Source organism: Saimiri boliviensis, chromosome 8 (assembly GCF_048565385.1).
Source record: "Saimiri boliviensis isolate mSaiBol1 chromosome 8, mSaiBol1.pri, whole genome shotgun sequence".
NCBI classification, from domain to species: Eukaryota; Metazoa; Chordata; class Mammalia; order Primates; family Cebidae; genus Saimiri; species Saimiri boliviensis.
In genome coordinates this window covers 10092509-11167601 of record NC_133456.1, presented here as the reverse complement: position 1 = coordinate 11167601, position 1075093 = coordinate 10092509, and the positions used below count along the sequence as shown (strand labels likewise).

At 42.8% G+C, this 1075093-nt stretch overlaps 9 protein-coding genes, 1 long non-coding RNA gene and 2 pseudogenes across 39 annotated transcripts; 7 read left to right on the top strand and 5 right to left on the bottom strand.

The window, feature by feature from the left end:
- Positions 1-51331: 51331 nt before the first annotated feature.
- Positions 51332-59369, bottom strand: C8H3orf18 (chromosome 8 C3orf18 homolog). Of its 4 annotated transcripts, XM_010347103.3 has the most exons (6): positions 59277-59365; positions 57881-57923; positions 57296-57690; positions 53876-53901; positions 53107-53254; positions 51332-51919 (listed from the first exon to the last, which is right to left on the bottom strand). In XM_010347103.3, exons 3-6 carry the CDS (start codon positions 57527-57529, stop codon positions 51839-51841), a joined length of 489 nt encoding a protein of 162 aa, XP_010345405.1. In that variant the 5' UTR covers positions 57530-57690; positions 57881-57923; positions 59277-59365; the 3' UTR covers positions 51332-51838. The 4 variants fall into 4 exon arrangements, with proteins under 4 accessions (XP_010345405.1, XP_010345404.1, XP_003936669.1 ...); XM_010347102.3 differs by lacking the exon at positions 57881-57923 and having other exon boundaries at positions 59277-59366; XM_003936620.4 differs by having other exon boundaries at positions 57296-57923.
- A 1931-nt stretch (positions 59370-61300) lies between these two features.
- On the top strand, positions 61301-77572 carry HEMK1 (HemK methyltransferase 1, mitochondrial release factors N(5)-glutamine). 12 transcript variants are annotated; one of them, XM_074403784.1, is made up of 12 exons: positions 61301-61382; positions 63087-63241; positions 63869-63960; positions 64273-64366; positions 68838-68975; positions 69288-69352; positions 69607-69656; positions 70605-70710; positions 71587-71682; positions 71859-71972; positions 75397-75667; positions 75775-77572. In XM_074403784.1, exons 2-12 carry the CDS (start codon positions 63101-63103, stop codon positions 75976-75978), a joined length of 1371 nt encoding a protein of 456 aa, XP_074259885.1. In that variant the 5' UTR covers positions 61301-61382; positions 63087-63100; the 3' UTR covers positions 75979-77572. The 12 variants fall into 12 exon arrangements, 9 of the variants coding, with proteins under 9 accessions (XP_074259885.1, XP_074259887.1, XP_074259886.1 ...); XM_074403790.1 differs by lacking the exon at positions 61301-61382 and adding an exon at positions 63380-63488 and having other exon boundaries at positions 63223-63241; XR_012518716.1 differs by lacking the exons at positions 61301-61382; positions 75397-75667 and adding an exon at positions 72125-72238 and having other exon boundaries at positions 63149-63488; positions 76517-77572.
- Positions 77573-84905: 7333 nt separating this feature from the next.
- Positions 84906-92724, bottom strand: LOC141585322 (uncharacterized). The gene is made up of 3 exons (XR_012518717.1): positions 92421-92724; positions 85954-86096; positions 84906-85792 (listed from the first exon to the last, which is right to left on the bottom strand). It is a non-coding gene; the product is annotated as an uncharacterized LOC141585322 (long non-coding RNA).
- Positions 92725-98028: 5304 nt separating this feature from the next.
- On the bottom strand, positions 98029-103461 carry CISH (cytokine inducible SH2 containing protein). 2 transcript variants are annotated; one of them, XM_003936618.4, is made up of 3 exons: positions 103130-103461; positions 99903-100123; positions 98029-99673 (listed from the first exon to the last, which is right to left on the bottom strand). In XM_003936618.4, the coding sequence occupies exons 1-3, from the start codon at positions 103147-103149 to the stop codon at positions 99138-99140; spliced, it is 777 nt and encodes a 258-aa protein (XP_003936667.1). In that variant the 5' UTR covers positions 103150-103461; the 3' UTR covers positions 98029-99137. The 2 variants fall into 2 exon arrangements, with proteins under 2 accessions (XP_003936667.1, XP_074259883.1); XM_074403782.1 differs by lacking the exon at positions 103130-103461 and having other exon boundaries at positions 99903-103104.
- Positions 103462-108395: 4934 nt separating this feature from the next.
- MAPKAPK3 (MAPK activated protein kinase 3) lies at positions 108396-146340 on the top strand. Of its 3 annotated transcripts, none has more exons than XM_010347099.2 (11): positions 108396-108531; positions 108822-109092; positions 130592-130731; positions 131954-132018; positions 132490-132569; positions 134702-134825; positions 135985-136060; positions 136410-136534; positions 137017-137102; positions 137399-137479; positions 138193-146340. In XM_010347099.2, the coding sequence occupies exons 2-11, from the start codon at positions 108874-108876 to the stop codon at positions 138343-138345; spliced, it is 1149 nt and encodes a 382-aa protein (XP_010345401.1). In that variant the 5' UTR covers positions 108396-108531; positions 108822-108873; the 3' UTR covers positions 138346-146340. The 3 variants fall into 3 exon arrangements, with proteins under 3 accessions (XP_010345401.1, XP_003936666.1, XP_074259882.1); XM_003936617.3 differs by having other exon boundaries at positions 108397-108516; XM_074403781.1 differs by lacking the exons at positions 108396-108531; positions 108822-109092 and adding an exon at positions 109118-109571.
- A 16801-nt stretch (positions 146341-163141) lies between these two features.
- On the top strand, positions 163142-819668 carry DOCK3 (dedicator of cytokinesis 3). Of its 8 annotated transcripts, XM_039477566.2 has the most exons (55): positions 163142-163530; positions 275798-275881; positions 340598-340638; positions 380742-380797; positions 412697-412793; positions 540903-541051; positions 552043-552127; positions 566464-566505; positions 567455-567609; positions 607282-607363; positions 616172-616232; positions 617466-617613; positions 670420-670508; positions 675501-675626; positions 689508-689632; positions 691135-691297; positions 691813-691919; positions 692486-692657; positions 693326-693423; positions 697909-697992; positions 699010-699110; positions 715655-715736; positions 721526-721696; positions 726409-726601; positions 730061-730188; positions 732559-732705; positions 735119-735217; positions 750393-750487; positions 752565-752640; positions 753040-753140; positions 753411-753469; positions 755564-755712; positions 772324-772409; positions 775498-775524; positions 775654-775749; positions 781370-781430; positions 781889-781982; positions 784157-784305; positions 790175-790261; positions 791610-791714; positions 796598-796739; positions 797746-797912; positions 798059-798145; positions 798631-798810; positions 799756-799839; positions 799961-800077; positions 802561-802682; positions 803896-804034; positions 804564-804711; positions 810006-810124; positions 811279-811366; positions 815006-815128; positions 815675-815757; positions 816564-817105; positions 817365-819668. In XM_039477566.2, exons 1-54 carry the CDS (start codon positions 163494-163496, stop codon positions 817071-817073), a joined length of 6216 nt encoding a protein of 2071 aa, XP_039333500.1. In that variant the 5' UTR covers positions 163142-163493; the 3' UTR covers positions 817074-817105; positions 817365-819668. The 8 variants fall into 8 exon arrangements, with proteins under 8 accessions (XP_039333500.1, XP_074259879.1, XP_074259880.1 ...); XM_074403778.1 differs by having other exon boundaries at positions 732559-732663; positions 816564-819668; XM_074403779.1 differs by having other exon boundaries at positions 803959-804034; positions 816564-819668.
- LOC101034660 (dnaJ homolog subfamily A member 1 pseudogene) lies at positions 645525-646530 on the top strand (annotated as a pseudogene).
- Positions 819669-820780: 1112 nt separating the features above from the next.
- Positions 820781-825519, top strand: MANF (mesencephalic astrocyte derived neurotrophic factor). The gene is made up of 4 exons (XM_039477569.2): positions 820781-820938; positions 821732-821859; positions 823864-824005; positions 825084-825519. The coding sequence occupies exons 1-4, from the start codon at positions 820854-820856 to the stop codon at positions 825266-825268; spliced, it is 540 nt and encodes a 179-aa protein (XP_039333503.2). The 5' UTR covers positions 820781-820853; the 3' UTR covers positions 825269-825519.
- A 1860-nt stretch (positions 825520-827379) lies between these two features.
- RBM15B (RNA binding motif protein 15B) lies at positions 827380-830495 on the top strand. The gene has a single exon (XM_010347091.3). The coding sequence runs from the start codon at positions 827495-827497 to the stop codon at positions 830165-830167; it is 2673 nt and encodes an 890-aa protein (XP_010345393.3). The 5' UTR covers positions 827380-827494; the 3' UTR covers positions 830168-830495.
- Positions 830496-833873: 3378 nt separating this feature from the next.
- DCAF1 (DDB1 and CUL4 associated factor 1) lies at positions 833874-920378 on the bottom strand. Of its 4 annotated transcripts, XM_039477183.2 has the most exons (25): positions 920166-920378; positions 915372-915418; positions 907837-907954; positions 905955-906031; positions 901927-902000; positions 898253-898366; positions 884735-884872; positions 881983-882495; positions 881583-881684; positions 874254-874412; positions 871134-871313; positions 870048-870257; positions 868140-868309; positions 862744-862868; positions 860164-861427; positions 859022-859220; positions 858474-858556; positions 857213-857297; positions 850782-851015; positions 849665-849758; positions 848999-849103; positions 848663-848736; positions 848052-848153; positions 839530-839782; positions 833874-834843 (listed from the first exon to the last, which is right to left on the bottom strand). In XM_039477183.2, exons 3-25 carry the CDS (start codon positions 907944-907946, stop codon positions 834785-834787), a joined length of 4524 nt encoding a protein of 1507 aa, XP_039333117.1. In that variant the 5' UTR covers positions 907947-907954; positions 915372-915418; positions 920166-920378; the 3' UTR covers positions 833874-834784. The 4 variants fall into 4 exon arrangements, with proteins under 4 accessions (XP_039333117.1, XP_010345392.1, XP_074259875.1 ...); XM_010347090.3 differs by lacking the exon at positions 915372-915418; XM_074403774.1 differs by lacking the exon at positions 920166-920378 and having other exon boundaries at positions 915372-919119.
- Positions 920379-957431: 37053 nt separating this feature from the next.
- On the top strand, positions 957432-1074271 carry RAD54L2 (RAD54 like 2). 3 transcript variants are annotated; one of them, XM_074403769.1, is made up of 23 exons: positions 957432-957633; positions 958531-958682; positions 999002-999194; positions 1042396-1042597; positions 1044164-1044303; positions 1044785-1044901; positions 1045219-1045445; positions 1046862-1047044; positions 1047186-1047319; positions 1049075-1049271; positions 1050373-1050715; positions 1051422-1051599; positions 1052755-1053006; positions 1053217-1053335; positions 1055365-1055483; positions 1057522-1057621; positions 1058696-1058901; positions 1059296-1059468; positions 1059985-1060181; positions 1063831-1064030; positions 1065876-1065965; positions 1067960-1068052; positions 1070213-1074271. In XM_074403769.1, the coding sequence occupies exons 3-23, from the start codon at positions 999056-999058 to the stop codon at positions 1071205-1071207; spliced, it is 4404 nt and encodes a 1467-aa protein (XP_074259870.1). In that variant the 5' UTR covers positions 957432-957633; positions 958531-958682; positions 999002-999055; the 3' UTR covers positions 1071208-1074271. The 3 variants fall into 3 exon arrangements, with proteins under 3 accessions (XP_074259870.1, XP_039333127.1, XP_074259869.1); XM_039477193.2 differs by lacking the exon at positions 958531-958682; XM_074403768.1 differs by lacking the exon at positions 957432-957633 and having other exon boundaries at positions 957665-958682.
- On the bottom strand, positions 1027050-1027166 carry LOC120367269 (U6atac minor spliceosomal RNA; annotated as a pseudogene).
- Positions 1074272-1075093: the final 822 nt, after the last annotated feature.

The following is a 1075093-nucleotide window of genomic DNA, read 5'->3' as shown; positions in this document are numbered from 1 at the left end:
TGTCCCAGAGGCCCCTGGCTCTCCCCTGCTGTGGTGAGAAGACTGGGGCTGGTGTCGCAGCTCGTGGCCCTTTCAGAGCCTCAGTGTCCTTGCTTGTGAATGCTTGTGTGGTTGCCCACTCCTATTTTCAGGATGAAGTGAGAATAGGGTGAATCACTTGGTAAAACGAAGCATTCACAATGAGGGGAGACTATCCCTAGGATTCTACTGAAGTTGCCCTGGAACCCGGCTCTGCCTCTGGTTGAGAGAATGTGCCTCACTCACCAGCTTGACACAGGGCAGACCCTCTTAGCAATAACTGCCCACACACCTGTCCTATCACAAGGAATGAGGGGTAGTAACCAGCTGGGCAGGATGGTTCGGAAACATCCAGATGCCCCACCTCATGGGATCAGTGGTTCTCCTATCGCCCACTCACAAGTCAGCCCAAGGACGATTTGCAGTTGAGAGGGAATAGTGGCTCCTGGACTGAGAAGGGTAGGGGTAGGGACTGGAATAGGGCCCAGGACAACCTTCCCTTGCTCCCTAGTCCTGCCTTGGCTCTTCCAATCCCCACAAACCAGGGCTTGACAGGGAACAGCTTCCTTCATTTCTTGGAGTATCCTCCTCCCCTGACCTGAATGAGCCTTCAGGGCCCAGACTGAGTTTTGCCAGCAGATCCCAAACCATGAGACCCCTAAAACAGTATCAGAGGAAGGCAGTGCAGGGACCAGGGGCCTGGTGGACAGGTGGGAACTGATGGACTATGGGAGACAATTTTCCAGGTCTATGGGGGGACAAGCAGGGTCCTCACTGAGCCAAGTGTCTGATTGTGCCAGTTGCCCCCCACCCCACCTCTGGACGGAGTGGGAGATCAGGGGAGCAGGGGTCCTGCACAGAAGTCAACAAGCTTGGGCTAAACAGCTGCCCTCCCAGCCCTGCCTGCTGAGACCTGTCCCCAGCATCTCTGTCTTCCTTGTACCCAAGATAGGGCTGGCCTGTGATGTCCTCTCTTACCTGTTTGCTGGACCTGTGCTTATGGCCCCAGCAGACCAGCATAAAGGACATCACTCCTCCAGGGTGCCCTGTCAAGGGTGGGCGACTTGCCAAAGCAGACTCTGCAGTGGCCTGAGAAAGGTAAGGGGCACCACCCTGCCCTCCAACAGCAGGGTGGCAGCACTATCCCCAGAGCACCCAGGCCATCAGGCACATGGAGTTAGTCTAGGTGCAGTGGGTGGGTTTTGGCAGTTGGGCATTTCAGTTCTAGCCTCCACAGAGGTGCACCTAATTGAGGCCGCTGGCACCAAGAGAAAGGCGGGAGATTTTGGTTGACAGGCTGTTAAAGGAAGACAAATAAGGAGAGGAGGTAATGAAGAGTAAACTAATGGTAAGAGTTTATGCATTCCAACTTTTGAGACTCACAACATCCTCAGCACTCCCAGTGGCTGGCTACAGCCACACATTAAGATCTAGGGAGAAAAATTTGAGCATTCCCAAGGAATATGGGGACTTCCATGGCGGATACACTGTGCCGGACCCACTCTGGACTCTTGTCAAGCTGAACTCTGAGGCTCCCTAGTCCTTGTCACCCCCTCCAGGCCTCACTCAGTGCTTAGCCCGGGGAGAGAACAGGAAGTATTGACATATAGATTTGGGGCTGGGTGTGGTGGCTCACACCTGTAATCTCTAGCATTTTGGAAGGCTGTGGGGGGTGGATCAATCACCTGAGGTCAGGAGTTGGAGACCAGCCTGGCCAACATGGTACAACCCTGTCTCTTCCAAAAAAATACACACACACACACACACACAGAGCCAGGCCTGGTGGTGGGCATCCGTAGTCCCAGCTGCTCAGGAGGCTGAGGCAGGAGAATCGCTTGAACCTGGGAGGCGGAGGTTGCAGTGAGCTGAGATCGCACCATTGCTACTCCAGCCTGGGAGACAGACCAAGACTCTGTCTCAAAAAAAAAGAAAAAAGAAAAAAAGAATCATTTGATGGTATGTCAAGGAGCCCAGGGGTGTGCCCAGAAAGGATGCTCTGGCCTGGGCATGAGGTGCGTCAGCTTTGACATCAGTTATCACAGGTTGTGTAGGCAAGTTGTTTTGCCTCTGCAAGCCCATCTCTTCATATAGTAGGAGACACCCCCCATGTGGCAAGGGTGGTCTGAAGACCCAAAGCATGTAACATCGTGATGGGGGACTTGGTACTCAGCAAGGGCTTAGCGAAGGGGAGACACAGACATGGACATCCCCAAGAAGGGCAGGTCCCGTACGCAGGCAGACAGGGAAATCTTCCTAGAAAAGGAGGAGGGATTCCAGCTAAGTCTTGCAAGGTGAATAGGACGGGATGGGCTTAATAAGGAGGGGAGGAGGGGACACTGTTTCAGGTGAGCATGATTTGAGCCAATATTTGCCCTTCTGAACCCTGTTTACCCAGCTCTGCTTCCACCTGGGCCTGTTGCGCTGGCCCCAGCCTTGGCCAGTGTTCTGCGGTCCCTGCATCATCCAGTCCACTCTAACGTACCTATTCTCTGCCAGCTTTGTGCTGGACTCAGTGGTCCCCAAGGGCCCCCAGCTGGGACACACTCTACTTGTGGGCTGACTACCAGCATTTGCACTTGCCAGTGGCTACTGTGGCTTGCTCATCAGTTCCGTGGGGACACCCTGGGTTGTAATGCTTCCCAAAATGCACCTGTCTGAGCATGATACAGATGCTCAGTGGCCTTCAGATGCAATCAGACAGGACCTCACCTCTGAACACATCAATAATTTTTCAAGGATCCTTGGCACAATATCAACCCACGGTCAGTTTAGCACCATTTCCTGTAATATATGGAAGGGGCTGGAGTTTAACCCTTTTGGGAAATGCAAGCTGTCACTACCTGCACGTCAAAGTTAGGGTCAAGTCACAGGTTATAAACCATTAGAACCTATGGGACCCAGTCATTAGAAAGAGGGTAAACTGAGGCCCAGAGAAGGGAGGAGACTTGCCTGAGGTTGCCCAGTGGTCAGTGCAGATGAGAATGTGGAGCTTTGAGTCTGGAGACCTTGGTCATCGTTCCAGATCTGTCTCCCTATGACCAAGAATGAAGCCAGTCACAGCCCCCAAACCATGGGTCTTGATGTTTGCATCCTGGCCTCTGATGGGAAGCTTGGAACCCAGCATGGGGCCATGGGGAAATCAGGCATTTTTGTACTGCAGTGGAAGCCCCCGGTTAGACTTACATCATTCCGGGAGTCACTGAACTCAGATCATTTGACTGAGTGAGGATGCTGGTTAATTGAGTAGGTTCTGGCAAGTGTAAGAGGCTTGATCCTTGGCCCCTGGGAGCTCCCCACTTGGTGGAGGAATGTGATACACAGGAAAAACACAGTGAGTATCTCAAACCACACATAATTACATCATGTTGGTGAAAAAAAGCAAGTGGTCCCTCAGTGCTCTGAGGAGGCCCAGGTGATTAGGGAAGGCTTCCTGAACAAGAGGCCCTTGAAACTGGCACAGAAGGGCAGGAAGGGCTTGGACAAATGAATGGCTGGAGATGGGAGAAAAGAGTGTCCCTGGCAGAGGGTCTGAGCAAAGGCCTGAGACAGAAGTGGGCTGGCCCTCTTCCCTGGGGGCGGGCACAGCTCCCCTGGCGAGTATATGCCTGAATAAGTGAGCTCCTGGCAGATGCAGGGAGAGAGGTGGTGTAACCTGACAGGCAGCATGGGGCAAGGCTCAGCTCAGCCGTGTCAGGCCAGGACAGCCTGCTCTCCTCTGCATCCAGTACTCCAGGACACTGGGCGGCTTTGTCCTTAGAGGGGGAGAGGAAAAACAAGCTGATCACTGGTGTGTGAGCACAGGGAAGCTTGGCCTCACCTTCACTGCCTTGGCTACCCTCACAAAACTTAGGCCCTCCCCGCTTAAATAGGACAGAGATGGGGGCAACTGCCCAGCTGGAGGGTCTGCTCCCACCAGGAGCCCCTGCCTCAGCTGTCCCCATTGCCACTGGCAGCTGCTCCAGACAGTCTGGATTTTCTTCAGAGAGGTCAGGATCAACCTGCTTATTTTATAGATGCAGAAACTGAGGCCCATGGAGGGGCAGGGCGAGTCTCAGGCTTCCAGCGAGCAAAGGGACTCAGGCTCCAGGCTCAGGTCTAAGCTCCATCCTCTACCTGCTCCCAGCCACTGGGGTCTTCAGAACCCTCAGAACCCCCTTTAAGAGGACTCTGACCCAAACATCTGCCCAGGGGAGTAGGAAGCCCCTTGGTGCTACCCCTGTGTCCCATGTGTGTAGCACAAGGGCCCGGAGCTGGGTGTGCCCCTCCCCCAAGGCCTTCATCCCGCTCTGGCAGGAGAAAATGAGGACAAATAAAAGAGAAATTCTCCCCTCAGGAGAGCATTAGGTGTCTGAATGGCTTTCGAATAAACAAAAGTCTCCTCAGAGCCCCCCAGCCAGCACTGACAACAGCTCTAACTCTCCACAAGATGTGTTTTTCTGCCTCCAGGTGGAAGTGAAGAGTGTAGGTGGTGGGCTAAGCTGGGCTGTGGTGAGGCAGCCTTCCATCATTCCTAACATCCCATCAGCGCCTCCATGGAATGGCTATGGCAAATTGCCTCCTCTGATAGCTGCCCCTCCAGGCCAGTCAGAGAAGGGTGAGAAGCTGGCCCAGCCTCCCCCACCAAAGGGGTTAGGGGAGAGCTTCCTGGATGGTTCCCTTCCCTGCCCATGGTTGGGATCTGGTCATCAGTAATTCTGAAAACCTGTCCCTAACTGATTTGCTCATTTTGCAACTGAGGAAACTGAGGTGACTTGCTGAATGAAACCAGAGGGCCAGGGATGCATCTCATGAATAAGCCCGCTCTGCCCAATGTGTCAAGAATGAGGGGTCTGCTTCCTGAGAGGGGGCTCTCTGAGGGCAGGGCCACACCTCATGCCATCCATCTTCCTGTTGGCAACAACAGAAGGCACTTGAGTGACTGCCCTAAGTATGAATGGATGTGAAGTGGCAGGAGAGATCAAGGCTATAGACCCAAGGAAATATCTTTTTTAACACACAGGTGGGGGAAGCACCTTGAGGAAAGTCCTCAAGTCTTCTGCTTCTGCAAAAAGCACCTCTTGGCTTCTGCTCATCAAATCCTTAGGGAATTAGCCTCTGCTAGGCAGCCATGGGGAGGGCAGGACCTGGCTCTACCATCACTTAATTTAACTGGTGGTTGCTGTTCCTGTGAGGGGCACTTAGCACTCCATTTGTTGAACCTGGAAGACGGATGAGGCTAGGTGGTTCTGAGAACCTGCCGGGGAGGGTGGCGCTGTGTGGGGTGGAAGCAGGGCCAGGAGGAACATCATGTCTCAGGAGTCTGGAGGGCTGAGAGGCAGCCCTGCAGCACTTGGTGAGGCACCTGCCTCCTGGGGGTGGTGCTGGCACTCAGGCTGCTCCACTTGAGTTTCTTGGACCCTAGGCAGGGTGGGGAAGGGACGCTTTCAGCCAATAACCAATCCAGCTTTCCTATTAGCATGGTGTAGGGCTCTCTACCCAGGCATCATGGCCCCATCTGCAGTCTTCACTGGTCTCCCTAGGGGCGGGGCCTCTGAGAACTCTGCCTGTTCCCAGGCCTGAGATGAATCAGGGTGGGGGAGCAGAGAGCAAGGAGGCATGGGGGTCTTCCCCAGTTGGTTGGAGTGACCTGAGGATGTAGATGCTGGAGGAGCCCCCCTCAGCCTGGATCTATGGCCCCAGCAGCCAGGTCGCCAGCCTTTAACATACTCCAAATGGAGAAGGGTGTTTCCCAGCCCAGGCGTCCATGAAACCTTCAGTGGTGCTGACCCAAGGGGGAATGGCTAAGCCCCTGCTGCGGAAGGCGATTCTGGATTGGAGGCTACTCTGCTGCCTCAGAGGCACAGTTGAGGCTGGGGTCACCAGGAGAGATGGGCCCAGGGCTTGGAGTTCTAGTTCTTCAGGCCACATAAAGGGGCAAAGTGAGCAGAGCTGTCCCTCCCCAGGCTGGGTGGAAACACACTCCTCTCACTCCTCTGCTGGCATGAAGTAGTACCTACTTAAGCAAATGCAAGGAGCATCTGCTCGGGATGGAAGATGCAGGCTGTGTGGTATGGCAGGAATGGGGACAGGGATGGGAGTTTCAGGGGATAGACAAGGCAGAGGCTGGCCTGGAAACACTGTCCTCCAAGTGGGCTAGCTGAGGAAGGGGCATCACTGCCCTAAAGGTGTGTGGTGGGGAAGGGGAGGTTGTCCAGGATACAAATCCAGAAATGACTATGGCTTGTTGGGATGCTGGGTCCTGTTCCACTTGGGACCTGAGTATCTGAGTATGGGCAGATAGGAAACATCCTGGCCACTCTGGAGATGACCAAGCCACAGAATCCCTTGCAAAGGACAGCAGAACCTCTGCGGACCCATTACTCCATTCCATAGTTGGGCAAACTGAGCCTCAGAGATGCTCTAGGGGAGGACCAAAGTTACCCAGTGAGCAGTAGAGACCAGGTCCCAGGTCCCCCTGGGTCCTTGCTTGGGGCCATCCATGGCCTTGTTTGGTGGTTAGAGCCGGCCCATGTCCCCATCTTGGGTGTCTGTTTTCCACTTGCTGATAAGGGGCTTATACTGAGTCCAGCAGAGCAAGGCAGGGGCCAGGAAAAATGCAGAGAGCAGAGGGCCCCTCTGTGGCCTAGAGACAGAACCTAGAGGTCTAGGAGCCCCCAAGGCAGAACTAAACTAAACTACCTCAGAGGGGTGCTTGGGAGGCTGTACCTACATAGGCTAGTAAGAATCCAGAGGAGAGTGAGGAGGCTCCTACCTACTCATGTTCCCACCAGCTGGAAGCCCTGGCCCTCCCCCGCCATGGCCTTCCTGAGCCCTGCTTGGCAGCTCCAAAGCACCATCTTGCTGAGGTCTTAATTTCTAAATGAGTGAGGAGGAGCTTCAGGGAGGCAGAAGCAGGGGAAAGGCTCACAGAGGGAGACCTCAGGGAGGATCAGGATGTTGACTCAACAGTTTGCAACAAGCCACCAAGGTCTTGCCTGAAAATCCAAGCTGGCTGACATGGGTGGCTGGGACCAGGCTATGGAGAGGAAAGACTGGCAGTGAGTCAGGCATGGGGCAAGAGTGGAAGGTAGTACTCAAACCCAAGGGCAGCAGGTATGCCAGGCATGCTCCCTTCTCGGAGTGTAGGGCATCATCAAGTGTTGATGAATGAATAAGTGACTATGTAATCATATGTCACTTCCATCATGCTGGGGCCTGGGGTCAGGCCTGCCATGTGACCCCTGCCAGTCCTGCAGGTCAGATCCCTGGAAGATGAACTCTGCCTTCAGAATTCCATGTAACCTCCTCCCAGGCTGCCATGCTGTTCCCTGCCAGCCACAGCTCTCTGATTAGACTCAGAGCTCCCTGTAAGCCCCAGTCACTCAGAGGCCACCTCTCCCAAAACACATGCACACGTACTACTGCCATTCTCCTGGACATGCCAGGGTAGCCACTCCCCATTCAGGCTGACCTGGATGCTTGCATAGAAAGCTGGACAGCTCTAGAGTCTTCTTACCCCAGTCTCTGCTCACTCCGCAGGCCCTCTCAGCCTGTTCTTGGCAGAGACTTGGAATCACAGCAACCACATTGTGACCTCACTGAGTTTTGCTACAGCTTCCCCATAAGTAGGCACTGAGGGGCTGGACCCCAGGCTGGAATGCCCTTGCTCCCAGCCTCCCCTGGGAACCCTATGTTCACTGTACAGAGGAAAAGGGTTTGTCTCGGGTCACTAGGGCTTATGATTTCCCAGTAGGAATTCCTGATGTTTCCTCTAGAATAATAACCCCCATCACCACTCCCTCCTCTCCAACCCCTTTATCCCCTCTTCCTACCAGGCTCAGGGCCAAAAGGATGTCTAATTCTCAAAACAGCTTTCCATGTAGATAGCATTAGCCCCATTGCCCCATTGGGCAGATGAGGAAACTGAGGCTCTAATAGTTTGGAGTGGCTTGTTTAAGGCTGGCTGGGAAGCAGCAAAGATGGGCTCCAACTCCTGATCCAGCTCCTCCTGGGTTGATGCATGAGGAGCATATTATAATCTTTTTTTTTTTTTTTTTTTTTTTTAGTAAGCCCATTTTATCTCAATATGCAAAACTATGCACATGGCATGCAAATTATTAGAAGAGCTCCCAGGGTGACAGTGCAGCCTTTGGGTTTTACCAATTATCCAACAATTTGGCCTTCTCTCTCTCATTTTAGCTGAGCCTCTCTACTCTGCCTCCCCACCAGGGTACCTCTGGGCAGGGCTTTGCCAGAGAGAGTTGAAGACTTGTTGACACACGGCCTGTGAGGTGAGCAGCCTCGGACCCCATGAATGAGGAGATGGTCCTATGCTCAGCCCCCTCCATCCCTCTCCTGTCCCTTATTGGACCCTCTGGGGCTCAGCAGAGTTGAACGTTTTCACTTTGATGTGCACAAGGACAGGGGCTGCTTTCTGCTGCCAGAATATGGGAAGGTTTTCTGGAGGTGGAGGAGAGAAGGACATTCCCGATGAAGGGAACACTGGAGAACTAGTAAAAGGTGTCAAGGTAGGATCTGCTCCAGGGAAATTCAGTGAAGCGTTGAAGGTCTGCTCTGTTTCGAGGAATGAGGCTTCTCCATGATGAAAGAGCCCATTCCACCAGAGCAGGCAGGCCAGGAGGCTGGGAGGCGGGTGGCCAGGCTAGATCCAAGCTGTGGTCACAAATCATGGGAGAAATGTCCCATGAGCACAGGGTGGAAAGGACAGTCATCCAGCACCTTGGCCTTATTCACTGCTGGGGAGGCAGTAGACATCCTCCGGGCCCAGGTAACCTTGAGCTTGTTAAATAACATCAGTGTACCTCAGTCTCCTTGAAGGTAAAATGGGCTTAGCAAACTCCTCTTCCTCTCTAAGCTGCTGGGAGGCCAATGGGGGCTTCACCCATTGCTGAATCATAAAGCATCTATGAAAAGCTTGCACCCGTGGTGTCCTCCAGACCTGCAGATGGAGGCGGGGCAGGAATGCCACCCCTATCCCTACACACACCACTCGCAGAGGCGATAAGCCAGGCCTGCCAGAGCTCCAAGCCAAGGTTAGCCCTGAGCTGGGCTCGGAATCCATTTCAGTGATAGGTCAGCAGGGAGGGCAGCAGGCGGAGGCCTCCCTGTCTGTTTCTGAGGTGCACAGGGAAAGTGGGGTGGCCTGTGGTGAGCAATGGTGGAGACAGTCTCAGAGAGAGAGACTCCCAGACAGACAAACAGACAGGCCCGGAGGTGGGTGGCCAAGCTCAGTCTGGAATCTTACCTTCTATTAGAAAGGCCCAGAGATGGTCAGGTTTGCCTCTGGTACATTGGTCAGATGGGGCAGCTTCCAGGCAGGGAGGGGATCTGTGGAAGCTGGGTCTACCCCTTCCAGGACACTGGATTTTAAACTGGTTTTAAAGCAACAAGGAATTCTTTTTAAACTAAATTTGATGCAGATCCCTAATATATGGCAGATCGAAGTAGGGTTGTTCTGATGGAGGGTGGCCAGGGGGTTGAGAGGCTCCCAGGACAGAATTAGGGTGCATGCCCTCCACCAGAGGTGGGACAGAGAGGGACTGGGGCTGGGCAGAGAGGCCTCTGCCCCTGGCAGAGTCTGGACTGTGGTTTCCACTCTCCTAGCATGACCTTGCAAAAAGCCTTTTACAGCCGTGGGCTTCATGTTCTCATCTGCAGAATGGGAGCTCTTGGTACCCCAGCCCAGCTTGCCCCTCAGTTGCCAGGGGAGAGTAGGGGCAGAGACCCCTCTCTCCCAGGCTGTCCTGCTACATAGAAGTGGGTGGTATTTATTCATCCTCCCTAAGAACTGAGGTCTTGGCAAACTCATCTGCCTCCCGGCTCAACTAATTGGAATCACTTCCCGCTTCTCCTCTGCTTCTCAGTAAATTATGCGAATTCCCCCAGTCAGAGGCCTGGGTGATGGACAGCCCTGTCACAGCAGCCTAAGTGTTTAGAGAGCAATTGTTCTGGGGAAGGCTGCCATTCCTCAACCGTGTACTGTATGGGGCGCCACGAGGAGAGCCGGCCTGGTCCTGTCTCTCCGCATCCCTGCCCTGTCCTTGCTCCTCTGCCCACCCCTGCCCCCTGCCACTGCCCCTGCCCAGCCACCAGAGTCTGCTCCACCCAGCCCGCCAAGCACGGGCTTCCGGTACGTTATCCTTGTCATAACAATCAGAGCAGCCGAGAGGTATTGCTCTTAAACCCTCAACACACATTTTTATAACCTTTCTGTTTAATAAGAAAGAGACAGCTCCAATTAGCTGGGAATATTCTGCCAAAATGGGATTATTTTAAAAGCTCTGGCAATATTATAAAATAGCTTCAGTAAGTGAACAGCTGTTGCTGGCCCCGCCCACCATGCGCACTGAGCCTCCCGCACCCTTGCATCAGGGCCGGGCCCCTCGCCCCTCCCAGGGGCTCCATTGTCCCTGAGAACTGTGCTCTGGCCGGCAGCCCGGGCCCGTCTTCAGGCAGCAGGATGTGAGTTGAGGGTTTGGGGCACAGAGCTTCCATGGCTCAGACTGGAGGGGAGGGGCAGTTCCCACCGTGCCCTGAGGCTGGACTATGGCCTTACTGGGGTCCTGCCTGTCCCAGAAAAAGTCATGTGGGGACCCCAGCATCGTCTCTAAAGGGCCTGCAACCTGCTCTGCTGCCCCTGTAGCTGGACAGGTTCCCTACTTTTAGCAGAACTCGTGTCTGCTGCCCAGGCCTTTGAAGCCTCTCCGGCCCTCCAGTCAAGTGAGCAGGGCAGAGCTGCCTGGTGAATCCGTTTCTCGAGACTGCATTCTGAGTCCACTCCCCAGGCCCACCCCCGGGCCAGGTGAGGATGCTCCCTAAGGGGTTCCTCCCTCTACTCCTTGTGGCCAATGCTATCTCCTCTTTGGCGCCTCCTCCACTCTTCCCCAGGGCTCTCTGCATTCCTTCTCTCCAGGAGGGGATGTCTCTGTTTCCTTGCCCATTGCAGCTGGCAGCTTTATCAGTAACTATGTCTAAGTCCCCAGGGCTGAGGGGCAGGGGCCTGGAATTCCTGGCCTCCTCCCTTGCCTGCTGGCAAACTCCGCAGAAAGGAAACCTCCCAAACCCTGGAGCTAGATCTTATCCACAGACTCAGCATCAGCAGCCACCTCACCTGGGCCATTTGAGGCAGCAGACTGGTGGCAGCTCCTCCAGGAGCTTGCCTGGCCTCTGTGGGGAGAAGGTGTGGATTTCTCAGAAGTCCCCAGCCTGGCCTCTGGGGCTAGGGGCTTCAAGGAGGCCCTGGTCTTCTTTGACCTGCTGCTTCCTGGCCCCTCTGTCCACTTGGCCCTTGGCCCACAGCTGTGGTGCCCCATGGTGCTGGGTCCTGATGAAGACTCAGGCTGAAGAACTGATGATGTCTGAACAAGTTTTAGGGAAAGATACAGTTGAAAGGGACCTCAGAGTCTGGCTGATGGAACTGGTCATTGTATAGTTGGGGAAACTAAATCCAAGTAAGAAGAAGCTCTGAGGCTATAGTCTAAGATAGGATGAGAAGCAGGACTCAAGCTGACAGCTTCAGCCCTGGTGTTTGACCCTTGTTGGCCCTGGCACTCGTAATGATGGGATTTGAACTCTTGGCCCTGGTGTGGAACTGAATGAGCCCTGCTTCAGCTGTACAGATGACCAGAGACAACTCCCTTCCCTCTCTGAGTCGGGAGTGGGTGAGGCCCTGCTCTGGGGCTGAGAGGGTGCAGATGGGACTCTGAGTCAGGCTGCTGGACTGGGAGACCCCTGTGGGTACTATGTGGCAGAGCCAGGACAAGGACTGGGAGAACAGGGGTGCATTGGGGTACCCAGATACTCCACTCATTCATCCTGCCAAGTTCCCTCCAGGCATGGCTGGAAAATATGGGGGTTCAAGGTCTCCGTCAATGCTGCCAGGAAGAAAACCTCATGGCCAAGGGCACAGCTGCTGTGGCCCCAGCCTCACCAGGCCTAGGTCTTAGGGACCCTGCCTGGGGAATGGGAACAATTTTGGGACATCCTTGGGAGGAGACCGCAGCCTGGGAACTGCAGCATGATGCAAATGCACCATGTGCTAAATGGGGAAAAATGAATTTTACACCCAGACAAAGTGACTTTTATCATGTTAACGACCATGGTTTGCTCATCGTGTCTGGCGCAGTGAAATGGGGCCTGTGGATGTTTTTCTTTTAGTTCTGCTTTTAAATGGAGGCATTTTCCCCCTCAGAGCAGACAAGCCAAGCCCTTCAGATTGGGATGACAGAAGTGCCGATTCAGCAAAAACAAAACGGAGGGTTTTTTTTTTTTTTTTTTTTTTATCTTCATCTGTGCCTTCTAGCAAAAATAAAGCTCAGAATGAGGAGGTGGGGTGTGGTGTGAGGAACCCCAGCTGGGAGACAGGAATGTGGCCCTGACCCAGCTCATCCTGGTGTGGCCTGGGACCTGCCTCACCCATTCCCAACCTCAGTTTGCCCATCAGCCTCAGGAGCGAGATGGGCTGGAGGCAGAGGCTCTTAGGGTTAGAGAGCTGCTCTGGCCTGCTCTTGCCCGGATGTCCATGTCAAACACATCACACCAGGTATGTCTGGGTCTGGAACTGCCTCCTCTCTCGGAATGGGACTCCCAGGGGGCAAGGCAGGCAGAATTATTGCTGAATCCATGGTGCCCTCAGCGGCCGATGCAAGGTCCCACATGGAAGGGGCAGAGATTTTTGCTGATGGAGCCAAGGCTACTTCCATGACATCTGTAAGGAGCATCCAAGGGTGGACTCTATTGGCCACACCCCTGAGCGCCCCATCCCCAGACTGCACCCGGCACACATCACTGGCACATGGCAACTCCATATTGTGCTCATCAAGTTTCAGGAAAACACCATCTGATGCCTTGTATAGTTGCCCAGCACAACACCCAGCTTCCCAGAAGGAGCCTGCGTTGGGCGCAGTGAGGAGCTGCTCATCTAAGGCTAATGAAGAGGATGTGGGGCTGGCGTATCTGGAAAACCCCTGCCCTGACACCATGCGGTACTGCTCTGGAAGGCTCTCCCGGGTCAGGCAGGCAGGGCAGAGATCAGTGGACAATTAGCCAGCTCCAGCAGAGGTAATTAATCAATGTTTGGGGCCTTCTGTCTGGGAATGCTGTGGTCACTGCCACACCTGTGCCCTGGCGGAAGTCAGGGCCTGGGCCAGGCTGACAGGAACAGACTCAACTGTTGTCAGCACCCTCGCTGCCAGCACAAACACCATCACCAACATTGCCTCCAGCAGCTCAGTGATGCCGTCCCCATCGCACTCACATTGCTGTCACCCTCATGGTAGCAGCAACTGTCCCCCCTCCCTGCCTCACTGGGACTCACTATTACTATCCACCCTCACCTGTGCTCACTCTTCTCCAACTCAAGACACTTTCACACTGTTCCCACAGTCCCAAAAGATACACAGGTTGTTTAGTGGTAGAGAGACCAAGGCACAGAGAGAGAAAGGGCCAGGCCATCTAAACCAGAGAGAGAAGCTGGCCCCCGCATACAGACTATGGTTGCTTCCGTCCCTCTCCTCCCGTTCCAATACCAGCTGCTCACAGAGCAGATCCTTCCTCCTCCTACCAGTCAGGATGGGCTCAGTTAGGTTGCAATGACAACAACCCTAAAATCTTGTTCATTTAAAATAATGAAGGTTTATCTCTTTTCCCTGTTCCTGGCTCTTCACAGGTCAGCTGAGGCTCTGTTCTGTGTCATCCTCACACTGAGCCCTGGCTGGCCAGACAGCCAAATTCTGGAAAACTGACTGTTGTCATGTTGGAGGAAGCGCCAGACCCCAAGGGTCTCACACCAGCAATTAAATGCCCTGCCCTGAAAGTCCTGCCTCTGCTCACCACTCATCGGCTGGAAGCAGGCACGCAGCCCCGCATGACCGCCAGGGGGCGGGAAGGTGCAATCCTACCTTTAGCCAGGAAGCAAGGCGGATCAGGAGGATTTGGCACCCACCAACAGTGGCGATCCAATTTCCCTTCCTCTCCCTGCCTTCACTCCTTGCCCCACCTACCCACATCCCCAGCCCCCTGGTCCAACAGGATTGTGAGGGTTCAGGTGGGGCTTCCTCAGTCCTCCTGGGATCACAGGCTGGGCTTCCTGCTCCAGGCCCCAGCTCCCAGATGCCAGAGAGCCTTTCCTTAGGAGGCAGATGGCGAGGCTCTAGGACTCCAGGAAAGAATGCCCCCACAGATGAGGCTAGGTGAGCCAGCAGCACATGGGAGCATATCCTGTCCCAGGGGAGCCTTGTGGAAAGGGAGGGGAGTCTAAGCTGGGCCTTGGACAGTGGCTCTGGCCATGGGTGAGGTGAGAGTTGCAATGGGAGAGGCTGAGGCAGGAACCAGCTGGGATTGTCTCAGGAGGGTGTGGAGGGGGAGAGGACGGGCCAGCTTCAGCAAGGAGGCCAGGTCAGAGGAGGAGGGTGAATGAGGTACGCACAGAGAGGAATGACTAGCCACTGGCCAGCGTGGGCTGTGAGCCTCTGAGCCTGTGCAGGCATCTATCAGGCACCAGCTGGAGCACCCTGGTCACGTACTTATCCTCCAAGTTCGAACCCGGCTGAGGTTCCCTTGGGTCTGGTCTAGCCCCAGGGTTTGGGCTGTAGGAGGTGACCCAAGGCTAGGGATTGCAGGGAAGGAGGGAGGTGGCTGCCTGGGGGCTCTGGGCATCAAGTCTGGAGTTCTGGGGTTCAGCCCCAGGGTTCCAGATTCCCAATTTGAGGCTCTTTTGCTCCATCACCATAGCCAAGGCCAGGAGTGGGGCAGTGATGTGTTAAGATGGGGATGTGTCCGGACGAGTCCACCTCTGATTCTTCCGGTACTGGGGTGCCTGTGCCAAGGCAAGCGGGACTCTTCTCACATCATCCATCACTAGGCCACAGAGGCTGGTCAGGATCAATAAACAAACAATTATCCTGTCATTACTGATTGTAGGCCTGGGGCAGGGTGGCAGCTAAGTGGGCAGCACCCGGTAAGCGGGAGTTTCTGATGAGAACAGCCCACACCTTGGGAGTTGGCTCAGGATGGAAATTCAGGGGAAGAGGACTGTGGAGGTTGCCGGGCGGGGCTGCCCTACACTGGGGGCAGGGCCCAGGAAGACTGAGCTCTGTCTGGTAAGTCACCCCAGCAGGCCACCTGAAGGCAGCTGGGGACTGGACTAGACACACCTCTCACCCTTTCCCATCTTTCTGATGTTTCCCTCTTCCCTTTCTCCCCAGCCGCCTAAGCTGGAATCAGGGGGCACACCAGGAAAGTTAGTAACTGAGTTATTCCAGCCACAAATTAAGAGCCCTTCTCTGCTGGTCTATCACACTTCCCTCATCCTGGGACTCCTAAACAGTCAGCCAAAATAATAATTTGTCACTACAGTCCCTCAAGGCATGTCCTCTTGGCTGCCCAGGAAGGGAGATGTCAAAGGCAATGGGTATGGTTCTGACTGGTGAGGGAGCCAGGAACACCCACAGCCCTGGAGCCTGGGTCCCAGCTCCTGAGAGATGCTTGGGGTCTGGCCTGGGAATAGAGGAGTTGTGCCCTGAGCTCCTTGGTGGGTCAGGCAGGGCCAGAGCTGCAGACTCAATTGAGAGGAGCCAGGGCTGCACATCTCCCCTGGTTCTGTTCCCTGTCCCATTCCCAGCCCCATGGAAGGGAAACCTCTCTCCATCAGAGGAAAGGGACGAAAGGCGAAGTGATTTGTTATTCTATTCCATTATGCCTGTTTCCAGAGAAACTAATTATGGTGCATTGTTGTATTAGATACTTTCAGAAAGATTACATTTTCTTACTTTGGCCGATAAAAAAATTAAATCCATCAGTTTTCCTAAACACATTACAGTAAAGACAGACTTGCTCCTTGTAATTATTAATCAGTCGGATTTGGGGACGCAAAGCATTTGACTTAAGCTCAATACGGTCACGAACAATGTCCCAGGATCGCATTTGGTATTGAAACAATTTTTCAATTTATTAAAAAGCCATTAAGGTATTTGGGGTGGGAGATAGGGAGAGCTGGACTAAGCCGCTGAGTCAGGGTGTTGGATCCGGGGTGTTGAGTCATCAAGGGGCTTCTGCAAGTGGGAAGAAACCCAGTGTGTCTTACTCCTACACCTGGCTCTGACAGTTCTGTTAAAGTTGAAATGGGACCAGAAGAAGTCAGCTTCAAGGCCAGACACGGTGGCTCACACCTGTAATCCCAGCACTTTGGGAGGCCCAGGCAGGTGGATCACCTGAGGTCAGAAGTTCAAGAACACCCTGGACAACATGGTGAAACCCCGTCTCTATTAAAAATACAAAAATTAGCCAAGCGTGGTAGTGCATGCCTGTAGGCCCAGCTAGTTGGGAGGCTGAGGAAGGAGAATAGCTTGAACTCAGGAAGCAGAAGTTGCAGTGAGCCGAGACTGTGCCACGGCACTCCAGCCAGGGTGACAGCTAAAAGAAGTCAGGAGTCAGCCCCTGCTCCCACCTCAGCAACCTCTCACTATACTCATTCATCTGTCCAGAGTTCACTCCTTCAAGCTGTGAACTCACCGAATAGAATGGTGGCAGTAATATAGTAATGGGTCACTCAGGGGGAACACTTTGCTGTACGGAGCCCTGAGCCCACTCTCCAGTGGGCCTGCACCTCAGGCTGACAGTCAGCCTGACTCCCAACACTGGCAGGGAGACAGGTCCCCCCACCAGCTCAGGCCCTTGGAGCCCCCATGCAGCTATTTGGAAGGACACCTGGTGTGGCCGAGTGCTTCGTTCCAGTCACTGGCCCATGCTCACTCAATCATTTAATTACTCCTCTGACACTTCCTTCTCTCAGTAGGGATTCGCAGGGGTTTAGGAGGCTGGCAAGCTACAAGCCCCGCTTAGCCTCCATCCTGGCTCAGGTGGGAGCAGAAGGGCAGCAATAGGACGCGGACTCAAGTCATGGCTCAGCCATTTGCAAATTGCTGACCTTGGATGAGTTAGTTAAACTCACTGAGCCTCAGTTTCCATTTCTAGAGAAAGGAGTCCTGTCTCCTCAAACAAGACAAGGAGGTCTGAGACCTCTGTCTGCCCCTCCTGGGCAGGGACACTGTCACATCACCTCTCTCCCCTCTGCCCGTCACAGAAAAGTCCGGCTCCCCTTCAGAGGCTGCTGCATCCATGTGGTTCCCTGTGACTGGAATACCTACCCTCTCCCACAAGTCTTTGTTCTGAATTCTACCCACCCTTCTGCAGGCTTCCGCTTTAATGACCTGCCCCAAATCTGGGTGAGGCCCTCTGGGTATTCCTGCCCAGACTGGGGGAAGGTCGTTAAAGCAGAGGCCTGAAATTAAATCCATCAGTTTTCCTAAACACATTACACTAAAGACAGACTTGCTGCTTATAATTATGAATCAGTTGGATTTGGGGATGCAAAGTGTTTGACTTAAGCTCAATACAGTCACGAACAATGCCCCGGGAATGCATGTGGTATAAGGCATGGGGTGCAGAAAGGCCAGGTCTCGTCCCTGACATCCCGGCAGAGCCGAGACCTGCTAACCCCATCCCAGCAGAGCTCCCCCCAAGCCCTATCTACGTGAGACTCCCCCTGACCTGGACTTGGACCTTGCTGGATTGGGAAGGCCACTCTTTTTGAGGGTGTATTGGGAGGGTCCAGTACCTCAAAGCCAGTGGACCAGGCTGTGCTGAGCCCTCCTCGTAGACTCCCTTGATCCAGCACTGAGTGATGCCATCCAGTCTACAGCCATGCTGCCCTGAACGCGCCCCATCTCATCTGAGACCCCATCCAGCAACAAGACCTGCCGGCTCTGCTCTCTGCCCCCAGCTGAGTGCCCTGCTCTGGACCTGCTGCCAGGGAGAGTACAAGGGAGGGAAGCCAACCCCACTCTCGGGATGCCCACACCCTCCAAGAAACTCAGGATGAGGCAGGGGCTGGGGGACAGGACTTGCATTGCCACTGACTCCTGGGTGACATGAGCCAGCTCTGCCACTGAGTACCTTTGTTTCTCTGCATGTGCAAAATCCCCACCCCTACCCCATTAGCAGAACAGAGATTGGGCTGGAGATCAAATATATGAATAAAGGGGAGGACTCCAGAAGAGGACAGAGGCCCTGGGAGGGCTGAGGTTTGAACATCAACATAATGGGGGTGACTGGTGAGGCTGGGGCGGGGCCTGAGTGCAGCTGAGCTCCAGGCCTGTCCTGCTCCCTGCTGTCACAGGCCACAGGGCTGCAGAGATGGGCTGCTGAGTGCCTTGCTCCCTGGCCCCTGCCCCTGCGTCTCTCACCTGTGGGCAGGTAGAATTGAGCATGCTCCAGACACTCCATTTCCGGGGGATTTGTGGAGGGTTTTATCTTTCCTTCTTGATCACTGGTGAGGGGAATAAGAGGGAATGCTTCATTACCTCCCCCTTAGAGGGGCAAAGAAGAGCATCCTGGCCACCCTCAAGCTTGAAAAATACTGTCTGAACCCCACATTGGCTAACACTCCTCCCCCACCATGGGGCCTCATCAGGGCCCGGCGGGTACCGGGAGGGGATGGCAGCCATTTAAGCTGTCATCAGCTCCATCAGAGGATTTAAATCACTGACACAGAGTAACAGCGCCGTAGATTACAGTGCGGGAGCCACGCGGGCACAGCACAGCAGAGGTGGGGGAGGGGCGTCTCCTTGGCACCTCAGTTGGGGGCTTCCTCTGGAGCTGAGGCCATCCCAGCAGGGAGCCCCTGAGCACCACACCTCCCCCTCCACCCAGGCCAGTCCCCCACAGAAGCTCCCACACTACTGGGCTGCTTCAGGGCAGCTGGGAACCTATTCTTTGTGTCCTCCAGATAAGGGCTTGAGGTCTTGGCTCATGCCTGCTTCCCAACCCCACCCATGGACTTTACACCCAGAGGCCTCACAGTCATGGGCACTCCTGACAGTGGTGGTGGGGGGAAGGGGCACCTGGCAGGGAGCCTGCCTGCTTTCACTCACAGGCACCCAGCCATTGTCTCTGATTGCATGGTATTAGCCATAAATTACAGCCTTTGGGAGGCCACATGTAAAAATAAAATAAAATAAATGTCAAAAGACAGAGAAAATGTTGATTCTTCAGGGAGAAGAAAGGATGGTTTGGTTAAATTAAAACTTTGAGAGGAAGTGAAGTGTGGTTAGACGGTCCCTAGGACCCAGGAGCCAGTGGGGCAGGGTAGGGGTAGCCTAGAGAACATCATCCAGTCGGTCAACAAACATGTTGGTCCTTCCTGAGGTCTTGGCCTGTCCAGGCAAATGTGGGGGAAACACAGGAAAGATGGAGCCCCACCCATTGTGGGCAGCATAGCCATGAGACTCAGCAGGAGGAAGCCAGGCACTGACTCAGCGACTGTGGCTGGGCTCAGCAGGGGGCCTGGTAGGTTTGTGGGAGCTCTCCATGGTGCTGAGGCCCATCTGCCAGGTGAGAGGGCCGCTACCCATCCCGCCCTCCCTACAGCAAGGTCAGGGGCCCCTCCTTCTCAACCTGAGTCTGGGACCCAGAGAGAGGCCAACAGCCAACATAAGAGCCCAGCTTGCCCCACCCTCTGTTTTCCCCTGCAAACACTCCTCTTCTGGTCCCTCCTCACCCTTTTCCTTGCCTCTCCCACCAAGAAGGTTAGGGAGATTTTCCAAGACTGCCTCAACCAGGGCAGTGGAAAGAGAGACCAATGGATGTAGACAGAGCCCCTGACTGCCTGGGAGACAGACCACCTCCACAATGATGTTTCCCTGGTGGGTGGCACTTCTCACTGAAGTCTGATTCCGACCCCAGACCCACATACCTGAACGCCTAGGCTAAGAGTACAGTCAGCAACATTGTACTCCTGGGCCTGTAGGGTAGAACTGGAGCAGGGAAGACACTCAGAGCATGAGGGGTGTCAAGCCCAAGGGAACAGATAGGAGCCTGGAGAGGGCTGGCTAATAAGGGCCGGAGTGGCAGAAAATACACACCTCTCACCCTCTGCCACTCTACCACACACAACCTGGACTCCCAGACTGCCCCCTTGGAGGGGCCGGAGCAATTCTGAGGCTGCAGCTATTTTTCTAGAGGCTTCTGGTTGGGGGACCCATTTGTTTCTTCGATGAGCAAGATGTACTAAAAAGTCATCCCACTCCCAGCAACAGCCTCCAGGCCCTTTACTTGCCCACTACAGCCATGGGGAGGAGAGAACCTCCAGGCTAGCCATGCTGGGTGGCTATTCTTGCTCTTAAGGGTGTCACAGCAGGGTCATCTGTGGCATGCTTGCCATGAGGGACAGATGAATTGGGTGCAGCTGGGTAGCTGGACAGGGTCCTGACTTGGCTCCTGCCAGAGGTGGAAGGGGTTCCTGGAGGCAAGGACACCTCCTTATCAGGCCCAGGAGCACCTGCCCCAACCTGTAGCCCCTGGCCCCACTCATCCAGCTGCTTCCACATCCCGAGCCTGCTGCCTGGTCCTGCTTGACCTAAAACCATGACAGTAAAGGGAACTGAAGTTGCTAGGTTGGATGGGCCCAGCATGGCCCTAGCATGGCCTGCACTATGATACCTGCTCTTGCATCAGCAGGTGGGCCCAAGTGTACCATGGCCTGATCCCCTGCCTGGCAGCACCTCCTCTGGTGAAGGTGCCCACCCGGCACCAGGCTTCTGGTCTGAAAGATGTCTGCCTTCCTCAAGGTGGGAGGGGAGCTGCCTCTGGTGCCAGGAACCCCCAGCCACCATCGTGCTCAGCAGCCCTGTGGCTGGCCATGTTTGATTCTCTACTGGCGCTCGAGGTGAAGGTCTAGCCATGGCCTCTCAACACTTGGCTTCCCTGAACCTACAGCCCCTATCTAGCTGCCTTTGGACGCCCCTGCTGAAGACAACTCTGGGACTCAAGAGGTGCTTGGAGTGGGTGACTTCCTAAGCGCCTCACAGGGACCAGGCCTGGAAGTCCCTTCCTCATTCAGTGCCTGCATTCTCCTCAATGTGTTGATCTATCCCTGATGTCCCTGAGTCATCCTCATCTCCCTGCAACTTGGCTCCCAAGGTGGCCTTTCCCCTACTCCTCCTTCCTCAGGCTCCCGTACCCCAGAGCCTCTGAACCTCCTCCTTTTAGCTCCCTCCCTCCTCTGAGTGCCTCTCTTGCCTAGCCCAGGGGCCATACTGGCAGATTTCACCTTGAAGTTCCCTTATCACTATCTCCATCTCCAGCTCAGCCTTAGCTGGAGAAAATTGTTCTTTGTGCCTGCCCTGAGCAGTAGGGCCAGTATGGGTACAAGGATGGGAATGGGCCATGGCAGGTAGAAATTGAAGTGCTAAGGTCCATGGGCCTCCTCTGTCCCCTCTTCCTGCACTCGGACCCCATGCCAACTCCTCTACTCCTAGACCTCAGGCACAGGCCCAGCTTACCCCAATCTGCTGGTCATGCCCACACTTACTCACCACTCTCATCCTGGACTGAACTTACCAAGCAAACCCTTGGGACACCCCCAATCCAGTGTGGATACACTCTTTCCCCACTGATGACACAGCATATGCTTGCATGCCTTTGGACCCCCACTTTGCCTGTGCTTTACTCTGGGCACAAAAAAGTGTATCCACCAACCTGAGCATTTGTCCAACACAGAGCTCCAGCAGGACAGAGCCTAGAGACTCCCAGAAGCCTGCCACCCCCTAACCCAGTCCAGATGCCCTCCTGTACAGATGGGAAAGCAGAGGCCCAGAGAGGTGGAATGGCAGCAGTCATCCTGAGTGGGAGGTGGAGTTCTCATGTCCCAGGGAGGGGCTGGGATCCAGCTGGTTTCCCTGACTGCTTCAAAGGCAGGTCTCTCTACTGGGCCACTTGCCTGGCCACATTCCCTCTCCAGCCTCTTTTCCTTTCCAGAGCAAATAAGATCTCAGCGTTCTGCCCTGGGGAGACTTAGCACCCCCCTGTCCTTCAACCTCTGCCCTCTACCAGCTCTCTATCAGGTCCAAGTTCTGGCTGTGTGACCTCAGAGAGCTCACCTCACCTCTCTGACTGTTCATTTCCTGAGTCCCAGCTCACCTGAAAGGAACTTAGTGCAGTGGACAGGGTCCTGTACCACCATAATAGTAACAGCCTCCTCCCAAGTACCACTGGCCTTCAGATAGGCTGTTCCCCTACCCTAAATCAACATTCCTTACCTTTTTGACCTGGAGAACGCCTCCACAAGACTCAAGGCCCAGCTCAAACACTTCTTCCTCCAATAATAAAGCCTCTGCCTTTCCCTACATCCCCCTCTCTGGATCCTCACCTATAAAGATCTTTTCTTCTCTATCAAACTTCTTGCAAAAGCTGCGTAAATCCTAGCTGCCTCTTTCTGTCCAAGCACATACTCCTACACACCCATGCCTACCCATGGGAGCATGCTCCTCATGAGAATAGGCCACAAATCCACACACCAAACTTGGCGCACACACACACACACACACACACACACACACACACACACATGCTTGAACACATGCATGCACACGAAGTAAACAGAATATAATTCATTTGTAAAGGAGATTCCTGTCATGCTATCCATCTGAAACTAAAACTCAATACTTCCTGGCATGTCCCGGTGGGCTCTGATGAATGGAGAGGACGACATTGTGTCCCACGCGTCAGGCCAAGACCCGCTCTCTGGAACAATGGGACGCTAGCCACAAGGGCCCAGTAGAGAAGGGTGAGGTGCTGGAGGGATCTTCCCAGCTGTCTCAAGGAATGGATATGGATTCTAACAGTCCAGCAGCAGATGTGGGGCCAGAGCAGAAAATGTTCTGGCTTAAATCATCCCATCTGCAGCGTCCTAGAAGGTCAGATGCTGTATTTTTCTGGGCCTTTTGGGGCCAGTGCAGCCTGGCTATGGGGTAGATTAAGCCACCTCCAACTTCCTGGAAGCCAACCCCCAATTCAATTCCACTTCTCCATCCCTCGCCTCTTCCCCTCCCTCAGTCACAGTGGCAGTTCAGCCACTCCCTCCCTAACAAAATTTCCCTCATCCCTGCCTGAACTCCACCCCTTTAGAGACAGTGGCCTCCTCCCAAGTACCACGAGCTCTTGGATAGGCTGTTCCCCTACCCTAAATCAACATTCCTTCCCTTTTTGACCTGGAGAACTCTTCCACAAGACTCAAGGCCCAGCTCAAACACTTCTTCCTCTAGGAAGCCAGCTCTGACCCTCCTGGGAACAGCCAAGTCCAGCCACTCAGGGTGGCTAGAGCCATGGGATGGGGCACTGGGAGAAAGGCCAACTGTCCCTGCCCCATTATGCAGGCCCCTGCAGGCTGGGTAGGGGACTCAGATGCTACCCGGGCAATGGTGAGCCATGGAAGTGATTAAGGGGGAGCAGTGTAGTCAATGCAAGGTGCCTGGTTGAGGCTTTAAAAGGACATGCCAGGTACTTTCCCCACCCTTTCCCTGGGGCTTCCAGTGGCACCGTGCTCGGGCCGGCTCAGGGCTCTCTAAGTGCGCATTCCTCGGCTGGAGGAGTTTTATTGCCCGCGGTGCTTCCTCCGCAATGGCCTGTGCTGTTTACGAACCCCTCTCCGGCTTGGAAATAGACTGTCTTTCCTGAACGATTTTCTCTTTTCCCATTTACTAAACATTGATTTCCCCCCTCCTGCGCCTCTAATAGAGCAGAAACCAATACGTCTTTGTTTGCTTTTCTTGCGCGTTTGGGACGCGGGCGGCGGCGCGGGGCGCGGGCTGCGGCGGCGGCGGCGGCGGGGCCAGGAGGCTGCTTTGCGCATGTGCGTCCGTCCAGGTGGCCCTGCCTCTGCGGCGCCAGTAAGGCCGCCCCCGGCCCGCAGGGTTCCAAAGTCGGGGACGCAGGGACGGGGCACGGGGATGGGGGAGAACACATCGGGCAGACGGGGGGTAGTACCAGGACCCTGAGTCGTCTGGGGTTGCCTCGAGAGCCGGTAGCAGGGGCACAAGGAAGGCAGCCCTTTCCGCTGGAATCCCAATTCTTGTGTGCTTGCAATTCCGTGAGTGATGCCTGGCCTTCTCCAGATCCTCCTTTGTAGTCCAGGTGCTTCTGAATGAGGAGCCCATTAGCGCCTGGGGCTGCATTCAGTAGAGGCCAAGTGGGGCCGAGACATTCATTGCTTCTCTCTTTCATGCCTTCAGTCACCAAACATACCAGAGTGACCTGTTCCAGGCAGGTGCTATACTGGGGGCTTGGCAGGGAGGAGGGGAGCAAGACAAGCGATGGCCTTTCTTCAGGGACCTAACCGCAGGCTCCATACTGCTTTCTTCTCAGAAGGGGTTAGGGTGGGGATAATTCCCAGACTATGGCAGCCCATCCTCGTTCCTGGAGACGGAAGACTTCTGGTAGGGGTGACAGCAGCATTAGATTCGCAAGGGTGAGAGCCTGCGTCCGGCACTCCCCCTCTCTGAGCTTCTGGGGCTCATCTGCAAAGCAGGGTTACAATAGCTCCTCCTGAACAGGGTGGCTTCAGGGATTAAGTGTGGCCTTGCCCAGCATTGCACCTGGCACAGAACAGATGCTCAATAAAAGTTTCTTTCCATCCTGAGCCTGCCCTCCCTTTCACCTCACTGAAGAAGCAAATAGACCAGGGCAGGGAGGATGGGTAACTGGATACAAGAAAACCTCAGTCAGCTATGTTCACAGCCTGATATACCCGTTTTCCTGGGCTGACTGGTAGAGCACCCATCCCCTGCTGAGAGGGCCTATCTCCCCATCACCAGGGAGGCTGGGGAACCTGGCAGAAGCAGCACCATGTAGACCAGGATTCACATGTGACCTTGGCAGCTCTCTTCCCATTGTGGGCCTTGGGGTGTCCATCTGGAGCGTGGGTCCAGCACACAGAGGAGCTGACACTGCTGGCCAAGGCTGGTGCTGCCCATCCCAACCCTCAGAGCATCTGGATTCACCAGTGTCCACTGACCCCACTAACAGAGCCCTGGGTTCAAATTCTACTCTGCCCTTAACCGCTGTGGGACCTTGAGCACACTCCTTCCCTCTCTGGGACTGCTGGAGGGTTCCTACTTCACAGGGTTGCTCTGGAGATCAAATGCCATGAGGGGGCCCAGCTTCTAAAGCCCAGTAAGGACTCCTTTGGTGGAGAGGGTGGAGGTGCTCAGAGAGAGGAGGCATGGGCCTGAGTAAGAGGCCCCAAAGAATGGGTGACAACCATGCCCCTGGCCTCCCTGCCCACTGGTTATGTGGTTGCATGTCTAACCAGAAGCATAAGAATCTCGCAAGCCCTGTGAGGAGCCATGCAGAACCCGTGGTTTGTTCCCATTCACAGATGAGAAAAGTGGGGGCTCGGAGAAGGAAAGATCTTGCCCAAGTCATGCCGCAGGAGACAGGCAGAACCCAGAACAGAGCCCAGGCCTCTGACTCCAGGTTGGGGTTCTGTGCTCATTGGACAGGTCAAGGGGAAGAGAGGGCACATCTGGCAGGAATGCCTGCTGAGTGCAATGGGCTGGAGGCAGGAATGTGTGTAACATAAGCTGGGACAAATGAGGGTCAAGTTTAATCTTGAAATTCCTCAGGAAGTAGCCCCTGACTTGTTGTTTGTGACCAAGTAAAATACAGGAGGGGCCTTCGAAGACGGGAAAACCAGAAGCCTCAGGGCAGACGCATGGGAAGGACTGAGGTCAGGGCAGCTGCAAGGAGGGACTTGATGCAAAAATATCAGACTAGGAGACTCACAGGCTGATAAGTGCAGGCAGACAGAAGGATGAAGAGACGAATGAGTGAATGATGGGCAGAGGGATGGACAAGTGGACAAACCAATTCGAACAGTCAGGGAGCACTGAGCAGGATTCAGCAGAGACAGGAGGAGAAAGGGCATTGCAGGTTGGGGCACTGGTGTGAGCAAAGGCTTGGAGGGGAGGTTATGAGTGACCTCTGGGCTAGGGGCAGTAGGGGAGGAGGCTGGTGTCCTATTATAGTACATCTCAGAGACCCAAGCCCATGAGGAAAGCAGGGCTGGAGGCTCAGGTGGTTGGGAGGTGGCTGTGACCCCTCCCACAATGCCCCTGCCTATCACAGACAGCCCTCCCACAACAGAGCAAAGGCAGTGCTCAGGTGGGTCTGGTCATTCACATCCCCCAAGGACCACTGCACCCTGTACAGTCGGTGACCAATGTGTGTTTGGAGGATGGCCTGGGATCATGATGACTTTGCTGCACCACGGGCCCGGTGTGTGGCCTGCCTCTGGAGCAAGGTTATGACCAACTGGGACAGACTGGGGACAGGAGGTGGGCAAGCCTTGGCCACCAGAAGGGAACTGGCCACAGCCACAGGTGCAGGAAGCCTAGTAGGGGCCTGGACCAATTAGGATGGAAGGGGAGGCAGCAATAAAAATTAAAAACCAACAAGACAGCAGTTTAAAAATCAAAGGAGTAAGTAAAAACAATTAGCAGAGATGAGGCAACAGGGCTGGCACAATACAAATGGAGCCTATCACAAAGCACTAATGATATCGGGAAACCTAATTTTTACAGTGTCAGGGCTGGGTGATTGAAGTACTGGGCCTGCTCCCCTGAACCAGGCCGGATGCTCCCCTGAGGCTGGTGGGACTTTATCTCCCTCCATGAATCTCAGAGGGGCCACCAGGCAGGTGCAGAGGCTGGTGGGAGAGGCTTGGAGGCAGGAGGCCTAAGGATGGTGCTGGGAGGCGGCCAGGAAACCAAGGCAAGGGCTAGAGGGAGGCAGATACTGCCCCCTCAGAGTGTCCCCACCAAGGAAGGCAGCAGTGGTGAAGTCACAATCCTAAGACACCCGGTTGCCGCGGAGACCGGGCGACCCTCCTGGCAGGGGGAGGCTGAGTCAGTTTGAGTAATGGCGGAGAACGTTGCCGCTGATGGGGAAAAATACATCTTCATAACAGGGTGAACCTTTTGGAAAATGGAATAAGTAAAATAATTGAGAGAGAGAAAATTGAGTTTTTATTGCTTTTTAAGTGTTTAAGTGGAGGTTTCATTTAGGGAAATTATCGTTGCTTTTATTTTTAGCCACCCGGTGGAATGGGGAGGTGCAAGGGAGCATTGATTTAGGGCGGGGCTTGGGTGTCCTGTCCCTCCCCCTAGGAGTCACAGGGCACCCTCAATTCACAGAAGAGAGAAGAAGCCCGAGGCCAGCCGAGCACCTGAAACTGGCCACAGTGCATGGCAGAGTGGCCTCTGGATCCCCCCTTGCCTTCTGGGGCTTCCTGGGCCTGCTGTCAGGTTGATCCCTGGGCCTCCTCTCTTGTCAGTCCCCTGACCCAGTCCCACCCCAACTCACGGTGTGCCTTTGCCCCTGCTGTGCCCTCTGCTTGGAATGCTCCCTCCTCCCCAAGCCTCAAAAGCTCCTTCAGCCCTGAAACCTGAGTCCCTCTCCACAGCCTGGGATGAGCCTGGTCCTCCCTGCAACACCAAGCTCCACACTCCCCTGAGTCTCCTGACCCTTCTCTTACGATTTCCTGGCACCTCCTGCCTGGTCCTGTGCCGCCTGTCTGCAGCCCTGGCAGAAGAGGTGGAGAGGGACTCCCCGGAGAGTCCAAGAACCCCATGTCCACGTCTGGAGGGTGCTGTTGGAGCCTCCCAGCCCCCTTTGCCGACCGCAGCATTTACAGCCTCATCCGTATTTCTCATCCTATTCTTCCTCCTGCCCAGCCTTGGCCGTGACCCTTTAACACCCCAGAACTGACTCAGGCAAGATTACCAAAGACCCTACTGGGCAGATTCCATGATGCATGAAGTGAGCCGCTTCTCCAGACCCCACAGCCCTCCCCCTGCTCCATGTCTGGCTGCTGCCTGGGGCTCTGTCCTGGGTCTACTCTCATACTCCCTTCTTTGCCTGTAGGATTAGCCTCTCCAAGACTGTTCTTCCAAAGGTCTCCTAGACTTCCTCCTGAGCCCAGAATGGAACCCTCTCCTGGCTGCCCCCTTCGTTTTTGGCTGGCACCACCCACTCCCCCTCTCACACAATCCCCTGTTGCTCAGCCAACCCCTAATTCACTCACTCCACAGACCCCCTCATCTCTGTCCAAGGCAGCTGCTCTGGAAGCTCCTGAGTTTGCGCCACCATTCACACTCGCTGCCCAACCAGCTACTTCCAATTTCTCAGCAGCATGGAACTGTTCTCAGCCGAGGCCTCTGCCCAAGCTGTTCTCTTCTCTATGCTTGGGAAGCACTCTACCACATCAGGCCATGAGTCAGGAGGCAAAGACCAAGACCGAAGTTACTTCAGTCACAAAATGGAATTTATTGGCACAAGTAATAAAAAAATCCAGGTTGAACTTCAGGCATGGCTGGATACAGGTACTCAGACGTTATTACTGTGACTTGACCTCTTGACTGTTGTACTTACCTGAATGTGAACTCCATGCTGAGCCAGGCCTTGCCCGTTTTGCTCTTCAAGGTACCTCATTCCCTGACTCTCCATTTGGAGCCTCAGCCTTGAGTCAGCCACATGCCTGTCCTGGAAAATCACTGTGGGCCTGGAGATGAAGGAAGCTGATTGGCTAGGCCTGAATCAAGGGAGAGGCATGTGTTTGTTCCCAATGCATGGACAGAGAATGATGGGGTCAGAGATTCCCCAAGGACAACTGAGAGTGAGCACCCGAGCGTGGCCCGGCCTCTGCCAAGCCTCCACAGTGCCTCAACTCCCCTTCCTTGGTTAACTCCTTGAAGGAGTTAATTTTCTTCCTGTCTCACCTCCCCTGAGCTGTGATCCCAGAGGCAGGAACCAGGCTGTTCTGTTTACCCCAGGATTCCCAGTGTCCATGAGTGCGGGGGAGCCCTTCATGTACAGATGGGGAAACTGAGGCAGGGGCTTAGCTGAGATCACACATCCATGTTCATGCAGGGCGCCCTGTGCTCTGCCCTCATGCTGTCTTCACTGTACCAACCCCCCCATCTCCCACAGCTGTGTATCATCTCCCCCCGATCATCTCGAACCACCCCCATTCCTGATGTGGGCTCCAGCTCTGCCTGTCCATGTATCTGTCTTGCCTAAACTCCTCCTGTGGTGTTCGCTCTGTTCTCCACTTCCTCAGTGCTGAAGCTGCCTCATGCTAGTCCCCAGCCCAGCCCACTTCTGCTCCCAAGGCCCTGGCAGCCCTGGGGACGCTGACCTGTCTTTTCCCCACAGACAATGTGCCATCTCCAGGAGGAATTCTGGTCGGTTTTCTACCTATGCTGCTGCCCTCCCCAGGGCCTGAGTGCCTTCCCTCCCTGGCCTCTCGCTCCGAGTGCTCCTCCTTCCCAGGTTAGCTGCCCTTACTCTTTAGGCCATAGCTCAGGGGTCACTGACTCTCAGAAACCTTCTGTGGTCCCCCAGGGCCCCCCCTCTGCTATAGGATATCTGTGTGTCTGCATGTTCTCCCCAGGGATGCTTTGCCCCCTCGAGGGTGGCCAGTGTGTGATTCCCCCTGGAGTCGGCCCCTGTCAGACCCTGAGCTGGTGCTCAGTAGCTCTCGGTGTGTGTTCATTGAATGAATGAATGATCTTCCAGTGATGGGGCCTTCACACCTGGGGCCAGTTCTGCCAGTGAACAATGGGGCATGGTCAAAGAGCCTCCTGAGGCACCACCTGCAGAGCCAACAGGGGCAAGTTCTTGGGCCTAGCAGGACCATAGAAGAGGTTTTGAACCACTTGGGAAGCTGGGTAATGGACATGCATTCTGACTGCTGGCCCCTGACCCACTAGAAGAGAACCCTGGGGAAGCTGAGGAGACACAAGCTTATCCTCTTGCTGGCCTTGGTTCTTCCTTACATCTTTCCCATTCTCTCTACTACCAGCCAGTCCCCTCCTTGCCCCCTTGGTCAGGGGCCTTGGTCCTCACAACTCCTTTCGTCTCCTTTCAGCTTCTGCTCCCCTCTGCAGGGCGCATTGCACATCCTGCTCTGGCAGCCACCCCCTCCCACCTTTCCGTGCCAGTTTCCCACCCACTCCCTGCTCAGCCTCGGCCTCCCGCAGGCAGCCCTGTCTCTCCTCTCCACTAGGCATGGCTGCTTTCCTCCAAGTTAGGTTGAATTGATCTTCTGTTTAATTACTTGATGTGTTCATTGCCTGCATGGCCTATTGGCAGAGGTGGGTGAGCTGGTGGGCAGATGGACAGCTGGGATGGCTCACATGCTCAGTGGGCACCTGCCCATGCACCTGGGAGTGCAGCAGTGGGGGTGCGCTTCCCTGGGAGGCCAGGGCAGCAGAAGACGCGTGCATGCACCCACCCACACATGCATTCTCTCTCTCTCTCTCTCTCTTTCACACACACACACACCCCTTGTGTTTCCACATGTATAACTTACTAGCACAGTCACGCCCCACATCCCACGTGGCCAGCCATGCGTGCACACATGCACGCACACACACAAACACTCATCACCATCTCCCACACACATACCCATACTGGCTGACTTGCTTCCAGCTGCAGCCAACAGCTGTTATTAGCATGTCCTGGGCCCGGCATTCAAGGCCTCCATGATCAAACCTCAACAGACCACTCCAGCCACACCTCTCTGAGATATCCCTGGACACACCAGGGGCTGAGGCACCCTCAGGATGGGGCTGGTGGGCTAGGAGCTGGCCAGCTTCAGGCCTGAGCAGAGAAGAGGAGGCTCTGTATCTCTGTCCATCAGTCTGTGTGTCTGTGGGGGTGTCAGTCACTCCAGCGGAGCCCCGGGGCAGACACTCTGAGCAGGTCTCCCACACACATCCTCTCCCCTCCTCTGACACCCTGCACCAGGCAGCACCTGGACTCTCACCTGCCCTGAGCTAATCCCAAGAACTGGAGAAGAGGTGGGGGGAACAGGGAAGGCACCTCCTGGAGAAGGCAGAGCTCAGAGGACAGTGAGCCCTTGCTGAGCAGCTATTATGTGCCGGAGCTTTCACACCACGGTTGAAGTTGGTCCTGATCACAGTCCTTCCAGTCATCCTGTCCCCTGCCCACACATCCCCCATGTCTCCCTCCTTTTGAACACAAGGAACAAGCTCCTCAGGGCCCACACTGCTCAAGTCACACCCAGCCTGCTGGAGCCTCTTCAGTTTCCCTGGCTGTGTTTGCAAGGTCGGGGTAAAACCAAGCTGCATCTCTTTTTTCTGAGGGGTGGGATGTCATTGTCCTTTCTGCTCACTGCTAACCTAGGTTCATCCTGCTGCTTTCAACAGTGATGCTCTCTGGTCCTGACTCTTATGGGCAATGTCTGGTATGCCAGGCCACTGCTAAAGTCTTCACATGCCCGGGGGCACAGGCATGTCCCATGACCCCATTGTGCAGATGAGGAAAGTAAGGCTTGGGGAGTTTAAGTGACTTGCTGGGGCACTCGCAGGTAGAAAATAGCTGAGGCAGGAATGGACCTTGGTCAGATCACCAACTGGGCTGGGTCTGTACCCCGCACCCTGGTACAGATGGGAGGACTGAAGCCCTGAGGCCAAGGAAGAAAGACCCGTGGTGGCCCCTGGCACTGATGTGCTGTGTGGTATGTGGTGTGTGGTATTCAGCGCATGGTATTATTGGGGCTAAAGAAACACACTCCAAAATATGGCACCTTGGAGGTCACTCTGATCTTCTCTGGCCCCCTTTTCTCCACTCCGTTTTCTGCCCGAAAGTGGTCATAGGGACTAGGATCCCTCTCCTGGCCAAGCAAACCATAAAACCTAGAAAGGTCACTTTCTGACCTCCTCCCTTCTGTAAAGATCCTCACGAGACAGGGGTTCTGACTCTGGGCGGGAGGCAGGGGGACCTCTATCATGCAGAGACCCAGGAGAAAACCTGAACAAATGGGCCTTGCTCAAGTTCTCCCAGCCTAGCTGCATTAGGTCATGCCCCTTTTCTTTAAGTGTTTCTCCACAACTTCTCTCATCAGACTTGACATAAAAATACTCCATTCCTGGGTCCTCAAATCTTCCTTTCCTCAGGCTCCCCAGTCACATAAAACTTTGGTTAAATCAATGTGTTCTGCTTTTCTGTCAATCTGTCTTTTGTTATAGGGGTGTCAGGCATGACCCTTGCCATGGGTGAGGAAAGATGTTCCTTTTCCTCCCCTGACCTGGAAGACAAAGCTTCCTTCTGAGGACTCCAGCTCCCAGGGAGCTCATTCAGGCTGCCAGGCCGGATGCAAAGCCTTTGGCCCCCAGCCCACATTCGCCGGGTAAACGTGCCCCTTCCTGTGCGCTCTCATCTCCACCATAGAACAGCCCCACGGGCCTCTCTTTGTTGGGTGTCATTAGCTGTTTCTCCCTCACTTGACCACGATTAGACTCCCATTTAGGAGAAAGCAGCCAAAGAGGTCTTTGTGCAGGGCCCTCTTAGGCTGACCCGGGTGAGTGAGTGCAGTGGCTGTTGCCCACCCTGAAAATCCTTCCTCTCCCCTAGGGAGGATGGGGGAGGAGAGGATGAAGGAAGGAAAGGCAGGAAAGGGAAAGAAGCAGGGGAAGCAGGGAGAGGAAGGAAAGAGGGAGAAGGGGGAGATAGGAGGCCAGGCTGGCTGAGGGTGGGGAGGAGGCGAGGGGAAGGAGGAGGAAGGTGAAGGGAGGAGAGGAAGAGGCAGGGGAGGAGACGGGGAGAGGACACACCAACCTGACCTGCAGGGAGGCTGGAGGGAGGAGGAGCCCGGGCCACAGGGGAGTCAACGATGGCTGCAGGAGACAGATAAGGTTGGGGAGAACGGCGCGGCGGCTGATGGGAGTGCAGGGATTAGAGGCTCAAGGGCCTGTCCTGGGCCTGAGGGTAGAAGCCCAGGAAGAAGGGCAGCTGCCCTAGTGAGATGGGTGGAGGGAGGAGGCTCTCGCTTCAGGGTACCCCTGTGCCCTTGGTGAAAGGCCTCCCACCCCTACCCCATCTCCCCTCCACAGTGAGCTGTCTAAGCAGACCCAGGTCTCTGGACCTGGGCAGGGACAGGAGGGACAGGGCAGAGTCCCTGAGCTCAGGGCTCTCCTCCAATCACAGCCCATCCCCCATGAGCCTGGAACGATCACACCCCAACAGGCATGCATGTCAGCTCATGGAGGCAACAGGGACTGTCCCTGCCCTGGTGGAGCCTAGCCCCTTGCACAGCCGTGTTTTCACACGCACTCTGCCACAGGTGGTCTCTCAGATTCCCACACTTGGCTTGGTGCCTGTAGCCTCTCACCTGGAGCAGGTGAAGATAGGCCCATACCAGCCTGTGTGGCATGCTGTCATTCTCAGAAGCAGATTGTGAAGACATCTCCATTCTTACCCTCCAGGGCAGGACAGTGGCCTCTCATGGAGGCCCATGGCCCCTGGCCTTGGGCTTGCAGATATCTGGGGTGGATGAACCCTGAGGTGTTAGAAGCTGGGTCTTCTGGGGGCTTGGAGGGAAGGGGTCGCTCCTCTAGGCTGTTGCAGACTGTGCAGGGGCTGCCTGATTTGGCCTCCTCCTGGGGAGTCCAGCTGATAAGACTGAGGGTGGAGGAAGGGCTACCCAGAGTCGGCCTCATGGAATGGAGATAGGACCTGCTGGCCAAGGGCCTGGCTGCTGGGAGCTGCTGCTGGAGATAAATGATTCCTGTCCAGGGTGGAGGTCAGGGCCGGGCAAGGCAGCCTTGGGCCTGAGGGATGGCTCTGGGCTGGGCCAGGAAGTCAAAGAGGCCTCTTGCAGTGGATCTTAATGGGCAGCTGGGTCCCAACTGTCCCAACTGTCGGTAGCCTGTGCCTCGCCACAGGCGCTGAGAGTATCAGCAAAGGTGGACTGGCTCTGCCTATCTCAGGTTGGAAAGCTGAGCCCTGCCAGGTCTTCAATTGCTCTGTGGACCAAACCTCTGCCAGAGCAGGGAGTGGCGGGTTTTCCCTGTTTGTCAAGTGGACCAAGAGAGATCTCAAGGCGAGGGCTAGGCTGCTGGAAGGGCCCAGTCCCAGGCCTTGTTCATTTCTTTGTTCATTCATTCCCACATCTGCCCTGCCGTCCTTTCTGGCCTCTCCACCCAGTGAGGCCAGGCCCTCCCCTCTGCCCTGGCCTTTCCTTCCCCATGCCGCTTCCCTCTTGCCATGTTGGCTTCCTGCTGTTTCCCCAAGAAGCTTCTGGACCTTTGCTTTTACTGTTTTTTTTTTCCCCTCATCTGGAGCTCTCCTGTACCAGATCCCTGCATGGCCAGCAACTCTTGACATTCAGGTCTCAGCCAGTGCTGAAGGTGCCCTCCCTCCTTGATTGCCATTAGAAGCTGCCCCCTCCATTTTTATTTCCATGCAGTCCTGGTTTGTTTCCTCCAGAGCCTGAAAATGCCTTGTTTATTGACTCACCTGTTTATCATCTATCTCCCCTTATCACTTGGGACCCCCAAAGAGGAGGTACCTCACCAAGCCCTGCATAAGAGCTGAGGTCCCAGCTGCTTTCCCCACCTATCCATGAGTACCTGAGTCCCCAGGGTCATTCAGGTCAACATAAGGTAGGCCCTGCTCATGGACCTGAAACAAGAGGACCGTTGCCGGGGCAATGGGCTGCCCGTCTCTGAGCGACTCCATGTAAAGGTGTATGGGATTGGATCTAGGCTCTCAGAGGGGGTTCAGATGGCCAGAACCCAAAGATCTTGCACAACTAGAAAGTAGGTTCCTTGAGCGCTGCCTGGACTGGCCCCTGTGACTGGAGCCCGAGGGGGTGCATGTAGATATTAGCAAGTCAGGGCACCTCCACCCTCAAGGATGGCAACAAATGAGAGGGGTTTGGGGCTGTAGTGAATGAGGAGGTTTGTGCAGCCTGATCAATTCAGGGGTTAGGGAAGGGGACAAGGCAGGGCAGGGGAGGGCATAATATGTTGAGATAATCCACAAACCCTCCTGGACACCGCCCTCTGTAGGGAGGAAAAGAGGTGTGCTCCACAGGTGTGTCTAGGTGAGGGGTAGCTCTGGGACCTAGCTCAACTCGGCCCATGGTGGGGGGCCAGTGCCAGAGCCTTTAACGTCACCCTGGTGCTGAGTCCTGGGTGGGGGGGGGGACCAGGCAGAGGTAGTGGAGGAGCCTCAGACAAGTCCTGGCTCCTTTCCTCTCTCTGTACACTCCCTGCCTCCTTGGGCTTCAGGAAGGGTCCTCTCTGATTGCCTTCCGAGAATGAGTGGGCCTGATCAGTGAGGCATCTCAGACAGCCTAAACCCTGAGGACCACCCTAGTAGCACCCAGTCTGTTCCTACAGCCCAGCTACTGCCCCAGCAGCTTCTACAGGGGTAGGTCTAGGAAGGGAGCCAGGGCCACAGGCCCCTCATTCCTCTGAGATGGAAGGGGTTCCTGTGCCTAGGGGAGTGGGGACCATGGATCCATCTTTCCTCAGCTTCTGCCGGTCCAGGGCCACTTGATAACCTCAGAGTCTCTTTGGAGGTTAAATTCACAGCTCCGAAGAGGGCATTGAGGGAGGCTGATTATGTCTCGCACTTCTGCCACCTGGTGGCTGAAAGAGGCAAAGCACCTAAAACACCTATTTCGATGCTCAGAAGGAACTGGAGAAGGAGGTGGAGAGGAGGACGCTCTTCAGGGAGCAGAGGTAGGATGTGCACTCCTCGCTCCAGGTCAGCATCCTGGCCTGAAACCTTTGCCCTCACTCAGCTTGGCTCAGAGCTTCCCCAGGTGCCAGCAGGTATTTGCCCACCAGAGCCTTCCAGAATGCTAGCAAGGCTGATCTAGCATCAGGGATGCCTGTCTGGCCTCCACTATGTTGAGGGGGACAGAGGGCCCAAATGACATCCAGGGACACACACAATGGGTCTTGATGTCAGGAAGAGAGGGAAGAGTGGGATCTGAGAGGGAGGCGGGGAGAAGGTGGAGCTGGGAGGCAGGTGCGGCCTAGCTGGGCCCTGCCTGCCCTGTCCTCATCTTACTCACAAATGCTGCTGGTCCTCTCTTTGCAGAACCTGGGGTGAGTCCCACAAGGATCTCCTCCACACCCCACTGTCACCTACTTGTGTCATAATACACCACCCCCAGTTCCAGAGCAGGGGCAGGGGTGGAGGAAGAGGGGAAGCTTGCTTAGAAACCCCCAGCAGAGGGCCCTCAGGAGGTAACATAGTTCCTTTTTACACCTCAAGCTCAAGATTATGTCAAGTGGCCAGGCACGGTGGCTCACACCTGTAATCCCGAAACTTTGGGAGACCAAGGCAGGTGGGTCGCTTAAGCCCATGGGTTGGAGACTAGTCTGGGAAACATGATGAGACTTCCATCTCTACAAATGAATTTTTTAAAAACTAGCCAGGCATGCTGGTGCGTGCCTGTAGCCCCAGTTGCTCAGGAGGCTGAGGTGGGAGGATAGCTTTAGCAGGGATGTCAAGTAGTGAGCCAAGATTGTGCTCAACCTGGGTGATAGAGTGAGACCCTGTGTGTGTGGGGGAAGATTATGTCAAAGTCACAAAGTTTACTGACGGAATTGTGATGTGGCAGGCAAAGTTAAAACTGGGTACCAAAATTGACTGTTCCTGGAATCCAAGGGAAAAGTCAAATGCAGTTCCTCCCATGGGCCTTTACCTCCCTTTCCTCAACCTCCAGGAGGCAAATCCCACCCAGCTCACTTTGTCCTACTGGGGCTGGTGTCCGATGGGGTTTGCCCCTCTCCACCCACCAGGCAACAGGATGCACTATTTCCCCCACATACACTTTCTAAAGTCTCAACAATTCAGTCAAGCACAACCTCTGGGAAAATACGGTGTTGAAATTACTGGTTGACAATCTGGGGGTTGGGGTTGGAATCCACTTGGATCCCTACCTCACACCTTAAAACAAAAACCAGTTCCAGCTGGATCAAAGGTAAGGGGACCAAAGAATGAAGAAAAAAATCCCTAGAGAAAAAAAAAAGGTTTGAGCTGGTCTAACCTTTTCTAAATGTAGCAAAAAACACACAAAAGCCGTAAGAGAAAACATGGATACATCTGACTCCATAAAAGCCAAAGTTTTCTATACAGGAAAAAAAAAAAAATCAAAGTTTGAAGACAAGCACAAGTTAAGGAAAAAATGGCAAATTTCATAATATATAAAGGGTCTTTAAAAATCGATAAGGAGAAGACCAAGAATTCCATTGAAAAATGGGGCAAACAAGATGAACATACAGTTCACACAAAAGGAAATCCAAAAGACTCAACCACTGAATCCACGATTACCCTAATTTCTTTAAGAGAAATGCAAATTAAATCGGCAAAGCCATGAAAGATTGATGCACTTGCTGGTGACCCCGGGGAAAATCAGAAACTTAGGGTTGCTCATTGGAATGTAATCTGTGCAGCCTTCATGAAAGCAATTTGGCAATATCTATCAAAATTAAAAATACATAGACCCTTTGACCCAGCATTGCTCACTTCTAGGAATTTATCCTACAAACTGACACACATGTGAAATTGTGCCCAAGGTGTTCACTGAATGATGTTTCTAAGAGTAATCGATTGGAAACAGTCTACCCAAGGAAGGCTGGCTGAGCGAATAGGGAGCTTCCTCACCATATATACTCTGCAATTACTGAAACCGATAAAGGGAAGGCAGAGCCACAGGTAGGGCCATAAGGACAAGGTGTAGTATATGTACAGGATGGTGACCTCATGTTTTTTTAAAAAGGAAGAAATGTAAGTGTTCTCAAACACTGCCCATGTCCCCAAGACTTCTCCACCCCCATCTCCCAGGAAGCTGAGCTGAACAGGTGGCATTCGTCTGGCTCTGCCCTCTGGCATCCAGTTGGATCTGGACAATGGAGTCTCTGGGAGTTTAGCAGACAAGAGAAGGAGATGGTGTTTATTCCCTTGGCCCTTTCCAGTCCATCCTCCACTTGATTTTTCTGACCCAGAGATCTGGCCACATCTCTCCCTGTTCAGAACGCTCTGGTCAGGAGGTCAGATCCCCACTACTGCTTTTTTTTTTTTTTTTTGGACAGAATCTTGCTCTGATTTCGCCCGGGCTGTAGTGGAGTGGCATGATCTCAGCTCACTGCAACCTCTACCTCCTGGGTTCAAGTGATACTTATGCCTCAGCCTCTTGAATAGCTGGGACCACAGGTGTGTGTCACCATGCACAGCTATTTTTTTTTTTTTTTTAATTTTTAGTAGGGATGGGGTTTCACCATGCTGGCAAGGCTGGTCTCAAACTCCTGACCTCAAGTGATCCTCCTGCTTTGGCCTCCCAAAGTGCTGGGATTATAGGTGTGAGCTGCCACGCCCAGCCCCCACCACTGTTTCTGAGGGTCTGCTTCTGTCGGCCACCCATCCTGTGGACTCCCTAACCTTTCCTAGGTTCCTGGTCTCAGCACAGTTCCCGCCAACCCTCCTCCTGCCCGCTTTGAGGGGACAGCCTCGAAGGACCTCCTTGTCCTCCCCTAGCTGCTGTGCTCCTACCTTCAGTGTCAGCCCCCAGTGTGGTGCCTGCCCTGAGACTAGGCTCTACCACGGTTCAGAAAGCAGGAAGTACGTTCCCCACCCCACCCCGGTGCTCCTGGAATGCAGAGGTTGGCTAGATGCACAGAGCTTCCCCAGGGCTCTTGGCCCTGAAGCCTCCGGGGTTGTGCTGTGTTGCACAGCCCAGCTCTGGCCCTTCCAGACTTTGGGAAGAATGTCCTATTTGACTGACCTCTGGGAGGCTGGACCAACGAAAGCAGGGAGGACCCAGGACACTGGCTCCTGGCCCACCAGAGACCAAGGCTCAGGGCACTGCTAAGAGCAACTGTTGGTCGAAGCAGGGTGGGAAGGGGAAGGTGTGTAATCAGTAAGAAGTCATGTTTTTAAAAAATAACTCTGCTGTCAGTAGTGGTGAAACAATGTAATAAATATGAGAAATAAATCTCATTACCATGTAATGAGCTGCCTTATTAATGTGTTAAACTTGTAAGAAATGCTTAAGTGTTTAATTGGCAACTAATGAGGGTGCCAATTAGGGATCATTATACATTTCTTTAAAACTCCTACTTGGCAGGGGGGCATTTCAATCAATGCCATAGGACTGGCTCCACGGGGACCCTGTCCTGGCAGTGCAGCTGGTGGTCATACCTATAGGGCTACACATCTGGTGGCTAGCCCCATTGGAGCCCACCACAAGGCCAAGGACATCTGAGTGGTACCTGACTCCAAACCCCACCGGGCACCAGGACTCAGTTTTTCCTCTGCCACTAAATCCTGCTGTTGATAAAGCCCAGATGAAATGGTGCCTGTCAGGAGGCTGCCCAGTCCCTCTCACCAGATGGAAGGACTTGGCCTGTTCCGAGGCCTCAGAAGGCTGTGAGCTCACTTAGGAGCAGGACCATGGTTCTCTACCAGTGCCAAGGTTCCCAGGAGCCTGGAGGAAGAGTCTCCAGGAGGCTGAGCGAAGGCAGAGCTGGGGCTGGGGCGGGTAGTGAGTTCCTGCAGTTAGAGACAGGCTGAGAAACAATGCTAAGGTTCATCCTGGGACACCCCTGGGGTCTCCCCAGAGGCAGGACCTGGATCTCTATCTCAGCTAAATCCTGAACTCCTTTGCAAGCAGCCCCTGGGGGCAGTGCCAGGCAATGGGACTCAAAGTGGACTGTCCTCTCTGGCCTCCAGGTCTCAACCCCCCTTACCAGGGAAAGTCAAGCCAAGTAGATCTCTATTCCAGGCCTGGCTGGTGGAAGGGGAGCATCCGGAGCAGCGGAAGCATGATTAATTACCAAATTAATTGCCAAATTAATCACCTGGGTAATTGCCAGAGAGGTGGAAAGATGGCAGGGAGGGAGGCTGCTGCCCACCAGGGGCAAGGTGCAGCCAGGGGCATGGCAGGAAGTAACCCGGGCATAGGCATGGGTGGAGAGGGCAGAGACAGGAGACTGGCTGCTGTCTGAGCAGATGGCCTAGGTGCGATGGGTGGATGCAGGTTGAGGACCTTGGAGGCCAGACCGGGGTGTTCCAGAGTTAGACGAAGACTTGCAGGCTGGAGCGGAGGATAGAGAGGCAGTGGCAAATAGGGTGTGGCTGGGAGCTCAGTAGGGGTAGCTGGGAGGCCCAGGAAAAGCTGGCCAGGCGGTACTTATGTGTGCATACGAATCTTGTGGGGAGGACAGCGACTAGTCTTGGGGGCTGGGGGCTGGGAAAAGACCCTGGTTTGTGGCCTGGGGACTGGGAAGGCAGTGGGTATTGCTGAGCCAGACAGAGAACTGGTTGGGGAAAGGGGCCAGCCTCTCCCTTGCAGCCTGTGGACCCCCAGGCCTCCTAGGCCTTGAGCCCTTCTGTGGCTCTTGTATTAGGAGTGACTGGGGAAGCGGCCAAGTAGCCTCAGCCACCCACCAGTTTTCAGGAACTTTCAGGAGCCAGAGGGCTCCCCTCATCCTTCCCAGTGGAAAATACTCCATGACCTTGTGGCCCAAGGCTGCTGCTTAGGCGGAGGTCAGAGGGTTCTCTGGCCCCAGAGCTCAGGCCCTGCCCCATCCTCCTCACCTGCCCCAGCTGCCCCCACTCACCTCTCTCAGGCTGGATCCGAGTCTGGGCTGTGTCTTCAGGAGCCTCCAGATCAAGCCAGGTGTAGAGCAAGGGACTGCCCTATGACCCTGTCCCCACCTGTCAGTGGAGGACTTGGTGAGAGCACATACACTGCTAGGTAGAGGCAACTTTAGCACTCGGTCTTCTCCAAGGGTTAGACATTCCCAGCGTGGAGCTGGGAAGTATAACCTGAAACTGTGGACCTCAGGGCTGCCAGAGGGCTGAGCCATATGTGGCTCAGAGGTCCCACCCCCGCAAAAGCTCTGCCCCCCATTGGCCACCCTTCAGATCTTTAGTGTGTTATTTACTTAGCAAATAATTACCTAGTGTTCCTACGTGTCAGGCACTGTTCTAGACCCTCTAAAATATGAACTATTTTCTTTTCTTTTTATTTTTAGAGACAGAATCTTTTAAATGGAGAATGTGATTCAGGCTGGCCTTGACCTGTCCTCAAGTGATCCTCCCACCTCAGCCTCCTTAATAGCTGGGGCTATAGCCACATGCCACCAATCCTGGCTAATTAATTTTTTTTTTTTTTTTTTTTTTTTTTGTAGAGATGGGGCCTCACCGTGTTGCCCAGGCTGGTCTCAAACCCAGGGCTGGAACTATTTTTTATCCTTTTTTTTTTTCCTTTTTAATTGTGTTCCAAATCTTGTTACTCACTGGCATTGAACTCTTAATTCTATCTTGAGGAGGACCTGCCCCACTTTACAGATGAAGAAACTGAGGCAAGAGGTTCAGGGACTTGCCTGGAGTTGCATGGTGGCTGAGCGGAGATTCAGATAAGCTCCTCATTCATATAGCACTGGGTAATCAGGAGACTGCAGCTGCCCCAGGGCCCTTGGACAGGGGTGTCTGGGACACCTGGCACCAGGACCCAGGGTATTACAGAAGGCAGAGCTGACTTGCCATGAGGCATGCCTCCACTGGAAGCCAAAAGAGGCGGGGGACCAGGTGCAGCTCCTCCCTGGAGTCCGGCTGCCTGCTGCACTGGATCACCAGGAGTCCTGGTGCAGGAGCGGCTTGTTTCCTGCTGCCTGTCTTGCTGGAGATGATACATGGGGAAGAGATGGTATGGCTCCTGCCCTCCCAGTCACAGCCAGGTCGCTGGAGGTGGCAAATGTTCCCATCTCGCTTGCTCACACCGGGGGATGCAGGAGCCAAAAGGAGGGGGCCCTTGGTGACATACTCAGGAACTCACCATGAGGGACACAGAGATAACCCAGGCTTGTTCAAACCTGCTGTAGGAGTTCAATAGAGCTGGGTGCAACTCCTGTGTGACCTATGACAAGTCACTCAACCTTACTGAGACTCTGCTTCAGGCGGGGTGGCTGATGGAGCCCATGAGAGCTCTGTGGGGAGGACCTGAGGCAGAGAGATTGGTATCTGAGAGTGACTTTCTGTGCAATGCCTTGACGGGGGAGGGAAGGGAGCCAGGATTTAAAGGAAGAACGGGACAGGAGGTCCCATTCATACAGTGGAGGTCTCAAGATCAAATTTCAGGCAAAGGTATACAGTGAGAAGCCCCTGGGAGGGAGTGATCAGAACATTCTGAGAGGCTGGGCCTTGACCACTGAGGGGCAAGCCCCCAACCTCATGCCTCCCTAACCTCTGGCTAGCCAACCCTGCCAGTGGCCCAGCCCTAACAACACTTGCGGGACAACAGCAGGTGGCTCTCCCCCTGCTATGGAAGCTGCATGATGAGGCCCAAGGTGCTGACCCCTGTACCATCCTCCGTGCTTACGGCAAGCCCCATCTGTCCCCTAACTGCCCACAGGGTTGCTGCATCGAGGGGTGAGGGCTTGGGGTCCAGTTTTTATCCCCTGCAGGTAGAGGCTATCCAAATCCCAGGGCAGGGCCTGCAGTTTAGATGCCCTGAGCCCAGATAGGTGGGCCCTGATGAGAAGAACCGCCCTCCATAATAAAAGTACTAATAACTGCATACTTTCATTGATGGCTCTCCATGTGCTTTTAATATATTAACTCATTTAATTCCCATGAGGCAAAAACAACTTATTCAATCCTCCATTTGACAAATAGCCCTGAGCACCCACTATGTGGCAGGCTCAGGACACAGCAGTGTCCCTGACCCAACCCCAGTTCAGCCCTTCTTCTGGCAGGGATGAAGCAAACAGCTCTAATGCAGCAGTCTCACAGACCCTAGGCGCCTAAAAAAACCCTCAAGACCAAATTTCAGGCAAGCCTCCCTCCCATCTAATAATTTGGGCCTGCACCGCCACCTGGTGTTCACACTCAGAATAGCTCCAAACGGTGTGCCCTTGCCTCCACGAAGGGAAGTTGCGCCCACCCCACCCACCCAGATTTGGGATGGTCATCATTTGGGCAGTGAGAATGGGCCTCCTGGGCCCCTTTAGAGGGTGTGGAGGTGGGTGCGTTCTCTCTGGGGGAGTCATTCCGCAGCACCTGTTGTCCTCGTGGTTCTTACAGAGCAGTGTCCAACAGATCCACTCCCCGCCCAGCACCATCATCCGCGACTGGGAGCCTCAGCAGAGCGGGCAGGATGAGTGTCGCAGGTCGTGCTGGCCCCACACCACATGGGCGCTCCATGCCAGCAGGGCTCACCCAGTGAGGTCACCGTCTTAGTGTCCTGGTTGTGAGGAAATTCGGATCCTTTGCCCCTTGCCCCCTGCCCAGCCTGAAAAGTCCACTGCCACCTTTTATCAAACTCAGCACAAAGCCCAGCAGATGAAAGGCTTGCCTCCCCCCAGGCACTCCTCTGCAGAGTCCCCTGTCCTCAGCTGCCTCTCCGGTCATTTCCTGCTATCTGTGCTGCCGTCCTGGCTCTCCTGCTGGTGGATCTCTTCCCTGGCTGGGTGCCCCTCAACACCAGAGTCCAGCAGAGGGCCCACTGTGGAAGAGCTGGGAACGTGTGAAGAGAATGAATGAGTGGTGTCAGGAGGGGCCAGCTCTGTCTTCAGAGAGTATTCTTTCCTTCTTCGGGGGTGTGAACTCGGGTTCACCCACCCTGGATCAAATTTAGGCCCTGCCTTATGCTGAGCAACCCTACTGCCCTGTGCCTCAGTTTTCCCATCTGTAATGTGGGAGCACAAGGGGTGCCCAGTCTCTGTGTTGCTGGGGAATTCAACAGACTCTGATTTTGTGAATGCCCCAGGAGGTCCACACACATACACACAGACTCTGGGCTTGACTCATCTGCAGGGATTTATGGCAGGAATCTTCCTCCTTCACCCGGAGTTTCAGAGTGTCATTTCTTTTCACCCATTATCAAGCCGCTGAGAAATCCCTTAAATCTCTCATAATCTGGTGTTCTCAGGCTCCTCTGGGTAAAAAGTTTCCCGGGAGCTTCAGCTGGGGCAGAGTTTGGCCCACTCTCCTTGCTTGGACCTCTGGGTCCTCCAGCCTGCTAGCAGGGTGTGGGAGGAGGGTAGGGGTTTAATAACAGCCTGCTGGGCCCCAGCTAGGGACCCGAGATTCAGGTGAGTGAGGTATCCACGGTCCGAGATTTAAGGAGGCAGATACATTTGTGTTGGTGAAAGTGCAGTGTCAGCAACTGAGAGTGAGTGGCTTCTTTAATTTTGAGGCCTAGGCCCCTGATTCACCTCGCCTAGTCCTGGCCCTGCCAGGTGATCCCCACATGAGGGCCTGAAGTCCGGGGGCTGCTCTCAACGCCGCATGTGGGAGAGGCTGAGTGCAGAGAAGAGATCTGAGGGTGGGACAACAGAACCCCTGGGCCACCAGACAGGTGACTTGCCTGAGGGTGGCAGTGCCTGGAACTGCAAGCAGGTGGCAAGACAGGCTGGCATGGGAGGCTGGAGGGTAGATTGGGGAGCAAAGTGGATAGTGCCTGCTGGGTGCCCTGTCAGGCCCTGCAACCCCAGTCTCTGCGGCTTATCTTAGCTGAGGCTCCTTTCTAGGACGGTGTGGGAGGAGGGCCAGGGCCCGGGCCCTGGTTCTGAGCCTGATGAATCCAGTCTCTGGGTTCTAAGTCTCCTCCTCTGGAATAGGGGTGACCGTATACCCTCCCAGGGGCTACTGAGAGTAAAGTGAGATGGTGCCAGATGGTGCAAATTAAGGGTAACTTATTAGGACCAATTCTGGCCCTCGAGGTAGCCCAAGGCCCACTACCAAGGCCCCTCAGGAAACTCTCCAGAGTTGCTGGCTGGAGCCCCTGGCAATGTATGTATGGAATTGCTCTACATGCCTGGCACCACTCCTGGCTGGAGGTACAGGGGCCTGGGTGCAAAACCATCTTACAAGGCTCTCAGTCCAGCATACAGGAGAAGTCCTGGGGGGAACCTGGGTGAGGTAGACAGACTCTCAAACCAGCCCGCACCCCACTAGCATCCAGAAAGGTGCTGTGGGAAACTGTAGCCAGGAAGAAACCTCAAGGCAGCAGGAAACCAGGAGGGAGCTCTAGGGTCCCGAGATCAGCCAAGAGGTGGTCAGGATGAGGCTCACCTGGGGTGAGGGGCTCTGCTGCTCTTTGAGGAGCCCAGGTTTGGGGAGTCCCATTTGCCTAGTGCCTTGCCCTGCCCACCTGGACCAAGGTTAGAGGTCCTGTCTCTTTGATAGGGATCTCCATAAGCAAGACCACTTAGAAAACGGCCTGTAGGATTGTGAAATTGATGACATTCCTAGGTACCAGCTATGTGCAGGGAGCCAGCCAGCCCTGTGCTCAGGCTGTCCCTGAGCTCTGCCCTTGTGACCTGCCATCCCTGCCTCACGGCTGCCTGACCCTGGGCCAGTCTCACTGCTTCTCTGAAACCCCCCGTGCTTTTTCTGTAAGAGGGGGCTAGTGTTTGTCACAGGGACTAAATGAGGTGACGGAAGAGGGTACACAACAGGCAGCAGGTACTGGGCAGTGGGGTGGGAGGAGAGATCCCCGTGGACAGCCCCTCTCAGGGTACCAGGCTCAAAACAGTCATGGGCTCAAGTCCAAGTGGGGACCAGGGACTCAGACAGGGCTTGGACCAGCCCAGGCCCTTGCCTTCTTTTAAAGTAAAGAGAGAACATTGGCCAGGACAAAATTCAAAGAGAAGCTGAAGATGAAAGGGCCAAGGCTGAGGAGCCCTGACGGATCAGCGAGAGCCACTAGGTGAGGGACATCCCAGGGAAAGTCCTCATGAAGGTAGCCTGAGGCCAGGGGCTTTGTGTGTTCTTTGTGTCATCCCTGCTGATGGCTCTGGCACAGAGGAATGACCCCCTCATGCCTTGGCCTCCAGCAAGAGCGTGCCCCTGGCAGGAGGGCACACCAGGCCCCTGCCCTTCCAGCCCTTCCAGCTGGACGCCAGGCTTTACCCAAACTCCACTCCCTGGCTGAACTGTGTCTTCTTCTGTCACTGGGACAGACAGGCAGAGGTGGTGCCTGGGAGCCCATCAGGTGGGCCTCCTTCTCATACCCACCACCCTGCCCCCTCCAAAATCAAAGATGTGAAGCCCCCAAGGAGACCTCATCCAAATCCCCTTCCAAGGACACCTCCTGAGAGACGACTCTTGTCCCCTGCTTTAGACCTGGGAGACTTCTGGGCCTCGGAAGCAGTTATGTTTGTCGTTGCTGGAGAAGCTCTGAACCGCAGTTTTTGTCCCAGCCTGTCTCTCCAAGGTCCCCAGGGAAGGGGAAGCACCTGGTGACTCTGAGTCTTGTTTGAGTTTGGCCACGCTGAAGGTGGGCACAGATGACAGCCCCTGGCCCCTTCCCTGCTCCACCTGGGCCTTCCCTTTCCAAACCTATCCCAGCAGTTCCTGCCTCCCACCTCCCGAGCCTAGGCAAAAAGAAGGGCAGGATTGCTTTGCCCCCTTTACAAATGAGTCAACCGAGGGCCAGGGGCGGGAACAGATCCTCTCTCCTGGTTTGGTCAGTTCATGCCAAATCCAGGACTGGGGCCTGAACCTTGGGACTCCTGAGGAACAACCCCTCACCCAATTTCTTGCTCCCTCTATGGCCCAGGGTCTGCTCTTTCTCAAGCCTCCACCCCAGTTCCCCTCCCCATCACTCTACCTGGTCACCTAAGCTGGAACCATAGGGCCGTCTTCTTCGGCAGCCCCCAAAGTCCTCAGGCAGGATAAGCCTGATGTTGGTACCAGAAACGGTGGTAAGGGGCCAAGTGGCTGCCAGCCTCACCTTCTCTCTTGGTGTTGTGGGAGAAACACACAGCACGGGGCTCCAAAGCCCCACACAGCGGGGCAATCACAGACACTTCATTCAGCCCCCAGACCACCCAGTTCTGCATCAGTAAATGGGGCTGGACAGCTCCTACAGGTCTGGTCCACTAGAACTGCCCATCAGCCCAGACCTGGTGGCTTCTAACTGGTGACCCGCCCTCTTAACACCCCTTGGTGGGACTGGCTTTTATGTTATTGGGTCACTCAGGCTAGGAATGAGGGGCAGCTCTGCTGGGCCACCAGCTGAACCCAGAGAAAGGCACCGGGTGTTGGCTGCCAGAGGAGGATCAGCCAGGAGTGTGGCACCTCCTGGATGCCGCTGTGTCTGCTGGAAGAGAGAATAGCACTCCACAGGGTTTCTTGGGAAACACCACAGGTAGAGAATGTTTCTCACTGGGTTCTGCTGTTCCACTGCTAGACACCCTGCACCATATCTGTCACAGCCACAGCCACACCCACAGAATGGGCAGCAGAGGCTGCCACATCCTGACCTGCAACCCAGGTCCTGGAGAGTCAGGCAGAAAGTGAAGGCAGGTGGTGCTTGCTCCTCTGCCTCCTCCAGGCAGGCCTGCTGGACTGGAACTCTTAGAGATTGGGAACAACTCAATCAGCAGCCTTTCTCTGACCCAGCAGACTTGGCTCGCAGCAAGTCCCCACTCACCTCCATGCACACGATTGAATATACAGAAAGTGCTTGGTTACTCCTGTGGACTTGGCATGGGGGAGACACCAGTGTGACTTTTCACTTTGCTTTCAAGTTAAATGGCATGATGGACTACCCAAGATTTTGTCCCAAATGTGAAAATCTGGCTCAGGCTGTGACCGACTGATCAGAGCTGACCTGGCTTGTCAAGGAAGGCCTTGGTATCCCCTGGGTGAGGCCAGGGAGTGTCTGGCTTCAGAGTAAAGGCTGTCTCGACCTCTCTCCCCTGTCTGCAGATTTGTGTTCAGGGTAACATCTCCAGACAGAAACCTGGCCCCAGGCTCCCAGAGGATCACCTTCCCAGCAGAACCCGGAGACAGGGGACTCCTTCAAAGCCGAGGGAAGACCTGAGAAGCAGGTCCTCCTCCTCCACCCAGCAGATGGTCTCTTTGACAGACTGCTTGCCCCAGGCCAGGGGCTGGGAAAAGGAAACCCCCTTCCCAGATAGGTCTCAGCTCTGCCTCCCTCTCTGCTCGTCCCGACAGACCCTCTCCTGGGCTGAAGGTTCTAGCCCTAGATTTTTCTCTGGGATTGGGGAGGTGACACCTACTTCTTGTTCCTCCCTGTATGCCTGCTGCCTTTCCCTATCTCCCTTGGGTGTGGGGAGAGGGGCAGGGTGTTGTCCCTGGAGAGCACTGACACCTGCCATGAACTTCCACTTGCAGGTACAAAGAACCCAGGGTGAGGAGGGGCAGGGACTGCTGCCAAGGAGCTTGGAGGGCTGGGGGGAGGTAAGAGAAGGTGCCTTGGGCAGACCCAGGACCAGGTGGGATGGCATCCTGATCTCACCCGGCCTAAGGGGTCTCCATGCTCTCCCCTCCCTTCCTCCCTTCCCTGTAGCTGATATCCACACACTTCTTGTTCATTTCTCAGCAACACTGGCCTTTCAGAGTGTCCTCTGGGTGACCAGATGTTCTCACCTGGTGTTGGCCCCATCCTGAGCCCTCAGAGGACAAGGTGGATGGGAACGTCAAAACAGTGTCTCCTGGGGGTTGCCCCACATATCATTGGCCATGGCTCTCACACTGAGGCCTGCTGAGGGGTGAAGCTGGGCAGGATGGGGTGGGGGTGTCTGCCCCCAGCTTATAAAATTCCCAGGCACACCCTGCCTGCACCCCGCCATCTTTTTCCCACAGCTGTAAAGATACATAGACCTATAGAATGTATGTATCTGTGTACATACACACACACACACACACACACACACAAACACACACATACACACACACACACCTTTTTTCCTATTTGACATCTGTCTCCTCCATCTACAATGGAAATGCAGAGTCTAGTTGGTTCACCGACAGGACAGTGGTGCCAGGCTCATGATAGACGCTTAGCGATGTTTCTGGAAGGAATCCACAGCAAGGTCAGGCTGCTCTACTGAAGTTTCTGGGCCCTCCTGCACAAGAACTTTCCTTTACAATCTGTAGGCGTCCCCAGTGTCTGCCTGCGGCCAGGCAATGGGATTATTTCATTCACTTTAGCTCGAAGGTGACACTTCACTTTATTAAACAAGATGGCCTCTGAAGGCGCTGAGCCGTGTCCACCCAGATATCACCTACCACAAACTGTAGCAGCTTCTGAGCCCAAGCCCTGGGTGCTATTCCAGAGGAAGGGTTTTACTTATGGAAAAGAGAGAGTGTGTGAGTGAGTGAGAGAATGAGAGTGTGTGTGTGTGTGTGTGTGTGTGTGTGTGTGTGGTGGGGCAGGGGGCAGTTCTCAAAGGGCTCTGTTTAACAGCAATCTCAGGAGCAGTGAGGCAGGCAGGGGACTCCGTCTCATTCTGCTGCCTGGCTGAGGGTGGTAAGTGAACCAGGCTCAAGGCCTCAAGGAGGACACACCAACCAGAAACTTTCACTCCAATATTTATTGATCCCACACTGTGGAAGACCTGGGGACTTAACTGGGACCTTGGTTTTCCTGCAGGACTGGGAATAAGACCTAGAGAGCAGAAGGTGGGTGGAAGGGGGAGACAGTGCCTGTGAGGGCACAAGAGGTGTGGACATGGGCCCTGGCACCCACAGAGACAGCTGTCCTGTGCACCTTGTCTTGCCAAGCCTGTCCTGCAAGAGAGGGGCATGGGCAGACAGCAGGAGTGGACGAGTCACCGTCCAGGTCCTGGTCCCTGGGAGTCTCACAGGCCCTGTTTCTTCAGGATCCCCCAGACGCCGGGTCTTCTGCCACTCCCACATCCCTGGGCTGAAGTACCTTCCAAAAGGGTGGGAGGACACAGCTCACCACCACCCCTCCTCTCACTCCATGCCCCTCCAGAATCCTGCCAATCTGCAGGGGAATGAGACTCCTTCCCAAGACCAAGGCCATCACTGACAGGGTGAGCCATGACCCCAGTGTGGTTGGCCTGTGGGTGAGTGGCCCTTCCCTCATCTAAGGCCCTGTCCCCTAGCCCCTTCCTCTAGCTGAGCCCTCCCATCATGGAACTTGAGGGCTCTTCCACCCCTTATTTCCATGATACTGGCATGAAGGCTCAGCTCTCTGGGGAGGGTCTGGATGTTACTTAGAGTCCTGGTTTGTGGAACTTTCAGGGCTAATACTGGGACAGTCCTGGGAAAACCAGGATGACTGGTCACCCTAGTGTCATTCTCCTCCAAACCCTTATGAACCCTGCAGGTGGGTTCAACACAGATGGCCCTAATGGTTTCCCACCACACCCTCCCCCCGCCACCCTTCCCCTGCACCCTTGTGCTCCAGAAAAAGCCACACTATTTTGCTTCCTTTTGTGTTTCAGACCCAGCTCCGGTGGGTCCTCATACCTTCCCCAGGCCCTTCAGGCTCAGGGCCCCTTCCTCCCCTAGTCCCACAAGGTCCTGTTCACTTGACCTCTCCACCCTAGTGGGTGGCAGGCCTTGTGACCCCAATCCACAGTTGAGACACGAAACCCCCAGGGCAACCTCAAACTCAGGGCCAGGGGCATTTCCTCAGACAGCTCAAGAGAAACCAACTAGGCTGCCACTTCCTAGCTGTGATCCAAGCAACTATCCGCAGGCCCCCACAGCTCCTCACCCATCCTGCCCCTCCTGGGGTTCCACACTCCAAGTGTCACAGGCTCACACTCTCTCCATGTAAACATCTTCATTATATCTTTAATGTTCTCACATGGAGCTGCTCTGGGTTCAATTACAGCTGTATGTATCCCGAATTCCTGGCAGCCTCCAGTCGGCTCAAGTGCTAATGTATTTATAGCATGTAGAGGAGGGAATAAATTCAGAAACTTCCCCATGGGGGCTTCCTAGGCCCATACCTCCTGACATGGGGCATTGGTCCAAAGGAAGGTCTGCATACACTACTCCTGCATCCCCTCCGACCAGCAGCGGCCAGTGAAAGTGGCAAGGCTGGGCATGGGACATGCTTCTGTGCATGCTTGTGTGCGTATGTATGCCCAGCATAGAAAAAAAAAAAACCCCGCTCTTAGGGTCTGTCTCTGCCCAATGCTTTGCCAGGACCCCTGGCATCAGCCCTGATCCTGCAAGGCTTATGGAAAAGCCAAGTGCAGGGACCCATTTCCCCACTCTATTAACACTGAATGGCCCTTCCCATAGATGGGATGGAGGTGGGGAATTCACATATAGACTAGGTTTTTTATGTCTTTTTCTGAGGAGCAATCCCTCACCCACTTTCAGGCAGTCATAACTGCCCCCCAAGCCTGCAACCTGTGATTACTGCCCTCAGACCAACAGCCTCTCCCAATCCCAGATCCCCAGTAGAGCCCAAGACAGGGAGCTGTTTTTAGAAGCAGTTGTGCCCAGGGAAGCAATGCAGTGGAGAGAGGAACCCTGCCATGCTTCCCTCTTCGTGGCAGTCCCTGAAGATTGAAGGCAGAGAAGGTAGCCTACCCTGATGCTCTGTTACATACCATGGTGGGGAGGTCAACTTAGAGGGTGGGGCCAATGTGGCAATCTCCATCCTGCCCCCTGTCTGGGACAGGCACATTATCTGCCCATGGGAACACTCGCATATGCATGAGGCCTCTCTTCCACTTCCATTCCCCTACTTCCTTCCCCCTCAGCTCCCATCCTAGCTTGGGCCCAGTAACATCTGGCTGCCAGGGATGGGTGGCTGGGAGACTTCCCAGACCCTCTGTAGTATGGATGGACCCTGGGTGTGAACTGTCCTTCTCCTGGCATCCTTGCATACTGGGCAGTTTCAGCCCCATCTCTGGGCTTCTGAGGACCCGTAACAGGTGCTGACCTACTGTCCCTATAACTTGGGTGGTTTCCTGTCCCCACCTCAGAAGAGGCTCCAGATTCCAAAAAACAGGTGTCTCCCTGACAGAGGGGAACTTCCCCTCTCCTCCCCGAGCCCCTCCCACTCTGTATCTTTCCCCATTTCCTCCACATTAGAGGGGCAGACCCTGATGTGAGGGATCTGGACAAGGGATAAGGAAGCCGGCAGTAGCTCTTGACCTTCTCAGCATGAGGGATGGCCTCCATGCCAGGGGCCTCAGGTCAGAGGTCAGTGGTCAGATGTCCAGCCTGGTCAGGGCCCTCTCTTAGAGCCTAGAATCAGCAGGTGGGTCTGAAGAACTGCTGGGGCCTGGCTTGGCCCTCTCATGTCTTCGCAGGGCAGGTCCTCAGAGTAGGTCTTGACAATCAGGGAGTGGGGAGCTCTGTGGGCACCACGGCAGGTCTCTATCAGAAGTCCAGGCTTGTCCCAGGCCACTCATGCATGGATGGCGTTGGCCACGTCGGTAAACACCAGCCGGCTGGGCCTCTGCACTGGGCCCTGGGAGGGGAGAGTAGTCTGCAGGAAGACAGGCAGGGGCATCAGAGACCATGACCAAGGCCATGCACTCGCTGGCCCAGTCACCTCCACCCTCACTTCCTGGTGCCTGCTTATGCTTGGCACCAGCAATGGCTTCTGCCTGGAATGCACTCCTTCCAAGCTCAGCCTAGAAATACAACTTGGCTCAGATGACTCCTCCCCACGACAGCCATGCCCAGCTTGCCCTGTCACCTTGGCGGCACTTACTGTGTTGATTTAATTATGCATGCATTGTCTTTTCCCAGCAGGGGAGTCAGAGGGCTGGACTCTGCACCCCCAGGCCCTAGCACAGTGCAGCACAAGGGAGGACCTGAGGAAACAAGTGTCAAGTGGCCGGCAGTCCCAGGGGCTGAGTGGACCAAGGTTCTCTGTGCGAGTTCCTGAATATCCCAAGAGGGCAATATATCCTGACCCAGGTCACGCAGAACTGGTGACAAAACCAAAGGGTCTTCAGACTCCCAGCCTGGATTCTTTCTGACCCCAAGAAGATGCAAAGAGGCTGGATGAGTCAGGGGCAGCCCTGACTCATGATGCTCTGTGGTACTTGGGAATTTGGGGGAATGGTGGCAAGTGGTCAGGCAGCTCAGTGGCTACAGCAGGATGACCACACAGGTCCCATCCCTTTGGATGTAGGAGACAAGTTTGGCTGGGCTCTTTCCATCCTGGGTCTGTCAGCCACTGAGAATCCACCAGCCTTATTGAGAGGAACTGCTGCCTGAGAGTCTGACCCCATCCACAACCCACAGCACCACAGACCCTCAGGAAGCAGAGGAACCCAGGGTCTCAGTCACCAACAATCTCCCCATTAGTCCTTTTCGACTTTCCTAACCAGTACATGGGGGCACAGGGAGCATGAACTAGGATTTTCATTTGTGGGTGAGAACACTGAAGCTCAGAGATGCCAGTGGGCCTCCCAAGATCACTAGGCTATGGGGCAGAGCCAGGCTTGTTCCCAGGACTGCCCGGCCTGGCCTTGCAATGGGAGTTTGTGGGTGGTCCCTGAGCAATCTGATGGCTTTCTGAACAAATCTGGCAAAAGTCATGTACCCAATACCTGCCAGGTGACCACAGGGCAGGTGCTGAAAAGTTGGATGAGAAAGGAGGGAGGGTAAGGGTGGAGGACGGAGGATGCTGCAGGTGGGGTGGGGAGCCTGGTCAGTGCCCACCTTGCCCTGCATGGCCTGCACAGAGGTGGCAGCCTGCATGGAGGCAGCGTCCCGCCCATGCTCCAGCAGCTCCTGCTCCAACTCATCTTGTTCCTCCGTGGGGTCGAAGTTGTACATGGGCATGAGCTGGTGGCGTAGCTTCTCCAGCCTGGGGATGGGGGCAAAGGCTGCTGGGGGCAGGGCAGGCCCTTCCCCTCCCAGCAGCCCTCCAGGCCCTGCCTGCTGACTAGCTGAGCCACAGCACACAACCATGCTTAGGGCCTTAAGATTTCCCTTGAAATGGTATTAAATGACAGACATTTTTGCACCTATAGTACCAGCTCAACACCTTAGATGGGTAGCCAGGGAGGCAGCAGTTAAATAGGCCAATTGTCCATGGGCCCTACAGGGATCACGTAGGCTAGGGCCTTGCTGTAATGTACAGTGTCTGGAGTTCAGGCGGGGTTGGGGAGCCAGTAGCAGTTAGCTCAGAGCAGCAGGGCAAGGGTGGCTGGGCAGTGGGTGGGAGTAATCCCAGCCTTCCCCCTCCCTGCCCATCCCCAATCCCAGAGTTATACCTAGTTATCTAGAATCCTCACACCTGCCTGACTTGTGTGTGAGATCCTTGTGGGAGGGGGGCCCTCAACCCTCCCCAAAGGAAAATGGTCACTCCCAACCTTGAGTGGGCAGAAGAGGCCCTGACTCCCTGATCAGCTTTCTATCTGCTTCCCTTGGAGCCCAGCCCAGCACTGCCCATGGGCTTGGGTTTTGGGTTTGGGTGGGGAATTACCTCTTCTTCTTCCTGATGTACAAAACCTGCAAGAGAAGGAGCAGCATCAAATGGCAAGGAGAGGGGACCCTGAGGAACCCAGCAGCCCTTCTGGATGGGGACATGCTGAGGCTGATGAACAAGAAACCTGTGGGCCCCCATCCTAATGACATATACATCCCCCTCTTCATGCCCTCCTTTGGTGTTTTTAGCTGTGGACAGTGTCCAGACTGAGTTTGGAGCCCAGCCTGGGAGACCACACAGTTAGGCCCACCCTGCGGACTGGTGGGCCCCACCTATTGGCTGGGCTGCCAGTACTAACTGCAGCTCCAGCCACTCAGCACCTGTCTGTGGCTCCCCAGGGCTGAAGGGGAAAGGGAAGGCTTCAGCACGTCCCCTCCCTGCAACTCTTCCCAGGCCCAAAGCTACATTCAGGCAAAAAGAAAAGGGACCAGGCAACGTGGTGCATGCCTGTAGTCCCAGTTACTCAAAATGCTGAGATGGGAGGATCTCTTGAGCCCAGGAGTTTGAGTCCAGCCTGGGCAACATAGTGAGACTCCATCTCTATAACAACAACAAAAAGAACCAGGGATAGGCAGTGGCCAGACTCTGTAGCATGTAGGACAGCAACTCTAGGCAAGGCTCTGAGCTGGTGGTCTCTGGAGTTCCTATGGCAGGCTTACGGTCCCCAGTGGACTAAGGTGGGGGAGAGGGACCAGAGCCCCTAGGCATCAGCCCAGGTCAACTCCCCAAAACTCTGATGCCAGAGGAACCTAAGAAAGCCCCTAGGTCCAGTCCCCCACTGTACAACGTTGAAGATGAGGGCCTAGGCAGCCTGAGAAACCATCTAGGACCTCCAGGCCACAGCAATACACCAAGGAGAGGGAGGAAGCAGGGAAGACGTGGGGACCACCTTGGGCAGGGAATACAGGAACTTCTGCCATCATCCTGCTCTTCCCTAAACTGGCAGTATCTGACTACCAGGAGCATGACTACCTCTGCCTGGGGAAAGCACAACCCTGTGGTTTGCCTCAAATCCTTCTACATTCTTTGTGCCCCATTCACAGCTTGAATCTGGTTTGGTTTCCAGCCTGGCCCAGAGCTCCTCCTGCAGGACCCCAAAAGCCTGAAAAGAAACTGGGGTACTGATCTTCACTCTCCCCTCCCCTCCAGGGTCACATGTGGGGTGCCCCCTTGCTCTCCTGTGGGTAGGCTGTGACAGGAACTCTGAGGTCTCCTGGCCCAGCCCCTGCCACCCTGAGCAAGTGGGTCCAGCCCCAGCCCCAGCCCCTGTGGTCCCCACCTCTCAGCCCTTGCCCAAGCCCTCCTTCCTCCCCTGAGACCCTGTGATTCAGAAGGATCTACAGAAAAGGCCAGAACCTTTACCCAGTTTCCATGCCTTTGCCATTCTTCCTCAGCTAACACCCACTCCCACACCTTCCTTCCCAAATCTTCCCTACCCCTCACTGTCCAGCAGCTGCAGCCCCACCTCCTCCAGGAACCTCCCCCATCACTGATCCTGGTCTGTGTGGACTAAGCACTTTTCCCTCCTGGATAAGGCAGAAAGCCTTGTGCAGATTTGCTCCTCCTTGTACCCATGGCCCTGCTCGAGGCTGGCATTGGGGAGAGGAAGCAGCACTCAGAGAGCACCTCTGGGCCTGTCTCCAGTCCCCAGGAGCTATCTTCTGCCCTCCATTGCTTTTGTCCTACAAGCTTCCCACCTCTCCGATTTTGGCAAGAGGGCCATCCACCCAGGCCTTCTGAATGTTCCCCTAGAACAAAGAGTAAGAGAGTGTTCTCAAGTTCCAAGGACAAAATCTTTCACTGAGAGTAACAAGGGCAGTTTCTAGGCCCCATTCTGTCCCTAAGGGTGCCTCCATCTGCTTACCCACTGCATGGGTGCCAAGGGAAAATGCTGGCATCCTACCTCACCCCCACCCAGGAGACCTCTCAGGCCCTGGCCTCATTCTGCATGTGCTGCACCCTGGGCCTGCTTGCTGGCCGGCAGTTGCTCCCTGGCAGCAATCCAGAGCCTGCGGGGCCCATATGGCAACCCTGGTTTAACAGAAGATCCAACCAGGCCATGATGGACCATCCACAGCCCTATTTGTCAGAGCAACATGCTCCTGAGCCCAAGGCCAGCCATCAGAGCCTGTGAGGAGCAGTGGGTGGATCCTACCATTGTCAGGAACACTGGGGAATCTCAGGGGCACCTCATTCTCCCTAGTCTCAGCCTGCACAATCTCTAGTGGTCCCTCAGTGACATTCTGAGTGTCCAGGTATCATCTTAGGGGGCAGCCCATATCCTTAGGGACTGACACCAGATCAGGAGGCACCCCACTCACTACTAGAGGATTCCTGCAGCCCTCTCCCCAGTCCCCTTCCTTCCTGATGGCTGCCCACCTCCACCCCTTCTCATGACATGGAGGCCAGGCTTCCACTTTGAGGTCTCAGCTCTAATTTTGCTTCTCAGCTGTCCCTAACCACCTAGCCTGGAAGGCACCCCTGCTTTCCTGCTTTAGTCCCTACGTCAGTCACTGCAGGCTTCCCTTGCAATCCTTGGTTTTTATCTCTTTCCCACTCTCTGTAAGAACCACAGGGCAGGACCTTGTCTTCCCAGCCTCTGTTGGGTCCAAAAGGCCTGTCCCAGGGCATGCACTCAGTAAATAACTGCCAAGTGAATAAATGAATTTTCACTGCCAACAGCCTCCCGTAAGCAGGTCATCTCACCCAGACTCTGCAGCCTACAGTCCACGCCAACCACCTTTAAGCCTCTTCTATTGCAACCTCATACCCACTGCCCTAACTGTCCTGCTTGCTGCTTACAGAACCTTCTGTTTGCCTCCAAACTTTTGCCCATCAGGACCCTCCACTTGAAACTCCCTGACTCCTAGGTAGCCTTCACGACCTGGCTCAAGACACCATGTATTCCTGAGAACCTTTTCTGTTTCTTCCAATTAGAAGCATTGCTTCTCTGGTCTCTGAGCCCCAGTGAACAAATCTCTGTGGGAAGGGAGGACAGCACTCTCATTAACAGATTGTTGGCCAGGTGCAGAGGCTCACACCTGTTACCCCAGCACTTTGGGAGGCCAAGGCGGGTGGATGACCTGAGGTCAAGAGTTCGAGACCAGCCTGATCAACACGGTGAAACCCCGTCTCTACTAAAAATACAAAAATTAGCCAGGTGTGGTGGTATGCAACTATAATTCCAGCTACTCAGGAGGCTGAGACAGGAGAATCACTTGAACCTGAGAGGCAGAGGTTGCAGTGAACTGAGATCACACCATTGCACTCCAGCCTGGGGGACAGGGTGAGACTCCATTTCAAAAAAACAAAACCAAAAAAACCCAAAAAAACAAAAAACAGATTGTCTTCTGATTGATTAGGTTCTCTATAAATCTAAACACTGATTATCCTCCCCCAGCCTACCCCAGCTCTCACCATGGCCACAGCCAGGCCTATCACCGTGATGATCCCAAAGGACAGAAGCATGGTACCCACGCCGGCCGCGCCACCAGGCGCATCAGGGATTCTGGTGTCATTAAAGGTGGTGGCCTCTGGGCTGAGGGTAGTGGTCTCGGAGGCTGGCCCATCTGTGGCAGGTTCCAAGTCAGACTCAGAGGTGGGTGGGCGGCTGCTGAACCAGCCCCTAGCAGGTGCAGTCCTGGAGTTCATGCTGACGCGGAGAGGGCCCTGGCTGAGAGGCTGCCTGAGGCCAGTCAACCTGCCCACTCACTCCTGACTCCGGAGTGCCCCAGCCTGTGGTTCCTGCCACTGTGGTGGCCACCTGCACAGCCACCTCCTTGGATAAAGGGAGCCCCCTGCCTTCCTGGGTGCTAGAAAGGAAAGAATAAAAAACATGAGGCTAAGGACAGGGGCTCAGTAGTGAGATGAAGTCTTTCTAGGTTCTGAAAGCCTTGGGGAGATAAAGGTTTGAGGGCAAGGATGAGGGAAAGTTCAGGAGACATTAGGACATGTACTTTACATATCTATGGTGCCCTTGTTTTTAGGAACAAAAATTAAGACCTGCATCCTCTGTCTGTGAGTAAGGAGATCACGGTGATCATACCTGGAAGATATGAAAGGCAGCGGGGATTTTGAAAGAAAAAGTCTCCATCCCCTGATCAAAAACTCCCCACAACCTGCATCCCCATATCCACCTCCTCATTCCCTCCCTCCCACATCCCTCATCCTGCTTGGGGAAAAAAATACCACAGCTTTTTCCTTTCCTGGAGGGAAACACTTGCCTAAGAGTCAGACAGGCCTGTCTTTGATCCCAACTCAGCCGCTTAACTAGATGACCCCAGGCAAGTCACTCCACCTTTCTGTCTCCATTTTCCTGAGTCTAAGGTGGGAATATTGAGAACATCCCTACAGGGTCGTGGGCTAACAGAAATGGCAGAACCAACAGGCCTCTAAGAAAGACTTAGCTCAGCACAAGCCCCATCCACAGTAAACATCCAATACATGTTAGGTTTTCTCCCCATGGCCAACCCAGTCACAAAGGGGGAGCCGCAGGAGCCCCTGGACCCAGGCCACTGTGTGGTCCAGGCTATGCTTGGAGTGTGAGTGCAGGCAGATGTGAAAAGGCCAGAAGACGAGAGAGAGGCTCTGGTCCTCTGGCAGGGCTTCTCTGCAGGCTCTTGGGGACATTGGACTGCCCTCCCTCACCACTATCAATAGAGGGGCTGCTAGGGTCAAGGAGAAAGGCAAGCGGGGAACATAGCTTCAGAGGCAGGAATGGAGCTCCCAGTTTGGGTGCCTTCTCTTCCTTTACTCTCCTCCCCTGGAAGCAGAGGGTGAGAGATTTGCCCAGTGCAGAGGGCCCTGGTTAAGGAAGGGTGGGAAGAGGTTCCAAGCCAAGCTGCAGACGGGAAGGTCTAGCGAGAGGAGGGAAACCTAGCTTATGGTTGCACACATGTCCCCCTGGGCTGGCCCATTAGTGGGGGTGCCTCCCTGTAAAGATGCAGGGGTGTGTATGAGGTATGCACACATCTGTGATGGCCCCTTAGGAAACGGCAAGGCTGGCAGAGGGTTACGGGGTAGAAAGGCTCATCCCTCTTTGCCTTCTCCCTCCAGCTCGGCTGGGCACACAGGGAGGTCCCGGGTTCTTTTCTTGGCTCTGCAACTGATCCCGGGCGTGACCTTGGGCCAAACCCTTAGCTCGTGCTCTGGGGCTCTGTTTACTTCTCCTCCAAATGAGAGAAGGAGCCCTACTAACCACTTTCCAGGCCAGCCTCAGGGTCCAAAGGGGAAGCAGGGAAGGAAACCGGGGTGAAATGGGTCGGCACTGCGACCTTCGAGAACCCACAAGCCGTTCTCCCCCAGGTCTCTCAGTATTCCCTGCCCCAATCCCCATGTCCGCCTCCGCGACCCTGTGATGCCTCCCTTCTTGCACAGGAGCAGCGACCTCAGCACTTACTTAATCCTCTCCGGGCGCCGAGCTCAGTTGGAGAGGCTAGGGGTGGTGGCGACTGGCGGGAGGCCGGGGCGGTGGGTCCAATCCGAGGTCCGTCCTCCCTGCACTCTCCGAGCCGCAGGCCAGGCCCGCTACTACGCACCGGCTGCAGCCGCGAACACTGGCTCTGCCAGCCTGGGCGAGGGTGGGCAGGCCCAGGACCCACGGCAGGGGTGGGGCCGGGCCAAGCAGCCTCAGGGGATCCCCGAAGCTACAGTGCTTTGCCTCCCCGCACGCTCCGCGCCCCCGGCCCCTGATTGGCTGTCGGGCCTAGAGCCCGCCCAGAATTGGACCGTTCGCTTGTCGCTCGGGTCTGACTCCACCCTTAGATGGAGCCTGGAGCCGAGTCGCAGTTCTTACGGAGACCGCACCTCACCCCTTGGCCTGCGCTGAAGTTGGGCGGGGAACCGTGAGTGGCCAGACCCTTCCTGGGCTAGAACTCGGGATCCCTGCCAGCTACCCATGCCGGGACAGACTCACGCCCCAAAATGCAGATGTGCCGAGGAGACTTGGGGAGAGCACTGGACTGGGAGTCCTTGGGCCTACACTTAACTCTGGCTGACTTTGCGACCTTGAAGAAGCTGCTTTCCTTTCCTTAGCCCTGGATTTCTACTAAGTTGGGTCCTCTGGTGTGAGGTATCTTGGTACATGACTCCAACCCCGGGCTAGAAATGGGAAATCTTCATCTAGAGAATTTGAGGAGTGTGGAGGATTTATTATTGGGCACCCCGACCCAGGCAAGCCTACATAAACCCTCACGATAGCGTCCAACCACGGCATGCTTAGCTCAGGGAACGAGCCCTCAGATACTCCTAATCTGCCGGTTTTCAAAGGAGTTTACGAGGATCACTGGGTAGCCTGGTACAAATGCAAATACCCCTGTGGAAGGACTGGGAAGGAGTCAGGGAAACAGCATGTTTAATAGTAGTTTAAGGCGGGGTGTCGTGGCTCACGTCTGTAATCCCAGCACTTTGAGAGGCTGAGGCGGTGGATCACAGAGGTCAGGAGTTCTAGACCAGCCTTGACCAACACAGTGAAACACTGTCTCTACTAAACATACAAAATTACTCGGGCGAGGTGTGGCTCACGTCTGTAATCCCAGCTACTTGGGAGGCTGAGGCAGGAGAATCGCTTGAACTCAGAGGCGGAGGCTGCAGTGAGCACAGATTGTGCCATTGCATTTCAGCCTGGGCAACAAGAGTGAAACTCCGTCTCAAAAAAAAAAAAAAAAAAAAAGTTTAGTTAACAGTGTTCTATTAACAGTAAATTCTGGTGGGGGGATGTTTACAAGACACACTTTGCGAGACGCTGCCATGAATTTTACAGAAGGCGCAACTGAGTTCCAGAGGGGTCCCAACACCTGGACAGTCTCCTGATGAGTTGCCAATAGAGTCAGGATTCGAACCCAGCTCTCTGGCTTTCTGCTCCAAATCTTAAACCGGGGCGGGAGGGAAAAGAGCAGCCCCCGGGTTCTGGTCGCCACCCGGCCCCGCCTGGTGGGCTCGGGCCACTGCCCTCGGTAGGGTCACGACAATAGGACAGGACCCCAAAGTTGGACCCGTCTTCAACACTGGAACCCGCCCACGCACAGCTTCACCCGGCCACCGACTAAAATAGACCACGCCCCCGGACATCTGGTCCCCGCCCTCGAACTCCTGGGCCCCCTGGTGACAAGTCTCCGTTTCGGCAGGCTACGGGGCTCCGCCCGCACACCGGCCGGGCCCGGTCCCTAAAAGGCAGCTCAGAGCAAATCCCATTGCACTGGAACCATATCCCTGCTGTGACTTTAAGGAAGACCAGCAGGTCCGGGCCCCCAGGGGTCAACCGCGCCCACGTCTTCGCACTTCCTGCCTGTGGGCCTGCAGGCGTAGAGGGCGTGGAATTCACAGCCTCCTCTCCCAACCGCAAGGGTCTGCCTTCTGGGAGGAACCCACCACGATAGGAACCCTGAAGTTCAGCTACGGCGTCCTCCCGAGCCCTTTCTTAAATGCGCAGGCTCCGGAAGCGGGGCGGAGCGCGCGGCGGGTCACGCACATCCGGGCGTCGAGTCCGGGGCATCTTCTCCGGCAGGTGGGTGGGTGGTTGGGGTGGCCTCTCAGGCAGGTATGAACGGGAAGTGGGAATCGGAACCGGGTGTTTCGACAGCAACAGACTGGAGACCTGGCCAGTCCCATTCTCTATAGAGCAGATGGAGAAACAGGGTTGGAGGGAGGGGACCTGGTCTGGGTCGTTAACGATGCGGTACGTGGCTGGAAGGGAGTTTAGCCCCTGACTTCGGGCCTTGGCTCCTGGGATGGCGCACTGGTGCACAGAGCCGCTTCTGAAGTTCGTTGGACTTGGATTCGTATCATGCCTGGGACAGTTTCTATCTGAGTGACATAGGGCAAGTTGCTTCCCTTCTCGGATCCTACTTGTATCTGAAGATGTGGCACTTAGCAGGTGCTCAGTAGCTCAATAGACGCTAGTTTGGACTTTTATCCTAGGGATAGTAAAGGGGATCAATGATTTTTTTGTTGGTGGTGGTGGTGGTGAGACAGAGTCTTGCTCTGTTGCCTAGGCTGGAGTGCAATGGAGGGATCTCGGCTCACTACAACCTTGCCTCCCGGGTTCAAGCAATTCTCTGCCTCAGCCTCCTGACTAGCTGGGATTACACGTACCTGCTACCATGCCCGGTTAATTTTTGTGTTTTTAGTAGAGACGGGGTTTCACCATCTTGGCCAGGCTGGTCTTGAACTCCTGACCTTGTGATCTACCCGCCTCAGCTTCCCAAAGTGCTGGGATTACAGGCGTCAGCCACCGAGAGGAACCACTGATTTTTAAACCTTCAGTTAAACTTGCTTGTGACGTCTGTAAATATAAAATTGTAAATTTTTTAGTTGGCAGTTTACAGTGATGTCCTTAATTATGGGTTAAATTAGAAGGAAAGTTTCAGCATACAAATCAATGACAGTACATGCAAAACGTCAGATGCAAAGCTCACAATCAAAGGCAATCATCTGCTCCTTGTAACATCAGTTAAGATCATGTAACATCCGGTCCCTGCTGTATGTTGAGCTGCCTCCAAGCCTTTGATATTCATAGACTAATGCATTGCTTACCATGGGTTTGGTGTGATTTCCCCCCATCTTATGGATTAAGAAAGTGAAATTCAGAAATGATGACTTGCTCAAGGTTACACATGCTAAGTTAGACACAGATCAGTCCTATGTGCAAATATGTGCCCTAACCTACCACCAGCCCATTTAAATTAGCAGAGACTGAGCTATGGGCTCAGCCCACTCCAGCTAAAAATATGAAGAAAACAGCCAGGCACGATGGCCCATGCCTGTAATCCCAGCACTATCAGAGGCAGGTGGATCATGAGGTCAGACGTTCAGACCAGCCTGGCCAAGATAGTAAAACCCTGTCTCTACTAAAAATACAAAAATTAGCTGGGCATGGTGGCAGGCACCTGTAATCCCAGCTACTTGGGGGGCTGAGGCAGGAGAATTGCTTGAATCTGGGTGGCAGAGGTTGCAGTGAGCCGAGGTTGCACCACTGCACTCCAGCCTGGGTGATAGAGTGAGACTCCGTCTCAAAAAAAAAAAAAAAAAAAAAAAAAAAAGTGAAGAAAACATAAGTAGTCAAGACAAGAATGATCAAACAGGTGTGTAAGGCTCTAAATGGAGTCAAGGTGGTGACAGAGCAAGAGCACACCTATTCTTAGGCAACGTGTTGGTGGAAGGGGGTTGTCATACAAGGCTCATCTGCTTTCCTGGTTCCTCTCACTCCCAGGGTGGCAACCAACTATGTATGAGGACCAGTGCCATTTTGGGGCACCAGAGCTTGTAACCTTTTCATCTCTACCCAGCTGGGGCCAGGGACCACTCTCAGCACCCACCTCAGCAGCTGACATCATAAGACCGACTTGGGAACCTGGAGTCACTCTGGTGAACCTTTTTCTGAGACATGGAGCTTTGGGGCCGAATGCTATGGCGCCTCCTGTCTGGCCCAGGGAGGAGGGGAGGTATCCGGGGCTGGGCCTTCAGCTCATGGCAACCTCATCCACCTCTGGCTGGGTTATCCAGTGCCATAGACCTGGTCAACCACTGGACAAGGGTCTTTGAGAAGAAAGGTGTCCCTGAGGCCCGGGAATCCAGTGAGTACATCGTGGCTCATGTCCTTGGAGCCAAAACAGTTAAGTTCAGTGTTGTCAAGAGGGCAGGAAGAGGGAGGAGGGAGGACCTCAGGGAAGAGATATCCAAGTTTTCTGCCCACTAAGAGTGCTTAGCTGAAACTGATAGGATTTTTCTGGAGGAACATCTTAGTGCCTGTCACACACTGTAACAGTTTGTTGGATGAATGAATAAATTTCTGCCTAAGTTTTTAGGGATAGACACCTGGAAGCCTGGTATTAGCTGTTTAACCTTGTTCAGGATGCTGCCCCACTCTGGGACCAGATAATGAGAGGGATGGGCCTCCATACCAGTGCTGGACAGGCATTATCCACATAAGACACCTGGGTTGGGGCCCCTGGGCCCAGTGAGCCAGCCACTTAACATTCTCTGTGGGGACAGTTTCAGAGCCTGAGGCCAGCCCTTCGGACCCAGCACTTGACCTCTCAGCAACTACAGTGTATCCAGGAGCTGAGTAGCCGTCGATTACAGAGGTGAGCACCCATGGATCAGACGTGAAGGATGTGTTTGGGGAGTGCAGTCCAGCCTCCTCCATCCCCGCCAAGTTCAGGGAGGAGGAGTTGTCCAAGGACTAGGGAGGTGTTGGGGTACAGAAGTGACAAGAGTGGGGCCCGGGTAGTAAATAGGAAGAAGGGAACAAGGGAAGGCTTTGCCCCAGGAGTCCCAAGGCATTGGAGACATGGTCTTGCCTGATACTTTGGCCACAAGTGGTGTCTCTCAACCCAGGCATGGTCCTGTTGGTCCTGGCTCTGTCACTGATGACTACCCTGCTGCCCCCTCTGCAGGATGCCCGTGCAGTACATCCTTGGAGAGTGGGACTTTCAGGGTCTCAGCCTGAAGATGGTGCCCCCCGTGTTTATTCCTCGGCCAGAAACAGAGGTAGGTGTGCCACCAGGGCAAGGCAGGATCGAGATGAGGGTGTCGTTCAGGGCACCAGTCTTGCCCCAGGCTTCCTCCAGGGGGCACTGGGGCACCATGACTGCTATCTTCAGGGACAGTGCCTTTCTAGACATATATCTCCTTGCTGACTGTATTGGCAGAGCCCAGAAGACAGAGGATTCCTGTTGGTCCCCTTGACTATCCTCATGTTCCAAGCTACCACCCCAGCCTCCAGGTCTGGCAGTGGCCCAGAGTGCCTCAAATAGTGCTGCCCAAGTACTTAGCCTGTTCTTGCCATTTCTCTGGGAGCTGTCCTGTGGGCCCATGGCTCACCCAACCCACAGAGAACCAGTGCCCTCCAGCAGCTTCTCAGGAGGCATGGAGGAAATGGAGAGGGCTCTAGCCAGACAGCTGGAGACCCTGGTATCAGCTATGCGATTTCAGGCAGGTCACTGCCCTCCGGACCTCTCTGGACCCAGATGATGAGAGGGTTAGACCTCCAGACCAGAGAATCTGGTGGCCCTCTTAGGTCTACTGATTGGTCTGGTAATCACCTGTGTCATCCCTCAAATTCCTAGAACTAGGGATGTGTGGCACAAGTGTGCTATCCCTTGGTAAGGCACACTGGTCCTGGAAAAGATGCCTTCTGTGGCCCTTCTTGGACTCCTCTCTGACCTTGTAGGTGGCAGAGCTGGGAGCCAGATGGTGCAGACCAGGGAGTAGAGCTGGGTGAGAGCTGATGGGCAAGCCAGAGGGCGCTAGGTTCTGAGAAGGAATTTCTAGAAAGACCCAGGCACACAAACATTTCTGGGAAAGGTTAGTTTCCATCCACCTGCTGCAGCCAGGGGCCCCAAACCCTTCCTTCACTTTCCCAGCTTCTGACCCCTAGCCAAGAAACTCTCTGACCCCTCTCCCCTATTTATCATGTGGTTGGGAGGCCAGGTCCTGTCTTCACTGACCAGTGTCAGGATGGGGACAGTAGAGAATCTGAGGCCTTGCTGAAGTCACAGGGCTGTCAAGGAGGGGAGCATGGGGGCAGCACTTGGATTTCCTGACTCCCAGGTCAGAGCCCCATCCCTCAAATGGGGCTGCCCCATCTGCAATTGGCATGACCTAGGATGCAGTATGGAGACCCAGAGCAAGGTGTGGCCTGCCACGAACAGGCTTTGGGAGGCCATCCTGTGGCTCCCAAAAACGTGATCTCTGGTGAGATCATTTGCTGTCTTCAACTGCCCAGGATCAGGGCAGGGTGACCTTTGCGTTCCTTCAGAGCTGGCCTGGCACCAGCCATATGTGCCAGGGTTCTGAGTATCAAGTGTGGACTTTGGCTCCCATGTGGCCCCCTGATTCTTGGGTGAGTCTGGGCCAAGATAGCAGCTCTACTGCAAGGGATGGAGTGAGGAAACATGCTATGATTGGGAGGCCAGGTGTTCACCTCACTGTGCAGACATTTCTGAGAACTCACCAGGTTCACCCCGATGTAAAGCCGCATTGGGGGATGTCTTACCAAGAAGTCAAGAGGACGTGGCCTGTGGCAGGGAGTGGTGAGCATGGGTGTGGGAGATAGTTTCTGATGAAAGGGAGTCTGAAGTGCAAACTTGCAGGAAGAATGTGGCCCAGTGAGTTGGATTTTCCCCAGGCCTGGCAGTGCATACAGTAGGAAACTCAGGGCTGGGGCTGTGAGCCATTCTCACGCAGCCTGGTGTGAGGCTGTACAGGGTGTGGGAGGCTCAGAGTTTTGTCTGTGATTGTCTTGAAGGAGGCAATGCCACCTCTCTGGGGCTGTCCCACCATAGAGGGTACTCGTAACACTCAGGTTCTGCTGAAGCCTTGGGCCAACCTCTTGATGGGGTATGGAGTCCGTGTTGGGGCAGCAGTTCTAGGCAGGGCCGACAACTGCCTGCCCCTCACCTCCTTCCTGCATGCCCCTGCCCCTTGGCCCCACCCTGTTCTTGATTCTTCCCATATTCATCTGGAGGGGGTGCCCTGAGCCTGTGACCAGCTTGGTTTTCAGTCTCCCCAAAAGAGCCACTGGTATCAGGCTGAGGGGGGCTCTTCACTGGGCGAAGAAGACAGTTTCTGGACTTCTTAGGCTGTTCTTTACCCCTGCCCCAAGATGGGGCACAATAGCCAAGATGAGTCTCCTGTGGTCTGGAGCGTTATGGCAAGCAAGAGGCCACTAGTGGTGGCAGGAGCTCAGTCTCAGTTTCTCACCCTCCCCAAGGTGGCCATCCACATTTGTGGTGTGTGTCTTTGAGGTCGCGAGTATCTCTGTGAGGTGGCTGGCCAGTGTGGTTGGCTGAGGGGTCATTCTCCAGCCAGAGTAGATCTGTCTATGGCCCGGAAACCAAGAGAGGCTCACACACCTGGCAAGTCCTGGTCACCCTGCCAACCTCTCAGCATGTGGCCTCACCACTGAGACCACAGGCTCTCAGTCAACAGCCCCACACTGCTCACTCTTTACCTGTCCCAACCCTGCAGGCCCAGCTTGCCACAGGTGCCCTAGTGGTCTCCACTAGTGCCTGGCACAGGGCTGGTGAGAGCTAGTGAATACACGCCCTCTCCTGCTGGAGCTGGGCCCCCTCACCCACAGGCAATCACTTGTTTGATGCAGAAGAGGCTTGGAACAGGGTGGGATGGACCTGCTGGCCAAGTTCTGCCTGCCTTGGATTTGCCACCCTCTGGGTAGATGAAAATTGTTGCTGGGGTTGGGGGCCTGGAAGGGTGAGATGCTTTTTGGAACCCAGCAGTGGGGAACTTATATGGAAAATAAGTGTGAGTGATCTGGAACCCTCTGCTCCACAGAGCCTGGCTGATGGCATTGGGGTATAGGGGAGACCTGGGGATATGAGACACAGAAGGTGGTGCAACAGAGAGTTTGCCCAGCACTTAGAAAGTAGCCAAGAGGTATGTCTGTGGGCCAAGCCATGCCAGTGTGGGACGTACTGCCATGAGTTGGGCCTCAGGTCTTCCCGTTATACAGTCTGGTGGGAGAGGCAAACCCCGTCCTAGGCGTTAGGCACAGGGTGGGGAAAGCTGTGGTGGAGAGAGCCTGGCCCAGGCTTAGGGAAGATTTTCTGGAAAAAGTGGGCCTCTTTTCAGATCAGGGAAGCACCCACTTGCTGCCCACCATCCCCACTTCCCTGAGCCAGTCTTTCCTGAGAACTGGGATCCCAGGAGTCCTGACCCTATGGGGGGCCCCTCTGCCCACATCCAAAGGGATGCCTTTGAGATGGGGCTACACTGCCCTTTCCTTGCTCCACGCCTGGGTACTCAGGTATCCAACTCCACTGCTGGTTAGAAACATTTCGGCCATTGGACAGCAGGATCCCTCCACCCTTCACCCCTACCCTGTGTTGGTTTCCAGGCATAGTTCTTGCAGGCAGTGGCTTGGTGAACAAGGCTTGAAACCCTCTTGTTTCCAAAGTGAACGTGTCTGAAAATGTCCTCCTGCTGACAAGGCGGGTACAGTGCAGTCAGGCACCTCCCTCTGCACCCGTGCCTGTGGACCCGTGCCTGTGTACCACAGCCCTCATCAGGTATAGAACTTAGTCAGGACCATGTCCCCCCATGGCCCATTCCCTCCAAAGGATGGAATTTCCTGTCCCTTTGGCTAGGAGCCTCCCTGGGGCTTCTCAAGCTCAGCTCTGTGAGGAGGCTGCTTGCCACCATGAACCACAGACCAGGCTCAGGTGGGGCCTTGACCCTAGGCCTCAGTTTCCTCATGGGACAGTTGTGAGGATTTAACAGATTATACAGGAAAAGCTCTGGGAGGAGGGTCAGGCCAGAGGCAGTGGCCAGAACTATCAGATACGGTTCTTAGCTTTTTTTTTTTTTTTTTCCTGAGGTGAAGTGTTGCTCTGGCTCCCAGGCTGGAGTGCAGTGGTGCGATCCCAGCCTACCACAACCTCTACCTCCCAGGCTCAAGCAATTCTCCCGCCTCAGCCCCTGAGTAGCTGGGGCTACAGGCACCTGCCACCACACCCAGCAGATTTTCGCACTTTTAGCAGAGATAGGGTTTCACCATGTTGGCCAGGCTGGTTTCAAACTCCTGACCTCAAGTGATCTGCCCGCCTCGGCCTGACAAAGTGTTGGGATTACAGGCATGAGCCACCACTCCTGGCTGGTTCTTAGCATTTCTGTAAGCACAGAATGGGAGGATGTCTGTAAAGGGTTTAGCTGGGATTGATTGAACACTTACCATGAAACAGGTGCAGATTAGTGCATTTAATCCCTACCACATCCCCACAAGGTGGGCTATCCTTGACTGGGCTCAGTTGTATAGATGGGAAAGCTGAGGCCTGGAGGGCCAAGGGTGACTTGGCCATGGCCCAGCTGCCGTGAAGTTCAGTCTGGCTTTGGCTACCTCCCCTTCCTACGTTCACACAGGGCTAACTGCTTGGGCCTCTGTATCAAGACTCCCAGGAGCCATGTTGGCAGCAACTCTGATCCAGACCCCTCTGCTTCACAGGAACTGGTTGAGTGGGTGCTGGAAGAGGTGGCCCAGAGGTCCCATGCTGCTGTGGGATCCCCAGGCAGCCCCCTCATTCTGGAGGTGGGCTGCGGATCGGGAGCCATTTCCCTCAGCCTGCTGAGCCAGCTCCCCCAGGTAAGCCCCTCCACCTGCTCTGGGTAGACTGTGACTGACACTCACTGTCCCTCCCATTAGTGCTTCCCCCACATCCCTCTGCTAGGAGCACTTGAGGGGAAGCAGCTAGATGAGGGAGGACAGGGCTGCCCTCAGCCCAGTGTGGTTCACAGACTCTAACTCCTACCACATCTGTCTGGCTAGACTTTAGCCAAGAAGAAAAGGCTGTTGGGTATTTCCCTTCTCTTCTGGTGGGGGGTTGGAGGAGGGTGCCCCAGGCCCAGTATCTCCCAGCATTGCCTTCCACATACCCTCTGTTTGTTCTCGGGACAGAGCCGAGTCATTGCTGTGGATAAGGGGGAAGCCGCCATCTCTCTGACCCATGAGAATGCTCAGAGGTAGGTGGGAGAGTTGTACTTTGGGGCCTGATCTTGACTTCTTTTCAGGTTTCAATCTAACCAATGTTTGATTCCTACTCCTAAGAAGGAGGAAGCAGTGGGAGTAGACTGGCATGGGTCCCACAGGATTCTGAATGGATAGTAGGCAGTGAGCATCTTGCCAGGTCCAAGAAGGGTTGGCCACAATACCTCACTCTTATAGCCAAGGGTAGGGGTCTGCCCCCGTGCTCACCCCTTTCTCTCCATCTGTTCAGGCTTCGGTTGCAGGACAGGATTTGGATCATCCACCTTGACATGACCTCAGGTACCCTCCCTGCATGCTCCTTGAGGTGGGAGCCTAGATATAGGTGCTATTGGGTTGATGAGGCACTCTGCAGAGATGGAAGGTGGGCTTCCCCAAAGCCACTCAACCACACACACAGTGTGTGTGTGCACATGTGTGGCAGCCCAAACTAGGCCTTGCTGAGGACAGCCTCCTAGGCTGACCAGACTCATAGGGACCAGCTACAGAGAACTTATGAGTTCGTTATGACTAGTGAGTTAAGAGCTTGCTTGTTGGCAACAGATAAGCAAAAGCTTAAAATAATGCCTTTGGGACCAAATACCTGAGTGCCCTTCTCCCCCACCTGTCCTGGCACTGCACAGCTCAGCCATCACCTTTAGAGTGTCCAGCTCAGCCATCGCCTTTACAATGTCCAGCTCAGCCATAGCCTTCATAATGTTTGCAGACCTCCAGCTCCAATTCTGGCTCCATCGCTTTATCCATGGGATCCTTGAGCCTCATGTGCCCCCTCCATGGAGTATGATATACTTGGTATAGCACCTGGGACAGGGTGAAACCAGTAGTCAGAACCATCAGGAATTGGCTGATGAGGCCAGGCCTGCCCTCCATGTACTCTCAGTCCATGTTGGCTATAAGGCTAGTGGAGCTACAGAAGAGAAAGGCTCTTTCCTGCCTAGGCAATCAGGGAGGACGCCCTGGAAGTCTTGAATGGAGTCTTACATAACAAGGAGGATTTTTGGCAAGGATCCTCTAGGTCTTGAAATGAAGGGCTGCCATGTTAAAGCACGCACATTCCCCACTAGGCTGTCAGCCAGGGACCCTGGGCACTAATTTGCAAGTCTGGCTTATCAGATCTAGAGGCAGGCCCAAGGTGTGGCTTGATGAGAGGGACATGGTGACAGGTAGAGCTACTATCCTTTACCTCCCAATGGGTTAGTACCTACTATGTGTTTTCTTCTTTGGCCACAGAAGGGAGCTGGACACAACTGCCCTGGGGCCCCATGGACCTGGTCGTCAGCAACCCTCCCTACGTCTTCCACGAGGACATGGAGCAGCTGGCCCCTGAGATCCGCAGGCAGGTGCTAAACAGGGTAGGCCAGAGAGGCCAGGCCTGAGAAGGCCTAATGGGATTGGTCTGCCCTCGAGGACCACACCATCTGGAGGGACAGCGGGGCTGGTGCTGAAAAAGGTGCGGTATTAAGCAGATACACTCCAGAGGCCATAATCCTACCTAGATTCCACTTCTACCTTCCTACTTAAGACTACTGGTTAGCCACCGAACCTCTGGGCCTGTTTCCTGCCTCTGATAAGAGAGAGGTAGTGCTCTGCAGGGCTATGGAAGGACTCAGTGGTGACCTGAAAGCATCAGACACAGTGCAGGGCCCATAGATGGGTATGCCATTTTATAGAAGACAGGCCCAGTGAGGGGAGGTGTCTTGTCTAGGGTCACATGGGGGCTTAGTGGGAAAGCTGGGACTAAACCTGGCTTTGCACCAGGCCATCCTCCCCTTACACAGGGGCTGAGAACCAGGGACAGCCCTGGAGTCCTGGATGGGGCAGCAGTCACGTGGGATGGGGTTGAGGTGTTGGTTCTCCCTTTCTGGGCTCACAGGAGTGGTCAGGGCTAGCTCTAGATCTCCTAGACCAAGAAGAGGAGCAGCCTGTGGGAAGGCATTCATGCCCTGACATGAGTCAGCCTGTCAGGAGGGGCCACCAGCCAATGGGACTCAGCAAGCACACCTGGCACTGCCTGGTAGGGTGCTGCCCATGGGAGGAAGGGAAGAGGAACTGCTACCCATTTGGGGGCCACCTTCTCTGGGTCTTCAGACTTGCCCTTCAGCCCAGAGTGTAAGTTCCATGGGGCCCCATTTGTGGAAACTCTGCCCACACCCTCCATGCATTTCGAATACCCTTCCCTCAGGCTGTCACCTCCCACTGCTTTCCCTTTCAGCTATGAAGACCCCGTAGCCCTGGACGGTGGGGAGGAGGGCATGGACATCATTACCCACATCCTGGCCCTGGCACCCCGGCTCCTGAAGGACTGTGGGTATGAATGGGATGGGTCTCCTAGGTCTGCCCCCAGCAGCCGCTTCTGCTCCTAGTGTGTACTGGGCAGGCCCTAGCAGAAATGAGCACAGGACCCTCACCTCGCCAGCCCAAGCCACCCAGAATGGCAGGTCCCAGCCCTGTCCTGCAGAGCCCACCCATTTCTCCCCCATGCAGGAGTATCTTCTTGGAAGTGGACCCGAGGCACCCGGAGCTTGTCAGCAGCTGGCTTCAGAGCCGGCCTGAGCTGTACCTTAATCTTGTGGCTGTGCGCAAGGACTTCTGTGGGAGGTGAGGTCCCACCCTCCTTTAGCCCCGTAGCATGCTAGTCTTTCCACTGGGGCCATCCTCAGCCCTGGCTGTGGGGAGAGTGTGCTGTTCCCACTCCCTGATCATTCCCCAGGGCCCAGGCAGTAACCAGCCCCTTGTCACTGTCTCCTCAGGCCCCGGTTCCTGCATATCCGGAGGTCTGGGCCATAGCATGGCTTCCCTGTGGATTCCTTGTCAGTGCCCCCAGCCTGACCAGAGGGAGGTGGATGGCACTTTCCAGAACCCAGGTGCTTATGGCATTTCCCATGGTTCTGTGATTTCCCCATGTTCTGCATTTCTAGGACATTCCTACCAGACCTGGGTAGACCCAAGTTCTCTGTCTGGCTGCATCACATCAGGGTGGCTGAGGGCAGTTGCTCTGTGTTGGTGAAATTGCTGTGGGGGTGTCGGGGGATACAGCCAGTAAAGTACTGAGAGACTAACAAATGGTGACCTAATGTTTTGTTCCATGACTTGCAGGTCCCCTGACCCCTTACTCTCAGGTAGCGCTGGGGTGAGAGTTTCCTTCTGCCCGAGCTGGGCTGGCTTGGTAGAGGTGTGGGAGTGCAGCCTGGAGAAAGGAACATGAGTGCTCACCCATGGCCTTAGATACCGTGGGGCCTGGCGTAGAGCACCTCACTCCCAGGGGTTGATTAGTCCTCCCCTGCCCTGGGTGCATGCACACATACTTCCCTGGCCAAGCCTGGCTCCGAGCACAGGAAGCTCATCTGCCCATCAGCTCAGGGATGACTGCTTGCTTTCTGGAGGGGAGGGCCTGGAGGTCCTTGCTGCATGGTTCCTGGGTCACACATCCACATTCATTTAACTGAAGCTTAAGCCAGTGAAGGGTGAGCAGGGCTTTTGTTTTCTTTTTCTCCCCATTGCTTTTAGCTAAAACATCCCTTCCAAGTTGACCCCCTGGGGTTTCAGATAACTGTTGTGTCCCTGGTTGGGGCTGGGGAGAATGAGAAGCTGAGAGATGGGGCACAGGGTTCTGGCCTCCACTGCAGCTCTGGTCTGTGCAGACTTATGGTCACCAGGAGGCCTGAAGATCCAGCCTTCCTGTCAACAGCAACAGGAAATCCCTAGGTTGGTGAGTGCTGATGGTGTGAGCCTACATCAGGGTGAGTCCTAAGGAGCATGGCAAACCAGGCTGGCTCATTCCACCAGACTGCCCCCCTGCTGCCCCGGCACTTCCAAGGACCTGGCAGTATGGTCTGTTGGGCAGCATTCTCTGCAGGAGCTGGAGAGCTGAGTTCCAGGGCTGCGTCCTGCAGTGGGACCTTGGGCAGCTCCTTTCCCTGTGAGAAGATGGCTCTTCTGAGTCCCAGGCCAATGCCAAGTGACAGCGTCTTTACTCTTAGCCAAGTGGGATGTACATGCTAGTGTCTGAATTCTCCAGAGAGAATGGACGTTCAGACACCAGCATGACCAACAGAAGGTGTGGCCTGTCTGAGGTCCCATGATAGTGGCCAAGTGGAGACAGTAGGTTAGATCCCTGCCTTTGGGGAGCCTGTATTGCTGGAGTCATACCCAGCCTGAGTGTTGCCCTGCACTATGGCTGGAGGACACATTTGGCAGAGGTCATGCTGCAGCTCCCAGTGCCCCAGGGTCCTGCCCTGTGCCCAGCCCCAGCTGCATGGACCCTGAACTGCCCATGGCTTCCTTTGAGAAGGCTGATCCAGAAGGAACCTAGGTGCGGAGGGCAAAGGGGTTGTGCAACCAGGGTGAGGCTCCCCACTTCCTGTGCCTCCCATGCTCACAGACCTTTGCCTGCTATGGTCCTCACCAGTATTGCCCCTTCTCTCTTCCTCCGTGTGCCCTTTGGCTTTTACTGTCTTCAACAGCATCTCAGGGCAGCTGCCCTGATCCTGGAGCAGTTTGTCGCCCCCCACACCTCAGCCAGTCCTGGCATCCCTGATGGTCTCAGCCTCCTGGCTTCAGGCCCATTGCTGAGGAAGGGCCTTGGCAAGCTTGTGGATATTGCACTGGAAGAGAGTACAGTGTTGGGGAGTGACAGTGTCGGGGAAGCTGGGGCCATGAGCATAAGCCATTCTTGGGGACAACTTTCTGCCCAGAAAAACGTGTGGCTTGACTCTGTTGGGGAAAAGGTCTAAGCCAAGTGGACTGACAGGTGGGGCCTGAAGCCTGCAGACACTGGCTTGATTGGGTCCTGGACGTTGAGCCCTGATGTTGGAGCCACACCAGATTCGCATCCCAGAATCTGCCCCTTACCAAGATGTGACCTTGGGCAGATGACTTCACCTCACTCAACCTTGGCTTCTAAGGCTGAGAAATGGGACTAAATGCTTTATTTTATAGGATGCCTTTGAGGAGCCCATGGAATGTGCCTGGCTTGTCACATTGTGGCACTTTGCCTTGCCTTCCTTGGAGGGCAGACACAGAGAAGGAGGGCCCAGTGCCCTCAGTCATCCGTCTGATGCTTGGGACCAACATAAGGCAGGCAGGGACACAAAGCAGCCTGGAAAGGAGGGAAGGCAGGGGTTTCAGTCTTGGGCTCTTGAATCCTCACTGTTATCTGGAGATGGAACCAGCAGGCTGGTAGCCTGGCACCCCATATCTCCCCTCAGCCCCTCCTCACTGGGGCCCCAGTGCCTTGAGGCCTAGGCCAGGGCAGCCAGTGGCTCCAGCTCAGGGAAAGCTAGGCTCACCTACCCTGTCCCCTCCCTTGCTCCTGAGGCCAAAGCCAGTGACTCAGAACTGACCCCCCCCAGCACATGTCAAGGGGCACTTGCAGGTAGAATGGGAGGAGGACATGAAACTGATGGTGGATTCCAGGCTGTGCAGGCCGCTGAGGTCTTGAGATATGTGCCTACTGCCCATGTAGCCTCCTTCAGCCAGAGCCCGGAGCATAGACAGGAGTGTAGGCTTCCGTTTGATGTACTCCAGGAACGTAATTCTACCTCCTCTTCAGATAGTTGGGGAAACAGGCCATGTCTCACAGTTGGATGCTTTTCCCAGTTGTCAATGGGTTTCTCCATGGGACTCATCCAGCTGCCTTATTAAAATATGCCCCCAACCCCCTAAATGCAAGGAATATACTCTTTTTTGCTCCCTCACTCCTACCTGGACCCTGGGCCAATAGCCGCTCTCAATCCCTGCCCTAAACACTTGGCTGGCTGCCCATGACTTAAGTATGTTCTCTTGTGTCCTATGGAATCCAGTTCTGAACAGGTCAGTGAGGACAGCTGTGGGGAAAAGCCCTGGGCATCCCTTACAAGGCCCCATCAGTGCTCTGAGTAGGCTGCCATCAAAACAAAGGGTTACACTGTGGACAATGTTTGAGAACTGCCAGCTTGAAGTGGGAACCCCGTTAACCTCTGCGTGGCAGCATGTCTTTCCCTGTCCACCTTCACTTCTTTTTCTCTCTCATTTTTCTTTATAGGCTCCTTTTGAATGGTTTATTTTCTCTACTGCCCTGGGCTTCAGCCTTTATACAACACTCTTCATGCCCTGAGCACACACCTTCCCTTTGCTCAGGCAGGGCAGACCATGCCCACTTTCAAGCTGCAATGCAAATGCTGCCTCCTTTAGGACACCTGCTCTGTGCTCTCCCTGCCTCCCCTGCACCAGTTACTTTCTGTCCTATGCCTTCAGAAACCTTCTTATCCCCCTCATCTCTGGAGGCCCCTGTGGGTTTGGCATACCCAAGTTCAGTAAGTATCTACCAGTAAGTTGACTGTGCATGCATTTTCTAGAATAGAGCTGAGACTTCCCATGTGGCCCACATCTGACCTGGCGGCCCATGTATTCTGGTCATTAGGGAGAGAAAGCCATGAGGACCTGGCCTTCTGCCCAATCCAGGCAGCTGTTCAAGTTGAGCGATGGCTGGTTCGAAGACTCAAGTGCACCTGATCCCTGTGCCGCAGCCACAACAGAACAGGCTGTCCTTGGCGGCCGTAGGGGCAGGCGCCAGGTTTCCTGGAGCTCTTGGCTTCAGCCAGCCCCCAGCAAGGGTGCTGGCTAGGACAGCAACCTGATCTCCCCCTCATGACCTGCCCTGGACAAGCCCCCTGAAACTGGCTTTGGGACTATCAAAGCAAATCAACCCCTGCTCTGGTAGGCCTAACAATTACCACCTCCCCCCTCCAATGGCAGTATCTTAATCACCTAAACCGAAACGTGACTTACCTTCACATAGCAAAATGGACTTTGCAGTTGTGATTAAGGATTTTGAGATAGAAAGAGTATCCTGGATTTTTCAGGTAAACAGTATAACCACAAGGGCCTCTGTAAAGAAGGAGGCAGGAGTGTCAGAGTGATGGAAGAAAACGTAACAATAGAAGCAGAGGTCAGAGTGATGCAGTTGCTAGACAAAGAGCCATGAGCCAAGGAATGCAGACAGCCTCTTCTTCCCTGGGGCCTCAGAAAGAATGCAGTCCTGCCAACACCCTGATTTTAATTTGAAACTGATTTCAGATTGCTGACCTCCAGAATAGTAAGATGATAAATTTGTGTCGTTTGTTATTTTCAGCCACTAAATGTGTGATAATTTGTTACAGCAGCCACGGGAAACGAATGCAGATTGTGGAGCCTAAAGTAGAGTGATGCTGTAACACATGCCTACAAATTGAAGTGGCTTTGGAATTGCATTATGGAAATGAGCAGAGGCTGGAAGAATTTTGAGGATCATGATAAATTGCCTCAACCACCTCTCCTCTGATAGGTGGTGTGGCCAGGGGAACGCTTCCTCAACCTTAAGGCCTAAACTGCCCAGGCCCCCTTTTTAAACTCATATTTGGAGACAGGTGGCCCTTTCCCAGAGTGAGAAGACTGGAAGACTGACCAGTATGGACCCCAGAAGGGAGTGGGTAAGGAATGGGACTGGGGTGTGAGGAGAGAGTGCAAGCCTGGCCTCCATGATTCATCTCCAGAGACTGGGTCCAGGGGGGACCTTGGAGACTGGGACCAAGCCTGTTCCTGCTCTGCTGTGGAGTTATGTGACTGGCCCAGGACCCCTTGGGTGTGTGAGGATGGGTAGGGGCCCTGTACTCTCTGGTTGCCGGTACTGCATCTGTGAAATGAGCACAGCAGCCCCTGACTTTGAGCTGATGGGCCTGGCCCCTCCATGTAAGCCATAGAACTGAGCAGAGCGGTGTCACCATTCTGTTCCTATGGTGGAATGGGGCCATCTCTCGGGTTCTCAACCTCCTGGTCCCCAAAACTGAAGTGGCCAACTGGTGCCCTCAGCCCTGTCCCTGTCCAGGCTGGGACTAGGACCTCCCTCTCCAGGGGTACTAAGGGACACTGGAGACACCATCCCACCTGACCAAGGCTTGGGGCTCCTAAAGCCAGCCCTAACCCAGGAACCATATGAAGAGCTACTGGGAGGCCAGACATGGGCCTCATGCTGGGTTTCAGAACTGAGAAGCTAGGAGACAGATAGCATGGACACCTGGGTTCAAGCTTGGCCCAAATAACCTGAATACGCTTTGGATGAAGACAGGAGGGCCTATTTATACCGGAATGGTTGGATCATGGCAAGACTTATGTTCAATCCCTGATCTTTTTTCCTGGAGAGGGATGGGGCTTACTTGAAATACACAGCACTTGACTCCTGACTCCCAGTATTGTGCTCTCATCTCCCATTGCTTCCGAGGGCCTATGGTTAGTTAATTGAGTTAATTAGGGGGTGCTTATATGGCTGTCCATGTAGCTACTAAACCCAGGGATTCTGGCCCATAAAGCACACTGGGCTAGTTTCATGGGCAGATAAAGCCACATTAGGCCAACTGTAGCCCCTGGGTGTGTGGACAGATCTGGGTCCCATCTGAAGCTCTGGTAGCTGTGGGAGGACAGCAGGATTTCCCTCTTGCAGAATGAGTGGGTGCCTTCCCCTCTGAGGGAACTGGATGTACAGCCCCCAGCCTCTGCCCCTGAGAGCCTTCCTGAGGTATCTGAAAGGACCTTTAGGATCTTTGGCCTCATAACCAGGAATCAGAAGCTTCCAATTCTAGGGCCCCCTTTTCTTCCAAAGACCACCTCACACACACAACAGTCCTACAGGAAAATGGTCAGAAAAGGCCAATTTTACAGCTCACAAAGTGGGAAAGGCAGGGAAGCCTACCTCAGTGTCACTGAAAGCCCTGAACTGAGCTGACCTTTTAGACACCTGCTCCAGCCATGCCTAAAGCGGGAGAGTGAGAGAGCTAGAGCAGCCTTGCCCCATGGTAGACAGGCCTGGCTAAGTGGCCCCTTTCCCAGAGGCTGGGGTCTTTTCCACATGCTCTGCCTCTCAGAGCAGAGGATGTCACCTTATTGCCCCCTCTTGTACCGGGTCTGCAGCCCTCTTCTGGGGCATGTGGCTTGGGGAATGGAGGGATTAGATATCCCCTACTGAGCCTAGGGAGCAGATTGTTGGTACCTGAAGTACTCAGAGATCCTTGTGCTACAAATGAGAAAACTGAGGCTTAGCAGGACAGTGGGGAGGGCTGGGGCAGAAAGGATGCTGCCAGTCCTTCCTTTGCCACCTGAAGACCCCCAACCCACCTTGCTTTCCAGGAATAGGCTTGCTTGCCTGGAGAGGCGGCCAAGTCCCTCTGCTGTTCCTGGAAGTCAATGTGAGGCTAAGCTTTGTGAGCTAGCAGAGCATACCCTGAGCTGGCACTGCATGAGCCTTCGCTGCTCTTGTACCTCAAAGCTAGGTGAGGGATCTGGGCAGTCTGCCTGGCCTTCCTCCACCTCCTTGCCTTTTGAGCTCCTGCTAGGCACTGGGCCGCAAGCAGATGCTTTGTATTTATTAGTTTTAAATCTCACACAATCCTACAGTTAGGGGTTATTTATTTTATTTTATTTTATTTTGATTTTTCTAGAGATGAGGTCTTGCTGTGTTTCCCAGACTGGGCTCAAACTCCTAGGCTCAAGCAATTCTCCTGCCTTAGCCTTCCAAGAAGCTGAGACTATAGGTGCCTATCACTGTACCCGACAGATGGGGTTTGGGTTTTGTTCGTTGTTTGTTTTTTTGAGACAGAGTCTTACTCTGTCTCCCAGGCTGGAGTACACTGGCATGATTATAGCTCAGCTCACTGTAGCCTCGAACTGTTAGGCTCAAGTGATCCTCCCACTCAGCCTCCTGAGTATCTGGGAATACAAGTGCGAACCACCCTGCCTAACTAATTTTTATTTTATTTTATTTTTTGTAGAAACGGGGTCTTGTTATGTTGCCAGGCTGACACATGGGCTTTTTAATTGTCTCCACATTGCAGTTGAGGACACCAACACTCAGCAGGCTGCAGTTATGGGTCAGGTTGCACAGCTGGACTGGAAGGGAGGATGAGGCTGCCATTGGTGCCCATTTGACTCTCAGAGACACCGAGGCCAGCATAACTAAGTCTTGGGCTGTCCCCTACAGAGATTACTGCAGAAGACACTTGGGCTTGTGGACCCTTGGAACAGGAGCAGGGGTTTCCAGGGCTGTCCTTAGAGAGCTTTCTAGAAGACCTGCACCTGCTCTTGGGTGTGTCTCTTGAGGTATAGGACCAGGGACTCCATCTCTCAAGCCCTACTATGTGTCAGGCACCTGGGGGATGACACCAAGTGGAGGGTCCTATAGAATATGGTGCATCCTTTGCCAAGTACTTCCAGGGTTATCTTACTCAACCTCCATGACATCCTGAGAGATGGAGGCTGTGAACTCCCTCACTATACCGAAAAGGAAACAAACAGGCCAAGAAACTTGCTCATATGCTGGCTGAGCTGTGATTCTGACACAGGTCGAGTGACCTGGAGCTGGAGTCCTTGATCGTCACACCAGGCTTGAGGAGGGGTGGACAGGACAGCCATATACCAGGCAGTAGGGACAGTCTGGGCAAAAGCCTGGAGTCCTGCAGACACATGGGTAGGGATGTGTAGGGGTGAGGTAGTGCTGGGGGGTGTCTTTGGCTGAGCTCTGAATGCCTTTCTGGGGACCAGGGACCTAAAGAGGTTTTTGAGCTGAGTTACAGGGGTAGAGAGGCATTGAGGCTGCTCTTTCTGGCTGTCAGAAAAAGGGGGCTGAGGCAGGAGGCTGCAACTGTCCAGGGTGTGGAGGCAGCTGGGGTCTGTAGCAGTAGCATTAGATATTCTGGAGCAGAAGTGACTCACAACCATTGCTGAGGGGCTGGACGGGGGATGACCAGGACCACAATGGGCCCAGGTATCTGATTGGGACCTGGGGTAAATGGGGCCACCCTGAGTTGGAGACTAGGTGCTGGGGACAGTTGGGGACTTTGACAGTGTGGAATGCCTTCAGAATATCCCAGAGGCAGTGTCAGGGCATCTGGAGATGCAAATGTGACCATGTGGGGACACAGTCCAAAGGCAGCCCTTGAAGTGGAGTTGGGAAGACTACTCTCCTGGGCCTGAGTGCTGGCAACAACAGTACCAGGCACCTGGCACTAGTTTACACACTGTCATAAATCCATCTGTCGGCACATCAGGGATCCCTTCTTTGGCCCATTGTGTGGATGAAGGGACTGAAGCTTAACCTGCCCAAGGTCACATACAGTTGGCAGCTGGCTGTGCTGGAGTTTGAACCTAGTCTTCTGACATCCCAGCCAGGAGAGGGGTGAGCAGGCTGCAGAGGCCAAATGCAGCCCAGGACCTCAACCCCCATAGGAGCCCCAGGATCCAGTGAGGTGCCCCACAGCCAATGTAGGCTTCAGGGTGAAAGGGAAAGTGATGAATCAAACAGAAAGTAGCAGACGCAGACAGGCTCTCTCCCCGGCAGTCCAGGCACCAGATTTTCACGCTCACAGTAAAGGGGCCAGGCAGAGCACTAGGTGTGGGGCAGGAGAGGGCAGTGAAAGTGGTTGCCGCTGAACCCAGACTCTGATGTACTCCGGATATGGGTGGTACGGACTGACAGACACCCAGCCCAGTTCCACACTGAAAGTTGACTGCCTCTCAGCATGTGAGGATATGAAGTTTGCCTTGTCAGGGGGAGCATTTCAGGTCCCTAGGCCTGTGAGGTTCTGGGATGAGGCACCAGATGAATGAGTCTAAAAACCCTTGTTGAAGACACTCCACAGCTCAAGAACTGACTATTGCTCCCTACTCTCTTGGCCCACACTGAAAGCCACTGTTTCTTCATCATTCTGCTCAGCCCTCCTGCCTCAGCCCCGTAGAGCTTTGGAACTCCTTCTTTCAAAGCACATTTCATGTGCAACTCAAATGTGTATTTTTAAAAAGATAAAGTGAGCATCTTGTTAGCATAAATGTGTTTTGTAAGTGCAAATTCTTTCTTAGCATGAGGGGCAAACAGCAGTGAACACAAATGTTTGAACTGGGAGCTGCGATGGGAGTTGTAGTCTTATGTTGGTCTCAATGTCCAGTTTCTTTCAGTGTTTGATTTTGGTGGCACAGGACTAAGTGACCGCTCATTCTCACAGGTGAGCATTTACAAATCCTAGCTCTGTGTCTGAAACCCACTTTGCAGTCTCTTTGATTTACAGGGACAGTGAGAGAAGCCTTATTTCAAGCTCAGCACAAACCCTGTTCTCTGAGCACATAGGAAGGATTCTAATGTGTCATAATTTGGTTCTGTGCCCATTTGAGTCTGTATGCAGTTTTCAAAATTGGGTTTTTTGTTTTTCAATAATTAAAAATATGAGCTGGGCATGGTGGCGCATGCCTGTGGTCCCAGCTACTCAGGAGGCTGAGGTAGAAGGATTACTTGAGCCCAAGAGTTCGAGACAGCAGTGAGCTATAATCTTGCCACTGCACTTCAGCCTGGACATTAGAGTGAGACCCTGTCTCTAAAAAAGTAATTTTAGGCTGGGCATGGTGGCTTATGTCTGTAATCCCAGCACTTTGGGAGGCAGAGGCAGGCAGATCACTTGAGGTCAGGAATTCAAGACCAGCCTGTCCAACATGTTGAAATCCTGTCTCTGCTAAAAATACAAAAATTAGCCAGGTGTGGTGGCTTACACCTGTTATCCCAGCTACTTGAGAGGCTGAGGCAGGAGAATTGCTTGAACCCAGGAGGTGGAAGTTGCAGTGAGCTGAGATCGTGGCATTGCACTCCAGCCTGGGCAACAAGAGTGAAACTCTGTCTCAATAATAATAATTTAAAAAAATATTTTAAAAATGAAAGAAAAGAAAAGGAAGAAGGGAGGAGGAGGAGGAAGCAAGAAAGAGAGAAAGGGGCTGGATGCGGTGGCTCACACCTGTAATCCCAGCACTTTGGGAGGCTGAGGCAGGTGGATCAACTGAGGTCAGGAGTTCAAGACCAGCCTGGCCAACATGGTGAAACCCCGTCCCTACTAATAATATAAAAATTAGCTGGGTGTGGTGGCTCATGCCTGTAATTCAGGAGGCTGAGGCAGGAGAATCGCTTGAACCCGGGAGGCAGAGGTTGCAGTGAGCTGAGATCGTGACACTGCACTCCAGTGTGGGCAACAGAGCAAGACTCTGTCTCAAAAAAAGGGAGTGAAAGGAAGGAAGAAGGAAAGAAAGAGAAGGAACTCCTGTGGGGTGGTTGATGCCCCATGTGACCATTTCCTCCCCGGAGGTCTGCCCTGACAGCTCCAGCCCCCACAGTCTAAGGCTCCCAGCACTCCCACCCAACATCTGTCACAGCAAAGGAATCTGGGTTACATGCTCCTGGGAGCCCCACCTTGCTCCAGTATGGATGCTCTAAGTACTCCATCCTGGATCTGGGACAGGGGGGAAAGCCCCAAGCAGTAGACATGGGCTAGGGGCTTCCCCAGGCCGTTGGTGGTGCCTCCAGGGGTGGAAAGACTAGGGAACCCTGTGCCCCTGAAAGCCCGGAGTTTCTCTAGTTCTGGGTACCTTCATTTCTGGGAACTGATTGTGCTTTGGAAAAAGAAATGAGAAGCAAACCCTAGGGCCCCAGTATCACCCCTCCTTTCTGTCTTCCTTCCGCTCTGTCACAGCCGAGAGCTCAGTACCTCAGCCTCCCTTAGGGCCACTGGGTGGGGCAGAATTCAAGGTCAGGCGAGGACACAGCATCTGGAACAAGTCCTCCTTTCCTGTCAACAGCCTCCGTGAGGGGTCCTAGGATTGCTGAGGGCTGAGACCACCTTCCCGGGGTTAAGAAAGGGGTTACTGAGGCTCTCATCTGACCTGTCTTACCTCCTATCTGCAGGCCCATCACTCCTGCACAGTCATTTTTTGAGTACCAACTGTAAGCCAGGCTCAGGAGTTCAGATGGTTCAGGTGGGGCCCTGCCCTTGCAGAACTCATGGACTTGGACATAGACTCCTCCTAACAGGTTCCTCATGAGTGGCTGGGTCCTTCCGATTTTTCTGGTCAGCAGTGGGAAGCCATGGGAGTATCACCCCTCATAATACCATGTGGACCCCTCATGGTCCATGTCTATAATCACAGGTGTCCAAGCAGGGCCTCCCTTGGATGGGGGAGCTCCAGGCTCTGGAAACCAGGTCAGGGTTGCATGCACGTGTGTGTGTGTGTGTGTGTGTGGGTGTGTGGGTGGGTGTGTGGGTGTGTGTGGTGTCACCCTGCCTTAGAAGCCCGACCACTGCCTCCAAGTCATGGGAGTGCAGAGCCCATGTGAACTCAAACACTGTGCCCTATTTCATAGAAAAGAAGGCCAGAGATCAGAGCGGGCCCATGACTTGCCCAGTCATGCAGCAAGGTGGGGCAGATCTGGGAGGGAAATGAACCAGAGCTTATCTAGATCCCTGACCTTTTTGGCTTCATGTTTGGAGCTTGGCACCCCCTGAGAACCACACTCCATTGACCTCTGGGAAATAGAGGCTGGTGATCCTCTCAGCAGACCCACCTGGGAACTAACCACAGGCTCCTCCCAAGCTTCACTGACCAACCCCAGGATTTCCCGCAACACCAGTGCTTTGCTTGGGCTGTGCTGGGCACCTGGAATGAATTCTCCCTGCCGCCCTCCCTCCCTGATTCCTTGAATAAAATCCAGCCTTCCAAATTTTTCTCAAATGCTTCTATTTTCTCTGACCCCTGGAACTTTCCCATTACCAGCCTCCTTCCAGGATCTGTCCCCTCATTCCTACCCCCTGCTTACCTCCCCACAAAAGCCAAAAATTGACCCCTAGAGCCCAAGACTCAGGGTGGAGGATCTTAGTGGCTGGGGCCACACCCAGGCCAGCCCAGTCTTTCAGACTCTGCCAGTCACAGTGGGGTGGGTGCTGGAGCTGGAAGAGGAAACAGAGCCTCCGACAGAGTCACCACCTGCCCCCAACCTGCTTCTCCTCTGAAGGCCCAGCAAGGTCCTGTGTGCCCTCCAAGGGCAGAGGAGGCTGCTGGCTGTGGCTGTGGGAGGTGGCCTGGAGCACTGTGCTCAAGGCAAAGCTGGCCCTGGGGAGTTTCAGTTTGCCATTCCAGCCTTTATTTACTCCTCTGTACCTTGAGCACCATCAACTGGATGCCATGCTTGTGCCTGTATTTGGCAGGGTGGTGGGAGCCAAACAAATAGTAGAGAAGTCTCAGGTCTTTGGGGTGTTGCCCTTCCACGACATGGCTCCAGACTGAGTTCTCTGCCATTTTGCAGAGCTCTTCCCTTCCACTTGGTCTTGAGTAGGGGCCAGAGAAGCTGCCTTTACCCCATGAGCTCTGAACCCTCTCCTATCTGGCTGTCCCCTCATCCTATCACCACCCACTCCCACTCCCGATGGGAGCCTCCAGCCCAGCTTAAGAACCCTGCCCATAGCTGCACTGATGCCCTTGGCTCTGCTATAGGGAATGAACACAGCCAATCCACACTCTGGGACAGCCAGCTTGTGTCCAGCCCCAAGTGCAGAGGGGCCAGTTTAGGGAAGGACATCAGGACCTTGCCTGTGCACCTGGCTGAGGATCCCCAGAGAAGATTTGGTGGGCTAAGGGTGGGCAGGAGGATACAACTCACAGCAAAAGGAAGGTGCTTCAGCTCCCTACTTCTCATTTCCTCTTACCCTGGCTGCACCAGGGCCATGCCCCTAATGGAAGCTTCATTTTCCTGCCTGTCTAGTCTCAGATGTTACCGTTTTTGTTGTTATATATTATACAGACAGATGCCCTAACTGGTTCTTGCTGCTGCATGGGCAGGCTGTCAATTTATAAGGGTTTATCTTATAACTTTACACCTTTTTGGTTTCTCTTACAAGATTTGCTGTTTGTTGCTTCTCTTGGTTTTTCTACATTGACATTTTACCACTGGAAGTAATGACAAATTTGTCTTTTCCTTTCTAATACTTACAGCTCTTATTTATTTTCCTTGTTTAATAGCTTGGCTGAGACCTTCAATACAATATTGAAAAACAGTAATGACTAGAGCATTTGCATGTTGTTTCTCACTTGGGTGCCTCTGGCCCCTCCCTGTCGAGTGCACTTGCTATTGATTTTGGATAAGAAAAGATGCCCCTTTTCTGCTTAAAAACGATTCAGTCTAGTTCTAGCTGACTCTGATTTTTGTTTATTTTAGAGGCTTTTGTTGTTGTTAGAATCTTTCATTCATGCAACAGACCTTCAGTGAGCTGACTGCCAGGACTACGTGGTACAAAAGAAAAACTGACATGGCTGCTACTCATAAGGCGTTCATGGCCTGTTGGAGGACAGAGGCAGGCAAATAGATCCTTATCCTTAGGCCATGGGGCATGCATTCCATCACCATCTGCTGGCACTGTGCTGGGCACCAGGAATGGGCACTATTCAGGCAGGCTCCCATCACAGTTTGGTGGGGTCCAAGCGGTTCACATTCCCTCTCACTCAAGTTCCCACGAAGTAGTTGCAATGCTGAGCTGAGGTTTTTTCTGGTGCAGAGGCCAGGTGGGTACGTAACCAAAAGTGCCTGGGATTTAATCCCCTGGAGGAGCCTGAAACCAAGGAAGAGGGAGAGTTGTGCCCAGAGGTAGACATGTGCCCAGCTCCCTCACCCCTTGGGTGGGACAACTGTGGCTTGTGTTTGCTGCCAGCTCTCAACTGAAGACTGAGCCTCAGTTGCCTACAGAAGGAACCCACTCATTAACCCACCTACCTCCTTTGGCTTCATTTCCTTCCCTGTCTCACCCCCTCTCTTATTTTATATCAGGAACTGTGAAGGCTGAGATTTTATCCAACTTTCAGGCAAACAAGGTAGTCTAGCATATCTCAAGGATCATGGCAGAAGGCACAGAACTCCTGGTTCAGAAACAGAGAACAGATTATTGTTTACAGTAACAGAAGTAGACAGGGTAAAAGCATTTTCTGGCACCACTTCTCTGAACCCCAGTTCCCACAGAGTGATGTGCTGATGGCCCGGCAATGCCTGCGGATGCACTGGATTGCATTACAGGGGAGAACCTTGAATTTAGGGAACCACATCTTTTATAATAATCTGCAAGCAAACCTGCCCAGCTGGGAGATGTTATTTTTAGGAATATGGGAGAATAAACAAATCTGCCTTTTCCCCTTTATCTGCCAAGGCTACTCACTATAATAATCACCCCCGTAAAGATTGTTTAGAACAAGGGCAACCAGTGCCTCTACTGGCAAGTATACAGAAATAGAGAACCGTGGAGAATTGTCTGTCGATACCCTAATGGTACTTCTTGGCATGACCTCCCACATAATCTGTTTGCATTTGGATGCTTGTCTTAGAGTCTGTTTCTGGGGAGAAACTCAAGATAGAGAGACAACACTGCATGGGCATCAGTGTATTTCTGGGGTGACTCTCTTTCCTCTGGACCTATCTTGCAAATAACGCAGGGGAGCCATGCAAAGGAAGAGGTTTCCTCACCTAGGATCAATACTTCTGGGACTCCAGGGCACGTGCTCTAAAGTACTCTTAGAATTTCATTTTTAATGTTTAATATTTGGTCCACTTGATCTGTTACCACTCTCTTCTTCTCTTTTTTTTTTTTTTTTTTTTCAGACAAAGTCTCACTCTGTTGCCAGGCTGGAATGCAGTGGTGCGATCTTGGCTCACTGCAACCTCCAACTCCCTGGTTCAAGCAATTCTCCTGCCTCAGCCTCCCGAGTAGCTGGGATTACAGACATGGGCCACCACAACCAGCTGAACTTTGTATTTTTTTTTTTTAAGTAGAGACAGGGTTTCACCATGTTAGCCAGGATGTTCTTGATCTCCTGACCTTGTGATCCACTCGCCTCTGTCTCCCAAAGTGTTGATTACAGGCGTGAGCCACAGCGCCCGGCCCACCACTCTCTTCTAATCTGCCTGTGACCTGTTCCTTAGAGTATATCACAAACCTACAAGTGACCGGTTTCCAATAAATTGATTAAAGAATTCACGTACATTCCCATCACTGTGATTTGACAATGCTGGTGCAGTGTAAGACAAACCTGAACACCCACTCTGTGATAACATCATTCAGGTTCCAGGGCAATGCAGGGAGGTGCTTTGGCTGACTGCAGAGCAAACACTACTTCAGCCTTCACAGAGAATTTGACTGTGAGCAGTGAAGATTTCTTTTCTTCTTGCTCTGTCTTTTTGAGAAGAGTTTTGCTCTGTCAGGCAGGAGTGTAATGGCACGATCATGGCTCAGTGCAGCCTCAAAATCCTGGGTTCAAGTGATCTTCTGACCTCAGCCTCCCAAGTGGCTGAACTACAGATACGCACTGCCCTGCTTGGCTGATTTAAAAAATTTTTTTTATAGAGAAAGGGTCTCCAGGTTGGTCTCAAACTCATGGACTCAAGTGATCCTCCCACTTTGGCCTCCCAAAGTGCTGGGATTGCAAGTGTAAGCCATTGCACTCTGCTAAGATTTCTTTTTATAAAAACATTTAGCAATATTTAATAACAATTTCAAAAAGTTAAGTAAAATTTTAGTTTAAAATCTTCTTAATTTAAATTGCAATATGATTATAACTTATGGTTTGTCTGTTTTGCCTCAATTTTATTAGGTGATTTTGATTACTTAAATAACTTTTCAGGCTGGGTGTGTTAGCTAACGTCTGTAATCCCAGCACTTCGGGAGGCTGAAGTGGGTGGATTGCTTGAGCTCAGAAGTTCAACACCAGCCTGAGCAATGTGGCGAAACCCTGTCTCTATAAAAATTACAAAAGTTAGCCAAGTATGGTGAAGCGTGCCTATAGTCCCAGGTACTCCAGGGGGCTACAGTGGGAGAATCCTCTAAGCCTGGGGAAGGTCAAGGCTGCAGTGAGTCATGACTACGCCACTGTACTCTAGCCTGGGAGACAGAGTGAGACCCTGTCTTTTTTTTTTTTTTTTTTTTTGAGGTGGAGTCTCACTCTGTCCTCCAGGCTGGAGTGCAGTGATGTCATCTTGGCTCACTGCAACCTCTGCCTCCTGGGTTCAAGCTGTTCTTCTGTCTCTGCCTCCCAAGCACCTGGGACTATAGAAACATACCACCACGCTCAGCCAATTTTTGTATTTTTTTTAGTAGAGATGGTGTTTTGCCATGTTGGCCAGGCTGGTTTTGAACTCCTGATCTCTGGTGATCTACCTGCCTTGGCTTCCCAAAGTGCTGGGGTTACAGCCATGAGCAACCACGCTCAGCCCCTGAGACCCTGTTTAAAATGATAATAATAATAATAACTTTTTAGGCCAGGCACAGTGGCTCACTCCTGTAGTCCCAGCACTTTGGGAGGTTGAGGTGGGAGAACATCCCACGGAGCAGACACTGGGCGGCGGGCCGAGGCTGTCAGCAGGAGTGGGTGGCCACACTGAGGTGGGAGGCAGGAGGTCAGTGAAGTCTGAGGTGTCAGTGAGCTGTGATCACACCACTGCACTCCAGCCTGGGTGACAGAGCAAGACCCCCCAAAAATAATTAAAATTAAGGGCAGTCACAGTGGTTCATGTCTGAAGTCCCAGGGCTTTGGAAGGCCAAGGTGGGAGAATTCCTTGAGCCCAGGAGTTTGAGACTAGCCTGGGAAGCATGGCAAAACTCCATCTGTACAAAAAATACAAAAAATTAGCGGAGTGTGGTGGCACACACATGTAGTCCCAGATACTTGGGAGGCTAAGGTGGGAGGATCACTTGCACCCAGGAGCTCAAGGCTGCAGTGCGCCAAGATTATGCCTCTGCATTCCAGCGGCAAAAGTGTACAACCCTGTCTCAAATAATAATAATAATAATGATAAATTAAAGTAAATTAAGAATAAAAATAACTTTTTGGACTATAACATATTTTAAAATTTAGATATATCTCATTTAATCTAACATATTTTTGTGCTCTTTGAATATAGTATTTTGTTTATTTTTTTATTTTTTCGAGACCGAGTTTCACTCTTGTCACCCAGGCTGGAGTGCAATGGTGTGATCTCAGCTCACTGCAAGTTCTGCCTCCCAGGTTCGAGCAATTCTCCTGCCTCAGCCTCCCAAGTAGGTGGGATTACAGGTGACCACCACCACACCTGGCTAATTTTTTGTATTTTTAGTAGAGATGGGGTTTCACCATGTTGGCCAGGCTGGTCTCAAACTCCTGACCTCAGATGATCCAGCCACTTTGGCCTCCAAAGTGCTGGGATTACAGGCATGAGCCACCATGCCTGGCCAATATTTTATTCTAGTCTTTAAAAAAATTATTACTATTGTTATTTTTTAAAGACAGGGTCTTTCTCTGTTGTCCAGTCTGGAGTATAGTAGCATAGTCATAGCTCACTGTAAAGTTGAACTCCTGGCCTCAAGCAATCCTGTCACCTTGGCCTCTCAAAGCGCTGGGATTACATATGTGAACCACCTTGCCCAGCCTTATTTTAATCTTTTAAATTGTTACTACCAAAAGAACAGTAATAGTGTAGAAGTCTTGACTGCAACAACATAATCAATCATTTCACTAAGACAAAGACAAGGAGAATCAATGTTACAGAATAAATACAGAATACCTTAGGAACCAGGCAAGCCTCTATTCTCACTTAAACCTCAGGTTACTGAACACCTGGACATAAGTGATAATCATTACATTTCATCATTTTGGGTATATGCTGACTTTCAGACATTAAAAAAACCCATAGATTTATGGATGTTTTTACTGCTATGAAAGCTTATTTGTTCAGTAGGAGGATAGAACACATTGTATTAGCAGCTTGATTTATGGTGGTTTAATATTTAGATTCTGGTCTGTGGGCCTCCATTTGTCCTTTTGCCCAGAGCACTGCAAACATCAAGGCCTATGCTCCAGGTGTGCCCACAGGTACTTCTTGCTGTAAGAGAGACCAGAGAAAGAGCTCTTCTGGGACTCATGTCTCCATGGGCTCATGGTAAAGCGGGAGCTGGAGGGGTGAGGTAAGATCCAGGGAAAGATGCTGAGGAGAAACGAAAATCACCAAGTCTCCACATTTTCTCCTTTCAACGATTTCATAAGGCAAGTGATAACATTGTCCCCAAAACAGAGGGGGAAGCCAGGCGCCGTGGCTCACGCCTGTAATCCCAGTGCTTTCAGAGGCCAAGGCAGGAGAATCACTTGAGCCCAGGAGTTCAGACCACCCTGGGCAACATGGCGAAACTAGATCTGTACAAAAAATTAGTGGAGTATGGTGGCATGCACCTGTAGTGGGAGACTGAGGTGGGAGGATCGCTTGAGCTCAGGAGGTAGAAGCTGCAATGAGCCGAGATTGTGCCACTGGACTCCAGCCTGGGCAACACGGTGAGACCTTGTCTCAAAACAAAATAAAACAAAACAAAAAAACAAAAACAACAGGAAACTGAGGCTCAGAGAAGGTTCATGACTTGCTCAAGTCATGACACAGGATACCTAGCTCTAGAACCACCTGTTGCAGGACACTGGTGTCCCCTGCAAACCCATAGCTCTTTCTACTCAGGTCAGGTGGGTCCCAAGTCAGCTTTATTCACACCAGGCTCTTTACAACCATGACCAGCCTGATTTGGGTGCAGGCACCAGGGCCTTTAAGTGACAGAGAATGCAGCATTCCCACCCACTGCCAGCTGCCCCAGGTAGCCTCTGAGAACTGCCTTTCCAAAGTACAAGCACAGCAATGACCTGTGTCCCTGGGCTGCCCCCACTGCCCTCCTACAGGGGTGGGAGGACCTCTCTGCCATAGCCCCACCTCACAGCTGCCACCCACACACTGGGTCCTAGCCCTCCTGAGCCCCAGCATTGACCCCACCTTCTCTGTGACATGGGGGTGGGTGCGTAGGAGGTTTGGAGCTCTGCTCATTGAGGGCCAAGGAGTGACCTGAGGGTGGGAGGAGAAAGATAAGTTCTTGCCGACACCCCTGTCCCGCCTTTGCCAGGGGAGGTTCCCCATTCTGAGGGTAAATGGGTCATGAGTGGCTAAAAGGTTGTCCTAGTGTCTCCCAGCTGTGCCGACCCTGACCAGCTCACTCAGCATCCTCAGCCAGACTTCCAGGCCCCTGCTCTGACAATGCTGCCCGTAGGATGCTGTGATGGGAACACTCATGGCCATTCCCTTGAAATGTGGCCAGACCTCAACCCAGTCCCAGACAGGTGTCACTGCCCACCCACGGCAGCCTCTCCTCTGCATTCTCCAGGCGGACAAACCCAACCTCCAACAGGCCAGATGCATGTCATGGGTGGCCTGATGCCGAAGCTGGGGCCTGGGCCCCCTGCTGTGGGACAGCAAACTGTGGGCAAGACAAGGCTGGCCTGAAGGAGTGACTAGAGCCAGAGGCTGCCTGCCCACCAGCAAAGGGGGCTCGGTGAGCAGGGCCTGGCACTGCTGACCCCACCTTGCTTCCCCTCCTACTCTCCGTTGGTTCGTCACACCCTCAGCTGCCCACTGGCCCAGGCAGGACACTCCCGTCTAACCTCCTGCTTTCACTCTGGACCCACACCCACACACTGCCTCCACAGGTACACATGCCCTTTTTTCCTCTACTAACACCTGTTTCTGGTCATCCACTTTGTGCTAGGCTGGACACTGGGCACTTCAGAGCTCATGCTAGACCTAGCACCGGGATGGAGGAGTCTAAGGAGGCCCCTGCAATCAGGGAGGGCTTCCTGGAGGCAGAGACCCAAGCTAAGGGCTCAGCACTCTCTCCCCCCAACTTACCCCAGGTCACTGGCTGTCCTCTGAGCCTCACTCCCTGGAAGGTCCAGCAGGTTCCAGGAAGCATCCCCTCACCCTGCAGTCCTGGTTCCAAGAACTGCAGCTTTTGGCAGCATTTGCTCAGATCCTTTCCTAGAACTCAGAGCCTGCTCTGCCCAGACTGCTGGGGTCTCAGAGGGCAGCCAGTGGGGGTAGTGGGGAACAGGGTGCTCTGGGGGTTCCTCCTTAGGGAGAACATCCCACGGAGCAGACACTGGGCGGTGGGCCTAGGCTATCAGCAGGAGTGGGTGGCCACACTGGGGTGGGAGACAGGAGGTTGGTGAAATACGGGCACTTTGACTGCCAGTCAGCCATGGGCTGCGGGCCCATGAGTTCTCCCTGCACACAGAGGAGGCCCACTCCCTAGGTCCAGAACTTGCGCCAGCTTGCCACACTCCACCCTCCACCTTCCCGCTCCCCCCACTAGCCTGGCATCAGGGTCCCATCCCATAGGGAATCAGCACAGGCCTTACCCTAAGAGTAGGCCCTCATCAGATAACCACCAGAGGACAGGCCAGGGTGCAGGACAGGCAGCAAGTTCTGAGCACAGAAGCAGGATGGGGTCGTCAGTCTTGGGGGACTTGGAAAGCCGTGATACTTGTGTTATTAATCCTGTTACAAATTTTACCTTGCCTGGTTAGAACTGAATGAACCACCCCACCTCACACACCCCCAGCGAGCTGGGTCGGGTGAATGGGGGACAGGCCCTGATAAGTGGTCAAGGACAGGGCCCAACTTCCCTCAAGGTCACCGGGCCTCCCCCTGGGGCGTGTCCTCCACCCGCCACCTCTGAGCTGGCACCAGGCCTGCCCAGCTGCCTGGGACCTGCCAGATCACGTTGAGCAACCAGTTCCTGAGAAGCGTTGAAGGCAGTGTGGTTTAAAATTAACTCCCCCGCTCCCCCTCCCGCCTGCGGCCTCCTCTGAGTTCTTGGAAGAGGCGCTCTGCTCTTCCTGGGAAGAGGCCTTCAGCCGCAGCTGCTGCAATTCTGGCGAAAACACCTCACCCAGGCTGGGGTGGGGGGTGCCCACACCAGGCCTTCTCTGCCCTCTTCAAGGCCCAGGGATCCTCTGGATCTAGCACCCACTCCGGTTACTCACTGAGACCCAGAAGAGAAAGGGGATGACTGTCAAGGTGTTGGGAGTGGGTGTTCCTGCCCCCAAAGTCCACAGCTCCCAAGCAGGCACTTCTGGGTAGGAAAGGGAGTGAACTGATCCCACAGCAGCAAACCCAGGACCCTGGCCTACTCTGAGCCATATATGTCCTGGAGAGAAACAACAACCAGCCCAGGGCCACCCAGCTTCGCCTGCCCTTATAAGCTCAGCCTGCCCGCTAGGTGCCAGGCTGATGGTGCTGACCTGGCAAGGATGCCCGCGAGCACACCCCCACAGGCACTCACACGCTAGGGTTAACAGTGCTTCTGCCAGGGAGTCCCTCCTTGTCTTTCACCCACACCCCTCAAACTACCCTTGGAACACCTCTCCTTCTGGATAAGCCTCATTTTCTCATGTCTCATGGGCTCCATGTCTCTGGGGCTTCGGAGGAAATGTTTCCTGAGAACCTACTCTCCCAGCAGCTCCTCCTCCCATGGCCATCCACTTGAAGGAGCTGAGAAAAACAAAGGAATGTTGGCCAAGTGGAAAGGTCAACGGGTGCGCGCGCCACACACACACAGACACACACGCACACAGACACACACACACAGACACACACACACACACACACACACACACACACACACACACACACAAAGTGACGTCTCTGACGTGGGGCTGGCAGGGGTGGGAGCAGTGAAATGCTTCCTGGGAGGAGGCTGAGGGCTGAGAGGCGTTTTGAAGAGCAGAGCTTTGGCCCAGTCTGGACTATGAGTGCAACCCCCACTCTGGTGGAGGAACCCAGCTCCAGTGACAAGAAGGGCTGCATTTGGCTCATGGGTGCTTGGTGTCGAGAGAGTCCCTGGAGCAGGACTCTGCCCTGAGGAGCATTTTCTGGACACCAGCCCCCAAGGCATGCCATCAGGGCATCATTGGTGCCAGCATAAGCATCTCACTGCTAGGGTCTGTGTGGGTGAGACAGTGCGGAGGTTGCCTGGAGGGGTCACGGCAGTCCTAGGTTCCTGCAGCCCTCAGAGGCTACCTCTGGCACTTGGCCCTGCCTGCTTCAACCAGGCCTGGGACATGGAAGCAACTGTCTTTCCACTGAACAGGAAGCTTTGGCCACATCACAAGGCTCCCTGCCCTGGGCCTGCTATGTCTCCTCCTGCTCAGAGATGAGCATCAGTTTCCGTTTACTCCCCATTCCCCAGTATCCAGGCCCAGCCACTCTCCAACCACCCTGAGGTTTGCATTATGGTCAAAATTAAACCTCCAGGGACCTCCTCTATCTTGAGTCTCAGACATGGGAACTCCAGCCTACTGCCCCAGAGTGACTCTTGGAGTGACCCATTGGGTAGCCCTCGTGAGCCAGGGAGGGGTAGGGAGTACACATCCACCATGAGAGGCTGTTGAATGTCTGGCAAAGCTCAAGCCTACTTCATTTTAAAGCTGGTCTGGCAGGTTGGTGTCAAAGGCTGCCCAGGCTTGCCCAGGGTCTACTTCTGGAGGAAGAAGGCCTTTATGAGAGCTCAGGAAGTCTGGGATGACCTGTGCACAGACCCTGAGTCTTCCTGCCTTCTTCGTCAGGCCTCTAGACCTTTAGGTCCCTGGTCCCTCACCCTTCCACTTCACTGTGGGCAACCGTGCAGGGTGGGAGGGTCCCCTCCTGAGAGTGAGGTGTGCCTAGTCATGGGCCCCAGCCCTACTCAGACGTATGTCCAGCCTTGGCCAGGAGAGATTTACTCAGTCCGTGGATTAAAAGTCCAGCCTAGGTGCAGGGACTAGTGAGATGTATACGCTGGCACCAATGATACCCTAGTGGTGTGGCTGGAAGGGAGGGTGATATCCAGCAAACAGTCTTTGGGGGCAACAAGAAATACGTGGATGGCTTAGTAGCATCTCTGTCCCAAGGGCGTTCCAGAGGGAGACTTGTGAATCCAGGGAGGGACACCACACAGGATCAGTCTCCATTTCACCTAGAGGCAGAATCCTCGACGGCCCAGACCCCAGAGCCCCTGCTCCAGAAAGCCCTCCTGAATCTCCCCACCTTTCTGCATGCCTTCTGAACATGTGAGTGCCTAGGCTTTAGCAAGCCAACCCCTTGGAGCCAGAATAGAGCAGTGGTTACACAAACAAGGTCTGGAATCAGGATGTGAATGCTGGCTCTGCCTCTCACCACCCCTCTCTGAGCTTTCTCTCTTCAGCTGTAGATGGGGATAACCTCTGCTAGTGGGTCAGGAACCCCACCCAGAGGCACAAAGTTGCTGCTCTCACCTCCTCCTGCCCCTGCTCCCACACTCTACACTCCAGATCACATACTTCTCAACCTTCTTTCTGGCCTCCTGCCTCCAGGCCCTCATGCGTACAGATACCTCCCTTAGAAAAGAGGGTCAGATCCCAGAACTCCCCTGCTAAGCTCTGAAGAGGTGCTTTGCCACCCTTGAATAAAATCCACGTGCTTCCTTTGCCCTTCCCACCCCTCCTGGGCAGCCCCTCTGGGCTCTAGTTTTCTACCTCAGGGACATTGCACCTGTAGTTCCCTTCACCTGGGACATCCCTTCTGCAAGTTGTCTGCATGGCAAGCTCCTGCTTTTGCCTGGTCTCCAGGCTCAGTGCCACCCAAAGCTGCAGAGCTATCCCCAACGCCCCCTGCCCCTGGCTGCAGGGTGTCCTTGGACCCAAAGCTACTCTCCCCACCCCCACCCCCACCGGTACTTTTCTTTCTTTACACTCTCAAAGCTTGTCCTATGTACTCATTTGTTCACCAGTCCACTCTCTCTCTCTCCCTCCCGATAGCCTATGAGCCCCATGAGGATGAGGACCGTGTCCATCTTGTTCCCTGCTGTCCCCAGGACCTAGATGGAATCTGGTCCAGTTGATGTCTTTGGAGCACATGTGCTGGTAATGGACTTAATGGTAAAGCATGACCTTAGTTACTGTTTGTCTGTTGTGCAGGGTCCTTGCACCCACCAGAAGGCTCATCCCTTTGTCGCTGGCTAGTGTCAGCCAGGACCATCTGGCAGTGATCGTGTTGGCCAGAGGACCTTCAGTATCTGTTAGGCTGAATCTCTAAATTGGGGTCTGGGCAGGTGTCATTCAGTATCCTGGTAGGGAAACATGAAAAGAAGATTGAACCTGGAACATGTTGGGAGTCAGAAGTAGCTGGTGGCCCCTCCCCAGACATGAGCTGGGCCCTGGCTTGAGCTGAGGCCAGGGTGAAGAGGACAGGACCTTGGTGGCCACCAAGAGCTCTCAGCAGGCAGGGAGACCAGGAGACAGAAAATGGTGTCCAAGAGCACCTTGCCTGAAGCTGCCATCCCTGTCCTCCCCACCTCACATAGCAATCCAGGGGATAAATGAGCAGTCAGGACACCCCAGGGTTAGCTCTGCTCTGAGCCCCACTTGTTGAGTGGCCTCAATCAGCCCCTTGCCCTCTCCGAGCCTCGGTTTCCTCATCTGTAGAGTGTGGGTAATATTTCGATTTCACTCCCAAAGTTGTGGTGAGTGCTGCATGAGGTACAGGCCCTTGCCCCATGCCTAGCACCTGGCAGGCACCTTGAGACATTTCCCTCGTGGACAAAGCAGAGTCCTCTGTGCTTCCTCTCACCACAGAAGCTTTCTGTCTAGGCTGTGGCATAAGGTAGGGAAGAACTTGGCACTGGCCCCTCTGTGTCCACTACTCGTCTGCTAGGTGACTCAGATCTAGGGGTGGAGCAGACAGAGGGGTTACCTCAGGCATTCTGGAAGCCATGAAGCAGCTGAAATCCAGACTGAAGGAATGAGGAACTGCAAATACCCCTGGCTGGGTCATGGTGACCTGGAGGAGGCGTGCCGTCTGGCCCCACTGACAGCCAAGGGCCCAGGCCGGCGCCAGCAACAGGGAAGGCACATGGCTGGCCTCCTGGGCCTGGGTGCCACAACCAGGAAAGATAGCCCTCCCTCCGTCACCCACCTCTTGCTCACTCTCACCCAACATCATGCCTATTCTTTGCCATGACTGCCTCCGTGTCCCCAGGGTCCCGTGTGAACTCCATGGTTCTTGCTGTCTATCCTCCTCCTCACTCCTCACCCTTGCTCTCAACCTGCCAGGATGTATCTCTTCTACTCTAAGACTTCTAATTGTTTGAGGGCTAAGACAACAGGAAGGTTAGGATTGTTTCCAGATTAAAAGTTAGAAAGCTATGAACAAAGTTTAGAGAAGTTTTCCTGTGGGGCCCTCAAGCAAAGGTACGGGAAATTTCGGGATACAGGGAGATCTCAGCAGCTAGTGTTCCAAAGTCAGGCTGTCCAGTAATGAAGGGTGTTTTCATTTTAATTGCTCTTCCACACACTTCTGGTGTGCTGAACCCTGAGAGAGAAGAAGGGATCCCCCAATCCCATCCAGCCTGGACCAGAACCCAGACACTCCGGCCCCTCACTGGCCCCTACCCCGATTCAATTACCCTGCCCCACTGCACAGAACAAGCCCTCCTCAGGTTACTGTCAGGAATGTGCCTCTCCTAGGCATGCCTTGGTGCCTTTGCACCACTGTGCCTTCTTCCTGGGAGAACTGGCCCTGACTTCTCTGACAACTGGTTTTCTCATCTCAAAAAACACTGACCCCAGGAGTGGTCCACAGCTGTCTCCCCACTGGGTATTCTCCACTTGGGATTTGGAGTTGGCATTTCTTGTTTACACATATCTAGGGCGGGTGCACCTCTGCCACCCTCCTCCCAGGTCCCACCTGACTGTGCCCTGGACGGTCACCCTGCAGGCCGTCCAGCTGGCCTTCATCCCCCTAGCTCCCATTTTCCAAGGGGACAGATGAGAGGAGAAAGGCTGCCCCTGTCTCCTTCACTCCTCAATGAGTCCCCAGCATGGACTGCTCAGCCACATAGGATTTCTGGGCCTCTCCACTTGCCCAGATACCAAATGGAGAATAATGATAACAAGATCAAAGGGGACACATTGTGTATACAACTCAAAAGAGGCCTCAGTGAGGGCTCCATACATGAAAGGTATCATTTTATTATAGAGGTAATAAAATACAGAGGTAATAAAGGTATAATGTCATTACAGAAAAATCAGTGGAAGAAAAAAGACCACCAAACTGTTCTTTGTTAGAACTATTACTTCATGAAGTCTTATCAGATGTGTATTTCTTTCTTTCTCTCATGTGCAGGCACCTTCCTGGGCAGGAAGCAGACCCAGCAGAGCTGCAGCGGTGGCCCTCAAACCAGCAACCCCTCTTCCTGACAGCTCAGGCACTCTCCCGGGGCCTGCGCCATAATGAGACCAGCTCTATGCAGATACAGCTCTGTCCTGTGAGGGGGTGAGACAGGCTCTGCTGGGGACTGAGGCTCCGGCTGCATTTTCTTATCTACTGTAGTTGTCCCTCCTCCCCAAATAGGGCTGGGGGAGGAAGAGAGTGGACACATTCACAGATAAGTGGGTCAGTGCCAGGACATCCAGGATTGCCTTGGTTTTAGCAACTTGTCTCAGGGCTCTCCAAGGGAAGAACCAGAGAAGCCAGGGCAGAGTTGGGGTCTCTGGACTACCAGGGCTCAGGGCACAGAGGTGGGGTTGGCTCACCCCTGACACCAACCTCAAGGAGAATAAATAAATAAATAGTGTATACTTGTGCAGTCCCCTAGCCTGGCTTACCCCTCAACAAGGGGACTGTCACTGTTGACCTCAGTTCTTCTGCCTGTCAAACTCCCAGAAACAGAGGTTGGCTGCAGGTAGGGGTGCTACCCGACCCTGGGATTGAGAAACCAGGGCTGAGAGTGCCCATATAGTTCAGATGGCCAGGGCAGGCAAGTGAGTGGAGGCCTGGGCCCAGCCCACAGGTGAGACAAGGTCCTGCCTGTCTCCCCCTCCTCTGACACATGGCTCAGTGTAATGAAGCCACATGGGACCTGGGGGCATTCACCTCCAAGTTGTGTGACACCTCCCCTCTCCCAAGCCTTGCTCTTGCTGGCTTTTCCTGGGCCAGTTGCCAGAGGTATGCAGGCACCAGGATGCCTGAGGGAGGGACAGTGGGAGCCCAAGTCCAGCTGGGGCTGGTGTCCCCTCCAGGGTGCGACTGGGTGAGGCTGGGCAGAGTGTCTGGCCCAGTCAGAGCTGGAAGGGGTACTGTCGGAGGTAGTCAGTCATGCGCCGGGGCAGTGGCAGGCAGTCCACGTCGGCCACCAGACGGTTGATGACAAGGCGGCACAGGTGCTGCAGGCTGCGGGCACTGCTTCTTCGCACAAAGGGCTGCACCAGTTTTAGGTGTACAGCAGTGGCTGCTGGAGGAGTAGGCAGTGCTGGGTCACTAGGCACATCTTCTTTAGGCATAGGCAGGGCCGGGGTGGGAGCAGGATCGGGGCTGTCGCTTCGGGTGTCAGCAGTGCAGGAGGCCACATAGTGCTGCACAAGGCTGACCACATCTGGGAAGGCCAGGATACGTGGCCTGGACAAACAGTTGGAATCCAGACGGAAGCTGGAGTTGGCATACTCAATGCGCACATTGGTGGGGCCACGAGTGGTTTTCACTGACAGTGTGAACAGGTAGCTGGGGTGGGTGCTGTCACGTACCAGGAACGTGCCCTCTGGCATCTTCTGCAGGTGTTGCCGGGCCTCGCTGGCCGTAATGGAACCCCAATACCAACCTAAGCAAGTGCAGAGGGGGCCAAGGGACATGTAGAAATTAGCTGGGGGCACCAATCCCGGGCAAGTCAAGGCAGTCCCTCCCACTTTACACTTCCCTGGAGAGGGCTGTGCCTCTCCCATCAGACTCTCCTGGGCAGGGCCATGCCTCCCAAATCAGACTCAATGGCAGAAATAAGCTTCTCCCATCAGACTACCCAGGAAAATGCCTGCCTCCCCCCTCAGACTCACCAGATTCCCGAAGGTAAGAGAAGGTCTTGGCTATGCACAGCAGATCCTCCTCGGGGTCCAGCGCCTTTGGCTCACTCTCTGCCTGGGCTCGGGTCTCCTCTGTCACCTCCTCCAGGAAGGCCCCAGCAGGCAAGGGCTGCATGACTGGCTCGGGCAGTTCCAGGGACTGGGCCCACAGGGGCCGCTGCCCAGTCTGCTCCACAGCCAGCAAAGGATGAGGTCTAGAAGGCAGTAGATGAGCAGTGAGTGGAGGACCCATGCTTCCCCCGTCTCCAGAGCCTCCCCACTCATGCCCCAGACTAGCTGCATGACCTCTGGCTGGCCCATCTCACTATGAGCCTCAGCTTCCCTTCTACCCAGCCACGGGATCAATTAGTCCAGTATCACATTCCCGGCTTGTCATCACAAAAGCCCCCTTGATTGTTTCCACGTGTGGGTCCTCTTTTGAAAGATTCTTCTCTATTCCCCTGCATTTACTAAACAGTAATCAATCGCTGTCTGTTTTGTATCAGCCCAAAACACAGATCATTCCCTATAAGCATTTCTAGTGTTCTCACCACACTGATAGAATCCAGGGCAAAGTAACTTCATGTTTGTGCCCTCCTCTCTGAGGTGGGCTGATTAAATGGCCCACTGATTGAACGGTCCTAGTTGAGTGCAGGATAGATCTGTGTGGAGTCCTCCAGAGAAGCCCCAGGATTATGGTAGGCTGCCTGAGGTCACACGCTACCTCCCCATGGAGAGGAGTGTCTCTCAGAAGGACCTAGGTCCATACTAGCCAGGACTTAGAGACTGAAATAATCCCCTACCCATACAAGTCAGCTTTTCCTGGCCTCTGCTCCTCCCAATGGAGGGTCTGGGGTGAACAGTGGCCCCTGAAGGCACTAGTAAGTCTCACCTCCTGTCAATTTGAGCTCCCACAAAAGGGCAGGGTACTTAATCCACACTCCAGATCCCACTCTGACAAGCCAGTCCTACCAGGCTCTATGATTTTGTACAAAGCTTGCTTGTCACTGGGCTTCAGTTTCTCTTTCCCCCATAAGGGGTCCCACCAATCCATACACTGAGAGGTTCAGTAACATCATATTCTTGGATGGCTGGGGTTGGGAGAACTGAGCTGACCAAAATCTGAGTAGTAGCTTCCTCCTTGGGGAAGCCCACCCAGCATGGTGATATTAGGGCTTCCTCCTTGGGAGAGCAGCAGGGACTGGCTCTACTTCTCAAGGAAGAGACTGCTGCTCCTCTCTCACTCCTTACAAAATACATCTCTAGGCCTCAGTTTCGGGTCTAGTCCCTGGCTGGGCCTCAGGACATGGAGCTAATGAAACCATGGCCTTGCTCTCAAGGAGAACCAGACTAGCTGGGGAAGATGGCACTAAGAGTAATTATAATGCAGAGTAATAAAAGTGCAGGTGTCATGGGATAGTCAGGATCTGCTTGCTCCTGAGCTGAGTCTGCCAGGCCAAAGGAAGGAGCTGGGGGAAGGGACCCCAGGCAGAGAGGACAGCATGGCAAACAGTGCCAGTATTGCTTGTGAGGCAAGGAGGGGTGGGCAGGAACAAGTGGCAGGAACCAGAGCTGACTCCTGTGTAGGTTACAGGTGACCCTCTAGGTTTTAACAAACCATGGCCCTATGACCACTCAAATGGAGAAAGGGCCACACAACTCTGGCACACCACAGCCTGCCAAAAACTTTTCCACACCTACTCTGCCTGTACTGTGGGAGCTCGGAAATCCTTCTTGGAGAGCTGGAGGCCAAATTTTGAGATGATCTGCCTGCTGGGGCCCAGAGCTACCTTCCCAGGAGCATGGTTGGTACCTAGAAAGTCAGGCTAGAACTTCTGCAGGTGGCCACCTCCAGATAGCTTAGCCAGTCCTCCGACACATCTCACATGTGTGTGTGAACAGCCGTGTTGATCACCACAAGCTCCTGGTGAGTGACTGTGTACCTGGGCAGGGTGTGTCCATGGCTGTATGGCTGTGTCATTGTCATGGTGGGGGACAGTGGCTGGTGTGTTCTAGGTACATGTGTGTGCCTGCTTTGGAGCCCAGCAGTCTGTTAAAAGCTTTGTTCCCCAACATCCCACACTGGCCCTGAGCTTACAAGGGGGCCCTCAGCTAGGGTAAAAAGTGAAAGAGATCCCAGAATGTAGGGGGAGGCTCCTGGGGAGGAAGGCAGTGGTGGTGTAGGTGTTCGGGGAGTCCCAGAATGCAGGCAGGAGGAAGGAACTTGCTGGAGACAGCAAGGGAGAAGCAGTCTTCCTAGCACCTCTGTGTCCTCTTCCCTGGCCTCACCTTCCACCCTCCCTCACTTGGCATTAGGCCAGTTGTGATAAGCACAGCCACTGGGCCACCCAGTTCTCTCTGAGAGCAGAACACCCATTTGTATCTCCTTCCTCTCTTCTTGGAGCTTCCTGAGCTCCTGTCAGATCACTGTGGCCAGCATCAGACCATTTTGGTTGAAGGGATTGCTGAGGTTCAGAACAGAGTGGATGGCCAAGAATGCTCAGCTGAGGTTGAGACTCTGGCTTATCAACATCCCCTCTCCACTGTCCCCCACCTCAAGTCTGGGAAATTTGAAGATGAGAGGTAGGAGTCAAGTTCCTTCTCACATTGGGATCCCAGACTGGGCTGAGAGACAGGGTTGTGAGACGATTGTGGGGGTACCCCAGACAGGACCAGGCTAAACCCAGGGCCTCTCAAGAGCTGCTGACCTTCAGGTGCCAGCCCGAGGTGAGGCAAGGATCTCAGGCTGGCTTCTCAAGAAGAGACTACTTGCTAGCCTAGGGCAGGAGAGGGGACACCAGGACAGAGCGGGCCAGGGGCTGGTCCAAGGTCACCAGCAGGCAGGGCAGCTGGCAGGCTAGCATGGAATGCTCTGGGCCCAGAAGAAGAAGATCTGGGATTGTTGGCCACATCTTGGGAGACCCCTGCCGTTGGCATCCATCTGCTCCAGTGAGAATAGCCAGCCAGCCCCCGGCTTCCCAGTCCACAGGGGGAATTGAGTCGAGAGTGTGTGTGTGTGTGTGTGTGTGTGTGGCGGGGTCGGGGATAAGGCGGGGTGGGAATTTCACAGTTCCACACAGAGCCTCGCTCCGGAGGCCCTTCCACACTCAGTCACCTCTGGCCCGTCAAGCCCTCCCAATACCCAGCAGATAGCACGAGGTCCCTGTTCTCCCGTGCGCCCCCCGCGTGGTGGCCAGGAGGGGGCATAGAGCTGCGCTTACCCCTGAACGCAGAGGACCATGTCCCCGCGGCAGCGGCGACTCCGGAGAGGGGACTCGGCTGGACGGCGGCAGCGGGAGGGAGCCACTGGGTGTGGAGCGCGTCCGGGGTAGGCTCCCGGGGCGCGCGGGCGCAGGGCAGGGACTGAGAAGCAGAGGTGCGGACCGCCTGCGAGAGCGAGGGGGGCGGGCCGGACGAGCGGGCGGGGCGAGCTGCCGCCTAATCCTTTGTCTGCTGCGTCCCAGCCCTTCCGGGAAGCGGCGTCTTCCTAGAACCGCGGGCTAACCGGTGGGGCTCGGGCGGGGTGCGCGGGCGCGGTCGCGGGGTCTGGGGCCCTGGGCAGCGAAAGGAAATACTTTGACAGATTTCCAAGAACTTTCCAGGAAAATAGGGCGGGGTCCCGAGAGCCGACCAATCGCGACGCTGAGGGTGGAGCCGAGTGGCCGGGAAGGGCCAATAGCAGCGCTTAGACCCGGGACTGACGCTACACAGCGGGGCAGGTCTGAGAGATCAGTAGGGAAAGACCGGGTGGGGGAAGTTAAGGAGCGGCCGGGGCTCGGCAACCCGCTCCCAGATTGCCTTCTGGCATTCTGCGTCGTTGGGGAAGGGCCCCCTTATCTCGCGGTGGAACCCGTGGCAGGGCGGGGGCGGAGTCCCTGGCTTGTCCTCTCTGCTAGCCGCTCCCCCAAGGAGGTCTGTCAGCGTGTGAAAGCGCCCCGTGTTGGGACGGCCGCTCCTGGACCCTAGGACTCTGTGTGACGGGCGTCGGATTGGGTGGCATGGGTGAGGTCTGGAGAGGGACTTAGGGCAGGGCGGGGTGCAGAGGACGGCTCCAGAAATGAGTAGGTCCACTCTCATTTTTGAGGGTCAAGCCGGCGGCGACCACAGCCAGAACGATCTAGACAAGAATGTTTTCGTTGAAAGAGTTGAAGGAGAAAGCATATCTCAACTTTTTGAATCGGGCAGACCATCCAGTCTTGGTTGGCACTGGTTTCTGGCCGACCCTGCCAGTCAGGGGAGAAGAGACTACAGATTTGAGGAAGCAAGCATAGATGGCCCCAGATGACCCGGACTCTGGATTGGTGGCCTCCCGTCTCCCACCCACCCAACACACACAAAATGCTGAAGAGAGTCCTGTAGCTCAAAACATCCAGCGATAATCTGGGAGTAGGGTGATAGAGGTTGGGGCCGGGTGGTGAGGGCAGAGGAGTAACACTCCCTCTTATCTACAGGGAGAACTTGATGCATTTGGTCCTCTAGAACTGGTGTTACTCCCTTTACGAAGAAGGAAGACAGAGTCCCAGGGAACAAATGGTAGGAAATGGCAGGGTAAGAGCTTGATCCCAGCTCTGAATCAGAAGCCCACACTCCTACCAGGACTCTCTCCACCTTTTTTTCAGTTCACTGGATTCACTATGGAGCATCTTGAAGGACTATAGGGTCTATGTGAATCTTCTCCAAACACTTGGGCCAGAAGAACTGTGGGATTGGGAGAGGTCGCAGGGTCCACTACCCTACCCCTACCCCACTCCCAGTGTGTGCCCCCGGGGTGCCCAGAAAGAAGGCTAGCTTTGAGAACCTGGGCAGAGATGACAGGCCCCTGGTGGTGTTGAAGGGCCTGAATGATAGCATCCAGGGCAGACAGGGCTCACCTTGCTCTGCCCAGAATGGCAGAGGCCAAAGAGATCTGAAAGCAAAACCCTGTGAAACTGGGGAAAAAAAGGTTAAGTTTCAGACTTCAGGGCAGCTACTTCTCTGTAGCTTTCCTGAAGTGAAGTGGGTCTTCATCAATGTAACCCTGGCAGCCCCCTCCTGAGTTGGTCAGAAGCCAGTTTCTTGGAATGAGGGTAGAGGGGATGGATACTTCATAACCCACTTTGAGGGTTGGGATAGTTGGAGCCTGGTATGGGGCCCCTGTGTGGACCACTGTCTTGCCAGTAGGAACTGTCCACTGTCTCATTACTATGAAGACAAAAGGACTTGCAGGTGCCATGCAATGGAGTTAAAATTTTGAACCTTGGTCTCTTATGGGACCAAATCCCAAGGTCTCTACCAAAACTATACTTCTTCCCCCTCACCATGACTATTCAACTGAACATATACTATGTGCCAAGCACTCTCAGCAATTTGCAGCCTCATGTCATTGTCACAACTATCACATATTATCTCCTCTTTACAAGTAAGGCAACTAAAGCATGAAGAGGTTACAGTATACCCTAGGTCTCCAGCTGGCAAGTAATGGTTGAAGCCAAGAGCCTACACACTTCCTCCTACTTCCTCTATGGGTGCTGGTGATCTGCCAACTCCTAGACAGCCAGCTGTAAGGTCCTCAGTGAAGTTTCTCTGCCCCAGACCAGTAAATGTCAGAGCACAATGGGAGTCCCTTTGAAAGCATCCCCTACAGAGGTGATTATATGGTCTGTGTGTAAACCAAAGAGTCCCAAGGGTTTTGGCCTTCCAACTATTTGTGTGTGTGTGTGTGTGTGTGTGTGTGTGAATATGACAGCACTGTGCACCTCATCTGCATGCTGGGAACAGTGATGTGCCCCTGTTCTGGCCCAAGTGCCTGCCTGTCTCAGGCACTGTGGATCTCTCTGGCCATCTTAGTACTTAATTCTGCCCTGGCTGCTCCCCTGAGTCCCCATTCTGATTGCTGGGCCCACACTGCCACCTAGTGTTGCCCTCTCTCATGCCCTCACTAGCCAAATCCCCATAGATTCTTCTAGGATAATCCCTCCCCTGCACCCCAGGGGTTGACCTTATTGCAAGATTCCCCTGCTCCTCCCTCCCAGAACAATCAGCAGATGCATCACAAGAATACACAGCAGTGCCTTCCCCAAAGTCTGGCTCATTTGGCCTCCATCCTCTCACCATGTACAGCCTCCTCTCTCCAGGAAGGGAGAGAGAAACAGAGAGAGAGAAAGTTTTTCAGCCCTGACTCTCACTTTAAGCTATTCCAAAGTCTCTGCCCCCTTGGATACACAGCTATATGAAAGGCTGTGTGGCAGAGTCTGTCACCATAAACCCACTCCTGACCAGGTCCGGCCATCCCACATACTGAATCCTCCCATCAGTGTGGAGGGGATGTGGCAGGTGGATGCTAGAACATGAGCACTAAGAGAAAACCACATATTCTGACTTTCCTGGGCTAAGTGAGTAGTTACAAGACATGTCTCTGATGGACCCATGTAGGGGGACATGTGTGCCTGTGGAAGCATGGACATTGGTTATAGGGACTGGGAGGGGAGAAGCAGCACCTTTGCTTACTTTTCATACCTCTGTATAATTTGAATTAATTGCAATGAACAAGTCTTACTTATGCAACTTAAAATTTTAATAAAAAGAGATCAGCTTAAAAATACAATTATAAAATTTTTAAAGCAATTGTAATCTAAATCCATTTTAAAGAAAGAAGACATCTTCACAGAATATTCAGTGAGATGTCTTTGGCTGGGGCAAGGAGCCAGCCTCCACCCTCAGCTGCCTAGCCTTTTGCTCATCCGGAATGACATCTTGCTCAGCCTCAGGTTCACCAGGCTCAAACCAGTTGCCTTTAGAGAGCAGAGCTTTCTTCAGCTCCCCAGCAGTAGAAGCTTCCAGATAGGGTTTCTCCAAGGCTCTGAGATCTTGCATTAGACTCTCAGGTTGGGCTCAGGGGCATCAATCCTGAGTCCAGCTGGGCACAAATGCATGTGTGTGTGCACATGTATCTGTGTGTATGTGTATTATATGCATGTGTGTTTATGCATATGCATACCTATGTGTAAGTATGTGTGTGTGCATATGTGTAAAGGTGTGAGTGCATGTGTGCATATATGAGAGCATGTTTGTATATGTGGCTGTGTGAGGAGCCAGGAAGGACCAGGAGAGGAGGTCGTGGTTTGAGGTTAAGAGCCTAGCCCTGAAGTTGTGCTTTGGAGTTGGAATGGGAGTTCTGTCATGACAGCTGCTGACCTCAGGTTACTTAACCTCTCTGGGTTTTTCTGCCCTGTTTGTCTGTAGTGTGGGCCAGAAGGGATAGTGTGACCTCCTCCAGTCTCTATAAGGTCAGTGGGTTCCAGAGAGAGCACTTACCCACCATCTGGTCTGTTCACTATGGTCAGCTGAGGCTATTATCTTGAGCCTCCTGCTTCACTGAACACTGCTAGCTTGAAGATAGCCTGTAAAGAATAGGGGCAGAGCCCCATCCCCCATCCCCACTGAACATCTGCACACAGTGGGTACCCACCAATAAGTTGCAGCGCCCTTTCACTCACTCATTCATTTACAGAACGATCACCTCTCCAAGAGCTCCTGCTCTGATGAGTCTGGACATGCGGCCCAGGCGTCTGTGAGTGTGCGTTTGTTAACGAGTGGGGTTGAGGGGAGGCACTCACTGGGTCCAAGTTCCAGAGCCAGGAGGAGTAGGATGGCTGGGAGACGCCTAAGTGGGACCGAGGTCGTGGGACCCGCAGTCCTGTAGATGGCCTGTAGATGACAGCAGAGGCCCATGCAGAGCCCCTGCCCTGAGCGGCACCTTCCCAGTCCCAAGTGAGCCTTCCCAGCCCCCCGCTAGTCTCTCAGCTTCGGGTTGGTGGAGCGATGTGCCCGAGTAGTTCAGATCTGTCCCAGGAGACAGCCATCCTCCCTATGGCTCTAGACAAGTTGTTTTCTCTCCAGGGGTCCCAGTTTCCTCATCTGAGGAATGAGAGTTGTTTAACAGCCTGTGTTGGGAAAACTGGCTCAAATATGTAAGGTAGTCTAAGATGGGCTTGATAAAGTAGAGATTTAAATGTACAAGGCAAAACTACAAAGCTAATGGGGAACGTCTGCCACTCCGATGGGAGGCAGAGACTTTTTAAACTCGACGCCAAAAGCCCAAACCATAAGGTGAAAAGGTTGGCGGATCTGACCAAATGGCAACTCAGGATTCCTGGTCCCCAGGACGCCGTATATACCACAGGGACGCATGAGCGGGAGCTGCACAAAAGGGGGCAGTCGCCAGTGCTAGAGAGACTCCCAGAGCCACCAGAGGCTAGAGAGTGGCGAATGCAACAACGACGAGATGCCACTTCCCTGCTAGTACAGGGGTCTCCCTTGGTGTCCCTGGAAACCGAGGAAGTTACCGGTTTCCAGGGACACCAAGAAACTGGTGTCTGTTTCTTCCCGGTTCCCCTCGGGAAGCCACGCCTCCGATTTTGTTCCGGCTCAGGGGCGGGACTCGGGTCCCGCCTGGCCCTTTAAGGCGGACCTAGCGGGGCCCCAAGTTGGGATGACGCGCGGGGAGCTAGGGGTGGAGTGGGGGGGGGAGGTCACGTGGGCGCCGGCAGCGCGACTCTCCGCCCTGGGCGCTCCACGGCCGCCAGCTCCCGCGACCGCCCTCCCTGCCCCTCGCTGGTGCCTCAGCAAGGTGGGTTGCCGCCAGGTAAGCCCTGGCCAGGTACGCCTTCCCCGGCCCCCTCTGCGACCTCCTACGGGGTCCTCATGGCCATTGGGCGCTCGGCCCCTTCCCTTCTTGACACGTGCCCGGGCGGTACTCTCTCTTGTATCCGGCGGCGCGACCACCGCCCCCTGCTGCACGTCTGTACTCTCCTCAGGCGTTCGTCCCGCACTCCCAGCTTGCCCCGGGCCGGCAGCCCAGCCTGGTTCAGAAGCTCCAAGGCTGGGGTGTGTTGGAAAAATCTGGGCGGGACTCACTCTTCCCCTTTCCCCCAGGTGCCACTAGAAGCACCAGGCTGGGGCCGCCTCTGAGCGCCCCGCGGGGGCCATGGATGGCGAAACAGCAGAGGAGCAGGAGGGCCCTGTGCCCCTACCAGTTGCACCCGGCGGACCCGGCTTGGGCGGTGCTCCGGGGGGGCGGCGGGAGCCCAAGAAGTACGCAGTGACCGACGACTACAAGTTGTCCAAGCAGGTGCTGGGCCTTGGTGTGAACGGCAAGGTGCTGGAGTGCTTCCATCGGCTCACTGGGCAGAAGTGTGCTCTGAAGGTCAGTAAGCCTTCACTGAGGCCTGGGGTGTCCTGGAGGGACCCCACTCTTGACTCTGGGGTTCTGGCTGCAGGCCTAAAGGAGGTCTCTTGTTCAGCTTGGCTGCCCCTTCCATGTGAAGCTTCTCTGACTGGAATGGATCTGTTCCCTTTGCCGGAAGCTGAGACCCCACCAAGGCTTGGGGTGGGGCTGCTTCTTCCTTGTGGCCCCTGCCTGTCTGGGCTGGAGTGGTGTGAGCCTCCCAGGGCTGGCCAAAGGACAAGGCTGATGCCTATTGCAACTGTGGAGCCTCAGGAGGCTGCTGATGGACTCCTGATGAGTCGCTGGTCCTGTGTTGAAAGAGACAAACCCTGCTCCAACCCATCCCTGGTTCCTGGGCAGAAGATGGGCCAGCCATCTAACCACCTCAGCCTATAGGCCCCCTGGAGACCTGGCCCGCTGATATAGGTGGCATAGTGGGGGTGGTGAGGATGCTACAGGTGGGTACCTGGTTCTGGCTTAAGGAATACAGTTCTGGGCCTAGGGCCACAACCCATACCCAGAATCCCTTGAATCTGTCATCTCTGGGGTCTTTACTCATCTGTGGCTTATGCCAATGGCCACCTAGAGAGGTAGAGCATGGCAGGGATAGTGGCTCCTGGAGGCTAAAAGTACAGCAAAGGCTCTTCTCATTTTACAGAAATTTAAATTATGAGTCCAAGTGCAGAGTCCTCTAGATATGGCTGATAGGTATCCTGTGTTTGCCGGTTTCATGACCTTGGGTGATATTCTAGACTCTTGAAGCTAGCCTTCTATGTCTAATCACAGGGAAAGATAAGGATTTGTTGTGAACTTGAAATGAGATTATTCATGTAAAGCACTTGGCACGGGACCTGTTACCTGTACGGGTCTGGAGAGGTTACAGGATTTATTTAAGGCACATGAGCTTTCCAGAGTCTCAGGAATGGGATTCTCTGAGTGTTTTAGGGAAAAAGTGGCTTTTCTGAGGGCAGGTGGACATAAGGGGATGAGGAATGAGAGTTTTCATCCTCCTCTGGGCACCATTTAGCCCTTCCACCTGTGCTAGGATTGAGGGCAGTCTGGGTGGGTGAAGCCAGAGAACCACTCCTCAATACCAAGGCTTTGGCCCCATGGGCCAAGACTGAGCTCTGACCGGTCCCTGTGGTGTCTAGATGCTGTGGGTGAGTCAGGGATCGGGTGGGAGGCTAGAATTTGTGGCTTCATACAGTGCCAGCTTTAAGTAAGGGTAGACTTAACCCCTTCCCCATAGATGCTTTGTCTGATGAGTGACTTGGGGGAACTTCTGACTGCAAGAACTTCCACAGCACCTCATCAGTGGTCTCCTTGTTCTGGACTGGAAATTGGGTCAGGCCTGGAGTGGGTTTCCCTCTGTACCCCTTTATGGGTGAGCATGGCTGGGGCTACTAGCTTGGGACCTTCAGGATCTGGCCCTAAATTGGCCCTCAAAGGGGACATGGATTAGATGGGCTACCACTCCAGGAGCCCTGGTGACCAAGCCTAGAAGTCCCTACCCAGCTAAGTAGACATTTATTACCTTCCAATATTGGGCTAGCAGAACCTTTGTTATACACATTTTACCTGTCCTGTGAGTGCTAGCTGTGGCTATGAGGAAGGAGGTGGCACCTCCCCACTTATAGCTTCTGCCCATTGCCCAGGAGGGCCAGGACCTAGGGACCTTAGTACATGGGCAGGCCTGGGCCTAGGAAGCTTAGCCAGCTCATGACGGGTCACAGACCTCTCCTTGCATCTACCTAGCCTTCTCCCCACAGCTGCCCCAGTTCAGCCTAGGCAACAGTGGTGGGCTCTGTGTCTTTCTGCCTCCCTGGTTACCAGGTTATTAGGCTGGCCTTTCCTCATCTTAAAACCTGAACTTGTTCAGGCCATCTCTGCCCTTTTGTCTCATGCTCATCTTCTTGGCTCTGTTGCCCAAGATGGCAGATAGTGCTTAACAGGATGCCTGAAACGCGGCAAGCACTCATAAAACAGGAAGAGCTGTGGCCACTGTCCCTGTAACTGTTGCTATTCTGTGGAGGCCCTAGATGAGCAGGTCCCTCCCTCCCAGGGAGCTGGGCCTCTTCCGCTTTCCCTTAGCTCCTGACCACCTGCTTGGTTCCTCTTGGCCTCAGTCATACTCAGTGGCTCCCTCCCAAGGCCACCTTCTGCTGCCAGTGCAGCCATTCTACTCCATTCTACCCCAAGCACTCATTGCTGTCCTCTTGGCAGGAACTGGAGGACTGCCTTTCTTGGAGAGGGTGTATGGGCCAGGCAGTCCTCCAGTTTCTGTTCCTCCTGCTGACCTCTTGCTTGTGCCCTCTCCCAGGCTTAACTAGTTAATTAGCACCCTTCAGCTTTACCTCTAACTGGGCACAGCCCTGCAGATTTGTCACACATCAGTTACCCCACCACATCCAAGACCCAACCCTCAAACTTTATCACATATGTGAAAATTGGGACCCAAAGTAAGTCACATGGCTTGAAGTGGGGGGTGTAGCAGAAGCCAGAATTTTCTCCCTCCCTGACTTCCTGTCCAGCCCTCTTGTGGTTTTGGCCTCTTAACAGGCAGAAGTGACCATGACACTTAGAATCTCTAAATAAAAGCAATAGGCTGGATGTGATGGCTCGTGCCTGTAGTCCCAGCACTTTGGGAGGCCAAGGTAGGAGGATCACTTGAATCCAGGAGTTTAAGACCAGTCCTGGCAACATAGTAAGACCTCCATGTCTATAAAAATTTAAAAATTAGGACTGGGTACGGTGGCTTATGCTTGTAATCCCAGCACTGTGGGAGGCCAAGGGGGCGCCGATTACTTAAGGTTCAGAGTTTGAGCCCAGCCTGGCCAACATGGAGAAACCCCATCTTTACTAAAAATACAAAAATTAGCTGGACACAGTGGTTGGTGCCTGTAATCCCAGTTACTGAGAGGAGGCTGAGGCAGGAGAATCTCTTGCACCTGGGAGGTGGAAGTCACAGTGAGCTGAGATCATGGCACTGTACTCCAGCCTGGGTGACAGAGTAAGACTCTGTCTCAAAAATAAATAAATAAATAAATAAATAAAAATTAGCCAGATGTGGTGGCACATGCCTGTAGTCCCAGCTGCTCAGGAGGCTGAAGTGGGAAGATTGCTCGAGCCTAGGAGTTTGAGGCTGCAGTGAGCTCTGGTCATACCACTGTACTCCAGCCTGGGTGACAGAGTGAGACCCTATCTCAAAAAGAAAGAAAGAAAAGTAATAAAAGGTTTTATGGAGACATAATGGGGTCTGCAGGTAGGGTCTTCTTTCCTGCCCCTGTGTTCTAGACTGTAGGGCTGGCAGCCCTTCCCCTCTGACCCCTAAAGCATGTTGGAACCTCCTCTGGGCTCCTAGTGCCCTCTTCGTCCCTTGTTTGTTAAGGAAAGTGGAATGGTAGGGTGGTGGATCCACATATCCAGGAGACCCCTGCAGAGTCCTCTGGGTCAAGTCTTTGTAGCAAGCATCTTCTTTCTGGTTCCCGGGATCTGGGGAGGTTGCTGGGGCTGCCATCTCTGGGACAGTTTCCTTTCCCTTGATGCCAGATGGCTGCCGGGACCCAGGCTGCTCTGCATGTGGTATCTCAGTGATGCCTCAAAGCACAACACAGAAGAGGACATATTTCTCCTGACAGATGGGAAAGTAAACTCTGGAGACCCTGAGGAGAGGATCTCACAGGGATTTGAGGTTACACAGGGATTTGGGGATTTGGCTGTATAGTTCTGAGCCTCTAATTGTGGCATTCGAAGCCTCTGCAGTCCAGCCCACCTTCTTCTACCTTAGGTGACATCTTTCCTTCTCCAGCACTGAGGAATTTCTTCCCATCTGTCAAGACTCAGTCCCAGTGTCACCTCTTCTAGGAAGCTGCCCAGAGTTCCTGGCTTTGGGGCAATGGAATATTTTTTGACTCCTAAAGCCATAATAACCCCCTTTGATTCAAATCTCCCGTACAGTACCTGGGCCCAAAAGCTGGCATATATCAGGGACTCATGAATGCTTATGAAAATAACCAGGCTCTGACCTCTCTGAGCTTTGGAAGGAGCATCAAGAGCTGGACTTTTTCTAGGTTGCTCTTTCTCCACAGGAGAGAGGTTCTTTGATTCCAGCTCAGAGATAAGCCACAGAGAAATGCTATTTCTCTTCTTCTAAGGTCTGGGAATTCACAGTGGAATCTAACAGTTCCACTGCCCCAAAAGACCTCTTGGGGAATTCCTGGGAGAAAGGAAATGCCCATTCATGAGACCATTTCTGCCCTCTGCCTGCTGTCCAGGCTGCACCTCTGAGTAGGCAGAGGGACTCTGTATAACCAGAATGCCGAAAGGCCATAGAACGTAATGGATGCAGAGACTGGGAAGCAGTGGATCTGGAGCCCAGTATCCTGGATGCCTCACCCTCCCTAGGGGGATGGTGCCCACTGCTCCATGGGTGAGGCTGGCCTGTTGGGGCTGGTGCTGTCGAGCTGGATTTGAAGCCGGGTGAAGCTGCCAGGCAGGCCAGGCCCTTTTTCATTTGGCAGCCACCAACTCCTCACCTACCATCTCCAGACTGGTCAGATCAGCCTCCACAGGGCCACTTGTTAGAGGCAACAAATCGGGAGGCACCAGGTGGGACTGGCAGCCATGTATAACAGAGTCCCTGGAAATAGTTTCACTGCCCTCTGAGTTCTCCCAACACTGCTCCTTACCTGGAAGAAAAGAATCTGAGGAGCTGGAGTATTAACTGCCAGGGATGGGCAATTTGCTTTTTCATGGGGATCCTGAGGAGGGCATCAAACCCTACAAAATGCAAATAGTGGAATTTTAGGCAGAAGTTGATTGTTCCGACTTGCTTCATACCATGCCTGGCTGGCCTTGCTTCCTGTTTTCGAAGCTGCGCTCCCAGCCTTCTCTCAGGATCACCTCCACTGGGGCTTCTAGGATCTTTTCCCATCCTATCTAGGAGCTGATGTCAGCTCTCCAGGCTTCAGGCCTTGGTGCCGTGGATCCTGATACCCACATAAATGGCTAACAGTTTTTCAGAGCATTCTGCCTGGCAGGCCCTGTCCACAGTGCACAACAATGCACAGCATGAGTTATCTAACTCTTATCACTCCTATTATATGGATGAGGTTCAGAGGTCAACAACTTGCCCAAAGTGCACAACTAGTGGGAAGGAGGGCTGAGATGCGAGCCTAGGCAGTTTGATGCCAGAGTCCTAGCAGCTAAGTCATCTCTCTCCTCATGCAAGTCTATGGGAACATGGGAGGGTCTCTGAGACTTGACCCTTGGAAGGATGTTGGCATTGTCCTCTCTGGCTCTACTGGGAGCCCTGGCAGCCCCAGCTGGGCCCTGAGTGATGCTGCCAGTGTCTGCCTACATCTGCCCAGTTCTCCTTACTGTATGGAACTCTATGCCAGTGATTGGACAGGTGGCAGTCCCATGAGGCCAGCACACAAGGACCATGATGTTTGCAGAGGCCACCTCAGAAAGGTTGTGTACCTTTTCCCAGGCCTTGTGAGTCTCAGACAAGTGCAGCCAAGCAAAGCCCAGAGCACCGTGGGCAGGAAGTCAGACTGGTGAGTGGGTGAGTGGAAACTCTATCTGGGCTGGGCCAGCTAGGAGAGGCTTCCTGGAAGCGGTTGCCAGTTTAATCCAGACCTCTGGTTTGAGAAGGATGTGGATGACAGAGGAAGGCAGTGTGTGTGTGTGTGTGTGTGTGTGTGTGTGTGTGTGTGTGTGTGTATTTAGACACTCAGTATCTGCTGGGGAGTACCAGTTTCCTGCTCGCAGACCTGTGTTCTGGCAGGATGCGGTTGACCTCAATAGGGCCAGTGTCAAAGTCCTGACAAAGCCTGGGAAGCTGAGGAAGGACCAGAGGAATCTGTAAAGGAAGAGGCATTTGTGTAGGGCCTTGAAGGGTAGAGCACTATTGCTGAGGGTGCTGCAGGGACTTCTGGGTCACCTGGGCTGTTGTTCAGACTGTATGGGAAGGACCCAGTTTTCATTACAAGTCTGTTATATCTCTTCTGAGCTTCACACTTGAGGAAGTGGAGTTAGATTCCTCATCTTCCTCTACTGGGGACATCATTATGAGAGACCCCTGTGTGAAGGCAGTGGTTGGAACATCTGGCTCTGTAAGCCCCCAACCTCCCTTGGCTCCAGGTTGCCATGTCTAATGGTGAAGTCCCAGGCAAGAGCTGAGGACATCCTTAGGTGAGAGGGGCATTCCAAGCATAGCTGTGCCCTGAGAGTACACACTGAGCACTTCCTGGAGAGCTGGCTCTGCTGCTCACAGGACAGTGAGACCATAGCTCCCGCGAGTGCTGGGGTTTTCCCAGGAGAACTTTAGTTCTAATGCTCTCCCTCCATCTATTTGCGATCTTGTGTGGTCCCAGATGAGAGGCCCCACCTGGGGTTGAGAGAGGACCAGAGCTCTGGGCTTAAAATCCTTTCTGCCACATTCTTCCCAAGTGACTTCGGACAAAAGGTAGTTTCATAATCCTTTGCAAAACCATCATCTTTGTGGCGTAGTTGAACCCTGGGTTTGAATATGTGGCGGAGGGTAGGATCTAGTTTCGGTGACTGTTACTATCCCTGCGTTCATGCTGTGAGACAACACAGGCCAGCAGACACTCTCAGACGGCAGGGCTCTCATTTGGGGTGGCCTGGGTGCATTTGTTGGTGAAACGTTATTGCTCTTTATGAGGACTCACTTGGGTTCTTCCTGCACCTGGGGAAACCAGCCCCTTGAGGGACAGGAAAGAATGGTGTGCAGGGAGCTCTGGGTCCCGGCTCCTCCCCACCCTCCTGCCCTTTTGGAACTAAGTGGATTAGGCCTTGTGCAATTGTGATTAAAATCCTGCTGTGTGGGAACTGTGGAGGTTTTGCTTAGAGCAGGAACATGAGGCTCCTGTTCAGGGAGCGAGGAGCCTCAGGAGGCCCTTTCAGCACTGGACAGGTGGGAGATGCTGAAAAGATTGCTTTTGTTATTGAGGCGGGTTTGGGGTTAGGATTGCCTTTTTCTTTAGACTAGGTCTTTGTCTTTGCTGCCTTCTCCTCGTGGCACTAGCGATCTTCCTGTCCTCTGCCTGCTCGTCCCTCTCATTTCTCCTTTTCACCTGTTCTTCCTGCTGTCGCTCTGTACCCCTCTCCTGGGCCTTACCAGTCTGCCTGTCTCATGTGTTTCAGGCCTGAAGGCCTCTTCTCTGTAGCCTGGAAGGCTGAGGGCAGGTGGAGGACAGAGCAGGGTCAGGTCAGGTGCTGAGGATTCATCCTGGTCAACCTGCAGCTCACTCCCCCACCGCCACCCCAGGGGAGGGTGGGGGCTGGGCAGGAAGAAGGAGTGCTTGCTATACCCATGCCACTCACAGTGTCCCCTCCTCCTGCCCGCCTTGAGCAGGTGTCAGCAGCCTTGGCAGTCAAAACAGTGGAGTCAGTAGTTCTTGGGCTGAGCTGTAATCTGAGAAGGTCCCCTACCACCAACCCCATGGCTTGTGGGACGTCAGCTTCAGCTGCAGTCTCTGCTGTTGGGTCTCCTTTTACAGTCCAATGGTCTGAGACTTTTGCTTGGGACAATGGTGTAGAACCAGGCATAGTGTGACCCCCAAACGTTCCTTGGCCACAGTCAGGGATGGATGGGGCTGAGATGTGACCTGAGTCAAGAGTCTCAGAGTCAGCCAGAGGAGCTGGCGGGAGTCTGGGAGGGCTAAGATGTGAGGTGTAACCTGCTTCCATTTTACAGAGGGCAGAACTGAGTGTGAGCTGCACCTGGCTAGCTGGGGTGAACACTCCAGACTTTCTAGCCAGCACCCTGCACCTGACCACCCTTACCCTGCTAAGGCTCAGAGGCTACATTCAGGGGTCTGAGGGACCAGGACCTTGAGCTGCCACACTCGTTGTCCCATTCCTAAGGGTTCAGCCTCCACAAGGGACCCATAGCTCATCCATAGATGCTCATTTAACATTATAGCCCCCTTCTCAGGATGTGGCAGAGGGACCAGCAGGTGCTCTCTGTGCTCCCTGGCAGGCAACAGCACAGAGGACGGGGGGATGGCAATAAAGGCACCCACTTGCTGAGCACCTCCTACATGCCAGGCACAAACATGGCAGAATCAGAATGGGCTATCAACCCCATGTCATGGATGCAGAGACTGAGGTTCAGAAAGGCAGAGTAACTCACCCAGGGTCACATAGTAGGGACATGGCCCTGTGCTGGAACCCAGGCTTGGCTCTCAGCCATTCTTCCCTGTGTGCCGGCTCCACTGGGGATCAGGAGCCACAGTCTGCTCATTTGTAAAATGAGGGCCTGGGCCAGGAGCAGTGGCTCACACCTATAATCCCAACACTTTGGGAGGGCAAGGCGGGTGGATCACCTGAGGTCAGGATTTTGAGACCAGCCTGGTCAACATGGTGAAACCCCATCTTTACTAAAAACAAAAATAATTAGCCAGGCGTGGTGGCACACACCTGTAATACCAGCTACTTGGGAGGCTGAGGCAGAAGAATCATTTGAATCCGGGAGGTGGAGGTTGCAGTGAGCTGAGATTGCTTCATTGCATTCCAGCCTGGGTGACAAGAGCAAAACTCTGTCTAAAAAAAATAAAGAAAAGAGGGCCTGGGTGTTCTGCTTAGCCAGGGCCTTCCTTTTGGCTGTGAAGACATGTTAGGTGGTCAGTGACCATGGGCAGTGCCAGGGAAGCAGGTAGGTTGGGGGCCTGCCTTGCCCACTGTTGGGGCAGCTCTTGCAAGTGGATAGCATGGAGACTGATCAGAGGGTGTCCCACCATGCTTCTCCCATGCTAGTCAGCAAATGGTGTTGTCAGAGGGAACCATCAGGGGCTGTATTCTGCCAGGGACAGGAGTTCTGGGGGTTATGACTCAGGTTCGGGACCCCTTCCGCTGTACTTCATGGCCTAATTAAGTGCTTGAGTCAGGCTGAGCCAGCACCAGGGTGTGTCCTTACCCTAGGCAGGCCCAGGAGACTGGGAGTGAGTGAGTCACTGCAGCTATTCCCATGGCAGTAACAAGCAGTGTCCCTCAGAGCTGCCAGGCCCCTAGAGGGGGGGGCCTGGTCCCCTAGAGGGCAGGGCCTTCTCCTCTACCTCACAGATATGGCTCCACAGTGTGATCAGAGACTAGGGAAGCCTTCCGGGAGCTGGCTGGGTGTTGATGCCTTGGGACCATCTGGCTGAACTTAAGCAGGAGGGGATAGGGGCCAGGGACCGAGGGAAACTAGAAGCCTGGACAGCCAGTGCCCCTGCCACTTTTAGAAGGAGTCTGAGGAGAGAGATGGTTGCCTGTGCTCACCCAGGCCTGTATGGGGAGCTGCAGAGATGTGCATGAAGCCAAAGGATGAGGGAGAGATGCTGAGCAGATACGAGGTAGAAGGTCAGTGTGGGAGGTGGGGATGGAAGGTTCCCTAGGGCCTCTGTGCCATGCCTCTGGGGGTAAGCCCGTGCATCTTTCCACACCCACTTCTGATTCCTTTGTCATCTCTGTGATGTCTCCTCCAGGCAAGAGACCAGCTGTCATTCTTCTGAAAGCTAGAGGATGTTGGTTCCCCTCTCTCCAGAGCTGGCTAGAGGCATGGCCTGCTGGGTGCTTCAGCAGGGGTCACCTAGGCATGACCTCACTTGCCGTGGCCACCCCCAGCTAGGGAGGGTGGCACGGTCCTTTGTAACCCTGTGCCAGCTATGTGAGCATCACTGCTACACAATTGGCCAGTTGGGAGCACATATTTCATGGCCGGTGAGGGGTCTCTTCACGAAGAGAGACCGCTGATGGGACATTATTTATGAGATTACAATAAAACACTTGCGTTAGCTAAAATGTTCCAGTCTTATGATGAAAAAGTCCTATTTTTACACTGTCATAGAAGAAATAGAACCAGGGTAAAGTTTCACAGATTATGTAGCTGATTTGATACAAAAATTCCTTTTTCCTCTTTGAAGTTAAAGGAAGATACCAGAACCTGGATCTTCTGAGTGTATACTCAAGGGGCTGATAAGTGGTCTCTGCAGCCTTCCCCAGCCCTCTGTGGGAAGCCTGTGGGCAGAATGCTGGGATCCCACACCTGTCAGGGGCAGAGGGAGTATTGATCCTGCCACTTTCTTGCTGTAGAACCTCTGGGGGAGGGAAGGAAACCATAGCTGTCTCTGGGCCTCTTTCTCCACCTGTAACATAGGTGCCATGTGGGAGGAGAGTGGGTGTTCAGTTCACATATCCAAGCCAGGGCTCAGGAAAGTGAAGGGACTGGCCAGGGCCACATACTTTGCAGGAGGGACATTGTTCAAAAGGCTATTCAGAGTTGTAAGGGGTATAAAGGTGTCTGCTACCTGGGAGAGTCGGGGATTGCCACAAAGAAGTGAGGATGGGTCCCCTCCTGTAGTTGGCCAAGCCTGAGAGCTGGGTGAGTTCCCTGGTGTGGGTCTCTGTCCTTTCAGCCATGGTTCCCATTCCCCAAAGTCCTTCCCCTGAGATCAGCCACCCTTTCCCCACCCTGGAGGGTCAGCTCCTTCCTTACTGAGACTTTCACAGCAAAACAGGATTCATAAACTCAAGATTCTTGGTCTACCTTTGAAAAGCCAAGTCTGGCACTGCCCTGCTGAGAATCTGAGACCATTTTTTGTGACCTGCTGGATTGGAGGGGTTCTGCCTCCCCTGGGTTCCCAAGGCTGCACCTAGCTTTCTCTGAGTTCTGGGAAACAGGGAAGGAGGAGTGTAAGACCATTTCAGGAAGACCCAGGGGAATCCTGAAACCAGGAGTCCTCAAGCAAACCTGGAAACCAATTTTACCTGTGCCGTCGTGGCCCCTCAATACCTTCAGTGTGCACCTGACACTGCGTTTGTCTGAGCTCTTTGCATGTGCTCTCATCCCCTCCTCATGGCTCCCTGGGATCAGGAGTGTTAGCACCATCCCCACTTTCCAGATTGGCCCATCAGGCTCAGAAAGGCTGAATGGCCTGCTCAAGGCCACAGGAGAGTTGGGGATAGACTTGGCTTCTGCATCCAGGTCTGTCTGACCTGGACCCCTGTGGCCGCAGCTGGTCCTGCTGTGCTTGGTCCCTGGTCTGGGGCACTGGGACCCCCAGCCCACCCCAGCAAGCACTCACGTTCCCACTGTTCTTGCCTCTTCCTGCCTGGGAGCCTCACTCAGGTTCCTCTTTCTAGAAGCATTTCCTTTCACTCTTCCCATCCCCCAGTCTAGGCATTTCAGCCTTTGTTTCCAGGTTGTCTGGGGCTGGCAGGAAGCAGATCGACCGAGGCCATCAAAATTTAGTAAATCAGAGGAATCTTGTCTTCCTAAGACTCGATGATTTCAAAATTTGTGTTAGCTTCAGCATCAGCAGAGCTTCCTGGGAAGACACTAGACTCAGAACCTTAGCTCCTCCCTCCCCTCCCAGGACTCTGGTGGGAAGTAGTCAGATGGAGGTTCCCAGCCTGTCAGCTGCCACCCTGTCCCGCGTCAGGTGTCCTGGCCTTGGCCCAGAAGGGGAGTGATTGTTTGGGGGTCCTCCTTCCTCATGAGTTCCCTGAGAAGGGGCTGGCCCTTCCCATCTTGCATATTCTGCCAGGACTGGTTCTGGAAAGAAAGGAGAAGGGAAGGGAAGGAGCCAAGACCAGTTTTCCCAGATGTACATGTCCTTGTTCATCAAGCATCGCTGTCTACTCATCCATAGACCTCCAAATGCTTGAGGACAGAGTGCCCATGGCAGCATTCCCAGTCCCAGCCCAGGCCCGCCCCCCAAGACAGGGCCAGTTTGCAGCAGTTGGGAGGGTATCTGTACATGGGCAGGCCTCCTTGGGGATGAAAGTTGAATCCTGGCTCCCAAAGAACGCTGACTCAGAGGTGGCCATGTGCAAACCATGTGACCCAGAGAATCTGCAAAGCCTCCCTGACCCCCAGTTTCCTCATCTGAAAATGGTGGCTAAAAATGTAGTTGTTGAAGGGCAAGAGCTAATGGGTGTGACATGCCTGGTACAGGGCAGGGCTCCATGAACAGCTGCCATTGTTGTAACAGCCACCAAACAGCAGGGCCTGGTCCAGACCAGGGGCGTGGGCCAAGCTCTCTGAAGGAGTGGTGAGGCCTTCTCGGTTTGTTTTCCCCAGGCCGGTGTCCTGGGAATGAGTGCCTACTCCAAGCCTTGAAGCTGCATGGAAAAGGGGTGAAGCAGCTGTCACATGGTCCCCACTGCAGGGGACAGGTCCGGGTTCAAGTCTTGACTCTCACTACCCAGCTGTGTGACTTTGGGCAAGTCATTTATCCTCCCAGAGGGACATTTCCCCATGGGTAGAAGGGTGCTGCTGATGCTTGTTGGGATATGGTGAGCACTGTATGAGGTGCCAGTACTGGGCCTCAGCACAGTACTGGCCCAGCACCAGAGACAGGCTGTTGTCATGTAGGGAGTGCTAATCCTGCCTGACTCCACCATTCCCTCAGCACCCAGGTGGGGCCTGGACATTTGGGGTCAGTGGTATCACATGAGCCGCCCCCCTCTCTGGAACCGAGCCTTTGAGGAGGAAAGATAGATGGACAGGGTGAGACAGAGGACAGGATGTGGTCAGAACTTAATGAAGCGAGGTCTCATCTGGCAGGAGGCCAACTCATCCATAGCTGCAAAATTGGTTCCATTAGCTCCTTTAATGAGCTATGAAAGCTGGGAAAATGAGTGTGTGAGAGAATAATGGCACATGTCTGCAGCTCTGATTTGAAACTGTGTCTACAAAGTTAGATAGGACACTACTAGCTCTCCAAATAGCACTGGTGCCCTTGGGGGAAGGGAGAGGGAGGACATGGTGGGGGGCAGCAGTGGGGCTCTGGGATTGTAAGGAAGATACTGAGGCCTTAAGAAGGAAAAGCCTGCTTTGGAACTTTGCATTCAGGGTCAGTCCCATCCTGACATCTTCCTCCCAGAGCAGAGGCTGAGGCTGTGACCCACTGAGTGGGCAAAGCAGCCTGCAAGGGTCACACTGGCTGGCAGGGCCGAGCGTGTTAATGGCCTGCACAGGTGCCAGCAGCGCTGGCAGGGGTTTCAACAACTGGCTGTAAAATGAATTCTGCTATTCCAGTGGTGTCTTATATCATTTGAGATGTGATCTCCTTGGGAAATAATCCCAAATAATCATACAACTGGGAGCTGGGGGAGATCTTAGAGATGGCTGACTTGAAGACTTGTCAAGGAGGGAGTGTGGTAGGTTCAGAGTGCTTTGTCTTATTCATGGCCTGTTTCTGTAAGAATAGGGGTTCCCCACAATGAAACTAAATTTCCCTATAACATTCTCCACAGTTCTGCTGCCTGAGATTTGGTGTTGGGCACGTGCTACTGCTATTTAATCTTCAGCATCCTGGCCTGCCTTTGCCTGAGGCTGGGATGAGACCCTTAGGTGGGAGAGAAGGTGTTGAAAGACATGCTGGTCCCTGCTGCTCCTCTCCTCTCTGTCCTCCGGCACAAAACAAAGCTGGAATCCCAAGAAAATAAAGGTCTGGTGATGTTATTCCAGCACTCCTGGCCCACGTGCCAGGCGATAGCTGAGGCCCATGTGCTGGCTTCAGTCTTCATGGGGAAATCCATATTAGATATGTTCATTTGAGTCTGTCTGTATCTTTTGCAAAATTGCTGTTGAAAGTGTTGCCAGAGGGTTTTCTCCCATATAAGGTTTGATGTGAAATCCCTTTTGGAATTTCGTCTTAGAAAATGTTCAGTGAATGTCTGTGCTCCTCCTCATGGGGTAATAAAAGCAGCAGAGCCTAACTGGTTCCCTTCTTTGCCAAGACCTCCAGGAAGCTCAGAATTAAAACTTGTCCTCATTTATAGTTATGAACTTAGATGGGTTTCTGGTGCATTTTATTGTTCTCTTCATGCTAAAGAGAATCTGCTGTCTTTGTTTTATTTGGCTTCTGTCTTGTTTTAGAATTGTAAAATGTCTGAAAATACTGTTGTTAGTAAGCAGGGCTTGTAGAAATAATGGGGCTTGGAGGCCCTCAAGGGATGGTGAGAGGAACTAGATCCCTGGCCTCCAGGAGGAAGTTCCCTTTCCGGTAGGGCTGATGTCTCTCATATTGTGAGTTATCAGAAAAGCCAGAACTTCAGCTTCTTAATTTATTACTGCCTCTTTGATGGGAGAGATAAGTCATCTCTCTTACCCCAGAAAGAGTGGGTGTTCTGGCAGAGGCCACAGAGCAACATAGCCAGGGCTGCAGGTTAATTGGCCAGGGGTATGGAAGTTGGGGTTTGGCTGCAGGGGGTGGTGGGCAAACTGCTTGTCCAGGCTGGTTGCCTTGGCACTTCCTGTATGTGAGGGATAGATGGAGATACTGTGGGCACTTTTACTTGAGAAGAGCCCAGCGCTGGGGTGAGCTGAATGGGGCCATCCATGTGTCCTTCCTGGGTGAGGAGGTGGCTGGAGGAGGGTGTTGGAGACTGGTTTCCAAGAGTCACTGCAGACATCCCAGCTTTGTTTGGTCTCTAGGACGACAGAGTGCTTTTCTAGTTTTGAGTAACAAGAAGTGTTAGGCTCTGCCATGAAGATGGGGTCCCAGTGGGAGAGAAGGTACGAATGGAGGCATCTGGGCTTGGTCACCTTCTTGCACAAGGCTGTCCCAAGTTGAGATGTGGCAATAAGACCCCCCAGTGTTTCTTAAGCAGCTCTCTGTGGTCAGTTCTCTGCTAGGTACTTTGGAGAAGTAGAGAATATTAGAGAAACAAATGGACAGATGGATTAATCCTGGTCTCTGCAAGTTCAAAGTCAACATTGCAGAGACGGGAGACACACATATGCCCATGGGCCCACACACCCATCCCCATACACCCATGAACACACCCCTACACATGGATGTATGCATGTATGCACACACTGATGTTCCCACACACACGCACGCCCCCACATACCCTCCTCGTACCCCTACATATGCACACACCCACGCACCGATGCACACATTTATTTCAGAACAAGCTTCCTGAGTCTTTTGCAAGCTGTGGATTTGGCTGGTGCCTCTCCAACTTGGGGCCACCCCCTCCTCTCATCTCCCCTCAGGGAGGGCTTGTCTGGGTTCTCTCTCAAAAGTCCTGTTCTCCTTCCTCCTCCAGTCTTACCATCCTGCAGCCAGGTGGCCACAGGGCAATGACTTCATTCTCCCCAGCCTGTGTTTCCTCAATCTGTAAATTGGAGCTAATGGTTCCCACCCTGCTTGCCTCACAGGGTGGCACCAAGCATTCTCATGAGATAAGGGACAGCACAGTGTTTTGTAAACTGCAAATTGTTTTTCAAACAGGCAAATGATGCTGTTGTTTTCCCATCTATGGAACTCAAGAAGTCCTCCACCCACAAATAAGCCCTGTCCTTGGGTGAGAAGGGACATAGTGTGGCAATAGTGAGGGACCTGGCCTGTTCTGAGGCCCCCACATCCTACCTGGTGATGCTAGAGGGGTGCGGGCCCTTCTGCTCTCAAATTTTGCTGGGGCTCACTAGCTGGTGAAGTCAGTAGGGCTCTTGGCCTTCTGGCTGCTGGCTCTGGGGGCAAGAGAGAAAATTTGACAAAGGAGGATGAGGGGAAAAGGAGGAAGTGAAAACCAGTACATCAAAACTGGAGGCCTGAGGTTACTCATTAAAGGAAACGTCATCTCAAATTCAATGCTCATTGAGCTTCAGGGGGGACTCACACCTCAGGCGCACAGTCAGGAATCCCCTTCCTCAGGAAGAAGCCCGGTTTCTGCCTCACAGGGTGTGTGTCTGTGTGTGTGTGAGAGTGTGTCTGTGTGCACCTATTAAACACTAGCTGGAGCTGTGGAACTGCCCAAGTGCCATCACAGACCCTCCAGCTCTGGTGGACCCCTGGGGAGCTCAGGGAACATAGGAGAGGAGGAGGCAAGGGTGGGGGTCTGTTGGGTTGTCAGAAGTCCCCTCCTATCTTCTTCTTCTTCTTCTTCTTCTTCTTTTTTTTTTTTTTTTTTTGTTTAAGTCAGAGTCTCACTTTCTCACCCAGGCTGAAGTGCAATGGTAAGATCTTGGCTCACTGCAACTTTTACCTCCCAGGTTCAAGCAATTCTGCCTCAGCCTCCCAAGTAGCTGGAATTACAGCTGCCTGCCACCACACCCAGCTAATTTTTTGTATTTTTAGTAGAGATGTGGTTTTGACATGTTGGCCAGCCTGGTCTCAAATTCCTGACCACAGGTGATCCTCCCCTCTTGACCTATCAAAGTGTTAGAACTACAGGCGTGAGCCACTGTGCCCAGCCCCCTCCTATCTTCTTGTCGTCCCAGCTGTGACTGGGAACCATGACATCATTGCCTATTCCAGGTAGCCCCGAGTGGGCTTAAGCATGTGGATATGGAGTCCATGGGGACCCAGAGGCCCTCCATGGGGGCAGTGATGTGGGAGTGGGACTATGGTAGGCACTTTGCAAGGAACCCCTCTCTAGAAGTCCCCCTTGTTGCTCTCTTCTCTTCCCTACTCTGTATAGCCTAAGCCCTACAGCTTAACATTGGGGAAATAGAGGCCTAGAGAGGAAAAGGGACTGGCCTAAGGTCATACTGAGAATAGGGATAGAGTCTGGGCCTCCTGTGTCCTGACTCTGTGCTCATTCTCATGCCTGGGAAGATGGAGCTCTTACCTTTTGTGAAGAATAGTGTGGAGTCATGTACCTATGTGAAGGAGGCCAACTTGCAGCAATTCCTTGTGGACTGGAGTAGTCATGGTTTGGGCTCCCTGGAAGTGGAGGTAAAGCCTGGTTCAACATAGAGGGTAGGTGAGGTACAGGCTGCCCATTGGCAGCAAGGAGAAAGTTTGGCCAGGTTGTCATGTCTCCCATTTGTTGAACCTCACTAGGGCCTCCTCAGTTTAATCTTATCTTATCCTCATGATGGGTTGTGAGAGTTTTTTCCCCTCATCCTTACTCTATAGATTTATTAAATCTACAAATATTGACAGGTACAGTGGCTCACACCTGTAGTCTCAGCATTTCAGAAGCCAAGGCAGGAGGATGGCTTGAGCCTAGGAGTTTGAGACCAGCCTAGGCAACATGATAAAACCCATCTGTACAAAAAAAAAAAAAAAAAAAATTAGCCAGGCATGGTGGCATGCACCTTTGGTCCCAACTACTTGGGAGGCTGAGGTGGGAGAATCGCATGAGCCTAGGAGATCGAGGCTGTAATGAGCTATGATTGTGTCACTGCACTCCAGCCTGGGTGACACAGCAAGACTATGTCTCAAAAAAAAAAAAAGTCTACAACTATAACCTGAGTCAGTGCTCTGCACCAGGCCCTGTGCCCCAGTATTAGGACCTCGAGGTGGCCAGGCAGACTGGCCCTGCCCTGTGGGCCCACAGTCTGATCAGGGAGGCTGCTGGTGTCGGCCTGGCTGGGGGATCAGCCATGTGATTTGAGGCCAGTTGCTTCCCCTCTCTGTGCCTCAATTTCTTATCCAAAAAGTGGTGACAATTAAGTCCTTTCCTCCTAATATTTATGAAGTACCCCAAACAGAGCCAGGCACGTTGGAAGTACAATATCTGTACGTGTGTGTTTACTTAAAGAGTTATCAAAGGAACAAGCTAATTGCAGGTTGTGAGCAAGTGCTGCACAGGAAGTGAAAAGGGCGATGATGTGAGAGCTTTCTGGGGAGCTAGGAATGTTTTCTGTCTTGATGGAAGTTTGGGTCCCTAGGGTGTATGCAATCATGAAAACTCATTGAATTGGACCCTTGAGACCTGTACATTCTACTATATGCCAATTACACCTCAGTAAACAAAGGACATATTGAAAGAAAGAAAAACAAATGATGAAGAGAGAGTGAAGGACTCTTGAGGTCCCTTTTAGACAGGGTGGTTAGGGAGGGCTTCTGAGAGGAGGTGACATTGAGGGGAGGTCTGGAGGAGGAGAAGGCTTTGGCTATGGGGAAGGGCGATGAGAAAACTGAGGATCTAGGAGGTTTGGGGCTATGTTCAGGGTCAACTCAAGGGGTCAGGAGAGACAGCTCAGGGATTTCTTGGCAGCTGGACCTGGGTGGGTCCAGGCTGAGGGCTCTGGCTCCTGTGCTCTGCAGAGACACCACTGGGGCATTTGTTATATTTTCCGGGGACAGCCCTCCCTGCACCCCATGCCTATTTTCAGGGCTTTGGCACTTGTAGAAGGACTATTTTAATCCATGTGGGAAATGGGTTCCTAAATATGGACTGAGTGGGGCAGGAAGCCACGAGAGGCTCCAGCTCAGGGCAGCTCCATCTGCCCCCCCTACCTCAGTGAAGCACAGGCTGCAGGCCCAGGCTGGAAGGCTCTCTGGCCCCTCCTTGGCCATCTACCGCCCTCCCTCCCTCTCTCCCTCTCACTGGCCCCATCTCCCTCCAGTCCCAGGCCCCTTCCTCACATCCTTTGCTGGGGAGCCCAGTGTTTCCTGCCAGGCTCCAGCCAGGGACCCCAAGTGAACCTGACCCTCCTCTGCCCTCAAGCTACTTCCAAGCTGGTAGGAGGAACAGAGGCAAAAACAGTAAGAAAGGTGTTGGGAGGACTTTCCAGAGAGAGACAGAAAGAGAGAGAGAGAGAGAGAGAGAGAGAGAGAGAGAGAGAGAGAGAGAGAGAAGAGAGAGAGAGAGAGAGAGAGAGAGAGAGAGATCTGAATTGAGCCATGAAGTTTTCTCAAAAAGAGAGAGTTAACCCAATGGAGAAGATGAGGCAAGAATGCACATGACAGGAACCAGCACAGGCACAGACACAGAGACCTGAGCGAGGAAGGCCTGTTTGGGAACAGCACATGTATTTTTCAGGCCAGAACAGTGATTTTGGCTCAGAGGTGGCAGGAAGTGAAGTGGGAAAAAAGGCAAGTCCTGCATGCTAGGGGAAGAGGTGGCATTTATCTGGAAGATGTGAGGGCGTGTCTGTGGCCACAAGTAGATTAAAGTCCTAAGGGGAGAGGCCAGGGCTGAGGACCTCACTGAAAGCATTCCAGCTGTGAACTTGGGCTTTTAAGAGAGAGGAGGAGGACTCTGGTGTGGGAGTGAGATGCCACAAGGCGGGCAGTGAGGAGAGGGTGTGGGAGCCAGCCTAGGAGGCCTTACAGGAAGATGGTCAGGTCAGGCTTGGGAGGAGGGGACTTGGCAGAGGGAGGGGGAGGAGGCAAAGAAGGAAGCAGGTACAGGGAGGGAGGATGGTGCATCTTGTCTCCTGTGGCTGAGGACTGGGGTACTCCAAGCTAGAGCCTCCCCAGGACATGGTGGAGGTGAGTGGGGGCTTTCTGGGCCCAGTGTTGAGCAGGAAGCTGGTGATTGGGAATTGTATGGGCACCAACCTGAGGGGTATTCTGGCAGGCAAGGGCAGTGTGAGCAAGGGTCCATGGTGTGCAGGCAGGAGCATCTGCCCGCAGCAGCCTTGACACATACAAGGGAGCCTGCTCTGGGTAAAGGAGCAGGGGCACAGAGCTGCTAGAGGGCTTATCCAGCCCCTGACTCTCTGCATTCCATGCACTATCTGTATTCCCAGGCTAGGGTTGAGGGGAGCAGCTCCAGAAAAGGAGGGACAGCCAGGGGCAGCAGGCTTGAGAAACCACTGTCTGCCTCTCTGGGATATTGCCCTGCCCTAGTTTACCTTTATGTAGAGAGTGTGGCCCCAGAGCCTGCCCCACACAGTGCCCTGTGTAAATTGGCCTGGCTCTCCCAAAGAAGAAATTAAGACTGGGGTCACAGGGTCCTACAAGTGCTGAGCGGGGGTGATCCGAGCCCTGGTCTTTTTTTTTTTTTGAGACGGAGTTTCACTTTTGTTACCCAGGCCGGAGTGCAATGGCGCGATCTCGGCTCACCACAACCTCCGCCTCCTGGGTTCAGGCAATTCTCCTGCCTCAGCCTCCTGAGTAGCTGGGATTACAGGCACGCGCCACCATGCCCAGCTAATTTTTGCATTTTTAGTAGAGACGGGGTTTCACCATGTTGACCAGGATGGTCTCGATCTCTTGACCTCGTGATCCACCCGCCTTGGCCTCCCAAAGTGCTGGGATTACAGGCTTGAGCCACCGCGCCCGGCCCGAGCCCTGGTCTTGAACATCAGCCCTGGTCCCCAGCCCTCTTCCATTAGGAAACACAATGTCACTGGCTGGGCCTTGAGTGAGCAACCCTTCTGTGGGTGTCTTGTCCCTGCTGTCCCCATTCTGGGCCAATTCCTCCTGCATGTTGACTTCTCCTTCTCCCCCTACAGCAGAGCCACTGGGCGGCCTTGTTCATTCCTGGTGCTGGTTGGCAGCCACAGTCCAGGGCTGAACTAACCTGAGCAAGGATCCTGATGCCTGCCCACCGGATGCTTGCCTTGCTGGGATGCACCCTTGGGGATGACTTTTCTATTACTCCATTTTACAGAGTTGTGGGCTGCAGCTTGGAGCTGTGAATGTTTGCCTGAGGTCACACCGAGTCATTGGAGGAATTCAATCCCAAAGCCACATCTCACACTACTCGGCTGTCATCTCCCTCAACTAGGGTCCTCCCTGCCCCCAGTCTCTACCTCTGGGTCCTCACCATTGGTCTGTAAGCATGGGATAAGGGTAGAGGCTGGGCAGCAAGGTCACCTTGAGATGGCCCCACCTCTCTTACGGTGGGATGACATTGTCGCCCTGATACTGCATAGCAGCTCCCAGGCAGGCTACAAAGTTACCTTGGAAGCTGGGGACTGACTGGGCGGTCATGACCAAGCAACTCATTTTAGAAGCACTTTTCTTGGTAGTGACAGTTTTGTTCTCACGCCCACTCCTGGAGAATTTGAAATCTTAATTACCTTCGCCCCTGCAGGAGTGTGGCCTTGTCTCCCTCCACTCTGGGCCAGTTTCTTTGTGGGAGCTAGATTGACAGACACAGGCCTCAACCCCTCCTGCAGGAAGTCTTCCTTCCCACTCCAGCACTCTGCTGGTCATGCTGAGGTGTATGGAGCAGATTTGTGTGTTAGTGCACCCTCTCCCCTCCCCAGCCTTTCCCCAGCACCTTCTACTTTGTTTGTCACAGATGTGCTGGGTGAGAATCACAAGGGAAGCATCAAGGGCTTACTATGTACCAGGTGCCATCCTGTACAATTTACATGTACAGTTTCCAACCCTAGCCTGTGAAACAGAACAACTCTGTCATTTTCACTATAAAAATGAGGCTTAAGGGATGTGTGGTCCCTCGCTTGGGGTCTTATGGCTGCTATGTGATTTGAGTGGGTTATAAAATCCACTCAATTTCCATTTTATTTGCTGCCCCTGAGAAGGGAGGCAAGGGCTTCTTTGGCCTCTAAGTTCTTGAAGCAGTCAGCCACCTCCCAGTGACTCCTTGAACTACCTGCCAAGCTGCTTGAGCCCAGGACTGACCCTCAAGTCCAGAGGCTCATTGGACCACAAGTCAAGGAAACCTGGATTTGAATTCTCATTTTGCTCCTTATAAGCTGTGTGACCTGGGGCAGGTCACAGGCCTCAGAGCTTATATGTCTTTGTCTGCAAAGTGAGGGTAGAGGGCTCTGAGCCTGATGCTTTCTATGCCCGCCTACCCACAGCTCCTGTATGATAGCCCCAAGGCCCGGCAGGAGGTGGACCATCACTGGCAGGCCTCTGGTGGCCCCCACATTGTCCGCATCCTGGATGTGTATGAGAACATGCACCACGGCAAGCGCTGTCTCCTCATCATCATGGAATGGTATGCTGGCCCACCTTGTCTCCACACCCCCTTGGCAGCCCTGTGGCCCTAGGCTCCCTGCCATGCTTTTAGAGACTTTCTTTGTTTTTCAGGTAGCAGATCTGGGTGACTCTCTAGCCCTTGAGGGTTAATGGAGCAGGCAGCCACAGGCCCTGCCTGTGGATATATGGAGTTGGCTGTGAGAACATTCCTTCAAGGGTGGGGAAGAAACCATAGGGGTTAATATGGCCTCCCTGGGTGTGATTTCCACCCTGTGAGGAGGACTGGAAGAGCTGTTAGAGAAGGCTCCCAATTCTTGAATGTGGATAGGTATGGGATTTGGGAAAGAACAGGACCCACACAGTTCCCTCAACTTTCTCTTCTTTTTACCTGGGTATGTGCTCTCATGGTCCTACTAGGATTTGGGTGCTTGGGGCCTAGAACCAGGAGCCAGCGGCCTTCTCCACTCTGGACTTATTCCTGTAACACCATGGCTCAGCACCAGCATTCCTTAGACTCTGGGCCCCCAGCTCCTCCCTGTCTGCCTTTCAAGTCCCCGCTTCCTGTACCGGTTAGCCAGTTCTTCAGATTTGGGGTTCAGATCCTGCCTCTGCTACCCACTAGCTGTGTGACCATGGGCAGCTCTTAACCTCTCTGAATCTCTGTAACTCGCATGAAGATGTGGGCAAGATCTTAATGTAGCCTTTACCCTGGGCTTGACTCCGTTCTAAGTGGCCCATGTGTATTTCATATTCAATCTTCATGACTATGGGTTTGGTGCTGTTATCCCTATTATACAAAAGAGACAGCTGAGGCACAGAGAGGTGAAAGAACCAGCCCAGGATCACACAGCAGTCCTCATAAAATGTGGATCCCAGGGCATTGCATACAATAGGTGCCCAGAGAACAGTGGCCATGATGACAATTAACGTTTCATACCACATATGGGAAACAGGGACTTGAAAGGGGTTGGGAGTACCCAAGGCCTTACAGTCAGGTAAGAGCAGTGCCACTGGGAACACACAGGCTTCTTGGCAGGGATCAGAGCCCACCACCCTCTTCTAGTTCTAAGAGTTCAGTTCAGCCCACCCAAGCTGACAAGCTGACAACCCACCATGTACCAGGTTCTCCAAGGGACAGGGAGGCTGACAGAGGCTGTTTAGTAGGGGAGGAGCAGAGTGGTAGGGCCTGAAATGCAATTTCCACCCCCTGCCCATCTCTGCTTATATCACCTCTTTTACAGCATGGAAGGTGGTGAGTTGTTCAGCAGGATTCAGGAGCGTGGCGACCAGGCTTTCACTGAGAGAGGTATGTGCATGTAGCTGGACCAGCAGGAGGATTCAGGGTGAGAGGTATGGACCAGAGAGTTGTGTATGATGCTGGGCAAGACCCTGTCCCTCTCTGTGCCTCAGTCTTCCCAACTGAACAAGAAAGGGTGGGACTCAATGTCCATCCCCACAAGGGACTCTCTGAGTCTGGGACACTTTGTTGAAGATGGACTCCGTGGCTTTGGGATGGAAGTGTTGCTTCGAGTTGAGCTGGGGAGAGGTAGCTTAGGACTGAGGAAAGAGGTTTAGATGGGTTGAGGGTATCGTTGGAGGAAACTGGGGTGTCTGGGGTGGGAGTCCAGGATAGAGATCCTGGGTAGCAGGAATGCTGTCACTGTCTTCTTGTCTTGTGCTGATCGGGTGCTAGACTGTGTCCGGGAGGGATGATAGGGTGAGAGCTTGACCTTTGACTGGCATCACTGACCCCCTCCTCCCCCATCTGTTTCTGCAGAAGCTGCAGAGATAATGCGGGATATCGGCACTGCCATCCAGTTTCTGCACAGCCATAACATCGCCCACCGAGATGTCAAGGTGAGGCTCCAGGATCCAGGTTGGGGGCCCAGGAAAGAGGATACTATCCCACTCCACAATCCCTGGTGGCAACCAGGACCCACTGGATGGAGGCTAGGCTTCATAGTCACATTCAAAGCCTCTGCTGTGTGTTCCAGACTGCTCTTCTCAGCCTCTTCTCTAGTTTCAGCATACTCATTCTGTTCTCACCAGATGGGTGTCCTTGTTTCCTTCAAACACTGAGTAATCCCAATAGTAATAAGAATAACTGAGTGCCTGCCTCAAGCCAGCAGGTTCTGACAAGCATCTCATTTCATTCTCACCCAGACTCGTGAGATAAATGCCATTACCCATTTTACAGATGAGAAAAACAAGGCTCAGAGAAAGATTAAGTGACTTGCCCAGGGCTCTGTTATTGCTGCACTGGGATTCATTCATTCATCTGTTTACTTGTTCAGCAAAAAATTTTGTGTACACACAATGTGCCAGGCCTCAGGCAGGGGCTGCCGGATGCTGTTGTTGTTGTTGTTGTTGTTGTTGTTGTTGTTGTTTAATGAGATGGAATCTCACTCTTACCCAGGCTGGAGTGCAGTGGTGTAATCTTGGTTCACTGCAGCTTCTGCCTCCTGGGTTAAAGTGATTCTTCTGCCTCAGCCTCCCAAATTGCTGGGACTATAGGTACACACTACCACAGCTGGCTAATTTTTGCATTTTTAGTAGAGATGGGGTTTCACCATGTTGGCCAGTATGGTCTTGAACTCCTGACCACAGGTGATCCGCTCGCCCACCTCAGCCTCCCAAAGTGTTGGGATTATAGGCGTGAGCCGCCGCGCCTGGCCCTGTTGGGGCTTTTGTGAAGTCGCAGCCATAGTTTTGACAGGTCAAGCCCTCTAATACCAGCATTTTGAGGGAAAGAAGCCATTTTCTGGGCACTGGAGGAAGGAAGAGAGGTAGTGCTAGTTGTTGGGCCACCTTCCAGTCTTGAAGCTGGAAGCTCAGCTCTCCAAATTTTCTATCCTGAGAGGACTGGGTCTTAGAGGTCATCTGGATCAGATGGGTGAAATGCAAACTGAGGCAGCTCTGCATGTACAACACACACATGCACGTGTACACATCAGCCTGTGTAAGCATAATCAGAGCAGAGTCAGTTCCTCCTGGGCCATCTGCCCCAAGCCTTGAACATTACCCTCCTTGGCTTATTTCTTCTTCATGCTGGACAGAGGCAAGCTGAGGATCCAGCTGCTGCATCAGGTCCTTCCTTTGGCTGAGTACCCCAAGCTGCACAGTTATTCTTTGATTCTGGATACATGTGGAGCCATAAACAGACATACCTTCTGAATCCTTGCTTTACTTGGACCCTGGCTTCTTTGATTTTCCCAAAGAGAGAAAAGCCTTCTGCAGAGGAGATTCCCTTGGATAAACTAAAACTGCTTTTCTGTTTTTATCACAATTGAGAAGGTCAGATCTTCTCAAATGGAACCTGAGAAATAGCTTCTATTGGTTCTAAATGACAGCTCTATCCGACACCCCATCCTTCTTCCCCAGCTCTGCTTGGGGGTCTTTTCTGCTTCTCTCCATGGGCCTACATCCTACCCATTCATTAAAAACCAGTTTCAGGGACAGACCTCCCCACTGCCCTCATCTGCCAGGCCCCGGGCTACTCCTGAGACACAGGAAGATTGCCTCCGTGCAGCTCCTGGGGTCTGAGCAACCCAGGCCTTCTCACCTGAGCAACTTCAGTGGGGCTGTCCTGCTGACCCTGTAAGCTTCACTCTAGGCTGGGTATGGGACATGTGCTTGGCAACACTGGCTTATGAGCAAGCTACCTTCTCCTAGCACCCTTGCTCTGGCATTTCATGGCAATGTCACCAACTCAGGATCAGAAGTTCCTGCCCCTAGGCTGTCTATGGCACTTGGTCATTAACAGCCTTAGCTGAACACCTGCCTTGGCTTTCCCTTTTGTGAATGAAGGTAGCACCTTGATTTTCTCTATATTTGGCCCATATTGGTGGGCAAGGCCCAGATCTTTTTATAAATGGACCTGGCTCCTTCTGTACTGGAATGGAGTTGGGGAGGCTGGCTGAAGATCACCTTGGGGCTTTGCCCCTGCCTGGTTCCTAACTCCAAACCAATGTTTTCTTTTCCTGGTCTAGCCTGAAAACCTGCTCTACACATCTAAGGAGAAAGACGCAGTACTTAAGCTCACCGATTTTGGCTTTGCTAAGGAGACCACCCAAAATGCCCTGCAGACACCCTGCTATACTCCCTATTATGTGGGTGAGTCCTTGGGACATGATTGGTAACTCCCCACCCCAACTTATACAGCTGTATTGTGGGGTAGCTAGTGGGTTGCAGAAACCAAAGGGTTAAAGCCCAGCAAGGAGGGAGGGGGAGAATTCTGTCTGCATGGAGGCGGGTGACGTGGGGGGCCGGAGGCTGCAAAAATATTCTCCCAAACTTCAGCTTCTGCTTTTGAAAATAGATCCAGGAAAATTCTGGCTGTGGCCTGTGAGCTGAATGACATCACAGCAGCTCTAAATATATATGTGATAAAAGGCTGCCATCAGCTCGGGACGGAGCCCAACTGCGGTTGTTTTTCTCTAGTTTTTGTCTTCCTAGGATTCATATTCAGAAAGTGGGCAGGCATTTCTTCCTACATTGGAGGGACAAAGGGTACCTGCCTTGTGAGAGAGGGTCACTTAAGCCAGAGCTTGGAAGTGTGCACATACTCATGCTTCCTGGAAAAGTTCCCTGCCCTTCTGCAAGTGGGCAACCCCCAGATCTGAAAAAGCTCCTTGCCAAAACTGCCCCCTAACCTGAGACTGGGGTGATGACAAAGGGCTTTTCTCCCTTAGAACAGGTCTTCCTAGAGGGCTACTGCAGGGGTGGGAAGCTCCCTGAGACAGTTTAAATGGCACTCTGTTAACCAGGATGTGTTTTGCGGTATTTTAACTTAGAAATCGTCTAGCCTACTCAACCTCATTGCACAGGAAGACAAAGGCCCCATGGATTGGTAGCCAAGCCAATGATGGAATGCAGAGCCCTGCCCCTGGTTCCTCCTTGCCTGTCACCTAGGCTGTGCATTCAGGGAGGCAAGAAACATGGAACAGCTGGTAGACCAAGGCCCTCTCACCTACAGCAGTTTCCCATCAAGCCCAGACTGGCCTTCTCTTCTCTCACCAAGGTTGAGACTGGCAGAGGGGCTCAGGCCCAGGGGAGCTGGGGGTATGTCTGAAAGTGATTGGTTTTTTCTGGGAGCTTTCTCCTCCTACAACTTCACACCCATGCTGCCTTCCCAAAAGGTGCCAGACGCCAGTCGGCTCTGCCCTACTTCCCAACCCAGGCACCTCTTCCCCACCTTGCCCAGGCTTCAGGCTCCTGCCTGGGCTCCAAGACCCTTGAGGCTGAAAGCCCTGCTGTCCCTCTGCCCTGGCAGCCCCTGAGGTCCTGGGTCCAGAGAAGTATGACAAGTCGTGTGACATGTGGTCCCTGGGTGTCATCATGTATATCCTGTGAGTACCTTCCTCACCCCATGCCTCCATCTCCTGCCCTCACCCCCACTTTGAGCCCTCAGGACCACTTCTGTCCCGTACCCCTATGTCCTTGGTGAAGGGCTTGTATGTGTCACTCCTCATGCAGGCTGCCCTTCCCTTTTGGTCATGGGATACCACTCCTTCAGGTGCCTGAGGGTCTCCCCATGCCAAGGGCGGATGGCATTCCTGGGATGTGCCTGGGAGTCTGGCGGGCTGTATTGCCATGGTGTCTGGTTGCCCCTCTCCCCAGTCAGGAGCTTTTGAGGGGAAATGGGTTCACCCTGGCACTGCCCCCACCCTATGCCAAATGACTTCCCCCTTCCCCCAGCCTTTGTGGCTTCCCACCCTTCTACTCCAACACGGGCCAAGCCATCTCCCCAGGGATGAAGAGGAGGATCCGCCTGGGCCAGTATGGCTTCCCCAATCCTGAGTGGTCAGAGGTGTCTGAGGATGGTGAGTGAACCTCTCTGCCCTGGCCTGCCTCACCTGGCCCCTGTGGCTTTCATTCTGGGAAATCTTTGGTGTCAAACTGACCTGTGTTGAAATCCTGGCTCCCCCTCTTCCCAGCTATGGCACCCTAGGCAAGTCCCCCAAGCTTCTTGAGCCTCAATTTCTACATCTGCCAAACAGGCTCAAAACTTGCCTCCTTAAAATTCTTTCTGATTCCTACTCCTCATTCATAATATCCCCTCTGAGGACTACAAACAAGGCTCTCCTGTATGAGTTATCTACTGCTGCTTAACAAATTATCCTGAACACTTAGTGCTTTAAAACAAGAAATAGCTGTTAGCTCACTATTTCTGTGGGTTGGGAATTTGGGAGCACATGCGGCCCTTGTCCCAGCAGAGCATGCAGCCTGTGGGGAAGGGTGGGGGACCGGCTCTGAGGAACTCTGCAACCTCACCGCTCCCCTCTCTTTCCCTTGGCCTCCCTAGCCAAGCAGCTGATCCGCCTCCTGCTGAAGACAGACCCCACAGAGAGGCTGACCATCACTCAGTTCATGAACCATCCCTGGATCAACGTGAGCCCCTCCTCCTCCCACAGCAGGCAGGGTGTCCAGCAGGATTGGGGCTGCGGGGCAAGAGGGTAGTGGCTCTGCCTTGAGGCCTTGGTACAGGGTTGGAATGGGCCCATGCACACAGGTAGATAGTAGGGCCTCACCTACAACCTGGCTTTGCCACTGCCCCAATGAGGCTTCTTCCCTGCTCTGAGCCTTAGTTTTCCCATATGAGACTGGGAGAAGGGGTGGAGTAGGGGAAGCCAGTGCTGTCCCAGGTGCCTCCAGTTTCTAATCTATGGGCGCGGGACTCCTTCCAGCAATCGATGGTGGTGCCACAGACTCCACTCCACACGGCCCGAGTGCTGCAGGAGGACAAAGATCATTGGGATGAAGTCAAGGTGGGTGGGCTCCGCCTCAGTCTCTGTCTCTCACTGCAGGTTCCAAGATTTTGGCAAAAGGGACTTCAGGGTGGTGGCTACCCAGGGTCTGGGGTCTTTGGGCCCTTTCTTTGCCTGGAGCACGGGGTGTCAGTGACTGTCGCAGTGGTCTAATCTCTGGAGTGCCTCACATGGCACTCCAAGGATTGGGCCACACTACTCCATTCAGTGTGCTGCTCCTGGCTCAATTCCTCAATGAATGGGGCTTTGGTACCAAGCTTGGATGACAACCTCATAACCAACAACATTTGGGAGGGTGGTCAGCCTGGTTTTAGACCCAGCAGAGGCCATGTTTGAACACATGGGGTAGCAGCTCCAGCAGTACAGTCTCCAGGCCCCAGTGCGCTGCTCACCCAGCGAGATGGCATTCGCTGCAGGTCTAGTGGTTCTGTGGTGGAATTGGTTTAGTTCACTATCCCACTTACCCTTGGTGTGGTCCCAGGGAGTCACTATCCTTTTGTGCCTTAGTGAATAAGCTCAGTGTCTACCACAGAGGACTACAGTGAGGATCATGTGATGCAAACAGCTTGTCCCAGTGCTGGACACACAGCGAGCACAGAGGCAGCACAGCCTGTCACTGATATTGTTAAGAGGCTGCCCAGGCAGGGGGTGATAACTCCAAAGATCAGTACATCCTGATCTCTTAGTGCCCCCCCCATCCTGTCTATCCCCAGGAGGAGATGACCAGTGCTTTGGCCACTATGCGGGTAGACTACGACCAGGTGAAGATCAAGGACCTGAAGACCTCTAACAACCGGCTCCTCAACAAGAGGAGAAAAAAGCAGGCAGGCAGCTCCTCTGCCACACAAGGCTGCAACAACCAGTAGCTCATGGGGACTTGGAGGAGCCAGGCCTCTGAGCCTGCATGGCAGACTGGAGTGTGCTGAGGCCCTGGTCAGGAGGGCCCAGGGTCATTCTTTTAACAAAAGGATTGTGTTTTAATTTGTCACTTGGAACTTCAGGATGGAGGACCTTGACCCTAAACCTCCTTCAGATCTCTGGCCCAGGCTCAAGCCCTAGAGAGGGGCAGGGCCTATGGCCTGGAAGCTGCCTGCTGCCACAGCAGCACCTTTAGCCAGGGTGGCCTGAGTGAGGCCTCTGTGCTGTCTTGCCCTGGTACATGGCCTTAGCCTTCTAGGCCACTGGGAGCTGTGGCTGAGCTTCCCATCTTCCATGTCTTCCACGGAGACATCCTCCTGTGGGGTGGGCAGATGGGCCTGGCCTTAAGAAAGGCATTGGCCATTGGTTGCCATGGTGACCAGGGACCACATGCTGTCTGTAAATGCTGAGTGAGTGAGTAAGGGAGGAGGGGCAATCCAAGGTTCACCTCTGCCTTCTTGGGGAGGCTGGTTTCTCGCACACTGGCTGTCCCCTCAGTCTCACTCCTCCTTGGGCTCCCTCAGGCTGCAGGGTCCAGTCTGCCTGCCTCCCTGGGCAGTCCAGCCCTGCCTTGCAGGAGCCCCAGCCCGCAGGGCACTCAGCGCTCTCCCCTGAGGGAATCCCTGGGCCTCACCATCCCGTCACTACTCCTTATCCCAAAGGGTGGCTTTTCATCTCAACTTAAGGTGAGGGATATTTTTAACCTTTTTCCACTTTGGAAAATGTCACTGTGACAAAAGCCAGTATACTTCCCCTGCACCCATCTGCTCACCAGATCTCAGGCAGGAAAGCCCCTTTCTGTTGATGTCAGGGGCTACATTTGGTGTACTTGTGTGAAAGTGACTGATTGGGAGCAGGATTAAAGAGGCTTCCCATTAACCTGAGGTCTCTTTCTTTACTCTGGGTCAGACCTGAGGTTGGGGAAGGTGACTGAGCCCTGCTCAGAAGGTCTGGTCCTGGCTTGGGCCTAAGTCGGGGCAGAGACACCTGCCTGGCTGATCGAGGCTTACCCAGCCCCACCCCATTGTGGAAGCCTCAGGGTGCCAAGTGCCTAATACTGCCTGACAAGTGCCTGAAACCCACCCTTGTTCCTTCCTGGCCGCTGTCTCACTGGCTGGGAAACCCTAGACCATGTCAGATAGGACAACACTGCTGGGTTTTACATCCAGACCATAATAAACACCATTTCATCATTTCCTCCTGGCTCCTGGGTTTACTCTTTGTCTACAGGGGTGGACAAAAGTGGCCCAAGGGCAGCTTCTCACACTCCCTAGTGATTTCACCCCAGTTGGAGGGGGTGCCTCAGGCCTGGTAAACATGCCATGCTAATTCCAAGGCCACTGAGTCCTTGCTAGGCATAGAAAGGTCAGAGGAGCTGAGGGATGGCAGCTGCCACATACCTCCCAGCTCTGTGCCGCCCCTGTGCAGTGTGTGTGACACCTACCCCCAGCCCTGTGTGTGCCAGTGTCTGCCCACAGTGGCCACCCCCAGCTGTGTGCCAGCCTGCTGAAGGGCGGGCAGAGTGCCTGCTGCAGCACTGAGCTATTTTCAGAAGCTGCCAGATTTCATTTGGCAGTGAGAATATCGAGGAGGGGAGGGGGTGGGATGCTGCAAGACTGTCTTTTGACTACTCTAGTAACGGAGCACTCTCACCCCTTAGGAGCCCTTGCGGGCAGCCTCAAGGAGGGCTCTAACTGGCATTTCTCCCCCAGCTCCTATCTTGAAACCTCCCAGTTTTCCAAGAGCTCATCTGCTGCCTGCAGTGCTGGCTCCTCCGCCCCTCTTTCCTCAGGGTGTGGGGGAGGGTGCAGAGATGCTGGAAGGCAGGGGACAGGCAAACAGGCTTGAGATGTTCTGCTGCTTCCCAGCCTGGTGACCTTGGGCAGCTTTCTTGGCTTCAGTTTCCTCAGCTGTGTCCTAGTGATGATAGTGCCCATCTCGGGGAGTCATGTGGGGGATCTGAGCAGATGATGTGTGTGAAATACTTAGTAAGGTGCCAGTGTACGGCTTGTGCCCCACAACCATTAGCTACTCCAACATCCTTAGCCATCAGGAAGGGGAGAACTATCTAGACTTACATCTAGAGTATCTAGAAGCCTCTAGAGGTAAAAGCAGCCCCAAATCTACCTCAGAAACTTTCCATCCAGAAACTCATGCCTTCCTCACCCATGGGGTTTTATTTCCAAGGGCCTGCTCCCTAGAGCAACATCATATGGGCCTCCTGGGCTTCAGTTCCAGTCCTGGGCTTCCAGGAGGGTGACCAGATAAATTCAAGAGACCCCATGGAGCTTGTGGTCCAGCCTAGCTTTCCTAGTGTACTCCATATCTGGAGGAATGCTGGCCAGACACAAAGGTAGATGTAGGCTGTCTAGTCACATAGCTGTGGAAGCAGAGATGGCCTCCCTTGCTTGGCTGCCAAGCATCCAGTACCTGAGAGCTGTGCTGGGTACAAGGAAGGCTACAGTGAGTGCTTCAGACAGGGGGCTCACCTCAAGGTGTTTACATTCATGAGGGAGAAGGTAAAGACATAACACGTTGAAAATGTTGAATCAAGGTCTTGATGTGGTCTGTGAAGGAAGAACATGGCTCCAGGAGAAGGAGGTGTCACAGGACAGTTTAAGTCAGAGAGAATGTGTGCATCCCAGTGCTGAGAAGGATGCCTGATAGGTTACAGGGTTGCAGGCAGAAGTACAGGAGCAGGGCCTTGGGAACAGAGGGATTCCATGCTCTAGGACTCCATCTGCCATTTGTCTCTGCCAGTCTGTGCTTCTCCCTGGGGCTGGCCTTGATCCTCTGCCTGCACTGGCCATTTTTTTTTTTTTTCCTTCCTTCTCCACAAGTAAAACCAGAATGGCAGAAGTCCTAGCTGGGGAGGTCATCTGCACAGGTATCCACATGTTAGTTTCAGGGGAAGATTCTCATTGGTCACATTTGGCCCCTTGCTGTTGTGGAGGAGGGGGTAAAGCCCTTCCTGTAACTAGGTGGGGGTGCTCCAGAGGCAGTTAGCAGAGGAACAAATGGAAGGATTGCCCCATTATCTCCCACATCTGTTTGGCCACTTCCCAAGAGCTCATGGGGAGCCTGGTACACCGGCAAGCCCAGCCCAGGGCCTGGCTCCATGATCTCCAGCATCAGGTGTTGCTCTTACAAGCCGGGACTGGAAGGCTGGATGCCTGACCAAGTCACACTTTTTTGAGGCCTCAGTGTGGCTGTCTGTGAAATGGGAGCAAATCTCTGACAATCAGCTAGATTTAGGTGAGCTAAGAAGCCAAGTGGCCCCTTGTTCTCATCAGCAAGTCCAGACACAGGCATTTGCACGAGCTCTATGATAGCTTTCCTGGCAGTTTTTGGTAAAGAATTTCCTAAGAAGCTACTTGGGAGGCCGAGGCAGGATAGCTTGAGCTCAGGAGCTCGAAGTTATAGTGAGCCATGATTGTGCCAATGCATTCCAGTCTGGGCAACAGAGCAAGATTCAGTCTCTTAAAAAAAAAAAAAAAGGCCGGGTGCAGTGGCTCATACCTGAAATCCCAGCACTTTGGGAGGCCAAGATGGGCAGATCATGAGGTCAAAGGATTGAGACCATCCTGGCCAACATTGTGAAACCCTGTCTCTACTCAAAATACAAAAATTAGCTGGGCATGGTGGCACATGACTGTAGTCCCAACTACTCGGGAGGCTTAGGTAGGAGAATCCCTTGAACCTGGGAGGCAGAGGTTGCAGTGAGTCAAGATCATGCCACTGCACTCCAGCCTGGGCAACAGAGTGAGACTCCATCTCAAAAAAAAAAAAAAAAAAATTCCATGAAACATATATACACGTGTGTGTGTGTGTGTGTGTGTGTGTGTGTGTGTGTGTGTGTGTGTCTGTGAGACATCTCTTCCCAGTGATGTTTCCCCTGACCTGGCCAACAGCCCTGATTCTGTCTGCCAAACCTGATGCTGGCTGGCTTCCAACAACCTGGCTCATTGCTATTCTACACCAGCCCCTCTCTGCCCTCAATTCAGCCTCTCCACTGCCGTGTCACAATTGAGCCTCAAAATGCAGCCTGCTGCAGCCTCTGCAGGCGTCTCAGTGCTTCCAAGCCTGCTTGAAACTTACTTTCTGGCTGGCATGGGGATGGGGGAGATAGGCCATGTGTGGCTGTTTCCAGACCTAGCTGCCTTGGGCCTGACTGATTTGGGCCTGACTGCTTTGGGCCGAACCTTTGCATCCCTAGTGTGTTCTCACAGCTGCCCACAAGCCCGGCAGGGTAAAATTCTTCCTTTCGTCCTGCTGAGCAGCCAGCATACTTAACTAGCAGGCAGGCAAGGGTCTGGCAAGCCCACCTCCCCTGCTGTGTGTGGGATGGAGTGGGGTGTCTAGAGCCAGGAGACCTGAGCTTGGTTTATATGAAGCCTTGAGCAAGGCAGTTATTATTTGTACAGTTGCCCATTAGTAAAATGAAACACTGAATTAACAGGACCAGATTATTCCAGCACCCTTGACAGAGATTATCACTGTGAGCTGATGGATTGCGAGGAATGCTCTATGTTCCCGGTGGATCATGCATTTTTCCAGATCTCAGGTTTCTTACCTGTTAGAGTGATTCTCATAAGGATGGGGCAGGGCTGCAGTGAAGACAGAGAAGGGTGGCCGAGCCCAAAGGCCTTGGTCACCAGCACAGCGCAAGTGTCTGCTAGGTGATGCACTAAGCTGCTCGGTGCTCTGCCAGTTCTACCTCCTCTGTGTCCCCTGACCAGGAGGAGAAGGCAGCTGGTGACTCAAGGGAACCAGTTCCCTGGGGCTCAGAGGAGCTGGCAGAGAGGTTAATTGGGGTGTGGGGCCACCTGCTGGTCACCTGAGTAAGCATTCAGTGGACACCTACTGTGTGTCACAGCCTGAAGGAGCTGTGGGGCAGGGGAGAGACTGCAGCATTAAAATTAATAGCTGACATTTATTGAGTGCCTACTATGTGCCAGGACTGTGCTAGGATTTTACATGGATCATCTCACTTAGTCCTCACATTCTCATCTTACAGATAGAGAAACTGAGTCCCAAGCTCTTAGCTGCTGCTCTGTGCACTAGAGGAGGTCAAAGGAAGGAAATGCTATTTTTGGCTGAGGGCAATCACAGAAGACTTCCAGTAGATTGACAATGTGAATTCAAAGGGAAAGCCAGATTTTGATAGTCAAACATTAAGGAATTTAGCTGGTAGGTACATGGGGAGGCAAGGCATTTTGTGTGAAGAATGGAGAACAAGTCTGTTTACTGGGTGAGAGGCAGCCATGGCACAGGGGTCTCTCATTTCCCCATCTCCTCCTGTAGGAAGTCAGAGTGGGTGCTCACGGATGAGACAGTGGGCCCCTGGTAACAGCTCCTCCCTCTTAGAGCCCCCAGGGTTCTCCCATGGGTGGTGCATTCCCCCTCGACATGTGCTCCTCTCCCTCCTCTGGAGATAGACCCAGCCAATGTGTCAATCTCTCCATCTCCTCTTACTGCTGTAGCATTTCTGGTTGACTTAAGGGTTGGCTGTCAGAATCGGGGCCAGATCTTTTCACACTGGACTTCCTGAACCGCCCAGGATTTGGTGAAGGAGTCCTAGGGCCCTCCATTTTGGCTTCCAGTGCACTGTTTTATAGATTGGTGTCCTGAGATTTAATTTGAACAAGTTTACATGCATTTAAAAAAAGTTTATGGAGCACTGAACTAGACATTAACAAAGTTGATCTCAAATTTTTCAAGGCAGGTGTTATGATCCCCATTTTACAGATGGGAAATCAAGGCTCAGAGTAGCTAAGTGGCTGGCCAAGGTTTATTGCTGGTGAGGACAGGAGGCAGGGCTCTGACATGGCAAAATGGCTATAAGGTTGTCCTTTCTCCCACCGTTCCTGCCCTTAGAGAGTCCATACTCCATGGACACAGGCATCTGTCAGCATTGTCTGGTGGGCCTCAACTGGTGCTAACAAGGGGAGCGGAGATGACTGGATGCTTCTGGCTGTCTTAGGCAGGCTTGCTTTCCCTTTCTGGAGAGTTCACTATGGACAGAGAAAGTTGGGACAAAGAGTGGGTGGTGGGACCGAAGCACTGGGAAACCTGCCTCAGCCTATAAACCCTGCCCCTGTGTAGAGGCTGTGTGGATAAAGCAGATGACACCCCCATTCCCATTCCTTACCTTGATCTGTGTTCACAGCAAGCCAGGGGGTAATCAACTCTCAGACCTGGCAGAGATGCTCTGTGTGGGAATGAGGCAGGCCCCTCAGCCACCTCTTGAAGCAGCACCCCAGTGTGGGGACTCTCCCCAGCCCAGCCTCCCTTCCAGGTGATGAGACCTTGACTCATGGGTCATGTTTCCCCATGCGGGCTACTAGGGCTGGATGGAGGGTTTCAGGGCCCACTGAAAAGGCCCAGGTGAGTGAGGGACTGGGCTCTTAGCTCTGGGTCTGGCCTGTTTGAGTCATGCCTTGGAGCTCATGTTTTAACACCTAGTGTGTGCCAGACATATCTTGTACTTGATTTTGTTTACTTTTCTGTTCTTCCAGTAGTCCTCCCAGACAGAGGTTATGCCCATTTTGCAGATGAAGTCACTGAAATTTGAATGGTAACAGGAGAAACGTCCCAGGTTTCTATGAGTGGTGTGTGGCAGGACCAGGGTCTGAGGCCAGGGCATGGAACTTCACAATCCCCTTCCTAATGGGAAGGCTGTTCCTGCCCAAAGAGTTCCAATGTTATCTGACCTGTTCCCTAATCTGGTCTACCTGGAGCTGTCACAAACCCATTCCTCCTCTACCCTGATTTTCTATCCCCCTGGATGCCAGAGGAAGGATTCTTGGGGGTGACCTTCCATGACCTCTGGCCCCTGAACTTGGACAAGGAGTGCCTGGCACCTCTCAGGATGCTTTAAAGTTGGAGTGCTTCCCTGCAGAGGAGACAGATGTTGATCTGAGTCACACAGCTTGGGATCCCCTCCTGACTCCATTCTGTGACCTTGGACAACTCCCTTAATCTCTCTGAGCCCATTTCCTCGTTAGAGCATAGAGATACAGCAATGCCTGCCCCCAGACTGTGAGAGACTGGGAGAGGTAAAGCACGACAGTCTGCTGAGCTCCCAGCATGTCATAGGTCCTGAAAAAAATTCACCTTACATATGAGACCGTATGGTGCGTAATGGTGTTCAAGGAAGTATTGAGTCACAGGTTAAAGCCTTCAGAAAGGAGGCTGACTTCCTGGGAGCAGTCAGAGCTCCTGTCTAACTGAGCCACCCACCTGCCCTTGAGGCCTCTCTCTCTCTCTCTGAAGGTTCCTGCCAGGCCAGGGCCTAGTAGGCTGTGTGGTGGGGCTGGCCAGGGCTGCTATGAAAGACAGGTGAAGCAGGGGAGGCTCTGCTCAGTGGCATCAGACAGATCCAGAGAACCCCTCCTTACAGGGTCAGGAAGGGAACCAGAGACTGCGGGGCACCATACCAGCCGGTGAGAGGATGGACTGGCCCAGCATGCCTCCTGTGGGCAGGCGTCCCTGTGCTGTTAGCTGAGCCAAGTTAAGCAGACAGGACTCCTACAATGATGGAGCCTACAGCCAAACAGTGAGGTGACAGACAGGGACAGAAGGGTCAGGGGGAGGGTCTCTGAGAAGGGGACACTCAGCCAAAGATGAATTACAAGTAGTTAGTTATAAAAAAAAAAGAGAGACCAGGCTGGGTGGCTCCCCCCTGTAATCCCCTCCTTTGGGAGGCTGAGGTGGGCAAATCACCTGAGGTTGGGAGTTTAAGATCAGCCTGGCCAACTTGGTGAAACCTGTCTCTACTAAAAATACAAAAATCAGTCAGATATGGTGGCGGGCGCCTGTAATCCCGGCTACTCTGGAGGCTGAGGCAGGAGAATCACTTCAACCTGGGAGGCAGAGGTTGTAGTAAGCTGAGATCGTACCACTGCACTCCAGCCTGGGTGAAAGAGTGACACCCTGTCACACACACACACACACACACACACACACACAAAAAAAAAAAAAAAAAAAAAAAAAAAGGAAAAGAGAGGACAGGCATCCCAGGCAGCGAGACTAACAGGTGCAAAGGCCTTATAGCAGAAAAGCCTCTGAGACTCTGAAGAGCAGAAAAGAGCACAGTATAGAGAGTGCTGATCTGGTCCAGCCTCCCCTGGACAGAAGTGGGCATGTGGACACCCTTATTGGACCCAAGAAAGTAAAGGTTTTTGGAGGCACCTTTCTCTAGGTCCTGCCACTGACCACCCAGAACAGAATGAGTCCAGGGCTCAGGATGGATCAGACATATTTGAATCAGCCCCAACCTGGCCCTTGACTTTACATACAGAGCACTAGCTTCTAAGATGGCTTTGATATCTAATTGCTGACAATAAATTAAACCCACAAAACTGAGGATGCAAAGGTCACTGGGGCTGTCAACATCAGCAAAGCCAGTGGCTGTGTCTGTCTTCACACCAAGATGCAATAAGATACAACTCACCTCTGGAGATAGATTACATAGAGATAGGGCCCTTCCCTTTGGGCCTGGAAGAGAGAGGGTCGATTCCTGTTAGTGAGTTCCTGTAACTAAGCTTGATATTATCACAATTATATGAATACTTGGAAGGGAGATCCTGGAGTAGGGGTGAGCAGAGATTTTTCAGCCATAGTCATACCCTCTAATCTCAGTCAGCAAGAGACAAGCCCCTCCTTCCTCTAGCCCATGAGTCAATGCAGGCTAGGAGCCTGGGCAAGGAGCACTGCCAAGGGATGAGGGGAACCTCAAGGTGTTCGTCGTGGGACAGCCATCCTCCTCCTATACCCACCTTTCCCGGCCTGCCCTGAGAAGGTTATCTTCCTTCTGTTGCTCTAGAAGTTAGGTGAGTTTCCTGGGAGAGTTAGTTCCATGGAGTAAATACTTCCCACCTGAAGCTGGGAGGGCTGCCTGGAGGAGGTTAGGATGCTGTGCATGTGTGAGAGAGGTATAGGGAAGGAAGAGGCAGCCAGTTTTCATGCCCTGGGGGGAAGATAGTCAGAGGTCAGCTGAATTGTCCGAGGGTGCCCAGAAGGTTAGTAGCTGGAGCTATGAACAAAAGAAGGCTCCCTGGAGATAGTCTGAAATGTAGGAGAAGAGGAAGATGGCATTGGGACTGGAGGGACTTAGAAGAGCTTGTAGGTCTAGCTTCAGGACTTCCAATGTTTCCTCCTTAGAGTCCGATTACCCTTAGAAAAGGGTGGTACCTCTTGGGCCTCTGCACTTTCTTGCCTCCATGTTTGTCTTCTTGGACAGGCCAAACCCCATCCTTCAAGGAGAGAAGTGGATCCAGGAGAAATAAAAGTTGACACAGGTATGGTTCAAAAACAGCTTGAGAGCTGGAATGGACAAGAGCTTCTAAATAGACTCCAAGAAGGTCAGAGCTAGAAAGTACCATTTGATCCTCATTTTATAAGTGAGAAAACTGGGGCTCAGAAGCCAGTTACCCAGCCTAGATTGTCTCACCCAACATGTGCAGCCCGGTGAGGGGCTATCCACTGGCTGGGCCACCTTGCCTTCCCCAGCCTTAGAGTTCCCTTTCAGGTCTTTCCGGCTCTCACCTTCTCCTGTGGAGCTCTTTTCCATTTTTACTTATTCCTGAAGAGGACTTTATTAGTGATTGTTTTTGTGGCATCCATAGCTCTTAATTAGGCTTCCTTGAGCCTCCTTTCCAGAAGGCTTTGAGTGAAAAAAGCATCAGTATTTGGCAATGGGATCGGTGTAAGGGGCCCTGCCCATAGCCTAGAGAGAAGGACAGATGTGCAGGGAGGCTGGTGCTGAATTACTGGGTCTTAGAGAGCCTGGAGGCCTGAAGAGGGGTTTTCAGACCCCATCCCATGCCGATTCTGCTGGAACCCTGAGGCCCTTCAAGCCTGAGACCCCTGGCTCCTGGCTGGCTGCTGATGTCCCCCTCCCTACCAGTCTCAGGACTACAACTGCCCAAAGGCTGGACACACACAGGGATTTCCTGGCTGCATCCTGTGGATGGGTGGGGCTGTGGAAATGTTGGAAGCCATGGCCTGAGTTCAAGTCCCTACTCTCTGGCTTGAAATGCAGCCACTGACTATAGGCTCTTCAGCATAAGGATGTCTTTCAGAGAATCAGGGCTATGAAGATCATGAGAGGAGAGTGGTAGTTTTGCTCGGCCTTGGGACTTGAGGTGGGTTTGGAAGGAAGATGGAAGGTCAAAGGAGAGAGGGCACAGCATGGCTTGGGAATGCTCTTGCTGATTTGGGTGTGGAGAGTGTGGCTAGGAAAGGGCAGGGCATCTCTTAAGCTGTAAGTGCCCAGCCTGGGGTGGAAACACAAATTCCAGGCTGAGTATGTGGAGGCAGCAGGGAGCCATTAAGGACCCTTGGACTGATGAGAAGTGACAAGAGACTGGTTTGGGGCAGCTTCGTCTGGGAATTGGCAATGACGAAGCAGGAGTGGAGGAACTCTCCTCACAATTTCTCCTAGATGCAAGTAGCATGGCCTCAGGGCAGACATTCTTCTCCAAGGGTGACTGGGACTGTGGCTGGATGCTCAGAGACAGCCTAGGATGATTCCCACATGAATCGCCATCAACCCCTGGCTCATGCCCACCCTTGGTTAGAATATTCCTTGACAAGGTCTCCCTGGGGCATTCTTAAACCAGCACCAGGTATGTTTTCCAGGTGAGCAGAGCAGTTCTCATGCTGCTGGCCCTGAGGTTCCCCACAATCTGGGACTTCCTGTCCAATGGAAAGAAAAGGAAAACTCACATTATTGACAGATGGATCCTGAACCCCTCAGCTCATGTAACCCTTGCAGCAGTCAGAGGCAGGTACCATTCTTACCCATTTTATCCCTAACACGTCCTGATGAGCCAAGTCTTCTCAGACTCCACAGTCCCTCCTGGTCCCTTGACTCTGGGGTTTCCCTGGCTCTGGGCCCCGTCAGAACCTCTCTGGGGCCTCCATCTTGAGAACCTGCTTGAGCATGGATGGTGCCTGCATTTATCGCAGGTTCCTTGGGTGATACTGCTCCACAACTGGGTCTGGGGAGCTTGGCCCCAGGTGGCCACCTCTAGTGGTCTCATTCTGGCTGTGGTTGCCAGCAGCAAGAACCACCATCACTTCCCCTACCATTCAAGAAGCCCCCAGGGATTCTCTGTATCTAGAAAAAAAGCACAAAACCATAGGCTCTATCCTGGAAGAGGGCAGGGGATAGGGCAAAGCCTCTCCTCCTTTCCTCTTCCCCAAAGTATCTTCCATAGCGTCCAGACTTGTCACCGTGCAGTGTCACAGTCTTAGGTTTGGTACTGCCCACTCCAGGTTCTGCAAAAGTTTGAAGGTCAGCCTCTCAAAGACTGTGGCTGTTGCTTTCCCTGGATGTAGAGAAGGGGTTTTGGTGTTGGAAACTCCCCAGAAGTCTGGGGCTAGCTGCTGTGGGTGATCTTGAACAAATCTCTTCTGTTCTTTGCAATCTCAGTTCCCTTGACTGTAAAATGGCCAAAATTATGCTCACAGGATTATTGGGAGGATTTCATATGAGAACACATGAGAAAATACCATATTTACAGAGTCTGGTGCTCTAAGAGTAGAATTACTTCAGGTTAGAGGGAGCAAGGGCACCCTGGAGCAGCTCTGCAGAATGGGGAGGCGAAAAGGGGCCGGAGGGCATGTAGCGTCTGATCTGATCTGACAATAGATAGAGTCTCACTCACTCTCTTGCCCAGGCTGTAGTGGAATGGCGCCATCTCAACTCATTGCAACGTTTGCCTCATGGGTTCAAGTTATTCTTGTGTCTCGGCCTCCAAGTAGCTGGGATTATAGGGGTGCACCACCACACATGGATCATTTCTTTCTTTCTTTTTTTTTTTTTGAGATGGGGTCTCGCCCTGCCACCCAGGCTGGAGTGTAGTGGCGTGACCTTGTCTCACTGTAACCTCTGCCTTCTGGGTTCAAGTGATTCTCCTGCCTCAGGCTCCTGAGTAGCTGGGATTACAGGTGCCCGCCATCACACCCTGCTAATTTTTTGTATTTTTAGTAGAGACAGGGTTTCACCATATTGGCCAGGTCTGGAACCCCTGACCTCAAGTGATTCTCAGTCTCCCAAATCACTGGGATCACAGGCATGAACCATCACACCTTGCCTTCATATACTTTAAAATAACCGGAAATCAAGTGAACTCACTCATCACCAAGGGGATGGTGCTAAGCCATTCACGAGGGATCGACCCCTATGATCCAAACACCTCCCACCAGGGCCTGTCACCAACACTGGGGATTACATTTCAACATGAGATTTGGCAGGGACAAATATCAAAACCATTTCATCATAGATGGAGACGTAAGAGGGAGAGAGGCACTAAGGTGACTGCTACAGTGTTACCTTGGGCTGCTAGAGAAATGGAGGTGCTGTCTGTTAAGATAAGAGACTGTGTGTAGAGGGGATGGTTTGCAGTATTGGCCACTCTCATTTCAAGACACTATTAGACATTCCAGGTGTCAGGATGTCCAGGTTACCCAGGCTGGAGTGCAGTTGGAATGATGAAGCTTGGAGCACAGCTTTGGGAGACATCATGATTAAATGGAGTCCAAAGCTAAAAGATCAGACAAGAGGAGAAAATGTGCAGGGGACAAGAAGAGGACTCAATCCTGTGGCAGAGGTTGGAGAGACACGAAAGATCCAGAAAAGTAGACTGACAGGGAGCAGACAGCTAAGAGAAAAATCAAGAGAGTATAGTTTATCGGAAGCCTCTAATAGCAAATATTATAAGAAAGGAATTGTCACTGTGTTGAATGCTGCTGCGCAGGAAAAGTAGCATGAAGACAGAGAAGCAATAATCAGATTTGCCACCACAGACATCCTTGGTGGTCTTGGCATGGATGTTTAATAATAATAATAGGGCCAGAAGCCCTATTATTGCAGGGGGAAGGGGGAGCTGCCGTAGATATGGAGGTAGAGGCAGTGAGCGCAGTGAAGGGGAGTGGCAGCCTTTTTCCAAGCACCCCATGAGGAGCCTTGAGCTCTGGGCTTCTCTTCTAACAGACCAGTGCCCTCAGTGGCCACAGAGAAAGACAAAAATGGGTCCTATGCCCTGGAAGTCAGGGCCTGGGTTGGCCAGAATGGAAGAGTAGATGAGCTAGGCTGGGAAGGATGAATCAGGTACAAAAATCCATGCTCAGTGCGGTCAAAGCTGTCTGTCACAAGAGCCTAGCTTTGAGAAATACTCCCTGCTCATTAGCAGGAAGGACGAGCTCCAAAGAGGGTGGGCTCCAGAGTACAGGGTGGCCAGTGCTGCCCAGCTCCATGTCCTGTCTGTGTGTATTATTCTCCTGAGAAAGTGGTACTGCTGTATACAGGTAAATTTGTCATAGAAGCAACACATAATCATTGGGAAATTGTAGAAAGGAGGAAAGGGTCACTTCTTGGTATATTATATTCTGGTTTGTATCTACATGGGATTATTCTTGCATAATTATGACCACATTGTGAACAGAATTTTGGGCCTGATTATTTTTTGCTGAATGTGACATACTAGACATTCTCTTTGTTGATAGATGGATTTCATGGTTGTTACTGGTTGCATACAATTGCATGGAGTAATGCCCCATGTTTAATCACTGCATCCCCTACTGGTTGTCATTTGGATTATTTCCAATATTTATAGACAATGTTACACTGGATGTCTATATAAATGAAACTTATCTCAATCCATTTTCACAGAAATAACATTTTCTGGGGGGAGGATTCTTGATACCCACTTGCCATAGTGCTGGTGGCAGGGTCACCTGGACCCACCCTACTGGAAATAAGTAGCCCACTATTACACTAACTACCTTCACATAGTCATTAAATTTTTTTTTTTCTTTGAGACGGAGTTTCGCTCTTGTGACCCAGGCTGGAGTGCAATGGCGCGATCTCGGCTCACCGCAACCTCCGCCTCCTGGGGTCAGGCAATTCTCCTGCCTCAGCCTCCTGAGTAGCTGGGATTACAGGCACGCGCCACCATGCCCAGCTAATTTTTGTATTTTTAGTAGAGACGGGGTTTCACCATGTTGACCAGGATGGTCTCGATCTCTTGACGTCGTGATCCACCCGCCTTGGCCTCCCAAAGTGCTGGGATTACAGGCTTGAGCCACTGCGCCCAGCCTAAAATTTTTTTATTTGGGCCTAATGTGGTGGCTTACGCCTATAATCCCAGCACTTTGAGAGGCGAGTGAATCACTTGAGGCCAGGAGTTGGAGACCAGCCTAGCCAACATGGTAAAACCTCGTCTCTATTAAAAATAGAAAAATTATACAGCTGTGGTAGTATGCTCCTGTAATCCCAGCTAATCAGGAGGCTGAGACAGAGAATTGCTTGAACCTGGGAGACAGGTTGCAATGAGCTGAGATGATGCCATTTCACTCCATCCTGGGTGACAGTGCAAGACCGCATCTCAAAAAAAAAAATGATAAAAACAAAAAATAAAAATAAGTAAAATGCTGGGCGCGGTGGCTCATGCCTGTAATCCTAGCACTTTGGGAGGCCGAGGTGGATGGATCACCTGAGGTCAGAAGTTCAAAACCAGCCTGGCCATCATAGTGAAACCCCATCTTTAAAAAAATAAAAATATGGTGGCTCACGCCTGTAATCCTAGCATTTTTGGAGGCTGAGGCGGGTGGATTATGAGGTCAAGAGATCGAGACCATCGTGATCAACAAGGTGAAACCCTGTCTCTACTAAAAATACAAAAATTAGCTGGGCATGGTAGTGCATGCCTGTAGTCCCAGCTACTTGGGAGGCTGAGGCAGGAGAATTGCTTGAACACAGGAGGTGGAGGTTGCAGTGAGCTGAGATTGCGCCATTGCACTCCAGCCTGGGTAACAAGAGCGAAACTCCGTCTCAAAAAATAAATAAATAAATAAATAAATAAATAAATAAATAAAAATAAAAATAAAAAAAATAAATAAAAAGAAGGGGTCTTGTTGTAGCTTCAATTTGTCTTTCTTTGATAGTTAAAGATGTTCATTTTCCTATTCTATTTCTTCTCACAGGAGGAGGCAGTTTCCATTGGGTGATGCAAATTTGTACCTTTTCCTGTGGGCTCTCTGAATGGCTCATCAGCCCTGCTAGGGCTGTCCTCACCAGCTGGAGTGATCCAAGGTCAAATCTCTGTGTCCTACTGCATTGTCTCCATGCCTTCAACCCGTCTTCATGTTGCACTCTTCCTCCTAAACGCCCATAGCAGCCTCTTGGCCTGCCACACAGGCTCTCCTCTGAGCTGACATTGACTATCCCCAGCCACTTCCCCTGGACCCTGAAGAGCCTTCAGAAAATATACCTTGACCCACTGACAACTTTAGTCTCTACTGATTACTCAGAATTCTTCATAGTCTGCCTCTATCTGCCTGCAACCCTGCACCCACCTCCAAGGAAATCTTGGGCTCCGGTCATGCTGGCCTCATCTGGGCCTCATTGCATCCCACTTATCTTGCTTCTTTCTGCCTCTGTGCCTTGGTTCATGAGACTGTCCCCAAGAATCATGTCCACTTAAACTCATCCTCTGAGACCTTACCTCCTCAGCCGAGCCTTCCCAGATTTTTCCAATCTGCTCAGCCTCCCCTGCCTCTGAATGGCTGAAGCATTTATAGTCTATAGGGGCTCTCTGAGAGGGTCCCCAATAAGTAGTCCTCGTTCTTCACGTTCTGAACAATGAATAAATAAAACTCAGATGGAGGACAAAGTATTATCTTCTTTACTGAAGAAGGCTCAGAGAAGGAAGTGGCTTAATGTAAGGTCACATGGGCCTGTGCTGGGCTGATTTTTCCCCTTTCCCTAGTCTCACTTGCTTTGGGTAAGTGAGGCCCCACACATCCCAGCCAGTGGAGACCCACACATAGAAGAAAGCACTGGAGTGGGAAATCTGCCCCTCTCCTCACAGTCCGTACTCCAGGGGCAAATGCTAAATCCTGTCTTGGATTAATAGAGTCACTATGAGTTTTGTTGCCTCAACTATGCTGGACCAACTTTAGGAGGTCCTTAAGACCCAAGGTATGTACAGCTTCTTATCTTTACAGTGCCTTCAAGCAGGTGAAGAGGACTCCCTCTTAGCAAGCCCTTCCTTCTGCACACACTCACCCCAGTAAAGTCTAAATTTCTGTTCTGAGGACCTCATTTCCCCACAGATGCTGGTCTGAGTGTGCAGGCAGAACCTATGGGCGCAGGCAGGGATATAACCACTGTCATTCACCCAGGCTTCAGTCAGGAGGGGGACAGGGTCTTTCCTGAGGGCAGTCTTCCATGGGGATGCAGGACATGAAGGCACAATTAGCCTTGATACTTCTGTACTAAGATCAAGGAGGGAATCAAACAAGAGGTTGGGATGGCATAGACATGTTTTGCTTAACTCACAAGTGTGTCAAGAGCCTCATTTGGGCTTTTACTGAACAGATGATAAGTGATTGGATTATCCAAGGCATGGGGGATTAATTATTTTGGGCTGGACCGAAGAGTCCACGGATAGAGCCAGGTTACAAACTCTACTGCTCCACTGGCTGTTGCTTTCTAGAGGAATGTGAACTTCCTACACAATTTGAAACCCACCTGGTAATGCCTCGATTCCAGAGCTGTGGGTGCACACACATCATTGCACCACGTAGAATTAGAAAAAGAGTTCTCTAAAAATAACTACCAAGGAATATTTAATTTGATAGCAAGACTATGACTAATCCATGAAACAGAGAGTCTGTGTGACAAGACACAGTACAATAATGGGGAGAAATTCATGTTTGACCTTTAAGCAAGTGCAAAATGAAACAGATCTATGCCTTGGCAGCTGAGGACCCTGTGGCTCTAGGGAGAGTGTCTGTGAGCAGGGGGTTGATGGCCATAAAGGAGAACTGATGCAACATGTAGTTCTCAGGGGTGTTGCATGATGGAAATAGCTTAGGGAAATCAATACCTTTTGGTGTTAAATAGCGAGAAGAGACTCATGCTGAGCTAAGTGCTGGCTGGTAAGAGGTGGACGCAGGAGGCCAGCCTAGCAACACAGGGGTGACCAAACTAACTCTCACAGGTGAGCTTGGAGAAGTAGATTCCACAAATGCAAAGAGACCCAGCATTTCTGGGAAGCAATTTTAGCCCGTAGGAAGGGAGCAAAGTTCCAAAGTTTTGTGAACATTTACCTTGTGTTGAGAACTTTGTAGGCATTATCCTCAGAAGCATCCCTGATGTAGAAGCCATTCTGATTCCCAGTTGACAGGAAGAAATTGGGTTCAGAGAGATTAAACTACTTGCCTGGGGTCAACCAGCTAGGAAGTATCTATAGGGAGCTGGATGTGAACCCAGCTCTGACTCCAGAGGCCTCAAGCTCTATTCCCTGTTGCTAGGTCACCTGAAACTTGAAAAAGCCTGAGGCTGTCAGTGGGCTAGAGTGACAGACTGGGGTGGGGACAGGCTGGGTGCAAGTGAGGTTTTGGCAGAGGCCACCCCATGATGAGTTCTCATGAAAAATTGCCATGGCTCCTGGCATGGCAATTTTCTGAATCAGGATCACTTCTCTGATTGTTCCATAATTCATGACTGCATATTATAAATTCTGATCCATCACCCTCAGTGCTAATTGGAGAATAGAATAATCCCCATTTCTTAGAGTTGTTCTTCCTCAGTGGTGACAGGGTGAGTACTATTCCTGGTGCTCCCTGGGTCAGGGCCCTGCATGTTCTGAATACATGTCCTAAGGCATGATCTTGTGAGAGAATTCTCTAAAGATTTCTCTCTTTTTTTTTTTTTTGGCATCCTCTATTAAATGTTCCTCAAGGAAGAAATTAGCAGTGATCCTTGATCAGATTCATGGCCAATTGCTTGTTGGCAACCCTGGCAATAATTCTTTCCTTGGACGCTTAGCATGGTCAGGGGTGGGAGTGACAAGCAAGGTGTTGAGACCACAGCTGAAGTAGTGGGTCACAGAACCTGGAGAGTGGGCTGTGTAGGGAGGTAAGCTGTCCTTCCCCTCCAAACCTGGGAGATGAGTGCTGGAGCCTGACACAGGTGTTCCATCTTGAGAATAAAGGAAAGATTGGCTCACGGAGGAGAAAGAAGCCTGGAGTGGTCCCGTCTGAGCAGTGGTCCTAGATGCTTCTGCAGACTTTGTTGGTGCTCAGAGAACTGAAGAACATGCATCGGTGCACTCAAGGGGCTAGGCCTTTTCCTAGGCTGTTCCCTCAACAAGCCCAGGATCTCCTTGAGGGGAGATTGTGTTCTTATTCATGTCTCTTACCTCTGCTTCTGACCCAAGGCCTGTCAATGGTAATATCATGGGATGTGGCAAGGCTCCAATGCCTGCTCGTCTCCCACTCTAGTCACATTTCTCCCCACTCTCCACTTGCTTGCTCACACATCACGTCCTGGTCACACTGGCATTTCCATTCCTTGGATACGTTTAGCTCCTTCTTCACCAGATTCACCTCCCCTAAATGCTGCTCTCTCTGTCTAGAACACTTTTCTCTTCCATTTGGCTGATTTGTATGTGTTGTCAGCCTCCTCCAGGAAGTCTTCCCTATTTGCAAACTAGGTCAGGGCCCCTGGCTGAGGCTCCCTCTGTACATGTATACTTTCTCTTCTTTCCTAGTACTTGTGTCTCTCTCCGTTCTTTTTTTTTTTTTTTTTTTTTTTTTTTTTTTGAGATAAGAGTTTTGCTCTGTCACCCAAGCTGGAGTGCAGTGGTGCAATCTCGCAATCTCAGCTCACGGCAACCTCTGCCTCCTGTGTTCAAGTGCTTCTATTGCCTCAACCTCCTGAGTAGCTTCAATCTCTGAGGATTACAGGCACGTGCCACTACACCCAGCTAATTTTTGCATTTTTATTAGAGATGGGGTTTCACCATGTTGGCCAGACTGGTTTCAAACTCCTGGCCTCAAGTGATCAGCCCACCTCAGCCTCCCAAAGTGCTGGGATTTACAGGCGTGAGCCATGGTGCCTGGCCTTGTGTCTCTCGTTAGAGATTTGCTTGTGTGATAATTGGTTCAATGTCTCTTCTTCCAGCTAGATGCTAAATTCCATGAAGAGAGGCCGGGCACAATGGCTCACGCTTGTAATTCCAGCACTTTGGGAGGCTGAGGCAGGCAGATCACTTGAGGTCAGGAGTTCAGCCTAGCCAACATGACAAAACCCCTTCTCTACCAAAAACACAAAAAATAGCTGAGTGTGGTGGCAGGTGCCTGTACTCCCAGTTACTCGGGAGGCTGAGGCAGGAGAATCACTTGAACCCGGGAGATGGAGGCTGCAATAAGCTGAGGCTGCAATAAGCATCACTGCACTCCAGCTTGGGCTACTGAGAAAGGCTCTGTTTCCAAACAAACAAACAAACAAACAAACAAACAAACTCCATGAAGAGAAAGACTGTGAACCTTTTTTTGCTCTGGACCTGGTCCCTAATAGGTGTTCAATAAATTTTTGGTAAGTAAATGATTCAAATTTCTCACACTTCAAGATAAAAAGTATGAAAAGTTGGTGGGAATAAAGTCTCAGCTCTCTTCCTAGCCCCAGTCCCACAGCATTTCAGAGATTGGGTAGGTGGTGCTACACTATACAACAGACTTTTGTTTTTTAACTAATTTAACTCAAGTGGATTGGTGAAGGCATTTCAATTGGTGGCTTTTTATGTGTAGAGAAATAACCTCTGTACTGATTTGCAGTATCTGTGCTATTTTGGGCTGTTTTTCTCTTTTGGGCTTATTTGCATTGGAGCAATAATTTCACCATTTGGCTATGCAGAGGCTCAATTAATATTACAAATATGGTCCCATAAAATTTGCTTCTTGACATCAGAATGTTTTGTTGCTAATTACTCTCCAAGGTTTTTAATTTCAATCCCTCCTTGGTGACTTAGTGCAGAAATTTAAGGACATAATTATTTCTCCTCAAGGGAAAGAGAACTAGGTAATGCCAAGTTTCTATGTATTTGCCCTTCCTTCCAGGGGGTATCTTGTTTTGGATTCTATCTCCTCCCTTTTTTCTAGACAGAAAATAAACTAGCAAACAAAAACCTTATTGGAACAAAAATAGTCTGGAAAACAATAAAAGCACTCATTTACTAATGTATTCATTCAAATAATATTTACTGAGCACCTATTATGTGTCAGATCCTGCATGCTAGGGACTACAAATAAAAAAAATATAGCATGGTGCTATCTCCAGGTAGATCACGGTCTTGAGTGGGCAGAAAGCAAGTGCTGAGAATTCTCTGACACATCTGGACACATCTGAGGGTGTTTCTCATGGTGGGAATTGTTTATTAGAACCCATCCAGAAGTGCCACATCAGTCTCCAGGAATTACAATCAGGGGAGCTTTGGCCATTTCTCATTTGAAGATCTTGGCTAACTGAAAGAAATCCACATTTTAATAATATTTTGAATGGATTGATAAAATAGGAACAGATGGTTAAAGTTTGTTATTTTAGGGAAAATAATGAAACATTGCACTGCTTAATCTGTCTTCCTGTCACACTCTTCCCTATCCCCTCCCTACTGAAAGGATACTCAGATGTAACCAAACTTAAAGCAAAATACTGCTATCTTCTTAGACACTAGGTCTCTTCACCTGAAAGCGTTTTAACTTTGTCAGCCTTCTCTGTGTTAACTTACTTTGTCTTTTTTTTTTTTTTTCCCAGACACGTTCTCACTTTGTCACCCAGGCTGGAGTGCAGTGGAGCAATCTCAGCTGACTGCAACCTCTGCTTCCTGGGTTCAAGTGATTCTCTTGTCTCAACCTCCTAAGTAGCTGGGAATACAGGCACATACCACCACGACTGGCTAATTTTTGTATTTTTAGTTGGCATTTCACGATGTTGGCTAGGCTGGTCTTGAACTCCTAGTCCCAAGTGATCCACTGCCTCAGCCTCCCAAAACGCCGGGATTACAGGTATAAGCCACTGGGCCCAGACTTTGTGTTAATCTACTTTGAATTGGCCCCTTATTCCAGTGCTGCCTTCTGAAAGAAGGTTTCCTAAAAGGTGTTGCTTTGGGGTAAATAAGGTGGTGAAGTGAGACTAGCTTGGGTGTCTCTCTCTGCCATGAAGAAAACTAGCTCTGCAGCTGTTTTACTAACAACAGCAGACCCACTACTTGAGGAACCCAAAAGGGCAGAGAGGAGTTGGATAACATGTTCTTGAGCTTTCCATTTACCTGACCCTGGGCTTCATATGGGCATAAGCTGTATCTGCTGGAACCTCCTGATCAAGAGAAGGCAGAATGTTACCATTATCTTCTGCATTTTGTTTGGAATTGCCTCTATACCCACTGCATTTCTCTGAAGTTTTTTTTTCTACCATTCTTCTTGTACAGAGCATCAGATGAGATCAACTGCTGAGAGAGGGAAGTGAGTGCTGCATTGGCACCATTGCCAGAAACTCTTGAGAATGAGCATCATGTGCCACTTACCCACTGCTTGCCGACTTCAGTAGCAAGAGCCTCCAGAATGCTCATGGATAAACATCATCTTTGTGGCCACACATTGTTTTATGAGCTGAGTCATCAGACTGGCTGGCTCCTTAAATGCTGCTGTCTGATTCTCTAGGCAGCAGAAAACAAGGAGAGAAGATATGAAGTGTGTCTCATCGAGCTTTGTAGAGAGCCAGGATCATTCACCAAAGGTGTTGGGGGATTTACCATTATGGAGTTTGACCACGATAAAAAATTTTTGATCAACTTAAACTCTATTTAGGAGAAAAAGATGATACTGTCTGCATTTCTTGTAAATTATTTACAAAATTTGTTTGGTATAGGCTACTTTTAATAGACACCAGTCTTAATGAATTTCCTGCAGAAAACTTGATTCCTTCCTTGCTCATTGAGTTGCAATTTATCATGTAAGGTAATGAGTTAAACCCAAAAGTAACAGTGACATGATAAGTCAAACTGTTTGCAGACTTCGTTTCTTAGATAAATTGCTCTACCACGTTTATCTTTTATATAGCCACTCAAGAAGACATTGCAATGAATTTTTAATTAAAACTAGGATGTCTATAACAAAGAAATTAACTCTAATTAATTAGATTTTCTGAGTTTGGAGATCTGTGACTTGCTGAGGTAAATATCTCACTTTTTCTTCCAACCTATTTCATTATGGTCTCAGAAAACATGCAAGGAGATCATTCACCCAAGAGTGTATGTTAAATTCATGTTAGGTGGTAGGTACTGTGTTAGTCTCTGTGTAGGGTAAAAATAATTGAAGCACAATCCTTGTCACTGAAGAAAGAAACAGATGTTTTCCAATGTGAAAGGCAGACCCGTTTGATCTCTTGGAGAAGGGTGGGATGAGTAAGTGCTACAGGAAAGGACATAATGGGTGCGAAAAATCCAGCAGAACCGAGGACAGTTGGGGAAGACTTCCTCAGGAAAGTCACCCTGAGACAGCTCTCAGAGTGTGATGCAGATCTGTGGGTTTCAAGAGAGGAGAGGACACAGCCTGAGGGACACTGTATGCAAAGGCCCAGCCAGAATCAGGCAATGGTCTGACGTTGGGATGGCCCTGGGGAATTCTGGGAAAGTAGTTTCCAGGAGTGACAGGGTCAGAACGCAGACCTTTGGGTGCTGAGAATCAAATAAATTACATTGAAATAAAAGGATTTGGAGTGAATGATTCTCCTTTGTGGTCAGACGGAGAGAGGAGGAAGAGACAGGGAATGGGGGAATGAGGGTACCAACAGAACAGGTCTTCCTGGGACTGCAGGAGCCTGTGGAGCAAGGTCAGGATGAAAACGGGAGATGGGGACAATGATAGCTGGGGATCCGGAGAAATAGCAGTCAGTGAACATGGTGGTGGCGAGAACACAAAGAAGAGTGGTTGGAGAGGAGGGGAGGTTACTGTGCTAACGGTCTTGATTTTCAGAAGCAAGCTGGAAGGCAGCTCACATGCTGGGAGGGTGCGTGTGCGGTGTGTTGAGTGGACTGAGAGCCTGAGGAAGGAAAGGATCAAAGCAGATGATAGGGGGATAAGAGAGTGGGTGAATGGTCCTGCTGAAGGCCAGTGTGTGCTATGCCCTTTTGCTTCAACTCACAAAAACAACCTAAATTTAGTACAAACGGCAAGAGTGTAAAAATCCAGGCTTACTAAACCCCTTCCTTCTCACTTTGGTCCCTTTGTTTCCCTTTCCTGGTTGGGTTTAATGCCCCTTCCACTCTGGGTATAGTGTGCAATCATGGAGAATTTTCTTCATCTGGGAAAGCCATCATCTAAGATGGATTCAGACTGGGAACAAGAGTATAAACTTAGGAAAAACTGGCCTTTAGGCTCTGTGACTGTCATACATACAGCAGACAGAGTGAAATTAGAGGATGAAATGAGCTTTAAGGTTGTTCCCTGAAGGCCTGCGTAGAGCAGGCCCACTTGCTGAATAGCTCCCTGGAGAGAGTTTTGTAAGAATGTGGCTTAATTCCACAGTATACTTTTATGGTGGCCACTGGGCAGGGGTCTGTCTTTCTGGAACACTTACCTCTTTTGTTATGTTCTTGGACACCCCCGCCGCCCCGGAAAAGAAGTGTATCTAGCTATTGAGAAATTCTATCATTCACAGAACGGACATTTTCTGGGCAGGAGCAGGCACTATGATTAGTGAGGGGAGGAGCCTAAAGACTGGAAGGTGGGAAGTGGTGGCCATAACCTAGGGGAGCATAATCAGGCCTGAGAGGAGTTACCAATCATGACACTTTGACAGAAGAATCAATAAGCTCTATTGATTACAAGGTATTCTTGTATTAGTCTGGAGCTTGCCTTCTGGGAGTCTTACAAGGGAAATAAGACAACTGAACATAGCTCCAATTCCATACAAAGAAGGAAAGGAGCCTATGGGTCAGGGCAGGCTTCCCGGAGGTGAGGGGCTGAGCTGGGCTTTGAAGAGTGGGGGTGTCTGAGAGTGCTAGTGAAGGATGACACCAGGGTTTTGACTTAAAAGTGCTAGTGACAGAGATGAGTCAATCTGCTGGGATTAGAGTTGGAAACACATTGTGGTCCAAAAGTAGGTAGAAAGAAGTCCTGCAGTTCCTGGCCTTTGATAAGTGGTTGACTTGGGGGCCACAGGGTGACATTTACAGGCATCAGAATGAGTGGATTCTTTGGGAGGAGAGAGAAGGTGAAAGTTTCCGGTAGGAGTCAGTACTCAGGGCTCCAAGGGAGGCAGACACCCAGGAGCAGCAGGGGCCGAGTCCCGGGTAGGAATCCCCAGGGCCCAGTGAAGTGCTCCTTACCAGCAAGGCGGCTGTGATTGTTCTGGCCCCAAAGATTCGCCACTCAGGCCAACTCAGAGAAGCAAGAACCCAGGAGGTGTCAGCGGCCTCTGACCAAACGGCATCCAGGAGAGAGAGGCACGAGTGTACCCCACCTGGTTCCCTCGTGGCGAGTCCACCCTGTGGGCCCTGGGAATGCACAGGGTGGCTCTGGGGACCATTCCGACAGCACTGTTCGTGACACTGGGATGGGTCTGAAAATGGTGTCGTCTCCTCCTTCTCCAGATCTCCCCTCTCTGACTAGAAGGCTCCTGGCCATCTCGGGGCGCAGGAAGGAGGCACTGGAAGCGGAAGCGAGTGGGGAGTCGCCCACCTGACCGGCCTCGCCCCCTCCGGAGTTTGCTGCAGCCCAGGGCACCAGATCCGGGAGAAGCCTGCCCGGGGCCAGCCAGTCCAATCGCCTCTCGCAGATTTCCCTCCGCTGGCGCGCAGCAGCGGCTCGTGGATTCGCGCGCGGGCTCGGGACGGCGCGAGCCCGGGTGGCGCGAGCCCCTGCGCGGCAGGGAGTGGCGCATGCGCCGCCGTCCCGCGAGCCCGCTGGGGCGAGCCGAGCCGCGGCGGCGCCGGGAGCCAGGCGGCGGAGCTGTGAGGAAGCGAGCGGCGGCGCGGGAGCAGCGGCGACGGACAGGTGGCGAGCCCTCGCCCGCGCCGCCTGGGGCTGCTGGGCCACCCGCGGATCCTCGCGGTCCAGACGTGGCGGGGGTGGCGGCGGCATCCCGTACGGCCTGTGAGGGATGCGCCGCCCACTGCCCCGCGCCGCCTGACCGCCCCCGCCTCGGCTCGCGGTGCGCCACAGCCTGGCCCGCGGCCGTCCCCGCCGCGTTGTCGCCCGGTCGCCGCGCCCGCGGGGCCGTGCCCGTCCCGGCCCGGCCATGTGGACCCCCACGGAGGAGGAGAAATACGGCGTAGGTAGGTGAGGCTCCGGTCTGGCCGCGGCGGAGGTTCTGGGGGACGCGCCCAGCTCCCGGCCACGCCTGGATTCGCACCCTCGTGCCCCCGCCCCTGCCCGCAGGCTGCGCGGCCTCTGCGCTGGGCGAGCGCGGGGTGGGGGCGGGTGCGGGGGTGGGCGCGGGTCTCTGTGTGCAGAGAGGGCGGCAGGGGGCGCTGGCGGTGCGGCCTTGGCAGGTGCGGCCCGCGGGAGGGGTGGGCAAGGCCCGGGCAGTTGCCTGAGGTTTCTGGTGTGGGCCACTGGGCAGTTTTACCCGAGAAGACAAATTCTGGGAATGTGTTTTCTTCGGTCCAAAAGCTCGATTTTAATGAGTTTCCGCACCTGAATTGAGCCCGATGGCTGTTTATTTTTGTACTGGAACCTTACAAGAAAACGGATGAAAAACATTGACATCATTTTTCCAATTCAAAAATTTGGACATTTGACTGCAAATATTTGGTTTGTTTTAATTTTTTTGCCTTTAGTATTAGAAATAATACTTTACAATGGGAAATGTGTTTGGACATGTATAAATGTTAAGTATTTTATAACATGGTTTTGTTTTCAAAAACACCTTGTTTTCAGATGAGAGACCCTATTCCTCTTAGAAACCCCTTTTTATCAGTTGTAAGTGTTAAACTCCAGAAGCTAAATAATTCTTACAATATTCAACTTCTTTAAAAAGAATATTCAGTAAAGTATTGAATGTTTTACTTTTGCAGTGTTAGTGTTTTGTGGCAATTACGTGATAGAGTTAAGCCTCATTGCATCACCTATCATCTTGTTTAGTTAGAAACAGATTTAAAATGTTGACTGTACAGGTTTTGTTTTTCCTAAGCTCATCATGGAAAATTTTAGATAGGAAATCATCCTAAACATGTTTTTTCGTTTCCCGTCTTTACTGCAATTTAATCAAGATGTAGTTCACAATTCACTACCAAATAACTTGAAACTGCAGTGGCAACGATTGTTTTGGAATGCTATCAGGCAGGTTATCATGTGAAAATGGAATTTATTTAAATTCAAGGACCAGCAGAGAGGCCTTCTATTCTAGTAGAATATCTTGTTTTACGAGGTAACTTTCGGAAACGATTAGCTATGCTAGCATGGTGGTGATAAAGGGAGCTCTAGTCCTAGAGTCTCTATTGAGAAGGAGTTGGGAAATGATGAGGAGAGCTGCTATTCACCTCTGGGGACATTTTACCTCTTTTCTTAGAGTATTCCCTGAATACTGAGTTGATTTTGTGAAATGAGGAGTTAGTGGTTTATCTTCTCCATAACTCACTCCCAGAACTGCTTAACTAGAATAACAAGCAATTGATGTGAGTGGTCACCTCTCCAGTGGCACCCTATGATTGATTTTTTTAGCGGGGGAGGAGCCCTTGAGTAGTGGACAAAGTGGAATCCAGAGTCCTAGCTTCTCTTTACTGGTGTTGTAGGCAAGTAATTTAACATCATTTTCTTAATGTGTAAATTGGGGATAATGTTTACCTATCTTACAGGGTTGTGAAAGTGAAATGAGAACATACTGAATGCTTAATAAGCGTTAGTTTCTTCTTTTCCCCTTAGTATTTAGACTAATAACACTAGGTGTGTTTGTTCTGAGACAGAGCCAATGCAAGGTAATCAAGATAGGTATATGTGAATCTCAAAGCTCTAGGATTTGCTGTGTGATTTACTCGGGAAGAGGCAATGCAATTCTTGCATTCCTAGGACCGTGTGTTTAGCTTTAAAAAAATTGTTATTCCCTTTGGAGGGCCACAGCATTGGGCTCAGGGCAGGGCTTAAACGCTTGCTAAATGAGAGAGACAGTTGCACAGAAGGCATTTTCATAGCAGCTCTGGTTTAATATAATTTAGATGCCCTTTCTACCAAACCAAGCAACTCTCTCCCCTGTTTATCTCACAGTCTTCTTCTACTATCCCTTCTTCAGTTATGATCTAAAAGTTTTTCTGTAAATTGTTTAAAACTCAGGACACATTTTTTTTTTTTTCATAAAGATGTTAAGGCTGCACTTCTAGGCCTTTTCATAAAATCCACTTTATAAGGTAGCTTATACATTATGCTTATGAGAAAAATAGTTAATTAAAATGGCATTTTGCTGCATCATTTAATTGCTATGAGGGCTAGCTTGAAGATGTAACCATTATCATTGTTGCTGTGAGAAAACGTTTTGAGTTTCAGCTTTGATTTTTATGACTAACTGGGAGCACAGATTTCTGTCTCTGTCAACCTATAATCAGTTGTACAGCAAGGAGGGAAACCCCTTACACTTCACTTCCTACCAATTTGGAGAAATTTGTGGAAGGCCTCCTTTTGCCCTGATTTTAGTGAGGGAAGGAGTCCCCCCTTGCAGCAGTACAAAGGAGTTTTTTCCATTGCAGTTGTTCATTTGTTTTTGAGATCCTGTAGTATCTTATTCAATTTTTTATAATATAGGAATTCTTTACCAGTTATAACATGACTGAATTATTTGGTTTATTCATTTAGGATGAGGAGATGACTGAGGTCCCCTTTCCATTGTAATAGTGACTTTAGGCAGTGGGGAGGACATTATCCTTTTCTGAGGGTCGATGATAAGCCTGTCAGCGTGCCAGGGACTCTCACTTAGGTAACCCCATGTCAATTCCCAGAGTAGTCTTAATGTTGTCATTATCACACAGATGAAGAAACTGGATCCCAAACGTTGTTAATTTTTTTTTTTTTGTCCTTCAGCGATTGTATATTTCCTTTAATTTTCTTCTTGGTAGTGGGCAGTATTTTGTGATATACTTGACTGTCCTGCTGTCTTTCTCTGATATTGTAAGGGACTGTTCTTTACTGAACTCCTTCACTCATGTTTTGACTTCTCATGTCTCTTTCCCTCTTAGAGAATCTCTGCTTTCTTTTCTGTTGCCATGAAAAGAAAGTACTTGGAAAGTCCTGCACCCTTCCATTCTTTATTCTACCTTTCCAAGAAGCTTCCTGCTCTAAAGTGTATTAGGTGAGAAAAATCCAGCTATTTTTGTGAAACAACTGTTTTTCCCTATACTGACTGTACCCAAAGTACCAAAAGTAGAAAACGAAAGCCAAGAAAATACTTTTCTCACCCTCTAATAGCAGGAACAGCAAACACCAACAATTTTTAAAACAAGAATATTTGTAATTAAACTCCTTGAATAGAAAAGCAGTAATGGTTTGAGTATGTGTGTATTAGTTTGATGTCTTAAAAGTGGAAGCTGCTTCAGAAGGTTATCTTGTTTATTCTGCTGCTGTCATGAGGCAGTTTTTTTTTTTTTTGAGAGAGATGGGGTCCTGCTCTTGTCACCCCCCAGGCTGGAGTGCAGTGGCATGATCATAGTTCACTGCAGCCTTGAACTCCTGGCCTCAAGTGATCCACCTGCCTTGGCCTCTCGAAGTGCTGGAATTACAGGCATGAGCCACCGTGCCCGGCTTTTTTTTTTTTTTTTTTAAGACAGAGTCTTGCTTTGTCACCCAGGATAGTGTGCCATGGCATGATCATAGCTCACAGTAACCTTGAACTCCTGGGCTCAAGCCATCCTTTGCAGTAGCTAGGACAACAGGCCCGCGCCACCACGCCCAGCTAATTTTTAAAATTTTTTTGTAGAGACTGGGTCTCGCTATTTTGCTCAGGGTGGTCTTGAACTCCTGGTCTCAAGAGACCCTCCCTCCTTAGCCTCCCGAAGTGGCAAGTTTACAGGCATGAGCCACTGCACCCAGCCTGCTGCCTACTTTTTAATGGGATTATTTGGTTTTGCTGTTGAGTTCCTTGTATGTTCTGAATATTAGTCCCTTATCAGATAAATAGTTTGCAAATATTTTCTCCCATTCTGTAGGTTGTCTGTTTACTCTGTTTGTTTCCTTTGCTGTGCAGAAGCTTTTAGTTTAATGTAGTCCCACTTGTCTTTTTTTGTTTTTGTTGCCTGTGCTTTTGAGGTCTTAGTCATAAAATCTTTGCCTAGATGAATGTCCTGAAGCATTTTCCCTATGTTTTCTTTTAGTAGATACATAGTTTTGGGTCTTACGTTAAAGTTTTTAATCATTTTAAGTCTGTTGAGTAGACTTCAGATTTCTAGTTCATTTTATTATGCAGTGTTATGCTTTAGAAACGTTAAGCTAAATTGTAAACATGGCACCTATTTCTGTGTAGTATTATTAGACATATTCTGATGCACGACAGTCTCAAAAGAATGGTCATTGAGGTTGAAAGTACTTTTATCATCATACCATATTTTTACATTGGTGCTAAATTTTAATTTTTAATAGCTTGTATTTTGAATTTTTTTGAATTTTTGTTTCTATTCTTTAAGAATGATCTGAAATTATTCCCAATATGTAAACATTATTGGATATACTGTATTATGATTTGAATTCCAATGTTACGCTTTTAATGTAATGAACAAACCTGTTTATGATTATGCGTTTAAGTGTCTTGCATACCCCCTCTTGACAGATTTTGCATGGAAAGCAAGTTTTTTTTTTTTTTTTTTTCCACATAAAGGCTCTCGAAACCTTAAAAAAATTGTTTATATATTACCAAATTATTTTAGCTGTGGCCTAAGTACTTACAGTTGATTTGCTGTATCACACCTTAGGATACTCTAGTAAAGATAATTACTATGTTGGGAACTGCCATTCAGAAGCTTCCTGTTTTCCTGCTTATCTACAATGGATTAAAATCACATCCTCCTGCTTCAATCTAATTCTCCCTCTCCCTTTGGAACTCATTCATGCGCTCTTGCTAATAAGTGAGAACCAACATGATAGAAGAATTAGAGTGTGATAAAACAGAACTTGATAGTACTGTTTAGTACCATACCTTCAACAGATATGTATTTGGCCTATATTCAAACATATCTATTGCCAGTGCCCTTACCACTTTTTGGGACAGTCCATTTTATTGTTAGCCGTATGAGAACATTCTTATTGAGTATAATAATGACTTCCTGTAGTTTCTTATAATTCCTTGTTCTGTGCTTGCATATAAATAACTTGCATCATAGCTCTTCAGTAAGTAATAAATTTTAGAACTCTAAGAAATCTTAGAGATAATATGGTTTAAGGCCCTAGAGCTAAGACTAGTTGGAATAGCTAGCATTTATTGAGTGTTTATCATATGTCTAGTACTTTCATGTTATGGTTCAAATTTGCATGTTCAGCCTTATCCACTGACCTGTTTATACTTCACCCTTTAGCCAAACTGAACTTTCCCCAGGTTCTTCTGTTTGTACTTAACTTAAAACTAGTGCTGCCATGTGCCAGGATCGTTAAACACTTGTTTGCTGCATCATGTCTTTGTTCATATTGTTCCTTCTACATAGAGTGCCTTTCCCCCATGTCTTCATTTCTCAAATTATTTTCAGCCTGCCAAGACTTCTCTCATATATTGTTATCTCTGTAAATCCTGTCCTAGATTCTTGGCCCTACCCCTCTCTTTCTCCAACCAGATATATTTTATTCTGTATTAAATCTTGTTATACTTTGTACTCCATAGTGTTACATTAACCTTATTCTCTTCCATTAGACTAATGTCTTTCCAACTTTTGACTATGACCTACAATAAGAAATACATTTAAAATTGTTATCTTGGGCTGGGCACAATGGCTTATGTATGTATGTAATCCCAGCACTTTGGGAGGCCTAGTTTGGCGGATCACTTGAGATCAGGAGTTCGAGACCAGCCTGGTCAACATGATGAAACCGTTTCCACTAAAAATATAAAAATTAGCTGAATGTGGTGGTATACCCTTGTAATCCTAGCTACTTGGGAGGCTGAGGCAGGCGAATCGCTTGAACCTAGGAAGGGGAGGTTGCAGTGAGCAGAGATCGCACCACTGCACTCCAGTCTGGGCGACAGAGTGAGACTCAGATCATCTAAAAAAAAAATTGTTATTTTATATGTGTGTATTATGTGCATTTATTCATATGTATGAAAAAGTTAAAAGTTTAATGATATGGTACTTTTATTGTGTCCTTTGTGCAGTATATGCTGATATTTTCTGTTTTATTTTATTAAAAAATATTGGTGACAACTCAATTGATTTTGTGAGCCATAGTTTAAAAAAACATGCTTTAAAAGTAGGGATTATGGGGCCAGGTATAGTGGCTCACGCCTGTAATCCCAGCATTTTGAGAGGCCAAGGAGGATGGATCACGAGGTCAGGAGTTCAAGATCTGCTTGACCAACATGGTGAAACCCTGTCTCTACTAAAAATACAAAAATTAGCCAGGTGTGGTGATGCGTGCCTATAATCCCAGCTATTCAGGAAGCTGAGGCAGGAGAATCATGTGAACCCGGGAGGGTAAGGCTGCAGTTAGCCAAGATTGTGCTACTGCACTCCAGCCTAGGCAACAGAGCGAGACTCCATTAAAAAAAATAAATAAATAAAGAGAAGTAGGGATTATGCAATACTTATCTTTGTTTGTTTTATGTTTTTGAGAGGGAGCCTTGCCCTGTCACCCCAATATGGAGTGCAGTGGCGCAATCTTGGCTTAGTGCAACCTCTGCCTCCCAGGTTCAAGTGATTCTCGTGCCTCAGCCTCCTAAGCAGCTGGGATTACAGGTGCATGCTACCACACTTGGCTAATTTTTGTGTTCTTAGTAGAGATGGTATTTCACTGTGTGTTCCAGGCTAGTTTGAACTCCTAATTTCAAGTGATCCTTCTAAAGTGTTGGGAGTACAGGTGTGAGCCACTGCACCCAGCCCATCTTTGTATTCTTGGCAGATATACCTCAGATCCAGGCTTGTAGAAGGTTTTACACCCACATTTGTAGCATCAAATTGGACATGTTTGTTAATATGGCATAAAGACTGACTTTTGGAGACTTTTGGGCTGCCATTTCACACTGATTGCTCATATTGAATTTATAACAACTAAATTCTAGGTTTTATTTCATGTGAACTGAAGTCAAGCTATATCCCCTCCATCTTGAACTTCTGTGATTGATATTAAACAGAAATACAAAATTTTAGTTTTATTTTAAAAATATTTTATATTTGTGTTAACATTTTAACTACCGTATTTGGCTCATGAGTACAACCTGTCAAATCTTTTTGAAGCTTAAATATGTGATTCAAGATTTTACCATCTTTTCTTTGAACCTTTACATAATTGATAAGCATGTCTTCTGTGTTTTTCCAAGTGGCTAATAAACAAGTGTGTAAACAAGGCCGGGCTTGGTGGCTCATGCATATAATCCCAGCACTTTGGGAGGCCGAGGTGGGTGGATCACGAGGTCAAGAGATCGAGAGGTCAACATCGTGAAACCCCGTCTCTACTAAAAATACAGAAATTAGCTGGGCATGGTGGTGCATGCCTGTAGTCCCAGCTACTCCAGAGACTGAGCCAGGAGAATTGCTTGAACCCAGGAGGTGGAGGTTGCGGTGAGCCAAGATCGCACCATTGCTCTCCAGCCTGGGTAACAAGAGCGAAACTCCATCTCAAAAAAAGAAAAAGAAAGTATGTAAACAAGTAGTGTTTACGGTGTTGTGATTTGGATGCAGACTATTTGTATGAACATTTTGTGATTGTGCCAGCTGTGCCACCTTTGTGAACTAGATAATGTTTGGGGTTAGGTTGGGCTCCTTAGCCTTAATTCATGGCTATGGTGTTTTAAGGGGGAAAGATGCTGCTAAAAGCTCTGTATGGACTTATTAAAGCATGGGGAGTGAGAAAGAAATATCAGCATTGGAAAGATATTAACTTCATTTTCATGTTCCTCTACAGGAGGAAGGGTGGTACTAAACTTTTCTTGAGTTTTGTTTCTGACATTCCCCTCCCCTCACCTGTCCTCCTCTCCCCACAATGGCGTCTCGCTCTGTCACCCAGGCTGGAGTGCAGTGGTGCAATCTTGGCTTACTGCAACCTCTGCCTCCTGGGTTCAAGCGATTCTCCTGCCTCAGCCTCCCGAGTAGCTGGGACTACAGGCCCATGCCACCACACCCAGCTAACTTTTTTTTTGTGTGTGTATTTTTAGTAGAGATGGGGTTTCACCATTGTTGGCCAGGCTGGGCTTGAATTCCTGACCTCAAGTGATCTGCCTGTCTTGACTTACCAAAGAGCTGGGATTACAGGCATGAGCCACTGTGCCCAGGCTCTCTCCACATTTTCTACACTCTAGATATACTGGATAATTCACCCTTTTCCAGACGGGACTATAATGTTTCTACCTTTATTGCTGTACTCAGGGTGTTGTTATATCATTGGAATTCTATGATTCCCTTTCTCTGCTTGGGGAATGTCAACTGAAAAAAAGCTCAAACGTCATCTCTTTTTTATGCCTTTCCCAACTCTGCCTGATATAAATAAGCATTGCTGCTTCTACTGCAGTTGATACCAACCTCTAGTATGGTATTTATCCCTTTAGATCGTATTTAATTGCATCTCTGTCTCAGGGACTGAGTTTCTTGAGGATAAGGAACTTTGTCTTCATGTTTGTATTATCAGGACCTAGTTCATAGTGAGTGACTGGTGAATGATTAATTAAGAGTCCAACCTAGTGAAGAATTTTATTTTGCTTTATTAATCCTCAGTATTTTAAAAGGCAGGCTGTAAATCTAATAATATTTGATTGTTAGAAATTTGTGACATCATGAGTATACTTCTTTTTTTACTCTTGGCCTTTCTCTTTCTTGAGCCTGTCAGAGAGATTTACTGCCTATGGCTAAGTTCAAATGACAGATTTTGAGTGGGAGCCTTAGGATTCCAGTATGAATCCCACTCTCTCACCTACAGTTTCACAGTCATCGCAACAGTGATCCAGAACTCTTATAGCAGGTAATTAGGATGCAGTTTGAACTTATCCCGACAATACCCCTTTTGTTTGACATCTTTGGGGAATGCTGTGTTTTAGATGAGTGACTTTTCCAGGGAACTCAAGGTTAAACCTTTAAGAGCACCAAGAAGATATTTTGTCTATTTTTGTTAGAGTTTTTTCTAAAATATGACATATCTAGTCTTTCCTATATTGTGAATTCAGTATCTTGAATACATTTGAGCTTTTTATTTTTCTATGTAACATTTCTTTCTGATTATATAAGATATATATCATTACAGAAATGTCAGTAAATGTAGAAAAACATATGAAAAGAACATAAAGGTGATCTCTTGTTACTTAGATAACCCCTCTCAACACATTAGCATATCTTTTTAGTTTTTTTTATGTATACATTTAGGTAGGCATTTAAAATAAATTTAGAACTATACTGCTTATATTGTTTTGCAGTCTACTTTTATTTTAAATCTGTCATACTTTGAACATGTTCTTATATCTGGATTCTTCACTGTTTTAAGACTGCTGTTCTGTAATACAGATATACTATCCTTTACTTACTTTCCTACTTTTGAGCAGTTGGGTGTTTGAAATTAACTGTTGCCAGATTGTCCTCTAGGACAGTGAGGGTACTTGTTTTCTGCATCTTTGTTAGCATTATTTCCTCCACATACTTGCATTTTGAAAAATTTCAAAATTGATACATGCTTGAGAGGAATAAATCCTCAAGCATGATAAAAGTAAAACGTCCTCTACTGCCACTTCTTTTCAGTTGTTTAACTGAATTTCTAGTGATTTGACATTATTAATACAAACAAGTGGTTATGATGGTTATGATGTTAATACAATGATATTTGTTTCTTCCTCACTGACATCCATAGGAAAATTGTTAGTTCCAGTGAGTGTATGCTTCAGGATGAAGTTCTCATCAAAGCTCCTTGTAGCTGGACTTGTCATGCCATTATGGTGTATTATGTCACCACCTTGACACAAAAATCCTGGAATCATTCTAAGAAAGCAGAACCCTTACTACCAAATTCTTTTTCTCTAGTGCTTAAAACATGAAAGTTTTCTGCTGTCTTTGGAACTTTATCTGCAAACAGCTCAAAGGCAATGTGGTCCAAGGGCTGTCCATGGCCCAGAACATGGTGGGGTTGACCATGGCTGGTGGCAGGGAGGTCTGGAGGTCTGGGGGGCAGTGGTGTCTGCAAAGCCTTGCCCATTTTCTTTTTTTGAAATGGACTTTTGCTCTTGTTTCCAGGTTGGGTGTAATGGTGTGATCTCGGCTCACTGCAACCTCCACCTCCTGGGTTCAAGCGATTCTCCTGCCTCAGCCTCCTGAGTAGCTGGGATTACAAGCATGTATCACCACGCCTGGCTAATTTGTATTTTTAGTAGAGATGGGGTTTCTCTATTTCGGACAGGCTGGTCTCAAACTCCCGACTTCAGGTGATCCACCCACCTTGGCCTCCCAAAGTGTTGGGATTACAGGCATCACAGCACCCAGCTAACTTGCCCATTTTCTAATTGAGTTGTTTGTTTTTTTTTGTTGTTGAGTTGTAGGAGTTCTTTATAGTTTTTGAATATTAATCCTTTATACAGTAGTCCACAACCTTTTTGACACCAGGGACTGGTTTTGTGGAAGACAGTTATTCCACAGATGGGATGGGGGGATGGTTTCAGGATGATTCAAGTGCATTACATTTATTGTGAACTTTATTTCTATTTTTATTACATTGTAATGTATAATGAAATAATTTTACAACTCACCATAATGTAGAATCAGTGGGAGCCCTGAACGTGTTTTCCTGCGACTTGATGGTCCCATTTGGGGATGATGGAAGACAGTGACACCAGAAGTGTGTTGCTTATGTCCAGTCTGTGCCTTAATTTCATTTTGGTTGCTCTCACTGCAGAAAACTCTGCTGCACAAAGATAGGATGTTGGAAATGGAAGCAGGCTTTTCAGTGCTTTTGTGGCAATCTCAGGATATTCCACCTTGACTTTAATGCAGAATGTATGGAGATTTGAAGTTATCCCAAACATGCTATTATTATTATTTGAGACAGAGTCTCTCCTCCCAGGTTCAGACAATTCTTCTGCCTCAGCCTCCCAAGTAGCTGGGGCTACAGATGTGTGCCACCACATCCAGCTAATTTTTGTATTTTTTAGTAGAGATGGGGTTTCACCATGTTGGCTAGGATGGTCTCAATCTCTTGACCTCATGATCCATCCGTCTTGGCCTTCCAAAGTAATTGCACCTGGGATTACAGGTGTGAGCCACTGCGCCTGGCCCCAAACATACTATTAATGCTCCCATCATTTGTGATCTCAAGCAGTTGATCCTCTTCTAGCATGGACAAAGTTGATTCACTTGGTTTGTTCACAAATGGGTCGTAGAACCATTCCTTCCCAGTTTGGGGGTCTTTTGTGGTTGGGAAGTAACGCTCAGACTCTTTTGAAAGCTGAGATAGGTGATCATGCGCCAGCTGGAAGAAAGAAGGCCCTAGCTCAGTCTCTTAAAATCTCTGCTGGTTGAGGGAGGTAGCTCAAACCTATAATCCCAGCACTTTGGGAGGCTGAGGCGGGTGGATCACCTGAGGTCAGGAGTTTGAGACCAGCCTGGCCAATGTGGTGAAAACTATCACTACTAAAAATATAAAAATTAGCTGGGTATGGTGACGCACACCTGTAATCCCAGCTATTGGGGAGGCTGAGGAAGGAAAATCACTTGAACCTGGGAGATGGAGGCTGCAGTGAGCTGAGATTGTGCCACTGCACTCCAGCTTGGACAACCGAGTGAGACTCGATCATCAAACAAATAAACAAACAAATAAATAAAAGGCTGGGTGCAGTGGCTCATGCCTATAATCCCAGCACTTTGGGAGGCCAAGGCGGGTGGATCCCTTGAGGTCAGGAATTCAAGACCAGACTGGCCAGCATGGTGAAACCCCATCTCTACTAAAAATACAAAAAATTAGCTGGGCTTAGTGGTGTGTGTCTGTAATCTCTGCTACTTGGGAGGCTGAAGTAGGAGAATTGCTTGAACCTGGGAGGCAGAGGTTGCAGTGAGCCGAAATTGCGCCACTGCACTCTAGCAACAGAGTGAGACTTGGTCTTAAAACAAAACAAAACAAAAACTCTTTGCTAAATCCCAGTGTCCACTTATTGCCCCCATAATTATAGTTTTGGTTCAAATGCAGCCACTTTATCTGCTGACTTGAACATGGTGTTGTTTGCCCCTGAAGCGACGTATTGAGTAGGTTGAATATGTCACACAAGTAAGCAGTTTGTGACCCATTCTGTTTCACTGGAATATGCTGCCAGTGGTGACTGACTGTATTTCTAAAAGAAATCATTGGAGCTGCTCTCATAACTCAAAAACTCTGGCCAGTGATCTACCTTTAGAAAGCCATCTCACTACTGTATATAAGAGAAGACATGTATGCTGTATGTCCATCTCCTCACAGAGCTACATGAATGGACATGAGCTAAGGGCATGTACTTTAATGTGGTTGGTAATTTTAATCACATCTTGCAAAATGTTAAGTTCAGGCGGCATATTTTGTTTTTTTAAAAAATTTTATTTATTGTGAGATGGAGTCTTGCTCTGTCTCCCAGGCTGTTGCGGAGTGGCATGATCTTGGCTCACTGCAGCTTCCACCTCCTGGGTTCAAGCAATTCTCCTGCCTCAGCCAACATTTTTTGACACAGTTTATAGACTTTTATTCACAAGTGACCTCTTTGACTTGAGTAGTGAAACTAGAAAGCTTTCCAGTCATGGCAGGCATTCTATCTATGCATATACTGACACAAAATCACTAATGCAGTTTTTCTGATATGTAATTGTTCAAAGACTTGAATAGTTCTGCAGCTGTGGTACTGGTTGGCAGTGAAGGTGCACACAACATATCCTTATGTGCATCTTCCTGAAAAATATATTGCACAGAAACAAGCATTGTTGCCTTGTCAACATTGCTATATTTGTCAACCTGGATTGTGTACCACAGTGACTAATTAATCCTCTCAAACAGTTGTACCTCAGTATCTTCTGCTCTTTTATCAATTTGTCTAATTATGGTGCTAGCCGAAAGAGAAACATGTGCCACCTTTTGAACTGCAGCCTCTCCTAAAAGTTGCTGACAAATGTCCTCAGCAGCAGGCAGGATCAACTCTTCACCAATAGTAAAGGGCTTAGTTTTAGTGATGTGGTTAGCCACTAAGAATGATGGTCTCAAGTGCAGACACATTTGATGAAGTGGTGACCTTCAATAATTGCTTCTGTTCTTCGTGTTTACTACTTTTTTCTTTTGAAAATCTCCAAAGCCTTGTCTTTTAATGCAAGGTGCTTGGTCTCCATGTGGTGAAACAGTTTTGAAGGATTCATGGCTTTGTCGGATAGCTGGTTGCCACATGCTATACAAAGTACTTAGAGAATGTGAATCATCTGTTGTAGTGAACCTGTAATTTAAGTAGGACTCTTGTTATTTTCATTTATTTATTAGTTATTTTTTGAGACAGAGTCTCACTTTGTTGCCCAGGCTGGAGTGCAGTGGTGCAGTCTTGGCTCACTACAACCTCCACCTCCCAGGTTCAAGCGATTCTCCTGCCTCTGCCTCCCAAGTAGCTGGGATTATAGGTGCATGCACCACTCCCGGCTAACTTGTGTATTTTTAGTAGAGATAGGGTTTCACCATGTTGGCTAGACTGGTCTCAAACTTCTGACCTCAGGTGATCTGCCTGCCTCGGCCTCTTAAAGTGCTGGGATACAGGCATGAGCCACCACACCCAGCCGATATTTTCTTTTAAATGTAACTTTCTGTATTGTTGGCCTTTATATATATATATATATATACACACACACACACACACACATACATATACATACATATATTCACTTTAGGTTCTGGGGTACATGTGCAGAACATGTAGGATTGCTGCATAGGTACATACATAGCAATGTGGTTTACTGCCTCCATCCCCCGTCACCTATGGCATTTCTCCACATGTTATCTCTCCACAACCTCTCTACCCCTTGCTGTCCCTCCCCCTTTCCCTGCCAACAGACCCCAGTATGTGATGCTCCCCTCGCTGTGTTCATGTGTTCTTGTTCAACACCTGCCTATAAGTAAGAACATGGGGTGTTTGATTTTCTGTTCCTGTGTCAGTTTGCTGAGAATGATGGCTTCCAGATTCATCCATGCCCCTATAAAGGACACAAACTAATCACTTTTTATGGATGCATAGTATTCCATGGTGTATATGTGCCACATTTTCCTTGTCCAGTCTATCATGGATGGGCATTTGGGTTGGTTCCAGGTCTTTGCTATTGTAAACAGTGCTGCAATGAACATACCTGTGCATGTGTCTTTATAATAATAGTATGATTTATAATCCTTTGGATATATACCCAGTAATGGGATTGTTGGGTCAAATGGAATAACTATTTCTAGGTCCTTGAGGAATCACCACACTGTCTTCCACAATGGTTGAACTAATTTACACTCTCACCAACAATGTGAAAGGGTTCCTGTTTCTCCACATCCTCTCTAGCATCTGTTGTCTCCAGATTTGTTAATGATCGCCATTCTAACTGGCGTGAGATGGTATCTCAATGTAGTTTTGATTTGCATTTCTCTGATGATCAGTGATGATGAGCATTTTTCGTATGTTTGTCGGCCTCATGTATGTCTTCTTTTGTAAAGTATCCGTTCATATCCTTTCACTTTTCAATGGGGTTGTTTGTTTTTTTCTTGTAAATCTGTTTCAGTTCTTTGTGAATTCTGGATATTAGCCCTTTGTCAGATGGGTAGATTGCAAAAAATTTTTCCCGTTCTCTTGGTTTTTGGTTCACTCTACTGATTGTTTCTTTTGCTGTACATAAGCTCTGGAGTTGAATTATATCTCATTTGTCTACTGTGGCTCTTGCTGCCAATGCTTTTGGTGTTTTAGTCATGAAATCCTTGACTATGCTGATGTCCTGAATGGTTTTACCTAGGTTTTCTTGTAGGGTTTTTATGGTGTTAGATCTTATGTTTAAGTCTTTAATCCATCTGGAGTTAATTTTAGTGTAAGGTGTCAGGAAGGGGTCCAGTTTTGGCTTTCTGCACATGGCTAGCCAGTTTTCCCAACATCATTTATTAAACATTTGAGTCCTTTCCCCGTTGCTTGTTTTTGTCAGGTTTGTCAAAGATCAGATCGTTGTAGATGTGTGGCATTGCCTCTGAGGACTCTGTTCGGTTCCATTGGTCTATATCTCTGTTTTGGTACCAGTACCATGCTGTTTTGATTGCAGTAGCCTTGTAGTATAGTTTGAAGTTATGCAGTGTGATGCCTCCAGCTTTGTTCTTTTTGCTTAGCATTATCTTGGCTATGTGGACTCTCTTTTCATTCCATATGAAGTTGAAGGTGTTTTTTTTCTAGTTCTGTGAAGAGAGTCATAGGTAGCTTGATGGGGACAGTGTTGATGTTTAAATTAGTTTGGGCAGTATGGCCATTTTCATGATATGGATTCTTCCTAACCATGAGCATGGAATATTTTTCTATCTGTTTGTCTTTTCTCTTATTTCATTTGAGCAGTGGTTTGTAGTTCTCCTTGAAGAGGTCCTTTATATCCTTTGTTACTTGTATTCCTAGATATTTTATTCTCTTTGTAGCAATTGCAAATGGCAGTTCGCTCTTGATTTGGTTTTCTTTAAGTCTGTTACTGGTGTATAGGAATCCTTGTGATTTCTATACATTGATTTGGTATCCTGAGACTGCTGAAGTTGCTTCTCAGTTTAAGGAGATTTTGGGCTGAGACAATGGGGTCTTCTAAATACACAATTCTGTCATCTGCAAATAGAAACAATTTGACTTCCTCCTTTCCTAACTGAATATCCTTTAATTCCTTTTCTTGCCTGATTGCTCTGGCTAGAACTTCCAATACTATATTGAATAGGAGTGGTGAGAGAGGGCATCCTTGTCTAGTGCCAGATTTCAAAGGGAGTGCGTCCAGTTTTTGCCCATTCAGTATGACACTGGCTGTGGGTTTGTCATAAATAACTTGTATTATTTTGAGATACGTTCCATTGATACCTAGTTTATTGAGAGTTTTTAGCATAAAGGGCTGTTGAATTTTGTTGAAGGCCTTCTCTGAATATATTAAGAAAATCATGTGGTTTTTGTCTTTGGTTCTGTTTATGTGAAGGATTATGTTTATAGACCTGCACATGTTGAACCAGCCTTGCCTCCCCGGGATGAAGCCTACTTGATCGTGTTGGATAAGCTTTTTGATGTGCTGTTCCAGTTTGTTTGCCAGTATTTTGTTGGATATTTTTGCATCTGTGTTCATCATGGATATTGGCCTGAAGTTTTCTTTTTTTGTTGCGTTTCTGCCAGGTTTTGGTATCAGGACGATCTTGGTCTCATAAAATGATTTGGGAAGGATTCTCTCTTTTTGGATTATTTGGAATAGTTGCAGAAGGAGTGGTACCAGCTCCTCTTTGTATGTCTGGTAGAATTCGGCTGTGAACCCATCTGGACCTGGGCTTGCTTTGGTTGGTAGGCTATAAATGGCTGCCTCAATTTCAGCCTTGTTATTGGTCTATTCAGGGTTTCGACTTCTTCGTTTAGGCTTGGGAGGGTGCAAGTGTCCAGGAATTTATCCATTTTTTCCAGGTTTACTGGTTTATGTGCATAGTGTTGTTTGTAGTAATCTCTGATGGTAGTTTGTATTTCTGTGGAATTGGTGGTGATATCCCCTTTATCGTTTTTTATTGCATCTATTTGATTCTTCTCTCTTTTCTTTTTTGTTAATCTGGCTAGCAGTGTCTATTTTGTTGATCTTTTCAAAAAACCAGCTCCTGGATTTATTGATTTTTTTTGAAGGGCTTTTTGTTTCTCTATCTCCTTCCATTCTGCTCTGATATTAGTTATTCTTGTCTTCTGGGAGCTTTTGAGGTTTTTTTTTTTTTTTTTTTTTTTGATCTTGCTCCACTAGCTCTTTCAATTTTGATGACAGGGTGTCGATTTTAGGCCTTTCCTTGCTTCTCATGTGGGCATTTATTGCTATGTATTTTCCTCTAGAGGCTGCTTTAAATGTGTCCCAGAGATTCTGGTATGTTGTGTCTTCCTTCTCATTGGTTTCAAAGAACATCTTTATTTCTGCTTTCATTTCATTGTTTATCCAGTGAATATTCAAGTGCCGGTTGTTCAGTTTCCATGAAGTTGTGTGGTTCTGAGTTAGTTTCTTAATCCTGAGTTCTAATTTGATTGCACTGTGGTCTGCCAGTCTGTTTGTTACGATTTCTGTTCTTTTGCATCTGCTGAGGAGTGATTTACTTCCAATTATGTGGTCAGTTTTAGAGTAGGTGCTATGTGGTGCTGAGAAGAGTGTATATTCTGTGGATTTGGGGTGGAGAGTTCCGTAGATGTCTATTAGGTTTGGTTGGTCTAATTCTGAGTTCAAGTCCTGGATATCCTTGTTAATTTTCTGTCTTGTTGATCTGTCTAATATTGACAGTGGAGTGTTGAAGTCTCTCACTCTTATTGTGTGGGAGTCTCTTTGTAGGTTGTTAAGAACTTTATTTATCTGGCTGCTACTGTTTTTGGTGCATATGTATTTAGGATCATTAGTTCCTCTTGTTGCATTGATTCTTTTACCATTATGTAATGCCCTTCTTTGTCTCTTTTGATCTTGTTAGTTTAAAGTCTATTTTATCAGAGACTAGGACTGCAACTCCTGCTTTTTTTTTGCTTTCCATTTGCTTGGTAAACCTTCCTCCATCCCTTTATTTTGAACCTGTATGTATGCTTGCATGGGAGATGGGTTTCCTGGATACAGCACACCAATCAGTTTTGGCTTTTTATCCAATTTGCCAGTCTCTGTCTTTTGATTGGGGCATTTAGCCCATTTACATTTAAGGTTAATATTGTTATGTGTGAATTTGATCTTGTCATTTTGATGCTAGCTGGTTGTTTTACCCGTTAGTTGACACAGTTCCTTCATTGTATTGATACTCTTTACCATTTGTTAACATTTTTGGAGTGGCTGTAATAAACTTTCTATGTTCAGTGCTTCTTTCAGGAGCTCTTGTAAGGCAGGCCTGGTGGTGATGAAATCTCGCAGCAATTGCTTGTTCGTAAAGGATTTTGTTTCTCCTTCACTTATGAAGCTTAGTTTGGCTGGATATGAAATTCTAGGTTGAAAGTTCTTTTCTTTAACAATGTTGAATGTTGGCCCCTACTCTCTTCTGACTTGTAGGGTTTCTGCTGAGAGATCTGCTGTGAGTCTGGTGGACTTCCCTTTGTGGGTAACTAGATCTTTTTCTCTGGCTGCCCTTAGCATTTTTTTCTTCATTTCAACCCTGGTGAATCTGACGATTATGTGCCTTGGGGTCACTCTTCATGAGGAATATCTTAGTGGTGTTTTCTGTATTTCCTTGAATATTGGCCTGACTTGCTAGATGGGGTAAGTTCTCCTGGATAATATCCTGGAGAGTGTTTTCCAGCTTGGATTCCTTCTCTCTGTCATAGTCAGGTACACCTATCAAAATAGGTCTTTTCACACAGTCCCCTATTTCTTGGAGGTTTTGTTCATTTCTTTTCACTCTTTTTTCTCTAATCTTAACTTCTTGTTTTATTTCATTGAGTTGATCTTCCATCTCTGATATCCTTTCTTCTGCTTGGTCAGTTCGGCTATTGAAACTTGTGTATGCTTCACGAAGTTCTCGTGTTGTGTTTTTTAGATCCATCAAGTCATTTATATTTTTCTCTAAGCTGTTTATTCTCATTAGGATTTCGTCTAACCTTTTTTCAAGGTTCTTAGTTTCTTTGCATTGGGTTAGAACATGTTCTTTTAGCTCAGAGAAGTTTGTTATTACCCACCTTCTGAAGCCTGTTTCTGTCAATTCATCAGAGTTATTCTCCATCCAGCTTTGTTCACTTGGTGGTGAGGAGTTGTGATCCCTTGGAAGAGGAGAGGCGTTCTGGTTCTGGATATTTTCATCCTTTTTGTGCTGGTTTCTTCCCATCTTTGTGGAATTATATATCTGGGTCTTAGTAGTTGGTGACTTTTGGATGGCATCTCTGAGTGGACATCCTTTGTGTTGATGATGAAGTTATTTCTTTCTGTTTTTTAGTTTTTCTTCTAACAGGCCCCTCTGCTGTGTTACGGCCAGAGGTCCACTCCAGACCATACTTGCCTGGGGATCACCTGTGGCAGCTGCAGAACAGTAGGGGTTGCTGCCAGTTTCTTCTTCTGTTACCTTCATCTCTTAAGGATGCCTGCCAGATGTCAGCCTGACCTCTCCTTTATGAAGTGTCTCTTTGGATATATGGGGGTCAGGGAGCTGCTTGAGGAGACAGTCTGTCCCTTATAGGAGCTCAAGTGCTGAGCTGTGAGCTCCATTGTTCTGTTCAGAGCTGCTGGGCAGGTATGTTTAAGTCTGCTGCAGCAGAACTCATAACTGCCTTTTTTCCCAGGTGCTCTGTCCTGGGAAGGTGGGGCTTTATTTAGAAGTTCTTGATGTGCTGCTGTCTTTTTTCAGAGATGCCCTGCCCAGCAAGGAGGTAACTTAGTCACAGTCTGTCAGTAGAGGTGTTGCTGAGCTGCCATGGGCTCTGCCCAGCTGCTGTATGTACTTCCTTACAGTTTTGTTTATAGGGGTATAGTTAGAATTGCCTTGGTAATGGTGGTCTGCCTCAGTAATGATGGACTGCCTCAGTAATGGTAGACTGCCTCAGTAATGGCAGATTGCCTCAGTAATGGTGGACTGCCTCAGTAATGGTGGACTGCCTCGGTAAGGGCGGACTGACTCAGTAGTGGTGAACTGCCTCGATAATGGCAGACACTGTTCCTCCGACAGAGCTGGACTATCCTGGGTACAGCTGCGCTTGCTGTGAAACTCTCAGTCCAGAGTGTTTCAGACTACTGGTCTTTGTGGGGGTGAAACTCGCTTAGCCAGATCACCTGGCTTCCTGTTTCAGTCCCCCCCTTTTTTTTCAGTTAAATGGATGCCTGTGTTTCATAGGCATCCCAGGCACCAGTTGAAATGGCCACTGAGATTTGTGTGAGTTTTTCTGTGGAGTCGCACTGCACCAGCTGAAATAGCTGTGCTGGAAACTCGTGATGCTTTTCAGCCCGGGGATCTCCTGGTCTGTGGGCAGTAATAACTCATTTGGTAATGTGGTGATCACTCACCCTCTATGTTGTTCTCACTGGAACTGCACTCCAGAGCTGTTCCTGTTTGGCTGTCTTGGATCTGCCTTCTCTCTATAACCTATTGTTGGCATTCTTAGTGTGTCTTGGAGTCTTCTGCTGTCTCATCACTGAGTCTTCCCCCTTTTTCATAGAAGTGCTCCAGTGATATTTGTTTTTTTCTCATTTTGTCTAGAGTTAGCTTGTGGGCTTCCCAAAACTGTGACTGAGACAAGTGCGCCATGTGGGAAAGAGGCATGGACCATAAATAAAATACCAGATGGGCCATTCAAGGACTAAATTAAGTGTTTGATTGTGACTTAAAGCCTGCCACCAGATACAGCTGTGTTAAGTACATCAACTCGTGCCACTGTAAAGCCTGGCACCCAATGCAGCTTAATTGTTACTTGCCACTCACTGATAGTGTTTTGAATGTGCTTCAAGGAATTGATTGTCAAACCTCTCTGCTAATGTTAATCTGTATTTGTAACTGCTCCCCAGTGCCAGTGTCACTGCCTCAGCTTCACCTCAGATCATCAGTGTATTAGTCTGTACTCATACTGCTAATAAAGACGTATCTGAGACTGGGTAATTGATAAAGGAAAGAGGTTTAATTGACTTATAGTTCAGCATGCCTGGCAGGCCTCAGGAAACTTACAGTCATGGCAGAAGAGGAAGCAAACAGGTCCTTCTTCACAGAGTGGCAGCAAGGAAAAGTGCCAAGCAAAAAGGGGAAAACCCCTTGTGAAACCATCAGATCTTGTGAGAACTGACCGTCAGATCTTCATAACAGCAGCATGGGGGTAACTGGTCCCATGATTCAGTTTCCTCACCAAGTGCCTCCCAAGACACATAGCGATTATGGGAGCTATAATTCAAGGATTTGGGTGGGGACACAGCCAAACTGTATTAGTCGGGCATTAGATTCTCATAAGGAGCATGCAACGTAGATCTCTTGCATGTGCAGTTCACAATAGGGTTTGTGCTTCTATGAAAATCTAATGCTGCTGCTGATCTGACAGGAGGTGGAGCTCACATGGTAATATGAGCAATGGGAAGTGGCTGTAAGTACATACTTATGAAGCTTTGCTTTTTACCCACAGCTCACCTCCTGCCATGTGGCTTTGTTCCTAGCAGGGATAAAGCAGGGGTTGGGGAGCCCTGCTTTATCAGACAGGTGATATGCAGATTTTTCTCCCATTCTGTGGTTGTCTTTTCACTCATTTATTTGGTGGTGTCTCTAGATATATAAAAATGTTAAATTTTGATGAAGTCCAATTTATCTGCTTTTTTCTTTTGTTGTCTGTACTTTTGGTGTCATACTAAGAAACTGTTGCCAAAGTCAGGATCCTGAAGCTTTCCGCCTATGGTTGTTTATAATTTATTTTATAAGAGATCGTGGCACAATATATGTAACATAATATTTGCTATTTTTACCATTGTGTTTTTTTTGGAGACAAGGTCTTGCTCTCTCACCCAGGCTGGAGTGCAATGATACAATTATAGTTCACTGTAGTCTCAAACTCTTGGGCTCAAGTGATCCTTTACCTGAGCCTCACCAGTAGGTAGGACTACAGGCCTGTGCCACCATGCCCGGCTAATTTTAAAATTTTTTGTGTGTGGATGGGGTCTTTCTATGTTGTGTAGGCTGGTCTTGATTTCTTGGCCTCAAGAGACCCTTCTACCCAGGCCTCTCAGAGAGCTGGGATTATAGGCATGAGCCATTGTGCCCTGCTCATTTTGACCATTATAAAGTATATAGTTCCATGGCATTAAGTATGTTCACATTGTTGTGTAACCATCATCCACTGTAGATTTCTGGAATTTTTAAATCATCCCATACTGAAATTATGCACCAGTTAAATGATAACTCTTTATTTTCCCTTACCCCCAACCCCTGGCAACTACTGTTTTACTTTAATTAATTATTTGCTTATTATTTTGAGATGGAGTCTTACTCTGTCGCCCAGGCTGGAATGCAGTGGTGCGATCTTGGTTCACTATAACCTCTGCTTCCTGGGTTCAAGTGATTCTTCTGCCTCAGGCTCCAGAGCAGCTGAAACTACAGGCATGCACCACCATGCCCAGCTAATTTTTGTATTTTTAGTAGAGATGGGGTTTCATTATGTTGGCTAAGCAGGTCTCAAACTCCTGACTTTGGCTTCCCAAAGTGCTGGGATTATAGGCATGAGCCACTGTACCCAGCCTCTACTTTCTGTCTCTGTGATTTTGACTGTTCTAGGTAACTCATATAAATGTAATCATACAGTGTTTGTCCTTTTGTATCTGGTATGTTTCACTTAGCATGCACCCTTCAGGGTTTATCCAGGCTGTAGTATATGTTAGAACTTCATTCCTTCTTATGTCTGAATGATATTTCAGTGTGTTGGGTATATCACATTTTGTTTCTTCATTCTTCTGCTGATGGACACTTGGGTTGTTTTTACCCTTTGGCTATTGTAAATAATGCTGCAGTGAACATTGGCATGCTAGTACTTGTTAAGCTCCCTGTTTTCTATTTCTTTGGGTATATACCAAGAAGTGGAATTGCTGAACAATATGGTAATTCTGTGTTTAGTGTTTTTAGGAGCCAGCATACTGTTTTATATAGTGGCTATACTACTATATATTCCCACCAGCAATGCACAAGGATTCTAGTTCCTTTGCACCCTCCCCAATACTTGTTATTTTCTGACTTTTGATCATAGCCTTTAAAAGAGATGTAAAGTGGTATTTCATTGAGTTTCGATTTATATTTTCCTAATGATTAGTGATGTTGAGAATCTTTTCATTTGGTTATTGGCCATTTGTATGTCTTCCTTGGAAAAATGTCTGTTCAAGTCCTTTGCTCATTTTAAAAGTCAGTTTAAAAGTTTTATTTATTTATTTATTTATTTTTTTACTAGAGTCTCACTCTGCTGCCCAGGATGGAGTGCAGTGGCACGATCAAACTTCTGGGCTCAGGATTCTCCCACCTCAGCCTCCTGGGTAGCTTGGACTACAGCTATGTGCCACCATGCCTAGCTAATTTATTTTTTAGTTTTTAGAGATGATAGTCTTGTTATGTTGCCCATTCTGGTTCTGAACTCCTAGCTTCAAGAGATCCTCTTGCCTCGGATTTCCAAAATGTTGGGATTACAGGCATGAGCCACTGTGCCTGGCCTCAATTTTTTTGTTTTTGTTTTTTGTTGAATTGTAGGAGTTCTTTATATCAGTAGTCTACAGTATTTTTGGTACCAGGGACTGGTTTTGTGGAAGACAGTTTTTCCATGGACCACAGAGGGGATGGTTTCGGGATGAAATTGTTCCATTTCAAGATCATCAGGTATTAGATTCTCATAAGGAGTGTGCAACCTAGAATCCCTCACATGTGCAGTTCACAATACGGTTTATACTCCTATGAGAATCTAATGGCACTGCTGATCTGACTGGAGTCAGAGCTCAGGCAGTAATGCTCGCTCATCCGCTGCTCAACTCCTGCTTGTGTGGTTTGGTTCTTAACAGGGCACAGATTAGTATTAATCTGTGGACCAGGGATTGGGGACCCCTGCTTTATATATTCTGGATATTAATTTCTTATCAGATACATGGTTTGCCAGTATTTTCTCTTACTCTGTAGCTGTTTGCCTTTTCACTGTGTTGATAGTGTCCTTCGATGCATGAAAGTTTTAGGTTTGATGAAGCTGATTTATCTGTTTTGTTGTTGTTGTTGCCTGTGTCTTTGGTGACAAATCTAAGAAATATGGACAAATCCAATGTCGTAAACCTTTCCCTGTATGTTTTCTTCTAAGAGTTTAAGGCTTTGATCCATTTTGAGTCAATTTTTGTATGTGGTGTTATAAGGGCCCAGTTTTATTATTTGTGGATATCCAGTTTTCCCAGCACCATTTGTTGAAGAGACTGTCCTTTTCCCATTAAATGGTCTTGGCACCATGGTAGAGCATCATTTGACAGTATATGTGAGGTTTTATTCCGGGCTCTGTATTCTATTTCACTGGTCTATATAGTTCTGTCTTTATGCCAGTATCACACTGTTTTGATACTGTAGGTTTTTACTAAGTTTAAAAATCAGAAGTGTGAGTCCTCCAACTTTGTTCTAATTTTCCAGATTATTTTGGCTATTAGCCCTTGAGATTCCATTTGAATTTCAGGATGAATTAATTAATTAATTAATTAATTAATTTATTTTTTATTGCATTTTAGGTTTTGGGGTACATGTAAAGAACATGCAAGATTGTTGCATAGGTACACACATGGCAGTGTGATTTGCTGCCTTCAGTATTTCTGCAAGAATACTGTTGGCATTTTGATAGGGATTGAACTGAATCTATAGATTGCTTTGGGCAGGATTGTCGTCTTAACAATGTTAAGTCTAACAATCGGTTAACATAGACTGTCTTTATTTAGGTCTTTAATTTCTTTTGGCAGTGTTTTGTAATTTTCAATATACAGATTTTTCACTTTTTTTGGTTAAATTTATATCTAAGTATTTTATTTTTTGATGCTATTATAAGTGGAATTGTTTTCTTCTTTTTCATATTATTTGTTAACATTAATTTCCTTTTCTTTTCTTTCTTTCTTTTTCTTTTTTTTTTTTTTTTGCGAGACTAAGTCTCACTGTTGCCCAGGCTAGAAGTGCAGTGGTGCAATCTCAGCTCACTGCAACCTCCACCTCCCGAGTAAAAGCCATTCTCATGCCTCAGTCTCCCAAGTAGCTGGAACTTCAAGCACCTGCCACCATGCGGGGCTAATTTTTTTGTATTTTTGGTAGAGATGGGGTTTTACCATGTTGGCCAGGCTGACCTCAGGTGATCCTCCTGTCTCGGCCTCCCAAAGTGCTAGGATTACAGGCGTGAGCCACCATGCCTGGCCTTCCTTTTTATATCATTCTCATGTTGTTCATATATAGAAATATAACTGGTTTTTGCATGTTGATTTTGTGTCCCGCAACTGCTGAATTCATTTATTAGCTCTAATAAACTTAAAAAAAATTCTTTAAGGGTTGCTGCATACAAGATTGTTGGCCGAGCTCAGTGGCTCACACCTGTAATCTCAGCACTTTGGGAGGCTGAGGCGAGAGGATCACCTGAGGTCAGGAGTTTGAGACCAGCCTGGCCAACAATGTTGAAACCCCATTTCTACTAAAAATAAAAAAGTTAGCTGAGTGTGGTGGTCGGCACCTGTAATTGCAGCTACTCTGGAGGCTGAGGCGTGAGAATTGCTTGAACCTGGGAGGTGGAGGTTGTAGTTAGCTGAGATCACAGCACTGTCCTCTAGCCTGGGGGATGGAGTGAGACTCTGTCTACAAAAAAAAAACTAAAAACATAAAAGAATGGTAAGAATTTCTGATACTCAGAGGCAGATATCCTTAAAAATGGAGATTTCCTTTATAGATGTAGATTTCTTTTACAAAAGAGTTTCAGGATAGCCAATTAAATTCTAGAAAGGTGTATTTTAGTTCAATAGGGTTTTTTCTTTCTTTCTTTCTTTTTTTTTTGAGACAATTTCTCTTTGTCACCAGGCGCCAGGCTGGAGTACAGTGGCGCAGTCTCGCTCACTGCAATCTCTGCCTCCTGGGTTCAAGCAGTTCTCCTGCCTCAGCCTCCCAAGTAGCTGGGACTACAGGTGTGTGCCACCACGCCCGGCTAATTTTTGTATTTTTTAGTAGAGATGGAGTTTCACCGTGTTGGCCAGGATGGTCTCGATCTCTTGACCTCGTGATCCACCTGCCTCGGCCTCCCAAAGTTTTGGGATTACAGGCGTGAGCCACTGCACCCGGCCTAGGGTATTCTTTTTAACATAGCTACTGTTTCTTAGCTAAAATTACTGAGTTCATGGTAATGGGTGGAGCCCATTAAAGAATGGGACCAACAGGCTGAGTGCAGTGGCCCACGCCTGTAATCCCAGCACTTTGGGAGGCCAGGGTAGGCAGATCACTTGAGGCTAGGAGTTTTAGCCTGGCCTACATGGTGAAACCCTGTCTCTACTAAAAAAAAAAAATACAAAAATTTTCTGGGTGTGGTGGGGCATGCTTGTAATTCCAGCTACTTGGGAGGCTGAGGCATGAGAATCACTTGAACTGGGGAAGTGGAGGTTACAGTGAGACCGAGATCCTGCCAGCCTGGGCAACAGAGCCATACTCTGTCTCAAAAAGAAAAACAGAAAGAAGAATAGGAACAAACAAAGCATTGTATGTCTGGACGCAGCATGAATAGGATCTGAAAAAGAAGCAAGCCTACTTTACTTTAGGGCCTACTGAGGATAGCTTTCTTTTCTCCTTCAGGACAGGGTAGTAACTAAGCCAAAAGGTTAGCATATTAAAAATTTTTTTTAATCAATTAGTCACTTGAGGTTTTTATTTGCCTTTCATAAAGTCCTCAAATAAAAATATTGCAATCCTTTTAGAAGCTTCTGCATATCAATAGACATCCCGAGATAAGACTAATTTGAGAGCCCCCAATCACATGCATTTCAGTTCAGTTTTATTTGGAACATTGTACTGTAACTTTACCTTTAGTAAGATTTCACCGTTTCTGTAAGACTTTGCTGCCTCCAGGGCCTAATTCTCATGCATGCATAAGACGGAAGGAACTCAGTTCTTCACAAATTAAGGATGTTATTTTTACCTCAAATATGGCTTTGCTCTCAGGTTCCTCTGATCAGCTTAGCTAATGATTTTTTTTTTCTAAGTGCACAAGAAAAATGAAACAAAGCAGGTAGAACACACAAATCCCTGTGAGTTTCCAAAAGCCAAATATATGCCCTCCAATGTTGCCATTTACTACCAGTTTCTTTCTGACCCAGTCAGATGTAAGAGGTCTGTAACTGGATCCAAGCCAGTTAATATCAGCTCTAATCTGATCCTGGACCGTGTTCAGTTTCTGTCATGACTTCCAAACCTGGTTTGCATCAGAATTTTGCTCAAAGAAACTTGTAGAGCTCTAAACACAAATCTTTGGAACTTTGGAATTTGAGAGAGAACTTACCATGATCCCTAACTGCTTCAAGAGAGTAATGGATATAGTGGGCCTGGCAGGTACCTCACTTGGTCACTCAGTGCTCTTGGGGGTCACTAGAAGCTCTACTTGAGATCCCACTTATGATACCATCTGTTAAAAGAAAAACTTCAGCTGAATTCAATTTAAAAGACTTTAATTGAGTGAAGAAAAATTAATAAATCAGGCAGCCTCTGGAGCCAGAGTAGGCTCAGAGACTCCAGCACAGCCACGTGGTAGAGGAGGACTTACGGACAGAAAAAGGAAAGTGACGTAAAGAAAACAGAAGTGAGATACAGAAATAGCCAGATTAGTTATAGCTTGGCGTTTGTCTTATTTGAACATGGTTTGAACAGAATCAGGTTCTTAAGGCATCAGGACCTCTATGTCTCCATTTGATATCTCCGTGTCTATATGTTCTTTCTTGCAGTCATTAACTTCTAAAAATTTATTCCTTTTATTATTGGGAACCATAGATCCTGCAGTTCCTGGGTTATATGTTTACACAGTGTGTTGGAATAGGGAAGAGTTATTTCTAGTCAGGAAAACTTAAGGGAATGAATGGTATGGCCCAGTCTACTTCATGGGCCCAGTTATTGAGGGTGTCTGATTGACAGCCCCATTGAAATCACTAGGGTGGGAGAGTTTTTGTAAAAGGTGAGAGTTAGGAATGCTGGGCACACAGAACAGTAAAGAGATAAGACTACCTGATGCACATCGAGTGCACAAAGCTATTGTAAATGTCAAACGTGCACAATGGATAGTAGGATGTGCTGTAGGAGTTCAGAGCCTGGGGTGTACAAGGCAGCATCCCTAAGAATGAAAGTAGAAACTGAGTGTTGATGAGTGAATAGGATTTTGTAAGTGAAGAGGAAGCATGAGAGCAAATCCAGGTTGCAGGGGACAGTGAGGTATGAAAGATTTGTATAAGATGTTTTGGGAGGACCATGTTATTTGCAGCTCCCATCTTCCATGTAATCTAGTGGTACTTTTTTGGGGATGTGGTGGGGTAGGTGTCAATTCCATTTTGAGAATCTGATAAGTGCTATGGGAAACCCAGATAATGTACAAGTAAAATTTTACTAGTTGTGTCAGAATGTTAATGGATTTCTTGAAGCTTATCTTTGGACTCAGGTTAAGAATCTCTACTTTAAGCATTTCAGTTTGTCTTTTTTCTCTACATTGTGTGTATACTTTTTAAAGCTCACCTTTATGCTCCTGATTTTCTGACACATAGCACTGATTTATTTATTTATTTATTTATTTATTGAGAGAGTCTCTGTTGCTTAGGCTGACGTGCAGTGGCACAATCTCAGCTCAGTGTAACCTCCACCTCCCGGGTTCAAGTAATCCTCCCTCCTCAGCCTCTTGAGTAGCTGGGATTACAGGTGTGAGCCACCATGCTTGGTTAATTTTTGTATTTTTAGTAGAGATGGGATTTCACCATGTTGGCCAGGCTGGTCTCAAATTCCTGACCTCAAGTGATCCACCTGCCTCAGCCTCCCAAAATACTAGAATTATAGGAGAGAGCCACTGTCTCTGTCTGTAGCACTGAATTCTAGTTTCAGAATTTATTTCTTGTCATTTACTTAATTGAAATGAAGTGTTTCAAAGCAAAAGCAAGTATGGGCATGGTGGCTTACAGCTATAATCCCAGCACTTTGGGAAAATGAGGCAGGTGGATCACCTGAGGTTAGGAGGTTGAGACCAGCCTGGCCAACATGGTGAAATACCATCTTTACTAAAAATACAAAAAATTAACTGGGCATGGTGGCAGGCACCTGTAATGCTAGCTACTTGGGAGCCCAAAGTAGGAGAATCTCTTGAACCCAGGAGGCAGAGATTGCGGTGAGCCGAGATCATGCCACTGCACTCCAGCCTGGGCAATGAGAACGAAATGTCTCAAAAGCAAAACAAACAAAACAACCAACCAACCACAAAAAATGAGCCAGTCACAACCTTAGCCTATAGAAGATTGCTTTTGTTTCTTGTTTTGCCATTTCTTCTTTTATTATTATTAAGGACTCATGGGTTTTTGTTTATTCAGTGTGATTCAGCTCATTATTGTGATTATAATTCTCAAAGTATTCTAATGCTTTTAAAGTTCTTCTGTGATGGTTTCCTGTGACTGGAGAGACACTTGTTTTTTTTGTTGTTGTTGAGATGGAGTCTCACTCTGTCACCCAGGCTGGAGTGCAGTGGCAAGATCTAGGCTCACTGCAACCTCTGCCTCCACAGTTCAAGCAGTTCTCTGCCTCAGTCTCCCAAGTAGCTGGGATTACAGGTACCTGCCATCACACCTGGCTAATTTTGGTATTTTTAGTAGAGATGGGGTTTCACCATCTTGGCCAGGCTGGTCTTGAACTCCTGATCTTGTGATCTACCTGCTTCGGCCTCCCAAAGTGCTGGGATTATAGGTGTGAGCCACTGTGCCTGGCCTGATACACCTATTTTTGTCTGCTGCTTTGTTGTGATCATTGATTATGTTTGGTTTTAGGTCCTAAAGTCTGTGCTATTTTAATTTTTTTGAGTCAAAAATCAGTTATATAAAATTTATTCTTGTAGTAGGTTTTCTTAAATGATGTTTATCATCTTTTGCTCTTTTTTTATCTTTTAAAAATAACAGCTGTGTTGAGGTATAATTTACCATATAGTTCAGGCTTTAATGTGTACTATCCCATTATTTTTAGTGTATTTGTAGATTTGTGCGTCTATCACCAGTATCTAATTCCAGAACAGTTTTATTACCCCCAAAAGAAATACTATACCCCTTAGTAGTCACTACTTACTCTCTCTGCCCAACCCTGGCGGCACCCCCAGTTCGCTTTTTGTCTCTAAGGATTTGCATATTCTAGGCATTTTATATATATGGAATCATGTAATATGTGACCTTTTATGTTTGGCTGCTTTCACTGAGTATGTTTTTAAGGCTTATCCATGTTTTAGCATATGTCAATACTTAATTTCTTTTTGTGGCTGAATGTTATTCTATTATATGGATATACTATATTTGTCCATCTGCCAGAATGGATAGTTGGATTGTATCTACTTTTTCATTTTTCATCATTATGAATAATTATGTTACGAACATTCATGTACAAGTTTCTATGTGGATGTATGTTTTCAGTTTTTTTTTTTTTGGGTATATATCCAGAAGTCAAATTGCTGGATCATATGGTAAATTTTAATTTTTTTAAGCAACTGTTTTATCTTTTTTGGTAGAGGCTGCACTGTTTTTCATATGTACTCACCAGCTATGCACAATGTTTCCAGTTTCTTCATATCCTTCCCAATACTAATTGTTATCTGACTTTTAAGAAGTGGCATCTCATTGTGGTTTCAATTTGCATTTCCCTGATGGCCAGTGATATTGAGTCTCTTTTTGTGGTGCTTATTGGCCATCCGTATCTCTTCATTGGGGAAATGTCTGTTCAGTTCCTTTGCCCATTTTTGAATTGGGCCTTTCTTTTGTTGCTGAGTTTTAGGGGTTCTCTATGTATTCTAGATACCAATCCTTTATCAGATAAGCGATTCGCAAATATTTTCCCCCATCTTATAGGTTTCTTTTTCACTTTGTTGATAGTTTGCTTTGATGAAGTCCAATTTGTCAATTTTTCTTTTGTTGTCTTATTGAAGAAATCATGGCCAAATCCATTTTAGGTTTGTTATCCATTTTGAGTTAATTTTTGTATGTGGTCGTAGAGAAGGGTCCAGCTTCATTTTTTTGTATGTAGATATTCAGTTTTTTCAGCACCATTTGTTGAAGGGACTGTCCTTTTCCCATCAAATGAGATCTTGGCACCCTTGTCAAAAATCATTTGACCATATATGTGGGGATTTACTTAGGGGTTTTCTATTCTGTTTCACTGGTCTATTTGTCTTTATACATGTATCGTTCTGTTTTGAAACTATAGCTTTGTTGGAAGTTTTAAAATCAGGAAGTTGAGTTTTCCAACTTGATTCTTTATTTTTCAATATTATTTTGGCTATTTGGAGTTCCTTGAGATTCCATGTGCATTTTAGGATGGATTTTTTTCTATTTCTACAAGGAATGTGGTTGGGCATTTTTATTTATTTATTTTTCTGAGACTGAGTCTTACTCTGTTGCCCAAGCTGGAGCACAGTGGCATGATTTCTGTTCACTGCAACCTCTGCCTCCTGGGTTCAAGCGATTCTCTTGCCTCAGCCTCCCAAGTAGCTTGGATTTAAGCACCCGCCACCATGCTCCGCTAATTTTTTTGGTATCTTTTTTAGTAGAGATGTAGTTTCAGCATGCTGGCCAGGCTGGTCTCCAACTATTGACCTCAGGTGATCCGCCCACCTTGGCCTCCCAAAATGTTGGGATTACAGGTGTATGTGCCTGGCCTGTTGTTAGGTATTTGATAGGGATTGCATTGAGTCTGTAGATTGCTTTGGGCAGTATTGTCATAACAATTTTAAGTCTTCCAATTTGTAAACATGAGAAGCCTTTTCATTTATTTATGTCTTCTTTATTTTCTTTCAGCAGTGTTTTTAAATTTTCATTGTACAAGGCTTTCCACTCTTTGGTTAAGTTAATACCTAAGTATTTTCTTTGATGCTATTGTAATTGGATTTTTTTCTCAATTTCTTTTTAGGATTATTTATTGTTAGTATATAGATGTGCAGCTGATTTTTGTGTGTTGATGGTTGTTTATCCTGCTACTTTACTTAATCCTTTTAACTTTTTTTCGTGTAGAATCTTTGGTTTTCCATAGATAAGATCATAATAGCAGCACATAGGGATAATTTAAAAACTGTCTACTAAATTATAGATAAAAATATGAAAGTTATCTTGGGCTGGGTATGGTGCTTCATGCCTGTAATTCCAAAGCCCAGCACTTTGGAAGGCCAAAAAAAAAAAAAGAGATCACTTGAGCTCAGGAATTCAAGATCATCCTGGGCAATATAATGAGACCTCATCTCTACAAAATTAAAAATGTTAGCCTGATACGGTGACATGCCTGTAGTCCCAGTTGCTTTGGGACTGAGGTGGGAGTATTGCTTCAGCCTGGGAGATCAAGGCTGCAATGAGCCATGATTGTGCCATTGCATTCTAGCCTGGGTGACAGAGCAAGACCCTGACTCAAAAAAAGTGATCGTGATTGGTGACATTCACAGGTACCTACTACCACAAATCTCCACTGAAGTTCTAAAGGTTGTATTTCAGGAAGCAGAAAATCCAAGCCAAAGGATACAGATTCACAGCCAAATGGAAGAGATATATAGGGCAAGGTGTTAGGTAAGGGGTGTTGTGAACATCCCTGTTTTCTCTGTATATCACCTTCCAGATGCCTTCATATCTTCAGTGATCCAGAGGTTTCTGATTTTACTTCTTCCTTACCAATTTGGATGCCTTTTATTTTTTTTCTTGCCTAGTTGTTCTGGTTAGAACTTTCAATACTATGTTGAATAGAAATGGCAAAACCAGACATCCTTCTTTTGTTCCTGATCTTAGTTCACCATTGAGTGTGCTAGCTGTGGGTTTTTCACATGTGACTTATTACATTGAGGTAGTTTCCTTTTATTCCTAATTTGTTGTGTGTTTCTGTGTTTTAATCTTGAGTTTTATATTGCCAGATGCTTTTTCTGCATCAACTGAGATGATCGTGGACTTCCGCCCCCATCTGTTCTGTTAATGTGATATATTACGTCGATCATATCTTTTTTTTTTTTTCTTTTTTGAGGAAGGGACTCACTCTGTTGCTCAGGCTGGAGTGTAGTGGCATGATCATGGCAGCCTCGACTTCTCTGGCTCAAGTGATTTTCATGCCTCTGCTTCCCAGGTAGCTGTGACACAGGCACCTGCCATTCACATGCAGCTAATTAAAAAAATTTTTTTTAATGATGGGGTTCTGCTCTGTTGCCCAGGCTGGTCTCAAACTTCTGGCTCAATTGATCCTCCCACTGCAGTCTCTGAAAGTGCTGGGATTACATTTCTGGCTACATTGATAATTTTTCATGTGTTGAACCATCCTCGTATTCCAGGAATAAATTCTACTTGGTGATGGTGTATAATCCATTTCACCTGATGCCAAATTCTGTTTGATACAGAAATCATCAACAAAATACTGGCAATGTTCATGATAGATGTTGATCGATAGTTTTCTTATTGTGCCTTTGTCTGGTTTTGGTATAAGGTCAATGTTGGCCTCGGAATAAGTTAGAAAGTACTTTCTGCATTTGTTTAAAAGAGTTTGAAAAGGACTGGTTTTAGTTTTTCTTTAAATGTTTGGTAGAATTTACCAGTGAAGCCGTCAGATCCAGGGCTTTTTAAATTTTTCTGGGAGGTTTTGGTTATGTATTCAGCCTCTTTATTAGTTAATGAGTCTATTCAGATTTTTATTTCTTCATTATTATTTTTTGAGACAGTCTCACTCAGTTGCTCAGGCTGGAGTTCAGTGGTGCAATCATGGCTCACTGTGGCCTTGACCTCCCAGTCTCAAGTGAATCTCCCATCATACCTGTACTAATTTAGAATCCTATCAACAGTGTGTAAGAGTTCCCTTTTGTCTGCATCTTTGCCAGCATTTGTTATTTTTGATAATAGCCATTCTAACTGGGGTGAGATAATAGCTCGTGGTTTTGATTTGTATTTCTCTGATGGTTAGTAATGTTGAGCATTTTTTCATAACTGGCCATTTGTATGTCTTCTTTGGAGAAATGTCTACACAGATCCTTTGTGGGCCTTTTTTTAAAAGAGACATGTTCTCACTCTGTCACCCAGGCTGAAGTGCATTGGCAGGATCATGGGTCATTGCAGCCTCAAATTCATGGGCTCAAGCCATCCTCTTGAGTAACCAGGACAACAGGTCCACTCCACCACGCCCAGCTAATTTTTAAATTTTTTGTAGAGACTGGGTCTTGCTATGTTCTCAGGTTGATCTTGAACCTGTGGCCTCAAGTGATCCTCCCACCTTGGCCTCTTAAAAGTGGTGGGATTACAGGCATGAGCCACTTTGCCCAGACTCCTGTCTACTTTTTAATGGGATTATTTGGTTTTGCTGCTGAGTTACTTGTATATTCTGTATGTTAGTCCCTTAGCAGATAAATAGTTTGCAAATTTTTTCTCCTGTTCTGTAGGTTGTCTCTTTACTCTGTTTATTGTTTCCTTTGCTGTACAGAAGCTTTTAGTTTAATGTAGCCCCATTTGTCTTTTTTTTTTTTTTTTTGCCTGTGCTTTTGAGGTCTTAGTCATAAAATCTTTGCCTAGACCAATGTTTTCTTTGAGTAGTTTTGTAGTTTTGGGTCTTATATTTATGTCCTTAATCCATTCTGATGGTTTTTTTTTGTGTATGTGTATGGTGAGAGACAGGTGTCTAGTTTCATTCTTTTACCTATTGATATCCAGCTTTCTAAGCACTATTTATAGAAGAAAGTGTCCTATTTACAATGTGTATTTTTGGCACCTTTGTTGAAAATCAGTTGGTTCTAAATAGGCAGATATATTTCTGGTTCCTCTATTCTGTTCCAGTGGTTTCTGTTTCTGTTTTTAATGCCAGTACCATGTTGCTTTGGTTATTGTAGCTTTGTAGTATATTTTGAAGTCCAGTATTGTGATGCCTTTAGCTTTCTTCTTTTGCACTTTTGCTCTTCAGGGTCTTTTGTGGTTCCATACAAATTTTAGATTGTTTATTCTATTTCTGTGAAGAATATAATTGGTATTTTAATAAAGATTGTATTGAATCTGTAGATTTCTTTGGGTAGTGTGGTCATTTTAACACTATTCTTTTGATCCATGAGCATGGGATTTCATACTACTTCTTTGTGTCCGCTTCAATTCTGCCTTCAGTGTTTTGTTATTTTTGTCATAGAGGTCTTTCACCTCTTTGATTAAATTTATTCCTGGGTATTTTATTTTTCTGTGTTTTAGCTGGTTCATTAGTGGCATATAGAAATGCTACTGATTTTTTTTTTCTTTCTTTCTTTCTTTTTTTTTTTTTTGAGTTGCGGTCTCCCTCTGTTGCCCAGGCTGGAATGCAGTGGTGTGATCTCGGCTCACTGTAATCGCCACCTCCTGAGTTCAAGTGATTCTCCTGCCTCACTTGGGATTACAGGTGTAGCTGAGATTACAGGTGTGCACCACCACGCCCAGCTAATTTATTTATTTATTTAGTAGAGATGTGATTTCACCGGGTTGGTCAGGCTGGTCTTGATCTCCTGACCTCAAGCTATCTGCCCATCTCGTTCTCCCAAAATGCTGGGATTACAGGTGTGAGCTACTGTGCAAAGTCTGATTGTATGTTCCTTTTGTGTCCTGTAACTTTGCCAAATGCACTAGTTCTAAGACTTTTCTTTTTTCTGTTGTTTTTAGCTTTTTCTGTGTATAAGATCATGTTGTCTTCAGATGAGGAACAGTTTGACTTCCTTTTTCTCAGTGTGAATGCTTTTTATTTCTCTTGCCTGATTGCTCTAGCAAGGATTTCCAGTACTATGTTGAATAAGAGTAGTGAAAGTGGGCATCCTTGTCTTGGTCCGTATTTTAAGGAAAAGCTTTCAACTTTTCCCCAATCAGTATAATGTTAGCTGTGGGTTTGTCATATGTGGCTTTTACTGTGTTGAGTTTGATTCCTTCTATGCCTGGTTTATTAAGAATTTCTGTCACGAAGGATGTTGAATTTTATTGAATGTTTTTCTGCATCCACTGATTTGATCATATGCTTTTTATTCTTCATTTTGTCAATGTGATGCATCACATTTATTGATTTGCATATGTTGAACAATCCTTGCATTTCCTGGTAGAGATCCTATTTGATCACGGTGTATTATCTTTTTGATGTGTTATTGTATTTAGTTGGCAAGTATTTTGTTGAGGATTTTTGCATCTATGTTCATCAAAGACGTTGGCCTGCAGTTTTCTTTTTTTGCTTATGTCCTTGTATGGTTTTGGTATCAGAGTATTGCTTGCCTTGTTGAATGAATTGGGGATTCCTTCCACTTCAATTTTTGGACTAGTTTGTGAAGAACTGGTGTTAGTTCTTCTTCATAAGTTTGGTCGAATTGAGTAGAAAAGCCATTGGCCCTGGGCTTTTTTTTTTGGAAGACTTTTTATTACTGATTCAATTTTATTACTTGCTATTGTTCTGTTTAGGTTTTCTGTTTCTTTCTTGGTTCGGTCTTGGTGAGTTTTATGTGTCCAATAATTTATATATTTTCTTAGGGTTTCCAATTTGTCAGCATATAGTTGTTCATTAGAGTCTAATGATTCTTTGTGTATCTGTGTTATCAGTTGTGATGTCTTCTTTTCTGTTTATGAACTTATTTGGGGTTTCTCTGTTTTCTTCGTTATTGTAGTTAGCTGTTTATTGATTTTATTTATCTTTTTAAAAAAACCAAGTTTTAATTTTGTTTATTCTTTATATATTTTGGTCTCTCTTTCATTTAGTTCTTTTCTGACCTTTATTATTTTTTTTTCTTCTCTAATTTTTTTTTGTTCTTTTCTAGCTCCTTGGAGGTACATTGTTAGGTTAACTTCTACTTTTTTGATATAGGTATTTATTGCTATAAATTTTATTCTTAACTTTGCTTTTTCCATCCCATAGATTTAGGTATTTTATTTTTCCATTTTCATTTATCTCAAGAATGTTTTTAATTTTCTTCCTAATTTCTTTATTGACCCAGTGATCATTCAGGAACATGTTTAATTTTCATTTATTTGTAGTTTCCAGAGTTCCTGTAACTACCAATTTCAAATTTGTTTTATTGTGGTCTGAGAATATACTTGGTATCATTTTGATTTTTAAGAATTTGTTGAGGCTTGTTTTATAGCCTAACGTGTGATCTATCCTGGAAAAAGTTTTATGTGCTGATGTGAAGAATGTGTATTCTGCAGCAGTTGGATAAAATATTCTGTGAATATCTGTTAGGTTCATTTCTTCTATAGTGCAAGTTAAGGCTGATGTTTGTTTGTTTGTTTGTTTGTTTTCTATCTAGATGGTGTGTCCAGTGCTAAAAGTGGGTGTTGAATTTGCCAGGTATTATTGTATTGGTATCTCTCTCTTTAGTTCTATTATTTGCTGTATGTATCTGGGTATTCCAGCGTTGGGTGCATTTTATTTACAGTTGTTATATTTTCATTATATAAATATAAAGTAACCATATAATGACTTTGTTACTTTGTTCTTTGACTTAATGTTTATTGTGTCTACTATCATTACTCCAGTATGCTTGCAAACATGTTTGTTCCATCCCTTCACTTTCAGTCTATGTGTGTCTTTATAGGTGAAATGCATTTCTTTTTTTTTTATTTTTTTCTTTTTTTTTAGACAGAATCTCGCTCTGTCATCGAGCTGGAGTATGGTGGTGGGATCTCGGCTCACTGTAACCTCCATGTCCTGGGTTCAAGCAATTTTCCTGCCTCAACCTCCCAGCTAGCTGGGACTGCAGGTGTGCGCCACCATGCTTGACTAATTTTCATATTTTTAGTAGAGACAGGGTTTCACCATGTTGGTCAGGTTGGTTTAAATCTCCTGACATCATGATCTGCCTGCCTTGGCCTCTCAGAGTGCTGGGATTACAGGTGTGAACCACTGTACCTGCCCAATGAAGTGTATTTCTTGTAGGCAGCATATTCCTAGGTCTTTTCTTTTTTTAAAAAATATATTTAGTTAGTTTATATCTCTTTATTTTTTTTTATGAGATGGAGTTTCACTCTGTTGCCCAGGCTGGAGTAGAGTGGCACAATTTCCGCTCACTGAAGTCTCTGCTTCCTGGGTTCAAGTTATTCTCTTGCCTTAGCCTTCTGAATAGCTGGGATTACAGGCATGTGCCATGATGCCTGGCTAATTTTTTTTTTTTGTATGTTTAGTAGAGACAGGGTTTTGCCATGTTGGCCAGACTGGTCTCAAATGCCTGACCTCAAGTGATCCATCTGCCTTGGCCTCCCAAAGTGCTGGGATTACAGGTTTGAGCCACCATGCCTGGCCTCTATGTCTTTTAATTGGGGAATTTAAACTGTTTGCATTCAAGGTTGTCACTGATAGTTGAGGACTTACTCCTGTTTATTTGCTACTTGTTTTCTGATTTTTTTTTTTTTTTTTTTTTTTTTTTTTTTTTTTTTTTTTGGTCTATTCCTTGTTCCTTTCTTCCTCCCTTATTGTTGGCCTTTACGATTTGGTGGTTTCCTGTAGTGGTAATGTTTGACTCTTCTTCTCTTTTGTGTAGCCTGCTCTACCAGTGAGTTTTATACTTTCATGTGTTTTTATGACGGTATGTATCACCTTTTGCTTTGAGATGTTGATATGATTTGGCTCTGTGTCCCCACCCAAATCGCATCTTGAACTGTAATCCCCACTTGTTGAGGGAGGGAGGTGATTGGATCCTGGGGGCAGTTTCTCCCATGCTGTTCTCTTGATAGTGAATGAATTCTCAGGAGATCTTATTATTTTCTTTTTTTTAGATGAAGTCTCATTCTGTCACCCAGGCTGGAGTGCAGTGGCATAATCTTGGCTCACTGCAACCTCTACCTGCCGGTTCAAGCAGTTCTCCTGCCTCAGCCTTCCAAGTAGCTGACAGCACAGTCATGTGCCACCATGCCTGGCTAATTTTTTTGTATTTTTAGTAGAGATGGGGTTTCACCATGCTGGTCCGGAACTCCTGACCTTGTGATCTGCCTGCCTTGGTTTCTCAAAGGGCTGGGATTATAGGCATGAGCCACTATGCCTGGCCGAGATCTAATGATTTTAAAAGTGGCAGTTTTCTGGCTGGGTGCATTGGCTCACACCTATAATCCCAGCACTTTGGGAGACTGAGGCAGGTGGATCACTTGAGGCCGGGAGTTCAAGACCAGCTGTTCAACATGGTGAAACATCACCTCTACTAAAAAATACAAAAATTAGCTGGTATGGTAGTACATGCTTGTAATTCCAGCTACTCAGAAGGCTGAGGGGCATGAGAATTGCTTGAACCTGGGAGGTGGAGGTTGCAGTAATCCAAGATTGTGCCACTGCACTCCAGCCTGGGTGACAGTGCGAGACTCTATTTCAAAAAAAAAAAAAAGTGGCAGTTTTCTGCCATGCTCTTACTTCTCCTTCTGCCACCTTATGACAGAGGTACTTGCTTCTCCTTTACCTTCTGCCATGATTGTAAGTTTCCTGAGGCCTCCCAGCTATGTGGAACTGTGAGTCAATTAAACCCCTTTCCTTTATAAACTACCCAGTCTCAGGGAAGTTATTTATTTATTTATTTTTGAGAAAGAGTCTTGCTCTGTCATCCAGACAGGAGTGCAGTGGCATGAACTCGGTTCACTGCAACCTCTGCCTCCCAGGTTCAAGCGATTCTCTTGCCTCAGCCTCCCAAGTAGTTGGGACTATGGGCATGCGCCACCGTGCCCCACTAATTTTTTGTATTTTTAGTAGAGATAGGGTTTCACCGTGTTGGCCAGGATGGTCTTGAACTCCTGGCCTTGTGATCCACCCACCTTGGCCTCCCAAAGTGCTGGGATTACAGGCATCAGTCACCGCCCCCAGCCAGTATGAAAATGGACTAATACAGATGTGGGACTCCCTTATGCATTTCTTTAGAGTCATCTAGTGGTTATGAATTGCCTCAATTTTTGCTTCTCTGGGAAAGACTTTATTTCTATTTCGAAGGATACCTTTGCTGAATATAGTATTGTCTAGTAGTTTTTTTCTTTCAGTACTTTAAATATTCTGTTCCCTTCTGGCCTATAAGGTTTTTGCTGAGGAAGCTGCTGTTAGTCTGATGAAGTTTCCCTTATATGCTATTTGATGCTTTTCTCTTGCTGCTTTTAGAATCTCTTTGTCTTTGACTTTTGACTGTTTGGATAAAATATGCTTTGGAGAAAACCTTATGGGATTGAATCTATATGGAGATCTTTAAGTTTCTTGTGTCTGGATAGGTTTGTCTTTTGTAGGACTTGGGAAGTTTTTAGTTACTATCTTGTAAGGCAGGTTTTCTATACTTTTGCCCATCTCTTCTCTGGAACTCTCAAAATTCAATTATTTGCTTTATGATGGTGTCTTGTATATCCTATGAGATATACAAGATATACTATATATGTGTGTGTATATATATATATATATATATATATATATATATATTTGGTCTGACTTGAAAAGAGACAAGTTCTGAATATTTTCTGTGTCCCCACCAAATCTAACGTTGAATTGCAATCCCCAGTATTGGAGGTGGTAGGAGGTGGTTAGATCATGGGGGTGGTCCTTTATGAATGACTTAGCACTGTCCCCTCAGTGCTGTTTTCATGATAGTGAGTGGTTATTATGAGATGTGGTTGTTTAAAAATATGTATTATGCACCACTTTCCTCTTTCTCTTCCTCCTGCTTTGGCCATGTGAAGATGCCTGCTCTGGCTTTGCCTTCTGCCATGAATAAAAGCTCCCTGAGGCCTCGCCAGAAACAGATGTTGCCATGCTTCCTGTACTGCCTGTGGAACTGTGAGCCAGTTTGAAACTTTTCAAAATTACCCAGTTTTGGCCAGGCATGGTGGCTCATGCCACCAGCCTGGCCAACATGGTGAAACCCCATCTCTACTAAAAATACAGAAAATTAGCTTATGTGGTAGCCCACGCCTGAAATCTCAGCTACTTGGGAGGCTGAGGCATGAGAATCACTTGAATCCAGGAAGCAGAGGTTAAAGTGAGTGAAGATTGTGCCACTGCACTCCAGGCTGGGCAACAGAGCCAGACTGTCTCAAAAAAAAAAAAAAATTACCCAGTTGTTGGTATTTCTTTATAGCAATGCAAGAACAGCCCAATACATCCCTGTATGATTTCTTTGGCTGTAATGAGTTTCAGTATTGTCTGAATTTCTCAGTGGCTTATGCTGTGGTTGTTAGTGGAAACTGTGGTGAGTCTTTGGTGGGGATGGGATGTCAGATGGGCTGGTCCTTGGGCACCAGTGGTAAGGGGTCAGATTTGCTTGTCCTTGGGTCACTAGATGGTGTATGTGGGCACCTGCAGTTGTGGGTTTGAGTTGGGTCAGTTCTTGAGGCATCTGGCATCATGCTCAGGTGCTAGTGATTACAGTGGTGGGCTGATTGGGCCCTGCCATATGCCCTTGGGTGGTGTGCATGGTGGTGGTGGCAGTGGCAGTGGTGGGCCACCTTTGGGCCCTGATTGGTATGCATGAATGCCAATGGTGGTGGTGTTGGGCTGGGCAAGACAGTTTCCTGGTCCCCAGGTGGGTTATGTTTATGGTGGTGGTAGCGGCAGTCTTGGTATGTTGATCCCTAGTCCCCCATGGGATGCACATCAGTATTTTCAGCTAGATGGGGTGGCCCCTTTCTTATGCCTCTGCATTGCTCATGTTGGGCAGAGTGGCTGATCCACACACACTTGAATAGCATGTGCAGGTGCTGACACTGGTGGCGGTGAGTAGTGTGGGCAGTCCTCTGACCCTGCTAATGGTGCATGCAGGTGGTGGTGGGTGGTGTGGACCTATTTTCAGTTCCTGGGATGGCATCCAGGCAGACTGGTCTCCACGTACCCTAAAGGCCCTTGTATATTCATGGGAACTCTGCTGCTGGAGGGATTAAGGTTGCTGTTATTGGCGGTGGCCCTGTGTAGGTGGCTCTCAAGCTGTGGGGAGTGCATGCTTCTGTTGTTGTCTTTGGGGCAGCCCCCCGTGGTGTGCTATGCTGCCCAGTTCCCAGGTTGTAGGGCAATGCATTGGCTATAGTGCAGGGGACTTGGTTGCACTGCTGGGTCCAGCTTGTGTGTCATGATGCTTCAGATGGACATGGGAGGGTGTCACTGAGGCTTTAGGGATGTGGAGATTCAAGGGTTGTAGGGCCCTAGTGGAGGATGTAGTCTAGTGGAGGCTGCAATTTCAAAATGACACTATGCTACTGTTGCTTGTGTCTTTAGGTGGTATGTAGTAGGACCCAGCAGTGATGCCGTCTCTGAAGTAATGCTGTTGTGTGGGCTTCCAGGATCTCCCTCTAATAGTCTCAGGGTCCAAAAGGGCCTAGGGGCTAGGACTGTGGAGTCTGCAGTGGGAATATATATCACTTGGGGATCTCTCATTTATCTTTTTTCCCCCACAATGAGGAGTGCCTCCTGGCAATGAACCAAACCTGGCTGGCTGCTTTGCTTTCCTCTCCTTTCATGCCTCAGAGCTTTCTTGTTACTTCTGTGCTGGATTTCAGTATTCTTTCTTAAAAGCTCTGTTTGATGTGTGGTTATATACTCAGTGTTTTGGTCGTTCTTTGTGAAGGAAGTGAGCCCTAGTCACCTCCAGTCAGCCATCTTGAAGCCCACCATCATCTCTCTGTTCTGTTTTTGATTTATGTGACTAAAGCATTGCTGTATCCAGTGCTCGACTTCGTTGTGTTTTCCATGGCAACTGTGATACCAAGATGCAAAGGACAGAAGTGCTAAGACTTCTGCTCCTGATAATAGTCAAGAGAGGTCACTCGTTAGGCATTTGTTAGTGGAATTCTATTTATAATAGGAATTGTTTTCTTCACTTTATTTTTGGATTGTTCCTTGCTAATTTATTGAAATAGACTTGACTTTGTATATTGATCATGTGTCCTGCAACATTGCTGAACTTGTTTATAATAGTTTTCTTTAGTGAATTCCTTAGAACTTTCTGTATAGAAGCTCATACTATCAGCTACTAGAGTTAGTTTTACTTCTTTCTTTCCAATCTGGATGTCTTTTAATTTCTTTTTTCTTATCAAATGGCTTTGGCTATGACTTCCACTGTAATGTTAAATAGAGCTAACAGTAGTCAACACTTTTGTTTTGTTCCTGATCTTAAGGGGAAAGCATTCAGTACTTCACCATTAATTATAGTATTAGCCATGATTTTTTTTTTTAACAGGTGGGGCTGGGTATGGTGGCTCACACTTGTAATCCCAGCACTTTGGGAGACTGAGATGGGCAGATCACCTAAGGTCAGGAGTTCCAGACCAGCCTGGCCAACATGATGAAACCCTATCTCTACTGAAAATACAAAAACTAGCTGGACGTTGTGGTGGGTGTCTGTTTTCTCAGCCACTCAGGAGGCCGAGGCAGGAGAATTGCTTGAACCCAGGAGGCAGAAGGTTGCAGTGAGCTGAGATTGCATCATTGCACTGCAGGGGTCTGGGTGACAAGAGTGAGACTCCAGCTCAAAAAAACAAACAGGTGGGCTTTATCAAGTCAAGGAAGTTCATTTCTATTTTAGTTTGTTAAGTGTTTTTATTGCAAAAGGGTGGTGGAAGCTGGACATGCTGATGTTTGCCATAGTTCCAGACACTTGAGAGACTGAGGTGGAAGGACCACTGGAGCCCAGGAGTTTGTGGCCAGCATGGGCAACATAGCGAGATGCCCATCTCTTAAAAAAAGAAAAAGAAAAAGAAAAAGACCTGAAACCAAAAAATTCTGCAAGATAACATGAGAAAAACTCTTTTAGACATTGGCTTAGGCAAAGAGTTCATGACCAAGAACCCAAAAGCAAATGCAACAAAAACAAAAATAAATAGATGGGACCTAATTAAACTAAATGGCTTCTGTACAGCAAAATAAATAATCAGGAGAGTAAGCAGACAACCCAGAGAGTGGGGGAAGATCTTTTCAAACTATGCATTTGACAATGGACTAATATCCAGAATTTACAAGGAACTCAAACAAATCAGCAAGAAAGGAAACAAATAATCCCATCAAAAAGTTGGTAGAGGACATGAATAAACAGTTATCAAAAGACAATATACAGATGGCCAATAAACATGAAAAAATGCTCAACATCACTAATTATCAGGGAAATGCAAATCAAAACTAAATAATGAGGATTAAGAGGATGGTTCTTGATCCAAGATGGCTGAATAGGAACAGCTCTGGAGTGCAGTTCCCAGTGAGAACAACGCAGAGGGTGAGTGATGATCGCATTTCCAAACAAGTTATTACTGTCCACAGAACAGGAGATCCTCGGGCTGAAAAGTACCATGAGTTTCCAGCATGGCTGTTTCAGCCGGTGCAGTAGGTCTCTGCACAAAAACTCACACAAATCTGGGCGGCCATTTCCACTGGTGCCTAGAAAGCCTGGGAGACAGAGCTGCCCATTCAACTGAAAAAAATGGCAGCAGAAACAGGGAGCCAGGTGAGCTGGCTCAATGGGTCCCACCTGAACAAAGACCAGCAATCTGAAATACTCTGGATTGAGAGTTTCGCAGGAAGCGCAGCTGGACTCGGGATTGTCCAGTTCTGTTAGGGGAAGGGTGTCCGTGTCCACCATTACCAAGGCAGTCTACCACTACTGAGGCAGTCTGCCATTACTGAGGGAATCTGCCATTACTGAGGCAGTCTGCCATTACTGAGGCAGACCACCATTACTGAGGCAATTCTAACTATACCTCTGTAAACAAAGCTGCAAGGAAGTTCACACAGCAGCTGGTCAGAGCCCATGGCAGCTCAGCAGCGCCTCTGCTGGCAGTCTGTGACTAGGCTACCTCCTTGCTGGGCAGGGCATCTCTGAAAAAAGGCAGCAGCACATCAGGAAGTTTTAAATAAAGCCCCACCTTCCCAGGACAGCACCTGGGAAAAAAGGCGGTTATGAGTTCTGCTGCAGTAGACTTAAATGTACCTGTTCAGCAGCTCTGAACGGAGCAATGTAGCTCCCAGCTCAGCACTTGAGCTCCTATAAGGGACAGACTGTCTCCTCAGGCAGCTTCCTGACCCCTATATATCCAAAGAGACACCTCATAAAGGAGAGCTCATGTTGACATCCGGTGGGTATCCTTCTGGGATGAAGATAACAGAGAAGAAGCTGGCAGTAAACCTTACTATTCTGCAGCCACTGCAGGTGATCCCCAGGCAAGTAGGGTCTGGAGTGGACCTCCAGCAGTCCTACAGGAGAGGGGCCTGCCTGTTAGAAGAAAAACTAAAAAACAGAAAGAAATAACTTCATCATCAACACAAAGGATGTCCACTCAGAGACCCCATCTGAAAGTCACCAACTACAAAGACCACAGGTAGATATGTCTACAAAGATGGGAAGAAACCAGTGCAAAAAGGATGAAAACACCCAAAACCGGAACACCTCTTCTCCTCCAAGGGATCACAACTCCTCACCAGTAAGGGAAGAAAGCTGTATGGAGAATTGAGTCTGATGACAGAAACAGGCTTCAGAAGGTGGGTAATAATAAAATTCTCTGAGCTAAAAGAACATGTTCTAACCCAATGCAAAGAAACTAAGAACCTTGAAAAAAGACAAAATGCAGACATGAATAGACAGCTTAGAGAAGAATATAAAAAAATGACTTAATGGAGCTGTAAAACATAACACGAGAACTTCGTGAAGCATACACAAGTTTCAATAGCCAAATCAACCAAGCAGAATAAAGGATATCAGAGATGGAAGATCAACTCAATCAAATAAAATGAGAAGGTAAGATTAGAGAAAAAAGAGTGAAAAATCAGCAAAGCCTCCAAGAAATATGGGATTGTGTGAAAAGACCTAATCTGCGTTTGAGAGGTGTACCTGAATGTGACGTAGAGAACGAATCCAAGTTTAAACACTCTCCAGGATATTATCCAGGAGAACTTTCCCAATCTAGCAAGGCAGGCCAATATTCAAGTCCAGGAAATACAGAGAATACCACAAAGATATTCCTCAGGAAGAGCAACCCCAAGGAACATAATCATCAGATCCACCAGGGTTGAAATGGAGGAAAAAATGCTAAGGGCAGCCAGAGAGAAAGGTCGGGTTACCCACAAAGGGAAGCCCATCAGACTCATAGCAGATCTCTTAGCAGAAACCCTACAAATCAGAATAGAGTGGGGGCCAGTATCCAACATCGTTAAAGAAAAGAACTTTCAACCTGGAATTTCATATCCAGCCAAACTAAGCTTCATAAGCGAAGGAGAAATAAAATCCTTTATGAACAAGCAATTGCTGAGAGATTTAATCACCACCGGGCCTGCCTTACAAGAGCTCCTGAAAGAAACATTAAACATGGAAAGTTTATTACAGCCACTCCAAAAATGTAACAAATGGTAAAGAACATCAGTACAATGAAGGAACTGCATCAACTAATGGGCAAAACAACCAGCTAGAATCAAAATGACAAGATCAAATTCACACATAACAATATTAACCTTAAGTGCAAATGAGCTAAATGCTGCAATCAAAAGACATACACTGGCAAATTGTGTAAAAAGTCAAAAGGTATTACATAATGGTAAAAGAATCAATGAAACAAGAAGCGCTAACGATCCTAAATACATACACACCCAATATAGGAGCATCCAGATAAATCAAGTTCTTAACGACATACAAAGAGACTTCGACTCCCACACAATAATAGTGGGAGACTTTAACACTCCACTGTTAATATTAGACAGATCAATGAGACAGAAAATTAAAAAGGGTATCTAGGACTTGAACTCAAATATGGACCAAGCAAACGTAATAGCCATCTACAAACCTCTCCACCCCAAATCCACAGAATATACACTCTTCTCAGCACCACATAGCACCTACTCTAAAACTGACCACATAATTGGAAGTAAATCACTCCTCAGCAAATGCAAAAGAACAGAAATCGTAACAAACAGACTGGCAGACCACAGTGCAATCAAATTAGAACTCAGGATTAAGAAACTTAACTCAGAACCGCACAACTTCATGGAAACTGAACAACCGGCACTTGAATATTCACTGGATAAACAATGAAATGAAAGCAGAAATAAAGATGTTCTTTGAAACCAATGAGAAGGAAGACACAACATACCAGAATCTCTGGGACACATTTAAAGCAGCCTCTAGAGGAAAATACATAGCAATAAATGCCCACATGAGAAGCAAGGAAAGACCTAAAATCGACACCCTGTCATCAAAATTGAAAGAGCTAGAGGAGCAAGATCAGAAAAACAAAAAACAAAAAACAAAAAACCTCAAAAGCTCCCAGAAGACAAGAATAACTAATATCAGAGCAGAATGGAAGGAGATAAAGACACAAAAAGCCCTTCAAAAAATCAATAAATCCAGGAGGTGGTTTTTTGAAAAGATCAACAAAATAGACACTGCTAGCCAGATTAATAAAAAAGAAAAGAGAGAAGAATCAAATAGATGCAATAAAAAACGATAAAGGGGATATCACCACCAATTCCACAGAAATACAAACTACCGTCAGAGATTACTACAAACAACACTATGCACATAAACCAGTAAACCTGGAAAAAATGGATAAATTTCTGGACACTTGTACCCTCCCAGGCCTAAACTGGGAAGAAGTCGAAACCCTGAATAGACCAATAACAAGGTTGAAATTGAGGCAGCCATTTATAGCCTACCAACCAAAGCAAGCCCAGATCCAGATGGGTTCATAACCGAATTCTATCAGACGTACAAAGAGGAGCTGGTACCACTCCTTTGGAAACTATTCCAAATAATCCAAAAAGAGGAAATCCTTCCCAAATCATTTTATGAGACCAACATCATCCTGATACCAAAACCTGGCAGAGACACAACAAAAAAAGAAAGCTTCATGCCAATATCCATGATAAATATAGATGAATATAGATTGGAAGTAAATCACTCCTCAGCAAATGCAAAAGAACAGAAATTGTAACAAACAGACTGGCAGACCTCAATGCAATCAAATTACAACCCAGGATTAAGAAACTAACTCAGAACCGCACAACTTCATGGAAACTGAACAAAAATCTTCGATAAAATACTGGCAAACCGATTTCAACAGTACATCAAAAAGCTTATCCATCACAATCAACTAGGCTTCATCCCTGGGAGACAAGGCTGGTTCAACATACGCAAGTCTGTAAATGTAATCCTCCACATAAACAGAACCAAAGACAAAAACCGCATGATTATCTCAATAGATGCAGAGAAGGCCTTCAACAAAATTCAACAGCCCTTCATGCTAAAAACTCCCAGTAAACTAGGTACTGATGGAACGTATCTCAAAATAGTAAAAGCTGTTTACGACAAACCCACAGCCAGTATCATACTGAATGGGCAAAAACTGGAAGCATTCCCTTTGAAATCTGGCACTAGACAAGGATGCACTTTCTCACTACTCCTATTCAATATAGTATTTGAAGCTCTAGCAAGAGCAACCAGGCAAGAAAAGGAATTAAAGTATATCAAGTTAGGAAAGGAGGAAGTCAAATTGTCTCTATTTGCAGATGACATAATTGTATGTTTAGAAGACCCCATTGTCTTAGCCCAAAATCTCCTTAAACTGAGAAGCAAAACCTGGAAGAAATGGATAAATTCCTGGACACCTGCATCCTCCCAAGCCTAAACCTGGAAGAAGCCGAAACCCTGAATAGACCAATAACATGGTCTGAAGTCGAGGCAGCAATAAAGAGCCTACCACCCCAAAAAAGCCCAGGTCCAGATGGGTTCACAGCTGAATTCTACCAGACATACAAAGAGGAGCTGATACCATTCCTTCTGAAACTATTCCAGACAATCCAAAAAGAGGGAATCCTTCCCACATCATTTTACGAGACAAACATCATCCTGATACCAAAACCCGGCAGAGACTCAACAAGAAAAGAAAATTTCAGGCCAATATCCATGATGAACATAGATGCAAAAATCTTCAATAAAATACTAGCAAACTGATTGCAACAGCATATCAAAAAGTTCATCCACCATGACCAAGTAGGATTCATCCCGGGGATGCAAGGCTGGTTCAACGTACGCAAGTCCATAAACATAATTCACCACATAAACAGAACCAAAGACAAAAACCACATGATTATCTCAATTGATGCAGAGAAGGCTTTCGACAAAATTCAACAACGCTTTATGCTAAAAACCCTCAATAAACTAGGTATTGACGGAACGTACCTCAAAACAATAAAAGGTATTTACGACAAACCAACAGCCAGTATCATACTGAATGGGCAAAAACTGGAAGCATTCCCTTTGAAATCTGGCACTAGACAAGGATGCCCTCTCTCACCACTCCTATTCAATATAGTACTGGAAGTTCTAGCCAGAGCAATCAGGCAAGAAAAAGAAATAAAGGGTGTCCGAATTGGAAAGGAGGAAATCAAATTGTCTCTATTTGCAGATGACATGATTGTATATCTGGAAGACCCCATCATCTCAGCCCAAAGTCTCCTGAAACTGATAAACAACTTCAGCAAAGTCTCAGGATACAAAATCAACGTGCAAAAATCACAAGCATTCCTATACACCAGTAATAGACTTCAAGAGAGCCAAATCAAGAACGAACTGCCATTCACAATTGCTACAAAGAGAATAAAGTACCTAGGAATACAACCAACAAGGAACGTAAAGGTCCTCTTCAAGGAGAACTACAAGCCATTGCTCAATGAAATAAGAGAGGATACAAACAGATGGAGAAACATTCCATGTTCATGGTTAGGAAGAATCAACATCGTGAAAATGGCCAAACTGCCCAAAGTAATTTACAGATTCAACGCTATTCCCATCAAGCTACCAATGACCTTCTTCACAGCACTGGAAAAAAACACCTTAAACTTCATATGGAACCAAAAGAGAGCCCGCATAGCCAAGTCAATTCTAAGCAAAAAGAACAAAGCAGGAGGCATCACACTACCGGACTTCAAACTATACTACAAGGCTACAGTAATCAAAACAGCATGGTACTGGTACCAAAACAGAGATATAGACCAGTGGAACAGAACAGAGGCCTGAGAGGAAATACAGCATACCCACAACCATCTGATCTTCGACAAACCTGACAAAAACAAGCAATGGGGAAAGGACTCCCTGTTTAATAAATGGTGTTGGGAAAACTGGCTAGCCATGTGCAGAAAGTAGAAACAGGACCCCTTCCTGACACCTTACACCAAAATTAACTCCAGATGGATTAAAGACTTAAACATCAGACCTAATACCATAAAAACCTTAGAAGAAAATCTAGGCAAAACCATTCAGGACATAGGTGTGGGCAAGGACTTCATGACCAAAACGCCAAAAGCAATGGCAACAAAAGCCAAAATAGACAAATGGGACCTAATCAAACTCCACAGCTTCTGCACGGCAAAAGAAACAGTCAGTAGAGTGAATCGGCAAGCAACAGAATGGGAAAAAATTTTTGCAGCCTACCCATCTGACAAGGGGCTGATATCCAGAATTTACAAAGAACTAAAGCAGATCTACAAGAAAAAAACAAACAAGCCCATTCAAAAATGGGCGAAGGATATGAACAGATACTTTACAAAAGAAGACATACAGGAGGCCAACAAACATATGAAAAAATGCTCATCATCACTGGTCATCGGAGAAATGCAAATCAAAACCACATTGAGATACCATCTCACACCAGTTAGAATGGCGATCATTAAAAAATCTGGAAACAACAGATGCTGGAGAGGATGTGGAGAAATAGGAACACTTTTACACTGTTGGTGGGAATGTAAATTAATTCAACCATTGTGGAAGACAGTGTGGCGATTCCTCAAGGACCTAAAAATAGAAATCCCATTTGACCCAGCAATCCCATTACTGGGTATATATCCAAAGGATTATAAATCATTCTACTACCAGGACACGTGCACACGAATGTTCATTGCAGCACTGTTTACAATAGCAAAGACCTGGAACCAACCCAAATGCCCAACGATGATAGACTGGATAGGGAAAATGTGGTACATATACACCATGGAATATTATGCAGCCATCAAAAACAATGAGTTCATGTCCTTTGTAGGGACATTGATGAACCTGGAAACCATCATTCTCAGCAAACTGACACAAGAGCAGAAAATCAAACACCGTATATTCTCACTCATAGGCGGGTGTTGAACAATGAGAGCACATGGACACAGGGAGGGGAGCACTACACACTGGGGTCCGTTGGGGGGAAATGGGGGAGGGATGGGGGGTGGGGAGGTGGGAAGAGATAGCATGGGGAGAAATGACAGATACAGGTGAGGGGACGGAAGGCAGCAAAGCACACTGCCATGTGTGTACCTATGCAACAATCTTGCATGTTCATCACATGTACCCCAAAACCTAAAATGCAATTAAAAAAAAAACTGAGAAGCAACTTCAGCAGTCTCAGGATACAATATGAATGTGCAGAAATCACAAGGATTCCTATACACCAGTAACAGACTTAAAGAGAGCCAAATCAAGAGTGGACTGCTATTCGCAATTGCTACAAAGAGAATAAAATACCTAGGAATACAACTAACAAAATGATGTAAAGGACCTCTTCAAGGAGAACTGCAAACTACTGCTCAAGGAAATTAGAGAGGAGAGAAACAGATAGAAAAACATTCCATCCTCATGGTTAGGAAGAATCCGTATCATGAAAATGGCCATACTGCCTAAACTAATTTATACGTTCAATGCTATCTCCATCAAGCTACCTATGACCCTCTACACAGAACTGGAAAAAAAATACCTTAAACTTCATGTGGAACCAAAAGAGAGCCTGCATAGCCAAGATAATCCTAAGCAAAAAGAACAAAGCTGGAGGCATCACGCTGTGTGACTTCAAACTATACTACAAGGTTACAGTAATCAAAATAGCATGGTACTGGTACCAAAACAGAGATGCAGACCAATGGAACCGAACAGAGGCCTTGAAGCAAAGCCACACGTCTACAACCATCTGATCTTTGACAAACCTGACAAAAACAAGCAACGAGGAAAGGACTCAAATGTTTAATAAATGGTGTTGGGAAAACTGGCTAGCCATGTGCAGAAAGCCAAAACTGGACCCCTTCCTGACACCTTACACTAAAATTAACTCCAGATGGATTAAAGTCTTAAACATAAGATCTAACACCATAAAAACCCTACAAGAAAACCTAGGCAAAACCATTCAGGACATCAGCATAGTCAAGGACTTCATGACTAAAACACCAAAAGCATTGGCAGCAAGAGCCAAAGTAGACAAATGGGATCTAATTAAACTTCAGAGCTTATGTACAGCAAAAGAAACAATCAGTAGAATGAACCGACAACCAACAGAATGGGAACTAATTTTTGCAATCTACCCATCTGACAAAGGGCTAATATCCAGAATTCACAAAGAACTGAAACAGATTTACAAGAAAAAAACAAACAACCTCATTCAAAAGTGGGCGAAAGACATGAAAAGACACTTTTCAAAAAATGACATATGAAGCCAACAAACACATGAAAAAATGCTCATCATCACTGGTCATTAGAGAAATGCAAATCAAAACCACATTGAGATAGCACCTTATGTCAGTTAGAATGGCAATCATTAAAAAATCTGGAGATAACAGATGCTGGAGAGGATGTGGAGAAATAGGAACACTTCTCCCCTTCCACACTTTCTCGTGGAAACCTATCTTACCCTCCTAAACTCTATCTCTCTCTCTATTCCCTTCTACTCAGTGTGGAAGCTGCTTTCCTCTCCTGGATTCCATCTTTCTGGATTCTCTCACTCAGTGTAAGAGTTAGCTGTTTGTTTCTCTCTCCTTCTCCTGTTTCTTTCTCTGTTTAAATAAATCACTTAAAAAAAAAAAAAGGAACACTTCTACACTGTTGGTGGGAGTGTAAATTAGTTCAATCATTGTGGAAGACAGTGTAACGATTACTCAAGGACCTAGCAATAGAAATTCCATTTGACCTAGAAATCCTGTTACTGGGTATATATCCAAAGGATTATAAATCATTCTATTATAAACACACATGAGTACCTATGTTCATTGTGGCACTGTTTACAATAGCAAAGATCTGGAACCAACCCAAATGCTCATCCATGATAGACTGGACAAGGAAAGTGTGACACATATACACCATGGAATACTATGCATCCATAGAAGCAATGAGTTTGTGTCCTTTAGGGAAATGGATGAATCTAGAAGCCATCATTCTCAGCAAACTGACACAATAACAAAATCAAACACCACATGTTCTCACTCATAGGTGGGTTTTGAACAGTGAGAACACATGGACACAAGGAGGGGAGTATGACACACTGGGGTCTGTTATAGGGGAATGGGGAGGGACAGTGAGGGGTAGAGAGGTTGGGGAGGATTAACATGGGGAGAAATGCCAGATATAGGTGACGGGGGGATGGAGGTAGCAAACCACATTGCCATGTATGTAACTATGCAACACTCCTACATGTTCCGCACGTGTACCCCAGAACCTAAAGTGAAAAAAAATATATATCTGTATATGTCTATATCTATCTATCTATATAGATTTATAAACTACAATGAGACACTACCTTACTGCTGGTGGAAATATATATATATATATATATATATATATATATATATATATATATGTATGTTTATTTGTTTATATTATTATATGTATATTTATATATAAATGCATACATATATTTCTACCAGCAGTAAGGTATATATATAAATATATATATATATATTTCTACCAGCAGTAAGGTAGTATCTCATTGTAGTTTATCTCTCTCTCTCTCTCTCTCTCTCTCTCTCTATATATATATATATATATATATACACACACACACAAATAGATAGATATAGATAGATATATATCTAGAGATATATGTAAAAACTACAATGAGATACTACCTTACTGCTGATAGAAATATATATATAGATAGATATAGTAGTTTATATCTATCTATCTATCTATCTATCTATCTATCTATCTATCTATCTATCTAGATAGATAGATAGATGGATAAACTACAATTAGATACTACCTTACTGCTGGTAGAATGGCCATAATTGAAAAATAAAAAAAATAGATGTTGGCATGGATGTAGTTAAAAGGAAACACTTTTACATTGCTGATGGGAATGTAAAGTAATATAAATCACTATGGAAAACAGTTTGGAGATTCCTTAAATAAGTAAAAGTAGAAGTACCATTTGATCGAGGAGTTCCACTACCCTAAGGAAAATAAATCATATGAAAAAGATACTTGCAGATGCATGTTTACAGCAGCATAATTTTCAGTTGCAAAAATATGGAACCAACCAAAATGCCCATTAACCAATGAGTGTATAAAGAAAATGTGATATGGACAGTATGGACTACTACTCAGCCATAAAAAGGAACAAAATAATGGCATTTTCAGCAACCTGGATAGAGTTGGAGACTATTATTCTAAGTGAAATAACTCAGGAATGGAAAACCAAATATCATATGTTCTCACTTATAAGTGGGAGCTAAGCTATGAGGATGTAGGCATGAATGAAAGTCTACATATTGGGTACAGCGTTCACTGCTCTGGTATACCCAAATCTCTGAATCACCACTAAAGAACTTATCCATGTAACTGAAAACCACCTGCTCGCCAAAAACTATTGAAATAAAAAAGAAGGTCACTAGCCTTTTCCTTGCGTACATATATTGTGATGACTATATGGTTTTTGTTCTTTATTAATATTACATAGTACATGAATTGATTTTCATATGTTGAGCAGACCTTACACTTCCTGGAATAAATCCTACTTGTAATGTTGCTTAGTTCTTTTTAATGTTGCTGGTAATATTTTGTTGGAGATTCTTGTGTTTTTATTAATGAAAAGTATTACTCTGTAATTTTTGTTTGATGTCTTTGTCTTGTTCTTATAGTAGGGTAATACTGGCCCCATATAATTAGTTGAGAAATGTTCTTTCCTTTTGTTTTGGAAGAGTTTGTGAAGGATTGATATTAATTCTTTGAATGTTTGGTAGATTTCTCCAGAGAAGCCATCTGGGCTTTGCTTTTCTGGGCTGTGCCTTTTTTTGTAGGAAGTTTTGAAAGTACTAATTTAATCTTTTTACTTGTTACAAGCATATTCAGATTTTCTATTTCTTCAGTAATTTGTCTCTTTCTAGGAATTTGTCCATTTCATGTAAATTACCTAATTTGGTATATAATTGTTTATAGTGTTCTTTTATAATCCTTTTTTGCTTTTATAAGATAGATGATGATGTTTCATCTCTTATTCCTGATTTTAATAATTTAAATCTTTTAACAAAATTTTGGTCAGTGCAATTAAAGGTCTGTTACATTTGTGGATCTTTTCAAAGAACAAAGTTTCAGTTTTGCCAGTTTTCTCTGTTTTCAGTTTCATTTACTCCAACTCTAATCATTGTCATTTTTTCCTCTGCTTGCCTTAATTTTCTTTTTTTTTTTCCAGTTTCTTATGGTGGATGTTTAAGTTATTTGAAATTTTTCTTCTTTTTAAATAGAGATATTTATAGCAATATATGTTCCTCTAAGCAGTTCTTTAGCTGCCTCTTGTAAGATTTTTTATTTTTATTTTATTTTTTCGATATGGAGTCTCGCTGTGTTGCCCAGGCTGGAGTACAGTGGTGCAGTCTTGGCTCACTCCAGCCTCTGCCTCTGACGTTCAAGCAATTCTTCTGCCACAGTCTCCTGAGTAGCTGGGACTATAAGCACCTGCCACCATGACCGGCTAATTTTTGTTTTTTAAGTAGAGATGGGTTTTCACCATGTTGGCCAGGCTAGTCTTGAACTCCTGATCTCAACTTATCCGCTTGCCTTGGCCTCCCAGAGTGCTGGGATTACAGGTGTGCACCACTATGCCAGGCTGCCTCTTGTAAGATTTGACAGGTGTTAGTCTCATTTTTATTTATCTCAAAGTCTTTTCTGTTTTCTTTGTGATTTCCTCTTTGACTCTCTGGTTAATTAGAAGCGTGTTGTCTAATTTACACATGTTTGTATGTTCTCTAATTTTCCTGCTGTTATAGGAGATCAATTATAGTTTGTGTAATTTCAGCCCTTTTACATTTACTGAAGCTTGTTTGTGGCATAACAGGCTCTATCAAGTGTTTTATGGGCACTTGATAGCTATGCTGCTGTTATTGGTGGAATGTTTCCTAATTGCCTCTTAGGCCTAAAACAGAAAATGTTTTGCCCTTAATAAGAAACATGTGTAGGTCTCTGGTTCTTTCCCAGTTTTTTAGAATGATCCCTTTGATGCCCTGGATGGAGCATCAGGGCAGTGGACCTTGTTTAGTTTGAAGATGGGTGAAGTGGCATTACTGTGCAAAGGGAGATGAGAAAGCAGAACCTAGTTTGGTGCCTTAACTTTAAGTGTGTTCTCAGGCAGATTTGTTTTAAGAAAGTCTATAAAGGAGACAAAGGATCTGGAAATGGATTATCTTAAAACCATTTGTAATTCTTTATCTTTTAGTAGGACTTTATTTTTCTTCAGGGGTGTGCATGCCCTAGGATGAAGATAAGTTGAAAGGATCTTGTAGTAAAGAGTTAAAGTTAAGGATTTGCTTTTATGTGCACTGAGAAAACTACTGAAGATTTAGGAAGTCAATTTTTTTTTAAAGTGAGGTTAATTTGTAGTATGGGTAATGGGAAGAAGAGACTAGAACTATGGAGCCTATTTAGAATTTATGCAGAAAGAAATTTACATTCAATTCATTAAAAACTTGTTGAGAACTTGCTTTGTGTTAGGCACGGGCTGAGCTCCTTCTCCAAGAATTCACAATCACATTGAGTGTTTCAAGTACAGTAATTTTCATGTGTCTTAGGTATGGCGGTGGCACAAGAAAAGTTACTGTCTATAGTCTGATAAATAAAATATATATATTTTCAGGTATGTATTCTGAGCTCTGGATGCAGATACCGCAAACTCTACTAGATTTCTTCATTTGGATGTCTTCCAGGCACCTTAACTATATGTCTAGATGGAGATCATGATCTTTAGTCATCTCCAGTCTGTTCTTGTTTTAGTATTTTTGCCTCAATAAATGATACTAGCTAGATGAAGCTACAGTTTTGCAAATCCATATTCAGTTAGTCACCAATTATTAATGATTCTAAATATCTCTTGAGGTAAGGGTAGCAAGCCACCATTATCTCTTTTTGGACTGCTGGATCAAGTTTTTTTTTTTTTTTTCTTTTTTCCTTTCAGATGAGCTCTCACAATATTGCCCAGGGTGGAATGCAGAGGCAGTTTACAGGGGTAGTCATCACACACTGCAGTCTTAAACTCCTGGGGTTATGTGATCCCTCCTGCCTCAGCCTCCCAAGTGGAAATAGAGGCGTACACCACCATGCCGGGCTGAATCTTCCTGCATTCAATTTTGCTATTCTTCCTTCTTCCTTTTCTACACTGTAACTTCTCAATTGATTTTAATAAAAACAAACCATGCCTTGGCACTGCCTTGCCTAAAACCTTTTTATTGCATCTGTTAGGATAAAGTCCAAATTTCTCCTTGAAGAGGTCCTTTACGTTCCTTGTTAGTTGTATTCCTAGGTACTTTATTCTCTTTGTAGCAATTGTGAATGGCAGTTCGTTCTTGATTTGGCTCTCTTGAAGTCTATTACTGGTGTATAGGAATGCTTGTGATTTTTGCACGTTGATTTTGTATCCTGAGACTTTGCTGAAGTTGTTTATCAGTTTCAGGAGATTTTGGGCTGAGATGATGGGGTCTTCCAGATATACAATCATGTCATCTGCAAATAGAGACAATTTGATTTCCTCCTTTCCAATTTGGATACCCTTTATTTCTTTTTCTTGCCTGATTGCTCTGGCTAGAACTTCCAGTACTATATTGAATAGGAGTGGTGAGAGAGGGCATCCTTGTCTAGTGCCAGATTTTAAAGGGAATGCTTCCAGTTTTTGCCCATTCAGTATGATATTGGCTGTTGGTTTGTCGTAGATAGCTTTTATTGTTTTGAGATATGTTCCGTCAATATCTAGTTTATTGAGGGTTTTTAGCATAAAGGGTTGTTGAATTTTGTCAAAAGCCTTCTCTGCATCAATCGAGATAATCATGTGGTTTTTGTCTTTGGTTCTGTTTATGTGGTGAATTACGTTTATGGACTTGCATATGTTGAACCAGCCTTGCATCCCCGGGATGAATCCTACTTGATCATGGTGGATGAGCTTTTTGATATGCTGTTGCAATCGGTTTGCCAGTATTTTATTGAAGATTTTTGCATCTATGTTCATCATGGATAGTGGCCTGAAATTTTCTTTTCTTGTTGAGTCTCTGCCGGGTTTTGGTATCAGGATGATGTTTGTCTCGTAAAATGATTTGGGAAGGATTCCCTCTTTTTGGATTGTCTGGAATAGTTTCAGAAGGAATGGTATCAGCTCCTCCTTGTATGTCTGGTAGAATTCAGCTGTGAACCCATCTGGACCTGGGCTTTTTTTGGGTGGTAGGCTCTTTATTGCTGCCTCAACTTCAGACCATGTTATTGGTCTATTCAGGGTTTCGGCTTCTTCCAGGTTTAGGCTTGGGAGGTTGCAGGTGTCCAGGAATTTATCCATTTCTTCCAGGTTTACTAGTTTATGTGCATAGAGTTGTTTGTAATAATCTCTGATGATGGTTTGGATTTCTGTGGAATCTGTGGTGATATCCCCTTTATCGTTTTTTATTGCATCAATTTGGTTATTCTCTCTTTTCTTTGTTATTAATCTGGCTAGTGGTCTGTCTATTTTGTTGATCTTTTCAAAAAACCAGCTCCTGGATTTATTGATTTTTTGAAGAGTTTTTTGTGTCTCTATTTCCTTCAGTTCTGCTCTGATCTTAGTTATTTCCTGTCTTCTGCTAGGTTTTGAGTTTTTTTGATCTTGCTCCTCTAGCTCTTTCAATTTTGATGATAGGGTGTCAATTTTAGATCTCTCCTTTCTTCTCATGTGGGCACTCATTGCTGTATATTTTCCTCTAGAGACTGTTTTAAATGTGTCCCAGAGATTCTGGTATGTTGTGTCTTCATTCTCATTGGTTTCAAAGAACATCTTTATTTCTGCCTTCATTTCATTGTTTAACCAGTCAACATTCAAGAGCAAGTTGTTCAGTTTCCATGAAGCTGTGCGGTTCTGAGTTAGTTTCTGCATTCTGAGTTCTAACTCTATTGCACTGTGGTCTGAGAGACTGTTTGTTATAATTTCTGTTCTTTTGCATTTGCTGAGGAGTGATTTATTGCCAATTATGTGGTCAATTTTAGAGTAGGTGTGATGTGGTGCTGAGAAGAATGTATATTCTGTGGATTTGGGGTGGAGAGTTCTGTAAATGTCTATTAGGTTTGCTTGTTCCAGGTCTGTATTCAGGTCCTGGATATCCTTGTTGATTTTCTGTCTGGTTGATCTGTCTAATATTGACAAGCCATTGCTCAACGAAATAAGAGAGGATACAAACAGATGGAGAAACATTCCATGTTCATGGTTAGGAAGACTCAACATCGTGAAAATGGCCATACTGCCCAAAGTAATTTACAGATTCAACGCTATTCCCATTAAGCTACCAATGACCTTCTTCACAGAACTGGAAAAAAACACCTTAAACTTCATATGGAACCAAAAGAGAGCCCGCATAGCCAAGTCAATTCTAAGCAAAAAGAACAAAGCAGGAGGCATCACACTACTGGACTTCAAACTATACTACAAGGCTACAGTAATCAAAACAGCATGGTACTGGTACCAAAACAGAGATATAGACCAATGGAACAGAACAGAGGCCTGAGAGGAAATACAACATACCCACAACCATCTGATCTTCGACAAACCTGACAAAAACAAGCAATGGGGAAAGGACTCCCTGTTTAATAAATGGTGTTGGGAAAACTGGCTAGCCATGTGCAGAAAGTAGAAACAGGACCCCTTCCTGACACCTTACACCAAAATTAACTCCAGATGGATTAAAGACTTAAACATCAGACCTAATACCATAAAAACCTTAGAAGAAAATCTAGGCAAAACCATTCAGGACATAGGTGTGGGCAAGGACTTCATGACCAAAACGCCAAAAGCAATGGCAACAAAAGCCAAAATAGACAAATGGGACCTAATCAAACTCCACAGCTTCTGCACGGCAAAAGAAACAGTTAGTAGAGTGAATCGGCAACCAACAGAATGGGAAAAAATTTTTGCAGTCTACCCATCTGACAAGGGGCTGATATCCAGAATTTACAAAGAACTAAAGCAGATCTACAAGAAAAAAACAAACAAGCCCATTCAAAAATGGGTGAAGGATATGAACAGATACTTTACAAAAGAAGACATACAGGAGGCCAACAAACATATGAAAAAATGCTCATCATCACTGGTCATCGGAGAAATGCAAATCAAAACCACATTGAGATACCATCTCACACCAGTTAGAATGGCGATCATTAAAAAATCTGGAAACAACAGATGCTGGAGAGGATGTGGAGAAATAGGAACACTTTTACACTGTTGGTGGGAATGTAAATTAATTCAACCATTGTGGAAGACAGTGTGGCGATTCCTCAAGGACCTAAAAATAGAAATCCCATTTGACCCAGCAATCCCATTACTGAGTATATATCCAAAGGATTATAAATCATTCTACTACCAGGACACGTGCACACGAATGTTCATTGCAGCACTGTTTGCAATAGCAAAGACCTGGAACCAACCCAAATGCCCAACGATGATAGACTGGATAGGGAAAATGTGGTACATATACACCATGGAATATTACGCAGCCATCAAAAACGATGAGTTCATGTCCTTTGTAGGGACATGGATGAACCTGGAAACCATCATTCTCAGCAAACTGACACAAGAGCAGAAAATCAAACACCATATATTCTCGCTCATAGGCGGGTGTTGAACAATGAGAACACATGGACACAGGGAGGGGAGCACTACACACTGGGGTCCGTTGGGGGGAAATGGGGGAGGGGCGGGGGGGGTGGGGAGGTGGGAAGAGATAGCATGGGGAGAAATGACAGATACAGGTGAGGGGACGGAAGGCAGCAAAGCACACTGCCATGTGTGTACCTATGCAACAATCTTGCATGTTCATCACATGTACCCCAAAACCTAAAATGCAATAAAAAAAAGTCCAAATTTCTTAAAATGGCTTACTTCTCCAGTTTCATCCTTTGTCACCAAGCTATTAATCTGCCATATTGAACTTTTTGAGTTGTTTAAAATGTGACATATTCTCTGTAGCCTTCTATTCTTGCAGATGTTGTCTTGATTTGTGTTTCTATTTCTTTTATTTACTTATTTATGTTTGGTTTGGATAGGATCTCGCTCTGTCACCCAGGCTGGAGTGCAGTGGTGTGATCATGGTTCACTACAACCTCGACCTCCTGGGCTCAGGGGACTATAGATGCATGCCAGTACGTCTGGCTGTTTTAAAAAAAATTTTTTTTTTGAGACGGAGTTTCGTTCTTGTTACCCAGGCTCAAGTGCAATGGCACGATCTTGGCTTACCGCAACCTCCGCCTCCTGGGTTCAAGCAACTCTCCTACCTCAGCCTCCCTAGTAGCTGGGACTACAGGTGTGCACCACCATGCCCAGCTAATTTTTGTATTTTTAGTAGAGACAGGGTTTCACCATGTTGACCAGGATGCTCTCGATCTGTTGACCTCATGATCTACCCGCCTCGGCCTCCCAAAGTGCTGGGATTACAGGCGTGAGCCACCGTGCCCGGCCTACGTCTGGCTGTTTTAAATTTTTTTGTAAAGATGGTGTCTCATTATCTTGCCTAGGCTGGTCTCAAGTAATCCTTCTGCCTCAGCCTCCTAAAGTGCTAAGATTACAGGGGTGAGCCACTGTACCCATTTTCTAACTACCTCTCTAAGTCTCCCTCTCTCCAGCTGTATCATCCAACCAATCAAGTATCTTTTAGTTCCTAAGAGAATTATTCTTCCTCTTGCCTTTTGGCTATTTGCACATGTTGTTCTAATACTTATACTTCTTTTCACCCATTTTTGTCTTACTCCAATTCATTCTTCAGTTTTCAGGTTATTTGTTCAAGGAGGTCTTCCTTGACCCCTTAGACCAGGTTTGATGTTTTTGTTGCGTGTACCCACTGAACCTTTTATGTGCTTTAGCAATTGCACTCAACCTATTTTATAAGGGTTACTTGTTTTTCTTCTCCACAGCACTGGGAGCTTTGAAAGGACAGCATCTGTATCCGCCTGCTTGACACTGTATCTCCAGCACCTGGAATTTTGCCAGACACATGGAAAATGCTCAGTGCATATTTACTAAATGTTGAGAAATGACTATCATAATTAACTTTGCTTGGATGGGTCAGGAAATGTTTGAGAGACAATGAAATGCATGAGTTGGGGCTTGAAAAATGAGTAGGTGGGTCAGGCATGGTGGTATAATCCCAGGCTGAGGTTGGTGGATCACTTGAGCCCAGGAGTATGAGGCCAGCCTGGGTGACATAGTAGGACCCTGTGGCAACAGAAAATACAAAAATTAGTCAGGCATAGTGGCGCATATCTGTAGTACCAGCTATTTGGGAGTCTGAGGTGGGAGGATCACTTGAGCCCTGGAGGTTGAGGCTACAGTGAGCCGTGATTGTGCCACTGTACCGCAGCCTGGGCAACAGAGCAAGACCCTATCTCAAAAAAAAAAAAAAAAAAAAAGGGTTGGGCTCAGTGGCTCACACCTGTGATCCCAGCACTTTGGGAGGCTGAGGTGAGTGGAATACTAGGTTAGGAGATCAAGGCTATCCTGGTCAACATGGTGAAACCATGTCTCTACTAAAAATATAAAAATTAGCTGGACGTCAGGGCATGTGCCTGTAATCCCAGCTACTCAGGAGGCTTAGGCAAGAGAATCGCTTGAACCTGGGAGTCAGAGGTTGCAATGAGCTGAGATCGTGCCATTGCACTCCTGAATGGCATCAGAGCTAGACTCTGTCTCAGAAAAAAAAAAAAAAGATTAAAAAAAAAAAGAAAAATCGAGTAGATGTTTTCAGGATGTTGGGGTGAGAATGAGGGTGATGAGGGGACGAGCATTTTGGGAGGACAGAACACCGTTTGTAAAGGCATAAAGATATGAAAAAGCACCGGACATTAGGCAGCTGACTGCCCATAGTTCCAACCAGGTAGAGTGTGAATTTGAGGAATTGTTAGAGATGGGACTAGATGATGAAGAAGAGACAAGATCATGGAGGGCCTTAAAGATCAATATATTATCTCATTTAACACAACAGTCTTCTTTCTGTCAGCTGTGATTCATCTGAAGTGAGTGAAGGCTGGTATCTTTTTTATCCTAATATAGTAGGTATTTATAATTATATCCTAAGCAAGATCATTATCTTTGAAATCAGATTTTGTATATTATACTTCTCTATATCCCACGGAGAACTTGGGTCATTTTTGGTAAAGTTTTGATATACTCAATGATATCAATTGAGTATGTCAGTTGATATTGATATCAATGCTTCTTTTAAAATGAGTCCAGTGTACCAGATGAATCTTGTAGAATACAACTTTTGCCAGCTGTGTTCCTTGCTGTCTGCTTTGTTAATGAAATTGATAATGGCATTAATATTTTTGGGTGTAGTCATTTTCTGTTTACTCACCAAAACTTACCAAACTTTCTACATGAATTACTTTTAAGATATTTTTTATTTGTGGTTGATCTTTGGGGCCTAAATTAGGGATTTTAATCTTTATTCCTATTAAACTTTTTAAGTTTCTAATTCTAACTTATTTTTTATTTGATCTAATTTATATATTTGCATAATTAATAAAGGCTTAAAATCCCAGGATAGGGTATAAACCACTGTGATGCTTCCCTTACCCATTCAGTTCTGTATCCACAGTTGTTCCTTATGTATTTTTCTGGAGTTGCTCTGTGCATTCACAATACTAAACAAATATTAATGCATATTTTTACTTTTTTTGGTACTAAAATAGCATGGTATATTCACTGTTCAGCAGATTTCCCCCCCTACTTAATACTTCTTGGAGATCTTTTCATATAGTCCATAGGGAGCATCCTTATTTAAAAAATCTGCATAGTGTTTTAGTACATGGATATGCCATAATTTAACCAGTCCTTTGTTAATGGATATTTGATTTATGTCATTTTTTGCTAATAGAAACAATGCTTCAGCGAATGACCTTGTATATATTTGCCCATCCTCATTGACACTTGCGCAAATATACCTGCAAAATAAAGTTACTGATGTTGGATGTGTCGAATCTCTGAGTATATGCACTTGTCTTTCAGTGGTGGTTTAAAGGTTTTTTTTTTGTTGTTGTTGAGATATATATGTATCTTGCCCATTTCTTAGTTTGTTCTTAGGTAGTTACCTTTTTGTAGTTGTTATAAATGGGATTTTTTTCTATGATTGTATTTCTGTTGATTCCATATATTTGTGTGTGTGTGTATGTCTATATATACATACATACCTTACTCTTTTATTTTTTTTCTAGTTGATTATCTTGGGTTTTTTGAGTATGTGAAATCACCTGCAGAATAGTGTTTATTTTTTCCCTTTCTGTCCACACCTGATATTAATAACAAAGTGTCTTTCTGTTTACTTTTTTTTTGAGATGGAGTCTCTCTCTGTTGCCCAGGCTGGAGTGCAGTGGCACAATCTTAGGTCACTGCAACCTTCACCTCTCTGGTTCAAGTGATTCTCCTACCTCAGCGTCCTGAGTAGCTGGGATTACAGGCACGTGCCCCCACACCTGGCTGATTTTTTGGTATTTTTAGTAGACGGGCTTTCACTATTTTGGCCAGGCTAATCTTGAACTCTTGGTCTCAAGGGATCCGCCCACTTTGGCCTCCCAAAGTGCTGGGATTACAGACATGAGCCCAGCTGTGTTTGTGTTTACTTTTTCATTTTTTTTTTTTGAGACGGAGTTTCGCTCTTGTTACCCAGGCTGGAGTGCAATGGCGCGATCTCGGCTCACCGCAACCTCCGCCTCCTGGGCTCAGGCAATTCTCCTGCCTCAGCCTCCTAAGTAGCTGGGATTACAGGCACGCGCCACCACGCCCAGCTAGTTTTTTGTATTTTTAGTAGAGACGGGGTTTCACCATGTTGACCAGGATGGTCTCGATCTCTCGACCTCGTGATCCACCCGCCTCGGCCTCCCAAAGTGCTGGGATTACAGGCTTGAGCCACCGCGCCCGGCCTACTTTTTCATTATTAAATAATCTTATACTTCTTACTTCGTGTTATGTTAAACATACACCGTATATATCGAGTATATCAGAATATCTGAATGATACACTTTTAATTCCAGTGGTTACAGATGAGGCTATCAGCACCTTTAATCTGCCTCTCACCTTCTTTCCTTTTCAGTTTTTTCTCTTGTGTGTTGTTCTACATTGATCAGGGCATATAACAATTATATTCTGTCTGTCACTCTAATCTCTATATTTGTTTTATTCTTAGTTCAGCTATTAAATTTATTCAGTGCTCATTGTCAGCTCTTTTTTTGTGAAATTTCCTCAAAACTATTTTGTTTCCTCAATAAGAAGATCATGAGCAAGATATTCCCTGAGTTTTTGGGTGTTCGAAACTGTTTGTTGCTTTTATACTTATTCTCTAAGGACATCTTAGTTGGATGGAACGTCTTTTGGTTATGTTTTGTTTCTTTCAGTATCTTTAAAATGTTTCTCTAGTGTCTTTCAGTGTTTGATATTGCAGTGGAGAAATCTGAGGCTAGTATGATTTTAACCCTTTTTATTTTTCTTTCTAAGTTTTAAAGTCTAGTAAGTTTTTCGGATTATGTCTTGTGTTCAGCATTCTGTGTCAGTGTTTTCTTGGCATAAAATATATGTTAAAGTCCTTTTCATCCTCCCACAAGAAAACTTTCCTGAATTGTATCCCTGTAATTATATTTCTGAATTAATCTTCTCTTATTTTGAGTTTGTTTAGGAATTCCAGTCATGCATATAATAGATTCCTTTTGCCATCCTCTCTAGCTGTAATTTTCTCTATAATATCCCTTCAAGTTTGTGGGTTGATGTTTTTAATCAGTTTGGGAAAAATATCAGTAACTATCTTTGTGAATATTGTTTCTCTTATATTCTTTCTTTTTTTTAGGATTCTAGTTGTAAGTTTTTTGATCTTTTGATCAAGTTTCCCCTGTCTATTATACTCTTATCTGTTTTTTCCTCTCTGTTTCAGTTTAGATATTTTCTTTTTTGTTGGTGTTTCTTTCAAACTCATAAACTTTACTCTGCAATCCAACTAGGCATGGAAGGGAATAAGGAAAATATGGAACCCAAAGAACTGCAGCAAAAGCCAGTAATTATAGGATGCTGTGAGCAAATGGGGTGGAGGGGTGCTCTCCTGAGCTATAGAAGGAATGGTCTGATGGTTAGGATAAAACATAAGTCAAATTTATTAGAATTGTCCACAGTCAGCAATGATGATCTTCTCTCTTGTCTTGCCATTTCTGGACCCAGAGCACTCCATGGCCTGCATGATATTAGTGCTGTTGTTCACTTTGCCAAAGACCACATGCTTGCCATTCAGCCACTCAGGTCTTGGCAGTGCAGGGAACCTTTTGTGTTGGGTCCAGCATTTGTACAGACAAGATGCCAGGACCTGTATGCTTCAGAATGAAGTTATCGTCATCAAATTTCTCCCTATACATGGACTTGCCACCAGGGCCGTTATGGTGTGTGAAGTCACCACCCTGACACATAAACCCTGGAATAATTCTGTGAAAGCAGGAGCACTTATAACCAAATGCTTTCTTTCCCATGCTCAGAGCATGAAAGTTTTCTGCTGTTTTTGGAACTTTGTCTGCTGACAGCTTGAAGGAGATGCAACCCAAGGGCATACGATCCACGGTGATGTTGGGGCTCTGGGTGGTGTCGGTGTCTACAAAGCCAGTTTAGATATTTTTTATTGATCTTTCTTCAAGTTCACTAATTCTTTGTTCCGCTTTGTGGTGAAAACATTTAAAATCTACTATTTTAATAATGTTCTAGAATAGTGTTTTTCAAACTTTAACATACAAAAGAGTTGCCTGGAATATTGTTTTTAAAAAATTTTTATTTCAGGTTCAGGGGTACATGTGCAGATTTGTTATATATGTAAATTGCATGTTATGGGGGTTTGTTGTACAATTATTTCATCATCCAGGTAGTAGACATAGTACACAATAGGTGGTTTTCTATTCTCACCCTCCTTATACGGTCCACCCTCATGTAGGCCCTATAGTCTGTTGTTCCCTTCTCTATGTCCATGTATACTCAGTGTTTAGCTCCCACTCATAAGTGGAATATGCAGTATTTAGTTTTTATTTTTCTGTGTTAATTCACTTGGGAAAATGGCCTCCAGCTCCATCCATGTTACTGCAAAGGATGTGATCTCATTCTTTTTTTATGGTTGCGTAGTATTCCATGGCGTATATGTACCACATTTTCTTTATCCAGTCTAGCATTGATGGGCTTTTAGATTGATTCTATGTCTTTGCTATTGTGTATAGTGCTGTGAAGAATATACATGTCTATAAAGACATACATGTCTTTATGGAAGAATGATTTATATTTCTTTGGATATGTACCCAGTAATGGGATTGCTGGGTTGAATGGTAGTTCTGTTTTAAGTTCTTTGAGAAATTGCCAGAGTGATTTCACAATGGCTGAACTACTTTACATTTCCACCAGCAGTGTGTAAGTGTTCCCTTTTCTCTGTAACCCTGCCAGTGTCTGTTATTGTTTTGACTTTTAAATAATAGTGATTCTGACTGGTGTTAGATGGTGTCTCATTGTGGTTTTGATTTGCACTTCTCTAGTGATCAGTGATATTGAGCTTTTTTAATATGCTTGTTGGCTATGTTTTCTTTTGAAAAGTGCCTCTTCATGTTCTTTGCTTACTTTTTAATGTTTTTTTTTTTTGTTTGTTTTTTCCTTATTAATTTGTTTAAGTTCCTCAAGATTCTGGATATTAGACCTTTGTCAGATGCATAGTTTGCAAATATTTTCTCTCGTTCTGTAGGTTGCCTGTTTATTCTGTTGATAGTTTCTTTTTCTGTGCAGAAGCTCTTTAGTTTAATGAGGTCCCATTTGTCAGTTTTTGTTTTGTTGCAACTGCTTTTGACTTTCTTGTCATGAAATCTTTGCCAGAGCCTATGTCCAAAATGGTATTTACTAGGTTTTCTTAAACCTAGACTTACACCCAACCATATAATTGCATCATTAAATGTAAATGGAATAACCATTTAATAGACCAGCACAAACTGGGTTAAAGAAAGCAACATCCAAGGCTATGGTGTTTAGAGGAAATGTACTTTAATGATGAAGACATAGAAAGGTTATAACTAAAATGACAGAAAAAAGATATGCCATGCAAATATGATGCATAAGAAATCTGGTATGTGTGTATTAATATGAGACAAGGTAGACTTCAAGAAAGGGTATATTACTAGAGAAAAAAAAAAGACATTTAATAAGGATGAAAGGGTCAGCTGGGCGCGGTAGCTCATGCCCAGCACTTTGTGATCCCAGCGTTTTGGAAGGCTGAGGTGGGTGGATCACCTGAGGTCAGGAGTTCGAGACCAGCCTGGCCAACATGGTGAAACTCCGTCTCTACTAAAAATACAAAAGTTAGCTGGGCATGGTGGTACATGCCTGTAATCCCAGCTACTTGGGAGGCTGAGGCAGAATTGCTTGAAACCAGGAGGCAGAGGTTGCAGTGAGTCGAGATCATGCCACTGTACTCCAGCCTGGGTGATAGAGTGAGGCTCCATCTCAAAAAAAAAAAAAAAAAAAAAAAAAAAAAAAAAGAAAAAAGAAAAAAAGATGAAAGTGTCAATTTGTTGAAGATATAAAAATCATAAATGTGCATGCACAGTTAATAGAGCTTTAAAATAAGCTGTAAGCAAAACAAGCTAGGAAGCAAAAATTGAGAGAACTAAAGAGGTAGACACATCTATAATAATAGCTGGAGATTTTAACATCAGTTTTTTAGTAAATACAAGAAACAGACATTATCACAGTACGATTTTAGAAGATTTAAACCATACTATCAACCAAAACTTGGCAAAATTGGAATTTTAGTTCATTACACCCAACAGAGTACACAGTTTTCAGTTGCTTATATACTTACTGATGTAGATCATCTGATGGGCCAAAAAACATGTCTTAATACATTTTAGAGAATTGAAATAATACAGCATGTGTTCTTTAATTAAAATGACATAAAGTAAATAAAAACAGTAAAATAATCAGAAAACTTTCAGATGTTTCGAAATACTACTTTTTTTTTGAGAGAGTCTTGGTCTGTCTCCAGCTGCCAGGCTGGAGTGCAGTGGCATGATCTCGGCTCACTGCAACCTCCGGCTCCTGGGTTCCGGCAATTCTTCTGCCTCAGCCTCCCGAGTAGCTTGGACTTCAGGTACGTACCACTATGCCTAGCTAATTTTTGTGTTTTTTAGTAGAGATGGGTTTCACCATGTTGGCCAGGATGGTCTTGATCTCTTGCGTGATCTGCCCGCCTCGGCCTTCCAAAGTGCTGGGATTACAGGCATGAGCCACTGGGAAATACTTCTAAGTAACCAAGGCCTTAAAAAAAATCACAAAGGAAATTAGAAGATATTTTGTCATGCAGGATAGTTTGGAAAAAAGGAAAATATTTTAAATTGAATGATAATAAACACATAACATCCAAATTTTGTGGATTCAGTAAAGCAATGCTGAGAATAAATTTTATAGTTTTAAATGCTTATGTTAGAAGGAAAGAAAAACTTAAATAATATAAGCTACCCATATGAGGAACTAGAAATAGAATGGTAAATTAAACCCAAATAATGTTAGAAGGAAAGAAATAAGAGCTGAAAACAATTAAATAGAAAATAGAGAAAATCAGTAAAGCCAAAGTGGTTTTTTAAAAAGTATTGATAAAAATGATAAACCTCTAGCAATACTAATGAAGACATATTTGTAATGAAAGAAGAGAAGAAAGACATCAGAGAATATTATGAACCATTTTACTTGAAAATATTGCTTGAATGGCTAAGTTGAACAAAGTTGACACAGGAAGAAAGAGAAAAGCAGAGTGATACTGTATTAAATAATTTTTTTTTTTTTTTTAAGACAGAGTCTTGCTCTGTTGCCCAGGCTGGAGTGCAGTGGTGTGATCTTGGCTCACTGCAACCTCTGCCTCCCAGATTCAAGCAATTCTCCTGACTCAGCCTCCTGAGTAGTTGGGATTACAGATACCTGCCACCATACCCATCTAATTTTATATTTTCAGTGGAGATGGGGTTTCACCATGTTGGCCAGGCTGGTCTCAAACTCCAGGTGTGAGCCACCGTGCCAGCCTTTTTTTTTTTTTTTTTTAATTAAAAAAATATTTTTTGGCCGGGCATGGTGGCTCATACCTATAATCCCAGCACTTTGGGAGGCTGAGGCAGGTGGATCACTTGAGCTCAGGCAAAAGGGCAAAAGAGCAAGAACTTGTCTCCAAAAAAAAAAAAAAAAAAGTGTTTTTTTTTTTTTTTTCTTTTTTTTTTTAAGAGAGGATCTCATTCTTTTGCCTAAGCTGGAGTACAGTGGCTCGGTCGCAGCTCACTGTAACCTTGAACTCACGTAATCCTCCCACTTCGGCCTCCGCAGTAGCTGGGACACACCACCACACCAGACTAATCACATGTTTTTAAATAGGTGGGATCTCACCATGTTGTCCAGGCTGATTTTGAACTTTTGGCCTCATGTGATCCTTTCAGCTTCCCATATTGCTGCATTACAGGTGTGATCCATTGCACCTGCTCTGAATTTCTTTTCTGTTTTTTTTTTTTTTTTTCGAGACGGAGTTTCACTCTTGTTACCCAGGCTGGAGTGCAATGGCACAATCTTGGCTCACCGCAACCTCCACCTCTTGGGTTCAGGAAATTCTCCTGCCTCAGCCTCCTGAGTAGCTGGGATTAAAGGCACATGCCACCATGCCCAGCTAATTTTTTGTATTTTTAGTAGAGACGGGGTTTCACCATGTTGACCAGGATGGTCTCGATCTCTTGACCTTGTGATCCACCCGCCTTGGCCTCCCAAAGTGCTGGGATTACAGGCTTGAGCCACCGCGCCCGGCCTGCTCTGAATTTCTTTATTTTTATTTATTTATTTAATAATTTTTAAAAATTATACTTTAAGTTCTGGGGTACATGTGCAGATCTTGCAGGATTGTTACATAGGTATACACATGCCATGGTGGTTTGCTGCCTCCATCCCTCGGCCACCCACACTAGGTATTTCTCCTAATGTTATCCCTCCGCAGTCTCCTCACCCCCTGCTATCCCTCCCCTAGCTCCCCGACCTTTCAACAGACCCCAGTGTGTGATGTTCCCCTCCCTGTGTCCATGTGTTCTCATTGGTCAGCACTCACTTAAGAGTAAGAACATGCTGTGTAACCAAAGCCTGGAGCTTGCCATGGCCTGCCGGTCATCCCTGTTGGAGGGGGCTGGCCATGTGAAACCCTTTCTCTCTCTCTCTCTCTCTTTTTTTTTTTTGAGATGGAGTCTTGCTTCAGTTACCCAGGCTGGAGTGCAGGGGTACGATCTCAGCACCCTGTAACCTCTGCCTCCTGGGTTCAAGTGATTCCCCTGTGTCAGCCTCCCAAGTAGCTGGGATTACAGATGCCCGCCATCCCGCCTGGCTCATTTTTGTATTTTTGTAGAGAGGAGATTTCACCATGTTGGCTAGGCTGGCTGAATTTCTAATAAAAGAACTTTCCCACCAAAAGCACTCAAGTTCCAGATGGTTTCACTTGTGAATTAATTCTATGACACATTTAAAGAAGAGATAATACTAACTTTGCACAAAAGCTTTAAACAATTTTTATTTATTTTTTGAGAAGGAATCTCACTCTGTCCCCAGGCTGCAGTGCAGTGGTGCTATCTTGGCTCACTGCAACCTCTGCCTCTTGGGTTCAAGCAGTTCTTTTGCTTCAGCCTCCCAAGTAGTTGGGATTACAGGTGCCTGCCACCATGCCCAGCTAATTTTCTGTACGTACATATATATAAATTCCATTTGAATTAAAAAAAAAATATATATTTTATTGCACTTTGGGTTCTGGGGTACATGTGCAGAACATGCAGGATTGTTGCATAGGTACATACATGGATGGCAATGTGGTTTGCTGCCTCCATCCCCCTGTCACCTATATCTGGCATTTCTCGCCATGTTATCCCTCCCCAACCTCCCTACCCCTCTCTGTTCCTCCCCTGTTCCCCCACAACAGACCCCAGTGTGTGATGCTCCCCTCCCTGTGTCCGTGTGTTCTCATTGTTCAACACCCACCTATGAGTGAGAACATGTGGTGTTTGATTTTCTGTTCTTGTGTCAGTTTGCTGAGAATGATGGTTTCCAGGTTCATCCATGTCCCTACAAAGGACACAAACTCATTGTTTTTATGGACGCATAGTATTCCATGGTATAGGTGCCACATTTTCCTTGTCCAGTCTATCATGGATGGGCATTCGGGTTGGTTCCAGGTCTTTGCTATTGTAAACAGTGCTGCAGTGAACATATGTGCGCATGTGTCTTTATAATAAAACGATTTATAATCCTTTGGATATATACCCAGTAATGGGATTGCTGGGTCAAATGGAATTTCTGTTTCTAGGTCCTTGAGGAATCGCCACACTGTCTTCCACAATGGTTGAACTAATTCATACTCCTACCAACAGTGTGAAACTGTTCCTATTTCTCCACATCCTCTCTGGCATCTGTTGTCTCTAGAATTTTTAATGATTGCCATTCTAACTGGCACGAGATGAATTTTCTGTATTTTTAGTAGAGATGGGGTTTCACCATGTTGGCCAGGCTGACCTCAAGTGATCCATCTTGGCCTCCTACAGTGCTCGGATTACAGGCATGAACCACTGCTTATGGCTACACAAACACTTTTAGAAAGCAATAGAGGACGAAACATTTCCTAACTCATTTATTAAGCCAGCATAACCTCGATCCAAAACCTAAGGAAATTATAATAAAAGAAAATTGTCCGGGTGTGGTGGCTCATGCCTGTAATCCCAGCACTTTGGGAGATCAAGGTGGGAGGGTCTCTTGAGGCCAAGAGTTTGAGACTGTATAACATAGTGCAGGCGTCCCCAAACTTTTTACACAGGGGGCCAGTTCACTGTCCCTCAGACCGTTGGAGGGCCGCCACATACTGTGCTCCTCTCACTGACCACCAATGAAAGAGGTGCCTCTTCCTGAAGTGCGGTGGGGGGCCGGATAAATGGCCTCAGGGGGCCGCATGCGGCCCCTGGGCCTGACATAGTGAGACCTTGTCTCTACAAATAATTAAAAAATTAGCCAGGCGTTGTGGTGTGCACCTGTAGTCCTAGCTACTTGGGAGACTTAGGTGGGAGAATTGCTTGAGGCCAGAGTTTGAGGTAGCAATGAGCCAGGATCACATCACTGCACTCCAGCCTGTGTGACAAAGCGAGATCCCATCTCTAAAAAATATTCCATTTGAGCATAGATGTAAAATCTCCTTAATATTAGCAGTTTAACTTCAGCTTTATATAAAAAGGATAATATGCCACAACCAGTGTTGTTTATGTGAGAAAGGCAAGGTGAGTTTAACAACTCAGGAGTAAATCAGGTGTGTTATTACAGTGATAGATTCAAGTCACTATACATTTGTCCAAGTCCATAGAATATGTAACACCATGAGTAAGCCCTAAAGTATGGACTTTGTGTAATTACAGTGATGTGTCAATGTAGCTTTATCAGATGTAACAAATGTTTCCTCTGGTGGGTGGATGTTGATCATGTGTGGAGTTATACCCATATAGGGGAAAGGGTATATGAGAAATCACTATACCTTTTTAAAAAAAATTTTCCTGTGATCCTAAAACAGCTCTTTAAAAAAGGTATTTTTTAAAAAAGTAAATCAGTGTAATTCATGATTAACAGAATAAAGATTCAGTCATCTTAGTATATGCAGAAAAAACATTAGGTAAAACTTACCACCATTTATTATGAAGAGTCCCTTTATCCAAGAATGAAAAGAACCTCCTCAGTCTGATAAGGATATCTATGAAGAACCCACAGCTAACATCATTTTAAATAATAAAACCTAGAATGATGCTCTCCTAAGCTTGGGAAAAAAAGCAATGATATCTGCCTTCACAACTTCTATTTGTCGTTGTTTTGGGATCTTAGTTAATGCCTATAAAACAAGAAAAGAAGTAGGAAGCATAAATACTGGAATTAAAGAAGTAAAACTCAGATTTGCAGATGATCATGATTATCTTATTAGAAAACTGTAGACAGTCCACAATGAAATGGCTAATATTAGTTACGGAGTTTGGTAAAGTCTGAGAACAATGTCAATATATGTAAAACAAACAAGAAAACAAGGTCCAGGGTTCAAGTCCCTGTTTGAGCATTCCATTTCCTTCATGGATGAAGCTGGAAGTCATTATCCTCAGCAAACTAAAGCAGGAACAGAAAACCAAATACCACGTATATATTCACCACATGTTGTCACTTATTAGTGGGAGCTGAACACTGAGAACACATGGACACAGGGAGGGGAACAACATATACGGGGGCCTGTTGGGTGGTAGGGTTGTGGGAGGGAAAGCGTTAGGAAAAATGGCCAATACATGCTGGGCTTAATACCTAGGTGATGGGTTGATAGGTGCAGCAAACCAGCATAATACATGTTTACCTGTGTAACAAACCTGCACATCCTGCACATGTATTCCAGAACAACAACAACAGAAAACTCAAGGCCTCACTGTGTTGCCCAGTCTGGAGTGCAGTGGAGTGATACATAGCTCACAGTAACCTTGAACTCCTGGGCTCATGAGATCCTCCTGCCTCAGCCCCCTGAGTAGCTAGGACTACAGATGTGCACCATCATGCCTGGTTGATGTTCTTTATTTTATTTTTTTTGTAGAGACAGTGTCTTCCTATATGTTGTCCAGGCTGTCCTTAAACTCCTGGGCTCAAGCTATCTTCCCACTTCTGCCTCCCAAAGTGTTGGGATTACAGGTGTGAACCACTGTACCTGGCCATAAAAAATGAATTATATATTTCTGTGTTCCTCTAATGAACATTTGGTGAAATTATGTAACATGCTCTACAGTAGTATCAAATATATTGAATACCTAAGGATAAATATAATCAAATGTATAGGATATGTAGTAGTTATGTTTTGAAAATAACAAAACTGAGATATTAAAGATTGAAGTAAATTTAAAGATAATGTATTCATGAGTTAGAAGACTCAATATTGTAATTCCAGTCAATATCCTACCAGGCATTTATTAATTAATTTAATCTAGAGATGGGGTCTTATTATATTGCTTAGGCTGATCTTGAACTCCTGAGCTCAAGTGATCCTCCCACCTTGGCCTCCCAAAGTGCTGAGATTACAGACTTGAGCCACCATGCCTAGTCCAGGCTTAAAAAATATATGTAATTTGGTAAACTGATTCAAAAATTTATATGGGTCCAGAATCATCAAAAGAATGTATGGCATATCCTAGAGAATGTTCTGTGCATTTGAAAAGAGTATGTATTCTAGTGCTGTTGGATGGAATGTTTTGTTTGTCTCTTAGGTCCATTCGGTTTATTATGTTGTTCAAGTCCACTGTTCTCTTACTGATTTTTGGTCTGGATGGTCTCTCCATTGTTGAAAGTGATATATTGAAGTTCTCTACCGTTATTGTATTTCTGTCTATTCTCCCCTTTAGATCTGTTAATACTTGTTTTATGTGTTAAGATGCTCTGATGTAGGATGCATATATATTTACTACTGTTACATTCCCTTGATGAATTGATCCCTTAATCATTATATAATGGTCATATTTGTCTCTTAACAACAGTTTTTCACTGAAGTCTATTTTGTCTGACATAAATATAGCTACTCTTGCTCTCTTTTGGTTTTCATTTGTATGGAATATCTTTTTCCCACCTTTCACTTCCAGGCAATGTGTGCTTTTAAGTCTAGGTCAAGTCTCCTATAGGCAACATATAATTGGATCATGTTTTAAAAATCCATTTGGCCACTCTGTATCTTTTGATTGGAGAATTTAATCTATGTACATTTAAAGCAATTATTGATAGGTAGGTACTTACTGTTAACCTTGTGTTAATTTTTTTTTTTTTTTACTGTTTTGTAGTTCTATTGTTTTTTCCTCTTCTTTCTGTCTTCCTTTGTGATTTAATGATTATTTGTAGTGGTATGGTTTGATTCCTTTCTGTTTTATCATTTATGTATCTGCAATAAGCTTTTGCTTTGTGGTTGGCTGAGTGTTTAATACAACGTATCATGGTAACAGCTGTTTATATGTGATAACTCAATTCTATATCTAAAGAACTTGACACAACATTCTGACTCTAACTAATAACAATGTATAGTATTCTTGAAAAATGCTGAGTGAGCAGATTCTTTTCACTATGGAAAAATAGTAAGTATGTGAGATAATATGTTAATTAGCTCAATTTAGCCATTCCACTTTCTATCTGTCTACCTACCTCCCTACCTACCTAACTTTCAAAGCAAAATGTTATAAATAGTAAATATGTAATAAATTCAGTCCAGGCCTAGTGACTCATGCTGTAATGCCAATACTTTGGGAGACTGAGGCTGGAGGAACACTTGATCCCAGGAGTTCAGCCTGGGAAACATAGTGAGACCCCATCTCTACCAAAAAAAAAAAAAAAAAAAATTGGCCAATTTTGAGTGTGGCATGCACCTATAGTCTCAGCTACTTGGGAGGCTGAGGTGGGAGAATCACTTGAGCCCAGGAGCTTGAGGCTGTGGTGAGCCATGATTGTGCTATTGCACTCCACCCTGGGCAACAGAGCAAGACTTTATGTCAAAAACAAACAAACAAACAAAAAAAACAAACTCTATAACTGTAACTTCTTCTCTCCACGTTTTATGTCACAATTGACGTCTTTTTATATTGTATATTTACTAACAAAATATAGGTGTAGTTATTTTTAATTCTTTTGTCTTTTAACTTTAATATTAGAGTTAAAAGTGACTTATGCACTATTTTTAGAGTACTCCGAATTTGACTATATTCTTGCCTTTTCAGTGAGTTTTATACTTAATATATTTTCATGTGTGTGTTAGCATCCTTTTATTTCACTTTGAATTACTCCCTTTCACATTTCTTTTAAGGCAGGTCTAGTGTTGATGAACTGACTCAGCTTTTGTATGAGAACATCTTTGTCTCTCCTTTGTTTCTGAAAGACAGCTTTACCACGTATAGTACTCTTTGCTGTCAGTTTTTTTTTTCTTTCGGAACGTTGATTATAGTATTCTATTCTCTCCTAGCTTGCAAAGTTTCTGCTGAGAAATCTGCTGATAGTCTCATGGGGGATGCTGTGTTTGTGATGAGTACTCTCATGTTGCTTTCAACATTCTTTGATTTTTGAAAACTTGATTATAATGTGCCCCACATTATATCTTTATATGAGGATCTCTTTATGTTTAATCTGTATGAGGTTCTTAGGGCTTCATGGATCTGGATTTATTTCTCTATTTGTTTATTTTTTGAGATGGAGTCTCACTCTGTCACCCAGCTGTAGTACAATGGCATGATCTCAGCTCACTGTAACTTCTGCCTCCCAGGATCAAGTAATTCTTCTGTCTCAGCCTTTCAGGTAGCTAGGATTACAGGTACATCACCATACCTAGCTAATTTTGTATTTTTAGTAGAGACAGGGTTTCACCATGTTGTCCAGGCTGGTCTTGAACTCCTGACCTCAAGTGTTTTGTCTGCCTTGGCCTCCCAAAATGTTGGGATTACAGGCATGAGCCATGGTGCCCAGCCTATTTCTCTAGATTTGGGAAATCTTCTGTCATTATTTCTTTTAATAAAGTATCTGCCCTTTTTCTGTGCCGTTCGTAAACTCTTATTGTATTAGTCTGTTCTTGCACTGCTGTAAAGAAATACCTGAGACTGGGTAATGCATAAAAAAGAGGTTTGTTGGCTCATGGTTCTGCAGGCTATACAGGAGCATAGTGGGTTCTGCTTCTGGGAATGCCTTAGCGAGCTTGTACTCATGGTAGAAGGCATAGCAGGAGCAGGCATCTTACATGGCAGGAGCAGGGCGAAGACACGGAGGGCGGGGGTGTGGAGGGGATGTGTCACACACTTTTAAACAACCAGATCTCATGAGAACTCCATCACAAGAACAGCCCCAAAAAGATGGTGCTAAACCATTCTTGATCCAGTCGCCTCCCACCAGGCCCCACCTCCAACATTGGGGATATAATTTGATGTGAGATTTGGGTGGTAACACAGATGCAAACTGTATCACCCATACATATGCATATATTAGTTTACTTGGTTGTGTCCCATAAACTCCTTTGGCTTTTTTTCACTCCTTTCATTCTCTTTTTTTTTTTAAACTTTTTGTCCTCTTACTGGGTAATTTCAAATGACCTGTCCTTGAGCTCACTGATTGTTTCTTCTGCTTGTTTTAGTGTGCTCCCCATAGAATTCTTCTGTTCATTGTGTTCTTCAGTTGCAGAATTTGTTTGGTTCTTTTTCATGGAGTTTCTTTGTTGGATATTTTATTTAGTTCATGTATTATTTTCCTGATTTCATTCAGTTGTCTGTGTTCCCCTGTAGCTCACTGAACTTCTGTAAGACAATTATTTTGAATTGTTAATATAGTTTCTAGATCTCTCTTTAGGGTCATTTACTAGTGATTTATTTTGTTCCTTAGCGGTGTTACAATTTTTTGATTATTTGTGATCCTCTTTTGTATTGATGTCTGTGCAGTTGAAAAAATAGGCACCTCTTTCAGTCTTTACAGGTTGGTTTTGGCAGGGCAAGCCCTTTACAGTCATTCTGCCTGGAGATTCTGGGTAGGCCAGCTAGTGGGTTCGACAGGCAGGCTTAATGGTATAGTCCTTGGGTGGGATGGCCTGGTGCTTTGGTCAGAAGGTTGGTGTGCCTGGCCCCTGGGTTCACAGGGGCTGGCACTGTGTCTTGGTATTCTGAGGTGGGCTTGGAGCCTAGGTATGTGGGTGCTGGTCTCCATCTGGGGTTCATGGAGAGTCAGCCTGGTGCTGGAGTTACCAGGCACCAAATTGGCAATTGGAGCCTGAGGGAATGGCTTGGAGTCCCGGCCCACAGGTCCATGGTGGTAGGCCTGAGGCCTGAGTTTGTAGGGCCTGTCCAGGAGCCTGAGTCCACAGGAGCTGACCTGGAACTGGGGTTGGCCTGGCAACGAGGTCATCAGGCTGGCATGCTCGCAGTCATTTTAGAAATCAGTGTTTGGTTTTTTTTTTGGATTTCAATGAATTTATGTGCATATTTCTTAAAGAATGGCCTCTGCTTTCATCAAATTGTAAGGGAAATTTCTGTGCTTGTGGAATGAAGGTAGGTTATAAAGGAAAAAAAGAAGTGATTTAAAGGCTTTATTCTTTTTCTTGTTACAGGTGAAGATTAAGTTCACCCTTTGACACCCAGCATTTTGTCAGTATTTTTTATGGTGAGGGACTCTTCCCAAATCACAGTAGAAAATTTCACCTTTTTTTCCCCTGCCTTAAATAAAATGTCACTTTATTTTATTATTTTTAGTTTATCTACTGTGCCTAATGAACTCTGTTTGTGTTAATTTTCTAGGTTTGTGACTTAGTATCCATAGTCTTAAATTCTCATATTTCATATCTCAGTTGCAACGCTTTTTTTGTTGTTAAACTTTTTGTAGGTCTGGGCAGAAACAATTCTTTGTAATTTTGCTACTGCATAATTGCAGTTTTTCAGCTAAATAAGTAGCAGGTTGATACTGTGTGCTAAGATTATTGTACTAACGTTTTGGGTCATATTCTTCCACTTGAGTTTTTGGGGTTTTATTTAGATTTAAGTATAATAGATTTTTAAAAATATTCTCTAATCTACTAGTTTCCTCTGAGACACATCTCTTGCAAGTTTTTTTTGCAACATCTTGTTATCTTATTGTCTCATTGACCTGTTATGGGTAAGGGGAATGACTTAACTACTCTTTTTTTTGAGACAGAGTTTTACTCTTGTTGCCCAGACTGGAGTGCAGTTGTGCAATCTTGGCTCACTGCAACCTCTGTCTCCCGAGTTCAAGCGATTCTCCTGCCTCAGCCTCCGTAGTAGCTGGGATTACAGGCATGCACCACCACACCTGGCTGATTTTTGCATTTTTAGTAGAGATGGGGTTTCGCCATGTTGGTTAGGCTGGTCTCGAATTCTCAACCTCAGGTGATCCACCTGCCTCAGCCTCCCAAAGTGCTGGGATTACAGGCGTGAGCCACCTCACTCAGCCAACTTAACTATTCTTTGTGTACTACAAATACATACTCAGGCATTGCATTAAATTAAGTTTTTTCGTTAGGTTGAAATCAGTCCACTAATGTATATTCCCTTTCCTTAACTGTTTCTATTTTTTTTAGGCCAACCAAATCATTTAGTTGTTCCTCCCTTTTCATTTGTTTTTTTTTTTTCACACCAGTGTGTGTTGTGCATTGTTCTACAGTAACTTCCTTCAGACATTTCTACTTTCAAAATTGAGCCACTCATTCCTTAGTACCTTACTTTTTCTTAGCATTTACTTGACCATCTGACATATTATTTGCCTTTATTTATGACCCGTCTGTTCCCAGAATGTTTAAGCTCTTCATGGTGCAAGGAAGGGTTTTTGTGTCTTTTGTTCTCTGCGATATCCCTGATTCCTAGGAGAGTGTTTGGCATATAATAAATATTTGTTGAATAGATCTCTACCCATTTATATGCTTCTCCTTTTTCAAAACAAGTATAAAGAGAAAGGGCTTGGTTACCACATAGTCCTGAATTTGATTTCCTTTTTTTTTCTTACTAGTTGTTTGACCTGGGGCAGGCTAATTGAATGATCTGTTACCTGTTTCCTTCTCTATAGACTGGCAACCATACCTGTTGGATATGAAAGTGAGCCATCTCAATTCACCTTGACATTAACAAAAACCTTTATAATTGATGTAATCTATACCTATTTAAAGTATACATTGATAAATTTTGACATATGTATTCATCCATGAATTCATCACTGTAGTCACTCCAAGAAATTTAAGCCCCTTTTTGATCCTACTCTCCTCTTGCCTTATCCCCCATCTCCAAACGATTACTTACCTGCTCTCTGTCACTGTATATTACTTTGCATCTTCTAAAATCTTACATTAATTGATCATACTGTATGTACTCTTTTTGACTACTTTTCTCATACACTTTGTCTCATTTTTTGGTGATTTAGCTCTGTTGCCTGTATCAGTAGTTCTTTATTTTTACAGAATACTATTCCATTGTATGGACATACCAAAATTTTGTTCATTCATTGTTGATATATGGATTATTACCAATTTTTGCTAATCAAATAAAGCTGCTGTGAACACCCATGTATAAATCTTGGTATTGTCACATTTTTTTTCATTGCTTTTGAGAAAATACCTAGGAATGGAATGGTTAAATTGTGTGGTAGGTATATACTTAACTTTTTTAGAAACTGCCAAACTTTCTTCAAAAATGATAGTATCATTTTTACATTGCCACTAGTCATGTATAGGAATTCCAGTTCTTCCATATCCTTACCAACATTGCGTATGGCTAGTCTTTTTAATTTTGATAATCTATAGGTGCGTAGTGATATCTCGTTGTAGCTTTAATTTGGATTTTCCTAGTGACTAATGATGTTGAGCATTTTTTTATGTGACAGCTGTTTTACCATCTTTGAAGTGAATATTCTTTTTTTTTTGTTTTAAAATTAGTTTTTTTTTTCTCATTTTTGGGTTTCTAAAGTTGTTGTAGCATGGAGTAATTAATTTATTGCCATGCATTTGATTGACCATAAAATTTCATGCCTCGTATCTGGGTTTTACTTTTTACCACAATAGCTTTTTAAAGAATTGTGGTAAAATATATATAACACATAGTGACCATTTTAACAATTCTTAAATGTATAATTTGGTGGTATTAAGTACATTCACAGTGTGTACTATTACTAGTATCTAGTTCCTGAACTTTTTTATTGTACAGAAAGTCTATATTTGTGAGACAATAGCTCTTTGTTCTCCCCTTCCCCAAGTCTAGGTACTTTATATAGGTCAAATTATACAATACATGTTCTTTTGTGTTTGGCTTGTTTCCCTTAGCATAGTGCTTTTAAGGTTCTTCCATGTTATAACATGTACTAGAGCTTCATTATTTTTTATGGATGAATAGTTTTATATCTATCTATCTATATCCCATTTTGTTTATTCACTAATGTGCACTTACATTGTTTCTACCTTTTGGCTATGGTGAATAATCTATGAACATTGATGTACAAGTATCTTCTGTTTTCTGGGATTTTTTTTTTTTTTTTTTTTTTTGGTGTGTACTTAGGAGTAGAATTCCTAGAGCATATGGTAATTTTCTGTTTAACTTTTTGAGGAACTGCCAAGCTGTTTATGGAAAATAAAGCAGCTGTACCATTTCACATTCCCACCAGCAATGCACAGGGTTCCAATTTCTCCACATTCTTGCCAACACTTAACTATTTTCTATTTTTTTTAAAAAAGAAAGTAATAGTCATTGTAGTATGTGTGAAGTGGTATTTTGTGGCTTAGATTTGCATTTTCCTAATGAGTAATGATGTTGAGAATCTTTTCATGCGCTTGTTGTTCATTTGTATGTCTTTTATTAAAGTTCTTTGCCCATTTTCAATCGGGTTAAAATGGTTTGTATTTTGTTGAATTGTAGGCCTTCTTTATATATTCTGTATATGAAAATCTTATAAAACATGATTTGCAGATATTTTATACCATTCTGTGGGCTTGTCCTTCTCTTAATAGTGTCCCTTAATGTACAAAAGCTTTTCATTTTGGTAAAGTCTAATTTATATATTTGCTTTTGTTTGTGCTTTTGGTGTCATAACTTAGAAACCATTGCCAAATCTTTTTTTTCTTTTCTTTTTTTTTTTTTTTAACCATTGCCAAATCTAATGTCATGAATATTTGCCCTTATGTTTTCTTCTAGGAAACTTATGGTTTTAGCTCTTATGTATAGCTCTTTGATCCATCTTCAGATTTTTTTTTTTTTTTTTTTTTTTTTGGACAGAGCCTCACTTTTGTCACCCAAGCTGGAGTGCAGTGGTGTCATCATGGCTCACTGCAGCCTCAACCTCTCAGGCTTGGGTTATCCTCCATCTCAGCCTCCTAGGTAGCTGGGACTAAAGGCATATGCCACCACCTGGCTAATTTTTTGTATTTTTTTTGTAGAGACAGGGTTTTGGCGTGTCACCCAGGCTGGTGTTGAACTCCTGGGCTGAAGTGATCTGTCTGCCTTGGCCTCCCCAGGTGTGAGCCATTGAGCTTGGCCTTCAGTTGAGTTTTGTATATGTTGGTAGGTAAAGGTCCAACCTCATTAAAAAAAATTTTTTTTGCATGTGGTTATCTAGTTTTTCTAGCACCATTTGCTGAACAGTCTGCCCTTTCCCCATTTAATGGTCTTGGCACTCTTGTTAAAAACGTGTTATGGTTTATTTTTGGCTCTTGATTATATTTTATTTATCTATATGTCTACCCTTATGTTAGTATCACAGTATTTTGATAACTGTAATTTTGTAGTAAGCTTTGAAACCAGAATGTGTGAGTCCTCCAACTTTTATTATTTTTCAAGAGTTTTTGGCTATTTAGAGTCCCTTGAGCTTCCATATTAAATTTAGCATGGATTTTTCTATCTGTAAAAAAATGCCATTGGGATTTTTTTTTTTTTAAAGACAGAGTCTCACTATGTTGCTCTCCTGCCTCAGCCTCCTAAGTAGCTGAGTATGTGCCACTGTGTCCAGCTAATTTTTGTATTTGTAGTAGAAGTAGGGTTTCACCGTGTTGGCCAGGCTGGTCTCAAACTCCCGACCTCAGGTGATCTGCCCACCTCAGCCTCCCAAAGTGTTGGGATTATAGGCTGAGCCACCACACCCAGTGCCTTTGGGATTTCGATAGGGGTTGCTTTGAATTTGTAGACTACTTTGGGTAGTAATGTTATTTTAACAATATCAAGTCTTCCATTTCATGAATATGGATGTCCTTCCACTTAGTAATGTTTTGTAGCTTTCATTATGCAAGTCTTACACTTCCATGGTTAAATTCATTCCTAATTGTTTTATTCTCTTTTATGCTGCCATAAATGGAATTTGATCAAAACCAAGGCAGGTGTTTGTGCTGATCCTTCAGGGTTCCTTCAGACCAAACAAAATGTGTAACACTGAATTTTTGGAGGACAAGGGCCCCACTGCCTGTCTGGACACCAAGCAACTTCTTCAGGAATATGAGCTACTATCTTAACTGTTGCAGAGGGGATGAGGAATGAGCAATGATATTTGGTTTGCATACATTGCTTTCTTACCCAACATCAACTTTATTAACCTCTTCCCTAATCAGATTGTACCAGGGTTCATCCCTGCTGGTTGTTGTAAGTGTTCAGTTAGGCTCCAGGATTCCAAGAGAATTGATTCTGGTTTTATTCCAGTTTACTGTTTGTTTGTTTTCTTTTCAGGGGAGGAACCAACTCCCTCCTAGAGCTTCCTGTTCTACCATTATGTGCCACTTCACTCTTCTTGTTAGGTTTTGAGAGTTCTTCATATATTCTGGACACAAGTCCTTTATCAGATATATATCAGATATATAGATTTTCTTTTAGTTCATGTCTCATGTTTTCATTCTCTTTACAGTCTTTCATTCTCTTTTCATTCTCTTTACAGAGCAGAAGTTTAAATTTTGATGATGTCTATTTTTTTTTTCCTTTGATACAGAGTATTACTTTGTTGCCCAGGCTGGAGTGCAATGGCACAATCCTGGCTCACTGCAACCTCCACCTACCGGGTTCAAGCAATTCTCCTGCCTCAGCCTCCTGAGTAGCTGGTCTTACAGGCACCCACCACCACGCTTGGCTAATTTTCATATATTTAGTAGAGATGGGATTTCACCATGTTGACCAGGCTGGTCTCAAACTCCTGAACTCAGGTGATCCACCCACCTTGGCTGCCCAAAATCCTGGGATTACAGGTGTGAACCATCACACCCAGCTGATGATATCTAATTTATCAGTTGGTTCTTATATGGATTATGCTTTTGGTATCTTAGAAATCTTTGCCTAAACCTAGGGTCATGAAGATTTTCTCTCATAATGCCTTCTGAAGTTTTATAATTTTAGATTTACAGTTAGGTTGTGTTAGTCCATTCTTGTGTTGCTATAAAGAAACACCTGAGGCTGGGTAATTTATAAAGAAAAGAGGCTTAATTGGTTCACAGTTCTGCAGGCTGTACACCTGGCATAGTGCTGACATCTGCTTCTGGTGAGGGCCTCAGGAAGGTTACAGGCATGGCAGAAGGCAATGGGGGAGGCAGTACATCACATGGCAAGAGCAGAAATAAGTGGTGGGGGAGGTACCACATACTTTTAAACAAGCAGATTTTGTGAGAACTCACTCACTGTTGAGAGGGCAGCACCAAGACATTCATGAAACATCTGCCTGCATGACCCAAACACCTCCTACCAGACCCCACCTTTAACATTGGGCAATAATTTCAACATGGGGTTTGGCGGGAACAGACATCCAAACTATATCATCTATTATCCATTTTAAGTTTTATTTTTAATATAGTACAGGGCATGGATTCAAGTATGTTTTTTTTAATATGGATATCCATTTATTCCCACACCATTTGTTAAATTGGCATTCCTTTCCCACTGCATCGTTTTTACATCTATGTCAAAAATCAACTGTGTTTATATGCCTGGATTTATTTTTAGACTTTTAATTCTGTTCCACTTATCTGTTAGTCTGTATTTACCATACATTAGTCTTCAGTACCACACTATTTTGATTATTGTAGCTTTATAATAATTCTTGAAATCAGGTAAGTGTTAGCTTGAACTTTTTTTTCTCTTTTCAGCATTGTTTTGGCTATTCTAGGTCCTTTGCATTTCTATATGAATTTTAAAATCAATTTGTCTATGTCCATAATTGGGATTTTGATTGGGGTCGAATTAAATCTGTTAATTGATATGGAGAGAACTGTCATCTTAACAGTATGGAGTCTTTTGACCAATGAACAAGGCATATTCATTTATTTATTTTCAGAAATATTCTCAATATACAGATGTTTCATTTATTTTGACGTATTTACTATTAAGTATTTCATAGGTTTTATGTTAATTTAAATGGTATTGTTCTGGCTGGGCATGGTGGCTCATGCCTGTAATCCCAGCACTTTGGGAAGCTGAGGTGGGTGGATCACTTGAGGTCAGTAGTTCAAGACCAGCCTGATAAACATGGTGAAACCCCGTCTCTACTAAAATTACAAAAATTACTGGCATGGTGGCACATGCTTGTAATCCCACCTACTCAGGAGGCTGAGGCAGGAGAATCACTTGAACCTTGGAGGCAGATGTTGCAGTGAGCCAAGATTGTGCCACTGCACTCTAGCCTGGGCAATAGAGCAAGAGTCTGTCTCAAAAAAAAAAAAAGGGTATTGTTTTTAAACACATTTTGTTTTCTGATAGTATATGGAAATATGGCTGATTTTTGCATGGTGATCTTGTATGACATTGCTAAACTCTGTTATTCTAGTAACTGTTTTGGTAGATTCCATTTGATTTTCAGGTTAGAAAATCATGTTATCTGCAAGTAGAGTTTAGCTCTTTTCTTTTCAGTTTGTATGCCGTTTATTTTTATTTTATTTCTACCTGCCTGACTGCCCTGGCTACAACCTTCAATACAGTTTTGAGTGATGTGAGTAGACATTCTTTATTGTTTCTGATCTTTTTCTTTAGAAATGGAGTCTTGCTATGTTGCCCAAGCTGATCTTGAATTCCTTGCTTCAAGCGATCCTTCCACTTCAGCCTCCCAAGGTGCTGGGACTGCAGATGTAAGCCAGTGTGGTTGGCCCTATTGTTTGTAATTTTAAAGGGAAAGGATTCTGTCTTGTAAAGTTGATTTCTTAAACTAGTGAGTTCCTACAGTGAATATAAGTAAACACTGGGTGGGGAAAGATAAGAGACTGTGTAGGATGCCAGAGTTGTGGGTGTTCTCTCTAGAGAGCAAAGACAGATTTGGTCACAGCTGGGGAAGCAATGAATAGTCAGTTAAAAGTGTGGAAAAAAGAGCTCCAAAGTGATGGTTGTTGATAATGTTTGCCTGCTCCTCAAGGAAGAAGGAAATGAATTTCTTGAAACTAAATACAGTTTCTGAAAAACAGTGCTTTATGGTGGGACAAGTTGGTACTTTTAGGATTTGCATGGCTTGGATGTAACATTTCCTCCAAACTCTATACCCGCTTTCATCATGGTTTCTTACCAAACAACCTTCTGTTGCACTTGTAATATACTGTGCTACCAGTAGGTTACATTGAATAGAGGACATCAGCATCTTAGATGCTGGAAAAGAATGTTCTTCACTGAAAATTTAATTACTTAATAGGCTGATTTACATACTGAGTTATTTCTTAGAATTGATTCTTGGTGAGTGTTATGGTGACTTTTATGGATCAGATGAACTCTGTTTGAAATGCCTTCTTATTTACCGTAACAAATAACGCTGTCTTTTAGGCCTGTTAGAAAATTACCATCTAGATTTCTCCTGATGATACTTCCTGCCTGCCTTCCTTCTTTCCTCTCTTTCCCAAAATTAAGATTAGATGGAACAATGTGTGTGGCATGCCTAGGAAAGTGCTTGAGATGAGAGCAGGCATTCATCAATTAGTTTCTTTCTATCAGCAGTTACCTCCTCTTTATAGTTTTTCTAGGTATACCTTTAACTTATCTTTCTGTGTTTCAAATATTTAATTAACACCTTGTTTTGCTTCTGTATCCTGGTACAAATTTAGCATTTAATGTTTACATAGCTATAGGTGAAACACGCTTTTTATCACTATGTTCTGTTGCAGGTACGTTTGTAGTGTATAGTATGGCATGGGAGAATGGGAACTAGGGAAGTAAGGATTAAGTTTCAGGCAAATGGGGAAGAAAAGTAAAGGAAAATAAGTAAGAAGTAGTAAAAGCAGTAAATGATTTTCTTCTCTACCTGGTCATGTAAATAGCTTCAGATAATGAGCTTATTCGTTTGGTTTAAGGCTGAAGTGGCTTAGTTAGGATAGATATTTTTATGAGTCAATCTACAGTCAACATCCTTCCCAAACTTGCTTCTATACCTATTTTTAAAAATCCTGTTAGTGGACATCATCTTTCACTGCCTCTTTAGATTAAGTATGTCTCACAGAAAAATCCCATCATAGAGACTTCTTATGAGCTATTTTTATTCTGAAAGGAAAGGTAGGAAAGACTATCTAGTTGCAAATTACAGTTAATTTGGTGTATTTACTCTCTAATAATTTGTCAGGTAAAAGTCTTGGGCCATTTATATAAATGTCATTTCAGATGCCGTAAGGTAGTGTTTAACTGACAGTATTTTCTTTAGGGTGTAGCCTAACTCCTTAGTTAATTTTCTGTCTTTCATTACTGTTCTCAAATTCATTATATATTCTGCCTTTGCCCAGTTCCCTAGTGTCCCTTAAAGCAGGGGTCCCCAACCCTTGGGCCGCTGACTGGTACCAGTCTATGGCCTGTTAGGAACTGGGCCTCACTGTGGGAGGTTAGCAGTGAGCAAACCAGTGCTACCACCTGAGCTCCACCTCCTCTCAGATCAGCAGGGGCATTAGATTCTCATAGGAACGCAAACCCTATTGTGAATTGTGTATGTGAGGGATCTAGATTGTGTGCTCCTTATGAGAATCTAACTAATGCCTGATGATGTGAGATAGGACAACTTCATCCCCAAAACATCATCCCCAACCTGGCTCCGGGACCCCGGAAAATTGTCTTCCATGAAATTGGTGCCTGGTGCCAAAAAGGTTAGGAACCTCTGCCTTAGAGTTTATAGTCTGCTTTTGATTTTGCATTGCAGTGCTTCATTTGCTTTGCATGAGGTAGTGCTAAAATGATAGTTAATTATCAGTTGGGAAAAAAGTGTGGATTGCTTTGACATTATTCATGGCCAGTTTTGAATGCTTTAAGCTAGATTTTCTCTGCTGTCCATTTGCTACCAGGGTGTGTTACTCCCCCATCCAGCTGGTGTGTGCTCTAGAATGTAAATTAATTTCATAATTGGCCCAAGCAAAACATAATTAAGAAGACAGATATGCTCTAAGACAGATATGCTCTTTGCAAACCCAAACAAATTATTTTTTGGGTGAGCCATAATTTTTTTTTATTTGTATGGATAATACAGAAGTAACTTACTAGAATAGCTTCTCAGTTAATGTAATAACTTTAATAATGCAATAATGCTTCAAATGTAAAAATTTTAATATTTTTTAACCTAGAAATAAGAAAAAAGGCATAAGTATGTATAGGACTGATATTTTTGTGGGTATCTAAAGCAGTATTAGGTGATAATAGGTCTACTTGTTGGATTAAAACTACTTTTTATATGTCCTTCAACCCTGTGACATAAAAAGAATGGGCTTTTTTTTTTTTAACGTTAAGTTCTGGGATACATGTGCTGAATGTGCAGGTTTGTTGCACAGGTATACATGTGTCATGGTGGTTTGCTGCACCTATCAACCTGTCATCTAGGTTTTAAGCCCCACATGCATTAGATATTTGTCCTAATGCTCTCCCTCCTTTTCCCCCCATCTCCCCAACAGGCTCCGGTGTGTGATGTTCCCCTCCCTGTGTCCACGTGTTCACATTGAAGAACAGACTTTTTATAGACAGTTGTAATGCAGTGAATGCATAGGTATTACAGCTTATGTGAGTGTTAACTGAAATTCATAGTAATCTTTCCATCTTGATCTTATTATGGTACCACAAAAAAGCACCAGTTAATTACATGTATTATAGCATGTATATAGCTTATGTTTTGATAGTTTGATAGTTTGAAAAACCCCATGTATTATTCCATTCTCATGCTGCTATAAAGATATTACCTGAGACTAGGTAATTTATAAAGGAGAGGAGTTTTAAAGACTCACAATTCCTCATGGCTGGGGAGAGCTCAGGAAACTTACAGTCATGGTGGAAGGCAAAGGGGAAGCAAGCTTGGACCTTCTCACATGGTGGCAAGAGAGAGAAGTATGAGAAGTGAAAGGGGAAGAGCTTCTTTTAAAACCATCAGATCAGCAGGGTACAGTAGCTCACACTGTGATCCTAGCACTTTGGGAGGCTGAGGTGGGTGGATTATGAGATCAAGAGTTCAAGACCAGCCTGGCCAAGAGGGTGAAACCCCATCTCTACCAAAAATAAAAAAATTAGCCAGGTGTGGTGGTGGGCACCTGTAATCCCAGCTACTCAGGAGGCTGAGGCAGAGAATCACTTGAACTCAGGAGGCGGAGGTTGCAGTGAGCTGAGATTGTGCCACTGCACTCCAGCCTGGGTGACAGAGTGAGACTCTGTCTCAGACAGACAAACAAAAAAACCATCGGATCTCCTGAAAAAACTCAGTATCACAAGAACCTCATGGTGGAACCACTCCCATGATCCAGTCACCTTCTACCAGGTGTCTCCTAGAGGCGTGAGGATTATGGGGATTACAATTCAAGATGAGATTTGGGTGGGGATACAGCCAAACTATATCACCCTAGCACCTGTAACGTTTTTTCTTTTTCTCCTTTTCCTTTCTGCTTCATGGGGATGCTTGTCAAATAGAAAATATGGTAATTCACTTGAAGCTTTCTTTGTAAGAAAAGTATGTTAGGTAATTTAAAAATACTCTAGCAAAGAAAACACTACCTAGCAACTATAGGCTGGGCGTAGTGGCTCACGCCTGTAATTGGGAGGCCAAGGCAGATGGATCATGAGGTCAAGAGATTGAGACCATCCTGGCCAACATGGTGAAACTCCATCTCTACTAAAAAATAGAAAAATTAGCTGGGCATGGTGATGCACAACTGTAGTTCCAGCTGCTTGGGAGGCTGAGGCAGGAGAATTACTTGAACTCGGGAGGTAAGAGGTTGCAGTGAGCCAAGATCGCACCACTGCAGTCCAGCCTGGTAATGGAGCGAGACGCTGTCTCAAAAAAAAAAAAAAAAAAAAGAAAAATTACTTTCATGTAGTGTAATGATCTACAACACTATTAAATTCCTCCCTCCCATACTTTGTGCTACTTTTGTTACAAATTTTACTTTTCAAAATACTATAAATATATGACATTGGTACTATTTTTGCTTTAGACTGGGAGTTTGCAAATATTTTCTCTAAAAGGCTAAATAGTAAGTACTTTAGACTCCATGGGTCATGAGGCAAATTTGAAGATATTATATAGGTACTTAGATAACAGTAGAGGGAAAAAAACCTCCACACATTTTTATTGATGAAATTCAAAATATAATAGTTGAATATGATGTTTTATAATACCTGTCTACTAATGAGAAGAATAGATTCTTTTTTGAATAACATTTTAGTTACTTCGTGTTCACTGTTCCCTGTGATAAAATAATTTATAAATCTTCATCTGTCAGTACCAATCTGTAATGAGATTTTATGTATTTTATCTGTAGAAATACCTTTTCATATAAATAGATATTGCCAAATGCTGGCATCACTCCGAAGGTGAATTTATTTATTTTTTTTTGAGACATGGTCTTGCTTTGTTGCCCAGGCTGGAGTGTAGTCCCATGATCATGGCTCACTGCAGCCTCAATTTCCTGGGTTCCAGTGATTCTTCCAGTTTGGCCTCCTGAGTTGCTGGGACTATAAGCATGTGCCACCACACCTGGATAATTTCTTTTTTAGTTTTTAGAGACAGGGTCTCACTATGCTGCCTAAGCTGGTCTCAAAATTCTGGGCTCAGGCAGTCCTTCTGTCTTAACCTTCCAAATTGCTAGGATTATAGGTGTGAGCCACCATGTCTCGCCCATAGGCAAATATTTTAATTTGAGAATATTTGTCACTTAGAAGGCATTTATGGGAATCTATCCAGTCTTTTCTTGTTATTTGCCACTTAACATGTGATTACATTGCAGATTAAAGTACTTCCAATGATGATTAGGTGGCAGCTCATCAGTTGTACTGTTAAATGGATTGTGAAATATAGAAACTTCTTTTGAAGTTGCAGCATTTTCCTTTGCAGTTGCATGAAGTTTAAAAAATGCTGCAGGCCGGCACTTTGGGAGGTCAAGGAGGATGGATCACCTGAGGTCAGTAGTTTGAGACCAGCCTGGCCAACATGGTGAAACGCTGTCTCTACTAAAAATACAAAAATTAGCCAGTTTTTGGTGGCATGTACCTGTAGTCCCAGCTACATGGGAGGCTGAGGCAGGAGAATTGCTTGAACCTGGGAGGTGGAGGTTACGGTAAACCGAGATCCTGCCATTGCACTCCAGCCTGGGCAACAGAGTGAGACTCTGTCTCAAAAAAAAAAAAAAAAAAAAAGTACAGACAGAAATGCTGCAGGAGGAACACAAAACCAAATAGTGCATGTTTTCACTTATAAGTAGGAGCTAAGCATTGAACATACGGGGACATAAATATGGGAACAATACAATAGACACTGTGGACTACTAGAAGGTGGAGGGAGTGGGATGGGTAAAAAAAAAACAACTACCTACCAGCTGCTGTACAAACAACCAGTTGATGGGATTTGTACTCCAAACCCAGCATCATGCAATATTCTCATGTAACAAATCTGTACATGTACTCTTTGCATCTAAAAAGTTGATATAAATAAGAAAACTTTTTTTTTTTAAATGGAGTTTTGCTCTTGTTGCCCAGGCTGGAGTGCAGTGGTGTGATCTCAGCTCACTGCAACCTCTGCATCCTAGGTTCAAACGATTCTTCTGCCTCAGCCTCCCAAGTAGCTGGGATTACAGGCATGCGCCACCATGCCTGGCCAATTTTGTATTTTTAGTAGAGGTAGGGCTTTACCATGTTTGCCATGCTGGTCTTGAAGCCCTGACCTCAGGTAATCCACCTGCCTTCCATAGTGCTACGATTAGAAGTGTGAGCCACCACTCCCTGCTTCTTTTCACTTTTGACAGCATGGGAAGTGTGTAAAGCTGCTTGGTATTACTTGTGATTCAGGTTGTTGAAATGACTTTATAGCAGTTATGAGTTTCACATATAAGTGTGTTTTTTAAGTTGCATTCTTAAAAAAATGATCAAAATTGCAGCAAAAGCTAGTTTCCAAAACCATTTATTATTTGATAATAGTGGTTGAGGGCAGTTCTCATTGAGAAAAATTTGAGTTTAACCTTGTAAGTTCAAAAAATTGTAAAAACATGACCACTGCTAAGCCATCTTACCCTGTACTTGAGCAAGTCAGTATATTTAGTTTCTATTTTTTACAGAGGTTCACAGAAGTGAAGATTTTTAAGTCCATGAGAGTGATTGAAGTTCATCATTGACTAATGGATGTAGAGTCAAATAATTTTTTCAGAGTACTTCTTGATGAATAACACCATAGGTTTGAAACATCTTGCATTTTTATAAGCTTTGTAAATTTACCCAACTCAACCTTTTCCTGTTCCATGTATAGTTTCACCTCTGTTAGTTGTAACACCTCAGTGGATACCACTTCAGGTTATAATGAATTAGTGTCTCAACTTGTTCAGTCACTTTGGACTTGCAAGTGACTCCTTGAATATAACGGAACAGTATCAGTAATATCTGTTGATGTAAAAGAGAACCTCTTGAGTTACTTTGCCTTTTGATAAAATATACAGTACATTGGTTTTTAGTATATTCAGATGGTCGTGCAACCATCATCATCTAATTTCAGAACATTTTCACCACCCAGGAAAGAAACTCTGTGCCCAGTAGCAATCAATTCTTATTCCCTTCTCTAGAAAATAGATTAGTGAATCCGTTTTCTGTGTCCATGTATTTGCCTATACTGGATATTTCATAAAAATGGAATCGTATAATATGTAACCTTTTGTGTGTGGCTTCTTTTACTTAGCATAGGCTTTCAAGGTGCATCTGTGTTGTAGCATGTATAAGTATTGTATTCGTTTTCTGGACTAATAGTATTCTACTGTATAGAGAAGAATTCTGCTGAGGGGCAAGAGTAGGTTTAAGGCTGAGGGAGAGACCAAGGCAAATTTTACAACAGTAGTGAGAGTTTATTAAAAAGTTTTAGAGCAGGAGTAAAGGAAGCACAGTATACTTGGAAGAGGGCCGAGTGGGTTACTTGAGAGATCCAGGTGCCCCGTTTAGCCCTGGACTTGAGGTTTTATTTGCTGGCATGGTTCTGGAGTTTCTGTTTCTCCTCCCTTGCTTTTTTCCACTGGGGTGGGCTGTCTGCATGTACAGTGGCCTGCCAGCACTTGGGAGGGGCCGCATGCACAGTGTGTTTATGGAAGTTGTATGCATGCTAATTTGGGGGTGTTTTCCCCTTACCAGTAGCGTGTTTCCAGAGGAAGGTCATATACTGGTTAAACACTGCCATTTTGCCTCATAATGTGCATGCTTGAGCCTGCTTGCCCAGTTCCTGTGATCTTATTGGGAAACTGTTGATCACCATCTTCCAGATGTTTTCTGTGGTTGCCTGACATTCCAGAGGAGGCGAGGATGGGAGGGGTTCTTCTGCCCTGCTTATGTCTGGCTGCCTACTCTAACAGATACATCACATTTTTTTTTTGAGATGGAGTTTCGCTCTTGTTGCCCAGGCTGGAGTGCAATGGCGTGATCTCAGCTCACTGCAACCTTCGCCTCCTGGGTTCAACCGATTCTCCTGCCTCAGGCTCCCAAGTAGCTGGGATTACAGGTGTGCCCCACCATGCCTGGCTTATTTTGTATTTTTAGTAGAGATGGGGTTTCTCCATGTTAGGCTGGTCTTGAACTCCCGATCTCAGGTGATCCACTTGCCTTGGCCTCCCAAAGTGCTGGGATTACAAGCATGAGCCACCATGACTGACTAATACATCACATTTTGTTTATCAAAACATACATTTATTTATTTATTTATTTTTGCAAAACACACACTGTTTTGAACATGTGTGTGTAGGTTTTTATGAGAGCATATTTTTTAGTTCTCTTTAGCATATACTTAGAAGTGGAAATGCTAGATCAAATAGTAATTATATGCTTTTGAGGAACCAACAAGCTATTTTTCATAGGAGCTGCACCATTTTGCCTTTTCACCAATAATTTATCCTCACTTACACTTTTTTGTTGTCAGTCTTTTTTTTTCCCCAGCAACTGCACACTGAGATGTTTATCATACAGATACATTTCCACGTGTGCAAAATGTCTTTTTTTTTTTTTGAGAAAGAAAAAAAGAATAATAAGAAAAAGAATAAAGAAGAGGAAGAAAGAGAAAGAGGAAGAGGGAGAGAGAATGGGGGTATTGCTTCATTGCCCAGGCTAGAATGCAGTCTAAATATTGGTATGCCTATAATTGTCCTTAATAATGGAGACATGAAAGAAAATGAGGGAAAAGAATAACAAACAAGGATCCAACCAACATTTCGTTTAAACTTCTAAGTTGATATGATGTGGTACTGATAAGAGTGTATATTTTGTGTATTTAAAGTGGAGAGTTCTATAAATGTTAATTACGTTTACTTGTTCCAGATCTGAGTTCAAGTCCTGGATATCGTTGTTAATTTTCTGTCTCATTGATCTGTCTAATATTAATGTTGAAGTCTCCCACTATTATTGTGTGGGAGTCTAAGTCTCTTTGTAAGTCTTGTATGTCTGGGTATTCCTCTATTGGGTGCGTATATATTTAGGATCTTTAGCTCTTCTTGTTGTTGCATTGATCCTTTTATCATTATATAATGTCCTTTGCTTCTTTTGATCTTTGTTGCTTTAACGACTATTTTATTAGAGGCAAAAATCGTAACTTCTGCTTTTTGTTTATTTATTTTTGCTCACTGTTTGGTTGGTAAATCTTTCTCCATCCCTTGTTTTGAGTCTTTGTGTATCCTTGAATGTGAGATGGGTCTGCATGCAGCATACCGATGGGTTTTAGTTTTTTATCCAAATTGCCTGTCTGTCTTTGGATTGGGGGATTTAGTCAATTTAAATTTAGAATTAATAATGATATATGTAAGTTTAATACTGCCATTTAATATTAGCTGGCTATTTTGCCCATTAGTTGATGTAAATTCTTCATTATATTGATGCTTTTTACTTTTTAGTATTTTTTAGAAAGGCTGATACTGTTTGTTCCTTTCTATGCGTAGTGGTTCTTTCAGAAGCTCTTGTAAAGCAGGCCTGGTGGTGATGAAATCTGAGTGCTTGCTTGTTCACAAAAAACTTTATTTTTCCTTCACTTATGAAGCTTAGTTTGGCTGGATGTGAAATTCTTGGTTGAAAGTTCTTTTCTTTAAGGATGTTGAATATTGGTCCCCACTCTCTTCTGGCTTGTAGGGTTTCTGCTGAGAGATCTGCTGTAAGTCTGATAGGCTTCCCTTTGTGGGTAACCTGACCTTTCTCTCTGGCTGCCCTTAGTATTTTCTCCTTCATTTCAACCCTGGTGAATCTGACGATTATGTGCCTTGGAGTAGCTCTTCTTGAGGAATATCTTTGTGGTGTTCTCTGTATTACCTGGAGTTGAATATTATCCTGCCTTACTAGGTTGGGAAAATTTTCCTGAATAATATCCTGAGGCATATTTTCCAGCTTGGATTCATTCTCTTCATCACATTCAGGTACACCTAGCAAGCGTAGATTAGGCCTTTTCACATAGTCCCATATTTCTTGGAGACTTTGCTCGTTCCTTTTTATCCTTTTTTCTCTAATCTTGTCTTCTTGAGTTGGTCTTCGACCTCTGATATCCTTTCTTCTGCTTGATCAATTCGGCTGTTAAAACTTGTGCATACTTCACGTAGTTCTCGTGTTGTGTTTTTCAGCTCCATCAATTCACTTATTTTCCTCTCTAAATTGTGTATTCTTGTTAACAGTTCGTCAAACCTTTTTTCAAAGTTCTTAGTTTCTTTGGATTGGGTTAGAACAAGTTCTTTTAATTCACAGAAGTTTCTTATTATCCACATTTTGAAGCCTGCTTCTGTAATTGGAACACACTAGTTCTCCATCAAGCCTTGTTTTGTTGCTGATGAGGAACTGTGATCCCCTGCTGAGGGAGAGGCATTCTGATCTTGGGTATTCTCAGCCTTTTTTGGCTGTTTTCTTCCCTTCCTTGTAGATTTATCCATCTGTGGTCTTTGTAATTTATAATTACCGTCTTTGTAGTTGGGTTTCTGAGTGGACGTCCAACTTACTGATTCTCAGTGCCAAAATCTGAGCAATCCACTGCACCGACTAAATCAGCGGCATTAAGATTGATGGTGCTTTTCTGACTCTGCACCAAGAACCGACGCTCCAAGGCGCTGGCAAAACCACCTCCCTGGCCACAAGAGTCGTGCTGGCGACCCGTGGGGCTCCTCCGCTGGGAATTCTTGGTGCGTGAGCAACAAGAATTTATGTGAAGGTGTGGTGTCCTCTCGTTCTTTGCGCTTTCACTGGGTGCTACAATCCTGAGCTGCTAGTGATCAGCCATCTTGGATCTCTCTCGCCAGTCTTTTTGATTCTAGCAGATGCAGACTGATATCTTGTGGTTTTGATTAGCATTTCACTAATGACTAATGATGTGGAGCATTTTTTCAGGTGCTTATTGGCCATTTGTATATCTTCTTTGGGAGAAATATCTATTTAGATCCTTTGCCTATTTAAAAATCGTGGTTTTTTTCTTTCTTTCTTTCTTTTTTTTGAGACAGGATCTCAGTCTTTCGCCCAGGCTGGATCATGGCTCACTACAGCCTCACCCTCCCAGGCTCAAGGATTTCCTCCCGTCTCAGCCTTCCAACTAGCTGGGACTACAGGTACACACCACCACACTTGGCTAATTTTTCATAGAGACAGGGTTTTGCCATATTTCCCAGGCTAATCTTGAACTCTTGGGCTCAAGCAATCCATCCGTCTTGGGTTCCCAAAGTGTTGGGATTACAGGCGTATGCCATTGTGCCCAGATTGCCTTTTTTTTTTCTTTTTGAGACTGAGTCTTGCTCTGTCACTCAGGTTGTAGTGCAGTGGCATGATCTCGGTTCACTGTGGCCTCTGTCTCCTGGGTTCAAGTGATTTCTCCTGCCTCAGCTTCCCAAGTAGCTGGAATTACAGGTGTGTGCCACTATGCCTGGCTAATTTTTGTATTTTTATTAGAGGTGGGATTTCACCATGTTGGCCAGGCTGGTCTTGAACTCCTGGCCTCAAGTGATCCACCTGCCACGGCCTCCCAAAGTGCTGGGTTTACAGGCATGAGCCACCGTGCCCAGCCCAGATAGTCTTTTTATTGTTTTGTTGCAAAAGTTCTTTATATAGTCTAGATACAAGTCCGTTATAAGATATGTAATATAGAAAGTTTTTCTCCACTTTGTAGGTTTCCTTTTACTTTCCTGGTGGTCTCTGTAGCACAAAAGTTTTGAATTTTGATGAAGTTTAATTTTCTTTTTTATTGCTTATGTTCTTGGTTTCACATTTAAGAAATCATTGCCAAATTCAAGGCTATAAAGATTTACTTTTAAGAATTCTGTAGTTTAGCTCTTATATTTAGGTTTAAACCATTTTGAGATGATTTTTTGTGTATGGTGTGAAGAATCCAAGTTCATACTTTGCCTGTGGATATCTGTTGAAAAGATGATTCTTTGCCCCATTGAATTGTCTTGGCACCTTTATTGAAAATTAATTGGACATAAATTCAAAGATTATCTTCCCCACCTAGAGTCTTAGTTCTTTTCTGTTGACATGTCTATCCTTATGCCATTACCACAATATCTGCACAATTGTAGCTTTATTATAATTATTAAAATTGGAAAGTGTGGATTCTTTATATTTTGTCCTCATTTTCAAGATTGTTTTTGGATATTCTGAATCTCTGTATCTCCATTTTTTAAATTGTGGTTACATATTACCACAGTAAAAAGAAGATACATAATTAAATTTACAATTTTAGCCATTTGAAAGTGTACTGTTCTGTCTACAGCTATATCATCCTGAACATGCCTGATCTCATCTGAAAGTGTATCATTCTGCAGCATCAAGTACATATACACTGTTGTATAATAACCATCTCCACCATCTATATCTAGAACTTTTTCATCTTCCTCAACTTGAACTCTATACCCATTAAACACTGACTCTTCATTCCATGCTTTCCCAGCCCCTGGCAACCAAAATTCTCTTTTTTTCTTTATGAATTTGAGTACTCTGGGAACATTATATTACAGATATTCCTCCTCTTATGATGAGGGTACATCCAAAAAGCTTGTTGTAAAATCATTAAATTGAACCATCATAAGTTGAGGATTGTCTATACTGGAATCATACAAAAATTTCTTTTGTGACTAACTTATTTTACTTAGTGTAGTACCTTCAAGGTTTATCCATGTTGTAGCATGTCAAGATTTTGTTACTTTGTAAGGCTGAATAATCCATTGTAGGCACATACCATATTTTATCTGTTAATCTGTCAGTGGACATTTGGATTACTTTCACTTTGTGGCTATTGTGTATAATTGTGCTGTGAACACAGGTATACAAATATCTGTCCTTGTCCCTGTTTTTGGATATATACCCAGAAGTGAATGGCTGGATCATATAATTCTGTGTAATATCTAATTAAAATTAAATTTGTTAAATCAAATTAGATATTTAATTCACTAAATTAAATACTTAGTTTAAATTCTTTTAAAATTAAAGTAACTATATTTGATTATTCTGTGTAATATTTTCAGGAATTGATTTACTGTTTTCCACAGCAGCCACACCATTTTACATCCTCACCAGCAATGCAAAAAGGTTCTGATTTCTCCACATCTTTGTTACTATTTGTTCTTTTTTATTTTTTGGTAATAGCCATCCAGATGGGTGTGAAGTGGCATCTCATTGTGTTTTGATTTGGATTTCCCTAATGATTAGTGATGTTGCACATCTTTATATGTGCCTATTGAACATCTATATATCTTCTTTGCAAAAATGCCTACTCAAGTCTTTTGCCCATTTTAAGAATCAGTTTGGGTTGGGTATGTTGGCCCACACCCAATCCCAGCAGTTTGGGAAACAGAGGCAGGAGGATTGGATTGCTTGAGCCCAGGAGTTCAAGACCAGCCTGGGTGACAAGTGAGACCCCGTCTGTATAAAAAAGTGGAAAAAATTAGCTGGGCATGGTGGCACATGCTGTAGTTCCAACTACAGGGAGGCTTGGGAGGCTGAGGTGAGAGTATTGCTTGAGTCAAGGAGTTCAAGGCTACAATAAACTATCATCATGCCGCTGCACTCCAGCCTGGGTAACCGAGTGAGATATTCTCTCAAAAAAAAAAAAATCACTTTGTTTATTGCTGATATGTAGGAATTCTTTATCCTCTCAGTTAATTCCTTATCAGATACATGATTTAAAAATATTTTTTCCCATTCTGTGGATTGTTGTTGATGTATCCTTTGATGCATAAAATTTTTGAATTTTGACGAAGCCAAACTCTTTTTTTTTCCCCCTGTACTTTTGGTCATGAAGAAATCATTTCCAAACCCAGTATAATGAAGCTTTTCCCTTATGTTTTCTTCTAAGAATTTTACAGTTTTAGCTTTTACTTTTAAGTCTCTGAGCCATTTTTAGTTTATTTTTGTATATGATGTGAGTTAAGGGTCAATCCAACTTTATTCTTTTGCATGTGGTATCCGGTTTTCCACCACCTCTGGTTGAAAAGACTGTCAGTTCTTTGTTGAATGGTCCTGGCACACTTGTTGAAAATCAAGTGATCATTTATGTGAGGGTTTGTTTCTAAAATTACAACTAAATTTGTATGCAGATGGTTTTTATGATGGTTTGTTTTATGGTTTTTGGACTTTACTATGGTGTGAAAGTGATGAAAATTCAGTAGAAATCTTACCTTCAGTACTCATACAACAATTCTCTTTTTCACTTTCAGTACAATGCTTAGTAAATTATATGAGACATTGAACATCTTTTAAAATAGGCTTTGTGTTAGATGATTTTGTGCAGCTGTAGGCCACTTGAAGTGTTCTGAGCATGTTTAAAATAGGCTAGGCTAAATTATGATGTTTGTTAGGTTAGATATTTTAAATGCATTTTCAATTAAAGATATTTTTAACTTAACGATGGATTTATCAGAATGTAACCACATCGTTAGTCGAGGAGCATTTGTACAGATTTTATATCCTGCAGCCTTGCTAAACTAGTTTACTACCTCTAATAGTCTCATGTGAATTCCTTACTTTTAAAAAAATAAGCACAAGATCCTGACATCTTTAAATGGAAGTAGTTTTGTACCCTACTTTCTGATCCTGATCTTATAAAGCATTCAGTTTTTCTTTAGTAAGTCTGATGTTACCTATGGGTTGAGGAAGTTACATTGTATTCCTAATATTCTCAGTTTTTTTTTTAATCATGAAAGGGTGGTAGAGTTTGTCAAATGTTATTTTTGCATCCAGAATAAATCCCACTTCATCATGTATAATCATCTTTATATGTTAAGAATTTTTTTCTTTGTGATATGTTTGTTTGGTTTTGGCATGAGAGTAAGTAACATTGCCTTGGGAGTTGTTCCTTCCTTTTTTTATTTATTGAAAGTTTTTTTGAAGGATTAGTGTTGTTTTTTAAGCATTTGGTAAAGTTCACCAGGACAGATGCTCCTTGAATTACAGTGGGGTTGTATCTTAATATCTTAATAAATTCATCATAAATGGAAAATATATAAATTGAAAATCCATTTAAAAATACTCTGATAAACCCATTGTAAAGTCAAAAAGCTGTAAGGTCAGATGCTTTTCAACTTACGACTGGGTTATATCTCAGTAAATCATTGTAAAGTTGAAAATTATATTTCTAACCATTGTTAAGTCGGGGCTCATCTGTCTGGTCTTGGACCTGTGAGCAGCATTGTGATTACTGCTTCAGTCTCTTTTCATATTGGAGATCAATTCAGATTCTTCTATTTCTTCTTTATTTTCATTTTTTTTTTTTATTTTCGAGATGGAGTCTCATTCTGTTGCCCAGCATGGAGTGCAATGTTGCAATCTCTGCTCACTGCAAGTTCTGCCTCCTGGGTTCAAGCAGTTTCTACTGCCTCAGCCTCATGAGTAGCTGAGATTGCAGGTGCGCATCACCACGCCTGGCTAATTTTTGTATTTTTAGTAGATACAGGGTTTTGCCATCTTGGCCAAGCAGGTCTCAAACTCGTGACCTCAGGTTATCCACTTGCGTGGCCTCCCAAAGTGCTGGTATTATAGGCATGAGCCACCGCGCCTGGACTCTATTTCTTCTTGAGTTAGTTTTGATCGTATGTTTCATTTTAGAAATTTGTCCATTTAATCTAGCTTATCTAAAATTTTGGCATACAATTGTTCAAAGTATTTAAAAAATATTTTTAATTTTTTCAATGTTGGTAGTAATGTTTCTACTTTCATTCCTGATATTAGTAATGTAAGTCTCCTCTCTGTTTTTCTTGGTCAACCTGGTTAAAGGTCAATTATGTTGATATTTTCAAAGAACCAACTTTTGGTTTCATCGATATCTTTGCTCATAGTTTTCAAGTTGACTATGGATATTGGTGTATATATTTATATATATATATATATACACACACACACACACACATTTATATGTATATATATACGTGTGTATATATATGTGTGTATATGTATATATATGTGTGTGTGTGTGTGTATATATATATATATATATATATATATATATATATACACAGCTCTTAGAGTACTTATTCTCAGGAAAATGCAAAAGGTCTTGAACAAGTTTATATTCTCAGGATATTTCTTTACTGTGATCAAATATAATGTAATTAATTCATTATTTGTAGGTAGCTGTCCACGTACAACTAGCTAATGAGCTACTCAGAAATTTACTTTTGTTAGTTTTATTGTCATTTCTATTTTTGTGAAGTTCTGTGATGAGATGTATTAATTTTTTTTCCTGATAGATGGTTTCATGTGAATTGGGAATATTGTGCTGAATGCTTAGTCTGGTAATGCTAACATAGATTCTTTTAGCACAGATTTCATATTATTGCATAATAAACAGAAATAAGTACTACAGAAGCTGTATACAATTAGCCCCTCCTGTCTGTGGTTTCTACATTTGTGGATTCAACCAACAGCAGGTCAAAAATAGAAAAAAAAATGACAATACCATGATAAAAAATACAAAATGATTACTTACAGGCATATAGAATTTATACTGTATTAGATATTATAACTAATCTAGAGATGGTTTAAAGTATACAAGAGGATGTGTATAGGTTATATACAAATAACACACCATTTTATATCAGGGACTTGAACATCCATAGATTTTGGTATCTGTCAGAGATCCTGGAATCCATCTTCTATAAACACTGAGGGATGACTGTTATGGAATTATGCTGTAGGTGCTGTTCATAACCCTTTCTACTTAACATAGTATCAAAAAATTTGAAGTTAATAAATATCTACACAATTTAAGAATTAGCAGCTCAGTATGATGACACATGCCTGTAGTTCCATCCGCTTGGGAGAGGCAGGAGGATCACTTGAGCCAAGGGGTTTGAGACCAGCCTGGGGAACATGATGAGACCCCATCTCTTAAAAAAAATTGTTTTTTAAATGTTGAAAAAGCATATCTTCTTCCTATTATGTTGTTTTTCAAAAGTCTTAATGTTATTTTGCCATGGATAAATCATTAATTTTATGTGGTTAACAGTGGTACAAGTCTAAAGTAGTAATGTTAAAGGGCATATTTGTTTTTGTTTTGTTTTTTAGTGGGGATGGGATTTCACCATAATGGCCAGACTGATCTCAAATGCCTGACCTCAAGCAATCTGCCTGCTTCAGCCTCCCAAAGTGCTAGGATTATGGGCATGAGTCACTATGCCTGACCAAAGGCATATTTGTTTTGAAGCTGCCACTTTCTTAGATTTTTTTTTTTTTTTTTGAGACAGTCTTGCTTTGTTGCCTAGACTGGAGTGCAGTGGTGCAATTTCGGCTCACTGCAAACTCTGCCTCCTGGGTTCAAGCAATTCTTTTGCCTCAGCCTCCTGAGTAGCTGGGATCAAAGGCACGTACCACCATGCCTAGCTGATTTGTTTGAATTTTTAGTAGAGACACGGTTTCACCATGTTGGCCAGACTGGTTTCAAACTCCTGATCTCAAGTGATCTGCCCATCTCAGCTTCTCAAAGTGCTGGAATTACAGACATGAACCACTATGACCGGCCTTTCTTAGAATTTATCAAGTACCTGACAGACACAGTGGGGAACAGAGCCAAACAATCTATTAATTAATAGGATTAGTCTTAATGATATGCTTGCAAATAAAGTATAAAATGGATCCATGATTATAGGGAGAAAGCTCTCCTCTCTTTCAGGCTTCCTGCTTTTCTAGCAGGTATAATTTATTTTTCTTTCTTCCTTTTATATTAATTTAAAAAATTGAATTTATTTTTAAAGTTTTATTTTTAATTGACACATAATATGCATATTTATGGTGTACAGTGTGATGTTTTGATACATGTATATATTGTGCAATGATCAAATCAGGGTAGTTAGGTTTTCCATTACCTCAAGCACTTGTCATTTCTTCCTGGTGAGAACATTCAAAATCCTCTCTTCTAGCTATTTTGAAATATACAATACATCACTGTTAAGTGTAGTCACCTTACTGTGAAATAGAACACCGGAATGTATTCCTCCTGTCTAATTGCAATTTTGTTTGGACAAACCTCTAACCATTTTCCATCCCTTAACTGCGCCCCATGGACCCTATTTCTGCTTATGGTAACCACTATTCTACTCTCTACGTCTGTGGGATCAACTTTTTAAAACTCCACGAGTAGAATAATACAGTATTTATCCTTTTGTGCTTGGCTTATTTCACTTAATGTCTTCTAGGTTCATCTATCTTGTTGCAAGTGACAGGATTTCATTCTCTTTTTATGGCTGAATGGTACTCTATTGTGTATGTACACCACATTAAAAACTTTGTTCATCCATCGATGGACACTTAGGTTGATTCCATATCTTGGCTGTTGTGAATAGTGCTACAATAAACATGGGAGTGAACATATCTCTGACATACTGATTTAATTTCCTTTGGATATATATGCAGTAGTGGGATTGTAGAATTGTATGGTAGTTATTTTTTTTAAGTTTTGGAAGAACCTCCATACCGTTGTCCTGAATGGCTGTACTGATTTACATTTCCACCAGCAATGTATGAGAATTTCCTTTCTCTTCACATTCTCATCAACATTTTTTTTTTGTCTTTCTGATGATTGCCATCCTAACTCGGATGAGTTGATAACTCATTGTAGTTTTGATTTACATTTCTCTGATGATTAATGATCATTAATGATGATTAATACACATGAAACACTCAATTTTAAACAATGAAGGGTGTTTTTAATTTACACGTTCTTGTTAACTAGTGATGTAGATTAAGAAGACAGGAGTCGTGAGTGCTCCTGAGATTGAAATTTAATAGTAAGGGCCTCAGTAAAGAGTTTGTTAAAAGAGTAGAAGAACTGCTGATGTTAAATTCTTAAGGGCTCATGTAGTTCACTGTAGTTTTATTTATGCACTATGCTTAGAATATACCTTTGACTTTAGACAGCTATATCATTGTTAATTTGTGGCTACCTGCAATGACTTGAGATTATAGAACTTAATGCTTTCCCTTCCCCCTTGGAGGGTTCAATGTAGTAAACCCTAGGGTAGACCATTTCTTTTTCACTTGGTAGTCAGAGTAAGACTGATGAGGGCCAGGCTCGGTGGCTCAAGCCTGTAATCCCAGCACTTTGGGAGGCCGAAGCGGGTGATCACGAGGTCGAGAGATCGAGACCATCCTGGTCAACATGGTGAAACCCCGTCTCTACTAAAAATACAAAACATTAGCTGGGCATGGTGGTGCGTGCCTGTAATCCCAGCTACTTAGGAGGCTGAGGCAGGAGAATTGCCTGAGCCCAGGAGGCGGAGGTTGTGGTGAGCCGAGATCGCGCCATTGCACTCCAGCCTGGGTAACAAGAGCTAAACTCCGTCTCAAACAAACAAACAAACAAACAAACAAAAAAAACTGATGAGTATCTGATGTTTCTTAACAATTCCCGTCTGTACAATATTAAGTAATAGAGCTTGGTATAACTGCTTTTTAAAGTTTTAAAAAAATTCGAAAAGTTTTTTTTCAGAATTTATTTTCCATTTAGAATTTAAAATATTTACACATTTATAATGCTAGAAGTACTTGCAAATATAGCCAAAGATTCCCAGATTATAGAGATTACCAATAGCAGGTTTGATGTCTTCAGCAACGATCAAATATAAATATACACATATATACACATGCAGATAGATTCATGCTGTATATGTTTTTTTACAGCTTGTTTTCTTTTCAGCTAAAAGGCTTGATATCTCTTAGTATATGTCCCCCTCCTTCATCCTTTGCATTTTAATACACATTTTAGAATCAGTTTATTGATTTCTACAAAAAAGTTTATTAAGATTTTGATTGGGATTGCAGAGAATCTAATGATCAATTTGGGGAGAATATATATTTTTATACTATAGAGTTTTCTAATCCATTATGATACATGCTTTTATTTATTGGGCTTTTAATGTTTCTAATATTTTGTAGCTTTCTGTATAGAGTTGTTACACATGTTCCATTAGACTTATTTCCAGTTACATGGCATTTTTTGATGTTGTTATAAATGGTGTATTTTCAAAACATTTCATTTTCTAATTGTTTATTGACATATATAGACTTAAAAATATTCACCTTGTATCTGGTGACCTTGCTACATAATTTATTTGTTGTAATATTTCATGTCTGTATTCTTTTGGATTTTTTTAAACATACACAATCAGACCTGATAAAGACAGTTTTATTTCCTTATTTCCAATTATTATACCTTTAATTGCCTTATTTGCATTGGCTGGTCCTGCATACAGTGTTGAATAGAAATGGTAACAGTGGGCATCCTCTTCTTGTTCCTAGCCTTAGTGATAAAATGTTTCGTGTATCACCAGTGTGTATGATGTTTGCTATACACACATTATAGATGCCCTTTATCAGATTAAGGAAGTTCCCTTCTATTCTTACTTTGTTAAGAATTTTTGTCATGAGTCTTTGTTAAGAATTTTTGTCATTTCTTTTTGTCAAGAAATTTTGTCTGAATTTTATCAACTTTTTCATCTATAGAGATGATTGTATGATTTTTTTTCCTTCATTGATTTTCTAATATTAAACCAATCTTGCATTCCTGGAATAATCCACAATTGGTCATGATGCATCATCCTTTTTATGCATAGATTTTATTTGCTTTGTATTTTTTAAAAAAATATTTTTATTGCCGGGTGCGGTGGCTCAAGCCTGTAATCCCAGCACTTTGGGAGGCTGAGGCGGGTGGATCACGAGGTCAAGAGATCGAGACCATCCTGGTCAACATGGTGAAATCCCGTCTCTACTAAAAAAATACAAAAAATTAGCTGGGCATGGTGGCGCGTGCCTGTAATCCCAGCTACTCAGGAAGGCTGAGGCAGGAGAATTGCCTGAACCTAGGAGGCGGAGGTTGTGGTGAGCCGAGATGGCGCCATTGCACTCCAGCCTGGGTAACAAGAGCGAAACTCTGTCTCAAAAAAAAAAAAAAAAAAAAAAATATATATATATATATATATATATATATATATATATATATATATATTTTTTTTTTTTATATTACTGAGAAAGATTAGCCTGTAATTTTCCTCTCTTCTCATCATGTCCTTCTCAGGCTTCGCTGCTGAGTTCAAAATGAATTCCCTCTTTGGAAGAGATTATTTATGATTGGTGTTTTTTTTTTTTTTTAATGTTTGGACAGATTGATAAAGTCATCAGGACTTGGTATTTCATTTTTGGGAAGCTTTTAATTACAGATTCACTTTTCTTTAATAGATAAAGACCTACTTGAATTTTTAACTTCTCTGCCAGTGTTTGTAGATTTTGTCTTTCTATAAATTCATCTACTCAAGTAAAATTCCAAATTAGTAAAGTTTTTTTGTGTAATATCCTTTTATGATGATTTTAATGTTTTTAATTGCTGAAATTGATAATTTATTTTTCATTTTTCCTAGTTTTTCTAGATGTCTATCAGTGTTAGTGTTTTCAAAGAACCAGTTTTTAGATTATAAGGCTTGATTTACGGTAGTGTAAGTTCTTCAAGATTGACAGGGCATTTCTTCTTATTTTTTTCAATAGTTTTGAGAGTACAGGTAGGTTTTTGTTACATGGATGAATTCTTTTTTTTTTTTTTTTAAATTGCATTTTAGGTTTTGGGGTAAATGTGAAGAACATGCAAGATTGTTGCATAGGTACACACATGGCAGTGTGGTTTGCTGCCTTCCTTCCCTCACCTGTATCTGTCAATTCTCCCCATGCTCTCTCTTCCCACCTCCCCACCTCCCCTCCCTCCCCAATTTCCCCCCAACGGACCCCAGTGTGTAGTGCTCCCCTCCCTGTGTCCATGTGTTCTCATTGTTCAACACCCGCCTATGAGTGAGAACATGCGTGTTTGATTTTCTGCACCTGTGTCAGTTTGCTGAGAATGATGGTTTCCAGGTTCATCCATGTCCCTACAAAGGATGCAAACTGATCGTTTTTGATGGCTGCATACTATTCCATGGTGTATATGTACCACATTTTCCCTATCCAGTCTATCATCGATGGGCATTTGGGTTGGTTCCAGGTCTTTGCTATTGCAAACAGTGCTGCAATGAACATTCGTGTGCATGTGTCCTTATAGTAGAATGATTTATAATCCTTTGGATATATACCCAGTAATGGGATTGCTGGGTCAAATGGGATTTCTATTTTTAGGTCATTGAGGAATCGCCACACTGTCTTCCACAATGGTTGAAGTAATTTACACTCCCACCAACAGTGTAAAAGTGTTCTTATTTCTCCACACCCTCTCCAGCATCTGTTGTCTCCAGATATTTTAATGATCACCATTCTAACTGGTGTGAGATGATATCTCAATGTGGTTTTGATTTGCATTTCTCTAATGACCAGTGATGATGAGCATTTTTTCATATGTTTGTGGCCTCCTGTATGTCTTCTTTTGTAAAGTGTCTGTTCTTCTTTTGTAAAGTGGAGAGTTCTTTAAATGTCTATTAGGTTTGCTTGTTCCAGGTCTGAGTTCAGGTCCTGGATATCCTTGTTGATTTTCTGTCTGGTTGATCTGTCTAATATTGACAATGGGATATTAAAGTCTCCCACTATTATTGTGTGGGAGTCTAAGTCTCTTTGTAGGTCATTAAGAACTTGCCTTATGTATCTGGGTGCTCCCGTATTGGGTGCGTATATATTTAGGATCGTTAGCTTTTCTTGTTGCAGTGATCCTTTTACCATTATGTAATGTCCTTCTTTGTCTCTTTTGATCTTTGTTGCTTTAAAGTCTATTTTATCAGAGATGAGAATTGCAACTCCTGCATTTTTTTGCTCTCCATTTGCTTGGTAGCTCTTCCTCCGTCCCTTTATTTTGAGCCTTTGTGTATCCTTGCATGTAAGATGGGTTTCCTGGATACAGCACACTGATGGGTTTTGGCTTTTTATCCAATTTGCCAGTACCTGTGTCTTTTGATTGGGGCATTTAGTCCATTTACATTTAGGGATAGTATTGTTATATGTGAATTTGATACTGTCATTTTGATGCTACCTGGCTGTTTTTTTGGTTGGTTGATGCAGCTTCTTGATTGTGTTGATGCTCTTTTACCATTTGGTGTGTTTTTGGAGTGGCTGGTACTGGTTGTTCCTTTATATGTGTAGAGCCTCTTTCAGGAGTTTTTGTAGGGCAGGTTTGGTGGTGATGAAATCTCTGAGTGCTTGCTTGTTCACAAAGGATTTTATTTTTCCTTCACTTATGAAGCTTAGTTTGGCTGGATAGGAGATTTTGGGTTGCAAGTTCTTTTCTTTAAGGATGTTGAATATTGGCCCCCAATCTCTTCTGGCTTGTAGGGTTTCTGCTGAGAGATCTGCTGTGAGTCTAATGGGCTTCCCTTTGTGGCTAACCTGACCTTTCTCTCTTGCTGCCCTTAGCATTTTCTCTTTCATTTCAACCCTGGTGAATCTGACGATTATGTGCCTTGGGGTTGCTGTTCTTGAGGAATATCTTTGTGGTGTTCTCTGTATTTCCTGGATTTGAATATTGGTCTGCCTTGCTAGGTTGGGGAAGTTTTCCTGGATAATATCCTGAAGAGTATTTTCCAGCTTGGATTCATTCTCTTCATCACATTCAGGTACACCTATCAGACGTAGATTAGGTCTTTTCACATAGTCCCACATTTCTTGAAGATTTTGTTCATTCCTTTTTGTGCTTTTTTCTCTGTTCTTGCCTTCTCTTTTTATTTCATTGAGTTGATCTTCGACCTCTGATATCCTTTCTTCTGTTTTGTCAATTCGGCTGTTGAAGCTTGTGCATGCTTCACGAAGTTCTCGTGTTCCGTTTTTCAGCTCCATCAATTCACTTATATTCCTCTCTATGCTGTCCATTCTTGTTAGCATTTTGTCCAATCTTTTTTCAAGGTTCTTATTTTCTTTGCGTTGGGTTAGAACATGTTCTTTTAGCTCACTGTGTAGTTTCTTACTACCCACCTTCTGAAGTCTGATTCTGTCATTTCATCACCCTCCTTCTCCATCCGGTCTGGTTCCCTTGCTGGTGAGGAGTTGTGATCCCTTTTAGGAGGAGAGGTGTTCTGGTTTCGGGAGTTTTCATCCTTTTTGCGCTGGTTTCTTCCCATTTTTGTGGGTTTATCCACCTGTTGTCTTTGTAATTACTGTCTTTCAGATTGGGTCTCTGAATGAGCTTCTAGTTCGTGGATGCTGAAGTTACTTCTTCTTTTTTTTTTTTTTTTTTAAGCTTTCCTTCTAACAGTCTGGCCCCTCTGCTGTAGGACTGCTGAGGTCCTCTCCAGGCCCTGCTCGCCTGGAGATCACCTGCAGCAGCTGCAGAACAGTAAGGGTTGCTGCCAGTTTCCTCTTCTGCTATCTTTGTCCCAGAAGGATGCTCGCCTACTGTCATTCCTTTCTTTCCTTTATGAGGTGAGTCTTTGGATCTATGGGGGTCAGGGAGCTACTTGAGGAGACAGTCTATCTTTTATTGGGGCTTAAGTCCTGAGTTGTGAGCTCCGTTGTTCGTTCAGAACTGCTAGGCAGGTATGTATAGGTCTGCTGTAGCTGGACTCATAAAGCACTTTTTGTTCCCAGGTGCTCTGTCCCAGGGAGTTGGAGCTTTATGAGTTTCCGTTGCACTACTGCCTTTTTTGATTTTTCTTTCAGGTCTGACCCGCCCAGCTAGCAGCACGCCTAGCCACTGCCTGCCCACAGGGGCTTTGCTGAGCTGCTGTGGGCTCCGCCCAGCTGCCCTGAGCTGGTCCCTGCAGTCATGTTTATATGGGCGTAGTTAGAACTGTCTCAGCAACGGTGGCCCCACCTCTGTTATGGCGGACTCTCTCTGTTGTGGCAGGTTGCCTCGGCAACGGTGGGTTGCCTCGGCAACGGCAGCCTGCCTCTGTATTGGTGGAGAGTCTCAGTAATGGCGGAAGTCACTCCCCCACCGAGCGGGACCGTCCCGGTTCAGCTGTGCTTGGTTTGAAGGGCTCAACCCAGAGGGTTTCCAATTACTGTTTTTGTTTTCATTGTTGTTGGAGGTTGGGGGTTGGGACCAACCGAACCTGATCACCTGGCTCCCTGACTCAGAGTCTTTTCTTTTAAGTTGAACGACCCCGTGTTCCAGTTGCTTGTTGAAAAGGCGCCGGGATTTCCCGTGCTGCGACTCACTATGAGTCTGCTCGAACTGCGGCGCTGGCTCCTGGCGGACTTTTTGCCTAGGAATCTCCTGGCCTGGCTCGCTATTTCAGATTAATGGGCAACTCTGCTGTCTCAGGGCTCTGATCGCCAGCTAAGAGGGCTCCCAGACCAGTGGCTTTTGTATGGAGAACCGCAGCAACAGGGCGTGGTCACAGCAGCCCCACGGGGGCCAAAACCGCTGCACTGGCTGGGACTGCGACGCTGGCGACCCCTCTGCCTGTGTATCTCCTGGTCTGTGGGCAATAAGAGTTCGTCTGGAAATGCGGCGTCCACTCACCCTCTGCACTTTCACTGGGAGCTGAAGTCCTGAGCTGTTCTCAGGCAGCCATCTTCCCAGCCACACCTTCTTTGTATTCTTATATGAATTTTAGAATCAGTTTGTCAATTTCCTTAAAAAAGTTGTGGGATTTTGATTGTTATCTCTAGATTTTTTTCTTTTGTACATTTTCTTTCTATTTCATTAATTTCTGTTCATTTTTATTATGAGAATTCTGCTTTTCAAAGCATAATCAAGTTTATTTGATGATTCTTTTAAAAAGTATCTCTTTGCTTGTGGTAGATAAGAAGCTCCTAATTGATACAAACTTGCTCAAAAAGGACACTTGAACATAGGACATGGAGAGGGACAGAGAGACTCTGTTAATAGAAATCTTTTTATACAAGCACACATGCACCCACCACTCATGGATAGTAATTTTGCCACAATGTATTTTATTGTCCAAAATGGCTAATACTATTTTTCAAAATGTAGATTAAGTGGAAAGGGGCTTACATTTTAGAAAGAGGAATTAGTAAAGAAGGGAGAGTATACATTTAAGAAAATGTAGTGCTTAATCCAGTGACTCTGACCCTGTCTTAATGTTTAAAAATGCTAATTGGTTTGTTTATCCTTGCTTTTGTAGTGATATGCAGCTTTCGAGGATCTGTCCCTCAAGGGTTGGTCTTAGAAATAGGAGAAACAGTCCAGATTCTTGAAAAATGTGAAGGTGAGTATGGACCTACAAAGCATATAAATTGTGATCGTTTTTTGGCAATATTATGTATTTTTTTGTGCTAGTATGATTATAAGCAATAATTCTGGAGCCATAATTAGTCACATGATGAAATAGTGTTATATAAAATTCCTCCTGACCTATGTTCAGCATAATGGTATGAGCTTTTATGACTCTAATGTAATAGCAACAGTTAGATAAGTAATTTTTGGCTGTCAGAACATGTTTTTAAACGTATATTTATGGGGCACATGAGATACTTTGGTACAGGCATACAATATGCATTAATTACATCATGGTAAATGTAGTGTCTATCACCCCAAGCATTTATCGTTTTTTGTATTGCAAAGATTCTAATTGTACTCCCTCAATTATTCAAAAATGTGCAACAAATTATTGCTGACTGTAGTCACCCTATTGTGCTATCAAATACTAGATCTTATTCGTTGTATCTATATTTTGTACCCTACTATTTATTTTTACAAATAGGTAATCTACCCATGCTTAGCTGTCTTGAATGGAACTATGTTACAGTCCATTCATTTGTATGTTTCCATCTGATAGGCTAGGCATCTTTAGTCATAATTAAAACAAAGCCTTAAATATGTTTAAATGTAGTTTGGCTTGACTACTCTCCTGTTCTGTGGCATACACGGGTATTTCTGCTGTAACATTTACATATTCTTGAGATGGATCATGTTCTTCAAAATCTGTACTTTAAATCAAGATTTATGGGAAAACTAAATTTAGGGAGAAATTACACAAAATCAGAGTATTAACAAAAGCAAAATTGATGCCATGGGAAATAACTTGGACAGCCTAGACTAGCAGTTTAGCATAATTACAAGCCATCTCAGATGATATAATGAAATAAAACTGTTGCATTGTGGATATAGAGCCAGTGTATATGGGAGTGGAGCTTTAATCTAGTTGGGTTACTGTTAAGAGGGGTATGGGAGGACATGTAACCTACCATGACTCAGGAATCACATATATTTAGGAGTATGCTCTTCTGGAAAGGGAGCTACACTCATTTTAAATTTTCTTAAAACGTAAGTATAAATCAGCACCCTTTTGTGATAAAAACTCTAAGGAAACTAAGAATAGAAGGTAATTTTCTTTATCTAATAAAGGATAGCTACTAAAATGCTTGCAGCAAACATCATATTCAGTCATAAAATATTGAGAGAGTTTTCACTGAAATTTTAAAGTGAGACAAGAATACCTGCTGTCTTATTCTGTTTATGTGTTGCTCTAAAGGAGTACCTGAGGCTGTGTAACTTATAAAGAAAAGGAGTTTATTTGCCTCATGGTTCTGTTGGCTGTACAAGAAGTGTGATACCAACTTCTGCATCTGGTGAGGGCTTCAGGAAGCTTCCATTCATGGCAGAAGTTGAAGAGAAGTGTGTATGTGCAGAGATTACATGGCAAGAGAGAAAGCAAGAGTGAGGGGAGGTCCCAGGCTCTTTTTAACAATTTTATTTTTTAATCAACAAATAATAATTGTATTTATGGGTACATAGTGATGTTTTGATACATATATAGTGATCAGATCAGGGTAACTAGAATATGCATTATCCCAAACATTTTCTTTTCTTTTGGTTGAGAAAGTTTAATATTTTCCTTCTAGCTTTTTGAAACTATATGTTATTATTAATTATAATTATCTTACCTGGGATAGAACATTAGATCCGTTTCTTTTTATCTAGTTGTAATTTTGTATTATTTGACAAATCTCTTGAAATCCTCCCTTACCCCTTCCCTCCCAGTATCCTTCATTCAGTTTTATTTATTTTTTTTAAATTTACACATGTAAGTAAGAATATGAGGTGTTTAACTTCTCTTTTTGGCTTATTTCACTTAACATGATGTCCTCTAGTTCCATTCACATTATCACAAATGGCAGGATTTCAGTATTTTTTATGGCAGAATAGTACTCCATTGTGTAGATACAACATATTTTCTTCATCTGTTATTGGACACTTAGGTTGAGTCTGTATCTTGGCTGTTGTAAATAGTGCTGCTGTAAACATAGGAATGCTGATGTCTCTTCAATATAATGACTTCTTTTCCATTGGATAAAATCCCGGTGGTTCTACAAAGAGATCTTGAGACCAAAAAGTAAAAAATTAAAAAATAAATCTCACTGGGGTGGGATTGCTAGATCATATAGTAGTTCTTTTCTTTTGCAGACAGGATCTCATTCTGTCAGCAGGCTGGAGTGCAGTGGTACCATCATGGCTCACTGTAGCTTTGACCTCCTTAGGCTCAGATGCTCTTCCCCCCTCAGCCTCCTAGGACTACAAGTGCACCATGTCACCAGGCCTGGCTAATTTTTTTGTATCTTCTTTTAGTGATGGGGTTTCACCACGTTGCTCAGGCAGGCTGATCTTGAGCTCCTGGGCTCAAGTGGTCTGCCCACCTCAGCCTTCCAAAGTGCTGAAATTAGAGGCATGAGGTAGCACACTCAGCCATATAGTAGTTCTATTTGTAGTAGTTTTTTAAAATTTGAAATATTTATTTAATTTTTGTTTTAGGTTCAGGGGCACATGTACACATTTGTTATATTGGTAAACTCGTGTCAAGGGGGGTTTGTTGTACAGATTATCTCATCACTCAGGTATTAAGCCTAGTACCCATAGTTATTTCTCCTAATCCTATCCTTCTTCTTACCCTCCATAAGGTAAGAATAAGGATGTCCTGATTCCCTTTGTTACACTTCGGTGGACAAGTCAAGTTCCTTGTTGGCACCATGATAAAGGCTGGATAACACTTGCCCATGATGGCTGTCTTCTTGTGCTATTCCTGCTACATGCACAAGAGTTTTCAACCAGCTCCTGATGAGAAGTGGCTATTAAACAGTTCAGACTGTAAAGAAAATAACTTTAAAACAAGTTAATTATTAAGACTCAAATCTTTTTCCATCTCAAAGAATCACTCAAATGATAAAAAGATATTCCTGGAAACTGAATTCTTCCACTGTTGCAGCACCATAGCATACGTAAAAAATGTTTGGTATTGGGGGAATGCTGGGAAGATGGCCGCCTAAGAACAGCGCAGGACTTCAGCTCCCAGTGAAAGTGCAGAGGGTGAGTGGACGCTGCATTTCCAGACGAACTCTTTTTGCCCACAGACCAGGAGATACCCAGGCAGAGGGGTCGCCAGCGTCGCAGTCCCACCGGTGCGGCTGTTTTGGCCCCCGCGGGGCTGATTCTGCCCGTGCGGCTGCTGTGACCACTCCCTGTTGCTGCGGTTCTCCGTACAAAAGCCACTGGTCTGGGAGCCCTCTTAGCTGGCGAGCAGAGCCCTGAGACGGCAGAGTTCCCCACTCATCTGAAATAGCGAGTCAGGCCAGGAGATTCCGAGGCAAAAAATCTGCCAAGAGCCGGCACCGCAGTTCGAGCCGACTCCATGAGTCGCAGCACGGGAGATCCCGGCGCCTTTTCAACAAGCGACTGGAACACGGGGTCCTTCAACTTAAAAGAAAAGACTCTGAGTCAGGGAGCCAGGTGATCAGGCTCGGTTGGTCCCACCCCTCCACCCCCAACAACAACGAAAACAAAAACAGTAATTGGAAACCCCCTGGGTTAAGTCCTTCAAACCAAGCACAGCTGAACCAGGACGGTCCAGCTCGGTGGAGGAGGGGCTTCCGCCATTACTGAGACTCTCCGCCGCTACTGAGGCAACCTGCCACAACAGAGAGAGTCCGCCATAACAGAGGCGCGGCCACCATTGCCCAGACAGTTCTAACTACCCCCATATAAAAAGGACTACAGGGAAGAGCTCAGGGCAGCTGGGCGGAGCCCACAGCAGCTCAGCAAAGCCCCTGCGGGCAGTCAGTGGCTAGTCCTGCTGCTAGCTGGGCGGGTCAGACTTGAAAGAAAAATTTTAAAAAAGGCAGTAGTGCAACGGAATCTCATAAAGCTCCAACTCCCTGGGACAGAGACAGAAAACAGGTGGATAAACCCACAAAAATGGGAAGAAACCAGCGCAGAAAGGATGAAAACTCCCAAAACCAGAACACCTCTCTTCCTAAAAGGGATCACAACACCTCACCAGCAAGGGAACCAGACTGGATGGAGAAGGAGGGTGACGAAATGACAGAATAAGACTTCAGAACGTGGGTAGTAAGAAACTACAGTGAGCTAAAAGAACATGTTCTAACCGAACGCAAAGAAAAGAGGAACCTTGAAAAAAGATTGGACGAACTGCTGACGAGAATGGACAGCATAGAGAGGAGTATAAGTTAATTTATGGAGCTGAAAAACGCAACATGAGAACTTCGTGAAGCATGCACAAGCTTCAACAGCCGAATTGACCAAGCAGAAGAAAGGATATCAGAGGTTGAAGATCAACTCAATGAAATAAAAAGAGAAGGCAAGAACAGAGAAAAAAGCGCAAAAAGGAATGAACAAAATCTTCAAGAAATGTGGGACTATGTGAAAAGACCTAATCTACGTCTGATAGGTGTACCTGAATATGATGAAGAGAATGAATCCAAGCTGGAAAATACTCTTCAGGATATTATCCAGGAAAACTTCCCCAACCTAACAAGGGAGACCAATATTCAAATCCAGGAAATACGGAGAACACCACAAAGATATTCCTCAAGAAGAGCAACCCCAAGGCACATAATCGTCAGATTCACCAGGGTTGAAATGAAAGAGAAAATGCTAAGGGCAGCAAGAGAGAAAGGTCGGGATACCCACAAAGGGAAGCCCATTAGACTCACAGCAGATCTCTCAGCAGAAACCCTACAAGCCAGAAGAGACTGGGAGCCAATATTCAACATCCTTAAAGAAAAGAACTTTCAACCCAGAATCTCCTATCCAGCCAAACTAAGCTTCATAAGTGAAGGAAAAATAAAATCCTTTGTGAACAAGCAAGCACTCAGAGATTTCATCACCACCAAACCTGCCCTACAAGAACTCCTGAAAGAGGCTCTACACATATAAAGGAACAACCAGTACCAGCCACTCCAAAAACACACCAAATGGTAAAAGAGCATCAACACAATCAAGAATCTGCATCAACTAACCAACAAAACAGCCAGGTAGCATCAAAATGACAGTATCAAATTCACACATAACAATACTATCCCTAAATGTCAATGGACTAAATGCCCCAATCAAAAGACACAGACTGGCAAATTGGATAAAAAGCCAAAACCCATCAGTGTGCTGTATCCAGGAAACTCATCTTACATTCAAGGATACACAAAGGCTCAAAATAAAGGGATGGAGGAAGATCTACCAAGCAAATGGAGAGCAAAAAAAAAAAAGCAGGAGTTGCAATTCTCATCTCTGATAAAATAGACTTTAAAGCAAAAAAGAACAAAAGAGACAAAGAAGGACATTACATAATGGTAAAAGGATCACTGCAACAAGAAGAGCTAATGATCCTAAATATATACGCACCCAATACAGGAGCACCCAGATACATAAGGCAAGTTCGTAATGACTTACAAAGAGACTTAGACTCCCACACAATAATAGTGGGAGACTTTAACACCCCATTGTCAATATTAGACAGATCAACCAGACAGAAAATCAACAAAGATATCCAGGACCTGAATACAGACCTGGAACAAGCAAACCTAATAGACATTTACAGAACTCTCCACCCCAAATCCACAGAATATACATTCTTCTCAGCACCACATCACACCTACTCTAAAATTGACCACATAATTGGCAATAAATCACTCCTCAGCAAATGCAAAAGAACAGAAATCATAACAAACAGTCTCTCAGACCACAGTGCAATCGAGTTAGAACTCAGAATGTAGAAACTAACTGAGAACCGCACGGCTTCATGGAAACTGAATAACTTGCTCTTGAATATTGACTGGATAAACAATGAAATGAAGGCAGAAATAAAGATGTTCTTCGAAACCAATGAGAATGAAGACACAACATACCAGAATCTCTGGGACACATTTAAAGCAGTCTCTAGAGGAAAATATATAGCAATGAGTGCCCACATGAGAAGAAAGGAGAGATCTAAAATTGACACCCTATCATCAAAATTGAAAGAGCTAGAGGAGCAAGATCAAAAAAACTCAAAACCTAGCAGAAGACAGGCAATAACTAAGATCAGAGTAGAACTGAAGGAAATAGAGACACAAAAAACTCTTCAAAAAATCAATAAATCCAGGAGCTGGTTTTTCAAAAAGATCAACAAAATAGACAGACCACTAGCCATATTAATAAAAAAGAAAAGAGAATATAACCAAATTGATGCAATAAAAAACGATAAAGGGGATATCACCACAGATTCCACAGAAATCCAAACCATCATCACAGATTATTACAAACAACTCTACACACATAAACTAGTAACCCTGGAAGAAATGGATAAATTCCTGGACACCTGCATCCTCTCAAGCCTAAACCTGGAAGAAGCCGAAACCCTGAATAGACCAATAACGTGGTCTGAAGTCGAGGCAGCAATAAAGAGCCTACCACCCAAAAAAAGCCCAGGTCCAGATGGGTTCACAGCTGAATTCTACCAGACATACAAAGAGGAGCTGATACCATTCCTTCTGAAACTATTCCAGACAATCCAAAAAGAGGGAATCCTTCCCAAATCATTTTACGAGACAAACATCATCCTGATACCAAAACCCAGCAGAGACTCAACAAGAAAAGAAAATTTCAGGCCAATATCCATGATGAACACAGATGCAAAAATCTTCAATAGAATACTGGCAAACCGATTGCAACAGCATATCAAAAAGCTCATCCACCATGATCAAGTAGGATTCATCCCGGGGATGCAAGGCTGGTTCAACATACGCAAGTCCATAAACGTAATTCACCACATAAACAGAACCAAAGACAAAAACCACATGATTATCTCGATTGATGCAGAGAAGGCTTTTGACAAAATTCAACAACACTTTATGCTAAAAACCCTCAATAAACTAGGTATTGATGGAACGTATCTCAAAACAATAAAAGCTATTTACGACAAACCAACAGCCAATATCATACTGAATGGGCAAAAACTGGAAGCATTCCCTTTGAAATCTGGCACTAGACAAGGATGCCCTCTCTCACCACTCCTATTCAATATAGTACTGGAAGTTCTAGCCAGAGCAATCAGGCAAGAAAAAGAAATAAAGGGTATCCAAATTGGAAAGGAGGAAATCAAATTGTCTCTATTTGCAGATGACATGATTGTATATCTGGAAGACCCCATCATCTCAGCCCAAAGTCTCCTGAAACTGATAAACAACTTCAGCAAAGTCTCAGGATACAAAATCAACGTGCAAAAATCACAAGCATTCCTATACACCAGTAATAGACTTCAAGAGAGCGAAATCAAGAACGAACTGCCATTCACAATTGCTACAAAGAGAATAAAGTACCTAGGAATACAACTAACAAGGAACGTAAAGGACCTCTTCAAGGAGAACTACAAGCCATTTCTTAACGAAATAAGAGAGGATACAAACAGATGGAGAAACATTCCATGTTCATGGTTAGGAAGAATCAACATCGTGAAAATGGCCATACTGCCCAAAGTAATTTACAGATTCAATGCTATTCCCATCAAGCTACCAATGACCTTCTTCACAGCACTGGAAAAAAACACCTTAAACTTCATATGGAACCAAAAGAGAGCCCGCATAGCCAAGTCAATTCTAAGCAAAAAGAACAAAGCAGGAGGCATCACACTACCGGACTTCAAACTATACTACAAGGCTACAGTAATCAAAACAGCATGGTACTGGTACCAAAACAGAGATATAGACCAATGGAACAGAACAGAGGCCTGAGAGGAAATACAACATACCCACAACCATCTGATCTTCGACAAACCTGACAAAAACAAGCAATGGGGAAAGGACTCCCTGTTTAATAAATGGTGTTGGGAAAACTGGCTAGCCATGTGCAGAAAGCAGAAACAGGACCCCTTCCTGACACCTTACACCAAAATTAACTCCAGATGGATTAAAGACTTAAACATCAGACCTAATACCATAAAAACCTTAGAAGAAAATTTAGGCAAAACCATTCAGGACATAGGTGTAGGCAAGGACTTCATGACGAAAACGTCAAAAGCAATGGCAACAAAAGCCAAAATAGACAAATGGGACCTAATCAAACTCCACAGCTTCTGCACGGCAAAAGAAACCGTCAGTAGAGTGAATTGGCACCCAATAGAATGGGAAAAAATTTTTGCAGCCTACCCATCTGACAAGGGGCTGATATCCAGAATTTACAAAGAACTAAAGCAGATCTACAAGAAAAAAACAAACAAGCCCATTCAAAAATGGGCGAAGGATATGAACAGATACTTTACAAAAGAAGACATACAGGAGGCCAACAAACATATGAAAAAATGCTCATCATCACTGGTCATCGGAGAAATGCAAATCAAAACCACATTGAGATACCATCTCACACCAGTTAGAATGGCGATCATTAAAAAATCTGGAAACAACAGATGCTGGAGAGGATGTGGAGAAATAGGAACACTTTTACACTGTTGGTGGGAATGTAAATTAATTCAACCATTGTGGAAGACAGTGTGGCGATTCCTCAAGGACCTAAAAATAGAAATCCCATTTGACCCAGCAATCCCATTACTGGGTATATATCCAAAGGATTATAAATCATTCTACTACAAGGACACGTGCACACGAATGTTCATTGCAGCACTGAACATGGGACATGGATGAACCTGGAAACCATCATTCTCAGCAAACTGACACAAAAGCAGAAAATCAAACACCATATATTCTCACTCATAGGCGGGTGTTGAACAATGAGAACATATGGACACAGGGAGGGGAGCACTACACACTGGGGTCCATTGGGGGGAAATGGGGGAGGGACGGGGGGGTGGGGAGGTGGGAAGAGATAGCATGGGGAGAAATGACAGATACAGGTGAGGGGACGGAAGGCAGCAAACCACACTGCTATGTGTGTACCTATGCAACAATCTTGCATGTTCATCACATGTACCCCAAAACCTAAAATGCAATTAAAAAAAAATGTTTGGTATTATGGCAAGAGCAGAGCACTAGTGATTTTTCTTCTGAAGAGAACTACAAGGGACTTGGAGCATCTTATCTGGGCTGGCCAACTCCACCACCTAGATCAGTGTCTTGGCAGTCCATCCCTGCGGGTGGTGGGGGAGACTGCAGCCTGAATCACAACCTTCGGCCAGGCCAGCCCTTTGCTCCTGCCCAACGACTGACCTCAGGGCCGCTCCTCAGACCAAACCTTGGCTGCCGGCTAGTGATATATGGCTACTGCTCCCATGTCTCTGGACTTACTTCTGAATGCCTGAGGACAAGTTGGGGGTGGGGGCAGGGTTGGCATTGTGCAGGGAAGGAGGCAGGAGAAGGGGGTGTGGGTATGTGAATGTGTGCCAACGGGGTCAGAGAGGGAGGTGAGTGGCTGTGAGGATGAGTGGCTGCAAGGGTGTGTGTCTACCCCTGGCCCCTTCCTTTGTTGGCAGCTCCCCTTGTTTATCTTTTCAAAGAACTAGGTTTTTGTTTCATTTATCTTTTTATTGTTTCTTTTTGTTTGTTTGTTTGTTTCAATTTCGTTTAGTTCTGCTCTAATTTTTGTTATTTCTTTTCTTCTGCTGGGTTTAGGTTTAGTTTTGTTTTTGTTCCTCTAGTTCCTTGAGGTATGACCATAGACTGTCTTTTTTTTTTTTTTTTCCTCTTTCAGACTTTTTGATGTAGGTGTTTAATGCTATGAACTTTTCTCTTAGTGCCTCTTGCTGTATCCCAGAGGTTTTGATAGATTGTATCACCATTATGCAGTTCAAGTAGCTTTTAATTTCCATCTTGATTTTATTGTTGATTCAACAGTCATTTCAGCAGCAGGTTATTAAGTTTCCATGTATTTGAATGGTTTTGAGTTTTCCTTTTGGAGTTGATTTCCAGTTTTATTTCACTGCGGTCTGAGAGAGTACTTAATGTAATTCTGATTTTCTTAAATTTATCAAGAGTTGTTTTGTGACCTATCATATGATCTATCTTGGATAATGTTTCATGTACTGATGATTAGAATATATATTCTGCAGTTGTTGAATAGAATGTTCTGTAAATATCTGTTAAGTGTATTTGTTCTAGGGTGTAGTTTAAGTCCACTGTTTCTTGGTTAACTTTCTGTCTTGATGAGCTGTCTAATGCTGCCAGTGGATTATCGAAGTCCCCCACTATTACTGTGTTGCCATCCATTGCATTTCTTAGGTCTAGTAGTAACTGTTTTATAAATTTGGAAGATCCAGTGTTAGGTGCATATATATTTAGGATTCTGATATTTTCCTGTTGGACTAGTTTTTTTTAATCTTTTTTTTTTTTTTTTTTTTTTTTTGAGACAGAGTCTCTCTCTGTTGTTCCAGTTGGAATGCAGTGGTGTGATCTTGGCTTACTATAACCTCTCCTTTCTGGGTTCAAGCAATTCTTGTGTCTCAGCCTCCTGAGTAGCTGGGACTAGAGTTGCGTGCCAGCATGCCTGGCTAATTTTTGTATTTTTAGTAGAGATGGGGTTTCGCCATGTTGGCCAGACTGGTTTGGAACTCCCGGCCTCAAGTGATCTGCCTACCTTGGCCTCCCAAAGTGCTTTGATTACAGGCATGAGCCACCATGCCTGGCCTAGTTCTTTTATCATTATATAATATCCCTCTTTGTGTTTTTTAAGTGCTGTTGCTTTAAAGTTTGTGTTGTCTAAGAATAGCTCCTCCTACTTGCTTCTGGTGTTCATTTGCATGGAATATCTTTTTTCCACCTTTTTAAGTTTATGTGAGTCCTTATGGGTTAGGTGACTCTCTTGAATACAGTAGATACTTGGTTGATGAGTTCTTTTTTTTTTTATTGCATTTTAGGTTTTGGGGTACATGTGAAGAACATGCAAGATTGTTGCATAGGTACACACATGGCAGTGTGCTTTGCTGCCTTCCTTCCCCTCACCTGTATCTGTCATTTCTCCCCATGCTATCTCTTCCCACCTCCCTACCCCCCCGCCCCTCCCCCGTTTCCCCCCAACGGACTCCAGTGTGTAGTGCTCCCCTCCCTGTGTCCATGTATTCTCATTGTTCAACACCCGCCTATGAGTGAGAACATGCGGTGTTTGATTTTCTGCTCTTGTGTCAGTTTGCTGAGAATGATGGTTTCCAGGTTCATCCATGTCCCTACAAAGGACACAAACTCATCGTTTTTGATGGCTGCATAATATTCTATTCTGCCATTCTGTATCTTTTTTTGTTTGTTTTGTTTTTTGAAACAGAGTCTCACACTGTTGCCCAGGGTGGAGTGCAATGGCATGATCTTAGCTCACTGCAACCTCTGCTTCCTGGGTTCAAGTGATTCTCCTGCCTCAGTCTTCCAAGTAGCTGAGATTACAGGTGCCCACCATGATGCCTGGCTAATTTTTTGTATTTTTAGTAGAGATGAGGTTTCAGTATTTTGGCCAGGCTGGTCTCAAATTCCCGACCTCGTGATCCGCCTGCCTCGGCCTCCCAAAATGCTGGATTACAGGTGTGAGCCACTGTGCTTGGCATTCTGTATCTTTTAAGTGGAGCATTTAGGCCATACATTCAATGTTAGTATTGAGATGTGAGGTGCTATTCTGTTTATAATTCTCATTGTTACCTCAATACCTTGTTGTTGCTTTTTTTCTCATTTTGTTGCTGTTTTATAGATCCCGTAAGGTTTATCCTTTAAGGAGGTTCTATTGTGGTGTATTTTGAGGTTTTGTTTTAAGATTTATAGCTTTTTTTTTTTTGCAGTTATTGTAGTGCTGGTTTGGTAGTGGAGGATTCTCTGAGCATATGTTTGTCTAAAAATGATTATGTTTCCTTCATTTACAAAGCTTTTGCTGGGTACAAAATTCATGACTGATAATTGTCTTAAGGAGACTAAAGATAAGACCTCAGTCCCTTTGAGTTTGTAGGGTTTCTGCTGAAAAATCTGCTTTTAATCTAAGTTTTCCTTTATCGGTTACCTGATGCTTTTTCTTCACAGTTCTTAAGATTCTTTCCTTCCTCTTGACTTTAGATAACCTAATGGCTATGTGCCTAGGCAATGATCTTCCCTTCTGACTTGTGTGAAATCGTATCTCATTGTGATTTTGATTTGCATTTCTCTAATGATCAGTGATACTGAGCTTTTTCTCATATGCTTGTTGGCCATATGAATGTCTTTTTTTGAAAAGTGTGTGTTCATGTCCTTTGCCCAGTTTTTAATTGTTTTTTTTTTCTGTTATTGTAAATTTGTTTAAATTCCTTGTAGATGATATTAGACCGTTGTCAGATGGATAGATTGCAAACATTTTTCTCCCATTCTGTAGGTTGTCTGTTTACTTTGTTGATAGTTTCTTTTGCTGTGCAGAAGCTCCTAAGTTTAGTAAAATCCCATTTGTCAATTTTTGCATTTGTTGTGATTGCTTTTGGTGTCTTTCTCATGAAATCTTTGCCCATCCCTATGTCCAGAATGGTATTGCCTAGGTGATCTGTTACAGTTTTGGGGTTTACATTTAAATGTTAAAAAAAAAATGTATCTTTTTTTCTTTTTCTTTTTTGAGATGGAGTCTTGCTCTGTCGCCCACGAGGATGGAGTAAAATGTACAGTGGTGTAATCTCAGCTTATTGCAACCTCTGCTTCCTGGGTTCAAGTGATTCTCCTGCCTCAGCCTCTTGAGTAGCTGGGACTACAGGCATGCGCCATCACATCTGGCTGATTTTTGTATTTTTAGTTTTACCGTGTTAAAATGGGGTTTCACTATGTTGACTAGGTTGGTCTGGAACTCCTGACCTCAGGTGATCCACCCACCTCAGCCTCCCAAAGTGCTGGGATTATAGGCATAACTCACTGTGCTCAGCCAAGTGTTTAATCTATCTTGAGTTGATTTTTGTGTATGGTGTAAGGAAGGGATCCAGTTTCAATCTTCTGCATATGGTTAGCTAGTTATCTCAGAACCATTTATTGAAAAGGGAGTCTTCCTCATTGCTTGTTTTTGTCAAGTTTGTTGAAGATCAGATGGTTGTAAATGTGTGGCCTTATTTCTGGGTGCTCTGTTTTCCATTGGTCTATGTGTCTGTTTTTGTACTACTACCATGTTGTTTTAGTTACTGTGGCCATGTGATATAGTTTGAAGTTGGGTAGCGTCATGCCTCCAGCTTGGTTCTTTTTGCTTAGGATTGCCTTGGCTAATTGGAGTTTTTGGTTTTTTTTGTTTTGTTCCATGTGAATTTTAAAATGGATTTTTCTAGTTCTGTGAAGAATGTCATTAGTAGTTTGATAGGGATAGCATTGAATCTGTAAATTGCTTTGGGCAGTATGACCATTTTAATGATACTGATTCTTCCTATTTGTTAGTGTGAAATGTTTTTCCGTTTGTTTATGTCATCTCTGATTTTTTTCTTGAGTGATTTTTTTTTTTTTTTTTTTTTTGAGACCGAGTTTCGCTCTTGTTACCCAGGCTGGAGTGCAATGGCGCGATCTCGGCTCACCGCAACCTCCGCCTCCTGGGTTCAGGCAATTCTCCTGCCTCAGCCTCCTGAGTAGCTGGGATTACAGGCACGTGCCACCATGCCCAGCTACTTTTTTGTATTTTTAGTAGAGACGGGGTTTCACCATATTGACCAGGATGGTCTCAATCTCTTGACCTCGTGATCCACCCGCCTTGGCCTCCCAAAGTGCTGGGATTACAGGCTTGAGCCACCGCACCCAGCTTGAGTGATGTTTTGTAGTTCTTTTTGTAGACATCTTTCACCTTCTCTGGCTAGCTATATTTCTAGGTTATTTCATTCTTTTTGTGGTAGTGAATGAGATTCTGTTTCTGAGTTGGCTCTCGAGTTGGCTGTTGGTGGTGTATAGGAACACTAGTGATTTTATAGGTAGATTTTGTATTCTGAATCTTTGCTGAAGTTGTTTTTCAGCTTAAGGATCTTTGGGGCTGACACTGTGGGGTGTTGTAGGTATAGGACATGTCATCTACAAAGAGGTATAGTTTGGCTTTCTCTCTTCCTATTTGAATCCTCTTTATTTCTTTCTCTTGCATGATAGTTCTGGCCAGGACTTCCAATATTGTGCTGATTAGAAGTAGTGAGAGAGAGCTCTTCTGTCCTATGCTGATTTTCAAGTGGAATGCATCCAGCTTTTGTAGATTTATTATGATGTTGGCTGTGTGTTTGTCATAGATGTCTGTTACTATTTTAAGGTATGTTTCGTCAATACCAAGCTTATTGAGAGTTTTTAACATAAAGAGGTGTTGAATTTTACCAAAAGCCTTTTATGCATCTGTTGAGATGATCATGTGGTTTTCGTTTCTAGTTTTGTTTATGTAATAAATCATGTTTATTGATTTGCATATGTTAGACCAACCTTGTATTCCGGGGATAAAGCCTAGTTGATCATGGTGGATAAGCTTTTTGATGTGCTGCTGGATTTGGTTTGCAGATATTTTGTTGAGGATTTTTGCATCAATGTTCATCAAGGATATTGGCCTGTTTTTTTGTTATGTCTCTGCCAGATTTTGCTATCAGGTTGATGCTGGCCTCATAGAATGAGTTGAGGAGGAATCCCACCTCATTAGTTTTTAAAAATTGTTTCAGTAGGAATGGTACCAGCTCTTCTTTGTACATCTGTTAGAATTTGGTTGTGAATTTGTCTAGTCCTTGGTTGGTTGGAAGTTTATTAAAATTCAATTTCAGAGCTCATTTTTGGTCTGTTTAGAATTCAGTTTCTTCCTGGTTCAGTCTTGGGAGGGTGTATGTGTTTAGGAATTTATCTGTTTTTTCCAGATTTTCTGGTTTATGTGTATAGTGGTGTTCATAATAGTCTCTGATGGTTATTTGAAGTTCTGTGGGGTCAATGGTAATATCCCTTTGCTGTTTCTAATTGTGTTTATTTGGATCTTTTGTCTTTTCTTCTTTGCCTAACTAGTCATCTATCTGTTTTATTAATTTTTTTTTTCTTTTTGAGCCAGTTTCACTCTTGTTGCCAAAGCTGGATTGCAATGGGATGATTTTGGTTCATTGCAACCTCCACCTCCTGGGTTCAAGTGATTCTCTTGCCTCAGCCTCCCAAGTAGGTGGGATTATAGGCATGTGCCACCACACTCAGCTAATTTTTGTGTTTTTTAGTAGAGATGGGATTTCACCTTGTTGGTCAGGCTGGTCTCTAACTCCTGACCTGAGGTGATCCACCTGCCTCGACCTCCGACAGTGCTGGAATTAGAGGTGTGATCCACCTTGCCTGGCCTGTTTTATTAATTTTCTTTTCAAAAATCCAACTCCTGCCTTCATTGATCTTTTGAATGGTTTTTCATGTTTCCCTCTCCTATTCACCTTTGATTTTGGTTACTACTTGTCTTCCACTAGCTTTGGGCTTGGTTTACTCTTGGTTCTCTAGTTCTTTTAGTTGTGATGCTAGATTGAGACTCTTTTTGGTTTGGGCATTTAGTGCTATATATTTTCCTTTTAACACTATCTTAGTTGTGCCCCAGAGATTTTGGGTGTATTGTATCTTTGTTCTCATTAGTTTTAAAGAACTTGTTGATTTTTGCCTTAATTTCTTTATTTACTTAGAAGTCATTTGGGAGCAGTTTATTTAATTTTTGTGTAATTGTATGGTTTTGAGTGAATTTTTTGGTGTGGATTCTTTTTTTCTGAGACAGAGTTTCGCTCTTGTTACCCAGGCTGGAGTGCAATGGCGTGATCTCGGCTCACTGCAACCTCCGCCTCCTGGGTTCAGGCAATTCTCTTGCCTCAGCTTCCTGAGTAGCTGGGATTACAGGCACGCGCCACCATGCCCAGCTAATTTTTGTATTTTTAGTAGAGACGCGGTTTCACCATGTTGACCAGGATGGTCTCGATCTCTTGACCTCATGATCCACCCGTCTCAGCCTCCCAAAGTGCTGGGATTACAGGCGTGAGCCACTGCGCCTGGCCCTGGTGTGGATTCTTAATTTGATTGTGCTGTGGTCTGAGAGAGTGGTTGTTATGATTTCATTTCTTTTGCATTTGTGGAGGACTGTTTTGTGTCCGGAGTATGTGTTCAATTTTAGACTATGTGTGATGTGGCATTGAGAAGAATGTATATTTTGTTGCTTTTGGGTGGAGAATTCTGTAAATGTCTATCAGATCCATTTGATCCAGTGCTGGGTTCAAGTACTGAATATCTTTGTTAATTTTCTGCCTTGATAATCTGTTGAATACTGTCAGTGGCATGTTGAAGTCTCCCACTATTGTGTGGGAGTCTATTTCTCTTTGTAGGTCTCTAAGAACTTGGCTTTATTAATCTGAGTACTCTTGTGTTAGGTGCATATATATTGAGGATAGTTAAGTCTTCTTGTTGAATTGAATCTTTTACCGTTATGTAATGTGTTTCTTCGTCTTTTTTGATCTTTATTCGTTTAAAGTCTGTTTTGTCTGAAATTAGGATTGCAACCCCTGCTTTTTTGTTTTCTTTTGCTTGGTAGATTTTTCTCTGACCCTTTATTTTGAGTGTATGAGTGTTTTTGCATGTGACATGGATCTCTCCAAGACAGAATATTAATGGGTCTTAGTTCTTTGTTTAGCTTGCTATTCTATGCCTTTTAATTGGGGCATTTATCCCGTGTACATTCAAGGTTAGCATTGATATGTGTGGATTTGATCCTGTCATCATGATGTTAGCTAGTTATTATGGAGACATGTTTGTATGGTTGCTTTATAGTGTTACTGGTCTGTGTACTTAAGTGTGTGTTTGTAGTGGCTGGTAATGGTCTTTCCTTTCCACATTTAGCATTTCCTTCAGGAGCTCTTGTAAGGTGTATCTGGGGGTAATGAATTTCGTTAGCATTTGATTGTCTTAAAAGGATCTTATTTTTTTATTGGCGTATGAAGCGTAGTTTGGCCAACTATGCATTTCTGGGTTTGAATCTCTTTTCTTTAAGAATATGGAATATTGGCCCCAATCTTTTCTGGCTTGGGTTTCTCCAGATAGGTCCACTGTTAGTCTGATGGGCTTTACTTTGTAGGTTACCTGATCTTTCTTTCTAGCTACCTTTAACATTTTTTTCTTTTATTTTGACTTCAGAGAATGATATTTCTTGGAGATGATCTTCTTGTGAAGTATCTTACTGGGGTTCTCTGCATTTCCTGCATTTAAATGTTGGCCTCTCTAGGTTTGGGGAAGCTCTCATTGATGTTATTTGGAAATATGTTTTTCAAGTTTCTTACACTCTCCGTCTCTTTCAGGGACACCAGTGACTCATGGATTTGGTCTTTCTCTTTCTTTCTTTCTTTTTCTTTTTTTGAAATGGAGTCTTGCTCTGTTGCCAGGCTGGAGTACAGTGGTGTGATCTTGGCTTACTGCAACCTCTGCTTCCTGGGTGCAAGTGATTCCTCTGCCTCAGCCTCCCAAGTAGCTGGGACTACAGGTGCACGCCAGCACACCTGGCTAATTGTATTTTTAGTAGAGAGAGGGTTTCATCATGCTGGCCAGGTTGGTCTCGATCTCTTGACCTCATGATCCATCTGCCTTGGCCTCTGGATTTTGTCTTTACATAAGCCCATATTTCTTGGAGATTTTGTTTGTTCCTTTTCATTCCTTTTCTCTGTTGTTTTCTATCTGTTGTATTTCAGACCAGTCCTCAAGGTCTTAGGTTCTTTCCTCACCTTGGTCTGTTCTGCTGCTGATACTTGTGATTGCATTATCAAATTCTTGTAGTGTGTTTTACAGCTCTGTCAGGTCAGTTACATTCTTTTCTATACCGGTTATTTTAACTTTCAGCTCCTGTATCATTTTATTGTGATACTTAGCTTTCTTGGGTTGGGTTTCAACATATTCTGTCATCTCAATGATCTTCTTCCCTATCCATGTTCTGAATTATTTCTGTCATTTCAGCCATCTCAGCTCCATTGGGAAACCTTTCTGGAGAGGTGGTACAGTGGTTTACGTGAAAGAAGGCACTCTTGACTTTTTGAGTTGTCAGAGTTATTGCACTGATTCTTTTTTATCTTTGTGGGCTGCTATTTTTTAAGTCTTGGAAACTGCTGACCTTTGGATTTTTTTTTTTTTTAACTTTTATTTGATGACCTTGAGGGTTTGATTGCAGTATGAGGTGAATTCAGCTGACTGGCTTAGTTTGCAGATTTTAGGGGGCTGCATGCAGTAACTCTGTGTGACTTGTGTTGGGCCCTGACTACGCTCTGACTCCTCGAGGTTAGAAATCCACTGTGCTGGTTGGGTTGGGGGCTGAGGTGCTCCTGGACCATAGGTCATTGCATTCCAGTTGGAGTGCATTTTGTAGTATGGTAGCAGCAGGATCCATGTTTGTTTTTCTGTGCTGGCAGCAGTGGCAGTGACAGCATGGTGGAGTGCACACTGCTGCAGCAGGGTGCTAGTGAATGCCAGGGTTCCTGCCTCTGTGCAGGCATTCACCACAGTAGAGGAGGCAGTATGGCTGGGAGGAGGTTGGGGACTTCTGTTGGTGACTATGCAAGTAGTTGTGCTGGTGGTGCTGTGAGCATGGAGGTGGGGCACTGTTAGGTGCAGGTCTGTGTGAGCTCTCTGTGTTATGGGGTAGTCACTCAGGAATTGAAAGAGTCTGCTGTTCTCTATGCCTAGTTTCACTCCTCTGGCAGTTTTGGTGCAAAGGCGGGGCATTGAAAGGGGTGGGGCTGCCTTTGTGTCCCCAAGGCTCTGACTGCAGTGGTGGTTCAGCTGTGTCTGGTTGGTCATCTTGTCTTCTCTGTTGTCCCGGACAACAGATGAGACCCAAGGTGCAGCACAGTTCCAGCTAAATGACAGTGCTGCAGAGGCTTCTGTGCTTCTGTGTTCTGGAAGAGTTATTTGTAATATTTTTGAGGAGCCTCCATACTGTTCTCCATAGCAGTGTACTAGTTTGCATTGTTAACCACAGTGTATAAGGGTTCTGTTTTTTCTGCATCCTTGCCAACATTTGTTATTTTTATCTTTTTGATGTTAGTCATTGTAATTGGGGTGAGATGATACCTCGTTGTTGGTTTTATTTGCATTTCTGTGATGATTAATGATATTGAGCATTTTTTCATGTATTTATTGGCCATTTATATGTCCTTTTTGGAGAAATGTTTGTTCAGATTATTTATTTTTATTTTTCAACCTTTAATATCAACATTAGTTGTATTTTCAAATCTAGAGACAAATTACAGATAGGAAGAGAAATTTACGAAAATTATGTGGCACAGCATTCAGAGTATTAGAGAAAGAATACGAAAAATTGTAACATGAGAAAAGGAAAGAAAGGGATGGGGGGAAGATGGCTGACTAGGAACAGCTCAGGATTTCAGCTCCCAGTGAAAGCACAGAGGGTGAGTGGACACTGCATTTCCAGATGGATTTTTATTGCCCGCAGACCAGGAGATTCCCAGGTGGAGGAGCCGCACGGGTTGCCAGCACGGCTGTTTTGGCGGTGCAGCTGTTTCAGTTCAGCCCAGGTGGCTGCTTTGACTGTACCCTGGCGCAGCGGTTCTCCATACAAAAGACACTGGTCCGGGTCCCCTCTTAGCTGGTGATTGGAGCCCTGAGATGGCAGAGTCACCCATTCATCTGAAATAGTGAGCCAGGCCAGGAGATTCCTAGGCAAAAAAACTGCCAGGAATCTCAGCACCGCTGTTTAAGCCAGCTCAGTGAGTCGCGGCATGGGAGATCCCGGTGCCTTTTTAACAGGCGACTGGAACACTGGGAATTGACCGTTCAACTAAAAAAAAAAAAGACTCTGAGTCAGCGAGCCAGGTGATCAGGCTCGGCTGGTTTCACCCCCGCTCCCCACAACCCACACACAAAAAAGCAGTAATTGAAAACGCTCTGGGTTGAGACTTTCAGAGCAAGCATAGATGAACCTGGGATGGTCCGGCTCTGTGGGGTAGGGGCATCTGCGATTACTGAGACACTCCAACATTATGGAGGCAGTCTGCCATTGCTGAGGCAGCCCGCCATTGCCGAGGCAACCCACTGTTGCCGCCGAGGCAACCTGGCACTACAGAGAGAGAGTCTGCCATTACAGAGGCGGGCCACCATTGCTGAGGCAGTTCTTACTACACACATATAAACAGGACTGCAGGGAAGATCACAAGGCAGCTGGGTGGAGCCCACAGTAGCTCAGCAAAGCCTCTGCAGGCAGACAGTGACTAGGCTGCCTCCTTGCTGGGCAGGGCAGCCCAGAAAGAAAAGAAAAAGGCAGCAGCACAACGGAAACTCATAAATAAAGCCCTAACTCCCTGGGACAGAGCACATGGGGAAAAAAGAAAAAGGGGGAGTTTATGAGTTCTGCTGCAGCAGACCTAAACGTACCTGCCCAGCAACTCTGAATGAACAATGGAGCTCACAGCTCAGGACTTGAGCTCCAATAAAGGATAGACTGTCTCCTCAAGCAGCTCCCTGACCCCCATATATTCAAAGAGTCACCTCATAAAAGAGAGAGCAGACTGACATTTGGCGGGCATCCTTCTGGGACAAAGATAGCAGAAGAGGAAACTAGTAGAAACCATTACTGTTCTGCAGCTGCTGCAGGTGATTCCCCGGCAAGCAGGGCCTGGAGTGGACTTCAGCAGTCCTACAGCAGAGGGGCCAGATTGTTAGAAGGAAAGTTAAGAAAAAGAAGTAACTTCAGCATCCACAAACTGGAAGCTCACTCAGAGACCCAATCTGAAAGACAGTAACTACAAAGACAACAGGTGGATAAGCCCACAAAGATGGGAATAAACCAGCGCAAAAAGGATGAAAACACCCAAAACCAGAATACCTCTCCTCCTACAAGGTATCACAACTCCTCACCAGCAAGGGAATGAAGCTGGATGGAGAAGGAGTGTGATGAAATGACAGAATCAGACTTCAGAAGCTGGGTAATAAGAAACTACACTGAGCTAAAAGAACATGTTCTAACCCAATGTAAAGAAACTAAGAACCTTGAAAAAAGATTTGATGAAATGCTAACGAGAATGGACAACAGAGAGGAATATAAGTGAATTAATGGAGCTGAAAAACACAACATGAGAACTTCGCAAAGCATGCACAAGTTTCAGCATCTGAATTGACCAAGTAGAAGAAAGGATATCAGATGTCGAAGATAAACTCAATGGAATAAAACAAGAAGGCAAGAAAAGAGAAAAAAGGGTAAAAAGGAATGAATAAAGTCTCCAAGAAATGTGGGACTATGTGAAAAGACCTAATCTACATCTGATAGGTGTACCTGAATGTGATGAAGCAAATGAATCCCAGCTGGAAAATACTCTTCAGGATATTATCCAAGAAAACTTCCCCAACCTAGCAAGGCAGGCCAATATTGAAGTCCAGGAAATACGAAGAACACCACAAAGATATTCCTCAAGAAGACCAACCCCAAGGCACATAATAGTCAGATTCACCAGGGTTGAAATGAAGGAGAAAATGCTAAGGGCAGCCAGAGAGAAAGGTTGGGTTACCCACAAAGGGAAGCCCATCAGACTCACAGCAGATCTCTGAGCAGAAACCCTACAAGCCTGGAGAGAGTGGGGGCCAATATTCAGCATTCTTAAAGAAAAGAACTTTCAACCCAGAATCTCCTATTCAGCCAAACCAAGCTTCATAAGTGAAGGAAAAATAAAATCCTTTGCGAACAAGCAAGTACTCAGAGATTTCACCACCACCAGACCTGCTCTACAAGAGCTCCTGAAAGAAACACTAAGTATGGAAAGGAACAAGTACCAGACACTGCAAAACAAAACCAGTTGGCAAAGACCACAAATGCAATGAAGAAAATGAGTCAACTAATGGGAAAGAAAACCAGCCAGTAACAAAGTGACATGATCAAATTCACACATAACAATATTAACATGGAATGTAAGTGGCCTAAACGGCGCAATCAAAAAGAGACAGATTGTCAAATTGTATAAAAAGTCAGAACCCGTCAGTGTGCTGTATTCAAGAAACCCCTCACACATACAAAGACACACATAGACTCAATATAAAGGGATGGAAGAAGATTTACCAAACAAATGGAGAACAAAAAAAAAAAATAGGCGTTGCAATCCTAGTCTCAGATAAAATGGACTTCAACAAAGATCAAAAGAGACAAAGAAGGACACTACATAATGGTAAAAGGATCAATCCAACAGGAAGAGCTAATATCCTAAATATATACGCCCCCAACACAGGAGCACCTAGATACATAAAGCAAGTTCTTAACGACATAAAACTAGATTTAGACTCCCACACAATAATAGTGGGAGACTTCAACACTCCACTGTCAATATTAGATAGATCAACGAGACAGAAAATTAATAAGGACATCTAGGACTTGAATGCAGAGGTGGAACAAGTGGACCTAATAGACATATACAGAACGCTTTCCCCAAATCCACAGAATATATATTTTTCTCAGCACCACATTGCACTTACTCTAAAATTGACCACATCATTGGAAGCAAATCACTCCTCAGCAAATGCAAAAGAACAGAAATCATAACAAACAGACCACAGTGCAGTCAGACTAGAACTTAGGATCAAGAAACACACTCAAACAAGTACAACCACTTGGAAACTGAACAACTTGCTTCCGAGTGTAGACTGCATAAACATTGAAATGAAAGCAGAAATAAAGATGTTCTTCAAAACCAACCAGAATGAAGACACAACTTACCAGAATCTCTGGGACACTTTTAAAGCAGTGCTGAGAGGGAAATTTATAGCAATAAATGCCCATGAGAGAAGAGAGGAAGGATATAAAATCAATACCCTATCGTCAAAATTGAAAGAGCTAGAGGAGCAAGATAAAAAAATAAAAATAAAAAACTCAAAATCTAGCAGAAGACAGGTAATAACTAAGATCAGAGCAGAACTGAAGGAGATAGAGACACAAAAAACCCTTTAAAAAATCAGTAAATCCAGGAGCTGGTTTTTTTGAAAAGATCAACAAAATAGACAGACTGCTAGCCAGATTAATAAAAAAGAAAAGGGAGAAGAATCAAATAGATGCAATAAAAAACGATAAAGGGGATGTCACCACTGATCCCACAGAAATACAAACCACCATCAGAGATTACTACAAACAGCTCTACTCACCTAAACCAGTAAACCAGGAAGAAATGGATAAATTCCTAGACACTCATCCTCTACCAAGACTAAACCAGGAGAAGTTGAAACCCTGAATAGACCAATAACAAGGGCTGAAGTAGAGGCAGCAATCAATAGCCTACCAACCAAAAAAAGTCCAGATCCAGACACGTTCACAGCCAAATTCTACCAGACATACAAAGAGGAGCTGGTTCCATTCCTTCTGAAACTGTATCAAACAATACAAAAGGAGGGAATCCTGCCTAACTCATTTTATGAGACCAACATCATCCTGATACCAGAACCAGACAGAGACTCAGCTAAAAAAGAAAACTTGAGGCCGATATCCATGATGAACATTGAGGCAAAAATCTTCAATAAAATACTGGTAAACAGATTGCAACAGCACATCAAGAAGCTTACCCATCATGACCAAGTAGGCTTCATTCCGGGGATGCAAGGCTGGTTCAACATGTGCAAATCCATATATGTAATCCATCACATAAATGGAACCAAAGACAAAAACCACATGATTATCTCAATAGATGCAGAGAAGGCCTTCGATAAAATTCAACAGCCCTACATGCTAAAAACTCTCAATAAACTAGGTATTGATGGAACGTATCATAAAATGATAAAAGCTACATATGACAAACCTACAGCCAATATCATACTGAATGGGCAAAAGCTGGAAGAATTCCCTTTGAAATCAGGTATTAGACAAGGATGCCCTCTCTCACCATTCCTATTCAACATAGTATTGGAAGTTCTAGCCAGAGCAACCAGTCAAGAAAAAGAAATAAAGGGTATTCAATTAGGAAAGGAGGAAGTCAAACTGTCTCTATTTGCAGATGACATGATTGTGTATCTGGAAGACCCCATGGTCTCAGCCCAAAATCTTCTCATACTGATAAGCAACTTCAGCAAAGTCTCAGGATGCAAAATCAATGTGCAGAAATCACAAGCATTCATATATACCTATATACTATATAGCTATATACTAATAACAGACAGTCAAATTAAGAGTGAACTCCCATTCACAATTGCTACAAAGAGAATAAAATACCCAGGAATACAACTAATAAAGGATGTAAAGGAAAAGGACCTCTTCAAGGAGAACTACAAACCACTGCTCAACGAAGTAAGAGAGGACACAAAGAGATGGAGAAACATTCCATGCTCATGGTTAGGAAGAATCAATATGAAAATGGCCATACTGCCCAAAGTCATCTATAGATTCAATGCTATTCCCATCAAGCTACCAGTGGCCTTCTTCACAGAATTGGAGAAAACCACTTTAAACTTCATATGGAATCACAAAGGACCCTGCATAGCCAAGACAATCCTAAGCAAAAAGAACAAAGCTGGAGGCATCACACTGCCGGACTGCAAACCATACTACAAGGCTACAGTAATCAAAACAGCATGGTACTGGTACCAAAACAGAGACACAGACCAATGGAACAGAACAGAGACCCCAGAAGAAACATCACACATCTACAACTGTCTGATCTTTGACAAAACTGACAAAAACAAGCAATGGGGAAAGGACTCAATGTTTAATAAATGGTGTTGGGAAAACTGGCTAGCAATGTGCAGAAAGCAGAAACTGGATCCCTACCTGTTACCTTACACTAAAATTAAGTCCAGATGGATCAAAGATTTAAACATAAAATCTAACACTGTAAAAACACTAGAAGAAAATGTAGGCACAACCATCCAGGACATAGGCACAGGCAAGGACTTCATGACTAAAACACCAAAAACAATGACAATAAAAGCTAAGATAGACAAATGGGATCTAATTAAAATTCAGAGCTTCTATACAGCAAAAGAAACCATCATTAGAGTGAATCGGCAACCAACAGAAGGGGAAAACATTTTTCTAGTCTACCTATCTGACAAAGGGCTAATATCCAGAATCTACAAAGAACTAAAACAGATGTACAAGAAAAAAACAAACAACCCCATTCAAAAGTGGGCAAAGGATATGAACAGACAGTTTTCAAAAGAAGACATATATGAGGCCAACAAACGTGAAAAAATGCTCATCATTACTGGTCATTAGAGAAATGCAAATCAAAACCACACTGAGACATCAGCTCAGGCCAGTTAGAATGGCGATCAATAAAATATCTGGAGACAACAGATGCTGGAGAGGTTGTGGAGAAATAGGAATACTCCTACACAGTTGGTGGGAGTGTAAATTAGTTCAACCATTGTGGAAGACAATATGGCAATTTCTCAAGGATCTAGAAATAGAAATGCCATTTGACCCAGGAATCCCATTGCTGGGTATATACCCAAAGAACTATAAATCGTTGTATTATAAAGGCACATGCACATGTGTGTTCATTGCAGCCCTGTGTACAATAGCAAAGACCTGGAACCAATTCAAATGCTCATCCATGATAGACTGGACAAAGAAAATGTGGCACATATACACCATACTATGCAGCCATAAAAAACAATGAGTTCATGTCCTTTGTAGAGACTTGGATGAATCTGGAAACCATCATTCTCAGCAAACTGACACAAGAACAGAAAACCAAACACTGCATGTTCTCACTCATAGGTGGGTGTTGAATGAGAACACGTGGACTCAGGGAGGGGAACATCACATACTGTGGCAGTCGAGGGGATAGGGGAGAGACAGCAGGGGGTAGGAAGGGAGGGGAGGGTGAGGAGGGATAAAATAGGGAGAAATGCCAGATATAGTATGCACCTAAAGTAAAATAAATAAATTTTTAAAAACATAAAAAAATACCAATAAATCATTTTTAAAAACCCAATAAATCATTAAAAAAAATTGTAACAGATGTAACTCTTGTTGTAGTGATAAAGAAAGAATAGCTCACTTTGTATTCCAACCACAGTATAAATAAACGTAAAGAAATATAAAGCAGTTCAGTGATAGATGTTAGGTAGAAAGTATTGATCACAGGGGGAATCGATTACATGGGAGGAGGGAAATACATCAAGGAATTTAATTAACAATACTGGCAAAACCATGCCAGTCAACCAAACTTTGAAGCAAGAGTCAGACTTTAGAGAGAAAAAGAGCCAAATGCAGAGAACATCCAGGTCTCATTATGGAATGGTTGGTAGTCTTTTAACTACAGTGCCATAGAAGGAACTTGAGCAAGCACTGCCCATGATCTGCAGAGTTATGTGCATAATGCTCAGTTTTTGTGCTAGGTATATTCCAGTTCATGACTATTACAAGAGAATGAGAAAGGCCACCTGCAAATGAAACAAGATCATTCCACCTGCAATAGCACTTGAGATCCCACCTGCCATGGCAGGTATGGTCTTATTAGTGCCATCTCTGGGGTTGTGTTTTAGAAAAGAACAGTGTACTGGGGAAGGAGACCAGATATTAGGTCAAGCATGTGTTTTCACAGGAGCTGATTTGCCCATTTTGTAATTGGATTTTTTTTTTTAATTTTTGCTTTTGAGATGTTTGAGTTTCTTTTATATTCTGGTTATTTCTTGTATATTCTGTCAGATGAGTAGTTTCAAAATATTTTCTCCCATTTTGTAGGTTGTCTTTTCACTTTGTTTATTATTTCCTTTGCTGTGCAGAGCCTTTTCATTTTTATGTAATCCAGTTTGTTTATTTTTGCTTGTGTTGCTTGTGCTTTTGAGGTCTTATTGATAAAATCTTTGTGTAGACCAATGTCCTGAAGCATTTTCCCTGTTAACTCATAGTAGTTTTATAGTTTTGGGTTTTACAATTAGGTTTTTGATTTACTTTCAGATGATTTTTGTATAGGGTAAGAGGTGGAAGTCTAGTTTCATTGTCCTGCATATGTATATCCAGTTTTCTTAGCATAGTTTTTTGAAGAAACTGTCCTTTTTGTCAATAAATGTTCTTGGTACTTTGTCAAAAACTAATTGGCTGTAGTTATGTGTATCAATTTCTGAGTTCTCTATACTGTCTTTTTGTTTGTGTGTCTGTTTTTATGCCAGTATCATGCTGTTTTGGTTACTATTGCTTTGTAGTCTATTTTGAGGTGTAGCAGTATGATACCTCTAGCTTTGCTCTTTTTGCTCTGGATTACTTTGGCTATTTGGGACGTTTTCTGCTTCCATGCCAATTTTAGGATTTTTCTACTTATTTCTATTAAGAATGTCATTGGTATTTTGTTAGGGATTGCATTAAATCTGTAGATTGCTTAGGGTAGTATGGCCATTTCAACAATATTCTTCTGATTCATGAACTTGACCTTTCTTTTCCATTTCTTTGTGGCCTCTTCAATTTCTTTTATCAGTGTTTTGTAGGTTTTTTGCTTGTTTGTTTAAAGATAGTCTAACTCTGTTGCCCAGGCTGGAGTGCAATGGTACAGTCTTGGCTCACTGCAACCTTTGCCTCCTGAGAGGAATTTTTTGAATACAGCACACCAATGGGTCTTGAGTTTTTATCCAGTTTGCCAGTCTGTGTCTTTCGATTGGCGCATTTAGGCCACTTACATTCCATGTTAATATTGTTATGTGTGAATTTCATCCTGCCATTTTGTTACTGGCTGGTTTTCTTTCCCATTAGTTGACTCATTTTCTTCATTGCATTTTTGGTCTTTGCCATTCGGTGTGCTTTTGCAGGATCTGGTTCTTGTTCCTTTCCATGCTGAGTGTTTCTTTCAGGAGCTCTTGTAGGGCAGGTCTGGTGGTGACAAAATCTCTCAGTAATTGCTTGTCCGTAAAGGATTTTATTTATCCTTCACTTACGAAGCTTACTTTGGCTGGATAGAAGATTCTGGGTTGAAAGTTCTTTTCTTTGAGGATGTTGAATATTGGCCCCCACTGTCTTCTGGCTTGTAAGGTTTCTGCTGAGAGATCTACTGTGAGTCTGATTGGCTTCCCTCTGTAGGTGACCTCACCTTTCTCTCTGGCTGCCCTTAGCATTTTTCCCTTCATTTTGACCCTGGTGAATCTGACGATTATGTGTCTTGGGGTTGGTCTTCTTGAGGAATATCTTTGTGGAGTTCTCTGTATTTCTTGGATTTGTAATTTGGACTGCCTTGCTAGGCTTGGGAAGTTCTCCTAGATAATATCCTTGAGTATGTTTTCCATCTTGGATTCATTCTCCCCATCATATTCAGGTACATTGATCAAGTGTATTAGATTTTTTCACGTAATCCCATATTTCTTGGAGGCTTTGTTCATTTCTTTTCACTCTTTTTTTGCTTGTCTTGCCTTCTCTTTTTATTTTATTGAGTTCATCTTCAATCGCTGATATCCTTTCTTCTGCTTGATGGATTCAGCTATTAAAACTGGTGTTTGCTTCACATAGTTCTCCTGCTTTGTTTTTCAACTCCATCAAGTTATTTATGTTCTTCTCTAAGCTGGTTATTCTAGTTAGCATTTCGTCTAACCTTTTTTCAAGGTTTTTGGTTTCTTTGCATTGAGTTAGAATGTGTTCCTTTAGCTCAGAAAAGTTTGTTATTATCCACCTTCTGAAGCCTGTTTCTATCCATTCGTCACATTCTTTCTTGGTCATGTTGTATTCCCGTGTTGCTGAGGAGTTGTGATCTCTTGAAGGTGAAGAGGTGTTCTGGTCTTTGATGGTTTCATCTTTTTTGTGCTGGCTTTTTTCCATCTTCCTGGATTTACCTGGCTGTGATTTTAGGGAGCTCTTTGATGAGGTCGCTTGTCTGCCTGTCAGGGTGCTACTGGGTTTCTAGGGACTTCTTCAGGTTACTAGGTAGGCTTCCTGTGCCTCTTTTGTTTACACTAGGAGGTTAGGCCTGCCTCTTCCGCTGACCTGGAGGCATTGCTGGGTGGTCAAGAACACAGTCCCATTGTTAAGTAGGCTTCCTGTGTTTTTTGTTAAAATATGAAGCCTAGTCCCACCCCTTTAATGGTGCATTGTGTCTTTCCTACACAGGTCTGGATCATTCAGGGTCCAGCTCAGACTGAGGCACTGGCTGTGTAACCCGCTAGAGTTAGTGCTTCAGCCCTTTGGGGTTTGTGGGGGAGGGTAGGGACCCGCCCAGCTGCACTGTCTCCCTGCTTTCAGTTCTCCCTCTCTCTGGGCAGTGGGAGGGGGTGATAGCTCAATCTGCAGGCTCTCCTGCCTGACTTATGGGCTTATGCGTTTGCTTAGATCTGTGTGCCAATCCGGGACACTGTCCTGGATTATTATTCAACTCTGCTTGTGATTCCCGGTGCTTGACTGGCAAAGATCCCGTTCTGTGTATTTCTGCAGCTTTGGGAGAAGCACTGTATCTGGACCGGAGTGCCAGAGGGGGAACCTCCGACTCACTGGTCAGATGCACTTCTTGGGTGAAATGGCACCCCTCCCCGCCTCGGTCTGCCCTGCCTGGGCTTTGCTCATCATCTGACCAGACCCGTTGAAATGCACCTGGTAACTTGGTTGGAGCTAGGAGATCTCTCGATTTCTGCGTCTCACTCTCTGGGTGTTGTACACCAGAGTTATGTCTATTCAGCCATCTTGACTCTGTAATTCCAGTTTTGTTGATCTTTTGTTTTTAGTCTCAATTTTGTTTATTTCTGTTCTGGTCTTTATTATTTCTTTGCTTCTGATAACTTTTTGTTTTGTTCTTGCTTTTCTAGTTTCTTGAGGTGCACAATTAGGTTATTTAAAATCTTTCTAGTTTTTAATGATTTCAGCATTTATTTCCTTAAACTTTCCTCTTAATGCTGCTTTTGCTGTGTTCCCTAGGTTTTGGGGTCTTATGATTCTATTTTCATTTATTTCAAGGAATTTTGAAATTCATTCTTAATTTCTTCTTCCACCCATTGGTCATTCAGGAACATGTTGTTTAATTTCCATGCATTTATATTGTTTGAGATGTTCCTCTTCTTATTGATATCTAGTTTTGTTCCATTTCTGTGTGAGAAGATACTTGATATGATTTTGATCTTAAAATTTTTTTTGAGACTTGCTTTATGCTGTATCCTATGGTTAATCCTGGAGAATGATCATTGTGCTGATGAGCAGAATGTGTATTCTGTAGCTGTTGGGTGAAATGTTCTATAAATAACTGTTACATCCATTTGGTCTATGGTGCAGTTTAAATCTGATATCCCATTGTTGGTTTTCTGTCAAGATGATCTTTCTGTTGCTGGGAGTGGGGTGTTAAAGTTCTTAACTCTTTTTGTGTTTGGATCTATCTCTTAATTTGAGCCTAAGAATACTTGTTTTATATGTCTGAGTGCTCTGGTGTTTGGTGCATATATATTTATAATTGTTATATTTTCTTGCTAAATTGATTGCTTTATTATTTTATAATCTTGTCTCTTTTCACAGGTTTTAACTTCAGGTCTTTTTTGTCCAATATAAGTACAGCTATTCATGCTCACTTTCAGTTTTCTTTTGCATGAAATGTCTTTTTAATTCCTTCAGTTACAGTCTATGTGTGTTGTTATAGGTGAGGTGAGTTACTTGTTGGCAATATGTCATAGGGTTTTTCTTTTTTATCCATGCAACCTATCTGTATTTTCTAAATGTAGATTTAATCCATTTATATTCTAGGTTATTATTGATAGGAGAGGATTTACTCCTGTGATTTTATGGTTTTCTGATTTTTTTAATATCCTTTTTTTCTTATTTCTTCTCATTATTTTTATAGCTGGGTGGTTTTCTACAATGAGAGGTTTTATTTCCTTATCTCTCTCGTTCGTGTATGAGTCCTACCAATGAGTTTCATGTTTCCTGTGTTTTCTTGATGGTGGTTCTCTTTTTACTTCCAGATGTAAGACTTCCTTGAGTATTTCTTGTAAGATCAGTTTAGTGGTGATGAATTTTCTTAGTTTTTCTTGTCTGTGAAAGATTTTATTTATTTTTATCCATTTTTAAAGTGTAGGTTTGCTCGGTATAATATTCCTCATTGCCATTTTTAAATTTTATTTTTTCTTTCAGTACTTTGAATATATTATCCCACTCTCTCTTGGCCTGTAAGTTTTCTCCTGAGAAATTTACTGTTAGTCTGGTGGGGTTTCCCTTATATGTGACTTAACACTTTTCTCTTGCTGCTTTTAAAATTCTTTGTCTTGGACTTTGGACAATTTAATTATAATGTACTTCTGTGAGGACGTGTTTGGGTTGAATCTGTTGGGGTTCTTTAAGCTTCTTAGTCCTGGATGTTCATATCTTTCCCAATACTTGGGGAATTTTTTCTGTTATTTTATTAAATATGTTTTCCTTACCTTTCCCTTCTTTTCTTATTCTGGAACATCTGTAATACTTTATTCACATAATGGTGTCCCATAAGTCCTCATGCTTTCTTCATTTTTGTAATTTAATTTTTATCTGCCTTATTTCAAAAGACCTGTCTTGAAGTTCAGAAGTTCTTTCTTCTGTGTAGTCTAGTCTGTTCTAGAAGCTCTTGATTTTATATTTTGTTTCAGTCTTTGAATTCTTCAGCTGTAAGATTTTTGTTTGGTTTATCTGCCTTTTTTTTGAATTTGTTATTCAGATCATGAATTGATTTCCCCAATTTTGTTGAATGGTCTGACTGTCTTCTCTTGTATGGCACTGAGTTTCCATGAGATTAATATTTTGAATCCTTTTTTTTTTTTTTAAAAATAGGTAAGGTGAGTTACTTGTTGGCAGTATATCATAGAGTCTTTCTTTTTTATCCATTCAACCTATATATCTTCTAAATGTAGATTTAATCCATTTATATTCAAAGTTATTATTAATAGGAGAGGATTTATTGTATTTTATGATTGAGATCTGTTACCCAACGGTTTGTTTTTCTTTGTAGGTGACTTTCCTTGCTTTTTCATGGTTGATATGTCCTTATGTTGATTTATATCCATCTAGTGAAAAAGTTGCCTCTTCCAATTTTATAGAGTAGGTTTCATAGGGAAATTCTATTTTTATGAACGAGTCTTGGGGTGTTGCTTTGGTGGGGTGTGTTTACCTAATCTCCAGATAGTTTTTTCATCTGTAACCCATACTAGTGGAATTTGCATGTTTCTGAGTGGCCTAGACTGAAAGAGTTTGTAATGATGGTACAGGTTTTCTAGGAGTGGGCTTGCTGGTGCTGTTGCTTTGGGTGGGGACGTGTGTGTTTACACAGTGGGTCAGCCAACTTGGGGTATGGTCAGCTGGGGTTGGGGCCATGAGCCATTCTTCTGCCTTTGAACATAGATATACAGTTGCTTGGCTGGTCAGTGGACATGCCTTCTAGAAATGGCATGTGGGGCTGTTTTTCAGGCCTAGGATGCAGGCATGCAGTTGCTTAGCTGGCCCGGGGTTGTGTCTGCCACAGTCTGCCTGCAGGGCTGTTTCTTAGGCTCTGGATGTGGACACAAGGCTGCTTGACTGACCTGTGAGCTTATCTGTCAGGTGCAGTCCACAGGGCTGTTTCTCCAGCTCAGGACACAGGCACAAGGCTACTCATCTGACCTAGGGTTTTGCCCACCGTGGACAACCTGTGGAACTATTTCTTTGGCTTCATATGTAGGCAAGTGGCTGCTCAGCTTTCCTGGGTACATGTCTGCTGGAGCTGGTTCACATGGTTTCTCTGGCTCATGATGTGGATGTGCACCTGCTTGGCTGGCCTGGGTCTGTGTCTGCCATTGGCAACCTATAGGGCTATTTTTGAGGCCTGGTATGTAGGTGCAAGGCTGCTTGCCTGACTTGGGGGAATACCTAGGGTTAGGGAGGCAGCAGACTTAGGGCTATTTCTCAAGCCTGTGACGTGGTTGCAGCTGCTCAGCTGTCCTGGGGGTGCTTCTGCAGAGGGTGGCCCACAGGGTTGTTTCATAGGCTTGAGATTCAGACACAAGATTGCTTAGTTGGCCTGGGAACATGTCTGCTACAGGTGGCCCACAGGGCCATTTCTTGAGCCTAGGATGTGAGTATATAACTGCTTAGCAGACCTGGGGTTGTGTCTGCCAAGGGTGGCTTGTGAGGCTGTTTCTCAGGTCTGGGTTGCAGGTATAAGGCTGCTCAGCCAGCTCACGGGTGTGCTTAGCTTACTGGGTGTGGCCTGCAGGGCTATTTTTCAGATCGAAGACTTGAGCTCTTCGCTACTTGGCTGGCCTGGGGGCATGCCTGTGAGGGCGGCTTGTGGGACTTTTCTTGAGTCCTTATTGGGAACATGGGACCTTTGGGTAGTCCAGGGACATGTTTGTGGTGGGTGGGAGTGCTGTGGGTCTGTTTCTCAGGTTCTGAGTGGAGTGTAGCCACTGGCCCCAGGAAATAGTGGTTCCTTGTAGGCTTTGGGACCTCTTCTGCTTTGGGGAGGGTGGACAAGGACATGGCTGGCTCTCAAGGGCATGTTCACCCTGGGTGGGCATGGCAGACTGTGCTTCTGGCTGGGAGTGTAACAATAGGAATTGGTTTCCCTGTTGTGCAAGACCAGAGTCACAGGCAATCCTGAGCCCAAGCTTTGTACATCTGGGGTTATGGCATTTAGCCACCTGTGTGGGTTTGGCATAATTAAGATGGAGGCCCAGTGTTGGAGAGCTGCAGTGGCTACTGTACCCCAGAGGAGGGAGCATTCCAGAGGTGGCTCTAGTTTCAAAATGGTGTCTTGCTGCAATAGCTTGGCTCACAAGGGGTGAATTAGCATACCTTGTGTTCCCAATCTGGAGCAGTGTAATTGCATGAATTTCTGGCAGCTTTCCGAACTGGGTTCAGGGCATGTAACGACTGTAGGCTTTTGCATCCCCACCATGGGGGATGGCGGGGATCTTCTGCTTACTTTTTCCATAAATGGGAAGTCCCTACTGTCTCCAGGCCCTAGTCTGATCTGGTTTGGGGAGATGGTGCTGCAGAGGTCAGATGTCTTTATGCTGCCCTCTTAGGTTTCCAGTCACCACAGGTGAGTTTCCATTCCCCTGCTACATTTCACTTTTCTTTCTTCAACACTTCAGTCAAATCTTAGTTATTTATTTTTTACCTTTGTTTGTTCTTATGGAGGAGACGAGCACCAGGTGTTTCTAGTCAGCCATCTTGCTCGGCCAAGCTTTTTGTTTTTGAGACAGGATCTTGCTCTGTCACCCAGGCTGGAGTGCAGTCGTACAATTATAGCTCACTGTAACCTTGAACTCCTGGGCTCAATCTTTTAACAACCAGCTATCCTAGGAACTAACAGAGTGAGAACTCTCTCACCTTTCCCCTCCTGAAGGGCATCATGAGAGATCAGCCCCATGACCCAAACAACTCCCATTACGGTCCACCTCCAACATTGGGGATCAAAGTTCAACATGACGTCTGGGAGTATAAACATTCAAACTGTAGCACCTGTTATCATCACATCTCTGGAACATAGTATTAGTTGTATTAGCTAGTACAGTAAGGTAAGAAACATAGAGAATGGAAAGGAAAAGTTGAAATAATCACATGTATTTGAAATGATTTTAAGTGTAAAATGTCCAGTAGAATCCGTAGAAAATACTGAGAATAACTAAGGGACTTTGATGGCTGCAATTTCAGAATTGTATTCACTGATTGATAGATACAAAATCTTGCTCTGTTGCCCGGGCTCAAGTGCAGTGACACGATCACAGCTCACTGTAGCCTTGGTCCTCCTATGTTTAAGTAATCATTTAACCTCAGCCTCCCCAGTATCTGGGACTACAGATGTGTATCACCATGACTAGTTAATTTTTAATTCTTTTTGTAGAGACAGGATTTCATTATGTTGCCCAGGCTGGTCTCAAGCAGTCCTCCCACTTTGACCTCCCAAAGTGCTGGGATTTCAGGCATGAGCCACTGCACCTAGTTATAATTTCAATATCTTAAAAACATACTGTTTTTCTAAACTAATGGAAAGATTTACTATGTTTATGAATTGAAAGACTATCTTAGAGTTACCAGTTCTCCCCAAGTTAATCTAGTTATTTAATGCAATCCCAATAAAAGTCCAGCAGACTATGGAAATTGAACAACTGATTATGACTTTCGTATGAAAATGCAAAAGGTTTACAAAGAATGTGAAAATCTTGAAGATAATCAAAACTTTTTACTTATGCTTCCAGAAATCAAGATTTATTATAAATTAAGACTGTGATTTGGGGTAAAAGATAGACTACTGAAACAGAATTGGGGGCCAGAACCAGACCTTGAAGAGCCACACCTATGGACTAACTCTGGCTCACTCATGTCTTTCCAAAAGTTCCTCTGCCAGTCAGCAGGTTGTTACTAAAGACCATCTCCAACCCAAGCGCCTTGGAAAGTTTTGCCATCACCAGCAGTCTCCATGTTCTTGGGGAAGCCATTCTCTTTTCCACAGATTCTGGATCTTAGCCTTGAAGGAAAAGAGGTTCTTTTAAGTTCTTACGTTTCTTGCATGTCCACTCCGTTGATAAATATCATCCACTGATGTATGAAAGAAGTGACATTGTAGTGCAGTGGAGAAATGATGCCCTTTACAATAAGTGATGCTATGCCAACTGAAATTGAAAATGATGACCTATCTAATAAATGATACTAGACCAATACTGAAAGCAATGAATATTGATTCCTGTGTCACGGAATATACTCCAATCAATTCCAAGTAAATGGTAGATCTGAATGGAAAGGTAAAAATAATTCACCTTGAAGAAAGCATCGGAAACCATTCTTGTTGACATTGGTGTATATAAAGATCTTTTATAAAGATACAAAAAGCACTAACCATAAAGGAAAAGATTGACCAGTTATACTTTATTAGAATGAAAATTTTCTTGTTCAAAAGATTATTAAGTAGAGGGAAAAGAAAGTCATAATGAGTTATTTTACAAAAGGCTTATATTCAGAGTATGTAAAAAATGACTACACTCATGCTTGTAATCCCAGCACTTTGGGAGGCCAAGGAGGGCAGATCACAAGGTCAAGAGATAGAGACCATCCTGGCCAACATAGTGAAACCCTGTCCCTACTAAAAATACAAAAATTAGCTGGACATGGTGGTGGACACCTGTAGTCCCAGTTGCTCAGGAGGCTGAGGCAGGAGAATCGCTTGAACCTGGGAGGTGAAGGTTGCAGTGAGCCGAGATTGCACCAGTCACTGCACTCCAGCATGGGTGACAGAGCGAGACTCTGTCTCAACAACAACAACAACAACAACAACAACAACAACAACAACAAATCAAAAATTAAAAGATAATCTAGTAGAAGAATAGGCAAAGGCTTGAATAGGGACCTCAAAAAACACGTATCCTAGTGGCTCAAAATCATATGGAAAGGTGCTTAATCTTGGTCATCAGGGAAAGGCATATTAAAACTATAGTGAGCTACCATCAGATGGACACTAGAATGACTAAGAATTAAAACCCGATACCCGTGCTAGTGAGAATGTGGATTGATTGTTACTCACAGACATTACTGATGGTGGGGAAAATATTATTAGCACTTTGGAAAACTCTTTGGCACTATTTACTAAAGCGGAATATACACATACCTTGTAATTTAACAATTCTACTCATAAATGTGAACCCAACAGCAAAATAGCTATAAAAATGTTAGTATCAGCCTTGTTCATAATAGCCTCAAACTGGAAAAAATGAAAATGTTCATCAGCAGTAGAATGGGCAAAGAAATTGTTATATATTCATACAATTGAATGTGATATAGAAATGCAAATCAGTTAGTTATTGCTATATACAATAAGATGACCCATCACAGACATATTATTGAAAAAAGAAACCAGATATGAGAATTAATGTTATTATAATTTTATGTACAAAAAGGAAGGAATCAGGCAAAACTGAATCAGGTGATACTTGTCAGAGTTATTGGCCAGGCATGATAAATTGTGCCTATAATTTCAGCACTTTGGGAGGTCAAGGAAGGAGAATCACTTGAGGCCAGGAATTTGAGAACAACTTGGGTAATGTAACGAGATCTTGTCTATATAAAAAAATTAAAAAATTATCATGATGGTGTATGCCTGTAGTCTTAGCTACTCAGGTGGCTAACGTGGGAGGATTGCTTGAGCCTAGAAGTTCTAGGCTGCAGTGAGCTATGATTGTACCACTACACTTTGATGTAGCAACAGAGTGAGAACCTGTCTCAAAAAATCTTTTTAAGGATGTGTATGTTGTGTTGATAACTGGAGGAGGTACATGTGTTTTTTTAAGGATATGTGTGTTGAGTTCATAACTGGAGGAGGTACAAGTGTTTTTTTAAGGATATGTGTGTTCAGTTGATAACTGGAGGAGGTACAAATGGTTTTTAGGATACTGCTATTGTTTTAATTATCAGAGTGGTGGGCAGACAGGTATGTATACTCTAAAAGTTTATTTATCTGGTGGGTGTGGTGGCTCATGCCTATAATCCTAGCACTTTTGGTAGGCCGAGGTGGGCAGATAACTTGATGTCAGGAGTTTGAGACTAGCTTGGCCAACATAGTGAAACCCCGTCTCTGCTAAAAACACAAAAATAGAGGAGCTGGGCATTGTGGCAGGCAGCTGTAATCCCAGTGACTTGGGAGGCAGGGGCAGGAGAATTACTTGAAACCTGGGTTGCAGTGAGCTGGTATTGCACCAATGCATTACAGCCTGGGAAACAGAATGAGACTTGGTCTCAAAACAAAAAATTATTGCTGGGCGAGGTGGCTCACATCTATAATCCCAGCACTTTGGGAGGCTGAGGCAGGCACATCACGAGGTCAGGAGATCAACACTATCCTGGCCAACATGTTGAAACCCTGTCTCCATAAAAAAAATTATTTAGCTGTACACTAATGATTTTCACACTAATGAATGTTATATATTAATAAAAAGTTTATTTAAAAAAAGTAAAACAACTTTGTAAAAAAGTTGTTACAAGTATAAAACTCAACTATGGAAGAATCTGAAAAATATATTAAACAAAAGAGCTCAAATAAAAGCTTACATTCTGTATTGATTCCATTTCTATGACATTAAAGAATAAGCAACACTACAAATCTATGGTGATAGAAACCAGAACAGTAGTTGCTTTTTGGAAAGGGTTGACTGGAAAGAAGTATGAGGAAAGTTTCAGGGTGATTATAAAGTTTTATATCTGAATGAAATGTGGGTTACATGATTATTACGTTTGTCAAAGCTCATTGTACTGTACATGGTCTATATTTTTTACTATATGTAAATACATATTTTTATTAATAATAAGTATGCATCAGTGAACTGGATCAAATGTTTAAAAATGATAATAAATCGAATCACAGATAAAACATTTTTGCAGTGACATAACAAAGATAAGCAGTCAGAATATAAAAGATCCCCTACAGACCAATAAGAATAAATAATAGTTGAGGACCAGGTATGGTGGCTTATGATTGTAATCTCAGGTATGGTGGCTCATGCTTGTAATCCTCAGTAGAGGCTGAGATGGGAGGATCATTTGAGGCCAGGAGTTCAAGACCAGCCTGATCAACAAGTGAGAGACTCTGTCTCTACAAAAAGAAGAAAAGAGAAAAGAAAAAAATTAGGTGGGTGTGGTGGCGTGTGCCTGTAGTTGCAGCTATTCAGAAGGCTGAGGCAGGAGAGAATCACTTGAGTGAGCTATGATTGCACCACTGCACTCCAGCCTGTGTGACAGAATGAGACCCTGTTAGGAAGGAAAGAAGGAAGGGAGGGAGTAAGGGAGAGAAGAAAAGAAAAAAGAAAGAAAAAGAGTCATTCATAGAATATCAAGTTAAAACCAGAATGATGGATGATTTTATACATACCAGTTTGAGAAAATGGAAATGTCTGACATATTCAAATAATATTGGCACAGATATGTTTTCATTGGAATGCTTAAATGCTGGTTGTAACTTGTGAAGTTAGATGTTTATATCCTATGACCTAGCCATGTAATTCTTAAATATATACCTTAGAGAAATGTTTTTCAAGCTATCTTTATCAAATCATTAGGGGGTTACAAATTACATTTAGTGGCTCACTATCTGCATGAATAAAAAAGAGTAGAATAAGAAATATCTTATATTTAGATATTCATTCCTTTCCATATTAAGACTGGGGGTGGGGGCGGTGCTTAAGTGACAGTATGCCTACTGAATATTGAAGACTGAAACTTACAGCCTTCATCCTGTACTTGGCTCTCAAAATCCTGGCAGCCAGACCTTTCCCCTTTCAAGCTGGAGACTAGAAGACTTTTGTGTGGGCAATCCAAGACAAGGGGAAGGCCCTAAATATGTTAACTGTGCCAATTATTTGATGCCTTTGAGTTCCAGACTCACCCTTATTAACCCTTCCTTATGATGCTGAAGCTGGACTCTGCAACCTACATTTTTTGTCAGCTAAATCTATGTTAGTCACTGCCAATAAAGGGGTGTAGTAGGGAGATTACTCTGAAGAAGAAGAGGGGATATGGTTCTTGTTTTTTTTTCTTGAGACGGAGTTTCACTCTTGTTATCCAGGCGAGAGTGCAATGGCGCGATCTCGGCTCACCGCAACCTCCGTCTCCTGGGTTCAAGCAATTCTCCTGCCTCAGCCTCCCGAGTAGCTGGGACTACAGGCGTGCACCACCATGCCCAGCTAATTTTTGTATTTTTAGTAGAGACAGGGTTTCACCATGTTGACCAGGATGGTCTCGATCTCTTGACCTCGTGATCCACCTGCCTCAGCCTCCCAAAGTGCTGGAATTACAGGCTTGAGCCACCGCACTCGGCGGAGATATGGTTCTTTATGTTTTTGTTTTATCCTAGTGGCAGACTGCTCTGCAGGTAGTTGATTCCCACAGTATTTCCCATGGCAAGCAGTGGTCTTTGTTCTGATGCATGCCCTTCAGCAACATTCTTTCTCACTGAGCAGTCAGTGGATGGCATATTTCTGCAGTAGTCTAACATTTCCTGACAGATCTGTATCTTAGCCTTTTGGGGCACCTTTTGTAAGTTGCTAAGCCTTTTTTTTTTCCTTGTTTACTTTTCCCTCAGCCTTAAATGTGGCAGCTACTTTCTATAGTTGGCTACCTCTGTTATATCTTAGAGCTCTCTTCCATTTTCAGTTGTTTACCATCTTGTACCTATTTAATGTCTTTTATAGTAAATTTTTCCTGTTTGAATGATTGGTAAATTTTCTGTCTCCTGACTTTACCCCACTTGATACTCTGAAGTCTGGATTTCCACAATAAGTGATATAGTAAGATCTCTGTGCAGTGAATCATAAGATCAGCAAGCTCCACCCATCTATTTGGAGCTTCCAATAACTTTTTCTTTCCTTTCCCTTAAGTATCAGCTGGCAACCAAGGATACAGGATATTTGAGGATGCCTGTAACATGGCCACATTTCACTGTCCTCCACCCTGTCCCCCAAAATGAAAAATCACTTTTTAGGGAACGGATTGCACAGAATGTGCAGAAAGATTACCATTAATATCCTCTGAGAGGTAAAGGAAGATATTACATCTATGAAACAGGAACTGGATACTGTAGAAAAAGAAACATTCAGACACTGCCAAAGAGCTCTTGGAAATTAAAAATATGATACCGGGAATGAAAATCTCAGTAGAAGCGCTGGAAGAAAAAGTTGAGAGAATTTTCTAGAAAATAGAGTAAACAGACAAAGTCATAGAAAATTAGAGAAGATAACTTTTTTTTTTTTTTTTTTTTTTTTGAGCTGGAGTGCAGTGGTGCGATCTCGGCTCACTGCAGCTTCTGCCTCTACAGCCTCAGCTTACAGAATAGCCAGGACTACAGGCGTGCACAACCACCCATGGGTAATTTTTGTATTTTTGGTAGAGTCAAGGTTTCACCATGTTGTCTAGGCTGGTCTCAAGCTTCTGACCTCAAGTGATCTACCTGCCTTGGCCTCCCAAATTTCTGGGATTACAGGTGTAAGCCACCATACTTGCCAAAAAACATGCACTCTTATTAGAGTCTACCTTAAATTTGTTCTTTTACCATTCCCCAGATTGCATGAACTTTACAACGATTTAACTGCATTTGTTTCTGTCTTGTCTTTTATGCAACTATTGTCATATATTTTACATCTGGCTACATTCATTCGTTTGCCCACATTTTTCACCTTTTTCTTTTTCTTTCTTTCTTTCTTTCTTTTTTTTTTTTTTTTTGAGATGGAGTCTCACTCTGTCACCCAGACTAGAGTGCAGTGTTGTGATTGTGGCTCACTGCAACCTTTGCGTCTGCGTTCAAGCGATTCTCCTGCCTCAACTTCTGAAGTAGCTGGAATTACAGGCACCTGCCACCAAGCCCAGCTAATTTTTGTATTTTTAGTAGAGACAGGGTTTCACCATCTTGGCCAGGCTGGTCTTGAACTCCTGACCTCAAATGATCTGCCCACTTCGGCTTCCCAAAGTGCTAGGATTACAGGTATGAGCCACTGTGCCCAGACTTTTACCCTTTTCAGTTATCTTTTTTTTTTTTTTCTTTTCTGATACTGAGTCTTACTCTGTCGCCCATGCTGGAGTGCAGTAGCGTGATCTCGTCTCACTGCAACCTCCACTTCCCAGGTTCAAGCAGTTACCTGCCTCAGCCTCCCGAATAGCTGAGATTTCAGGTGTCCACCAACACACTTGGCTAATTTTTGTAATTTTAGTAGAGTTGGGGTTTCACTGTCTTAGCCAGGCTGGTCTTGAACTCCTGACCTTGTGATCCACCCGCCTCAGCCTCCCAAAGTGTTGGGATTACAGGCATGAGTCACCACGCCTAGCCTTCAGTTATCTTTTTACTATACTTTTACATGGTTCTATCTGGGAATTTTTTTTTTTTTTTTGCCATTTAGATATACCTTTTAGTAGTATTTCTTTCAGTACCGGTTTGCTGTGCATTGTTTCAGCTTCTGCTTATATGAATCTTTTAAATTTGTCATCATTTTTGAATGACTACTTTTCCTCAGTATAATATTTTAGGTTGATGGATGTTTTCTTTTAGCATTTTAAAGATTTCTTTTAGTTAACATTTGACTTGCATAAGTTCTTTGAAAAGTTACTGTGTTACTGATTTCCTCTAAATGTAATGTGGCTCTGCTCAGCGATTCAGCCTCTCAGCTGGTGCTTTTCTGTGGGGTTTCTTGGAGCCCTGTATGCCATTTTGGGAACTGGGCAATCTTAGGAGTGGAGACTATATATAAAATTTTGGATTTGCTTGTGATTCACTTCTTTCTGAGATTTTTGTCCTTAAAGGCTTAGTTACTTTGGTAGTCCTCGATGTCAACAATTTTCTTTTTATCTCAGTGAACTATCATTTTCTGCTGGTATGCCCTCAGAAAAAAAGGTCAGGTGAATGAGGAGCTCAACTTGATGTGGTTTCCTTCTGTTGGAGATTATAGTGTCTCAAGTTCTGTCAATGACAGTTGCTTTCCAATCCTTACACAGCTGTTTCTTTTATTTTGTCACAAATATGTAGTATTTTAATTCTAAAAGAGTTTAAAAATATCTTGATCATTGGCAGCATTATTGATATTTGCTTATGGCCCTCAAGAGTGACTAATTTTAAGGAAATAATGACTCATTTGCAAGTGAAAATTCTCAGTTTTTAAATGTACATTTATTTATTAGTAATTATTATCTTTAAATTTACAGTTCACAAATGAAGATTTAATATAACTTTAAACTGTACAAATAAATGCAGATGATTGTTGTGTAAATTTTCAGTGCAAATAATGGAAAGAGAATTTTGAATATAGACCTTTTGAATAATTATGTTTTTCCATTTTGGGGCTGAATTGTTTTATATGTTTCTTATTTTTACAAGTGGTTGGCACTTTGTGTCCTGTCCATTATTAGCTAATAACTGAAAAAGGGATCCAGAACTGGGTGAACTCCATATATTTTTATTGATGCACTAAAGGAAAAAAAATCAGCATTTTTAAAAGGTTTTAGATTAGTTTTTGGTTCTGGAATTTACAATTGGTTGCTTAAATGATCTCTAAAGTGGGTCCTCATGTAAGTAAGTCTGTACAAAGAACCATGATTTGTTATTAAACTACTTTTAATCATGGTATGGAATGGAAGAGAAACTTTGCTTATCTTCTACCTGTCTCTACTTCCTCTGTAGCTATTAGCCAGGTATTGGGTATAAATAAATTTTCGTTTTTCCTTTGATCAGTGAGGAATATATTACGCCTTTGGAATAAAAAACTTTCACCTTTGAAACTTCTTGTCAAAGGGCTATTTTTTGTTGGACTGTATTTAATGCTTTTGATCTGGTTTGATTGATTTGCACCTGGAATCTTTGTACAGGATTGCTAATTGTTGACTGTCACATGGCCTGATCTGTATAGAGGCTTCATTCTTTTGATTTAACACTGCTGACACTGTTCTGCAGCTTCTCTGTCAGTACCAATTGTAGTGGTACTGTTGGCTCTTTGGGACAGTATAGCCTCACTTGCATTGGGTGACTGGCAAGGACACTTCACAATCTAAATAAGAATCTATATTATTTTTACTTCTTTAAAATGAAAGCAAGTTTATTAGGAAAATAGAGGAATAAAAGAATGGCTACTCAACAGGGAAGCAGCCCTGCTGGTTGGCTGTTTTTGTGGTTATTTCTTGATTATATGCTAAACAAGGGCTGGAATATCCATGAGTTTTCCAGGAAAGGGGTGGCAATTCCCAGAACTAGGGGTTCTTCCCCTTTTTAAACCATGTAGAGTAACTTCCTGACATTGCCATGATGTTTGTACACTGTCATGGCACTGGTGGGCATGTCTTTTAGCATGCTAATGCATTATAATTAGCATATAATGAGCAGTAAGGATGAACAGAGGTTAGTTTTATTGCCATCTTGGTTTTGATGGGTTTTGATTGGCTTCTTTACTGCAACCTGTTTTTTTTTTAATTGTTAAATTTTTATTTAAAAAAATCATAATTTTTTAAAATTATACTTTAAGTTCTGGGATACATGTGCAGAATATGCAGATTTGTTATATAGGTATACACGTGCCTTGGTGGTTTGCTGCACCCATCAACCTGTCATCTACATTAGTTATTTCTCCTAATTCTATCCCTCCCCTACTCCCCAATCCCCTGAGAGGCTCTGATATGTGATGTTCCCCTCTCTGTGTCCATGTGTTCTCATTGTTTAACTCCCACTTAGGAGTTAGAACATGCAGTATTTGGTTTTCTGTTCCTGTGTTTGCTGAAAATGATGGTTTTTAGCTTCATCCATGTCCCTGAAAAGGACATGAACTCATCCTTTTTCATGGGTGCATTATATTCCATGGTGTGTATGTGCCACATTTTCTTTATCCAGTCTATGACTGATGGGCATTTGGGTTGGTTCCAAGTCTCTGCTATTGTGTACAGTGCTTCAGTAAACATATGTGTACATGTGTCTTTATAGTAGAATGATTTATAATCCTTTGGGTATATGCCTAGTAATGGGATTGCTGGGTCAGATGGTATTTCTAGCTCTAGATCCTTGAGGAATTGCTACACTGTCTTCCACAATGGTTGAACTAATTTACACTTCCACCAACAGTGTAAAAGAGTTCCTCTTTCTTCACATCCTCTCCAGCATCTGTTGTTTCCTGATTTTTTAATGATTACCATCCTAACTGGCAGTTGTCTTGTCGTTTTGATTTGTATTTCTCTAATGACCAGTGATGATGAGCATTTTAGCATATGTTTGTTGGTCACGTAAATGCCTTCTTTTGAGAAGTGTCTGTTCATATCCTTCACCCACTTTTTGATCAGGTTGTTTCAACAAACCTGACAAAAACAAGCAATGGGGAAAGGAATTCCTATCAGTAAATGGCGTTGGGAAAACTGGCTAGCCATACGCAGAAAACGGAAACTGGACCCCTTCCTTACACCTTATACAAAAGTTAACTCAAGTTGTATTAAAGACTTAAACGTAAGACTTAAAACTATAAAAACACTAGGCAATACCATTCAGGACGTAGGCATGAGAAAAGACTTCATGACTAAAACACCAAAAGCAATGGCAACAAAAGCCAAACTTGACAAATGGGATCTAATTAAACTAAAGAGCTTCTGCACAGCAAAAGAAACTATCATCAGAGTGAACAGAGAACCTACAGAATGGGAGAAAATTTTTGCAATCTATCCATCTGACAAAGGGCTAATAATTCAGAATTTATAAGGAACATAAACAAATTTGCAAGAAAAATTCAACCTGTTTTATTAGCAAGGTCTTTGTAACCTGTATCTTGTGCTGACTTCCTGTCTCATCCTGTGACTTAAAATGCTTAAACTCCTGGGAATGCAGCTCAGTAGGTCTCAGCCTTATGTTACCCAACCCCTATTCAAGATGCGATTGCTCTTATTCAAATGTATTTTCCTTCTCCCCCACACTTTTTTTTAAATTGTATTTTAGGTTTGGGGGTACATGTGAAGAGCATGCAAGATTGTTGCATAGGTACACACATGGCAGTGTGGTTTGCTGCCTTCCTTCCCCTCACCTGTATCTGTCATTTCTCTCCATGCTATCTCTTCGCACCTCCCCACCTCCCCATCCCTCCCCCATTTCCCCCTAACGGACCCCAGCGTGTAGTGCTCCCCTCCCTGTGTCCATGTGTTCTCATTGTTCAACACCCGCCTATGAGTGAGAACATGTGGTGTTTGATTTTCTGCTCTTGTGTCAGTTTGCTGAGAATGATGGTTTCCAGGTTCATCCATGTCCCTACAAAGGATGCAAACTGATCGGTTTTGATGGCTGCGTAATATTCCATGGTGTATATGTACCACATTTTCCCTATCCAGTCTATCACCGATGGGCATTTGGGTTGGTTCCAGGTCTTTGCTATTGTGAACGGTGCTGCAATGAACATTCGTGTGCACGTGTCCTTATAGTAGAATGATTTATAATCCTTTGGATATAATGGGATTGCTGGGTCAAATGGGATTTCCATTTTTAGGTCATTGAGGAATCGCCACACTGTCTTCCACAATGGTTGAAGTAATTTAAACTCCCACCAACAGTGTAAAAGTGTTCCTATTTCTCCACATCCTCTCCAGCATCTGTTGTTTCCAGATTTTTTAATGATCGCCATTCTAACTGGTGTGAGATGGTATCTCAATGTGGTTTTCATTTGCATTTCTCTAATGACCAGTCATGATGAGCATTTTTTCCATATGTTTGTTGGCCTCCTGTATGTCTTCTTTTGTAAAGTGTCTGTTCATATCCTTAGCCCATTTTTGAATGGGCTTGTTTGTTTTTTTCTTGTAGATCTGTTTTAGTTCTTTGTAAATTCTGGATATCAGCCCCTTGTCAGATGGATAGACTGCAAAAATTTTTTCCCATTCTGTTGGTTGCCAATTCACTCTACTGACTGTTTCTTTTGCCGTGCAGAAGCTGTGGAGTTTGATTAGGTCCCATTTGTCTGTTTTGGCTTTTGTTGCCATTGCTTTTGGTGTTTTGGTCATGAAGTCCTTGCTTACGCCTATGTCCTGAATGGTTTTGCCTAGATTTTCTTCCAGGGTTTTTATGGTGTTAGGTCTCATGTTTAACTCTTTAATCCATCTGGAGTTAATTTTGGTGTAAGGTGTCAGGAAGGGGTCCCGTTTCTGCTTTCTGCACATGGCTAGCCAGTTTTCCCGACACTATTTATTAAACAGGGAATCCTTTCCCCATTGCTTGTTTTTGTCAGGTTTGTCGAAGATCAGATGGTTGTAGTTATGTTGTATTTCCTCTGAGGCCTCTGTTCTGTTCCATTGGTCTATACCTCTGTTTTGGTACCAGTACCATGCTGTTTTGATTACTGTAGCCTTGTAGTATAGTTTGAAGTCCGGTAGTGTGATGCCTCCTGCTTTGTTCTTTTTGCTTAGAACTGACTTGGCTATGCGGGCTCTCTTTTGGTTCCATATGAAGTTTAAGGTGTTTTTTTCCAGTTCTGTGAAGAAGGTCATTGGTAGCTTGATGGGAATAACGTTGAATTTGTAAATTACTTTGGGCAGTATGGCCATTTTCACGATGTTGATTCTTCCTAACCATGAACATGGAATGTTTCTCCATCTGTTTGTGTCCTCTCTTATTTCATCGAGCAGTGGCTTGTAGTTCTCCTTGAAGAGGTCCTTTACGTTCCTTGTTAGTTGTATTCCTAGGTATTTTATTCTCTTCATGGCAATTGCGAATGGCAGTTCATTCTTGATTTGACTCTCTTTAAGTCTGTTACTGGTGTATAGGAATGCTTGTGATTTTTGCACATTGATTTTGTATCCTGAGACTTTTCTGAAGTTGTTTATAAGTTTCAGGAGATTTTCGGCTGAGACCATGGCATCTTCTAGATATACAATCATGTCATCTGCAAATAGAGACAATTTGATTTCCTCTTTTCCTATTTGAATACCCTTTATTTCTTTTTCTTGCCTGATTGCTCTGGCTAGAACTTCCAGTACTATGTTGAATAGGAGTGGTGAGAGAGGGCATCCTTGTCTAGTGCCAGATTTCAAAGGGAATGCTTCCAGTTTTTGCCCATTTGGTATGATATTGGCTGTCGATTTGTTGTAAATAGTTTTTATTATTTTGAGATACGTTCTGTCAATACCTACTTTATTGAGGGTTTTTAGCATAAAGGGCTGTTGAATTTTGTCAAAGGCCTTCTCTGCATCAATTGAGATATCATGTGGTTTTTGTCTTTGGTTCTGTTTATGTGGAGAATTACGTTTATGGACATGTGTATGTTGTGCATCCCTGGGATGAATCCTACTTGATCATGGTGAATAAGCTTTTTGATGTGCTGTTGCAGTCAGCTTGCCAGTATTTTATTGAAGATTTTTGCATTTGTGTTCATCATGGATATTGGCCTGAAGTTTTCTTTTCATGTTGAGTCTCTGCCAGGTTTTGGTATCAGGATGATGTTTGTGTCATAAAATGATTTGGGAAGGATTCCCTCTTTTTGGATTATCTGGAATAGTTTCAGAAGGAATGGTACCAGCTCCTCTTTGTATGTCTGGTAGAATTCGGCTCTGAACCCATCTGGACCTAGGCTTTTTTTGGGTGGTAGGCTCTTAATTGCTGCCTCAACTTCAGACCTTGTTATTGGTCTATTCAGGGTTTTGACTTCTTCCTGGTTTAGGCTTGGGAGGTTGCAGGTGTCCAGGAATGTATCCATTTCTTCCAGGTTTACTAGTTTATGTGCATAGAGTTGTTTGTAATAATCTCTGATGATGGTTTGGATTTCTGTGGAATCTGTGGTGATATCCCCTTCATCGTTTTTTATTGCATCAGTTTGGTTATTCTCTCTTTTTTTTTTTTTTTGAGATGGAGTTTCACTCTTGTTACCCAGGCTGGAGTGCAATGGCGCGATCTCGGCTCACCACAACCTCCGCCTCCTGGGTTCAGGCAATTCTCCTGCCTCAGCCTCCTGAGTAGCTGGGATTACAGGCACACGCCACCATGCCCAGCTAATTTTTTGTATTTTTAGTAGAGACGGGGTTTCACCATGTTGACCAGGATGGTCTCGATCTCTTGACCTCGTGATCCACCCGCCTCAGCCTCCCAAAGTGCTGGGATTACAGGCTTGAGCCACCGCGCCCGGCCTTCTTTTTTTTTTTTTTTTTTTTTTTTTTTTTAATCTGGCTAGTGGTTTGTCTATTTTGTTGATCTTTTCAAAAAACCAGCTCCTGGGTTTATTGATTTTTTTGAAGGGTTGTGTCTCTATCTCCTTCAGTTCTGCTCTGATTTTAGTTATTTCTTGTCTTCTGCTATGCTTTCAGTTTTTTTTTTTTTTTTTATCTTGCTCCTCTAGGTCTTTCAATTTTGATGATAGGGTTTCAATTTTAGATCCCTCCTTTCTTCTCATGTGGGCACTTATTGCTATATATTTTCCTCTAGAGACTGCTTTAAATGTGTCCCAGAGATTCTGGTATGTTGTGTCTTTGTTCTCGTTGGTTTCGAAGAACATCTTTATTTCAGCCTTCATTTATTGTTTATTCAGTCAATATTCAAGAGCCAGTTGTTCAGCTTCCATGAAGCTGTGTGGTTCTGAGTTAGTTTCTGCATTCTGAGTTCTAAGTTGATTGCACTGTGGTCTGAGAAACTGTTTGTTATGATTTCCGTTCTTTTGCGTTTTCTGAGGAGTGATTTATTGCCAATTATGTGGTCGATTTTAGAGCAGGTGTGATGTGGTGCTAAGAAGAATGTATATTCTGTGGATTTGGTGTGGAGAGTTCTGTAAATGTCTAAGGTTTGCTTGTTCCAGGTCTGAGTTCAGCTCCTGGATATCCTTGTTAATTTTCTGTCTGGTCGATCAGTCTAATGTTGACAGTGGGGTGTTAAGGTCTCCCACTATTATTGTGTGGGAGTCTAAGTCTCTTTGTAAGTTATTAAGAACTTGCCTTATGTATCTCAGTGCTCCTATATTGGGTGCGTATATATTTAGGATCGTTAGCTCTTCTTGTTGCAGTGATCCTTTTACCATTATGTAATGTCCTTCTTTGTCTCTTTTGATCTTTGTTGCTTTAAAGCCTATTTTATCAGAGATGATAATTGCAACTCCTACAATTTTTCCTCTCCATTTGCTTGGTAGATCTTCCTCCATTTCTTTATTTTGAGCCTTTGTGTGTCCTTGCATGTAAGATGGGTTTCCTGGGTACAGCACACTGATGGGTTTTGGCTTTTTATCCAGTTTACCAGTCTGTGTCTTTTGATTGGGGCATTTAGTACATTTACATTTTGTGATAGTATTGTTATGTGTGAGCTTGATACTGCCATTTTGATGCTAGCTGGCTGTTTTGTTCGTTAGTTGATGCAGATTCTTGATTGTGTTGATGCTCTTTACCATTTGGTATGTTTTGGAGTGGCTGGTACTGGTTGTTCCTTTATATGTGTAGAGCCTCTTTCAGGAGTTCTTGTAGAGCAGGTCTGGTGGTGAGGAAATCTCTGAGTACTTGCTTGTTGGCAAAGGATTTTATTTTTCCTTCACTTATGAAGCTTAGTTTGGCTGGGTAGGAGATTCTGGGTTGAAAGTTCTTTTTTTTAAGGATGTTGAATATTGGCCCCCAATCTCTTCTGGCTTGTAGGGTTTCTGCTTGGAGATATGCTGTGAGTCTAATGGGCTTCCCTTTTCGGTAACCCAACCTTTCTCTCTGACTGCCCTTAGCATTTTCTCCTTCATTTCAACCCTGGTGAATCTGACAATTATGTGCCTTGGGGTTGGTCTTCTTGAGGAGTATCTTTGTGGTGTTGTCTGTATTTCCTGGACTTGGATATTGGCCTACCTTGCTAGATTGGGGAAGTTTTCTTTTTTTTTTTTTTAACCCATTTTATTTATTTATTTATTTATATTTTTATTTATTTATTTATTTATTTTTATTGCATTTTAGGTTTTGGGGTACATGTGAAGGACATGCAAGATTGTTGCATAGGTACACTCAAGGCAGTGTGGTTTGCTGTCTTCCATCCCCTCACCTGTATCTGTCATTTCTCCCCATACTATCTCTTCCCACCTCCCCAACCCCCGTCCCTCCCCCATTTCCCCCCAACGGACGCCGTTGTGTAGTGCTCCCCTCCCTGTGTCCATGTGTTCTCATTGTTCAACACCCGCCTATGAGTGAGAATATACGGTGTTTGATTTTCTGCTCTTGTGTCAGTTTGCTGAGAATGATGCTTTCCAGGTTCATCCATGTCCCTACAAAGGACGTGAACTCATCGTTTTTGATGGCTGCGTAATATTCCATGGTGTATATGTACCACATTTTCCCTATCCAGTCTATCATCGTTGGGCATTTGGGTTGGTTCCAGGTCTTTGCTATTGTAAACAGTGCTGCAGTGAACATTCGTGTGCACGTGTCCTTGTAGTAGAATGATTTATAATCCTTTGGATATATACCCAGTAATGGGATTGCTGGGTCAAATGGGATTTCTATTTTTAGGTCCTTGAGGAATTGCCACACTGTCTTCCACAATGGTTGAATTAATTTGCATTCCCACCAACAGTGTAAAAGTGTTCCTATTTCTCCACATCCTCTCCAGCATCTGTTGTTTCCAGATTTTTTAATGATCGCCATTCTAACCCAAATATTTTTAAAAGGCAAAAACCTTTACTCATTACGAGGGAAGACTTAGCTTTCTCAAGTGTCCTTTTTCTTTCCCTTCTTTCTCCTATAGTTATTCAAAAGGCAAACAATAATCCTTCATTTTTTAAAATGTAACTGAAAACCTTGTTCAAGGGAGAAAGGCATATTTCACCCTTGCATTAGTGTGCTATTAATGTCACACCCAATTCTTAAAACCTTAACAGATAATTTTATTCAGTGTCAATCACTTTGACCATAAGGTAAGATTCTCATAAACTTTCTTTATAACCCTTTACATATTTTTGTTAACGAAGGCAGATTAGTGCTCTAAGGAATCCCTGTTGTATTTTTATTCAATTGTTCACACACAGACTTTTTTTTTTACAAGATTTTCACAACTTGCACAAACCTTCAGCCATATCCTAAACTTAAAACAATCATTTAACACTTTAGGCAAAAAAATCTACCTCACATTCACATGACTTTTTATAATCTTTTACCAAAAACACATTTCACTTTTTTTTTTACATGCCTTGCATGCAAAACTGTTTTTATTTCTCAAAGATTACTTAAGTCACATGAACTAAAAGGCATTACACTTTTTGTTTTTCTGACAAAATATTTAAGTGTTTATTACCTTTAAACCAGTTAATCAAAATCACGATCTTCAAACTTACCTGAAACCTGCATTTAAGAGTAGCTGACTATAAACCATGTTTTGAAGAGGATCATAACAAGACAACAGTTGTCCGTGGATGACAAAATTTCTTCGGATAGCCTCTATTAAAGCCTCACATCACACATACAACATATATAAATATGCAGACAGAAGAAGATCCAGTACTTGTAAGATTTTTCATTTGCCAGTTTTTAAGTTTCTCTTTAAAATGTGCAGTTTTGGGGCCTAATAACCAGGCACAAGTGGAACACAAAACAGATTAACAAAATTCAAAATTAAAGGTTTCATTTTTATAGATTATGGATCCCCAAAAGAGAAACATCAGGGAACAAGACAGTGCAATAATTTTACTGTGCATTTTATTGCAAAACAACCCAAAACCAATCAGCTCATTCTGTGATTAGTCCTTCCCCCATGGGAGTCTTATCTGTCTGTGGTGGGAGAGAGATATCTTCATTCCTTCCATGTGGCCAAGAGCATGCTTCTCTGATCCAAACATGCAAAGAGCCAGTATCCCCCCATAACTGCCTATAGTCATCACTAAAAATGTATTTCCTACTGAAGTATATTTTGGCTATTACACACCAAAATTCTCTCATAATGTGAAGTAATTTCTGATAGCCCCAAAAGTAAAAAACATCAGATAATACAATGTAAAACAGATCAGAATCTTAGATTTTGAGAGGAATTTATCCACTTCTAATTATTGGAGTTCCCATTCTGGAGGACGGTGTCCTCTGACAGCTCCACTAGGCAGTGCCCCAGTTGGGGGACTCTCTGTGGGGGCTCTTACCCCACTTTTGCCTTCTGAACTACCCTAGCAGAGGCTCTCCATGAGGGCTCTGCCCCTGCAGCAGACTTTCTTTCTGGACACCCAAGCATTTTCATACATCCACTGAAATTTAGGTGTAGGTTCCTAAACCTCAATTATTGTTTCCCCTTTATCCATAGGACCAATACCGCATAGAAGCTACCAAAGCGTGGGGCTTTCTCCCTGTGAAGCAATGGCCTGAGCTGTAACTTTCACCATCTGAAGCAATGGCCTGAGGTGTACCTTTAGCCATGGCTGGAGCAGAAGCAGCTGGGACACAGGGCAACAAATCCTCAGGCCCACAGCAGGGGGGCCCTGGACCTTGCCCGGGAAACGATTTTTCCCGCCTTGGCCTCTTGGCCTGTGATGGGAGGGTCTGCCATGAAGGTCTCTGACATGCCCTAGAGACATTTTCCTCATTGTCTTGTGATTAACATTTGGTTCCTCATAACTTAAGCAAATTTCTGCAGCAGGCTTGAATTCAGTGTGCAACCTGATGATGTGGTAGAAAAGAAGTACCCATTTTCTTTTCTACCACATCATCAGGTTGCACATTTTCCAAATTTTTATGCTATGTCACCTCTGGAAAATGCTTTGCTCTTTAGAAATTTCTTCCACCAGATACCCTACATTATCTCTCTCAAGTTATAAGTTTCACAGATTTCTAGGGCAGGGACAAAATGCCTCTAGTCTCTTTGCTAAGCTATAATAAGAGTCACCTTTATTCTAATTCCCAACAAGTTCCTTATCTCCATCTGAGACCACCTCAGCCTGGACTTCATTGTCAATATCACTATCAGCATTTTGGTCAAAATTATTTAACAAGTCTCTGGGAAGTTCCAGATTTTCCCACATCTTTCTGCTTTCTGAGCCCTCATGTCTAGGAAGTTCTGGAATTTTGCACACTTTCCTATCTTTTTCTGAGCTCACTAAACTGTTCCAGCCTCTGCCTGTTATCCAGTTTCAAAGTTGCTTCCACATTTTTGGGTGGAGCCTATAGCAGAACCCTATGCTCTGTAGTACCAATTTAGTATATTAGTCTGCTCTTGTGCTGCTATGAATGAATACCCCAAACTGGGTAATTTATAAAGAAAAGAAGTTTACTTGACTTACAGTTCTGCATGGCTGGGGAGACCTTGGTAGAAAGTAAAGCAAGCACATCCTTCCTCATATGGCAGCAGGAGAGAGAAGTGCTGAGCAAAGGGGGAAAAACTCCTTATAAAACCTTCAGATCTTGTGAGAACTCACTATCATGAGAACAGCATGGGGGTAACCGCCACCACATTCAGTTACCTCCCACTGAGTCCCTCCCCCAGCATGTGGGGATTAGAATTGAGATTACAATTCAAGACGAGATTTGGGTGGGGACACAGAGCCAGACCATATTAGTGGGGAAGTGGGTCAGGGGAAATTTCTGTCTTCTGTGTATTTATGTAGGATGATTGTGGATGGCCTTTCTGAGAAGATAACATTTGGGCAGAGAACAGATAGAAATGAGGAAGAAATCCTGAGATACTCTAGGTGGAAGGGGTGTGGGGAGAAGAACAGTCCAGAAATATGGTGCAAAAAGTATAAAGGTGCTGAGGCACTAACCTGCTTAGTAAGTTGAAAGAATTGCAGAGAGACTATTTTGGCTGCAGTGGATGGATGGGATGGGGAGAAGCAGAGAGAGTGGTGGAAGTTGAGATCAGCAGAGGCTCTAATAAAGACTTTGGATTTTATTTTGAACTGGGATACTTTTGGAGAGTTTAGAGCAGAGGAGTAACTGAGGCTCAAAATGCTAAACTTTTCTTCTGGAATTTGAAGTTGATACCCAAACCATTTACAATGATTCTTATTAATTGCATTTTAGGTTTTGGGGTACATTTGAAGAACATACAAGATAGTTGCATAGGTACACACATTGCAGTGTGATTTGCTGTCTTCCACCCCTTCACCTATATCTGGCTTTTGTCTCCATGCTCTCTCTCCCCAACTCCCCACCCCCGACTATCCCTCCCCGATTTGCTACCAGCACACCCCAGTGTGTAGTGCTCCCCTCCCATGTGTTCTCATTGTTCAACACCCACCTATGAGTGAGAACATGCGGTGTTTGATTTTCTGTTCTTGTGTCAGTTTGCTGAGAATGATGGTTTCTATGTTCATCCATGTCCCTACAAAGGACATGAACTCATTGTTTTTAATGGCTGCATAATATTCCATGGTGTATATATGCCACATTTTTTCGGTCCAATCTATCATCGATGGGCATTTGGGTTGGTTCCAGGTCTTTGCTATTGTAAATAGCACTGTAATGGACATTTGTGTGCACGTGTCCATATAGTAGAACAATTTATAATCCTTTGGATATATACCCAGTAATGGGATTGCTGGGTCAAATGGAATTTCTATTTCTAGGTCCTTAAGGAATCGCCACACTGTCTTCCACAATGGTTGAACTAATTTACACTCCCACCAACGGTGTAAGAGTGTTCCTGTTTCTCCACATCCTCTCCAGCATCTGTTGTCTCTCGATTTTTTAATGATTGCCATTCTAACTGGCGTGAGATGGTATCTCAATGTAGTTTTGATTTGCATTTTTCTAACGACCAGTGATGATGAGCATTTTTTCATATGTTTGTTGGCCTCATGTATGTCTTCTTTTGTAAAGTGTCTGTTCATATCCATCACCCACATTTCAATGGGCTTGTTTTTTTCTTGTAAATCTGTTTTAGTTCTTTGTAAATTCTGGATATCAGCCCTTTGTCAGATGGGTAGACTGCAAAAATTTTTTCCCATTCTGTTGGTTGCTGATTCATTCTAATGACTGTTTGTTTTGCCATGCAGAAGCTGTGGCGTTTGATTAGGTCCCATTTGTCTATTTTGGCTTTTGTTGCCAATGCTTTTGGCGTTTTGGTCATGAAGTCCTTGCCTACGCCTATGTCCTGAATGGTTTTGCCTAGATTTTCTTCTAGGGTTTTTATGGTGTTAGGTCTTATGTTTAAGTCTTTATCCATCTGGAGTTAATTTTAATGTAAGGTGTCAGGAAGGGGTCCAGTTTCTGCTCTCTGTACATGGCTAGCCAGTTTTCCCGACACCATTTATTAAACAGGGAATCCTTTCCCCATTGCCTGTTTTTGTCAGGTTTGTCAAAAATCGGATGGTTGTAGATATGTTGTGTTGCCTCCGAGGCCTCTGTTCTGTTCTGTTGGTCTATACCTCTGTTTTGGTACCAGTACCATGCTGTTTTGATTACTGTAGCCTTGTAGTATAGTTTGAAGTCCGGTAGTGTAATACCTCCTGCTTTGTTCTTTTTGCTTAGAATTGACTTGGCTATGCGGGCTCTCTTTTGGTTCCATATGAAGTTTAAGGTGTTTTTTTCCAGTTCTGTGAAGAAGGTCATTGGTAGCTTTATGGGAATAGTGTTGAATCTGTAAATTACTTTGGGCAGTATGGCCATTTTCACGATGTTGATTCTTCCTAACCATGAGCATGGAATGTTTCTCCATCTGTTTGTGTCCTCTCTTATTTCGTTGAGCAGTGGCTTGTAGTTCTTCTTGAAGCGGTCCTTTACGTTCCTTGTTAGTTGTATTCCTAGGTATTTTATTCCCTTTGTAGCAATTTGTGAATGGCAATTCCGTTGGTCTCGATTTGGCTCTCTTTAAGTCTATTATTGCTGTATAGGAATGCTTGTGATTTTTGCACATTGATTTTGTATCCTGAGACTTTGCTGAAGTTACTTATCAGTTTAAGGAGATTTTGGACTGAGACAATGGGGTCTTCTAGGTACACAATCATGTAGTCTGCAAATAGAGACAGTTTGACTCTCTCCTTTCCTATTTGAGTATTCTTTATTTCTTTTTTCTTGCCTGATTGCTCTGACTAGAACTTCCAGTAGTATATTGAATAGGAGTGGTGAAAGAGGGCATTCTTGTCTAGTGCCAGATTTCAAAGGGAATGCTTCCAGTTTTTGCCCATTCGGTATGATATGGCTGTCGGTTTGTCGTAAATAGCTTTTATTATTTTGAGATACGTTCCGTCAATACCTAGTTTATTGAGGGTTTCTAGCATAAAGGGCTGTTGAATTTTGTCAAAGACCTTCTCTGCATCAATTGAGATAATCATGTAGTTTTTGTCTTTGATTCTGTTTTTGTGGTGAATTACATTTATAGACTTGCGTATGTTGAACCAGCCTTGCATCCCTGGGATGAAGCCTACTTGATCATGGTGAATAAGCTTTTTGATATGCTGTTGCAGTCAGCTTGTCAGTATTTTATTGAAGATTTTTGCATTTAGGTTCATCATGGATATTGGCCTGAATTTTTCTTTTCTTGTTGTCTCTGTCAGGTTTTGGTATCAGGATGATGTTTGTCTCATAAAATGATTTGGGAAGGATTCCCTGTTTGTGGATTATTTGGAATTGTTTTGGAAGGAATGGTACCAGCTCCTCTTTGTATGTCTGGTAGAATTCGGCTCTGAACCCATCTGGACCTAGGCTTTTTTTGGGTGGTAGGCTCTTAATTGCTGCCTCAACTTCAGACCTTGTTATTGGTCTATTCAGGGTTTCAACTTCTTCCTGGTTTAGGCTTGGGAGGATGCAGGTGTCCAGGAATTTATCCATTTCTTCCAGGTTTACTAGTTTAGGTGCATAGAGTTGTTTGTAATAATCTCTGATGATGGTTTGAATTTCTGTGGAATCTCTGGTGATATGCTTTTTATCGTTTTTTATTGCATTAATTTGGTTATTCTCTGTTTTCTTTTTTATTAATCTGGCTAGCGGTCTATTTTGTTGATCTTTTCAAAAAACCAGCTCCTGGATTTATTGATTTTTTGAAAGATTTTTTATGTCTCTATCTTCTTCAGTTCTGCTCTGATCTTAGTTATTTCTTGTCTTCTGCTAGGTTTTGACTTTTTTTCATCTTGCGCCTCTAGCTCTTTCAATTTTGATGATAGCGTGTCAATTTTAGATCTCTCCTTGCTTCTCATGTGGGCACTTATTGCTATATATTTTTCTCTACAGACTGCTTTAAATGTGTCCCAGAGACTCTGGTATGTTGTGTCTTCGTTATCGTTGGTTTCAAAGAACATCTTTATTTCTGCCTTTATTTCATTGTTTATCCAGACAACATTCAAGAGCCAGTTGTTCAGTTTCCATGAAGCTGTGTGGTTCTGAATTAGTTTCTGCATTCTGAGTTCTAACTTGATTGCATTGTGTTCTGAGAGATAGTTTGTTATGATTTCCATTCTTTTGCATTTCCTCAGGAGTGATTTGCTTCAAATTACATGGTCAGTTTTAGAGTACGGGTGATGTGGTCCTGAGAAGAATGTATATTCTGTGGATTTGGGGTGGAGAGTTCTGTAAATGTCTATTAGGTTTGCTTGTTCCAGGTCTGAGTTCAAGTCCTGGATATCCTTAATTTTCTGTCTTCTTGATCTGTCTAATATTGACCATGGGTTGTTAAAGTCTCCCACTATTATTGTATGGGAGTCTAAGTCTCTTTGTAAGTCATTAAGAACTTGCCTTATGTATCTGGGTGCTCCTGTATTGGGTGCATATGTATTTAGGATCGTTAGCTCTTCTTGTTGCAGTGATCCTTTTACCATTATGTAATGTCTTTCTTTGTCTCTTTTGATGTTTGTTGCTTTAAAGTCCATTTTATCAGAGACTAGAATTGCAACTCCTGCCTTTTTTTGCTCTCCATTTGCTTGGTAGATCTTCCTCCATCCCTTTATTTTGAGCCTTTGTGTATCCTTGCATGTGAGATGGGTTTCCTGGATATGGCACACCGATGGGTTTTGGCTTTTTATCCAATTTGCCAGTCTTTGTCTTTTGAATGGGGCATTTAGCTCATTTACATTTAGGGTTAATATTGTTATTTGTGAATTTGATACTGCCATTTTGATGCTAGCTAGCTGTTTGCCCATTAGTTGATACAGATTCTTGATTGTGTTGATGCTCATTTGGTATGTTTTTGGAGTGGCTGATAATGGTTGTTCCTTTATATGTGTAGAGCCTCTTTCAGGAGGTCTTGTAAAGCAGGCCTGGTGGTGATGAAATCTCTGAGTGCTTGCTTGTTCCCAAAAACTTTGTTTTTTTTTTCACTTATGAAGCTTAGTTTGGCTGGATATCAAATTCTAGGTTCAAAGTTCTTTTCTTTATGGATGTTGAATATTGGCCCCCACTCTCTTCTGGCTTGTAGGGTATCTGCTCAGAGATCTGCTATTAGTCTGATGGGCTTCCTTTTGTGGGTCACCCACCTTTCTCTCTGGCTGCCCTTAGGTTTTCTCCTTCATTTCAACCCTGGTGAATCTGACAATTATGTGCCTTGGGGTTGGTCTTCTTGAGGAATATCTTTGTGGTGTTGTCTGTATTTCCTGGACTTGAATATTGGCCTGCCTTGCTATGTTGGGGAAGTTTTCCTGGATAATATCCTGAAGAGTATTTTCCAGCTTGGATTCAGTCTCTTCGTCACATTCAGGTACACCTATCAAATGTAGATTAGTTTTTTTCACATAGTCCCACATTTCTTGGAGACTTTGTTCATTCCTTTTTACTTTTTTCCCCTTTATTCTTGCCTTCTTGTTTTATTTCATTGAGTTGACCTTTGACATCTGATAACCTTTCTTCTGCATGGTTTATTCAGCTGTTGAAACTTGTGCATGCTTTGTGAAGTTCTTGTGTTGTGTTTTTCATCTCCATCAATTCACTTATATTCCTCTCTCTGTTGTCCATTCTCGTTAGCATTTCGTCAGATCTTTTTTCGAAGTTCTTTGTTTCTTTGCATTGGGTTAGAACACGTTCTTTTATCTCACAGAAGTTTCTTATTACCCACCTTCTGAAGTATGATTCTGTCATTTCATCATACTCATTCTCCAGCCTTGTTCCCTTGCTGGTGAGGAGTTGTGATCCCATGTAGGAGGAGATGTGTTCTGGTTTCGGGTGTTTTCATCCTTTTTGCACTGGTTTCTTCCCATCTTTGTGGATTTATCCACCTGCTGTCTTTGTAGTTGCTGACTTTCAGATTGGGTCTCTGGGTGAACTTCCAGTTTGTGGATGATGACGTTATTTCTGTTTTTTTTTTTTTTTTTTTTTTTTTTTTTTTCCTTCTAACAGTCTGGCCCCTCTGCTGTAGGACTGCTGAGGTCCACTCCAGGCCCTGCTTTCCTGGGGATCACCTGCAGCAATTGCAGAACAGTAAGGGTTGCTACCAGTTTCTTCTTCTGCTGTCTTTGTCCCAGAATGATACCCACCAAATGTCAGTCTGTTCTCTTTTTTATGAGTTTACTCTTTGGATATATGGGGGTCAGGGAGCTGCTTGAGGAAACAGTCTGTCCTTTATTCGAGCTCAAGTGCTGTTAGCTCTTTTGTTCATTCAGAGTTGCTGGGCAGATGTGTTTAGGTCTGCTACAGAAGAACTCATAAACTTTTTTTTTTTTTTCCCAGGTGCTCTATCACAGGGAGTTCGGGCTTTATGAGTTTCCGTTGTGCTGCTCCCTTTTTGTTTTCAGGGCTTTGTTGCCCAGTGAGGAGGCAGCCTAGTCACTGTCTGCCTGCAGAGGCTTTGCTGAGCTGCTGGCTCCGCCCAGCTGCCGTGTGGTCTTCTCTGTAGTCCTGTTTATATGGGTTTAGTTAGAACTGCCTCAGCAATGGTGGCCTGCCTCTGTAATGGCGGACTCTCTCTGTAACGTCAGGTTGCCTCAGCAACAGTGGGCTGCTTCAGGGATGGTGGACTACCTGGTAGTGGTAGTCCTTGTAGTGGTAGTGTCTTGGTAACGGCGGACGCCCCTCCCCCACAGAGCTGGGCTGTTCCGGGTTCAGCTGTGCTTGCTGTGAAACTCTTAAACCAGAGTGTTTTCAATTGCTGTTTTTTTTTTTTTTTTTTTTTTTTTTTTTTTTTTTTTTTGTGGGGGTGGGTCCAGCTGAGCCTGATCACTTTACTCTGTGACTCAGAGTCATGTTTTTTTTTTTTTTTAGTTGAATGGTAGACTCTCTTCCAGGTGTTCCAGTCGCCTGTTTAAAAGGTGCTGGGATCTGTATCATTTCCCGTGGACAACTCACTGTGCTGGCTGAAACAGTGGTGCTGAGATTCTTGGCATTTTTTTTTTGCCTAGGAATCTCCTTGCCTGCCTCCCTGTTTCAGTTCCTTTTTAAATCAGATAAATGGGCGATCTGCCTTCCCGGGTCTCCAATCGCCAGCTAAAAGGGCACCTGGACCAGTGTATTTTGTACAGAGTACTGCGGCACCAGGGTGCCAGCAAAGCAGCCGCGCTGGCCAAAACAGCTGAGCTGGTGACCTGTGGGGATCCTCTGCCTGAGAATCTCCTGGTCTGTGGGCAATAAAAATCTGTCTGGAAATGCAGTGTCCACTCACCCTCTGTGCTTTCACTGGGAGCTGCAATCCTGAGCTGTTCCTAGTCGGCAATCTTGTCATTCTGTGCAACTTGTCCCGGGGGTCCAGGTCTCTGTTCCTGCGAGCCAGGCAGCTCAACTTCTGCAGCGTTGCCCCTGACAGCTCCATTTCCAATAATTCTTTCATTCCATACAGTTGGGTGAAGTCGGAAAAGTCTGTGTTTCTTACAATCATGCTAAGTAAGAGTAACATGCCCCTAGCTTAGAACTTGGAGAGTTGCTGCAAGTTACTTTGGAAGGGAAGAGCTGGTATTTATAGGTAGAAGGGATAGAAGACGAATAGAGAACTTTTGGAGGCAATACTTGTTTAGCATTCCATAGAATTCAATTATATTTTTCTGACTTAAGTTAAAGTTAGACATAAATCTTTAAATTATAAACTTGAGTGTTGTAAGAATGCCTTCCTTTATTTAATTTCCTTTTTTTTTGTTTTTCTTTTTTTTTTGAGACAGAGTTTCACTCTTGTTACCCAGGCTGGAGTGCAATGGCGCGATCTCGACTCACCACAACCTCCGCCTCCTGGGTTCAGGCAATTCTCCTGCCTCAGCCTCCTGAGTAGCTGGGATTACAGGCACGTGCCACCATGCCCAGCTAATTTTTTGTGTTTTTAGTAGAGACGGGGTTTCACCATGTTGACCAGGATGGTCTCGATCTCTTGACCTCGTGATCCACCCGCCTCGGCCTCCCAAAGTGCTGAGATTACAGGCATGAGCCACCGTGCCCAGGCTCTTTATTTAATTTTCTATAAAAAATTATTTCTGAAAACGTTAGCGTATAAATCTTTGCCTTAACCTTAAGTTCCTAGTAGTAATCAAACCAGCAGACGTTTAACTCACCATATGGGACTCTGATGTGTTCTTCAATTAAATGCATATTATGACACTGAAATTGATGAAGACTCAGACAATCTGAACATCAAGGGTAGTTTCACTTTCTTTGCTAGTATTCTGAAATCTTGGAAAGTCAAGATATTAATGATGAAAATGAAAGGGGAGAATATAATTGCAAAGGTAGATTGTCCGGAGTTCTTGGACAATAGGTTAATTGACATTTGGAAGATACTTCATTGTACTAGTTCATTAACAACATATATTTCCTATTGATTCATAACGATTTTGGAGATATTTTGTTTATTTGAGAACTTGTGAACTTTTTTGGTTCATATGTAAGAAACATAAAAATAATGAGTTGTTCTTCCTTTTCTCTTTTCCTTACTGTCTTCAGTTCTTCTTAGTCATGGAATGAGTACATTTGGCAAAGCTTGTAGCAGAGTTTTGGTTTTAAGAAAAGGTGGTGGCTGAAGGTTACTGAGCAGATTTCTCATGTGCACCTTATAATGGTGTCATGCCTTAGAGATGATTATATGGTTTTGAAACTACTTAGATCAATCGTTGTCATGGCTGGGGGAGGAGGTTGGTGAGGAGAATTGACTGTAAGAGAGTATGGTGTCACATTTGCATTATCATTATATGGTGTTAAATGTCTCCACAGTATGCATTTAAGATTTCATTTAGTGTCTTCACATGGCTTGTTAGCTCATTTCTTTTTGTCACTGAATAACAGTTCATTAAATGGATGCTCCACAGTTTATTTCTTCACTCATCTTTTGAAGAATGACAACCTAGATGCTTATGAGCTTTGGCAGAAATTATGATAAAGTTTCTATAAATATCCATTTGTAGTTTTTTTTTTTTTGTGGATGTAAGTTTTCAGTTCCTTTGGGTAAATATCAAGGAATGGATTGCTCAATCGTATGTTTAGTTTTGTAAGAAACTGCCAAACTGTCTTCCGGAGTGCCTTTGTACCATTTTTTATTTCTATCAACAGTTAATGAGAGTTCCTTTTGCTTTACATCTTCATCAGCATTTGGCTTGGGTCAGTGTTCTGGATTTTTGCCATTCTAATAAGGTATGCAGTGGTAGCTCATTATTGTTTTAATTTGCAATTGCCTAATAACATAGTGATGTTAAGCATTTTCTGATATCCTTATTTGTCATATTTGTATCTTCTTTGGTGAGGTGTCTGTTTAGATGTTTTGCTTATATTTTTTATTTTTATTTTTATTTTTGGAGACGGAGTCTCACTCTGTCAGCAGGCTGGAGTGCAATGGCACGATCTCAGCTCACTGCAACCTCTGCCTCCCAGGTTCAAGCGATTCTCCTGCCTCAACCTCCCGAGTAACCAGGACTGCAGGCACGCAACCACACCCAGCTAATTTTTGTATTTTTTTAATAGAGATGGGGTTTCAACATATTGGCCAGGATAGTCTGGATCTTTTGACCTCGTGATCCCCCTGCCTTGGCTTCCCAAAGTGCTGGGATTATAGGCATTAGCCACCACAGCTGGCATTTTGCTTATTTTTTAGTGGGCTGTTTATTTTCTTATCATTGAGTTTTAAGAGTTCTTTGTATATTTTGGATAACATTCCTTTATCAGATAGGTCTTATGTAAATATTTTTCTCCCAGTCTGTGGTTTGTCATTTTATTCTCATAACAATGCCTTTCACAGAGAAGTTTTTAATTTTAATGAAGTTCTGTATATCAATTATTTCCTTCATAGATCATGCCTTTGGTGTTGTAGTTAAAAAGTCATTGCTATACTCAAGGTTACTTACATTTTCTTTTATGTTATCTTGTTGGAGTTTTATAGTTTTGCATTTTACATTAAGGTCTGTGATCCATTTTGGGTTTACTTTTGTGACTAGGATAAGGTCTGTGTGTAGGTTTCTTTATTTTTTGCATGTGGATGTCCAGTTTCGGCACCATTTGTTGAAAACTCTTTTTTCCATTTATTACTTTTGCTTCTTTGTCAAAGATGAGTTGACTGTATTTATGTGGGTCTATTTCTGGATTTTCTATTCAGTTACCTATTTGCCTAATCTTTCACCAGTATCATACTGTCTTGATGACTTTAGCTTTACAGTGTTTTCATTGCTTTTATTGAGGAGAGGCTCTTTGAAGAGACTTAACTCTGCCATACCTCCTGATGTCATTTTCTGTTATGTTTCTTAAAATACTGTAAAGTATCAAATTGGTAAGTTATCACCATTTTTCAAAAATAAATGGAGAAATTGAGACTCAGGGTGTAAATTGAGTTAATGAAATTTATTATTTCAGCTATTGTTCTAAACAGAAACAGGCTCATCTCTTTTGTTGTTATTTTTCAGGTGAAAAAAGTTGATTCTTTTTTTCTCATAGCTTTGTTATTTTAAAAGTTAACATGTTGGACAACCTCTTAACAGTAACCTCTCAATTTAGCAATCAACAATCTCTTCTTTATCTTCCTTCTTTAAATACAACTCTTGACTTCCTCTCCTACCCACTGGAGCTGCTTCCTTTTAAATTCAGATAAAGAGACTATAGAAGAGCTCTGAAAATAATACATTGAAATTGAGAAAAGTTGGCAGTAAAATTTTCTTTCTCTGAAAATTGCTTTTTATTGTGTAATTGAAAATTTTATTATTGTTGCTGTGTGTGAATACTGAAAGGAAATAAATCAAGAAGGTGATCTGCACTAGCAAGGATGTTGACTTAAGCAGCTGGAAGGCAAAGAAATGAGAGTAGTGTTTAGTATACTGCATGGAAGATTGAAAGAGACCAGGAAACAGACAGTCTAGGCTGTACTCCCTATCTGCCATGAAAAAGTGATATGATTTTAGCATTTCTCTGCCCCGATACCTTTATCTAGGAATTTTTGTGCTGTTGAATTACATGTCCTCTGAAGTCTTTTCTAATTGCATTTTACTCCGTTCAAAGAACTTTATGCCTTGTGATGAAAATTAGAAATGTTTTATTCATTATGGACTGTTCCTTTTGGAGTAAGCTACTAGGGTAACTCTAGATCCTAATGAAGCCACAGTGTGTGTTTTAAGGAAAGATATGCACTTATTTGTTTCTTTCAAAAAATACTATTATGTTTCTTATCGAACATGACAGTGTTATTTTAATATCCTCTTATGCTTTGTTTTAGGTTGGTACAGAGGAGTTTCAACAAGGAAGCCAAATGTGAAGGTAACAAAAAGTTTATTGTTACCTTTTCTAATGTAGGAAAGAACTGCCTTATATGTTTGATATAACAACTCTTATTGATTCCTCTTTTAACCTTTTACAGTAGTCACAATGATTATTTCCGTTACAAAACTGCAACAAACTCTTCTCTGTCTCAGCATATTAAAATGTTTCTTCTAAAAGGACAGGAATTGCAGATACGGTCATATATGTGAAGCTTATTTTGAAAAAGCCTATTCAGGCTTTTAAATATTTTTTTTCCTTAAGGTATTTGACAAAAAGTAAATTGACTTATTCACAGGCCTAGTCCTGTGGAACCATATAATTAGATGAATTGTTTCTAAAATGCACAATGAAAAGTATTTTCAAATAATCCAATTAGATATTTCTCTGATCATGTTATTGAAATAAATATAAATAAGAATTATAGTGTAGAATACTAATTTTATGTGCTAGATTTTATGTTTATCACAATTAATATTGATGAAACAAAATACAGTTTAATTAATACAATACAATTAGAAATAATCTTCCCCAGTAATATAGTTGCAGCCACTTCTTTCTGCATTTTTTGTGTAATTAATAGTCAGCTTTTCTTGTATGTTTATGTAGCTTAATATTTGATGCAGTATGCTTTTCTTTGTATAGAAAAAATACCAAAATTATCACTTTTTCATTCAAAAAGAAAATTGTTTAGAATTCTAATAATCAGTTTTGCTAGTAGAGTCATTCAGTTTGATTAGTTTTAAGGTAATGATTATAAGGAAACAATATCTTTACATTTTAATGCCTCCCAGCTGTGGTTTCTCATTCTTGGCACTGTTGACATTTTGGGCCAGATTATTCTTTATTGTGGGAGACAGTCTTGTGCATTGTGAGGTGTTTAGCAGAGTATATGACTTCTACATACTAGATGTCAGAACACTCTGTCCCTTAGTGTGACAACAAAAGAGGACTTTTGACATTTCCGAATTTGTCTTGGGGACAAAATGACCCCTGGTTGAGAACCATTGCTTCTAGGTAGTTTTTCTTATATTTCTAATTTTGAAATGTATTCATGAATGCTTATGTGGCAATAGTTTCTACTTGTAGTTTATTTTTTAAATTTTGATTTAAAATTGTTGAAAAGTTAGAACTAGAATAAAGGAGGAATCTTATAGGTGAATAGTTGTAATTTTTGATATCACATGCTATGTATTTATTTTTAGTAATATTTGTGATTTTGGCCACCTCCCCATTACCTTATTTCCAATACAAGTGTTTGGAGATCAGTGCATAGACTGTTCTCATTAAAGTTATTGTTTCTTTGTGATTAAAGTATCAAATTGATGCAAAGTGTGTGGTTTGAAAACATTATTGAGATAAGAATGATGATACCCTTAAAATATTAAACATAACTGTTTTGATTATATCTTCCTACACAACAAAATACTCCAAAATTTAGTGGATTAAATTAACAAATATTTTCTTTCTCATGATTTTTATGGCTTGACTGGGTCAGCTGGGTAGCTTGTTATTCTGAGATGTGTGAGGTTACCTGTGGCAACAGTCAACTGTGGGTTCAGTGTCCAAGACATTCTGTTAGGAATGTCCAGGAGAGTTTACTCATGTCTGGTGGCAGGGATGGCTGGAAGACTTGTCTTCAGCTAGACCACCAAGATAACCAGGCTTCTCTGTGTAGACTCAGGGTTTCTCTAATTACATGTGGCTTCACATGGTTTCTCCAGCAAGTAATTAGAGTTTTATTTTAGAGTTAAGGAAAAGTACTTGGAACTTCATACTTAGTTCCAAATTCTCTTTCCTACAGAAAAAAGTTTTTGGACTCTGTGGGAGAGGCCATTTTGTGATTACTCTTAGCAGTGTTTTCACAAGCTAAACAAAATGAGGAACCTAACTCATGCTACTCCAACGAATGTTAGAGCTCTTTTTGTCTGATCATACTCCTTTAATTTCACCACTTTGGGGGCTAATATAGTATTCAGAGATTGTATATTTTGTTAATATCTCTATTCTAGAATCTTAGGTTATAGCATTTATTAGCAACATGTATCTATATATTTTTAATAGCTTGTATCTGTATTCTTAAACTTAAAAAATATGGGAAGACAGTATTACTTATTGAATTTCATCCCGTGTTAGTGATTTATGGAACCAGTTATTTAATGTTTGTAAAATATAATCATTTAAGGATACAACATACTTAAAATGATATGAAAATAAATGCATTTCTGTATATTCTTTATTTGTGCTAATGTTATGGTCCTACTATGCTTGATCTTAGTCAGAAAGCTAAGAAGTGATCTTATTTCAGTCATAATAAGTAAAAATTTTTACAGGTTTTTCATAGCTGTTAGTGGTTAAAGGAAAAATAAAGATGACTTATTAAAGTTTGTCTTTAGTATGTATGATTTATACTAATAATAAAGTAAAACACAACATAGCTCAAAATAATATCTGAACTAGACAGTGAATATAGTATTTTATTTATTTATTTGTGAATGAATGAGACTGAGTGTCATCCAGGCTGGAGTGCAGTGTCATTATTATAGCTCACTGCAGCCTCGAACTCCTGGGCTCAGGCTGTCCTCACTCAGCCTCTTAAGTAGCTGGAACTACAGGAGCATACTACCACACCCAGCTAATTTTTCCCCCCCACTTTTTGTAGTGATGAGTTATCTCTGTGTTGCCCAGGCTGGTCTTGAACTCTGGAGCCCAATTGATGCTTCTACCTCAGCCTCCCAAAGTGCTGGGATTACAGACAGGAGCCACTGTGCCTGGCCAGCATTTAGTTATATTAGTAAATGATGAAACAGTTCTTCCTATAAAAGTTTTTTAAAAATTTGCAAAGCTTAATCTTTTTGTTCCCTGTATTATTTTGTAGTAAAATGTTTAGAAGGAAAAACTGGAACAAGTAAACTCAGTGAATATTTATAGAATTCTTCACCCCAGGTCCACAGAACATACATTTTCTCAGTATCATATTACAACTATTTTGAAAGTGACCATGTAATTGGAAGTAAATCAGTCTTCAGCATTTGCATAGCATTTCACAGACTTAAATGAAATATCGGTTGGCTGTTTGTTATTTTCTTCGCTTATTCCCTTCCTGTCGTTGCTGTTAAGCACAATTATTGGCATAAAAGTGGTTTTTAATACCTATTTTTAGATTGCATTCCAGCCTGGGTAACAGAGCAAGACTCCTGTTCTCTCTCCCCCTTTCTCTTTCTCTTTCTTAAAAAAAAAAAAAAGGAAAAACTGGAGTGACTATTAAATATTCTTTCTGTTATGAGTACATATTAAAATTTTACAGTTTTAGAGAAGTATGATAGGTAGGAAATATAACTAAATTTTATGTTAGATGATTTTAAGAATGATAGTTTATTGTCTTTTCATTTTTTGAGGACTTTGTTTTTTCTGCATACACTTGTATAGTAGAACGTACTGTGGTTTTATAATTTTAGAGACCAAAGCAAGGTTTTGAGACATAGCGTTGTATTCCACTGGTGAAATGCCATGTTATGCATTTGTTAGTGAAATATTAACATTTTGGCCAGGCACAGTAGCTCTTGCCTGTAATCCCAGCACTTTGGGAGGTCCATACAGGTGGATCAGTTGAGGCCAGAAGTTGGAGACCAGCCTGGCCAACATGGAGAAACCCTCTTTCTATTAAAAATACAAAATTAGCCTGACTTGGTGTTGCACTCCTGTAATCCCAGCTCCTCGGAGGGCTGAGGCAGGAGAATCGCTTGAACTTGGGAGGTGGGGATTGCAGTGAGCCGAGATCTCCAGGACAACAAAGGGAGACTCTGTCTAAAAAAAAAACCCAAAACCAAACACCACCACCACCACCACCAACAAAACACAAAACTTAAGAGCATACATGAAGAATTAAAGAATAACCAATAAAATTGAGAAAAAAAGACGATACTTGATTTAATTCTTTGCTTTTTATAAAATATGTGCTCAGGAGGAATAATGAAATTTGGTACAGTTTGTATTTACTTCCATTTTGTGATTTCAGTATCAGCTATTACACAATCCTTGTGAACAGGATGCGTAGCATTCTGTGAGATAGGAACAGGGCCTTCTAGAACATTTTGCACAGCAAAAAGTTTCAAAGGCCGGGCGCGGTGGCTTGCTGGGAGGCCAAGGCGGGTGAATCACGAGGTCAAGAGATCGAGACCATCCTGGTCAACATGGTGAAACCCCGTCTCTACTAGAAATACAAAACATTAGCTGGGCGTGGTGGCACGTGCCTGTAATCCCAGCTACTCAGGAGGCTGAGGCAGGAGAATTGCTTGAACCCAGGAGGCGGACGTTGCGGTGAGCCAAGATCGTGCCATTGCACTCCAGCCTGGGTAACAAGAGTGAAACTCCGTCTCAAAAAAACAAAACAAAACAAAACAAAACAAAACAAAACAAAACAAACAAAACGTTGCAAAACGTGTTCAGGGAATAGTAAATGTTTTAAGCTGGGTAAGGCATAGTGCAGGAGAGTGATGAGTGATGGCTGGTTAAGTCAGGAAAGGTATCGAATCGATATATTTATAGTTATATGCCAAAGAAATCTAAGGAATTTAGACTTTGGCAACAGGAAATCTGTCATTCAACAGAGACTGAATTCATTACTGTCATACAGTATAGCTATAAAATCGGGTTTATCAGAAAAACAAGAGGTAAATATTGAAGGTATTTACTGTCAAGAGAGTTGCTTGAAACTGGGAGGCAGAGGTTCAAGCAGTTGAACCTTTTTGAATATTTAAGGTAAATGTTAAAGTATTTATGAATAATTTCTGAAATTTTCTCCAAAAATACTATAATGGGTAAAATGTGTGTGTGTAGATTAATGAGTCAGATTGGCAAAATGTTGATAATTGTTTACGCTGAGTGATATATTTGTGGAGATTCATTATACTGTTGTCTAATTTTGTGTGTATTTGAAATGGGGATTGTTATTGCTTATCAGAAAATTGTAATGATGAATCATTGTGTTTTTATGAAGCCATTAATGCAGTGCCTAGCACCTAAGTGCATGATAATTCTTTTGCACTATTGTCTTTTAGTATTTAAAGAATGAGACCGTAAAGACTGCCAACACCTTGGAGGACAGAGAATGAGGAAGTGGCAAAAAAAAAAAAAAAAAAAAGACTAATGGAGGTCATAGTTGGCTAAGGAGAACATTTTTTAAAAATGGGGGTAATTAATGGTTATAAGTACTGTGGAGTAGAATGAATAATGAATAGGGGCATATAGTTGTATTCACAGCTATGAATTATTACAGTGAAACAATAGAAAAATCAGAAAAGGGGAAAAGGTATTGGGGTAAGTCTGTGATGAATTACCTTTGGATGTGCTGCTGGAACCTCATCTCTAGTAAAAATACAAAAACCAGCTGGGCATTGTGGTGCATGCCTGTAGTCCCAGCTACTCAGAAGGCTGAACCCAGAGGCTGAGGTTGCAGTGAGCTGAGATTGCACCACTGCACTCCAGGCTGGGTGCCAGAACAAGACTCCATCTCAAAAAAAAACAAACAAAAAAAAAACAAAAAAAAAACAAAAAAAACCCCCACCATTATTGTGAGGTTGTCTGTCTTTTAGTAGATCTAGAGGTACTTATTTTAGGAATCTGTGCATTCCAGTGTTGAATGCATATATATTTAGAGTAGTTAAGTCTTGTTGAATTAAACCTTCATCATTATGTGATGCTCTTATTTGTCCTTTTTATTTATTGTTGTTGATTAAAGTATGTTTTATCTGATAAAAGAATAGTAACCCTTGATCTTTTTTGATTTTCATTTGCATAGTAAATCTGTCTTCAGCCCTTTACCTTGAGCTTATGGGTATTGTTACATTCATTGTTCTTTATTTTTGTCTGGATGAGTTCAAAAACTTTTTTTTTTCTCGAGAAGGGTCTTGCTCTGTCACCCAGGCTAGAGTACAGTGGTGTGATCATGGCTCACTGCAGCTTTGATCTCCCAGGCTCAAGTGGCCCTTCCACTTCAGGCTTCTGAAAAGCTGGGACCACAGGCACATACCATCATGCCTGGCTAATTTTTAAATATTTTTGTAGAGGTAGGGTCTTGCCATGTTGCCAGCTCTGGTCTCAAATTTCTGGGCTCAAACAGTCTTCCTGCCTCAGCCTCCCAAAGTGCTGGAATTACAGATGGGAGCCATGATGCATGACCAAAAAAACAGTATTTAAACTCTGACATTCTTCCTTCTTCTTGGTTCAGTATACTGATAAAACTTTCAGTTGTATTTTGCAATTCTTTGAATTTTGAATTCCAGAAGCTCTGATGGATTTCCTTTTAAGATGTTTATTTCTTCTGCCATTGCTTGGATTGCTTTAGAATTTTCTTTGTGTTGACTTTTTTTTTTTTTTTGAGACGGAGTTTCGCTCTTGTTACCCAGGCTGGAGTGCAATGACGCGATCTCGGCTCACCACAACCTCCGCCTCCTGGGTTCAGGCAATTCTCCTGCCTCAGCCTCCTGAGTAGCTGGGATTACAGGCACGCGCCACCATGCCCAGCTAATTTTTTGTATTTTTAGTAGAGACGGGGTTTCACCATGTTGACCAGGATGGTCTCGATGTTTTGACCTCGTGATCCACCCACCTCGGCCTCCCAGAGTGCTGGGATTACAGGCTTGAGCCACCGCGCCCGGCCTGTGTTGCCTTTTAACCTCATTTCGGATTGTGTTGAGCTTCCTTACAGTCCATGCTTTAAATTCTTTATCTTGCATTTCTGAGTCTCCATTTTGTTTAGGGATAATTGTTAGAGAGATTGTGCAATTCTTTGATGGTATCACTATATTGATATTTTTCATGGTGCCAGAATTCTTGCCCTGTTTTTTTCTCATCCAGAGACACTAGGATTTCTAATTTAAAAAATTACTTATCTCCTTCAGTTCTGCTCTGATCTTAGTTGTTTCTTTTCTGCTAGCTTTTGAGTTTTTTTGGTCTTGCCCCTCTAGCTCTTTCAATTTTGATGGTAAGGGGTCGATTTTAGATCTTTCTTTGTTTCTGATATGGGCATTTATTGCTCTCAGTTTTCCTCTAGACACTGCTTTAAATGTGTCCCAGAGATTCTGGTACATTGTGTCTTTGTTCTTGTTGGTTTCAAAGAACATCTTTTTTTCTGCCTTTATTTCATTGTTTATCCAGTCAGCATTCAAGAGCCAGTTGTTCAGTTTCCATGAAGTTTTGTGGTTCTGAGTTAGTTTCTTAATGCCGAGTTCTAATTTGATTGCACTGTGGTCTAAGAGACTGTTTCTTAGAATTTCCTTTCTTTTGCATTTGCTGAGGAGTGACTTACTTCCAATTACGTGGTCAATTTTAGAGTAGGTGCGATGTGGTGCTGAGAAGAATGTGTATTCTGTGGATTTGGGGTGGAGAGTTCCATAGATGTCTATTAGGTTTGGTTGGTCTGAGTTCAAGTCCTGGATTTCCTTGTTAATTTTCTATCTTGATCTGTATAATATTGACAGTGGAGTGTTAAAGTCTCCCACTATTATTGTGTGGGAGTCTAAGTCTCTTTGTAGGTCCTTAAGAACTTGCTTTATTTATCTGGGAGCTCCTATATTGGGTGCGTATATATTTAGGATCGTTAGCTCTTCTTGTTACATTGATCCTTTTACCATTGTGTAATGTCCTTCTTTGTCTCTTTTGATTTTTGTTGATTTAATGTCTATTTTATGAGAGACTAGGATTGCAACTCCTACTTTTTTTTGCTCTCCATTTGCTTGGTAAATCTTCCTCCATCCCTTTATTTTGAGCCTGTGTGTGTCCTTGCACATGAGGTGAGTTTCCTGGATACAACACACCAATGGGTTTTGGCTTTTTATCCAGTTTGCCGGTGTGTGTCTTTTGATTGCGGCATTTAGCCCATTTACATTTAAGGTTAATATTGTTATGTGTGAATTTGATCCTGCCATTTTGATGCCAGCTGGTTGTTTGGCCCAATAGGTGATACAGTTTCTTCATTGTGTCCATGATCTTTACTTTTTGGTACGTTTTTGGAGTGACTGTTTCTGGTTGTTCTTTTCTTTTCTATGTTTAGTGCTTCTTTCAGGAGCTCTTGTAAGGCAGGCCTGGTGGTGATGAAATCTCTCAGCAATTACTTGTTCATAAAGGATTTTATTTCTCCTTTGCTTATGAAGCGTATTTTGGTTGGAAAGGAGATTCTAGGTTGAAAGTTCTTTTCTTTAAGGATGTTGAATATTGGCCCCCACTCTATTCTGGTGTGTAGGGTTTTTGCTGAGAGATCCACTGTGAGTCTGATGGGCTTCCCTCTGTGGGTAACTTGAGCTTTCTCTTTGGCTGCCCTTAGCATTTTTTTCTTCATTTCAACCCTGGTGGATCTGATGAGTATGTTTGTAAGATTTATTGCCGAGGTAAAATGAGGAAACTGAAGCAAGTATAAGAAAACGAGAAACTAATTTATTCAGCTCCCAGGCGAGGTTCTGTGGTCCAGGGAGGGGCCAAAGAAGTCATGCCCAGCTGTTTAGGTCATGGAGTTTTATGAGGAGGGAAGGCAATTGATTGGCTATTGGGGAAACAAAGCAAAGGCTATTTTATTGGCTGTCAGGAAGAAGGAAATACCTGGAACTAGTTGCCATTGGTAGGCGGGAGGGACTTTGGGTAAGTGGGCCTTGATTGGTTGTTGGGGTAACAAAGCGAAGGCAATCTTATTGGCTATTAAGAAGCAGGAAATACCTGGAGCTAGTGGTCATGGGTAGGAGGGCGGGCCTTGGGTAAGCGGGCCTTCCAGGGGCATACAGAGCAGACTGCTACCGGGCAGGGTCTGATGGGGCTTCTTTTAAAAATTTTCCTGCAGGGTTTATCAACAGCGGGCTGGGGTTTGAATGCATAATTTAGTGCTGAATGTGGGCTTGAGTCTGGTATGCAGAGGCGGGTGTGAGGAAGCCGCACGGCAGGGCCAGATAACAAGCTTGGGTGATGATGTAGTTATCAGACATGGAGAGAGATGGATGTGTCCGTTTAACCCTCTGTGAGGCAGCCAGCCTTACAATGTTCCTTGGGGTTGCTCTTCTTGAGGAATATACTTGTGGTGTTTTGTGTATTTCCTGGACTTGAATATTGGCCTGCCTTGCTAGGTCGGGGAAGTTCTCCTGGGTGATATCCTGAGAGTGTTTTCCAGCTTGGATTCATTCTCTCTGTCACATTCAGGTACAAACGCAAATTAGGTCTTTTCGTATAATCCCATATTTCTTGGAGGCTTTGTTCATTTCTTTTCACTCTTTTTTCTCTAATCTTGCCTTCTTGTTTTATTTCATTGAGTTAATCTTTCATCTCTGATATCCTTTCTTCTGCTTGATCAATTTGGCTCTTGAAAGTGTGTATAGTTGGTGAAGTTCTCGTGTTGTGTTTTTCAGCTCCATCAAGTCATTTATATTCTTTTCTAAGCTGTTTATTGTCATTAGTATTGCGTCAAACCTTTTTTCAAGGCCTCAGTTTCTTTGCATTGGGTTAGAACATGTTCTTTTAGCTCAGAGAAATTTGTTATTACCCACCTTCTGAAGCCTGTTTCTGTCAGTTCCTCAGACTCATTCTCCATCCAGCTCTCTTCCCTGTGGAGTTGTGATCTCTTGGAGGAGGAGAGGCGTTCTAGTTTGGGGTGTTTTCATCCTTTTTGTGCTGGTTTCTTCCCATCTTTGTGGATTTATCTACTTGTGGTCTTTGTAGTTGGTGATTTTCAGATGGAGTCTCTGAGTGGATGTCCTTTTTGCTGATGATGAAGTTATTTCTTTCTGTTTTTTAGTTTTCCTTTTAACAGTCAGGCCCCTCTGCTGTAGGACTGCTGGAGGTCCACTCCAGACCCTGCTTACCTGGGGATCACCTGCATCGGCTGCGGAATAGTAAGGGTTGCTGCCAGTTTCTTCTTCTATTATCTTTGTCCCAGAAGGATACCTTCCATATTTCAGCCTGTGCTCTCCTTTATGAGGTGTCTCTTTGGATATACAGGGGTTGGGGAGCTGCTTGAGGAGACAATCTGCCCCTGATAGGAGCTCAAGTGCTGATCTGGGAGCTACATTGTTCTGGTACATTTAAGTCTGCTGCAATGGAACTCATAACTTCTTTTTTTCCTAGGTGCTCTGTCCTGGGAAGGTGGAGCTTTATTTATAAGTTCCTGGCGTGCTGCTGCCTTTTTTCAGAGATACCCTGCCCAGCAAGGAGGTAGCTTAGTCACAGTCTGCCAGCAGAGGCATTGCTGAGCTACAGTGGGCTCTGCTCAGTTGCTGTGTGAACTTCCTTGTGGTTTTGTTTACAGAGGTTTAGTTAGAACTGTCTCAGTAATGGCGGACTGCCTTGGTAGTGGCGGACTGCTTCGGTAGTAGTGGACTGCCTCGGTAGTGGAGGACTGCCTTGGTAATGTTGAATGCCCTTCCCGCCATAGAGGTGGACTATCCCAGGTCCAGCTGCACTTGTGAAACTCTTAATCCAGAGCGTTTCACAGTGCTGGTCTTTGTTTTAATGGGACCCACCAAGCCACATCATCTGGCTCCCTGTGTCAGTCCCTTTTTTTCAGTCGAATGGTTGGCTCTTTCTCCCAGTCATTCCAGGCGCCAGTTGAAATGGCCACCCAGATTTGTGTGAGTGTTTGTGTGGAGACCTCCTGTGCCAGATGAAACAGCAGTGCTGGAAACTTGTGGTGCTTTTCAGCCCAGGAATCTCCTGGTCTGTGGGTAGTAATAAGTTGTTTGGAAATGTGGTGATCAGTTGCCCTCTGTGTTGTTGTCACTGGGAACTGCACTCCAGAGCTGTTCCTATTCAGCCATCTTGGATCCACCTTCAGATCGTGTGTTGACTCTTGATTGTTTATTTTGTTGTGTAGAAGCTATTCTGTTTAATTAAACTCCATTTGTCTTTTTTTTTTTCATTATTTGCTTTTGAGGCCTTAGTTATAAAATTATAATTATTCTCCTAGGCCAGTGTGTAGAAGTTGTTTTCTCCCCTCCCCTCCCTTCTACTTGCCACCCCTCCTCTCATCTCTGCCTCTGCCTCCCCTCCCTTTCTCCTCCCTTTTCCCCACTTCCTCTACCTTTTAAAAAAAATTTTGGTGAACAAGGTCTTGCCCTGACATCCAGGCTGGAGTACAGTGTTGCGATCATAGCTCGTTGCAGCCTTGAACTCCTGGGCTCAAGTGATACTTCTGCCTCAGCTTTCAGAGTTTCTTGAACTACAGATGAACACCATTACAATAGCTGTTTTTTTGTTTTGTTTTTCATTTTGTGTTTTTTTTTTCTCCCTTTATTCATTTCACTATGTTGCCCAGGCTGGTCTTGAGCTCCTGACCTCAAGTAGTCCTCTTTGTCTTGGCCGTCCAATGTGTTGGGATTACAGATGTGAGTCACTGTGCTGGGCCTTTTCTATGTTTTCTTCTAGGATTGCTGTAGTTTCAGATCTTACATTTAATTTTTAATTCATGTTGAGTTAACTTTTGCATGTGGTAAGAGAGATCTATTCAGTATCATTCTTCTGCATAGGGCTAGCCAGTTTTCCTACACCATTTATTGAATAGGGTGTCCTCTTTCCATTGCTTACTTTTCTCAACTTTGTCAAAGATCAGTTGATTGTAGGTATGTGGCTTTATTTCTGGGTTGTCTCTAATATTTCATTAATCTATGTGTCTATTTTTGTACCATTGCCATGCTGTTTCATTACTATAGTCTTACGTAGTTTTAAGTCAGGTAATGTGATGCTACTATGTTTGTTCTTTTTGCTTTGTATTACTTTGACTATTCAGGTCCGTTTTTGGTTTTAAAAATAATTATTCAGTTATTTTCTTCTAATTCTGTGTAAAATAATGTTGGTAATTTGATTGAAATTGTGCTCAATCTGTAGATCATTTTGGGCAGCGTGGTCATTTTAATAATACAGATCTTTGAATTAACATTGAATGTTTTTTCCATTTATTTGTGTCATCTGTGATTACTTTCATTAGTGTTTTATAGTTCTCCTTGTAGAGATCTGTCACCTCCTTCTTTAATGTATTCCTAGGTATTTTATTTTATTATTTTCTTTTATTTTTGTGACAGTTGTAAATGGTATTGAGTTCTTGATTTGGTTCTCAGCTTGAATGCTATTGGAGTATATACATGATACCGTTTTTTTTTGCATTGATTTATGTATCCCGAAACTTTACTGATATAATTTATCAGGACCAGGAGACTTCTGGAGGAATCTTTAGAATTTTTTAGGGTTAGGGTCACGTAGTAAGTGAACAGATAATTTGACTTCTTTTGCTATTTGGATGCGTTTAATTTCTTATTCATTAATTTTTTTCTTTAACTTTTAAATCCAGGGATATATGTGCAGGATGTGCAGGTTTTTTACATAGGTAAACATGTGCCATGGTGATTGGCTGCACAGATTATCCCATCACCTACATATTAAGCCCAGTGTCCATTAGCTATTCTTCCTGATGCTCTCCCGCTCCTTACCCCACCCCTGACAGCCCCAGTGTGTATTGTTTTCCCCCATGTGTCCATGTGTTCTTATCATTCACCTCCCACTTATAAGTGAGAACCTGCAGTGTTTTGTTTTTTGTTCCTGTTTTAGTTTGCTGAGGATAATGGCTTCCAACTCTATTCATGTCCCTGCAAAGGACATGATGTCATTCCTTTTTATGGCTTTTTATTCCATGGTGTATATTTATCACATTTTTTCTAATCCAGTCTATCATTGATGGACATTTAGGTTGCGTCATGTCTTTGGTAATGTGAATAGTGCTGCAACGAACACCTGTGTGAATGTATTTTTATAATAGAGTAACTTGTATTTCTTTGGGTATATACCCAGTAACTGGGTTGCTGGATCAATTAATATTTCTGCCTCTTGGTCTTTGAGGAATCACCATACTGTCTTCCACAATGGTTGAACTAATTTACACTCCCACTAACAGTGTAAAAATCTTCTTTTTTCTCCACAACCTCGCCAGCTTCTGTTGTTTTTTGATTTTTTAAATAATAGCCATTTTGACTGGCATGAGATGCTATCTCATTGTACTTTGGATTTGCTGTTCTCTAGTGATCAGTGATGTTGAGCTTTTGTTTTTTCCATTTGTTTGTTGGCTGAATGAATGTCTTTTGAGAAGTTTTTGTTCATGTCCTTTGCCACTTTTTAATGGGATTGTGTTTTCTTGTAAATTTGTTTAAGCTCCATGTAGACTCTGATATTAGATCTTTTGTCAGAGAAATAGATCACAAAAATTCTGTAGGTTGTCTGTTTATTCTGATGATAATTTCTTTTGCTGTGATAGCCTTTTATTTCTTTCTCTCATCTGGTTTCCCTAGCTAGGAATTCCAGTAATATGTTGAATAGAGTGGTGAGTGGGGACATTCTTGCCTTGTTCCAGTTCTTAGGAGTGCTTTGAACTTTTGCCCATTATGATGTTGGCTGTGGGTTTTTCATATATGGCTCTTAATATTTTGAGATATGTTCATCTGATGTCTAGATTGTTGAGGGTTATCATGAGGGATGTTCGATTTTGTTGAATGCTTTTACTCCATCTGTTTGAGATGATCATATGTTTTCTAAAAAGAAAATTTATGTGGTAAGCCACATTTATTGATTTGTGTATGTTGAACCATCATTGCATCACAGGAATGAACTCCTTTTGATAGTGATGAATTATCTTTTTGATGCACTGCTGTATTCAGTTTGCTAGTATTTTGTTGAGGATTTTTGGATCTGTTTATCAGGGATATTGGCCTATAGTTTTCTATTTTTGTTGTGTCCTTGCCAGATTTTTGTTCAAGGATGATAACGGTTTAGTAGAAGAGTTACGGAGGAGTTCCTCCTTGATATTCTGGAATAGTTTTAGTAAGATTTGTGGCAGCTCTTCTTTGTACATCTGGTAGAATTTGGCTGTGAATCTGCCTGGTTCAGGGCTTTTGTTGGTAGATTTTTTATTACTGATTCAATTTTTAAATATGATATTGGTCTATCCAGGGCTCCAGTTTCTTCCTGATTAAATGTTGGGAGATTTTTTTTAGGAATTAATTATTTCCTCTAGTTTGTGCACATAGAGATGCTCATTATAGTCTTTGAGGATCTCTTTTGTATCTCTGGTATCTACTGTAGTAATGTTACTTTTAGTATTTCTGATTATGCATTTTTTTTTTTTGAGATAGAGTCTTGCTCTGTCACCCAGGCTGGAATATACTGGCATGATCTTGGCTCACTACAACCTTCACTTTCCGGGTTCAAGTGCTGCTCCCACCTCGGTGTCCCAAATAACTGGGACTACAGGCATGCAACACTATGCCTGACTAATTTTTGTATTTTTTTGTAGAGATTGAGTTTTGCCATATTATCCAGGGTGGTCTCAAACTCCTGAGCTCAAGTGATCCACCTGTCTTAACCTCTCAAAGTGCTGGGATTACAGACATGAACTACTGTGCCTGGCCAATCATGCTTTTTTTGAATTTTCTTTTTTGTTTAATATAGCTAATGTTCTATCAGCTTTGATAATCCTTTCAAATAATCTACTTTAAGTTTTTTTGCTTCTATGGTTTTTGGTCAGAATGTTCTTTAGTTCTGCTCTGATCTTTGTTATTTTTTTCTTACACTAACTTTGGTTTGATTTTAATTTTTCTAATTTCTGTAGATGCAATGTTAGGTTGTTAATTTGTGACATTTCTATCATTTTGATACAGGCATTTAGTAATAACTTTTCTGTTAATATTCCTTTCCTGTATTCCAGAAGTTTTGGTATAGTGTGTCCCCTGTTTTCATTGCTGCAGTCTTTTTTTATTTCTACCTTATGTTTACTATTTACCCTAAAGTCATTCAGGAACAAGTTGCTTAGGTTCCATCTACTTGTGTGATGTTGAGAGTTCCTCTTGGAATAAAATTAGAAATTTTATTCCACTGTTGTCCTTGAAGACCCTTGACATGATTTTGAGTTTTTTTGAATTTATTGAGACTTGTTTTATGACTGAGCATATTGTCAAATTTTTTTTACTCTTTTTTTTTTTGAAAATCTCTTTTATGTCTTTTAAACATTTTTTATTTTAGATTGGGGAGTATATGCAAAGGTTTGTTACATAGGTAAACGTGTTGTGGGGGGGTCTGTTGTACATGTTATTACATCATGCGTGTATTAAGCTCAATATCTAATAGATATCTTTTCTGTGCCCTCCCTCCTGTCAGTCTCTTCCCTCAAGTAGAACCTAGAGTCTGTTATTTCCTTCTTTGTGTTCATAAGTTCTTATCCTTTAGCTCCTATTTATAAGTGAGAACATGCAGTATTTGGTTTTCTGTTTCCGTATTAGTTTGCTAAGGATTAAAGCCACCAGCTTCATCCATGTTCCTGCAAAAGAAATGATGTCATTCTTTTTTATGGCTGTATAATATTCGATGATGCGTACATACCATTTTTTAAAAATCTTATCTGTCATTGCTGAGTCATATGGCAGTTCTTTTTTAAGCTCTTTGAGGAATTGCCTGCTTTCCATGATGGTTGAACTAATTTATACTTTCACCAATACTTTCATGTTCCTTTTTCTCCACAAGCTTGTCTGCATCTGTTATTTTTTAACTTTTTATTTTATTTTAATTTTACTTCAAGTTCTGGGATACATGTGCAAAGTATGCAGGTTTGTTACATAGGTATATATGTGCCATGGGGGTTTGCTGCACCTGTCAACTCATCATCTGGGATTTAAGCCCCACAAGCATTATGGATTTGTCCTGATGCTCACCCTTCCCTTGCTTCCGCCACCCAGCAGTCCCCTGTGTGTGATGTTCACCTCCCTGTGTCCATGTTGTTCTCATTGTTCAACTCCCACTTAAGAGTGAGAACATGCAGTGTTTGATTTTCTGTTCCTGTGTTGGGTTGCTGGTAATGATGGTTTCCAGCTTCATCCATGTACTACAGAGGACATGAACTCATCCTTTTTTATGGCTGCATAGTATTCCATGGTATATATGTGCCCTGTTTTATTTATCCAGTCTATCACTGATGGGCATTTGGGTTGGTTCCAAGTCTTTGCTCTTGTGAACAGTGCTGCAGTAAACATATGTGTGCATGTGTCTTTATAGTAGAGGATTTATAATCCTTTACCCAAAGGATATATGCCCAGTGATAGGATTGCTGGGTCAAATGGTATTTCTCGTTCTAGATTCTAGAGGACTCGCCACACTGTCTTTCACAATGGTTGAACTAATTTACACTCCCACTAACAGTGTAAAAGTGTTTCTGCTTGTCCTCATCTTCTTTAGCATCTGTTGTTTCCTGACTGTTTAATGATCACCATTCTAACTGCATGATATGATGTTTCATTGTGGTTTTGATTTGCATTTCTCTAGAGACCAGTGTTGATGAGCTTTTTTTTTTTTTTTTTTTTTTTGTATATTTTTTGGCTGTATAAATGTCTTCTTTTGAGAAGTGCCTGTTCATGTCCTTCACCCATTAAAAAATTTTTTTTTCTTATAATTTTGCTTAAGTTCTTTGTAGATTCTGGATATTAGCTCTTTGTCAGATGAATAGATTGTAAAAATTTTCTCCCATTCTGTAGGTTGCCTGTTCATTCTGATGATAGTTTCTTTTGCCATGCAGAAGCTCTTTAGTTTAATTAGATTTCATTTGTCAATTTTGGCTTTTTTTGGCATTGCTTTTGGTGTTTTAGTCATGAAGTCTTTGCCCATGTCTATGTCCTGAGTGGTATTGTCTAGATTTTCTTCTATGGCTTTTATGGTTTTAGGTCTTATGTTTAAGTCTTTAATCCCTCTTGAGTTAATTTTTGTATAAGGTATAAGGAAAGTGTCCAGTTTCAGTTTTCTGCATATGGCTAGCCAATTTTTCCACCATTTATTAAATAGGGAATTCTTTCCCCATTGCTTATCTTTGTTAGGGTTGTCAAAGATCAGATGGTTGTAGATGTGTATTGTTATTTCTGAGGCCTCTGTTCTATTTCATTGGTCTATATTTCTGTTTTGGTACCAGTACCATGGACTATTCTGTTTTGGTGACTGTAGCCTTGTAGTATAGTTTGAAGTCAGGTAGTGTGATGCCTCCAGCTTTGTTCTTTTTGCTTAGGATTGTCTTGGCTATGTGGGCTCTTTTTAGGTTCCATATGAAATTTAAAGTAGTTTTTTCTAATTCTGTACAGAAAGTCGATAGTAGCTTGATGGGGATAGCATTGAATCTTTAAATTACTTTGGACAGTATGGTCATTTTCATGATACTGATTATTCCTATCCGTGAGCATGGAATGTTTTTTCATTTGTTTGTGTCCTCTTTTATTTCCTTGAGTGGTGGTTTGTAGTTCTCTTTGAAGAGGTCCTTCATATCCCTTGTAAGTTGTATTCCTAGGTATTTTATTCTCTTTGTAGCAATTGTGAATGGGCATTCACTCATGATTTGGCTCTCTTTATTATTGGTGTATAGGATGCTTGTGATTTTTGCTCATTGATTTTGTATCCTGAGAATTCACTGAAGTTGCTTTTCAGCTTAAGGAGATTTTGGGCTGAGATGATGGGATTTTCTAAATAGACAGTTATGTCATCTTCATACAGAGACAATTTGACTTCCTCTCTTCCTATTTGAATAACCCTTGTTTGTTTCTCTTGCCTGATTGCCCTGGCCAGAACTTCCCATACTATGTTGAATAGGAGTGGTGAGAGAGAGCATCCTGGTCTTGTGCTGGTTTTCAAAGGGAATGCTTCCAGCTTTTACCCATTCAGTATGATATTGTCTGTTGGTTTGTCATAAATAACTCTCATTATTTTGAGATACATTCCATCAACACCTAATTTATTGAGAGATTTTAGCATGAAGCAGTGTTGAATTTTATTGAAGGCCTTTTCTGCATCTATTGAGATAATCATCATGTGGTTTTTGTCATTAGTTCTGTTTATGTAATGGATTACATTTATTGATTTGTATATATTGAACTAGCCTTGCATCCCAGGGATGAATCTGACTTGACCATGGTAGGTAGGCTTTTTGATGTTCTGCTGGATTCAGTTTGGCAGTATTTTATTGAGGATTTTTGCATTTATGTTTATCAGGGATGTTGGCCTGAAATTTTCTTTTTTTGTTGTCTCTGCCAGGTTTTGATATCAAGATGAGGCTGGTCTTATAAAATGAGTTAGGGAGGAGTCCTTCTTTTTACATTGTTTGGAATAGTTTCAGAAGGAATGGTAACAGCTCCTCTTTGTACCTCTGGTAGAATCCAGCTGTGAATCTGTCTGGCCTGGGCTTTTTTGGTTGGTAGGCTATTAATTACTGCCTCCATTTCAGAACTTGTTAATGGTCTATGAAGGATTTTGACTTCTTCCTGGTTTAGTCTTCGGAGACTGTATGTGTCCAGGAATTTATTCATTTCTTCTAGATTTTCTAGTTATTTGCATAGAGGTGTTTATAATATTCTCTTATGGTAGTTTGTATTTCTGTGGGATCAGTGGTGATTTCTTTATCATTTTTTATTGTGTCTTTTTGACTCCTCTTTCCTTTCTTCTTTACTTTGGCTAGTGGTCTATTTTGTTAATTTTTTCAAAAAAGCAGCCTCTGGATTCATTGATTTTTTTTTTTTGAAGGGTTTTTCTGTCTCTTTCAGTTCTGCTCTGATCTTAGTTATTTCTTGTCTTCTGATAGCTTTTGAATTTGTTTGCTCTGGCTTCTCTTGTTCTTTCAATTGTGATATTAGGGTGTTGATTTTAGATCTTTCCCGTTTTCTCTTGTGGGCATTTAGTGCTATAAATTTTCCTGTTAACATTGTTTTAGCTGCGTCCCAGAGATTTTAGTATTTTGTCTCTTTGTTCTCATTGAGTTTCAAAGAACTTCCTTATTTCTCCCTTAATTTCGTTATTTACCCAGTAGTCATTCAGGAGTGGTTGTTTAGTTTCCATGTAGGTGTGTGGTTTTGAGTGAGTTTCTTAATCATGAGTTCTAATTTGATTGTACTGTGGTCTGAGAGACTGTTTGTTATGATTTCCGTTCTTTTGCATTTGCTGAGGAGTGTTTTACTTCCAATTATGTGGTCAATTTCAGAATAAGTGTGATGTGGTGTGATACTGAGAAGAATGTATATTCTGTTGATTTGGGGTGAAGAGATCTGTAGATGTCTATTAGGTTCGCTTGGTACAGAGGTAAGTTCAAGTCCTGAATATCCTTGTTAATTTTTTGTCTCATTGATCTGCCTAATACTGACAGTAGGATATTAATTGCTATTATTGTGTGGGGGTCTAAGTTTCTTTGTAATTCTCTAAGAACTTGTTTTTTATATCTGGGTGCCTCTGTTTTGGGTGCATATATAGAATAGTTAGCTCTTCTTGTTGCATTGATCCCTTTACCATTATGTAATGCCCTTTTTTGTCTTTTTGGATCTTTGCTGGTTTAAAGTCTGTTTTATCAGAGACTAGGACTGCAACTCCTACTTTTATTTTTAATAATTTTTAAATTTTTTTTTGCTTTTCATTTGCTTGGTAAATATTCCTTCATCTTTTTATTTTGAACCTATGTCTGCCTTCGCACATGACACGGGCCTCCTGAATACAGCATACTGAGGGTCTTGATTCTTTATCCAGTGTGCCAGTCTGTGTCTTTTAATTGGGGCATTTAGCCCATTTACCTTTCAGGTTAATGTTGTTATATGTGAATTTGATCCTGTCATCATGTTGCTAGCTGGTTATTTTGCATACTAGGTGATGCAGTTCCTTCATAGTGTCATTGGTCTTTAAATTTGGAGTGTTTTTGCAGTGTCTAGTCTCAGTTTTTCCTTTTCATATTTAGTGCTTACTTCAGGAGCTCTTGTAAGGGAGGCCTAATGATGACAAAACCCCTCAGCATTTGCTTGTCTGTGAAGAATTTTACTCCCACTGTGGGAGTGGGACCTGCTGAGTGAGACCACTTGGCTCCCTGGCTTCAGCCCCCTTTCCAGGGGAGTGAATGGTTCTGTCCCACTGGGTTTCCAGGTGCCACTGAGGTACAAAAAAACAAAACAAAACTCCTGCAGCTAGCTTAGTGTCTGCTCAGTTTTGTGCTTGAAACCCAGGGCCCTGGTGGTATTGGCACATGAGGGGATTTCCCGGTCTGTGGATTGCAAAAACTGTGGGGAAAGCATAGTATCTGGGTTGGATAGCACAGTCCCTCATGGCTTCCCTTGGCTTAGAGAGGGAGGGCTCTGGCTCCTTATACTTTCTGGGTGAGACAATACCCCACCCTGCTTCTGCTTGCCCTTTGTGGGCTGTATCCGCTGCCTAACCAATCCCAATGAGATGCACTGGACACCTCAGCTGGAAATGTGGAAATCCTCCACCTTCTGTGTTGGTTGCACTGGGAGCTGCAGACTGGAGCTGTTCTATTTGGCCATCTTGCTAGATCTAGCAAGCTGTTATATTTAGCCATCTTGCCTCTTTTTGCTTTTTCATAATAGCCATACTGACTGGTGTGAGATGGTATCTCATTGTGGTTTTGGTTTGCACCTCTCTAGTGATCAGTGATACTGAACTTTTTTTCATGTTTGTTGGTCGCATGTATGTCTTCTTTTAAGAGGTGCCCTTTGCCTACTTTTTAATGAGGTGGTTTTTCTTGTATAAATTTAGGTTCCTAATTGATACTGGATATTAGATCTTTGTCAGATGCATAGTTGGCAAATACTTTTTTCCATTCTGTAGTTTGTGTTTACTTTGCTGATATTTTCTTTTGCTGTGCAAAAGCTCTTAAGTTTTTATTAGATAGTCTATTTTTGCTTTTGTTGTGATTGTTTTGGTGTCTTTGCCATGAAATATTTGCCTGTTCCTAGATCTAGGATGATATTGCCGTGGTTGTTTTTCAGGATTTTTGTAGTTTTGGATTTTACATTAAATAAAACCATTTTGAGTTCATTTTTATTTATGGTATAAGGAAGGGGTCCAGTTTTAATCTTCTGCATATGGCTAGCCAGTTATCCCAGCACCATTTATTGAATAGAGAGCTTTTGCCTATTGCTTGTTTTTGTCAGCTTTGTCAAAGATCAGATTGTTAATAGATGTGCTACCTTATTTCTGGGCTCCTTATTCTGTTTCGATGTTCTATGTGCCTGTTTCTGTAATAGTACCATGATGTTTTGGTCACTGTAGCCTTGTAGTATAGTTGGAAGTTAGGTAACATGATTTCTCCAGCTTTGTTCTTTTTGTTTAGGATTTCCTTCATTATTTGGGCTTTTTTTTGTTTGTTTGTTTTATATACATTTTAAATTAATTTATTTTTGTTCTGTGAAGAATGTCATTGGTGCTGTGTAGGAATAGCATTGAATCAGTAAATTGCTTTGGGCAGAATAGCCATTTTAATACTGATTCTTCCTATCCATGAGCATGGGATGTTTTTCCATTTGTTTGTGTCTTCTTTGATTTCTTTGAGCAGTGTTTTGTAATGCTAATTCTAGTGCATTTTCATCTCCTTGGTTAGCGGTATTCCTAGGTGTTTTTGTGTGTGTGTGTGTGTGTTAATCGTGTATGGGATTGCCTTTCTGATTTGGCTTTCAGTTTGGTTGTTGCTGGTGTATAGGAATGTTAGTGATTTTTGTACCTTGATTTTGTATCCTGCAACTTTGCTGAAGTTGTTTATCAGCTTGAGCTTTTGGGCCAAGACCATGGAGTTTTGTAGATACAGAGTTATGTCATCTACAAACTGAGATAGTTTGACCTTCTCTCTTCCTGTTTGGTCCAGATTGAAGCTGGACCCCTTCCTTACACATATATAAAAATCAACTGAAATCTCAGCTGATGCTCTGACTAGGCCTTCCAATACTGTTGAATAGAAGTGGTGAGAGAGGGCATCCTTGTCTTGTGCTGGTTTCAGGGGAATGTTTCTAGGTTTTGCTCATTCAATATAATGTTGGCTGTGGGTTTGTCATAGATGGCTCTTATTACTTTTGAGGTATGTTTCTCCAATACCTACTATATTGAGAGTTTTTAACATGAAGGCATATTGAATTTTATTGAAACCCTTTTCTACGTCTATTGAGATAATCATGTAGTTTTTGTCTTTAGTTCTATTTATGTGATGAATCACATTTATTGATTTTCATATGTCGAACCAACTTTGCATCCTGAGGATGAAGCCTGCTTGATCATGGTAGATTAGCTTTTTGATGTGCTGCTGGTTTTTGTTTGTAAGCACTTTGATGAGGGATATTTTTACTGATGTTCATGAAGGATATTGACCTGAAGCTTTCTTTTTTGTTGTATTTCTCTCTGCCAGGTTTTGGTATCAAGATGATGCTGGCTTCATAGGATGAGCTGGAGAGAAGTTTCTCCTTAATTTTTTTGAATAGTTTCTGTAGGAATGGTACTAGCTCTCAGTACATCTGGTAGAATTTGGCTGTGGATTCATCAAGTGTTGGACTTTTTTTGATTGGTAGACTATTACTGATTTGGTTTCAGAGCTCACGATCTCATCAGGGAATTAATTTCTTCCTCCCTCAGTCTTGGGAGGGTGTATGTGTCCAGGAATTGATTTATCTGTTCTAGGTTTTCTAGCTTGTGTGCCTAGAGATGTTCATAGAAGTTTTTGATAGTTTTTATTTCTGTGTGGTCAGTAGCAATATTCTCTTTGTCATTTCTAATTGTGTTTGTATTTTCTCACTTTTTGTTTTAATTAGCCTAGCTAGTAGCCTATGTTATTAATTTTTTCAAAAATAAAAGACTCCTGGATTTGTTGATCTTTTGAATAGTTTTTTTGTGTCTTGATTTCTTTCAGTTTAGCTCTCATGTTTGTTATTTTCTAGTTTTGGGGTTGATTCTGTTCTTGTCTCTCTAATTCTTTCCATTGTAAAGTTAGGTTGTTGATTTGAGATTTTTCTGACTATTTGATGTGGGCATTTAGTGCTATGAATTTCCCTTTTAACACTGCCTTAGTTGTGTCCCAGAGATTCTGGTATGTTGTATCTTTTTTCTCATTATTTTCCAAGAACTTCTTGATTTCTGCCTTAATTTCATTATCCAAAAGTTCTTCAGGAGCATGTTTAATTTCCATGTAATCGTATGGTTTTGAGCAATTTTCATTGTATTGACTTCTATTTTTATTGTGCTGTGGTCTGAGAGTGTACATGGTATATGATTTTTCAGTTCTTTTACATTTGTTGAGAATTACTTCATGTCTAATTACGTGGTTGATTTTAGAGTATGTGCCATGTGGCCATGAGAAAAATGTATATTCTGTTGTTTTGGGGTGGAGACTTCTGTAAAAGTTCATCAGATCCATTTGGTCCTATGGTGCTGAATATCTTTGTTATTTTTCTGCCTTGATGATCTTTCTAGTATTGTCAGTGGAGTATTGAAGTCTCCCACTATTATTGTGTGGAAGTCTATGTCTCTTTGTAGGTCTCAAAGAATTTGCTTTATGAATCTGGGTGCTCCTGTTTTGGGTGCATATATATTTAGGATAGTTAGGTCTTCTTGTTGAATTGAACCCTTTACCGTTATATAATACCCTCCTTGTCTTTTTTTTTTTTTTTATCTTTGTTGGTCTGAAATCTGTTTTGTCTGAAATTAGGATTGCAACCCCTTCTTTTTTCTGTGTATGTGTGTGTTTTAAATTTTCTTGTTAGATTTTTCTCCCATCTCTTTATTTTGAGCCTAGGAGTGTGATTATGTGTGAGATGGGTCTCTCGGAGACTGCATAACATTGGGTCTTGCTTTTTTATCCAGCTTGCCACTCTATGCTTGGTAAGAGGGGACATTTATTTCATTTACATTCAAGATTAATATTGATATATGTGGATTTGATCTGTCATTCTGCTTTTAGGTTGTTATTATGTTGACTTCTTTGTGTGGTTCCTTTACAATGACACTGGTCTGTGTGTTTAAGTGTGTTTTTGTATTAGCTGCTAATGGTCTTTCCTTTCTATATTTAGTGCTTTTTTTTGAGATCTGTTGTAGGGCAGGTCTGATGGTAATAAAGTCCTAAGAATGTTTAATGTAGGCTTCCAGTCCCTTCTGTATTGTAGGGTTTCAGCTGAGAGGTCTGCTGTTGCCTGATTGGGATTCCTTTGTAGGTGACCTGCACTTTGTCTTTATCTGCCTTTAACGTTCTTTCTTTCATCTCAGCCTTGAAAAATCTGACAGTTATATCTCCTGGGGATGATCTTCTTGTTAGACTCTTGCAAGAGTTCTCTATATTTCCTGAATTTTACTGTTGGTCTCTCTAGTAAGGTTGGGGAAGTTTTCATGGATGATAACCTGAAATATATTTTCCAGGTTGTTTGCCTTCTCCTTGTCTTTTTTGGGGATGCTAATGATTCATAAATTTGGCCTCTACATAATTTTGTACTTCTCAACTTCTCAGAGGTTTTGTTCATTTTTTAAAATTCTTTTTTTTTTCTTTATTTTTCTCTGTCTTATTTCAGAGAACCAGTATTCAGGTTTCAAGATTGTTTCCTTAGCTTGGTTTATTCTGCTGTTGATACTTGTGATTACACTGTGAAATTCTTGTATTATGTTATTCAGCTCTGTGAGACCTGTTAGGTTCTTTTTTATATCAGCTATTTTATCCTTCAGCTCCTGAATCACTTTATTGTGGTTCTTATTTTCCTTGGGTTTCATATTGTCATCCTCCTGTCTCTTGATTATTTTTGTTTCTATTTATATTATGAATTTCTGTCATTCCAACCAGTTAAGCCTTGTCAAGAACTCCTGTTGGAGAACTGGTATGTTGTTGTTGTTGTTGTTTTTAGGATGTATGACACTCTGGACATTTGAGTTACCAGAGTTCTTGCATTTTTTTTTTTTTTTTTTTGTCTCTTCATGTGGGTGTTCCTCTAGCTACAGTGTAGATTGAGTATTGTCAATAGATGTTTCTGGATGTTTTCACCAAGCTGAAGCTTTGTGCAGGGGTTTTATTTGAAGCTTACTTCTTGTCTGGTTTCAGAGGGGGTTATATTAGTGAATTATTTTTGGTGTTGAAGCTTTGGGGTGTAATCCAGAAGGTGACACTTAGGCTCATTGGTCAGTTGGCAGACTCTTGTTTGGTTGTGTGGCTCCTCTGTATTTCCTCACAGTTGCAGCCATATTCCCTCTCAATCCTGTGAAAGCATGGGTTCCTCTCTTTCTTCAGTGCTGGCTGTAATTTATGACTTTGCACTTCTTGGCTGCCCACTGCAGCTCTGTGCTGAGTGTTTATGTTTCTTTCCAGCTTAGAGGCAGCAGAGGAAGAGAGCTTAGTACTGGTTGTGGCCAAGGGTTGTTTGCTTGACTCTTGAGGGCACCACCCCAGTAATGTAGGTAAGAATTTGCTCAGTGCAGTTAGTCCATGATGAAGAGTTGTGCTGTGGGCCCAAGTCAGGGGTTCTTTGTTTGGTGATGAACCGTGGGGGTTATATGGGACCTGTGGGTGACAGAATGGCCTCCTCTTTTTGGGTTGACTATAGCTCGTTGGAGGTATGGATATGGCCCTTAGAGTCTTTTCTCTTCATTATTCTCAGGGTAGGAAAGGCAGTTCCATTGCTGAAGCAGTGGCAGACAGGCTTTCAGTTGCCCTTGGAGGCTATATCCAGGGAGTTGCTGAGTTGGTACTGGCTCTGATAGTTCTGGTCAGGGGTGGCTCAAGGCTTATGCCTGGAGGACTTGCTTAGTGAGGAGATATGGGAAGAAGCACCTATGTAGCAGTCTGGCTACTTTTCCAAAGGGCTGCTATGGTATGCTTGGGGTACACTCTAGTTCCTAGTCACCTAAGATTTTCCAGTACCTGTAGGTGTCACCAGTGAAGGCTGTGAAGCTGCAAAGATGGCAGCCTTGTCTTGCTTCTGGGAGCTTTGTCCCAGGGAGGTGTGGTCTGGCTGCTGGCCTGAAGCCACTTACAGGAAGTGGCTGGAGACCATGGTTGAGAGGTTCTGTTTGGTGAGGAGTAATAGGTCAGGACCTGCTTTAAAAAGTGGTCAGGCCATGTTTTGGTAGAGCAGCTATGCTGTGCTTGGGGTCCTGTTCAGTCTCTGCTCACTTCAGAGGCTCCAAAGCCTAAAGTCTGGAATGACTAAGTCGCTTAAACAGCAAAGATGGCAGCCTGCCCCTCCCACTGGGAGTACCTTCTTAGGAAGGTTCAATGCTACTACTGGTAGCTGGCTGGAATTCCAAGCCAGTGGGTCTTATCTTCTGGAGTGCTATGGAAGGGGGGCCTGCAGGCCATTGCTGCTCAGCTTTCAAGATTCAGTCTGTTTCCTAGGGGTATACACAGCAGTCTAACCTCCCACTTTGCTGTAGCTGTAGCTACTTTTGCTGGAAAGCCCAAGTATCTAGGGCTCCAGGGTCTCCATACATGCCTGAGTGGCTGCTCTGCTGAGACTCTATGTAGCCCTGTCTGTCAATCTGAAAGACTGAAGGTCCTGGTTTAGTGGGATCTCCTGATCTGAGTGTTGCAAACATCTGTAGGAGAAGCATGGTTTTCCAAGGTTGTGCATTCACTCACCACTTCCCTGGGTGGTGGAGGATCTCCTGGCTCTATGTTGCTTTCAGGTGGGTCATTATCCTGTCTTCCTTTTGTTTGTTCTCTGTGGGTCAAGTTGTTCCCTTGATTAATCCCAAAGTGAGTACCTGGATGTTTCAGTTGAAGGTGTGTTTACTCACCCCTTTTGTTCATCTCTGTGAGAGCTACATACACTAGCTGCTTCTAGTCAGCCATCTTTGCCACTCTCCAATAGTCAATTTTTGAGACTGTTCCATGCACAGATGAGAAAAGGTATATTCTGTGGTAGTTGACTGGAGTATTCTGCAAATGTCTGTTAGGTCATTTGATGAAGAGTTTAAGTCCACAGTTGATTTGTTTTCTTTCAGTGATATGTCTAGTTCTGTCTGTGGGGCATTGAAGTTCTCCATTGTTACTGCATGGCTGTGTCTTTTTGTAATTTTGGTAGTATATGTTTTATATCCTGGGTGCTATGATATTGGGTGTGTATATACTTGAGATAGTTAAATCTTCTTTTTGAATCGAACCCCTTTATCATTGCAAAATGGCCTTTTTTGTCTTTTTTTTTCCTTTTGCTAGTTTTAAGTCTGTTTTATCTCACAGAATAAGAGCAACCCTTTCTCTTTTTTGCTTTGCATTCCTGTTATCTTTATTCCTTTATGTTGAGCCTTTGGATGTCATTACATATGAGAGGGGTCTCTTGAAGGCAGCAGAAGGTTACGCCTTATTTTTTTTTAAATACGAATTGCCACTCTGTGTCTTTTGAGTGTGCCATTTCATTTATTTATGTTCAAGGTTGATATTGGTATGTAAAGTTTTGTCCTTGTGAAGTATTGTCAGCTAGGTGCTTATGGTCTCAATTGCATAATTGCTCTATATGTTACATGAACTTTATACTTACATGTGCTTTTATGGTAGCAAGTATCTTTCATTTTCATCTTTAGAACTCCTTTGAGCATTTCTTGTGTGATTGATTTGGTGGTGATGATTTCTTTTAGCAGTTGCTTGTCTCAATGTTGTGCATAATCGTTTTGCTTAGTTCTTGGTTACTTTTGGGGGCCCAAGGCTCTGTTTGGGTTCCTTGGTTGTGGATATCTTCTGTGTGGTGGCTTTCCCAGGTACTGTTTGTTGTAGCAATGTATTGGGTGAATTAGCTTACATACATCCTTCAGGGCTGAGGATGCGGAGAACTCAGGAAGCTTATTTTACAGACTAGCACCAAGCCCTTCAGGCAGCAGGTCTTTTATTTGATGGTACAGTTCAGGATGAAATCCAGTAGGTGGTGCTTAAGAGTAAGAGCTGGGTGTCTCGTAAGTGGAAGCACCGGACCTGATGTGGAGGTGGGGGAAAGTGATCCTGTTGGAGTGTGCTTAGTTCTTAGGGGAAGGGTTGAGGAGTGCATCAGCTCCTTGTCATTCAGTAGGAATGCAGTCTGCTTCCCTATCATGCTTTTGTTGCAGGGCTCATGACCTTCACTTCATAAAGACTTTGCTTTTCGTTCCTGGCTGCAGTGTGGCTACAGGCCGTGGATATGCCCTTCTGATGGCTACCACCAAAATGAGCCCTGGGCAGAGCCTCTTTGTCTAGTCCAGAGCAGGCAACTCCATAAATTGTCTGTCCATTATTGCCAGGACACTGCTATTTTGTGTAGAGATGGGGAGCTGGGCCCTTCCCTTCACGTAGGCCCAGGTGGCATGGGCTCACATTCACCACCAAAAGCACAAACAATGCTATGTGTCATCCTCCAGTGAGAAGAACCACTGCTGCTTCTGCAGTAATGGATGGGAGCAGTTAGGCTGGGAGAATACCTGTTCTCCACAGCTATTTCTGGGCATTGGTGCTGGCCTCTGCAGTGATTGGCACTACTCCTATGTTTCGTTTGTGTCAACGAGGGCTTTGGTGGGCTGCACTACCCTCTTTCTTATGGGTGGCCCACACTGAGAGTTAGATCTCCAGGGATCCTGCAGCTCCCCAGGGACTTGATGGTTCTCTGTGTTTGACAAAGTCAGAGTGGGTTGTGGGGTATATTTGCAGGGGATCTGGTAGTGTTGTGACTCAAGGGCAGAGATTCCCTGGACATGGTAGTGGCCTGCAACAAGTGTGGAACCTGTATGGCATGGTCTGTCTCTGTTTGCGTCTGAGGAGAATGCAGGCATCCTGGGTGAGCTGGCTACCCGCTTCTTTGTCCTTGAGAAGTTCCCAAATCACTACCAATAGCATTGCTCTGGGTTACAAGGACAGAGGGGCTTTCCAACAGTAACATTACAGGTGAATGCAGCAGAGAAGTACTCCCACCTTCCCTTTCCATAAGGCTCCAGTTCTCCAGGGACTGATCTTTGCTAGACTCCTGACGCTTTTCTTTTTGCATCCATGTTCTTCTCATGGCTACTCTGACAAGTCCTGGCTACTTCTCAGTTTTTCCTTTGGGATTTGTCCATTCAGGAGTAACTTTGATCTAAGAAGAACTGGCATCTGACATCTCTACTCAGCCATCTCGAGAGCAAGCAAACTCTGTGACTGTGTTATTTCACTTAACCTAATGACCACCAGTTCCTTTTATGTTGCTGCAAATGACAGGATTTCATTTGTTTTTATCACTGAATAATGTTCAATTTTGTATACATACTATATTTTCTTTATCCCTTCATGTGTTGATGAACACTTAGGATGATTTCAATATCTTGGCTATTGCCAGTGGTGCTCCAAAAAACATGAGAGTGCAGCTCTATCTTCCACACACTCATTTCTTTTCTTTTGGGTATGTACCAAGCAGGGGATTGCTGGATCATATGGTAGTCTTTTTTTAGTTTTTTGAGGAACCCCCATGTTGTTCTCTGTAATGGCTATGTCACTTTACATTTTTGCCAGCAGTGTATGTGCTTTCCTCTTTCTCTACATTTCTTGCCACTATTTGTTATATTTTGTCTTACCAGTAATAACTATTGTAACTGGGGTGAGATGGGTATCTCATTGTACTTTTGATGTACGTTTTCCTGATTATTAATGATATTGAGCATTGTTTAATATACTGTTTCCATTTGTACATCTTTTGAGAAATGCCCATTCAGGTATTTTGCCCATCTTAAAATTGGATTTTTTTCCTTTTGCTATTGAGTTGAGTTCTTCATATGTTCTGGTTATTAATCCTTTGACAGATGGATAATTTGCAGATTATTTCCTTTTATTCTGTAGGTTGTCTCTTTACTTTATTGAATGTTTCCTTTGCTTTGAAAAACTGTTAGTTTGATTAATCTGATTTGTCTATTTTTGCTTTTGTTGCCTGTGATTTTTGAGGTCTTCCCCAAAAATTTTTGCTCAAACCAGTATCTTGTAGTGTTTTTCTAATTTTGTTTTGTTTTTGTAGTTTAATAGTTTCAGGTCTTACATTTAAGTTTTTAATCCATTTTGAGTTTATTTTTGTATGTGGTTGAGGATGGGGATCTAGTTTCATTCTTCTGTATATGGATATCCAGTTTTCACAGCACCTTTGTTAAAGGGATTCCTTTCTCCAGCATTTTTTTCTTGGTTCCTTTGTTGAAAATGAATTGGCTGTAAGTATGTGGACTTATTTCTGAGTTCTCTATTCTGTTCTATTGATCTGTCGTTATGCCAGTACCATGCTGTTTTTGTTACTACAGCTTTGTAGTAGTATATTTTGAAGTCAGACATTATGATGCTTCCAGCTTTGCTCTTTTTGCCCAGCAGTAGCTATTTGGGGTCTTTTGTGGTGCCATATATATATCAGGTGTTTTTCTTTCTTTCTGTGAAGAGTGTCACAGGTTTTCTCTTTACTTTTTAATGTTTAATTTTTGTGGGTACATAGTAGATGTATATATTTGTGAAGTACATGAGATGTTTTGATGCAGGCATGCAATGTGTAATAATCACATCATGGAATATGGGGTATCTGTCCCCTCAAGCTTTTATCTTTTATGTCATAAACAGTCCAATTATACTCTTTTAGTTATTTTTAAATGAACAATCCAATTGTCATTGACTGTAGTCACCACGTTGTGCTTTCAAATTTTAGGTCTTATAACATTATTCTTTTTTTTTTTTTGGTACACATTAACCATCTCTAGCTCACCCCCCATTTCCCTACTACTCTTCCCATTCTCTGGCAACCATTCTTCTCTCTTTCTTCATGAGTTCAGTTGTTTTGGTTTTTAGATCCCAGAAATAAGTGTTAACATATGATGTTTATCTTACTTTGCCTGGTTTATTTCACTTTAACATAATCTCCAGTTTCATCCATGTTGTTGCAAATAACAGGATTTCATTCTCCTTTATGACTGAAAGGTACTCCATTGTATATGTGTACCACATTTTCCTTATTTATTCATCTGTTCCTAGATGTTTTGATTGCTTCCAAATCTTGGCTGTTGTTAGCAGTGCTGCAAAAAACATGGGAGCACAGATGTCTCTTCCATATACTGATTTCCTTTCTTTTGGGTGCATACCCAGCAGTGGGATTCCTGGATCATATGGTAGCTCTAGTTTTAGTTTTTGGAGGAACCTCCGAACTGTTCTCTATAGTGGTTGTACTAGTTGACATTCCCACCAGCAACGTCCAAGGGTTCCCTTTTCACAGCATCCTTACCAGCATTTGTTATTGTCTGTCTTTTGGATGTAAGTCATTTTAACTGGGGTGAGATGATATTTCATTGTAGTTTTGATTTGTATTTCTATGACGATCAGTCATGTTGAATACCTTTTCATATGCCTGTTTTGCCACTGGTATATTTTCTTTTGAAAAATGTCTATTCAAATCTTTTGCCTATTTTAAAAATCAGATTATTAGATTTTTTCCTCCTATTGAGTTGTTTGAGCTCCTTATATATTGTGGTCATTAATCCCTTTTCAGGTAGATGGTTTGCTAATACTTTCTCTTATTCTGTGGGTTCTTTGTTCACTTAGTTGATTGTTTTCTTTGCTGTCAAGAAGGTTTTTAACTTGATGTGATCCCATTTGTCTATGTTTTCTTTATTGCCTCTCCCTTTTGGAGTATTACTTAAGAAATCTTTTTCCAGACCAATGACCTGGAGAGTTTCCCCAAGATTTTCTTCTAGTAGTTTTGTAGTTTCAGGGTATATTCAAATCTTTCATCCATTTTGATTAGACATTTGTATATGGTGAGTGATGGGGTCTAGTTTCATTCTGCATATGGATACTCAGTTTCCCCAGCACCATTTATTAAAGAGATCTTTTCCTCAGTGTGTGTTCTTGGCACCTTTGTTGAAAATTTAAACACTGTAGGTGTGTAAATTTGTTTCTGGGTTCTCTATTGTGTTCCTTTGGTGTATATGTCTATATTTATGCTAATATACATGCTCTATAACTCTGTAGTGTAATTGAAGTCAGGTAATGTGATTCCTCCAGACCTGTTCTTTTTGCTTTGTCTTTCATGGTTCCAAATATTGTTTAGAATTGTTTTTTGTTTCTGTGAATAATGTCATTGGTATTTTAGTAGTTATTGCATTGAATTTGTAGATTTCTTTTGGAAGTATAGACAAACAGTATTGATTCATCCAGCCCATGAACATGGAATTAAAAAAAATTTTTTTGATGTCCCTTCAATTTCTTTAATTAGTGTTTTTATAGTTTTTATGATAGAAATCTTTCACTTCTTTGGTTACCTTATAGATTTAATTTTATGTGTGGTTATTGTAAAGAAAATTACTTTTTGAATTTCTTTTTTAGATAGTTCACTGTTGGCATATAGAAATGCTACTGATTTTTTATGTGCATTTTGTATCCTATGACTTTACTGAATTTATCAGTTCTAATAATTTTTTGGTGTGGAGTCTTTAGGCTTTTCTAAATATAAGATTATATCATCTGCAAGGATAACTTGACTTTTTTCTTTCCAAATTGGATGCCCTGTATTTCTTTCTCTTGAGTGATTGCTATAGCTGGGACTTCCAGTACTATGTCAAGAAACAGTGAAAGTAGGCATCTTTGTTATGTTCCAGATCATAAAGAAAGGCTTTCAGCTTTTCCACATTCAGTATTATACTAGCTATGGGTCTGTCATATATGGCCTTTGTTATATTGAGGTATATTCCTAGTATACCTGTTTTTATTAGGGTTTTTATCATGAAGGGATTTCGAACTTTATCAAATACTTTTTGACAATCAGTTGTAATGATCATACGGTTTTGGCCTTTTATTCTGTTGATAATGATGTATCACATTGATTTGTATATGTTGAGTCATCCTTCCATCCCAGGGGTAAGTCTTACTTGATCATGATGAATGATCTCTTTAATATGTTATTGAATTCAGTCTAGTATTTTGTTGAGGATGTTTGCATCAATATTTATCAGGGATACTGGCCTGTAGTTTTCCTTTTTCATGTGTCGTTGTTTGATTTTGGTATTAGGGTAATAATAGCCTCGTAGAATGGGTTTGGATGTGTTTTCTCTTCCTCTGTTTTTTGGAATATTTTAAAGAGGATTGGTATTAGTTCTTTAAATGTTTGGTAGAATTCAGCACTGAAGCCACTGGGTCTCAGGCTTTTCTTTACTAGGAGACTTTTCTGTTTTCTTTGGAGACAGGATCTCACTCTGTCACCCAGTCTGGAGTGCAGTGGCATGATTATGGCTTACTTAAGCTTCAGCCTCCCTGGGCTCAAGCATTTCTCATACCTCAGATCCCCAAGTAGCTGAGACTGTGGGCACATACCAAAACACCTGGCTAATTTTTATATATTTTAGAGAAGGTGTTTTACCATTTTGCCCAGTCTAGTCTCAAACTCCTGGGCTTAAGTGATCCATCTGCCTTAGCCTCTCAAAGTGGTGGGATTATAGTCATGTAAGTCACTGTTTTGTTAGATTTATACCTAACTAAATCACTCTTTTTGAGTGAGTATAAGTGGTGTTGTATTTCTAGTTTCAGAATTTATTGCTAACATATAGCAATATATTTGATTTCTATATGTTTATTTGTATCTGTAAGGTTGAGAATTCTGCAACCTTCCAGAATTCTCTTGTTCTAGGTGGTGTTTTTATTTTGTTTTGTTTTGCAGATTCCTTGAGATTTTCTTTATAGACAATCATGTCCTCTGCAAATGGGGCATTTTAATTTTTTTTGTTTCTAATCTTGTATGCTTTTTATTTCCTTTTTACATTTTTACCTTATAGTGCTGGATAGAGTTCTTTGCAGTACATTGATATGAGTGGTGAAAGTGGACCTTGCCTTGTTTCCGATCTTGGGAGGAAAATATATATTCTTTCACCACCAAATAATGTTATCTATAGGGTTTTTGTTTGTTTGTTTGTTTTTGAGACAGAGTCTTGCTCTGTCCCTCAGGCTGGAGTGCAGTGCCACGATGTCAGCTTACTGTAACCTCTGCCTCTTGAGTTCAGGCAATCCTTCCACCTCAGCCTCCTGAGTAGCTGAGACTACAGCATGCCTGGTGAATTTTTGTATTTTTAGTAGAGATAGGATTTCACCATGTTGGCCAGGCTGGTCTTGAACTCCTGGTCTCAAGTGATTCCATCCACCTTGGCCTCCCAAAGTGCTGGGATTATGGAAGTGAGCCACCACACTCAGTCAGCTGTACCTTTTTCTGTAGATGCTTACTATCAGATTGAGGAAATTTTCTTTTATTTTTGTTTTTCCAAGAGTTTTATTTTTATCATGAATGGGTGTTGAATTTTGTCCTATGTATTTTCTACATTAATTGATATGATTATGTGATTTTTTTCTTTATTAATGTAGATTACATTGATTTTTTTGAATGCTGAAGATGCATTGCATCCTTAGAATAACCCTCACAGTGCCTAACCCTTCTTATGTTACTGAATTACATTTAGTAATAGTTGATTAGGCATATTTTTACTTACATTTATGAGGAATATTAGTCTGTAATTTTTTAATATTGTCTTTTTTTGATTTGGCTATCAGGGTAATAACAGCTTTTAAAAATGTATTGAGAAGTAATTGTTTTTTAAAATTCTTTTTAAAATTTTCTTAAGGATAGGGTCTCACTCTGTCATCCAGGCTGCAGTGCAGTGGTGTGATCATACCCCACTGCAACCTTGAACTCCTGGGCTCAAGTGATCCACCTTAGCCTCCCAGGTAGCTGGGACTACAGGCATATGCCACTATACCTGGCTAATTTTTATACTTTTTTATAGAGATGAGGTTTCTACAAAGTGCCCAGGCTGGTCTCAAAACTCTTGGGCTCAAGCCATCCTCCTGCCTCTGCCTCTGAAAGTTCTGGGATTACAGTTGTGAGCCACTGTGCCTGGCCCTCTTCTATTATTCTGTGGTAGAGATTTGGTAGAATTAGTGCTAATTATTCTGTAGTCATTTGGTAGAATTTAGCGGTGAAGCCATCTGGGGCTGCAGAGTTTTTGGCAGTTTCCGAAGTATAAATTAAATGTTCTAAATAGTATAGGACTATTCAAATTATCTATTTTAGATTAGGTGAGTTGTGGTAGTTGGTGTTTTTCAAGGAATTGGTCCATTTCCTTTAAGTTGTCACACTGATGTGTGTGGAGATTTTTATAGTATTTTAAAAATTGTTTTGATGTCTGTGGGGTCTGTAATGATACCCTGTTTCTTTCCAGACACTGATAATTTGCATCTTCTCTATTTTCTTCTTTGACTGACTGGAAATCTTGATTTTATGTATATTACCCAATCCCACCTTTATATTTCATTGATTTTTCTCTTGCTTTTCTGTTTTCAATTTTATTGATTTCTGCTTTGTATTCCTTCTTTCTGCTTGCTTCAACTTTTTATATTTCTCTGTTTTTTCTAATTTCTTGAAGTGGGAGCCTAGATTATTGATTTGAAACTTTTCTTCTTTAATCATATATATATATATATTCAGCTGTCATAAAATTTCCTTTCAGTACTGATTTACCTGTGTTCCACAAATTCTGTTATATTGTATTGTCATTTTCATTCAATTTGGTGTAACTTTTTATTTGCCTTGAGAATTCCCTTTTGTATGAATTGTTTAGAAGTACATTGTTTTGTTTCTAAATGTTTAGAAATTTTTTTCTTTTTGTTACTGATTTGTAGTTTCAGTGCATTGTGATTGGAGAAAATATTCCATGTGTGATTTCGTTTCTTTTAATCTTCTTAATTTTTTCCCCAAGGATATGATCTTTCTTGGTGTATGTCCTCTTGGTGTATGTCCTTGAAGTGAATGCATATTCTGCTTTTGTTAGTATCAATTATTTTTCTACATAAATTAAGAATCATATGTTAGTATTATAATTTTTGCTTCAACCATCAAACCTAATTAAGAAAAATCAAGAGAAAAATGAAAGTCTATTGTATTTACCCATGAGTTTGCTTACTTTTTTTTTTTTAGTGTAGTTTCATGGTTTTTTTTGTTTTATCATTTCCTTTCTGCTTAAAGGATTTTCTTTCACCATTTTTGGGGGTATTTCTGTTGGTGACACATTCTTGTCATTTTCCTTCATCTGAAAATGTTTTGATTTCTCTTCCATTCCTGAAATGTATTTTTGGTAAGTAGAAGATTCTAGGTTGACAGTGCTTTTCTTTCAGCATTTGACAAATGTGCCACTTCCTTCTGTCTTCCATATTTTTAATTAAAATTTTAAGGAATTTGTATTTTAAATATTTTTCAAAAATCTATAATGTAAAATACACATAGTATTTACCATGAGTGACATTTAGTACATTCATAAGGTTTTATAGGCATCACCATTATTATGCTTCAAAACATTTTCATTTCCACAAACAGATACCACCAAGCCCATTAAGCGGTCACATTTTTTCATATTCCTGCTTCTGACAACCATTTTTCTTTTTTCTGTCTCTAGGGATTTGCCTATTCTGAATATTTCATGTAAATGAAATTATATAATAGGTATCTTTTACGTCTGGCTTCTTTCATTCAGCATAGTGTTTTCTGAGTTCATTCATGTACATTCCATTTTATGGTGAAATAATATTACACTGCAAGGGTATATCATTTTTTTTTTTTGAGATGGAGTCTCACTCTTTTGCCTCCTGGAGTGAAGTGGCACCATCTTGGCTCCTGTCTCTGCCCCCTGAGTAGCTAGGATTACAGGTACCCACCACCACGCTCAGCTAATTTTTGTATTTTTAGTAGAGACAGGATTTCAGCATGCTGGCCATACTGGTCTCGAACTCCTGATCTCAGGTGATCCGCCCATCTTGGCCTCACAAAGTGCTGGGATTATTGGCATAAGCCACTGGGTCCAGCTGGATATACCATTCAATAATACGAATGTAATAGCTACTTATTCATCAGGCGATGGACATTTGGGTTCTAAACAGCTTTTAGCTATTGTGACTGGTGCCGCTATCTTTTATGGTTTTGATGAAAAATTTGCTAATAATTAAAATAGTTTTTTCATTATAGGTAAGATGTTGTTTCTCTCTTGCTAATTTTTTCTTTGCCCATAGTATTCAAAAGTGACTATGTTGTGACTTGATGTGCATTTCCTTGGTTTTCTTACTGCTTGGGATTCATTCAGTTTCTTGAGTGTGTAAGTTTATATCTTTTTCCAAATTTGGAAAGTTTTGTGTCATTTAAAAAATTTAACATTTCAAATTAAACTTTGTTTTTTAAAGAGTTTTACTTTAGGTTTCCAAAAATGTTTTGCCTTAAGTACAGGATTTTCCTTCCCCCCCTCCCCCCTACTTTTTCCTATTATTAACATCCTGCATTAGTGTGGGACATTTGTTATAATGGATGAACCAGCATTGATATACTATTAATATTATTCATCATTCACATTAGGATTTATTCTTTGTGTTATGTAGTCCTAAGGGTTTTACCAAATGCACAATGTCATGTAGCTATCATTACAGTACCATACAGAATAGTTTCATTGTCCTAACAATGCCCTGTGTGCTACCTATTAATCCTTTTTTCACCTCCCCTAAGAACTTTGGCAACAACTGTGTTTTTTACTGTCTGTATGGTTTTGCTTTTTCTAGAATATCATATAGGTGGATTCATACAGTATGTAGCTTTTTAGATTGATTTATTTCACTTAGCAATATGCAGTTAAAATTTTCCCCATGTTTTTGTGGCTTTATAGCTCATTTCTCTTTATTGCTGAATCGTATTTCATTGTATGGATATACTGCAGTTTGTTTATCCATTCACCTGTTGAAAGACATTGTAGTTGCTTCCAAGTCTTGGCATTTATTTATTTATTTATTTATTTGAGATGGAGTCTCGCTCTGTCACCAGGCTGGAGTGCAGTGGTGCGATCTCGGCTCACTGCAACCTCTGTCTCCCGCATTCAAGAAATTCTCCTGCCTCAGCCTCCCGAGTAGCTGGGACTACAGATGTCTGCCACCATGCCCAGTTAATTTTTGTGTTTTCAGTAGAGACAGGGTTTCACAGTGTTGGCCAGGATGGTCTCGATCTCTTGACCTCGTGATCTGCCCACCTCGGCCTCCCAAAGTGCTGGGATTACAGGCGTGAGCCACCGTGCCTGGCCAAGTCTTGGCATTTATGAATAAAACTGCTATAAGCTTTTGTATGCAGGGTTTTTATATGGGCATCAAATTTTCAACTCATTTGCATAAATACTTAGGAGTGTAATTGCTGGATCATATGGTAAGTCTGTGTTTAGTTTTGTATGAAACTGCCAGAGTGTCTTTGAAAGTGACTATACCATTTTGTATTCCTACCAGCAGTGAATGAGATTGCTTCACATCCTCACTAGTATGCCATTATTTCTTCATGTACTTTTTCAGTCCAATTGTCTCACTGGGGCAGTTCTGATAGCACCAGAGAAGGCTGATGAAGGGAGTCCTATTAATGCTGGCTAGGGATGGAAGTCCAGAAAATCCAGGCAATCTCCACTGCCATTTTGTGGTGGTAGCTTGTTACTAGCTACTGGAGTAGAAGGTTCTGGGGTCCCTAAACAGCCAGCCACCTCTTACATTACCTCAATGTGGGCTTCGTTGCTTCATTACTGCCTGATGAAGGTGAAAGTCTAGTATCTCCATTTTACCTTGCTCATGTGGGTGGAGATTAGGTCACAGATTTTTTTTGGGTGGGGGGGGGCTGCTGTTTGACAAGCAGTATAGTGGTTATTGTTTAAAAGTTTTCTGTCTGAACAGGATGACCTTTTTTTGGTTCTTTGGCTAGATAGAGCAAGCTTTGGTTGGAGTGTCTTTCTGTCTATGCATGTTGGTGTTGCCAGGTTTCCAGCTTCTTCAGCTTCAAATAGCCTGATACATATGGCAAAAAGATAAACTAGGTAATTCACCACTATGTTATTTTGTGTCTCCCATATTCCCTAGTTGGTCTGCCTTCTTCTCTCCACCTTTTAGAGTATTTTTATTTTGGTTATGTATATAATGTCTAGAGGTTTTAGTTGTGAACTAGGTGTTTATTTGGAGGAATACTGAAAAGTATGTTTCCTTATTTTCCAGAAGTGTATGCTGAGCATGTATATTTTAAAGATTTTTACTATCAATTCTTTTTTGAAAAGCAGATAAACAATAGTCATCATTTAGCTATGGTTACATGCAGTTGTTTTTTTAAATCCTTTGTTAAGTCCCTGTATTCTCGCATATTAGGATTTTGTGTTAGTATATGGCTTTATTGTGAGCCAACATAAAAATACATTACTGTAGTCCGGTTGCTTAGAGCCTTCATTGAGGTGCTTATTGGTGGTAATATGAGCCAGCTAAAGAGTCTAAAAAATATTTAGGCCGTGTGTGTGTGTGTGTGGGGTGCGCGCGCGCGCGCGTGTGTGTGTGTGTGTGTCTGTGTGTTTGTGTTTGTGTGTGTGTTTTGTTTTTCTTTTTTTAGACAAGGTCTTGCTGTGTCACATAGGCTAGAGTACAGTGGTGCTATCATAGTTCGCTGTAGCCTCAAACTCCTGGGCTCAAGTCATCCGCTCATCTCAGCCTCCCAAGAAGCAAGGACTACAGGTGTACACCGTCACACCTGGCTAATTTTAAAATTTTTTTGTAGAGCAGGGTTTCGCTGAGTTGCCCAGGCTAGTCATGGACTACTGGCCTCTAGCAGTCCTCCCACCTCAGCCTCCCAAAGTACTGGGATTACAAACATGAGTTGCCAGACCTGAAGTCATTCATCTTTTACTTGAAGAATGTTTTATGCATCAGGAGATGGGGTGGAACATTGATTGGAAAACTGACTTTTTGTTTGTTTGAATACGCTACTTATTCTTTAGGAATTGAAATCAAATTATGGTAAATACCAAAGTAGAAACAGTTTTGGAAAGAGTAAAAGAAGACCTATTTTAGAAGTTCTTGAACTGATTCATTCCTATGAACATTAATGTTTGCTAGGGTCTGAGAATTGTTTTTCCAGCTCACAGCTAATAATCTGTAAGTTGTTGGTTAGATGATGATATTAGTTTTGGAGACACATGACAAGTTCTGTGCATAATACTATATCTGGAGAGTGAGTTGATGGACCATTTCTAATCTATAACTTTTAAAATTAAGATTTAAAGTTTTATTTTTGTAGTGCTAAAGATCACAATTGTCTCCTGAGGATAGATTTTGATTGCATATGGCCGTGAAATTCCTATATAATATACTTTGTACAGCTCTGCGTACTTAATATGCAAAGTGGTTGCTATAGCAGAAGATCTACTATGTTTCTGTGCTGAAATCTGATTGCTATTTTTGTATATATGAAATATTAATCACAATTTATTTTTTCTAACGGGAAATATTTTGTGTTTTACAGGGGATCTTCCCTGCAAATTACATTCACTTGAAAAAGGCAATCGTCAGTAATAGGGGGTGAGTAATTGGCCTTACTAAATTTATTTACAATTTTTATAGGATACAGAGGAAGATTTTTTTTTTGGTTCATAGTATAAAATATAAAATTGATATGTTTTCCTGGCAAAAATATACATGCTTTTTCATGTAATTCTGAGGGCCTAATGTTTTCTTAAAATAAAGACAACTTTAATCTGTTTTCTTGGATACGGGAGAGGTGACTTTAGCTGTCAATTTTATAAAATCAATTAGGCATGCAGTATGTTTTAAAAAATTGTGTACTATTTTGAGCATAGTCATTCATAGGATAGGAGTTAGAGATAAATAAGTCATTTTGTTTTTACAAAGTGAAAGAGGCTTTTAAAATCTTTTATTTGCAAGTAGAAATTGAAAAAGTTTAAAGATACACTTTAAGCATAAGAAAATATACAAAATGCATATATAGTTTGATCACAAATTTCAAAAACAAAGCAATTTATATAAAAAAAGAGACAAAAATATATCAAAATGTTAATACGTGTTGCATGTTGGGAATATTCATGATTTTTCAAAAATTCTTTGTCATATTCTGTATGTAAAAATGAGTATTTTAGTTTCCATTTTATTTTTTAAAATTTATTATCTTAAAACATAAAATTTACAACTAACAAGTAACATAAAGCACCTCTTCAAGGAGAACTACAAGCCACTGCTCAACAAAATAAGAGAAGACACAAACAGATGGAGAAACATTCCATGCTCATGGTTAGGAAGAATCAACATTGTGAAAATGGCCATACTGCCCAAAGTAATTTACAAATTCAACACTATTCCCACCAAGCTACCAATGACCTTCTTCACAGAACTGGAAAAAAACACCTTAAACTTCATATGGAACCAAAAGAGAGTCAACATAGCCAAGTCAATTCTAAGCAAAAAGAACAAAGCAGGGGCATCACACTACCGGACTTCAAACTATACTACAAGGCTACAGTAATCAAAACAGCATGGTACTGGTACCAAAACAGAGATATAGACCAATGGAACAGAGCAGAGTCCTCAGAGGAAATACAGCGTATCTACAACCATCCGATCTTCGACAAACCTGACAAAAACAAGCAATGGGGAAAGGATTCCCTGTTTAATAAATGGTGTCAGGAAAACTGGCTAGCCATGTGCAGAATGCAGAAACTGGACCCCTTCCTGACACCTTACACCAAAATTAACTCCAGATGGATTAAAGACTTAAACATGAGACCTAACACCATAAAAACCCTGGAAGAAAATCTAGGCAAAACCATTCAGGACATAGGCGTAGGCAAGGACTTCATGACCAAAACACCAAAAGCATTGGCATCAAAAGCCAAAATAGACAAATGGTACCTAATCAAACTCCACAGCTTCTGCACGGCAAAAGAAACAGTCAGTAGAGTGAATCGGCAACCAACAGAATGGGAAAAAAATTTTGCAGTCTACCCATCTGACAAGGGGCTGATACCCAGAATTTACAAAGAACTGAAACAGATCTACAAGAAAAAAACAAACAAGCCCATTCAAAAATGGGCGAAGGATATGAACAGACACTTTACAAAAGAAGACATACAGGAGGCCAACAAATATGAAAAAATGCTCATCATGACTGGTCATTAGAGAAATGCAAATCAAAACCACATTGAGATACCATCTCACACCAGTTAGAATGGCTATCATTAAAAAATCTGGAGACAACAGATGCTGGAGAGGGTGTGGAGAAATAGGAACACTTTTACACTGTTGGTGGGAGTTTAAATTACTTCAACCATTGTGGAAGACAGTGTGGCGATTCCTCAATGACCTAAAAATAGAAATCCCATTTGACCCAGCAATCCCATTACTGGGTATATATCCAAAGGATTATAAATCATTCTACTATAAGGACATATGCACACGAATGTTCACTGCAGCACTGTTTACAATAGCAAAGACCTGGAACCAACCCAAATGCCCAACGATGATAGACTGGATAGGGAAAATGTGGTACATATACACCATGGAATATTATGCAGCCATCAAAAACGATGAGTTTGTGTCCTTTGTAGGGACATGGATGAACCTGGAAACCATCATTCTCAGCAAACTGACACAAGAGCAGAAAATCAAACACATGTTCTCACTCATAAGCGGGTGTTGAACAGTGAGAACACATGGACACAGGAGGGGAGCACTACACACTGGGGTCCGTTGGGGGGAAATGGGGGAGTGATTGGGAGGTGGGGAGGTGGGAAGAGATAGCATGGAGAAAAATGACAGATACAGGTGAGGGGAAGGAAGGTAGCAAATCACACTGCCATGAGTGTACCTATGCAACAATCTTGCATGTTCTTCACATGTACCCCAAAACCTAAAATGCAATTAAAAACAACAACAACAAAAAACCCATAAAATTTAGGTACTCTATAATGTTTAACCAAGATAGCTTCCTAAAGTAGTAATGCCGTTTTTGACTGGAGGGTGAGTAAGCATCAGAATAACCTTCTGGTCAGTTAAGGATTCATTCAGGAAAATAGAAACATGAGTCACTTTATGAGGTGGAATTTAATGTGGGAAAATATTTACACACATTTGAAGAGTGAAAGAACAAAAGAAGAAATACTGATGTAACCCATAGATTATAACTGCATAAAGCAGCGTACACTTTAATGGTGGGGATGCAAAAGATAGTGAATTGGGGATACCAAAACTCAGGAACTCGCAAATTAGATCTTGAGACACTGGAGCTCAGAAATTTGAGAATGGAATATCACTACTGTTGGTATGTATAAAGAAGGTGGTAATGAGACTGTTTTGGGGAATGCCAAAAGCAACTGGAGGCTGTAACCAATTTTTACTGTGAAAGAAATTGTTTACAGGAACAGCAGGAAACACACCTCTTTACCTTCTTTCCCCCAGTATTTTTCCAATGCCCCAGCTGGCAAAGGAGACTGCAAAACACAGGTTGTAGATTGCAGCCTCATAATCAGTACTTAGAAGAATAGATTTGGAAATATTATTATTAATTAATTGTCTTGTATGCCTCCCAGTATAACATTTGTGTTGGGGAAATAGTAAGAACGTAACTTAGAAGATATCTTTTACAAAACAGGTAAAGCCATAAGGAAATAAAAAAGAAAAACAACTTTTACATCTCATGTTTATGAACCTTTGCAACAAATAATTTTTCATCTTAAGATTATATGTAAGGACTATCAAAAGCAGCAAGACTAGTTAGAAGTATGGGAACAGGAAAAGAGTATTTAGACTTGGGATTAGTGAAGCATAGATTTTGGAAAGTGATAAAATATTTTCTGAATGTGAATGGCTTATCATAGAATGCAAAAATGATATCCTTGATTTATCAGTAATGAGGCTGATCAGAGCTGAAAGTGGGCAGAAGCTGCCAGTGGTCAAGGAGAGAAAAGGAGATGGAGATGTTATCTAGAGATGCATAATAGAGTGCCTTAGAAAATACCAGCAAAATCACACACTTTCTCATGATAAGAAACTTATTCTAAATTCATGAGTCCTATGTCCTATTTATAATAATAACAAAGAAAATTGGGGAACGCTTTGCTACAGAAGAATCCTTACCTGGATTCAGTTTGCCTCAGGAAAGTAGAGATGATGTGGCTATACAAAAAATTACACAGAGCAGCCATATTTGCTGGAAGCGTGATATAAATCTTAGAAAGCTATTTGGAAATGACTTTCATATCCAAAGGTCCAATAAGTTGATGATCCAGAATAAGAATTCTAAAATCTGGAGAAAATATTAAAAAACAATTGTCTGCAGGCACTGGAGAACAATTCATGTGGGCAATTGTGGGCAAGATCTTGAGGGGTATGATCCTTGGAGGAAGAAATGCACACAAGGAGAGCTTCATGTTTACTTTGGCCTTTTTCTCCAGAGAATTTTTCATTTTACTGTGTTATGGTGAAATAGAGCCCAACCAGAAAGTAGTAGTCTTTCCTGACATCAGCAATTTGACAGAATAAGAAATTTCAGCTCTCATGTCTCTACAGAAACACTGATTTAACAATGATATACCAAGAAAAATATCTTTATAAGAGGTCCAGAATCCAGTGAAGAAGTTGCAGTACTCCACAGGAGCAAAAAACAGAAAATAGACACATTGAAATGGCTAAGAGCAATTTCACTTTCACCTTTGTCAGTTCCTTCCCCCAGGTGGTTAAGAGAGAATTTGTCTCAGACTTTGACTTTTCCAATGGAACAAAGAAAAAGTGGATGGTACATCAAGCATCTGTAGCATTTGTGGGTGCTGCTTGAATGATCTCTTTCTATCCCACCTCACACAGTGTGCTGGAATAGCCAGAATAATTTAAACATGTGAGAAAAGCTAAGAACAAAGAATAGGAGTAAGAGGCTCACTGTAGCTAGCTTGCCTCTGCAAGATTGGGAAAAGCGCACAACCCTAAGACTTCTGCAGGAAGGAGGGAGAGGAGTGGAAGCAGTATCCCATCACTTCAGTGCATCACTCTAGAGAAAAGTGGAGGGCCGTTTGTGGCCAGTAGAGCTCTGCAAGGTTGGGAGAAGGTGCATATCTGTGAGTCTTCTCCCTCAGAAGGGAATGCGAAGAATGAGGCATTCATCCTGGCATTTTAGAGTACTGCCCTAGGGAAAAGAGGTGGGCAGCTTACTGTGGTCAATCATTTCTTTGCGAGATTGGGAGAAGGCGTGCAATCCTGAGACTCTTGGAATGGTTGGAAGAACGAAATGCATACATTTATAGGAAAGGTTTGAGAGGTTCCCAGAATCTGAGTTGGGCTTATTGGTGAAGTCTTTGTTTATTGAAGTCAGTCCATAAAGACTAGGAGCAGTGGTTGTTTCTTCAAATGTGCAGGCCCCAAAGCAAAGCTGCAAGGAAGATGAAGAATCAGAAATATATAACACAACCAAAGGAACAAAATAAATATTCAATAACAGACCCTAAAGAAAAGGAGTTATATGAATTGCCTGCAAGACAACTCAAAATAATAGTCTTAAAGATTACTTAACCCAGTGAGTTACAAAAGAACACAGACAATTAAATTAAATGAGGCAAATGAAAAGTGAACATCATGAGGAAACCAACAAAGAGGTAGAAACCATAAGAAAGCAAAGAACCAAACAAATTCTGGAGCTGAAAAATACAGTTAGTAATAAGAAAATTCTGTAGAGAACATCAACAGCATTCTTGATCAAATAGAGGAGTGAATCAGCTTGAAGACGGGTGATTTGAAGTGGTTAATTCAGACAATCAAAAAGGAAAAAGAGTGAAGAAATCCTAAGGAATTTATGGGACACCATCAAGTAAACCAATATGCTCAATATGGGATTACCAGAAGGGGGCAAAAAAGAGCAGACGAGGGAGAGCAAAGAAGAGAAAGGAGCAGGAACTTCTTTAAAGAAACAGTGGCTGAAAACTTCCCAAATCTGGGGAGGGAAATTAACATCAATCCTTGAAGTCCAAACAGCCCCCTTTAAGAGGAATCCAAAGAAATCACGCTGAGACACATTGTAGTCAAATTGCCAAAAGTCAAATAGAATTTTGAAAATTGCAAGATGAAAAGGACTTGTCTTATATAAGAGCCTCTATAAATCTGCTCTCAGCAGATTTCTCAGCTGAAACCTTGTAGGTGAGAAGGGAGCAGGATGATATATTTAAAATACTGAAGAAAACAAACAAAAAAACTCTGTGAGCCACTACTCAGCAAAACTGTTCATCGGAAATGAAGTAGAGAGAAAGGGAGTTCATCACCACTAGACCTGCCTTATAAAAAATGCTAAAATGAGTTCTTTAAGTTGAAATAAAAGGATGCTAAACAGCAACATGAAAGCATACAAAAATATAAAATTCACAGGCAAAGGCAAATATACAGACATATACAGAATATTTCAATACTGTAAAGATAATATATAAATTTATTATGAGTTAAAAGACACAGATATTGAGAATATAACTATAAAAACTTGTTAATTGATGCATAATATAAAATATGTAAATTGTGTCATCAATAATAAAATGTGAAGGGAATTAAAATTGTCAGGATTTTTTTTGTTTTGTTTTTTGTTTTTACAACATACAAATCTTTTAAGTTTAGCAAATCTTAATTAATTTTAAGGGAACTAAGAATAATGATTGGTTCTATTTACATAGTTGGTTAATTAAGCTTTATTTTTGTATATTCTTCCCATCTGTTAGGTCACACAGCTCTTAAGTGTTAAAGAAATGTCTTGTTGAATTCACGGTCTTCCAACTGTGTTTGACTGTTTGGTAACAATTCCAAATTGTTATTCTGACTGTTAAGTGATTTACTTTCAAAGTATTGCCTCAGTAATGTTAAAGGTCTACTTTCTACCACTTAATCTTCAATTAAAGGAAATTTTATGACTTTTTTTTTAAGCAGTTGGAATAAAAGCCTCAAACAAAAAACATCAGAAATAAATCATATCAAAGAGTAATCTTAGTTTTTATTTCACTAGCCATATGAAATGCTTAGTTAACTTTAGTTTTTCATTTCATTTTATTATTATTATTTTAGAACTTTGAAAAACTAGCCAGGCACGGTGGCTCACATCTATAATCCCAGCACTTTGGGGGGCTGAGGTGGGTGGATCACTTGAGGTCGGGAGTTTGAGACCAGTCTGACCAAAAAGGAGAAACCCCGTCTCTACTAAAAATACAAAATTAGCTAGACGTGGTGGCACATGCCGGTCATCCCAGCTACTTAGGAGGCTAGGGCAGGAGAATCACTTGAACCTGGGAGGCGGAGGTTGCGGTGAGCTGAGATCACGCCATTACACTCCAGCCTGGGCAGCAAGAGCAAAACTCCATCTCAGAAAAAAAAAAAAAAATGGCAGTTCATTCTTGATTTGGCTCTCTTTAAGTCTGTTATTGGTGTATAGGAATGCTTGTGATTTTTGCACATTGATTTTGTATCCTTAGACTAAATGCCCATCAATGATAGACTGGACAGGGAAAACGTGGCACATATACGCCATAGAATATTACACAGCCATCAAAAACGATGAGTTTGTGTCCTTTGTAGGGACATGGATGAACCTGGAAGCCATCATTCTCAGCAAACTGACACAGGAACAGAAAATCAAACACTGCATGTTCTCATTCATGGGTGGGTGTTGAACAATGAGAACACATGGACATAGGGAGGGGAGCACTGCACACTGGGGTCTGTTGGAGGGAAATAGGGGAGGGACGGTGGGGGGTGGGGAGTTGGGATGGCATTAGGAGAAATGCCAGATACAGGTGAGAGGGAGGAAGGCAGCAAATCACACTTCCACATGTGTACCTATGCAGCAGTCTTATATGTTCTTCACATGTACCCCCAAACCTAAAATGCAATAAAAAAAATAATAATAATAAAAATTGAAAACTTTTTTTCTTCAATTTTTATTTTACCTTCCAGGGCACGTGTCCAGGATGGGCAGGTTTACTATATAGGTAAATGTGTGCCATAGTGGTAGATCAACCCATCACCTAGGTGTTAAGCCCAGTATTCATTAGCTATTCTTTTGTTTTTTTTAAAACAAATCATATTTATTTGGGAATGAGCATTGCAATGGCAATACAGACCATCATACACTGTGTGCCTGTGTGCATTCTCAGGGAGGTAAGGGGATACGAAGATTTTTTTTTTTTAATTTTTAAAATTATACTTCAAGTTTTGGGATACATGTGCAGAACCTGCAGGTTTGTTACATAGGTATACACATACCATGGTGGTTTGCTGCACCCATTCACCTGTCATTCACATTAGGTATTTCTCCTAATTCTATCCCTCCCCTAGACCCCTACCTCCATGACAGGCCCTGGTGTGTGATGTTTCCATCCCTGTGGCCATGTGTTCTCATTGCTCAATTCCCACTTATGAGTGGAAACGTGGTATTTGGTTTTCTGTTCCTGCGTTCACTCTGATGATAGTTTCTTTTGCTGTGCAGAAGCTCTTTAGTTTGCTGAGAATGTGTTTGTGTTAGTTTGCTGAGAGTAATGATTTCCAGCTTCATCCATGTCCCTACAAAGGACATGATCACCGTATTTTTTTATGGCTGCATAGTATTCCATGGTACATATGTGCCACATTTTCTTTATCCAGTCTATCATTGATAGGGATTTGGATTGGTTCCAAATCTTTGCTATCATGAACAGTGCTGCAATAAACATAAATGTGCATGTGTCTTTATAGGTGAATGATTTATAATCCTTTGGGTATATACCCAGTAATGGGATTGCTGGGTCAAATGATATGTCTGGTTCTAGATCCTTCAGGAATCAACACACTGCCTCCACAATGGTTGAACTAATTTACATTCCCATTAACAGTGTAAAATCAGTCCGACTTCTCCACATCTTCTCCAGCATCTGTTCCTGATTTTTTAATTATCAGCATTCTAACTGGCATGAGATGCTATGTTATTGTCGTTTTGATTTGCATTTCTCTAATGACCAGCAATGATGAGCCTTTTTTCATGTATTTGTTGGCCGTATAAATGTCTTCTTTTGAGAAGTGCCTGTTAATGTCCTTTGCCCACTTTTTTATGGGGTTGTTTTTTTCTTGTAAATTTGTTTAAGGTCTTTGTAGATTCTGGATATTAGCCCTTAGACAGATGGATAGGTTGCAAAAATTTTCTCCCATTCTGTAGGTTGCCTGTTATTTCTGATGATAGTTTCTTTTGCCATGCAGAAGCTCTTTAGCTTAATTAGATCCCATTTGTCAATTTTGGCTTTTGTTGGCCTTGCTTTTGGTGTTTTAGTCATGAAGTCTTTGCCCATGCCTATGTCCTGAATGGAAATGTCTAGGTGTTCTTCTAGGGTTTTTATGGTTTTAGGTCTTAAATTTAAGTCTTTAATCCCTCTTGAGTTAATTTTTGTATAAGGCATAAGGAAGGTGTCCAGTTTCAGTTTTCTGCATATGAGCTGGCCAGTTTTCACAATACTGTTTATTAAATAGGGAATCCATTCCCCATTGCTTGTTTTTGTCAGGTTTGTCAAAGATCAGATGGTTTGTAGATATGTGGTGGTATTTCTGAGGTCTCTGTTCTGTTTCATTGGTCTATATATCTGTTTTGGTACCAGTACCATGTTTTCGTTACTGTAGCCTTCTAGTATAGTTTGAAGTCAGGTAGTATGATGCCTCTAGCTTTGTTATTTTTACTTACAATTGTCTTAGGTATACAGGCTGTTTTTTGGTTTCATATGAAATTTAAAGTAGTTTTTTCTAATTCTGTGCAGAAAGTCAGTGGTAGCTTGATGAGGATAGCAGTGTATTTAAATTACTTTGGGCAGTATGGTTATTTTCATGATTCTTCCTATCCATGAGCATAGAGTGTTTTTCCATTTATTTGTGTCCTCTCTTATTTCCTTGAGCAGTGCTTAGTTCTCCTTGAAGAGGTCCTTCACATCCCTTGTAAGTTGTATTCCTAGGTATTTTATTCTCTGTAGCAATTGTAAATGGAAGTTCACTCATGATTTGACTCTGTGTCTATTACTGGTGTCTAGGAATGCTTGTGATTTTTGCACATTGATTTTATGTCCTCAGACTGTGCTGAAGTTGCTTATCAGCTGAAGGAGATTTTGGGCTGAGGCAATGGGATTTTCTAAATAGACAATCATGTCATCTGCAAACAGAGACAGTTTGACTTCCTCTCTTCCTATTTGAATATCCTTTTTTTGTTTCTCTTGCCTGATTGCCGTGGCCAGAACTTCCAGTACTGTGTTGAATAGGAGTGGTGAGAGAGGGCATCCTGGTCTTGTGCTGGTTTTCCAAGGGAATGCTTTTAGCTTTTGTCCATTCAGTATGATATTATCTGTGGGTTTGTCATAAATAGCTCTTATTATTTTGAGATACATTCCATGAATACCTAGAGTTTTCAGCATGAAGGGATGTTGAATTTTATTGAAGGCCTTTCTGCATCTATTGTGATAATCATGTAGTTTTGTTGTTGGTTCTCTTTGTGTGATGAATTATGTTTACTGATTTGCATATGTTGAACCAGCCTTGCATTACAGGATAAAGCTGACTTGACTGTGGTGAATAAGCTTTTTGATGTTCTGCTGGATTTGGTTTGCCAGTATTTTGTTGAGGATTTTTGCATTGATGTTCATCAGGGATATTGATCTGAAATTTTCTTTTTTTGTTGTCTCTGCCAGGTTTGGGTATCAGGATGATGCTGGTCTCATAAAATGAGTTAGGGAGGAGTCCCTCTTTTTCTGTTGTTTGGAATAGTTTCAGAAGGAATGGTACCAGCTCCTGTTTGTACCTCTGGTAGAATTCAGCTGTGAATCCATCTGGTCCTGGGCTTTTTTTTTTTTTTTTTTTTTTTTGGTTGATAGGCTATTAATTACTGCCTCAGTTTCAGAGCTTGCTAATGGTCTATTAAGGGGTTTGACTTCTTCCTGGTTTAGTCTTGAGAGGGTGTATGTGTCCAGGAATTTGTCCATTTCTTCTAGATTTTCTAGTTTATTTGCATAGAGGTGTTTATAGTATTCTCTGATGGTAGTTTGTATTTCTGTGGGATCAGTGGTGATATCCCCTTTATCATTCTTTATTGTGTTTATTTGATTCTTCTCCCTTTGCTTCTTTATTAGTCTGGCTAGTGGTCTATTTTATTAATCTTTTCAAAAATCCAGCTCCTGGATTCATTGATCTTTTGTGAAGGGTTTTTTTTAAATGTCTCTGTTTCTTTCAGTTCTGCTTTGATCTTAGTTATTTCTTGTTTTCTGCTAGCTTTTGAATTTGTTTGCTCTGGCTTCTCTATTTCTTTTAATTTTGATATTAGGGTGTTGATTTTAGATTTTTCCTACTTTCTCTTGTGGGGCATTTAGTGCTATAAATTTCTCTCTAAACACATCTTTAGCTATGTCCCAGAGATTCTGGTATGTTGTGTCTTCTCATTGTTTTCAAAGAACTTATTTATGTCTGCCTTAATTTCATTATTTACTCAGTAGTCATTCAGGAGCAGGTTGTTTAGTTTCCATGTAGTTGTGTAGTTTTGAGTGAGTTTCTTAATCCTGAGTTCTAATTTGATTGTGGTGTGGTCAGAGAGACTGTTATGATTTCCGTTCTTTTGCATTTGCTGAGGAGTCTTTTACTTCCATTTTTGTGGTCAGTTGAGAGTAAGTGTGATGTGGTGCTGAGAAGAATGTATATTCAGTTGATTTGGGGCAGAGAGTTCTGTAGATGTCTATTAGGTTCTCTTGGTCCAGAGCTGAGTTAAATTCCTGAATATGTTTGTTAATTTTCTGTCTCTTTTATCTGTCTAATATTGACAGATCAATATGATCTGTCATCTCCTTCTATTATTGTGGTGTTAACATCTCCTTCTATTATTGTGTGGGAGTCTAAGTCTCTTTGTAGGTCTCTAAGAACTTGCTTTATGAATCTGGGTCTTCTGTTTTGGGTGCATATATATCTAGGATAGTTAGCTCTTTTTGTTACATTGATTCCTTTGCCATTATGTAATGCCCTTCTATGTCTTTTTTGACCTTTGTTGGTTTAAAGTCTGTTTTATCAGAGAATAGGATTGCAACCCCTGTTTTTTTTTTTCCTTCCGTGTGCTTAGTAAATATTCCTTTATCTTTTTATTTTGAGCCTATGTGTGTCTTTGCACATGAGATGGGTCTTCTGAATACAGCACACTGATGGGTCTTGACTCTATTCATTTTGCTGGTCTGTGCCTTTTAACTGGAGCATTTAGCCCATTTACATTTAATATTAATACTTTTATGTGTGAATTTGATTCTGTCATTATGATGCTAGCTGGTTATTTTGCCCATTAGTTGATGCAGTTTCTTCATAGACTCGATGGTCTTTACAATTTGTTATGTTTTTGCAGTAGCTGGTACAGGTTTTTCTTTTCCATATTTAGTGCTTCCTTCAGGAGCTCTTGTAACGCACGCCTGGTGGTGACAAATTTAGCATTTGCTTGTCTGTAAATTCACTTACGAAGGTTAGTTTGGGTGGATATGAAATTCTAGATCGAAAATTCTTTTCTTTAAGAATGTTAAATATTGGCCCCCACTCTCTTCTGGCTTGTAGGGTTTCTACAGAGGAATCCACTGTTAGTCCGTGGGCTTCTCCTTATGGGTAACCCAACCCTTCTCTCTTGCTGACCTTAACATTTTGTCTTTCATTTCAATGTCGGCAAATCTGATGATTATGTGTCTTGGGGCAGTCAAGCAATAGAAAGAAATAAAAAGTATTCAAATAGGAAGAGTGGAAGTCAAAATATCTTTGTTTGCAGATGGCATTATCCTGTATATAGAAAATCCCATCATCTCAACCCAAAAGCTTCTTAAGCTGACAGGCCACTTCAGCAAAGTCTCAGGATAAAGTCAGTATGCAAACATTGCTAGCATTCCTATATACCAACAACAGGCAAGCAGAGGGCCAAATCATGAATGAACTCTCATTCATAGTTGCTATAAAGAGAATGAAATACCTAGAAATACATCTAACCAGAGAGGTGTAGGTCCTCTTCAAGGAGAACTACAAACCGCTGCAAAAGAAAATCAGAGGACACAAATGGAACAATATTCCACACTCATGGATAGGAAGAATCAATATCGTGAAAATGGCCATACTGCCCAAAGTATTTTATAGGTTCAATTCTATTCCCATAAACCTATCATTGACATTCTTCACAGAATTAGAAGAAACTATTTCAAAATTCCTAGGAAACAAACAAAAAAACCCCCCAAATATCCAAGACAATCCTAAGCAAAAAGAACAAAGCTGCAAGTATCACTTCCCCAACATCAAACTATAGTATAAGGCTACAGTAACCAAAGCAGCATGATACTGGTATAAAAACAGACATACAGACAAAGGAACAGAATAGAGAACTCAGAAATAAGACTGAGCATCTACAACCATCTGATCTTTGACACACCTAACAAAAACAAGAAATGGGGTAAGGATTCCCTGTTTAGTAAAGGCCACTGGAGAGCTAGCTAGCCATATGCAGGAAACTGAAAATGGACCACTTATATCTTACACAAAAATTAATTCAAGATGGATCAAAGACTTAAATGCAAACCCAACACTATAAAAACTCTAGAAGAAAACCTAGGCAATATCATTCAGGACATAAGCACAGGCAGAGATGCCATGATAAAAATGCCAAAAGCAATTGCAACAAAAGCAAAAATTGACAAATGGGATCTAATTAAAATGAAGAGCTCTGCACAGCAAAAGTAACTGTCATCAGAGTGAACAGACAACCTAAAAATGGGAGAAAATGTTTGCAATTTATCTGTGTGACAAATAGCTAATATCCAGAATCTACAAGGAACTTAAACAAATTTACAGGAAAAAAAAAAAAAAAAGCGAAAACCAAACACCACCACTAAAAATTGGGAAAATGACATGAACAAACATTTCTTAAATATACATGCAGCCAACAACACACACTGGGGCCTGTCAGGCGGGTGGTAGGAGGAAGAGGATCAAGAATAATAGCTGCTTGCTTTCTTTATGGCAAGATGACCGAATAGGAAAAGCTCTGGTCTACAGCTGATAGTGAGTTCAACTCAGAAGACAGGTGATTTCTGTGTTTCCAACTGAGGAAACTGGTTCATCTCATTAAGACTGCTTAGATAGTGGGTATAGCCCACCAAGGGTGAGCTGAAGCAGGATGGGGTGCCACCTCATCCAGGAAGCACAGGAGGTTGGGGAACTCCCTACCCTAGCAAGAGAAGCCATGAGGGACTGTGACAAGAGAAACGGTGCACTCCAGTATCGGTACCCAGATACTACACTTTTCCCATGGTTCTCACAACCCACAGACCAGGAGATTCCCTCGGGCACCTATGCCACCAGGGTCCTGAGTTTCAAGCACCAAACTGGGCAGCCGTCTAGGCACCTGCCAAGCTAGCTGCAGGAGTTTTTTTCATATCCAAGTGGTGCCTGGAATGCTACTGAGACAGAACCATTCACTTCCCTGGAAAGGCAGCTGAAGTTAGGAAGCTAAGTGGTCTAGCTCAGCGGATCCCAACCCAACAAAGCCCAGCAAGCTAAGATCCACAGGCTTGAAATTCTCACTGCCAGCACACCAGTCTGAAGTTGACCTGAGATACTTGAACTTAATGGGGAGAGGAGCATCTGCCATTACTGAGGTTTGAGTAGGCAGTTTTCCCCTCACAGTGTAAACAAAGTCACCCAAAAGTTTGAACTGGGTAGAGCCCATCACAATACTGCAAGGCCACTGTAGCCAGACTGCCTCTCTAGATTCCTTCTCTGTGAGCAGGGCATCTCCAAAAGAAGGGCAGCAGCTCTAGTCAGGGGCTTATAGATAAAACTCCCATCTCCCTGGGACAGAGCACATGGAAGAAGGGGCAGCTGTTGGCACAGCTTCAGCAGACTTAAATGTTCCTGCTTGCTGGCTCTAAAGAGAGCAGTGGATCTCCCAGTACAGCACTCAAGCTCTGCTAAGGGACAGACTGCCTCCTCAAGTAGATCCCTGACCCCTGTGCCTCCTGACTGGGAGACACCTCCCAGTAGGGGTTGACAGACACCTCATACAGGAGAGCTCTGGCTGGCATCCGGCAGGTGCCTCTCTGGGACGAAGCTTCCAGATGAAGGAAAAGGCAGCAATCTTTGCTGTTCTGCAGCCTCTGCTGGTGATACCCAGGCAAACAGTGTCTGGATTGGACCTCTAGCAAACTCCAGCAGATATGAAGCAGAGGGGCCTAACTGTTAGCAGGAAAACTAACAAACAGAAAGGAATACTATCAACATCAACAAAAAGGATGTCCACAAAGAAACTCCATCAGAAGGTCACCAGTATCAAAGACCAAAGGTAGATAAATCCAGGAAGATGAGGAAAAAACAGCACAAAAAAGGCTAAAAATTCCCAAAACCAGAAAGCCTCTTCTCCTCCAAAGGATCACGACTCCTCGCCAGCAAGGGAACAAAGCTGGTTGGAGAATGAGTTTTACAAGTTGACAGAAGTAGACTTCAGAACGTGGTTAATAACAAACTTCTCTGAGCTAAAGGAGCATGTTCTGACCAAATGCAAGGATGCTAAGAAACTTGATAAAGGTTAGAGGAACTGCTAACCAGAATAACCAGTTTAGAGAAGAACATAAATGACATGATGGAGCTGAAAAAGGCAGTCCGAGAACTTTGCAAAGCATACACAAGTATGAATAGCCAAGTTGATCAAGCAGAAGAAAGCATATCACAGATTGAAGATCATCCTAATGAAATAAAGTGTGAAGACAAGATTAGGGAAACAAGAATGGAAAGGACTGAACAAAGCCTCCAAGAAATACAGGACTATGTGAAAAGACCAGATCTATATTTGATTAGTGTACTTGAAGGTGACAGGGAGAATGGAACAAAGTTGGAAAACAACTTCAGCATATTATCCAGGAGAACATGCCCAACCTAGAAAGACAGGGCAACATTCAAATTCCGCAAATAGAACACCACAAAGATACACCTCTAGAAGAGCATCCCCAAGACACATAATCATCAGATCTCACCAAGGTTGAAATGTTTGGTGTTCCTGCAGAGGATGATTGCTGGAGGGTTCTATTGGGCCATCTTGCTATGCATTCTCTCATTTGTCCATTTTCATTTGGATTGTCTTTTTGCTGTGGAATTGAGTTCATTATATATTGTGGTGATTAATCCTTTGAGACATGAATAGTTTGCAAATATTTTCACCTTTCCGTACATTGTCTTTTCACTTTCTTGATTGCCTTTTTTTCTGTGCAGAAGCTTTTTAGTTTGTTGCAATCCCATTTGTCTGTTTTTGCTTTTGTTATTTGTTCCTTTAGGGTCTAACTCCAATAATCTTTGCTGAGACCAATGTTCTGGGAGTTTTCCCAATGTTGTTTTCTTCTAGTGGTATAGTTTCAAGTCTTTTTTTTTTTTTTTTTTTTTTTTTTTTGCATTTTAGGTTTAGGGTTTGCATGTGAAGAACATGCAAGATTGTTGCATAGGTACACACATGGCAGTGTGGTTTGCTGCCTTTCTTCCCCTCACCTGTATCTGTCATTTCTCCCCATGCTATCTCTTCCCACCTCCCCACCCCCCCATCACTCCCCAATTACCCCCCAATGGACCCCAGCGTGTAGTGCTCCTCTCCCTGTATCCATGTGTTCTCATAGTTCAACACCTGCCTATGAGTGAGAACATGCGGTGTTTGATTTTCTGCTCTTGTGTCAGTTTGCTGAGAATGATGGTTTCCAGGTTCATCCATGTCCCTACAAGGGACATGAACTCATCGTTTTTGATGGCTGCATAATATTCCATGGTGTATTATGTACCACATTTTCCCTATCCAGTCTATCATCGATGGGCATTTGGGTTGGATCCAGGTCTTTGCTATTGTAAACAGTGCTGCAATGAACATTCGTGTGCATGTGTCCTTATAGTAGAATGATTTATAATCCTTTGGATATATACCAAGTAATGGGATTGCTGGGTCAAATGGGATTTCTATTTTTAGGTCCTTGAGGAATCGCCACACTGTCTTCCACAATGATTGAAGTAATTTACACTCCCACCAACAGTGTAAAAGTGTTCCTATTTCTCCACATCCTCTCCAGCATCTGTTGTCTCCAGATTTTTTAATGATCGCCATTCTAACTGGTGTGAGATGGTATCTCAATGTGGTTTTCATTTGCATTTCTCTAATGACCAGTGATGATGAGCATTTTTTCATATGCTTGTTGGCCTCCTGTGTGTCTTCTTTTATAAAGTGTCTGTTCATATCCTTCGCCCATTTTTGAATGGGCTTGTTTGTTTTTTTCTTGTAGATCTGCTTTAGTTCTTTGTAAATTCTAGATATCAGCCCTTGTCAGATGGATAGACTGCAAAAATTTTTTCCCATTCTGTTGGTTGCCGATTCACTCTACTGACTGTTTCTTTTGCCGTGCAGAAGCTGTGAAGTTTGATTAGGTCCCAGTTGTCTATTTTCGCTTTTGTTGCCATTGCTTTTGGCGTTTTGATCATGAAGTCCTTGCCTACACCTATGTCCTGAATGGTTTTGCCTAGATTTTCTTCCAGGGTTTTTATGGTGTTAGGTCTCATGTTTAAGTCTTTAATCCATCTGGAGTTAATTTTGGTGTAAGGTGTCAGGAAGGGGTCCCGTTTCTGCTTTCTGCACATGGCTAGCCGGTTTTCCCGACACCGTTTATTAAACAGGGAATCCTTTCCCCATTGCTTGTTTTTGTCAGGTTTGTCGAAGATCGGATGGTTGTAGATATGTTGTATTTCCTCTGAGGCCTCTGTTCTGTTCCATTGGTCTATATCTCTGTTTTGGTCCCAGTACCATGCTGTTTTGATTACTGTAGCCTTGTAGTATAGTTTGAAGTCCGGTAGTGTGATGCCTCCTGCTTTGTTCTTTTTGCTTAGAATTGACTTGGCTATGCGGGCTCTCTTTTGGTTCCATATGAAGTTTAAGGTGTTTTTTTCCAGTTCTGTGAAGAAGGTCATTGGTAGCTTGGTGGGAATAACATTGAATTTGTAAATTACTTTGGGCAGTATGGCCATTTTCACGATGTTGATTCTTCCTAACCATGAGCATGGAATGTTTCTCCATCTGTTTGTGTCCTCTCTTATTTCGTCGAGCAGTGTCTTGTAGCTCTCCTTGAAGAGGTCCTTTACGTTCCTTGTTAGTTGTATTCCTAGGTATTTTATTCTCTTTGTAGCAATTGTGAATGGCAGTTCGTTCTTGATTTGGCTCTAAGTCTATTACTGGTGTATAGGAATGCTTGTGATTTTTCCACATTGATTTTGTATCCTGAGACTTTTCTGAAGTTGTTCATAAGTTTCAGGAGATTTTGGGCTGAGACGATGGGGTCTTCTAGATATACAATCATGTAATCTGCAGATGGAGACAATTTGATTTCCTCCTTTCCTATTTGAATACCCTTTATTTCTTTTTCTTGCCTGATTGCTCTGGCTAGAACTTCCAGTACTATATTGAATAGGAGTGGTGAGAGAGGGCATCCTTGTCTAGTGCCAGATTTCAAAGGGAATGCTTCCAGTTTTTGCCCATTCAGTATGATATTGGCTGTCGGTTTGTCGTAAATAGCTTTTATTATTTCGAGATACGTTCCGTCAATACCTAGTTTGTTGAGGGTTTTTAGCATAACGGGCTGTTGAATTTTGTCAAAGGCCTTCTCTGCATCAATTGAGATAATCATGTGGTTTTTATCTTTGGTTCTGTTTATGTGGTGAATTACGTTCATGGACATGAATATGTTGAACCAGCCTTGCATCCCTGGGATGAATCCTACTTGATAGTGGTGGATAAGCTTTTTGATATGCTGTTGCAATCGGCTTGCCAGTATTTTATTGAAGATTTTTGCATCTATGTTCATCATGGATATTGGCCTGAAGTTTTCTTTTCTTGTTGAGTCTCTGCCGGGTTTTGGTATCAGGATGATGTTTGTGTCATAAAATGATTTGGGAAGGATTCCCTCTTTTTGTATTATCTGGAATAGTTTCAGAAGGAATGGTACCAGCCCCTCTTTGTATGTCTGGTAGAATTCGGCTGTGAACCCATCTGGACCTGGGCTTTTTTTGGGTGGTAGGCTCTTAATTGCTGCCTCGACTTCAGACCTTGTTATTGGTCTATTCAGGGTTTTGGCTTCTTCCATGTTTAGGCTTGGGAGGATGCAGGTGTCCAGGAATTTATCCGTTTCTTCCAGGTTTACTAGTTTATGTGCATAGAGTTGTTTGTAATAATCTGTGATGATGGTTTGGATTTCTGTGGAATCTGTGGTGATATCCCCTTTATCGTTTTTTATTGCATCAATTTGGTTATTCTCTCTTTTCTTTTTTATTAATCTGGCTGGTGGTCTATTTTGTTGATCTTTTTGAAAAACCGGCTCCTGGATTTATTGATTTTTTTGAAGAGTTTTTTGTGTCTCTATTTCCTTTAGTTCTGCTGTGATTTTAGTCATTTACTGTTTTCTGCTAGGTTTTGAGTTTTTTTGATCTTGCCCCTCTAGCTCTTTCAGTTTTCATGATAGGGTGTCAATTTTAGATCTCTCCTTTCTTCTCATGTGGGCACTCATTGCTATATATTTTCCTCTAGAGACTGCTTTAAATGTGTCCCAGAGATTCTGGTATGTTGTGTCTTCATTCTCATTGGTTTCGAGGAACATCTTTATTTCTGCCTTCATTTCATTGTTTATCCAGTCAACATTCAAGAGCAAGTTGTTCAGTTTCCATGCAGCTGTGCACTTCTGAGTTAGTTTCTGCTTTCTGAGTTCTAACTCGATTGCACTGTGGTCTGAGAGACTGTTTGTTATGATTTCCGTTCTTTTGCATTTGCTGAGGAGTGATTTATTGCCAGTTATGTGGTCAATCTTAGAGTAGGTGTGATGTGGTGCTGAGAAGAATGTATATTCTGTGGATTTGGGGTCGAGAGTTCTGTAAATGTCTATTATGTTTGCTTGTTCCAGGTCTGAGATCAGGTCCTGTATATCTTGTTGATTTTCTGTCTGGTTGATCTGTCTAATATTGACAATGGTTTGTTAAAGTCTCCCACTATTACTGTGTGGGAGTCTAAGTCTCTTTATAAGTCACTAAGAACTTGCCTAATGTATCTGGGTGCTTCTGTATTTGGTGCGTATGTATTTAGGATCGTTAACTCTTCTTGTTGCAGTGATCCTTTTACCATTATGTAATATCCTTCTTTGTCTCTCTTGATCTTTGTTGCTTTAAAGTCTATTTTATCAGAGATGAGAATTGCAACTCCTGCTTTTTTTTGCTCTCCATTTGCTTGGTAGATCTTCCTCTATTCCTCTATTTTGAGCCTTTGTGTATCCTTGCATGTAAGATGGGCTTCCTGGATACAGCACATTGATGGGTTTTGGCTTTTTATCCAATTTGCCAGTCTGTGTCTTTTGATTGGGGCATTTAGTCCATTTACATTTAGGAATAGTATTGTTATGTGTGAATTTGATGCTGTCATGTTGATGCTACCTGGCTGTTTTGTTGGTTAGTTGATGCAGATTCTTGATTGTGCTGATGCCCTTTTACCATTTGGTATGTTTTTGGAGTGGCTGGTACTGGTTGTTCCTTTATATGTGTAGAGCCTCTTTCAGGAGTTCTTGTAGGGCAGGTTTGGTGGTGATGAAATCTCTGAATACTTGCTTGTTCGCAAAGGATTTTATTTTTTCTTCACTTATGAAGCTTAGTTTGGCTGGATAGGAGATTCTGGGTTGAAAGTTCTTTTCTTTAAGGATGTTGAATATTGGCCCCCAATCTCTTCTGGCTTGTAGGGTTTCTGCTGAAAGATCTGCTTTGAGTCTGATGGGCTTCCCTTTGTGGGTAACCCGACCTTTCTCTCTGGCTGCCCTTAGCATTTTCTCTTTCATTTCAACCCTGGTGAATCTGACGATTATGTGCCTTGGGGTGCTCTTCTTGAGGAATATCTTTGTGGTGTTCTCTGTATTTCCTGGATTTGAATATTGGCCTTCCTTGCTAGGTTGGGGAAGTTTTCCTGGATAATATCCTGAAGAGTATTTTCCTTCTTGGATTCATTCTCTTCATCACATTCAGGTACACCTATCAGACGTAGATTAGGTCTTTTCACATAGTCCCACATTTCTTGAAGATTTTGTTCATTCCTTTTTGCACTTTTTTCTCTGTTCTTGCCTTCTCTTTTTATTTCATTGAGTTGATCTTCAACCTCTGATATCCTTTCTTCTGCTTGGTCAATTTGGCTGTTGAAACTTGTGCATTCTTTGCAAGTTTTTGTGTTGTGTTTTTCATCTCCATAAATTCACTTATATTCCTCTCTGTTGTCCATTCTCGTTAGCATTTCGTCCAATCTTTTTTCAATGTTCCTAATTTCTTTGCATTGGGTTAGAACATGTTTTTTTTTTAGCTCACTGTAGTTTCTTACTACCCACCTTCTGAAGTCTGATTCTGTCATTTCATCACAATCCTTCTTCATCCAGTCTGGTTCCCTTGCTGGTGAGGAGTTGTGATCCCTTTTAGGAGGAGAGGTGTTCTGGTTTCAGGAGTTTTCATCCTTTTTGCACTGATTTCTTCCCATTTTTGTGGGTTTATCCACCTGTTGTCTTTGTAGTTACTGTCTTTCAGATTGGATCTCTGAGTTAGATTCTAGTTCGTGGATGCTGAAGTTACTTTTTTTTTTTTTAAGCTTTCCTTCTAACAGTTTGGTCCCTCTGCCGTAGGATTGCTGAGGTCCTCTCCAGGCCCTGCTTGCCTGAGAATCACCTGCAGCAGCTGCAGAACAGTAAGGGTTGCTACCAGTTTCCTCTTCTGCTATCTTTGTCCCTGAAGGATGCTCGTCAATTGTCAGTCCATTCTCTCCTTTATGAGGTGACTCTTTGGTTCTATGGGTGTCAGGGAGATACTTGAGGAGACAGTCTATCTTTTATTGGGGCTTAAGCCCTGACCTTTGAGCTCTGTTGTTCATTCAGAGCTGCTGGACAGGTACGTTTAGGTCTGCTTCAGCTGAACTCATAAACTGCTTTTTGTTTCCAGGTGCTCTGTCCCAGGGAGTTAGGGCTTTATGAGTTTCCATTGTGCTACTGCCCTTTTTTTTTTTCTTTCAGGTCTGCCCCACCCAGCTAGCAGCCCACCTAGCCACTGTCTGCCTGCAGAGGCTTTGCTGAGCTGCTATGGGCTCTGCCCAGCTGCCCTGTGCTCTTCCCTGCAGTCCTGTTTATATGGGCATAGTTACAGCTGCCTTGTCAATGGTGGCCCCGCCTCTGTTATTGCAGACTCTCTGTATTGTGGCAGGTTGCCTCGGCAATGGCGGGTTGCCTCAGCAGTGGTGGCCTGCCTCCGTAGTGGTGGAGAGTCTCAGTAATGTTGGACGCCCCTCCCCACCGAGCCGGACCATCCCGGGTTCAGCTGTGCTTGCTGTGAAACGCTCAACCCAGAGCGTTTTCAATTACTGTTTTTGTTGTCATTGTTGGGGGTGTTGGGTGGGACCAACCGAGCCTGATCACCTGGCTCCCTGACTCAGAGTCTTTTTTTTATTTTTTAAGTTGAAAGACCCAGTGTTCCAGTCGCTTGTTGAAAAGGCATGGGGATCTCTCGTGCTGCGACTCACTGAGTTGGCTCAAACAGTTGCGCCAAGGCTCCTGGCGGATTTTTTGCCTAGGAGTCTCCTGGCCTGGCTTGCTATTTCAGATGAATGGGCAACTCTGCCGTCTCAGGGTTCGCCAGCTAAGGGGGCTTCCAGACCAGTGGCTTTTGGACAGAGAACCACCACAACAGGGCGTGGTCAAAGCAGCCGCACGGGCCAAATCAGCCCCGTGGTGACCAATACAGCCGCACTGGCCGGAACAGCAGCGCTGGTGACCCCTCTGCCTGGGTATCTCCTGGTCTGTGAGCAATAAAAATTCCTCTGGAAATGCGGCATCCACTCACCCTCTGCACTTTCACTGGTAGCTGAAGTCCTGAGCTGTTCTTAGTCGGCCATCTTCCCAGCATTCCCCTAGTTTCAAGTCTTAACATTTAAGTCTTTAATCCATTTTGTGTTGATTTTTGTATCTGGTGAAAGATGAGGTCTAGTTTCATTGTTCTACACATGGATATTTAGTATTCCTAGCACCACTACTACTGGCCAGTTCTGATTGAGCAGTTGTGGTGTCAGATCAGCCTTGTGGTGAGGGAAAGTGTATGGAGTTGAGCACCTGCATAGCTGTTATTTCTTTCACAGTGTTCTTTTCAGAGTGGCTGGGGAAGTAAACACATTGAATTTACAGAACACTAGCCCCCATGTAGGGCCTAAGGAAAATGGGCTTCTTGTTGCAAGATAATTCACTCAGGTGAGGTAATCTTTGGGTTTGTAAGCAAGGCAAGGATTCCCTCATCATTCAGGAAGAAGGAATTTTTTCTGATGCCAAAGGGAGGTTTATTAGGGGTGGAGTCTAGACTTTCCTAAGTTATCCCATGTCTTTCTTCTTATCTCTATTCTGATATATAGGTTACCATTCTTTTTATGTCGCTACTCTGCCTTTTATCTTAATTTTAATGAAAAGGCCATGGATTCAACTGATGTGATAATTTAGCAATTCTCAGGATCAAAACTTGAGTTTGATTTTTGGCTATATGAGTGCTGAAGTTGAAAGAGAAAATGAGTGAACATCAGAAAAATGAGCATGAGCATCAGAAAAGTGAGCATTAAGCTTTTTCCAGTCCTGATTTCCTGATTAGATTATCCTTCCAAGTAGTATTTTGTATATATCAAATTGTCTTATCCGTCTGTCCAAGTCAAATAAAAATGTAGAGACAAATCTCTGAACAAAGCATTTCATTTGGAAGGTCAGGCATAGTGGCACACACCTATAGTCTTGGCTTCTCGGGAGGCTGAGGCAGGAGGATTGCTTGAGCCCAGGAGTTTGAGGCCATAGTGCACTATGATCATGCCTGTGAATAGCCACTGTATTCCAGCCTGGGAAACATAACAAGACTTGCCTCCTTTAACAAAAAGAAAAAGTTTTATTTAGGAAAGCAAATTGGCATTCATCTTCTCAATGAAACATACCTTGACTACAGTATTTGCTTCTGCCAGACAGGGTAGTCTTTTGTGTGTCTGAAAAACAAAAGGATGGGGTTTTATTAGAAAGAGAAATGTTACATATTGTTTTGAAAGAAAACTTACTACTACTAGTGAAGTTTTTGGGAGCTGGCAAGCTCTGATTGGTGGGTGAGTGACGGCAGTAGGTAAAACTGTTCTTAGAGTCGGGGCAGTTCATTTCAGCAGCTACTAGGTTAAACTAGTCTTTTTAAATTTGTTTGAAACAAAGTCTCACTCTGTTGCCCGGGCTGTAATGCAGTGGTACGATCTCGGCTCATTGCAACCTCTGTCTCCTGAGGTCAAGCGATTCTCCTGCCTCAGCCTCCCAAGTAGCTGAGATTATAGGCACACACCACCACACCTGGCTAATGTTTGTATTTTTAGTAGAGATGGGATTTCACCATGTTGGCCAGGCTGGTCTCAAACTCCTGACCTTAGGTTATCTAACCGCCTTAGCCTCCCAAAGTTATAGCAGGCCATTTTGGTAGCTGGCTTGTGATAGAATCCTTGGAAAGGTGCTTTGTGCCTGAGTGCGTCCCCCTCCCCCCACCCAGTCTTTGATATTAGTTTAGTTGAGTATGCCAAGATAATTTAAATCATGTAATTAATTTTTATTTAGTCATTCTACATCTGCTAGATTTGTTTAACTCTTAGTTTGGATTAGAGTTAAAGGGAGAATCAGTAGATCAGCCGTAAGATTTCTTGCTTTTGAACATTCAAGCCAAATTACCCTTTTATGCCTAAGGGTTTTTTTTTTTAACATTTGCCTATTTATTTATACATTCGTTTGTTCATCTGTTTATTAATTCATTCTGTGACCTCATTCTTGGTCTATTTAGCAAAGCTTTTCTCAAACTCAATCTCACACTTTCCTCTAGGATGGAGACAATATTAGACTCTGCTTCTAGTTATGCATGTTATATTTATAAGTGTTGTAGGAACCTTGATATTATCATAACCAGAGAGGGTTAGAGATCTGGGCCTTCAAAGTGGTTAAAGTGAGAATTGGAAAGGAATTAGTGTGGGTGCCCAGTATACAAGACTGTGAGAGTTATTGAGAGTCAGCTGCTAAAGAACAATAGGAGAGATGTGAGCATCTTATGGACTATTGGGTGGAGTTTGTACAGCATTAGACAGCTGAGAGGAAGAAGGAGAAACTCGGTGTCCTAAATTGTCACATTATGGCATGGAATGAAAAACAGGGACTTCCTGGGGTTATATTTTCTTGCCTTTGTTATACCGCTACCTTCTAACTGGTCTCCCTATTTTTATCCATGTTTCTCTGCAGTTTATAGCTCAACATAGCTGCCAGAGTTGTTCTTTAAAAATATGTTAGATCATGTTACTCCTCTGCTTAAAACCTTCCAGCGACTCCCATCTCACTCAGACCAAACACCAAAGTTCTTACAAAGGCTTGCAAGTTTTATGATGTGGCTTCCTGTCACCCTGTAATCTTCAGTGACACTGGTTTTCTTGCTTTTATTCAGTCATTTCAGGTATGCTCCTGCCTTGAGGCTTGTTTCTTAGGTTCGGGATACTGTGCCTGATTAGCTTTGTCACTTCCTTCAGGCCTTTTCTCAAATCTTCTCAGTGAAACATACCTTGACTACAGTATTTACTTCTGCCTCCTTCCTTTCGCCTCACTAACTCAAAACTGGATGCTCCCATAGGGCAGTGGGGAGTGAGGGATGAGGAAGGATTGGTTAATGGGTACTGAAATACAATTAAATAGAATGAGATCTAGTGGTTTGATAGCACCACTGGGTGATTATAGTTAATAATAATTTATTGTATATTTCAAAATATAGAATAGAAGAAAAGATTTAGAATGTTCTCAATACAAAGAAATGATAAATATTTGAGGTGATGGATATTCCAGTTACCAAGATTTTCTCATTACACATTATGTGCTTATATCAGAATATTACATTTACCCCAAAATATGTATATTATATATCCATAAAAAATAAAAATAATAAAAAATGAAGTACTGCATGGGAAATTTTTTAAAAGACTGCTTGTCTCTGGAAATTGACTGTAGCTGCTATCAAGCTGTCATCTGTTCAGTCTTTGCTTCTTTAAGTCATTAATTTCCTTTTCTAAGTCTGGGTTGATAGGAGCTTAGGTCATAGCCCTGTGTTCTCCAGATGCAGCAAGGTTGATAAATCAGTCATCCATCATTTTACACTCATATAATGGGAGACAGTATGTCTCTACATTTCACCTATGGGAAGGGGATTATGAAGCAGAGCAGCAATGGGAAAAAATATCCCACAATTGTCTGTAACACTGCCATTTACTTCTTTTGGGATTCCTGTTAGCAGTAGATTACTTTTTCCCACCTATCTCCCATGTACTCTTAAGTACTCTTACATACTTTGGGTCTCTTTTTTTCCCTAACCTGCATTCTAGAGAGATTTCATCAGTACTGTCCTGCAGCTGTTCTCTTTTGAATTCTTTCTAACATGTGTCTTCTTTATTGAGGTTTTCTTTTTTCACTGGCAATATTTTTGTGTGATTTTATTGTGGTAAAATATATATGTAATATGAAGTTTACCATTTTAACTCTTTAAGTGTACAACCGAGTGGCATCAAATACATTCAGTGTTGTGCAGCCATCATCACAATTCATCTCCAGAACTTTTTCATTATCGCCAAAAGAACCTCTCTCTCTTTAAACAGTTACTCCCCATTCTCCCTCTACCCAGCCCTTGATCATCTTTATTCTACTTTCTGTCTCTGTGAATTTTCATATTCTAGGTACCTCATGTAAATAGAATCATAACATTTATCTTTTTTGTATCTGGCTTATTTCACTAGCATAGTGCTTTCATGATTCATCCATGTTATATTATATATTAGAATTTCATTCCTTTTTAAGGTTGAATAATATTCCATTGCATTTATATATACCATGTTTAATTTTTACATTCATCTATTGATGGACACTTGAGTGTTAATAGTTTTCATTTGCTAGTTTCCTAGTTGATGCTGTTGTATATCATTAGTTCTTCTTTTATTTGTGCTTGGTTTTATTTCATACTTTTTCCTTTCTGAAATGGAAGTGATTCTTTCATTTCTCTGAGTATCCTAAACATGCAAAAATGTTTATCTGGCCATTTCATAAAGATAGTTTTATCTGAAAAGGGATTTGCAGATGGTCCTCAATGTATGATGGTTTGCCTTCAGATTTTTTGATGTTACAGTGGTGCGAAAGTGATGTTCATTCAATAGAAACCATACTTTGGGTACCTGTACAACAACCATTATGTTTTCCACTGTCAGTACAGTGTGCAACAAGTTATTTGAAATATTTAACACTTTATTATAAAATAGGCTTTTTGTTAGATGGTTCTGCCAAACAGTAGGGTAACATCGTTTGTTACCCACTATGGAGCACATTTAAGGGAGTATAGGCTAAGATAATGGATGTTCGAAAGGTTAGGTGAATTAAATGCATCTTTGACTTCATGATATTTTCAGCTTACAAAGGGTTTCTAAGGATGTAACCCCATTGTAAGTCCAGCACCATTTGTGTTATTTTTAAGCCTTTGAACATTAGAGTCTTCATACATTGTAGAATTTTGGTTTTAGAAGTGGAATATTTTGTTTCCCTTCTCCATTCTCCCTCTGAGCATATCTGTCTAGTGCTTGAGCAGTTACTGCTATCTGTCTCCTAACCTCCAGTATAGAACCAGGTCCTTCAACAGTATTTTAGAGCTTCTTTCCAACAATGATATTGGGGCTGTGGTAGATTCTGACCCTTGGCTGAAGTGGGGAGGGGGCTGCTTGAGGTCCAGTCTCCTTAGTCCTGCAGCTTGCTAAAAACCATAGTCCCAAGTGAGGTTTAATAGAAGTTGTACCCTATGTTGGCCTTCTTTTGAGAAACTTCAACTAGTGAATCTGACCTTGGTTCCCATCTCATTTTGAGTACTTTTTTGTCCTTATCATCCCTCTAAATTTAAGTTCCTAGTCACCAGTGCTGGCTTTTGACTCTAGAATCTAGAAGACCTGTGATTTCACCCTGGTTCACTGTTGTTGTTTTTTGTTGTTGTTATTGTTCTGTTGCTGCTATGTTGAGATGTTTATTTTATTTTGGAGCTCAAAAATATTTATATTTTACCTATAATTGCTGTGTTTGGGGAGCTGAGGAAATATGTCAAAATAAGAACTTACTGAGCTATTTTGATAAGATGTCTGAAATATATTTAAAGTACTATATAAAATCTAGCCGATTGAAACACTTTATTCTAGAAACTCTTTGCTTAATTGTAAGCAATGAAAATGAAAGATTAAGAATCAACAATAGCTACCATTTGTTAAATATCCTCTATACTAACCATTTTGACACTTCATACTTAACACACTTTGGTATTCCAGATTTATAGTGGAATTATCCACTTATTTCTAATGAGGAAGCAAGGCTTTGAGAGTTCAAATATCTTTACCAAAGTAGCATAGCTAGGAAGTGGGGAAACTAGCCGTTGAGGCCAAATTATCGTAAGTCCTCCATCTTAGAACTTTAAAATAGGAACAATCTAAGTTTTTCATAGGTCTTAATGATTAAAGTAGCTGAAGACGTAATAGATGAAACTCCAAAGAAATTACATTTTACTTTGTCTTGTGTATTATTTCTGCATTAATCTTACTAAAACACAACACTCCTTTAACATCACTCATGTTTCCCTATTTCCATAGTGTCAAGTTTAAAATCTCTCATCCTTGCACTGAGTACAGAGAGGTCCAGGTCCACAGCCCTGACTTGGGCAGCTGCAGCCTCCCTGGTGCAGGTCTCTTGTCTACTCCCTGCCACCAAGAGCACAGGGAGGCCCAGGTCCACAGCCCTGACTTGGGTGACTGCAGCCGTTCCCAGGACGGTGAGGCTGTTGCCTGCACCTGGCTGGTGGAACATGCAGCCCCAGCCGCGTTCCCTCACTGTGTGGGGTAGAGATCCTTGCTAAGCCCAGGCCATTGTCCAGGACAGGGTCCCTCGGTGGCTCCAGCACTCGTCAGGGGTGGCCCAGAACTCCCCCTCACCTGGATTGGGGGTCTGCCCAGGGTGGGCACCTCTGGGAGTGGATCGCAGGCCTCGGGCCAGCCATTGGGAGTAATACTGCAGGACCCATATGGGGCAGACCCTGGGTATGTGACCCTGGGTGGGCCTGTGCAGTGAGCCTCCTTCCGAGGTGCAGGAACCCAGTGCTTTCAGCAGGGTGGGCATGGCGACCGCATTACTGGCTGGTCCCTGAAGTGAGCACTACTCTCACTTCCTGTCCCCAGCCCCCAACGCATGGCCCCAGCACTGCCTCCTCCCTTTGCCCTCCCTGCAGCAGTGGCAGGAGAGAGCAGTGATGCAGGGACAGGGTCTGGAGCCTCAGAGGCTCCAGGCCTGGGGATGGGTCCCCGGCGAGCTGCTGTGTAAGGGTGAGGGCAGTGTAGTCGGCTGCCTCCTCGAGGTAGGACACAGGAGACTCACCACAGCTATTGCTGATCCTATAGCCCCTCCTGCCACCACCATCCACGCCTCCCGACTGCAGACAGCCTGCTGCTGCCATTACTAGCATGAATTCTCTTTATTATGCCTTGCTCATTATTTTCTGTATACCACTTTTTATAACATAGTATAGTGTTTAGGGCTCTCTCTCCACCTCCTTGCCTTTCAGACACAGCCTCTTTTAGGAACTTAACTTTCTTTATGAATCTTTATCTGACTGCAGCAATTTACAGTGCACCTTCTTCTTGAGAACATTAGATGTTATGGTTGATTTCACACATTTAGCACATGTTTGTGCTTTATGTTTAAGTTTTGTTGTTAAGATTGTGATTTCCCTGATTGTTTCTATACATCTCCTAATTATCTCTACAGCACTCTTAAGATGTAGTATATAGAAATAGCTTCAGAAATTGAAACTTATAACCAGTAGCTTAAAGAAATAAAGGATATCTTCTCATTCACTTTGAATTTGTGTAGTAAGTCATTACGACTTTCTTCTCAGATATGACATCACATTTATCATTAGCACATTCTTTTTCATCTGAGATCAGTATGCCCTATTTCAAGAAATTAAAGTAAATTAAACCATACTTATTTTCCTACTCCCAGCCTTCCCAAATACTCAGCCATGCTTATCACCACAATATTTGGGGTGGGGTGAGAAAAGTGAGTCTTCTGGGCAGTGTCCTACATGGTTGGTGGAGCCGGGTGCCTAATCATTGTGCTTTTACTTTCCACTGTGAGAGAAATTGCAGCGTTATGGTGTTTCTCTTGTTGAGCCATGCTGCCTTGTGGGAGGAGTGATGCAGGTAAAATTAAATTTACTTCTTACCCTATTCACTGCGTCCGTTCTGGATTTTTTGCCTCAGTGGTGTGCTGAAACTTTTCTGCTGGATTCCTAGACTCCCACTAAGGTACTCTTGTCCATAAGTTGTCAAAATTAATGCTTCTTGGGGGCATATGACAGTAGAAGGTACCTCTTCTGCCATCTTGCTGATACTACCTTTGTCACATTTTACTCTTAACAAGCCCTTGATAAAAGCTTTTATTTTAATGAGCTTATAAATTTGATGTATATAGATAATGCCTTGGCATTATTTCAAGGTGACTTTTTGTAATCTACTGGAGTAAGTCACACAAAATTAGAACACAGTAAAACCATAAGGTGTAATCAGATAACTTATATATTCATTGATGCTCAATATTAATGCACTGAGTCGTCTTTGAACGCAGTGGTACTTTGTCAGCTTATCTTCTTGTGGAAAGAAATAATACTTGATGCTAATTTTGTGGAATACATTTTCCTGGACTTTTTTTTTTTCAGATGGATGATACTCTCCTTGGCTAATAAGTGGGTACAAGTTACCTCAATGCATCAATACATCAAATCTTTGGTCATAGAAAGTATTTTATTAACCCTCAACATTGGTATAGACATTATAGGAATATTATCAAGTTAGTCTCCCTGCTTTCAATAACTTTTCATTCAGGTCACTTCTGTTAAGATCTGGAATTTTTACTGTCTTTTTAAAAGGTCCCAGTCATATCGGCTTTTGTTAATCTTGGATTTGTGAAATTATTTCCCAACTCAGTGACATCTTGCATACTTTGCCCATTTGTAGGTGACATCATAACTGGTCTTCTCCCTCCCCACACATACTTTTCATGTCATGGTTTTTTTGCATGTATTGGACCTTGACATTTCTTCAGAGAAGAGTTCATTGATCTTCTCATTATAAATTGTATCCAGCTAAAATCTTTCATTGTATTTGTATTAGTCTGTTCTCATGTTGCTAATAAAGTCATATCTGAGACTGGTTAATTTACAAAGAAGACGTTTAATGGAATCACAGTTCCATGTGGCTAGGGAGACCTCACAACCATGGCAGAAGGCAAAGGAGGAGCAAAATCACATCTTACATGGCAGCAGACAAGAGAGCATGTGCAGGGGAACTCCTCTTTATAAAACCATCAGATCTTGTGAGACTTACTCATTAAAATAGAACAGCTTGGGAAGACCCGCCCCCATGATTCAGTTACCTCCCACTGGATCTCTCCCACAACACATGGGAATTATGGGAGCCACAAATCAAGATGAGATTTGGGTGGGGCACAGCCAAATCAAATCGGTACCTTTTCGTTTTCATTTTGGATTTATCACTGTCCATGTCTGTTTGATTCCCTGTCCAGACCAAGAGCTTTTTGAAGATAGATCCTGTCCATTTTTTTTCACTGATAAATTTTTGACAGCTCAGGGACTGGTATTATAGTGGATGCTGCTTATGAAGTATTCAGAGATAATCCAAGCACCTTTCTTTTACCAGGTTCAGAATTCCTTTACCAGACTTAGAATTCCTCTACTGACATTATGTTGCAAGAAAATACAATACCAACTTAAGGGAGTATGCATCAAACTTTTCAAAGTTTAATTGTCTGTGTTCCTCCCTGCCACCACCCCCAACATTTTTCCAGATTTTTTTTTTAACCAAGGGTATGAACAAACTTGCATACAGAAAAATGTTGAAGGGCGTAAATAATTTAAAAAAAATTAATCAGAGTAAGACTTGGGTAGTATCATGGTTTTTCCTTGAAGGAAAAATGCTTAGAGACTGTTCTTAAAAAGGTGTGTTTTTAGGATAGTATTTATAGAAATAAAATTGAGGACTTACATAGTAAAACCCAAATCTCTTTATCTTAATTCAGTTCACTCTCACTATTGCAGTATGTCATTATAAAAAGGTCTTTGATCAATTAGATGTACTTCTTTTTTATTTGCATGAATTTAAAATTTGAGTTAAGCAAGTAGACAAAGACAGGAGACAGTTTGCTGAGATTTTTTTTCCAGAGATAATCTGGCTGTCTTTCGTGGCTCTGGTTCTAGGCAGTATGAAACTGTGGTTCCACTTGAAGATTCCATTGTGACTGAGGTTACAGCAACCTTACAAGAATGGGCGAGTTTGTGGAAACAGTTATATGTGGTAAGTAGTTGATTACTAGTTTATTGGATCATTAAAGTTTAGTGTACCAAGTAAAAAAATTAACCTAGGCTAAGTATGCAGTTTTGGATTTCCAAATATTTACAGTTTATGAAATGTATGTTCTTTATTTACTGAAGCATAGTAGACTGGGTTTTTTCAGCCTGAAGAGAACACATTATTATTCATATGCCTGTAGTTTCTCTGCTCCAGTCACTAAAATGTTACATAATACCAAGGATCTTAGCTCTCTTACTCATTGTTGTGTCCCCAGATGCTTTCATAAAACAGGTATTTACAGAACAAATGAACCAACTTGAGAGTTACTTATTTTTATCTTTTGTGAACCTAATGGTGGGTATAAAGGCCAATAAATTGTGTTAACAGTTTTTAACAGCTACTAAGCTTCAAGGATATGTCATATCTGACACTTTGCTGGGCCAACAAATTAACAGAAAATGTAATAAAATCCAGGCATGGTGGCTAACACCTGTAATCCTATGGTTTGGGAAGCTGAGGCAGGAGGATTACTTAAGGCCAGGAGTTTAAAACCTTCTTGGGGACTATAGCAAGACCTCTATCTCTACACAAAATTAAAAATTTAGTTGGGTGTGATGGTGTGTACCTGTAGTCCTAGTTACTAGGGAGGCTAAGGAGTGAGACCCTGTCTCTTAAAAAAAAAAAAAGTGGCCGGCATGGTAGCTTACACCTGTAATCCTGGCACTTTGGGAGACCGAGGCGGGCAGATTGCCTGAGCTCAGGAGTTCATGATGAGTCTGGGAAACGTGGTGAAATCCTGTTTCCACTAAAATACAGAAAAAAAAAATTGCCAGGTGTATTGGCGTGCATCTGTAGTCCCAGCTACTCAGGAGGCTGAGACAGGAGAATTGCTTGAACTCAGGAGGCAGAGGTGCAGTGAGCCCAGATTGTGCCACTGCACTCCAGCCTGGGTGATAGAGTGAGACTCCACCCCCCCAAAAGTAATAGAAACGTAATAAAAAACTAATAAAGTTCTTAGGAAACTTAGAAAGTGGAGACTGATAGGGTATAGAAATAATTATAATATGTACACTAAAAATATGTGACAGGGTTTGGGCTCTGGACAAGATGGAATAAACACATTTTATTTTACTACTTCTACTAATCACACCAAAAAGCCCTGGGTAAAACACATAATTCACCTAATGAAAAACTCTGGAAGTTAGAAAAAAGAGAGTAAATTGCCAAGGGATTTGGAGGCTCAAGGATCAAATGAATTCTCTCTCTCTTTTTTCCCTTTCTTTACCTTCATATATCCTGACCTGGTCCCTAGAGAAGCACACAACTTGCCAGTGGGTAGAATTCTCTCTCTCTTTTTTCCCTTTCTTTACCTTCATATATCCTGACCTGGTCCCTAGAGAAGCACACAATGCCAGTGGGTAGAAACAAACAAACAAAGGAAAATTAGTGCCAAGGAAAGCCTGTTCTCTCTAGCTGAAGGATAGCCCTAAAAGACAGAAACTTTTTTAGTCATACTTTACTGTTCTCTAAGAGAACAGCACAATAAAAGCTGTATTTCTCTCCTACCCTAACAGGCATTTCAGCAGTGGAATCCACAACCAGTGCTATTTTAAACATACTTCCTCCCTCTTCTACAGTAACAAGGGGATGAGTGGAGCCTGTAGAATGAACTGGAAAAATGTTGGGGGTGGCAGGGAGGAACCCAGACAATTAAACTTTCACCCCCTACCCTATAGTAATGAAGTGGTGCCCCACCTCAGTGGAATATGAAGTAAGGAGGAGGTAACTTTCCATGGAAAAACCTGTGGTTGGAACTCTTGACTTCTACTCTTCATTGTTGTGCTCTTCTCAGCTAAGCCTCTGGGCAAGACTGACTTCCACCCTCCCTTCCCCACCGTACTGAAGAGGCAGACCCTGTGAGATAATAGCCTGTCTTTCATCCTTGCCCTGCCAAAATGAGGTAGTGTTTGTCCCCACCCAAACCCAAGCTGAGGAGATAGTGGGGTGAAGTTATGTCATCTAGGTAATACAAATGAAGGGAGTCAGAAAAGCACTGCAGAGATTTTTATAACTAAATTGACATTCAACCACAGCCCATAAAGGTGAGAGGGTTCCAGTTTTAAGCAGGTTGACTGTTTGCTAAAATAGATTATTCAAATAGGAACCAGAGTGTCATAGTATAATAATGTTCAGGATATGGCCCAAAATTACTTGTCATATGAAAAATCAGGAAAATCTATGGATTTTCAACGGATGCCGATATTGAGATGACACAGATGTGGAATGATTGACAAGGACTTTTAAACAGCTTTTGTAAAAATGCTTCAATAAGCAATTACAAACACTCTTGAAACAAACAAAAACATAGAAGACCTTAGGAACAAAGTAGAAACTATAAATAACCAAATGAAAATGATAGAACTGAAATATACAATAACCAAAATTTAAAAAAAATATTATATGGGCTCAATAGCAGCCCATAGAAATGATAGAGAAATGAATTAGTCAATTTGAAGATAGTTCACTAGAAATTCTCCAATATAAATAATGGAGAGAAAAATAGAAAAAAATGAGCTCTGCTTCCAGAGATTTGTGGGACTATAACATAAGATGTGACTGTAGTCTCAGAATATTAGATACAGTGGACAGGATGTGGAGCCTATATATATATGTGTGAGTGTATATGTGTGTGTGTGTGTGTGTGTGTGTGTGTGTGTGTGTGTGTGTGTGTATGTATTTTTTAAAAAGAAATAATGGCTGCAATTTCCCAATTTGGCAAAAGACATAAGCCTACAGATTCAGGAAGCTTAGTGAACTCCAAATGGGAAAACCCCAAAGAAATCCATGCTTGTATACATCATAGTCCAAATTGTGAAAATTAAAGCTGAAGAAGAAATCTTCAAAGTATATAGAGGACATTAACACATTACCTATGCCAGTAATTTGAATAACAAGTTTCTAATCAGAAAGTATGGAGGACAGGAAGTATCCCAGCATTTTTCAACTGCTAAAAGAAAAAAACAGCAATAACAGATTACCTTGAATTGTGTATCCAACAAAAATATGCTTCAAGAATGAAGGGGTAATCAGCTCATATCAGAAAGAGGAAAGCTAAGAAAAATTGTTGACAGCAGATTGGTTCTAAAAGAATGACTGACTATAAAGGAGGTTGTTCAGAAAGAAAGGAAGTGATAACTGGATGCTTGGAACATTAGGAATGAATAAAGCAAGGAAAGGGTAGATTAATTCTGTCTTCAGTTTTTAAAATTGTGTTTAATAATACAAAGCAAAAATTATAATGTTGATATAGTTCTCAGTGTATATTCAGTTAATATTTGAGAAAACTGTTGGCTGGGTGCAGTGGCTCACACCTGTAATCCCAGCAGTTTGGGAGGCTGAGATGGACAGATCACCTGACATCAGGAGTTCAAGACTAGCCTGACCAATGTGGTGAAACCCTGTCCCTACTAAATATAGAAAAATTAGCTAGGTGTGGTGGCACATCCTTGTATTCCCAGCTACTCAGGAGGCTGAGACAGGAGAATCAGTTGAACTTGGAAGGCAGAGGTCACAGTGAGCTGAGATCGCACTATTGCACTCCAGCCTGGGTGACAAAAGTGAAACTCCATCTCAAATAAAAAAAAAAGGAAAAGAAAACTATTTTATAAAGTGGAGAGGGAAAAGGACATAAATTATGACAGAGTAACTACATTCCACTTTAAGTATCAAAACGTTCATATTGTTAGGCTGTGCAATTACATATATATATTGCAATCTCTAGAGCAATCATTAAAATATTACATAAGGTGATATAATAAAAAGTACTATAAGTTAAAATGGAATGCTAAAAATGTTCAAGTAACCTATAGGAAAATAAGAAAGGGGAAGTAGAGGCAGGTAAAATAGAGGGAGTAAACACAAAGTAAATACTAAAATGGCAGGCTTAGATCCTAACATATGAATAATTACAAAGAGTTTAGCAGAATTGAACAATAAAACCAAACTGTATGTTGTCTATATGAAACTCACTTCAAACTCATTTGTCTATATGATGCTATAGGGAGGCTAAAGGTTAAAGATAGAAAAATATATACTATGCATACATTCGTGAAAGAAAAACAGGGTAATTTTATTAATAACATGTCATTATATCATGAATAATTTTTTCTTTAAATAAAAGTAAATACTGTTAATTATACTGATATAAGAAAGATTCAATATCAAAGCAAATTACCAGAGACAAAAGGACATTACAAAATGATAGAAGGATCAATTCACCAAGAAGACAAAATAATCTTAATTTAACAGAGTTGCAAAATAAATAAAGCAAAACCTGAAAGAACTGAATGGAGAAAAGAGAAAAAAAATCATTATTATAGCTGGGGATTAATAAATTATTCTCTTAGTAATGAGTGTAACCACTAGGCAATAGTCATCAGGAATAAGGAAGAACTGAACAGTGCTATCAACCATAGGCTGTAATTGAAATTTATAGAATACTTAATAAAATCAGGATACAGATTCTTTTCAAGCAAACTTCTTCATTCAGCAAGATAGACAATATCTTAGGTCATAGAACAAATCTTAACAAGTTTATATTAATCAGAGTGATACAAAGGACATTGTAACCATAACAGAAACAAACTAGAAATCAGTGACAGGAAAAACAAAAAACAGGAAAACCTTAAAAATTAACCCACTAGTAAATGATCTGTGTGAAAGAGGAAACTGTAAGAGAAATAAAAGATATATTGAAGTGAATTTAAATGAAAATATATTACCAGTGGAATACTGCTAAAGCACTGTTGAAAGGGAAATGCATGCTTTACTTCCTAATAATAGGAAAAAAAAGCAAAGTTTCAAATCAATGATTTTAGCTTCTGCTCTACTGCAAGAAACTGAAAAAGGACTCCAGCCTGGGTGTCACAGTGAGACTCTGTCACAAAAAAAAAAAAAAAAAAAAAAAAGGCAAAGCAAGCAGAGCAAAAATTAATGAAATTAAAAATAGAAAAGCAGTAGGGAAAATCAAAGCAAAAACTGATTTTAGAAAAGATCAGTAAAATTGATAAACACATAGCAAAACTGAAAAAGAAAATTAGAGAAAATACTAATTACTAATGTATCAAGACTAAAGAAAGAGATATCACCACAGACAGTAAGCAGGCAAAAAGAAAATACTATAAACAGCTTTATGTACATAATGATTCTTGAAAACCATAAATTGCCAGAATTCACCCAAGACAAAATAGATAATCTGAAAATCATGCAACTGTTAATATAATTGCATTTATAATTAAGATCCTTCCAAAAAGAACCATCCAGGCAAATAAGTAACACTGGTTTTATACAGTCTTTTAGAAAATGGATGAGGAAGGAATACTTCCTAATTCATTTTATGAGGCTATTACCTTGATATCAAAATTAGACAAAAACAATACAAAAAGAGAAAACTATGGTGTATTTCTTATGACTATAGACACAAACATTTCCAATAAGATATTAACAACTTGATTAATATATAAAAATAATATACCATGGCCAATGGGATTTATTCTGGTAATGGAAGGATAGTTCAGTACATGAAAATCAATTAGTGTAATCCATTATATTAACACTCTAAAGAAGAAAAATCACCTGATGACATCAGTTAATTCAGAAAAGCATTTTAGAAAATTCAACACTCATTCATGATAAAAACTGTCAGTAAACTAGCAGTAGAAGCAAACTTCCTCAGCTTGATAAAGGATATTTATAAAAACCTACAACAAATGTCATAATGATGAAGATGAATTCTCTCTTCAGTTTTTAAAATTGAACAAGGCAAGAATGTTTTCTCTCAACACTCCTATTCAACACAGTATTAGAAGATTTAACCAATGGAGTAAAGAAGAAAATGAGAGATATACAGATAGAAAGGAAGAAATAAAACTCTTCTTGTTTGCAGATTATATGGTTGGCTACATGGGAGATCCCAAGGAATCTACAAACAAGAAGACACTAAAGTTTAAAAATAAACCTCTTAGAATAAGCAAGTTTGTGGTTGCAGATACCCAGACACACAGACACACACAAAGTTATATTTCCACAAATAACAGTGAATAATTGAAAACCAAAATTTAAAACACAGTACCTTTTATTAGTTGTTCAAGAAAAAACGAGTCCAGGCACAGTGGCTCATGCTTGTCAATAATTTGGGAGGCTGAGGCAGGAAGACCACTTGAGTCTAGGAGTTTGAGATCAGCCTGGGCAGTATAGCAAGACCCCATTTCTGCCAGAAAAAAAAAAAAAAGAGAAGGAGAAAAAAGAATGAGGGTAAATCCAACAGCACATGTGCAAGTTCTGTATATTGAGAACTACAAAATGCTAATAAAGTAAAAAATACCTAAGTAATGGAGAGGCAGTGTGCTCATGGATTAGAAGACAGATATTAAAATTATTTGTTCTATTCAGACTGCTGGTCTATGTATTTAATGTAATTCCTAAAACAGTCCTGGCAGGATTCTTTTGGATATAGACAAGCTGATTCCAAAATTTATAGGGAAAGTTGAAATTATTTTTTTAATTAAAAATAAAATTTCTAGGGGAATGCAAAAGAGCTAAAATGGTTAAACAATTTTGAAAAAGAATAATAAAGTTGGAAGAATCACTCAAGCTAAATTTAACACTTACTATACAATAATCAAGGCAGAGTGGTACTGCCAGAGGGATAGACACTTAGATTAAAGGACCAAAATAGAGAGCTGAGATGTAGATTCACACAAGTATGCACGCTGATTTTTGACAAAGGTACAAAAGCAATTAAGTAGAGGAAAGATAGTCTTTTCAACAAATGGTGTTGGATATTCATATTCAAAAGGAAAAAAAAAAGAAACCTGCCTAAGTCTCATCCTTTTTGTAAAGAGTTAACTCAAAATGGATTATAGGCTCAAATGTAAAATGTAAAACTACAAAACTTTCAGAATAAAAATTTAGGAGAAAACATTCATGACATAGTCTTACTTAAGTGGAGACATGGCACTAAAGGAAATGATCCATAAAGTAAAAAGGTAATACACTGGACTTCATCAAAACCAAAATTTTTGCTCTTGAATGATCCTGTTAATAGGATGAAAATGTAAGCCATATACTGGAAGAAAATATTTGAAAATTATATATCCATCAAAAGATTTGTGTCTAGAATATTTTATGAAACTGTAAAAGGAACAGTGATGCAACAACTCAGTTAGGAATTGGGCAAAATACTTGAATAGGTCCAAGGAGGATATGTGGCTAGCCAGTAAGCACATGAAAAGATTTTTCACATCATTAGCCAATAGAGTAATGCAAATAACTGATACAATGAGATACTAATATATACCTGTTAGAAAGACTGAAATAAACATTACTGCTAATACCAAGTGATAGTTAGGATGTGGATCTGGATCTCTCATACGTTGCTGGTAAAAAATGGCAAAGCCACTTGGAGAAAAATTTGGACTTTTCTTATAAAGTTAAACGTATACTTAACATATGACCCAGCCATCACATTCCTGTGTTTTTATCCTAGAGAAGTGAAAGCTTCTGTTCACATAATAGCTTTTACATGGATATTTATAGAAGCTTTATTTGTAATAGCATAAACTAGAAACAATCCTAATATACTTCAGTGGGTATGTAGAAGAATAAACTGTGGAATACTACTTGGAAACTAAAAGGAGTAAATGATGAATACGTCCAGCAACTTAGAGTGATTGATCTCAGGGCATGATGCTACTTAAGAAAATGTAACTTCAAAGGGTTGCATATTCTGTGATTCCATTTATATTACATTGTCAAAGTAACAAAATTATGGCAATTGAGACAGATTTATATTTGCCAAGAGTTAAGGTTGAGGTCAGGATGTGACTATTAAGGCTTAATATGAGTTTCTGTATGGTGATGGCTCTGTTCTGAATTCTGATTGCAATGATAACTATTCAAATTTACACATGTGATTTCTTTGTAAAGGAGTTAATAATATAGTAACAATGTCAGTTTCTTGGTTTGGCAGTATACTGTGGATATATAAGATCTTACCAATGGATGAAGATGGATAAATGATATATGGAACTCTCTATATGTTTTTGGCAAGTCCTAGTGAACAGTCACACATACCAGAAGTTTTTTTTTTCTTTTTTTTTTATTGCATTTTAGGTTTTGGGGTACATGTGATGAACATGCAAGATTGTTGCATAGGTACACACATAGCAGTGTGGTTTGCTGCCTTCCGTCCCCTCACCTGTATCTGTCATTTCTCCCCATGCTATCTCTTCCCACCTCCCCACCCCCCACCCCTCCCCCATTTCCCCCCAACGGACCCCAGTGTGTAGTGCTCCCCTCCCTGTGTCCATATGTTCTCATTGTTCAACATCGCCTATGAGTGAGAATATACGGTGTTTGACTTTCTGCTTTTGTGTCAGTTTGCTGAGAATGATGGTTTCCAGGTTCATCCATGTCCCTACAAAGGACGTGAACTCATCGTTTTTGATGGCTGCGTAATATACCATGGTGTATATGTACCACATTTTCCCTATCCAGTCTATCATCGTTGGGCATTTGGGTTGGTTCCAGGTCTTTGCTATTGTAAACAGTGCTGAAATGAACATTCGTGTGCACGTGTCCTTGTAGTAGAATGATTTATAATCCTTTGGATATATACCCAGTAATGGAATTGCTGGGTCAAATGGGATTTCTATTTTTAGGTCCTTGAGGAATCGCCACACTGTCTTCCACAATGGTTGAATTAATTTACATTCCCACCAACAGTGTAAAAGTGTTCCTATTTCTCCACATCCTCTCCAGCATTGTTGTTTCCCGATTTTTTAATGATCGCCATTCTAACTGGTGTGAGATGGTATCTCAATGTGGTTTTGATTTGCATTTCTCTGATGACCAGTGATGATGAGCATTTTTTCATATGTTTGTTGACCTCCTGTATGTCTTCTTTTGTAAAGTATCTGTTCATATCCTTCGCCCATTTTTGAATGGGCTTGTTTGTTTTTTTCTTGTAGATCTGCTTTAGTTCTTTGTAAATTCTGGATATCAGCCCCTTGTCAGATGGGTAGACTGCAAAAACTTTTTCCCATTCTGTTGGTTGCCGATTCACTCTACTGACTGTTTCTTTTGCCGTGCAGAAGCTGTGGAGTTTGATTAGGTCCCATTTGTCTATTTTGGCTTTTGTTGCCATTGCTTTTGGCGTTTTGGTCATGAAGTCCTTGCCTACACCTATGTCCTGAATGGTTTTGCCTAGATTTTCTTCTAAGGTTTTTATGGTATTAGGTCTGATGTTTAAGTCTTTAATACATCTGGAGTTAATTTTGGTGTAAGGTGTCAGGAAGGGGTCCTGTTTCTGCTTTCTGCACATGGCTAGCCAATTTTCCCAACACCATTTATTAAACAGGGAGTCCTTTCCCCATTGCTTGTTTTTGTCAGGTTTGTCGAAGATCAGATGGTTGTAGGTATGTTGTATTTCCTCTGAGGCCTCTGTTCTGTTCCATTGGTCTATATCTCTGTTTTGGTACCAGTACCATGCTGTTTTGATTACTGTAGCCTTGTAGTATAGTTTGAAGTCCGGTAGTGTGATGCCTCCTGCTTTGTTCTTTTTGCTTAGAATTGACTTGGCTATGCGGGCTCTCTTTTGGTTCCATATGAAGTTTAAGGTATTTTTTTCCAGTTCTGTGAAGAAGGTCATTGGTAGCTTAATGGGAATAGCGTTGAATCTGTAAATTACTTTGGGCAGTATGGCCATTTTCACGATGTTGATTCTTCCTAACCATGAACATGGAATGTTTCTCCATCTGTTTGTATCCTCTCTTATTTCGTTGAGCAATGGCTTGTAGTTCTCCTTGAAGAGGTCCTTTACGTTCCTTGTTAGTTGTATTCCTAGGTATTTTATTCTCTTTGTAGCAATTGTGAATGGCAGTTCGTTCTTGATTTGGCTCTCTTGAAGTCTATTACTGGTTGGTGTATAGGAATGCTTGTGATTTTTGCACGTTGATTTTGTATCCTGAGACTTTGCTGAAGTTGTTTATCAGTTTCAGGAGATTTTGGGCTGAGATGATGGGGTCTTCCAGATATACAATCATGTCATCTGCAAATAGAGACAATTTGATTTCCTCCTTTCCAATTTGGACACCCTTTATTTCTTTTTCTTGCCTGATTCCTCTGGCTAGAACTTCCAGTACTATATTGAATAGGAGTGGTGAGAGAAGGCATCCTTGTCTAGTGCCAGATTTCAAAGGGAATGCTTCCAGTTTTTGCCCATTCAGTATGATATTGGCTGTTGGTTTGTCATAAATAGCTTTTATTGTTTTGAGATACGTTCCATCAATACCTAGTTTATTGAGGGTTTTTAGCATAAAGGGTTGTTGAATTTTGTCAAAAGCCTTCTCTGCATCAATTGAGATAATCATGTGGTTTTTATCTTTGGTTCTGTTTATGTGGTGAATTACGTTTATGGACTTGCGTATGTTGAACCAGCCTTGCATCCCCGGGATGAATCCTACTTGATCATGGTGGATGAGCTTTTTGATATGCTGTTGCAATCGGCTTGCCAGTATTTTATTGAAGATTTTTGCATCTGTGTTCATCATGGATATTGGCCTGAAATTTTCTTTTCTTGTTGAGTCTCTGCCGGGTTTTGGTATCAGGATGATGTTTGTCTCGTAAAATGATTTGGGAAGGATTCCCTCTTTTTGGATTGTCTGGAATAGTTTCAGAAGGAATGGTATCAGCTCCTCTTTGTATGTCTGGTAGAATTCAGCTATGAACCCATCTGGACCTGGGCTTTCTTTGGGTGATAGGGTCTTTATTGCTGCCTCGACTTCAGACCATGTTATTGGTCTATTCAGGGTTTCGGCTTCTTCCAGGTTTAGGCTTGGGAGGATGCAGGTGTCCAGGAATTTATCCATTTCTTCCAGGTTTACTAGTTTATGTGCATAGAGTTGTTTGTAATAATCTGTGATGATGGTTTGGATTTCTGTGGAATCTGTGGTGATATCCCCTTTATCGTTTTTTATTGCATCAATTTGGTTATTCTCTCTTTTCTTTTTTATTAATCTGGCTAGTGGTCTGTCTATTTTGTTGATCTTTTCAAAAAACCAGCTCCTGGATTTATTGATTTTTTGAAGAGTTTTTTTGTGTCTGTATTTCCTTCAGTTCTGCTCTGATCTTAGTTATTTCCTGTCTTCTGCTAGGTTTTGAGTTTTTTTGATCTTGCTCCTCTAGCTCTTTCAATTTTGATGATAGGGTGTCAATTTTTGATCTCTCCTTTCTTCTCATGTGGGCACTCACTGCTATATATTTTCCTCTAGAGACTGCTTTAAATGTGTCCCAGAGATTCTGGTATGTTGTGTCTTCGTTCTCATTGGTTTCGAAGAACATCTTTATTTCTGCCTTCATTTCATTGTTTATCCAGTCAACATTCAAGAGCAAGTTATTCAGTTTCCATGAAGCTGTGTGGTTCTGAGTTAGTTTCTGCATTCTGAGTTCTAACTCGATTGCACTGTGGTCTGAGAGACTGTTTGTTATGATTTCTGTTCTTTTGCATTTGCTGAGGAGTGATTTATTGCCAATTATGTGGTCAATTTTAGAGTAGGTGTGATGTGGTGCTGAGAAGAATATATATTCTGTGGATTTGGGGTGAAGAGTTCTGTAAATGTCTATTAGGTTTGCTTGTTCCAGGTCTGTATTCAGGTCCTGGATATCCTTTTTGATTTTCTGTCTGGTTGATCTGTCTAATATTGACAATGGGATGTTAAAGTCTCCCACTATTATTGTGTGGGAGTCTACGTCTCTTTGTAAGTCATTAAGAGCTTGTCTTATGTATCTGGGTACTCCTGTATTGGGTGCGTATATATTTAGGATCGTTAGCTCTTCTTGTTGCAGTGATCCTTTTACCATTATGCAATGTCCTTCTTTGTCTCTTTTGATCTTTGTTGCTTTAAAGTCCATTTTATCAGAGATGAGAATTGCAACTCCTGCTTTTTTTTGCTCTCCATTTGCTTGGTAGATCTTCCTCCATCCCTTTATTTTGAGCCTTTGTGTATCCTTGCATGTAAGATGTGTTTCCTGGATACAGCACACTGATGGGTTTTGGCTTTTTATCCAATTTGCCAGTCTGTGTCTTTTGATTGGGGCATTTAGTCCATTGACATTTAGGGATAGTATTGTTATGTGTGAATTTGATATCATCATTTTGATGCTACCTGGCTGTTTCGTTGGTTATTTGATGCAGATTCTTGATTGTGTTGATGCTCTTTTACCATTTGGTATGTTTTTGGAGTGGCTGGTACTGGATGTTCCTTTATATGTGTAGAGCCTCTTTCAGGAGTTCTTGTAGAGCAGGTTTGGTGGTGATGAAATCTCTGAGTACTTGCTTGTTCGCAAAGGATTTTATTTTTCCTTCACTTTTGAAGCTTAGTTTGGCTGGATAGGAGATTCTGGGTTGCGTTCTTTTCTTTAAGGATGTTCAATATTGGCCCCCAATCTTTTCTGGCTTGTAGGGTTTCTGCTGAGAGATCTGCTGTGAGTCTAATGGGCTTCCCTTTGTGTGTAACCCGACCTTTCTATCTGGCTGCCCTTAGCATTTTCTCTTTCATTTCAACCCTGGTGAATCTGACAATTATGTGCCTTGGGGTTGCTGTTCTTGAGGAATACCTTTGTGTTGTTCTCTGTATTTCCTGGATTTGAATATTCGCCTGCCTTGCTAGGTTGGGGAAGTTTTCTTGGATAATATCCTGAAGAGTATTTTCCAGCTTGGATTCATTCTCTTCATCACATTCAGGTATACCTATCAAACGTAAATTAGATCTTTTCACATGGTCCCACATTTCTTGAAGATTTTGTTCATTCTTTTTTGCACTTTTTTCTCTGTTCTTGCCTTCTCTTTTTATTTCATTGAGTTGATATTCGACCTCTGATATCCTTTCTTCTGCTTGGTCAATTCGGCTGTTGAAACTTGTGCATGCTTCACAAAGTTCTCGTGTTTTGTTTTTCAGCTCCATCAATTCTCTTATATTCCTCTCTATGCTGTCCATTCTCGTTAGCATTTCGTCTAATCTTTCTCAAGGTTCCTGGTTTCTTTGCGTTGGGTTAGAACATGTTCTTTTATTTCACTGAAGTTTCTTACTACTCACCTTCTGAATTCTGATTCTGTCATTTCATCACCCTCCTTCTCCATCTGGTCTGGTTCCCTTGCTGGTGAAGAGTTGTGATCCCTTTTAAGAGGAGAGGTGTTCTGGTTTCGGGAGTTTTCATCCTTTTTGCGCTGGTTTCTTCCCATTTTTGTGGGTTTATCCACCTGTTGTCTTTGTAGTTACTGTCTTTCAGATTGGGTCTCTGAGTGAGCTTCTAGTTCGTGGATGCTGAAGTTACTTCTTTTTTTTTTTTAAGCTTTCCTTCTAACAGTCTGGCCCCTTTGCCGTAGGATGCTGAGGTCCTCCCAGGGCCCTGCTTGCCTGTGGCTCACCTGAAGCAGCTGCAGAACAGTAAGGGTTGCTACCAATTTCCTCTTCTGCTATCTTTGTCCCTGAAGGATGCTCGCCAACTGTCAGTCCGTTCTCTCCTTTATGAGGTGAGTCTTTGGATCTGTGCGGGTCAGGGAGCTACTTGAGGCGACAGTCTATCTTTTATTGAGGCTTAAGTCCTGAGCTATGAGCTCGGTTGTTCATTCAGAGCTGCTGGGCAGGTACGTTTAGGTCTGCTGCAGCTGAACTCATAAACCACTTTTTATTTCCAGGTGCTCTGTCCCAGGGAGTTAGGGCTTCATGAGTTTCCGTTGTGTTGCTGCACTTGTTTACAATTTCAGGTCTGCCCTGCCCAGCTATCGGCCCACCTGGCCACTGTCTGCCTGCAGAGGCTTTGCTGAGCTGCTGTGGGCTCCGCCCAGCTGCCCTGTGCTCTTCTCTGCAGTCCTGTTGATATGGTCATAGTTAGAACTGCCTCGGCAATGGTGGCCCCGCCTCTTTTATGGCGGACTCTCTCTGTTGTGGCAGGTTGCCTCGGCAATGGCGGCGTGCCTCTGTAGTGGTGGAGAGTCTCAGTAATTGCGGACACCCCTCCCCCACTGTGCTGCACCATCCGGGGTTCAGCTGTACTTGCTGTGAAACACTCAACCCAGGGCGTTTTCAATCACTGTTTTTGTTTTCCTTGTTGTGGGGGTGGGCGGTGGGACCAACCAAGCCTGATCACCTGGCTCCCTGACTCAGAGTCTCTTTTTATATTTTTTAAGTTGAACGACCCTGCGTTCCAGTCGCTTTTTGAAAAGGCGCCGGGATCTCCCGTGCTGCGACTCACTGAGTTGGCTCAAACTGCGGCACAGGCTCCTGGTGGTTTTTTTTTTTTTTTGCCTAGGAATCTCCTGGCCTGGCTCACTATTTCAGATGAATGGGCAAGTCTGTGGTCTCAGGGCTCCAATCGCCAGCTAAGAGGGCTCCCAGACCAGTGGCTTTTGTATGGAGAACCGCAACAACAGGGTGTGGTCACAGCAGCCGCTCAGGCCAAATCAGCCCTGCCGGGGCCAAAATAGCCACACTGGCCGGAACAGCGGAGTTGGCGACCCCTCTGCCTGGGTATCTCCTGGTCTGTGGGCAATAAAAAGTCGTCTAGAAATGCGGCGTCCACTCACCCTCTGTGCTTTCACTGGGAGCTGAAGTCCTGAGCTGTTCTTAGGCAGGCATCTTCCCAGAATTCTCCTTCTTTTTTATTTTTTTGAGAAAAGATCCAGCCTGGAGTGCAGGGGTGTAATGGTTGCTCACTGCAGCCTCAACCTATTTGACTTTAGTGATCCTCTCACCTCATCCTCTAGAATAGGTGCATGCTACCATGCCAAGCTAGTTTAAAAAAAAAAAAAATGTGCATCGAGGTCTCACTTTGTTACCCAGGCTGATCTTGAACTCCTGAGTACAAGTGATCTTCCTGACTCGGCCTCCCAAAGTGCTAGGATTACAGGTGCGAGCCATTGCACCCAACCTAAGCAGATCTCTTTTCTTTTCTTTTTTTTAAATTAACTTTCAAGTTCAGGAGTACATGTGCAAGTTTGTTAAACTTGTGTCATGGGAGTTGGTTGTACAGGTTATTTCATCACCCGGGTATAAGTCTAGTTATTTTTTCTGATCCTCTCCCCACCACATCCTCCATTTTCAAATAGGCCCCAGTATCTGTTCCCTTCTTTGTGTCCATATGTTCTCATCATTTAACTGCCACTTGTAAGTTAAAATATGTGGTAGTTGGTTTTCTGTTCCCGTGTTAATTTGGTAAGGATGATGGCCTTCACCTCCATCCATGTTCTATGAAGGACATGGTCTCATTATTTTTTTGAGACAGAGTCTAATCTTGCTCTGTCACCCAGGCTAGAGTGCAGTGGAATCTTGGCTCACTGCAACCTCCACCTCCCATGTTCAAGTGGTGCTCATGCCTCAGTCACCCAAGTAGCTGGGACTACAGGTGTGTACTGCCATGCCCAGCTAATTTTTTTTTTTGTAAATATGGGGTTTCACCATATTGCCCTGGCTAGTCTCAACCTCCCGAGCTCAAGTGATCCACCTACCTCAGCCTCCCAAAGTGCTGGGATTACAGGTGTGAGCCAACTCACCTGGCTGAACATTTAACTCTTTAATCCATCTTGAGTTGATTTTTGTCATATGGTCTAAGGAAGGGGTCCAGTTTCAGTTGTCTGCATATGGCTAACCAGTTATCCCAGCACAATTTTTTGAATGGTTTTGTCAGCCTTGTTGAAGATCAGATGGTTGTAGGTGTACAGCCTTATTTCTGGACTCTCTGTCCTGTTCTATTGGTCTATATGCCTGTTTTTGTGTAAGTACTGTACTGTTTTGGTTACTGTAGCCCTGTAGTATGGTTTGAAGTCTGGTAAAATGACACCTCCAGCTTTGTTCCTTTTGCTTAGGATTGCCTTGACCATTCAGGCTCTTTTTTGTTTCCATATGAATTTTGAAATAGCTTTTTTCTAGTTCTGTGAAGAATGTTGTTGGTAGTTTAGTAGGAATAGTGTTGTATGTTTAAATTGCTTTGAGTAGTGTGGCCATTTTAATGGTATTGGTTCTTCCTATTAATAAACATGGATTTTTTTTTCATTTGTTTGTGTCATCTCTGATTTCTTTGATCAGTGTTTTGTAATTCTCTTTGTATTGATCATTCACCTCCCCTATTAGCTGTATTCCTAGATATTTTATTCTTTTTGTGGCAGTTGTGAATGGGATCACATTCCGATTTGGCTTTTGGCTTGGCTGTTGTTGTTGTGTAGGAATGCTACTGATTTTTGTACATTGATTTTGTATACTGAAACTAAGGCCAATATCCTTAAAAAACATTGATGCAAAAATCCTCGGCAAAATACTTGCAAATCAAATCCTGCTGCATATAAAAAAGCTAATCCCTCACAATCAAGTAGGCTTTATCACTGAGATGCAAGGTTGGTTTAACATAATGCAAATCCATAAATGTGATTCATCACATAAAGAGAACTAAAGACAAAAACCACACGATTATCTCAATAGATGCAGGAAAAGATTTTGATAAAATTTAACATTCCTTCATGTTAAAAACTCTCAATAAACTATGTATTGAAGGAACATATCTCAAAACCATAAGAGCCATCTGTGACAAACCCACAGCTCACATCATACCGAATGGGCAAAAGCTGGAAGTATTTGTGATGCTTGAAAACCAGCACAAGACAGGATGTCCTCTTTCACCACTCCTATTCAACATAGTATTGGAAGTTCTGGCTAGGGCAATCAGACAAGAAAAAGAAATAAAGGGCATGCAATAGGAAGAGACTATCCCTGTTTACAGATGACATGACTCTATATCTAGAGCACCTGATAGTTTTGGCCCAAAAGTTCCTTCAGCTGGTGGACATATTCAGATTTCTTTTAATATTTCAAATGTCACTGGACAGGATATGGAAATTACCAACCAGTCACAGCTTAAATGAGCTAATCTAGTAAAGAAAATGGCTTGAATGAATAGAAGTCATCTCCAGATTACTCTATTTACTGGAATCGAACAAAAAATTGTTATAATCCTAAAATCCTAAAAGAACTTAACAGTTCTTCCTTTGTTTTTAACACTTCCTTCCTATTTAATTCCAGACTTCATTGTTCTTTCTAATCAAACTTTACTAAAAGGCAATTAATTACCTGACTGTCATCTTAGATCGAGCATACTTCAAAGCTGGAATGAGTCTATTTGGCAACTTCTGAAGTCTAATTTATTTGATTTTGATAGCAAAAGGAAATAATGTAAATAAAAGACAAAACAGTATAGTATGAGAGAGAAATCTCAATATACCTGACTATAATGATTAATATTACATAAGAATTTCTGTATAAAGAATGCACAAAATTAATAAGAAAGCCAGTGAAGAACCCAATAATAAGTAGCAGAGGTTAATAAAGCCTTTTGAAAGCAATACTCTGGGAAATGTTCAGTCTTACTAATAAACAGATGCAAATTAAATCCATGAGACAATAATTTCTCCTTTCAAATTAACAGATAGGAAAGTGGATACCTTTGCTCTTGGCTGGTGGATATCAGGTGTTGGTTAGCATGTTTAGAAAAGTCTTAAAATTCTCAGACTCTAGTAATTCTAATTCTGGGAATTTGTTTTAAGACAGTAAATTGTGGGTAGTAGGTGGGAACAATCCAAGATGGCCAACTAGCAGCACCTCAGGATTGCAGCTCCAGTGAAGGTGCAGGGAGTGAGTGGACGGCAGACTTCCAGTTGAATTTTTTTGTTGCTTATGGACGAGGAGATTTCTAGTGAAAGAGCCCTACAGGTTGCCAGCACAACTCTGTTGGTTGGCATGGCTGTTTTGCCAGCGTCCCGGCGTAGTGGTTCGCAGTGTGGAGTATGCAGGACTGAGTGCCCTTTTAGTTGGCATTTGGAGCTCTGGGAAGGCAGAGTCACCCATTCAGCTGATTGACAAGAGGACTGAAGAAGAGAGCCAGACCGGGAGATTCCCGGGCAGGAGAGCACCATGAATCTCAGTGCCACTGTTTCAGCTGGCATGGTTGCTGCATGGGAAATTGCATAGATCCTGGTGCCTTTTTGGTGGGCGACTGGGGCACCTGGGAGAGAATCCGCCGTTCAATTAGGAAAAAAAAAGGTGGGACGGCTTTGAGGCGGGGTGATCAGGCTTGGCTGGTCCCACCCCCACAAAAAAACAGCAGTTGGAAACCCTGATGGTTTAGAGTTTCACAGCAAGCACAGCTGAACCCGGGAAGGTCCATCCCTGTGAGGGAAGGGCATCCACTGAAGCAAAACAAAGAAACAGAAATAACATCACCACCACCAAGCTGAACGTCCACTCAGAGACCCAATCTGAAAGTCAGCAATTACAAAGACCATAGGTGGATAAATCCACAAAGATGGGAAGAAACCAGCACAAAATGGCTGAAAACATCTGAAATTAGAATGCCTCTCCTCCTTCAGGGGATCGCGGCTCCTCATCAGCAAGGGAACAAGGCCTAATGGAGAATGAGTGTGATGAGTTGTCAGAATCAAGTTTCAGAAGATGGATAATAAGAAACTTCTGTGAGCTAAAAGAACATGTTCTAACCCAATGCAAAGGTTTGAAAAAGGTTTGATGAAATGCTAATGAGAATAGGCAATTTAGAGAGGAATATAGGTGAATTAATGGAGCTGAAAAAGAATACGAGAACTTTGCAAAGTATGCACAAGTTTTGACAGTCGAATTGATCAAGCAGAAGAAAGGATATCAGAGGTCGAAGACCAACTCAATGAAATAAAATGAGAAGACAAGATTAGAGAAAAAAGGATAAAAAGGAATGAGCAAAGTCTCCAAGAAATATGGGACTATGTGAAAAGACCTAATCTACATTTGATAGGTGTACTTAACGTGACAAAGAGAATGAATCCAAGCTGGAAAATACTCTTCAAGATATTATTCAGGAAAACATTCCCAACCTAGCAAGACAGGACAATTTTCAACTCCAGGAAATACAGAGAACACCACAAAGATATTCCTCAAGAACAGCAACCCCAAGGCACATAATCGTCAGATTCACCAGGGTTGAAATGAAGGAGAAAATGCTAAGGGCAGCAAGAGAGAAAGGTCAGGTTACCTACAAAGGGAAGCCTATCAGACTCACAGCAGATCTCTCAGCAGAAACCCTACAAGCCAGAAGAGTGTGGGGCCAATATTCAACATCCTCAAAGAAAAGAACTTTCAACCCAGAATTTCATATCCAACCCAACTAAGCTTCATAAGTGAAGGAAAAATAAAATCCTCTGTGAACAAGCAAGTACTCAGAGATTTCATCACCACCAGGCCTGCTTTACAAGAGCTTCTAAAAGAAGCACTACACATAGAAAGGAACAACCAGTATCAGCCATTCCAAAAATATACCAAAAGGTAAAGAGCATCAACATAATGCAGAATCTACATCAACTAATGGGCAAAACAGCCAGCTAGCATCAAATGGCAGTATTAAACTCACATATATTATTATCAATCCTAAATTTAAATCAGCTAAATGCCCAAATCAAAAGACACAGATAGGCAAATTGGATAAAAAGCCAAAACCTATCGGTATGTTGCATCCAGACCCATCTCACATGCAGGGATACACAAAGACTCAAAACAAAGGGATAGAGGAAGATTTACCAACCAAATGGAGAGCAAAAATAAAAATAAAAAGCAAGAGTTGCAATTCTTGCCTCTGATAAAATAGACTTTAAAGCAACAAAGATCAAAAGAGGCAAAGAAGGACATTACATTAATGATAAAAGGCTTAATGCAACAAGAAGAGCTAACGATCCTAAATATATACTCACTCAATACGGGAGCACCCAGATACGTAAGGCAAGTTCTTTGACTTATAAAGAGACTTAGACGCCCACACAATAATAGTGGGAGACTTTAACATCACATTGCCAATATTAGACAGATCAACAAGACAGAAAATTAACAAGGATATCTAGGACTTGAACTCAGACCCGGAACAAGTAAACTTAATAAACATTTATAGAATTCTCCACCCCAAATCCACAAAACATACATTCTTATCAGTACCACATCACACCTACTCTAAAAGTGACTACATAATTGGAAGTAAATCACTCCTCAGTAACTGCATAGCATTTCACAGGTTTAAATGAAATATTGGTTGGCTTATTGTATGTTATTTTTCTCCTTTATTCCTTCCTGTCTCCATTGTTAAGCATAATTATTGGCATAAAAGAGGTTTTCAATACCAGTTTTTAGACTGCATTCTAGCCTGGGCAACAAAGCAAGATTCCCATTCTCTCTCTCTTTTTCTTCCTCTCTTTTACTCTTTTCTTTCTTTCTTTTTTTTCTTTAAAAAAAAAAAAAAGACTGTAAATTGTGCTGTGGTGGATCTCTGTTTTGTAAGTATCTACATTGATGCACTGTTTGCAGTGGCAAAAATAAATTTCCCTAAATATTAAAGCTATGGTCCAATTAAGACATTGATGAATTAGTGCTTACATGTGAAGATCCATTAGAAAAAATTTAAATAATATGTTATATAATAGAGTGAAAATGTATGTGCAGTTTATATGTAAAGTATGATTTTACCTGTATTCTAAAAATATATTTGGAAACAGATTAAGATAATGTACCAAAGTATTAATGGAGATTACTTAAGGGGGTAATGTGTTAGATGTTTTTTTTTCTTATCTATTTTCAAAGTTCTCAGTTGTGAATATTTATTATTTTAATCATGAGGAAAAATAAAACTTTTATTTAAATGATGGACACAGTTATACTATAGAATAATCAGTATTAAGTGATTAAGTTGTATATACAAGTGTTTAAGGTAAGGGATTATACTACTTAATTTGCTGTGTTTACCTTTTATCACATTATCAACGAGGATTTATTCAATTCTTTGATGGTTTTGTGGACTAGAAAAGGGCTTTAGACCTGGGCAGGAGTCTAGGTCTATCACCTTCTATATTAGGTGTTAGTTTTTTGTGTTATAAATAGATGTTATAAATGTACTTCAAAGAGTTGGTAGAGATTAAATGAAAAAATCTTTGGTCAATGAATATTTGTTGGATTCTGTTTTTGATATGAATTATATATCTCTCCAGATAGGCATAATTGATCTCTATTTGCTGATGTAGGTGATATCTAGCATGTTTGCAGTTTCATCCACTGAAGCTTCTCTGTATATAGAAATAAATGGATGCAATGAAATGGACTTCATTTGTATAATGGGATGTTTGGAAGAGAGTGAATTATATGTATTTGAACCAGAACAGAAAAACCCCATCCCTCTGAGGCAGTTAAAACCATAATCTCCCTATCCAGTAATCTTGTTTTGATGCGAAAAAGATTATCTGAGAACTATCATTTGTCAAAAATGTTGACATTGTATTATGCATTCCTGTCAGAACAGGATTTGTTGTTATAGATTGAACTTCTTGTTCTTCTCTTCCCCCTTCTTAATATTGTACTTGACTAGTCTTATAAAAAAGAAAAAGATTGTCATATTTAAAATAGTTATTTATGTTTCAAATACTATCTTTTAAAAGCCAAAAGCACATTAGAGGTCACACAGAGAAGTTATATTTTTCCCTGTGCCAAGATAGTAATTGAGGCCAAGTACTAATATAAGCTAGAAAAGGAATTTATTACCCAGAATCATCATTATTCTTCATTTTTAGAGTTATTCTGTCAATAAGAAAAAGAGAATTTTCTATCAACTAGGAAATCTTCATCAAAAAGCTTTGTAGGAGGGGTGAGGTGGCCCAAGCCTGTAATCCCAGCACTTTGGGAGGCTGAGGTGGACAGATCACTTGAGGCCAAATGTTCAAGACCAGCCTGGCCAACATGGCAAAACACCATCTCTACTAAAAGTATAAAAAATTAGCCATGCATGATGGCAGGAGCCTTTAATCTCAGCTATTCAGGATGCTGAGGCAGGAAAATTGCTTGAATCTAGGAGGCAGAGGCTGTAGTGAGGTGAGATCACACTATTGCACTTCTGCCTGGGCAACAAGAGCAAAACTCCATCTCAAAACAAAAACAAAAACAAAAACAGACACAAACAAACAAAAAAACCAAAGATGCTTTGTAGTTATTTTCTAGCAACTTAAACATTATATTTTCTGTGAGAAGATTTAACATTCAACTAGAGTATCCTGTTAAGATGGTAATAATAAAAGGATAAGCTAAAAAGTAAAGGTATGTGTTTGAATTAATTTTGACTACGCATTTTCTTTCAAGTATACAATTGAAGCGTTTTATAATTGTAGATAAATTGCTTCAGTCATTTATGTATACTACCTTTGGGTGACAGTATTATTAGAATTTTGCTTTCCTGTTAAAAACTCACCTTTATTTAAGTGGGCATGTATGATGAAGTTTACCATATGGTTTGCTTTTTGTAACGAAACATACTTATAGCAGTATTTTCATTTTATAGGAAGAGATTAAATACATTTCTACTAGGGCATAATTTCTGAAGGTGACATGCTTTGTAACAGCTCTACTTTGTATTGCTATAAGAGATTATGTTTTATTTTTTAAAGAATCTCTAAGAAATGAACAATTTCTAGATTTTATGAGAAACAAGGCACAGTTCTCCAAATTCTGCTGTACAGTCCCTTCCTTTAAATCCCTAAAAGATTGAATTTGTAAATGGAAGATGGCATATCACATGGAGACTCCTTATAAAGAACAAAATATGCAAAATCCCATTATTCATTTTAATGGTTATCCCAAGAATATTGATTTGTCAAAGATTAAGAACATATATTTTTGTACCTTTATATAGGGTCCAGCTCTGCAGGGTCTAATGGGTGTTCTTTTGTGTGTGAAAATGATAGACGGCAGGAAAGAAAGACACAAGACTCAGAGATAAGAGAAAAATTCAGCTGGACCCAGGGAACCACTACTACCAAGGCACGGAGTCCAGTAGTGACCCCGAATGCCTGGATGCGCTGATGTTTATTGTATACAAGGCAGAGGCACAGGGCCAGGAGAGCGACTCATCTGACATGATTGGTAGGGGTCAAGCAAATCACGTACTTCCAATATGGGGGGGGGGTCATGTGGGTATAGCACAGGGCCCCCTCCCTATCAGGTAGCCACTGAAAGGAGGGGAGGCACATACGTCAGTATCTTTATATGCACTTATCAGAAGGATCAAAAACTTTTGGGATTCCTCTATTCTTCTCACGACTTCTAAGAACTTAATAAGAGCATCTGGTGGGAAAGTGGAACATGAAAGTGGACAAGCGTAGTGACCACTGGAGCACAGCACTACGGAGAGGTGTTTAAGCCCCTGGATGTCTGTGGTCCAGCTTGGCTAATGTCAGGCCTTCCTCAAGAGCCAGACAGAGCAGTTTTCTCTGAACTGCCCCAGTGAAAGGGAAACTCCCCTTCATGGCCTGCTTCATGGAAGTAACGGGTGCCTTCCCAGGCACTGACACTACCGCAAGGCCCACCTGCTAAGTAATGGGCACCTTCCCAGGCGCTGGCGTTACCACAAGGCTTTTATGTTCACCTCCAGATCATTTATCCCAGTGTCCCTTCAGTTTCTAATTATATTTCACCCGATTATGTCTATACTATAAGACTAAAGATGTTCCTAGACTGTAATATTCAAGCAAAGACTAATAGAGAATAGTGACATAATAAGATTGATTACAGAATTATGTGATTGTATCCAAATCTATTTGGTGTCATTACTGTAACTAAGTAATCAGCGAATATTTCATTGCTATGACTAAGTAATCAGTAAATATATTTGGTATCATTGCTGTATCTAAGTAATCAGTCAATATATCATTGCTATAACTAAGTAATCCGTTATTTATCATGCTGCGACAGACTCTGCCTTCAGTCTCTTGCCTTGGCACCTAGGCAACTTTCTTCCCATGCCTTGATATATTCAGATTATATACAAGAGGAATTTAGAGGAATATCATATAGTGGCTAAATGCATAGGCTTTGGAAACAGATTCGTGAATTCAGATTCTAATGTTGCAATTTGCTAGCTGCATGATTTTGAGCACTTTAGCTTCATTTCAGGGAATAATGATGGTACCTACATTCCAGGGTTATCATTTTGTTTAAATGATTAAAAAAAAAAAAAAAAAAAAGCCACCAGTGTGGTGGCTCCTTCCTGTAATCACAGCTACTTGGGAAGCTTAGGCAGGAGGATCATTTGAGTCCAGGAGTTTGAGGCTGCAGTGAGCTATGATTGAGCCACTTTGTTCCAGCTCTGGGAAACAGATTGAACCCGTCTCTTAAAAAAAAAAGGTTTATAACCATGCCTTGTGTATTTTCCGTGATTAAATGCTTACTCATATTTGATTTTTGTTTTAATGGGTATTTACTGTTGTAGGAGTCTGTTGCTAAAGAATGTCTTTGACCTGCTTTAGCCCTACTATTTTTCGAATATATACTAGTTCATTATCCCACCCCACCCTAAACTTTTGAATCTTTAGAAGGTCATGCCCATTTTTGCTGCATTAAAGCTATATATTTTGTACATAACAAGATAGGAAGTTTCAGAGATTTTTTTCTATCAATGTAATTACTTATGTAAGACTGTCTTTTGTTTTTTGAAAATAACTTTTAGTGTATTTCATCTTAGCTAGGTTTACAATCTAAAAGTATATTTTGGCAGACACCCTAGTGGCTGTCAGGTATCCAGACTCTTCTAATTAAAGGATTTCCGAACTGTTTAGGTAGGCAGTGTGTACAGATAAAAAGTATTCATCTTTCATGACTACCCTGAAGCTAGGAGAAGTTGTGTGATACACTTCTGGCTACAAGAAATAAGTAGTTTGTAGAGAGATCCAAGACGGCCGATTAGGAGCAGCTCAGGATTGCAGCTCCCAGTGAAAGCGCAGAGGGTGAGTGGACACTGCATTTCCAGATGGATTTTTGTTGCCCACGGGCCAGGAGATACCCAGGCAGAGGAGCCCCATGGGTCGCCAGCACAACCCTTTTGGCCGGCACCGCTGATTTGCCGGTGCCCCAGTGTGGCGGTTCTCAGCACAAAATACATGGGACTGGGTGCCGTTTTGGCTGGTGGTTAGAGCTCCAGGAACGCAGAGTTGCCCATTCAGCTGATTAAAAAGGGGACTGAAAGAGGGAGCCAGACCAGGAGATTCCCAAGCAAAAAAGCACCACAAATCTCAATGCCGCTGTTTCAGGTGGTGCAGTGGGGCACCACATGGGAAATCACACAGATCCCAGCACCTTTTCAACGGGCAACTGGAACACCTGGGAGAGAGTCAACTGTTCAACTAAAAAAAAAAAATGCTCTGAGACAGGGAGCCAGGTGATCAGGCTTGGCTGGTTTCACCCCCAAAAAAAAACAGCAATTGGAAAGGCTGTGGTTTGAGAGTTTCACAGTAAGCACAGCTGAAGCTGGGAAGGTTCAACTCTGTTGGGGAGGGGTGTCCGCCATTACTGAGGCACTCCACCACTATGGAGGTAGGCTGCCTCCTTGCTGGGCAGGGCAGCCCTGAAAAAGAAAAAGGCAGCAACACAACAGAAACTCATAAATAAAGCCCTAACTCCCTGGGACTGAGCACCTGGGGAAAAAAAAGGAGGGGGGTGGTTTATGAGTTCTGCAGCAGCAGACTTAAATGTACCTGCCCAGCAGCTCTGAATGAACAACCAAGCTCACAGTTCAGCACTTGAGCACCTATAAAGGACAGACTGCCTCCTCAAGGAGCTCCCTGACCCCCTATACCCAAAGAATTATCTCATAAAGCAGAGCTCAGACTGACATTTGGCGGATATCCTTCTGGGACAAAAATAGCAGAAGAAGAAACTGATAGCAACCCTTACAGTTCTGAAACTGCTGCAGGTGATCCCCAGGCAAGCAGGGCCTGGAGTGGACCTCAGAAGTCCTACAGAAGAGGGGCCAGACTGTTAGAAGGGAAACTAAGAGACAGAAATAACTTTATCATCAACAAACTGGACGTCCACTCAGAGACCCAATCTGAAAGTCAGCAACTACAAAGACGACAGGTGGATAAATCCACAAAGATGGGAAGAAACCAGCGCAAAATGACTGAAAACACCCAAAACCAGAATGCTTCTCCTCCTACAAGGGATCACAACTCCTTCTCAGCAAGGGAACAAGGCCTGATGGAGAATGAATGTGATGAATTGACAAAATGAGACTTCAGAAGATGGATAATAAGAAACTTCTGTGAGCTAAAAGAACATTCTAACCCAATGCAAAGAAACTAAGAACCTTGAGAAAAGATTTGACGAAATACTAACGAGAATAGACAATTTAGAGAGGAATATAAGAGAACTGATGGAGCTGAAAAATACAACATGAGAACTTTGCGAAGTATGTACAAGTTTTAACAGTCGAATTGACCAAGCAGAAGAAAAGATATCAGAGGTCGAAGATCAACTCAATGAAACAAAATGAGAAGGCAAGATTAGAGAAAAAAGGATAAAAAGGAATGAGCAACGTCTCCCAAGAAATATGGGACTATGTGAAAAGACCCAATCTACGTTTGATAGGTATACCTGAATGTGACAAAGAGAATGATTCCAAGCTGGAAAATACGCTTCAGGATATTACCCAGGAAAACTTCCCCAACCTAGCAAGGAAGGCCAATATTCAACTCCAGGTAATACATAGAACACCACAAAGATATTCCTCAAGAACAGCAACCCCAGGGCACATAATTGTCAGACTCACCAGGGTTGCAATGGAGAAAATGCTAAGGGCAGCAAGAGAGAAACGTCAGGTTACCCACAAAGGGAAGCCCATTAGACTCACAGCAGATCTCTCAGCAGAAACCCTACAAACCAGAAGAGAGTGGAGGCCAATATTCAACATCCTTAAAGAAAAGAACTTTCAACCCAGAATTTCATATCCAGCCCAACTAAGCTTCATAAGTGAAGGAAAAATAAAATCCTCTGTGAACAAGCAAGTACTCAGAGATTTCATCACCACCAGACCTGCTTTACAAGAGCTCCTGAAAGAAGCACTACATATAGAAAGGAACAACCAGTATCAGCCACTCCAAAAACATACCAAAAGGTAAAGAGCATCAACATAATGCAGAATCTACATCAACTAATGTGCAAAACAGCCAGCTAGTATTAAATGGCAGTATCAAATTCACACATATCAATATTAACCCTAAATGTAAATTCACTAAATGCCCCAATGAAAAGACACAGACTGGCAAATTGGATAAAAAGCCAAAACCCATTGATGTGCTATATCCAGGAAACCCATCTCACATGCAAGGATACACAAAGGCTCAGAATAAAGGGATGGAGGAAGATTTACCAACCAAATGGAGAGCAAGAAAAGGCAGGAGTTGTAATTCTTGTCTCTGATAAAATACATTTTAAAGTAACAAAGATCAAAAGAGACAAAGAAGGACATTACATAATGGTAAAAGGATTAATGCAACAAGAAGAGCTAACGATCCTAAATATGTATGCACCCAATACAGGAGCACCCAGATACATAAGGTAAGTTCTTAATGACTTACGAAGAGACTTAGACTCCCACGCAATAATAGTGGGAAACTTTAACACCCCATTATCAATATTAGATCAATTAGAGAGAAAATTAATAAAGATATCCAGGACTTCAACTCAGACCTGGAACAAGCAAACCTAATAAATGCTTACAGAACTCTCCACTCCAAATCCACAGAATACACATTTTACTCAGTACCACATCACACCTACTCTATAAGTGACCACATAGTTGTAAGTAAATCACTCCTCAGCAAATGCATAGCATTTCACAGGTTAAACAAAATATTAGTTGACTGCTTATTTGTTATCTTCCTCCCTTATTCCTTCCTGTCTCTATTGTCAAGCACAATTACTGGCATAAAAGAGGTTTTTTAATACCCATTTTTAGACTGCACTTCAGCTTGAGCAATACAGCAAGACACTTGATCTCCCTCTTTCTCTTTTTTTTTTCTCTCTCTCTTTTCTTTCTCTCTTTGCTTTTCTTTTTCTTCTTTCTTCCTTTCTTTTTCTTTCTCTCTGTCTTTCTTTCCTTCCTTCCTTCAAAAAAAAAGAAAAAAGAAAATATAAGATGAAAATAAATAAATAAATAAGTAAATATATAAATAAATACGTGCAAGCCAGCCAGTCTGAGTCTAAGTAAATAAATAAATGAAAACCTGGGAGGGTGGCTCCCACCTGTAATCCCAGCATTTTGGGTGGCCAAGACCGGGAGATCATGAGGTCAAGAGATCAAGACCATCCTCAACATCCTTGTAAAATCTCATTTCTAATAAAAATACAGAAATATCAGCTAGGTGAAGTGGCCCGAGCCTGTGGTCCCAGCTGCTCAGGAGAATGAAGTGGAAGAATCATTTGAATCCAGGAGGGGGAGGTTGCAGTGAGCCAAGATTGCACCACTGCACTCCAGCCTGGTGACAGAACGATACTCTCTATAAAATAAATAAAATAAATAAATAAATAAATAAATAAATGCGAGACTTCATCTAAGTAAATAAATTCAAGCTTGATTCTAAATGATTATATAGTTACTTAAGAAAATAAATAAATGCAAGCCTGCACACAAATACATAAGTATATAAATAAATTTGAAAAAAATAAATAAGTAGTTTGTATAAGGGATTTCTGGAAATGCCATTGTTTTTCTTGTAGCAGACTGCATTGTCACAAGATTGTTTTCTTGTGACTACATTAGCATGTTCTTCTAGCCCATCGTCCTTCATCCTTCTCTCCTTTTACTTTTGGATAAGCTTATGATAGGGTTGCCATCTTATTACCAGGATATAACAACTACGAGGTTAAAAGTTATATTCCAGGGATGTCAGGACACAACAATGGAAGATGTCTAAAACTTTGTTAACATTGTACAGTCACTGTAAAAAGCCTATTTAACTTCTGAACTCTTTATGTGAGAAAATATGTTAATTAAATCCTGTTAACAACAGGATAAAAAAAAACAAACACAAACCTAATTAATCTATGAGATGTCATTGAGAATAATGAACTGAATTAAATGATTTATCCCCACTGCTTTTAATTTTCTAATTATGTTTGTTTTTATGTAATAAAGTGAGCTTACCTTCACTACTGTCTGTATCCATTGAAATAAAAATTGATTCTCAAATGATTTGTATAAATGTTTTAAAACTTTTTCTTCAAATTGTGATTTGATTATTTTAATTTTTTTAATATATAGCTTTCACACCAGACATAGTCAACTTATAATAGTTTGAAAACTTTTAGTCCCCAAGAAGACATAGTAACTAGAGAAAAGATAACCTAAGTAGTCAAATTATTATTATTATTATTATTATTATTATTATTTTGAGACAGAGTCTCACTCTGTTACTCAGGCTAAAGTGCAGTGCTGTGATCTTGACTCACTGAAATCTCTGCCTCTCAGGTTCAAGCAATTCTCCCACCTCAGCCTCCTGAGTAGCTGGGACTACAGGCATGTGCCGCCATACCCAGCTAATTTTTGTATTTTTAGTAGAGACGAGGTTTCACTATGTTGGCCAGGATGGTCTCGATCTCTTGACCTTGTGATCTGCTCACCTCGGCTTCCCAAAGTGCTGGGATTACAGGTGCTAGCTGCCGCACCCGGCCTAGTAGTCATATTATTTAGAGTGATTACATGCCTTTTCTACTTGACTAGATTTGTGGTGTAAGTAAATTTCCATTTCGGTGTTTTTGTTGAAAGCATTTTCAGGAGAAATAATTTATCAGGGTTCTTAGATTACTTTTATGTCATCATTGAGGAATTGTGTTAATATAATAAAAGAGCATCAGGATAGTTGTATGGGAACAAAATATTAAAATTGGATTGTATCTCACATATTCACAAATCCTATTCTGGGCTTCTGAACTACTCTCACTTTCCGAGCAAGATATGCTAATAAACTGAAGCATGTGTGATTAGCATTAGGTCAATTTAATGAAATATGTGAAATACCTGCACACTAAAAGCTACACAGCAGTATTGAAAAAAAATTTTTTAAAGACCTGAAATAAATGGAGGAGATATATCAAGCTTATGGAGTGTAAGACTCAATATTTTTAAGATGTTCTCTACAGTATTGATGTGTGGTGTCAACATAATCCTAATGAAAATCAAAATTTCAGCACATATTTTTTGTGTAGAAATTGATGTTGATTGTTTTATTTTATTTATTTATTGTTTTTGAGTCATAGTCTCTCTCCGACTCCCAGGCTGGAATGTACAGTCACAGCTCACTGTAAGCTCCAGCTCCTGGACTCAAGAGATCCTCCTCCCACTTCAGCCTTTTGAGTAGCTGGGACTACCAAACTCGGCTCATTTTTTTTTCTTTTCTTTTCTTTTTTTTTCTTGAGACCAAGTCTTGCTATGTTGCCCAGGCTGCTCTGAAAGCTACTAGTTTCACGTGATCTCCTGCCTTAGACTCCCAAAGTGTTGTTATTACAGGCATGAGCTATCATACTCGACCTGATAAATTGATTCTAAAATGTATTTGGAAAAAGCAAATGACTAGAATATTCAGAGAAAACTCAGAAGAACAAGCTGGAGGTCTTTGTTTACGTGATTTGAAGGCTATAAAATATAGTAATCAAGACTGTGATATTAACAAAAGGATTGACGTATAGATCAATGAAACAGAATAGAGACAATTCAGATATGGCTAATTTTAGATAAAAGTGAGATGGCACCTAAATGGGGAAAAGGAATTCTTTTTAACATATGAGGACAAATGAATATTAATATGGAGAAAAAAATGAACCCATTCTTTACCTTACACTGTGTACTAGAACCAAAGAAGTCCTAACTTTAGGATAGGCTAGGTTTCTTAGGACATTAGAAGCACAAACTATAAAAGAAAAAAGCTGACATTTTGGACTCCATAAAGAAAACTTTTGTTCTTTGGAATATACTACAGTGAAAATGAAAACTAAACCCAGAGTGGGAGAATTGTTTCATATATCAGGAGTCACATCAAAAGAAAAGAACTCTTGACTCTTACAACTCAGTAATAAAACAATGCAACAAAGAAAGACAAAAGATTTAAATACACAGTTTCTAGAAGAAAAAATAATGACCAATGAGCAGATAATCAGCATCATTAGTCATCAGGGAAATGTAAATTAAAAATATATTTATTTCATTGTTGCTTGACATTAATTCCAGTCTTTACCCATATTTAGAAATGAGATTGATCTGTAATTTCCCATTCTTCAAACCCTTTGTCTGCTTTTGTAATCAGTTTTAAGTTTGTGATTATTTGTTCCTTAACCATTTGGTAGAATTCACCTTTAAGGCCAGTGCGGTGGCTCACACCTGTAATGCCAGTGCTTTGGGAGGCTGAGGTGGGTGGATCATCTAAGGTCAGAAGTTCGAGACCAGCCTGGCCAACATGGTAAAACCCTGTCTCTACTAAAATATACAAAAATTAGCCAGGCATGGTGGCAGGCGCCTGTAATCTCTGCTACTCGGGAGGCAGAGGCAGGAGAATTGATGAAGCTAGGGAGGCGGAAGTTGCAGTGAGCCGAGATAGTGCCATTACACTCCAGCCTGGGTGACAACAGTGAAACTTCATCTCAAAAAAAAAAAAAAAAGAAAAAAAGAAAAAAAATTCACCTTTAAGCTATCTAAGATTGTGTTTTCTTTATATTAGTTGCTTTACATTGCTAGTGTTTATTTGTTCTTCTTGCTCTTGCTAAACTTTTGTCTGTTTTAGTAACCTATATAGGAAATATCTTTGGGCTTTTCTGATCCTGTCTTATAGTTTCATTTTTTGTTTAATATCTGTTCTTTATTTCTTTCTACATTTTTGTGGTTTCATCCAGTATTTTTTTCAGCTTATAAGGTTGGATGCTTAGCCCATTTAGTTTTAATTTTTTTTTTCAGACATGTCTAGTCTGCTGTTGAAACAGCCACAAGTTCATATTTTATTTATTACACTTTTCATTTCTGAAAATTCTGTTTGATTATTTTTCAAGTTTTCCCGGTTCATTTTGACAGTCCTTTCTGCCTATTATATACTTTCAGTGTCCTCATTTATTTCTTTAAACATATGGTAGATACCCATTTTATTTTCTTTATCTGCTTATTTCAGTATCTTCAGGTTTTGTTGTTCTGTTTCAAATTTTTAAAAATCTGACTCTTGCTTTTCTTCACCCTTTTTTTTTTTTGGCATGTTTTATTTTGAACTCATGTCCCTTGGAACTCTAATATGTTAATTCCTTGAAACTAGAATTAAAACATTTCTCCAGGGAATATTTGCATTTGGTGGTTTTGCCAAGTGCCTGGAGTATGACCTACCTGGAAACACATTAAAATTTCGATTGAAAATTTTTAGGCCATAAAGTAGTTGTGTGGATTTCTTCTTTAAACCCATAGTAGTGCTCATTTGCAGTTAATATTCCTTTTTGCCTTTTACCCCTGAGACCCATACCTAGCTTCAGTGCCTCTATGCCTCGTGGAATTTTTCCCTCCTAATTCTAGTAGTGTGTCTACCTTCTAGAATTCTAGCCTTCCAGGGTTTGATGCCACCTGCTGCCTAGCTTTTGCCTAAGACTTGGCCTCCTGACCCACTTTACCCAAAACCCAGGGATTGGCAGGTGCTTACAGGACAAGCGGAAATATGATGCCAAAATGCACTCCTCCTTATTGCAATGTTATAGTTGTTTTGGTCTTAGTTTCTACTCACCCCTGTATTAAATTAAGTTTTACTTTCATTTTGATGTTAGCCATCATTTGCCAATGTATTTTTTGTGGAGGGACTCTTTCTCTCTGTCTCTCTTCCCTCCACCGTCTTTTGCTCTCTCGCTCTCATCTGTGATACTTCTGCATCTTAAGACTATTGTTTACTTTTTAAAGCTCCTATTGCTTTTAAAACAACTCTCTGATATGGGTTTCTTACCTCTATTAATAAGAAATACCTCTCATTTATTCATGATTTACCATGGACACAGCACTTTATACATTTATAGCTGTTTTGTTCTCACAGTAACCTTGTGAGATGGGCATTGATATCCTCATTTAGCACTGGTGAGTCTTACATCTCGGAAGTAACTGAAGTGACTTGATAACACACTCACTCCTTTTTTCTCTCCTATCAATGAAATTTCACTAGATAATAGTGGATGGATGAACATATACGGATTATTCTTTTTGCCTCAAACCTTGTTTCCAACCAGTTCCCAGGAAGATTTGCTATATTGCTACACTGATTAACCCTCATTTGTTTTCCACATTTGGCCTCCTGTGAGTTCACAAATGAAAAACCAATTTTTTTTTCATATGAATTCTTTACTACATTGTGGCCTTTCTTTAAATTTTTTTTTCTTTTTCATTTAGAGGCAATATCAGTGTAAAAATGATATTGAAATCCTGATTCACAAGCAAGCTTTTGGTCCTGATTCATCTACGTCAGTAAAACAAGGGACATAAAATAGTACTTAAAATTGCATGATTCTTTCTGATTTGCTGGTAGAGCTTTTCCTTCATTTATAGTAGGATTACTCAGACTGTTTTGGATTGTCAGTTCTCTCATAATTATTTTTAATTTTAGCAATGGCATTTTAGACTGTTATCCTGGTTTAAAATAATCTTGAGAGAAAATACTGTTAAAGGAGATCATACAATGCTAAGATGAAAAAAAATATATAATACATAAGACCTCACTACTTTCTTGGTGGCATAATGTACTTGATTTCATTTAACCTACCTTTCAATGCCATTATTAGCTGTGGCAGTTATATCACAACATTCATTTCCAACATTCCTTAAAAATGAGGGCATCTTTCTGTGTAAATGTAGTTTGGGGCAACTTATTAGGCTTCTTTTAAGAACATTTTCAATAGAAATGCACTTAATATTTCAGACAAACGGTGATGGATTGACTAGGGAGCTTTAGTTCTCTCAGCAGCCGCCCCAGTGGAGTTGCATGTCCTCTTATATTTGTGTGCAGACAATTGGAAGAGCAAATTACACCCAAGGACATTCTTTCAGTGAGACATAGCCAGCTCTTAGGCTTGATATCTAAATCTGAATGATGACAGGAGCATATTAAAAAGATTGGAATAGCATAATACTTTCCTATTTCCTGGGAAATGTTTTTACCTAACAGGACCTGAAAGTAATTGTTTCAGATGTCAAATGTTCTAAAACTTTGGATCAAAAACATGCAGGAGCACAGCAGTGTTTAGAAATGGCTCAAAGAGTATTAATCTGTTTTTTTTGTTGTTGTTTTTTTTTTACCCAAAAGATGAACTTAGGGCCTAAGAAACTAGGAAACTGTTCGTAGAAAAAAAACCAAAACGTATTTCAAAGAAAGCTAATGTCTGCTTTTCTTAAAATTCTCTCCTAAAAAAGGACCTGGTTTTTAGAAACCTGCTTTTAGAAATACCATATATTTTCATTCTAAATAAATGCCTATTTATTAACTTACTATGTAAAGGATTTAGTAGTGCCTCTTAGAATGGGCAGCTTCTTCATCCTCCCTTGTCACAACTTCCACCCAGAAGAATCAGTGTCACTGGGTTCCATGAGAGGCCATAATTATCAGGCACAATCCAGTTTAATTGTATGTAATAGTTGGAAGGAGTGGAAAGTACATAGGCTTTTATATTATACACCTCTGCTTGGATCCCAACTCTCCAGATTTCTAGCTTTGTGTGTTAGTACAAATTATCTAAACACTGGGTCTTAGTTTTCTCATCTGTGAAGCTGAGACAAGAGCCAGTATGTTGGGTTGTTGTGAAGGTAAATAACAAGTAACAGTACATGAAGGCTGTTTCCTGAGTATCTAGTATGTATGAAGTACTGAAGGTTGATGAAACATGATTTTCTTAAGATTTTTGCTAATTGTTTAAGTGACTCTTATCTTCCTCAGATGATGTCACAGTTCCTTAAACTAGAAGTTTTTTTTAGAGTTGATGCATATTATTTTCTTGAAACCTGATTAATCTTTCTTGTCTAATTTTAGAATAAACACTCTTGAAATTAAGCAGAATCAAGCAGACTGTAGGGAAAAGAAAAAGACCCTAGTCTTAAAATGTAATTTTAAACAGTCAGATTTCTTACTATTTAGAAAATGATGTTTGGGTTCTAGGATAGTCCACAAGCAAATGAATGGCTAGTTGATCTACTAAATTTCCCAAAACCAAAAAAGTTAAGAATGTATAGTCTTCACATTAGAGCAGTATTCTCAGAGTGGACATAGCAGGGCTGTGTCCTTCCAGCTTCTAAAAGAACCATTGAAAACTATTGTGAATTATCTTATTCTGCTTTCCACACCTAGTTATACAGCTTGCCAATTGACATCTCATAGGAACAGGAAAGTTTCCTTTCCTAGATGGCTAGAAACCTCAGAGAATTTAGCACATTGACCATAAAATGCATGTGAATGACTCCCAACTGAAGAATGTATTTCCTTTGGAAATATAATAAATATAATTATGATACAAATAGATAGGTTTATTTTGGGAGTAATGAAAAAGATATATTAAAGTTCATCTGGCTATTGTCATTCTTTAATTCTCAGCTAAAATTTCATCTCCTGACATTCATTTTTGCATAGTTGGTAAAGAAAGTCAATTTGGATGTGAGAGGCCACAAATTGGTAACTAGCATAGTTCATTCTTTTGGCTATTAAGCTTTCGCATGCACTCTCTATACTTACTTGAACTCTCACACAATGAAACAACTATATACCTATTTTTTAATTTTAAAAAGTTATTTTTTGTGGTAAAATATGACATAAAATTTACCATTTCAACTATCATTACGTGTATAGTTCAGTGGCATTAAGTACATTCACATTGTTATGCAATCCCCACCGTTGTTATGCATCCCCCACCACCATCCATCTCTAGAATTTTTTTCATTTGTCAAATTAAAATTCTATCACTATTAAACATTGACTCCATATTTCTCCCTCCCAGATATCCTGGAAACCACCATTGTACTTTCTGCCTCTATAAATTTGACTGCTCTAAGTACCTCATATGAGTAGAATCAGATGGTCCTGTCATGACTGGTTTATTTCACTTAGCATAATGTTTTCAGGGTTCATCCATTTGAGTTCAGCATTTATCAGGATTTCCTTCCTTTTTAAGGGTGAAAAATATTCTGTATTACATACAGTGTCAGTGGAATCTGAGTTTCATATATATAACAATACAGAGAGAACCAGGATTTGGGAGTTAAATATGTGTGTTTGGGTTTGAATCCTATCCAGGTCACTCAAATTCTCTATGACCTTGATGGAGATTTGTAATTTCTGTGAGTCTCAGCTTCCTTATCTGTAAAATAATGAAAATAAAGCCTTTCGGATGGGACTGTTGCATAGTTATATTATTTATATAAAGTACCCAGTATAGTGACTGGCCCAAGGAAAACAATTAAGGGTAAAAGTTCATATGGTTGTTGGCTGCATGTATATTTTCTTTAGAAAAATGCCTGTTCATGTCCTTTGTTCACTTTTCAAGGAGGTTGTTTTTTTCTTGCAAATTTAAGTTCCTTGTAGATTGATGGATATTAGAGTTTTGTCAGATGCATAGTTTGCAGATATTTTCTCTCAATCTATAGGTTATCTGCTTACTTTGTTAATAGTTTCTTTTTCTTCTTCTGTACAGAAGCTCTTAAGTTTAGTTATAAGTTTAGTTAGATCTCATTTGTCAATATTTTACTTTTGTTGCTTTTTGCTTCTTTGTCATGAAATTTTTATCCATTCCTATGTCCAGCATAGTATTGCCTAGGTTGTCTTCCAGGTTTTTGGAGTTTTGGTTTTACATGTAAGTCTTTAATCCATATTGAGTTGGTTTTTGTATATGGTGTAAGGAAGCGGTCCATTTTCAGTCTTCCCCATATGGCTAGCTCATTATTTCAGCACCATTTATTGAAAAGGAAGTCCTCAGTATCACTGATCATTAGATAAATGCAGATCAAAACCACAATTAGATACCGTCTCACACCAGTCAGATTGGCTGTTGTTAAGAAGTAAAAAAAATAGCAGATGCTGATGAGGCTGTGGAGAAGAGAGAACACTTATACACTGTTGGTAGGAGTGTAAATTAGTTCAGCCATTGTGGAGAGCAGTATTGCAGTTCCTGAAAGAGCTAAAAACAGAACTGCTATTCAACTCAGCAATCTCATTGCTGGTTATATACTCAGAGAAACATAGTCTACAGCAGGCGTCCCCAAACTTTCTACACAGGGGGCCAGTTCACTGTCCCTCAGACCGTTGGAGGGCTGTCACATACTGTGCTCCTCTCACTGACCACCAATGAAAGAGGTGCCCCTTCCCGAAGTGCGGCGGGGGGCCGGATAAATGGCCTCAGGGGGCCGCATGCAGCCCATGGGCCGTAGTTTGGGGACACCTGGTCTACAGTAAAAACACATGCACACAAATGTTTATTGCAGCACTATTCACAATAGCAAAGACATGGAATCAACCTAAATACCCATTAATGACATATTGGATAAAGAAAATGTGGTACATATACACCAGGAATACTGTTCACCCACAAAAAAGAATGAGATCTTGTCTTTTACTGGAACATGGATGGAGGTTGGAGGATATCATCCTTATCAAACTGATGTGGGAACAGAAAACCAAATACCACATTTTCTCACTTATAAGTGGGAGCTAAATGATAACACGTGGGCACAAAGAAGAACAACAGACACTGGGGCCTACTTGAGGGTGGGGAGTGGGAGGAAGGAGAGGAGCACAGTAAGAATAACTATTGGGTACTAGGCTTAGAATCCAGGTGATAAAATAATCTGTACAACAAACCCCTGTGACATGAGTTTACCTATGTAACAAACCTGCATATGTACCCCTGAACCTATAATAAAAATTAAAAAAATGTTAACAATTGATTGCTTACCACCAGCTCTACATGAAGACTCTTATGTATGCCTGGTCCTCTATGTCCTTTGAGGATGATGGCATTTGTGTTGAAATTATCATTTCAAACCAGTGTTTAGATATTATTGAAATCTTCCCTTTACCTATGGCAGCGCCTACCTGAACTGTGATGCTAAGTTTTTACTGAGGTCAACCACTTCTTAGTTTCTGTGTGCCACATTAAAATAAAAAAAAAAATGCTGGTCAGCCACCAGCCATTGTTCCATTTGCATTTTGTTCAGAATTTGAGAAGTCAACTGATTTCTCAGGATTCTGCCATATATCAAGTCTACCTAAACTTCATGTTGCATTTTGTAGAAGATATGTTAGAGAAAGATGTGGAAACAGGAAAAAGTCTATGGTTGGAGAGCAAATCCAATAAGAAACAAGAAACTTTAGTACCAGTGAACCAGTTATTAGAAGCACAGATATTTAAGAACCACAGATTGTCAAATCAAGGTTTCTCATGTCTTCACTGCAATTCCTTATATAATTAGATGCTTTATTTTTTACCTTGTGTGTCACACTATTGGGTTTAATTTATTTTGACTGTTTATAAGATTGAATTAAAACAAGAAGCCTAGTATTTAAATTTTGTGAACTACAGGTTGAATTTTGGTGATGATTATACCACTACGTACTTTGGCAACTTCAGTGCTTTGACATCCATTATTCCATTTTATCTTCACTACATCCCAGAAGGTGGGCAGGGAAGATTGCTTTTTCTCATTCTCTGTTTTATAGGTAAGGAAACAGAACACTAGAGAAGAGGAGTGTCATGGCCAACCTGAAGGACATAGATTTTGTCTAGCTGAGTAGGCAAAATGAAACTGGAATCTAAGTGTCTTGCTTTGACTGCAATATTTTCATTTTAAGAAAGTTAGATCCAATTGAAATGAACAAATTTGCAGTGCTTGTTAACCATTAAGTGTAAAGATTTTAAAATGGAAAAGTTGATAAGTATTTTGTTTTTGAGACAGAGTCTTGCTTGGTTGATGAGACTGGAGTGCAGTGTGCCATTCGGCTCACGGCAGCCTCCACCTCCCAGGTTCAAATGATTCTTTTGCCTCCACCTGAGCCTCCCAAATAGCTGGGACTACAGGTGCATGCCACCACAGCCAGCTAATTTTTGTATTTTTAGTAGAGTCTGGGTTTCGCCATCTTGGCCAGGCTGGTCTTGAACGCCTGACCTCAAGTGATCCACCAGTCTTGCCCTACTAAAGTGGTGGAATTACAGGTGTGAGCCACCATGCCTGGCCCTGGAGTGTTTTATATTATAAATCAATTTTTCATTGAAGCATCTGGTCAATACTAAGTCATGGACAAATTGTAGCATTATACCAGCCCTTTTCTATAATATTTGTATATTTATTGGAGATGTTTAAAATTGTAAGAAAATTTTGATTCCTAGTATTGCAAATAAATAGCTGTTGTCTAAATATAGAAACAATACTTTTCGAACAACAAAGAGGAAAACATTTAGAGCTGGGTACTGATACTGGAGTTCATTTGGTTTCAAATTGATATTTAAGATAAAATAGCTTTCTTTTAAAAACAGACATTTAATGAGCATTAGATTTCATTTCTGATTACTCCTTTAGCTTCTGTAATCTAGAACTACGTAATTGCTATGCCAGATCTTGAATATCCTTAGGACTACCTTACTCTGAAGGTTATTCTGCTAATCTATCAAAACCAAATGCCAGAAGACCTCCATTGGATGTTACTACCACTAGACACAGTGCCAGCTTTTTGTTTCATCATTCTGTGCACTTATATAACAATACTTTGTTAAAGTAGAACCAAACGTTTCATGGAGGAATTGTTTTTTTAGATGAATAACATTTCTGTTTACTAAATCTATGACACTCAGGTAAATATTGTAAGGAATGCTTACACTGTTGAACACCAGCCAGAATACATCAGATGAGTTTTATTTATTTATTTATTTATTTATTTATTGCGTTTTAGGTTTTGGGGTACATATGAAGAACGTGCAAGATTGTTGCATAGGTACACACATGGCAGTGTGATTTGCTGCCTTCCTCCCCTTCACCTATATCTGGCATTGCTCCCCATGCTATCTCTCCCAACGTCCCCACCCCCCCATCTCTCCACCATTTCCCCCCAACAGACCCCAGTGTGTAGTGCTCCCCTCCCTGTGTCCATGTGTTCTCATTGTTCAACACCCGCCTATAAGTGAGAACATGCGGTGTTTGCTTTTCTGCTCTTGGGTCAGTTTGCTGAAAATGATGGTTTCCAGGTTCATCCATGTCCCTACAAAGGACATGAACTCATCGTTTTTGATGGCTGCATAGTATTCCATAGTGTATATGTACCACATTTTCCCTGTCCAGTCTATCATTGATGGGCATTTGGGTTGGTTCCAGGTCTTTGCTTTTGTAAACAGTGCTGCAATGAACATTCTTGTGCACGTGTCCTTATAGTAGAATGATTTATAATCCTTTGGATATATACCCAGTAATGGGATTGCTGGGTCAAATGGGATTTCTATTTCTAGGTCATTGAGGAATCGCCACACTGTCTTCCACAATGGTTGAACTAATTTACACTCCCACCAACAGTGTAAGTGTTCCTATTGCTCCACATCCTCTCCAGCATTTGTTGTCTCCAGAGTTTGTAATCAACGCCATTCTGACTGGCGTGAGATGGTATCTCAATGTAGTTTTGATTTGCATTTCTCTAATGACCAGTGATGATCAGCATTTTTTCATGTGTTTGTTGGCCACCTTTATGTCTTCTTTTGTAAAGTGTCTGTTCATATCCTTTGCCCACTTTGGAATGGGCTTGTTTGTTTTTTTCTTGTAGATCTGTTTTAGTTCTTTGTAAATTCTGGATATCAGCTTCTTGTCAGATGGGTAGACTGCAAAAATTCTTTCCCATGCTGTTGGTTGCCGATTCACTCTACTGACTGTTTCTTTTGCCGTGCAGAAACTGTGGAGTTTGATTAGGTCCCATTTGTCTATTTTGGCTTTTGTTGCCAATGCTTTTGGTGTTTTGGTCATAAAGCCCTTCCCTATGCCTATGTCCTGGATGGTTTTGCCTAGATTTTCTTCTAGGGTTTTTATAGTGTTAGGTCTTATGTTTAAGTCTTTAATCCATCTGGAGTTAATTTTGGTGTAAGGTGTCAGGAAGGGGTCCTGTTTCTGCTTTCTGCACATGGCTAGCCAGTTTTCCCAACACCATTTATTAAACAGGGAATCCTTTCCCCATTGTTTGTTTTTGCCTGGTTTGTCAAAGATCAGATGGTTGTAGATATGTTGTGTTGCCTCCGAGGCCTCTGTTCTGTTCTGTTGGTCTATATCTTTGTTTTGGTACAAGTACCATGCTGTTTTGATTACTGTAGCCTTGTAGTATAGTTTGAAGTCTGGTAGTATGATGCCTCCTGCTTTATTCTTTTTGCTTAGAATTGACTTGGCTATGTGGGCACTCTTTTGGTTCCATATGAAGTTTACGGTGTTATTTTTTAGTTCTGTGAAGAAGGGCATTGGTAGCTTGATGGGAATAGCATTGAATCTGTAAATTACTTTGGGCAGTATGGCCGTTTTCACAATATTGATTCTTCCTAACCATGAGCATGGAATGTTTCTCCATCTGTTTGTGTCCTCTCTTATTTCGTTGAGCAGTGGCTTGTAGTTCTCCTTGAAGAGGTCCTTTACGTTCCTTGTTAGTTGTATTCCTAGGTATTTTATTCTCTTTGTAGCAACTGTGAATGGCAGTTCCTTCTTGATTTGGCTCTCTTTAAGTCTGTTATTGCTGTATAGGAATGCTTGTGATTTTTTTCACATTGATTTTGTATTCTGAGACTTTGCTGAAGTTGCTTATCAGTTTCAGGAGATTTTGGGCTGAGACTATGGGGCCTTCTATATATACAATTATATCATCTACAAATAGAGACAATTTGACTTTCTCCTTTCCTATTTGAATACCCTTTATTTCGTTTTCTTGCCTGATTGCTCTGGCTAGAACTTCCAGTACTATGTTGAATAGGAGTGGTGAGAGAGGGCATTCTTGTCTAGTGCCAGATTTCAAAGGGAATCCTTCCAGCTTTTGCCCATTCAGTATGATATTGGCTGTTGGTTTGTCATAAATAGCTTTCATTATTTTGAGATACATTCTGTCAATACCTACTTTATTGAGAGTTGGGCTTTTGAATTTTGTCAAAGGCCTTCTCTGCATCAATTGAGAGAGTCATGTGGTTTTTGGTTTTGCTTCTGTTTATGTGGTGAGTTACGTTTATAGACTTGCGTATATTGAACCAGCCTTGCATCCCTGGGATGAAGCCTACTTGATCATGGTGGATAAGCTTTTTGATGTGCTGTTGCAATTGGCTTGCCAGTATTTTATTGAAGATTTTTACATCTATGTTCATCATGGATATTGGCCTGTAGTTTTCTTTTCTTGTGGTGTCTCTGCCAGGTTTTTGTAACAGGATGATGTTTGTCTCATAAAATGATTTGGGAAGGGTTCTCTCTTTTTGGATTATTTGGAATAGTTTCAGGAGGAATGGTACCAGCTCCTCTTTGTATGTCTGGTGGAATTCGGCTGTGAAGCCATCTGGACCTGGGCTTTTTTGGGTGGCAGGCTCTTAATTGCTGCCTCAACTTCTGTTCTTGTTATTGGTCTGTTCAGGGTTTCACCTTCTTCCTGGTTTAGGCTTGGGAGGAGGCAAGTGTCCTGAATTTATCCATTTCTTCCAGGTTTACTGGTTTATGTGCATAGAGTTGTTTGTAATAATCTCTGATGTTGTTTTGAATTTCTGTGAAATCTGTGGTGATATCCCCTTTGTCATTTTTTATTGCACCGATTTGGTTATTCTCTCTTTTCTTTTTTATTAATCTGGCTAGTGGTCTCTCTATTTTGTTGATCTTTTCAAAAAACCAGCTACTGGATTTATTGATTTTTTGAAGGGTTTTTTGTGTCTCTATCTCCTTCAGTTCTGGTCTGATCTTAGTTATTTCTTGTCTTCTGCTCGGCTTTGAGTTTTTTTGATCTTGCTCCTCTAGCACTTTCAATTTTGATGCTAGGGTTTGAATTTTAGATCTCTCCTTGCTTCTGATGTGGGCACTCATTGGTATATATTTTCCTCTAGAGACTGCTTTAAATGTGTCCCAGAGATTCTGGTATGTTGTGTCTTTGTTCTCGTTGGTTTCGAAGAATATCTTTATTTCTGCCTTTATTTCATTTTTTATCCAGTCAACATTCAAGAGCAAGTTGTTCAGTTTCCATGAAGTGCAATTCTGAGTTAGTTTCTGCATTCTGATTTCTAACTCCACTGCACTGTGGTCTGTGAGACTGTTTGTAATGATTTCCGTTCTTTTGCATTTGCTGAAGAGTGATTTATTGCCAATTATGTGGTCAGTGTTAAGAGTAGGTGTGATGTGGTGCTGAGAAGAATGTATATTCTCTGGATTTGGGGTGGAAACTTCTGTAAGTGTCAATTAGGTTTGCTTGTTCCAGGTCTGAGTTCAGGTCCTGGATATCCTTGTTAATTTTCTGTCCGGTTGATCTGTCTAATATTGACGATGTGGTGTTAAAGTCTCCCACTATTATTGTGTAGGAGTCTAAGTCTCTTTGTTAGTCATTAAGAACTTGCCTTATGTGTCTGGGTGCTCCTATATTGGGTGTGTATGTATTTAGGATCCTTAGCTCTTCTTGTTGCATTGATCTTTTTACCGTTATGTAATGTCCTTCTTTGTCTCTTTTGATCTTTGTTGCTTTAAAGTTTATTTCATCAGATATGAGAATTGCAACTCCTGCTTTTTCTTGCTCTCCATTTGGTTGGTAAATTTTCCTCCATCCCTTTATTTTGAGCCTTTATGTATCCTTGCATGTAAGATGGGTTCCCTGGATACAGCACACTGATGGGTTTTGGCCTTTTATCCAATTTGCCAGTCTGTGTCTTTTCATTGGGGCATTTAGTTCATTTACATTTAGGAATAGTATCGTTATGTGTGAATTTGATACTGCCATTTTGATGCTAGCTGGCTGTTTTGTTCGTTAGTTGATGCAGATTCTTGATTGTGTTGATGCTCTTTACCATTTGGTATATTTTTGGAGTGGCTGGTACTGGTTGTTCCTTTATATGTGTAGAGCCTCTTTCAAGAGCTCTTGTAAAGCAGGTCTGGTAGTGATTAGATCTCTGAGTACTTGCTTGTTTGCTAAGGATTTTAGTTTTCTTTCACTTATGAAGCTTAGTTTGGCTGGATGGGAGATCCTGGGTTGAAAGTTCTTTTCTTTAAGGATGTTGAATATTGGCCCCCACTCTCTTCTGGCTTGTAGGTTATCTGCTGAGACATCTGCTGTGAGTCTAATGGGCTTCCTTTTGTGGGTAACCTGACCTTTCTCTCTGGCTGCCCTCAGTGTTTTCTCCTTCATTTCAACCATTGTGAATCTGACAATTATGTGCCTTGGGGTTGCTCTTCTTGAGGAATATCTTTGTGATGTTGTCTGTATTTCCTGAACTTGTATATTGGCCTTCCTTGCTAGGTTGGGGAAGTTTTCCTGGATAATATCCTGAAGAGTATTTTCCAGCTTGGATTCATTCTCTTTGTCACATTCTGGTATGCCTATCAAATGTAGATTAGGTCTTTTCAAATAGTCCCACATTTCTTAGAGACTTTGTTTATTCCTTTTTTCCCTTTTTTCTCTATTCTTGCTTTCTCGTTTTATTTCATTGAGTTGATCTTCAACCTCTGATATTCTTTCTTCTGCTTGGTCAATTCGGCTGTTGAAACTTGTGCCTGCTTCGTGAAGTTCTTGTGTTGTATTTTTCAGCTCCATCAATTCACTTATATTCCTATGTTGTCTATTCTCGTTAGTCAAATCTTTTTTCAAGGTTCTTATTTTCTTTGCATTGGGTTAGAACATGTTCTTTTAGCTCACTGTAGTTTATTACCCACCTTCTGAATTCTTATTCTGTCATTTCATCACACTCCTTCTCCATCCAGTCTTGTTTCCTTGCTAGTGAGGAGCTGTGATCCCTTTTAGGAGGAGAGGTGTTCTGGTTTTTGGGAGTTTTCATCTTTTTTGCACTGTTTTCTTTCCATTTTGTGGATTTATCCACCTGTTGTCTTTGGAGTTACTGACTTTCAGATTGGGTCTCTGAGTGAGCTTCCAGTTTGTGGATGCTGAAGTTACTTCTTTTTCTTAGCTTTCCTTCTAACAATCTGGCCCTTCTGATGTAGGGCTGCTGAGGTCCACTCCAGGCCCTGCTTGCCGGGGGATCACCTGCAGCAGCTGCAGAGCAGTGAGGGTTGCTACCAGTTTCTACTTTTTCTATCTTTGTCCCAGAAGGATCCCCACCAAATGTCAGTCTGTTCTCTCCTTTATGAGGTGACTCTTTGGATATACAGGGGTCAGGGAGCTGATTAAGAAACAGACTGTCCTTTATTGGAGCTCAAGTCCTGAGCCGTGAGCTCTGTTGTTCATTCAGAGATGCTGGGCATGTACATTTAGGTCTGCTGCAACAGAATTCATAAACTCCTTCCCCCCACCCCCCCGGTGCTCTGTCCCAGGGAGTTAGCCTTTATTTGTGAGTTTCTGTTGTGCTGCTGCCCTTTTTTTTTTCTTTCAGGGCTGCCCTGCCCAGCTAGGAGGCCACCTAGTCACTCTCTGCCTGCAGAGGCTTTGCTTAGCTGCTGTGGGCTCTGCCCAGGTGCCATGTGATCTTCCCTGTAGTCCTGTTTATATGGGTGTAGTTAGAACTGCCTCAGCAATGGTTGCCCGCCTCCATTATGGCAGACTCTCTCTGTAGTGGCAGGTTACCTCAGCAATGGTGGGTTGCCTCATCAATGGTGGGCTGCTTCCGTAGTGGTGCAGAGTCTCAGTAATGGTGGATGCCCCTCCTCCACAGAGCCTGACTGTCCCGGGTTCAGCTGTGCTTGCTGTGAATCGCTCAACCCAGAGCATTTTCAATTCCTGTTTTTTGTTGTTCTTGTTGTTGTTGGCGGGGTGGGTGGGACCAGCCGAGCCTGATCACCTGGCTCCCTGTCTCAGAGTCTTTTTTTTTTTTTTTTTTTTTTTTTTTTAGTTGAATGACCCAGAATTCCAGTCGTCTGTTGAAAAGGCGCTGGGATCTTTCTTGCCGCGACTCACTGAGCCGGCTGAAACAGTAGTGCTGAGATTCCTGGAGGTTTTTTTGCCTCGGAATCTCCTGGTTTGGGTCACTGTTTCAGATGGCTGGGCGACTCTGCCATCTCAGGGCTCCAATAGCCAGCTTAGAGGACACTGAGACCCGTTTCTTTGGTACAGACAACCGCCGCACTGGCTGAAACAGTCCCGCTGGCCACCCGTGGGGTTCCTCTGCCTGAGAATCTCCTCGTCTGTGAGCAATAAAAATTCTTCTGGAAATGCAGCGTCCACTCACCCTCAGCACTTTCACTGGGAGCTGAAATCTTTAGCTGTTCCCAGTCGGCCATCTTCCTATCCTAGATGAGTTTTTATCCAAAAACCTTCTAGTGCATGATAGATTGTTTGTATTATTCTCTAGCAAGTGTTAAAATAATTCTAGTTTTCTTCATTTGCTTATTGACTTCACTAGGTTAATTTAGAAGCAAAGATTGTTAAATTATTTAAATTAACTGAAGCCAGAATTTCCACTCCACAATTTTTTTAGTTTATTCTATTTTTTCTGTTTGAAAGCTTATTTTTTAATTTAGTGTTTTTTGCTTTTTTGACCTCTTAAGTTGGTTTCTTTCTATAGATTCCTTTGCTTTTTCTCTCCTACCCTGCAGACAACATATATTTTCTCACCTATACCAATTCTTCCTTTGGTGTGTCTTTTAATTTCTCCTCTCTTTGTCTAGTCCCACTGCTATTGTCTGGATATTCATCTCCTCTGGTAAGATTTAGTTTGTTTCTTCCTCCAAACTATTTCATGTCACTCTTCTTTTGTTATGTTATTCTTCTGCTCATAAGTCATCCTTGACTACGGTTGTCTTCTGCAGAAAGAATGGCTGTGCCTTCAGTTCTCATTCTATATTAATTGCTTCTGCTTGCTCAGTCTTGTAGTTTCACAAAAATTATGATTCCCAAAGTATGATGAGCCAAATCATTCCACTAAGCAGATCTTCCTATTTCCTGCTACCTATTGCCTTGTTAGTTATATCTGCCTGCATGTTCCATAGGGGCGCAAGGCCACCATGTCTTTTCAGCCTCTGTGATCTCTCTTTTTTTTTATGTCAATGGGTTCTTACAAGGATCAACTACGATAATACATGTGTAAGCCCTAGATAATCATTGCTCCAGATGTAATTCTAAAAGGGTATGCAATTAGTGGTGGGCAGTGCTGAGCATAAAACAAGTGTGAAATTTATATTCTTTTCAAAGAACATTGACAAGTTATTTTTTCATTCAACAAATATTGCTTTCTATTTTCAGTACATTACAAGATTGCTCCACATTGCTGCTGGGATACAATAGAAAATAAAAAAGAAAATCTGCCTTTTTGGAGCTTACTTTCTAGTGTCAGAAAAGAAATACAAGAAATGTATTTAAAAAAAAAAGTTCTGTGTGCCAAAAAAAAAAAAGGATTTTAATATATTGTGAGATACATAAGGTTTCACATTTCTGATTTATATTAGACATGGCAAAGCATTTTTTACAAAATAGTTTTGCAATTTACCTACCCATAAAATTCATCCATTTTAATTATAGAGTTATATGATATTTACTCAGTTTACAAAGTAGGGCTACTATCACCACATCTAGCTTTAGAATATTTCCATCACCCCAGAAAGATCTGTCATGCCCATTTGCAGTCATTCCTCACTTTTGCCAAGTTTCAAACAACCATTAATCTGCTTTCTGTTTCTATAGATTTACATTTTCTGTGCATTTCATGTAAATACAGTAGTAAAATATGCAGTCTTTTATATCTAGCATCTTTTTAAATAATACTGTTCTATTTATTGATGAATGGGTTGATCTTATTGTATATAAAGTGTCCAGCACGAAGTTTTGAAAAACATTTAAGGTGAAGAGATTACTATTGTCAAGCAAATGAACATACTTACCATCTTACATAGTTACCTTTCTTTATTTTTTTAATAATGAGAATATATAAAATCTGTTAACAAATTCCCAGTATAAGATACTGTATCATTAATGATAGTCCTCATGTGTCATGTTAGATCTCTACACTTATTCTCGCTATATAACTACAACTTTCTATCATTGACCTGCATCATCCCATTTTTCCTCCCCAGTAATCACATTTTACTCTTTCTATGAATTTGATGTTTTTAAGATTCCCATATAAGTGATTTTACATGATATGTTTCTTTCTGTGTTCGGGTAGCATAATGTCCTCTAGGTTCGTTCACGTTGATTTTTTCACTTAGCATAATGTTTTTGAGGTTTATTGGTGTTCATTGCCTGAATCAGTAGATCATACTCATTTATTGCTGAATTGTATTCTACTCTGTGGATAACATTTTATCATTCATTGGATTGTTTCAATTTTTAAAATTACGAATAACACTGCAACAAATACTTGTGTATAAGTCTCTGTGTAAACATGTTTTCCTTTTCGGGGGGGGGGGGTAGATATCTAAGAGTAGTATTTCTAGGTCATATAATAAATCTATTTTTAACTTGTAAATAAACTGCCAAAATGTTTTTCAAAATGGTTGTACCATTTTACGTTTTCACCAGTAATGTGTGAGGAACCTGTTTTTTCCACATCTCTGGCAACTTGTATTGTTGTCTCCCTTTTTAAATCATAACCATTCTCTGTATGAGAAATGGTATCTTGTAGTTTTTATTTGCATTTTTCTAATGGCTGATGTTGTTCAGCATCTTGTCAGTTGTTTATTGGCCATTCATGTATCTTTCTTTGTGAAATGTCTACTGAATCTTTCACCCATTTTTTTTCATTAGGTTGTTTGTCTTAGTTATAAAAGTTCTTTATATATTTAGGAGATAAGCCCTTTATCAGAGGTATGATTTGAAAATATCTTCTCCCAGTTTGTGGCTGTTCTTTTCACATTCTTAATACATATTTTAAAGTGGAGACATTTTTAATTTTGAGGAAGTCCTAAGTTTATCCATTTTTTAAATGTATTGTGCTTTGGGTGTCTTACTTAGTAACTCTGACTAACCCCAGGTCACTCTATATTTTCTTCTAAAAGTTTTATAGTAATAGCTCTTATATTTAGAACTATAATCCGTTTTGAATTCACTTTTGTGGTGGTGTGAGATAAAACTCTAAATTTTTTTACATGTAGATGTGCAGTTGTTCTACCATCATTTGTTGAAAAGACTATTCTTTCCCGCATTGAGTTGTCTTGGCACAGTTGTCAAAAATTAATTAACCAAAAATATAAGGGGAAATTTATGAATTCTCAATTCTGTTCAATTGATTCATATTTATATCTTTATATGAACACCACATTTTCTTGATTACTTATACTATAGTTTTATAGGTAAATATAGGTAAGTATAGTTTTATAGTAATTGGAAAACCAGTTAGCAAGTGTGAGTCTTTCAGCTTTGTTCTTGTTTTCAAAGTTGCTTTGGCTATTTTGGGTCCTTTACATTTTCATATAAGTTTTAGGATCAGCTTGTCAAAAAAAATGGGAAACATTTATAATTATTAGAGTTTTTACAATTATAATTGGCAGCTTTTTTCTGTCCATGATGCTACACTGAATAATATCTTAGATTGAGGGGAAAATGGTAAAATATCTAATGAGGATACATGCAAAAGAAAGAATGTAGTGAGAGGAATATAGAACGTTCTAGGGCTGGTGTTGCATTACTAGTTTGTAAACAGAATGGATAGGGAAGGCCTTGATGATATGGTGACTTTAGAGCAGAGTCCTGAAGAAGATGAGGAGTTTAAACTTGGTGATACGGAGAAAGTGGTTTTGGCAGAGGAAGAACAAATTCAAAGGCTCTGAGTTAGGAACATATTGGACTTACTTCAGGAACAAAGATTAGATCATTATATGTGTAGCTTTAAGGAAGTGATAGGAGAAAGTGGTAAATGAGATAAGAGGACTTTAATTAGACCTTTGAATCTTACTGTTTTAAAGATTACATGAAATAAAAGTCAACGAGTACTTATAGGGAGAATATGATTCTTCCAAAGACAATGCAAGCATTATATAATATAATATATCCCCTTACCCACCTTGGTTTGCTCCTCAGTCTTACTAAATCTCTGATCTGTTCAGTATGGTATATATGAAATGGCTTCATAATTTTAATAGAAAGGAACTATTAATTTTTAAATATTGTTCCAGCCTTCTTATGGGGAAAAATCATACACAATCTTGTTTAGTTCATAGTACAAAACAATTACTAGAAGTTACCAAGCCATCCATATAACAGGAACCACTTTTTAAAAAAAATTGTATTCTAAGTTCTGTAATACATATGCAGAACATGCAGATTTGTTATATAGGTATACACGTGCCATTGTGGTTTGCTGCACTCATCAACCCGTCATCTACATTAGGTATTTCTCCTAATGCTATCCCTCCACTAGCCCCCTACCCCCACCAGACCCCATTGTTTGATGTTTCCCTCCCTGCGTCAGTGTATTCTCATTGTTCAGCCCCCACTTATGAGATGAACCACATTTTTACAACAAAAGATGTAAAAGTATATTTTACAAAAGTCATGATGGCTTATAATGTGTATTGAAGTGGGAATTCCTCTTCTGATATCTATCTAAAGGGCTGTGATTTTGTTGCCAGATTTTGGTATTAAGGTAATTCTTTTCACTTTTTATATCTAGGCAAATCTTGTGAGGCACCGTAGCATTACTTTGTGTGGACTTCTGTTTCTCACTTCCCAGTTTTGATGAGGACTAGAGACCTTAGCTACCTGCTATGGAACACAGTTACAGTCCTAGATAGATGTAGAGAGCTAGTTCACTCTAAGAGCAACAATGACTTATATCAGTTTTCTTTCTTAGGGCTCAAATAAATCCATGTATACTCTCAGTATTCAAATATTTTTATAAAAATTCAGGGGATCAATCCAAGATGGCCAAATAGGAACAGCTCTGGAGTGCAGTTCCCTGTGAGAACAACATAGAGGTTGAGTGATCACTGCATTTCCAAATGAGTTATTACTGCCCACAGACCAGGAGATTCCCAGGCTGAAAAGCACCACGAGTTTCTAGCATGGCTGTTTCAGCCAGTGCAGCAAGTCTGCACAAAAAGTCACACAAATCTGGGCAGTTGTTTCAACTGGTACCTGGAACACTTGGGAAACAGAGCTACGCATTTAACTAAAAAAAGGGGACTGAAACAAGGAGCCAAGTGATCTGGCTTGGCGAGTCCCACCTCCACAAAGACCAGCAATCTGAAATGCTCTGGATTGAGAGTTTCACAGCAAGCACAGCTGGAACTGGGATGGTCCAGCTCTTTATGGGGAAGGGCATCTGCCCTTACTGAGGCAGTCCACCACTGCTGAGGCAGTCCACCATTACTGGGCAGTCCACCATTACCAAGGCAGTCCACCATTACTGAGTCAATCTGCCATTACTGAGGCAGTCCACCATTACAGACACAGTCCTCCATTACTGAGGCAGACTGCCATTACTGAGGCAGTTCTAACTATACCTCTATAAACAACACTGCAAGGAAGTTCATACAGCAGCAGGGCAGAGCTCATCACAGCTCAGCAATGCCTCTTCTGACAGACTATAACTAGGCTACCTCCTTGCCGGGCAGGGCATCTCTGAAAAAAGGCAGACAGCACATCAGGAACTTATAAATAAAGCCCTACCTTCCTAGGACAGAGCACCTGGGAAAAAAGGCAGTTATGAGTTCCACTGCAGCAGACTTAAACATAACTGCCAGCAGCTCTGAAAGGAATAACGGACCTCACAGCTGATGACTATATTTAGACGACCCCATCATCTCAGCCCCAAATTTTCTTAAACTGAGAAACAACCTCAGCAGCCTCAGGATACAAAATCAATGTGCCAAAATCACAAGCATTCTTACACACCAGTAACAGACTTAAAGAGAGCCAAATCAAGAACGAACTGTTATTAACAATTGCTACAAAGAGAATAAAATACCTAGGAATACAACTAACAAAGAATGTAAAGGACCTCTTCAAGGAGAACTACAAACCACTGCTCAAGGAAATAAGACAGGACACAAACAGATGGAAAAACATTCCAAACTGACAGTTAGGAAGAAACAGTATCATGAAAATGGCCATACTACCGAAAGTAATTTATTCATTCAGTGCTATCCCCAATAAGCTCCCTATGACCCTCTTCACAGAACTGGAAAAAAACAACTTAAACTTCATATGGAACCAAAAGAGAGCCCTCATAGCCAAGACAATCCTAAGCAAAAAGAACAAAGCTGGAGGCATTACACTACCTGACTTCAAACTATACTTTAAGGCTATGGTAATCAAAACAGCATGGTAAATATACCATAACAGAGATATTGACCAATGGAACAGAACAGAGGCCTTGGAAGTAATGCCACACATCTATAACCTTCTGATATTTGACAAACCTCACAAAAACAAGCAATGGGGAAAGGATTCAAATGTTTAATAAATGGTGTTGGGAAAACTGGCTAGCCATGTACAGAAAGCAGAAACTGGACCCCTTCCTGACACCTTACACTAAAATTAACCCCAGATAGATTAAAGACTTAAACATAAGATCTAACACCATAAAAACCCTGCAAGAAAACCTAGGCAAATCATTCTGGACATAGACATAGGCAAGGACTTCATGACTAAAACACCAAAAGCATTGGCAACAAAAGCCAGAATAGACAAATGGGATCTAATTAAACTCCAGAGCTTATGTACAGTAAAAGAAACAATCATTAGAGTGAATCAGCAACCAATAGAATGGGAAAAAATTTTTGCAATCTAGCCATCTGACAAAGGGCTAATATCCAGAATCTACAAAGAACTAAAACAGATTTACAAGAAAACAAACAAACCCATTCAAAAGTGGACAAAGTATATGAACAGACACTTTACAAAAGAAGACATATATGAGGCCAAGAAACATGAAAAAATGCTCATCATCACTGGTCATTAGAGAAATGCAAATTAAAACCACACTGAGATACCACCTCACGCCAGTTAAAATGGCAATCATTAAAAAATCTGGAGACAACAGATGCTGGAGAGGATGTGGAGAAATAGGAACACTTTTACACTGTTGGTGGGAGTGTAAATTAGTTCAACTGTTGTGGAAGACAGTGTGGTGATTCCTCACGGACCTAGAAATAGAAATTCCATTTGACCCAGCAATCCCATTGCTGGGTATGTATCCAGAGGTTTATAAATTGTTCTATTATAAAGACACATGCACATGTATATGTTCATTGCAGCACTGTTTACAATAGCAAAGACCTGGAACCAACGCAGATGCCCATTGATGATAGACTGGACATGGAAAATGTGGCATATATACACCATGGAATAGTAAGCAGCCATAAAAATCTACGAGTTCGTGTCCTTTGTAGGGACATGGATGAATCTGGAAACCATCATTCTCAGCTAACTGACACAGGAACAGAAAATCAAATGCCACATGTTCTCACTCGTAGGCAGATGTTGAACAATGAGAACACATGGACACAGGGAGGGGAGCATCACACACTGGAGTCTGTTGCAGGGGAATAGGGGAGGGACAGCAGGGGGTAGGGAGGTTGAGGAGGGATAACGTGGAGAAATGCCAGATTTAGGTGATGGGGGAATGGAGGCAGTAAACCACATTGCCATGTATGTACCTATGCAACAATCCTGCATGTTCTGTACAGGTACCCCAGAACCTAAATTGCAATAAAAAATATTAAAACAAAAATTCAGAATACTATTACTAGATACGGAGATAATTAGACTGAGTGAGACCTGCAGCTCAGAGAACATTACTAATGCCTAGGACTTTTTTTTTTCTTTTTCTTCCATTTTGTTCTTTCTTCGATATGCTTTGATCTCTTCTATGTTCAACCTAATTCTTTTTGGTTAAGGGTCTCTGCAACCATATGCAGAGTATATAAATATTTCTCCTTTTATTTAATAGCTTTAGAAAGCTATTTAAAAATCAACCTCGATTTTAAATGCAAGAATTAAACTTACTTTTAAAAGTAATTATTTTGGGCTGGCACAGTGGTCTGTAATCCCAGAACTTTGGGAGGCGAAGGCAGGTGGATCACCTGAGGTCAGGAGTTTCAGATCAGTTTGGCTAAGATGATGAAACCCCATCTCTACTAAATACAACAACTAATTGTGTGTAGTGGTGAACACCTGTAATCCCAGCTACATAGGAGGCCAGGGCATAAAAATTGCTTGAACCCAGGAGGTGGAGGTTGCAGTGAGCCAGGATTGTGCCACTGTACCCCAGCCTGGGTGACAGTGAGACAGTCTCAAAAACAACAACAAAAACAAAAAAAGAAATTGCTTCCTGAGTATTCTTTGAAAACAGTGTAATGTATATCCAAGCCGTCTAACCTGTAAGTCTTATTTCTTTTATCACTGCCTGAAATGTTTTGCATAAAATTTGTGCTTGTTTCTGTTCTCTCATTCTGATTACTTATAGTAAATGTGACAGGGTGATAGTGTTCGTTATTCCTCTTCTCGTTGTAACTATTTATGTTGTTTTATGAACTTAGACATGAAACAAAATATTCAAATTGAATCCAGATGTCTAAAAAGAATAACAGATCATGACCAAATGTTGTTTATCCCAGAATATAAACTTGATTTAACATTTAAAAGTCAACATAGACTTCTGCGTCTGCCCATGATGGAGTCACTGAGACTGTATATACCCAGACAGTATATATCTTCCCACCTGAACAATAGCAGCGTCACAGATACAATGTATTAAATAATTATTTTAAAGAAACTGGACATCAAGCAGGAAGGACAGCAATCCTTTAGAGGCAGGAAACAAATAAGGTTATATATAAGATTGCTTCAGCTTACTGCCTGGAGCCTCTCCTCCTCATTGCATCATGGGGAAATGGAATTCAGGTGGAATCCAGTGGGTTTCCTGAACTGAAGAGATAGACTAAGATTCAGGGGAGAACAAGGCAGTTAGAGTTGGCAGGACACAGTACTGAAGACGAGAGAGCTCCAGGAGACCTAGAGATCTGTAGAGGGTATCCTCTGTGTATTCAGCAGAATGCTGATCAGTGCATCATGTGAGGAAACTACTCAAGGCTGGGGAAACATTCATTAGAATGGATTTAATAGTGCAGTGCCTGCATTTACACTGTGCTGCAAATAGTGTATGTTCCTACATGGCACACTGAGAAAACTTATCATTCACAGAGCATTAGGTAGAATACACAGGAAGGTCTTGCTTCAATAGTGAGGAATTAGCAGCACTACATTGAGCACTATAAATCATAAAACAACTCATGAAAGCAAGACCAAAAGGGAGTGTAAATTAATTCAACCATTGTGGAAGACAGTGTGGCGATTCCTCAATGACCTAAAAATAGAAATCCCATTTGACCCAGCAATCCCATTACTGGGTATATATCCAAAGGATTATAAATCATTCTACTATAAGGACACATGCACACGAATGTTCGTTGCAGCACTGTTTACAATAGCAAAGACCTAGAACCAACCCAAATGCCCATCGATGATAGACTGGATAGGGAAAATGTGGTACATATACACCATGAAATATTACGTAGCCATCAAAAACGATGAGTTCGCGTCCTTTGTAGGGACATGGATGAACCTGGAAACCATCATTCTCAGCAAACTGACACAAGAGCAGAAAATCAAACATTGCATGTTCCCACTCATTGGTGGGTGTTGAACAATGAGAACACATGGACACAGGGAGGGGAGCAATACACACTGGGGTCCGTTAGGGGGAAATGGGGGAGGGACGGGGGGTGGGGAGGCGGGAAGAGATAGTCTGGGGAGAAATGACAGATACAGGTGAGGGGAAGGAAGGCAGCAAACCACACTGCCATGTGTGTACCTATGCAACAATCTTGCATGTTCTTCACATGTACCCCAAAACGTAAAAGGCAATTAAAAAATTTAAAAAATTAAAAAAAAAAAAAGAATCAAACTATTCCCAAATGGCTTAACTGCATACCAGAATAAAACTCAATGATAATTATAGAAATTTACAAACACTCAGTACGTCAATATGATTAGAAAGAATAATAATCAATAATTTGAAATCAACCCTGAACTGACACAGATGTTGGGATTAGTAAACAATGGTGTTAACATGGTTGTTACAACAGTATTCAGTATGTCCAGAAAATGAATAGAGGCATGGATGGTATTTTTAAAAACACCCAAATTTGAACCTCTCGAGGTAAAAATTACATCTGGGATAAAATATATATTGAATGAGACCAATGGCAAATTGAAGAAAGGAAGAGAAAAAATTAGTGAACTTGAAGACTTAGCAAAGAAAATCTCTAAAATGAATCTCAAAAGTGATAAAAGAAGCCAAAATAATGGAAAGAGTTTAGCTGTGAGACAACTTCAGGCAGGCTAATATACATATAATTTTGAGTCTCCAAAAAGGGACAGGAGGTAGATGAAATAGTTAAATAAATAATGACTAAAAAAATTTAGATTTGATGAAAACTGCAATCCTACAGGTGAAAGATGTTTAATCCCAAGTAGAAGAAACAAAATAAACCCATAATAAAAAAATGAACACACTATAATCAGTTTACTAAAAAGCAGTGATAAAGAGAATTAAAAAAATAAGGATAACAAGAGTTCTCATCAGAAACAGTGTACATGAGAGGACAGAAGAGCGAAACCTCAAAGAAGAACTTAGATTTCTGTACCCACTGAATTATCTTTAGAAAATGAAGGCAAAATAAAGATGTTTTAGATATAAGCTAAGCTGAAGGAATATGTTACTAGAAGACCTGAACCACCAGAAATGTTAAAGGAATTTCTTCAAGCAGAAGGAATCAATAAAAGTAATACAATTCACATTATATGAAGTATGTTCTGTGACTACAGTGGAATTAAGTTAGAAGTCAGTATTTAAAAGATCTGGAATATCTCAAAATATTTAGAATGTACATACTTCTGAATAATTCATGAGTCAAAAAAAGAAGTGACGAGGTATTTGACCACAATAAATATGAAAGGCATGTATTAGAATTTGTAGGATGCAGCTAAAGCAGTAGAAAAGAATTTATAGTTTAAATGTCTATATTAGAAAAGAATGATCTCAATGACCTCATTATTCACCTTAAGAAAATGGAAAAAGAAGAGCAAATTAATTCCCAATTAGATGGAAAAAGAGAAATAATAAAGACCAGAGCAGAAATAAATGAAATAGAAAAACCTAATCGAGGCTGGGAGAGAGAGAGTGAGGGAAATATTGTGAAAATCTTCATGCCAGTAAATTTGACATACTAGATTAAATGGACAAATTCCTTGAACGACATAAACTACTAAGGCTTACTAAAGAAATTGATTATTTCCATATATAATAACTATAATATATCTATCAAATAAAATTGATGTTTAGTTTAATACTTTCTCACAAGGAAAACTTTAGTCTCAGATGGCTTTTCTTTAGAATTTTACATGTTTGTGAACAAAATTGTACCAGATCTCTGCAAGTTCTTTCTGAAATTGAAGACAGAATCATTTTTTTAATTAAAGTATTTTTATATTAAATGTATTTAATTGAAAAGACTGTATATATTCAAGATATACAATGGATGATAGATAGGGTATATTATATATGCATTATGTAATGGTTATCACACTCAAAAGACCGCGTTTGTCACCACACATGTTATACATTAGATCCCTAGAACTTGTTCATCTTAGAACTGAAAGTTTGTATCTTTTGATAAACATTTCCCCATATGCCCCGCCTTGCAGTTCCTGGTAACCATGATTCTGCTGTCTGTTTCTTTGAGTTTTTTTTTTTTTTTTTTGGAGATATTGAGCATTTTTTCATATATTTCATGACCATTTATATTTGCGTATTTGTATACCTCATTTTGGGAAATGTCTACTCAGGTCCTTTTCTTTCCTTTCCTTTTTTAAGTATTGGATCTTGCTCTGCTATCCAGGTTGGAGTGCAGTGGTGTGATCATAGCTCACTGTAGCCTCAAACTCCTAAGCTCAAGGCATCCTCCCACTGCAGCCTCCCAGATGTGTCCCAGCTACCTAGGACTACAGGCATGTGTCACTACATCCAGCTAATTTTTTTATTTTTTGGTAGAGACACGGTATCATTATATTGACCAGCTGGTCTTGAACTCCTGGCCTCAAGCAATCCCACCTCAGCCTCCCAAAGTGCTGGGATTACAGACACGAGCCACATTGCCTGGCCCTATTTCTCACTTTTACACTGTTGGTGGGAGTGTAAATTAGTTCAACCATTGTGGAAGACAGTGTGGCGATGCCTCAGGACCTAGAAATAGAAATTCCATTTGACCCAGTAATCCCATTACTGGGTATAGATCCAAAGGATTATAAATTGTTCTACTATAAAGACACATGCACATGTATGTTCATTGCAGCACTGTTTACGATAGCAAAGACCTGGAACCAACCTAAATACCCATCCATGATAGACTGACAAAGAAAATGTGGCACATTTACACCATGGAATACTATACAGCCATAAAAAATGATGAGTTCGTGTCCTTTGTAAGGACATGGATGAATCTGGAAACCATCATTCTCAACAAACTGACACAAGAACAGAAAATCAAATACTGCATATCTCGCTCATAGGCAGGTGTTGAACAATGAGAACACTTGGACACAGGGAGGGGAGCATGACACACGGGGGTCTGTTGAGGAGGAAAAGGGGAGGGACAGCAGGGGGTAGGGAGGTTGGGGAGGGATAACATGAGAAGAAATGCCAGATATAAATGGTAGGGGGATGGAGGCAGCAAATCACATTGCCATGTATGTACCTATGCAATAATCCTGTGTGTTCTACACATGTACCCCAGAACCTAAAGTGCAATAAAGTTATCTATTAAAAAAAAATGCATATGGGATCGTTGTGTCTCTTCAGTGGTCAGCCTTCCAGTGGTTCTGATCTCATTTAGAATAAGAGCCAGTCCCTGGCTGTGTCTCTGACTGCACCTCTTTTCTATATCCCCATTTGCTGAAGTATTAACCTGTTTCCTACCTGGAATCTTTTCTCATGCTGCTTCTGCTGTCTGGATTGTTTATCCCTGGCTCTTCATCTGAGAGGCTTTCCCCAGCAGTCCTATAGAAATAGGTTCCTGGTATTTGTTATTGCAGTCGTATGCGGATTGCCTTCATTGACCTTTTGTGTTTATAATTTAGCTATTGTTGTTTTCCCTGCTAATCTGTAAATTCCTTGAAAATGAGCACTGTTCTGTTTTGTTTATCTCTGGGTGCCCAGTGTCTAACAGTGCACCCTATACGTACAAATACATTTGTTTATTTAACTAATGAATTTTAATTATGCAAACATAAAAGTGTACTGTATCTGTTGAATAAATCAATTTTTATTAAAGTTAAAGGTTATCTAGTATATATTAAATAAAAAGCAAATTGTAGAGCAGTGTATGTGAGGAAAAATGTTGGTTATATGTTCTTATCTTTAAGGAGAAAAGATATATAGTGTACAGACAAAAACTTGGAGATATATATATATATATATATATATATATATATATATATATCATTAGCACTGGTTACTGTGGAAATGATATTGAGAGTAGGTGTGGGATAGGCACACTCCAAAAATAGAGGACTTTGAATTTAACTTTAATTCTACATTATTTGAGTTTTTAAAATAAGGGTATATTATTTTATAATAAAGAAATAAAACATTAGAAAGAAATACACTAAAATGATAACAGTGAACTGTCTCTTCTTAGAAATAGGACCCAGAAAGGACCAAATTCCTTCTGACACCTGAGCCATTGTGCTGGTGGGTGTTTTGGTGCTGCACTGGCTGTGTTGAATGCACTGCCCCACCCACCTCACTCTTTTTGATGTAAAAATAACTGGGTATAGGGATCAGTTAGAGGAGTGTTTGGTAGCTTTTTCTCTAAATTAAACTAAAATCCCTACTGTGGCCAATAGCAAGAAGAGAAAATTAGATAACTAAAATTACTTGCTTAAAATAATACAGACTGGAAAGAGCTTTTTTATTTTCTGTTGAAGACTTTGCTGCTTCTCTCGATTGTAATGAGATTTACTATTGAAGAATATAATGTATTTTAATGGGTGTAATTTTAAAGAATATTATGTTGGGGTACTATATTGTAAACTTTTTGAGATGAGTAATACACTTTTTGAATGTTTTCTATATATAGACATTATTTTATCAAATCCTTGAAATGGCATTGAAGATAAAATTAACCACACTTTACAAACAAAGGAACTGAGAATTAGAGAGGTCACAAAACCTGCTGTGTGTCGCTAAGCTAGTATATAGAAGAACCAGATTTGTGTTACAGGTTTTCCTAGCCCTCATCCCTCAGCCTTAGATCTGGATGTACTTCAAACCTGGGACTTTGACTGCTAGCCCTTGATTAGACCAATTGGAAAGCTTTTAAAATATTGATGCCCAGGCTGCACATCAAGTATTTGAATCAGAATCTCTGAAGATGGGGCCCACATGTGTTTAAGAAAAAACAACACACTCTTCACGTGATTCTGATGTAGTTAGGTTTATTGTAGATTGTTGTTAGCATCAGTGCTTTACACATGAGTTGATAAAATTTCTGGAAAGGTGGGAGGGAGACTATAAAAAGAAGGTTAGTCTCTGATACCTAAGCCATGGGCACCTGGTATTCCGAAAGCCATAGTCTGAATACTTTCTTCCTAGAAACTTTTTTACAAATAGTGTTTAAAATACGTAGCATCATTAATATAGCAGTATCTTTTAGTTTCTTCAAGAGCTAGAGGTCTAATTGCTGTATGTCTAATTATTTCTATGGAAAGTGTCCAGATGCTAAATAAACAATGAAAAGATTAATTTCATGTCTTTTTCATAAGTAAAGGATTACTGAAATTTAATATACAAAACGAAATAAAAGTTTAAAAATCTTTATTTTATCCTTGGAAAACTATCATTTAAATAAGCATCATAAATGTAGCAGCTAATCCTGGAGTATGACTAAAGAGATTAAAAAGTTATTTCCTTTGGACATTTTTCTGGTTAATTGTAAAACTTGAAATAGTCATACCAAAATGTTGGCTTAAAATGTTATCAATCTGCACTTAAGTAATGTTCTTCTAAATTTTATAAAAATGTTAAGCTCGTTTAACCAACAGTAATGTTCCTTTAGAAATTAAAAAAGGAAGTTAAAATTATAGCTTATTGTGGTGTCACATTTATTGCTATCAATTAGGCGAATATTTCTAAAGAATTTTACTGCTATAAAACCATAGAAATAATGATGCTGCAAATGCACATTTAGCAGAAAATGACTACCAAAATAGAAAATCTTTGCCCAATCTGTTAAGATATTAAGCATAAATAACAGTTATTAGTTAATATATTGTTAGTTTTTCAGATCAATCTGAAATTCCCAAAGAGAGGAGTTGAAAGACTATATGCTCTTGAATCTGTGGCGATTCCATTGCAGTAGAGATCTCTGGTTAGAGTTACACACTGTCATGGCAGGCTATGGGGAGACTCAAAGGAGATAACATCCAGCCCTTGCTCTTACTCAAGTACTTATATTGGTGATTTCTCCAAATAGAAATCCAGTTATTTACCTTGCAATATACAGTCTATGATCTCTAAAATTTGGAGTACCCAGACCTCTCCTTATACCCTAGGTTTTGTCTGCCTTGTGCTTCAAATATTGTCTTCATACCGAGGATTCAGAGATTTATATTTTGGTTAGGACCTTTCTTGGTACTTGGGACTCAGATATCCACTGTCTATCCAGCATCTTTACTTGGTTGTTCAATAGGAATTTCAGACTCCACATGTGCAAAACAGATTCAGACTCTGCTTCCTGTCTCAGTCTTCTTGGTAAATGGCAGGTCAGTCCTGCTAATAGCTCAGACCAAAATGATTAAGGTCTCTTGACTTTTGAAACTATTTTTTCCAACGTTGTATTCCTTGTTGGGTGTGGTCACTGAAGTATCTGTTTCTTCAGATTGGGTTCACCTATAATTATGACAGATTTCATTGAATGCCATGAACTCAAAAATAGTAAAACAATACACAAGAAAACTAAATAGTACTACCTTTCTTTGTAGATTGGCTCTGTGCTGGCCACTCCTTCAACACCTAGTTAGGCTCACAGTGGACCTAGAGATCAGCCCAAGGTGAAAACTCAGGGTCTTCTCTTGTCGTTTTTTTTTGTTTTGTTTTTGTTTCCGTTTTTTTTTTTTTTTTTTTTTTTTTTTTGCATGTATATGGCTTTCTAAATTTCCTTGTACACCTGGGTACTTTTAAGTGTCCTAATTTCCCATGGAATCATTCTCAGGTTTTTGCTCCAGAACTTTGAATGACCTGTTATTATATATCTTGATCCCATAATCTTTTGCCCAGGTTTCTGTGGTTTGTAAGTTCCCCTTGTAGTGCTTTTGAACAATGCCAGCTACTTTTTCAGCCTACATCCAAATTAGGCAAAACACACAAGTGCCTCGTGACAGCATTTCAGGCATGCCCTAGACAAGTTAGAAAAGACACATACAATAATTTGTGAATGAAGTCTCTTCTGCTGCCTTTCAGAACCAGGAACCAAGGTCCCATACTGGGAACACAACCTGGGCTCCCTGCATGCTGCCACTGCTTTAAGACTGTTGCTTTGCTGAGGAAGGTCTAGGAAAAGGAGATAGAGACACAAAAAAAACCCTTCAAAAATCGATAAATCCAGGAGCTCGTTTTTTTTAAAAGGTCAACAAAATAGACCACTAGCCAGATTAATTAAAAAAAGAAAAGGAGGAATCAAATAGATACAATAAAAAACAATAAAGGGGATATTACCACAGATTCCATAGAAATACAAACCACCGTCAGAGATTACTACAAACAACTCTATGCACATAAACGAGTAAACCTGGAAGAAATGGATAAATTCCTAGACACTTGCATCCTCCCAAGCCTAAAACAACAAGAAGTCAAAAACCTGAATAGACCAATAACAAGGGCTGAAGTTGAGGCATCAATTAATAGCCTACCAACCAAAAAAAGCCCAGATCCAGATGGGTTCACAGCTGAAATCTACCAGACATACAAAGAGGAGCTGGTACCACACCTTTTGAAACTATTCAAAACAATCCAAAAAGAGGGAATTCTTCACAAATCATTTTATGAGACCATCATCATCCTGATACCAAAACCTGGCCAAGACTCAACAAGAAAAGAAAACTTCAGGCCAATGTTCATGACCAACATAGATGCAAAAATCTTCAATAAAATACTGACAAACCAATTGCAACAGCACATCAAAAAGCTTATCAATCATGATCAAGTAGGCTTCATCCTGGGGATGCAAGGCTGGTTCAACATATGCAAGTCTATAAGCGTAATCCACCACATAAACAGAACAAAAGACAAAAACCACATGATTATCTCAATACCTGCAGAGAAGACCTTTGACAAAATTCAACAGCCCTTTATGCTAAAAACCCTCAATAAACTAGGTATTGACAGAATGTTCTCAAAATAATAAAAGCCATTTATGACAAACCAACAGCCAATATCATACTGAATGGGCAAAAGCTGGAAGCATTCCTTTGAAATCTGGCACTAGACAAGGATGCCCTCTCTCACCACTCCTAATCAATAGAGTATTGGAAGTCCTAGCCAGAGCAATAAGGCAAGAAAAATAAATAAAGGGTATTCAATTAGGAAAGGAAGAAGTCAAATTGTCTCTATTTGCAGACAACATAATTGTATATTTAGAAGACCCCATCATCTCAGCCCCAAATCTCCTGAAACTGATAAGCAACTTCGGCAAAGTCTCAAGATACAAAATCAATGTGCAAAAATCACAAGCATTCCTATACACCAATATCAGACTTAAAGAGAGCCAAATCAAGAATGAACTGCCATTCACAATTGCTACAAAGAGAATAAAATACCTAGGATTACAACTAACAAAGGATGTAAAGGACCTCTTCAAGGAGAACTACAAACCACTGCTCAAGAAAAATAATAGAGGACACAAACAGATGGAGAAACATTCCATGTTAATGGTTAGGAAGAATCAATATTGTGAAAATGGCCAAACTGCCCAAAGTAATTTATGGATTCAACGAGATCCACATTAAGCTACCAATGACTTTCTTCACAGAATGGGGAAAAAAACAACCTTAAACTTCATATGGAACCAAAAGACAGCCTGCATATCCAAGTCCATTCTAACAAAAAGAACAAAGCTGGAGGCATCATGCTACCTGACTTCAAAATATACTACAAGGCTACAGTAATCAAAACAGCATGGTACTGGTACCAAAACAGAGATATAGACCAATGGAACAGAACAGAGGCCTTGGAGGCAATGCCACACATCTACAACTATCTGATCTTTGACAAACCTGACAAAGACAAGAAATGGGAAAAGGCTTCCCTGTTTAATAAATGGTGTTGGGAAAACTGGCTAGCCATGTACAGAAAGCAGAAACTGTACCTCTTCCTGACACCTTACACTAAAATTAACTCCGCATGGATTAAAGATTTAAACATAAGACCTAACATCATAAAACCCCTGGAAGAAAATCTAGGCAAAACCATTAAGGACATAGGCACAGGAAAGGACTTCATGACTAAAACACCAAAAGCATTGGCAACAAAAGCCAAAATAGACAAATGGGATCTAATTAAACTCCAGAGCTTCTGCACAGCAAAAGAAACAATCATTAGAGTGAATTGGCAACCAACAGAATGGGAAAAAAATTTTGCAGTCTAACCATCTGACAAAGGGCTAATATCCAGAATCTACAAAGAACTAAAACACATTTATAAGAAAAAAACAAGCCCATTCAAAAGTGGGCAAAGTATACGAACAGACACTTTACAAAAGAAGACATATATGAGACTGAGAAACATATGAAAAAATGTTCATCATCACTGGTCATTAGATAAATGCAAATCAAAACAAAAGTGCATTGAGATACCATCTCACGCCAGTTAGAATGGCAATCATTAAAAAATCTGGAGACGGCAGATGCTGGAGAGGATGTAGAAAAATAGGAACACTTTTACACTGTTGGTGGGAGTGTAAGTTAGTTCAACCATTGTGGAAGACAGTGTAGTGATTCCTCAAGGACCTAGAAATAGAAATTCCATTTGACCCAGCAGTCCTATTACTGGGTATATATCCAAAGGGTTACAAATTGTTCTATTATAAGGACACATGCACACGAATGTTCACTACAGCACTGTTTATAATAGCAAAGACTTGGAACCAACCCGAGTGCTCACTGATGACAGAGTGGACAGGCAAAATGTGGCACACATACACCATGGAATACTATGCAGCCATAAAAAATGATCAGTTAATGTTTTTTGTGGGGATATGGATGAACCTGGAAACCATCATTCTCAGCAAACTGACACAAGAACAGAAAATCAAACACCGCATGTTCTCACTCATAGGCGGGTGTTTCTCACTCATAGGCGGGTGTTGAACAATGAAAACACATGGACACAGGGAGGGGAGCATCACACACTGGGGTCTGTTGCGGGGAACTAGCGTAGGGACAGTGAGGGGTTGGGAGCTGGGGAGGGATAACCTGGGGAGAAATGCCAGATATAGGTGATGGTGAGGAAGGAAGCAAACCACATTGCCATGTATGTACCTATGCAACAATCTTGCATGTTCTTCACATGTACCCCAAAACCTAAAATGCAATTTTATATGTATGTATGTATATATATATATATATATATATATAAACACAAAACTTTCTTACTGTTTTCACTTTGCCTTTTTCTTAGTCTAGGATTCACTTGGTTTTCAGAATTCTGACAATGTTGATTCTAATAGTTTCTGCGTATATTTCAGTGTTTCTGTAAAGGAACAAGCACTTAGAGGTGCCTGTTCTGCCATTTTCTTTCTTTCTTTTTTTTTTTTTTTTTTTTTTTCACAGAGTCTCACTCTGTCTCCCAGGCTGGAGTGCAGGGGCACCATCTCGGCTCACTGCAACCTCCACCTTCCAGGTTCAAGCAGTTCTCCCTACCTCAGCCTCCTGAGTAAGTGGGATTACAGGCACCTGCCACCATGCTCAGCTAATTTTTGTATTTTTCAGTGAAGAAGGGTTTCGTCATGTTGGCCAGGCTGGTCTTAAACTCCTGACCTCAGGTGATCCACCCGCCTTAGCCTCCTAAAGTGCTGGTATTACAGGCATGAGCCACCACACTCAGACTATTCTACTATTTTCTGACATCACCCAGTTAATTTATTTTTATCCTGAGTAGTATTCCATTTGATGAAAATTGCACAGTTTATCTACCTGTTGGGAAACTTTTGGATTGTTCCCAGTTTTTGGTATATTTTGAATGAAGCAGTTGTGATTGTTAATTTTGTTTGTCTACTTGATTGGGCTACCAAATATTTGGTCAGATATTTATCTGGTGTTTTGGCGTAGTATCAACATTTTGAATTAATAGACTGAGTGAAACATATTGCCCTCCCCATGTGTAGGTGGCTCTCATCCAATTAGTTGAAGGCCTAACAGAATAAAGAAGACTGACTTTCCTGTAAGAAGGAACTCCTCCTGCTTGACTTATGGATCTGGGACATTGCTATTTTTCTGCCTTCTAATAAAAACATTTGGCTCTGCCTGAGTCTCGAACCTGCTAGGTTTCATACTGAAACTCACACCATAGACTCTCCTTGTTCTTGGGCCTTTGGAGTTGGACTGGAACTACATCATTGGCTCTCCTGGGTGTCAAAGTTGCCAGCTGCAGATCTTGTGACTTCTTAGTCTCCTTAAGTGCATGAGCCAAATCCTGTAATACATCTCTTTCTATATAGAGATACTATTAGTTCTGTTTCTCTGGAGAATGGTGACTAATATAGCAATCATGAATATCATGTGTATGTATTATGTAGATATATCTTTTTATTTCTCTTGAGTGAATAGGAGTGTAATCACTAGATCATACTGTAAGTATATGTTTACTTTATGAAACTGCCAGACTGTTTTCCAAAGTTGTCACATTTTACATTCCCACCAGTAACATATGAGAGTACCAGTTATAATTCATTCTCAAAGTACTTATCATCGTCAGTACATTTGATTTTAGTTATTCTGACAGGTGTGTCTCTCACCATTGTTTTAATTTACATTTCACTATTAGCTAATGATGTTGAACATCTTTTCATGGCTCTTTTTTTTTTTTTTTCTTTTAGAGACAGGGTCTCACTCTGTCACCCAGGCTGGAGTGCAGTAGTGCGATTATAGAACACTGTCACTTTGAACTCTTGGGCTCAAGGAATCCTTCTGCATCAGCTTTCTGAGCAGATAGGATTATATGCGCATATGACCATGGCCAGCTAATTTTTTTTTTCTTTTTGGTAGAGACAGGGTCTCACTCTATTGCCCAAGCTGATACCAAACTCCTGGCCTCAAGTGATCCACCCACCTTGGCCTCTCAAAGTGCTGAGATTACAGGCATGAGCTATCATACTCAGCTGATTTTTCCTTTTCATATCTTTGCTAGTGAAGTATCTGTTCAATTTGTTCACTCATTTTTTTAAATTACATTTTAGGTTTTGGGGTACATGTGAAGAACATGCAAGATTATTGCATAGATACACTCGTGGCAGTGTGATTTGCTGCCTTCCCCATCACCTATATCTGACATTTCTCCCCATACCATCTCTCCCCAACTCCCCACCCCCCGCTGTTCCTCCCCTATTTCCCCCCAACAGACCCCAGTGTGTAGTGCTCCCCTCCCTTTGTCCATGTATTCTCATTATTCAACACCCGTCTATGAGTGAGAGCATGCTGTGTTTGATTTTCTGCTCTTGTGTCAGTTTGCTGAGAATGATGGTTTCCAGGTTCATTACTAGGTATATATCCAAAGGATTATAAATCGTTCTACTATAAGGACACGTGCACACGAATATTCATTGCAGCACTGTTTACAATAGCAAAGACCTGGAACCAACCCAAATGCCCATCGATGATAGACTGGACAGGGAAAATGTGGCACATATACACCATGGAATACTATACAGCCATCAAAAATGATGAGTTCGTGTCACTCGTTTTTAAATTAGTTTATTTATTGAGATTGCAGAGTTTTTCCTGTGTTCTGGGTATTATTCCTTTGTCAGATATTTGATTTGCTGATATTTCCTCGTTGTTTGTAGTTTATCTTTTCATTTCTTGGCTGTATCTTCACACAGCAAAAATTTTAAATTTTAAGTCCAACTTAGTGATTTTATAGATTATGTTTTTGATATCATGACCATGAATTCCTAGCCTATCGACAGCTTATATTTTTCTCCTATATTTTCTTCTGTAAGTTGTATAGTCTTATAACTGTGATCCAGTTTAAGCTAATTTTTATGTCATTTCAAGGTTTATTTGGGGGGGGGGAGGGGACACTGGCATTTGGATATCCAGTTGTTTCAGAATCACATTTGTTTAAAAAGCCTTGAACTTTGACAAATTCATTTTGTTAAAAGGATTGTTCTTTGCACTCAGATTTATCAACCCTTTTACTTGTTTATTCCCTTGTCATTTGGGATAAAAAGATTGTAGTTCCTCTCTGACCCACTTAATGATCTTAGACTACATTTCCACTTGGTATGACATTTTTCTTAAGCTAATGATCCTTTTTCTTAAGTCAAATGACCCTTTTAACCTCAAAATATGTGAAAAGAAATAACTGCTCTGCTAACTCTGGATAAATGTATGTGATTAATTTTAAATGATTATTATTCATTCTGGAAAGCATTATTTAAATCTATGTGGTATGCTCTGACTCATCAAATATAATAAAGACATTACTCCTTAGATATGAGCATAGAGTCTAGAAACATAAAGAAGTGTGAATATATATTCCTAACATAAAATGATGTTTCAGATAGCCAGACTCTCTTTGTAGCTCTCTTCTTTTCAGTGTCTTGCATTTTCCTATTGATTCATTTAAAAGTAGTTAAGGATAGAGAAGATGAGAAGAAAACCTCAAATAGATCTTAATGGTTCTTCACATTTTTTAAAGAGCTGCTAGTCAGTCTTTTAGCAGAAAATGTGTCCAGCCCGAGCAATATATTACTCTAGTCTGTAGGTTGGTTGGGAATAGAAGCAGAGAGCCATATAGCAAAGCAGGTAAGGAGATAAGGTCAATTTACAAGTGAAATTCTAGAATCTCTGAATCTCTCTATCTCTATATTGGTGAAACTTAAAAACATCTAACAATAAATTTTTAGTTATAGTACAGTTTACTATTTACCAAAACAATTTACAGAGCTTCAAGTGAAAGACATACATTTACCCTAATGATTTATGCATGCATGATAGTCTTACTGAACCTATTTGTTAGTAATAGACTTGATGCCTAGTGGGAAATCCTAACATTTTCCAAGAGATGCTACTCACTTCACTTTGAGATTTTGTTTCCCTCTCTACTTCTAAAACACTGCACTAAGGTAGGTTTTTTTCTTCTGGGTCATCAGTAACTTTTATCAATTTGTTTTTACTGGTTCCTCTTCATATTTCTGTGTTTCTATCACTGGAGAAGCCCCCAGATGTAATTTCTGACCTCTTCTTTTCCATCTATACTCAATCCTGCCACTGTCCTCTCTCCCCATTATCACCACTGACTTCCAAACTTAATCTCAACGCATATTACGCCCTTGAAATCCACACTTTTAACTAAACTTTATCTCTGTTTTGATGTCTCATAAACACCTTAAACTCAGTAGATCCAAACAGAATTCCATACTGCATCACCAACTTGGTTCCTTTCTTGGTATTTATCTCGGTCAGTGGTTTAGGCCAAAGATATCTGGAATTTCTCATACTATACCTCCAATCAAATGTTTAGCAGGTTCTGTCAGCTCTACTTTCAAAATACATCTAAATCTGACCACTTACCACCTCAGCTCTTCTCACCCTCATATAAGCCATCATCATTTATATGATGGCTGCAATAATCTTCTGTTTTCCCTCCTCCCTCCCTAGCCCCTTCCATTCCCCCCCCCAACTAACATCCAGAGAAGTGATTTAAAATCAAAGACCAGATGTCACTCGTTTGCCTAAAACCTCCGATACCTATCATCTAATCCAGAGTAGAAGCAGAAGTCTAGAAAATGGACTCTGAGGTCCCAGTGGATCTGCCCTTGGTTATATGTTTGACTCTATCTCCTGCTTTCTCTTCTGCCCCTTTCCTTTAGTTCACTCCAGCTACCCTGGTTTCTTTTATATTCTTTAAGCATGTCATTGCCAAGCAAGCATTGACCTCAGAGCCTTTTTCCTTCCAGTTCTGTCTGCCTAGAATGCTCCCCACTTAGTTATCTTCACTAGTCATGCTGTCTTCCTCATGTCTCTGCTCATGTTACAGTCTCAGCCAGTCTCCTGGTCACTATGTTTAAAATTATAAATGTTTCCTCTGACAATTTTTATTTCCCAATTCTGCTTTTTTTTTTTCTGTAGCACTTATCACCTCTAAGATGTAATCTAGTTTTTCTGCTGACTTATCTTCTTTATCTTTATCTACCCTTTCCCCTATAATGTAAACTTCATGAGAAAAGGGATTTTTAGAAAATTGTTTTGTGTGTTGCTTACAGCCAGCTACCCACAGTACTTCTCTAGTAGATCTCATTGATACTTCAAATCAGTATACTTTAAAATGCTTCTTCGGTACTCCCAAATACTCCTTCAAAATGTTCACAAACCTGGAAGTTGCCAAAGCCTTCTACCTTTCCTTCACTCCTTCAGAAGATTGCGTCTCATCAATTGTACTTGCTAAATGCTTTCCAAATCTACCCATTCCCCTCAAGCTCTGAAAGACCTTCATCGTTTCTTAACAGGACTTCTGTGTAAGAAGTGTAAGCTTCTATCTAGAGTTTCTGTGCCAGATTCATTCTCTCTTGCATTCTCCACCTCCTTCAACACTTATACCCATCATTCTGTATAATGCTTTCAGGATTACTTTCCTCCATCTATTTGATCATACTGCTTTCTGGTTAAATACCTACAATGATTTGCTGTCATCTCTTGAATGCAGCCCAGATACTTTAACATGGTGTGCAAACTTTTCATAATCTCATGTAGAAAATTATTATTATTAATGTAATTTCTCCAGTTTTGTTCTTTTTGCTCAGGATAGTTTTGGCTATTCTGTGTCTTTTGTGGTTCCATACAAATGTTAGGATTGCTTTTTTATTTCTGTGAAGAATATCATTGGTGTTTTTATAGGGATTACATTGAATCAGTAGATTGCTTTGGGTAGCGTGGACATTTTAACAATATCAGTTCTTCCGATCCGTGCACTGTCTCTCCATTTAGTGTCCTCTTCAGTTTCTTTAATCAATGTTTTCTAGTCTTTGTTGTAGAGAACTTTCATTTCTTTGATTTAATTAATTCCTGGGTATTTAATTTGTAGGTACTGTAAATGAGATTATTTTCTTGATTTCTTTTCAGATTGTTCACTGTTGACATAAAGGAATGCTACTGATTTTCATATCTTGGTTCTGTATCCTACAACTTTACTGAGTTTGTTTATCAGTTTTAATAGTTGTTTGATGGAGTCTTTAGGTTTTTCTAAATATAAGATCATATTGTCTGTGAACAAGGAAAATTTGACATTTTTCTTTCTACTTTGGATGCCCTTTCTTTATATCTTTTGTCTAATTGCTCCAGCTAGGACTTCCAGTACTATGTTGAATAACAGTGGTGAAAATGAGCATCCTTGTCATGTTCCAGATTTTAGAGGAAAGGCTTGCAGATTTTTCCTCATTCAGTATGATACCAGCTGTGGATCTGTCATATTTGGCTTTTACTGGGTTGAAGTATGTTTCTTCTGTACCCAGTTTTTTGAAGATTTTTGTTATGAAGGGATGTTGAATTTTATTAAATGCTTTTTCAGCATCAATTGATCATATGGTTTTTGTCCATTTTGTTGATGTGATTTATCACATTGATTTGCATATGCTGAACCATCCTTGAATTCCTGCAACAAATCCCACTTGGTCATGGCAAATGGTCTTTTTAATGTGTTGTTGAATTTGGTTTGCTAGTATTTTGTTGAAGATTTTTGTATCAAAGTTTATCAGAGATATTGGCCTGTAGTTTTTATTTTTCGATGTGTCTTTGCTTTGGGTATCAAGGTAATCTTGACCTTGTAGAATAAGTTTGGAAGTATTTTCTTCACATCTGTTTTTTGGAGTAGTTTGAGTAGGATTGGAATTAGTTATATATATTCTATATATTATATATACATATAATATATAATATATAATATATTATTTATATATATATGTTTGGTAAAATTCAGCAGTAAAACCATTGGGTCTCTGGCTTTTCTTTGCTGGGAGGCTTTTTATTATGGCTTTGATCTCATTACTTATTACTAATCTGTTCAGGTTTTGGATTTCTTCATGGTTCAATCTTTGTAGGTTGTATGTGTCTAGGAGTTTATTCATTTCTTCTAGGTTTTTCAATTTATTGACATATAGTTTTTCATAGTAGCTACTAATGATCCTTGGATTTTTCTGTGATACGCAATGTCTCCTTTTTCATCTCTGATTTTATTTGAGTCTTCTCTTTTTATCTTAGTCTGACTAAATGTTTGTCAATTTTGTTTTTCTTTTCAAAAAGTCAACTTTTTGTTTTATTGATCATTTTTATTATTTTCTTTCTGCTCTGATCTTTATTATTTCTTTTCATTGATTAATTTTGAGTTTGGTTTGTGCTTGCTTTTCCAGTTCTTTAAGATATATCATTAAGCTGTTTGTTTAAAATTTTTCTTCTTTTAGATGTGGCTACTTGTAGCTGTAAACGTCCCTCTTAGTACTGCTTTTGCTTTATCCAATAGGTTTTGGTATGTTGTGTTTCTGTTGTTTGTTTCAAGAAAATTTTCAATTTTCTTCTTAACCTCTTCATTGATGCACTCATCATTCAGGAGCATGTTGTTTAATTTTCATGTGTTTATATAGTTTCCATAATTTCTGTTGTTACTGATTTCTGATTTTATTCCATTGTGGTCAGAGAGGATACTTGATGTTTTAAGATGTGTTTTGTGTCCTAATATGTGGCCTACCATTGACTGATAACATGCTGAGAAAAAAATGTGTGTTTTGCAGCCATTGGATGAAATGTTCTGTAAGTATCTGTTAGATCCATTTGATCTATATTGCAGATTAAGTCAGATGTTTCTGTGTTATTTTCTCTCTGGGGCATCTGTCTAATGCTGAAAATGAGGGGTTGAAATCTCTAAGTATTATCTAATGGGCTCTGTCTCTCTTTTTAGCTCTAATAACATTTGGCTTGTATATCCTGCCATTTTGTCATTTGTTTTCTAGTTGCATTGTGGTCTTCTCTCCTTCTTTTCTTCTTTCCTGTTTGCCTTTTAGTAAAGGTAATTTTCTCTGGTTATGTATTTTAATTTCTCATCTTTTATTTTTTGGGTACCCACTTTATGTTTTTAGATTTGAGGTTAAAATTAGGTTTACAAATAACACCTTATAATTTGTTATTTTAAACTAGTGACAGCATTAACACTGATTACATAAACAAGTAAGCAAAAAGAAAACTAATAAAAATTCTATATTTTAATTTTGTTTCCCTGCTTTTTTACTTTTTGTTGTTTCTGTTTATATCTCTTTGTACTGTGTGTGTCCTAAAAAGTTGTAGTTATATTTTATTGGTTCATCTTTCTACATGAGATAGGAATAATTTTCATCTTTCTCTGTAAGGTAGAAATAATTTACACACCAACACTACAGTGAAATAATAATCCATGTTTTTCTGTGTACTTGCTATTACTAGTGAGTTTTGTACCTTTCAAATGATTTCTTTTTCCTCATTAAGGTATTTTTTCTTTCAAATTGGAGAACTATGTTTAGCATTCTCCCCTCCCTCTCCCCTCCCCTCCCCTCCCCCTCCCCTCCCCCTTTTCCTCCCCATCACCCCTCCCTTCCCCTCCTCTCCTGTCTTCTCCTCTCCTCTCCCCTTTCCTTTTTCCTTTTTTCTTTTCCCTTCCTTTTCCTTTTTCTTTTTTCCTTGTCTTTCCTTTCCCTTCCCCCTTCCCCCTTCCCTTTTCCCTTTCCCCCTTCCCCCTTCCCCATACCCCTTCTCCCATTCCCCTTCCACCTTCTCCCTTCCACCTTTCCTTCCCTTTTCTATTCCCTTCCCTTCTCTCTCTCCCTTTTCTTCTTCCTTCTCTTTCCTTCTCCCTTCCCTTCCCTTCTCCCTTCCCTTTCCTTTTCCCTTCTCTTTTTTCATCTCTTTTTATCTTCCTTCCTTTTCTGTCTTCCTTTTCTTTCCTTTTCTGTCTCCCTTCCCTCCCCTCCTTCCCTCCCCTTTCTTTTTGTCTTGATCTGATCTGTCACCCAGACTAGAGTGCAGTGACATGATCTCAGCTCACTGCAACCCCTGCCTCCGAGGTTTAAAGCAATTCTCCTTCCTCAGCCACCTGAGTAGCTGAGATTATAGGCACCACCATGCCTGGCTAAGTTTCATATTTTTAATAAAGGTGGAGTTTTATCATGTTTGCGAGTCTGGTCTCAAACTCCTGGCCTCAAGTGATCTGCCCACATTAGCCTCCCAAAGTGCTAGGATTACAGGCATGAGCCACCAGGCCCAGCAGGTTGCATGGAAAAGTTCTTTAGTGGTGATTTTTTGAGATTTTGGTGCACTCATCACCCAAGCAGTGTACACTGTATCCATTATGCAGTCTTTTTTCTTTTACTCTCATTCCACCATTCCCCCGAGTCCCCAAAGTCCATCATACCATTTTTTAATGCTTTTGCATCCTTATAGCTTAGCTCCCACTTATAAATGAAAACATATGTTTGGTTTTCTATTTCTGAGTTACTTCACTTAGAATAATGGTCTCCAACTCGATCCAGATTTCTGCAAATGCCATTATTTTGTCCTTTTTTATGTGTGAGTAATATTTCATGATATATATAATATATATTTGATGTACATATATGTATATACCACTTTTTTTTCCCTGAGACAGAGTCTTGCTCGGTCGCCCAGAGCTGGAGGATAGTGGTGTGATCTTGGCTAACTTCAGCCTCCACCTCCCAGGTTCAAGCAATTCTTCTTTATCAGCCTCCTGAGTAGCGAGATTACAAGCATGTGCCACCATGCCCAGCTAATTTTTGTAATTTTAGTAGAAATCGGGTTTCACTATATTGGCCAGACTGGTCTCAAACTCCTGACCTTGTGATCCGTCTGCCTCGGCCTCCCAAAGTGTGGGGATTATAGGCATGAGCCACCATACCCAGCCTATACCACATTTTCTTTGTCCACTCATTGTTTGATGGCCATTCAGGCTGGTTCTATATTTTTGTAATTGCAAGTTGTGCTGTGTAAACTTGCATGTCGAAGTGTCTTTTTTATATAATGACTTATTTTATATAATGATAGATATCCAGTAGTGGGATTGCTGAATCAAATGGTAGTTCTTTCAGTTTTTAAAGGAATCTCCATATTGTTTTCCCTAGTGGTTAAGCTAATTTACATTCCCACTAGCAGTAGAAAAGTGTTCTCTTTCCACCACTTCCACACCAACCTGTGTTATTTGTTATTTTTAAATTATGGCCATTTTTGCAGGAATAAGGGATTTTGATTCCTTGTGGTCTTCATTTACATTTTCCCGTTAAGTAGTGATATTGAGCGTTTTAAAATATGTTTCTTGGCCATTGTATATCTTTGGAGAATTGTCTGTTCATGTCATTTGCCCATTTTTGGTGGGATTTTTTTTCCTGCTGATTTGTTTCAGTTTCTTTTAGATTCTGGATATGTGTCCTTTGCTAGATTCATAGTTTGCAAAGATTTTCTCCCACTCTGTGTGTTGTCTGTTTACTCTCCTGATTATTTTCCTTTGCAGAAGCATTTTAGTTTCATTAGGTTCCATCTATTTATCTTGGTTTTTGTTGTGTTTACTTTTGGATTCTTAGTCATGAACTTTTTGCCCAAGCCAATGTTTTATGATGTTATCTTCCGGAATTTATATGGTTTCAGGTCTTAGTTTTAGTCTTTGATCCATCTTAAGTTGATTCCTGTGTAAGGTGAAAGATTGAGGATCCAGCTTCATTCTTCTACATGTGGCTTGCCAATTATCCCAGCATCATTTGTTGAATAGGGTATCTTCTGCCCACTTTATATGAATTTGTTTATCAGATCTGAGAGCTTTTTGGATGAGTCTTTATAGAGTTTTCTAGGTATTTGATCATATTATTGGTGAATGGCAACAGTTTGACTTCCTCTTCTTCAATTTAGATTCCCTTTCTTTCTTTCTCTTGCTTGATTGCTGTGGTTAGGACTTCCAGTACTATGTTGAAGAGAAATGATGAAAGTAGGCATCCTTGCCTTGTTCCAGTTCTCAGGGGAAATGCTTTTAACATTTCTCTGTTCAGTATAATGTTGGCTCAAAGTATGTCATAGATGGCTTTTATTATCTTGATGTATGTCCTTCCCAAGCCAGTTTTTCTGAGGATTTTAATCATAAAGCAATGCTACATTTTGTCAAATGCTCTTGCTGCATCTATTAAAATGATTTTGTGATTTTTGTTTTTAATTCTGTGTATGTGATATATCACATTTATTGACTTGCGTATGTTAAACTGTCCCAGCATTACTAGTATGAAATCCAGCTGATCATGGTATATTATCTTGCTGATTTGCTGTTGGATTTGGTTAGCTAGTATTTTGTTGAGGATTTTTGCATCTATGTTCATCAGGGACATTGGTCTGTAGTTTTCTTTTTTTTTTTTGTTATGTCCTTTTCTGTTTTTGGTCTTCGGATTACACTGGCTTCATAGAATGATTTAGGGAGGATTTCCTCTTTATCTATCTTGTGAAATAGTGTCAATAGGATTGGTACCAGTTCTTCTTTGAATGCCTGATAGAATCCAGCTGTGAATTCACCTAGTCCTGGAGGTTTGTTTTCTTGGCTATTTTTAAACCACTGTTTCATTCTCACTCCTTGTTGTTGGTGTGGTCAGAGTTTCTACGTTTCCTGATTTTATCTAGGAGAGTTGTAATATTTCCAGAAATTAATCCGTCTCCTTTAGGTTTTCTAGTTTGTGTGCTTTAAGGTGTTCATAGTTGCCTCAAATTATCTTTTGTAATCTTTTAGTGTCGGTTGTAGTCTCACTGTGTCACCCAGGCTGGAGAGCAGTGGCATGATCTTGGCTCACTGGATTGAAGAGATTATCCTACCTCAGCGTCTTGAGTAGCTGGGATTATAGCTACTACCTCCACCTCCTGAATTCTAGAGATTCTCCTGCCTCAGCCTCCCAAGTAGCTGGGATTACAGGCAAGCACCACCATGCCTGGCTAATTTTTGTATTTTTTTTAGTAGAGACAGGGTTTCACCATGTTGGCCAGGCTGATCTCAAACCCCTGACCTCAAGTGACCCACCCACCTTGGTTTCCCAAAGCGCTAGGATTACAGGTGTGAGCCACCATGACTGGCCACCTGTTTCATTACTAATTGAACTTATTTAGGTCTTCTCTCTTATTTTTTTTGGTTAATTCACTAACGGCCTATCAATTTTGTTTATCTTTTCAAATAACCAGTTTTTTGTTTTTTGGGTTTTTAAAATTTCTATTTCTTTTAGTTCTGCTCTGTTTTGCTATTTCTTTTCTTCTGCTTGGTTTGTGTTTGATTTATTCTTGTTTCTCTAGTTCCTTAGGGTATGATGTTAGGTTGTGCATTTCTTCTCTTCGTCTAAGATAGATCATATGGTAGGCCACAAAACAAGTCTCAACACGTTAGAAAATTGAAATTATATCAAGTACCCTTTCAGAACACAGTGGAATAAAATTGAAAATTAACTCCAAAATGGACTCTCAAAACTATACAAATACATGGAAATTTAATAATCTGTTCTTGAGTGATCTTTAGGTCAACAGTGAAATCAAGATGGAAATTTAAAAATTCTTTGAACCGAGTGATAATAGTGATACAACTTATCAAAACCTTTGGGACACAGCAAAAGTCATGGTACACAGACGAAAGTTTATAGCATTGAATGTGTACATCCTTGTAGCATTTCTTTAAAGCTGGTCTGGTGCTGATAAAATCCATTAGCGTTTATTTGGCTGGGAAAGTCTATTTCTTCTTTATGTTTGAAGGATGCTTTATCCTGTATACTATTCTAGGGGAAAAGTTTTTGTTGTTTTCCTTTAGCACTTTAAATATGTCACGGGACTCTCCCCTGGCTTGTGATACTTCCACAAAAAAGTCTTATGCCAGATGTATTGGCACTCCATGTTATTTTTTTTTCCTCTTGCTGTTTTTAGAATCTATTTTTTATTGTTGACCTTTGTGAGTTTGATTATTAAATGCCTTATGGTAGTCTTCTTTTGGCCAAATTTGCTTAGTGTTCTATAACCGTCTCATATTGAGATCTCCCTCTAGGTTTGACAGGTTTTTTTGTTATTAGCTCTTCAAATAAACTTTCTACCCCATTTCTCCTTCTGCCTTCTCTTTAAGACCAGCAACTCTTAGATTTTTCCATTTGAGTGTATTTTTGAGACCCTTAGAAAGATTCTAGAAAATAGATTCTTTCTTGTAAACCCTGCTTACTTTATTTTTTATCCTTTTTTTTTTTTTGTCTCCTCTGACTGTATATTTTCAGATAGCCTGTGTTAAAGCTCACTAATTCTTTCTTGTGCTTGATTCATTCTGCTATGAAGTGACTGTGGTGCATTTTTCAGTATATCAGTTGTATTTTTTAATGCCAGAATTTCTACTTGAATTTTTAAAATTATTTTAATTTATTTGTTAAATTTATCTGGTAGGATTCTGATTTCTTCTCCCTGTTATCTTGAATTTCTTTGAGTTTACTCAGAATAGCTATTTTGAATTCTCTGTCTGAAAGGTCACATATCTCTGTTTCTTTAGGATTGATCCCTGCTATTTATTTAGTTGATGTGGTGAGATCATATTTTCCTGGATGATCTTGATACCTGTAGATGTTTGTTTCTGTGTGGGCATTGAAGAGTTAGGTATTTATTGTAGTTTTTGCATTTATGTTTGTTCATACCCATTCTTCTTGGAGAGGCTTTTCAGGTATCTGAAGGTCACTGCAGCCATATCTGTACTTGGGGGGGCACCCCAAGCCCAGTAAAATTGTGGTTCTTATAGACTTATAGAGGTACCACTTTAGTGGTCTTGGATAAGATTCAGAAAATTCCTCTGAATTACCAAGGAGAGGCTCTTGTTCTCTTTCCTTACTTTCTCTGAAACAAGATCTTTCTTTCCTCTCTCTCTCTCTCTCCCCCCCTCCCCTGCCCTCAGCTGCATGGAGCCTGAGGGAGGGGTAACGCAAGTACTCTTGTGTTTACCACCACTGGGACTGCACTTGGTCAGACCTGAAACTAGCACAGCCCTGGGTCTTGTCCATGGTTAGATGTAACCACTACCCGTCTACCATCTCTGTTCACTCAAGACCCTAGGGCCCCACAGTCAGCAGGTAGCAAAGCCAGCCAGTTCTGTGTCCTTTCCTTGAGGTCAATGAGTTCCTTTGAGCCCTGGATGGTCTAGGGATGCTTTCCAGGATTTGGGGCCTGGAGTCAAACACTTTAGAAATCTACCTGGCCATTTTATAAAATCTCATATATCTTAGAGACTTTCTTCATTTCTTTTGGTTCTTTTTTTCTTTATCTTTTATCTGATTGGGTTAATTTGAAAGCCTGTTTTTGAGCCGTGAAATTCTTCCTTCTTGTTTGTCTGTTGTTGACACTTTCCACTGTATTTTGTATTTTCCTAAGTTTGTCTTTCATTTACAGATGATCTAATTGGTTTTTCTTTTTTGTTGTTGTTTTTCGAGAAAGAGTCTTGCTCTGTTGTGCCGTGGAGTGCAGTGGTGGAATACTAGCTCACTGCAACCTCCACCTCCTAGTTTCAAGCAATTCTCTCCCATCAGCCTCCTGAGTAGCTGGGACTAGAGGTGCACACCACCATGCCTGACTAATTTTTGTGTTTTTAATAGAGAAAGGGTTTCATCTTGTTGGGCTGGCTGATCTCAAACTCCTGACCTCAGGTGATCCACCTGCCTCAGCCACCCAAAGTGCTGGGATTATAGGCGTGAGCCATTGCTCCTGATCTGATTGGTTTTTCTTTATGATATCTATCTCTCTGGAAAACTTTTCATGCATATTCTTGACTGTTTTTAAAATTTATTTTTGTAGATTTTTCACGTTTCTCTGGTATCTCCTTGAGTAGCTTGATAGTCAACCTTCTGAATTATTTTTGTCTCATTTCAAAGATTTTATCTTCATTTGGATCCATATATGGAGAGCTATTGTGACCTTTTAGGGTTTTCTGGAACCCTGTCTTGTCATATTACCAGAATTACTTTTCTGGTTCTCTTTATAATTTGGGTAGGCTATTTTTTTTCAGATTGTTCTTGAGTTTATTTTTGACTGTGTTTTTTAATATTTGTAGTAAATTGCTTTAGCCTAATTTGATTCTTGGGGCTTGGTTGAGACTCTGGTTGAGTTCCTTAATTATTATAGAAAGTCTTTGTGCAATGCCTTTCCCAGATGCTGGTTATAGTAGATATGTACTTGATGGGTGGGCCAGTTTACTGTCTCCTATTGGGTTGGAATGACAGGGATTCTTTGAAGCTTATCTCATTCTCTCATGGTGTGCAATTTATTTATTCAATTTTTTCCCATTATTTTATTAACTGAATTGATGATTCAGGCTTCAGGCCAGTTTTGGAGGTATCCCTCGGTAGGCACTAGTTATATGTAGCTAAAGAAGGTAGGTAGATGTAATATGCAAAGGTGGACAGAGGTCCCAGCCTTGATGAAGACAACTGGGTTCAGGGGTAGCTCTCAATTAGATGTTCTGAGGTTTTCTCAGGGTGAAGGGTGAGAGCTACCTCAGCTTCCCCACCAGGCCAGCAGAAAAGCTTTCTGCTTCACAGCTTCACTCTTTTCCCAGTGTGCTGGTTGTTCAGATCAGATAGGGACCTCTTCTGTAGGAATATTAATATTTCAGGTAGGGAGGAACTGTGACTCTACCTCTTGTATAGGCCTGCATCATTTCCTCCAGATTTTCTAGTTTTGCATATAGAGATCTCCATAGTTGTCTCTGGGAATATTTGTATTTATGTGGCATCAATTGTAATATCATTTTGGATTGTGCTTATTTGGATCTTCTCTTTTTTCTTTGTTAATCTAGCTAGCGGTCTATCAGTATTATTTTTCAAAGAACCAATTTTCTTTTTGATCCTTTGTATGGCTTTTTGTCACTATTTTGTTCAGTTCTCTGATTTTGGGTATTTCTTTCCTTTTGTTAGATTTTTATTTAGTTATTGTTTTTCTGGTTCCTTTAGCTGTGGCATTAGGTTGTTAATTTGAGATCTTTCTATCTTCTCAGTGTAGGCATTTAGTAATATAAAATCCTTTTAGCACGTCTTTTGCCACAACCCAGAGGTTTTGGTGTGTTGTATTTCTGTTTTTATTTGGTTGAAATATTTTTTTCATTTCTGACTTAATTTTGTCTTTTACCCAGAAGTTGTTCAGAAGCAACTTGTTTAGTTCTCATGTGTTTGTGTGGTTTTGAGAGTTCCTTTTGGTATCAATTTCTAATTGTATTCAACTGTGGTCCAAGAAGATGCTTGGTATGACTTTGATTTTTTTTTTTTTTCAATTTATGAGACTCACTTTTTGGCTGAGTATGTGATTAATCGTAGAATATGTTCTATGGGTAGATGAGTAAACTGTATATTTGTGGATTTTAGGTGGGGTATTCTATAGATGTCTATTAATCCCATTGGTCAAGTATCCAATTTAAGTCCAGAATTTCTTTGTTAGTTTTTTGTCTTGATGATTATCTAATTCTGTGAATGGGATGTTGAAATCTTTCACTGTTATTGTGTGGCTGTGTAGCTGTGTTCTTAGGTCTAGTTGTAATTGTTTTATAGATCTGGGTACTTCATTGTTGGGTGCATATATATTTAGAATAGTTAGCTTTTCTTGATGAATTTAACCCTTTATCATTATGTAATGCTCTTCTTTGTCCTTTTTTATTGTCTTTGGTTTAACATCTGTTGTATCTGATACAGGAATAGCACCCCCTTTCTCTTTTTTTTATTTTTCATTGGCATCATCTTTATAGGCTCAATGTAAAGAGATAAAGGTCATGCTGATGAAAAATAAGAGATGGATCTCTTGAATACAGCAGAAAGTTGGGGCTCATTTTTTAAATCCAATTTACCACTCTGTATCTTTTAAGTGGAGCATTTAGGCTGTTTATGTTCAACCTTGATATTGATATATGAGGTTTTGTTTCTGTAATAGTGTTGTTAGCTAGTTGCTTTGTAGTCTTGAATGTGTTACTTTATAGGATCTGTGGGTTTTGTACTTTTTTGTGCTTTTGTGGTACCAAGTATTGTTCTTTATTTTCATCTTTAGAACTCTCTTAAGCACTTCTTGTTGGGCCGGAGTGGTGGTGATGAATTTTCTTAACGTTTGCTTTTCTGGGAAAGAAATGAAGCTTAACTTAGCAATACATGAAATCCTTAGATGGTATGTCTTTTCTTTAAGTGTGTTAAAAATAGGCCGTCAATCTCTTCTGACTTGTAAAGTTTCTGCTGAGAAGTCTGTTGTTTGTCTGACAGAATTCCTTTTATAGATAATTTAGCCCTTTTTTCTAGCTGCTTTTAAGGTTTTTGTTTCACATTGACCTTGGATAATCAGAATACTATGTAACTTTGGAATGGTTGTCTTGTATATCATCTTGCAGCTGTTTTCTGAATTTCCTATAGCTGCATGTCAACCTCTAGCAAGATTGGGAAAACTTTTCTGAATTATACCCTCAAATAGGCTTTCTAAATTGTTTTTTGTTTTTCTCTCTCAGAAATGAAAACAAGTCATGGGCCTGGTTGCTATGCATAATCCCATATTTCTTTGAGGTTTTGTTTTTTAAACTTGTTTTTTCTTTGATTTTTATCTGAGTAGGCTGATTCAAAAGTCTGGTCTATAAGCTGTGAAATTCATTCTTCTCATTAGTCTAGTCTCTTGTTAAGATTTCCAGTGTATTTTGAAATTCCTGTAAAGAATTTTTCTATTCCAGTTCTGTTTGGTTCTTTTTAAATATAGCTATGTTGTCTTTCATATCTTGATCATTTTTCTGGTGTCTTTGTATTGAATTTCAGCTTCCATGAGGGTCTCATTGAGTTTTCTTGCCATCTGTATTCTCAATTCTATATCATCGTTTCAGACATTTCAGTCCAGTTGGCATTCATTGCTAGAGAGCTAATGTGATTCTTTGGAGGTGAAGAAACACTGGCTTTTTGTAGTGTTTTTGTGCTGATTCCTTTTCATCTGAGAGAGCTGGTGTTTCTTTTTTAAAAATTTTATTTTCATTTTAATGAGCTTTTTGATTTTTTATTCTTCTTTCCCTTGAGGGTATGGCTGTGCTATAGTTGTATATGATCATTTCTCTTGATTTCTGCATGCTTTCAGAGGGCCAAGGTTTTACATGGGTTTCTTGGTTACAGATAGGTTCATGCAGTCCTTTTCTCAGATGCTACTTGCAGTGATGCATTTTTGTTTGATTGTGTAATTCAGGCTGCAGTCTGGCAGATGGTGCTTAAGAGTAAGAACCAGCAAGTAGGCTTTTACTTAGAGCATGCTTGCTCACCCTCTGCAGGGCTGGAGCTGCCATAAAAACATGAAAAGCTCTCTCACTTAGCATGTACTTGGCTTTCAGTTGGGGTTGGGGTTGCCAAAGTGGTCAGGGAATTTCTCTCCCCTAGCCAGTGGAAGCCATGAGAGACTGTACTAGGAAGAACAGTGCATTCCGGCCCAGATACCATGCTTTTCCTACAGTCTTCGCAACTAGCAGACTAGTAGAGTCCCTACAGTGCCTATGCCAGCAGGGCCCTGAGTTTCAAGCACATAACTGGGTGGCCGTTAAGGGAGACCCCAAGCCAAAGACAGAAGTTATTTTTTCATACCCTAGTGGCACCTGAAATGTCAGTAAGAGAGAACCCTTCCCTCCCCTGGAAGTGGGGTTAGCCAGGGAGCCAAGTGGTTTGGCTTAGCAGTTTCCACCTCCATGGAGCACAGCAAGCTAAGATCCACTGGCTTGAAATTCTTGCTACCAGCATAGCAGGTTGAGACCAACCTGGAACAATCGAGCTTGGTGGGGCAGGGGCGTCTGCCATTGCTGAGGCTTGAGTTGGTGTTTTTCTCCTGACAGGGTAAGCAAAGTCACCAGGAAGTTTTAACTGGGCAGAGCCCACCGCAGCTCAGCAAGTCCTCTGCGACCAGACTGTCTAGACTCCCCCTTCTCTAGGCAGGGCATCTCTGAAAAAAAGGCAGCAGCCCCAGTCAGAGACTTATAGATAAAATCCCCATCTCCCTGAGTCAGAGCACCTAGGGGAAGGGGTGGCTATGAGCACAGCTTCAGCAGACTTAAATGTCCCTGCCTAACAGCTTTGAAGGGAGCAGTGGTTCTCCCACCACAGTGTTTTAGCTCTGATAGGGGACAGGCTGCCTTCTCAAGTGGATCCCTGACCCCTGTGTATCCTCACTGGGAGACATCTCCCAGAAGGTGCAACAGATACCTCATACAGGAGAGCTCTGACTGGCATCTGGTGGGTGCCCCTCTGGGACGAAGCTTCCAGAGGAAGGAATAGGCAGCAGTCTTCACTGTTTTTCAGCCTCTGCTGGTGATACCCAAGCAAACAGGGTCTAGAGTAGACTGCCAGCAAACTCCAGCAGGTCTGCAGCAGAGGGTCCTATTAGAAAGAAAACTAACCAACAGAAAGGAATAATATCAACCTCAATGAAAAGGACGTCAACTCAGAGACACCATTAGACAGTCTTCAACATCAAAGAACAGAGTTAGATAAATCCAGGAAAATGGAGAGAAACCAGCACAAAAAGACTGAAAATTCCAAAAGCCAGAATGCTACTTCTCCTCCAAAGGATCACAACTCCTCCCCAGCAAGGGGACAAAACTGGACAGAGAATGAGTTTGATGAATTGGCAGAAGTAGGCTGCAGAAGGTGGGCAATAACAAACTCCTCTGAGCTAAAGGAACATGTTCTAACCAACTGAAGGAAACTAAGAACCTTGAAAAAAGGTTAGATGAATTGTTAACTAGAATAACCAGTTTAGAGAAGAATATAAATGACCTGATGGAGCTGAAAAACACAACACGAGAACTTTGTAAAGCCTACACAAGTATCACTACAGAATTGATCAAGCTGAAGAAAGGATATTAGAGAGTGAAGATCAACTCAGTGAAATAGAGTGAGAAGACAAGTTTAGAGAAAAAAGAGTTAAAAGAAATGAACAAAGCCTCTAAGAAATATGAAACTATGTGAAAAGACCAAATCTTTGTTTGATTGGTGTACCAAACAGTGACAGGAAGAATGACACCAAGTCAGAAAACATTCTTCAGGATATTATCCAGGAGAACTTCCCCAACCTAGCAAGGCAGGTTAACATTCAAATACCAGAAACATAGAGAATACCACAAAGATACTCCTCAAGAAGAGCAACCCCAAGACACTTAATTGTCAGATTCACCAAGGTTGAAATGAAGGAAAAAATGGTAAGGGCAGCCAGAGAGAAAGGTCAGGTTACCCAGAAAGGGAAGCCATCAGACTAACAGTGGATATCTCAGCAGAAACCCTACAAGCCAGAAGAGAGTGGGGGCCAATATTCAACATTCTTAAAGAAAAGAGTTTTCAACCAAGAATTTCATATCCAGCCAAACTAAGCTTCATAAGCAAAGGAGAAATAAAATCCTTTACAGACAAGCAAATGCTGAGAGATTTTGTCACCACCAGGCCTGCCATACAAGAGCTCCTGAAGGAAGCACTAACATGGAAAGGAACAATCAGTACCAGCCACTGCAAAAACATACGAAATTGTAAAGATCAACGACGCTATAAAGAAACTGCATCAACTTACAGGCAAAATAACCAGCCAGTATCATAATGACAGGATCAAATTCACACATAGCAATATTAACCTTAAATGTAAATGGGCTAACTACCCAATTAAAAGACCTAGACTGGCACATTGAGTAAAGAGTCAATGTGTGCTGTATTCAGGAGACCCATCTCACATGCAAAGACACACAAAGACTCAAAATAAAGGGATGAAGGAATATTTACCAAACAATGGAAACTAAGAAAAAGCAGGGATTGCAATCCTGGTCTCTGATAAAACAGTCTTTAAACCAACAAAGATCAAAAGAGATTAAGAAGGGCATTACATAGTGGTAAAGGGATCAAGTCAACAAGAAGAGCTAACTATCCTAAATGTGTATGCATTTAATACAGGAGCACCGAGATTTATAAAGCAAGTTCTTAGAGACTTTCAAGAAGACTTAGACTCCCATACGATAATAGTGGGAGACTTTAACACCACACTGTCAACATTAGACAGATCAATGAGAGAAAATTAACAAGGATATCCAGGACTTGAACTCAGCTCTGGACCAAGCCAACCTAACAGACATCTACAGAACTCTTTACCCCAAACCAACAGATGTGCTTCTCAGCAGCACATCACAGTTTTTCTAAAATTGACCACATAATCAGAAGTAAAACACTTCCCAGCAAATGCAGAAGAATGGAAATCATAACAACCAGTTTCTCAGACCACAATGCAATCAAATTAAAACTCAGGATTAAGAAGCTTACTCAAAACCGCACAACTACATGGAAACTGAACAAATTGCTCCTCAATGACTACTGGGTAAATAATGAAATTAAGACAGAAATAAAGATGTTCTTTGAAACCAATCAGAACAAAGACACAACATACTAGAATCTCTGGGACACATTTAAAGCAGTGTGTAGAGGGAAATTTATAAAACTAAATGCCCACAAGAGACAGCAGAAAAGATCTAAAATCAACACTCTAACATTACAATGAAAAGAACTAGAGAAGCAAGAGCAAACAAATTCAAAAGCTAGCAGAAGACAATAAATAACTAAGATCAGAGCAGAACTGAAAGAGATAGAGATGTGAAAAACCCTTCAAATGAATCCAGGAGATGGTTTTTTGAAAAGATCCTCAACAAAATAGACCACTAGCCAGACTAATAAAGAAGAAAAGAGAGAAGAATCAAATAGACAAAATAAAAAATGATAAAGAGGATAATACCACGGATCCCACAGAAATACAAACTGTCATCAGAGAATACTATAAACACTTCTATGCAAATAAACTAGAAAATCTAGAAGAAATGGACAAATTCCTGGACATATACACCCTCCCAAGACTGAATATGGAAGAAGTCAAATCCCTGAATAGACTAATAACAAGTTCTGAAATTGAGGCAGCAGTTAATAGCTTAACAACCAAAAAAAGCTCAGGACCAGACATATTCACAGCTGAATTCTACCAGAGGTACAAAGAGGAGCTGGTAGCATTTCTTCTGAACCTATTCCAAGAAATAGAAAAAGAGGGACTCCTCCCTAACTCTTTTTATGAGGCCAGTATCATCCTGATACCAAAACCTGGCAGAGACAAAACAAAAAAAGAAAAATTTAGGCCAATACCCATGATGAACATCAATGCAGATATCCTCAGTAAAATACTAGCAAACCAAATCCAGCAGCACATCAAAAAGCTTATCCAGCATGATCAAATTGGCTTCATCCCTGGGATGCAAGGCTGTTTCAACATACACAAATCTACACACATAATCCATCACATAAACAGAACCAGTGACAAAAACCACATGATTATCTCCATAGATTGAGCAAAGGTCCTCAACAAAATTCAAGAGCCCTTCATGCTAAAAGCTCTTAATAAACTAGGTACTGATGGAATGTATCTCAAAATAATAAGAGCTATTTATGACAAACCCACAGACAATATCGTACTGAATGGGCAAAAGCTGGAAGCATTCCCTTTGAAAACCAGAACAAGACAAGGATACCCTCTCTCACCACTCCTATTCAACATAGTATTGGAAGTTCTGGACAGGCAATCATGGAAGAAAAATAAATGAAGGGTATTCAATTAGGAAAAGAGGAAGTCAAATTGTCTGTATTTGCAGACAACATGTTTGCATATTTGGAAGACTCCATTTTCTCAGCCCAAAATCTCCTTGAGCTGATAAGCAACTTCAGCAAAGTCTCAGGATACAAAATCAATGTGCAAAAATCACAAGCATTCCTGTACATTAATAACAGATAGAGAACCAAATCAAGAGTAAACTCCCATTCACAATTGCTACAAAGAGAATAAAGTAAAATACATAGGAATACAACTAACAAGGGATGTGAAAGACCTTTTCAAGGAGAACTACAAACCACTGTTCACAGACATAAGAGAGGAAACAAACAAATGGAAAAACATTCCATATTCATGGTTAGGAAGAATCTATATTATGAAAATGGCCATACTGCCCAAAGTAATTTATAGATTTAATGCTATCCTTATCAAGCTACCATTGACTCTCTTCATAGAATTAGAAAAAACTTCCTTAAATTTTATATGGAACCAGAAAGGAGCCCTCAACACCAAGACAATCCTAAGCAAAAAGAACAAAACTGGAGGCATTACAGTACCTGACTTAAAACTAGCATCAGAGAATACTATACAAGGCTACAGTAACCAAAACAGCATGGTGTTGGTACTAAAAAAGATAGACCAATGGAACAGAACAGAGGCCTCAAAAATAACACCTTACATCTACAATCATCTGATCATTGACAAACCTGACATAAACAAGCAATGGGTAAAGGATTCCCTATTCAATAAATGGTATTTGGAAAACTGGCTAGCCATATGCAGAAAGCTAAAACTGGACTACTTTCTTACACTTTATGCAAAAATTAACTCAAGAGGGATTAAAGACTTAAATTTAAGACCTAAAACCATAAAAACCCTAAAAGAAAATCTAGGCAATACCATTCAGGACATAGGCATGGGCAAAGACGTCATGATTAAAACACCAAAAGCAATGGCAACAAAAGCCAAAACTGACAAATTGGATCTAATTAAACTAAAGAGCTTCTGCACAGCAAAAGAAACTATCTTCAGAGTGAAGAAGCAGCCTATAGAATGGGAGAAACATTTTGCAATGTGTTTGTCTGACAAAGGGCTAATACCCAAAATCTACAGAGAACCTAAGGAAATTTACAAGAAAAAAAAAATCAAAAAGTGGACAAAGGATATGAACCAACACTTTTCAAAAGAAGACATATATGAAGCCAGAAAACATGAAAAAATGCTCATCATCACTGGTCATTAGAGAAATGCAAATCAAAACTACAGTGAGATACCATCTCACACCAGTTAGAATAGTGATCATTAAAAAGTCAGAAAACAACAGATGCTGGACAGGATGTGGAGAAATAGGAATGCTCTTACACTGTTGGTGGGAGTGTCATTGTGGATGACAGTGTGGCTATTCCTCAAGGATTTACAACTAGAAATACCATTTGACCCAGCAATCTCATTACTGGGTATATATGCAAAGGTTTATAAATTATTTGACTATAAAGACATGTGTACACATATATTTAGTGTGGCACTGTTAACAATATCAAAGACTTGGAACCAACCCAAATGCCCATCAATGATAGACTGGATAAAGAAAACGTTGCACATATACACCATGGAATACTATGCAGCCATAAAAAAGAATAAGTTCATGTCTTTTGCAGGGATGTGGATAAAGCTGGAAACCATCATTCTCAGCAAACTAACCCAAGAACAGAAAACCAACTAACCCAAGAACAGAAAACCAAACACCGCATGTTCTCTCACTCACAAGTGGGAGTTGAACAATGAGAACACATGGATACAGGGGAGGTAACATCACACGCCGGGGCCTGTTGGGGAGTGGGATGCTAGGGGAGGGATAGCATTAGGAGAAATACCTATTGTAGATGATGGGCTGATGGGTGCCACAAACTACTATGGCACATGTATACCTATGTAACAAACCTGCACATTCTGCACGTGTACCCCAGAGCTTAAAGTATAATAATTAAAACAAACAAACAAGGCATGCTGAGCCTTTTGGGAAATGTACATTTTCCTAATTTGTAGGCTTTCATAACAGATTACTTGGGGTCTTATAGAATATACAGCATGATCACATATCAGGTTAATTGAAATAGAATTCTTTCTGAGATTAATAGCAAATTATTTACTTACAAAACTTTAATGACATGTCAAAAATGAATTTCAGTCCAGGCAAACTAGCTTCATTTATATCTATGAAGCTGCTGGGATGAACAAAGACTTGGTACAAAGCACTTAACTCCAGCTCAACACAGATAGCTGTGTTTTGAAAAGAAGACCATTTGACTGATGGATTCTTTTGGCCTACATGTTGACCTTATTGTTGTATTTCCCACAGCTGCTCATGTTGTGGTTATTGTAATAAAGCTCAGCTATTGCAAACCTGAAGAAAAAAAAGAATTAGCAAATGTGTCAAGAGAAGTAATATCTCCAAGAGCATAGAGCACACCTAAATAGGCTTCTGTTTTCTTTTAAATCTTAGCCCCTCAAATTTTGGCAACTGTGGCGGCACAAACTTCAATATTTGTCGTCCACATCTTGTATGACTGCCAGAAGTTCTCAGTTGTTAGTGACCATCCTCTCTCTAGCTTCTTAGCCTTTCTTGCCAACCCGAGCATTATTAAATCTCGGATTGGGAAAATGGCATGCAGAATGTTGGGCTACCCCACTGAGTTTTCCTTCTTTCCTTGATCTTTGCCTTGTAAGGCCTGGCTGGCTGTCTTGAAAACTCTTCAAATTCAAAAAGGTATGCTCTGTACTTCCTTATGTTTTTTAGCTGTACTCACAGGAGCTTTAGGCTGCTGGAAACTATCTCACTAGGACATGGAAATTTTTATACTTTTCAATTTGATATGTCTGTAATCAGTTACCTTTTTCTTCTCCATTTTATTTTCATAATTTTTTGATCAGCTACTTTGTTGGTAACACATTTTGTGTGGGTTAGAGCTGAAATCTAAACTTTATTATCTAATCCTGATCAGTTTTAAGGGTTGAGCCTTAGGGAGGAGTATAAGATCATAAAACCATATATTGATCACTGCAGTTTTTGTAGTTTCTCCAAGAAAATTCTGGCCCATGATTATACCTTTAAACTCTCAGGGATAAGCAGCATCAGGAGAAAGCTGTCACCTTATGTTTTAATCCACCAGCCTTAGAGCCTCTGAATGGGGAGCAAGAGGATAGAGTCTATGCCAGCGCTTACTTTCATCAGCACTTTGTCCCAGCAAAACTTACCCTTTATCCTAATTTTACCATGCTTATATGGCAAACCTAATTGTTGCTACTGATTCTATGGTGAAAGAACCAGCAATAATGTTCTTAGTATTTTTGCAGGGACAAAAGCAGTTTTCAGAATAATGCCTCATACCAGTTACCTTCCTGCTATGATGTGAATGTTTGTATTCACCTCTAAATTCCTGTTGAAACTTAATCTCTAATGCAGAAGTATTGGGAGTTTAAAAAAAGTACCTCCTTTTAGGATGTAGCTGGGCTGTGAGGGCACTGCCCTCATGGATAGGATTAATGCCCTCATAAAAATGCTAGAAGGAACTTGCAGCATATGAGAACATAGCATTCATTCCTTCCAGAGGTTTTAGCAACAAGATACCACCTTGGAAGCAAAAAGCATCCTTTACCAGATAATGAGTGTAGTGTACTGGTGCCCTGAACTTATACTTTCTAGCCTCCAGAACTGTATAAAATAAAATTTAATTGTATATAAAGTACCCAAGTATAAGGTATTTTGTTACAGTTACACAAATTAAATTAAACTAAGACATTGCCTTTTACATATACATCAGTTTAAGATATTACTCTTGAGTATACCCAAGTACCTCCCTCCGTGTGTGTGTGTGTGTGTGTGTCTGTGCCTCTGTGTGTGTGTGTGTGTGTGTGTGTGTGTGTGTGTATACAAGTGTCCATGTTTTTTCCAAGAATCTCTATTTCTCACGTAAGTGGTTTTTCCAGAGTTTATTTTGGGAAAGGTAGCTGACATTTCAAACTAGTTTGGAATCTTGATAAAAGAAAATTGCTTACTTTAGTAGTTGTAGTAAGACTATGATTTAGTCCCTACAACTTAAGTTTCATGTTAGTGCCCCCAAACCCTAAACTGATATTAAACTATTTTTACTGAGAAAGAATTTACTTGGAATATACTGTATAGATTGAAATGTACAGTTTTAATTAATTTTTTAAAATATTTATTTTATTGCATTTTAGGTTTTGGGGTACATGTGAAGAACATGCAAGATTGTTGCATAGGTACATACATGGCAGTGTGGTTTGCTGTCTTCCTCCCCATCACCTATATCTGGCATTCCTCCCTAGGTTATCCCTCCCCAAGGCTCCACCCCCACTGTCCCTCCCCTAATTCCCCCCAACAGACCCCAGTGTGTGATGCTCCCCTCCCTGTGTCCATGTGTTCTCATTGTTCAACACCCACCTATGAGTGATCACATACAGTGTTTGATTTTCTGTTCTTGTGACAGTTTGCTGAGAATGATGGTTTTTAGATTCATCCATGTACCTACAAAGGACACGAACTCATCATTTTTCATGGCTGCGTAGTATTCCATGTGTATATGTGCCACATTTTTCCCTGTCCACTCTGTCATCGATGAGCACTTGGGTTGGTTCCAAGTCTTTGCTATTGTAAACAGTGCTGCAGTGAACATTCGTGTGCATGTGTCCTTATAGTAGAATGATTTATTATCCTTTGGATATATACCCAGTAATGGGATTGCTAGGTCAAATGGAATTTCTATTTCTAGGTCCCTGAGGCATCGCCGCACTGTCTTCCACAATGGTTGAACTAATTCACACTCCCAACAACAGTGTAAAAGTGTTCCTATTTCTCCACATCCTCTCCAGCATGTGTTGTCTCCAGATTTTTTAATGATCGCCATTCTAACTGGCGTGATGGTATCTCAATGTAGTTTTGATTTGCATTTCTCTAATGACCAGTGATGATGAGCATTTTTTCATATATTTGTTGGCCTCATGTATATCTTCTTTTGTAAAGTGTCTGTTCATATCCTTTTACCCACTTTTGAATGGGCTTGTTTGTTTTTATCTTGTAAATCTATTTTAGTTCTTTGTAGATTCTGAATATTAGCCCTTTGTGAGATGAGTAGACTGCAAAATTTTTTTCCCATCTGTTGGTTACCAATTCACTCTAATGACTGTTTCTTTTGCTGTGCAGAAGCTCTGGAGTTTAATTAGTTCCCATTTGTCTATTTTGCCTTTTGTTGCCAATGCTTTTGGTGTTTTAGTCATGAAGTCCTTGCCTATGCCTATGTCCTGAATGATTTTGCCTACATTTTCTTCTAGAGGTTTTATGGTGTTAGGTCTGATATTTAAGTCTTTAATCTATCTGGAGTTAATTTTAGTGTAGGGTGTCAGGAAGAGGTCCTGTTTCTGCTTTCTGTACATGGCTAGCCAGTTTTCCCAACACCATTTATTAAACAGGGAATCCATCACCATTGCTTGTTTTTGTCAGGTTTGTCAAAAATCAGATGGTTGTAGATGTGTGGCATTGCCTCTGAGGCCTCTGTTCTGTTCCATTGGTCTATATCTCTGTTTTGGTACCAGTACCATGCTGTTTGGATTACTGTAGCCTTGTTGTATAGTTTGAAGTCCTGTAGTGTGATTCCTCCAGCTTTATTCTTTTTGCTTAGAATGGACTTAGCTATGAAGGCTGTCTTTTTGTACCATATGAAATTTAAGGTAATTGTTTTCCTGTTCTGTGAAGAAGGTCATTGGTACCTTGATGATGGGTATAGCATTGAATCTATAAATTACTTTGGGCAGTATGACCATTTTCATGATATTGATTCTTCGTAACCATAAGCATGGAATGTTTCTTCATCTGGTTGTGTCCTCTCTTATTTCCTTGAGCAGTGGTTTGCAGTTCTTCTTGAAGAGGTCCTTTACATTCTTTGTTAGTTTTATTCCTAGGTATTTTATTATCTTTGTAGCAATTGTGAATGGCAGTTCATTCTTGATTTGGCTCTCTTTAAGTCTGTTATTGATTTATAGGAATGCTTGTGATTTTTGCACATTGATTTTGTATCCTGAGACTTTGCTGAAGTTGCTTATCAGTTTCAGGAGATTTGGGGCTGAGACCATGGGGTCTTCTAAATATACAATTATGTCTTCTGCAAATAGAGAAAATTTGACTTCCTCCTTTCCTAATTGAATACCCTTTATTTCTTTTTCTTGTGTGATTGCTCTTGCGAGAACTTCGAATACTCTATGGAATAGAAGTGGTAAGAGAGGGCATCCTTGTCTAATGCCAGATTTCAAAGGGATGCTTCCAGTTTTTGCCCATTCAGTATGATATTGGCTGTTGGTTTGTCATAAATAGCTTTTATTATTTTGAGATACATTTGTAAATACCTAGTTTATTGACCGTTTTTAGCATAAAGGGCTGTTGAATTTTGTCAAAGGCCTTCTCTGCATCAATTGAGAGAATCACGTGGTTTTTGTTTTTGGTTCTGTTTATGTGGTGAATTACGTTTATAGACTTGCTTATGTTGAACCAGTCTTGCATTCCTGGGATGAAGCCTACTTGATCGTGATGGATAAGCTTTTTGATGTGCTGTTGTGATTGGTTTGCCAGTATTTTATTGAAGATTTTTGCATCTGTGTTCAACATGGACATTGGCCTGAAGTTTTCTTTTCTTGTTCAGTCTCGGCCAGATTTTTGTATCAGGATGATGTTGGTCTCATAAAATGATTTGGGAAGGATTTCCTCTTTTTGGATTGTTTTGAATAGTTTCAAAAGGAGTGGTACCAGCTCTTCCTTGTAATGTCTGATAGAATTCGGCTGTGAACCCATCTAGACCTGGGCTTTTTTTGGTTAGTAAGCTATTAATTGCTGCCTCAACTTCAGCCCTTGTTATTGGTCTATTCAGGTTTTCGACTTCTTTCTGGTTTAGGCTTTGGAGGATGAAGGTGTCCAGGAATTTACCCATTTCTTCCAGGTTTACTGGTATATGTGCATAGAGTTGTCTGTAGTAATCTCTGATGGTGGTTTGTATTTCTGTGGAATCTGTGGTGATATCCACTTTATAATTTTTTTATTGCATCTATTTTATTCTTCTTTCTCTTCTTTTTTATTAATCTGACTAGTGGTCTCTCTATTTTGTTAATCTTTTCCAAAAATCGGCTCCTGGATTTATAGATTTTTTGAAGAGTTTTTTGGGTCTCTATTTCCTTCAGTTCTGCTCTGATATAATTATTTCCTGTCTTTTGCTAGCTTTTGAGTTTTTTTTTAATCTTACTCCTCTAGCTCTTTCAATTTTGACAATAGGTGTCGATTTTAGATCTTTTCTTGCTTCTCATGTGGGCATTTATTGCTACATATTTTCCTCTAGACACTGCTTTAAATGTGTCCCAGAGATTCTGGTATGCTGTGTCTTCATTCTTGTTTGTTTCAAAAAACCTCCTTATATCTGCCTTGATTTCATTGTTTATCCAGTCAACATTCAAGAGTCAGTTGTTCAGTTTCCATGAAGCTGTGCAATTCTGAGTTAGTTTCTGAATTCTGAGTTCTAACTTGATTGCAATGTGGTCTGAGAGACTGTTATGATTTCTGTTCTTTTGCATTTGCTGAGGAGTGATTTATTTCGGATTATGTATTCAATTTTAGAGTAGTTGTGATGTGGTGCTGAGAAGAATGTATATTCTGTGGATTTGGGGTAGAAAGTTCTGTAAATTTCTGTTAGGTTTGCTTGGTCAAGGTCTGAGTTCAAGTCCTGGATATCCTTGTTAATTTTCTGTCTTGTTGATCTGTCTAATATTGACAGTGGAGTGTTAAAGTCTCCCACTATTATTGTGTGGGAGTCTAAGTCTCTTTGTATGTCATTAAGAACTTGCTTTTTGTATATGGGTGCTCCTGTATTGGGTGCACATATATTTAGAATCGTTAGCTCTTCTTGTTGCATTGATCCTTTAACCATTATGTAATGTCCTCCTTTGTCTCTTTTGATCTTTGTTGGTTTAAAGTATATTTTATCAGAGACTAGGATTGCAACTCCTGCTTTTTGTTGTTGTTGTTGTTGTTCTCACATTTGGTTGGTAAATCTTCCTCCATCCCTTTATTTTTAGCCTATGTGTATCCTTGCATGTCAGATGGGTTTCCTGGATACAGCACAGCAGTGAGTTTGGCTTTTTATCCAATTTGTCAGTCTGTGTCTTATAATTGGGGCATTTAGCCCATTTATATTTAGGGTTAATATTGTTATGTGTGAATTCGATCCTGCCATTTTGATGTTAGCTGGTTGTTTTGCCCATTAGTTGACACAGTTTCTTCATTGTGTTGATGCTCTTTACAATTTGGTATGTTTTGGGAGTGACTGTACTTGTTCCTGTCTATGTTTAGTGCTTCTTTCAAGATCTCTTGTAAAGCAGGCCTGGTGGTGATGAAATCTCTGAGTAATTGCTTGTTCATAAAGGATTTTATTTCTCCTTCACTTATGAAGCTTAGTTTGGCTGTATATGAAATTCTGGGTTGAAAGTTCCTTTCTTTGAGGATGTTGAATATTGGCCCCCACTCTCTTCTGGCTTGTAGGGTTTCTGCTGAGAGATCTGCTGTGAGTCTGATGGGCTTCCCTTTGTGGGTAACCCGACCTTTCTCTCTTGCTGCCCTTAGCATTTTCTTTTTCATTTCAACCCTGGTGAATCTGACGATTATATGCCTTGGGTTTGCTCTTGAGGAATATCTTAATGGTGTTCTCTGTATTTCCTGGACTTGAATATTGGCCTGCCTTGCTAGGTCAGGGAAGTTTTCCTGGATAATATCCTGAAGAATATTTTGCAGCTTGGATTCCTTCTCTCTCACATTCAGATACACCTATCAAACATAGATTAGGTCTTTTCACATAGTCCCATATTTCTTGGAAGCTTTGTTCATTTCTTTTTACTCTTTTTTCTCTATTCTTGCCTTCTTGTTTTATTTCACTGAGTTGATCTTTGACCTCTGAAATCCTTTCTTCTGCTATGTCAATTTGGGTATTGAAACTTGTGTATGCTTCGTGAAGTTCTCATGTTGTGTTTTTTAGCTCCATCGATTCATTTATGTTTCTCTCTAAGCTGTTTATTCTTGTTAGCATTTTGTCAAAACCTTTTTTAAGGTTTATAGTTTCTTTGCATTGGGTTAGAACATGTTCTTTTAGCTCAAAGAAGTTTCTTATTACCCACTTTCTGAAGCCTGTTTTTGTCAATTCATCAGACTCATTCTCTATCCAGCCTTGTTCCCTTGCTGGTGAGGAGTTGTGATCCCTTGGAGGAGGAGAGGCATTCTGATTTTGGGTGTTTTCATTGTTTTTGCACTGGTTTCTTCCCATCTTTGTGGATTTGTTTATCTGTGATCTGTATAGTTGGTTACTTTCAGATAGGGTCTCTGAGTGGACATCCTTTTTGTTAATGATGAAGTTCTTTCTGTTTCTTAGTTTTCCTTCTAACAGTCAAGCCCCTCTGCTGTAGGACTACTGGAGGTCCACTCCAGGCCCTGCTTGCCTGAGGATCATCTGCAGTGGCTGCAGAACAGTAAGGGCTGTTTCCAGTTTATTCTCCTCTCTTTGTTTCAGGATACCTGCCTCATGTCAGTCTCAGCTCTCCTTTATGAGTGACTCTTTGGATATATGGGGGCCAGGGAACTGCTTGAGGAGACAGTCTGTCCTTTATAGGAGCTCAAGTGCTGAGTTGTGAGCTCTGTTGTTCCATTCAGAGCTGCTGGGCAGATATGTTTGCATATGCTGCAACAGAACTCATAACCGCCTTTTTTCCCCCCAGGTGCTTTGTTCTGGGAAGGTCGGGCTTTATTTATAAGTTTCTGTTGTGCTGCTGCCTTTTTTCAGGGCTGTGTTGCCCTTTGCGGAGGCAGCCTAGTCACAGTCTGCCAGCAGAGGCTTTGCTGAGCTGCTGTGGGCTCCACCCAGCTGCGCTGTGAACTTCCCTGGAGTCCTGTTTATAGGGGTATAGTTAGAATTACCTCAACAATGGTCACCCACCTCTGTAATGGCAGACTCCCTCTGTAATGATGGACTGCCTCAGCAATGGCAGGCAGCCTTGGCAATGGTGGACCACCTCGCGAATGATTAACTACCTTGGTAGTGGTGGACTGCCTCAGTAATCGTGGATGCCCCTCTCCCACAGGACTGGACCATCTTGGCTTCAACTGTGCTTGCTGTGAAACGCAATCCAAAGTGTTTCAGATTGCTATTTTTTGTGGGGGTGAGACTGGCTGAGCCTGATCACCTGGTTCCCTGCCTCAGACCCCTTTTTCTTTTCAATTGAATGGGCAACTCTGTCTCCCAGGCTTTCCAATCACCAGTTTAAACAGCACCTGGATTTGTTTGATTTCTTGTGTGGACACCTGCTGCGCTGGCTGAAACAGCTGCTGGAGACTCTTGGTTCTTTTTCACTGGGGGGTCTCCTGGCCTGGCTCCCTGTTTCAGTCCCCTTTTTCTCAGTTGAACGGGAGACTCTGTCTCTCAGGCCTTCCAGTCACCAGTTAAAAAGGTGTGCAGAATTTGTGTGAGATTTTGTGCAGAGTCCTGCTGCACTGGCAGAAACAGTCGCACTGGCGACTTGTGGCGCTTTTCTGCCCGGGAATCTCCTGGCCTGGCTCCCTGTTTCAGTCACCTTTTTATCAGTTGAACAGGTGACTCTGTCTCCCAGGCATTCTAGTTGCCTGTTGAAAAGGCGCCTGGAGCTGTGTGATTTCCCATGCAGTGACCCACTGCACCAGCTGGAGCAGCTGTGCTGAAGGTTCATGGTGCTTTTTCGCTCAGGAATCTCCTGGCCTGGTTCCCTGTTTCAGTCCTGTTTTAATCATTTGAACAGGCGACTCTGTCTCCCAGGCACTCCAGTCACCAGCAGAAAGGGTGCCTGAATCTATGTGAGTATTTTGTGCAGATACCTGCCATGCCGGCCAAAGCAGCCACGCTGGCAACCCGTGAGGCTCCTCTGCCCGGGAATATCCTGGTCTGTGGGCAATAAAAATACATCTGGAAATGCGGCATCCACTTATCCTCCATGCTCTTGCTGGGAGCTGCAATCCAGAGCTGCTCCTAATCAGCCATCTTGGATCCCTCCCCTCAGTTTTTATTAATTTTGACAATTGTATTCTTGTTTTGAAGTTTATTTTATCTTCACTTAATTTAGCCACTCCAACCTTCTTATGCTTATTGTGTTTGCATTATTATTTTTTCTTCCAACTATTTTCAATCTTTTGGTGTTCCTGTATAAGGAGACTTTAAAAAGTTCATGGAAAAAATCACGTTTTCTTTTAATAGGTAAAAATGAAAATAGAAAATAGTATAATGGCTCACATCTATTATCACAGCTACTCTGGTGGCTTAGCCAGGAGTTCAAGACCAGCATAAGCAACATAATGAGAGCTCGTCTCTAAAAATGAAAAAAATTAGCCAGGTTTGGTGGGACATTTCCTATAGTTCCAATTACTTGGGAGGCTGAGACGGGAGGATTGCTTGAGTCCAGGACTTTGAGGCAGCAGTGAGCTATGATTGTGCCAGTGCACTCATCTGGATAACAGAGCAAGATCCTGTCTCATAAATAAAATTAAAATGTAAACTTTACTTCTCAAAATAAGCTCCATCAAGTGTAGGACTCTTTTATATCAGTCATTTAGTCCATCTTGAGAACTGAGGGTCTTAGAAATTTAACCATGTCAATGCAGTTTTTTTTTTATTATTAAGTAAAGTGGATACCCTTTAAAGATTTTTTAAGATTAGGAAAGAAGTCAGAAGGAGCCAAATCAGGACTGTGTAAGGTGATTCCTGTTGATTTCCCATTAAAACTTCAACAGAATTGCCCTTATTTGATGAGAGTAATGAACAAGAGCATTGTCACTATGGAGGACTCTCTGGTGAAACTTTCCCAGGCATTTTTCTGCTAAAGCTTTGGCTGACTTTCTCAAAACAATCTCATGATAAGCAAATGTTACTTCTTCAGCCCTTTAGAATGTAAACAAGCAAAATTCCTTCAGCCTCCTTTAATACTGCTGCATGACTGTTAGTCTCATTTGGTCCACTTTTGCTTTGACTGGCCCACTTCCACCTCTTGGTAGCCATTGCTTTGATTGTGCTTTGTCTTCAGGATCATACTGATAAAGCCATCTTTTATCTGTTAACAATTATTAGAAGCAGGGCTTCAGGATCTTGATCATACTTGTCTAAAATTTTCTATTGAAATCTCTGCTCTTCTCTGTAGCTAATCTGGACCTAACCCAAAAGTTTTGGCATCCATTGAGTGGAACATTTGCTCAACTTTAATTTTATAATTGTGTAAGTTGAACCAATTGAGATATCTGTGGTGTTGGCCTTTGTTTGTGCTGTTAATCATTGGGCCTTTTCAATTAGGGCATGAACAAGATTAATTTTTTCCTCACAAATTGATGTGGATAGTCTGAGGCTGTAGGCTTCATCTTCAGCATCACCTCATCCCTTCTTAAAACAAGTTACCTATTTGTCAACTGCTTGTTTCTTTGGGGCCCAAAAGTTTATGGGCAAAAATCTCTATAAACTTTTTGTAAAGCATCAGTGATTTCACCATTCTTCCACTTAAGCCTCACAATAAGTTTGATGTTTATTCTTGCTTCAGTTTTACAGAATTCAGTTTGCTCTGTTTGCAGGTCTTTTCATATTGATGTCTTATCCTTATTTCCTCAGACTAGTTCCTTTTCAGACTTGTTATGTCATGCTAGCTTGTTATGTTAGTGTGAATCTATTTTGGTGCAAAAGATTTTTTAATTCCTGTATAGTTTTTTCATAGTATGCATTTTCTGTGAATTTTTTCAGTTCATATTTAAAGTACATCTCTTATAGGTGGCATTCAAATGCCTTTTCATTGGAGTTTTTACTCTATGTTAAGATTTAATGACCAGTGATGATGAGCATTTTTTCATATGTTTGTTGACCTCATGTATGTCTTCTTTTGTAATGTGTCTGTTCATATCCTTTGCCCATTTTTGAATGGGCTTGTTTGGTTTTTTTTTCATGTAGATCTATTTTAGTTCTTTGCAAATTCTGGATATCAGCCCCTTGTCAGATGGGTAGGCTGCAAAAAAATTTTCCCATTCTGTTGGTTGCCGATTCACTCTACTGACTGTTTCTTTTGCCGTGCAGAAGCTGTGGAGTTTGATTAGGTCCCATTTGTCTATTTTGGCTTTTGTTGCCATTGCTTTTGGCGTTTTGGTCATGAAGTCCTTGCCTATACCTATGTCCTGAATGGTTTTGCCTAGATGAGAAATGCAAATCAAAACCACATTGAGATATCATCTCACACCAGTTAGAATGGCGATCATTAAAAAATCTGGAGACAACAGATGCTGGAGAGGGTGTGGAGAAATAGGAACACTTTTACACTGTTGGTGTGAATGTAAATTAATTCAACCATTGTGGAAGACAGTGTGGCGATTCCTCAATGACCTAAAAATAGAAATCCCATTTGACCCAGCAATCCCATTACTGGGTATATATCCAAAGGATTATAAATCATTCTACTATAAGGACACGTGCACACGAATGTTCATTGCAGCACTGTTTACAATAGCAAAGACCTGGAACCAACCCAAATGCCCATCGGTGATAGACTGGATAGGGAAAATGTGGTACATATACACCATGGAATATTACGCAGCCATCAAAAATGATGAGTTCGTGTCCTTTGTAGGGACATGGATGAACCTGGAAACCATCATTCTCAGCAAACTGTCACAAGAACAGAAAATCAAACACCACATGTTCTCACTCATAGGTGGGTGTTGAACAATGAGAACAGATGGACACAGGGAGGGGAACACTACACACTGGGGTCCGTTGGGGGGAAATGGGGGAGGGATGGGGAGGTGGGGAGGTGGGAAGAGATAGCATGGGAGAAATGACAGATACAGGTGAGGGGAAGGAAGGCAGCAAACCACACTGCCATGTATGTACCTATGCAACAATCTTGCATGTTCTTCACATGTACCCCAAAACCTAAAATGCAATTTAGAAAAAGATTTAATGCAATCATTGATATTCTTTGTATGCCTACCATTTTTTTAGTTTGTTCCATTTGTTTTTTCCTTTTTTCAGCTTTTTTTGGATTATTTGAATAATTTTAAGCATTCTCTTATATTTATCGGCTCTTAAGATATACTTCTTTTCTTGTGTCAGTTTGCTGAGAATGATGGTTAATCAAACACTGCATATTCTCACTTATAGGTGTTGAACAATGAGAACACATAGACACAGGGAGGGGAGCATCACACACTGCCGTCTGTCTGCAGGAAATAGGGGAGGGACAGCAGTGGGTGGGGAATTGGGCAGGTATAGCATGGAGAGAAGTGCCAGATATAGGTGATGGGGAGGAAGGCAGCAAATCACACTGCCATGTGTGTACCTATGCAACAGTCTTGCATGTTCTTCACATGTACCCCACAATCTAAAATGCAATATTAAAAAATTTACAATAAAAAAAGATATACTTCTTTGCATTATTTTTTGTTATTACACCAGGAATTATACATTCATAGCTTTTTGTAGTCTACTTGGAGTTAGTATTGTTCCACTTCGCATGAAATGTAGGTATTTTACAACTGTATGACGAGTATATTTGTAAACATACATCCTATTCTATTGTTACATTTGTCACCTCTATTATATCTTTATATATTATGATTCCTTAAGATAGTGTTATAGTTTCTTTAATCAATTATATTTTAAAGAAATGAATAGCAAAAATAGTCCTCAATATTTATTCATACATTTACTGGTTCTGATGTTATTCATTTCTATAGATTTAGGAGTTTCCCCATGGGAAAGTTCAGTATTTAAACTAGAATTTCTTTCAGTGTTAGTTTGGTTATGTCTCTCCGTTTTCTTTTTCTGCAAATGTCCTATTTCACCTTCATTTCTTTAACAGTCTTTACTTCTATATCTAGAATTCTGAGGTGATTTCTTTTCTGATACATTAAATATGTTATTCCATTGTGATCTGGCCTCAGTTTCTGATGATCAGTTGGTATCAGTGATCGTGTTCTGCTCTGTGTGATTTGTTGTTTTTATCTCACTTTTTAAGATTTTTTTTTTAAATTTAGTAGTTTGACAGTGGTATACCTATGTATTAATCCCTTTAGTTTGTTTGCAGATTCATTCAGCTTATTATTGAATATATATTACACATTTCTTATAGTTCAGAATTTCTAAATTTACATACTTCACCAATATTGGGAAATTGTCATTATTTATACAAATAATTTTATGCCTCATTCTCTGTCTTTTTCTCCTGTCTCCCAACCCTCATATTCTAATTATGTTAGATATTTCGAATTTTTCCCACAAGTCTCTGAGGTTCTGTTTCCTTTTATTCTTTGTCTTTTCAGATGAAATTAATTCTATGGATCTTTGAAGTTCACCAACTTTCTTTTGTCATTTTTCTTCTGCCATTAAGCTCATTTTATGATTTTTAAATTTCTCATATTGTGTTTCCGTTCTATAATTTCCAAATAGTTCTTTTTTATGATTCAGGTTTTTTTTTTTTTTTGAGGCTTCTTACTTTGTCATTTATTAAGAGTATATTATTCTCTACCTCACTGAGTGTAGTTTTAGTAACTCTTTTAAAGTATTTGGTAACTCCAACATTTTATTATCTTGGCATTGACATCTATTGACTCTTCTTTCCCCTGAGACTGGGTACACTTTTTCTGTTTTATCAGATATAGGTTAATTTTGGATTGTATCCTAGACATTGTAAATGTTTAGAGAATTTAGATTCTTTTTTTGTCGCTCCTGAGAATACTGGTGTTTTTGTTGTAGCAGTTGGTTAATTTGGCTAGACTGAAACTACACAGTTATGCTTATGGCAGGCAGTGGCTTAGATCTCTGTTCAGTTCTCTAAACCTCAGGTACAAGCTGATTTGAGTTTGCTGTGTGCATGCATGACTCAAGAATCAGACAAAGACTTAGTCTGCATATCAACACAGAAGTCAGGGTCACCCTTATCAGGCTTTCCCCTTTTTACTATTTTTCTTTTGTCCCTAATGCCCTGGTTGCCTATAATCTTCTCCTGATTGCTTTGGCTGGAAAGGTGACTGGCTTTTTATCAAAGCTTTAGCAGATACAAAGACTGTAGTTGCCCTTAGGGCAAAATCTCTTAAAAAAAATGTTAAAGGTCACTGGGGATGTGGTGATACTTCATAGTAGTCACTTGCCCCATACTCCCTTCCAAAATCTGCCTGCCTTCATTCAGTCTCCAGAACTCTCATATGACTGGTGTTTTGTATTTTGCCCAGAGTTTATAGCTGTGATTTATAGGAGAATCAATTTGCTAGATACTTACTCCTCCCTCTGGGGATTGGACCTCCAATACTATGTTTCTTCTTGAGAGAATGTAATGAATTACAGCTGTGATCTGCAGAACCCTGATACCTGGTACCCTATGGCTATAATATAGTCAACCTTTCATAAAGTTTATCTTTCATGTTCATTGCTGATTGTAGAAATCAAAATACTTGTTGCCTGACAGTCTGAGAGACCCACTTAATTTAAATGGGCGAACAGTCTACCTTTAGGTAGTTTCTCTTATGCTGTAAGTCTTACACCCGTTACTCTCTCATAGTCATATATCTAAAATGCTACCTTAAAGGTTTAATATATCTTAAAGGACAGAGTACTGGACTTCATGCTATATCTTACTCTGTGTCCTTAGCTGTCTTCCCAGCTAAGGCTCTATTTTTCTTTACTTTAGATGTATTTGGAGTCATGATTAGGTTAAATATTTTTTAACCACATGTCTTGATATGGTTTGGCTGTGTCCATGCCCATATCTTCTCTTGAATTGTAAATCCCACAGTTCATACATGTCGTGGGAGGAACCAGTGGGAGGTGATTGAATCATGGGATGGATCTTTCCCATCCCATAGTAAATAAGTCTCGAGATCTGATGGTTTTAAAAATGAAAGTTTCCCTGCACAAGTTCTCTCTCTTTGCCTGCTGCCATCCATATAAGATGTGACTTGCTCCTCCTTGCCTTCCGCCATGATTGTGAGGCTTACCCAGCCATGTGGAACTGTTAAGTCCATTAAACCTCTTTTTCTTTTCAGTCTTGGGTATACCTTTATCAGCAGCATGAAAATGGACTAATACATATCTATTTATATGTTTTATATTTTTGATTACCTTTAAGACTTGGGGATTTTTTTTCCTTTTAAATGAAAAAATATACATAGGGAAGAGTATGTAAATAATATAGGTATAGTTTTAAAAAATGTAATGCAAACAGCTCTGTAACAACCACTCATATTAAGGAATGAATCATTACCAGTACTTTAGAAGTTCCCTGTATTCCCCTTCCTACTGAAATGACCATTATCTTTATTTAAAATTTTTTTAAAAAATTTATTTCATAGGTTTTTGGGGAACAGGTGGTATTTGGTTAAATGAGTTAGTTCTTACTGGTGATTTGTGAGATTTTGGTTTTGGTAATAATCATTTCCTTGCTCTTTTTCTCTATCGTTTTCTTCCTATGTGAATACCTCATGAGGTTTTTATTAATTCATTCTTTCCAGAAATGTTAGTCATTTATTACATACTCCACGTTGTTAAAGGTTCTCAAGATGCAACAGTTAATGAATATACCCTGTCTTTGCCTTGATGGACTTTACAGTTTAGTGATAGAACTTTTATAGTTAATTTCTTTAAATTACCTCTCAGAGAACCTGTAAGAAGATTTATTTATTGAGTAGAGTCATATCTATGTAACATAATCAAGTGTTTTTTTCTTCTTTGTCTTGTTGTTCTATCCATTAATCAAATAGTTCTTGAGTACTTAAAGGAATTTGTGTTATGCCTTAGAACACAGTGTTTACAACTATGAGAAATAGATTTCTGTTGTCAAAGCTACCAGTTAATGGTATTTCATTACGGTAGCTGGAGCTGACTAAGACATCTTAGAAAGACAATGCAGCCTGCCAGACTGTTCAGGAACCAGTGTGAATTCATCTAAAGAAAAATGTGTCAGCCAGAAGACTAATTTTTAAACAATTTAAACATAGAAAAAAGAAGGGAGAATCCTCTGGGATATCACTGGGAGTGTAATTGCTGGATTGTAGGGTATATCCCTATTTAATTTTTCCAAATCACTCCCCAAATTGCTGGCTAAGCTGTACTTTTACCATGATTTTTGCAGTTCTTGTGGATAAAAATCACAGAGTCAAATGCTAGTATTGCCCATCCAGATACTTTTTACTGAAAAGGGAGCCCTATTCATCTAGCCCACTACTTCCATTTTTAGGGTACATCTCTGCTGGTAAGTTAGGGTATGTATAGGGTATATATGTGGTAGGTGGGCAGGGTTTTAGAACTTAGGCAAGAGAGAACTGATATCAGGAATCAGCTATGAGATGAAATGGAATTTAAGACTGGGCTAGAAAAATGTAAAAGCCAGGTACTGTGTTAGAAACCATCTGTTCATAATAATCATATCCAGTGGAGATTTCATGAGCCCTAGTTCATAAAAGAGAGGCATTTGTATAGCAGAGAGATATGATTTCAATACACGGTGGAGATTAATACATCAGACTATCACACTGTGACTTCTTTAAACATTTAAATGATACCCTATTCCCCTTGTTAAAGTTCATTCCAAATGAGTAAGATTTTGATGTGTTAACTCTCTGTAGACAGTGGTGGTAAGGCCAGTGCTAACATCTGGCTGTATTACTGTTTCTTTCTTTCTTTCTTTTTTTTTAATTGCATTTTAGGTTTTGGGGTACATGTGATGAACATGCAAGATTGTTGCATAGGTACTATGTAGTGTTAACTTGGCATATTGTTTTGTTTTTGTTCATTATAGTTTCTTTTGGACCCCAAGGAAGGGTTTAGGTAATCATATTCCCTGGTTCATGGCACATCAGTGTCATCAGTCGATTTAAGGCTCCTCTCTAATCTTACTTATATATGGCTATTTTTCCTCTTTATTCCATATCCTGTCTCCTGTTCTCCCACACCTATGTTAAGATGAGTATGGGCACATGTTCTAATGTATTTTTTGGATATGCAGTTATTTCCAAAATATTTTACATATGTATTTTAATTTATATAAAAGTTATTGAAACAATATTTCTCTACACAGTATAATGTTGTATACATATTATTATTATTATTATTTTTAGACAGTCTCGCTCTGTCACCCAGGCTGGAGTGCAATGAAGCAGTCTTGGCTCACCACAATCTCTACCTCCTTGGTTCAAGCAATTCTCGTGCCACAGCCTCCCGAGTAGCTGGGATTACAGGTGCCCGCCACCACGCCTGGCTGCTTTTTGTATTTTTAGTAGAGATGAGGTTTCGCCATGTTGGCCAAGCTCGTCTGGAACTCCTGACCTCGTGATTCACCTGCCTTGGCCTCTCAAAGTGCTGGGATTACAGGTGTGAGCCAGCATGCCCAATCATCATCATCATCTTCTTCTTCTTTCTTCTTTCTTCTTCCTTCTTTCTTCTTTCCTCCTCCTCCTTCTTCTCCTCCTCCTCCTCCTTCTTCTTTCTTCTTCTTTCTTCTTCCTTCTTCTTTCCTCTTCCTTCCTCTTTCTTCCTCTTCCTTCCTCTTCCCTCCTCTTCCTTCCTCTTCCTTCTTCTTCCTTCTTCCTTCTTTCTTCTTTCTTCTTCTTTTTGAGAGAGCCTCACTCTGTCACCCAGGCTGGAATGCAGTGACACAATCTCGGCTCACTGCAACCTCCACTCCCGGGTTCAAGCGATTCTCCTGCCTCAGCATCCCTAGTAAGCTGGGACTACAGGCATCTGCCACCACACCCAGCTATTTTTTTGTATTTTTAGTAGAGACAAGATTTCACCATGTTGGCCAGGCTGGTCTCAAAACTCCTCACGTCAGGTGATCTGCCCTCCTCAGCCTCCCAAGTGCTGGGATTACAGGCGTGAGCCATCACTCCTGGCCTATTTTTTATTTTTACTTCAGTTTGCCTCCAATTTTCTGCTAGGATAAAAAGTTCTGAGATAAACATCCTTATAAATGTTTTCTCAAGGACCACTGTGAGAATTCCTCTGGGATATTAGTGGGAGTGGAATTGCTGGATTGTAGGGTATATGCCTATTTAATTTTACCATATCACTCCCCAAATTGCTGGCTAAACTGTACTTCTATTATGATTTTTGCAATTCTGAAATATAAAATAGTGTCTTACTTTTTCCTTTGCATTTTTCTGATCAGTATTATTGTTGACCATTGCTTTATTTGTTATTAAGATTTCTCTTTCTCTGAATTATTATTTGTTATCTTTTATCTATTTTTCTTTTGGGTTTTTTTTCTTGTCCTTATAATTTTTTAGACATCTCATTGTCAGTTTTGGCTGTTACATATATATCTACCCCCAGTCTATTATGTATTCTCTCTACCCCTAATCTGCCATCTCTGTTACCTTTGTGATTCTTTCATACTGCAGAAATTCTAAATAGTAATGTAATCGCCGTCAGGTTTCTGCATTATAGCTTATGCTTTGAGGTCTTTTTTTTTTTTTTTAAACAATGAAGACCTCATCTTAGTTGTTTTCTCATCTCAAAGTCACAAAGATATTTCTATTATCTTTTATATTATTATCTCCTTAATTATGCTTTTCATATTTATATCTCTAAACTATCTGGGACTTACTGTCCAGATGGAAGTATGTAATCTCTACTTTTCTCAATATGATAAGCCAGTTTTCTGTATGCCACCTAGTAATCAATCTGTTTATACTTTATTGACTTCTAGTGCTGTCTCCCCCAAATTCCAGATTCTCATGTATACTTCAATTTGTTTGTAGGCTCTTCTTTTATTGTCTGAAAAATGTGCCAGTTTTTTATCAAAATGGCTTTGTGATATGTCTTAATATATGACAAGGCATATCTTACTACAGGCATACCTCAGAGTAAATGTGGTTCCAGATTACTGCAACAAAGTGAATATTGCAGTAAAGCAAGTTACACGAATGTTTTGATTTCCAAGTAAATATAAAAATTATGCTGACACTATACATGCCTTAATTTTTAAATACTTTATTGCTAAAAAAAAATGCTAACAATCATCTGAGCCTTCAGCCAGTCGTAATTTTTTCTCTGGTGGAAAGTCTTGTCTCAGTATTGATGGCTGCTGACTGATCAGCATGGTGATTACTAAAGGTTGCTGTAGCTGTGGCAGTTTCTTAAGACAACAATGTAATTTGTTGCATCAGTTGACTATTCCTTTCAAGAAAGATATCTCTGTAGCATGCAATGCTGTTGGATAGAATTTTACCCATAAACTTTTCTGAATTGGAGTCAGGCTTCTCCAAGCCTGCCACTGCTTTATCAATAAAGTTTATGTAATATTCTAAATATTTTTTATGTCATTTCAATAATGTTCACAATATCTTCACCAGAGTAGATTCATTCCATCTAAGGAAACCACTTCCTTTGCTCATCCATAAAATGCAACTCCTCATTTGTTCAAATTTTATCATGAAATTGTAGCATCTGAGTTTTGTCTTCAGGGTCCACTTCTAATTACAGTTCTCTTGCTAATTCCACCACGTTTGTGGTTACTTTCAGTATGGAAGTCTTGAACCCCTTGAAGTCATTCATGAGGATTGGAATCAACATCTAAATTTCTGTTACTGCTGAAATTATGACTTCCTCCCATGTATCAGAAATGCTCTTAATTGCATCTAGAATAGTGACTCATTTCCAGAAGATTTTGTTTACTTTGCCCAGATCCATCAGAGGAATCACTATCAATGGCACCTACAGCCTTACAAAAGGTATTTCTTAAGTAATAAGACTTGAAAATAGGAATTACTCCCTGATCTATGGGCTGCAGAATAGATCTTGTGTTAGCAGACATGAAAACATGAATCTCCTTGTACATCTCCATCAGAGATCTTTGGTAACTAGGTGTACTGTCAAAGAGGAGTAATATTTTGAAAGGAATTTTTTTTCCTGAGCAATAGGTCTCAGCTTAAAATAATCTAGTGGGCTTAAAATAATCTAGTAAACCAGCTATAAACAGATATGCTGTTATCCAGTCTTTATTGTTCCACTTATAGAGCACAAGAAGTAGAATTAGCATAATTCTTCAGAGCCCAGGGTTTTTGGAATGGTATTGCCTTCAACTTAAAGCCACTGGCTGCATTAGCCTCTAACAAGAGAGCCAGCTTGTCCTTTGATGTTTTGAAACCAGGCACTGACTTCTCCCTAGCCATGAGTTATAACTTATTCACAGCTGAATTCTACCATATGTACAAAGAAGAGCTGGTATTATTTCTACTGAAAACTATTCCAAAAAATTGAAAAGGATGGACTCCTCCCTAAATCATTCTATGAGGCCAGCATTATCGTGATACCAAAACCTGGTAGAGACACACACACAGACACACACACACAAAAGAAAACTTCAGCCAATATCCTTAGTGAACATCAATGCAAAAATCCTCAAGAAAATACTGGCAAATTGAATCCAGCAGCACATCAAAAAGTCAATCTACCACAGTCAAGTTAACTTCATCCCTGTGCTGGCAAGGTTGTGGAGAAAAAGAAATGTTTATACACTGTTGTTGGAAGTGTAAGTTAATTTGGCTATTATGGAAGACAGTGTGGCAATTCTTAAAAAACCTAAAAACAGAAATACTGTTTGACCCAGCAATCCCAATATTGAGTATACACCCAAAGGAATATAAATTATTTTATGATTAAGACACATGCATGCACATGTTCATTGTAGCACTATTCACAATAGCAAAGACATGGGATCAACTTAAATGTCCATCAGTGATAGGCTGGATGAAGAAAATGTGGGACATATATATCATGGAATACTATGCAGCCATACAAAAGAATGAGGTCATGTCATTTGTAGGGACGTGGATGGAGCTGGAGGCCATTATCCTTAGCAAACTAACACAGGAACAGAAAACCAAATACCACATTCTCACTTGTAAGTGGAAGCTAAATGGTGAGAGCACATGAACACATAGAGGGGAACAACACATGCTGGGGTCTTTCAGAGGGTCGAGGGTAGGAGGAGGGAGAGGATCAGGAAAAACAACTAATGGGTACTATACTTAATACCTGGATGATAAAATAATCTGTACAACAAACTTCCATGACACAAGTTTACCTACGTAACAAGCCTGCACCTGTACCCCTGAACTTAAAAGTTTAAAAAAATTAAAAGAATGCTTATGATTTTTGCACATTGATTTTGTATCCTGAGACTTTGCTAAAGTTGCTTATCATCTTAAGGAGATTTTGGACTGAGACAATGGGGTCTTCTAAATATACAATCATGTCATCTGCAAATAGAGACAATTTGACTTCCTCTTTACCTAATTGAATACCCTTTATTTCTTTTTCAAGAATTTCCAATACTGTATTAAATAGGAATGGTGAGAGAGGGCACCCTTGTCTAGTGACAGTTTTCAAAGAGAATACTTTCAGTTTTTGCTCATTCAGTATATTGGCTGTGGGTTTGCCATAAATAGCTTTTATTATTTTGAGATATGTTCCATTGATACCTAATTTATGAATCTGGAAACCATCATTCTCAGCAAACTGACACAAGAACAGAAAACCAAACATTGCATGTTCTCACTCAAACGTGGGTGTTGACTAGTCAGAATACATAGACACAGGGAGGGGAACATCACATACTGGGGTCTATTGCGGAGTGGGGGCAAGGGGAGGGATAGTGGTGGTGGGGAGGTTGGGGAGGGACAACATTGGGAGAAATGCCTGATGTAGGTGACGGGGGGATGGAGGCAGCAAACCACCATGGCATGTGTGTACCTATGCAACAATCCTGCAAGATCTACACATGCACTACAGAACTTAAAGTATAATAATAAAATAAAATAAAATAAAAATAAAGCTGTAAATGGCATCTTCTTATCTTCTTTTAATAGAAGGCTGTTAGAAGGTTGTTTTGAAAATCTGTTGTTTACTGTACCCACTTTCATCAGTAATCTTAGCTAGGTCTTCTGAATAACTTGCTGCAGCTTCTCAATCAGCACTTCCTATTTCACCTTGCATTTTTAAGTGTGGAGATAGCATCTTTCTTTAAACCTCATGAACCAACCTCTGTTAGCTTCAGACTTTTCTTCAGCAACTTCCTCACCTCTTAGCCTTCATAGAATTAAGGAGAATTAGTGCCTTGTGCTAGATTTGGCTTTGGCATAAGGGAATATTGTGGTCGTTTTGATGAACTACCCAGACCACTCAAATGTTTTTTTATATCAGTAATGAGGCTGCTTTGCTGTCTTATCATTTTTGTGTTCACTGGAGTAGAACTTTTAATTTCCCCCAAGAAAATTTTCCTTTGCATTCACAACTTGGCTGTTTGGTGCAATGGGCCTCACTTTTGTACTGTCTCAGCTTTAAACATGCCATTTCCACTAAACTTAATCGTTTCTAGCTTTTGATTTAAAGTGACAAATGCATGACTCTTTCTTTCCCCTTTAACACTTCGAGGCCATGTAGTTGGCCTAATTTCAATATGATTTGTCTCAGAGAATAGGGAGGCCTGAGGAGAGAGAAAGAGATAGAATGCCTGATTGGTAGAGCAGTAACAAGACACATATTTATGATTAATTTCTCCATCTTACATGGGTGTGGTTTATGGTGTCCCAGAATAATTACAATAGTAACATCAAAGATTACTGATCACACACAGTTCACCCTCAGATATAATAATGAAAACATTTGAAATATTGCAAGAATTACCAAAATTCCAGAGACACAGAGAATACATGCTGTCAGAATATTGTGAGAATTACCAAAAATACCAGAGACACAAAATAAGTACGTGCCCTTGGAACAGTGGAGCTGACAGAGTCACTTTGGCAAAGGGTTGCCCAGTTTTACAGTTTGTAAAAGCTGCAGTATCTGTGAAGCCCAATAAAGTGAAATGCAATAAAACGAGGTATGCCTATATTTAGTAGGGATTTTTCTTTTGCAAAGTTGATGTAGCTATTCATGGTCTTAATTCATATGATAACATACTTTGGTTTATAGAATTTCTTTATTTAAAAAAATCTGGAATTTATAGTGGAATCACATGGAAATTAAGGATTAATTTGGAGATAATTTATTTAAAATATCAAGTCATTCTTAACATGAGCATCTTATTTTATTGTCTTACATTTTTTTAGGTTGTACTTTTTATTTTGAGATAATTACAGATTTCCAAGCAGTTTAAGAAGCAATGCAGATGGGCAGCAGCTCTCCTGCTCATGGACCCTGACAGCAGGCCTCCAGCACTGTAGTTTCCATATGCAGTTGGAGTAACATGTTATCAGCTTAAAATAGACTATTATAAGAAGTTTTACAAAAGCCTGATGGTAACCACAAAGAAAAAAAACCTATCATAGATTTTTTAAAGATATGGAGAAAAGAATGAAATTATATCACTATAAAAGAATTATTAAATCACAAAGGAAGGGAGGAAGAACAACATAAATATAAAACAGAGAGAGTAATTAACAAATTGTTAATAGTCTTTAACTCAAGAAATATTTTATATGTAAATACATTGAACTCATTAAGCAAAATATATAGAGTGGCTGAATAGATTTTAAAAACAAGATCTAACTGTTGTTTATGAGATTCATTTAGCTTTAGGAGACACATAGGCTAAAAGTGAAGGGATGGAAAAAATATTTCATAAAAATGGTAACCTACAGAGGACAAGGGTAGCTATTTGTGTATCAGACAAAATAGATATTAAGTCAAAAACTGTTGTAAGAGACAGAGAAGATTGTTGCATAATGATAGAGTCAATTCAACAGGAAAATAGAACAATAATAAATACATGTGCACTCATTGTGACACCTAAATATATAAAGCAGACATTAGCATGTCTGAAGAGAGAAATAGCAATACAGTAATAGTAGAAGACTTCAGTACCCCACTTTCAATAACGGATAGATCATACAGAAAATCAATGAGACAGCAATCCTGAAAAAATTATAGACCAAATGACCCAATAGTCATATAAAGAACATTCCACCCAATAGCAACAGAATCAGTCTTTTTCCAAGTTCATTCTCCAGGATAGATCATATGCTAGATCACAAAATAAGTCTTAACAAACTTAAGAAGTTTGAAATCATTTAAAATATACTTTCTAATAATAGTGGAATGAAAATGAAAGTTTATAATAGAAAACAGGAAAATTTATGATACACAGAAATTAAACAACACTTTTGAATAATTATTAGGTCAAAGAGCAAATTAAAAGGGAAATTAGAAAGTATCTCAAGGTAGATGAAAATGGAAAAAAGCATACCAAAATTTATAGGATGCAAGAGAATCAGTACAAAGAGATAAATTTATAGTGATAAATATCTACACTTTAAAAAGGTCTTAAATACATAGTCTAACTTTATGCCTCAAGAAACTAGAAAAAGAACTAACTAAGCCTAAAGTTAGCAGAAGGAAGGAAATAATAAAAATTAGAGCAGAGATAGAGAATGGAAAACAGTAGAAAAAATAAAAAATAAAGATGGTTTTTTGAAAAGAAAAAGTCAGTGAACTATTAGGTAGACTAAGAAAAAAGATCTATATAAATAAATTCAGAATCGAAAGAGGAAACATTATAGCTAATACCACAGAAATGACATAAGGACTGTTAATTAATAATTATATGCCAGTAAATTGACAACCTAGAAGAAATGGATAAATTACTAGAAATATACAACTTCCCAAGACAAATAAAGAAGAAAGATAAAGACTGAAGAGACCAATGACAAATAAGGAGATTGAATCAGTAATCAAAAATCTCCCAACAAAGGAAATCCCAGGACCAGATGGCTTAACAGCTGAATTATACCACGCATTTTGAGATTAATCCAGTCCTTGTTAATGCTTACAAAAAACAGAAGGCGGAGCACTTCCAACTCTTTTTATGAGGCCAGCATCACCATGATACCAAAGCAAGACAAAGGCACTACAAGAAAAGATAACCTTCTGGCCACTATTTCCAAGAATATAGTTGCAGAAACCCTCAACAAAATACTCAGAAATAATTCAGCAGCATACCAAAATGATCATACATCAAACCAAGTAATCCTGGGATGCAAATATGGCTCAACATATACAAATTAATTGATGTGATATACCACAATAGCAGAATTAAGGATAAAAATCATATGATCATCTCAATAGATAGGGGGAAAGCATTTGACAAAATCTGGCATCCCTTCATGATTAAAAAAACTTTGAACAAATTAAGTCTACACTGAATGTACTTCAACATAAAGGCTACAAGTATGACAGCCTCACTGCTTATATTATACTCAGTGGTGAAAAGCTGATAGTTTTTTTCTAAGATCAGGAATAAGACAAGGATGTCTACTCTTGCTACTATTCAACACAGTGCAGGTTGTATATCCCTTATCTGAAATGCTTGAGACTACAAGTGTTTTGGAATTTTTTGGACTTCAGAATATTTGCATATATGTAATGAGATATCTTGGGGATGGAACCCCAAGAAATGTTAGAATTTCTAAACCTGAAATTCATAGATGTTTAGTATACACTTTATACAAATAGCCTGTAGATAACTTTGTATAATATTTTAAATAATTTCATGCATTAAACAAAGTTTGTGTACATCAAATCATCATGAAGCGAAAGTGCCATTATCTCAGCCACCCATGTGGGTAGTCTGTGATTGGTGTCATCGTCATTCCTGACTCTGAATTTATATGCTGGCAATAAGCAATTATTTTCTTAAACTTATTCACACATAAGTATTTAACAGTAAAAAATATGACATGCTGTTAATACAATGGAAAATAATATGTTCAGGGTAACTGAGCAGCACAGACCAGAATACCTGGATCAGCTTTTAAACAACAGCAACAGCAAACAGTGGCAGGCTTCTTACAATGCTGTGTTTTGATTAAACGGTTACTGTAGGCCAGGCGCAGTGGCTCACCCCTGTAATCCCAGCACTTTGGAAGGCCAGGCAGGCAGATTGCTTGAGCTCAGGAGGTCAAGACCAGCCTGAGCAACATGGCAAAACCTTGTCTTTACAAAAATTCAAAAATTAGCCAGGCATGGTGGTGCCCACCTATAGTCCAAGCTACTTGGAAGGTTGAGGTGGGAGAATCACTTGAGCCTGGGAGGCAGAGATTGCAGTGAGCTGAGATTATACCACTGCACTCCAGCCTGGGTGAAAGAGGGAGACCTTATCTCAAAAAACAAAAAAAAAAAAAAAAAGAAAATTACAGTGTATTTTAAATTATTTGGTGAGAAGAAATATCAGAAGCCGTTGCGGGACCTGGAGGTTGGTCCTCTAGCAATGATGAGGCATTATGCTGGTTTCTTTTTTAAATGGCTAGCTAACTTTATGGGTCAGTTTACTTTTGGAGACACTAAATAAACTACTCTGGATCAGTGTTTTGCCTGTGATCAGAAGCCATTGAGGGACCTGGAGGTTGGTCCTCTAGCAATGATGAGGCATTATGCTGATTTCTTTTTTAAATGGCTAGCTAATTTTATGGGTCAGCTTACTTTTGGAGACACTAAATAAACTGTTCTGGATCAGTGTTTTGCCAGTGACCCCTCATATGGGATTAGGTGTGGAATTCTTCACTTGTAATGTCATATTGGTGCTGAAAATTTTAGAATTTTGGAGCATTTTGGATTTTTGGATTAGGGATGCTCAACCTATACTGAAAGTCCTAGCCAGAAAAAAATAGACAAGAAAAAGAATAAAAGGTATTCACATCAGAGGGGAAGAAGAAAAATTATCTCCTGTTTTCAGAAAACATAACTTTATGTGTAGAAAGCCCTAATGTATCCACAAACATGTACACCAAGAAAACACTATTAAAACTAATAAATTCCATAAAGTTGCAGGGTAGAAAATCAACACACAAATATCACTTGTACATGTGTGTACTAATGAAGAACTATTTGAAATTAAGAAAATCCCATTTACCATAGCATCAGAAAATATTTAGGAGTGAAATTAACCAAGGAAATTGAAGACCTTTACAATAAAATACATACATATAGAAAACTTTGATGAAAAAAATTTAAACAAACAAATCGAAAGACATTTCATGTTAATGGATTGACAAAATTAGCTGGGTGTGGTGGCTTATACCTGTAATCCCTGCTACTCAGGAGGCTGAGGTGGGAGGATTACTTGAGGCCAGCAATTTGAGACCAGTCTGGGAAACACAGCTAGACCCTGTCTCTACCAAAAATAGAAACAAAATTACCCAGACACTGTTGTACCCACCTGTAGTCCTAGCTACTCAGGAGGCGGTGGTGGGAGGATCACTTGAGCTTAAGAGTTTGAGGCTACAGTGTGCTGTGATTGCACCACTACACTCTAGTCTAGATTAAATAGTTATATTTTTATGTGGCCTAAAACTAATATTCTGTTCAGTAAATCTCAGCAGGTCAATCAATATGTGAGATTTATAGAATTATAGCACATTAGGGTTCTCCAGAGAAACAGAATCAATAGGACATATATAGATATATACATAAAAGAAGATTTATTCTAGAAATCGGCCCACATTGTTATAGGGGGCCAGAAGTCCCATGATCTGCTATCTGCGAGTTGGAAAACCAGGAAGGCTGGTGGTATAATTCAGTCTGAGTCGGAACCTGAGAATTGAGAGGCAAATGGAAGGCGGTAGAACATAAATGTCTCAGCTCAAGCAGAGAGTGAATTGACCTTCCTCTGCCTTTTTATTCTTCTCAGGCCTTCAGCATGTTGTGTAATATCCATATTAGTTCTTCTTTACTCAGTCTGCTGGTTCAAATGCTGATCTCTTCCAGAGGTACTCAGAAATAATAGATATTTGTGCATTCATTAGCCCAGCCAAGTTAACATATTAATGATCACAGATAGCATTATAGGATTATAGATAAGCACATATATTTTAATGAAGATAACAAGTGAAAAATATTTTGACTTTTATTAAATTTTTGATTTTACACTTTGTGGTATAACAGTTTGATGTCAGTTCATTGGGTTCAGGTGTAGGACTTAGAAATGTTCAATTTATGTGTCTCACTTTTGAGAAAAAATATTGTAAGTGGTTTCTGTTTACCTTATTCAGAGTAATTTGTTCTTCAAAAGTAGAGATTGACTTAGTCAAGAGGATACAGAATTTCTTCATATAAAGTTTTTTAAAAATAGATAAAACCAAACAGTACTTTTTAAAGAGATATATAAGTAGTTAAATTTAAAGGAACAAAAGGATACAAATTAAGAGCAGAGTTACCTGCGGGAGGTTGAAAAGGATTATTATTAGAGAGGTACACATAAGACCCAAGAGCAAAGGCCAGATGTGGTGTCCTGGCAGAGGTGCCTTGGTCATTGTTTGGAAACATAACTAGAAGACTTGATGATGTTTGGGAGCCAGGATCAGAGCAGAATGTCTTTTAGAGGGAAGGCAATGAATGTGCCGTGGTAATAGTTACAATCCCAGAGCCCTAACTAGGTACCAGGCACAGCTAAACCCTGTAATAATCCTTGGCAGATTACCTTATTCTTTTTTCTTTTTGTAACAGGATGAGCAAATTGAGGCACACAAGCAGTTAGTAAATTTTCCTAAGGTACTATAGTTGGCAGAGTTGAGGTAGAAAACCAACCATTCTGACTCTAAAGCCAATACCCTTTCCCATTGTGTTAGGCCATTCTTGTGCAGCTGTAAAGGAATATCTGAGACTGGGTAATTTATAAGGAAAAGAGGTTTAATTGGCTCACAATTCTGCAGGTTGTACAGCATGGCTTTGCATTTGCTCAGCTTCTGGGGAGGCCTCAGAGAGCTTTTACTTGTGTCAGAAGGCAAAGTGGGGGCAGATACATCACATGACAAGAGTGAGAGCAAGGGGGTAGGGCAGGCGTCCCCAAACTTTTTACACAGGGGGCCAGTTCACTGTCACTCAGACCGTTGGAGGGCCGCCACATACTGTGCTCCTCTCACTGACCACCAATGAAAGAGGTGCCCCTTCCTGAAGTGCGGCAGGGACTGGATAAATGGCCTCAGGGGGCTGCATGCGGGGCCGTAGTTTGGGGACGCCTGGGGTAGGGAGATGCCATGCACTTTTAAACAACCAGATCTCGTGTGAACTCACTCATCTCCAAGGAGGTAGGGCTAAGCCATTCATGAGGGATACACCCATGATCCAAACACTTCTCACCAGTCTTTACCTCCAATACTAGGGATTACATTTCAACATGAGATTTGGAGGGGGCATTTTAACTATATCTCCCACTATGCTGTATTATCTTTGTATTAAAGAATTATGAAACTCCAGAGGAAGGATGAGTAGTAGGAAGGCAGGAAATGATCTGGATAAATTTCACAGTTGTTGTTTTTTTTTTAAGTTCTCAGCTTTTTTTTTTTTTTCAATAGGTAAGACAGAGTCATTCAAAAGGACTACAATAGGCTGGGTGCAGTGGCTCATGCCTGTAATCCCAGCACTTTAAAAGACCAAGGCTGGTGGATAGCTTGAGCCTAGGAGTTCAACTTCAGCCTGGGCAACGTGGCAAGACCTGGTCTCTACAAAATGTGAAAAATTAGCTGGGCATGGTGGTGTGTGTCTATAGTCCCAGCTACTTGGGAGGCTGAGGTGGCAGCATCACTGGAGCCTGGGAAGTTAAGGCTGCAGTGAGCCATGATTGCACCACTGTACTCCAATCTAAGAAACAGAGCAAGACCCTGTCTCAAAAATGAATGAATGAATGGACTAGAGTAAACTAGAGGTAGTAGTTAATGCAACATAATGCCTTTAATAGAGAATTCCTGGTTGCCCTTGCAATTTCAGCTCTTTTAGTGTGAAAGGACGGAGCCTGCTGCATCTCTAGACAGTTTGCATGCCAATGTGCACCTTCTGCTTTTTTCCTTTCTTTGCCTTAGCAGGGTGACTCAGACCTTGAAGGGGCTTGGTTGGCAGGGTAGCTACTATAATTTCTGCCTTGTATGTACTGTCACGAGTGTGAAAGCTGTGAAGGGGCAGATGCTATATGTAATCAAGAGACAGAGCTTTCCCTAGGGCATTCTTTTGTTGTAGAATGTGTTTCATTTCTTATCTACTCTAGGAATGAGATATATAAACTGTCTAGCTTTTGTGTTGATTCTGAGAGCGATCATTGCACTAGTACATGTTTGGCTGGTTCTGTTTATTTAAAGTAATAAATAGCTGTGAGGGCTAAAATTGAGACTCTGCTTAACTTTGTGACTCATAGCAACCCAGTTGGGGTGGAGGATGGAGGAGGGCCCTTTATAGTAAGGATTATTCAGTTTCATCTTTTAAAAAAAGTCAAAGATATATGTGTATATGGATTTTTAAGTCATATACTAAAGACTACTGGGCATTGAACAAAAAAGTAGCTTTAAATTCCTGGCCCTATCTCTCCCTATTCCTGATTCTGACTCCACATTTTTTAAGCCCCTTTAGCTGTTTATTCTGGTATTTTATATTTCTAAATAATGTTATTTTAATGAATATCTTGATTTTTTTCTACTTAAGTTATAGTTTAATTATCTCCTTATTATAGGAGATAAGAATTAAGCTCCAAATGCTCTTATTCCTCCATAGGTACTTTTCCCCTCTTTCAATACTTCCAAACTAGTTGTATCACCATTTGAATCAATGTTTAGTTGTTCCTTTGTCTGTGTAGCCACTTTCACATACAGTGAATTAAGGTTGCGTTTCTTTTTTTGTGTAACTTTGTTTTTCTTATAGTTAATAATTGTTTCTCCTTTTTAATTTGCTTTATTTCCTCTGTTTTCTATGTTTCAATCTTGTGGCATAAATGAAAATCTTTCAGTATGTTCAAGCATTTCAGGTATTTTATCAGTTGACTATATATTTTCTCTAGACACTGCTTTAAATGTGTCCCAGAGATTCTGGTATGTTGTGTCTTTGTTCTTATTGGTTTCAAAGAACATCTTTTTTTCTGCCTTCATTTCATTATTTTTCTGGTAGTCATTCAGGATCAGGTTTTTCAGTTTTTTAAGTGAGTTTCTTAATCCTGAGTTCTAATTTGATTGCATTGTGGTCTGAGAATTTGGTTGTTATGATTTCTGTTCTTTTGCATTTGCTGAGGAGTGATTTATTTCCAATTATGTGCTCAATTTTAGAGTAAGTGTGATGTGGTGCTGAGAAGAATGTATATTCTCTGAATTTGGGTGAAGAGTTCTGTAGATATCTATTAGGTCCGCTTGGTCCAGATCGAAATTCAAGTCCTGGATATCCTTGTTAATTTTCTGTCTCATTGATCTGAGACTGACAGTGTAGTGTTAAAGTCTCCCGCTATTATTTTGTGGGAGTCTAAGTCTCTTTGTAAGTCATTAAGAACTTGCTTTATGTATCTGAGTCTTCCTGTATTGGGTGCATATATATTTAGGATAGCTCTTCTTGTTGCATTGATCCCTTTACCATTATGTAATGCCCTTCTTTGTCTCTTTTGTTCTTTGTTGGTTTAAAGTCTATTTTATCAGAGACTAGGATTGCAACCCCTGCTTTATTTTGCTCTCCATTGCTTGGTAAATCTTCCTCCATCTCTTTATTTTGAGCCTACGTGTGTCTTGTGTGTGTGAGATGGGTCTCCTGAATACAGCACACCAATGGGTCTTGACTCTTTATCCAATTTGCCAGTGTGTGTCTTTTGATTGGGGCACTTAGCCCATTTACATTTAATATTAATATAGTTTTCATGGAAGAAGTAGAGCAGTTGTTAGTATTTCTGGATCCTTTCCCTTAGGCTGAGTTTTCCTAAAAAGGAATCTTCTCCCTTCTTTTTAATATGAAGGTATCAGCCTGGTTGTTAACATTTGGGGATCTCAGTGTGGAAAGGGCACCAGGCAGATATTTGGGGCAAAAGGGGAGAATTCTTCTATGCTTCAGAGGTTTCTGGTACCTCCAATTCCAGAGCCTTTCTTCAGAGGCTTGTTTGATACTGATTTCTCCCCTATTTCCCACTCTCCTTACTTGTCCTCCTCCACCCTACCCATAGGGCTTTTCAGTTTTTCATTCTCTGACAAGTCATCTACTTTCCAGCTTTCACCTTTAATGTTTGGTGGAGGGGGTAAATATACATGGGAAGGATTGAGGCTGGCTTTTTATTAGTCTCCCTAAGAAGAGATGCCTATGGACACATTAAGGACTGACTTTAAATAAAGATTTGATGTGTCTTGTGTAGTAGGAGTGTTTGTGGCCTAAGAATGCCTCAGCTATCCATTGCCCCCTGGCAGGTAAGTCTACCTTGTTCAGAATTGTGAATGGATGCCCTTCACTTGGCATCTATCCATCCATGAATGGATGACTTCAGCAACTACAGCCTCCATTTTCATAGCTCTAATATTTTTTCTACCTTTCTACCCTTGGCTTTGTTCCCTTCTTATGAAGATGTGCTCTATGGAATAGAAAGACTTTTACAGATCTTAGCTGTCCTGCAAATATGTGTGTTGTAAGAGAGGATTGGAGCTATAAAGGTGTTTGTTATTTGGAATATCAAGTTTATAATGGAGGATGTATTGGGGCTAGGGGTAGTATGAGGATGGCATCGTCTCCCTTGAGAGGTGGAAGAGTTAGATGCATGTGCAAGGAAATAGATATTGTATAGGCACTTCCTCATATTAGTGAAGAGAAAAAAAATTTTCATATTGCTTCTTTACATTTTCGTTTGTTTCAAATATGTGCTTGAAAATCAGTGTGAATTAGCTTTGGTTTAGATACTGTTTTTTCCACAAAAATTTCTATGTTTTGTACTCAGTTGCTAACTATGTTGTTCGGCAACCTAAAAAAAAGTTTAGATTCCTGGGTTTAAAGGTATTTTTGACCTAAAGGTCGTTAGGGTTGCAAATACTGTAATTTCTTCATTATATTGGGATGAGCTTGGAAATATAAGAAAACATTTAGAATAGGATTAGATGTTACTTCATGGGAAGAGACGTGATTATTAGTATTAATGGAAAAAAGAAAAAATTAACTGTTTTGGGAGTTTTGAATAAACTCAAGTTTTTAATGGTTAATTTGAAAGAAAGTGAGAAAAAAATCATGTACCTATGTATAAATAAAGGAATATTCAAAAAGAAAATGTAAAATAGGGGGGATCTGTTAATCTTCTCACAACTTGAAATTTAAATGGAATATTTAACTTCCATTAAATGATTTTGATGTAAAGCTTTTAGTGCTTATGGCAGCACATTATTCTCTTAGAGGAGAGCAATATTTCTGATGTAATTTTCCCTTAATTAGATTTTTATGATGCAGTGTTAGCTTATATTAATTGGTCTTACGCATATGTAGTTTTAAAAGAAAGGTAATATACTTTCTGGTGAATGCCCTACAACTTTTCTTATTTACTAACTTAGAGGCATCACTGTGGCACAACCTTGCTTTTCTTACTGCGTTAAAAATAATTTAGCAAAAATTATATTTAAAACAGGAGCACTAAAACTTATTCTTTTTTTCTCCAAAGTTTCAAGGATTGTTTCACAATGAGGCAAATTTTACTTGGCATGTTTGTAAAGTGGTTTAATCATTCTAAATATATGGTTTCTGCTGACTCTTCAGTGTACTTTCCAAATAATCTGTGACTGATCCTGACAAATATTAGTCTGTAGAGCTTTTGGAGAGGCTAGATGTGTTGCTAAGATGAACTATACAGGTTTCTTCTACCCAACCTCCTCCTCATGGAATTTTCCTTTTATTTTAGCACTGCCAGGAAGTAGGGATGATTGTGCCAGAAAACAAAACCTGTAGTGCCAACTTAATTATACTGTTAGTTTAATCTACCAAGGAGCAGGTCGCTAAGTAGAAATGAATTACTTTTCCTGAGTGAGGTATTCAGCTGTTTTGTGTTATCAGATGATTCTAGGTGAATTGTGTGCTCTGGTGCTAGTCACCCAGACTGCTCACCTTGAGTGGTATATGCTGTCTTATGCCAAACCCAAGAGCACAGTGTGGTGTCAGAGCAATGTTGGTGGAGCCTCTACTGCTAGGGTCTCTGGTCAGAGAGGTCATTAGGTTGGCCTCGAAAAAGAAATTAACACCACATTGATTATAATAACAGTGCTGCTTTACTTGATGCTACTGTAATTGGTGTAGGGTAATTTCATTTTTATATATTTGGAAACAACTGATTTTCTATTGAAAAAAATTATGTAATTGTTTCAATTACCTATATAACAAACCATCCAAAGCTTAGCGGCTTAAGGTAACTATATATTTCATTGTTTTCTGGATAGAGTGAACTCAGGCACTTTTCATTCTGTTGCAATTGGATATTGGTAGTCCTCTGAAGGCTCAGCTGGGCTAGGTATCCAAGATTGCTCACTCACACCATTGAGACTCCATGCTTATGGCCTCAGTGTGTAGCTCCCAAGAACATGCATTCCAAAATGCAGGAAGCAGAAGCAGCCAGACTAGTTAAAGGCTGAGAGCTGGCCGGGCGCAGTGGCTCAAGCCTGTAATCCCAGCACTTTGGGAGGCCGAGGTGGGTGGATCACGAGGTCAAGAGATCGAGACCATCCTGGTCAACATGGTGAAACCCCGTCTCTACTAAAAATACTAAAAATTAGCTGGGCATGGTGGTGCGTGCCTGTAATCCCAGCTACTGGGATCTGTCCTCTTTTCCCAGGATCTGTCTCTTCATGGCTACTCAGGGATTTAACACCTACATCATCAAATTTTCTCGCTCTACTAAATTACTCCCTTCAAAATATAGTTTGCAATTTTATCAAATATTTTTTGTAAAAACCCTCCTTTAACCACACAGTTGTATTCTACTGCCTCATTTCTCTGCTTTTAGTTACTGTAGATTCTTCAAGAGAGTTGTCTATGCTCTTTTCTACTTTTCTACTTTTTTCTCTCACAGTCTCACTGGAACTCACTCCAACAATTTCATTGAAACTATTCCTGTAGAGGTCAGTGACAGCCACCACAATGCCAAATCTCCTGGTCAATTCTCAGTCCATATTTATTTAATACCACCCCCATGCATTTGACAAAGTCCTCCTTAGAATCCAGTTTTCATTTGGCTTTCATGACACATACTCTCCTGCCTTTCCTCTCACCTCACTGCTTACTCCTTCTTAGTTTCCTGTGCTAAATACTTCTCACTTTCATAACCTCTGAATGTTGAAAATCAGTGTCAGACTTAGTATGTCCAAAATTAAACTTAGTTTTCTTCTTCTAGACGTGCTTTCCAGGCCACAAAACAAGAGTGATACTTTACTCTGTTCATAACCCACATCTAGTCTATTGGCAAATTCTGGCACCTCTACCTACAAAACATGTCAAAGGTTTTGTTGTTGTTGTTGTTGAGTTTTTTGTTTGTTTGTTTTTTGAGATAGTCTTGCTCTGTCATCCAGGCTGGAGTGCAGTGGCGTGATCTCAGCTCACTGCAACCTCTGCCTCCCAGTTTCAAGCTATTCTTCTGCCTCAGCCTCTAATAGCTGGGACTACAGGCACGTGCCCCCATGCCCAGCTAATTTTTGTATTTTTAGTAGAGACAGGGTTTCACCATGTTGACCAGGATGGTCTGATCCCTTGACCTCGTGATCCACCCGCCTCGGCCTCCCAAAGTGCTGGAATTACAGGCATGAGCCACCGCGCCTGGCCAAAACTCCATGCCCTTCTTAATATCACCATTCTTACCTTCATCCAATTAGCTGTTATGCTATGAATTAATTCTTGCACTAAATAGCCTTCTGATTGGAATCCCTGCCCTCCTCTTTGCCTTTTTATGGTTTTTCTTCAACAGAGCACTCAGAGTGATGCTTTCAAGACTTAAGTCATATCACATCACTCTTCTGCTCCAAATCTCCAGTGACTTCCCATCTTGTTTAGAATAAAAGCCAACTAAAGAAAGGGGAAGATCTCTGTTTAATATGGTCCCTGCTTCCTCTCCGCATCCGCAATCTTCCCTTTGTTCACTTTGCTCATGGCACACTGAGTCTGTTCTTCCTGAACATGCCAAGTTTACTTCCACCTCAAGGCCTTTGCATTTGTTTCTCATGCCTGAAAAACTTCCCCGGTTTTCTTAAATGTTGCCAACTTACTTCACTCAGGTGTATTCTCAAAGTTCAACTCCCAAAAAGTCTTTCCCTGACCACTCCACCTAAAGCAGTACCTTCCCTAATGCCCTAGCCAGCCTACCCTTGGCCACTCTGATTTTTCTTTTTTTATAATATATTACCATTATTAATGATTTGCCTATTGCCTGTCTCTAGAACAAATGAGAGCAGGGACTTTTGATCACAACAAAGTGTTAGTATTTAGCAAGTGCTGCACAAGCATTTGTTAATTGGATGAATGAATGCTTGTGGATATGTACCTACAATAGACTATCATATAGGCTTTGATGGGAAAATAATAATTCAAACTTTCTGTTTTACACTTAAACAGGTGGCTTTGTTTTAGCAATAAGAAATGTATGTGTTGGAAACAAATATCACATTGCATTTATTGCTTAATCTTCAAGATCCAGTTTTCCAGATGGTATAGTTTGCTTAGGCTTTGCTAGTTTTTGAGCTGGCAAGAATTTGTGAGTTCTCACCTTTTGCCAGCATTGTGTACCATCAAGACACTTAACTTTTCTTCTTTGGTTCATCAACTAAAGAAAGGGGAAGAAGAAGAAGTTAGAGTGTATGATTCCTAACATCTTCTAGTTAAAAATAATTTCTCTTTAAGGTGGATCTTTAAAAGTCTAATAGGGCCAGGCATGGTGGCTCATGCCTCTAATCCCAGCACTTTGGGAGGCTGAGACAGGAGGATTACTTGGGCCTGGGAGTTTGAGACCAGCCTGGGAAACATATCAAAACCCTGTCTCTAAAAAAATAAAAATAAAAATAATTTTTAAAAAATTAGCCAGGCCTATAATCCCAGCCACTCAGGAGGCTGAGTTGGGAGGATTGCTCAAGCCCAGGAGATGGAGACTGCAGTAAGCTATGATTATACTACTGCACTTCAGCCTGAGAGACAGAGTGAGATCTTGTTTCTTAATAGAAAAAAAGTCAAATTAGATGATTTCTAAGTAGTATGATGTTCCAAATGTTTTAATCATAAGATCACTACTACCTCAAAACACTAGCTGATTGTACTGTTTTATGATTTGCTGGATAGCTAATTTTATTTATAGCTACTTTGACTTGAGCTTATTTTGGCAAACATCTTTTTTAGGATAAATCTCCTATAGATATTTTGCTAACATCTTAATTTGCCTTTAGAAGCATTATGTATAGATAGGTTACATCCTAAGAATTTTCATTATTATACAGAAACCTAGATTCTAAAATCAAGATTTCTCATATCAGTAAATAGCACTTCAGTTTTTTAATTTATACAATATTTTTAACTACATCTTTTTTCTGAAGCGTCTATTCTCATAACACTTACATTTTTCTACTTTTAAGGTTAAAACCACTATAATGTCCTTAATTAAGTTTGTTAAGATGTTTCCATTTAACTCTTACAAAGGTGGCAATTTTTATTAAACTGAAATGACTGGAAATCTGTTGTACCAGAGCGAGGTGGGGACAACACACTGTTTAGAAAAGCTAATTAGAAAATTAGATGAGGCTTAGAAATCAGGAGTGAATTTAACTCCAGGGACTATGGCTTTATATTGAAACTTCAGTTGCTTCAAAATAGGGCAAATGATTCTTCCTTTCCCAACTTTGATATCCCTCCTGGAGAAACCAGAGTTATTGCTGAAATTTTTGTTTCTATGTGAACTGCAACTTCTGTGAGAGAAGACAGCTCTGGGCTCCTGTGTAACATTCTGTTCTAAGTTTAGTAACTTTGATTTACTAAAGAAATGAATAATCTAGTATGAGTAGAGATAAATGCTACTTCTGCATGATCCAGATCAATTATGTTACTTTATTAGATGTCACTATTTAGATATTTTTGGATAGAAGGAGGTAATGACTTTCAGACTTTAAAATTAAGGTCCTCTTTATATTGCCTTAGTGGTTCAGAGAAATGAGCACTTTCGTAGTTTAACTATTTATCTTTTTCTTTTTATTCCTTTTCCATATCTCTTTTGTATTTCACCCAACACCAAAAATGCCCTTTCAGAAACACAAAGTAGATCTTTTCTACAAACTACGCCATGTGATGAATGAACTTATTGACCTGCGAAGGCAGCTACTGTCTGGTCACCTGACTCAGGATCAGGTGCGGGAGGTTAAGCGGCATATCACCGTGCGCCTGGACTGGGGTAATGAGTAAGTATAAAAACTGTTTGGGTATCTCTCAGTTTCATTTATGATAACTCAGTCCTCAGGGAGTTCACACCTATATAAAGTTTCTCTTTAATGATTCAAAGACAATATTATATTCTTCACTAAGCTTTCATCATTTTTGCTAGGAACAGTTATTTATCCTAGTTAGCAAAGGAACTCACTGGTTCTAGTTGGTGAACCTCTTTCAGCTTCTGTTTTTGCTCCTGGAAAGAAGAGGTAAATAATAGGACTAGATTATCCGATGAAGTTAAATTTCTTTGACCTCAGATTTCTTGATTATACACCTACTAATCACAGTATACTTAAAAAATATCTTTGTGCTTTCTTCAGATGTGAATTTGTTGTCCTTTACATTTTATAGCCATACAATGAATCTGAATGAGCATAACCTACAAATGGAAACTGGCTACATTTGTACTTCAGAATATTTTTAACTACTTTATCATTCAGTAATAGTCTTACATTCATGTAAAAATTTGCTATTGCCGTACAAGTACAATTTGAAGACTTTGGTATGGGAAGTTATGGTAGATAGTGTTTGAACTTCTTTCTTCCTTGATTGTATAATTGATGTAATTTATATATTATATAAATGATGTAATAATTGATATAATTTTATAATTGATATAAATTTCAGGTGCTTTTGTCTCATTCTTTTAAAATTGGGTCCATTGAACTTTTAAGTACCCAGGTTGCCTCCTACTTAAAATATACAAATACCCTAAGTATATTTAAGTATGTGTCTCTAACTCCTTTTCCTTTTAACACATCAGTGAAATGATAGAAATCAACAAGAATGGGAGAGGCCCACCAATAAATGAGACCTATGAGCCCATTTCCGGAAGCCAGAAAGGAGGTGAAAGATTAATGACAGAGGAAGCCCAGTATATGTGGAAGAAACCTTAGTTAATGAGAGAGTCAGTGTGCCCCACAGCTCCCAGAATCATGGAAGGTGGGATAGGACTTGAAGCTTTAAAAATGACTTGGTTTAAAAGAGTGACTAGGGAACAGCCTACCCCAGTCAATGCGGAGAAAGCCTGGCGAGGTATTTCCTCTTTAGATAAACAAATACAAAAAACAGCCATCCGGGGTAAAACTGGGCAATAGGAGTGTGAACTGGGACTTTCTTGCAAAACCGTCCACATTCTGGCATTTAAGGACTTTAAAGTGTAATGAGCAGACTGCTCCCACTTACCAGAAAGAGGGGAACTTGCCAGTCACCTACCCATGTACAAAAAAATTCTGCATTTCTTCTGCTATCTTTTAAGTTTGAATGGAGAATCAAGTATCACCAGATGTTTGAAGAAACCCTTCTACAGGAAAGAGAGATCAAGATGAACAAAACACCTGGACCCAAAGAAAGTAACCTGTCCTTAGAGCAAATTGAGGTCGATAAAGTACTTGAAAACAAAACAAAACAAAAACACTTTAATATCCTCAAATAGAATCTAGAAGACCCATTATGTAGAATAAGATGCCATATAAAAAGAAATGAAGAATGTAACTTCCAAAATAAAACACTCAGAGAAGATAAATTTTATGTAATCTCTAGGAAAATAAAACAAATATATAGGAAATACTTCAGGAAAGAAGTTCAATACAAAGGCTCTACCCAGGGAGGTCTGATATTAAACATTATGCCTTCCAGAAAAAGAACAGAGGAAATTCTAAAGGAATAATAGAGAATTTATCAGAGCCAAAGAACAGGAATCTTAAGATTGAAAGGGCCCCATCAAATACTTCCAATGAATGGGAAAACAAAACAAACAAGTAGCCTCACAGCAAGGCACATTAAGATATTTAAATATTCTAGTAATGAAGAGAAGACCATTTAACAATTTTAGACAGAAAAATAGTTCCTCTCACAAAAGAAAAAGAATCATACTATCCTCAAAGGTTTTATCATTAACACTGGGTACTAGAAGATAACAAAATAATATCTTCAAGAGTTCTGTGGGGAAATGATTTGCCAGCCAGAGTTGTATTTAAAAAAAAAAATAACCTACCTATCTAATTAAGTGAGAGGGCAAATAAAACCGTAAGCCATTTTTAGGTATTCAGGGATGCACAAAAGTTACCTCTCATGACCCCTTTCTTAAGAAAGTACTTGAGGATGTGCTCCTGCAAAGTAGAAGAATAAATCAGAAAGAGACAACAAGAAATCTAATAAACAGTGGATCAAACCCAAAGTGGCATTGTTCATCAGTAGAAGAGAAAATATAACTCTAAATTGGTTATTTGTGACCTTTTTAAAGCCACAATATCCTATCCTTGTTTGTTTTGTTTAACTGCACCCTCTCAGGACTGTTAGTAGAACTGCTTGGAACATACCACAGACTACCTTGTGTAATAGTGCATAGCATGAATTTAGGTATACCACAGATCAGTGTTCTCTAAATCTAACTTCGGGCAGTAAAAACTTAGTAAAATATAGTATGTTAATGTACAGCATAGCTACTGATTCTAACTCTTCAAACCCAAACATTTTAATGTTATAAAATGGTATCACTGTTTTTATTTTTAAGTCAATGATAAAAATACAGTACTTGCAAACATAACATTATTGTGTGCCAAGCAAATTGGTCACACTTGAACTGAGAACACTAATAAATGTGTGATTCATTATGTTGCAGTTTAAGTGCAACTATATAGATTCTAGTAAATAGAATTATTTCCGAACTATCAGTACTTAAACCTCTATTATAAAACTTGAAAAACAAATGAATCTGATATTACAATCAAATCTGAAAATATATAAATGATAGCTTAGAAACAAGTTCAAATTGTACTTGAAAAAGGCTCAGAGCATTATAAATACCTGTCAGTAATTTACAGAGCTATTCCAACTACATTACTAACTTTTTCTCATTGAAGAGTGTGTGTGTGCATGTGTGTGTGTGTGTGTGTGTGTGTATGTGTGTTGGAGGGGTATGTATGTGCTTATTTTAATAAGCAAAAGTAAGAAACACAGTTCTTCTCCCCTCCCCACTTCTCTTCTCCCTCTTTCGTGTTTCTTTTTTTCTTCTTTCTTTTTTCTATTTTAAAAAACTGTTTTCTATTTCTCCTTTTTTTCTTCTTTCTTTTCTTTTTTTCTCCTTTCTTCCTCCCCTTGCACTTTTTTCCCTCCACCCTTCTCTTCCTTTTTTTTTTCTCCTTTCCTTCAGGGGAAATTATAGTCACTTAAAAACGTAAATAAGAACTTTGCAGGTCTGTCATTATTAAAAGGGAAAGACATGTTGTACCAAAACTGATAGGACTGTTCTTTCTGGTTCCTCCTTGAGCTCACTCTTAACATTTTTCTTCCTATTTTGAAAGAAAAGATGGTATATTGTAAAAATAAAGTCATTTCATAGCATTAGGTTATGTAAAACAGGCTGTTCCACACAAAAGTTAGGAACAGATGACCATATCTATTGTTCCCATTTTATTCTGATAGTTCCACACTTTTTGTTCCACCACATTTTTATAGATGCCGTAAAATATTGAAGTTTGGCACACGTTAACACATGGTAGATTCACAATCAGTGTTTGCTAAATGTATTTTAATGTTTTAATTGATGTAATTAAATATATGATTTCAAATTCTTACGTCTTTTCTGTAAGCTCTTACACAAACATTATAGCTCTGCCTTTTCAGAATCTATTGTAGCAACTAGTATAGTTATTAATAGTGTATCGATTACATATGTCTGCATCACTGTGGCAAGTACATGGACTCACTTCATGCACTGTTATAATGAAATGTGCCTATGCCTTTCCAGGTTAAGAGCTCTGTTTACACAGTGAGGAAACCAAGGCTCAAAGACACTTTTCCCAGTGTTGTATGGTGGGTGGATAGAGCTGGCATTTGTACCTAGAACTGATCCCAAAGCCCATGTGCTTTATGCAGAACCTTACCACCTCTCTATTTGTGAGTCTTAAAACCAGGCACTTTATTGCCAGTATTTCTAGCCATTGGGCTATTTGATCTTTTTTCTGTTCTGCAAGTGTGAATACTGTTATATACCATGATGTATATCTGAGTAACATTCAGTTGGAACTTGAAAGGACAGAAACTGAACTGGTCCTGTAATCTTTCATTTAGAGTTTTAATTTAGTGAGGAACTCTCACATCTACATAATCATTTTTTATTTTGTTTCCTGAGACTAGGAATTATTTATTTGGCCTAAAATTTAAATATTCAGATATTAAACTTATGTGACTTAAATTTACTGGCCTGTATGTAGACACTCCATAAGTAAAAATTATTAAATTGTATCAGATAGAAACCAGCACTTACTACATTGTGTTCTTATACTTTTAGGAACTGCAATACAGGAAGGTATAAATTTGTATCCAAATTAACCAGTCATCATCTCTGTTCAAGTGTCTTACAGAGAGAATAAGTCAGTTAATTATATCTACCCCAAAGAAATTTTAAAATAATTTGTCTAGTGATGTAATTTTAATTTAACTTAATAGTTTCAACATCTTCTCTAAAGATGCTTTCTTCTGTCTCTGATTTCATCACTACAGTAGCAAAGTTAAAATTGCAGTAACTCAGAACTCACGTAGCCTAATTGATCTCTGCCTTAGAAAGAAACCTAAGAAATATTTTATTCTTAGAATAATAAGTTAACACATCACTTTTATATCATTATGTTCTTTTATTTTCTTCTCTCCCTCTGTCATTTTTTCTTCCTCCTCCCCTTTTCTGCTTTATCATCTTTTTACGTATTTTAACCCATCTATATCTCTTTCTTCCTACTTAGTATATGTTTCTCATTAAGGGAATTGCTTCTGGAGTGAGATACACAAGCAGTAGGTTAGTTTGTTATATGCAGAAAATATCCCCCAATGAATTTTCTCTAAGTAGATTTTTAGCCAGGATCCAGAAAGGTTTGTGGCTTAGTACTTTACCCATAAGGACATATGAATATTTTCCAGCTTTAGGACACCTGAAATTAGCAGAAATTTTTAATGATTTCTCAGTTAGGGTTCTTCCCATACCTGGTGGTGGTATGGGTATGCTCACTGTGTCTTGCCCTGTTCACAGTTTGGGATATCTTGGCTACATTTAAAGTATGTATGGTCAAAGTCCTGTCAAGTTGATGCTCAGTCGACTGACTTACACGCACACTTACACTCACACTGACACTCTTTCAGCATTTTTGCTTATCATTATAACCTGCACTCAGCATTTGGTAGGCACTATGTAAACGTATTGAGTAATAAAGTGGGTTTGTTTTCATGCCTGGTGGACACTCATTAACCAACTAATATTTGTTTCCTTCTGGATTGGTGTTTGATACAGAATCATCTTTCAAACAATTATGACTAAATTGATTTTACAATCATTTGTAGTTATTAGTAGTTATTATAACCTTCACAGTTATTTGTAAAAAGAAAGTAGGTATAATGGAAATACCATAGGTTCAGAATGAGAACAACCCAGCTTGAGACAAACCCAGCTCCATTCCTTTAATAGGCCACTTAGTTAACCTCTATGGGCCTCAGCTTCCTCAGTTATAAAATGGGTCTAAAACTATCTACTTCCCAAAGTGCTTAGAGATGATGTATATAAAGTGCCTAGCCCAAGTAAATGTTTGTTAAAGGGTAGTAATTACTAATTATATCTTTTTATATGTTATATAAATCTAAATATTCTGTGTTTTCATTAGTACAGTTCTTATCTGTATGCTGTTTTTACTATAAGCATTAGAAAAGGGCACTGCTCCACAAGAGATCTTAACATCTCCATCTCTTGTCAACTAATACTGGGCTGCAGAACTCTGTTAGGAACTAGGCAACACATCAGGAGGTGAGTTGTGGCTGAGCCAGTATTACCACCTGAGGTCCACCTCCTCTCAAATCAGCGTGAACCCTATTATAGTGAACTGTGCATGCAAGAGATCTAGATTGTGCCCTCCTTATGAGAATCTAATGCCTGATGATCTGAGGTGGAACAATTTCATCCTGAAACCATCCTACCCCTACATCGCTCCCTCCATCTGTGGAAAAATTGCCTTCCATGAAACCAGTCCCTGGTACCAAAAAGATCGAGGACCACTGCCTTGAAGTGTCCATTGTATATAATTAGTTAACTTCAGATTATTTTCTATATTCTGTGGTTCAGATGGGGAGATGTAAAAGATAAAATAGAACACAGAATAGAATATAGAGCATTTAAAAGAAATAGAGATTCAGGGCCTCAGAGAGCTCCACCTGAAAGAATATTTGGTCAGGGTTATGTCCCTTACTAGCTGCTATGTCCCTAGGTTCAACATGAGCTTAGCACAGAGTAGGTTCTAATACATATTTGTTGAATTATGGTAATTAATGAATGAATACTCAATGATGGGTAAGAGAAGACCAAGTATTTTTGTGAAGACTGTTTACCTAAACAATTGGTAAGACCATTTCTGAAAACTTAGCTCGTTTGCCACCTGCTTGTGTTCATCTGTTTAAAAAGTTTTTTATTCAGACATCATACTTCTTTGATCACGACCCCTATACTTTAAGCTGTATTTTGGCTAACAGTGTAACATAGGGATAATAATGAAAACAACAGTAGCAATTTACAATGCCAGGTACTGCGCTGGGTCCTTTATGTGGATTAATCCTTACAACAGCCTATCATAGTAGATTTTAGACAATGTGGCTTGCTGGAGTAGCCAAGATACAGACCAGGTGATCTGACATCAGAACCCGTGCTCCTGAATAATATAATGCAATGCATCTTTTTCTGTGAAGATAGCAATCATGTTGACCATTCCCTACACTTGATGTTCACTATTTTTGGAGTAAACCATAGGAAAAAAAATAGCCAGTAGCCTCTTTTTAAGAGTGAAGATTGTAGTGAGCAGGTATTGCTTCTCACTCTGCAACATCTCTACCTTTTTAAAATGAGGACAGTCACTAATATAACTTTTGCAAACTATCCTTTCTCCATTAAAGATGATCTTAGGGCCAGACATGGTAGCTTAGGTCAGGTACAGTGACTCATGCCTACAATCCCAGCATTGTGGGAAACTGAGGCAGGCAGGTCATGAGGTCAGGAGATCGAGACCTTCCTGGCTTACATGGTGAAACCCCGTCTCAACTAATCCAAAAAAAATAATTAGCCTGGCATGGTAGCACATACCTGTAGTCCCAGCTACTTGGGAGGCTGAGGCAGGAGAATCACTTGAACACGGAAGGCGTAGGTTGTGGTGAGCCAAGATCACACCACAGTACTCCCCGCCTGGGTGACAGAGCGAGACTCCATTTCAAAAAAAAAAAAAAAAAAGATGGTCTTAGTAGGAGGAACTCCTTTTGATTTTTACCAGATCACCCATTAATTATTCTCTTATTTCTCGAGATAAATTATAAAACCGAAAGATACCGTGCTCTAGTTACTTATAAGAGAGAAAAAGCACTCTGCTCTCAAGAGGATTAACATGAAGAATATGAACATTTGCATGACTCAAAGCTACTGTATTCTCTATGTCTAATACTGTTGGTAGGATACATGATAGGTCCTCAGAAAGTTCTGTGGGGTGGATGGATACTTATATGGGTGGGCAGCTGACTGTACAAGCAAGCTAGTTGTGTCATGATGCTAAGATAGAGTGCTAATAATGCCGATCTCCAGACATGGCCATCACTATGTGGTGCACTACCACAGAGGAACACAAACACTCAATTCCAGACCTAATGACTTATATGCCATCTGGATTTTTCTTAAACTATTGTATCTCATACATTTTTTTTTTTTTTGAGACAGATTGTTGCCCTGTCGCCCAGACTGGAGTGTGGTGGCATGATCTCAGCTCATGGCAGCCACCTCCTCCCGGATTCAAGTAATTCTCATGCCTCAGCCTCCTGAGTAGCAGGGATTATGGGCACACACCACCACGCCCAGCTAATTTTTGTATTTTTTGTAGAGCCAGGTTTCACCTTGATGGCCAGGCCAGTCTTGAACTCCAACCTCAGGTGATCCACCCACTTCAACCTCCCAGAGTGCTAGGATTATAGGCATGAGCCAGCAGGCCCAGCTGAAAACTTTTTTTTTTTTTTTTTGAGACAGGGCCTCACTCTGTCACTGAGGCCTCAGTGCAGTGACACAATAATAATGCACTGCAGCCTCAAACTCCTGGGCTCAAGTGATCCTCCCACCTCAGCCTCCTTAGTAGCTGAGACTACAGTCACATGCCATCATACCTGGCTAATTTTTATTTATTTTAATTTAATTTAATTTTTTTTTTTTTGAGATGGAGTTTCGCTCTTGTTACCCAGGCTGGAGTGCAATGGCACCATCTCGGCTTACCACAAACTCCGCCTCCTGGGTTCAGGGAATTCTCCTGCCTCAGCCTCCTGAGTAGCTGGGATTACAGGCATGTGCCACCATGCCCAGCTAATTTTTAGTATTTTTAGTAGAGATGGGGTTTCACCATGTTGACCAGGATGATCTCGATCTCTTGACCTCATGATCCACCCGCCTCAGCCTCCAAAAGTGCAGGGATTACAGGTGTGAGCCACTGCGCATGGCCCTATTTATTTATTTTTTAGAGATGGAGTTTCACTGAGTTGTCCATACTGGTATCAAACTCCTGGTCTCAAGCAGTCCTCTCTTCCCGACCTCCTAAAGCTCTGGGATTATAGGCATAATCCTGGCCATAAAAACATCTGGCCATAAATTCCTGGCCATAAACCTGGCCATAAAAACATCTATTTTGATTATATTATTTACTCATTTGTTGTTGTTTTTCTTGTTTCGTAATTATAGACTATTCCACATATATTCTGAGACCTCAGATGATTAAAGAATATGTATGAAATGTTGTCTCTTCATTTTTTATTACTGTAAAAAGTTTAAATAGTGTGACTACAGAAAATTTGGAAAGTGTTTTAAAGATCACCATTTTAGTTTTCTAATACAAATGCTAATATCATTCTTTTGATCTTTCCACTATTTTTCCACACCCTATAAAAGTATTTTAAATATTTGAGATTATATGTACAAAATTGTCTTTATAATGTCACTTTTTGTAAGAAGAGGGGTAGTAGAAGGGATGTACTGCACGTCTCTCTTGCACTTTATCAACACTACTGCCTTTATATGCTGTAAGTGTTAGAAGCCAGAGGCCTGAAATTGTTTCAGATAAATAAAGAATAGCTAATAAGAGGTGATGGAATGGAGTGTTTCTGTGACATAAGAAGTCAGGATACCAATCGTAGAAAAGCAAAATTTCATAGATTTAAATGCATTCACTTCAATTGCCATAGTTTTATTAATAAATTATAATGATAAGGCCAAGTTTATTACTGATTCATTGTGGATAAGGCCGAGTTTATTACTGATCTTCTCATTATGCAAAACTGTGGGTTATTTTTAGCATTTAAAAAATTTTTTCTCTTTAAAAACTTGTGGTTTTTTAAATTAGTGAATAATAGAAAAAAACTCTAATAGAAAAACATATTTTTATTCTTTAATAGAAAAATGTTGTTTTCTTGCCTGCTAGAAAGTATACATCTAAATTTTAATTCTTAATCCTAGTAATCATTTTAGCATATACTATTAGTACATTTGCTTCTATAATACCTTCTCCATATGTTCGATTTTCTATTTTTATTTTATCAATCTTATTGCAGTGTAATTTTATCAGGTATTTTGCTATAAACAGGGTATAAATTATAAATGAATCTGAATTTTGGATGTGCACCTGATTTTATTTTCAGTGATGAGTTTTATGTAGAGAAAGAGCTTACAGATTTAGCTGTGCTAGCATGTTCTAAAATAGTTCATAGTCTAGTTGAAGAGAAAAAAAAATTCTTCTATAATCCCTTGATATGCTTTTGCCAAGCACAATAATTCATAACCCTTGTTTTGGAGTAGGGTGGTCACAGAGCATCTTCAAAATTCTGATGAGAGTTATAGACCCTGTCCTCAGAAAAAATTTATAATGAACCCACACACACAAACTCATCCAATGTCATAAGCAATTTCCGAGGTCAACAACCCTGTAAATTCTGTTGAATTCCTGGTTTAGAGCTATTGTCTTAGAGTGTGAGAAAGCTAACATGTTTTGACCATAAATTACATACCATTTTGAACCTAAGTTCTGACTGTGTCTAGAGTTATTTCTACTGCCTAATACTGCCACCCAGTCAATCATTAATTGCCGTCATTTCTTCTTCCTGCCCCAAAGATCCTCCAAATACTGTTTTCTTGAGTAGTAATACTCACTGATTAAACTTTCATCCAATGTTTCTTAAAATATTTGTGCTAATACATAGCTAGGTCTTTACCAGTTCAGTATTAATTAAATTGAAAATGAGATAAAACTTAGCCAAAATATACATCTTTTTAAACACATGGACACATGGAGGGGAACAACACACATTGGGGCCTATTTGGGGGTATAGGTGGGGAAGAGAGAGAATTAGGAAAAATAGCTAATGCATTCTGGGCTTAATGCCTAAGTCGTGGGTTGTTAGGTACAGCAAACCACCATGGCACACATTTACCTGTGTAACAAACCTGCACATCCTGCACATGTACCCTAGAACTTAAAATAAAAATAAAAAATAAAATAAATGAATAAAGAAAAAAGATACGTCTCTTTGAGTTTGGTAACTTTTAAGAGGTGAATTTTACCTTGAGCATACTTGTCAGATGGGGAGAAATAGAAAAATAAACATGACTTATTAATGATCTAAAGAAAACCTATCCTTAAGGAACTCAAGCATGCTGATACAATGTGATACTAAATGATTTACCATCACGAGTAGATCTGCCTGAACTGGAATTTTGTCAGCCTTAAAATCCCTAGCCTCATTTATTTAACCAAAAGTGAACACAATTAGCTATTGCTGTATAAAGACATGTTCCTGTGAGACGGTGTCTGATCCTCTGTCCGCAAGATGCGGCAGATAGGGGTTCTCAGGCACGTAAAGAGAGATAGGTAATCCGAATACATGACATACTGAGTGTGGTCTCTCTCTTTACTAGACATTTGGGCCTCGACCTTGTACCTCGGAAGGACTTTGAAGTAGTGGACTCGGACCAGATTAGTGTCTCAGATCTCTATAAAATGGTAAGAAATCTAACCTGAGGTAGTTTATTCCTGTATACCTCATTTTTTTTTCTTTTGTTTATTTTCTCTAACGTTATAAAACTATAATGCTAAAAAAAAAATTGGCCTATTTCCCAGTGTATTCAAGTGATATTTCTTATTCCGGCTTATCTGTATCTATCACACTAGCTTTCCAAATGGGATTCCAATGTAGGGATACTGGGCTTACTAGATTATCTAAGTGTTACTTTGTTGATTTTCCTGGTGAACCAGAGCTCCTTCAGCCTGCAGCATAACTAAAGGTATGTCTCTTTACTCTCACCTTTTAAAGGAGAAAGTAGTTAAAGCTGGAAAGAGTCCATTATTAGGTATTACAGAAATTGAGCCTGGAAATAATGTACCAGTCTTTCTAGAGAGACAGAGCCTGATAGATACTTAGCTATCTGTTGGTTATTATAAAAATCTATTGGGTCAACTAATCAAGATTACATTTTATAGTCTAGATGCAAAGTAAATAATTGAAGGGTACAATATTTACTTTAAAATATTGTACTCTTCAATTAGTAATGACAATAAAACAGAAGAAAGCTTAGGTGGTGACAGTTATGCTTAGACTAACAGACTGGATAAGAACTCATTTCGAAGAGTATGTATTTGATGAGTACATATTGGTGGTATTTATAAGTTTTAGAGTCTGTTTAAGTAAACATAATATTTTTAGGGAACCTTAAGGGTACCAAGTATGTTGCCTGGACAAGGACCTAAGGAAATTTGCCTAAGTAATATACAAATAACATTTCACTTGCTTCTACATATTTGCTTATGTGTACTTACTAATATACCCAAGCAATTGTGTACAGTTGCTTTATGCTCCACTCAGTACAATAGGTTAAGTGTGAGATATAAAGATTAAAGATAGCTGGATGTGGAGGCATGCACCTGTAAATACAGCCAGCTACTTGGGAAGCTGAAGTGGTAGGATCACTGGAGCTCAGAATTTTGACAGCAGCTTGGACAACGTAGTGAGACCCATCTCTTTAAAAAAACAGAAAGTATGAACGAGACTTTTATATTCCCTAAAGAATCTCACTATCTAGGGTATTAGTTCCTAATGCCTTTTGCGGCATAGAAGATCAGGTGAAACTTTTCCCAGGACAATGTAAGTATGCTTTGCATACAAAGTTTTATAATCAGTTTTAGAGAATTGATGGATAGTTTCTCCTGATGCTTCCTCTAAAGCCCATGCATGGACCCTATGTTAGAAACTCTACTCTAGTGGAATCAATAGACCACAGTCAAACAGTTGGCATATATGTGCTGCATAACATAATTAAAGTATACACTGATGCTCTTAGAGGCAGTGACTGTTTTCTGGAGGTAGGAAAAGAGAAGGAAAGACATTCCAGAAAGGCACACAGCCTATGGAAGTGGCTGTTCCAGGAAACTGAGATATTTCATCACTTTGGAATGTAGTACCACTAACTCACGTTAGTGAGTGGGAGTGAGGCCAAGAAGGAGGCAAAAGTCAGACCATGAAGAGTTTTTTATTTCTCAAATTGGACCCTATCCAGTAGTCTGGAAGAAGCATGAGAGTGACATAAGCAGATATTAGTTTCAAACATTGACTCTGTCTATAGAGAATATAAAATAGAAAAGACTAGAATGAGGGAGAAAAGAGACCCACAGTAGTAATTTAGGTAAGAAATGGCTAGGCAGCAATGGAGAAGAAATATAGTAAGAATGTAAATGTTTGGATTTAAAATTGATAAATTTCGATGATCAATTAGATATGGAAAGTGAAGAGAGAATGAGAGTTTGAAACTAAGAATTCTCTTTGGAATGGTGGCTTGGAGGATGCTGTTTTCTTGTTAAGGGTTTTGGATTTTATTCTTAGTGTGACAGTAAGCTTGTGAAGGTAATTGGGCAGGAGAATCACATGATCTGGCTTGCTTTTTTTAAAAGATACCTCTGATTGCTGTGTGGAAAAAGGACTGGAGCAAGAATAGAAGTAAAGAGCTGTCATTCAAGCAGGAGATCTTAATTTCAGTAGCTTGAGCTATAGCTGGAAGAGTGAAACCAGTAACAAGTTTTTAGATTCTGAACATATATTGAAGTTAGAACCGTAGTCATTGATAGATTAAATTGGCATATTTGTGTACAAGACAGAGAAAGGCCAGAAAAGAATTACACCTCTGTTTTTGACCTGCCCAATTGTATAAAAGCAAAATGGGAAACATTGTGGAAGAAGCAGTTTGAAGAGTGAAGCAATAAGGATCTGTATTTCTGATTTTCTTTTCACATTTGAGATGCCTTTTAGACATCCCACCAGAGATGTTGAAAGTCTGGAGCTCATCAGTGAACTTCAGATAAAACAGATTTGGAGCCATCATATTTCATATGGTATATAAAGCTATAGGACTGAATTAGATGACCACCTCCTCGCCCAGACTTTTATATGGTAAAACCCAGTGGCCACACAGCACTTCCAGACAACCAAGCATCAATAGGCAAAACTCTCACATAATGCTCACTATTTGGGTGATGGGTACACTAGAAGCCCAGACCTCACAATTTTGCAATATCCATACAACAAATCTGAATCTTAAAAAGAGAGAGAGAGAGTCAGACAGAGAGAAAAGAGAAATAGAGACAGAGAAGAACCAAAATGAACAACATATGGAAGGAACTTGGAAGGAGACAGCCCAACGGAAGAAAATGGTGATTGCTCTCTGCAGAGATAAATGAGGAAACAATTAGGAAACAGAGTACAACAATCCAAAGAGCTTTACAAAATTAAAAATCAGATAATGGGAATATACTTAGAATAAAGATTAGAAGATTTAGAGAAAAATCTCCCTGAAAACAGAACAACAACAAATTAAATAACAGTAGGAGAGAACAGGTATAAAAATTTAGAAATTCAATTCAGGAAGCCCAGTATTCAGAAGATAGAATAAAGAAACAAAGAAAGAAAATTACTGAAGGAATCATATTCAAAACTTTCTCAGAACATGGATATGAGTCTCCAGATTTAAAGGGCCTAACCGTAATTATGAAATTTCAGTTCACTAGAGATAGAGATGAGGTTAAAATTTCCAAAGAACAAAAGGATCACAAAGGATTTGTTGTAAGAAAAACATTTGGCTTCCTGATAGCAACATTAAAAATTAGAAAACACAAGAGCATTATCTTCAAATTTTTGAGGGAATATAAAATTCAACGCAGAATTCTGTATTTACTCAGCCACATTATAAATCAAGTGGGAGAGTTGCCTAAAGAGAATTTTGGTTACTCAGAGTCTCAAAACAACAATTATTACAATGCTCTTTAAATTCTTTTCAGGAAACTACTGAAGAGTAAGTTATTCCTTTTAAAATGAAGAAGTAAACTAAAAGGTCTACTGAGTATCATCTGGGAAAGGGATTTTGTCTCAACGAAAGCCCTCTTTATTTTGTTTTCTGTTAAAGTTCCTTTTTGTCTCATGTATTTACTTTTTTATACGAATAATTAGATATGATAAACAATTATAAGAGTCCACAAATTTATTAAAAACCACTTAGGATTCATATGTTAAATTGCACAATAAATGTTTTGGTTAAATCTTAAAGTTCAAGATTCAAAGAAATATCCTTTTAGAACATTTTTATATTAACATATTACCAGAAATTATAAAGACTTTATATGAAACTTTCTGATTGCAGTACTCCTTGACATTGATTTTAGGGAAAAAACCCTGTATGAATAAGATTATACTTAAAGTTGGCACTCAAAAGCATTTTTTATTTTAAAAATGAAGCCTCCATGCAAATGTTGAATAATAATGATTTATAGAAGTCTTTTTAAATACACAGTTGGATTTTGTATTTTGTTTTTTTTATTTTGTTTGTTTGTTTTGAGACAGAGTCTTTCTCTGTTGTCATGGCTGGAGTGCAGTGGTTTGATCCGCGCTCACTGCAACCTCCACCTCCTAGGCTCCAGCAATCTTCCCATCTAAACATCCCAAGTAGCTGGGAGTACAGGTGTGTGCCACCACACTCAGCTAATTTTTATTTTATTATTATTTTGCTAGAGATGAGATTTTGCCATGTTGCCCAGGCTAGTCTTCAACTCCTGGGCTCAAGTGATCCTCCCACCTTGGCCTCCCAAAATGCTGGGATTACAGGCATGAGCCACTGCAATTAGCAGGATTTTGCATACTTGTTTATGAAAACCAGAGGAAGTCCTTAGTGCTCTTCAGTTCTGCATCATAACAACTCTACATCCATTTTAAACAGTAGAGAATTGGTGCTGCCAAAAATAAAAAGTATTTCAAAAGGTACCACAAACTAGTTTTGTTAATCTTAATTAGCCATGCGTCTTTGTGAAATGTGACGCTCAAAAATTACATGAGAGTTTCTAAATTGTGGCAAGATCTAACAAAATACTCGCATTACAGCCCCCTGCTTCGTTATTATGTGTCCACATTAGCATGTATTGGGAATTGTGTTTGCCTGTTGTCTTCTTGTGTTAGTTAATATTTTTAATAGCTCAATGTTTATACATTCATTTCTGGAATAAATAAGTCAATTAGATTATTTACTAAAAATCAAGAATAATTTTATGGCTTCATCCTTTCATGGATTCTGACTAGATATTCCTTTATTTCCTTGTAAGACTCACAATACTTAACACAATTCCCAACATACATAGCAGGCAATTAATTTTGTTATTCAGTTGGCTAGCATATCCAAAGCTGCATAGTTTCTTTCCGTATTGCTAGACTTCTGTAGACTAAATGGATAAGAGACTTTATAGGACTAAACATGACTTCTCTACAGGGGAAAAATTGGCAGAGGCAGTAATGTGTTCCATGCATTTCTTAATTAATTTATATTTTTGATGTACATTGCTAGGCACTTGGAATATAAAGATAAATAAGACACTGCTTTGCTCCCTGGAAGTGCAAAGTCTAGAGTTAGGTGGCAAACATGGAAATAATGCATTACAACCCTAATAGAGGTGATGATTACACTGAAAAGGGAGGTATTGGCTGGCCAGCTGAAAGCTAGTTGATAAGAGTGCCATGAAAGAGGTTTCAGAATGCCAGTTCCAATGCCTTTTCTGGCTGCCCATGTGATGTGCTTTAAGAGTAAATAGTTCTCTCAAAATTTAATGACTGAAATAAAAAATGAGTTTTGTTATTGTCAACAGGGATGTTTCATACTGAAATTATCTGTTTTATAAACTTCTTCCATATATAGTTTTAACTGAAAATTTATGACTACCAAGATTGGTAGTCCTTTTAATGGGTTAACAGTAAATCTACTTGAGAAAAATGGCTTAGTGCAGCTCCTGGATATAAAATAAAACAATGGAATTTATTTTAGTCTAGTAACCTTCCAGTGAGATATGGTCAGTAAACCACAGGAAACCTAATTTGTTTCTGAATGCTTGAATTTTTTTTTTTTTTTTTACTTTTTAAAAACCTGTTTTATATGTGAATTTTTCTCTTGTGCATATACATTCTATATGATGTTTTGCCCAGCTGGTGGAGACTTGATTTTTTTGTATTTCATATATATCATGGGAACCTATATTCCTATGAATGAACATCAGTACTCAATTAGTAATATTGCTAATAATACACATGGATATTTAATAATAAGCAAATATAGCTGGTCAGACACATTTAAATTAATATTTAATATTACTGTTTTTTATGTAGGATTAAATATATATGTTTAGAAAAGAAGTGGAAACTCTTTCACTGCCACAACAATTCTTCTTACCCATATGATGTGGAGCAATCAACAAATGAGTGTGGTACCATACCTCTAGGGTCCAGAAGGAAGCAGGATGAAATCTCTCATTGTTGAGTTTAACACCAGGCACTGAATATTTGTAAATTCACAATTATTCCTGGTCAGGGTTTACTTCTAAATGTGAATGACTTTCTATAATAACTAATCATAAAAAATAATTATACTAATAATAAAAATACCAATTATGGATAATAATTATCAGCCACTTGCAGTATGATAGGAAATATGTTGAGTCCATCTGCTCAAACTCTGTGAAGTTGAGTTAGGCATAAAATTTTATACATACTTTTCAGATGATGGATACACAGATAAAAATGTGAGTCAAGATTCAAAACTAGAGGTTGCAGTGGGTGGCATCAAGTTGGCTTAGTAGAGGCATCTGGCACTTGCCTTCTAAACAAAGAAGGACCAAAACAGTGAGTAGATACATATTGAATAGAGCATCTAAGAGAGAATACTGGAATTCATCAGGAAAGTGACAAGAAACTTCAGAGTCAGAAGGAGAGGGAAGCAAAGCAGCCAGCCCAACCAGGATAAGCTTGGAGCCAGAAGGAATTCCCCATTGTGGAGAAAAGGCATTGTTCCAGAGAGAAAGTTTGTGCTGGTCCTCACACCACCTCTGACATTGAAGCAGCTACAGCACAGTGTCATTTTGAGAGGCTAGCTCTCACCAGACTACATTCTTCTGCCCTTGGGTCCAACACACCCAAATTTCCACATCCCTGGAGCCCTGCTGACATCCCCTTATGTCCATTCAGAGGGCTGAAGCATCACAATACATACTGGACTCAGCATTGTGCCTGGGTCTCCAGTACTTTAGCCCACACAGTGACTTACACCCTGAGGAATGGGTGGTGCAGCACACCTAGGAGACTGCCCCTGTGACAAAGAAAGCTAAAGCTTGTGCTCCCCAGAGCCTGAGAGCTGTATGTCTGGGGCCAATGCCACTGATAGCAACCCTGCCCCCTCCAGTGGCAGAGCCACTGCATACCTGCACACACATTCAACACATTCAAGGGTCCTGGGACTGGTTCACCTGTGTGCATTGGCCTGGGGCCTGAGGACAAGTCTGCCCCATGCACTGCCACAGGTGCATAAGTGTATAATCCAAGGAACTGAAGATTGACTCACCTCACCTATCACTACCAGTACCCACACATGCCTTTCAGGACCTGGGTATTGACTAGCATTTCCCCTGCCACCACACCTGTGTTTACCACCTAGGGGCCAGAGGACAAAACTATCCTACCTACAGCTGTTGTCCACATGTGCCATCCAGGGGCCTCGTGAAACTGCCATAGCTGTTTGTTGCCTATGCACTGAGAGGTGGCACACCACTGCTACTACCATTACCAGTGCCACATGTACCACCTGGGGGCCTGAGTACCTACTTGCTTATTATCACTAGCACCCAAGCATGCTGCCTGGAGGCCCAAGGACTGACCTCCCACCATGGGGGCCCACATATACCACCTGGGGACCTGAGGACCAATCCACCTGACATTCTTGTTCCTAGCTTAGCCTCACCACAGCCTCCAATAACAACCACAGTCTAAGTCACTAGAAAACTCACAAACACCACTAACACTGATTATAGCTGAAGAAATCATACGGAGAGTCCACTACTGCACTCACCTAGAATCAAACCCAAAACACCCTACCTAACACTAAATATACGTCTATAGTAAAAAGTCTTTCCCTATGTAAACCAGTCTATAAAATTAGAACAAGCAACTGTTACACTGGATGTCCAGATATCAGTGTAAGGACACAAGAAACATAAAAAAGCAAGGCTATATGACACTTCCAAAGGAAGACAATAATTCTCCAGTAACAGATCCCAGAGAAAAGAAAATGTATGAAATTTCTAAAAAATAGTTCAAAATAATAATATTAAAGAATCTCAGTGAGATACAAGAGAACACAGATAAACAATTAAAAATCAGAAAAGCAATTCATGAGCTGAAGTTTAACAAAGAGATATGCATCATAGTAAAGAACCAAACAGAAATCCTGGAACCAAAGATTTAATGAATTAAATTAAAAATATGATCACGAGCTTTAATAGTAGACTAAATCAAAGCAAAAGAAAGACTTTCCAGCCAACCACAGTGGCTCATGACTGTAATGCCAGCACTTTAGGAGGCCAAGGCAGGTGGATCACCTGAGCCAGGAGTTCAAGACCAGCCTGACCAACATGGTTAAACTTTGTCTCTACTAAAATAAAAAATAAAAAATAATTAGCCAGGCATGGTGATGTGTGCCTGTAGTCTCAGCTACGTGGGAGACTGAAGCATGAGAATCACTTGAACCTGAGAGGCGAAGGTTGCAGTGAGCTGAGATTATGCCACTGCATTCCAGCCTGGGCAACAGAGCGGGACTCCATCTCGAAAAAAAAAAAAAAAAGACTCTCTGAATCTGAAGACAGGTTTTTGATATCAATGAGATGAAAAGAAAAAAAGTAAAGAAAGCTTATGTGATGTACTGGATACCAGAAGCAAATAAATATTCAAATTTTGGGAGTTTCACAGGGAGAGGGATGGGCAAAGATATAGAAAACCTGGTTAATGAGATAATAGCTGAAAGGTTCACAAGTCTTGCAAGAGATAAAAACATCCAGGTACAAAAAGCCCAAATATCCCCAAATAGATTTAATCTAATAAGATTTTAAAGGCACATTATAGTCAAACTATAAAAGTCAAAGGCAAAGAGTTCTAAAAAACAGTTTAAAAGCATCATATCACATCTAAGGGAATCTACACCAGACTAACAACACATTTCTCAGCAGAAAGCTTCTAGACCAGGAGAGAATGGCATGACATATTCGTAGTTCTGGAGTGAGGGGTTAGTTGGGGGCCAAGAATACTATACCCAACAAAGCTATCCTTCTTAAATGGAAGTGACATAAAATCTTTCTTAGACAAGCAAAAACTGACGGAATGCATCACTACACCAGTCCTACAAGAAATGTCTAAGGGATTTCTACATCTAGAAATGGAAAGACAATGTCTACCATCATGAAAACACAAAAGTATAAAGCTTACTGGTAAGAGTACATACACAAATGAGAAAGGAGTTAAACATTACCACCACAAAAAACCCACCAAATCCTAAAGGTAAACAACAAATTATGAAAAAAGAAATGAAGAATGTATTAAAACAATCACAAAATAATTAACAAAATGACAGGAATAAGTCCTTATCTATCAGTAACAACCTTGAATGTGAACTGTTTAAATTCTCCAATTAAAAAATACAGACTGGCTGAATTGATTTTAAAAATCAAGACCCAACTATATGTTCTCTGCAAAAAACTCAGTTTACCTATAAAGACACACACAGACTGAAAGTGAAGATAGAAAAAATATTCTATGCAAATAGAAACCTAAAACATACAAGAATAGCTATACTTAGATAAAATAGACTTTATATAAAAAAACATAAAAATAGATAAAGTCATTTGTAATGATAAAGGGATCAATTCAGCAAGAGGATATAACAATTGCAAATATATATGCATCCAATACTGAAACACCCAGACATATAAGCAAATATTATTAGAGCAAAAGAGTTCAGTAGGCCCCAATACATTAATAGTTGGGGACTTCAGGATCACACTTTCAGCACTGGAGAGATTATCCAGACAGAAAATCAACAAACATTAGACTTTGCACTATAGAACAAATGAATTTAGCAGACATTACAAAACATTTTATTCAACAGTTACAGAGTACATATTTTTCTCATCAGCACATGGAACATACTCCAGGATACATATTAGGCCACAAACAAGTCTCAACACATTTTGAAAAATCAAAATCATGTCAGGTGTCTTCTTGGAGCACAGGGAAATAAAACTAGAAATAATAAAAAGAGGAACTTTGGAAACTGTACAAATAAATGGAAATTAAACAGCATGCACCTGAATGAGCAATGAGTCAATGAGCAAATTAAAAAGGAAATAAAAACATGCTTGAAACAAATGCAAATGGAAACACAACATACCTAAATCCTATGGGATATGGAAAAAACAGTCCTAAGAGGAAAGTTTACAGCAATAAATGCCTACATAAAAATTGGAAAGATTTCAAATAACTGACCTAATTGTGTGCCATAAGGAGCCAAAAAATGAAAAACAAACTAAACCTAAAGTTAATAGAAATAAATAATAAAGATCAGAGCAGAACTAAACAAAATGAGCTGAAAAAACAATACAAAGGATCAGCGAAACAAAAAGTTGGTTTTCTGAAAAGATAAAATTGATAAACCACTAGAGTAATCAAGAAAAAAGAGGGACGATCCAAATAAAGTCAGAACAAAAAAGGATACATTATGGCTGATGCCACAGAAATACACAGGATCAGCCTGGCACTCTGGCTCACACCTGTAGTCCCAGCACTTTAGGAGGCCAACACAGGTGGATCACCTGAGGTCAGGAGTTCAAGACCAGCCTGGCCAATATGGGGAAACCCCATCTCTACTAAAACTACAAAAATTAGCTGGGCATAGTGGCACACACCTGTAATCCCAGCTACTCAGGAAGCTGAGGTGGGAGAATCACTTGAACCCAGGAGGTGGAGGTTGCAGTGAGCCAAGATTCTACCACTGTACTCCAGCCTGAGCAAGCGAGTGAGACTCTGTCTCGGATAACAATACACAAAGGTTCCTTAGAGACTACTGTGAGCAATTATATGCAAACATATTGGAGAACCTAGAGGAACCTAGTAATTATACTAGACACACACAGTCTACCAAGATTGAACCAGGAAGAAATGCTTGAATAGACCAATAACAAACAAAGAGATCAAGTCAGTAATAAAAAGTCTTTCAACAAAGAGAAACCCAGAACTATATGGCTCTACTGCTGAATTCTTACCAAACTTATAAGGAAGAACTAACACAAGTTCTTCTCAAACTATTCCAAAAAATTGAGGCACCATAGAGAATTCATCCTATCTCATTCTCCAAGACCAGCATTACACATTACAGTGATACTAAGTCAGACAAGGGCACAGGAAAAAAAAAAAAAAAAAAAAAAATATGGGCCAGTATCCTTGATAAATACAACACAGACACAAAAATCCTCAGGAAAAAATACTAGTAAATTGAATCCAACAACATGTCAAAAAGATTATAAACCATAATCAAATGGGATTTATCCCAGTGATGTAAGCGTGATTCAACTTGTGCAAATCAGTCAGCGTGATACGTCGCATTGACAGAATTAAGTTCAAAAGCCATATCATCATTTTAATAGGCACCGGAAAAGCATTTGATAAAATTTAACATCTTTTCTTGTTAAAAAACTCTAAACAAGTTAGGCATAAAGGGACAATACCTCAACATAAATGCTATGCATGACACACCCAGAGCTGACATCACACTGAATGGGGAAAAGCTGAAATACTTTCCTCTAAGACTGGAACAAGAAAAAGATACCTATTTTTAATTCTCCTATTCAACATAGTACTTGAAGTCCCAGCCAGAACAAGCAAGCAGGAGAAATAAATAAAAGGCATCTAAATTGGAAAGAAGGAAGTCAAATTGTTCATCTTTGTAAATGACATAATATCATATATAGAAAAACCTAAAGACTCTACTAAAAAACTCTTAGAATTGATACATGCATTGAGGAAAGCTGTAGGATACAAAGTCAACATACAAAAATCAGTAGTGTCTCTACACAGCAATAATGAAGTAGCAGAAAAAGAAATCAAGAGAGCAATCCCATTTGCAATAGCTACAGAAAAATAAAATACTTCAGAATAAACTTAACCAAGGAGATAAAAGACCCCTACAACAAAAGTTATAAAACATTATTGAAAGAAATTAGAGAGGACACAAACATAAAGACATTTGATATTCATGGATTGGAATAATTAATACTGTTAAAATGACCATACTACAGAAAGAAATCAACAGATTTATTTCAACTCCTATCCAAATAGCAATGACAATATTCACAAAAATCGAAAAAAAAAACCCTAAAATTTGTATGGAGCCTCAAAAGGCCCTAACTAGCCACAGCACTACTGAGCAAAATCAACAAAGCTGGAAGCATTGTACTACCTGACTTCAAAACATACTACAAATTCAGATTAATGAAAACAGCATGGTATTTGTGTAAAAAGACACATAGACCAACGGAACAGAATAATGAGAAATATATCCAACTGTTTACAGCCAACTGATTTTTGATAAATGTACCAAGAACATACAGACACCCTCTTCAATAAGTGATGCTGAGAAAATTGGATACCCATATCCAGAAGAATGAAACTAGACCCCTATCTCTCACTATGTACCAAAGTCAACTCAAAATGGATTAAAGACTTAAACATAAGAAACAAAACTATTAAAGTACTAGAAGAAAACATAGGAGAAAAGCTTCAAGACATTGGTTGAAGCAAAGATTTTATGACTAAGACGTCAAACGCACAGGAAACAAAAAAATAGACAAAGAGGACCGTATAAATTAAAAGCTTCTGCACAGCAAAGGAAATAACAGAATGAAGAGATAATATGCAGCATGGGAGCAAACATTTGCAAACTATTCATTTAACATGGAACTGATATCCAGTGTATATAATGAACTCACACTACTCAACAGCAGAACACCAAATTATTCCATTAAAAAGTGGGCAAAGGGGCCAAGCGTGGTGGCTCATGCCTGTAATTCTGACACTTTCGGAGGCCGAGGCAGGCGGTTCATGAGGTCAGGAGATTGAGACCATCCTGGCTAACATGGTGAATCCTCGTCTCTACTAAAATACCAAAAAACAAACAAACAAACAAAAACCCAGGTGTGGTGGTGCGTGCCTGCAGTCTCAGCTACTTGGAAGGTAGAGGAAATGCTTGAACCCAGGAGGGGAAGGGTGCAGTGAGCTGAGACCACACCACTGCACTCCATCCTAGAGACAGAGCAATACTCTGTCTCAAAAAAAATTAAAAAGTGGGCCAAGCACCTGAATAGACATTTTTCCAAAGAAGACATACAAATGGCCAACACCTATATGAAAAAATGCAAAAATGCTCAATATCACTGATCATCAAGCAAATGCAAGTCAAAACCGCAGTTAGGATGGCTATTATCAAAGAGACAAAAAATAAGAAATGCTGACAAAGATGTGGAGAAAAGGCAACCCTTATACATTGTTGGTGGGAATGTAAATTAGTACAGCCATTATGGAAGATGGTATGAGACTTCCCAAAAAACAAAAAAGAACCACCATTTCATCCAGCAATCCTACCAATGGATATTTATAAACAAGAAAGAAAAATCAGAGTATCAGTGAGACACCAGCACCCTTGTGTTTATTGCAGCACTGTTCATAGTAGCCAAACTATAGAATTAATCTAACTGTTCATACATAGATGAAGGGATGAACAAAATGTGGCATATATGCCGATGGGATACTATTCTGTCATAAAAAGAATGAACTAGAGGTCAATATATTAAGTGAAATAAACCAGTCACAGACAAATATCTCATGTTCTCATATGTATGAACTAAAAAAAAAAAAAAATACAAGAAAAAAAAACATGGATATCTGGGAGATAGAGAATAGAATAATGGTTACCAAAGGTTGAGAATGATGGGGTTGAAGAGAGGTTGGTCAGTGAGTACAACATATAGTTAGAAGGAATAAGTTCTAGTGTTTGATAGCACAGTAGGGTGAGTTGTAGTTAACAGTAATTTACTGTACATTTCAGAGTAGCTAGAAGAGAAGATTTGAAATGTTCCCAACAGAAAGAAATAATAAATGTTTGAGGCAATGACTATCCTACATACCCTGATTTGATAATTATACATTGTATGCATATATCAAAATATCACATATGCTTCATAAATATTTCAAAATATTAATTTAAACATTTTTTTAAAATTCAAAAATCTGGTATCCTCATTTCTGCACTTAGGTCCCTAACTTCTATATCATACTGATGCTCATTATGTAATTTGAGCCTTACAATAACTTTGTAACAAAAATAATACAGGCTCTTATCTGAATTTTACATTCAGGAGAATATCTCTTAGACAGATCAAGAAATTTATTTGAAATTTCACAATCTTTGAGTGAGATAGCTTGAATTAGAATCTCCTTCTAATTTCAGCCAGCGAGCAGCAAAGGAACAGCATGGAGAGGTGTTCAGGAGGGAGCCCTTTATTGTTAAAAGGCATCAGTGTGGAAAGTCTGAAGAAGCTGGATCAGACAGCTCAGAAAGTGGTATAGTATGTGGAAAGGACAGTGGCAAAAGAGAAATCTAGTAGCAGGCACCCATTTGTGGCTTGTCTGTTAGTCAGATCTGGAAGGGCTCAGGTTTGAATCTGGACTTTACCACTTTCTTGCTATCTGACCTTCAGCAAATCACTTCCTTACTCTAAGCCTTAGTTGTCTCCACCAAATGTGAATAACATTTATTTTACAAAATTATTAGAATCAAATGAGATCATGACTATAAAAGGCATAGCAGACTGCCCAACATATAGAAAGTTCTTAATAAAATTTAGTTGCTTTCCCGGTAGAGCTTATTTTTCTTTCCTTCTTTCCATAGCATTTATCTAGCCGGCAGAGTGTACAGCAAAGCACATCCCAGGTAAGCAGCTTTCCTGGGTCTTCCAGTCTTTCCTCTCAACTTTTTCTATTAAGATATACAACATACGAATACACCAGGAAATGACAGACACCACTTACTTCTTGACTGTGTGGTGTCTTTATCTGAGGAGCCTTGACCTCTAAACAGATTTGGCCAGACTGTACTTCTACTGTGCAAATTTGTATAAGCACAGTTAAAGCAGACTGAGACTAAAATGAGTCAGTCTGGAAGAAAATAAAAATGTTATTTAGAATGGTAACTATTACCAGGTAACAGTGTAAGCCAAGTGCATTGGGATCATGATGGCATTTTTTAAAAATGAGTTTGAAAATGGTTTCCTGGGCCGGGCATGGTGGCTAATGCCTGTAATCACAGCACTTTGGGAGACCAAGGTGGGCAGATCACCTGAGGTCAGGAGTATGAGACTAGCCTGGCCAACATGTTAAAACCTTGTCTCTACTAAAAATACAAAAACGTAGCTGGGCATGGTGACAGGTGCCTGTAATCCCAGCTGCTTGGGAGGCTAAGGGAGGAGAATTGCTTGAACCCAGAGTCAGAGGTTACAGTGAGCTGAGATCACATCACTGGAGTCCAGCCTAGGTAGGAGAGTGAGACTCTGTGTCAAAAAAAAAAAAAAAAGAAAGAAAGAAAGGAAAAAGAAAGAACATGGTTTCTTGGAGAATTAAGATGTTTGTCTCAGCTGGTGGAGATTTTTAGTTCGCTTGTAAGTTGGAATTACTGTCCCTGCTTACTCCCAGCTCTTTGCTTGCCCACCTCAATCCAAGTCTGTTGATGCAGCATCACATACAAGCAGAGAAAACATTTTGAGTTTCTCAAAGTCTCCTTCAGTAGTGTGAAAAGAGTTTGTAATTTAGTTTCCACCTTTTAATGATCAATATAGAAAATAACTAAAATAGAAATCACTGGGTTTTTTTTTCTTCCTCATTAGGTAGATACAATGCGCCCACGTCATGGGGAAACCTGTCGGATGCCAGTGCCACATCACTTCTTCCTCAGCCTGAAGAGTTTCACTTACAATACTATTGGGGAAGATACTGATGTCTTCTTTTCCTTATATGACATGAGGGAAGGCAAGCAGATCAGGTGAGAGTCACTAGAAATTCTGGTGGGTGTGATTCTATATTAGGATGATGTGGATCATAGACATCTCTGGCCATCAGAGAAGGTAGATGCACAGAGGAGGCAAAGTAAGATAAAGTAACTTCATCTCATTAGCTAGGAGTTTGGCCCCATTTCTCAGTGTGCCCTTAAGTCATCTAAACCATATAATGAATGGGTGGCCCCCTTTTTTTATGCCTTTTTCCACATAGAAGCTCAAAATCGAGTCTTATCACCACCTCACAGAGAGAAAAGGATGCATCTATTTAATGCCACAGAAAAGGCATAGGAAAAACATACACCCAAGCAAATACAACAGAGATACCCAGCTCCAAAGTGCAGAAAGTCCTGGGCTTTGGCTTGCTGCATATGGAAGAGAAGGTTTGCAGAGAAAGGGGCTGATGGTGTCTTGTCTGGACAGCCCATGACAGGAGAGCATCTTCTAGGCAGAAGGGAAGGCTGGGCTGCCTTTGCCTTGTCTCTTTGCCTTGGATTGGAAGAGAGGCAACAGACAGGGCTAACATGGAGTAGGCTATGTATCTTGGCAGAACAGTGAAGCTCTTAAGCATAAGCAACTTCAGCAGTGCATTCTCCTTTCTAGAGGAGGGGAAGAATTACAGAGACTCTAGCTTACCTTCCTGTAGAGGTCAACAAGTCTCTGATCATGCTGGATGATTTTTGCGGCCAACATGGAATTTTAGAGTCCAGATATTTCTCTGTAGTCATCTTCTAATTGGGACAGAAAGAAAATAAATGTTGGGTTTCTTTTATATTGCTTGGGAACTTCTTGTGTTAGGAGTGCTTTATGGCTTTAACTTGCTTTATTTTAATACTTAAAATTTGAAAGCAACTTACTCACTTTTCGATTATACATTCCATGTGGGAAAATTAAAAATGGAAGTTACAACAGAATGCAAAAGAAAAACAGTTAATTTTCATGCCCCACAGTGCCTCTGATCTTGACAAAAATATTAATACACTATGCTTTACTTTGGCATAGGAATAAAATGATGCACGTGTGGGTTTTTCTTATCATCAATAGCTCCTAGTATGTGCCTTTGCGAAAGTTATTGTAGAGAAGGTAGTAGTGGTATTGATGACAGCTAAAACTGTTGCACATAGACAAGATTAAAGCCCAGGGCTGTGTGAATATGGATTCTAGCTGCTCTTACTTTCCTACTAGCCAGAGGTTTGTAAACTTTATTTGTATGTGTGTGTGTGTGTGTACAAGTGTGTGTGCATGTGTGTCTAAGAATCCTTTCCTCAAGCTAAATTTTATGAGAAAGTCCCATATATGAAACATAAAACTATTGCATTATTGAGGGGGGAGGAAAGATAACAGGAATGTCACTATCTTCCTACACCCACCCAGTGTGTGAGACCACTGAAAGTCTGTGGGTTGTAGTTTGAAAACCAGAGCATACTGCTTTGTCATCTTTGAGTATGGGGACTGTGTCTTCTCCCTCCATAATCCCAGCACCTAACACAGTACCTGTGCCCAGTACATATTTTATCAGGCTTGCTGAATAGAGAAGATCCAGCCCCAGCTTAACCACCTCACTGCTCTGGTTTGTAATCTGTCAGGAGATCATCAGTTCACCAACTATTTTGTCTTTACACTTTAGCCTCAAAACAGCATTTTAAAAGAAGTGTAAAAAACATTTTGTTTGTAGAGCTTCTGAAAATGCTTAGGACATTAAAAAATTCCTAGATATTAAAGAGAACAAGAAAGCTGTAAGTTTTTTAGTTAAAAATGTCTACTTTCTTTAAAGAGTAAACTAATAAGAAGAATTTTAGATCTAAATCTAAAATTGATAATTTTTTAAATCTAGATCTAAAATTGATAAATGTTTTTTCTTCTTTCTATTAGGATTTGTGTAGTTATATAAACCCTCAAAAATTTTAGGTCATTGAATCACCAGATAATTCTGCTTTTATTATGATTAGGTATTAAATTGTTATGTATTACTTTCTTCTTTTTCTTTTTTTCCCTAATCACTATACTACCAGGATGTATATTACTTTCTTGAAGCAGTTATCAGATATCACTAAAGGTTAGGGATGTATTATATCATGTATGCAGAGTATTGACACAGAGCAATTGGTTTCACTGTGTTTTCTCATCAAAACATTTCCTAGAGTGACTGTCTTTCTAATCAAACGTTGCTGGTCTAATCTCCAAATTAAATGGTGCTAGTCTAGTATTCAGTATTGCTAAGAATACTGAATTCATGCTCCCCCGGCTAAGACACTCTCATCTCATGCCAAGGAGTGCTTGTGAGCCGGGGGAGCACGTTAAAAGAAAGAGCAGTTATTCCTCCATTTAAAGTCTCCTTGCTGATTCCACAGGCATACCTACAGGGGCTAAAATGAATGACATATTGCAAACCTATATAGCGCATCCTGATATATGTTGACTGGTGAGTATTAAACAATCTACAAGGAGGGAGGCAGCAGTTGGCAGAGTTTTTGTAGCTCTGACTAGCTTTTTATCATTCAGAACAGTATCATAAATATTTAGCCATGAAATCTAAATATCTACAACTGAGACCTTTTCCCTGAGCTTCGGGTCTCATATCCTTTTTTATACTTTCTCCTTCTCCTCTGCATTGAGCACTGTGTCCTGACAACTTCTACCTCCTAATTATCAATTACCACTCTCACTCCATCTCCACTGTACCCCCAGGTCCTTCACTTTTCTCCTCAAACACAGATTTCCAGAATCTACTGTCTTCTCACCCTACCACCATCATACTTTTTTAAAAAATGCAAACTGTTAGAAGCAGCTCCCACTTATCCCAAAGCACTTGCTACTTAGCATAGCATAAAAGGCCCGACCTGGCATGTGATTCTGCCTATTTCTCCAACCTTGTTTTATGCATCTTACTTTATCCCAGTGACTAATTTGGCTTTCCCAAAACATGCCTTGCTCTTTAATGCTTCCCTACCCTTTTTGATTTGATAAACTGCTGTCCATTCTTTAAAATTCAACTTTATGAAAAACCTCCTCAAATATTCATGGGTAGAATCAAGCCCTGGGACTTCATTGTGCCCATTAAGGCACACTATTCTTAACTACATCCCATTAATCATATTTTAATTGTGTACATGCATAAAGATTTCTCCTACTAGAATGGGAACTTCCTTGTGTGTTGTTTGTACTGTTTTCTTCCGAGTACTAAGCACAGGACCTGGGATATTGGAATATTAAGTAAGTACATCTCTCAATTAAGTACCAATCAATCACCCGTGAATGAAGAAATTTTCATTTAATTTAATAATTTAACAAGTATTTACTGAAATTCTCTTGTTTGTGGGCCTCTTCAATAGCTGCTAGGAATCTAAAGATTAAAAAGAAATACCCCTATCCCTGAGGAGGTCTAACAGGAGGTCTCAAAAGATGGGAAACATATTCCTGTATTTAAGTATCAAACAAGCTGAGTTGAAAAGTCAAAGAGGAAGATGCCTTGTTGACATGTGGCCAGACTTTAAGCACAATGAGAAGTCAGGGAAGAAAAAGACTCATTAAGGGACAAAAAGGCCAGAAAGGACTTACAAAGAAAATAAAAGCTGAGTTAATGAGTGGCCAGGATAGATGGGGTATTAAATCACTTGTTCAATAAATATTTATTAAATATCTACCAGGTATTGTGATAGATGCCAGGGATAATGAGGTGAGAAAGAGACATATCTTCTTATCTTCCTGGAGTTTCATGGGCTAGTAGAAAGACCAACATTAAATACCTGATCACATAAATAAGTATGTAGATTAAAAATTATGATAAGTGCCATAAAGGAAAATTCTCAAGGGTTCTGTGAAGACCTCATGCAGATTGGAGTGAGGGAATGTCAGTCTGGTGTTCAAGCTAAGCCCTAAAGTATGAGTAAGCAAAAAGAGTGGATAATGTGAACAAGGCAGAAGAAGGTCTAGAGGCAGGGGAAAACTAGATACATACAGAGAACATAGAGGAAATCAGTGTAGCTGGAATGTTGTAAATGAGAGAAGGCTAGGATGTCCCAAAGATAATTTGATATGCAGGACCTAGATTATGTAAGTCCCTATAGCCATTGAAGAATTTTGAATTTTATTATAAGTTCAAGAAGAGAAGATATTCAGACATGAGAAGCAGCAAAAGCAAAGCAGGAGTCATAAACAGTAAGGACAGCAATATTTGTGTATCAAAAAATAGGAGAGGCCATTAGAGTTAGGAAAATGTGTTAACAATAGACTTCAGGGCCTGAATCTGTTTCTTATCCATGTTTGACTGCTCACAGTCCCTTGAATAGACAAAGAGCTCAGTAAATATTTGATCATCAAACAAAAGCTAGAGACAGCTTCATAGGCCTAGGAGTACAAATGTAGGAATCTAGGACCAGAAAAAGAAGAGAGACAAAGGGGTTTAACAAATATTTTCAGAAATAATAACTGAAAACTTCTCCGGTTTGTTGAAAAATGTTATATATCCAGAAATTCAGTGATCCTCAAATAGGATAAATACAAAAGTATCAATACCTAAACACATCATAGTTAAACTCTCAAAAGCCAAAACCAGAAATTCTTCAAAACAGCAAGAGAAAAATGACTTAACTCATGTGCAGGAGAACAATACAATTAATACCTGATGTCTTATGAGAAGCGATGGAAAACATAATAAGTATAATGATTATATACAACAGGCTGAAAGAAAAGAACTGTCAACAAAGAATCCTATAGTCAGTAAAACTGTTACCTACAAAAATGAAGGTGGACCAGGTGGCTCACGCCTGTAATCCCAGCAGTTTGGGAGACCAAGGTAGGTGGATCACTTGAGCTAAGGAGTTTGAGACCACCCTGGGCAACATGGCAAAACCCCATGTCTATAAAAAGATAATGAAAGTTTTTTTAAAAAATGAAGGTGCCAGGTGCAGTGGAACCTATATTTCTAGCTACTTATTGACACAGGAGAACCGCTTGAGCCTAGGAAGTGAAGGTTGCAGTGAGCTGAGATCACACTATTGCACTTCAGCCTACAAAAATGGGTGGACTAGGTGTGGTGACTCACCTGTAGTCCTAGTACTTTGGGAGGCAGAGGTGGGTGAATTGTTTGAGGCCAGGAGTTTGAGATCAGCCTGGTCAACATAATGACACCCCATCAAATAAAATTTTTTTTAAAAATTATGGTACCCCTTACCTCACACCAAATGCAAAATTAACTCAAAATGAATCAAATATCTGAATGTAAGAATTAAAGCTATAAAATGCTTAGAAATAAACAAAGGAATAAATCTTCATTACTCCTCTGTTTGAATCCTCCTCATGGACTCCTCCTCATTTGGATCTGGTGAAAGATTCTTAGATATGATATCAAACATAAGCAACAGCAACAAAAGATAAGTTGGATTTCAGCAAAGGTGAAATTTATTGAACAATCAAGAAAGTGAAAAAACAAAACACAAAATTGGAAAAAATATATGTAAATAATATATTTGATATATAAGAATCTAGTATTCATAATATATATAAAGAATTATTGGCCAGGCACAGTGGCTCATGCCTGTAATCCAGCACTTTGGGAGGCCGAGGCAGGTGGATCACCTGAAATCAGGTGTTTGAGACCAGCTTGGTCAACATGGTGAAACCCCATCTCTACTGAAAATACAAAAATTAGCCAGGTGTGGTAGTGGGCACCTGTAATCTCATCTACTCAGGAGGCCGAGGCAGGAGAATTGCTGCAACCTGGGAGGCAAAAGTTGCAGTGAGCGAAGATTGCACCATTGCACTCCAGCCCTGGCAACTCCATCTCAAAAAAAAAAAAAAAAAGAATTACACACGTGTGTGTGTATATGTATATATATACACACACATATACATATATGTGTGATATCTGTGTGTATATATACACATCTACTGTATATACATTTGTGCATATATGCACACACATATATACATACATACAATGAAATCTGTTCAGTGTTAAAAAGGAGGGAAATTCTGATACGTGCTACAATATGGATGAACCTTGAGGACATTATGCTGAATGAAAGCAGCCAGTTACAAAAATACAAATGCTATATGATTCGCTTATATAAGATACCTAGGGTAGTCTGATTCACAGAGCCAGAAAGTAGAATGGTGGTTGCCCCACTGCTCAAGGAAATCAGATAGGGCACAAACAAATGGAAAAACATTCCATGCTCATGGATAGGAAGAATCAGTATCATGAAAATGTCCATGCTGACCAAAGTAATTTATAGATTCAGTGCTACTCCCATTAAACTACCATTGCCATTCTTCACAGAATTGGAAGACACAATTTTATCTTATTTTATTTTATATATTTTTTGAGACAAGGTCTTGCTGTGAAACCCAGGCTAGAGTGCAATGGCACAATCTTGGCTCTCTGCAACCTCTGCCTCCCAGGCTCAAGCAATTCTCCTGCCTCAGTCTACCAAGTAACTGGGACTACATGTGCACACCACCTCATCCAGCTAACTTTTTGTGTTTTAAGTAGAGACGAGATTTCACCATGTTGGCCTAGATGGATTTGAACTCCTGAGCTCAGGTGAACTGCCCACCTCAGCCTCCCAAAATCCTGGAATTACAGATGTGAGCCACCACACCCGGCCAGAATAAACTATTTTAAAATTCATATGGAACCAAGAAAGAGCCTGAATAGTGAAGACAGTCCTAAGCAAAAGAACAAAGCTGGAGACATCATGCTACCAAACTTCAAACCATACTACAAGGCTACAGAAGCCAAAACAGCATAGTATTAGTACAGAAACAGATGCACAGACCCATGGAACACAATAGAGAGCTCAGAAATAAGACCACACACCTATAGTCATTTGATCTTTGACAAATCTGACAAAAACAAGCAATGGGGGAAAAGATTCTCTATTTAATAAGTGGTACTAGGAGAACTGGCTAACCATATGCAGAAAATTGAGACTGGACCCCTTCCTTATACCATATACAAAAATTAACTCAAGATGGCTTAAAGACTTAAATGCAAAACTCAACACTGTAAAAACCCTAGAAGAAAATCTAGGCAATACCATTCAGGACATACGCACAAGCAAAGATTTCATGACGAAAACGCCAGAAGCCTTTGCAACAAAAGCGAAAATTGACAGATGTCATCTAATTAAACCCAAGAGCTTCCACACAGCAAAAGAAACTATCATCAGAGTGAACAGCCTACAAAATGGGAGAAAATTTTTGCAATCTATTCATCTGACAAAGATCTAATATTCAGTCTACAAAGAAAAACTTACAAGAAAAATGCAACCCTATTGTGGGCAAAAGACAGAAACTGACACTTTTCTTTTTTTTTTTTTATTGCATTTTAGGTTTTGGGGTACATGTGATGAACATGCAAGATTGTTGCATAGGTACACACTTGGCAGTGTGGTTTGCTGCCTTCCGTCCCCTCACCTGTATCTGTCATTTCTCCCCATGCTATCTCTTCCCACCTCCCCACCCCCGCCCCTCCCCCATTTCCCCCCAACGGACCCCAGTGTGTAGTGAGGTCTCAGAGGAAATACAACATACCCACAACCATCTGATCTTCGACAAACCTGACAAAAACAAGCAATGGGGAAAGGACTCCCTGTTTAATAAATGGTGTTGGGAAAACTGGCTAGCCATGTGCAGAAAGCAGAAACAGGACCCCTTCCTGACACCTTACACCAAAATTAACTCCAGATGGATTAAAGACTTAAACATCAGACCTAATACCATAAAAACCTTAGAAGAAAATCTAGGCAAAACCATTCAGGACATAGGTGTAGGCAAGGACTTCATGACCAAAACGCCAAAAGCAATGGCAACAAAAGCCAAAATAGACAAATGGGACCTAACCAAACTCCACAGCTTATGCACGGCAAAAGAAACAGTCAGTAGAGTGAATCGGCAACCAACAGAATGGGAAACTGACACTTTTCAAAAGAAGAGATACCTGCAGCCAACAAACATATGAAAAAAAAAAAAAAAAAAAAAAAAACTCATCATCTCTGATCATTAGAGAAGTGCCAAATCAAAACTGCAAGGAGATACTGTCTCATGCCAGTCAGAATGGTGATCATTAAAAAGTCAACAATAGATGCTGGCAAGGTTTTGGAGAAAAAGGAACACTTCACACTGTTGGTGGGAGTAAATTAGTTCAACCATTGTGGAAGACAGTGTGGCAATTCCTTGAAGATATAGAAGCAGAAATACAATTTGTCCCAGCAACCCCATTACTGGGTATATACCCAAAGGAATATATGTAAATCATCCTATTATAAAGATACATGCACATGTATGTTCACTGCAGCACTATTCACAATAGCAAAGACATGGAATCAACCCAAATGCCCATCAGCGATAGCTGGATAAAGAAAGCGTGGTAAATATGCAGCATGAGCTATATATGCAGCCATAAAAAGAAATGAAATCATGTCCTTTGAAGGGACATGGATGGAACTGTAGCCGTTATCCTCAGCAAACTAATGCAGGAACAGAAAACCAAACATCGAATGTTCTCACTTATAAGTGGAAGCTGAATGATGAGAACCCTTGAACACATGGGGGAGAACAACACACACTAGGACTTGTCAGGGTTGGGGGTAGGGAGAGCATCAGGAATAATAGCTCATGAATGGTGGACTTAATACCTAGGTGATGGGATGATCTGTGCACCAAAGCACCATAGCAGACATTTACCTATGTAACAGACCTGCACATTCTGCATATGTACCCTAGAACTTAAAATGAAAGTTGAAGAAATATGAAAAAAAAAAGAGCAGCTGCATTTGACCTAGAGTCACAAGTCTGTGACTTACTATTCTCTCTGTGAGAGAGAGAGAGGGAGCGAGGAGTGCATGTGTGTAGTTATTAATAGTAGACATTGGTCATTTAAAGTTATTGTAACATTTTTGTTATTTTTTAAAAAATATGTTTTATAAAAATGAAATAAATAAATCAATAAATTATTTATTTTTAAATATCTATTCATAAAAATACAAATATGATAAAAATAAAAATGTTTCTTAGGTATGTAATAAACATTATCACATAAATATGTATGTTTATTAGGTAGCTTAAACATATGCAAGCACTCTACACACATTCTCTCATTTTTTTCCTTCCTACAATCCTCTAAAGCAAGTGTTATTGTGCCATATTACAATCAAGGAAGCCACATCTAAGAATATGAATGTTTAAATAACTGGTCCAAGGACACAAAGTGGATAAATGGCAGAACTGGGACTTGAAGCAATGACTGTGTAAAAAAAATCATTATCATATGGGGACTGTCTGTACTGTCTTTGCAAATGTTCCATAAATCTAAAATTATTCCAAAATAAAAAGGTCATTTACAAAATAAAATTCATTATCTTTAAAAAAAAAAAAAGTCCAGGTGCAGTGGCTCACTCCTGTAATCACTTGAGGTCAGGAGTTCAAGACCAGCCTGGCCAACGTGGCAAAAAACCCATCTCTACTGATAATACAAAAAAAAAAAAAATAGCCAGATGTGGTGGCATGTGCCTATAATCCCAGCTACTCAGGAGGCTGAAACATGAAAATCGCTTGTACTTAGGAGTTGGAGATTATAGTTAGCTGAGATTGCACCACTGCACTCCAGCCTGGATGACAGAGCAAGGCCCTGTCTCCACCCCACCCCACCCCACCCCTCAATAAAAGAATGGTGGTTGCTATGGTTGCCACGGTTTGAGGGAGGGAGAATGGTGGTTGCTGTGGTTGCCAGGGTTTGAGGGAGGGGGAAGGGAAAGAAAAGTTGTTGTTTAATGCATATAGATATTCACTTTTCTAAGATGAAAAGAGTTCATCTTAGAAAAGAGTTCTGGAGATTTGGTGCACAATAATGTGAATTTGTTTAACACTACTGACCCACATACTTAAAAATGGTTAGATGGTGAATTTTATGTTATGTATATTTTATCACAATTAAAAAAGAAGGATGGTACAGTGATTGTATTTCCAGCAGTCCTCTCTTACAAGAAATACTAAAGGAAGCCTCTTCAACCTGAAAGGAAATGACATCAGATAACTTAATTCTACATTCACAAAGAAAGAATAGGATATCTGTCATACATACAATGGACAATGCAGAGAAGAACAACAAAAAAGAGCTCTTCGATATGAATACAGGTGGTGGTTGAAATGAAAATTTCAGTTTAAGAGTTAGTAGGTAAATTGAATAAATGTAGCAGAAAATGGAACATAACAATGCAAAAAACTAGGTAATTGGAGAAACAGTGTAGGAGATCTAGCCTTGAATAATAGTTTAGAGGTTGACAACAAAGGAAATAAAGGATATTGTCAATGAAATGATTTAAGAAGTTTTTTCTCAAAATGACAGGATCAAATTCAAACATAACAATATTAACGTTGAATGTAAATGGCCTAAATGCCCCAATCAAAAGATACAGACTGGCAAACTGGATGAACAGTCAAGACCCAATGGTGTATTGTATTCAGGAGACCCATCTCACCTGCAAAGACTCACATAGATTCAAAGGGATGGAAGAAGACCTATGAAACAAAGGGAAAGGAAGAAAAAAGCAGGGGTAGCAATCCTAGTCTCTGATAAAATGGACTTTAAACCAACAAAGATCAAAAGAGACAAAGAATGGCATTACATCATGGTAAAAGGATCAATGCAACAAGAAGACCTATCTTAACTATATATGCACCCAAAGCAGGAGCATCGAGATACATAGAGCAAGTTCTTAACAACCTACAAAGAGACTTAGACTCCTGCACAATCATAGTGGGAGACTCTAACACTCCACTGTCAATATTAGACAGATCAACAAGACAGAAAGTCAACAAGGATATCCAGGACTTGAACACAGATCTGGACCAAGGAGACCTAATAGACATTTACAGAACACTCCACCCCAGATCCACAGAATACACATTCTTCTCAGCACCACGTCACACTTATTCTAAAATTGACCACATAATTGGAAGTAAGTTACTCCTCAGCAAGTGCAAAAGAACAGAAATCATAACAAACAGTCTCTCAGACCATAGCACAATCAAATTAGAACTCAGGATTAAGAAAAGCACTGAAAACTGCATAATCACATGGAAACTGAACAACTTGCTCCTGAATGACAAACGGATAAACAGGGAAATGAAGGCAGAAATAAAGATGTTCTTAGAAACCAATGAGACCGAAGACAAAATGTACCAGAATCTCTGGGACACATTTAAAGCAGTGCCTAGAGGAAAATTTATAGCAACAAATGCCCACATGAGAAACAAGAAAAGATCTAAAATGGACACCCTATCATCAAAATTGAAAGAGCTAGAGGAACAAGATTTTGAAAACTCAAAAGCAAGCAGAATACAGGAAATAACTAAGATCAGAGCAGAACTGAAGAAGACAGAGACATGAAAAACCCTTCAAAAAACAAATAAACACAGGAGCTGGTGTTTTGAAAAGATTAACAAAATACCACTAGCTAGACTAATAAAAAAAAAAAGTAAAAAGAGAAGAATCAAATAGATGCAATAAAAAATGATAAAGGGGAGATCACCACTGATTCCTTGGAAATGCAAACTACCATCAGAGATTACTCCAAACAACTCTATGCACATAAACCCATAAATCTTGAAGAAATGGATAAATTCCTGGACACTTGCACACTCCCAAGACTAAGCCAGGAAGAAGTTGAAACCCCGAATAGACCAATAACAAGGTCTGAAGTTGAGGCAGCAGTTAGTAGCCTACCAACCAAAAAAAGTCCAGGTCCAGATGGGTTCACAACTGAATTCTTCCATACATACAAAGAATAACTGGGACCATTCCTATTGAAACTATTCTAAACAATACAAACAAAAAGAGGGAATCCTCCCTAACTCCTTCTGTGAGACCAATATCATCCTGATACCAAAACCTGGCAGAGACACAACTAAAAAAAAAACTACAGGCCAATATCCATGATGAACATTGATGCAAAAATCTTCAATAAAATACGGGCAACCCAAATCTAACAGCATGTCAAAAAGCTTATCCACCACAATCAAGTAGGCTTCATCCCGGAGATGCAAGGCTGGTTCAGCATACACAAATCTGTAAACATAATCCACCACATAAACAGAACCAAAGACAAAAACCACACGATTATTTCAATAGATGCAGAGAAGGCGTTCGACAAAATTCAACAGCGCTTCATGCTAAAAACTCAATAAACTAGGTATTGACGGAATGTATCTCAAAATAATAAAAGCCATTTATGACAAATCCACAGCCAATATCATACTAAATGGACAAAAGCTAGAAGCATTCCCTTTAAAAACTGGCACTAGGCCACTCCTATTCAATATAGTATTGGAAGTTCTAGCCAGAGTAATTAGGCAAGAAAAAGAAATAAAGGGCATTCAATTAGGAAAAGAAGACCTCAAGTTGTCCCTATTTGCAGATGACATGACTGTATATTTAGAAGACCCCATCATCTCAGCTCAGAATCTCCTTAGCTGATAAGCAACTTCGGCAAAGTCTCAGGATATAAAATCAATGCGCAGAAATCACAAGCATTCCTATACACCAACAGACAGAGAGCCAAATCATGAGCAAGCTCCCATTTACAATTGCTACAAAGAGAATAAAATACCTAGGAATACAACTAACAAAGGATGTGAAGGACCTCTTCAAGGAGAACTACAAATCACTGCTCAAGAAAATAAGAGAGGACACAAACAGATGGAGAAATATTCCATGCTCATGGTTAGGAAGAATCAATATTATGAAAATGGCCATACTGCCCAAAGTAATGTATATATTCAATGCTATCCCCATCAAGCTACCATTGACCTTCTTCACAGAACTGGAAAAAAACCACCTTAAACTTCATATGGAACCAAAAGAGAGCCCGCATAGCCAAGACAATTCTAAGCAAAAAGAACAAAGCTGGAGGCATCATGCTACCTGACTTCAAACTATACTACAAGGCTACAGTAATCAAAACAGCATGGTACTGGTGCCAAAACAGAGGTATAGACCAATGGAACAGAACAGAGGCCTCGGAGGCATTGCCACACATCTACAACTATCTGATCTTTGACAAACCTGACAAAACAAGCAATGGGGAAAGGATTCCCTGTTTAATAAATGGTGTTGGGAAAACTAGCTAGTCATCTGCAGGAAGCTGAAACTGGACCCTTTCCTTACACCTTATACAAAAATTAACTCTAAATGGGTTAAAGATTTAAACATAAGACCTAACACCATAAAAACCCTAGAAGAAAACATATGCAACACTATCCATGACATAGGCACAGGCAAGGACTTTATGACTAAAACACCAAAAGCAATGGCAACAAGAGCCAAAATAGACAAATGGGATCGAATTAAACTCCAGAGCTTTGCACAGCAAAACAAACAATCATTAGAGTGAACCAGCAACCAACAGAATGGGAAAAATTTTTTGCTATCTATCCGTCTGACAAAGGACTAATATCCAGAATCTACAAAGAACCAAAGCAGATTTACAAGAAAAAAACAAACTGATTCAAAAGTGGGTAAATGATATGAACAGACACTTTTCAAAAGAAGACATATATGCAGTCAACAAACATATGAAAAAATGCTCATTATTATTGGTCATTAGAGAAATACAAATCAAAACCACATTGAGATACCATCTCACACTAGTTAGAATGGTAGTCATTAAAAAATCTGGAGACAACAGATGCCAAAGAGGATGTGGCGATCAAGGAACACTTTTACACTGTTGGTGGGGGTGTAAATTAGTTCAACCATTGTGGAAAACAGTGTGGCAATTCCTCATGGACCTAGAAATAGAAATTCCATTTGACCCAGCAATCCCGTTAGTGAGTATATACCCAAAGGATTATAAATTGTTGTATTATAAAGACACATGCACACGTATGTTTGTTGCAGCACTGTTCTAGATAGCAAAGACCTGGAACCAACCCAAATGCCTATTGATAGACTGGACAAAGAAATTGTGGCACATGTACACCATGGAATACACTAGGCAGCCATAAAAAATGACAAGTTTGTGTCCTTTGTAGAGACATGGATGAAACTAGAAACCATCATTCTCAGCAAACTGACACAACAGCAGAAAACTAAACACCACGTTTTCACTCATAGGCAGATGATGAACAATGAGAACACTTGGGCACAGGGAAGAGAACTCCACTCAGTGGGCTAGGTAGGAGGGGGGAGTGGAGGGGAGGAGAGGGATAGCGGGGAGGGGGGCTGGAAGGATGGGGAGGGATAACACCAGGAGAAATCCCTGGTGTAGTCAACGGAGTTGGGGGTGGGCAGGGGGGATAGAGACAAAAAACCACCATGGCATGTATGTACCTTTGCAACAATCCTGCAGGATGCAGGATGTGCACATGTACACCAGAGCCCAAAATACAATATAAAATAAATGAAAAATAAAAATTTAAAAAGAAGCTTTTTTCTAGACTTTTAAGATGCAGATTTCCAGTTCTAAAAACTCATTAAGTATGCAGACACTGGATAAAAATACATCCACATCAAGGCATGTAGCATAAAATTTTAAATCACTGATGACAAATATTATAGGCTTCAAAACTGAGAAAAAAAGAAAACCCAAATACAAAGCATCAATAATCAAAACACTATCAAACTTTTATACAACAATAGCAAATGATAGGAGTTTAATTAAAATCCTGATGAAAAATTTTTCTAACCTAGAATTCTTTACTATCTATCGTATCAGTGTAAAGGTACAATAAAGACATTTTCAGACATACTAAGCTTTTAAAAGTGTATTTCTCAAATATTCCTTCTCAGGGAGTTGCTGGAGGATGTGATCTTCCAAAAGTAAAGGAATAAATAAGAAATAGAAAAGACTTGAGATCCAGGAAAAAAGGTATGTCAGGATGATGGTGAAAAGAAATCTCAAGATTTCTGCTGAGTAGCATACCTTGGGATTGACTGGTCAATATTTGAACAGGGTTAAAATGCTCTGGAAAAGATTTCTTTGAGAAGATGAAACTGGTAGAACACCTGGTTTGTTCAGATGTATTGAAAGGAGAGGAAATTTATGTCACCAAAGGAATGTGTAGAGGTTAACTATTGGAGTCCTTTCTAGGCAAATAGTTTTTTTAATGACATTTATTAGTGTCATAGTTTAGGCTGTTAGAACAGAATATCATAGACTGCATAACAACAAGCATTTATTTCTCACAGTTCAAGAGGCTGGGAAGTTCAAGGTTAAGGCGCTGGCAGAAATGGTGTCTAGTGAGGGCATTCTTTCTGGTTTTCAGATGGCCATCTTCTCATTGTATTTTTACATGGCTAAGAGAGAAACAATCTCTCTCATGTTTCTTCTTATAAGAGTTATGATCCCATTCATGAGGGTTCCACCCTCATGATGTTATTACCTTCCAAAGACCCTACCTCCTAATACTTTGGAAGTTAGGATTTCAGCATATGGGAAGGACACAAACATTCAGTCCCTCATCATTCTCCCACTGGCCTTCCAAAATTCATGTCCTTCTGAATAAAAAAATACATTCATTTTATCTCAAGAACCCCAGTAGTCTTATGTGTTCTAATATTAACTCAGTAATCTAAAGTCCAAAGTCTTATCTAAATATAATCTAAATTCACTTGTAGGTGAGATTCGAAGTGCAATTCTTACTCAGGCAAAAATTCTCCTCCAGCTGTGAACCCATGAAAGTAAATAAGTTATATGCTTCAAAAATGGTGGGACAGGCAATGGAATAGACGTTTTCATTCCAAAAGGGAGAAATAGAAAAGAAAGAAGAGGTGGCAGGTCTCTGAAGCAAGACCAAAACCTAGCATGGCAAACTCCATGAGATCTTTAAAAGTTGAGAATAATCCTCTTTGGCTTCATGTGCTGCCTTCCAGGACCTCTGTTCTATCATGTGAATTTTCTTATTCACAAGAGGAGTATTGTGTAACCAACTTATTTTCTCTATACCACTGGTGTGCCTGCTAATGTATTTGGCTTTCTCTCTGGACCTCTACAAGTTTAGCAGTCTTCTAAAGCCTCAGGGCTCTGTTGATTGATTTCAGCATTCAACTAACTTTCCCCAAGTAGTCTCCTCTATGCCATGCTTTTTTCTGCTATGTCTTGAGGGTACAAAGTTGTCCTCAAAAACTTAATTTTCTTTATTATCACATAAAAACACTAGCCAACACAATTTTATTTGCATGGATCTTGTGCAGAGCAAGCTTACAAAGTCCCATTCCTTTTTTTTTTTTTTTTTTTTTTTTTTTTTGAGACAGTTTCACTCTTTCACCCAGGTTGGTGTGCAGTGGTGAGATGTCAGCTCACTGCAACCTCCACCTTCCGGTTTCAAGCGATTATCCTGCCTCAGCCTCCCAAGTAGCTGGGATTACAAGTGCCCACCACCATACCCAGCTAACTTTTGTATTTTTAGTAGAGATGGGGTTTCACCATGTTGGCCAGGCTATTCTCGAACTCCTGACCTCATAATCCGCCCATCTTGGCCAAAGTGCTGGGATTACAGGCATGAGCCACTGTGCCAGGCCGAAAGTCCCATTCTTATTCTCTTGGAATTTATTCAGCATTCAAGATACCCTTGTTTAAAATAAACTTTTTCTTGAAAATCAACTACTTCTATGATTGAAATAGAGGGCTCTACCTGAGAGTCAAGCATTCTACCCAAATGAGATAATCTGCCTCTGTGAAAATCTCAGGGGCCCTGGAGATAAATTTTTTTTTTAAATGATGAGTGAGCACTTTTTTATTAGAGCAATGAGTTTTGTTTCCCTCTGCAAAAGAGGTTATGTATGTAATGTAACTGGAGCTTATCTGCAGGAGCTTAAGCAGTCCACTAATAGTCCTTTGATGCAAGACCCCATGATATAGTCTAGCCTGTCTTAACGTGGTCCAGGATACAGACTCCAGCTCACCAACCAACATTTTCGCAAGGATTTTCTGTGAGTCTCAGCAGAAATAAGAGAGGAGCTAGTACCTTGTCTCTGGTGACTGTTAACATCACTATCTTTTACTTTTTCTACCCTGCTCTCTGGTCTGTCATTGTCAGTTTACATACATTCCCTGAAAATTGCAAGGGTCTAGAGAAATTAAAGATTAGTGTTCTTTCTTCTTTTCTGTTTCTCACACATCCACAAAGAAAGCCAACGATTTCTGTGACCTATGGATAAGGAGGCCAACAAATGGATGCTTAAGTGAAACTTCTTAGTCCTGTTGCCCTGAAAAGTTCTTCATCAGTATATTTTCTTACATAACTCAAAACTGAAAATATAGACAGAACGAATATTTCATACTATTGGTTAAGCTATCTTGACATGCTTCTACATATATGCCCAACACATCAGTTCTTACTCAGAAGCATTAAAGTGAAAGTCTTTTGAGAGATGACAAAGTGAAACTTTTACTTTAGAAATATACTTTGACCTGTGATCAAACCTGCCTTTTTCATCTGAGAATAAGATCAGAAACTGCTGTTCTGTATATGCCATCTCGCATTATGTTCTGAGTCTAGCTGTTAAGCTGTAGAAAATTTTTAATGTATCATCCTACAGAGTCTGGATAAAAACAATGAAAGAAATGATCAGGTTCTTTAGAAAGTTTCACATTGTTTACAAGAAATTTGACTTCCTCCCTGCCTAAAGCATAATACATAGGACAAAATAGAGTAGAATGACTGATAGTTCTGAAATATCAAAAAATCCTCTGTCAGGAGAGGAATGTGGAGAGTTAAGTGAGATCAGAGGTAGAAGTTATAGTGTTTAGTAAAGTCACTTATTTATGCACCAAATGTTTTTTATACCTGCTATGTGCTTGTGCTGTTATAGGCTCCAGTGATAAAACACACAAAAATTCATGTTCTCACAATGCTTACATAATAGGGAGAGACAGTAAATAAAAATTAGGAAATTATATTTGAAGGGATACGTGTTAAGGAATAGAAAAAGTAAAGTATAAGGGAGATTTGCTATGCTAAATAAGATTGTTAAGGTAGGCTTTACAGAGAAAGTAAACCTACAATGGAGCTACTTTCCAGGAAAGAGACCTAATTTCTCCCATCTTCTCATCCTTTGATCTCTGAATGATTTCCAAATTAATGAGGTGTAACCAAAGGATCAAATTACAGGCAGCCATGTCACTCTTAGTTACTTAAGGATAAATAAAGAAACTAGAGGCCGGGTGCGGTGGCTCACGCCTGTAATCCCAGCACTTTGGGAGGCAGAGGCGGGTGGATCACGAGGTCAAGAGATCGAGACCATCCTGGTCAACATGGTGAAACCCCGTCTCTAATAAAAATACAAAACATTAGCTGGGCATGGTGGCACGTGCCTGTAATCCCAGCTACTCAGGAGGCTGAGGCAGGAGAATTGCCTGAACCCAGGAGGCGGAGGTTGCAGTGAGCCGAGATCGCGCCATTGCACTCCAGCCTGGGTAACAAGAGTGAAACTCCATCTCAAAAAAAAGAAAAAAGAAACTAGATAGAAAGACTTTGTATTGACCAGATGACAGACTATGGTGGCTTGGATTCTGGCTATCTTTTAAAGGTAGAACTGTGCTTGTTTTATTTCTAGTACGGTGGAGTAAACCCCTGACGGTCTGGCCCTTCTACAGTTAACACTGGGCAAAATCCAAAAACTACCTGACAGTTCTGCTCAATAAATAAACCAGGCAGATATTGTAAGGCAGTAAAAAGTTGGAGAAAAGGACCAACGTAGGGTGAATTTTCCGTTTTTGTGATTTTGATTTGAAAGTGAACTGTAGTCCTAGCATAGTATAGAAGGCCTAAAACTCCATTAGAAAGCCTGCCAAATTTTTTGCCTGAGGAACCAAGAGATGGAGCGGGGGGCAAGTATGGCCACTAGAGGGAGTTCTGGAGAGAAGAGAGCAGGAAATGAGAATCTCAAATTCTGTGTATGAACTCTGCCCATGTCACTGGCTCACCTCTGAACCATGCATAGCCAAGGTGGACTCAAAGCAGCTAGCAACTAAGTATAAAAGAAAACTGTAATTTGACCCACCACAGAAGAAATGGAGATTATAGATTAAGTCTAATCAAGTTATTTCCCCATTAAAACAAAAATACTAACCTTCTTCAGAACATAACAGAATTCAGATTCTCTACAACATAACAAGGTCCAGGATAAAATCTACAAGTTATGGGATAACCAGAAAAATTAGTTACTTCAACAAAGCAATAGCTGCATTTAATTAATCTTTTTTTTTGACAGGATCTTGCTCTGTTGCTCAGGTTGGTTGGAATGCAGTGACACAATCATGGGTCACTGCAGCCTCAATTTCCTAGGCTCCAGTGATCCTCCTACTTCAGCCTGCTGAATTGTTTGGACTACAGGTGCATGCCACCATGCCTGGCTAATTTTTTTTTTTTTCATAGAGATGATGTCTTGCTATGTTGCCCCGGCTGTTCTCAAACCCTTGGCCTCAAGTGATTCTCGCACCTCTGCTTCCCAAAATGCTGGGATTACAGGCATGAACTACCATGCCCAGCTTAGTCTTTTTTAGAAAATTACAAGGCAGTAGAGATCATCAGGATGCTGAAAAAGAAAATAGGTAACTTGTGGTAGAATGATACTCCATTGTGAATAAAGTGGTGGTAAACTTTTGAACACGTTTTTCAACTTACAGTGAAAACTAGAAAATTGCCATAATATTATACACTAATTCCTCACTCTGTTCCTTGTCCTTCAAATATTACTTGTGTAAGGAAACATGTTACAAAGCCTGCAGTTAGTTGGTAACATTTATCAAATGAACAAATTACTTTATATAAACTCACAAGATGGGGTTCCAGCATTAAGTCTATAGTTGCAAAAAAGACTTCATGTAGAATCCAGCTGAATTCAGATTAAGGTATTCTATGCTTTCTCCCATTTCTACTCCTGCCTCAAAGCCAGGCTCACAGAGACGGTGATTTACACAATCACTTCCACTGTGATCCCAGCATCCAGTTGGCTAAATTCCAACTTTGCAAAATATCACTAAAGCTTTTCCAGAGTTGGGATGAAGGAAAATATGAAGAAATCGAAGAAAATACAAGACTGAAGTTCACTACATTTCCTGCACTTCTTTTAAAAAGTTTCGTTATTGTTAAAATATATTTAGCTGGGGAAATTTTAACTAATTTGTGTTTCTCTGAAAACATGGTACTTGGAGAAACAAATTAACTGTAAGGCCTGTGGCTGATGTCTTTGGAGTCACAATCATTGAGGGTCTCTGAGGTTTGGTTCCCTGACACACACTTCTAGTGATTGCAGGTGTTTCTGTCAGAGCCAGAGGCATTTCTTCATAAACGGGATTATTTTCTCTACCTTCACAAAGCAATGTAAAACATCTGCCTGGCTATAGATCAGGATTTATTAAAGATCATCCCAAGACAGAGCAAGATTTTAAAAACTGGACATTTTAATCTTCACATGGAAATGGAAGAACACAAGGTACTGGATTCTGTCAGCAAAACAACCAGCATATCAGGATTTGTATTTTGAGGAATGTGCTAAATGGTATTTAGAAACAAAGTCTGGATCAGTATATCAGGATTTATATTTTGACAAATGTGCTAAGTGGTGTTTAAAAACAAAGTCTGGAGACTCATGAGAGAGACTGGAAAATTGAGTGACATATATGTACAGTTGCTGTCCATGGAGTAAGCTGTGTGGCTGTTGTTAGGGTAACTAGAAATTAGCTACAAAAGAACAGAAGAAATCGTGATATAGAAATAGCACAAACGAAAGGTAGCCCTGAGACTGGATGGATCTTTTGCAGTGCATGGGAACCAGGAGTCCAATAATTATGACTCATTAGAAAAAGTTAAATGGTAGGAGAGAAAAATAGGAATTTAGAATTTCAAATGTAAAATATATACAATTATGAGTTTTTAAAAATCAGTTATTGGTTAGAAAAGGAAGAACACTGTGTGTATGTATAAATTTTTTTTTCCTTTTTTTTATTGCATTTTAGGTTTTGGGGTACATGTGATGAACATGCAAGATTGTTGCATAGGTACACACATGGCAGTGTGCTTTGCTGCCTTCCGTCCCCTCACCTGTATCTGTCATTTCTCCCCATGCTATCTTTTCCCACCTCCCCACCCCCTCGCCCCTCCCCCATTTCCCTCCAACGGACCCCAGTGTGTAGTGCTCCCCTCCCTGTGTCCATGTGTTCTCATTGTTCAACACCCGCCTATGAGCGAGAATATACGGTGTTTGATTTTCTGCTCTTGTGTCAGTTTGCTGAGAATGATGGTTTCCAGGTTCATCCATGTCCCTATGGCATCTAGAGAGATGGCTGCTGCTTTCTGAGAAGGAACACTCCAAATAGCTTTTGCTCTGAGCCATTTAGAACAGAGAATTCCTTGGAAATAGATTCTGCCAGTTGTTAACCTTGAACTCAATTATCATTAAAACTGCTATTCCCCTCCTACTGCAGGAAAGCCACAATATACTTTATATAGACTCTTCAAATAAAAATTGTAACACTCTTTAGTAATTGTCTACCTGATTGTTGCTATTAAGTTTTGAACCTAAATAAGAAAAGATATCCTTTTCTTTCAAGGGCCTTTAATGGAACCTATAAATATTTCGGCACCCCAAGACATAGATTGAAGAGAAATATATAGCCGATGCACTAAACCATGATGGTGTAGGTCCAAAAGCTAGAGCCTGTGCTAGAATGAGACTACAGAGCAAAGTAGGTGACATGCTCCTGCAGAGTCTATTGCTTTTTGTATATAAAGGAAGGATACATTTCTTTGGCCAAGTTGGACTCTGTGAGCTTCCTGAGCTATGTTTGTCCTCGGATAATGCGTTTCTTTGTTTTCTTTTTTCTTGTTAATCTGTTTTAGTTCTTTATAGATTCTAGATATTAGCCCTTTGTCAGATGGGTAGATTGTAAAATTTTTTCCCCATTCTGTTGATTGCCATTTTACTCTAATGATTGTTTCTTTTGCTGTGCAGAAGCTCTGGAGTTTAATTAGATCCCACGTGTTTGGCTTTTATTGCCAATGCTTTTCGTGTTTTAGTCATGAAGTCCTTACCTATGCCTGTGTCCTCAATGGTTTTGCCTAGATTTTATTCTAGGGGTTTTATAGTATTGGGTCTTATGTTTAAGTCTTTAATCCATCTGTAGTTAATTTTCCATTCTCTCTCATGAGTCTCCAGAATTTGTTTTTAAACACCACTTAGTACAAGGTATCAGGAATGGGTCCAGTTTCTGCTTTCTGCATATGGCTAGCTAGTTTTCCCAACACCATTTATTAAACAGGAAATCCTTTCCCCATTGCTTTAAACAAGGTTTGTAAAAGGTTAGATGATTGTACATGCGTGACATTGCCTCCGAGGCCTCTGTTCTGTTCCATTGGTCTGTATCTCTGTTTTGGTACCAGGACCATGCTGTTTCAATTGCTGTAGCTTTGCAGTATAGTTTGAAGTCAGGTAGTGTGATGCCTCCAGCTTTGTTTTTGCTTAGAATGAATTTGGCTATGCAAGCTCTCTTTTGGTTCCATGTGAAGTTTAAGGTGGCTTTTTCCAGTTCTGTGAAGAGGGTCATAGGTAGCTTGATGGGGATAGCATTGAATCTATAAATTACTTTGAGCAGCATGTCCATTTTCACGATATTGATTCTTCCTAACCGTGAGCATGGAATGTTTTACCATCTGTTTATGTCCTCTCTTATTTCATGGAGCAGTGGTTTGTAGTTCTCCTTGAAGAGGTCTTTCACATCGTTTTTTAGTTGTAGTCCTAGGTATTTTATTCTCTTTGTAGCAACTGTGAATGGCAGTTCATTCTTGATTTGGCTCTCTTTAAGTCTGTTATTGGTGTATAGGACTGCTTGTGATTTCTGCACATTGATTTTGTATCCTGAGACTTTGCTAAAGTTGCTTATCAGTTTCAGAAGATTTGGGGCTGAGATGATGGGGTCTTCTAGATATACAATCGTGTCATCTGCAAATAGAGACAATTTAACTTCCTCCTTTCCTAACTGAATACCCTTTATTTCTTTTTCTTGCCTGATTGTTCTGGCTAGAATTTCCAATACTCTTGAATAGGAGTGGTGAGAGAGGGCATTCTTGTCTAGTGCTAGCTTTCAAAGGGAATGCTTCCAGGTTTGGCCATTCAGTATGATACTGGCTGTGGGTTTGTCATAAATAGCTTTTATGATTTTGAGATACATTCCATTGATACCTAGTTTACTGAGAGTTTTTAGCATAAAGGGCTGTTGAATTTGGTTAAAGGCCTTCTCTGCATCTATTGAGATAATCGTGTGGTTTTTGTCTTTTGTTCTGTTTATGTGGTGGATTAAGTTTATAGACTTGTGTATGTTGAAACAGCCTTGCTTCCCTAGTATGAAGTCTACTTGATCATGATGGATAAGCTTTTCGATATGCTCTTGTAATCTGTTTTCCAGTATTTTATTGGAGATTTTTGCATCTATGTTCATCATGGATATTGACCTGAAGTTCTTTTCTTGTTCAGTCTCTGCTGGGTTTTGGTATCAGGATGATGTTGGTCTCATAAAATGATTTGGGAAAGATTCCGTATTTTTTGATTGCTTGGAATAGTTTCAGAAGGCATGGTACCAGCTCCTCTTTGTATGTCTTGTAGAATTCGGCTGTGAACCCATCTGGACCTGGGCTTTTTTTGGGTGGTAGGCTCTTAATTGCTGCCTCTACTTCAGCCCTTGTTATTGGTCTATTCAGGGTTTCAACTTCTTCCTGCTTTAGGTTTGGGTGGGTGCAAGTGTCTAGGAATTTATCCATTTCTTCCAGGTTTACTGGTTTATGTGCATATAGAGTTGTTTGTAATAGTCTCTGATGATGGTTTGTATTTCTGTGGAATCGGTGGTGATCTCTCCTTTATAATTTTTTATGCATCTATTTGATTCTTCTCTCTTTTCTTTTTTATTAATCTGGCTAATGGTTTGTCTATTTTGTTGATCTTTTCAAGAAAACCAGCTCCTGGATTTATTGATTTTTTTGAAGGGTTTTTTGTGTCTCTATATGCTTCGGTTCTGCTCTGATCTTAGTTATTTCTTCTCTTCTTCTAGCTTTTGAGTTTTTTTTTTTTTTTTTTTTTTTTTTTATCTTGCTCCTCCAGCTCTTTCCATTTTGATGATAGGCTGTGAATTTTAGATCTTTCCTTGCTTCTCATGTGGGCACTTATTGCTATGTATTTTCTCTAGACACTGCTTTAAATGTGTCCCAGAGATTCTGGTATGTCGTGTCTTCGTTCTTGTTGCTTTTGAAGAACAGCTTAATTTCTGCCTTCATTTAATTGTTTATCCAGTCAACATGCAAGAGCCAGTTGTTCAGTTTCCATGAAGTTGTGGAATTCTGAGTTAGTTTTTTAATCCTGAGTTCTAATTTGATTGCACTGTGGTCTGAGAGGCTGTTTGTTATGATTTCCTTTCTTTTGCATTTGCTGACGAGTGATTTACTTCCAATTCTGTGGTCTATTTTAGAGTAGGTGTGATGTGATGCTGAGAAGAATGCATATTCTGTGGATATGGAGTGGAGTTCTGTAAATGTCTATTAGGTTTTCTTGGTCCAGGTCTGAGTTAAAGTCCTGGATATTCTTGTCAATTTTCTGTCTCATTGACTTAATATTGATAGTGGAGTGTTATAGTCTCCCAATAATATACTGTGGGAGTCTAAGTCTCTTTGTAGGTCATTAAGACCTTGCTTTATGTATCTCGGTGCTCTTGTTTTGGGGTGCATATATATTTAGGATTGTTAGCTCTTCTTGTTGCATTGATCCTTTTACCTTTATGTAATGCCCTTCTTTGTCTCTTTTGATCTTTGTGGTTTAAAGTCTATTTTATCAGGGACTAGAATTGCAACTCCTGCTTTTTTTTTTTTTTTTTTTTTTTTTTTTTTTTTTTTTTTTTTTTTTTTTTTTGCGCTCCATGTGCTTGGCAAATCTTCCTCTGTCCCTTTATTTTGAGCCTATGTGTGTCCTTGCACATGGGTTTCCTGGATACAGCACACTGATGGGTTTTGACTTTTTGTCTATTTTGTTAGTCTATGTCTTTTGATGGGGGCATTTCGCTCATTTACATTTAAGGTTAATATTGTTATGTGTGAATTTGATCCTGCTGTTTTGATGTTAGCTGGTTGTTTTGCCCATTAGGTGATGCAGTTTCTTCATTGTGTCAATGCTTTTTACCATTTGGCATGTTTTTGGAGTGGGTGGTACTGGTTGTTCCTTTCTATGTTTAGTGCTTCTTTCAGGAGCTCTTGTAAGGCAGTCCTGGTGGTGAGGAAATATGTGAGCAATTGCTTGTTCATAAAGGATTTTATTTCTCCTTTGCTTATGAAAGTTAGTTTGGCTGGATGTGAAATTCTAGGTTGAAAGTTCTTTTCTTTAAGGATGTTGAACATTGGCCCCCTCTCTTCTGGCTTGTAGAGTTTCTGCTGAGAGATCCGCTGTGAATCTGATGCACTTCCTTCTGTGGGTAACCAGACCTTTCTCTCTGGCTGCCCTTAGCACTTTCTCCTTCATTTCAACCCTAGTGAATCTGATGATTATGTGCCTTGTGGTTGCTCTTCTTGAGGAATATCTTAGTGGTGTTCTGTATTTCCTGGACTTCAATATTGGCCTGCCTTGCTAGGTCAGGGAAGTTTTCCTGGATAATATCCTGAAGAGTGTTTTCCAGCTCGGATTCATTCTCTCCGTCACATTCAGGTACAACTATCAAATGTAGATTAGGTCTTTTCACATAATCCCATATTTCTTTGAAGTTTTGTTCATTTCTTTTGACTCTTTTTTCTCTAATCTTGCCTTCTCATTTTCTTGCATTGAGTTGATTTTTTTTTTTTTTTTTTGCTTCCCCTTCAAGGGTCTCTTTATTCAATCTGCAAAGTCACCAGCAGCAACTTGGCCTGACCCTCTGTGGCTTCTAACAAGGAAATACTTACAAGTCAGGAAAAGCATTTGGTGCCTTTCCTAGTATCAAAAATTGACTACAACCTTTTTGGGCACCCTGAGATAACATTGAGTTGATCTTAAATGTCATATCCTTTCTTCTGCTTGGTCGATTTGGCTATTGAAACTTGTGTATGCTTCGTGAAGTTCTTGTGTTGTGTTTTTCTGCTCCATCAAGTCATTTGTATTCTTCTCTAGGCTGTTTATTCTCGTTAGCATTTCATCTAATGTTTTTTCAAGGTTCTTAATTTCTTTGCATTGGGTTAGAACATGTTCTTTTAGCTCAGAGAAGTTTCTTATTACCCACCTTCTGAAGCCTATTTCTGTCAATTCATCAGCCTCATTCTTTATCCAGCCTTGTTTCCTTGCTGGTGAGGAGTTGTGATCCCTTGGAGGAGGAGAGGCGTTCTGGTTCTGGGTGTTTTCATCTTTTTTGCACTGGTTTCTTCCCATCTTTGTGGATTTATCTACCTGTGGTCTTTGTAGTTGGTGACTTTCAGATGGGGTTTATGAGTGGATGTCCTTTTTGTTGATGTTGAAGTTATTTCTTTCTGTTTTTTAGTTTTCCTTCTAACAGTCTGGCCCCTCTGCTATAGGACTGCTGGAGGTTCCTCCAGACCCTCCTTGCCTGGGGATCACCTGCAGCAGCTGCAGAGCAGTAAGGGGATACTGCTGGTTTCTTCTTCTGTCATCTTTGTCTCAGATGTCAGCCTGAGCTCTCATTTATGAGGTGTTTCTTTAGATATATGGGGGTCGGGGAGCTGCTTGAGGAGACAATCTGTCCCTTATAGGAGCTCAAGTGCTAAGCTGTGAGCTCCTCTGTTCCATTAAGAGCTGCTGAACAGGTACATTTAAGTCTGCTACAGTGGAACTCATAACCACCTTTTTTCCCAGGTGCTCTGTCCTGGGAAGGTGGGGCTTTATTTATAAGCTTCTGATATGCTGCTGCCTTTTTTCAGAGATGCCCTGCCAGCAAGGAGGTAGTCTAATCTCAGTCTGCCAGCAGAAGCATTGCTGAGCTGCTGTGGACTCTGCCCAGCTGCTGTGTGCACTTCCTTTTGGTTTTGTTTACATAGGTACAGTTAGAACTGCCTCAGTAATGGTGGTCTGCCTCAGTAATGGCAGACTGCCTTAGTAAAGGTGGATTGCCTCAGTAATGGTTCACTGCCTCAGTTAGGTAATGGTGGACTGCCTTGACAATAGCAGACTACCTCAGTAGTTGTGGACTGCCTTGGTAATGGGTGATGCCCTTCCCCCCACCAAGCTGGACCATCCTGGGTCCAGCTGTGCTTGCTGGGAAACTCTCAATCTAGATCATTTCAGATTGCTGGTCATTGTTGGGGGTGAGATCCACTGAGCCAGATCACCTAGCTCCCTCTTTCAGCCCCATTTTTTTTTTAAGTTGAATGGCAGCTCTGTATCCCAGGCATTCCAGGCATCAGTTGAAACAGCTGCCCGATTTGTGAGAGTTTTTGTGCAGAGACCCACAGCTGCGGCTGAAACAGCCATGGTGGAAACTCATGGCTCTTTTCAGCCTGGGAATCTCCTGGTCTGTGGGCAGTAAAAACTGGTTTGGAAATGCAGTGATTACTTACCCTCTGCATTCTTCTCACTCAGAACTGCACTCCAGAGGTATTCCTATTCAGCCATCTTGGATTTTCCTCCCTTGGTATATTTTTTCATTTCTCCTTAGTAAACACCTAGGAGGAGAATTACTGGGCATTTAGTATGTATATGTTTATAAGAAACTGTCAAGCTGTTTTCCAAAGTGGATGTACCGTTTTGTATTCTTACCACCAGTTAATAAGAGTTCTAGTTCTAGTTGCTTGACATTCTTAACAACCTTTAGTATATTCATTTATTTTTTTTCTTTTTTTGAGATGGAGTTTCTCTGTTGTTGTCCAGGCAGAGTGCATTGGCACAACCTCAGCTAACCGCAGCCTCTGCCTTCCAGGTTCAAGCAATTCTTCTGCCTCAGCCTCCAGAGTATCTGGGATTATAGGCACATGCCACCACCCCCAGCTAATTTTTATATTTTTTTCTTTTTTTTTTTTGAAAGAGAAAAAAAAGAATAATTAAAAAAAGAATAAAGAAGAGGAATAAAGAGAAAGAGAAAGAGGGAGAGAATGGGGGTATTGCTTTATTGCCTGGGCTGGAATGTAGTCTAAATATGGGTATGCCTATAATTGTGCTTAATAATGGAGACATTAAAAAAAATGAGGGAAGAAAATAACAAACAAGGAGCCAACCAATATTTCATTTAAACTTGTAAGTTGATATGATGTGGTACTGATAAGAGTGTATATTTTGTGTATTTAAAGTGGAGAGTTCTATAAATGTTAATTGTTTGCTTATTCCAGATCTGAGTTCAAGTCCTGGATATTGTTAATTTTCTATCTCATTGATCTGTCAAATATTGATGTTGAAGTCTCCCACTATTATTATGTGGGAGTCTAAGTCTCTTTATCAGTCTTGTATATCTGGGTATTCCTGTATTGGGTGCGTATATATTTAGGATCTTTAGCTCTTCTTGTTACATTGATCCTTTTATCATTATATAATGACCTTCTTTGCTTCTTTTGATCTTTGTTGCTTTAAAGACTATTTTATCAGAGGCAAAATTTGTAACTTCTGCTTTTTGTTTATTTATTTATTTTTGCTCTCCATTTGGTTGGTAAATCTTTCTCCATCCCTTTGTTTTGGGTCTTTGTGTATCCTTGCATGTGAGATGGGTCTGGATGCAGCATACCGATGGGTTTTAGGCCCATTAGTTGATGTAAATTCTTCATTAAATTGATGCTCTTTACTTTTTGGTATTTTTTAAGAAAGGCTGGTACTGCTTGTTCCTTTCAGTGTGTAGTGGTTCTTTCAGAAGCTCTTGTAAAGCAGACCTGGTGGTGATGAAATCTCTGAGTGCTTGCTTGTTCACAAAAAATTTTATTTTTCCTTCACTTATGAAGCTTAGTTTGGCTGGACGTGAAATTCTTTGTGAAAGTTCTTTTCTTTAAGGATGTTGAATATTGGGCCCCACTCTCTTCTGGCTTGTAGGGTTTCTGCTGAGAGATCTGCTGTAAGTCTGATAGGCTTCCCTTTGTGGGTAACCTGACCTTTCTCTCTGGCTGCCCTTAGTATTTTCTCCTTCATTTCAACCCTGGTGAATCTGACGATTATATGCCTTGGAGTTGCTCTTCTTGAGGAATATCTTTGTGGTGCTCTCTGTATTACCTGGAGTTGAATATTGTCCTGCCTTGCTACATTGGGAAAATTTTCCTGAATAATATCCTGAAGCATATTTTCCAGCTTGGATTCATTTTCTTCTTCACATTCAGGTACACCTATCAAACGTAGATAAGGTCTTTTCACATAGTCCCATATTTCTTGGAGACTTTGCTTGTTCCTTTTTATCCTTTTTTCTCTAATCTTGTCTTCTCGTTGAGTTGGTCTTCGACCTCTGATATCCTTTCTTCTGCTTGATCAATTCGGCTGTTAAAACTTGTGCATACTTCACGAGTTCTCGTGTTGTGTTTTTCAGCTCCATCAATTCACTTATATTCCTCTCTAAATTGTGTATTCTTGTTAACATTTCGTTAAACCTTTTTTCAAAGTGCTTAGTTTCTTTGGATTGGGTTAGAACAAGTTCTTTTAATTCACAGAAGTTTCTTATTATCCACCTTTTGAAGCCTGCTTCTGTAATTGGAACACACTCGTTCTCCATCAAGCCTTGTTCTGTTGCTGATGAGGAACTGTGATCCCCTGCTGAGGGAGAGGTGTTCTGATCTTGGGTATTCTCAGCCTTTTTTGGCTGTTTTCTTCCCTTCGTTGTAGATTTATCCATCTGTGGTGTTTATAATTACCGTCTTTGTAGTTGGGTTTCTGAGTGGACGTCCAACTTATTGATTCTCAGTGCCAAAATCTGAGCAACCCACTGTGCCGACTAAAACAGCGGTGTTAAGATTGATGGTGCTTTTCTGACTCTGCACCAAGAACCAATGCTCCAAGGCGCCGGCAAAACCACCTTGCCAGTCACAAGAGTCGTGCTGGCAACCCGTGGGGCTCCTCTGCTGGGAATGTCCTGGTACATGAGCAACAAGAATTCATCTGAAAGTGTGGCATCCTCTCGTTCTCTGCGCTTTCACTGGGAGCTACAATCCCGAGGTGCTAGTGATCAGCCATCTTGGATCTCTCTGCAATTTTTATATTTTTAGTAGAGAGGAAGTTTCACCATGTTAGCCAGGCTGGTCTCAAACTTCTGATCTCTGGTGATCCACCCTCCTCAGCCTCCCAAAGTGCTTTGGGATTACAGGGGTGAGCCACTGCCCCCAGCCCTCGCTGTGTTTTTAATTTACATTTCTCTAGTGATTAATGATCTTTTATTGGGTTATTTGCCATCTTTGTTCATCCTTTGGTAAAGGTCTGTTCAAATCTTGTATCCATTTTTTTATTTGAGTGTTTATCTTATTGGGCATTTTATATATTTTCAATATAATTTTTTCTTAGGTGAATGTTTTGTAATTATTTTATCTCAGTCTGTAGCTTGTCCTTTCATTTTCTTACCAGTGCCTTTTGAAAAGAGAACTTTTAATTTCATTAAAATCTAATTTATTATTTGGTTGTGATTTGTCATCTTTGCTTAATAATCTCAGGCCACAGAAAGTTTTCTACTATGTGCTAAATGTGGAAACAAAGGTTAACAAGATATACAAGATACTTGTCTTCATTATTTCCTGAGTTTTCTTCTTTTATAGTTTTAGCTCTTATATTTGAGACTGTGATACATTCAAGTTAATTTATAAGCAAGGGTCAAGACTCAGTTTTTTCATATGGATTGTTCACCACTGTTCTTTGAAGTGCTATTAGACTGTGCCTCATCATTTCTTTCTTACTCCTCACACTGGGATCTTTCTCTACCATTTCAAACAGGTCTTTCCAGAATCACCAGTGATCTGTGTTCTAACATCAAGTAGAGAGGTTTGTCTTTGTTTGACGTGACTCACAATGGCCTTGGACCTTGTTGACCCCTCCCTCTTTCAGACACTCTTCACTTGACCAATGTAGCATCCCACCATCCTTTATATTTTTCTTCTGTTTTTCCGTTTGCCCCATTTGCCTACTTTTATAGTTTTTCTTTTGCCCATTTCTTAAATGTCATTCTCCCTCAGCATTCTGTCCAAAGCCCATTTTTCTCTTTATTCTTTTCATGTTCTCTGCTTATTGCCATTTGTTCCCCTGGCTGAAGAATCTCAAATTTATATCTGACCCAAATCTTTCTGAGATTCATTTTTGCATGTCTAACTGCCTACCAGGACCATAGCTGTATGAGGAAAAAGGACCTTATATATGTCTTGTTTACATTTGTATTCACAAGCTTAGCACACAGAACTTAATAATTAGTAAACTAAATGATCAAATGAATACATGAACAAACTGAACTGATACCACACATATTCAGTGAGTATATGACTGGAGGCACAAAAGGAGTAAATTACTTTTGGAATCACATACTTTGTGTTCACCATGGCACAGTTTTCCTTTACTGTTGGTAGTGAATCTTAGGATAAAGAGATGGGAATAAGATTCTGTGCAGGGGCAGGAAGGAGATACAAGGTAAAGAGACATTTCTTCAAATGTTGCAAACACTGTTTCTAAGGTTTTTTATTCCAGTAATTGTAATTTCCTTCTGAAATTACCTATATTATTTGGAGAATAAAATATTTAGTGGCTCTATTAAATTCCAATTGTAGCTTTAGCTATAACACATTTCTTTTTCAATTTCCACCAAAGTTTTTATAAGTTGCTTTAACATTTTTTAAGACCTAAAAGCAAGCTTGTCCAACCCATGGTGCACAGGCTGCATGCAGCCCACAATGGCTTTGAATGTGGCCAAACACAAATTTGTAAACTTTCTTAAAACATGGTGAGATTTTTTTCTTTTTTGCTCATTAGCTACCATTAGTGTTATGTGTGGCCCAATATAATTCTTCTTTTTTTTTAAATATATATTTTATTACATTTTAGGTTTTGGGGTACAAGTGAAGAACATAAAAGATTGTTACATAGGTACATACATGGAAATGTGGTTTGCTGCCTCCCTCCCCATCACCTGTATCTGGCATTTCTCCTCATGTTATCTCTCCACAACACCCCACCCCTCGCTGTCCCTCCCCTAGTTCCCACCCACAGACCTCAGGGTATGATGCTTTCCTCCCCATGTCCTTGTGTTCTCGTTGTTCAACAACCATCTATGGTGAGAGCATGCGGTGTTTGATTTTCTGTTCTAGTGTCAGTTTGCTGAGAATGATGGTTTTCAGGTTCATCCGTGTCCCTACAAAGGACACAAACTCATTGTTTCTTATGACTGCATAGTATTACATCGTGTATATGTGCCACATTTTCCCTGTCCAGTCTCTCATCAGTGGGCATTTGGGTTGGTTCCAAGTCTTTACTATTGTAAACAGTGCCACAGTGAACATTCGTGTGCATGTGTCCTTGTAATAGAAAAATTTATAATCCTTTGGATATATACCCAGTAATGGGATTGCTGGGTCAAATGGAATTTCTATTTCTAGGTCCTTGAGGTGTCACCACACTATCTTCCACAATGGTCGAACTAATTTACACTCCCACCAACAGTATAAAAGTGTTCTATTTCTCCACATCCTCTTCAGCATCTGTTGTCTGAATTTTTTGATGATTGCCATTCTAACTGGTGTGAGGTAGTATCTCGATGTGGCTTTTATTTGCATTTCTCTAATGACAAGTGATGAGCATTTTTTCATATGTTTCTTGGCCTCATATATGTCATCTTTTGTAAAGTGTCTGTTTATATCCTTCACCCACTTTCGAATGGGCTTGTTTTTTTCTTGTAAATCTGTTTTAGTTATTTGTAGATTCTGGATACTAGCCCTTTGTCAGATGGGTAGATTGCAAAAATTTTTTCCCATTCTGTTGATTGCCGAATCACTCTAATTACTATTTCTTTTGCTGTACAGAAGCTCTGGAGTTTAATTAGGTCTCATTTGTCTATTTTGGGTTTTGTTGCCAATGCTTTTGGTGTTTTGGTCATGAAGTCCTTGCCTATTCCTATATCCTGAGTGGTTTTGCCTAGATTTTCTTCTAAGATTTTTATGGTGTTAGGTCTTATGTTTAATCCATCTGGAGTTAATTTTAGTATAAGGTGTCAGGAAGGAGTCCAGTTTCTGCTTTCTGCACATGGCTAGCCAGTTTTTCCAACACCATTTATTAAACAGGGAATCCTTTTCGCATTGCATGTTTTTGTCAGGTTTGTCAAAGATCAGATGGTTGTAGATGCGTGGTGTTGCCTCTGAGGCCTCTGTTCTGTTCCATTGGTCTATATCTCTGTTTTCATACCAGGACTATACTGTTTTGATTATAGTAGCCTTGTAGTATAGTTTGAAGTCCGGTAGTGTGATGCCTCCTGCTTTGTTCTTTTTGCTTAGAATTGACTTGTCTATGTGGGCTCTCTTTTGGTTCCATATGAAGTTTAAGGTGTTTTTTTCCCATTCTGTGAAGAAGGTCATTGGTAGCTTGATGGGGATAGCATTGAATCTGTAAATTACTTTGGGCAGTATGGTCATTTTCATGATATTGATTCTTTCTAACCATGAGCATGGAGTGTTTCTCCATCTGTTTGTGTCCTCTTTTATTTCCTTGAGCAGTGGTTTGTAGTTCTTCTTGAAGAGGTCCTTCACATCCTTTGTTAGTTGTATTCCTAGATATTTTATTCTCTTTGTAGCAATTGTGAATGGTAGTTCGTTCTTGATTTATCTCTCTTTAAGTCTGATATTGGTGTATAGGAATGCTTGTGATTTTTGCACATTGATTTTGTATCCTGAGACTTTGCTTAAGTTGCTTACCAGTTTGAGAAAATTTTGGGCTGAGATGATGGGGTCTTCTAAATATACAATCATGTCATCTGCAAATAGAGACAATTTGACTTCCTCCTTTCCTAATTGAAAACCCTTTATTTTTTTTTCTTGCCTGATGGCTCTGGCTAGGACTTCCAATACTATATTGAATAGGAGTGGTGAGAGAGGGCATCCTTGTCTAGTGCCAGATTTCAAAGAGAATACTTCCAGTTTTTGCCCATTCAGTATGATATTGGCTGTGGGTTTGTCGTAAATAGCTTTTATTATTTTGAGATACGTTCCATCAATACCTAGTTTATGAGGGTTTTTAGCATAAAGGGCTGTTGAATTTTGTCAAATGCCTTCTCTGCATCTATTGAAATAATCATGTGGTTTTTGTCTTTGGTTCTGTTTATGTGGTGAATTACGTTTATGGACTTGTGTATGTTGAACCAGCCTTGCATCCCCAGGATGAAGCCTACTTGATCATGGTGGTTAAGCTTTTTGATGTGCTGTTGCAATTGGTTTGCCAGTATTTTATTGAAGATTTTTGCATCTATGTTCATCATAGATATTAGCCTGAAGTTTTCTTTTCTTGCTGAGTCTCTGCTGGGTTTTGGTATCAGGATGATATTGGTCTCATAAAATAACTTGGGTAGGATTTCCTATTTTTGGATTGTTTGGAATCGTTTCAGAAGACATGGTACCAGCTCCTCTTTGTATGTCTTATAGAATTCGGCTGTTAACCCATCTGGACCTGGGCTTTTTGGGGTGGTGGACTCTTAATTGCTGCCTCAACCTCAGACCTTGTTATTGGTCTATTCAGTGTTTCGACTTCTTCCTGGTTTAGGCTTGGGAGGATGGAAGTGTCCAGGAATTTATCCATTTCTTCCAGGTTGACTAGTTTATGTGCACAGAGTTGTTTGTAGTAATCTCTGATGATGGTTTGTATTTCTGTGGACTCGGTGGTGATTTCCCTTTATCGGTTTTTATTGCATCTAGTTGATCATTCTCTCTTTTCTCTTTTATTAATCTGGCTAGTGGTCTGTCTATTTTGTTGATCTTTTCAAAAAACCAGCTCCTGGATTTATTGATTTTTTGAAGGGTTTTTTTTGTGTCTGTATCTCCTTCCATTCTGCTCCAATCTTAGTTATTTCTTGTCTTCTGCTAGGTTTTGAGATTTTTTTTTTATCTTGCTCTTTCAATTTTGATAATAGGTGTTGATTTTTTATCTTTCCTTGCTTCTCATGTGGGCATTTATTGGTATATGTTTTCCTCTAGAGGCTGCTTTATGTGTGTCCCAGAGATTCTGTTATGTCATGTCTTCATTCTCGTTAGTTTCAAAGAACATGTTTATTTCTGCCTTGATTTCATTGTTTATCCAGTCAACATTCAAGAGCCCATTGTTCAGTTTCCATGAAGCTGTGCAGTTCTGAGTTAGTTTCTGAATTCTAAGGTCTAACTTGATTGCACTGTAGTCTGAGAGACTGTTTGTTATGATGTTCATTCTTTTGCATTTGCTGAGGAGTGATTTACTTCCAATTTTGTGGTCAGTTTTAGAGTAGGTGTGATGTAGTGCTGAGAAGAATATATATTCTTTGGATTTGGGGTGGACAGTTCTGTAAATGTCTATTAGGTTTTCTTGGTCCAGGTCTGAGTTCAAGTTTTGGATATCCTTGTTAATTTTCTGTCTCATTGATCTGTCTAATATTGACAGTGGAGTGTTAAAGTCTCCCACTATTATTGTGTGAGAGTCAAAGTCTCTTTGTAGGTCATTAAGAACTTGCTTTATGGATCTGGGTGCTCCTATATTTAGGATCGTTAGCTCTTCTTGTTGCATTGATCCTTTTACCATTATGTAATGCCCTTCTTTGTCTCTTTTGATTTTTGTTGGTTTAAAGTCTATTTTATCAGAGACTAGGATTGCAACTCCTGCTTTTTTTTTGCTCTCCCTGTGCTTGGTAAACCTTCCTCCATCCCTTTATTTTGAACCTATATGTATGCTTGCATGGGAGATGGGTTTCCTGGATACAGCATGCCAATCAGTTTTGGCTTTTTATCCAATTTGCCAGTCTGTGTCTTTTGATTGGGGCATTTAGCCCATTTACATTTAGGGTTAATATTGTTATGTTTGAAGCCTTTTTGATGCTCGCTGGTTGTTTTGCCCATTAGTTGATGCAGTTTCTTCATTGCGTTGATGCTCTTTACCGTTTGTACATTTTTGGAATGGCTGGTACTGGTTGTTTCTTTCTATGTTTAGTGTTTCTTTCAGGAGCTCTTGTAAAGCAGGCCTGGTGGTGATGAAATCTCTGAGCAATTGCTTGTTCATAAAGGATTTTATTTCTCCTTCGCTTATGAAACTTAGTTTGGCTGGATATGAAATCTTAGGTTGAAAGTTCTTTTCTTTAAGGATGTTGAATATTGGCCTCACTCTCTTCTGGCTTGTAGGGTTTCTGCTGAGAGATCTGCTGTGAGTCTTATGGTCTTCCCTTTGTGGGTTACCTGACCTTTTTCTCTAGCTGCCCTTAGCATTTTCTCCTTCATTTCAACCCTGGTGAATCTGACGATTATATGCCTTGGGTTTGCTCTTCTTGAGGAATATCTTAGTGGTGTTCTCTGTATTTCCCGGACTTCAATATTGGCCTGCCTTGCTAGGTCAGGGAAGTTTTCCTGGATAATATCCTGAAGAGTATTTTCTAGCTTGGATTTATTCTCTCCGTCACATTCAGGTACAACTATCAAACGTAGATTAGGTCTTTTCACATAATCTTATATTTCTTGGAGCCTTTGTATGTTTCTTTTTACTCTTTTTTTTTTTTCTAATCTTGCCTTCTCATTTTCTTTCATGGAGTAGATCTTTGACCTCTGATATCCTTTCTTCTGTTTGGTTGATATGGCTTTTGAAACTTGAATATGCTTCATGAAGTTCTTGTGTTGTGTTTTTCAGGTCCATCAATTCATTTATATTCCTCTCTAAGCTGTTTATTCTCATTAGCATTTCATCAAACCTTTGTTCAGGTTCTTAGTTTCTTTGCATCGGGTTAGAACATGTTCTTTTAGCTCAAAGAAGCTTCTTATTACCCACCTTCTGAAGCCTATTTCTGTCAATTCATCAGACTCATTCTCCATCCATCCTTGTTCCCTTGCTGGTGAGGAGTTGTGATCCCTTGGAGGAGGAGAGGCGTTCTGGTTCTGGGTGTTTTCATCCTTTTTGCACTGGTTTCTTGCCATCTTTGTGGATTTACTTAATAGCTGTCATCTTTGTAGTGGGTGACTTTCAGATGGGGTCTCTGAATGGACATCCTGTTTGTTGATGATGAAGTTATTTCTTTCTGTTTCTTAGTTTTTCTTCTAACAGTCAGGACCCTCTGCTGTAGGACTGCTGGAGGTCCACTCCAGACCTGCTTTCCTGGGGCTCACCTGTGGCAGCTGCAGAACAGTAAGGGTTGCTGCAAGTTTCTTCTTCTGCTATCTTTGTCCCATGATACCTGCCAGATGTCAGTCTGAGCTCTCCTTTACCAGGTCACTCTTTGGATATATGAGGGTTGGTGAGCTGCTTGAGGAGACAGTCTGTCCTTTATAGGAGCTCAAGTGCTGAGCTGTGAGCTCCTTTGTTCCATTCAGAGCTGCTGGGCAAGTACGTTTAAGTCTGCTGCAGCAGAACTCATACAGCCTTTTCCCCCAGGTGCTCTGTTCCAGGAATGTAGGGCTTTATTTATAAGTTTCTGTCATGCTGCTGCCTTTTTTCACAGATGCCCTGTCCAGTCAGGAGGCAGCCTGGTCACAGTCTGCCAGCAGAGGTGTTGCTGATCTGCTGTGCACTCCGCCCAGCTGCTGTGTGAACTTCCCTGCAGTCCTGTTTATAGGGGTATAGTTAGAACTGCCTCTGCAATGGTGGCCCACCTCTGTAATTGCAGACTCCCTCTGTAATGGCGGACTGTCTCGGCAATGGTGGGCTAGCTCAGTAATGGTGGACTGCCTCGGCAATGGCAGACCACCTCAGCAATGGCAGACTACCTTGATAGTGGTGGACTGCCTCGGTAATGACAGACACCCCTCCCCCACAGAGCTGGACTGTCCAGTCTTCAGCTATGCTTACTGTGAAACTCTGAATTCAGAGCATTTCAGATTGCTGATGTTTGTGGGGGTGGGACCAGCCGTGCCTGCTCTCCTGGCTCCCTGGCTCCCTGCCTCAGACCCCTTTTCTTTCAGTTGAATGGGCAACTCTGTCTCCCAGGTGTTCCAGTAATCTGTTGAAATTGTGCCCAGATTTGTGCGAGTTCCTGTGTGGAGACCCACTGCGCTGGCTGAAACAGCTGTGCTGGGGGATCTTGGTGCTTTTTTGCCTGGGAATCTCCTGGCCTGGCTCCCAGTCCCCTTTTTTTCAGTTGAATGTGTGACTCTGTCTCCCAGGCATTCCAGTTGCCAGTTGAAAAGGTGCCTGGGTTTGTATGAGATTTTTTTGCAGAAACCCACTGCACCGACTGAAACAGCTGTGCTGGAGCCACTTTTCCACCTGGGAATCTCCTGGCCTGGCTCCCTGTTTCCATCCCCTTTTTATCAGTTGAATGAGCAAGTCTATATCCCAGGCATTCCAGTCGCCTGTTGAAAAGGCATCAGATTTGTGTGAGATTTTGTGTGGAGACCTGCTGCGCCAGCTGAAACAGCCGCACTGGAGACACATGGCACTTTTTCACCCAGGAATCTCCTGGCCTGGCTCCCTATTTCAGTCCCCTTTTTATCAGTTGAATGGGCAACTCTGTCTCCCAGGTGTTCCAGTCGCCAGCTGAAATGGTGCCCAGACCCATGTGAGTTTTTTGTGTGAAGACCTGCCACACTGGCCAAAAGAGCCATGCTGGCAACATGTGGGGCTCCTCTGTCCAGGAATCTCCTGGTCTGTGGGCAATAAAAATCCATCTGGAAATACGGCGACCACTTACCCTCTGTGCACTTGCTGGGAGCTGCAATCCAAAGCTGCTCCTAGGCCATCTTGGATCCCCTCTCTCAGATAATTATTCTTTTTCCAATGTGATCCAGCAAAGCCAAAAGATTGGATACCACTACCCTTAAGTGATTCTCAAGAGTTGTATAGAACAGCACTCCTTAATGTTTTTGGCACCAGGGATCAATTTCATGGAAGCCAATTTTTCCATGGACTTGGGGGTGGAGCTTGTGGTGTGGGATGGTTTGGAGATGAAACTGTTCCACCTCAGATCATCAGGGCATTAGATACTCATAAGGAGCACATAACCTAGATCCCTTCATGTGCAGTTCACAATGTTTGTGCTCCTGTGAAAATCTAATGCTGCTGCTGATCTGTCAGGAGGCAGAGCTCAGGTAGTAATGCTTGCCCACCTGCTCATCACCTGCTGTGCAGCCCAGTTCCTCTCAGGCCATAGGCCTATACCAGTCTGCAGCTTGGGGTTGATATAGAAGATGTAAATTGAGTGATATAGATTCTTTTGGATCTAATATGAGGAACATTTTTAAGAGGATCTGAGTGCTCACATTAAAGAATGTATATGCTTGTTATGGATTTAGCATTATGCTGGTACTTTGGGGTTATCTGGGAGAAATATAAGATATAGTCCTTCTTACTACCCTCAGGGAGCATACATCTTCAAACAGATAAAATACACAGCTACAGCCAGCAGGTAAAGAGCAGCACCTATTAGGCAGTTTGTAGTATTCTTTTTATGTTGCTTGGCAGGAAAAAGAGGATGTCCTGCCACTAGAAATGTGTTTTTGGCCTTGCTTGTCACTGCAAGTTATTATGTAAATATGTTTATTGTTTCTCTATATCTGCCCTTTTTCTTTGTTCTGGAGTGTGTTACTCACATTTCTCTGTATCTTTCTTTCCTATATTTCAGTGAACGGTTTCTGGTAAGACTGAACAAGAATGGTGGGCCAAGGAACCCAGAGAAGATAGAACGAATGTGTGCCCTTTTTACAGTATGTACAAATTCTCTTTTCCTTCTTTGCTGTTGACTCTAACCAGTGGCCTGCTATGTGGATATTGTCACCCTGGAAACAAGCATTTATTCTTATTTCCACTCCACACACTGGGAAGAATAGGACTTGATTTATGTTTCTGTTAGGTTTTAATGAAATATTTATAGAAAACTGAAATTATATACAGTTTTAAACAAAATTTTTATTAAAGAAATATAAAGTGCCTTTCACTGATGTAGATTTTATAAGCTATTGCATATAACAGACACTTAAAATCTTACAGAATCAGCCTGGGCAACATGCCAAAACCCCATCTCTACAAAGAATACAAAAATAAGCCAGGCGTGACATGTGTCTATAGTCACAGCTACTTGGGGGTCTGAGGTGGGAGGACCCTTTGAGCCCAGGAGGTTGAGGCTGCAGTGAGCTAAGGTCACACCACTGAACTCCAGCCTGGATGACAAAGTGAGACCCTGTATCAAAAAAAAAAAAAAAAAAAAAAAATCTGACATAGGTCTTTCTTACTGTTCTTATCCAAGACTAGTAAGAATTTCTCTGAGGTGTACAATTTCTGATGTATAATTTATTTTAAAGATATCTACCACGTTTACAGCTTTGTGGTTTGTTAGTGAGTTCATATACAGCAAGACAAACTAAATGGTCCTCTTCTAAATACCAAATGGAGGATCTTTTCCTACTATGATCTATATTATAGTTTTTTCTGAAAAGCTATACCATGTTCATGGTCTCTACAACCATGGACCAATCGACTTAAAAAAAGGTTTGGTAATCTGCTTTTCAGAAAATACTGAACCTCACAATGCCATCTTGCCATGTGTGTTCTTTAAGTTTATTCTGATTTACTAATTCATTTTTACCTAGTTAAAAACACTATCCAACTGTATTTATTTGAGATACTGTTGTTTATTTACTGTAGAAGAAGACAAGACTGTCACAGTTTTAAACCAGTTTTGATTATTGTGGATTTTTTGATCTGTTTCAGTGATCCTGAGCTACATCAATACCTATTGTGATAGTTTCACAGTGTCACTGACCTTGCTTATGGTGTGTGACTGACAGGTGACAGATACCTTAAAGCTTATATTGTGCCTCTTAAATGCAAATGAGATTTATCTGGAGATCTATGTGACTTTCTCTAAAAGATACAATTATATTTATTTACCTCACTTTTTAGTTCATTTACTACAACTTTATCTTTCAAAACATCAAATGATGTTACTACAATATCAGAAGCCACTTTCACAGGGATCACTTTTATTGTCAATGCTCCAGATGTACAGAAAGATTTATAAATCTAGCTAAGCTAAAATAATACTTTGTCCATCTTTGAGCTTAGCAGTCAAGGCTTATGAGATAATGCAAGGAGAAAGAACAGGAAAAGCAGACCTATGATGGCACTTAAGGGAGTTGAGATGGCTTTGTATGGGAAGATCAGCACTCTCTTCAACTGGAAAAGAACAAAAGAAAGAATCTAAATTTTAGTAAACGGGATTTAGGTTAGTCTATTGAGTGAGAGTTTCTGAAGTGAGAGTGCCTGAACACTGAGGTGGTTTTGTAGGACCTCCTTTCTGAAACAGAATTAGTAAGAGACACCCACCTTCTAGAATAGCTCAGTAACCTTAGGAGGTTTTTCTAAATTCTGATTCTCTGATATTGCCTGGTAAAGCATCAAAAGAAATTGTTGATTCCTTGTTTCTTGGATTTGTGGGAACAGAGCTGCATGCATATACTTCCCTTCAATTCTTGAATATGATGATTACAGTCCTCGTCTTTTGAAAAATGAACTTAATTAGTGTGGTATTTGAATGTAATTACAGTAAATCAGAATTTTCATTTAGCATGTTAATTATCCATATGAGCCCAGAGGCCAAAGCTGTAGCTCCAACTTTATTGCACATAACACTCACAACGTGCTGTTGTTCTGCCACAATGGGAAGGTACAGGGTATTAAATATCCTATTAATACTTCATAATTCATAATTCTATTTGCAGTACAGCCCTAGATTTTTTCTTATGGAGTCAGGTTCTCACTCTGTGGCCCAGCCTTCAGTCCAATGGCCTGATCATAGCTCACAAAGAAACCTTGAACCCCTGGGCTCTAGGTGGTCCTCCTGCCTTAATCTCCTGAGTAGTGGGGCTATAGGCACACACCATGCTTAGCTAATTTTTATTTTTAATAGATGATGTCTTGCTATTTTGGCCAGGTGAGTCTTGAACTTCTGGCCTCAAACAACTGTCCCACCTTGGCCTCCCAAAGTGCTGGGATTACAGGCATAAGTCACCATACCCAGCCCAGGCCTAGATTTTTTAAAAAGGTCCCAAACATGATTTGAGGAATTTTTACAAAGCATGCAAGATTTCTCAGCAAGATTATCTTAGCCAGGATTTTTATGTTTTACTTTAAGCTATATAAAATTATATTTGTTGGACCTGTTTTCTCATTATCTAAGATTTGAGTTTCTCCTATGAGCTAAAGGAGTTTCCTAGACTGATGTGTGTGCTGCAGTCTCAGAGTAAATGCCAGAAAATATAGCCACAACTATGGTCGATGCTGACCTGTTAGCTTACCTTAGAATAGGGAAAAGGGAGTCATAGGAACTGAGTATATTACAAGGTTACTCAGCACACTTCAGAGCCACATTAAAGTCACATTATTTGGCACAGCCTTATTCTCTTTGAGGGCTTATTTTTTCCAACTTGGTTAGGTTTTAGGGTTTCCTACAAGGAAGAAATTTATCCAAGGAGAATGTGTTTTATACTTACGTGGATGGCCAATACAATGATGATTTTGCTGACTAATGCTAAACAATGGCTGTGTGTACAAATGTATGAAAGTATGTCTATTAGTATGTACTCATTCCTAGATATTCAGGACCTCATACACACTGCCTGGCAAGGTGTCAGTAATGATTTGTTATATAAACAAATGAATATATGTTTATTTGCTGTCATATTCAAATGACCAACTGAGAGAATGAATTTGTGCAGTTATTCATGCATTCGTTGGCATTTTTATATATGTATTTATACTCTTCTACATTTCAAGATACAATTTTAAGTAGTGATTTCTTAGAGTTCAAAATTGAACTTATTACTAATAACATGCATTAAAATACTACCTTATTTTCTGCATCTTAAGTATCAATAAGCTGATTTTATTTTGTATTCATGAATCCCATTATCGCTATAGAAAAAGAGAATCCCAGGAACAGGGAAGTTAATTAACTTTTTCATGTTTCTTTTTTTTGAGACGGAGTTTCACTCTTGTTACCCAGGCTGGAGTGCAATGGCGCGATCTCGGCTCACTGCAACCTCCGCCTCCTGGGCTCAGGCAATTCTTCTGCCTCAGCCTCCTGAGTAGCTGGGATTACAGGCACGTGCCACCATGCCCAGCTAATTTTTTGTATTTTTAGTAGAGACGGGGTTTCACCATGTTGACCAGGATGGTCTCGATCTCTTGACCTCATGATCCATCTGCCTTGGCCTCCCAAAGTGCTGGGATTACAGGCGTGAGCCACCGCACCCGGCCTTTTTTCATGTTTCAAATGAGTGAGTTTAAAATGCTGGACCCTAAATCACTGTCCTCAGTTGTCTCTTCTACACTCTGTTTAGTTGGGACCAGCTTCCTAGTTAAGTAGGATTAGAGAGTCCAGTGAACAAATCTAATTCCTACTATGTAATCAGGATTGAAATCCTGCTCACCAGATGAATGGTAGGTACATCACCCTTCTTCTCATCTTGATTTTACAGGTCATGTGAGTAATTTAGCATAGATAACCTTGGTGCTTAGTCTTAAAGAATATATGTTTAACAAACTCTGTGGTAACTGTGTTTAGCCATGCACTTACGTTTAATAAGATAGCTTTTATATTGAAATTCTGTGGAACTCACAAATAATTTTGCTTAAAATATTTTTGCACTAATTATTATTGTCTGATTTTTATTTATGTTAAATAAATACCACTGAGAGTTCTGGGTGCTATGTACATGATGATCAGAAAGCTTTCAACCACTCGGAAAATACCGTAACTTATACTTAAGGCTTCTTTTATTTACTTAGCAGAGCCAAGGAAAACATTTAATATTCTTGTATACAACCCATCTGATTAGTATTTGGACATCTTTGGAAAATGGCTTGAATTCTATAGGTGTATTGGAGTCAGTGATTATACTAGTCATTTGATAGTTTGGATATACACAATCTAGGCAGTGTAGGAGGAACCATTTCACTTTGAAATGTGTTGAACATTTCCATATTCCTCAGTAATCAACATCTTTCAATCCAAAAAGTATTTTAAAATGGTAACATGGTTTTTAGTTTTCATTTGTTTAGTGTCAAAATACAGCACTATTTTAAATAATAATATTTTAAATTCCATTTTCAATTGAAAGAATTTGTGAAATGGGGCCTGAAACACCCTTTTTCAATATCAAACACAACTTCCATGCAAAAACATATCTTTGTGATTCCAGATATCAATTTTATGTTTAATTATTTTGTAATCTATTTCATTATAAACATACTTTATTATTATAAGGACTTTACAAAATATTACAACCATCTAAAAGCTTCAGTTTCATCATTATATATTACTTCTTTTTTTTTTTTTTTGGGTGGGGGTGACAAAGTCTCGCCCTGTTGCCCAGGCTGGAGTGCAGTGGCACGATCTAAGCTCACTGCACTCTCCACCTCCCAGGATCAAGTCATTCTCCTGCCTCAGCCTCCTGAGTAGCTGGGATTACACACCCAGCTAATTTTTGTATTTTCAGTAGAGAATGGATTTCACCATGTTGGCCAGGCTGGTCTTGAACTCCTGACCTCAAGTAATCCTCCAACCTCAGCTTCCCAACATTCTGGGATTACAAGTATAAACCACCACGCCTGGCCCACATATTACTTACTGTCTCCTTTTCTTTCATATGTTCAGGACCATTTATCAGGGCAGGGCTGGGACTAGGCTAAGACATGCAAAGCACAGGATCCTGAGAGTGAGTGTTTCCTTAAATTTTGTGCCTTGCTTGCCTCACCCTAGTGCTAACCCTGCAATAGGGTTTACAAATTAAGAAACACAGAAACTGTTAAAACGTGCGCTCTGAATGAAGAGACACCCCGAACAGGCTTTGTGTGAGCAACATGGCTGTTAATTTACCGGGGTGCAGGCAGGCTGAGGCTGAAAAGGTCATCAGCGAAGGGGGGGTGTGATAGCAGTTGGGTTTTATAGATTTGGGGTGAAAAATGGAAAGTTACAGAAGTTACAGTTGGTGGTTTTTTGCAAGCTGGGAGGGGGTCATTGGGTGGGGAGCCAGGAGGTTGGGCCAAGGTCAGTTACAAAGTCCAATGGCCTTGTCAATTGAAGCCAGAATAAGAAACAATAGAAGAATATCTCAGGTTAGTTAGGCCCCGCAGGGGTTGGTGGTTCTTCCTTCCAGCTACTTCAGGTTTTCTAATTCTGGAAGGCCCTTCAGAGGTGTATGTGCGGTTCATGGGGGTTGCCATGCCATCCAAGGCACAGTCAGACCTTACATTCCTGTCTTTTCATATTAGTAATATGAAGGAAAAATGAAGATTGGAGGGCAGTGGAATATTAGGAAGGCTGGCAACAGAGGGTGATGGGCGATGTTTCTCAGGGCTTCTTCGAGCAGGATTGGGGATGGCACGGAAACCTAAAAATGGGAAAGAATTTAGACTGCTGGGAGATCTCAGGGCAAGGGGTGTTACTGTGGGGTTGTTAGAAGGCGCATTTGTCGTATTGACTGATTGGTTATCACTTATATACAATTTTATAGGAATTGAGACATTAATCAGAAAACACAGGGTCCAAATAACAGAATGATAAAGATAGTATCAGAGGACAAAGGATTGGAAGAAGCCATGACTTCCAGTTAGAGAGTGTCCAGTCAGTCCAGCCAGGTCCAGAACAACCATTTGACTGATTAACGGGCTTTTGGGCTCTTTTAATTTATTGATGGCATCATATACGAGCCTAGACTGGTTTAAATGAAAACAACATTCTTCATTTAGTAATAGGCAAATACCTCCTTTTTCAGCAGTCAGTAAATCAAGACCTCTGCAGTTTTGGAGGATAACTGCAGCTAGAAAATTTACTTAAAATTGAAGAAAGGATAGTGATTGAGTTAATTCTGCAATGCTAGCAGAGAAATCATTAGAGAGACACGGAAGGTTGCCACTGAAGTGGTAAGGCCTGCTATGCCTGTGCCGAGTGCAGTAGTCATTCCTAACCCGACAAGTAAGGGGATTAATGGAATGACCCGCTTGTGTCATGTCGGGACCACAAAGGGAGGCTTTCGTCTCCATTGGCAAACTGAATTTTGGGAGTAAGGAAAACTTAAGGGTACAAGTGCCTGTCCAGTTGGTAGGAAGGCAGATGTAAGAAGAAGAACCACAGAGGAAAAAAAGTCCTTGGCTTAGACAGAACTGGAAGTGTAAACTGAAAAAGTGAGAAAGTGGTCTGAGGCAGTGCTGTGGTCTTGGACTGCAGCTGTTAAAAGTTGTAGCGGGGTTTGATAGGGTAACTGTGTGAAGGGAGAGCTTTTGTTTTCATGGTGTATGAGGAAGCACGTGGTATCTTTAAGTAACCATATACTTTTATTAACAAGATTGGGTATGAGCAGACAGGAACAGGGGTCTAGAGGAGAGTCTGAGGAGCAACAGTAGGGTAGCCAAGGGTAGAGTGAGAGACAGGGAAAATGCTTACCTAGGCAAAACCTGCTATTGACGTTTTAAGACTGCTAGCAATAAAGGAGGGCCTTTCTGTAATGCGCAGTTCCTATGCTCCTATTTTTTGGTTAATGTGGGTAGCAGGGCTCTTGAGGTGAAGTGTAAAGGAACACAAAGAGGATGGGAGATACAGTCATGGGGTTCAGGTTTTTGTTAGGTATTCCGTGAGAGACTGAGTTGAAGTCAGGTCCAAGAGCAATGGTTACTTTGGGGGTTTCAATACAGAGTACGTAAAGCTGGAGAAGGTGAGGGGCTGAAAGTAAGTGTGTGAGATGTAAAGAGGAAACGAAACTTTGGAGGTTGTGAGAGCCATAGAGGGTAGATGGGGCATAGCCTGTGATTTTGAGAGTATCAGGGTGGCAGCTGTTGCTGCGCGTAGGCATGAGGGCCAGCCCAGGACTGTGAGGTTAAGTTGTTTGGATAAAAATGCTACAGGTCATGGGCCTGGCTCCTGTATAAGAATTCCAATGGCACAGCCTTTTATTTCTGCTGCGTAGATAGAGAAGGGTTGAGAGGAGTTGGGGAGTGCTAAAGTAGGAGCAGTCTCGAAGGTCTTTTTTAGAGAACGGAAGGAAGAGGGAAGGAAGGATTTTTGACTTATGAAGTCAGCTAAGTTTCCTTTTGTAGGTTTATAAAGTGGTTTGGTGAGGAGGGCAAAACCTGGTATCCAGAGGCCATGCCATTCAAGGCAATGTCGGACCTTACACTCTGAATCTCAAAGCTCATTCCAAATCATTACTGCCATTTGATTGTACCTTTTTATTATTATTATTATTGAAGAGAGACAGGCATCTGGGATCAATCAAAAGATAAAAGAGGAAAAGGATAAGGGATCCTTTCCTAGAAAGGGAGATCACAGAAAACCTGTGGCATTAAGGACAAAAGTCATTCCATCAAGTATCATTAACTCACAATAATGATTGAGAGTGAGCGGCAAGTTGACAGCCTATTGAAAAATCTGAAACAGAATATATGTTAAATGAATTTTTGTTATTTCAAGTACAAGGCATTTAAAAAGCATAATGCATACTCATTAACAAACATTTCAACATATGTTCTAAACACAAATAGAATGATTATCAGGCTGGGCATGGTAATACCTGTAATCTCAACACTTTGGGAGGCTGAGGCAGGAAGACTGCTTGAACCTAGAGGTCCGAGACCAGCTCTGGCAACGTAACAAGACCCCATCTCTACAAATAATTTTAAAAATAGCTGAGCATGATGGTGCACACCTGTAGTACCAGTTACTTGGGAGGCTGAGGTGAGAGAATGGCTTGGCACAGAAGACAAACCTGCAGTGAGCCGTGATTGCGCCACCTCACTTCATCCTGGTGTCAGAGCAAGACCTTGTTTTTTAAAGAAAAGAAAGAAAAAGGAATGATTTTCATAATGCTTTGATTTGGAAATTTTCTGATTCTGGATCATATCTGTTTACTTAAAAGAAACCCTTAATTTTTTCAATAAGATTATTTTAAACTTTATAATTTAGTACAAATGATAAATATCAGAATTTAGAAATGGAAATCAAATGATTGAGGTTTCACTGATACCAAAGTAATCTCTTTTAAGTGGAACATACTTCATGTGTAATAATCATTTGTGGACAGAGAAATCAATGTAAAATTAGTGGAGAACAAACTTTTAGGATTTCAGTTATTGAGCTTTTTGGTGTTTTTCCAACTTTTTCTGTACTGAACATTTATTCCTTCTGTACAGAATGTTTTTACATGATGTTAGAGTAGACATGGAATAAGGCAATATCATGAATATTTCTGATGTGAGAACTTTTATAGACTTTTTATTTGTTAAGTGATCTAAATGGGAATTGGAAAAATATTGTCAATAAAATAAATGTCCAAAGGCATATAAGATAATCAGAATTTCTGTGCAGGCATCTTACAAACATTGAAGTGCTATGTGCTGTAGTCGCCCTTCCCCTACCTGTAACATATAATAAAAGCAAATGAGTAGACATTCGAAATGAATTTTTAATTGTTTTCTATGTATTCCTTGCCTGAATTTATTTGTTTTTTCTCTTTTCTTAGGATCTGAGCAGCAAAGATATGAAGAGAGATTTGTATATTGTTGCCCATGTGATCCGAATAGGTACTGTTCACCTTACCCATTTACATGACTAAGACTGACCCACCTTGGGATAAGTCTGTCTTGTGCATGACCTTTGTTTTCTCCCTAGATCTTACCTGTAATTTCAGGTCTCAGGATTAGAGTCCAGCTTGTATTAAAACTACACCTAAACTGAACTGCTATGGTAGCTTGGTGTGATACAAATGGATTCAGAGGGGTCTTTTTGTTTGTGTTTTTTTATCACTTAAAACCTTCTGCTCCCTATCTGTTTTTAGACCCAAACTTTTCCTTATTGACCTTGCCTCTATACCTACCCTACACTCAGAGATTTTATAGCAGGGTTCCAGGGGTGCCAACTTCACAGCAAAGGCTATTCACCACCTATTGTTTGTGTTTGAAATTATGTATCTGTGGTACTCTCCACAAAATTAGATTTATTGTCGTCACTCCAGAAGATGGATGGCATTTCACTTCTTCCCCACCCAAGATGAAAAAGTGATTTTTGCTGCTGTTCTGTCATTGGTTTGCTCAGAACTTATTTCATGTTTATGATATAACTTTTGGGGCTATGGTGAACCCAATCCTCCTTTATAGGTTTGAGTTCTGGCATATCATGTACATTTTTATCAAAGAATATTTTTTAATCCCTTGCCAACAAAACAGCTATTATACTGTGCTTAATAAAGTGTTTGTTAAGGTTCCAGCATTTGCAAGTATTCTCGCCACTGTAGGCACAGCTTTGGTAAGCAGGAAAAGTAAGCACTCATCCACTTTCTAAGACTACTTTCAGTCCCTCAATTGTTCAGGATGACATTTGACAGCAGAATTTGGTTGAAAGAACATAGCACCCTCCTTGTCTGTGCATATGTAGTTTATACCTGGCACCTAAATACTAAACTTTGTATCTATAATATACCTAACAAGTTTAAAACTATTATTAGCACATTGGTTCTTCTAACAAATTTATAAAATCACTTTTATTCTTATGTGATTATTAAATGGACTGTTGATATTGATTTAGAGGACAATAAGAATGATTTATTGAATGCAGTATGGGGAAGAGCTTTGGCTAGCGGCCTGTTTGGTGTTTTTCCAGATAAATATCCTTGGATAACTCCCTTTAGTCCTGTAGTCTTCCAACTTAGAAGATTTCCTAAGTGCCTATAGCTCAGGCATCCTTGTATGACAATTAGGTGATACTGGAGAGGAAGCATGCTTTTCTCGGTCTGACTGGTGTCTTCTGCTGTGCCCAAGGCCGGATGCTCCTGAATGACTCGAAGAAAGGTCCTCCTCACCTGCACTACAGACGACCATATGGCTGTGCTGTCCTAAGCATCTTGGATGTCCTACAGTCACTCACAGAAGTAAAGGAAGAAAAGGATTTTGTTCTTAAGGTTTACACGTGAGTAATGGACATCAGGAATTTTTTCTTTTAAGTGTACAATAGTTTTATTTTCACAGAGTTGTACAGCTGTCACTGGAATCAATTTTAGAATATTTTCATCACCCCCAAAAAGAGACCTGTACCCACTAGCAGTCATTCTCCATCACTGACCCTTCCCCCAACCCTCAGTGACTACTGCTCTATCTTCTATCTTTATGGATTTCCCTGTTTTGGACATTTCACATAAATGGAATTGTGCAATATATGGTCTTTTGTTATTCCATTATTTTTAGGATAATGTTTCCAAGGTTTACTCATGTTGTAGTATATATTAGCATTTCATTCCTTTCTACTGACAAATAACATCCATTGTTTGAATATACTATATTTTGTTTACCCAATCATCAGCTGATAAACATTTGGGTTGTTTCCACTTCTTGGCTATTTGAATAACGGTGCCAAAAACCTTCCTCTTTGTATGTCTGGTAGAATTCAGCTGTGAACCCATCTGGACCTGGGCTTTTTTTGGGTGGTAGGCTCTTTATTGCTGCCTCGACTTCAGACCATGTTATTGGTCTATTCAGGGTTTCGGCTTCTTCCGGGTTTAGGCTTGGGAGGATGCAGGTGTCCAGGAATGTATCCATTTCTTCCAGGTTTACTAGTTTATGTGCATAGAGTTGTTTGTAATAATCTCTGATGATGGTTTGGATTTCTGTGGAATCTGTGGTGATATCCCCTTTATCGTTTTTTATTGCATCAATTTGGTTATTCTCTCTTTTCTTTTTTGTTAATCTGGCTGGTGGTCTGTCTATTTTGTTGATCTTTTCGAAAAACCAGCTCCTGGATTTATTGATTTTTTGAAGACTGTTTTGTGTCTCTATTTCCTTCAGTTCTGCTCTGATCTTAGTTATTTCCTGTCTTCTGCTAGGTTTTGAGTTTTTTTGATCTTGCTCCTCTAGCTCTTTCAATTTTGATGACAGGGTGTCAATTTTAGATCTCTCCTTTCTTCTCACGTGGGCACTCATTGCTATATATTTTCCTCTAGAGACTGCTTTAAATCTGTCCCAGAGATGCTGGTATGTTGTGTCTTTGTTCTTATTGGTTTCGAAGAACATCTTTATTTCTGCCTTCATTTCATTGTTTATCCAGTCAACATTCAAGAGCAAGTTGTTCAGTTTCCATCAAGCTGTGCGGTTCGCAGTTTCTGCATTCTGAGTTCTAACTCGATTGCACTGTGGTCTGAGAGACTGTTTGTTATGATTTCCGTTCTTTTGCATTTGCTAAGGAGTGATCTATTGCCAATTATGTGGCCAATTTTAGAGTAGGTGTGATGTGGTGCTGAGAAGAATGTTTATTCTGTGGATTTGGGGTGGAGGGTTCTGTAAATGTCTATTAGGTTTGCTTGTTCCAGGTCTGTATTCAGGTCCTGGATATCCTTGCTGATTTTCTGTCTGGTTGATCTGTCTAATATTGAGAATGGGGTGTTAAAGTCTCCCACTATTATTGTGTAGGAGTCTAAGTCTCTTTGTAAGTCATTAAGAACTTGCCTTATGTATCTGGGTGCTCCTGTATGGGTGCGTATATATTCAGGATCGTTAGCTCTTCTTGTTGCAGTGATCCTTTTACCATTATGTAATGTCCTTCTTTGTCTCTTTTGATCTTTGTTGCTTTAAAGCCTATTTTATCAGAGATGATAATTGCAACTCCTGCTTTTTTCTGCTCTCCATTTCCCTGGTAGATCTTCCTCCATCCCTTTATTTTGAGCCTTTGTGTATCCTTGCATGTAAGATGGCTTTCCTGGATACAGCACACTGATGGGTTTTGGCTTTTTATCCAATTTGCCAGTCTGTGTCTTTTGATTGGGGCATTTAGTCCATTGACATTTAGGGATAGTATTGTTATGTGTGAATTTGATACTGTCATTTTGATGCTACCTGGCTGTTTTGTTGGTTAGTTGATGCAGCTTCTTGATTGTGTTGATGCTCTTTTACCATTTGGCGTGTTTTTGGAGTGGCTGGTACTGGTTGTTCCTTTATATGTGGAGAGCCTCTTTAAGGAGTTCTTGTAGAGCAGGTCTGGTGGTGATGAAATCTCTGAGTACTTGCTTGTTCACAAAGGATTTTATTTTTCCTTCACTTATGAAGCTTAGTTTGGCTGGATAGGAGATTCTGGGTTGAAAGTTCTGACAAGGGGCTGATATCCAGAATTTACAAAGAACTAAAGCAGATCTACAAGAAAAAAACAAACAAGCCCATTCAAAAATGGGCGAAGGATATGAACAGATACTTTACAAAAGAAGACATACAGGAGGCCAACAAACATATGAAAAAATGCTCATCATCACTGGTCATCAGAGAAATGCAAATCAAAACCACATTGAGATACCATCTCACACCAGTTAGAATGGCGATCATTAAAAAATCTGGAAACAACAGATGCTGGAGAGGAAGTGGAGAAATAGGAACACTTTTACACTGTTGGTGGGAATATAAATTAATTCAACCATTGTGGAAGACAGTGTGGCGATTCCTCAAGGACCTAAAAATAGAAATCCCATTTGACCCAGCAATCCCATTACTGGGTATATATCCAAAGGATTATAAATCATTCTACTACAAGGACACGTGCACACGAATGTTCATTGCAGCACTGTTTACAATAGCAAAGACCTGGAACCAACCCAAATGCCCAACGATGATAGACTGGATAGGGAAAATGTGGTACATATACACCATGGAATATTATGCAGCCATCAAAAATGATGAGTTCATGTCCTTTGTAGGGACATGGATGAACCTGGAAACCATCATTCTCAGCAAACTGACACAAGAGCAGAAAATCAAACACCGTATATTCTCACTCATAGGCGGGTGTTGAACAATGAGAACACATGGACACAGGGAGGGGAGCACTACACACTGGGGTCCGTTGTGGGGAAATGCGGGAGGGGCGGGGGGGTGGGGAGATGGGAAGAGATAGCATGGGAGAAATGACAGATACAGGTGAGGGGACGGAAGGCAGCAAACCACACTGCCATGTGTGTACCTATGCAACAATCTTGCATGTTCTTCACATGTACCCCAAACCTAAAATGCAATAAATAATAAATAAATAAATAAATAGTTTCCTTTTCTCTGCATCCATGCCAAGATATGTTATTTTTTTCTTTTTCTGACTGGGATAAGGTGATAGCTCATTGTGGTTTTCATTTTCATTTGCCTGATGATTAGTGATTTTTAACATTTTTATATTTATCTGTTGGCCATTTGGATGTCTTCTTTTGAGAAATTCTGTTCAGATTCTTTGCCCACCTTTAAAAAAAAGAAAGAAAGAAAGTTCTTTCCTTTAAGGATGTTGAATATTGGCCCCCAATCTCTTGTGGCTTGTAGGGTTTCTGCTGAGAGATCTGCTGTGAGTCTAATGGGTTTCCCTTTGTGAGTAACCCGACCTTTCTCTCTGGCTGCCCTTAGCATTTTCTCTTTCATTTCAACCCTTGTAAATCTGACGATTATGTGCCTTGCGGTTGCTCTTCTTGAGGAATATCTTTGTGGTGTTCTCTGTATTTCCTGGATTTGAATATTGGTCTGCCTTGCTAGGTTGGGGAAGTTTTCCTGGATAATATCCTGAAGAGTATTTTCCAGCTTGAATTCATTCTCTTCATCACATTCAGGTACACCTATCAAACATAGATTAGGTCTTTTCACATAGTCCCACATTTCTTGAAGATTTTGTTCATTCCTTTTTGTGCTTTTTTCTCTGTTCTTGCCTTCTCTTTTTATTTCATTGAGTTGATATTCGACCTCTGATATCCTTTCTTCTGCTTGGTCAATTCGGCTGTTGAAGCCTGTGCATGCTTCACAAAGTTCTTGTGTTGTGTTTTTCAGCTCCATCAATTCACTTATATTCCTCTCTATGCTGTCCATTCTCGTTAGCATTTTGTCTAATCTTTTTTCAAGGTTCCTAGTTTCTTTGCTTTGAGTTAGAACATGTTCTTTTAGCTTATTGTAGTTTCTTACTACCCACCTTCTGAAGTCTGATTCTGTCATTTCATCACACTCCTTCTCTATCCGATCTGGTTCCCTTGCTGGTGAGGAGTTGTGATCCCTTTTAGGAGGAAAGATGTTCTGGTTTCGGGAGTTTTCATCCTTTTTGCGCTGGTTTCTTCCCATTTTTGTGGGTTTATCCACCTGTTGTCTTTGTAGTTACTGTCTTTCAGATTGGGTCTCTGAGTGAGCTTCTAGTTCCTGGATGCTGAAGTTACTTTTTTTTTTTTTTAAAGCTTTCCTTCTAACAGTCTGGCCCCTCTGCTGTAGGACTGCTGAGGTCCACTCCAGGCCCTGCTTGCCTGGGGATCACCTGCAGCAGCTGCAGAACAGTAAGGGTTGCTACCAGTTTCCTCTTCTGCTATCTTTGTCCCTGAAGGATGCTCGCCAACTGTCAGTCCGTTCTCTCCTTTATGAGGTGAGTCTTTGGATCTATGGGGGTCAGGGAGCTACTTGAGGAGACAGTCTTATCTTTTATTGGGGCTTAAGTCCTGAGCTGTGAGCTCTGTTGTTTGTTCTGAGCTGCTGGGCAGGTACGTTTGGGTCTGCTGCAGCTGAACTCATAAAGCATTTTTTGTTCCCAGGTGCTCTGTCCCGGGGAGTTGGGGCTTTATGAGTTTCCGTTGCGCTACTGCCTTTTTTGATTTTTCTTTCAGGTCTGCCCTGCCCAGCTAGAAGCACGCCTAGTTACTGCCTGCCTGCAGAGGCTTTGCTGAGCTGCTGTGGGCTCTGCCCAGCTGCCCTGTGCTCTTCCCTGCAGTCCTGTTTATATGGGCGTAGTAGGAACTGTCTCAGCAACAGTGGCCCCGCCTCTGTTATGGCAGACTCTCTCTGTTGTGGCGGGTTGCCTCGGCGACGGCGGCCTGCCTCTGTAGCAGTGGAGAGTCTCAGTAATGGCAGACTCCCCTCCCCCACTGAGCCGGACTGCTCTGGGTTCAGCTGTACTTGGTGTGAATGGCTCAACCCAGAGGGTTTTCAGTTACTGTTTTTGTTTTCATTGTTGTTGGGGGTGGGGGGGTGGGACAAACCAAGCCTGATCACCTGGCTCCCTGACTCAGAGTCTTTAAAAATTTTTTTTTTTCATTGATTGGCTCCTCCTTTTTTTCTTTTTTCTTTTTTTAAATTGCATTTTAGGTTTTGGGGTACATGTGATGAACATGCAAGATTGTTGCATAGGTACACACATGGCAGTGTGGTTTGCTGCCTTCCGTCCCCTCCCCTGTATCTGTCATTTCTCCCCATGCTATCTCTTCCCACCTCCCCACCCCCCCGCCCCTCCCCCATCTCCCCCCAACGGACCCCAGTGTGTAGTGCTCCCCTCCCTGTGTCCATGTGTTCTCATTGTTCAACACTCGCCTATGAGTGAGAATATACGGTGTATGATTTTCTGCTCTTGTGTCAGTTTGCTGAGAATGATGGTTTCCAAGTTCATCCATGTCCCTACAAAGGACGTGAACTCATCGTTTTTGATGGCTGTGTAATATTCCATGGTGTATATGTACCACATTTTCCCTATCCAGTCTATCATCGTTGGGCATTTGGGTTGGTTCCAGGTCTTTGCTATTGTAAACAGTGCTGCAATGAACATTCGTGTGCACGTGTCTTTGTAGTAGAATGATTTATAATCCTTTGGATATATACCCAGTAATGGGATTGCTGGGTCAAATGGGATTTCTATTTTTAGGTCCTTGAGGAATCGCCACACTGTCTTCCACAATGGTTGAATTAATGAATGGTGTTGGGAAAACTGGCTAGCCATGTGCAGAAAGCAGAAACAGGACCCCTTCCTGGCACCATACACCAAAATTAACTCCAGATGGATTAAAGACTTAAACATCAGACCTAATACCATAAAAACCTTAGAAGAAAATCTAGGCAAAACCATTCAGGACATAGGCGTAGGCAAGGACTTCATGACCAAAACGCCAAAAGCAATGGCAACAAAAGCCAAAATAGACAAATGGGACCTAATCAAACTCCACAGCTTCTGCACGGCAAAAGAAACAGTCAGTAGAGTGAATCGGCAACCAACAGAATGCGAAAAAATTTTTGCAGCCTACCCATCTGACAAGGGGCTGATATCCAGAATTTACAAAGAACTAAAGCAGATCTACAAGAAAAAAACAAGCCCATTCAAAAATGGGCGAAGGATATGAACAGATACTTTACAAAAGAAGACATACAGGAGGCCAACAAACATATGAAAAAATGCTCATCATCACTGGTCATCAGAGAAATGCAAATCAAAACCACATTGAGATACCATCTCACACCAGTTAGAATGGCAATCATTAAAAAATCTGGAAACAACAGATGCTGGAGAGGATGTGGAGAAATAGGAACACTTTTACACTGTTGGTGGGAATGTAAATTAAAATTTTTAAGTTGAACGACCCCGCGTTCCAGTCGCTTGTTGAAAAGGCACTGGGATCTCCCGTGATGTGACTCTCTAAGTTGGCTCAAACAGCGGCGCCAGCTCCTGGTGGATTTTTTGCCTAGGAATCTCCTGGCCTGGCTCGCTATTTCAGATGAATGGGCAACTCTGCCGTCTCAGGGCTCCAATCGCCAGCTAAGAGGGCTCCCAAACCAGTGGCTTTTGTACGGAGAACCGCCGCAACAGGGCATGGTCAAAGCAGCCGCGCGGGCCAAATCAGCCCCGCGGGGGCCAAAACAGCCGCACCAGCCGGGACTGCGGCGGTGGCGACCCCTCTGCCTGGGTATCTCCTGGTCTGTGGGCAATAAAAATTCGTCTGGAAATGCGGTGTCCACTCACCCTCTGTACTTTCACTGGGAGCTGAAGTCCTGAGCTGTTCTTAGGCGGCCATCTTCCCAGCATTCACATCAGGAATATTAATGTTGTGTAGCATAAGACATCCCAGCACTGCCCTTGAGAGCAGCAGTACTCAAACCTTGTGGACATGGGTCAGCCGCAGTTGCTCACGCCTGTAATCCCAGCACGTTGGGAGGTCGAGGCAGGTGGATCATGATGTTAGGAGATGGAGACCATCCTGGCTAACATGATGAAAACCCATCTTTACTAAAAATACAAAAAATTAGCCAGGCGTAGTGGCACGCACTGTAGTCCCAGTTACTCAGGATACTGAGGCAGGAGAGTGGCTTGAGACCTAGGAGGTAGAGGTTGCAGTGAGCCAACATCACACAACTGCACTCTAGCCTGGATGACAGAGCAAGACTCCGTCTTAAAAAAACAAAAAAACAAACAAACAAACAAAAAACAAACAAACAAAAAAAAACAAACAAAAAAGCCTTGTGGACACAGAATCACCAGGGTGTAGGACAGAGAGGTTCTTGAAAATGCAGAAGATTGATCTAAGATTTGGAGTGGAGCCCACACAGCATTATTTCTAATAAGGTTCCCAGGTAATTCTGAAACAGCTTCGTTTGGGACCTATCCTAAAGTGAAAATCTGATAGTATACATTTCCATTTCTCTCCAGAATTAACCAGTCTTATATATTTGCAGAAAAGCTAACCATACACTTCTGATGTTTCTTGGCTATGAGAGTCTTGTGTGTCTAATGCTTGCCAACTAGTTATTATTAACTGAGCTGCTAATGATCAACATTGTTTAAAAGAATGATCACGAGTCAAGTTTCTCTATCTTTGAAAGAAAGCCAGTTTCTCTGAGGAACTGAGATATCATTCTTCACTTGTGCCACCGGAGATCAATAAGTCACAGGCATGGCATTATTTGTAGTGTTCTTCAGCCAAGGGATATTGTCTTAGATAAGCAGTCCATGTCTTTCTAACTTTTTAAACAATAGGAAAAACTTAATAATGAAGAGAAATGCAGAATTCAGTCATATACTCCAACTTTGGTCATATAGGCTTACACACACAGAGTAGTGCTAAAAAATAATAAGTGGTGAGTTTAGTAAGTTTTTAAAGCAAGTATACTTAAAATTGTGAGAATTCTTTGAAACTCATCTTTCAGTTTAACCCAATATTGTTTATCCAAATTAAATCAAATACTGCCAATCACCATGTTAATGTTTCTTTACCATAATATCGTATAGAGATTTTTCTGCATTATCTGTTGCTCTGTCTAACTTGGGCATGAAATAAACTTAATTCACAATTTCTATTAAGCTACATTTGATTAATTTCAAAATAAAAACCCAAATATCCTCATTACCTATTTTCTCTTCAGCTTTGTTCTATTCAGAGTTGTATACTTGATGGGATGAGGATCTTCCTTTGGAATCATAACTTACAAAGAAAATTTTAGCTGGTTTTCTCCACCTTCCATGCATCAGTCATAGGCTTTCTCCATTTACCAAATCCCCACATTGATGGGTGGAGGAACCTGCTTGTTTATATGCCTTCCTTGCTTTGAAAAGGACTAAACAGAAATCCAGAATCATCATTATTATCATCTTACTCCACTGTATTTTTTCCAAGGGCAAGGGATTTATAGATAGCACTCTAGAATTGTTATCTCTTTGCATATATTATCTCTTCCTTGTTTCAGTGCAAATTTTCATTACAGTTAGGAGCTTGCACAGCATTCCTCCTGAAATCATGCTGTCAGGCTTAATTGACCTAATTGCTTTTAAAGCAACAGCTTTCTGCGAGAAATGAGATTCACATATATATTTTTCTTAGCTCCTTCTTGTGGGCTGTGTCAAATATACCAGTTCTAAAAAACTGAAGAAAAATTATGTTTACAGAGAAAATAGTTTTTCAGAATTTCTTTTGAAAGATTAACAGAGTTAAAATGTACAATAATTTTTCTACCGGAAAATGTTAACAGACTTTCAGACAGACTCTCAAATGCATGTTTGTAAAATTGATTTTGTGTGCAGTATAGAATTATTCTAGGATTAGTCATTTTAATCCACATCAGCACAGTGAATCTAGCCCTCAGGAGAAGCAATATTTTCCAATAAATTTCAGGCAATGTTTTTGTTTGTTAGATTGAATTGGAAGTTTAAAGAGTTTACTAATTGCTATTGATAGTGCTTTAGCCTTTGCTAGGACAGGATTTTACAATGATAAAAAAACCTCTTACATAGTTTTAACCAATGAGTTGGCAAATATCTGATTAGTTCTTCACATTCTCATTATTTCTTTCATTGTTCATAGTCAGCCCTAATCAGAGAAGATTCAAACTCTTGTCTGTCTCTGCCAAGGCCACTACTCTGCTGTATGATGTTGTTTTTATATGTTTATGTAAAGGCACTGCATCCTTTTAAGAAAATTGCCATAAGAAGTTGAGGCATGAAAACTAGGTCACTTCCAAATGAGTCATATGCCTTAAAACTCACAAATAAATAACCATATGTGCATTTCAGTCTGTTACAGATAGCATATTTTTCTTGGCCAGAAGGACAAGGGGTCACAAGCAGGCACAGGGCACACTGTACTTAGAACCCAGGACACAAAAGGAGGGGAGTGCCAGGGACCAAAGCCAACACTGGAGGGGTTGGACGTCCATAAATAATGCATGTAACCAAATACAAGATGGCTTTGAATATGTGATGATCGCTGTCCAATTTTAAAATGAAAAATGTCCAAATAAACCTATTTAGGCCAACCTTAATGAAACAGATAAATATGTGTTTTGAATATTAAATTTTTAATTTGGCTTACAATATATTTTATATTATAAAATACATATTATAAATTATGTACCAATCACATATTATGTAAAATTGAGATATATTACTTATTCTTGACTCTCAAATTTCATGAAAAAAATTATTTAAATTATTCACATGCAGCCATGCCATCAGCTCTTTGTCATCACTTGAGCCACTTTCTGAATTATCTGACACAGTTTTCTAAGGCACATTATTTTTACTTCATCAGATTGGCTTTGATGCATCATTCTTTGACACTTTCCTGATGCTTTCACACTGGAAATTTATCTTGAGGCATAAGATGATACAGCCACTTACTATGCTACTTTTATGGTGATTTTCACAATAGCATTTAATACTTCAATTTAGTGATCATACCCCAACCATAATTACTAAATCTGTGTAGCTTTGCTCCTTTTAAAAAAAAAAGTATTTCAACCAATTCTGCCAGATAACCTTCATAAGCATCTAAAAACTCGAGGTAATTTCAGGTTAATATAATTTACCTAGACAGTGCTGTGATGTTCAAAGTAAAGAGATTCAGAAAATGCCCCATATCATGAAAGGCTTTATGAGGACAGAAATATCAAGTGGCATATACCTACTCTGTACCCACAAAAATTAAACATTTAAAGAAATAAACAGTTTTTTAATTAAAGCCAAATGCCCAACGATGATAGACTGGATAGGGAAAATGTGGTACATATACACCATGGAATATTACGCAGCCATCAAAAACGATGAGTTCACGTCCTTTGTAGGGACATGGATGAACCTGGAAACCATCATTCTCAGCAAACTGACACAAGAGCAGAAAATCAAACACCGTATATTCTCACTCATAGGTGGGTGTTGAACAATGAGAACACATGGACACAGGGAGGGGAGCACTACACACTGGGGTCCGTTGGGGGGAAATGAGGGAGGGGCAGGGGGGTGGGGAGGTGGGAAGAGATAGCATGGGGGGAAATGACAGATACAGGTGAGGGGACGGAAGGCAGCAAACCACACTGCCATGTGTGTACCTATGCAACAATCTTGCATGTTCATCACATGTACCCCAAAACCTAAAATGCAATAAAAAAAATAATAAAAAATTAAAAATTAAAAAAAAAGCCATATTAGGTGGCAACCTCTTCTGTGAGTAATGACTAGAAGGGAACTGCTCCTCATACTTGGGATAGATACTAGGCCTAATCAGGCATTTTTTGAGAATACTGTCTTTGGATTCTTTGCTTTGTAGCTACCTTAACCATGAAACTGCCTTAAGGGTACTTGTTTAGGAGCCATTTTTTCTTTTTCTTTTTCTTTTTCTTTTTTGAGACAGATAATTACTCGCTCTTTGCCCAGGCTGGAGTGCAGCAAGTGGTGCGATCTTAGCTCAATGCAACCTCTGCCTCCTGAATTCAACCAGTTCTCCTGCCTCAGCCTCCCGAGTAGCTGGGACTGTAGGCACATGCTGCCACGCCCTGCTAATTTTTGTATTTGTAGAAGACACGGGGTTTCACCATGTTGTCCAGGATGGTCCTGATCTCTTGGGCTTGTGATCCACCTGCCTTGGCCTCCCAAAGTGCTGGGATGAGCCACTGCACAGGCGTGAGCCACTGCACCTGGCCAGGAGCCATTCTTAAATGGAAGAACATTCTTAAATGGGTAGAGGCCCTTAGGGCCATCCTCTTTTTATCCCCCAGCCTTATTGAGGTATAATTGACAAATAAAAAATTATACACATTTAAATTGTACAACATGATGATTTGATATACATAAACATTGTTAGGTGATAACCACATTCAAGCTAAGGAACATATCCATCACTTCACATATTTACTTTTCTTGTGGTGAGAACACTAAGATCTACCATCTTAGCAAATATATAATGTAGTATTATTAACTATAGCTACCATGCTGTACATAAATCTCCAGAAGTTATTTATCTTACAACTGAAAGTTTGTATCCTAAGATGAACATCTCTACACTGTCCTCTAGCCCTTGGCAACCACCATTCTACTCTGTTTCTATGAAGGACTTTTTTAGATTCCTCATATAAGTGAGAGATTACGTATTTGTCTTTCCTTATCTGGCTTATTTTACTTAACCTAAAGCCCCCAGGCTTGTCCATGTTGTCACAAAAGCAGGATTCTCTTTTTTGTTATGTTTGAATAATCTGTTATATATATAATAGATACATATTTTTAAATTTTATACTATTAATACATTTCAAAAGATAAAATGGATGTATTTATCTCAATGGTTATCATAAGTAAATATAATTACAATGGGAATTGACAGATGAATAATAAAGAAAATATATAGTTCCTTATTATTCATCTGTCAATTCTCATTGTAATTGTATATATTCTTTATTATACATAATTATATATTTTTATTTATATTTTATTTATATTTATTATATATTTATTATATATTTATTACTATTATAATATTATATGTATTTATAATATTATATATAAATTATATTTATTATAATTATTATATATTTATTATATATAAATTATATTATATATATAATTATATAAATATATTATATATATTATATATATATTATATATATAATTATATAAATATATATTATATATATAATATATAAATTATATATTTATTATATATAAATTATATTTATTTATAATATTATATATAAATAATATATTTATTATTATTATAATATTATAATATAAATATATATTTATTATATTATAATATAATTATACATAATTATATTTTATTCAAAGAACTATATATATTCTTTATTATTATTCATCTATTAATGGCTGCTTGTTTCTATATCATGGCTAGTGTATATAATACGGTAGTAAACCTGGGAGTGCAGATATCTCTTCAAGATACTGATTTCTTTTTCTTTGACTATTTACTAGAAGTGCGATTGCTGGATCAACTAGTTGTTCTGTTTTGAATTTTTGAGGAACTGCCATACCATTGACACATCCATCAACAGTGTTCAAGGGTTCCCTTTTCTTCACATTCTTGTCATTACTTGTTATCTCTTGTTTTGTGATTACAACCATCCTAAGTGGTGAGGTGCTATCTTTTTTTTTTTTTTTTTTTTTTTTTGGTTTGCGTTTTTGTGATGGTTAGTGATATTGAGTACCATTTCATATACCTGTTGACCACTTGTGTATCTTCTTTGGAAAAATGTTTTTCAGGCCTTTTTGCCTGTTGTTGTTTTTTGACACAGAGTCTTGCTCTGTCACCCAGGCTGTAGTGCAGTGGCATGATCTTGGCTCACAGCGTCCTCCACCACCCGGGTTCAAGCAATTCCCCGCCTCAGCCTCCTGAGCAGCTGGACTACAGGTGCGCACCACCATGCCCGGCTAATTTTTTTGTATTTTTAGTAGAGATGGGGTTTCACCATGTTGGCCAGGATGGTCTCCTGACCTCGTGATCCACCCACCTCAGCCTACCAAAGTGCTCAGATTACAGGCGTGAGCCACTGTGCCCAGCCGCCAGTTTTTTAATTGAGTTATTTGGGGGTTTGTTTTGCTATTCGTTTATATGAGTTTTTAATCGCCTATCAGATATATGGTTTACAAATATTTCCTCTCATTCCATAGGTTGACTTTCATTTTGTTGTTTCCTTTGCTGTGAAGAAGCTTTTCAGTTTGATATAATTCCATTTATTTATTTTGGCTTGCCTGTGTATTTGATGTCGTATCTCAAAAAATCACTGCTAAGACCCAGTGTCAAGGAGTCTTTTTGTATGTTTTCGCCTAGGAATTTTACAGTTTTAGGTCTTATGTTTAAGTGTTCAATCTCTTTTAAGTTAGTTTTTGTGTTTAATCTCTTTTAAGTGAGTTTTTGTGTTTTATGTCAGATAAAGGTCCAATTTTATTCTTTTAATGTGAATGTCCAGTTTTCCTAGCACCACTTATTGAAGACTGTCCTTTTCCCATTGTGTATTCTTGGTGCCCTTGTCAAAGACTAGTTCGCTGGGTTTGTTTCCGGGATCTCTGTTCTGTTCCATTGATCTGCGGGTCTGTTTGTATGCCATTACCATGTTATTTTGATTACTGTTACTTAACAATATTATTTGAAATCAAGATGTGTAATGCCCATAGCTTTGTCCTTATTTCATAAGACTGCTTTGGCTGTTAAGGGACTTTTGTGGTTCCATACAAATTTCAGGATTGTTCCTTTTTATTTCTGTGAAAAATGTCATTGGAATATTGAAATAGGTTGTCTTGAATCTAAATTACTTTGGGTAGTATGTGGGTATTTTTTAAATATTAATTCTCCCAATCTAAGAACACTGAATATTTTTTCATTTACTTGTGTCTTTAATTTCTTTCATCCGTGTTTTATATTTCAGTAAACAGATCATTGACTTTCTTGGTTAAGTTATTCCTAAATATTTTTTTGATGCTATCATAAATGACATTGTTTTCTTAATGTTTTTTGGAGAGCTTGTCATTAGTATATAGAAATCTTGCTGATTTTTTATATGTTGATTTCGTCTCCTGCTACTTTACTGAATTTGTTCATTCTAACAGTTTTTTTACTGAGTCTTTAGGATATGTGTGTGTATATATATATATATATATATATATATATATATATGTGTGTGTGTGTGTGTGTGTGTGTATATATGTAGCCCATATGTATATATATGAAGACTATATACATATATGGTCATGTCATCTGCAAACAAGACAGTTTAACTTCTTCATTTCCAGTCTGGATGTATCTTATTTTTTCTGCCTGATTGCTCTGGCTAGAACTTCTAGTACTGTGTTGAATGAAAGTGACAAGAGTGGACATCTTTGTAGTGTTCCTGATCCTAAAAGAAAGGCTTTTAGCTTTTCACTATTGAATACAATATTAGCTGTGGGTTCATGATAAATGGCCTTTATTATATACATTACTTGTGTATCTAATTTATTGAGAGTTTTCATCATGAAAGGATGTTAAATTTTGTCAAAAACTTTTTCTACATCTGTTGAAATGGTCACTCAGTGCTATTCCTATTAAACTACTAGTGACATTCTTCACAGAACTAGAAAAAAACTATTTTAAAGCTCACATGGAACCAAAAAAAAAAACACTGGAGACATTATGCTACCTGACTTCAAACTATACTACAGGACTACAGTAACCAAAACAGCATGGTACTGGTACAAAAACAGACACATAGACAAATAGAACAGAATAAAGAGCCCAGAAATAAGGCAGCATAGCTACAACCATCTGATCTTTGACAAAACTGACAAAAACAAGCAATGGGGAAAGGACTCCCTATTCAATAAAAACTGGGATAACTCTCTAGCCATTTGCAGAAGATTGAAACTGGACCCCTTCCTTTCACCATATACAAAAATCAACTCAAGATGGATTAAAGACTTAAATATCAAACCCAAAACTATAGAAACCCTGGTAGACAACCTAGGCAATACTATTCTAGACATAGGAACAGAAAAAGATTTCATGATAAAGATGCCAAAAGCAAAATTGACAAATGGGATCTAATTAAACTAGAGAGTTTTCATGGAAAAAAAGAAACTGTCAACAGAGTAAACAGAGAACCTACAGAAATAGGAGAAAATATTTGCAAACTGCATCTGACAAAGGTCCAATATGTAACATTGATAAGGAACTTAAATTTATAAGAAAAAAGAATGCCATTAAAAACTGGCAAAGGACGTGTATAAACACCTTCAAAAAAAGACATACATGCAGCCAACAAGCATATGGAAAAAAACTCAACATCACTGATCATTAGAGAAATGCAAATCCAAACCACAATGAGATACCATCTCACACCAGTCAGAATGGTTATCATTAAAAAGTCAAAAAATAACAGATGCTGGTGAAGTTGCAGAGAAAAGGGAACACTTATACACTGTTGGTGGGAATATAAATTAGTTCAACCACTATGGAAAGCAGTATGTCGACTCCTGAAAAACCTAAAAGCAGAACTATCATTTAACCCAGCAATTCGATTACTGGATATACACCCAAAGGAATATGAATTGTTCTATCATAAAGACACATGCATATGCATGTTCATGGTAGCACTATTCAGAATAGCAAAGACATGGAATCAACCTGAATGCCCATCAATGGTAGCCTGCATAAAGAAAATGTGGCACATATATACCATGGAATACTATGCAGCCATAAAAAGAACAAGATTGTGCCCTTTGCAGGAACATGGATGGAGCTGGAGGCCATCATTCGTAGCAAACTAATGCAGAGACAGAAAACCGGATACTGCATGTTCTCACTTATAAGTGGGAGCTAAATAATGAGAACACATGGACACAAAGAGGGGAATAACAGACACTGGGGCTCACCTGACGGTGAGGGTGGGAGGAGGGAGATGAGTAGAAAAAATAACTATTGGGCACTAGGCTTAGTACCTGGGTGATGAAGTATTCTGTACACCAAACCCTTGTGACATGAGTTTACCTATATAGCAAACCTGCAAATTTACCCCAAACCTAAAATAAGAGTTAAAAAAAAAATGGTAGTATCATTTTTATCTTCATTTTCTTAATTTGGTATATTACACTTATTGATTCATGTATGTTTAACCTTCCTTGCATCCCAGGGATAAATTTCACTTGATTATGGTATATGATCCTTTCAATGTGCTGTTGGATATGGTTTGCTAGTATTTTATTGAGAAATTTTGCATCTGTGTTCATCAGAAATTTTGTATCTGTGTTCATCAGACTTGTAATTTTCTCTTCTTTTCTTTTCTTTTCTTTTGTATGGGTTTAATGTCTAAAATCTGAAATGCTCCAAAATCTGAATTTTTTTGGCTGACGTGATGCTTAGAAGAAAATGTTCATTGGAGCATATTGGGTTTCAGATTTTTGGATTAGGGAAATTCAACCAGTAAGTATATTGCAAATATTACAACATCTGAAACAATTTAAAATCTGAAACAATTCTAGTCCCAAGCATTTTAGATAAGGGATACTGAATCTGTAGTATTTCTTACCTGACTTTAGTATGAGGATAATACTGGCATTGTAAAATGGGTTTGAAAATGCTCCTTCCTCTTCATTTTTTTGGAGAAGTTTGAAAAGTATTGACATTAATTATTTTTCAAATGTTTAGCAAGCTTCACCCATGAAGCTTTTTGGTTGTGGGCATTTCTTTGTTGGGAGATTTTTGATTACTACTTCAGTATTCTTATTATTGATCTGTTTGTATATTTTTATTCTTTGTGATTAAATCTTGGTAAGTTGTATGTTTCTAAGAATTTATTCATTTTCTTAGGTTATCCAATTTCTTAATATATAATTGTTCATAGACGTTTGTTATAACTTTGTATTTTTATAGTATCAGTTGTAATGTTTCTTCTTTCATTTATAATTTTATTTATTTGAGTCTTTTCTCTTTTTATTCTTGGTCAATTCAACTAAAGATTTGTCGGCCGGGTGCAGTGGCTCACACCTGTAATCCCAGGACTTTGGGAGGCCGATGGGGGCAGATCACAAGGTCAGGAGGTCAGGACCACTCTGGCCAGCATAGTGAAACCTCGTCTCTACCAAAAATGCAAAAATTAGCTGGGCATGGTGGCACATGCCTGTAATCCCCGCTACTTGGGAGGCTGACACAGGAGAATGGCTTGAACTCAGCTGCACTCAAGCCTGGCAACAGAGTGACACTCCATCTTAAAAAAAGAAAAAAAAATAGATTTGTCAAGCTCATTTAGCTTTTCAGGAAACCAACTGTTAGTTATGTTGATCTTTTCTGTTGTCTTTCTAGTCTTTATTTCATTTGTTTTTGCCCTAACTTTCATTATTTTCATCCTTTTAACTTTGAGCTTAGTTTGCTATTTTTTAGTTCCTTGAGATGTAACATTATATTATTTGAGATCTTTTTTCTGCATGTAGGCATTTATTGTTGTAAATGTCCCTCTGAGAACTGCTTTTTCTGCATGCCATTAGGTCTTGATAGGTTTTGCTTTCATTTTCATTTATCTCAAGGTATATCATGATTTTCCTTCTTTGACTCATTAGTTATTCAAGAGAATGTTGTTTAATTTCAACATATTTGTGAAATTTTCAGTTTTCCTCATTTTTTTTATTGCATTTTAGGTTTTGGGGTACATGTGATGAACGTGCAAGATTGTTGCATAGGTACACACATAGCAGTGTGGTTTGCTGCCCTCCGTCCCCTCACCTGTATTGATGTCTTGTTTCATACCATTGTGGTCCGAAAAGATAGTTGAGATTTAATTCTTTTTTTTTTTTTGAAACGGAGTTTCGCTCTTGTTACCCAGGCTGGAGTGCAATGGCGTGATCTGGGCTCACCGCAACCTCCGCCTCCTGGGTTCAGGCAATTCTCCGGCCTCGGCCTCCTGAGTAGCTGGGATTACAGGCACGCGCCACCATGCCCAGCTAATTTTTTGTATTTTTATTAGAGTCGGGGTTTCACCATGTTGACCAGGATGGTGTCGATCTCTTGACCTCGTGATCCACCCGCCTCGGCCTCCCAAAGTGCTGGGATTACAGGCTTGAGCCACCGCGCCCAGCCAAGATTTAATTCTTAAATGTGTTAAGACTTGTTTTGTGGCCTAATACATGCTGTATTCCTGTATCCTGGAAAATATTCCATGTATGCTTGAGAGACATGTGTATTCTGTTGCTCTTGGATGAAATATTCTGTATATATCTGTTAGGTCCACTTGGTTTACAGTGTAACTCAAGTCTGCTATTTCCTTATTGATTTTCTGTTTGGATGATATCTTAGTTGTTGAAACTGAGGTCCTGGAGTCCTCTACTATTATTGTATTGTACTATATTACTCCTTTTAGAACTATTAATATTTGCTTTATATGTTTAGATGTTCTAATATTAGGTGCAAGTATTTGTAACTGTTATATACGTTGATGAATTTGCTCTTTATCATTACGAGAGACCTTATTTGTCTTGTGACAAATTTTGTCTGAAAATCTATTTTGTCTAATATAAGTATTACCACTCTTACTCTCTTTTGGTTATATTTGAGTGGAATATCTTTTTTCATCACTTCACTTTTAGCCTATATATATCCTTAGAGCTAAAGTGAATCTTTTGTAGGCAGCATATTGATGGATCTTGCATTTTTATGCATTGAGTCACTCTGTCTTTAGAATGGAGAATTTAATTCAATTCCACTTAAAGTAATTAATAGGTAGAAGTTACTATTGCCATTCTGTTCACTAATTCATGATTTTTTTGGTAGTTTGGTAGTTTTTTTCCCATCCTCTCTTGCTTCTCTTTCTTTGAAATTTGTTGAATTTTTATACTGGTATGCTTTCATTTTTTTCTCTACCTTTTGTGTAACTACTGGGTGTTTTTCTCTGTGCTTACCATGAGGTTTACATAAAACATTTTATAGTTATGACAATTTAAGTTAATACAATAGCAACTGTGTGTGGAAACTCTACACTTTTAGTTCCCCAACCCACAGTTTATATTTTTATGTCACTGTTTACATATTGACATGTTGTAACCATTAACAAATCATTGTAGCAGTAAGTATTCTTTTTGATTAGACATTTTTGCATTATGTTATTATATTTTATATACTGTATAACAAATTATATTTTCTACTTAACTATATAGCTTGCTTTTCCACATTTCCATATAGTGAGCTTCTCTATTTCTTTTTTCTTTTTATTTTTTAAAATTATTTTACTTTAGGTGTATACTATATCCAGCATTTCTCCCCATGCTCTCCCCACAACCCTTCCCAACCTTCCGACCTCCCACTGTCCCTCCCCAACCCCTCCACAACCTCCCCCAGTGTGTAATGCTCCTCTCCCTGAGTCCATGTGTTCTCATTGTTCAACATCCACCTGTGAATAAGAGCATGTGGTGTTTGGTTTTCTGTTCTTGTGTCAGTTTGCTGAGAATAATGGCTTCCAGATTCATCCAAGTCCCTGCAAAGGACACAAAATTACTGTTTTTTATGGCTGCATAGTATTCCATCATGTATATGTACCACATTTTCTTTGTCCAGTCTATCACTGATGGGCATTTGGGTTGGTTCCAAGTCTTTGCTATTGTACATAGGGCTGTAATGAACATACATTTGCGTGCGTCTTTATAGTAGAATGATTTATGGTTCTTTGGGTATATACCCAGTAATGAGATTGCTGGGTCAAATGGAATTTCTTTTTCTAGGTCCTTGAGGAATCGCCACACTGTCTTCTACAATGGTTGAACTAATTTACACTTTCACCAACAGTGTAAAAGTGTTCCTTTATCTCCACATCCTCTCCAGCATCTGTTGTCTCCAGATTTTTTAATGATTGTAATTCTAACTGGTGTGAGATGGTATCTCAATGTAGTTTTGATTTGCATTTCTCTAATGACCAGTGATGATGAGCATTTTTTCATGTTTTTTGGCTTCATATATGTCTTCTTTTGTAAAGTGTCTGTTCATATCCTTTACCCACTTTTGAATGGGGTTGTTGGTTTTTTTTCTTTTATATCTGTTTTAGTTCTTTGTAGATTCTAGATATCCCTTTGTCAGCTAGGTAGACTGCAAAAATTTTTTCCCATTCTGTTGGTTGCCAGTTCACTCTAATGATGGTTTCTTTTGCTGTACAAAAGCTCTGGATTTTAATTGGATCCCGTCTGTCTTTCTTGGCTTTTGTTGCCATTGCTTTCAGTGTTTTAGTCATGAAGTCCTTGCTATGCCTATGTTCTGGATGGTTTTGCCTACATTTTCTTCTAGTGTTTTTATGGTGTTAGGTGTTTAAATCTTTAATCCATCTGGAGTTAATTTTATTGTAAGGTGACAGGAAGGGGTCCAGTTTCTGCTTTCTGCACATTGCTAGCCAGTTTTCCCAACACCACTTATTAAACAGGGAATCCTTTCCCCATTGCTGTTTTTGTCAGGTTTGTCAAAGATCAGATTATTGTAGATGTGTGGCATTTCTTCTGGGGTCTCTGTTCTGTTCCATTGGTCCATGTCTGTTTTGGTACCAGTACCATGCTGTTTTGATTACTGTAGCCTTGTAGTATAGTTTGCAGTCCGGCAGTGTGATGCCTCTGGCTTTGTTCTTTTAGCTTAGGATTGTCTTGGCTATGCAGGCTCTCTTACAATTCCATGTGAAGTTTAAAGTGGTTTTTTCCAGTTCTGTGAAGAAGGTCATAGGTAGCTTGATGGGGATAACATTGAATCTATAGATTACTTTGGGCAGTATGGCCATTTTCACAATATTAATTCTTCCTATGCTTGAGCATGGAATCTTTTTTTATCTGTTTGTGTCCTCCCTTGTTTCATTAACCAGTGGTAGTTCTCCTTGAAGAGGTCCTTTATATCCTTTGTTAGTTGTATTCCTAGGTATTTTATTCTCTTTGTAGCAATTGTGAATGAGAGTTCGCTCTTGATTTGGCTGTCTGTTTGTCTGTTTTGGTATATAGGAATGCTTATGATTTATGCACATTGATTTTGTATCCTGAGACTTTGCCGAAGTTGCTTATCAGTTTGAGAAAATTTTGGGCTGAGATGATGGGGTCTTCTAGATATACAATTGTGTTGTCTACAAATAGAGACAGTATGACTTCCTCCTTTCTTATTTGAATACGCTCTATTTCTTTTTCTTGCCTCATTGCTCTGGCTAGAACTTCCAATACTATGTTGAATAGGAGTAGTGAGAGAGGGCATCCTTGTCTAGTGCCTGATTTCAAAGGAGATTCTTCCAGCTTTTGCCCCTTCAGTATGATATTGGCTGTAGGTTTGTCATAAATAGCTTTTATCATTTTATGATACTTCCCGTCGATACCTAGTTTATTGAGAGTTTTTAGCATGAAGAGCTGTTGAATTTTGTCAAAGGCCTTCTCTGCATCTATTGAGATAATCATGTGGTTTTTGTCTTTGGTTCCATTTATGTGATGGATTATACTTACAGATTTTCATATGTTGAACCAGCCTTGCATCCCAGGATGAAGGCTACTTGATCATGATGGATAAGCTTTTTGATATGCTGCTGCAATTGGTTTGCCAGTATTTTATTGAAGATTTTTGCACCTATGTTCATCATGGATATTGGCCTGAAGTTTTCTTTTTTAGTTGAGTCTCTTCCTGGTTTTGGTATCAGGATGATGTTGGTCTCATAAAATGAGTTAGGGAGGATTCCCTCCTTTTGTATTGTTTGTTACAGTTTTAGAAGGAATGGAACCAACTCCTCTTTGTATGTCTGGTAGAATTCAGCTGTGAACCTGTCTGAACCTGGACTTTTTTTGGTTGGTAGGCTTTTGATTGCTACCTCTATTCAGCCCTTGTTATGGGTCTATTCAGGGTTTCAACTTCCTCCTGGTTTAGTCTTGGTAGAGTACAAGTGTCCAGGAATTTATCAGCAATAAGTATTTATAACATTCTTGTCTGTTAACCTATTATATTAGTGTTATAAGTGATTTATATTATTATGGTATTTGAATATTCTGAATTTGACTGTATACTTACACCTACCAGTGAGTTTATACTTTCCTTCTTTCTTTTTTCTTTTTAGACAGAGTATTACTCTGTCACCCAGGCTGGAGCACAGTGGCACAATCTTGACTCACTTCAGCCTCAACCTTCTGGGCTCAAGTGATCCACCCATCTCAGCCTACTGAGTAACTGGGACTGCAGGCACATATCACCACACTCACTTAATTGTTATTTTTTTTTATAACAGGATCATGCCATGTTTCTCAGACTGGTCTCAAACTCCTGGGCTCAAGTGATCTGCCTGTCTCATCCTCCCAAAGGGCTAGGATTACAGGCATAAGCCACAAGCCACCGTGCCCAGCTGAGTTTTATGCTTTTATATATTTTCATGTTACTAATTAGATGTTTCAGCTTGAAAAACTTCCTTTAGTATTTCAGAAAAGGCAGGTCTAGTGGTGATGAGCCTCTTCTGCTTTTGTTTGTCAGGAATATCTTTATCTTTGTTTCCTTTCTGAAGTGTAGCTTTACTGGGCCAAGTATTCTTGGGATTTTTTTAAGCACTGAATATATCATATCACCTCTTACTAGTTAGCAAGGTTTTTGCTGAGAAATCTTCTGATATTCTAATAGAGATTCCCTTTTATGGGACGAGTTGCTTATCTTTTACTGCTTTCAAAATTCTGTCTTTAACTTTCAGCATTTTGACAAGATAATATTCTTTGGTTGATCTTTCTTGGGATCCTTTGAGCTTCATGAATATGGATGTCCTTATCTCTCACATGATTTAGAACATTTTCAGCCAATAGTTTTTTTAATTTTCTCTCTCCCTTTCTTATCTCCTTCTGGGACTACTGTAATGCTTCATTAAGAAATTCATAGATCTGTACTTCTTTGGGGTCATTTATTGGAGCTTTATTGGTTGTTTTTGGTGTTGTCATATTTGCATGATTCTTCATGATCCAGGTTGCTTTGTGTTGATGTCAGTGCCTATGAAAGAGCAAGACTGGTTTTTGCAAGTAAGGACTTTCTCTTATGTCCCCAGGCTGATGGGAATGCTTCTCATATCACATTTGGACAAGGTTAAAATCAGGTTGCATGACTTTTGTTGGTTTCACAGTGGAGTCTGAAGTTGGTGGGCCTCTTTACAGGAGTTCAGGTGAGTGTGGATCCTTTCAGGTCCATGAGTGGACTGGACTGCCTTCAGGATCTTCGTCAGTAGAGCTGAGAAGGGGCCCCAATTGTTTGCCCCAGTTCCATGCCTGTTACCAGGTGTATGGACTGGTGTGGCTTCCATTGATTACCTGAGAATGCTCCTGCCAGGTAACTGGGTGGGTTCCTGGACAGGCAAGACTAGTCCCAGACCTCAGCTAAGTCATGCTTGAAACGAGACACAGGGCTGCTTCAGGGACCAAGGTCTTCAGGCCTGCCTCCAGTGGCATGGATAGCTGTGTCTTTCTTGGGTTCCTGGGTGGGCAGGACTGCTCCTAGACCATGGCTGAGAGGGGCTAGAGGCAGGTTACCAGGCCACTTTAAGATCCAAAGTCAGATTAAGATTAGTTGTCCTGCCTCTAGACAGATTGTCCTAACCCTCTCTCTTGAGTTACTGGGAGTACAAGATCACTTGCAGACTGTGGCTGCGAGGGACTGGATCTAGGTTACAAGGCCACTTCAAGATCCACAGTCAGACAAAGGTCTGCAGGTCTGCCTCCAGAGACATTGATGGGCATGTTTCTCAGTGGCTCCCTGAGTAGGCAGAACTGTTCCTGGCCTGTGGCTTGGAAAATCTGGAGCCAGGTTACAAGGCCTCTTTAAAATCTTCAGTCAGACTGAGGTCTGCAGGTCTGCCTTCAGAGGTTTAGACAGGTATCTCTCCCAGCAGGTCCCTGGATGGGCAGGACTTCTGCACTGCAGGTGAGAGGGGCTAGAATTGGATTTGCAGGCTACTTTAAGATTTGCAGTCAGATCAAGATCTATAGGTATGCTTCTGGGGGCATAGATGGAGTAGGGGCCATCTTCCTTTTGGCTCAGAGAAAATAAGGTTCTAGTCTTTCTATATAATAACTTTAAATGAAATTCTGCTTCCTACATATAAGTCAGGTAAGGAGGTGCTCAAATTTCTCTCTCCTTGTCTAGGCCTTCCCATTTTCCATGGATTGTCATCTATCTAGGACCATTGCCTGCTGTATCCATTATCAAACAGTGTTCAGATATGCATTGTTTGAACATGTGCAACAAATATCTGCTAAGTCATACAAAGAAGACTCAAATAGGACTGTGCCCATAGAACAGCTCTACTTTGACTTCCAGTTCCCACTGTCTGTAGCTTCAGTACACAATTGGATTTGTTTGCATATTATTTCTGCTGCAAAATGTAACTCATTAAATAATGGGCCAGAGTAAAGAAAAGTCAGTTCAGGATGACTCCTGTTTATACCAGAGTGAAAAATTAACAATAGTAGTCTTTAACACAGATCCAAGTGTTTCACCTTAGGTCCCAAGTGTTTTCTGCCATAGGATTGGAAAACAAATCTGCATTATCTTCTCATCTTTCTTTCTTCCACTCCTCCTCTAGAAAGAATAACATGAAAGAATGGTTGCTGAAATAGTAGACAAACATAGTCTTAATAAGCTGTGCTACCTTCAACTTTGTCAGCTTTTGTTAATTGTTAGCTGACTTAAAAGAATAAGGCAATATAAGAGAGACAAAAAAGTGAACCACTGTGAACTAGTGAATCAAATAAGAAAGAGATTTAAAAATATGTACAACTGGTGGTTCAGAAAATGAGGTATATTCAAATAACGGGCATGCTGCATGCCATCTAAAATGGGTTTTTTTGTCTTTTTTTCCTAGTGACTCTTGGTCATTGGTAAGTTCCATTTTTACATTTAAACTATAAATCCTATATAATTCCATCAATAATATCTTAATTACTCCATAGTGGTCACATAAAATGTCACCAGTTTTAATAATAATGCCAGTATACATTTGTTTACTACCCTGTGTACTTTCAGGGCCCTTCTGGATATATAATCACATTGAAACCTCATACTAACCCTGTGTACTGAGTCAGGTTTTATCATCTTACAAAGGAGGATATGGTCACACTGTGGTCAAATAGGTGACCCAGCAAGTTGATAACATTTCTTGGAAGAACAAGATAATGCTAATAAATGTATTTTATTTCCAAATTAATTTTTTGTTTAATCTGTGATGATTCAAAACAAAGCAACAATAACCAGAAATGCTGGGGATAGATACCATAGCACAGGCTTTATAGAACATGTTATTTTTAAAGTGTTATTCTTCTTTAGGATCAGCATTTCATTTTTATTGCCGTTCTGGGCTATCATACTTCTTATTAACCAATAATATTATAGGTATAAATTAGATCAAAAATGGCACTAATATTTCTATTTGTTAAAATTCAGACATTCTTTTTTTTGTTTGTTTTAGAGGCAAATTATAGGAAAAATTTGGACATTTTCTAATCTAAAGGTCACCCCAATAGAAATAAATGCAGGATTATAATTATTGTCCACAAAGGTACGGGTAAGAACACAAACCATATAGTTCAAAAGCTGCTGTAAAACAGCATTTAAAAGTCAGAAGCCCAAGAGCAAAGCATAGGAGAAAGTCTATTTATATCAGTCACAACAGTAAATATAAATGAGATGAAAAATGTAAGATAAAAATTCTCAGCCGGACGCTTTGGCTCATGTCTGTAATCCCAGCACTTTGGGAGTCCCAGTTGGGGGGATCACCTGAGATCAGGAGTTCCAGACTAGCCTAGCCAACATGGTAAAGCCCTGTCTCTACTAAAAATACAAAAATCAGCTCAGCGTGGTGGTGCACACCTATAGTCCCAGCTACTTAGGAGGCTGAAGCAGGAGAATCACTTGAACCTGGGAGGCAGAGGTTGCAGTAAGCCAGGATCATGCCACTGTACTTTAGTCTGAGCAACAGAGTGAGACTCCATCTCAAAAAAAAAAAAGTCTCAAAATAGTCAAAAAACAAAATCCATCTATATGATATTAGTAAGATATTCACAAAAATTAAAAGTAAACAGGCTATGATCAAATACAAACAGAATGAAAACAAATTTCACAATATTAATGATAAAAACAAAGTATAAGGTAAAAGTTATTAAATGGTTGTGTCACGTCAGGAGTATCAGGGTTTGATGGAAAGAGAACATACACCCACTAAAACATTATATTGTTTCTTATTTTATCATCCAAAAACACATGATCTTATGGGAAGCAAAGTGGCCTTTCAGGGCCAACACAAACATGGCATGTGACATCACCACTCCTTCAGCCCCAGAATCCCTAGCAGGACCAGCCCCTGATTGCCTGATCTCTGCAAAGTAGAGCATTGCTCTTTGCTACCGATTAAATTAGGAGTTCACATCCCCATTCTGGAGAAATTTTTCCAACAGTCCATACACTTCTGTTTAAAGGAACACTGACCAAATTCAGCCTTAACATACCCACCTTCTTAGCCGGGAGGAAAAAGCAGAGCCAGAGCCAGGGGACCTTAGAGGCATCTGTGCCTCTGGCTCTTTACTGTTCCAGACAGCCCATTTTTTTCTTTACAGGGATAGAAGAGCCATTTTATAGCAGTCCATGGTGGAATTTATAGTGAAGATCTAACTGTCATGACCTGAAAGCATATAATAATGTTGACTCAAAGTTATAGTCAATTTATTAGAAATAAAAAGCAAAGACAAAAGTATAGTAAAAAGATATTTTCACTTGCTTCTTGACAGATATGAACACAGAAATAAGTACAGAGAGAATTTGGATAAAGTTGATGTAACAGATAATAAGGACATCATTGAGTACTCACCATGGGCTGTTACTGTCTCTCTTTTATAGATGAGGAAATGGCGCAGAGTGGTGAGGAATGTTCCTAAGCAGCCTGGTTAAGAGACCATGCTTTTAACCACTTACTTCCTTACCTTTAAATAGGGTGAGCATAACTTAGTCTAAACCAGAACACTGTGATAGTCAAACAGAGTGGTATTGATGTCAGGACAACAGGTATAACTAGAGTATTCCATCTCCGTAGGCCATATTGTCCTCCCAGTTGTAAACCCATTTTTTTTGTCCAGCAAACAGAACATACCTTTTCCATTGCTTGTGAAACATTTACAAAAATGGTTCATAGAAAAAACTTCTATGATTTTCATAGGGCATAAAATTCACGAGCCTTACTCTCTGATCCCAGTGCAATTATTATATAATACATCATACCAGTCATCCAAAGGTGGAACACCATAGTCATTCTGATATCAAAAAAGTACTTGACAAAGGTCAACCTTCATTCTCAATTATTTAACAATTTCAAGTTAGTAAACTAAGAATGTTACTCATTGCCATTTGCCCTTATTCTCAAATATTTAACAATTTCGAGTTAGTAAACTAAGAATGTTATTCATTGCTGTTAGGGGACCTAATGGATATCATAGATCTCACTAGCTGAGAGCAAAACAAATCAAAATGTAGATGTAATGCAGGTATAGATAAAAATAGACATACAATGTAGAACAGCATAAATATATCATATCCCAGCACTTTGGGAGGCCGAGGTGGGTGGATCGTGGATCTCAATGATTGTGAAGAGAGGTCAAGAGATCGAGACCATCCTGGTCAACATGGTGAAACCCCGTCTCTACTAAAAATACAAAAAATTAGCTGGGCATGTTGGCGCATGCCTGTAATCCCAGCTACTCAGGAGGCTGAAGCAGGAGAATTGCCTGAACCCAGGAGGTGGAGGTTGCAGTGAGCCAAGATCACGCCATTGCACTCCAGCCTGGGTAACAAGAGCAAAACTCCGTCTCAAAAAAAAAAAAAAAAAAAAAAGAAGATGGTGAAATAAAGCACTTACTGCAATGTTTTGAGGGTCAAACCAGTGCTAATCAGAAAGAACTGAAAAAGGCTTATAGGAAACTGGACTCGAAGTACCATCCTGATAAGAATCCAGATGAAGGAGAGAAGTTTAAATAAATGTCTCAAGCTTATGAAGTTCTCTGTCATGCAAAGAAAGGGGAAATTGTATGGCAAAGAAGGAGAAAAGGCAATTAAAGAGGGTGGAGCAGGTGGTGGTTTGGACTTCCCCATAGACGTCTTTTATGTGTGTTTTGGAGGAGAGAAGGAAGGATGCAGAGAGAAAGGAGAGGTAAAAATGTTGTACATCAGTTCTCAGTAACCCTAGAAGACTTACGGTACAACAACAAAACTGGCTCTGCGAAAGAATTTGATTTGTGACAAATGTAAAGATAGAGGAGGTAAGAATGGAGCAGTAGAGTGCTGTCCCAATTACTGAGGTACTGGAATGCAAATAAGAATTTATCAGATAGGACCTAGAATTGTTCAGCAAATCCAGTCTGTATACATGGAGTGCCATGGCTATGGGGAGCAGATCAGTCCTAAAGATAGATGTAAAAGCAGCAATGGAAGAAAGATAGTTTAAGCGAGGAAGATTCTAGAAGTTCATATTGACAACAGCATGAAAGATGGCCAGAAGATAACATTTCATGGTGAAGGAAACCAAGAACCAGGACTGGACCCAAGCGTTATTATCATTGTGTTAGATCAGAAGGACCATGCTGTTTTTAACTTGACGAGGAGAAGACCTTTTCACGTCTATGGACATACAATTGGTTGAAGCATTGTGTGGCTTCCAAAAGCCAATATCTACTCTTGACAACTGAACCATAGTCATCACCTCTCATCTAGGTCAGATTGTCAAGAATGAAGATATCAAGTGTGTATTAAATGAAGGCATGCCAATTTATTGTAGACTGTATGAAAAGGGTCACTTAATCATCGAATTTAAGGCACACTTTCCTGAGAATGGTTCTCTCTCCTGATATAAGGTGTAATTTATTCCTTCTTGCCTTCCACCATGATTGTGAGGCCTCCTCAGCCATGTGAAACTATGAGTCCAATTAAACATCTTTCTTTTGTAAATTACCTAGTTTGGGGTATGTCTTTATCAGCAGTGTGACAATGGACTAATACAGCAAATTGGTACCAGTAGAGTGGAGCGCTGTTGAAAAGATTCCCCAAAAATGTGGAAGCAACTTTGGAGCAGGGTAACAGGCAGAAGCACAGTTTGGGGGGCTCAGAAGGAGACAGCAAAATGTGGGAAAGTTTGAAATTTCCTGTAGAATTGTTGAATGGCTTTGCTCAAAACGCTGATAGCAATGTGGACAATAAGGTCCAGGCTGAGGTGGTCTCAGATGGAAATGAAAAACTTGTTGGGAACTGGAGCAAAGATGACTCTTGTTATGTTTTAGAAAAGAGACTGGCAGCACTTTGCCCCTGTCTAGAGATTTGTGGAACTTTGAACATGAGAGAGATGATTTAGGCTATCTGGTGGAAGAAATTTCTAAGCAGCAAAGAATTTAAGAAGTGACTCGTGTGCTGTTAAAGGCATTCTGTTTTATAAGGGAAGCAAGCACACAAGTTTGGAAATTTGCAGCCTAACAATGCGAAAGAAAAGAAAATTTCATTCTTTGAACAGAAATTCAAGCTGGCTGCATAAACTTGCATAAGTAATGAGGAGCTGAAAGTTAATACCCAAAACAATGGGGAAATGTCTCCAGGGCATGTCAGAGGTCTTCACAGCAGCCCCTCCCATCACAGGCCCAGAGGGCTAGGAGGAAAAAGTGGTTATGTGGGCCAGGGCCAGGGTCCCGTGCTGTGTGCAGCCTAGGGACTTGGTGCTCTGCATCTCAGATGCTTCAGCTGTGGCTGAATGTAGAGTGTGGGCCGTGGCTTTGAAGGATGCAATCCTCAAACGTTGTCAGCTTCCACATGGTGTTGAGCCTGCCAGTGCACAGAAGTCAAGAATTGGGTTTGGGAACCTCCACCTAGATTTCGGAGGATGTATGGAAATGCCTGGATGTCCAGGCAGAATTTTGCTTCAGGGGCAGGGCTGTAATGGAGAACTCTGCTAGGGCAGTGCAGAAGGGAAATGTAGGATTGAAGGCCCCCACACAGAGTCCTTACTGGGGCACCACATAGTAGAGCTGTGAGGAGGGGGCAACCATCCTCCAGAACCCAGAATGGTAGATCCACAGACAGCTTGCAGCCTGCACCTGGAAAAGCCGCAGATGCTCAATGCCAGCCTGTGAAAGTAACTGGGAGAGGGGCTATACCCTGCAAAGCCACAGAGGTGGAGCTGCCCAAGACCATGGGAACCTACCTCTTATATCAGAATGACCTGGATGTGAGACATGAAGTTAAAGGAGATCATTTTGGAACTGTAAGATTTGACGGCCTCACTGGATTTCTGACTTGCATGGGGCCTATAGCCCCTTTGTTTTGGCCAATGTTTCCCATTTGGAATGGCTGTATTTACCCAACGTCTGTACCTCCATTATATCTAGGAAGTAACTAACTTGCTTGTAATTTTATAGGCTCATTGGCATAAGGGACTTACCTTGTGACAGAAGAGACTTTGGACTGTGGACTTTTGAGTTAATGCTGAAATGAGATTTTGGGGGACTGTTGGGAAGGCATGATTGGTTTGGAAATGTGAAGACGTGCGATTTGGGAGGAGCCAGGGGTAGAACGATAAGGTTTGGCTCTGTGTCCCCACCCAAATCTCTTCTTGTAGCTCCCGTAATCCCCATGTATTGTGAGAGGGACCCAGCAGGAGATGATTGAATCATGGTGGTGGGTCTTTCAGTGATGTTCTTATGATAATGAATAGGTCTCTTGAGATCTAATGGTTTTAAGAAACGGGAGTTTCTCTGCACAAGCTCTCTTTTTTCTGCCTGCTACCATACATGTAAAATGTGACTTGCTTCTCCTTGCCTTCCACCATGATTGTGGGGCCTCCTAAGCCACATGGAACTGTGAGTCTAATTTAACCTCTTTGTTTTGTAAATTGCCCAGTTTGGGGTGTCTTTATCAACCGTGTGAAAATTGACAAATATAGTGACTATAATATGGAATAATTTCTCAAGATGTGCTTTCATGTAATATAATTGTGGTAGAGAATGTAGGCAGAGTGTACAATAGTGACTTAATAGGCTATGGGAGGAAAGAGCAAGATTCAGGATGAGCAGTGAAGCCTTTCTTTATTCCTTAGAGAAATGCTCAACAAAGTATTTTGTGCTCCTTTTTTCTCATGTGTATTTTAAATTATTTTCATTTATAAAATTTCTTCATGAGATGCCCTCATATCTTGGAGGCACATTAGTACCAAGTGGAAAGCAGAAAATTAATGTTATTCTAAGAGTAAATGAAATGTATTAATTATGCTAAACATTGTAAGACTAAATCAATATTATTTAACTAGGTTTCACTGAAGATTGCATAGGTTAAACACAGTAATTGTTTTTTAAAATTATGTAGGTTTTATTTTCTACAAATGTATGAGGTATATAAGGAATTTTGCTACATGTATATAATGCATAAGTGGTCAAGTCAGGGTATGTAGCGTGTCCACCACCCAAGTACAATACATTTTCGTTAAGTACAGGGAACCTACTCAACTTTCAAACATTGAATTTTATCCTCCTCACTGTGTGTTTGTATCCTTTAACACAGTTTTCTTCATCAGCTTTCTCCCTGCTACTCACTCTTCCCAGCTTCTGTTTTATCCATTCTCTACATCCATGTGATCATTATTTTTAGTTCCCACATTTTAGTGAGAATGTCTTTTCATGCTTAATTTCATTTAAAACAATGACACCTGGTTCTATCCATGTTACTAAAGATGACAATATTTTATTCTTTTTAATGGCTGAATAGTATTTTGTGGTTGTGTGGGTATATGTGTGTTGGGGGGTGTATCACATTTTCTTTTCTTATCTGTTCATCCATTAAACACCTAGACTGATTCCATATCTTTGCTATTATGAATAGTACTGCAATAAACATGTGAGTTCAGATATCCCTTAGATATACTGGTATACTTTTCTTTGGATACACAGTCAGTAGTAGGATTGCTGGATCAAATGGTAATTCTATTTTTAGTTTTTTGAGAAATCTCCATACTGTTTTCCATAGTGGCTGTACTAGTTTACATCCCCACCAATAATGTATAAGAGTTTCCTTTTCGGAATGCTGGGAAGATGGCCGCCTAAGAACAGCTCAGGACTTCAGCTCCCAGTGAAAGTGCAGAGGGTGAGTGGACGCCGCATTTCCAGATGAACTCTTATTGCCCACAGACCAGGAGATACCCAGGCAGAGGGGTCGCCAGCGTCGCAGTCCCAGCCGGTGCGGCTGTTTTGGCCCCCGCGGGGCTGATTCGGCCCGCGCAACTGCTGTTACCGCCCTGTGGCTGCGGTTCTCTGTACAAAAGCCACTGGTCTGGGAGCCCTCTTAGCTGGCAATCAGAGCCCTGAGACGGCAGAGTTGCCCATTCATCTGAAATAGCGAGCCAGGCCAGGAGATTCCTAGGCAAAAAATCTGCCAGGAGCCGGCACCGCAGTTCGAGCCGACTCAGTGAGTCGCAGCACGGGAGATCCCGGCGCCTTTTCAACAAGCGACCGGAACGCGGGGTCGATCAACTTAAAAGAAAAGACTGAGTCAGGGAGCCAGGTGATCAGGCTCAGTTGGTCCCACCCCTCCTCCCCCAACAACAACGAAAACAAAAACAGTAATTGGAAACCCTCTGGGTTGAGCCCTTCAAACCAAGCACACCTAAACCTGGACTGTCCGGCCCTGTGGGGGAAGGGCTTCCGCCGTTACTGAGACTCTCCACCTCTACAGAGACAGGCTGCCGTTGCCGAGGCAACCTGCCGTTGCCGAGGCAACCCGCCGTTGCCGAGGCAACCTGCCACAAGAGAGAGAGTCCCCCATAACAGAGGCGGGGCCACCGTTGCCAAGACAGCTCTACCTACGCAAATATAAACAGGACTGCAGGGAAGAGCTCAGGGCAGCTGGGTGGAGCCCACAGCAGCTCAGCAAAGCCCCTGCAGGCAGGCAGTGGCTAGGCGTGCTGCTAGCTGGGCAGGTCAGACCTGAAAGAAAAATCAAAAAAGGCAGTAGTGCAACGGAAACTCATAAAGCTTCAACTCCCTGGGACAGAGCACCTGGGAACAAAAAGTGCTTTATGAGTTCAGCTGCAGCAGACCTAAACATACCTGCCCAGCAACTCTGAATGAACAACGGAGCTCACAACTCAGGACTTAAGCCCCAATAAAAGATAGACTGTCTCCTCAAGTAGCTCCCTGAACCCCATAGATCCAAAGACTCACCTCATAAAGGAAAGAACGGACTGACAGTAGGCGAGCATCCTTCTGGGACAAAGATAGCAGAAGAGGAAACTGGCAGCAACCCTTACTGTTCTGCAGCTGCTGCAGGTGATTCCCAGGCAAGCAGGGCCTGGAGAGGACCTCAGCAGTCCTACAGCAGAGGGGCCAGACTGTTAGAAGGAAAGCTTAAAAAAAAAAAGAAAAAAAGAAAAAAAAAAAAAGAAACTTCAGCATCCACGAACTAGAAGCTCACTCAGAGACCCAATCTGAAAGACAGTAATTACAAAGACAACAGGTGGATAAACCCACAAAAATGGGAAGAAACCAGCGCAAAAAGGATGAAAACTCCCGAAACCAGAACACCTCTCCTCCTAAAAGGGATCACAACTCCTCACCAGCAAGGGAACCAGACCGGATGGAGAAGGAGGGTGATGAAATGACAGAATCAGACTTCAGAAGGTGGGTAGTAAGAAACTACAGTGAGCTAAAAGAACATGTTCTAACCCAACACAAAGAAAATAGGAATCTTGAAAAAAGATTGGAAGAAATGCTAACGAGAATGGACAGCATAGAGAGGAATATAAGTGAATTGATGGAGCTGAAAAACACAACACAAGAACTTCGTGAAGCATGCACAAGCTTCAACAGCCGAATTGACCAAGCAGAAGAAAGGATATCAGAGGTCGAAGATCAACTCAACAAAATAAAAAGAGAAGGCAAGAACAGAGAAAAAAGCGCAAAAAGGAATGAACAAAATCTTCCAGAAATGTGGGACTATGTGAAAAGACCTAATCTATTTTTGATAGGTGTACCTGAATGTGATGAAGAAAATGAATCCAAGCTGGAAAATACTCTTCAGGATATTATCCAGGAAAACTTCCCCAACCTAGCAAGGCAGACCAATATTCAAATCCAGGAAATACAGAGAACACCACAAAGATATTCCTCAAGAAGAGCAACCCCAAGGCACATAATCGTCAGATTTACAAGGGTTGAAATGAAAGAGAAAATGCTAAGGGCAGCCAGAGAGAAAGGTCGGGTTACCCACAAAGGGAAGCCCATTAGACTCACAGCAGATCTCTCAGCAGAAACCCTACAAGCCAGAAGAGATTGGGGGCCAATATTCAACATCCTTAAAGAAAAGAACTTTCAACCCAGAATCTCCTATCCAGCCAAACTAAGCTTCATAAGTGAAGGAAAAATAAAATCCTTTGTGAACAAGCAAGCACTCAGATATTTCATCACCACCACACCTGCTCTACAAGAACTCCTGAAAGAAGCTCTACACATCTAAAGGAACAACCAGTACCAGCCACTCCAAAAACACACCAAATGGTAAAAAAGCATCAACACAATCAAGAAGCTGCATCAACTAACCAACAAAACAGCCAGGTAGCATCAAAATGACAGCATCAAATTCACACATAACAATACTATCCGTAAATGTAAATGGACTAAATGCCCCAATCAAAAGACACAGACTGGCAAATTGGATAAAAAGCCAAAACCCATCAGTGTGCTGTATCCAGGAAACCCATCTGACATGCAAGGATACACAAAGGCTCAAAATAAAGGGATGGAGGAAGATCTACCAAGCAAATGGAGAGCAAAAAAAGGCAGGAGTTGCAATTCTCATCTCTGATAAAATAGACTTTAAAGCAACAAAGATCAAAAGAGACAAAGAAGGACATTACATAATGGTAAAAGGATCACTGCAACGAGAAGAGCTAACGATTCTAAATATATACGCACCCAATACAGGAGCACCCAGATACATAAGGCAAGTTCTTAATGACTTACAAAGAGACTTAGACTCCCACACAACAATAGTGGGAGACTTTAACACCCCATTGTCAATATTAGACAGATCAACCAGACAGAAAATCAACAAGGATATCCAGGACCTGAATACAGACCTGGAACAAGCAAACCTAATAGACATTTACAGAACTCTCCACCCCAAATCCACAGAATATACATTCTTCTCAGCACCACATCACACCTACTCTAAAATTGACCACATAATTGGCAATAAATCACTCCTCAGCAAATGCAAAAGAACAGAAATCATAACAAACAGTCTCTCAGACCACAGTGCAATCGAGTTAGAACTCAGAATGCAGAAACTAACTGAGAACCGCACAGCTTCATGGAAACTGAAAAACTTGCTCTTGAATGTTGACTGGATAAACAATGAAATGAAGGCAGAAATAAAGATATTCTTCGAAACCAATGAGAATGAAGACACAACATACCAGCATCTCTGGGACACATTTAAAGCAGTCTCTAGAGGAAAATATATAGCAATGAGTGCCCACATGAGAAGAAAGAAGAGATCTAAAATTGACACCCTATCATCAAAATTGAAAGAGCTAGAGGAGCAAGATCAAAAAAACTCAAAACCTAGCAGAAGACAGGAAATAACTAAGATCAGAGCAGAACTGAAGGAAATAGAGACACAAAAAACTCTTCAAAAAATCAATAAATCCAGGAGCTGGTTTTTTGAAAAGATCAACAAAACAGACAGACCACTAGCCAGATTAATAAAAAAGAAAAGAGAGAATAACCAAATTGATGCAATAAAAAACGATAAAGGTGATATCACCACAGATTCCACAGAAATCCAAACCATCATCAGAGATTATTACAAACAACTCTATGCACATAAACTAGTAAACCTGGAAGAAATGGATAAATTCCTGGACACCTGCAACCTCCCAAGCCTAAACCTGGAAGAAGCCGAAACCCTGAATAGACCAATAACATGGTCTGAAGTCGAGGCAGCAATAAAGAGCCTACCACCCCAAAAAAGCCCAGGTCCAGATGGGTTCACAGCTGAATTCTACCAGACATACAAGGAGGAGCTGATACCATTCCTTCTGAAACTATTCCAGACAATCCAAAAAGAGGGAATCCTTCCCAAATCATTTTACGAGACAAACATCATCCTGATACCAAAACCCGGCAGAGACTCAACAAGAAAAGAAAATTTCAGGCCAATATCCATGATGAACATAGATGCAAAAATCTTCAATAAAATACTGGCAAACCGATTGCAACAGCATATCAAAAAGCTCATCCACCATGATCAAGTAGGATTCATCCCGGAAATGCAAGGCTGGTTCAACATACGCAAGTCCATAAACGTAATTCACCACATAAACAGAACCAAAGACAAAAACCACATGATTATCTCGATTGATGCAGAGAAGGCTTTTGACAAAATTCAACAACCCTTTATGCTAAAAACCCTCAATAAACTAGGTATTGACGGAACGTATCTCAAAACAATAAAAGCTATTTACGACAAACCAACAGCCAATATCATACTGAATGGGCAAAAACTGGAAGCATTCCCTTTGAAATCTGGCACTAGACAAGGATGCCCTCTCTCACCACTCCTATTCAATATAGTACTGGAAGTTCTAGCCAGAGCAATCAGGCAAGAAAAAGAAATAAAGGGTATCCAAATTGGAAAGGAGGAAATCAAATTGTCTCTATTTGCAGATGACATGATTGTATATCTGGAAGACCCCATCATCTCAGCCCAAAATCTCCTGAAACTGATAAACAACTTCAGCAAAGTCTCAGGATACAAAATCAACGTGCAAAAATCACAAGCATTCCTATACACCAGTAATAGACTTCAAGAGAGTGAAATCAAGAACGAACTGCCATTCACAATTGCTACAAAGAGAATAAAGTACCTAGGAATACAACTAACAAGGAACATAAAGGACCTCTTCAAGGAGAACTACAAGCCATTGCTCAACGAAATAAGAGAGGATACAAACAGATGGAGAAACATTCCATGTTCATGGTTAGGAAGAATCAACATCGTGAAAATGGCCATACTGCCCAAAGTAATTTACAGATTCAACACTATTCCCATCAAGCTACCAATGACCTTCTTCACAGATCTGGAAAAAAACACCTTAAACTTCATATGGAACCAAAAGAGAGCCCGCATAGCCAAGTCAATTCTAAGCAAAAAGAACAAAGCAGGAGGCATCACACTACCGGACTTCGAATTATACTACAAGGCTACAGTAATCAAAACAGCATGGTACTGGTACCAAAACAGAGATATAGACCAATGGAACAGAACAGAGGCCTCAGAGGAAATACAACATACCCATAACCATCTGATCTTCGACAAACCTGACAAAAACAAGCAATGGGGAAAGGACTCCTTGTTTAATAAATGGTGTTGGGAAAACTGGCTAGCCATGTGCAGAAAGCAGAAACAGGACCCCTTCCTGACACCTTACACCAAAATTAACTCCAGATGTATTAAAGACTTAAACAACAGACCTAATACCATAAAAACCTTAGAAGAAAATCTAGGTAAAACCATTCAGGACATAGGTGTAGGCAAGGACTTCATGACCAAAACGCCAAAAGCAATGGCAACAAAAGCCAAAATAGACAAATGGGACCTAATCAAACTCCACAGCTTCTGCACGGCAAAAGAAACAGTCAGTAGAGTGAATCGGCAACCAACAGAATGCGAAAAAATTTTTGCAGTCTACCCATCTGACAAGGGGCTGATATCCAGAATTTACAAAGAACTAAAGCAGATCTACAAGAAAAAAACAAACAAGCCCATTCAAAAATGGGCGAAGGATATGAACAGATACTTTACAAAAGAAGACATACAGGAGGCCAACAAACATATGAAAAAATGCTCATCATCACTGGTCATCGGAGAAATGCAAATCAGAACCCATTGAGATACCATCTCACACCAGTTAGAATGGCGATCATTAAAAAATCGGGAAACAACAATGCTGGAGAGGATGTGGAGAAATAGGAACAATTTTACACTGTTGGTGGGAATGTAAATTAATTCAACCATTGTGGAAGACAGTGTGGCGATTCCTCAAGGACCTAAAAATAGAAATCCCATTTGACCCAGCAATCCCATTACTGGGTATATATCCAAAGGATTATAAATCATTCTACTACAAGGACACGTGCACACGAATGTTCATTGCAGCACTGTTTACAATAGCAAAGACCTGGAACCAACCCAAATGCCCAACGATGATAGACTGGATAGGGAAAATGTGGTACATATACACCATGGAATATTATGCAGCCATCAAAAACGATGAGTTCATGTCCTTTGTAGGGACATGGATGAACCTGGAAACCATCATTCTCAGCAAACTGACACAAGAGCAGAAAATCAAACACCGTATATTCTCGCTCATAGGCGGATGTTGAACAATGAGAACACATGGACACAGGGAGGGGAGCACTACACACTGGGGTCCGTTGGGGGGAGATGGGGAGGGGTGGGGAGGTGGGAAGAGATAGCATGGGGAGAAATGACAGATACAGGTGAGGGGACGGAAGGCAGCAAAGCACACTGCCATGTGTGTACCTATGCAACAATCTTGCATGTTCATCACATGTACCCCAAAACCTAAAATGCAATAAAAAAAAGACGTAAAAAAAAATAAAAATTAAAAATTAAAAAAAAAAATTTATTGAGACTTAATTTGTGGCCTGTCACGTGGTCTGTCTTGCAGAATGTTCCATGTGCTGATCAGAAGAATGTGTATTCTGCAGTTCTTAAGTAGAATGCTCTGTAAATATTTCTTCCATTTGTTCTGTGTAGTTTAAGTCTATCATTTCTCCATTGACTTTCTGTCTCAATGATCTGTCTAGTGTTCTCAGTGGAGTGTTGAAGTCTTGCACTATTATTTTGTGGCTATTTATCTCATTTCTTAGATCTAGTAGTAATTTTTTCATGAATCTTGAAGTTCCAGTGTTAGGTGCTTATAAATTTAGAATTGCAATATCTTCCTGTTGGACTGATCTTTTATCATTATATAATGTCCTTTTTTATTGTTGTTGCTTTAAAATCTGTTTTATATGATACAAGAATAGCTACTCCTGCTTGTTTTTGATTTCCATTTGCATGGAATATCAGTTTTAAACCCCTTTACCTTGAGTTTATATGAATTCTTACATGTTAGGTGACTCTTAAAGATAGCAGACAGCAGGTATTTAGTTTTTTGGTTTTTTAAAAAAATTCATTCTGCCAATCTATCTTTTAAGTGGAGCATTGAGGCCATTTATGGCCAATGTTAACATTGAGATACAGGGTACTCTTTCAGTCATCATGTTAATTGTTACCTAGATACTTTGTTTTCTTTATTGTGTTATTGTTTTATCAACCCTGTGAGTTTTATGCTTTCAAGAGGTTCTATTCTGGTGCATATTGACCTTTTGTTTCAAGATTTAGAGCTCCTATTCGCATTTCTTGTAGGGCTGGTCTGGTAGTGACAAATTTCCTCAGCGTTTGTTTGTTGGAAAATGCCTTTATTTCTTCTTCATTTATGAAACGAAGTTTTGCAGGATACAAAATTCTTGACTGACAGTTACTCTGTTTAAGGAGGCTGATGATGGGACCTTAGTTTCTGCTGGCTTGTAAAGTTTCTGCTAAGAAGTCTACTGTTAGTCTGTGTAGGTCTTCTTGTATAGGTTACCTGATCGTTTTGTCTCACTGCTCTTACAATTTTTTTCTGTATATTAACTTTAGATAGCTTGCTCACTATATGCCTTGGTAGTGTCCTTTCTCTAGTGAATCTCTCAGCAGAAGTTTTTTGAGCTTCTTGTATTTGAATATCTAAATCTCTAGCAATGCCAGGGAATTTTTCTTTAGTTATTTTCTCAAATAAGTTTCCCAAACATTTAGCTTTCTCTTTTCCCTCAGGAACACCAGATATTCTTAGTTTTGGCCATTTTACCTAATCCCATGTTTATTAGACTTTGTTCCTTTCTTTTGATCCTTTTTTAAAAATTTTTATCTGATTGGGTTAATTTAAAAGCCTAGTCTTGAGCTCTGAATTTTTTCTACCTATTCTAGTCTATTGTTAAAATTCTCTGCTGCATTTTGTAATTCCCTAAATGTGTCTTCCATTTCCAGAAGTTCTGACTGGACTGGTTTTTCTTTAAACTATCTATCTCTTTAGATAATTTTTCATTCATATCTTAAATTGTTTTTGAAATTCATTTATCTTTTTACTTTTCTCTGGTATCTCCTTAAGTAGCTTAATAATCAACCTTCTGAATTCTTCATCTGGTGTTTCAAAAATTTCATCTTGGTTTGGATCCATTGCTGGAGAGCTAGCATGATCTTTTGTGGGTGTTATATAATCCTGTTTTGTCATATTACCAGAATTTTTTTTTCTGGTTCCTTCTCATTTGGATAGACAATTTCTTCTAATTATTCTTGGATTTACTTTTGATTATGACTGGTTTTTATTTCCTTTTTCTCCCCCTTAAGGATGTTACTTTAAAGTCTGTAGTTTGTTGTACCCTATTCATCTCTTGGTTCTTTCAGGGGTGAATACTCTATATGTTTTTTTGGTTATACAGAATCTTTGTATGATGGCTTTCTCAGATCCTGGTTGTAGTAGCAGTGTGCAAGGTGTATGAGCAAGTTCACTGTCTCTATGGGGTTGGACTAGCAGAGGTCTCTTGAAGCTTATCTTATTCCCCTTTGGTGTGCACTTTTTAATTTCTTTTTTCTCACTATTCTATTTACTGGGTTAACGGTTCAGGCTTCCTGGTCATCAAGGGAGGAGGTTTCCCTTCGTAGAAACCAGTTGAGGCTAATACAGGTAGGCAAATGTAATATTCAGTGGTGGGCAGAGGTTCCAGTCTTAAGAGAGGTGGCTGGAGTAGCTCTCAGTGAAACACATTGATGTCTTATTAAGGGAAAGGTGGAAGCCACCTCAGCTCCCTGGCCAGGCCAGCAAGAAAGCAGTCCACTTCCAATGCACTCCTGACCCAATTTTCTGGCTATCCAAATCATACAGACACCTCTTTTCATCTGCAGGAATATTGATGTTCCAAGTAGAGAGGAATTGTGACTTTACCTCTCATGCAAACCTGCACTTGGAGAGTGCTCCTCCTGTGGAGATGTGGTACCCTGAAGTGTTCCAGAAAGGCTTTCAATAGGTGCACCCACACTGAGCTCCCATGGGAGAAGCTTCAGCTGTGTCTGCAGTGGTGATGAGGGGGAAAAGATGTACCCTTCTCCAGGACCCTTCACAAGTACAAGGGCTTTCTGACCATTGGGGAGCAATCACAGACTCCCTACTAAGCCCAGCACTAAAGCTTGTGCCTCTGCTAAAGGAAGCTTCTCACCATTGTAAAGATCTAAGACTCAAGGCCTGCCATGTCCATTTTTTTTTTTTGTCCTATTGGGTGTTTCCTTGATGTGATGCATTCCCCCTTTCCTTAGGAGTCGGAGTCCTCTAGAGCAGGTGTCCCCAAACTACGGCCCGCGGGCCACATGTGGCCCCCTGAGGCCATTTATCTGGCCCCCATAGCACTTCAGGAAGGGGCACCTCTTTCATTGGTGGTCAGTGAGAGGAGCACAGTATGTGGCAACCCTCCAACGGTCTGAGGGACAGTGAACTGGCCCCCTGTGTAAAAAGTTTGGGGACGCCTGCTCTAGAGCCAGATTGCTGTGAATGCTACTGCTTCTCTATGTCTAGCTGCCCAGTGTGGCTGCCACACTGCAGGCTGGTGCTGGTGAACATCTTCAAGAGATCCAGTGATATGACCTGTCCTCAAGTCTCCCATCAGCAACTATCAGCACTAACTCTGATAGGAGTGGCAGAGGAGTGATGTAGACTCTTTGAAATTCCTTGTTTATAAATAGCCTTAGTATGTTGATCTTCTTAGATTCTAGTTATAGTAGTAATGAACTGATCACCTGGGCAGACTCATGACCTCCTGGTTAGCCGAGGTGGTGCAGGCAGTGGTGATAGCTGAGGTCTTACACAGGTTTTCTCCTTTCTGGACATAGTGTTATTCTAGCTGCAGATGCTGCAATCAACTGTGTCATTTGGCCTCCCAGCTAGGAGATGGCACTAGGAAAAGAGCACCACCTGCTGTAGTAGCAGTGGGATTTGTGCTTGCCTTATGTTACCCAGGAGAGGTATTCTTTTTCTCAGGTGATGTGTGTGGCTAGAGAGCTCCTAGAAGTTTCTGTCCTTTATGTTATGCTACCAGCGCTAGTGGAAGGACAAAGCCAGATGTAAGCTGGGTCAGGTAGGTCCACACTCTGGCTCTCCACTTGCAGGGCAAGTACTGGCCCCTGTGGCGATCACTACCTCTGTGGGTGGTTTACTAGCCACTGAGGTAGTGTTCCATGGAGGAGTGTAGCTGCCTCTGCTGCATAGAAGAGTTTGCAGAGGAAGTAGAAAGTAGTAGGTGGGAGTAAGCCTTCCCCAGCTCTCACACAGTTGGCAAGGCTGGTGTGACACCTGCAGTGATCCATTAGCAGTAGCTAGCTAAGTTCCAGGCAGCCTATATTCAGAATTCAAAACTGTCCAGGGCTATAAGTCTTCCCCATGGAGACAGCAATTGGAGCCTTCATGTTATACCCCTCCCAGTCCACTCCCACAAAGCTGAAGCACCTGGCTCCTGCACTCATAGCTACAGCAAACTTGCCACTTGTCCCCTGGTTCTGGCCAGAGTTCATTCCCATTCAAGATTGTATCACAGATTTCAGTAGGGAGCTTCTCTTAACCTGAGCCTACTGCCTGAGTTAGCTAGCACACTTCTGTGAGGTGCTGTCATGTAGAACAAGGAATGGCTTCCCTTCATCCAAGCAGGAGACTGGGAATGCTCAGAAGGCTCTTTCCTTGCTGCTTCTACTTTTATATTCTTCACCACTCCCTAAATCAGTTCCAGTGCTGTGTAGGGTTAAGACCTTGCCCTGTGGGCTGAATTGCCAGGTTCCCAGTGGTGTTGTATATCCTGAAGGCAGTGTCTCCCCCTCTCACACTCAGGGGATTTGGCATCAATTATGCCTGGCTCATGATATAATTTGCAGCTTGTTACTTTCAAGGGGTCTGTGCTTTCTTTAAGTTTTCCTGTTCAGTTCCTGTGTTGCTGCTTGAGAAAAAGTTCACAGTGTGAATCTCTACACACTATTGTCTTTCCAAATAGAAGAGACATGCTGACACTACCTCCAGTCTGCCCTTTTGCAGGGAGAAAAACACACAACAACCCTTTGCCCACATTTTATGGGATTATTAGTTTATTTTTTCTGCTGAGTTGTTTGAGTTTCTTGTATACTCTGAATATTAGTCCCTTGTTGTATAAGTAGTTTGGAAATATTAGTTCCTTGTTATATAAATAGTTTGGAAATATTTTTCCCATTCAACAGGTTGTCTGTTTACTCAAGTTTGCTTCTGGTTTGCTAGACAATCTGTTGAAAGGGAAAAAATATTTCCAAACCACTTATATGACATCTTTTGCTGTGCAAAGGCTTTTGTATACTACAAGTTGTCTATTTTTGTTTTTGTTGCCTATGCTTTTTAAATCTTAGTCATAAACTTTTTGCCTAGAACAAAGTCCAGCAGTGTTTTCCCTAGGTTTTCTTCTAGTATGTTTATAGTTTCAGGTGTTATTTTTAAATCTTTAATCCATTATGAGTTGAATTTGTTTGTATATGGTGAGAGATAGCGGTCCAGTTGCATTCTTCTGCTTGTTCCAAAAAAATTGAAAAGGACAGAACTTTCTCTAACTCATTCTATAAGATTATCACTGCCCTGATATCAAAACCAGGCAATAACCCAACAAGAAAAAAAGAAACTGGGCGTGGTGGCTGATGCCTGTAATCCCAGCACTTTGGGAGGCAGAGGTGAGTGGATGAGGTAAGGAGTTAGAGACCTGCCTGACTAACATGGTGAAACCCCATCTCTCCTAAAAATACAAAAATTAGCCAGGCATCAGGGCACACGCCTGTAATCTCAGCTACTCAGGAGGCTGAGGCAGGAGAATCACTTGAACCCAGAAAGCAGAGGTTGCAGTGAGCTGATATTGCGCCACTGCACACCAGCCTGGGTGACAGAGTAAGACTCCATCTCAAAAAAAGGAAAACTACAGGTTAATATCCCTGATAAACACAAATGCTAATGCCTCACAATTCAGTCCACAGAGGAAGGCCTTAACCCCACCCAGCACTGGAACTATTTAGGGAGTGGTGAAGAATATAAAAGTAAGAGCAGCAGGGAAATAACTTTGTGAGCATTCTCAGTCTTCAGCTTGGGCCTAGGGAAGCCATTCCTCATTCTACATCACAGGGAACCTCATGGAAGTCTGCTAGTTAACTCAGGCAGCAGTCACAGGTTTAGAGAAGCTCCCAACTGAAATTTGTGATATAATGTTGAGTGAGGTGAACTCTCTTGGTCAGAACCAGGGGGAAAGTGGGAAGTGTGCTGTAACTACAAGTGCAAGAGCCAGGTGCACAGCCTTGTGGTCGTTCTTAGTCTCCAGCTTGGACCAAGGAAGCTATTCCTGATTCTACATCCCAGGGGACTTCATAGAAGTCTACTAGCTGACTCAGGCTAATTCATACAACTTGGATGCCTGTTAGTTTTTATCTCTTGCCTGATTGCTTTGGCTAAGACTTTCAGTACAGCATTGAATAGGAATGGTGAAGGTGGACAATTTTGTCTTGTTCTAGTTCTTAGAGGACAGGTTTTCAGATTTTCCCCATTTAGTGTGGTGGTAGTTATGCATTTGTTGTATATGGCCTTTATTATTTTCTAATATGCTCTTTCTATGCCTAGTTTTGTAAGAGTTTTTATCATGAAGTAACATTGAATTTTATCAATTTTTCTTAATTTGTTGAGATAATCATATGATTTTTTTCCTTTATTCTGTTGGTGTGATGTATCATGTTTATTGATTTACATATGTTGACCATTTTTTCATCCCTGATATAAATACCACTTGATTGTGATGTATTAACTTTTTGATTCGTTCTTAGTTTAGGTTTGCTAGTAGTTCATTTAGGATGTTTGCATCTGTGTTTACCAGGGATATTGGCATGTAGTTTTCTTTTTTCATTGCATTCTTGCCTGGTTTTGGTATCAGAGTGGTTATGATCTTGTAGAATGAATTAGAGAGAATTCTGTCCTCTTCAATTTTTTGGAGTAGTTTCAAGAGAATTGTTATTAGTTCTTTTTACATTTGGTAGAATTTGGTTGTGTATTTATCAAGAATTTGGCCTTTTCTTTGTCGGGAGACTTTTTTATTACTGATCCAATCTTGCTATGCATTATCAGTCTTTTCAAGGTTTTTCTTTCTTTCCAGTTCAATCTTGGTAGGTTGTATGTTTCCAGGAATTTATTTATTTTCTCTAGGTTTTTCAGTTTGTCAGCATATAGTTGTTTATAATAGTCTCTAATGATTATTTGTATTTCTGTAGTATCAATGGTAATGTCTTCTTTGTTCTTTTTTATTTTATTTGGGACTTCTCTCTTTTTCTGTTTTTTTTCTTAGTCTAGCCAGAAGTTTATCAGTTTTGTTTATCTTTTTGAGAAACCAACTTTTCATTTTGTTGATACTTTGTTTTGTTTTTCTTCAGTCTCTATTTCATTTTGCTCTTTTATTCTGCTGGTTTTGGGTTTGGTTTATTCTTGCTTTTTTGTTTCCTTGAGATACATTGTTAGACTATTAATTTATAATCTGTCAACTATTTTATGTAGGTATTTATTACTATAAAATTCCCTCTCAGCAATGCTTTTACTATGTTCTACAGGCTTTTGTATGTTGTGTTTCCATTTTTGTTTGTTTCAATATTTTTTATTTCCATCTTAACGTCTTTGTTAATCCAATTCAATATTTTTTCTTATTTCCATATTAACATCTTTGTTAACTCATTCAGGAGTATGTTGTTTAACTTCCATGTATTTATATAGTTTCCAAAGTTCCTCTTAGCTTTGATTTCTAGTTTTATTCCATTGTGGTTCAAGAAGATACTTGATGTGATTTTGAATTTTTTAAATGTGTGGAGATTTTTTTGTGGCCTAACATTTGGTCTATCCTGAAGAATGTTCTTTGTGCTGGTGAAAGGAATGTATAGTCTGCAGTTGTTGGGTAGAATGTTCTGAAATGTCAGTTAGATCCATTTGGTCTAAAGTACAGCTTAAATCCATTGTTTCTTTGTTGATTTTTTTGGTCTAGATTATCTGCGTATCGCTGAGAGTGGAGTCCCCACTATTATTGTTTTGCAGTTTATCTCTCTCTTTAACTCTAATGATAGTTGCTTTATGAATCCAGGTGTTCCAATGTTGGATACATATATATTTAGAATTTTTATATTATCTTGCTGGATTGATCTCTTTATCATTATATAATGACCTTCTTTGTTTCTTTTTACAGTTCTTGACTTAAAGTCTGGTTTCTCTACTATAAATGTAGCCATCCCTGCATGCTTTTGGTTTCCATTTGCAAGGAATATCTTCTTTCATTTCTTTATTTTCAGTCTTTATGTGTCTTTACTGCTAAAGTGAGTTTCTTGTAAACAGCATATAGTTGGATTGTGAGTTTTTAAAAATCCATGCAGCCATTCTGTATTTTTAAAGTGGAAAATTTAATCTATTTATGATCAGTGTTACTGTTGATATGTGGTGCTTTATTTCTGTCATCTGTTAATTGTTTTCTGATTGTTTAATATAGTTTTGGTTCCTTTTTTTTTATAGTTTGTTGTGGTTTGCTGGATTTCTGCAGTGGTACCATTTGAGTTCTTTATTTTCCTCTGTGTGATTACTTTACCAAATAAATTTATACCTGTGTGTGTTTTCTTTTCTTTTCTTTTCTTTTTGAGATGGAGTCTCACTCTGTCACCCAGGCTGGAGTGCAATGGTGTGATCTCAGCTCACTGCAGCCTCTGCCTCCCAGGTTCAAGTGATTCTCCTGACATAGCCTCCCAAGTAGCTGGGATTACAGATGCATGCCATCACACTCAGCTAATTTTTTTGTGTTTTTAGTAGAGATGGGGTTTCACCATGTTGGCCAGGCTGGTCTCAAACTCCTGACAGGTGATCCTCCCACCTCATCCTCCCAAAGGGCTGGGATTACAGGTATGAGCCACAGTACCTGGCCATTTTGTGTGTCTTCATCTTGATAAATATTATTCTTTTACTTCCAGGTTTAGGACTCTCATGAGAATTTTTTTGTAGATCTAATCTGGTGCCAATGAATCCTCTTAGCATTTGCTTTTCTGGGAAAGAGTTTATTTCTCTTTCAGTTATGAAGGATAATTTTGCTGTGTATGATATTCTTATCTGTCAGATTTTTTTTCTTTTTTCTTTCTATTCTTTTTTTTAAAGTTGGGGGGACTAGGGGAGGGACAGCAGGGGGTGGGGAGGGATAATGTGGGGAGAAATACCAGATGTGGGTGATGGAGGGAAGAAGTCCGCAAACCACCTTGCCATGTATGTACCTATGCAACAATCCTGCATGATCTGCACATGTACCCCAGAACCTAAAGTACAATTTTTTTTAAAAAAAAAAGGGGATTTCACTGTGTCACCCAGGCTGGAGTGCAGTGGTATCAATACAGCTCACTGCAGCTTCAACTTCCCAGGCTCAAGTAATCTTCCTGCCTCAGCCTCCCATATGGCTGGGACTTCAGGCAAACTTCACCATGCTCAGCTAAATTTTTTTTTTTTTTTCAGAGATTTGTTCTTGTCATGCTGCCTAGGCTGGTCTCAAACTCCGGGACTCAAGTAGTACACTTGCTTTAGCCTTCCAAAGTGCTGTGATTACAGGCATGAGCCACTGCATTCGGCCAGATTTTTTTTCTTTTGGTTATTTAAATATATTATCCCATTCTATTCTGGTCTGTGAATATTTGAATCGATGATTATCTCTTGCCATTCTTAGGGTTTGCTCTTTATCTTTGACTTTAGGCAGTCTGACTATAATGTGCTGTAGAGACCTTTTTGCATAATATTTTCCTGGGGATTGCTGAGCCTCTTGTATCTGAAATGTCTAAATCTCTTGCTAGACTGGAGATGTTTTCATTTATTATTTGGTTAAATGCATTTTCCAATCCTGTCTCTGTCTCTTTGACCTGGTGGATATCAATAATTTTAATATTTAATCATCACAAATGCTTTGCTCATTCTTTTTTATTCCTTTTTCTTTACTTTTCTCTGATGTGATTATTTCAAAAGATTTCTATTCATGTTCTGAGATTCTTCTGCTATTCTAGTCTATTGCAGTAGCTTTCAACTGTAATTTGTAGTTCCTACAGTGAATTCTTCAATTGCAGAATTTCTATCTGATACTTTTAAAGACTATCTCTTTGGTAAACTTCTCATTCATATCCTGAATTGTTTTTCTGAATCCTCTTGTATCTCACTGAGCTTCTGTGATATCAAAATTTTGAATTCTTTATCTGGGATTTCAGAAAAATTTTTTTGATTAAAATCTATTTTTGGAGACTTATGTTCCTTTGGAAATGTTATATTTCCTTGCTTTTTCATGTTTCCTGTGTCCCTACATTGAAATCTGTGCATCTGGAATAACAGTTACTTCTTCCTGTTTTTGAATTTAGTAGGGGAAGACCTTTTCCTAAAGGTATATCTGTGGTGTTAGTTGAGTAGGGTGCTTTGGCTTTGACTCTGGTGTGTGCCATAGTGTCATTTCTGTATGATTTCCTTGGCTATAAACAGCATTAGTAGCATCTGTGATTTCCTTGATAGGTTACAGTTATTAGTTAAGCCTGTGGGGAAGTTGTGTGCTGGGAGTAGGATGCCAGGTGGGCCAGTCTTCAGGCCTTAGTAGTGATAGTGTCACTGGGCAGTGTACACTGGCAGCCATGTTGGCAATTATTGGTGGGTCAGTTGGTGGGCCTCCACCAACTTGCTCAAATGATGGTAGTGGCAGTGTTGGATCATACAGATGGGTAGGTTCTCAGGTTCCTGGGCAGCTGCATGGCATGAGTGATAGCAATAGCACTAGTGGGACAACTATCTGGGTCCCGAGTGATGTGCATTGATTTTGGTGGTGGCTCTGATGGGCTGGGTAGTCCAATCTCCAGGAACTTAGGTGGCACGTGCAGGTAGGTGCCAGATGAGGTGATAGCAGCCAGGAGTTTAGGCCCCCAGGAGAAGTACCCAGGTGCCCAAAGTGGTTGGTTTGGGTATTTGCCAGGACCCTGGGCTGTGTTCTCTGTCACAGAGCGGAGAGTGAAGCTGGACTAGGTAGGTTTGTGCTCAGACCTTCAAATGGTGAGAACAGGCACCATCCATGGTGGACAGGGCACTCCTCAGGCCCCAGGTGGAGTGCTCAGGTGAGGGGTGTTAGCAGCTTTGCTAACACCCTGTCACAATAGAGGGTGAAGTCATCCTCAGTGACCAGAGCCTGGGCCAGTGGGTGGGAATGCATGTTCCTCACACCCTAGTGCCAAAAGGGCTTGCTCCCTTGCCCTGGCAGCAGTAGCCCACACCCAGCTTGTGATCCCACCCCAGCTGCAGAAGCCCCAACCAGTAGTGATCAAGTCCCAGTAGCAACTTTTACCCCACTTGCATCCCATCTCCAACCTGGTGGCACTCATTTCTCAGCACCAGGAGCTGCAGCCCATGCTTTACTTGCTGCTTAGTTCTGCCTGTAGATATGCTTCCAGCATACTCTTCAGTCCCAGTGGCAATGGCTCAAGTTTGTCATGCCTCAGTCCTGGCACTGATGGGCTGCAGGACAGCAAGCAGTCTGCCAAAGGCTAGGTTTGAAAATGATGCCTTGCTCCTCAGACATTTCAGGGCCGAGGTGTCAGGGGAGGTTGGAGAAGCACATAGACCCAGGAAAGTTCTCTGCCTCTTGGTGAACCTGCTTCTTCACCTTGCACACCTGTGGAGCTGCTTAACCATGGGTGCTTTTTACTCTGTTCTCTTCACCTCCTTGTCCTGGGATTCAGGGACAATGCTCTGGGCACTGTTTGCAAAGTGACAAAGCCCAGCAGGGAAGAGCAGACATGTCTGGCCTCATTTCCCAGCTTCCAGGGTGTCCCAACATCTTTCTAGGGATCTCCCACTAACTTTAAATCAAAGAGTGACAAAGACTATAACAGCACCACTTGGGCCTCTTAGAACAGAGAATATAGAACAGTGAGGTAGGTCCCCCAGCTCAGTGAACAGGCAAGAGAAAAAGGCTGACTTAGATTTTATTTCCATCATGAGCTTGCAGAAATATATTTTTTCTTGATGTTCAGTGATTACATTTTAAAGTTTCTTTTGAATGTGGTATTATTTATCATTCACTGACAGAGAGGTCATTTGTAGCCTTACAGGAAAAAAAAAAAGGGAAAGGGAGGAATGGAATTAGTGAGACTGTGACTAATACAATCCTTGTGCATTTCTATGGGTTTGAAAACCCACTTCCTCTTTATACTAATTCAAACTAAAGACTAGTAAGAATAGCCTTAGAAGGTGCACATCTAGGCTATGCATGATAGCTCACACCTGTAATTCTAGCACTTTGGGAGGCTGGGGTGGGCGGATCACTTGAGGTCAGGAGTTTGAGACCAGCCTGGCCAACATAGTGAAACCCTGTCTTTACTAAACATACAAAAATTAGCCAAGCATGGTGGTGGGTGTCTGTAATCCCAGCTACTTGGGAGGCTGAGGCACGAGAATCGCTTGATCCAGGGAGGTGGAGGTTGCAATGACTCAAATTTGTGCCACTGCACTCCAGTCTGGGTGACAGAGTGAGACTCTGACTCAAAAAAAGGAAAAAGGAAAAAGGAAGATGATGCACATCTATCACCACAGAATGAGGTTTAAGGGTTTAGAAAGCAATTTTACCTAAATATGCCTTTAATAACTACATCAGGTATAACACAAGGAAGCTGCTAAAAGAAGGGAAGAGTAAGATAGAGAGTTCCTCTCAGTGAGAGGGCATCTCTGAGAACAGACAGGTTGGGGAGAAATGAATTATCTTGGCCATATAGATCAGGAGCTTAGGATGAGTCTGGGCTGGAGACAAGACTTTGGAGCTTGGCAGCCTCTGATAGTGGTTGAAGCTATGGGAATGGATGAGATTGCTCAGGAAGGCTTGTCGGGTAAGAAGGAAATTGGCTGAAGGCAGAGCTGTGAAGGTCACCAATAGGTAAGGGACATGCAAGGGGAAAGGAATGGCAGGAATAGACTGTCAGTTGTCTAGCATCTGAATTGTATGTGTTGGGTGGAGGGGTAGATGTGAGTGAAATAATACAGATTGCCATTGTTGGTATGACTGACAAAGCTTCAGCTTCGCTATACCACCAAGGGACCAGTGAGTATTTTATTAGAGAAAAACTGAAATTGCCCCATACAGTAGGGAAGGTAATTTTCAAGGCTTTTAATTTCCTGCTGAGTTGTTAAATCACAAGTGATTGTTTTAAAGGTTACTCTTCCCTTTTTCCTTGTTTAGAAGGAATTCTATAGGCAGAAAGTTATTCTTAGAGCCCTGAACTGGGAGAACTTCCTTTAACAATTCATCACAACAGCTCTGAGTAAATGAGGCATATTTGTATGGCTAAGGAATCCAAAATGTCACTGACTGGGTAATTAATTAACAGAATTAATTAAGCTAGTAACTGACCCCCCTAATCTTTGAGTAGACTCTATTCCAACCCTTTTATTTAGAGATCTGAAATGCTTCTTACTATTGAATGGCATATTCTGTAACTTATTGGGGTCTCCTCCTCGAAGTAGCCATGCTGAACTGGACACTTCTGAGTAACACACGGAAAGTTCCATGGGCTGTTCATTTTTGCATGGGTCCTGTTTTGTGGAACAGGTAGATTTATACCTTCCTAACCAACAGGGGAGGGGGTAGAACCAGGACTGTGGGGACTCCCTGAGTGTCAAATGGAATTTTCAAGAGATTACCCTCATCTTTTTTCAATTGTTTTGTCAAGGTATCTGTACTAGGATAAGGAATTCGTAGTCTCTGTCCCTAAACTGTGTTCCAAATGGTTATGTGGTTGCAGTTCTCCAGGAATTGACCTTTAGAAGGAAGACTTTAATTTAACAGAAGTGCACTGTTCTCTCTCCATTCTTTTGTCTCCATCCCGTAGTTCCTAGGAAGGAGCTTTATTCGTAGGTAGGAAATTTATTCTTACACATTTAGGCATCAGCTTTCTCTGCTAAGCCCTCCTTCCCCCTGACCACAGAAGACTTCATGGTAAATCAAGCCCACTGCTTTCCCATGCTTTTCTTCTTAACTCGGTCGGTTAAAACACAGCTAAATACAAATGGTATCTACATGGCCCTTAGCTTAGCAGGGCTTTCCTTTGGGGCCAATAATAATGACAGTTGTATGACAGTAAAAAGCCAATGCTATGGCAGTTGTAAAACAGTAGTACTTGTTGGGAGGAAATGTTTTTCCTCTGTCAGGAACTTTCCTTCGTGGTCTTTGTATATGTGGGTGCACACGTGTGCAGTGTGGTGCTAGAGAAAAAACAACTTTTCATGTGGGATAGTGCTACTTCTGAGAGGAAGAATTTTGCCAATTAAAATATGTAGAAATTCATTTTAGAGTTTCTACCCTTTGTCCAAGTATGTCTTTTCTGCTTAATAGGAAATGAGCCTTGTTTAATTTAGTAAAATATAACACTATTTCTGTAGGAAAGTGAGGGATCCTTTTCCCTTTGAACTTAAGTGTTACACATTGTAATATCAGACCATGTGTTTAAAATACTTGAGTGCCATAACACCTGTCCTTCTGTTACAGCTGCAACAACGAGAGTGAGTGGTCCCAGATCCACGAGAACATCATCCGAAAGTCCAGTGCCAAGTACTCTGCCCCCAGCGCCAGCCATGGTGAGGTACCTCTCTGGCTAGAACATTTTGTGTTGCATTTGTAGTTGCTAATCATACAGCACTTCAGATGGTTGGTGCAGATTGGCTGCTGTATTCCCTACGGACATTTATGCTTCTGCCCAGGCATTTCCTACTAATTATTTTTGTAATAATTTGAGGCTTTCCCTAATATCTACTGACCAAAATACATTTTCTGTTTTTTCTATGATGGGTTCCACATTCTATGATAGGTAACTTGAGTTCCATTTCAAATCCAGAGCGAGCAAAAGTGTTGCAAGGTTTGTTGCATTGTAATGTAACAAAAAAAAAAGTCTATGTTTGCCTAAAAAAAGATTATACTCAGCCATATAAATACCTCTATATGTATATAGATAGATATCTACATAGATACAGACATCACACACTTCTCTTTTTATTCCTGAAAGACTGATCATAATGAGAATCAGTGATTCTCATTATGTCACCAGTATCAGTCATTCTGAAATTAGAATGGAAAATCTTTATTTCAAAGAAGCGTTATCTTAGCTAAACTTCTCCTTTACCTTTTCCCTTCCTTTCTTCAACAACTTTGTTTAAATAATTTCTATAAATCTCAGTCCAGTTCTACATATTGAATTGTTTTCTAAGTTAAACATTAATGCTTGATTAAATTAGAAGCATTATTTAAAAGCCTATATGCCTTTATAGACCCTTACAGATAGCTATCTAATGTACACAGAACCGTGTTACTCCTGACGGTTTTTACCACTAAATCATTTTATAACCTCTTTTACGTAATCCTCTTTGTTTTAACTTTCATAGACCTTGTTGGAAATTATAAGTTGTCTTTAAGTGACAGCATTAAGTCATTGAGAGGCAAGCAGTTTCTAAAGAATAGTACATGTTGTAGAGAACTTTGTTTTTTCTCTGTTGGGGTGAGCAGATACTCAACTAGGAAGATCCTTAGAGGAGATCCACAACAGAGGCTGCCACGATTGAGACCTTTAACAGTAACAACTTGATTCCTCTAAAACTCTAGTGGGGGTTTAAGGGAGATCTGAGAGCCTCTCACTATTTTTAAATGACAGTTTTCCCTTATACATGTGCCTGGATGCCATGTAGTTCCATGCAGTGCACTAAATCTAGGCTAAATCAAGAGACAAATAAAATTTTGTTTTGAAAATACAGGAAAGTTACTAGCAATTTGGGAAACTACCACTCACATCAATATTTGTTATGTACTTTGCTTTATTATTTAATTTATAAAGAGGTACCCTTGACACATGTTCTTGGGGCATAATATAATTAAAACATATAGAGAATATTTAAAAAGAGAGATGGTAGTACCAATTCATGAAAGAGCAGTTTCTACCATTGCCTCACCAGGTTAAGATGATTAGTTTTGTCTTGTTCCCCAGAGCAAGCAGGAACTGTGCCCTATTCCGTGTCTGATTTTTGTCTAGAACTCACAGACACTTGCCATCTAAACAGTGTTAGAAAGACCTCTCTGCAAGGCACCACAGACTTCAGAAAGCCTCAGTTAGGATGGGTCTCTGTGTAGTTGTGGAAAAGTCAGTATGAGGAATAGGCTACTTCTTTTTGAAGTTTGTTAGAAGCTGATTGAGACCTTGGAAATTGCCTGTTTCAATACCCTCATTAAATAAATAAGGAGACTGAAGCTCAGCGAAAAGACTTAGTGACTAAACAAGGGTAGAACCCGGTCTCCAGACTCCAGGCCTTGGCCTTGCTACTCAGTTGCCAAGCTTCTGAGCATGGGTTTTCTACTGCTGGACTCTGGGTTCTTCGTGTTAGAGAATTTTATAGATTGCTCAAGGAATATTTCAGGTAGTTATTAGTCTGCTTAATTAAAGATACATCTTTATTTATTTATTTTTGAGATGGAGTTTTGCTCTTGTTGCCCAGACTGGAGTGCAGTGGCACGATCTTGGCTCACTACAACCTCTGCCTCCCAGGTTCAAGCGATTCTCCTGCCTCAGCCTTCCAAGTAGCTGAAATTACAGGCATGCACCACCATGCCTGGCTAATTTTGTATTTTTAGTAGCGACAGGGTTTCACCATGTTAGACAGGCTGGTTTCGAACTCCTGACCTCAACTGATCCACCCGCCTCGGCCTTCCAAAGTGCTGGGATTACAGGCGTGAGCCACCACACCCGGCCACATCTTTATTAAAAATTAGTTTACTTTGCTATAAGCTTTTACCCATCTTTGTTAAATATCGTGAGCAGTTCATTGCCTTGCAGTTCTGTTTCAGAAGTCACTAGTGCTTTTCCTTCAAGTCACATAATTTAAAAATGCAGAAGCAATTGCTACGTTGGGTTTGAGTGCTGAGAGTAAATGTGTCATCCAGCAGTAACTCTTTTATGTTAACTTTAGTAGATGTGGCTCATTTCCATTGTTGGTCTCTTAGATATGTAGCTACAAACTGAACTTTTAACAGTTCCAGTAGTAGCATGAAGAGCATTAAGGACAAGTGAAGATAAAGCAGTTGACTTACTAGTTTTCTGTTTATTTTTAAATGACTGTTAACTACAGTTTATTTCTACATCTTAGGCTGCCATTAATTTATATAATTAATCCTCATCCAGAATTTCCACAAGGAAGTGTAGGGGAGGTGGGGCACAAGAACAGAGTCAAGTTGGTGCTTACAGTATTTTACATAGGCCTTAATTTGTCCAGTTACTTTTTTATGGGTCACTCTTTAATCTGATAAGAGGTTCAGTAAGAAAATGGTTTTCTTGTGTCAGGTAATCAGCAGGACCAGATTAACAGAAATTGCATATACTTTGTTACTTTCAAATTCTTTGATTTAAGGGCTCCATTGAGATGATAGGCATGTAGAACATCAAGTGTTGCCAAGGGACTGGTTGCATACTGGGTGAGCAAGTGGGTCACTTTTCTGAACTATTCGTGAAGGCTCTCTTGTGCTTAGAACCATGCCTTAGCATTATTTGGTATGTGCTTCAATCCCAGAGTTTCAGAACTAGAATGGAAATCCAGAAGTTCCAGGATCCCAACCCTACAGAAGGAGATGGTTTTTATAGCCTCCATTGGTGATTTATTTTATTCTTTGCATGCCTTTTCATTTGATCTCTTGCATAAACTTGAAGTTTTTCTCTTATTTGTTATGTTTAGAGGTAGAGAGCAGCTATTTAGGATCCCTTTGGGTAGCTCAAAAACTAACTGTGACTCTCTCAGCACCTTTAGTCAACATCTTCATGAGTATCACTTTGCATCTGTAGGCCATTTTGGTTGCTCAGAAAATGCATAGACTAAAGGCGGTCAGTGGGTACTTAAATCAATCTTTGCCAATGCAGAATGGTTAGAGTATACTTACTGATTTTTTTTTTTGCTTTTGCCCACCAACCACAACCCCCTCAAATTATAGAGACTTTCATCCTATTTGCTTCATGCTAGGCTGTCTCCTAAGTCAGTGGATTTCTGTTAGCTACGTAAAGACAACAAAGATGAGTAAGTTAGGGTTATGAAGTGAGAGCAGATATATCCCAAGCTGTTCTCTACAAAGATTATTGTGGTTTTGGTTCTGGCCCCCAGCTTTTCAGGTTCATAAACTAATTGCAGTTTAGTCCACCAGTGATTAGGCTATAAAATAATTACTTAGAGTGGTTGAAATCCCAAACACTGATTATCTAACCAGAATGCCAACTGGAATACCCTATGTTTGCCTTTTCAGGGCACTGTGATCCTGGTCTTAATGACACTTAAGATACCAAGATTTCTTGGGAAGCATGAGTTCAGCAGAAGCAATGAGTTAATTTTGAGGTTCTGTCCAGGCTGTATTAGAACCGTATTTCCTCCTTTGGCGCAGCTCTGAGAGTACATATTCCTGGTACTGGCATACTTTTACTTGCCAGATAAAATATCTGTAATTCTTCTGACTTCTGTCTTTGTCTACTTCTCCATTCCCTCCTGCCTTCCTATTCCTAGACCATTCTTATTTTACAATTCTTGCTACTGTTTCCCTTCCAGCTGCTACTCTTTTAATTGTACTTATTATCATAACACCTTATTCCCTCGTTTCTATAATTGTTCATCTGCTACAAGTTTATAGACCATTGAGGATGCCTCCTGTCAACTCATAGATTCGCATCTAAGTTATTCATCCTGTTAACAGCTAAACCCATTCACAGTTATAGAGGTAACACTTCCTAATTCCACAGAGGCTTGACTGTTAGAGCCTTCTAGCCAGTAGCTACAGTGGGAACCCTCAGGAAAGTAGTGTGGAGGGGGAAATTTCAGGATATTCTAACTTTGTGCAAAACTCCAAGGGCATAAGTAGTGAGCCAGAAAGCAGCTCACCTGAGGGGTTATTACAAATACTCCCAAGTTTCGATTGAAGATATGTGAAGGATCTGAAATCCTCATGGAGTCTTTAAGGCTTAGCTAGTCCCACAAAGCACACTCTTTTCTTTGCAGAGTGTCTCCTCTGTTGCAAACCAGTGCAAAGTTGAACCAGAAAGTTACTTGGCACACTTTGGCATACTCCTAGCATAAAACACAGCACATCTTACCTTGCTCATCTTTCATATGTAGGATGCCCTGACTGAAGGTCTTCTTTGGCCATGTTTGTTTCTAGTCTATAGATTTCTCTGGATTCTTAAATATACAAATTATGTAGTTCAACCCTCTCATTCAGTATTCACCAAAGAGCCAGCTGGACCTGAGTTGGATGCTGGGGAACAGAGGGAGAGACAACACAATCTCCCAGACTTCAGTCTGTCTTTAATAGACTAGTTCTCTGGGTTATTAGGGTCACTTTGACTTAAATTCCTTGAGCTTTCCAAAATATTTCTTCAAAATAACTTATGCTTTCTGCATCAAGATTTTTCTGAAGATATTTGCTGAACTTGGCACTTCTTTTTTCTTCCTTCCCTCCCTTGGCACGTTTTCCTATGGAAAATATGACTGTATCTTCTCTAGTACTATGTAACAGGGTAGAACTGTGGTTCTAAGAAAATGTTTTTGTTTTTGCAGGTCTTATCATATCTCTGCAGCTTCTTCGTGGAGACATGGAACAGATTCGGAGAGAAAATCCCATGATATTTAATAGGGGATTGGCAATTACAAGAAAATTGGGATTTCCTGATGTTATTATGCCAGGTATGCAGAACTGCTTGGGGCTGGGAAGGAAAATGGGTTAGGATGGACTCTAGTGTTCCTCTCCTGAGCAGGAGGTGAACTGTGTTATGGAGGAGACCTACAGCTTTTAAAATCTTCCACATCCCAAGTCAGGCTGCTTACTGCAGTCTGAAACCAATGGTTCTTTGGCTCTTATAGGCATTTGTTCTTTTCTAGAAGCCCCTATATTACATTTACCAGTTCAACATGACAATCCAGCAGAGAGGCTTTGTTGTCTCTCCTATGAAGGCTAGATGGTAGGAGTGAATATGGAAACCTTCATGGAGAGATTTTTATACTCTATTCTTCCATCACATTTCTTAGAAGATAAATATCTCACAACAACTTCCTGCTTAAGGGAAAGAATATATCAAAATATATGTATTTTGATATAGTATCAGTGAATCCCATTTGTGTAGGAATAGCAGATACATTTCCATTTTTATGTATCAGAAAAGTAGATCAGACAAATGGTATAAATTAGACATTGTGAATATAGTACTACCTGGCCAAAAGCTTCTCCATTTCACCTAAGGCCCAGTGGAGAGCCAGGGCATAAATTGGGAATGCATTGACCCTCAACTGTGGTCCCAGTAGGTCAATATCAGGTTCATGTTTCCTAATTAGGTAGATGTGGGTAGGGCTGGAAAAGTGAATCCAAATGGGGCATCAGAGCCAAGGGAACTATTGGGAGTGAAGAAGGGGTAGAGGCATGGTTCAGATGGATGGTAGGTGGTCTGATAACCAGAGAAGATGCAAATAAGGAGAAGGAGATTAGAAAAGGCAAATGTCTGATTGTCTGGATAGATTCTAGGATGAGTGGACCTGCCCTCTCAGTTGAGTTTTTTGTTTGTTAGCGCTCAAGCTCTGGTAAGGGACAGACTGCCTCCTCAAGTGGCTCCCTGACCCCCATGTATCCTGACTGGGAGACATCTCCCAGTAGAGGCTGACAGACACCTCCCAGTAGAGGCTGACAGACACCTGGCAGGTACCCTTCTGGGACGAAGCTACCAGAGGAAGGGACAGGCAGCAATCTTTGCTATTCTGCAGCCCCCACTGGTGATTCCCAGGCAAGCAGGGTCTGGAGTGGACCTCCAGCAAACTCCAACCAACCTGCAGCAGCCTGACTGTTAGAAGGAAAACTAACAAACAGAAAGAAATAGTTTCAACATCAACAGAAAGGACATCCACTCAGAGACCCCATCCAAAGGTCACCAGCTTCAAAGACCAAAGGTAGATAAATCCACAAAGACAGGAAGAAACCAGCGCAAAAAGGCTGAAATCTCCAAAAATCAGAATGCCTCTTCTTGTCCAAGGGATTACAACTCCTCACCAGCAAGGAAACAAAACTGGATGGAGAATGAGTTTGACAAATTAACAGAAGCAGGCTTTAGAAGGTGGGTAATAACAAACTTCTCTGAGCTAAAGGAGCATGTTCTAACCCAATGCAAGGAAGCTAAGAACCTTGAAAAAAAGTTTAGATGAAATGCTAGCTAGAATAACCAGTGTAGATAAGAAGATAAACAACTTGATGGAGCTGAAAAACACCGCACGAGAACTTCGTGAATCATACACAAGTTTTAATAGCTGAATCAATCAAGCAAAAGAAAGGATAGCAGAGATTAAAGATCATCTCAATGAAATAAAATGAGAAGGCAAGATGAGAGAAAAAAGTGAAAAGAAATGAACAAAGCCTCCAAGATACATGGGACTATGTGAAAATACCAAATCTACATTTGATCGCTGTACCTGAAAGCAATGGGGAGAATGGAACCAAGCTGGTAAATACTCTTCAGGATATCATCCAGGAGAATTTTCCCAACCTAGCAAGGCAGGCCAACATTCAAATTCAGGAAATACAGAGAACACCACAAAGATATTCCTCAAGAAGAGCAACCACAAGACACGTAATCATCAGATTCAGCAGAGTTGAAATGAAGGAAAAAATGCTAAGGGCAGCCAGAGAGACAGGTTGGGATACCCACAAAGGGAACCCCATCAGACACAGCAGATCTCTCAGCAGAAATCCTACAAGCCAGAAGGGGGTCAATATTCGACATCCTTAAAGAAAAAAATTTTCGGCTGGGTGCGGTGGCTCATGCCTATAATCCCAGCACTTTGGGAGACTGAGGCGGGCAGATCATGAGGTCAGGAGATCAAGATCACCCTAGCCAACATAGTGAAACACCATCTCTACTAAAAATACAAAAAAATAGCTGGTGTGGTGGCACATGCCTGTAATCTCCAGCTACTCAGGAGGCTGAAGCAGGAGAATCACTTGAACCCAGGAAGTGGAGGTTGCAGTTAGCTGAGATCATGCCACAGCAGTCCAGCCTGGGCAGTAGAGTGAGACTCCGTCATGAAAAAGAAAAAAATTTTCAACCCAGAATTTCATATCCAGTCAAACTAAGCTTCGTAAGCAGAGGAGAAATAAAATCCTTTACAGACAAGCAAATGCTGAGAGATTTTGTCACCACCAGGCCTGCCTTACAAGAGCTCCTGAAGGAAGCACTAAACATGGAAAGAAAACCAGTACCAGCCACTGCAAAAACATACCAAATTGTAAAGACCATCAACACTATGAAGAAACTGTTATCAACTAATGGGCAAAACAACCAGCTAGCATCAAAATGGCAGGATCAAATTCACAGATAACAATACTAACCTTAAATGTAAACTGGCTAAATGCCCCAGTCAAAAGACACAGACTGGCAAATTGGATAGAGTCAAGACACATCAGTGTGCTGTATTCAGGAGATCCATCTCATCTGTTTGTTTGTTTTGAGACAGAGTCTCACTCTGTTGCCCATAGTGGAGTGCAGTGGCATGATCTTGGCTCACTACAAACTCCATCCCCTAGGTTCAAGTGATTCTCCTGCCTCAGCCTCCCAAGTAGCTGGGACTACATGTTTATACCACCATACCTGGCTAATTTTTGTAATTTTGTAGAGATAGGGTTTCACCACTTTGGCCAGGCTGGTCTTGAACTCCTGACCTCAGGTGACCCAGTACTGGCATACTGGTCTTGAACTCCTGACCTCAGCCTCCCAAAGTGCTGGGATTGCAGGCTTGAGCCACTGTGCCTGGCCTCAGTTGAATTTTAATGCTCTTATTAAAAGCTTATTTGCTTTTGTTGTTAATGGCCAGGCCAGGCCAGGCTAGACTGAACTGATGATGATCACTTTAAATATCACTTATTTGGAGTTCTTCAAGGTGGTTCACTAAATCCTCTCGTTGAAATCATTTGCCAGCACATACACAAAGGTTTGGGTAGCCTGGGCATAGAGGTCTATGTGATGGGTTCCAGTTGCCTTCCAACTTTCCAGGCTATGCCCAGATTTATTTTCTGTCACCTTCATTCTCTCTCCACAGAGAACAAAGCCTCCAAGTATATGGGAGGTGTATATATAAATGCAGAGCAAGCTGCTATGTACAGCCTTCCTTTTCTACTCAGGTACACAGGAGAGCCTTTTGGATGGGAAACATAAGATAGTAGATCAATTATATTTTTCTCTAAATGCTAGGGAGACTTCATGCTTATGAAAGCTGTTGTAGAGGTAATGACCACCACAGGATGCTTCTACCTTCCTGTTATGACATGCTTCTTAGCTCTTTCTGGGCTTGTAATTAGGAAAAGAGCCCAAGCATAGTCAGGCTTCTTGATTATGAAAAAAAAAAAAAAAAAAAAAAAAAAGTTACCAAAATTAAAAAAGAATAAATTGTTACCAAAATTGACCTGGTAATCTTTTAAAAATTAGATATCTAGGCTCATGTGGTGGAGTATATTCCAAAAGATATACTTAAAGTACTTCCTATCTCTTAAGAACTTTTCTAATATTTGGTTATTACCTTCCTGATAGTCTTCACATACTCATTAGATAAAAACCAAGTGGTCAGAGACTAGAAAGGAACAAGCTTCAATCAGAAATGTATTTCAGCAAAATTTGATTTTAAGTTACATTATCGAAACCTCATCTGTGGAAAAAAATCTTTTTAGGGTACTCTGCATCTCTTCATATCATTGGCACACAGCTGGACATGACTGTGGAAATATGCAATTTCAAGCAATGGAGAAGCAAGCTGAGGTTAAGCATTTTCCCTCCTGTGGTCAGCTAAGGGACTATCTCATGATTTTCCCCACAAGGCAGAAATATGGGCATTCCTGGCAGGCCCAGGCTGGGGCTCTGAGCCTGCTTTTGAAGTATTACGTACTATAGCTGAAAGTAAGGACTGATTCATAGGCAGAGCAGTCCTTTTGCACAATCTGCCCCCTCTTCTACCCTTTCTCTTCCTGAGGAAAGAGCTTTTGCACCGATGGCCACTCTCAGGGTTGTGGGTGGTTAGCAACTGGCATTCCCCCTAAATATGCCCCAGTATACTGTCAGAATAGGTTTTCAGTCCCTGGGCAAAGTGATAGGACTGTACCTGCAGGTCCTATTGGAGCAACAGGAAAAGTATGCAGGAATGTTTTACATTGTGGTTTAAAAACATTTACAGGAATGTTTTACATTACCTATCTTGGGAAACAGTGACTGTGTTAAGAAGCCCTTTGGGAAGTCTTTCTCAAACCCTGGCCACACCTCTACCTGCAGCTAGGCTACTTGAGTTGCAGCAGTCCCTCAGCTCTCAGTGCTGGTGTAACCAAGTTACAAGAAATTGCAACTTCATCTTCTTGACCCATGAACATGTGGAGAAATAACAAGGAAAGAAATGTCAGTAACTGTGACCATGGCAGTGTGATACATGTGATAAAGTAAACTGAAAAATTAGAAGTATTCATAAACTGTGATCCTTATTTTAAAACTATCCAGCATTTGGCAGAAACTATCAAACACTCATATGGAAAGGTCATTTTATTTTGTTATTTTTTATTTTTATTTTTTGGTCAGGGTGGCCCAGATAGGTCCTTGTCAAAGCATAGTGGCAGAGCTGTAAGGGAGACTTCAGACAGGCTCTAGCCACACCAGTAACTGACATGCAATTTCTAAAAAGGTCTTTTTGACATTCTACCATTGCTTTCCATGAACGTGTACATACATAACATAGGGACGCTGTGAGCATGAGATATTCTGCTCTGCCGTAACTGAGGCCATGACTGCACATGAGTTCTGCTCATAACCCATGATAATGAGCAAGAGGCAACAGTGACATTGCTGGTGTTCTGGGAGCCAACCCAGGAAATGCCATCTTAGATTATAGAAGAACAAATAAATATGGGAAATTTAGCCTTTTTTTTTTTAAACTGAACATTTGTTAGTTGATCACCATATTTTTGTGGATACTTTTTCCTTCTAAACTCATTTTAGTAAAGTACAAAAGCTAAAATAACTCTATGGCACATTTTTAGTTTTTTCCTAGATTTTTATTTTTTAAGAAGATGGGCAAGAAAATCAAGGACAAGTGTTAGGTAAACAAATTGATGTTAACATTGTTTCCTGTGACTCCTGTGTCAGAATTAACTATGATAAAACTTTAAAGAAAGCCATTAGCCAAAGAGTATAACCTGAAAGGAATGATTTAAAACCTCTAGCAGCTCAGGTCAGGTGCAGTGGCTCATGCCTGTAATCCCAGCGCTTTGGGTGGCCAAGGCAGGCAGATCACTTGAGGTCAGGAATTCGAGACCAGCCTGCCCAACATGGTGAAACCCCATCTCTATTAAAAGCACAAAAATTAGCTGGGTACAGTGGTGCACACCTGTAATCCCAGCTACTCAGGAGACTGAGGCAGGAGAATCGCTTGAACCTGAGAGGTGGAGGTTGCAGTTTGCCAAGATGGCACCACTGCCCTCCAGCCTGGGTGACAGAGAGAGACCCTGTCTCAAAAAATAAAATAAAATAAAATAAAACCTCTCACCCGGCTGGGCATGGTGGCTCACGCCTGTAATCCCAGCACTTTGGAAAGCCAAGGCAGGCAGATCACCTGAGGCCAGACTTTCAAGTCCAGCCTGGCCAGTATGGTGAGACCCCATCTCTAAAAAAATACAAAAATTAACTGGGCATGGTGGCATGCATCTGTAGTCCCAGATATTCGGGAGGCTGATACATGAGAATTGCCTGAACCCGGGAGGTGGAAGTTGCAGTGAGCCAAGATCGCACCACTGCACTCCAGCCTGTGTGACAGAGCAGACTCTGTCTCAAAAACAAAAACAAAACAAAACAAAACAAAAAACCTCTTGCTCAAGAGGGACTGTACCCTTCTTCAGACCATGTCTAAACCAGCAGAGATGTGCCACCACCTGCTATGGCTTTCTTTCTTTGCTTTCCTGGAAAGTCTGTACCCTGTAGTCAGTGGAAATAAAGGATTTTGTCATGGTTCTTTGGGTAGTACAATGGTTTAACCTGTTTTCTAAGCCTTGAATTTCTAAAGTTATCATTGACTGTAGGTGATATGAGCCAAATTTCATATTAAATGGTCTTCTGTCTTGTCATCAGAAGCCCATCTATGATTTATTATGTTGTTCTAACAGATGACTAAGGTTTTTCCTAAAGCAGTGGTTCTCTAACCTTAGTGTGCTTCAGAATCACTGGCAAGGCCTAATAAAACACAGATTTCTGGCCCACCCCAAGAGTTTCTAATTCAGTAGGATTGTAGTTGGACCCAGCAATTTGCATCTCTCACAAGCTTTTAAGTGATGGTGATGCTGCTGGTCTGGAACCCCCTTTGAGAACCATGTCCTAGAAAGTTCTCTGCTTATGGATGTTTTTCCCCTTCTTGATTCCCTTTTCTCAATTACTGCTTCCCTCTGGATTGCCCTGAACATATCTATTAGAAGACAGCTATGCAGGCATAGCATCCTTTTAGAGGACCCTCTAACTCTTGCCCTTGTGCTCTGTCCTTTTCTTTGACTCCTGACAAAAAATGTGCATGTTTCATCACTGGCCTTCAAGTGATGTTTCTTTCTTTTCCTGTTTGTCTTAATTGTTCTTGTTTTTCTCTGTGCTGTTCCTTCATTTTCGCCTCTTTCTTTCTGATGCAGAGATGAAGATAGTTGGGTGTAAGTTCTCTTTTGTGTGTTCTGTCTGCTTATTGCCTGCTTTGTTCTCATCTTCATTTGTTTCATGGAATGTTGCAATACTGGGGTGGGGTATCATGTACATATTAATAATCCTCATCAGCCTCACCTCCTTGGGTAACTGATAAGACATAAAAAGAAAAGCTACCAGCCCATCAATAACACTGTGTATTACTTTGAGTATTCACTTAAGATCTGAAGAAACTTGGGACATATTGGAATGTTTAGAAAATCTTAACAAGCTTAAGGTGTATAGATACAAGAAAAGATGTTTTATGAGACTGATCAGTTACATTCATTGAAAAAAAAAGGAATCATGCTTACTTCAAGCCACAAGGAATCAGAAAGGCAGAAAGCTTCTCTTTTTGGCTTTCTTGGGGCACACTTCTCATGAAAAGACAAACAAACAGAAACATAGTTTTTGGAAAAAATCTTTCCTCAAGGGGAGTAATGACATTATTTACCACAAGTGGGTTAACAGCACTGGTCAATCTGAGTGTCAGATGAGGCTATGGCATTGTATCTAAGGGATAGTTTCAGAATAATCACAATTAGTCCCAAAAGAGATTGGAAGATCATCACCTCCCTGACCCAAGAAAGGAAAAACTATATATAGTGATGTCACACTATGCCCATACCTCTCATTCTGTTAGAGCAAAGAGCATCACTGACTTTGTTGCAGTAGAAACCAGAAGTAAGACACCAAAGACATGATGAGAAAAAGAAAGAATCCTTTTTTGGGTACTCTAAAGAACTCTCAAGAGTCTTTTTTTTTTTTTTCTTTTGGTCTCTTCCTCAAGAAAATAAGAACTTCTCCATTGGTCACATACCTAAAACCATCCAGGTTGAATGGTAGCTAACATCTCTACTTTTCCATGTATACTGTTAGGAGACTTCCTTCTCTTCTTCCAAGAGATAGGCTTGGCCTCATTCCAATTGTACTGAAAGAAAGTCAGTTCTCATCTTACATGATCTTATGGAAGAGGCCAGGCATGGTGGCTCATGCCTGTAATCGCAGCACTTTGGGAGGCCGAGGCAGACAGATCACTGAGGTCATCCTAGCCAACATAGTGAAACCCCGTCTCTACTAAAAATACAAATTTAGCCAGGTGTGGTGGCAGGTGCCAGTAATCCCAGCTACTCAGGAGGCTGAGGCAGGAGAATAGCTTTAACCCGGGAGGTGGAGGTTGTAATGAGCCAAGATTGCACCACTATACTACAGCCTGGACAACAGAGTGAGACTGTGTCTCAAAAAAAAAAAGGAGAGGAAGAAAAAGCATATCTGTAGAAGCCTCTTAATCCTGTCTAGAAGTAGACAGGGTATAAATCCTATAGTATTAAGTATTATTGGGCAGGGCACAGTGGCTCACATGTGTAATCCCAGCACTTTGGGAGGCAGATTACCTGAGGTCAGGAGTTCTAGACCAGCCTGGCCAACATAGTGAAACTCCATCTCTACTAAAAATACAAAAAATTAGTTCGGCGTGGGGGGGTGGGGTGCATGTAGTCCCAGCCATTTGGCAGGCTGAGGCTGGAGAATCACTTAAAACCCAGGAGGCAGAAGTTGCAGTGAGCCAAGATTGCACCACTGCACTACAAGCCTGGACAACAGAGCGAGACTCTTTATCTCAAAAAAAAATATATATATATATATATATTTTTATACTTGAACCCAGAGCCTCCTCATAAGAAGTGTGAGTAATTTATACAAAAGGAATGTGAATATAATAAAGAAGCCAAGTCAGATTTTGACTGGCCAAACTTGTTTGGGCCTTCCCAGATTATTTCTGCTGGGATGGAATTCCACATATCTACCACTAATGAAACATTAGGCCCCAAATTCCAAGTAGTGCTTGAGATTCTCTTGCTAACAAATGTTCTGATTCCTGGCTGGACTTCAGAGGTTGGGAGACCTCTGAGATTGCTCTCAAAAGAAACTTGCAAACACATCATGAACTGTCTTTCTCCAGAGTCACTAGTATGCAGGTCTTCAGAGGGTCAGACCGGTCTGTCACAGTGCTCCCTAATCTATCCCCCTAAGATTTCTGGTGGCTGAGTAGCACTATTTACTCTTAAGACCACACACACCATAAGGACCTCAGAGTATTCAGGCCAATCCCTGTCATAATAAGATAGCCTCAGGTTCATTACCTTGCTTTGTCCCAGTAGCTGTTTAGGCACACAGGAATCTGTATTTCTGATGTGCAGTTGCAGTGTAGTGCAGCTGTTCTTCACACATAAACATCCAAGCCAGGTATCAGTAAACTATATCCTATGGGCCAAATTCAGCCAAGTCTATTTTTGTACTTCTGGCTAGCCAAGAATTTTTTTTACATCTTAAAAGTGTTGTGAAAAGAAAGAATACCTGCCAGACACATATGTAGCCCACAGAACCTAAAATATTTATTATTTAGTCTTTTACAGAAAAGGTTTGTTAACTTCTAGAAACTTAAGTACCCAGTTTCCTGAGTGCAGCTGTACCAACAGATCCTGTGAGACTGAAAGGAGCAGATATTTTATTCTGAGGCCTTTTATAAGGAAAAAACTCAAATCATTCCACTTCATTCAAGAAACTCTGCTGGATGTCACCCAATCACTAAGCACTCAATGTAAGGCATTATTGATGCTGTGAGGTGCTCTGCCAACCTTAGGAAGCAGATGGCACTTAACCAAGGGAGTCAGGGCTGCCCAAGGTCCTTCCTTCCTAAAAAGGAGACCCATCATCAGGGCTACCCTCAGAAATACCTTCTCCTATTTCTTGCAGAAGAGACTCGCCCTCTCAGCACTCTTCCATGCTGCCTAAGAGCTGCCCACTCCCCCACCCCTAGCCAAACTCCATCAGTGTTCTCCCAGCAGACCTCCTAGTGTTAAACAATGAAGAACATCAGAATCACTTGGTGATTTTTAAAAAAACAGATGTACACAAGACCCACTGGAATCTCAAGGTGTGAATGCTAGAAATCTGTTTTCAACAAGTTCCCCAAGTGGTTGGAATACAACCAGCCAGGCAGTGGTCTGCAAACTAACATCCGAAACCACTGCTCCAGCTTTCTCTTTCTCATCTTCATTGTAATGTGCCTGTCCTCATGCCTCTCTCTCCTGATAATATTTCCTGGAAGTTGGTGCCAAAGTTTACAGGAGCCTCTCGGAAACAGAGCCTTAACCCAAAGGCATGATCCGACTGGTAGGTTTTATGAACTTGTAACATGCAGTAGAGACAGCTGAAGAGCCGGGGAACCATGGAAGGCTATCTGTAAGGCAGGCAGACAGGTAGGCCTGGGTCATTAGATCCCTGGAGCTTTTCACATTTGCTGCTGCTTATGTTTTCATCTAGTTCCAGGAGAATTAGTGGAGAGCTTGATTGAAATGATCCCCCAGAGAGATTTTGACAGGAAGCCTCTCCCTCTCAGCAACATTAATTTTCACAAATTGCCATTCTTGAAATTGAAACCATAATTGCATAATTGCAACCCATAAGCCCAATAACCTAATACCTAACCTGGCTGAGAATAGTTCTAGAATACTCTAGGCAGGTCTGTTCTCCAAATAAAGAACAGCTAAAGACCTGACGAAAATAAGCTACTTCAGTCTGTAACTCAGAGGGTACAATTACTTGAGTTGATAAATTTTCTCAGCTAGGTGACCACCAAGGGCATTCTGTTTTTTAAAAAAATGAAAACTATAGGAATATATAGCTTAATCCTTCCATTTTGAAACTGGCATTTTACCTTAAAAATGCCCTGCCCAGAAACTGTGAGCATACTCTGTATAATCAACACAGATCAAATTCTTTCATTAATAATCTCCAAGATACTGTCTAATTTTATTTGTTTATTTGTTTATTTTTAAAAGACAGTGTCTCACTCTGTCAGCTAGGTTTAAGTACACTGGCATGATCATAGCTCATTGCAGCCTCAAACTCCTGGGCTCAAGTGAGACTCCCTCCTTAGCCTCCTGACTAGCTAGGACTATAGGTGCACACTGCCATATTTAGCTAATTTAAAAAAAAAATTTTTTTTGTAGAGCCTCACTGTGTTGCCCAGCTAGTCTAGAACTCTTAGCCTCAAACAGTCTCCCCACTCAGCCTCCTTATAATCCAAGGCAGGAATTACAGGGATGAGCTACCATGCTCAGCTCATAGTTTTTTATTAGTATTCTATATACATATAAAACTAGGAAAATTTGAAAATGTTTCATTTGAAGGATATGATATTGGTTAACCTGTATATAGAGGCACAGAGATTAAAATGTTTGTACAACCTACAATAATGTTCCTAGTAGCCAATAGGTAACTGCTTTTAAAAGCCACATAGATTATTTTGAGAATGACTTCCAGAGAGTTCAAACCAGGGTGATACTTAAACCAAGCATCTATTCTTTTTTTTTTTCTTTTTTAAACAAAAATTGTAACCATTTATTTGATTGAGATATTCTTTTTTTTTAATACTTTAAGTTCTGGGGTACACTTGCAGATCTTGCAGGACTGTTTATAGTTACACACATGTTACGTTGGTTTGCTATCTCCATGCCCTGTCACCTACATCAGGCATTTCTCCCAATGGTATCCCTCCCCACCTCCCGCTGTCCCTCCCCTAGTCCCCCACCCCACAACAGACTTCAGTGTGTGATGTTTCCCTCCCTGTGCTCTCATTGTTCAACGCCCACCTATGAGTGAGAACATGTGGCCAAGCACCTATTCTTAGATTAAGCATTAAAATTTTCTAAACTATTTCACTCAGAAAAAGATAAAAATAAAAATTTAAAAATTAATTTAAAAATTATAGACTATTCAGTTTGTGCTAATTTAAATTTAAGTATTACTTAAATTCCATAGAAAAACTAATATGCAATTAAGACTTTTCTAAGAAGCCTGTTTCAATTGTTTAAAATTCAGGTATAGCTAACTCTGATTTATCCCACTGTAATAGCAATAACCTGACTTTAAAGGAGAAAGTTAAAATGAAGAAAAATAGCAAAGAGCTACAGTAAAGTTCTCAGTTAAGTTTGGATTTTACTTTCAGGACTGACTTTATTCAGCCTCTTTCCTGACAGTAGCAAACTGATAAATTTGAGCTTCCTTTTTTGTTCTACCTGTCTTCCCCACCCAAACCTACCCTGTACACCTGAGCGCTCTAAATAGTGCACTAGGAGGCCCCAAGCAGCAACATCCAAAGGAAGTGGACTAAGATTCTAGACTCATTAGAATTCAAAGCAGCGGCACTTCGTAACCCAAGGGTCTGTGTAGATGTGGTCCTCCAGGCTACCCCACATATGCAACAGTGGCATTTTGATATGATTTTCAAGATACATTTTCTTCTTCCTTCATGGTAACATCAAGGTTGCTTGTTTGGGAAAGAAGATGGCTTTCACACATTAGGAAAAGATCTCAGGGCTCTCGAGGAATAGTTAATTGCTTGTCATGACTTTTCTTCCCCACTTTAGCCATAGTATTTTAAGAACCTTCATTATGCAGCCAAATAACGATGATTTCAAGATGTTGTAACTGGGATAGGAAAATTACCTGAATAATGGAAGGACTAGTCACAAAGACCCTGAAATCCTCAAATATGTGCTAGTCCTGGTCTATTCCTGTTTCATGCATGAGAGAAACTCAGATGTTTCCATTGTTAGAGAGATAGTGCAAAAAAGAGAGCATTGTCATTTATTTCTGACCAAACCAGAAAGCCCACATGCTAACCAAAAGCAAACCTTGCCTCTATCATTGTGATTCCAAGTAATAACATATTTAAATGTACCAGTTTTTCTAAGAACTGAAGTAGAAAAAATACCTGGTTTCTGAACTGGCATGTTTTGCAAGTTGTTTCATTATTTCTTATTTGGTTTCTCTAGGCTGCTAACACATTTTCACTTTGGTCTTTCCTATTTTCCTTTGCCATTTTTTTCCTTTGAAGTTTGTTGCTCCCACAGCTTTTACTATTTTTTTTTTTTGTAAGTCAAAAGCCCTTCTTTTGTTCATGTGAATAAAACTGGTTATGTTAAAGATTTCGGAACTTAGAGCAGCCTAAATACACTCTTATACATGAACAGGCAACACTGTCTCCCCTCAACCATCACCCTAAAAAGGCAGATGTAACTTGGGTCATTTTAGACTTGAAGTTTGAGCTTCTCCTCCCTAGTGTTGAACAACAGAGATAGACAAAATGGGCTGGAGTCAGAGCACAGGGAAGCAAAAGAGCACAGCATGTTGCCTCATTGCCTTACTACCTATGCTTCTGGAAAGTGATCTCCCAGCACACTTGCAAACAGAAAAAAGAAAAAGCGACAGGTAGTCTAGTGACCTCTACCTGTCACTCCAGCAGGGAATGAGATTTGGAACAAAGTCTCCAGATATTTGGAAGGAAAAGTAGTGTATCCTCTAGTCAGACTCAGAAAGGATGGGGATTGCAAAAAGAAAGCATATAAAAAGTATAAATCTATCAAAGAGAAACCCTTCTTGAGGGAAAAGAAGAGGGATTAGTAGTTAAGACATAGGCATGTTAAAATGTTATTCCTGTTGATTCTAGAATCTTCCCTCTTTGGGAGGCTTAGATTACAGCCATTCTCCTGGAGGGAGATAGACTGAATAGTCTGAGAGTCTACAATCTGAAAGATTCTCCACCCTTGACAGGGTGTGGTGAACATCTTTAGAATTCGGACTTAGAGAACACATGACTAACCAACCTGAGTGCTGCTGCAGTGATATTGGTAAAATGTCCATCATTATTAACCAAGCTTGGAATGCCCTGAGCATCCACCCACCCCAGAAGATCCAGATGCTAGCCTAGTTCTCTGTGAAAATGGGGCGGTATGGCTTCTGGAGTCATACGGATGTGGCATTTCTTTCCCCACAGGTGATATCCGCAATGACCTGTACCTAACCCTGGAGAAGGGAGATTTCGAGAGAGGAGGAAAGAGTGTACAAAAGAATATTGAAGTGACCATGTATGTGCTTTATGCAGATGGAGAAATCTTAAAGGTAAGGTTTGCCAGTCAGTCAATTGGGATGGAGGATAATCCTATGATAATTCTCTGTGGACTTTATCCAGAGGACCATTCTCTTCAAATAGGATTAAAATCACCCCATATGTCTTTTTCTTTGCCTTTTTCTTTCTTTAGAAGACCCTAAAGTGTGCTTTGATAATGACTTCCAGTGTTGTACAGCCATTGCAGAAATTTATCCTAGTATCTGACCTGAATCCCTCTTGCTCCATTTTAGACCTATTCCCTCTAGTTCTGTCCTACATGTTGCCTCTCCTGCCATTCCACCTAGCATAGAGCTGCCTACTTTTGGTAACTTGTTAGGTCCCATTCTGCCTTTTTATTCCTTGAGCTAATACAGAAAGTTATATTTACACTTTGGTCAAGGGTGGAGCTTAGACAGTCACTTCCTGGTACCAAGTTATAGGACAAAGAAGAGTAGACTCAGGCCCTGGAAAATTAAAGGCAATGTAGTACAAGTATCCTCTGATACTTGTTATTCTCCACTGAAAGTGAAGACTTAGAGTGCTGTTTTCCTGTTGCACGTGAGTTTTCTCTTCAGTCATGTCATGGTAAAGTCTGCGGTGAATAACACGGCATCATTTGCCTCCCACTTGGTAGAAGGCAAGTCAGTGTTGTGCAAACTTTGCTTCTGTGTGTTGGCTGCCACCCTGTGAGATAGAACAGGAATGATCATTCCCATTTGACAGAAAAAGGTAAAATTAGTCAAAATGATTTCCCAAATCAGGATAGAAATAGAGGGAGAATGTTGAAATAATAGTAGAAACAATGATTTGTGTGCCGTTTAAAAAACTCAAGAACCTAAGTCTGTTCACTGTTTGCAAGGAGAGCACCAGTGACAGGAGAATGGTCAGCTGATCACATCAACCCTGTGTGGACTGGTACCTACTCCTGAGTATGTGGCCCAAAGCTTCCTGTTGTCCAGACAAGGGAATGGGTGGTACTGAGACTGCATCTTCATATTTGGGAGATGGGTTAAGTTAAATCTGGCCTAACTTGTTTGTATCCAAAGAAAGTCAGCCAGGAGTGACCTAAAATGCCAGTCCAAGGGTAGGACTCAGGATAATTAGAAAACAGGCCTCTCCACTTCGTAATTTAATTTTTTTTCTGATCTGGTAAAATGACACATACAGTTGACTTCTCTCATGCAGCTTGTTGTTTCTCTTCTTAGTGAGAATGAAGAGCCTTCCTTAGTGAATTAATGCACCACCCTGCTTCTCTCCCATTTTGTTGAGGAGTACATGTAGTTACTTTCACCCCAAAGAAAACAAGGAGAATCGTGACTGCTGATTTCATATACCATCTACATAACTACTTCAAAAGTATTGAATTTAAGTAAAATGCATTTTCTCATCTCATAGATTTTGCTTAGTGCAAAAATGAGACCTTTAAACAGGATAAAGAAAAGTGTCCTAGTGACACAGAAATCCAGACATTCCTACCAGGAAGATGACCTCTTATTTTGTTTCTTTTTTCCAGGATTGCATCAGCTTAGGTTCAGGAGAGCCAAATAGGAGTTCCTACCACTCTTTTGTCCTCTACCACAGTAATAGTCCTCGCTGGGGAGAAATTATCAAATTGCCCATCCCCATTGACCGGTTCCGGGGCTCCCACCTGCGCTTCGAGTTCAGACATTGTTCTAGTAAGTTACACTTTCCCCACATTCCCTTGAGAATATTAATATAACTCTCGCCTCTCTAGAACAGAATTAAGTGGATTCTTATTATTTGGGCAAGAAAATGAGTTGGGAATGAACAGATATTCAGATATGGGATGTCACCAGACGCTATTTTGGGGACTGTAAAAGCAGTGATTCAAAACCACAGGGTCTTGTATTGGCCCTTCCTAGTGTCTAAGATTATTATCCATTGTCATTCTTCTTTGAATATCCCTCTGTACCATGATTAAACTGCTTATTAAAGAGACCCTGGTCATCAAGACCAGCAATTTAGTTTCTTTTTGGGTCTAGGTAGCCTATATGCTGTGAGTATGAATAGACACTCATTTCGGTACATTTCTTATCATTCCTGCAGTCAGGTTTCCACCTAGTTAATGAAAGAGGTGAGGGTCAAAAGAGCATAGGTGATAAGCACAAGGAGAATTTCAGTGAAGCAGAGTGGAAGGCAAAAAACCACTAATATTTGGCTCTGATTGCAGCAAAGGACAAAGGGGAAAAGAAACTCTTTGGCTTTGCATTCTCACCCCTGATGCGTGACGATGGCACCACCCTCTCAGATGATATTCACGAGCTTTATGTGTACAAGGTATGAGGCCTGACTCTCTTTCATCTCCACCCCTCACCCCCACTGAGGCCACTCTCTCACATGGTTCTCAGTTAGGTGGTTTTCACTGGGCAGGCCAAAGGACCCAGGGAAGTGCACTGGTGGGTGACATTGGGACATCTGTGGACAGGTCTTCTAAGAGCAGTGGCCTTCCTCCCACAAGTAATGCCAACAAGTTATTTGTTTTCTGCCTCTCATTTACTGGATGGAAATCCATTACCAGCCCCTCATTGCCATTGTGGTCTTGTTTAGTATATTCTTAGACCTGCTATTTGACATCATAGTACTGTCAGCTGTCACAGCATACCTGCCACCCAAGATTACTTGCACATCAGGTGGCAACCACATTGCCCCACCATATTCTGTTTAAAAGGCACATGAGCTGTTCTAGGGAGTTTCTGAATAGAAAGCACTCCTCCAAGAGGACCTGAAGCCCAACATTCAGCTTAGGAAGATGAAAGCAAATATCAGCCCAGAAATTCCCTAGGACCTGGTTTTTGCATGTTGCATGGCTCAGGGGACATTTTTTTCTCCATTTTTGCCTACAGTGTGATGAGAATAGCACATTTAATAACCATGCTCTGTACCTCGGCCTGCCCTGCTGCAAAGAGGACTACAATGGCTGTCCTAATATCCCTTCTAGCCTCATCTTCCAGCGCAGCACCAAAGAATCTTTCTTCATCTCCACTCAGCTCTCCTCTACCAAACTCACGCAGAATGGTAGGTGATAATGCCTGCAGGGTGGTGCCCTCCACCTTCCTCCGTTGTTCACTCCACATTACTAGTGCATGTGAAGAGAGGCAGAAATCATTCCTTTTTCATGCCATAATAATAGGCTTCTTTTCATTTGAAGTTGAAGGAATCACTCAGCAACAGCAGCCTGCAAGGTTTCCCATGGTTTTAGTAGCTTCACAGTACACATCATAGATGTGTCTTTGGCCTTGATCTCAGTCTGTGTTGATGCTTGCAGCTAATTCTGTCCCTCCAGATTCCACCTGTCCTTGACTGGGAGAGTCTGGTCCTTGCTTGACCTCAGAATAGCCAGGGTTAGGCGAGGTGCAGTGGCTCGTGCCTGTAATCCCAGCACTTTGGGAGGCTGAAGTGGGCGGACCACTTGAGGTCAGGAGTTTGAAACCAGCCTGGCCAACATGGTGAAACACCATCCCTACTAAAAATACAAAAAATTAGCTGGACATGATGGTGCATGTCTATAATCCCAGCTACTCAAGAGGCTGAATCAAGAGAATCATGTGAATTTGGGAGAATGAAGTTGCAGTGAGCCGAGGTTACACAGCTGCACTCCAGCCGTGGCAACAGAGTGAGACTCTGTTTCAAAAAAAGAAAAAAAGAGTAGCCAGGGTTCATGATCTTTTGGACTTGCTTTCTAGTGGACCTCCTAGCTCTGCTGAAGTGGAAGGCCTTCCCAGACCGGATCATGGATGTACTAGGGCGGCTACGGCATGTCAGTGGGGAAGAAATTGTTAAGGTATGTCTTCCACATCATTTAAATATACTGAATGAGGAAGAATCTGGGCAGAAGACCCTACTTCATTCATCATGATTTTTGCCAGTAACCCTCTAAGACTGTTTCATCAGAGTGTTGTTGTTGTTGTTGTTGTTGTTAGCTTCCTTTTCCTCCTTTTGAATACTTTTATTTTTAACTGACAAATAGTAATTTTTTATCTTTATGGGATACAATGTGACATTTTAACAATGTAGAATATATGTTCACAACAGCAGAATGATTGAATTAGGCTAATTAGCAAATATATCAACTCACCTTCTTATCATTCTTATCATTTTTGTGCTGAAAATATTTAAAATCTACTCTTTGCAGTTTTGAAATATACAATGCATTTATTATATCACTGTACTGTGCAATAGATCACTAAAGCTTTTTGTTTTTCCCATTGACAAAATGGGAAAATGATACATTGTACGCTTTAAACAGCATCTCCCCTTTCTCCAACCACAACCTTTCCTCAGCCTCTGGTATTCCTCATTGTATTTTCTACTTCTGTATGTTCAATTTCTTATATTCTGCATATAAGTATAATTGTGTGGTCTTTCTGTGCCTGACTAATTTCACTTAGCTTAATGTCCTCCAGTTCTATCCATGTTGTCGCAAATGACAGGATCTCTCTTTGTAAGGCTGAATAGCGTTCCATCGTGTATATATGCCATGTTTTCTTTTTTTATTTTGTATTTTCAACTTTTATTTTAGATTTATTGGGTACATGTGCAGGTTTGTTACATAGATATATTACATGATGCTGAGGTTTGAGATATGAATAATCCCATCACTGAAATAATGAGCATAGTACCTAACAGTTTTTCAACCCTTGCCCCCACTCTAGTAGTCCACAGTGTCTACTGTTACCATTTTTATGTCCATTAATACCCAATGTTTAGCTCCCACATAAAAGTGAGAATATGCAGTATTTGGTTTTCTGTTCCTGCTAGTTTCTGTAATGGCCTTCAGCCATATCCATGTTACTGCAAAGGATATGATTTTCTTCTTTTTTATCTGCATGGTATTCAATGGTATATATGTATCACATTTTCTTTTCTTTTTTTTTTTTTTTTTTTTTTTTGAGACGGAGTCTGGCTCTGTCACTGAGACTGGAGTCCAGTGGCGCTATCTCCACTCACTACAACCTCCCCCTCCTGGGTTCAAACGATTCTTCTCCTCAGCCTCCTGAGTAGCTAGGACTACAGGTGTGTGCCACCACATCTGGCTAATTTTTGTATTTTTAATAGAGATGGGGTTTCATCATGTTGGCCAGGATGGCCTCGATCTCTTGACCTCATAATCTGCCTGCCTTAGCCTCCCAAAGTGCTGGGATTACAGGCATGAGCCACCACACCCAGCCTATGTACATTTTCTTTATCCAGTTCACTATTGATGGGCACTAGATTGACTCCATGTCTTATGTTATTGTGAATAGTACTGGGATGAATATATGAGTGCATGGTCTTTTTGATAGAACGATTTTTTTTTTCTTTCAGATACATACATGGTAATAAGATTGCTGGATTCAATGGTAGTTCTAAGTTTTTAAAATAAATCTCCAAACTGCTTCCTAAAGGAGCTAAACTAATTTACATTCCCCCAGCAAGGTGTAAGAGTTCCCTTTTCTCTGCAACTTCACCAGCATCTGTTATTTGACTTTTTTGTTTGTTTTTTGAAATAGAGTCTTGCTCTGTCACTTGGGCTGGAGTGCAGTGGTACAATTTCAGCTCACTGCAACTTCTGCTTCCTGGGTTCAAGCAGTTCTTCTACCTCAGCCTCCCAAGTAGCTGGGATTACAGGCATGAGCCAACATGCCTGGCTAATTTTTGTATTTTTACAAGAGACAGGGTTTCGCCATGTTGGCCAGGCTGGTCTTAAACTCCTGATCTCAAGTGATCCACCTGCCTCAGCCTCCCAAAGTGCTGGGATTACAGGCGTGAGCCACTACCCCCAGCTTTTTTGACATTTTAGTAGTAGTCATTCTGACCAGTGTGAGATAGTATCTCATTGTGGCTTTAATTTGCATTTCACTGATGATTAGTGATAATGAGCATTCTTTACATATTTATTGGCCACTTTATTGTATATCTTCTTTTGAGAAGTGTCTGTTCATGTCTTCTGTTCACTTTTTAATAGAATTGTTTTTTGCTTGTTGAGTTGAGTTCCTTATATATTCTGGATATTAGTCCTTTGTCGGATGCATAGTTTGCAAATATTTTCTCCCATTCTGTAGGTTGTCTGTTTACTCTGTTGATAGTTTCTTTTGCTGGACAGAAACTCTTTAGCTTAATTAAGTTCCATTTGTCAATAGTTTTTGTTGGAATTGCTTTTGCGGACTTAGTGATAAATTATTTCCTGAGACCAATGTCCAGAAGGGTGTTTTCTAGGTTTTCTTCTAGAATTTTTATAATTTGAGATCTTACATTTAAATCTTTAATCTGTCTTGAGTTCATTTCTGTTAATGGTGAAAGTAGGGGTCCAGTTTTATTCTTCAGCGTGAGTAATGTACTAGCTGCAGCATATCAGTGGGAAGGAAATTGTTCATTTCCACACAATGTAAACATACTGCCTGAGGAAGACTGTTTCTTACTTTCATCTTAACTGCTTCTAGCTAGCTATCTCAGTGCCATTTATTGTTTTGCCAGTTATCACACTCTTTTTTTCATGTTTTTTTTTTTTAATTTTAATAGTTGTTGGGATGCAGGTGGTTTTTGGTTACATAGATGAGCTCTTTCATAGGGAATTCTGAGGTTTTGGTGTACCCAGCACCCAAGCAGTGTACACTGTACCCAGTATATTGTCTTTTATCCCATACCACCTTCCTAACCTTCCCCCTTAGGTCCCCACAGTCCATTATATCACTTTGTATGTTTTTGCATCCTCATAGCTTAGTTACCACTTATAAGTGAGAAAATACAGTATTTAGTTTTTTATTCCTGAGTTACTTCACTAAGAATAGTGGCCTCTAGCCCAAGTTACTGCAAAAGACAGTATTTTCTTTTTATGGCTGAGCAGTATTCTATGGTATGTATGTGTATATATATATATATATATATATACCACATGTTTTTATCCACTTGTTGGTTGATGGGCACACTTAGGTTGGTTCTCTATCCTTGCAAATGCTAATTGTGCTGCCATAAACATGCATGTGCGTGTATCTTTTTCATATAATGACTTCTTTCCCTTTGGGTAGATACCTGGTAGTGGGATTGCTGGAATAGCAGATCTACTTTTAGTTCTTTAAGTAGTCACCATATCGTTTTCCATAGTGGTTGTACTAATTTACATCCCCACCAGCAGTATAAAAGTGTTCTCTTTTCACCATGTTCACACCAACATCTGTTGTGTTTTGACTCTTCAATTACGGCCATTCTTGTAGGAGTAAGGTGGTATCTCATTGTGGTTTGCATTTTCCTGATGATTAATGATGGTTAACCTTTTTTTTCATATATTTATTGGTTCACCACTTTGGTTAGATGTATTCGTACATCTTCTTTTTGAGAAATGTCTTTTCATGTCCTTTGTCCAGTTTTTGATGGGATTATTTGGGATTTTTGCTGATTTGTTTGAGTTCCCTATAGGTTCTGAATACTCGTCCTTTGTTGGATGCATGGTTTTCAAATATTTTATCATACTCTGAGGGTTGTCTGTTTACTCTGCTGATATCTCTTTTGCTGCCAGCACCATCTATTGAATATGGAATCCTGTCTCTGTTGCTTATTTTTGTTGACTTCGTCAAAGATCAGATGGCGGTAGGTAGGCCATTTTATTTTGAGGCTCTCTGTTGTGTTCCCTTGGTCTGTGTGTCTGTTTTTGTACCTGTATGATGCATTTTTGCTATGTAGCCTTGTAATATAGTGGGTGATGTGATGCCTCCAGCCTTGTTCTTTTTGCCTAGGATTGCTTTGGTTATTTGGGCTCTTTTTTGGTTCTGTATTAATTTTAGAATAGTTTCTTCTAATTATGTTAAAAGTGATGTTGTTAGTTTCATAGGAATATGTTGAATCTGTAGATTGCTTTGGACAGTATAGGCATTTTAACAATATTCTTCCAATTTGTAGGCATAGAACATTTTTCCATTTGGTTGTGTCATTTATTATTTCCTTCAGCAGTATTCTGTAGTTATGCTTGTAGAGGTCTTTCACCACCTTGGTTAGATGTATTCCTAAGTATTTTGTGGGTGTGGCTATTGTAAATGCAGTTGCAGTCTTGATTTGGCTCTCAGCTTGAAGTCTTTCTTGGGGCCCTTTGGGCTATAAGCCAACACCTCAAGTCCACCTAGTTATCACTTAGCTAGGTGGAGGCTCAGGGTACTAGATGATTTTTAAGTGGTATTTTGAGGTCCTAAGAGATCTTTCACCTTTTTATGGGAAGTTAAATTCATTGGTTTGTGGAAGTTAGACTGTGCATATAAGGTCCTGAGACCTGAGCCCTCTGCTTTTTATGTTGTTTCAGTTTCTGCAGGACATCTTAGATACACTCTTTGTGATTTTGGATGATAATACAGAGAAATACGGCCTGTTGGTTTTTCAGTCACTGGTAAGTCACTTTCCTGACTGTTTACTTTTATTTATTATTCCTGTCATATATTTCAGAAAATTTAAGGGAAGCAATTTATTAGAGTGAATCAGCACAAGATATAGATGTTTCCAATAGAAAAGGGACTGGGTGTTGTTGCCCCAGGAAGACCAACCAACCTACCAGGCAAATCAAATTTGAAGAATCTAGCATAATCAAGTCTAGACCTTGGCTTTGTAGTTTCTGGATCTTCAGTCTCATCACTATTGCAGTATTGCCTGGCCCCTGAAATAGTGACTTCCATGAGGTCAGAAATCCAGAGAGTAATAGAAGAAATCAAATGGCCCACTTTTTCTCTTACAAAGTAGGATATAATCATCATGAAGAGAGTTCCAGAGTTTATGCAGTTGTTTCAGAACCAGTCTCAGAAAGTTGGTTAATGAAAATAGATGGTGCATTTTGCTTAATATATCCAGTCCCACAGAGAGCCATACATTCAAGGAGAGTTAGATACTCCAGTTGGCCTGATAGATGGGGAGCAGAGGTGAGAGTTGCAATGGGTACGTGCATAGTTTGCCCCTCCAGCTCTTCTTCCTAATTTCCCTGTCCACCAGCCCCATTTCTGAAGGCCACAGCCTTTCATAGGCTGATTTGGCTCAGAGAACAGGCTTTTTTTCTTCTCTTTTCCAAGTTTTTGGGGATACTTTATTGTTTATGCCATCTACACACATGTTGTTTTGCATTTCCCTGATCTATATTGTACCACCCAGCATTATTGTGAAGGGAGAGGCTCACAGTAAACACAGAAAGTGACTGATGAGCCCGGGTCTGAATTAGGAGGCTGGGGTGTTTGAAAGAGAAAAGGCAAGACAGAAATACAGACATAGAATGGAAATCTTACATTTACTACCTGTAGGGAATGCTAGAAAAAAACAGTGACAATTTGCCATTCTTTGGAGAAGGAAGATTCTGTTTCTTACTGGGAATAGATCTGAGGCCTCCAGTGAACCCTGATGACTTGCTGTCCATATCTCCCAGGTGTTCATCATCAACCTGCTCCGAGACATCAAGTATTTTCACTTTCGACCTGTGATGGACACATATATCCAGAAGCACTTTGCTGGAGCTCTAGCATACAAGTAAGTTTCTTTTATCATCATTAAGTCTTGTGTTTGAGCAGAAATATAGGCTTTTAAAAAGTTTAGCTGTAACCACCATTTTAAAAGTTCAGCTGACTTTTTAAAAACCTTATATTTTTGTAATAAAATACACATAACATAAAATTGACAATCTTAACTACTTTCTGAGTGTAGGGTTCAGTGACATTAGTATATTCACATCATTGTACGACCATCACCAGAACTCTATTCATCTCCAGAACTCTTTTCATGTTGCAAAACTGAAACATTGTTAATTGTTTAAAATAACTCCCCCCAAAACCTAAAATGCAATGAAAAAATAATAATAATAACTCCCCATTCTCCCCTCCCCATCCTCTGGCACCCACCACTATTCTACTTTCTGTCTCTATGAATTTGACTACTCTAGATACCTCATTTAAGTGTAATCACAGTATTTGTCCTTTTGTAAGTAGCTTATTTTACTCAGCATAATGTCTTCAAGGCTCATCCATGTTTTAGCATGGGTCAGAATTTCATTCCTTTCTAAGACTGAATAATGTTCCGTTGTATATATTTACCACATTTTTTAATTCATCCATTCACCCATCTGTGGACACTTGAGTTACTTCTGCTTTTTAACTGTTGTAAATACTGCTATGAATATTGGCATACAAATATCCCTTCAAGATCCTGCTTTCACTTCTTTTGGGTTTACACAGAGATGTGAGATGGCTGGATCATATAGTCATTCTATGTTTAACTGTTTGAAGAAACACCATAGTATTTTCCATAGCAGTTGCATTGTTTTACATCCCGGCAGTGCACAAGGGTTCCAGTTTCTCCACATGTCACCAACACTTGCTGCTATTTTCTGGGGTTTTTTTCTTTTCTTTTCTTTTCTTTTCTTTTTTTGAAACTGCCTCACTCTGTCACCCAGGTTGGAGTCCAGTGGCATGATCTTAGTTCAGTGCAGCCTCAAACTTCTAGAATAAAGTAATCCTCCTGTCTCAGCCTTCTGAGTAGCTGAGACTACAGGTGCATGCCACCTGCCTACCTAATTTTTTTAACTTTTTTTTTTTTTTTTTTTTTGCAGAGAAGGGGACTTGCCATGTTTCCTAGGCTGGTCTCAAACTCCTGGCCTCAAGCAGTCCTCCTGCTCCAGCCTTCCAAGGTGTTTAGAGTATGAGCATTGAGCCACCACACCCAGCCTTTTTGTTTTTTTAATTTGTTTTTTAATTTTATTTTAAGTTCAGGGGTACCTATGCAGGTTTGTTATATAGGTAAATTTGTGTCATGGAGGTTTGTTGTACAGATTATTTCATCAGTAAGTATTAAGCCTAGTACCCGTTCGTTATTTTTCCTGATCCTCTCCCTCCTCCTGCCCTCCACCCTCTGATAGGCCTCAGTGTGTTTTGTTCCCCTCTATGTGTCCATGTGTTCTCATCTTGTAGCTCCCACTTAAAATTGAGAACATGTGGCATTTGGTTTTCTGTTTCTTTGTTAGTTTGCTAAGGATAATGGTCTCCAGCTTCATCCATGTTCCTGCAAAATACATGATCTCATTCTTTTTAATGGCTGCATGGTATTCTATGGTGTATATGTGCCACATTTTCTTTATCCAGTCTACCATTGATAGGGATTTAGCTTGATTCCATGTCTTTGCTATTGTGAACAGTGCTGCAATGAACCTATGAGTGCGTGTATCTTTATAATAGAATGATTTATATTCCTTTGAGTTTATATGCAGTATTGGGATAGCTGGGTCACATGATAGTTATGTTTTTACGTCTTTGACTGCTTTCCACAATGGAAAGCACTCCCATCAACAGTATATAAGCATTCCTTTTTCTCTGCAACCTCACCAGTGTCTGTTATTTTTTGACATTTTAATCATAGCTATTCTGGCTGGAGCGAGATGGTATCTTGTGGTTTTGATTTGCATTTCTCTAATAATCAGTGATGTTGAGTCTTTTTCATATGATTGTTGGCCTTTGAAAACTCAGGTCCCTTGTCCAATTTTTTATGGGGTCATTTGGGTTTTTTTAAAAAATAAATTTAAGTTCCTTATAGTTGCTTTGTCAGATGCATAATTTGCAAAAATGTTCTTCAGTTCTGTAGGTTGTCTCCTTATTCTGTTGATAGTTTCTTTTGCTATGCAGAAGCTCTTTAGCTTAATTAGATCTAATTTGTCAATGTTTGCTTTTGTCACAATTACTTTTGGTGTCTTTGTTATGAAACCTTTGCCCATTCCTATGTCCAGAATGGTAATGCCTAGGTTGTCTGCCAAGGTTTTATAGCTTTGGGTTTCATGTTTAAGTCTTCAATCCACCTTGAGTAGATTTTTGTATGTGACGTAAGGAAGAGGTCCAGTTTCAGTGTTTGGCATGTGATTAGCCAGTTATTCCAACGCCATTTATTGAATAAGGGGTCCTTTCTCCATTGCTTGTTTTTGTCAGCTTTGTTGAAGATCAGATAGTTGTAGGTATGCAGCCTTATTTCTAGGCTTTCTATTCTGTTCTGCTTGACTATGTGTCTGTTTTTGTACCAGCACCATGCTGTTTTGGTTACTGTAGCCCTGTAGTATAGCTTGAAGTCAGGTATCATGATGCCTCCATCTTTGTTCTTTTTGCTTAGGATTGCCTTGGCTATTCAGGCTCTTTTTTCATTCCATATGAATTTTAAAATAGTTTTTTTCCAGTTATGTGAAGAATGTCAATGGTATTTTAATAAGAAGAGCATTGAATCTATAAATTGCTTTGGGCAGGATGGCCGCTTTAAAGATATTGAATTTTTCTATCCGTGAGTGTGGAATGTTTTACTGTTTGTGTCATCTCTGATTTCTTTGAGCAGTGTTTTGTAGTTCTCCTTGTAGAGCTCTTTCACCTCCTGGTTAGCTGTATTCCTAGGTATTGTGTGTTGTGGGGAGAGGGGCAATTGTGAATGGGATTGCATTCCTGATTTGGCTCTTGGCTTCACTGTTGTTGGTATATAGGAATGTTGGTTGTTTTTGCATGTTGATTTTGTATCCTGAGACTTTGCTGAAGTTGTTGATTAAGGAGCTTTTGAGCTGAGACTGTGGGGTTTTCTAGCTATAGAATTAGGCTGGAGTGGAGTGGCACGATCTTGGCACAATGCAACCTCTGCCTCCTGGGTCCAAAGGATTCTTCTGCCTCAGCCTCCCGAGTAGCTGGGACTACAGGCCTGGCTAATTTTTGTATTTTTAGTAGAGAAGGGGTGTTTCACCATGTTTGCCAGGCTGGTCTCAAACTCCTGGCATCAAGTGATCCACCCACCTCAGCTTCCCAAAGTGCAGGGATTACAGGCATAAGCCACCACGGCTGGCCGATAAAACCTAATTGATTGTGGTGGAAAAGTTTTTTGATATGCTGCCGGATTTGGTTTACCAGTATTTTGTCGAGGGTTTTTGCATCAATGTTCATCAAGGATATTGGCCTGAAGCTTTGAGTTGTTGTTGGTTGTTGTTGTATCTGTGCCAGGTTTTGGTATCAGAATGATGCTGGCCTCATTTCTTTGTGTGTTTGGTACAATTAGGCTGTGAATCTGTCTGGTTCTCACCTTTTTTTTTTTTTTTTTTGGTAGGCTGTTATTGACTCAAGTTCAGACCTTATTATTGGTCTGTTTAGGGATTTTATTTCTTCCTAGTTCCCTCTTGGGAGGGTGTTTGTATCCATGGATTTATTTATTTATTCTAGATTTTCTATATGCATAAAGGTGTTCATAATATTCTCTGATGGTTATTTGTATCCCTGTAGGATCAAAGGGAGTATCACCCTTTTCCTTTCTGATTGTATTTATTAGAATCTTCTCTTTTTATTCTTTTATTAGTCTAGCTAGTAGTCTATCTATTTTATTAATTTTTTCAAAAAACCCTCCTGGATTTATTGATATTTTAAATGTTTTTTTATGTGTGTGTCTTAGTCTCCTTTGGTTCAATTCTGATTTTGGTTATTTTATGTCTTCTGCTACTTTGGGGATTGGTTTGCTCTTTGTTTTCTAGTTCTTTTGGTTGTGACATTAGGTTGTTAAATTGAGATCTTTCAAACTTTTTGATTTGGCATTTAGTGCTATAAATTTCCCTCTTAACACTGCCTTACCTGTGTCCCAGAGATTTTGGTTTGTTGTATTTTTATTCTCATTAGTTTCAAAGAACTTGTTGATTTCTGCCCTGCCTTAATTTCATTATTTATTCAGAAGTTATTCAGGGGCAGGGTATTCCATTTCCATGTAATTTTATGGTTTTGAGTGAATTTCTTAGTCTTGATTTCTAATTTGATTGTACTTTGGTCTGAGAGAGTATGATTTCAGTTATTTTGCTGAGGAGTGTTTTGTGTCCCAATTGTGTGGTCAATTTTAGACTATGTGCCATGTGGCAATGATACAAATGTATATTCTATTGCTTTTGAATGGAGAGTTCTGTAGATGTCTATCAGGTCCATTTGATGTAGTGCTGAGTTCAGGTCCTGAATATCTTTGTTAATTTTCTGTCTTGATGATTTGTCTAATACTGTCAGTGTTGGTGTTGAAGTCTCCCTCTATTATTGTGTAGGAGTCTAAGTCTCTTTGAAAGTCTCTGAGAACTTGCTTTATGAATCTGGGTGTTCCTGTGTTGGGTGCATATATACTGTAATACCCTTCGTCTTTTTTAATCTTTTCTGGTTTGAAATCTGTTTTGTCCGAAATCAGGATTGCAAGCCCTACTTTTTTTCCATTTTCCATTTGCTTGGTGGATTTTTCTCCATTCCTTTATTTTGAGCCTATGTGTGTCACTGCATGTGAGATGGGTCTCTTTGAAGACAGTATACCAACGGGTCTTGATTTTTTATTCAGCTTGCCACTCTGTGCCTTTTAATTGGGAAATTTTGCCAATTTCCAAAGTTAGTATTGATATGTGTTGATTTGATCCTTTATCATGGTGTTAGCTGATTATTTTGCAGACTTGTTTATGTAATTGCTTTATAATGTCATTGGTCTGTGTACTTGTGTGTTTTTGTCATGGCTGGTAATGGTCTTTTCTTTCTGTATTTAGTGCTTCCTTCAGGAGCTCTCGTAAGGCAGGTCTCGTGGTAACAGATTCCCTTAGCATTTGGTTTTCTGAAAGGGTCTTATTTCTCTTTTGCTTATGAAGCTTAGTTTGGCTGGATATTGAATTCTTTGTTGGGATATAGAGATCCAAGATGGCCGATTAGACACAACTCCAGCATATAACACCCAGTGAGAGAGATGCAGAAATCCAGAGATCTCCTAGCTCCAACCGAGGTATCAGGTGCATTTCAGTAGGTCTGGTCCAATGGTGAGCAAAGCCCACTCAGGGCAGACCAAGGTAGGAAGGGGTGCTGCTTCACCCAGAAAGTGCATCTGACCAGCTAGTGGGAGGCTCCCCCTCTGGTACTCTGGTCCAGATACAGCGCTTCCCCCAAAGCCTCAGCAATACACAGAACAGGGGATCTTTGCCAGTCAAGCACCAGGAATTACAAGCACTGAGTTGAATAAGAGCCTGCAGACTAAGCTATACCCCCTTTCCCCACCCATAGAGAGAGGGAGCTGTAAGCAAGAGCATCTGGGCAGGCCCCTACCCCATGACCAGAGAGAGAAGAAGCCAAAAGCGGGAGATGGCAGGGTGTGGCTGCGTGGGTTCCTACCCTCCCCCACAAACCCCAAAGGGCTGAAGCTCTCACTCTAGTGGGTTGCATAGCCTGTGCCACAGTCTGAGATGAACCCTGAATGATCCAGCCCAGTGGAGGAAGGGTACAACCCACCACTAGAGGGGTGGGACTGGGCTACATGTTTTAACAAAAAACACAGGAAGCCTACATAGCAGCGGGACAGCGTTCATGACAACCCAGCAGCACCTACAAGTCAGTGGAAGAGGCGGGCCTAATCTCCCAATATAAAGAAAAAAGACACACAAAGCTTCCCTAGTAACCTGAAGGAGTCCCTGGAAACCCAGTAGGACCTCCACAGATGGAAAAGCGACCTCATCAAGTAGCTCCCTCACACCACAGCCAGGTAAATCCACAAAGATGGGGGAAAAAACAGTGCAAAAAAGATGAAACCATCAAAGACCAGAACACCTATTCTCCTTCAGAGGATCACAACTCCTCAACAACACAGGATCACAACTTGACTGAGGAGTGCAATGAATTGACAGAAACAGGCTTCAGAAGGTGGATAATAACAAACTTTTTTGAGCTAAAGGAACACATTCTGACTCAATGCAAAGAAACCAAAAACCTTGAAAAAAATGTTAGACGAAATGCTAACTAGAATAACCAGCTTAGAGAACAACATAAATAACTTGATGGAGTTGAAAAACAAAGCAGGAGAACTATGTGAAGCAAACACAAGTTTTAATAGCTGAATGGATCAAGCAGAAGAAAGGATATCAGAGATTGAAGTTCAACTCAATAAAATAAAAAGAGAAGGCAAGAGAAGAGAAAAAAGAGTGAAAAAAAATGAACAAAGCCTCCAAGAAATAGGGTATTATGTGAAAAGACCTAATCTATGCTTGATCAGCATACCTGAATATGATGGGGAGAATGAATCCAAGCTGGAAAACACACTCCAGGATATTATCCAGGAGAACTTCCCAAGCCTAGCAAGGCAATCCAAATTTCAAATTCAGGAAATACAAAGAACTCCACGAAGATATTCCTCAAGAAGAGCAACCCCAAGGCACATAATTATCAGAGTCACCAGGGTCAAAATGAAGGGAAAAATGCTAAGGGCACCCAGAGAGAAAGGTGAGGTCACAGAGGGAAGCCAATCAGACTCACGGCAGATCTCTTGGCAGAAACCCTACAAGCCAGAAGAGAGTGGGGGCCAATATTCAACATCCTTAAAGAAAAGAACTTTCAATCCAGAATCTTATATCTAGCCAAACTAAGCTTCATAAGTGAAGGAGAAATAAAATCCTTTACAGACAAGCAATTATTGACAGATTCTGTCACCACCAGACCGGCTCTACAAGAGCTCCTGAAAGAAACACTAAGCATGGGAAGGAACAAGTACCAGCCACTGCAAAACCAAACCAGTTGGCAAACACCAAAAATGCAATGAAGAAAATGAGTCAAATAATGGGAAAGAAAACCAGCCAGTAACAAAATGGGAGGATCAAATACACACATAACAATATTAACATTGAATGTAAATGGCCTAAACGCCCCAATCAAAAGACACAGACTGGCAAACTGTATAAAAAGTCAGAACCCATCAGTGTGCTATATTCAGGAAACCCATCTCACATACAAAGACACACATACACTCAAAATAAAGGGATGGAAGAAGATTTACCAAGCAAATGGAGAATAAAAAAACATAGGGGTTGCAATCCTAGTCTCTGATAAAATGGACTTGAAACCAACAAAGATCAAAAGAGACAAAGAAGGACACTATATAATGGTAAAAGGATCAATCCAACAGGAAGAGCTAACTATCCTAAATATATACACTCCCAATACAGGAGCACCCAGATACATAAAGCAAGTTCTTAACAACCTAAAATGAGATTTAGACTCCCACACAATAACAGTGGGAGACTTCAACACTTCACTGTCAATATTAGACAGAACAATGAGACAGAAAATTAACAAGGATATCCATGACTTGAATGCAGAGCTGGACCAAGCAGACCTAATAGACATATACAGAACGCTCCACCCCAAATCCACAGAATATACATTTTTCTCAGCACCACATTGCACTTACTCTAAAATTGACCACATCATTGAAAGCAAATCACTCCTCAGCAAATGCAAAAGAACAGAAATCATAACAAACAGTCTATTAGACCACAGTGCAATCAGACTAGAACTCAGGATCAAGAAACACACTCAAACCCGCACAATCACTTGGAAACTGAATAACTTGCTTCTGCGTGTCGACTGGATAAACAATGAAATGAAGGCAGAAAAAAGATGTTCTTCAGAACCAACCAGAATGAAGACACAACTTACCAGAATCTCTGGGACACCTTTAAAGCAGTGTTGAGAGGGCAATTTATAGCAATAAATGCCCACCAGAGAAGAGAGGAAAGATCTCAAATTGACACCCTATCATCAAAATCGAAAGAGCTAGAGGAGCAAGATCAAAAAACTCAAAAGCTAGCAGAAGACAAGAAATAACCTAAGATCAGAGCAGAACCGAAGGAGATAGAGACACCAAAAAAACCTTCAAAAAATCAATGAATCCAGGAGCTGGTTTTTTGAAAAGATCAACGAAATAGACAGACTGCTAGCCAGATTAATAAAAAAGAAAAGGGAGAAGAATCAAATAGATGCAATAAAAAAACGATAAAGGGGATGTCACCACTGATCCCACTGAAATACAAACTACCATCAGAGATTACTACAAACAGCTCTACTCATCTAAACCGGTAAACCAGGAAGAAATGGATGAATTCCTAGACACTCGTACTCTACCAAGACTAAACCAGGAGGAAGTTGAAACCCTGAATAGACCAATAACAAGGGCTGAAGTAGAGGCAGCAGTCAATAGCCTACCAACCAAAAAAAGTCCAGGTCCAGACAGGTTCACAGCCGAATTCTACCAGACATACAAAGAGGAGCTGGTTCCCTTCCTTCTGAAACTGTATCAAACAATACAAAAGAAGAGAATCCTGCCTAACTCATTTTATGAGACCAACATCATCCTGATACCAAAACCAGGCAGAGACTCAGCTAAAAAAGAAAACTTGAGGCCGATATCCATGATGAACATCGAGGCAGAAATCTTCAATAAAATACTGGCAAAAAGATTGCAACAGCACAACAAGAAGCTTATCCATCATGACCAAGTAGGCTTCATCCTGGGGATGGAAGGCTGGTTCAACATACGCAAATCCATATATGTAATCCATCACATAAATGGAACCAAAGACAAAAACCACATGATTATCTCAATAGATGCAGAGAAGGCCTTCGATAAAATTCAACAGCCCTTCATGCTAAAAACCCAATAAACTAGATATTGACAGAACATATCATAAAATGATAAAAGCTATATATGTCAAACCTGTAGCCAATATCATACTGAATGGGCAAAAGCTGGAAGAATTCCCTTTGAAATCAGGCACTAGACAAGGATGCCCTTTCTCACCACTCCTATTCAACATAGTATTGGAAGTTCTAGTCAGAGCAGTCAGACAACAAAAAGAAATAAAAGGTATTCAGTTAGGAAAGGAGGAAGTCAAAGTGTCTCTATTTGCAGATGACATGATTGTATATCCAGAAGACCCCATCGTCTCTGCCCAAAATCTTCTCAAACTGATAAGCAACTTCAGCAAAGTCTCAGGATACAAAATCAATGTGCAAAAATCACAAGCATTCCTATATACCAATAACAGACAGAGTCAAATCAAGAGCGAACTCCCATTCACAATTGCTACAAAGAGAATAAAATACCTACGAATACAACTAACAAAGGATGTAAAGGACCTCTTCAAGGAGAACTACAAACCACTGCTCAACAAAATAAGAGAGGACACAAAGAGATGGAGAAACATTCCATGCTCATGGTTAGGAAGAATCAATATCATGAAAATGGCCATACCGCCCAAAGTAATCTATAGATTCAATGCTATCCCCATTAAGCTACCAATGACCTTCACAGAACTGGAAAAAACCACTTTAAACTTCATATGGAATCACAAAAGACCCTGCATAGACCCTGCATAGCCAAGACAATCCTAAGCAAAAAGAACAAAGCTGGAGGCATTATACTGCTGGACTTCAAACTATACTACAAGGCTACAGTAATCAAAACAGCATGGTACTGGTACCAAAACAGAGACCTAGACCAATGGGACAGAACAGAGACCCCAGAAGAAACACCACACATCTACAACCATCTGATCTTTGACAAACCCGGCAAAAACAAGCAATGGGTAAGGACTCCATGTTTAATAAATGGTGTTGGGAAAACTGTCTAGCAATGTGCAAAAAGCAGAAACTGGACCCCTACCTGTCACCTTACACTAAAATTTACTCCAGATGGATTAAAGATTTAAACATAAAACCTAACACCATGAAAACACTAGAAGAAAACATAGGCAAAACCATCCAAAACATAGGCATAGCAAGGACTTCATGACTAAAACACCAAAAGCAATGGCAATAAAAGCCAAGATAGACAAATGGGATCTAATTAAACTCCAGAGCTTCTGTACAGCAAAAGACACCATCATTAGAATGAATCGGCAACCAACAGAATGGGAAAAAATTTTTGCAGTCTACTAATCTTACACAGGGCTAATATCCAGAATCTACAAAGAACTGAATCAGATTTACAAGGAAAAAAAACACACACACACACACAAACAACCCCATTCAAAAGTGGGCAAAGGATATTAACAGACACTTTTCAAAAGAGGACATATATGAGGCCAATAAACATGAAAAATGCCGATCATCACTGGTCATGAGAGAAATGCAAATCAAAACTACATTGAGATATCATCTCACACCAGTTTGAATGCAATCATTAAAAAATCTGGAGACAGCAGATGCTGGAGAGGATGAGAGGATGTGGAGAAATAGGAACGCTCTTACACAGTTGGTGGGAGTGTAAATTAGTTCAACCATTGTGGAAGACAGTGTGGTGATTTCTTAAGGATCTAGAAACAGAAATGCCATTTGACGCAGCAATCCCACTACTGGGTATATACCCAACGAACTATAAATCGTTCTACTATAAAAACACATGCACACATATGTTCATTGCAGCCCTGTGTACAATGGCAAAGACCTGGAATCAATCCAAATGCCCATCAGTGATAGACTGGACAAAGAAAATGTGGTACATATGCACCATGGAATACTACACAGCCATAAAAAACTATGAGTTCGTGTCCCTTATAGGGACTTGGATGAATCTGGAAACCATCATTCTCAGCAAACTGACACAAGAACAGAAACCCAAACACTGTTATGTTCTCACTCGCAGGTGGGTGTTGAACGAGAACACGTGGACTCAGGGAGAGGAGCATCACACACTGGGGACAGTTGGGGGGGATAAGGGAGAGACAGCGGGGTGTGGGAAGGGAGGGGAGGGTGAAGAGGGATAACATGGGGAGAAATGCCAGATATAGTATGCACCTAAAGTAAAATAAATTAATTTTAAAAAATTCTTTGTTGGAATTTCTTTTCTTTAAGAATGTTGAATATTGGCCCCCAATCTCTTCTTGCTTGTAGGGTTTCTGCTGAGAGGTATGCTTTTAGTTTCATGGGCTTCCCTTTGTAGGTGACCTGATCCTTCTCTCTAATTGCCTTTAACACTTTTTTCTTTGGTTTTGACCTTGGAGAATCTGATGATTATGTGTCTTGGAGATGATCTTCTTGCAAAGTATTTTTCTGGGGTTCTCTGCATTTCCTCAATTTGAATGTTGGCCTTTCTAGCTAGATTGGGGAAGTCTTCCTGGATGATATCCTGAAATATGTTTTGTAAGTTGGCTTCTTTCTCCCCATCTCTTCCAGGGACACCAGTGAGTTGTAGATTTGGTCTCTTTACATAATCCCATATTCCTCGGTGGTTTTGTTCATTTATTTTCATTCTTTTTTCTCTGTTCTTGTCTGACTGTCGTATTTCAGAAGGCCAGTCTTCAAGCTCTGAGATTCTTTCCTGAACTTGGTCTGTTCTACTGTTAGTACTTGCAATTGCATTCTGAAATTCCTCTAGAGTGTTTTTCAGCTCTATCAGGTCAGTTAAATTCTTTTCTATATTAGCTATTTTGTCTGTCAGCTCCTGCATTGTTTATCATGATTTTTAGCTTCCTTGGACTAGCTTTCAGCATATTCCTGTAGCTCAATGATCATCATTCCTATCCATATTCTGAATTCTATTTCTGTCATTTCAGCCTTTTCAACCCTGTTTAGAATCCTTGCTGGAGAGGTGATGCAGTCATTTGGAGGAAAGAAGGCACTCTGGCTTTTTGAGTTGTCAGGGTTCTTGTGCTCGTTCTTTCTCATCTTTGCGGTCTTCACCCTTCAATGTTTGAGGTTGCTGTCCTTTGGATGGTTTTTTTTCCCCTTTATCCTATTTGATGGCCTTGAGTGTTTGATTGTAATATAAAGTGGATTCAGCCAACTCGATTAATTTCTGGAACATTTTAGGGGACAGTGCTCAACTCCCAAATTCTGGACTGTGCATTCTAACACAACTTAGGGACTTGTATTGGGCCCCAACTTTGTTCTCTAGCTCCTCAAGGTTAGGAATCCACTGTACTAGGTAGGGTGAGATGCTCCCAGACTGCTGGCCACTCCACTTTGGCTGGCTGGTGTAAGCCCAAGTGTTTCATAGTGCAGTGACAGCAGGATCTGTCCCCATTCACATGTGCCAGTAGCAGTGGGTATAGCAGCTGTGCCAGAGTGCAAGCAGGTTGCGGGGAACCTGCCTCCCTGCAGGTGTTCACCAACATGACAGAGGCAACACAGCTGGGCAGGGCTATGGCCCCTGCTGGCAACTTTTGTGCAGTCACAGTAGAGGTGGTGTTAGTGCTGGGTTGGGACACTGGTGGGCACAGGCCTGGATGCTTTCTCTGTGTCCTGCAAGCAGAAGTGGTCATTCAGGATAGAGGAGGATCTGCTGTTCTCTGCAGTGTCAGGGTAAGGGTGGGGCACTGGCAGGGCAGAGCTGGCTGGGTCTGTGACTTCCAAGGCTCCCATCTGCAATGGCAGTGGGAGCAGGGGGCCAGCTGCCCTCCCACATCCTAGCCCATTTTTTAATGAAAAAATGAAAGCAAAACATTCCAGTGCAGACACAAGCCAGTAAAGCATTGTGGGGAGTTGCTATGGGTCCTGGTAAAGCTGAAGTAAGGGAAGGGAACATGTGGGCTGGTGCATGGCGTAGGGTTGCCCCAGTGGAGCTCTTCCCCACTCAAGCACAATCTGTGTAGAAACTGTGGTGTGGGACCCCCAGGTCACCTGAGGCTGCCTTGCAAGCAGGCATGGCCACACTCGGGCCCCAGTAGAGGCCAGCTGACCAAGGGGTGCTCAAGTTAGACTAGCCCCATCTGATGGGCAAGACCACCCTGCAGAGTTCAGGACCAACAATTCCCCTAGTCTGAAGTCTCCCATGGAAGCATGGGAATGGCCTAGGGGAATGGCCATCCCTGGCTGTGCACCACTACAGATGCTCCCGCACCAAACCCTCTGGGCTGGACATCAACTGGCTTGCTACCCCTACAACTTCTCTGAGCAGCTCTCCCTGCCAAGTCAAGGGCTCTCCTTCTGCCAGGGTTCCAGAAGCCATTGGTAAGAGCAAGTTGCTTCTTAATAGTTCAACTCACCTTTCCTCCAGAGCCATTGAGGGCCAGGCTATTTTCTGTCGGGTTTTGTTTTTTTTTTTTATAATAGCCACCCCAATGGATGTAAAGTGCTATTGTTTTGTTTTTTATTTGTGTTTCCTTAATTATCTTCCTTGGAGAAATGTCTATTCAAGTCTTTCACCCATTTTTTTAAAAGAGGTTATCGTTGAGTTATAGGAGTTCTTCATATATTCTGGATATTATCCCCTTATCAGTTATATGATTTATAAATATTTTTCCCAGTCACTGGGTTGCCTTTTCACCTGTTGATTGTGTCCTTTGAGGCACAGAAGTTTTTAAAATTTTGTTGCAGTCCACCTTATCTATTTTTTGTTGTTTGCCTATGCTTTTGGTGTCATTTTCAAGAAATCATTGCCTAATGTCACAAAGCTTTCTCCTATCTTTTCTTTTAAGTGTTTTTATTATTCTGGCCCTTACATTTATGTCTTTGATCCATTTTGAGTTGATTTTTATATATTGTGTAAGGTTAAGTGTCTGACTTAATTTTTTTTTTTTTTTTTTTTTGCATGTGGATATCTAATTTCCCAGTTCCATTTATTGAAGCTGCCTTTTCCCCACTGAATGGTCTTGGCATTCTTGTCAAAAGGATGGCACCTTGGCCCCTTGACCATAAATGTGAGGCTTTATTTTTGGCCTATTTTATTCCATTGTTTTATAAATCTGTCTTTATACTAATTCAACATTGTTTTGATTGCTGTAGCTTTGTGGTAAGTTTTGAAATCAGCAAGTATGAGACCTGCAATTTTATTCCTCTTTTTCAATATGTTTTTGGCTATTCCAGCTCACATGTGCTTCCGTATTAATCTTAGGATGGATTTTCTTTTCTGCAAAAAAATGCCATTAGAATTTTGTTAGGGATTGCATTGAATCTGTAGATCACTTTGGCTAGCATTTACATCTTTAATAACAACATTAAGCCTTCTAACTCATGAATATAAGATGTATTTCCACTTACTGATATCTTTTATTTCTTTAAGCAACATGTATAAAAGTCTTTTGTCTCCTTAGTTAAATGTATACTAAATATTTTATTCTTTTTGATGCTATTGTAAATGGAATTGTTGTCTTAATTTCATTTTCAGATTGTTCGTTGTTAGTGTATAGAAATGCATTAGAAATGCATTTGATTTTTTGTGTTGATTTTGTGTTCTGCAACTTTACTGAATTTATTTATTAGTTCCAACAGGTTTTTGGGGGGATTCTTTAGGATTTTCTATATATAAGATTATGGCATCTGAAAACAGAGCATTTTACTTCTTCCTTTTCAATTTAAATGTCTTTTATTTCTTTTTCTTGCCTAATTTCACTGGTTAGGACTTTCAGTACTATGTTGAATAAAAGTGCCAGAAGTGAGCATTCTTATCTTGTTTCTAATCTTAGAGGAAAAAGGTTTCAGTCTTTTACCATTCTGTTTGATGTTAGCTATAGGCTTTCAGCTGATATTTCAAACTATAGTTTGTTACATAGTTGCCATACTTTTACTTCTAGGAAAGGATGGTAAAGCTGCTAAAAATGCCTTGCTTTTTCCATGAGAAACATTTGAATAGCTAAAATAGCACCCACAAAAATCATCAAAGAATATTGAAAGACAATCCATAAAAGAGATTATATAACTAGTGAACAAATATGAGAAATACAGCTTATCTAAGACCATTAAAGCAAGCCAGGCATGGTGGCTCATGTTTGTAATCCCAGCACTTTAGGAGGCTGAGGTGGGTGGATCCCTTGCAGCCAGAAGTTCAAAACCAGCATGGCCAATATGGTGAAACCCCATCTCTACTAAAAATACAAAAATCAGGCAAGCATTGTGGTACACGCCTGTAATACCAGCTGCTTGGGAGGCTGAGACACGAGAATTGCTTGGACCCTGGAGATGGAGGTTACAATGAACCAAGATTGTGCCATTGCACTCCAGCCTAGGCAATGGAGCAAGTGTCTGTCTCAAAAAAAAAAAAAAGAAGAAGAAGAAAAGAAAAGAAAAAACAAATAAGACCATTAAAGCAATAAGAAATCACTTTTTTTTTTTTTTTTTTTTTTTTTTTGAGACAGATGGAGTCTTGCACTATCGCCTAGGCTGGAGTGCAATGGCGCAATCTCAGCTTACTACAACCTTCGCCTCCCAGGTTCATGTAATTCTTCTGCCTCAGCTTCCTCAGTAGCTGAGATTACAGGCGCACACCACCACACTCCTATAATATTTTGTATTTTTAGTAGAGATGGAGTTTCACTGTGTTGGCCAGACTCATCTTGAACTCCTGACCTCATGATCCACCCACCTCAGCCTCCTGAATTGCTGAGATTACAGGCGTGAGCCACTGCACCCGACCAGAAATAACCATTTTCTTATATGGAATTAACATAATTATTGAAAATGTAAATAAAACCCAGTGGTGGCAAGTCTATGGTGTCACTGGAACTCTGATACTTTGATGTCACTTTGGAGAGCAAACTGTTCTGTGTGCTTTATATGCATCGTTCTACTAGTATTTACAGTAACTTTGAGATATACTATTCCCCCGTATTTTAATTGAAGAGAACAAGACACAGAGGGATTAAATAACTCGTTCAAGGATACAAAACTAGATATTGATAGGCCCCAGATGTGACCACGGCCTATACTCCTGACCTCTGTGCTCTGTTGCTGTATAAATGTGCAGCCCTTCTGACCCAGTAATCCCATTCCATTCAGATGTCTTAGTCCTAAGGAAATAAGATAGATGGGATAGAGCAGGGGTTGGGACTGCATACTTTTATTCAGAGTCTACTATTAACTATCTGGTGTTGGATGTTCTGAAAACCTAGCAATTTAAGACAAGACAAAAATATACATTCAGTCTGGGTCTTTAGGAAAACTTTTTTTTTCAGATGGGGTCTTGTTTTGTTGCCCAGGCTGGAGTGCAGTGGCGCAATCATGGCTCACTGCAGCCTTTACCTCCTGGATTCAATTGATCCACCTGACTCAGCCTCCTGACTAACTGGGACTACCAGCACATATGCCACCAGTGATTTTAGTTGCTAATTAAAATGTGGCAACTCCTATGGACAAAGAGTGTTGTTTGGTCTCAGGTGACCTGAATATTCCAAAGCTGTAATGGACCTATCACTCCTTTCTAGCTCATCAGCAGAATATTATTTCCTATTTGCCCAATTCAAGGCTACAGACATTTCAAGCTGCATTACTTTTGAATTAAAGTGGGGTTTCTGGAATTGTTCTCTTTCCCAGGGAGCTCATCCGCTGTTTGAAGTGGTATATGGACTGCTCAGCCGAACTGATTCGGCAGGACCACATTCAAGAAGCTATGCGGGTAATGTACTAAACTCTCCATGCATAAGAGGCCCACTCCTGCAATTATTTGTGAGTAATCTCAGGGATATAATGTGCAGGACAAATGTAGACATCACAGTACACTGGCCTGCTTTCAGGAACGACTGTCTTGATCCACATAATTTCTCTTTCCTTATCTTGATTTTGTCCTAGAAAGCCTTTATTCCTGATAATTTTATCTTGAAGAAAGAAGAAGGGATGATGTGCGCATGACTCCTGTCCATCCTCCCTTGCCTGATTTTTTACCCATAGTGTCAGTCCTTCCTTCCACTGGCTAAAATATTGTGACTTCTTCTAAGCCAATGTTGGTAGCAACATTGATTAAATTAGGATCTAATAGTATTATCTTTTTTGGTAGTTTACTAAGCATTGATTTTTTGAACTGTTTTAAGCAAAAAGAGCTGAGTGGATGCACTGTATGTGGATTTGTTTTGAACAAGATAATCTTAAATTTGTGGTCTTAGGAAGAACCTCTGGTCTTCCATGGTCGTGACCATTGCCAGCATCCCTGCTTGGACAGGTTCTCTGACAAGGCAGCCCCTTGCATTGCTATGTAGCTCCAATTGACAGGGAACTGTTCTCATTGTGAGTTAACTCCACTGTCTGGTAACGTCTTTTCATGGCTACTGCTTCTGCTGTAAAGAAAAGCAAAGTAGTTTTGCTTTATTTCTGTCCTCTTTTAATATCATGTCATCTGCACCAAGTACTGAACCTGTGTTTTTGTATTTTCCACATCGTTAGCATGTGTAACAGAATGTTTTCCCAAGCATTATAAAACTGAAGGAGCAAAATCAAATCATAGATTTGCATTTACTCTGCCTATTCTTTGCACATTCTGTAAAAAATCTGAGGCTACAAGGCTCATTTCTATCTTATTTCATGCAAATGTCTACTGAGCACTACTATCTGTCTTAGGGGCTAAGATGCAGTGATGAATAAGACCAGCGCATCTTCTTGAAGAACACATCTGCAGTGTCCTAAGGGGAGTCAGGCACAAACACAAGTGTAGAGCAGGGTGCTGAGGCATGTGAGGAAAGGGCCTGGGTTCTCTTCTCAGAACTCTAGCACCTGTCAGGTGCCTAACACAATATTTGAAGGGATAAAAGTTGAGTTAAATGCAAAAGATTCTATATGAGCCTAAAAAATAATTGCCTAAGCATACTGGAGAAGGCAACACAGAAGTTATTTTCTCCTAAAAATTATTCATTTATTCATTCAGTTAGTCAATGTTGCTTGATACTTACCATGCTTCAGATACTGTACTAACCGCTGGAGATTCAGCAGGGGCCCAAACAAAAATGGCTAGGGCTTCATAGTACTTTCATTCAAGTGGGGAAAGACGTACAATACATGTAAAACAGATAAATACATGTATTTATCCTAATTCTAATGTTGCCACCAACATTGGCTTACAAAGTCAATTAAAAAAAAAAAAAAAAAAAAACACAACTAAAAAACTCGGCTGGCCATGGCAGCTCACACCTATAATCTCAGCACTATGGGAGGCCGAGGCAGGAAGATCACCTGAGGTCAGGAATTCACAATCATCCTGGCCAACATGGCGAAACCCCATCTCTACTGAAAATACAAAAATTAACCGGGCATGGTAGCATGTGCCTGTAATCCCAGCTGCTCGGGAGGCTGAGGCACAAGAATTGCTTGAACTTAGGAGGCAGAGGTTGCAGTGAACTGAGATGGTGCCACTGCACTCCAGCTTGGATGACAGAGCAAAACTTCATCTCAAGAAAAACAGCAACAACAACAAAACAACTTGATCAGTACTATAAAGGAAATAAACAAGATCATGGAACAGACTGGCTGGAAAGAAGGGTTTACTTCAGATCAAGGGTTTGGGAAAGCTTCTCTAAAGGAGGTGATCTCTGAGCTGAAGTCAGTATTAAGAGTTGGAGAATGAGCACTCCAGGGTGAGGAACAGAACCTTTAAAAGCCTAAATGGGAAAGAGCTTGGTTTTTGTTTTGTTTTGTTTTTTTGTGACAGTCTCACTTACTCTGCCGCCCAGGCTGGAGTGTAGTGGCCCGATATCTGCTCAGTGCAACCTCTGCCTCCTGGGTTCAAGTGAAATTGTCCTGCCTCAGCCTCCTGAATAGCTGGGATTACAGGCATGTACCACCATGTAGCTAATTTTTGTATTTTTTTTGGAGGTGGGTTTTCACTGTTTTGGCCAGGCTGATCTCGAACCCCTGACCTCAGGTGATCTGCTTGTTTTGGCCTCCCAAAGTGCTGGGATTATAGGCATGAGCCACCAGGCATGGCCAAGAGCTTGAGTTTTTGTTTTTTTGTTTGTTTATTTGTTTGTTTGTTTTTGAGACAGAGTATCACTCTTGTTGCCCAGATGGAGTGCAGAGGCATGATCTCTGCTCACTGCAGCCCCTGCTTCCTGGGTTCAAGTGATTCTCCTGTCTCAGCCTCACAAGTAGCTGGGATTACAGGTGTGTGCCACCATACCTGGCTAATTTTTTGTGTTTTTAATGGAGACAGGGTTTCACCATGTTGGCCAGGCTAGCCTCAAACTCCTGACCTCAGGTGATCCACCTGCCTCCACCTCTCAAAATGCTAGGTTTACAGGTGTGAACCACCACACTAGCCCCAGAGCCTGGGTTTTTAAGGAAGCAAAGGCAACTGATAGGACTAAAGTGGGAGCTTTCAAATGCTATACTGGATATAGAAGAAGATGATAAGGGAGAACTCAGCCTATTTCCAAAGGGTCTTGCTAAATCAGCTGAGTTGATGACAGGGCCATTTATGGAGGTACAGAATTCTGGGAAAGATAAGGTTTGGGTGGGGAGAAGGAAGAATTCCCTTTGGGGGAGCATTTTTCTGAGGTGTTTTCATATGTATTCTCACCATTTCAAACCTGTTCTCTAAAACATCCAACACTAAGTTTTTATCAGGCCATTTCCCCTTCTTCATCAGATTGCAGTTTAAAAGTCTCCTTCACCCAAATAGTAAGTTTCCATTTAATCCTGTTTTCCCCCATCTTCATAGGACACATGCTCCTGGCCTGATACTTCTTATTCCAATATCAAAAACTATGGACCAGGAAACTTCTTTAATACCTTTGATTCACTATTATCTTGCCACTCATAATCTTATCTCTTCCTTTCACCTTCAGAATCATAACCTTAAAAAAAGTTCTATTAAAGAAGGTGAAAATAAAAAGTTCATTATTTCTTTCTTGGTTATATTGTTTGTTCACAATGTGAGAGGCATGTCGGGGTTGTCATTCTGGGTTTTAGGGTGGCTCGTCACAGGCATTCCAGAACAACAGCACACCTTACAATGCTGAGCTGTATCAGTTCCTTAGCAAGTAGCCACCAGGAAGGAAGAGAGGGTATGGTGGATCTTCTTGTTGATACAAACATGGTAATAACTTTTAGGATCTCTTCTTCTTACAGTTTTATTAACTTAAGCAAAAATGGACAGGGCAGCTACTTCAGCCACAGTTAAGTGCTCCGTTGTCTCTACACAGTATTAGGAGCACCTTTAAACCTTGAACAAATTCCACAGGCTCCACCCCTCACCTCCTATTTTACTTTTCTGCCCCACTCTCCTTCCCCAGTTGAATCTGTCAGAGGTGGCCAGCATCATCTGGTCCTGACCAAGATGGTGCTGATCCAAAAAATCAAGAGGAGTGGGGAAGAGGGAAGTCAGGTACTGAGGGATGACTGGAAGTGGGCTTATTTTCCATGTCCTTATCTAGGTTTGCATGGAGACTTCTCTGACACCAGCCCTGTGCTTCTCTGCTAGTTGTCTTATATTATGTGGCCATTTAATAGAGGAACCAAGCTCTCATGCCCAAAAGGCGCAAGTTAGTTGGCTGTCTGGTTCTGCCTCCCTGAAACTGGTGGATGTTTCATGCCACTCATTACATCTCCTGTGGTAGCTTTTTCAAACTTAAAAAACAAACAAAAAATACCTTTTTAAAATTAGAGGCGTAGTATGGAGCACATAATTAGATTTGCCTACCTCTCAGGTGTCCTAAGATTTCACTTTTGAAAAAAAAATCTAGTTTATTTTCCTGTCTTTATTTCCAGTGCTCCACGTAATTGCTGATCCTTCCTGTATCTTCCTGGGCTTGGCATACGGCAATAAGCTACTCAACAAGTTCATGTTCTAATTCTATGCGTAATCCATTTTTTATAAGTCTTTCCAGGTTTTAGCATACTTTTCATTTTCTGTGTGACTTGACTGAGGAAGCCATCCTGGCTTTTTTAGGTTGCTCCAAGGAGATCTATTCTGTCCTTTACCTATAAGGATTCTAATCCCTACCTATAAGGATTCCAGGGTTTCAGTCCTGACCCTGTCCCTCTTTTGTCCTCTGCTGAGCCCAGCAAGCCATCTTAATCATGCAAAACCAAAATACCTGAAGGGGAAGGTCAGACCTACTACCCAGCCATTTAGTTTGGGAAATGCAAATATTTATTTTATTTGTTGTGTTAGAAAATACCTCCTACTTCAGTGACTTCAAACTGGCATAACCTAATAACTGAAGCTGGCTCAGAAGTGTATACTCTCTGCTTCATGGGCCTGAAGACATTTGCAGGCCGGACTCTGCCCCTGCTCTAGGATGTCACCACAATATATACATACTAGAGCAGGGCAGAGTCCAGCCTGCAAGTGTCTGGGTTTAGAAATTAACAGATCTTTCAAGTTCTTTACAGACTAGGTATTAAAAAGCTACTAGAACAGAGGGTGTAGCATTTATGGAAATGAGGCTGCACAGTAATTTCTTCTACAGAATCTTCTGGTATAAGCCCTGGAAGATACGTTATTCTAAACTAGCATTCCCCAGTGCCACCTGAATTTTGTATGTGCCTCAAAATACTAAGTTCTTCTGCTTTTCCAAACCTTCTAACAGATGGATAGATCATGAAAGGAGTTTGGAAATTATCTTCTGTTTTATATTTCAAGTACCTAACTTCTGTTTGTTTCATCCTTGAATGAGTTTCTCTCCATTATCTCTGCCTTTTCAGTGTATGGGAAATTTGTGGCATTTCTTTGAATAGAAAACATAGTCTTGGGTCTTGAATTTGTTCTCTTAAAAGAGAATTACTCTGTAAGCCTGGGCCAAGCAGCAGGAACTCCTCAGAATCAGATTCTGCTCCCAGACTTTTGCAGGATCTTCATCTTGTACTATTTATGAACTGTCTATGGCAGATGTCTTGGTGAGAAGAGAGTAGATGGTGGGTATATCAGGCCTGTCAGCTGCTGTGCAGCCTGGGACAAGCTTTCTTCAGATTTCTGTGATCCCTGGTGAAAAAGGAGGAACTGTGTCAAGCCCCAGCTATTATCTTAAAGATGCAGGAGACTCCTAAGGCTGAGGACCCCTGAGTCCTTTAGGACACTTGCTTCTTGCAATAAACCTGAATGTTTCTTACATCCTTGTCTTTTGATCCTTTTATTTCCAAACCTGAAAAAAAAATGCAGATAAACATTTTTTTTAATTCTGAATGTTCTTGAATTCAACTATTTCTAAAACAGTCTGTGGCTCCTTAATTCCAGAATCTCAGAAAACAGTTTTGAAATTATTTAATGATTCTTTCAATAAGAAGATAGCTGCTGCTTGGTGACAATTTAGATATTTGGGAAAAAGTTTTAAAAAATAAAGTGCCTATCTCCATAGTTCGAATTGCCCATCACCTGATTTTATTGTTGAAACTTCTGTTACTTTGCCCTTTGTTTTCTGTTATATGAGTTCCTAGGCATCTTCAACACCTCTCCATCACTTTTTCTCGTGCACTTTCCAGGCCTTGGAGTACCTTTTCAAGTTCATCGTACAGTCACGAATCCTGTACTCACGAGCTACTTGTGGAATGGAAGAGGAACAATTCAGATCCAGTATCCAAGAACTTTTCCAGTCCATCCGGTTTGTGCTAAGTCTGGACAGCAGAAACTCAGAAACACTCCTTTTTACTCAGGTTCGTATGCTTCAGGGAAGCTTTGTTCCTGGGTTCCTCTTTCTTAGCGGTAATTTCTTTGTCCTCTGGTTTTCAGCGTTGAAGAAGCCTTGCCAGGATCATGTGTATTGGGTAAGGGGTGATTTACAAGGAAATACCTGATATAATAAAATACTACTTTTACTGCAAAGCTGGCTGTGCCACAGCTGCCAGATGTAAAACAGCTCAGTGGCTTTATGTTGGAGAAGCAGTGCCAATTTGTTCTTGTGAACAGCCTTTAAACCAAATTTATTTAGCTACCACTACTTAGTTTTTTATGAATGTCTCATTCACAGGAGATATTCAGAATATATAGGGAATTTTATTTCCTGATTAATCATTGTATTAAAGAAAATTGGCCAGGTGCAGTGGCTCACTCCTATAATCCTAGCATTTTGGGAGGCCACGGCAGGCAGATTGCTTGAGCTCAGGAGTTCAAGACCAGACTGGGCAACATGGTGAAACCCCATCTCTACTAAAAATACAAAAAATTAGCTGGGCATGGTAGCATGCACCTGTAGTCCCAGCTACTAGGGAGGCTGAGGCAGGAGAATTTCCTGAACCCAGGAGGCAGAGGTTACTGTGAGCCAAGATCGCACCACTGCACTCCAGGCTAGGCCACAGAGTGAGACTCCATCTCAAACAAACAAACAAAAAAGAAAATTTAGATTAGTATTTGTCCATTCCAGAAGTTGAATAAAATAATTTGAAAAACAGTAGGAATAACTAGGAAGCTTTGGCTAAGAATTAAGATTAGATTAGGATCAGAAGGCTGATAAGATGGCAGAATAGGAACAGCTCCAATCAGCAGTTCCCAGCGAGATCAACACAGAAAGTGGGTGATTTCTGTATTTCCAACTGAGGTACCTGGCTCATCTCATTGGGACTGGCTAGACGGTGGGTGCAGCCCATGGAGGATGAGCTGAAGCAGGATGGGGTGTCACCTCACCCGGGAAGCACAAGAGGTTGGGGATCTCCCTCCCCAAGCCAAGGGAAGCCATGAGGGACAGTGCCATGAGGAACAGTGCATTCGGGCCCAGATACTATGCTTTTCCCAGAGTCTTTGCAACCCACAGACCAGGAGATTCCCTCAGGTGCCTACGCCACCAGGGCCCTGGGTTTCAAGCACAAAACGGGGCAAGCATTTGGGCAAACACCAAGCTAGCTGCAGGAGTGTTTTTTCATATCCCAGTAGAGCCTGGAATGCCAGTGAGACAACCATTCACTCCCCTGGAAAAGGGGCTGAAGGCAGGGAGCCAAGTGGTCTAGCTCAGCAGATTCCACTTTCATGAAGCCCAACAAGCTAAGATCCACTGGCTTGAAATACTTACTGCCAGCACACCAGTCTGAAGTTGACATGGGATGCTTGAGCTTGGTGGGGGGAGGGGTGTCCGCCATTACTGAGGCTTGAGTAGGTGGTTTTCCCTGCTCACAGTATAAACAAAGCCTCCAGGAGGTTAGGACTGCGGGGCTGCTAAGCCGCTGTAACCAGACTGCCTCTCTAGATTCCTCCTCTCCAGGAAGGCCATCTCTGAAAGAAAGGCAGCAGCCCAATCAAGGGCTTATAGCTAAAACTCCCATCACCCTGGGAAAGAGCACCTGGAAGAAGGGGCAGCTGTGGGCACAGCTTCAGCAGACTTAAATGTTCCTGCCTGCCAAATCGCTCCAGAAGATATCTCAGCACAGCGCTCAAGCTCTGCTAAGGGACAGAATGCCTCCTCAAGTGGGTCCCTGACCCCCATGCCTCCTGACTGAGAGACACCTCCCAGCAGGGGTCAACAGACATTTCATAAAGGAGAGCTCTGGCTGGCATCTGGCAGGTGCCCCTCTGGGATGAAGCTTCCAGAGGAAGGAACAGGCAGCAATCTTTGCTGTTCTTCAGTCCCTGCTGGTGACTCCCAGGCAAGCAGGGTCTGGAGTGGACCTCCAGCAAACCCCAGCAGACCTGCAGCAGAAGGGCCTATCAGACGGAAAACTAACAAACAGAAAGGAATAGCATCAACATCAACAAAAAGGACATCCACACAGAAACCCCATCCAACGGTCATCAACCTTTTGCCACTAACATCAAAGACATCAAAGTCCAAAAATAGATAAATCCACGAAAATGAGGAAAACCAGTGCAAAAAGACTGAAAATTCCAAAAACCAGAACGCCTCTTCTCCTCCAGAGGATCACAACTCTTTGCCAGCAACGGAACAAAACTGGACAGAGAATGAGTTTGATTAATTGACAGAAGTAGGCTACAGTGAGCTGTGATTGCACTACTGCACTTCAGCCTGGGCAACAGAGTGCGACCCTGTCTCAAAAACAAACAAAACTGCCTGGGCCAGCTAATCCATTACCTTTCCACCCAGCCTTACCCTAAAACAAATCAAGAATTTATTTCCCCAGTCAAAAGGGAGGCATTTTTTCTTACAAAATGAATGTCAGAATTTTTATCTAATGGATTATAGTTCTTCAAGTTTTTGAAGCTAAATATTATGTCAAAACCTGTCAGCAAAGATCAGACAGCCTCTCTCATGCCCAGTCATTCAGGCACTGCCAAGTATATTGTTAGCCCAAGTATATATTTAAACTCTTGTCTTATTTAAGTTTAAAATAGTCTACTTTTTGCCTCTGTGTTGCCTTTCAAGACCAGTTGCCTATAGATTTCTCAGCCCAGAGGACAGGTGATCAATTGGGAGTACCTCAAGGCTTCCAGGTGCCTCTGTAAGGAAGACTCCTTCTATGATCTCCTCTCCTAAGTAACTTAAGCTATTCATCTTTCTCTTCCGTTCCCTTCCTACAGCCAAAATATGGAGAGATTAGAGGTAGCTAGCAAAGCAATGCAGATATGCTTTCTGGAGACTTGGTAACACAGTAATCTTCTATACTGAATGACACACTCCTACCATATCAAGATAAATAGCTTACATCTGGCCTCAGCTAAGACCTGTGTGAAGATCAGAACTTCTTTGGTGCAAGGCTTATGTTTCCTGAGTTTCACAACTCTCAATATATATATTATTCAGTTAGACTTTATGTCTTTGATTATGACCGCTAGAAGACATCAGGGTGTGAGAGTCCTTCTGTCCTGGTGTCTAAGTACAGGGAATTTTACCACCTAAGAGAGCAAATGAGTTATTGTTTGTTATTGATTATAAAGCACCTACTTCACCACTCCTTTGTCTTTTATATCTAAGCTGCTAACGGTATGTTTTGTTCTGGTTTTCATTACTCCAAAACAATCTTTTTTATATTCCAGGTAGTTATAAATCCCTGATAGAATTCAGATAGATAGATGGATGGATGGATGGATGGATGGATGGATGGATGGATAGATGGATAGATAGATAGATAGATAGATAGATAGATAGATAGATAGATGGATAGAATTCATATAAGTTCTGCATTTGGGCCTGGCCTGAACAAAGACCACAGCACAAGCCTGTTTCCCATGGCATAAATTTTCACTCACTCTAAGCCAGTGTCTTTTGCCTGATGGAGCATCAAGAAAACAGCCTTTCCTCCCCAACCTGCCATTTGGGAAGGGTGCATTCTCCTCTTTTTTCTCAAGATAGCACTTCATTTCTCTTTGTAAATCTTGAGTTAATGGCATAAGGGGAGTGAGAAGTGAAAAAAGTCCTCATGCTGCTTCCACTTAGACAAGAGAAAATAATGAGAACTGGCATGTATCAAAGGCCTATTGTGTTCCAGGAACTCTACTGGAAACTTTCATGTAAAGCACCTGAATTTTCCCTCATACCAGAATCAAGAAATAAGTGATAGTATCATCCCCATTTTATAGATGCAGAAACAGCGAATTAGGCAGTAACTTGCCAAAGTTTATGTGGCAGATAAGCATTAAAGCTTGGGTTAGAACTTGTATCTAATTCCAAAACCCATTCTCTTTCTCCTACAGTGCTCTGTGTACCATTATCAGATTGTTGTCAAGACGCTACCTTATGGTCCTGCCAGAGCTTACATCCTGGAAGAAAAGCCTAACATACACACTCCCACTGCCCTTGCTTGGGTATCTAGGTTGCTGAACTCTAAGCCCACATCAACAGTCCTCGAGTTTATGGCTAACTAAATACACACATTTCTCATCCTCTTAAATTTACTCTTGAGACTACCAGACACCACTTATGAAGAAAATAATTAGGAAGTCTTCAGATTTCATGGTTGCAAGTGAGCATCTCTGTTCTGGGGAAGTGGTACAGCTCTCAGAACTGGGTCGCTGGCTGCAGGGCTGTGAGCAAATTTCAGCTGGTGCTGCTGGAAGGAACTCAGCTCTCTCTACCATACTTTCTTGAGTTTGAAACCAAAATTGGAAAGTCAAGAACTTGATCATAGAGACAAATAAAAAATATAAATCCATTTTATGAATGCAAATAGTTGTGGATCCTAAGCCACATTGAGCAAATTTCTCTTGATACCACATTCTCTTGCCAACAAATGCCAAAGGCAAGTTACGAAAGCCTCAAATTCCCTGGACCCCAGTAAATTATCTTATTTTAGTTTCCTTTTTGGTTCTCCTTCTCCATGCCTGAGTGCACAGTCAATGGCCAAGGAGGAGCCCACCCAAGTCAGAGATGTTACAATGCCCTTTCAGCCTCTTACCACCTTGTATTATTGAGCATGAAAGATAGACATACACCCTGACACACACCGTAACTCTGTGCTAACCACAGCTTCATTTGCTTCTTCAGGCTGCACTCCTCAATTCTTTCCCAACCATCTTTGACGAGCTGCTTCAAATGTTCACCGTGCAAGAGGTAGCAGAGTTTGTGAGAGGGACACTGGGGAGTATGCCCAGCACCGTGCACATTGGGCAGTCAATGGACGTGGTCAAGCTTCAGTCCATTGCCAGGACAGTGGACAGCCGCCTGTTTTCTTTCTCAGGTAAATCAAGTTGGGATGAGAGACTCACCTTTCCTTCCTTTCAAGGGTGGTAGCCAGGTGGTAATCAAAAGATCAGTTTCCTCAACAATTATGCAAGAAACCAGTGACCCTTAAGATGCAGAATTTTTGGTAAACTATAATAGAGAAGACCTACACCTACTACCTTACAGTTTATTCCTAGGAATCTACACATGGAGGCATGTCTCTGGGGTGGTGTCAGTCCATTCAGGCTACCATAACAAAATGCCATGGACTGGGTGGCATGTAAACAACAAACTTTCTCACAGTTCTGGAGGTTGGGAAGTCTAAGATCAAAGCACCAGCAGATTCAGTATGTGGTGAGACCCACTTCCTGGTTCATAGACAGCTATCTTCTGTGTTCTTACATGGCAGAAGGGGCAAGGCAGCTCTCTGGGGTCTGTTTTTTAAAAGGGCACTAATCCCATTGATGAGGGCCCTGCCTCCAGGTTCACAGCTTCCAAGAACAGAGGAATACCCTCAGGAAAGGAAGGAGAGGAAAAGAGAAGGGACTATCTCAAGGGGATAAAGATAAGCCAAGAAAATAAAAGAGGCCCTGAAAGGGAGGCCTGGGGATTCTATGCTTTCTTGTTTCTTTGCCATACCAGTCGATTCCTTTTCCAGTCTTTGGAGAACCAACTAAGGATTAGAGAGAGAAATGGACAGGGAGCTCTATTCTCTCCACAGGGTCAGAACAATCTAACTAATATATTAGCAGCCTAGTCTGCCTTTCAAGAAGAACTTCTGGTTTCATTCCTGAAGCCACATCATATGTGATCAAGTTCTGACTTGAAGGGACAACCAGATACTCAGTGGCCATATATTAAGATCAATATGAGCCTGATCCTTTCAGTATAATATCAGTGTGCTAGCATAAACTTCTGAGGCACACACATAAATCTGAAACACCAGCAAAACAATTATTAGAATTTTTATAATTATAATTTTTGATGGTTAATTTTTTTAGGTTTGACTTTTAAAGTATAATAAAAATTTCTCAGCCCAGTGCTACACACATTTGTAATACTAAATAGATGTTCCCTTTGACTCAGCTCTGCCAATGTATAGTATTGCTAATAGTAAAGCTGCCACTAAGAAAGTAATCTTTTTTCCACCAGGAACTGTTTATGCTGGTAAATAGTTCTCTCTTCTCTACCTCCTGCACTGAAGATTTTATTAATGGTTTGGGCACACTGTCACTGAGGCCACTGTACACACTCGAGCTTTGTGAACTGCTTAAAGAAAATGCTTTCAAAATATGTGGGAAGGGGAGTTACAGACTGCTTTCACTGACATACTTTATTTCTAATATTTCTGCATATACTTGCTGTTTCACACAAACACTTCAGAAAAATTGTCTTAATATTTATGTGGCATTGAACTACGTAATTGGATTTAAGATGACAAACACCACCAAAATTTCATTTGCATCTCACTTTCATTGAATGCCTGAGTTGCAGCATCTTCTCTGAAGCAAAAGTTTCTTAAGCAGTGATGTCCTTTAACCAGCACTAATATTCTCAAAGTATAAGTTTGGTCTCTTCTTCATCAGGTTCTAGTAACAAACTACTGGTTTCTTCTGTAAGGAGCTATTGGCTTTTACAAATACTAAGTATGTTGGTATTTTTGTCTATACAGTACAGTATCGATGTTTTTTATCCAAGCAGCCTTTTAAATCTAGACTAGCTAGCATTCCATTCTGTTTGAACATAGTCTAAGTATTTGACAAGGTAGTGCCCAAATCTCTAATATGTCATGTAATTTGTCTTTGACTGAAAAAGATTTCCTGTCTGAATTTCAAGTGGAAATCTTAACTAAGGACAGATATGAACGATCAATCCCAAATGCCATGGCTTGTTTGTGACTGTATCATGCTGGCCAGATATGATGGGACCTGCAGAGTACACAATCACTGACCACGTAGGAGTACAGGGTGCCAGAAATGCATTCACACTTGTATTTCACTTTGTCTCCTAACCACCTTTGTGAAGTACATGTATTATAAAAGAGACCCTTAAACCTCATTCTACAGATGAGGAAAATAAAGCTCATAAGAGGAGTCAACTTGCCTGAGGTCTCAGATTGAGTTAAAAAGGGAGCTTGGTGTAGGACTCAGCATTTCTGAATTTAGGATTCTAAATATAGTCACATCTTGATGAAAGTGCTATTCCGGTAACACTGGGAGAAAAGAAAAGGAAATCGTTTGAAGTGTGTGGTAGGATTGGTGGTAAATGTTGGCTAATTATCAAAGTTTTATGACAAGACAAAGGTCATGCTTCAATTCTGTTCATTGCTGTGTACCACTGAGCAGCAATTTAACAAGCCTGTGGGGGAGAGGGAACAGGCCTGATGGCTGTGGCAAGGTAAATGCTCACAGGGGTGGAAGTGTCAGACTACCTACCTAGCCAGGGCATGAAGAGGGACAATCTATAATCCATTTCAAATCTGCAAGTTCAGTCAGTGTTGTTCATACCAAGTATACCATCTAAATGGAATTGTCACTGTAAACTGTGCTTTTAATTTGGAATCTAATCATTAGAGAGATTTCATTTGGGACCAGGTCTGGTGACTCAAACCTGTAATCTTAGCATTTGGGGAGGCCAAGGAGAAAGAATTGCTTGAACCCAGGAGTTTAAGACTAGCTGGGCAGCATAGTGAGACCTCATCTCTACAAAAAATTAAAAACTTATCTGAGTGTGGTAGCACACACCTGTGGTCCCCTCTGCATGGGAGGCTGAGGTAGGAGGACTGCTTTAGCAATCCTAGAAGGTTTAAGCTGCAGGGAGCCATGATTATGCCACTCCACGCTAGCCTGTGAGGGACCCTGTTACCAAAAAAAAGAGACTTCATTTGGAAGCAGACTCCTAACATTCATCCTGCATGAAATGCCATGGATGCTTGGTCTTGAAAACAAAGGAAAGAAGGATGGAAGAATAATGTCATGTGATGGCTTGCATACTCCAGGCAGTGGGCTTTTAGGCCCTTGTAAGGAAAGGAGATTACCTTCACTTTTTTGTTGTTGTTGTTGAGATGGTGTCTCACTCAGTTGCCAGGCTGGAGTGCAGTGGTTCAATCTCAGCTCACTGTAACCTCTGCCTCCCAGGTTCAAATGATTCTCCTGCCTCAGCCTCCCGAGCAGTGGGGACTACAGGCACATACCACCACACCCAGCTAATTTTTGTATTGTTAGTGGACACAGGGTTTCACCATGTTGGCCAGGATAGTCTCAATCTCTTGACCTTGTGATTCTCTCACCTTGGCCTCCCAGAGTGCTGGGATTTCAGGTGTAAGCCACCACACCCAGCTGGAGATTACCTTCACTTTTGCTCTAGTCTCAACCCCACCTGCTTTGAGAATAACTAAGTCCCACAATGCCACTGGCTTCCCGCAATAGCTAGTTCTCCTCTAAAGGCTTCTTCACCTTTGTGTTTTCTCTCCCAGAATCCCGCCGCATCCTGCTTCCTGTGGTTCTCCATCACATTCACCTTCACCTGAGGCAGCAGAAAGAGCTGCTAATTTGCTCAGGGATTCTCGGCAGCATCTTCTCCATCGTCAAGACCAGCTCTCTGGTAGTGGCCCCACACCCACTCCACCCTGCTCAGCTCTTTCCTAGTCCTGTGTTACTTTAGCCAGAGGCAGACCAACAAAGATGGCTTTGTACACTTTTCAGTCATAGATGCTTTCATCAGTGACAGGAAGGTGCCCAAGTGAATGGAAGCCTGTGTGTTCCCAGCAGGTTTCTCAATACAACACATTCTTGCTATTTTTAAAGGTTGCACCACCATAAATCTACCCAGAAATATAGTTATCTGTAGTACCACAAAGCCCAATTCTGTGTCATGCTGTTTCCATCAAAAGGTTTTAATTCTGGATTCTTGGGAGTTTTCTGAGAATATTCAGGCATGAGCACAGGGAGGCAGACCCAGACTCGAGAGGTAGCCTGCTTATTCAGGTTCTTCTGACAGCTTGATTCCACCCATATGGCGTTCCTATACTGTGCCAGATGAGGTCAAGGTATACGAGAGGTTAATGTTGCCCATCAGAGCTCTGAACCTCAGAGGATGGTAGAATTGTGCTTTAGGGATCAGGTTTCAACCGATACTGCTTTTACCCATTTTCTTTACTCTTTATATTTTCTTTTTAAAAGAGATCAGTGGTAGAAGGGGATGAATTGAGGTAGGGAAAGAGAGAAGGAAAGACATGAATCAGGCACGGGTGAGGGTAGGAATTTATTTTAATGATGCTTCTTTCATGTACTTTTGATAATAGAAGAAAGGCATATTACCAAAAATTTGGAAACTATAGGAAAGTATAAGGAAAGAAATGTAGAACGAAAATGGATTTTAAAATTATACCATTTTATTAAGCTGCTAGAGAATAGGATTTCACATGCATTTAAAATGAAGGGCAGTGGCCAGGTGATAAGAATATATAAGGATAGGCTCTCCACATGGAGTGGGAGAGGACCTAAAAAAAAGAATGTATTTTGTTTGAGCAGGGATAGGGAGTCAATAGGATACTCTAATGTTCAGACTTAAAGCACCATCTGGTGACAGGGGTCTAACTTGGCAGAGAGTGACTGTGATGGTGATAATGGCCCTAACATTTGCTCTTGGCTCCAGGTAAGAATTGGCAGCTCTTCTTCCCACCAGGCCTCAGAGAAGCCACACCAGGCACAGAAGAGCCACTTGTAGCCCAAGGTCATATTTGAGGGGATGGGCAGCTTATTGCTAAAGGAAGGAGAGAAATTGAAGCAAAAAAAAAAGAAAGAGGAATGGAATAGGAGTGGGAACCAGTAAAAACCTGGAGATGATGGTTTCGTTGTGTTTGTGGGGCTAGAGTGATTGTTATTAATTGCTTGTAACTACTCAAAGATACATCACTGGAAAGTGTTATGATCAGTTTGACAGATAGGAAAGATGACTTTGGTCCCAAGAGCTGCTCAAATTCTTCATGTGGAATGCGGCAGAGTATAATTGTATTTGATGGATGGGTAAAGGGAAGATGAAATTTAAGCTTAATGAGAGCAGAGATATTATCTCTCTTGCTCACCTCTATATATTCAGGTTCTCAAACAGTGACTGGCACATGGTAAATGTTTAGTGAATGACAGGCTGATGGATGGGTAAAGGATAGACATTAGGACCAGCACTAGTGTAAAGATCTTAGACAAGGGGCAATGGGAATCTCTTTGTGAGATAACTAAAATCATGCTACAGAATTTGAGATGAATGTGAGAGGTCTATAATAGGTTAACAGGCTCTTCCAAAATTAGGAAGTGGCCCTTAGTGAGAACACATGCTCCATTGTTTTTGTGAGATAGCCAGAGAAAGATGCACTGAGGCTGGAGTCCTTCAAATAGACCCTATAACAGAAGCAAGAGAGCTGCTAGAAATGGGCCCAGGCATATCTAGGCAGCAGTCAGGGCTGGCAAAAATTGAAGGCACCCAAGAAGAAAACCCTGAGGAGAAAACAGGGCACTCAAAAAAATGAGCTACTTCTATGTGCATTAGTGCTATGCACTAGTGAAGGTGCCACTGCCACACCCTGTTGTGTGAATTCGTCACCATTTCTGAAAGTGTCAGCAGAGTTGTGCTTTCTCCTGACAAGTCTAGGGAAATCAAAGAAAACATTTAACTCAGGATCTTTGCTTCTGCCCTGTATATCAAAATTAATGTATCTGCTTGAGATCCAAAGTTTCAGGTGGTGTTGAGTTAGGGTAAGACCCCAGCTACCATGCCTGGGCAGCCGTGGCAGTTGTGCCTCGCCTCCTCTGAAAGCCATTGTCCTGGGTTCCTTGACACTGCATGTTGGTGAGACTGAGCTTAGTGTTGGAAATCCAGAAGACTACTGCTGCCATGGCTGACCTAGTAAGTGCTGCCAGCTGTACATCAGCCTGGCCTGGTGCTAATGGTGTGCTCTCTTGCTGCTCGCTCCAGGAGGCAGATGTCATGGAGGAAGTAGAGATGATGGTGGAGAGCCTCCTGGACGTGCTCTTGCAGACTCTGCTCACCATCATGAGCAAATCGCACGCTCAGGAGGCGGTAAGAGGGCAGCGGTGCCCGCAGTGCACAGCCGAGATCACTGTTAGTAACTAACATCCAGGTTTTCTTGCCTTCTTTTCTAACCCGGGGCTTCTCCACAGCACTCCCCCTCCATCTTACCATCCCACCACCTTCATCTCAGCCTCCCCTCCTGCATGGTTGTCAGCATGCTCCCCTTTTCCCATCTTGAATCTGACTCTCCTCTCCACTCTGAAAGCTCTAGGTTCATATTCCCAGGAGTCTTCCTTAGGGCAGATCCAGGGAATGTTTTTTGTCCTATTTTCCTCCATACTTTGAGCCAAGTCATTGTGGTATGTTGTGGTATGAAGCAGGGATGTATGAAAGAGGTAGTAAGAGGTTGAGGGTGAAAAACAAACTATTTCTTCCAGGAACCCCTGATACAGGTTCTCCTAAATAATGTACAGGACAGAATAATTTTCTTAGAATTGGCTTCTGTCTACAAATTGGCTGTTTTTGTCCATTGTGTTTGTATCTAAATTTTTAGCATTTGGGAAAGTGTGATGAGGTAAATTTCGCTGGCATTACTGAATAATGATTTTTCTGTGATCTAATTAGAAGAAAAACAAACTGGAAAGGCTTCTCAGGAGGGTTAGAGAGACAATGCCTTGGACCCCTCATGCCCCGCCAGTTCCTGTACCCAGAGTAGACTTCACAGCCCTGAGGTGGGGACATGATAAACAGTTTTCATGGAATCTTTCCATTGGCAGATGGGAGATTACAGTGATCTCTCTGAAGAAAACCCTCTGTGGGAGCAAGCCAAGCTACAGCGTGCTAGGGAAAGCAGGGAGCACTCAGGGAGCGGGCCTATGTGTTCTGGTGCACTGGGCTTCGAAAGAGTGCCCCTTTAGAAGCCTCTGTTGAAGGCACTCTCACTGTAAGTAAAAAACATCTGGGCCACTCTGCCTATGGAGTAGCCATTCTTTATTCCTTTCCTTTAAATATAAATATAAATATATATATATATATATATATATATATATATATATATATATACACACACACATTTACCAGGAATTCCCTGGCATTTCCTGGTAACCCAGCCTTCTAACCAACATTTACCCAGTGCTTGCTGTCTGCCAGACCCTGCTTTAAGCACTTGTCCAATATGAGCTCATTTGGCAGTACTAAGGAAGTGATTAATTTTATATAGATTATAATGAGGATGATGATAACTGTAATTTATTCAGTACCCTTTTACATGATGGACTGTGTTCTTAAATTCTTTATGTACATTAACCCATCTGACCCTCATGACAAGTTAACTATAGCTTATTATGCCCATTTTTCAGATAAAAATGAGATTCATGTACATATATATTTTACATACGTGTATTTTTAATAATTTCAGTGTGGGCACAGTGGCTCATACCTGTAATCCCAACATTTTGGGAGGCCAAGGCTGGCAGATCACCTGAGGTCAGGAGTTTGAGACCAGCCTGGCCAACATGGCAAAACCCCCTCTCTACTAAAAATACAAAAAAAAAATTAGCCAGGCATGGTGGTGGGTGCCTATAGTCCCAGCTACTCGGGAGGCTGAGACAGGAGAATTGCTTATACCTAGGAGGCATAGGTTGCAGTGCGTTGAGATCATGCCATTGCACTCTAGACTGGGCAACAATAATTTCAGATAACCTAGAAAGGGTTTGAGAGACTAAAACCTGTTGTCACGTTCTCATGAGTTTACAAACATTTTTAAATTGCCCAAGTAAAGTAAATGTTCTCCCTCCTTTTTAAGGAGGCAACTAAGAGAAGGCCATGCTTGTCTGCCCCATGCCAAAAGTTGCTATAAGATGGTTTTTGAAGTCCTTAAAGCAGGATTTTATTCCATGAATCCCAGTTGAAACTTGAAGACATGTCAAACATTGAACTTGTCCTTTAATTTCTACTTGTCTTAAAGCCCATAGCTTGTCCCCTCAAAAAAAGTCAGTTTTAACTCCTCAGCCTTTCGGATAGGCATATTGATCTGCTGTGTTTTGTTTGCCCAGTCCAATAACCCTGTGCAAATTCTAGCAAGTTCCAAAGAAATCCTAGCCCAGCAGGATGGGCAGAGTACAAATTCTATCCAGAGAAGGTCAAGCTCTCCCCTGTTCCAAGTATCCTCTATAGACTTCTGTACAGTGCCTTCACAACAAAGGACTATTTAGCCAAAACTTACCTAGGAAAAAAAGGGATAATATTTGTCTCACTTTGCTGTACTACTTTATTACAGTTTAAGGTTTTTCAATAGCCCCCTGCTGCAGAGGCCTTATTCCCCACAATCCCTCCAGGCTTTCCTCAGCAGAAAAGAAAGCTTCTGAAGGCCCGATTTGTCGTCTTTCCTCCATGGTCATTGGGGCCATCTCAGACCCACCCTTCTCTCCTTGCCCTCTGTGGATTGGGGGAACACAGCCCTTGCAATTGACCATGCTAAGTGTTTTTTTGGGTTTGTCCCTAGGGTGAGTATGTGTCCTGCCTTCTCTCACTGCTTCGCCAGATGTGTGACACGCATTTCCAGCACCTCCTGGACAACTTCCAGAGCAAAGATGAACTCAAGGTAGGCAGTAGAACACCTTTCATCTGGGAGAGTAAGTATGCAGCCAATACTCCCCAGGAGCTTTTTCCCTGTCAGGGAGATGAGTGCAAGTGACTACTAGTGTAGGATTCAACAGTCCTACTTTACAGCTGAGTATTGGCTTCGTAAGCTGAAAGCCAGCAGTGTCCCCACTTAGCTGGACCCTGGTAACAGACAAGTTTTCCTTGACTATTAGCTACCCTGTGATCATGTGCCTCTATTAGAGGCTACTCTGACCCACACTGGTTGTCAGAAAACCAGGACTCCTTCCTTTCTTAGGAACTTGGCAGTTACCCTTATATTTTCTACCTGCAAATTAGGATTTGCTGTTTTAATACTTTTAATAATGATGATGTTGACAACTTTTTCATGTAAATAAATTTTGGAAGATACCTTTAGAAAGCAAGGGTGTGCACTGCTCATTTGCTGCCAAACTCTGGGTCTGGAGCACTAAGGGGCTTATTTTTATCACAGATTGCTATACATAATTTAAAAAGCCAAAGCATATTACTAAATTCTAATATAAAACCCCTGCAGTCCTAGCTAGTCTTGAGGCTAAAGTGAGAGGATCGATTGAGCCCAGGAATAATTTTTGTTTTAAATACAATGTTTTTTCTGACTCTGCCTAACTCAGGTCCAGTCCCTACTCTGCAAAGGCAGCCATTTTCAATTTATTTGCTATTCTTCAGGAAGCTGCTTCTACTATTTTTTAGTTATTATCTATTTTCCTCTTTCTATGGAAAATGAAGATGGTTCTCCAGACTCATTCCTCTCTGGCACACACATCCTTCCTTCCATTCTCCCAATGTTGTTTTCATATATTTTTGTTTACATTTGTTATCTTTTCTTTATTACAGCTACGTAAACACTGTGGTGAGCCAAGACTATCCTGGGATTATATTTCTTTTCTTGTAAAACAATAATGTCCAGTCTTTTGGCTTCCCTAGGCCACATTGGAAGAATTGTCTTGGGTCACACATTAAATACACTAACACTAACAATATCTGATGGGCTAAAAAAAATACACACACACACACACACACACACACACACAATGTTTTGAGAAAGTTTAAAAATTTGTGTTGGGCTGCATTCAAAGCCATACTGGGTTGCATGCAGCCCATGGGCCATGGATTAGACAAGCTTGTTATAGAACTTGCTGTTTTTGTAAAAATTAATTGCCTCTTTTTTTATTTCCTTATGTTTTGTTTAGTTTTGGTCTTCATATCTGGCAAGGATTTCCCACTCTTGCTATCTTCTTTCTAATGTCTCTCTTCTTCCAGCTTGCCTTATGGTCAAATCTGTCAGATGTCACGTCACTTTTTTTCCTGGAGATTTTCTCCGCTACTGCTTTTATTTATTTCAGTGTCTATCTTTTGTGTTGGAAACTCTCCTCCTACAGACTTTCCTGTAGAGACTCCTAGATGATAGTGTGTATCTAAAGATGAAGTTCTTTGGTGCTGATTACAAATTCTATGTTTAGGCAGGGCTTTCTCTAGCAAGCTTCCTTGTAGATGGCCAAAGAGGATCTGGTGTTTTGGTCAGAGCATTCCCTGATTCCTGTATCTGGAGGAATTGGACTTGTACATTCCCCAAAGAGGAGTCTTTCACATTTCCTGGCAATGGAGTAACCTACCAATATTTTAGGAACCGATTAGCAAAAAGGGGCTGTGATGTTCAGGTAAACTTTCTCTAAATGCCTGTTTTCATTTTGGCGCCTCAGCCCTCAGCTGTTAATGTATCCTTGAGGACAGATCCTCAGTGATCAAATCCTCCAGAGAATAGCCCTCAGTATTCTGGCAGGCCAAGGAAAGGCTGATTAGCTAGTGACTTGAGATGGCAGAGGGGATGTTAGACTTTAAGCTTCCTATTCTTAGCCCTCACACCTTAGATATGGGAAGTGACTAGTGGTGCTTCAATTTGTGTGGCTTGTGTTCTCATCCCCAAAGGCCCTTGGCTATTGGTGTTCCCAGTTCTCTTAAGTCAATTACCACAATTTCTCCTTTTTTTAAAAAGTTTTAAGTATTTGTTGACTGCATTTGCTTACTATCTTCTCCCCTCCTGTTTTCTCTGTCTGTGTGGGTCTGTGCATTTCTCTTTCTTGACTATTATTTTAGACGATTTGAGGAGAAGCCACGATAGGGAACATGTTCTGTCTGCCACACTGAATATGAAGCTTTGTATGTGTTTTCTTTTTTTATGACAGCATTATTGATATATAATTATCATACCATAAAATTCATACTTTTAAAAGTGTACAATTTAATGTTTCTGATTATATCCATCTTAAAAAGACTTATCACAAATAGTGATATCAAGTTAATAATTTAAAACTTTCAGCTGGGCACAATGGCTCTTGCCTGTAATCCCAGCACTTTGGGAGGCCGAGGTGGGCAGATCACCTGATATCAAGAGTTGGAGACCAGCCTAGTCAATATGGGGAAACCCCATCTCTACTAAAAATACAAAAATTAGCCAGGCATGGTGGCAGGCACCTATAATACCAGCTACTCAGGAGGCTGAGGCATGAGAATCGTGTGAACCCAGGAGGCAGAGGTTAGAGTGAGCCAAGATTGCACTACTGTACTCCAACCTGGGGAAAAGAGCAAGACTCTGTCTAAAAAAAAAAAAAAAAAAAAAAAAACTACATGTGAAAAAATGAAATTGCACCTCTACCTTATACTATATACAAAATTAACTTGGAATGGATTTAAGACCTAAGTGTAAGAGCTAAAACTATGAAACTCTTGGAAGAAAACATTGTAGTTTATCTTGTTACCTTAAGCAGAGATTTCATAGATATGAAACCAAAGTGCTAACAACAAAAGAAAAAAATAGGTAAGTTAGACTTCAGAGAAGTTAAAAATGTTTGTGCTTCAAAGGATGCCATCAAAAAAGTGAAAGATAACCTACAGAATGGGAGGAAATATTTGCAAATCATACATCTAGTAAATGACATGTGGTCTAGAATATATTCAAAAAGACACCTACCACTCAAAGATAGAAAACCCAATTTAAAAGTGTTCAAAGGATTTGAATAGACATTTCCCCAGAGAAGACAGACACATAGCCAGTAAGCACAAGAAAAGGTACTTCACTTTATTACTCATTAGAGAAATGCAAATTAAATCCGCAAGATAGCACTTCACACTGAGAGTAGATTTTATAGGCCAGGTATCATGGCTCATGCCTGTAATCCTAGCACTTTGGGAGGTTAAGTCAGGAGACATTAAGTCAGGAGTTGGGGACAAGCCTGGACAATAGAACAAGATCCTATCTTTACCAAAAAAAAAAAAAAAAAAAAAGAAAATGTAATTAGGTGAGTGTAGTGATGTATGCCTGTGGCCCCAGCTTAGTCCCAGCTAAATTTTTGAGACTTTCTTTACTCAGGAGACTGATGCAGGAGGATCCTTCAGTGCTACAGTGAGCTGTAATTGTGCCACTGCACTGCAGCCTGGGCAAGAGAGTGAGACCCCATCTCAAAAACATAAAAAGAGTAGATACAATGAAGAAGACAAATATTGGTATTAATTCTTTAAACATTTCATAGATTTTAGTAGTGAAACCATCTTTTCACTATAAAAAAACCATAGAATTTTCTTTGTGAAAAGCTTTTTAATTATTTGGTCTTTCACTTGTGAATAGGTATACTCAGATTTTCTGCATGAATGAACTTTGGTAGCTTATAACTTCCTAAGAATTTGTCAATTTTATCTAGGTTCTATAATTTGTTGGCATGCATTTGTTCATAGTAGAACCATGTAATCCTTTTTTATTTTATAACATTGGTAATTATGTCACTTCTTTTGTTCTTAATTTTATTAATGTGAGTTCTCTTTTTCTTTCTTGGTCAATGTAACTAAAAGTTTGTCTATCTTGTTGATCTTTTCAAAGAACCAGTTTTTAAAATTTCAATTTTGATTTTAAGTTATAGGATTATGTGCAGGATGTGCAGGTTTGTTACATATGTAAATGTGTGCCATGGTGGTTTCCTGCCCCTATCATCACCTAGGCATTAAGCCCAGCATGCATTAGCTATTTTTCCTAATGCTCTCCCTCCTCTCACCTCACTCCCCAACAAGCCTCAGTCTGTGTTGTTTTCCTTCCTGTGTCCATGTGATCTCATTGTTCAGCTCCCACTTATAAGTGAGAGCATACAGTATTTGGTTTTCTGTTCCTGTGTTAGTTTGCTGAGTAATGGCTTCTGGCTCTATCCATGTCCCCACAAAGGACATGATTTTATTCCTTTTTTGGCTCCATAGTATTACATGGTGTATATATACCCCATTTTCTTTATCCAGTCTATCGTTGATGGGCATTTGGGTTGATTTCATGTCTTTGCTATTGTGAGTAGTGCTGCAGTAAACATACACATGCATGTATCTTTGTAATAGAATTATTTGTATTCCTTTGGGTTTATACCCAGTAATGGGATTGCTGGGCCAAATGGTATTTCTGCTTCTAGGTCTTTGAGGAATTGCCACACTATCTTCCACATGATTGAACTAATTTACATTCCCACCAATAGTGTAAAAGTATTCCCATTTTTCCACAGCCTCACCAGCATCTGTTGTTTCTTGACTTTTTTAATAATTGACATTCTGACTGGTGTGAGATGTTATGTCATTGTGGTTTTGATTTGCATTTCACTAATGATCAGTGATGTTGAGCTTTTTTCATAATGTTTATTGGCTGCATAAATGTCTTCTTTTGAAAAGTATCTGTTCATATCCTTTGCCTACTTTTTAATGAGGTTGTTTTTTTCTTATAAATTTGTTTAAGTTATTTGTAGATTCTGGATGTTAGATCTTTGTTAGATGGATAGATTGTAAAAATTTTCTCCCATTGTATAGGTTGTCTGTTTACTCTGATGCTAATTTCTTTTGCTGTGCATAAGCTCTTTAGTTTAATTAGATCCCATTTGTCTATTTTTGCTTTTTTTGAAATTGCTCTTGATGTTTTTATCATGAAATCTTTGCCAGTGCCTATGTTCTGAATAGTATTGCCTAGATTTTCTTTTAGGGTTCTTAAAGTTTTGGGTTTGACATTTAAGTCTTTAAACCATCGTCAGTTAATTTTTATATAAGGTGTAAGGAAGGGGTCCAGCTTCAATTTTCTACATATGGTTGGCCAGTTTTCCCAGCACCATTTAGTAAATAGGGAATCCTTTCCTCATTGCTTGTTTTGTTGGGTATGTTGAAAATCAGATGGTTGTAGATATGCAGTCTTATTTCTGAAATCTCTATTCTGTTTCATTGCTCTATGTGTCTGTTTTTGTATAAGTACCATGCTATTTTTGTTACGGTAGCCTTGTAGTATAGTTTGAAGTCAGGTAGCATGATGCTTCCAGATTTGTTCTTTTTGCTTAGGATTGTCTTGGCTATACGGGCTCTTTTTTGGTTCCATATGAATTTTAAAGTAGTTTTTTCTAATTCTGTGAAGAATGTCAATGGTAGTTTAATGGGAATAGCGTTGAATCTATAAATTACTTTGGACAGTATGGTCATTTTCACGATAATCAGTTCTTCCTATCCATGAGCTTAGAATGTTTTTCTATTTGTGTCTCCTCTGATTTCCTTTAGCAGTGGTTGGTAGTTCTTCTTGAAGAGGTCCTTCACTTCCCTTGTTAGCTGTATTTCTAGCTATTTTATTCTCTTTGTAGCCATTGTGAATGGGAGTTCATGATTTGGCTCTCTGTTTGTCTGTTATTGGTATGTAAGAATGCTTGTGGCCAGGTGCAGTGGTTCATGCCTGTAATCCCAGCACTTTGGGAGGCTGAGGCAGGCGGATCATGAGGTCAGGAATTTGAGACCAGTCTGGCTCTTTGAAAACTGGCACAAGACAAGGGTGCCCTCTCTTGTGAAACCCCGTCTCTACTAAAAATACAAAAAATTAGCCAGGTGTGGTGGTGTGCACCTGTAATCCCAGCTACTTGGGAGGCTGAAACAGGAGAATCGCTTGAACCCAGGAGGCAGAAGTTGCAATGAGCCAAGACTGTGCCATTGTACTACAACCCGAGACTCCATCTCAAAAAAAAAAAAAAAGAATGCTTGTGATTTTTGCACACTTATTTTGTATCCTGAGATTTTGCTGAAGTTGCTTATCAGCTCAATCAACTTTTGGGCTGAGATGATGGGGTTTTCTAAATATAGGATCATGTCATCTGCAAACTGAAACAGTTTGACTTCCTCACTTCCTATTTGAATACCCTTTATTTATTTCTGTTGCCTGATTTCCCTAACCAGAACTTCCAATACTGTGTTGAATAGGTGTGGTAAGAGAGGGTATCCTTGTCTTGTGCCGATTTTCAAGGGGAATGCTTTCAGCTTTTGCCCATTCAGTATGATATTGGCTGTGGGTTTGTCATAAATGGCTCTTACTATTTTGAGATATGTTCCATCAATACCTAGTTTATTGAGAGTTTTTTAACATAAAGAGGTGTTGAATTTTATCAAAGGCCTTTTCTGTATCTACTGAAATAATCAGGTTGTTTTTGTCTTTAGTTTTATTTTTAGTTCTGCTCATCAGTAAATGAATTACATTTATTAATTTGTGTATGTTGAACCACTCTTGCATCCCAAGGATGAAGCCAACTTGATCATGGTGGATAAGCTATTTGATGTGCTGCTGGATTTGGTTTGCCAGTGTTTTATTGAGGATTTTTACACCAATGTTCATCAGGGATATGGCCTGAAGTTTTCTTTTTCTTGTGGTATGTCTGCCAGGTTTTGGTAACAGGATGATACTAGCCTTATAAAATGAGTTAGGGAGAAGTCCCTCCTTTTCAATTGTTTGGAATAATTTCAGAAGAAATGGTACCAGCTCCTCTTTGTACCTCTGGTAGAATTCAGCTGTGAATTCGGCTGATCCTGGGCTTTTTTTGATTGGTAGGCTATTTATTACTGCCTCAAGTTTCAGAACTGTTATTTGTCTGTTCAGGGATTCAACTTCTTTCTGGGAGGCTGTACATGTCCAGGAATTTATTTATTTTTTTCTAGATTTTCTAGTTTACATGCATAGAGGTGTTTATAGTATTCTCTGATGGTTGTTTGTATTCCTGTAGGGTCAGTGGTGGTATCCCCTTTATCGTTTTTGTTGTGCATATTTGATTCTTCTCTCTTTCTTCTTTATTAATCTAGCTAGCAGTCTATTTTATTAATTTTTTCAAAAACTAGCTCCTGGAGTCATTGATTTTTTTTTTAATTGTTTTTCATGTCTCTGTCTCCTTCAGTTCTGCTCTCATGTTGGTGATTTTTTGTCTTCTGCTAACTTTTGGGTTTGTTTGCTCTTGATTCTCTAGCTCTTTTAGTTGTGACATTAGAAAGATTTATTTAGGCCGGGCGCGGTGGCTCAAGCCTGTAATCCCAGCACTTTGGGAGGCCGAGGCGGGTGGATCATGAGGTCAAGAGATCGAGACCAACCTGGTCAACATGGTGAAACCCCGTCTCTACTAAAAATACAAAAAATTAGCTGGGCATGGTGGTGCGTGCCTATAATCCCAGCTACTCAGGGGGCTGAGGCAGGAGAATTGCCTGAACCCAGGAGGCGGAGGTTGCGGTGAGCCGAGATTGCGCCATTGCACTCCAGCCTGGGTACCAGGAGCAAAACTCCATCTCAAAAAAAAAAAAAAAATTTATTTGAGGCCGGGTGTGGTGGCTCAAGCCTGTAATCCCAGCACTTTGGGAGGCCGAGGCAGGTGGATCATGAGGTCAAGAGGTCGAGACCATCCTGGTCCATATGGTGAAACCCCATCTCTACTAAAAATACAAAAAATTAGCTGGGCATGGTGGTGCGTGCCTGTAATCCCAGCTACTCAGGAGGCTGAGGCAGGAGAATTGCCTGAACCCAGGAGGCGGAGGTTGCGGTGAGCCGAGATCACGCCATTGCACTCCAGCCTGGGTAACGAGCAAAACTCCGTCTCAAAAAAAAAGAAAAGAAAAGAAAAGAAAGATTTATTTGAGATATTTCTAGCTTTTTGATGTGGGCATTTAGTGCTGTAAATTTCCCTCTTAATACCTTTTTAGCTGCATCCCAGAGATTCTGGTACATTGTCTCTTTGTTCTTATTGGTTTCAGATAACTTCTTGATTTCTGCCTTAATTTCATTATTTACCCAGGAGTCATTCAAGAGCAGGTTGTTCAATTTCCCTGTAGTTGTGTGGTTCTGAGTGAGTTTCTTAATTTTGAGTTCTAATTTAATTTCACTGTGGTCTGAGATCCTGCTTGTTATGATTTCAGTTCTTTTGCATTCACTGAGAAATATTTTACTTCCAATTGTGTGATTGATTTTAGAGTAAGTGGCATGTGGTGCTGAGAAGAATGTTTATTCTTTTATTTTTGGATGAAGAGTTCTGTAGATATCTATCAGGTCTAGCTGATCCAGAGCTGAGTTCAAATCCTGAATATCCTTGTTAATTTTCTGTCTCAATGATCTATCTAATATTGACAGTGGAGTGTTAAAATCTCCCACTATTATTATGTGGGAGTCTTAAGTCTCTTTATAGGTTTTTAAGAACTTGTTTTATGAATCTGGGTGCTTCTGTATTGGGTACATATATATTTAGGATAGTTAGCTCTTCTTGTTGAATTGGTCCCTTTGTCATTATGAAATGCCCTTCTTTGTCTTTTTGATTTTTGTTGGTTTAAAGTCTGTTTTGTCAAAAACTAGGATTGTAACCCCGGCTTTTTTTCCATTTTCCGTTTGCTTGGTAAATTTTCTTCCATCCCTTTATTTTGAGCCTATGTGTGTCTTTGCATATGAGATGGGTCTCTTGAATACAGCACACTGATGAGTCTTGACTTTTTATATGGTTTGTCATTCTGTGTCTTTTAATTGAGGCATTTAGCCTATTCACATTTAAGGTTAATATGTTATGTGTGAATTTGATTCTGTTATCATAATGCTAGTTGATTATTTTTCAAACTTGTTGATGTAGTTGCTTCATAGTGTCATTGGCCTTTATACTTCAGTGTGTTTTTGAACTGGCTAGTAATGGTTTTTCCTTCCCATATTTAGTGCTTCCTTTAGGAGTTCTTGCAAGGTAGGTCTGGTGGTGACAAATTCCCTCCTCATTGGGTTGCCTGAAAAGGATTTTACTTCTCCTTCAATTATGAAGCTTAGTTTGGCCAGATATGAAACTCTAGGCTGGAAATTCTTTTCTTTAAGAATGTTGAGTATTGGCCCCCAATCTGTTCTGGCTTATAGGGTTTCTGCTGAGAGGTCTGCTGTTAGTCTGATGGGCTTCCCTTTGTAGGTGACCTGGCCTTTCCCTCTGGCTGCCTTTAACATTTTTTCCTTCATTTTGACCTTGGATAATCTGATGATTATGTGTCTTGGGGTTGATCTTCTCATGGAGTATCTTGCTGGGGTTCTCTGGATTTCCTTAATTTGAATGATGGCCTGTCTTGTTAGGTTGAGGAAGTTCCTGGATGATACCCTAAAGTATGCTTTACAACTTGGCTCTGTTCTCCCTGTCTCTTTCAGGTACCCCAATCAGTCATAAGTCATAGGTTTGGTCTTTTTACATATTCTCATAGTTCTCATAGGTTTTGTTTGTTCCTTTTCATTTTTTTTTCTCTCATATTGTCTGCCTTATTTCAGAAAGATAGTCTTCAAGCTCTGAAATTCTTTTCTCTGCTTCGTCTATGCAGTTATTGGTACTTGTGGTTGCATTGTGAAGTTCTCATGTTGTGTTTTTCAGCTCCATGAAGTAATTTGTGTTCCTCTCTAAACTGGTTTTTCTGGTAACAGCTCTTGTAATGTTTTATCATGGTTCTTAGCTTCTTTGCACTGAGTTGGAACATGCTCCTTTAGCTCAGTGAAGTTACTTATTACCCACCTTCTGAAGCCTACTTCTGTTCATTCATCTCAGCCTCTGCCCAGTTCTTTGCCCTTGCTGGAGAGGTATGGCAATCATTTGGAGAAGAGGCACTATGCCTTTTTGAGTTTTCAGTTTTTTCACTGATTCTTTCTCATCTTCATGAGTTTGTCTTGCTTCGATCTTTGAGGCTGCTGACATTTGGATGGGGTTTTTGTGGGGACTTTTCTGTTGATGCTGTTGTTGTTGCTTTCTGTTTGTTTTTCTTTTAACAATCAGGCCCTTCTTTTGTAGGGCTGCTGTGCTTTGCTGGGGATTTACTCCAGATCCTATTCACCTGGGTTCCTCCCATACCTGGAGGTGTCACCTGAAGAGGCTGCAGAGCAGCAAAGATGGCTGCCTGCTCCTTCCTCCTCTGTCCTCAAGGAGCACTGACCTGATGCCAGTGGGAATGCTCCTGTATACGGTGTCTGGCAACCCCTGTTTGAGTGTCTCACCCAGTCAAGGGACACGGAATCTGGGACCCACTTAATGAAGCACTCTGGCTGCCCCTTGGCAGAAGGGGCGTGCTGTGCTGCGGAGAATCCCACTTGTCTGGGCTGCCTGGATTCCTCAGAGCAAGCAGGGGGAAAGACTAGGTCTGCTGATCCGTGGAGATCACGGCTGCCCCTCAGTCCCAGGGAGATCAAAGTTCTGTCCCTAAAACCATGGCTGGGGTTGCTGAAATACCTGCAGGGAGGCCCCACGCAGGGAAGAGGAATGGGTCAGGGTCCAGCCGGAAGTGGCAGTCTGGCAACAATCTGCCACAGCCGGTGTGGCAGTTTGGGTTTAAACCGTCCAGTCTCCTCAGCACCAGCAGGGGGAAACCACAGACTGGAGCTACAGTGATGGCTGCTGCCCCTCCCCTAGGGAGCTAGTAATCTTAGGCAGCAGGCTGCCATAGTGATGCCTGCTACTCTTCCCCTGGGGAACTCAGTCATCTTAGGCAGCAGGCAGCCATAGTGATGGTGGCTCCCCTCCCTCTCAGGAGCTCAGTTGTCTTAGATAGCAGGCAGCTGCAGTGATGGCTGCCACCCCCTCCCCAAGGGAGCTCAGTTGTCTTAGGCAGCAGGCCACCACAGTGATGATGGCTGCCCCTCTTCCTAGGAACTTAGTAGTTTTAGGCAGCCTCCAGCTGAGTGGCCACTGAGAATCTGCACAGCTCTGTGCTTGGGATCCAAGGCCTTGGTGGTATGGGCTCTTGAGTTGAATCTCCTGATCTATGGGTTGCACAGATCTGTGGAAAAAACATGGTTTCCCAGGCAGGGTAGCATGATCCTTCACCACCTCCCTTGACTGGGGGTGGGGGGTCCTCTAACCCCATGTGGCTCCCAGGTGAGCCATTGCACCACCTGCTTTTCCTCACTTTCTATGAGTCATGCCAACTGGCTAGTCAGTCCAATGAGAGAACCTGGATACCATGGTTGCTGCTGCCCGGTTCACTCACTGTTTTGGTTCTTCTCAGTGGGAGCCCCTGACTGCAGCTGTTTCTCGTTGGCCATCTTCACCCCTCTGATTTTATTTCTTTTAAATGTATTGGGACTTTCTTTATGGCCTAACACATGATCTATCCTAGAGAAGAGAATGTACATATTTTTCCTTCTATGTGCATTTGAGGAAAACCTGTGTATTCTACTGTTGTTAGATGGAGTATTCTATAGATGTCTGTTAGAGCTAGATAGTTCATAATATTGCTCAAGGTTTTTATTTCTTTGCTGATCTTCTGTCTAGTTGTTTGGCCGTTAGTGGCATATCAAAATCCCCAACTATTGTTGAATTGTCTACTTTTACTTTCCATTCTGTCAGTTTTTGCATTATATATTTTGAGCCTCTGTTTTTAGGTTGCATGTGTTTATAGTTATTTCTTCCTGACAGATTGACCCCTTTATCAATATAAAAAGTCCCTTTTTATCTCTAACAAAAATTTTTGTCTTAATATCTATGTTGTCTGATGTTAGTATAGCCATACCGGTTCTTGTTTGGGTACTATTTTCATGGTATATATTTTTCCATTCTTTTACTTTCAACGTATTTGTGCCTTTGAATCTAAAGTGTGTACCTTGCAGACATAGTTGGATCACATTTAAAATTAATTTTTCCCAACTCTGCCTTTTAGTTCGAGTGTTTAATTCATTTATATGTACTGTAATTTCCAATAAAGGTTATTGGTAGGTTTTACACCTGCCGTTTTTCTATGTGTTTTATATAGATCGGTCTTATGTCACCTTTGTTCCTCTTTTCCTCCATTACTGGCTTCTTTTGTGTTAAACGTATTTAGTATGCCATTTTAATACCCTCATTTTGTGTGTGTGTTATAGGGCAGGTCTACAAGTAGAAAATTCGCTCAGTTTTTACCCTAGAATGTCTTGATTTTTTTTTTTTTTTTTTTTTTTTTTTTTTTTTTGTGAGACAGGGTCTTGCTCTGTCACACAGGCTAGGGTACTGTGGCATAATCATAACTCACTGCCACTTTAGTCTTCCTACGGTTAACTGATTCTCCCACCTCAGCCTCCCAAGTAACTGGGACACATGTGCACAACACCACACCAGCTAGTTTTTTTGTTTGTTTGTTTGTTTTTAATTTATTTGTTGTAAAGATGGGGTCTTGCTGTGTTGCTCAGGCTAGTGTCAAGCTCCTGGGCTCAAGCAGTCCTCCTGCCTCAGCCTCTCACAGTGCTAAGATTACAGGCATTAGCCACTGTGCTTTGCAGTTTCTTTAGTTTTGAATGGTAGTTTTGCTGGATTCTTTGTTAATGGTCTTTCATTTCAGACTTTGAATATTTTTGCCATCTTCCTTCTGGCCTCCAGTATATCTGATGGTGACACCTGTTAATATTATTGAGGGTTATTTGTTGTTTTTATATTGTTGCTTTCAAGATTCTCTTTATTTTTTGGCTTTTGACAGTTTGATTCTAATGTGGCTGTATGTGAATCTCTTTGATTTTATCCCATTTAGAGTTTGTTGACCTTCTTGCCTGTGTAGATTTTTTCCTCAAATGTGGAATGTTTTTGGCCATTATTTCTTCCCATTTCTCTTTCTCTTTTCCTTCTGGCACTACCACTGTGTATGTTTATACCCTTAATGATGTCCCACAGGCATCTGAAGCTATGTTCATTTGCCTTTATTCTTTTTTTCTTTTTGTTTTTCCTACTTGAGATAATCTCAGTTTACTTGGCTTTAAATTTGCTAAGTCTTCTGCTAGCTCAGATCTGCTGCTAAGCCCCTCTAGTAAATTTTTCATTTCAGTTATTGTATGTTTCAACCCTAGAATTTATATTTGGTGTACTTTAAGTAATTTCTGCCTTTTTTGTTGGTGTCCTCTATTTGGTAAGTCATTGTTCTTATACTTTCCTTTAATTATTTAAGTGTGATTTCCTTCAGTTCTTTGTTTAAAGATTTTTCCAAGCAAGTCCAGTATTTTTTAGCTACCTCAGGAAAAATTTTTATTTACTTCCTTTTGCCTGTCTATGGGCCATACTTTCCTATTTTTTTTTAATATCTTATAACCTTTTGTTGAAAACTGGACATTTTAAGTAACTTGGCAACCCTGGAAATCAGATCCCTTCCCCACATCCCCAGGGCTTGTTATTTGTTGCTTTTTGTGCTTCATGTTGTTGATGATGCTTTTGTGTGTGTGTCATTACTGGACTCATTTTTTTTTTTGATTTCTTTTTTTTTTTTTTTAGACAAGGTCTTGCTGTATTCCTCAGGCTGGAGTTCAGTGATGTGACCATATCTCACTACAAACTTGCCTGGGCTCAAGAGATCCTCCCACCTCAACCTCCTGAGTAGCCTGGACTTTAGGCATGTGCCACCACATGCAGCTAACTTTTTAATTTTTTGTAAAGATGGGGATCTTGCCACATTTCCCAAGCTGTTGTCAAACTCCTGGCCTCAAGTGTTCCTCTTGCCTCAGCCTCCCAAAGCACTGGGATTTCAGGTGTGAGCCACCATGCTCAGCCCCATTCTTTAATATCTGTATTTTTTTTATTATATGCAGTCACTAAAGTTTCCATTCAGTTAGATTAGTGGTCAGCTAATAACTGAACAGAGATTTTCTTAAATGCCTTAAATCAATAACTCTCCACATTTTGTTAAGTTTTTTTTTATATGTGTGTGTTAGGGCTCACTGTCATTGCTCCAGCACTTTTCATTTCGGCCTTAGCCTTCACTTCCTGCTTTCCCAGAGCCTCAAGGTCAGCCTTAATCTCTCAAGGTGAGAGATTAAGCGTTCTCAGGCCTTCCCTAGGAATGTATACAGCCCTGCACACATGTGTAACCTTCTAGATTCCCAGGAATATATCAGAGCTTTTCAGGGCCCCCTATGGATATTTTCATTCCTCAGATTTTCTTTTTAATTTTTTTTAGCCATTCTCTTGTTTGCCCCAAATGACATGGCTGATTCATGCAGCTAGGATGTTATATTATATGGTTAGGTTTTTTTTTTTTTTCCAACAAATGCCTTAGGTATAGAGCTTTCCTCATTGAGTGAGCTCTGAGTCAGGTTAAATTAAGACAAGCCTTATGAATGGAGCTTTTCCAGGAAGCTGCCAAAAAGGTCAAATGATAACAATTCTGGGAGTTGGGACTTTATTTTAGGAGTACAAAACCATTCTGTCCCTTCTAGTGGCTGCTAGGCTGCTGGTTTTCATGACTTTCATGATTCTACAGCAGCTTGTTTTTAAGGCTACTGTTGAGATTAGAGGGGATGGGAATAGTGCAAGTTAAAATGCAACAAAATTCATTGTTCTTATTCATCCATTTTTTTTTTAATAAACACTGCTTGGATTGTTGCAAGCCTTTGGTTAACCAGTATTAGGCACCCCACTGCTTCCAGAGACAAGCAGATTTTCAGAGGTCTTTTCTCTGCCATGCCTGAAGTGCTTCTCCCATGATTGTGTTCTCAATAAGCAAAAAAGCATGTTGTTACAATCAAACCCCCCAGGGGCCATGCCCCAGAAAATGAAGCCCATGGACTCAGTCAGATACCACTTTGGCTAGACCTTAGTCTGTCCCATGCTTTGGGCTTTGTGGGTATAGCGTGGCTATCGATCTGCTTTGGGCACTGTGGGTATAGAGCTGCCTCTGTTCTGCCCAGTTTGGGTCTGCTTCCAACTGGCCTGTGAGAGTACTGAGAACTCACTCTTACATAGCCATCTAAGAGAGAAACAACTCACAGAGAGAACCAGATTTAACTCACGGGTCCCACCTATTCTCATGATCAAGCAGCCAGGAGAGGCCTATTGAGGAGATGCATATTGTGATGGTGGTATCTCACATCAGCTTTTTTCTGCTGTCAGGAATTTCTGCTGAAGATTTTTTGTGTGTTCCGGAACCTGATGAAAATGAGTGTCTTCCCTCGGGACTGGATGGTAATGAGACTGCTTACAAGCAAGTGAGTATGGAAGGGCTCTGCATCAGCATCACTGAGCTGGTCTCAGACTAAGAAGAGTGTGTGTGTTTCAGAGAGGGAGCACATGAGCCAAACGAATGAAGTCCAGGGCCATGGGAACAGAGAGGAGACGGCAAATGGGAAAAACATTTCTGTGCTTGGTAGATGATGGCACAGTAAGGATAGAGAAGGACATTTTTAGGATGTGAAACATAATATTCAGAGAAGGGTTATTCCTTAAGGAAGGCCTGCTCAGTGGCCCACTGGCTCTGCTGCTCTGTAGGTTTAGGCATTGTCCCAAGCCTTCCTCTCAATTTGAATTGTGTTGTCTACCAGGTAGTGATTGCCTCCCACAGACAGTGCCGGTTACCCACCTGAGACCTGGTTTTAAGGCTCTGACCAGTTCTGATTACTGACATAGAATTTACTCTAAAGATAACCCTAACCTGACTGCATCATTCCTATTTCTAGCCTGTGCTTCCTGCTGGCAACCCAGACAAATGATAGATGGGTAAGGGACTGGCTCGTCTGGTCTCCCTCTACTCAGGAGAAGGCTACTTGGCCTCCACACTCCAGCTGATTGCCTCCTCCCACTGATCTGCCATTTATATTGACAGAGAAAATGTAGTGAAAATATTTGTTATTTGTTAGATATATTAGCAAGATACTAGCATGGTCTTTCCACTTTATACTTTTTATAGAGCACTGTAACTTTCCCCAAAATACAAATGTTTTATAAAGAACAGAAGAATGTTTATAAACAAAGTTGCACAGATACTTCCTCAAATAGTGACTTTTCCACTTGAATCCTTGTTTCTATCTCTTAGCTCTATTCAGAGCACTTTAAGCTCCCCAGCCTGTCCTGCAAGAGCAGACTTTTCTTTTTTTCTTTTTTTTTTTTTTTTTTTTTTTGCTATTAATCATACCACATTATTTTTGATTATGTACAAAGATCTAATATGTCACCCAGGGACCATTTCACCCACTGCTCTGTTTGGCCACCAGTCTTTTGTGTCTCTCTTCAGCAATGGTGAGGCGGATACCCTTTCCTCAGGGAAGAGAAATCCATGGTTACTGACCTTGCCAATAACAAAAATGTTGGAAAGTTGAGTGGCAAAGCTGTCACCATATTTTACATGAACCACATCAAAAGACCCAGGGTGCCTGTCTCTGCTGGTAATCACACCAATTATTCCCAGGTTAGCACCTCCAGTCGCCATACACAGGTTAACAGTGTCAAATCTGATGAATCAGTAATCTTTCAAGTCTCCAAATCATGAGCAGACTTTTCTTTCAAAGTTTTTACTCTTTAGATTTTTCACCCCCTCTAGTGGTAGACTAGTCTTTCTAATGTACTGTTTTTGTCATATTCATCTGCATCTAAACACAGGCAGCCACTGTTAGCCGTAAGTCTCTTTGCCAGGTAGCCAAGGCCCTGTGTAATCAAACAGGCCGTCCCACTAGACTTCCTCTCCACTTTACTCTCTTCTTTCAGCAGGACAGCCTCCTATTGTCCCTTCTGTGTGCCCGAGCTAAGCCTGAGAGTGATTACTATAGCTAGACAAAAAGCTGAATTCAAATGACACACAGATAAAAATAATAGTGTATGACAAAAGCAAAGATTTACTAACTATATAAACTCCTGTTATCAAAAATAATAATAAAATTATGTTCTAAGTCCTACAAAGTGATCATAATATCTGTCGATTACCCAGAGGTCCCCCAAATACTAGAACTATTCTGAACTGGGAGAACCACCGAACTCCTACCACCTTTTGTAGGCAGGGAAAATGAAACCCAGAGAGAAGTATGAAGGCCAGGTAATGGCAGAACTAGGTCTAGAACCCACTGATGTCCTATGCTGTCCTGCCAACTGTGGAGCATTTTTCCAAGACTGGTTTTCTGTGGAGTTTTTTTCTATAGAGTTTGTCCCATTTTCTCTTTCCTTTATAGTCACATCTTAAATGGGAACGTGTTTTACTCAAGAAGTTTGCACACAGGATATAGACAACTGATGCTAAGCCATCATATGCGATTGTTAGTCTTTTAATTTTGCCAATTCCTTGTTTCCTTACTGCAGTATTATAGTCACTACTGTCCAGTACCTGTCCTCTGCACTGCACAAGAATTTCACAGAGACTGATTTTGACTTTAAGGTAGGCACTCCTGAAATCCATCACTATTATTGCAAATAACCTTAGAAAACCAAAACCAAGCTTACTTGTTTTTGCTTTATTAGTATATTCATAGTATCAAACAGCTTCCAAGCCTGATGATGATTAGAATATGACTTGGGATACCCCTGTTGAAAGTGTCGGTAGCCAAACTTCCATGAGTATGCTTTCTAGTCCAGAATCAACACGATTGGCTTCAGAAGGAGTTAAGGGGGGAAAAAAAGAAAAACAAATTCCTGTTTGCAAAGATATTTAAAGGGGAAAAAAATGAGGATCTTAAGATCATAAAATGGGTTCTATGCTACATGTGTGTATTTAGTAACTCTCCCTACAAGATTAAGTTCTTAGACTGTCACGTTTTCTCTTTCTCTGTCTCTCTAGGTGTGGAATTCTTATTTTAGCCTGGCAGTTCTATTCATAAATCAGCCAAGCCTTCAGCTAGAAATTATCACCTCAGCCAAAAGGAAGAAGATTCTAGATAAGTAAGATAAACGTCTTCTGTTCATCTCCCTACCACTTGGCCAAAATAGGGCTATGTTTCCATGAGCGGCTCCTTCAGAAGTCCACAAGGTTTTCAGCTGGGTGGTTTCCCAGGGGGGCCAAGTGTGGGAGTTCAGCTGGGAGCCTAATGGCTTAGCATGTTGGGAAGCATTAGAAACAAACAGTGCTGAAGTACTGGCCTCATGAGTTTGCAGCCCTGTGTTCCTGAACCTTCTTCCACTAACGGTTGGCTCCTGTGTTGCTGTTCTTAGGTATGGGGACATGCGTGTAATGATGGCCTATGAACTGTTCAGCATGTGGCAGAATTTGGGTAGGTTTTTTCCTCCCTATTCTTCCCTTCTACATATTGCATAGCCAAATAGAAAGTAACAAGACTAATAATGTCTCCCAGGCTTTATGAATGTTAATTCAGACCCAGGAAAGCCTTACATATCTTTCACATAACACCTCAGATGGATGATGTAGCACATGTGCATAAAGCCCTTGGCAAGGAGAGTTTGGCTGAGAAATACGACCTCAGTAGTACATATGCTCAATCCCTTTTTTTAGGAACTAAAATCAAAAGGAAGAAAGGAGGGGGGCTCTAGTATTTTTTTTACAGTTTGAGAACCCATGCCTGTAAGATCCTCCATGCTCTTCACCTCCCTGTCTGGATGTTGCAGGCTCGAAAGCTTAGATCTGAGATACCCAGTACATGAGCAAAGGTGGCTATTAATTTTAATAAAGATTGAAACATTTCTTAGATCTCTGGTATTGGTGCATCCAGATCAGATACTTGCCACCAATTGCATGAATAACATATGAGAAGAGAACTGCAACCTCTGAGTGAGATCAATTTTGGCTTCCCTTCCTTGCACAGCTTCTGCTTTGAATGCTTTGAAAATAGCCACTGCTTTCAATCTAAATTTGTCAGATCAGTGTTTTTGGTAGAATTTCTGGGTTGCCCTGGTGACTGAGTGGGGCATCCCGTGATATTGTAGATTTCTGAGTGACCTGTCAGGATGCTAGAGATGCGACTATTATTATTTCAAGTGAAGTTTGCTTTCAGCTGAGTTCATGGTTCTGAAGCTGTAGGAATTATGGTCATAAACTCTTCAGTCCTCTGTTAACCACCTCCACCACTAACCTACAGGCAGCAAGCAAGATGTAAGCTATTTCTGCCAGCAGGAGGGCCTTCTATTCATGAGTGGGGATGTATTTCCCCAAGCAGACTTTCCAGCACTCTGGTTCCCTATATCCAGCACAGTTTGGATATGGATTTTAACCCTGACGTCTACTCTGAAATTCCTAGGAATGCAAGAGACTGGCAACTGTACCAAGTACCAAAATTGTAATATGCAGAACCAGCCTCAAGGCTAGCATTTGCTTCTTAGACAGGTTTTCAAAATGGAAAATATTTTAAATGCCTGACTTGCCTGATAAAGCCTTTTCTGCCTCATTGCGTTTGGTGGAAATGACATTCTCTGGTCCCCAAGAAATGGGTTTACTTGGCTGCAATTGTTGCAAAGACCCACAGTTTATCTCCTCCTTAGTCTCTGACGAACTGGGAGCAGAGCTCTGAAAGATGGTTCATTCTGTTTCACCATTGCAAGTAAAAGAAATATCCTAGTCCACCATCCACAAGGCTGGCTCTGGCTTCTCATTGGCAGGCCAATGAGAGGAAAACCCACATCACTCTCTTATCATGGATATGCCTCATTAAGGAAATTGAGTGTTGAGCTGAGCCATATAGGTGTAGTGGTACCATCAGAAATGCAATATGAACACAAAGGGAGTTCAGGGTGGGTAAAAACAGAATCTCTAAGCTAGCCTGTTAGGGTAGGGCTGTGCAGGAGGCTCCTACTAGCTCAGGAGGAGGACTTCTTTGGCATACATGAACATAGGCAGTGAAAAGGCCCATGGACTTTAGACCTCTGCTGGCTAGACCAGGGACTGCATATCCTCATCACTTAAATGTCTCTGGGCTAGAGCTAGAAACTCCAAGGAGAGTGCGTTGTATTTAAGCAGAAATGTGTAGATTTTTCTTGTTAAATAAACACTGTAAATAGACCACAATGTTACTCAGAAACTCATAAGTTACTCAGGAACCCATTCTGTTTAAAGTAGCAAACTCTGTTCCTTCATCTCAGGGAGATTTTCAGGTAGTTGGGGGACCTTTCAGGAAATTCTTTGGAAAAGCAGTTTTGTGATTGTCGTGCATTTGCTTTAACTGGGCTAGGCCAGTTTTATCTATGAACTCTAAAAAGTTGAAAGGGAGTGTCTCAGAAAACCATAGGGGAAAGGTTGCCCTGTGCTTGGAAGCTTCCGGTATAGATTATAGCTTGCGCTGTGGCCCCACTTGGGAATCTTCCATGGAAAGAGCAAAGAAGGCATAAACTAATATCTGTTGGGTTTTGTTGTTCAGGTGAACATAAGATCCACTTTATTCCGGGAATGATCGGTCCTTTTCTGGGTGTGACACTTGTCCCACAGCCAGAAGTGCGGAATATCATGATTCCCATCTTTCATGATATGATGGACTGGGAGCAGAGAAAAAATGGCAACTTCAAACAGGTAAGACACTTGCAGTGTTCAGAGCATTCTCTGGAATGGATCCCTTCTGCTTAGGCAGGTGGCCTAGATGACCAAGCCATGATTCTAGTGGGGATGGGCTGTAGCTTGGCTAAGTTGAATCCTGTTCAGGGGGTTTTTCCCTTACTTGTGAGCCAAAATTGATTTGTGGATTTTCTTCATGAAGTTAGAGGTCAGACAATAATGAAGCCAGGAAAGGAATGAACATCACTGTAACTTTCTGATCAAGGAGAGAATAATTGAGACTGTCACCTTCCAGTTTCATTCAGGAACGGGCCCTGAGAGTGTAATATCCTTTCTTTACAGAGAATTTTCACTGTATAGTCCAGGAATTTCTAGGGCTGCAACCCAAACCAGATGACTTCTCATGGCTCAGTGTCACCCAGCATTTTACAGACTACTGCACAGAGAGGTTGGTCCAGAAGATACAAGCCCCTTGGCTTCTGAGTGACTTCAGGCTATCCACCCATGCAGTACTTCTGCCACCACTAAGGTGTAGGAGATGGCCTCTGCCTTTGTATCTGTAGCTCCAGGGAATAGTACTAGGGCCAATAGGGGCTGATGGTGAGGAAGCCAATTTTAGCTAATAAAAGAAATAACTTGCTAACAGCAAAAACTGCCCACTGTAAGCAGGCTTTGGAAGATAGAGATTTTCTGTCTTTGCTGATGATCTTCAAGCAGAAACTCCCAGGAAACCTCTAGGGAATTTTCTGTATTGGCTTGGGAATTGTACCGGTTCCCCACTAAGCTCCTTACAAGCCTGTGATTCTGGGATGAACCAGTGGTCTTAGAATAGGTAACAGTAACAGTGAGAAGCAGACCAGGACCAGGCAAACAGTAATTTTAAAATATTTATTTATTTTTAAATTTACATAGAATACAATTTATTCTTTTTGATTTACAGTTCTGTGTGTTTGGCAAATGCATAGTCATGTAACCACCCCCACAATCAAGATTTTTTGAATACTTAAAAATTTGATCTTGCTGTCTATTTGTAGTCAAACTCTTTCCCTGTACTTAATAAATGCAACCATAGGTCTGTTCTTCATCACTATAGTTGTGCCTTTTCTAGAATGTCATATAAATGGAATCAAGCACAGTACAGCCTTTTGAGACTGGCCCCTTGCACTTAGCATAATGCTTTGAGAGATTCATCCATGTTACTGCATGCATCAGTAGTTTTTCTATGCTGAGTAGTATCTAGTTCATTCATTCACCATTTGAAAGATGTAAATAAAGCTACTAAAAACATTTCTTTACAGGTTTTTGTATGCATATAAGCTTTCATTTTTCTTGAGTGAATACCCAGGGATAGGATTGTTGGTCTTGTGACAAGTATATGATTAGCTTTATAAGAAGTTCTCAAACTCTTTTCTAAAATAACTATGCCATTTTGAAGTCCCAGCAGCAGTATATAATCAATTGCTCCACATACTAACCAGGACTTTGTATTATGTTTGTTTGCTTGTTTGTTTTAGCTATTCTAATTGAAGCGTAGTATATCATTGTGGTTTTCATTTCCATTTCCCTAGTGACTAATGATTTTGAGCATCTTTTCATGTGCTTATTTACCATCCTTATATTTCTCTGGTGAAATGGGTTCAAAGATTTTGTTCATTTTCATTTGAATTGTTGCTTTCCTTATTGTTGAATTTTAGAGTTCTTTATATATTCTGTATGTAAGTCCTTTATTAAGTATAAGATTTACAGATATTTTCTGCGTATCTTTAGCTTATCTTTTCATTTACTGAACAATATCTTTCTTAGAACAATAGTTCTTCATTTTTGTGAAGTCCAATTTGGTTCTCTTCTATAGATCATTTAAAATGTTTTTCTTTTATAGATGATGCTTTTGGGGCATACCCCAAGAACTGTTTCTTAACATAGGACCGCAAAAAATTGTCTCCTGTGTTTTCTTCTAGAAGTTTTATAATTTTACATTTTAAATTTACATCTATGATCTGTTTTGAGTTGATTTTTGTATAAGTTATGAAGGATAGTTCAGGTTCTTTTTTTATTTTGCAACAAGATATCCAATTATTCCAGCACTTTTTGTTGAAAAGAGTATACTTTCTTGAGTTGTCTTTCTGCCTTGGTCAAAAATCAATTGACAAAAGAAAAACAAGTAGGTTTGGACAATGAGAAGCTTAAAAAAAAGAAAAGAAAAAAATCAACTGACCATCAAAGGATACAAAGTTTCAAAGTTAGGAGGAATAAGCTTTACTGGGCTACTGCACCACATAGTGACTGTAGTTAATAATAATGTATTGTACAAAAATTAGCCAGTCATGGTGGCATTTGTGCCTGTAATCCCAGCTACTGAAGAAGCTGAAGCAGGAGAATCACTTGAACCTGGGAGGCGGAGGTTGTAGTGAGCCAACCAAGATCATGCCACAGCACTCCAGGCCTGGGCAACAGAGCAAGACTTCTCTCAAAATAATAATAATAGGCCGGGCACGGTGGCTCAAGCCTGTAATCCCAGCACTTTGGGAGGCCGAGGCAGGTGGATCATGAGGTCAAAAGATCGAGACCATCCTGGTTAACATGGTGAAACCCCGTCTCTAATAAAAATGCAAAAAATTAGCTGGGCATGGTGGCACATGCCTGTAATCCCTGCCACTCAGGAAGCTGAGGCAGGAGAATTGCCTGAACCCAGGAGGCGGAGGTTGCGGTGAGCCAAGATTGTGCCATTGCACTCCAGCCTGGGTAACAAGAGCGAAACTCCGTCTCAAAAAAAAAAAATAATAATAATAATAATAATAATAATGTATTATGTATTTCAAAATTGCCAAAAGAGTAGACTTTTAATGTTCTCATTGCAAAGTAAAAGTAGGTGAATGTTCTCACTGCAAAATAAAAGTAGGTGAGGTGACAGATATGTTTGCTTGATTTAATCATTTTAGAATGTATACTTCATAAATACATATAATTATTGTCACTTAAAACTACTTAAGAAATCAATTTCATCTCATTGGGACTGGTTGGACAGTGGGTGCAGCCCAAGGAGGGTGTCGCCTTAGCCTGGAAACACAAGAGGCCAGGGAACTCCCTCTCCTAGCCAAGGGAAGCCATTAGGGACTGGCCCCTGTATTTTGGCCAAGATACTGTGCTTTTCCTATGGTCTTCACAACTCACAGACCAGAGATTCCCTCTGTTGCCTACAACAGCAAGACCCTGGGTTTTCAGCACAAAACTGGGTGGCTGTTTGGGAAGACACTAAGCTAGCTGCGGCAGTTTTTTTTTTTTTTTTTTCATACCCCAGTGGTGCCTGGAACACCAGCAAGGCAGAATGATTCACTACTCTGGAAAGGGGCTTGAAGCCAGGGATCCAAGTGATCTGGCTTGGTGGGTCCCACCTCTACGAAAACCAGCAAGCTAAGATCCACTGGCTTGAAATTCTCACAGCCAGCACAGCAGTTTGCACTCAACTTGGGACATTCTAGCTCAATGCGGGGAGGAGCATCTGCCATTGCTGAGGCTCAAGTAGGAGGTTTTAACATCACAGGGTAAATGAAATCACCAAGTTCAAACTGGGTGGAACCCATGGCAGCTCAGCAAGCCTCTGCAGGCAGATTATGTCACTAGACTCCCTCCTCACTGGGCAGGACATCTCTGAAAAAAGGCAGCAGACCATCAGGGACTTAAAAAGAAAACCCCATTTTCCTAGGACAGAGCACCTGGGAAAGGGGCCGTTGTGGGTACAGTTTCAGCAGACTTAAACATTCCTGCCTGGCAGCTCTGAAGAAAGCAGCAGATCTTCCAGCAAATGTTCGAGCTCTGATAAGAGAAACACTACCTCCTCAAGTGGCTCCCTAATCCCTATGTATCCTGACTGGGAGACACCTCCCAGTAGGGGCTAACAGACACCTCATGCAGGAAAGCTCTGGCTGGCATCTGGCAGGTACCCCTCTGGGATGAAGCTATCAGAGGATGGAACAGGGAGCAATCTCTGCTGTTCTGCAGCCCCTGCTGGTGATCACAACTGCTCACCAACAAGGGAACAAAACTGGATGGAGAATGAGTTTGACGAATTGACAGAAGCAGGCTTCAGAAGGTGGGTAATAACAAAATTCTCTAAGCTAAAGGAGCATGTTCTAACCTAATGCAACAAGCTAAGAACCTTGAAAAAAGGTTAGATGAAATGCTAACTAACTAGAATACCCAATTTAGAGAAGAACATAAATGACCTGATGGAACTTAAAAACACAGCATAAGAACTTCATGAAGCATACACGTTTCAGTAGCCAAATCCATCAACCAGAAGAAAGGATATCAGAGATTGAAGATCAACACGATGAAATAAAGTGAGAAGACAGGACAGGCTTGGTGGCTCACACCTGTAATCCCAGCACTTTGGGAGATTGAGGCAGGTGGATCGTGAGATCAGGAGTTCGAGCTCCTGATCTGTTCACCATCTGTTCACCAGCCTGGCCAACATGGTGAAACCCCGTCTCTACTAAAAACACAAAAAATTAGCTGGATATGGAGGCACACACTTGTAATCCAGCTACTTGGGAGGCTAAGCCAGGAGAATCACTTGAACCCAGGAGGTGGAGGTTGTGGTGAGCAGAGATCACACTATTGCACTCCAGCCTGGGTGCCAGAGCAAGACTCCGTCTCAAAAAAAAAAACAAAGAAAAGAAAAGAAAGAACGAGTGAAAAGAAATGAACAAAGCCCTCAAGAAATATGAGATTATGTGAAAAGACTACATCTACATTTGATCAGTGTACCTGTCACTTTCAGGGAGAATGAAACCAAGTTGGAAAACACTCTTCACAATATTATCCAGGAGAATTTCCCCAACCTAGCAAGACAAGCTAACATTCAAATTCAGGAAATACAGAGAACACCACAAAGATACTCCTTGAGAAGAGCAACCCGAAGACACATAATCATCAGATTCACCACAGTTGAAATGAAAGAAAAAATGGTAAGGGCAGAGAGAAAGGACAGGTTACCCACAAAGGAAAGCCCATTAGAATAACAGCAGATCTCTCTGCAGAAACCCTACAAGCCAAAAGTTGAGAGGTGGAGGGGCAATATGCAACATTCTTTTTTTTTTTTTTTTTTTTTTTTTTTTTTGAGATGGAGTTTCACTCTTGTTACCCAGGCTGGAGTGCAATGGCGCGATCTCGGCTCACCGCAACCTCCGCCTCCTGGGTTCAGGCAATTCTCCTGCCTCAGCCTCCTGAGTAGCTGGGATTACAGGCACACACCACCATGCCCAGCTAATTTTTTGCATTTTTAGTAGAGACAGGGTTTCACCGTGTTGACCAGGATGGTCTCGATCTCTTGACCTCGTGATCCACCCACCTCGGCCTCCCAAAGTGCTGGGATTACAGGCTTGAGCCACCGTGCCTGGCCGCAACATTCTTAAAGAAAAGAATTTCAACCCAGAATTTCATATCCAGCCAAACTAAGCTTCATAAGCACAGGAGAAATAAAACCCTTTACAGACAAGCAAATGCTGAGAGATTTTTGTCACCACCAGGCCTGCCTTACAAGAGCGCCTGAAGGAAGCAATAAACATGGAAAGAAACAACCAGTACCAGCTGCTGCAAAAACATACCAAATTGTAAAGACCATCAATGCTACGGCCTCCAACAAAATTCAGCAGCCCTTTATGCTAAAAACTCTCAATAAACTAGGTGTTGATGGAACGTATCTCAAAATAACAAGAGCTTTTCATGACAAACCTACAGACAATATCATACTGAATGGGCAAAAACTGGAAGCATTCCCTTTGAAAACTGGTACAAGACAAGGATGCCCTCTCTTACCACTCTTATTCAACATAGTATTGGAAGTTCTGGCCACGCCAGTCAGGCCAGAAATAAAGGGTATTCAAGTAGGAAAGGAGGAAGTCAAATTGTCTCTATTTGCAGATGACATGATTGTATATTTAGAAGACCCCATCATCTCAGCCTCAAATCTCCTGAAACTGATAAGCAACTTCAGCAAAGTCTCAGGATACAAAATCAATGTGCAAAAATCACAAGCATTCCATACACCAATAACAGACAGAGAGCCAAATCATGAGTGAACTCCCATTTACAATTGCTACAAAGAGAGTAAAATACCTAGGAATACAACTAACAAAGAATGTAAAGGACCTCTTCAAGGAGAACTGCAAGCTACTGCTCAAGAAAATAAGAGAGAACACAAACAAGTGGAAAAACATTCCATGCTCATGGTTAGGAAAAATCAATATTGTGAAAATGACCATACTTCCCAGAGTAATTTATAGATTTAATGCTATCCCCATTAAGCTACCATTGACTTTCTGCATGGAATTAGAAGAAAAGAAAAAAAAAAGCTACTTTAAATTTCATATGGACCCAAAAAAAAGCCCATATAGCCAAGACAACCCTAAGCATAAAAAAAAAAAAAAAAAATACAAAGCTGGAGTCATCACACTACCTGACTTCAAACTATACTACAAGGCTACAGTAATCAAAACAGCATGGTATTGATACCAAAACAGAGAAATAGACCAATGGAACAAAACAGAGGCCTCAGAAATAACACCACATATCTACGACCATCTGATCTTTAACAAACCTGACAAAAACAAGCAATGGGGAAAGGATTCCCTATTTAGTAAATGGTGTTGGGAAAACTGGCTAGCCATATGCAGAAAGCTGAAACTGGATCCCTTCTTGACAGCTTATATGAAAATTAACTCAAGATGGATTAAAGATTTAAATATAAGACCTAAAACCATAAAAACCCTAGAAGAAAACCTAGGCAATACCATTCAGGACATAGGCATGGGCAAGGACTTCATGACTAAAACACCAAAAGCAATGGCAACAGAAGCCAAAATAGACAAATGGGATCTAATTAAAGAGCTTCTGCACAGCAAAAGAAACTACCATCAGAGTGAACAAGCAATCTACAGAATGGGAGAAAATTTTTGCAATCTACCTGTCTGACAAAGGGCTAATATCCAGAATCTACAAAGAACTTAAACAAATTTATGGGGGAAAAAAGGAACCCTATCAAAAAGTGGGCAAAGGATATGAACAGGCACTTCTCAAAAAGAGACATATATGCAACCAACAACATATGGAAAAAAGCTCATCATCACTGGTCATTAGAGAAATCCAAATCAAAACCGCAATGAGATGCTATCTCATGCCAGTTAGAATGGTGATGATTAAAAAATCAGGAGACAACAGATGCTGGAGAGGATTTGGAGAAATAGAAATGCTTTTACACTGTTGGTGGGAGTGTAAATTAGTTCAGCCACTGTGGAAGATAGTGTGGCAATTCCTCAAGGATCTAGAACTAGAAATACCATTTGACCCAGCAATCCCACTACTGGGTATATACCCAAAGGATTATAAATTGTTCTATTATAAAGACACATGCTTATGTTTATTGCAGCACTGTTCATAATAGCAAAGACTTGGAACCAACCCAAATGTTCATCAGTGATAAACTGGATAAAGAAAGAGTGGCACATATGCACCATGGAATACTATACAGCAATAAAAAAGGATGAGTTCTTGACCTTTGCAGGAACATGATAAAGCTGAAAACCATCATTCTCAGCAAACAAACACAAGTACAGAAAACCAAAAATCACATGTTCTCACACATAAGTGGAAATCGAAAAATAAGAAGACATAGATACAGGGAGGAGAACATCACACACTGGGGCCTGTCATGGGGTGGGAGACTAGGGGAGGGATAGCATTAGAGAAATAGCCTAACGTAGATGACAGGGTGATGGATGCAGCAAACCACCATGGCACGTGTATAACTGTGTAACCAAACTGCATGTTCTGGACATGTACCCCAGAACTTAAAGTATAATTTTGAAAAATCAATTGACCATATTTGTGTGAATCTCTTTCTGGACTCTAGTCTTTCCATAGATCAATATGTTTATTCTTTCATCAATAACACACTACCTTATTATAGTAGCTTTATAGTTAGTCTTAAAACTAGGTGGTATGAGTCAGTTTTCCAGCTTTGTTGTTTTTTTTTTTTTTTTTTTTTTTTGTATTGTGTTAGCTATCTAATTCTTTTTCCTTTTTAAAATAAATTTTAGAATCAGCATGTCAATATCTATAACATTCCTGCTGAGATTTTGATTGGGATTGCACTGATTCTATAAATCAAATTGGGGTCCATGCATGGTGGCCCATGCCTGTAATCTCAGCACTTTGGTAGGCCAAGGCAGTTGGATAATTTGAGATCAGGTGTTCAAGACCAGCCTGGCCAATATAGTGAAACCCTGTCTCTACTAAAAACATAAAAATTAGCCAGGCGTGGTGGCAGGCACCTGTAATTACAGCTAATCAGGAGGCTGAGGCAGGAGAATTGCTTGAACCCGGGAGGCAGAGGTTGCAGTGAGATCATGCTGCAGCACACAAGTATGGGCAAGAGAGCAAGACTGTCTCAAAAATAAAATAAATATCAAATTGGGAAAAATTGATATCATAATAATATTGAGTCTTCTAGTCCATGAAGACAATGTATCTTTCCATTTATTTAGGTGTTCTTTTATTTCTTTAATCGGTGTTTTGTATACAGATCTTCCACATATGTTATTAGATTTATATGTATTTCCTATTTTTTGGTGCTGTTATAAATGATTCCATGCAACTGAATGATATTCCTTGAACAAATTTTAGACTCCCTTTATTGCCTAGTATGCAGCATTTTAAAAAATTGTGAACTTGGAAAACACTGGCTATTCTATGGGTAAGGGAGTAAAATTTATATTTATCTAGTAAGTCAATTCCTTAATTATATTGTTCAAACTCCTGTAGCCTTACCAATGCTTTGCTACTTAATCCACTGGTTTTAAGAAAGTTCAATTACAATTTTCCACTTTGTTTATATAATTAATAATTACAGGTTTTAAATTTTTTTTTTTTTTTTTTTTTTTTGAGACGGAGTTTCGCTCTTGTTACCCAGGCTGGAGTGCAATGGCGCGATCTTGGCTCACCGCAACCTCCGCCTCCTGGGTTCAGGCAATTCTCCTGCCTCAGCCTCCTGAGTAGCTGGGATTACAGGCACGCGCCACCAAGCCCAGCTAGTTTTTTTTTTTTGTATTTTTAGTAGAGACGGGGTTTCACCATGTTGACCAGGGTGGTCTCGATCTCTGGACCTCGTGATCCACCCGCCTCGGCCTCCCAAAGTGCTGGGATTACAGGCGTGAGCCACCGTGCCCGGCCAGGTTTTAAATTTTGTTTGATATTTGCTTGTTGCTAGGATATAGAAATACAACTGATTTTTATATATTAAGTTCACATTCTGTACCCTTGCTAAATTCACTTATTAGTTCTGGAATCTTTTTTACAGATTCCTTGGGATTTTCTATTTAGACAATCATGTCATCTGAGAATAGATAGATTTATTTCTCCCATTCTACTCTGTATATCTCATTTCTTTTTATTGCCATATTGCATCAGCCATGACCTTCAGGATGATGTTAAATAAGAGCAATTAGAGTGGACAAACTTGCTTTGTTCGTAGGAGAAAGTATTTGCCAGTGTTTCACCAGTGAATATGATACATGATTATGTGTTTTTTCTGTTAAGCAAATAAATAAATATGATACTAGCTCTAGGTTTTTTATAGATTATTTTTATCATGGATAAATAGTGTTTAAGATAAACCATTTTGGGAGTGTGTAGTTCTAATGCCTCCAGAACTTTAGGGAATAATAACTTCACACAAAAAAGGAACTGTTACTTTTCTTTATTATCACAACTAGTGCCTTCTCAATGTGCAAAATGCACAATACCTGATACAAAAACCCAGTTACCAAGAAGTGGATGACATTGCAGAACTGCACTGTGGGTCATCTGAGTCTGCTGAAAATGGGGCTGGGCTGCATTCCACCATCACTAATGCTGAATAAGGGATTTTATTTTGTGGGAGATTAAGTTGGAGATCATAATTTCAAGATTCAGGTGATGAATTTGTATTCTTTTCCCCTATAAAATGTCATGAATAATTAATATCCAGCCAACTAACTAAACTTTGTTATCCCTGGCTAGAAAAATCTTGCTGCTGCTTCCCTTTGCCATCAAATATTTTGAAAGAATAGTCTATTATTTCTATTATTTTAATCCCTGTGTTTCCACTTCCTACCCTCCCATCAGTTCAGTCTAGTAGGTATTCCATGCCCACTTTTGTTGAAACTGTTCTTTGAAGGTCACCTAGAACCATCTAATCACCAAAATCCAGTGACTTTTTGGTCCTGATTCTGATTGTGCTTTCTACAGCTTTGGCTCTGCTAACTGCTTTTCTGTATCTTACTACCTACTAAAAATACTTTTTCTTTTCTTTCTTTTTTTTTTTTTTTTCCTATTGAGATGGAGTTTCACTCCTGTTGCCCAGGCTGGAGGGCAATGGCATGAGCTCGGCTCACTGCAACCTTTGTCTCCTAGGTTCAAGCAATTCTACTGCCTCAGCCTCCCAAGTAGCTGGGATTACAGGCATGCACCACTACACCCAGCTAATTTTGTATTTTTAGTAGAAGTGGGGTTTCTCCATGTTGGTCAGCCTGGTCTCGAACTCCCGACCTCAGGTGATTCTCCCACCTCAGCCTCCCAAAGTGCTGGAATTACAGGCATGAGCCACCACACCTGGCCTAAAAATATATTTTCTAATTATAGAACAATATTTATTTAATGTAGAAAAATTTTAAATGTAATAGCAGGCCTGGCGTGGTGGCTCACGCCTGTAATCACAGCACTTTGGAAGGCTGAGGCAGGCAGATGATGAGGTCAAGAGATCAAGATCATCCTAGCCAACATGGTGAAACCCTGTCTCCACTAAAAATACAAAAATTAGCCAGGTGTGGTGGTGCATTCCTGTAGTCCCAGCTACTCAGGAGGCTGAGGCAGGATAATTGCCTAAACCCAGGAGGCAGAGGTTGCAGTGAGCCAAGATTGCACCACTGTACTCCAGCCTGGGGGACAAGCTAGGCTACATCTTAAAAAACAAATGCATGGTATTGCCTAGGTTTTCTTCTAGGGTTTTTATGGTGTTAGGTCTTATGTTTAAATGTTTAATCCATCTGGAGTTAATTTTTGTATAAGGTGTAAGGAAGGGGTCCAGTTTCAGCTTTCTGCACATGGCTAGTCAGTTTTCCCAACACGGTTTATTAAACAGGGAATCCTTTACCCATTGCTTGTTTTTGCCAGGTTTGTCAAAGATCAGATGGTTGTAAATGTGTGGTGTTACTTCTGAGGCCTCTGTTCTGTTGCATTGGTCTATATGTCTGTTTAGGTACCAATACCATGCTGTTTTGATTACTATAACCTTGTATTATAGTTTGAAGTCAGGAATCGTGATGCCTTCAGCTTTTTTTTTTTTTCCCTTAGGATGGTCTTGGCTATGCAGGCTCTTTTTTCATTCCATATGAAATTTAAGGTGTTTTTTTCCAGTTGTATGAAGAAGGTGAATGGTTGCTTGATGGGGATAGCATTGAATCTATAAATTACTTTGGGCAGTATGGTGATTTTCATGATATTGGTTTTTCCTAACCATGAGCATGTTTCTCCATCTGTTTGTGTCCTCTCTTATTTACTTGAGCAGTGGTTTGTAGTTCTCCTGGAAGAGATCCTTCATATCCCTTGTTAGTTGTATTCCTAGGTATTTTATTCTCTTTGTTGCAATTGTGAATGGGAGTTCCCTTATGATTTGGCTCTCAGTTTGTCAAGGACTTCATGACTAAAACACCAAAAGCTTTGGCAACAAAAGCCAAAATAAACATATGGGATCTAATTAAACTTATGAGTTTCTGCACCACAAAAGAAACAATCATTAGAGTGAGCCAGCAACCAACAGGATGGGAAAATTTTTTTGCAATCTACCCATCTGACAAAGGGCTAATATCCAGAATCTACAAAAAACTTAAACAAATTTACACGAAAAAAAAAAATCAAAAAGTGGGCAAAGGGTATGAACAGACACTTTTCAAAAGAAGACATTTATTCAGCCAACAAACATGAAAAAGTGCTTATCATCACTGGTCATTAGAGAAATTCAAATCAAAACCACATTGAGATACCATCTCATGCCAGTTAGAATGGCGATCATTAAAAAATCAGGAAACAACAGGTGCTAGAGAGGATGTGGAGAAATAGGAATGCTTTTACACTTGGTGGGAGTGTAAATTAGTTCAATCATTGTGGAAGACAATGTGGTAATTCCTCAAGGTTCTAGAACTAGAAATACCATTTGACTCAGCAATCTCATTACTGGGTATATACCCAAAGGATTATAAATTTTTCTATTATAAAGACATATGCACACATATGTTCATTGAGGCACTGTTTAGAAAAGACTTGGAACCAGCCCAAATGCCCATCGATGGAAGACTGGATAAAGAAAATGTGGCACATACACACCATGGAATATTATGCAGCCATAAAAAAGGACATGGATGAAGCTGGGACATCCATGCAGGGACATGGATGAAGCTAGAAATCATCATTCTCAGCAAACTGACACCAGAACAGAAAACCAAACACCACATGTTCTCACTTATAAGTGGGTGTTGAGCAATGAGAACACATGGACACAGGGAGAGGAACATCATACATCTGGGCCTTCTGGGGGTAGGGAGGTTAAGGGAGGGATAGCAGGGGGTAGGGGAATTGGGGAGGGATAACATTAGGAGAAATACCTAATGTAGGTGACGGGGAGATGGATGCAGCAAACCACCATAGCATGTGTACACCTATGTAACAGTCCTGCACAATCTGCACATGTACCCCAGAACTTAAAAGTATAATTTAAAAAATGCAATAGCTATAATGAAAAATTTTAACCCATAATCCTACCATGTTAGTAACTTGAAGAGGAGGGATTTTTTAAATGTCTTTTTTAGACTTTTTCTTCCCAATACATAGGCTTTTTTTAACTTAATAAATAAAGCTGTTGTATATATTGGTTTGTAATTTCCCTTTTTTGGTAGTAACTTGTTATGACTACCTCTTCATGTGAATTAATGCTTCCCTATACAACCCTGTCAGTTTAGAGGCTATATGGCATTCCATTGTATGGCTAGACCATAATGTATTTTGTTAAGCTCCTAATTTTATTTAATTTTATTTTATTTATTTATTTATTTTTTCAAACGTTTTGCTCTTGTTGCTCAGGCTGGAGTGCAGTGGTGTGATCTTGGCTCACTGCAACCTCCTTCTCCCAAATTCAAGCAATTCTCCTGCCTCAGCCTCGTAAATAGCTGGGATTACAGGCATGCACCACCATACCTGGCTAATTTTTTATTGCATTTCTAGAAGAGACGGGTTTTCACCATGTTGGTCAGGCTGGTCTCGAACTCCTGACCTCATGTGATCCACCGCCTTGGTATCCCAAAGTGCTGGGATTACAGGCGTGAACCACTGCGCACAGCCCCTAATTTTAAAAACTTAGATTCATTCCTAATTTTTGTTGTTAATATAAAAGCATTTATTCCTATTTTCTTAGGTAAATTTCTCAACCTGTAGTCACTGGAGCAAAACATTTCTTAAGTTTTTATAGCACGATTCTTTGAAATCCAGACCACCTTTTCTGTGTGTGTTCCATCTAAGCAGTTACCATGCTGAGCTGTGTCAGCTGTCTTACCTACCTCCCCTGCCAGATGATGGGCTCTTAGGGACCAGGATTATTTCTTGTGCATTTTATTTCTCAGAACCCACCATGGTGCCTGGGACCTGGTAGGCTCATAGAGATGAAAATCAAAACTAGCACTTGCTGAGTACTTCCCAAGATCCAGGGTACAGTGACACCAAAGAGGAATGTTACCACCATTCCTGTTTCACAAACATAGAAACTTGGGCTTAGAGAGGTAAATATCAGAACTACGAAGCTCATTATGTCACAGAACAAATATTTGTTGAAGGAAGATGTCAATTCAGGAATATTGGTTCTATGGAATAAAAGTAACTCTGCAAACCTGATGATCATTGTCACTAATTACAACATAGTATGTTTGAAGAACTTACTATTTTGTTTGACTTAGAGATGTTGATTTTGCACGCATTGATATTCAGTGTCCCATGTTTTAGATTTCCAGATTTCTCCTAATAAATTCTTCCTTTACAAGCTCTGTAGAGGTGATAAAGTAATGTCCCCCATATTCTTGCATCATCAGCTTTTTTTTTTTTTTTTTTTTTTTTTTTTTTTTGAGATGAAGTTTTGGTCTGTTGTTCAGGCTGGAGTGCAGTGGCGTGATCTCAGCTCACTACAACCTCCACCTCCTGGGTTCAAGTGATTCTCCTGCCTCAGCCTCCCGAGTAGCCAGGACTACAGGCAGGTGCCACCACGCCTGGCTAATTTTTTTGTATTTGTAGTAGAGACACGTTTTCACCATGTTGGTCAGGCTAGTCTCAAACTCCTGACCTGAGGTGATCTGTCCACCTCAACCTCCCAAAGTGCTGGGATTACAGGCATGAGCCGCCGCACCCGGCCCTATCACCAGCTTCTTTGCCTAATACGAAAAGTCAAACACTTGAATAGGCATTAGAAGCACATGAAAGACTCATTAAAGCACAGCTTGTGCACTCCCACCCTGAGTTTCTGATCCAACAAAGTAGAAGAGGCCTGAGAATTTGAAATGCTAACACTATCTTTGGTGAGACTGCTGCTGCTCGCCCAGAGACCCATTTTGAGAACCATTTAGATTCTAGTGGACTATTGTACCCTATTAACACTGTTGTACTCTCTGCTGCTCCAGGTCCCCTCCCCACCTTTTTGGTCTGTTCTGAAGGCACAATCTATCTATACCACCATGCATGAAGAGAGATTCCTTGTTATAATCAGGTCCTTCTCTTGTGGGCCTCATGGCCAGCAGGTTGACTCAGTGGGGCAAGAAATGCTCTGAACTGGGACTAATACACCTTGGCTTCTACATGCAGCTCTACCTGACTTCATATGACCCCAGGCAAGCCCCTGCTTATACCTCTTCACTACACAGAGAGAGTGGGATGGCTTCAATCCCTAAGGACCCCAGGTCTCAGACTTTCTGTTTCTTCTGAAATGTATATTCAAGCAATTCATTCATCCCTGCCCTATCCATGTAGCAGACCACTATTAAAAAGGCCATATTTATAGATCTGTCCTTATTTTCCAGTCATGAGTCTTCAGAGGCCCTAATTGCCTTCAGTGAATTTACTAATTCAGTTATTATTTTATTATTTCTTTGCCTTAGGATTCTTTGTCCTCTGTGGAGTGAGAAAGGCTTCTGTTTGTAGCATGTTATTTCATGCAGCCATTCTGTGGCTTTTTTGTTTATATGAAATACTAAATAAATAATATCACAGTTCCACAGTTTAAAGGTTAATAAAGGGGTTGTGTATGGTCGTTCATGCCTATAATCCCAACACTTTGGGAGTGGATGAGGGTGAATCACCTGAAGTCAGGAGTTTAAGACCAGCCAGGGCAACATGGTGAAACTCCATCTCTACTAAAAAAAAAAAAAAAAAAAAAAAATAGCCAGGCATGGTTGTGCACACTTATAATCCCAGCTACTCAGGAGGCTGAGTCAGGAGAATTGCTTGAGGTTTCAGTGAGCCAAGATTGCACCTGTGCACTGCAACCTGGGTGACAGAATGAGACTCTGTCTCAAAATAAATAAATAAATAAATAAATAAATAAATAAAGGTTAATAAAGGATTAAAACAATTTTATATCATACCACTTACAACCATTTTCTCACCTCAGAGTAAATCCAGTGAGGCCTATTAGAAAAGTGGCTGAGATCAGGATAAATAGCCAATGCATCTGGGGCTTAATACCTAGGTGATGGGTTGATAGGTGCAGCAAACCACCATGGCACATGTTTACCCATGTAAGAAGCCTGGCACAGGTATCCAACAGTTAATCAACAGTCAAACAATCCAGCACAGGTATCCCCAGAACTTAAAAGAAAAAAGAAGAGTGACTGAGTACTGCTGAATGCTCTTGCAAATCCACAGGGAAGGAACAAATGTAGCCTTGCTTCTTATGATTTAGGTATCCAGTAACAAATGCAGGTGCCCAGAGATGGTCCAGTGATAGGAACAGCAGCCACAAGGGATCTAGGTTCTGTGGGTACAAACAGTGGAGCCTGTTATCGTGAAGGAAAATCTCTGGAGGAAACACTTAGATCTCATTCAGCTCCATTTAATGCCACCCATTAGAGTGAGGACAAGCTCCCCAGAAAGCATCCTTTTGACTGGCTGACTAGAGGGTAAGGTTCTAATCAAATGTATTTTATGCATAAAAATTCTATTGACCTAATATTTTAAAGGGGAAAAAAATCCGAAAAGGCCTTTTTGAATCCAAAATACTTTTCTGTTGAGGGAATCCTTGCCTTTTGCCCTTAGATTGGAAAGAGTACTTGAGACTTAAATCTTACCTCTAATTCAAACCACTAGAGTGGGAGGCATTCTTGATTTGGGGAGGCAGAGTGGTTTCTTGTGCTATAGGTAAGATAATATCTTCCCTGGGATTTCTTTGGAGCAAGGACAGAATCAGGAAGTAGTTTCCCACCATCTTCACCTACCACAGGAACTGGATTTCCGATTTTTCCTCAGAGATTATCTCAGGTTTATAAAGTCTCTGCTTCCTTCTAGGTGGAGGCCGAGTTGATTGACAAGCTGGACAGCATGGTGTCAGAAGGGAAAGGTGACGAGAGCTACAGGGAGCTCTTCAGCCTACTGTAAGCTGCTCCAGCCCCAGGCGCATCACACTGGGGGATGGGATGAAGTGGGCCAATGAAAAGTAGAGGTTGCAACTGCACTGGCAGGCTTTAGAGGTTGGTTATCAAGAAAGACCTGGTTTGTTCCTGATGGTAGCGATGCTCAACTTCTTCAACAAGAAAGCAGGCTCTTTCAGGGATTTCCATAATTGACTGAAAAGATAGAGAACAGGTAATCTCTGAGCTCCTAGATTTGCTGACAGGAAATGGATCATTGTATGGCTTCATAGCATGCACTGCATCTGGATGGGCAGACAGTTCATGGAGACTCATTTCTGGGTCAATGCAGGCATTTCAAGGTAGGGGATAAATCCTCCTTTGAAAGATGGGCTCCTATTTGCCCTGCTTTGTAAAATAGTATAATCAGCTTGAAAAACATTGCAGTGAACTCTTGAATAACCTGCAGCACTCTTTCCAGGCCAGTTTTCATGCTTGTGGAATGAGATGGTTGTACTGAATGATGTCAGGGTTCTTCTGGGTCCTCCATTCCATGGTTTCTGGCTTGAGCTGATGGAGGCCAAGATACCCAAAGAGAGACCCAGGGGAACTATGGCCCTCCCAAGTAGACAGTGATGTTGCTATTTTATCTTCCCAAAAAATGAAATCATAAGATATTTATAGTTTTAGAGTACCCTCCCCATCTTATTTATCATTTCCAACTTTGAAGTGTTCTTTGCTTTTGTACCATTTTGAAGACAAACCTCTAACATATTTTTCAGTAATAATACTATACATTTGCTTAGAACTTTCCAGTGTACAAAATATATTGGCATTTCTTACCTTATTTGATCCTCACAACATATGTGCAAGGTGTGCAGAGTAGAAATTATCTTTCATCCCACTTGAGAGGTAAAGAACTTGGCTCAGGGAAGTGCCAGCATGCCTTCAGTTGCATTGTCAGTAAGACATAGCTCTGGAAGGAGGGCCCAGATCTTCCAATCTCAAGATGGGAAAGTCTTTCCACTATACCATGCCATTTGTTTCTTGAGGAGTCATGAAGTAAAATGTAAATTTATTTTAAATTTAAATAATTATAATTTGTAAAAATGAATCCATCCTTTAGTATTTCTTTTTTTGCCAAAGATTTTTCTATTTGTGGAAACAAAGGAGTGAAATCTCTTCCTTGGCCACTAACAAATGACTACTACAAAGGAAAAAGTATAAAAATAAGCTGCAATTACTAATTACCTGACCAAATCTGTTTATAAGCTCTTTTAAAATCAGTCTAAGAACTGAGAACCACTGACAATATGGCACAGCGTTTTCCAGTTTGTGCTTTCAGATGTTTGTAGGTATGCTATATAAAACAAAAAGTAAATCATCAGTTAGTTAGTTAGTTTAGAAAAGATTCAACTAATCAAAATTGAACAAGCCTCTTTATTGTAGGACTTCTCAGAGGCTTTGTTGGCAAAGGGATATGAGCTGGGTGCAGTGGTATGCACCTGTAACCCCAGCTACTTGGGAGGCTAAGGTGGGAGGATTGCTTGAGCCTAGGAGTTTGACACTACCCTGAGCAACATAGCAAAACCCCATCTAAAAAAAAAAGGACATGAAAAATCTCCAAAAGGAGGATATAGTGATCAGCATTTCCCAATTTCTCATGCTTATGTGCTCACAGAACATTTCCACCTGTCCTCTAGGACGGAGACCTCTGTAGGTTGCAATTGAAAAATGCTGGTACATTTCTCAGTGGACAAAGCCACAGAAGTCAGATTCAATGTTCTTACCTTCTGTAACAGCAGGAGTCACCTAGAAAACCCTCATTTTCCCAGAAGCCTGGCCTAGGCAGTATGCTGTGTGCAGGGAGACAGTCATCATCATAGCAGCAGCATTAACAGCAGCCAGGCTGTGGCTTTCAGTTCCCAGTTCTAGACCCCTAGCTGGATCTACCACTCCAGGAGACTCATGACTTTAGAAAGCGAGGAACAGTGTGGAAAGGAATCAAGAAGAGAGTTGTATGGAGTGGAGACTAGACCTGGGCTCATCACTGGAACAAGCAGAAAGAATTCAAATCATTGTCTCCTAGAAGAGACCTATGGGATGGCAGAGGATCTCAGAAGCTTGGCTTTTGGAGAAGCCAGGGGCTGCCCTGACAAACCAGGAGCATGGGTTTGTCAAGTAAGAAAAGAACCTAGGCATTTAGCTCCTGGCACATTTTGCTTGGGAGCATTCCTTGTGACAGTAGGATGGCCAAGTATAGCTCTTGGTCTTGCTCACTTGTTCTTGTGTTGGGGCCCCAAGACTAGTGGGAATCTTTCCCTTAGTTTCCATGAAGATGATTGGTTTAGGCTGGGCAGAGTGGCTCATGCCCATAATCTAGGCAGTTTGGCAGGCTAAAGCAGGAGAATTGCTTGAGGTTAGGAGTTCAAGGCCAGACTGGGCCACATAGCAAGACCCCATGTTTAAAAAGAAAAGGAAGACAGCGGGGGTTGGGGAGTTGGGGAGAGATATCATGAGGAGAAATGCCAGCTATAGGTAATGGGGAGGAAGGCAATACATCACACTGCCATGTGTGTACCTATGCAACAATCTTACATGTTCTTCATGTGTACCCCAAAACCTAAAATGCAATTTAAAAAATTGGAGAAAAAAATAAAATTATATTAATATTTTCAAAAAAAAGAGAATTATGCTAGTTGTCAGATAGAGTTTGACACTTGAACAAAGAGAAGTTGTTTAGGTGATAATAATTCAATGAACTGGTGGGTAAGAAGCAAAAGAAATAAAAGTAGAAGGGCGAATAATAAAAAAAGAAAAATTAAAATTTTGAAAAACAGAGATTGGTTTGTATGTTTGCTGAGGATGGCTCTGAGCAATGATAAAGGCAGCCAGCCATTGGCAAAGCCAGGCTTATCCCTCAGTGGGCTCTTCCTCAACTACTGTTCAGAACATACCTCACAGTATATGCCTAAGGTGGCTGGGGTCAAACCCCTCTTCCGCTCCACCTCAGTGGCATCCTGAGGAACTTGTACATGGAAATGGGAGATGTTTTCATTTGTGCTACCAGTTCAGTAACCTCCTTGTCTTTGCTTTCTGCTGCATGGAGTAGAACCCAGCTGTTTGGGCCCTACCCCAGGTAAGACTGCAGTGTGTAAGTCTGCTGTCTCCAGATCCATCACAGCCTCCATGGGCTCTTGGACTTTACTCTTGTGCTCAGAGGAAGGCTCATGAATTGTGTTTCCTTCCCCCACCCCTCCACCAATAGCCTGCTGGAGAAGGTTGAACAAGAAACATGGCGCGAAACCGGCATTTCCTTTGTGACCTCAGTCACCCGCCTCATGGAACGTCTTCTTGACTACAGGTATCTTCTCTGCCACCTGCCCACCTCTTCTCTTTTCAGGATACTCTCTCTAGCAAGGGAATCCCCCTGACCTGAAAACTGAGAACATGTACCCTTCATGAGGAGGGCTGTTGTCATATTGGGTGCCATCACCAGTCAATGGGAGTCTGCTGATGACCAAGGAAAGACAGACAGAGATTTTTCCCAGGGGTAGGCTAGGGCCCCCTGGGATTCCCCACTGCAATATGGGAACACTTACCCAGGAGGCATCTCAGGGACATGTAGTCATCTGGCTTTCCATCCAGAAAAATTAAGGCTCAGAGGAATGGGCACAGCAAGATGTAAGAGTAAAGCTATCTTCAGAGCAGGACAGGGAACAGCTGTAGATCCTTAGTGCAGACCTTCCTCAGAACCATATGGCAGATGAGCAGAGATGTATCATCTGGAAGACTTGAAGTTGGCCTTTCCAGGGACTAGGGACCCCAACTTTTCAATGCCTATATTCTTTATCTAAAGTCTCTATTTCTGTCCCCTGGTCATTGCTGGAATAGATTAAAGGAAACAGCCTGTGAGCTCAGAGATCTTCATACTATGTTCAGTCTGGGAGTTCATATGGAATTAGAATTTTGTGTTTTCTTTTCTTTTCTTTTTTTCTTTTTTTTTTTCTTTTTTTTTTTTTTTGGAAACGGAGTCTCGCTCTGTTGCCAGGCTAGAGTATAGTGACGCAATTTTGGCTCACTGCAGCCTCCACCTCCCAGGTTTAAGTGATTCTTCTGCTTCAGCCTCCCAAGTAGTAGGGACTACAGGCACATGCCACCACACCCAGCTAATTTTTATATTTTTAGTAGAGACGGGGTTTCACCATGTTGGCCAGGATGAGCTCGATCTCTTGACCTCATGATCTGCCCACCTTAGCCTCCCAAAGAACTGGGATTATAGGTGTGAGCTACTGTACCCAACCTCTTTTTCCTTTTTCTTTTCTTTTTTTTTTTTTTTTTCCTAAGACAGTCTTGCCATGTCACCCAGGCTGGAGTATAGTCATGGCTCACTGTAGCCTCGAAGTAGGCTACAAACACACACCACCATGCCCAGCTAGTTTTTTGTTTGGTTTTTGTTTTTTGTTTTTGTAGAGATAGGGTCCCACTGTGTTGCCCAGGCTGGTCTCAAATTCCTGGGCTCAAGTGATCCTCCTGCCTCGACCGTCCAAATTACTGAGATTACAGGGCTGAGGTGCTGCACCCAGTCAGAATTAGAATTTTTTAATGAAAGTCTGCCTTCTCAGTTGTATCATGGCTTTTGAATTACTCCAAACTTGACAATGAAACCAGAACTGCAGCCTTAATCATTCTCTCAGCAGGGTTCAGGTGATGGCTAAGGGTGCCTTTTGGGAGCCCGGAGAACGATGAGGAGAAATGAATGATAAATGAAACCCAGCTCCATGCAATAGTTGCCTTCTCTGTGCAATAAGCTGTGCAAATGCTAAACGAGGGGAGCATTTTCATCTCATGGATCAGGAAATGGGAGAGTTAAGCCTGCCTCTAGTTGCCGCTAAAGTAGAAGATGCTGCTATATAAAAGACTCAGGTGTCCAATGCACTGGCCTGGATACGGAAATGGAATTCCTGAGAAATGTGCTCACATCTTAAGCATCCACCCTTTCTGTGGCACAGCTATGCTTGTGTGAACTTCAGCCCATTTTTCCTGGGCCTTTCAAGTTCAAAGCTGGCCTTGGGGCCCCGTTAACAGCAGGAGAATTCTTTGTTCACACCTGGTCCCTAGCTTTTCCTGCAGCTGCAATTCGACAGGTAAGAGAGGTGGGCAAAGCTCTGCACCTCCTCCTCACCAAAACATTTTCTAAAGTTTGGCTTTATTCACCGTGGCCTAACAGAAGGAGCAGAAATTAATTTCCTAGGCTCCAGTGCTTTGTTCTGGCTGCCTGTTTGATTTCTTTAGCCACCCTCTACAAGCAGCTCAAACTCATGCCCCAAACCAACTTGATTCTCTATTTTTTGTCTCAGTGGTGGTATCTACAAAAAGTCCATAGTCTTTAATATGGCATCACTGACCTTTGCTCACTTCTCCAGACCTACCTTCTGCTAGTCCCCATGGTACGTATGCCCTACACCCCAGCCTCCCAATGTTGCTCCTTGCTAATGTGAAAGGAGACATGATGTTTATGATGGCACCTGTCTATTGAAAATCTACCACGTGAGTGCTCCTACATACATTGTCTCTAATCCCATAAGCATCCTCATGTTTTTTATCCACGAGGAGACAGCTAAGAAGTACCTCTGCCAGAATTTGAAGCCAGATCTAGCTGACTCAAGAACCATGCCCTGTCTCTTTGTCCATGTTGTCACCAGTTAACCACTTGTATTTTCCCTTCAGGTTTCTCTATATGCTGTGTACTCTCCCAAGAGTGGTCTTCCAGCTCACCCCTATCAAGGAAGCTTTCCCAAGCCAAGAGCTTACCTTTCTGTGCACACAATGAATGATGATCATTTATCATCTTTCTATCTTACCTTACAAAAGAGGGCCAGCTCTTTGAGGATAGGAACCTTGTTTTTATCTCCCTGTTCCTCTGTTTGGGGACTGGCTCCTGGCAGATGCATAGTGAATAATGAGTGATAAAACTAACAAGACCATGCAGGAACCAAGCAACTCTTCCTCTACCTCAATGCAGTTAATTCAAGAACTTACCAATTAAAGAGTTGTTGGCTGGGCATGGTGGCACCTGCCTGTAATCCCAGCACTATGGAAGACTGAGGCAGGCAAATTGCTTGAGCTCAGTAGTTCAAGACCAGCCTGGGCAACATGGCGAAACCCCATCTCTAGAAAAAATTGCAAAAATAGCTGAATGTGGTGGTGTGCACCTGTGGTCCCAGCTACTTTAGAGGCTGCAGTGGGCGAATTGATTTAGCCAGGGAGGTCGAGGCTGCAGTGAGCTGAGATTGTGCCACTGCACTCCATCCAGCCTGGGTGACAAAGTGAGACCCTGTCTCAAAAAAGAAAAGAAAAGAATTGTTGATATGACTCAAGGAAAGGTCATCAAAAAGGAAAAAATAGTTGTTCAAAGTTTTAAAATATATACATTGAGGCCGGGCATGGTGGTTCACACCTGTAATCCTAGCACTTTGGGAGACCAAGGCAGGCAGATAACCTGAGGTGAGGAGTTCAAGACCAGCCTGGCCAACATGGTGAAACCCTGTCACTACTAAAAATACAAAATAGCCAGGCATGGTGGTATGCATCTGTAGTCACAGCTACTCGGGAGGCTGAGGCAGGACAATTGCTTGAACCCAGGAGGTGGAGTTTGCAGTGAGCCAATATTGTGCCACTGCACTCCAGCCTGGGCAACAGAGCCAGACTCTGTCTAAAATAAATAAATACACACACACACACACACACACACACACACACACACACACACACATTCATTAAATAAATAATCAATAGATTGTACTCTAGAATTACCTGAACCTGTCATGTAAGACTCAATTTTGGATTGGCAAAACTTTAGATACTCGAATGAATACCTCTTCAACTTTTATATCAATGTCTTTAACTTTTGTGTGAATCTCAGATATGAAGATGCTCATTGGTAGTAACTGTATTTCCCAGGTTAGGAAGCAGAGGTCTTGAAGGGTTTTCTTTGTGCAGGGTTTAGGGTTTCTGGAACAGAAAGGAATAGAAAGAACTAGAGTTGCCAAGCCTTTGCAGCTCAAAGTAGAACCTCTACCTGGAATGGGCGATTGAGGGTTGTGAAGCCTGCGTTTCCCAGGCCCCTCCGCTTGCAGTGAGGACCACCTGGTCGCTGATGTAGTCTCCAGCCAGCCCACTACCCAGGTGAGCCAGATGTTTCAGAGGCTTCTTTCAGGAGTCTTCCCTGCTCACCCTTCAGGGAAAGCAACAACTGTACCTAAGTCAGACTTTAAAAGGCATCCACCATGCAGTAGCCACACAGAAGTGATGCAGAGCTCCACAAAAGAGTCTGCTGTTAGCAGTACAGAGGAGAGGCAGTCACAGAGCACAGAAGTGTGCAGAATACCCCTGATATCACATAGTTAAGGACAGTCCCTTTCTGTTTAATGGACTTAGCTATGAAGTTCTGGTTATTAACAGAAGTTAGTGCTTGGTAAACATTTCAGATGCTTTATGGAAAATACAAATCACTAAATGCCAAAGTGGCTAGATAAGGTCTTACTTCCCTTCATGGGGACAACTTACTTGGGAGACAAGATGCCTTCTACCATTGTGTGGGTTGCTTGGAACAACTTGGCCATCTGACCTCAGGCTCACTCCTCTTGAAAAGTCAAGCAGTTTCCTGGCCCTGCTAGCCCTAAAGGGACAGGTTCTGCAGAGGGATGTTCAGCACCCTCATGTCTGGCTACATAGGAACCAAATGTCTTATGTGGTAAATGTGCTGATAGGTCAACCCCTCCCTGAAAGGAGGGCCTTGGTTCCAAACCTCACAAACCTGTCAGCTCTGACAGGAGACTTCCACAGAAAGGAAATTTGGCTTTGCAGAATTCTATGAGAGGAGTATGGATTTTCAACATTCCTTTCTTTCAGAGAAGTCACCTCAGGGCTCTTTCTCTGCATGATGGGAAGGCGAGGAGAACTAGGTTTGTCAAATGACCATCCAGAGGCTCAGTGACTTCACCTAGGGCCCCTGTCCCCCAGCTGTACTGCTCTTCACTGGGCCCTATGCCTGTCAGTGGAGCAAAGCCAAAGACACTCTCCAACCTTACCCTAGAAATCTATAAAAACCCCTTTGCAGCTTTTCCCCAGAGGTGCTAATACACAGCTACACAAGAAACTAGATCTTCAGAGCAGTGTGGACTGCTATGGAAGAAGATACATCAGGCAGATGGCACTCTGGCTGACTGTGTGCATAGGAGGTTTCTTGCTGGATTCACCAGTCTGGTTCTCATTCTCCTTTATCTTCTTGTGCTAGGCTTCTGCTGCTTTTCAGAGGGCCTTGGCTTTGATACCAACCCTCTCCCTATCTATCTTGGAAAGGATACATTCTCAGTGTTCCTATTGTCCTGCCTCTCACAGGTCATCCCTGATCCCTCCTACACCCAGAGTCTGCTAGGTACGAATGCAGCTCAGTCCTGGCTGATACTTTAGGCACCAGACCTGCTGCTTCTGGTGAGAGATGGTTCCAAAGACTAGCACACAGGAAGGAAACTGTAGGGAGAAATGTCAACTAGGTGGTGAACATGTACAGAGCCCTGAAGCTAGGGCCCCAAAGTGGAGGGTCTTGGCTTCTATTTAGCACTCCTACAAAATGAAACCTACCCTTTAAGGAGAATTCTGTTCCTCCCTTTATGGGAAATTGAGGATTTGTGCCAAAGACATTGGTAGGTGCCACTTAATGCCCTGATACAGCTCTGGGCTCTCTCTGTACTCTGCCACCAGAATAAGAGGTTCAGTTGAACAGAGATCTTTGAGCCCTGAGAGTGGGTCCAAAGCTGAAGGAGCTCACAGTAGAGTCCTCATCTATGGAAGCAGTTCCTGTTGGAGGATATCTCAGTGTGGGATTTGGTCATCCTAATTCCCCAGTGATACTACAGTTCTGTGTGTTGTCTCAAGGCCACCACTTAATATCTGGTGCTCATCTGTTCTCTTTCTTCCAGGGACTGCATGAAAGGAGAGGAAACAGAGAATAAGAAGATCGGCTGCACTGTTAACTTGATGGTGAGAGGACATGGGCCCTGCCTTCTCTCTGCCTACTGAAATGGTTTCTGTCCTGCACTGTGATTGGCTTGGCCCTGCACCTCCCCAAACACATTCCTACTTGGGGAAGGAATGAAATGAGCTTCTCTTTGGACAGAACTCTAGCCTGACCTCTTGGCAAGGATCCACCAACCCTGACATACCCCAATTCGCAGTCAGCCCTGACTCCTGATCTGCCCTGATGCTTTTCCTTTTTCACACTACCCAGGGCTCCCATAGACCTACCAGTGGTGCCACCCACAGCAGGTATTCCTTCTGGCTGGTGCTTTCTCTTTTTGGTGCTATCTGCCTCCAGAGCCTGCCATCCCCCTCCTGCCCAGCACACCCATGGCTTTCGCCAGCTGCCCAGAGCTTGGCTATGGCTTCCACAGGTAGTTGACTCTCTCATCTTCATGTGTGTTTCCTTCTCTTTATTATAGAATTTTTACAAATCTGAGATTAACAAGGAAGAAATGTATATCCGCTACATCCATAAGCTTTGTGACATGCATTTGCAGGCCGAAAACTACACAGGTAAGTGGGAAGAGGAGAGAGCCATGCCTGACCATGAGGACAAACTGAAGGGATTTGTACAACTGGCAAAGAAAGGCTTCAGGCTGGTGCCTGCCAGATCTCAGCAGAATGTTGGGGTTTGTGCTATCCCCTCACCTCATTCCTTTGCCTCAACTCCTTTGTGGCACATGGTGCATAGAAAGCAGGCAGAACTTCCATTTGTGTGTTTGTGCCATGTCCTCCACTACTTGAAGCTGTTTTACTCTCCTTTCCTACTGTCCACTCCTCTGTAGTCTCTAGGGTGACCTCCAAATTCTGGTGCACCAGGTTCATAGCATCCTGAGCTGTCATTCCTTATGAACAGAGAGGCTTTTTTAGGACTTTCAAAGCTGGAGCTAAGGCTACAACAAAGGAATATCTACCTAACTCTGGAACTTCCAGAACTCACTAGCAACCTTCTTTGCAGTCTAGGCTGTTCAAACCCTTCTACTGCATAGCAGCCTCACCTTGAGCTCTCAATGTAGAGTATGAAGAGTGTTCATCTGACTTGACAGGCCAGACAGGGCTCCTTTCATTGTATCTATAATTTAATATGACATGAAGGCATTTTCTAACTAGAACAAATTTAAAGCATTTCAAAGTGGCTGTCACAACCCTCTTTACTGAGAACCGTGCTGAATCAGAAGGTTGTATGCATGCACATGTGTACTGTCTGATTGCCTTATGCCAGCGTTCCTCGAAAAGAGCCATTTTTTCCACTGTGGTGACCAGCCATTATATCTTAGCTCTTAGGCTATAGGACTTGAATTTGTGTGATAGACCAGGAAATTTAAGCTATTCTTGTCCACAAACACTATTGCAATTAGATGGATTTGTAGAAACAGAGAATCCTCCTTCTTTATCTCTAGCTATTACAGAGTGATTGGCATAGATGCTGTCTTACCTGATAGCACAGCTTGGCAAGAATTAAATCTAAAATGACTGGGTTTTGAATCTTAAATTCAACTGACTAATAAAATAAAATAAAATGACTGGGCTGAATCTGCCATTCTCTGCATCCACTTGCACCCATGATCCCAGCAACCCTCTGAGAAGGCAGTGAAAAAGACTTTGATAAATGTTATGTGTCAGTAGAATCATTTGCTGAATGATTTGCCATGATTGAGAGGCTTGGTCAGGGATTTGAACAGAGAAAGAGTGCTAAGCCTTGTCTCTGACGGCTCAGGAATGACATCCAAAAAGAATATAGGCAAGAAAGAAAGATTTTCCATGGTTTTCTAAGCTCCAGAGGGAGGCCCTGAGTTCCACAGGGCTTGTCCCTAGAGAGAAAAGGCTTCCTAATCCCATGAGGAGGTGTGTACATCAGTTCCAGTGGCAAGGGCACAGGAAAAGAGGCAAAGATGAAGAGGAACCTAAAGAGTGGACATAGGCAAGTGGGCCTAGCTAAAACTGGAAGTAGGTCAACAAATGGTTAGAAATGAGATTCTTCATAGTCATAGGGAGTAAATTTGAGTGGGGGCTTGAAAGCCAGGCAGAAGCACAGAAGCTAGAACTAACTAACTTGCCAGTAGGAGATGCCCACTAAAAATGAACAAATAGGAGAGAAAACTGTGTAATGAGGCCCCTGAGCAGCGGCTGTCATTCCGTGTGACTCATCTCTTGGAATGTCAGGAGCCATCACTGCTGTTGTTTTACATAACCCTCTCTCATTGTTCCATACATAGAGTAAGATGTTGCCAGGCCTTCACTCTGAGTCCAGCATCAATTTGGGTTCCTCTGGTAATGGAGCCCTAAGAGCCAGCTCTGAGAAGGTTGGAAAGGAAGCTGTAGTCAGTTGAGCAAAAAGGATCCCAAAAGCTCTCTCTGATGTGTCAACATCTCCCAAAGCAAGGCAACCTGTGCACAGACTTTCCGGTAACTGAGCCATTTTTTATTATTTATCTGGAGCCCAGAACAGGTGACCAGGCCATGGAAGGAAGGTGTCTACCAGGATATTTGACTCTTTCATGCTATGGACAAGGGTTATTGGCTTGCTAAGCAGCCCCACTGTGTCGTCCTTGGTATCCAGTGTCCCTGACCTGGGCTGCACATGACTTGTGCTGGCATTCTGCCCAGCATAGTCCTCTGACACCAGGTTCCTCCTGGGCCCCTGAGCAAGGGAAGCCCCTGGACTTCCGTGCTGCCTGTCTCCACAGAGGCTGCATTTACCCTGCTCCTTTACTGTGAGCTGCTGCAGTGGGAGGACCGGCCACTGCGGGAATTCCTCCACTACCCATCGCAGACAGAGTGGCAGCGGAAGGAGGGACTGTGCCGTAAGATCATTCACTACTTCAACAAAGGCAAGGTATGTGTCATTGGGCAAGCCTTTTAGCCTCTTAGCTTCTGCTGTGATGCATGGCATCTTGACACCATAGGGTTAACAGCAACTGCAGGGTGTGGTATGTGGTGAGTGGGTATGGTGAGTGCCTATCTATGTGGTGGTGGTGGTGTGTGGCGAGTGCCTATCTATGTACCTGAGATTTGGTGGCAGCATGATTTTCTCTAAAGGAGAAAAAGACAACAGCTTAATTCTGTGGCTTGAAAGCCATATCCAGATTGTAGATGTTAGAGACCACCCCACATTCCAGCTTTGCATATCTATAAATACAAATGCTTCTGGCTGGGCACGGTGGCTCAAGCCTGTAATCCCAGCACTTTGGGAGGCCGAGGCGGGTGGATCACGAGGTCAAGAGATCGAGACCATCCTGGTCAACATGGTGAAACCCTGTCTCCACTAAAAATACAAAAAAATTAGCTGGGCATGGTGGCATGTGCCTGTAATCCCAGCTACTCAGGAGGCTGAGGCAGGAGAATTGCCTGAACCCAGGAGGCGGAGGTTGCGGTGAGCTGAGATCGCGCCATTGCACTCCAGCCTGGGTAACAAGAGCGAAACTCCGTCTCAAAAAATAAATAAATAAATAAAGTAAAATAAATACAAATGGTTCTGATGGATACAGCTTTCTAATCTCCTCATTTCTTTTCCATGGGCACAGAGTACAGAGTGGAGAGTTATCCTCTTCTGACTGAGTTTACCAGTGTGAGGCATGAGCATCCCGTCTTCATCCCACATTACAGCAGTCCATAGAAAAGCAGGATTAAACTTTAACATGGACTAGGGAGTAAAATACAAAGCGTACCTAAGTACTATAGATGAAAAAGAAGGACTAGGAGGCTCCATAGGCCACCTTCTTAGGAATCTCCTCACTTCTCCTGCAATCCTGCCTTCACTATGAATTGCTAGAGGAGCAGAGTCTATGCTGAATAGAGACCACTCAGTGAGCCTTCTCATGAACTCATCCTCAAAGGGGCAGACATCAGACCCACTCTCTTGAGGCTCACACAGAAGGCCTAACTTATCTGTTCCTGTGCCTCAGCTCCTGATAAAACCATTATTTGATATTAACCAGTTCTTCTTGAAAATATTCAGGGTTTTCAAGAAGAAAACCATGGCTCTAGAAAAGCAAAACCCAGATGCTGTGGGGGAAAAAATGCTCCTTTAGGGCAGGTATGCTTGGCACCAAGAGACAAGCCATCTTGGCAACAAGAGAAGGGCGAAGAAAGGAAGAGCAGGTGGTGAGCTTCTAGCCCTCAACACTGCCAGCACACCTGCCTCACAAGGCAAGCCCCTCCTGACTTTTCTTCCACACACTACTCCAAGAGATGCCCGATGGGGACTGCTCATTTAGGTGATGACGGCCCTATGTAGGGCTATAAACTCCCTGCCTGCTGACAATAGCTTCCAGTGAAACAGATGTCCTCCACTGGGATCAAGCCTCATCTGTCTTCCTGGCATCTCTGCCCTAGTTTGTAACCCTGCTGCTCCAAGGCACTCTCTCCAAGGCCTCTACTTCAATTATCTTTAGAATGAACGAGGACAAAGAGTAATAGAAGAGAAGTGATTGTATTTCAGAGACTGGTAAGGCATTTTAAAGTAGCTTTACCTTCTGCCTGAAGGAGGGAAACCAAGGGAAAAAATGTAGATGGTGATGCATTGCACCTGTAGTATATTCATTGCCTCTGTGCAAAGGCAACTCTCAAAGCCCCTAGACCCACCATTGTTCCAGTACAACCCTCAAAGCTGGCACATGCTCCCTGGTGTCTGCCTTAGACAATACAGTCTCCCTTGGTCCCAGTTTATTTCCTGGGTACCCAAGAGGATTAGCCATGACTGATCACATGGCTATACCCTACCCTGGGCCATTCTCTCCAATAGTGAAGTGGTTGACCTACAAACCTGCTGTAAGTTGGACTGGGCTCTGGGCCACAGAGAGTCAGCTCTCCCAGGCCAGACAAGGAGAGAGAAAAACTCCAAAGAGACAGGATGTGGCAGGGTGAGAGTTGAGAGAAGGAACGGGTGGTGTGAACATCAGAGCTGGTCCTTCATCTCTAGGTGGAGGGAGCAGACAGGAGGGGAAGCTGGACAGAGGCTAACAGATCGTCAGGGCTAGACCAGCCTTCTTTGTGTGAGTGGGCTTGGGCTGTCCTGCTTGAGGGTTTACCATAGTCCACTCTCATTTTAAAGGAATGACTGTTACTTTTCATATGTAATGTGTAAACAGAGGTACAAAGACTACCAGACTGGCAGCCCATGCCTTTCCCTTCCTTTGCCATTTGAGTGAAATGAGCCCTAAGTCAGTATAACTTTTTGTGCTGTTCCTGACAGGGAGCAATAAGGATGCATAAAAGCACGTATCAGTCCAGGCAAGGTGGCTCATGTCTGTAATCCCAACACTTTGGGAGGCCAAGGTGGGAGGATTACTTGAGGTCAGGAGTTCAAGACCAGCCTGGCCAACATGGTGAAATCTTGTCTCTACTAAAAATACAAAAATTAGCCAGGCATGGTGGCACACACCTGTAGTCCCAGCTACTTAGGTGGCTGAGGCACGAGAATCACTTGAACCTGGGAGGCAGAGGTTGCAGTGAGCCAAGATTGCACCACTGCACTCCAGCATGAGTGATAGAGTGAGACTCTGTCTCAAAACAAAACAAACAAAAGCACAAATCTGCAGAAGCTGGTAGAAGTGACTGGATTTCAGACACTGGTAGGGAGTTTTAGAGTTAGCTTTGCCTCCTGCTTGAAGGAGGGAAACCAGGATGAAAGATGTAGATGGGGATGCATTGTACCTGTAGTATATTTACTAACTGCACAGAGGCAGCTCTCAAAGACCCCAGATCCACCAGTGTTCCAGCACACCCCTCAAGGTTTGCAGAGTGTCTTAAAATTCTTGGTCCTGGTTCATTCTAAAGATAAGTGTGGTGGAGAGAGGTGCCTTGGAACATCAGGGTTACAGTCTAGGGCAGAGATGCCAGTAAGAGAGATGAGCATTGATCCCAGTGGATGAGAAGACCTGGGAGCCACTGTTTTTACTGGAAGCTACTGTTAGCAGACAGGGCATCTTTAGCCCCACATACAGCCATTATCACCTAAATGAGCAGTCTCCCATGAAGTGGCTCTTGGCAGGCATGCCAGAAGTCTGCATACAACTCAGCTTCTTAGCTACCCCCCATGAAGCTGCCAGCCAGGTAGACCCTGTTGTGGGTCCATTGCTGAAATCTGCCCAAGCAGCACTTGGAGAGGACTGATATATGCCCCCTTGAAAGCTGTAATACGGGGGTACAAGAGGTTTTCTGGCTCACTGAGGCACAGGCATTGTATTAAAGCAACAAATTATGGTCTATTTAAAATTTTCTTTGGCTGGGTGTGGTGGCTCATGCCTATAGTGTCAGCACTTTGAGAGGCCAAGGTGGGAGGATGGCTTGAGACTAGGAATTTGAGACCAACCAACATAACATAGCAAAACCCCATCTCTATAAAATATTTTTAAAACTAGCCAGGCTTAGTGGCACACACCTAGTCCACCTTTAGTCCTAGCTACTCGGGAGACTGAGGCGGGAGAATCTCTTGAGCCCAAGCGTTCAAGGTTTCAGTGTACTATGATCATGCCAGTGCATTCTAGCCTAGGTGACAGAGCAAGAGCTTGCTTCACAAACAAACAAACAACAACAACAACAAAAACCTCTTTGGTTTGTTTTAATCTTTTTAATTGGTCCTGCAGTTTCAATCTGTATAGCGTTAATTTCTTTGAAGGATAGAAAAATACCCTCTTTTGAGAAACACAATCCCAAATGAAACAGTGTTTTTCTTCTCACTGAGGCGATTTTGAAGAATATTCTTATAAATGCAGTCATTATGTTTAATGATTTATACTGAAATAAGTACTGGTGAAATTATATCTGAGATTTCTTCAAATACTACGGGGAGAAGTAAGTGAATGGAGTATGAATAATACAAGATTGGCTGTGAGTTGGTCATTGTTGAAGCTGGATGATGGATAGGGGTTTGTTCTTCTAGTCTCTCTACTTGTCTATATGCTGAAATTTCCTATAATAAAAAATTGTAATTAGTATCGAGACTTGGGGAGCCTGGGTAAAAAAATCAAGTAAACTAATGATTCTCAGGCTAACCAAAAGAGGTATGTATTTTTTTAAAGGAGGAAATGGATAATATTGCCTCTTAACGAAGGCCACTACAGCCTTCCCTCAGGCTGTTGCATGGGCATGTTGCCATAGCAGGAGCCATACCACAGAAAGTCTGGGATCTAACTAGGCAAGGATCAGCTGAATCCTAATTTAAAGCAGTCTACCCATCTGACAAGGGGCTGATATCCAGAATTTACAAAGAACTAAAGCAGATCTACAAGAAAAAAACAAACAAGCCCATTCAAAAATGGGCGAAGGATATGAACAGATACTTTACAAAAGAAGACATACAGGAGGCCAACAAACATATGAAAAAATGCTCATCATCACTGGTCATCAGAGAAATGCAAATCAGAACCACATTGAGATACCATCTCACACCAGTTAGAATGGCGATCATTAAAAAATCGGGAAACAACAGATGCTGGAGAGGATGTGGAGAAATAGGAACACTTTTACACTGTTGGTGGGAATGTAAATTAATTCAACCATTGTGGAAGACAGTGTGGCGATTCCTCAAGGACCTAAAAATAGAAATCCCATTTGACCCAGCAATCCCATTACTGGGTATATATCCAAAGGATTATAAATCATTCTACTACAAGGACACGTGCACACGAATGTTCATTGCAGCACTGTTTACAATAGCAAAGACCTGGAACCAACCCAAATGCCCAACGATGATAGACTGGATAGGGAAAATGTGGTACATATACACCATGGAATATTATGCAGCCATCAAAAACGATGAGTTCACGTCCTTTATAGGGACATGGATGAACCTGGAAACCATCATTCTCAGCAAACTGACACAAGAGCAGAAAATCAAACACCATATATTCTCGCTCATAGGCGGGTGTTGAACAATGAGAACACATGGACACAGGGAGGGGAGCACTACACACTGGGGTCCGTTGGGGGGAAATAGGGGAGGGGCGGGGGGGTGGGGAGATGGGAAGAGAGAGCATGGGGAGAAATGACAGATACAGGTGAGGGGACGGAAGGCAGCAAAGAACACTGCCAGGTGTGTACCTATGCAACAATCTTGCATGTTCATCACATGTACCCCAAAACCTAAAATGCAATAAAAAAAAAAAAATAAAAAATAAATAAATAAATAAATAAAGTCAAATGGTTCCATAAAGGAAATTGTCACATCTACTGCCAAGTCCTTGAGTAGGCATCTTCTTTTCGGTTTCCATACTTGTTTCTGAGCTTAAATGATCTTAATCTAAAAACCAGTGTTTTATTAACTCATTAAAAATCTGTGTTGAGTACCTGATACATGCCTGGCATTATTCTAGTCTCTGAGAATAAAATAAACAGGGCCCCTTCCCTCATTCTGCTTATCATCCAATTGAGACTAACAGAAGAAAAAAGTAATTTTTTTTTAATTAAGATAACTTCATAGTAACAGAACAGAAATGGACACAGAAGTGCCTATTCTTGCAAAGTAGTCAGGGAAGGTCTCTTGGAGGTGGAGACATTTGAGCTGAGACCTAAAAACTATGCTTGGGCTAGAAAGCCCCACTGCTGTGTCATGCTCCCAAATTGGTTTTGAGGCATAATGTACTTTGTGACACATGAATTGTTGCTGGTGGGAGGCCTTTTGTTGTGTCCTGTGATGTGTTTAATGTGGGCTTAGGCCATTCTGAGGATGAGGTGCTGAAGCCCTGTTTCTGTTTCTAACACAGAGCTGGGAGTTTGGGATCCCACTGTGCAGGGAGCTGGCGTGTCAGTACGAGAGCCTCTATGATTACCAGAGCCTCAGCTGGATTCGGGTGAGCTTTGCCCCTCCCCCTACCCCATCCCTGACTGTCATCAGTTTCTAAATGAGCGTTCTCTATCGGCCCAGCCCTTGGTTAAGTGCTGTGGACAGTACAAGAGAAGCAAAAGCGAAGCCTCCTGCCCTCAGAACACTTGCAGTCTGACTAAGAAACCAAAACACACACCTGACAAATAATTGTATGATCTGGACCACAAGAGCCACTGGTGCTCAGAGAAGGGAGAAGCAGGCATAGGCAGGAGAGGATGGCAGTTTCAAGAAGGAGGTGGCAGGTCAACTTCACAGAGAAGCTTTTCCTGGAATGGTTTTGTTTATGGATGCTTCATCCAAAATCTTTATAAGAGCTTTCCCCACTTTGCTTATGGTCACTTTTAAGCATGTTGTACTTGCTGCCTTCTTTGAAGCACAGTATTCAAAAATTAAGTCAAATGCCAATGGGCTTTGAAGGTCTGCACCAAATTTTTATTGGTTGCTGGTGCTGGGTTTTGAATCATAACGGCTGCTGATTTCATCAACGAAAAAGAAGCTAGAAGTCTCACCTCACCCTTTCTGCATCCTCATCCTTGTGTCTGACTCCCCTGTTCCCTGATCCAGATGGGTGTTTGGGCATGTTCCTCTAGCAGTGTCTTCTTGACTAGTTCTGCCAGGCTGTCTTGATTGAATGCTTTAGAGCTATCTTCCCAATCAGAGTTTCAGTGAGTTTTTTCTGAATGTGAAGCCAGGTCAGCCACAACTGAAAAAGTTATAGACCTTGGTAATGCTAGACATCATGGATATTAGTTATCTTTCCAAATTTAAAATACCCTAACTTGGAATAAGTACCAGTGCTGTTGGCATCTGAGCCTTCCTTACTACAGTTGTTAGCATCTTTAGTCAGATGAGAAATGAACAAGAGTTGGACTGATGCAAAATAGTGGTGAGAATTGCTGGTAGCCAGCTATAAGCAACCTAGTCAGGGGTCAACTGGTGTAGTGAGTATCAGTCAAAACCAGAAATCCCAGGGCAGAAAAAGTCCATTTTAAAAGTGTGCCTCCCAAGTATGAAGCCCAGATCTCTATAGGGCTGAGACTACTCCCTGGGAAGGACATTCAGAGCAGCTACACAGGACTGCAGTGGGCAGGGCTGTCCCCATCCCACCATCAGACAGTGGTGATGGAGGGCTTTCTAGTCCATGATGCAGCTCCCTGGAGAGAGGCTGATCATGGCTAGAGGCTCACTTGCATCTTATCTAGATTGAGTTGCCATGATCCCTTTCCAGAAGACACTGTCCAGTTGGGCTTGGGAGAACTTGCTTTGGATACCAACAGCAGTCAAGCGAACCAGAAAGCCTTTCTCATTCACAGAAAATGGAGGCCAGCTACTATGACAACATTATGGAGCAGCAACGCCTGGAGCCTGAGTTCTTTCGGGTCGGCTTCTATGGAAGGAAGTTTCCTTTCTTTCTTCGGGTGAGTCCATTCGTGTGGTCACAAGAACTTACATATTTTACACATAATTGACTTAAAACCTGTGTTCCTTTCTTCCCCTTTTTGCCTCTTCTACTGAGTACTTCTTTATAGAGGATGGACCAGTTAACAACTGGCATTTGGCTTTATTTGATGGGACTGGCTGCCAACTTCAGACTCTGTTTTAGTCTGCTCTGTTACTCTGTAGCTACCAGGAATGTGTGAGGGAGGCTTTCTGACCAAATTAATGGAGTTTCTTCAGGAAGTGACCAGGGCCTAAGAGTGACCCATAGGTACCTTCCAACTTCTGCTTCCAGTGCCTGGAACCTCCACTGTGACTCTTCTCAGCCTGGGCGCCAGTAAACCCCGACCTTAACAGTAGGCTGCAGCAAGGATGGAGAACTGTTGGTCTGAGAGAACCTGGAGGACCCAGCACTTGGCTTCTGGGATCCTGAGGGAGCTGCCAAGCACTGGGTTTGGCTGTATAAAGCCTCTGCTAGGCAGCCAGTTCTCTGACCCAGGATGACAACAGCCTTTTCTCTCTACTGTTCCCTGAAAGGCTGAGCTGGAATATAAAAAGAGTGGAAAGGATGACTGAGCATAGATCTACTGACACCAGTGGTGATTTTCTTATGTATTCAGCACAATTCAGAGGCTCCAGGAGTAGTCAACATACACTGTAGGCTGAGTCCCATAGAGATGTGTTCTCAGATGATCTAAATGAAGCTGCCCTAATGCATGGGCCCTGGAGCAGTTGAGACGTAATCTCTGATCACCCCCAGTTCCAATATCTTTAACTAAAGTTCACTCTCCACAGCCTCAGCAAGTAGCTGGGAAAATTCCCTTTGCTATGTTTGGGATCTTGTCTTCGTGGAGAAATTGGTTTAGCCAGTTAGCACCAACAAGCTTGTTATCATATCAAGGGTCAACCAAGATTAATAGCTCCCTTTTAAAAAAAAAAAAAAAAAGCTAGTATGCTAGCAGCAGAGTCCAGGCTAACCACATGGCAGAAGTAAGGCAGGTCAATTTGTACTTTTCTTGGGCGGTAATCATTCTAGGCTAGAAGGAAAAATGATCTGTGTGGGCACTGGTAATATGACAGGGACAGCAAGCTCACTCTTTCTAGTTGTGATCCCCAGGAAGGCTCTAACTCTGTTCCACAGGAATGTTTCTAGTAGCAGAATGGAAATGAATAGAGAGGCTTCCTTAAGAGGACTGGCCCTCCTTCATCTCTAGAGATCATCCAGCCCAGGCATTTCAGAAGTGGCATATTTGCTATCCCCATCAGTGTAGATCATATAAGAACAATGGAGATGGGTCCAGGTGCCATGGCTCATGCCTGTAATCCCAGCTCTTTGGGAGGCTAAGCCAGGTGGATTATGGCGTCAGGAATTTGAGACCAGCCTGGCCAACATGATGAAACCCTGTCTCTACTAAAAATACAAAGAATTAGCCAGGCATGGTAGTGTGTGACTGTAATTCCAGCTACGCAGGAGCTGAGGCAGGAGAATCACTTGAACCTAGGAGGTGGAGGTTGCAAAGAACTGAAATCATGCCATTGCACTTCAGTCTTGGTGACAAGGTGAGATTCCACCTCAAAAAAAAGAACAATGGAGGTGGAGGTCAGCAAAAGAAGTTGAAGTTATTGTACAAGAGTTAGAAACCAAAACCATTTCCAGAAAGTCCTTTAACAGGCCGGGCGCGGTGGCTCAAGCCTGTAATCCCAGCACTTTAGGAGGCCGAGGCGGGTGGATCACGAGGTCGAGAGATCGAGACCAACCTGGTCAACATGGTGAAACCCCGTCTCTACTAAAAATAAAAAAAAATTAGCTGGGCATGGTGGTGCGTGCCTATAATCACAGCTACTCAGGAGGCTGAGGCAGGAGAATTGCCTGAACCCAGGAGGCGGAGGTTGCGGTGAGCTGAGATCGCGCCATTGCACTCCAGCCTGGGTAACAAGAGCGAAACTCTGTCTCAAAAAAAAAAAAAAGAAAGAAAAGAAAGTCCTTTAACAAACTAATGATTCTGGCCTTGTAACTTGCCTTTTTCTCATTTTATCTTTGCAAATTATGCTTTCTTGTCATTTTCTTCCTCTTGCATAGATTCACAATTTGGGAAATTTCACTGTAAAACATCATTATTTTGGATATTACAGAATCAGACCCTGGTGTCCCCTGTTTCTGTTGCTGCCAAGCAGGAATGCTCCATCACAGTCTACCCTCTTTCCTACCTTTTCATGCTCATGTCACAGGACACATTAGTGTCTCAGGGTTCTTGGAGCTTTCTAAAAAGCAGGACCTGGCATAAAACCTGCATCTAAACCATCCAAGTCATGCTCACAAGTAACAGTCCAAATGTTCAAATGTGGTTTCAAAGACCCTGGTAATGGAGGAAGAATAACAAGGGGTGTTAGGAAATATCACCCATCAATCCATCCCCATCTCCACACAAGATGAAATCTCAAGGAGAGGTATAATGCATTTATAATTCATGCATACAAATTTCATTGGCCAACTCACATGCTACCGTCCCTTATTTCAGCTGCTCCATCTGTGGCAGACATAGTAAGTCCCAGTGGAGGTAGCTCTTTGCCTTGCAGATGGTGAGACCAAGGTACAAAGCAGTGGCAGCCAGATCTGTCTTTTGTGGGAGTGCTGGGGCTCTCACCAAAGCGAACATGAAACCAAAAGTTAGCCTCAAGGTCAATACTGTGTGCATTCTTCCTGCTGGGCCTTCCCCAGAAGCCTAGGCTACTCTCCTACCATCCCTGAATGCACAGGCCATCTATTACTTTAGCTCTGTCAGCTTGGTTTCTCTGGACCATCTGCCTGTCTTGCCTCACAAATGTGATTATCTACTAATCTGAAAAGAGTCAGGAAAACATCCAACCCTCCCTTCTTGAGGGAATTTCTATTTTTCTTCATTTGACCCATGAACAGACACTTGTGAGGGCTGTACATATGAATGATATGAAAAGGCCAGTTCTTCGCAAGCACTTTCCTTGCCAGTTTTATTTATCAAGCAAAAGACTTAGAAATGTTTCTGTTCTTTGACTACTGGTCTGTTCCACTGGAGAGGCCAACCTGCTCCTCCTAATCTTAACTTCACTTCTAGTTTGCCCTTCCATTCTGATTCATCCAGACACATGACCCAGACCAGGTACAGTGGCTCATACCTGAAATCTCAGTACTTTGGGAGGCTGAGGCGGGTGGATCACCTGAGATCAGGAGTTCAAGACTAGCCTGGCCAACATGGCAAAACCCATCTCTACTAAAAATACAAAAATTAGCCAGCCTTGGTGGCGGATGCCTGCAATCCCAGTTATTTGGGAGGCTGAGGTGGGAGAATCACTTGAACCCACAAGGCAAGGATTCCAGTGAGCCAAGATTGCACCACTGCACTCCAGCCTGAGCAAGAAAGTGAGACTCTATCTCAAAAATAAATAAACAAACAAATAAAAAAACAACATAGACACATGGCCCAGCCTTAGCCAAGTTCTCCCATAGTGAGAGAGAAAGTAAAAAGGAGACAGAAATCCTATTTCAGGAAGGTCAGGGTCTTCCAAGCCCTGCCCTGTGATTAACCCTGTCCTGGGAAGCCTATGGCTGGCCCTTTGAAGCATCTCTCTCTCTTCCTTTGAAGACATGCCAAGAAGGGCTGTCAGTGCCTGATACCATTTTGTTGAAATGGGTCTGGTTAGGCAGTTGGGTGGGCAGACTGTCTTTCTCCAGCCACCTACTCATGACCAGCTATAAAGTAGGCAGAGCAAGCATAGCTGGGGGTACCTTGTCCACAAAGACTTCAGTCCACAAAGAGAAAAACTCAGACCTAACCCAAACTAAATGTGACATAACATAAAGTTTTAAGAACTGTGTAGTTAGAATTATGTTTATTTGTTCTGCTAACATGTTTGCAAAGGAATTTGCTGCCAAAGGGTTATTAATGCAATAAACAGTTACCACACACCTACTGGGCACTGGGCAACATTTAGACTGTTTCTCTCAACTAATAAAAGTGATCCTTCAAAATCACACACTTGATCACCCCTCATTTAAAATTATTTGGTGGCACCCATAGCAATCACTGTTTGCTAACATTGCCAGCCTCCTCAGCCACCCTTCTACCAGTTCTCTACGCAAACACCTTCTTTCCAGCTCTGCCTTTTTCTGTCATGACTGTTGTTGCCCTGGTTGTCACAGTATTCACATAGATTGCCCTTCTCCACTCATATTGTACCATACCAGGCTGACCTAGGTGGACCTTTTTGAGATGGAGTCTTGCTCTGTGGCCAGGCTGCAGTGCAGTGGCGCAGTCTCGGCTCATTGCAACCTCCACCTCCCAGGTTCAAGTGATTCTTCTGCCTCAGCCTCCTGGGTAGCTGGGACTACAGGCATGCACCACCACACCCAGCTAATTTTTCTGTTTTTAGGAGAAACAGGGTTTCACCATGTTGGCCAGGATGGTCTTGATCTCTTGACCTTGTGATCTGCCTGCCTCAGCCTCCCAAAGTGCTAGGATTACAGGCGTGAGCCACCATGCCCAGCCCTAGGTGGACCTTTCAGTACTTTTTTTAAACATGGCTTTTTCTAAAATCCCATCTCCCACATTGCTCTCTTTCCTGGGTAAGGTTTTTCTTCTTCTTTCAAGCTTCTTGCAGCCTGTCCCTTCCCTTGGGGCTGCCACACCACAGTGTAATTCTCCCTTCATCTTTCTTCTCCCTCCTTGATTGTCTGGGGACTGAGTACAGTGCCCTGTGCCTGCCCCAGGGCCTGATACAGAGAAGGCTCCTAAGATATGTTTGTCCTATATGTAGCTCCTGACTCCAGTGTAGAGGTGGGGGGCTACAAGCAAGGCATACATAGAGTGTGCTCTTATGTTTGTGGCAGAACAAAGAATACGTGTGCCGTGGCCATGACTACGAGAGGCTGGAGGCTTTCCAGCAGAGGATGCTCAGCGAGTTCCCGCAGGCTGTCGCTATGCAGCACCCCAACCATCCTGATGATGCCATCCTACAGTGCGATGCCCAGTGTATCTTTTGACACTGGGTGGGAGGAGGAGGACGGGGACCCTGGGAGGTGAGGTCCACACAGTAAGCTGCCCCTCTACCACATTGCCAATTATACAGGTTAGGTATCCCATAGTCCTAAATCTGAGTGTGCCCTCATTGCTTAGCACACACTTAGCAAGGCACGAATACCTCACAGAGGAAGCAGTGGTGCTCCTGTAGCCATGGGTAACCTAGTCATCAGTGGGGCTTCAGGAGGGCCTTTATCCCTCAGGCTAGCTGCCTCCAACAGCTTACTCCCCATCCTGCCCTATGAGGAGTCTGCCCAGGCAGCCAGGCGCAATCACTGTACAAGGTGACTTGGGGCCCTATCAGGGCTACAGGGATACCACCTGTGCTGTGCCCTGCTCCACTCCCATGTGTACTGTTATTGTCCCTTGTCATCGTCAAGTGGACTGAGGCAGGGTCCCGAGGATGTGAGGAGTGAGAAGAGATGGGGAGTTCCTTCGGTTTGGTGGCACTTGGAAGTCTGAATGCCAACACTGCCCTACCCCTCACCTTTCACACACAGCTTCCTTGGAGACCACATGACAGTTGCCATGACTATGTGAAAATACTTTCAAACAGTGTTTTATTTAAAAGTTGTTCTTCAGTAAATATACTTTACCTATGGGGAGGAAGCCCAGACGCATGCAGCCTTCTCTCACTCCTGTGAGGTGCATACCTACATTCCCCTCTTTCCCTTTGTTTCTTAAAGGGTCGCCAGAGAACACTTGGCTGTTGACATCTCACCTTGGCTGAGTGCTCATGAGACTCACTACGGGAGCAGGGATGGGGAGAGGGCAGATAGAGATTTACCTAACTGTGCTTGGGTCTGATCTGCCCCTAGAGATGCCACTGCCTCCACCACTGGGCTGTCAGTAAGGAGCAGGGGCTATGGTGCTCTTCTCCCATTTGAGGAGATAACAAGGGTCAGCCTCTCAGGTTCATCTCTGGCAAGTCTAGGTTTCACCTTCACTTCCTGCCCAGACTTGCAGATCTATGCAGTGACACCCATTCCAGATTATGTGGATGTTCTGCAGATGGATAGGGTTCCAGATCGTGTCAAGAGCTTCTATCGTGTCAACAATGTGAGGAAGTTCCGGTACGACAGGCCTTTTCACAAAGGCCCCAAGGACAAGGAGAATGAATTCAAGGTGAGCAAATGTAGGAAAACAGGGGCAGTGCACACAGCAAGTCCAAGGGCAAGCCCAACTTTCTTGGGAACTCACCACTGTTTTATCCCTCAGGTAGGCAGAGTGTGGCAAGACTTGCCTAATGCCTGCCTCTTCCCTCCCTACAGAGCCTGTGGATTGAACGTACCACGCTGACTCTGACCCACAGCTTGCCTGGCATCTCTCGGTGGTTTGAAGTGGAGAGGAGGGAACTGGTGAGACATGTCTCAGATGAAGCTGAGCTTCACAACTGCTCCCTCAGCTCCAGCTCTGGGGGCCTATCTCTAAGGACTGAAGAAAAAGAGAGCTTTGCCACTTGCCTGGCCTAGGCTCCCACAGGTCAACCTGTGCTAGGATCTTTGTGTACTTTCTCTCATCTAATCCATACAGCACCCCTGAGAAGCAGGTATTTTCAGCCTCCCACTTCACATATGAGAAAACTATTCTCTTAGATTCAAGAAACCACAGTGCTCTGATTTCAGAATTAATGTTCTTCATTATTTGATGTCCTTCCAAGCACCTGTAAATCAGAAAACAGAAGCGTCCAAGTGCCTATAAATCAGAAAAGACTATGGGAGTCTCAAGTTCACAGGAACAAGGAAGGGGAATCAATATCACAGATCTTAGACCCCAGCTCTCGGAAGTATGATGAGGGGTTATCATCATTTCTGGGATGACTCTGTGTGCTGTGTGCCCCTAGGTGGAGGTGAGCCCTCTGGAGAATGCCATCCAAGTGGTTGAGAATAAAAACCAGGAGCTACGCTCCCTGATCAGCCAGTATCAACACAAGCAGGTGCATGGCAACATCAACCTGCTAAGCATGTGCCTGAATGGTGTCATTGATGCAGCTGTCAATGGAGGCATTGCACGCTATCAGGAGGTAAGCTGTGGCCACAGACCAAACCCATGCAGGTAGCCTGGCTGGGAAGGAGGTTCACAGACTTCTCTTCTCAAGATTGTAATCTCCTTAGGTAGCCTTCCCTACATGCCCTCTCCTGGCTAAACTAACTTGGGATGGTCCTGGAATTAGGCCCTATACTCCCTATCACTCCCTATTTCTTTGGCATAGTTCTCTGGTAGGGCCTTTTCTTCATTTTTATTCTCTGAACTCTGAGATGGGTAACCTGTAATCCTGATTATGGGACAATGTTAAGTGCCCTTCAAGAGTGCAGCCCAGCCCTTCATAAGAAGTGAGTCGTAGGCTGGGCGCGGTGGCTCACGCCTGTAATCCCAGCACTTTGGGAGGCCAACGCGGGTGGATCACGAGGTCAAGAGATCGAGACCATCCTGGTCAACATGGTGAAACCCCGTCTCTACTAAAAATACAAAAAATTAGCTGGGCATGGTGGCACATGCCTGTAATCCCAGCTACTCAGGAGGCTGAGGCAGGAGAATTGCCTGAACCCAGGAGGCGGAGGTTGCGGTGAGCCGAGATCGTGCCATTGCACTCCAGCCTGGGTAACAAGGGCAAAACTCCATCTCAAAAAAAAAAAAAAAAAAAGAAGTGAATCGTAGGCTGGATAAGAGGCTAGCCCCTATTCCCAGTCCACCCATCAGTCCTGCCTGCCCTACCTAGACCATCCAGGCTCCATGAAGGACTGGGGCCAACATCCAGACTTAGATGGCTTGGCTACATTCAATCCTTCTCAGACAAAAAAACACACCTCTAATTGCCAGAAGTTCAAGCAGGTCAGACGAGTGTTTGTACTTACAAGGATACAGCCTGGCTGCTTTTTAGGTGGCATCAGTGGACTCAAGTCTCCTGGGCCCCACCTAAGTAGTAGTCCTGGGAAGAGTCTTCCTGACTTGGCCTTTTCTTTCACAGGCCTTCTTTGATAAAGATTACATCAACAAGCACCCAGGAGATGCTGAGAAGATCACCCAGCTCAAGGAGCTTATGCAGGAGCAGGTATGTGTTGGAGAGCTTACGGGCCAGCAGCCAGGTAAGAAAAGCCATGCACTATAAGATGACTTCACTTCTCAGGGGCTGTTCATGTTTCACAGAGTGGCCTTGTTTGTGACTTTGATAGGTTCATGTCCTTGGAGTTGGGCTAGCAGTTCATGAAAAGTTTGTGCACCCAGAAATGCGGCCTCTGCATAAGAAGCTAATTGATCAGTTCCAGATGATGCGGGCTAGTCTCTACCACGTAAGTTGATCCCTGTCCTGCCCCGCCCCTGCTGTAGTAGAACCAGGTGTCACTTCCTCCAGACGTACGCCACAAGCTGAAGGAAAATAGGAGAGAGGGAGCGTGGGCAGGGCCCGGGTCGGGAGAGAGGCTGTCCTCACCACAGAGAGATGGGGGACAAGGATGGATGCTATATCTAGCGGAAGGATGCTGAGAATCCTTCACTCACTTACTCTCAAAGGAGGAGCCAGATTCAAGACCAGAGAATAATTTTCAAGGCAGTATGCTAGTGAACAGGTTTTGATATGTGGAGGAAAAGAGCTAACGTATGTGGCCCACTTGCAGGGATCTTTTTGGAGATGTTTTTCATCCCAAGAACCTGAAGAGACAGGCATGGTCTGAGCCAGCCTTCTCTCCCCATCTCCCTCCTTCTCTCTCCCTGCCCTTCTTCATTCTTTTTTATTTTATTTTTATTTTTTCCACATCCAGTCTTAAAGCTGTACCTGAACCTTCTTCATTCTTTCTCCTCCCTCTGTTCTCTTTTCCCTCTTTTTACTTTTCCCCCAACCCCTTTTCCTCCCTCTTTTCCTCTTTCCCTCTCTTGCCAGCTTCCTCTATCATGTCTGGTGATCCAAGCTCACATCTCAGAGAGCCTAGGATGAGCAGTGCTTTCATGCTAGCTGTTCTTAAAGGGGTCAGGCAGGTCCTGGGGCTGAACCAGGCTCCTGAAAATCTCCCTAACTCTGGCCCAGCTCTTTAGCCTCCACAGTAGTGTTTGGCCCAAGGATTTATACACACAAACAGGACTTATATTCCAGGACCAGTTTTCCTTGGCAGGGTCTTAGAGAGAATGCTGATTGGCTGAGGATAGAGAACCGTATTCACATACTCAGACCTCATTTTCAACTGAGGGGCTGACTCCAAATATTTTCTAGAGATGCCTTTCTGCTAAACAGGCTGGCTCCCATATCTTAAGGGGTATGAGCCCAATTACCTGCTGCTACCTGGCATCCAAGCTAAGTTCTCTTCTCATCACCCAGGACCACTGGATAGAAGTGGCAGGGAGACAAGAAGTAGAGCTGTTCAATGCTGCCCAAGGTTGTCAGGAGCAAAAAGTCCCCCTCTAGGAATAACCATGGCCACAGGAGCCCTGAAGGAGGTTGAACTACTTAGACTCAGTGGGCCTGACCCATTTGGAGTGGACCGGCTTTGTTCTTGGATGCTGCAGGTTCTGGTCATGTCTGTCCCTCCAGGCTCCCAGTGCAGGTCTCAGCCTGTGTGGATAAGTGTGGATAGCACAGTGAAAAGAGAAAAAGAAACTTGTTGTAGTCTGAGAGGTAGCGGCACATTTTCCAGAGGAAATCCTGGAGATCCTGAAATTTCTCCCTTCTGTTACGATTCTCCCATGGCATTTCAAGATGAAACATGCAGAGAAGCTCTTTTAAATCTTTGCCTTAAAATTGGAGTGTCCATTTAGTTAAGAACTCGGGCAGTGTTGCTGAGTCTGGTGGGTATCCATTCCACTACCTCTCATTCCAGGATCTCCTGTCTGACTGATCTCTGCTATGTGCAAACTTCCCCATTACAGCAGATGACCCAGGCAGGCAAGAGCCTGGTCACTAGGGAAGTTCTCTGCCATGCGGGTTGCAGCAAAAAGCACAAAACACTTTCTGATAAACTTCAAATTGATTCCATGTGCACATATATCCTCTCTCCACCTACAGAAATAAATTTTAGCCCTCTGCATGCTTTAGAAAAAGCGAGTAGAAACGCTGGTGCTTCTTTGGGCCAAGCTCAGAAATATCCCCAGTGGACTTAGGGCCCTGGTTCACTACAGATTTTGAAGGACTTGAGGAAACCTGAACAGTTGTTTCCTCTAAGTTGCACACAGGGACATAAACCAACATGCTATTACCTAGCAGGGTTTGAGATCAGACATGTCTGCCAAGAAATCTACATACATAATATGAATTAATTATGTTAAAAGACAACTGTGCTATTTTTCAGTTACATACATCAGGACTTTGTGTCCTGTCTCCCCATAGACTGTGTCACAGACAACCCAGGTCACTAAGACCTGAGCCATTTAGCAGTCTAATAAAACCCAGCACCAATCCTTATATAATCAGTGCCCACTGACTGAAACTAACAATAAGCTCTTCCTCTCCTTCTTCCCAGTTCTTGTTCTACTTATTCCATAGTGAGAAAACCTGTTAATACACTCCTATGAGCTCAGACCAACTTCAGCCCATTCCAGATGTGCTTCTCTTGTTGTGGAGTCAACCTGGGACCTCACACATGGCCTTTGGTCTAGGTTCCAGTGCAGTTAGGAGGGTGTTTAGTCATGAAGGAAGCATTGCCCAGAGGAAGTCAGCAGTTCAGGTGCAGCCAACCTGAAACCTTGTTTCTTTTCTATTTTTGATCACCAGTCAGTTCTTCCCTCCCATCCCTTAGTTACTTATTTATTCTTTACTCTCTATGAAGGGGCATTCATTTCTCAACAGGAGTTTCCAGGTTTGGATAAGCTAAGTCCTGCATGTTCAGGCACTAGCACCCCACGGGGAAATGTCCTGGCATCCCATGGCCCCATGAGTCCAGAGAGCATCAAGATGACCCATCGGCACAGGTATGGCCTTAGGGCTGGGGGTGGGGGGTGGGAGTTCCCTCCAGAGAGGTAAATCTAAATTGTTAAGGGTCAGAGGAAAGAGTCCTTGTGTATACTCACATTCCCTCTTACCATGCACACAGCAAACACTTATGTGGCTCCTGCTGCAGGACCCACACCCTGCATTCAGTCACTGTCCTGTGTAAAAGAAGTATATACATGGTATTGTGGGAGTGTGGAGGAGGAGGCATTTGGGGTAAGTCTTGAAGGATAAATAGATGTTTGCTAAGGGTTGGGGGGTAATACGGCAAGATCCAGGCAAATTGACTGACACATGCAGAAGGCTCATGATATAAACAAGCCAGCCTGGTTAGAGCTCTAAGTAGAGCCAAGTGGCTGGAGTTAGGATTCCGGGGCATGGAAAGGGGCTGGGACTAGCTCTTGTTCATGCAGGCCTTTGGACTTGATCCCAAGGAGGATGAGGATCACCAGATCAGTTTTAAGGAAGAAACAGCATAGTGATGTGAACATCAAAGACTGGTTTGCCTGGGCTCAACTGAGAATACTGAAAGCCTCTAGGGCAGGAAGGCCAGGTTGGAAGAGGAGACCAGTGAGACAGACCCTCGCTTAGGCTTGTTTTCCAGTGTGAGTGGCAACTCGGCACAAAGTGGGCACTCAATAAATAAGAAACAAAGGAATGAGAGGCTTTCCTGGTATTGCTAGAGGAGAGCTGTTGACAAACCTTTGGCCACAGATGTGGAAGGAAGCCCACAGATAGTTCACAGCCAGCTATTAGGCTTCTTCCACACTGGGAAGAAGCCTCGGACCAAGGAGCAGATCCCATCATGGCGTGGGCAGGTGGTGGGCAGTGGCCCAGACTAATACCCCATAGAAAGGGGCACCTGAGATCTTTGACCTGATTTGGTGTATCTCTCTTGTATTCCTCCTAAGAAACTGCTAATGTCATCAAACTGAGTGGCCTTAAGCTAAGTGGCTGTAGGTAGAGGCTTGTCCAGTGTACTACACCATAGTCCCTCCCAGACCAAGAGCTCCTGAGTGGCAGGGTACAGCTCAGGACTCTTCCAGGCCTCAGATAGGTATGAGCATTGTCTATGGAACCCTGCAAATCGGTGGTAGCTGAGACTAGGGATGACTATGTCCACATTCCGCTCTACCGTCCTCCTGCCACCTGCCATCAGCCTGACTCCTCCCTGTTTCCCACTCTTGCTCACAGCCCCATGAACTTGATGGGCACAGGCCGGCATTCATCATCCTCTCTCTCCTCACATGCGTCTAGTGAAGCAGGAAACATGGTGATGCTGGGCGATGGCTCCATGGGCGATGCTCCCGAGGACCTGTACCACCACATGCAGGTACCAGAGCTGTCCAGGGAGAGTGGGCCAGGCAGGATACCATGCCTATAGGACTCACCTTGCTGTTGGAATGTTGGTCTGAGGGCTGGCAACCCTGCCTAATTCTCTAGCTCCTGAATTCAGAACACCCCTCACCAGAGCTAGAAAGCCACCTACCTTTCCTCCACACACCATCCAAAGTCTCAGTGTCCAGGCCTTATTTCCTGAGAAGAAAATCCAGCTTCAGTCCTGGTTGCTTTCAGATATCCCATGGGAAACATCCTCTGCCAGATTGCTCCCTTGCCTGGCATTCCTGTTGGCTTAGTCCTGCTTCCTCCATCGTCACTATAGTATGGCCAATCCAACAACCTTGTTCCATGTGGGTGGTGTGGGTGACCCCTAGTTCCCAGCCATTAGCCTAGCCTCCATCAGGGCTCAGGGTATAGCATAAGGCACTGGGGCAGAGCACCTCATGAAAAAGCAACTCTATGCCAGCCCTAAAGTCCTGGCCATTCAGACCTCTATCCTGCTGATTTTTCTCCCTTTGCAGCTTGCGTATCCCAACCCCAGGTACCAGGGCTCAATCACCAACGTCTCTGTTCTGTCCTCGTCCCAGGCAAGCCCTTCTTCCTCCAGCCTGAGTTCCACTCACTCAGCACCATCCCAGATGATTACCTCTGCCCCTTCCAGTGCCCGAGGTAAGGATGGCAGGTTGCTACTTGCAGAATGGAGAAGAGAGGTCTTCGTGAACCCCACTTGGCTTCCTCTCATCTGTGGCTGTGTCTCTGAGAGCAGCCCTGTGATTTAGAGAATACTCATTTGTGCTTTTACCACTAAGGACTCGAGAGTTCCTGCCTCCAGGCCTCTTCTCTGGCTGGCTTTAGACTCTGCTCTGAGCTGCTGTGCAGCCCCTAGGTAGACAGCCATTGCATTTCTACCTCAGTGAAAGGACACACAGCTTAGAAGAAAGCTCACTTCTTTCCCATTGAAATTTGTGCTAGAACAAAGATGAAAAAAGTCAAGGCAAAAGTGAATCTTTTGTCTTGAGGAATCAGGCATGATGACAAAGTATGAGAAGTAAATCTGGAGGCTAAAATTAACCCGGGAAAATGTTATTCTAAAACAGTAACAGCAACCAAAAATTTTTTCTTCAGTTGGGAAAGGCTTTCTCAGGAGAGATGGCTCTGTAAAAACCTATTTACTTTGCCAATTATTGCTTGATTTCTTGTTTAGTTGAATAAATATTGTTCTTTGAGAGCCAGCATCTTTTTCACATTCTAATCCTAGTTCCCAAGTGAAAGATGATTCTGTCCTTGTAGACAGAAACATTTGCAGTGGAATGGAAATTAGCTGGGGTAAATAAGATCTAGTGCTTTCCAGGGTTGACTATGCAAGATAGTGACAGTGGTCTGAGCTTGCCAGCCAGTCACTGACTCTTGCTTCCCAGGCTTCAGAGGGAGGGAGTCTCTTCGTTCTTCTCATTATTCTGAAAACAAAGAAAAATAGCACAAATGTATGACATAGGAAGTCGTTAAGGAAAGAATCTCTCCAAAGCACACAAACCCAGGAAGCCCACAGCAGGAGTGATGGCTTGTGGCACCGTGAAAAGTGTGGCTTGTGGCAGTGACCACTTGGGAAAAGCCTTGGCAGATTGTAGAGGGAAGTGATGTACGGTTGCAGCAAGCACAGTCAGACTTCCACCTGAAGTATTCAGACCAAGCCCTCATTTCCAGAGCAAGGGGATAAAGGCCATCTAGCCAGTTTATGGCCACTTTGGAGCACAGATCTTTACACTCACCAGCCCTCACTCTCATGCCCGTTCCACTGTCCATATTGCCTTCCTAACATGGACTCTGAGGTTCAGAAAAGGAGAGCCAGCCTTTGAAAGCAGACATTTCTAGTACTAAATAGGAAAAATGAACCTAAGGATTGGTGCATGCTGAAGATTTCATGAAGGCTACAGACATGGAGAAGGGGCAGTGATGTGTTATCAAGAAGGCACGCTGAAAAATGGCTTTGGGAATAAAAAGAAAAAAAACCCTGGGCTATGAGTGCTGCAGTAGAGGTCAGCATTTACGGTGTCTTAAGGTAAATAGTCCTGAACAGAGCTGCAGAAACAGATTTTGTAATCCCTTCTGGTTTTGTTCTTTTTCCTAACCTAAAGCGTCTCTAAGATATGCTCAGACATATCTAAGACTTTATCTGGTATTCTTGCTGAAGACAGATCTCTGAATCATGATGCTTGATAAACACAGAAGGCAACAAAGGATGGACATTTGAACTCAATTGCACTTTGACATTAGTCAGACACTTCCTCTAGGCTGTTACAGATACTCAGTGTCCTGAAGAGAACAAAGAAAAGGAATAAGCAGGCCCTGCTGTCGGGGACCTGACAGGCTGGCAGTTACCACCTTTTCCTTCTAGCTATTGACTTATTGTTCACTTAACCAAGCTTTTACTGAATGCTCAGTGAAGAATCTGCGTGGCTCTTGCCTAGGGGAGCTGGTGGTGCACTACTTTGGTGCTGAATAGAGAGAAAATATTTTTCTCCTTGTTTGGAAATAACTCCTCTTTACTTCAAATGGCTTGGTTGTCTGTTGCTACATAATAAACCACCCCCCAAAACTTCTTAAAACAACCTATTATCATCTCTTACCATTCTGTGGGTTTACAGGGCTCACTGAGCAACTCTCACTTGGAGTCAGATGTCACTGATGGGAGACATCTAAAGGCTCAGCTGGGCTGGATATTCGAGATGGCTCACATACATGGCTGGCAATTGATGCTGGTGGTTAGTTGGTGTAACTGGGCTGTCAACCTGAGCCCCTATATATGACCTTTCCATGTGACTTAGGCTTCTCACAACATGGCAGCTGATTTTCCCCAGAACAAGCATTCCAAGAGACTTAGGAAGAAGCCGCAAGGCTCCTTTTTATCCAGCCTTGGAAGTCCCCACGTTTCTATTGGCTCATCAAGTCACTAATGTCAACCCAGATACCAGAGAGGGGAATGAGATTCCACCTCATGTTGTAAGGAATGGCATGTGTGTTTTGGGAGGGAAGGCATTGGTGGTCTTAAGTTGTCACTATGGCCAAACTCCAGAATATCACACAGAGGAAGGCTGAGACAGGCCCCTTCCCTTTTGGGGGTAAACATTAAGTGCAAAAGTAAACAAAATGGTTAAATAGAACTGGGCCCAAAGAGAATAGTGACAAGATCAGAGGTAGTGTGAAAGAAAGGAAGTTCCTTCTAGACCACAACTTCCATACAAACCATGTGCAGGCTCATCTGGAGAAAGTTGCAGGTCTGTCAAGCAAGGTGTTAGGCCCTGGAAGGGCCTGCACATAGAAGGCTCTCTGTAACGTGGCATCAGAGAGGAAGACTGATATTTTCAAATGCATGTGGTAGACGTTGTAGTAGAACGACTCTGGGCAAAGAAGGGAGGTAACAGTCTACTCAGTTTGAGGTTTGTTTTTGGTATTACCAGGGAGGGGAAAGCTTTCATAAAGAAGGTGATCTTGAGGGAAGTTGCACTGGGTTTACTTCCCCCACTCCCAAGGGTGGTCATGAGACCAGTGGCCTTCCTTCCCATACCCATGGATACTGCTGTGATTCTTGTTGCTTTGGAAACCTCTGAGAGGAATGGCCTGCAAGGTACAGTCTAAACTCTTGTAAGTTGACAGCTCCCCCTGCTGATCAAAAGGCTGATTGGAGCTAGGAAACAGATTTTGAATAATCCTTGAATAATTAATTCAGTGACACTGGGGTTTACTAGACTACAACTCACATAATTCAGAAGTCCCATGAACACAGAAACCCTTGTGGTGTTCAAATGCTTTCATGAAAAGTAACCATCACCTTCTCCTAACCATGGGATTGGCTGCCCGGGGCAGGGGGTAGGGGGAGGAAAGTGAAGTTGTAGAGTTAAAACATTTAGTAGTGGCTCAGAGCACCCCTTTGTGGCCACCATAGCCCAGAGAGGACATCATAACATGAATCTGAATCTTCAGCAAAGCCCCTGAGCCCTGGTTATGGCCTTCAGGCTGCTGTCTCTCCATTCTAACTCCCTAACACCAATCAGGATATTGAATATGCAGATGTGGGGTTTTCTTTATGAGCCAGGCTATGAGCTCCATGAGGTGAGAGACCATGCAAGACAGTATACCAGGTTCCGATCACATGCTTGGTGTGGAATGGGCATTAGATATGGGTTTGATGTTACTGAGTTGGTGTAAAAGTGCTGTGTGTTTTTCTGTGCATACTGAACAGAGAGTAGTCCTGTCTAGAGCTGTGGCCTGCAGGACTCAGGAAGCATTCTGAGTATCTTGCTGGGAAAGCACTGTATCAATCAGTGAGAATAGGTGCTTTTTTCATTTCTATTTACATAGCCCATCTTCTTGAGATTGCCTAAGAATACAAGCTTTAAAAGAGAACATAGAAACCAGTAAAATTACAAAATAGCAATTCAAGTTGAGTTTAAAAAAATCATATTTTAGTCATTCCCTTACTAGTGAAATGACATTTTTAAAGATTACGTCTAAAGCCAGCTATGAGGTTCTACAAACAGGATCACTCAGACCAACTGTGGAAAAAGTTACATTACTGGTGTTTATTATGCTGCCTTCTTCAAAGTATTTTAGCCTTATCTTCTTGGACTGAAATGAATCCAAGAGGAATTCCTCAAGGACTCCTGTGGCAAGCTGGCCGAAGAAGACCTTTTTTAAGCTGTGTCCTGACAGTGCTGGCACTACACACTCAAAGGAAAGCCCCAGAGACCCTGAGTTCCAGGGACACAGAGCCTCCAGGAGCTGCAGATTCACCCCAGCTGCAGATTCAGCTGGAGCCCATGGGTTGGGCTAAACTACCCAGCTTCACTCAGAGGACACCCCAGAGAGTGATTTCAACCGTAAGAGCCAGCCAGAGGCTTGAGGTTCAGGTGATCCTCCTGTGAGGGGTCTGATTCCCCCCGTGGTTTCTCGTGGATATGCTGGTATCTGGCACAGTGAGCACATGTGGAGGGCCTTCCAAATTACCCATTCCCCCAGGAAAGCCAGCAAGTTATTCTTCCTGCTTCTGTGGAAGATCTTCTCAAGGGCCACGGTTGACAAGTTCCTGGACCTATAGCTATGGCCTGAATCCATGGGCACTGAGTCACACCACAGGTGGCATGGTGTGGCCTCCGTAACAGTCCCTCAGGCTAGGGGAAATCACTGCAGAGGCCTCACAGGAGAAGAACATGAATCAAGTCAACTAAAGAGCCTGAGTTAAAGCTCCATGATTTCCACATTGTTCCATGAACCCTGAATTCACAGAAGGGCAAGTCTCACAGAGAAACCCTGGAGAGCAAACTGTGTGCAGAGACCTGGTCCCCAGCCAGCCTGGCTCTAGAGCTGTAGTAGGACTGGCAGGAAGGCAGAAGCCAGGTGCTGGGGGGCCTATAATCTGGGAGGGAGAAGCCTCTGAGAAAGGGTGGTAGGGCCAGGTGAGAACAGGGCCAGTGGTGTCAGGAGAAGGTAAGTGCATAAGAACACAGTATGTCAAGTAATAAATGTGTGGCTACATTATCAGAGTGTCTCTGTCTCTGTGAGTGTCTCCATTGCAAGCTGGCCTATTCCCATGCCCGGATCCCAGGAGAGCCCAGCGTACAGGCCACACCCATTCCCTAAGCGTGCTGGATGCAGGGTGCCCCTAGCCACCCTGCTCCAGTTCTTAACTCTCCTCATCCTCTGCTTTTGAGCATGGTGGGGGCTCTATCAGCGGATCTGCATCTCCCCAGCCTACAGTGTGTCAGCCTTGGCTGGGACATGAGGTGCAGCCACTGCCACCATCTAACCACCAGGCTTTGCTTCATTCCTCCTGTGCCTGCTGAGCTCATCCTCACCCCAACTGCAAGGGACACCTACCCTGGTTCCCCAGTCCTGAGGATGCTTGACTGCCAGACCCTTCATTTGTGGCTTGTCATCTGTGCTTGATTGTTCTCACTTGGTTACAGGCTCTCCCTCTCTGCCAGATAAGTACCGCCATGCCCGTGAAATGATGTTGTTGCTGCCCACATACCGGGACCGCCCAAGCAGTGCCATGTATCCAGCAGCCATCCTGGAAAATGGACAGGTAATAGACCCACCACCCTGACTGCCCTCTGCTGCAAGCTAGTTAGCCTGTGCTTCCCTCCTTGCATTTGCTGGGGCTTCTGCATTGTCCTGCATGACTCTCATTCTGCTATAAGATCCTTCAAAAGGCCGCTGGGCTCCTGGATGTGGAGTGCAGTGAACCTGAGAACCTGCAATCCAGACAGAGTGTAGGTCTGAGCAGAAAGGTGGCAGGGTTGGAACCAGCATTGCTCATATAGCTCTCTGTCCTTCTGGCCAGATTCCTGGACTCCTCATCCCTAAACGGCCTAGCAGAGGTAATTGGTTCTTTGCAGCCTGTCCTGAGAAGGCAATGGTGGACGCATTGGTCTGGAAGATGTTCTTCCTTTCTTTTTTGTGAGGCAACCTGACTAGAACAAACTCTGCCTCTTTTTTTCATCCATTCAATTGAAGTCTCTCATTACCTCCTGGGGTTGCTCTACATGCCATTTGCACAGCTCTCCAAATGCTCTGCCTGGGGACCTTGATCAGGAAGCTGCAGGGATTAACTCCCTCCCCTGGGCAGTCTGCCTCTGCCCTTCTATCAGGGTCCATAAAATTCACCTCCCAGTGACCATTACCTAGCCTCAGAATGCCAGGAGTTTCTTAGTGGTACCTCCCCGTGCCTGATCACATTTGCCAGGTAGAGGGAAGAGGTCTGCTTGGCAGCTGCCCATCAAAACAGCAATTTCTGTCTGTGACTCTAGGCTTGATGCTGTCCTTTCCTCTATCTTTGGTGCTAACATGGGCCTATGCAAGGCCTCTCCAGGAGGCTAAACCTGTCAGTGCTCATGGGGAAGTGGGAATCTCCCCGGCCAGACAAAAGGATGCAAACAGATGCTCCTAGGTAGCTATGTTTTGTTTCTTGGGCCCTACATAAGACAGCCTGGGTCCCAGCCAGATACTGGAGGATGGTACCACAAATATTGTGTATAGAAGCATTGAGAACCAGACACCCTGGGCAGACTTACCTAGGGCTGGCCTGGAGTTCTCAGCGTATCTCAAATGTGAGCTGTACCATTGCTTTGTTTTCCCTGTCTGATCTTGGAGTGTCCTATCTCTTGTGGCCCACAACACTGCCTCCAAAGATAAAACTGGTTGTTTTCACTCTCTGTAATGTTTTTCTCCTTCCTTCAGCCACCAAATTTCCAGCGAGCCCTGTTCCAGCAAGTGGTTGGAGCCTGCAAACCCTGCAGTGATCCCAATCTGTCTGTGGCTGAAAAAGGTATTGTTCCCCTTCGCCAGGTGCCTTCCCCCCATGTCTGTCCCCATCCTGAGTATCTGACTCTTGTCCCTGAGCAACAGCTGGCCAGGGCTAAGCCATACATCAACACTCAGGTCTGTCTGTCTATCCAGAATTCTGATCAATTCTTGTGCTCACTGTTTAACCTGTCTGGCTTTATGCTAAGGTTTGCATCCTGTGTTTCTCCTTCCCCAAGGCCTACCCTCAAAGAGACCCCAGCTTCCTCCTGCCCTGAGCCCACCTTTGTGGAAATGTGGGCTTCTGTATGCAAACTGTGGACTACTTCCCAAGACTCCTCCCAGCCACTCCCAGAATTCAGCAGGCCTTGTGGCCCCTTTGGTCCCTCTCAGCTTGGGCCCTCAGGGATCTCTCCTTGGAGCTCAGAACAGGCCTGTGGCCAAATAAGCCCCAAAAGAAATGGGAAGGACATGCAATTTCCCAAAGACAGGCTTGTCCAAGTGAAGCCCAGGTTGCCCCAAAGGAGTCCAGTCCTCCTGTAGCCACTCTGGCCAGCAGCTGCTGTGAATCCATCTTTTACTGCAAGGCCACCAACCATACTGTAAGACTGAGCAATCCTCCTTAGACCTGAGGCTGTTTAGAGAGTGGGCATTTTACCCTGTGTTCCGCTTCTGCAAGCTGATGGAAGAAGCAGACTCAGACCCCAAACACAGAGATCTTGAGTTAATTTTAACAGAGAGCAATACTAAATGCGGACAATGCTGAGCCTTCCTGCCACCCAGAACCTAGTCTCATCTCCACCCCTCTCCTCAGAGGTTCTCTGCCTAGCTGCTCCATCTGTTGGAGTTTAGGGCACATTCAGTTCCCATCAATACAACCTGTCATCCCCTATTCCATCAGAACATGTCCCTCCAGAGCTGCCATCATCACATTGTCATTGTACCTGTTCATCGAGTGCTGTGTGCTGTCCCCACTGTTACTGCTCTTCCTTTGCTCATGGAGGACATAGCTCTGTGTCCGCTTTAAAGAGAAAAAACACTGGTGGGCACTGAAGCTGGGTGCCCCGCCACAAAGAGCCTGGAGACTGGCTGAAGATGCCTTCATAGCTTCAAGGTCGTACATCCCCAAAACTTGCAGCTTTTTGGACTTCTTCATGTATGACCCAAAACAGAGTGCCCTTTTTGCCTGGACGGCCAGAATCCACAGTGGCATTTCCTCAGCTGAGATGCAGAGCAATTCCAGAAGTAGCCAAGAGTCTAGACAGGCTTAGAGCTCAAACAGGTACTGGTGGCCAGACCAGAAGCCTACACCATCCAGACAGGTGAGCGTTTCAGGCCTCAGGCAAAGGCCAGACTACATCAAGGAGCTGGACATGCCAACCATAGGTGCAGAAGGAGGGTTGTCTCAGAACAGAGGCTGAGCCCAGAGCAAGCATATCCATACCACAAGGCCAGCACTTAGTAGGCAGCTAATCAGACGTCTGCCCACTGGCAACACTCAGGCCAGAGTGTAGCTCCCTCAGTCTACCTGGGTCCTCCAGGGCAGGAAGTATATATACTTGTCATCATTCTGTTGTCAGTCAGGGTTCTGAGTCCTGTGAGGACTACATCTCTCACTTACAGGTATCTCTCTTTGCCAGGCAGTGACTCCCAGATCAGGCGAGCCTACCCTCAGGACCATGGGCTATGCGCTGGCACTCTCAGGCCAGTGCTGGACAGTTGTTAACGATGAGAGAGGGAGACAACAGGATACAGTGGGGATCACCCCTCTTCTCCTAGGATAAGTCATTCTATCTTAGCTTTCCCTCTAGCCCCAGTGCACTTGCGGTACATGGCAAAGGTCTACTGGCCCCATTGCTCACAGACATCAGGCTGCAGGGCAAACCTGATGACCTCTGGTTTACGTGGAGTCATTCAGGCAAGCACCCTTTTGTAAACCATTACAGCCTTGTCAGCTTTCTTCTCCCATAGCCTTCCTGCCCTAGAACTCCTTTGAGCCCTTGTGGGTGAACATCTGCAGCCCCATAATTCTTCCAGGGGTAGGTGTGCATCTGAGATCCTGGACTGTCAGAACCCCTTTAGGAAAGCTACCCAGACACATTTCCAAACTTCCTATTTTCTGATACTTCTTTGGTGGCTTTTTATGGAGAAGGTGCTTTTTTAGCAGAACAGGGAAGGTACCAAGAACATCAGTGATGAGGACCAAAAAGCTCATGCTGCATCTTGTAGAGTGTGGGTCAGTGGACCTGTTCTTGGGATGGCTCAGGCCGAGGAGGTCATTTGGTGAAATCCACCTGATGCACATCAGATGCAGAATTCTTTCCTCCTTTCAGGCAACAGCTAAGTGCCTGCCTGTGGCTCAGTCACTGGCACACCTCTCCTTCCTGCCACCAGTCATCAACTATACCAGGAGACTGGGCAGTCCTCCTCAGAACTGAGGCTGTTTAGACAGTGGAGTTTTACACTGTGTTCTGCTGCAAGTCCACACCAGTTCCTGAGCAATGAGGAAGAAGAGGGTCACGAATGTCACAATCTTATCCCTGGACAGCTGAGGGGCCCCAGACCCTCTGGCCACATCCTTTTCAAAGGACAGACTCTAGCTCCTTCCCTTCCAAAGCCTCTCAGCTCCCATTGGTCCCTGAAGTTCCCATGTCTGTGTTGATACCAGGAAGAACCCAAACCTTAGCCACCTCAGGCTCAATGTAGCTACCACAGCCTTAGAACAAATCCAGTGACAGCACCTGGATTGTGACCTGCTTCTCTGCTGCTAGTAGCCCAAAGAGGAGAGTGGGGTTGCCTGGCTCCAACAGAGAGCGGGCATATTTCTACTTGGTGGTATTTGTTCTTTAGGAAGAGCTGACTGAGAGAATTCACATGTCCCCTGCTGCTCCTGCAGAGTGGCACCCTCAGACCCCAAGGTCCAGCCATCATTCCTCTCTCCTCCTTAAAAGTCTCTTATCTCAACTGTGGCTGATGGAACAGTATTCTGGCAACGGACTCCTTTAACATAGAAGGGCACTCTGTGCTTCTCTTTATCTTGGGCCCACTGCACCCTGCACCCATGGCATGTGGGTGCTAGGAACTGGGCTTCTCTATACACTCAAGGGCACTCATGGGCTCCACAGCCCTCCCTCCTCCTCTTAGGAAGTAGTGGGTCCAGCTGGATCTGGACTGCAGTTCCTGGGCTTTCTACTTTCTTCCAACAGGTACCTGTCCTTACTCCCTGCTTTTCCCACTGAGCCTATGCAGTAGGAGAGCTGACTCTAGACTTTAGCAAGGAGCTCTATGTCCTGTGCTCTCTCTGTATTCTCGTATTCTCATCTCTCCTCTCTTCTTCTGTCCTCTGTTTTCTCTTCTCCTGGAAGATCCCAGAGGCTGCAGATGTTCACTCCTTGCTGCACGTTCAGCTATCCCATCCTGAATACTCTTTAGACAAAAGCTCACTCTCACTCTGTTGCCCTCCTCTTAAGCAGCTTCAGTCCCTGGCACTCTCCCCTGTGGACCACAGTGCCTTGCTTGGTCAGTGTTTTTAGTTCCAAGTGCTGGCATGCCCCACCCATGTGCTGGATATGTGGTGCACACTGGAGAAGCCACAGGCTGTACTTCTCCCACAGGGTGGCTCAAGAAGTAACCTCCCTTCATGCCATCTGTTTCCACCCTTCAGCTGTGCCAGCAGCCCCCAGCAGCTGGAGTCTGGATAGCGGAGCCCAAGAGGCCCAGCCCTTCCTGTCTGCCCATATGGGGCGCATCATGGTCCCCCCAGTGCCTCCCCGAAGCCTGCTGCATGGTAAGAAGACCTCCAGCGGGTACCCCAAATAGTCCCTGGTCTCAGACTCTGCTCAAGGGCCAGAGCAACAGCCATGTAAGCTGAGAAGATGGACCATTCTCTGGGTCGACTCAGCCAAAGCAAAAACACTCCCACCACAAGAAGGATCCTGCTGGGCTTTGGGGTCAGTGAGGTTTCTGAGTACCGCAGGTTAGCTCAGGAAGGCTATCCCAACCAGGAGGCTGAAGACAACGGAATTGACTGTGCCAGGCACACTGCTCGCCAGACTCTCATCACCTAGCAGTGGGCTAGAGCTGCCGCTGCCTGAGGCCTGTTCCACAGACTCTGAAGCACTCAACGTTCCTGAATTCCTGTGTGGAATGGGTTTCTTTTACCCCAGCAGCCTGTGTTTTGGAAAAGGCCAATGTAAAGAGAGGTTTTTACATAGCCCTTAGTGCTGAGGAGTCCCCAGGGCACTCCTCATGCCCAGTTGGCCCAGCAAGATGGTGCTGGCATGAAGCCTGTGTAGGGCCCCCAGCTGAGGCTCTGGTTCTTTTCCCTTTGCAGGTCATTACTCCCTACACTTTGACGCCTTCCACCACCCTCTGGGTGATACCCCCCCAGCCCTCCCTGCCCGGACCCTGCGCAAGGTAATGTACTGAAGCAGCAGCCCCACCAGGCTGTGAGATGAGTCATCTCGTCTGCTCTAGAACCACCCTTGGGGTCTACAAGAGGAACTGGAGCTCTCCCCTTCACCTCTCTCCCCAGCCTGGCAGAAGCTGAGGGTGGCCAGAGCCACACTTGAGCTGCAGGTGCACACTTGGGTCCTGCAGTAAATGCGGTGGGGGCAGGGAGATGAGAGGGTCCTGGAAACAACAACGCACAGTAGCAAGAGTGTGTGGGCAGTGAGCTCTGGGAAACCTGGGGGCTCTCAGCCAGTACCATGGTATCAACACACCATAGCTCACTAGCTAAACAAACATTCCTGTGGTGGATCAGAGAGTATTTCAAACTAGAATTCAGTAAAAGCAAGAACTTTATGAAAAACTCATGAGAGTAAAATTTCCTGTTAATTTGTCTGCAAATTGAAAAAGACTAAGTCTATCATAGATTTTAGCAGCAGAATACATTCCTCTGGTCCATGGCCCACCAGGAGTCTTTCTGCCCCCGTTAACAGACAGCAGCCTGGGACCTGGGACCAGGGGGTGCCAATGCCCAGCAGCCAGGGCAGGGCCATTTTTTGGTCACAGAAATGGAGATGATTCTGGAGTTCCACTGGCTTACCTGAGGATGGTGGGAGGATCTGGGAGCTTGTTGCAGAAGAAACAAGAAACATGCTGTTGATGAGGGTTATTTTAAGGTCCATTCATAAGCAGGCTTTTGGTCTTCCCATGGCAGGCAAGTCAGCCTGTCTGGACAGAGAGGGATTCTAACATGCCCACCCTTTCCTTCGCAGTCTCCTCTCCACCCTATCCCAGCCTCCCCCACAAGCCCCCAGTCAGGCCTGGACGGCAGCAACTCTACGCTGTCCGGCAGTGCCAGCAGCGGCGTGTCCTCCTTGAGTGAGAGTAACTTTGGGCACTCTTCAGAGGCCCCACCTCGCACTGACACCATGGACTCCATGCCAAGCCAGGCCTGGAATGCTGATGAAGATCTTGAGCCACCCTACCTCCCTGTCCACTACAGCCTCTCTGAGTCTGCCGTCCTGGACTCCATCAAGGCCCAGCCATGCCGAAGCCACTCAGCCCCGGGGTGCGTCATCCCTCAGGACCCCATGGACCCGCCTGCGCTGCCACCCAAGCCCTACCACCCCCGCCTGCCAGCCCTGGAGCACGATGAGGGGGTGCTGCTGCGGGAAGAGACTGAGAGGCCTCGAGGCCTGCACCGCAAGGCTTCATTGCCTCCTGGGAGCACTAAGGAGGAGCAGGCCCGCATGGCCTGGGAGCACGGCCGAGGGGAGCAGTGAGGGGCAAGGAGGCAGCTGGGATGCCACCCTCAGTAAGCAGCTTGCCAACCACTCCAGGTCTGAAAAGCAAGTCCCCCAGCCCCACCCCAGGGAGCCAGAGAGGCTTGGTACTCAGGCGAGAACCACCCCCAAGTCTCCGTTCTACTGCCGTGAACTCATGTGTTGCCATGTAGAGGCCACAGCAGCATGAAGGGTTGTGGCTTCCCTTTTTATTTCATTTTTTTTACATTTCCATTTCTATGGGTTTTCCTTTCTTTCCTTTATGCAGTAGATGCTTTCTTCCTTCTGCAGTTCTGGACCATGTGGAGCTATATGGAGAAATTGCACAGACAGCATCACTTTGCCGCACTGCAGGGCCCAGGAGCAGGAGCCCAGGCCCTCCCTCCAGGGTAGAGATGCACAGAATGGAAATTGCACTAAGGACTTCTTCCTTTGCTGTATGGACAGAAGAGTTCATGGTTGCATTCAGGGATTGCAAGGACCACATAGATATATCACAGGTGGAAAAAGGGGCCACAGCTGTCTTGCACAAATGCCTGCCCACCTGTCCCTCTTCCATCCAGGAGTGTGCTACTGAGGGGCTGGCTGGACTAACCTGCTGGCTCAGGCATGTGACTGGCCTAACTGCATGCCCGGGGCACTGCCAGGCTTCAATGGGCCAGCTGTCTCCTACTCCACCTTGGATTTTTCTCTCCATCACATTATTTCTGACCATTTGCTCCCTTCCATTCTTGAAACACCTCATGCCCCACAGGAGCCCCAGTGGTGACTGGATCTGCAAGGGTTATCTTCCACACTCTGGGGTTTGAATGGGTGTGGAGCTAGAGGGGCTGTCCCAGGTACCTTCCTCCTGGGGGAGCTGGTCCCCTTCCTGTGTGATAGAGAGACTTGTAAAAGTGAGTCTGGGGTGTGGCAGGCACCGGAAATCCTCAAAGCTTTCAGAAGCGTCCAGAATGCCTACCATCAGCTCCTGAATCAGGGATTTTCAGCACTACCTCGGAGCCATGGGGTTGGCTCCCCAGCCAGGCTTCCAGGCCCTGAGGACATGTGGTCAGGTTCAACAGGCTTCTGGGTAAAGAAGGTGGGAGGGGGCTTCTCCTTTGGAAGCAGATAGCCATGCAGGTAGAACTGTCATCTCTCAAGTGGCCACATACAGCAACCTGCTCCAGGCCCGTAGGTACCACCACTCAGGGTTCGGGAATGGCAGGAGAACAGTTTCTCCAGTCTCCCCAGTCTGTTGGTGTCTTTATAGGAAACTATAAAGCAGAGCAGTGGTGTCTTTAGAGAAAACTCATTCAAGTCAGGGCACTGATTTTCCTCTCAGTTTATTATTTGGGGGGATAGGATCAGGTGGGTATAGTAGTACTTTACCAGGGTGCTTTTAAGTTACTTTAAAAAAAAAGCCTACAAAATATTTTTTTTTCTTTTATTTGCTTGAGTTCACATTAATGACGGTCACTAGGCTGCCTCGTTGAGCAGGCATGTTGCCCCCTGTTCCTCTTCTGCTGGTCTGTGTGACCTCCACGGCCAGGCCCTTGGCCCGAGCCCCTTATCCCTTCTCCAGTGTCAATCTTTCCAGACAGTGAAGGCCATGGTCAGGGTTTTTCTCTTGTAAACAAATCCCAGCTTGTTTAACAGAAGTGCTAACAACCTACTGAGAAAGATTGAGGTCTAAATCACCTCCAGGGTTTTTCTGGGGATTTACATCAGTGTGGGTCCCTTCTGATACCATCAGGCTCACTCCAGGCAGAGTGGGGCAGAAGGCTGCTGAGGATGTGGGTCAGTCGTCTGCTTCTCGGCCTACATTCATTTGCAAGCCTCAATCTCTGGACCATTTGGTGTCCACAGAAGTGTTAGAGGGTTGGGGTGAGTTTTGGATTTGATTCATAAGAGGGCGTTTTTAGATTCTAAGGCACGTCTGAGCCTAAATCCCTGGACAAGGCAGTCATCACAGAAAAACCTTCTCCACTTGGTGGCACAAAAGGTAGGGAGGGGAGTATGGGTTCATTTCGCTTCGCTTTATGCAAGATGTAATCGTTTGTTTTCCCTCTCCATTTTACCTAACTGAATGAAAAGGACACATTCCGAAATCCCTTTTGTTGGAAAATCAGTCAGTCTGAGGGGAAATGGGAGGCCAGAGATGAGAACCCTTTGAAAAGATTGTAAAATACTGATTTTCATTCCTTCAAGCTTATTTGTAAATACCTATTTGAATGCTGTGTATTTGTACAGGAATTTGAGCAAAAAATGTATAGAATGTGATGTCCAATTGGTATTCAGCACTATAAATGTGTTTTTAACCTCTCGCATTCTGTGCTTATTTAAAACAAGAAAACTTCTAATCATTTATTTTGTGCATTCATGTTTAAAGAAAAGTAATTTAAAAATGATCTTACCTGTACCAGAAAAGCAAAGTTAAAGGAAAAAAAAATTTGTACCATTGTCCCAAGAGGTATTTTACTGTATATATTGTGGTAGCATGTTCAAAATCCAACAAGTAATGTGAATTTTAGATGTAAATATCTGCCACTTGATTTTTTCCCCCTTCCCTCACTTACTTGACTGCTGTGATGTGAATTAAAGATGAGTACCTGATACTGATCCACTGAATTCACTGAATGGGAGCAGAGAATGTGCCCCTCTCCAACCCTTGTCAACGGGCTCCAAGCCCTTTTTAGCCCCATAGACATGTCCTTTTTGCGCTGAGTAAAGCCGACCCTTCCCGCGTCCTGCCTTCAAGGCAGACAGCCAGGAGGGCACTTGAAAGGAGGGCAGTCGGAAAGGAAACATCCTCCAGTGCTTCTCTGCTGATCCCCGGGACCCCACTCAGGTGGCCCCTCGGCAGCGGGATACCCCGAGGGCCTAGCGGGGAGGCAGGAGGCGGGCCAACCACACAGCCACACTTCGGAGCTTGTAAGGACGCCAGAGTGGGGAGGTGAGGGGCGACCTCACCTCCCCACTCTGAGTGACCCCAAATCCTCGACCGAAAATCCGGCCCTGGCGCTTCCCTCGGCGGTCTACAGTAGCGGCCCAGCCTTGAACTTGGCGCGCCTTGAGCCCTTCCTCCCGAGGTCCGCAGTCTGTCCACCCCGCACCTCGCCTGTCAGCCTGTGCACGGGGGGCTCCGGTCTGGTGGAAGTTCAGCAGGTGGGCTCCCAAAGATTGGGCCTGCTGCCCCCGTGAATGAAAGAAGAAAAAAGAAAAGAAAAACCTTTGAGCCTAGCCTGCTGCCGCCGGCCCTCCCTGCCTTGTCTTGGCTGACCCCAGAACTCCTGCGCCCCGAGTCGGGGTCCGGGCGAGGAGATCCGCAGGGTTTTTCGGGCGAGTTTGGGGCCCAGGGAAGGGAGTACGCAGGTCAACTCAACAGACATAAGGCGGTTAGTGAACCTCACTTCAGCCAGCGGCACTCGGCCTCAACCAGATTCCCTGCCCTTACCCAAGATGGCGGACCATGCCGCTTCCGTCGTAGCGGTAGCCGCTTCCTGTGGCCGGCCCGGGTTCAATCAGCGGCCGACAACTATCTAGGGCTGAGACACCACCAGCCAATGAGGGAGGGCAGCGTGGAGCCGCCCGTCTGGGCTCCGAGGCTCGTGGACCAATGAGGTAGTGGCGTGTGGGAGGGCACGGAGGCCCCTCTGCCAATGAGGAGCTACGGCGCGCGGCCGGGACTTGGAGGCGGTGCGGCGCGGCGGGTGCGGTTCAGTCGATCGGTGGTGGCGGCGGCGGCGGCGGCGGCGGCGGCGGCGGCGGCGGCGGCGGCGGAGGAGGAGGAGGAGTAGGATGTGGGCCACGCAGGGGCTGGCGGTGGCGCTGGCTTTGAGCGTGCTGCCGGGCAGCCGGGCGCTGCGGCCGGGCGACTGCGAAGGTGCGGGGGGCCGGGGTCCGCGCTCCGTGACCGTTCTAGCGGCGGCGCTGAACCCCACACAACCACAGACTGCTGGGGGCAAGCGGGCGGGGGCAAGCGGGCGGGGGCGGGGGCGGGGGGGAGGCGACGGCAGGGGCGACGGCAGGTCCCGGCCGAGCCTGCATGAGGAGGCTCCGACGCCGGCCCTAGTAAATCTTTCCTAGTCCTAGAAAACATTGGTCCGACGAGGAAAAGTTAAGACTAGATCCCGTTGAAAACTTGCCCTGAAATCTCCATCACGCCTGAGTTATTGTCCCCACCACCATCCCGAGGTTACCGGGAACAGCCCCGTCCGCCGTCGGGAGCCCCAGGGCTAGCCGTGGGAACTGCGCCCGGTCTGTTGGGATCACGAAGCTGCACCTCTGGTTCCGCTGTTGTATTTGGAAATTAGCAGCAGTATTTTGATCATTTTCTCTTCACCTTCTAGTCTTTCCATTTATGAGGTCACAGTGAGTCCCCTCTCAAGGACACGTGTTTACCATGGGCTTAAACTTGATGAAAGGAGCAGGGAAGGGTCTTTTATAGGTCATTGGGGTGATACTTGGTCCCTTGATGCTCTGGGTGTACCAGGGGACCCCTGCCACCTGGAACCAGATTCTGTCTACCTGTAGGCACCTGAGAAAAATCGGTGATGGAGAAGCTCACCTCTAATGATTCATCTCTGTGTCTCCTAGTAAAATTGCTGAGGGAGTTCCTTCCTGGTGGATTGGAACAGCTTGGTGATTGCTGAGCATCTCCTGTCCCTCTTTTCCAGTTTGTATTTCTTATCTGGGAAGATTTTACCAGGACCTCAAAGACAGAGATGTCACATTCTCACCAGCCACTATTGAAAACGAACTTATAAAGTTCTGCCGGGAAGCAAGAGGCAAAGAGAATCGGTTGGTGAGTAGCTGTTGACCGCCCCCCCAACCCAAGTGGCCCTGGTCATGTTAACATCAGCCTTTAGATAAAAGGCCTTGCCCACCTCTCTATTCAGGAAGCTAACAGCTCTCTCCATAAACTAATGTGAGACTGAAGTGCTTTTATGTCCTTCCCCAAGCGGGCATATATTCTGCAACTGTGATTTTTTTTTTTTTTTTAATCCCGTTAGTATTTATTAAGGACCTACTATGTGCTGGGCACTGGGGATATCAGAGGAAAAAGTGACACTCGGGCAAACAAATAATGCAGTGGCTGAGTGTCATGAAGAAAATAGACCAGGCCGGGCGCGGTGGCTCACGCCTGTAATCCCAGCACTTTGGGAGGCCGAGGTGGGTGGATCACGAGGTCGAGAGATCGAGACCATCCTGGTCAACATGGTGAAACCCCGTCTCTACTAAAAATACAAAAAATTAGCTGGGCATGGTGGTGCGTGCCTGTAATCCCAGCTACTCAGGAGGCTGAGGCAAGAGAATTGCTTGAACTCAGGAGGCGGAGGTTGCAGTGAGCCGAGATCGCGCCATTGCACTCCAGCCTGGGTAACAAGAGCGAAACTCCGTCTCAAAAAAAAAAAAAAGAAAGAAAATAGACCAGTGGGTGCTGAATTAGAGTGGCCAAGAAGTCTCTCTGAGGAAGGGTTATTGAAGTGGGGTAAGAGCATCCCAGACAGAGGGAACAGCAGTGTGAGTGCCCAGAGACCAGAACGAGTTTGGCGTGTGTGCGGACAGGAGAAGGTGACAGGGTGCCTGCAGGATAGGCAAGGGCCAAATCCAAGACGAGCCCTAGTGAAGCAATGGCTTTTCTAACTAATTTCCTTGACAGTCTCTGGTTTGTCTCTCTGTTAAAGGTTTGAAAAACTCATTTGGTGGCTGTCAGCTCAGTCTGAGCATGTGTTAAGAGTTCAGGGTTGGCTGGGCGCGATGACTTATGCCGGTAACCACAGCACTTTGGGAGGCCAGGGCGGGCAGATCACGAGGTCAGAAGATCGAGACCATCCTGGCCAACATGGTGAAACCCCGTCTCTACTAAAAATACAAAAAAATTAGCTGGGCATGATGGCTTATGCCTGTAGTCCCAGCTATTTGGGCGGCTGAGGCAGGAGAATTGCTTGACCCCAGGAAGAAGAGGTTGCATGCAGTGAGCCGCGATCACGCCACTGCCTACAGCCTGGGTGACAGGGCAAAACTCTGCCTCAAAAAAAAAAAAAAAAAATCCAGGGTTTACACTGACTGAATCTGACTACCAATACAGGCAGGGCACCAAAAAGTGAGGCTGTGGGCCAGGTGCAGTGGCTCATGCCTGTAATCCTAGGCACCTTAAGAGGCCAAGGGGGGAGGATTGCTTGAGCTTAGGGTAATCAGCCTGGGCAACGTGGTGAGATCCTATCTCTACAGAAAAACTTTTAGGCCAGGCATAGTAGTTCACACCTGTAATCCCACCACTTTGGGAGGCCAAGGCAGGTGGATCACCTGAGGTCAGGAGTTCAAGACCAGCCTGGCCAACATGGCAAAACCCCATCTCTAAAAAATTCAAAAATTAGCCAGGTGTGGTGGCGGGTGCCTGTAATCCCAGCTACTTGGAAGGCTGAGGCAGGGAGAATTGCTTGAACCCGGGGAGCGGAGGTTGCAGTGAGCCAAGATCGCGCCACTGCACTCCAGCCTGGGTGACAACAAAACTAAAAAAAAAAAAAAATTTTTTTAATTAGCTGGGCATGGTGGCCCACACCAGTAAACCCAGCCAACAGGGTGGCTGAGTGGGGAGGATCACCACCCAGCAGGTCAAAGCTGCAGGAAGCCATGATGGTACCACTGCATTCTGGCCTAGGCAACAGGGAGACCCTGTCTCAAAAAAAAAAAAAAAAAAAGGTAAGGCCCTGGCAGGGAGATGATGTTTGAAGGTGTCAGTGTGTTTTGGAGGAGATAGCTCTCAAGCAGCACCTCCTGAAGGCATTGTCCTTTCTTGCTGCAGTGCTACTATATCGGGGCCACAGAGGATGCAGCCACCAAAATAATCAATGAGGTATCAAAGCCTCTGGCCCACCACATCCCTGTGGAAAAGATCTGTGAGAAGCTTAAGAAGAAGGACAGCCAGATCTGTGAGCTAAAGTATGGTGAGTATGGCCAGTCCTTATTTAACACATGTTGTGCACCTTCTGGGTTTATTTTCTTTCTGGGAGAGGAAGGTGATGAGCTAGAGTCATGAGTAGATGGTATCATATGACAGGTAGTGCTAAATGCTGGAGGGCTCAGGCATGGAAGTGGGTGGAGGTCAGAATAGGCCTCATTGAGGATGTGACGTTTCAGCAAACTTTGAAGGACGTGAGGATTAGCCAAGAGGCCAGCTAATAGAAGAGCATTCTAGGCAGAGGATACAGGTAGAATAAAGGTGGCCAGTGGCCTGGCAAGTCAGAGAGCCTTGCAGGTTGGTGAGGGCTTTTAATCTGAGTGAAGTTAGCAGCATTAGGAGTGTTTGAGCAGAGGCAGGACATGGTACGCCTTGGGTTTAACAGGCTAGTCCTGGCTGCAAGCTTTGAAGGCCCAGTGATCTTCATGATTCTGAAAAGAAATGCTGTGTCCAAGCATGCAAGCCCAGAAGTTGGGAACTCCAGCATCGCTCTTGCTGACTCAAACTCTGGTTGTACTTAGTCCCAGTCCAGAAACAGTCAGGGCCTCTTCTGTAAAACTTAACAGTATTGATGTTTTATGATGACTTGAATGGCCAAGGACCTGTGTTCACCCACTTGTGTCTTCAGAGAGTCATCCTGGTACAGGTCCAGTTGGTTCCAAGTCACTGTGATCATGGAGAGTAAGTTGCTAACCCAAAGGCCTGAGCAGGGCCACTCTGTCACCAGCCTGGCACTGTTAGTCTGTGGTGACTGTCAGAGGCACTTGGAAGATGGGAACCACGTTTCTCCTGTAAAGACAGTGTGGCCTCTGTCCCTATCCTTGTCCACACTGCCTATCTGTAGTGGAAACTGACAACATGAGGCCAGCCTTCCTGGTGAGGAGGCTAGTTCTCTCTTTCAGGGGCAGTAGGCACTGACACGCCTATAAATGTGTCTGGAAATGTCTCTTCCTCTACAACCAGTAGGGCCGGTTTGACCGTGCAGGGAATGATCTATTCTGAGACAACTAGGGGACTTCGACTGCTCCCACCGCGTCAGTGACTCTTCCTGCTCTCTCCTCCAGACAAGCAGATCGACCTGAGCACAGTGGACCTGAAGAAGCTCCGCGTTAAAGAGCTGAAGAAGATTCTGGATGACTGGGGGGAGACATGCAAAGGCTGTGCAGAAAAGTCTGACTATATCCGGAAGATAAATGAACTGATGCCTAAATATGCCCCCAAGGCAGCCAGTGCACGGACTGATTTGTAGTCTGCTCAATCTCTGTTGCACCTGAGGGGGGAAAAAACAGTTCAACTGTTTGTTCCCAAAACAGCCTTTTTGTAATTTATTTTTTAAGTGGGCTCCTGACAGTACAGGATCAGATGTGAAGCCTGGAGCTTTCCTGATGATGCTGGCTCTACAGTACCCTAATGAGGGGCTTCCCTTCCTTCTGTTGCTGGTATACTCAAGGACTTCAAAGTGTGTCTGGGATTTTTTTATTAAAGGAAAAAAAATTTCTAGCTGTTCTTGGAGAATTAAAGTGAGTACTGAAATAGGGTTTTGCTCCATGAGGATCCTACCAGTTTATGCTTTCCAGTTTCAGGGTTTGGGGGGATATTCATTCCCATTTGTCCCTCAACCCACCAGTGCTAAAAATAACAGGTGCAAGACATGGGGGCTGGGGCCAGCTGACGGCATCGATGTATGCCACTAGAGGGCAGCAGGCACCTCAGCGGAAAGGAGCCTGAGGCGGGGCTGGGCTTGATAACCTGCCCCTAGATACAGTGTGTATCTTACCCACAAGAGAGCTGGAGGCCACACACACTAGAGAGGAGTGAGTCTAGGATACCTTAGAGGACCTTACATTGGGACTCAGTACAAGCAAGACAGGATGTGTGAAGTGGGGTTTCCTGCAAGGATGGCTTCAATAACTGCTCAGTGCTGACATCTCTAAAGATGCTGTTGGCCTGGCCACCTGCTTGCTCTTTCAGGCTCATGGTCTAGTGTCCATCCCAAGCTTCTGATGTCTGTTCCAGTTTTTACAAGACTGGCAAAAAAAAGGGGGTGGGAAGCTGCTTTTTGCCTTTGTTTACCCTAAATTAATAGTTGAGGTCCAGGGCTTTTCTGGAGTCTGCTTCCTAAGCCGCTCTCTGTGGCACTGGTGCTTAGGAAACCCAGGTGTTAGTGTGAGCCTTGGCTCAATGAAGATGCCTGCAGACACCACCTGAAAGGAGGACTAAGAACCAGTGCTTTACAAGGAACTGCTCTTGCTTCAGAGCGCTTCTCTTTTGTCTCCTAAGCTGTAGGAGGCCTTACAGGCTACCGTGGAGCTTGTTGCTTTCTTCCAAGACCTTTCCCCCTGCACCTGCCTGAGCTGCTTTCTCACTGCGGGAAGAGGGGGAAACTTAGTGTGCTCTTCCCCATCGCAAGGATTCTGGGCCAGAAATTGGGTCAGGTTCTACTATGGCTCTAGCAACTGTCCTTGGAGAATGAAAGCTTCCTCAATGGGCTCGGGCACCCTTTCCCTCACCTCACGTGGAGAGAAGAGGTCCTTCTGAGGGTACTGGCCAGCGAGGAGTCAGCGTGGCAAGCTGTGGTAACTGTTGTTACTATCTATGCGTTTGGCCTCTTCATCCTTGGCTCCTGTGGCTCTACCTTTCCAGCCTGCTGTCTGCCCTGATGCCCACAGAAGAGGGTGGGTCCAAAGAGTGGCGTTAAAGAGTCTATTCCAACTGCAACTGCAGGCTTGTCTCTGCTTTCACTTATTCCTTACATGCACAACCATGGTCCTCACGGCCTTTTTGGGGACTGCAGCAGGTGAACTTACACGTGGAGGATACCCGGAATGTGGGCCTTGGGTCCTAGACAGGACCTAGGGGTAGGCATGCATTTGTCCTTGGGGCAGTTACCCCGGACCCCAGGCAGAAGATGCCAAGGAGGGTGATAACGGGGCTTTGCTCAAGCCTAGTCCTGGGACTGAGGGGATACTACACAGACACCACTGACTGGGTCAATGCCCCAGACCCCGACGCCCACGGAAGCTGCCACTCCTTCCTGTTCCAGTGAGCGCGGGCTCCAGCGCCTGCGGGAGGAGGTAGCTGAAACCAGACCGGCGAAGCATGCCTGGGAGCACAAAGCGTTAGGTCGTCCTACGTACCTCTCAGGGTTCCCTTCACTTCGCGTAGCCTTAAGCAACGCTCATGTGGGCCGCGCAGTGGCCCTCACGGGGTCACGTGGCACTGGACGACGCAGCACAATGATGCAGCCCGACGCGTGTCTCGCCCCCCACGCCGCAGCGTCACGTGGCGCGGTCGGCGCAGCTTGATAACGTAATGCCCGGCTCCTCGGCGCCGCTCCCGCCCCGCCCCGCCGCCGCCGCCGCCGCCGCGCCGAGTCCTTTTGTCCAAGATGGCGGCGCCGGGGGCGCTGCCTCCTCGGCCGCCGCCGCCGCCGCTGTGAGAAACCTACGGGCCGCCCGCCCGCCGCGCCAGCGCCATGAAGCGGCAGAGCGAGCGAGACTCTAGCCCGAGCGGGCGCGGCTCGTCATCGTCTGCAAAGCGTCCGCGGGAGCGCGAACGGGAGGCGGAGGCGGGCGGGCGGCGGGCGGCGCACAAGGCCTCTGGCGGCGCCAAGCACCCGGTTCCAGCGCGGGCCCGCGACAAACCCCGCGGCAGCGGAAGCGGCGGGGGCGGGCATCGCGACAGCCGCAGCGCCGGGGACGCTAATCACCGTGCGAGCAGCGGCCGCTCCTCGGGCTCTGGCGCTGGCGGCGGGGGACGCGGCGGCAAGGCCTCGGGGGACCCGGGCGCCTCCGGCTTGTCGCCCCGCACGTCTCCGCTGCCGCCGCCTCCGCCACCGCCTGGGGCCGAGCCCACGGGTCCCGGCTCTTCCGCGGCTGCGCCTGAGTACAAGACGCTCCTCATCAGCAGCCTGAGCCCGGCGCTGCCCGCCGAGCACCTCGAGGACAGGCTCTTCCACCAGTTCAAGCGCTTTGGCGAGATCAGCCTCCGCCTATCGCACACGCCTGAGCTGGGCCGTGTGGCCTACGTGAACTTTCGGCATCCACAGGACGCGCGCGAGGCCCGCCAGCACGCCCTGGCCCGCCAGCTGCTGCTCTACGATCGCCCGCTTAAGGTAGAGCCCGTGTACTTGCGCGGCGGCGGCGGGAGCAGCCGGCGAAGCAGCAGCAGCAGCGCCGCCGCTTCCACGCCTCCCCCAGGGCCGCCCGCGCCCGCCGACCCGCTCGGCTACCTGCCGCTGCACGGAGGCTACCAGTACAAGCAGCGCTCGCTGTCCCCCGTCGCTGCCCCGCCCCTGCGAGAGCCCCGCGCCCGCCACGCCGCCGCAGCCTTTGCCCTAGATGCCGCCACCGCCGCCGCCGTGGGACTGTCCCGCGAGCGGGCCCTGGACTACTACGGGCTGTACGACGATCGTGGGCGCCCCTATGGCTACCCAGCTGTGTGCGAGGAGGACCTGATGCCCGAGGACGACCAGCGGGCCACGCGAAACCTATTCATCGGGAACCTGGACCACAGCGTATCTGAGGTGGAGCTGCGACGAGCCTTCGAGAAATACGGCATCATCGAGGAGGTGGTTATCAAGAGGCCTGCCCGTGGCCAGGGGGGTGCCTATGCCTTTCTCAAGTTCCAGAACCTGGACATGGCCCATAGGGCTAAGGTGGCTATGTCAGGCCGAGTGATTGGTCGCAACCCCATTAAGATAGGCTATGGCAAGGCCAACCCCACCACTCGTCTCTGGGTGGGCGGCCTGGGACCTAACACCTCACTGGCGGCTCTGGCCCGGGAGTTTGATCGCTTTGGGAGCATTCGGACCATTGATCACGTCAAAGGAGATAGCTTTGCCTATATCCAGTACGAGAGCTTGGACGCAGCCCAGGCCGCCTGTGCTAAAATGAGGGGCTTTCCCTTGGGTGGACCAGACCGCAGGCTCCGCGTGGATTTTGCCAAAGCAGAAGAGACACGGTACCCCCAGCAGTACCAGCCCTCGCCGCTCCCTGTGCATTATGAGCTGCTAACAGATGGATATACCCGGCACCGCAACCTGGACGCGGACCTGGTGCGGGACAGGACGCCCCCACACCTCTTGTACTCAGACCGAGACCGGACCTTTTTAGAAGGGGACTGGACTAGCCCCAGTAAGAGCTCCGACCGCCGAAACAGCCTTGAGGGCTACAGTCGCTCGGTGCGCAGCCGGAGTGGTGAGCGTTGGGGGGGAGATGCGGACCGTGGTTTGCCCAAGCCCTGGGAAGAGAGGCGGAAACGGAGAAGCCTTTCCAGTGACCGTGGGAGGTCAACTCACTCCCCGTATGAGGAACGGAGCAGGACCAAGGGCAGTGGGCAGCAGTCAGAGCGGGGCTCCGACCGCACCCCTGAGCGCAGCCGCAAGGAGAACCACTCCAGTGAAGGGACCAAGGAGTCCAGCAGCAACTCCCTCAGCAACAGCAGACATGGGGCTGAGGAACGGGGCCACCATCACCACCACCACGAGGCTACAGACTCTTCCCACGGGAAGAAGGCAAGAGACAGCGAGCGCAATCACCGGACCATGGAGGCCGAGCCCAAGCCTCTCGAAGAGCCAAAACATGAGACCAAAAAGCTGAAGAATCTTTCAGATTACGCTCAGACGCTACAGCTGGGTTGGAATGGGCTTTTGGTGTTGAAAAACAGCTGCTTCCCCACATCTATGCACATCCTAGAGGGGGATCAGGGGGTGATCAGCAGTCTCCTCAAAGACCACGCTTCTGGGAGCAAGCTGACCCAGCTGAAGATCGCTCAGCGCCTTCGACTGGACCAGCCCAAGCTCGACGAGGTCACACGACGCATCAAGCAGGGGAGCCCCAACGGCTATGCGGTCCTTTTAGCCACCCAGGCAACCCCCAGTGGGCTTGGCACTGAGGGGATGCCCACAGTGGAGCCAGGTCTGCAGAGGCGGCTTCTCAGGAACCTGGTCTCCTACTTGAAACAGAAGCAGGCCGCAGGGGTGATCAGCCTGCCAGTGGGGGGGTCCAAGGGCAGAGACGGCACAGGCATGCTCTATGCATTTCCGCCCTGCGAGTTTTCCCAGCAGTACCTCCAGTCAGCACTAAGGACATTGGGCAAGCTAGAAGAAGAACACATGGTGATAGTCATCGTCAGAGACACTGTCTAGCCCAAGCCTGTCTTTCTCAGCGTCATGTTTGTGTCACAAAAGCAGTTATTTTAAAATCTGATCCCCTCTCTACCCTACTAGTTTGGTTTGAATTCTCTCCTGGGTTATTTTGGTTCATTTGGGTGGGGATCAAGGTCCTTTCCACCACCAAAACTAAGTTCTTAGGTTTTGGGGGATTTTTTTTTTAAAACAATGAGAAGGGACTCCAGTTACGTTGATTTCGTGTACAAGATACTGTCTGCTGTGGTTCTGTATTTTTTTATTTTTTGACCAACTGTATGGAAAGTTGTCAGTAAAGCCTTTGTCAGAGGATGGATTTTTAAACCTGTTCAGAGTCCTGGTTTAATCAAGCTAAGAATCAAAGACTTCCCTAGTGCATGTACACACATGCCCTACGTCGTCTTTCCAGCACCACTGCTGCACGGGTTGCTCTTGGCCCCTCAGTTCTTCAGGCTCGAGTCTGGACTCGACTCATTTTTATCTTAGCTGACAGCAGGCAAGCTTCAGTTTGGGCTCTGGACCCTGCCACAAAAGCCTGAGTAGCACCCATGCAAAGGGGGGAGGGGTGGTGACCCCAAGACCTGTGGCCAACAGCTAGTGATGGCTTTTTTCTGCCCTAAACCATGTGTGTCCATCATCAGTTTGAGCTGTGGCTGTTTGACAGAGTGCCCACTCGGCCTGTTTGGCAGCAGGTAGCCTTCAGCAGCTGTGTAGTCTTGTACACGGAGCAGCAATGCAATGTTGATGCCAAGGGGTCTCAGTGCCCCAGATCTGTCCTGGCGCCCTCTCATTCAGCCTCCTTTCTAGCCTCACTCAGCCCAGGGATATCCAGTGTCTGCTGGAACAGTTGCCTCAGATTCCCAGGGGTCCGGAGTCCAAATACTGGAATGGAGGGTTGGAGGCAGCCGCCTTTGGATTTACGCATGAACTTAATGTGATTTCTGGCTTTCTCTGGTCGTTCAGGGCTGTTGGGTGATAAAACAGGCCTGTGCCCAGTCATACCTAGAGCTTTGTGGGGGACACAACCTCTAGACTGAAGTACTTTTACAAAGCTGCAGGGGAACACAGTGGACTACGGGAGGCTCTTGGTAACTGACTTGACAGTTTCATAGGTGCAAGGTTAGAGCATGTGCCTACACCTTGTGCCCTGATACTGAGGTGGAAACCATGGGGAAACATTTTTCTTGGGGGGAAGGTCACAAGTCACTGAGGTGTTGGGTAGTACAAGAGCTTGAAGCCACTCAAGCCAGCTGGGGAGGAAAGGGATGTGGAGGTACCATCTAGCTGGGAGGGAGGGTGAGATTCTGCCTTCATTGTTTCTAGTAAGGTAGTGCAGACAATGCAGGCCAGGGAGGAAAACCAGAGCACACAGTTGTCACCATGGAACTCCCCAAATGCCATTCTTCAGAGTGTCAGTGTGGCAGCTTTGATGTTCAGACAGTGATAATTGTCAGGCAAACAGAAGCTCTAGTAAGCAAATGAGCACCCAGATAACCAGGAACTCTGGGTTCTGCTGGCCGTGGCATCCTCTTTCCAGGTCTGGTCCCTTACCCAAGCTGGGATAAGGCAGTATGAGTGACAGCTGATACCTGAGGCAAGTGCTTGTGCAGAGGCTGGGGCTCAGTACAGGCTGTGGGGAGGCCACGCTGGTCCACAGGAACACTTGGCAGTGATCTCCTAGGCACCCGGGTGATGAACGGACGGGAAAGTGCCTCATGAGAGAAAAAGCACATCGATGACAAAACAGTAACACAAGAACACGTTAAACATGCTTATTTATTTGCCTGTTTTTGAGCTGTGGTCACAGCTGCAAGGTACCTAAGCAAGTCAGTCGGGTACAGCAGGACACATCACCATTCCAGGATAGCTGGTACTGCCAGAAACAGGAGTGGGTCTTGTCTTGTTGAAGGCACACTGCAGGGTTTTTCCTGCAGATCTCCAACAAAAGCCTGAGTCACAGGTCAGAGCTGCCTTGGTATGTAAGTCCAAAACTTCTCTGGGCTACCTATCGTCCTTCATGGAGCGGGTGCTCAGGACCTGGAATCTACCTCCCAGCTTTCTGAGACAGAACCAAGTAAAGGAAACATGCTAGAAAACGTGCCTGGAGAAGACACTTCAACCTTTGCCTTGTCCACCCCTCTTCAGAGAAAGGTGCCCCATGGCCCCAAAAAGAACTGCCAAGTTTCAGTGAGGAGTAACACCCTCGTATGATCATCTCTCTTTCCTGGCCCTCAACCACTTCCTTCCTTTGGCTTTTAAGACCTAGCAGGTTCTGTGAACTCTCAGAAAGGCCTTGGCCAGCACTAGTGAGGGGAGCTCAGGTGGTCAATGCCCTGGTCTTATGAGACTGCCCCAGTGAGAAAACTCTTACTTCAGGCATCCAGTGCCCCGACCTGGAGTTCAGGTCCTGTCTAAGGTGTTGCTTAAAGACAAGACGACAAAATGTGCCTCACTGGTGGTATGCCACTGTTCTCATGCTGCCTCCTAGGTGACTCAGATTTTGAGCCCTAGTAGAATAAAGGCTGATGCTTCCTTAGCCCCTTAGGGCATGTTCCTAAGGGTGTGTTGTCAAGCCAACCCGAATTCTGCCGCCCTGTTATAGTCCCCATCTCCCCCTTAGAGAACTGTGGGTGCTCCCAGCACAGCTGAGACTGGCTCCATTGAGTTAATGACTAGAATATAGTGCTTTCGCTACTTCTTGATTGTTAACCTGTTTTCTTAGGATGCAGTCAATACCAACAGTCAGACTATTCCACTGGTGTAAGTGTTAACTGCCATTAAATCGAGGCATGAAGCAAAAGAGCCGAGTCCTCTGCTCTCCAGAGGATTAAAAAATACCTGTGTGACACAGACCCACTCAGTGTGTATAGCATCTATAGTGCTTCTGAGCCCAATAGGGCTTTACCTGCCCCTGGAGAGTTTTAGCCATCTTGTGTTTCTTGTTTACTTCACAACCAAATTTGTCCCCTCTTCTCTCTGTTAAGGGAGAAACGTCACTTTAGCTGGATAATACCTACGTAACAGAAACTGAGCAGCTGTTATTTGGGCAAAATCAAAGAAAGAGACTATGGTCTCATATTTATTGTGGGAAGGAAAACAGGGTTGGGTGGGTGAGCAAAAAGGTAGAAGCCCCTGGTACTCTGCCTGGTGGTTACACAGTTTAACCACAGGCCAATTGTAGGGGCCTCTGAAGTATCTTTCTACAAATGCAGACCAACTCCCACTACCCCTAACTTGCCAGGACTGCTCAAGTCCACTGTAATAGTCCCCTTCAGAAAACATTAGTAGCCATCACCCCAGCTACACAGACGGCTGAAATGCTTTCACTCCTTAGCTTTGCCAGCTCCTTCCTCCAAAACTTCCCAGAACACCTCCCTTTCCAGCTCCACCAAATCTATACTTGGGAGCAGCCTACTGGATCCAGAACATGAGGATAGAGAGCTGTGTCCACAGTGGCTAAGGCCCTGAGCTCTCCTCTCTCCACATTACCCTTACAAAGACAGGTCCTCCCTGTGAGAGTGCTACAGGACAGGGGCAGACACTGTGACAAAGCTACTTTCCTCCCTGGAGTGCTCTCTGTGGGCAGAACATGCTCTCCCACCACCCTGATCTGCCTCTCCTGGAAGGCGTATTCCCTATGGCCTCACTAGAGCTGCAAAAAAGGGACACACCCCTTAGGTAAAAGAAAATAGGGAAAGGCCATAAACAAAGACAGACTTGTAGTTTATTTTGTTTTTTTTTTTAAAATAAATACACTTTACATTAAAGAAAAAGGCCTTTGATTTGTAATTTCCACATTGGGGAGAAAGGGAAGAAAAAAAGATTTTTGAAAAACTGAATCATAAAGAAAAATAGAGGGAGTGAACTTATATCTTAAGTTCCCTCAACTCCATAAAACCAATATCCACAATGACCATGCTGCCCCCAAACCACGAAGGTGGGTGAATTCAGGCATACTCAGCAGATAAAGAGCCTTCCTTCCCACCTCTGGCATGAAGGAAAACAAATTAACCAGACAGCATATGAGGCAACGAAACAGGTTTAAAAATCATATATTATATTTATAATAAAATATTCTTAATCCTTATCAATTTAAGAAACCACGATTTTCCTTTTTCATTTAAATATGTATGTAAAAATGCCTCTATATTGTTCTTTAGACATCATTTTCTTCCAAAGAAAATGAAGTGTAGGGACAAGAGACCTGGTGGATATAAGTTCATACCCTCAGTTATAAATGCCTGTTTTTTTTTTCCTTTTTAAAGTTTTATAAAAAACTATTTCTTGTTCTTTAAGTAAAGAACATCATACAAAGAAAATATATTGTGAAATACCCCAGAGACATGTTTTTTTTCCCTTGAAAGATGTGTCCATACTAGGAAATGGAGGGGGGCGGGTACAGAGGAGGGCCTAGTCCCTGTTGTTATTTTTGTGGTTGTTATTGTTTCTGGAAGGACTCTCAGGTGCCACTGAGACTTTCTAAGTCATAATCCTCTGAATGCAGGGCATGCAGTTCCTTAAAAGACAGCCCCAGGAGAAAGGGAAGGGAGTATGTTCTGAATTCATTTGACTCAGTTTCTCGCCTGCCAAGAATCTCTTCCAAGTAGTGATGGTTCCTCACTCATTCAGAGATAAGATGATGTCATCTTCCAAATCAGAGTTGTCAGAGCTATCAGCTGAAACGGAAGAAAAGGGAGAGACAAGATTACGCACTAGGCTTATAGGAAGCTTTCAGGAAGCACGCACCCACACTCACATAAATCTATGCCCAAGCAAGGTTAACTACCAGTTTCTAGAAAGAAGAAAACACACCAATTAACTAACTCCTTGGAGCTGGCTCTGGAGAACACTCCTGTTGCCTGGCAGCTGTATTCTCCCTGGGACCTTTTGCTCCCCTAAGGGCCTGGACAAAGTGCCCCCGCTTCCTGCCTGGGAGGTGCTGAAGGGATCGAGCAAGTGCCATCTGAAGCTTCCCCCCATGTCACTTTAAATGGCTGCAAAGGGGCAGAGCTGAGGAGAGCAGTAAGTGAGCCTCCATGGCGCTTGGCCTCTGGTGTCCTTCCAAAAGGGGCACAGGCCTGCCTGACCCCAAGAGACCACTAGAAAGGCAAGCTAAGACCAGGCAAAAGTGAGAGATTTATCTTTTCTTAAACACCTTGGTCACTCCCTTCAATCCTCAGAAGACCAACTGCACCAAGGCAGAGACAGTCAACCTAGATTCATTTCAGAATATAATCTGCAAATTATATTCCCAAAAAGGTGCAGGCCAGTTTGCAGCAATACAGGAGAAGCAGCTACCCATCCAGAGGTTGGAGGCCAGCGGAAACAGTGTGATGCACTGGAAGACGGCACTGTCTTTGATGAGGTCCCTCTCTGGTTGACAATCTGCCTTCTCTGGCAGCACACGGACACATTAACACTTCTGGATCTATAGAGGGGTGAAACTTAAGTGGTAGCAAAAAGGACCCTCAAGATAAGGTAGATAGACCATGTCTGGCTGATCAAAATCAGAGAGAAACATGGTAACTAGCTTGTAGGGACTCTAATATTTGCTGAGTGAAAGAAAAAGAAAGTTCTCAGTGCCCAATTTGATTATTCGTAGCTCAGGAGGCTATGAAACCATTTTATTTTTATTTTTTATTTTTGAGACGGAGTTTCACTCTTGTTATCCAGGCTGGAGTGCAATGGTGCGATCTCGGCTCACCGCAACCGCTGCCTCCTGGGTTCAGGCAATTCTCCTGCCTCAGCCTCCTGAGTAGCTGGGATTACAGGCGCGCACCACCACGCTCGACTAATTTTTTGTATTTTTAGTAGAGACGGGGTTTCACCATGTTGACCAGGATGTCTCGATCTCTCGACCTCGTGATCCAGCCACCTCGGCCTCCCAAAGTGCTGGGATTACAGGCTTGAGCCACCGCGCCCAGCTATGAAACCATTTTAACCAGGCCCCCAGGCAAGTAGACAAAGTCTGAGCTGGAGCCCTGCAAACGTCCCATGTGGAAAGGGGCAGCTTCTAGATGCAAAGAATCCCTCATCAGCCTTTTCCAGTGCCTAAGAGAATCAACTCCTGGACAGAGAATTCATGTTCCCAAACCTTCCTTCATTCACCATCTCCAAACACAATTTCCTTTAGAAAGAAAACTGAAGTAGACAAAGGAAAACCAAGAAAAGCATAGCAATGATACAAGAAAGTCTTGAAGTAACCAAAAGAAATGGCTGACAAAACCAGTGTTCCTGGACCCAACTGGGCACAAGAGTGGCCTGACTTTATTGGTGAAGAATAGGAAAACAAGATGGAAATGGCAAAGAACTATTACCTAACACACCTGAACAAAGCAAGCCTCAGCTCCTGTGCTGTAAGAGCTCCAAGAGGAAGTGTCACAGGAGGGTGCAGGGCCTCCTCCTCAGAGCCAAGCGCAGCACCATGTCCCCACCCCACAACACAAACTTGCCTGGTCCCCATGGCAGCATCCACAGCATCCCCCAGGACTCATGTTCTCAGCAAGCCAACGATGCCAGACCCTTCTGCCCAGCAGCTGTGCAGCTTTTAAGAACTAAGAATCTTAAACACGCTGTAGCACATCTAAGGACTGTAAATGCAGCTTAACAAGATCACAGCACATTCTTAAAGCAAATAACTGTCAGGCTCAGAGTTTGAGAGAAAACCTCCAGGGCTTGGGCACCAACTTTGCTACCTTCCTCAGCCGTTCCCCATTCTCCAAGTGTTGTATGTGACCCAACCCCAAACCCTGGTTGGGATCTCCCATTCTGAAAAGTCCCAAAGGTAAAGGCAATCTAGATATAATTAATCCCTGTAATGTTTAACCCACTGCTCTACAAGATACAGGTTTTGGAGGCAGGGCTGACAAGCAGAGACACACAGAGATCTCAGAATCAAGGTGCTTCTCTTCATAGGGCCAGGGCTCTGCATCTGGAATCATGTAGTCCCTGCAGGCTCTAGGGCCTATGCAAAGGTACATGGGGGTACATGGGCGTGATTTTCTATAGTTTCTATGGTTTTCACCCCATCCTAAAAGGGCTCTTCTTATAAGCTCAATAAGGTTCAGAGCTAAGGGTGCTAAGAATGCTCTGCTTGCTGACAGCCACTGGGATCTTCTATGAAACACAAAAAGAGCGAGGGGGTGTTCACCAGATGCCACCTCTGCATCTCCACCACAATTCTGAAGTCCACTCTGAGACAGCCTCAAGTTGTGATCCATTATTTTCACATAGTAAATATTCTCATAAAGTAACAATATTCTCACAACTGATCAAGTTAAAGTTTTCCAGATTACCTTTAGCTTGAAAGAAGGAATTTCCTAAACAGCTAAAAGAGGCAGTAATTGTACAGGCCAAATATAAACTGAGTGGCTTTATATTCAAATTAAGAGTGGAAAATGAAAGCGATCCTCTCTTATTTTGGGAGCACCACCGTCAGCTGGCTTGCTGTTTGCTGACCCTGAGAACCTGCTTTGCTAACTACTTGTAATCAAAAGGAGGTATAACTTGTTTCGCACATCTCACTATTCACATATGACAAAAACATTCATTAAAACTCGCCCTGTGTCTGACCATGGCTTGGGCTTGCTCCATTGAACCACCTCAGCCTCAAGTATGAAAAAACAGAAGTTGATCAACAGCAGATGAACAGACAGAAGACACTCCCCCCACCCTCCCACCCTCAAGCTTCCTCAAAATACAGCCTTGGTAAGGCCGGGCACAGTGGCTCAAGCCTGTAATCCCAGCACTTTGGGAGGCTTAGGTGGGCGAATCACCTGAGGTCAGGAGTTTGAGACCAACTTGGCCAACATGGTGAAACCCCGTCTCTACTAAAAATACAAAAATGAGCTGGGGATGGTGGCATGCGCCTGTAAGTCCCAGCTACCCGGGAGGCTGAGGCAAAAGAATTGCTTGAAACCAGGAGGCGGAGGTTGCAGTGAGCCGAGATCGTGCCACTGCACTCCAGCCTGGCGCCTGGTGACAAAGTGAGACTCTATCTCATTAAAAAAAAAAAAAAAAAAAAAAAAAAATGCAGCCTTGGTAAGAAGATTCATGTACAGCTACAGAGCTAGTAGGCTCTTTGAACTATTCGCTGATTTTTGCAGGGTTCATTACCATAGTCAGGGGACAAACCTGACTTCAGAAACCTAATGGGAATGAACTAGAAAAATCGAAGTTTGTTCCTCAAAATTGGATTAAGAAAGAAAGGTAAATAAAAGGAAGTGAATATAACAGAAACCAAAGGGAAATATTTGTCCCTTGACCTTTAGGAGGGATTAGCCAAAGGGAGACAGGAAAGGGCTCCTCCACAAGAGGGCCTGCATTTCTTTATAATTCATGCTGAAAAGAACAGCACCCCATGAGGGACTGCTTCTGACCAATTCTAGCCCTGCATCTCGGAAGAGGGCTACACTTTGGCCTTACATTCTAGGGCTAATCCTTTAAAGCAGGACTTGACAAACTACAAATCCACCACCTATTTTTGCAAAAAAAAGTTTTATTAGAACACAGCCACAATCATTCATTTACATATTGTCTATGACTGCTTTCTCACTACAACAGCAGAGCTGAAGAGCTGCAACAATGACCATATGGCCTACATAGCATTAAGAAAAAAATTTTTTTGAGATGGGAGTCTCACTCTATTAGCCCAGGCTGGAGTGCAGTGGCACTGTCTCAGCTCACTGCAATCTCCGCCTTCCAAGTGATTCTCCTGCCTCAGCCTCCCAAGTAGCTGGAATTAAAGGCATGCACCACCACACCTGGCTAATTTTGTATTTTTACTTTTTCTTTTTTTTTCTTTCTTTTTTGAGATGGAGTTTCGCTCGTTACCCAGGCTGGAATGCAATGGCGCGATCTCGGCTCACTGCAACCTCTGCCTCCTGGGTTCAAGCAATTCTCCTGCCTCAGCCTCCCAGGTAGCTAGGACTACAGCCGTGTGCCACCATGCCCAGCTAATTTTTGTATTTTTAGTAGAGACGGGGTTTCACCATGTTGGCCAAGCTGGTCTCAAACTCCTGACCTCAGGTGATTCACCCACCTAAGCCTCCCAAAGCTGAGATTATAGGCATGAGCCACCACGCCCGGCTGCATAAAATATTTACTGTCTGGTTTTACTGAAAAAGTCTGCCAATTTCTACTTGAAAGATAAGAGATAACAGCCATTTGGTTGGGTTCCACAGTCTGATAGGAGAGCAGGAGAGCAGAGATGCAAAGGTGCTTTGCCTTAAGAAACCAGAGAAGTAAATCAAGTTATGGGGCACAGAACTGTGGTATGGCTTGCCCTCTAAGTTGTATGGGCACAAAAGAAGGGATCTTGCCCTGGGTGCTAAGGTGCAGCCTGAACTCTGCCCTATACTTACTGTCCCCCAGGATCAGTTCCACTTCCTCATCTGCATCAGAGTCTTCGTCCTCCCCGTCCTCTCCCTCCTCTAGAAGGTTTGCTAGCTCCTCATCAGAGGGCGAGAAGTCATTGTCCCCATCTTCCCCTGCATTCTCATTATTGTCATCCTCCTCCAACTCTGCCTCCAGCAACTGGTCAGTGTCAAGTTCATCTAAATCATCAGTGTCATCATCATCTTCATCATCATCTTCTTCCTCCTGTTCTTCTTCTTCCTGGTAAGAAAGCATAAGGTTCATCAGTACAGAGTCTGGACCAATGTGAGCCACACGGCGAGTCGACCAAAGGGATAGGGTAGGAAACTGTCAGTAGACCAGAACGAGCACGGACTTGATGAGCCAGCCAGACTTGTCACTGATGGCCGAGATAGGCACACATGTCCCCCAAGACTGTCAAAGCACCCCTCAGACAAGGATTAATGGTCACACAGCCCTTATACAAGGAAACAGACAACTGGCTTCACAGAAGTCCCTGCTATCAATATTTTAGGAGCCCGTGCTCTCATAAACATTTGATCAGAACATTGCAACAAAAGACTTAAAATACAGAACACTAACAAATACCGGTATTTCCTGCTATAAGCCAAAAAGAAAAAGTATGCTAGAGAAATTAACTTTCTTTCCATTCTTATGAGAACCTCCCAAAGGCAAGAAAATTACCAGAAAACCAGTGAAACACTTTGCTCCAGGGACCCTGGGCTTTGTAAATGGTACATTCTGACATCTGCCACAGATTTCAGATTTGCAACAGAATCCCAACTGTTTCCCTTCAAAAGGGAGAAGACACAAAGATACAGCTTTGCTTTGACAAGGATGATGAGCATTCCCAAGTAAATGAAGCTGCCACTCAAGACACATCTTTCTGCTCAAACATCAACTGTCAGCCTTTCCAAGAGCAAAGGATACTAATTCTTACAATAAGAAAATGCCAAATTCATTTAATACATCAACCTAATGAAAGTCAAGACAGAGTAAGTCCAATATAAGCATAAAAATTTTTTTTTTGGTTTTTATTATGTTAAGAATTATACCAAGTGGTTACATCTTTTTTTATTTTAAAGGTGTTACTGCCTGCTAAGCACTTAAAAACAAGCATTCTGGCCTACCCAGCCACTCATAACCAGCGTGTAACATAAGCTAGGATCACTCAGCAGGGAAGCTCTGCTTTTTGGACTTCTGGTAATTTTGGAATCACCACTAATGACTTTTTGATAAACTGTTTAATACAGTAACTTAGACTCTTCAAAATTTCTGCCAGCTATGTTAAAAAGACTGACCCCCTTTTAAATACCTAGTAATCCTAATATTTGTGCAAGTGTGTATATGGTCTGTACCAGATTTTGTGGGAGTGTTTGTGTATGTGCCAACACACAATACACACACATGTAAGGCCTGAGACTACTCCATAGCCTTGGCCACACATGTCCTCCAGAGGTGAGTGAATAAATAACTACTAAGCATTCACCCCCCTCAAATCAAAGGAGCTGTGAGTGTCTGGAGGCAACAATGACAAACTGAAACACAGACAGGCTCTCAGCAACCCACAAGCACATCAGCTCATACAAATAATTGGGAAAGGAGAGGAGGGTCAAAATTCAGAAGAAATCATTCAAATCATCCAAGTGCTTACCAGATTACAACTTCTGCCTCTTTTGTCCCAGGCTTTTTTTTTTTTTTTTTTTTTTGAGAAGTCTCACTCTGTCACCCAGGCTGAAGTGCAGTGGCTCGATCTTGGCTCACTGCAACCTCCGCCTCCTGGGTTCAGGATTCTTCTGCCTCAGCCTCCAGAGTAGCTGCGACTACAGGCATGTGCCACCACGCCCGGCTAATTTTTTTGTGTTTTTAGTAGAGATGGGGTTTCACCATCTTGACCAGGCTGGTCTCAAACTCCTGAAGTCGTCATCTGCCAGCCTCAGCCTCCCAAAGTGCTGCGATTACAGGCGTGAGCCACCGTGCTCAGCCTTCCAGGCATATTTTCATAGACTTGACCAAAAATAGCTAATCCACTAACAAAGTGTCACAGTTAAAAATAAGTACAGTAAAAGTATTCAGGGTCCTGTATCTCATAAGGCTTCATGGACAAAACACTTAGATTTAAAATTTAAGATAGCACAACTTTTAAAGGTCTACAGTTGGGTACATGAAAGGTTAAGGTAAACTGCTCAAATAGGCATGAGCTAGCCAGAAAATTCATGAAGATAATTCTCTTTCATTTTGAAGAACATCGAGGCTTAGCTGATCCAGAAGAACTGAGCTAAAAGCTTCCAAACCATGAGCAATCATGGAAAACTTTCAAGCAGGTCTAAGCTTTGAGCTACATATACCATTCCAAACTCTTTCAGCAGCACACAAACCAAAATTACTTAACTTTATAGGAAAAGAAACAGATGTATATATATTCATCCCAGAAGGCCACGAGGACATCATATGTGACCATGACAGAGGAGGAAAAATTAGTAGGAAAGAGATCTACCTGAATCTCAAGTTGAGCACCTCACTTTGTTGTCTATACTTTGTAATTAATGGGCAATGCTGATTTTTCACCATGTATTTTGTCGTACATGGACATGGCCATAAACTAACTTTCCAAATTTTAAATCTGAAACCAGGACCATGAAGCAGAGGCTCACAAGATCCATTCCAAATGCTGTGGTAGAACCCAAAAGAGATTCTAGGAAGCAATTTTAGGAGCATTCTCTGCTGGTCAAGTAACTGGTTGGTGGCATGAGCCCCTCTCCTTCAGCTAAAGAAGCAAGCTTCCAGCTGGGCAGTGGCTCACGCCTGTAATCCCAACATTTTGGGAGGCTGAGACGAGCGGATCATAAAGTCGGGAGATTGAAGCCATCCTGGCTAACACAGTGAAACCCCATTCTCTACTAAAAATACAAAAAATTAGCTGGGTGTGGTGGCACACGCCTGTAATCCCAGATACCCGGGAGGCTAAAGCAGAACTGCTTGAACCCAGGAGACGGAGGTTGCAGTGAGCCAAGATCGCACCACTGCACTCCAGCCTGGGTGACAGAGTGAGACTCCATCTCAAAAAAAAAAAGAAAGAAAGAAAAAGAATAAAGCTTCCAATAATGAGCAGGTCTAAAAAGGTAAAAACAAAAAATAATTATTTAATGGAAAAGCAAAGCTTAGCTGGGCAAAGTGGCATGCACCTGTATACCCAGCTACTCAGGAGGCTGAGGCAGGAGGACTGCTTGAACACAAGAGTTCAAGCCTGCCTTGAGCAATGACTGTACCACTGCACTCCAGCCTTGGTGACAAGAGCGTGATCCCATCTCTTAAAAAAAAAAAAAAAAAGCCGGGCACGGTGGTGCATGTGTAGTCCCAACTACCTGGGAGGCTGAGGCTGGAGGATCCCTTGAGTCCAGGAGTTCTGGGCTGTAGTGCACTATGCCAATCAAGTGTATACACTAAGTTCCGCATCAGTATGGTGACTTCCTGGGAGCAGGGGACCACCAGGTTGCCTAAGGGGTAAACTGGCCCAAGTCAGAAATGGAGCAGGTCAAAACTCCCGTGCTGATCAGTAGTGGGATCGTGCCTGGGAATAGCCACTGCCCTCCACGCTGGGCAACATAGCGAGACCCCATCTTTTTTTTTTTTTTTTTTTTTAATAGACAGGTTTTTACCATGTTGGTCAGGCTAGTCTTCAACTCCCAACCTCAGGTGCCCACCTTAGCCTCCAAAATGTTTGGATTACAGGCGTGAGCCACCACACCTGTCCGAGACCCCGTCTTTAAAAAAAAAAAAAGAAATCTTGCTAGAATCCTGATGCAACTCCGACAACATTTAGATAATGTTTTGGATCCAGGGATTTTTTTTTTTTTTGCAATTCTCTAAGACTTCTTTTAGGGCTTAGGGGAATTCAAGGCCAGGCCATTTTAAATTAAGATACTAATAAATTCCCCTACAGAAAGAATTCTAAAACTCTTCTCTCCTCTGTTCCTACATCAATTTCACAGTTACCCAAAGCCCCCAAACCCTGCAGATAAACAGCCCACCCCTCTCCTTTACAGAGAATAGGTCAACTGGCATAAGCTCCCTCTGCTGCTCTCTGGTCCCCTCCACATCAAAACCTGCCTTCAGCCCTGGTCTAAGGAGGAAGCATGCTGCCCACTCCTGCTCTGGATCTCAGCCAACTTGAGACCCTGTTACCACAGATGCTTTTCTCATCCCCACCCCCCCACCACCTTTAAACTGGCTTCTCACCTTCTATCCCAAGAGGTTCAGTTCTCCAAAACCTAACAAGCTCTTAATCTATAAAGGCTTCAGATGCCTTCTACCTATAGACTTTTTGGAAAGGGTGACCTAAACCCTATTCCTAGCCTCCAGGTACTCAGCTGCCACTTGCTGACACACTCACTTGTTTGGCTTGCTCTGTCTGTCCCTATAGCTTTTTAAGAGAGTCATTCTGGCAGGGCACAATGGTTCACACCTGTAATCCTAGCACTCTGGGAGGCTGAGGTGGGCAGATCACCTGAGGCCAGGAGTTCGAGACCAGCGTGGCCAAAGAAACTCCGTCTCTACTAAAAATACAAAATTAGCTGGCATGGTGGCACACACCTGTAGTCCTAGCTACTCAGGAGGTTGAGACAGTGAGACAGGAGAATCACTTGAACCCAGAAGGCGGAGGCTGCAGTGAGCCGAGATCACACCACTGCACTTAAGCCTAGGCAAGATACAGCAAGACTCCGTCTCAAAAAAAAAAAGGCATTCAAATCTGATCCTAATAATTTGAAAATTTATGACACAAGTCATATTTTGCAAAATGTATAAATGTCTACTTTTTTAAAAAATACTTTTTCTGTCCTTAAAAGCTATAGGTTCACTTCAAGGTCATAAATGCTTGTGTTTTTCTTTCCTCACTTGCAGAATCTAACTCAAGTTACATTTTAATTCTTTAGGAAAAAGAGCCTTTCAGGAATCATCACATTTAGCTCTGACCAGGTATGCGTAATCAGTAAAGACTCTTACCATCCATTTCTAGGCAGTGGAGAACACACAGGAAGCACAGCACACAGTGTGTCCCAATTTCAAAATGGAGGAGAAAAGAGAGCATTATTCTTTTGTTGAGTTTTTTCTTATAAATTTAAGGTTAACTATAATTAGCTAAAATGTATTGGCTTGTCAAAATCTAGGAACAATAATCAATTACTCATCTTTGGTTTGATAATTTTCCTAAAAGCCAAATCAAAGATGAACTGATTTCTAAAACCACAGACAACAGGCCAGGCACAAGGCTCATGCCTGTAATCTCAGCACTTTAGGAGGCCAAGGCGGATGGATGACCTGAGGTCAGGAGTTCAAGACCAACCTGACTAATATGGTAAAACCCCATCTCTACTAAAAATAAAGAATTAGCAAGGTGTGGTGACGCATGCCTATAATGAATCAACTACTCAGGAGGCTGAGGCAGGAGAATTGCTTGAACCTGGGAGGCGGAGGTTGCAGTGAGCTAATTAATACCATTGCACTCCAACCTGGATGACAGAATGAGACTCCATCTCAAAAAAAAAAAAAAAAAAAAGAACAAAACAAAGATACCAAACTTTTAATGGATAATAATGAGCTTTGATAGGTGACTGGCTTATCTCTGCTTTCATCAAATGCCTGAAGACAGGCTGACTAGCAGCCTTGGGAACGAAATATTTATGGCTGTCCCATATATTGTGTAGGTTTTCATTCATCAATACAGCTGTACCTTTCATCCTTTCCTCTTAATTTCCCAACTTATTTAAGCCTAAGGACAAAGGACAACTATTTTATGGCACGTCAATTATATCTCAATAAAGTTCTTTAAGCTGGACCATTTTATTGGATGGCGGCTGACCATTCAGGCTGCTGAATTTATTTTGTGATGGTGAAAAGGCAAATTCAAAGGTGTTGGTCACAGGGCCTGTATCCCTGAGCCATGTAAGTCACACCTGGAACATCTGAGAACACCTGAGAACAGATATCCAGACTAGGACAAAAGTTTGAATAGCAAATGATTCATAGGAAAATGAAAAGCCTCTAGTTTTAAATCAGGTGAAGTTTATAAAGCAAAGTAAAACTACAGACTGGTTTTCCTACAAAGAGAGTTTTTAAAAAATTCAAGCTAGCACACTGTGCACGAGAGGCAGTGGGAAGAAATCTCTCCCTTCTACCCATCTCTCATAACTCACATGAGCTTTTAGATACTGCTGGCTCCTCTTACTCATGAAACCAAGGTTCCTATAGCGCCCATATAGCTGGAAAGCAGTAAAGGAAAGCCTTTCTACACTAGAAAATCCTTGGCAGCAACTGGTGAAGTTGTTTCAAACTTTACAGCCTAATTATCCTTTACCAGACCCTGAGGAAGACTCTGTTCTGATCCCACAGTGGTCACCAGCTGCCCCTACACAAGAGTCTCCTCATTCTGCTCATTAAGCCCATTTCTTCAGACCATTAATCATCTCTGAGCTCTAATAAAATGCATGCTTAGGCAGTCAGAACACTGAAGACTAAGAGAGCACACACACAGGATTGCAGGTTGAGTCTCTCTTCTAGCTTTTTGACCCAGGTATATTTGATCTAGGTATACTGTGTCACTTTTGATGTACAGGTGATAAAGTATTCAAAGGATTTGATTTACAGAACAAATGATATGCTCATAACCTGTAAAGCCCAACCGTAAAACACACAGCAAAATCTCAAACTAGTACAACAAAACACCCTTGCTTAGTCAGTACTAAGTCCTATTAGAGAAAAACATGGGTCCTTTACCCTAGTATTAGACTTGCATCCTTACAAAATTACCATTTGCAAAAATAACCATTTTCAAAAATTCTTACAATTAAAGAAATATTTTAAATGTAAGTAGAAGCTGTTTTGGAAGGATGCTAAGAAAAAGCTATTACATTAATCCTAACCATTGAGCATAATTTATCAAAAAGTAGGGAAGGGATGAGGGCAAGAGAGCTGTGGCAATGCGAACTGAGGTAAGTGTACTTCCCCTGGTCCTGTGATGCCACTGCTCTTCATCCAGAGCACCTCTGTACTCTTAAAGAGGAGACAATGCTGGCTGGGAATGGTGACTCACGTCTGTAATCCCAGCACTTTGGGAGGCTGAGGCAGGTGGTGAAACTCCATCTCTACTAAAAAAAAAATAAAAAAATTAGCTGGGTGTGGTGGCATGTGCCTGTAATCCCAGCTACTCAGGAGTCTGACACAGGAGAATCGCTTGAACCCGGGAGGTGGAGGTTACAGTGAGCCGAGATTGTGCCATTGCACTCCATCCAGCCTGGGCAACAGGAGGAAAATTTCATCTCAAAAAAAAAAAACACACACCAAGACTAAACAATAAGATAGTGGGGGAACAAACAAAAATGAACCCAAGATCTGGGAAAGAAAACATTTTTAGCTGCTTTAATATCTGCAACAAGAGAAAGTCAAAACCTAGTCATTCATTTTCAACTTTACAGTACTCACTCAGCAATAAATATTTCTCAGATGATAAGACAAAAGAATCTGCCCTGGAGAACATACTCTTGGAAAGAGAATGTGGTGTGAGCCCTGTAGGCTGGAAAAGATCTGCTGAAACTCAGAAGTTTGAGAAACTCTTCAGAACCCATACTGACATATCATGCGGGCAAGTGCCTAGCATAATACAACCACAAATTGAAATTCCCTATGAAAACAAAATGCAAAGACTGAGGGACATAATACTATCTACCCACATTTTATATATTTAATTTCTCAAAAGCATCAAAATCTTATCTTTACCTGTAAGTTCAACTCTTACCCTAATAACAGACTGCCGTAAAACTGAGAAAATGCAAAACAGAATTTTATAAAGTTTAAGCCGTTTCTAAAATCCATCTCAGCAAAGTGACTGTTCTGTTTTTTATTGACATTGGGAATATAAAGGGATGCTTATCTGAAACCAGAACAGGGCACAAAGAAATCTCTGAATGAAAATCAGAGACTGCTAGGATGAGTGTGGTGGCTCACACCTATAATCTATACTCCCAGTACTTTGAGAGGCTGAGGTGGGCAGGTCACCTGAGGTCAGGAGTTCCACACCAACCTGGCCAACATGGTAAAACCCCATCTCTACTAAAAATAAAACTTAAAAAAAAAATAGGCATGGTAACAGGTACCTGTAATCCCAGCTACTTGGGCGGCTGAGGCAGGAGCATCACTTGAACCCAGGACGCAGAGGCTGCAGTGAGCCAAGACTGTGCCATGGAGCCTGGGCAACAAGACCGAAACTTCGTTCTCAAAAATCAGAGATTGCTAAGTTTTAAATTGATACACAAATAGAATTTACAGGATCATCATGTACTGGTGAAAATCCTGTAATAAAACTGAGTTTCAGTGATCAGAGGTACATGACAGGCCTTATAAATATGGCAATAAGCAAAGGTTGACTAGACCTTTAAAACCTTCTACATCGAAAAGCAGAGCATAACCTCTATTAAGCACTGTTCAGCAGAAAGAAATCTCAAAGACCACTGACCTGGTCCTCCTCTTCATCTTCATCCTCTGCCAGACGCTGCCTGCCCACTTCATACAGCCTGCATACTGTGTCCATGTTCAGGGCATCCATGCTGCCTTGATTCTGGAATAGAACACCCAGCGCACAAAGAGCAGTTAGTTTTCAGAAGGCCCACATCTACACCTCAGCCCTGACTGGTGTCCATGACCCTAACCCAGTAATTATCAAAGCTTCTGATATTCCAAATTCTTGAGCTGACTCTGAAAATGTTATACCTAGGACACAAAAGGAAAGAAAAACAGAATGAAAAGACTCAGGCAGTGAGGGATCAGCACCCTTGGAACAAACCAGTCTTGCTCTAGTGAGAGATCCAGATTCCTCTGAGAAAGGGATGACAACATGAGTCCAGAAAAAACGGAGAGAGGACACTCTAAGCTGTGTTATATTGGGATTTTCTTATTCTCTTTGTACAGTACATCTCCCAAGACCAATCAAATGAATAGGTTATTAATAATCTACCTTCAGGAATGTATTGACTTTACATCTTATATCAGACAAAATGTCTGTAGTACAACTTGAAAATTATCCTAAACATCCAACAACAGAGCAAGGCCTCTGCAAGCTCCCTTTACCTCAATGACAGCAAGATAGCAGTCTTTGGTGTCTGTACAGAGGTCAAAGATGTTCCGTTTCACATCAATGGTTGCTAGAAAATAGAATGTGAGAAGGTTTCGGATTGGATTAGTGCTGTGATCTTAAAACCTACTTTTCTGAGTCATGGCATCAAAAACAAACAACAAAAAAAACCCTGCTTTTTATCTAAAGGAATTCAGGATGATTGCTCAAAATTATTTCCATAACTCCTCTGTTTTTCAATAGAAAACTACAGGCCTCCCAGAAAATGAAGGCTCGTAAATAAGAAACACCAAAACATGCAAAACGATCAATGTCTGTCCCTTCCTGCTTACCTATAGGTTTGTAGTCAGTTGCATTAAATGTTCGGAAAGATGACCCAAAGGGGCTTTTCATCCTCTCTTCCATTAAGTCATCTTCATCATCTGCCTGCAACATAGCTTGAGGAGGGGAGAGGAGGAGAAAGCACTATTAAGAATCATAAACATCCCCTCTTCAGAAATGCAGAAAATGTTAATGGCCAATAAAGACAATCTACTTGTATATAGGTTTACATACAAATTCCCTTGTACATAAATCTACTCTGCATCTAGTTAGCTCCTCTCAGAGCATCTTCCTTGCATATCCCATCTATTATTACAAATATCCTCAGCTTCTCATCTACCTCCAAGAAGTGTTACAGTACTTACAAGGCTTACAACACCACAAGAGGACAAGCACACAAGGTCTTAAGTTCATACTGATACACTGGAAAATACTGCATGAAGTTTCTTTCCATACAAGATTTCCTTATTATCTTCAAAGGCAGTTGCCTTTCACCCTAAATCAACTTTATTTTCATCTCCTTTGTCACAATTTGTACTATAAATTTTTTTATCTTTTATGTTACAAATTTCAAATGCTTTCCAATTCACAAGTGAGAGATGGTTCCAAAAAGGATGTATTAAATTAAGTAAAGGGGTAGAGGAGAGGGAAAGAGAATGAAGGATAAGGTTTATTACCTCCATACATCACTGTTCCTGTGTGATTGAACACCACGCGACACTGATCCAGAGCAGGAACAGTATGCAAAAGATGAAAAGTTCGAAGGTCCCACTAGGAGTGGAATGGTCAAGGAAAACCATTTTACACAAAACTTATCTAATTTCATGGAAGGAAATTCTAAACTTTTTTCCCTCTGCCAGGTATACTTTAAAAGTCAATGAGATCAGCTGGGCGCGGTGGCTCACGCCTGTAATCCTAGCACTTTGGGAGGCCGAGGTGGGTGGGTCACCTGAGGTCAGGAGTTCAAGACCAGCCTGGCCATCATGGTAAAACCTCATCCTAAAAAAAAAAAAAAAAAAGTAAATGAGATCAAGGTGAAACAAATACATGTAGAATGCATATTATTGAATGATGTCTCTGAATATACGCTAGAGTATCCTCATATACATGAAGGCTTTATGAGGTCTTTTCCTCCCAACAGTAGTATTTCATTTTCCTCTTATGTGGCAACTGATTTATTTATTTATTTATTATTTTTTGTTGAGACGGAGTCTTGCTCTGTCACCCAGGCTATACTACAGTGGCATGATCTTGGCTCATGGCATCCTCCGCCGCCAGGTCCAAGCGATTCCCCTGCCTCAGCCTCCTGAGTAGCTGGGACTACAGGCGCTGGCCACCACAGCCAGGTAATTATTTTGTATTTTAGTAAAGACAGGGTTTCACCATGTTGGCCAGGATGGTCTCGATCTCCTGACCTCGTGATCTGCCTGCCCTGGCCTCCCAAAGTGCTGGGATAACAGGCATGAGCCACCATGCCCAGCAAGCAACTGGTTTTTATAGAGCAAAAGTAAAATCCTTCTGAAGACAGAAAAAAAGCTAATTCAATTGGAGAATTGGGAAGTAGAAAACTGGTCACTCTTACCAAATACATAGAAAACATGCTACTGAAAGTTGTAAGTAGTTACTAACATTGGCAACAGTGCTTTGGAGATTTCACTAACATTTCAAACCAAAGGACAGGCACCATATTATTACCAGTGTGGATACTTAAACCAGGTATTGGTGGAGAGATAAAACAAATTATTTCTGCACAACCAACCAGACAAGAAGGTAAGATACGAGTGTAAAGGATACAATCTCAGTATTAATGATCACCTCCAGCCCATTCGGATGGAAAACACCACTGATGTTCATATTAAACTTGTCAAACTTGTGGATGGCCTGTGCAGAGCGGACATCCCAGAGGACGCCATCATTTAAGACAAGATCATCTGTGGGATTAAAGGTGGCACAGTTCCTCTTGTAGTTGTTGGCAAGATCTGGGTTAAACAGAGTCAACAGCTTGTTGCCAGTCTGAATATCATAAATCTTTAGAGAAGAAGGGGTAGGAAGAGAAAAATCAGACCAATCCATCCATTGACAAATTTAGAGAGAAAATGTGCAAAGCAGTTTCTAAGATTAACACAGAAATTCTCCATGTGGATCAATGATTACCACAGAATACTCCTGAAGGGTTACTTTTCGGAGAAAGGCATCAATGACATATCCTTTTCTCCTTAAAAATCTCACAATGTACATATTTTAGCCCCGCCATATTAAAAGTTTCCAATGTCTATATAATGTACAATCCATGCAGAGACCAGATATTTCTAATTAGCTTATAGACAGGCATGCTGTAATATTTCCAATCTTTAAAAAAAAAAAATCTCCGTTAATACAGGAACAAATAAGGAGACACCATGAGGAAGCAATCAAACAAATCCAGATCATGAGCAAAGAAAACTGTCCTGGTCTCTTCAAAAGTCATTGTCATGAATACTGGAAAAATGGTTCTTGGCTTTAAAACACTAGTAAGTCCTAACAACCAAATGTAATATGTGAATCTTGGCTGGATCCTGGTTGATAAAAAAACTGAAACCAAACACATCAGGAATAACTGAGAAAACTGAGTATGGACTGGGTATTAGATGATTATTTAGGGGATTACAAATTTTCTTTGATTTAGTAACAGTGTGATTGTGAAATAAATGTCATTGTTAGGAGACACATGCTGTAAGACAGCCATAAAATGTCATGACGCTTGCAATTTTCAAATGGTTCGGAAAAACACATTTACATAGAAAATATGGCAAAATGTCAAATTGACAAATCTAGGTAGCAGGTATATAAACTATTCTTTTCATTTCTTTGTATATTCAAATGAAAAGTTGAGGGGAGGCCGGGTGCGGTGGCTCAAGCCTGTAATCCCAGCACTTTGGGAGGCCGAGGCGGGTGGATCACGAGGTCGAGAGATCGAGACCATCCTGGTCAACGTAGTGAAACACCGTCTCTACTAAAAATACAAAAAATTAGCTGGGCATGGTGGCACATGCCTGTAGTCCCAGCTACTCAGGAGGCTGAGGCAGGAGAATTGCCTGAACCCAGGAGGCGGAGGTTGCGGTGAGCCGAGATCGCGCCATTGCACTCCAGCCTGGGTAACAAGAGCGACACTCTGTCTCAAAAAAAAAAAAAAAAAAAAAAAAAAGAAAAGAAAAGTTGAGGGGAAAATCTCCCTCCAACACACTTTTTTCTTCCTTCCAGACCTATGTGATTTACTGATAGGTTTAATCATTTATTGTATCAGAGAGAGCCTTATACCTTAATTACATTTGGTAATAGTAATGTAAAAAGTATTGACTGAGGAAAAAGTATTGACTGAGCCTGAACTCTTGTTGTAGAAGCAGAGATTGCAAGGTACCTTCATTATTACTTGATCTTGTTGACTTTTTTATTTTTACTTTAAATTCCAGGATACATGTGCAGAATGTGCAGGTTTGTTACACAGGTATAGATGTGCCATGGTGGTTTGCTGCACCTATCAACCCATCATCTAGGTTTTAAGCCCTGCATGCATTAGGTATTTGTCCTAATGCTCTCCTCCCCTAGCCTGCCACCTCGCGACTGGCCCCGGTGTGTGATGTTCCCCTCCCTGTGTCCATGTGTTCTCATTGCTCAACTCCCACTTACGAGTGAGAACATGTGGTGTTTGGTTTTCTGTTTCTGTGTTAGTTTGCTGAGGATGACATATTCTAGGTTCATCCATGTCCCTGCAAAGGACGTGACCTCATTCCTTTTCATGACTGCATAGTATTCCATGGTTTATATGCACCACATTTCCTTTTTTTTTTTTTTTTTTGAGACAGAGTCGTTCTTGTTACCCAGGCTGGAGTGCAATGGCATGATCTCAGCTCACCGCAACCTCCACCTCCTGGGTTCAAGCAATTCTCCTGCCTCAGCCTCCTGAGTAGCTAGGATTACAGGCACCTGCCACCATGCCCAGCTAATTTTTTGTATTTTTAGTAGAGACAGGGTTTCACCATGTTGACCAGGATGGTCTTGATCTCTTGACCTCGTGATCCACCCACCTCGGCCTCCCAAAGTGCTGGGATTACAGGCTTGAGTCACCGCACCCGGCCTCACATTTTCTTTATCTAGTCTATCATCGATAAGCATTTGGGTTGGTTCCATGTCTTTGCTATTGTAAACAGTGCTGCAGTAAACATACATATGCATGTGTCTTTAAAGTAGAATGATTTATATTCCTTTGGGTATATACCTAGTAATAGGATTGCTGGGTCAAATGGTATTTCTGGTTCTAGATCCTTGAGTAATCACCGTACTGTCTTCCATAATGGTTGAACTAATTTACATTCCCATCAACAGTGTAAAAACATTCCTATTTCTCCACAGCCTTACCAGCATCTATTGTTTCTTGACTTTTTAATAACTGCCATTCTGACTGGTGTGAGATAGTTATCTCATTGTGGTGGTTTTTTTGTTTTTGTTTTTTGAGACAGTCTCACTCTGTCACCCAGTATGGAGTGCAGCGAGTGGCATGACCTCAGCTCACTGCAACCTCCACCTCCTGGGTTTAAGTGATTCTCCTGCCTCAGCCTCCTGAGTAGCTGAGACTACAGACCCATGGCACCATGCCCAGCTAATTTTTTTTATTTTTAGTAAAGATGGGGTTTCACCATGTCAGCCAGGCTTGTCTCGAACTCCTGACCTCAGGTGATCTGCCTGCCTCAACCTCCCAAAGTGCTGAGATTACAGGCATTAAGCCACTGCTCCACACCCTCAATGTGGTTCTCATTTGCATTTCTCTAATGATCAGTGATGTTGAGCTTTCTTTCGTATGTTTTTTTGGCCACATAAATGTCTTTTGAGAGTTGTCTGTTCATACCCTTTCCCCATTTTTTGATGGAGTAGTTGTTTTTTTCTTGTAAATTTGTTTAAGACTGTGGATATTAGACTTTTGTCAGATGGATAGATTGCAAAAATTTTCTCCCATTCTGTAGGCTGCCTGTTCACTCTCATGATAGTTTCTTTTGCTGTGCAGAAACTTTTTAGTTTAATTAGATCCCAGTTGTCAATTTTGGCCTTTGTTGCAATTGCTTTCAGTGTTTTCATCATGAAGTCTTTGCCCATGTCTATGTCCTAAATGGTATTGCCTAGGTTTTCTTCTAGGGTTTTTAAGGTTTTGGGTTTTACATTTACGTCTTTAATCTGTCTTGAGTTAATTTTTACATAAGGTGTAAGGAAGGCATCCAGTTTGTTTTCTGCATGTGGCTAGCCAGTTTTCCCAACACCATTTATTAAAAAGGGAATCCTTTCTCCATTGCTTGTGTTTGTCTGGTTTGTCAAAGAAGAAACCTGCTCTTTACCACTTCATATCCCTCCCTCAAGCTAGTACCCTACTTTTCTGCTTCATTTTTCAGTAGAAGAGTTCAAAAAAATTGTCCATATTGTGTGTCCATTTCTCCCTTGTTCTCATGAACCAATTCTAACAAGGTTATTGCCCCACCAGTGTACAGAGTTTTTGTTGTTGTTTTTGAGTCTGGGTATCTCTCTCTCTCTCCCTCTCTCTCTGTCGCCCAGGCTGCAGTGCAATGCTATGATCACAGTTCACCACAGCCTCAACCTCCTGGGCTCAAAGTGATCCTCCCACCTCAGCCTCCCAAGTACCTAAGACTACAGGTTTGCATCATCGCACCTGGCTAATTTTTTTTTTTTTTTTTTTTTTTTTTTTTGTAGAAGCAGGAGTCTCACTCTGTTGCCCAGGCTGGTCTCAGACTCCTACCTCAACCTGCAAACTATTTCTTGACATGGTTAACACATCGTTCAATCAAAGGTCACCTCTCAGTTCTCAGCTTATGCATCTCATTAGCAGTTTCTGATCCAGCTGATCAAACCTTCCTTGAAGCACAGTCTTCCTTTGGCTTCTAGGACACTTTTTTTTTGAGACACAGTCTTGCTCTGTCACCCAGGCTGGAGGGCAGTGGCATGATCTCAGCTCACTGCAACCTCCACCTCCCAAGTTCAAGTGATTCTTCTGCCACAGCCTCCTGAGTAGCTGGGACTACAGGCACACGCCACCATGCCCAGCTAATTTTTGTATTTTTAGTATAGACAGAGTTTTACCATAATGGCCAGGAGAGTCTCGAATTACTGACCTTGTGATCCACCTGCCTCAGCCTCCCAAAGTGCTGGGATTACAGGTGTGAGTCACTGTGCCCAGCCAGCATTGTCTCCTCTTTAAGAGCACAGAGGTGCTCTGGATGAAGAGCAGTGGCATCACAGGACCAGGGGAAGTACACTTACCTCAGTTCGCATTGCCACAGCTCTCTTGCCCTCATCCCTCCCCTACTTTTTGATAAATCATGCTCAATGGTTAGGGCTAATGTAATAGCTTTATCTTAGCGTCCTTCCAAAACAGCTTCTACTCACAAAGTGCTGGGATTACAGGCGTAAGCCACCACACTCCCAGCTGGGCACTTCTTTTTCTCAGGGTTCCATTCTGCCTTACTGGTCACTATATTTGATTTCTTTCCCAAGTTCCTCATCTGGCAACTCCTAAATACTGGCACATGCCAGGGTTCTGTACCCACAACTCTTCTCTAGTGTCCTTGATAATCTCATATAAGTTCGTGGCTCTAAATACAATCAGCTGGGGACAGTAACTCATGCCTGTAATCCCAACACTTTGGGAAACCAAGGAAGGTGGATCACTTGAATCCAGGAGTTAAAGATCAGCCTGGGCAACGTGGGAAGACCCTGTCTCTACAAAAATTAAATACAGCCAGGTGTGATGGTGCACACCTGTAGTCCCAGCTACTCAGGAGGCTCAGGTAAGAGGATTGCTTGAGTCCAGGCAGTCAAGGCTGTGGTAAGCTGTGATCCTGCCACTGCACTGCAGCCTGGGCAACAGAGCAAGACCCATTTCAAAAACAAATAAACAAATACTATCAATATGTGAACAAGTCTCATATTTGTATTTCTCAACCCACACCTCTCTTCTCAACTCCCAATTTTTTGTTGTTTTTGTTTTCAGAGACAGGATCTCACTCAGTTACTCAGGCTGGAGTACAATGACATACTCATAGCTCACAGCAGCCTCCAACTCATGGGCGCAAGCAGCCCTCCCACCTCAGCTTCCTGAGTAGCTGGGACCACAGGCATGTGCCACCAAGCCCAGCCAATTTTGTTTATTTTGTGTAGACATGGGGAAAGTCTCTCCACGTTGCTCAGGCTGGTCGAACTCCTGGCCTCAAGCGATCCTCCCACCTCAGCCTCCCAAAGTGCTGAGATTACAGGCACAAGCCACTACACCTGCAACTCCTAACCTTTGTACTCAATCCCTATTCTCTACTTGAATATCTAACAGAATGTCAAACTTCATGTGTCCAAAATCCCTGGGCCAAGGCCCCTCATTTCTCCCAGCCTCTACCATGCCTACCCAGGCCCAAACCCATAGCTCCTCTCATGTGTCAGGTGGTACATCACCCTCCAACCTGCAAGGCTGCTCTTTCTTCTCTCACAAAAACCTGAGTCATACTTTAGGAACTTTATATCCACTCATCTATCCTCTGCTCACCCTTCAGTGTCTTCATCTCACTCAAAAGAAAAGCTAAAGGCCCTAACTACCACCTGCAAGATGCTAGTGGATATGGGCCCCTCACTGACCTCAGCTCTTACCCTCCTCTCCTCCCACTTCCCAAGCGAGGGCTTTTCCCCTGCCATTTCCTGTGCCTTATACTGTTCCTCCAGGTATCTTCCTGAACCTCACATTTCCTTCAAGGATCTGCTTAAACACTACCCCATCAGTGATGCTGTCTACCCCAGATAAAAGAGAAGTCTCCCCACACCACCAACAAGCATTTCCTACCTCTTACCCTGCTTTCATTTTCTCTGCAATACTTACCACCTAAATTTACCATATATTTGATTCTTTATTGTCTCCCCACTGAGGGTCCATAAAGGCAGGACTTCATTTCTAATCTAAAACTAAGAATTAAAAAATATCTGCAGTGCTAATGACATCCTTCTCAATGTCACATTTAGCCCTTATACATTTTCCCATACAGCTCAGAACTATATTATCATACTTTTAGATTGCAACTGGAAGGAATATCATTGAGTAACTTCTATTTGCCCAAAGGACTTAGGTCCCCACATTCCAGCAAGAAGATTTCAGTATGAACAAATGGGTATAATCAGCTTGAAAACAGTGGTTCTCAAGTACTTACGTGGGCGATGTCACCTTTCGTGCCAATGACCCGATCCTGGGAGTGCTTGCTGAACTCAACATAGTGATCTTCTGTGAAGGAATGCCTATAGACAAACAACAGGAGCACTGAAATGACAGACCTTCAGGATGCACTCCTGCAACCAACTGAAATATGGGTGACCCCCAGACTCTTGCACAATCACACTCACCTAAAGATCCTGGACTCCCAAAGAGGAAATAATCATACACTTAGATTAAAAAGAAAATTCCTTCTATAAGTTTGTCCAAGCAGACACAATAAAATGAATGGGAATTCCTTAGAGAAATGACAAATAGCGCACATGTGTCTTTGAAACATGAAGCAAAGGGGCCAGGCATGGTAGCTTACTCCTATAATCCCAGCATTTTGGGAGGCTGAGGCAAGTGGGTCGTCTGAGCTCAAGAGTTCGAGACCACCCCAGGCAACATGTTGAAACCCTATCTCTACCAAAAATGCAAAACATCAGCCAGGTGTGGTGGCACACACCTGTGGCCCCAGCTATTCAGCAGGCTGAGGTGGAAGGATCACTTAAGCCTGGGAGGCAGAGGTTGCAGTGGGTCATGCTTGTGCCACTGCACTCCAACCTGACAAAGTGCGATGCCGTCGCAAAAAGAGAAAGAAAAAAAGAAGAGTGCAATGTCCTATGTGAACATGGGAAAATACATAAATTCTGGGTCAGGGTCTTCTGCATAATAATGTATATACCTCATAAAAATACCTAGGAATTAAGAAAGATAACATCTTATTATTAATATTATTATTTTTTTTTTTTTTTTTTTTTTTTTTTTTTTTTTTTTTTAGACAGTGTTTCACTCTTGTTACCCAGGCTGGAGTGCAATGGCGCGATCTCGGCTCACCGCAACCTCCGCCTCCTGGGTTCAGGCAATTCTCCTGCCTCAGCCTCCCGAGTAGCTGGGATTACAGGCACGCGCCACCACGCCCAGCTAATTTTTTGTATTTTTAGTAGAGACGGGGTTTCACCACGTTGACCAGGATGGTCTCGATCTCTTGACCTCGTGATCCACCCGCCTCGGCCTCCCAAAGTGCTGGGATTACAGGCGTGAGCCACCGCACCCGGCCCACATCTTATTATTAAACATGAGTCTCAGATGAGGAAGAGAGAAGTTAATAATAACTGACAGCATTCCTCTTTCCTCAAAAGGCTTCCAGTCTAAGAACCAAATGAAGGGATATAAACTAGGAATAAAGCACAGATCAGGATCCAAAAGCAGATACATACTTCATATCAAATACTGATTTCATTCCCCAAAGTGCAGACAAAGGCTGGCTCCAAGTAGCAGACGTCAGCAGCAGGGACCCATCCTAAAAGAAAGTCCAAAGTGAGTAACCATGCATGTACATACATGTAGATATCACTATCATTAGCATTTTTAAATATATGCATAAAAATGTTGAATTAACGAGAAAATTTTAAAACCCCCAGAAACCAAAAAATGGTCAGAAGCCACTAGGATTTGAATGTATATAACTATAGTGTCCTAGAAAATAACTACAGAGAACGTTAAATTCTACTGAACTAACCACAAAAATAGAATAGTTAAAAAGGAGGGGGGAAAAATGAGAAGATGCCAAAGATGGTTCCTTTCTTCCTAATAACTCTGCCATATTCCTCAGTCTTCATCTGAAATATGAGCCAATCTCAACTAGACTTTCTAGTTGAGGACTCATTTAAAACGGAAAGCTCAATAAAGGGTAAGCCTCCTTTACTCTAGTTCATCAATTCATCTTAGAAGAATGACTGAGAGCATCCTAGGAAGGAACCCTTACCCTGGAAGGTTCAAGATGTGTAATGGCTGAGTTGTGACAGTTATAGCTGGCCTCCTCCTGTCCACTAAACACGTTATAGAGCTTCAGCTGCCCTGTGCAGGTGCCAAGCATCAGGAACCGCTCCCGTGCTGAGAATGCACAGCAGGTGAAGCCACTCTCATCTTCATTGGCTTCCCGGAACACTGAAATAGGACGGAATCTAAGCAAAAAAAAGACCAGAATCAGAGGCAAAGAATATACAGGGACTCAGAAAAAGCAAACTGCTGGGATGGAAGAAAAAGCACAGAGCAGTAGTATTTCAAATGGGTTCTTCCAAAATCACAGTGACCTTCACTGCTTTTTATTTGAAATAAGAAAAAGATTTCCACTTACAAATTTAAATAACAAAAATTCCCATGTTTAGGCCAGATGCAGTGGCTCACGCCTGTTATCCCAGCACTTTAGGAGGCTGAGGTGAGCGGTAGTCAGGAATTCCAGACCAGCCTGGCCAACATGGTAAAACTCCGTCTCTACTAAAAATGCAAAAATTAGCTAGATGTGGTGGTGCCCGCCTATAATCCCAGCTACTCAGGAGGCTGAGGCAGGAGAATCGCTTGAACCTGGGAGGCAAAGGTTGAAGTGAGCCAAGACTGCACCACTATACTCCAGCCTAGGCAACAGAGAGACTCCGTCTCAAAAATAAGAAAAAATTCCCATGTTTAAAACCTGAGATCCCATAACCTTTACTCCAGCCTAGGCAACAGAGAGAGACTCCGTCTTGAAAATAAGAAAAAAATTCCCATGTTTAAAACCTGAGATCCCATAACCTTTATTTAAGATTTGTCAAGAATCAGAACAGGAAGCAATCTGCATCAGCACAAGTTTGGAAGCCTCCTTATATACAGTAATTTCTAGATTCTAGAAAATATACTAGTTGAGATGAGAAAGTATATTGATACACAGGATTGTATCAATATACTGCCAACAAGCACACAAGGAACCCATGGTTGATAAAGGGTGATACAACTACATTGTTCCTGTATTATATACAAAGTGACAATCAGTGGTATTTCAGGCCAACTATGTTGATAGGGCCCAAACAGTTTGATTTACGTAAAAGAATCATTCCAATTCCCAGGGAGTAAGAAGGGGCCTCTTCTTACCTGCTAAAGATAAGGTGCCTATCAAAGCATCCACCATCCACCCCTCCATACTTTGGAAACGATGCCCTGCGGTTTAGCCTCGAGGTAAAGTTTATTGGCGCTTGCCGCCTCTGTTTTGGCTCAGGACATTGGTGAGGAGTAAAGAGAGAGAAAGGTGGGCAGGTAGCAACGGGATTCTTGCAGCGAGCATGTTGTTCTCTAAGATATTCTGTGATTATACTGTCCAGCTTAGGTGGGGAAGGAAGATGTCTGTCCAGCTGCTTTTTTATGGCTGGGCTTTGGCCGTAGGCACCATGGTCCGACTTCTGCCGCAACACTCTGATTTTCCTGCCATTGCAGGGTGATGGCCTCTCTCTGATAAAACTAATCCTACCAATCAAAGGGGAGTTGCCTGCATAAGATGGGCCAGGCAGAGCTAGCGGACCCTGGGGGGGCCGTGACTGAGGATGGGCAGTGGGGGCAGAAGGGGCAGAGGGACCCACAGCAGCATGGGTGCCTAGCCGAGTTGCAATGCCATTAGCGATACGAGGGGTTCGGGGAAGAGAGACAGGAGAAGCAGCAGCAGTGACTGGGGTAAAGGCAGAAGAATGGGAGGCAGCAGTCATGGGCAGGTCAGCCTCTTTCGTTAGCACAGTTGCTGTTTCTCCAAGCCCTTTAGAAATAAGATGGTTTCGTATCAACAAAAGCAGTTCTTTCTCAGGGAAGGAGATCCTTGACTGGGCAACAACATCTGCTTTCTGCAGTCGTGCTAGAGAAACATCAGTGCCAATCAGCAGTGGTTTTCCTGACACCCGTTCAATGAGTTCAGCAGCATACTTGCAGAACTTGACATGGTCACTACGCTTGTCCTGCAGCACAGGCTCCTTCATCAGCTGCTGGATCTGGCAGCTGCTGAAAAGGGGCAGTTTACTGATGATCTGCCGGACAGTGCTACTGCGAGACAGGCCCACCAGGGCCTTGCAGGCCAGGGCCCGGATCTGGTCTGCATCTGTGATGGGCATCTTAATGGACAGTAAGGACAGAAGCACCTTGATGCCGTTGTTGGACTGAACCACATTCCACATCTTGGCCAGGGTGTGCTCACTGTTTTTGGGGTTCTGAGGCAGCTTTCTCCGAGGAGTACCAGAGATAAATTTGCCAATACTGGATATTCGGTTATCCGGGCCACACACACAATTGATGATAATCTGAAGTGCTGACTTCTGAATTTCAGCATCATGGATGAAAAACTCACCCTCAGCCACTCCCAAAATAATGCTGATACCTAATGGGGGAAAAAATTATATATCACTCATCATAAAACTAATGGCCAACTTCAATAGTTGTTCCAGAGTCAAAATTTGATGTTCCACTCACTTTGTTCTACATAAAAAAAAAAAAAATTACTTTTGTAAAAACTGCAAGGAATTGTTTAAAGTACAATTAGTTCTACTACAATGTATTTTTAGGATATAATATCTCACATGCAGTTATTAAATAGGAAAATGATGTCATAATTATGGAAAAGTCATCAAGTTTCATGTGCAATTTTTTCTGGTTTATTTTTTATTTATTTATTTATTTATTTTGAGGCAGAGTCTCACTCTGTCACCCAGGCTGGAGTGCAGTGGAGTGATCTTGGCTCACTACAACCTCCGCCTCCCAGGTTCCAGTGAGTCTTTTGCCTCAGCCTCCTGAGTAGCTGGGATTACAGGCAACCGCCACCATACCTGGCTAATTTTTGTATTTTTAGTAGAGACAAGGTTTTGCCATGTTGGCCAGGCTGGTCTCAAACTCCTGATCTCAGGTGATCGGTCCGCCTTGGTCTCACAAAGTACTGGGATTATAGGTGAGAGCCGCTGCACCTGGCCTTTCTGGTTGATTAATTTTAATAAACTAAAACCTTAGGAAAGGAGAAAGCCCTCAGTTGGGCTGCTACTGTGGAAGCAGAACCCTTTCCACTATATTTTAATACAATTAAAAACAAATGCCTGCATCTTAGTTCTATTCGGCATCTTGTCTCCAGTCACATGACTTCCCATGCTCACCCCAGTAGTGCCCTGATCAGCCCTGCTCTGAATAAAGCATATTATCAAAGTATACTTTCCTTTTTTTTTTTTTTTTTTTAAATGTATGATGGTTTCTACCCATTTTGAGCTACTTGCCAATTACTGATTCAGGTTACAAAATTGCTTACTTTGTTATTTTCGCCCTTTTATTCCTGAAAAGCTGTAAGTTTTTTACTATCTGCCTCAACTCCTTTTTCCCACATATTTTTAGTGCAAAACTGTTCAGAGTGTGAGCTTTCAGGAAAGCTATAATGTACCAGTATAGCAGAAATGCCAGTATACTACTCAGAAAACCTGTTTATCAGCATGACTCTCTTACACGAATCTATGTGGTACTACATTTGTACTTTTTTTTAAATTAGTTCATATTCTGCTGAATGGTACTCCTTACAAAGGACAGACAATCAGCCCCCCTCTACTACTTTTTGTTCTAAAATCCCAAAATTAGGTCAGGCAGGTAACCATGACCAGAGTAGCAAAAAAAAAAAAAATCCAGACCAAGAAACAACAAAAATGGCAAAGTACAACCTACCTACAGTAGAGACTGTAGATCCAGCCTCATCCAACACGTCCACTGACTCTGCTAACTGGAGCTGGATTTTTGGCACCACAGTAAGAATAGCCAGAACATCCAAAGCAAAGCGCACAGTATCATTCCTGGACAGGAAGAATAATTAGTCAAAGGGAAACTAGAATAAAGCCACAAAAAAACAAGAGAAACAGAGAGAGAGAAACAGACACACAGACACACACACACAAAGATCAAAACCACTACCAGTGTGGCTATCTCTAAAGTTGTGGCATCAAGAGAGGATTTTATAGTCACCATGACATTACTTCCAAAAAATAAGCAACGGAATTTTTACCTATCAAATTTCTAAGATAAAAAAACACAGAATAATAATCCTTTCATCCTAGTGAAAATATATAGAGACACATGCTCTCAAAGTTTTGGTGAGAGTAGAAATTACCACATTCTTTCTGGAAAGTAGTCTGGAGGTCAGACACAGTGGCTCATGCCTATAATCCCAACACTTTAGGAAGCCAAGGTGGGAGGATCACTTGAGCCCAGGAGTTTGAGACCAGGCTGGGCAACATGGCAAAGCCCTGTCTCTACAAAAAAAAAAAAAAAAAAAATTTAAATCAGCCAGGTGTGGTGGCATGTGCCTGTAATCCCAGCTTCTCAGGAGGCTGAGGTTGGAGGATAAAATGTGCCCAGGAAGTTGAAGCTGCAGTGAGCCATGATTATACCACTGCATTCCAGCCTGGGTAACAGAGTACAAGCCTGTCTCGAAAAACAAAAAAAGGAAAAAAAGAACGTAATCTAGAAATATGAAACAAGATTCTCAAAATGTTCATAAACCTTGTCCTAGGTAGAAATTTCACCTCTAACAATCTGTCCTAAAGAAATAATTAGGCCAGGTGCAGTGGCTCACACCTGTAATCCCAACACTTTCAGAGGCCAAGGCAGGGGGATCAGCTGAGGTCAGAAGTTCAAGACCAGCCTGGCCAACACGGCAAAACTTCATACCTACTAAAAAAGGCAAAAAACAGCCAGGCGTGGTGGTGGGCACCTGTAATCCCAACTACTTGGGAGGCTGAGGCACAGAAAACTGCTTGAACCTGGGAGGCAGAGGTTGCAGTGAGCCAAGATTGCACCACTGCACTCCAGCCTGGGCAACACAGGAGACTGTGTCTCAAAAATAATAATAATAATAATAATCAGAAGCATTCATGTATTAAGATGTCCATTAGCCACATTATTAAAGTAGCAAAAGAATGAGAAAACCCATAGACAAGAGCAACACATGTGGTACAGTATAGTACACTCATAAACTACAGCCATTAACAATCATTTTCTTTTTAGTGTAATGGCGCAATTTCAGCTCACTGTAATCTCCACCTCCCAGGTTTGAGCGATTCTGCTGCCTCGGCCTCCTGTGTAGCTGGGATTACAGGCATGCGCCACCACACCTGGCTAATTTTTTGTATTTTTAGTAGAGACGGGGTTTCTCCATGTTGGTCAGGCTGGTCTCGAACTCCTGACCTCAGGTGATCCGCCCGCCTCGGCCTCCCAAAGTGCTGGGATTACAAGCGTGAGCCACCACGCCTGGCCGACAACCATTTTCAAAGAACCCTAAAGAATGAAGGAAAGGGTTCAAAATACAACATTAATTATATTAAAAATGAAAGATATAAAATTAAAAACCTGAAAATACCAAGTACTGGCAAGAAATTAGAGAAATACTGGATGTCTTTCGTAATTAAGAAGAAAAAAAAGGCTGGGTGTGGTGGCTCACACCTGTAATCCCCACACTTTGGGATGCCAAGGTGGGCAGATCACGAGGTTAGGAGTTCAAGACCAGCCTGGCCGATACGGTAAAACCCTGTCTCTACAAAAATAAAAAATACAAGAACAAAAAATACAAAAAAAATAAAAAAGCATAAAAATTAGCCAGACATGGTGGCACACGTCTGTAGTCCAAGTTACTCAGAAGGCTGAGGCAGGAGAATCACTTGAAGCCAGGAGGTGGAGGTTGCAGTAAGCTGAGACTGCGCCACTGCACTCCAGCTTGGGTGTCAGAGCAAGACTCCATCTCATAAAAAAAAAAAAAAAAAAAAAAAGTAGAGAAATGAAAAATCCTGTATGTTGCTGGGGGATGGTATGAACATTTTTAGAAGCAATTTGGCAATATCCAATAAAGGTAAAAACACAGACACCTGACAAACCAGATGCTAGACATTATATCCTCAAGAGAGCCTCCAAAAGGAGGTTCATGATACCATTTAATAGCAATAAACTATCAAACAAAAACACTAAATTAGCCAGCCATCAATGGCAGAATAAAGTGCAGTATAGAAATAACAGCATTTTAAATAAGTATCAACATATAAAAATCTCAAGAACATAAGAGTAAAAAAAGCTGCAAAAGATGAATTTATGAAAATATATAATTTTAAAACATGCAAGCAGTACTATGTTATTGTTTATGAACACAGATACATATAGTATAAAAACATGAGTGGGGAGAATGTGGTTCAAATTCAGAAGACGGGTCACTATAGGGAGGCAGAAAAAGTATTGAGGGAAAGCAAATACAACATGCCAATCCTGGTTAATGCTGGAGCAGTTGTTATGCTATTCTCCGTACCTTTCTATATATTGAGAACAGTCATTAAAAAGATGAATTTGATTAAAAAGTTTAATATCAATTATGTGCATTTACAAATATTATATAAAAAAGACTGGAAGGAATTTAACAGTGGCTAATAGTAATTTTCTTTTCTCTTTAAAAGATTCTGCATATTGTAAAGCAGAATCATTTGTTGACTTTTATAAAAATAAACTTTTAAAATCAAGGATTTTTTTTTTTTTTAATAATCCAAATACAGGCCAGACAGTGTTTCACACCTATAATTCCAGCAGTTTGAGAGGCTGAGGTGGGCAGATCACTCAAGGCCAGGAGCTCAAGACTAGCCTGGCCAACACGGCAAAACCCCGTGTCTCTACTAAAAATACAAAAATTAGCTGGGCTTGGTGGTGCATGCCTGTAATCCCTGGTACTTCAGAGGCTAAGCTATGAGAAATCACTTGAACCTGGGAGGTGGAGGCTGTGGTAAGCCACAATCGTGACATTGCATTCCAGCTGGGACTCTGTCTCCAAAGCCGACAAAAAATAAAACAGATGTACCAGTTAAAAAACGTATTTATACCCTTCCTGGTTATCTTGTGAGCTGTCATCATCTTTTTTTTTTTTTGGAGACAGAGTCTCCCTCTGTCGCCAAGGCTGGAGTGCAGTGGCACAATCTTAACTCACTGCATCCTCCACCTCCAGGGCTCAAGCAATCCTCCAACTCAGCTCCCTAGTAGCTGAGACTACAGGCAGATGCCAACACACCCAGTTAATTTTTTTTTTTTTTTTTTTTTTTTTGAGACAACGTCCTCTTTGTTGCCCAGGCTGGAATGCAGTGGCACGATCTCAGCTCACTGCAACCTCTGCCTCTTGGGTTCAAGTGGTTCTCCTACCTCAGCCTCCTGAGTAGCTGGATGTGAGTAGCTGGGATTATAGGCATGCGCCACCACATCCAGCTACTTTCTTTGTATTTTTAGTAGAGACAGGTTTTCACCATATTGGCCAGGCTGGTCTTGAACTCCTGACCTTGTGATCCACCCACCTCGGCCTCCCAAAGTGCTGAGATTGCAGGCATGAGCCACCAGGCCCGGCCAATTTTTTGTATTTTCAGTAGAGACAGGGTTTCACCATATTGCCCAGGCTGGTGTCAAACTCCAAACCTCAAGTGATCAGCCCACCTCGTCCTTCCAAAGTGCTGAGATTACAGGCAGAGCTACCATCACACATGGCCCACACTTTTTTTAACACATAAATGTTTTTACATTTTAATTTCTATTTTTTTTTTTGAGACGGAGTTTCGCTCGTTACCCAGGCTGGAGGGCAATCGCGCGATCTTGGCTCACCGCAACCTCCGCCTCCTGGGTTCAGGCAATTCTCCTACCTAGCCTCCTGAGTAGCTGGGATTACAGGCACATGCCACCATGCCCAGCTAATTTTTAGTAGAGACGGGGTTTCACCATGTTGACCAGGATGGTCTCGATCTCTTGACCTCGTGATCCACCCGCCTCGGCCTCCCAAAGTGCTGGGATTACAGGCTTGAGCCACCGTGCCCGGCCTACATTTTTAATTTCTAATACGGTAAGCATCAATAGATACAACACAAAAACAAAAGTCCTTTAGCGTTCTCAGTAATTATTAATATGGTAAAGGTATCCTGAAACTAAAAAGTTTCGTAACATCTGTTCCAAGAGTACCTCACTATATTTAAATCCTGGGATTTAACAAACAAGCTATATTCTCCCTAAATAAATAAGCCCCTCTCTTATTTTTATGGCAGTGAGTGAACAGGAAAAGAAGGTCAAGCACTCTGTTTATAAACTTTGTTACTATCTTCTCTTAAGACCCCATATTTTTCAAAACGACGTTTTATTTTTTACATTTTCTTCAAATAAAACCCACCCAGTTTCCTAATTATATCAGCCACCCTTTTCTGGGCCTTGTCCTGCTCTGCCTTCAACTAATTTGTGAAAATCCTAACAGTGTGCTGAATTCCAAAAGCGAGAGAGAGAGAGAGAGAGAGAGAGAGAGAGAGAGAGTGTGTTTGTATGTGTGTGTTTTTAGTAGAGATAGGGTTTCACTCTGGGACTACAGGCACGTGCCACCACACTCCGCTAAGAGTGTGTGTGTGTGTGTGTGTGTGTGTGTTTAGTAGAGATAGGGTTTCACTGTGGGACTACAGGCGTGTGCCACCACACTCGGCTAAGTGTGTGTGTGTGTGTGTGTGTGTGTGTGTGTGTGTGTGTGTGTGCGCGCGTCTGTGTGTGTGTGTGTGTGTTTAGTAGAGATAGGGTTTCACTGTGTTAGCCAGGATGGTCTCGATCTCCTGACCTCATGATCTGCCTGCCTTGGCCTCCCAAAGTTCTGGGATTACGGGCATGAGCCACCACATCCTGCCTAAAAGGACAATTTTATATGAACATAATATAAACATTATATATGACTGCCAAATAGTGGCAAGGCATTTAAGTCTAAGTACTGAAGAATCCTGGATTCCAGCCTCAAGACAAGACTTTAACTCCAGCTCTGAAACTGTGGCTATGTAAATCATGTATCTTCTCTGACAGTACAGATGCTGATCCTTGCCTATTATTCAATATTTACAATCACCAAGATTGTATACATAAATAAGCATACTATAAATTAAAATCATATTTTCATGCTTATTTCTCAGATTCAAGTTCAAAATTTTAATTCAATTCAACAAATGTTTGCTAAGCATATGCATGTGCAAATCACCATCAACTTTAGTAAAAAGATGCATCAAACTTCATTTGAAATCTCTCTCTGGTCCCACCTTGCATAATAGGTCTTCCAATTGCAGGCAATAGAAATAAGCTGCAACAAGAGTTGCACACAAGAAAGTTTGAGGAAGACTTCAGCTGGTTCCCAATATAGTTGCGCTGGGCCATATTCTATCAAAAATTCCATCATTTCCACAATCTGTTCATGAGTATATGAACACGCCTATAAGGAGAGATATATATTATTATTATATATAACTCTACATCTACCTACTACCTTCTTAAGCACAGCTCACTGGCCAAGAGATTTTATTTTATTTACTTATTTATTTAGAGACAGTGTCTCACTTTGTTGCCCAGGCCGGAGAGTAGTGGCTTGATCACAGCTCACTGCAGCCTCAATCTTGCAAGCTCAAGCTATCCTCCTGTCTCAGCCTCCCACGTAGCTAGAACCACAGGTGTGTGCCACCATGCCCAGCAAATTATTTTATTTTTAGTAGAGACAGCATCTCACTTTGTTGCCCAAGTTGGAATGTGGTGGCATGATTATAGCTTACTGTAGCCCTGAACTCCTAGACTCAAGAGATCCTCCCACCTCAGCCTCCCAAAGTGCTACAATTACAGGTATGAGCCACCATGCTTGACTGAGGTTTAAATAATAAAGTAATAATACCTTTCAGATTCCACAATTCTTGAGTCAAAAGCCCATATGTGAAATAATGACCATAAATTGCTTAATCTTTTATCTTATTTATAACTAAACTCACAATACAATTTGCCCAAAAATATAAAAGAAGTTTCCTTTGTGCATATAAGTTACAGTTCAAGAGAAAGAACCATCATTTGACTGATTTCTTTTCACTTTGTGACCCTTTTTTATTTTTTTCTTCTTTCCCCTTGAGACAGGGTCTCACTCTGCTGTCCAGACTGGAGTGCCATAGCACGATCACATGTAGCCTCAAACTCCTGGACTAAAATGCTTCTCCCACCTCAGCCTCCCAAGTAGCTGCCACAGGCCCACTGCTATGCCCTTTTTCTTAACTGAGACAGTCTCTGCTCTGTCACCCAGACTGGAGTGCAGTGGTATCACCATAGCTCACTGCAGCCTTGAACTCCTGGGTTGAAATGATCCTCCCACTTCTGCCTTCCAAGTAGCTAGAACTACAGATGCACACCCCAGGGCCCAGCCAATTTTTTAAACTTTTGTAAAGACAGTGTCTCACTATGTTGCCCAGGCTGGTCTCAGACTACTGGCCTCAAGAGATCAGTTTGTGATTTTTAAAAAAAACATGCAGCTACTCATCTTTATCCCAAAACATCAAATTCCAAAATGACAGAGAAGTGGATTTATAAACACACATTTTCAGACAAGAAATTCTGCACAGAAGGCAAATCATCTAGTACTTTTCATTTAAAAAACAAACAAACAAACAAAAACAAAAAACTCTTAGGCCAGGTGCAGTGGCTCACACATATAATCCTAGCACTTTCAGAAGTCGAGGTGGGAGGACTGCTTGAGCCCAGGAGTCTCCACAAAAAAATTAAAAGTTAGCTGGGTGTGGTGGTGTATGCCTACAGTCCCCTAGCTACTAAGGAGGCTGAGGTGGGAGGATCACTTGAGCCTGGGAGGTTAATGTTACAGTGAGCTATGGTCACATCACTGCACTCCAGCCTGGGTGACAGAGGGAGACTATTTCAGTAAGAAAAACAGAAGGATTTTTTTATACACACTTCAGTTAATCTTTTAGTTTTAGTATCCCAGCAACTTACAACTGAAAGCAAAATAATTCCCTGAAATTCATCTATTATAACCATTTTTCAATTGTTCTGCATTCATACAGGGAAGTATTTTCCAACAATGAACATAGCACAGAGATTCCACTGATCTGAATATGAGTTTGGACTGAGATGTTACAGAGAGAGCTAACAGAATTTTCCCTTTCAAGGCAAGGTCCTCTCACCTTGTATGGGGGTTGCGGGTGGACAAGAATGCCACCCTCAGTCCTCTGAAGTGACTGCTTAACTTCCTCCAATTTAATGGCCAGGTGAGCCTCAAAGTATTTGCGCAAGGCCATGCAGGTATGTTTCCCAGTTTGGCGGCTAGCAAATATTTCATCATCACTCAGAAGTGCACCCTGATCTTCCAAATTTAGAATCTCCAAAGTACTGATCTATTAAGATGCAAAATATTGGGGCAAAAGAGGTAAGGCAGTAAGAGTTAAATAAAAAGATTTTTAAAATAAGAAAATATTTTAGTAAACTTTTTTTCCTTTCCATACATATTCTGCTTACGTATCAATAAACTTTTATGCTTAACAAGACTGACAAATATCAAAGCATATTTACATTTATCTATGTATATAACATGCTAACAGTAGCTATATGAAAGCAAAACATTAAACCCATACCAAAAAATGAACAAGCTTTTAATCATATTGAAAAATATACAGGTGCTGGGCGCAGTGGCTCACGCCTGTAATCCCAGCACTTTGGGAGGCCAAGGTGGGCGGATCACAATGTCAAGAGATCAAAACCATCCTGGTCAACACGGTGAAACCCCATCTCTACTAAAAATACAAAAAATTAGCTGGGCATGGTGGTGCGTGCCTGTAATCCCAGCTTCTTGGAAGGCTGAGGCAGGAGAATTGCCTGAATCCAGGAGGCGGAGGTTGCAGTGAGCCAAGATCACGCCATTGCACTCCAGCCTGGGTAACAAGAGCGAAACTCCGTCCCAAAAAAAAAAAAGAAAAGAAAAGAAAAATATACAGGCATAAAACTATTGCTTTTAGGAAGATCAAGATCATCAACCACCAACTCCCCTTATAAGATTACTATATCCAAGGCAAGTCTACAATGGCACAGTGTCCTCTAACTACTAAAGAAAAAAAGAAATTTATGAATGAAGGGGAAAAAGAGACTTCACAAAAAGAAAAGCAGCAAAACTCCTCTAATCAGAAGATTCCTTTCTTCAAAGGTGTGCTGTTAAAAGGCAGCCAAGAAAAGCAGGACCTTTAATCCTAGTGAGAAAAACACTGAAAGAACCTCACCAAGTTCACCAGACGACGAAGACCATCATAGCGGTCAAAGAGCTCCAACACGGCCCGGAATGAGAAGCAAATTGAAAAAAACATGGTAGCATGGCAGCATCCCGAAGCATGAGAACACTCCATTAACCACAGGGTATACTTCACCACGTCGGACAGAACATTGTGGGGATGCACGCAAACCTGCCAAAAATAAAATAATGCTTTTAAATCTGTGGGCGAAGGAGACCTGAACAGAATGGAAAATTCACCAGTATAGGTATCTGCAGAATACAATGACCATTCCCAATCAAGTCATTCTTAGTACAAAGTTTAAATTGTAATACAGTAGCAATTTTAGAACACAATCCATTCCAAACCTGAAAACGACCTAAATTTAGATAAATATGTAAACACAACCTATACTTAGTGAGTGCCATCAAATATTTACATCATTTAATGCTCACAAGGGCTCTGTTAATATAGGTATTAGGATTCCCATTTAAAAGAAGAGGACGAGATAAGAAACTTCTCCAACGTAATAAAAGCGGCTGAGATTTCTGATCCTAAGACTAGGAGTTTAGTATTCATTTTCTGATTCACTCACATAACTTTGATGTCTACTGTGGATCAGAAAATGAAAACTGTAAAGCATCCCTAGGTTTCCTTCATATTTTTTTCTCTATCTTACCCTTAAGTAATTTTGTAAGTACACACACAGATTAGTTTATTCCTCTCAAAAGACTGCCTATCTTACACAATGTAAACACCAAAAAAAAAAAATTAAAACTGATTATCTTATTAATAAGTAAGCATAGATGAATACTGTCATAGACAAGAAGAAATTACCCATTTCACTCTACCAGAAAAGACACACAAAATCAGAATATTAGAAAAATGTTCCAGGCATAGAATTAACAAGAGCTTTGCTTTCCTAAGGGGTGCCAGGGGCCCAATCACTTTTCAAATGTACAACCCACAGCCTGGGCAACAAGGCAAAACCCTGTCTACAAAAAATGCAAAAATTAACAGGTGTGGTGGTGTGCCCCTATCTTCCCAGCTACTTGGGAGGACGGTTTGAACCCAGGAGGTAGAGGCTGCGGTGAGCCAAGATCATGCCCACTACACTCCAGCACAGGCCACAGAGCCAGACCCTGCCTCAAAACAAAAACAAAAAACCACATACATATGTATAACCCCACCTACACTTCTAAAAAAATCTCAAGGCCAGGCACAGTGTCTCACGCCTATAATCCGAGTACTTTGAGAGGCTGAGGTGGGTGGATCTCTTGAGGTCAGGAGTTCAGGACCAGCCTAGCCAACATGGTAAAACCCTGTCTCTATTTAAAAAAAAAAAAAAATTAGCTGGGCGTGCTGGCAAATGTGCCTATAATCCCAGCTACTCAGGAAGCTGAGGTAGGCGAATCACTTGAACCTGGGAGGTGGAGCCTGCAGTAAGTCCAGATTCCGCCACTGCACTCCAGACTAGGAGACAGAGCAAGACTATGTCTGAAAAAATAATAATTATTATATATTAAAGAATCTTAACTAGAAGAACAGTAGAACCAAATGGAAAACCTCTCTGCAGCCCTAAGAACAGCTGGGATCATTTTATTATCTCCGTAACAAACTATTTATTAATATAAAAAAAGCATCAGCTGAGTGTGGTAGCTCATGCCTATATCTCAGCACTTTGGGAGGCCATGGCAGGAAGAGTACTTGAGTCCAGGCATTCAAGACCAGCCTGGACAACAATGGTGAAACCCAGTCTCTATAAAAAGTATAAAAATTAGCTGGGTGTGGTGGTGCACATCTGTGGTCCCAGCTACTTGGGAGACTGAAGTGGGAGGATGACTTGAGCCCAGGAGGTCAAGGCTACAGTGGGCTGTAAGCATACCACTGCACTACAGCAGCCTATATCCTGGACAACAGAGCGAGACCCTGTCTCAAAAAAAAAAAAAAAAAAAAAAAAGAGGGCTGGGCGTGTGGCTCATGCCGGTAAATCCCAGCACTTTGGGAGGCCAAGGCAGGTGGATCACAAGGTCAGGAGTTCAAAACCAGCGCGGCCAACATGGTGAAACTCTGTTTTTACTAAAGATACAAAAATTAGCCAGGCACAGTGGTGGGCACCTGTAATCCCAGCTACTCAGGAGGCTGAGGCAGGAGAATTGCTTGAACCTGGGAGGTAGAGGCTGCAGTGAGCCAAGGTCACACCACTGCACTCCAACCTAGGTGACAGAGCAAGATTTTGTCTCAAAAAAAAAAAAAAAAAAGGGTATAAAAATTAGCCAGGCATGGTGGCACAAGCCTGTAGTCCTAGCTATCTGGCAGGCTGAGCGCTTGGGCAACAGGGCAAGACCCTTTCTCTGAAAATACAGACACAGACATCCTTCTATACAATACAACACAAATGTGTGTGTGTGTGAATGAATCAGTAAAAGAATAGGTCTGCTGTGTTTTTTATTTTTTTAAGCTCCTGTGGGCACAAAAACGATGAATTTTTTTTTTTAAAGATGGAATCTCATTCTGTAGCCCAGGCTGGAGTTCAATGGCACGGTCTCAGCTCACTGCAACCTCCACCTCCCAGATTCAAGTAATTCTCCTGCCTCAGCCTCCCAAGTAGCTGCGATTACAGGCACCCGCCACCACATCCAGTTAATTTTTGTATTTTTAGTAGATTTTTATATTTTTAATACAGACCATGTTGGCCAGGCCAGTCTCGAACTCCTGACCTTAGGTGAGCCACCTGCCTCAGCCTCCCTAAGTGCTGAGATTACAGGCATGAGCTGCCGCAGCCAGCCTGTTGTTTTTACAGTAACTCATAAATGTCACTCCACTAAGACATTGGAAAAGTGCCTAAACACTAACGTTGATGCCACAGAAATGGTAAAAACTAAATAAAGCTCCCAGACTCCAATCCACCCAGTATTTTCCCAGTAGAAAAAAAACAGAACCCTTTCTAAACAATTTTATATTTTTAGAATGTAAAGACTAGACATTTATACTCCTTGCTTCTTTCATTAAAATGTATTCCTTCAACTATTCATTTTTTCTTATCCAAAAGTCATTCTGCAAATGTGATCTTTTCAAGAGGCTGTCCCCAACCTAATCCCAACCCCACAGACCTGTATAGATGAGACTTACTCTTTCCATGGCATCCTGATTGTAGGATAGGTAATACAAACACATAGATACACCGGTTGCAGCCATAGAAGGACGAGGAATTTCCAGTAATTTCTGTACTCCATCATGCGCCACAAATTCTGTGGCAAATTTGTTATGGAGCAGGAGAGATGCTAGGTGCTAAAAAATGAGAACAAAAATCACCACAAAATAATCTAGAAAATTAATAAAATCCCTTGACTTAATATTCAGTTAAGTTGTTAAATACAAAAGTCCTCTAAGGAAACCAACCCCTCAAAAAAGAAAACCCAATATTATTTAAAGCAAACAAAAAGATTAAGATTCCTTAACATTCCTCTTTTCCTTCTTAACACCATGGATTCTTTTTTTTTTTTTTTTTTTTTTTGAGACGGAATTTCACTCTTGTTGCCTAGGCTGGAGTCCAGTGGGGAGACCTCAGTTCACTGCAACATCCGCCTCCTGGGTGCAAGTGATCCTCCTACCTCAGCCTCCTGAGTAGCTGGAATTACAGGTGCCTGCCACCACCCCCAGCTAATTTTTGTATTTTTTAGTAGAGACAGAGTTTTACCATGTTGGCCAGGCTGGTCTCGAACTCCTGACCTCAGGTCATCCACCCACCTCGGCCTCCCAAAGTGCTGGGATTACAAGCGTGAGCCACCATGCTCAGCCTGATTTTATTTTTTATAAAGGTGAGAAATGTTGCTGTAAGGGTGGGTGGGGTGCCTCACGCTTGTAATCCTTGTACTTTGAGAGGCCAAGGTGAAAAGACCGCTGGAAACCAGAAGTTCAGGGCCAGCCTGGGCAACACAGCACAACCCCATCTCTACAAAAAAATTTAAAAGTTAACCAGATGCAGTGGCGCGTGCCTGTAGTCCCAGTTACCACAGGGAGGCATTGGTAAGAGGATCGCTTGAACCAGGGAGTTCAAAGCTGTAGTGAGCTAGAATCAATTGGGAGGCACTCCTACTACATGGAGGCAGTGGTAAGAGGATCGCTTGAGCCAGGGAGTTCAAGGCTGTAGTGAGCTAGAATCAACTGCAATGCTGCACTCCAGCCCGGGTGACAAAGTCAGACCCTGCAAGTCAATCAATCAATCAGTAACCCTACAACCATTTTACAATTACATATTTAGATTGGTGCAAAAGAAACTGCAGTTTTTGCCACTGAAAGCAACAGTAAACACCATAATTACTTTTATATCAACTTAATAGCTTCCCTAAAGGACTTTTGCAAACCTTGCCATTTTAATCCTTTTAATATAAACAGCTCTATGTCTTAACGTTTGCTCACTCACTGACTCATCAACTAATGAAGTCCCAAAATCTGCTTTCCTTTAAATTGCTCAATATATCCCCAAAAGAACAATCTTGAGCAAATCATCGAAACAAGCATATTTTTAGAATTAATCACATGCATTTTAAATAGACGGCTTAAAGTGTTTTTTATCTTTTAAGGTTAACTTCCTGTTCAATTCCCACTAGCCTCTCTAGGTGGACAAGGTTACAGGCCAGGGAGTATAATGCAAGCAGCAGGCTGCTTGATGTCTCTGAACTTAGGGCAACATCGGCAGGGCCTTGGGAAAACTAGAGCTCCCCCTCCTGTTTCCCATGCCAAGGTGTCTTCCAGGTACCAACACATAGATTGGTAATTACATGATTTGATATCTGCACAAACCTCACCAAGGTCAATGGAAAAACAGGGATGTGCCCTCTTCAGAAGTTCTCTCAACGAGCAGGCTCAGGCTAACCCATATATAGAATTCAAATCCCTTCTATCACTGCCCTATTGTTTGTTTGTTACACAATACTCTATCGCACTTCTACCCAATCCTTCCCTCAAGACACAGCTAAACTGTGACACCCATTATAATTCTCCACACTAAAACCTAAAAACAGAAACTGCCCAATCCGTTCTTCCACTGCATCCTGTTCAAAACCAGAAATTGCAACTGAAAGCAATATTGATGCGTCACTGGAGACAACTTTTACCTCCAGCTTCATCCCACTGTGCAAAGTATAACCATGTGTTTACACACTTTGTATACACACATGCCAAATCCCACATGTAGAGACATGATACTCTAATTATGTCTGACCGCCCCCAAACTTAAAATTTCTGAAAGTTGAAGGGCAAATTTCCTCATTTCTACTCCATTTCAAAATACTTTGGAACTATACTTGCCAATGCAATAGTCACTAGCCACATGTGGCTAATTAAAATTAAGTAAGATTAAAAATTCAGTGCCTGAGTGGCACTAGCTACATTTCAAATGCTCAAAAATCATATATGGCTAGTTGCCTCAGTATTGAACAGCACAGATATAAATTATTTTCATCATCATAGAAAGTTTTATTGGACAGCATAACTCTGGAATATCAATAATGAAATTCTGACTTTAAGACTTAATGAAAGTATCATCTCTGCTATGAGGCATTTTCTGGAAATTGCCATCTCTCAGGAAGAGCAGACCACTCCCTTCTTTGTGACCCCACACTTTTATCTCAACATCTGTAATATTTACAAGGATTATAGGCCGGGCTTGGTGGCTCACACCTGTAATTCTAACACTTGGGAAACCGAGGCGGATGGATCACCAGAGTTCCAGACCAGCCTGGCCAACATGGTACAACCCAATATCTACTAATAATACAAAATTTAGCCGGGCATGGTGGTGCATGCCTGTAATCCCAGCTACTCGGGAGGCTGAGACAGAAGAATTGCTTGAATCCAGGAGGCAGAGTTTACAGTGAACTGAGATTGTACCACTGCACTCCAGCCTGGATGACAAGAGCGAAACCGACTCCAAAAAGAAAAAAAAAAAATTATGGGTTTATATGTCTGTCTCTCTTAACCAAACCATAAAGGGTAAAGACCTGATTTATTTATTCATTGGCTTCTTTGTATCCCTCGCACCTGAACCTTATATCTGGCCCATAAAGAGCAGTCAATAAATGTTCAGCAAAGTTGCCAAGTGGCAGTTAAATAAGCAGTTCAGCAAAGGGAAAATAAACTAGAGGATGATTAAAGAAAAAAACAAGGCCGGGCGTGGTGGCTCACACCTGTAATCCCAGCACTTTGAGAGGCTGAGGTGGGTGGATCAAAAGGTCAAGAGATTGAGACCATCCTGGCCAAAATGGTAAAACCCCATCTCTACTAAAAATACAAAAATTAGCCAGGCATGGCAGTGTGTGCCTGTAGTCCCAGCTACTCAGGAGGCTGAGGCAGGAGAATCCCCTGAACCTGGGAGGTAGAGGCTGCAGCGAGCCAAGATCATGCCACTGTACTCCAGCCTGGAGACAGAGTAAGACTCTGTCTCCAAAAAAAAGAGAGAGCGAGAGCAAGAGCGAGAGCGAGAGAGAAAGAGAGAGAGAGAGTTGTGTCAAGATCACCAATGGGCACATCACAAAAGTTTGATCCAACCTTAGTCCCAGAGTCTTCACAAATGCTCACTGAAGAAAATTCCCAGGATGATTCAGGGGCCTCTCAAAACTTCTGCTTCGAGATGTTGATAAAGAACTTTAGTAACTTGACTAACAACCCTAGTACCAAATTTCCCTTCCCATCTACCAGAAGGTTCACCCCAACAACAGTATACAGGAGCAACGATCCTCAGGGAAATCAGAGATGACTTGCTCTACATGAAAGGGGTAAGAACATTGCTGCCTATGTAGAAAGAAAAGGATGGCAAAATCGAGATACATGTTACTTGGCAGAGTTCCTAGAATTAAAAGAGAACTAACAAACACTGGGCTTAAGGGAGTTCAGAACGAATCAAGAAGTGGACCATTCAGATGTCGCTGTAGTTTCTACATGTATAACCAATAGGATCCTTCTGAGAATGCTAGAATAGGGAATTATGACATTAGCCACTTCAGCCATAAACCTTTTTCTTGTACTTTTCTTTCTTGCTGGTAATTTTATATAGCAGGTTGAAAAAGCTACCCTATGCTTGGATAGACGGTATATCAATAATTTTGATAATGAGTTCTAGGATGTATTTTTCTTCTTGTATCTTTTCCTTCCTACCATGATACTAATAATTTACAAAGGATCTGTGTAGTTTGAATGTACTTGAATAACTTCAGCATACTTTAGCTCTATTTGCTTTGACCCAAAGAAGCACCAAGAGGACAAAAGTATTCCCATGTGTTTTAGAAGCCTAAAGTCAGTGAGATGAAACCCAACATTAAGAATTTGAAGCAAAGTCACTTGGGAAAGAATGTAAAGAGCATTGGATAGTTTGGCTACAGCATATATTCTGGCTTTCAAAAAATTTGGACTGCAGTAAGAGGAAACTCTGTGCTATTTTTACAATTTTCAGTACAAATAAAGGTATGTATAGAGGAATAGTAAAGTTGACATATCAGTCCCTTTAAAAAAAAAAAAGAAAGAAAAGAAAGAAAGAGCCAGGTGTGGTGGCTCACGACTGTAATCCCAGCACTTTGGGAGGCTGAGGCAAGCAGATCACTTGAGGTCAGGAGTTCAAGACCAGCCTAGCCAACATGGTGAAACCCCATCTCCAGAAAAAAATACTAAAATCAGCAGGGTGTGATGGCACATGTCTATAATCTCAGCTATTCAAGAGGCTGAGGCAGGAGAATTACTTAAAACCAGAAGGCAGAGGTTGCAGAAAGCCAAGATTACTCCACTGCACTCCAGCCTGGGTGACAGAGTGAGACTTCCTCTCAAAAAAAAAAAAAAAACCAAACAAATCGCTAGGCGTGGTGGCTCACGCCTGTAATCCCAGCACTTTGGGAGGCCGAGGCAGGCAGATCACCTGAGGTCAGGAGTTCTAGAACAGCTTGGCAAACATGGTGAAACCCCACCTCTACCAAAAATACAAAAATTAGCTGTAGTGGCTCGTGCTTGTAGTCCCAGCTACTTGGAAGCTGAGACAGGAAAACTGCTTAAACCCAGGAGGCAGAGGTTGCAGTGAGCGAAGGTAACGCCACTGCACTCCAGCCTGGGTCACAGAGACTCCATCTCAAAAAAAAAAGAGCAAGAAGACCTCAAACTCAGTAAAAGGAGATTATTTTCTAGGTTGCAAGGGAGCTGAACATGGAAGGGCAAGTAAGACTAACTCACAAGGTCCCCAGTTACCCATGATGACTAAGCTGATCTAAAAGAAGAGAGTTGAATGAATAACAATGTGGCTACCACACAGTTCTCCTGAACAGGTACTACTGAGAGATGAGGTCATTAAAATTACTTTTTTAAAAAATATATAATGGGGCTGGGCACGGTTGCTCGCCATCTGTAATCATAGCATTTTGGGAGGGTGGCAGATGGAGAGCCTGAGCCCAGGAGTTTGAGATCGGCTTGGGCAACATAGGGAAACCCACTCTCTATCAAAAATACAAAAAATTAGCTGGGCAAGGTGGTGCACATGTGTGGTCCCCGCTACTCAGGACGCTGAGGGAGGAGGATTTTGAGCCTGGGAGGTGAAGGTTGCAGTGAGCCAAGATCACACCACTGCACTGCAGCCTGGTGACAGAGTAAGACTCTGTTCTCAAAAAATAAAAAATACTTTGGGAGGCCGAGGCGGGTGGATCACGAGGTCGACAGATCGAGACCATTCTGGTCAACATGGTGAAACCCCGTCTCTACTAAAAATAAAAATAAAAAAATTAGCTGAGCATGGTGGTGCGTGCCTGTAATCCCAGCTACTCAGGAGGCTGAGGAAGGAGAATTGCCTGAACCCAGGAGGCGGAGGTTGCGGTGAGGTGAGATCGCGCCATTGCACTCCAGCCTGGGCAACAAAGGCGAAACTCCGTCTCAAAAAAAAAATAAAAAATAAAAAATAAAATAAAAATAAAAAATAAAAAATAACAATAAAATGTATAACCCAAACAATATTGTTGCAGTCCAGTCACTACACTAAAAAAAAAAAAAAAAAAAAAAAAGAAGAAGAAGAAGAAAGAAAACACAAATACTGTAACAATCCTGGAATCCTGGAAACCCAAAAAAAAGTAATATTCAGTCTCACTTATAACAAAGTAACTTATCTTTGTGTTCCATTCAAATCTTGGTTAATTTTATACCTGTTATAGGTTCATCCTAAAATTTTACTTGTTACATATTCACTCATTCTTTTCTGACTTTTTCATGCCCAGGATTTCACTGAAAGTTTGGCATGGTTATGCTTTAACCGTAGTTTCATTTAAAAATTAAACTTCAGCCCAGCAGGGTAACTTCGGTTTTTCATGAAAATCCTTATTTCCATGGTTCAAGAAACAAATATTAACGGAATTCATTCACTTACCAAGTGACTACTATTTGTTGATTGCTTACCATGTATCAGTCCCTGTTCTAAGCAGTGGAAATTCAAAGAAAATAACCTCAAAATTATGATAAAATGTTCACTGCAGTGTCCTTTGTAACAAAAAAAAAAAAAATGGAAACAGCATAGATATCTCACAAAACTAAAGAAAATTATAGAGCATCTAATTTGTACAGAATAACTATATAGCCACATGTAAACATTCTTAGGATACAACTGAAGTTTAATTGTTAAAGTCTAGCTAACAATTATTTTCAAAGCAACTGTGTCTATTAATAAAGCTTAGAATGAAGCACAAAAATAAAAGGTTATTTCATTGTGAGATTGTGAATATTATTTTCTTTTGGGTTTCCAGAATTGCTATAATATTGTTCATACTATACATTTTTTAAAAAAGTAATCTTAGGCCAGGCTGGTGGCTCAAGCCTGTAATCCCAGTACTTTGGGAGGCTGAGGCGGGCGGATCACGGGGTCAGGAGTTTGAGACCAGCCTGACCAACAAGGTGAAACCCTGTCTTTATTCAAAATACAAAAATTAGCTGGGTGTGGTGGCATGTACCTGCAATCCCAGCTACTCAGGAGGCTGAGGCAAGAGAATCGCTTGAATCTGGAGGGGCAGAGGTTGCAGTGAGTCAACACTGTACCACAGGCTGGGTGACAGCGAGACTCCGTCTCAAAAAAATAAAAAAAAGTAATCTTGATGACCTCATCTCTCAGTACTTACCTGTTGAGAAGAACTGTATGATAGCTATATTGTTATTCATTCAATTCTCTCCATTCAGATCAGCTTAGACATCTTGAAAAAATGTGGACCTTGTGAATTAGACTTACTTGCCCTTCTACGTTTAGCCTCTTTTCAATCTTGGAAATCATTTTCCTTTAGTGAGTTTGAGTCTGCTTGTTTTTTTTTTTTTTTTTTTTTTTTCAGAGACAGGGTCTCGCCCTGTCACTCAGTGACAGAGTGAGATTCTGTCTTAAAAAAATTAATTTAAAAAAAAAAGTTTTTAAAAATTGCCCAGTGACCTAATACTTATTTGTAAGTACTTTACCTTCAGTGCCTCAAATGTAAGCAGGACATCATTAGTTTGCTTCAGGTCAATATAGAACATCATTAGCTCCCGTGATCCATGTCGCATGAATATGGGAAGTAGCTGAAATGAAGACCAAATACAAGTCTTAAATTTTGGCTTTATTTTCAAGCATTTCCTATTCCACTCTTTGAGGATAGAAGCCTAAAGAAAAGAAACACCTCTTCCTCCCTCCCTATGAAGATAAATGCATAAATGCACTTTAATCGAACAGATCATATCAGGAATGACCTGCATAAGACTTTCCAGTTTCATGCAAAGCCTTGTTTGTAGCAGCGTCAGAATATATCATTGAATAAAATGCTCCCATAAAATACCAATATTTCCTACGTGTGAATGGTACTCTTCCCAATGAGCTTACCTCCTGATATTCTCCTAGAGGGGTCAAATATTGGAGAATGAGTCGCTGCTCGATAGCAGGAGTCATAGGATAAAGGGTATAATTGGTGCCAATCACCCAGGGGGACATTTCTGACCAGCTGCTATTTGACAGCTCAACAAACATGCGATCTGGATCAGAAGATGAGAAACCCAACTTTTGCTTGGCTTTCCTAAAGCTCTCTCTGTCACCCTGTTTGGCTGATTTGTTTTTCTTTAAACATGCATCCTCAGGTTTGGTTGTTGAGTTCACTCTGCTACTGGTCTTGTGGCCTGAATCAAGATGAAATGAGATCTCCATGTCTCCAGAAGGTTCCTCTTGGTCTCCATCCACTACATCTACAGCCATGTCTCCATAGTCCATATCCACAGCTTCCTCATCCAGAGGCAAAAGGGGTTCAGAAGAGAGCTTCCGTGGACTGGGACGCTTGTTTTCCTGCCGCAAAGCCACTTCCTGTAGCTGGAGCTCCCTCAGTCTTTGAAGCACTATTGCTACCTATCAACAGATAATTGAAGTAAAAGGGGGTACCTCTTTATTAAGGATTAAATAATCCTTAGCAATTCTTATTTCCACATAAGAACTGGAGACTCATGCCCACCGCCTGGTAACAGCAACAATTTGATATATATGTTGCTTTGAGTCCTATAACTTGATGAAATAAGTAACAGCTAAATATTGTTTCCCATAAAATTTTCCAGTGAACCCTAACCAGAAGATTTGCACATAAAATATATCATTGACAACTGATCTGTCTGGGTGAAGTTGAGCTGGACCATCACACCTGAAGAGGCAGAAATTAGATATATTCATGATTATTCTAAAGTATCTTTGAAAATCAAACATGAAAGTTTCTCCAACTTTTATCTATTCTAGGTCATATTCCATTAGATATTGCCATCTATATTATACATAACTATATTATCACTTTTCAAGATTTTTTGGTTTTTTTTTTTTTAACTTCTGAATTACTTATTTTTTGGGCCAACCCTATAAAGTGGTACTGTGCTTCATTTTAAAAAGAGAGGGATTATGTGTATACTCTAGTTGAATTCCATTTTTTTAAATTAGAATAGTGGATAGATAAAAAGGAAGCGTTGGCCGGGCGTGGTGGCTCAAGCCTGTAATCCCAGCACTTTGGGAGGCCGAGGTGGGTGGATCACGAGGTCAAGAGATCGAGACTATCCTGGTCAACATGGCGAAACCCCGTCTCTACTAAAAATATAAAAAAAAAAAATTAGCTGGGTATGGTGGCGCATGCCTGTAGTCCCAGCTACTTGGGAGGATGAGGCAGGAGAATTGCCTGAACCTGGGAGGCGGAGGTTGCAGTGAGCCGAGACCGCGCCATTGCACTCCAGCCTGGGTAACAAGAGCGAAACTCCGTCTCAAAAAAAAAAAAAAAAAGAAAAAGGAAGGGCACCTGGAAGCCGTCGTTATCCCTGGCAAACTAACACAGGAATAAAAAAACTAAACGCCATACGTTCTCACTTATAAGTGGGAAATGAATGATGAGAACACATGGACACATAAGGAGGAACAACACACCCTGGCGGGGTGGGGGGGTGGGGGTGGCAGGAAGAACATCAGGAAGAATAGCTAATTGATGCTGGGCCTAATACTTAGGTGATGGGTTGATCTATGTAGCAAATCACCATGGCACATGTTTATCTATGTAATAAACCTGCACATTCTGCACAGGTACTCCCAGAACTTAAAATAAAAGCTGATGGGGTGGGGGGGGGAAGGAAGGGCAGATGGATGGATATTATAAATGTTCACAACCAATTTAGTGATGTATATATGTAACTATTCACTGTAAAATGCTTTCGATTTTGCTACATGTTTGAAAATTTTCATAACACAAATGCTAGAAAGGGAAACAGGGAATGTTATTATTCTTTCTTGGTAGACAATGTCATCATTCTTGACAAGATTAAAACTAGCTAGTTTTGGCCAGGGTGTGGTGGCTCACACCTGTAATCTCAGCACTTTGGGAGGCCTAGGTAGGCAGATCACAAGGTCAGGAGTTTGAGACCAGTCTGACCAACATGGTGAAACCGCATCCCTACTAAAAATACAAAAGTTAGCCAGGAAGTGGTGGCACATGCCTATAATCTCAGCTACTCAGGAGGCTGAGGACAGGAAAACTGCCTGAACCCAGGAGGCAGAGGTTACAATGAGCCAAGATCACGCCACTGCACTCCAGCCTTGGTGACAGAGCGAGACTCTGTCTCAAATTTTAAAAAGTAGCTATTTTTAGGCTGGGCGCGGTGGCTCAAGCCTGTAATCCCAGCACTCTGGGAGGCCGAGGCGGGTGGATCACGAGGTCAAGAGATAGAGACCATCCTGGTCAACATGGTGAAACCCCGTCTCTACTAAAAATACAAAAAATTAGCTGGGCGTGGTGGCGCATGCCTGTAATCCCAGCTACTCAGGAGGCTGAGGCAGGAGAATTGCCTGAACCCAGGAGGCGGAGGTTGCGGTGAACCGAGATCGTGCCATTGCACTCCAGCCTGGGTAACGAGAGCAAAACTCCGTCTCAAAAAAAAAAAAAAGTAGCTATTTTTAAAATAATTTTTTTAAAATTATGGAAACTAATCTTGAAATTACAGCCATGCTCCAGTACAAAGTAATCAATATGATCTACTCATTCAGATTCAGGTAACAAGAAAGAACTTGTGAATTCTCTCCCATCTTATACAAAAATTTATTCTAAAACTCTTAACACAGTCCTTACCAGCTGTGAATTTTCATCTCTGTAGTTGGCAGCAATGTCTTGATTTTCCATAGCACCTCCTAACAGACCAGTAGAATATGTCCTCAATGGTTGATCAGCCTCTTGGGCCCATTTGAAAAGATTTTCAACAATTCCTTCCTATAGTAAAAGAAATTAAATAGTACATTTTGGAAAAGGCCCACATTCATGATTAACAATATAAGCAAAGATTTCAGGCTAATAAAAAAAAAATTTAATATTTCTTTCTTTTTTTTTAAAGATGGGATTTCACCATGATGGCCAGGCTGTTCTTGAACTCCTGACCTCAGGTGATCCACCCACCTCAGCCTCCTAAAGTGTTAGGACTACAGGCATACAGGCATGAGCCACTGTGCCCGGCCTTTTTTTTTTTTTTTTTTTTTAGACAAAGTCTCTCGCTGTTGCCCAGAATGGAGTGCAGTGGTACAATCTTGGCTCACTGCAACCTCTGTCTCCCAGGTTCAAGCAATTCTCCCACCTCAGCCTTCCAAGTAGCTGGGACTATCGGCGTGTATCACCACAGCCAGCTAATTTTTGTATTTTTCAGTACATACGGGGTTTCACCATGTTGGCCAGGCTGGTCTTGAACTCCTCACTTCAAGTGATCCACCCATCTCAGCCTCCCAAAGTGCTGGGATTTCAGGCATAAGCAACCATGGCTGGCCCCCCAAATTATTTTTAATTACCTTTTATTATGAAATACAATACATATAAACATGCATGGTCCAAAGGACTTCAAAATCACCTATGTCCTACTACCCAGCTTAAGAAATAGAAACCTTTTGTCGGCCAAGCTTGATAAAAACAGAAAATAAAAATAAATGATACATTAGATTTTTTTTTTTACATTTTCCATATCACAAATTTTTTTTAAAAAATTTTAAAGAAACAGATGCAAATCAACAGGAAGTTTAAAAAAAGAGAAAATAAAAATAAATACATAAATAAAATAAAAATTAAAAAAAGAAAAAAGAAATAGAAACCTCCCATGTGTCCATCCTTATACCACCTACTGCAAGGCATTTTAAACACACTTAAATTTTAAGATTTTTCTTAAATAAACAAAAAATAAAAATAAAAAAAATAAAGATTTTTCTTGTTAAATTTTGTTAAGTGTTACATGCTTCTGAACTATATAAATTGTGACAGTGTATATACTTTGCTGCAAATTATATTTTACTCAATACATGTATTTTAGATTTGTTTATATTGCTGCATGTAGCACACTTAAAAAGCACTCAAAAAAGGCTGCAAATATTAATTTATTTCATCCTCATATCAACTCTCTATGATTGGACAGGTACTATATTTGCAGATGAGAAAAATGAGTCACAATGAGGTTAAGTAATGAACCAAAAGTTACAAAACTAGTTAGTGGCGGAGCTAGAATGTGAACCTCAACAGTATACCTACAAATACTCTTCACTGCCATACACTGCTATTTTATTGGCTTGACCAACAATGATGGTATAAACTATGTTTGTGCTAGCCAAGTACCTAACATATAAACCTAGGAATAGAACTCTTAGGTCATAGAGTATGTGCATGCTCAACTTTACTAGATGAGGCCAAACTTTTCCAAAGTGATTGCAACAATTCACATTTCCACCAATAGTGAATAAAAGTTCTCTTCCTTTTTCCATATCTTTGCCAACACTACCACTATCAGTCTGCAGAGTATAAAAATAGCATTTCATTTAATTTGAATTTGCTTGTTTATTAAATAAGTTCAGCATTTTTTCTTTTATGTGGTGACCATTCAGGCTTTTGCTTCTGTGAAGTACTCTTGCTTTGCCACTGTCTTTTGCTAAACACAAGCTCTTTAAATTATTAGTTTTTTTTTTTTTTTTTTTGAGATGGAGTCTTACTCTGTCACCCAGGCTGGAGTGCAGTTTCGCAATCTCGACTCACTGCAACCTCTGCCTCCCGGTTTCTCCTGCCTTGGCCTCCCTAGTAGCTGGGATTATAGGCCCACACCACCACGCCCAGCTAATTTTTGTATTTTTAGTAGAGGTGGGGTTTCACCATGTTAGCCATGCTGGTCTTGAACTCCTGACCTCAGGTGATCCACCTGCCTCTGCCTCCCAAAGTGCTGGGATTATAGAGGTGAGCAACTGGACCCAACCAAGTTCTTAATTTTTATATAGACATACTTAAGGCTGGGAGCAGTGGCTCCTACCTGTAATCCTAACACTTTGGGAGACCAATGCAGGAGGATCACTTGACGTCAGAGTTTGAGACCAGCCTAAGCAACACAGCAAGACCCTATCTCCACAAAAAATTTTTAAAAAATTAGCTAGCTGTGCTGGTGGATGCCTATAGTCCAAGCTACTTGGGAGGCTGAGGCAGGAAGATCACTTGAGCCCAAAAGTTCAAGGCTACAGTGAGCTAGGACTGCACCACTTCATTCCAGCCTAGAGTGACAAAGTGAGACCTTATCCCTAAAAAGAATAAAACTAAAAATAAATTTAAAAATTAATGAAAAAAAAAAAAGGCCTGGCCGGGCGCGGTGGCTCAAGCCTGTAATCCCAGCACTTTGGGAGGCCGAGGCGGGTGGATCACGAGGTCGAGAGATCAAGACCATCCTGGTCAACCTGGTGAAACCCCGTCTCTACTAAAAATACAAAAAATTAGCTGGGCATGGTGGCACGTGCCTGTAATCCCAGCTACTCAGGAGGCTGAGGCAGGAGAATTGCCTGAACCCAGGAGGCGGAGGTTGCGGTGAGCCGAGATTGCGCCATTGCACTCCAGCCTGGGTAACAAGAGTGAAACTCCGTCTCAAAAAAAAAAAAAAAAAAAAAAGGCCTGGCACGGTGGTTCATGTCTGTAATCCCACCACTTTAGGACACCAAGGCAGGCGGATCACCTGAGGTCAGGAGTTCGAAACCAGCCTGGCCAACATGGCAAAACCCCGTCTCAACTAAAAAAACAAAAATTAGCCAGCCACAATGGTAGGGGCCTGTAATTCCAGCTACTCAGGAGGCTGAGGCAAAAGAATCGCTTGACCCCAAGAGACGGAGGTTGCAGTGAGCCGAGAACGCACCACTGCACTCCATCCTGAGCAACAGAGTGCAACTCGATCTCAAAAAAAAAATAAAGTAAAAAATTTAAATTAAAATTAAAAAATATATATACTGGCCGGGCATGGCGGCTCACCCCTGTAATCCCAGCACTTTGGGAGGCCGAGTCCGGTGGATCTCCTGAGGTCAGGAGTTCAAGACCAGCCTGGTCAAACCCCATGTCTACCAAAAATACAAAATTTAGCTGGATGTGGTGCTATGTGCCTGTAATCCCAGCTACTCGGGAGGCTGAGGCAGAATTGCTTGAACCTAGGAGGCAGAGTTGCAGTGAGCCGACATCACATCACTGCACTCCAGCCTGGGCAACACAGCAAGATTCTGATTCAATTAAAAAAATAGTTCTAGGTTTACAGAATGACACTGAAGACATTTTCTACTATCTTCTGACCTCTATTGCCACTGTGCCAAAATTTGCTCTGTTTGACTAATTGCAGGGATTTTTTTAATTCTAATTAGCTTTAAGATCTTTTGTCTTTTCACTGCACTTCTGAATCTGAATGGTGATGTCTTTCACTAATTTGTAAAATCCTACTGTCATCTCTTTGAATGCTGTCATCTCTTTGAATATGCCTTTGTCCTTTCTCATCTCTCTATTCACTCCACCTGAAACTCTGTTTAGATATTCTGAACTTTGTAATTCTAGTCCATGTTTCAACTTCTTTTTCTGTTGCTTTTTTTCCCCTCAATCCTACAACAAAATAAACATTTTATATTTTTCATCTCGTTTCTAGAAGCTTCATTTTTTTTTTTTTTTTTTTTTTTTTTTTTTGAGACAGAGTTTCGCTCTTGTTACCCAGGCTGGAGTGCAATGGCGGGATCTCGGCTCACCGCAACCTCCGCCTCCTGGGTTCAGGCAATTCTCCTGCCTCAGCCTCCTGAGTAGCTGGGATTACAGGCACGTGCCACCATGCCCAGCTAACTTTTTTTGTATTTTTAGTAGAGACGGGGTTTCACCTTGTTGACCAGGATGGTCTCGATCTCTTGACCTCGTGATCCACCCGCCTCGGCCTCCCAAAGTGCTGGGATTACAGGCTTGAGCCACCGCGCCCGGCTCTAGAAGCTTCATTATTAGTTACCCATCAGATCTTCCAGTTCATTAACTGTATCTTCAGCTCTCTCTAAACTTCACTGTAACTCTTTTTTTTTAATTTATTTAATTTCCTTTTGTTTGTTTTTTGTTTTAGAGACAAAAAAGTCTCACTTTGTTTTTAGGTCTCACTTTGCTGCCCAGGCTGATCTTGAACTCCTGGCCTCAAAGGATCCTCCTGCCTTAGCCTCCTGAGCAGCTGGGAATACAAGTATGCATTCCTATACCCAGCTCATTTACTACGTTTTTAAATTCCATAACTATAAGTTTTGTTTTTTCATAATATTGAACTTTTCTTAAGAGTTCCGATTCCTTATTTTACATCCAGTAGTTTAACCTTTTTTTTCTTTGAAACAAAGTTTAGCTCTTGTTGTCCAGGCTAGAGTGCAATGGCATGATCTCGGTTCACTGCAATCTCTGCCTCCCAGGTTCAAGCAATTCTCCTGCCTCAACCTCCCGTGTAGCTGGGACTACAGTCATGCACCACCATGCCCAGTTAATTTTTTATTTTTAGTAGAGATGGGGTTTCTCCATGTTGGTCAGTCTGGTCTCAAACTCCCAACCTCAGGTAATCCGCCCATCTCAACCTCCCAAAGTGTTGGGATTACAAGCGTGAGCCACCACACCCAGCCAACCACTTTTAAGAGTATAATTCAGTAAGATTAAGTACATTCACAAGGTTGAATAATTAATACCGGTATAATACCTATTTTCGGAACTTCTGTATTATCCAAATTTTTTTTGGTGTGGGGGATGGAGTCTTACTCTGTCACCCAGACTGAAGTGCAGTGGCACGATCTTGGCTCACTGCATCCTCTGCCTCCTGGGTTCAAGTGATTCTTCTGCCTCAGTATCTCAAGTAGCTGGGACTACAGGCACGAGCCACCACACCCGGGTAATTTTTGTACTTTTAGTAGAGACAGGTTTTCACCATATTGGCCATGGCCAGGCTGGTCTCGAACTCCTGACCTTGTGATTCACCCACCTTAGCCTCCTAAAGCTGGGATTACAGCTGTGGGCCACCACATCCAGCACCCCTCATTTTCAATTATGATTAAGACAACCAGACAGAAGATCAATAAGGAAATAGAGGACTTGAACAATACTATAAGCCATTCAACCTAAAAGATGTACACAGAAAATTCCACCCAACAAGAGTAGATTACAGTCTTCTCCAGTACACATAGAACTTTTTCAGAGTAGATCGTAAGTTTTTTTTTTTTTTTCCAGAGTAGACCATATGTTAGGGCATAAGTCTTAATAAATTTAAAAAGACTGAAATCTCACAAAGAATCTATTCTAGTCACAGTGGAATGAAACTAGAAATCAACAATACCAGAAAACTAGAATATTCACAAATACGTGGAAATTAAACATCACTCTTGAATAATTAATGAGTCAAAAAAATCACAAGAGAAATTAGAAAGTCACTTAAGACAAATGAAAATGAAAACACAACCATCCCAAAACCTACAGAATGCAGCAAAGGCAGTGGTTAAAATGAAATTTATTTATTTATTTATTTATTTATTTATTGTTTCATTTTGAAATGGAGTTTTGCTCTTATTGCCCAGGCTGGAGTGCAATGGTGCAATCTCGGCTCACTGCAACCTCTGCCTCCTTGTTTCGAGTGATTCTCCTGCCTCAGCCTCCCAAGTAGCTGGAACTACAGGCACATACCACCACACCTGGCTAATTTTGCATTTTTAGTACAGATGGCGTTTTAACATGTTGCTCAGGCCGGTCTCAAACTCCTGACCTCAGATGGTCCACCCACCTCAGCCTCCCAAAGGACTGGGATTATAGATATGAGCCACTGTGCCCAACCAGAATAAAATTTATAGCTGCAAACACATGCAATTAAAAAAGAAGAAAGATCTCAAATCAAATTAGGAACTAGGCCTATGCCTTATGCCATATGCCACTAGAAAAAGACACTCAAAGCCAGCAAAAGTGAAGAAATAATGAAGATTATAGTAGAGATAAATGAAATAGAGAATAGAAAAATACAGAAAGTCAATGAAACTAAAAGTTCTTTGCCAAGATCAACAAAATTGACAAACTTTAAGCAAGACAGGTCAAGAATAAAAGAGGATTCAAATTACTAGAATCTTTCAATGAAGACACAAAAGAAAAAAATTAAAAAGAAATTACTAGAATCAGAAATGAAACAGCCCTCATTACTACCAACTTTATAGAAATAAAAAGATTTATAAGCGAATACCATGAACAACTGTACACCAACAAATTGGATAATCAAGATAAAAATGAACAAAACTGGCTCATAAAGAAACAGAAAAACTAAATAGGTCTGTAAGTAGTAAGGAAATTGAATCAATAATCAAAAACTCCCCAAAACAGGAAAACCCAGGACGAGATGACTTTACCAGTAAATTCTACAAAACATTTAAAGAATTAAAGCCAGGTATGGTGGCTTATGCCTGTAATCCCAACAATTTGAGAGGCTGAGGCAGGGGGATCACTTGAGGCTAGGAGTTCGAGATGAACCTAAGCAACAAAACCAGACCTATCTCTTTAAATAATTAAAAAATGAAGAATTAACACCAATCCTTCTCAAAACTCTTTCCAAAAATTGACTGGTAGGTAACACTCACTAACTCATTTTGTAATGCCAGCATTACCAAAGGTAAAGACAGTATGAGAAAAAAAAACAACATATCAATATTGCTTATGACTACAGTTATAAAAATCCTCAACAAAATACTAGGAATTCAGCAGCCTAATAAGGGGATTAAATATGATTAAATAAACTATATCTCAGGAATTCAAAGACAGTTCAACATACCACATGATCACTGCAACTTATACCAAAATAATGGTGACAAGTCAATATCTTACAATGAAAAAAACAATAAACTAGAAATAGAAGGAAACATCAACATAATAAAGGCCATTTATGAAAAACCCACAGCTAATATCATACTCAATAATCAAAGAATGAAAGATCAAGAAAAAGATATCCACTTTTTTCTTTTTTTTTTTTTTTTAAGAGACAAGGTCTCACTATGTTGCCCATACGGTCTCAAACTCCTGAGCACAAGCAATCTTCCCACCTCGGCCTCCCAAAGCACTGGGATTACAGGCATGAGCCACCACACCTGGTCAAGGTATCTACTTTTGCCACTTCTATTAAACATAGTACTGAAAGTTCTAGTGAGAGCAATTAAACATAAAAAAGGAAATTAAAGAAATCCAGATTAGAGAGCAAGAAGTAAGATTACTGCTGTTGGCAGCTGACATGATCTTATATGTATAAAACCCTAAAGCCCCCACACATCAAAAAAAACTGTCAGTTAAGAAACACATTCAGCAAAGGTATAGGATACAAAATCAACATACAAAAATCAGTTGCATTTCTACACACTAGCAATGAACAAAAGGAATTTTTTTTAGGCCAGGTGAAATGCGCACGCCTGTAATTCCAGCACTGTGGGAGGCCAAGGCAGGTAGATCACCTGAGGTCAGGGGTTTGAGACCAGCCTGGCTAACATGGTAAAACCCCATCTCTACCAAAAACACAAAAAAATTAGCCAGGCATGGTGGCAGGCATATATAATCCCAGCTGCTCGGGAGGCTGAGGCAGGAGAATTGTTTGAAAACGGGAGGTAGAGGTTGCAGTGAGCTGAGATCGTGCCATTGCACTCCAGCCTGGGCAGCAAGAGTGAGACTCCATGTTAAAAAAAAAAAATCTGGGCCGGGCACGGTGGCTCACGCCTGTAATCCCAGCACTTTGGGAGGCCGAGGCGGGTGGATCACGAGGTCAAGAGATCGAGACCATCCTGGTCAACATGGTGAAACCCCGTCTCTACTGAAAATACAAAAAATTAGCTGGGCATGGTGGCACGTGCCTGTAATCCCAGCTACTCAGGAGGCTGAGGCAGGAGAATTGCCTGAACCCAGGAGGCGGAGGTTGCGGTGAGCCGAGATTGTGCCATTGCACTCCAGCCTGGGTAACAAGAGCGAAACTCCGTCTCAAAAAAAAAAAAAAAAAAAAAAAATCTGCCAAGTGCGGTGGTTCATGCGCGTAATCCCAGCACTTTGGGAGGCCGAGGTGGGTGGATCACGAGGTCAAGAGATCGAGACCATCCTGGTCAAGATGGTGAAACCCCGTCTCTACTAAAAATACAAAAAATTAGCTGGGCATCGTGGCACGTGCCTGTAATCCCAGCTACTCAGGAGGCTGAGGCAGGAGAAATGCCTGAACCCAGCAGGTAGAGGTTGCGGTAAGCCGAGATCGCGCCATTGCACTCCAGCCTGGGTAACAAGAGCGAAACTCCATCTCAAAAAAAAGAAAAAAAACTATAATGTTAGATAAACCTTGTATACATAAATATATTGTCATAAATGTTATCATCCTGATTTTCAAAAACATCCATATTAAAGTTTTTTTACAAAGGTATAGATTCTTCTAGTCTCACACAGGGCTTCTTACCTGGAGATTTTAAAATCTAGTCTAAAAGCAATACTGCAAATGTTAATCACAAGGTCATTTTTTTCCAGACATTTTGTCACCCAGGCTGGAGTGAAGTGGCTCAATCTCAGCTCACTGCAACCTCTGCCACCCTGGTTCAAGTGATTCTCCTGCCTCAGCCTTCCAAGTAACTGGGATTACAGGCTCCTGCCACCGTGCCCAGCTAATTTTTGTATTTTTAGTAGAGACGGGGTTTCACCATCTTGGCCAGGCTGGTCTTGAACTCCTGACCTCATGATCCACCCACCTCGGCCTCCCAAAGTGCTAGGATTACAAGCATGAGCCACCATGCCCAGCCCACAATGTCATTCTTTAAAATACTTTATGTGACACAATTATTCTGTAATAAAAGTTAATATAAATTTTCTTAAAAGCTAAATAAGAATGTAGATCTTTCATCTGGGTCATATACTTAATTATAATAAAACTTCCAGGATGGATGTGGTGGCTCATTCATTCCTGTCATCCCAGCTCTTTAGGAGGCTAAACCAAGAGGATTGCTTGAGCCCAAGAGTTTAAGACCAGCCTGGACACATAGGAAGACCCCATTGCTATAAGAAATTTTTTTTTTTTTTTTTTTTTTTTTTGAGACAGAGTTTCACTCTTGTTACCCAGGCTGGAGTGCAATGGCACGATCTCGGCTCACCACAACCTCCGCCTCCTGGGTTCAGGCAATTCTCCTGCCTCAGCCTCCTGAGTAGCTGGGATTACAGGCACACACCATCATGCCCAGCTAATTTTTTGTATTTTTAGTAGAGACGGGGTTTCACCATGTTGACCAGGATGGTCTCGATCTCTTGACCTTGTGATCCACCCGCCTCGGCCTCCCAAAGTGCTGGGATTACAGGCTTGAGCCACCGCGCCCAGCCAAGAAATTTTTTAAAAATTAGCCGGGCATGGTGGCACTTGCCTGTAGTCCTAGCTACTTGGGAGGCTGAGGCAAAAGGATGGTTTGAGACCAGGAGGCGGCGCAATGAGCCGTGATTGCACCACTGCACTCCAGCCTGGGCAACAGAGTGAGATCTTGTCTCAAAAGAGAAGAAAAAAAAAAGATTTCTGGAGTGTTTAAGAAGGTTAAAACTTTAATAGCTTTAAAAATAGGCCAGGCCGGGCGCGGTGGCTCAAGCCTGTAATCCCAGCACTTTGGGAGGCCGAGGCGGGTGGATCATGAGGTCAAGAGTTCGAGACCATCCCGGTCAACATGGTGAAACCTCGTCTCTACTAAAAATACAAAAAATCAGCTGGGCATGGTGGCGTGTGCCTGTAATCCCAGCTACTCAGGAGGCTGAGGCAGGAGAATTGCCTGAACCCAGGAGGCGGAGGTTGCGGTGAGCCGAGATCGGGCCATTGCACTCCAGCCTGGGTAACAAGAGCGAAACTCCGTCTCAAAAAAAAAAAAAAAAAAAAAAAATAGGCCAGGCACAGTGGCTCATGCCTATAATCTCAGCACTTTGGGAGGCCAAGGCGGGTGGATCTCCTGAGGTCAGGAGTTCAAGATCAGCCTGGCCAACATGATGAAACCCCATCTCATTTTTAAGAAAAAATAAAAAATAAAGCAAATGACCATGCACGGTGGCTCATGCCTGTAATCACAGTACTTTGGAAGTCCAAGGCAAGCAGATCACAAGGTCAGGCATTCAAGACCAGACTGAATGGTGAAGCCCTATCTCTACTAAAAATACAAAAATTGGCCATGCAAGGTGTTGCGTGCCTGTAATCCCAGCTACTCAGGAGGCTGAGACAGGAGAATCGCTTGAACCTGGGTAGTGGAGGTTGAAGTGAGCCAAAACTGTGCCACTGCACTCTAGTCTGGGCGACACGGCAAGTCCATCTCAAAAAAAAAAAACAAAAAACAAAAAACAAAAAACAAAGCAAGCTATGGGGCATATCTAACTCACACAGCAGATTCTTACAGCTAAGAGACAAAATATTTACATTACTTCTAAAACTTGAGCAACTAATTTTTTTTTTCTTTCTGAGACAGGGTCTCACTCTTGTCAGGGCTGGAGTGCAGTAGCACAATCAGGGCTCATCGTAGCCTCTACTTTCTGAGTTGAAGTGATCCTCCTGCCTCAGCATTCCAAATATCTAGGACTACAGGGAGGAGCTACCATACCCAGCTAATGATTTATTTTTGTAGAGACATGGTCTCGCTATATTTCCAGGCTAAATTGCCAGTCTTGAACTCCCAGGCTCAAGCATCCTCCTGCCTTAGCCTCACAAACTCCTGGGATTACAGGCATGAGTCACCTCACCTGGCCCTAATTTTTCTTTTTTTTTTTTTTTAAAGATGGAGTCTCCCTCTGTCGCTCAGGCTAGAGTGTAGTGGCATGACCTAGCCTCATTGCAACTTCCACTTCTTGGGTTCAAGCAATTCTCATGCCCCAGCCTTCCAAGTAGCTGGGACTACAGGTGCACAGGACCACACCTGGCTAATTTTTTATTTTTTGTAGAGATGGGGTTTCGCCACGTTGGCCAGACTGGTCTCGAACTCCTGGCCTCAAGTGATCCACCCACCTCAGCCTCCCAAAGTGCTGGGATTACAGGAGTGAGCCACCACGCCCAGTCCCTAATTTTTGATAGTTGAAGTATACATGCATAGTCACTATCAAATTAACATTTGCTCGTCTTCCTAATAATTATTCTGATTTGAAATTATCATTTACGTTTGCTCACCCCTAAACTCCTACATGAATGTAAAGCTCTTATGTTGCTGACAAAATATTCCCAAACCCTACCCCAAAACACAGCACAAAAGAGGTGTTCGAATATTAGCTACGTGAATACTAAATACCACGAAGAATAGGAAAGGCTTTCTCAAATACAAAGCTCTTCACCACTGGAAAGAACACTCATCAAAAGTTAAGAGTTTGGCTGAGATCTGGCCGGGCGCGGTGGCTCAAGCCTGTAATCCCAGCACTTTGGGAGGCCGAGGCGGGTGGATCACGAGGTCGAGAGATCGAGACCGTCCTGGTCAACATGGTGAAACCCCGTCTCTACTAAAAATACTAAAAAAAAAATTAGCTGGGCATGGTGGCGCGTGCCTGTAATCCCACCCACTCAGGAGGCTGAGGCAGGAGAATTGCCTGAACCCAGGAGGCAGAGGTTGCGGTAAGCCGAGATCGCGCCATTGCACTCCAGCCTGGGTAACAAGAGGGAAACTCTGTCTAAAAAAAAAAAAAAAAAAAAAAAAAAGAGTTTGGCTGAGATCATAAATCCATTCCAGAAACACATGGGCTGAGTATGGTGGCTCACACTTATAATTCCAGCACTTTGGGAGGCCAAGGCAGGAAGATGGTTTTAGCCCAGAAGTTTTGAGACCAGCCTGGCAACACAGTGAGAGCTCTTCTCTACCAAAAAATTTAAAAATTAGCCGGGCATGGTGGCACATGCCTGTACTACCAGCTGCTCAAAAGGCTAAGGTGGAAGAACAGCTTGAGCCAGAGAGATCAAGGCTGCAGCCATGGTGATCTCACCGTTTAACTCCAGCTTGGACAACAGAGTGAGACCTCATCCAAAAAATAAACAAACCAACACAACATATTACCTTAAGATTTAGGCTGGGTGTGGTGGCTTATGCCTGTAATCCCAGCACTTTGGGAGGTCAAGGAGGGTGGATCACTTGGGTCAGTAGTTTGAGACCAGCCTAATCAACATGGTGAAACCCTGTCCTCTACTAAACGTACAAAAATTGGCCAGGCATGGTGGCACACACCTGTAATCCCAGCTAGTCAGGAGGCTGAGGCCTAAGAATTGCTTCAACCCAGGCAGAAGTTGCAGTGAGTTGAGACTGCACCAGTGTACTCCAGCCTGGGCAATGAGCGAGACTCATTCTAAAAAACAAAAAATAAAATAAAATTTTAAATACTGGCCAGGTGCAGTGGCTCACACCTGTAATCTCAGCACTTTGGGAGGCTGAGGTGGGTGGATAACCTGAGGTCAAGAGTTTGAGATCAACCTGACAAATGTGGTAAAACCCCGTCTCTACTAAAAATACAAAAATTAGCTGGGCAAAATGGTGGGCATCTATAATCCCAGCTACTTGAGAAGGTGAGGCAGAAGAATCACTTGAACCCGGGAGGCAAAGGTTGCAGTGAGCCGAGATTGTGCCATTGCACTCCAGCGTGGGTGACAAAGTGAGACTCCATCTCAAAAAAATAAATAAATACTATAGCACCCAAGCTACAAGTATTCATCAAAATTAACTATTGTTAAGTTTTTGTCTGGGCGCAGTGGCTCACACCTGTAATCCCAGCCATCTGAAATGCTTATGTAGGAGGATCGCTTGAGCCCAGGAGTTCAAGACCAGCCTGGGCAACACTACAAGATTCCATCTCAATTTAAAAAATAATAATAGGCCAGGAGCGATGGCTCAGGCCTATAATCCCAGCGCTTTGGGAGGCCACAGGAGGTGAATCAAGAGGTCAGGAGCTCAAGACCAGCCTGGCCAAGATGGTGAAACCCTGTCTCTACTAAAAATACAAAAATTAGCCAGGCGTGGTGTCGGGCACCTATAATCCCGACACCGTCAAGCTACTTGGGAGGCTGAAGCAGAGAATTGCTTGAACCTGGGAGGCACAGGTTGCAGTGAGCCAAGATAGTGCCCCACTGCACTCCAGCCTGGGCAACAGAGCAAGACTCTGTCTCAAAAAAATAAATAAATAATAATTACAATAAAAAATAAGTAACTTTATTAATGCCTGTCAGGATTTCTTAGATTTTTATGATATATATTACTATATGAATTACAACTATAACAATGATTTTAACCACAAAGACACATTAAATAGATCATAATTCAACTGCAAAATAAAGGTAAGACTTTTCCTTTCACTAAGTACCTTTTCTTGAAAGACAACAGCAGTTTCCAGCCCTGGCATGATGTCTAGTAGGAGTCTGCAAGCTGCAGTGTTTAAAGGGGGCTCTCGGCTTGTCATCACGTATGCATTTACCAGCTATAAAGAAAAAAAGAAATACTGTTCATCTAAAATTCAACCCAGTCAAATTAAGGACATCTAATAAAACTTGAACATATTCCCATTACTTTCTTTAAGGGTATGAAAGAAGACTGTAAGAAACTAATTAAACTTTTCCCAATTACACCTTTAATTATTATAAACATAAATTATGATCCTGCTGAGCCATGATGGTATCATACATAACTGCTTCTGCAGTTGTAAAGCCAAATCCCCCCAAAACAACTCAGCAATCATAGAAATTAAAGCTCAAAGGCTGGTGCCAGTAATGCACACTTGTAATCCCAGCACTTTGGGAGGCCAAGGCAGGAGGATCACTTGAGCTCAGGAGTTCGAAACCTGTGGAACGACATCATGAAATTCCATCTATACCAAAAATACAAATATTAGCCAAGCGTGGTGGAACATGCCTATAGTCCCAGCTACATGGGAGGCTGATGTGGGAAGATGGCCTGAACCCAGTGAAGCCAAGGCTGCAGTGAGCCCTAATCACCACTGCACTCCAGCCTGGGCAACAGTGAGACCCTGTCTCCAAAAAAGAAAAAAGCCACAAAGAAACCAATACCCTTCCATATTCACTTTATTTTTATTGATTGATTGATTTTTTTTTTTAGGACAGGATCTCACTCTGTCACTTAGGCTGGAGTGCAGTGGCACAAGCATGGCTCACTGCAGTCTCAACCTCCCAGTCTCAAGTGATCCTCCAGACTCAGCCTCCCAAGTAGCTGGGACCACAGGTGCACACCACCATGTCCAGCTAATTTTTAAACTTTTGGTAGAGACGGGTCTCACTATGTTGCCAAAGCTAGTCTGTAACTCCTGGCCTCAAGGGATCCTCCCACCTCAGCCTCCCAAAGTGCTAGGATTACAGACATGAGCCATCACATCTGGCCCCCACACCATTGCATATACACTTTTTTAAAAACATAAGCAGGGCAATATGAACTCCAGAATCTTGACAATGGTTAATGAAAAACAAATTTTATAATAAATTATATAATACATATATAATAATATGCATTAATAAAAGTCTTCATTTAGCACTTATTTAATATTTACTGAATCTCTAATATTAAGCAATACTATGTTCTGTGTTGGGCATATAACACTAAATAATTATGGACACAGTCCCACCATCCAAAGATTCATAATCCAGGCTGGGTTCAGTGGCTCACTCCTATAATCCAAACACATTGGGTGGTCAACATCTAAGGACTGGACTTCAAGAGCCCAGGAGTTCAAGACCAGCTTGGGCAACGTAGTGAAATCTCATCTCTACAAAAAAATTAAAAAATCAGCCAGGCATGGTAGCACATGCCTGTGGTCTCAGCTACTCAGGAGGCTGAGGCAGGAGAATCGCTAGAGCATGGGAGGTCAAAGCTGCAATGAGCTGTGATCTTACTAATGCACTCCAGCCTGGATGGCAGAGCAAGATCTATCTAAAAAAAAAAAAAAAAAAAAAAAAAAAATTTGTAATCCAATAGAGGTGACCATTGGGAAAACAGGTACCATGAGTACAGGATGCTACAGAAACCCCTAGGAGGCCACACAACCCCTGCAGAGAAATCAAAGAAGGCTTCAGAGAAGGGATTCCAAGCCAGGACGTAAAAGACGAGAAGGAAGTATCTAAGGAAATGTGGGAGGAGAAGAGGGCCAGAAGGCAAGAAGTGCTACTATAGAGAACAAAGTCCAGAGACAGATTCGGTTTTTATAACAAACTAAGGAATTTAAAATTTAACCTGAAGGTAACAGAAAGCCATTAACGGATTTTAAGCAAGAGGGTACCATAATTTCTGGGCTATAAAATGAAGACTGAATTAGAGAGGACAAGGCAAGAAGAAACCAGTGAAGAGGTTATTTCAGTAACCAACTGAGAAATGGTTGACTGAACCGTGGTCTAGCTAAACTGGGGTCTGGTGACAAGGACAGAACTAGAGGGATCTGTGAAGTTTAAGATGAAGAGAATAATAACATCTGTAAATTCACTGTATAAGAGAGCTTAGAGGAGCAAAGAACACTTTCTAGATGACCAGAAAAGGACACCATTACTGAGCTAGAGAACAAGAGAAACGGACTATGGAGCAAATGGTTAGACATGTAAAATTCAAGGTGTACATGGGAGATACCCAGAAGGAAATGTCTAGAAAGCAGTTGAAAGTGATCTGAAACTAAGAAAGAGACACTGGTGATACAGAAATAAATCTAGGAGTCAATATAATACAGATAATAGCTAATACTGGCCAGGGGCAGTGGTTCATGCCTGTAATCCCAGCACTTAGGTAAGACGAGGCAGGTAGATCAACTGAGGTCAGGAGTTTAAGACCAGCCTGGCCAACATGGAGAAACCCTGTCTCTACTAAAAATAAAAAAAATTAGCTGGGCATAGTGGTCCATCCCTTTAGTCTGAGCCACTCAAGAGGCTGAATCAGGAGAATCACTTGAACCCAGGAGGCAGACGTTGTGGTGAACCAAGATCCTGCCATTGCACTCCAGCCTGGGCAACAAGAGCAAAACTCTGTCTCAAAATAAATAAATAAAAGCTAATACCTACTGGGCCTTTATTGTGTGCCAGGCTCTCTGCCAAGCACCTACATGCTTAATTTCATTCAAGGATTGCAAGAAGGTTTTAAATACTATTATCTCCATTATATAGACTTAAAAAATAACGCTGAAGCCGGGCACCGTGGTTCACATCTGTAATCCCAGCAATTTTGGAGGGCAAGGCGGGTGGATCACTTGAGGTCAGGAGTTCGAGACCAGCCCAGCCAATATGGTGAAAGCCCATCTCTACTAAACATACAAAAAAAAAAAAAGCCAGGTGTGGTGGCAGGCACCTGTGGTCCTGGCTACTCAGAAGACTGAGGCAGGAAAATCGCTTGAGCCTGGGAGGCAGAGGTTGCAGTGAGCCAAGATTGTGCCACTGCATTCCGGCCTGAGTGACAGGGCCAGAGGCCATCTCAAATAAAAAAGAAAAGGAAAAGAAGGCTGGGAGAAAATAAAGCTTGAATGGGCTTAAGTCTGAAGTCTGTCAATTAATGATAAAGTTGGATTTAAATCCAAAACAGGTACCCTCAAAGCCCATGTTCTCAAGCATCATGCCATCCCACCTCCAAAAACAAAACAGCCACAATTTGTTGAGCAATTACTATGTTCAGGAGCTGAGTAAAATATGTACCCATATTCTCATTTACTCTTCACAACATCTTCGAGATATAGCAAAGCACCCTTCTATCCCTCTACATGCCCAATGCATACACCACAGTGTCAGTGCAGAATCATGCTCTATGCATCACTCTTAGTTTTCCATTGAAAAACTCAAGAGGACCCCTATATTCTCAAATTCAAAATCACCTTGCCCAAGAATGAGCACACACACCTTGGGAGGCCTCACCAATATCAAAGTACACACCAAAGAGAAAGCATTATGGCCACAACCAGGACTTTGGCAAAAAACACTACTCCCAACATTGTCAAGGTCTTAGAAGAAAGCCGCCATCTACAGGTGAAAATCGCTGGAGGAAAGTAAAAAGCAAACCTACTGCATTCATGAAATCATCATTCTTGAAGAGTATTCTCAGCAAGTGGCCCAGCATACACTCTGGATCAGCTCGACCTACCAAGAGAAGAGGGGAGGAACAAACAAAGGAATGAGTAAGTCATCCCAGTCAAGCAACTGACACCTCTGGAAAGGCACCTGGGTTGTTATAAGTACTAATAAAATGCCAGCAAAAATAAACAGAAACAAAAGATTATTGTTAAATTAGAGTTCATAAGAACTTGCTTTAGACCGGGTACAGTGGCTCACACCTGTAATCCCAGCACTTTGGGAAGCCAAGGCAGGCAGATCACCAGGTCAGGAGTTTGAGACCAGCCTGGCCAACATGGTGAAACCCCATCTCTACTAAAAACACAAAAATTAGCCCAGCTACTCACAAGGCTGAGGCAGGAGAATTGCTTGAACTCAGGAGGCAGAGGCTATAACAAGCAGAGACTGCGCCACTGCACTCCAGCCTGGGTGACAGAGCAAGACTCTGTGTTGAAAAATAATAAAAATTTAAAAAGAAACATGCTTTGAAGATCCCAATGTAAAAACTTGAGACACTGCTCTCTAGCCCTCCCATCTCCTAGCATACTACCTATTCAGCACTGCTGAATTAAACAAATGAGCACTAGATCCAGACCAGCATCACCAAGAGTATACAAGGTCTACAAAAGAATCATAAAGGAACCTAAGAGAAAGAAACTTCTGACTTCCTATCCATAAAAAGGTAGGAAGCATGCTTCTATTGATGGGTGGCCTGGAGAAGACAGGTTCCAAGTCCAACCTCTCCTTCTACTACAATGACAACAGCAGCAGAGATGCATCCTCAAACATGTAAGGATACCCTGAGTCAGGGTGAACAGGGTTAATTCCACCAAGCAATCACCAATCCTAAAGATACAGTAACCTTGGCCATCTTAACTTCCTAGCTCTTGTGGAAAGAAAGGAGACCAGGGGCCTGGAATCGACTCAATGCACAGCCTAATGATAAAAGAATTAGTTAATGAAAGGAAGAATTATTGGTTTGTTGTTATTGTTGCTGTTTTTTGAGACGGAGTCTTGCTCTATCACCCAGGCTGGAGTACAGTGGCTCAATCTCAGCTTACTGTATCCTCCACCTCCTGGATTCAAGCAATTCTCCTGCCTCAGCCTCCCAAGTAGCTAGGATTACAGGTGCCTGCCACCACCTCCAGCTAATTTTTGTATTTTTAGTAGAGACAGGGTTTCACCATCTTGGCCAGGCTGGTCTCGAACTCCTGATCTTAAGTGATCTGCCCAACTCGGCCCCCCACAGTGCTGAGATTACAAGTGTAAGCCACCATGCCGGGCCTGGTTTGTTTTTAAAACAGAAACCTCTATTTTATTTCACTTCCTTTCTGAGCATTTAGAGAGGCAAATTTAGTGAAAGCATAGAGGATGAAGACAAGATGTGAGGTGCTGATATGTTTTTACCCAGCTGTTAATTAGATCTCAAGGTAATTCACAAAAAGAAATATTAGAGAAAAGTATCATAAAAACAAAAAGATCTCAGATTACCTAATGTTAGCTGTTTATAAATCATGAAACTGAAATCCTCATTTTTAATAAAAAATAATGCCACTGATAAATACTGCTTAACATTAAGAGTTAGGAAAAAACTGCTTTTTAAGCTCTACTGAAAAATGGCTTATCTTTCTGTATCTCACCCTTCTTCCTCATTACCATTTAATTCTTCTCCAGGCAATGACACTGAGCATGATCATCTATCTTTCAATGCTTTTCATAATCCTATGCATTAATTTAATTTCTAATTTCACATTCACTTTCATACTTCTTCATGCTCTGACTGCTTTACTAAAGATGCAGGTTAAATGATTAATATTGCTCTGCAGTCACAAGTAGGAATGTCTAGGACAAGAGCAGCAGGTAACATCACATAAGCAACTAGACTCTCAATTTGAAATGCCTTGCTTACTAACATGTGAGAACAAAAGTACAAGAAACAGCAATAAACTCTGGAACATTCAGGTGAATATACAATGTCCTTATTTTTATAACTCCCATTCATTCACACTCTCTTTCCACACACACAATTTCTTTCTTTTGAGTTTCGTTCTTATTGCCCAGGCTGGAGTGCAATTGCACAATCTCAGCTCACCGCAACCTCTGCCTCCTGGGTTCAAGCGATTCTCCTGCCTCAGCCTCCTGAGTAGCTGGGATTACAGGCATGCACCACAACACCCAACTAATTTTGTATTTTTAGTAGAGACAGGGTTTTTCTATGTCGGCCAAGCTGGTCTCAAACTCCCAACCTCAGGTGATCCACCTGCTTCAGCCTCCCAAAGTGCTAGGATTACAGGTGTGAGCCACTGTGCCCGGCCAAAATTTCAGAATCCTCTCCACAAAAGATTGCTTCTGGCTATAGAGCTTATATGCACTGTGGGCCCATGTATGACTTAAGTTTTGTGATTTACCTTACAGAAAACATAAAATGGCAGCCTCAAGTCCCTCATAATTGTGTATCACTGTAGCAAATTTCATGCCAAAGCAGGTGCTGGCATGGCTTTATTTAAATTAGCCCAAAATTGGCCAGGCACAGTGGCTCATGCCTGTAATCCCAGCACTTTGGGTGGCGGAGGCGGGTGGATCACTTCAGGTCGGGAGTTTGAGACCAGCTTGGTCAACATGGTGAAAACACATCTCTACTAAAAACATAAAACTCAGTCGAGCATGGTGGTGCATGCTTGTAATCCCAGCTACTCACGACACTAAGGCACAAGAATCAATTGAACCCAAGAAGCGGTGGTTGCAGTGAGCCAAGATTGTGCTACTGCATTCCGGGCTGGGTGACAGAGCAAGACTCCATCTCAATATATACATAAAAAAGCAAGCAAGCCCAAAATAAAACCATATTAACAGGAGAAGGCATATGTTAGCTCTCAGGACACCAAAGCAGACATCAAGGTCAAGGTTCCAAGTATCAACTTCCTAACTAAAAGCAAGACACTGAATGTTTTCTCAACTATATTTCCCCAACAGTAAAAGGCTAATTATTATTAGAACAATGAAGGCACAGCAAAGAACACCTTTTGCTTTTATGGTTTAAAAAAGTTGTTTGGGCAGACGGGCACAGTGGCTCATGCCTGTAATCCCAGCACTTTGGGAGGCCGAGGTGGGTAGATAACAAGGTCAGGAGATCAAGACCATCCTGGCCAATATGGTGAAACCCCATCTCTACTAAAAATACAAAAATTAGCTGTGTGTCGTGGCACACTCCTGTAGTCCCAGCTACTTGGAAGGCTGAGGCAGGAGAATCACTTGAACCTGGGAGGAGAAGGTTGCAGAGAGCCAAGATTGTGCCACTACACTCCAGCCTGGCAAGAGACCAAGACTCTGTCTCAAAAAAAAAAAAAAAAGATTTGGCTGGGCACAGTGGCTCATGCCTACAATCCCAGCACTTCCAGGAGGCCCAGGGAGGACAGCTTGTGTCCAGGAGTTCCAGACCAACCTAGGCAGCAAAGTAAGACCCAATCTCTACAAAAAAATTAAAAAATTAGCCGGGCATGATGGCACATGTCTGTAGTCCCAGCTAGTCAGGAAGCTGTGATGGTAGGATCGCTTAAGCCAGGCTATTAAGGCTGCAGTGAGCTATGATCATGACACTGCACTGCAATCTGAGCAACAGAGTACCTGTCTCCAAAAAAGAAAAAGTCGGAAATGAAGACCATTTTTCTTTTTAATTCTTTGTCATCACACCAACTGAATTAACTAAAATACACCTACTTTTGTTCCTTTAGAATATGTGATATTTGCATCAGTAAATATCAGAAATATTTCCATTTTTTTCCCAGATATTTTTTTTCTCACTGCCTCCACCTTGAGCAGCATTTTAGCAAATAAAAGGTCTTAAAACTTACCACAGAAGATGCTATTTCAATTCAAAAATATTCCCATAAGCAATTTTTCTTTTAAAAAAAAAAAAAAAGACCACTTATTAGAAGTGTCTTTAAAAAAAAAAAGATCCACGCTTAAGAGCACAAGCCTTACCAGGATGTCGATCATCAAATGGGTCTGGATCCCCTTTACGATATTCTTCAGTTTCTTTTTCAATCAATTCAGACATCCTAGCACAAAGGGGACAAGGAGTCAACTCTGGACAAGCATACAAAAAATGCAACATCACCTGTAACAGTCAACTCAACAGTCAAGGTACAAAATAAAAACAAAATTAGGAAAAGGCTACTTCTTTTGGTGAACATAGAAATCTAAACAATTGGCCAGGCGCAATGGCTCACGCCTATAATCCCGGCACTTTGGGAGGCCGAGGCGGGTGGATCATGAGGTCAAGATGGATCCTGGTCAACATGGTAAAACCCCGTCCCTACTAAAAATACAAAAATTAGCTGGGCATGGTGGCATGTGCCTGTAGTCCCAACTACTCAGGAGGCTGAGGCAGGAGAACTGCTTGAACCTGGGAGGTGAGAGTTGCAGTGAACCGAGATCACACCACTGCACTCCAGCCTGAGAGAGGAAGCAAGACTCCATCTCAAAAAAAAAAAAAAAAAATGTAATAAGAAGCCAGGTGCAGTGGCTCATGCCTGTAATCCCAGCACTTTGAGAGGCCCAAGCAGGTGTATCACTTGAAATCAGGAGTTCAAGACTAGCCTGGCCAAAATGGCAAAACCCTATCTTTACTAAAAATACAAAAATTAGCCAGGCGTGGTGGCAGGCACCTATAATCCCAGCTACTCGGGAGGCTGAGGCAGGGAGAACTGCTTGAAACTGGGAGGTAGAGGTTGTGGTGAACCAAGATTGTGCCACTACACTCCAGCCTGGACAACAGAGCGAGACTCCATTCCCCCCAAAAAAATTTCAAAAGCTTTTCAGTTTAAAACCATTTAGTTTAAAACCAAGGTAGGGAATGAAAAAGTGTCAAGTTATGAATAAATGAGGAGAGACACAGAAATGAGGATAAGCTCTATTTTGGACATGGTCTGTTTCAGGTGTCTGTGGAAGGGCCAAGTAGGCTGGCACAGTGGTTTCACCTGTAATCCCAGCACTTTGGGAGGCTGAAGCAGGAGGACTGCTTGAGCCCAGATGTTCAAGACCAGCCTGGGTAACGCAGGGAGACTCTTCCTCTACAATTTAAAAACCAGGTGTGGTGGTGCACACCTGTGGTCTCAACTAGTAGAGAGGCTGAGGTAGGAAGATGGCTTGAGCCCAGGAGATCCAGGCTGCAGTGAGCTGAGATCACACCACTACAGCCTGGTGACAGTGTGAGACCCTGTTTCCAAAAAAAAAAAAAGCCAGAAGAGCCAGGAAAAGATATATTCACCAAGCAGTTGAGAAATGAGTTAAATTTTTATTTATTTATTTACTTTAAATAGGTCAGGCATGGTAGCTCAGACCTGTAACCCCAGCACTTTGGGGGCCTGAGGCAAGTAGATCATCTGAGCTTAGGAGTTCAAGACCAGTCTGGCCAACATGGTGAAACCCTGTCTCTATAAAAAAAAAAAATACAAAAATTAGCTGGGCGTGGTGGCGGGTACCTGTAATCCCAGCTACTCAGGAGGCTGAGGCAGGAGAATCACTTTAACCCAGGAGAGAGAGGTTGCAGTGAGCAGAGATCACGCCATTGCATGTCAGCCTAGGCAACAAGAGTGAAACTCCATCTCAAAAAAAAAAAATTTTTTTTTTAATAAGAAAATTAAAGAGCTTTAGGAAGTAGGGAGACAAACACTAAATCTGAGGAAAGAAAAAGACTTATTTAGAATTTACAGTCAAGGTAAAATGTTCCTATGCTATTCTCCACACCAAGTTTTGCTTGTTTTTAAACTAGTTTGTGTTTGTGTGTTTATGAAGAAATTTAGTGTATGAGTTGTGCCTGAGGTTTTTTTATTAAACTAGGTTTTAAAGAAATTATTCATACCTGGTAAGGATAGGTACCATGTCCTGCCCACTGCCATGTTCCTTTTCCCACTGCTCCAGCAGGGTAGTGAGCTCAGCTTTGGAGTCCACATGTACCACTACTGTAGTCATGGCTTTGCCTAAAGAAGCAAAAAAAAAGAAAAAAGAAAAAAAGAAAAACAATGAATGAAAAGCAAATAAAAGTGAAGAAGGGGTAGAAAAGGGATAAGAAAGCAAGAAGAAGAATTAAAAAGGGAAATTTAACACCTTGGACCCTTCAGAATTATTTGTGGTGCAGTGGAAAACCTGGGATACTCATCAAGCCTAGACAGCCATCCAGTCATGATGAACAAGTACTTTCACCTTTCTCTGCCTCAGCTTCAACTGTCAAATGAGGCAAGAATCTGGATCAAAATGGTAATTCTTAAGCTATCTAGGAGCCCCTTTGAAAATCAGACAAAAGTTATAGTATCTTTCACTCATCAAAATGAATTTACCGCCAGGCATGGTGGGCTCATGCCTATAATCCCAGCACTTTGGGAGGCTGGGGCAGACTGATCACTTAAGGTCAGGAGTTTGAGATCAGCCTGGCCAACCTGGTGAAACCCTGTCTCTACTAAAAATACAAAAATTAGCTGGGCGTGGTGACAGGTGCCTGTAATCCCAGCTACTTGGGAGGCTGAGGCAGGAGAATTGCTTGAACCTGGGAGGCAGAGACTGCCTTGAGCTGAGATCTCACCATTGCATTCCAGCCTGGGTGATAGAGCGATACTCTGTCTCAAAAAAAGAAAAAAAAAATAGATTTACCTAATGCCTACCTGTAATACATACAGTAATCCCAGGCCTAGATCTCTGAGGTCTAAAACTTTGTGCTTACTTTTTTCTTTTGTTTTTTTTTTCCTAGACCAGGACCACCAGAAAATGCTTACTTTTTTTAATGCAAAATGTGGCCAAAACTACTCCCAAAAATACTTTGCTCCTTAGAACTTTCATTTGAAGTAAGTTCTATGAAAAAGAAATGGCACACTCCTGTTAATTCCTTTTTTTTTTTTTTTTTTTGAGACAGAATGTTACTCTGTTGCCCAGGCGGAGTACAGTGGCACGATCTCAGCTCACGGAAACCTCTGCCTCCCAGGTTCAAGCAATTCTACTGCCTCAGCCTCCCAAGTAGGGATTATAGGCGCCCACCACCACACCTGGCTAATTTTTGTATTTTTAGTACAGACGAGGTTTCACCATGTTGGCCAGGCTGGTCTCAAATTTCATTTTTTTTTTGACTCGGAGTTTCACTGTTGTTGCCCAGGCTGGAGTGCAATGGCCAGGTCTCAGCTCACTGCAATCTCCACCTCCCATGTTCAAGCAATTCTCCTGCCTCAGCCTCCCAAGTAACTGGGATTACAGGCATGCACCACCATGCCCAGCTAATTTTTGTATTTTTAGTAGAGATGGGGCTTCTCCATGTTGGTAAGGCTGGTCTCCAACGCATGACCTCAGGTGATCCGCCCACTTTGGTCTCCCAAAGTGCTGGGATTAAAGGCATGAGCCACAGTGCCCAGCCCTGTTAATTCTTAAGAGAAGGCCAAGAAATAAAATGGACACTATTGCCAGCATGAAAGTTGAGAAGAAACATTACTCATCTATCCTTCAAGTTTCCTAACCTCTCTCACAGCTTTCCCGACAGGAAGAGGCCAGAAGAGAGGCAGAGAAGGTTGGCTGGGTTGAGAGGTCAAACCAGGGATGCAGAAGGGCAGGGAGCTGAGGTGAGCTTTGGAAGACCACGTAAGATACCCACATAAGAGAGGCTTATAAGGAGATCCAAAGATATAAATGAGATGCAAATGTTTTTGACAGTTTATAGCATCAACTTCCTTATAAAAGTAGCTTTAAAATCAAAATGTCATATTCTGCCACGCAAAATGTGTATCTTCTCAGAAATAGCAACCATTCCATAAAAAGAGTTCCACACCATAAACGAACTACTAGCTGATCTAAAACTCTTCTAAAGATATCTACCATAAAACCGGCTGGGCATGGTGGCTCACGCCTGTAATCCCACCACTTTGGGAGGCCAAGTGGGATGGATCACAAGGTCAGGAGTTAGAGATCAGCCTGGTCAACATGGTGAAATTCCGCCTCTACTAAAAATATAAAAATCGGCCGGGCACGGTGGCTCAAGCCTGTAATCCCAGCACTTTGGGAGGCCGAGGCGGGTGGATCACGAGGTCAAGAGATTGAGACCATCCTGGTCAACATGGTGAAACCCCGTCTCTACTAAAAATACAAAAAAATCAGCTGGGCATGGTGGCACGTGCCTGTAGTCCCAGCTACTCAGGAGGCTGAAGCAGGAGAATTGCCTGAACCCAGGAGGCGGAGGTTGCGGTGAGCCAAGATCACGCCATTGCACTCCAGCCTGGGTAACAAGAGCAAAACTGCGTCTCAAAAAAAAAAAAATCACTGGGTGTGGTGGCACGTGCCTGTAATCCCAGCTACTCAGGAGGCTGAGGCATGAGAATTGCTTGAACTGAAGAGGCATAGGTTGCAATAAGCCAAGATTGCGCCACTGCAGTCCAGCCTGGGCAACAGAGTGAGACTGTCTCAAAAAACAAAACAAAAAAAACCACACTGTACTGGAGTCCTAGCCAGAGTAAGTAGACAAGAAAAAGAAATATAAAGTATCCAAGTTGAAAAGGAAGAAGTAAAATTATCTTTACTCCCAGATGACATAATCCTATATACAGAAAAGCCTAAATAATCCACATAAAAATTATTAGAATAAATGAATTCAGCAAAGTTGCAGGGTAGAAGAGCAACACACAAAAATCAGTTGTACTGCTATATACTAGCAATAAACAGTATAAAAGTAAATGAAGAGAACAATTTACAATAGCACCAAAAATAATAATTAGAAACAAATTTAACTTAAAAGGCACAAGGCCAGGAAGGGTGGCTCACACTTGTAATCCCAGAACTTTGGAAAGCCAAGGTGGGTAGATTGCTTTGGCTCAGGAATTCAAGTTCAGCTGGGGCAACATGACAAAATCTAGTCTTTAAAAAAATGCAAAAATGGGCCAGGCGCAGTGGCTCAAGCCTGTAATCCCATCACTTTGGGAGGCCGAGGTGGGTGAATCACAAGGTCAAGAGATCGAGACGATCCTGGTCAACATGATGAAACCCCATCTCTACTAAAAATACAAAACATTAGCTGGGCATGGTGGCACATGCCTGTAATCCCAGCTACTCAGGAGGCTGAGGCAGGAGAATTGCCTGAACCCAGGAGGCGGAGGTTGCGGTGAGCCAAGATCACGCCATTGCACTCCAGCCTGGGTAACAAGAGTGAAACTCCGTCTCAAAAAAAAAATGCAAAAAATTAGCCAGGCGTGGTGGTGTGCACCTGTACTCCCAGCTACTCAGGAGGCTGAGGTGGGAGAATTACCTGACCCAGAAAGCTGAGGCTGCAGTGAGCCGAGATCACACCACTGCACTCTAGCCTGGAAGATTTAGTGGGACCCTGTCTCAACAACAAAAAAGGCACAAATACAAGACTTATACACTGAAAACTACAAAACATTGCTGGAGTCAATTAAAGATGACCTAAATTTTAAATAACCTAAGTAAACAAAAAGATATGCTGTGTTCAAGGATTACAAGGCTTAGTATCAAGATGTTAATAGGTAATACTCTCCAACGTGGTCTACAAATTCAATACAATCGCTATAAAAATCCCAATGATTGGTTTAGGACCAAGGGTAAACAATTTTTTTTTTTTTTTTTTTTTTTTTGAGACGGAGTTTTGCTCTTGTTACCCAGGCTGGAGTGCAATGGCGCGATCTCAGCTCACCGCAACCTCCGCCTCCTGGGTTCAGGCAATTCTCCTGCCTCAGCCTCCTGAGTAGCTGGGACTACCAGCACGTGCCAACATGCCCAGCTGATTTTTTGTATTTTTAGTAGAGATGGGGTTTCACCATGTTGACCAGGATGGTCTCGATCTCTTGACCTCGTGATCCACCCGCCTCGGCCTCCCAAAGTGCTGGGATTACAGGCTTGAGCCACCGCACCCGGCCTGAAAATAAATTTTTTAAAAAAGGAAAAAAATAAAAAATAAAAATAAATATCCCAATGACTGACTGGGCTCGGTGCCTCACCCTGTAATCCCAGCACTTTGGGAGGCTGAGGTGGGCAGATCACCTGAGTTTCGGAGTTCAAGACCAGCCTGGCCAATACGGTGAAACCCCGTCTCTACTAAAAGTATGAAACATTAGCTAACCATGATGGCGGACGCCTGTAATCCCAGCTACCTGGGAGACTGAGGAGGGCGAAGAGCCTGAACCCAAGAGGTGGAGGTTGCAGTAAGCAGAGATCATGCTCCTGCACTACAGCCTGGGAGCGACAGAGAGACTCTGTCTCAAAAAAAAAAAAAAAAAAAAAAGGCTGGGTGAGGTAGCTCACACCTGTAATACCAAAACTTTGGGAGGCCAAGGCAGGTCGATCACCTGAGGTCAAGAGTTGGAGATCAGCCTGGCCAACATGGTGAAACCCCATAGCAATTGAAAATACAATGCCAGATATAGGTGATGGGGAGGAAGGCAGCAAATCACACTGCCATGTGTGTACCTATGCAACAATCTTGCATGTTCTTCACATGTACCCCAAAACCTAAAATGCAATTTAAAAAATTAAATTAAATTAAAAATAAAAGAAAATACAAAAAAGTTAGCTGGGAGTGGTGGTGAGCACCTGTAGTCCCAGCTAATTGGGAGACTGAGGCAGAAGAATCGCCTGAACCCAGGAAATGGAGTTGCAGTGGGCCAAGATCATTCTACTTGCACTCCAGCCTGGGTGACAGAGCGAGACTCTGTGTCCCAAAAAAAAAAAAAAAAAAGTCTCAATGACGTCTTTTGCAGAAGGAGACATGTTAATTCTAAAATTTGTATGTAATTGCAAGGGACCTTGAATAGCCACAACAATACTGAGGGAAATAAAAACAAAGTTGAAAAAAAATCACACTTGTGATTTCAAAACCTGCTATAAAGCTACAGTAATTGGAACAGCGTGAAACTGACATAAGGCTCAACATATAGACAAATACAATAGAACTGATAATCCAGCAATCAGCACTCACATTTATGATCAATTTTCAACAAACATATACACTAGCCATGAACAAGACCAGAATGATATCAAGACCATTCAAAAGGAAAAAAGTATTCTCAATAAGTAGTGCTGCCCAGGCTCAGTGGCTCACACCTGTAATCCCAGCACTTTAGGAGGCCAAGACAGACAGATCGCTTGAGGTGAGGAGTTCGAGACCAGACTGGCCAACGTGGTGAAACCCTATCTCTACTAAAATACAAAAATAAGCCGTGCATGGTGGTGTGCGCCTATAATCCCAGCTACTTGGGAGGCTGAGGCAGGAGAACTGCTTGAATCCAAGAGGCAGAGGTTACAGTGAGCTGAGACAGCGCTACTGTCCTCCAGCCTGATCAACAGAGCAAGACTCTGTCTCAAAAAAACAAAATAAAATGAAACAAAAAAAGTAGTGCTGAGGCCAGACTCAGTGGCTCCCACCTGTAATCCCAGCACTTTGGGAGGCCGAGGCAGGCAGATCACAAGGTCAGGAGATCAAGACCATCCTGGCCAACATGGTGAAATCCCATCTCTACTAAAATATAAAAACTTAGGTGGGTGTGGTGGTGCACGCCTGCAGTCCCATCTACTCAGGAGGCTGAGGCAGGGGAATCGTTTAAACCTGGGAGGCCCTAGAGGGTGCAGTGAGCCAAGATCACGCCACTGCACTCCAGTCTGGCAACAGAGCAAGACTCCATCTCAACATCTCAAAAAAAAAAAAAAAAAAAAAAAAGCAAAAACAGTAGTGCTGAGAAAACTGGATATTATCATGCAAAAGAATGAAGTTGGAACCTTGCCTCACAGTATATGCAAAAATTTGGCAGAGTACCGCGGCTCAGGCCTATAATCCCAACACTTAAGGCAGATGAGCTGAGGTCAGGAGTTCAAGACAAGCCTGGCCAACAAGGCAAAACACCATCTCTACTAAAAATACAAAAAATAGCAGGGCATGGTGGTGGGCACCTGTAATCCCAGCTACTCAGAGGGAGCAGAGGTTGCAGTGAGAAGAGATTATGCCACTGCACACCAGCCTGGGCAAGAGTGAGACTACAACTCAAAAAAAAAAAGAAAGCCAAGAAACACAGGAATGATACTCAACATCAGTCACCAAGGAACTGCAAATCAAAACCACAGTGAGGGTTGGGTGCGGTGGCTAACCCTGTTATCCCACCACTTTGGGAAGCTGAGGCAGCATGATTATGAGGTCAGGAGTTCGAGACCAGCCTGGCCAACATGGAGAAACGCTGTCTCTACTAAAAATACAAAAATTAGCCAGGCATGGTGGTGCACACCTGTAGTCCCAGCTACTCAGGAGGCTAAGGCAGGAGAATTGCTTGAACCCAGGAGGCAGAGGTTGCAGTGAGCTGAAACCACACCACTCACACTCTAGCCTGGGCGACAAGAGCAAAACTCTGTCTCAAAAAAAAAAAAAAAAAAAAAAAGAATAGGCTGGGCACAGTGGCTCAGGCCTGTAATCCCAGCACTTTGGGAGACTGAGGTGGGCAGATCACAAATTCAGGAGTTTGAGACCAGCGTAGCCAACATAGTCAAACCCCGTCTCTACTAAAAATACAAAAAATTAGCCAGGCATGGTAACAGGCACCTGTAATCCCAGCTACTCAAAAGGCTGAGGCAGGAGAATTGCTTGAACCTGGTGAGCCAAGATGTCGCCATTGCTACTGAGGGAGGCTGAAGCAAGAGAACTGCTTGAGCCCAGAAGGCAGAGGCTGAATGGGCTATGATTGCACCACTGTACTCCAGCCTGAGCAAAAGTGTGAGATCCTGTCACAAGGAAAAAAAAAAAAAAATCATCTTTATCTTGTTATGCCCAAGACAGTGAGGGTGCATTACTCAAGTTCTTAAGTGAGTTCTTCAAGTGCTATAAAGAAATGATGGTTTGTCCAATGATGACATGATAGTTACCAATTAGTGAATATCTAGTATTCGACAGACATTGAGCTAAATAATTTACTATACTTACATTATTCTGAATTTTCACAGCCAACCTGCCCCCTTTTTTTTTTTTTTTTTTTTTTTGAGATTGAATCTCGCTCTGTTGCCAGGCTGGAGTGCAGTGGTGTGATCTCAGCTCACTGCACCCTCTGCCTCCGAGGTTCAAGCAATTCTCCTGCCTCAGCCTCCCAAGCAGCTGGAACATACTACAAGCACACGCCACCAAGTCCACCTTTTTGCATTTTTAGTAGAGACAGGGTTTCTCCATATCGGCCAGGATAGTCTTGATCTCTTGACCTTGTGATCCGCCCGCCTCGGCCTCTCAAAGTGCTGGGATTACAGGCATAAGCTACAGCGCCCAGCCTATCTTGCCCTTTTCTACACATGAGGAAACAAGCTCAGAGAGGTCCCCAAGACCAAGCAGTTAGTACTAGGTAGAAAAGGGTTTCAAGGATTCAAATCTCAACTCTGCTGACATACCTGTGAAGTCTTGGTTATTTAACTTCTCCAAATCTCAATTTCCTTTTCTGTAAGATGGAAACAGTTGTTTTGCAGGGTTAAATGACAATATTGTCCCCATGATGGAATAATATAAAGCCTCAAGAAATACATATGTAAAATGTCCTTATCCTAACAAGGGTCTGCTAGAGTATTTAGGAGTAACATGCCTGCAACTTATTTTCCAATGATTCCACAAACTAAACACATACATAGCACACACAAAAATAGAGAAAATATGGTATAATATTAACAACTGTTGGCCAGGCACAATGGCTCATGCCTGTAATCCCAGCACTTTGTTAGACTGAAGCAGGTGGATCACTTGAAGCCAGGAGTTTGAGACCAGCCTGGCCAACATGGCAAAACCCCATCTCTACTAAAAATACAAAAATTAGCCAGGCGTGGTGGCACAAACCTGTAATCCTAGCTACTACAGAGGCTGAGGTATGAGAATTGCTTGAACTCAGGAGGCAGAGGTTGCACTCCTGAGTGGGCAGATCACACTACTGCACTCCGGGTTAGGTGACACAGGAAGAACTGTCTCAAAAAAAAAAAAAAAAAAAAAAGCCAGGCTCAGTGGCTCACACCTGTAATCCCAACACTTTGGGAGGCCAAGGCAGGCAGATCACTTAATGTCATGAGTTCAAGACTATCCTGACCAACAGGGTAAAACCCCATCTCTACTAAAAACACAAAAATTTAGCCGGGCGTGGTAGTGGGTGCCTATAATTCCAGCTACTCAGGAGGCTGAGGCAGCAGAATTTCTTGAACCTGAGAGGTAGAAACTAATAAGCTGAGATCGTGCCACTGCACTCCAGCCTGGGCAACAGAAACTCCTTCTCAAAAAAAATAAATAAATAAAAAATTGCTGAATCTTAATAAACAAGTGTTCATTTTACTATTCTTTTAATTTTTGCTTGAAAGTTTTCATAATAAAAAGTTGGAAAAAATTGAGAAGCATTTCATTTCCTAATTTGGACCAATTCTGAAATATACTGTCAAGTGAGAAAAGCTAAGGGCAGAACTTAGCATAGAATTAAAAAGGATGATGTGAGAATATATAGATAGATAGATAGATAGATAGATAGATAGATAGATAGATATAGATATCCCTCTTGCATAAAATATCCCTGGAAGAATACACAGGAAACAGATTATCTATTATAAACAGCAAGTACTGGCTTACTATAGGATAAAGGTAGAACAGAGATTTCTCACTACACTTTTTTACCCTGGGTCTACCATTTTCCCACTATTTTGTAATCTACTGAAATTGTTAAATGTCATAAAATACGTCCTCTTTTAATACACAATACTAAGTGGCCTATTCAGCAGAATTATCCCAAACCTAAAATAAAGTCCATGTAAAAAACCAGATCCTGGCCAGGCTCGTGCCTGTAATCCCAGCACTTTGGGAGGCCAAGGTGGGCGGATCACGAGGTCCAGAGATCAAGACCATCCTGGCCAATATGGTGAAACACCGTCTCCACTAAAATAAGAAAAATAAATTAGCCGGGCATCGTGGCACGCGCCTGTAGTCCCAACTACTCAGGAGGCTGAGCCAGGTGAATAGCTTGAACCCAGATGGGGGAGGTTGCAGTGAGCCAAGATAGTGCCACTGCACTCCAGCTTGGTGACAGAGCAAGACCTGTCCCCCCCAAAAAAAAGATGCTTATAGTTTTAATTCTAAAGCAAACATTTGTAAGTATTCTTATCAAAGAAAATTTGTTTTTGAGACACAGTCTCACTCTGTCGAGTGATCTCAGTTTACTACAATCTCTGCCACCAGAGTAACTGGAATTACAGGCGTACACCACCACGCCCAGCTAATTTTTGTATTCTTAGTGGAGACGGGGTTTTACCATGTTGGTCAGGCTGGTATTGAACTCCTGACCTCATGATGCACCCGCCTCAGCCTCCCAAAGTGTTTACAGGCGTGAGCCACTGCGCCCAGCCTTCCAGAGAAAATTTTTTAAACCCAAGGTTAGAGCTTTAAGTAAAAATTTGCTCAATAAGTACTACGACATGAGATCATGTATACTGTAATAACTTCTTTTCTTTTTTAAATATTAAAAAAACATTTAAAAAAAATTAAAGACGGGGTTTCACCATGTTGGTCAGGCTGGTCTTGAACTCCCAACCTTAGGTGATCCACCCACCTTGGCCTCCAAAGTGCTTGGATTACAGGCGTGAGCCACCATGCCCAGCCATAACTTTTTTTTTTTTTTTTTTGAGACAAAGTCTCACTCTGTCACCAAGGCTGGAGTGCAATGGCGCAATTTCAGCTCACTGCAACCTCCGCCTCCCAAGTTCAAGTGATTCTACTTCCTCAGCCTCCCAAGTAGCTGGGATTACAGGCACCCACCACCACTCCCGGCTAATTGTAATAACTTTCAATTACTGTCCTTGATCACATTCTTAACTAAAACAACACAAGAGGCTGGGCGCAGTGGTTCACGACTGTAATCTCAAAACTTTGGGAGGCCAAGGCAGGCAGATCACAAGGTCAGGAGTTTGAGACCAGCCTGGCCAACATGGTGAAACCCCATCTCCACTAAAATACAAAAATTAGCCATGCGTGGTGGTGTGCGCCTATAATCCCAGCTACTTGGGAGGCTGAGGCAGGAGAATTACTTTAACCAAGGAGGTGGAGGTGGTAGTGAGCCGAGATCACACCACTGCTCTCAAGCCTGGGCAACAGTGCAAGACTCCGTCTCAAAACAAACAAAAAAAAGACAATTGGTAATAAACCAGTCCAATCACTTCAAACTAATACATGGTTCATTCCATGAGATTCCTGGTCTATTAAATTTAAAAACTTGCCCGGCACAGTGGCTGAAGCCTGTAATCCCAGCACTTTGGGAGGCCAAGTCAGGAGGATTGCTTGAGGTCAGCTGGGCAACAGTTCGAGATATAGTCTACACAAAAATTTTAAAATTAGCCAGTCATGGTAGCCTGCGCCTATGGTCCTAGTTACCCAGGAGGCTGAGGCAGGATCCTTTGAGTCTAGGAGTTGGAGGCTGCAATGAATTATGATCATACCACTGCACTCCAGCCTAAGGTACAGAGCAAGATCCTGTATCTAAAACAACTTTTAGGCCAGGTATAGTGTCTCATGCCTCGAGTTTTAAGACCAGCTTGGGCAATATAGTGAGACCACTGTCTCTACAAAAAAAATGAATAAAAGTAATTTTAAAACTGTATAATAGGCAGAATAGTAAAATACTGTACTCAGCAACTCCCCAAGAAATACTGAGCACAAAATTATTTCCCTACATTTCCCAAATTCTCTATTATCTCTTTAACATCCAAAAATATATCCCCACTCAAAAATGGGTAATGAATAACTGCTATATAAAAAATCTAAATCTTCACATCATCAAGAAAAATACTAAATTGATTCCTGAAGTCTAAACAGACTTCACACTAGCATGAACACTAAAGGTAAATTCCAGTAAGCTAGAAAAAGAAAATGCAAGATGACATTACCAATTAATCTCTCATTTTGTATGTTAATGCATTTTAAACAGCAAGATGCTGCTAACAAAATATTAAAACCTGTAGACTAATTACAAGGCTTCATAGAAAAGACAGGGTAGGCCGGGCGCGGTGGCTCAAGCCTGTAATCCCAGCACTTTGGGAGGCCGAGGCGGGTGGATCATAAGGTCAAGAGATCGAGACCATCCTGGTCAACATGGTGAAACCCCGTCTCTACTAAAAATACAAAAAATTAGCTGGGCATGGTGGTGCGTGCCTGTAATCCCAGCTACTCAGGAGGCTGAGGCAGGAGAATTGCCTGAACCCAGGAGGCGGAGGTTGCGGTGAGCCGAGATCGTGCCATTGCACTCCAGCCTGGGTAACAAGAGCGAAACTCGGTCTCAAAAAAAAAAAAAAGAAAAGACAGGGTAAGGAAAAACCGAGACCAACATGACATGGCCAAAGACGAGTCATTTGACTCAAAAAATAACTAATACAAACACTCCAAAACTATTTCCTCAACAAATGGAAAGCCAGAGCGCTGCCACTGCAGTAAGAGGAAGCCAGACAAAAACCATCTAGGAAGAGAAGTTGTTAAGCAAACGCTTCTGATACCCCAGTTGAAAAACACCATAACCTCCGGAAACAGACTCCCGGGAAGCTTGGAGGGCACTCTGAGGTTTGGCTCCAGGCTACGGGACCCACACACCTCTCTCTCCAACGCTTCCCTCCTTTATCGGGATGGGAGGAGTGTCCGGAAAGCTCCGCCCCCGTCGCACGGTCCAAGAGCCGGCCGGGTGCAGGGAGAGGTGGTACAAGGCCGAGAGAAGAGAGAGCCCGCCCAGGTGGCTGGAGCAGGAGGCGGAGACACAGTCGGGAAGGGGGCCGCCGTATAGTACGGAAGATGGAGCCCCCACCAGCCGGTACGGTACGGAGACTAAGAGGATTGGAAGGAAAAAGATGACAAGGGAAATAAACAGTGCCCCTCCTCCAGGTAGGGGCGGACACACCCCGCCCCCCCACTCCGGGCGGAAGAGTTACTCTCGGGAAGCTTCTCTTGGGGAGTGGAGGAAGAACGTGGAGGCCCCGCCCCCGGGACAGGAATCAAGAGGAGGAAAAGTCCTGTCAGGCCCCGGGCCCAGCCTCCTGGCAGACCGGCCCGCCCCCTCCTCGCCGGCGGCCCAGGCAGGTGCCGCCCCTCCCCCAGCTCGGCGCCCACTCTGCCGCCCAGCCGGCCGCGCGCCCCGCTTCCTCGCGCCCCTCCCGGAGAGCCGCCTCCCTCCATTTCCCACTCACCTTCCCAGGCGGCTCCGCCGCTGCCCACCCCCTGACCCCGCCAGCGGCCACAGTTCACACACACAGCCTCAGGTCCCGCACTCACTCTCCACTCACACACACACACAGCGCGACCACGGCTCCACAGCGGCCCACATATTATGCGTCACTCGCGCGCTACGTTCACCGCGCGCGCGCGCGCGCCGACTTGGCGCGAGGACCGCGAGCAAGGGGCGGGAGGAGAATGACCGCGCGATCGGAGAAAAATCGAAAAGTCCCAGGGACGTCTGGGAAATGAAGTTCCGCGTCTAGGGGCGGGCCCACCAGTCCCAATTAATGCATGAGCCCTTTGTCCCGCGCATTGACTTCTGGGATTTGTAGTTTTTTGGATAGATGCGAACTGCTGAGTACTCATTGGCTGCTTCGGAAGGCGGAAGTGAAAAGTGAAGGAGCCAGTCCTTTCAAGACAGTGGTATAATCGCCTGATGCTTTTTTAGTATCTTTTTCTGATCTGTGTGCGCAAAGAGCCTCTGTTTTATTCTGCCATTTGCCCCATCTTACCTAGAACATACGGTGATCTAAGAAAATATTTCTCAGAAACTTAGATAACACAGGACTCATTAAACAGAACTCACTAGTTTTTCCTTTGTTTTTTGTTTTTGGTGACAGGGTCTCGCTCTGTTGCCCAGGCTGGAGTACGGTGAAGATCTCAGCTCACTGCAACCTCTGCCTCCCAGGATCAAACAATCCTTCCACCTCAGCCTCCACCTGAGTGCATGCCACCACACCCAGCTAATTTTTGTTTTTGTTTTGTGTGTTTGATAGAGATGTGGTTTCTCCATGTTGGCCAGGCTGGTCTCGAACTCCTGGGCTAAAGCGGTCCACCCACCTCGGCCTCCCAAAGTGCTTGGATTACAGGTGTGAGCCACCACACCCAGCTTCTTTTTTTTTCTCTTTTCTTTTCTTTTATTTATTTATTTATTTATTTTTGAGACGCAGCCTCACTCTGTCACCTATGCTGGAGTGCATTGGCTCCATCTCAGCTCACTAAAGCCTCAGCCTCCTACGCTTAAGCTATCTTCCCATCTCAGCCTCCCAAATAAGTGGGACTATAGGTGTGCACCACCACACCCAGCTAATTTTTAAAATTTTTTGTAGAGACGGGATCCCACTGTGTTATCCAAATTAGTTTTGAACTCCTGGGCTCAAGCAATTCTCCTGCCTCGGCCACCCAAAACTGTTGGAATTACAGCCATCAGCCACCGCACCCAGTCTCTGTTTTGTTGTTCTGTTTTTTGAGACATAGTTTTGCTCTTGTTGCCCAGGCTGGAGTGCAATAGTGCAATCTCAGCTCATCACAATCTCTGCCTCCCAGGTTCAAGTGATTCTCTTGCCTCAGCCTCCCAAGTAGTTGGGATTACAGGCATGTGCCACCACACCCAGCTAATTTTGTGTTTTTAGTAAAGATGGGGTTTTGCGATATTGGCCAGGCGGCTCTTGAACTCCCAACCTCAGGTGATCCGCTCACCTCAGCCTCCCAAAGTGCTGGGATTACAGGGGTGAGCCACCACATCCGACAGCCTCTGTTTTTTTGTTTAAGACCTAGCCTGTATGAATCAATAGATATTATTGCCAGGTATTATATCTGAGGCAGAAAAATGAAAAATCAGGCCGGGCACGGTGGCCTGTAATCCCAGCTACTTGGGAGGCTGAGGCAGAAGAATCACTTGAACCCAGGAGGTGAAGGTTGCAGTGGGCCAAGATTGAGATTGAACCACTACACTCCAGCCTGGGTAACAGTGAGACTCCATCTCAAAAAAAAAAAAAAAAAAAAAAAAATTCTCAAGTGTACACTTGGTCATGGGGGGAGATTAAAAATTAGTGAAAAATCAAAACTCATAGATTAAAGCAGGACTAACATCACAGGTTACTTAATTCAATTTCTTCATGTTGTTGGTGCAAAATGAGGCCCAGAGGGAGTGAGCAACTTGCCCAGCATCACACAACCAATTAACAGCAGAACCAGAAGTCTCCTTACTCTGACCAGGAGTCCCCTTTGGGGACACAGAGGATAAGCAAGAATGACTCCACAATTGAGCAGAATCTCCACTGGACAAGATTCTACCCAACCTTCAAGGCCTTAAGCAGCTCATTATTTCTCTGGGAATCCTGAGCAAGTCTCCGTACATTTCCATGAGTCTTCATGGCCAGTGTGTCACATGAACAGAAGACACAGCAAGCCTGCTGCCATGTTCAGCTTCCACAGTCAATAAGGAGCCTGAATGCTGGGTCCCTTAGTTTCATTCCCCACTAGATCCATTTTCCCCTTTTCAGAAAAGAGACCATCCTCCTCTTAAATGTGCAACTTGGAGCTGCTGCTCAAGCAGAGATTCTCGAGTATGTGCTGGGAGTGCCACAGACATGTCACCTCTCTTTACTTCTTTCTCCTGCCACAACACACAGCTCTCTTCTCTGTGCTTCTGGAACTTTGCCTCTGTCAGTAATTGCCACTATCATTTTTTCAACTTTAGAGCATGCTGGGCTCTGAGCCAAGTGTTGTTGCCACACTCTTTCATTTAATCCTCACTACTCCACTGCACACACAGGGAAGATATGGCTAATCACCTTTACAGATGAAAAATCTGGACCCAGAGGGATAGATCAAGGAATGGAAACCACATGCCTCTCCTCCAGCACTTCAGGTTACTTCCCCACTGGTTGGGGTCCTAAAAGACAGAGAGCCCTTAGGGGAGCTCAAGGCCCAGCTCACCAGCTCCTGGCACTGCCTCAGCCTACCACCAGATGGCACTGCTTCCTTTCAGAAATGCAACCTGGAGCTCAGTGTCTCACGCCTGTAAACCCAGCACTTTGAGAGGCTGAGAATCTCTTGATCCCAAGAGTTCAAGACCAGCCTGGACAACATAGAGAAACACCCTCATCCCCACCCCTACTCCACTGTCTCTACAAAATATTTTATTTTTATTTAATTTAATGTATTCATTTATTTATTTGAGATGGAGTTTCACTCTTGTTGCCCAGGCTGGAGTGCAACCACAACCTCTGCCTCCCGGGTTCAAGCAATTCTCCTGCTTCAGCCTCCCTAGTAGCTGGGATTACAGGCACATGCCACCACACCTGGCTAATTTTGTATTTTTAGTAGAGAAGGGGTTTCTCCATGTTGGTCAGTCTGATCTCGAACTCCCAACCTCAGGTGATCCCCCTGCCTCAGCCTCCCAAAGTGCTGGGATTACAGGTGTGAGCCACCGCACCCAGCCAAAAATTTTTTATTTTTATTTTCTTAAAAAAAAACGGAAACCCAGCTTGGGGTCCTGGGTTGATGATGGGAGCAAGACGCATTAAGGAGGGGCTTTGGAGAACCCAGGGCCCAGGAGGCTGGGGAAGCAGAACAGGAGACAAGCAGGGCCTGTCCAGCAGCCACACCCTCAGGAATCTGCACTCTGTAACTCCTGTAGCCTCCTCTACCCCTGCCAACACCTCCCCCTCCCTGACAAGCACACAGCCATGCACCTGCAGGCACCCCCAAACACCTCCTTCCCACCTCTGGGAAGGGGAAGGGGGAGCACCAAGGCTTTCCCAACTGCACACACATTCCGAGTGTGCTTGGTGACACATTTCACTGTTCAAGTATTACATGTGCCAAATACACAAGCATGCATTAGGCACCCAGTCCTCACAACAAATACTTTCACATCTAAGCATATGCACACACAAAGCTACAGACAATCCAGGCCCACACCCTGGCTTGGTTCTGGCACATGGGTCCTGCATCATTGGGAGGAGGTTTATTGACCTCTTTGGTGGGACACCTTTGGACTCTGTCTCACCCTGCCCTGCCTGTTCCACCCCCTGCTCTGTAGTGTGCCTGAGAAAGAAGAAGCCTCATCTGAAAGAAGGAGGAGTGCTTTTGGGGCTGCCCAGAAGCAGAGAAAAGGCAAGGAGAGCCCAGCCCTGGCCCCAGGACCAAGGGCTACAGATAGGCATGCTCTACCTACTTCCACGTCCAAGCATACCAACTCCCTGGGTAGGAAAGTGGACAGCAGCAGGTTCTCTGGGCCTCAAGCTTCTCCTTCGTTCTCCTCCCTCTCCTGCTCCCATCCTTATATGAGCATTTCACTCCCAGCACCTTCTAGGCTTACCCAGGTGCACCCACCAGCTCATCCTCACCCTGGTGCCACCCCACAATTCCTGTGTTTCCTCCAGCAATGCCCTTCCCTGGGGCTGGGAAGTGAGGCCAGCTGTCCCATATCCACTCCTGCTGTCCTTTAGGCTAGACAAGACTGCTACTGCAAGTGTCCAGGAGTGTCGCAGGAGCTACCAGTTAGAGGTTCAAGGCTACCAGGCTTTGAGAACACCAGCCTAGACAGAGGAAATCCTAGTCATTCACTGGGTGCCCTGCTCCTGCCTGGTGGCCCTGATAGCCCCCCAGAGAAAATGAGGAGAGGGAATGCCACCCCATTTCCCAAAGGGTGTGTAATTATGTCTGATTACATTCACATCCACCACTCTCGCTTTACAGAGAAAGAAACAGATGCCACAAAGTCAACAACGTAAGTGCCCACATCGTCCATGGGCACGGGTACTGGGGAGATAAAAAAGCGAGCACACCCAGCCTCTTTTGCCTCAGGTTCCTGGGGTTGGAAATCCTTCCAGGAGGAAGAAGAGTGGAATTAACACTGGGGAGAGGGTCTGTGTTGGCCTGGCCTCCAAGTTCTCAGAAACCCCTTATTTCTTTTTTATTTCTTTATTTTTATTTTATTTTATTTCTTTTTTTTTTTTTTTTTTTTTTTTGAGGCGGAGTTTCGCTCTTGTTACCCAGGCTGGAGTGCAATGGCACAATCTCGGCACACCACAACCTCCACCTCCTGGGTTCAGGCAATTCTCCTGCCTCAGCCTCCTGAGTAGCTGGGACTACAGGCGTGCGCCACCATGCCCAGCTAATTTTTAGTATTTTTAGTAGAGACGGGGTTTCACCATGTTGACCAGGATGGTCATGTTGACCAGGATGGTCTCGATCTCTCGACCTCGTGATCCACCCGCCTCAGCCTCCCAAAGTGCTGGGATTACAGGTTTGAGCCACCGCGCCCGGCCTATTTCTTTATTTTTTTGAGAAGGAGTCTCGCTCTGTCCCCAGGCTAGAAGGCAGTGAAGCAATCTCTTCTCACCGCAACCTCTGCCTCCAGGGTTCAAGTGATTCTCCTGCCTCAGCCTCCTGAATAGCTGGGATTACAGGCACACACCGCCACACCTGGCTAATTTTTTGTATTTTTAGTAGAGATGGGGTTTCATCATGTTGGCCAGGCTGGTCTGGAACTCCTGACCTCAAGTGATCCACCCACGTTGACCTCTCAAAGTGCTAGGATTACAGGTGTGAGCAACTGTGCCGGCCCAGAATGATCTTTAGCTACTCAGGAAGCTGACGCAGAATTGCTTGAACTGGCACCCTGGAGGTGGAAGTTGCAGTGAGCCGAGCTCATGCCACTGCACTCCAGCCTGGGCTACGGAGCGAGATTCCATCTCAAAAAAATAAACAAATAAATAATTTTAAAATAAAAATAAAAATCATTCTTATGGCTAGGCATGGTGGCTCACGCCATAATCCCAGCACTTTGGGAGGCCGAGGCTGATGGATCACCTGAGGTTGGGAGTTCTAGACCAGCCTGGCCAACATAGCGAAACCCCATCTCTACTAAAAAGTTACAAAATTTATTCGGGTGTGCGCCTGTAATCCCAGCTACTCAGAGTCCTGAGGCACAAGAATTGCTTGAACCCAGTGAGCCGAGATTGCACCACTGCACTCCAGCCTAGGTGACAGAGCAAGATTCTGTCTCAAAATAAAATAAAATAAATGATAACAATTTTTAAAATTTAAAAAGAGTCGGGGGGGGCTAAAGAAAAATGGCTTTGTCAAATGGGACAAATTCAGAGGTTAGAGATCCACCCCACCACCTGAAGTAAATATCTCTACCATGGGCCTGGGCCTCTTGGAGATGTTGCCGGATACAGCCTGGGGTACCCAGTTAGGCCTGGGAGCCAAAATCCTCAAGGAGAGGAGTTTCTAGGTGTAGAAGGTGTCATGGGCTGTTACCGTGGGGAAGCTCTTCTTCATCCCTTAGAGATGGAGATGTCTCTCTATGAAAAGTCACATGATGTTCCTAAGGGGAGCCCCCTTTGCCCTGCTCCTGCTTCACCAGGCCCAGGCTTGTCACAAGATAGCCTTCTGTGAAGTCACAAAGCTGGCTGCCTCCCCACAGGACCAGGGACCAGGGCAACCAGGGACTGGTGGGCATGACTTTGGGGGAGAAAGGACTTCATAAGTCCTGTAGACTCTGGAGAGAGAAGTGGAGTCTAGAAGGGCTCACCAGACCAGCCTCAGGCTCTAGTGGGTGAGGAGGGTTGTTGGAGACTCCAGATGGGATCAGTTTCTCTAGCCTCAGTCATAGCCAAAAGATGAGAACAGTTGGGGCCTGAGCCTGTATTCCTTAACCATTGTCCTCTCCCTTGAGATCACAGGGCAGGAGGAGGACCCTTGACCCAGCTGAGTACATATAAGTGTCCTGATCACTGATGCTCTGGGTGATCCATTGAAAAAGGAGGTTAAGGCCCCTGAGCCAGGGACCAGATCTTCTCAGGCCACCCCTCTATGACTATCCATTTTTCTTCTTTCCTTTTTTTTTTTTCAGATGAACTTTTACTCTTGTTGTCCAGGCTGGAGTGCAGTGGCATAATCTTGGCTCACTGAGACGTACACCTCCCGGGTTCAAGCGATTTTCATGCCTCAGCCTCTCAAGCAGCTGAGATTACAGGTGCCTGCCAGCACACCTGTAATTTTTGCATTTTTAGTAGAGACAGGATTTCAACATGTTGGCCAGGCTGGTGTCGAACTCCTAACCTCAAATGATCCACCCACCTTGGCCTCCCAAAGTGCTGGGATTACATGTATGAGTCATTGTGTCATGCCTGACCATCCATTTCTACCTGTTTCCTGGGCAAGCACATACTACCAAACTCTGCTATATTGAAAAGCAGCCCTGGGCTGAGCGAGGTGGCTCACACCTGTAATCCCAGCACTTTGGGAGGCCGAGGTGGGCAGATCACGAGGTCAATAGATCAAGACCATCCTGACCAACATGGTGAAAACCCATCTCTACTAAAAAATACAAAAATTAACCAGATGTGGTGACACACACCTGTAGCCCCAGCTACCTGGGAGGCTGAGGCAGAAGAATCACTTGAACTGGGAGGCAGAGGTTGCAGTGAGCCGAGATTGTGCCACTACACTCCAGCCTGGTGTCAGAGCCAGACTCTGTCTCAAAAAAAAAAAAAAAGAAAAAAGAAAAGAAAAGCAGTTCTGATAGCCTTGGTAGCCTGGAATCCCTACCTGATGGATTACACAGAGGAAGAAGAGTGTCAGCAGAAGAAACTGGAGTGCTCGGTGCCTACTCTCTCCAGAGGGTAGAGACTCTCACCTACTGAAGAGCCAATCCAGGGAAGAAAACAGAAAACCACTCAGGGAAGAAAGGGTCATTCCATAAAATGTGGAAACTCAGTTACTGCCTTGGAAGGTCACACTTCATAAGTAGGACTTGGGAGCAGCCACTGGATGGAAGCTTTGTCTAAAAACATAAGGTGGGGTGAGGGTGGCTTACGCCTGTAATCACAGCACTTTGGGAGACCAACGTGGGCAGATCACCTGAGGTCAGAATTTCAAGACCAGCCTGGCCAACATGGTGAAACCCTGTCTCTACTAAAAATATAAAAATCAGCCGGATGCTCCTGTAAACCCAGCTACGTGGGAGGCTAAGGCAGGAGAATCCCTTGAACCCGGGAGGCAGAGGTTGCCGTGAGTGGAGATCATGCCACTGCACTCCAGCCTGGGGGACAGAGTGATTAAAAAAAAAACCAAGTGAACAAAACTGTCTTTTTTCCTTTTTTTTTTTTTTTTTGTTTCGCTCTTGTTACCCAGGCTGGAGTGCAATGGCACGATCTCAGCTCACCACAACATCTGCCTCCTGGGTTCAGGCAATTCTCCTGCCTCAGCCTCCTGAGTAGCTGGGATTACAGGCACACGCCACCATGCCCAGCTAATGTTTTGTATTTTTGAGTGCATGTGTGTTTCTTTTTTTGAGATGGAGTTTCGCTCTTGGTACCCAGGCTGGAGTGCAATGACGCGATCTCGGCTCACCGCAACCTCCGCCTCCTGGGTTCAGGCAATTCTCCTGCCTCAGCCTCCTGAGTAGCTGGGATTACAGGCATGCGCCACCATGCCCAGCTAATTTTTTGTATTTTTAGTAGAGACGGGGTTTCACCATGTTGACCAGGATGGTCTCGATCACTTGACCTCGTGATCCACCCGCCTCGGCCTCCCAAAGTGCTGAGATTACAGGCTTGAGCCACCGTGCCCGGCCAATGTTTTGTATTTTTAGTAGAGACAGGATTTCACCATGTTGACCGGGATGGTCTCGATCTCTTGACCTTGTGATCCACCCTCCTCAGCCTCCCAAAGTGCTGGGATTACAGGCTTGAGCCACCGTGCCCGGCCCTAAAACTGTCTTTTTTTTTTTTTTTTTTTTTTTGAGACGGAGTTTCGCTCTTGTTACCCAGGCTGGAGTGCAATGGCGCGATCTCGGCTCACCGCAACCTCCGCCTCCTGGGTTCAGGCAATTCTCCTGCCTCAGCCTCCTGAGTAGCTGGGATTATAGGCACGCACCACCATGCCCAGCTAATTTTTTGTATTTTTAGTAGAGACGGGGTTTCACCATGTTGACCAGGTTGGTCTCGATCTCTCGACCTCGTGATCCACCCGCCTCGGCCTCCCAAAGTGCTGGGATTACAGGCTTGAGCCACCGCGCCCGGCCTAAAACTGTCTTTTAAGATTCCTGAGCCCTCGCCGGGCGCGGTGGCTCAAGCCTGTAATCCCAGCACTTTGGGAGGCCGAGGCGGGTGGATCACGAGGTCGAGAGATCGAGACCAACCTGGTCAACATGGTGAAACCCCGTCTCTACTAAAAATACAAAAAATTAGCTGGGCATGGTGGCACGTGCCTGTAATCCCAGCTACTCAGGAGGCTGAGGCAGGAGAATTGCCTGAACCCAGGAGGCGGAGGTTGCAGTGAGCCGAGATCGTGCCATTGCACTCCAGCCTGGGTAACAAGAGCGAAGCGAAACTCCGTCTCAAAAAAAAAAAAAAAAAAAATGAAGGCTACTATTCCCAGAAGTCAGGGGCAGCCTTGAACCCAAGAGCTGCCCCTGTCCAGGCCACTCCATTTCATGAAGGCTAAAACAGACCAAGTCCTGTGGATTTTTGGCAGTTAAGCTAAGACAGCCTCCCACTGCCTCTCAGGGTCTGCAGGTCTGGGTCTTGGTGTCATTAATTCTGTTGAGAGTTGCTCATGGCTAAGCGTGGTCGCTCACGCCTGTAATCCCAGCACTTTGAGAGGCTGAGGCAGGTGGATCATGAGATAAATAGATGGAGACCATCCTGGCTAACACGGTGAAACCCCATCTCTACTAAAAATACAAAAAATTAGCTAGGTGTGGTGGCAGGTGCTTGTAGTTCCAGCTACTCAGGAGGCTGAGACAGGAGAATCACTTGGACCCAAGAGGCAGAGGTTGCAGTGAGCCGAGATCACACCACAGCACTCCAGCCTGGGTGACAGAGCAAGACTCTGTCTCAAAAAAAAAAAAAAAGGGAGAATTGCTCACCACCATGTGTCTCTTCCAGACCAAGGAGACCCCTTGACCATTTTGAGTTCAAGCCATGCCTCCACCAAGGGTTTCTGCCATCTTCTCTACAGAGCCAGCAGGCATCCTGTGGGACAGGCCTGGTCTGAGGTATAGGAGACTACAAGTGATCCTGGGCAAGTTTCCTCATCTGTCCCCCATAAGGAGGGCTTTACTAGATCTATGATTTTTTTCTTTTCTTTTTGAGACAGAGTCCTGCTCTATCGCCCAGGCTGGGGTGCAATGGCCCCATCTTGGCTCACTGCAAACTCCGCCTCCAAGGTTCAAGTGATTCTCCTGTCTCAGCCTCCCGAATAGCTGGGATTACAGGTGCACACCACCAGACCTAGCTAATTTTTGTATCTTTAGTCGAGATGGGGTTTCGCCATGTTGGCCAGGCTGGCCTTGAACTCCTGACCTAAAGTGATCCACCTGCCTTGGCCTCCCAAAGTGCTGAGATTACAGATGTGAACCACCATGCCCGGCCTAGATCTATGATTTTCAAATTATATTAGTATGATGATTTTACCACAGAGTCCTTTTGGTCCCAGTGAAATCTTGTATACCTCTTCATTAAGTAGAGAAAAGGAATGATGCAAGGAATTCTAGGACGTGATGTGGCAGAGGAACTCCTAGTGTTACAAGGAATGCAGTTTAAAAACCATGCACCAGGCTGAGTGCAGTGGCTCATGCCTATAATCCTAGCACTTTGGGGGGCCGAGGCAGGCAGATTACGAGGTCAGGAGATCGAGACCATCCTGGCCAACATGGTGAAACCCTGTCTCCACTAAAATACAAAAAATTAGTCAGGCATGGTGGTGTGCACCTGTAGTCCCAGCTACTCGGGAGGCTGAGGCAGGAGAATCGCTTGAACCTGGGAGGCGGAGGTTTCGGTGAGCTGAGATTGCACCATTGCAGTCTAGTCTGGGCAGCGAGAGAAACTCTGCCTCAAAACAAAAAACAAAAAACCATAAAACCATGCACCACACGGCTTCCAGACCCTTTCAGATGCTGTGACTCTGTGACTGCTAAGCCCCAGCTTTACGAAAGATGGGAACAGGACAAATAATAGTGGCCGCCTCAAGAGTCCTGCTCTATTTCCCCCACGACTACTTCTCATTTGTGTTTCCAGTTCGGCTTGTCTTCAGCCACCAGCATGTCCGCAACCCACCTCTCAGCTTGCCCTCTGCTCCTACCTTTGCTCCTCTCTTGAAGGCTCTGAAATCAGCATCTAGGCCTTAGGGGCTCAAATCCCACATGGGTTCTAAGTATAGCAGTCACCTCTCTACCTGAATCCAATAGGCAGGAGACAGGAGGCTTTCTCCAGGTAACATTCATCTTTGCCTAACTCTCTTCCGAGATCCTTTTAGCCTCTGGAATTGTCCTGGTCCGTTTTTGGATGCAGGGCATATTTGATTTTCTGGGGTTGCCAATCTCACCTGCAGGAAGATGCTCAGGACAGCCAGGGTACAGTACAAAACCTGCCCTCTCTGTTTTTTTTTTCTCCTAAGAAACAGAGGGAAGGCAGGCAAGGTGGGCTTCCCACCCCACAAGGCATGCATGGCTGAATTCTATGAGCTTTTGTTCCAAAGAATTTATGAGAAGCATCATGGCCTTGGCTCATTCTAAGAGCAAGTCAAGAGAGCAGAGTTATGGTGCTGTGGTATTCCAGGGATAGGGAGCTGCATTATAGCTGAGAGCAAAGGCTGCTCTTTCCCTTGTGGATAGGAAGGCAGGGCAAAGAAGAGTAGACATTCCCTAGGGCCAGGCTTGGTAAACAAGCGAGACTAAAAGCTGACAGGCTAGTGTAACCTGTCAACCTTGGCTGCAATTCTAATCACCTGCAGAGCCCTTATAAACCCCTAGTGTCAAGACCCTCTACCCCAGATCAATTAAGTCAGAATCTCTAGGGTACAGGCAACAGTGTTTTCCAAAGCTCCCATATAACTAATACTCTGCTAAGGCAGAGAACCACTGGTCTAGGAGGGAAGGTTGGCATTAAACAGGATGTGGACATGATGACCTTTACCCTGAGGTAGGACCTTGAGGCCTAAAATGTTGGAATCTAGTAAGCTGGACACTTCTGCTCCTGGAGGCCATAGGGCCCCCTCTTATCTACCTGCATATCCTACACACACACACACACACACCGAGCACCTATTGTAGGAAAGCAAAACAGAAGGCTCAGGAACCCAGCTCCAGGGAGGGGAAGAAGCATGCACTCTAGACTAGAATCATGACCCTGAACCTTCTAGTTCTGTGGCCCTGGCAACCCTTTGAGCCTCAATTCCTAATCTGTAAAGTGAAGGTAGAAGGCCTGGCGCGGTAACTCATACCTGTAATCCTAGCACTTTGGGAGGCCAAGGCGGCCGGATTACTTAAGGTCAGGAGTTAGAAACCAGCCTGGCCAACATGGTAAAACCATGTCTCTACTAAAAAATATGAAAATTAGTCAGATGTGGTGGCATGTGCCTGCAATCTCGGCTACTTGGGAGGCTGAGGCAGGAGAGTTAGTTGAACCCAGGAGGTAGAGGTTTCAGTGAGCCAAGATCACGTCACTGCACTCCAGCCTGTGTGACAGAATGAAACTCTGTCTAAACATTAAAAAAAAAAAATTGGGGCCGGGCGCGGTGGCTCAAGCCTGTAATCCCAGCACTTTGGGAGGCCGAGGCGGGTGGATCACGAGGTCGAGAGATCGAGACCATCCTGGTCAACATGGTGAAACCCCGTCTCTACTAAAAGTGCAAAAAATTAGCTGGGCATGGTGGCACGTGCCTGTAATCCCAGCTACTCAGGAGGCTGAGGCAGGAGAATTGCCTGAGCCCAGGAGGCGGAGGTTGCGGTGAGCCGAGATTGCGCCATTGCACTCCAGCCTGGGTAACAAGGGCGAAACTCCGTCTCAAAAAAAAAAAAAAAAAAAAAAAAAAAAAAAAAAAAAAATTGGTGGTGGTAATACCTGCTTTGAGGTGGTTACAAGGAGGGCAATGGGTCACAGGAAGTGCTCCAGATATGAAGCTGCTAGCAGCAGCAGCCACAGCCCCAGCCGTCTGTCAGCTCGGACAAAGCTCTAATGGACATCCACCCAATCCCTTTGTTTTTCACCTGAAGACCTCAACATCCACAGGAGAGAGGTTTGCTCCAGACACACAGCCTGTGAGAATCTGAATCTCCTACCTCTCAAGCAGCTTCAATCACAGCGGTCTTTTTGTATTGAACTTTAGCTTTCCTCTTTCAGCAAAACTCCTAAAGTTACCGTAGGGTAGCGGCTTCTCTCTCGCACTCTCTCTCTCTCTTTTTCTCTCTCTTTGAGACGGGAGTCTTACTCTGTTGCCCAGGCTGGAGTGCAATGGCACAATCTTGGCTCACTGCAACATCTGCCTCCCGGGTTCAAGCAATTCTTCTTCCTCTGTCTCCTGATTAGCTGGGATTACAGGCGAGCACCACCACACCCAGCTTATTTTTATATTTTGTAGAGACGGGGTTTCCCAATGTTGGTCAGGCCAGTCTCCTGACCTCGTTATCTGCCCGCCTCAGCCTCCCAAAGTGCTGAGATTACAGGCATGAGCCACTGCACCTGGCCTTCTTTTTTTTTTTCCAGTGTTTTACTCGGTCACCTAGGCTGGAGTGCAGTGGCATGATCACAGCTCACTACAGTCTCAACCTCCCAGGCTTAGGCAGATCTTCAACCTTAGCCTCCCAAGTAGCTAGAACTACAGGCACACACCACCATGCTGAGCTAATTTTTTGTTGTTTTTTATTTTTTGCAGAGACAGGGTCCCACTGTGTTGCTCAGAATACAGTGTGAGCTACCCTACCCAAACTACTGGGGCTTCTAAAGCAGCAAGCAAGGATTTAAAAATACCTTTAGGATATCTTCCCGTCTGTAATTGAAGCAATTTGGAGGCCAATGCAGGCGGATCACCTGAGGTCGGGAGTTCAAGATCAGCCTGACCAACGTGGTGAAACTCCGTCTTTAAAAAAAAATTAAAAATTTAAAAATAGCCGGGCGCGGTGGCTCAAGCCTGTAATCCCAGCACTTTGGGAGGCCGAGGCGGGTGGATCACGAGGTCGAGAGATCGAGACCAACCTGGTCAACATGGTGAAACCCTGTCTCTACTAAAAATACAAAAAATCAGCTGGGCATGGTGGCGTGTGCCTGTAATCTCAGCTACTCAGGAGGCTGAGGCAGGAGAATTGCCTGAACCCAGGAGGCGGAGGTTGCGGTGAGCCGAGATCGAGCCATTGCACTCCAGCCTGGGTAACAAGAGCGAAACTCCGTCTCAAAAAAAAAAAAAAAAAAAAAAAAATTAAAAAATAAACAAAAGGATATCTTATCTGAGATGCCTAATTGATCCTTAAAGTAGAAAGTGTGTTCAGCCAGTCTGGCCACTTGGCTTCAGTTCCCTTTGATGTTCCTGATACAGAGAAGGTTCCTTACCTTGATGACCAGGGTGTGGCCACCCCAAGGCTGATGATTAGATAAGAAGATGTCACTCTGCCTGGGCTGAGGTTAAGAAGTGGGTGGAGGCCGGGCGCGGTGGCTCAAGCCTGTAATCCCAGCACTTTGGGAGGCCGAGACGGGTGAATCACGAGGTCAAGAGATCGAGACCATCCTGGTCAACATGGTGAAACCCCGTCTCTACTAAAAATACCAAAAAAATTAGCTGGGCATGGTGGTACGTGCCTGTAATCCCAGCTACTCAGGAGGCTGGGGCAGGAGAATTGCCTGAACCCAGGAGGCGGAGGTTGCGGTGAGCCGAGATCACGCCATTGCACTCCAGCCTGGGTAACGAGAGCGAAACTCCGTCTCAAAAAAAAAAAAAAAAGAAGAAGTGAGTGGAGTGGGCAGGGAAGAGAGACTCTGGGCTTTCCATATAAGCCTTTTTTATATTCTTTGACTTTTTTTTTAGATGCAAATTTTGCTCTTGTTGCCCAGGCTGGAGTGCAGTGGCTCGATCTTGGCTCACTGCAACCTCCACCTCCTGGATTCAAGTGATTCTCCTGCCTCAGCCTCTGGAATAGCTGGGATTACAGGCATGTATTGGCACACCGGGCTAATTTTGTATTTGTGGTAGAGACGGGGTTTCACCATGTTGGTCAGGTTGGTCTCGAACTCCTGACCTCAGGTGATCCACCTGCCTCGGCCTCCCAAAGTGCTGGGATTACAGCCTGTGTATTCTTTGATTTTTAAGCCCATGCCCGTGTATTCTTTGACTTTTAAGCCATTGAGTATACATGGCTTTTTTTCCTTTTTGAGACAGGATCTCACTCCGTCACCTAGGGTGAGGTGCATGGCACAATTGCAGCTCACTGCAGCCTCAACCTCCATACTCGAGAGATCCTCTCATCTCAACCACCCAAGTACCTGGGAATACAGATGCATGCCACCATGCCCAGATAATTTTTGTATTTTTTGTGGATGCGAAGTTTCACTGTGTTGCATAGGCTGATCTTGAGCTCCTGGGCTCAAGCAATCCTCCTGCCTCAGTCTCCCAAAGTGCTGGGATTACAGGCATGAGCCACTGCATCTGGCTGAGCATGTACCGATTTAATAAAATTAAAATTATACTAAAAAGTAACGCTATAGGCTGGGCACGGTGGCTCACGCCTGTAATCCCAGCACTTTGGGAAGCTGAGGCAGGCGGATCACCTGAGGTCAGGAGCTTGAGGCCAGCCTGGCCAACATGGCAAAACCCCATCTCTACTAAAAATACAAAAATTAGTCAGGTGTGGTGGCAGGCTCCTGTAATCCCAGCTACTTGGGAGGCCGAGGCATAAGAATCACTTGAACCTGGGAAGCGGAGTTTGCAATTAGCTGATATTGAGCCACTGCACTCTAGCCTGGGGGATAAAGTGAGACTCTGCCTCCAAAAAAAAAAAAAAAAAAGGTAAAGTAAAGCTATATATGGTCCTATATATTTGTCAAAACCCATAGAATATACAACACCAAGAGTGAACCCTAATTATAGACTATGGATTTTGGCCGATAACGATATATCAGTATGGGTTCATTGATTGTAAAAAATGTACCATTCTGTTGTAGGATGTTGATAATGGAGGAGGATGTGCATATGTGGGAGCAGAAGCATATGGCAACTCTCTAGTTTCTGTTCAATTTTGCCATTAAGATTGCTCTAAAAAAGTAGTACCGTTGGTCGGGCGTGGTGGCTCACACCTGTAATCCCAGCACTTTGGGAGGCTGGGGCAGGTGGATCACAAGGTCATGAGATCGAGACCATACTGGCCAACGTGGTGAAACCCCGTTTCTATTAAAATACAAAAATTATTGGGAGGCCGAGGCGGGTGGATCACGAGGTCAAGAGATCGAGACCATCCTGGTCAACATAGTGAAACCCCGTCTCTACTAAAAATACAAAAAATTAGCTGGGCATGGTGGCACGTGCCTGTAATCCCAGCTACTCAGGAGGCCGAGACAGGAGAATTGCCTGAGCCCAGGAGGCGGAGGTTGCAGTGAGCCGAGATCGCGCCATTGCACTCCAGCCTGGGTAACAAGAGCGAAACTCCGTCTCAAAAAAAAAAAACAAAAAAAAACAAAAATTAGCTGGGCATGGTGGTGCATGCCTGTAGTCCCAGCTACTTGGGAGGCTGAGGCAGGAGAACTGCACTTTAGCCTGGCACCTAGCAACAGAGCGAGACTTTGTCTCAAAAAAAAGAAAAAAAAGTAGTACAGTTGACTCTTGTGTGGGGGTTAGGGGTGCTGAGCCCCTGTCACAGTAGAAAATCCACATATAACCTTTTTTTGAGACATAGTCTCACTCTGTTGCCCAGGCTGGAGTGCAGTGTCAGTCTCAGCTCACTGCAGTCTCCTCCTAGGCTCAGGCAATTCTCCTGCCTCAGCCTCCCAAGTAGCTGGGATTACTGGCGCCTACCACCGTGCCTGGCTAATTTTTGTATGTTTAGTAGAGACAGGGTTTCTCCATGTTGGCCAGGCTGGTCTTGAACTCCTGACCTCAGGTGATCTGCCTGCCTCGGCCTCCCAAAATGCTGGGATTACAGACATGATCCATTGTGCCTAGTCCCATGTATAACTTTTGATTCCCTCAAACTTAACTACTGATCAATTACTTTTGACCAGAAGCCTTACTGATAGCATAAACAGTCAATTAACATATATTTTATGTGTTACATGTATTATATTCTGTTTTTTTTTTTTTTATAGACAGAACTTTGCTCTTATTACCCAGGCTGGAGTGCAGTGGCGCGATCTCGGTTTACTGTAACCTCCGCCTCCCAGGTTCAAGCAATTCTTCTGCCTCAGCCTCCCTAGTAGCTGGGATTACAGGCACGTGCCACCACACCTGTCTAATTTTTGTTTTTTGTTTTTGTTTTTGTTTTGAGATGGAGTTTTGCTCTCGTGGCCCAGGCTGGAGTGTAATGGCACAATCTTGCCTCAATGCAACCTCTGCCTCCCAGGTTCAAGTGATTTTCCTTCCTCAGCTTCCCGAGTAGCTGGGATTACAGGTATGCACCACCATGCCCAGCTAATTTTTTAGAGGTGGGGTTTCTCCATGTTGGTCAGGCTGATCTTGAACTCCTGACCTCAGGTGACCCACCCACCTCAGCCTTCCAGAGTGCTAGGATTACGGGTGTGAGCCACTGAACCCAGCCTGCAATTTTAGTAGAGACAGGATTTCTCCATGTTGGCAAGGCTGGTCTCGAACTCCTGACCTCAGGTATTCCACTTGCCTCGGCCTCCCAAAGTGCTGGGATTACAAGTATGAGCCACTGCACCTGGCCTGTATACTGTAGTGTTATAATAAAGTAGTGAAAAGAAAATGCTGGCTGGGGCTGAGCGCGGTGGCTCAAAGTGCTGTAATCCCAGCACTTTGGGAGGCTAAGGCAAGCAGATCACCTGAGATCAGGAGTTTAAGATAAGCCGGGCTAATGTGGTGAAACCCCATCTCTACTAAAAGCACAAAAATTAGCCTGGCGTGGTGGCGGGTGCCCATAACCCCAGCTACTTGGGAGGTTGAGGCAGGAGAATTGCTTGAACCCGGGAGGTGAAGCTTGCAGTGATCAGAGATCAACCCACTGCACTCCAGCCTGGGCAACACAGCAAGACTCCATCTCAAAAAAAAAAAAAAAAAAAAAGAAGGAAAAGAAAATGGGAGCTCTGGGAAGCTGAAGCAGGGGATCCCTTGAGGCCAGAAGTTTGAACCAGTCTGGGCAACATAGCAAGACCCTATCTCTACAAAAAGAAAGAAAGAAAATGTTAAGAAAATCAAGCTGGAGCCGGGCGCAGTGGCTCAAGCCTGTAATCCCAGCACTTTGGGAGGCCGAGGCGGGTGGATCACGAGGTCAAGAGATCAAGACCATCCTGGTCAACATGGTGAAATCCCGTCTCTACTAAAAAAAAAAAAAAATACAAAAAAATTAGCTGGGCATGGTGGCTCGTGCCTGTAATCCCAGCTACTCAGGAGGCTGAGGCAGGAGAATTGCCTGAACCAGGAGGCAGAAGTTGCGGTGAGCCGAGATCGTGCCATTGCACTCCAGCCTGGGTAACAAGAGTGAAACTCCATCTCAAAAAAAGAAAAAGAAAAAGAAAAAGAAAATCAAGCTGGGCGTGGTGACCAGCCTATAGTCCCAGCTACTCGGGAGGCTGAGGCTGGAGAATTGCTTGAACCTGGGAGGCAGACGTTTCAGTGAGCCGAGATCGTGCCACTGCACTCCAGCCTGGCGACACAGCTAGACTCTATCTCAAAAAAAAAAAAAAAAAAAAAAAAGTAAAGGAGGAAAGAAAGAAAGAAAATCATAAGAGAAAATGCATTTACAGTACTTTATTGATGAATACCATAAGCTTACATTATCTGTTTACAATGATGTCTGACTGAAATGGCGAGTAACCACAGCTGCAAATCTCAAGCAAGCAATTCAACTTTTTCTTGTCATGTCATGACTTTTTTCTGCTTCTTGGGAGCACTTCCAGCATCATTGGTGGCACTTCATACGGGTCCCATGGTGTTATCTGAAGTTTACAGTATTGCACTTAACAGGATGAAAAATACAAGAGAACCGGGGGAGGTCACTTTTTAGTGCTATACGCAATTTACTAGAGAGACGAATTGCGCATTCGATGATAAGCAGCGTATGATGTTTCAAGCTTCCGCTCACAACAGCAACAAGAAGTGGCTAGGAATGTATTACAGTAGTACAGTATATACTACAGTTAATTTTATGGAGTTCTGATTTATTTATTTATTATTTAATTATTTGAGAGTGGATCTCTTTTTTTTTTTTTTTTGAGATGGAGTTTCGCTCTTGTTACCCAGGCTGGAGTGCAATGGCGCGATCTCTGCTCACCGCAACCTCCGCCTCCTGGGTTCAGGCAATTCTCCTGCCTCAGCCTCCTGAGTAGCTGGAATTACAGGCACGTGCCACCATGCCCAGCTAATTTTTTGTATTTTTAGTAGAGATGGGGTTTCACCATGTTGACCAGGATGGTCTGGATCTCTTGACCTCGTGATCCACCCGCCTCGGCCTCCCAAAGTGCTGGGATTACAGGCTTGAGCCACCGCGCCTGGCAAGAGTGGATCTCTATCACCCAAGCTAGAGTACAGTAGTGCAACTATGGCTCACTGTAGCCTTGATCTTTTGAGCTTACTCAGTTCTCTCGCCTCAGCCTCCCTAGTAACTGAGACTATAGGTCTCAGCCAGCCTGTATGTGTGTGTGATGTGTGTGTGTGTGTGTGTGTGTGTGTGTGTGTGTGTGTGTGTGTCTGTGTAGAGATGGGGTCTGTCTACATTGCCCAGGCTGGTCTCAAATTCCTAGGCTCAAGTGATCCTCCCACCTTAGTCTCCCAAAGTGTTGGCATTACAGGTGCGAACCACTGCACCCAGCCAATTATGATTTAACACTGCATCTTTACGTGTGGTCACATTTATCTTGGCTGTAAATGGTGCTATGTACAGTCTTTAAGTGTTTGTGTATGTGTAAGATTTTCATTTGTTTTGTTTTCTTGAGATGGGGTCTCAGTCTGCTGCCCAGGCTGGAGTTCAGTGGAGTTCTGGGCTCACTGCAACCTCTGCCTCCCAGGTTCAAGTGATTCATGTGCCTCAGCGTCCCAAGTAGATGGGATTACAGAGATGTACCACCACGCCCAGCTAATTTTTGTATCTTTAGTAGAGTCAGGGTTTCGCCGCCTTGGCCAGGCTGGTCTTGAATTCCTAACCTCAGGTGATCCACCTGTCTTGGCCTGCCAAAGTGCTGGGATTATAGGCATGAGCCACAACGCCCAATCTTGTATGTGTAAGTTTTGATAAATTTTAACTTTTTATTTTTTTAATTTTGTTTATTTTTTATATTTTTGAGACAGAGTCTCGCTTGGCTCACTGCAAGCTCCACCTCCCAGATTCCAGTGATTCTCCTGCCTCAGCCTTTGGAGTAGCTTGGATTACAGGCATGCACCACCGCACCTGGCTAAAAATTTTAACTTTTATTTTTTATTTTTTATTTTTATTTTTGAGACGGAGTTTCGCTCTTGTTACCCAGGCTGGAGTACAATGGCGCAATCTCGGCTCACCGCAACCTCTGCCTCCTGGGCTCAGGCAATTCTCCTGCCTCAGCCTCCTGAGTAGCTGGGATTATAGGCACGCACCACCACGCCCAGCTAGTTTTTTGTATTTTTAGTAGAGACGGGGTTTCACCATGTTGACCACGATGGTCTTGATCTCTCGACCTCGTGATCCACCTGCCTCGGCCTCCCAAAGTGCTGGGATTACAGGCTTGAGCCACCGCGCCCGGCCAAATTTTAACTTTTTATAACAGATTTGTGAATATGTTATGGTGGTAAATAAAAAAATAAACTAGTATCTACATATATTTTATGCATCCATGATACACCTTTTTCTTTCTCTCTTTTTTTTTTGAGACGGAGTTTCGCTCTTGTTGCCCAGGCTGGAGTGCAATGGCGCAATCTCGGCTCACCGCAACCTCCGCCTCCCGGGCTCAGGCAATTCTCCTGCCTCAGCCCCCTAAGTAGCTGGGATTACAGGCATGCACCACCACGCCCAGCTAGTTTTTTGTATTTTTAGTAGAGACGGGGTTTCACCATGTTGACCAGGATGGTCTCGATCTCTCGACCTCGTGATCCACCCTCCTCGGCCTCCCAAAGTGCTGGGATTACAGGCTTGAGCCACCGCGCCCGGCAATACACCTTTTTCTTAATTTTTAAAAATATTTCTAACCTGCTGGGCATGGTGGCTCACGCCTGTAATCCTAGCACTTTGGGAGGCCGAGGTGGGTGGGTCACCTGAGGTTAGGAGTTCAAGACCAGACTGGCCATCACAGTGAAACCCCATCTTAAAAAAAAAAAAAAAAAGAGCCAGGCATGGTGGCTTATGCCTGCAATCCCAGCACTTTGGGAGGCCAAGGCGGGCCGGATCACTTGAGGTCAGGAGTTTGAGACCACCTGGCCAACATGGTGAAACCTCGTCTCTAAATAAATTTAAAAAAAAAGAAAAAAGGAAAAAAATATTTCTAACCTGTAAGGTTTATATGCAAGTTTTAAAAATTGTTGCACCAAAAATTTTTTGAACATATTTATTGAAAAACATTTTTGTATAAGTGGACCTGCACAATTCATTTTTTTTTTTTTAATTTATTGAGACAGAGTTTTGCTCTTGTCTCCCAGACTGGAGTGCAATGGCGCAATCTCCACTCACTGCAATCTCTGCCTCCTTGTTCAAGTCATTCTCCTTCCATAGCCTCCGAAGCAGATGGGACTACAGGCGTGTGCTACTATGCCCTGCTCATTTTTGTATTTTTAGTAGAGACGGTGTTTCACCATGTTGGTCAAGCTGGTCTTCAACTCCTGACCTCAAGTGATCCACCCACCTCAGCCTCCCAAAGTGCTGGGATTACAGGCATGACACACCTCACCTGGCACAATTCATTTATAAAAAAAAAAAAACAACTGTAGAGAGGTTGGGCATGGTGGCTCACGCCTGTAATCCCAGCACTTTGGGAGGCAAAGGTGGGTGGATGGCTTGACCTTAGGAGTTTGAGACCACTCTGGGCAACATGGCAAAATTAGCCAGTGTCATGGCACATGCCTGTAGTTCCATCTACTTGGGAGACTGAGGCAGGAGGATTGTTTGAGCGTGGGTGGTGGACGTTGCAGCGGGCTTAGATTGCGTCATTGCACTCTAGCCTGGGTGACAGAGCCAGACCCTGTCTCAAAAAAAAAATTTTTTTTTGGTAGAGTTGGGGTCTCACTGTGTTGTCCAGGCTGGTCTCAAACTTCTTCCTCAAGCTGTCTTCTCACCTCAGCCTCCCAAAGTACTGGGATTATAGGCATGAGCCACTGTGCCCAGCCAATCCACACAGTTCAAATCTGTGTTGTGTTGTGCAAGGGTCATCTGTATATTTATAAATAAATACTTACAAATGCAGAGAACAGTATCCATCCCATAGGGTTTGGAAGGATTACATGAGCTAAGCGATGTGAAGGGCTTAGCTTAGCCCAGATGAGTGTTCAATATGAGTTGGCTTTTTCTTTTATTGCTGTCTCTGTCTCATGGTTCCCTCTCAGCTGCCATTCATGGGAGAGAGATGGTGGGAACAGGTCCCTCTTGCCCTTTATACTGAGATAGTATGCTGAAGCATCAGAGTCACTAGCTCAGGCACATGGCTTAACTGGTGATGCTACAAGCCAGGCCTCTGGTGACTGTCAAATCCCTGTTGGGGCCAGAATTCTGCACTCAGCCCAGACTCCTGAGAGAAATTAAGCACCTACTTTGTGCCAGGTCCTATGTTCAACCTTCAAAGTATTCTCTTGACGGTCCAACATGGTGGGTAGACATTATGCTCTGTTTTAAACAGATGAGTAAAATGAGACCCAGAAAAGTTGCTTGGTTCCCTTTGTGTTATTATTATTGTTTTGTTTTTGAGATGGAGTCCCACTCTGTCACCCAGGCTGGAGTGCAGTGGCTCCATATCCGCTCCCTGCAACCTCTGCCTCCAGAGTTCAAGTGATTCTCCTGCCTCAGCCTCCTGAGTAGCTGGGATTACAGGCACGTGCCACCACATCCAGCAAATTTTTTCCTTTTTTCATTTTTAGTAGAGACAGGGTTTCAGCATGTTGGCCAGGCTGGTCTCAAACTCCTGATCTCAGGTGATCTGCCCGCCGTGGCCTCCCAAAGTGCTAGGATGAATGTTTATAGGTCCTTACCATCTTGTGTTTCCTCTCCCCATGAAACTGCCATACATATTTTCAGGACCTTCACGGGTTCCTGAAACCCAGAATCTCAGTTTATAAATTTTGGTGCTGAAGTACTTAAAATTCCCAGTGATCTTTAAAGGTTAAACTGGGTGGAGAGTATGGCCAGGGAAGGAACAGGCAGGACACAACTCATAGTGCACTAAGTCAGTGAGAGCCTCTCGCCGTGTAATGTGTAGGTTTAATTGGGCCCTGAGTATCTGCATTGTTTTTCCTTTTTCTTTGTTTTTCTTTGTTTGTTTGCTTTTTTGATGGAGTCTAGCTCTGTCACCCAGGCTGGAGTGCAGTGGTGTGATCTCAGCTGACTGAAACCTTTGCCTCCTGGGTTCAAGCGATTCTCCTGCCTCACCCTCCTGAGTAGCTGGGAATACAGGTGCCTGCCATCACACCAGGCTGATTTTTGTGTTTTTAGTAGAGATGGGGTTTTGCCATGTTGGCTAGGCTGGTCTTGAACTCCTGACCTCAGGTGATCCACCCACCTTGGCCTCTCAAAGTGCTGGGATTATAGGCGTGAGCCACAGCACCCGGCCTCGCATTTTTTTGCTTATGGACAACATAGCTCCAACAATTTTGCCCCCTGTGGACAGTATAGCATGTGTCTGCATTTCTAACAAGCTCCCAGGCCATTCCAGAACTGTTGGTTCTGGTCCACACTCTGAGCAATGGGGCTCCGTACAGCTTTACCCTCTCTAGCTTCACTTCTCTGCTTCTCAGATTAGTCCCCCTCTCAGCAACAGGCATCATTAGGTAGGTAGATATTACCCTTGACTCCTTCCTTCCCTTATCCTCATTTTCAGTTAGCAAGAACTGACAATGTCACAATACCACTTTCTGAACGGCTCTGACTCTTGTCCATTTGTGTCTCCCACTTTCTTTCCCTTCCTTCCTTCTTTCCTTCCATCCTTTTTTCTCTTTCTTTTTTTTTTTTTAAGATGGAGTTTCACCATGATGGCCAGGCTGGTCTTGAACTCCTGACCTCAGGGTGATCCACCCACCTCGGCCTCCCAAAGTGCTAGGATTACAGGCGTGAGCCACCACGCCCAGCTTGCTTGCTTGCTCGCTTTCTTTCTTTCTTTTTCTCTTTCTCTTTCTTTCTTTCTTTCTTTCTTCTCTCTCTTTCCTTTTTTTTTTTTTTTTTTTTTTTTTTTGAGACGGAGTTTCGCTCTTGTTACCCAGGCTGGAGTGCAATGGCGCGATCTCGGCTTACCGCAACCTCCGCCTCCTGGGTTCAGGCAATTCTCCTGCCTCAGCCTCCTGAGTAGCTGGGATTATAGGCACGCGCCACCATGCCCAGCTAATTTTTTGTATTTTTAGTAGAGACGGGGTTTCACCATGTTGACCAGGTTGGTCTCGATCTCTCGACCTTGTGATCCACTCGCCTTGGCCTCCCAAAGTGCTGGAATTACAGGCTTGAGCCACCGCGCCCGGCCTTTCTTTCTTTTTTGAGACAAGATCTTGCTTTGTTACGTAGGCTAGAGTGTTGTGGCACAATCACTGCTCATTGCAGCCTCCACCTTCTGGGCTCAAGCGATCTTCCCACCTCAGCTTCCTGAGTAGCTGGGAATACAGGCATCACAACCACACCCAACTAACTTTTGTAATTTTATTTTTGGTTGAGGATGGAGTCTTGGTATGTTTCCCAGGCTGGAGTGCAGAGGCAGGATCTTGGCCCACTGCATTCTACACCTTCTGGGTTCAACCGATTCTCCTGCCTCAGCCTCCCAAGTAGCTGGGACTACATGCATGTGCCACCACGCCAGGCTAATTTTTGTTTTTTTTTTTTTTTTTTTTTTTTTTTTTTTAGGAAGCTTTTGGACTGAGATGATAGAGTTTTCTAGATATATAATAGGATCATGTCACCTGCAAACAGGGATAGTTTGACTTCCTCTCTCCCTATTTGAGTACCTTATTATTTCTCCTTGCCTGATTGCCCTGGCCAGAACTTCCAATACTGTATTGAATAGGAGTGGTAAGAGAGGGCATCCTTGTCCTGTGCCAGTTTGCAAGGTGAATGCTTCCAGCTTTTGCCCTTTCAGTGTGATATTGGCTGTGAGTTTGTCATATATGGTTCTTATTATTTTGAAGTATTTCTTAAATACTTAGTTTATTGAGAGTTGTTAACGTAAAGGGATGAATTTTATCAGAAGCCTTTTCTGCATTTACTGAGATAATCGTGGTTTGTCTTTAGTTCTGTTTATGTATTGATTCGAATATGTTGAACCAGTCTTGCATCTGGGGATGAAGCCTACTTGATCATGGTGGATAAGTTTTTTGATGTACTGCTGGATTCACTTTGCCAGTATTTTATTGAGGATTATTGCATTGATGTTCTTCAAAGATAGTGGCCTGAAGTTTTTTTGTTGTTGTTGTATCTCTGCCAGGATGTTGGTTTCAGGATGCCTCTTAGAATGAGTTAGGGAGGAATGCCTCCTTTTCAGTTTTTTGGAATAGTTCCAGTATGTCTTCCCAATTTTAGTAACTATTAAAGACACTCTCTGCTGATTAGGTTTTGATTATATGGTTTTATTACTAGAGTAATCTAAAAGAGAGAAATCATTTATTTTTTTAGCTTTCATTTTGAATTCAGGGGTACATGTGCAGGTTTGTTACATAGGTAACTTTGTATCATGGGGATTTTTTTTTTTTTTTTTTTTTTTTTTTTTTTTTTTTAAGAAAAAGAATAAAGAGGAAGAAAGAGAAAGAGGAAGAGGGAGAGAGAATGGGGGTATTGCTTTGCTGCCCGGGCTAGAATGCAGTCTAAATATGGGTATGCCTATAATTGTCCTTAATAATGGAGACATGAAAGAAAATGAGGGAAGAGAGTAACAAACAAGGAGCCAACCAACATTTCGTTTAAACTTCTAAGTTGATATGATGTGGTACTGATAAGAGTGTATATTTTGTGTAAAGTGGAGAGTTCTATAAATGTTAATTACGTTTACTTGTTCCAGATCTGAGTTCAAGTCCTGGATATCGTTATTAATTTTCTGTCTCATTGATCTGTCTAATATTAATGTTGAAGTCTCCCACTATTATTGTGTGGGAGTCTAAGTCTCTTTATAAGTCTTGTATGTCTGGGTATTCCTGTATTGGGTGCGTGTATATTTAGGACCTTTAATTCTTCTTGTTATTGCATTAATTCTTTTATCATTATATAATGTCCTTCTTTACTTCTTTTGATCTTTGTTGCTTTAAATACTATTTTATCAGAGGCAAAAATTGTAACTTCTGCTTTTTATTTATTTATTTTTGCTCTCTGGTTGGTTGGTAAGTCTCTCTCCATCCTTTGTTTTGAGTCTTTGTGTATCCTTGAATGTGAGATGGGTCTGGATGCAGCATACAGTTTTAGTATTTTGTCCGAATTGCCTGTCTTTGAATTGAGGAATTTAGTCAATTTAAATTTAGAATTGATAATGATATATGTGAGTTTAATACTGTCATTTAATATTAGCTGGCTATTTTGCCCATTAGTTGATGTAAATTCTTCATTATATTGATGTTTTTTACTTTTTGGTATTTTTTAGAAACGCTGACACTGTTTGTTCCTTTCTATGCGTAGTGGTTCTTTCAGAAGCTCTTGTAAAGCAGGCCTGGTGGTGATGAATTCTGAGTGCTTGCTTGTTCACAAAAAACTTTATTTTTCCTTCACTTATGAAGCTTAGTTTGGCTGGATGTAAAATTCTTGGTTGAAAGTTCTTTTCTTTAAGGATGTTGAATATTGGTCCCCACTCTCTTCTGGCTTGTAGGGTTTCTGCTGAGAGATCTGCTGTGAGTCTGATAGGCTTCTCTTTGTGGGTAACCTGACCTTTCTGTCTGGCTGCCCTTAGTATTTTCTCCTTCATTTCAACCCTGGTGAATCTGACGATTATGTGCCTTGGAGTTGCTCTTCTTGAGGAATATCTTTGTGGTGTTCTCTGTATTACCTGGAGCTGAATATTATCCTGCCTTACTAAGTTGGGAAAATTTTCCTGAATAATATCCTGAAGCATATTTTCCAGCTTGGATTCATTCTCTTCGTCACATTCAGGTACACCTATCAAGCGTAGATTAGGTCTTTTCACATAGTCCCATATTTCTTGGAGACTTTGCTCATTCCTTTTTATCCTTTTTTCTCTAATCTTGTCTTCTTGTTTTATTTCATTGAGTTGGTCTTCGACCTCTGATATCCTTTCTTCTGCTTGATCAATTCGGCTGTTAAAACTTGTGCATACTTCACGTAGTTCTCGTATTGTGTTTTTCAGCTCCATCAATTCACTTATTTTCCTCTCTAAATTTTGTATTCTTGTTGACATTTCGTCAAACCTTTTTTCAAAGTTCTTAGTTTCTTTAGATTGTGTTAGCGTAAGTTCTTTTAATTCACAGGAGTTTCTTATTATCCACGTTTTGAAGCCTGCTTCTGTAATTGGAACACACTCGTTCTCCATCAAGCCTTGTTTCGTTGCTGATGAGGAACTGGGATCCCTTGGTGAGGGAGAGGCGTTCTGATCTTGGGTATTCTCAGCCTTTTTTGGCTGTTTTCTTCCCTTCGTTGTAGATTTATCCATCTGTGGTCTTTATAATTACCGTCTTTGTAATTGGGTTTCTGAGTGGACGTCCAACTTATTGATTCTCAGCGCCGAAATCTGAGCAACCCACTGCGCCGACCAAATCAGCGGCGTTAAGATGGATGGTGCCTTTCTGACTCTGCACCAAGAACCGACGCTCCGAGGCGCCCGCAAAGCCGCCTCGCCTGTCACAAGAGTCGCGCTGGCGACCCGTGGGGCTCCTCCGCTGGGAATCTCCTGGTGCGTGAGCAACAAGAATTCATGTAAAGGTGTGGCGTCCTCTCGTTCTTTGCATTTTCAGTGGGAGCTACAATCCTGAGCTGCTAGTGATCAGCCATCTTGGATCTCTCTTCTCGAACTCTTGACCTAGGTGATCCACCCACCTCGGCCTCCCAAAGTGCTGGGATTATAAGCATAAGCCACCGTGCCTGGCCAACTTTTATAATTTTTTTGTAGTTACGGGGTCTCTCTATGTCCCCCAAGCTGATCTCAAACTCCTGGGCTCAAATGAGCCTCCCACCTCAGCCTCCCAAAGTGTTCAGATTACAGGCTTGAGCCACTGCGCCCAGCCCACCCACTTCCTTTTCCTTTTCTTCCCTCATCTTACTTTTAAAAATTATTATTATTATTATTTATTTTTTGAGACAGAGTCTCACTCTGTCACCCAGGCTGGAGTGAAATGGCGCCATCTTGGCTTACTGCAACCTCTGCCTCCCGGGTTCAAGTGATTCTCCTGTCTCAGCCTCCTGAGTAGCTGGGATTACAGGCATGCACCATCATGCCCAACTAATTTTTGTATTTTTAGTAGGAACAGGGTTTCATCATGTTGGCCAGGCAGGTTTCAAGCTCCTGACCTCACGTAATCCACCCACTTCAGACTCCCAAGGTGCTGGGATAACAGGCGTGAGCCACCATGCCCAGCCCCTTTAAAAAATTATTTAATGTGGCTGGGCGCGGTGGCTCAAGCTTGTAATCCCAGCACTTTGGGAGGCCGAGGCGGGTGGATCACGAGGTCGAGAGATCGAGACCATCCTGGTCAACATGGTGAAACCCAGTCTCTATTAAAAATACAAAAAATTAGCTGGGCATGGTGGCGCGTGCCTGTAATCCCAGCTACTCAGGAGGCTGAGGCAGGAGAATTGCCTGAACCCAGGAGGCGGAGGTTGCGGTGAGCCAAGATGGCGCCATTGCACTGCAGCCTGGGTAACAAGAGCGAAACTCCGTCTCAAAAAAAAAAAAAAAATTATTTAATGTAATTTATTTTAATTTATTTGCAGACAGGGTCTCTCTCACCTAGGCTGGAGTGTTGTGGTGAGATCTTGGCTCACTGCAACCTCTGGCAACCTCCATCTCCCGGCTTCAAGCAATCCTCCTACTTCAGTCTCCCAGGTAGCTGGGACTAGGACTACAAGCATGCGCCACCATGCCTGGCTAGTTTTTTCCCTTCTTTGTAGAGACAGAGTTTTGCCATGTTGCCAGGCTCGTCTTGAACTCCTGGACTCAAGCGATCTGTCCACTTCGGCTTCCCAAAGTGCTAGGATTACAGGCGTGAGCCACCACACCCGGCCCAGTCCTCCCACTTTCAGTTTAGCCCACCACCATCTTCCTGAAGGGGCCATTGTAGAATTTCCCCATCCCCAGGCTTCTACTTTTGGTGCCCTTCTGGCCCATTTAAATGGCAAGTTGTCTTAGACTTTCATGCAACTTACAAGTTCCTGTGTTGTCCTGGCCCTGATCCTGTCTGCAGCCTTGTCTCTTTGCATCTTACTCCTGGAGTTCTCATCCATTGGTTTTTGCCTATGCTGTTCCCCTTGCTCAGAATCTTCTCCTGTGTCTTTCACCCAACCCCAACTTCTGGCCCTGGTCTGTCCTGCCTGTTCCCTTCTGTCCTTACCTCAGCATAGGTTGGGAGCCTGCCTGGCTACTCTTGCCTCAGTAAGGACCATTGTGATGGTATCCAAAATGCTTGAAGCTCCTTAAAGCAAAACAAGGAACTGATTGTAAGGATTGTAAAGAATTGATTGTATGGGGTGGTCTTTAGACTCCACAGGCAAGAACCCCTAGTCCTTCCCTCCTTCCCTCCTCTAGGACTCTCAGCCCAGTGCTTTCTGTCTGGTTGCTTCATAGCTCTGCATCTTCGAAACTTGATTCCAAATCCTGGGATATAGAATCTAATTGGCCCACCTATACTGAGGTAATCTCCCTGGGCCAATTAGCTACTACTGATAGGGAACTAAGACTCACAAGACACATAGGGTGTTCAGGCCTCGATCCTGAGTGGGTAGGCAGTTTACAGAGGGGAAGATGGTCTAAAAAGTCCCCAAAGATGTCTCCTATAGCTCCCTCAGGGAGAATTTACCCTGTGCTCCCCTCTTGCAGTGGTGTAACTACCACTGCCTGCTACTGTTTTACCTCCTCCAATGGACATACATGCTTAGGAAAGAAGCCAAGTTGTATAAATCTGTGTCCAGGTCCAAAATGAAATTACCCAATAAGTATTTATGGAATGCAGTGTAAAGAAAGTACAGAAAAAGAGCTGGCCTTCAGGTTTTTGGAGCTATCACAAAACAGGTGAAATTTGGGCTGAGCTTTAGAGGGAATAGATTTACTAACTGGGATTTACTAACTAGCAAGAGAGATGTATGATCCTCTGGCTTGAATTGGACCAGTCACACATTACTGGGCATCCAACCCATTGAGTGACTGCTGTGGGAGTAGGATAAGGCCTGGAAATGGGTGAGGAGTGGCCAAAGGAGGGATTAGACTCCTAAGTGTGTGAGCCAAATATTTCCTTTTCTGAACCCCCCTGCTGATAGCTCTGTTCTCATATGAGTTAAGGCTGTATTATAATTATATTTGTTGGCCAGCCATGGTGGCTTACACCTGTAATCCCAGCACTTTGGAAGACTGAGGCAGGTGAATCATTTAACTCAGGAGTTTGAGACCAGCCTGGCCAATATGGTGAAACTCTGTCTCTATAAAAATACAAAAATTAGCCAGGCGTGATGGTGAGTGCCTGTAATCCCAGCTACTCAGGAGGCTGAGGCAGGAGAATCACTTGAACTCAGGAGGTGGAGGTTGCAGTGAGCTGAGATCATGCCACTGCACTGTAGCCTGGGGAATGGAGTGAGAATCCAGCTCAAAAAAAAAAAAAAAAAAAAAAATTACGTTTGTGTACCTGTTTCTCTGAGGGGCTTAGGGACTGTGAGGTTTTCATCTTTGTATAACAAATCCCCTGGGTCTGTTGGATGAAACGGAATCCCCAGATGGCAAATTTGTGGGCGGTAGCAACCTTACTATCCTCTTCAATACATGCTCACAGAAGCCAACCCTCGTCCAGACTTTAGGGCTACTGTGATAGATTTACCTGGTCCCATCTGGAGCAATCAGACACAATTCCTGCTACAATCTAGATAACTGCAAAAGTACAGCCGACTCTGGAGAATCCCAGCTTACCTTATGTAATTTTTTTTTTTTTGAGACAGTGTCTTGCTCTGTTGCTCAGAGTGCAGTGGCATGATCAAAGCTCACTTCAGCCCCAAAATTCTGGGCTCAAGCAATCCTCCCACCTCAGTCCCCAAGTAGCTGGGACTACAGGTGTGCACCACCATGCCCAGCTATTATTTTTATTTTTTGTAGAGATGGGGTCTCGCTATGTTGCCCAGGCTGGTCTTGAATTTCTGGGCTCAAGGGATTTTCCTGCCTCAGCCTCCCAAAGTGCTGGGATTATAAGCATAAGCCACCATACTTGGCCCATTTAGCACCTTAAAAAGTGTTTATGGGCGGGGTGCGGTGGCTCACACCTGTAATTCCAGCACTTTGGGAGGCTGAGGCAGGCAGATCACAAGGTCAGGAGTTTGAGACCAGCCTGGTCGATATGGTGAAACCCTGTCTCTACTAAAAATACAAAAAAATTAGCTAGGCATGGTGGCAAATGCCTGTAATCCCAGCTACTCAGGAAACTGAGGCAGGAGAATTGCTTGAACCTGGGAGGCAGAGGTTGCAGTGAGGTGAGATCGCACCACTGCACTCCCACCTGGGTGACAGAGTGAGACTACATCTTAAAAAAAAAAAAAAGGTTTATAGGCATTTCCCCATTTCTCACCACTGCAAGCTATTTTACAGATGAAGAACCTACCTCAGGGAGCTTAAGTAATTTGACCAAGGTCATACAGCATGTGAAAGGAGCTAGTTCCTCCCTGCTATCCCTAAGGAAGATCCTTTCATTGCTTTGTGGGAGTTATGTCCCCTGCTATGCATCCTAAGTTCTCTCCAGGCCTCAGAGCCTTACCAGTGGGAATCATTGCTCCTTCCTTCCTCAGAAAAACAGAAACGGTGTACCTACTATGCAGAAGGCATCGTCCCTCCTCCCTTACCTGCTCTCAGAAAAACACCAGCACCAGCATAGTGAGACCTTGTCTCCACAAAAAATAAAAAAATTAGCTGGATGTAGTGCTGTACACCTGTAGTTCCAGGTACTAAGGAGGTTGTTGAGATGAGAGGATCACTTGAACCCAAGAAGTCAAGCTTGTAGTGAGCTATGATCATGCCACTGTACTCCAGCTTGGGTGATGAAGATCCTGTCTTTGAAAGAAAGAAAGAAGTAAAAAAAAAAGAGAGAGAAAGAGAGAGAGAGAGAGAGAGAGAAAGAGAAAGGCACCAGGATAACAGTCATTTACCCCTGAAGTAAGTAAATAAATGCACCTACTTTCTCACTGTGTAACATATGCTCTATTTGAATTCAGAGAACTGGGTTCAATTTCTGGTTCCACCAGTTACTGGCTGTAAGATTTCATGTAACTCAATCACTCTGAGCTTCAGTTTCCTTTTCTTTAAAACTGTGGTAGGCGGGGCACGGTGGCTCAAGCCTGTAATCCCAGCACTTTGGGAGGCCGAGGCGGGTGGATCACGAGGTCAAGAGATCGAGACCATCCTGGTCAATATGGTGAAACCTCGTCTCTACTAAAAATATGAAAAATCAGCTGGGCATGGTGGCGCGTGCCTGTAATCCCAGCTACTCAGGAGGCTGAGGCAGGAGAATTGCCTGAACCCAGGAGGCGGAGGTTGCAGTGAGCCGAGATCGCGCCATTGCACTCCAGCCTGGGTAACGAGCGAAACTCCGTCTCAAAAAAAAAAAAAAAAAAAAAAAAAAAAACTGTGGTAAAACTAATATAACATAAGGTCTTTTTTTTTTTTTTTTTTTTTTTTTTTTTTTTAGATGGAGTCTGGTTCTGTCTTCAAGGCTGGAGTACAGTGGTGCAATCTTGGATCACTGCAACCTCTGCCTCTGGGGTTCAAGCAATTCTCCTGCCTCACCCTCCTGACTAGCTGGGACTACAGGTGGGCAGCACAACACCCTGCTCATTTTTTGTATATTTATTTATTTATTTTTGAGACCTTGAGTCTTGCTCTGTTGTCAGGCTGGAGCGCAGTGGCGCAGTCTCAGCTCACTGCAACCGTCGCTTCCTGGGTTGAAGCGATTCTTCCGCCTCAGCCTCCCAAGTAGCTGGGACTACAGGCACATGCCAAACACCCGGCTAATTTTTGTATTTTTAGTAGAGACGAGGTTTCACCGTGTTAGCCAGGCTGATCTCGAACTCCTGACCTCGTGATCTGCTTGCCTCGGCTTCCCAAAGTGCTGGGATTACAGGCGTGAGCCACCGCTCCCAGTCACCCTCCATAGGATTTTTTTTTTTTTTTTTTTTTTTGAGACGGAGTTTCGCTCTTGTTACCCAGGCTGGAGTGCAATGGCGCGATCTCGGCTCACCGCAACCTCCACCTCCTGGGTTCAGGCAATTCTCCTGCCTCAGCCTCCTGAGTAGCTGGGATTACAGGCACGTGCCACCATGCCCGGCTAATTTTTTGTATTTTTAGTAGAGACGGGGTTTCACCATGTTGACCAGGATGGTCTCGATCTCTTGACCTCGTGATCCACCCGTCTCGGCCTCCCAAACTGCTGGGATTACAGGCTTGAGCCACCGCGCCTGGCACTGGGGTCAATTTTTAAAATATCTCCTAGGACATTATAATCTGGGTGATGAGTGGTATACAAGCAAAAGGTAAAAAAAAGTCCCAAGAATGGGATGACTGTTGAATAAAGCAATACAACTCTTTATTGTTACCTTGGAATGTGGTTCAGAGTGATCATGGCTTTGGCATTCAGAAGTATGAGAGGGCCATAAGTGTGGTTGGTGGATGCAGGATTGAGCTAACTCTCATGGAATAAAGAGGAGATGGGAAAGATAAAATGAAGATGGTGTTTTTTCATGTGTGTTTTCATGGTGATGAAGAAAGCCTCGTTCTAGTTTCTGATTAATCAACAAGTCCCTGGTGAGTTTTGCCTAATCCCAGAAGGACAGTCCCAGATCTTTTAAACTCACTTAAAGGTATAGCTGTCAATAGGCAGTTATATGCGTAAATCACTCTAGGGACTTCCCCCCTAATAGAACTCATCTTTTTACAGATGAATTTGGGGGTACCATGAATCTCAGAGGTCGTTGTGAGGGCACGACATCATCCAAGTAGTCAGGGAAACTCTGGGAGGGTGAGGAAACAGATGTTACAGGAGGGCAATGGCATCCTGGGAGGAGGGAATGGAACGGGTTTCCATCACCAGAGGAGCTAGCTCTGGCCTTTGTTTCTCCAACTTTAGTGACCTGAGAAAGGTAAGTGCTGATGTTTTGGTGGTTGTGCCTTAAGTCTTTTATTGGGCAGGGGGCGGGGAAGAGGGTGGGGGGGATTAACAATAGGACTGTATTTTTTAAATATCTGGCTGACCTTACTGGTTTCTTTCTCCTCTCTTTGGTAGTCTCTGGGGCTCTCATGTGAACCTGTTTCAACTGCTGAGGCCAAATCTGCTCTATGTGTCACCCAGGGAGTCCCAGCTGAGTCCAAATGGGTGAAATGCAAACTGTGAAGCTGGAAAGGGTCAGAATGCTAATTTGACCTCAGGCTCCTTGAGAGAAGTTAACCAACTTTTTAAAATTTTTATTTATTTTTTTAAGAGACAGTGCCTTGCTATATTGCCCAAGCTGAACTTGAATTCCGGGCTCAAGTGAGCCTCTTGCTTCAGCTTTCTGAGAAAGCTGGGACTATGGAAATGTGCCACTGCCCTTGGCTGGAACCGGCTTTTGAGGCACCCTTTGCCTTTGAAGAATCTAGGATGAAGTTCCTCTTACTTGAGGAAGCAGAGAACCTCTAGAGCAGGCGTCCCCAAACTACGCCCGCGGGCCGCATGCAGCCCCCTGAGGCCATTTATCCGGCCCCCTGCCGCACTTCAGGAAGGGGCACCTCTTTCATTGGTGGTCAGTGAGAGGAGCACAGTATGTGGTGGCCCTTGAATAGTCTGAGGGACAGTGAACTGGCCCCCTGTGTAAAAAGTTTGGGGATGCCTGCTCTAGAGGCTTTGACTCTGCTGCTTTCTTTCTTTCTTTCTTTTTTTTTTTTTTTGAGACGGAGTTTCGCTCTTGTTACCCAGGCTGGAGTGCAATGGCGCGATCTCGGCTCAACGCAACCTCCGCCTCCTGGGTTCAGGCAATTCTCCTGCCTCAGCCTCCTGAGTAGCTGGGATTACAGGCACGCGCCACCATGCCCAGCTAATGTTTTGTATTTTTAGTAGAGACGGGGTTTCGCCATGTTGACCAGGATGGTCTCGATCTCTTGACCTCGTGATCCACCCGCCTTGGCCTCCCAAAGTGCTGGGATTACAGGGGTGAGCCGCTACACCAGGCCAACTGTGCTGCTTCCTAATCCATGAGCCTGCTGTTTCCAGAAAGGATACTCTATTAGTCTGTTCTCACACTGCTATAAAGAAATGCCTGACACTGAGTAATTTATAAAGAAGAGGTTTAATTGGCTCATGGTTCCACAGGCTGTACAGAAAGCATGATGCTGGCATCCGCTGGGCTTAAGGGGAGGACTCAGGAAACTTACATTTATGATGGAAGCAAAAGGAGAACGAGCACCTCACAAGGCTGGAGTAGGAGGAAAAGAGAAGTGGGGAGAGGTGCCATATCCTTTTTTTTTTTTTTTCAGACAGAGTCATACTGCTGCCCAGGCTGGAGTGCAGTGGCACAATCTTGGCTCACTGCAACCTCTGCCTCCTAGGTTCAAGTGATTCTCCTGCCTCAGCCTCCCAGGTAGCTGGGATTACAGGCATGCCCCACCATGCCTGGCTAATTTTTGTATTTTTAGTAGAGATAGAGTTTTGCCATGTTGGCCAGGCTGGTCTCAAACTCTTAACCTCAGGTGATCCACTGGCCTTGACCTCCCAAAGTGCTGGGATTATAGGTGTGAGCCACCGTGCCTGGCCGGCGCCATACATTTTTAAACAACCAGATCTTGTGAGAACTCACCATCACCAGAAGAGAACCAAAGGGAGGGTGCTAAACCATTCATGAAGGATCTAACCCCAAGATCCCATCACCTCCTGCCAGACCCCAATCTCCAACACTGGAGATTACAATTCAACATGAGATATGAGTGGGGGTACAGATCCATATCAGATAGCAAAGTGCCTTTCGACAGGCAGAGCCCTTTAATTACCTCCAGAAAATAATATAAATGGAGGGATTTCCCCTCTGGGGTTCCCCCCCCTCCGCCGTCTCTCTCTCTCTCTCTCTCTCTCTCTCTCTCTCTCTCTCTCTCTCTCTCGGAAGCTTTCTCTCTTCCTCTCCTTTTTCTTTCTTTACTTAAATAAATCACTTTCTGCAAAATAATAATAATAATATAAATGGCAATTCAGGCATATATGTGTCTCAGAAGCCAAGGGGGTATGTAAAAATGGGAAATTTGAGAACACCTGAAAACTATGATTTTTTTTTTTTTAAAACACCTTCTGCAGATCTAAATTCCCATCGACAGTTTGCTCCAAAAATAACTGCATCTGGTGTCTTAGAGGTGTGAAGGCCTAGAAGAAAAGGGAAGTGGGGACGAGAAAGGAATTGTTATCCTCTTGATTTTGTGAGTAAAATACAAAACCTTCAAAGAAAGATACACTTTCGTAATTAAAAAAATCATTTTGTCAATATTCACTTCTTGGGAGGAGGAGAAGAGAACCTGAGGCTACAGCGGAGACAGCTGATACAGTCCCATCAGTAACTGGAGCCCACATGGCAGTAATTCCCAGCTTGAGTAAGGAGAACCTGCATCCTTAACCTCCACTGGAGTGTCAACAATTAAGAAAGCCCCCTTTTGCCTCTGCTTCTCTTCCAGAGAATTCCGAAGACCGCTTCAGTTAACAGGAAACAGGATGGTTTCCAACAGGACCAAGGGTGGAAAAGGAAGAGCTATATGGTGCGCATAATTTCAGGGGTCCTTGAGGACTGAGCACAACCTAAGTTGGAGGCAATAGTTGTAGTAGCCTTGACAGCATCAGTAACGATCGTACCCCAGTGTAGCGCTCCTTATTTCTGCTAGGTATTTGCATCACTTCATTCAATCTAACAAACCGCCTAGATTATTATTCCCAATGAGAAATGAGGAGAAGCTGAGGCTCAATTGAGACGCTAAATGGCTGGCGAGTTGCAAAACCATTCCGTTGGACCCACCCGTAGAACCACTCTCAGGCAGCTTCTGGCTTGGGATTCCCATGCGGCATTCACTCCAGAAAAGGTCCTATCCAGGCTGGAATCGCCTTACACCCCGCGTAGCTGAACGGCCTTTAGTCGGCTCTCAGCGGAACTTTCCTCTCCGCGGCTCTGGTTCCCGTCCGTGCGGTCGGGCGCGCGGGCCGGGAGGGGGACACTTTCTGGCGCGGACCGCGAGCGGAGGCTGGCGAGCGCCGCCGCCGGTGGAGACCGACGCTTGGCTAGAGCCAGCCCGCGGCGCCCGGGCCTGGCCGGCTGCTTCCCGCCTCAGCCGCCGCCCCCGCCCCCGCCGCCGCAGACTCTGCCTTGGCGGGCGCAGCGGAACGTGAGGTTCCTCGGCCCTGCGCGGTCCGGCGCGGCCCGGAGTCGCGGCGCAGGAGGTGAGAGCCGGTGCCGGTCCCTCGCTCCCGGCCAGGGCCGCAGGGTCCCGCAACAATGGGGACGGACTGGGGACGCGGCCTGGGCTCCTGGCATGCAGTGGCTCTGGGCAGCTAGATGGACCCAGCGGCCTGGGCCTTCGAGGCACGGGGTCCAACCCGGGAAACTCCAGTGGCCAGAGGCTTGGCGGGGGTCTTGGGCCTCGACTTTGGGGCCTCAGTGGCTTGATATTTGAGGATTTCGTAGCCGGGGAAGGGAGTCATAGGGACACGGGGACTTAACTGTGGTCTCCGTGCGTTCATGGCGCTGGATGCTGGCGGCCGGTGGATGACCAGAGCGCGGTGTGGGGTAGGGGAAGTATTTGGATTTTTAGGGGCTTCTGTGTGTCTAATCCCTAAAGCGCATCTGGATTGCGTCTCCCCGACCCACTTTCCTGTGGTCTGGGAATTTGGCAGATAGGGGTCGGGCTGGGGTAGAAGAGGCATTGAGAGTTTAGCTTCTCCGAGGTAACTGGTGATTAGTTCCTGGAAAGGCAGGAGCCCTGCTGGGCACAGGAGAGTTAAGCAGAGAGCCGAATCCTCCGGGGCTCTGATGCACCCTGACAAGGAGTGGTTCTCAGACAAGGAACTTATCACAGGAGTGAGTAGTGACACACGGTGAGTAGCGCTAGCTGTCTTGTCGTTAGGATGAGGCTGGTGGGAGTTGTGGTTTGAGGAGTGTAGAGGAGAGTTGATAGTCGACTGAGATGGGAGAATCAGCTTTATGTAAAGGGCCATGGTGGTGGCAGCCTGAGGAGATGAACAAGGAAACTTTGCAGAGTGGGCTTCCTGATGGAGAATGACCTCTTACTGCGTGGGAGTGGGTGACTCAGATCTGTTAGGATTCCTTTTGCTTCCTAGGGAATGTGGCTGACTATATTGGTGGCCGAACATTGAGGTGGATGCAACTGGAAGAGTTATGTGAGGCTGGATGAGTTTGTTCCCATGTTGAGGACAGCGTGGACCTTTCTTACTCCAAGTCAGAGTGGTGGCTGTCATTGACAACATTTTAAGTAACGAAAATTCTCTGTGGTATTTGGATCCAAAGCTTTTCTCTGTTCAATTTTTTCTTTCTTCTGTTGTTTTTGAATTGTGACTCATACTTTCTTTTTAGCACTGTGGCTATTGTTTGTAATGATAGGCAAACTTAGACTTCATCATACTTGTAAGTTCCAGGCATTTTCAGTCCAATTCTTATAAATCTAAATTAATTTAAAGGCTTGTTTTCACTAATTTGTGTGCCATTGTTTAATGTATGCAACACTAAAGAAGGATACAGAAACCCTAACATTTATGTTATTAAATGCTCTTTCCATCCTTAAATCCTTTAAATTTCATTTTCTCTTACTGCCATGAAGTATGTTAAATTTGTTCAATCTTAGTGACTCTCATTTCAGCATCCTTGTTTACTCTCACAGGACACTGTCTTCACTAGAATTATTATCTATCTTCAATGAACTTGGCATGTACACTGTCTCCCTGTGACAATCTGTATCATTGAAAGATAGTGTGCAAACTCCAACTCTGAGGGTTGCAGCTGTGGGCCAGAGCTCTGTATGTATTATTCAGGCAAAAGTTGCTGTGTTATCTGTAGGTGAGATATTAAAGAGAACGCTACATGAACAAAAACAGTATCGGAATCATTGTACCTTCTGAGTTTAGAGTGGTAGGAAGTATAGTCTAACTGGAGTCTAGTAAAAATTTTCAAGTGCGATGTTAGGTAATTCTGTTTGTAGTTGGACTGATAGTTCTCATTATTGTAAACAATATTTTTTTTTCCTTAAGTTTTAAATGATTATTTTTCTTCAGTGGTATTCTTTCTCTCTTGGCTGGGTGTGGTGGCTAACACCTGTAATCCCAGCACTTCGGGAGGCCGAGACAGGTGGATCACATGAGGTCAGGAGTTCAAGCCTGCATGGTGAAACCCTGTCTCTACTAAAAATACACAAATTAGTTGGGCATGGTGGCACATGCCTATAGTCCCAGGTACTTGGGAGGCTGAGGGAGGCACAAGAATCACTTGAACCTGGGAAGCAGAGGTTACAGTCAGCTGTGTCACTACACTCCAGCCTGGGTGATGAAGTGAGACTTGACTCAAAAAAAAAAAAAAAAGTAGTATTCTTTCTCTCTCTACATTTATTCTTTTATAAACCAACATTTATTACATTATGCCAGGCATGCTTTGGGCACCTCCACAATGCTGATGATATTTTTAACATTTTGATAGTGGTAGTTCCTGGTTTAGAGGTGGCTATAGGTCTATGAAGAAAGAAGTTACTGAGGTATACCAAACTTTTAATTGGTAAAACCATTGAATAAAGTTTTTATAATGTATTAATTATAAACAATTATCTTAACATTTAATGTTAACATTAATGTGACAATTATCCTAACATTCCTTTTTTTTTTTTTTTTTTTTGAGATGGAGTTTCGCTCTTGTTACCCAGGCTGGAGTGCAATGGCGTGATCTCGGCTCACCGCAACCTCCGCCTCCTGGGTTCAGGCAATTCTCCTGCCTCAGCCTCCTGAGTAGCTGGGATTACAGGCATGCGCCACCATGCCCAGCTAATTTTTTGTATTTTTAGTAGAGACGGGGTTTCACCATGTTGACCAGGATGGTCTCGATCTCTCGACCTCGTGATCCACCCACCTCGGCCTCCCAAAGTGCTGGGATTACAGGCTTGAGCCACCGCGCCCGGCCCTATCCTAACATTTCTATGGAATAAGTTTAGCTATCACTGTGAGTTCATTTTAGTATGGGATTATTTTTGCTTTTTTTTTTTTTTTTTGAGGCGGAGTTTCACTCTTGTTACCCAGGCTGGAGTGCAATGGCGCGATCTCGGCTCACTGCAACCTCCGCCTCCTGGGTTCAGGCAATTCTCCTGCCTCAGCCTCCTGAGTAGCTGGGATTACAGGCACACGCCACCATGCCCAGCTAATTTTTTGTATTTTTAGTAGAGACGGGGTTTCACCATGTTGACCAGGATGGTCTCGATCTCTTGACCTCGTGATCCACCCGCCTCGGCCTCCCAAAGTGCAGGGATTACAGGCTTGAGCCACCGCGCCCGGCCTATTTTTGCATTATTTTATACACCTGTTAAATTTAAGTACTCCTGCAGACAAACCACAGGTAAAACATTTTGTTTTGGTGTGTGTGTCTCAATGAGCAGTGATTTATAAATACTATATGTGTTCAGGTTCCCCAGGAAGCCATCACACTCCTTCCCACTGTGGTTTTGGGAGCATGAAGTCATTGCTTATCCTCTATGTCTGGTTCACTGTATGTAGGCTGGGAGTGTCTCCTGATCACTTGGAGTGCTGTCCCTTGGAAAAGAAGGAGTAAGACTGAGGTAAGGCTCAGTCTTTTTGTAGTCACTTGCCTCTTGCATTTTTTTTTTTTTTTTTTTTAGACGGAGTTTCGCTGTTGTTACCCAGGCTGGAGTGCAATGGCACGATCTCGGCTCACTGCAACCTCCGCCTCCTGGGTTCAAGCAATTCTCCTGCCTCAGCCTCCCGAGTAGCTGGGACTACAGGTGTGCACCACCACACCGGGCTAATTTTTGTATTTTTAGTATAGACGGGGTTTCACCTGGTTGACCAAGATGGGGTCTCGATCTCTTGACCTTGTGATCCACCCGCCTCGGCCTCCCAAAGTGCTGGGATTATAGGCGTGAGCCACCGCGCCCGGCCGTCACTTGCCTCTTAATTTTCACTGCAGAAAATATAATGTAAATCTGAATTTTTTTTGCTTTATTACTCGTCATTCAAGATCTAGTAAAATGAAATTCTGCCTTTTGCTGTCTTCTCAATTTCTCTGTATATATCTTGGGCAAAAATAAATGAAGAAATGTAAAATCAAGGCATTTTGATTATAAATAAATTCTTCAAAATATCTTTCATTTTCCATCTGGACTATTCGCTTTATCAAAGAAAATAAAAACTTGTTTATTTGTTGCCTTGGAGGCAAGGTGATTTCGTAAAGACACTTTTTTTAAAATTAAAAAAATTTTTTTTAAGACCGGGTTTCACCACGTTGGTCAGGCTGGTCTTGAACTCCCGACCTCAGGTGATCTGCCCGCCTTGGCCTCTAGAGTGCTTGGATTACAGGCGTGAGCCACCATGCCCGGCCAAAGACACCTTTTTGGCCACCTCTTAGTTAAATGGATCAACTTCAGAAACTCTTGGAAATAAGGCTGAGTTTTCTTTTTTCTTTTTCTTTTTCTTTTTTTCTTTGAGACGGAGTTTCCCTCTTGTTACCCAGGGTGGAGTGCAATGGCGCGATCTCGGCTCACCGCAACCTCCACCTCCTGGGTTCAGGCAATTCTCCTGCCTCAGCTTCCTGAGTAGCTGGGATTACAGGCACGTGCCACCATGCCCAGCTAATTTTTTTGTATTGTTTGTAGAGACGGGGTTTCACCATGTTGACCAGGATGGTCTCGATCTCTTGACCTCGTGATCCACCCGCCTCGGCCTCCCAAAGTGCTGGGATTACAGGCTTGAGTCACCGCGCCCGGCAGAGTTTTCTATTTCTTCAGAAAAAGTCTGAGAGAAGTGCCTAGTACAATGGGAAGAACTTGGTTTTTGGAGTCATCTTACTTTTTCTTGCTCAATTTTTGACCCTGGATAAGCAGTTAACCTCTCTGAGCTTTGGTTTTGTTTTGTTTTTCCATCTGTAAAATGGGCCTTATATAATGTTCTTTGCAGGTTGCATTGAGGCATGGAGATGAGGGTCTTGAGCTCTGAGGGTGGTCAGTGCTGGCTGTTAGTAGTAGTTAATGTGTGTTATTATATAGGACCTCTAATCTTAGTAGTAGTAGTAGTAGGAATGTGGTTGAGTGCTGTGGTGCTGTGCAGGGTTCAGGGGCTCAGTTTCCATGTCAGGTGAGGAAGGCAACTGTCTGTACCTGCTGGTGCTCTGGACAGGTGAGGGAATTTTGAGGATATCTTTATTCAGTGCTGGTACGCAGGAGTCCGTACTATAAAGTCCAAGTTCATTCCTGGCAGTAGAAGGTTTTTTTCCTGACAGTTTGTATGGAGAAGCCAGGAGGTAATTGTTTGGCATGTTCTTGTCTCATTGACAGAACACTGGTGTGTACCAGGCATCATTGTGTTCTATATGGCCCCTGATCAGAACATTTCTCTAGCTTTCTTCTGCTGGCACCAGAGACCTGGCTTTGGTGTTTTTGCCAGGAATTCTCCAGATGCAGGAGAGATTTGTCATCTTCTTTAATTGGGGCTACTTTGGTAGAATCTAGCACTCTGTTCAGACATGTTTTTGATGAACAGACGGCTCACAGACTTCGTTATAGAAGTCTTCAGTTTTATTTTTTCCCAATAAGAAAGGGAAAAAACGTCCCACTAATATTCAGGAGAAAAATAAGTAGAGGCCAGAAGTGATTTGAAATAACTGGTCCTTAATCTCTTCCATTCTTGCCCTAGTCAAATGCCCTCTCCATTCCAGTGGTGTTTAATTCCAGTTAAGAGTAAATAATATACTTCTGGGTCTCAGACATCTAGACCCTGTCCTGTCTCTGATTCAGCATCTCATAAGGACCTTTATGACCTTGCCCCTTTATCTTCCTTTCTAGTTTTTTCTCTGCCACAATTCCTCTGGCACTTAAGACTCAGTTATACTGAACTCCTTGAAGGTCCCAGCATTCCCAGGCTATTTCTTCTGCTAATTTCCCTGTCCATTCTACAGCTTGGCTGACTCTAAGGCAGGCATCCCCAAACTACGGCCCGCGGGCTGCATGCAGCCCCCTGAGGCCATTTATCTGGCCCCCAGCCGCACTTCAGGAAGGGGCACCTCTTTCATTGGTGGTCAGTGAGAAGCCCTCCAATGGTCTGAGGGACAGTGAACTGGCCCTCTGTGTAAAAAGTTTGGGGACGCCTGCTCTAAGGCTTGCACCAGGAGTTCAGGCACCACCTTCTCTTAATAAAAGGCTTCCTTGATTCCCTCAAGGTTCAGCAGAATGCCACTCTTCCGTATGACATTGCAGTCTATGCAAGCTTTTATAATCACACTGTCCTGCTAAGTTTTGGTATTTTTTAAAAATTATTTTATTTTTTTTCCTCAAATTCCTTTTTACCATGTTTTGGTATTTTTGTGTGTTTCCTATGCCTAGTTTATTATCTACTTGAAGGCAGGACCTTGTCTTGTTTATATCCCAGCACCTGACCATTTTTGGCACAGGGTAGCTACTTGGCAAATGTTTGTTGAGTGAACAAATGAATGACCTCTGCTTATGAAATAACAGGAAACCATTCGTTGTGGAGCTAGTGGTGTGATGAGAGTTCTGACTTCATGGCTGCCTCTGATCCTAGCTGAAGCAGTACCTCTGCCTTTGTATTTCCATGTAGTTAAAGGCAACACTTTGTTATGAAAATGTGTTGCTTATTCATTTGTTCATAATTTTGAGGCTGGAGGGCTATTATTTGCTTTTTTTTGGCAAGAAAATGTCTTGCAAACATTTTCTTTGGGAGAAAATGTGACAATTTTTCATTGGTATTATCTGCTCTTCTGCAGGCTGTTGACTGCTCTGAGTGCTTTGTCCTCATATGTAAAGATGTGTCGGCCGGGCGCGGTGGCTCACACCTGTAATCCAAGCACTTTGGAGGCCAAGGCGGGCGGATCACCTGAGGTCGGGAGTTCAAGACCAGCCTGACCAACATGGTGAAACCCTGTCTATAAAAAAAAAAAAAAAGAAGTGTCTAGTGAGCTGCCACCTGCTGGGAATGGATAATGATTGATTGATTGATTGATTGATTGGAGACGTCTTGCTCTGTTGCCCTGGCTGGAATGCAGTGGCATGATCTAGGCTCATTGCAACCTCCACCTCCTGGGTTCAAGCTATTCTCCTGCCTCAGCCTCTCAAGTAGCTGGGACTACGAGTGCATGCCATCATGCCTGGCTAATTTTGTATTTTTAGTAGAGACAGGTTTTCTCCATGTTGGCCAGCCTCTCACAGTCCAGGGATTACAGGCTTGTGCCACCGCACCTGGCCTGCAGGATACATTTCTGTAAGTAGAATTTCTGTGTCAAATGTTATGCATGTTTAAAATTTTGTTAGATATTATTAAATGACTGTCAACAGTTTGTATCAATTTATATTTCTCCCCTAGCACTGAACTTTATCAATACTTTTATTTATTTATTTACCTAGGTATCTAGCAATACTTGCTAGAATGGGAATCTATTTATTTATTTATTTTTGTTTTAAAGACAGGGTCTGACTCTGTTTCCCAGGCTGCAGTGCAGTGGCATGATCACAGCTCACTATAACCTCTGTCCCCTGGGTTTAAGTGATCTTTCCACCTCAGCCTCCTGAGTAGCTGGGATTACAGGTGCTCACCACCGTGTCCATTTTTTTGTAGAGATGAAGTCTCACTGTATTGCCCAGGCTGGTATCCTGGGCTCATACGATCCCACTTGGCCTACCAGAGTGTGGGATTACAGGTGTGAGCTACCATGCCTGGCTAGGAATCAATATTTTGAATCTTTGCCAATTTGAAGCCTAGGTAACTAATTTTTATTTACATTTCCTTATTGAAGAGGATGAACATCTTTTCATGTGTTTATTTCATGTATGTATTCATTTCTTGTCCTTTGTCAACTTTTTGGCTGGTTTATTTTTTTTATTTTTATTTTTATTTTTTTCTTGAGACGGAGTTTCGCTCTTGTTACCCAGGCTGGAGTGCAATGGCGCGATCTCGGCTCACCACAACCTCCGCCTCCTGGGCTCAGGCAATTCTCCTGCCTCAGCCTCCTAAGTAGCTGGGATTACAGGCACGCGCCACCACGCCCAGCTAGTTTTTTGTATTTTTAGTAGAGACGGGGTTTCACCATGTTGACCAAGATGGTCTCGATCTCTCGACCTCGTGATCCACCCGCCTCGGCCTCCCAAAGTGCTGGGATTACAGGCTTGAGCCACCGCGCCCGGCCCGGTTTATTTTGTTGATTTGTGAGAATTTTTTGACTATTAGGAATTTTAACTTTGGTTTTAATAATAATTATTATAGCAGCTCACATACCGTATACAGGCATGCTTTGGAGATATTGCAGGTTCAGTTCTAGACCATTGCAATCAAGCATATAGAGCAATAAAGCCTGTTAAACACATTTTTTGGTTTCCCAGTACATATATGTTATGTTTACAGGCTTGGTATAGTGGCTTATGCCTGTAATCCCAGTACTTTGAGAGGTAGAGAGGGGAGGATCACTTGAGGCCAGAAGTTCAAGACCAGTTTGGGCAGCATAACAAGACCCTGTCTCTACAAAAAAGTTTTAAAAAAGTATCTGAGTGTTGCAGTGTATACCTGTTTAGTCCTAGCTACTCTGGAGGCTGAGGTGGAAGAATCACTTGCCAGCCCAGGAGTTCAAGGCAGCGGTATGCTATGATTGCACCACTGCACTGTGGCCTGGGCAACAGACCAAGAGCCCATCTTAGAGGAAAAAAAAGTATGTTAACACCATACTGTAGTCTATTAAGAGCGTAATAGCATTATGTCTAAAAAAGCAGTGTGCATACCTTAATTTTAAAATGCTTTATTGCCAAAAAATGTTAACAGTCACCTTAGCCTTCAGGACTTGTAATCTTTTTGCTGGTTGAGAGTCTTGCCTAGACATTGATGGCTGCTGACTGATCAGGGTGGTGATTGCTGAAAGTTGGAGTAGCTGTGGCAATTTCTAAAAATAAGACAACAGTGAAGTTTGCTGCATTGATCAGCTTTTTCTCTCATGAAAGGTATCTCTGGCTGAGCGTGGTGGCTCACACCTGTAATTGCAGCACTTTGGGAGGTAGATCACCTGAGGTCAGGAGTTCAAGACCAGCCTGGCCAACATGGTGAAACCCTATCTACTAAAAATACAAAATTAGCTGGGTGTGGTGGCATACTCATGTAATCCTACCTACTTGGGATGCAGGAGAATCCCTTGAACCTGGGCAGTGAACGTTGCAGTGAGCCAAGATGGTGTCATTGCCCTCCAGCCTGGGCAATAAGAGCGGAAGTCTCGGGAGGGAAAAAAAAAAGAAAGACAGATGAAGAAAATATTTTACCCCAAAATGTATTTCTTTGCTGTATTTTGAAATTTGCAGAACCATCTTTTGTGGTGGAAAATTTGCATCTGTAAAAAAATCTCTATGAACACAACTAGATCTTTTCCCTTCCAGGCCCTCCCAGTCCTGAAGAGATTACCTGAGAGTCTAGTACCTTTTAAAGGTCTGAAAAGGAAACATTTACCATCTGTTGTCTCTAAGGGCACCACCTTTAAGACTTCATCTACATAATAAGAACCTTGGTCTCCACTATCCCTGGTCTTAACTCAGACACTCACTTCATTTCGTTTCTTTTTTTTTTGAGACAGTCTTGCTCTGTCACCCAGGCTTGAGTGCAGTGGTGCCATCTGGGCCTACTGCAACCTCTGCCTCCCAGGTTCAAGCAATTCTGTCTCAGCCTCCTCAGTACCTGGGAATACAGGTGCATACCACCGCGCCCAGCTGTTTTTTTTAATTTTTAGTAGAGGTGGGGTTTTACCATCTGGTCAGGCTGGTCTTGAACTCCTGACCTCGTGATCCACCTTGAGGCCAGGAGGTCGAGACCACCCTGGCCAACATGGCTAAACTCTGTCCCTAAAAATAATACAAAAGTTAGCCAGCCATGGTGGCACACACCTTTCATTCCAGCTACTCAGAAGGCTGAGGCAAGAGAATTGCTTGAACCTTGGCCTTGGCCTCCCAAAGTGCTGGGATTACAAGCCTGAGCCACCACACCTAGTCTTTTGATGCAATCTCTGCTCATTGCAGCCTCTGCCTCCCAGAGGTAGGTTCCTCGAACTCCCAGGTTCAAGTAATTCTCTTGCCTCAGCCTTCCAAGTATGCATATCTTAATTTTTTTTTTTTTTTTTGAGATGGAGTTTCGCTCGTTACCCAGGCTGGAGTGCAATGGCGCGATCTCGGCTCACCGCAACCTCCGCCTCCTGGGCTCAGGCAATTCTCCTGCCTTAGCCTCCTGAGTAGCTGGGATTACAGGCACACGCCACCATGCCCAGCTAATTTTTGTATTTTTAATAGAGACGGGGTTTCACCATGTTGACCAGGATGGTCTTGATCTCTTGACCTCGTGATCCACCCACCTCGGCCTCCCAAAGTGCTGGGATTACAGGCTTGAGCCACCGCGCCCGGCCGCATATCTTAATTTTAAAATGCTTTATTGGACTGAAAGGTATGTGCCACCATGCCTGGCTAACTTTTGTATTTTTTTTAGAGACAGGGTTTTGCCATGTTGGTCAGGGTGGTCTTGAACTCCTGGCCTCAAGTGATTCATGTACCTCAAGTGTTCTGCCCGCTTCAGCCTCCCAAAGTGCTAGGATTACAGATGTGAGCCATTTTGGCGATCCCAGATACTCCTTTGTATTCATTCCAGGTTTTTAGATGATTACCCTTTCAACCAATTGCCAATCAGAAAACCCTTTTTTTTTTTTTTAATTTGAGACTGAGTCTTGCTCTGTTGCCCAGGCTGGAGTACAGTGGTTTGATCTCGGCTCACCGCAGCCTCTTCCTCCTGGGTTTAAGTGATGCTCCTGCCTCAGCCTCCTGAATAGCTGGGATTACAGGAACCCACCACTGCCCTCACCTAATTTTTGTATTTTTAGTAGAGATGGGGTTTCACCATCTTGGCCAGGCTGGTCTCGATCTCCTGACCTCGTGATCCACCTGCCTCGGCCTCCCAAAGTGCTGGGATTACAGGCGTGAGCCACCATGCCTGGCCTCAGAAAATCTTTTAATCTATGATCTGTAATGCCTCTCCCCTCCCCCACTATAGTTGTCCTACCTTTCTGGACAGAACTGATGTATACTTCACAGATATTGATTGATGTTTTATGTTTCCCTAAAATATATAAAACTGGCTGGGCATGGTGCTCATGCCTGTAATCCCAGCACTTTGGGAGGCTGAGGTGGGCGGATCACCTGAGGTCAGGAGTTGGAGACCAGGATGGCCAACATGGATTTTCGCTCTTGTTGCCCAGGTTGGAGTGCAATGGCACAATCTCGGCTCACTGCAAGCTCCACCTCCCAGGTTCAAGCAATTCTCCTGCCTCAGCCTCCCCAGTAGCTGAGATTACAGGCACGTGCCACTACGCCCAGCTAATTTTTGTATTTTTAGTAGAGACAGGGTTTTTCCGTGTTGGTCAGCCTGGTCTAGAACTCCCGACCTGAAGTGATCGTTCTCCTCGGCCTCCCAAAGTACTGGGATTATAGGCGTGAGCCACCATGCCTGGACTGTTGGCATATTTTAAGCTAGATCCTAGACATTGACACTAAGTGTTTATCTTTAATTAATAAGAACATTCTATTTTATTTTTTTTTTAAATAAGGTCTTGCTCTGTTGCCCAGGCTGGAGTGCAGTGGTGCAATCCCTGCTTATTGCAACCTTCACCTGCCGAGGCTCAAGCGATCTTCCCACCTCAGCCCCAGGAGTAGCTGGGACCACAGGCACATGCCACCCTGCACAGCTAATTTTTGTATATTTTGTAGAGCAGGGTTTTGCCACGTTTCCCAGGCTGGTCTCTCAGAACATAGGATCAGAAGAAACACCCTGAATACAGCCAAAAGAAATTACTTGTATGTGAATACAGATGCAAAGATGAAAGGGGGCAAAAGAGTATTCTGGGATGAGCTAGGAATTGGAATTAACTGAAGAACTAGTCATGAATAACTGGCCCTATGTTGAAGACAAAAGAGAGGAAAGAACCATAGGGGTGAAGCTTGGATTTCCCAGGAGAGGATAGGCTGGGAGAGTTAGAAATTGGTCTGTGGGGCAGGATGATAGATGTGATTCAGGATGTGCTGAATAAGACATTTCTAAAACCATCTTCTTGCAGCTGACAGGCTTTTAAATAAAGCTGGAGGACTTCAGACTCTAACACTTTCACGCTTCTTGCTAAGGACACCGAGATCAGCAAAGGTGATGGGCTGCAGCTCAGTCTCTGACACTAACTGCATGGCTTGAACGAAATATACAAAATTTAGCCAAGCATGGTGGTGCAGGTTGTAATCCCAGCTACTTGGGAAGCTGAGGCAGGAGAATTGCTTGAACTCAGGAGGAGGAGGTTTCAGTGAGCAAAGATCATGCCACCTCATGCCCGCCTTGTCAACAGAGTGAGACTCTGTCTTAAAAAAAGTTTTTTTTTCGTCTATAATGTTTAGCACAATTTTTTAGTTGTTTTGTTTGTTTGAGACTGGGTCTTGCTCTGTCATTCAGGCTGCAGTGCAGTGGCACGATCCTTGCTCACTACAGCCTAAGGTGTGAGCCACCATGCCTGTCCCATAAATTTTTGTACTGATAGTTTTACAATAAATACTGGTTGAATAAGTGAGTGAACTAAAATAAAAATAGACTTTGTTTTAAGTAAGAACATTTATGTAAAAATTTTTTTTTTTTTTGGATGGAGACTTGCTCTGTCACTAGGCTGGAGTGCAGTGGTGCGATCTTGGCTCACTGCAACCTTTGCCTCCCAGGTTCAAGTGATACCCCTGCCTCAGCCTCCTCAGTAGCTGGGACTACAGACATGCGCCACCATGCCTAGCTAATTTTTTGTATTTTAGTAGAGATGGGGTTTCACCATGTTGTCTAGGATGGTCTCATCTCCTGACCTCGAGATCCACCCACCTGGGCCTCCCAGAGTTCTGGGATTACAGGTGTGAGTCATTGTGCCCAGCTGCAAATGTTTTTAAAGCCCATTGTCCTAAGGATGTGATGGTTCCATAGACAGGAATGAAGAAGGCCTAGGATATGAAATGGTATGTTAATTGTCCTAATTCAGATACAAATTCCTTGATTTCAAAATTCAAGGAGTTCTTTGCTGTCCTGGTTTACTCAAGGGAAGTTTTCTGACTCTTTAGGATAAAATTATTTAGCTTCTCTGCCTCTCCAAAGCATAGCTGGTAAAAGTCTTATCATGGGATAGCTAAAGGAAATCTCTAGCATTTATTGAAAGCTAATTTACCATGTGCTAAGGACTATGGTAAATGCTTTGTTGGTTTTTTTTACTTAATTTATAAAACAATCTTATGAGATATATACTATTATTATTCTCATTTATAAATGAGGGAACCAAGGTTTAGGGAAATTATGTAACTTATTTCATGTTTGGTACATAGAAAGTGGCAGTGCTGGGATTCTGAACCAGGCCATTTCATCCTAAAGCTTGTACTCATAAGTAGTATACTGCCTTCCTGTCCAAAACATGTCTACTGCTGATTAGCTCATTGATACATTGATTTTCTAGCACTTATCCCTTATTAAATTAATTAATTAATTTTTTTGAGATGGAATTTCACTCTTAGTGCCCAGGCTGGAGTGCAATGGTGCCATCTCTGTTCACTGCAACCTTTGCCTCCTGGATTCAAACAATTCTCCTGCCTCATCCTCCCCAGTAGCTGGGATTAGAGGTGTGTGCCACCATGCCTGGCTAATTTTGTATTTTTAGTAGAGACGGGATTTCTCCATGTTGGTCAGGCTGGTCTAGAACTCCTGACCTCGGGTGATTCACCTGCCTCAGCCTCCCAAAGTGCTGGGATTGTAGATGTGAGCCACCGCACCCAGTCTGTTTTTTAAAATTTTTAATTAAAAAAAATTTTTTTTTTTGAGACGGAGTCTCACTTGTCACCCAGGCTGGAGTGCAGTGGCATGTTCTCGGCTTACTACAACCTCTACCTCCTTGGTTCAAGCTATTCTCCTGCCTCAGCCCCAAGTAGCTGGGATTACAGGTGTGTGCCACCACACCTAGCCAATTTATGTATTTTTAGTAGAGACAGGGTTTCACCATGTTGGTCAGGCTGGTCTTGAACTCCTGACCTTGTGATTGCCTGCACTGGCCTCCCAGAGTGCTGGGATTACAGGCATGAGCCACCATGCCTGGCCACTTATCCCTCTTTAAATATTTTTCATGGAAGTCTTTATTCTCCCCTTTCCCCCTATTCTCCCGAAACTGTCTGCTGTTCTTCCTGATTTTGGTGAAGGGCAGGCTGTCATTTTTACAGTCACTCAGCCTTCAGCCTTATTTTTAATTCCTCTCTTTGCTTCCTATGCAGAAACTTCTGTTGGGTTTTCCTTGGTAATGTCTTATGCCTGCTTTATTCTTTGTTTTTTTTTTTTTTTTTTTTTGTCTTCCCCTTAACCCAGGCTTTCCAGCCTAGCCCTGACTGAGTTCAAGTGATTCTCCTACCTTGGTTTCCCAGGTGATTTGCCTGCCTCATCCTCCCAAATTGTTGGGATTAGAGGTGTCAGGCGCTGTGCCTTGCCGAATTTTTGTATTTTTTTTTTTGTTTTTTGTTTTTTTTTTTCTTTTTTTGAGATGGAGTTTTGCTCTTGTTACCCAGGCTGGAGTGCAATGGCGCGATCACGGCTCACCGCAACCTCCACCTCCTGGGTTCAGGCAATTATCCTGCCTCAGCCTCCTGAGTAGCTGGGATTACAGGCACGCGCCACCATGCCCAGCTAATTTTTTGTATTTTTAGTAGAGACGGGGTTTCACCATGTTGACCAGGATGGTCTCGATCTCTTGACCTCTTGATCCACCCGCCTCGGCCTCCGAAAGTGCTGGGATTACAGGCTTGAGCCACCGCGCCCAGCGTATTTTTGTATTTTTAATAGAGATGAGGTTTCCCCCATGATTGCCAGCCTGGTCTGGAAGTCTGGCCTCAGTTGATCCATCCGCCTTGGCCTCCCAAAATGCTGGGATTATAGGCATGAGGTACTGCGCCCAGCCAACCTCTTTAGTCTTTAATATTTTCTTCTTTTTCCCTTGTCATTGCCAGTGCCATAAATATAAATCAGGGTCTCATCACCTCTTGCCCAGACTGTTAGAACAGCTTCCTACCTAATCTCTTTGTACCTACACAGCCACTGGGCTTCTTTTTCTTAATTTTTTTGGTAGAGAAGGGGTCTCGCCATGTTGCCCAGGCTGGTCTCAAACTCCTGGGCTCAAGCGATCCTTCCACCTCAGCCTCCCAAGGTGCTGGGATTACAGTTGTGTGCTGCTGCACCCCAGTTTCTTTTTAATTGGGAATTCTGATGATGCCTTTTCCCTGCTTGAGCTCCTTCAGTGGCATCCACTGGGGGAAGGTGGGTTATGGGGATATTGCATGGAGACAGATAATGGCAGCCATGTCAGAGCTTAGCAGCACTCAGTGGCATAATAGTTATCTCTGCTGTCAGAGATGCAGATAGGAAAGTGGTAGTAAGTGCCACATATTTGCTAATTTTTTTTTTTTTTTTTTTTGAGGCGGAGTTTCGCTCTTGTTACCCAGGCTGGAGTGCAATGGCGCGATCTCGGCTCACCGCAACCTCCGCCTCCTGGGTTCAGGCAGTTCTCCTGCCTCAGCCTCCTGAGCAGCTGGGATTACAGGCAAGCGCCACCGTGCCCAGCTAATTTTTTGTATTTTTAGTAGAGACGGGGTTTCACGATGTTGACCAGGATGGTCTCGATCTCTTGACCGTGATCCACCCGCCTCGACCTCCCAAAGTGCTGGGATTACAGGCGTGAGCCACTGTGCCCGGCTAATTTTTTGTTTTTTTTTTGAGACAGAGTTTCATTCTTGTTTCCCAGGCTGGAGTGCAATGGGATGATCTTGGCTCACTGCAACCTCTGCCTCCTGAGTTAAAGCGATTCTACTGCCTCAGCCTCCTGAGTAGCTGGGATTACTGGCACCCACAACCACGCCCTGCTGATTTTTTGTAGTTTTAGTAGAGATGGGGTTTCACCATGTTGGCCAGGCTGGTCTCGAACTCCTGACCTTAGGTGATCCACCCGCCTTGCCCTCTGAAAGTGCTGGGATTATAGGCATGAGCTACCTCGCCCAGTCTTGCTAATTTTTTTGATTATTATTTTTTACACACCATCTTTGAGATGCCAGTCTTTTTCTTTCTTTCTTTTTTTCTTTTCTTTTTTTTTTTTTTTGAGACAGAGTTTTTGCTCTTGTTACCCAGGCTGGAGTGCAATGGCGCGATCTCGGCTCACCGCAACCTCCGCCTCCTGGGTTCAGGCAATTCTCCTGCCTCAGCCTTCTGAGTAGCTGGGATTATAGGCACGTGCCACCATGCCCAGCTAATTTTTGTATTTTTAGTAGAGACAGGGTTTCACCATGTTGACCAGGATGATCTTGATTTCTTGACCTCGTGATCCACCCGCCTCGGCCTCCCAAAGTGCTGGGATTACAGGCTTGAGCCACCGCGCCCGGCCTCTTTTTTTTTTTTTTTTTTTTTTGATATAAAGTCTTGCTCTGTCACCTAGGCTGGAGTGCAGTGGTGCGATCTTGGCTCAGTGCAACCTCTGCCTTCCAGGTTCAAATGATTCTCTTGTTTCAGCCTCCTAAGTAGCTAGGATTACAGGTGCCTGGCTAATTTTTGTATGTATATATTTTTTAGTAGAGATAGAGTTTCACCATGTTGGCCAGGCTGGTCTTGAATTCCTGGCCTCAGGTGATCTGCCTACCTTGGCCTCCCAAAGTGAATTTCTTTTTTTCTTTTTTTAAATAGAGATAGGGTTTTGCCACGTTACCCAGGCTGGTCAAGAGCTGAGCTCAAGCAATCTGCCCTCCTTGGCCTCCCGAAATGCTGGGATTACAGGTATGAGCCACCATGCCCAGCATAGGGTTCCAACTTTTTTTTTTTTTTTTTTTTTTCAGATCACGTCAAAGATTTCAATGCTAAGGGTTCCAGTTCTTATATGGGACAAAGTTCAGATTCCTTAGCAGATCCCCAGGACACTGCAGGATCAAGATCTGGCCTGTCTACTTCTCATCTCTTGCAGTCTCCCCATCCACCCCTCACCTGAGCCTCTAGCCCCATGCAACTGTACTTCTGCAGATACTATTCCCTATCCCTGAATGATTTCTTTTCTGCTTAAGGAAAGCTCTGTTTATTTTTTTTTTAAGTTTTTTTTTGAGGTGGAGTCTTGCTCTGTTGCCCCAGATGGGTGGTGAGATCTTTGCTCACTATTTTAAAGTCTTTGATTGAGTGGTTTTTAGTACATTCACAAGGTATGCAACCATCACCACTAATTCTAGAACATTTTCTTTGTACGGAAAGAAACTCATACCCATTAAGCAGTCACTTCCTAGTTCCCTTCTCCTCCTTATCCCCTGGTAAGGACGAATCTACTATCTGTTTCTATAGATTTGCCTATAACAGACCTGCCATATAATATGTGGCATTTTGCAACTGGTTTGTTTTATCTAGCATAATGCTTTCAAGGTTCATTCATGTTGTAGCATATATCAGGACATCATTTCTTTTCTTTCCCTTTTGTTTTTGAAACAGGGTCTGGCTTGATTACTCAGGCTGGAGTGTAGTGGTGCAATCATAGCTCACTGCAGCCTCCACCTACCAGGCTCAAGTGATCCCCCCACCTTAGCCTCCTGAGTAGTTGGGACTGTGAGGACTGCAGGGGGTCAACATAGACTCCATTTCTATAAAATATTTAAATATTATCTACCACACCTGGATAATGTTTAATTTTTTTGTAGAAATGGGGTCTCACTATGTTGCCTAGGCTGGCCTCAAACCCCTAGCTAGGCTCAAATAATCCCCTCACCTTTGCTTTCTAATGTGCTAGGATTATAGGCATGAGCCACTGTGTCTGGCCAGGATTTCATTTCATTTCTTTCTTTTTCTTTTTTTTTCTTTGAGATAGAGACTTGCTCTGTCAACTAGGCTAGAGTGCAGTGGCAAGATCTTGGCTCACTGCAACCTCTGCCTCCTGAGTTCAAATGATTCTCCTGCCTCAGCTTCCCAAGTAGCTGGGAAGCTTGTGCCACACCTAGCTAATTTTTGTGTTTTCAGTAGAGACGAGGTTTCGCAATCTTAGCTAGGCTGGTCTTTAACTCCTGACCTCGAGTGATCCATCTGCCTCAGCCTCCCAAAGTGCTGGAAGTGCTGGGATGTGAGCCACTGTACTTGGCCTCAGGATTTCACTTCTTTTTATTGCTGAATAACATTTCATTCCATGAATATAGTACATTTTGTTTATCTACTTATCAGTTGGAAAAAACAGAACCTTAGTCATTTATATTATATTTGTATTATTGTTGTACTTATCAGATTACTCACTGTATATGTTTACGTATCTGTGTGTGTTTACTGGGTGATTCCTGGAGGGCTTCAATCATCACTCTGACCATCTGTGACTCTGACTCATCTGTGTATCTTCAGTGCCTACCAGTACTGGTTAATTGCAAATGCTTAATCAGTATTTATTATGAATCATTTTTTCTCCTTTTCCAGAAAATCTGATACCTTCTGCTTTTTTTTTTGGTCTTATTTTTTGAGATGGAGTCTTGCTCTGTCACCGTGTGGGAGTGCAGTGACGCAATCTCGACTCATTGCAACCTCCACCTCCTGCATTCAGGCAATTCTCCTGCCTCAGCCTCTTGATTAGCTGAGACTACAGGTGTGCACCACCACGCCCTGCTAATTTTTGTATTTTTAGTAGAGACAGGGTTTCACCATGTTGGCCAGGATGGTCTCGATCTCTTGGCCTTGTGATTCACCTGCCTTGGCCTCCCAAAGTGCTGGGATTACAGGCGTGAGCCACCACGCTTGGCCCTTTTTTTTTTTGAAAGATGGGATTTCACCATATTAGTCAGGCTGGTCTTGAACTCCTGACTTCAGGTGATCCGCCCGCCTCAGCCTCCCAAAGTGCTAGGATTACAGGCGTGAGCCACCACACCCGGCAATGAGGTAATTCTTAGGTACTATTTCACTCAGTGAGTGAATCCCCACAAGCAGTCAATGCACTTAATTCCATTACAGTTTATATGGCTGATAAAACCTATACATTTAACGAATTATTGACCATTAACAAAAAATTGTTTAGGTGGTTAAGTGAGGGATGTTGATGGGTTGGTTAGTATTCTATAGGTAGAAAAAAAAAGGGAGGGGCCGGGCACGGTGACTCATGCCTGTAATCCCAGCACTTTGGGAGGCTGAGGCTGGCAGATCACGAGGTGAAGAGATCGAGACCATCTGGCCAACATGGTGAAACCCTGTCTCTATTAAAAATACAAAAATTAGCTGGGCGTGGTGGTGTGTCCTTGTAGTCCCACCAACTCAGGAGGCTGAGGCAGGAGAATTGCTTGAACCCTGGAGGCAGAGGTTGCAGTGAGCCAAGATCTCGCCACTGTACTCCAGGCTGGTGACAGAGCAAGACTCTGTTAAAAAAATAAAGAAAGAAAGAAAAGAATTGAGGGCTACAGAGAATTTTTGACTCATAAAGATTTGTTGATTTGTTGGAAATAATGAAGTTGAGCCTCCAATGCCTGCAAGGGAGAGCCTGTAAGCTAGAATCTTTATAAAATCACTGGAGTGGTCCAACTAGCAAAACACAAAAAGAGCTTAATTTCTAAATATTATACCATTTTGGAATTATTTTTTGTACTTATATACCTATAGGAATACATACATGAAACTATACTGTATATGAGCAATTTAAAAGGCTTTTCAAGGGGCACATGTTCTCAGGACCTTCTGGGGCTGTGTTATGGGCAAATAAAAAAAAGTGGGCTTTAACAGTAACTTTATGGATAATCTTTTTTTCATATGCTGACTTTAAACCCCCAGTGAGCACTGGCTGACATGGGGCCTGTGTAGTATAGCAAACGTGCAGGGAACCTTTGTTGGTGGTATACAAACTTGCCCTGGGTTAATTACTGGGTGTTGGTATGGATAGGTGCAGCCACAGCCTAAAAAATATGCTTACTAAGGTTGGGGATGAGGCCAAACTAGATTTTAGCCTGGGAGGATTTGTTCATTGGTAACTTGAGTTTACACAGAAAGAATAGGTGTATAAAGATAAAATGTTGATTTTATAAAGTAATATATATTATAAAGCAAAAAATAAAAAATTATCTGTAACCTCCAGTCACGGATAAAAATGGTTAACCTTTTCATGCATTTCCATCTTGTGTTTTTTGTCCTACTCACATATAAATACTTGCACATGTATAATTTGGTTTTTAAAATTGTGATACCAGGCTGGATGCAGTGGCTTACCCCTATATTCCCAGCACTTTGAGAGGCCGAGGCAGGCAGATTACTTGAGGTTGGGAGTTCAAGACCAGCCTGGCCAACATTGTGAAACCCCGTCTCTACTAAAAATACAACAATTAGCTAGGCATGGTAGCTCACACCTGTAATCCCACCTGCTCGGGAGGCTGAAGCGGGGAATTGCTTGAATCTGGAAGGAGGAGGTTGCAATGAGCCAAGATTGCACCACTGCACTCCAGCCTGGGTGACAAAGCGAGACTCTGTTTCAAAAAAAAAAATTTTTTTTTGATCTAAATATTAGTAAGTTTTTCTGTGCTGCTTACATAACCTATTGTGAAAATGGTTGTGAAAATCTTTCTCAAATTTGCTCTACTATATCTCAGTAGGTCATAAACCTCTTTGGCAGAGCCAACTGTTTCATGTATTGGTAGATTTGTTTATCAATCTTTTGTTTTTGAGATGGAGTTTTAATTTTGTTTCCCAGGCTGGAGTGCAATGACGCAATCTCAGCCCACTGCAACCTCCACCTCCCGGGTTCATGCGATTCCCCTGATTCAGAATCCTGAGGAGCTGGGATTACAGGCATGTGTCACCACATCCAGCTAATTTTGTATTTTTAGTAGAGACTGGGGTTTCATCATGTTGGTAGGGCTGGTCTTGAACGACCTCAGGTGATCCACCCGCCTTGGCCTCCCATAGTGCTGGAATTACAGGTGTGAGCCACTGTGCCTGGCTGATTTGTTTATGAATCTTATCAGGTCTGCCTTGTGCATTCTGATTGGGGCAAAGCAGAATTCACTGATTGACCTAATTCATGCACTCAGCTCATATTTCTCTACCAGAGATGTGTGACCTGGCCTCATCTGTCAGTTGGCTCCTGTTTTAAATGTTTAAAAAAATTTTTTTGGAGTAAATGTTTAAAATATTTCCTAGATGTTTAGAGGAATACTTTATTTTTTTCTAATGAAAATCATGTGCCATAGCAGCGTCTTAAAGATCAATTTCATTTCAAAGGCATTTTGGTAAGCTTTTCTCTCTCGAAGATCCACTTCTCTCTCCGTTTTTTTGTTCCCCCCCCCCCGGACAGGGTTTTGCTTGCTGTGTTGCCCAGGCTGGAGTGCAGTAGTGTGATTATGGTTTACTGCAGCCTCAACTGCCTGGGCTCAAGTGATTGTTTCCCTCACCTTAGTCTCCTGAGTAGCTGGGACCAGAGATGTGAACCACTATACTTCACTAATTCTTTAATTATTGTAGAGTTGGAGGTCTCACTATGTTTCCCAGGCTGGTCTTGGAACTCCTGGGCTCCTCTGCCTTCCAAAGTGCTGGGATTACAGGCATGAGGCACCATGCCTGGCACTTCTCTTACTATCCAATAGTGGAATAGCAAAGAATGCCTTGTGAAGTATACAGTCAATACATTCTGTTATAGAAATCAACTGTGTAATAGTAGCAGCATCAACAAATAGCCTATTATTTATTTATTTATTTATTTTTTTGAGACAGAGTCCTGCTCTGTTGCCTAGGCTAGAGTGCAGTGGCATGATCTTGGCTTACTGCAACCTCCTGCGTTCAAGCACTTCTGCCTCACCCTCCATAGTAACCACGATGACAGGCGTACACTACCATACCTGGCTAATTTTTTGTATTTTTGTAGAGATGGGGTTTCACCATGTTGGCCAGGCTGGTCTTTAACTCCTGATCTCAGGTGATCCACCCTCCTCGGCCTCCTGAAGTGCTGGGGTTATAGGCATGAGCCACCGCGTCTGGCCTTGCCAACAAATAGCCTACTGAAGTGGAAAGGGTTACTCTTTCACATTTAATATGTCTAAATTTTATCTCCACTGATATTCTCCCCAGCTTATATCTCTCCAGCTTCCTAACCTCTCATAAGGAATCCTGAATCTTAATGAGAGTAGAACGTTGGCCTTTTGTGCTTGCATAAATCCTTCCTCTGGCTTAACATGGAGAATATTTATGTCCCAGATATCTTAAATTTAGTAAGTTTGGTGTCTTACACTTGCTAACTTGGTGCCTCCCCTGACTGCTTCAGATCCAAACTGATTCATTCCACCACCTCACTTGATTCCACTTGATTATGGGTGGGTCTTTCCATGTGGGTTAATTCTAGCTGTCTCAGAGCTCTTCCCTTCCCTACTGTTTTATCCACTCATTGTAGATTTGGTTTATCCAGTTTTGTCTGTGAGGAATGCATGTTTTCTGGGCTTGGGGCCAATTTTTTTATTTAACTTTTGGGTAAAACTGTATCCCAGCTACTACTCTAGAGATGAGCTCTCTGAAACCAGTTTTATTTGTTTAGGAACCAGATAACACGTATTATAGTGCAAGATGTTATACCCATATTGAAAATAAAAACAATCTCTCTACATGGAACCCTGGTTGTCTATATGAGAGCCAAAGTGCTGATGATTACTGGGCAGTTTTAGCTACAGGAGCTTCCAAAAAGCCTACAGATATGATAAGGCTATGTAGTATTTTCATAAGAGACACTGTAAAATATGTTTCATATCTATGTAGGATTTGTTTGTGATGTGCTACTGTTACGTGATTGCTATGATGTATGCTGTGTGAATCCTCACAGCACAGAGATGTAGGTGTCATTATGCCAGTTGTACAGATGAGAAGCTAAGTAATTTGCTCCAGTTAAGTGGTGCTGTTAAACCAGGTCTGTGACACCAAAGAGCTCCCACCTCATAATATACCTACTGCCTCTTCAGCAGTGTTGTTAGTAAAAGCTGAAATACGTGTGGCATCTGGTCTTCAGCCTGGGCTGGTGTTTGAGGAGAAGGTGACAATAGTACTCCAGGCCCTGGTTAGGGAAACCTGGAAAATAAACCTCATGTGTCTTTTACTCTTTTATTGAGGGTCGAAGAGCAATACTTTACTAGTGTGGTTTATTTTACCTTCCAAATAGTTTTCAAATCTGGCCTTTCTTCTGGCTTTTTAACTGGCCTTCTGTTTTCAATCCCCTTTTATTCTTCCTTCCACATTTCTTCCAGCAAATTTTTCTTTTAGACCATGTTTTGAATACACTATGCCAAATACTGATGCCAGATCTTCATTGTACAATATATGCATTCACCCCTTGATTCTCTTAGGAAAAATTGAAGGTAGGGGATATCTTCATTTTACAAGTTAAAAAACAAACTGTGGTCCAAAGAAGAATTTTTTTTGTTGTTTTTTGAGATGGAGTCTTTCTCTGTAGCCCAGGCTGGAGTACAGTGGTGCAATCTGAGCTCACTGCAACCTCTGCCTCCCAGGTTCAAGTGAATCTTCTGCCACAGCCTCCTGAGTAGCTGGGGTTACAGGTGTGTGCCACCACACCCAGCTAATTTTTTTGTAGTTTTAGTAGAAATGGGATTTTACCATGTTGGTTAGGCTGGTCTTGAACTCCTGACCTTGTGATCCACCTGTGTCAGCTGCCCAAAGTGCTGGGATTACAGGCATGAGCCACCACGCCCAGCCAGTCCAAAGAATTTAAGTAGCTTGCCGAAGTGTATGTAGCAAAATGAGCTGGGACTTGTTTTCAGTTTGAAACTGTGCTTTTAAGCCTTAACATTTTATGTTACAGAGTGACCTTTATGAAAGACAGATCTGCTTATATCATTCTGCTCTTGCTTGGAGGCTAAAATCCTATCACCTTAGCAGGTCTCCAGGTTGCTTTATGTTCTTGGCCCTGTTACTTCTCCAGACTCATTTTCTACTCTCTTCCTGTACTTCCTACTTTGTGCTTCAGTAATACAAACTTCTTGTATTTCCTTGAAAACATTCTGCTTTCTTGTCTCTGAATCATTGTTCATGAAATTCCTTATTTTTTTTATTTTTATTTTTTTTGTGAGACAGTCTTACTCTGTTGCCCAGGCTGGAGTGCAGTGGCCTGATCTTGGCTGACTGCAACCTCTGCCTCATGGGTTCAGTGATTGTCTTGCCTCAGCCTTTCAAGTAGCTGGGACTGCAGGTGCACACCACCATGCCCAGCTAATTTTTTTGTATTTTTGGTACAGATGAGGTTTCACCATGTTGGCCAGGCTGGTCTTGAACTCCTGACCTCAGGTGATCCACCCACCTTGGCCCCCCAAAGTGCTGGGATTACAGGCGTGAGCCACCGTGCCCAGCCTAAAATAGGTTTTTCTATATTGATCTTTCATCTAGCTCCCTTACTGAGCTCCTTTATGTTTAATAGCTTGACTATAGATTTTCTATGTTGAAACAATGTAATCTTTGACTCTACAGTTTTCTTTCTTTGTTCCAGTCCCTTTGCCCCTTTTTTTTTCATCTTACTTATTGTAGACTCTCCAATTTAATGTTGAGAGAAACCCTGACTGATAGTATGCAACCTTATCTTGTTCTGAAAAAGGGTACGCTCCCAGTCATAGTGTGTGGAGCTTGTTTCTAGTAGACTCCCTTTATCCAGTGAAAGTTTTCTTCAAGTTTGCTAAGAGTTTGTTTGCTTTTGTAATCACAAATAGGTTCTGAATTTTGTCACAGCCTTTTCTGCATTTTTTTTTTTAAAGACAGAGTTTCACTCTGTCACCCAGGATGGAGTGTAGTGGTGCCATCACAGCTCACTGCAGCCTCAAACTCCCAGGCTCAAGCTTTCCTGAGTAGCTGTGACTATAGGCATGTACCACCATCTTTTCTGCATTTTTTAGAAGTAGTTATGTAGATTATTTTCTTTAATCTGGTAGGTCTATTAGAAGATTTCAGGGGTCTAACCCTGTTGGCTCTTTCTTCTGTTTGATTAGTTCCTCGTGTGTTTGTACTTTGTGAGCAAGGCTTTATCTGTGGGAATCTCACATGACCTGGGTTGAGATATGTACCTGAACTGTTTTGCATTTACTTCTAGGCAACTAAGATGTATCATTTGCCTAGGACCACTTTAACTTTGGTTAATTTCTTGGACAATGTAGGTAAGTATATATTTAAACCTCAAACTGGTTTGAGGGCTGACTGACGGTTGCAGGCTCCCATTTTTTCTCCATCCTCCAACCCAGGTTTTTATGTTGTCTCTGTATTGGTTAGCAGATTTTTTTTCTAGCTCACTCTTTCATGAGAGTCTAACTCCTTAAGGTCCTGGCTTTAGGTAGAGGTCATAGTTTCTCCTTTTTAGCTTTTTTGAGCCCAAGGCATTATCTCTTTTATTTTTCCCCCAAGATTGGAAACCTCTCCGAGAACTGCTGCAGTGTCAGCTCTCAAGAGTATTAGTCTGTGTTTTCAGTTTGTTTTTCATTCTTGGTCCTTGGGGGTTTATATTACCTTTTTATAAGCATAGCTGTGAATCATTTAAAAAGCATGGTTATTACAATTTTATCCACATTTCTGGGTGTTTTGCAGTGGGATAATTTGCAGGGTCTTTTAACTGCCAGGGTTAACTGCCAGGGTGTCAAGTAGGAAGTTCTTGTCCAACTTGTTAGATGTACCTTTTTCATTATGTTATCTTGTTGGTTTGTACCAGTTATTCAAGTACTTCCTCTCAGTACTTTTTTTTGTTAACTTTTCAATTTTTTTGTTTTCGCAGATAATAATTTTCAGGTGTTTGCTGCATAAAATGAGTAGGGAAGCTATAAAATGACATACTTAATCTTTGTGTTAATTCTGAAATTTGAAATCGCATATTATTGATCATGATAGTGGCAGGTTGGTATTGTATTAATATGTAGTCAAATATCTAAGTAGAGGCCCGTTCAGTACATCATGTCCAAGCTAGGACAAATAATAATTTAGTGCAGGAATAAGGCAGGAGAATCCCTTGAGTCCAGTAGGCTGAGGCTGCAGTGAGTTATCTTGGTGCCACTGCACTTGAGCCTGGGTGACAGAGCAAGACCTTGTCTCAAAAAGAAGAAGAAGAAAAAAAAGACCAGGGCTATCTTAAAAACGGGGACACTTGGATGTGAAGGTGCACTCCTCTCAGAATTGTTGTGGTATCTCATGTTTTTTATCTTTAGTTAGTGGGAGAGATGATGAGATTCTAGAAATGGAAGTGGCTGTGGTGTGGGCATTTGTAGTTAATTACGTAGTATGGCTGAGTGGCAGCCTCCAGCCCTGGTTTATAATGTTCTGCAGCTGTCACCATTGACTTAGTTGGGCCTTTTGTTCAGCTTCACTGTTATGTAACAGTGAGTTGCATTCCTCATTCTTGTATACTGTGGTGAGCAGGAGGGAGGATTAGCTCCTCATCCTGTCCTTTTTCTGTCATGCACTCCTCTTCCTTGTTTTGGATGGACATTTTTATTTTGGCTGCAGTGCTGGTGAAATGTCTACTTGAGACTAGGTCACAGGAATGTTTAATAACTACTTGTTGACTGAATGACCAGCAGATTGTAACTTAATTAACCCTCCTACTTAAATGCAGGCCTAGAGTCTCTGTCCTTGAGATTTGGCAGTTTTCTCTAGGTGTTCCACTTTTATTCTTTATTCTCAGTCAACTTGATTGTCTGAGACAGTGGTTGCCAACTGCTATGGGTTGACACAGTGAGCGCTGGTGAGAAAGAGATTTGGGGTTTAATTCCAGGCTGCGGCCCCATGGTTAGAAACCATGCAGACCTACATGGTACTCTTAACTGCTCCAGGATGAATGAGTATCCTTGAGCAGCAGGGTACCAGGTTGGAGAGTGTAGGCGTGTGCAGGCAGAATGTTTCATGCAATTAGGGAAGAAAATGCATTGTAAATTTCCTGGTGGGGACTGTAGTGCTATCTTTCATTTTTGTATTAGGGATGTGATTTTATATTATGATTAGATTTAATTTGGTGTTTATTCAAATTATCAACCTTAAATAATGCATTTCAGAGGATATGATTAAGTATGGAGTTAAATATTTGAGTGTGAAGCTTGAGGATGACCATCTGGCAACAGTCCAAACAAATGGGGTCAGCATTCCAAAGTGGAGGAGTTAAGGTTCCACTTATATAGGTAGAGACAAAGAAGTTCTAGCAGGATTATAACATTTTCTGGTACTCCCTACTGGACCAGTGCATATCCACAGCCATTTGATTGGTTACAGATTGCTACATTTCAAGCAAGATTACTTTATTACTCCATAAGGAGGGGCAGGAATCTGAAAGGTCTTAGCTCTAGTGCCCCTGGTCTTCCTAATTATTTATAGAAAACATCCAGAAGTTATAGCTGTATGCCAGGTCACTCAGGCAGCATAACCACATTCCTCTCAAGGCTCAGAATAATTTAAAGTTCTGACAGCTTTAAGTTTATTTATTTTTACAAAATGATGTAGACTTCTTTGATGCCAAAAATGATATTTTTGTTGATTCTCTCTATTTTTGAGTCAAATAGTCTTACTACTTTTTGTTCATAGCTGAGTTTTTTTTCTTTGATGCATATAGTTGTGCATCACAGTGCCTGGCACAGTGTCTTTTAAATTAATTATTTTCTTTAAATATGCTAAAGTTTTATTATTTCTTTCATTGTATTGTTTTTCTTTCTTTCTTTCTTTCTTTTTGAGATGGAGTCTCACTCTGTTGCCTAGGCTGGAGTGCAGTGGCGTGATCTTGACTCACTGCAACCTCCCCCTTCCAGGTTCAAGTGAGATTCTCCTGTCCAGCCTCCCGAGAAGCTGGGCGTATGCCGCCACATCCAGCTAATTTTTGTATTTTTAGTAGAGATGGGGCTACACCATGTTGGCCAGGATGGTCTCCATCTCTTGACCTTGTGATCAGTCCGCCTCAGCCTCCTAAAGTGCTGGGATTATAGGCATGAGCCACCACACTGGTTTACTGTGTTTTCAAGACAGTCTTGCTCTGTTGGCTGGAATGCAGTGATGTGATCACAGTTCACTGAAGCTTTGACCTCCTGGTCTCAAAATACTTCCACTTCACCTTCCTGAGTAACTGGTTCTACAGACGTGTACCACCATGCCCAGATGATTTTTTAGTTTTTTATAAAGACAGGATCTCACTGTGTTGCCCAGGCTGTTCTCAAACTCCTGGCTTCAAGTGATTCTCCAAAGTGCTGGGATTATAGGCATGAGCCACTGTGTCCAGCCTTTTTAATTTTTTTTTTTTGAGATGGAGTTTCGCTCTTGTTACCCAGGCTGGAGTGCAATGGCGCAATCTCGGCTCACCACAACCTCCGCCTCTTGGGTTCAGGCAATTCTCCTGCTTCAGCCTCCTCAATAGCTGGGATTACAGGCATGTGCCACCATGCCCAGCTAATTTTTTGTATTTTTTAGTAGAGATGGGGTTTCACCATGTTGACCCGGATGGTCTCGGTCTCTTGTCCTTGTGATCCACCTGCCTCGGCCTCCCAAAGTGCTGGGATTACAGGCTTGAGCCACCGCGCCTTGCTTTTTTTTTTTTTTTTTTTTTTTTTTTTTTTTTTTGAGATGGAGTCTTGCCCGTTGCCCAGGCTGGAGTGCAATGGCTTGGTCTCAGCTCATTGCAACCTCCGCCCCCTCAGGCTCAAACAGTTCTCCTGCCTCAGCCTTCCAAATAGCTGGGATTACAGGTGCCTGCCACTACGCCTGGCTAATTTTTATATTTTTAGGGGAGATGGGGTTTCATCATGTTGACCAGGCTGGTCATGAACTCCTGACCTCATAATCCGCCCACCTCGGCCTCCCGAAGTGCTGGGATTACATGAGTGAGCTACCACGCCTAGAAAAATTTTATTTTTAAGAATCAATGTTTTGTCATTGGCATGGTGTCTTGATGCAGAAAATGCATAGGCTTTAATTTATTTCTTTTTGAGACAGTTTTGCTCCTGTCACCTGGGCTGGAGTGCAATGGCATGATCTTGGCCCACTACAGTCTCTGACTCTGAGGTTCAAGTGGATTTTCCTGCTTTAGCCTCCTGAGTAGCTGGGATTAGAGGCACCCGCCACCGTGCCTGGCTACTTTCTGTAGTTTTTTTTTGAGATGGACTCTTGCTTTGTCGCCTAGGCTGGAGTGCAGTGGCGCAATCTTGGTTCACAGTTGCTACAACCTCCACCTCCTGGGTTCAAGTGATTCTCCTGCCTCAGCCTCCTGAGTAGCTGGGATTACAGATGCGCGCCTTCATGCCCAGCTAATTTTTGTATTTTTAGAAGAGATGGCGTTTTACCATATTGCCCAGGCTGGTCTTGAACTCCTGATCTCTGGTGATACACCTGCCTTGGCCTACCAAAGTGTTGGGATTACAGGTGGAAGCCGTCGTGCTCTGCCAGAAAATTTGTAGGCTTTGAACTAAATAGTTAGCCTTTCTGCCTTTCCCTTTGATCATCATTTTTTTTTTCTCCAAAATATAGGCCAGCCACTTTTTCCATTAAAATATTTTATCTGCTGGACGCAGTAGCTCACACCTGTAATCCCAGCACTTTGGGAGGCCGAGGCGGGCAGATCACAAGGTCAGGAGATTGAGACCATCCTGGCCAACATGGTGAAACCCTGTCTCTACTAAAAATACAAAAATTAGCTGGGTGTGGTGGCGTAAGCCTATAATCCCAGCAACTCAGGAGGCTGAGGCAGGAGAATCGCTGAGCCTGGGAGGCAGAGGTTGCAGTGACCTGAGATCGCACCACTGTACTCCAAACTGGGTCATGGAGCGAGACTCCGTCTCAAGAAAAATTTTTTTTCCTCAAGCTTTTAGCTTATCCCCACCTTTGCCCCTCATTCCCTCTACGGTGACAATATTTCCTGACCATAAAGTCCACGTATGAATTATTTTGGTCTTTGTACTTCTTATGTGGTGTCTAATGAAATTTGGCGTTGTCTCTGTGGAATAGCTGCTTTTTTTTTTTTTTTTTTTTTTTTTTTAAAGACAGAGTCTTACTCTGTTGTTCAGGCTGGAGTGCAGTGGTGCGATCTGGGCTCACTGTAATCTCTGCCTCCTGGGTTCAAGAGATTCTCCTGCCTCAGCCTCCCAAGTAGCAGGACTATAGGTGTACCACCACGCCAAGCTAATTTTTATATTTTTAGTACAGATGGGATTTCACTGTGTTGGCCAGGCCAGTCTCAAACTCCTGACCTCAGCTGATTTGCATACCTGGGCCTCCCAAAGTGCTAGGATTACAGGCGTGAACTACTGCACCTGTCCTGGAATAGATTATTTATCTGATGAGTGGTGGGACATGCATAGCTGGGCATATGCACATGCATGCATGCACGTAAACATGACATTTCTAGTCTCTGACAGATGCCCTTTCTTCCCAAGCGTTAACATCTGTTATTTTCCACTTATAGGAGTAGGGGTTTGTTTTTCTCTTTTTTACTTTATTTATTTATTTATTTATTTATTTATAGAGATGGGATCTTCCTGTGTTGCCCAGGCTAGAGTGCAGTGGCTATTCACAGGCGCGATCCCACTACTGATCAGCGCAGGAGTTTTGATGTGCTTCATTTCCGACCTGGGCCGGTTCACCCCACCTTAGACATCCTGGTAGTCCCCCTCTCCTGGGAGGTCACCATATTGATGCCGAACTTAGTGTGGACACCTGGTCAGCATAGCACACTATAGCCCAGAACTCCTGGGCTTAAGTGATCCTCCGACCTCAGACTCCCGAGTAGCTGGGACTACAGGCACGTGCTACTGCGCCTGGCCTTTTTTACTTTATTTTTTTTGTTATTTATTTATTTACTTTTGGGAATAGAGTTTTTTTTTACAGGTCTTCTTACTTGCAAAATCTTTAGTCTGTGTTTTTCCAGAATCCATATGCTTTTCCCCAGAGAAGTTTTAGGAGTATTAGTTTAAAAGAAGACTTTTTTGGAGGTTGCAATGAGCTGAGATTGCGCCACTGCACTCCAGCCTGGGCGAAAGAGCGAAACTCCATCTCGAAAAATAAAAGCCTTTTTTCTACTTTGCTATTTTGGTTTTAGGTGAAGTGTACACTTTCTTTCTAATCTATCTTTGCTAATATTCACATATCACTATTTTCTTCAGTATTTACATCCAGCATTAGACTAGAGAGAGATTTACAGAGCGCTATATAAAAGTAACCGTGACTTGTTAGAAGTGGTATAAATCTGGCCAAGCATGGTGGCTCAGGCCTATAATCTGAGCACTTTGGGAGGCTGAGGCAGGTGGGTCACTTGAGGTCAGGAGTTCGATACCAGCCTGGCCATCATGGTGAAACGCCTGATGCCTAGCCAGGCGTTGTGGTGGATACCTGTAACCTCAGCTACTCAGGAGGCTGAGACAGGAAAATTGCCTGAACCTGGAAGAAGGAGGCTGCAGTGAGCTGAGCTTGCGCCATTGCACTCCAGCCTGGGTGGAGCGATTCTTCTGCCTCAGCCTCCTGAGTAACTGGGACTACAGGTGCACGCCACCATACCTCGCTAATTTTTGTATTTTCAGTAGAGATGGAGTTTCACCATATTGGCCGGGCTGGTCTTGATTGAACTCTTTACCTCGTGATCCACCCGCGTTGTTCTCCCAAAGTGCTGGGATTACAAGCATGAACCACTGTGCCCAGCTGGAATCTTAAAAAAAAAAAAAAAAAAAAAAAAAGCTGGGTTTGGTCGCTTACCCGTGTAATCCCAGCTACTTGGGAGACTGAGGCACATGAATTACTTGAACCTGGGAGGCAGAGGTTGCAGTCAGCTATGATTGCGCCACTGCACTTCAGCCTGGGCAACAGAACAAGACTCTGTCTCAAAAAACAACAACAAAAAGATGATACAAATCTTTTTTTTTTTTTTTTTGAGACAGAGTTTCACTCTTGTTACTCAGGCTGGAGTGCAATGGCGCGATCTTGGCTCACCGCAACTTCCGCCTCCTGGATTCAAGCAGTTCTCCTGCCTCAGCCTCCCGAATAGCTGGGACTACAGGCGTGCGCCACCATGCCCAGCTAATCTTTGTATTTTTAGTAGAGACAGGGTTTCACCATGTTGACCAGGATGGTCTTGATCTCTTGACCTCGTGATCCACCCGCCTCGGCCTCCCAAAGTGCTGGGATTTGTGAGCCACCGCGCCCGGCCGATGATACAAATCTTAAGCTCTCATATTTCCATAATGCTGAAGTGTGTGTGTGCGCGTGTGTAGGAGCCTAAAATGGAAAGAGTTGGCACAGGTTAGAATAACTTTGGCCATGAAGTAATAGTGAAATATGTAATCTAGATGGATGCATAAGTCTCTTTACAAGATTCTTCACAACTGGGCCACATCCACACATAGAAGGAGGTAAAGCTGGTGAGTCCAATTTCTGCCTCCTTGTGGAGTACCATTTATTTATGTCATTGATCATGCCTAGAGCCTTCCAGAGAGAGGCCAAGTGAGACGTTTGCCTCAGAGATGATTCCAGCTGGGCCCAGAGGAAGAAGGAAAGAGACCAACCCCTTCAGAAGGGATGCTTTTTAACCCTAGTCATTGTGTCTTAAAGGAAAGGAACTTTGTTACTAACTAACTATAGAGAATAGTCAGTCAGGTTATATTTCAAATCTATCCCTTTTTGTTTTGAGATGGAGTCTTGCTCTGTTGCCCAGGCTGGAGTGCAATGGCATAATCTTGGCTCACTGCAACCTCCACCTCCTGGGTTCAAGTGATTCTCCTGCTTCACGCTCCAAGTAGCTGGGATTACAGGCATGCACCACCACTGGATCTAATTATTGTATTTTTAGTAGAGACAAGGTTTCGCCATGTTGGCCAGGCTGGCATCGAATTCCTGATCTCAGGTGATCCACCCACCTGGGCCTCCCAAAGTGCTGGCGTTACAGACGTGAGCCACCTCGCCTGGGCCAAATCTGTACTTTGAAATGGGATATTTTGGGACTTGTTAAGTGTTTAAATCTTTGGAGAACTAGGAACAGATATATTTATCTTCTTTCTTGTAATTGTGTTTTAGAAAGTTATTTATTTTCACCACTAAATACTTTATTATTTCATTCATAGATACATCATTATGTATTTCCTCAGGACCTTCTGTTACATAACCACAGACCAGTTCTGAAAATCAGGAAATATAATATTGATACAATACTATTTTCTGATTCATGTCTATACTCAGTGGCATCAATTGTCCCCAGCTATTTTTTCTCCTAGGCCTTTATAGCTCTTTTCTCCCCCACGCTCCTCCCTGCCCCACGCCCCCGTCCAGGATCTAACCCAGGATCCCACATTGCATTTAGTCTCTTCCAATCTGAAACAGTTTTTGGAGGATTATTTCACATATATGTTGAGGTATACACAGTTAATCCCAGGATCCTTGTCTTCTAATTCTCATTCTGATCCTGACTTTTTTATGGCATTCTAGGGAAAGTTGCTACTTCCTTGAGAGGAAAAGGATTATATTTGAATGTAACTCATTTGCATAATTTAATTCCTGTGCATTTTAGTAGCAACTAATAGGTTTGGTAGCCCCGGGGGTATGTTGGCTGAGGAAGAGGAGATAGACTGCTGATGGTTAGACTTTGCATGTATTTTGAACTGCTTAGACACTAATGATCTTCATTGGTTCTTCTATTTTTGAAGCAGAATATTTCCCTGACCCCCTCATGGGTGGGAACTGGAGTGCATGGGGGCCAGCAGGGGTGAACTCCCTTCACTCAGAGCTCTACTCATTGTGGGAGGGGGAGCACAAGTGAGTGGGTGCAGGAGCTAGGGAAACTGCATTTGGGTTCTGGCAATAGCAAACTCTTTATTGGCCTTGTGGCAGGATCTAGGGGGAGGGTGTCTGCGAGCCCTGAAGCCTCAGAGGAAGTGTTACAGTGCCCTTTTAGGTTTGCAATCTGTGGATAGCTTAAGTGTTAACAGCTCAATGGAGGGTCAATGTGACAGCCTTTTGTAGCCACCCTCATAGCACCTGAGTTCTTGTTTGGTGTCCAGAAGGAATCAGATCACACGAACGAATTGAAGGTGGGGATTTTATTGCTGATGAAAGTGGCTCTCAGCCAGAAGGGGAGCTGAAAAGCAGACAGAGCAGGACTGTAATCTTCCTCTGGAGTCTGGCCGTCCCTGGCCAGACTCCTCTCCAAAGCTACACCATCAAACTGTCCCTCTGAAGTCAAGCCACTTTTCTCTGACATCCAGCCATAGTTTCTATTTTTTTTTTTTTTTTGTGAGACGGAGTTTCGCTCTTGTTACCCAGGCTGGAGTGCAATGGCGCGATCTCGGCTCACCGCAACCTCCGCCTCCTGGGTTCAGGCAATTCTCCTGCCTCAGCCTCCTGAGTAGCTGGGATTACAGGCACGTGCCACCATGCCCAGCTAATTTTTTGTATTTTTAGTAGAGACGGGGTTTCACCATGTTGACCAGGATGGTCTCGATCTCTTGACCTCGTGATCCACCCGCCTCGGCCTCCCAAAGTGCTGGGATTACAGGCTTGAGCCACCGTGCCCGGCCAGCCATAGTTTCTAATGCACACTTGCTTCCCCTCTCTGCTGGCTGAGCCTGGGGTTTTTATGGGTGTAGGATGTGGGGCAGGATGGGCCATGGCTGGTTTTGGAAAAGGCAACATTTGAGTGGGAAAAGGAAGTAAGTTCTCACTTTGGGCCATGGTTCCAGGCTTGAGGGTGGGGCCCTTGCTGGGGAACTGCTCTCTTTTGCCTAGAATTTCCCTGCCTCCTGTCCCTATCACTTTTCTCCCAATACTCATGATCAGTTTTATTGTTAATTAAAATATGGAAAACAGTGCATCGGAAACAAATTTGGTTCATGTGAGACTCTTGTCTTCCTTTGTGAATTGAGGGGGTGAAACTCACTATGTATTTCTTTTTTTTTTTTTTTTTGAGACAGAGTTTTGCTCTTGTTACCCAGGCTGGAGTGCAATGGCGCGATCTCGGCTCACTGCAACCTCCGCCTCCTGGGTTCAGGTAATTCTCCTGCCTCAGCCTCCTGAGTAGCTGGGATTACAGGCACGCACCACCATGCCCAGCTAATTTTTTGTATTTTTAGTAGAGATGGGGTTTCACCGTGTTGACCAGGATGGTCTCGATCTCTTGACCTCGTGATCCACCCGCCTCGGCCTCCCAAAGCGCTGGGATTACAGGCTTGAGCCACCGCGCCCGGCCAATTCTTCATTATATTGATGCTTTTTACTTTTTGGTATTTTTTAGAAAGGCTGATACTGTTTGTTCCTTTCTATGTGTAGTGGTTCTTTCAGAAGCTCTTGTAAAGCAGGCCTGGTGATGATGAAATCTCTGAGTGCTTGCTTGTTCACAAAAAAACTTTATTTTTCCTTCACTTATGAAGCTTAGTTTGGCTGGATGTGAAATTCTTGGTTGAAAGTTCTTTTCTTTAAGGATGTTGAATATTGGTCCCCACTCTCTTCTGGCTTGTAGGGTTTCTGCTGAGAGATCTGCTGTAAGTCTGATAGCTTCCCTTTGTGAGTAACCTGACCTTTCTCTCTGGCTGCCCTTAGTATTTTCTCCTTCATTTCAACCCTGGTGAATCTGACGATTATGTGCCTTGGAGTTGCTCTTCTTGAGGAATATCTTTGTGGTGTTACCTGTATTACCTGGAGTTGAATATTATCCTGCCTTACTAGGTTGGGAAAATTTTCCTGAATAATATCCTGAAGCGTATTTTCCAGCTTGGATTCATTCTCTTTGTCACATTCAGGTACACCTATCAAGCGTAGGTTAGGTCTTTTCACATAGTCCCATATTTCTTGGAGACTTTGCTCATTCCTTTTTATCCTTTTTTCTCTAATCTTGTCTTCTCGTTGTGTTGGTCTTCGACCTCTGATATCCTTTCTTCTGCTTGATCAATTCGGCTGTTAAAACTTGTGCATACTTCATGAAGTTCTCGTATTGTGTTTTTCAGCTCCATCAATTCACTTATATTCCTCTCTACATTGTGTATTCTTTGTTAACATTTCGTTAAACCTTTTTTCAAAGTGCTTAGTTTCTTTGGATTAGGTTAGAACAAGTTCTTTTAATTCACAGAAGTTTCTTATTATCCGCCTTTTGAAGCCTGCTTCTGTAATTGGAACACACTCGTTCTCCATCAAGCCTTGTTCCGTTGCTGATGAGGAACTGTGATCCCCTGCCGAGGGAGAGGTGTTCTGATCTTGGGTATTCTCAGCCTTTTTTGGCTGTTTTCTTCCTTTCGTTGTAGATTTATCCATCTGTGGTCTTTATAATTACTGTCTTTGTAATTGGATTTCTGAGTGGACGTCCAACTTGCTGATTCTCAGCGCCAAAATCTGAGCAACCCACTGCGCCAAGTCAGCATTAAGATTGATGGTGCTTTTCTGACTGCACCAAGAACTGACGCTCCGATGCGCCGGCAAAACCGCCTTGCCGGTCACAAGAGTCGCGCTGGTGACCCGTGGGGCTCCTCCGCTGGGAATCTCCTGGCGCGTGAGCAACAAGAATTCATCTAAAAGTGTGGCGTCCTCTTGTTCTCTGCGTTTTCACTGGGAGCTACAATCCTGAGCTGCTAGTGATCAGCCATCTTGGATCTCTCTCCCCAGAGTGGTCTTCTTTAGAGTTCCTTTAAATAGCTAGTTCTCCAGTTTCATTGAAATATAATTTGATTTCCAGAATTTGCTCTGTAGGAACATGGGTCCCCATTAAGGTGCAGCATACCCAATATTGCTCTCCTGGTTTCTGGTATTAGAGACAGAGCCCCTTGTCACTGGAGACTGAAGCAGTGTTTTGCATAGAATGAGGAGCAAATGAGGGAGATGGATTATTTTCTTTATCACTCCCCCCTCCCCCTACATCACCAACCATGTGTGTCTACCTAAGAGCTGAGTACTGAATCAAGGCTGCCTTGTGTTCTGAAAGGCCATGCCCACATGGAGGTATGTGTGTGTGAAGGCGGAGCCCCTTAGAGACAGAATACAGTTGACTGCTGCTGCACCCCAAGGCCAGCTTTTCCCCTGCGATTTTCACTTGTTGCCTGCACTCAAATGATCTTCCCAGTCCCGTCTCCCAAATAGCTGGGACTACAGTTGCACACCACCATGCCCAGCTAGTTTTTATATATCTTGCAGATGTGGGGCGTTGCTGTGTTGCCCAGGCTGGATCTTGAACTCTTGGGCCAAACAGTCCTCCTATCTTGAATTCCCAAAGTGCTAGGATTATAGGTGTGCACCACACACTAGGGTCTGTTGTCTGTTTTTTCTTTTTCTTTTTTTTTTTTTTTTGAGGAGTCTCTCTCTGTTGCCACCATACAATTTCTTCTCTAGGATGACAGGCATTCAGATTACCTAAAAGTACTTGCTAATTAAAAATGGTTCTCTAAAATCAGCCAAGCACACTGCAGAGAAAATACTTTTTTTTTTTGAGATGGAGTTTCACTCTTGTTGCCTAGGCTGGAGTGCAATGGTTTGGTCTCAGATCACTAGAACCTCTGCCTCCTGGTTCATGCGATCCTCCTGCCTCAGCCTCCCAAGCAGTTGGGATTAGAGGCATGTGCCACTGCGCCCAGGTAATTTTTTGTATTTTTAGTAGGGATGGGGTGTCACCATGTTGGTCAGGCTGGTCTTGAACTCCTGACCTCAGATGATCCACCCACTTAGACCTCCCAAATTGCTGGGATTACAGGTATGAGCTACCATGCCTGGCCAAAACACTCTTATCTCAAGGAGTCTAGGATGAAAGAGAGGGGTTATGCTGATTACAATCATTGACTTCCAAATACGTAGTAGTTACTAATGAATATACTAACATTCAGAAATAAATTTCACTACAAATATTAAGAAGTAAATTTTACTTCCAAAGTTGTTGATAGCTAATTGATTTTCTACTTCCTTTCTAAAACCTATTAAATGAACCAGCAACACAGGATAGTCATTTCTTCTTTTTTTTCTTTTCAGGGTAGTCTTTTTTTTTTTTTTTTGAGACGGAGTTTCGCTCTTGTTACCCAGGCTGGAGTGCAATGGCGCGATCACGGCTCACCGCAACCTCCGTCTCCTGGGTTCAGGCAATTCTCCTGCCTCAGCCTCCTGAGTAGCTGGGATTACAGGCACGTGCCACCATGCCCAGCTAATTTTTAGTATTTTTAGTAGAGACGGGGTTTCACCATGTTGACCAGGATGGTCTCGATCTCTTGACCTTGTGATCCACCCGCCTCGGCCTCCCAAAGTGCTGGGATTACAGGCTTGAGCCACTGCGCCCGGCCCAGGGTAGTCATTTTTACAGAGATTTGAAATCTGCCAGGTCACTAAGTGAATGGTAGCTCAGCATTAGATATGAATTTGTATTTGCCAATCACATTTCTCCCTGTCCCTTAATGCCCTTTGCAGATGTTTTTGGAAGTGAGTTATTAATGCAAAAATTTAAATTTTATTATTAGATCATTTCACAGCTGGTTTTTATTTTGTCTTGAGAGGCTAAGTACATGAACCATCTGGACACACACACACTTTTTTTCAAGATGGAGTCTTGCTGTTGTCCCCCAGGCTGGAGTGCAATGGCATGATCTTGGCTCACTGCAACCTCTACCTCCCAGCTTCAGGTGATTTTCCTGCCTCAGCTTCCTGAGTAGCTGGGATTATAGGTGCCAGTCACCATGCCTGGCTAAGTTTTATATTTTTAGTAGAGACGGGTTTCACCATGTTGGCCAGGCTGGTCTCGAACTCCTGACCTCAGGTGATCCGCCCACCTTGGCCTCCCAAAGTGCTGGAATTACAGGCATGAGCCACCACATCCAGCCACACACACTCTTGATTCCTATTATTTCTAACTCTGAACGGCCCTAAGTTTTAGTTTTCTAAAACTCTAAATAATCTAATTTGCTTTCCTTTTTTTCTTTTCTGTCTGTTCGGGAGAAGATGGATGTTATGTTTCAAATTATCTGAAACTTAAGAGATTGCAGTTCTGCAGTATATTTTATGTTAAATAATTAGAGATTTGTATCTCAGTTTTTATTTTGGGAGATAGGAATTTGAGGATGGTCTGATTGTTGATGTATTTATCTGCAGCAGTTTGTCTTATAAAAGATTATTTACCTCTTCTGTGATTTTACTATGAAAATTGGAAGCTGGGCACAGTGGCTCATGCCTGTAATTCCAGCACTTTGGGAGGCTGAGGTGGGAGGATCACCTGAGGTCAGGAGTTCGAGACCAGCCTGGCAAACATGATGAAACTCCATCTCTACTAAAAATATAAAAATTAGCTGGGTGTGGTGACGCATACCTATAACAGCTACTCAGGAGGCTGAGACAGGAGAATCGTTTGAACCCTGGAGGTGGAGGTTGCAGTGAACTGAGATTGCACCACTGCATGCTAGCCTGGGTGACAGAGTGAGACTGTATCTCAAAAAAAAAAAGAAAGAAAATTGGAAATATACTGAAAAATTGGTCACTGAATTCATAAGTTAACATTTTGCTGTATGTAGTTTATCGCAGAGCTACCCAACTAGCCATCTCTTTACCATAATTTTATTTTATTTTATTTTACCCTCAAGAAGGAATGGCCTTTATAGCTAATAGTAAAGTGATAAGAGAGACAGACAGACATGCATAGTGCCTGACACATGGTAGGTATGGTATGGCAGGTTGGCAAATGAAGGACTGAATGCCGATGAATGAATAACTTGAGTAAAACATACTTCAGCTCCTGAGTACTCCCAGCCATTCCTGTTCTGCTGCTAGTGCTCACTCTACCTGGAACATACTCCCTCCAGATATCTGTGTGGCTCCCTTCCTTCCTTTTGGTTTCTGCTCAGTGAGAATTTCACTGACCTCCCTGTATAAATTAGCAGCTCCTCCTGGCACACACCAGCCCTGGGCACTCCTTACATGCTTTGTTCTGTTTCCTGCTGTGTTCCCAAACCCTAGACTAGCACCTGGGATTATATACAGCTGCTCCTTCATGTACAATGGGGTTACATCCTGATAAATGCATTGTAAGTTGAAAGTATTGTAAGTTGAAAGTCTCTTTAATGCACCTAACCTACTCAACATCATAGCTTGGCCTAAACTACCTTAAAGGTGCTCAGAACACTTAACACTGTCTTAGCCAGGCATGGTTATATGTGCCTGTCTTCCTAGCTAGTCAGGAGGTTTTAGGCCGAACCTCCTTAGGATTGCTTGAACCCAGGAATTTGAGGCTACAGTGAGCCATGATTGTGCCACTGCATTCCACCCACACTCCAGCCTGGCCAACAGAGCTGGACTTTGTCTAAAAATAAATAAATAAAATAAAGAACACTTACATTGTTTACAGTCAAAGTCATCTGGCAGCACAGTAAACTGCACACTTCATGATAGCATGGCAGGCTGGGAACCTCAGCTCGTTGCCACTGCTCAGCATTGCCAGAGAGTATAGTTCTGTATGTCACTAGCCTGGGAAACATTTAAAATTTGAAGTACAGTTTCTACTGAATTGTGTGTCATTTTTGCATAATTGTTAAGTTTCTACTGAATTGTGTGTCATTTTTGCATAATTGTTAAGTTAAACCATTGAAGGTTGGGGACTCTCTGTATACATATATATTTATATGTATAGATATATATAGATATAGAGAGTTGGTGCTCAGGAAACAGTTGATGCAGGAAGGAATAAACAAATGGGAATTTCAAAGTTTATAGTTTTACTGTTATTGTTAGTTTAAGATTTTTTTTTTTTTTTTTTTTTTTTTTTGAGACGGACTTTCGCTCTTGTTACCCAGGCTGGAGTGCAATGGCGCGATCTTGGCTCACCACAACCTCCGCCTCCTGGGTTCAGGCAATTCTCCTGCCTCAGCCTCCTGAGTAGCTGAGATTACAGGCATGCGCCACCATGCCCAGCTAATTTTTTGTATTTTGAGTAGAGACGGGGTTTCACCATGTTGACCAGGATGGTCTCGATCTCTTGACCTCGTGATCCACCCGCCTCGGCCTCCCAAAGTGCTGGGATTACAGGCTTGAGCCACCGCGTCCGGCCATAAGATTTTCTTTTCAAAATAGCCAAGAGATGTTTGAGCTACACAGAGTCATGAAAACTTGTTTCAGGGCCAGTATACTCATAGGGAAGATTGTGATTTGGGTATGGTTAGCTTGCCTTGCTTAGAGAAGTTCCAGGGAATTCATGTTCAGCATTTTTTTTTCCTTTGTTTTTCTTTTGGAGTCAGAGTCTCACTTCATTGCTCAGGCTGCAGTACAGTGGTGCCATCTTGGCTTACTGCATCCTCTACCTCCCCTGTTTAAGTAATTTGCATGCTGCAGCCACCCGAGTAGCTGGGATTACAGGTGTGTGCCACCATGCGTTGCTAACTTTTATTTTTAGAAGAGACGGGGTTTCACCATGTTGGCCAGGCTGGTCTCAAACTCCTGACCACAAGTGATCCACCTGTGTTGGCCTCCCAAAGTGCTGGGATTACAGGCATGAACCACTATGCCCAGCTGGCTTTGAAAGACTTGTGCTCCTAAGCAAAACCCTTGGTGATTCTAATGCCTCTTGTCCTCCTCCTAGCACCCCTGCAGTGGACCATGAGTCGGTAATGCCCACTGAGGACCTCTGGGAGCCATGTCAGACGAATCTGCCTCAGGGAGCGATCCAGACCTGGACCCGGACGTGGAGCTGGAGGATGCGGAAGAGGAGGAGGAGGAGGAGGAGGTGGCAGTGGAGGAGTGTGACAAGGATGATGAAGAAGACCTGCTGGATGGTAAGTGAGCTCTATTGAGTGACAGAGGTTGCCTTATATTTTCCTTCAATGGAATTTTTGTTGGGAGATCTTGGTGTTTCCAGTTGGATTTCTTAGGCCATCCATAGTAAGAAGACGTAGGCTAGGAACTGAGTTGCAATGAACTTAGATGTTCATTCCTAGGAAACAGATTATTGTTCCTCTACATAAGCTTTGTTTTATTGCTGGAAGAACCTTTAGCTGTTAGCTCGTCTTTGATGGATGTATGGACTCAGGTCCAGAGATTATAGAATGTTGCATACTTGCCCAGGTCATGGAGGAGTCAGTGTCAGAGTCCCTGTGGTAAGACTTTGCAGTCAGGAGGCCATGGGCTCTTCAGGTAGACATGAGGGTAACTGTGAGTGGTCTGTAAGTTTTCTGAAATTATACGTTACAATTCTGCTTGTGTGTATGTGGGGGAATTGTCTGGGCAGAGATTCTCAGGCAGGTTCACAATTTCAGAAAGCTCACTGCATTTCCTGCAGTGCTGCTCTACCTCTTGGCCATTCCAGTGACCATAAACTGCTCCTACTGGGAGGGCACCACATCACCATAACCGGTAGACCCCCTTTTGATGCCTTCTATTTGGTTTGCTCAGCTCACTCCTTCTTTTTCCTCAGCTCCTTGAAAGGCATTGGACTTTTTCTTTTAATGTTCATTCTAATGTTAGGTCATTTGGCCAGCTACAGGGCTTCTCAATTAATTCCAGCCTTTTACGGCATAGGATTTAGTTGTTGGTAAGCTTCCTGCTGACTGAGGAATAGGGTTTTTGTCTGTTCATAGCAGACCCCCTAGTGGAACTGAACGTTGCATTAGATCATCTAATTCCTTGAATCTGAATTAATGTAGGAAAATGTACTCCTACCATTCCCCAGATTCCAGGAGGATGAGCACTGATTCTGTCTTTGCTGATATTTACTATCTTCATTTCTCATTCATCCTAACAGCTGTCATATGGCTTGGGAGTCCATTTACCCTCCTTTATACTGTCCAGAAATCTCTGCTCCATTTCTGCAGGAAAATGACCATTGACTTTTATCCCCTTTAATAGCATTTGCTGTCCATTGCTAGCTTCTTCACCTGGAGTCTCATTTCTAGAAAGTAGAATGAACAGAAATAGTGGAAGACAGTAATGTTTACTTGGCTCTTACTGTTCCTGAAATGATGTTAGAGTCCCTAGGTATCAGCATCACTTTTTGCTTTTCATCATTTGGGTTCCCATAATTTTATTTACAGAGACCCCTAGAACTCCCATCAGGTTTAGATTGGATTTTAGATGCTTCTGGTGAGTATAATGGATATACACACTATCTTCCCTGTTGGCTTCTTGGTATTCTCTTTTCCTTGTAAAATTCTTAATTATTCAAAAATTACATGATAGGTTTCTGTGGACTTTATTATTTATTTAGAAATGGCAATCATTTAATTATGATTTGTCTCAGAATAGTGTAGCTGTGCAATTGGTTTTTAAAAATATTACTCCTGTGACAGATTAAATTTGGGTTTTTAAAAAGAATATTTACGCAATTATCACATTAATACTTTTTAAAAATTTTGAAATAACTTATTTTTATTAAAGTTCAGAGTGATAAACATTTCATTAGGCGCTATGTCCTGCTGTGCTTTGCTAGGTTAACTGACTTCTTGGAATTTGACTCAAGAACCATTTTTTATATTTGACTACAGTGTTAAGAGCCACAAAAGTAAAAATGAAACTTCTGTTACTTGTGGTGACTTTGACCCTATTTTACCTCTTAAAGCTTTTCTTTTCCTCTCATGTTGAGCAGTCTGCAATTTTCCTGAAAAATCCCAGACCTGCCTATTTCTTTAGTCTTGTCCTTGTTGCCATCCCATAGTCATGGGCAAAGCAGCCAGCTATTTTACCATTAAGAATAGCAGTTAAGCCGGGCGCGGTGGCTCAAGCCTGTAATCCCAGCACTTTGGGAGGCTGAGGCGGGTGGATCACGAGGTCAAGAGATCGAGACCATTCCGGTCAACATGGTGAAACCCCGTCTCTACTCAAAATACAAAAAATTAGCTGGGCATGGTGGCACGTGCCTGTAATCCCAGCTACTCAGGAGGCTGAGGCAGGAGAATTGCCTGAACCCAGGAGGCGGAGGTTGCGGTGAGCCGAGATCGCGCCATTGCACTCCAGCCTGGGTAACAAGAGCGAAACTCCGTCTCAAAAAAAAAAAAAAAAAAAAAAAAAAAAGAGAATAGCAGTGAAGGCTGGGTGCGGTGGCTCACACCTGTAATTCCAGCCCTTTGGGAGGCTGAGGTGGGCGGATCACCTGAGGTCGGGAGTTCGAGACCAGCCTGACCAACATGGAGAAACCCCATCCCTCCTAAAAATACAAAATTAGCCGGGTGTGGTGACGCATGCCTGTAATCTCAGCTACTCGGAAGGCTGAGGCAGGAAAATTGCTTGAACCTGAGAGGCGGAGGTTGTGATGAGCCGAGATCACACCATTGCACTCCAGCATGGGCAACAAGAGCAAACTCCATCTCAAAACAAAAGAAAACAAAAAGAAAAAAATAGCAATGAATAATCTAGTCTTAGTTGGTGTAGTGTGATGTGGCCCTTTTGTTTTCTTAGAGCAGTGGTTCTCAACCTGGTATGATTTTGCTTCTTAGGGGACAGTTTATAATGTGTGAAGACATTGTCAGGATTCTTGGGGGGAGGGTGGGGATGCTACTGTCATCTAGTGGAAAGAGGCTGAGGATGCAACTAAGCACCCTACAATGTATTGAACAGCCCCAGCCCCAACAATTATCTGGCCCCAATGTCAATAGTACTGAGATCTGAAAAACCATTTCACAAAGGAAACTTGCTTCAGTCCTTTCTGTTTGAAGTTTCATCTGTATTGGATAACCATAGCTTGCTTTTATATTGTTTGTCATAGTTTATACAAGCATGTGAACAATCTTATTCTTTTCACAAACTGTCTTTTGGCTTTGGTGTATTGTGTTTGTTTTCTTTGTAACTTCTATTTTAAAATTTTCTATTTCTTTTGGGTTTATTTTGCCTTTCAGATTTCTTAAGAATGTGCACAGCTCATTAATTTTCAGATGTTTTTCTATGTAAGCATTTAAAGCTTTCTTTTAGACTTCTTAAGAATGTGTATAGCTCATTAATTTTTAGATTTTTTTCTATGTAAGCATTTAAAGGTATAATTTTCCCTATAAGCTTCAGCTCCGTTCCCCCACAAGCATTTTGACATACTTTATCATACTTAATTGTCTTTCTTTCTTTCTTTCTTTCTTTTTTTTTTTGAGACAGAGTCTTGCTCTGTCACCCAGGCTGGAGTGCAGTGGTGCGATCTCGACTCACTGCAACCTCTGCCTCCTAAGTTCAACCAATTCTCCCACCTCAGCCTCCCGAGTAGTAGTTGGGATTACAGGCATGTACCACCATGCCTGGTTAATTTTTTGTATTTAATAGAGACAGAGTTTTACTGTGTTGGCCAGGCTGGTCTCAAACTCCTGACCTCAGATGATCTGCCCACCTCAGACTCCCAAAATGCTGGGATTATAGGTGTGAGCCACTGTGCCTGGCCCATACTTAATTGTCTGGGTAATCTTATATGTTAGGTAGGGTAGATACATTTTACAGATGGGGAAACTGAGGCCCGTAAAGGTAAATGGCTTACTTAGCAAGAAAGTGGCAAAGCTGGACTTTTGGTCTTCAAGGCAGTGCTCCTTTTTCAAACCAATGCTGCTTCTGAGACCACAGATTTTTATAATTCCCTTTCTTGTGATATGTTCGCTTTCCTTCCTAGTTTGTGCTTTGAGGGAAGAAGGTGATTGCTGATATTGTTGAGCAGAGATGGAAGTACAGTTAGAAGTAACAGCATGAATAAGTCAAAGTAGAAGGGAAAGTATGGCAAATGCTAAGGAATGAAGAGCTGTCTTAATTGTTAATGCACTGGACACATTAGTGGGATCACCAGAGTGAGACTGGAGAGATGACCTGCGGTCAGATCATGGAGTAGTTTAGAATTTGTTTTATAGTCAACACGGAATTGATGGTGCTTTTACTGAGGAGCATCCATCAGACTTTTGACTTTAGGAATGTTACTCTAGCACGGTATCAAAGACATGGCCTATAGACAGGGAGGATCAATTAGGTCTGTAGTAGAACTTTATGGGAAATAGTAATGAGGATTGGAACTGTTTGGGTCAGTTAACCACACAGGAGGAGTAAATGGTCAGACTTGTTGCATTGGATATTATAGGACTTGGTGACTTAACTGGATTTGTAGGCAGATTGAAGAGGGATAGGTAAAAGCCTAGGAAGAGGATGAGATCTTTTACAAAGGTGAGATTAACAGGATAGGGAGTGGATGGGGGAGTTAAAGTTATTTTTGGCTTTGCTACAATAAGTCAGGGCATTGTTTCCTCCTTGATATTGACCTTTGTATGTTGAATAGTGGAATATGAGTGCAAGAACTGGTTATTATTATAGAACACTGAGATTTGGCTGTTGGAAAACAGCTCCGTGACTTTGTCTTCAAACCAACCTGCAAGTGAGGAGAAGCTAGTGCTTTTTTGTTTATAACATGTTAGAGGACCCATGACATGTTGTGAGACATTTTAGATTTGGTTTTTCATCCCCCTCTTTTTCTTTTCTCCTGATATCTGTGCTTAGCTTTCTGTGTTCTTTTGGAATGGTAGGGAATGTTGGGTGTTAACACCTTTGGGGTCTGTTATTAAAGGTAGAGGTTCAAAATTTGATGCCTCTGGGATTGATTTTCCTTATGTAATGGTTTTTCTTTCACTCATTCATTCTTTTTCTTTGAGACAGGGTCTCACCCAGGGTTGCCTAGACTGGAGTTTAGTGGTGTGATCATGACTCACTGTAGCCCCCCAGGCTCAGGTGATCCTCCCACCTTAGCCTGTCAGGTAGCTGAGATGACAGGGGTGCATCACCATGCCCAGCTAATTTTTAAAATTAAAAGAAAAAATTATTTATTTACTTTATTTTATTTTGATATGGATTCTCACTCATTTGCCCAGGCTGGAGTGTAATGGAGTGATTTTGGCTCACTGCAACCTCTGCCTCCCGGTTCAAGTGATTTTCCTACCTCAGGCTCCCAAGTAGCTGGGATTACAGGCATGTGCCACCATACTTGGCTAATTTTTGTGTGTGTGCGTGTGTGTGCGTGTGTGTGTGTGTGTGTGTGTTTTCAGTAGCGACTGGGTTTTACTATGTTGGCCAGTTTGGTCTTGAACTTCTGACTGCAAATAATCTACCCACCTCGGCCTCCCAAAGTGCTGGAATTACAGGCTTTTTAAACATTTTTTAAAAATGGAGATAGAGTCTCTCTATGTTGCCCAGGCTGCTCTTGAACTCCTGGGCTCAAGCAATCCTTTTAGCTTGGCCTCCCAAAGTGCTAGGATTACAGGTGTGAGCCCACTCCTGGCCTAGTTAATTTTTTTTTTTTTTTTTTTTTTTTTTTTTTTTTTTTTTTTTGCAGAGACAGGGTTTTACCATGTTGTCCAGGCTGGTCTCAACTCTTGGCCTCATTTATTTATTTATTTATTTATTTATTTATTTGAGATGGAGTCTCACTCTTTTGCCCAGGCTAGAGTATGGTGGTGTGATCTCAGCTTACTACAACTTCTGCCTTCTGGTTTCAGCTTCCTGAATAGCTGGGATTGCAGGAGCCCGCCACCACGCCCAGCTAATTTTAGTATTTATAGTAGAGACGGGTTTTCACCATGTTGGCCAGGCTGATCTCAAACTCCTGACCTTGTGATCCTCCTGCCTCGGCCTGCCAAAGTGCTGGGATTAGGCGTGAGCCACTGTGCCTGGCCCAGCCTTTATTTTAAAAAGTTTATTTCCAGTTGCTGCTTAATGTATATTCCAGTGGATGTGAAAGTCTGAATGGTTGATACATGTTGCAGGTAGAGTCATATGTTTTTATGGCTTTGTAAAGGGATTTTCCAGTGTATTGCTGGTTCATTGGGACATTTATTTCCTTGATGTCACTTCACTGTTTTTTGTTTTGTTTTCTTTTTTGAGATAGTCTCATTCTGTCGTCCAGGCTGGAGTACAGGGGCACAATCTTGGCTCACTGCAACCTGCGCCTCCCCAGTTTAAGCAATTCTCCTGCCTGAACCTCTTGAGCTGGGATTACAGATGCACACCACCATACCTGGCTAATTTTTTGTATTTTTAATAGAGACGGGATTTCACCATGTTGGCTGGGCTGGTCTCAAACTCCTGACCTGAAGTAATCCACCCATCTTGGTCTCCCAAAACACTGGGATTACAGGCATGAGCCACAGTACCTGGCCTCACTTCACTCTTTAAGCCTGCAGTAGACTCTTCCTTAATGGTTGATGGCTCTGTCAACTGTCTGTGATAGGGAGCCCAGACCAAGAGAGATGTCCAAGGGTCTGTCAGTCTGTACAAATGGCAACAATCCTAATATTATTTCTCCAAAGTAGTTTCTTATCCTTCTGCAACAGGGAAACATGGAAGAAAAATAACCAGAAGAAACCTGGGCTTGAATATGCACTAAAGGTTGGAGGGTAAAGGAGACTCTTAGAATTTAATATGTTTTCTTTGTTTAAGAACTTCATGTGTCTTATTTATTCAGATTTGTGGATCCAGTTCCTAGTTTCACTCCGGATTTTCTGTTGTTTTCCAGATAAATATCAAATTGTAGTTAATAATGAGATTCCCCTCTCTACTACCTCTTGCATTTCTTTTTTTTTTCTTTTTTTTTTTATTGCATTTTAGGTTTTGGGGTACATGTGAAGAACATGCAAGATTGTTGCATAGGTACACATTTGGCAGTGTGGTTTGCTGCCTTCCTTCCCCTCACCTGTATCTGTCATTTCTCCCCATGCTATCTCTTCCCACCTCTCCACCCCCCGTCCCTCCCCCATTTCCCCCCAATGGACCCCAGTGTGTAGTGCTCCCCTCCCTGTGTCCATGTGTTCTCATTGTTCAACACCCGCCTATGAGTGAGAACATGCGGTGTTTGATTTTCTAGTCTTGTGTCAGTTTGCTGAGAATGATGGTTTCCAGGTTCATCCATGTCCCTACAAAGGACATGAACTCATCGTTTTTGATGGCTGCATAATATTCCATGGTGTATATATACCACATTTTCCCTATCCAGTCTATCATCGATGGGCATTTGGGTTGGTTCCAGGTCTTTGCTATTGTAAACAGTGCTGCAACGAACATTCGTGTGCATGTGTCCTTATAGTAGAATGATTTATAATCCTTTGTATATATACCCAGTAATGGGATTGCTGGGTCAAATGGGATTTCTATTTTTAGGTCCTTGAGGAATCGCCACACTGTCTTCCACAATGGTTGAATTAATTTACACTCCCACCAACAGTGTAAAAGTGTTCCTATTTCTCCACATCCTCTCCAGCATCTGTTGTTTCCAGATTTTTTAATGATCGCCATTCTGACTGGTGTGAGATGGTATCTCAATGTGGTTTTGATTTGCATTTCTCTAATGACCAGTGATGATGAGCATTTTTTCATATGTTTGCTGGCCTCCTGTATGTCTTCTTTTGTAAAGTGTCTGTTCATATCCTTCACCCATTTTTGAATGGGCTTGTTTTTTTCTTGTAGATGTGTTTTAGTTCTTTGTAAATTCTGGATATCAGCCCCTTGTCAGATGGGTAGACTACAAAAATTTTTTCCCATTCTGTTGGTTGCCGATTCACTCTACTGACTGTTTCTTTTGCTGTGCAGAAGCTGTGGAGTTTGATTAGGTCCCATTTGTCTATTTTGGCTTTTGTTGCCATTGCTTTTGGCGTTTTGGTCATGAAGTCCTTGCCTACGCCTATGTCCTGAATGGTTTTGCCTAGATTTTCTTCTAGGGTTTTTATGGTGTTAGGTCTGATGTTTAAGTCTTTAATCCATCTGGAGTTAATTTTGGTGTAAGGTATCAGGAAGGGGTCCTGTTTCTGCTTTCTGCATATGGCTAGCCAGTTTTCCCAACACCATTTATTAAACAGGGAATCCTTTCCCCATTGCTTGTTTTTGTCAGGTTTGTTGAAGATCGGATGGTTGTAGATATGTTGTATTTCCTCTGAGGCCTCTGTTCTGTTCCATTGGTCTATACCTCTTGCATTTCTTTTATGTTACCCTTTTACTTATGTGGATATTTGCAAGGAAAAGCCAGATGTCCCAATTCTTTTCCTCCAGTGCTTTTACTTTCTTAGCTGTGCTGATTTATTTGGTCTTTGGTTCTCCAAGAAGGTATCCTGAGCCACCACCATTCTTTTCTTCTGAGAACACACTGCTCATCAAAACTGTTCGGCCTACATTGTGGATAGCCACGTTCGGCTAAGACAAGAGTAGGGCTTTTCTCAAGAATTTTATTGTAAAGCAAATCAAAGCCCAGGCCAGAAACTACAGACATAAGTAACTTACTGGTTATTCTAAGAATGATTGCTATTTCCCAACTTAGTTCCTCCATTTGTGGTTGGGGGTAACTGGGAGTTTATGGAGCTTTAGGATGAACTTGACAAACTTGTTGGAATGTCAGATTTATTGGAAGATTGGTGAAGTGGTGTCAAGGTTAGGAGGTTCAGTACTTTAACTGGTAAGGAATTTAAATGGTTTTTTGTTTTGTTTTGTTTTGGAGACAGAGTCTTGCTCTGTTACCCAGGCTGGAGTGCAGTGGTGTAATCTTGGCTCACCGCAACCTCTGCCTCCCGGGTTCAAGCGATTGTCCTGCCTCAGCCTCCTGAGTAGGTGGGATTACAGGTACATGCCACCATGTCTAGCTAATTTTTGTATTTTCAGTAGAGATGCTGTTTTACCGTGTTGGTCAGGCTGGTCTCAAACTCCTGACCTTGTGATCCACCAGCCTTGGCCTCCCAAAGTGCTGGGATTACAGGAGTGAGCCACTGTACCTGACCTTAAATGTTTTTTATAATGAAAATTATGACATAGAAATCAGAATTCACATACATTTTTAAAGAAGAAGTAAAATATTTTATCCAGGTGTGGTGGCTCACGCTTATAATTCCAGCACCTTGGGAGGCTGAGGCAGGCCATTTACCTGAGGTTGGGAGTTAAACACCAGCCTGGCCAACATGGTGAAAACCCATTTCTACTAAAAATACAAAAATTAGCTGGGTGTGGTGGCGGGTACCTGTAGTCCCAGCTACTTGGGATGCTGAAGAACGAGAATCCCTTGAACCTGAGAGGCAGAGGTTGCAGTGAGCTGAGATCATGCCGTTGCACTCCAGCCTGGGTGAGAGAGCAAGATTCTCTCTCCAAAAAAAAAAAAAAAGAAAAAAGAAATAAGATATTTCTTCAAATAAACATTGGAGTAAGATTTGAGTGCTTTGGGTGGTGCCCCAAGAGTCCCAAAGGGAAGAGAACATTTTCTCTTGGCATTTTTTAGGACCCCTCGGGTGGAAAAGTTTGAAAAGCACTAGTTTAAGTTAATCAAGTTCTGGTCACCAGACTGACTTGTCGATTACATCTTTAGAACATATAGATCTTCTTTTCTTCATTTTATTCTTGTGTATTTTACATGGCATATCAGGATACTGGGATCATGTAATTGCAGCTAGTTACATGGTATGATTAGTCCTTTCTAGAACTTGCCTCGTAGCCATCTTGTTGACAAAAAGCCAGTTTCCTTGTTAACTTTGGCCTCAGGCTGACCCCCTTAATCATGGACCACTGGGTAAGGAATTATGGACCACTGGTTTCCTTCTCAAACCCTGGGCTTCTGATTCTCCTGTAGGGAGTTTGCTTTTGTTTTTTTTCTCTGACCCCCTTCTGTTCTCTTTGCTTGCAATTTGAAGAATCGGGTAAATTGTTCTAAGCAAAGGCCTTACGTGAGAATAAATTTGCTTGTTTAAAATTCAGGAAATTAGGTCAGGTAATCCTATAATCCCAGCACTTTTGGAGGATGAGGCAGGCGAATCACTTGAGCCCAGGAGTTTGAGACCAGCCTTAGCAACATAGTGAGACATAATTTCTAAAAAAAAATACAAGAAAATTAGCTGGGCATGGTGGTGTTTTACTGTAGCCGCAACTACTTGGGAGGCTGAGGTGGGAGGATTGTTTGAGTCCAGGAGGTTGAGGCTGCAGTAAGTTGTGATCTCGCCACTGTACTCCAGCCTGCGTGACAAAGTGAGACCCTATCTCAAAAAAAAAAAAAAAAAAAAGAAAAAAAGGAAAAAAAAAAAGGCTGGGTGCAGTGGCTCACACCTGTAATCCCAGCACTTTGGGAGACCAAAGCAGGCGGATTACTTGAGGTCAGGAGTTTGAGACCAACCTGGCCAGCATGGTGAAACCCCATCTCAACTAAAAATGCAAAATTTAGCCGGGCATGGTGGTCCCAACTACTTGGGAGGCTGAGGCAGGAGAATTGCTTGAACCCAGGAGGTTGAGGTTGCAGTCAGCCAAGATCTTTTACCACTGCATTCCAGCACTCCAGGCTGGGTGACAGAGTAAGGCCTCATCTCTAAATAAATAGATAGATAGACAGACAGACAGACAGACACACTGACTGACTGACTGACTCAAGCCTAGGTGACAGAATGAGGCTCCATCTCTAAATAAATAGGTAGATAGATAGGAATACAGACAGACAGACTCAAGCCTGGGTGACAGAGTGAGGCTCCATCTCTAAATAAATAGATAGATAGGTAGATAGATAAAATATGTTCTTTATATATATATGCACACATATACATACGAAGAAAAGGAAAAAAATCAGGAAATTAGAGGCCATTGTGGCTAGAGTATAGAGAGTTGTCTAGCAGAGGGCAGCAGTGCCTGGAATGAGATAGGCAAGGGACCTGGGTATGTAGGGCCAGTGTTGGTGGTTTGAGACATGCCCAGAACCCTGGTTTTATTTGCTTGTGTTCTAACAGGTGTTATTTGAGACTCTCACTATGAGTTCTGGACATATCAGTAAATAACAACAGTCTGCAGGAAAAGTCACGCTCTCTGAGTAGCCGGAAGCAGAAAAAGTATAGGGGAACCCCCAGAGATTTAGCTAAGATTGGAATAGGTAGTTTTTTGTTTCATAAAGAATTGCCTCTGAGAGGAGTAGTTTCAGCAATCCAATTGGAATCCTAGCCAATATTTTCCTCCCTCCTGTGGAAACCCAGGGCCCAACACAAGGCAGCATAGATCATGGAGATTATAGTTTTTACCATTTATTATGGCCTGTCATGTTAAGCATTTCTGTTTTGAACCCAGATTTTCTTTTCTTAAAAATAGCTTCAAATAAATGTTATGAACCCTGTGACTTCCTAATGTCCTAGATCATTCTTTGGAAAATATGTCTGGAGTTGGGATAATATTTCAAAATTTATAATACCAAACTCCTTATTGACCCCATCCCCTGACTCTTTTTGGGGACAGAGTCTCACTCTATCTCTTAGGCTGTAGTGCAGTGGTACATTCATGGCTCACTGTAGCCTTCACCTCCTGGGTTCAAGTGATTCTCCTGCCTCAGCCTCCTAAGTAGCTTGGACAACAGGTACAAGCCACCATGCCCAACTAATTTGTTTTCATTTTTTGTAGAGATAAAGTCTCATTATTTTGCACAGGCTGGGCTTGAACTCAAGTGATCTGCCTGCCTCAGCCTCTCCAAGTGCTGGGATTTGAGCCTATAATTTAACAGTCACTTTCTGAATATGAGTAATATGTGCTTATTACAGAAAAATTACAAGAATAGTATAGTGAACACTTACATCCTCATCATTTACAGCCACCAGTTGACGTTAGCCACATGTGCTTTATCCCTCCCTTTCCGCATATGCATACATACATGTGCATGTACAGGTACATAAATACTTTTTTTTTCTGATCCATTTGAGAGTTAGTTGTAGATGTCAAGCTTTTTACCCCTAAATACTTCAGCTTGTCTTTCCTAAGAAGAAAGGCATTTTCCTTTGTAATTATAGTACAATTATTTCATCAAGGGAATTTTTCAATTTTTTTTTTTTTTTTTTTTTTTTTGAGACGGAGTTTCGCTCTTGTTGCCCAGGCTGGAGTGCAATGGCGCGATCTCGGCTCACCGCAACCTCCGCCTCCTGGGCTCAGGCAATTCTCCTGCCTCAGCCTCCTAAGTAGCTGGGATTACAGGCACGTGCCACCATGCCCAGCTAGTTTTTTGTATTTTTAGTAGAGATGGGGTTTCACCATGTTGACCAGAATGGTCTCGATCTCTCGACCTCGTGATCCACCCGCCTCGGCCTCCCAAAGTGCTGGGATTACAGGCTTGAGCCACCGCGCCCGGCTTTTTCAATTTTTTATTGGTATATGAGGGAATATATTTCCTTGTATTATGTCATATACATTCGAATTTTTTATCAGTTGTCCCAATAATGTCTTTTTTGTGTGTGTCTGATCCAAGATGTAGTCCGGGATCACTGTTATGCTTAGTTGTTATATTTGTTACATCTTTTTAGTCTGTTTTGTTCTAGAACAAGGACTGACAAACTGTAACCCATGTACTAGTCACTTGTTTTGATAGAGTTTTAGTAGAACACAGCCATGCCCATTCATTTACTTAATTGCCTGTGGCTGCTTTTGTGCTACAGGGACAAAGTTAGGTAGTGTGACAGAGATTGTTTGCCTACAAAGCCTGAAGTATTTACCATCTGATCCCTTTTTTTGTTTGAGATGCAGTTTCACTCTTGTTGCCCAGGCTGGAGTGCAGTGGTACGATCTCGGCTCACTGCAACCTCCACCTCCCAGGTTCAAGCAGTTCTCCTGCCTCAGCCCGCTGAGTAGCTGGGATTACAGGCATGTGCCACCACACCCAACTAATTTTGTATTTTTAGTAGAGATGGGGTTTCTTCATGTTGGTCAGGCTGGTCATGAACTCCTGACCTCAGGTGATCCACCGGCCTCCCAAAGTGCTGAGATTACAGGTGTAAGCCACTGCACCAGGCCTTTATTTTATTTTATTTCTTTGAGATGGAGTATTACTCTTGTTGCTTAGGCTGGAGTGCAGTGGCACAATCCTGCAATCTTGGCTCACTGCAACCTCTGCCTCCACGGTTCAAGTGATTCTCTTGCCTCAGCCTCCCAAGTAGCTGGGATTACAGGCATGCTCCATCATGCCTGGCTAATTTTTTGTATTTAGTAGAGACAGGGTTTTACCATGTTGGTCAGGCTGGTCATGAACTTCTCACCTCAGGTGATCCACCGGCCTCCCAAAGTGCTGAGATTACAGGCGCCTGGCCCATCTGATCCTTAAAGAATAAGTGTTCCAACCCTTATTCCAGAATAATTCAAAAGCATGTTTTCCCTCTCTCATGACATTAATATGTTTTGAAAAATTTTTCCTTTAGAACATTTCCCAGTTCTTTTTCCCCCTAGAATATTCCTCAATTTGGACTTGCCTGATTTGTTCCTCATGATTAGACTTTACAGGCGTAAGCCACTGTGCCCAGCTTGGCTAATTTTTAACTTTTTTTTTTTTTTTTTTTTTTGAGACGGAATTTCGCTCTTGTTACCCAGGCTGGAGTGCAATGGCGTGATCTTGGCTCACCGCAACCTCCACCTCCTGGGCTCAGGCAATTCTCCTGCCTCAGCCTCCTAAGTAGCTGGGATTACAGGCATGCGCCACCATGCCCAGCTAGTTTTTTTTTTTTTTTTTTTGTATTTTTAGTAGAGACGGGGTTTCACCATGTTGACCAGGATGGTCTCGATCTTTCGACCTCGTGATCCACCCGCCTCGGCCTCCCAAAGTGCTGGGATTACAGGCTTGAGCCACTGCGCCCGGCCTTTTTTTTTTTTTTGAGGCAGAGTTTCACTCTTGTTACCCAGGCTGGAGTGCAATGGCGCGATCTCGGCTCACCGCAACCTCCGCCTCCTGGGTTCAGGCAATTCTCCTGCCTCAGCCTCCTGAGTAGCTGGGATTATAGGCACGCGCCACCATGCCCAGCTAATTTTTTGTATTTTTAGTAGAGACGGGGTTTCACCATGTTGACCAGGATGGTCTCGATCTCTTGACCTCGTGATCCACCCGCCTCGGCCTCCCAAAGTGCTGGGATTACAGGCTTGAGCCACCGCTCCCGGCCAATTTTTAACTTTTTTGTAGTGATGGCGTCTCATTATTTTGCTCAGGCTGGTCTTGCACTCCTGGGCTCAAGGGATCCTCCTGCCTTGGCCTCCCAAAGTGCTGGGATTATAGGTAAGCCATTGTGGCCAGATCTAAGATTTTTTTTTTTACAGTTTTTTTCCCCCCCATATAATATATTCCACTGAGGCTGTGTAGTCAGAGCACTATATTAAAAGTTACTTGGGGCTGGGCATGGTGGCTCATGTCTGTAGTCCCAGCACTTTGGGAAGCCTAGGTAGGAGGATCACTTGAGGCCAGGTGTTCAAGACTAGCCTGGTCAACACTGTTAATTCCCATCTCTACTATGAGATTGGTACAAAAGTAATTGTGGTTTTTGCCCTTTTTTTAAAAAAAAAAAACCAAAAAACAAAAAACACAGAATTAGCCAGGTATGGTGGCTCACACCTGTAATCCCCAGCAAGCCCAGGTACTTGGGAAACTGAGGCAGGAGAATTGCTTGAACTTGGGAGACGGAGGTTGTAGTGAGCCAAGATTGCACCACTGCATTCCAACTGGAGTGACAGAGCAAGACTCTGTCTCAAAAAAAAAAAAAAAAAAAAAGTTAGTTGGATTTTTAAATGTGTTCCCCCCCACCACCACATTTTCCCTACCTTTATTCAGGTTTGATTATATAATATTTATATAAAACTAATAAAAAGATAACGATCATATATGTCACCCCTGAAAGTTTTTCTTATGCTCATTTAAAGTCCTTCTCTCCTCTCCCTACCCCAATCCTATCCCTAGAGAACCACTAATTTGCTTTCTGTCATTGATTGGTTTGTATTTTCTAGACTTTTAATATAAATGGAATCACATGATGTATTATCTCTTGGTCTCTCACTCTCTTTTGGAAAAACTCTAAAACCATGTTATTCTTCTGCCCTCACACCACTACAACAATCATCACCACAGAAGACCTTTGGTTACCAAATGTGTGGGGATTTCTCCCTACCACCAAGCAGGCAATTAATTCTGCAGTAGATGTCAGCTAGGTGTCCTCCAAATCAATTCTAACACGATCTACCTTGAGATAATGTCAGATTCCACTATGTCAGACAATGTCAGATCTATTTAAGTACTCAGTCCCAAGACTGCCCCCGCAACACACACCTGTTGATAGGCTTCATATTGGGGTTCTCATGAACCCCTTTTTGGGTTCAATTAATTTGCTGGAACCACTCACAGAATTCAGAGAAACACGTTTACTGGTTTATTATAAAGGATATTACAAAGGAGACAGATGAGGAGATGCTAGGATAAGGGATTAGGGAAGGGATGCACAGCTGCTATACCTTCCCTTTGTGTGACACCCTGCAGAAGCCTTGGAGTGTTCAGCTATCCATAAACTCTCCAAACCCAGTCCTCTAGGGTTTGTTGTTGTTTGTTTGTTTGAGACAGAGTCTCACCCTGTCACCCAGGCTTCAGTGCAGTGGTGCAGCCTTGACTCACTGTAGTCTCTCTCCTCCAGATTTAACCAGTTCTCCTGCCTCAGCCTCCCGAGTAGCTGAGATTACAGGTGTGTGCCACCACGCCCAGCTAAGTTTTGTATTTTTTAGTAGAGATGGGGTTTCACCATGTTGGCCAGGCTGGTCTTGACCTCCTGGCCTCAGCTGATCCACCCTCCTTGGTCTCCCAAAGTGTTGGGGTTACAGGTGTGAGCCATCCATTCTAGGGTTTTTTTTTTTTTTCTCGAGACAGAGTCTTGCTCTTTTGCCCAGGCTGGAGTGCAGTGACCTGATGATCTTGGCTCACTGCAACCTCTACCTCCTGGGTTTAAGCAATTATCTGCTTCAGCCTCCCAAGTAGCTGGGATTACAGGTGCGTGCCACCACACCTGGCTAATTTTTGTGTTTTTAGTACAGATGGGGTTTCATCATCTTGGCCAAGGTGGTCTAGATCCCTGGCCTCAGGTAATGCACCCGACTGGGCCTCCCAAAGTGCTGGCATTACAGGCGTGACACCTTGCCTATCTTCTCTAGGGTTTTTATGGAAGCTTCACATCAGTATTACTTCCCCCAGTGTATGGTCTTATGACCCACAATTAGAAAGGGGGCTTGGAATATTAGAGTCCTGCCCTGGGGCAGGTGAAAGGACGGCAGGAGTAGGTCAGAGAGATTTCCTGAGGTCTGCCCCAAAGCCTAATACATGTACCATTATAACAAAAGACTGTAACAAACACTGTGGGACTTAAAAGCCAAGAACTGTGGAGGAGAACCTATATATATATATATATATATATATATATATATATATATATATATATATGGCTATGTATACATCATGGATATTTTAGGCATAATACCACACTGTTTCTTATTCTTTCTCTCATTCTCTTGCTCTTTTTCTCTCTCTCAGGAGTTCTGGCTTTCACTCAGTGTAATTATTTTGAGATTCATTCTTGTATGTTTGAATAGCTCATTCCTTTTCGTTACTCAGTAGTATTCTACTCTATGGATATGTATTCCAATTTGTTTATCCATTTCTTTCTTTCTTTCTTTTTTTTTTGAGACAGAGTCTTGCTCTGTTACCCAGGATGGAGTGCAGTGGTGCGATCTCAGCTTACTGCAACCTCTGCCTCAGCCTCCCGAGTAGCTGGGATTATAGGCACCTGCCACCATGCCTGGCTAATCTTTCGTATTTTTAATAGAGAGGGAGTTTCACTATGTTGGCCAGGCTGGTCTTGAGCTCCTGACCTCAAGTGATCCATTCTTGGCATCCCAAAGTTCTGGGATTGCAGGTGTGAGCCACTGCACCTAGCCTTGTTTTCTTTTTTCTTTTTTTGGCCAGGAGTTTTTTTTTTTTTTCTTTTTTTTCTTTGTTTTCTATTACAAATAAAACCACTATGAACATTCATGTACAAATCTTTGTGGGGCATTTGCTTTCGTTTTGCTTAGATAATGGATTCTGTCACACTACTGACTATCCACATCATGGGGAAAAAATGGAATAGGATAAAACTAAGAATAGAAGTTAGTGGCACTTTGCTAGAGATCTCTCTTTAGATGAACCATTATCATTCAGTGAATAAGGTTATTCATCTGTCTGTGAATTTACGTGACTACTCTCAGCCCACAGATCACCATGATGTATCGGACTATCAGAACTGACTTTGTCAAATGTGTTAGTTTAAATTAAGTTCTTGTTAGGTAGGTACTTAGTAGTTAAGAGTCTGCTTGGCTCAAGCCTGTAATCCCAGCACTTTGGGAGGCCGAGGCGGGTGGATCACGAGGTCGAGAGATCGAGACCATCCCGGTCAACATAGTGAAACCCCGTCTCTACTAAAAATACAAAAAAAAATTAGCTGGGCATGGTGGCACGTGCCTGTAATCCCAGCTACTCGGGAGGCTGAGGCAGGAGAATTGCCTGAACCCAGGAGGCGGAGGTTGCGGTGAGCCGAGATGGCGCCATTGCACTCCAGCCTGGGTAACAAGAGCGAAACTCTGTCTCAAAAAAAAAAAAAAAAAAAAAAGAGTCTGCTTGGAGTCATAGTTGCTTAAAAAGCTGTATATCATTGTCTAAAACAATGGCATGTCTCAGCCAGGTGTGGTGGCTCACGCCTGTAATCCCAGTATTTTGGGATGCTGAATTGGGTGAATCACCAGGTCAGGAGTTCGAGACCAGCCTGGCCAACATAGTGAAACCCCGTTTCTACTAAAAAAAAAATAGAAAAATTAGCTAGGCATGGTGGTGTGCGCCTGTAATCTCAGCTACACAAGAGGCTGAGGCAGGAGAATCACTTGAACCCGGGAGGCTGAGGTTGCAGTGACCTGAGGTCACACCACTGCACTCCAGTCTGGGCAACAGAGTGAAAAAAGAAATGGCATGTCTCAGAGACCAGGGCATTAGGAAAGTAGTAACAGTGTGTGAGACCATCAGAGGAAAGAGATACATTCATTCAGTCATTCAGTAGTAATTATGGAGCACCTACTCTTTGCCATGGGCATTGGGAATGGGGAACAAAAATACCTCTCCTCATGGGATTTTTGTTTTATTAGGTAGAGATAGATGGTAAACAAGTATATAAACAATATGCCAGAAGGCATAAGTGTTATGAAGAAAGGGTGACTTGCTGTGGTAGTGCTTTTTTTTTTGGAGACAGAGCTCACTGCAGCCTTGAACTCCTGGGCTCAAGGGATCCACCTGCCTTAGCTTCCAAGTACCTAGGACTACAGGTGCATACCACCACTACAGCTAATTTAAAAAAATTTTTTAGTAGAGAGGTGGGGCCTAGTGGCTTATGCCTGTAATCCAAGCACTTTGGGACACTGAGGCAGGAGGATTGCTTGAGGTCAGGAGTTTGAGACCAGTATAGGCAAAATAATGAGACCTCATCACTACTACTACTACTACTACAAAAAAAGAGCCAGGCGTGGTGCCAAGTACCTGTAGTCCCAGTTGCTTACGAGACTGAGGTGGACCGATCACTTGAGCCAGGAGGTTAAGGCTACAGGGAGTCATCTTTGTGCCACTGCACTCCAGCCTGACTGACAAAGTAAGACTTTGTCTCAAAAAATAAATAGGCTGGGCACAGTGGCTCACTCACGCCTGTAACCCTGACAGTTTGGGAGGCCGAGGCAGGTGGATCACTTGAAGTCAGGAATTTGAGATCAGCCTGGCCAACAAGGTGAAACCCCATCTCTACTAAAAAAAATACAAAAATTAGTCATTAGTGGTGGTAGGCATCTGTAATTCCAGCTACTCGGGAGACTGAGGTAGGAGAATCACTTGAACTTGGGAGCAGAGGTTGCAGTAAGCCAACATTGTGCTGCTGCACTCCTGCTTGGGCGACAGAGACTCTGCCTCAAAGTAAATAAATAATAGGGAGTCTCTGAGCCTACCCTGGCTTGGAAGGCTGCCCAAAAAATAAATAAGTAAATAAATAATACTTAAATAACTTTTTGGTTAGAGGTGGGATCTTGCATTGTTGCCTAGGCTAGTCTTAAACTCCTGGCCTTAAGCAGTACTCCAACCTCAGCCTTCCAAATTATAGGCGTGAGCCACTACATCTGAGGGAAGTAAGTGGACTAGCCAGGTGGTTGTCTAGGGAAAAGATATTGTAGGCAAATGGAATAGCAAGAGCTATTGGAGAATTTGAGCAGAGGAGTACACAATCTGACTTTTAAAAGATTATTCTGGCTGATATAGAGATTACTGCCTGTATAGGAGATAAGGGATAAAGCAGAGAGACCAGTTAGGAAGACATTGCAGAAATCTAAGCAGGCGGTGATGATAGCCTGGTGGAGGTGGGGGAAGTAGTTGGATTCTGGATATGTTTTGAAGGTAGAGATGATAGGATTTGTTGGTCAAATGGATATAGATTGTATGAGAGAAATGAAGGCTGAATTCCATGGTATTTGAACTGATAAATTGGAAGATGCCATTTTCTGAGCTTGGAAAGGTTGCTGGGGAGGTACAGATGGGGAGCAGATAGGAGTTTGGTTTTGGAATTCATCGTTTAGTTTTGTAATCCATCTAGAATTGATTTTTATAATATGAGATAGGAATCGAGGTTAATCCTCCTTTGCCCCCGTATGGTTATCTAATTGATCCAGCACTTGCATGGTATTTTTGTTGTACCCTTTGTAAACCAAGATATAGTACATGTGTGGATCTGAACTCTCTATTTTGTTCCCACATAGCTTTCAGGGGAATGGGATTAGAGGGGAGATAGTGCAGTGTGGTGGCTTAGAGCATGGACTTTGTAGACAAATTGACCACCTGGAATCAAATCTTATCTTTACTCCTTAGGGCAGGCGTCCCCAAACTTTTTACACAGGGCCAGTTCACTGTCCCTCAGACCGTTGGAGGGCCACCACATACTGTGCTCCTCTCACTGACCACCAATGAAAGCGGTGCCTCTTCCTGAAGTGCGGTGGGGGGCCAGATAAATGGCCTCAGGGGGCTGCATGCGGCCCACAGGCCGTAGTTTGGGGATGCCTGCCTTAGGGCTTTGTGAGGTAAATGCCAGCATCTGTAAAATGGAAACAATTAAAGCATGATCTCCTTAATAGGGTTGTTTGATGATGGAATTAGTTAATGTTCCTAATGTGACTAAATAGCTGAAGAAGGATAATAAGCATTGCTGATGGGCTGGACCCAGTGCTCCTGTAGAAGTGACTGGAGTAGTTGTTGGATGGCCTTGGACATGACTGGGAATACAGTGGGGTTCCTCTCTAGCAGGGCTCACCACAGACTTGGGACTGGGGCTATAGGCAATAGTTGTTCTGTCAACCCTCCTGCAGGGAAGGTGGTTAAGTATTTTATGAATTGTTATCTTCTGAAGTCTTCCAGTGGTCTTCTTTTTTCTTTTCGAAATGGAGTATCACTGTCCAGGCTGGAGTGCAGTGGCATGATCTTGGCTTATTGCAACCTCCACCTCCCAGGTTAAAGTGATTTTCCTGCCTCAGCCTCCTGAGTAGCTGGGATTAACAGGCGTGAGCCACCGTGCCTGGCTAATTTTTTTTTTTTTTTTTGAGACGGAGTTTCGCTCTTGTTACCCAGGCTGGAGTGCAATGGCGTGATCTCGGCTCACCGCAACCTCCGCCTCCTGGGTTCAAGCAATTCTCCTGCCTCAGCCTCTTGAGTAGCTGGGATTACAGGCACACGCCACCATGCCCAGCTAATTTTTTTGTATTTTTAGTAGAGATGGGGTTTCACCATGTTGACCAGGATGGTCCCGATCTCTTGACCTCGTGATCCACCCACCTCGGCCTCCCAAAGTGTTGGGATTACAGGCGTGAACCACCACGCCCAGCGCCCCCCACCTTTTTTTTTTTGAGACTGAGTCTTCCCGTGTTGCCCAGGCTGGAGTGCAGAGGCACAATCTCCACCCACCACAACATCCGCCTCCCGGGTTCAAGTGATTCTCCTGCCTCAGCCTCCCCAGTAGCTGAGATTACAGGTGCTCACCACCACGCCCAGCTAATTTTTGTATTTTTAGTAGAGATGGGGTTTCACCATGTTGGCCAGGCTGGTCTCAAACTTCTGACCTCAAGTGATCCACCTGCCTCAGCCTTCCAAAGTGCTGAGATTACAGGCATGAGCCACTGTGCCTGGCCTTCCAGTTGCTTTTGATACAATTTAGAATGCAGAAACAGGATGTATTTGCTTTGAATTTATATTTGCTTTAATTATATATATATAAATTTTTTTTTTTTTTTAATGGAGTTTTGCTCTTAATGCCCAGGCTGGAGTGCAGTGGCGCAATCTTGGCTCAGTGCAGCCTCTGCCTCCCAGGTTCCAGATATTCTCCTGCCTCAGGCTCCTGAGTACCTGGGATTACAGGTGCCCACCACCATACCCGGCTAATTTTATAGTGTTGGTAGAAATGGGACTTCACCATGTTGGTCAGGCTAGTCTCGAGCTCCTGACCTCAGGTGGGTGATCCACCCGCCTCGGCCTCCCAAAGTTCTCGGATTACAGGCATGAGTCACTGTGCCCAGCCTGAATTTTATGTTTTAAATACCTCTAGTTTCTCAAATAGTAATTTATAATTAGAGACAGCAGCAACTATTGACTTTCTCTCTTCAGCTTTACTGATAGGCACTACAGTGTGGCAATGTTGGGTGTACACTGGAATAAAGAGGAAGGAACCTAGAGGCTTTCTGGAGGAATAACCATTAAACTGAAACCTGAGAACATGAATTAGAATTAAGTCATTTGAATATAACTGTTGGATAAAGAGGTGGGGAAAGAAGGACACAACATCAGCAAAGGCCCAGAGACCAGTGAAAGCACTGTGATTTTTGAAGCTAGAAACCATGGAGCAGAAGCTGTGTGTGTGGAAGTGGTTGGAGGTAGGTAGTTGGTGGTCAGAGAGAAGGCTAGAGGTGAGCAATCAAAAGAGTCCTTAAGCATTTTAGATTTTATCCTAAGCACAAAAGGGATAGGTTTAGTGTCTTAAAAGATCCTGGGTGGGTGAAGACTGACATAGTCAAATTCAAAAAGCTTACACTCTGCATTGTGAGTTGGAGAGGAAGCAAGTTAGGAGGCAGGGAGACTCTGTGAAGGTTGGTGTAGGAATCCAGACCAGGTAGTAGCAATGATACAGAGAGGAGTGGCCTGCGATACTTAGGTACACTCTTTTTTTTTCAGGTATACTCTTTAGGTACAGAGTCTGTGATGGACATGAGAAGAGAAAAGGCAAGGATGAGATATTTTTTTCTTGATGGTGACATTGTGGAATGTAGGGCCTTGGGAGAGACACTGCCAAATGCTCTTCTAGCTTAGAGACTTTGTACTATGTTTTAGCAACTCTTTTAATTGTTCCTTTTTTTTTTTTTTTTTTTTGAGACAGAGTTTCATTCTTGTTGTCCAGGCTGAAGTGTAATGTGCAATCTTGGCTCACTGCAACCTCCCCCTCCCAGGTTCAAGTGATTCTTCTGCCTCAGCCTCCTGAGTAGCTGGGATTACAGGCATGTGCCACCGTGCCTGGCTAATTTTGTATTTTTAGTAGAGACAGGGTTTCTCCATGTTGGTCAGGCTGCTCTCAAACTCCCGATCTCAGGTGATCCACCCACCTCGGCCTCCCAAAGCACTAGGATTACAGGCCTGAGCCACCACACCGGGCCTAATTGTTCCTTTCTTTTCATCCATCAGGAAGCAACATTACAGCATGGTCCCAGATAGATACATATTTTCTTAGAATTTTCTATGACCCTATGGAAAAAGTTTGGTTTATTTTGTATGTATGTATGTATGTATGTATGTATGTATTTACTTATTTTGAGATGGAGTCTCACTCTGTCACTTGTTGCCAGGCTGGAGTGCAGTGGTGAAATCTTGGCTCACTGCAACCTCTGCCTCCCGCATTCAAGTGATTCTCCTGCGTCAAGCCTTCCCAGTAGCTGGGACTGGAGGCATGTGCCACCACACCTAGCTAATTTTTGTATTTTTAGTAGCGATGGGGTTTCACCATGTTGGTCAGAATTGTCTCGATCTCTTGACCTCGTGATCTGCCTGCTTTGGCCTCCCAGAATGCTGGAATTACAGGCGTGTGTCACTGTGTCTGGCCTGTATGTATGTATTTATTTATTTTGAGACAGGGTCTTGCTGTGTGGCCCAGTCTGGAGTGCAATGGTGCAGTCTTGGCTCACTGCAACCTCCACCTCCCGGGTTCACTATTCTCTGGCCTCACTCTCTCAAGTAACTGGGATTACAGGTGCCTACCATCACACCTGGCTAATTTTTGTATTTTTAGTGGAGACGGGGTTTCATCATGTTGGCCAGGCTGGTCTCAAACTCCTGACCTCAGGTGATGCTTCCACTTCAGCCTCCCAGAGTGCTGGGATTACTGGCATGAGCCATCGCACCTGGTCTATTGTTTTATTTATTATTATTTAAAAAAAAAATTTGTTTTTGAGACAGAGTCTAGCTTTGTCACACAGGCTGGAGTGCAGTGGCGCAATCTCAGCTTATTGCAACCTCCACCTCCAAGGTTCAGAAGATTCTCCTGCCTTAGCCTCTTGAGTAGCTGCGATTACAGGTGCCCACCACCACACCTGGCTAATATATATATATATTTGAGACTCAGTTTTGCTCTTGTTGCCCAGGCTGGAGTGCAATGGCCCACTCTCGGCTCACTCCAACCTCTGCCTCCCAGGTGTAAGTGATTCTCTTGCCTCAGCCTCCCGAGTAGCTAGGATTATAGGCATGTGCCATCACACCTGGCTAATTTTGTATTTTTAGTAGAGATGGGGTTTCTTTATGTGGGTCAGACTGATCTCGAACTCCCAACCTCAAGTGATCCACCCAACTTGACCTCCCAAAGCACTGGGATTACAGGTGTGAGCCACCTCACTCAGCCAGTAGTATTTGTACTTCTAGTAGAGACAGGGGTTTACCATGTTGGCCAGGCTGGTCTCAAACTCCTGATCTCAAGTGATCTGCCTGCCTTGCCCTCCCAAGTGCTGGGATTACAGGTGTGAGCCATCGTGCCCAGCCTGTTTTATTTTTTTAAATGGCCAGTCAGAAAAGGCTTTTCCTGTCTTCTCTGACCAGAGTTTACTCTCCAGCCTTTTGCATTCACAGGGTTAACATTTAGTATTTCAACTAATGAGATGGTTCAGAAGACTCATTACATGCATATTAATTTATTATTTTGCCAAGGCATGGCTTTAAATGATGCTTACTTTATCCCTTTTATTAGACTGGGGTGTGGGAACTGGTAATTTGGCCCTGCCTTCCACAGCAGACGCTCTTCAACCTACTCTGTTCTCTGCTCCCAGATCAGAAGTTCTTATCATCATTAAGGTTCTGAAGGGATCATTTAAAATTTTCAGTTATACTTGAGTGCATTTTGTATAGGAAATTATGGGCTATCTTCTTTTTTTTTTTTTTTTTTTTGAGATAGTCTCTTACTGTCATCCAGGCTGGAGTACAATAGTATGATCTCAGCTCACTGCAACCTCTGCCTCCTGGATTCATATGATTCTCCTGCCTCGGCCTCTGGAGTAGCTGGGATTACAGGCCCACACCACCACACCTGGCTAAGTTTTTTTTTTTTTTTTTTTTTTTGAGACGGAGTTTCGCTCTTGTTACCCAGGCTGGAGTGCAATGGCATGATCTCAGCTCACCGCAACCTCCGCCTCCTGGGTTCAGGCAATTCTCCTGCCTCAGCCTCCTGAGTAGCTGGGATTACAGGCACGCACCACCATGCCCAGCTGATTTTTTGTATTTTTAGTAGAGACGGGGTTTCACCATGTTGACCAGGATGGTCTCGATCTCTTGACCTCGTGATCCACCCGCCTCAGCCTCCCAAAGTGCTGGGATTACAGGCTTGAGCCACCGCGCCCGGCTCCTGGCTAAGTTTTTTGTATTTTTAGTAGGATAGGATTTCACTGTCTTGGCCAGACTGGTCTCAAACTCCTGACCCTGTGATCCACCCACCTCGGCCTCCCAAAGTGCTGGGAATAGGGCGTGAGCCACTGTGCCCGGCTGGCTGTAATATTCTTTGATTTGGGATTTTGTAAAGGTTTCTTAATTCTTCTTTGCCTCTTGTGCTTTCCCAGCATGATGTCTGCTGTGACATCCGATGCTCTGCTTGTGAAACCCCGGCGGTCCTTTTTTCTCAACTACCAAATCTTTCTGGGTGTGCATGCGCGTGTGTGTGTTTGTGTGTGTGTGTGTGTGTGTGTGTGTGTTTCAAAATGTTCACCAGTAGAATGGAATAGTAAACTGAGTTCTGTTGATTCTGCCCCCAACACCGCAGGTTACTAGCATGCTTTTGTTTGTTGGTAGGATCAATTTTATTGTCTTTTTCTCTCTTAGGGTAACAGACATAATAGTAACAAATTTGAGAGATTATCGCTTTAGTTTGTATACCCAAGCTCTCTCTCAAATAAAAGATTCAGAATGAGCTATTGTTGTTCTTTTTGCCCATTCCTTCTTAAAAGGAACAGTAGTTTTCTCTCCCAGTTTCTTCTCACTTGATATGGCCACCTCTACATGGGGGCTTAGAGGAGTTTATGTGTTACGGAAAGATTTGTATACTATTTCATACCTCTGTCACCACTTAAAATGGATTTTGGGGAGGGAGAATGGTGATTCTGCACTGTAACATGAGGCTTTACCTGTCTGAGCCCATAGGGAAGGATCACAATCCCCCAAGGCTATACAGAGACTTGTTCTCATTATTAATACTGTATCTCGCGGTGGCTCAAGCCTGTAATCCCAGCACTTTGGGAGGCCGAGGCGGGTGGATCATGAGGTCAAGAGATGGAGACCATCCTGGCCAACATAGTGAAACCCAATCTCTACTAAAAATACAAAAAATTAGCTGGGCATGGTGGTGCGTGCCTGTAATCCCAGCTACTCAGGAGGCTGAGGCAGGAGAATTGCCTGAACCCGGGAGGCGGAGGTTGCAGTGAGCCGAGATTGCGCCATTGCACTCCAGCCTGGGTAACAAGAGCGAAACTCTGTCTCAAAAAAAAAAAAAAAAAAGAATGAATCTTTGGGGCTGGGCATGGTGGCTCATGCCTGTAATCCCAGTACTTTAGGAGGCTGAGGTAGGTGGATCACTTGAGGTCAGGAGTTTGAGACCAGCCCAGCCAACATGGTGAAACCCCATCTCTACTAAAAATATGAAAATTAGCTGGGCATCGTGGCAGGTGCCTTTAATCCCAGCACTCAGGAGGCTGAGGCAGGAGAATCACTTGAACCCGGGAGGCAGAAGTTGCAGTAAGCCAAGATTAAGCCACTGCACTCCAGCCTGGGCAACAAGAGCGAGACTCCATCTCCAAAAAAAAAAAAAAAAAAAAAATGAAAGAAAGAATGAGTCTTCCTTAATAATATTCCCTTTTGGGATATAAAGATCCGGTGGTTCACGCCTGTAATCCCAGCACTTTCGGAGGCTGAGGTGGGTGGATTACCTGAGGTCAGGAGTTCAAGACTAGCCTGGCCAACATGGTGAAACCCTGTCTCTATTAAAAAAAAAAAAAAAAAAAAGAATCCTTTTGCTTCTCCAACTGTTAGCTCTCAGGCTCTCTGGAGATGTTAGGAGAGAGCTTTCTGGTTCTCCTTGAGAAAGACTGTCAAGTGGAGCCCCTAAGAAGGGAAGGAAGCCCAGCACTGATTGAAATGACCTTTATACCAGCTCTAGATCCAACACATTAGGCAACTGCAGCATCTGGAACCATTTTACTCCTTCTAGTGCATAATGGCAGGTGGAGGAATCACTGGCCCTTTAGTGATTCTGAAGTTTCCAAGAATAGTATGCTTAAGTCTTTTTTTTTTTTTGAGATGGAGTCTTGCTCTGTCGCCAGGCTGGAGTGCAGTGGTGCAATCTCAGCTCACTGCAACCTCTGCCTCCCAGGTTCAAGCGATTCTCCTGCCTTAGCTTCCTAAGTAGCTGGGATTATAGATGCCTGCCACAACGCCTGGCTAAATTTTGTATTTTTTAGTAGACACAGGGTTTTACTGTATTGGCCAGGCTGGTCTTGAACTCCTGACCTCATGATCCACCCATCTCAGCCTCCCGTAGTGCTGGGATTATAGGTGTGAGCCACCATGCCCGGCCCATGCTTGTCTTTAATTCTGTTTTTATTTTTTCCATGTTTTGGTCACTCGTACTTTGGGAAGTAAGCAAGAACATGTCTTATCACCTCTGTTCTCCTATTCAGATACATAGCCCATTCCTTTAATAGTTTTTTTTTTTTCTTAGAGAGATGAGAGACCCTTGGAAGCAAAATTGTAAGAGGAGTTCTTGAGTGGTCAACCTGTTGTCACTTGAGTCCTTTGGCAGTACCGGAAGGAAGGGTTCAGATGGGTCAACGGTGGCCAAGGATTGCCCGTTGACTTTTTTTTTTAATTTTAAATTTTTGTGAGTATATTATTTTGTATTTTTAATGGAGATGGGGTTTCTCCATGTTGGTCAGGCTGGTCTTGACCTCCGACCTCAGGTGATACTATGCCCAGCCCAATTATATTCTTTTAGTTATAAAAACTATGGTTGGAGACCGGGTGTGATTGCTCAAGCCTGTAATTCCAGCACTTTGGGAGGCTGAGACAGGCAGATCATGAGTTCAAGAGATCGAGACCATCCTGGCCCACATGGTGAAACTAAAAATGCAAAAAATAGCTGGGCCTGGTGGTGTGTGCTTGTAGTCCCAACTTCTCAGGAGGCTGACCCAGGAAGCAGAGGTTGCAGTGAGCCGAGACTGGACCACTGCACTCCAACCTGGGCGACAGAGCAAGACTCCATCTCAAAACAAACAAACAAACAAATAAACAAACAAACAAACAAACAAACAAAACACTATAGTTGGATGCCTCAAAGTAGAGGCTATGCCTTAAACAGTATGTGTATTGTCAGGCAGAGGGCCTCTTCCATCCTTGTCAAGGGGAGTGTTAACCTTTCATACAACACTCTTGTATGAGCTGCAGCCATTTTCAAGTAGTACCTAGCTCTCTCTATGTTCTCTGATCCCTGGGCAGTAGAGTTTATTTTCCTTAATTTGTGGTGACAGCTATGTATAAGATTGTTTCTGGAATTCTGGGAGATGGAAGGAATGGGGAAAATAAACTAAATATGTGATTTAGCATTTATGTTTGGCATAAGGATTTTGGTTAAAGAGAGATAAAATTAGTACATCTTTTCTGATAGCTGACGGAATAATGAAGTTGGGTGATTGGAGAAAGTAGGGGAGTACTTTTAAGAATCAGCTCAAAAAAAAAAAAAAAAAAAAAAAAGAATCAGCTCAAGGCCAGGCGAGGTGTATCATACCTGTAATCCCAGCAGTTTGGGAGGCCGAGGTGGGCGGATTACCTGAGGTCAGAAGCTTGAGACCAGCGTTGGCCGACATGGTGGAACCCCATCTCTACTAAAACCACAAAAATTAGCTGGGCATGGTGGGCGCCTATAATCTCAGCTACTCGAGAGGCTGACACAGGATAATCGCTTGAACCCAGGAGGCAGAGGTTGCAGTGAGCTGAGATTGCATCACTGCACTCCAGCCTGGGCGACGGAGCAAGACTCTGTCTCAAATCAAAACCAAAAAGAAAAAAAAAATCAGCTCAAATTTCTGAAGCAATGATGTTAGGTTTGAATATGTGAGATAGAAAACAGTGTTTTACATGTTTGTAAGTGTTCTTTGTTGTATTCTAGATATACTAACCCTTTGTTACTTACAATGTTAGTAACAGCTAGTTTGTGGCTTATCTTTTAACTTTGTTCGTGATGTTCATTGTTGTAAAAAAAAAAACAACAAAAAAATCCTGTAATTTTATTGTAGTTAAAGCAATCTTTTCCATTGTTTCATAGTCATTTATTTCGTGAGTGAAAAAGTAAGAGAACATAGGAGAGGCTTACTTTAAAGATGGGAATATTGTTTTCATCATTGTCTCCAGTTTTAATTTGGATTTTAAAGTTTTGGACTTTTTGACATTTTTCTTCATATTACTCTTTTTTTTTTTTTTTTTTTTTTTGAGACAGAGTTTCGCGCATGTTACCCAGGCTGGAGTGCAATGGCACAATCTCGGCTCACCGCAACCTCCGCCTCCTGGGTTCAGGCAATTCTCCTGCCTCAGCCTCCTGAGTAGCTGGGATTACAGGCACGTGCCACCATGTCCAGCTAATTTTTTGTATTTTTAGTAGAGACGGGGTTTCACCATGTTGACTAGGATGGTCTTGATCTCTTGACCTCGTGATCCACCTGTCTCGGCCTCCCAAAGTGCTGGGATTACAGTCTTGAGCCACCACGCCCGGCTTCATATTACTCTTGATAAGATTTTAGTAGAACCAGGCATGTACTTCTATATGTTTTCATAACTCTGTATTATTTAGAAATTAAAGTAGAATCCTTCAAGTTATCAGACTTTGTCTTTCTTCTTTTACCTCTAGCTGAGAAATTCCCACTTTGTGGCTGGTTTGCTGAGAACATGGTAATTCTTGCCTATGATTGCAGTGGCCAAAAATCATCATGATACTAAGCAGAGTCAAAATTAATTCTGACTTCAGCACAGGGATAGAATTTAAGATGGTTAAAAAGGCATGTAGTTGTGTTTAAGAATGACGGTTTCATTACTTTTTTTTTTTTTTCCAGCCTTAATTCTGTTAAAGCAGTGATTTGCAACTGAGAGTGATTTTTGTCCTCAAGGGGACATTTGACAGTCTAAAGATATTTTTGGTTGTCACAATCAGGATAGTGCTACTGGAGTCTAGTGGATTCAAGTGGATAGAGGTCAGGGATGCTGCTAAACATCCTGCAGCACTCAAGATATCTTCTCCCATCACAGCATTATCTAATCCCAAATGTTAGTGCTGAGGTTGAGAAACCCCTTGTAGCCTTGCTGTCTTTTAAAAATGGTTTGTAGTTGGTCCTATCCCTTTTAAGAGCTGAGTGGGAAGGCCATTTCTTCATGTTTTGTTTGATTGTTTCTTTTTTTTTTCCTAGAAAAAACATATCCTCTCATGTCACCCTCCCAAGTAGCTAGAACTACAGGCATGCTCCACCATGCCCAGCTAGTTTTTTTAAAAAAAATTTTGTACGGGAGTGTAAATTAGTTCAACCATTGTGGAAGACAGTGTGACGATTCCTCAAGGACCTAGAAATAGAAATTTCATTTGACCCAGCAATCCCGTTACTGGGTATATATCCAAAGGATTATAAATCATTCTGCTGTAAGGACACATGCACATGAATGTTCACAGCAGCACTGTTTACAATAGCAAAGACCTGGAACCAACCCAAATGCCCGTCGATAATAGACTGGACAGGGAAAATGTGGCACATATACATCATGGAATACTATGCAGCCATAAAAAAACGATGAGTTCGTGTCCTTTGTAGGGACATCGATGAACCTGGAAACCATCATTCTCAGCAAACTGACACAAGACTAGAAAATCAAACACTGCATGTTCTCACTCATAGGTGGGTGTTGAACAATTAGAACACATGGACACAGGGAGGGGAGCATCACACACTGGGGTCTGTCGCGGGGGAAATAGGGGACGGACAGTGGAGGGTGGGGAGTTGGGGAGAGATAGCATGGGGAGAAATGCCAGATATAGGTGATGAGGAGGAAGGCAGCAAACCACACTGCCATGTGTGTACCTATGCAACAATCTTGCATGTTCTTCACATGTACCCCAAAACCTAAAATGCAATTTAAAAAAATGAAGAAAAAAAGATGGAAAATGGATATAGAAAGTTGGAAAAAGGAAGTGAATGGGAAAATTATAAGAAGTTATGAAAGATTTATGGAAATCTTGTGTGGTCAAAGCTGATTGAGATTGGATGGATCTGTTTAAAAGGTTTTATTAGCATTAATAGTAATACAGTGATGCAACTGATTTTCTCTCTTGAATAAGATTTCATGTAGTATTAGTAAGAAATAATAAAAATGTTTTCTCAATTAAAAAAATTTTTTTTTGTAGATATGGGCTTTTGCTATGTTCCTCAGGCTGGTCTTGAACTCCTGACCTCAAGTGATACTCCTGCCTCAACCTCCCAAAGTGCTGGGATTACAGGCATGAGCCACCACACCTGACTTAAGTTGTTTCTTGAGCAGTCAGAATGATCTTGGTCCTCTTCCTCTCAGATCTCAGTCTCTCTTTCTTTCTTTCTTTCTTTCTTTTTTTTTTTTTTTTTTTTTGAGACAAGATCTTGCTCTGTTGCCTGAGTTGGAGTGCAGTGGTCCAATTATAGCTCACTTCAACCTTGAACTCCTTGACTTAAGTGAACCTTCCATGTTGGCCTTCTGGTAGCTGGAACTATAGGCATGTGCCACCATATCTGGCTAATTTAAAAAATTTTAGTAGAGACAAGGTATCACTATGTTGCCCAGGCTGTTCTTGAACTCCTGGGCTCAAGCAATCTTCCTCTCTTGGTCTTCCAAAGTTCTGGGATTACAGGTGGGAGCTACTGACGCCTGGCCTGTAATCTCATTTTTAAATATGTATATAATTTAGAATCCCCTAATGGTCTTCAATGTTCATGCTGTGATGATTTTTTTCTTCCCAGGGTATAACTATGATGAAAAAAAAATTTTTTTTTTTTTTTCTGAAATTGGCTTCATGACTCTTTCGAAGGTGAATCACATTTTGGTTTGCATGAATTTTTAGTTAATTGATTAATTTTTATTTTATTTTATTTTATTTTATTTTATTGTTTGAGATGGAGTTTTGCTCTTGTTGCCCAGGCTGGAGTGCAATGGCGCAGTCTTGGCTCACTGCAACCTCTGCCACTTGGGTTCAAGTGATTCTCTTGTCTCAGCTTCCCGAATAGCTGGGATTACAGGTGCCCACCACCACGCCTGGCTAATTTTTTGTGTTTTTAGTAGAGATGAGATTTTACTATGTTGGCCAGGCTGATCTTGAACTCCTCACCTCAGGTCATCCACCTGCCTTGGCCTCCCAAAGTGCTGGGATTACAGGTGTGAGCCACTGTGCTCAGCCGAGTTTTTAATTTATTCAGGCCTCTTGGAAAATATATTGGCTTTGTATGACATGAAGAATTAGGGAAAGTGTGGTCCACAGAGAATATCAGCATGTAGAATTAGGGAAAGTGTGGTCCACAGAGAATATCAACATGTGATTGTGGATGATAAGGAAACATATTAAATAAGATCTAATATACCTCTGATATACCTCAGATCTGATATATAAAAACATGAGTGGTTGTTTTTATTCATACATATTTTACTCTAGTGGCAAATTTTTAAAACTAAGCTCATTTAAAATTATTTATTGAATGTCCGTTACGTGAAAAGCTTTTTTTTTTTTTTTTGAGATGCAGTGGCATGATCTCAACTCACTGCAACCTCCGCCTCCCACTTTCAAGCAATTCTGTGTCTCAGCCTCCTGAGTAGCTGAGATTATAGGTGCCAGGGATTATAGGTGCCAGCCACCATGCCTAGCTAATTTTTCTATTTTCAGTAGAGACAAGATTTCACCATCTTGGCAGGCTGATCTTGAACTCCTGATGTTGTGATCCACCCTCCTTGGCCTCCCAAAGTGCTGGGATTACAAGTGTGAGCCACCACGCCTGGCTGTGACAGGCATTTATTTTTATTTTTATTTTTGCTCATGACAGGCATTTTTGTCAGGCATTAGAGATACAGTGGTGAATGAGATGGACAAAATCCCTGCCCTCAAGGAGCTACATTCTAGAAGGGGAGACAGATGACAAGTGTTTGATCAAATTACTAAAATTGATAAGCTCTTGGTAAGAACCATGTCGACAATAAAGGATTGAGCCCCAGCAGTAGGGAGGAAGGCCCTGTTTCAGCTGGAATGGTCAGGAGTCTTCTGAGGAGGCATCATTTGTACTTGGCTTTTCAAAAAAGTCAACTTTGGGTTTTGGTTTTGTTCTTTTTTTAAACTTATGTCTGTTTTATAAAGAATATTATAATGTTTTTGTTCTTAATGTTATTTTTCATTTCTCGATTTTATTAATCTGCTTTTTGTTTTCTTCCTATTACTATTTTGGGATTTAATTTCCTGTTCTTTCTCTAATTCTTTCTTTTTTAAAGAAAGCTTTTCTTTTTTTTTTTTTCTTTTTTTTTTTTTTTTGAGACGGAGTTTCGCTCTTGTTACCCAGGCTGGAGTGCAATGGCGCGATCTCAGCTCACCACAACCTCCGCCTCCTGGGTTCAGGCAATTCTCCTGCCTCAGCCTCCTGAGTATCTGGGATTATAGGCACGCGCCACCATGCCCAGCTAATTTTTTGTATTTTTAGTAGAGATGGGGTTTCACCATGTTGACCAGGTTGGTCTCGATCTCTTGACCTTGTGATCCACCCGCCTCGGCCTCCCAAAGTGCTGGGATTACAGGCTTGAGCCACCGCGCCCGGCCTAAGAAAGCTTTTTTATTGATGCATAATAGATGTGCCTATTTGGGAGGCACACCTGATAATTACACCTGATAATTTAATACATTCATGTAATTTTTTTTAAACTTTTTTTTTTTTTTTAAAAGACAGGGTTTCACCATGTTGGTCAGGCTGGTCTTGAACTCCCAACCTCAGGTGATCCGCCCACCTTGGCCCCCAAAGTGCTTCAATTACAGGCGTGAGCCACCACGCCTGGCCACATTCATGTAATTTTTAAAGATCAAATCAGTGTAATTGGGATATCCATAAAGTTCAATATTTGTCTTATGCTACAAACATTTAAATTATCCCCTTCTAGCTATTTTGAAATATACAATAGAGTATTATAAAGTATAATCATCCTACTGATCTATCAGGCTCATGCCTGTAATCCCAGCACTTTGAGAAGCTGAAGCGGGCAGATCACCTGAGGTTGGGAGTTGGAGGACAGCCTGACCAACATGGAGAAACCCCATCTCTACTAAAAATACAAAATTAGCCCAGTGTGGTGGTGCATGCCCGTAATCCCAGCTACTCAAGAGGCTGAGGCAGGAGAATCACTTGAACTGGGAGGCGGAGGTTGCAGTGAGCCGAGAGTGCACCATTGCACTCCAGCCTGGGCAACAAGAGCGAAACTCTGTCTCAAAACAAACAAACAAACAACCCAAAAATCCCTACTAGATCTTGTTTCTTCTATTATACTGTATATTTATACCCATTAATCAGCCTCTCTTCATCCTCCTGTCTCCCCTACCCTTCCAGCATCTGGTATCTCTAATTTCTTGAGAAGAAAATTTATATCATAGATTTTTACCTTTTATTATTTTTAAACATGTTCATTTAAGGCTAAGCATAACTTTAGCAATATTATAAGTTTTTTAAAAATCAGCATTATTGTTTAATTTAAATGCAATAAAATTCACATATTTCACATGTACATGACTGTTGGTTGTTGTATACGTTCCAGGTAATCACCACCCTAATCAAGGTAAAGAAAATATCCACTGTTGGCCAGGTGCAGTGGCTCATGCCTGTAATCCCAGCACTTTGGGAGGCTGAGGCGGGTGGATCACCTGAGGTCAGGAGTTCGAGACCAGCCTGTCCAACAAAGTGAAACTCCGTCTCTATTAATAATATAAAAATATACAGGCGTAGTGGTGGGCACCTGTAATCCTAGCCACTCAGGAGGCTGAGGCAGGAGAATCGCTTGAACCTGCGAGTTGGAGGTTGCAGTGAGTGGAGATCATGCCACTGTACTCCAGCTTGGGTGACAGAGGGAGACTTCATCTCAAAAAAAAAAAAAAAAAAAAAAAAAGTCGAGGTGCTGTGGCGCACACCTGTAATCCCAGCACTTTGGGAGGCCAAGGCGGGTGGATCACAAGATCAAGAGATTGAGACCATCTTTGCCAACATGGTGAAAGCCCATCTCTACTAAAAAATATAAAAATTAGCTGGGTGTGATGGCACACATCTGTGGTCCCAGCTACTCAGGAGGTTGAGCCAAGAGAATCGCTTAAACCTGGAAGGTGGAGGTTGCAGTCAGCCAGGATCACACCACTGCACTCCAGCCTGGTGATGGAGCAAGACTCCATCTCAAGAAAGAAAAAAATGAAAAGAAAACATCCATTGTCCCAGAAATTTCTTTTTCTGGGAACCTTAATTTTCTGGGCAACCACTGAACTGATTTCTGTCATTATAGATTAGCTTTGCCTATTCTAGAATTTGATATAAATGAAATTGTACAATACATATTCTTTTATGTATGATCTCTTTTGCTCAGCATAATATCTGTGAGATTCATCTGTGTTGTTGCATGTGTTTGTAGTTTGTTCCTTTTTATTGTTGAATAGTATTCCAACTGTAGGACTGTACTGAAACTTGTTTATTCATTCACCTGTTGATGGACATTTGACTCATATGAATAAAGCTGCTCCAAACATTCATCTAGAGATGGTTTGGTATTTTTTTCAAAATTATAGATATGTTTTCATTTCTCTTAGATAAAATACCAAGAAGTGAATTGCTGGGTTGTGTAATAGATATGTTTATCTTGATAAGAAACTGTCGAAGTGTTTCCCAAAATGATTATGCCACTCTTAACTCCTGCCAGCAGTGTATGAGAGTTCCAGGTGCCCCACATCTTTGTTAGCAGTTGGTATGATCAGTCTTATTAGTTTTAGTCATTCTAGTGAGGGTCATATGTCATCTCATGTTGTAAATTTGCATTTTTCTAGTGATATTGAACATCTTTTTACATGTTCATTTGCTATTTGTATGTCCCTTTTTGTAAAGTGTCTGTTTCTCTTTATTTGCCCCTTTTTATTGGATTCTGTGTAGTCATTCTGAATTGTAACTTGTAACCCCAGAGCTTTGGGAGGCTGAGGTGGGAGGATTACTTGGGGCTAACAGTTCAAGATCAGCTTGGGCAACATAGACCCTGTCTGTACAAAAAATTTAAAAATTAACTAGATATGCTTGCCTGTAGTCCCCACTACTCAGGAGAACTACTTGAGCAGGAGTATCACTTGAATCTGAGAGTTTCAGGCTGCTGAGCTATGATCCTGCCACTCCACTTCAACTCTCCTGACAGAGCAAGATCTTGTCTCTAAAATATAAATACACACACACACACCACAGTTTAAATATATAATAAATAAAGTATATTTAATACATATATGTTTCTGAATGTGTAAGTATTTTGTCAGATACATATTGCTGATATATTTGCTAAGGTTGTGACTTGATTTTCCTTTTTCTATGGGTGTCTTTTCAAGAGTAGAAATTTTAAATTTTGATGAAGCACATTTTATCAGAGTTTTTGCTTTGTGATTTGAGCTTTTTGTGTCTTACTTATTAAATCTTTATTATAAAATTTGCCAGATGTGATGGTATGTGCCTGTGGTCCAGCTACTAAGGGGGCTGAGGTGGGAGGATCGATCACTTGAATCCTGGAGGTGGTGGCTACAGTGAGCCATAATTGTGCCACTGTACTCCAGACCAGTTGACAGAGCAAGATCCTGTCTCGAAAAATAAAGAAGGAAAGAGAAACTGTACTTAAGAAGTATATCCAAGAATCTGCAGTGGAGAGCCACATCTATATATCAGTTTGAGTTAGGCAGTGAGATCTTAGACTTTGAGCTAATGCTGTAATGACTTCGGGGGGTCTTGAGAGAGGAAAGTGTATTTTGCATATGGGAAGAATGTGAGTTACTGTGGCCAGAGAGTGGAATATGACAACTTTTTTCCATAGACGAATGCAACAATATCTTCTATCCCACATGCTTTTCTAGAGTTGACCTTAATACTCCCTCCTATTGAGAGGTGGATTCTAATTTTCCCTGGAATGTGAGTGGGAAATAAATTCCTGGAGGTACTGTGGGACAATACTCTAAGATTACTTATTTTTCTAAGTTCTGTTTAATAAAGAAAGTCTGCTAGGTATGCCTTTAAGATTTTCAGGAGGGCTGTTGTCTGTTTGAAAGGCCTATGAGGCACTATCTTAAATATTTCTGACACTATAACAGAAGGCCTCACAGGCCTGCTCTGGATTCAATTTCTGTTTTTCATGTTATTGCAGGTGACAGAGTTGCCAAAGTTTCTGACACAGTGCAATGTGTCTCTTTTTTTTTTCTAGCTTCCTATAACACTTTCACCAATAATGCCCGTGATGACCTGCAGGCTTTTTCTAAGAGTCTTCTCATGGTTCTATTTACCACCTTATCTCAAATACAGTGCCATGGTTTAATTTTTTATTGTGTAGCAGGACCCATGTACCAAATTTCTATTTCAATTACTGCTGTTGTGTCATAAATCACCCTGAAACTTAGTGGCTTAAAACAATATTTATTATTTTTCTTGGCTTCTGAAAGTAAGCAATTCAGAAAGGGCCTGGCTGGCAGTCAAACAGCTAGTCTATCTACATTGCTCTTGACTAAATTTTCTGGGCTATGGATCATATTTTTCTGTTTCTTTGCATATCTACTGAATTTTGACTAAATAATGGTCTCTGTGCATTATGGATTGTAGAGACTGCATTCTGCTCTTGTCCTCTGTATTTTTATAAAGAGTGAGATCTTAAGATGTGTCCAGGTTCCTGTACAGAGTTTTTGACACACAGACATTGTAGGTTGTGATGTGTACATCTAGTTGTATCACATCAGGAGAAATATGGTGATACTTTTGAGTCTGCTGGACTTTTAAATTTTATTTATTTATTTTTTTTAATTTTAATAGGGTCTCGCTCTATTGCCCAGACTAGAGTGCAGTACAGTGGTGTGACTTTGGCTCACTATAGCCTCAACCTCCTGTGCTTAAGCGATCTTCCCACCTCAGCCTCCTGGGTTGCTGTAGGCCTGCACCACTATGCTCAGCTAATTTTGATTTTTATTTTTGTAGAGATGGGGGTCTTCCTATGTTGCCCAGGCTGGTCTTGAACTCCTGGTGTCAAGTGATCCACCCCAGCCTCCCAGAGTGCTGGCATTACAGGCATGAGCCACCAGGCACGGTCCTACTAATCTTTTTTTTTTTTCCTTTTTAAACTTTTATTTTAGGTTCAGGGGTACATGTGTAGGTTTTTTATATAGGTAAATTGCATGTCTTGGGAGTTTGGTTGGTCTTTTTTATATGAAAGGAGGGAGAAGAGATGGAACCCCTGGAGAAAGAGCCCTGGAAGTGTTTGTGCCTTCATTGAACGTAATGTAGGAGTTTTTTTTTCAAAGCTACTCATTTGCCTAGTCAAATTTGTAGTGGTGGTGTTCATAATTCATTCCCAAGAATCTTATATAAGTGTTCTTTGGTGTTTATATAACTCTTGTGGTTACTGCTCACAGCTGGCTCACGTGAAGGAGAAAGTTCAGGGGTATTTGCAACTAGGCCTGATTCTGTGATCCTGAACTATGGTGGTAATAGTCATTGACTTTTAAGCCATGCAGATACTAATTTAATTTACATTTGTTGTCTGTCAAAGCACATGTCTCTTTACCTCCTTATTGAACTTTTTTCTTTTCTCTCAGTAGCTATTGGCGGGTTACATTCTAGAATCTGGGGGAGGGCTATTTTTTGGAAGTTAAATTCCTTTGCTTAGGTTGTGAATTCACATAATTCAGTGTTCAGAAGGTAAAACAAGAATACATAGTGAAAAGTTACATTTTGACTGAGGGAAATTTAATTATATAATTTTGAAATAACAGATTTATTATTAAGAATGGTTTACTGAATGTACAGCATCTGTTACAATGTTATGTAAAAACCATAATCATCATGAAACAGCAAAAATGAAGCACTTGAAAGATATTGGTTTACCTGAAAATGAACTTTAAAATTAGCACATGTGTGCTAATATTATTAGCACTAAATTAAATAAAATAAATATTATTAAATTAAATTCCTTTAATAAGCTAAAAGTAGTTGGACCCAGAAGCTAAGGATTCACTCAAAGAATACTGGGCGATAAGGAGCTGGTTTAGACCTGTATCATCTGTATAAGGCATGAGAATTATATATATTGTGGCTGATGATTTGAAAATTGTTACTGCACTTGGCCACATTCAGCCCCATGCCAGACAGGAGTTCACAGCCAAGCCTTATAACTTGGGTTGAATGTTTGATAATAAATCTGCTGGTGATAGTGGAAGGTCAGCAGGTTCTATTCTTTCTCCTCCCAGGAACAGCCCATTTCACAAGCAGACGCCAGAACAAGGAAATACAACAGTTGCCAAAAAGTTACCTCTGCCCAGCAGATCAATTTCAAACCCCTTGGACTTGCCCTCTATTTTCTGACTCTGTCCTATCTGCCTACTCTCTAACCTTGCCTCCAACTGCTCCTCCAAGTGATTGCTCAGTAGATTTGCTTGTGAAATAGAAACAAAACAAAAAAGACCAGGAGAGCATCAGAGGTCATCATCAGAACCAGGCCAGAGGACCCAGCAAAACACTAAATTGAAGTGTGCCAACCCAGCCCCAAGTGTAGTTGGTGTGTTGTAGACCAAGTTGCAGTATTGGTGGAAGTAATCATTTAGCAGTGGGTATCCCCTCTTGGGAAGTCTGCTGCCCAGCCAACTGTTTGGGAGGAGGAATTTGATGGCCTCACCTTTTAGGAGGGAATAATTCAGGGCAGTGAAGTAGGAAGAAATTGACAGCAGTATTAAATGAAAATGCTGTGGAAGTATTAGCTCTTTGGAGGGATATGGGGCTTGAAGGAATGATAGTTCTTTTAAAGGAAAACAGAATTGCTGAACTTGCTCCTATGATGTTTCAGATGGAAATTGGAGAGCACTGTTTGAAGAGCCTGGTGAATTTGGGAGGGCAGCTTAGTCAGATTTTGGAGCTCTACTTTGAAACTTCTCTTTTAGTTCTCATGTCTGGCTGGACACATACGCTATGGAACCTTGTTTCCTCAGCAGGTAGGACATGTCCATGAGCCAAGGTCACACACACAGTACATTCCTAGTGCTTCTTGCCACCCTGGGCTCTGCTTTCTTTGGGAGGCCTTTCGTAAAAGGCCTACTATAGACTGGTGGTAATGGAGAAGGTAGTGTGATGTTTTAACCTCTTGCCTCATGTTAATGGTATTGCAGTGTCCCATCATGAAGATTTCTTGTCTGATGCCTTTCTTGACCATTTCCCCTTTGCTTTTCAAAAAGTGAAATTTGTCTACCCAAATCTTCAGTGGTCTCTCAGTTGAGGGCCAAGGAAGTTGCTGCCAGTGCTGCTGCGGGGTAATGAATCATCCTGGGCATCCACATGTGAGACTGAGACCCACTCATCTGTCCACTTTTACAGTAACCACATTAGCCTCTCCTCTCCATTCAAACACCAGGACAGTGGAAAGTAGAGTGCTAGGAAGGAGAGGTTTGGAAGTAGTCTTCCCCAGGACAGGGGTTGACTTCTGTACCAGCATCCAGAGAAGGATCTTGGATTCTCACCTAAGTCTGCCTTGGATGAGGAGCTCCAGGAAAGGGAAAGGGAAGTGGTTGTTAGGTTGGAAGGTCCTTCCTGTTGCTGCTTTACTTCCTTCATTTTAGCTGGTGCCTACCCATTCTGTGAGACCAAACCTGGGTCTCACTCTTCCCAAGGAAGCACCCCCATGCCCAGCCCTAGGTCAGGCTGGATTTGGTGTCTTTTTCTTAAGTGTTAATGCTCTTAGGCAGTTTCTGCATTGCATATGTGTTTCCCCATGTGGTCTATTCCACTGTGCCTTGGCACAGGGCCTGATACCTAGCAGATGCTCATATGTTTGTTAGGCTAAACTGAAAGCAGGGAGCAGGAGAGGCGTCAGTGACGGGCTTGTAGTAGTCTCACATGGAGAGGTTTAACATGAAAGTGTAGTCTACAATTTCATGGAGGCGGTATGTGTGTGTAAGAAACATTCATTTTGTGACAGCAAGATACATTTTGCAGATGTTATTTCTGCTTCCCCCTTTGCTTTCTTATTTCTGATCTTTGATTAGAATATATAGTTGAGATTTAAGTTCTCCACACAATTATTGCCACTCAGCATGGCTGACTAAGGCCCCAGAGATTTGCATGCTCCCAGACCGTTCAATGTGGTTGGGAGTATGGAGTTTCATGGAGTTAGGCAGGCAAGGGTTTGAAGAGTAATATCTTCTACAAGAGAACCATTGACATACCTGTTTTGCAGATGTGGGGAACTATGGCTCAGAGAAGTTACGCCCGTAAACATAGAGCTACAGGATTTAAAGCCAGCACTGCCTGACTGCAAAGCTCATACTTTTTTTTTTTTTTTTTTTTTTTTTGAGATGGAGTTTTGCTTTTGTTGCCCAGGCTGGAGTACAGTGGCACAGTCTCGGCTCATTGCAACCTCCACCTCCTGGGTTCAAGTGATTCTCCTGGCTCAGCCTCCTGAATAGCTAGGATTATAGGCATGTGCCACCATGCCTCGCCAATTTTGTATTTTTAGTAGAGATGGGGTTTCTCCATGTTAGTCAGGCTAGTGTTGAACTCTGGACCTCAGGTAATCTCCCTGCCTTGGCCTCCCAAAATGCTGGGATTACAGGCGTGAGCCACCACGCCTGGCAAAGCTCATACTTTTAACTGCCTACTCCTGTTTTTCTGCTTATTTCTTATATACCCATGGGCAAGTATTTTTAACTTTTCAGGGCTTCAGTGTCTCATATTTAGAATTAGGAGAGCAAAAATGCCTCATATTTAGAATTAGGGGAGCAAAACTCTTACAGAGTTATTATAAGGAAGAAAAGAGGCAATGTAAAAAACTAAATCCATACCTCATACCTGGAATAATAGTAATCATAGTAAAAGCAGTAGCTGTTTTTTTTTTTTTTAATATATAGTGTTTATTATATGCCAGACGTTGTTTTAGTTTACTTGTTCTTTCTTTTCTTTCTTTCTTTCTTTCTTTCTTTTTTTTTTTTTTTTTTTTTTTGAGAGATGTCTTGCTCTGTTGCCCAGGCTGGAGTACAGTGGCATAGTCATGGTTCACTGCAACCTCCGCCTCCTGGTTTCAAGTGATTCTCCTACCTCAGCCTCCCCACTAGCTGGGATTATAGGCACCTGCCACCATGACTGGCTGATTTTTGTATCTTTTTTTTTTTTTTTTTTTTTTGAGGAGGAATTTCACTCTTGTTACCCATGCTGGAGTGCAATGGCACGATCTCGGCTCACTGCCACCTCCGCCTCCTGGGTTCAGGCAATTCTCCTGCCTCAGCCTCCTGAGTAGCTGGGATTACAGGCACACGCTACCATGCCCAGCTAATTTTTGTATTTTTAGTAGAGACTGGGTTTCACCATGTTGACCAGGATGGTCTTGATCTCTTGACCTCATGATCCACCTGCCTCGGCCTCCCAAAGTGCTGGGATTACAGGCTTGAGCCACCGTGCCCGGCGATTTTTGTATCTTTACTAGAGATGAAGTTTCGCCATTTTGACCAGTCTGGTCTTGAACTCCTGACCTCAGGTGATCCACCTGCTTTGGCCTCTCAAAGTGCTGAATTACAGGCATGAGTCACCGTGCCTGACTCCCAACTATCTTTTAAGACATTACCTTTAGAAATCTTTCAAGGCCTGACTTGTATTTTACCTTCCATATGATTCCTCTGTGATCAACACATGAATTAGTATCTTTCATATTCCTGTGATGTCTTCAACCTTGAAGTTCTTTATATCTGTTGATCTGCCCTTCCTGTGATAGCACACCTTGCCATGTTGAGTCTGTATTTGTACATGCCCTATCTCCGTAAGCAGAACACAAACTACTTGAAGGGAAGTAGTCTTACAAATAACCCTTGAAGTATCTAGGACAGTGCTTGCCATATTGTAGGCCCTCATTAAATGGTTGGCAAGTTAAATGAGTGAATGCTTTAAGACACTGAAAGGAAAAATATACTCCCTGTTGGCAGATGAGAGGTAAATGGACTTGCCTAGAGTCACACAACTGAGTGTGAGCTATATTTGGAACCTAACTTCTCAGACTGTCCCTTTCTGAGTATTCTGAGGCCAGGAAACTTCCTCACTCTGATCATAGCACTAAACTCTCGTAAGAGTGATGGCGATCATTCATTGTGGGCTTAATCTGGGCCAGGCTTGGGTCTAGGCATGCACACATTCAGTCCTAATAATAGCTCTGAGGTATGGGCCTCACTGTCCTCATTTTGTAGATACATCCACTGATGTTCAGAGAGGTATAAATAATTTGCCTTAGGTTACCAGCTAATAAGTTGCTGAGCTGCGATTTGAATCCAGGTGTGTCTGGCATCAAAATTCATTCCCCTACCCTTGTAAAGCAATGTCTTTCCCCTTTTCTTTCAGACCCATCCCTGGAAGGCATGTGTGGCACTGAGCATGCCCAGCTGGGAGAAGATGGGCAGCAGCCGCCGCGGTGCACTTCAACTACCTCATCTCATTCTGAGCCTTCAGAGCAGCTTAGGCGCCACCAAGGCAACAATCTAGCCTCCGAGGACCCCAAAAAGAAGAGAGCTCAGAAGCCCTCCCACATGAGAAGAAACATACGGTGAGCCATGCTCTGTGTAAGAGGAGAGGGAAAGGAATAGAGGTTTTACCTTCATTCTAAGGCTGTCAATAGCAAAAAGATTGATTTGGGAAGGAGAGTTCTCTTTCCGAAGGAGAAAAGTGCCATTACTAGTGGAGGTGCAGCTCAGGACCGCTGGATCTGAGCTTTCAGAGGACTGTAGGGAGGATGAGAAAGGCCTTGACCGCTGCTTGGGGGTGTCCTACTCTCTGGAGGTCCCAGGCGGCAGCCCAAAGATGATAGGGTGCTCTGAGCTGGATTTTCCGTTTTTATTCTTTATTTTTTTTTTTTATCTCTCAAAACAAGAGGAGACTTTACAAAGTTGAGTTCTCATCTTCTTAGATGTCAACTTCAAATGTTAGAGGACTGTCTGACTGAAAGCAAGGCTCCTTCTAAGAGATGAGCAAAAATGTGAACTGCTTTAACTATCTGAATCCCCAACAGTTCTTCCTTCTATTAAATAACAGTGTGTGCCATTGAAAGGAAATGAATATCGTTTTCTCCTCCTGCCTCCACTTAACTTGAAATATTACTCTGAGTTTGGAAATAATATAGAATCCCTGTAAATGTAGTTTCTTTTCCTTTTTTATATTTTTTTTTTTTTTTTTTTTTTTTTGCATAAAGTCTCTCTCTGTTGCCCAGGCTGGAGTACAGTGGTTCGATCTTGGCTCACTGCAAGCCCCACCTCCTGGGTTCAAGCAGTTCTAGTGCTTCAGCCTCCTGAGTAGCTGGAACCATAGGTGCCTGCCACCATGCCCGGCTAATTTTTGTATTTATGGTAGAGACAGGCTTTTGCCATGTTGGCTGGGCTGGTCTCAAACTCCTGGCCTCAAGTGATCTGCCCACCTTCGCCTCCCAAAGTGCTGGGATTTCAGGCGTGGACCAGTGTGCCCAGCCAGTCCTAGTTTCTTTTCTACATGACAACACTTTTTTTCCTTGAGATGAAGTCTTACTCTTTCACCTTGGCTGGAGTGCAGTAGCACAATTTTGGTTGACTGCAACCTCTGCCTCCTGGGTTCAAACGATTCTCCTGCCTCAGCCTCCTGAGTAGTTGGGACTACAGGTGTATACCACCACACCTGGATAATTTTTGTATTTTTAGTAGAGATGGGGTTTTACCACATTGGCCAGGCTAGTCTCAAACTCCTGACCTCAGGTGATCCATCTGCCTCGGCCTCCTAAAGTGTTGGGATTACAGGCGTGAGCCACTGCACCTAGCCAACACTATTTTTATACTGCTTTTAAAAAGCTTTATGAATCAAATGTTACTCTAGTTTATTCTTGATTTATTATGTGGAGAGATGAGTTGGTAGGGGCATCTGTCAGGGAGTTAAATAATATGGAAAGTATGTTAGCCTAGAACCATCTAGCTTGATGTCCTGTTTTTTGAATGCTGTTCCTTTCATGGGTGTGGTGGGGCTGATGTTGCTTCTCCTTCTCCCATCTCAACTCTCTGAGATTATCAATGGCTATTTCTCTCTTTAGCTCACCATTACATTGCCCAAATTTTAATTGAACCCAAGTGCTGTCTCTTATGTGAATGTTTAGAAAGCTACTCCGGGAGGATCAGTTGGAGCCTGTTACCAAAGCAGCACAGCAAGAAGAGTTGGAAAGAAGGAAGCGCCTGGAGCAGCAGAGGAAAGATTATGCAGCCCCTATTCCTACTGTCCCGCTGGAGTTTCTCCCTGGTAAGCAGTGGACATGGCAGGGAAGGCCCTGTGCTTCAGGCCTTCCTGAAGCAGGAAGAATCCCAAGGTGCACACAGTGGTCAAAAACAGATCTGGAATAAGACTGTGGCCTTTCAGGAATCCTTTAAAGTCATTCAGCTTTTTCAGAGCACACAATCAGAAGGTTATTTAAAAAGTTAAAATGAATAAAAATGTACTCTTTAAATAGATTTTATTTAGATTTTTTTCTCATAACTGTGATTTTAACTTGCCAAGTGATTGGGATCTTTTCTAGTGGTCAGGTGAATAGCAGGAAGTAAAAACCAGTAGAGAAAGGGAATTTGGAAGAAGGGCTGAGGTTTTTGAGAATGGGCTCTGCTTCTCTTCTCAGTGGATACTCCCCATGAGAGCTAGAAGAGAAAAGAGGCGGTAAATTGTTTTGGGAAAAATATTAGAGCTAAATGTGGTCTTGATGTCATTCCCTTTCATTTTGCATTTCTAGAGGAAATTGCTTTAAGAGCAAGTGATGGTCACCAACTGCCTCCTCGGGTCTTGGCCCAGGAAGTCATTTGTTTGGACAGCAGCAGTGGCAGTGAGGATGAAAAAAGCAGCCGAGATGGTAAGATCAAGCCAGAGCTACCTCCCTTTTTCCTGACCTGGTGTTCATCCTGAGATTGGCTGTGCTTTGAAGAGTCGAGTCCTTCCTCATTCAGTTTGGGGTGTGGCTTTGACAAATTACCCTGTTTCTCCTTGGTAAATATAAGTTTTTTGCTTGTCTTAATTTGAAGCTGGAAGAGAGAAATAGTAAAAATCAAAATTTTAATAAGTGATGACAAGTTCTAACTTTAAGTTTCTATAGTCTTCTCATCTGACCGGGTGCAGTTAATTATCTTTACTCCCTAGATATTTGGTTTTACTTTTGTTTTGCTGTCTCAGAGGTGATTGAACTGAGCTCTGGAGAGGAGGACACTCTGCACATTGTGGACAGCAGTGAGTCTGTCAGTGAAGAGGATGAGGAAGAAGAGAAGGGTGGCACCCACGTCAATGATGTCTTAAACCAGCGTGACACCCTTGGGCGGGTTCTTGTCAACTTAAACCACCCTCCAGAGGAGGAAAATGTCTTCCTTGCCCCACAGTTGGCACGGGCTGTGAAACCTCATCAGGTACAGCAAACCTTGATTCTTTTCTCTTCTTCCTTTCTGTTTCCTTGCTGTGAACATTACCTGCTGGTGGTTATTAGTGTCATAGCCCATGAAGTACTTGTTTGGTACCAAGAGCAGCTTGTTCAGCTATTGGAAAGACCTCATAGTTCCTTCTAGCAGTTGATGCTTCAGGATACCTGATGAATAGGAAGGGATGGGGAAAGGGAAGAAACAAGCCTTAGGTTTGCCCTACCCCATAGAAAACACTGGGTCTCTTGACCTAATAATTTGAGTCTCTTTCTGTGGGATTCCATGACTGAGGTGCTCTCTGGAAAGCAGCAGTTTGATTAGGAAGGTCTGGATCTAGAAGAGATGTGAGAGTCAGAAGATGGAGGGACTTTCTGATAGGAGGGAGCAGAGTAGTTTGTGTTGACCCAGAGCCTGGAGCCAGAATAAGTGAACAAAAGTTCCATGAAGACAGACATTGACTCAGCTTAAGAACTCTTTTTTTTTTTTCTTTCCTTAGACAGGTTCTTGTTCTGTTGCTTATGCTGGAGTGTAGTGGCATGATGTCTGCTCATTGCAGCCTTGACTTCCCTGGCTCAAACAATCCTCCCACCTCAGCCTTCCAGGTAGCTGGGACTATAGGCCTATACCACCACACTGCCACACCCAGCTAATTTTTTGTACTTTTTAAAAAAAATATAGAGATGAGGTTTCACCATGTTGCCCAAGCTGATCTTGAATTCCTAGGCCTAAGAACTCCTAACAATAAGTACTGCTCCTATGTGGCTGGGTACAGTGGCTCATGCCTGTAATCCTAGCACTTTGGGAGACCAAGGCAAGCAGATCACCTGAGGTCAGGAGTTCAAGAACAGTCTGGCCAAAATGGTGAAAACCTGTCTCCACTGAAAATACAAAAATTAGCTGGGCATGGTGGCGCATGCCTATAGTACCAGTTACTCTGGAGGCTGAGGCAGGAGAATCGCCTGAACTCGGGAGGTGGAGGTTGCAGTGAGCCAAAATAGCACTACTGTACTTCAGCCTGGGTGACAGAGTGAGACTCCATCTCAAAAAAACAAAACAATACAACAACAAAAAAACTACTATGGAATGGGCTGCCTTAAGAGGGTGAGCTTCCCAAGGCTGAAGAAAGCCAGGCTGACTGTAAGATCCTGTCAGGAATTTGACACTCCCAATTCATGCATTACATGGGGCATTATACTGTACTAGTGAAAGCTTTTCTGTGTTTTCTCCAAGAGGACTGTCACCAATAAATAGACTAGTCAAGGTATAGAGAAGCTATTTTGGCCATCCACACCTGCTGTCTATTATAATGCCTTCTTATTTACCTAATCTTACTAATTTCAAAGTGAGTGAAAACTGGAGCCCTCATCTTTGCGAGTCCCTCTGACATTTGTCTTTGTCCCTTGTCAGATTGGTGGGATCCGGTTCCTTTACGATAATCTAGTGGAGTCCCTGGAGAGGTTTAAGACTAGCAGTGGCTTTGGCTGTATTCTGGCCCACAGCATGGGTCTGGGGAAAACTTTGCAAGTGATCTCTTTTATCGACGTCCTCTTCCGCCACACGCCAGCCAAAACAGTCCTTGCCATTGTGCCGGTAAGAGTTTATGGAAAGGTTCCACTTAAGTCACTCCTGAAGAGCTCTGGGTTGGTGCCTTTACTGGGCACTAAAAAGCTTGATGAGCTTAGCTCTGAGTTTGTTCCAATGAAACTCTTTTCGGACTTGGCTTTCTAATAGGTTAATACTCTTCAGAATTGGTTGGCAGAGTTCAACATGTGGCTTCCACCTCCTGAAGCCCTTCCGGCTGACAACAAGCCTGAAGAAGTCCAGCCTCGGTTCTTTAAAGTTCACATCTTGAATGATGAGCACAAGTAGGTGGCCTGCCCTTTCCTCTCTGCCCCTTTCCTTTTAGACTTCTGCCTGGGATCTGATGTTAAGGCAGTCTATTTGAGTATGCAGCCTGTGTGCCCAGATTTGTTTTGGTTTCTTGATGTGTCACTTTCTGTGTTCTTGCTACTCATTTTTTTTTTTCTACCTAGCTTTTCAGGTAAGCCAGAGTTAAGTAGCTGGATAAATTTCTTGTGTTCTGCTTTAGGAGGCTTTTTTTTTTCTTTTTTGAGACAGAGTTTTGCTCTCGTAGCCCAGGCTGGAGCACAATGGCGTGATCTTGACTCACTGCAACCTCTGCCTCCTGGGTTCAAGTGATTCTTCTGCCTTAGCCTCCTGAGTAGTTGGGACTATAGGCATGCGCCACCATGCCCAGCTGCTTTTGTATTTTTGGTAGAGACAGGGTTTCTTCATGTTTGTCAGGCAGATCTTGAACTTCTGACCTCAGGTGATCCACCTGCCTCAGCCTCCCAAAGTGCTGGGATTGCAGGCATAAGCCACTGTGCCCAGCCTCCACTGTCTAATTTTTTACTTATTATATTTCACTTTTTTAAAAAGCCTAATTATCAGTCTCTTCTTTTCAGTGATGAAGTCTTGCTCTGTCGCCCAGGCTGTAGTGCAGTGGTGCAATCTTGGCTCACTGCAACCTCTGCCTCCTGGGTTCAAGCAATTCTCCCACCTCAGCCTCCCAAGTAGCTGGGATTACAGGCAGTTGCCATCATGCCTGGCTAATTTTTATATTTTTGTAGAGATGGGGGTTTCACCATGTTGGTCAGGCTGGTCTTGAACTCCTGACCTCGTGATTCACCTATCTCGGCCTCCCAAAGTGCTGGGATTACAGGCATGCGCCACCATGCCCAGCCAGTCTCTTCTTATAAGCACTGGTCTGCATTTGACCTTTAATGGTACAACTCCCAAAGCTTTGAAAGGTGCAAGCCTTGCTGTATTTAAGATTTAAGTAAAATTATTTGTATATGTATGCCATAAAGTCAACCTGATTTCCAAAAGTCTAAAGCTATTTCTTGATCAAACAAGCCAGCTCTACATGCTAACCTTTCCTCTCATTGGTGTAGATAATTGAGAAAGTAGACTTTACTGTATTTTCTGCAGAGGATGCCTTTTGTGATGTTTGGACATACACATAAAAATGAGGAGTTAACCTCACAGGCGGTTGATCACCTACTCTGCTTTCTTAGATTTCAAGACTTTTAGTCCACATGCAGTCAGTGAAATACAGTGAGGGCTCAGGTGTTTGGAAGTGGAGTGACGGCACTGAGGGTCATCTGTCTGTTCTGCTCTTTCCTCTTTACTGTTTGTAGCTCTTTATTCACTTGAACCCAGGCAAGTGAACTGCAGAATGTTGCCCTTCCTTCTGTCACCTTGTATTTATCATGAGATTAAAATGCTCTTTCAAATGTTGAATTATAGTCATGCCTGAATATCCAAGGGGGTTGTCATTTTCTCTCGCCTTACGTAGTTGAATTGCTATGTTTCTTGCTGTTTAACCACCATCGGTGATCCAGTTCATCCTCAGTGCAGTTAGTTTCTCTGGGATGATGGGAGGTCCTTGGGCAGTAGGCCAACCCTGTGCTTGCTGCCACATGAAATCCTTGGTAATAAGTTCTGAATGTACATCAACACGGCTTTGATAGTGAGCAATTTTTTTGGGGGAGCAGGAAAAACAATAATTCTTGAGATATAATTCACAGCTCACACAATTTTTTCTGTTTATCTTACAGGACAATGGCATCTCGTGCTAAAGTGATGGCTGATTGGGTGTCAGAGGGTGGGGTGCTGCTGATGGGGTATGAAATGTACAGACTTCTCACTCTGAAGAAATCATTTGCCACAGGTAGACCGAAGAAAACCAAGAAACGTTCTCACCCAGTCATCATTGATCTGGATGAGGAAGATCGGCAGCAGGAGTTTCGGAGAGGTGGGTAGCCTATCCTAGGAATACTCTTGGTGATGTTTCAGAAAAAAGTAATTGTGTCTGCTAATAGCACCTAGTCAGATGTAAAGTGCATTATTGATGTGAATTGTTATCATGAACCAAAAATCCTGGTTCCCAAGATGAGTAGAATAACTTCCAATGGCTCTTAGAAGGTACTGCTTTCTCTGCAAGCCATGCAGTTCTAGTTAGGCCAGGCCAGGCCACACACTGGCTTGGGGGAGATTCCTCTGTTCATCTGTCTGTTTCTCTCACAGAACAGTTAGAAGAGTAACCATTTCCTTTACCACTTTCTAGAGATGTTCTGAGAAAGCATTGAGAAAATATAAAGTGTTTAAATCACTAATATAAAGACAAAGTAGTAATACTATTGTTTGTGAATTTATAAAAAAGAATTTATCCCAGTTTCTTTTAGTGAAAACGATTCCTTCCTCTCATAGTTCTAATTCTACTCCATCTTCTCAGGGGCCTTTGCTTATTTGGGGAAGAAAGTTTTTAAGGGTTCAGCGGCCATTTCATTTTATAAGTCTCTTCATCTATGAGATTATGTTTGTTCTAGGTTTGCTTCTATGGTAGAGCTGGGATGAATTTGCCATTTAGCAATGACTGGAGAATAACTGCGGGAAGACCCTGTCCTTTAGCTAGCTCCTACCAGCCAGCCCTCAGATGGAGTCAAGACGCTGGCAATGGTGAGAGCCCACTAAAGTGTCTGGACTATTCCCACTGGTTTCATCCAGATGCATTTTTAATCCTAGGCTGGCACTCTGAAAGGTCCCTCTCTCTGCTGCCCAGTTGGTCTAAGCCCTAGGAATGCAAGACAGTTATACTTTCCCCATAAAGAAAAATAAAATAAGGAAAGGAATGGGGGAAAGGGATATTTATTGCAAGAGTCAACAGCCAGATTAGTGTCATACCAAGTGTGCAGGAGCTTGAATGACTGGCTCCCTCTCATCAAGGGGGGCTGACTCTTGCTTTCCTGCTTCCTTCATTTCTTCTGTCTCCTCCAGGGTGCATCCCTACTTCTCATATTATTGACTAAGAGCAGGCCCTGTCACCCTCTGACTCTGGATCCTCTTCACTTCCTAGAGTTTGAGAAGGCTTTATGCCGCCCTGGCCCTGATGTAGTAATCTGTGATGAGGGACACCGCATCAAAAACTGCCAGGCCAGCACCTCACAGGCTCTGAAGAATATCCGCTCTCGCCGCCGGGTGGTGCTGACTGGGTACCCTCTGCAGAACAACCTCATTGAGTACTGGTGCATGGTGGACTTTGTGCGCCCAGACTTCCTTGGCACTCGGCAGGAGTTCAGCAACATGTTTGAACGCCCTATCCTGAATGGGCAGTGTATTGACAGCACACCTCAGGACGTGCGCCTCATGCGGTACCGGAGCCATGTCTTGCACAGTCTTCTGGAGGGCTTTGTGCAGAGGTGAGCCATCCTCAGGGTCCTGCTTCCTGAATTTTCAGTGGGCCCTGTTGCCAAAGGCATGCCAAGCTTGTTATACAGGATGGGGTGTTGGAGTAGGAGGGCCCCTTCCTAGGGGCAGTAGTAAATCTTTGCTTCCTGCAACAAGCTAGCAGATGGTGGATATCCACTGTTTCAGTTATCTGAAAGTTTGGCTGAGAAGTGCTTCTCTCAAAAGTTACCTTTAAAGGTCTTGGAGATACCTGTCTTACTTGCTGAGAGAAGCAGGAAAAGGCTATCATTCTGCTGACTTGGGTGGAAAACTAGAAGTGGGTCTAGGGATATGGCCTTACCAGTTTCGGTATCTCAGTAGTTATGCCTTAGGCTGGTCTAAAGCAGTCCCCTCATTTTCCCTTCTTGAGATGGCATATGTTGCGAAAGCTCAGAGAGGCAGCCCAAATTCGAGTAAGAACCTAAAGTTCCCCTGTCTCTTCCATGCAGTCAGACATGACCTGGACAGGTCATTCTGCCTTTTAGTGTTAGTTTTCATCCTTCAGGTGAGTTTCTTCTTGGTGGCGGTTGAACCTCGCTGCAATGTTGCACGGCTGCAGTGCATGCTGAGATCCTCAAGAGGGAGCTGTGGCAGGAGTGCAAAGGGCTCTGTTTTTATTTTGCGCTGACCCGTCCTGGCCACACTACCTTGCCACTTCTGATGTGTTTGCCTCTGTAGGAGAGGCCACACTGTGCTGAAGATTCATCTCCCTGCCAAGGAAGAAAACGTGATCCTTGTGCGGCTCTCCAAGATCCAGCGAGATTTGTATACACAGTTCATGGATCGCTTTCGGGACTGTGGTACCAGTGGCTGGCTGGGGCTGAACCCCCTTAAGGCTTTCTGCGTGTGTTGCAAGGTGCATTGGGGCTTTTAGGGGAAGACTGAGATGGGGATTAAGGATACACATGGTCCCAAGTGAGTTACTCCTACTGAGAGTCTTCAATAAAGGAAGACTAAAGTGAGAGGGGGCCACCTCAGTTCACTGCACTGGAGGTTTAGGGACTCCAAGGAGAAAGGTGCTGGTGGTGTACCACACAACTCCTAGAGGTGCCATTCACACAGTGTAATATAACTGATGCTCCCTGCAGTGTGCACTGCAGCTGAATAACTTGTTATACCAAATTTGAAAAATCACTTCCTTTATCACTGATTTTTTTTCACTTAGAAAAGGGGGTTGATGGAAGAATATTGTAGGGCATCATTTTGACTGCCAGCATAATCAGAATCAAAGAGTTATATAGCTTAGACAAGTTATTAGCGGTACCTTCCATTGGATTCCATATTTAATCAGAATGAGACCTCTCATTCTTTTGTTGAGATTTGTACACACAGTTGCCTGTTTCATTGACTTTATACCTCTACCTCTGGCTACTCTTTAGCAGACCTATTAGGTATTATTCTTAATTGACCACTTCTTTAAAAAGTCAGCAGAAGGTTATGTGTCTGGGGACAGAAGGGTTTCCGAATATTTCTTTTGTAGCCAAAGTCCTGGATCAGGACGAGGAAACTAAGGCAAATGAGGTCTATGATGATGCTTCGGTATCATTGCATCCTTCCTTTTCCTTTCCTCTCTTCTCCTGGGAGTTCTCAACTCTTGCTAGGAATACTCCCTGAAATGATATGTGATTGGTTTGCTATAAGTCAGATACATTTTGTCGATAGTTTTATACAGTAGCACATTGTAGCCACACTGTAAAACTGGAACATTCTTGCTCTTATTTGAATAAGAATGTCAAAAAGGCTTGTGACAGCTTTTTTGATTATGTAGCAAACATACTTACTGGTCTGGCTCCTGGTATAAATGCTCCCATTCATGTATCATGGCGATCAGTACTGGTAATCAAAGCAAATATGCAGGCTCATTGGCTGTGAAGGGCTCTGACAAATTTTTGATGTGACAATGTGTGCTGTGGGAGGTGTGTATTTGAGCAAATATGTGTTTCCAGATGCCCTGGGACACTCTTGGAGTATTCTTTGTTCTGTGGCTCCCCTCCCTTTCCTTGAACCTCAGATCTGGAATCACCCTGATGTGCTGTATGAAGCCCTTCAGAAGGAGAGCTTGGCCAATGAGCAGGACCTTGACGTGGAAGAGCTTGGCTCTGCAGGGACCAGTGCCCGCTGTCCACCACAGGGAACAAAAGGCAAGGGAGAGGATAGCACCTTGGCTTCCTCAATGGGAGAGGCAACCAATAGCAAGTTCCTACAGGGTGTTGGCTTCAACCCTTTCCAGGAGCGAGGCAACAACATCGTCACATATGAATGGGTGAGTCAAACAGATCCTTCAGGAACCATAAACTACTGAAGAGAAGGGATGGTACAAGCCCTGCCTGGGGAGAGGGTAGGGATGCATGGCTAGGGCCTCTGTATGTAATTATAAAGGTAGCCAGTGAGCTGCTGCCTTGGAAGGGAAGAATTTTATTTTTAGTGATCTGGCCTTGGACCTGCTCCAAGCTGCCTTGTTTTTCTCTTGCAGGCCAAGGACCTTCTGACTAATTACCAGACTGGAGTCTTAGAAAACTCTCCCAAGATGGTACTGCTTTTCCACCTGATTGAGGAAAGTGTGAAGCTTGGGGACAAGATCCTTGTGTTTAGGTAGGATGAGAAACTTCCAGCTGATTCTGCGTGTCTATGGTAAAGAATGACAAAACCACCACAGAACAGGACCAATTAAGGCCCGCCAGCCCCTGCCAAGTGCTTATTGTGAGGACCTTCTTGCATCTTAGGTCCATCTTTGGAGTTCCTTTCATTGCCCAATTTGATTTATCCACAGAGAACAATTTAGAACCCTAGGTTAGCATTGGAGTTAAATCCTTCAAACTCTGGCCTGTTTTTCTTCACTTTGAGAGCTAAGAATAGTTTTTACATTTTTATTTTGTTGTATTATTATTATTATTTTGAGATGGAGTTTTGCTGCTGTTGTCCAGGCTGGAGTGCAATGGCACGATCTCGACTCACCACAACCTCTGCCTCCTAAGTTCAAGCAATTCTCCTGCCTCAGCCTCCTGAGTAGCTGGGACCATAGGCATGAGTCACCATGCCTGGCTAATTTTGCATTTTTAGTAGATAAGGGGTTTTTCTATGTTGGTCAGGCTGGTCTTGAACTCTCAACTCCAGGTGATCCGCCCTCCTTGGCCTTCCAAAGTGCTGAGATTACAGGCATGAGCCAGTTTTTACATTTTTAAAGGTTTATAAAAAACATACAGAGAATATGCACCAGAGACTCTACATGATCAAGAAAGCCTAAAATATTTGCTGTCTGTCCTTTTACAGAAAATGTTTGCTGACCCTTGGTCTAATCTGCTTCTATCCCTCCCCAACCTTAAATTTTAGTTTTAAGCTTTGTCCCTAAGACCAAATAAGTGATGTGGTTTGCTCCAGAGTTACATTTTCAGTCTGGCTAGAGCTTTGAGCCTCATTAAGGTTTGACTTCCCAGGAAAGCAAAGCTGATGGCTTCTCCTCCTTTATTCTGACCAGATTATGCTCCAAGAAGAGCCAAGTGGCAGAAGCCTGGCTCAGGAACCTCAGAGTGAGGGCTTTCACATGTGACACACTTAGAGAGGACAGCAGTGATTCTGGCTTGGGGAGAGCCTAGTGTTGATTTTATGGATCACTTCTTTTGTTTTATTTTGTTTTGTTTTGTTGAGACAGAGTCTCGTTCTGTTGCCCAGGCTGCAGTGCAGTGGTGGGATATCAGCTCACTGCAACCTCTGCCTCCTGGGTTCAAGCGATTTTCCTGCCTTGGCCTCCTGAGTAGCTGAGATTACAGGTGTGCACCACCATGCCTGGCTAATTTTTGTATTTTTAGTAGAGATGGGGTTTTACCATGTTGGTCAGGCTGATCTCGAACTCCTGATCTGCCTGCCTCCCAAAGTGCTGGGATTATAGGTGTGAGCTACTGCACCCAGCCGATTTTATGGATCACTTCTAAGGACACTGGCTCTCTGCATATCTTGGCAGCAGTTGAGTGATTTTGTCTATCTAGTAAAACCCATAGTCATATCTGATGTATATTCATGCAGTGGTAGTGCTTAATGCTGAATGCTGTTTGTACTTTGCATTGAGCTAAACCCCAGAAATTTTGAATTGTAGAAGTGAAGAATGAAGAGAGCATTTTTTCAGTGTGGTGGTAGTACTAAGTATGTGGATGACTGTGCTCCCATTATGTGCTAGGAAGGATACCCTTGGTTCGTCTTGGCAAAGTTACCTCTTTTTTTTTTTTTTTTTTTTTTTTTGAGACGGAGTTTTGCTCTTGTTGACCAGGCTGGAGTGTAGTGGCACAATCTTGGCTCACTGCATCCTCCACCTCCCAGGTTCAAGCGATTCTCCTGTCTCATCCTCTTGAATAGCTGGGACTATAGGCACATGCCACTATGCCAGGCTAATTATTTTTGGATTTTTAGTAGAAGTGGGGTTTCATCATGTTGGTCAGGCTGGTCTTGAACTTCTGACTTCAGATGATCTGCCCACCAAGCCTGGCCAACAGCTGACTCTTATCTCCTCTTATCAGTGGTAGGTTGTGGGAGCTCCCACTGTCAGAAGGTTGCACAAGAGTATGAAACTATTGTGAATAATGTTCCCTTGATTATGGGAGACATTTGAATCAAATGTTTTTCGTTTTAGCCAGAGCCTTTCCACCTTGGCTCTCATTGAGGAATTCCTTGGAAAACGAGAAGTACCCTGTCTACCTGGTGCTGAGGGGCAAGGAGCACAGAAGTGGGTTCGAAATGTCAGCTACTTCCGTGAGTTCATTGCTGCGTTGTTCTTGAAGCCTTAGCAAGGTCTGCTTAAGGATTTCCTTTTCTTCTCTCTGTCTTTCTCCACTCCATCAAATGCATAGGAATATTTGTGATTAGCCAAGGAGCAGGGGGATACTAAGAACTGGTTGTTGTGTACAAGGTTCTGTAGTACTAGGGTTGGGAGGATTGAGAGAGATGGGAGAGTATAGAGAAATAGAAGGCATAGGCCTTCTCTTCATCTGAGATGTGACAATTCAAGAACAATTTAATGCTCTAACTGGGGTTTTAAGGAGGATAGAATCACTGTGGTGAGGATGATTGGAGAAGGCTTCTCAAAAATGGGGAGGATTTGAATACACAGGTCTAGGGTGGCCTGAAGATCATTCCAGGCTGAAAGATCAGAGTGAACACAAGCCTAGATTATGCATTCTTTGTGGGGGAGATAATACTTTAAGGAGATGAACAGTGTGTGTGTGTGTGTGTGTGTGTGTGTGTGTGTGTGTGTGTGTGTGTGTTGTTTTGTTTGGTGGGGATGGAAATCTTAACTTTTAAAATGTGTTAAGTCACATATACATTAACAGGTATACAGTATATCTGTGGCATTAAATTTCATGGAGGACATAGCGTCATTGGGGGAAAAAATTATTCCTTAGTGGGGTGGTAATGAAAAAAAAGTTGAGAACTATAGACCTCAACACTGTTGATATTTGGGCCAGATAATTCTTTGTTGTTTAAGGGGCTGTCCTGTACATTGTAGGACATTTAGTAGCATCCCTGGTTTCTACTCACTAGATGGCAGTAGTATCTCTCAGTTTTGACAACCAAAAATATCTCCAGACACTGCCAAATGTCCTGTGGGGAGTGGGTGTGTGGAGAAATCACCCTCATTGAGAACCACTGCCCTGATGGAAGGATTTAGAGAATTGAAGGTTCAGGGAGTAGCAACAAGACCCAAAACACAAGGTCTAGCTTAGAGCTTGCCCTTTGAATCAGTGGTAAGCTGCGCTTGGAAACGTTCACACTCAGGTTGGAAAGGTAGGTTGGGGTCCTGACATAGAACCCCAGTACCAGGCAATTAATCTATTGCTTCCTACAACCAGTAGTAATTCAGTTTTCCATGTGGTATTTCATGCCGTTAGTTTTGCCCTTTACTCAAGATGACAGGTGTTGTCCTTACTCAGCATTTATGCTTCTTCTTAACTGAAGGCTATTTTTTATTTGAGATGGAGTCGTACTCTGTCACCAGGCTGGAGTGTAGTGGTGGGATCTCAGCTCACTGCAACCTCCACCTCCCGGGTTCAAGTGATTCTTCTGCCTCAGCCTCCTGAGTACTTGAGACTACAGGTGTGCACCACCACACCCCACTAATTTCTGTATTTTTGGTAGAGACCGGGTTTCACTCTGTTGGCCAGGATGGTCTCAATCTCTTGACCTCATGATCCACCCGCCTCCCAAAGTGCTGGGACTACAGGCATGAGCCACCGTGCCTGGTCCTGAAGGCTATTTTTTCTCCCTCTTTTGAGGTTTCCTGCTTTTATTCATGTGTTCCATCCTACTGTTCCAGATGTATTTCCTTTATATCTCCTTATAGCAAGTTTTTAGCCTCAGGAGCTTGTTAAAAATGCTGATTCCTGGTGGAGGAACATCATCTATATCAAAACACAAAACCCTTAGTCCTTCTTCACTCACCAGGACTCACAGGGCTGAGGCAGAGAGGTCACCCTGAGTCAGTATTTTACAAATTCCCTAGGTGATTAATATATACTCCAGAGTCTAGGATCCTTGGCTTTAGATTTGACTTAAGATACTAAAGGGAAGAAATATGGTTTATAATCCATGGTGCATGTGAGATTCACCTGGGGATATTTTCAAATTATAGATGCCTGGGCCTCACTGTAGACCTGTGATATGTCCAAGAGGTGGGATCTGAGCACTGTTGTGTTTCTGTTTGTTTTGCTCTTTAAAACACATTTGCCCGGTGATTTTGATGTGTATCCTTTCTCTAATATATCCACTTCTTATGGTTTTCCTTCCTTCCTAGGGCTAGATGGTAGCACCCCTGCCTTTGAGAGGGAGCGGCTCATTAATCAGTTCAATGATCCCAGCAACCTCACCACCTGGCTGTTCCTTCTCTCTACAAGGTGAGTGGATCCTGAGAGGGGAGGTCAAAGGATTCTGTTCAGGCAGTTGGCCACCTGTGCTGGTCCCCCAAAACTTCATCCATGTTCCATCAGAAGAGATCAGCTCAGGTTTATAACTTGTTTTTGGGGTCAGAGAGGGGACTTCAAAAGGAAATTAGGTTAGCAGGGCAGTTGTGATAGTGTCATAAAATTCTTTGAGACCTTGATTAACAATGGTTGTGGCTGATGCCTGTAATCCCAGCACTTTGGGAGGCCAGGGTGGGAGGATTGCTTGAACCCAGGGGTTCAAGACCAGCCTGGGCAACATAGTGAGACCTTGTCTCTACAAAAACATCAAACAATTAGCTGAGTGTGGTGGCATGTGCCTGCGGTCCCAGCTACTTGGGAGGCAGAGGTGGGAGGATGGCTTGAGCCTGAGAGGTCGAAGCTGCAGTGAGCTGTGATTGAGCCACTACACACCAGCCTAAGTGACAGAGTGAGATCCTGTCTCATTTTTAAAAAAACAAGCAAACAACATCAATTTAAAAACCCAAGGGTTTTAATTGGCTTTTCTCTCAGGAGTGTTCTGAGGCTTAGATGATGTGATGAATGTGAAAGTGCTTTAAAAAGTAGAAAGTGCAAGGTAACTGTAAAAGGCTGATGTCATTGTCTCATGCCAAGCAGCTTGAAGTCTGTGCTGCCTCCTGCCATCATAATGCCCTTGGGACAGTGTAAGCCAGTCATTCTCCTAAACTGTTACACTAAAAATAGTGGAAACATCTGTGTGCAGAAGTTTCCCCTTATCAGGGAACATCACTCCAAGGCCAGGATGTGGAGGCCTTACTTGTTACAGAGAAGAGGGAGGAGAGTGAGTTTTCTTTCTGAGCTGGTAGACACTTTCATGTTGGATTTCAGGTCACAATTTTCAGTGCTTGAGGAGTGTACTGTTTATCAGCAGGCAGTAAAATCCTTGAGTATATTGTGCTTAGGGCTTAGGACAGAGTAATATTGGGGTAGAAGTCATAGACAGCAAGACTGATTTGAAAACCTTTTTTAAGATTAAAGGCTCTGTGATTGTTGGCTTGTCTTTTAAAGGGCCGGATGCTTGGGCGTGAATCTGATTGGTGCCAACCGAGTGGTGGTGTTTGATGCTTCCTGGAACCCTTGCCATGATGCCCAGGCAGTATGTCGGGTATACCGTTACGGCCAGAAAAAGCCCTGTTACATCTATCGACTTGTGGCTGATTACACTCTTGAAAAGAAGATCTATGACCGTCAGATTTCCAAGCAGGGCATGTCAGGTGGGCCATCTTCCAGACTTCAGAGAGGCACATCTATACAGGCTACCATCCTTTTAGTATCAAGGGTGGGAGAGGAGGAGCAGCATATGTGAACAAAGGCAGGCTTCGAATCATAGAAAGCCAACATTTCCTCCTATCTCATTCTGATTCAAGTAATTGTTTAAAAGGTGATTGACCTCAACTAGTTGAACATGAGTTTAATGATAACAGCCAAGCTCATTATACAAGTTTCTCTTATATGATATTTCCAATGTCACTAGGACCTCCGACTTAGTCTGACTTTCAGATATGGGATGACTTTTCATTATTATTGACAGTTTTGCCACTTCTGTCTGTTGACCTTTACAGTTTTTAATGCCATGTGCTGACTTTCTCCATGACTTTATCCTTCTAGATCGGGTGGTGGATGATCTAAATCCAATGCTGAACTTCACCCGGAAGGAGGTGGAAAACCTACTGCACTTTGTTGAGAAGGAGCCAGCTCCCCAAGTTTCCTTGAACATAAAGGGGATCAAGGAGTCAGTCCTGCAGCTGGCCTGTCTGAAGTACCCTCACCTCATCACCAAGGTAAGAACTTGGTATGCATGCAGTCCCCAGAATGGCAGTCTCTTTGTCAAGGGAGGCTTGTCTTGTAAGGTTGTTTTCTTCATCTGAGGGATGTTTCATGCAGGCGACTTGGACTCAAGGGCTTCTCTTTCTTGCCTCCTTCAGTGCCCCTCTCTGCCCCCAACCACTTACCCCCTCCCCTAATCTGGTCCTGGGAATGCTAAGGTTAGCCATGTGTAATAATTTGGCCAGTGTAAGTCTTAGCAGAAAGAGAGGGGGAAAGTTCCGAAAATGTAGTCTGTTAATTCTCTGAACTCCCGCATTCTTTTGATAGGGAAGGCAGGCTTAGATGTCTAAAGCTGGTACTAGGTTAGAGTTATAAATTATACTCTTGACAGAAAGACAACCCTCCTGTGTATTTCTGAGCAGTCTCTTGACTAGTGCTGGAGACAGCCAGCTCTTTTCTTAATTTTAAAGTAAGGCTCATTATCCATCAGCCATATTCATAACTAAATCAGCATCCTCCTGTGTCCCCAGGAGCCTTTCGAGCATGAGTCATTGCTCCTCAACCGAAAGGATCACAAGCTGACCAAGGCTGAGAAAAAAGCAGCAAAGAAAAGCTATGAGGAGGACAAACGCACATCAGTCCCCTATACCCGCCCATCGTACGCGCAGTATTACCCTGCCAGCGATCAGAGCCTGACCAGCATCCCCGCCTTCAGCCAGAGAAACTGGTGAGTCGCTGAAAGGGGAGGGTTTGCTGCTGGGCCGGGCACAAACACTTTTCAACTTGTTCATATTTTAAACAAAGGCAGAGCCTACAACTTGTTCCTTGGCTGCTGTGAATTGACAGGCTCTGCTCTAGGGTGGTTGTGAAAGCAGTTCAGTAGCCCTGGTGTTTTAAATGGTTCTGGTTTTGACTGCCCTAGCTGGAAGAGTGAGCTGCTAGCCTTGTGACCCAGGAGAGTCCTTCTGGACACCTGGGTAGGAGTGGGGGATAAAACTTCCCAAAACACAGAGGCCCAGCCATCCCACACAGGTACATCTTACCCCTAGGCTTCACCTTAGTCCTAGGCTTCACTTAGCAGTGATGTTCAAGGATGAAGACTGTTCTCTCGGATTACAGTCAGGGAATCCTGCTGCTCCTAAGGGGATTTCATTCTTTTATTTATTTATTTATTTATTGTTTGAGACGGAGTTTCACTTTTGTTACCCAGGCTGGAGTGCAATGGCGCGATCTCGGCTCACCGAAACCTCCGCCTCCTGGGTTCAAGCAATTCTCCTGCCTCAGCCTCCCGAGTAGCTGGGATTACAGGCGTGCGCCACCATGCCCAGCTAATTTTTTTTTTTTTGTATTTTTAGTAGAGACGGGGTTTCACCACATTGACCAGAATGGTCTTGATTTGTTGACCTCGTGATCCACCTGCCTCGGCCTCCCAAAGTGCTGGGATTACAGGTGTGAGCCACCGCGCCCGGCTGGGGATTTCATTCTTAAATGGAGTGGCTGTGTCATGATCTGGAACAAAAAAATTTCTGTTTTGAGTACAACATCTAGACTTGTTCAGAATATTATCAGAATAGAAGCCAACTGCTAAGCAGAGAGAGAGGCTCCTTGAAAGATAGTACAGAACAGTTAGGTAGCTTTAATTTTTTTTTAAATTTTAAGACAGTGCCTCACAGCTCTCACGCTTCACTCACTGATCAGATCAGCTACCTGATTCAGTAGTTTCTATTTTTAATTATTTGATTATCTTGATTAAAAATAATTATTTTACTTGATGGGAACAGATTTAAATTTTCTTTTTCTTTTTTGAGACAGGGTGTCACTCTGGTGCCCAGGCTAGAGTGCAGTGGTGTGATCACAGCTCTCCGCAGCCTTGACCTACTGGGCTCAAGTGATCCTCCTTGCTCAGCCTTGTGCGTAGCTGGGACTACAGGTGTGCATCACCAGGCCTGGCTAATTAAAAAAAATATATATATTTTTTTGGTAGACTTGTCTACTGTGTTGCTCAGACTGGTCTTGAACTCCTGGGCTCAAGTAAACTTTCCATATCAGCCTCCCAAAATGTTGTCATTACAGGCACAAGCCACTGTGCCCAGCCTAAATTTTTTTTTCTTATTAAGATCCTCTCCATGAGTACCCAGTGTTTGGGGCGGGGTGGGGGGAAGATGATCATGTTAAAAACAAACAAAAAAACTTAATAAATTTTGGCTAGAGGAAATGAAATTTTGCAAGTTTTTGAAAACTTGCCAAATGAGCTTCTGCCCCCTGGCCTCATGTAAAGTTTTAGATAAGACACTAATTTTTAATGAGTGGATTTGTTGCCCTTTTTTTGCGGGGCTGGGGGATGGGGGATGGAGTCTCACTCTGTCGCCCAGGCTGGAGTGCAGTGATGTGATCCCAGCTCACTGCAACTTCCACATCCCAGGTTCAAGTGATTCTCCTGCCTCAGCCTCCCAAGTAGCTGGGATTGCAGGTGCACACCACAATGCCTGGCAATTTTTTTGTATTTGTAGTAGGGATGGGGTTTCACCACGTTGGCCAGGCTGGTCTCCTGAACTCCAGTGATCCACCCGCCTTAGCCTCCCAAAGTGCTGGGATTGCAGGCATGAGCCACCACACCCAGCCATTTGTTGCTTTTTTTTTTTTTTTTAATAGCGAATTGAAGATGCTTTCAAGTAGAAAGTCACCATTTTGCTAGACATTGTAGCACATGCCTGTAGTCCCAGCCTCTTGGGAGGATGAGGTGGGAGAATTGCTTGAGTCCAGGAATTGGAGACCAGCTTTGACAACATAGTGGGACCCAATCTCAAAAGAGAAAGTCACTCACTTTTAAAACTTTCAGACTTCATTTCAGTCATTTCCCAAGATAGTATTGCTTGGGAATGGTCTCTTCTCTTTTCTTCCACCCCTCCTTTCTCTCTCTCTCTGTCTCTCTCTCTCTCTTTTGGGCTTTTCTGTGTAATATCAGGAGTAGACTAAACCTGAGCCTAGTGAGAGAAAAGCCACATGAAGAGAAGATGTGACAAATAGTTCAGGCTGGCTTTAAGGAGATGTCAGCTTTGTTTCTGGCTTAGCTCTGACCCTATGGAGGCACCAGCTTCTCATAGCATTTGATGAGTTGTACCATAATCCTGCTGAGTTTTTTTTTTTTTTTTGAGACGGAGTCTTGCTCTGTCGCCAGGCAGGAGTGCAGTGGCACAATCTCGGCTCACTGCAACCTACACCTCCTGGGTTCAAGCGATTCTTCTGCCTCCCTGCTGAATTTTTAATCCACATGGATACATGCCAGGAACGCTTCTTACCCAAATTCTTAGTCTTAGCCCCTGCAGGGTATGGGACATGGTCTGGGTTTCTGTCACATTGATACCTGACCAGGGCCTCTAACTCCTGCCAAACCATTCTAGGAAGACATTGGGGAAACAGGCCAGACAGCACAAGTCTGGGGCCCATCTGGGAACTTGGAGGTCCACAGGGACCAAGGGCTGCTCAGTGGAGCCGTTAAAAACCTAAGAGCAATGTGATTGAGGAGTCTTGCAGACCAGCTCCAACAGCAGAGTGGTATTAAAATGTTATTTTATATGCCAGTCTTTAGTCAGATGAAGAAGAACGTACCAGTCCGAGGTTTTTTCCCCCTCCTCCCAGGCCCAAAGACCAAAGATTTGGACTTCAGAAAGCTTGTAGACAGGGACTTTTCAAAAATCTTAAATCAGTAAAAGCCTGTCTTTTGTACACAGTGCTTTGGCTGCTGCTGCTTTTGGTGTACTCATGACTGGAGGGGCACTTTGGAGGTTAGACCAGGCAGAAGCTAGGAGGAACTCAATGAAAAGTAATGCAGAAGAGAGAGAGGTGTCTGTATTACTTATTGAGACTCAAGGTTTCAAGGAGAAAGTAAAGATGGTTAAAGTTGGGACAGACTATTTTTTTCTGGGAGAAAGTAAAGAAGTTAAAGTTGTGGCATTACACGGCCCTCTTTTCCATGGGTGAGTGGGGAAAATTCTGCCCATCTCAACTTAACATATGCTGTGGTCTGGAGAGCTTTTCGTGCCTTATTGCATCTTGACAGCTTCCTGACTTCCCTTCAGGGACTAACTCCTAATGTAGGTAGTCTAGATTCTAGAGGAGCAAATATTGTCTCCTATCTCCAGAAAGCATTATTCCACCAACATCTGATTCTCCTTAGACTTGAACAGACTTTTTCCCTTGAGTCCTGCCTTCTAGTCTCCTTTTGAGTTGACCAGACCCTGCAAGTTCTTCTGATCCTTCTCTGAGCAGCAACTGATGGTGTAGAATGGGGCAGTCTGGAGAGGCTCTGTAGCCTTTGGAGAAAGGCAAGAGTTGTTCTGCCAAATTCTCTTAGTGTCCTTATCTTTCTCTTATAGGCAGCCAACTTTGAAGGGTGATGAAAAGCCTGTGGCCAGTGTTCGTCCTGTACAGTCCACCCCCATCCCTATGATGCCCCGGCATGTCCCACTGGGAGGCAGTGTAAGCTCTGCCTCCAGCACAAATCCATCCATGAACTTTCCAATCAACTACTTGCAGCGTGCAGGAGTCCTTGTGCAGAAGGTGGTCACCACAACAGGTGGGAACTCCTAGGTTCTGTTGCAGAGGTGCTGTCCCTTTTAAAATTACTTTGTTCATTTAGAAAATAATGTATTAAACACCTTTTGTATTTTTGGCCTTACTATCTTGGCACTGTTGGTAAAAATAGGGAAGACAACAGTTGCTGGTCTTGAGGAATTGGATTCTGGTGAAATATCTTAAGAATAACAACACAGAACTGGGTTTTCTTGGATTTGGTGGGTGGTATAGACCTGAGCAGGAATTGTGGAAATGTCACTGGAATTCAGTGCTGGTCTCAGGTTCTTATAGAGGTGTGAATATGCTGAGCCCTGCCTGACTGTAGAGCCATCTGAGTATAATACACAGCTGTCAACCTTTGTACATAATTAGAAGACCTGAATTGTCACTTGCCTCTTCCTTTTGAGTTTGATATAAATTGAGCATGTGAGCTAGTCAGCAGTGATGGGAGGTAGCCAACCCATCCACTCCAGGAGTTGGTTTTGTGATTCAGTATGATTAGGAAGGAAAACATTTTGTGATTCTGTTTTTTGTTCTTTTTTTTTTTTGAGACGGCATTCCGCTCTTGTTACCCAGGCTGGAGTGCAATGGCGCCATCTTGGCTCACTGCAACCTCCGCCTCCTGGGTTCAGGCAATTCTCCTGCCTCAGCCTCCTGAGTAGCTGGGATTACAGGCATGTGCCACCATGCCCAGCTAATTTTTTTGTATATTTAGTAGAGACAGGGTTTCACCATGTTGACCAGGATGGTCTCGATCTCTTGACCTCGTGATCCACCTGCCTCGGCCTCCCAAAGTGCTGGGATTACAGGCTTGAGCCACCGCACCTGGTGTGATTCTGTTTTTATCTTGTTATTTAGCAATATTTATAATATATACATTTAGTTTTTTTTTTTTTTTGGAGATGGAGTCTTGCTCAGGCTGGAGTACAGTGGCACCATCTTGGCTCACTGCAACCTCTGCCTCCCGGGCTCAAGCAATTCTTCCGCCTCAGCCTCCCAAGGGAGTAGCTAGGATTACAGGAGTGCACCACCATGCCCAGCTAATTTTTTTGTATTTTAGTAGAAATGGGATTTCACCATGTTGCCTAGGGTGGCTCAAGTGATTCTCCTGTCTCAGCCTCCGAAGTAGCTGGGATTACAGGCATGCGCCACCATGCCCAAATAATTTTTTTTGTATTTTAGTACAGATGGGGTTTTACCATGTTGCCCAGGGTGGTTTTGAACTCCTGAGCTCAGGCAATCTGCTCACCTCGGCCTCCCAAAAATGCTGGGATTATAGGTGTGAGCCACTGTGCCCAGCCAATAAATAAATTTTAATGAAAATGTCTTAATTGATTTTTCTAAGTAAAAAATTTGAAAGAAGTGAAAGAGCGAGCCCCTTGTAATCCTATTATCTACTAATTCCTGAAAATACTCTTTCCCAGGTGTGGGATAATGCCAACCAGGAAAAAGATGACACCATATATTTGGAGCCTAAAGCAATGTGGAGCAGATATATGAAAATAGTTTGGGGAGGAGGAAAAAAATACATAGAAACAACTATCTGAACTAAAACATTTTTCACACCAAAAACTATGAATTTCTAATTAAATCAAGGGAACTTGATTGCAAAGATGATCAGCTCAGATTTCTGACAAGGTTCTTGTTTTCATAGCATTCTTTGTTTAGATGATTATGAAAGACCCTGCTTGCTTCACCTTCCTTGGTTCTGGATCTCTCTCTGTCCCACTGAGAGGCTATACGGAAACCAGTGGAGAACTGGGGTAGATGTGGGACTTTGCAGTTTTTCCCTTCTCCTTCAGTCAGGCCCCGTTTAATCTAAATTTAAGATCTGTGGTTTTCCTAGATATTGTTATTCCTGGACTCAACAGCACCACAGATGTACAGGCAAGAATTAATGCTGGTGAGAGCATCCACATCATCCGTGGGACAAAAGGTGAGAACCTGACCAAGGACTTTTCCTCTGCCTTTGGTTGAGAGTGCTGAGTTGAGAAGAAGAATAAATCTATATGGCTTGAGCTAGACGGGGCACAGGAATCATCCCATTAGGATATCACATTTGGGAACTGAATGACAAAATAGCATCTGTAGGAGCTTAGTGGAGTTGGGTTGAGCCCAATAGGATATTAGTGGTTTAAAAGAAGGAAATTAGGGTCCCTACATTACTGTATCCTGCTGTCATTTTTATGAGAATCTTGGGATAAGTAGATACAAGGAGACCAAAATTGGAGGGAAAGAGCAGTGGAATGGGTTATAAGCTTACATATACTTACCCACTTGCTTGAAGCAGGGTGGGGGTCCCCTGATAGGAAATATATTGTGTGGATGAGTTACACATGGGTTGCATGGTAGAATTTTTGCATATGGTAGTGTAAAAAGTTCACATCTGGGCCGGTTGCGGTGGCTCAAGCCTGTAATCCCAGCACTTTGGGAGGCCGAGGCGGGTGGATCACGAGGTCAAGAGATCGAGACCAGCCTGGTCAACATGGTGAAACCCCATCTCTACTAAAAATACAAAAAATTAGCTGGGCATGGTGGCGTATGCCTGTTATCCCAGCTACTCAGGAGGCTGAGGCAGGAGAATTGCCTGAACCCAGGAGGCGGAGGTTGCGGTGAGCCGAGATCGCGCCATTGCACTCCAGCCTGGGTAACAAGAGCGAAACTCTGTCTCAAAAAAAAAAGTTCACATCTGCCTCTGTCCTCCTTACAGAGGGATATGAGGTTGGTGGAATAAAAAATCTGGCTAAACAGTGTTGAGACACATCTAAGCTTGTTTTTTCTACCTCTTTTCTGTACCCACATCTAACAAAGCCTGTTTTACGTGTTAGCCTTTAAGCCCCATCATTGTGTGAGGCTCTTTGAGGCTTTTTATTCAGTAAGGAGATTTTGCCCTAGCCTCTGTTGGATTAGAGTACCTTTGAGGTTAGGGAAAAAGTGCCATGAAATACCCAGAATCACAGAGAACACCATTCCCAGCCGCCTTACTGGATTCATCCTAGTCTAAACCCAGCCCCCTTTACTGCTGTCTTCCTAGTGTATAGCAGGGGTCAACTAACTCTATGTCCCATGTGCCAAATCCAACCTGCTACCTGTTATAATACCTGCAAGATAAGAATGAGTTTTACATTTTCAATTGGTTGGGGAAAAAAAAATCAAAAGAGTAATATTTTGTGACAAATGAAATTATATGAATTTCGCATTTCAGTGTCCATAAAGATTTATTGGAGCACAGTCACGTCTAGCTATTTTTGTGTTATAGCAGCAGAATTGAGGCGTTACAACAGAGACCATATGACTTACAAAGCCCTTATAAAAACTATCTGGCTCTTGTAAAAAAGTTTGCCAACTCCTGGCCTAAAGGCAGCACTGACATTTGAGGAGGTTGATCAAATGACATACCCAAGGCTGAAGAGAAGATAGATTAGTGCCTTGTAGGAATAGAATGCAGGTCTTTCTTGGATTATTCCTACTAGAGGAGAGAGTATATTGAAGCAATAAGGCTCCTTCCTCCCAGATCAAGAGGAGGACCTGGGCCAGAGTACCTGGGAACATAGGATGCCAACTTCTTCTCTTGTAGCACCTTATTTATTTCTCCATTGCGTTTAACCCTTCCTGATATGTTCTGGTGTAAGTCTGTCTCCCTCTCAAGAGACTAAGCTCCATGAGATAGGGCCTTCTTCTGCCTTGTGCATTCTAGTGCCTAGAACAGTGCCTGTCACATGGTAGTCATGTAACCGATGTTTGTGAAATAAATGAATAATTATGAGTCCATAGCTCAGTCACCCCACTCCTTATTTCAGGGTTCTTGGGAGATGGTATATTACCTAACTGTATAGCTGTGTACAAGGCCCTGGCACGTAGCCTGGAGTTTCCCAGGGTTGACTGTATTGCATTTCTGCTTCGAACTGTCTTCCTTATGTCTGTTCTTAGGGACGTACATCCGTACCAGTGATGGACGGATCTTTGCTGTCCGGGCAACTGGCAAACCAAAGGTTCCTGAAGATGGTCGAATGGCTGCCTCAGGTATGATGGCTTTTACTTTCCAAACAATATTTGTTTTCTTTGTTTTGGTTAGGTATTGTGAATAGATAATATGTACATGGTTCACAATTCAAAATGTACAAAAAGGGGTAAAGTGAAAAGTAAGTTTTTCCTCCATCATGGTTGCAGCCATTCATTGCTCCTCCTTGGAGGTGGTGTTCTCATTGGTTTTTCAGAAATATTTTCTACATGGTACAGGATCGTGTGTGCATGAGAGAGAGAGAGAGAGGGAGTGTGTGTGTGTGTGTGTGTGTGTGCGCGCGTGTGCACGCGCACGTGCGTGCACCCGCACATGCACAAATGCATGTATATAATATGTACATACATTTTCTTTGTATTTTTTTTTTTTTTTCGAGACAAAATCTTGCTCTGTCACCCAGGCTGGAGTCCAGTGGTGCAATCTCAGCTCACTGCAACCTCCGCCTCCCTGGTTCAAATGATTCTCCTGCCTCAGCCTCCTTATTAGCTGGGATTACAGGTGCGTGCCACTATGCCCTGCTAATTTTTGTCTTTTTAGTAGAGATGGGGTTTCACTATATTGGCCGGGCTGGTCTCAAACTCCTGACCTCAAGTGATCCACCCACCTCGGCCTCCCAAAGTGCTGGAATTATAGGTGTGAGCCACTGTGCCTGGCCAATTTTCTTTTTCTTTTTAAAACACATGCTAACATACTATAAAATATTACTTACTCCTTTTTTCACTTACCAGTAATAGCTTATTCCTTATCATTTCTTCTAGAAATGTTTCATTGAAGGTTTGCACAGGATGAGCTATAACACAATGTATCAACTAGTTCCCTGTCAACATACATTTTGATTATTTTACTCTACCATCACCAAGAGTGCTTTTTCACAAAGGTAGTTATAATAGGATATGTTCCTTAAAGTGGGATTGCCAGGTCAAAGGGCTTATGTGTGGCACATGAACAATGTTAAGAACTCTTGCCAAGTTCCCCTAAGTGGGAGTAGTTCTCAGTTATCCTCCCACTCCTGAGCTAGAATGTTAGAGGGCTAGAATGCTCTTGTTCCCAGCTTTGTATTATGGAAATTTAAAATTTTCATACATACAGAAAAGTTGAAAAATAGCACCATGAACACCCATATACCCTGCATCTAGATTTAATGATTGTTAGTTTTCATAAACCTTCTTTCTCTTCCTCCCTTTCTATTATTTGAGTCATTCATAAGTTGAAGACATCATGTCATCTTTTTCATCATGTCATTTTATCTCTAAATATTTCAACATGCATCTGTTAAGATTAAAGATACTCTGTTCTTAGCCACAATATCATTATTACATAAATTTTGTGGAATTTATTAACAATTCCATAAAATTACCTGGTATTCAGGCCAAAATTGAGATTTCCCATTTGTCCCAGTTGTCTTTCATAGCTATGGATTTTGTTTTCTTTTTAAATCAGAATGAACTGTTTTTTTAGCTTCATTTTCCTTTTTCTCCCACACTGATCACTGTCTCTTACTGCCAGAAAATGCCTGAGTAGTTTTAAGAATAATCTCTTAGCATTTCATATCCCTTATCTCATAGGATTTACTTTGGGTTTTTTTTTGGGGGGGAGGTTCTTTTTTTTTTTTTTTGAGATGAAGTTTCGCTCTGTCACACAGGCTGGAGTGCAGTGGCGCGATCTCGGCTTACTGCAGCTTCTGCCCCCTGAGTTCAAGCAATTCTCCTGCCTCAGCCTCCTGAGTAGCTGGGACCACAGGAGTGTGCCATCATGCCCAGCTAATATTTGTATTTTTAGTAGAGATCGGGTTTTACCATGTTGGCCAGGATGGTCTTGATCTCCTGACCTCATGATCTGCCTACCTCGTCCTTCCAAATTGCTGGGATTACAGGCGGGAGTCACTGCGCCCGGCCAGGATTCACTTTGGTATAGTTTTGTATTTTGGGGAACTGGGGTACAGAAGAGTTAAATGCCTTGTCATGGGTAGACTTGTTTCTGGGATCAAAGAATTTCTTTCTTTGTGACTGGAAAAGGTTGACTGGGTGATGTTGTTTAGACGTCAAACGATTAGAATTTTGGGGACTACAAGACAGGATTTTTTTTTTTAATGAAGTTTTCTCCTCTACCCATCTTCTGTCCCTGGCCACTCTGGTTCTCAGTTACCTACATTTTGTCCCCAGGTTCCCAGGGACCTTCTCGAGAGTCCACAAGCAACGGCAGACACAGTGCCTCATCACCCAAAGCCCCCGACCCTGAGGGGCTGGCCAGGCCCGTCTCTCCTGACAGCCCAGAGATCATCAGTGAGCTTCAGCAGTATGCAGATGTGGCTGCTGCCCGGGAATCCCGTCAGAGTTCCCCAAACATCAGTGCCGCCCTGCCTGGCCAACCAGCCCAACTTGTAGATAGCAGTGCTATTCCTGGGACAGCTCTTGGAACTGAGCCTCGACTAGGGGGTCATTGCCTCAATAGTTCCCTCTTAGTGACTGGCCAGCCCTGTGGTGATAGGCACCCAGTGCTGGACTTACGGGGCCACAAGCGAAAGTTGGCCACACCACCTGCTGCCCAGGAGTCATCCCGCCGGCGGTCCAGGAAGGGTCATCTGCCAGCCCCCGTGCAGCCGTATGAACATGGGTATCCAGTGTCTGGCGGGTTTGCCATGCCACCCGTCTCCTTAAACCATAACCTCACCACCCCCTTCACCTCCCAGGCTGGGGAGAACTCCCTGTTTATGGGCAGTACCCCTTCCTACTACCAGCTGTCCAATTTGCTGGCAGATGCCCGCCTGGTGTTTCCAGTGACTACTGACCCTCTGGTGCCAGCAGGCCCCGTCAGTTCCTCTTCCACGGCTACCTCAGTCACTGCCAGCAACCCCTCCTTCATGCTCAACCCTTCTGTGCCAGGGATACTACCCAGCTATTCACTCCCATTCTCACAGCCACTCCTGTCCGAGCCGAGGATGTTTGCGCCTTTTCCTTCCCCTGTCTTGCCCAGCAACCTTTCGCGGGGCATGTCTATCTATCCAGGCTACATGTCCCCACATGCAGGCTACCCAGCTGGTGGCCTCCTTCGGTCCCAGGTGCCTCCATTTGACTCTCATGAGGTTGCTGAGGTGGGGTTCAGCTCCAATGATGATGAGGATAAGGACGATGATGTGATAGAGGTCACTGGGAAATAGCTGGGGAGCCCCTCCCCACCTCACTCGGGGCCCCCAGCAGGTTGCCTACCAAACTGGAAGGCAGTAATTTGGACTTTTTGAGAAAAGGACACTTGGCAGGAGGGAAAAGGAAGAGAACAAAGGAGGGTGGTTAGCCATAGGGGCAGAGCTCTGTTGCTGTTTAACAAAAGAGGCCAAAAAAAAAAAAAAAAAAAAAAGTCCAACAGAGCAGCAATAGCGGGAAATCAGGGACCCAAAACAGGGATGGAGGGGCAGTGCAGCCTCTTTTCCTTCCTGCCTTGCTTATGCTGTCTGCTTGCTTGCTCGCCCATCTGAGTGTAGAAGCGCACATCCCATTTCTGTCTTTGGGAACATTCTCTCCCAAGAGAGCTGCCTTACTGGGTGACTTAGCTTGGCCTGGGGAGGGTAGGGAAGGGAGGGAGGATGAGTGAGAAAAGGAGGTGGGCAGGGGAGCAGACTGTGATCCCATGTGAAGTGGGGTTTTTAGGGGGTGGGAAGGAAGCTGACCAGTTATGTGTGTTTGTGAGTATGTATGTATGTTTATGTATGTATGTACATGTATGGAACAGAGCAGGGGTGAAGGTGGGAAGGGAGGGAGGGAGGGAAAAACTAAGAGGGAAACTGAAAAATGAATTTATCTTTCTTTAAATGGAAATCAGAGTTTGGTGGTTCATGGCACCTATTAGTGTGAACATCAGGGTGAGCCCAGAAGAGCCATGGAAATCCAAGTTTCTTTCTGATTGGGTGAAGAGAAGGCCCAGCTAACTCAAGTCCCTGATTTTCCGAGCCACATTTGTTTGAGAATTTGGGGGAATTCATGAGAGAAAATGGGCATTACCAATCTATGTCTCTTAACCCTGGTGGTTATCTCTGAGCAGCTCTCCCTTTCCAGCACGGAAGGTTGTCTGTGTGCAGAGGCTGGGAGGAGAAGCACTGCAGTATGTAAGTGAAAGCTGTGGCTGGAAAAGACATTTCTCACGGGTAGAACTGAGCCCACAGCTGCCTATCCTGGTAGTCTTTCCTGTTCCTTTCCTTCCCCTTTAGAGAGCTCCATGTTAATTTATTTCTTATGGGCAACTATTTATTACTTGGACTTTTCATACATCTTGTTTATTTGGGGGTGGGGTGGGGGGAGGTTATATGGGTAAGGATAGTTAGAGATAGGGAAGTTTTAAGATATCCCAGACCCCATAGTCACTGGTGAAACAATCCTGGATGGATGGTAAATTGACCAGGGAAAGAGTTAGTTTTGACCAAGATTTGGATTAAACAACTGTATTTTCAAGAGATGGCTTTTCAGGAAGATCAGGGAATCCTGAGACTGGATAGTTAGTGGTGGGTGAGACTCATTCCACAGAAACTGAAAGTTGTGATCATGGAGTTTGTAACTGGGAAGTAAGAGATCCCCAATTTGGAGCTGTGTCCTGGGATGACCTTAGAGGCTGGCTCTCTATGCTGAACAGTGAAGCTGTGGATAGGTGGTTGCTGGGTTGAGGGACTATTGATTTCTTGTTAGGAAATGTCTTTAGGTGCTCCATGTAGGCCTGGTGTCTGCTGCCTCCATCTTTGAGGGAACATGGAGGAGCCCTTTGGGTGTAGGAGCCCTAAGTCTGGACTTTTTCTTAAAAGGGCATGCCAGTGACACGGTGGCTCACACCTGTAATCCCAGCACTTTGGGAGGCCGAGGCAGATGGATCACAAGGTCAGGAGATCGAGACCATCCTGGCTAATATGGTGAAACCCCATCTCCATTAAAAATACAAAAAATTAGCTGGGCGTGGAGGCACACACATGTAGCTCCAGCTACTTGGGAGGCTGAGGCCAGAGAATTGCTTGAACCTGGGAGGTAGAGGTTGCAGTGAGCCGAGATCACGCCACTGCACTCTAGCCTGGGCGACAGAGTGAGACTACGTCTCAAAGAAAACAAAAAACAAAAACAAAAAACACGCCAGTCATTCTGGGTCTCCTCTTAATTGCCAACGCCAGGGGAGGGTCACCTAGTCCTTAAGCCTAAACACTGGCTGTCTTCCTATTTGTGTCCTTACCCCCTCTGCATTCCCCAGCCCAAGACTTTTCCAGATGGTTCTTTATAATGAACAAACTTTGGCTTTAGAGCTTTACCACCTACCCATGGCTCCCTCCTTACTGGGCAGGTGCTGTACCTGCCTCTTCCCAGCCCAGAAGGCAGCTTAGTCAGATCATCCCAGTAGGAGCTTCTGCAGCTCTTCTGACTAGCCCATTTCCATCTTTGGAGCCCCTTAGCAGACTCTGGGGTATTGCCTCAGAGAAGAGACCAGGAGATGCTGGATGGGGTGCATGTGTATATGTGTGTTTGTCTGCTGTCCAATAACACCAAAAGTGGAACTTAAGAAGCTTTGTGTTTTCATAAGCACCCTGCCAGACACTTAACTCTTCTACTCATGGAAGCCTTAGATCTACAATTTAGCTATGCAAATTATTTTAATAATTTAAAAATAGCAGTTCCAACCAGTGCTTTCTCTTTCAGATGCATCCCAAGAATGGATGGTGAAGGGACTTAGTTGGAGTGGGCTCTCAGGTTGAGGCTGGTGCAGTAGGAGTCAGCTAGACTGAATCTCCAGTTTATAGGATACACTCAGAAACTGGGTTATACTGATGCCTCTTAGGCCCTGGAGCACTGGGATCCCAGAGATGCGTGCGTGCGTGCGTTTGTGTGTGTGTGTGGTGGTGGTGGTGTTGTTGGGGAAGGGGGTATTTCTGTATTCACTTCTAGGAAATCACTGTAGCAGCCTCCAAGAATCCAGGAACCTTCCCAGCAGGGAACTGAAACCAGTTGCTGGAGGGTTGGGCTTTTGAAGTTGCCAGAAAGTAAATGGGTATTCGGAGAGGCAGCACATGCCTACTCTATCCAGTGTTCCAGGGTTGGATCTTGCTTCTACTCAGCAGAGGCCATCATTCTGGGAGGCTGACCTGACTAGAGAAGGCTTTCTCTTACATGTGCAGTTTCTATTGTGTAGAGGGGTGGGGGTGGGATCATGGGAAATTGGAGTGCTACCAGGTCCATGGTTTTTGATTTTTTTTTTTTTTTAAAGAAAAGAACCTGAAAACACTTCTGACTTTTCCGCTGTCTCTTTATGTGTGCTGGTAGGCAAATGTGCATAATCATGTTTGAGAGGGAAGAAGGAAGTATCTCACAGCCTAAGAACCATGTTTTACAGTTTATTTGATCATAAACACTTGGTGGTATCTTCCACCCACCATCCAGGTCTGAGCAGGGAGGGCTGGTGGTAAGAGAGAGGACAGAAAATCAGGCCTAGGCATTTTCCCTTAGTATTGCCTTCCATGGAATGTTTTCATCCATCTGGTTTAGCCAAGTTCTCAGCCTGGGGAACACAGTACTACTTAATGATTCAGGTTTACCATTTATAGTGATGCTTGATTTTCTTAATATATATGTAGATAAAATTGAACAGGGACAAAGTATCTATTTAAGAAAGGAAGTGAACCAGGTTGGGTTATATCATTTTCTTTAGGTTGGATATCTATGAAATCCACACTGCTTTGAGTTATGCTCCTTAAGCATCTATTTCATCATCTCCTGATTTAAGGATAATTCTATCTGGTCCTTGGAGCTCTCTTCCCTAGGAATTAGTGTGTGAAGTCTCTGTATACCCGTGATTCACAACTAAATATGAACTTTCTCAATCCAGGAGCAGGAAGCAAAGTGCAGGGTAAAGTTTTGCACATTGTTTGAAACACTTAGCCAAACTTAAGTGGCTTGGGTCACTCCCAAAGTTGTCAGCAGAGAAGGGCCCTCTGTGTCAGTCTATTCGAGCCTGGCATTGCTCCAAAACTGAGTCCTTATCAGACTCAGAGCAATGCCAGGCTCGAATAGACTGACAGAGTC

Excerpts from the sequence above, each read along its gene's own strand:
- C8H3orf18 (XM_074403791.1), bottom strand. The coding sequence starts at position 57,529 with ATGAACTCCAGGACTGCACCTGCTAGGGGCTGGTTCAGCAGCCGCCCA. Across the intron at positions 53,902-57,295 it reads TAGGCCTGGCTGTGGCCATG|GTTTTGTACATCAGGAAGAA; the intron begins GTGAGAGCTGGG and ends CTTCTCTTGCAG. Across the intron at positions 53,255-53,875 it reads TACATCAGGAAGAAGAAGAG|GCTGGAGAAGCTACGCCACC; the intron begins GTAATTCCCCAC and ends CCCCATCCCCAG.
- HEMK1 (XM_074403783.1), top strand. The coding sequence starts at position 63,261 with ATGGAGCTTTGGGGCCGAATGCTATGGCGCCTCCTGTCTGGCCCAGGG. Across the intron at positions 63,961-64,272 it reads AGTAGCCGTCGATTACAGAG|GATGCCCGTGCAGTACATCC; the intron begins GTGAGCACCCAT and ends CCCCCTCTGCAG. Across the intron at positions 71,973-75,396 it reads CGCAAGGACTTCTGTGGGAG|GCTCCTTTTGAATGGTTTAT; the intron begins GTGAGGTCCCAC and ends TTTTCTTTATAG.
- CISH (XM_074403782.1), bottom strand. The coding sequence starts at position 100,161 with ATGGGTCCTCCACTCACTGCTCATCTACTGCCTTCTAGACCTCATCCT. Across the intron at positions 99,674-99,902 it reads CTCTTACCTTCGGGAATCTG|GTTGGTATTGGGGTTCCATT; the intron begins GTGAGTCTGAGG and ends GCACTTGCTTAG.
- MAPKAPK3 (XM_010347099.2), top strand. The coding sequence starts at position 108,874 with ATGGATGGCGAAACAGCAGAGGAGCAGGAGGGCCCTGTGCCCCTACCA. Across the intron at positions 130,732-131,953 it reads CTCCTCATCATCATGGAATG|CATGGAAGGTGGTGAGTTGT; the intron begins GTATGCTGGCCC and ends CCTCTTTTACAG. Across the intron at positions 137,480-138,192 it reads ATCATTGGGATGAAGTCAAG|GAGGAGATGACCAGTGCTTT; the intron begins GTGGGTGGGCTC and ends GTCTATCCCCAG.
- DOCK3 (XM_039477566.2), top strand. The coding sequence starts at position 163,494 with ATGTGGACCCCCACGGAGGAGGAGAAATACGGCGTAG. Across the intron at positions 753,470-755,563 it reads CAGCATGTGGCAGAATTTGG|GTGAACATAAGATCCACTTT; the intron begins GTAGGTTTTTTC and ends TTTGTTGTTCAG. Across the intron at positions 810,125-811,278 it reads CCATCCTGGAAAATGGACAG|CCACCAAATTTCCAGCGAGC; the intron begins GTAATAGACCCA and ends TCCTTCCTTCAG.
- MANF (XM_039477569.2), top strand. The coding sequence starts at position 820,854 with ATGTGGGCCACGCAGGGGCTGGCGGTGGCGCTGGCTTTGAGCGTGCTG. Across the intron at positions 820,939-821,731 it reads GCGGCCGGGCGACTGCGAAG|TTTGTATTTCTTATCTGGGA; the intron begins GTGCGGGGGGCC and ends CCTCTTTTCCAG. Across the intron at positions 824,006-825,083 it reads GATCTGTGAGCTAAAGTATG|ACAAGCAGATCGACCTGAGC; the intron begins GTGAGTATGGCC and ends TCTCTCCTCCAG.
- RBM15B (XM_010347091.3), top strand. The coding sequence starts at position 827,495 with ATGAAGCGGCAGAGCGAGCGAGACTCTAGCCCGAGCGGGCGCGGCTCG.
- DCAF1 (XM_039477183.2), bottom strand. The coding sequence starts at position 907,946 with ATGACTACAGTAGTGGTACATGTGGACTCCAAAGCTGAGCTCACTACC. Across the intron at positions 882,496-884,734 it reads GAGATGAAAATTCACAGCTG|GTAGCAATAGTGCTTCAAAG; the intron begins GTAAGGACTGTG and ends ATCTGTTGATAG. Across the intron at positions 839,783-848,051 it reads AAGATGAAGAGGAGGACCAG|GAAGAAGAAGAACAGGAGGA; the intron begins GTCAGTGGTCTT and ends CTTTCTTACCAG.
- RAD54L2 (XM_039477193.2), top strand. The coding sequence starts at position 999,056 with ATGTCAGACGAATCTGCCTCAGGGAGCGATCCAGACCTGGACCCGGAC. Across the intron at positions 1,053,007-1,053,216 it reads ACATCGTCACATATGAATGG|GCCAAGGACCTTCTGACTAA; the intron begins GTGAGTCAAACA and ends TTTCTCTTGCAG. Across the intron at positions 1,064,031-1,065,875 it reads GAAGGTGGTCACCACAACAG|ATATTGTTATTCCTGGACTC; the intron begins GTGGGAACTCCT and ends TGGTTTTCCTAG.